Below are 1,153,433 nucleotides of genomic sequence, written 5' to 3' on the forward strand. Positions count from 1 at the left end.
AACATTCCTCAGAATGATGATCCTCAAGCTTGTTTCCCCATCTACAGAGCAAAAGGATAAGACAATGTGATATTTAAGGTTCCTTCTATATGTGATTCCTATGTGCAGATTAAAAAAAAACTAAAATGCAAAAATTGAGTCAATTAGCAAAGTCCACTCAAGTCAGTGAAGTAGCAAAGTATTTTAAAATCCACTATCAATAACCCTTTGGCACAGATTGGCTTTGAACTAGGGACATAACTGTACCCAAGTCTTTTTAGCAAAATACAATACAAAAGTTATTCACTTCATGATAAAAGGAATGAAAATTGATGAAGGTAGCAGTTTCCATCATATGTGGAAGAAGTGATTAATCAGTGCTTTATAATAAGAATCTTGTGTTTAACAGAATAAATCATCTTGAATTTAATGGCATGTATTTAATGATGATAATGGCATGACGTGAGCATAAAGTTACTGCCAAATTATTGCATTATATAATAAAATTTTAATTTTCTAAGCCTACCTAAAATCCAGTGGGTGAAATCATTTTTAGAAGTATTAGTCTGTAGGTTTTCCAGATTTCCCTTATAAGAAAGACCCTATACTCCTATTCTCATTTTATTATTAAAAGATCTTTTGTCCTGGTGTGGTGGCTGATGCTTATAATCCCAGCTCTTTGGGAGGCCGAGGCAGGTGGATCACTTGAGATCAGGAGTTTGAGACCATCCTGGCCAACATGGTGAAACCTCATCTCTACTAAAAATACGAAAATTAGCTGGGTGTGATGACAGGTGCCTATAGTCCCAGCTACTCCGGAGGCTGAGGCAGGAAAATCGCTTGAGCCCAGGACGCAGAGGTTGCAGTGAGCCGAGATTGCGCCACTGCACTCCAGCCTGGGCAACAGAGCAGGACTCCATCTCAAAAATAAATAAATTAAATTAAAGGTCTTTTTCTTTTCTTCTCTTTCTTTTCTTTTTTCCTTTTTTTTTTTTTTTTTTTTTTTTTCTTTTTTGATATAGAGTCTCTCTCTGTTGCCCAGAGTGGAGTGCGATGGTTCTCTTGAGTAGCTGGGACCACAGGCACATGCCACCACGCCTGGCTAATTTTTTGTATTTCCTGTAGATGTGGAGTTTCACCATGTTGCCCAGGTTGGTCTTGAACTCCTGGGCTCAAGCGATCTGCGCACCCCTGCCTTTCAAAGTGGTGGGATGACAGACATGAGTCATCGTGCCTGGGTATTATTTAAATACCTTAAATACACAAAAGTTTTCTATTCATTCCAGTTGGGAAAAATTTAGAGACTTATGTAATTTGTTATATCAGTATTCCCTAGACAAGATTATACCAAAATCATAATCAAATGAATATAGTTTAGGTTTTTGACATTTAATTTTAAGCTTTACCCTTTATAGCTTTTTTTAAAATGTAAGGGTCTGCAAGTTTGATATTTACAGGTTTGCATATTTTATTTAAGATAGATAATAAATGCCTCACAAATGTCTAATCCAAGTATGTTTGATGAATTTTTTTAGTGGAGCTTTTTACTACAGTGGCTTTCAAATAGCAAATAAAGGATGCGAAATATATAATTTTTAAATTAATCATTTTGGATGATATAAGAACTTGAGATTTGCTATTTAACAACAACCATCTATACTTATATGGTTAGATCGAAGTATTTTTAATGGTGGTAAAATACACATAAAACTTACCATTTTAACCATTTTTAAGTGTACATACAGCTCAGTAGTATTAAGTATATTCACATGGTTGTGCAACCAGTCTCCAGAACTTTTTCATTTTGCAAAACTGAAACTCTGCACCCACTAAACAAAAATGCTCCATTCTCTCTCCAGCCCCTGGCAACCACCATTCTACTTTCCATTTTTATGAATTTGACTATTGTAGATACTCATATAAAGAGAATCATACAGTATTTGTCCTTTTGTGGCCATCTTATTTCACTTGGCATTATGTCCTTAAGGTTTATCCGTGTTTGTACTCTGTGTGAGAATTTCCTTCCCTTTTAAGACTGAATAATATTCCACTCTCTGTATATCCAACATATTGCTTATCCATTCATCCGTCCATGGACGCTTGGGTTGCTTCCACATTTTAGCTGTTGTAAATAATGTTGCTATGAACATAGGTGTACAAATACCTCCTCGGGACCTCACTTTCAATTCTTTTGGATAATCTACCCAGAAGTAGAATTACTGGATCACATGGTAATTCTATTTTTAATTTTTTGAAGAGCCACCATACTGTTTTCTGCAGTTTACATTCCTACCAACAGGGCACAAGCATTCCAATTTTTTCATATCCTCCACAACACTTATTTTCTGTGTGTGTGTGTGTGTGTGTGTGTAATAGCAGCTATCCTAGTGGGGGTGAGGCGACATCTCATTGTGGTTTTGATTTGCATTTTCCTAATTGGTGAAAGTATTTTGGAAACACAAGTTTTGGAACTCATTTCAGAGCCCATTTCTGAGCTGCTCAAGAGAATAATTTCCATAATTGTATAAATGCAAGACAATTTCCTTTATTCTCTATGTTTCACTGGATATATTGCTTAAAAGATTGACTTGGGCCAACAGTATCAGTACCTCCAAAAGGAGTAGCTTAAACTAGTAAGAGACTCCATTTTCTTTCTCATAAACCTGGAAATAAGTTGTCCAGAGCTTCTATGGCAGCTAATGGTGTCCAATCGTTTGTGTCTATCTGCCATCTTTGATGTGTGGGTTTTAATTCATCATCACAGATGGCTTCTGTGTCTCCAGGTATCATTTACATATTCTCGGCAAGCGGAAGGTGAAAGAGCAAGGGCGAAAGGCAAAACTGGGGTGTCGATTGAATTGGTTATATTTGGTAAACTTTCCCAGAAGCCCTATCAAATAACTGCCCCTGATGGCCTATTAATTAGTTCTCAACCAGGTCTCTGCCCTGTGGTCATTTTTTGCACAACGAGAGGCTGAGAAATGTAATTTTATAGCTGGGCATACTTTCTTCCTCAAGAAAATTAGAGTTCTGTTAACTATGGAATTGGGGAGTGAAGTGTGTTATGTAGACCCCTGGCTGTGTTTGCTAAACTCGTGTATCCTTTCTACTTTCCACATCTCATTTTGAGGCAATGAGTTGGCCTGGAAACCAGGAATAGTGAAATTCTAGAAGTCAGAGGACAATTTGTAGGACAATATTAGGAAATGGATTGTCTATCATTAGGAAGTATCTTCTAGCCTAATGTAAGTACAATAATGTGGGTTTCATTGACTGAAGAAAACAAATGCTAATCATTTGAAAGTCAAATGGCAATAAAAGTGCCTTTATTTCAAAAATACTATAATTCAAATGTAACAAAATATAAAATTTAGGGTTGAATTATTATCTTGAATCTGTTATATTTGCAGCTGGAAGTGCTAAAAATCACTTTGTCTAAAATTAGTTGTATCAAGTATCATGAGCCAAGAAAATTTACGTCATTTGTATAATTTTGGTTCAAAAATCCTCTTGACCTAGCAACTGATCTTAATATAATCAAATAATAACTTGTTTCATTTCAAAGGTCAAAATTTGATTATTCTTGCCTAGCTAAAGAAAGACCAGAGAAATTCATTCTTCCCATTGACTTATTCATCTGCTTCCGAGTGCATATTTCAGCTCTAGAATTAAGAAGGGAAGATCCTGGAAAAGAGAGAAAGAAGCATGGAAGCACCACATCAAATGGGGAATTTATTTTTTTATTTTATGTATTATGTCAGATGGAGATATTGAGGTATAGGCAGAGAAATGGAGAGAAACTGCAACCAAGTTTTACGATGTTAGCCGACTTGGTAAACCTTTTTATTTATTTTCATTCTTGTCTCCATTCCACTTTAGACTCAGTATAGTTCTTTATTCTCTTTTTTCTTCTCATTTCCTTTCTATGAGTCATCTGATATCATTTATTTTTAATTTAGTGTGAATGCATTTCAGAACCTAAACTGGAGTTGCCAGAGTACTATTTGAAAGAGCTGTGTGTTCTCTTCGAAGGTCATTCAGTACTCCCACTTACAGCTACACTGGAAGAAAGAGGGACCTGAAGCATGACCTAAGAGAGCACAGGTTACTCTGCTTAATAACAGAACCCTGTTTTATCTGTCCTTGTCTTCTACACTCTTTTACCCATAGTTCAAACTTCTTTCCTCACATCAACGTCGTTAGCTCAGCGGCCTGGCTTTCTCCTCCCAAGCTGAAGCATCACCCATTACACTAGCCTTTTGGTCTCACACCCCAGATATATATTTTTTTTATTTTCTATTATTTGGCATCCAGAACATCTGGGACTGAACCTTCTAAGGAGAGGTGGGCTGCATATGGATGCACTTCTCAGAAACATCCCAGAGGAAGCTATGAAATAGGCAAATAGCAATCAGAGGCTACATATGACTGGGTAAAGAACAAAATGTCCTGAAATTTGACTACTGGGAGCTGGGTTCAGGGCTTATGTATTTCAGTGTGTCATATTAGTATCTTAACATATGTGAATCTAATAAAGATTAAACTGCAAATGTGGGCACTTCATAGATACTAAAAATCAAACAAAGAGAGAATAAAAACTAAGAACAATTGCACTGATTGAAATGAACTTCTCACTATTTTTTTAATTCCTTGTAAATGCATCACAGTAAGTATATGCAAAACTATATTTTAAAAAAATACATATAAAATGCCTTGTACATGCCAAGTGTATGAAAGGCACTCAAAACTGCAAATATAGGCTGGGCGTGGTGGCTGTCTGAGAGCACTTTGGGAGGCCAAGGCAAGAGGATTGCTTGAGCCCAAGAGTTCAAGACCAGCCTGGGCAACATAATGAGAAACCCCCCCCCACCTCTACACATAATAATAATAGTAATAATTGGTTGGGTGTGGTTGCAAGCACCTGTCATTCCAGCAACTTGTGAGGCTGAGGTGGGAGAATGGGGTTTATGACCTCACTGAGCTTATGAGGTCAAGGCTTGAGTGAGCCATGATTGCACCACTGAACTTCAGCCTGGGTGACAGAGTGAGACGCTGTCTCAAAAAAAAGTGCAAATATATAATTAATTGTATATTTTCATACAATTATAATTACATATGCATTGTATAATAAGCATTTGATGAGGCAATAGGTATTTTATATGATTATCTTTAAGGTTCCTATTGTTATAACTTTAGTGTCCATGTAGCAGAGTTTTCTATTCATAAATTTTCCAAACTGGTGGGAACACATTGGTGTGGTTTTTAAAATTAAATCCTACTGACAATTAGAAACCACATCTTCATCTAAAATTTATGTTCCAAGTTCCTATAATTCGAAATGTCAGAATAATTTCTGCCATTGAATCTGAAGATGTCTCTTTCCTGCCAGTTTCTCGGCTGTTTCGTCTGGATTCATATTTAAGCATTTGGCTTTCATTTTTATCTCGAACTCATCCAGGCTGGGAGAGTTGAACAGTAATACCAGCTGGCACAGAGTTGAGCCTGTATCAGCATATTGATGTTCCTGCATCAGCATATTGATGCTAGTGACACCAAAATGTTTCTCTGTCTCACTAAACTGCCTCACATAGGCATTAAACAAGTGTGGTGACAAAAGAGAGCTGACAGTAATCATCCCCAGAATGGATGAACCATTGCCCATTAGAAGAGAAAATGTTTCACAGTGAGTTGGTGCATTATCACAATGACATGAAACAAATCAATATATCCCAACTATCAATAATAAATAAAAGTAAGTATGTGACATTCGGCTAGTAGTTGATGATTAACTGTTGAGACTGTGATACTTTTGGTTCTGAACGTAATTAAAAACAAAAGTCACCATGATAAAGGTGCTTAGAAAAAACTGCAGCTGCTGCTCAATCCTGATGTGAAGAACAATTAGCTAATCCATTATTTTTTTAATTAACATTTTAGTGAAAGACAAATATATATGCGGAAAAGTTTCCACATCATACTTGTACAGCTCAATGAGTTTTTTACACAGTTATAACATTCGTGTAACCTCTACCAAGCTAAATGAATAGTACATATTGGTAGCACTTCTCTTGCCTCCTAACAGTCGTTACTCACATCTTTCTCCCCAAAGCTAATTCATTAGCTTTCATTCATTCATTCATTCACTAACCAGAGTTCTCACATCATCAATTAATTTGATCCGTATTATGAATCATAATTCTGTGCTACTTTTGAGAGTGGCTTAAAGTGGGGAGTGCACTTCCAGACACAGGTGATAGATTATTCTACAGCAATATGAAGAAGCTTGAGTCCCAAAGACCAGCTAAGAGATGATTAAAATAGTGTGGGTAAGACAGGATGAGGAGTCAATAAAGAAATAGCAATAGGATTTGTAAAGAAGAAACAAAAAAGAGCCTGAATAGCCAAAGGAATCCTGAGCAAAAAGAACAAAGCTAGAGGCATCATATTACCTGACTTTAAAATTACCTGATATTACAACGCTGTAGAAACCAAATCAGCATGGCACTGATACAAAAATGGACACTTAGACCAATGGAACAGAACAGAGAACCAAGATATAAAGCCACATATATACAGCCAATTAATCTTTGACAAAGCCAACACAAACTTACATTGGAGAAAGGACACCCACCTTAACAAATGGTGCTGGAAAAACTGGATAGCCACATGCAGAAGAATAAAACCGGACCCCTATATCTTACCATATACAAAAATCAACTCAAAATAGATAAAAGACTTAAATGTAAGACCCAAAACTATAAAAATATTAAAAGAAAATAAGCCAGGCAAAATAGGCAAACATCACATGTTCTCACTTATATGTGGGAACTAAAAATTTCAACACATGGAGGCAGAGAGTGAAAAAATAGACAACAGAGACTGGGAAGGGTGAGCAGGGGAAGCAGAAAGGATGAAGAGAAGCAGGTTAAAGGCTACAACATAGTAAGACCAAAGGAATAAATTAAATGTCTGATAGCAGAGTAGGGTGCCTATAATTAACAAAACTATAAAATCTATTGTACTTGGGTGATGGATACCCTGAATTTCCTAAACTTGATCACTACATGTTATATACATATAACATATTTTCTCATGTACCCCATAAACTTGCACAAATAAAAATACAAAATAAAATACATAAAAAGAAGAAACAAACATGCATGTCTGATTTGTGTAGAGCATGAGGGATCCAGGTTGATTTATAGGTTTCTGGCTGTGACAACTACATGGATGTAGTTCCATTCACTGAAAGAATGGAGCAGGTCGTAGGGGTAAAAATGTGAGTTCAGCATTGAACATACTGAGTTTGAGGCTCAAGGTGGCATGGAGATGGGTTATTTAAGATATTAGGAAGTCAGAATGTAAAATATTTGTTGATTGAACATCTAGGGGAAGAGCTCGGTAAATAAATAAAGGTGTGAGTGGTGGTCCTCAGGACTCTGGCTTGGGCAAGTTGGTGAAGGATGCAGGCATTCACTGAGCTAGAGGAACCAATGAGTTTTGGGCCTAATAAATTTGAGGCATCTGTTGGGAACCATCCAAATAGGAATAAGTTACGGATAATTGGATATATGAGTCTGGGCTCAAAACATGGATTTTTTTGGAGAATATAAAGTAAAATGAGATATTTAAAGGCACTCTGGAAAGTATGGCCTGCTCCAACTATTATTTGCTATTCTTTTTGTTGACTCAGTTTGAAAAAGCCCTGATAGTGATATCCAGCTAGTCCATTATTAATTGCTGGAAAAGAAACATCATTTGTGGTTTTGTGGAGGTAAAAGGAGACATCAACACTTTGTCACTGATGACAATGGCATCATGCCAGTCTTAGAAGTCATTTCAGGTAGTGTTCATCAGAAACTATTCACCTAAATTTTAACTGTGAGGCAATCACTTCTGTAAGAAAGGAATGTTAATTTATTCTTTAAAATTGGCTACTATCAATTGTGGCACTAAAAAAATGCTTTTAATTGCATAAATAATTGGTGAGAACTGAGGTATGGAATCAAGGCAAGATAGGAGCGGCACAAACTTGAATGATAAACTGGACAAGAGAAATCAATGATTCATTCAATCAGTTGTAATGCATATTCATCAGGCACTATGCTAAGTATTGGGGATGCCAAATATAAATATATCTCTTCTTTTGGGGTCCTTATAGATGAATATGGGGACAAATGTATGATAATTATCATGAAAAAAAATGTTAATTTTGATAATGAAGATATAAAAAACACCCAATAGCAAAATAGGGGAAAGAAGTACTTAATACTCTCAGTAACGAATTCTTCACAGATAAAATGGTATGAAATAGGAATTGAGGGATGAGATGAAAATCAACTGGCAGGAAAATTGATGAGACTTCCACTAGCCAAATTTATGATAATTTGAAATAAAAGATGATGGTACTTAATTATAGCACATTGAATTAAAAATATGCACAGATCCATAGTAATATTTAAGAAAGAAAGAAAGAAAGAAGAGGTAGGGTGCAGTGGTTCATGCCTATAATCTCAGCACTTTGGGAGGCTGAGGTGAGAGGATCTTCTCAGCTTAGAAGTTTGAGACCAGACTGGGCAACGTGGTAAGACCCTGTCTCTATAAAAAAATTTTGAAATTAGCCAGGCATAGTGGCATGTACATGTAGCCTGAGCTACTCAAGAATCTGAGGTAAAAGGATCACTTGAGCCCAGGAGTTTGAGGTGGTAGTGAGCCACTGAACTCCAGCCTGAGTAACAGGGCAAGACCTTGTCTCAAAAAAAAAAAAAAAAAAGAAAGGAAAGAAAGATGCATTTACATAGTAAGTGTGGTTGTATTTAGCTTTTTGTTTATTTGGCACTGCTGTCACGCCTGCCCTGTCACATTGTCTAGGTCCTGGATCACTCTAGATTTGGGTATAATATGGAGCCACCTCCACTGTGTGCTACAAGGGTTCATTCATTCAGCATTTAATTTGTCCCCTGCTACAAGTCCTGAGCAAGCCAATGGGGATTCAATGATACACCAGCAAACCAAGCAATCAAACCAAAGGAAAAACAAGTACAAAATCCCTGCCTTTAAGGAGCACAGTTCATTCAGAATGAAAGATAAACGACCGGTGATAAAAATGACATGATAACTGATGAAACAAATGTGCTCACAGAGCCATTTCTCCAAGATGCCACCAAAACAAGTGTCAGGAAGCCGGGAGAGAGTTAAAAGAAATCACAGAGAAGCTACCAGAATTCTGAAGAAGTTGTACTCTCATTTCCACCAAAACAAGCAGCACCTTTTTGGAATTTTGGCCTTTGTCTGGAGAAACAAAACCAGTAGGATATATGATATAGAAAAAGGAATTTATTATGGAAATTGGCTTATGTGACTATGGAGACTGAGAAGTCCTGCAATCTATAAACTGGAGAACTAGGAAAGATGGTGGTCTAACTCTTAATCTGAAGCCAAAGACTTGATCTACTGGTGTAAGTTCTTGTGTGTGAAGGGCTCAGAAAGGGGAGCTCCAGTGTCCAAGGCAGAAGAAGGTTGGTGTCTCAACGCAAGAAGAGAGTGTTTTCATCCTTCCTCTGCCTTTTTGTGGTAGCTGGGCGGGCCTTCATGGGATTGGATGATGCCTGCCCACATTGGAGAGAGTGATCTTCCTTACTCAGTCTGTTCATTCAAATGCCAATCTCCTCCAGAAACATCTCCACAAACGTACTCAGAAAAAAATGCCTCACCAGATATTGTGGCATCCCTTAAACCTCTCAAGTTGATGCATAAAATAAACTATCACAGTGATCTTAAAGGGATACTATCTCAGGAATAAGATAGGGTGGTAGGCAATCCTTTTCATGCTCATGCTTCCTGTTTTACCAGTCCAGACTCTTGATGCCTGCCTGCTCTCCCTGTCCTGACATCAGAACTTCTTGGACCTTAGACCAGTGTCAATGTTGGCATGTGTGATTATGACGAGGTCATTTTAAGGCCCTCTGAGTTACCTTATATTGCTAGAGCGCATGCCGGACTCCAAATCTGTGTTCATTGTGCTACCATAATGTGCTTAACATATTACCAGAGAGTAATCTCTCTTAACAGACACCTTCAGACTTTCTGTTCTTACTGTAGGAGACAGTTCTTTCCTTAACTTTCTGTAGATGGCTCTCTCATGCCATGTATAAATGGAACCTACATCAGAGTCAAGCAAAAACAAACAGTAACATCATTCTCCACTTGCTGCTATTAAATGCACCACTGAAATTTCTGGGTATAGAATTTTCAGGGAGCTTAGGAAAGACGTTGCTTAAGTTCTAGTATTATATTCAGCTTTAACCAAATTGGGAATGAAGCTCATACCCCTATTAAAGTCAAATCCTTATGTATTTCCAATGCAGTAAAACAAAACACAAAAACTCACTAATAGCTAAAACCAAACATTGTCAGGCAATCAGCATATTTGATTCAGGCTTTTGGAAATACAATAAATCACGCTCTGATTATAGCATTTCAAATTGGTAGACTAAAGAGTCCCTAATGAATTAAATACTTCCTTCTAAAAAACATTGACTCTGTATACAACTTACCATTTTCATGATTTTAGAGAAATTAAGTGACAGTCATGTAATCACTGAATTCATGTGATCACTTATATTGAGCAGAACTATGGTGAACATGTAAAAGTTACTTTTCAACAATGCAAATGAACATCTTATTTTTTTTCCATTAGTTTGAATATGTAAAATTTTCTACTGAGGTGATTTACATGGGGTCATAATTATAAAACATGGAAGAAACAGCTTTAGAATCAATGCAAAGCATAAAAGGCACACATGAATGGATATGTATGAAAATCTGCAGTCATAAGCTATCATACATATAATTAAAATGGATTTATTGCTTTTGGCTTTGATTTTTTTCTCCCTGTTATTAAATAATTATAGCAATCCCTTGAGTTCAGTTATAATTACACATATACACATTATAATGTTTCACATATATATACTACATATATAGTCTTTAAAGCTGAACTAATATAATAATATATATGCAAATTTTAATGTATAAAATTCAGGTAATTAAAAATTATTATTCCCTAAACAACATTAACTTACAGATAGTTATGAATCATGGCATTACATGTTAGATATATGTCACAATATATATCTCTGGTAACGTGGATTTATGGTGTATGTGTGAGTTTTTAAAATTTGTTGGCTGGACATGGTGGCTCACATCTGTAATCCCAGCACTTTGGGAGGCTGAGGTGAGTAGATCATGAGGTCAAGAGATGGAGACCATCCTGGCCAACATGGTGAAACCCTGTCTCTACTAAAAATACAAAAATTAGCTGGGCGTGGTGGTGCATGTCTATAGTCCCAGCTACTCAGGAGGAGGCTGAAGCAGGAGAATCTCTTGAACCCGGGAGGTAGAGGTTGCAGTGAGCTGAGATCATGCTACTGCACTCCAGCCTGAGCGACAAGACTCTGTCTCAAAAAAAAAAAAAAAAAGTTGTTATGGATCAAGCTGATCGTTCTCTGCCCAAGGTCTCCTGCTAAGCAAAATAGCCCTAGATGATTGCATAAGTGTAAATGGCTACTGTGATAGCTCATGACCCTGTTACCTTGGCCATAGCAGAGATAAGGAATGGGTAGACACCCTGCCCAAGTTTCCCTAATGTATAGACTTGTCAAGGGCCTGAATGGTGATTAGGGTTGAGAGCTTTGCATGAGAGAATACTTGGCAACTCTTTAGAATAATTATATTCTTGTGGTGATTTTGAATGTGAGACTCAGAAAAAGCTGACCAGTCCATAGTTATAATTATTTTGTAAATATGAAAAGAAAGAAGCTGTAGCATGTTAATAGGGGAATGTTACAACAGAGATTCATAAAATCTTGTTCTCTGAGGTGGTAGCTAGGTAAGCCAGTTTCCAGAACTGGTTCTAAACACTTCCAGGTCAATCTCCATTATGGATAAAACTGTATTCACCAAAAATATATGCTGAAGTTCTAAGCTCTGGTACCTGGTATCATGACCTTATTTGGAAATAGGGCCTTTGCAGATGTAATCAAGTTAAAATGAGGTCATTAGGATAGGCTCTTACCTAATACGACTGGTGCCCATAATTATAAGAGAGAAGAACATTGTATGAGTCTGTTTTCATGCTGCTGATAAAGACATACCTGAGACTGGGCAATTTACAAAAGAAAGAGGTTTAGCCAGGCGCCGTGGCTCAAACCTGTAATCCCAGCACTTTGGGAGGCCGAGATGGGCGGATCACGAGGTCAGGAGATCGAGACCATCCTGGCTAACACGGCAAAACCCCATCTCTACTAAAAAAATACCAAAAAAAAACCCCACAAAAAACTAGCCGGGCGAGGTAGTGGGCGCCTGTAGTCCCAGCTACTTGGGAGGCTGAGGCAGGAGAATGGTGTGAACCCGGGAGGCGGAGCTTGCAGTGAGCTGAGATCTAGCCACTGCACTCCAGCCTGGGCAACAGAGCAAGACTCCGTCTCAAAAAAAAAAAAAAAAAAGGAAAGAGGTATCATTAGACTTACAGTTCCACATGGCTGGGGAAGCCTCACAATCTTGGGGGAAGCCTCACAATCTTGGCGGAAGGCAAGGAGGAGCAAGTCACATCTTACGTGGTGGCGGTAGGCAAAAAGAGAGCTTGTGCAGGAAAACTCCCCCTTATAATGACCATTAGATCGCATGAGACTGACTCACTATCACGAAAACAGCATGGGAAAGACCTGCCCCCATGATTCAGTTACCTCCCACCAGGTCCCTCCCACAACACATGGGAATTCAAGATGAGATTTGGGTGGGGACACAGCCAAACCATATCAAACATCATGTGAAAACACAGACCCACCAGAGGAGGATGCCGCATGGCAACGGAGGCAGTGATTGAAGTACTCCAGCTGCAAGCCAAGGAACACCAAGAATTGCCAAAAGCTAGGAAGAGGCAAGGAAGGATTCCTCTCTACAGGTCTCAGGGAGGATGGCCCTACTGACTCCTTGATTCCTGATATCCAGCCTCCAGACCCAGGAGACAAATTTCCGTTGTTTTAGGCCATTCAGTGTTGGTACTTTGTTATGGTGGCCCTCAGGAACAAATACACTTTCGAAGAGTCGGCTCTGCCAAGTTTCCTGTTCTCCCAAGAGGACTGGTTGCCTGACTTCTGGATTCCCATGTGCCTGAGCTTCACATTCTTCTCATTTCTGTGTGCCAGGAAATGAACTGACCCCATGTTCCTTGCAACCAAAATATCAGTATAAATTGGAACCAGGAGTGAGGCTATACACGCGAGAAGCTCACAGGAAATGAAGGACACGTGGAACTGGTTTTGGTGATGAGGCAGAGAAATGGGCAGGGGAATTGCCTTCATGCTTGCAACAAAGTGCTGGTAGCCTGTACTTTGTGGTAATGGAAGAATTAATAAAGCCATAGCCTGTTGTCTCTAGATGCTGAGACAATATACCGACCAAAGGAAGAGTTTCAGGGCTTTTGTATCTCTAAAGATTAGGTCCGAAAGGCCTGTAGGATTGTAGGGTCAGCTAAATTCCTGACAAGTCCATATCTCCATGTTAATTTAGGGCATATTTAACAGAGTTTGGAATTGTAATAATAAGAAAACCTGAGAAACAGGAGAGGTTAAGTAAATTGCTCAAGGTCGCACCAATTTTATGTATATTTTGCCACAATTAAAACTACTAAAAATTTTAATAAAAGTATTCAGCTATGAGTCAGGCAAAAAAGTTAATTATTTCAACTATAAAAGGATGTATTGAGGATTATACATGTGACTGTTGAAGGTTCAAATTGGAACAAGATTGGTACCAAAGGCCTCATATTATTTTTCTTTCTTTCTCTCTTTTTTATTTTTTTTAAACATGGAGACAGGGTCTCACTCTGTTGCCCAGACTGGAGTGCAGTGGTGCAGTCTCAGCTCACTGCATCCTTGACCTCTCAGGCTCAAGCCATCCTCCTGCCTCAGTCTCCTGAGTAGCTGGGACTACAGGATCACACCACCACACCCAGCTAATTTTTGTATTTTTTTGTAGATATGAGGTTTTGCCATGTTCCCCATGCTGTTCTCAAATTCATGAGCTCAAGTGATCCACCTGCCCCAGCCTCCAAAAGTGTTGAGATTACAGGCATGAGCCACCATGCCCGACCTCATATTCTTCACTATTATCTGTTAGACCAGTGAAGGACTTGTCTTTATAGAAGTTTTGCTATTTTAATGTGAGTGTTTTGCTAAAATGTCTCACTAGGGAATGGGGCAAAAATTTAGGATAATCTAATCTTTATGATCCTTATAGAATGGTTCAAATGTGGAGAGTGCCTTACTGAATCTAAAACTCTGGAAATATTCATGGCATATGGAGGGGAAATACAGTTATAAAAGATGTAATGGGGTTGGGTGTGGTGGCTTATACCTATATTCCAGTGCTTTGGGAGGCCAAGGCAGGAGGATCTCTTGAGCCAAATAGTTTGAGGCCAGCCTTACCAACATGCCAAAACCAGTCTCTACCAAAAAAACAAACAAACAAAAAAAAATTAGGCAGACGTGGTGGCATATGCCTGTAGTCCCAGCTAAGACTGGAGGACCACTTGAGTTCAGGAGTTCGAAGTTGCCGTGAACTATGATGGTTCCATTACACTCCAGCCCAGGTGACACAGTGAGACCCTGTCTCTAAAAAAATAAGTAAGGGGACAGCGATCAAGTACTTATTTGCTTTTTAAGACTTTGCTCACAAGAACACACACAATTCACCTCTGTAGTATTTACCTCAAATATGCAGTCTCGGGAGAATCTAACTTTTCTAGCATATATATCCTTGATTCCAGTCCTAGTTTTTCCATGGAAACTTCAAAACAAGAGTGGAAATCTTCAGTGTTATCGCATTGTGTTTCTGAATGGTTAAATAAAATTGAACATTAAACCTAAGCCTGCTTCCTGAATGAGGAAAAGGGAAGATAAAGGATCCTCTGGTCTTCTTTTGGCAGGTTAAAAATTACACCAATCTTTAACCACCCTCTTTTCTCCTTCACACCAAACAAGCCAACAAGCAAGCAAAGACAAATACTTGCCCAAAAAGTTCCTGTGCTGCTTTGAGCATCTTCCAACATTATGCAGAAATTAATTCCACTCCAAATACAAGTTTTTCACATTCACCAAGAAAATGCAAATGTTGGGAGCTTGCTAACTGATCAAGGACTGGCAGGAGAGGGGAAGGCAGAGTAGACCTTTTCATACATCAACTCTCCTTGTCATCTCAACCCTCACTGTGATATAGAGAGGGCTGTCTCCATTTTACAGAGGTGAAGATGTTTATTCACTCAGTCAAGATTACTCAGCTAGTGGCAGAGACTAGTTTTGTCTGACTCCAAGCTAGGTGTTTTCCCTAGCATATGACCTAGACTTTCATTCTAAGAGACTGTTTGTTCATGCATTAAGTGATTTTTGCTTAAAATTTTCCAGAGCAATCTTATTTTCTTCAGACCTTGCAACAGCTAAGATCCCTTTTCTTAGGTTAGTACATGCACACACTCACATCATAAAGGTGATAAAAATCAGCTAATTGGTGATTCCCAAGTTTCCTAGGTAACTTTGATATGCTTAATAAGTCAACTTCTGCCAAAGAATGCTTTTTTAGGCATAGCAACTGGATGAGAAATATTTTAAAACAATGTTGATAAACAAATAAGTCTTCCATTGAAGCTATCTAAATTTTAATATTATATATATACATGTATATAATGCACATTCTTTGAATTTAGAAAACCATATTTCCAAGTGGGTGCATAGATTCCTTAATAAGCTGGTCTTAGAAAAAAAGAATAGACCATTATTTAATTCACAAATATAGTTTAAACTTTACTACTTTAGTTTTACAATTTCCAATTTCTCTTTTGCTTATTAATCAAAAACTGTTCTCTTTCTTGGCTTGGAGGAGATGATGCTAACAAAATGTAATGTAATTGTTTAGAAGTAATTTTCTCCAGAGATCTAGGAAGCTTAAGTAGTTGAGCTTCCTATTACTTTTTGCCCCCTGGGTTTTACATTAGTTCTGCACTGACTTGTCTGTGTATTTGTAAGAGTAAACGATTAGGTAGGAGAGGCTCCAGGGGACTATTCTTGGCAGTAGCAGGTTGCATTTAACTACCTTCTACTTGCATGCACCTGATGATGTTGGTTATTAACAGAGTTTTTAGGAATCAATGACTATAATATCTCTTTGCTTAATAGGTGTACGCAAAGGAAAAAAAAAAAAGATGTAATAACACTTACCTGCAGGTGCATTTTATGGTCTTAATCCAAGAAACAGAATTTTGTAGTGTTGTTGACAGCTGTTTTACTTGTTCCATGTTTTCATTGCACAGGTTGAGCCGTGAATATTCAAAATATAGTCTGCCTGACTGTGCTACCCATGGGAAAAATCAACAAGAAATGATGTACGTGGTAGAAAGTAATGTCCTGCAAAGGCTATTGGAAATGACTTGGTAGGAATAAAGTGTAAACAAACCAGAATGACGGTTGATATCATTAGTGGAGGATTTTTGAAAATGAAAACATGTTGAAATGTTGAAGTCATCATATGAATGAAAGATGCTTGATACTTTGAGGAACCTGATGACCTCCAATTCCTCTACATTGTCTTACTGCTCCAGCTGGTATGGTTGAAGATTAAATAAAGTTTTGTGACTAGTTCAGAGAAAAATGTAAAGCATAAGGTTTTGTATCCTTGCCCTACTATCTTTCTAGGGAAGGAGTTTCTTATTTTTCTTACCCTCTCTTTTCCTTATCTTTCTTTCCTTCCTTCCTTCCTTTTCTTTCCCTTCTCTACTTCTTCCTCCTCTCTCTTCTCTTTGTCTTCCTCCTCTTCTTTGTTTGGAAGCAGTGAACTCTTCTTTGCTGCTGGGTGGGGAGAAAAACTGGAGAAATGGAAAGTCAGGTGGCTGTTCATGATAAACAGAAAGGAGACATTCGGAAGGAAAAATCTAGTAGAGGGGTAGGAGGCTAGAGAGGCAATGGCCAGCAGGGGGATAGGAGAGGGAAGAGGAGGGTAGGTTCATGTTGAGGGATCTGCAGAGGTGTGGAGCTAAATGGTACATGGAACTTCCGAAGGAAAAGGGTGGTATAATAAGGATTTTAAGGAAGGGTTGCTATCGGATGCATGGTGTCATTCCCTTATCTGTAATTCCAACCAAATTATTGAGAAGGTTAGATTGTGTGTGTGTGTGTGTGTGTGTGTGTGTGTGTGTGTGTGTGTTACATCAACACATTTGACTGGGCACTAGGTAAGAGAGAGCTGACCCACTGAGACACCCAAAAAAGAAACAGTGTGAAAAAAATATTTTAAAATGGGATTTACTCCCTTTATTTTCTTCTGTAGTCGAATGAGACCACTCACTGCTTCCTGAACCTTGTTGGTCCTTTCTTACCTCCACATCCTTGTGCTTGCATACTCTCAATCTTAGTATCTGCCATCACCTCTGTTCCACTCTGCTGTCAAAATCCTACTACTCTTTCAAAGCTGAAATGCCACCTTTCCCTTAAAGCCTTCTCTGACTTCCTGTCTGGAATTTATTTTCTTTTTAATTCCTATTCCTACACTTTGCTTCAACCACTGCCTTGTCTTACAGCCACATGGGTTAGTCTCCCTCTGCTAGAGTGTGGGAGCCCTTCCTAAGCAGGAATCCTGTTCTACTCATTATTGTGTCCTACCCAGACCCTTAGCAGAGGCTGAGTAAACATTAATGGAACATTAATGAAATAATGTGTGCTTGGATCATCAAATACAGTTTTTTAACCTGCATTTTCTCTTATAATTCATGAGTTATTTTTTATAAAACTCTTTTGTAGGTCATATTTACTTTCCATAGTACAACACTGAAAGGCAAACTTGGCAATACATTGTAACAGCCAATATTGTTCTAAAACAAGCAAGATGAAAAAGTAATATAGAACTCCTTTAGAGAATACTATTTACTTATTTATTTATTTCTTAGAGATGGGGTCTCACTCTGTCACCCACGGTGAAGTCCAGTGGCATGATCATAGCTCGCCTTGAACTTCTGGGCTCAAGTAATCCTTCCTCCTCAGCCTCCAAAGTAGCAAGGACCGTAGGCATGCACCATCAAACCCAGCTAATTTTTTTTTAAGATTTTTTAGAGACAGGCTTTTGCTGTGTTGCCCAGACTGGTCACAAACTCCTGCCCTCAAGTGATCCTCCTGCCTTGGCCTCCCAAAGCACTGGGATTACAGGGGAGAATGCTATTTATGATTTCAGTTACTAAATTACAATAGGTACTCTTCTATTTGGAAATGTATTTACAAAATAGAATTGTGTGGAAGCAAAACTGACAATCTGAAGGTTTTTTTTTTTTTTTTTAATGAATGAAATGGGTCCATGCTGTTTTCTTTGTCTAAAATTTAAAAAAAATTGTCAAATGATAATTATTCAAGAATCAGGAAATGTAAGTAACCTGAGGTGGTAATTAGAGGTAGGTTACATACTTCCCTTATGAAAAGGATAGAAACTTATACCTGTACACATTTCTGTTTTCATATGGTCCCTTTGTCTCCTGGCAAGAGGTAAGAAGAGAAATTCAGATTTGAGACACTGCTTGGAGGAAATAGTAGGATCCCAAAGAAAATGAATGAACAGCAGCTACATATACTCACATAGTTAATCTCAAAAACATATTGATTAGTGAAAAAGCAAATCACAGAAGGATATATACAGGGTAAGTCCCCTTATGTAAAGTTAAAAAGCAGATAAAGCAATATATTGTTGAGAGTTGTATGCATAGTGTTAAAACCATAGAGAAATCAGAGAATGTTAACAAAAAGTTCAAAGGGTGAACTTTACACCTCTGGAATGTAGAAGAAAGTATGAAAGGGAAGGGAAATATAGGAGGAGATAACAGGGTCCTTCGAAGGTACAGATAACATTTTATTTATTTATTTATAATTTATTATTATGATTATGATTATTATTTTTTGAGAAGGAGTCTTACTCTGTTGCCCAGACTGGAGTACAGTGGCACGATCTTGGCTCACTGCAACCTCCGCCTCCTGGGTTCAAACAATTCTCCCGCCTCAGACTCCCTAGTAGCTGGAACTATAGGCGTGTGCCACCACACCTGGCTAACTTTTGTATTTTTAGTAGAGACAGAGTTTCACCATGTTGGCCAGGCTGGTCTCAAACTCTTGACCTCAGATGATCTGCCTGCCTTGGCCTCCCAAAGTGCTAGGATTATAGGCATGAGCCACTGCACTTGGCCATAATATTTTATTTCTTGAACTGAACTTTGACTTTACACTGGAATCACATGGAGAGTTTTAAAAATTCTGATGCCTGGATCCCAGATTCTGATTTAATTGATCTGCAATGTTGCCTTGATATTAGGAATTTTTAGAGTTCCCAAGATGATTCCATTGCTCATCCAAGGTTGAGAATCTCTGGTTTAGAGCAATAAACACCCAAAGACTCACCCTTCCCCATCCATACCAGCTTTTTCCTTGTATGCTTACCTGGAGCAAGCCTTTGATTGTCAGTCAAATCTGAGCCTAGCTCACCTACCTATCTTGAGTCCTATTAATCACATTTTTACCTGTCTGATTCTATCATAAGTCTTTATTCTTAGAAAAGCCTACAGTTACAGTCTAAGTCTCACCTCACATAAAATTAATAGCAATTACACTCTTGTCCTTGGCCTTAATCCAAACCTAAATACTTTATACATTCTGCAGTTTACTCAGGGAATTTCTACCCCTCTTACCACTTGGGAACAGGGACCAGGACAGAGCCCAAGCAATGTTTATGCACTTGGGTTTTGGGGGCTCAGGAGTTGGAAAGGAGCAAGGAAAACAGAATATGGACAGTGACTCATGATGAGATTAGCAGCAATCCTGACTCGATCCAGAGTCACCACTGTGATAGTCAATTGTCACTTTCCTGGGGTCACTATTGGGCTGTGGAAACCAGCTCCCGAGAGGTGGCATTTGTAGGTAAGTCTGAAGTGCCCTCAGCTTTGGAGAAGAGGGTGTATGATGATTTGTGCAAACTTTTAGATTCAGCTATTTTTACTTTGACATACCCCAACAATGAGTCATTAAACACTCATGACATTGCATCCAAGAGGTGTCTAGCCTGGATATCCTCACCTCTGTGGAGGTCCACGAAGCCAGAGGAGACCTCCAGGAAAATACCTTTAGTCAAGCAAAGATGAGTCTATTGCTTGCTGCAGTTAAGAAGATCACACACCATGAGGAACCATAAATTGTCTTGAAAAGAGGGAGTTAGGAGGAGCTTATTTTAAGAATTGTGCTTGTGTTAAATGATTTGGGGGAGGATTCAAAGAAGCAGGGGTCCGGATTGGAATCTGTCAGAACGCAGGCCAATTAGGTGAATGGGTATCTTAATATTTTTTATTTAAGGGGCAGGAGGAATAGAGCAGAGCTAGAGTTGACATTGGAAGGGAAGCAGTTGTCATTCATATTCTTTGGAAGATGTTTGATTGTTTTGTGGTTGCAGTCTCTTTGTTTTGAACTCTGTTCAAGCAAGTTTATGGAGTGGTCTTTTTTGTTTACTTTATAATTACGGTGAGTTCTCACCTGATGCTGAAATAATGTGAAGCTGTTTATATTCAACAGGAAAACACTGTGGCATAGCTGGTAGCAACTAGGCCAGCTACTAGCTGACAGTTGTCAGGGCTATGTTTTTCTTTTTAACCAGACAATTCGGAGTCAGGGTAAGGATGAGAACAGGGTCAAGGAATGATTACGGATGAGGGATGGGACGGAAGTTAGGAAACATGAGCAGAAAAAGCTAATCTAAACAGGCATAATAGGTCTGCCACATTTCTTCAGCTAGAAAGCCCAATCAATCATTCCAAGAAAGTGTCTGCTCATTCTCTGAAAATTCATTTGTTGGAATGGGCCAAAATACAAACTTTTTTTCTGCATAGCACATTTCTTTCATCCTCCTCTCTTTCTTTTTACTCTGTCCTTCCTTCCATACTCTCATTCATTAATTCAAATCAACCAAGCAACAACTGACCAGCCAATATTTTATTATGTACCAGGCACTGTACTAGTGTGTAGTTTCTATTGCAACATAACGAACTACCACAAATGTAATTGCTTAGAAAAACAATCATTTATTAGTTCACAGTTCTGTAGGACACAAGCCCAGGCATGCCATGGCTGGGCTTTCTGCTTAGGGTCTCACAATGCTAAAATCAAGGTGTCGGCTGGGCTGATTTTCTGTCTAGAGATGCTGAGGAAGAACCTGATTCCAAGTTCATTCAGCTTTTGGCAGAATTCAGTTCCTTGAGGCAGCGTGATTGAAGTTCCTGTTTTCTTACTGAATGTTGGTCAAGGACTGCTTGCTCTCAGCTCCTAGAGGCTACTGGCAGTCTGCTACCTGGCCCCCATAGACAGTTCACTATATGATTATTGATGTTCTTCCAGGTCAGCATAAGTGTGTCTTTCTCCCATCCAAGTACTGACGAGGCTCAACTCTGCTTAGCTGACAAGATCAGACGGGACTGGTTGCATTCAGGGTGGTATGGCTGTACACAGGAGTGTGTCTTTCTAATGTCTTCCCTGCAACCAACTGAAGACAATTTTCTACTTTTAAAGGACTCATGTGATTAGGTCATGTCTAACCCAGATAATATCCCTTTTGCCCTATAACATAACACAATCACAGTTTCTGTCCATACTCAACAGGATAGGATTATACAAGGGTAAGAGTCATTGGGACTCATCTTGGAATTCTGCCTACCTCAGATCAATACAGATATCAATAATCAATAGTGCTTCCCCACAAAGAGCTCACAGACTTTCATAAGAGTCAGCCATTTAAACATAATTTAAATACACAGTATGGTAATAGAGCTACGTAATTGTAGTAAGGTTGAATAAACGGAGGCAATAATTAACTTTACTGGAATGGAGGGATTATGGAAATCTCTATACAGAAGAGAAGCTATTTCAGTTGAGTGGAAGGGCAAGCTGAATCATCAGATAGAGAGGATGGAGAAGAATTTTCCTTATGGAAGGCCGCCAGGAATAGAAAACGGTGTGTGTGTGTGTGTGTGTGTGTGTGTGTGTGTGTGTGTGAGTCTGTGTGTGTGTTTGGTATGTGGTGGGAAGGTAAAGTGGGAGGCAGAGTCTTTGCCATTGGAGCACAGTAGATGAGAAGAGAGAGCTGATAATGTAGACAGATAACATTCAGAGATAAAGTGGTAGAGCAAGAGCTGGTAAAATAGACCAAGGAAAGAGTAGTAGTCAAAGACCTGGTAGTACTCGTTTTCATTCTCCGCAAGCAAACACTCCTCCATGGGTGGTATGATTGATTTGGTTAAGTAACCATCATGGGAGGCACATGATCATTTTATCTTGCTCTGCCATTTTGCACTTTTAGCAAGTAGAACTCACAACAAAGACCCAGAAAGACAGATGTTTCAATTTCCTTTCTTTCGGGGAATGAGATGTTTTTGCATTTGCTACATTAGGACAACACCTTAGAGTAAGACACTTAAATGATGTATTATTGCCTTATAAAATCACAAGAACAACATTTAACTAACAATAATTGGGGAGAATTAGCATTAAATGAGCAATTCATGGGAAAGAGTGATCAGTAGACATCTACAGTGCATGGAAGGAAGAAAACTGACAGAGCAACTGTTTCAAAATGACTTTTTGTACATAAAGTATACGGAATTTGAGTGTCTGGAGTACAATTAAGAATTAATTAGATAAAAAGCCGTGAGCCTCACAATGTGATTTTAAAAACAAATACTAATATTAATTAATTGAATAACAATGAATACGCACTGCTGAGGTTATATGTAAGACCTTGACTTGGGTTTGGGTACGAAGATTTGTGGCTACATTAAACTGTGGATTTTAAAAACATTCAGAATATGCTTCTTGATAAAATAGAAAACCAGAGCAATTGTAAGCAGAACTCAAAACTTTGCGAAAATGCTCTCAGGACAATAGGTGTTTACTGCCTGATCCCTTAGAGGAAAAAAAAGAGAAGTAATTATATAGGTTTGGAAGAGAAAAAGGTTCTGTTTAATAACCATTATAAGGTAGCAAAAAATAATTTTGTCGGGTAGCTAATATGCTTCCATGGCAAGGTGACCAGTCTTTTTGATAAATGAATATGTATATTCACACACACATATATATATATATATATATGATGAAATTTTGCTTTTGTGTGGTATAATTCAACAGACATTTCACTAGGAACATTGGTTTAAATGATAGTAAAAGGTCATACTAAAAAGGTTGTTATCAGTAGTAGGAACACATTGAATGATTTGCCAAGGGAGTCAAAGCTCACTTCACCTTAGATAAAATGTAAGCAAGAAGTGTCAGGGTTTTGCAGCTAGGGATATGTTAGCAAGGGAGTTTGTGAAAACTCTTTTGGCAATTTAACAGGAGGACATATTTACTTCTTACCATGTTCAAAGAACATTTATTCAGGTGCCTACTAAGTGCAAAGCATTGTGGTAAGTACCTAAAAAACTGAGAGTCCTATTTAAAGGCTGCTCTTAGAAGCTTCTGGACCATCTGTCTTTCTGTGCTGTTGAAAAGGGCCATCCTAATGGAGCAAAGAACAATTACCTTAAATATCTCTTAGAGCCTGCTTTAGACATTTGATTTCTTATGATTTAAAAAAAATGTATCCATATGTATGAAGAGAGAGAGAGAAAAAATAAAATTCATGGCCAATGTAGAAAAGAGGAGGATTACATCCTAATTTGTGATATAAAATATTAGGAAAGCAAAAATAGTTTTTACCAAATGTGTTTCTACCTAGGATTTTTTTTTCCAAAGGTAATAATTAAACTAAAGTTATCTGTCTTGCTGTAGACAAATTAAAGTGTATTTTTAAAGCTTGCTTTCTTAAAATGCAAGCAAACATTTTGAAGCTCAAAGCTATTTGAAAAACACAAACATTTTACTTTGTTAAGAGAAAGAATAGTCATCTACACTGATTTTCATGCCCAGTCCCATATCTGTTTTGCCTCCCACATTAATGACCTTACCATTCACTTAGCTTTCCAAGCTAGCACACTTTGAGTCATTCTCAATTTCTTCCTCTCTCACCCCTTCCTACTTAGTCACTGAATCCTATTGATTCTACCTTTGGAATATTTCTCAAATGTGTACACTTCTGTTCCATTGCTATTCCTTTTGTTTGAGGTCTCATTTCTCTCTTGGACCATGGTAATTGCTTACTTAGTCTTTCACAGATTCTGTCAACAAATATTTATTGAGCACTCACTGCTATTATGTTACTGATGTTATTAAAACCATCACGTTTTAATCTCCTGTCCAGAACTATTGCATGAGCTCTAGATCCTATATCCAGCTATTTATTTGATATCTCCATTTAGCTGTCTCATTAGCAGTCTAAACCTAGCTCACCTAAAGCAGAACTCAAAATCCACCCTTCCTGCTCCCCACCCTCAACACCTCCTAACATTTTCTCTCTCATTTTCCTCTTTTTAGTAAATGGAACTGTCAGCTTCCAGGAACTCAGGAGACACCCCGAGAATCATCTTTGATTCATCCATTGTTCACTCCCTCTTATCCAATCTTTCAGCAAATCCTGTTGATTTGACTTCCAACATCCATCTTGGATCCAATCACTTCTTTCCACCTCTGGAATCAGACTACCTGGTTCAAATCTGAGTACTATCACTTACTATGTTGCCTTGATTTCAAATGGTTTCAAAATCAGACTTTTCAAAGGGGGAAAAAAGATGGCATCATTTAAAAATTCTAAAATGTGCCTTTATTATCAAGAATCAAAGTGTAAGGACAGTGAGGAAAAGTGTGTTCTGACTTAGTCTTTTTACGTCTTCCAAACTAGCTTTTTTTTTGACGGAGGAAAGACAGGGGGATTTCTAGATATTCAATAGGAGTGGAATTAATGGCTAGGAAAGAGTTTATAGCCTGCAGTTTGGTGTTTGGTCAGCATCTCACAATGGTTTATTTATTACTGGCATTTATTTGGTGGGGGCAATGATAGAATTGTCTTGCATTCATGTGACTTGCAAATATTTCCCTACATTCAGAAACTGGATTATCCTTTGACGTATAGTAGGATTTCAAGATAGAAGTTAAGAGATATTTTATGTTATAGGGAAGTATTTTGACCTGACATTTTTTTAAAAGCCTAGCTAATTGGGGAACATTATACTTCCCCAGTTTCTTCATTCTAAAAGTCTATATTTTTATCTGGGTATGTGATTGCTTCAACTAAGGTTTTTCTCTTCTTTTTCTTATATGTCTATTTTTTTTTGAGACGGAGTCTTGCTCTGTGGCCCAAGCTGGAGTGCAGTGGCACGATCTCGGCTCACTGCAAGCTCTGCCTCCCAGGTTCACGCCATTCTCCTGCCTCAGCCTCCCAAGTAGCTGGGACTATAGGTGCCCGCCACCACGCCCGGCTAATTTTTTGTATTTTTAGTAGAGATGGGGTTTCATCGTGGTCTCGATCTCCTGACCTCGTGATCTGCCTGTCTCGGCCTCCCAAAGTGCTGGGATTACAGGCGTGAGCCACCACGCCTGGCCTTATATGTCTATTTTTAAGTCAGATTTATTCTCACTTATCCTATCACTAAGTTTAATTCTGGTGTCCACAAACACCTCTGCTCTTTTATTTTCTTCTTGAAAGGAATGTCTTCTGCTCTTACTTTTCTTATGTCCAAACTTGAGATAGTTAAAAGACATAAGCATCTGAGAACTTCTTTATGTTGTCTACTGTAGTCAGGTCTCAGCATTTACATGTTGCAATACACAGTGTTTTATTAATTACTTTCTTTTCATGTTTCATTTACATTACAATTAGAGTATTATGTTAATTTCTGAGAAATTGTGTGTAGGTAGATTCTATTGTCCGTGATGCTTAACTTGAGATCATTAAAGGGATTACTTCAAAACATTTGTTCAATAAAAATGAGTGCTCCATCTGATGGGGTTAAACATCACTGGCTTCCATGCTAACAGGCCCTTGGGAAAAGGCCACAGAAGAGCTGAGGTGGCAGACAGTGGAGGAAGATGTAGAGCATGTGGACATGACAGCCTAGATTCTAACAAGAGAGCAGAAGACCCAGCAGAAATCCAGGCTTGCACCTGCGACCAGGTAGGAATAACTGCACATGGGGGGGGCGGGGGTGAGAGGGACCAGTGGGAAAAGGAAACTCCCCTGCAGACCACAATTCCCTTAGCCAGTATGAAAGTGCTTAGCTCACTGTAGGAGAAGGCAAAGAGGAAGGGGAGGGGAGAAACACAAATTTGACTATTTATTCCAAAGATATAGAGGTTAACTCAGAAGTGGCTGAATTAATGTAAGTTGAATGCTTCTCATTTCTCTCTGTCTCAGGCAATAGAATCTTAAAGGCAAAGTCTCATTTTGTTATTTGAAAATGAAAGAAGTGAAATCTTTCCATACCAGGCCTGTGGACTCACGTCTGTAAATTATTTTCCCCACCATTGCCAGCCTAGCCCAAGTCCCCATCATCTCTTGCCTGGAGAACAACAGTCACTTCCTAACTGATTTCCCTGCTTTCTCTTTTGTCTTTCCTAATCCATTCTTCACGGAACCCAGTGAGCTTTTAGTATTAATCAGTCCTGTCATGCCCTCAATGACTACTTTGCACCCACTATCATGGCTCTGACTCCAAACCTCCCTCTCTGTCGTTTCTCTATCATTTGTCTGTCTGAAGCCCCCTAAACTCTTTTCTGTTCCAGACCTTCGTGCTTATTGTTCTGCTTAGAAAGCTCTTCTCCAGGATGTCTGGCATGGCTGGACCATTCTAATCTTTCAGGACTTAGCCCCTTTGCCTCTATGTAACAACACTCTTTTCTGACTCTCCAGTGGAAAGGCCTGCCCCATTCCCTCCACCCTGCCGTGAATTCTCTGTCATATTACCTGCTATGTCCCCTCGTAGCACTTGTAATTATCTCAGTTGACATCCCTTTTGATGACAACTCCGTCCTTTCAGTTGTTTAGGCCCCAAACTTTGGCATCATCCTCGACTCCTCTCTTCTTCTTTTACCCCACATTCAATCTGTCTGGAAACTCTGAGGGCTCTGTCTTGAAAATGCAGGCAATCTGATCTCTTCCGACCACCTCTGCAACTACCCTGTTTTGGTCTGGGCCACCATCAATCTCACCTGATTACTGGAATAGCCATTTAACCAGTTTTCCTGCTTCTGTGTTTTCCCTTTTACAGTTGACTCTCAATAAAACACTCAGAAGGATCCCTTTAAAACTGTTCAAATCTTCCAGTGGCTCCTCATTTCTCAAAGTCAAATTCTCACAATGGCCCACAAGGCCTGACATAACCTTCCTCCCATTGTCTCTCTGACTTCTTCTCTACTGTTTTACCCTGCCGGAATTCAAATTTTTGAGGGTAAAAATTATTGTCTTTATTGTTCACCAGTGTATCCCAAATACGTAAAACTACATGGCATACAGCAAGGGCTCAATATATGTCTTCGAATCGAATGAATGAATCCTGCTTACTTCTTTATAATGTATTTTTCCACTGTTAGACTATAAGCTACATGAGGACAGGATCCTTATTCTTGTTTAATAGCATATCTAAAGCATTCAGAAGAGTATACAGTACATAGTAAATGCTCAACGAGTCCTTATCAAAGAAATAAAAGAGTATCTATTGGGAAAAGATTAGTGCATCTACTTACACTATACTGAGTTAATGAATACATTATACATACAGATGGTTTCCATTCTTCCTTATAGGCAACTATCTATGGTGGATGTTAAACAATAAGGCAAAGAATGAACTGTTCAGATAAATAGAACTTTATGGAAAGTGGTATGTAGGGTCGTGGTTGCCCCAAAGTTACAATAATGTAGTGAACCGGAATATATCACAACCAGTATATATCCCAATTCTTTCTGCCATTGGTTCTAAGTATGTGGGCTCTGTTTGCTTAACTTCCTGAGGAAAAAGAAAGCTGTCACTTTGCTGGTTATTTGCAAAACTGCTTACCCCAGGGGCTTTTGTGGGGAGAAAGATTGTTTACAAAACTGAAAAAACAGAAGTCATTTCAGTATATAAGAGCACTTTCTATTCTTGTAGGAGAGAGTCATGCTGCCAATGACTTACATTATCTGTTTTATTTTCATCTCTACTGAAGGGCATTCATATCTCTCTTCCTCTGTACAAACGTAGGGGATCCAAAACTATTCTCTGTGATCATTTGGATTGTTAATCTCTCCAGGGTTTCTTCAACATTCTCAAGGCAGTTTCTGGCACCAAAGGGAAAATGGAGAAGTTGAGATGCAATTTTATTTCCCAATTGAACTTGATTAAATGGAGACTGTTCTAATCAAAAGTTTGAATCCTGGGGGAGTGCGATGTTGGTAACAGGTTTGAGAATATTGCAGAAGAACACGCAGGAAGGATACTAAAGTCAAGGCAGAGAAAGAATCAGGCAAGAAAATAATTGTAGTAAAGCTTATTAAGGCATAAAATTAGGTGAACAAATTGTTTCACAGATAGTGTTAAGCTCATTGCTAGACTGGCAAAGGAAGTGGAAGAAAGCTCTTTGAAAACATTATTTTTATTATTTTAATAATTTGTGTAGGAATCATAGTAGCTGCAATCTGTTAGGGAGAAACAATTGCCAGCTGGTGTCATCGTGGAGTAACTATAGTAGGCTGAATGCAAGTATGTTTTGCGTTTTTACCTAGAGAGCATTCAATTTTAGAAAGTTTCTATTCATTTTTGCCTGAATGTGAGGTCTGCCTTTATAGATAAGGAAGCCTGTTTATTGTGTGATTTACGAGCTTTGATTAGGTTCACACCAAGTTCCACAACTGTAATAGGGAGACCACACCTGGGACAGACTGTATTTACACGACCAAAGTTACCTATTATTAAAAAATGAATTTTTGAGTACATGCCTGAATTGTCTGTGTAATTGCCTTCATTCTATGCATTGTTTTCCTTGTGGTTACCTCAAGGAAATGATGTCACTTCAATAGCTATTTTACTGAAAACAAAACGAGATTTTCGGGGATAATGTTCTTTGGAAAGTGTTAAAGGTACACTTATTTATGGAAATACACATTTTTCTTAGCAATATAGCTGCTGTATGTTTGTTGTACATTTTATTTTTACAATTCTCCTAAGTGATTTATTTTAACAATTATACACTCATTTTATGATTGTTATTGTTATTTTTCCCTCTTTCTTGAAACTAATAGACTAAGTGACAAAATACTGCAGGATGAAAGAATTGCTCAGCTTTGCCTATAAAGTCAGGAGGAGAGGGAACATAATTTAATTATTCTATTGCAATTCTGTTGTCTCTTCCTGCCTCTTGACTCAAATGGTCTCAAGAGGGGACAGAGGAAATTATGGGCTCTGTTGTTGATGTTTGTTGAACTTCTTCAGTGAATGTATTTTAGGGATGTTAGCAGTTTCTAATTTGGCTTTGCTTTCACCTAGCTTTCCTTGCTTCAGTTTCCTCATTTCTGAAATGGGATATTATACTTCTCTTATCTCCTTATAGTGTTGTTCTGAGAAGCAAATGAAATAATGGCTAGGGGAGTGCTTTCCCCTATACAAATTACCACTAGTATTATGGTTATCCATTTTGGTAGCTAATAAGGTGATATTTATCCATGTGATGTCAAGCAATTTTATAGGAAATGAGAAGCTTCTTCGATAAGGTGATATAAAAAGGTATAATGATATTTTACTTAGCTAGAGCAGAGGTATGTGTATATTAACCAGACACATTCAGAAAATAATTGTTGGGTTTTATTGCTGTTTGTTTTATCACAATTTCTTGCTGTGGAGTGAGGTGTGATGCCATTAATAGGATTTCAAACTTAGGTGAGAGAAAAAGAAAATATAATCAAAAAAGCTTTAAAGAAGCTGATTCATCTCACCCAACACCTTTTCTGCTAATATAAGCTCCCACATATTAGGAAAGGCACGGATTGGAGTTGTTTATAGAGTTGAAAACAGGAAAGAAAGCAGAGTAGGGAAGTTTTGTTGAGAAGAATTCCACCTGTCTAAACAATGAAAATAGTATCCTATGGGCAAGCTTTAGCTTCCTTGAAAGAGCTCTGGATCTTCACTGATGGCTGCAGAGGGGACACCCTGATAAATAGATGACATCGGCAGAGTGTCTCGGGAAGAAACAAGTGCATGGTTTCACAAAGAGGCCAGATGGGAAGGTGGGCTGCTATGAAATATTATAGCACATCTGTGGAATACCAGGTGGAGCAGACTGCAGCTGGTAGTGTAGCTGGGAGGGACACATTGGCCTGGGCCAGGGAATCACACTGCATCCTCCTCACCTTTAACACATTGCTACTGTCCACTCGGAAAATAGGTCGAGCAGGTCTAGGGAATGTGGTAGGGCAGTTACAACAATTTGATGGTATATCTTTTCCCTATCTGAAAAACAGAAGTTGTTACCGAGCAAAGATTTAGTTCTGGGGTAACACTAAGTGCAGTATCTAGATGTTTGAAAAATAAAGTTTCCAAAAACATCTGTATACAAATTAGGACTTATGAAATATAGGCAAGCATAAGTCTTATCTCCCACCATTGTTGGGAAGGAATAAATCTTGAACATTTAGGAGTTCAATGTCTATTAGTAGAATGATTTTTTTTAGGAGGTGATCCCTAAACTTTTTATGTTCTAAGTACTGCATGGTTGAGGGCTGGACTGTCTGGTGCTGAAAGAAAGTGTGTGTTGAATATAGAGCCTGATACACAGTAGGTGCTTAATGGTTAATTGATGCTGGTTGAATACAGTTGTATAGTTGGACGCACCAAGTTTGTTGTTCAGGGAGGATCAGCATAAAACTCGAGCACCAGTTAGAATGTCTTGGGTAGAAATTCACAGCAGTCTGGAGCCACGTTCCCCTGCCGAGAAGGGAGCTGCCAACCCGTGTGAAGTCTGGTCTAGGTGAGTCTTCCCGGGAGTGTGCAGGTGTTATTCCTGCAAATAAGGCCGGCCACTACCAGACGGAGAAGCTGCCCATTTTAAGGTCTCAGATCCGCGCCAGCGACGCTTACCTCGGGGCCTCTTCTCGCCCCACCTTTGCCTTTCTGCCAAATCTCTCCTCGCTCCAGGCCGAAGGGATTCCCACCCCCAGCTGCCTCATCCGAGCCCCGCGGAGCGGCGGACTCCTCCCCTGGAAACTCCTCCGGGGCTGGGGAAGGCTTTGGCGCATGCTCCGTACCTAGGGCAGGTTTTTGCTGCGGGTAGCAGGGCTCCTGTCACACCGGCTGGCGGGTTGTGGCGGTGCCAGCCTGTGTGTGCGAGTGTGTCTGCGTGCCTGCGCCTGGGCGGACAGCCCGGAGCGGCAGTGCGACTCGCCGGGAGAGGCGTCTCAGCAGAGGCGCCTCGCCCGCTGCCGCTGCGCTGCGGGGGCCGCTCTGCAAACTTGCGGCGAGCGCCGTCAGCCCTCGCGGCTCCAGAGCCCCGCGACCTGCAGGCAAAGGCGCCGGGCGCGCGTGCCGGGCGCGGTGCCGCGGCCGGCCGGGGCGGCGGGACCGGGCCGCGCCTTCGCCCTTGGCCGGCGCCCTGGCGAGCCTCATGCAGCTCCAGCGCTCGCGGCCGCAGCTCCCCGGCTCCCCGGCTGCGCGCTGCAGGTCCAGGACCCGAACCGCGCTCCTCAGCGCCTGAGCGCCCGCAAGCCGCCGGCGGGATGCCGCGCGTCGCCTGAGAGCGCCGCGCCGGGGCGGGAGCAGGGAGCGGGCTGGCCCGGGCGCCCCCGGGAGCGCAGGGCGCCCCACGCCGCAGCCGCAGCCGAGCGCGCCGGCGCCCGCCTCCCCCGCCCGGCTCGCAGGCCCCGGCTCCGCCAGCCCCAAGGGCCGCGGGGCCGCCAGCCAGCCGCACGCCTCGGCGTCAGGGGCATGGAGGAACGGCGGGCTCCGAGCCGCGCCCCGGAGTCCCCGAAACTTCCGAGCGGGCGCCCGTCCGCCCTGCCGCCGCCGCCGCCGCCGCTTCGCCTGACGGCCTGAGAGCGGGACCATGGATGAAAGGTTCAACAAGTGGCTGCTGACGCCGGTGCTCACTCTCCTCTTCGTGGTCATCATGTACCAGTACGTGTCCCCCTCCTGCACCAGCTCCTGCACCAACTTCGGGGAGCAGCCCCGCGCGGGGGAGGCCGGCCCGCCCGCCGTCCCGGGTCCAGCCCGCCGGGCTCAGGCGCCGCCCGAGGAGTGGGAGCGGCGGCCCCAGCTGCCCCCGCCGCCCCGGGGGTCCCCCGAGGGGCCTCGGGGGGCCGCAGCGCCAGAGGAGGAGGACGAGGAGCCCGGAGACCGAGGGGAGGAGGAGGAGGAGGAGGAGGAGGAAGACGAGCCGGACCCCGAGGCCCCGGAGAACGGCTCCCTGCCCCGGTTCGTGCCGCGCTTCAACTTCACCCTGAAGGACCTGACCCGCTTTGTGGATTTCAACATCAAAGGGCGCGACGTGATCGTGTTCCTCCACATCCAGAAGACCGGGGGCACCACGTTCGGACGGCACCTGGTGAAGAACATCCGGCTGGAGCAGCCTTGTAGCTGCAAAGCCGGCCAGAAGAAGTGCACCTGCCACCGGCCTGGCAAGAAGGAGACGTGGCTCTTCTCCCGCTTCTCCACCGGCTGGAGCTGCGGGCTGCACGCCGACTGGACGGAGCTCACCAACTGCGTGCCGGCCATCATGGAGAAGAAGGACTGTCCCCGCAACCACAGCCACACCAGGTACTGTCCCCTGCCCCGTCTCAGTTCTTCCCCTCCCACCCCCACCCAGTCCCTCTTCTTCAGTCCTGACCCAGAGCGACCCCGCGCTCCCTGCCCCTGCTGATGGTTTCCTGGCGTCTTGGGCGGTTGGCGCCGTGGCTTTGGGGAGGGATGAGAGACGTCTGGATAGTGCCCAGGTCCTGAACTCGTTCTTCCCCCAGTCCCCACCGCTTCCCGCCACCCCTCTGCCTTCACCCTCTAAGGTGTGCGGGGGAGCCACCGTGTGGATCCTGCCTGGTGCCTATAGCACAGCCTGGCCTCCCTCCCAGTGGACGCTGGAAAAAACGCCCTGAAATGGGGAGGGGATCGCGGTCTGGGTTAGACCAGCCTTGCAAAATTGTGAACTTAAGTTTTGGGAGTGCAAACCCAAACCCAGGAAAAAGAAGGGGGAGTAGAGAGGCAAGGCAGGAGTTTTCCAGGTATGGTGAAGCTGGAGACGAATATGATCCCTCTATAAGTGGCTTTTGGGTGGCAGCTCAGGAAACAGTCAATCCTCTTGGTGACACTTTGAAGATACACGTGCAAATTTCTGCTTTACCTCCATAGATAACTCTAATTCTGGAGATGGTCTTTGTTGCCCAGCAGTGCCAGGATTTGGACTCACCTGTCCTCAGAAAGATTTCCATGCTCTTCCTAGGCCATTACATCAACTTATTCCAAAAGTACCTATTAAATGCCTACAGGGTGCCTGACAGTGTACTAAGTGCTAAGTGAGTATAAAGATAAAATAACATCCCTTGTTTTCAGGATGGAATGACATTCTTGATCCCCTGCCTCCTAGCCTTAAAAAACAGTAATACAGTGGAGAATTAGGAAAGTTAAAAATCTTAATAGCCAATGAAACTGCTTACATTATTAACATGCTTTGAGAGAGACATGGGCTTAAGAATTTGGTTGAAGGTTCTTTCTGCCCATTGCAATTCGAAGATTAATCTGACATGCTTGCTCAAGGACGAAAATATTAAAAGCTTGGAACACTAGTTCATTGAAGTTTTTATCTTAAAGGTTTCAAACAATTTGGTATGAAGAAATAGGAATTTAAAAGCTCAAGCTCATTATGTTGATAGCACAGATAGCTTTTGCATTTGACGTTATAGAAAAGCTTCATTTACTGGAAGCTACCCAGATTCTGGAATTCACCACCACTGAAGCATCTAATTCTACTTCATTTCTCCAAGAATGAGCGAAATTTCTTTATGGGATTTTTTACTCTGGCAATTTTTCAAATACTTTCCCTCCTCCCTGCTCCTTTTCCTGTTTAATGCACATTGGTTAGAATAAGAAACTGGATTTGGAATGAGGGCATTAGGGTCTTCACTTAGTATATTTTACAGATCCTTTGCTTTTAAATATTTTTAATAGTGTATTACTTTAGATCCTGCCACTCTCTTTTAGCTTAAAACAGTTTTTCAGTTAAGTATTACTTCCAAACCTCCTAACACATAACATGATTATTTCAGTGAGACACAACTTCTGCTACAGTGAGACACAATTTCTGCTACATTTCATCCAACCTTGTACTCCGTTTAGATTAATTCCTGATTGACCCCAAAGAGTTTGCTAGACTGCTTCCCAGCTTCCATTTCACTAAAACTGGAGTCTTATTGATTATCACATAGAAAAGTCTGATTGCTCTTCAGTAGGGGCTGGCATTATTTTTGTCCCATGTACTTAAAAGTCTTAGTAAATAGATGAAAATTTTAGAGGACTTAGAGGAGGATGTGGAATCTAAAAATAATTAGATTTTTGCTTAGTGATGAATAATGCTACTACAGACCCTGAATAGGTGACAAGCAGTCAGGTTTCACTTCTATAGGAAATACTTAGTATCTCTTTATTCTGTGACATAGGAAAACTCCACCGTGACTGTTTAAACATATGATTTCTAGTGTATGATCAAATTATTTTCTTTGTTTAGTAATGGAGCATAAACATTCATTTCTCCCTGAAACACAAGTTAGCAGACAATTAGTCACCCTGTTCTGGTTTCCTTTTCTTTCTTAAAAAACACATTTTTGGTAGTATCTTGTTTTTACCTCATTTGATAATCCTTCTTTCTTTTCCTTCCCACCCTCTCTCTCTTCCCAGTAATTCTCAATTACTTCCTTGCTCTAGATACTGTAGGAGGGAATAGTTGTGGCATATGTGAAGTGCTCTGCATCAAAAGCTATAGGGAAAAAGTTGAAAGGATGTTAACAGTAGCATCTCTCTAGCAGAGTAGATTGAGTTAGTTGTCTGTCATTGTAATGTCTGTGTACAGCATTCTACAGTCAACTAGATTAGCCTGGATAATGGAGGGTACATTTTCACAATGCAAAATGGCAGATAATCTATTGGTACATAATGGAAACAAGGTTCTACTTCAAATAGGGCTGACTCTAAGCAAAATTGATAAGCAGATCTTGTTGATTTCGGTTCCCTAGTCTTTCTGCTTTTGGTTCCCGCAAAGCGTCTCCTCCCAATTTCACTCAGAGATCAATGCCCTTATGGATCACATAATGGGTAAGAGTAAGGATTCTGGAATCAGATAAGTATGGCTCTTGTACTTACTAGCTGTGTACCCAGGAGTAAGTTACTCTTTCTGAGTCTCAGTTTCTTCACTTTTAAAGTGTAGATAATAATTAGTATGGCTATTATATTATAGGGGTGTTGTGAGAACTAAATGAATCGATGCGTGCAAAATGCTTAGCATAGTATATATGCATGGTATAATATGCTGGCATATTGTACTTACTATGTGGATATATAGTAATAGTGCAATATCAGTTGTTAATTGCAATAATAGGTTCCCTATTCAAGGCCTTCTTCCTAAAAAACCATGAGGTCAATTTGTTAGAGAAGCTCTGTATAAATGAGTCACCTTACAGAGATACCATTTTATGATTACTTGTACTAAGCATCCTAGGTTGCAAACTTAAACAATAAGTTGAAAATTATGGACATTTGGTCATCAGTCTTTGTAGGGGAGAAGGTGGGAACAAAGTTAGGGGCACACAATATAATTGGATATACATTCCTTTGGTAACACAAAAAACTATCTGGAATGGTGAGAGAGGAGGTGAGAACATCTAGGACTAAAGGCAGAAGAAGGAAGCCAACTCTGAAGAGAAATACATGGCAAACCTGAAGGGGCCATCATATGGATTAAGTGGGCCGTGAAGGGGCAGGACCTTGGGCTGGTGGTTTGAATCCAGCACAGAGATAACTTCTGACCACAGAAACTGGTTGGAATAGGATGATGGCATATCGGAATGACCTCTTTTATCATATCACTGATGGTTTTTTCCCGTTATTTTTGTGGTGCTTTTCCCCCAGTTACTTTTTTTTTTTTTGGCAGGTTATTGTTTCTCACTCTCTTTATGCTTCCTTCTTTATTACTGTATACCCAAAGCCTTAAAAGACTCCTTTTTAGCATTCTTGAGTATGTGTAGAATCATAGCATTTTATGGCTAAAAAGGACTGAAGAGAGAATCTAGTCCCACATTTTTCATGGGGAATGTAACCATAAAAAGGTGAAATGACATACCTAAGGTTTCTTGAGGGAATTCATGTCTTCATTTGCATAATTTATATTCAATGTTTTGCTTACTATATATCTTCTGTTTACTATGGAAAGTATAGTGGAGTGTGCCTTAAGCACCTACTTACTATGTGCCGGGCACTACGATAGTTCTGGGGATTGCGTTGTAAACATTGGCAGCCCTGTGTAGCCTAGGCTTCATCTTTGGTAAGTGAGTATCACTCCCATTCTTAAATAATGATGGAAAGATATTCTATCTGCATCATTTTGTAAGATAGGATGGCATTTTTTCTCTTTTATGACCTGCACTCCGTTAGTTTTGTTAGAATAGTTTGAACCCTGTGGATGTTATATTAAATAGGACCTTCTGTGTTGCAAGTTATACAAACCTAACTCAAACTTATTTCAGCCAGAGGGGAATTATTGGCTAACCCAGTCACACCACAGGAAGGTGGGGGAGAGGTGGTTTCAGGAATGACTGGACCTGGAGATTTGGGGTCTTTCTTCCCATACTCCTTTGCATATTGATCTCATTCTGTCAAATTGGCCAATTCCACAAGGTGGGCAAATGCTTTTCATATCTAATAGCTCCACAAGCCAAGAGGGAAGCAGGCCTTCTCTGAGTTCCAGTTTGAAATTTTTGGGAATGACTCTGATTAGCCCAGCTTGGAACTTGTGACTATTCTTTCAGTCAATCATTGTGGCCAGGGAGAGAGATAAGGTTATCTGAGTCACCTTATATCACAGAACCATTTATATGACTGGTGTGTGTGTGTGTGTGTGTGTGTGTGTGTGTGTGTGTGTATGTGTGTATGTGTGTTATTAGGAAGGAGAGGAGCTACCATAGATACAGCTCCTGGATGGACCACTGGATTCTGGACAACCCCTCCAACTATGTAAACTGTAGATGCAAATACATGAGAAATAAATAAACCTTCAGATCTCTCTCTCTCTTTTTTTGTATTCCACTTAGGAAAACTTTTAAGTCAAACTGCAACTCGAATTTATTTGCAGCATCTGGAAACCATGTCATATGAGAATTAATTGAAAGAATGTGTAATATTTAATATTGAGTTGAGAAAAATAAGGAGAGACATAAAAGCTGCCTTCAAAAAGTAAAAAAAATGAGACGTGGAAGGTGAGGGAGACTTGTTCTGTGTTGCTGCAAAGGGTAGAACTAGGATAAGAAGTGATAGGATTTCAACTCAGAGTAAGAAAGAACTTAATAAAATTTATAACTGTCTAAAAAGAGCATGAACTCTTTGGTGCTCACTCTCAGTAAAAACTCTAGGAATGTCTGCTTAACTACTGATGTTGTAAAAGGAATTTCTTCTTGGGGAAAGGCTTAGCCTGGATGGCCTTTATTTTAAGTTTTGTTAGTTCTAATCTAAGCTGAGTGCAGGGTATCTCCTTTTTCCTACCCTATGCATAGGAAAAAAAAAAAAAAGGATTATAAATGAACTAGTCCTCTAGCATTTGTAAATATTTCTACCAAGGAAACTTTTTGTAAAGTCTGATGGTATAGACTGTTTTACACATTCAGGGCCAAAAGCAATAAATGGGTCCTGTGTATTAGGTCGTCTGCTTCTTAATAATAAGTATAAAAAGATAAGATGAGAAAATATAACACAACTTGCCACAAAAACCAGAACCACTTTGAAACATTATCTGGTTATTGCTTTTCCTTTAGACAGCAGGCTAAAATATATAAGGAGGTTACAGAGCTCTGTTTCAAAGACTAGACTATCATGGCCTGAACTGCTTTCTAAAGCATAAGCTGTTTGATGTCTCTTCTAATTAGAATTGTTGAACTGCCAAGAAGGTTAATTTTTACCATAAGGTTTTTGTAGTGTAAAACTAAAGAGCAGTGTAAAAGTAAAGAGATACGAGATTGTTCTGTCTGTAGGCCATATCTACTGATTTGTTCATTATAGGGTCTCCTAAAGTATTGCTCTGCTTCAAACCAACAACATTTGCTATAAATCAGTAAGAGGTTAAATTAAACCCTTTCAGTTTTTTAAGTAGTGAAGACATGAATTGGAAGTAGTAAATGGTAATAGATGATTTATGCTTCTGCTTTCTTCTTGATAGTTACCTTGGAATTTTTGATTGGGTTGATTTTCGAGAAATTGAAATGTTCTCATAAGAGAAGTGAGGCCAATTTAGCTGCCAACAATGTAGATTTGCTTAATCTTAGACTGTTATATTATTATTCCCCAAAGCTAATTATTATCATCTCATTTTGACTAAAGACAATAAGAAGCTTATGGCATTTGAAAGTTATTTATGCTTGATAATGAGCTAAACAGTTTAATTGAGACTGGCAAATCCTAATGTTATTTTAAGAGTCATAAAGTAAATTATTGGGCCAAGAAATAGGTTCAGTATGAAAACAATTAAATGGAAAATCCAAATTAATATTTTGTAGTAATCACTTATCTTGTTTTTGAGTTCGTTAGATTGTGGATATCATTTATAAATTCCCTGTTGATTTTAATTGGCCAAATTAATATTTTGTAGTAATCACTTATCTTGTTTTTGAGTTTGTTAGATTGTAGATATCATTTATGAATTCCCTGTTGATTTTAATTAGCTAATACAACTTTGTTTACATTATAGCTGAGCATTCATGTATTGGGAAGAATAGGAAACATTTTCTAACTTGGACAGTGTTATTTGTTTTTATCTTCCTCTGGCAAATACAGTTGCTCAGTAAGACACATGTAAAGTGCCCAGCACAGAGATTAATTTATAGAAGATTCTTAATAAATGTCAGCTTTTAGATTACCTTGAAAACATATTAGCATAACTTGACAAGATTGTGTTAGTTAAAAGATGGAATTATCAAAAGTTTTGTATCATGACTCTGTTATTTCAGGTGCAAATTCTAGTTATTAGTGGTTGCCTTCCATAATTAGCAAGATGCCCACTCCCCAGATTCTCTAGAATAGAAGTAAAAGTAAATATGGAGACCAGAGCTTATTGGACTTATTGGACTATTGGACTTATTGGACTATTTGAGGAGGTTTATCCTATTAGACTGTATGCCACACATCAGAAATTCATTTGTTTACTGACAGATGTATTTGACTCTTGAAAAGGTTAATGTAATCATTCATTTGTGCTTTAGAAAAACAATCAGCCTAAACTGAGATGTGACCTCTGATGTAGGGTGAGAGGATGAGAGAGGTATTTATTAATATAACCTCTGGTTCATATAGATGCTACATTACTACTGGTCAAAGCCAGGTGGCTGAAGGTGATGGTGGTTGGAGATTGTAATATTGGAGAACAATAGAAAGAGATGATGAATAAGGACAAAGACTTCAAGAGAGATTGGAGGAAAACAATGACAAATTTATCAGCCACTGAAAATCATGCGAGTGCTTGATTTGTGATGTAATTGGGGTAATGTTTAAAGACATGGACCCTGGCCAGGCATGGTGGCTCACAACTGTAGTCCCAGCACTTTGGGAGGTCAGAAGTAGGTGGGTCTCTTGAGCCCAGGAGTTCAAGGCCAGCTTGGGCAACAAAGTGAAACCCAATCTCTAAAAATAAATTAATTAAAATAAAATAAAATAAAATAAAATAAAATAAAATAAAATGAAAGCATGAACTCTGAAGTCAAACTACCTGGATTTTAATCTGATTCAGTCACTTCTCTCATGTGGCCCTGGGTTAAGTCAATTATCTGCTCTGCACGTCAGTTTCCTTCTCTGGAAACTGTCAGTAAGAAGAGCACTATCTCATGGTGAGCTTAGGACAAAGCCTGACACATAGTAAGGAAATCATGAAAGAGTTAGCTATTATTATTTTCTCCTGAGACTCATCACATGCATATATGTTTGTTGTTATTGTTGTTGTTTTTGAGACCGAGTCTTGCTCTGTCACCCAGGCTGGAGTGCAGTGGCAAGATCTCGGCTCACTGCAACCTCCACCTCCCAGGTCCAAGCAATTCTCTTGCCTCAGCCTCCCCAGTAGCTGGGATTAAAGGCCCCCACCACCACGCCTGGCTAGTTTTTGTATTTTTAGTGGAGACAGGTTTTCACTATGTTGGCCAGGCTGGTCTTGACCTCCTGATCTCAGGTGATCCGCCCGTCTTGGCCTCCCAAAGTGCTGGGATTAGAGGTGTGAGCCACCACACCCCACCACATATATGTTGTTTTTGTGTAAAAATAAAATGATAGTTAAACCTGTACCATCTTTTTTGAATTTGGAACTTCTCCTGAATAGTGTAAAAATGAATTTTCAAGCTGTGATGCAAAAAGAGAAGCCATAAATTATAAAGTCAATGTTAATTCTTAGGATGCTGTGGATATTCACTGGGCACTCAGTCCAAGAATGGAAACTTGCAGTCTTTTTTCCCCCCAGCATATAGTTTTATTTTTTATGGGAAATTAATGAAACAGCAATAAAAATGTTTAAACATATACAATTAAATTCATACATGAAGCAATCCTGCAGTGAAATTGAATTAGTTGCCTGTGGGCACATAAATATTTGTAGTTCATTCCTATTATTAATATCTTACCATGCTTTTATTGGTAAGTACTGTGTCATTTATTTTCAGAACCTTACATTTGACATTGTGTATTTATGTTTGCTCCTGCTTTCTAGTTTCTTTATAAACATCAAAGGGTATAAATGCTAATCACCTCGATGTCCTTGGTATTTATTTATTAGATTTACAGAGTATTTCTTCCAAATAATTAAAGGCTCTGGATATTTAAGTGTAAACCTGAGAGATGGCATCTGTATTTTGTGGACTCTAGGAACATGGAGGATTTTATGAGTTTACTTCAAATGTGAAAACATAGACTTAGAAAGAAGAGCAAATGTGGTTTTAAAGACAGACATGTAACTTAATGTGTGTCTGTAAATCTGAAGGTGAGAGCCCCATGATATAGTAAAGAACAAGGTGACATGCCAGTAAAGAGATAACAGACAGTGATCATGTAAAGTGTAAATTGTAAGAATGGTACAAAGGAGGGAGAGAAGAAGAACAAAAATAGTCAAGGTAAAGAATGAAATCCTAAAATATCTGAATCAGAAAGAAGGTAATATTGAACGTAGAAGACAGAAATTAATCTGGTATGCAATGGTTTGTCTCATTAGTGCAGTTATGGGAAGTAATCTACTATCCAGAAGGCTATCTGATTTGGAGGGTGAGTGTATTTAAGTGCTACTAATGTATATTTATCTACTTATACATTCTTTTTCTGAATCATGCTGCTGTTTTAAAGTATTGGTAGCTTTCCAGGTCCTGGCAGCAAGCAGAGGCACACTTCGGGATTTCAAAGGAACTAGTTTGAGAGGTAGGAACAGGGATAGGAAAACCAATATTGGACCTCAAGGTAACTTGCAACCAGTAACAAGAGGAAACTGTTAACCCCATTGGATGTGAAGAGGCAAGAGGAGAGAACTGTGTTATCAGTATTCTTTGCCTGCTGGAGGCTGATAGGAGCCCCAGTTTCAGTAGTAGGGGAGAGCAGAAGGAGAAACTTCTGGAGAGGAGGAGTTTGCAGAAAGCAGCCACTGCTAGAGCTATAGAGCAGAGGCCAGGAGAAAGGAGTGGCAGCGCTTTCTCCTCCCACCTGTCCGTTTCCTCCTATTGTCTTCCACACAGTGAATCCACTTAGAAGCTAAAGGGCAAGAGATCTTGCTGATGCATCCGTGGCCTTCAGCAAGTCAGAGAAAGATGGAAAATGGATTTGGGGTCCAGTGATGGGAGGGATGAAAATGGAGACTAACTTGCACAGTGTCTAAAAATAGTTGGAAATTTCTTCTAATTCAGTTTTTGGATGCCCTGGTTGTGTTCTACAAATGAGACCAAGAATAGATACCCCATATTTTAGTACCTGTACTGCATGTTTTCTGCACGGACCATTAGTCTCCATCTAAGGAATGATGAGTGCAGCAAAGAGCCGCTCTCCAAAGGAACAGTTACCACAGACAAAGTGACTTTTTGCTGAGTATTAAAAATAATGCTAATTTGGGTGTTTGTCATCTTGGTACCCCAGAATCATCTGATAATTGTGACAGATTTGGCCAGTTGTATCTATATTATGATGCACAGTAGACAACACACATTTTATGAATTTGAAGTTATATAACAATATTAGTTAAGACATGACAAGTAGTTTGCAAAACTGACGGTAGTTTGCAAAAACCTTTTCGAGATGAGACCCTTTCTGCCGCTTAGATTTTCTTCTAAGAGCATTAAAATTCTCTAGAGTAATATTTGCGAGCTTTAAGTCTCTGAAGCTAATAGGTGAGGGAAGAAATACACTGTGTCATGTTTGAAACTATCCTCATATTTTTAGTTTTAATTTTAAAGGACTTTTGAAGCAGTATTTCCATATTTATTTTCGGGGAATGTGGTATGTTGAAAGTACACATGCATGTACCTTTTGGTGCAAAATACTATGAAGAGCTTCTATATTAGATCCTAAAAATATTTACAGAAAATTGGTATCTGACAAAACTTGACACAGGAACCCCCAATTCACTGCTTGAATTCTGAGAGTCAAAATGCCATCAGCAAAACACTATTCAACATAGATATTTATAGATGACGAAATCCATATCCAATACCCTGTCTGTAGGTAGTATATCTATTGAGATTGGTACATATATGTCACGTTCATGTCTCCCTTCCAGAGGAGGGGATTTTGAGTTGCTGGGAACAATGTCATCCATGGAGAATATACCAACCTGAATCCTCTCTGTCATTATACCTCCTTATACATAGCTGTCTTTTCTCTCCTCTCTTTCTCTCTTTCTCTTGCTTGCACGTGCACATACACCATTTTATGACATAGCTAGAGTCATCGATGGCCTGTCAACAAAAGGATCATTTTCAGGTCTTTGTCTCTGAGGCCACAAAAAAATTGCGTGAGGAATTGTTTTCTACTGGCTATGAAAGTTATTAGTTCTAAGGAACGTGCACTCTGTTGGTCCGAATTTAAGTCCAGTGAATTTAAAAATCCGGGAGAAGTATCAGAGAAGGTGTTTTTTTTCCCCACACAGCTTCCTTGAGTTCCTTATTGTGCCTTCTGTGTATTCGACAAAAGAGGTGGACTAATGGATATTTCTATTTGTAATATTTCTATGAATAAACATTTCTGTCACTACTTTTATTGAATAATGTCAAAAGTACTTGTGTCTAAAAACTTCTCACAACATGAAGGAACCTATGTACATTGGAAGTGTCCAATTTATTATCGGGTGCATTCTTTTTTTTTTTTTTTTTTGAGACGGAGTCTCGCTCTGTCGCCCAGGCTGGAGCGCAGTGGCCGGATCTCAGCTCACTGCAAGCTCCGCCTCCCGGGTTCCCGCCGTTCTCCTGCCTCAGCCTCCCGAGTAGCTGGGACTACAGGCGCCCGCCACCTCGCCCGGCTAGTTTTTTTGTATTTTGTAGTAAAGACGGGGTTTCACCGTGTTAGCCAGGATGGTCTCGATCTCCTGACCTCGTGATCCGCCCGTCTCGGCCTCCCAAAGTGCTGGGATTACAGGCTTGAGCCACCGCACCCGGCCGGGTGCATTCTTAATTTAAAAATATTTGCTAGCTGGGCGTGGTGGTGGGGGCCTGTAGTCCCAGTTACTTGAGAGGCTGAGGCAGGAGAATCGCTTGAACCCAGGAGGCAGAGGTTGCAGTGAGCCAATATTGGGCCGCTGCACTCCAGCCTGGGTGACAGAATGAGACTGTCTCAAAAAAAAAAAAAAAAAAAGAAAAGAAAAACAAATTGTGAACTCTCATGGACCATTCTTTGTCTTTTAAATTCAGACTTAGGCCTAAAATACCACTGCAGATAATTTCTTTGCTTTGAAGGTTTTATTCTCCAAGTTCCTTATTGTGCTATAAAGAATAATTAATGTAATGAAAAAATCAATATTGTGTATAAATTATTTAGGCTTTACTATCATTGTAATTTTCTCTTCAACACCTATTGATCGGCAACAATTCATTTGTTAATTTCTTCCTAATAAGATATTCATTGTATTAGGTCTGTAGTAGTGCTGTCCCTGCACTTTCGCAAGCAAGTCATGAATTACTGATGATACATGGAACAAGTTAACTTACTAGTGAGCGGTGTGAGATTGAAAACAGGCAAAGGGAGTAATTTGAAATGCAGTCCTATGGAAACACTGTGTAGGCGGACAACTGCTAATAATTCAGTGAGTATACTCTTGCAGGATATTAATTTGTACTTTAACATTTTATCGGTATGTGTTTTTTCTTGGCATATATGTGTTTTCTTTTTAAAACTAATTTTAAAATCCATGATTCTCTTTTTTGAGAAGCGGGGTGGAGGGGCTGGTTTTCCCTAACCCTTTACGGTAGTGCCCCGAAAATGATGGTTATTAAATAATGTTTTGACAGTTGATAACAGAGTTACTTCAGAGTTTAGGAAAAATCTGAGACCTTTATGAAACCTAAAGAGACATGAGTCCGAGAAGAAATCAAACTACCAAATTCATGGCAAAGAGAACTTGTGCACTGGATAATTAGGCAGAATGGTATCCAAAAAAGAGCTGTAAATTTGTAATGAGGCAACCGGGGTTTGAATCTGGGCTTCCTTCCTTACTCGTTCACTTATTTATTATATCACTTCCTGCCAACATATCAGTTTCCTGAGCATGGTGAGTTTGTGGTCTCCTCTGCATCATCGGTGCCTAGAGTATTGCCTGGTACATAATGGCTGTCAAACAAATGTTGACTGAATAAATGGAAGAATGAAGCAAGCATAAATAAAGTTATTAATTTATTAGACAACTTGGATAAGAATGTGTGCCCTATATCCTGTGTTTTGGAGTTGTGCGGTGAGAACATGACTATGAAGGCACTTCGTAAATTTTACAGTACTGTGCTATACAAATTTAAATTTATATTGACGTAAGAAGGCTTTTGATATAAAATGGAAAAGGAATGAGAGTTGGATTTTGAAAATGCAATGAATATGTAATTCAGCTTTTATAGAGCATTTCAAAACATTGGAATGACAAAGATGAAGTTGAAAATATTCAAAATACACATTTAGCTCAACAACTTGTTAGAGTAATGAGCAGTTCCTTTTAAAACAGGACATTCTATAACATAAATGACTTATCTAAGTGCATCAATCTTTCCCTTAGACCATCAGGAAACCTTTTTTCCTCCTGGGATTTGGCGTAGATCAAGGTTTGAAAGTTGTTGTTGTTGTTGTTTTTCCATTGCTTTGCCCTTTTGAGAAAATTTAAATTTTGTGTTCATGACTGTATATAATAGAGATAAATTGTAGCTACAGGTTAATATGTCCTGAAAGTGACCTGAGAATGTAATTTTTCTTCATTCAAGAAAATGAAGAAAATTTCTGATTTGAGAAAACTGTTGAATTGTTCTATACGTACTTGTTTTTGCAGTTACTTACAAAGAAAGCAAGAAGTTACTTTAGAATAGAAAAGAAAATCTTCCAGAATCTAAAGTTTGCATTGCAATAAGATCTACTGGCAGAATAATTTTTGCTTCTTAATGAGCTGGTTTTCATATGTGAAGCCTTGTACTGATCAACTCCAGGATATGACAGATTTCCATGGCTGGAGATCTAGAATACATGGAACTCCTGGGCTGGGGTAAGTCTTGGAGGAATGTCAGTAAGCTGATAGAAAACCCTAAGATTCACATTGTGATTTTCACGCTTTGACATTTGGGGCCTTGCTGACTCTGAAGGGACTGCCTTTCCTAGGGTTAACTAATTCTTTGAGTTAGTAAATGACTCACCTTCCAGCATACTTTTCATATGCAAACCAACCAATCTAGAGCCCACACCAGACAACTGCCCCAGGGCCTGCTGAAATGATTCAAACTAGCCAGTCCTAAACCTGCTTACCCTGTCTCACTGGTTTCTTTCCTTGGAAACCACAATAAAGACTCTTGGCCATGTTTTCCCCTCTCCCTCTGCTTCCAGACTGACCCTGTGCTTCCCTTTGTGTCCTGGTATGGTGTGGCTTGCCTCTTATTTCCAGGCATCTCCCAGGGAGCATGAAATCCTTCTTCCTTCATGATGGTTGTTTCTTTGTCTGCTTGTCTTACTGTAGTTGACTAAAACAAATCCTGGGTATCCTTAAAACAGTTATCAAGATTGGAAAGAACACAATAATGTACAGGACAAATAATGTAATTATTTGCCCAGGACAAATAATGTAATTAACCAAAGTCACAAAGGTGGGGGGAAAAAAAAAGAAGAAAAAAAAAAAAAGAAAAAAGAAAAGTGCAGAAGCCAGTGATCAGAGTACAGGTGCAAAGTCGAATTGAGACTAGACATAGGATCAGAATAATTTGTGCTCTCACACCCATTATGAGGATCGTGGATTGGTTTGAGAGATTGGAGTGGGATCAAGTCTCCAAGTCAAATGGTTCTAAGCTGTGGAAGGACATGGAAGTGGGAGAAGGGAGGGAGAGAAGGGAAGGGTTTACAGCTCTGAAACCCAGCAAAATCTGACACAGACAATTCCTTATAATTTAAGTTATGTTATAGGCCAGGTACGGTGGCTTACGCTTGTAATCCCAGTACTTTGGGAGGCTGAGGCGGGCGGATCACTTGAGGTCAGGAGTTTGAGACTAGCCTGGCCAACATGGTGAAACCCTGTCTCTACTAAAAATACAAAAATTATCCAGGCATGGTGGTGGGCACCTGTAGTCCCAGCTACTTGGAGTCTGAGCCAGGATAATCACTTGAGCCTGGGAGGCGGAAGTTACAGTGAGCTGAAATTGCGCCACTGCACTCCAGCCTGGGTGACAGAGTGAGATTCTGTCTCAAAAATAAAATAAAAATAAAATAGGTAATGTTATAAAACATTGAATGGTTGGCAAGAGAGATATAATACTGTTTAATTTTGAAATTATTTTCTTTCTATTGCTAACTAGATTGATTGGTTCATTCATGCTTGTATATAGCCCAATACGAGGCCCCATGAAGAATACAAATTGAATAGAAGACTTGGTCCTGGCTTGCAAAGAATGAAATCATAGTTATGTAAGTCATGGACAAAATGACTTGGAAATATTTACATCACAACATTTAAGTTAATTCCTGGTATTGTAATCAGATTTATAAAAGTGCTGAAGAAGGCGTTTGCATGAATGAACAAGGCAGGCAATAAAGAGTTTGTATTGACTGAAGTGATGGGGTGATATTGGGTTGGTTGTAGAGCTGTATATAGAGGGCTCTGAAAATATGCTAGACTGAGGAAATTATTTTTGATTCAATATGAAATTTGGAATTACTTTAAACTCTTAAATAATAGTAGTTGTTAAAGTATTAATACATCCAGTAAATTCTTTGATACTCTTTCCTTCAAGAGGTGAAGCTTCATGCATCCCTTCATGCCCAGTATTGGCTTTAATGACTTGATTCTAATGAATAGAGCACAACCAGAGAGGAGATGAGATGCCCCTTCTGAGTTTAGGTTATAAAAGGACTGTGGCTTTTGCTTTGGTGTACATGTTCTCTGTCTATCTCTTGCTCTCTCTCTCTCCACTTACTCTGGGGGAAACTGTGTTCTCAGCAGCACTATAGAGAAACCTACTTGGCAAGAAGTTGAAACTTCCTTCCAACAGCAGTGTGAGTGAGCTTGGAAAAGGATCCTTCGGCCCCAGTCAGCTCTTTACAGACAGCAGCCTTGTGAGAGACCCTGAGCCAGATATGAACACTAACAAAAATGAAAAAACAAAGTAGGGTGATATTTTTAAGAAGATAAGAGACAGTCTGATCACAGAGCACAGGAAGTATCTCATCTATCTTCTTCCCTTTTTAACCAAAATGAAGGCAGTGTATTTGAGTACAGATACGGGATGGTTGGTGGAATTGATAGTTGAAAGATGAGATAGTTCTAATCTGATTGCATCTCTTTTCTCTGTGAAGTACAAAGCAAGGTCATTAGCTGAGAGTCCTGAGGAAAGGGAAGGAATGTCGGAAATTTGAGAAGAGCAGAGATGTGAATAATTATCTTAGAAGTTGGGAAAACACATTTCCTAGGGAAGTAAGTTGTCTGGCAGTATTGAGTTCTGTTTTGAGATCTGTGATTATACATTTGAAATCAGTCCAGTTAGAATGGTTCTGTAATTTTCTTCAGTAACATTTAACTGTTCGGGTAGAAGAAAAATTACACAATTGGGTTTAACCAGCACTGGAGTTTTACCCAGAGTAGCAAGGGAGTTATGGATATTTTCAAGGGAGCATTTTAGTGCCAGATCATGTCATTTAGGCTGGTTGGGAGATAAGCGAGGATATGAGGGTAGGTGATAGATAATAAGAAAAGTGGTAGGGTCAATATTGTATATTAAGGTTGATGATAGTATGGAGGTTGTAGGAGTAGGAGTGCTGGAGAGTTGGTATAAGTGTGCTGGACTATAGGAGATAATGGTCAAAGAAAAGGGTGTTTGAAATTGAGATGCTGGAGTGGATTATTCCTTGTATGGTCTCTATAAATGGCTGCCTGAGATGGGGCAGTGAGTGATCGTTGGAGCTAAGAAACTGGGAGAATGGTTGGGACAAGGTGTTGGATGGGTTATCCATGAGAATATTGATGTCAAAAATGATGATAAAAGTAGAGTTGGAGAGGAATGTAGAGTTGGACCTCCTGGTGCTGTAGATCAGGAGGTCCACAGTGCTAGCCCCAGGGGTGAAGGGTAACAGTGATATGACATGTGCTCCAGAAAACTTGGGAATCTAATTATTCTTTCCTCTGCAAGTCAGACTTCTAAGCTGTTCAGTATTGCAGGACTGTGGGAAGGAAGGGGATAAAGAGCAGAGAAGAGAGCAGAAAATACAAAATTAGAAAGATAGAAAAGAAGTAGCCACAGAAAGTTAAAGAAAGTATTAGAAGAACCTGAATCCTGCTCTGTAGAGAAGGATAAAAAGCTCCTCATCCTTCAGTATCCCATCAGGTGCATGGGAACTCCAGGACAGTAAGGAGGTCACAGGGCAGCATTCCATGAAAGGTTAAATCTGTGACACCCACTCCTATCTCTATCTCTATCTCTATCTATCTCTGTATCATCTGGATCTTTATCTATATTATATCTATGTTTATATTTAACTCTATCATAGTTAACAAGAAATGGTTAAATTTTGTTCAGCATTCATTCTTTATCGGGGAGTAAGCAGAAGCATGGACAGTATTTGTAAAGTTGGCTATCTAAAGGCAACTTTTCAAATTTTAATCTTGGGTGAAGGACAGTTTTGTCACAAGCATTGTCAGATACATGAGATTTTCCAGTAGACAGATGACCTCACAGGGATTAGAGCCTGACTATTGGATATGAGCTGGGCCCTAGTGTCTGGAAACCAACTATGACTCAGCAGATCATATGTGTGAGTGGATAGGTTTCTGGGAAATAGAGGTTTCTTGAGGAGGCAACTCACATTCATAAAAATGGATTAGACTATTTGAAACCACTTGTGGTTTTGATGAGATGGGCTGGAAGAAGGATGCATTAGAGGATAATTATTACAGTTTCCAAAAGGTTATGCATTCCTTATGCGTGCAAGGGAACTCATTCACAGATTGGCCTGTGTTTTGTCTAAAGCTTGATTCTCTCCACATTTAGAAAGCTACTTACACGTATCAGAATCTGATATCCATTTGTTCTGTTCTGGAGAAGTGTTAGAGAAAGTACAACAAGTTGCAGTGGTGTTAGTGACTTTGAGGTATCAGGGAAGTCAAAGGGGATGAAGGAAAGCCCTAGAAATGAAGATCCAAAAGTGGCCCAAGATAGCTGGGATACAAAGGTGCAGATGGTGAGCTGTGCACCTCAGTCAGTTGTTTATTAAGTCCTGACATATAGTGTTCAGTAATATGGCATATCCTGGGCAATGTGAACCACTATCTAAGCTCTGATGTGAGCAGGTTGGAAGTGCCGGGTACTGGGCTGGGTATTGGAAATAAAAAGGTGAATCAGATATTGTCTTTTTTCTCAATGAACTTATAATGGGCAGCCTCCAGTATGCAGTGAGGGATGTGCTGTGGTGTGGGCACAGAGCTGAAAGCACAGAGGCAGAGCATAGCTGGAGTGGGAGAGGCTTCTGAATTAGTCCATTTTGTGTTGCTCTAAAGGAATATGTGAGGCTGGGTAATTTTAAAGAAGAGAAGTTTATTTGGCTCACAGTTGTGCTGGTTATGTAAGCATGGCACTAGCTTCTGCTTGGCTTCTGGTGAGACCTCAGGAAGCTTACAATTATAGCAGAAGGCAAAGGGGGAGCAGGCACATCACATGGCAAGAGAGGGAGCAAGAGAAAGAGGAGGAGGTGCCAAGTTCCTTTAAACAACCAGCTCTCTTGTAAACTAACAGAGCGAGACTCACTCATGACCATGCGGAGGACACCAAGCCCTTCATGAGGGACCCATTCCCGTGACCCAGACACCTCCCTCCAGGCCCCACCTTGAACACAGGGGGATCACATTTCAACATGAGATTTGGAGGGGACAGATATCCAAACTGTATCAACCTTTTTGGAGGAAATGGTTTAATTATAAAGGGCCATCAGAATTCAGAATAAGGAGTGGTTACTTTTCCTTGAGGGGTATGGTGAAGACTTTAGAAGCAGTAATTCAGGCACTGTGCACAACTTTACCTTTTCAAGGAACTTTTCCCAGATCATTTTCTCACTGTTCTTCCCTCATTTATGTCCTGGTGTGTCTTGATGACATGCTGTTTGCTACACATTGACTAGTATAAAGATGTGATTTATTATTAAAAATATTAGAAGTACCATGGTTTATGAAAAATGCTTATTTTAAAAAATAAATTAAAATTCAATTTGACCATGCAGGATCACTCCCATGTTCTATAATGCTTTCTTGAGTGAGCTACAAAGGGGGTAGATTTACAATGTGTCCTGAAGGAAAAAGGTTGATTACTCCTTTTTTAGCATATATAATTAAGAACAGATGAACAATACTATTCAATTATCATATAGCTTAATTACTTCTGAATGTGCATATTAAGGCACATAACCTTCTAAGGCTAACTGCCTACTTCCAAAGACAATTTGAGGAAGACTGCAGAATTAAAATAAGACAATTAAAAATATGAGTAAAACCAAAACCAATGAAAAGGAACAGAAAAATATGTGTGCCAGATATCTAGGTATAATTCCTTTTTGCAGTTAAAGAGGAACTTAAGCTTTTAATATCTTGGCTGCTAAGGCAAATAACTAAACAGAGAACCCTTGTCACTGGGTTAAGTTTGTCTCAGAAAAAAAAAAATTCCTTTTTTTCTGACCTCTGGAAGGAATTTTTTGCTTAAAGAGACATGCGATGACATCCTGAACAGTGTTTCCACAATAGTTTTGCAGAAGACACAGGAATATTCTCCAAAGGACTTTTTCACATCCACTGTATGAAACAGAGATTTTAGTATATCAGCAGTAAGCAACTAGAGAATATAATGAAAAGATCTCATTCACTATAGTGACAAAGATATAAAATATGCGGGAATAAGCTTCATTAGGGATGACTGTGACCTACATAAAGAGAATTACAGATTTCATTGGAGATAAATTGAGGGTCGAATGAATAGACAAATGTTTTCTGAATGGAAGAAACCACATTGTAAACATTTACAGTTTATAAATTTAAGAAAAGAAATTACTAGTCCTTTTTTGACAAAATCATTCTAAAATGTTTTGGAAAAAAATAGGATATACTCAGTATTCCTGAAGAAGAAAAGTGATGAGGTAGAGTCAGTCCCAGATATAAATCATGTTGGAAACAAAATTAAAACTACATCTCTAGATGCATAGCTCGAAGTATACATAAATAGGACAGAAAGCCCCAGAAATAGATACAATTATATTTATGAATTGGATGTGTGATATAGTAGTCCTTACAGAATGATAGGGAAAGGAATGCTCATTTAATAACCAGTTTCCCACAGTGTTTAGAAACACAGCAAACTCTTTTAGATCTGTATCACATAATTCTGTAACAACCTGCGTCCCACATGAATTCAATAGTTAAAAAAATAATATAAGTTTTGGGATAATGTAAAATTGGGCATACTTGCGTTCCTTGGAAAAATGAATGTTTCTAGTGTGTTAAGGGATAAAAGGAAGTACAAGGGAAAACATGGAAGATTTATCTATATTTAACTGGTGAAACAGGCCAGATGCAGTGGCTCACACCTATAATCCCAGCACTTTGGGAGACTGAGGCGGACGGAATGCTCTAATCCAGGAGTTTGAGACCAGCTTGGGCAACATGATAAAAACCCATCTCTAAAATACATAGATATATACATATATCTATGTATTTTAGCCCAGCTGGTGGTGTGCACTTGTGGTCCCACCTACTCAGGAGGCTGAGGCAGGAGAATCCCTTGAGCCCAGGACTTGGAGGTCGCAGTGAGCTGAGATCACACCACTGCACTCCAGCCTGGGGGACAGATCAAGACTCTGTTTCACCAAACAAACAAATTGTAATGTAATGGGGAGCTGAGCAAGAAGACACCAGGCAGATGAGAACAGAGGTAGGCTTTATTGCGCTCGCGGGCGACGTTCACCGGTCCTCTAGGAGGAGGGCCGAGGAGGTCGTGCGCGGGGCCGGTATCAGGGGCCTTTTACAGGGGCCTTTTACAGGGCGAGGTAGGCGGAGTCTGTAGGTTTAGGTTTCCTGAGTTAGGTTTCGATGTCTGAGGAATGACATGTCCCGGAGTTTGCGCAGAGCGGGGGGCTTTTGGCGGGCGCGGGCTTTTTTCGCGGGCGCGGGCTTTTTTCGCGCACTAAAAGCCTTAGCAGGAAGTGAAGGGTGGGAAGTCCTAACAAAGGACCTGCCATATCCGGTGATACCACCATGTTGGGTCTAGGTTACTGCCTAACACAAATAAATAGTGAAACATGTATAGTGAAGACAACATAACTTAAATAAAATGAAGAAGAGGACGACAGGGAGGAGGGTGACTGTGAGTTTGCGTTGGCAGGAATACCACAGACACACATTCCATGGTAGGATTAGTTGATGTTCCTAGTTTATTTAGCCAGGGATGCAGGGTTTAATTGGAGTGGGGAGGTCACATAGAGCAGGAGCAGATGTAGATTCCAACAGCTCTCTTCTGTCTTGAGGACTTCCAGTTTGATAAGGGTGTCGGGCTGCTGCAGTGGGCACTGCCCTCATGGTGTTCCTCCAGATCCGAGGAGATCAGGTGGTGCTAGACCTCAAGCCTGTTTATGCTCAGGGCTTAAATCACCGTCCAAGGATGAGTCACACAAACACGATTCACTTAAATTTAAGGAGGTATTTACAGTCATCAAGCTCTCCTGTTCTTGAGCCGAACTCAGCCTCCTCAAGGTCACAGACTCATCTATGGGGAGAAGCCAGACTCAGAGCTGAGGCCAGGTGTCTCTGAGCAGGAGCTCCGTGGCTTGTTTTCTAGAACTTTGGAAAGTACCCCCCGACCCCACCCACCAAAAACAGATTGAGGAGATGCACACCGAGTATGACAGGAAAGGATTATTGACTTTCTTAAAGGCATTCAAACTGGTAGAAAACATGACATTCTCAATAGATAATTGGGCAAAACTTATGTACAATTTTTTCATTAAGAACCTTAGTAAGTAAATAACTATAAAAATATTAACCTTATCTGTAAGCAATACAAGTAAAATATAAATTAAGAAAATAACGTAGCTTACACTTACTAAATGAGTAAACATTAAAAAGCATAGATAGGCCGGGTGTGGTGGCTCACGCCTGTAATCCCAGCACTTTGGGAGGCCGAGGTGGGCAGATCACCTGAGATCCGGAGTTGGAGACCAGCCTGACCAACGTGGAAACACCCCATCTCTACTAAAAATACAAAATTAGCCGAGTGTGGTGGCGCATGCCTGTAATCCCATCCACTCTGGAGGTTGAGGCAGGAGAATGGCTTGAACCCAGGAGGTAGAGGTTGCTGTCAGCGGAGATCGCACCATTGCACTCCAGCCTGGGCAATAAGAGTGAAACTGCATCTCCAAAAAAAAAAAAAAAAAAAAAAGCATAGCTATAATACTGAGTTCTCATGAAATTGTGGTGAAATGGGTTCATTTATAAATTTGGAACCTTCCATTGCTGGTTTTTGGAAAGGAGTCTGACTATACATTGGGAATCAAAAACCTGCCCATGGATGTTTGTACCAGGAATCTCACCTCTGGGAATTTATCCTAAGGAAATAATTCAAGAGAAGAAAAGAAAGAAGGTATATGCACTAATATATTCATTTCACCATTATTTATAATGGCCAAAAATTGGAAAAGTGGAACAACTAGGAATTTGGATGGTAGGGAAATGGTTGAATGGTACAACAAATTGATGTAATATTATGCCCCCATTAAAATGATGATTATGAAGAGCAGCATATTAGGATATGTTTTAGGCACTGTTAAATTAAAGAAGACACAAAATAGTATCATTTAGTGATCAGCTTTCTATACTTACGGTCAAGTTCTACAAAGAAACATAATAACATGAAGAAAGTATGAAAATGTGGGTAATTTTAATTTCTTCTATTTTCTTTATTAATATAATAGTTCTTTTTTTTTTTTCTTTTCTAGTGACAGGTTTGGTCTATGTCACCCAGGCTGGAGTGCAATTATGTGATCATTGCTCACTGCTGCCTCAAACTCCTGGGCTCAAGTGATCCTCCTGCCTCAGTCACCTGAGTAGCTTGGGCTATAAAGTTGCCACCATGCCTGGCTAATTGTTTCATTTTTTGAGGCGACGGGGTATTGCTGTGTTGCCCAGGCTGGTCTCGAACTCCTGGCCTCAAGTAATCCTCCTCCCTTGGCCTCCTAAAGCACTGTGATTATAGGGATGAGCCACCGTTCCTGGACCTTTCTTTTCTTTATTAGTATTAAAAGCAGCATGAAGTAGTGGCTGAAGTTGTGGATCTTTAGATTTCTGAGTTTGTGTCCCAGTTCTGCTACTTACCAGCTGTGTGACTGGGGAAAGTAACTTACCAGTTTTTTGTGTCTCAGTTTGCTCATCTGTGAAACAGGGATAATAATAAGGCCTACCTTATAGAGTTTTGAGGATTACATGAGCTAGTGTTTGTAAAGTGCTTAGGAAAGTGTCTGGCGTATGTAAAGCACTATGTCAGTATTAGCTATTAGTATAATCTTTTCATGAGATATAGATGAGTGTAAAAACCCCGAAATAAATAAAACGCTGCTCTTGTCACAAAACACCATGCCCCCCAGGCCTAGTAAATAGATGTTGACTTCTCATAAATAAGTCTGTGTTGGGAGCAAAGCTATTGACACTGGACTGTGACTTCTTTAGTGCAAGGACTCTACCCATTTGTATTAACATGCTGGTTCATGGTAGGCAATCAGTTTTTGACTGAATTTCTAGATATGTGACTTTTTGATTATTGGGTTTAATAGTTAGTCCGAGTTTAGGTAACCACTGGTATTGTTCCTCCTTGACCTTGTGCTGACCTTTGGCCCCATGTTCCTGCCTCCATTTCTGTGTGCTTGCTAGTAGATCTACAGGACATGGTTAAGGAGTCATTGTATTGAAGGGGTCAGGAGTTTTTTTCTTGGCACTGACATGGAACCCTGTTGATATGTCTTTTGTCACATTATATTACATTTTTGCATTAGTTGGAGCTCGTATACTTCCAAGTGGCAGAAATCAATCTAACTAGGCCATATTAAAAGTGGTGTTTTTGTTTGTTTTACTTTAAGTTTCGGGATACATGTGTGGAATGTGCAAGTTTGTTACATAGGTATATGTATACCATGATGGTTTGCTGCACCTATTGACCCATTCTGTAAGTTTCCTCCCCTCACTCCCCTTTCCCCCGAAAGGCCCTGGTATGTATTGTTCCCCACCCTGTGTCCACGGTGTTCATTGTTCAACTCCCACTTCTGAGTGAGAACATGCGGTGTTTGGTTTTCTGTTCCTGTGTTGATTTGCTGAGGATGATGGCTTCCAGCTTCATATGTGTACCTGCAAAGGGCATGATCTCATTCCTTTTTGTGACTGCATAGTATACCATGGTGTATATGTGTCACATTTTCTTTATCCAGTCTATCATTGGGCATTCGGGTTGGTTCCACGACTTTGCTATTGTAAACAGTGCTGCAGTGAACATACACATGCATGTATCTTTATAGTAGAATGATTTATATTCCTTTGGGTGTATACCCAGTAATGGGATTGCTTGGTCAAATGGTATTTCTTTACTATCGCCATACTATCTTCCACAATGGTTGAACTAATTTACATTCCCCCCAATAGTGTAAAAGTGTTCCTATTTCTCCACATCCTCGCAAGCATCTATTGTTTCTTGACTTTTTAATCACCATTCTGACTGGCATGAGATGGTATCTCATTGTGGTTTTGATTTGCATTTCTCTAATGATCAGTGATGTTGAGCTTTTATTCATACATTTGTTTGTCACATAAATGCCTTCTTTTAAAGTGGTGTTTATTTTTGAGGATGCTGGGGCAACACAGCAGCATCTCTAGAAAACAGACAGTAGAACAACAGGTGACAGGAAGAGTCGTAAGAACCTGGTCAACTTCCGGGAACTCGGCAGCAGGAATTAGCTCTCTTTCAATGACTTGAGTGCATAGTCTCTTCAGTTACTAGCTTCTTTTACACGCTACTACCTGAATTGCTTCTCATAGGCCTGATTATATATTTTTGGCAGAGAAATCTGACTGGCCCACCTCACCTTTTTCTGAGGTCCCATGGATTGCCAATCAGCTATAGTCAGGTGTCTGCCCTGACCCAACTGTGGGGTGGGAGTGACGGGAGGGAATATGGTGGTGATGATGTACACATGTGGTCTCCCCAATCAGTAGAGATTTGCCCTGAGGCAGGCTCTTTGAGAAAGAAACAACAGCATGACAGACACCCCCAAAATGTGTTTAATGTGCAGTGCAATCTCCCCTCCCTACTCAATTCCCAACCCATGAGGTAATGAATAACAGCAGATAAGCATATTATTCATCCATGAATTCTAAGCAATCAGTGTGGTGTTGGGCATGCAGAAAGTGCTCAATATGCGCTATTGAACTGAACTTTCAGATACCTGATAGTTCACTCATTATAGCAAGTGATAAATTGCAGTAAATTTCCAATGAATGCCTGAACACTGCTATTTTAAACTGTTGATGAGAGAGGAGGGCTAGAGAGAGAGGTGCATGGAGCCAAACCACTGTTTTGTTGTGATTGTGTTGGCACCTGACTTGTGTTCTTACCATTCCATTTATTCAGAGAGGCTCAGGGAAACTCAAAGTAGGTAAAAATATACTTAAGGAGAGATGAGCATTTATATGAAGTAAGGGGAAAAGCCAGGGTTTTGGGTGATACACATTAATTTTGATGTTGAGCTTTATCATTGACTACGTATATAAACTTCAGAAAGTCACTAAGCCCTGTGATCTCCAATTTACTCATCTGTAAAATGAGATAAATAATTTAGCCTAGTTTGTAGGATTGCACATTTAAGATTATGAAGTAAAGTTTCTAGCATGTAGTAGGTATAAGTAATTTAATTCTCTTCTCTTTCACTCTCCTTGCTTTGTACTTCCTTAAATGGTTTGAGAGTTATTTTGAATGGAGTCCTAGGAGTCCTTATTTCTGTAGCATGAAAGAGACTATCTTGGTCTGAATATTTCATAAGAGAAGAACTTTCAGGAAAACGCTAACAAGATTAACATTGTAAGATGCCCGCTATGGTCTAAACACATCAAAATAGAGCAGAAGAATAACAAAAATCATAATAAGTATCACAAAGGGAAAATAACCTTTAAAAACAATAATTGCAAATTTAAAATAAAGAAAGCCAGTTGTAATTGTGAAAGTATTTTAACACCAAAGAGGAAGAACACATTTTTCAGGACCAGGCATTTACATTGGAGGAGGTGGAAAACAAATATCAAGAATCAGAAAGAGATAAGATTGAATGATGATATTCACTGGAGAAGATAGAAAAGAAAACATAATATCTATAAAAATATGCAGTGATGATGAATGACTGTAGCACATGGAAATGCTGCAGAAATGCCAAAAAATAAGGCAGGCAAGGAGGGGTAGGCTTAGAGCACTGAAGTGAAGCTTTATATTCGTTGTAAACTATAATGTTAAGTGATTGAATTAAAAACATGTAATAGACTGCATGAATCTACAAAATGGATTGAGATAAATCTGTGCATAAGAGGGACGTTGTTATGGGTTGAATCACGTCCCCTGCCCCCAAATTTGTGTATTGAAGTCCTCACTCATGTGTACCTTAGAATGTGACTTTTTTTTCTTTTTTTTGAAATGGAGTCTTGCTCTGTCACCCAGGCTGGAGTGCAGTGGGCTGATCTTGGCTAACTGTAGCCTCCTCCTCCCAGGTTCAAACAATCCTACTGCCTCAGCCTCCTGAGTAGCTGGGATTACAGGTGTGCACCACCATGCCCAGCTAATTTTTGTATTTTTTTTTTTTTTAGTGGAGATGGGGTTTTACTCTGTTGGCCAGGTTGTTCTTGAACTCCTGACCTCAAGTGATCCTCCCACCTTGGCCTCCTAAAACACTGGAATTACAGGTGTGAACCACCACACCCAGCCAGAATGTGACTTTATATGGAGGTAGAACCTTTGCAAAAATAAGTAAGGCTAAATGAGGTCATTGGGGTGGGTCCTAATTCGATATGACTGGTGTCCTTATAAGAAGTGGAGATTAGGATACAGACATACGCAGAGGGAAGATCATGTGAAGACAGAGATAAGGTCACCATCTACAAGCCAAAAAGAAAGGCTACAGCATGAAACCAGTCATGCCAACATTTTGATCTTGGACTTCTAGCCTCTAGGACTGTGAGAGATTAAATTTCTGTTGCTTAAGCTACCAACTCTATAGTGCTTTGTAATGGCAACCCTAGCAAACTCGTACAGATGTCAAAAGAAAATGATGGACAATTTCCATGGACACCATATGAAGGGAGTAGAAACTTCCTCTGATTTGGAAAATAAGAACTTTTGAAAGGAGAGATAGGAAAAATGTTGAAATGCGTTCTATCAATACTCCTAATTAAGAACATTAAAGATATTTGATGGAGAATTATGAGTGGAAAAAATATAAAGGACAAGATGAATAACTTATGTTACTAAATGCATACCAATGACTGTGTTTAGAAAGCCTAAGAAATCAACTAAAAACCATTATAGCAATGAGAGTTTAGCACAATTACAGCATATAGGATAAATCTGTAGTCTCTAGTGCTTCATATACATATAAAATATAATAAAAATTAATCTCTTATAAAGAGTATAAATAGCATTAAATAATTTCAATTAATTTAATGCGGAGTATGAAAGCCATTTAAGGGAATTTAAAATAATAGGAGATGATTTCTTAAAATTGGAAAAAACAGAGTAATGTTTTACTTGAGTGATCTTTCTAACTATACTGATTATAGTATCTCTTTATTAAGTATAATTTAATATAATAGATATTGATTTATTTTGTAAATTATAAAGTAAGATTTGATGCTAGATATTGTTTTATTATTAGAGTTCAGGATAGCAAAATTGAGACTCAGGACAAATTTGGGAGGAAAATAGATTTTAAGATGGTCTGAACTATTTAAGGATTGAGATAAATAAAAAATGCCTGATTGTTCAGTGATCAATCATTTTGACCTCCTGATTAAGTGAAATTTGCATTGGATCTATCCTACTTCCTACTATAGAGTGTGATTAATCTTGAAGACTGTGAGCCAGAGGGCCTGGAGGCTCCTCTGTCTATTATCTGAGTGTCCTTGGGCAGTTATTTAATACATTTCTGCTCCTCCAGTTTTCACTCTGTACAGTGGAGATGGGGTTGTTGTGTGAGGAATAATGAGTCCTAAAATATTGCCTTACGATTAAAATTACTTTCACAGGCTATTTGCATCGTTAAATATAATAGGAAAAAAGGAAAAAAGAAGAAAGGAAACTGTGCTGTACCATAGGGGATTATTCAGGATGGAACTGTGTCCCCTCTTCCAGAAAATAAGTTGACGTTCTAACCCCTAGTAATTCAGAATGTGACCTTATTTGGAAATAAGATGGTTGCAGATGTAATTTAGTTAAGAATAGATCATATTAGATTAGGGCAGGCCCCTAATTCAATATAACTGGTGTCCTTCTAAGAAGAGAGAGACACAGGAAGAATGCCCTGTGAGAGGGAAGGCAGAGGTTGGAGTCATGCAGCTGTAAGCCAAGAAATGCCGAAGATTCCCAGCAGCCCCGGAAGCTAGGAAGAGACAAGGAAGGGTTCCCTGCAGGTTGCAGAGGGGCTGGGGCCCTGCTGACACCTTGATTTCAGATTCCTGGTTTCTAGAACTGGGAGACTATATATTTCTGTGCTTTTAAGCTACCCAGTTTGTATTAATAGTACTAGGCAATCCTAGGACACTAATAGAGGGACTGTGCAGCTTTTGGAATAATTTAGAGCATGTTCTTGAATATTTTAAGGCTGTGAAAAACTGCTTACAATATGTTAATAACTGAAAAGCAGATTATGAGACATTCTGTATTCTCTGTCCTATTATCTAAAAAATACCTAAATGTAAGGACTATATATGTATAGTCCTTCAATTTGTATTCTATACATCATAGAGTTAAAACTAGTTTTTTTCTGATTAGTAGTATTTTGAATTTTATTTCCTTTATTATATTTTTTTGAATTATTCAAATTTTATAAGGAGATACGAATTTATGAATTTTTTTTTGAAGAACAATGTATTTTTCTTGGTTTTGTCTGCTGTGATTTAGGCATCTATGTCACCTAATAAAAAAACCCACAATTTTAAACATTTGTTTTTTAATTTAAGTTTCTGTGTATGGAGCTTGGCAGAACCATTATCAGCTCTGGCATACAAGAGGCCGAACAGTAACAAATCAGTTAAAATGTATAAAATTGAGGAGGCTGACATATCTAAAGGACATGTATTACAAAAGCAGTGGAACATTATGTATTAGGTCATCACAGGTCAGTCTCATCTGGAGACTGGATAAAGTTTGGGATGAATATAGTGGGTTCTGAAGTGATGGATAGCCATAGGGCCTGGCCTGGGCTGGATAGGAAAAGTGCCTAATTAAACTTGGGCACAAAGGCTTCATTTTCCAAGTCCAAGACCTAAAACAGAAACTGTTGGAATGGGTCACAGAGGACTTAAGTTTATTTGCATACCTACCTGAAGAATATTTTAAGTTATTTATAAGTATATTTCCATCCATCCTAAGGTTTTAGAAATGCCTTCCTTTCCCTTTGAGGTTTTAAAAGTGTGTAATTTCTGAGTTACTGATTTACTTATACTTTGAATTAAGATATATTTAATTTAGCTGAATTGAGCTATATCTAAGCAAGTAGGTTTTCTGGGTTTCTTGGTGCAGTTTATTAGAGGCTCATTAAGGAGCCAAGCAAAGGTAGACTAAGGCTAGAATGATTGGAGACGCGGGTCATCCTGAGAGGTGCGGAGTAGGGGTATCTGCTGAAAAGGCCTAGACTTATTGGTATTATTCATTTACAACGTACGTTGACATCTCGTGGCCACCCTCCTTCCCTTTGGGCAGGGGGAACTTCTTGGATGCTATCAAACAGTGGAGAAAACAAATGAAGCAGTAGATGGCCACAACTGCTAATATCCCAAACCAGTTCGTAACAGCAGCCCTAAGAGTGAGCTCAACTCTCCAGTCCAAGGTTTCTTCCTGGTAGAAGTGGTTATAAGTAGGACATTAGAGATCATGAAATCTTGGTTTATTTTTATTGGCTATGGTGACTCCATTTGGAGGAGCAGCTGGTCCTGGGCTCCCAGGGTTTTCCAGCTGCTGGACTCCCTGAATCATTTCTCGTTTACCACCCAGTGACTCCTGGAAATTCATCCCAATCTTGAAGAGAAACTCACGAGATTACATGTTACTCCATATTGGTTGCTAATTATTGCTTTATATACTGTAATTTTTACCCATATACTTGCATTAGCATGAGAAAAGGGTCTCATTACCATGGCAAGGAGGAGTAATGTTTGTGAAACCCATTGCCACAAAAGACTTTATTTCCTTTAGTCATACTCATTTACTGTTTCTTTTTCAATAGCTAAAAAATTTAGAAGCAGTTCCTCTGAGCTGGTTAGTGCAAGAAATTTACATGCTAGTACTTCCTTTAATCATCAAAATAACACTTTCAGGTATTATTATTATTATTGCTCTTTTACAGCTGAGGAAATTGAGACACAGAGAAGTAATTTGCCCAAAGTCACAAAGATAGAAAGTAGTGGAACAAGGATTTGATATCAGGAGTTCTGACTCAAAAGCCTGCATGCTTACCTGTATATATTTACTTCTTTCCAACAAGGCTTTGATTCGGTTATCTTCAGTTGTCACAAGACAATATAAAAAGACATGTTCTTCTAAATCTATTATTATAGAATATTATGCTCATATTTTAATTAACATAATCTTATGATTATACTTCTGCAAACCCCCAACTAAATATATGTATTTTCTGCTTAGCCTAATATATTTCTCTGCTCACATTGTTCTATAGGAGATTACACTGATGCAATGTTAGCTTTCAAATACACTACCAGAGATCACTGAACAGAAAGACACACACAAAATTACGACACTCTAATCACATGCTTGATTAAGTCGATTTAAAACATATAATGAAATCAAGGAGGAGAAGATACAGTAGGTTAATGCACTTAGGATAGTATACAAGTGGGGATGACTACACAACCCAAATGCTGGGTTATACAATGCTCATATATCTGTCTGTTTGCTACATCAGCCTTTCAAACTGGGGCTGTGGTTATGAGGATGAGAATGGGGCTTGAGGAAAGGGGCCCTAACAGACAGATGGAAGGCTTCTGGGGGACACACCTGCTCTATCAGAGAAATACAAAGACAAGCACACCTACTAACAACTTTAGTGTGCCAATTAGATTGCCAAATAGCTTTGGGGTTTATCTGTATTTTTTTTTTTTTTTGCCAGAGAGCATGTAGGGGCAGAACTGAATTGTGTTAGAAAGCTGATTTAAGGATAACAATAGTTGTCAGCCCAGACTGGCATAGTTTTACCTTAGGACTTGGTCTTTTCAAAGCTTCCAGTCATGGAGCAATGCTCTTGTTTGTTCCATTATATACCCCATCTATTCTGTCTTCAACATGCCTTATAGGTTGAACTTACTATTCATATTTAACACATTGTGATGTCCCCATGTCTCATAAGCTACTTGTTATCTCTACTTAATAGTCCCTATGAATTTTGCCTCTTCTGTTAAGCTGTTAGCTTACTTATTACAAATGCTTAACAATCCTTGAGTTCCATTCATGCCATTTGTTTTGCTTATCTTTTTTTTTTTTAGAAGAATGCAGTATTCTTAAACAATGGAGTAAATACATATTATTCAAGTGCAATAGATTTCCTTTCTTATCATCAGCCGATGAGTAAAAAGTATCCAGATTAGGTAGAATTTTAAATTCGCTACTCAAGTGAGGATTGGACAAATGGTATTATGAATGGGTGGGTTTTTTTTTTGGTTGAGGTATCAGAAAAGCTTTTGGAAAGGGCAAGTTGGAGCCAATGCTCAGGTTCTTTATACTGGTTAGTTTGATTTCCTTTGTCTTATGTCAACTCATGACACCCTTCTGTCACTCTTAGAGAGCAACACAAATGTTAAGAATTTTCTCCACTGGTTTCCATTACTGAGGAAAACCGTTCCCAGAAGTCTGGTGTCGAATATGACCAGAGTAGACATACATTCTCTTCCCTTGAAGCAGCCTGTTATAAACTAGGGTTTATTCTCAGAGGAGTTTTGGCATGATAACTTTTGTGAAAAGGGTAAACCTGTTCCAGCTATGATTGCCTTTATAACTCATCTATACCTTAATTTTCACAATGAGTGGAGGATGCAGGTAAAGGATTTACGGGATTCAAAAATCCTTTTGAAACTTCTTCCAGAAAAGCTACTTTGTTGAGGGTTTGAAATAGTACAGATAAGAATCCTCTTAGAAATATTATAGAAAAGGACCACCCAGTTGTTACAGAAAATTAAAAATGCAGAGCTTATTGGAATGTTAGTTGTATGCATGGGCAGATTAGGTTTGACCAATAGCATCAGGGTTAAGCCTGTTGATGATCATGCATTTTAGCTCTCATATTTTTTCATATGGGGACTGAATTATCCCAGATATTAAAAAGAAGGAGAAAGTAAAATGTTCAGGAGCTTTCCTTAATAGTTTTTAGAATTGGGGCTTATTACTCTCTTGATGGCAATTTCTAGCGTGTTGTTCTACTGAATTGCCAGCAACAGCGATGTTCGGTGTGAAGTTATTAACTATCTCAGGAGGGTTATCCTTTAGGACAAGGAGACCACCAGGGACTTGAATGAGAGAACTGATTCCAGGCATTAAAGGTCCTTGTGTACAAAATCATTTAGCCATGCTTCTTCAGTGGATGGGCACCCCCAGTCTGCTTCTTTACTCTGGCACTTCTCGTTTCTTATTTAATGGAATAGATATAAAATAAATAACTAAAATAAGAGAAATGAAGGAAAAAATTAAGTAGATATTGTTTTATTCCCATTCAGTAATGGAGTGTAAACGACTTTGACCTGAAAAGCCCTCTAAACATGTAACAGCAGCGAGGATGGATGATTCTTTGGTATGGTGTTTGGGGTTAGTTTTGGATTTCTACTTTTGAGCCAGACACACCTGGGTTACATGCAGAGGGCATAAACAGGTAAAGAATATTTTGCTGATCTAATGAGTCATCCACTTTAAGACCTGGTTTAACTAAACAGTTTTCTGACCTCACCACATGTGGCTTGCTAGCTGCTATTAAAGATTCTTGCTTTTGATGATACATGTAGATAGTGCAGGTAAGATTGAGTACTGATAAGCAACACAACTTATTAGACGTTTAATGTACGGTATGCTACCAGTGATATGCCACCCCTGAATATAGATTGATAGCTGTAGAGATATGCCATACTCTTGGAGGATATTTTACTATGTGACATTCTGCTGTATCTAGAAAAGTAAGAAAAAAGATATTAGAGTAGGATAACTTGAGAAATGATTTTTAGATGTTGAAATTTAGTGTGCAGCCAGTGATTTAAAGTAAAGCATTGGCTATTTGGATTGCAATGAAGAATGAGATTTTTGAATATTTATTTCTAATTTATGTTATACCTACTGCAAGGGTATCTGAGGTGGCATGAAATTAAAACCACCAAATCACCATTAAATCAAAGATGAAGAGTGAGATAAAAATAATGAAACAGGGGGGTGGTTTAAATAGAATATGTAAGATAGTAATTATAACTGGTGGAAATATTTACTTCCAAGAGTCCTGGAGTCAAGATCCAAATGGAAATGGAATAAGTTAAATAACTTTCCTGGTTTAATAATGAAAAGTATACTGGTGTGTGAGGGGAAAACTTTTAACTGGCACAAAATTCTAAGAAGAATTTATTGCATTGATCTTAACTTAAGGTGCATTAAGCTTCATAAACCAACCTCATTTCCAGTTCTATCTTACTTATTTAACTTTATTAACCTCATCTCTCTCACTTATTTTAAATTTATTCTATCATACTATATTTTCATATATTTGTAAGCCACCAAAATCCTACATAGCATAAGGCACAGTATAAACAAAATATAAATAAGTACCATGATGAGTAGGGTCTTCAATTACAGTTTTTATACAATATGCAGAATCATTTAATGGGATCATTTATAATTGACTCTTGAAAAAGTTTTACAAGACAGGTTATTAGAACATTTTAGCCAGTGGCCATGGCTCTTTAATTTTAATTCCATGAATGCATGAGCTTCCTTTTCTCCTGATCTCTCATAACTACACTTCTCCCAGACCTGTTTGCTGACTTCATACAGACCATTAATCCATTAGTCCTCTCCTTTTTCCACATCTGCTAGTCAGTCCCTTCTTGACTTCTATTCCTTTCCCACCTACTGGGGGCCATGTGGTTTATCATCCCAACTACTCTTTCACCAGCATTTCAAACTGTGTTACACTTAGTCTTCCTGCAGCACCCCACTCTGCAAAATATGGAATGAAGATTGATGCTATAGTTTGCTGCTTCCTCTCTGCATGACTTTAGTCGTTGAACCCTTGTCACAGATGCAGCTAGCTGGGGCTGGCATCAAGGGTGGTAAAGGAATTTACTAAGACAGTTGTAGGTAAAGAAAGGCAGAGTTATTGGAGAAAGTAGGAAGATACATTGCAAGGGTGCAGCGGGCAGCAGAGCAGAGAAGGGGCTGTCTGCAAAGAGGCAGGGGCTGGAGGGAAGTCTTATAGGGTCGTGCTGCTGGGGCTCCATGCAGATAAGGTGTGCAGATAGGGTTTTGCTGCTGGGGTTATGGACAGTATTTGGGATCAGGATGTTGGGCCAGCGGGTTGTTTGTGATTAGCTGTCTCTTGGAACAATTGTACTCCCCGATCTGTGACCACTGCCTCATTGCTGTTTATTTGTCTTATTAGTGCCTCACAACCGTGTTGGAGGAAACCAGGCAAATGTTCAGCCTGTCGCCATGACATCATTGAGGGGTCCTGGCTCATCTGGGCCTCTGTGCCTTCAGTTTTCACCTCTCTTTAGTCTTCTCCTTCACCTCCTTTCCTCTACCCCCCACCTCTCATTCTCAGTAGATGGCCTTTGTTTGTTGCTGCATCAAGAAAACTGGGCCTATCAAGGTGATCCCTACTTCTTCTGACTTCTACCTGAAAATTTAGCTACCATTTCCACCATCTTTATATTGTTTTTTGCAATCAAAGACAATGAAATGTTTGGCACTCTATTTCACACCTGTAATGGACTGAATGTTTATGTCCCCACAAAATTCTTATGTTGAAGCCCTACCAAACAATGTGATAGTATTAGGAGATAAGGTCATGGGGGTGGAGCCTCATATGCTAATGTTGCCTACTATGCTAATTCCAGTGGATACTTGCCATTTTTCTGTCAGTGGTTCTCAACATTTTTGATACTAGGGATGGGTTTTGTGGTGTTTCCATGGACCAGGAGTGGTTGGAGGTGGGGAGATGGTTTTGGGATGAAACCACCCCACCTCAAATCATCAGGCATTAGGTTTCATAATGAGCATGTAACCTTGATTTCTTGCATGTGCAGTTCACAATAGGGTTTGTGTTCCTATGAGAATCTAATGCTGCTGCTGATCTGGCAGGAGGCAGCGCTCAGGTGGTATTGCTCGATTGCCTGCCACTTACCTCCTGCTGTGCCGCCTGGTTCCTAACAGGCCATGGACTGGTACTGGTCTGTGGCCTTGGGGTTGAGGACACCTGCTCTATGTGATCAATTTCCGGTTGAAGCTGTCTGTTATCAGACTTTCTTGATTCTCCTTTTATCTCTCCCACTATTGCCTTTTCGGTCTTTGTAAAGTTCTCTTTTGTCCTACCAATGCCCGTTAAATGATAGTGTTTTTTAGATAAATGTCCTTAGTTCTATTCCTACTCTAGGTACTGTACTTGCAGGATCTCACACATTTTTGTCATTTCATCTACTCCTTGTGTGCTCATTGGTTGCTTAGGAATCAAAGTGAAGTAATGTAGAGCTGTAACATTCTGGTTATTTGAACTGCTTACATATTAGAATGTAGAGAAGTAGGAAGAGGTAACAGCTCACATATTCCCAGAGGTTTTGAAATAAGATCCCCAAACGCACTGCAGCAGAATCACTTAAATATACATACCCAATCCTATCCCTGAATTTCTGAGTCAGTGTGATTGGGATGGGGCTTGGGAATCTGTATTGTCAAAGGCTTCACGAATTGCTTCCGTTGCACACTTATCGAGTGCTTACTGTATGTTAAGTCCTGTGCTAAGTTAGAAAGCCAGTATTTTGTCATGGAAATTGAAAATCCTTATCTGTTTTCTCCAGTTAATGAGTAAGATTCCTGACTGCAGGATGACCTACAGAGGGGATCAAAACTTTCTTCTAAAAGCAGCTCTGAATGTGCTTATACCTAATAGAGTTGACCTAGTGTTTGGTTCTGTCCTGTGAGGCACAGCAGTGTGGTGGCCTGGAATATTTAGAAGGTAGGGATTTGCTGATTGTTTATCCCATGGATATCCTCTCATGGACAGTTGCTGACCTCGAGCTGTGCTGTGTCAGGATGGGCCCAGCGTGGGTTGACTTTAAAGTGCATTCCAAGGTAACTTAAGTGGAAGAAGTTGCAAGCTGGGTGTCAGCTGAGGCTGTGCTCCTTAGTTAGCTCCTCAGGAAGGTGCTGAATGGTTTTGCCCCACTTTAGTGCAAAGCTCATCTCTCTTCAAGTTCCCGGGGCCTCCGTTTTCATTTGTTAGTTTACTGGAGATTATAGGGTTCATGAGGGAATTGCATTTGATATCTGCAGCCTCTCTGCATCTCCCAGTTCACCCCTTTCCTGGCTTTTCTGTCTTCTTTCTCTTCCCCTCATTCACATTCCCTCTCTTCTAAGAACTAGACACCTTCCCCTCTTTGTTTTACGCAGAGAGCTTGATAACCACCATTTAAAAATGTGAATGTGCCTGGGAGATCTTTCCCTTCATCCCACTGGGTTTATCAAAGTAGTTTTTTTCCCCTGTGCTTTTTTTTTTTTTTTTTTTTGAGATGGAGTTTTGCTCTTGTTGTCCAGGCTGGAGTGCAATGGGGCGATCTCAGCTCACTGCAACCTCTGCCTCCTTGGTTCAAGTGATTCTCCTGCTTCAGCCTCCCGAGTAGCTGGGATTACAAGTGCTCACCACCACACCCGGCTAATTTTTTGTATTTTTAGTAGAGACGGGGTTTCACCATGTTGGCCAGGCTCATTTCCCACTCCTGGCTTCAGGTGATCCATCTGCTTCAGCCACTCTCCCAAAGTGCTGGGATTACAGGTGTGAGCCACTGTGCCCAGCTCCCCTTAAGAGCAATTCTGGCAATAAAATTTTCTCTGTCTCATTTTCAAAAATGTCTCCATCAAAGCTGTTTCTTAAACATGAAAGTGTTGGTGGTGATATAGGCAATAGTGTGAGTGGTTTATTCTGGCCACGGCTCTGCAGGAAGATCGTTTTGTACTTCTGAGGAAGGGTGCCGTGGCAGGTAAACATGCATCCAGGTAACCTGATAACTGTATTAAGGCATATGGAATAAGTTACAGAGGGTGGAACCTGCAGCATAGTTTTGGTTTAGGTAATTTGGGATTGGAGTTTGATTTATTGAAACATCTTCTATTCCGGTTTTTATGGTTCTGGTACAGTAAAGTCATTTCACGTCCCTGGGATCTCTGTCTGTTAGTTTGTATGAAACCAAGAATAAGCGATAACCAAGAATCATAGTTAATTTGGAGCTGAGCTTATCTTAAAAAATTAATCTGACTTATCTTGAGTAATAGTAATAGGCTTTTGTGTGATGATTTGAATTGTGTTTCCCTAGATTTATATATTGTCATCCTAATCCCCAGTACCTCAGAGTGTGGCCTTATTTGAAGACAGAGTCTTTACCAAGTTAAAATGAGGTTATTTTGGGCTGGACCTGAATCCAGTATGACTGGTGACCTTACAAAAAGGGGAAATTTGAGGACAGACTCACACAGAGGGAGATGGACCTGGAATAAATCGTTCTCTCATACCCTTCAGAAGCACCAACTCTGTAGATTGCTTGATTTCGGACTTCTTACCTCCAGAACTGTGAGGTAATAACATATTTCTGTTGATGAAGCCACCTAGTTAGTACTTTGTCATGCCAGCCCTAGGAAACAAATTAGCAAACCAGTACAGTCTACCTCCTTCCTGGTGCAGAATTAGACTAAATAATCCAGCTCTGTGTTTAGATAGGGGAAGATAATTGCAAAGAGTTTGAAAGATATTCCCATCAAAAATGAGAATATGTACTTTTGGGGAGAAGGATGCTAACTTTTTGGTATATGTGTTAATTTATCCTAGGGTTTTCAAACTTTACTTGTTAGGGAATCTTTTTTGTTTTTTAAAAGAGTGTTAAGGACACACTAGCAGAATAGCTTTACTTTGGTTGAAAGGGCATGTGTGTGGTGCTGGGAGGGCACTGGTGGCTGCCACCCTCCCCTGAGTTGTCCTGGAACCTTAACCCTTTAAGAGACAGTGGGAATATTGCTGGCAACTGTTCTGAGTTGACGTAGAAGGAACTGTGCCCGAAGGGTTAATTAGACTCTGCAGGGATCAGGATTTGTTACCATTAAAATGAGTAATATTGTCCTATAGGCAAAACGTGATTTCTGGAAAAGAGATTAATTACGTCTGTCATTTGAGATGGTTGACCAGATCCTATCTGAGGAAGCTTTTAGGATCTAAAGACATGGGGTGAATACCATGGGGAAAAAATAACATACCTAACCAATCATTGTGAACTTGTCTTTCCTTAATTCCTTTTTCTTGAGGTAATGCCAGGAGCACCTATATCCCCAAATCTGCATTCATTATTGGCCCTATTGGTTAAGCCTTGGGCTTTTCAGTCAGCTCTGTAGTATTGCATTAAAAACTGCTTATAAAAGGATTTACATTTAATGAATTTCTGTGCAGCTTTCTCTGAGCTCTTTATCCTATCCTACCTAGTCTGGAGCTTCCTCCTTCAATTATTGCTGCTTTCAGATTTTCAACCTCTTCTTCTCTGATGGTTCATTCCTTGTAGTTATTAGAAATGTCCCAGCCTTACCCATTTTGCCAAACCCTAAGATACCCTCTGCTGACCCTGCAGCCCTGCTCAGCTACCTGCATTTTCAACGCTATTCCCTCCCACTACCAAGCAGAGTATTTGAGGGCCAGAGGGTGTCAGGGACTGCATGAGCATCTGCCGTGGCAAGTGTACTGTTTCTGATCTTTCTAGGCTTTCCTCAGCTCACTGCCCTCAGCTTTCCATTAAAACTGCCTTGAGATCCTTTGCCAGAAACTGTAAGTCTTGGAAGGTCAAATCTTCACATCTGCTGCCTTTGTACTGAACTCAAAACGAGTCATTAACTGCATCTAAGAGAAGAGTATATTTTACTTTACTGAAGAACCTCTTCTATTCATTGAATGCTTCCATTTATTCTTTAGAATATTTTTCTTTGTTTATTAGTCTACTTAATGCTTAGGATATTTTTTCTTTTAAAAAAACTAACAAAAATCTTACTGGTTTAAGTTAAAACATCTTATTGAGGTTTACTTTTTAAAAAAAACTAAAAAAAATTGACAATTGTATGTATTTATCGTGTACTCATGATGTTTTGAAATATGTATATTGTGGAATGACTAAATAAATCTAATTAACGTTATGTATTACCATACAAGCTTATCATTTATTTGTAGTGAGAACACCTAAAATCTACTTTTCTAGCAATTTTCAAGTATATAATACCTTGTTATTAACTATAGTCACTAAGGTATGTTTCTTGACCTTATTCCTCCCATCTAACTGAAATTTTGTATCCTTTGATCAGATCAACATCTCCCTAGCCTCTTCTCCCTCTCCTAACTCCTGCTAACCACCATTCTACTCTTTACTCCGAGTTCAATTTTTTTAGATTCCACATATAAATGAGATCTTGTGGTACTTGTCTTTGTGTGCCTGGGTTATTTTATATAACATAATGTCCTCTAAGTTCATCCATGTTTTTGCAAATGACAAGATTTCTTTCCATTTTTCAGACTGAATAGTATTCTAGTGTATATATGTATCTATATATATACACACATACACACACACACCCCACATTTTCTTTTTCCATTCATCTGTTCATCTGTTTATAGACATGTAGGTTAATTCTGTATCTTAGCTATTATGAATAATTCTGCAATGAACACGAGAGTACAGGTATCTTTTCAATATATTGATTTCTCCTTTCTTTTGGATATAGACCCAGTAATGGGATTGTGAGATCATATGGTAGTTCTATTTTTAATTTTTGAGGAACCTCCGTACATTTTCTAAAGTGGCTGAATGTTTTATTTTTCATTTTTTTTAAGACAGGTCTTGCTGTGTCACCCAGGCTGGAGTGCAGTGGCACACAATCACAGCTCACTACAGTCTTGACCTTACAGGCCCAAGCCGTCTTTCAACTCAGCCTCTTGAGTGGCCGGGACCACAGGCATATGCCACTACGCCTGTCTAATTTTTAAGTGTTTTTGTAGAGATGAGGTCCCACTATGTTGCCCAGGCTGGTCTCGAATTCCTGGCCTCAAGTGATCCTCCCACCTCAGCCTCCCAAAGTGCTGGGATTATAGGTATGAGCCACTGCACTCCCCAGCTAATGGCTGTTATTAATTTATACTCCCCATCAATTGTGTACAGGTGTCTCTTTTTCTCCACATTCTCACTAACCCTTGTTATCTTTTGTCTTTTTGTTAATAGCCATTATAACAGGTGTGAGGTAATATCTCATTGTGGCTTTAATTTGCACTTCCCTGATGATTAGTAGTGTGGACCATTATTTTATATACATGTTGGCTACTTGTATGTTTTTTGAGAAATATCTCTTCAGACGTGTTTATTTGCCCATTCTTTTTGTTTTTTTTTTTTTTTAAATTGGGTTATTTGTTTTCTTGCTGTTGCATCTTTTGAGTGCCTTTTATATTTTGGATATTAACTCATTGTATCCATGGTTCGCAAAATATTTTCTCCCATTTTGTGGATTGTCTCTTCACTTTATTATTTCCTTTGTTGTGTAGAAGCTTTTTGATTAATTAATTAATTATTATTATTTTTTGAGACGGAGTTTCTCTCTTTCGCCCAGGTTGGAATGCGGTGGCCTGATCTCGGCTCACTGCAACCTCTGCCTTCCTGTTTCAAGTGATTCTTCTGCCTCAGCCTTCTAGTAGCTGGGATTACAGGCGTGTGCCACCATGCCCAGCTAATTTTTGTGTTTTTTTGCAGAAATGAGGTTTCACTATATTGGCCAGGCTGGTCTCGAACTCCTGACCTTGTGATCTGCCTGCCTCGGCCTCCCAAAGTGCTGGAATTACAGGTGTGAGCTGCTGTGCCCAGCCTATTATCTTTTTTTTGAGACAGAGTCTCACTCTGTTGTCCAGGCAGGAGTGCAGTGGTGCAATCTCGGCTCACTGGAACCTCTGCCTTTTGGATACAGACGATTCTCCTGCCATAGCCTCCTGAGTAGCTGGGACTACAGGTGTGCGCCACTGTGACTGGCTGATTTTTGTATTTTTAGTAGAGCTGGGGTTTCACAGTTTTGGCCAGGCTGAACTTGAACTCCTGACCTCAGGTGATTCGCCCACCTCAGACTCCCAAAGTGCTGGGATTACAGGTATGAGCCACTCTGGCCCTGTGCAGAAGCTTTTTAGTTTGGAGTAATCTCATTTGTCTATTTTTACTTTTGTTGCCTGTGCTTTTGTGATCATAGACAAAAAAAATCATTGTTCAGAGCAACTCTTGGAGCTTTTATGTTTTCTTTTAGCAGTTTTACAGTTTCATGTCTCACATTTAAGTCTTTAATCCATTTTGAGTTGATTAAATGGCTTAAAACATTTAATCCATTTTGAGTTGATTTTTATATAATGTGAGGCAAAGGTCCAATTTCATTCTTCTGCATACAGATATCCTGTTTTCCCAGCATCATTTAATGAAGAGACTGTCCTTTCCCCATTGTTTATTTTTGGCATCTTTGTTGAAATCCAGTTGACTGTAAGCACATGGATTTATTTCTGGGCTCTCTGTTCTGTTCCATTGGTCTATGTGTCTGTTTTTATGCCAGCCCCTTGCTGTTTTTATTGCCATTTACTTTTGTTATTCTTTTATTTCTTTATCTTATGAATTTTTAAAAAGTTGAAACTTTTTAATATTTGTCTTATTATAGTTTTACTCTTAAATGTGTCAGTTTATGCCTTTATGCATTTTAATGTCTTTTTCTAACACTTTTAATACTTTATATAGTAATTTTTCACTTGCATTATTTTTTTGCCCCCTCTTTTTTGGTGTCATGGTTTTACCTTTATCTTCTTTTCGTTTTCTGTATTTAATATTTTTTATTTTGCTCTTTTTCTGATTTTTATTTTTCACCTATTTCTATTTTAACAGTGTCACAATTTTTTCTTTTTATTTCTAAGCTTTTGGTATCTGTTGTATAGGCTTTACTTTTACTAGTTATTTGCATTGTAATATTCAAAACCCTTTCATGTTTGTCTATTTCTTGTCTTCCTGATATATTCCATTTATTATTTCTTAAAATTACAGACACACAAGCATTTTGTTGGTGATGAAAATTGCAAGGACATTCTTGCCTCTGTAGTCTTGGATGTTTTTGTCCTGACCGTCTCTCACAGTTTGCTCTTTTGGATTTGCAGAATCTCTCTCCGTATCCCTAGTGTGAATTCCCCAGGTGAAATGAAATAATCATGGATAACCCTAGAATTGCGTTATGACACATTTTTGATCCAAGAATGATAATGGTTTTCTTTATGAAAGGGGCATATTTGATATTAGAATTAGAGTTTTTCTTTTCTTGCATCCCATATTGGTCAATTGTGTATTAGACTCTGGACGGTCTCACACCCATTCTGTCTGACACAATCGTTGGGACCTGCAGGTTTCTCAACACTGTGCCACATTACTGAAAGAACAGGTTGGAGGGGAAGGCTGCCCCTGAGACCTGGCATTGCTGAAGAAAATTCTAAAAGACCATTCTGGAAGGAGGCTGTATAGTGAGACCACAGCCATACTCCTGAAATCTGTTCTACCTCAGCCTGCTTTGCATGTTGCGTTTGACCTGCCACCCTTCTTAGCAGGTTTATGGGAGACTCCTGGCTGTGTTGATCTTCTTCCTTCATTCCCACATTATAAGAGGCACGTGGGTTGCAGTTCTCACCATGGACTTTCCTTTCTTTTTCAAAGAAAATATGAGCTTGGACAAATAAAAGTAGAACTCTACTGCTTTCCATTTTGGTAAGACCACACAGGGAATTGTAAGTCTGGTCTGGGACATATACTTTAAAAATAGAATGGTGAGGTAACTTAAAAATCATGCCATATGAGGAACAGTTGAAGGAATATTTAGTCTTATTATAAGAGGAATTTAAAGAAAATGTGCTTGCTATTGGCGGTATCCCTAGGGCTGTCATGGAAGAGGAGTTTGCTAACTAGGGCAGAACTAGATGTAATGGGTGGAATTTACAGGAATCCAGGTTTGGCTGTGTTTATGGAGAAAAACAATTCAAATGTGAAAACTGTTAAACCGCACAGCTTCCTGCTTCAGAGTGGACCAAGATAGGCTAATACGGCCATTGTTAGGCAGGCATTGTGCTTCAGTAGGGATGGTGCTGGGTTCAAGAGCCAGAGACCCACAGCCAGTGAATTAGGCATAGGGTTTTATTGGTGACTTACAGGGATGCTTCAGTGGTAGCAGGACAGAAGAACCGCCACCACTTATAAAAAGCATGCAGTTTATATAGCATTTTCACTTGGCACCTCCACCCCCACCAACAACCTACACCTGGCAACCTTCACTTAACCCAAAAGAAAGGGCCTGTCTCCCCCGTGCAGCCTGCAGTCCACCGGTGGGCTCAGATGTTTCTCATAGATAAGGAATGAATCTCCTGGTTGGCCACACTTGGAGCTCCCAACACACATTCAGGTGCGTCTGCCATATAGGGTCATTCTGAGGGTATGCATAAGGTTACGTTATCACTGTCAGGTGTATCTACAGTACACAGGTGTGTTTACCCTATAGGAGGTTAGAAGGTTCTGTGATTCTTTGAGCTTGTGTTCATTTTACCTCTGGCCTTAAATTGGATTTTTTTAAAACAAAAATTTTATTGTGCATTGTATTACTTTATTCTTGCACTTCTATAAAACAATACTTGAGACTGGGTAGTTTGTAAAGAAAAGAGGTTTAATTGGCTCATTGGCTTTCACAGGCTGTACGAAAGAGTGGCAGCGTCTGCTTCTGGGGAGGCCTCAGGGAGCTTTTACTCATGGTGGAAGGCAGAGCAGGAGCAGGCGTCTTACATGGTAGGAGCAGGACCACGAGAGAGAAGGGGGAGGTGCTGCACGTTTTAAACAACCAGATCTTGTGAGAACTCTATCACTATACAGTACCAAGGATAGGGGGATGGTGCTAAACCATTTATGAGAACACCCCCGTGATCCAGTCCCCTCCCACCAGGCCCCACCTCCAACAGTGGGGATTAGAGTTTGAGATTTGTTGGGGACAAAAATCCAAACTATATCATGTATATTTAAGGTATACAACATGATGTTATGAGATATATATATATATATATATATGTAGTTAAATGGTTGCTGTGGTGAAACAACATATACAAATGATTTGATTAGCCTATTTCAAAATAGGGTATTTGCATTTGCAATGAGTTTGTTCATCTACTTTTATTTATTTTGATAGAGGAAATCCATTCTCCTCAGCATCATCCTTGGTTATATGCCATCTAGGTGTTGATGATTTTCCTCATATCCTGTAGACTTTGTGGAGTGAAAGGGTCATGCTAGACAAAAGGTGTGAGCATTGAATTGGAATCATTTTAGAGCTAAACCCTTAGCTTCCTAGAGACTTATTTTATCCTAGTTTCCTTTAATGAAATATAACTAATATATGATGAAATGCATAGTCTCAAATGTATAGCATATTTCGGCAGTTGTATATACCTTGCAGCTACTTCCTGGATGTTCTTTTCATGCCCCCTTTTAATTAATTTCTTCCTCCACCCCCCACCCCCATTGAAAAGCCGCTTTCTGACTTCTGTAACCATTGATTAGTTTTGCCTGTCTTTAGGCTTCATACGCATGGAATCATACCACATGTACTAATTTGTGTCTGACTTTCTTCATCCAGCATAATGTTTTAGAGGCTCATCATCTATGTTTTCGCAGGTATCAATAGTTAGTTTATTTTTATTGCATTTCATGGTATGAATACATCATTTTTCCATTCTCCCCTCTGGAGATTTTGTTTCTTGCTACCTAGAGGAACAATCCCGAACCTTTTTTTTTTTTTTTTTCTCGAGACAGAGTCTCACTCTGTCACCCAGGCTGGAGTGCAGTGATGTGATCTTAGCTCACTGCGACCTCTGCCTCCTGGGTTCAAGCAATTCTTCTGCCTCAGCCTCCCGAGTAGTTGGGATTACAGGCATGTGCCACCACGCCCAGCTAATTTTGGTGTTTTTAGTAGAGACGGGGTTTCACCATGTTGGCCACACTGATCTTGAATTCCTGACCTGTGATCCACCCACGTTGGCCTCCCAAAGTACTGGGATTACAGGCCTGGCCTTTCTGCGGCTGTGGGCCACCATGTCAGCATTTGACCCTACAAGGCCCATCCCTGCTTCAGGCTGCCCAGGGGAGCAGGTAAGGAAGTTGCAAGGACAATCCTGAACATTTTTAAAGAACTTTGAATTCTTTAGGCAAGCTTCCTACTGATCTCATTACTTAATATTGTCATGTTTTTACATCATTGTGCTTATTTTTATTGAAAGAAACAAGTAAGAAGATAATTGATGTGCCGTGTAAAATGCTGATAAGTAAGTGTCTGGCTCCTGGAAAGTCTTCAATGAATGTGCGAGCTTTAATGACAGCAATTAATAGTTTACCTGATTTTGCCCCCAATACTTTTAGACCAGTAGGGTAAAGTGGAATGCTCTGGACATCTATGAAAGTTTAGTGAGGGTTTTAGTAAAATGAGTTTCAGTAAATTTAAAAGTAATTTACGAAATCTGTTATGAATTGCACAGGAATTGAAATGTCACTGCCTCAAATTTATGAATAGCTTTACATGTTCAAAGTTATATTCTTTTTGAAATAAAGTAGTGAATTATATTTGTTACCACTTTATACCAGCTAAAGATTGAAACTAACCTACTTGCAATAAGAGAATTGAAAAAACTTCTTTTATGAGCTTTGTTGAGGTATGGTTGATATATAATAACAAAGAATATTTACAGTTCATAAAATTTGATACATTTTCACATGTTTGTACCATAAAACCATCACCACAACCAAGATGATGAAGACATCCATCATTTCTAAAAGTTACCTGGTGTCCCTTTAAAATTTTTCTCTCCTGTCCTAACTTTCACCCAATCCTATCAACCACAGTATCAGATTTCTGCCAATATGTATTTATTTGCATTTGTAGAGCATGGTTAAGTGGATATTAAAATAAATTATGGCCTATCTATGTTGTGTTAAAATTAAAATAATGCGTTTGAAAAATAATTACAAGGGAAGTACTTATGTGAGATACAATGTTATGTGGAAAAAATGATATAAAATTATTAATACAGACTGAATTTAAATTGGCACACACAAAATGCCATTAACATATATAGAAAAAAATGAGGGAAACATATTAAAATATGGTTATTTCTGGGTATGCATGATTATAGGTGATTTATTTAATTTATACTATTTTATATTTTCTAAATTTAGTAAAATCAGAATACATTATTTTATAATCAGAAAAATAGTAAAGCAAGCCTTGAATTAGTTGATCTAAGTATTCAGCAAACATTTTATAATACATTTCCACTTGGCTGAGGAATTTTCACTTGAAGATTTGAATTGTAAATAGTTAAGAATGTATTCTCCAAGTGAAAGGAAAAGTTGTGATAAAGAAGCACTGTTTTTTTTCTGAAAGTGCTAGAATACTTTGGATATTAATGTAAGTGTTCTGAGTAATCATATTAATAACTAGGGTATGTGAAATAATTCCTTCAGTAGCTGACTGCTTAGCCTCCTGGAACTGAACTGAACGCATTATGTGAGCTCTCTTGGTAATGAAGGTCGCAAATCAAAGGAAAGAATACATGAAAAAAGGATTAGAACAAAAAGAGCTAAAGCCATAACTCTACATCCCTGTTATAATGAATCCTATAATTTGATGAATGTAAGCGGGTAAAAAATGGCATTTAATGAATTAAGGATGAGCTGATCTTCCCTGTTGTCAGTTGGGAATGAAACCCTTTTCCTGAAATACTGTAAGATTCAGGAAAAAAAAATCCATGTATAAAGTAATTTGTTATATATAAGGAAATTATACTTCTTATAAAATTATAATTCATGGTGAAGTATACATCATGAAGAGGTGAAGAGTAATTTTTCTTCATGAGTTTTGCATAGGACTACAGTATATGAAACATAAACAATGATTACAAAGTTTATATATTTAATTTTACTTACTTTAACTAAATAATAATTGCCTATCTCGTGTTAGCAGGCCTCTAGGAAAAATTGTTTTAAAAAGCAAAGAGTGGTATCTCTGTTCTCAAGACACATAAAGTTTAGTGCATTATTTGGGTGCAGTACTTGGGCCTAAAACCAAGTATCCACAGTCGACCCTTAAACAACATGGGTTTGAACTGCTTGGTTCTAATTATATGCAGATTATTTTCAATAAATATATCAGAAAGTTTTTTTGAGATATGGGACAATTTGAAAAACCTCGCAGATGAACCATATAGCCTAGAAATTTCAAAAAATTAAGAAAAAGTTAGATAGGTGATGAATATATAAAATATGCATAGATACCAGTCTATTTTATTATACGCTACCATAAAATATACACAGATCTATTATAAAAAGTTAAAATATATCAAAACATATGCAAACAAACACATACCATACGTGGTGCCACAAATGTAAAACATAAAGATGCAGTATTAAATCATAACTGCATGAAATTAACTGTAGTATATATTACTGTAATAATTTTGTAACCACCTTCTATGACTATTGCAATGAGCTCAAGTGTTGTATATGCTTAAAACGCCATGTGACACTAATTCAGTTTACTAGAGAGCTGTTCATCTCTCTGGTAAGTTGCTTATTGCAGTAAAAAGTGATCTCTCTTGGTTCTGGTATATTTTTCATAATATGTAATGCAACACTGTAAACCTTGACTAACACCATGGGACCCAAATGTAATGGCACTAGTGATGCTGGAAGTGGTCCCAAGAAGCAGAGAGATGTCATGACATTACAAGAAAAAGTTTAATTGCTTGATATGTACCATTGACGGAGGTCTGCAGATATGGTTTCCTGCCATTTCAAGATAAATGAATTTTGCTTAAGGACCATTGTAAAAAAAAAAAAAAAAAAGGGGGGGAAATCTGTGAAGCCATTGCTGTAGTTACACCAGAAGGTGAGAAAACCTTGTACTTTTTACAAAATCCTTTTTATCTCATACCAAAAATGCAGCTTTTATGTGGTGCAGGATTACTATAAGAAAGGCATACCTACAGACTCTACTATGATTGAAGAAAAATTGAGATCACTATAAGAAAGGCATACCTACAGACTCTACTATGATTGAAGAAAAATTGAGATCACTACAAAACAACTTAAAGAAAAAGGAAAGTGAAGGATCAAAGCTGGAGAATTTACTATCAGCAAAGGATGGTTTAATAATTTTAGAAAGAGATTTGTCTTAAAAAATGTCAACATAACAGGAGAAGCAGCTTTTCCTGACAGGTTCCCAGATGCCAGCAAGAAAATCAACAAGGAGAAAGGATATCTGCCAGAACAGGTTTTTAATGAAGACAAAAGTGTCCTATTCTGGACAAAAGAATGTCACAAAAGATTTGTATTAGGAAGACAAGGGATTTAAGACAGGAAAAGACAGGCTGACTCTACTGTTCTGTGCAAATGCAGTTGGGTTTATGATGAGGACTGAATTTATGAAGCTGCTAAGCTTGAAGTCTTGAAAGGAAAAGTTAACACCAGATGGCAGTCTTTTAGTTGTACAACAAGAATGCCTGGACAATAAGAACTTTATTTTAGGATTGGTTCCAAAGATGCTTTATTCCTAAAGTCAGAAAGTATCTTGCCAGTAAAGGACTTTTATTTTTTCTTGAAAGAAACAGGGTCTTGCTCTGTTACGCTGTTGCCCAGGCTGGAGTGCGGTGGCATGATCATGGCTCACTGCATCTTCAAACTCCTGGGCTCAAGTGATCCTCCCACCTCAGCCTCCCAAGTAGCTGAGACTACAGGTGTGTACCATCATGCCCAGCTAATTTTTGTTAGTTTTTGTAGTAGGTGGTCTTGAACTCCTGGCCTCAAGTGATCCACCTGCCTCAGCCTCTCAAAGTGTTGGGATTAAGATGTGAGCTACCATGCCTGGCCTAGTGACTGTCTTTCAAATTTCTTTTGATATTGGGCAGTGCCCCTGGCTACCCAAAATGCATGAGTTCAACACTGAAGGTTCCATAGTGGTCGACTTGCTCCCATACTCAGTGTCTCTAATTCAGCCTTTAGATCGGGGGTCATAAGGGCCTTTAAGGCTCATTACGCTCAGTACTGTATGGAAAGAATTGTCAACACTATGGAAGAGAACTCTGAGAGAGAGATCATCATGAAAGTCTAGAAAGGTGACATCTTTGAAAATGCCATCGTTACAGAATAAAGTTGTAAATGCCATCAAGCCTGAAATCACTAAATTCCTGCTGAAGAAAACTGTGTCCAGATATGCATGACTTTACCAGATTTATGACAGAGCCAATCAAGGAATCATGAAAATGATTGTGGTCATGGCAAAAACAAAACAAAACAAAACAAAAAAGTGGCCAGAGGAGGTGAATGGTTTCAAGATAGGCGTCATGGAGAAATTCAAGAGCTAATCAAGGGTCAACTATATTTTGAGCCTGAAGAAATGAATATTTTCAATACTTATTTTCATCCATTAGTATACTGAAAGGAAATGAAAGTGACAGCATCAATCAATACAGTCATCAATTTCCATTAAAATTAGAGTTGGGGTAATTAACAAAACAAAGCATTGTCTAAAAATATTTGAAGGTAATTATACATTTTTTTCTCACTTATTTTTAGTAGCACTGTCCTTTTGTATTTTTTGGATAGGTCATTCTCCTGGAAAACACTTTTCCCAAAGAACTAACAATTAATTATCTTGCATCCAAGATCCAATATTAGTGAAGTTGAAATGAGACTGGAAAAAGCAGCAGCAGCCTTCCGCGTCGCTGTTGCCTCTGCCACTTCCTCCGCCGCCGTGTGCCCTTCGGAGTCCCGCGCCCCACCATGCCCAACATCGTGCTGTTCAGCGGCAGCTCGCATCAGGACCAGTCCCAGCACGTGGCCGACCGCCTGGGCCTGGAACTGGGCAAGGTGGTCACCAAGCAGTTCGGCAACCAGGAGACCAGCGTGGAGATTGGGGAAAGTGTGAGAGGGGAAGATGTCTACATCATGCAGAGCGCTGCGGGGAAATGAACGACAACCTGATGGAGGTCCTCATCATGATCAATGCCTGCAAGATCGCATCATCATCCAGGGTGACTGCCGTGATCCCGTGTTTCCCATATGCCTGACAAGATAAAAAGGACAAGAGTCGTGCCCCAGTTTCCGCAAAACTTGTGGCCAATATGCTGTCGGTGGCTGGGGCGGATCACATCGTCACCATGGACCTGCATGCCTCTCGGATACGGGGATTCTTTGATATTCCTGTGGATAATTTGTATGCGGAGCCCGCAGTCCTGCAGTGGATTCGGGAAAACATTGCTGAGTGGAAGAACTGTATATCATTGTTTCACGTGATGCAGGGGGAGCCACAGGGTCCCGTCAATCGCAGACAGGTTGAATGTGGAATTTGCTTTGATCCGCAAAGAGAGGAAGAAGGCGAATGAAGTGGACCGGATGGTCCTGGTGGGCGACGTGAAGGACCGCGTGGCCATCCTCGTGGATGACATGGCCGACACATGCGGCACCGTCTGCCATGCCGCGGACAAGCTGCTGTCAGCTGGAGCCACCAAAGTGTATGCTGCCCTTATCCATGGGATCTTGTCTGGACCAGCTATTTCCAGAATATTTGAAGGTAATTATACATTATACAGACAATGCTGCCTTTGAGGCTGTGGTCGTCACAAACACAATTCTGCAAGAGGACAAAATGAAACACTGCACCAAGATTCAGGTCACTGACATTTCCATGATCTTGGCTGAAGCAATCCGAAGGGCACACAGTGGCGAATCCGTGTCCTACCTGTTCAGCCATGCCCCGCTATAAATCCAGAACGGGAAGTGTCCAGCAAGCCTACTCTGACTTCTGACTTGTTTTTGTTTACTGGATGTAGCTGTAGGTACTCAGCAGTGATAGGTTAATCACTGGCAAAAGCATCCGATCTTTGTATGTGCTAAGATTTATTGTTTCCCGTTCTAAAGCTCAAGATCATTTCTTTCCAGTTTTTGGGGAAATGGTGGTGGTTATTTGGTCTTTAAGTGAACTGTCTTAAATGAGAAACATTTTTGTCATTTTGACTTTTAACGGGTACATGTGATCTCTTCCTTTGTTCTTTCAGTACTTTGAGGCGACAACTTTCAAGTACATAATTTCATTGTGGAAGTCATAGTTTATGTATTTTGAGGTTGCCAAAGGTGACTTCAGATTAAAGCCTTCTGTGTAAATATATATGAAAATGCCTATGGACGTTTGGGTAAAACCCTGTATAGAATTAATTAGCCTTTTACTTTGGAGTGAACCTTGGAAAATTTATAATTCTCATACCATGGATTTTGAATTTTTCTTTTTTTTTTTTTTTGGTAACTCAGTTTCAGATAAACCATCTTGGTTATTGTGCTTAATTTGGACCAAATTTTATTTAGCTTAATATGGACACTGACACATTTTGGGGGGTGTACATCAGACATATCAGAGCAGTGTAGTTCTGGATCATTTTTAAAATTACCTCTTCTAAAACGTAACTGTCACTTACCTGAAATGCTGCTTCCTAAAATTCCAAAATTATATTGAGCAGTCGCCAAGGCGTAAAGCCAATCGACTTAAAGGTAATCATTTCAGCTAACATTAAATTTAAAGCCTAAGAATGTATACAGCTAGTTTTAAAATAATGATCTCAGATTTTTAAAAAGGATATAGGAACCTGCATTGTCATTCTCTGAATTAAGAACTGATGGTTTCTATCATTATTTAGCCCCACCTTTGTATTTTAAAGTCCTTCAGAATACTTTTATGAACCAATGAGACTGGACTTAGCCACACACAATGGAAATTCAGACCTTGACTATTTGGTTTTTCCAGTTCACAAAGGTGATGAAGACTGTCTTGGAGCAACTTAATCCCAGAAGTTGTACATTTCTTGCTGCTCCTGGCGTGGAAACTTAAGTGAGACCACCAAATACATTGGTCCTGTCCAATTCTACTGAATGGGGGTGGACTTGGCATTTATCTGGCCAAAAACAGGAGCCAGAGAAATATGAATATACCAAAGTTGTTTAGCCTCCAACTTAAATTACATTAGTCAACTTATAGATATTCATATGGTCGCTTTTCTTTTTAGATACTACATCAACTAGATTCAGGAATATATCATTTGCAGTGCTTGTATTGGTTTAAAATATAAAATTTTAAGATCCTCTAACATTGTACTAAAAAATTTCAGTAAGACCATTCTGACTGCTTTCAAAAAAAAAAAAAAAAAAAAAAAGACTGAAAAGAATCTGGTACTGAGTCAGTGACTCCTAAGGCAGATGCCTCAACTCTCAACCAAAGTGTAAATGGGGCCGGGCGCGGTGGCTCACGCCTGTAATCCCAGCACTTTGGGAGGCCAAGGCGGGTGGATCACAAGGTCAGGAGATCGAGACCATGGTGAAACCCCGTCTCTACTAAAAATGGAAAAAATTAGCCAGGCGCGGTGGCGGGCGCCTGTAACTCGGGAGGCTGAGGCAGGAGAATGGCGTGAACCCGGGAGGCGGAACTTGAAGTGAGCCGAGATTGCGCCACTGCACTCCAGCCTGGGCGACAGACCAAAACTCCGTCTCAAAAAAAAAAAAAAAAAAAAACCCACAAAGTGTAAATGGATGCTATTATATTCAATACAGTATATTTTTTTTTTTTTTAGACGGAGTCTCGCTGTGTGGCCGAGGTTGGAGTGCAGTGGCCCGATCTCGGCTCACTGCAAGCTCCATCTCCCGGGTTCACGCCATTCTCCCACCTCAGCCTCCGAGTAGCTGGGACTACAGGCGCCTGCCACCTCGCCCGGCTAGTTTTTTGTATTTTTAGTAGAGACGGGGTTTCACCATGTTAGCCAGGATGGTCTCGATCTCCTGACCTCGTGATCCACCTGCCTCGGCCTCCCAAAGTGCTGGCATTACAGGCTTGAGCCACCGCGCCCGGCCATTCAATACAGTATTAATATAACGTTCACAAGTACATGCATTTTACTTTGTATGATTGGAAGGGAATATATTGTCCTCTAATTTTCCTGTGGCAAAAAGATGTGTGAACTGTGGCTATGGGTAGTTACGATACACGTGAACATCTCTTACCACAGTATTATTATAGAAGTTTAGAAATGTGGTAAACATATATGTCAGAAACAATGGTGTATCATGAAAGTATAATTAGTGCAATTAAATATTTTATCCTTCTTGTGTACTTATAGCCTATTTTGCTTCATAAATCGTTCCACTTATTAAAGTGAACTCATTTTCAGGGATGTATTAGAAAATAAAAAAATGGTAATAATGATATTTCAGTAATGTCTTTAAAAGATATTTCAGAGTTAAAGTGGTGATGCTTTCCGAGAGTTTAATTGTATTTAAAAATAAATGAAATTCTGATGACTTACATCTTTTACCTCCCCCACACTTTCCCCTAATGTAAATGCTATTTCATATAAAACTCATTAAGCAGAACTTGACATCTTTTAAAATCATTCACTATCATAACATAATGTAATCGGCAAATGTTTTTCACTTCATTTGAAGTGTCTCTGTGGATGAACACAGAACCTATTGATAGCAGCCATCAAATGCCTCACTATCATAGTAAAATGAAGCTAATATCACTATGAAATAAGATAATGAGCTCTGAAAATCCACAGAGCTCACCAAAACTTTTTGACAGATCAAAACAAAAACTTTGAGTAAAAATAGTGACACAGAAATGTCTCTTAACCATTTTGTATTTAGGCTGATTATCTGATATATATTCTTGAAACTACCTTGTCTGTTAAAAAATATATAAACATAATATACTAATATATAAGTATACTTTTCTTAAGCAAACATATAAATATATGTTTATATAAATATATAATATATATTTTAAGCAGACAAGGTAGTTTCAAGAAGAACCTTAAGTATTTTTAAGTGGTTTATTGCAAATGATTATAATTGAATTTCTAAATTATTTAAAGTGAGGAGATGTCTAAAAATAATACTATGATTTAAGTACTTTACCATTTACCAAAAAAAAAAGATTGTCCTAATTAAAAATGAATTATTTTCCCTTTTTAGACACACTTTAAACAAACCATTTAATTAAGTTCACTCCTGATGGTTTGGGAGCTGGTTACACAGTTTGTAGATAATTCAGGCCCTCTGTTTCTTTCCTTTCTCTGGCTACTGTCTACCTTCTGTTCATATCAGAGCTTAGCAGCATCCTAATGGGGTTGGATGATAGAGGGGGGGCAATGGAAGAAGCAAGTTAGATGAGTCAATGTTTTTCGTATTAACATTAGAAAAATGTTTTGCCCAAAAGCTGTTAGTTAAAATCAGGCTTTCAATGTACTGTTGATTTTAATTTATGGTATGTGTGTTTCTCATTAACTTGGGGGAATCCTAAACTTAATTGAAAATAAAGGCAGCATGATATAGTGAAAAGCTTTGGCATCAGACACAGCGGGGTGCAAAATCTACCTCTGCTGTTGCCTAACCATATGGCTTTGGCAAGAGCTATTTCTTCATCAGTTCAAGGAGGATAAAATACCTGTTTGGCAGAGTTATGAGAATTAATCATTTATGTTAAAAATCTAGTATAGAACATATTTGTAATTTTCACCTGAGTGTGTTTTATAGTTTAGTAGAACATAGTTAATATCAGAGGCCAATTCTTTGATTATATTAAGATTACTAAGTATACTGTAAAAAAGTTATTAGAAAAGTCAGCTTCCAAACTTTTGATGCATAAATACCTCATTACTAACATAATTCTATGAAGCTAGCTTCCCAGCACATAGAATAACACTCACCACTTTTATTCAATGCATAGGAGATTTCCATCAGAATTAAGAGATAAACCTTAATCCTGAGAGGGTTGAAAGTGGAAATGCTACAGATCCAAGTTCTTTTTCAGGTCGTGTTCACTATCAAATAGTCATGTATAAAAACACCTCATCTCATGTAGTTTATAGACTAGATGCAATCTTGCAATTGCTTATAAATAAAATTCTTTTAAAAAAGAATATTTAAATATAGTAGAAAACCCTGATGTTCAAATAAACAGAAACTTGTGATAGATGCTTCCTAATATGTATTTGGATTTGTTCAAGATACAGTTATCAATCATGATATAAAGATGGCGTCTCTTCTCATTCCTGCCTGACCCTGTTTCCTAGGACTCTCACGTCAGCTTGAAAGAAAGGCAGTTTTATAAATGAATTCATACACAGGTATAATCACTCTGAGAATACATTTCTTGGAAAAATTATTTATTGAGTACTTTATGGTTTCTTTAAAGTTATTTAAAGAAATTCAGAGAACACAGGGGTTAGTACATTTAATAAGGAAATAATTGTATTAGCTAGTGTTGAACTGTCAAATAGAGCTGAATCATGGATCGGGCAGAAGGTGGTATTGACTTGGAGAATTCAGCTGCAAAAGAAGATTGTTATACCATTTATCATCACCAACACAGGAAAGTTTATTGTACTTTCCAGATAAGGAACTGAGATGCGGAAAGATGAAGAAAAGTCAGCAAAGTGATTAAGTATGGTTGAAGGACCTTGTAAAAGTCAAACTTTCATTTTCTCACATTTCTGTAATTCCACACATTTTAATTGAAAACAGAGCAAACATGTATTTACATTCTTGATGGTGATCAGCAGAGCACATAATAAAGGATTAGCTTAATTAATCATTGTAGTGAGTATCATTCATAATAAATCCACTTTCATTAATACATTAAGGCTGTGTATCTTTCCTATTTTATCCTGTATTTTTCAGGTTGCCCCAAATCACTCAAATCACAGCTAACTTGCCCTTTGACCAACTTAACTGTCTCTTACAGAGGTTCCCAGGTTTTAGTTGTCACGATAAGAAGTCATAATGAAATTGAAGAGTCACTAACCATCCTTCCACAGTAGGTCCTGCATTAAGTTGTTTTGTTCAATATTGTTTCATTATAACATTGTCGAGAAAAAATAAATTGATTCCTGCCTGGGGCCACTGTCTTCTGGGAGTTTGCACGTTTGCATGTTCCCCAACCCCTGGCTGCATGGGTTTTCTCCAAGCACTCTGGTTTCCCTCCACAGCTCAAAGCTAGGTGAATTGGCATGTCTGCACAGTCCCAATCTGAGTGAGTGTGAGTGCACCCTGTGATGGGATGAGATGGTGTCCTGTCCAGGGCTGGTTCCCACCTTGCACCCTGAGCTACAGGGAGACACTCTGGCCATCTGTCATTCTTAACTGGAATAAACAATTTGGAAAATGAATGAATGAGTGAGTGAATGAGTATAAATGATTGCAAAACAAAAATTTGTAACATATACAATAACCATACAAATGCATAACAATAAACAATGTGGTATGAAAGCACTCAGCAAGCCTATGATATGTGTTATTGCTTGTTTTCGAACTGTGTGGTGGTAGGAGGTGCTCCAGACAATTTTCAAGTTGCAAGCATTTATTCACTAATTTCATCACCACCACTGTGACTGTTGTCACTCACTGATGACCCAAAAATTGGATAATTATCTTCCTTGTCTGTCTTAATCTTTCCTAAATGTATGTATAGCTCACATTTATTTCAGTGTTTAATATTAGAAGTGTTTTGGTTCTTTCTTTAGAAGTTTGGTGGTGTTTCTGTGACCATAAACATACCATAGCAACTTAACTCTTGTTTATATAGTAACTAGCCTATGGTAAAATTGGTTTTGTTACACATCGTTTTGCTTAAAGTCACAATTTCCAAGAACCTACTGATCATATTGAGGACTTGCTGTTAAGTGTGTATTGGACAAAACTATATATTCAATGAGAGATTAAATATATCTTACAGTCAATTAATTCAATGGTGGGAGAGTATATCTTGAACATGGTCAGGCAGAAATACCTGTGAGTAGGGTCTGTGGAGAGAGACAAAAATAGAGACAGAGCAAAAAGGGAGGTGAGATTGTGCTAGTATTTAGCTATTTCTGACTTTTGACCTGTAAACTGGAGCTATTTCTTAAGTGAACACTTCAGTTAATTAAGAAAATGCGCTTAAAGATTGATGTTTACACAAAGACTATCAAAGAAGTGGAAACAGCAACCTAAAGGTAATGAATTTCAGGAAAGTTGACTTTAGTGATTTAAATATAAGAAAATGACCTGTAAGTGGAAGGACCCATGAAAATTAGATTATTTGTTAAAGCAACAATACTTATAAGGATGGCAAGAGGATGAAGAGAACAGGATGAAACCCAGGTGGCTACACAGAGCTTCACATTGGAAATGTCCAAGAGTAAAGATTAGGAATTAGAGTAAGCATTAAACTAGAAATAAGGCATATCAATGATGGCATGAAAAGATAAAACCAGGAAACATATGGTGACTGCAAGGTGAAATATACTAAGGGACAATATATTCTTTATGTATGAGAGGAAAACAAGACTGAGAAAACACATCCTCTTTATTAGATGTAAAGGAGAAGAGGATGGTTCCAAAACAAAAAACAAAATTCAGTTGTCTTTAAAGAACATTTTTGCCTTCGTAGTAAAATAGTCTCTCATTTAGAAAATGGAATAGGAAACAGTGTGTTTGAAGGACAGGGAAACAAACTAGACTTGGCAGGGAATTGATCAAAGATCATTTAAATTAACAGATCTTGATAACTTTCACATTAGAATGCCAATTATTGATGATTCAGGCTCTCAGGTGCTAAAAATAACACCTTTTTGATGCAGTAGAAAACTATTCTTGGTGATTTTTAGACTACTCTGAACTGTTAGTGCCTGCTTCATTATGCTGTGTGTCAAAGGACACAACATGAAAGTTTATTTTTTATTATGAGAGTAGCTCATGATCATTTTTTTCATGCCTTCATTTTTATAGCATTTTTCATTTTTCTTTATAGCCACAATAGTGTGACCTCCCATTTTGCTGTTTTGGGAGAAAATGCTCACCCCATGTTAAAGTGACATGCATTCACAATAAGAATTATAGATCTCTCTCAAGTGAGAAAAGCCAAGTTGTTTGTCCCAAAGCTGCCAGTGACTCAGGGCATCAGAGAAGAGTAAACCAAAAGATGAATTCATGATGCACCATCATCTTATTTTTAAAAAGCAAACATTGTATTTGGATCAGTTAAATAAAATATAATGCATATTTTTAAAAAATTGACACAATCCTCCCCTATAATGGCAGTTTAAAAATGTTATGTCCATGACAGAAATATAAGGCACAACTTTGTATTTTGCAACCAAAGGATGTGAAGAACCTGGAAAACTTTCATGAAGAACTACAACATTCATTAGCAGCTGGATAATGCCTGTATTTGGAATTTAATATATATTTTTTCTTAAGATATCTGAAAATGACTCAATTAATTCTATAGAGAATAAAATGTTATTTGAAGATAACTTGTTATCTGAAGACAACTAGCTTTACTAGCAGTGAAATTGCTAGTGGTGGCGTTATGGCTTCTTTGTTCTCGTAGGTTGGTGAGCGGGACAGAGGGTTACAGTTCTTTTATTCCTATCACCTGCAGCTCAGCGAACTAGAGGGTTACAGCTCTTTTGTTTCTGCCACCTGCAGCTCGGCAAACAGGAGTGTTAACAGCTCTTTCGTTCCCGCCTTCTGTCCACAGCTTGGTGAGTTCCAGGTTCTTGTCCCACAACAAGAGGAATAAGGTACGCGGACACTGGAGAGTGAGTGGGGCAGAGAAGAATTTTATTGAGTGACAGAAGGAAAGCTCTCAGTGGCAAGAGGGGACCCTGAAAGCTGGTAGCCCTCTGTGAGGCTGAGTCTGGGCTTTTTATGGGCTTAGAATGGGGGAGTGTGTGCTAATTGGTCCATGGGTGGTCTTGGAAAAAGCACCATTGGTTTGGTTAAGAGGCATCATTCAGAGTGAACCAATCATTAGAGTGGGTAAGCCAGGGATAGAATTTCTCACTCTGGGCGCGGACTCTATTGGGAACTGGAAGCTTGGTTTTCAGGCTTTAGATTTTCCTTGGTTTGAAGGTTAGGTTTCACCCGGGACCTGTCCCTGTCTGCGTAGGAATTTGTCTGTCTCCTTTCACTATCAGTAGAATATTGACAGAATATTTACAGTTTTAAAAAATAAACAGAGATAGATTTCCAGTGAAGGTCTACATTTTACCACAAAGCTTGAGAGGAAGATCTACACCTATTTTTAAAATGATTCTTATATCATTTTTATGACAGTACATCAAGCAGTAATAGCATTGGAAATGAGACTGGATTCCTGTCCCAGTGGGTCCCCTGTGACTTTGAGCAGGATGCCCCAATTTTCTGGTTCTTGTGTTACTCTAGACTAGATGTCCATGAAGGACCCTCTTGGGCACTCTGATTCTATGCTGTATTTTGAATATGAAGAAAGTTTTTGATAAAGGACTTAAGTAAAAGATCTAAATGTACTAAACTATATAAGTATATATAATGTATAACATAATATATAATGTGAATAAACATATATGTCTATATTCTTAAGGGGAACTTGAGTGAGTAAATGTGGACAGCAAATCTATTACTATTTCCTTTTGGCATGTAGGTTGTTTGAAGACTTTTCTAAGAAGATACTTCATAGACAGTTGATATGCTTACCAACAGGAAATTGATGGTGGGACATCCATGTGACAGAATTCTAGCCAGTCCACTAAATAAAGACTACCTGGATACAGGCTGGGCACCATGGCTCACGCCTGTAATCACGGCACTTTGGGAGGCCAAGGCGGTTGGATCACCTGAGGTCAGGAGTTTGAGATCAGCCTGGCCAACATGGTGAAACCCCGTCCCTACTATAAATACAAAAATTAGCTGGGCGTGGTGACGTGTGTGTGTAATCACAACTACTTGGGAAGCTGAGGCAGGAGAATCATTTGAACCTGGGAGGCAGAGGCTGCAGTGAGCTGAGATGCCGCCGCTGCACTCCAGCCTGGGCGACAGAGTAAGACTCCATCTCAAAAAAAAAACAAAAAACAAAAAAATTATCTGGATACAAAATACTATAAACAATGCAAGTTCCATTTAAAAGAAATTACACCATGAAGTCTAGATGGATATACACACAGTGTCAACAGTGGTTACCCTTTGGTGGAGAGATTATAGTTGCCTGTTTTATAAATAGAAAAACATTGCTATAGTAATTTCTCAGTGCTGCTGTAACAAAGTGCCACACATTGGGTGGCTTAAAGTAATAGAAATTTATTGTCTCACAGTTCTAGTGTCCTAAACCAAGGTGTCGGCAGGGCCATGCGCCTCTGAAACGTGCAGGAAAGGATCCTTCCTTGCCTCTTCTAGCGTCCGGTGTTGGCCGGTAATCTTGGATGCTCCTTGGTGTTCAGCTGCAGCACCTCAGTCAGCCTCCACCATCCATGGTAGTCTTCCCTCTGCATGTCTGTGTCTCCACATGGCACCCCTCTTCCCTGCATGTCTCTCTCTTCTTTTGAGGATACTTCTCATAGTGGACTAAGGGCCTGCCCTAATTCAGTATAACCTTGTTTTAACTAATGACATCTGCAAAACCACCTTATTTGCAAGTAAGGTTGCATTCCGAGATACTAGGGATTAGGACTTCAACGTATCTTTTTTGGGTGGGGGGACACAGTTCACCCCATAGCAATCCCCATATTCCAGGTTTATCCAATGATCTATGTTGAAAATAATCTGCTCTTGAATACTTTCTTTTCTGTCTCTCAAGATATAAAGTTACATTGACTCTTCCTTTCCCCTGTATCCAGGGAGTCCCACATTATTGAGATTTTCTGGGATACAACATTTCTTAAATATCCCCTTTGCTATTATTGCCATTCCCTAGTTGAGACTGTTTCTAGCTTAGATACTAAAGTGTATTTACAATTGGCCCCTTTCCTCTTTTTTTTTTTTTTTTTTTTTTGAGACAGAGTCTCGCTCTGTCGCCCAGGCTGGAGTGCAGTGGCGATCTCGGCTCACTGCAAGCTCCGCCCCCCGGGTTCACGCCATTCTCCTGCCTCAGCCTCCGAGTAGCTGGGACTACAGACGCCCGCCACCAAGCCAAGCTAATTGTTTTTATTTTTAGTAGTGACGGGATTTCACCGTGTTAGCCAGGATGGTCTCAATCTCCTGACCTTGTGATCTGCCTGCCTCGGCCTCCCAAAGTGCTGGGATTACAGGCATGAGCCACCGCGCCCGGCTCCTCTTTTTTTTTTTTTAATAACTTCCTATCAGCAGTCTGTTTTATGTGCTTCTATGTGATTTCCTATGCAATCCATTCTATTTCTGAGGTGCATTTCTAATCTTATTGTTCCCTTTCTCCAAAACCTCCAGTGGCTTCTCTGAATGAAATTTCTAAAGCTTACTTCTTTGGCAGTCAAGGTCATCCATGACTTGACTCTCCTTTTTATTCAGTCTTAGTTCTCACAATTCTCATACACAAATTCTGTGCTCTAATCTAGCCTGACTGCTTATGATTTTCCAAAATTGCTGTACACTTTTCTATATCCTTAGTTTAATGCACGCTGTTCGCATTCATTGAAAGGCCTTCCCCATTTCCCCTCCCTACCTATTAAACTAATTACCACTCTTCAGTAGCACCTGAAATACCATCTCCTCCCAGAGCGTTTACCAGTTCCTTCATTTGGATTCTCTTGCCTTTATTTGAACTCCCGGGTGCACACGTGAGCATATGGACACACACACCTACATCTCCAACCCCTAAATTGTAAAGCCCTTGAAGGCAGCATCTGTGTCTTGTCCATCTTAACATTCCCCACAGTGGCCTAGGATGCTGCCTTGAATCTGTAAGCCCTCGTTACAGGCGTTGAGTTGTTACTGATTAGAGCACACAAGAGGGTGATGTAGAGTTCAGAAGCATGGGCTCAATCAACAGGAATCAGAGTGCAGATAACCAAATGCGAGAAATAACTTATTAAATCTGCGCAATGCTGGGGATATTTCCCGGGGGAAGAATTCTGCAGCTGCTGTAGGGAATGATACCTTGGCTTTCCTCTAGGGGTGTCTCTTCCCGTTCTGAGCCAGGGTTCTTTTATTTATCCTGCCCCATTTCATCCCCACTATTTGAAAGGTTAGGTTGTAGCTCCTCTGAAAATGGTTAGAAGATGTGGCCATTGGATCAATTTCCAGGATACATAGTTTATCTGAATCAATCTCATGCTCTGTATGCAAATATCACAAAAGTGAGCAAAGTATTTAACTTGAGAATTTTATATTATCTACCTAAATGTCATTTCTTCTATTAAAACTACCAGTATGAAAAATTACGTTTCAAATTATAGTAAATTACATAGGCTAAACTTTAAAAATGTAATCAGTGATGCCATCCTTTATTAATGGAAGTATCAGTTGAGGAATTTCCAACCGGAATATATGTACTAAATGCACTTGCTAAAATGTCCTTTTCAAAATTTCTTGGAATCAGTATTAGTATACAGTGCAATTACTATAAGGCCAGATGCTTAGTGGTGAGGGACACAGGCCCTGGGTTTTCATTCCACCCCATCGCTAGCTGATTGGCTTTGCCCAGGTCGTTAGCCATTCCAGACCCACGTTTTCTCAGTTGTAATGTGGGAAAGCTAATACCTACCTCAGAGGTTTGTTATGAGAATAAAATTAGATATTTTATATAAAACACTTAGCACACTATCGGGCACTTAGTGATTTTTCAGTGAAATTAGGTGATTAATATTGTTAATATTAATTATAATATTAATATTAAGTAATATCAGATGATTTGAGATTTAGTGTAAGCATCAGTTTTAGAGTAGCAGACTCATTAGTTTTATTTGCATTCATTGAACTATTTCAACAGTGCTTTTAAAGGTCAAAGGAGAGATAGGGAATAAGATAATTAATTTATCTTTAATTGGCTGGCATGCTGTATTTAAAGAAAGCTTTTAATTTCAAAAGATAACTGTAATTATAACAGATAGGTAAGTTTTAGGGAAAGTACAGACTTTTAAAGCCTCCAGATTGTCCCTCAAGTAATGTCAGAACTTAATGGTGAAGTGTTCCTACAATATTTTAATTTTCATCTATTAATGATGGTGATTTCACTATTCAGCTTAGTGTAACATCAGTAAAATATCAAGGATAATTCTAATATTCTTACTCTGAGTATTAAATAATTTTATGAGTAAAAGAGATCGCCTCTTACAAATCAATAAAAAAGGGTTTAATAGATGAACAGATAATGAATAGATGACTCACAAAGGAAAAGTATAAAATAACCATGAGAAATAACCATTCTCTGTAATAAGGGAAGTAAAAATTAACACAATGAAGTATGTATTTTTTTTTTCCTTCAAGCCTATTGTAATAGGAAAACTTTTTAATAAAGAGTCAGGATCTAGTGACATTGATTACTCACCTAGAATACTGCTGGCAGTGAAATTGGTGCAATACTTTTAGAGACAGTTTGGGAATATGAATAAAAAATGGCTTAAATATTTATACCTGTAGACCCCCAATTCTGTCTTTGGAAATTAAAGCTAAGAAAATAATACAAATGGAGAACAATATATTTGCAACAAAGTGTTCATCACAATGTTATTTAAAATTATGCAGACTAGATAGAAGCAGTATTAATGCTCACCACTATGGAAATGGTTAAGTTAATCATTCAGTTACATATTGTTCAGTCAATACACATGTATTACAATACATGTAAGACCATGTACCAACTTGAAAAATGCTTATAGTTGTGTTAAGAAATACAATATGACATTACATGTATACCGTAATTAAAGTTTTATAAAAATGTGCATAGGAAAAAACCTTAAAAGCCCAAATAATAGTAGTGATGACCTAAGAGAGGTGGTATCATGATTTTATTTCCTCTTTCTACATTCTTTAAATTTTCTTTGCTATAGTTTTCCAACAAAATTCTAAATAAAATACCAAAAAAGTAATGCTTTTCTCATTGAGATTTACTTTTGGGCAAATATATTCTTGCCTTGTGGACAAATTTATCTTGGCCTCTGGGGCAAAAGCTGAATGCTTAAATAGGTATTAATTAGCCCTAGATTCAGCACTAGGGAAGGAGGAAGACATCAGAGGTTAATAATACAAGTTTTGATTGGGGTAATTTATACAATAAAAATTCATGTCCGTGCTATTCTGGCGAGTTTTCCTTTAAAAAAGGTTAAGGATTTTTTTTTTCTAAAGGCAAAGAATGGAAAACATTTTAAATAATGAAAACCTGATAATAGAAAAAAATATTTCAGTATATACCAAGTACTTCTAGCTTCCATGGCCAATGACTTAAGCAAGATTCATTTATCTTGATCTGCAATTTATCATACTGTTTTTCTGTCAAAGTACATGAAATTTTGGATTGCATTTAATTTTCCAAAGATGTTTATCTGAGTGAATGGGAAGGAATCATAAACATGTGACATTGTTGGGTAAATAAGTCACAGAGTTATGAAACATTTTTTTTAAGCTCACTGAAGACCTTCTTTTAGCCAAACCCAAAGGCCACTTTTTCAGTGACCTTTGAAAGGCTCAGGCATGTGATTTCTCCCTGCTTGAAACATTCTCTACATTTAGCTTCAAGGAAGCTACACCCTCATGATTTTCATTCTCTTTCTCTCTTCTCACAGTATAGAGTCATCTAACAATCTATAAAATACCTGGCTAATATATATTGAGTTTTACTATGTAGTTGGGACAATTTTAAGCACTTTACAGGTATTAATTCAATGAAGAGTCATAGAAGCCCTTTGAGGAAGACAGGGTCATTATCCCCATTCTATAGTCGAGTAAACTGAGACACAGCGGAGAGGCAGACTCACTCAAGTCCCTTAGTAAATGGCAGACCTGGGACCGGAACCTCAGCTGTCTGATTTCCTAGCATTGGTGCTACACCATGGCATCCTCCTGCTTCTTACAGTACAGACAAGAAGCACTGAGAATGCTGAAATCCCAGATGTGGTTTAGTAAGGGCAGGCATTTCTAGGAGAAATCTGGACAGTGAAGGGTACGCAGCTGTATGATTAGGTGGCATGATAAAAGGATATGTTTTAGAAGACCTAGAAGGCTAACAGAATTGAACACCACTTCTTACCATGACATTTCAGAATGGTAGAGCTGCGTTCCTGGTGATGTTCTGAGGCAAGATTCCTGCTGACTTAGGGCAGTGTTGGCCACCATGACCATCAAAGGATGCAGCAGTGTTAGTTTTGAGGACGTGGGCTTCGTGTGGGGAACAGGATTGGTTCATCAGCTCCACTAACTTTAAGACTTTGGGTTTGTTTCTTGACTTCAGGTCCTGAGTTTTGTTTCCTTCTCTGTAAGGATATTACTGCCTCATTTACTACTCATTAAATAACTTGATAAATCATACTGGCCATTCATAGCTCATTCAGTAATTACATGAGAAAATATATTAAGATCTTATAGCACAGTGCCTCGCATAAATGCAGGCAGAGTATAGGATTGACATATTCTTATGGGAATAATGGTGCCTGGCCAGGAACCACATGTCAGTGAGCCGAGGGAGCACCTTCAGGCTTTTCAGTTTTTACCTCAGAAAATTGTTTCAGGTCACTCCAGCACGTGGCAGGGGCTAGCATTTATTATCTGGTAACCTTGGGCAATTACAAACTTCTCTGAACTTCCATTTATTGATCTGTTAAACAGGGATAATGACATTTACCTTGCAGGGCTCTGATGAGCATTAAAGTCAGATAATAAGGTCTTTAATCGCTAACCTACTTTCTTATTACTTTAGTATTTGATGCCGTTTAGTAAATGTTGCCATTGGAAAAGCCTTTGGCTCTGGTTTCTCCAGTTTTCATGTTTATTGCCGTCTTCTTTGGAGCTCAGCTTCTTCTCCCTGTCTTTCAATGGGATAATGAAATTACAGAGATTTTAATTCCCCAAAGTTTGAAAATGAGGAGAGGCTCATCCAAGAAATTATATCCTGGAAAATAAGAAAGCATAAAAAGAATTTTATAAAACAGAATGTCAGCTGGTGGGAGGAGATATTTCTATTGGTTTAGAACAAGGCAAACCTGGGTAGGAATAGACACAACACTGACATTTCAGAAAGCAATGAAGTATTTGCTCAGGGACCTGTGAGATAATTTGTCATTTTGGGCTTTTAAAGGAGGAGTCAGGAAAGCAACAGTAAGCAGTTGGCTGACTTGGGAAACTGGTGTGCTCAAGAGAATCTCTTTTGTTTGTTCAGTGCAGGTAACTTTCAGTGGATAAGAATTGGAGGGTTATATTTTGTGAAAACACTTATTTCAGGAAGAAAAAACAGTGTTATAGTAATCACCTCTTGAGCTGTTTTTGTGGTTTTACGTAATGAATGATTAGTGTGCAAGAGGACTCAAAAAATGACTTAATATAAGCGTTATTTCGAATGCAGATTCTATATAAACCTTACTAGACAGATGGATTAGCTCAACGAAGTGGGTATCTTTGGAGACGCACTATGAGCTAGGACACAGGGAGGAATGCAAGACAGCCCCTTCCTTCAAGGAACAATGAAGACAGAAACAGAAATGAAGTGGGGCGGGACTGTACACCGTGGGTGCCAGGATGGTGTATGCTGCATTACTAGTGTGCACAAAGTGATTTGGGAACATCGAGGAGGAAATGAATGTTCTTAGGAAGATGAGAGAAAGCCTCACAAAGTATGTGACACTTGAGTGGACATCTGAAGGTTAAGAGCGATGTAAAGGAAGGACACCATTGTGTACGGGTATCAAGGCTATGGGCCATTTCCGGGGGAGAACTGTGGTGTGGTTAGATGGGTCGCCAGGCTGTGCAGGAGGAGCGCTAAGAGATGAGGTGAGGCTGTAGAGGGAGATGCGGAAAGGAGGTCAAAATGACTGGTGGTTTCTGCTGGGAGATGGCATGGATCTAAATTGGGAGCAAAAGGAAGTCGGTTTGAGGGAAGAAAAGCTAATTTGAAGTAGAGCCTCCCAAGGTATATTGGAGAGAGAGAGTAGAGGGAACAACAAGAAAAAGGTGGAGAGTAGAGGGAACAACAAAGGCCAAAGAAGGAACCTGCAAATAAGACTGAGAGATATCCTTGCCAACATCGTGAAACCCTGTCTTGACTAAAATACGAAAATTAGCCAGGTGTGGTGGTGCATGCCTGTAGTCCCAGCTACTCCAGAGGCTGAGGCAGGGGAATCGTTTGAACCCGGGAGGCGGAGATTGTGGTGAGCCGTGATCGCACCATTGCACTCCAGCCTGGGAGACAGAGCGAGACTCTGTCTCAAATAAATAAATAAATAAATAAATAAATAAATAAATAAATAAGAGAGAGAGAAGAACAGAGCCTTGGAAAACAGTCAGAGGTGTAGTAAGACAGCTGGGAAAGTTTAGTATTAGTGAGTCCCAGGGACAGTGTTGGGCCAGGGAGGAGAAAACATTAACACAGGCTAGGGAGAGACCAAGTAGAAGGAGAACTGAGAGCCCAGGAACCAGGAGGTCACTGGTGACATTCCTGAGAGTGATTCCGGAGTGGGGAGAGCAACAGCCAGGGTCCTTTGGGCTGATGAGTGAGCAGGAGGTCTGGGGGCAAGGACACATAGGCAGAAACTGTCACTTAGTGAATTCTTTCAGCAACAAACAGAAGAGAAAGAAGGAAAGAGTTTAAGGAAGGGGTTGTGTGTATGTACATGTGATACAGGAGACCCCCTGAATATGTTTGTGTGCTGAGAGCAAAGCCAGGAAGGAGGGAGCAGTTGGGGGTACAGACAGAGGGGAAGGAGTATCCCGAGGAAGTGACAGCGGCTAGCTATGATAAAGAACAGGAATAGGAGGGTGAGTTCCTCAAGAAGCAGGACACCTTTCCCTCCAAGACAGGAAGGAAAGACACAGGGATCAATGAAGGTGAAAAGGAGGAGAGTGAATGGCACTGCACTCTGGTTTTCAATGTCTTGCCTGAGGGAGCAGTAGTAAATAAAAATAGCATTCATTTTATTTTATTCTTTTTTTCCTTGGAGTTATTTAGTCTTGTTCGCTTTTTAAAAGAAATAAAGATACTGTGCTAGTAAACCATTGCAGGTTTGCAGAAACAAATCATTATCCATAGCTGTCACACTTGCCAATCTGGAAATGGTTTTCTTAAGGGAGAGAATTCCGGGTCACATCTTTCCAATGTGTTTCTCATATAATCGATATCTAGACTGAGATCAGAACTGGGGAAGTACTTGAAAGGACTGACTGGTGTTTGTGTCCTACTGGTTATATTGTAATTTGTAATAATAATTTCAGCAGTCATTGACTAAATGTGTTACACAAAGCAAAAATGAAATAATATCTTGGTAAGAAAAAAAGCTGCAGATATTAATATCTAATGTTCACTGTATGAGGTCAAACCATTTGACCGATTTTGAGCTACAAAACGAACAGTTTCGTGGAGTTCAATCTGATGATAAGGCTAAAAACATGGGAGTTTCTGAGCAAGCATATCCTTCCAGTGAACACTAATGAGGGGCAGTGTCCGCAGTGGGTAGGAGCCAGAACTGTGGCACCAGAGAGGGCTGAGAACATGTCTCTGCTTGATCTCTTATTAGCTACATGACTTTGGATGTGTGACTTCATCTTGCTGAGCCCCAGTTCTCTCATTTGTAAAATGCAGTAACGGTAGAATCTATTTCATAATATTTTTATGAAGATGAAATGAGATAATTTGTGTTGTTCTTAGCAACATGCTTGGCACGTAGTAAGCACTCAATAGCTAATAAAGTGAATAATAGCAATAATAACTTAAAATCCATATAGCTATGTGAGGTTTTCATAGGAGCGTCTTGTTTTTAATAGACAACATTGTATGTAAGGAAAATGCTGAAAATGGTAGAGATTAATATACACTAAATCTGGTTATGTTTATAGCTTTCTAAAGTCTTTCTGAAGAGGTCGACTTAATATGGTTTCCCTGAGCACCTAGAAATCATTATGCTGTTCTGATGAGTGTGTGGCTGAATACTTTGTTTATAATTAGTTATGTTCTAGAAGCTCTTTGAATTGAGTGAAGGGTTGAAACAACTCTGTGGATTGTTTAAAGGTCAGTTTTATTCATTGTGCTATATAGTGAGGGTTATTTCCTTTAGGTGAAGAGATCCAAGCTATCCCGTTCTTATATTCCTGACCATGGATGCTCCGTACCATGTAGGAGTGTCTAGAGAGGTAGTGATTGATTTTAAGAAGAGTTGGATGATGCTGCCAAGTTCCTCTCTCGTGACCCTGAGTTCATTTAACTTCCATTTAGTCTGGTTTACCTATTAGAAAGCAAGAATAACAACAGCCTCCCTTATAGCTTGGGGCTATTCTGAAGACAAATGAGGGAAAATGTGGTGTTTAAGCATTTATTTAGTCAACACACTTTTACTTATTTTCTGCTGTCAGAGGGCGTACAATCTTATGGGGCAGATGGATGCACAGGTACACTACAGGAAGGTAAACGCAGTGCAAGACGCTTGCAGGCATGCAATAGAACCCACAGAGCTGGGATGGCCCTGGGGGCTTCTCACACAGGGAGGTGGTACTTGAGGCTGGTACAGGCTCAAAATTTGAAGAGGTAATTCCTGTATGCTATAATTTAGAGCTATAATACGAAATCCTGGTTTGGCTCTGTACTTCCTTTATGTTGAATTCCTTAATTCCTTGAGTTTAATTTTATAAATACATATTTGCCAAATAGCATTTCTAGGCATTGACACAAGGTTTACCTCTTTTAAAAAAAGTTGTCAAGTGCCTATTATATGCTGAGCATTGTGCTATGTTCTGCTTGAAATATGGCAAGAAATAATAAATAACTTTTGTGCTTGTTATGACCTAGTTGAGGATTGTAATGCATTAAGGCAGAATGAGATAAGTACACTAACAGAGATATAGGACCTTATAGAGGCCCAGTTAAAGAAATGTCTGTAACATATTGGAAGTTTCATAGGAGAGATAGTAGGATCTTATCTGGATCTTGACAAGTGAATGGGACGTGGAAGTGAAATGCGTAGTGTCAGCGAAGGCGGGAAACATGAAATTGCATAGATTATTTGAGTAGTTGGATGGCTAGAGGGCAGAGTTTGTGAAGAGATGCAGTGAGAAATAGGTTGGAAAATGAGATGGGACTATATTCTCCACTAAGATACCTAACATGGAGTTCTTGTTTCTCTTGGGAATGGAAGATCTAGGAACATGTTTTACTACTCTTTAGGTAAAAGAATAATACTAAACTCAATAATCAGGCCCTCTCAGTGTGTAGATGAGCGATGTTTAGTTCAAAATTAGTGAAGAAAGCCTATTCTGAAATCTTCCCTTCCCACACAAAACTCAGAGAAATATTTAAAAGGAATGATTATAAAACCAACAAATTCATATCTGTGCTAAAAGAAGGAAGCAAATTGGTTAGCAGAAGCACATAAGACCACAAGCAAAATTTCTCTCACATAAAATAGGAATTTAGTAAGGAATTACAAAGACCTGAGGAAGGCTTCCATCATGAAAGAGATCAACATTAGTTATTACACAAGGATTTGCTCCCAAGGAAATAGAATAATATGAAAAAAGACTTCAAAATGAAAGTATTTCATATCTTTAGGGTGATAAATGTCTTCACATTTATAAACAAAAACAAATGTTTACAAAATAAGAGTAGACATTTATGAAGAACCTACTTAAAGATCCTGGCTAACATGGTGAAACCCTGTCTCTACTAAAAAATACAAAAACTTAGCCAGGCATGGTGGCAGGCGCCTGTAGTCCCAGCTACTCGGGAGGCTGAGGCAGGAGAATGGTGTGAGCCCGGGAGGCGGAGCTTGCAGTGAGCCGAGATCGCGTCACTGCACTCCAGCCTGGACGACAGAGCAAGACTACGTCTCAAAAAAAAAAAAAAAAAAAAAAAAAAAAAAAAAAAAAAAAAAAAATCTTGCAAATAAAAAATAAAATTATCAAAATGAAAAACATAGCTAATAGGCTGAATCACAGCCTGAGAACAGCTTAATAGTACATCAGTGATTTGGGAGATCAAGGAATTTTCCCAGAATATAGCACAGAAATAAAGATATAAAAATGTATTTAAAAAAATTTAGGTGACGTGGTAGACAGATTCATAAGCTCCAACATCCGTCTAATGAATGAGATGAAAGAGCGGGTGAAAAGAGAGAAAGTAGAGTAATGGGTGTGTAGAAGAAAGAGTTGAATATGTGAGACACTTGGAATACTTGTCAAATGTCTAGATATCGAGTGTGAAAATGGGAGCTGAAAGGATCCAGAGAGACTAAATAGATAGGTGATGGTGCCACTGAATACGGGAAGAAAAAGAAATTTGTGGACAAAGCTTTTATTTGTTTTGGAACCTTTGGGTTTGGAGGTGCTGGAGAAATACCCCTGTGGACATTTTTATCCAGTACTAGAAACTTTAAGTCTGGAAGCTCAGAAGGCAGGTAGGGAAGAGAAAACACAGAGGCGATACTTGAGGGTTATCAAGGGTATGATAGAATGGAAAATGTGGTAAAACGTGGTGTGAAGAATTCTATTTGATATACAATTGTTGTACTATGTGGTTTAACTTTATTAAATCAAAGTCGTCTGTGATACAATGAGGTCTGCCCCATGAAAAATTTATCACAGTTAAGATGAAAGGCAATACATTTTATGTTATCTGGCAGTTCTTTTTTATGTTTTGTGTTTGGATTCTGTAGTTTGGTTTATATTTGATATGTTAATTAACTGTTGTGTTTGGTTATTATGAATGTTTTTCCTTGTTAACAGTAATGTGGTTTAGTTTTTTGTTGTTGTTGTTCTACCATCCCCTTCCCAAAATAAATGACTAAATTATGATGGCTACTAAACAATACACATAAGAGGTTCCCCCAAACAATCTGATAACAACAAATATAACATTTTAGGACCTGACTCCAAACTTCAAACGAGGGGTGGAATGATCAAGCTGTGAATTCTTAAGAAAGGAGGGAAGTTTCTGATTTTAAAGAGTTGTTCTTTTGTATGTGGAGTAACATGCTGCTTTTACGGGGCAGTGGGTATGTAAGTGCAATATTTTTTTCTGTGTTGTTTCAATGCATTCAGGTGTTTAAGTCTGAGATACTTTTTTTTTTTTTTTTTGAGATGGAGTCTCGATCTGTCTCCCAGGCTGGAGTGGAGTGGCGCCATCTTGGCTCACTGCAAGCTCCATCTCCTGGGTTCACGCCATTCACCTGCCTCAGTCTGCCAAGTAGCTGGGACTACAGGTGCCTACCACCTCGCCCGGCTAATTTTTTGTATTTTTAGTAGAGACGGGGTTTCACCATGTTAGCCAGGATGGTCTCGATCTCCTGACCTCGAGATCCACCTGACTTGGCCTCCCAAAGTGCTGGGATTACAGGCGTAAGCCACCATGCCCGGGCCCTGAGATACACTTTTTTAAAAAACTAGACCAGCCTACAGTATTTTCCTTGGTGCCTGTTCAGGTGGTATGTTGAACTATAGTGCTCTGTTAAGAAAAATGCCATCAATAATGTCATAATAGTATAGTATAATAGTATAGGATTAATTTGTAATGATAGGTATAATGATATTTCATGTATCAATAGCTTAATAAAAAACCCCTTTCCCCCCTAGCATGAAAATATATCATTATTAAAGTACTACTGCATGAAATGATGTACTTAGATTATTCTGTTGTGGTAAATTCTTCTCAGCAGAAGTTCTGAATCTGCCAGTGTTGACAGTTCTTTATTCAAAAGTATAGTTGCTAGCAGGGGTCTTTTTAGTAGAAGAGGTCAGATACATTACTCATGAGTTCTTAAACATGTATAAAACTGGAGAAACACTTTATAGTCTTGTTGGTATTCTAAGATACATGATTGGAGTTCTGGGAAACATAGTTCTTAATCTTCACTGATGCCCCAGGAATGATTCCTGGTGCTTTACTGTAGGGGCTGTGGATACCTTTGCAGTGAGGCCTTGTTCCCTGCCTTGGGGAAGTGTCACTTCAAATGGGATTAGGCTTTCTGCTCAAGCTTATTTTGCAAATCCAGAAAGTGCCCGTGATAATTAGCCTACCCATCTGTGTCTTCGTCACATACATGTCAACTGTGCCTCCATGTATATAAAGCATTCTTCAAAAAGGGGCATTATCGGGAGAACCCACTCCCCATAGTTAATGTGAGTTCTTTTCTATTTCCCACGTGTCTCGGCTGGTTTGAGAAATAAAGGGAGAGAGTACAAGAGAGAGAAATTTAAAGCCGGGTGTCTGGGGGAGACATCATATGTTGGCAGGATCTGTGATGTTCTCTGAGTCGTAAAACCAGCAAGTTTTTATTGGTGATTTTCAAAAGGGGAGGGAGTGCACGAATAGGGTGTGGGTCACAGAGATCACATACTTCTCAAGGTAATAAAATATGACAAAGCAAGTGGAGGCAGGGCGAGATCACAGGACCACAGGATGGGGCGAAATTAAAATTGCTAATGAAGTTTCAGGCACACATTGTCATTGATTACATCTTATCAGGAGACAGGGTTTGAGAGCAGACAACCTGACCAAAATTTATTAGGCGGGAATTGTCCTCGTCCTAATAAACCTGGAAGCACTACAGGAGACTGGGGCTTATTTCATCCCTTCGGCTTCCACTGTAAAAGGTGGCCACCCTCAGGGGGCTGTTCATAGACCTGCCCTCAGGGTGCATTCTCTTTCTCAGGGATGTTCCTTGCTGAGAAAGAGAATTCAGCGATATTTCTCCTATTTGCATTTGAAAGAAGAGAAATATGGCTCTGTTCTGTCCTGCTCACCAGTACAGTCAGGCTCCAAGTCTTATCTCCCTTGTTCCCTGAAGATTGCTGTTATCCTGTTCTTTTTTCAAGGTGCCCAGATTTCATATTGTTCAAACACACATGCTCTACAAGCAATTTGTGCAGTTAACACAATCATCACAGGGTCCTGAGGTGACATATATCCTCCTCAGTTTACGAAGAAGATGGCGGGATTAAGAGATTAAAGTAAAGACAGGCATAGGAAGTCACAAGGGTATTGATTGGGGAAGTAATAAGTGTCCATGAAATCTTCACGATTCATGTTTAGAGATTGCAGTAAAGACAGGTGTAAGAAATTATAAAAGTATTAATTTGGGGAACTAATAAATGTCCATGAAATCTTCACAATTTATGTTCTTCTGCTGCAGCTTCAGTCGATCCCTCTGTTTGGGGTCCCTGACTTCCCGCAATAGGGCATGCATGCTTTCCAAGGATATCATGCATGGCTAGTGTTAAGGGTTTGCAGTAACATGCTGCTTTCAAGATTCTCAACTTGGCCATGGAAGGAGGATCACTTGAGGCCAGGAGTTTGAGACCAGTCCAGACAACATAGTGAGACACCGTCTATACAAAATTAAAAACATAAAAATTAGCCTGGCATGGTGACATGTGTATGTAGGCCCAGCTGCTCAGGAGGTTGAGGTGGGAGTATTGCTTGAGCCCAGGAGTTTGAAGCTGCAGTTTGCTATGATTGCACCACTGCACTCCAGCCTGGGAGACAGAATGAGACCCTGCGCCCCCCCCCCCCAAAAAAAAGATGATCAACTTTTACATTTATTTCTTTTTAAAGTTGCCTGAGAAAATGTCTGCTCTGCACATTCCTCTCCACCTATCTGAAGTGTTAATGTGGTACCTTTGCCCTAGGATTAGAAACTTTCGGTGCATAGAAGAAAGGGATGATTAGAAATATTAGTTTTAGAGGAGGGCTCCTCTAATGATTAATTAAGGAAACTGAAACCTGTGGGTTTCCTATCTTTCTGATCTTACATGTATTTCTAATTAGGATGAAGCTGGGCCTTGCAATGTAGATTAATGGCACTGAATTTTTTTTTTTTAATTACGGCTGTGTTTTCCAGGACTAACAAAGTTTAAAAGACACATTAGATAAAAACCACAGACACATATTTCATATGGTTTCTTTCTGATTCAGTGGAGTTCTCCAGTAAGATAGTTAAAACCTATTTTATCAAAGTATGTCATGAAATATTGATTTCAGTTAAAATCAAGCCTTACCTTATTTGGCTTATAAAATATTTACTATTTCATACCTATTATTCACAAAAAAATTAACTTTAAAACTTATAATGAAAAATTTGGAGTGGCAAATAAAAATATGTAAGGAGGTACATAATTTTCTTTTCAAAGTTATTTTAGGGGGAATGTGAGCAGAGCGTTTTGAAGAACACCAAAAACAAGTCTTTGAAATATCACCTAGGATTGTCTGGAGGCCTCAGTTGACTCCTTTATATAGGCTTACCTGTTTTGGTGCAGTACACATGCAACTTTAGAAGCCCCATGGCTTCCCCTGTATTTTCTCTGGGGGTTTCTGTCATAGGGGACTTCTGTTGCCCTGGGGAACTCCTTAGTTTATGAAAGGCAGTAACAGAAGGCAGGCTTCTAGGAGACAACTGGTGTGTTCTAGACCTTCTCTTTTGCAGTGCCAAATCCGGAAAGGATGTGTTACTGGTTAAGACTGCTGGTTATGCTGTGGTAACAAGTGATCCTAAAATCCTAGTGGCTTACAGCTGTGGAGATGTAGTAGCCCTTGCTCCTGTTACATGTGTGCAAATGGGTCAGCTGTGGCTGTGCTTCTGTTGTCATCACTTGTGAAGCTAGGTGGATGGGTCATGTCTGGGAAAGAGACCTGTGGTAGTGGCAAAAGAGACCAAGCAACCTACAGGCTAGGTCCCAGAGCTTGAACCTCGCCTGGAAGAGACATATCTCTTCTGCTCACTTTTCATTGATCAGAGCAAGTTTGTAGCCAAACCTGTGTCAGTGGGGTGAGGAATACAGTCCTCCTTTAGGAAGAGGTGGTGAATATTGAAAGAGCTAAATTATGGCAGGGTACAACAAAAATTGCATGAGATAAAGTTAAACAATCAAGGAAGGCTTTATTTAAGGCTGTTGCCCTTGGGGAGGGAGACCAGAACAGCAGAGTCTGAACTCAACTCTGCTGAAACAAAGGACGGGAGGGTGGAAGAGATTTTTATTTTTTATTTTATTTTATTTATTTTTGTTGTTGTTGTTGTTTTTGAGACCGTCTTACTCTGTTGCCCAGGCTGGAGTGCAGTGGTATGATCATAGCTCACTACAGCCTCGAACTTTTGGGCTCAAGCAGTCCTCCTGCATCAGCCTCCTGAATATCTGGGGCTACAGGCACATGCCACAGAGAGTTTTTAACAGCTAGAATGGGGTTGGGATGGAGGTTGGTGTGGGAGAATCATTTGCTAATTTATCTTATCCAAAGGAAAAGTAAACTTTCTCATACTGCTCTGACCCCTTGGTTCCTACTCTAGCCCATGAGCTCACTGATACAGCCTAACCGATTCCTGAGTGTTCAGCCACCAAAACCTCATGGAGAACATTCTCTCTCTTTTAAGCCCTTTGCACAGAATGGGGATGAGTGGATGAGTGTGGCTCTTGAAACCTCTCAGGTCTATTGATTAAGAATTTAATATAGTCTATAGTCTTTTAATATAGTCTAGATGTTATAACTTGGTTCTTTTTTGCTTTTCTTTCCTTTTTCTGTTTTTGTATCTTTTTTTGTAGAGATGGGGTTTTGCTATGTTGACCAGGCTGGTCTCAAATTCCTAAACTCAAGTGATCAGCCCACCTTGGCATCCCAAAGTGCTGGGATTACAGGCGTGAGCCACCATACCCTGCCATAACTTAGTTCTTTCAAAGGAGAGGCAAGGGGGCTTATATGGTTTGGCTGTGTCCCCACCCAAATCTCATTGTGAATCCTGGTTCCCATAATCCCCACGTGTTGTGGGAGGGACCCAGTGGGAGGTAATTGAATCATGGGGGTGGTTTCCGCCATGCTGCTCTCGTGATAGTGAGTGAGTTCTCACTAGATCTGATCGTTTTTTTAAAGGGGCTTTTACCCCTTTTGCTCAGCACTTCTTGCTGTTGCCATGTGAAGAAGGACATGTTTGCTTCCCCTTCCACATGATTGTAAGTTTCCTGAGGCCTCGCCAGTCATGCTGAACTGTGAGTCAATTAAACCTTTTTCCTTTATAAATTACCCAGTCTCGGGTATGTCTTTATTAGCAGCATGAGTACAGACTAATAATACAGGGGCAGTCTTTGAAGTTGTAGAGACTAGCAATCAGATCCCTGACATTTACTTCTCTTATTTCCAGTTTTCCAAACAGAAAAATGGAGATTTTCATGCATATCTTACAGGGATGTTGGGATAATTCATCATAATGTTTGTAGATACACATTTCTGGCACAGAGTAGGCATGTATAAATGGTAGGCATTATTAAGAAAGATGTATCTTTAACTCATCTTTTTTTCCCCTCTGCCAGAGTTATTTCTCCACAGCAATCATAATTCCAGTATTTGTTCAGGAAGAAGGACACATATCTATTTTTGAATTAGCTTCTGGGGGCTGCAAAGTGCCATGTGCTCTTGCTTTATCTTTCCTCATCGCCCAGGAATCTCCCATGCAACTCATCTGCTCTAAGTCAAACAGGGCTGCAAGAGGTTGGATCATGTGCAGAACAGATTGGAGCATTATCTGTCAGGCCGCTGGGTGATTTACTGAGCCATGGTGCTTTGCAAATATGAAGCATCTTGAGGAAAGGTTTATTAGACAATCTTTACTATGTCCTCACACTAATGCTGCATTAATCATGCTGAATCGTGCAAGTACTCAAGTGTTTCATGAATAGGCGATTAATTAAGAAGTTGTATGCAAGTGTCATACAGTATATGAGAATTTTTATGGAAATCATTAACATTTCTATGAAAATTTCTCCTTGAGCCTATTTATAAATGTACGCCTAAAGATGTGGTATCTCTGATATATAAATAAACTCTGTATATGTGTGTGTAAAGTGCTTGATGATGATTAAGATTTTTGTGCTGTGGGCTTAGATTATAAAGCTGGAAGCTAATACTGAAAATTTTTCCAAGTGTCATTAAAACTTAGCACCATTTTTTTAAGTTTCAAAGAATAACTGACAAAATTGAACAAATCGGAAAGTTTTATTGGCAGTAATATTGTGTTTCTTAAACTCTAGTTGCCTTGGTTACTCTTGGAATATTAAAATAATCTGGGCCTCTAGACGGTGAAAACTAGTCTCTATTTATTTTGGGCCCACGATGGTGCTAATTAACCACTCTCTAGGGCATGCATGGAGGAAATGTATGTGCTGTCTAGAAGGAGGGATGGCTATGGAGCCAGCAGTTTGGGTTTCTGAGCTCCCCGGGAGAATCATTATCCGTAAGACACACGAGTCCTTTCCTGAATGTTTCTGGTACACAGAGGCACATCATTGACCAGTTGTTTAAAATTACTATTTTACTTTTGTTTTATATAGGTTGCCTATACTCCCTTAGAGTAACTTCCAAGATAAAATTACTATTTTTGGTCTAGTGCAGTGACTCATGCCTGTAATCCCAGCACTTTGGATGGCTGGAGCGGGAGGATCCCTTCAGCCTAGGAGTTCAAAAACATCCTGGGCAACACAGGGAGACCCTGTCTCTATAAAAAATTTAAAAATTAGCCCGGGGGTAGTGTGCACCTGTAGTCCCAGCTACTCAGGAGGCTAAGGCAGGAGGATTGCTTGACCTCAGGTAGAGGCGGTAGTGAACCGGGATCATACCACTGCACTCCAGCCTGGGTGACAGAGTGAGACCAAAAAAAAATTACTGTTTCAGAATAAAGAGCAGAGAGCACCTATTGATTCTAATACATGTCTGTTATTTTTACTTTTTATGTTTTTTATGATAGACTCATGGTACACGTGCAGATTTGGTGCACAGGTATATTGGGTAATGGTGAGGTTTGGGCTTCTACTGTACCCATCACCCAAATACTGAACATTGTACCAAACAGGTAATTTTTCAACCCTCACCCTATCTCACCCTCCCATTTTTGTCTTTTCCTAGTTAGAAGATTATTATTATGAGCCGCTCTGATTATTGCTTTCCACCTCATCCCCTTTCTCAGAGATAACCAGCGCTAAGAGAGGCATGGTCATGGGGCGCTTCTGAAAAGCTGGTGGTTCTCTCATGATTATTTCTGGCCTGCTGTTGTACCTAGCACTGCGAAGGGCTGCAACTTTATCCTAGAATCAGCATATCAGAGTTGAAATGAAACTGAAGATTTTGCCGAGCTCAGCCCACCTTTTACAGATTAGGTGACTGAGGGTCAGAGAAATGGGATTTCAACTGGGAGTTTCTCATGAACAGTGTGGCATTTTTTTTTTTTCTCATTCTGGATCAGACTGAGGAATATACTGCCTTTTCCATGTAAACCAGGGTCCCTTATTTAAATAATGCTGCTATAGGAAAACTGTTTGGTAGCACTGGAATGTTGGAAGTTGTCTCGATAGAGTTACAAGGCATAGACTCCCAGAGTCGTTTGGAATCACAGAGTGCAAAGGAGCCCTGAGCAAGTATATAACCCATCACGCTGCCTTCAGGCTCCAGCAGGAGTGTTTTTAATACTGTGCATGCTCGCTGCTGATGTCTTTGCAACCATGAGCCCTCAAAAGGTGTGGGGAGCCAGGCACCTATAGTCTCAGCTACTCAGGGGGCTGAGGTGGGAGGATCGCATGAGCCCAGGAGTTCTGGGCTATAGTGTGCTATGCCAATCGGGTGTCCGCACTAAGTTTAGTATCAATAGGGTGACCTTCTGGGAGCAGGGACCACCAGGTTTCCTAAGAAGGGTTGACATGACCTGGGGCCAAATGGAGCCGATCAAAACTCCTATGCTGATCAGTAGCAGGATATGCCTGTGAATAGCCACTGCACTACAGCCTGGACAACGTAGCAAGACCCGTGTCTTAACAAACAAACAAAAACAAGATAAAAATTTGTAAAAAGTGAAGGGCTACAGATGTGAGGAGAGCATGGCTCAGAAGCAAGGGTATTTGTCTAAATTAGTCTGTTTTGTTTATTTACCATATTAACCAACCCAGTTAGAATTATTGCCTGTCATATTATTGAAGGATGGGAAGAAGAATCAGAACTTGCTTGTGATAAAAATAAACCACCTGATTTGTATTTTAAAGTGCTCCCATTTGTGTTGTTTCATGACCATCACATAATCCACACTGATAATGTAAGTGTTTAATTGATTAGCAGTTAATTAATACAATCAAGAGTAAACAACACAAGAGGGGAAGAGGCATTAATGACACTGGGTGCTGTGTAGCCTTCCCATCAGCCACTTACATTCAATCTGCACCACCAGGTGGGGAAGGTATTTATAGCATCTTACAGATAAGGACACCAGGAACCAGGAAATTTGATGTCCTTGTTAAGGTGATGCAGTTAATAAGTGGTCATGCTAGGGTTTGAACTTGGGCTGCTGCTGCCAACGGAAGAGAAAACTTTAAATAGAGAATAGCAACTTGATGTCAGAGCGGCACAGCCTACTTACATTCTCTTCCTCTTGCCTAAAAATAAGTCATTTCATGTGATCCTGTTAGTGAGCTCTTCCTGCAGGGGCAACGAGGCAGCCAAGGAATTTTCTAAAGTCTGCAGATCTCCAGAAGTTTAAAAATGGTGGGGGAGAGGCTTTTTTTTCAAAAGCTAACACCTGGAGAAAAGCCGATGAGTAAGGAAAATCTTAGGACTCAGATTGATAAAGACCTTACTGGAACCGTCATGGGGAACTCATTGCTAGAGAGGAGGAAAATGGAGATGAGAAAACAGTGAACCCATTTAACTGCATTACTGACAGGCACAGGAAGTGGTAGAAATGCTGTTATGTTCTGGAAGCCCCAAAACCAAAATGAAAAATTGGAAAATTCATAGCAAGTGAGGCCTTGATGTAGCACAGAAACGTGGTGGAGGAAACTGTATTGAATCTCTGCAAGTAGGAATGCCAGATCAAGGGGTTTATATTATTGAAAACGCGCGCGCGCACGCGCGCGCGCACACACACACACACACGCAGGCCAATGAGATTGTACTGAAATTATTTTAAAAATGTTTGGGAAAGATTTAATCTCAGGTCATGCTGATAAGAGGGACTTTAAGTCTATCCACATACAGATTAGTTAGATACTTTTTTATGAAGAAATGTTGAAGCTGTATTTTTGCTGAAGACCACAGAATCCCCTAATTTTAGAATCAGCTATGATAGGAAACGCTCAGGTGTCAAAGTAAAAGGTGAATATTATTTTAAAAACATGAAACCTTAGAATGGTTGAGAACAAAATACCCATGAACATGAAATCCTGAATTTCCATGCATTTCTCTTCGACCGTCTCCTTCCCCCTTCCTTGACCCTTTCTCACCCCTCATCCTTGCATCTGTCCTGCGTGAGTGGTTTCGCACGTCAAAATGTCTTTTCTTTCTTTGGTGACAGGGAAGCATGGCCCAGCTGCACGGCTGTCCATGTGGAATGGAATTGCCCTCCCAGAGTTTCCTTTGCAGAATTCTTTGATTTGGTGTCCAGGAGGCTTGCTCAGGCCTCTCTGGTTATTGGGATATATCTTCTTTGACAATGTTCTTATCCCAGTGGGACCCAGCCAGTCTCACACTATATTAGAACTTCGTAGCAAATTATGTTTTGTTTTCTGGTCTCGACATTCAATATTGTGGTTTTTCTGTAACTCCTGTGGCAGAGGTTCTCAGACTTCATCAGTTCATGGAGCCCTGAGTTCCTCAGTAATTTATTTCAACAAATAAATTTAATTGTTCTGCTTATTAAGTAGTTAGGTTCAAAGAACTTAATGAGTAGTTATGTCCTAGCAATTATAGCCGTTTGAGAAATTAATAGACACAGATTGAAAGAAAAACTATTTATATTTAATTCATAAATAACTACAATTACTAAGGGAATATGCTTTCTTGTTGAGCCCTGCACAACTTCACAAACCTCATGTTCTAATAATTATGGTTGTTTGAGAAATTAATAGACATAGATTGAAAGAAAAAATATTTTTATTTAATTCATAAGTAACTACAGTTACTCACTAATGAAATATGTGTACTTGTTGAGTCCTGCACAACCTCACAAACTTGGAAATCATATTGGACACCATCAACCTCATTTTTCATTCCACAGTGATCTTCATGTGGATGCTTTCCTTTTATCATGTCAACTGCCAAAACCCAGCTTTGCAAAGCAATGACATCATCAAAAGGTATGTCATGCAGTCCAATGTTGAAATCATGAACCATCTTGAGGTAGTAACTTCTGCAGTGTCTGTCAGTGGTGCTCTGCTTTCTTCAGAAATTAAAAAGCCCTGTGAGTTCACCATAATGGCCTAAAGTGCAGAGTTTGAGAATCACTAATGAAATCACTTAGCATTGGGTCCACTTACTACTTTCCTGTTACTTACTCTCAACAGATACACTATTTTGATTTTATAACAAACATTTGCTATTTCTGTGTACTAGGAACATAGTAACACTTTATCAGTGTTTATAAATTATTATTTACAATTGCTATTATAAGTATTTTCGAAACTTCCTTAAAACAGTCACTGTAGATTTCAGTCCATAAGTGGCTCAGGTGCATCTTATTTCTAGTGTTAGAGAAGACCTGATACAGTTAGGGATGAAAAGGAGAAAGCAGAAGAACACAACAAATTCTTTATCTTAATTTCTAAAGGTATTGCTTACATTGTCTTTTAATATTAAGCAAATAGTGAAAAGTATTAATGTAATAGACATAGAAAAATAATAATACTTATCTCTCACTAGGTGCCTGCTTTTTGCCAAAGTGCCAAGAATTTTACATGTTATCTCATTTAAATCCTGTCAGCAGTACTCTTCATCCAAGCATGCATTCAAGAAAATGGATTGAGCAGCTGCTATGTGCCAAGTTTTGTCTTAAGGGATGCAGATAAAGATGTGAACAAAGTAGGTAGAACCCTATTCTCAAGAAACTTACAATCTAGTGTTAGAGACAGGCAACAAACAAAGAAAATAATAGATATACAGAGTAATTGCTGATAGATATATGTGTGTGATGAAAAATAAATCAGATAAAAGAGAAAGAGAATGATAGATATGTTATGTTAGATAGTCAGGGATGTAGCTCTGTAAACTAGGTGTTATTATCCTCATTTCACAGAAGAAGAAACTGAGTCTCCCAGAGATTAAGTGACTTGTTCCCAGGATTCAAATTGCCCTAACCAAGGAATTGGTGCTACTCAAAAGTCTTGAACTAATTCAATGATAAAATTATTAACATATTTTTCAAAGTGTGTGAATTGATATATCATTGTGTCTGAGCATCTGAGAATTTCTACCATTAACTCCCATCTATAAAGAACTTGAGAGCTACAGAAAGATCAGTCTCATTTACATACTTACCAAGGAGATAAAACCCATTATAAGAAAGGTGGAATCATTGAATACTCAAGCAAACATTGCGTAGTGTAATCGAGTGAAATCATTTCTCTGAGGACAAACAAGACTTGCCTGCTATAGCAGACTTCTTTGAAGAGGCAGAGTCACAGGTTGTTAAAAAAAAAAAAAAGGAGTCCAGAGGACAGTAATATTTACTTAATTCAAGAAGGAGAGATCATTTTCATTTTAATTGGTGCCTAGTAAATAAGAAAAAAAATCAATTGAGGATTGCATTCCAAATTAAGCACCTTAATTTCTCTTTGTGTGTGTGTGTGTGGATAGTAATGTATTTGTATTATTATTATGGTTAGTTACATGGCAGAGAGAGCAAAAGAGTGATGGATAGAAGGAGGCTGAGTTAGCTCCAAGGAGCATGTGTAATCTGTAGGTAAACCATACTTGTCACACTGTGTTTTGGGCATCAAAGTAAATTATCACCTGTTAATACTACTTTTGGAAGGCTTTTAACAGACAGGAACAGTTGTCAGTTCCTTGGTGCTCTGGGAAACAGGTTATAAATGAAAGCATATAAATACCAGCCAATCGTCATTTTATTCATTCTCATATTTTATTTCCAATGCAACTGTTATGAAAAAATTCTAAGCATATAGAAAGGCATTGCATAAAGACTGTACAGCTTCCCAACCCCAGCTCCACTCCTCAGAGGCAATCACTTCTAGCTTTTTCTGCCTCTATGTTTATAATATTCTATATAATGCATTATATGTTTATCCCCTGATTTTTCAACTATAGATGATATCTCTTGAATCCCAGTCATGAAAGGGGAATTTATCTCACACATCTTTCCCTCTTCCCTCCAGAATTTTTAGATATTTAATTAATTTATTTATTGAGACGGGTCTTACTATGTCACCCAGGTTGGCTTTAAACTCCTGGACCTAAGCAATTGTCCCACTTCAGCCTCCCAAGTACCTGGCATTTCAGGTATGTGCCACCATGCCTGGTATAGTAGATATATTATTTTTGGATCTTTGGTTGGGGTTCCTAACTTTAAATGTATAGCTATATATGACTTTCTCTCTCCCCATTTTTAGTTCAATTACTCATATTATCAGGATTTATATATTTAAATTCTTTTCTAAACTATATTTAAATGCTTAAAAACTGAAAACCAATAAGGAACATTTACAGTATTATGATCAAATAAATATTATTTTCTGTAGAATCCACTGTATGATTGGACCTTCAGAGAATATAGTCTTACATAATTGATCTCTTGCTTCTTAATTGTAGTCAAAAGATATTTCTCTCTCTCTCTTGAAAAAACATGTGTATCCCTGAGATCCAAATTTAGGCCATGGCTTTTGGGTACAACTTTCTGTTTTTCCTGGTGTTTCTAATAGTGTTGTTTTGTGTTTGTAGATACAATGAAGATAAGCCTTCTTTACTGTATCATTAAATCTTCCAGTTTAAAAAATTATGGCTTTTATTAAGTGAAATGTATTCTTGGATTTATTATTTTGGGATTTGCATGCCTGTCATTCTAGAATATTTTCATGACTGCTGAATTAGTCTTACCATTTCTTGGATCCCCTATACTCCCTCTTTTTGAAGTCCTTTGTGTAATTTTCTCATAAGATACATGCCAGTGTTCCTACATTTGTGTAAATGTCTTTATTTCGCCCTCTCATTTAATATTTGATTTGAAATGAAAGTTCGGGTGAGTGGAAATGCAGAGGCTTGAACTGATTTTCCCGGGAGCGTGTGCACTTTCCCATCATCTGATGTTGTTCCTGAGCAGTCTGATACCTGCTCCTTTCCTTTTGTAACGGTTTTTTTTTTTCTTTTGAAGATTTTAAAATATTCTCTTTATCTTTGATATGTGAAGTTTCAAAAGGCTGGGTCAGGTTGGATTTCTGTTTGACACTTGCTGTTTCCTTTCAGTTCAATATCATCAGCCCTGGGAAGTGATTGTTTTTTTAAAAAAAATATTTCTGCCTCTTTTTTTTTTTTGATCTTTTTTCCTGAAATTCTTATTAGATAGTTGCAGGATCTGGATGGATCCCCCAGACTATAAACTTTTCTCACATACTTTTAACCTTTTTGTGTGTTATCTTATGTTTTGTGTCATTATTTCAACTTAATCTTCTAGCCTTTCTAGTGAATTTGGCCAAAAAATAAATCTGATTTCCCCTCTTGTTCTCTTATCTTACTTCTCACATCTTCAAAGTCGTTTATTCTTGTTTTATAGCTGCAATATCCTCTTGATTCTCTCTGAGGATACGAATTAGGTTTTAAAATTGTTATTTCTTTTTTTTTTTGACAACAACGGAGTCTTGCTCTGTTGTCCAGGCTGGCGTGCAGTGGCACAATCTCAGCTCACTGCAGCCTCCACCTTTTGTGTTCAAGTGATTCTCAATCTCCCGAGTAGCTGGGACTATAGTCGTGCACCACCATGCCTGGCTAATTTTTTGTATTTTTAGTAGATACGGGGTTTTACCATGTTGGCCAGGTTGGTCTTGAACTCCTGACCTCAGGTGATCTGCCTGCCTTGGCCTCCCAAGGTGCTGGGATTATAGGAGTGAGTCACCGTTCCTGGCCGAATATGTTTAAATCTATGATTTTATAATAAAACAAATAACTTTCCTCCACCAAAAAGAAAAAAAAAACAACCTTTCCTCACACAACTCATGAATTACCTCTGTAAGATACAACATTAATTTTTTGAAAGTTGTTTAATAAAGGAAAAGAACTTGTGTCATGCTTTTCCTATATAAACAGTACCTAAGGATAATCAAATATTTGATGAGAAGAATTTTATAGAAGTATTCTAGATAATAAATGGAGGAATGATAGAATAAGAATATAATTCTGATGGAACCCTAATGAATCCCTTGTTCTAGGCAGTGATTATCAATGGCAGCTAACTTTGGAAAAAGAAGGAAAGCCAGACCTTAGGTAGGTACCTTGTAAGAGAAGTGCGCACACCATCTTTGAAGTGGTCTTGCCAAAAAAAAAAAAAAAAAAAAAAATAAGAAAATTGAACCTAAATCAAGTCATGCCAACAAACCTGTTGACGTACAAGAAATATGGACAGTAGTGGAATGTATTGTGACATCAGGAAGTGGCAATCCACAAAATCCAAACTTTGAGAAACTCTATGGGACAAATGGATTTCTTCAACAAATTTAAATTGCAGGGAAGCAAAAAGAGATGGAAAGAAGCAATTGAAACAAAGCAAAAATTGACAATTGGGATCTAATTACACTTAAGAGCTTCTGCACAGCAAAAGAAACTATCAGCAAACAGACAACCTACAGAATGAGAGAAAATATTTGCAAACTATCCTTCTGACAAAGGTCTAATATCCAGCATCTATAAGGAACTTAAACAAATTCACAAGAGAAAAACAAACAACCCTATCAAAAAGTGGGCAAAGATACGAGCAGACAGTTCTCAAAAGAAGACATACATGTGGCCAACTAGCATATGAAAAAAGCTCAATATCACTGATCATTAGAGAAATGCAAATCAAAACCACAGTGAGATACTGTCTCATGCCAGTCATAACGGCTGTTACTAAAGAGTCGAAAAACAACAGATGCTGGTGAGGTTGTGGAGAAAAAAGGAATGCTTTTACAATGTTGGTGGGAGTGTAAATTGGTTCAACCATTGTGGAAAGCAGTATGGCAATTCCTCAGAGAGCTAAAAGCAGAACTACTATTTAGCCCAGCAGTCCCATTACTGGGTATTTACTCAGATTAATATAAATCATTCTACCATAGACACATGCACATGAATGTTCATTACAGCACTATTCACAATAGCGAAGACATGAAATCCACCTAAATGCCCACCAATGACAGATTGGATAAGGAAAATGCGGTACATACTCACAATGGGATATTATGCCACCATAAAAAAGAATGAGATCCTATCCTTTGAGGGAACATGGATGAAGCTAGAGGCCATTATCCTTAGCAAACTAACGCAGGAACAGAAAACCAAATACTGCATATTCTCGCTTATAGCAGAAGCTAAATGATAAGAACATATGAACACAAAGAAGGAAACAACAGATATGGGGGTCTACTTGAGTGGGGTGGGTGGGAGGAAGGAGAGGATCAGAAAATATAACTGTTGGGTACTGGGCTTAATACCTGGGTGATGAAATATTAATAGTATGTGCAACAAACCCGCATGACACATGTACCCCTGAACCTAAAATAAAAGTTAAAAATAAATAAATAAAAATAAAAAATAAAAAGATACAGAAAGGAAATCTGTAGAGTATAAGAAACCAAGAGACTTATCAGCCAGTCATAATGTATGCTCTTTGTTTTGGAACCCAATTCAAATAAACACTTTTGTTTTTAAAATGATCATTTATAGGACAATTCAACACTGAGTGATGATATCAAGGAATTTTTGATTTGGGGAGGGCTGCGATTTAGGTATTGTGGTTATCATTGCAAAGGGGAGGCCTTATCTTTTAGAGATGTATAACTACATGTTTACTGATGGAGTGTTACGGTATCTGGGAATTTCTAAACAATTATGTGGATTGAGGAAATAAGTTCAGGTGGATAGGGCACAAGATTGGCCATGAATTAATACTTTTGAGGCTGAATATTGGATACCTGGGAGTATATTGTCCTTTTGAACCCTTTATGTGTTTGGAATATTTTTATAAGTATAAAATAATAAAGAATAAAAAACTAGTTTGGGTTAAAATTGGGTAGCAAGAATGGATTTCTTTGGCGATTCAGTGGGCCACCTTCTCTGTGATGAGGGCTGACTTTGGGCTCCATGTTGATCGGTGGGGGCTTTAAACTGGCCAACTTCACTTGAGGGTGTTTGAGGTATGCACTGCTTGTTCAAATGTCAAAAGAAGGAGGGCTTCACTTTGGGGGGGACCAACTTCTACCTTGTAACAATAAACTGCATTGGTAAATTCTTTGCAGTGTAGATCTCATGCTTCCTCTTGGGGAAAATGTCTTGGTTGTCTGTCTAGCTGTGAGGGTGAGAAGTGTTCTTAAAAAAGCCTTTCTGTAAGTTAGGCTGATTACCATTCTGCAGTGCACTGGGGATACTTTCTACGTGAGATCTCTTAGGTTGGCAGATGCCCATGGAATGGCTTTGTCCTTGCTCTTTGGGAGACAGGAATGCTTCTTCATAGGCGGGGAGTAAAGAATAGGGAAGGTTGGAATCAATCCCTGGGCACAGATAACACTGCCTCATTGAGCACATATCTGATGAAATTAAAATGAAAGATGGATCTTTCATTTAGATTACTGAAAGTTATCGACCAGGTTTGATATAAAAGAATGTTTTCAAAACCTGAATTATATTGGCATTGGGTCAAATAGAAATAGGGAGATTTACTAACACAAACACCAACATTTACTAAAACAACACAGATGATCTCAGAATTTTAAATAAGTAATCGGGAACCAAGTTTGAACAGTGAACTTTTTAGACTGGGAAATGCCAGACTCCACTAAGTAGTAAAATGCTAAAATGGTATAAAGTTAAATGGTGAATATCTCTCAAAATAGTGGGTAGAAAGAGAGTTGAGTGTGAGTGTGCTGTGGCCAAGGTAGCTTTAAAAAAATAAATCCACACTATATTTTTAACAGATGGAACCCCATTTAATATGGGTTCTGTTACCACTGTAATAGGACTGCATTTCTGAAGGTCACTATTGACCATCAGCTAAAACATCAGCAAACTCCCTACATCAGCAACTAAACTCTATCCTTTTCCGTCTCTTTGCTGCAAACCAGCATTATTTTTATAATTCCCATTGAAGTTTCTGATAATGCCATCTTTTCACTCCTTGAGCTCATCACCTTGGAGTCATTCATTTATCTACTCGTCCACTCACCATGTATTTATCAGTGCCTGGAATCGACCAAGCTCTTTGCTAAGTGCTGGGCCCACTGAGGGAACAAGATAAATGTGGTTCCTGCATGCACAAAGATGATAGTCTTGCAAAGATCATTCACAGCCTCTTCTTCTCCTTTGGGCCAACATACAGGAGACTACTACTAAGTGAGTCTCTTGCGTATCATCATCTGTTACTTAGCATCTCTAAAACACTACTCACTACAGTCTGTCTTGGATTGTACTTATGAGTCTCTCTCTTCCATTAGATTAGGAGTAACAATCATTTATTATGTAATTCTTTCCCACTTTTCATATCTTTATTTATACGTTTTGTATTTCCTGCTATTTTATATTATTTTATTTATTTAGAGACAGCGTCTCACTCTGTCAACCAGGCTAGAGTGCAGCGGCACAATCTCGGCTCACCGCAACCTCTGCCTCCCAGATTCAAACGATTCTCTTGCCTCAGCCTGCCGAGTAGCTGGGACTACAGCTGGGCGTGTACCACCCCACCTTGCTAACTTTTGTATTTTTTGGTAGAGACGGGGTTTCGGCATGTTGGCCAGGCTGGTCTCAAACTCCTGACCACAAGTGATCCACCCACCTCGGCCTCCCAAAGTGTTGGGATTACAGGCGTGATGCACCACACCCAGCTTGTGCTTCCTGCTTTTAGGATGCAATTGTGTGATTTCCCAACTATGCAGACACACACACACACACACACACACACACACACACACACACACACACACACACACACCAGCCAACCAACTAAACTCATGTGCCTTAGTCTGGGGCTCTAAAACGTGACTGAATGCCTAAAGCTACACTTTTGCTCTCTGAGCCTGTAGCTTGATCCCTTCCTTCATATTAGCCAGCTTTTCCTACCAGGAAGAAAGTGAAAATTACGTCTGTCTTTCTTCTCTGGTCCTAGAAATCTTCCCCCTCAATTACAAGTTTTTGTTGTTCTTGTTGCTTTCGAAAAGAAAAAATTAACTTTTATTCATAAAACTTTAGAGATTTTTGCTAGAAAGACAGCAAAAGAAATAAGGAAGGGCTAATAAATATTTATTAAACTTTTCAGCTGTTTTTAATGATATCAAAAGAATCTTGCCAATAGTGAGATTAATTGTTTCATAGAAAATATTTGACATCAAAACAATAAGAATGATTGAGTACTTATATGTACCTGGCACTGAGTCAAGTGTTGTATATGGAATAACTTATTTCGTTCTCACAACAATTCTATGAGGCAGGTACCTTTACTACTTCTGTTTTACAGCAGATTAAGACTCTGAGGCTTAAAGCCATTAAATACGTTGTTCATAGCTACCAAGTGGTGAGTCTGAGATTTGAACCAAAGAAATTGTATTAAAGTACAAACATCATCCATCCATCCTTTCCTTCCTCCCCTCCTTCCTTCTCCTTTTTTTCTTTATTAATGTGGATAACTTATAAAGAGGCATAGGGAATAAGAATGTATGACTACATTAGTATGGAGCTATGGAGAGTTAATTTACCACAACATACTTAATTTTTATAAAATAACATTCTGCTTAAGGTAATAATATTAATGTTCTATTATCACATGCATTGGTTATTTAGTGAACAGTAGTGGCTGAGTAATTTAAGTTGTTGAATTTTACTCTGCATGTAGTAGAGAAATACTTTATCTTATTACGTAAGTTACTCAATATAATCAAATTTAGTAATTTTATCTTCTAAGATATTTGGTACTAGATTATAAAGATTATTCCTACTCAAAATTCCATGGTGTATTACAGACCTTTTTTGTTCCCCCCAAACTTTCAACTGTGAGAAGCTTCAGAGGCACATTTCCTCAGAAAAGGAGCAATGGGTCTTCGGATGTATTTCCATTGATATTTGCTACCACGAGTCATTTACGTTGACATGTTTTAGCTATTGCGTCACGCTCTTAAAATGTCAAATGCAATTATCGTAGTTAGTAATGACTGGAAAAACTTTCCTCTAAATATTTTCCTGAGGAAAGGAGAGGTTTTTTTTCTGCCTCGTGTGAGCTCGGTGGCCAGCAGTTTCCTGGGTCTCTAGCTGTGCTGCAGGCCTCTCAGGGCCCTGGCCTGGGGAGTTGCAGATGGTCTGCTTTTCAGAGCTCTTGCTGGGGTCTCTGTCTTAGAGGTGCATAGGAGGCACATTCGACTCGGAGGGCTGATCCTAGTATGGAGGATGCTTGATGCCATTTCAGAACTCTGTGACTGCCCAACACGCTCCTAAAACAGAATCCACCTTCGTGAGATCTTTTAGATTGAGCATGTTTGGGAGTCGGCTAGAACCCCCGCCCCTTCAAAGCTGTTTCTCTAAACTAAAAAGAGCTTCTTAATTTATATTCACACCTCTGTCCTGGTTTGTTGTGATTTATCTTTTTTTTTTTTTCCCCACTGCAGGATATTGTAGAATATTTACTTGATGATTTTTACCCAGTAGTTAGCTTTACTTAATGATGCCTTAGAAGTTTAGTAATTTCTGACTTTAAAAGCCTATGCACCTACCCTCTTTTGTTTTATCTGCTCCATAAGTTAAACAAAGAAATTTGTCAGATGAGAAATGACAGCCTCGAAAAAGTTCAGGGACTCATGAAATGACATAACTAGTTGGCAAAGGAATCAGAACATCAAACAGAGTTCGTGACTATTGGTCCACGCCTCTTGAGACTAGACCATGCTGTTCATATAAAACATTCCCAAAATAGCACTTTCTGTAAAGTCCTCTGTTACATTAATTTGAGTTTCTGAGACTTTTCCATATTGTCAACCCTTGACTTTTGCTAAAATAATATTGAACCCTGCAATTCATTTTGACTTCTGGGGCACAGTGATTCCAGCAGTTGCTAAAAGTGTGCTGGGCCATAAAGGCGATGTCTTAATGATTTAAGACAAGAATCTTTTATTCCTAAAATAACTCTGCTCACTAATGTGATCAGGGAGCTCAATTTCAGTTTGACAGAGGTTTCAAAATAGAACTTCATGAGGGAAAACTGCAATTAGATATTCATGGGTAATATTCTTAAGTTTGTGAAGTAGAATGTTAATGAAGAGGAGTATTGATTTTATTTTAGTTTAATTATACTACATTTGATGTTGTATCTGCTGCAGATTAAAAATAACTCTATATTGTCGTTACTTTGCCTTTTCTTCTTGTTCAGTCCTGTTACGAATAAAGGCATAGAGTTCTTTGCAATCGGCAGCAGACGTAGCATCAAATGTGATATACCTGTTGTGAATAAGCAAATAAAATCCTTAACAAAATTCCTTGTACTAATACTTAGTTGCAAAATAATGTCATGGTCTCACCTTCTTATTTCTGAAGCCTCTCTTCTGAACTAAAGACCTCTGTGAGATTAGGAATCAAGTGAAATAAAATATCAGAAAAATAGACAGCCTAGTCATTCACATCTAAATTGTTAGCTTCCTTTTCAAAGTCTTCTGCAATTTCTTTCTTTGTCCAAGTATTTGGAGATTAAGGATTTCCATTTTGTGGAGGACAGCTGTTGTCAGTAGCCTCCTCCTGGGTGAATTAAAGAAGTGATAGAAATTGTTTGAGGGCTGATTCTGGATGGCAGTAGGAACTAACATGGGACATGGCCCTGTTGTTTTTCTGTTACCAAATGTTGTGGATAATAACAATCATTTTGATAACCTCCATTTTCTTGGAAAAATGACTGAATTGAAAATATAAGCTTGGAAATTACAGAGTGCTATGTTAAAGCTTTTTTTTGGGGGGGAAATCTTGTATAAAAGTTGATTTTTCTTCTCAACTGTTATCTAAGAGGTATACCTTCATGTTTGGTAAGAGAGGCTGAACTGAATGGAAACGTTGATTTCCACTAGGGTCCCATACCTGGAGAGACTTAGATGCTCGAGGTGGAAGAAAGTTTGGGATGATCTTCATTTTGTTCAGTGTGTCTTAGGGAAAATTGCTGTGGGCACCTGGAGATGTTTCTCAACTCTTCCTTCCAGTACTTAAGAGTTATAAATTATCCTCCATCCCCTTCTAATTATAACCCTGTCATAAAACATCTACTCTTTCCCTTTCAATTTGAGGCCCAGATAGATTTTGTTCTGTGTTCCGTTACTCTGTCCATGGCCACATCACAAAAAATATCTCCTTTTAAAGGAAGTTCTTACCTGTGCTACAGTATGGATGAACCTTGAGGACATTCTGCTGAATGAAATAAGCCAGTTACGAAAAGACAGATACCGAATGATTCCACTTACATGAGGTACCTGGAATAGTCAAATTCATGGAGACAGAAAATGGCTGTTTCCAGGAGCTGGGGGAAGGGAGAATGGGGAGTTCATGTTTAATGGGTATGAAGTTTCAGTTTTACAAGGTGAAAAGAGTTCTGGAGATAAATGGTGGTGATGGCTACATGACAATGCAAATGTAGTTAATGCCACTGAATTTTGTACACTTAGAAATGGGTAAGATGGGCCGGGCACGGTGGCTCATGCCTGTCATCCCAGCACTTTGGGAGGCCGAGGTGGGCGGATCATGAGGTCAAGAGATGGAGACCATCCTGGCCAACATTGTGAAACCCCGTCTCTACTAAAAATACAAAAATGAGCTGGACATGGTGGCACACACCTGTAGTACCAGCTACTCGGGAGGCTGAGGTGGGAGAATCACTTGAACCTGGCAGGGGGAGGTTACAATGAGATGAGATTGCACCACTGACCTCCAGTCTGGTGACAGAGCGAGACTCAGTCTCAAAAAAAAAAAAAAAAAAAGAGAGAGAGAGAAATGGTTAAGATGGTAAGATTTACCTATGTGTATTTTATCACAATTAAAAAAATTTTTTTAAAGTCTTCTTTTGTTATGCTATCGGTTGTACCTGGATTTTTTTCCTTCCCAACTCAATTATCTCACCTTTTCCAATTATTACTTACAAAACATTCACTTAGGTTCTCGAATGCAAAATTTGCATCCTTTTCTCTCGTCGCACACATCCAATCCATCCCTGAGTCTTGGCGACTTTACCCCCAGAATGTATCTCTGCTCCATCCGTTGCTCTCAGTCTCTACCACCATGGCCCTAGGCCATGCCCTTTCCCTTGCGGCAATCTCCTGACTGGTCTTCAATCATGTCCTTTCTAGCTTTTCTCCGGGTTCTCTTTCTGCTTGAAATGTTCTCCCTCCATATTTCACTAGATGGGCCCTCTCATCTTTCAGGACTTCCTGTAGAAGTCCTATATCAAAGAAGGCTCTCTCACCCTGTGTTTTAACATGTCCTTCCTCCCCTGCCCCCACCCCAGCCTCAGTTAGTCTCAATCTCAACCCCCCATTTATATTCTATAGCACATTTACCACATTATGTCCTTTTCTTGTTTGACTGATTATTGATTTTCTTCTCCAGGGGAATACAAATTCTATCAGGGTAAGGATCTCTTCTTCTTCCCTGCTATCCCCCCAGGGCTCTGGCACAAGGTAGTGAACATGGTAGATATTCAGTGAATTGACTGAATGAACAAAAATACGTATCTATGTAACTTTTCTCATTTTCACAATTTACAAATAATTTCTCTAAGACTCTTAGACATACTATAGAATTCATCATGACATTGTAAAAACATGGATCTGAAGAAATTGTGTATTTGTAGTTTGTTCCAAAGGTATTTAAAATATATAATCTTAATAACTCATAATAAAAATGAGAAATTGTGTGTAAAAGAAGCAATCTAGAGTCAGCCATTTACCAATTTGGATGTTACAGAATGCTAAGTTTGTCCATCACATAGCTGTATTGAGTTTTTCTTTGAAATTGAGGTAGTAACACTTGTCCCATCTACTTTGGAGTCATTATAAAGACTTTGTTTTTCTCCTTATTGTTTGTAGAGTGCTTTAACATTTATAAGATACTTTCTTATTTATGCCTCATAGCAACCAAGTGAAGCAGGTATGACTCTCTGCCCTTTAAAGAAGAGAAACTTCATTTCCAACGTCTGAGCCCTACCTAGTGAGTGGCAGGGTGAGGCCCCAGCCGAGGTCCATTGGCTGCACACTTGTTAGTCTGTCTTCTGCACGATGCTGCCTCCTCACTGTGGTACAACTGAGGGCAGAGACCATTTCAAACATTCTAAAGTGCTAGGAAAACACACACTCTTATCATTGTGGTTTTTGATCAAGACGAGTTTTTACCTATACAAGTTTACTGCATTTTCTCCCATTATTAATTGTCTAAATGCTCAACTGACATACAAAAACAGACAAATATATACATTCCACATCATTTTTTTTTCAGTGGCAGTGGTTCAATTCCAAAATTTTATATTTTACTTGAATTTAGAGAGAGAGAAAATAAAGGTACTTGAATATTTCAATGTTCGGAATTTCACTCTGTGTTTGCTTGCCTTAGATAATCATGCTTTTGGTAACAGGAGGCCATTTACCATAGGATGTTTGCAATGGGAAACATTTATTCACATGTACAAAGCCTATCTGCTCCTCCCAAATTGGGCAGAGGTGCTAAAAAAAGTGGAGTAGGTCTAAATAAAGTTATATGCTGTATGTTTATGTGTGTGCATGGATCTAAGAGTGTATGTATGTATATATGGATATAAACATACATATGTGCATACATATGTACGTAAAATACATTTGTATGCATATATGTGTATATGCATGTATATGTACAATATAACCATGTATATAATTTTTTTTCTCTTGAAAATGAGCAAAGTTTTTTCTTAAGACATCACCGTTCATATACGCATGAAAACAGATGAGGTCTTGCAGAGTGTCTTCCTTTTGTGAAAAATGCAAGAAGAAAGGAGAGATGGCTCAGCGCACAAAGAATACACGCTCCCTCATCTACAGTTCAGCCTGAGAAAGGTGGAGCTCTTGGGATTTCGTTAGCATTTGCCCCACCACGTCTCCTCTACTGGCAGGAATTCTGGAAGAGACCGCATGTGATTGAATCCTTCTTTAACCTGCCTCTGGTATCCTTTCTCCTGCTGAGACTTATGGCACAAGTTTAAACTTTGACTTTACATTATTATGTACTCAGTGTTTGTTCTGTGGATGGGTCTTGAAAGTCTGATGTGATTCAAAGTCATGTGTGGTGCCTTTCTACTAAGGAGAGCTTTGTGTGTGGGCATAAAACACCCCAGGACTTAAAGCCTCATCTAAAGATATTTGAAAATCCAAGTAAATTGTATACATCAGGGTCACCATTTTCTGTTATTTTTGACTCTGTGGGCAAATGTGTAGAATGCTTCTCAGAGGGAGCCTACGACATTTTTCCCTGAATGTTCCTTCACATGTCTGTTTCTAATCAGACTCTCTGATAGATAAGTCTCTTTTGCTGTTCTTAGCTCTGTGTGTGAGTACTCATAACTCTCAGCATGGGTTTTTCACCTTTATTCACAATGAGCTGATGGAGGATTTCTTGTTTTATTGTCCTTCAGGTGCCACCAGTGATGATGCCAGCCTCGAGGGCGGATGTGATTGAAGAGGCCACTGTATGATTAACAGTTTCTACAATGTAATTTGCTGTGAAAACTGTTTCTTGGTTTGTGGCCCAGGACTCTCTTAGCTGTGATCAGATCTGATTTACGGGGGGCCCAGGCTTTCATTTTCACAATCTGTCCAATACTGTTGCCACAAATGAGGCATCCTAACACATGTCCTCTGCTTTGGTGGTGGCGGGGCTGCTTCTCAGCATTTTGCAGTTAAAAAGAACACTCTTTGAGTCTGTGCTTCAGTGTGCCTTTGTAAAACTTTTGGTACTTGTCTGAATTCTGTTCACTTTGCAGCAACTGTTGTGATATCATATATCTATCCCACATCTGGTTAAGAACATCTTTACACCTGAGAATACCACTTCCAAGCTGATAAAATAATTAACAACAGATAGTTTCCATTTACTGAGGACTTGCTAGGTGCCATGCGTCTTACCTATGCTATCGTATTTATTTTGTTGCCAGGAAGGTAAGGCATTATCCTTATTTTATAGATGACGATATTGAGACTTAGAATATGAAGCAATTTGCCCCAGGTTTCCCAGTTAGTCAATGCCAGAGCCAGTTCAGAGCCCAGGGCTCTATGACTCCAAAGCCCATGTTTTACTTGATGTGACTGCAGTGCCCCGTAGCTTCATATTAGATTATGGAATAGGTTCTGGCACTTGAATATTGGCCATAGACTGTTAGTGAAGTGTGACTCAGTGACACTCTGGCCAATTTTTAAGACTCTAAATGTGTTATTTATGGCAGATCCTAAACATTCTGACATGTCATGGACTTGACACAACCACCCTTTGACTGGCCGGCCAATGCCGTGTTGGTGTTCCATTCCATCTGTCCTCTTGCTGACGTGGCTAGCAACTTCTTTGTCTGTCCAGCAGCTGATGGAGAACTCGCTGCCCAAGTAGTAGAATTCAGTGATAACTTCTTTCTCTCCATTGATAATGCATGCGTTTAAGTGAATCTCCTTAAGGGGAGGTTGGTGTCTGTGTTGGTCTTCTTCTGGCACTTGTCAAATGTTAGCCATTCAAGTTCTAATCATGTTGTTTGTAGAGTGGTGCTGGTTATACGCATTATTATTCAGGGTATACTGGTATATAAAGCAGACATATGTTTATTTTCTGGTATGTTCCCCTTCCCCCTATAGCACCAGGTCATGGGAGTGTTGCCTCTGGCCCACATCCCTGGGGTGTCACTTAAATACTATCACAAGTGAGGTTTACTGTAAAGTACTGTGTTTCATTTAACAAACATGAGAGAACTTGACATAGTATGATATCTAGGTGTATTGGTTATAGTTTAGTGAGTATGATGTTTATAGCGATTTTAGATAAAGTTGAATATTAGTCTTAATTATAATTTATATGTAACATTGGTTTTGTCTCAAAATCAGGCTGGGCATGGTGGCTTAGGCTTGTAATGTCAGCACTTTGGTAGGCCAAAGCTGGAGGATCTCTTGAGGCTGGGAGTTCAAGCCCAGCCTAAGCAACATAGTGAGACCCGTATCTCTACACAAAAAAACAAACAAACAAAATTAGAGTAAACTTTCTAGAAAAGTAAGTATAATCTTGATCAACTTTCTTAGTCTTTTTGAGTCATTTTCCTTATCAGTAAAATGGAGATAATATATATGCTTCCTCACTTAGATATTTATTGTTAATGGAGGGGAATATATAGAAAGTGCCTTGGATGGTGCTTGGCATGTGAGTCCTCAAAATGGCATTTCTCTTTTCTTATAAACTGTGAATCATTGCAAAGCAATTCTTAACCCATTTTCTTTGGATTTTGTTTATCATTATAGTTATTAATGTGTAATTGTTATTATCAGATGATTGTGTGGGGATATTTATTTTCCATAATTAGAAGAGTTGGCTGAAAGATGTGAATGAGTATCTAGGTTACTTCTATGCTAGTATAAAAGCTTTTTCCCAATATACTATTTCATATTGAATTTTTGACAGAAATATTTAGATCAATATTGTCACATCATAGAAAATATGTAGCTATGGCTAGCACTAATAAGGTATTAAATCCAGGTGTTTATACTGTTTTATTTGGGGGAATCATTTTAATTAAGCAAGAATGGAAAATGTATTTCAGTTCATTTTTCTTCGTCTATAATTTTCTATAAATAAAATTTCATGGCTTGATTAAATCTATAGGAATTATAAGACTGTAAAAGAAATGAAAATTGATTATTTTTATTATCATTTTAATTTTAATGCTCTTTTTTATTTATAGTTTTATTGAGTTTTCTTTCAGAGAAGCTTATGAACTGTAGTCTTAAAAACGTAAAACAGAGTTCGTGAGTAGGGGCTGAGTACAGGATGAGGAAATAAGTCATGGGGATTGTAACAGAGTCAACAATAGCAGATTCAAATTGAATTACATTTAATAATGAATGTAAGTTCCTGTGTTATCCAACCATTAATTTTCAGTTGGACGCTTATCACTAGGTAAGGTAAAAATGGCATTCTCTTGGCTGGGACTTCCCTCTAGCATGGATCTAAGATGCAGGGCTATCTCTCGACAGTTATTCGACATGGAATTTGTCTGTGAGGTCTACACTGTCGTCTTCCCATCCCTGAAGTATTTAATGTCTTCTGGGGGTCCAAGAATCAGTCAACATTGGCTGCAGTAATAACTTGTCAAATCCCAGTGGCTTACACCAGCAAAAAATTGCTTCTTGCTCATTACTTGTGGCTGTGGATTGGCTGTGGCTTTTGCCCAGGCTGCGGGATGACTGTGGGTCAGACATTTCTGGACCCTGGACTGAAAGGAGCCACTCCTATCTGGGACCTCTCATTGCAGTAGGCGTGAACCCAAGAGACTAAATCAACTACATGGTCAGATTTAAAGCCAGGGCATCATGTTTGCTCACAGGGCTTTGGCTGAAACCAATCACATGGCCAATTCCACAGGATGGGGGTAAGGCAAGGACAGGAAAGGAGAGTAGATATTTGTGAGCGGTAGTGCAGCCCACCCCACATTGACTCAGATCTTCTGAATCCACCTACGTGTTAGGGAAGAAGTAAGATGGTAAAAATTCGTAATATATTGTAAATTCCCTCACCTGGCATTTATTGAACCATGTAGTAGGCTGTAAATGTTAAAAAGATAAATGGCCCACAGTTGATGTCCAATGGAAACTTATATAGTGTTTTATAGGATCATATGTATTTGCAAGTGACTACAACATATCCATCCATTCATTTGTTAATTTGTACAATAAATACTTAGAACCATTTACTGTGTTGCAGGTACTGTTCTAGGTGCCAGCTCCTTTGCATTCTTATTGGGTCTCTGCCTGGGCATTCTCCTTCAGTCCCCTGGCTTCAGTTACCATCTGTATGGTGGTGACTGAACCCATTCTCGGGCACAGACTCTGTCCTTAGCTGCATATTAACTGTCTTCTACATGGATACATGTACTTTTATTGGTTTATACCTCTCTAGTACCTCATATTGAAAACAAACTCCTTGTACCTCCCCAAACTACTCTCCCAATGTGGTCCCCACTCACTCATGTAATCAGTTATTCATTCATTCATTCATTCATTCATTCATTCATTCATGGCATTCAACAAATATTTACTGACTCCTAACCCTATGCTAGGTGCTGCTCAAGGTGTTGGAGATAAAGCAATGAACAAAACAAGCTTCTTGCTTTCCAAAAGCTTACATTTTGAAGGTAGGGAGACAGCAGAAAGCAGGTACAAATAACAAAGAAACTAAATACAGATAGTGAGAATACTGGGAAATAAAAATAAAATAACAAGTAGGATAGTTAGGGAAGGCCTCTTGAGGAGAGGTGGCATTTCAGTATGGACCTGAATGGAAAGAAGAAACCAGGAACGTGAAGAGTTGGAGAAACTCTACTTCAGGTACAGGGAGCACCTGGTGAAAATGCCAGAAGCTGGGGCATGCTTGAAGAGGGCCGGTGGGGCTGAGTGACACAGGCTAGATGGGATTGGAGAGGTGGCCAGGCCCCGGACATGATAGGCTGTGAAGGCCGCAATCAATGTGGTCCAAGTGTGATGAGAAGCTGTTCGTGTGACTCCATCATCAAGCCAGAAGCCTGGTCGTCATTCTTGGTCCCTGTTTCTTCCTCATTCTTATGTCTAATTAATCTTTGTGACTCTCTGTTTTCCACAAACTTCTCAGTTTTACCCACCTCTCTACATTCCCACTGCTACTTCCTCAGTCCGTGCCATCACCATTCATGGCAGCTTCTGACTGGCTTTTCTGCCTCTAGACTTGCCTGCTTCCAACCTAGTCTCTACCTCACTGCCAGAGTGACCTTTCTAAAATGCAACTTTGATCAAGTCCATTCCAGCATAGAGACATTCAGTGCTTCCAATTGCCTTGTGCTCCAACCTTTCTCATCTTTGCTGCACATACGCACAAAGAGCACAGTCCTACTATGCTACGGTCCTTGTAGTTCTCTGAATGTATCACAGTCTCTCTCACTTTTATGACTAGGAGTGCTTAGTTTTTGTGCATTCTGTTTCTTCTCCGTTCCTGCACCTGGATAACTTCAATTACTCCTTCAAGGCCTCGACGCAAGTAGTGTTTTTCTTCCCTAGCAACCCAGTCTGAGTTAATTACCTCTCTTATGTGCACTTACTGCCTCTTGTGTTGTTCCTTCCTATTTTAGCATCACTCCATATTTTACTCATCTGTCTTTCCCATCACGGTGTGAGCTGTTTGTCTTATTTACTCTCCTATCTGAAAGACCTAACACAGTGCCCTAGAACTAGTGGATGTTTAAAAATTTTTGTCGATTGAATGAATATATACATGTAATTCAAATGACCGAAGATGTGAAGAAAGAGGATTTTTTTCTCTATGGGTAAACCAGTGCGTTGTAAATAAAATGTGCTGTATAAAAGCTAGCTGATTAAGTAAAGTGGGAGGATATAATATAAGCTGTTTCTTGAAACATAAGTAGGGTTAGGCATATGGAAAGAAAAAGAGAGCATCCTTACAAGTCAGAGAGCATAGGCAGCTTAGTGCAGTGGAGAGAACATTGAGCCACACAACACCAGAGTTTGACTCTTGTTACTCACGCAAGACTTTGGCCAAGTAATTTACCCAGTGCATACTCAGGAGCCAGAGACCTCGGTTCAAATCTGACTCTGGCATTTATTAATTATGGCCTTGGGCAAATTACTAATCCTTGCAGGATTGCTGTGAGGATTAAAGGAGATAACAAAAGTACTTAGAAAAGTGCCTGGCAAATATTATTACTGTTATTATTAGTACTCAAATTCTGATATGAATATTTTCAAGACATATAATGTTGACCAAATATGATATTTTTTTTCTATTGTAGTTACTTATTTTACTTTGTTTTCGATTCAGTAGGTACATGTGCATGTTTATTACATGGATATATTGCAGGCTAGTGGTGATGGACTTCTGGTATACCTATTACCCAAATAGTGGACATTGTGTCCAATAGATACTTCTTCAACTTTTGTCCCCCTACCACCCTCCCCACTTTTGGGGTCCCCCATGTCTATGATTTCCATCTTTGTGTCCATGTGTACCCATTGTTTGCTTCCCCCTTTTAAGTGAGAATTTGTGGTATTTGGTTTTCTGTTTTTCATTATTTTTCATGGCTGTGTATATTCCATAGGATGTATATACCACATTTTCTTTATCCAGCCAACCATTGGTGGACATTTAGGTTGGTTCCAGGTTGGTTTAATGACTTTGCTATTGTGAACAGTGCTGCAATGAACATATGTGTACTAGTGTCTTTTTCATATAAAGATTTATTTTCCTTTGGGTAGATACTGGATAATGGGACTACTGGATCGAATATGATATTTTTTTAAAAGGCATAATGGATAGTAAATTAGTATAGAAATATACTAAATTAGAATGAGTATAAAGTTGGGAAAAAGTGAAAAATGGTGCAATATAAGGACAGGTTGAAGGAAAGAGTTTTTCTAAGCTCTCTGAGAAGTATTATTGCACTCAGGAGGCTTCTGAGAGGTCTTGGCATGTCTGTCAGCCTCCTTGATTGCTGCTGTTCCTCTCTCAGCAAATTGCAGAGCTGCCAAGTCTATGACTTCCTTGATGCTAGTCCTATCTCTAACACTTCCTCTCATCCTTCTGATGGCATTGGCTCCAGGTTTCTGTCCAAAGCGAGATGAGAGAAATAATCTCTGAAGCTGAAGCTCAGAGATCTCTTTGTTTAGGTTTTAGGTGGCATCTGCCAAATCCAGGGGATTTTCCCACCTCTATCTTGTTCCTGAACAAAACCACTCATTTTTTTTATTGCTGGAGTAGCATCATCTTCTCAAAGCCAAAAGAAATAGGAAGGAACATGACTTGAAAGTTCAATTCCATTCAATCAGCACTTTCAGCTTCCACTGCGTACTTGATTCTGTATTACTTGGGGATGTCATTAAGGTCGTGTAAATAACTAAAATGGGGAAGAAGTGGTTGAGTAAAGGCAAAAGAGGAAAAGAAAAGTGAATGGGGCCTTTGGTGTAGGCTTTCTAAGAGAGCTGTGAAACATGATGGGGTGGGGATTAAAAAAAATGCTGAACTCCCAGACGGTGATCAACTGAAACAGGTCAGGACTGTGTTGTGGATATGTCTTAAATATTTAGGGTGATACTGATTATGGGCACACTCTTTAAAACTGGAGCAGATGTTACAGATTTTAAAAAGAAAACTGAGAGGAGAAAAAGAAAGAAAGAGAGGCTGAAAATAATAATGATCTAGCATATGTCTTAAGAGTTGGCAGTTGCTTTGATAATATTTGAGTATACGTTGCAAGAGTGTGCAGGGCATTTAGAAAGAGGATAGTGAAGTTTCTTATGGGATTTCATTAAGCCCCTTTCTAGCCATCTTATTATTTTGTAAATTGAATCAACTCTTTCAGGCCACCAGAGCTAATTAATACTTTGGGTAATCTGCTACTTCATTAACTGGAACTCCTTGAGGAACCCAGGAAGCTTCCAAATGTGCATTCTAGGAATAATTCTGTTGCTTTTCAGTAATAATAACAACAGACATGAGTTATTGGACATTTACAATGGGCTAAGCACTGTGATCTGAGCTTTGTGGAATTCTCTTTTAATCTGCACAATAATCTTGTGAGTAGACATTTTCCCCTGCCCATTCTCAAAGCCCTTGTCTCCCTTATTTGCTGCCATTCCACATATTGCAGCTGTTTTTCTAGCATCCTCATTTCATTGTATATACGATATTGGGAAACCTGGAGGGCACAAACATCTGCTTGTAGGAAATGCATTGTGTCTGCCTAAACCTGATTGCCAGGAAGCTAAACCAAAGAGCCATATATGAAATAGACAGAATGCATTTGAAGATATTTAGCCCTGGCCTCTGAATTTTTAACATAATCCCTTTAGATGAATTATTGTCAATTATAAATTCAGGGAAATATGGAGGTCTCTATTTTCTAGACTTATCTTGGTACCCAGAAAATTTGTATTTTTAAAAATGTAAAATTTATTTTCTCCCAGCTTTATTGAAGTGTAATTGACAAATAAAATTATATATGTTTAAGATATATGTGATATCTTGATATGCATACACATTGTGAGGTGATTACCATCATCAAACTAATTAACACATCTGCCACCTCACACAGTTACTGTTTTTTGTGTGTGGAGCAGAGGGTATTAGCAAATTTCAAGTATACATTATTACTAATTATAGTTACCATACTGTACATTTGATCTTCAGAACTTACTCATCTTGTAACTGAAAGTTTGTATCCTTTGACCAAATCCACCCCCCACCACCCATCCATTCCACTCACCCCCAAGGCCTCTGGCAACCACCTTTCTACTCTGTTGCTATTAGTTTGACTTCTTTAGACTCACATTGTTATATTTCTCTTAATTCTTTTTATTCCCTTTAGCCTTTCTTATAACAGTTACCTATCATTTCTGTTAGGTAAATTGTTCCCATTTCCAAACTTTAATTAACATTTTGTTATTGATTAGACTTAGAGGTCATGTGCTGCTTGTGGAATTAATGTGAATATTATTTTTAATGGTTATTTTAAAATGCAATTTCATTGATTTCAGATATAAAACCATTACTCCTTTCAAGAGAGCAATATGTTGGGGGGGGAAGTGATGCTTTCACTGTTACTAGTTCAAGATTTGTCTGCTAGTTTCAAGGATTTTCTTTTTTAAAATGTCAAAACTAAAATGGGAAACAAAAATAACATTAACAGACCCACGTAGGAAATTATATTATTTGAGGATGTCAAATTGGAAGATGGAACACGTTTTTTTGCAGACTTCCCTGCCTCCTGAAAATAGCAATGAATAACAGAGAAAATCTTTAATGCCATCTTTGAGCTTTTCCTTGATAAAAGGAACTACTGTATAGCTTCGAAGGTTTAAAAAAAAAAAAACACTCTTTGCAGAAATATTTTATCCTTTCCAGAGCGTCTTCTCGTCTCTGCGCATAAGTGCGGTCCCATGGCATGCTTAATCCATCTTCACAGCCCTACATATCTTCAAGTGTGTGCATAAATTCTGTCAGGAAGGAACTACGACCTCGTCGTGAATAACTGCAAACAACAACTATGTGTGGGACTCTATTGCTTGATGTAAACATGGCCCTGGCTGATCACTCTGCACTTTGTCTTTTAGGGTTATAAGGATGGGAGTGAGCTCCTCACCTTGGTAGTCGACACCATGCACTCAGTAGCAAGCATTTGCTGTAGAGCCAGTACCTGAGATGCATTGTTTGGCTATTTCCGTCAATCATCATCTACTCTCACTCACTCCAAGTGTTCACAGATGACAGAAAGTAATTCAGAGCCCTTTGTGCCTCAGTTCCCTTGTTTGCCAAACAGGGATATGCTTGTATCTCTCACATAAAGTTATTATGTGAGTAAATGAAATAAAACACCCAGCGCATCTTGAACAGTACCTGGCATGTAGTAAAATATGCACTCGATAAGTGTTAGTTTAAAACATTTTTTTTTTCTGCTCTTAAGAGTAGGCTCGAGTTCATAAATCCCACGAACCAAACGATTTCTTTCTATTTTAGATCTGCTTTTACTTGTGTGCTTTTTCCTCAAGTGTAAGGCATCATTTTGTACTCTTACAGTATGTTCCTGAGAGCACAGATGTGAGTGAAAGTGAAGAGTGATTTAGTATGAAGTGTTGCGCTGGGTCTGCACATCAACTGCTTCCTCTGCCACCAGCTGAGGCAGCCACCACTGGTAGCCCATAGGGTTCCTGGCATCCACCTTCTACCCTCCTACTGAAATCTCTCTTCTTATCTGGTCTCTGCCATCCTTGTTGCTTCAGTTTCATAGCTGGTCTGACCTTCTTGGCCTCACCTATTTGGATTGTAACCTATGTGTGTAGTCTGTTGGGATTTTGACAGGCATCTCCTAAGTGTCTCCTCAGAGAATGTCTCCTCTGCTCTCTACTTTTTGAAGGGTTAATCCAACAGGAGGGGAAAGGTACTGTGTTGACAGAAATCCCCACAACACCCTATGCCATGGGTATTGAGTCTTCTTTTGGATAGTTGATACAAAACAGCATAGAGAGAATGAATAACTTCTCAAGGCTGTGGGACCGATGAATGCTTTGCTGTGCTTTGAGGAGCATGCTGATAATGACTGTGACTTTGACTTTGGTAACTGTTTATGTAGCTTAGAGCAGGGGCTTAAGAAGACATGGGTGTGCAGTGCTCACCTACAACATGCTGATGTCACTGGAGGGAGAGCTGTGCTGGGTGGGCAGCAGCAATCAGAGGGACCTTTCTGAAAAGACTCACCAATGACATAGTTGGTTTCTGTCCTCCTGTTTCTTTGTTACAGGACCCCAGTATTTAGCTACTGATATCGCCGTCGGAGGCAGAGAGCTTTATTCAGCTGCAGCTCTGTCCATGGCATCTGCTGATCCACTCACAGCCTTTGTTTTTTTTCAGAGTTAGGAAGTGCCTTCCTTGCTCCAAAATGCAACTTTCTGACCAGTGTTTCTGAACCATCCTGAGGTTTATATTTCTGGCTCTGTTATTCGTTCTCTATGTGACCTCCAGATGGATCTGTGTGATTCACAGAGGACTGATTCACTGTCAATGACATGACAGGTGATTGAAATGTATTTGATAGATAGATGATAGAAATTTTCTTTAGCTTTTAGGGCCAGAGTACATCTGTGTTAGTCTGTTTTCACACTGCTGATAAAGACATACCTGAGACTGGGAAGAAAAAGAGGTTTAATTGGATTTGCTCTTCCACATAGCTCAGGAGGCCTCAGAATCATGGTGTCGGCAAGAGAAAATGAGAGAGAAGCAAAAGCTGAAATCCCTGATAAACCCATCAGTTCTCGTGAGACTTACCCACTATCATGAGAATAGCGTGGGAAAGACCAGCCTCCATGATTCAGTTACCTCCCACTAGGTCCCTCCCACAACATGTGGGAATTCTGGGAGCTACAATTCAAGCTGAGATTTGAATGGGGACACAACAAAACCATATTAACATCTAAACACTAACAATGTATAAATGAAGGTGCTTTATGGAGTTAAAATAGGGCTTTTGCAACATGCAATTGTATTCTCCATGTACATTGTGGAACAACTACGGTGAAGGTGAGATTTTGTATATATGATATTAGATTGCTTTACTTTAAAAAGGAGCAACCACAGAGTATGTCTTGACAGTTACCTATTTATCCCTAGGACTTCAATTATATTAATTTAAAAATTAATTATAAGCTTGCTGGATGAAACTTAGCAGGCTATTATGTAGCCAAGTGCCTACTCAGCATTAAATGCATTTTAATAACTGAGTATTAGCTATAAAGAAATGAGAACCATTAAATATCTATTGATTTTTTTGGGGGTTCTGATTTCTGCATTGCGTCTGTGTATTTCATTTCATTTTTAATTTTAAAAGCTAGACTATTCTTATTCTAAGACAAAGCCGAGGCTTTGGCAAATTGTAACATACTTTATTTTAAAATTTGACTTGAATTGTAGAAGATAGGCCTACCAAGAAACAACCCATTTACAATTTTATTCATTTTTTGGCTAGAGAAAAGCCTAGGAATGCCTCTTAGCCAGTGTCATAGTCAAAGGACGTGCAGATTCTGGCTTCATCTTCATATGGTTTTTTTTTTTTTTTTTTTTTTTTTTTTTTTTTTTTTTTTAAAATATAGCTTGCTAGCAGGCCAAATGAGAATAAGATTAAAATTGAACTTCCTCAGAGTAGCCACCAGCCTTGGTAGCCAACTTCTAGACTCTTTTTAGGAGCGGAAAAATATTTCTGACACTGAAAATGAATTGTGTCCGTGTTTCAAGTCTCCAAACAGAATGTCTTCAAGAACTATAGGCCATACTTAGTTCTAAACAAACACTTAAAATGAACTTCCTTTACAATAAAGTATTAGAACTGAAATTTGCAAACATCATTCAGCTCTGTGCCCCAATATTTCAAAAATGTCTGGCATAGTTGGAGGTGGAACCAAAAAGTGGGCTGAACCATTGGAATTCTAATAGTCATCTCTGCACTGGCTGCCCATTTCACTCACAGTAAAATCTCCCACCCTGCAATGGTTCTTGAGGCCCACATGATACAACTCCCTTATTTTTTGGAACTTATCTCTTATCACTCTCCCCTACTTTCGTGACTTGAGCATCTTTGTTATTTTGACAGGCCTGGCATTCTTCTGCCTTAGGACTTTGCACTGGCAGTTCTCTCTGCCTGGAAGGCTCCTCTCTTAGGTATTTTACATGGTTAATTCCCTTCAGTCCTCTTTGTGCTCAAATATTGTACACTCAAAAAGTGTACCTTGACTATCCTATCGAAAGTTGCAACTTGGCCATCTTTCCTCTTCTCTCCCCAGACCACGGCATACCTAGTCCTCCTTGCTCTGCTGTAATATTTCATTTGGCACATTTTATAACTATATTATTTTTTCCCATTTGTTATATCTCTTGGTTTTGGATATCTTCCCCCAAACTACTTGAAGGCAAGAATTTTTGTTTTGCTCACTAATGTATCTCAGGTACCTGGAACAGTGGCCAGCTATACTTATTGAGTGGATGACTACAGAATATACCTTATGTTGTATTCAGAATGCCTCTCATTTCAAATTCCTCCCACTTTAGCTTTTGTTTAATACATGATCCTACTTTGCCTGTGGACTGTAACCCTCCTTCATTCCTAGCCTGATCCCACCATCCCATTTTTATGTGTGCTCTAGTGCCACCCTTGTGCCTGTCAGGACAGAGCCCAGGCTAGAAAACTTATGACTGTGAGTGCATGGCAGGTGGCCATGGTATTCTGCCTGGTTATCTCTGAGATTAGAGACACAGTTGATAAACGACAGCCTGCCAAGCATCTATTACTACATCCCAGCTGTGCATGGGAGTGGGTGTGCATCCCGCAGACAGCTGTATGCAGATGCACCTGTTTCACTCTGAGCTCTGGCATGTCTCAGAATTTCTGACGATAGGGGCTAAATAGATGGATCGATTTGGGACCTGATTTAAGTGGTGAAATTCCTTGCCTCAAAGGAAGCTTGGCCTGCAAAATGGCATCATCAGAATTTCAGATGAGAGCTGATCTGCTTTCCAATTAGCTTCCATTTCAAATTTCTAAATTCTTTGCATGGAGGAAGCCATCCTAGATTAGGCTGGTTGGGATAATGATATCTTCCACCCCAGGTTTCTGTGACTAATATTGGTCTTTACTTGTGAAGGCCACAAAAAATTTAACAAAATAGCAACATTAAAAAATTGATATCGAAAGTAAAAATTCATTATTTTTCATGGAGAGTTATGTTTTCTGCCATTGCGTGAATGATGCTGCATTAAAATTTCATTCCTGTTGAGTTGGATTCCTTCCAGTGCTCAAGGTATATGGCTCTAAGAACCATATAATATGTGGTGTTAGCACTCTTCTTAGAGTGTAAACTTTAAACCTGCATAGAAGGATTCTAAAGAATGAACTGAAGATTCTTTGTATCTCCTGCTTTTATAACGTTCAACAAGTACCATGTGAGAATTATATGAATACATTTTCATGAAATTGATGAGGATGGATATTTAATATTTATTAGGTACTAAGAGTAGCACAATTTCATTACATTTTTCAATATAAAATAGATTTCCGTCTATATGGTCATTGAACTTGTTAGTGTTGCAAATGTAGAAAATACTTGTTTGTATCTTGTATGTGTGTGTGTATATGAAATAGTTTATTTGTGCCAAATATTGAATGCTTGTATCAAAGGAACTGGGCCCTTAAAATTAAGAATTTGCATATTGTGAAATAAAATGAAACATTTAGTCAAAATTAAAATTGTGATGAGTTTGAATATCCAAACCATCTTAATATAGATCTGTTTTAAAATAAGCACTCCAAGATTAACACCTGCATATTGCTGACTACCATGATACATTGCAGTGGCTATAAAAAATTATTCTATCCCCTAAATTCTCCTTTTAATGTCTTTTAAAAAATGAATCGATCTGACACCAATGAAACTTTTTGTAATGAATCACACCAGATAACTGCATTTGAATGCCTTGATGCCCTGTGAAATGATTAGAGGGGGTACAGGGGAAATGTATTTTTCTTATTCAGGTACTCCTAACATCCATTTGAAATTTCTGATCAAAGGTTTTAATGCTTTCTAGCTACTATCCCTTCTGCAATTCACTTCCTTTTTATGTAACTGCAGTGATTTCATCAAATGCCTGTCTTTATTCCCTGCCCTAATAATCTATAACCATCGACACTGCTGTGCTGTCTCTCAGTGATTTTGCACGTCATCTCTTCCATCCCGCCATGCCATGGCTTCCTGCTCACTGCCCTGTGATCATTTGTGCTTCAGCATCCCTGATGCAACCCCAAGAAGTTGAATTGGAGCAGCTGCTCTCATTCATCTGCAGCTGCTCCTGGCAGGGCTGCCCGAGAAGGCAGACCACTCTGATTTATGTTCCTTTCTTTCCATCATCTTGACCATCACAAAGCTCTCAAGGATTTTTCACCTCTCAAAATTTTAGGAACCTATCTCACAGGTTACATAGGGCAATCCTGCTGTGATTCACTGGGGATTTGTCCATTGTGGAAATGACTCAGGTCCACAGAATGGAAAGTCTGGAACCAGTTTCTGAAATTTACCAGTTCTGCTCTTTGTTATCGTAGCTCTGACTTTTTCATTGTGTGATAAACTCCAAGATGAACTTAGGAGGCAAATTTGTTCTAGGTTATGAGAAGGTTCAAGAGACTCATCAGTGATAAAGCCCTCTTCCCATTCTTTCAGTTCTTCACCTCATTCACTCATTCACTCACTCCTTCACTCATTTACTCATTCATGTTACTGTCTGCCTGTTACTTATGGCACCAGCGATATTTCTCCTTATAGAAGCATGTTGGGCTTCACCTCTCACTTTCCCTTTTAAAAAGATAAACCCTGCCCCAGTCCGTTTGGGCTGCTATAGCAGAATACAATAGACTGGGTGGCTTATAAGCAACAAGAATTTATTCCTGGCAGTTCTGGAAGCTGGAAAATTCAGGAAGAAGGTACCAGGTAGATGCAATGTCTGGTGAGGATCCTCTTTCTGGTTTACCGGCTGCTGCCTTCTGTCTGTGTCCTTACATGGCAAGAGGGGAGAAAGGAGCGCTCTGGGGTCTCTTTTATCAGATCACTCATCCCATTCATGAAGGCTTCACTGCTGTGCTCTAATCGTACCTCAAAGCCCTCACCTCCAAATAGCATCACGTTGGAGATTAGCTTTCAACATATGGATTCTGGGGGGACATAAACATCCAGTCTATAGCAAACACCATACTGTTAAACTCTCCTTAACTAGTGTTAATCTGTTTTAAAATTAATTTGCTTCCAGTGTCTTCTTTCAACATTTCCAGTTTAGAGCCTCACACCCCCTTCTTACTTGGACTCCTTTCTGTGAGCTGACTGTTCACGTGGGAAGGATGCTAGAAGCCAAATACCATATGCCAAATGCCTTGGATGAAACTTAGAGGGAAACACTGGCAGTGGATTCAATCTTGCACACTTTCCTCATGAAAGGGAGTTCAAAGTGGGTTCAAATGTAAAGTATCTGGAAAATACAGAAAAGTAAGGAAATACCGTTCTGAATTCCATGCTTTCTTGGTATTATATAAAGAAATGAAATGTCAGAGTCCCTGTACATCCCTCTACCCTCACAAAGATTACTATCTATTTCGTATTCATATTTATATGTTTATTTTGAAATATCACATATGATTATAAAGCCAAAAAAGGAAGCAAGCTAGCTAGTCATTAAAAGGAAACCAGTTGAATCTGTTTTCATGCATTCATACTATAAACTTTTATGTGACCACTAAAAAAGCATATATGTATTAAGCTTAAAATCAAGTGTCAGATTAATACGTGTCATAAAATTTAATTTTGGTTAAAATATGTATATACTGGCAAATCATAGAAAAGCAGGGGTTGCAATCCTAGTTGCTGACAAAACAGACTTTAAACCAACAAAGATCAAAACAGACAAAGAAGAGCATAACATAATGGTAAAAGGTTCAATTAAATAAGAAGAGCTAATTATCTCACATAGATATGCACCCAGTATAGGAGCACCCAGATTCATAAAGCAAGTTCTTAGATTTCTACAAAGAGACTTAGACTCCCATATAATAATAGTGGGAGATTTTAATGCCCCACTGACAGTATTAGACAGATCACTGAGACAGAAAATTAAAAAGATATTCAGGACCTGAACTCAGCTCTGGGTCAAGTGGATATATATCTACAGAACTCTCCACGCAAAAACAACAGAATATACATTCTTCTCATTGGCACGTGACATTTACTGTAAAATTGATCACATAATTGGAAATATGTGCACTCCTCGGCAAATGCAAAGGAACTGAAATTATGACAGTCTCTCAGACCACAGTGCAATCAAATTAGAACTCAAGATTAAGAAATTCACTCAATACCACACAACTACATGGAAATTGGATAATCTGCTCCTAAATGACTCTGGGGTGAATAATGAAATTAAAGTAGAAATCAAGAATTTATTTGAAACTAATGAGAACAGAGACAACATACCAGAATCTCTGGGATGTAGCTAAAGCAGTGTTAAGAGAGAAATTTATAGCACTGAATGCCCACATCAAAAAGCTAGAAAGATCTTAACAACCTAACATCTCAGTTAAAAGAACTAGAGAACCAAGAGCAAACAAACCCGAAATCTAGCAGAAGACAAGATATAACCAATATCAAGATATAACCAGCTGAACTGAAGGAGACAGAGACACGAAAAACCCTTCAAAAAATAAATCCAGGAGCTTTTTTTTCTGAAAAAATTAAAAAAATACATAGACCACTAGCTAGACTAATAAAGAAGAAAAGAAAAATCCAGTGAACACAAGCAGAAATAAGGGGGATATTACCACTGACCCCAAGAAATACAACCAACCATCAGAGATTACTATAAACACCTCTACACACTATATACTAGAAAATATAGAAGAAATGGATAAATTCCTGGACACATACACCCTTCCAAGACTGAACCAGGAAGAAATTGAATCCCTAAATAGACCAGTAACAAATTCTGAAATTGAGACAGTAGTAAATAGCCTACAAACCAGAAAAAGCTCAGGATCACCCAGGTTCACAGATGAATTCTACCAGAGGTACAATGAAGACCTGGGACCATTTCTACTGAAACTATTGCAAACAATTGAAAAGAAGGGACTCCTCCCTAACTCATTCCGTGAGGCTAACATTATCCTAATACCAAAACTTGGCAGAGATACAACAACAAAAAAGAGAAAACTTCAGGCCAATATCCTTGATGAGCATCGATACAAAAATCTTCAACAAAATACTGACAAACTGAATTCAGCAGCACATCAAAAAGCTTATCCACGATGATAAAATTGGCTTCATCCCTGGGATGCAAGGTTGGTTCAACATACACAAATCATCATATTAATAGAACTAAAGACAAAAACCACATGATTATTTCAATAGATTTGATAAAATTCAACATTCCTTCACGTTAAAAACTCTCAGTAAACTGGATATTGAAAGAGCATACCTCAAAATATTAAGAGCCGTATATGACAAACTCACAGCCAGTATCATACTGAATGGGCAAAAGCTGGAAGCATTTCCCTTGAAAACTGGCACAAGACAGGGATTCCCTCTCTCACCAGTCCTATTCAACATAGTATTGGAAGTTCTGGCCAGCATGATCAGGCAAGAGAAAGAAAGAAAGGGTATTCAAATGGAAGAGAGGAGTCAAATTATCTTTTTTTGCAGATAACATGATCTTATATTTAGAAAACCCCATCATCTCAGCCCAAAAGCCTCTTAAGCTGATAAGCAACCAGCAAAGTCTCAGGATACAAAATCAATGTGCAAAAATCTCTAGTATTCCTAACACTAACAACAGGCAAGCAGGGAGCCAAATCATGAGTGTACTTCCATTCACAATTGCCATGAAGAGAATAAAATACCTAAGGATACAGCTAACAAGGGAAGTGAAGAACTTCTTCAAGGAGAACTACAAACCACTGCCCAAAGAAATCAGAGAGGGCACAAACAAATGGAAAAATATTCCATGCTTATGTATAGGAAGAATCAGTATTGTGACAATGGCCATACTGCCCGAAGTAGTTTATAGGTTCAATGCTATTCTCATTAAACTACCATTGACATTCTTCACAGAATTAGACAAAATGATTAAAAAATTTATGTGGAACCAAAAAAGAGGCCAAATAGCCAAGACAATCCTAAACAAAAAGAACAAAGCTGGAGGCATCACGCTACCCAACTTCAAACTATACTGCAAGGCTACAGTAACGAAAACAATATGTTACTGGTACAAGAACAGACACACAGACCAATGGAACAGAACAGATAACTCAGAAATAAAATCACACATCTACAACCATGTGACCTTCAGCAAACCTGACAAAAACAAGCAATGGGGAAAGGACTTTCTATTTAATAAAAGGTGCTGGGACAACTGACTAGTCATATGCAGACAATTGAAACTGGACCCCTTCCTTATGTCATATACAAAAATTAATGGAAGATGGATTAAAGTCTTAAATATAAAATCCAGAACTATGAAAATTCTAGAAGAAAATCTAGGAAATACCATTCAGAACATAGGCACAGGCAAATATTTCATGATGAAAAGGCCAAAAGCAATTGCAAGAAAAGCAAAAATTGACAAATGTGATCTAAATAAACTGAAGATCTTTTGTACAGTAAAATAAACTATAATGAGAGTGAACAGACAACCTAAAGAATGGAGAAAATTTTTGCAATCTATCCATCTAAGAGAGGTCTAATATCCAGAGTCTAAAAGGAACTTAAACAAATTTACAAGAAAAAACCCAAACAACCCTGTTAAAAAGCGGAGAAAGGACATGAACAGACACTTCTCAAAAGAAGACATACATGTGGCCAACAAATATGAAAAAAACTCCACATCACTGATCATTAGGGAAATGCAAATCAAAACCACCTTGAGATACCATATCATGCCAGTCAGAACAGCTATTACTAAAGTCACAAAACAACAGATGCTGGTAAGGTTGCAGAAAAAAGGAATGCTTTTCCTTTTTCTTGTTCCTTTTCCTTTTTCTTGTTTTCTTGTTGGTGGGAGTGTAAATTAGTTCAACCATTGTGGAAGACAGTGTGCCATTCCTCAAAGATGCAGAGGCAGAAATACCATTTGACCCAGCAATGCCATTACTAGGTATATACCCAAAGGAATAGAAATAATTCTGTTATAAAGATACATGCATATATATGTTCATTGCAGCACTATTCACAATAGCAAAGACATGGAATCAACCTAAATGCCCATCAATAATAGACTGGATAAAGAAAATGTGGTACATATACACCATGGAATACTATGCAGCCATAAAAAGGAATGAGATCATGTCTTTTACAGGGACGTGGATGGAGTTGGAAGCCATTATCTTCAGCAAACTAATGCAACAGAAAACCAGACACCACATGTTCTCACCTATAAGTGGGAGCTGAATGATGAGAATACATGGACACATGGTTGTGGGGAACAACACACACACTGGGGCCTGTAAGTGGGGACCATGGGGGAAGGGATAGCCTCAAGAAGAATAGCTTATGGATGCTGGGCTTAATACCTAGGTGATGGGATGATCCATGTAGCAAACCACCATGGCATACATTTACCTATGTAACAAACCTGCACATCCTGCACATGTACACCAGAACTTAAAGTAAAAATTGAAGGAAAAAAATGCATATATTGGTAAATTATAAAAAATGAATAGATGACATAAACCAAATCATTTCTATAGTTTCATTTGTTGCTTTATGTTTTTGAACATTTCAAAAATATATATTACCATTATAATTCTAAAATCATAAAATATTAAAGCACCTCCCACTCCCTCCACATATTTTAAAAAATTTTCCTCCAACACTCAGTCATGATAAATATATTGGTCTTCAACTGACATTTTTTATTTAATGTAGATATTTTTCCATTACAAATTATTCTCTTCATGACTACAAAAGATCCATGTATATGTCACACCTTCTTGAGTCTTTCGGTCCTCTCAAAGTGCTGGGATTGCAGGTATGAGCCACCATGCCCAGCCAGTCAGTGTTGCTATCATTTCTATTCTATGTTTATTATTATTATTATTATTATTATTTTTGAGACAGGATCTCACTCTGTTGCCCAGGCAACAGAGTATGCAGTGGTGTGATTTTGGCTCACTCAACCTTCACCTCCTGGGTTCAAGTGTTTCTCCTGCCTCAGCCTCCCAAGTAATTGGGATTATAGGCATATGCCGCTACGCCCAGCTAATTTTTGTATTTGTTGGTAGAGACGGGTTTCACCATGTTGGCTAGGCTGGTCTCGCACTCCTGACCTCCGGTGATACACCTGCCTCAGCCTCCCAGAGTGCTGAGATTACAGACTTAATCCTGTAATCCAGTATCATCTCTATGTTTATTATCACGGCTATTATTTATTTAGCTGGTGAAACAAACTTCCAGCCGTGGGTCTTCTGGAAACCTGACCACTGTTCTTCTGCAGCCAGTCTTGCCTTGCCCACCCACTCTGACTCCAAACCGTGGCCCACAGCACCTCCGGAGTTGCCTCACTGGTGTGAACCCCAGTGATAACCCCACAGCTACAATGTTCGGCTTGCACTTTCCTGCTTAGGTAAATAGATGTTTCCTAGGCTCGTTGAATCTCAGCTTAGTGCTTTTGAGGACTGAATTAGTTGCTCCAATTTTCAGAGCACAGAGCTGTGGATTACCTAAATGTCTTTTATGATATGAGAATATCCAAAGCCTTTAAATATGTTGTTTTCTATTATTGTATTAGATATTTTCTTATTCCAAAAATCTTTATTTTCTTCTCTTCTAGGACCAAAAAAAAAAAAAAAAAAAAAAAAAACAATAAAGAGGATGCTGTTCTCTCATGGAAGTATGGCACCATAGGTAGTTGTCTTTATATTGTGTTTCTGGGAAACTTAAAATTTTACATTCAGGTTGTATGGAACTCATTGAAATGTCTACACATTACAATGATATACTGCTGCTTTTCTCACACTTACCCTCTTTTTGTCAAGAAAACACAAAACCTTTTATAGATATTAACTTTCAACAACCCCAGAGGACGAGATAAATGGGAACTGGAAAGAAAGTTACAGAAAGGATAGGCAATTTTCTTGCCATCGTAGAGTATACCAGAAGCAGGCAAGTTCTGTTAATTTCACAATTTCTCAAACCAGAGTCAGTTTGGGTATGCCCCACTAACTTAAACGCTTACATCAAAAGGAGCTTTTGTCTGACTGGTCAGTTGCTGCCAGACACATTAATAGGAAAATATCTCTAGGGTAAAAATTAAAAGAAAGCTATTTTTGTAGAATTTTTGAAATGTGGTGAGAGAGGAATTGAATTGAAATACCAGCATCAGTTTTAATGCCTGTGTGTGTGTGTTTTTTTTTTCGACGCACACAAGAAAACATGACGTCATTATATACGTTAGGCACATAGTAGGTACTTAATATATATTTCATTGTTTTGAAAATATCCATGAAAACCTATTTTCATTGGGGATTGTTTACATGTCTTCAGAAGACAAGTATTATTAGTATATGTTGAATTTCAGTGTGTGCCTGTCTCAGCAACGTCTTCCTAAACAATTAGAGAAAATTAGGATAATTCTCTGAATCTTATGTGCTTGTAGATCTTGCACGTATGTGTTCAAATTATATAAATGTAGTCAATTACATATTTTCAGAGAAAAACAAAATGCATTCTGGGTTGAAAGTGGAAGGCCGGGCACCCTGGCTCATGCCTGTAATCCTAGCACTTTGGGCGGCTGAGGCGGGAGGGTCGCTTGAAGCTAGGAGTTTGAGGTTTGAAGACGGGTCTCAAATGCTAAGTTACTTTCTAGTGTTTATATTATTTTATCCTCTTGGTTGGCTGGTACTTTTTTGGGGGGTAAAGTGTGCAAGAATTTGGGGGGCGGGAAAACTAGCCATAGAGGGCACTGAATCATAGATGTTATGTAGGTTTGCTGCTTCAGTGGTTGAAGAATTCTATTATCGTACATGGCAGACTCTACATGTTCAAATAATAGTATTTCATTTTTCATTCCTAGTGACTAGATTAACTATTGAAAATATATTTTCTCTCTCCAGAACCCAAAAAGAGAAGAAATTTTCACCAGCTAAATTTATTAACTTGCAACGCTAAAGCAGATGGTATGATAGGAAAATATTGATTTTTCTATACTGACAGAGCAGCTGATAACTTATTTTTGGTTTGACTTAATGTATAAACTGTGAGTTAGGTCAAGGGATTTTTATGCGATTTTGTACTGGCTTATCCTGGACTTTACAAATCCAAATATTGACTTAAAAAAACCTGACTTAACCCATTGGGGTTTTCTAAGACGGCCCCAGGTTTTCCTTAAAATTTTGGTTCCCTTGTATATGTACTTTTTATAGAGTTTCTATCATGTAGCCATAAAAAGGAAATGATCCGGTATTGGAATGTGCCACTGTGGTGTCCACACTTGTGACCCTTTTTTGTGGTCCCTGTGTTCATTTGCTCTTTTCTCTGATTTTGCTGGGGATATATTTTTAACTGTTTGTTTTGTCCAGTCTTAAAGATTCCACTTTGTGCTTCTGTGAGGTCTCCTTTGTTCCTACCTGTACTATGACAACTGAGCTGAACACCGAGGGAAGCAAATTCATGTCTCCTACTCTTTGGCCTGTAGCCAACTGCCTCTGTGCAGGACATTTTTTTTTTTTTCTTTTTTGAGACGGAATCTTGTTCTCTCGCCCAGGCTGGAGTGCAGTGGTGTGGTCGCAGCTCACTCTGTACAGGACATTTTAAGGTCAGGGAATGGTGAGCCGCACTAACAGTGCCTCTTTATAAAAGGAGAGAAAACTAGAAAAACTCCTGGAGTCGGTGTTGTATGTGGATGTACCATGTAGGTGTTTAAGGTGTGTACATTTAGTCATTTTCAGAGTTAGGAAGAATGCATTAACTTTGCAAATGGGTCCCAAAGGATAAGTTTGGATATTTTGATACTGAAATATTATTACAGAGTATGTGCATCCTAGATCTCTAGGTCCTCATTTGACCGGCGGTTACGTCTATCTTGGCTAATGGAGTTCTTCACTCTCTGTTTTTATTGTGAAATATTTATACCTATGAAAAAGTACAGAGAATAATGTAACAGCACCCACATACCCATTCCCTAGTTTAGGAAATAAAACCTAACAATTACAGTTGAAGGTCTCTGCGGGTCCTCCCAGGTCTCATAACTGGGAAGCAATTACTAACTTGAATTTGGTACGATCATTTTCTACACGTTTTTATACTTCTCCTACATATGCATGCATGTCTAACCAAAAACTTTGACTTCATTTTTAGAAACTGTATATAAAAGGTGTCATCATGCATGCTGCCTGATATAATAAGGCTTTGTGTCCCCACCCAAACCTCATCTTGAATCGTAATCTCCATAATCCCCGTAATCTCATTTGGGGATATGGTGGATGGGGGCTATTGTACAAAGGAATTGCAGCTGCTCCCATAGCACCACTAATCCTCCAAGAGGTAGAATCTCATCTCGCCTCTGACCACTACTTCTCTCTTGGGGAGCAGCCTGCCCTGGTGGTGTGTTTCCCCCAGACCCCTGGAGTTCTAGTCAATTCATCTCGTTATAATTTTTTAAGATAAAAGCTTTGTTGCTTAAAGAGTCCTCATTAACTGTGTTAGTCTCTAAGGGTGGGCCACCTGTTCCCCAAACTAGTATTTGAAAGTTTGCTAAATACCGTGGGTGTACATTATTTTTAATTTTTAATTTTTGTGGGTACATAGTAGGTGTATATGGGATGTACATTATTGAGGGCCCAGAATTGGTTGGTAGAAATTTAACTGAGCCCGAAGCTGTGCGCAGGTAACCATATCGTGACCTGACTATCTCTCCAGTTAGCATAAATAGGAAACCTACGCACAGTAGAAATGTCTGTCTCTAAATTTTAAAAACAGAAATCAAGCAAAGAAGTTTATTATTTATATAAGTTAATGAAGATGATCACTATAACATTAAGACCAAAATTAAGAATTTGAGATTTAGACCATTCAGATACACCAGAATTCTGAGAAAAAGAGAGACATGCTGCTTGGAATGTGAACTGGGCAGTCACACATCTTTGGTGCCAGCCTCTATGTAGTTCATTTGACAGATTTTATCTGATCCCCACCTTTGCCCTCACACTTCCTCCCCACTGAGACCCATTTTACCAGAGTGGGAGGGGGTCGTCAAACCACAGGGGTGTTAGAAATGAAGCAAGGTTTTGCCATGGGATGAAGATGGTGATAAAGGCAGCTTTCTTTTCGGGCCCTTTATCTCTGTGTTATAGCATCTGTGTTACAAAAGCAGCTTCAAAATGTGGACCTGTTTTGTCCAACTGGCGACGCTGCATATCAGCAATGTTCTTGAGGAAGCAGGGACTCCCTCCTTGCAATGTGTCCTGTGCCTGCGTATGGCTTTCTACCCAGTGATTAGTAATTTTTGGTTGTTAATGGGTAACGAGACACAGCTTGGATAGCTTGGAGAGAAAATCATCGGTCATTCCATTAAATTGAATTCTAGATGTGAAATGCCGATGGCAGTGGGTTTATCCAACCAATCATATAAAGAAATGTTGCCTTTCCCAAGTGATACCAGTCAAATTATTTCTTGGTGATATAAAACTCTATGTACTCTTACATAGTTCTGTGAAAAATGAATATTAAAAAAGACTTAAGGGAAAGCCATAAAGTGGGAGTTTAAATTTTGTTTTTCAGTCTAAAATGTGAGATTCTTTTGTAGTTTCAATTTCTTTGTTGTTAAAAAAAAGCTTTTTTCTTTTGAACTTTTTTCTGTTTTTCCCCTTTAATTTTTTTTTTTATCAAAGTAATATCTGCTCATTGTAGAAGATTTAGAAATATATATAGTGCCACATTTAGGATATGGACTATGGAGTAAGGTTTGAGTTTGTGGTTCCTGGCTTTGTACTTAGCCCTCTCTAATGCTGCATTTTTCATCTTTTTAATGGGGTTAATAAAATCTACACACAGGGTTGTTGTGAAGGTTAACCAAAATGATTACTGCTCTTGACAATTGGTAGTTGTTGCTGTTATCAACCTATTTATGGGAGGTAATAATGCATAGTAGTGAAGAGCATGCTTCTAGAGCTGACCCCCTGGGCTCAAATCCCATTTCTGCCACTTGCTAGCTGGGTGAACGTGGATAAGTTCTTTAACATTGGTGTTTCTCAGTTTCCTCATGTATAAAACATTCATAGAATTGTTCTGAGAATTATACATATTCGTGAACGACATAAAATAATACCCACCACATAGTAAGTAAATGTTAACTCTTATTGTTGCACAATTTCTGGTCAATCAGTGCTGATGTTCTAGCATATTTTAATGGTTTGCATTGCATATACATTTTGGTTCTGCTTTTTCACATAACCACGGTTCTTTCCCATGCTGTAAATAGTCTTTTTGATGACTGCTTAATATTCCACTGAATGGGTGTGTCATGATTCACTGAGCCATTGCCTCAGTGTTGACTACTAAAAGTTTCTTTCCTTCCTGCTCTCCTTCCACCAATAAATAATATTAGGAGAAATATTCTTGTGCTTACATCCTTGTTAAAAATTCATATTATTTAAGGGTGGAGTTTTAATTTTGACAATACCTTCTATGTACAAAGAAGTGTAAGTAAGAGATGCCCATGACTCAACGACTGAACTAGTGCAAGCTAGAGTTCATCATATATGCTTCAGATCATTCCTCGTCTAAGAAGTGTGTCATTGTGGGGTGGGTGGGGGCGGGTGAAGTGGTTTGGGGGTAGACACAATCTGCAAACAGGTGCCCAGAGGAAGCTCGGAGGCTGCTTCCTCTCAGGCCCCTCTCTCCTGCCCTAGGGGGAGCCACCATTGCCGTTTATTATCCTGGCCAAAGCACGGATCACCCACCATTTCCTATTTTCATTTAGCACACTAAGACAGGCTACAGTTTTCAAAGAGAATTTTACCAAAAATAAAGGGAACACGCAAGGGGAAGGAAAAGAGAGCCTGAGAAGCCCAGTCTGCTTTTCTGTTGTTGTGTGCCTCATTTTCCCTGCTCCTTCCTGTTCCTGAGTTCCCTCTGCAGAGAGAAGTCACTGTGACCCCACCGTGTCTTCTCTCTCTTTCTGTGATCTGCTTGCAACCCCAAGGTGTGGGTCTGGAACCTGCTCATCTGCTTCTTCAATCCAGTGGCTTGTCCTCGCAGGCCTGAGTTGAGGAGTTGGGCACTGGCGAGCCAGACGGAAGTTTCCCAGGGGTCCGGAAAGAAGCAACCTATTTTGAATGTCAGATCTATTCTGAAAAACAGGGCGTCTCACAGTAGCATTTGTTGAGTGACATAATTGTACTAGCTGTTTCTCATATACAATCCAATTTAATTCTTCCCCAACTTGAAGAGAGTGTTTATTATTCTCATTTAATGGATGAGAAAACTGAATCTCAGAGATTTAAAGTACTGTGCTCAAGGCCCATTTCTTGGCATGGGTATAAACCAGGCTATTTTTACTCATCTAGTCCCCCTTCTTCAGAATGGAAGCACCATGAGATTATACGCAGCGTTTACATTCGTTCAGGGCATATTGTGTGTGCATTGCTAAGGGCCTTACTTGTGTTACTTACCTCACTTAATCCTCGCAACTTCCTAACAAAGTAGATGTCATTCTCTCTCTCTCTTCCTCTCTCTCTGTCCATCCATCCATCCATCTCTCTGTCTTTAATTTTACAAATGAATAAACTAAGTCACAGAGAGGTTTAATAAATTCTGGCAGGATCTTAAAGTTTAGTCAAGTAGGGCAGGAATTTGAAACTAGTCTAACTTCAAAATCTGTACTGTTAATAACTGTTATACTGCAGAGAAGCAGTATGTATGTTTGTGTGTGTGACTGTGTATATATGTGTGCATGCATATGCATATAAATGTGTATATATTTATATACATGTATGTGTGTGTGTGTTTATGTGTATAGTTAGATACATAGATACATAGATGAATGGGTGGATGGATAGATAGATAGATAATTTCTTTCCCGTCTCATTTACTGCTATATTTCTAGCACATTAAATAATGTCTGGCACACAGTAGTGTTTAATAAGTATTTTCTGAATGCATGAATACATTTTCATGAGTCCAGGTTCCAATAAGAAAGGTATGAAAGAGATGATGTCAAAGTAAAATATTTAAAGGAGACTTTAATTATGAAACGACTCCTCTAAATATGCAAGCCAGAAGACCCAAGGATGATTCAGGGACTCAGGAGTGGCATCAGCGATGCTCCTCACCATCTCTGTGTCCCCAGAGAGAAGCGGGTGGCTTCTGAAACCAGGGGAGAGGACCAGTGAATGTCAGGCAAGGTACACAGCAGCTGAGGGGCCCTCGGGGAGGGAGCCAGGCCTCACTCTCCTCTCTCCCTCTGGTTCCCTGCCCGGGCTTCCCAACCACCAAACCTAATGGGAAGCCGGGGGACAAGGGGGCCCCTTGCCGTTGTCCTCATGGGACAGCCTCTGGGGCAGACAAGGAGGGTGGAGAAGGGTGGAAAGACCTGGAGGGGCAGGAGAAGAGATCTGGCAGCGAATGGCTGTGTGTGCTAATCTGTCTCTTTCCAGGATGTCATGGTTCCTCTGGGAACAAGCCAGTTACCAAGTGTCAGGTCCCCGTCACTCACAACCACGTGGGGAGAAGACAAACATTAGGGCCATGTTTAAAAGCATAAGCCAGTAACTGGCCAGAGATGGAAACTGCCAGGAAGACACGTGTCTGGCTAAATTGTGAAGGCATGTGCTGAAGGGCTGGGTTTAGGCAGCTCCAGAGCACCCTGTCTTGTGCTAGTGGATGCTGTTTGCTGCTGTCCATCATTCAACAGATGGGCTTTCCTGCTGCTGGACTGAGTCTCTGTGTGCACCATCCTTTCTCGATTGAGGCCTGGACTGCTCTTGGCAAGGATCATCTCTGCTATTAGTTTTGTTTTTCTCCCTAGTCCCCAGCCCACACTACTTCTCAGTGGAAGTTTTCAGTTAGGAACCTAGAGCTGTAGCCCACGGTGGAGTGTCTGTTGAGCCTTTTTCTGCCTTCCACAATGATGCCAATGGCTTCCTAAGCCATCCCCTCACAGGGCTGCATCTTTTCACACGAAGGTACCCTTGGGACTAGCTGTGACCTCTGCCAGTCCCTGTACATTTTCCCATTGCTATTCGGCCTAAATTAAGACCCTTGCATACAGGCATGTTTCCAGAGCCACACTAACTCCAATAGCTTGTCTGGCTCACAGATGATCTCACTCCCTTTCACCTTCTTTTCAAAGAAATTGTAATAAGAATTGTATATAATTATGGCATACAATCTGATATTTTGTAATATATGTACATTGGGGAATTGCTATATCAAGTTAACATATATATAACCTCACCTGCTTCTCATTTATTCATGGTGTGAACACTTAACATCCATTCTCTTAGTTATTTGCTTTCACCTTGTGCCTAAAGCTGTCACCTTAAATAATTCCCTTGTTAAATGCTTGGTGTTTTTCTTTCCTTCTCTTTGCCCATTTTCCCTTCCAATATAGTTTTTCTTTCCTTCTGTTTGCCCATTTTCCCTTCCAATATAGTTTTATCATCCATGTTAAGGAATTTTAGAGGCAGAACACCATCTAAATAATAACACATTGCTGTAGGTGGTAGAGCTTGCATTTCTTGGCAAGAATAGTATTTCGTGGTGATGATTCCTTGTGACTGTATTTTCAACCCTATTCTTTCAACATGGCATGTTGATAGAAGTGTGGATGATGGAGAGACAGGCCTGAACTCACATAACCACAGACAGGATTCTTTTTTTTTTTTTTTTCTGAGACAGAGTCTCACTTTGTCACCCAGGCTGGAGTGCAGTGGCGTGATCTTGGCTCACTGCAACCTCCGCCTCCCAGGTTCAAGCGATTCTCCTGCTTCGGCCTCCCGAGTGGCTGGGACTACAGGCGCATGCCACCATGACCAGCTAATTTTTGTATTTTTAGTAGAGATGGGGTTTCACCATGTTAGCCAGGCTGGTCTCGATCTTTTGACCTCTTGATCCGCCCGCCTTGGCCTCCCGAAGTGTTGGGATTACAGGTGTGAGCCACAGTGCCCAACCCACAGGCAGGATTCTTAAACTCTAGTGGCATCATTAATTCATTTGCTTATTCATTCATTCCAAGAACATTCATTGAGTGCCTCCTATGTACCAGGCGGTTTTTTTAGGCAAATTGGAGATAGACAAAGCAGACTGCACCCTTCCGTCTGGGAGCACATTCCTTTAGAAGACAGTGAACATAGTGTCTATCTTGGAGAGTGGTAGGACTTGGCACGTAATAGTTGCTTAATAAATCGTATTTGTCATCCTTTCCATGCAGATAATAAATCTGATATTAGATGCATTTGCAAGACTTTTGGAAAAGATCATCTAGAGGGAAAATATTTTTGTAAGCTCTTTATAAATAGACACTTTTCAAGCATCATTAAAGTTTTAAAATTTCTGATTTGTCTTCTTGGTTTTTGGGTTGTAAAGGAAGGCACTTTTTTTTTTAAGGGTGTGAGGTAGAGCAGTTATCTCACAGTCATCTGAAGTCATTTTTCCCTCTTCTGCTACTTAAAAGCTCTAATTAGCAATGACAGAGGTTCTCTCTTTCTCTAAACTATCAGTTTATTTGAGCTAGCCAGGTTGTTTGTGATGATCTACTTCATGTGGACACTGTCTTAAAAAAATTTAAGAAACTTTGTTTTACCTTCTTTCCCTGCTAATAGCTTTATATCTCCTAATAAATCTGTGACACTTTATCTGGCCCAGGGCTTCTATAAATTCACATATTAGATGGCTGAGCCATATGATGTAAATTTTTAAGGCTGTCCCACTGGCTTCATGAATTTAATTCTGTAATTGTTGAAATTAATGTGGTCTGACAATGTCATGATTTTCTCATTTTTTTAATGCCTCAGGGTTGAAGCGTCCTGTTTTCAGTTACTAAAACCATGACAGTCCACTACAAAACATTAATTGCATTAAGAAATTACTCAATTACTCAATTTGAGTGTTCTTTGTATTTCCTGCTGCAATACTGACTCATAAACTGAGTTTAAAATAATTAAAAATTGAACATCTTAAATATTATACATTTGGGTCAAATGAATGGACAGAAATAGCTAATAAAGAAGAAAATTTACCTTTTCTAGTGTCTCAAATAGTCCCTCTGCCCTCCCTCCACCATAAAAACAAAAACAAAAGAAAACCTTCTTTTTTAACAGGAAAAATAGGTGCTGCTTTTTGGTTGAGAAACTACTTTATGATACTCGTACTTTTGATTAATTAGAAAGCAGGGTCAGAGAGAGTCTTTTTGGGAAATATCTATTTGTGTGGGGTACATATGACTATTATTCAAATTATGGGTCAAGGAAAAGCAGCACTGATGCTGGGAAGTTGCTGTGTGATCCCTACCCTTCTGTTGTTTTCAATTGTTTATTGTTTCATTGCTTATGGGCTATTCCCACCTATAGAATTCAAGCTAGGGATTCTGATTGTCTTAAATAATGTAGTGTTCAAGACTTGCGAACAATGCTTATGGTAGCTTCCAATAAATATTTTTTGAGTGAGTGTGATCTGATTCTGATTAACTGCAGTGGGATGGGGAGGAGGTAGGATTTGAGGGAACAGATAGATGCAGGTGAATGCTCTAAAGTCCATTCAACAGGCAGCAAACAGTAGAGGTCAGATACAGTACAGATATCAAGGAGTGATGGGGTAAACTGGTGATCCCTAGAGTCTAGCAAGGTAGGAGCTGGCTGCAAAAATCTCATATATTGGAGGGAAGAAGGCTATTGACACATGACCCCTGGAATTCTAGATAGTCAAAGAGTTTATCAGCAGGTTGTATGATGTAAGCAACATAGAAGATCCTATGTACTGGAGTACTGGGATAGAAAATAAGACATAGCCTTACATTAGGTCATTTGTCACTTTAGCATGGATGACTGAAAAATATTATATCTTCTCTTTGAAATGGAAAAAAAAATCAACCTTAGTTGTAGTAAATGTTCTTTTAAGATGGTGAATTAATTGTTATTTTAAATTTTATAATATATTTTAGATGGCTGAACTATAAACTGTAGCATGTTGACTTAAAAAGTGTTCCAATTTTGAAATACAGATGATGAAATTGACAGTGTGATTAGATAAAATCAAGGATATTTTTCCTTGGGCAACTGTAAAACATCAATCAAATTCTTTATTTAAAACTTCATAAGACAGTCTAGAGATGTTGAAGTAAATATGACTTCCCTCTTGGCCACTTTATGATGTAACAGGGAATAAATTGATTTTATTTCTTAACAAGGCACAAACCACATAAGACAAAGAATAAATAAAAGCCTTGAAATGGGCTTTAGTAATTTCTAGGCCCTGTAAAATGCTGCAGATGTCTGTGTTGAAAGGTGATGTGCAACATTTCTTGTGGTACAGCATCAATTTTATTTTTCTTGGGCTGAAGATTAATACCACAGGAAATTAAAGAACGTAGTTAAGCTCAGAGAAAACTGGAGGCAAAATAGCTGATGCAAGGTCAATATCCAAGCAACGAGGTAACAAGATCAGCGAACGCTAACAGCAGCTTCTAACTTTCTTTAATGAAAATTGCCCACTGAAATAACACCAGGTAAGTGGGCTGGCTTAGTTTTGTTACCTTGTTTCTGGATGATTTCTTGGTACAGCATTGCTCTTTCTATAGGAGTATGGTATTCAGGCCTAACAATTAGTAATTGCCTTGACAGCTGAATCAGAAATGGAAAAATCAGAAGGAATGTATTTACTGAGAATTATTGTGTCTTCTAGTGAATTTTAAATAAATAGTTTACAACTTAGGACTTCTATGCCTTCTATGCCATTTTTTAAACATTTCCATCCTTCTCCATTTGAATATTAATTTCTCATTTATCTGGGAGCATGCTTTAGCTCATAGAGTTTCAAGTTAGGACTCTTCTGTGGAGTGGGGACGACTCTTCTTGTAGCCTGTGTATATATATATTTCAGTGGGGTTTGTGGATACGACCTGGTAAAAGGTGTCAAGTTAGGAGCTTCTGTGGCATTGTTATATCATGCAACTGCAAAATTGATGATGTTGCTCATTTTGATTCGGAAATGGAATACGACTGCATAATATGCCTTAGTATGGATGGATGTGTTTGTGTGTTAAGTGACTCTTACTATCGTTAGCCATGCTTGCTTTGGAATACTTGGTTTCATGAAAGAACAAAATCATTTTTTCAGTTGAATTTTCAGTATTTGTATGTCAGCTGTGTAATCCAATCAGGACAAGAGTGGGAGAAATCATGAGTGACATTGGAGCAGGGAAGCAGAGTTGGACAGGAAGGTGAGGCATCTTTATTCTGCAATAGGAAACATGATAGTTGCCATTTAGCAAATGCCTTGATGATGAGGTGGCCTCATATGTACAGGCATGCTTGTTGTGTTGGACAGCCCAGCCCCCAGACTCTGGAACAGGGCAGCTTGTTCCAATGCCCTTTGCAATGTGGTTGCCCCCACAGTGGCTTGAACGCCTCACTGACACCATTCAGCTAATTTCAGCTTCGGTGTTGGCAGTGTTGATATACACAGAGCATTTTTCTGATGCCCCAGCCTGGGCCTGAACCCAAGAACCTTCTCTAGCATTGACATTCACGGATGGACCAGAGCAATTGCTTTCAGAATAGAATAGCTGTACTTTGTGGTAATACAAAATAACCCCTTGAATGTTGTTTCTGGAATGGATACGGGGGGAAAATTTTTTTCGTTTTGTATTTTTAGGTTATTTCTTTATCTTGTCTAACTTGGGGGATGTTAGGAGAAGAAAGAAGATTGCCTAGATGTTGTAATAACATATGCCACAATTTATGGCTATAACTATGCAACTGACCCTGATAGTTGCTACCATAAAAGGTCAACAGTGCTTTCCTTGGATATCTAGTTGGGGGACTTCAGTCTCCCTCTCTAAGCCATGGGCAGTTTCTTCCAGATGGCAGCTAGTTCTTTATATAATCTCAAGCAAAATATTCCCTTCCCTTCCCTCCCCTCTGCTTCCCTCTCCCTCTTCCCTTCCCTCTTCTTCTTCCCTTCCCTCCCCTCCCCTTTCCTCCTCTTCTCTTCTCTCCTTTTGCACAGTATAAATTCAGTAAATGTATAAGAGCATGACTCAGCCTAATAGCAACCAGCTGTGCATCCTGGAGGCACACATAGCTCCTTTCCATGTTACCTGTGGGTTTTCGATAGGTTCTAATTTCCAAGTCAGGATATCAGCCTCTGTGGTGCTTTCAGTTATCCTGTGGGTCTTCAGGCTAATGATTGCAAATGAGACCCCAGAGCACCATCACCGTTAGCACTGCTGGTTTGGACAGAGAAGGGTAAAATCTTGAGGCCTATGCCAAATTCTAACTTGAGAAATTTGAGACTAGCTGTTTGTTTGTCACTACTTTTTTTTAAGTGTCGCTCTGTCTGCTAGGCTGGGGTGCAGTGGTGCCATCACCAGTTCACGGCAGCCTCAACCTCCTGAGCTCAAGTGAACCTCCTGCCTCAGCCTGCAGAGTAGCTGGAACCATAGGCATGCACCACCATGCCTGGCTAACTTTTTAATTTGAGACAGAATCTCCTTATGTTGTTCAGGCTGATCTTGAACTCCTAGGCTCAAGTGATTCTCCTGCCTTTGCCTCCCAAAGTGCTAGGATTGTAGGTGTGAACCACCACACCCGGCCTGTATGTCTCCTTTTAGAAATTAACAAAACAACCTTGCTTATATATGTTCACAGTATTATGTTCTAGGCAGAATACAAATTGTCTTGTTTTAGGATTAAAGGACACAGAGTTAGAATTAGGCAGTGCTTGATCATCGAAGGTTACAGAGCCACCTAATTGTTTCATGATGCTGTAGACCAATGATCTTTCTACAGGATTCTTCTGGTGAGAATCTCACATTCTCTAAAAATGAATGCCTGCTTTACCATCCACTACTTTGATTTCTTTTAGGCCATTCTTAAGTAATTTGGGCAGACTTTTATGTTTGTTTAAGTGGAGCGTGTTTGCATTGTTACTGGGAGTGTGTTTAATTTTTCCAAAGGGTAATTGAATTATTCTGAAGTTGAATGCATGGTTTATGCACCGCAATGTATTAGCTTGTAAGTTGGCAATTGAGAGAGTCCCTAAGAATGAAACATTTCCTTCAAACGTCATAACTATTTTGGGAGCTTAAAATGTGAATTTTGATCACAGACATTTTTTGTAGATGGCAGACTTAGTTGGTTGCACCTGACAGGTCTACCCATATGTGAAACCATTTGAGAAGTAAATGCGCATCACATCAAGTTTGGCCTAATTAAATTATCTGGTTTAAGTAAGTATGTGGAAATGTTATGCCATTACTGTAAGTCTCCTACACTGGGAGGTGTAAACAATGAGTTATATGGTGTTTATTCCTTTTGGAAGTCTTTTAATGAACTACCAAATCATTTCCAAAGTCCACAAGTTGGGAAACATCAGACTTTAATATTTTAAGTCTTGTTTTTTCCCAAAGGGGAACATTTTTGCTGGACATAAGCACCTTACTTTGGAATGTTTTCCTCACTGCATAGTTAGGATTATTTTAGATAATCATGTTGAATATGTATGCAGCTCTTTTTCTTTTTGATGGAGGAGGTAGTACTGGAAAAGGGAAGCAACAGATCTAAGTGTTCTTGTACATCCATCCCACCTTGCATCAGACTATGATAGAACATTTTATTTTAATAACTTTACTTTTCTCTTTTAATAAGCGATACATTTACAAATGGATTCTGGGTTTTTTATTCTGTATTATCTATCTGGCAATTTTATTTACCCAGATATTTTGATTTTCATGTCTATAATTCCTGTTTATAACCAAGTAAAATTGATGAAAGTTAAGTATCTCAAGATTTAAGAAAGAATCAAAACTAAATTTCAACTGGGTAAAAAAGGGGGAATGTCAAAGAGTGAATCACGTATAGAGAAGTAGCTTGTAAGCATGCCACCATTTACATGGAGAGTCCTGGGATAATAGTATTAGGAAATTTGGTTTATGGTCTTGCCAGTGACTGGCTGATCTCAGTTCAGTGCGTTTTGTTGGGTCTCTGGGCTTCTATTGCCCTCAGTGGTGGTGGGAAAAACCAGGTTTAAGTGAAGACGCAACCTCAGGTGTCACTTTAATGTAGGATGATTGGTTTTGCAGAGGGTCTGACCCTCTCAAAAACAGATTTGATATACTAATTTAAATAATTAAGAACACTTAAAAACAATCAACCAATAGATTTATGTACATTTCAAAGAGGAAATACCTTGAAGATTTTTATGATTAAGATAAAGAAATTGGCTGGGCGTGGTGGCTCCTGCCTGTAATCTGAGCACTTTGGGAGGCCAAGGCGGGCAGATCACCTGAGGTCGGGAGTTCAAGACCAGCCTGACCAAAATGGAGAAACCCGGTCTCTACTAAAAATAAAAAATTAGCTAGGCTTGGTGGCACATTCCTGTAATCCCAGCTACTTGGGAGGCTGAGACAGGAGAATTGCTTGAACTCGAGAAGTGGAGGTTGCGGTAAGCCAAGATCATGCCATTGCACTTCAGCCCAGGCAACAAGAGCAAAACTCTGTCTCAAAAATAAAAACAAATAAATAAATAAATAAATAAATAATGATAAATAAATTAAGACATTATAATATGTTTTGTTTTGGTGGTGGTTGTATATATTGTTGCTAATCAAAAGTATGTGAACCTTCTTCTAACACATACTATTTAAATGGAACAACACATTCTGTGTTTCAATTTCTGTCTTATACATAGTGTAACATTCTTCTGTTTAAGTAAACAAAATGGCATAGTTATGTTCTTGGGGGCCTTTAAATATAGGATAGACATCTTGGTGTGAATACACATTTATGGCACATACATGGTAAAGTGAAATATTAAACCAAGATATGAAAGAATCTTTTGTCAAGTATAAGGCAGAGTCTTTTAACAATGGTTATTATTGATGAGAGTCAGCTACTCTTAACATTATTCACATAAATTGATTATTCTTTAGACAATCAGTAGCATCTTGATGCTCCATTGTGACGTTATCTGGCTATTGTGCTGCATAAATGTTTTTATTGCACTTAAAACTTGGCCTGTAAAATCCGTAGTTGTAAGGATTAGTCCCTTTAATCTTGACACAAGATAGAAATATTTTGGGCCCATCTCTTGGGAAAAATATGCCCTAAAATATTGGTTTTACATGATCCCATATATTGCAGGTTCCATACAAAAGTACAAATACGGTTTTAAAGTATGGACATTTCTCCCATATCAGATATATTTCTTCTCATCAACAGACTATATTTACTACAAACTTTGGGATAAATATTTACCCATTTTTTTGATCTAAAAATAGATACTTAACAACACTTGTGGAGAGCCACACTAATCAATTTCATCTGGCCTCTAAAACAGGTGTCATTTTGATAAATGGTCCTAATTAAGCTGAGATATCAAGTAGGAGGCCTATTGAGTTAATGCATTGGCATCTATATGGCCATGGTCAGACAAGTACAGATGTTATGATGAGGTAAAGACAGCACTTTATTAACTTGGTATAGTTTCCAAGTTCTACATCTCCCATTGTTTGATCAAAGAACCTCTGTACTGTGACGCCATTGGCTTTAACTTGCATTTATTCACATGGTAGTAGGAGGCAAAGGTAGCTATGGAAAATTTAGCTCTTTCAGGTCATTTTTAAAATAACTGATTTCTATCCTGCGGTGAGAGACAAATGCATAAAAGTGATTAATTAGACAATAAGCCTCATTGTTTCCAATCTATGATTCGTATTTTTGTCTGCACAACATGGGTTTCAACTGCTGGGAACAAAGCTCTTTAATATCTTCTTATATTAATTTCAGTACAGATTTTCCAGGTAGAGAATGTGCAGGTGTACTTCATTGCTTGCTTCTTCATGATTGTTGGTGCAAGATGACACAAGGACCTGACTTTCTCTTTTGAATTGCAGTTGCTTTATGATCTCACAGTATCAGATTATGCCATCAACAATTGTACGGTTGTATATTCCAAGAGAGGACTTGTAATTTCTCTTTTTAGCTCTACTTATTCGTTAAAAAAATTAGTGGGAATGGGAGAGGTATGTTGAGGGCATATTTTAACAATCTCAGAGAACTTAGTTCAGTTGATCTTTATTGGAAGGTTATCACCTCAGCCTTCTATTAAAATACCAAGTAGTAGATATTTCAGGCTTTGTGGGCCATATGTTCTCTGTTGCAGCTGCTAAACACTGTTGTTATGATGGGAAACCAGCCATAGACAATACATATGTGAATAGGTATGGCTATGTTCCAATATAACATTATTTATAGCTATCAAAATTTGAAATTTCATGTAATTTTCATGTGTCATGAATATATAGTTTTTTTTTTGAGACGGTGTCTTCCTCTGTCACTCAGGCTGGAGTGCAGTGGCACGATCTTGGCTCACTGCAACCTCTGCCTCCCGGGTTCAAGTGATTCTCCTGCCTCAGCCTCTGAGTGGCCGGGATTACGGGATTACAGCCACCTGCCACCACACCTAGCTAATGTTTGTATTTTCAGTACAGACAGGGTTTCATCATGTTGGCCAGGCTGGTCTCAAACTCCTGATCTCAAGTGAGCCGCCTGTCTTGACCTCCCAAAGTGCTAGGATTACAGGTATGGGCCACTATGCCCAGCCTGTCATGAGTATTCTTTATATTTTTATGCAACCATCTAGAAATATAAAAATGTTCTTAGCCTGTAGCCATACAAATACAGGCAGTGGGCCAGTGTTAGTCCATGGGCTGTGGTTTGCCACCCCTTGTTTTAATGCATTTCTTGAAACTCTGCGCTAAGGAATTAAGCATTGTCTCTGCCTTCAGGGAACTTTTCATTCAGATGGAGAAAAGGTCAGCCACATAAAAACAGATCAATGTAATAAAACAGAACATCATTAAAGGCTAAAACTGAAACCATACTAATTCTCTGACCAGACACAGCAGGAGGAAGAGGGACCAGCAGAGGATGAGTTAAGGAGGAAGCATTGCACAGAGGAACATGGGTATGGGTGTGGGTGTGAGGAGAGCAGTGTGGATGGAGAAGCAGAAATCCTAAGGGATATGCAGCTCAGACAACAACAGGCAGAAGATGCTTTTTACATTTAGGAAGGATTTCAAGTTATCATAAGGAAGCCAAAATGTCACCCATTTCAAGATCTGGTTTTACTCTTTTGTATAGCCATCAGAATACCACAAAGTGAAATTAATTATATACTCAATTTGAATGCCATGGTCTATGCTGTAAAACCCAAGAGGGGTACTGATTTTGGTTTTCTCTGATTTTTGGGACCTATCACTTGGGTGCTGGGCAGCACATGCCATTTCTCATTCCTCCATGTACATTTGGTCCTTCGATAATCACTCTTACACCATCTTCTGTGAGTTAAGAATTGGACTGGTGCATTAGTCAACTCAGGCTGCTATAATAAAATAGCACACTCTGGGTGGCTAAAAAAACAGGCACTTATCTCTCACAGTTCTAAAGTCTGGGAAGACCAAGCTTAAGGTGCTGGCAGATTTGGTCCTAGTGAGGGCTCTCTTCCTGGCTGGCAGATGACTCCCTTCTCATGGTGTCTTCATGTGATGGAGAGAGAGACAGGAAACACGTGCTCTGGTGTCCGATCTTACAAGGGCATTAATACTATCATGAAGATTCCATCCTCATGACCTTATCTAACCCTAATTGTCTCCCAAAGGCTCCACCTTCAGTTGGAGTTAGGGCTTCAACATATAAGTTTGGGGGTCACAAATACTCAGCCCATAACAAATGGGTATTGAGGATATAAACAATAAAAGAGAACATAATTTCAGCCTTCAAGGGGTTCACGGTCTCAAGAGTAGACCCCTCCGCCCCGCTTTAGGCTCTTAGTATTACAGAGTGATACATGATGAAATAAAGGGCATATTGCAAGGGAAAATTCAGGCAGAAGCACTTAACTCTGCTTGGAAGGTTAGGGCAAGGGAAGAATTCACAGAGAGGGAAACATTTAGGCTGTGTCTCTAAAGGCAAGTAAGAAGTAACCAAGAAGAATATTCTCTACAGTACATGTGGAGTTAGGAAAGCACAGGGTACGTTCAAGGATTGCAGATAGCTCAGGTTAGAGCATGGGAAGAACATGTTGAATTGGCAAAAGATGAGTCTAAAAGAGCATCAGAGCTTAGGAGTTTGAAAGGTTTTTCATATTAAGGATTTTAAACTTTATCCTGTGGGTAATGGTGAGTTGTTGAAGGACCCTGAGAAGATTAGTGATATACTCCTTTTTGTCTTTTAGAGCATAGTGTAGAAGATGGATTGGAATAGGCAAAAGGATATGGCAGGGAAACAGGAACCCATCGTTTTGGTCCATGTGAGAAATGATGAAAAGTTAAAAAGGCAGTGAGGCTTGAAATGGAAATGGTAGAAAACTCTCAGGGTACTGGTTTTGACAACTGTATAGATGATCAACCAGATTGGGATCATTGGATTGATTTGATGGGAAAGGTAAATTGAGATTTTGGAGATGCTGAATTTGAGGTTCCAAGTGTAACTATTCAGATCCTAGGTGAAATATGAGTCTGGAGATGTAGACTTGGGAGTCACTCAGCATGAAATTGTAGTCAAAGTCTTGGGAGCTGAGGAAACAGGTCAGGGAGGGTGAGTTATAGGAGAAGAGGAGGTCCAAGGATGGAATTTGGTGAAGACCAATACCTGGGAGGAGCACAGGAGCAGTATGGAAGCAAAGGGAGGACTGGATGGGAATGGAGGAAGTGGAGGCATGAGTGTAGACTTCTCTCACAAAAATGGAACTAAATTGCTTATAGGGACTCAAAGTCAACAGAAGCTTTCTAGAAGATGGGCAGTATCTGAGCATGTTCACAGGCTGAGATGATGGGGCCAGTAAAGATAGATGGGTTCATAATATAGCAGAGAAAGGAGGCAAATCATGGAACAGGGTCCTGAAAATGTTAGGATCCAAATGATTAACTTGGATAGGAATGAAACCCAAGACAAACAGAAATAAGTGAAGATACTTGCGGAAATTGACAAATATAGTGGTTGAGGATTAAGAAGTTAAGGCAGCTCTTACCTGGATCTACATCCTGTCTATATGGGAGGTGGTAAGACCACCTACTCTGGGTAAGGTGGAAAGAGAGGTATGAAGGGTAATGTGGAAGCGGCCAGTTAGGAAAGCAAAGAGGGGCTGCCTCGGTGAAACTCCAGAGTGTGTGCATGTTGAGGGAGGGTTTGGAGAAGAAAGCAGGTGGGGCCAGTACAGGGCTCCTCCATCCTTACTGTGCCTATTGATCCTGTGGGAATCTTGCTAACATGCAGATTTTGATTCATTAGGTCTGGGGTGGGGCTTGAAATTCTGAATTTGTCACACTCCCAAGTCCCAAGTGATGCTGATACTATAGTCTTGTATTAGTCCATTCTCACATTGCTATAAAGAAATGCCTGAGAGTGGGTAATTTATAAAGAAAAGAAGTTTAATTGGCTCATGGTACCATAGGCTGTACATGAAAAATGGTTAGGGAGGCCTCAGGAAACTTACAATCATGGCAGAAAGCAAAGGGGAAGCATGTGTGTCTTACATGGCCAGAGCGGGAGGAGGGCGGGAGGAGAGGTGCTACATACATTTAAACAACCAGATCTCGTGATAACTCACTATCATAAGAACAGTACCAAAGGGGAAATCCACCCCGTGATCCACTCACTTTCCACCAGGCCCCGCCTTTAACATTGGGATTTACAATTTGACATGAGATTTGGTCAGGGACACAGACCCAAGCCATATCAAGGCCCATGCACAAAAGTTTGAGTAGCAAGAAAGTAGGAAATTTTTTTGGAACTGGCTTGTATACACTCGCTGTATTTACTAAGATTATGTGTTTAATGGAGGGTGGGGTTTATGTGAAGATTGCTGATAGAGTACATAGGAGGGCTAACCTTCTGGCACTGACCTTGATCTCTGTACTGACCAGTCATAAAGTGCAAATACAAGCTATCGTTCCCTCTAATGTTGGAAATAAAAATGTTAATGGCACCAGCGTGAATGATTGTGTGCTTGTTTCCAGCAGCATTGGTCTGCTTGGGTGTAAGAGGGATACACAAAGCCCATTGTTCTGAAGGGTAGTGTGGTAGGAAAGTTGAAGAAATGTGCCACATTGACCAGATTTGGAAAAGAGGTAGAGCACATAGCCTGCAGAGGATGTTAAAGTGCAAGAGTGAGAAAAATGGATTATTGCGAGATTATGTTCTGAGAGTGTGAATTCAGAGTATAAGATGCTAGATCAGAGGTAGGTAGCCTGAGATATGACACAGTTCAACAGTGGCTGTCAGTGTGGTTGTTAAGTAGGTGTTGGGATGGATGGCAGGAGTTGAGGATCAGAGAAAGACAAATGTGAAAGCTTCACTGGTTGTGAAAAAGATCATAGGATTGTAATAATAAGGAAAAGGAGGTGTTGGGGATAGTAGAGTCAGAGGTTATGAGCCTCTTAGAAGTGTCCTACAAAGGCAGAAAAGTAACCAGAAATGGCAGACAAAATATAAACAAGAATGCTTGTGTATTGGGTGTGAGAGAATGTGCAGTCTCCATCAGAGAGGGCTAAAAGGGGAAAATCAGTACCTAGGAAGTGCAGGATCTAAATACGGTGGTGAAGAGCTCTGAGTATCCTGAGATAAGCTTGGAAAATTACAGATGGGAGTGTCAGGGGGGCAGTGGTAATCAGCAGGAGGGTTTCCAGGGAGCCCAGAGACAAGGACTGGAGAGGGATTGGCTGTGGGGGAATCAGGAGGAACTAGGGAAGGGAAGATTAGTAGGAAGATGAATGTGGGAGAAATGATTGGTACCTAAAGATGATTTCCCTTGGGGCTGTGCTCAAAGATAAGGAGAAGCAACAGAGATGTTGTTGACTGGTCTAGGGATTCTGGCTGAAACTTGGGTAAAAATGTTGTTGGGAAAGAAATTAGCAAGTGTGTTCCCGGGATGGATGTGTTGGGTGGTTAGGCCTAGTGTGTTTCATGATGTATGTGGTCTTGGTCAGCCAAAGAAGAGGTCTGCTTATTTTATGCATACCAAACAAGAAACCTCTACAGGTTGAATTTCATACTTTTGGTAAACATGTTAAGCATTCTTTTTGAATGACAGTGCAGAAGAATCTATTGCATGGTTGATACATTGCCTTTTTAAAAATAAAATATTGATTTTGTGTAAAGAATATGTTTTCCTCTAATTGTAGTGTGGAAATAGTTCTACAAATTGGAAAACAAAAACATTACAATAAAATGAATTTCTAACTTCCTGCCCTAAATGGGACCACTGTTAGGCTAGCAAGAGTAGAATTTCCATTCAGAAACAGGACTTTTTATTTATTTTTTTCTTGAAGTTTATATATAAAGTATTATGTGCAAAAGTCATGGCTATGGAATGGGTAGAATATTGCAGTGTTGCATCATTGGTTCTTCTTTTTGTTCCTTTAGTTTTGTGTAGTAGCTATTACTGTACCATTGAAAGCAGTAGCCAGTGGAAAATGTGGTTTTGAACTTGATGAATATAGAACATTCATTTTATTATAAAGGATTTGGAATAACAAAGAAATCAACTATAGTTTGAAGAGTTCCAGCAAAATAAGTCTGAAATGGAAAGAGATACAGTGATGAGGCCTGGAAAGGATACATAACAAATGAAAATAAATTCAGTTATGAGGAAGACCGAAAACACAGAAGGAAACTGGGAAAATAATAAAGGAGATAATGAAACACAATAGAAAACAATGAGATGATAGCCATTTGTGTTTACCTGGGAGCTTCACTCAGAAATTAAACTTGATAGGAAGAGGGAATGTGGAGAAGTTGGGCAGCAAGCTGATAATGACTTGATACCTGAAGTTTAGAGATGTGGTTGGAGCAAGTCTGTCAATAGGAAATAAAATTTATGGAAGGAATTTAAATTTAATTCAGGAAGCTTTTGGGGATTTAGTGTTAAGGATTAACATGGTCAAAATGACAGCAGGAAATAATTTGCATTCAGGATGTAGAATCACAGAGAAGTCAGGGAGAGGCATTTTAGGGGAGAGAAAGTGGTTACATTACTTACTGGGTGTTGGATGGGACACACCATAGCACATCAACACAGTGGATGCAACTTATAAACAAGACTCTTTCTTTTGGGTCTTCGTTTTTTCATCTGTTAAAAAAAAAAAAGAAAAAGAAGCCAGGCACAGTGGCTCACGCCTGTAATCCCAGCACTTTGGGAGGCTGAGGCAAGCAGATCACCTGAGGTCAGGAGTTTGAGACCAGCCTGGCCAACATGGTGAAAACCCATCTCTACTAAAAATACAAAAATTAGTCGGGCATGGTGGCACGTGCTTGTAATCCCAGCTACTAGGGAGGCTGAGGCAGGAGAATCATTTGAACCCAGGAGACGGAGCCTAGGTCATGCCACTGCACTGTAGCCTGGGTGGCAGAGCAAGACTCTGTCTAAAAAAAAATGTATTAGTCTGTTCTCATGCTGCTAATAAAGACATACCCAAGACTAGGTAATCTATAAAGAAAAAGAGATTTAATAGACTCACAATTCCATATGGCTGGGGAGGCCTCATAATCATGGTGGAAGGCAAAGGAGGAGCAAAGGCATGTCTTACATGGCAACAGGCAGGAGAGAATGTGAAGGGGAACTTCCCTTTATAAAACCATCAGATCTCATGAGACTTACTATCATGAGAACAGCCTGGGAAAGACCCACCCCCATGGTACAATTACCACCCACCATATCCTTCCAATGACATGTGGGAATTATGGGAGCTACAATTCAAGATGACATTTGGGTGGGGACACAGCCAAACCACATGAAAAGAATATACCCAAGCTTGGCAAGGTACAAGGGCACTCTTAGACGCTGCTTATACAAACTTCCTCTGAAGACAGTTGGATAATATGTTTCAAAAACCTTAGAAATTCCCATTTTCTATGACTAAATAATACTATGTCAAATGATTTGTTGTAGATAATAATATCTAAAGATATCTTCAAAGATTTATGCCTAGGGTTGCTCATACAGTATTATTTATAATATCCCAAATTTGGAAACAACTGAGACATATAAAAATAGTAAATTGCATAAATAACTCTCAGCTGATTTATCCAATGTGATACCATGCATTTATTAACACCATGTTATAGAAGAGTCTTTAATGTTGGAAAAATATGATATACAGTTAAGGAAAAGAAGTAGTTTCCCATAGTTCATACAATGTGGGGAAATAATATATATGACTAAATGTATAGGCGGGTACTGGATATTTCATTATTATTTATGATTGCTAGTAGAAAAAAATTATATTAGGGGACTCTCTATAAATCTAACTCTTAAGAAGTACTCTTGTTGAGCTGCCAGACCACAAGGATTTGAACTAGTCAGAGCAGGCAGTCAATTGATGTTTGAAGGTGGGCTTCCCCACAGCCCTATCAAGCAGAAACTGTTTTTTATCAAAGTGAATGCAGGCTGCTTGATGCCACACATAGAACGTGCAAAGCGGAAGCCACAAATGGGTCCCAGGGGAGTAAGATGGGATCACCATTCCTAGCAAATACATTCCTATTTCCATCTAAAATGCCAACAAAACGTTTTCAGTGAAACGTAAAATAAATAAAAAGGGTGTAGCATGGGTTGTTTTTTTCCCTTGTCCTCTATTATCTTTTTAAAGGTTTAGCAATCTCCTCCCCCCACCACCATTCAAAAACCCCTGAACAGATATAACAGCTTTACCTCCAAATCCTTGTTGTCATCTACTGATCTCCTGGTCATCCCTCTTCGTTCACTGAAGATTAGCTCCTGACGCCAAAGTCTTATTTCCCTCCCCAAACCAGATTATTATTTTTAGTGACTGTATTAGTCAGGGTTCTCTAGAGGGACAGAACTAATAGGATACATGTATATATGGAGGTGAGTTCATTAGGAGAATGGGCTCATATGATCACAAGGTGAAGTCCCATGATAGGCCATGTGCAAGCTGAGGAGGAAGGAAGCTAGTCCAAGTCCCAAAACCTCAGAAGTAGGGAAGCCAACAGTACAGCCTTCAGCCTGTGGCCAAAGGCCAGAGAGCCCCTGGCAAACCCCTGGTGTAAGTCCAAGAGTCCAAAAGCTGAACAGCTTGGAGTCTGATGTTCGAGGGCAGGAAGCATCCAGTACTGGAGAAAGATGACGGACCAAAGACTCAGCAAGTCAGCTCATTTCACCCTCTTCTGCCGCTTTTTCTAGCCATGCTGCCAGCTGACTGGAAGGTACCCACCCAGATTAAGGGTGGGGCTGCCTCTCACAGTCCACTGACTCAGATGTTAACCTCCTCTAGCAACACCCTCATAGATTCACCCAGAAACAATATCTGGCATCCTTCAATCCAGTCAAGTTGACACTTAGTATTAGCCATCACAGGTGGCTTTGACACCCATTCACTCATCCAACCCCTGACCTCTTGGTTCCCTTATCTTTTCAAACAATCGCCTTTTCTACTCTCCCCTGCAATACATTCTCACTGTCCATTCCTCACCTCTGCCACTGTCTCTTCACTTTCCTCCATAGTCAGCTTAAACTCCATAGTTATCCCCCATAACTCCCTTGCTAAAGCCCTCAACTTTTTTACCTTTCTTTTTCTGTTATTTATTTCTAGAAAAACTCTGACGCCATGAATCTGTCATTCACTGTCTCCTTGCCAGCCCTCAAGCAGCTGAATATTCCTAGAGAAGAAATACACAAGAGGTGCCAAGATTTAATTTTAAATGCACGATAAAAAACCTCAAATAGCCAGTCAGCGCCAAACTGCTATCCTACTATACTTCTCTAATAGGCTCAAGTTTCCACTTCCTGAAATGGCTCTGTCCTTTCATCTGCTCTCCTCAAATCTTTTTAGACCTCTTCTTCCCACTTCTCTGTCAGCTGGTGTATTAGTCCATTCTCATGCTGCTCTGAAGAAATACCCAAGACTGGGTAAGTTATAAAGAAAAGAGGTTTAATTGACTCACTGTTCCATGTGGCTGGGGAGGCCTCAGGAAACTTACAATTATGAGGGAAGGCACCTCTTCACAGGGTGGCAGTAGAGAGATTGAGAACCAAGCCAAGGGGGAAGCCCCTTTTAAAACCATCAGATCACATGAGAACTTGCTCAGGAGAATAGCCTGGGGGAACTGCTCCCATGATTCAATTACCTCTCACCGGGTCCCTCCTACAACACATGGGGATTATGGGAGCTACAATTCAAGATGAGATTTGGGTGGTACACAGCCAAATCATTTCAGCCGGTGACCTTGCCTCTCAGGCCATTGAGAAGATAGAAGCCAACTGAATGAAGTTTATTTGCTTTTTCCTAACCAAATCTATAAATGCATCTACATCATTCTCCCCTTTTATTACAATAGGGAAAATATCCCTCCTCTTCCTCCTCCTCTTCCTTCTCTTCCTCCTTCTATTGCCCTTCCTCTTCCTCCTATCAAAGCCAGTTCTTATATTCTATTCCTAATTTTCTGCCTTCTGTGGGACTTCCTTCTCTAACTCGTTTCTTCTCTTTGTATCATTCATCTCTTCCTTGTTACCAGATCAGTGTTTAAAAATAAACCTCAAATAATTGACACCATATTCCTCCCTAACATCTGCTCCATTCACTGTCTTTAAAAATTTGTCTACATGTGCTGTCTCTAATGCTTTACCTCTAATCTTGTTTTTAACCCCAACACTCAGTTGAAACTGTTCTCATTGAGGTCATGCATGAGCTTTGTATGGTTTAACTCAGTGGACACATCATTGTCCTTATTGGTCTTAGGTTTTACTCAGTGCTGGATTTAGTTGACCACTTCCTTCTTGAAAATTTTGCTTTTTAAACTCCAGACCCTCTTATTTTTCTTCATATCTCACTTGATGAATTTTCATTGTTCTGCCTCAAAATGTTGGTGTTTCTGTCAGCTAAACCTGGGCCTTGTTTTTTTAACTCTCCCTACCCCCTATACCTTCTCTCTGATAGATCTTATTCTCTACCTATGAATCTCCAATTGCCATCTTGACATCTTCAGTTAATTATTTTATGAGCTTCTCAAACTTAACACATCCAAATGGCACCTTGAATTCCATCCTCCAAACCTGTTTCTCTCTCAGTCTTCCTTATCTCAGTAAAGACTACTACCATGTATCTAGTTGTTTAGGGAAGAACTCTGGGGGGTCATCCTTGCTTGTCCCTTTTACCTCTCACATGCAATTTGTCACCAAAATCTACAACTTTCCCCTTCTATGTATCTCAAAACTGTCTGTCATAGTACAGGCCCATGCCTACCATCAACATCCTAAGCCAAGCCACATCATCCCTTACTTGAACTAACTCTCCCTGCACCCAGTCTTGCCACTTTTCATCCATTTGTCAGCCAAAGTGCTTTCTTTTTTGAAGGCAAATCCAATTTTGCCTGTTAGATGAACTATAGGCTCTTTATGATGGCTGACAAGGCTCTTTTGTTGTCATTCCAGCCTCATTTTGTGCCTGTCCGTCTTTTCCAACTGTGACCTCATTCTTAGGTCTTAGATTAAATGCAGTTAATTCAGAGATGCATTCCTCAACCTCGTAATTAAAATGAATCCTTTCTTCATCATTATTCTCTAGCACAGTGCCATTTTAGTTTTAGTTTTCTTTGCAACGCTTACGGCTTAGGATTATGCATATTTGTGTGTTTATTGTATGTTTCCTCTGCAAGGCTGGAAGCCCCAGGAAGTCAGGTTGTTGTCCCCTCCAATCACTGTTTTACCCCGGTACCCAGCACAGTGCTTATGCATAGTTGATAGTACGCTTTCAATATATTTATGAAACAAATGAATAGACAAATATTTGCCAAGTTTTTATTCTATCTGGTGTCTATGTGAAGAGCAAGGGTAAAAATGATCCAGATTGTAAGATGATTACCATGTGCCTGGGTGACACAGCATAAATGGTAAGGGTTGGCAGTGCAACATGGGGAAACAGAAAATACCACAGCAAGATTTAGACCTTGAAAAATGACAAAATGATTGTATCTTTTCAAGGATGGGGAAGTAGGGCAGTGATATGGACTGAGAAAGGAATACTCAGGGTTCAGTATTCTGTTCCTTATATGCGAGACCTTATCCTTGCAAAATATCTTCAGGCAACCTGACTCAAAAATAGCATTAATGCAATGGCTCAGAATGGAGTACAAAAGAGAAACTACAAAGTCATTAAAGTTGAGAAAGTTTGGGCACCTTTCAGGTCGTTAATATCTATATACACCCAGTGAATGCATACCATGGAAATGGTTCATATGAAGGTTAATTATTTACATGACCGATGCTTATTGATTATCTAAGAATTCCCTGGATGATTGTCTTATGCCTTAGAGTGTTAATATGAAAGGCATCCCTTCATCTGGCTCTATAAATGAAATCAATCATTTAGCAGCAGTTGGCTTATCACATTGCACTAGTTTATATGAAAGATGCTATCCATAAAAGCAATTATAATGGGTGGTTTAATAAGGCAAACAGTGTTGGTGAATACAATTCAACTGTATTCTTAGCAAATACAATGATTTTTGCAAGGCACTCATTTGTTTTATTAAAGCCAATTATACATTTGTTTTTGCTAATTTTTACTGTACAAAAGAAATTTGAAATACTTAATAGTCAATTACTGTGAGCATGCAGATAAAAATAATGAATGTTATCACACAAAGAGTTTATATATAAAAGGCAAGGCAGACACAAATATAGTATATGGAAATTTGTCAGAAATTAATAACTTCTATTTTAAGCCTCTTTGGAGCATCTGGGGGAAGGAAATCCTTTAAATCAATGAAATCCCTACTTGAATCCATGTAGGTGACTGATGTGATTCTATCTAAATGGAATACTGGTAAAAGCTACAGTCAGTGTCCACTCAAGAGAGCTGGCTTTTTCCTTAATAGCATCTTTAATGCAATAGAAAAGCAACTTCTTGGTGGTTAGATCTCTGTGTTTAGTCAGTTTGGAATCTTTGATGCTTTTATAAATCATTGGAAAAGAAATGCTAAATTTGCCTTCAAGTGATAATGGAGAATTGTGTATTTCAAGCAAATTTGGGATCAGAGAATGGTGAATATACTGCTAACAAAATTTTGGTTATGAATTAATAAGAAAACTTTTTAACTTGCCAACTATTCATTTATGTAGCACGTACTGCATTTCAGGTTTAGTACTAGGCATACAAAAGCAAGATAGATAAGATCCTGGAAGTGTAAATTTGATAGTCACAAAGTGAAATGAGACATTAGGTTGCTCCAGTGACATATTATGTGTGCTGTCATTAAGAAATTAAGAGCATCACAGGATAGGGGAGGGGAGTGGATGGGGAAAGTAAGATGTTGATCAAAGGGTACCAAGTTTAAGTTAGACAAGAGAAATAAGCTTTAGTGATCTATTGCAAAGAATGGTGGCTATAATACATGATAATGTATTGTACATATATTTTTGAAAGTTCCATGGGAGCATTCATTTGCTAAGGTAGGGCTGAGAGAAGTCTTTCTGGAGGAAATAAAGTTAAACTAAGTCTTTTATTTTAAGTAGGAACTGGGTAAAGAGGATAAAGGAAAGAGCCTGTATGTAGGTTCTGGAGCCTTTGAAAAATGGAAAAACATCCAGACTGGTGAGAAGTTGGAGTGTAGAGAAAAGTGGCAGAGATGGGTCCAGGAGATGAGCTAAGAAGAGATTGTCAGTGCCCATACGCCATGATAAAGGAACTTGTACTTTATCCTAAACCGGGGATGCTATTGGAGATTTTAAGGAGAGTCAGGACATGATCCAGTTTTATTTTATCCTTTTAACCTTTCTAGCTACAGTGTGGTTATGCATTCCAGGCAAGGTAGTATGGAGGCTTTTTCTTGGGCAAGGCCAGGGGCGGGAATAGAGGCAAGTGGACAGATTCAGAAAGTGTTTGTGAGTTAGAATGACCAATAGGTAAGTAGATAGTTGATCCTGAATCTTGGGAGACTCGATTGGCCTGATGTATGCCCTGGCATATGAAGGGAGGACCTGCAGCTTATTCCTACTGGCTACGTTGCCTCCCTAGGCCCCACACAGAAGCAATAGCATTTATATTTGGAAACTGAATGATCTAAATGAGAGGGTAATAAATCTTTTTGCAACTCAGGTCCTTTCTGTTTCTTTGTTTTTTCTTTTCCATAAAATGAAAGAAATGCCTAATAGAACTGTCAGCTGATAGATCATTAAAATAATTTTTGATGCTAGATCACTATTTGATTTTTGTCATATAACTCAAGAGTTTAAAGAATTGAGTGACATTGCTATAATACAGCTCCTTCCATTTCTATCGCCTATTTGTGTAAAAAATGTTCTAGGCACTTACATAAAAATGAAAAACAGGAATAAATTCATGTAGAACATTGCCTGTTTCTTTCAATAAGTTATATTATCCATAGACCCATGAAAAAATTGAAAAAAGAGCATTTAAATTAATAGTTCCATCTACATTTTATTTTATATAATTAATATATTTATTTGTCAAAATACAAACTATGTTACATTGGGTTTATCAATTGTATTTAATGCTAATTTAATGAGAACTCAATGCAGAAGAAAAATGCTATCACTTAGAACCTTATGGTCCCAGGAGATTCAATAAAAATTAAATTTACCAACATATATATTTTTTGCAGAATTGGGTGATAAGGTAATCAATAAAAGACTTTCAAGCATAAAATGTATTACACTGGGTTAAAATTTTGTGGTAGAAGTAGAACATAATTATGAGTTCAAAGATGAAAAGGAATGATGTAACCTCTTCTCTTCTCTTCTATTTTTTCTTTTCTTTTCTTTTCTGAGATGGAGTCTCACTCTGTCGCCCAGGCTGGAGTGCAGTGGCGTGATCTGGGCTCACTGCAAGCTCCGCCTCCTGGGTTCACGCCATTCTCCTGCCTCAGCCTCCTGAGTAGCTGGGAGTACAGGCGCCTGCCACCTTGCCTGGCTAATTTTTTGTATTTTTTAGTAGAGACGAGGTTTCACCGTGTTAGCCAGGATGGTCTTGATCTCCTGACCTTGTGATCTGCCTACCTCGGCCTCCCAAAGTGCTGGGATTACAGGCGTGAGCCACCACCGTGCCTGGCCTGATGTAACATTTTCTAATGTTAAAGAAGTGGATATTCATGTTTTCTTTTCTTTTCTTTCTTTCTTTTTTTTTTTTTGAGATGGAGTGTCACTCTGTTGCCCAGGCTGGAGGGCAGTGGTGCAGTCTCCACTCATTGCATCTCCGCCTCCCGGGTTCAAGCGATTCTCCTGCCTCAGCCTCCAAGTAGCTGGGATAATAAGTGCACGCCACCACGCCTGGCTAATTTTTGTATTTTTAATAGAGATGGGGCTTCACCATGTTGATCAGGCTAGTCTTGAACTCCTGACCTCAGGTGATCCGCCTGCCTCGGCCTCTCAAAGTTCTGGGATTACAGGCATGAGCCATTGCACCCGGCTTTATTCATGTATTTTTTAACTGGCTGAAGGTGGGAATGCAGTCACTGTGTTGATTTCACATGCTTTAAAACCTTTGCCATGTTTAAAAGAATGAAATAACTGTTATTAAATGTTGTTATCAAGTTTACTATATGTATTCTTTCATTCCTGATGATATCCTATGCAAAGTTATATGATAAATTTTGGATGTTAACTTAAAAATGTGAGAGGAGTTTCTCAAAATTATTTTTGTGGCCAAATGAGTACAAATGCTTGAAGACCACTGGTATAAGGAGGGAAAGTAGGGTCAAAAAAGGAAAGGGTATATATTAAATCACCAAGGGCACCACTATTCAATGGTCCTTCCACCTTCACCAGTGTAACAAGAAGAGGAAGCAAGAGAAGGCTGGCTAGCTGCAGGCTTGTTGATTGTGTCTCTATGGGATTGGAGATTAGGTCATCTGAGAGTGCAGGGAGTGTGGGAGAGGATGTCCAAAGAGAGGCTGAGGTTTGAACCAGTTGTGAGGCTGAGGTTTGAAGCAGCTGTTGAGGTTGAACAGGAGCATCAACTGATGGTGGAGAAGCCAGTCTTGAGGGTGGCCACCACAAGTTTAGAGTGATATTAATCTGTTTGGTACATGAGTGTCTCCAAACACTTACTGATAGGAAGTTCCTAAAGTCAATGGATAACCATAGGCATTAAGGAAAATACTAGAAGTTACATGATATTAAGGGGACTTGGAGATAATCTGAAGCAGGGATGATAACCTAAGGCCTTCTTTGGGAATGGCAGATAGAATCTCACTTCTTACTTTCCACTGAAGATTTTAGAAACTTGCCTTGTACTTCTCTGTGGTATGTGTTATAGTGAATTTGCTGATAAACAGCCCTAGAAATAAGGCAAGAAGTTTGGAAAATGGTGCATGCCCCTCTATGGGACCCCAACATCTGACCTCAACCAAAATACCTAAACCCCCAAAAGTGCTTCCAGGCCAATCTCCCAGCTGCACTTAGAATTCAGTGTTCCAGCTCCTATCTAGAACATAACTCTCTCCTAACTCAGCCTGTCAGAGTCCTCTGGATCCTTGAAAGCTCATTCCTTCCATAAGTTTTTCAAACTCCATACCAGGACAGTCCAGGAGAAAAAGAATGTAAACCACAAATGTGAGCCATGTATATAATTTTATGTTAATTTATTTTATATTGTATTGTATTATTTACTTATTTTTTATTGAGGTAAGAACACTTAACATGAGATCTACCCTCTTAATACATTTTTCAGTGTACAATACTTAACAATTATTATATAGCATTGTTAACTATAGGCACAATGTTGTGTAGCAGATCTCTAAAATTTATCTTGTGTAACTAAAACTTATCTTGAGTAACTAAAATTTTATGCCTATTGAACAGCAACTCCATTTCCTCCTCTCAACAGCCCCTGGCTACCACCATTCTACTCTCTGTTTCTGAGTCTTTTTTTTTTTTTTTTTTTTTAAGATAAGGTCTCACTCTGTCCCCTGGCTATAGTACAGTGGCACCACCACCTTAGCTCACTTTAGCCTTGACCTCCCAGGCACAGGTGATCCTCCTGCCTCAGCCTCCTGGGTCGCTGGGACTACAGGTGCACTCCTGGATAATTTTTTGTCTTTTTTATAGAGATGGGGTTTTGCCATGTTGCCCAGGCTGGTCTTGAACCGCTGGGCCCAAGTGATCTGCCCACCTTGACCTCCTAAAGTGCTGGTATTACAGGCGTGAGTCACTGTGCCCGACCCAAGTCTATTTTAGGTCCTTACATAAGTGGAATCATACAGTATTTGTCCTTCTGTGACTGGCCTATTTCACTTAGCATAATATCTTCCAGATTCATCCATAGTGTGGCATATGAAAGGATTTCTTTTCTTTTTTAAGGTTGAATCATGAAGATAACAAGCGTTGGTGAGATTCTGGAGAAATTGGAACTCTTGTTCCCTGTTGGTGGGAATGTAAAATGATACAGCTACTATGGAAAACAGTATAGTGTTTCCTCAAAAATTTAAAAATAGGATTACCATAGAATCCAACAGTCTCACCTCTGGATTGCTTCTTTTCAATTCTAAAAAAATTCAAATCAGGATCTCCAAAAGATATCAGCACTCCCATGTTCATTGCAGCATTTTTCACGGTAGCCAAGAGATGGAAAGAACCTGAATAGCCATCCACAGATAAATAGATAAAGAAAGTGTTGTATACACATACCATGTATGTAATTTTAATTTTTCTTATCTTATTTACAAAAAATGAAACAGTTGAACTTAATTTTAATGTATTTTAACTCAGTACATCCAAAATATTGCCACTTTAACACATGATCGATACAAAACGAACTGAGATACTTAATGTTCTTTTTATTTCGCACTAAGTCTTCAAAATTCAGTGTGAATTTACACATGTAGTACATCTCAATTTGGACTAAACACCTTTCAAGTGCTACTGGTCATATATAGCTAGTGCCTTCCATATTGGACAATGCAAATCTATATGGCAAATATTAGTGCTAAAATTTTATTTTCATTTGCTAGTTGTTTCTTGAGCATTCTTTGTTTTCTTAGCAGACTCTAAGCTTCTTAACGGCAGGAATCATATTTTTAAACTCCTTTGATATTCTTAAGGTATTCAGCATAATGCCCAGCCTAGTAAATAGCTTGATACACCATATTTATTGAATTGTTTTGACTAATAAACTTTTTGTTAAACCACCTTGATAATACTAGTCTGTTGACTAGTCCTTTGGAAACTGGATTGCTCTTTTTGGAACAACAAAGCTGTCAGAGTTGTAAATAACTGACAAGGCTGCTAATAGCTGCTGAGTGTGTAATTAGACAATCATTTAAATTTGTGAGCATCCTGGGGTTGGGACTGCGGTGGCTTTTCAGCTACTTTCAGTCACAACAGCTTTTATTTTAAGTATGAACATCTTTACATGCAAATTAATAGTTCTTTGGAAGGCATTAGATGCTCTTTAAAAAAATTATGAGTTTAAATTTTCCCTGGGGAGCTTATCAATTGGTTAATATTATCACACCTATATTTGACTCATCTGACTTACTTATTTTCACCTAGTTTGAAAATAAGTTGACTTAGCTGTACCAACTAGTCCCTTAGAAACTTTTTCTTTTGGGGGGTGGGGTGTGTGGAAAGTGGGACTGCCTAGATACTGCAAATATCTTTGTCTCCTTCTGATAAACCTTTATGCTGAGAGCTGTGGCCTTCAAGATAAACAAACTAAAAAAGGGCCCCTCGAGAATCTTAATTTGTTCAAATTAAAATGAATGTAGGAGGATAATAAAGCTGTTTTTAAAAGCTAGTCTCAACTTTAGCACAGTAGTTTATTCCACTGGGAAAATTACATCACCATTACATTTGGGTTTAATGAAAAAATAGTAATTATTCAGGTTGTAAGATTGTTTTTCTTTTTTTGGCTTCTACCATTGTGAATACAATATGAATTCAATAGTGCAAATTCTTGAACTGCAACTGAGATTAGAAAATCTCGCAGGTGTACTGAATAGGGAAGAAGGTTGACAAAGCGATCACTTTGTTCTAATGACTTTATGCTAAAGTAAACATACCACATCAAAACCAGTATTATAATTGAAAGCCTTGTATGCATTTGCAGACCAGAGTTTTTTGCGTGAAGAGAGAGCTTATTTTTTTTCTGTAATTATGACCACTATATTAAATTAATCAAGGAGGTGTGCTAATTTTCTTCTAATACAATTGATTTTCTGAAAATTAAGGGAATAGGAGATGTCATCATGATGAATCAGAAATGCTTAAGCCTGTCACAATGCTAAGCAAACTGAGTTGTCATGCATTCTATCTATTTTGCTATTAGTCAATGGGAAAAAATAACTATTTTCTTCACCTAGTTCTAGGTAATTCACAGATGTGAAGAGGATTATCCAAGCTAGTTTAAAATTTATAACAGAAGAAATAGAACTGAAATTTGACACCTCTGGTGCTAATTATTGAGATATATTCTGCCAGGGATTGAAATCTATGGGTGGCCTATAATAGAAGTCTGCCAAATATGGTATGTTCCGTTCATAGATAATGAACTCTTGTCAGTTTTCCTCAAGGGAAATTTGAATGTATTATATTTTCTCTCTAGGATAGGTGTAGCTCTTTGAAAATAAAATTGTTGTTGCTGCTAATACCTATTAACTTTAAATGTTATTCGCATGCCTGTGCTCAGAAGACACAGCATGTACAAAATATTAATTTTAATCTGTTTCAGTCACAGCAAAATTTTACTTCATATCCTACTTGGTTGAATGAGATAAGTAACTGTGGCACTAATTATGTGTCATTACTAAATCATCCCAGATGATTGAAATCAAGTTTCCACTGTTGCTTTGGAATCGACATACGACATTTGCAAACAATGGGATTATTCTTGGACTCTCCTTAGAGCTGGTCCCTCTGTCATCAAATTGAGTTTGAAACTTACAACGTACACAGAATTCAGAGAATTGACTTACAGAAGAGTACAAGGGGTAGAGCATTAAGACTGCAATGTTACAGTCACCAAAAGTGAGTTACAGAAGAGTACAAGGGGTATAGCATTAAGACACTATCTTACCGTCTTCAATGGATGTAACTTAATTATTTTTTCCATCTCAAGTATTTTGACAATTTAAGGTAATAGCTGTTAATTCAGAGTTTCCTCGGTCAATTCATGGTATCTACTTTCTCATTGGTTCCAGCTAATTTCCAGGGACCTTAGAGATGTCGAGACCTGAGGGTTCACTCTGGTCCTCTTTCTAGACCCTATTGGTTGCTCCCTGCAGATTACTGATGCCAAGTTATCCTTGTTCTGATGCTAAGGTCTGCAGGGTCTAGATTGCCCTTAGAGCCATTTCTTTATCCATTAGGTACCCTCTGGGCTTGTCTAGTGTGACCAGACACCCCATGCAAACTCTATTAGTCTCTTGGTAGGATTGGAAAACAGGCTAAGAGGCAGCATATTTTTCCCATTAAATCTATTGCTCACGCTAGGTTTTGGGGGTTTGAGATGCAAAAGTCGAGAATTTGCTTATTTGGGTCTACTCTGAAATAGAAGCCCCCAAATGCCTACTTGTTTCCTAGATTTTGAGAATGTGGGAATAGGGGAACCTCCTGGGATAATAGGGAGTATAGAGGGGGAAACTACATTAGTTGATATGTTAAATTATTCTTTTCTACAAATGTAAACAAACCAGATAGAGTTTTGGAAATGTTAAAAAAAAGATTAGGGTTAGTCAATCTGAGTAACAGAAAGCTATCTAAAATATTAATGAAATATATTCTGTATTAGATTTAATAATATATTTGTAGATACGTGAATGACTGTTTTGTTGTGGCTTGCAGTGACCTATTAGTTTCTCTCTCTCAGAGGAGAGCTATATCTGTAAAAACCAGATTTAGTCCAGTACTTTAACAATTAGAGATCCATAGCATGAAGACACACAGCCAGTGTAGCCAACCAAGCCTTGAAACCAGATTCTCTTACTCAGAATTCTTTGCTCATTTCCTCCCTTCCTGCCCAAGACTGAGATTATTTTGCAATGGAAGAAAATTAGGTTAGCTATCAGGGTGAACTTTTTGATACTAATAGGTTGAAACATTGAAATACATTATCGAGGACATTTGCAGTGGTTAGTTTAAAAAATGGTTAGGCAGCTACCTTTTCACTCTGGCCTGGGGACAGTCCTGTGGAATCAGGGCTTACTGAAGTTGATTTCTTCACCCTGATTTTCAGATTACATGATTTTAAGGCAGATACTTCAGAAAAGGTTTACAAATATAGACTTGATTGAAATATTAACCAGAGAAACTGCCCTGGTAGCGTCTCTAAATTCCAGAAATACAGTGTTTGTTTCCTTTTTTTGTGTGTGGAAAGAACATCAATCTGCCCTTTGAAGTAAATGCAAGGATTTTTCAAGATGTTTAAAAACAGGAGAGTGAAATTGTCTTCAGATCCCTAGAGAAGACTGGATTGCATAGAACTTTAGCTTCTTCCCCACGATAGAGTGGATTTCCATTGGGAGAGGATTTATAACTTTATGGACCAGTTAGAGTAAAAGATGTGACAGGCTTCAAAAATAATTTTTCAGTGGGACTATTTCTTGAGAATGGTAATTGATTTCACTTAGTATCTGCTGCTAAAAACAAACCTGGAAGACTGTGTTGCATTAAATAAAAAAAAAATAGAGCAAAGTATTCGCATTCTTGTGAGGATATGTGGAGAGTTAGACAGATTTTAGAGAGATTATTTTGTATTTCATTACACCCTGGGCTGAGAGAGCTACATTTTGGGAGGCAAATGAGACATTTCCTTTCCCTCTAGTAATATTTAAAATCTTAACTTTCAAGAGAAATTTTCGGAATAACTTTCCTCTCCCATCCTGGACCCCAGAACACCTCTGCAGTTCTTGGGCCCTTTCCTCTTGGTGGCAATGTGTCTATTGAACAGGTAATTGGCAGAGGAAATTCTTGTTTTAATACAGCCCTGATATGATTTGGCTCTGTGTCCCTACCCAAATCTCCTCTCAAATTGTAATCCCCATAATCCCCATGTGTCAAGGGAGGGACCTCATGGGAGGTGATTGGATCATGGGGGTGGTTTCCCTCATGCTGTTCTCATGATGGTGAATGAATTCTCATGAGATCTGATGGTTTTATAAGTGTTTGGCAAGTTCCTCCTTTGCTCATTCTTCTCTCTTGCCGCCATGTGAAAAAGGTCCTTGCTTCCTCTTTGTCTTCCACCATGATTGTAAGTTTGCTGAGGCCTCCCCCAGCCATGTGGAAATGTGAGTCAATTACGCCTCTTTCCTTTACAAATTACCCAGTTTGGGGTATTTCTTTACAGAGTAGGGTGAAAATGAACTAATACAAGCCCCTTCCTTTCTTTCTCTCTCTCTCTTGCTTCCTCTCTTCCTTCCTCCTTCCCTTCCTTTTTGTAGTGGATGGCTTTGAACTGGCAAATCAGCATGACAGCATAACAGAGCCTACTTTTAATGTGGCTCTTTTTTTGTTAACCTGGAAACCTAATGTACATATTGCATACTGCAGGTTCATATTTCAGCATACTTGGTTAATTTGAGGGTCGTTATAAATTTTATGTAATATTAAGGTTACAGGGATAGGGTTAGTTACCTTTCCAGTATACCTTCTCACTTGGGTGTCAACTGTATAACAGTAATCCCTTAGACAGAATTCAAAATTTGGATTCAATTCAGAATTAATATAAGACAAGATAATCATCTTATAAATCAGACTTACTTATAGTCTGTTTTCCTTTTAACGTATACAGTGTCCTTCAGTATGTAAACTCTCATTATTCAAATACTTGCCCTAAAGATTTGCAGACACTTTAACCCTAAACTCACTGAATCAAACTCTTACCATAATTAATATACATGCCTGTACCAACAAAAACTTTTTGTTGTTGTTCAGATCAGACAAGACCATGTAGTGTGAGTGGGCTGCAGCCTTAAGCCCTCGGCTCAGGTTGTTTTAAAGTGTTTGCATGGCTTCTGTGACCTTCCCCCATCCTTTTCCTAGAGGGTTTGGCCTTTCCTGAGTCTCAGTTCACTTCTGCCAAGAGCCTGGGAGCACTTCTAACTTGTGTCTAATTTAGATAGGATCTTTAGTATCTCTTACGTATTATGTTGTTTATTTAAATTACAGTGCATAATTCCTTGCACATATAAAAGGAAAATGTTATTTCTATTTGATACTGTAAGGAAGGATTCTTTGTGTACTGCATACAAACATACTCTCCAAAGAGTTCATTATGTGTTAAAGGATTAGGTAATTGGTATTTCAAACAACTTAATTTATATAAGTCAGAAATCCTTGCTGGAATTGGATGGCTATGCAGGTGTTTACAGCGATTTTATTCATATTTGAGGAAATTGGATAGGTATTTGGATGGGTTGGGAACATATTAATTTTCCCAATTAAAATTATATATGATAAGCTCCTACCACCTGAAAACTGCTGTTCAAAGTATTTTTAAAATTTAATTCAGATGAGGAATGCCTGTATTTCTATTCTAAGCAAGCACATATACAATTTATATAGTAGCTTATGCTAGTCAAGTTATCTCAAAATCTTGTGCATGACAAATTTTCACATCTGCCATCTAGTGTAATTGATGTGGCCACCTTTTCTGTCACCCAGTATGTTTATAACCTTTCATGGATTTCTTGACAGCTCTCTCCATTGCTGGTGCCATTTCCTCCTCCTGTCTTCTGAAAGGTTATCGTCCTCTGGTCTTCTCTTTCCTCTCTTCCCTGAAGATGATTTTTATTCTCATTCCTCTAATATCAGTCTTTGGGGAGACAAAGCTGAATTCTGTATCTCAAACCCTGTTCTCTTTCATATCCTCCTGTTTCCCATTTTCAACTGGTTGCTTTTCTACATTTATGTCCCAGTGCTATTTCAAATATAACATAGTAGGGAGGAAATACATTATCTTAACACTGGGCCCCAGAAATCCCTCTCAGGAGGTGGTGGACTTTGCTTAAGATAATGCATTGCTATTTGCTGCTGCATACTGAAACCTGAGAAAAAAGATTGACAGAAGATAAGGTGTAAAAAGGAAGCTAAATCACCCTGAATGCATAATGAACAGAGATTTGAGGCTGGAAGGAAAGGAGAGAAATGGAGTAGGAGGTGAGGAGAGGGAAGATAAGAGAAGTGGCTGAAAAACTGACAGAGAGGTAGAAACAGAGTTGGTACAAAAGGTCAAAGAACTTTGTAAGGACAGGGTAGTTTGCTAGTTGAAATTAGATTGTTTACATTCTTTGCAGTATGAATGACTTCATCTCCCCAGTATAATCTGCTATATATACAATAGCTTTCTGTAGGTGAATCTTTTTCATGTCAAAATCTGGAGATAATGGCAGCATTATTCATAGTTGCCAAGAGGTAGAAACAACCCAAAATGTGATATATACACACAATGGAATATTATTCAGCCTTAAAAAGGAATGAAATTCTGATATATGCTACAACATGATGAACTTTGAGGACATTACGCTAAATTACTCAGAATTATTTGCTCATTTCCTCCCTTCCTGCCCAAGACTGAGTAAGCCAGATGCAAAATGACAGAAATTTTATTATTCTACTTAGATGAGGTATCTAAAGAAGTCAAATTCATAGAGACAAAAAGTAGATTAGAGTTTATGAGGGTGTTGCACAGGAATGAGGAGGTATCATTTAATGGGTACGAAGTTTAAGTTTGGGTTGATGAAAAGTTCTGGAGAAAAATGACAGTGATGTTTGTACAACAGAATGAATGATTGAATGCCACTGAGCTATAACACTTAAAAATAGTTAAAATGGGCCGGGCGCGGTGGCTCAAGCCTGTAATCCCAGCACTTTGGGAGGCCGAGATGGGCGGATCACGAAGTCAGGAGATCAAGACCATCCTGGCTAACACGTTGAAACCCCGTCTCTACTAAAAAAAATACAAAAAACTAGCCAGGTGACGTGGCGGGCACCTGTAGTCCCAGCTACTCGGGAGGCTGAGGCAGGAGAATGGCGTAAACCCGGGAGGTGGAGCTTGCAGTGAGCTGAGATCTGGCCACTGCACTCCAGCCTGGCCACTGCACTCCAGCTCTGTCTGGGCGACAGAGCCAGACTCAGTCTCAAAAAAAAAAAAAAAAAAAAAAAAAAAAAAAAAAAAAAAAAAAAAAATAGATAAAATGGGCTGGGTGCGGTGGCTCATGCCTGTAATCCCAGCACTTTGGGAGGCCGAGATGGGTGGATCACAAGGTTAGGAGATCAAGACCATCCTGGCTAACATGGTGAAACCCCATCTCTACTAAAAATACAAAAAAAAAAAAAAATTGCTAGGCATGGTGGCAGGCACCTGTAGTCCCAGCTACTGGGGAGGCGAGGCAGGAGAATGGCGTGAACCTGGGAGGTGGAGCTTGCAGTGAGCCGAGATCACACCACTGCACTCCAGCCTGGGCGACTGAGTGAGACTCGGTCTCAAAAATAAAAAGATAAAATGGTAAACTTTATGTTATGAATATTTTACCTCAATAAATAATTTTAAAAATCTGTAGATAGAAGCTGTATACCATTTTTCTGGTGTTACAGTCTGCACAGGATGAAAAGATGATCGAGAAACCGAATTACTTCAGCAGAGGTAAGGTTCTAGGGCACAGGGAAAACAAACCCCATAAAACCCCTGTAGTGGATTGAATGGTGATCCCCCAAAGGATATGTTTGTTTTCTAACTGCTGGAACCAGGGAGTGGGACTTTATTTGGAAAAAAGGGTCTTTGTAGATGTATAAGTTAAGAATCTGGAGATGAGATCACCCTGCATTACCTGGTGGGCCTTGGATCCAATGACAAGTGTCCTTGTAAAAGACAGAAGAGAAGACTTGGAGGAGAAGGCTGTGTGAAGACATATGCAGAGATTGGAGTGATGCCAAGCAATGCTTGCAGTCAACAGAAGCTGGAAAAGGCAAGCAAGAATGCTTCTCTAAGAGCCTTCAGAATAATAGGCTCTGTCAGCACCTTGGTTTCACACTTCCAGCCTCCAGAATTGTGAGAGAATACATTTCTATTGGTTTAAGCCACCAAGTTTATGGTAATCTGTTACAGAGGGCCTAGGAATATAACACATTTCCAACTTCTCTCTGTTCTGCAAAATATGACTAGATACCAGGCAGTACATACCCTCTCCACATAATTTGTTGAGAGTTTTTATCCTGAAAGGCTTTTGAATTTTGTCAAATAATTTCTCTGCATAGATTGAGATAATTATATGCTGCTTATCCTTCATTCCATTATTGTGGCGGATCACATTTATTTATTTGTAGAATTGAGCCATCCTTGCATCCCAGGGATAAATCTCACTTGCTGACATTATGGGGTATAATCCTTTTAACATACTGTTGAACTCGGTTTTCTAGCATTTTGTTCTGGATTTCTGCTTCTGTGTTCATAAGGGATATGGACTTGTAATTTTCTTTTCTTGTAGTATCCTCATCTGACTTTGGTATCAGGAAAATGAGTAAAATGAGCTTGGAAGTTTTCCCTCCTCTTCAATTTCTTTGGAAGTGTTTTAGAGGATAAGTGTTAATTCTTCTGTAGGTCTTCTGTAGAATTTGCCAGTGAAGTCATCTGGTCTCCGACTTTTCCTGTTTGGGAGAGTCTTTAAAAAATTACCGATTTAATCTCTTTACTTGTTATTGATCTGTTTAGATTTTCTGCTTCTTCATGGTTCAGTCTTGGTAGGTTATATGTTTTTAAGAATGTATCCATTTTGTCTAGGTTATCCAATTTGTTGATGTATAATTGTTAATAGTAATCTCTTATTATCCTTTATGTTTCTGTGGTAACAATTGTGATATCTCCTCTTTCATTTATAATTTTATTTATTTGAGCCATCTCTTTTTTTCCCTAGTCTAGCTAAAGGTTTATTGATTTTGTTTATCTTTTAAAAAGACAACTTAGTTTTGTTGATTTTTTTTTAAAGTCTCTATTTCATTTACTTCTGCTCTAATGTTTATTGCCTTTTTCCTTCTACTAATGTTGGGCTTTGTTCTTTATTCTTGAGGTATAATGTTAGATTGTTCATTTGACATCTGTCTTTGATCTTATCTAGGCCTTTATTGCTCTGAATTTCTTTGTTAGAACCACTTTTCCTGCATCCCATAAGTTTTGGTATGTTTTATTTTTATTTTCATTTATCTCAAGATATTTCTTGATTTCCCTTTTTATTTTTTCTCTGACCTATTGGTTGGTTGTTCAGGAGTGTGTCACTTAATTTCTATATATTTGTGAATTATCCAATTTTCCTCCTGTTACTCTAGTTTCATACCACTGTGGTCAAATAAAAGATACTTGATGTAATTTTCATCTTCTTAATATTGTTAAGTCTTGTTTTTAATATATAATTTATCCCACATAATATTCCACGTGTGCTTGAGAAGAATATATATTCTACTGCTATTGGATGCAATGTTTTGTATATGTCTGGTCGGTCCATTTGGCATATAGTGTTATTCAAGTCCATAGTTTTCTTACTAATTTCTTGTCTGGAAAGTGGGCTATTGAGGTCTCCTACTATGATTGTATTGCTGTGTATTTATTTCTTTAGTTATATCTGCTTTATAATATTGAAGTGGTTTGAGGTCGGGTACATGTATATTTACAATTGATATATTCTCTTGATGAATTGATCCTATTGCCTTTATATAATGACCTTCTTTGTTTCTTGTGACAGCTGCATTTGAAGAAAGAGTCATGTCCTCTAGTCTTTACTGATTGGCTTCAGGAGACAAATATCTTTACCAATGAGCCCACCTGGCAATTCTTGGGGTCTCTTCGACCTTTTCTGTGGATTCCTTCTCTGCATGCCTCCTGTTCCCTCCAATGCAGCAAGTCTTAGGATTGTTGTGCCTTCCCCGATTTTGCAAAGTTAGGTCTGGTGCTGAGAGCCTCCAATTTATTTAGCCGAGGGCAGTACCTTGAAGTGTTTAAGTGTTCAGGTTTCTCCCAGTCCATCAAAGTTGAGCCAGTTGTTCAGATACGCACCTTTTGTTGAGATCTGTGTGCTGTTTGTGGGAGTGATATAGTCTGGATATTTGTCCCTGCACAGATCTCTTGTTGAAATGTAATCCCCAGTGTTGGAGGCGGGGCCTGTTGGGAGGTGTTTGGGTCATGGGGATGGATCCCTCCTGGCTTGGTGCTGTCCTCACATTACAGAGTTTTTGCAAGATCTGGTTGTTGTAAAGTGTGGCACCCCACCCCCAACTCTCCCTTGCTCCTGCTTCACCTTCTGACATGAGTCAGAGCTCCCTGAGGCCTTTCCAGAAGCCAGGCAGATGCTGGCACTATGTTTCCTCTGCAGCCTGCAGAACTATGAGCCAATTAAACCTCTTTTCTTTATATCAAATACATTAACCCAGTCTCAGGTATTTCTTTATAACAATGCAAGAACGACCTAATACAAGGAGCTTATGTGAGCTGTGCTCAGAGACATGTGAGGTATTGCCCTTTGGGACCACACAGGGTGCTGGGGTATGTGTTGGCTGGTTGAGAGGGTTCTCAGGTGAGTCATCCTGTGGGCTTCATGGGTAGGCCTCTTGGTGGAGTTTGTGAGCCAGTTAGTAGAATCTGCAGTTGGCTGTTGAGAACTGTAGGCCAGTGGCTGTGTGCTCCTTTCCCTATGCCTTGCTCCTAGATGTCTCCAGGTGATTCTGCTGTGCTGACTCCTTCAGTGTTCTAGGTGAGGTGCAACATAAGTGGACCTCCTGGGTCGCATCCTGCAATGCTGGGAAAGTGGGGCTCTCACTTTTCCCCATGGAAGAAATCATGGGCCAAGCGGGCCTTTCAGTACTGAGCTGTGCCACTTTGGAAAGGGATGACACGAGTGAAGTGGCTGCTGTCCTTACTCTCTGCCATACATCCACTCCCAGATTTTTTTGTGTCATTGGTGTGCTGGATACTCAACTAGACTTCAGGGCTCCCACAAAGCATTCTCATCTATGAGTGCTGGCCAAAATCAGTATTTCTCTGGGGGAGATGAGAGCTGGGGCCTCATATTCCACCATCTCACTGATGTCATGCCTCAGTTAGCTTCTCATTTTTCTTTTCACTCAAAATTCCTTTACCTTCCCCTGGCAGCAGACAGTGGCACTAGTGAATAAATGATTTTCTTTCTAGGTATTAAAAATAGCTACCATTTATTTACTCATCTGCATCCAGATCAAAATGAATATAGTATTGCTATTGGTATATGTGTCCATGTCCCTAAGATCATGAGGTTTTCTATGATGGGGCCCCATTAATTTATCTTGTCGTTCTTTCTCTCTGAGGCAAGACTTTGCAAAAAGAAGGCATCATGTACTGAAAAAGATTGACTATTTTTTCTTTATTGTTTTAATTACCAAAGAAATATGTGCTTATTACTGAAATTTCAAACATGGCATAAATGTGGAAAGTGAAAAGGGTAAGTATTATCCTTAATTCCAATATTTGGAGTGTAGACTTTAATTGTCTGAATGTGTGTAGGTTACAAATATAACTTTTCCACCATACAGCAGTACTTTTTCCAGACGGGCGCGGTGGCTCACACCGGCAGATCACGAGGTCAGGAGTTTGAGACCAGCCTGGCCAACATGGTGAAACCCCATCTCTACTAAAAATACAAAAATTAGCTGGGCGTGGTGTTGCACACCTGTAATCCCAGCTACTGAGGAGGCTGAGGCAGGAGAATTGCTTGAACCTGGGAGGCAGAGGGTGCAGTGAGCTGAGATTGTGCCACTGCATTCCAGCCTGGGTGACAGAGTGAGACTCTGTCGCAGAAAAAAAAAAAAAAAATATATATATATATATATGTGTGTGTGTGTGTGTATATATATATGTACGTATATATATATGTACATATATATATATACACACATACACACACACTTTTCTTTTCACACTTGCATAGTGGACATCCCTCCTTATCAGTGCCTGATCATCTGCCTTATTTCCCCAAAGCCTGGCCCTTTACAAAGAAAATTTGCAGCTAATTTTCACAGTTCCTACTGGAAGAGCTCAGTTGGAATCAGCCAAAGAAAGTGATGTCATTTCAGGTTTCTAAGGTATGAAGATATAGAAAAGCTCAAAGGGAAGGACAGACTCCAGAGAGAAGCTCAGAAACTGTCTAGCGTAGCGAAACCAAAGAAATAGACTTTTTGCCTAAAAGGAAAAATTTTGCTTTATAAGAAGGAACCTCAAGTTGTTCCAGAAAAGAGAAAGTTATATGTTCTGAAAACCCAAAGAAAAAAGCTGACTAGGGTGATTTTTGACCTTGTGGCTTTCTCCATAGCAGTGAATAGAAAGCCAATATTCTGTGAGAATTATAAGTGGATTTCAGCTGTTTAAAAACCATTTGTAAAATGAATGACTCAGAGTAAATGGTGAAAGTTAGGTTAGAAAAGACATTCCATTTTTCTTACTTTTGGAAATATACTTAACTTTTTAGATCCTTTTCAAAATATATTCAACAAGTAATTAGTATCTGTTACCTCGCTGGAATAAGGTTAGGCATTGGAGACTGAGAGATAAGCATCTCCACCCACAGGGAGTTGATCTTCTAAGTTAGGGCTGTGGGACCTCCCCTATCTGCTACAGGCTTACTGTGACAGGAAACAGTTTTTATGTTACCCTTTTTTTTTTTTTTTGAGACAGAGTTTCACTCTTGTTGCCCAGGCTGGAGTGCAGTGGCTCAATATTGGCTCACTGCAACCTCCGCCTCCTGGGTTTTCAAGCGATTCTCCTGCCTCAGCCTCCCGAGTACTATAGGTGTGTGCCACCACACCCGGCTAATTTAGTATTTTTAGTAGAGATGGGGTTTCTCCATGTTGGTCAAGCTGGTCTCGAACTCCCGACCTCTGGTGACCCACCCACCTCGGCCTCCCAAAGTGCTGGGATTACAGACATGAGCCACCGCGCCCAGCCTAATATGTTATCCTATTTTATTGCATGATGTCTTCCTGCAAACAAGAATAGAAGTCATATACAAAAGTTGAGTTTCAGGTTAATAGCAAGAAGTCAAGGAGAGACAATCCCATAGAAGTGAAAACATTATCAAATTTCTAATTATAGCATCAAGTATATTATATAGGCCTAGGCTTTTATTTCTAAACTTTATAATGTATATATTTGTCTAATACACTAAAAGTACATTAAGAATTAAAACCATGTGATTTAAATTCATTTACAAAATTTTTTCCCATCTAAAATTCTAGGGCTCTCAACTTCATGGAATTTTAGAAGATAGAAGATATGTATTTTAACATTGGGGAGGGCTTTCTGGTTGTGACTTTTTAGGAGATTCAGCAGGCAGTTAGGATGTGGACTTCAATGGAGATTTACCAACTTCTATATAAAACTTGCTCAAAGAGTGTTAAAACTAGCCTTTGTCTTCTCTTCATGAGAAATCTGTAGAAAACTTTATTCATATGAACAGCTTTAGTGATTTCCAAGTTTGTCTTTGTATCTGAATCACTTCAGTGCTTCTCTGATTTTGATTCTGAGTTCACAACATTTTTGCTATACCTACACCTCAAATTGAAGACAAAAATGTTTGACCCTAGTTCTATCATTTTATGTATGTCATTAAATAATTACCATTGCCTTCACAAATAAACTCACCATTGACCAACTCATGTCCCATGAGCTTTGATGTCTTGCTTTTGCCATGCTTAACGATAGCATGCATTTCTTAAAGTATATTAGCACTGACATTAGCATTTTTATTTTTCTGTCTTCTAATCTGCTTCATAGAATAGAAAAGAAAAGATCAGTGAAATATTCAAATACTTACACAAATGCTATTGTATACACAGTGGTAGTGCTGTCAGGCCATAGTGTATACCATCAGGTGATATATGGTCACTGCAATTGGTACTAGAAGGAAATGGAGTTTCACCATATAATAAATGAAAGTAAAGATTATATGAAATGTGAATACCTTGTCACATGTATTGAAACATTCCATCATCTCAAAAGTGTGGCAAGGTTAGGAACTACATGTTTCATTTTATTTCAACAGTGTCTGATTTATTAATTTACTTGATCAGTGCTATAGTAACCTCCAACCCTCAGTTTTACTCTTCTTTAAAGAGGATATTGATTCCTATCTACAGGGTTGTTGTGAAGACTAAATCATGTGCTTACAGGGTTTAGTACAGTTCTGGCTGTGTGGTAGGGAACAGGAAGGCAGCTTCAGCCTCTTCTCAGCCAGCTGGTAGTACATGCCTTAAGAGTAGAGACAACTTTTTCATGCCTCTGCAGGGCTTTGCACAAGTTGTTGCATAGTTAATGAGTATTTTTTATTTGTTAGATTTTCCCTGATTAGAATGGTTTAGTAATAGAACTGAAATTTAGATGAACAGTCATAAGACAAAGGTGGTAAATTTAGAGATCTTTAGATGAGATGTGCATGGTCATCTGCAGAGATAATTCTCTCCTGGATGTATTAAGAGTTACAACCAACCCTTAGTTGTCCATGGTGAGAATTGCAACGTATTTTATCATCCAAACCAGTGTGGTTTTGAGAGTGAAAGAGTGTACTATAAATATTTACATCAGGACAACAGGAGGAATCTGGAATGGTCCCAGGCAACCAGGGATATATGGTCTCTCTATTTGTGGTTGACGTGCTTCATTTGGGATCTGCTTTAACATTTCAGGTGGAGCATTTCTCAAAAGGGCTTCCTGTTTCTGTTGAATTAATACCATAACTGCATTCTAAGGATGAGTGGACTTATTTCTGATGATGGCGTTTCTCAGAAGCATTAGAGATCCTTCCAAAGGCAGGAGTTTAGCCCCTTCACTGTACTTAATAATGCCAGTACTTAATGGTAACAGGACCTTGAGATTAATGGGTTTAACAAGAGACTAGAGGATTTTCCTTTCCTAATCCTACTATCTCGGCCTCAGAAGAGTCTTTGCCATCTATCTACTGTGCATCTGCAGGAATAACACCTGTAGTACGGAGCTCTATGATTCAAAGTCAAAGATCATTTATAGATTATTTGCATCTTTCCAATTATCCATGCTGATATTCCCATCCAAGGTTGTTACAGGGATTATCATATTTATCTGAGAGGCAGTCTACCTGGTAGTTTGAACAAAGACTAGTGCCAAACTGTTTGGGTTTGAAACCTTGCTTTACCCACTTACCAATCTTGTGATCCTTGACAAGTTTGTTAATTTTTTCAATTTCTTCATTAGTAATATAAGTATAATAATAGTAGCTACTTTATTACATTTTTGTTAGGATTAAATGAATTAACATTTATAAAATGCTTATTACAGTGTATGCTACTTAGCAAGAAGCATATAAGTATTTCTACAGAAAAATATAAATAAAGCTTCTACATATAATCAGGTAGTGGTGACATTATGTTTGAAATGCTTGCAGATGTAAAAATGGGAGTAAAGGAAAGAATAAAATAAAAGTGAGTGCTATAGACAGCACAGGGTAATTAGAGAGAAGAAGAACAGTAGGAAATACATTCCACAGGATATTTTAAGATAGAAATCTTTGTGTTACAAGAGCTGATATTTCATTGGGCATAATGAACCCAAAAGACAAACGTAGTTTTTCCTTTGCTTTATTCTTGGAGTGCAATTGAATTTTGCAGCGATGCCAGTGCAATTATTTTACTATTGTTACTATTGTCATCACTATCATCAATATTTTAATCATTGTCATAAATTATTAAATTCCATTGGACTTGATGGCAGTTCACTTCATCAGTTAAATACAGTGGTCCAGCCTCAGGACTTAGAAGTTCTGAAGTGTTAGTTCTTTACTGAAGTCTGGATGAGACCGAAGTGAATTTAGTATGTCTATTGTTGAGTTCTTTAAATGAAACAGGAAAATGGAGACATTCATAGAACTGACAGCATAGTATCTGGCAATGACTGCTTCTAAATCCTGGATAACATGGTCTCCAGATCACTTCTACAGGATGATCTGAGCAAGGTCATCTTATTATCTAGTTTCTAGTTCTCATGTCAGATGTTCAAAACAACAACAACAAAAACCCCAAGAAATGTAAACATTAGAAAAACACAAAGAAACACAGGAAAGGCTTTTGGGCTTTGGAATTAGGTGGAATTGTATTAAAATTCTGGCTCTGGGATTAAGTGTATGAGCCTCAATTGTTTGTTGAACTCTCTGAGCTTGTCTGTGAAATGGGATTGGCAGCCCCTCCTACAGTGAGAGTAAAGATTAAACAAGATCGTGTTTGTCAGAGTGATGGGCACTTAGGATAGACTATTTCCTTTTACCTGCCATTCACTAGGCTGTTTCTTGATCATAGAGATCAATGTCTTTTTATTAGTATATCCCCAATATTCAACAGTGTCTGACCTATAGTAGATATTGAATGGTTATATATTCATTATCGAATGAATAATGATCCAACTAAGTCTGTTCATTCATCATCCATTAATTATTATATGTCAGTTACTATGCTAAGGACTTGAGAAATAGTGATGAATGTAGCATGATCTCTTCCATATAGGTGGTTATAGACTAGAAAGAGAATTACATGGTGATGATTACACTGTAGAGTCTATAGAAGGGATTATGGGTGCACAAATGAGGAAGTGTCTCACTCTAATTGGGGAAAGCTTCATAGAAGAAGAGGTATTTGAGCTAAGTCCACCAAGCAGATATAGAGAGGGGAAGGATATTCTACACAGAGGGAATTACATATGCAGGAAATTAGGGGAAGTAGAGAGCACGTTAACTTGCTGTAAACTGCAAGCACTTTAGCTTATCTGGAAAGCAGTGTGTGGGGGGGTGTGTGTGTCTGTGTGTGTGTGTGTGTGTGTCTGTGTGTGTGTACATGGGTGTCCTTGCACTTGTGCACAGGCTGTAGGACCCAGGGTAAAAATTCAGATGGTGGCAAATCATGAAAGGCCTTTCAAGACATGATAAGGCACCTAAACCTTATCTTAAAGACACTGGAGCCTGTGGAGGATTTTATGCAAGTACTGACAGGCACAGACGTAGAAAGTTCCGCTGACTGTCATAGGGGATGACTGTGGTCCAGGTGAGAACAAGAGGATGTGGAAGCACACAGTGGCTCTGGGAAGAGCAATAGGATAGGTCAAAAATCCTAGGATACAAGAATGACAGGACTTTGGGGCTGATTGGATGTAAAATCTAGAGAAATCCAATCCTGGTTTAAGTTGACTCAGCAGCAATTCTTCAATATTTGAAGAGCCATGGAAAACATTTTGTATTTTCTTGTGATTTTCTAATTTTACTATAAAGATAGTGTTTTAACATGTGAAAGCCACAGCCCCAACCTGTTATCTTTTAAATTTTTCTTTGGTTCTTTCTACATTATATCTTTATAGACATTTAACTTTGATCATTAAGTTTTGGATTTTTCTATCCATTTTACCTTCTCCTTTTTCTACCTATTGTTGTTTAACTGGAAAACAAGATAACTATTGATTAGCATCTCTGTCAGAGAAAGAGTAGTCACAGATAAAGAGGGGAGGTGAAATTTTTGTTTCTTGTTTATTTGTTCAAATTATATTTCTATTATTATATAAAGTTCAAACTGTTGGCTGCATTAAACCATGATTTGGGTGTGTAGCAATATTTTTCATAACGTATTATTTTCTTGGTGGTGCCCTCATTGGAGTGATGATTATGTTGTTTCCTTCTGAATTCTGTAGAGACACAAAATGAGTCAATAATCAGAGCCTTCTATTTATTGTATCTTCTTTTGTTGCTACTGTCAAAAATAATGAAAACATCCAATACAACTTCTGAATGTGAATATTCTTCGATATCCTTGCTTGACTAATTTGATCACTACTTTGCAAGGATCCTAGCTTGAATGGCCTTTTAAATATTTTCTTTTTGCTGAGTGCATTTATTTTTTCCCTCCCTCCCTCCCTCCCTCCCTCCCTCCCTCCCTTCCTCCCTTCCTCCCTTCCTTCCTTCCTTCCTTCCTTCCTTCCTCCCTCCCTCCCTCCCTCCCTCCCTCCCTTCTTCTCTTCTCTTCTCTTCTCTTCTCTTCTCTTCTCTTCTCTTCTCTTCTCTTCTCTTCTCTTCTCTTGGATAGAATCTTGCTCTGTTACCCAGGCTAGTATACAGTGGCACAATCTTGGCTCACAGCAACCTCGGTCTCCCAGGTTCAAGTGATTCTCCTGCTTCAGCCTCCCAATTAGCTGGGAGTACAGGCACACACCACCAGACCTAGCTACTTTTTGTATTTTTAGTAAAGATGGGGTTTTGCCATGTTGGCCAGGCTGGTCTCGAACTTCTGGCCTCAAGTGATCTGCCCTCCTTGGCCTCTCAAAGTACTGGGTTTACAGGTGTGAGCCACTGTGCCTGTCCTGGATTTTCTTATAGTTAAGTCTGTTTGCCTCTAATTTTAACCTCCTTTATAATGGGTGACATTCTGGGTTTTCTAGTAAAAGCCAAATAGGATTCTTAAGAACAACAATTCATATATTTGGTCATATTATTTTTGGGGGGGAGACTATTCAATTTAACAAATTCATTATTTTAAAAAATGTCTTTGAATTGTATCTTAAAAGTTTTATATTTAGTTTTACAGAAATTCATTAGTAAATACCAGTAAGTTTTAATAACATGTAATAGGAACTGATTGTTTAGTGGTTGTAAAGCTAATATAAACAATTTAAAGTCGTGTGTGTGTGTGTGTATATATATATATATCCCTAAAAATATATATACACACATATATATGTGTGAATGATTTTATATATATATATGTGTGTGTGTATATATATATGTATATATGTATAAACATTACGTAGTAATGATAGGCTTGAAGTGGTTGGGGCTAAAGCTGGATATAGAGAGTACCAATTGAAAAAGGGCATATGGAACCATGAATGAAAAAGGAAATTGATTGCACACTGCTGCTTTTAAAATGTTAGTAAACATCCTTGATGATATATTTTATTTCAGTATTACACATGCGCAAATACAAGACTGTAGTGGATCTGTAGCTGAGGGCCAGGAGATGGCCTGGTGAAGTGGAGAAAACAGAGGAAACTGGTTTTGCTCAGCTCTGGCAGCTGAATGATTTTGCATGAGTCACTCAATCTGTTTAGGCCTACCTTTCTTATATAGAAAGTCAGGAAACTGAAACAGTTGAACTTTAGAGTCTTTAAAATGCTATTCTCCAAAGTGTGGCAATTGGTGTAAAGACAGAAATATGTAGAGGCTGTGGCTCTGTAGACAATATGGTCCCTGTTTAATTTTTTAAATTGTTTGGTTTTTGACATTGAAATATGAAGATAAAGGTATTTTATGGTTCTAGACTAATCCATTTCAGCCTAGTTGGGTCGGTGTGTTTGGAATCTTCAAGAACACAGGTAACCTGAACCAAGGCTCTTACAGAAGAAACCGAGAGAAGGATCAACTGCCTTTGTAGAGGTACAATAAGAACCCTACAGTCATCTTAGAAAGTAAACGTGTATTACCATGACAGTGAGATGATTTATCCCTGTGGCGTTTATCTGGGATGAATGAAGGTTATCACAATGGTGCATCAGGACTGTCATTCAAGAATGTCTCAAAAGTAAGATATCAACATCATCACAACTAGGTATCTTTATCCCCAGGAAATTAAGAAGGGCCATTTAACTATCTGACTCTAAATAAACAAGAGTGAGAGAAAAAAATCATTAGCAGGTGGAAAATGTAAAGAAAAATAGAAATAGAAGGCAAACGTTTTCTATGTTTAAGAGACTCTTTAGGGCCCAGGAACCTCTTATCCAGTCTGGAGTTGTTGGTTGAGCTTTAAGACAGAAGCATTTCAGTGGGAAAGTCTGAAATCCATGAAGAGTCTGGGTGGATATTTCTGTCTTCTGTGACGTATGTGTCTGAGGATAGCATGTGTCTTTTTGGGGAAAAATCAAGAAAATTATGACCAAGCCTAGATTGTAATTGTTCCTTTACTAGTACCTTTTAAAGTTTTTGACTTGATGAAATGAAAAATCAGACAGTAAAAAATACAAAAGTAAGATTATCTGCACACAGTCTTTAAGAGCTACACGGTCAGTTATGTGTCCATCTACCCATTCTGGGTGTTTACCAGAGCAGAAATTAGTCCTTATCCAGCTAACCTGACTGTTGTACTCATGCATCAACCACAGAGCTGGGAAAGTTCCTTTCTTTTTAGCTTTCAAGAAAGGATATCTCTTAAAAGAACAAGAACTAATCAGAAGTGACATCTGCAATTAAGTCAAAATAGGGCACACGATATTATCAGATATGAATATAGAAAGTTTTTTTATTTTGTGTGACTTCTCTGAATTTATTTATATTATTAAACATGAGTACTTAACTGTGTTTCTTGTTTTGTACCTCAGACTTACTTGTTCGTCTGTGGTAGCTTATGTATGACCTCTCAGAATAATGTTTAAGTGCATAAAATAAAATACATAGGATTACAGTAGAAACCACATATATTGAAGTATTGTTTTTAAAGTTTTACAAAACAAAAATTTGAAATGGGGTAGATGTTTTAGGTACCATGATTTTGAAGTAATGATGAATATAGTTACTCTTGCAAAATAGCTGTTAAAACCTCATGTGATATGAAAATATATGTGAATTCTATTGGTGACAGTCATAAAGTTTGGCTAATGTTATGGTGATATGTCGCCTATCTTTATAATTCAAGGAAACTTAAATTTCCACTGGAGGTAGAGAAAATAAAGTTTCAATATAGTTTTCTATCCAAATAAATGGACTCCTTGAGTTCTACTCTTGATTGCTTTGAGAGTTCAAGGAGCCCATGTTGAGAACCATACACTTAGAAAGTTTTCCCAGTCCGTATTCTACAGTTGACTTAGCTTTCACAGAAGGGAAAATGCATGTGAGCATCCACGTTAATATAACAAATTAAAAATAAATGAATCATAATATTTATTATAATTAGAATACTAGATCATAATTGAAAATAATGATGTGTTTGGGGATACCTTTCCGGACTTAGCTTTCTCCTTAAGATATAAGAATACCAGTATAGTTTGGATGGAAAATTATTCAAGAAACGTGAACAAATTTTCAGAAAGTGAGGATATTTTTAGGGCCCATGATACATAGTTCTTAAGTATTTAATGAATCACAAAAGATTTAGTATAGATTATAGATAGCAGAAGCCAAGATTCAGACATTTATTACCTGGAGTAGACCATCGGCTTACAAAATACAATAATGGACAAGAACAGAGCAGCCACTGAACCAGGTCCAGATCTGGATATTTCACTCTGATTTACAGTGTTTTCTTGATTACCAAATCCCTGGGAGGTTTGGGTAGGGGAGGAGACAGTTGTTTTTGACAGTTATTGAGCGGTGAGGGAATTTGCTGCAATGGCAGTCACATGCCTGTTCTCAAAATGGAGCCTCCTGGGTTGTGGGGACCACTCCCTGGCCACCTTCCGGGGGTAGGAGCCCGCCAGGGTGAGGGATTCACCTCTATACTCCCTCCCACCCCTAGGTGTATAAGAATGTTGGAGAATTAATGGCTTCATCTGGATGAACATCATGCCTGGAAAACAAACTCATGCCTATGATTTTTTTTTCTGTTTTAATCCCACATAATGCAGTTTCTCATAGCAAAGAATACTGTGACTGCTATGCAGGTATCACTATGCCTTCCTGGACTGGTTGTGCAAATACCGGAAGAGGTATTGAAGTGAGGTAATGGGTGAGATCACCAGAATACAGATCACGGAGGGGACTGTGCCTTTTGTTCACGTAGAGCCATTTTTAACTAGGTTTCACTGAAAGGAGCTCCAGAGCCTGTAAAACCAAGTGCCAACTTCTCCCTTGCTGCAGAAAACCCTGATTTCTAGGAAAGTGTTTTGGCGGCCCTGGCTTGTCCACACTTGGGAGGCGATTCACACAGCCCGTGGACCATAGCAAATTAGACAGCTTCTATTTCTGGTACTGCCAAATAATGAACAACCTGGTCTCCCTTTAAAGTTGTTCTGTCTATAAAGTGGAGCCTGGCCCTCATGAATGGCTGAAAACAAAGTATCTGATCAACTCTGAGCTTAAACCTATGTAACTTCTATTCAAGCCCTTTTCCCAGTTTTATTTTACAGTGCAGGGAAGTGAACTCTGGGGATCTGGGGAGATGAGAGGTTTTGCAGCTCTCCAAAGCAGTGCAGTGTCACCATGGGTTATTTCTAAAAGGCAAAGGTAAGAGGCTCGGTTTGTACAGTCTTTTTAAAAATTATTTGCCAGTGTTATAAGTTGACATTTCAAAATGCTGAAATTTGAAAATAACTTTTTAAAAGTTCTAATTAAGCAATAATAAGTGGAATTGACATTTTCTGCCATTCGCTGAGCAGTTCCCTAGCTAATAACCCCTGTGTATCAAATTCCTAACCCAAAGACATTATATAAATATAGAATGACATTGTGGTACTGGGTAGGAAATTGGGGTCTTGGAGTCCAACCTACTTCTACTCCTTTCTCCATCCCTCTGCAAAGTGCTATTGATGTTACCCTAAAAAGAAAAAAGGAATTACTCTTTCTTGGAAATTTTGAGTTAAAATCGACTTACTTTCTTTCTTTTTTTTTTTTTTTTTTTGAGATGGAGTCTGGCTCTGTCACCCAGCCTGGAGTACAGTGGCCGGATCTCAGCTCACTGCAAGCTCCGCCTCCCGGGTTCACGCCATTCTCCTGCCTCAGCCTCCAAGTAGCTGGGACTACAGACGCCCGCCACCTCGCCCGGCTAGTTTTTTGTATTTTTAGTAGAGACGGGGTTTCACCGTGTTAGCCAGGATGGTCTTGATCTCCTGACCTCGTGATCCGCCCGCCTCGGCCTCCCAAAATGCTGGGATTACAGGCGTGAGCCAGCGCGCCCGGCCAAAATCGACTTTCTTTAAGCAATCTTGATTTAATTAATATGCACACACCTTTTTATTTTTCCAGACAGGGTCTTGCTCTGTCACCCAGGCTAGGTGCGGTGATGTGGTCATGGCTCACTGTAGCCTCAAACTCCTGGCTCAACTGATCCTCCCACCTCAGCCTCACAAGTAGCTGGGACTACAGGCACGTAACACCATGCCCAGCTAATTAAAAATTTTCTTTTTTTTGTAGAGATGGTGTCTCACTATGTTTCCCATTCTGGTCTCAAACTCCTAGACTTAAACAATCCTCCTGCCTCGGCTTCCCAAAGTGACGGGATTATAGGTGTGAGACGCCGTGTTTGATGAGCACAACACTGTTGAATCTGATTCATTTAGCATCCCTTGTAACACTCCAGCTAGTTTTTGTAGTGTGAAAAGTAAAAATTCTTGCTTAGGAATTTAAGAACTATAGGCACATAGGCTGACCCAAAAGAAGGAAAGCTTTAGGATGGAGTAATTTAGGATTATGGTGGAATTGCAGACCTGTGGTGGTGCGGGGAGGGGTCAGTGGACAGGACCATGGTGACCACATGTCGTGGGAGGGACCCAGTGGAAGGCAATTGAATCCTGGGGGTGGGATTTTTTTGTGTGCTGGTCTTGTGATACTGAATAAGTCTCACAAGATCTGATGGTTGTATAAAAGGCTAGTTCCCCTGCACATGCTTTCTTGCCTGTCACCATGTAAGATGTGCCTTTACTCCTCCTTCACCTTCTACCATGATTTTGAGGCCTCCCCAGCCATGTGGAACTGTGAGTCCATTAAACCTCTTTTCCTTTATAAATTACCCAGTCTTGGGTATGACCTTATAGCAGCGTGAGAATGGACTAACACAATTGGCATCTCTCATCGTGTACATTAACAGGAAATAGTATTTTAGGTTTCTTCTTCTAATTGTATGTAACCATTTCTAAATCTTCAAGTCTAATAAACTTCTGGTTTCAACTTAAGCTATTTTATTTCTGCTTTTCCTCAGTGGGAAGGGAGGAAATCCATTCTCCTGACTGTCTTTTTAGGAGTCTTTTATGTTATTAAAAATCTGTATTAGTCTTTCCAAGGCACTGTGTAAGTAATACATGTAGTTACTTTAAGTTTCATAATGAACTCAACTGTTAGCTTACATCTTAATTTCTTTTATGCTAGTATAAATTGTTTTGTAAATTTTAAAGTCTGATGCTGATTTTATAAGTGCAATATTATAACATTAGCAAGGTGGTTCCCGCTAGGATGAGAAATTGTGTGAAGCTGAAAAGTTAAGAATTTCATGCGGTAGAGAGGACAGGGGAGTACGCAGGGGAAGGGGCAGTTATGTTATTCCTGCTGGGAGGTTGGTTACCATTGGGCTTATCATATGAGGACCTTGTTGATAGGAAGGAATAAACATGGAACAGATTCTCACCTAAACACTCAGGCCTCTTCTCATGACTTGTAGGCCGCTTCCTTCTTGCTGTGTGCTCACCTGACCTCTTCTTTACAGATATACACACACATACACACACACACAGACACACACACACACACTCTCAAGTGCCGAGAGAGAGAGAGAGAGAGAGAGTAAGCTCTGATGTCTCTTCATCTTTTATAAGGACATCAGCCCTATTGGGTGAGGGCTCTACCCTCATGATTTCTAATTGTAATCACCTCTTTAAATGACCTATACTTAGTATGGTCCTACTGGGGGTTGGGGCTCCAACCTGTGAATTTCGGGGGAACACAATTTAGTCCTGTATTAGTCTGTTCTCACACTCCTTATAAAGATATACCAGACACTGGATAATGTATAAAGGAAAGAGGTTTAATTGACTCACAGTTCCACAGGGCTGGGGAGGCCTCAGGAAACTTACAATCATGGCAGAAGGGGAAGCAAACATGTCTTTCACATGGTGGAAGCAAGGAGAAGTGCAGAGTGAAGAAGAGGAGAAGCCCTTTACAAAACCATCAGATCTTGTGAGAACTCACTATCATGAGACCAGCATGGAGGTAACCAATCCCATGATTCAATTTCCTCCCACTGGGTTCCTCCCATGATGTGTGGGGATTATGGGAACTATAGTTCAAGGTGAGATTTGGGTGGGGACACAGCCAAACCATATCAAGTCCCTTGCAGTATGGCTTAATGTGAGAGCATATATCACATATTTGGTTTGAGAATACAGTATAATGCAACTCTTTGTAAAATTTCGTCAGTAATCATGATAACTGTTACTGGATATAGATGTGAGATATTCCCATATTATACAACTGGAAATGATTTGATTTAATTATACCATTTATATTTTGTAATTACATCTTGTATTTATATGCAGTATAATTTGACATGAAAAATTTGAAGACACACACACACACATACACACAGACTTTGAAAACCATCCATGAATCACATTCCTTCAAACCTGGGAGCTGAGTAGGTTGACCACAAATAGCATCTATACTAGCCCATGAGCTAGCAGCACTGTGGCTGGTAAGCAGAAATATCGGAAATAAAAGTATCCCATGAACCATACTTGACTTTATAGTCTGAAAACATTCCTGAACGATTGTGTAACTGTTGTTATATCGTATTGTTGTTTTAATATTCAGTGCTATATACAATTTATAATTATTTGTATATACCATAACAATGGCTCAGAGTTCATTGAGTGTTAGTGTTGTTAAGCGGGCCTCCAAATCAACAGCCATGGAATGAAATTAGATGTAATAAGTTATGTAAAGGGTCAAAGTTTTATGGGTTATTTATTCATGTGTAATTTTTATGCTATTTGATATACATAAAATGTATATTTAAAAATGAAATTACATGGCAATTGTGCTAGATTTAGGAAGTCTTGGGATGCATCCCCCTGCCTTACAGTTTATTACAATAGAAAAATTAGTGTTGAATTATGTGAGTTTTGAAAAATTCAAGGTGTTTATCAACCTATTCCTCACACAACGTGACCACTTCATGCATACTACAACTAAAAATCAATAGCTTGTTAACCTAGATACAAGGTGGGGGGAAGTCATGCTGCTTTCCATGAAATGTGCACTTCTGCCTGTTCAGAATGTACATCTCTGTGATTATTTAAATAATCTGTAATTGAAAAATTGTGTCCATTTCCTTGAATTAGCACTAGGATGAAATTGACGTAATAATATCAGGAATACTAGACCCAAAGGAAAGTTGTCTTTCGCTTTGACTGAGTTTTCATGCTAAAGTCAGCTTTCCCCAAATTTATTTGATATGTGAAGCACACCTCCACCCAGAATCGTTAATGTGCAATTTTGCTAGGAAGCAAGAGGATAAGCAAGATGATCTGATGTCCTTTGCAGTCTGATAAATGTAGGTAATTGTTGGCAGTTCATAATGTAGCTATGTTAGATTTTATCTTTTCATTGAGCCCAGCTCCTCTGCTGTAATCAACTATTGTAGCCACTTGGAGAATCAGCTGATAAACCTTGTTGGTCTCTAGCTGTCTGTACACAATCCCTTCCTTCTAACAAGACTTACCAGAATGCAGCCAAGGGCAACCAAACTGTCCTTTGGTCAGCCATGAGAGCTCAGACGTACCTGGTTATCTGTCCAATGGTCTAATTCTTTTCCCCAGATTCCACTCCCAGTTTTTCTCTTTATATGCCCATTCCTTGTAAAAGAGACAGCGACACCACAGTGTGCTCTGTCTCTTTGCACTTGAGTGTGTGTGTGCACAAAGAAGAGGTCATGTGAGCACCCAGTGAGGAGGAGGCTGCCCATGAGCCAAGAGATTGAGGACTCAGAAGGGAACCTACCTGGCTGGCACTTTGATCTTAGTCTCTCAGACACCAGGACTGTGAGAAATAAATTTCTGTTGTTTAAACTGTCCAGTCTATGGAATTTTATTATGGCAGCCCAAGCAGACTAATACACCTATTATTCTTTAAAATGAAATATGTTTATCTCAGTTTTGATTTTTTCTAAGTTGTCATTAGTGATTATACACATTCAATTGTCTCTTTTAATTTGAAACCTATTATTTTAATGTAACTTGATTTTAAAAGTTGGATTATGAATTTACCTTCATTTCTGAAAATTTGACCATTAATGTTGACTGAGCTTAGTGTTATGAGGATTCAGTCAGTCAGTCATTTAGAAATATGCTGACGGTATATAAAGAGTTGTGCTGGGCATCTGGCAGGAGAAAGTTAAAGAAGTCATGGTCCCTGTCCTCAACTAAATTGTCTGTTGAGTGACAGGAAAGAGAAATGCACATATAACAAGACTACAAGAAGACTGTAGAGACTGGAAAAAAAAGGAAGCTTGAAACAATGGAGCTCAATGTCATACCCTGTCTCTTTGCACTGTGTCTCCATCAGCCTTTCACTTGCTTGCTAGGACCCAGATATTTCCCTCCTCACAGAGTTCATATATGCTTTTCCTTTCCTGGAATGTTCTTCTCTACCCCTTCACCTAACCAACTTTCAGAGCTCAACTCAGGTAACATGTCTTCCAAGTCTTATTTTAGGAAGTTTCCTTGAAATGCCTGGTTATGGCAGAGTCTCTCTGGTCTATGCCATTGAGTAATTAGGTTTCTGGTACTTATCACAATTACCAGTGATAGTTTGATAAATGTTTAACAACTGGCTCTATGGGGGGAAGAAAAGTGCCCTAGTGTATAGAGTTTGCTGATTTTGGTGGTGTAAAGATTCCCAGCATGGTGATTTCAAGCTGCCAGTGTGATGACATTGAATGTCTAGTTGGGAAGAGAGGCTCAGTAGCAAGCCATTGCGTAGAGTTTACACCATACAGATGCAAATACGTGTGAGAAGAATTCCAAGATCACAGAAATAGTAAAATAGGAAGCGGTGAGCTTAAAGTTTCTCATATAATTAATTTAAAATTTACATATTTTAAGTTTTAATGTGGCTATTTAATGACTGGATTGTGCAAAATTCCTGCTAACTTTGCTAGCAGCTCAGACAACCAGTAGGAGCTGGCTCCAGTACGTCACTGACAATCACACAGTTATAGGTGGAACCGATTATTCAATGCCTGTATTCCCCATGAGAATGTAAACTCAAAAGGCGGGCACTGTTCTTGCCTTGCTGTATCAGTGAGTTTTGGGTCGGGGCAACAGAAGCCACTTAGGCATTCTGAATGGAAAGGGGCTCATACAAGGAACTAGAAGCTTACCCTACTTTGGAAGTTTATGGATGCAAGTGCTTGGGAGCAGGTGACATGTAGGAATTTACACAGAAGCTGTCTGAGAGAATCTCCCAGTCTCAGTGGGAATTTCCTCTGCTGATCTTAGCAGTTCTAAGGAACTAACTTCTGCTATGAGTCTCCTTGCAGCTGCTGCCAGAGAAGTTGAAATCCCACATGGACACCTCTCATTGGATAACTCTAAACTGACACCATACGGGATGGGCATCCTAAAGACTCGTTTCAGGGCTCTCTGCATTTCCTAGAATCTTTACAAGGGCAGAGATGATACCAAAGGGATGACAGACAATCTGCTTCTTGCTCACTAACATAGCACCAGTACTTAGAATAGTGTCTTGCACATAGGAGGTACTTAGTACATCTTGGTTGAATGATTGAAGCCAAGGTATTTATTTAAAGTCCATAACACAGCCATTAGAAAGAGTAATAGCCTTTAGAGCAAAGGAGTTTTTGGGCATCTCACTAAATCATCCTGACCTAGTACATGTGGCAGTTCAGGTAAGTCTGACTTAGGAAATAAATAGTATTCTGAAAGTTAATGTATAACTTACTTGCTTGGAATTCAAAACATATTTCTGCATAACAACAATGATCTAAATGGTAGTGAAGTTTCTAGACTGGTCCATAAAAAGCCATTTCAATCACAACTGTGCTGAAATATAACACTAATAACATAATAGCTCACAACTTTATAAAATATTCTATGAGAGAAAATGCATTCCAAGTCCCAATTCTGGTGCTAGAGCCCCAGTTTTTGCTTTTTCCTCTCTGGCGATGGGTATAGGAATTCCTCCTGCCCAATTCCTGTTTAGAATTTAAGCAAGGGTCAGTGAAATAAAAGAGGACACAAACAAATGGAAGAACATACCATGCTCATGGATAGGAAGAATCAATATCATGAAAATGGCCATACTGCCCAAGGTAATTTATAGATTCAATGCCATCCCCATCAAGCTACCAATGAGTTTCTTCACAGAATTGGAAAAAACTGCTTTAAAATTCATATGGAACGAAAAAAGAGCCCGCATCTCCAAGGCAATCCTAAGTCAAAAGAACAAAGCTGGAGGCATCACGCTACCTGACTTCAAACTATACTACAAGGCTACAGTAACCAAAACAGCATGGTACTGGAACAAAAACAGAGATATAGACCAATGGAACAGAACAGAGTCCTCAGAAATAATACCACACATCTACAGCCATCTGATCTTTGACAAACCTGAGAGAAACAAGAAATGGGGAAAGGATTCCCTATTTAATAAATGGTGCTGGGAAAATTGGCTAGCCATAAGTAGAAAGCTGAAACTGGATCCTTTCCTTACTCCTTATACGAAAATTAATTCAAGATGGATTAGAGACTTAAATGTTAGACCTAATACCATAAAAACCCTAGAGGAAAACCTAGGTGGTACCATTCAGGACATAGGCATGGGCAAAGACTTCATGTCTAAAACACCAAAAGCAACGGCAGCAAAAGCCAAAATTGACAAATGGGATCTCATTAAACTAAAGAGCTTCTGCACAGCAAAAGAAACTACCATCAGAGTGAACAGGCAACCTACAGAATGGGAGAAAATTTTTGCAATCTACTCATCTGACAAAGGGCTAATATCCAGAACCTACAAAGAACTCCAACAAATTTACAAGAAAAAAACAAACAACCCCATCAAAAAGTGGGCAAAGGATATGAACAGACATTTCTCAAAAGAAGACATTCATACAGCCAACAGACCCATGAAACAATGCTCATCATCACTGGCCATCAGAGAAATGCAAATCAAAACCACAATGAGATACCATCTCACACCAGTTAGAATGGCGATCATTAAAAAGTCAGGAAACAACAGGTGCTGGAGAGGATGTGGAGAAATAGGAACACTTTTACCCTGTTGGTGGGATTGTAAACTAGTTCAACCATTATGGAAAACAGTATGGCGATTCCTCAAGGATCTAGAACTAGATGTACCATATGACCCAGCCATCCCATTACTGAGTATATACCCAAAGGATTATAAATTATGCTGCTATAAAGACACATGCACACGTATGTTTATTGCGGCACTATTCACAATAGCAAAGACTTGGAACCAACCCAAATGCCCATCAGTGACAGAGTGGATTAAGAAAATGTGGCACATATACACCATGGAATACTATGCAGCCGTAAAAAAGGATGAGTTTGTGTCCTTTGTAGGGACATGGATGCAGCTGGAAACCATCATTCTTAGCAAACTATCACAAGAACAGAAAACCAAACACTGCATGTTCTCACTCATAGGTGGGAACTGAACAATGAGATCACTTGGACTCAGGAAGGGGAACATCACACACCGGGGCCTATCATGGGGAGTGGGGAGGGGGGAGGGATTGCATTGGGAGTTATACCTGATGTAAATGACGAGTTGATGGGTGCTGACGAGTTGATGGGTGCAACACACCAACATGGCACAAGTATACATATGTAACAAAACTGCACGTTATGCACATGTACCCTAGAACTTAAAGTATAATAATAATAAATTAAAAAAAAAAGAATTTAAGCAAGGGGAATAGAAACTTATTGATGTACTCTCAGTTTTAGTCATAACAGAGGAAGTTAAGTTCTGAGTACTGCAATAGTAGTAGATGGAAAATTCTGGGTGGGGGAGAAAGTTCCAGTGGCTATAATGCAAAAGTAAATTCTATGTAAGGGATATTGCTAGTGTTTTATATTAGGGTTTTTTGCATTGTGCTTATTTAATTAAAATCAGAGTTTTCATTGCAATAGACTATAAGCTATACAGTTAAAATTAAATTGGAATAAGCTATATTAAAATTTACATTGAGATATTCTTTAGTAGGTCTTACCAGGTGAGTGAACCATACCTTGGGGATATTAACTCTGGCAGTTCTTAAAGGAATCACTTAGTAAATTACTGCTACAATGAGCCAAAAAATACCCTAAAGAATACTAAGTGCGTGAAGCTTTTGCAGGAGGGATCATGTCTTATTCATTGTGTTATCCTTAAAGAGTTAGCACTAAGTCTAACAAACAGGGATACAATGAATGTCAAATGAAATAATGCAGCTTTTTCAAAGAGCTAAGTTTAGAAAAGGAATCATACACTAAAATAATAGAATTGAATCTAAAGATCCACGTAATATTTCATTAGAAAGACCGAGTAAGAATGGTAGGAAAATTCATATACAGTTAAGGGGAGCTAGAGTTTCTCAGTCGTTAGTGCTGCTTGCCAAATAATGCCAGTTCTTGGCCTTCTGGGTAGGATGGCCCTTCCTGATGCCTCATGATGAGGTGGGGCTATGACTAGTTCTGACCAATGAATCGTTGATTAAAACAATAATGCTTGTAGATAATTCTTATAGTCCAGTGCATTTAATTGCTAGTTTGAGATGCTAGGACTTTTTTTCCCCCTTGACGATGTTGACTGGCAGAGTTCTAGATCCTGACTGCTTCATCAGCTTGGGTCCCACGTGATGGCTAGGTAGCAAAAATTCGAAGTCAGTAGGGTGACCATGTAATTTTTCATTCCAACCAGACCACTTTTGAGACTAAGAGGAGGCTGAGACAACAGGTATAAACCAGAACTGTTGGGAGTACACAGGGATGTGTAGTCACTTAGAACTGAATCTTTGTTCCTTTAAGCTACTGAGGCTTGGAGTTGTTTGTTGCTGATGCATAACCTCTTCAGACTGATAACTGGAGTCACTGCCAGAACTGAAGGTGACATTCTCTTTCTGGATTGCCTTTCATTGAGTGTGCAGGTATCGGTTAGGTTTCAAATAACAGAAACTCAACTGAAATTAGTTGAGGCAAAACTAAAGGAAGTTAGCAGCACCTGGAGTCTAACAAAGAGTTAAAAAGTAAGACAATGAGAAGGCACAGAAAGAGCTGAGCCTCAGGAACAATGAGTCTGGGAACCAAACCCTGCCAGGCCCTTGTTTTCTACATTCTGTCTCTATTTCTCTCTGTGTGGCTTCCTTCCTTCCTTCCTCCCTCCCTCCCTCCCTCCCTCCCTCCCTCCCTCCCTCCCTCCCTCCTTCCTTCCTTCCTTCCTTCCTTCCTTCCTTCCTTCCTTCCTTCCTTCCTTCCTTCCTTCCTTCCTCCTTCCTCCTTCCCTCCCTCCCTCCTTCCTTCCCTCCATCCCTCTCCCTCCCTCTTCCTCCCCCCTCCCTTCTCCTTCTCTCTCTTTCTCTGTTTTCTTTTCTTTATTTGATTTTTTCTTTCTTTCAGACAGGGTTTTGCTCTGTTCCACAGGCTGTAGTGCAGTGGGATGATCATGGCTCGCTGCAACCACAAACTCCTGCTCTTTCTTATTAAGACCAACTTTCTTGCACAGTGGTATAAAACATGGCCACTAGCAGCTCCTGAATTCTGAAGTTCTGACTGTTTCCATTATCAAAGAAGGACAGACTTACACATGTTCTGTGAATCCAGTTTCAGAACTTCCAGGCAGAGGTTTCTGTTGGGCATAGGCTTGGAAAGATGTCGACCTTTTAACCAATCAGCTGAGGACAGGAGGTTGAGTCCTGTAGGACCAAGGCAGTTTCCCTAGGAGCTGCATTAGACTAGGGAGAGGAACACCTTGGAGAAGAAGGAGAGAGGGGTGCTAGGAAGACAAAAACCATAGGTATTTACTCCATGTGTGTCTCTGATGTGTGCAGACACCATTAATAAGATAGTTGGGTGGAACTTTTCTTGAGTTATTGCTGGACTTTGGAAACATATATAACATTCTTTCCTCTATACTTCCTTTTGTGATTTCTTTTGGATAAAAGTCTCACATTTGGAAACAGCTAGCTGGAAAATGATGAGTTGTGGGACCAAGGGACTAAGAAAAGCTAACTGACCCACCTGAGCATTGAACCAGAAATGCTGCTCTCCATAGAATTAGATTCTAATCGACCAAGCGAAACTGTGGGAACATAAATGACGTAATGACATTGAAAGTGACTTTTTAAAGCTGACTATAAAATTCCATTATCAGTGATTAGCTAACCTAGTCCTTTACACACACACACACACACACACACACACACACACACACACACACACACACACAGAGAGAGAGAGAGAGAGAGAGAGAAAGAGAATTAGATGACATCAACTGAAGCCTGCCTTCAAGGTTAGATTGTGGCACCTATAATTCTGTTGCAGGCTTCAGCATTGGGTTTATTTCCTAGTGCCTCCTCTCCAGCCACACCTGAGCATAGTGTGTCACTCATTTTCAGTGTAAATCTGGGGAGTGAAAAAACCTGCTCCCAACAAGGTTACCAGCCAAAGTCTCCTATAGCTCTGAAGGTACCAATGATGAAGGGTTGTGTCGTGATGAAAATAATTGCTTTAGTTAGCCATTAAACAGGCTTCAGGGTCAACAAGACGATGGGTTCCTTTCCACGTTTGATTTAGTAGAAGCAGTTAATTATTTTGTTTTTATTATCTTTACCCCCTGCTTCAGAATTATTTACTTAGCACATGGAAGGCAACAGATATTTGTTATTATAAAATCAATTTCATGCCTGACTAGACCATCTCTTCCACCTTTGTCATTACTCTTTGAGCTTTGGGTGTTATCATGGGCTCATTTATGTTTATACAACTAGATGGCAATGAGCCCTACCAATAATTATTTGGGGAATTTGAGTCATACAGCAACTGGCATTGCATTTTCATTCTCATTTTCAGAGAATTTCCATGTATTCATTTTTCCTCATTTCTGTAGAAATTTCTAATCAATAGAACAATGTTTCCAAAGTCATAGCATCACAACATACTTTCTCCAGTTACCTACATGATATTAAGAATGAATTGTGTATCTAGGGTAAAAATGCAATATGAAGAAGAAGTAAAACACACATCCGTAAGCTATCATTTTGGTTTAAATCATTCTTCTTTGAAATCTTTGTTTCCTCAAGTTGTGTTCCTTTGTTTTCCACAGCTTTTATGCAAGGCTCAAGGTGACAATCAAGACTTTCTGAAATGTCAGTAGCTGTGAAGTTAAATAATCCAAATGCCAGTACCATTCTTCTTCTTCTCTCTCTCTCTCTCTTTGTTTTGGTGGCGGTGGTTCTGAATTAATTTCCAAAGTTTACATAAAATTATGCGTGCAAAGCCTCTCCAAGCCTGTTAAGCACAGCCTGGGTGTAGAGTTGTGGGTGTGGGACAGGAGTTAGTAGGCCTGGTTCCATTAGGACCTGCCCTCTGTTCCCATCGTGCCTTGCCTCTCCCATCATGCCTTACCATTCCCATCATGCCTTGCCATTCTCAGCATGCCTTGATAGCCTCTGACTGCCGTTTGTTGCTGGTGTGGAGGTGCCGCCAGTCAGTGCAGTTTCACTAGGAGTCAGAAGTGAATTTGCTATCACACTTGTCTAAGCAGCCCACCATTTTCCCACTAAGGCAGGATTCCTGCCTTGTTCCTCCCTCCAGCCCTGTCTTGTGTTCTGTGGAACTGGACTCTGACTGATACCCAACAGACCAGTTATATGGAGCATATTGCCATTCTCTGATGCCGTCACTTAATCTTTCCTTTTGATTGGCTTTGACCTTCAATACCCTGCAAACATTTTTTGAGTAAGTCCCCAAACCTGGCTGGGAGCACTAACTCAGCTTCTTACTGACTGTGTGATGCTCAGAAAGTTGGAAAAGTTCTGAAACTCAGTTGCTTTATTTTGGAAACAGGACCAGTATAAATAGTCACCTGTATGTAGCTCACAATTGTTCTAAAGATTCAATACAGTAAAGCATGTGAAAGTATCTTGTACGTATTGCTATACAGGTTAACTATTTTATTTCCATGGATTTCTATTGAAAAATAAGCTCTACAATCTTTATTAGCTAATCTCTCCTAGAAAATTCTTTGCGGTTTAATGTTTGGCATAGGTTATGTGGAAGATTCTTAGACTTTTAAGTGTGCCAGAATCATCTGGGGTGATTTATAGAGATGGTTCCATGCCCACAGATTCTGGCTTTAGGTTTACCATAAGGCTAAGGAACCTGCATTTTGAAAAGCACCGAGTATTAGTTTGCTTTGGCCACGCTACCAAGATACTGCAAGCTGGTGGCTTAAACAACAGTCTTGCAGTTCTGGAGACTAGAACTCCCTCCATGCTCTGGTTGGATAAATACTACCAAGAGAGTAGGTTCACGCACTATTCAGTTCTCTGTCCATGAGATCCTCACAACTGGAAAGAATGAAATGTTTACGTACAGGCCCAATCATGCTTCAGTTTGGGACAGATTCCACCACTCTTGCCAAAGTCCCTATTTGGACATATTCAAGAATAAGTTGTTTTCTTTCTGGAATGCCCTTCCTGTATCTTACTAAATATACTTTTTCCATATTTCAAGTTCCATCCAAGTCCACGTACACAGTGAAGTATTCCTTGAATAGCACAGTCTACATGGATCTAGCTTACCTCTGACATTATGGTTGAATTTTACCCTCTGTCTTTGTCTTGTATCATTTACTGGATTATAAATTGGTTGCAACCAGAGATTATGTGTTATGTTCTGGTATTTCTCACCACTTCTATTATAATGTGGAGACCCTAGTAGGTGTACAGTAGATACCACTGTCTTGTTTAAGAGCTATTTGAATGCAGATTAGATTAGAGCTGCTATGCTAAGTAAGAATTTTTGAAAAATACAAGTCAATTTATTTATTTATTCAGAGAGGTGATAGAATTTCCAAATATCCTTGGCAAAGGTTGATGGTTGGGGATATTGTGCTAATTAAGTGGAATATATGCATTCATTGAAATTATAGCTATGATAATTATATATCAACATGAAAATGTCACAAATTCTTTTTAAATTTTAAGTGAGGAAAATAACATAAAGTTATATTTATACTATAATTACTGCTATGAAAAATCATGAATAAAGGCTGGGAGAGAACACAGATATGAAAATAGTTATATTTGGGTGATAGATTAATGAACAAATTATTTACTTTTAATGCTACAATACTGCTTTCATGAAAATCAGGGGAAAACATAACAGTGATAACCAGTTTGGATTGTTGTCAGCTATGGGAAAAATATTCAGTTGTGGGGAATGGAAAATGACATGAGTTATATAGAGATTTCAGCAGCCTTCAGTGCATGAGCTAATTCTGATAGCATTGTGCTTTTAAGTTTTAGCTTAAATAATAATGAGGACTCAGCTAATCCAGGAGGTATTTTAAAGACATGGCTAACATGGTAACCTGTCTTAGAAGAGCCATCTTGGAAACTTGCTATTTATCTATGCTTATTGTAAGCTTGATATTTCAATTTCCTCCCAGGAGTAGAACTGCCAGTAGGATATCTGAAATTCAAGACCTATGACAATCAATACCTTAAACTTCTTGTACTCAAAATCCACATACAAGCGCTTTTTGGGACTGTCTTGTATTTTGTTTGTGTGGCAAGGAACAGTTTTTGGTCTTTGAATCATCATGTCGTTTTCCAGCATAATATCCTGTGGGGTTTTCATCAGGGAAGAAAGGCAGCACACCGGAGTAAGATTTTGCTATGATTATCTCATCATCTCTTTTCATTTTCAGTGCCACTGGCAAAACTCTTTTTTAAAGAAGGGTTCAGCAAAATGATTGGCACTCGCTAAGTGGCTGATATTGAATAGGAAAAGCCAAGAGCTAATTTTGAAGTCTTTATATAATGTTCTTTGTTTAAAAAATTGAAGAGAAAAAATCCAAAATTAAAAGACTAAGAACTAGAGCAGTCTTGCACCATACTGTTTTAATTGGCTGTTGCTCATGAGAAGAATCAATAATTTCTTTTGAAGTTTTGTATCAACTGCTTAATTTTGATCAAGTCTTGTAATTAATCAGCTGTGAATAAAATGAATCAGCTATAATTTTAACCATGTTTTCTTAAAAAATAGCTACAATGATATAAGTAATGGGTTATCTAACCTTATTCAAGGTTTTATAAATGATTTGATCAGTATTTTAGAGGAACTACAACTTATCAATTAACTCATGAGTTTTGGCAATCACATTTTCAATACCTTTTAAGAACAAATTTATTGAAATGTTAATGTAATTTTGTGTTCTTCAGATATTATACCTGTTTTATTTTAACCATCAAGTAGTAATATAATACCTGCTGAATTTCCAACACTGTGTCAGCCCTCATGGAGGCAGAACAATGAGTGAACAGCAGCCCAGGTTACGGACTTCATCCTCAAAGATCTTACAATATAAATGGAGGAACAGATAATACATGAAACCATCAGAGAATAATTGACTTTCAATGTATCATTGTAACTGTGTATAAATAAAGTAATTTCAGAAAAGGAAGAAAGCTTGAATAGCCAAAGTTCACACAGATGGTGAATGTTGCAAACAGAAGTCAAATCCAGGCAATCAGAACCCCGAGTTTTTTCCTTTAATCATTATTCTAATGCTATCTCTCCACATACTTACATTAATTATTACTCATCATAAGTAATCATTGAATGGTTTGTTTACTCATATATTTATTGAACATGTAGTGTATGCTGGGTATGGTGGATATTTTGGTGAACAAGATATATATGGTCTCTAGCATTGTGGAGTTTATAGTTGAGGGCTAGGAGAATATAAACATTAAACAAATAGCTATAGAAATTATAAGTGATACAAAGAGCAAGTTTCAGAGTGTTAGAAGCACTCAACAGGAACATCTAATCTTGTCTGGAGAGGCTAGACAAACATTGACTGCAGAAAGAAAACTGCCACATTAAGAACTAAGAGCTGAGTAGAATTTATCTAGACCCCAGCCATGGCCATTCTTATTAAAGAATCCTGCTACTTCTGTTAGCTGTTTATCTACTTTCCTACCTGCTCTATTTCCTTTTCTTCTTTCTTACCTTCTTTATCTCAGAACTGCTCTTTTGTCTTTTGCACATCACATAGAAGAGTAGTCATTAGCATTCAGTCAGCATGCTTCTTTAATTCTGTATTGGGAGTACTTTGGCAATGTTTGGAAATTCTCAATTGTGCCTATAGTTTGGTGTTCAGAGGTTTCTTCTCACTGTCACCTCATAAAACTATATATTTTTGCTACTTTAATTTTCTTTTTTAAGATTGTTAATATTTTTACAAGATATCTAATCATTTTGTATAAAAAATGGCAAGGGATTACAACTCCCTAAAAGGTTTGAATTTTTGCTCCTGTGGCTTCAGCTGTATGTGGACATAGCTTCTGGGTTTGTCAGCCCTTTGCCTTGGTGTCCTCAATCAGTAGCTTGGCAACATATTACAGTGGCAGGTTCTTGTTGTCTGTCAACATAAAGCTTGCTTTGTGTACAGTATTAGCTCCTGGATGGTTCTGCAAAAGCGATGTGTCACTGAAATTTTCTTTTTTGACAAGTCTCTTACCTGGTGGTTAATAGCTGCGATGAAATATTTTTTCTTCAAGAAATGAGCCATTTCTTCTTGGCCATATGTTCTAGTCTTTGATGATATATTTGCCAAAAAATTGCCAATGACACCTTCTTTTTTTCTGTCCATTTAAAAAGAATCTACCATTTCTCCATTCTACGTTTATTATTTCTATCAGCAAAGTGATATGTAACTGCAGCCTCTCAGGCATTATATTGTAAACCAATTGAATGATTGCCTTCAACATGAGGGACCCAGTGTAGAGAAAGAAGAGGTGACAAATTCAGGATGTATTCCGTTCAGCAACAAATAAAGTAGAAAAGTAGATTTTTACTAAATTGTTTGAACAATCAGAGAGTTCAAACTCCCCAAAGAGAGTATATATTTTGTAATCAATATAAAATGAGTTATGTTTTTGTCCGTCTTGTACTACATAACACAAAACCTGCTGGATGTGTTTACAGTTGTGGAGAAATCTAGAAGATAGGTCTAGCGTAGCCTGTCTTAAAAGAGCTTTGTGGCCTATGCAAAATTTATGCAGATTTACCTCAATGTGATAGCCATTTTCTGGTGCAATAGTTAATATTGCATCAGAATAAGAAGTACATGTGCCAGAGAGACAAACCACACATATAAAAACACCATATATTTATAAAACAAATGCTAATTTCAATGTAAGATTCAAATCAAAGTAACGACACGAGCTCTTAATTGTAGATATTGGTTTTTAATATCCTGCTTCTCTTAAGGGCAGCTCTTTTCAGCATACTCCCAGGCAGCAACAGAAATTTGTTTTTTTTTTTGTTTGTTTTTTGTTTTTTGAGATGGAGTCTCACTCTGTCACCAGGCTGGAGTGCAGTGGTGCAATCTCAGCTCACTGCAACCTCCGCCTCCTGGTTCAAGCGATTCTCCTGCCCTAGCCTCCCAAGTACCTGGGACTACAGGTGCGTGCCACCACATCCAGCTAATTTTTGTATTTTTAGTAGAGACGGGGTTTTACCACGTTGGCCAGGATGGTCTCAATCTCTTGACCTTGTGATCTGCCCACCTCAGCCTCCCAAAGTGCTGGGATTACAGGCATGAGCCACCGTGCCCGGAAATTTATATCTTTAAGGATAATTGATTGCTTTGAGCTCTGTGAAGAAAATCAGCCAATTTCTCATAAATGTGAGTATTGCTAGCATGAAAACCAGAAACAACTGTGCATGCTTTTTTTGGTATCAACAGAATAGGTAAAATTGCAGTAAGAATGATTCAGACAACTGTGAGGAGAAAGACCAGTAGTACAGGTAATGTCTCTCTAGCACTACAATAGAATTTTGAGGGCTATTGTGGAAGTTTTGTCCCGATGGCTTTAAAAATAGCATATTGTCACCAGTCTGAAGTGGCTAACTTGCCTGCATTCAGAAGTATTTACTAGACATCTTAAAATTGCTGGAAATGTTTTTATACTGGGACTTGAATTATCGTTCTGGTTCTAATACTAATTAGTTCTATGGTCGTAGGCATATTTCCAAAAAGAGAAAATGAAGGAGTTATGTTGGATACTCTTTGACGTTACTTAGACCTGTGAATTCTTTCAGACTCCCCCCACGAAACGTTAGGTAATCGCAGTCATCATATTTTGCATGACTGACTGTTGTCCTCATGGCAAGATAACATGTAATCAATGCTACAGGAAGAGCTCAAGAGATTTGTAATAAGAATTTTTCAGTGGGTCCACTTGGTGACATAGCTGGACTTAAGACTACTGGTTGTGATAATACTTATGTAAAGTTCTATATTTATGTGAATTCTCTGAATTTTATAAGTACTGTTGATAGGTTAACCTCTGTTGTATTTTAATCTTCTAAATCTTCTCAGTAACTATTCTAAACTTTTCAAAATGTCTTCACATCTAATGTATCTTCTTTGGTCTGCAAAATAAGCCTGGGAAGGGGGTATGTCATGAGTCCTCTCCCTGAGCCCAGTCATGCAAAGATGTGAGAATGTTGGAATGGGGGTGGGCGGAGGGGGTGACTCTTCTGGAGTTGGTATCCCATGGAAGAGAGAGAAGTCAGTAGTCAGGAAGTCCAGTCAAAGTCAGCGGCTGGGAGGAGTCCAGCTAGATGTGCGCTGTTAGAAGCATGATCTTTCGCCAGGTGAAGGTCAACATCCAAGGGGTAAAGCAATAGTGAAGTAGGTGCAGAGCAGACAAGATGTTTCAGGAGACACATCCATGCATATTGAATTCCCGTACAGAGTAGAGGAAGAGCTGGGTATACTCAGTAACCAATGAGGAACGTATGTGGGTCAGTGGGGTAAATGGACTTACCCAAAGTTGTTCTGTTCTCATGCCATGGAATGCCAGGAATTAAACCTACATCTTTTGCCTACAGTATCTCATTAAAATATTTAATTTATTCTATTTCTAAATACAACATTTAGTTTCTTCTTCACCCTCTCACTGTCAGGATTAGGGTACTCCAAGTATGTTTAATAATATGTAAGTTCTTACATAGAATTTTTACTCTGTCTCATGATGCACTAACCTGAAAGCAAATTTGTGAAACAATATCCTGGTCAGGAGGTGTATCATGAAAACCCGAGGCTGCATATTTGTTCAATAAGGTTGCTTTCCTTGCAAGCAGAGTTTTAGAATTCAGGGTTTACTCAAAGGGCTGTTGTGATCATGAATTTTTAAAATCAGTTATTGTTTAACATAAAATAGCAAATAAGGAATACAAGCCTGGTTACCTAAGGGCAGCACTGTTGGCTGGAAAACCCATTCACTCCACAGCTGTCCCCAGTTCCAAAAGTCCCTGATGAGGAACCTGACTGGCATCTCTTGAATGTCTCTCCCTCACTGTGCTCCAAGCATCTGCTATGCCAGACTCATTGTTCGCTTCTGTCATTTCAGAGACGTTGATGATGGTGATGCAGGGAGTTTTTTTTTTTTTTTCTTGCAGAAAAATGCAAACAAATGTTTGATCTATAGGTTCATTTATTTGTATATTTGTTTGATTATTTGTTACCTTTCCACTTCTAAGTAATAAAGTATTCTTTATTATCCACCTGAATTAAATCCTTGTTGTTCTTGCTTAGTAACTCTGCAAGCTGCTAAGTCAGTCCTATCCAGTTCTCCATCCCAGCAAAAGCTGTTATTTATGACTGCGAAGATTATTTTCATTCTAATGAGGTTGTTTCCTCGTTTTTGAAAATGTTTATCTTGTAACATTTGAATATATAAACTGTACGTAATATCATCCTAACAAGAACACCTAACTGGAACAATTCTGTTGCTTCTGTCTTGTCCTTCCCGCATACTTCATCTCTGTGCACCCCTACCCCCGAGGAAATAGTGTCCTCAGTTGCCTTTTAATTTGTAGTTTCATCACCTACACCTGAATGACCAAACCATATACCATTTAGTTTCATTCATTTTGTAATCTCAAAATGGATATGTGTATGTGTATAATTGTCTATAATTTGCATTTTTCCAACAAAATTATGTTTGTAAGGCATTTCTGTTACTGCTCCTTATGGGACAGTGCTTTTAAAAGTGCTTTTTAATGTGCACACAGATCACCTTGGGAGCTTGTTAAAACATGGATTCTGACGCAGTTCGTCCATGGCGGGACCTGAGGCTCTGTATTGCCAGCAGGCTCCAGGTCTTGCTCATGCTCTGGGTTGCGGGTCCCCCTTTGACTAGCAAGGTTATAGAGCATACAGATGGTTCACAATGAATAAGTGTTGCCTTACTCTAAAATGGATAGTTTGCTTATTAAATGCTGGCATACCTTCCTGAAAACATGCATTTTTATTCTATTTGTTTCCTTTCCCAAATCTGAACAGAAAGATGGAGATTCTGAAAAGAATCATGGGGCCAGCCCCCTTTGACCTAAGCACAATGATTAGCAATGCCTTTATCTAAAAGCCGTGGGGTAACAGGGAACCAAATTTTTCCCCGTTGATGTTTTGGTTGTGTATTAGTCAGGGTTCTCTAGAGGGACAGAACTAATAGGATAGATGTATATATAAAGGGGAGTTTATTAATGAGTATTGACCCACACCATCACAAGGTGGGGTCCCACAATAGGCCGTTTGCAAGCTGAGGAGCAAGGAAGCCAGTCCAAGTCCCAAAACCTCAAAAGTAAGGAAGCCGATAGTGCAGCCTTCAGTCTGTGGTCAAAAGTCTAAGAGTCCCAAAGCTGAATAACTTGGAGTCTGATGGTGTTCGAGGGCAGGAAGCATCCAGCATGGGAGAAAGATGGAGGCCGGAAGTCTAAGCCAGTCTAGTCTTTCCGTGTTCTTCTGCCTGCTTTTATTCTGGCTACGCTGGCAGCCGATTAGATGGTGCCCACCCAGATTGAGGATGGTCTGCCTTTCCCAGTCCACTGACTCAAATGTTAATCTCCTTTGGCAACACCCTCACAGACACACTCGGGAACAGTACTTTGCATCCTTCAGTCCAATCAAGTTGACACTCAATATTAACCATCACAGGTTGGATGCTTTTTTCTAAGGTTTTTGTAGAGAGGATACTGGTCAGCTTTTTTTTTTTTTTTTTTTTTTTTTAAACTGGGATTTTCTGGAAATGAAAATGTACATTGGCTATGCATATATTAATATCTTAGGGCTTTAAGATTGAATGCATATTTGTACTTATTAGTCTTGCACTTCATCGCTTCGTGATCTTTGGCTCTGGTAAGGTCTTGATAGTGTAAGGTAATCAACTGGTAAAAAAAGAGCACGAGGCCGTGTGACAGAACTTCAAGCACCTCTTCAGTGTGATTCAGCTGAAAGATCTACAACTCTGACATGTTGATGATTTATCATCCTTGTGCTCCCCAGCACATAAATTTCAAGGAGCAGCTGACACTTCTGATCATCTCAAAGATACACTATTTAGCAATAATTTAACTTCCGGAGAGACTAAAGATACTTTTATTTAGTGCTATTTATTCTACTTCTAAATTCACGATACTAAGCTATGAAACTATAACCATCTTCCATTTTTAGAACAGCCATTTAGCCATTGAGAAGATGGAAAATATGGTCACATATTATATGTGATTTAATAAAGCAGTATAGAATAGGGAATTGGGCTCCTAGATTCTAATAGTTATCTGGCCTTAGTGAGAGAAATTGGTGTTCTGAGGAATAAGTCGTGAATTGGTTCACACAATATTTACCGTTACTCTAATGATGAATTTGGTAGGCGCGCTGTGGATTGGAGAGTCTGGCCTGTTTGGAGATATAAGAGGCGAAGTTTAACTTAAAGGACAAGGTATCTTTCCATTGCAAGGAAGATAAACCTATCTCAAATTGGTTTAAGCAAAAAGGGGAATTTCTGTGCTCACATAACTGGCAAGTCTTATGGTTCTCTAGCTTCAAGCATGGGTAGATCCGGGGCTTAATCAAGTTATCAGATTGGTATCTCTCTCTTTAGCTCTCTTCCTTCTGCCTCCCTTCCTCTCCCTCTCCCTCTCTCTCTCCCTCTTTCCCTTTCTCTCTCTTCCACTTTCCCTTCCTCCCTCCTTGCCTCCCTCTCTTTCTTTCTCTCTCTTCCTTCTGCCTGCCTTTCTCTTCCTCTTTCCCTCCCTCCCTTTCTCTCTCTTTCTTCTTCCTGCCTTTCTCTTCCTCTCTCTCTCCCTCTTTTCCTCCCTTATTTTCTCTCTCTCTTCCTTCTTGCCTCCCTTCCTCTCCCCTCTCTCTTTCTCTTTCCCTCACTTCCTCCTTCTTTCTCTTTCTCAGTTCTGTTTTCCTTGGTGTTGGCTTCATTCTTCCCAGCGATGGTCCAGGTTGGCAACCTGCACCTTGAGGCTGACATTGTCTGACAAGTGGCAATCTCAGAGAACAGAGTGAGGCACTTTCTGTGTAGCTTAGGCAGTTAGTTCTCCCCTTCTGCTTTATTTTAGCTTCTCCCTCTTTTTCTGCTTTAACAATTTAATTCTTAATCATTTAGTCCTGAAATCCCTCCAGTTTCCTTTCTGAGTTACCCCTCGTTCTCTATAGACCTACATACAGTCTTTGAAAGCTCTGGATGTGCGTGTGGAGGAGGGGGGGGCTTGTTTAAAATTTTATTGGGTAACGTTTAACATCCTGTAAACATGTTCATAATACATTAAGTAGAAAAACGGATCTCCAGTAGCTGTAGACTACGGCATCCTTCAAAACACAGATTAGAGTCTGTAGGTCTATAGGCGTGATACGGATAACAACAAAGATACGCAGTAGGATATTCTCCACAGAGTTAACAGTGGTTGTGGCTAAGAAAGCGTGAATTTCAAAAATTTAGCTTAGTATTGTTACGTCTTTACTTTGAGGAGTTTGTATTCCCCGGAAATGGCACCTTCACTCTCCTGATGGGAGATGTGCTTGTCTGTGCTTGGTTCCGTTACCTCGGGAGCTGAGTTGAGAGGAAGACTGGGGGTTTCAACACTGGGTATGTGGACTTTTGCCTAATACTCCTGTTTTCAGGATGGTACAGATACTGACCCTTAGTCATACCTGAGGAGAGGTTGTGTGTGTGTGTGTGTGCGTGCGCGTGCATGTGTGTGTGAGTATGCATGCGTGTGAGTGTGTGTGCGTGTGTGTGTGTGTCCAGGCTGTGCTGAGCAAAGCAGCAAAACAGATCTGGGAGAGAAACAGAATCCCCCAGCACCCATAGCAGCAATGCCAGGGCAAAGCCTCTCCTCTGGAGGTCCTTAGAAAACAAGGAGATCTTTGTCACCAAGGCACAGTGTAGTAGAAGTTGACTCCAGCAGCTACAGTCCCTGATTCTCAGTTTTCTCATAAAAGTAAATCGGATGAGCTTCTATATAACATCTCAGACATCCCTGTTGAATTCATAAGTAAAAATCTAAATGAATTACTTTTTATTAAGGTGTACTTCCAAATGCTTAATATCCATGAGATAAATCTGATTTACTTCATTTTAAGAAGTCTTATCCATAAAAACATACAGGAAAATCTTATATAATACCTTAAAATATTTTAATATTTGGCAATTTTAAGATCCTTAAGGAGCTTTAGCTTTTTAGAGCTATTTTAAGATCTTTAAAGAACATTATCCACATATACCTCAATATAAGTCATTACTTACTATCAAGCAACGTGTGGAAAGTAGTTTAGTGAACATTTTAAAATGGAATAATACCTAACATCAAATTTAAAGTAACATTTAATTTTTTTTAATTTTTCTTTTCATGGAATTTATGGCTCAGTGCTGAAAATAATTATAATATTTTTTATCCCCACTTCATACAGAGATGAATATTTCTACTCTAGTTAATTCTTCATTCTTCTTGCTATTAACTTAGTATGTTAGATGTTGTCATAAAATGGAAATAGCTAATAGGCATTGGGTGTTGCGTTAGTCTTCCTTCTTAGCTCCTGTTTCTCCCCTCTCTTTCCTTTTTATTCTTTAATTCTATACTTTTTTAGTGAAAAAATCATAGCAACTAACATTAGTTGCTATGTGCTAGGCTATCTGCTAAGTGCTTTCCATGTCCTAGATTATTTAATTCTCACAGTGATCCTGTGGGGATTGATGGTTATCTCCATTTTGCAGATGTGGAGGCTGAAGCTTCAAAGTTTAATTAGCAAATTTGAAGCTTTGTATGCTGTATAGCTGTGGTTTTCAAATGTAGTTCCTAGTCCAGAAGCCTCAACTTCATTTGGGAACTTGTGAGAAGTGCAAATTGTTGGGACTCATTGCAGATTTACTGATTCAGAAACTTTGAAGGTGAGGCTTGGAAATCTGTTGTAATAAGCCCTAAGGGTGATTTTGATCTATACATAAGTTTGAGAGCCGCTGATGTAATTCCTTTCTGAATCTGATCTGAAAATTGTGCTATATTGTTGACTTTTCCCTTTGTTATAAATATACACATAAAAATTTGTTATTGTAATTTGTTACATTTTTAAACCTCTGAACAAATTATTAAAAACTCTTGTGTTTAGATAGATTTCTTATAATATAGTTTATTCTGTTTTTTTTTAATTTGTATTTTGGACTAGATTACTCAAAATGTTACCAGCTAGAATCTGAGAATGCTGTAATATATAGAAAAAAATAGCTACCATGACCAACTAGGGTTACTGTCTGGGAATATAAGGATGGGTCAGATATCAGGAAATCTATGAATATAATTTACCATATCAACAAATTAAAGGAGAAAAATTCATTACATTCATTGAAAAAGTGTTTGATAAATGTAGCAGCCATTCCCAATAAAAATTCTAAGCAAAATGGAAATAAAAGGAAAATATTTCAGCATGATAAAGACCATTTACTAAAATAATCAGCAAACATCACCTTAAATACTAAAACCCTAAATCATTTTCATTGAAATCTGGATAGAGAAAAAGATGCCTTCTTTTGCTCATATTATTAATTTCATTGGTTGAAGTAAATGCAACAAATCAGGAAAATAAAATCATAGATATAAGTATAATTAAAGAAAAAGCAAAGTCAACTTTTTTTTCCTAAAGAGATTTCTTACATATCTAGAAACCCCAAGAGATGCTGCTAAAAATGGCTAGAATTGATGAGGGAACTTTATAAAGAGCCTGGTTATAAGAGAAATATTCAAGCTTTCTTTATACTATCAATAGTCACTTAGAAATGGAAATAGGAAAATTATTCCAGTCATAAAAATGACAAAAAATTTAAAATACAACAAGAAAGCCGCGGAATTTATAGGAATGAAATTATAAAAAAATATTGAAGAATATAAAACAAGACTTAAACAAATAAAAGAACTAATAGTCTATTTGTAATATATAAACTCAATGCCTTTTCATTTAGAAACTCAAGTTATTTTTTTAATTGAATTAAAAAATTCAAGATTAAGAAAAAAGAACACTGGATAAAAAATTAAAATATAAAGAAAAGAAGAATAAAAAGCCATTTTCTTGCTGGATATCAAAACATACTATAAAACAACTGTGATGGCAACAATGTCGTGTGGGAATAGAGCAAAGATAGATTGGTAGACCGGAGTAAGTACCCTGAAACAGATCTCACTATATCTGGAAACAATCCATGATAAAGGTGACATCTTATTTCACTTTGAAAATAATGATTTAGTTAATAAATAATGCTCACACAACTGGCAATCAAAATAAATGGGTACCATTATTTTATATATATGCAAAATTAATTTCAAGAGAATAAAAGAACCAAGTTAAAAAATAAAATTCAAGAGGGAAATTAATCACAACTGTATTAACATGCAGGTTGTGGAGACCTTTCTAACCAAGACAGGAAGTCTGGAAGCTATTAAAGGAAACACTTTTGGTCACCTGAAAGTAAAATATTTGAGTATGGCAGATGCTACAAAGGCAATAGACTGGCCATAGCTTGAGAGGATACTTTTGATGTGTGTTTTCCAAGGAAGCAGAATCTGAGGCTGTGATTTAAGGGGTGAAGCTTTATCTGTAAGGTGCAAACCCGGGTTAGCGAGCGTGAGGATTAAAGAAAGAGAAGCAAGAGAACATGATGTGTCACTGCTTCTCAAGAAGACACATAAGACGCAGCAGGTCACTTGGCTGGCGTATTTTCTCCCCATATGACCCTTCTCAAATGAGCCGCAAGGAGGACTTATCTTCTGAGAAGTCTATGGGAAGGGAGGGAGGACAGGGAATTTGTCTGCCTAGCTAGCCCCGCTCTGTGTCTTCTTTTCTGTTGGTCATTGCTTGTCCTGTGGGCAGTTAGCTTGCAGAGGGTGTCACTACAGCTCCTTGATGCTCCCCCCGATGCCATTTCCCATGTTCCCTATTGCGATGTTTCATGTTCGTCTAGAAGTGGTCCAGAAACTGAGCATGTGGCTGGGCAGGGCAGCATAACAGGGGCCAAGGGGAATGGCCTGACTCATCCAGGGTTCGCATCTGGTTGCATCCCTGTGGTGTTCATGGGTTTAATAGGCAGGTAATATGACCAAGGGGATCCGAGGAGAGGCAGGAGATTTGTATTCGGTACAATAGAAGAAAGAGATAAAAAGGCCTTTCAAAGAAGTACAAATCCCAAAAGACACCCTGACAAGGTGAATGACCGCCTTGGTAGATTTAATATTCAGGGCATGTGCCACAATAAGAGGATTGGAGCCAAGAACTGCCCCATGGCTCGGAGGGCTCCTGCTTTTTCTCACATGCATCCTGCTGCCACTGCTCTGGTCAAAGCTACCATCAGCTCTTGCCTGCATTAGGAGGAGGCAACCTTTACATCGGCCTTCCTACCTCTACTCTCTTCCCAGTCTCAGTCTATTCCCAGTATAGCAACCAGAGTAATCTCATTAAAATCGAAGTCACAGCACTTCATTCCTTGGCTCAGAACCCACCTATGGCTTCCCATCTCTTTTAGCGAAAAAGCTGAAGTCCTTAAAATGACCTGTAAAAGCTCTACCTGAGGCAGCTGACTGTCACCTCTCTGATTTCATCTGCTACCACAACCACCATGTGCCTCCTACCTCCAGCTACAACTGATCTCTTCACTGTTCCTCCCATAGGCCAAACATCCTCTACCCCAGGGCCTTTGCACTTGCTGGTAATGCCCTTCCCTGGGCTATCCATTGCCTTATTTTCTTGCTTCCATTCTCACTGTTTACTCAGAAGCCATCTTTTCTGTGAAGTCTTTCCTGACCACCGTTTAAATATTCTCAAATTCATCCTGACATTTTATATTCTTCATATCCTGCCTATTTTATTCTTTTATTTTAGCATTTGCTAATATAACATACTATATATTTTACTTACTTATTTTTTTCTATTTTCTGTCTCTCTCATAGAATGTGGCCCCTCTCTGTGTCATTCAATACTTAATCCTTAGGGCCTCATATAGTCTCTGGTGTATAGTAGATGCTCAATAAATATTTGTTAAATGAATAAATGACCAACAAAACAAGAATAAGGCCTAGATTCTGCCAGCCTTGGGCTTGTTTAGTATTGATGACAAGGGTTGGTGGTTGTGTGGAGACAGAGTGAGGCACCCTTGAATTCTCAACATGCCTGGTGCAGTCCATGTTTTGGGAAAGGATAGGAACTGCCATATTCCTGAATATGAGCTAGGAAACAAGGAAAATCTGCGTGCTAGTGGGGAAAGATGAAGAAATCTTATTGGGAATATAAAATGTCTGATTTGGATTTATTTTTATAATAAGCTTTTGATTTTAATAAAAAACATTGATGATCCTGACAAGTGAATAAAATAAATGCATTTATTTTAAAAAATTTATTCTCAGAATATAAACCCTTTTCATTTAATGATATGATGAGTTATCGAAATATTATTTTGTGCTGTGATGAAGCTTTCTGTTAATGACTTAAAACTGGAAAAAGAAGTGCTGCTAGCAAAATTAAAACCAAAATGTGATTGATTTTGGAAAGCTTATCTAGGCAGGATTCTATTCCAATGAAATAAATGTAAAATAATGATCTGATTCACAATGCAGGAAGATCCTAATGATTGTTTTTTGCATAAAAAGCACATTCTTGTTCATACCGTGGAGTACTTATTGAGTACATGTGGTTTGTCTCATATGTCAAACTTGTGTTCCATAGCAAGCTATATTACAAGATGCCAAGAGTTATGTTGTAAGTTTTTTTTTCTGTGATTAAATACGCTTAGAGAACCTTGACTTCTGAGATGGTAAATATCTAAGAGAGGTTTTGAAATATGTTATAATTCCCATATCATGGAATACTTTTTCTGTAAAACACCTATTAACATGTGTGAGAATGGTGTTTTATGTAAGTGAATTTAGGATATATTTAGCATAAAATATTAATATGAAGTTTTTAGAAATTTAGAGAAAGTCTGTGTGTGTATAAAAGTTTAGAAGGTTTCTATTACTTTAAAGTGATAGCTAATTTTGACTTTTCTGATGTTAATTAAGCATCTGTACATGAAAGACCATGATAATCCAGTTATTTATTTTAACAAGGTAGGTTTTGTATTTTAAATTTTATTTCTTTGAGCAGTGGAGTGATTCATCATGGATTTGATGGGGTGTGTCTGTTCAAGTGTTTGTTATTAAAAACAGCCATTTATGATGAACATTTTTTCATGTGTCTGTTGGCTGCGTAAATGTCCTCTTTTGAGAAGTGTCTGTTCATATCCTTCGCCCACTTTTTGATGGTGTTTTTTTTTCTTGTAAATTTGAGTTCTTTGTAGATTCTGGATATTAGCCCTTTGTCAGATGAGTAGTTGCAAAAATTTTTTCCCTTTCTGTAGGTTGCCTGTTCACTCTGCTGGTAGTTTCTTTTGCTGTGCAGAAGCTCTTTAGTTTAATTAGATCCTATTTGTCAATTTTGGCTTTTGTTGCCATTTGCTTTTGGTGTTTTAGACATGAAGTCCTTGCCCATGCCTATGTCCTGAATGGTGTTGCCTCGGTTTTCTTCTAGGGCTTTTATGATTTTAGGTCTAACATTTAAGTCTTTAATCCATCTTGAATTAATTTTTGTATAAGGTGTAAGGAAGGGATCCAGTTTCCGCTTTCTACATATGGCTAGCCAGTTTTCCCAGCACCATTTATTAAATAGGGAATCCTTTCCCCATTTCTTGTTTTTGTCAGGTTTATCAAAGATCAGATGGTTATAGATGTGTGGTATTATTTCTGAGGGCTCTGTTCTGTTCCATTGGTCTATATCTCTGTTTTGGTACCAGTACCATGCTGTTTTGGTTACTGTAGCCTTTTAGTATAGTTTGAAGTCAGGTAGTGTGATGCCTCCAGCTTTGTTCTTTTTGCTTAGAATTGACTTGGCAATGTAGACTCTTTTTTGGTTCCATCATCACTGGCCATCAGAGAAATGCAAATCTAAACCACAGTGAGATACCATCTCACGCCAGTTAGAATGGCGATCATTAAAAAGTTAGGAAACAACAGGTGCTGGAGAGCATGTGGAGAAATAGGAACACTTTTACACTGTTGGTGGGACTGCAAACTAGTTCAACCATTGTGGAAGACAGTGTGGCGATTCCTCAAGGATCTAGAACTGGAAATAGCATTTGACCCAGCCATCCCATTATTGTGTATATACTCAAATGATTATAAATCATGCTGCTATAAAGAAACATGCACACGTATGTTTATTGTGGCACTATTCACAATAGCAAAGACTTGGAACCAACCCAAATGTCCATCAATGATAGACTGGATTAAGAAAATGTGGCACGTATACACCAAGGAATACTATGCAGCCATAAAAAAGGATGAGTTCGTGTCCTTTGCAGAGACATGGATGCAGCTGGAAACCATCATTCCCAGCAAACTATCGCAAGAACAGAAAACCAAACACCACATGTTCTCACCCATAGGTGGGAACTGAACAATGAGAACACTTGGACACAGGAAGGGGAACATCACACACCAGGGCCTGTTGTGGGGTGGAGGGAGGGGGGAGGGGTAGCATTAGGAGTTATACCCAGTGTAAATTATGAGTTAATGGGTGCAGCACACCAACATGGCACATGTATACATATGTAACAAAACTGCACGTTGTGCACATGTGCTCTAGAACTTAAACTATAATAAAAAAATTTGCTATAAAAAATAAATAAATAAATAAAAACAGCCATTTAAATTAAAAGTACCTTATTAATGTCAAATGGTATTTTGTCCTTCAGGACATTTTGTAATCTATACAAGCAAATGGGTGAATTTTCAAATTCTTAATTTTAGTTACCTTTCTATTAAAAGTATAAAACTATAAATATAGTACTTCAGCTGAGTAAACAGTAGGTTGACAAATATTTATTGAGCCTGCTACTGTGCCAGGTACTAATAGGCACTGGGGACTGACAGAGATAAGAATTCTGTTCCTAAGGAGAATTCATTATAAGGCAGAATTCAACTTGGTGAATAAATAGCAAGATTATTAGAATAACTTTAGTCTGTTTTCTAGTTATTAAATTGAAAAGAAAACAAGTTTTCTGTTTTATTCTATTTCAAACAGTTTCACATTTTAGAGTGAAAATTCTAAATAATTTAAAACATTTCTTAGACAAAATATGCTAAACATGAATTGCTGCTTTTATATGCTGTATTATCAGGTGCTAGTTCTAAAGTCATAGATTTAGCTCACAACTAATGGTTGATGATTAGTGATGATGAATTCTGTGGCTTCTCTTTAGAAATGAGAGATTGTAGAGATATTAACATATGACACCTCCACCCCCAAATCGAGATTTTATTATTGAATAAAATAGTATAAGTATTTATGAAATAACAGTGCCATGAAAGAGAGCAATAACAACTTGTAAAATTATTAAACAATATGGTTGAATTAGGAGCATGACCATCTTTTATTTGATATTTCTTCAGAATAAAATAGCAACTCTAATAACAGTTTTTGAAGGTCAGTGCTAGCTACTGATGATGTTTTGCTCCAATACCTCGAGTTTGCCTATAATATTTATGCCTTTTCCTTTGAAGTTCAGAGTAAGGGCCATTAGTGGATTCCTCACTTAGTTTGATATTTCCAATTACCCATTGCAGACTGTTCTTCAGAGAGAGAGAGCGCACCATGTTTTCAATACAGTCGTCTTAGATGAACTGACTTCTAGTTGACTCTCATAACAAATTCTCATATGTGTGCATATAGACATAGACACATATAATATATGCAGTACACTTGTAATTACATAAACTCACACACAGATGAGACATACACGCATACATGTACACTCCCTCCTCACGTTTGCCAAGATGGAAGTGTGATTCAGAATCACTAGATTGTCATTAATTCAGTATTTAATAAGTATTACATATTATTAAAGGAAAAATATGGAATACCATGATTCTCAGATATTCATGTCACAACCAACTCTTAAGCCGTTTATGATTGGTTTGCGTATCACCTCAGGAGCATATTGGTAAGAAAATGAAGTGAAAATTGTCCAGAAAGCACCGTCTTCATGATGCACATGAGGCTGAGATGTCAATGTGTGCAAACTGAGAAGCCACATCATCTCATAGGAAATCCCCTAGATTGAGGATTGGGGTGATAGAGGATGTTAGTTGTCCATGCACTTTTCTTACCTTGGCATTTTCAAGAGTCTCACAGTTGCATGGTGGTGGCAGTATCTTTACATTGTAGTTTAAGATCTATAGATCCATTGTGGCTTAGGGAGCCGATAATAGGACCATTAATGTCTAGAGGAATGACATTACGTTTCTTGGGTTATCAAGCTCAGATGGATTTGGTAAAGCTGTTATTGGCATTTTTTCTTCCTGTCTCTAGGCAAGAAAAGAATAATTCTCTCTTATTACACAGAGAGACTTCTATGCAGAGAATTACTTATACGCATTATTTAAATGTGAATGGTTATTTAGGAAATGGATATTATGATCACTATTTGTTACCAATACAACATTTAGATTAATTTCAGAGCAATTTCTATATAGGTATCTTGAACACCTTCTGTTGATATTTCAGGATGTAAGTATATACTTACATTCCTAGTGTATGGTATAAAGAAATAATTCAGCATGGCTGAAATTATTACAACATTATTTCTTGGTTCACTAACAATACCTCAAGTTAAAAGAAGAAATTTTTCTTTTTCAGTTTTGCAGTCACACTAGCCATATTTTAGGTGCTCCATAACCACATGTGGCCAGTGAGTGGCTCCTTTGCTAGGGGAATGCAAACCTGGGATGTTTCCCAGATTGTAGAAAATTCCACTGGACATCACTCATTTTCTCATCCCGGAGGAGGATTTAACTTAAATAGAACAATATAGGTTGGTGAAGGAATCTGTGAAGTAGTATTCATATGAGTTTTGTGTAAAAAGGCCACGATTATAAGTTTATATGCTTATATAAAATAGAATAAACCAGGCTGTTTTTATTATCTCTGACCATTTGTAGGGTAACTTAACCGTTTAGATTCTTTTAAAATATGCTGATATTTTATACTGAATACTTTAGGTAATAAAAACATGGATCTTGGTAATGAATGTGGGTTTTTTTCTGAATGAGGAGAGTGTATTTATATAAATGCAATATAGAATGAACACGTGTGATGGAAACCCTGCCTAATCCTTAATAGCATTGCTATAATGCTCTGTAATTTAAAATTTCCTTCCTTAGTAGTGTAAATAGAATTAGTTATGTTAAAGGAATCATAGCAAGAAACAAAAGCACTGGATTTTTATAATCAGTTTTTTTAAAAAAAGTATGTGGTTAAGACTAGGGCCACGGTAACGATTACAAGAGAATGATCAACGAATGGGCTTTTCTTCCCAGCTGTTTCACCAGATGGCCATGGCTAGGTATTTTGTGACTTTTAAACAGGATACATATAATAGAATGAAAATAATTCCATTGAAACCTTATAGATTTGCTGATAATAATACCTCCAGGTTTTCCTTTTTTAGTTTTCAACAGAGATAATGTTTCTTTATTATATAATAGGTTATGCTTACCTCTAGCTTTTTTAAAGAAACGTATTAAATATCAGAATAGAGAAGTGTTTCTTGTTTTTTTCCAAGTGTCATTGTGATTTAGAAGCAGTTGCTGAGGAGAAGCCATGTTAACATAACAACAGTTGATGCAGTTGCAAATCTTTCTGTTTTAAGGTTTTTAAGGGCTGAGGGTTCTCCCCACAGAGCAATCCTGGCTTCAGTACAGATGTTGAGCTCTCTTAAAAAAATAGTGCTTAGTCCGATCCAGGTGTTCCCCCATTGCCCAGCACTTTGATTAACCTTTTATGAAGTATCTGCCCACAGAAATCTGTATTAGTATGCTCCCGTGTGTCTTATTAAAAGCCTACCAGGCTTTATTGAACACTGTGTTTATACTTTCTGTTCTGGACAGCTTTGGTGTCTGGTAAGTATCAAACGGAAAGCATCAGCATACACTACGTTAACAAGGATGTCTGATGTTAGCTGCTGACTTGAGTTTGGAGTGGGAAACATCAAGGTTTGATGCTCTGATTGTCAGGGAAGAATGACTGTGTTTATACACACAGGAGGGGCATTAATAGAGGCACAAGTGCTTAATAGAAGCAAGTGCCTACTTTGCTTCATTGGGAGACCTGTGCATAGAATTTTCTGCTGTTATCAGCTCTTTGAGATATTGTTTCCAAGTGTGTGCCCATTGTCTAGTCTAGTCCTGGGACCTCAATACAGGAGCCACTAGCCATATATACTATTTACATTTAAATAAAAATTAAACAAAAATTAAAATTCAGTTTTGCAGTCGCACTAGCCACATTTTAAGTGCTCCGCATGTATCTGGTGGCTCCTGCATCGGGAAATGCAAACCTGGGACATTCCCCCAATTGCAGAAAATTCTACTGGAGAGCACTGCCCTGAATTTTAAATACCAGATTGACCTGTACACTACAGAGTTTCTATGTATACTCTACATTTGTAAAAGGATTTCCCCAATGAGCTTGTGGATTCCTTTAAATTGACAGTATTAATATCAAAGGTATCAACTCTTCCCTGGAGGAGCGATCAGCTCCCATTACTTCTAGCTTAACATTGAATCTTTGGGTGAGAGATTAGACTTTGATTTCAGAATGGGTTCTTGGCATAGCTATTGTTTTTTAGATACCTGGGTAACTCACAGGAATAGACTCTTGGGAAAGCGATGGTGGTTTGTAGATTGTGAACGACAGAACAATGGTGAGAAAAGCCAGCACAAAATTCCTAGTGTTTAGAAAATGCTAACGTTTTTCCAGGCTATTTCTTTTGGTATTTTATAAAATTAACAAAATAATTTACTATTTATACAGCTGTTAAGATGACTTTAAATGGATGAGATCCTGATTATGTTACCCTGATATTCATTTTTTGCCTACATTGAATGAATGGGTTCAGGCATTTTTAAATTTCCCAAGTTATATCTCTTTTATGATATGAAATGTCTTTTCAACTGACATAGTTTAATTCGAATGTTTTAGCAGGAACATTTCCACCAATTTTGCTGTATCTTCCCTTCTCTTTATTATAAATTGATAATACTTTAATTTATTAACACAGTTCCTTGGATACCAACATCTCTTGCCTAGTTTATAGCTTTCACCCACAAACTAGTTTTGGGGTCTCTAGCTTGTCTCCTCTCTGGCCTATTCTCAATACTGCTACTAGTGTTATCTTGCTAAAATGCATGTTTGATCATGTCCCGAACCAATTAAAACCCTTCTGTTGGATTCCCATAGCTTGCTATATTACAGACTCTTTAGCATTTTGTTCATTGGCCTATCACATTGGGTCCCTAGTTACTGTGTTTCAAACTAACTATTTTTTACTGTTTTAAACTATATTTCAAACTATGTTTTTCTTATTTATCTAAAGTATTTCTAATAAATGCATAAGTCTTTATAATGAAATTTTCCCTTTCTGCATAGGTTTCTAGTTTCTCCCCTATCTACTTGTTTTCTGCAATGACCATTTTACTTTACTGTATACATTCAGGTGGTTTTCTTTCCTCCTTTCTATTTCTGCATTTTACCTACTTTCTTTCTCTGCCACTCTTCTCAGGGAAAGAAATATTGCTTCTCCTATCAAAGTAATTAAACCAAAGCTGAACTCTTAATCCATCTTTTAAAACCCGTAGTGGTTTCCCTATAGCGTGTAGGTTTAAGTGAAAAAGCTCTTTGGTGTTCCAGGAACAGCAGGGTTCTTCCCAAATCTGCTTTGCCAGCGTTAGTTCTCACACTGTTCCTTCCCTGAGTGGTCCCTGCAAATGGAATCATTCTCTGTGCCCTTGTTTTGCTTACTTCCTACCTTGCCTGATAATCTTTTTTCTAAATATAGTTCTCCTCTCCCTCATTTGTAATCATTTTTGAGCTTCCAGACAAAAGCTGTGTCCCAGATGAAGGCATTTCTGATTCCCCCAGTGTGCAATGCCCATGTCCTCATCTGCACTCCTATAACATTTTATTATCACTTCTACTGACATTCGTAAGCTCGCCTACTCATAGAGGAGCTTCTTGGTAACAATTTATTGCTAATTCAGCTTCTCTTATTCCCTGTAATGCCTAGCACACAATCTTGCATATAGTATATACACCAAAAAATGCATCTTGAATGAATGAATGAGTGGAATAACTTATTTCCAAGCCTGAACACTTTATTAAAAGCTATTTGCAAAAGTATACTTATTTTAAATAAAAATTTCTTTAAAAAAAAAAAAAAACCCTGTTGTTTTGGCTCTTCCAAGAATGAATTCTGGCTTAGGATGGGGAAGTTATTAATTTCTTACTTTAACTGGTTAGATATGATGTATTTAGATAATTATTGAAATGCTCCAGTTTGCTAGATTTACATATAGAGAGCTGTCTTATTTAATATTAGTAATTTCATGGATTCTTTGTGCTCTGCTTGTATGCTAAGATGTCAGGATTTTCAGTAGAAAGGAAATAATTTCAAATTAAGTAAACAGAGGTGTGTACGCACTCAGATAGGCATGGTTTGGCATGTACACACACAAAACACATAGCATGTGATGGAAGGAAGGAAATGGTGAATTTGAAAGACGGGAAAAGTAAATGGGCAAAAGGCAAAATCTATAGTTACACATTCTTAGAAGTCTTTCTGCTGAAATAAATAGTATAAAGTAAGTTTTCTTCTTAGGCTCGTTGGCAAAGAACACTACTTAGATCAGACACCTGGGTTTGTAATTGTTCATTTCATAGAGAATTCTCTGAGGCTGAATGCCTTGCCCTCTTCCTGTGCACATTCTTTGAATCCTGAGACATCTCTAATAGTCTGCTACCTAAATCAAGATAAAGCAGCACCCAAATTGTTCTACAGCAATTGCAAAAGTTTTTTATTACTGAACTCCATTTCAACTTTATAGATATTAGTTGACCTGTCACATAGAATGAGGTTATCATGTTTGACCTCTGTGTCCTCTGCCTATTTTAAGGGCAGAAAGTAACAGCTCAGCAGAAGTGAAGCTGAGTACCTATTCTTTGTCGTGCAGCTTTACTTCTACCAAATGAAATTTTTATATTGCAGGAAAAAATAAAGATTAGTGATACCTGTTGGAGATAAGGGAAAAGCAATATCCTTTTAAAATTTGTAAGTTCAGTTGTAGTAGAGAAAAATATATTTTGGAATATTTAACTTTTAAGTAAGCTAGAAGTTTAAAAGTACCCTGTTTCAGTGAATGTTTCTGGATCTTTTACGCCAGGGAAATATAAAGTCCAAATGTACTGTTTCTTTGGGCTATTTCTCATGGTGGATTAAACTCCTTAATTTCAGCCCTTAATCCAGGCACAGGGAAATTCAAAGACAAGAGAGTCACTGCTTGCGTAGAATTCGCAATCTATTGGTTGCCGTAACCAAATAAAGCAACAATGAAAATTTGGTGACACAATGTAAGTTTAGAATACAAAACTCTATGGAGGTAGGATTGCATCTGTCTCATTCACTGCTTCGTTCCTGGCATCCAGCACAATGCTTTGCACGTGGCGGAAGCTGAATAAATATGTGTTAAATGTGATATGGGATTTTGCAGACAAGGAACTTCTAGATGAGTACTTGATCCAGTTCATAGAGGTCTCCCCACTGGTGCCACCTGAGCAAAGTCTTGAAGGAAATGTAAAAGTCACCATGCATAGAGAAAATGGCCACCAGATGGAATTGACTGTGAAGGGCATTCCAGAACAACAGAACAGAGTGGGAAAAGCACAATAGCATGAGAGAACATGCAATGTTTTTGTTGGATCCAGTGTCAAAAGGAAAGCTTCTAGAGTCAGCAAGTCCAAATTATGAAAGAGCTTGGGGGATAAGTGATATATTTGCACTTTAACATGAAGTCTACCAGGAGTCCATGAAGCATTTAGCAGAGTGGTATACTCAAGTTTGCACTGAAGAAAAAAAATTGCTGTGATATTGGTGTTTTGAAGGAAGGTGAGAATGGGATAATCCAGACCAGAAAATTAAAATATTCCAAATTATGATATGAAAAAGTTGCATTAGTCTATTCTCGCACTACTATAAAGAACTACCGGAAACTGGGTAATTTGTCTTTAAAAAAGGAGGTTTAATTGACTCACAGCTCCACAGACTGCAGGAAGCATGACTGAGGGGGCCTCAGAAAACTTACAGTCATAGCGGAAGAGCAAAGGGGAAGCAAGCATATCTTCACATGGCAGCAGGAGAGAAAGCGAAGGGAAAAGTGCTACACTTTTTTTTTATGGAGACAGAATCTCACTCTGTCACCCAGAATGGAATGCAGAGGCACGCTCTGGGCTCACTGCAACCTCTGTCTCCCAGGTTCAGGCAATTCTCCTGCCTCAGCCTCCTGAGTAGCTGGGATTACAGATGCACGCCACCATGCCCGGCTAATTTTTGTATTTTTAGTAGAGATGGGGTTTCACCATGTTGGCCAAACTGGCCTCAAACTCTTGACCTCAGGTGATCCACCCGCCTCGGCCTCCCAAAGTGCTGGGATTATAAGCGTGAGCCACTGCACCTGGCTGTGCTACACATTTTTAAATATCCAGATCTCCTGACCCACTCAATACCAGGCGAACAGCAAGGGGGAAATTCATGGCCATGATCCAGTCGCCTCCCACCAGGTCCCTCCTCCAACACTGGGGATTACAATTAAACCTCAGCTTTGAGTGGTGATACAGAGCCAAACCATATCAGAAGTCTTACTACAGAGACAAATTTACCAGAACATTTTATCAGTAGAAGAGAATATTCCTTCTTTCATGAAAAAAAGTTTAGAGAAGATGAATATTTATTAATCATTTATCTGACTTTTAAAAATCAAGTCACTCTATAGGTTTTTCTTTTAATATCAGGAATTAAAGGTAGACTTTATGTCTTTTTATATTAAAAATATATAGCTTAATATGTTCATAAAATAATTATGTTTGCTCTGTTAGGTTGCAATTAAAAAAGATAAAAATGTATAGTTTAATTTACTTTGAAAGATGCTGAATAATGGTAACAACTTAATGACCTCATGAGAAATATTTTTAAGAGTGTTAATTGGACACCATTTTGCATAACCTCAAAAAATACCAGAAGTACCATTAGAAGGAAGACATTGAAGTCTAGAGTTCTGGAAGAAAGAGGCACTTGCATTATCTATGCAATGATTCTCATCTGTGATTAACTTTCTCTTTCAAATGAAACAGCGTTTGACTGACAGAGGATGCCTTTAACTATTATGCTGTACAAGAGATGTAAGCTGAGTTAGTCCCTGCGCATACCAAGATGTATGGTCATCTCTGTAAGCAACCCACATTGCATTGGAAATAATTATAAATATATATTTTGATATATTTGTTCTTCACAATGTGAACTTCTAATCCTCCTCCTGTATACAATTAAACAAAACAAAACATAAAACATTTCACTATGATATTTGCCGATCCTATAGACCTTGGTCTGAAACACTTTGGCAAGAAGAGAGAACAATGGGAAAATAAAGTTTATTGATTATCTTGCACTTAAAGCCGAAGTAATAAGATGAACTAGGAACATTCTTTGAGGCCTATCAGACTGATCCAAATGTTCAGGTTGTAGAGGGGAATGTAAGGGTAGCAAAGTGCAGTGGGAAGAAAGCTTTGCTCTGTCAGCCAGACTTGGGTGCTAGTCCTGAGTCTCTCTCTCTATCTCTGTCTCTCTGAGCCTCTGGATCTTCCTTGTCTTTCAAATGAAAGCTGAATTGTATGAAATAAATAATTTTCTGGCCGGGTGCAGGGGCTCATGCCTGTAATCCCAGCACTTTGGGAGGCCGAGGTGGGCAGATCACATGATATCAGGAGTTCATGACTAGCCTGGCCAACATAGTGAAATCCCATCTCTACTAAAAATACAAAAACAAACAAACAAAAAAATTAGTTGGGCATGGTGGCGGGTGCCTGTAATCCCAGCTACTCGGCAGGGAGAATTACTTGAACCCAGGAGGTGGAGGTTGCAGTAAGCCAAAATTGCACCACGGCACTCCAGCCTGGAGACACAGCCAGACTCCATCTAAAATAATAATAATAATAATGATAATAATTTTCTAAAAGTAAGAAAAATATCTACTGTTTTCATTCATGGAAGAGATGCATGTTAAATTACAATATGATAGCATTAAGCTCATCAAATTGGCATGTATAAGAAAAAGAACATCACAAGATTGCGTGACAGTGGGGGTTATATTAATAGTTTACTGCTGGAGGTGTATCCGTTGAGGAAGCCTCTCAGGAGGGCAACCTGACAATATGTATCAATGGCCACAAAATCAAAAAAGTTTCTAAAACTCTATTTGACTACACAACTACCTTTCTAAGAATTTACCATAAGGAAGTAATCAGATTGTCCTGTAGAGATTTATGTACAAAAAGATCCGTTGTCGAGTTATTTATAGTTGCATAACAATTGGAAAGAAATGCCTAGTATTAAGGGACTGATTAAATAAATTATTACACATGCAGCTGATATCAAAATTTCATAGCCTTTTAAAATACCCTTGAAGATGACTTAAGGATATGGGTAAATCTTTATAAAAAGGATAAGTAGGTATTTAAATAGATAAATGGTTATTTATAACTCTTTATCTATTGTTGAATAAATACTTCACAAAATTGTATGTGTAATATGATAATTACTTTGCAAGAAAGTACATGTAGAATATGAAAACTATGACATTTATATACATGAGATTTATACGTAATGACTAGAAGGATAACACCAATATGTTAACAGTAGCTATCTCTATGTTGTGTGATTAGAGTGAACTTTTGCTTTCTATTTCAAAATTTTCTTCAATAAAATACTGTTTATGTATTCCTCAAAGGATAATAATATACATATGATATATAATATTGAGATATAATAAGTGTGATAATATAATGATTATGCTTTTTAAAAGTTTGCTAAGCTAGGTGATTTATAGTGTGCTATCTCTTGTTTTAAGGTTCTATATACCTATAATTTTATCCTAGAACAGGAGTTGGCATACCATGGCCCTTAGACCTCATCTGGTGTGCTACTTTATTTTGTAAATATAGTTTCATTGGAACACAGCCATGCTCCTTCATTTATATGCTGTTTATGGCTATTTTCATGCTACAGTAGTAGGATTGAGTGAATGTGATAGAGACTGTATGGTCTGCAAAGTTCTAAAATATTTTCTTTCTGGCCCTTTACAGAAAACGTTTTTTGACCCTTATTCTAGAGTGTTGAATCAGAAATTTCTATCATTTAAAAATGCATGAATTCAGTGAAAATATAGTTTTATATTAATGTTTAACAGAAATGTTGATGCCCAAACTTCTCTAAAGGTCTATACTTTATTTTAATAATTTTGTGCATATTGAATTCGCAGCGCTAAGAAAGGTCAAGATCCAAGTTGACTCTTTTGCTGAAGAATCAGAGAAGCTTAGATCTAGTGAGGACTGCAGAGATCTGGGCTGCTGCCATTCCTCTGTGACCTGACCTTGTGGGCTACAAAATGTTATGTTCAGTCTAGTTTTGCAGGAAGGAGAAGGGGCTAGTGTTGCTTTTTTTTTTTTTTTTTGCAAAATGGTTACTATGCTTTCCAACTGAAGGTGAAATGTTGCATTCATTTAAATAGCAAATATTTATTGCCTGAGGCATTCTGTAGGGGGCGGTGCTGGAAAGGATGAATGAGGAGTCCCTGTCTTTAAGGAACTTGAAGAAACAAAATGGAGAGATGAACATTCTGGACAAGGGTAGAATCAAAGAAATACAGGCCTTAATGGCACAGGAAAGATGCCTGAGATCTGAAAAAAATATGATGGTCTATAGGTATCTGCAAAGACGAAGATAAAATATGTGAATAAATCTGTGAAAGAACTGAGTGAGAGTTTTGCGTTGATTTTGGCTGTGATTCTTTTTCACTTTGTTTTGTAATTATTTAATCAAATTCACCTGAAATTTAATGACTGGAACAAGGAAGATTTAGCTTAAAAATGTGATTTGGGTAGGGCACAGTGGCTTACGCCTATAATCCCAGCAGTTTGAGAGGCTGAGGTGGGTGTATCACCCGAGGTTGGGAGTTCGAGACCAGTCTGGCCAATATGGCAAAACCCCATCTTTACTAAAAATACAAAAATTAGCCAGGTGTGGTGGCGCGCACCTGTAGTTCCAACTACTGGGGAGGCTGAGGCAGGAGAATCGCTTGAACCCTGGAGGCGGAGGTTGCAGTGAGCTGAGATTGTACCACTGCCCTCCAACCTGGGGGTCAGTGAGAGACTCCATCTCAAAAAAAAAAAAAAAGAAATAAAAAAATGTGATTTTTACGTTTCAAATACTTTAAATTTTGGCATATGTTTTCTACTCATGCACATTCTGTTTTGATTGGCCCTCACATTACTAGGTTAGTCATTGATTATTTCTGGGATTATTTTGAGGATGGAGTTGCATCTCATCCAGAATAGACAGAAAGGGGCACCAGAGTGTTCTGTGCTTCTAAATATTTTCTTCCCAATTGTTTAATTAGACGTGTATTTGATTTAAATGCCTTTCTTTTCATCAAAGATGTGATTAGTCTTAAGAAGTATTAAATTATTTATTATACATTAGTGCCAAGGCCTAATCAAGGGACCATCTAATGGAGACGTGCCTTAGTTAATAGGAGTGACTGATGATGGTGGGAAGGTGGAAGTGTGATCATTTTGGAGCTGGGAATGTCTTCAGAGGACACTGAGAACTCACTGATTGCCTGGGGAAGAGGAGAGAGAATAACATACATAATGTGTAAGGCTTCAAAGCTGAACTACATGAGAATCACCACTAGATATTTTTCTTTCTTTCTTTCTTTTTTTTTAGACAGAATCTCGCTCTGTCACCCAGGCTGGAGTTCAGTGGCACGTTCTTGGCTCACTGCAACCTCCGCCTCCCGAGTTCAAGCAATTCTCCTGCCTCAGCCTCCTGCCTTCTGAGTAGCTGGGACTACAGGCACCCGCCACCATGCACAGCTAATTTTTGTATTTTTAGTAGAGATGGGGTTTCACCATATTGGCCAGGCTGGTCTAGAACTCTTGACCTAGTGCTCCATCTGCCTCAGCCTACCAAAATGCAGGGATTACAGGCATGAGTCACTGGATGTTTTTCTAATGATTTTCCTGCTCTGAGCTTTCCATATTTACATCCTTCCACATTTATTTATTCATCAAGAGATCACAGGAATCTAATAATTCTTCTGAAATTGATTCCTGTCTCTAGATTATAGCCATTGTATACCTGGGTCTTATTAGGAATAGAAAGACTAATGGTTTTTTATTTGGAAAAAATTTAGGGGAACACTATTGACAATTATAAACTTGGTTGTCAAATATTATCATTCATAATTGCTTAGTATATTTATAAATATTTCTGAAAAATTCATATTTATCCCTTAAGTAAATATTTAATTTTACTATACTTCATGAATATTTTAATCTTTATATTCTTTGATAGACAGTAAACTTTGATAGCAAATTTTTGTTGAAATACAAATAACATATAAAATGCATCATTTACGGAGTTTTCTAACTTGCCTTATTCTTCTCGTCAAGTTTTAGACAGCTCTGTGTTTGCACAAATTCTACAATTTATGCTGTAGGATCTGTACAGATTTTACTGTGTAAACATACATATTGCATATAGAATTTCTCTGTATGAAAATGAAAATAACGTTAATTTTTTACATTATTATATTTACATAAATTATATGTGACTAATTTTAGAATCTAATACTGGGTCTCATGTAAATCATTAATAGTTTAATATCCTCAGTAGTTACACCTAAAAATAATTATTAGTTATTTTTACTGCAATTTACATGTGTCCCACAATCATATACATAATGTACATATTATACCTTGGGCATACATAGTTGGTTCAAGATGAATTTGTTACTTGCTTTGATATATGTTGTTATCCGTGTCATGGTTTGCTATTCCCCCTTAGTTAATTTTTTTTTTTTTTTGGAGACGCAGTTCACAGTTCATTTCTATTAACATTTATGTACCGGATTTCCTTTTTCTTTTTTTTAGACAGGATCTCACTCTGTCGCGCAGCGCCCGGGCTGGAGTGCAGTGTCATGATCTTGGCTCACTGCAACCTCCGCCTCCCAGGCTCAAGCGATTCTCCCACCTCCAGAGTAGCTGGGATTACAGATGCACACCATGACACCCAGCTAATTTTTTTTTTTTTTTAGATGGAGTGTCGTTCTGTCGCCAGGCTGGAGTGCAGTGGCGCGATCTGGGCTCACTGCAACCTCCGCCTCCCGGGCTTAAGCAATTCTCCTGCCTCAGCCTCCCAAGTAGCTGGGACTACAGGTGCGTGCCACCACACCCGGCTAATTTTTGTAGTTTTAGTAGAGGCAGAGCTTCACCATCTTGGCCAGGATAGTCTTGCTCTCTTGACCTTGTGATCTGCCTGCCTCAGCCTCCCAAAGTATGCCCAGCTAATTTTTATATTTTAGTAGAGATGGGGTTTCATCATGTTAGCTGGGCTGGTCTCTAACTCCTGTCCTCAAGGGGTCCACCTGCCGTGGCCTCCCAGAGTGCTGGGATTACAGGCGTGAGCCACCACATCCAGCTGGTTAAAATTTATCCAAATTGTTTTTGCTTCAGATGACCTGTATGAAGGTGAGTTAGATTCTGTCCCTCCTGGAGTGACAGTGCTCATAAGTTCTTTATCCTTTCCAGGAGGACCAGAAGAATCCCACTGACTGCTGGGGGAAGGGCTCATCTTTTGAGTCAGTATCTCTGCTTGTCCTGTGTGCATGGCCTGCGTTCTTGCTTCTGTGTGCACGTTGATAGCTTCTTTTTGTGTTCCAGGATTGCTGTCATGAAGTGCTTTGCTCAAATAAATCAGCTCTGTATCTTCAAGAGAAAATAGATTTACCTCCCCACAAAACAAAAATTCTAGATGATAAGAAAGCTAGACTTTAACAAATAATTTTCATCATCGTCATTTATTCCAAGCAGCTTTTGGAAGTGCCTTACCAGAGCTGATCCTGGATTGGGTGCACAACAGATAGGCAACACTGATTCAAGTAAATACAGTGGAGATGGAGACAGCTGCATCAATGTTAGGATCCAAAATTCATACACCAAATAGATGATTTAATAGCATTATGACCCCCAGGAGAATAATGATATAGGAATGGGTAGTGATAGTGTGCCATTAAATTTCTGTTGGTCTTCTACCTTCAGTTAGTCTAGGAACTCACTAAGAAAGAGGAGGGATTTTAAGATGATTCATTGAAAGAAAGTACACTCTCTAATAGCATGTCTTGGGTAGCAAATCACTATTTGAGTGTTTTTTCCTGCGTTCATAATCTTAGGCAATTATTTGGACACATAGGCATAACGTATCCTCGAAACAGAGAGCAATAGCCACACATTTCGGCAAACAATGAGAATAATTATTAAATGATTCCTGGAAAAAATGGAAAAAAAGAAACTTACATCACTAGATGAGTAATATCTTAATTGTGGACATTTTGCAACACTATAGACAGTTTTGGTTTTTGTAATGCTACTTTTGATAAGTCTTAAAAAAACTGCCAAGGTATATTTATTAATATAATACATTAGATATGCTTGAGATGACTTCCGAACCTGTAGTGTTCACTAATTTTTTTCTTTTTATTGATTTGTGGTGACATAGGAAATAATTTATTGTATTTTGAGTTATTCAAAAATGCTAGTGATAAGATATCTCTTTAAATGGGTAGTAAATATTATATGAATATTAGTTCATGATACAGAGTGGGATTTATTAAAATGAAATTTATCACCAGAACTAATTCCTATTTCATATATGTATTTTCTTAATATACTTTCTGTGTGCTACTGCAAAGATGCTGTAATTTGCTTTTTGAAATTACAGCTCTCCACGATGAGAGGGAAGCTTGATTTGATTAATTATGCTTACAAGCTGTTACAGTGGGGGAAAAAGAAACGGTTTTGACTTTAGTTTTTGCATAATTGCTGCTTTTTGGATTTACATTACTTCCATCAGTTGTTGAGAAATGAACTAATTTATTTTAAAGAGAGAGATAAGATGAAGAGTCAAGGGTATCAATACTGAAAAGTAATAACATTTAACTACCACTTTAATATGGTGATCAGTAAGATGAAAGTATTTATTAAAATCATAGTGCCAGACTTCATGGATATTTTTCAATCTATAAGAAAATAGTTATTCTTATATTTAGAGGATGGATTCCTTAGATGATTTTCGTTTTACTTAACTGACACCATTAGACATTACGTTAAAAGGAACACAATCAATTCCTTATATACTGCTTCACTGAAAGCATTTGCAATGATCTTGGTATTCATTATCCTACAAGAAGAGTAACAGATTCATTTCATTTCTTCTTAGTCAAATAATTATAATTAGACAGAGAATATTTATTGCTGGTACTGGAACAATGCTTTAAATGTCAGAAAACAAAATATAGGCAACCCAATATCCAAAATCAGGCACCTGAGTTTAAAAATTAGATATAATGGTCATTAAAATAATCAACATGGTTTCCTCTTCTCCGTAATTAATGAGTGGATATTTGCATCAGGCAGCAACATGACTTTTACAGTAGAAAAGACTTATCTGAATCCGTCTTACTAACTCTGGAAAGGGAGAGGCGAAGGTAATTTCTGAGGGACCATTTTCATTCTTGCTTCTATTTCCATTCCATCCTTATTCCTTTCTTCCTGTACACTCTTAAGTCTGGTATTCGTCAAAAACCCTTCTGAACAGCCATGTTTGGTTAAGATTAGCTTGTTCTTTTCAAGCTCACAGCTTCATAAATATGCATTCTATTCTGGGAAGCAAAGATTCTATCCATGACAATTTGCTGTCTAGTGGTATGCATGATATAGTCTGTTTTAATGGGAAAATTGCATACACATGTTGACTGAAGAGAGTTTTACCGATAGGAAATCAAGAAACTTCCTGGGAAGATTAGGAAAATTAACCTTTGTCTAGCGTCAAGGAGAGAAATTATATTTGGCATATTTCCTCTATATTTGTACAAAATATTTACATAGACTTCAACTGTGGAAAAACAATTTTAAATATTTTCTGAGTGAATTTCATATCAAATACACACTTGGCATGGTTTGCAAATATTTATTTTCCTCAAATTTTATTCTAATATTGTTCTAGGTGATGTACTGGGATCCCGTGGTACTTGCATCTACTCTTAGTGTTTACCACCTTCTGGTTTTTATTATTTGTTTTACTTGCTTAGCCATACATTTTTGAAGAAGGAGTGGCATTTACTTTAGCATCTGCTTGGTTTCATGCTGAGCATAGCACATAGGCATAGAGAGTGCTCAATAGGTACTGTCTAATTGAATGGTGATAATCAACCTCAATGATGATAAAAATGACTTGGTTTCTGACTGTGATAAAAATTTAAATGTAACATTTTAGGAGGATGTGCTAGCTTATTTATTTGAAATATTTCATTGAATTCCGGTCCCAAGTAGTTAGTTTACTTAGTGGAAAAATTTTCACATATAACAAGGCTACTTAAATCAAGTCCTATGGTCTGCTGGGGCCCCATAGATAGGTTTAACATTAATGCAAACTCTGAAATAGTTTGCAAAATGTTGCATGCATGTGCATTTTTCTGGAGAGAGAATCAAAGCTTTTAATAGATTCTCAAAGAGCTCTGTGACTTAAATAAGATTTAATGACTGAGTAGTTGTTTTGGCGAAAAGTCCAGATTTTGTCAGTTGTCATATGTTCTCTCTATTCTTATCATTTGAATTAAACTTTGATAAAAATTTAATAAGATCGTATGTTCCTATTCAACACTCTATTCAATTTTTAAAAATTTAAAAACACATCAGTGTAACTATATTGGGAAACTTTACATGAGAAGAATATTGTTAGAGAAAATCAATAGCTAATAATGGGGAAATAAGCTGTAAAACTTATGTATAGTAGATATATAGTTTATAATTCAACACATTTTACATAAATAAAATACATTTATAAATGCATAGAATAAAGACAGGAAAGGTGTCCTTGAATTATCTACAGTGATTATTCCTGGGTGAGTCTTATAAGATTTTATTTTCTTCTTTTGGCTATTACAATCTGTATTTTAAAATCTACTCTTCAAGAATTTTATATATGTATAGTGAGTAGTGCTCAAAAGTTCTTTCTCTTAGTTGTTCTTTGCATTGTTGTCATGCTGATTATTTTTCTTCAAGCATTTAAATACAAACACATGCATATACATGTACATATATACATACATATATGTATATAGAATCAGAGAGCAATCTGCTTCAATGACATTAGAATAATTTAAACATTATTGAAATGAAATTTATGTATCATTGTGTTGTGGGACCCTATGCTTCCATGGCCAATAAATCTATCCTTTGCGTAAGAGTCTTGGGTTTGCAGAAGGTGGAAGGGTTGTCTCAGCTTTTTGGATACAGGCAGAAAGTTTGAGAAATTCTAAAAATGGGCTGGGAAAAAAAAAACAAGTTAAATCTAACAACCAGTACTGAAAAGAATGGGCGATGCCCATATTATCTATACAATTACAAAAGACGATGAAGGAGATTTGAGATATGCTCTCTCTCTATCTCTGTCTCCCTCCCTCCCTCCCTTCCCGCTCTGTGGCACACATAAAAACATATGTGTACATCACAACATACTGCATCCACATACTCTTTCATTGTATGTGGCACATTTTTGGGTTCTTCTTCTCTTTTTCAGTGCTACCCTTGATATTCATTTAACTATAGTTCACCTTAAAAATGTGTTTTTATTTAGTTGAAAGCTAGGGACTTATTAGCAAATAATGTCTGTTGCTTCCTGCTACACCTGTCCCTTCCCTGTATGTGTTGCATGTGTACCTGTGACCAACCCTGAAACAAAGGCCCTTGAAAATCATGAAATTCAGACTTACATGTGGAAGTTCAAAAATATTTTTACTTCAGGTGCAGATAATTCGAATGAAGCCAAGAGAGCAAATAAGCAAAAAGTACTCTAATGAATGAATTTGATAACTAGTTTTCTTTTTTAAATGAAGCTATAAAATACTCACCACCATGCTATGTACCACATTTAGGAAAAAAGTCCTGGTATGTGCATAGCCATGTAAGCCATCAGTGAGTCTCATATTCCATTGGCAGGGAACAGTCAGGGAAGATGGATTTGTGGGCTTAGTGAAGAACCTTGGTAATGTTGCTATCCTATTTATTCTTTCATTTCTATCCTCTCCGTTCACATGCCATAACCTCTGTAACTGTGGAATGGCAGCATGCACACATTCCTTGAATTAACAAAATGCATGAAATTTAAACTTTGGCAATTGGTGGGAGGTTACTGGGGCTGGTGGGCACTTTGCAGAAGTCTGAAATGAGAAGGCAAAGGAAGGAGATAAAGCTCATTAAAGCAAAGGGGCCACCTGTCCCCTCATTCTTTGATACTCCTGCCACAGTTGTTGTCATGAAACATTGGTTTAAAGCAGGTTAAGATGAATGCCCAAATGTTGGCTGGAAAGAATCCATACTCTGTCTTGTTAAGGTAAACTGGATTTCTGCTGAAAAACCTCTTTCTCTTCTACACATATGTCATATATTGGAAGTGGATGTGACTCAGACCAAACATTTTGCAATGTCCTGTTCAGAGTAATTGATTCAGAGATGGGCACATGAGATCCAAAGAGATTTTCCAAGGGCTGGGTAAATCTAAGGAAGATGTAGGTCCGTAGTTTCTGGCAACTGTTTAGCCACCAAGTAGAACTTGGAAATAAAACCATTGCGGAGGAGAATGAGTTTCAAGAGGGAGAGAGTGTGGGCTCTGGGGACATTGTTTAAGCTTCTAAATAAATCTCTGCTAACTTTCTCATTTTCTTTGGCTAGTAAGTTCATTTCTTTTTTGTTTCATTAATTTTGAGTTGTTTTTGTCATCTGAAACACAGAGATTTCTAACTGATACAATGTCTTCCCCCCCACCCCCCGAAATCACACAGATTCTATATTAGCTGCGTAGTAACATAGAGCTCCATAGTACCCAGTGGTAGCACTGCATAATCTGAACCAACACTGCCTTTTGGCTTCTTTAGATTTTGTTCGGCTTAAGCTTCCAAATTCTTAAATTGTCCACTTAACCCAATAGTATCCAGCCCTTCTTCATTTCTAAGTAATGCCTTAGTTGAACTTCTCAGATTTTGATATGTAGTATTTTCCAATTTACATTATGGTTCCTTATTTGAATTATGAATTATTTATGTATTTAAAAAATCAGCAATAATAATATATTGTTTGAGTTTTCTTCATTATTAGTTTCTAACTTGATTACATTGTGGTCAGTGAATGTGATATATCTATATTCAACTTTTGTAATATGTACATATTTCACTTTATAATTTTATAATAAAAAATTATATAGTTTGTTAATTTCATTTAAGTTGTTTTAAATCTGTTTTAGTTTCCATTATTGTTCCTTGTCATCAGTTGGTTACTGAAAGATCTCTGTTAAAAATCTCCTTTTATTTTTCAGGTTCCCTTTTATTCTGTCAAATATGGCTTTATTTATTTGGAATTTATGTTATTAGCTGTATATGCATTTAGAATAATTACATTTTCTTGGCCAGGCACAGTGGCTTATGCCTGTAATCCTAGCACTTTAGGAGGCCGAGTCGGGTGGATCGCCTGAGGACAGGAGTTGCAGACCAGCCTGGCCAACATGGTGAAACTCCGTTTTTACTAAATATACAAAAATTAGCCAGGCATAGTGGTGGACGCCTGTAATCCCAGCTACATAGGAGGCTCAGGCATGAGAATTGTTTGAACCTGGGGGGCAGAGGTTGCAGTGAGCTGAGATTGCACCACTGCACTCCAGCCTGGGCAACAAGAGTGAGACCCTGTCTCCAAAAACAAACAAACAAACAAACAAACAAAAAACAACACACACACACACACACAGCGCGAAATTATTACATTTTCTTGGAAGATTGAATGTTTTACTATTATGTAGTTATCCTCTTTTTCAATAAAAATACGTATGGCCTTAACATGTATTTGTTAGTATAAATAGCGGTATCATCTTCCTTTTGGTAGTGTTTGTCTGTAGACTATTTCCATCTAGGTTACTGGAAGCTGGCAAGTGCCTCGAGGGAGCTGCTGGATTGAGAACCTGCTTCCCATCTTGGATTCTTGCTCTTGCTTTCTATTATTTTAGGATTTCCCTTATTTTCTTATTGTCTTGCAAACTCAGTTGTGCCCTAGAACGGATTTTTAAAAAGAATTGGATGCAACATTTTTAGGAAGTTTATTTTATCCGGTATCTTATGAGCAGTAAAAAAATTCTTCTCCATTTTCTGCCCATTTCAACCCCTATCATGTTTAAAGTTTCCAAAGTTACCTCTTTGGAGAGCTCTTCTGTCAGACAGAATTAATCCCCTGCTCTGGATTTCCCCATATTATTTATGCATCGATTTAGCACTCATTTCATTTTGTCTTAGACAATTCTCATTTGCATATCTTAGGTCATGCAGTTCTTTTCCACTTACTTTCAATGGTGTCTTCCCTCTTCTTGCCCATTTTCCTAAATGGTATAGATTCGTCCCAAGTCTACTGTAAATGTAATGTCCTCATGATAGCCTCAAATATTTTGTTCCTCGCTGATGTGTTTCATTTCTGAATTCCTATTACCTTCTTAGCTCTAAGTCACTGAAATAGCACCTCTGGTTCATAAGCTTGCCTTGTTCTCTAATTTTATGATGGTCCAATATAGAAGCCAGAAAGGAGTTAGTATATTCTTGTTCTGACCCATCCAGGTGCCTGTGTGAGTCTCCTTGACTCTTTAATTGTAGGTGAGATTGACTTGATTGACCACTGCACACTGAGCATTTGCCTAAAATCCTCCCCAAGGCTGGAAGTGGTAGTTCACGCCTGTAATCCCGGCACTTTGGGAAACCAGGGTGGGTGGAACACCTGAGGTCAGGAGTTCAACACCAGCCTGGGAAACATGATGAAACCCCATCCGTGGGCCTGATGGTGTGCGGCTGTAGTCCCAGGTACTTGGGAGGCTGAGGCAGAAGAATTGCTTGAACCCAGGAGGCGGAGGTCGCAGTGAGCCAGGATCACTCCACTGCACTCCAGCCTGGGTGAGAGTGAGACTCTGTCTAAAAAAAATTTAATAAAATGTTTCCCAAGCTCTTTGGCTTTTCCCAGACTGGAGTACAAGTGTGGTTCTCAAGTTCACCTACATCAACCCAGATATGAAATTCATTATCTTACTTAATTTCGACAAAGATACGGACACACAAGGCAGTTATCTATGATACACTTTACTAAGATACTGGGAAATTTGTATTCCAGCAATGCAAGGAAATTTAACGTTATTATTTTTCACATATTTTCTTTAAAAGTTACTCATCTATCCCATCATCAGAAAGAAGACGAAAGAGAAATTCTTCATGCCTTTGAAGCCTTTGGATGTACCTCAGCATTGCCAGACTAATGCTTATTCTATTCCCAATAGATAAATCAGTCTATATGTCTTTGGAGAGGGTAGATATTTTACGTTAAAAAAAATAGACCAACATTGTGAATAATTGCTGCACTCATCAATGTGGATGAATTTCAAAAACATTGTGGAATGAAAGAATCTCAGAGGAGAATAAATTCAGAATTATTCCATTCAAATAAAATATAAGAACAAGGAAAACTAGACTATTTATTGTTTGAGGTTATGTACAAATGTAATAAAAATAATTTGGGGGCATCTGGGAATCCTCTATTTATTGGCCTGGGAGTCAGATGCAAATATTTCTTTTTATTACTGATCCTTAAATTGTGCATATACATTTATACATTTTCATATACTTCATATAATTTCAAAATATAATAAACAATAAATTAGGCAACAAAAGCAAAAACAAATAAAATATACCAATATCAACAAAGCAGAATGTGTCAGAAACTCTTAAATTTCCCAAGTCTAACATTAGATCTGTAGATGAACAGATCTTACCTAAGTGTTTTTGACCTTGGGAAAAAATAAAGTACAATTGTTACTAAACAGAAAGTCTTGCTTCATGCTGAATATATCAGCTGTAGAGGAGAAAATCAGTGACTCATAACATACTACACCCAGTGTCTGCACAAAGGATTTAGATTAATTATTCTTGGTTGGTTCAGACATATTTCTCTAAGATCTTGACAACTGATATTGGTTGGTTATGACCCAGGCCATTACAAAGAAAACCAAAGAAAGGGACTGTAATCATTTCTGTGAAAATAGAAAAGTTTAAATATAGCCAATCATTATTTATAGTTGCAGAATAAACAAAAATAAACATAACACATTGTTTAAGCTGATAACTAGGGATCTTTACTCAGTGTAAGAATCTGCTTTTAAACATTTTATTTATATTTAGAACAATAACTCTGCTACAAGTGTGCATTTAGGTTTTTAGATTAACATAGGATCTGCTTTCAGAGATTAAAAATGAAAAAACTAACAATTTCTTCCTATATAGAATGTTCCAAAGCTCATGATAAAATTAAAGCTTTATGTAATACAGAATGCAGTTTCCTCATTTGTATGCATTACTTTATTTTCTTTTTATTCTCCCTGTTACCCAATATAACAAACAAAAATGCCATTTTTTTGAAAAAAGGACTGTTTGTGTTAATCATCTGGCTGTATGTATTTTCACAGACTTTGTATCTTTAACCTGAGAGTGTTTGTATTACTATTTCTCAGCATTTTCAATAGCAAGCTTGCTAGTCCTTTGAATAGGTAAAATAGATACTCAAGAGAGATGTGACTTTTTCAGGAAGTCAGTGGGTTTTCTTTATGAGAAGACCAGGTTCCCTTTTTTCCTTCCTCTTGTAAGAAAAATGAGAGTTAACACCATTGTGCAGCAAGCCAGATATACCTCAACACTTGGCTTCTCCCCAGAACTTCGAATGCTCACTTCTCGTTGTATTTTTAAAAATATCATTATTGTGTTGATATTTACAGTTCGTATTGAACACATATTTGGAGTACAGACTCGTGGTAAGTGCTATTTTGTTTTCATCAACCAGTACTTGTGGACCACTATAGATATATAAGGTATAAGATTATATTTATATATATATGCGTATGCATATATATGTATACGCATACGCATATATACATATACACATGCACTGCATACACCTATGTGTGTATGTGTGTGTACAGTGGATGTGTATGACTGTGAGTATGTAAAAGTCTCATTTGAAGCAAGGGCTTCAAAACGAAGAGTCAAATAAAAAGAAAACATAACTTCCCTAAGTTCCAAACTATCCCAGGGTGCTCAGCTCCATTGCCTCCCTGGGTTTTCTCCAAATACAACTTATTTGTCATGGATTTGGAGGGCCCGTGAAGATGAAATGCAGCTCTAGCAATGGAGGGGGGATAGCTGGGGGAGGTCTTTGTCCATTCAACACACACTTCAGGGGAGAAGCCCACTATTCTGAAGTTACCATTTGGCCTCGTCTCCCCTAAATGATGAGAAAATTGCAAGTCACATCCAGTTTGTTAGTTTTATTTCAATTATGATAATTTTAGCTGAAAGCTAAATTAGAGCTTAATTTTAGTCACAGCCAGCAGGAGCAGATGCTACTTTTCTGGCTCCTGGACATTTCTTCTCATATGAACAAACACGCCTACCCCCCTTCTCTTTTCTCCCTACTTTCTGTATCCCATCTAAAGCAACATAGGAAAAAATGCATAGGCATTCTGAAATCACAAAGAATCACTTTTTATTTATTATTTTGTGTTTGTGCATAAATGAGTTCTGTTTATTCTATACGTGCCTTCCACACCGAAAATAGCACAGTGTTGATCAGAAGATAATTGTATAAAAATAAGCTATTTTATTTATTTTTTAAAATTTCAACTGTTATTTGAGACACTGAGGGTACATGTGCAGGTTTGTTACATAGGTATACTGCACCCAGGTAGTGAGCATCAGACCCAATAGGTAGTTTTTCAACCCATGCTTCTTTCTTCCTCCTTCCCCTAGTAGTCTGCAGTGTCTATTATTCCTATGTTTATGTGCATGTGCATTCAATATTTAACTCTCATTTCTAAGTGAGAATATGCAGTATTTGGTTTTCTGTTCCTGCATTAATTCACTTAGGATTATGGTCTCCAGCTCCTTCCATGTTGCAGCAAAGGACATGACTTCATTCTTTTTATGGCTGTGTAGTATTCCATGATATATATATCATGGAATATATCTCTATCTCTATCTATCTGTCTGTCTGTCTGTCTATCTATCTATCTATCTATCTATCTATCTATCTATCTATCTATCTATCACGTTTTCTTTATCCAGTCCTCTATTGATGGGCACTTAGGTCTTCCATGTCTTTGCTATTGTGAACAGCATGGCAATGAATGTGAGGGCATGTGCCTTTTTGGTGTAATGATCTATTTTCCTTTGGGTATATACTTAGTAACGGGATTGCTGACTTGAATGGTAGCTCTGTTTTAAGTTCTTTGAGAAATCTCCAAACTGCTTTCCATGGTGGCTGAACTAATTTACATTCTTACCAACAGTATATAAATGTCCCCTTTTCTCCACAGCCTTGCCAGAGTCTGTTGTTTTTTGACTTTTTGTAATAGCCATTCTGACTGGTGTGAGACGATATCTCATTGTGATTTTGATTTGCATTTCTCTTATGATTAATTATAATGAGCATTTTTTACATATGTTTGTTAGCCACTCATATGTCTTCTTTTAAGATGTGTCTGTTCATGTCATTTGATGGAGGGATTTGTTTTTTGCTTGTTGATTTGTTTTAGTTGCTCATGGATTCTGGATATTAGATCTTTGTTAGATGCACAGTTTGTGAATATTTTTTCTCATTCTGTAGGGTGTTTGTTTCCTCTGTTGAGGGTTTATTTTGCTGTGCAAAGGCTCTTTAGTTTAATTAGGTTCTACTTATAAATTTTTGTTCTTATTACAATTGCTTTTGGGGACTTGGCCAAAAATTATTTTCCAAGGCTAATGTTAAGAAGGGTATTTCCTCGGTTTTCTTCCAGAGTTTTTATAGTTTGAGATCTTACATTTAAATCTTTAATCCATCTTGAGTTGCTTTTTGTATATGGTGAAAGGTAAAGTTCCAGGGCTGGGCGTGGTGGCTCATGCCTATAATTCCAGCACTTTGAGAGGCCGAGGCAGGTGGATCACCTGAGGTCAGCAGTCTGAGACCAGGCTGGCCAACATGGCAAAACCCTGTCTCTACTAAAAATACAAAAATTAGCCAGGCATAGTGGCAGCTGCCTGTAATCCCAACTACTTGGGAGGCTGAGGCAGGGAGAATCGCTTGAACCTGGGAAGCAGAGGTTGCAGTGAGCCTAGATCATGCCATTACAGTCTAGCCCAGGTGACAGAGTGAGACTCCTTCTCAAAAAGAAAAAAGAAAAAAAATAGAAAGGTAAAGTTCTAGTTTCATTCTTCTGTATATGACTAGCCAGCTATCCCAGCACCATTTATTGAATAGGGAATCCTTTCCTTATTACTTGTTTTTGTCGGCCTTGTCAAAGATCAGATGGTTGTAAATGTGTGGCTTTATTTCTGAGCTTTCTATTCTGTTCCATTGATCTATGTGTCTGTTTTTGTACACGTACCATGCTGTTTTGTTTACTATAGCCTTATGGTATAGTTTGAAGTTGGGCAGTGTGCTGCCTCAGATGTTGGTCATCTGTTAGGTCCAAGTTCTAACAATGACATTGAAAGAAAAACTAATTTTTGACATACAGATATTCACAAAGGAAAATGTTAATTCTGCCTTAATATCTGTCCTTAGCTTTTAAAAAATAATAGCCTTATTAAGATATAGTTCATCCATTTAAAGTGTACAACTCAATGGTTTTTAGTCTCTTCACAGAGTTGTGCAACCATCACTATAGTCAATTTTGGAACATTTTATTCAGTCAAAAAAGAAACCCTGTGCCTGTTAGCAATTGCTCCCCATTTTTCTCTAACATCCCTTAGTCCCTGGCAATCACCAGTCTACTTTCTGTATCTATGGATTTGCCTATTCTGAACATTTTCTATAAACAGAATTTTTAAAAAGTGGTCTTCTATAAATGGCTTTAACTTATCACAATATTTAACTTATCACAGTATTTATCACAATGTTTTCAAGGTTCATCCATGCTCTAGCATATATCAGCACTTCATTTTATTGTGGAATAATATTCCTCTGTATGGATAGACCACAGTTTGCTTATCCATTCATCAGCTGATGAACATTTTGGTTGTTTGCATGTTTTGGCTCTTAAGAATAATGTTGGCATAAACATTCATGTATGAGTCTTTGTGTGGGCATAGTTTTTAAAATTTCTCTTGAATATATACCTTGGAATCGAATTATTGGGTCATAGGGTAACTCTATATTTAACCCTTTGAAAGACTGCAAGACTTTTCCCCAAAGTGGCTGCACCATTTTCCATTCCCATCAGCAGTGTGTGAGAGTTCCACTTGCTCCTTGTTCTAGGCTTTTAATTGAATTTTTGATGTTGAGCCACACTGGAATAAAATATACTTAGCTGCAACATTACAATGTTAACACTAGAAGCAATATTTAACAAGCTTGTTATGACTTTTGCAGGTGCATTTTAGGATTTCGTTTTAAAGCACTTGAGAACAATCTTTCTATAGCTCTTTGCTGGGAGTCAGAAAGTTTTCCAATACTAGAGCTCTGAATACTGGGAAAACAAGATTGCTGCCCCAGAAATTGCTTTTCTTTGTTCTCTGCAGACATCAGATACGAGTCTGTAGTTTGGGCTTCTGATGAGTTTGTCCGTATGTGATTCAATGGTGGTGAGTTTTTCGGTTTACTCCTCAAATGACTTTTTTTTTTTTTCCTTTCTGCATGCTGGTGGAAAAGGGAAGATGAAAAACTAACAAAAAGAATCTATCAGAGACCTCCCTGATGCAGTGTCTTGGAGAGTTCATGTGTAGCTTCATCTGGAATTCTCCTTTTTTTGTCCTGAAAAGTCACTCTTGTGCACACATGAACACTTTGATCTTCTACACACTGTTTTATTGGCAAGATGCTTGTCTTATATTTCCCCGCTTTGGATTCTGAAATGTTGTTTACTTCTCATTTACAGCTCCAAGTACATTTGTGTCTCTTCCTTGACACCAGACTGAACTGTTAGGAGAAGAGATACTGAACCTTCACAGTGCCTTGCATTATATTGTCTCCTATCCCAGAGTTTTCATTGAGATGTGAGAACATTCAGTTCTAATAAGTTTTACTCGCTTTTTACGATTGTATGTAAGCAGTGTTGTTATGGAAATAAACTGTGCCAAGGCATAAATATGTACAGAAAGCTGACAAAGAAACACAGAAGGCTTGAAAATGGGCCTTTCTATCTTTGAGATTGGATTGAGATGACACTCACCACAATGCTGATTTCTACTTTAAGTTTTCTCTACACTGAGGTGTATCTTATTTACTATTATTTGTGATGGCATTTCAACTGACTTCCACACTGTCAACAGCTGCTAGCCCCAGCATGGCCCAGCAGCTGGTGTGAAGGGTTTGGAGCTGGGCGCAGCATCCGCAAAGTTGGGGAAAAGCAAGAATACTGGGACTCCTATTTCCCACATGAGTGAGACATTGGGTCAGTCTGTTGACTTCAGTCCTTGGGGAGCCCCACACCTCCCCAGAGACTCCTGCTTGACGGCCCATGACGTCAGATCAGATTGGTATGGATTCTGGTCCAGGTCAGCTTGGCATTTGTCTCACGTCCTTGCATATTTTATTGTGGATTTCTGACCCCTTCCTGGGGCTGGTGCATGTAGGAAGCATGATTTCCTTGGTCCAGGTGCTATTCTTTGCACAATTATCCCCTTTCATTCCCTCCTGATTATTATGAATAATCAGCAGCCATTTTGTTTTACTTTGTCTAGTGAACTCATTTTTTTTTTTAAAAAGAAGATAAGATTGCTTCTTTCAGCTTATCGAAGACAATAGGATGTTTAAAAATGTCCTTCAATCCATCCGCTTTGAGTCTCATGCTGTTAGACTAAATCACCTGTGATCCCTCCGTGTTGAAGTTGTCTACCTATCCCCACATCATTCCCCTCAATCCTTGAAGATCTGTTTCACTTTACAGAACTGTCGTAATTTCTGGTGATCTCATGATGTTTTCTGTATTCTTGCCCCTCATGTCCTTTATCACCACTCCTTTGCTGATGATTTTTTTTCCCTCTAGTCTTCCTCAGCTAGTCCAAACTATTTATCATTGTTACTTATCATGTGAACTCCTCCACATCTTAATTTCAAGAATCTCATCCTCTGATCACCATATCCTAGGTTTCCAACTTATTTTCTCTGTATCATGTTTCCAGTAGTTCTTCATCTTCTCTGGCAACTACAATCCACTGGCTACCTCCTTTTCACTGCCTCTCCCTGTCCTCATTCCTGAACTTCCTCCTCACTCAGCGTAAATTCCATAGTTGGTCATTTTAGCTCTTCTCTTGCCCTTTCCCTTGACGTTCCTACTCCTCTGTCACTTCACTGGACTTTCCCAGCAATGCCTCAGTCCGTGGCAGATTCAACCCTCTGCCTCCTCTACATCTGTACCCATGCAGATGAATGTGGCTGGGGAAAAAATAGACAACCATGCTGGTAGGTTTCACTTAGAGTTACAGCCATGAATCTCAAATGAGTTTGTACTATGCTTCCCTGGCCCATTCACTCTGCACTCTCCTAGACTATCTCATACTTTCCCCCCGAAACTCCAAACAGTTCTCCATCATCATTCTCAGCTGATGACTTTATTCTGACTTCACTGAAAAAAGAGTGGAAGTCATCAGAACAGAACTTCTGGATTCCCATCATCTCCTCTATCCACTCACATACTCTGCCTTTATAACAGCTACCACAGACAAACATTTTCCTGTCTATATCAAGCCAATCCCTCAACCTAATTAGTAGTTTCTACCACCCTGTCTGTTCAAGAACATTATTCCAGGATTTTCCTGCTTCCTGACCTGCATAATCCAGTTTCCCTCTCCATTTGGTTATCCGTATCTACATTTTAAAAACGCTATTTCTGGCTGGATGCCGTGGCTCATGCCTGTATTTCCAGCACTTTGAGAGGCCGAGGTGGGCGGATCTCTTGAGCTCATGAGTTCGAGACCAGCCTAGGCAACATGGAGAAACTCTATCTCTACAAAACAAAACAAAACAAAAACAAAAACACAAACAAACATTATCCAGGTGTGGTGGTTCACACCTGTAATCCCAGCTACTTGAGAGGCTGAGATGGGAGGATGGCTTGAGCCTGGGAGACGAAGGTTGCAGTGAGCCGAGATTGCACCAGTGTACTCCAGCTGGGTGACAGAGCCAGACCTTGTCTCAAAAAATAAAATAAAAGTAAAATAAAATTTTAAAATAAAATGCTATTTTTATTTTTAAAATATTTTATTTAAAAATAAAAATATTTAATGCTATTAAAAGAAAATAAACCCTTGCTTAACTGAACATCACTCTCAAGCATCTGTTTTCTCTTAACCACTTTATAACAAAACTCTAAAAAGAATCTACTGTCTCCATTCTACATTTTCCTTTCTTCCATGAAAGGAACCCGCTATAATCAGGCTTTCTTTCTATTTATCACTCCATTGAAACTGCTTTGTCAAGGCCATTGATGGCCTACATGTAGCTAAATCAGATGGTCAGTGGTCAGTTCTCTTCTTACCTTCCCGATCTGCAGATTCTACAAAATATCAGTTCCTTCATTTTCAAACACTTTTTTCACTTGATTTCAAGGACACTGTACTCTCCGGGTGTGCCTCCTACCTCACAGGTGATTCTTCCCAGTCTTCCTCGCTAGTTCCCTTTCACCCCTTCAACCTCCTTGCACTGGTTCATCACAAGATACAGTCCTTGGACCCCTTCTCTACTCCTCCATGCTCATGACTCCAAATACTATCTATGTTTTACACTTCCAAATCAATACCCCCAGCCTACATATCTTTCCCTCATGATTAATATATCTAATTGGATATATAGTGACACTTCTTTTAGATATCTGATAGATTATCTCAACATAACATCTCCAAAACAACCATCTGAACTTCTCTCCAAATCTACTCCTTCCACAGTCTTCCCTATCTTAGTAAATAGAAGCTATCCTTTGGGCGTTCAGACTAAAAATGTTGTATTAGCTCTAACCTCTTTCCTTCCTGATACCTCAGACTCAACCGTTAAGCAAGTCCTATAAATCTGTCTTCAAAACATACCCAGAGGATGACTCCTCTTTGCCACCTTCACCACTACCCACAGGTCTTCCTAACTGCCCTCTTGACTTTCACCTTTGCTTTCTTGAACTTTATTCTCAACATGGCAACCACAGCCTCATAGTTCATGGCACTCCTTTGCTCAAGACCTTTTGGTTCCAGCCCATTGACTCCTTGCCGTTTGTGGAGCTCACACCCTCACAGGACCTTGGCCCTCCCTATGCCTCCTGCCTGGAGCCCTGGCCCCCATGCCTCCTTCCTGTCTTTAGTCAGCATCATCTCCACTGAAGAACCTATTTAAAGTTGCAATCTGCTGCCTTCTGGTACTTTCTATTTTCCTTCCCTTCTTTATTTTGTGCAACAATTATAACCATCTTACATGCTATATATTTTACATCTTAATTTGTTTATTTTCTTCCCACCACCAGCAGAATATATACTTCATAAGGGCAGGAATTTTTGTCCATTTCATTCAGTGCCAAGAACAGTGCCTGGCACACTAAGCACTCAATAAATAGTTGTTGTCGCAGGAATACCATGTGGGATTTAAATTGGGCTTTCTTTCTTATTATAGCCTACCTCTTCCCACAAAGGATATGAGGTGACAAGGCTCCTGTAAATGAATCACATTGAAAAGCTGGATGCTTTATTAGTCCCCTGTGCCTCCATGCTGGCTATGAAGATTTGCAGTAATAGAGGGTAGTAAGCTGGGCTCAGAGAGGAAATTGACAGCAACAGTTTTTAGCACTAACAGGCTTCCAGAAGTTACAGAAAACTCCTTTAAACATCTCCAGAAGCTTTATTGAGTGGCTAACTGCTCGAGCAACATAACGTTATCTTTAAGATAGGAGTATAAGGTACTCTTTTTTGGTATATTAAAGAATTCTAAGGAAGAGATCACAAATGCTGTGATCTCCAGCACACTCGGAGAGCATAGTGTCCTGGAAATCAAGTGAAGAAGGTGTTTGAAAATGGAGGAAGTGACACGGTGTGGAATCTGCTGATAGGGCAGGTAAGAGGAAAACTGACCCCTGACCATGTGGTATATTGAAGAATTCAAGGGAAGAGATGACAAATGCTGTGAGAATTCATGATATTTAGTTAGTACCTGTTAGGGGTTGAATTGTATTCCTCTCTCCAAAAATATATTGAAATTAGAGCTCCAAGGCCATTGTAAATGTGACCTTATTTGGAAATAGGGTGTTTGTAGATGATCAGATTAAGTTGAGGTCATTGGGGTGGACCTAGTCCAATTTGACTGGTGTCTTTATGAAAATGGGACATTTGGACACAGAGACACATACAGAGGGAAGATGTTGTGAAGCTAAAGAGGGAGAACACCATCTATAAGCCAAGTAATGCCTGGAGCTATCCAGTAGCTAGGGGAGAGGCCTAGAACAAATTGTCCCTCCCAGTTCCCAGAAGGAACCAAGACAACTGATACCTTGATCTCAGACTTCTGGTCTCCAGAACTGTGAGACAATCCATTTAGGTTGCTTTCGCCACCTAGTTTGCGGTGCTTTGTTATGGCAGCATTACCTGATTGTAGTTTTCTATTGTATATAGCTTGGGCATAACATTTTAGGACTGACAATTTGTCTAAATCCCAGAGCTTTAGATTTTAATTATCTAGAAAAAATTTCCACCTATCACTTATTCACCAGTGAAACCATGGTGTATACTGTAACATTCCCAGACATTCAATGAAAAGAAATATTTTTTCCACTTTGTATATGCATACTTGAGAGGGCTAACTACAAATAGAATGAAAGATCATACTGAATTATTTAATGCTCTACTTTTAGAAGTATTTTTGATAAGTATTTCTTTTGAAATGCAGTTATATAAATGATACTCCTTCAGCATTTTCTAAGGTAAGAAAATAGTTTTACACACGGTTGACCTTCTGTATCTGCAGGTTTTGGAGCCAATAAATCAATGGCTTCATCTTAATCTGATTATCTGCAAAGACCCTATCTCCAAAACTCAGACTGAAAATATTCTTTGATAAAAAATTAATTGTAAGTAATCTGGAGGTGATTTAAAGTATATGGAAGGATGTGCATAGATTATATGCAAATTCTATGCCATTTTCTGTCAAAGACTTGAACATCCAAGGATTTTGATATCCTTGGGAGTTCTGGAACCATCTCTCATGGGTACTGAAGGACAACTGTAATCTTAAACATTTAACATTAATGACTGAGACTATGAATGGAGTCTGGAAAAAAAGGGTTTATTCTTTGAGGGGCTAAAATTGGTCATTTAAATTGGTTGAGAAAGTTTTTAAGATATTGTGAAATCCACTTAAATTGACAGACTTTAATGTTAGTAAGAATTGGTTTTGTGTGTTAAAATCATTTCCCTCTTGTATTCATTATGTATCTTAAGATATGGTAATATATACATAGAACTATATTTTAAAAATACTTAATTTAGTTTGACATTATTGTGAGAAAGAAAAGATCTAAGAAGAGATCAGTGGCTTAAAATTCCATAGTGATAATGAACTTGGAGGAAAACTTGTATACTAAGTGAATTATAGTCTAAAGATAGTGGGAAAACTGTACTCAAATAATAATATTGAAAAACATCCAATTTATTCTGCTTATGAAGACATAATTTGAAACATATCTGATATATTCATTTTTTTCCTGTCTTTTTTTAATTCTCCAAATTTTATATCATAGTTTTAAATTTTGTTGCACAACAGTTTTGTAGAATACATAAGAGGACTGTAGATTTGGAGGTATATGGCTCTTGCAGACCATGTGAATTTTGAATCTAGAGTTTGGAGCTAGAGTTCTAGCTCTAGTTTTGCTTACTAACTAGTAACCCATGAGAAAATCTTTTTATCTTTTTATTTTCAGCATCTGCAAAACTCTAACAGTCTGTTTAATTTGCCTCCTGAAAGTATTTGTGGAGCCTGACAAAGTTCAGATAGGTGGTTCTGTCTCCTGAGACTTAGTCTGTGTGGCACCATTTGAAATGTTTCCTTGTTTTAGGTGAATTTCTTGTCTTCTTCTGCTACTGGCTGTAGTTTCCCTTAATTGTTAGAGGCCCTCTTTGAACATCTCATTTGATTTTTCAAATCTCAATCTGTGAATCTTGAAGAATGCCACTATGACTGAAGGGATTGTAACTAAACAAAATGAAGGCGTTTTACATTTTGTGCAGGAATTGCTTAATATCTAAACCATGAACTGACTTGTGTAGTGTAGTGTCTACTTATGTTTCATCAGGAACACATAGTACATTGTCCCGGATGTTTGTATCTCCCCCCAGATTCATATGTTGAAACCTAATCACCAATGTGATGGTGTTAGGAGGTGGAGTCTTTTGGAGGTGATTAAGTCATTAGGGCTCAAAGATTCCTCAGAGAGCTGGATCAGCCTTTCCACCAGAACACACAGAGAAGATGCCATCTATGATCCAGAAAGCAGGTCCCGCTTAGACACCAAATTTGCTGGCACCTTGATCTTGGACTTCTCAGCCTCTAAAACTGTGAGAAATAGGTTTCTGTTGTTTACAAGCTACTCAGCCTTTGAGATTTTGTTACAGCAGTCCGAATGGACCAAGACATATGGGTAAACATTTATTTGACCACATCTACTTAAAAAGGGAAATCGAAATGCAGGCATGTTGCTGGTCCTTCTTTTGGGCCATAGGCTAATATTGAGAACCATAACTGCATATTATGACATCTGAGTTCAGAATCAAAGCGAGGGAGACTCTTTGCAAAGATTCCATGTCTATAATTCACAGTATAGGATGCAGAGCAATTTCCACCAAATGCTTGTGTTCTTTCCTGGAAGATCATTAAACCTAAAGTGATCACTTTTTAGAGAGGACTGCTGTTAGAACTTGTGGTAAAAGGTGCGAAACCAAGGAAAGGTGACCAGGGCAAGGAAGACAGTTTGGGAGCTGAGTCTCTCTTGTCTTTTTGGGGGTCTGCAGTGCTGGTTTGTATGGAGGACTTTGGGAAAGCCTGTAGCTTTACCCAGCTGCTGACAAGCTTTTGGAGTAGCAATAGTTCTGGGATTTGCAGGAGAAATACACAGGGGTGGAAGTTCAAGTTATATACAGCGTAGAAGAATGCAGTAAAGCATTATAAACAAATTCTGTAAGATGTGGATTTGGGGGTAGGTGCTTTATAAGATTTAAATATTTGTTTGATGGCAGGACACTCCACACTGACACACGAATAGATGAAAGGCAAAATACTTGGTTACTTACAGCTCCAGTTGAAAGAAGGCTTCCAAAGCTTCCAGGCAGGACCATACAGTGGATTGTATCCACGGACAGGGTCACAGCAAGCTGGAACTCCAGGGGGAAGCTTATGTATAGCAAGTGGGGTGGAGTTAGGGATGGTTCTCTGTGGGTTGGCTTATTTGAATAATTCTGCAGGTTCTGGGACATAGGGTACATATCTGGTAGCTGGCACCAGGGCCTTTAGGGTAGGTACACAGTGACCCAGAATATGAGAGCTCTATCAGGGAAGTGACTGTAGTGTGAATTAGCTGGCAGAAAGGGGAGCTGACTGGCTTCTAGCCAGAGCCTCAAAACTGTGTAAAGGCAGCTTACACAAATTATAGTAGTGGTAGAGTTTGAATATATGTTCATGCCAAGTCTCATGTTGAATTGTAATCCCCAGTGTTGGAGGTGGGGCCTGGTGGGAGGTGATTGTATCATGGGGGTGGATCCTCCCGATAATGAGTGAGTTCTTACACAATCTGGCGTGTGGCACCTCTCCCCAACCCAAACTCTCTATCTTGTTCCCCACTTCACCTTCCACCATGAGTGAAAGCTCCCTGATGCCTCCCCAAAAGCAGATGCCAGGATTATACCTTCTGTACAGCCTGCAGAACCATGAGCCATTTAAACCTCTTTTTTTTTTTATGAATTACTGCATTGGTCAGTTCTCACACTGCTAATAAAGACATACTCAGGACTAGGTAATTTATAAAGAAAAAGAGATTTAATGAACTCACAATTCCATGTGGCTGGGGAGGCCTCACAATCATGGTGGAAGGCAAGGAGGAGCAAGTCACATCTTACATGGTGGTGGGGAAGAGAGAATGAGACCCTAGCAAAAGGGGTTTCCCCTTATAAAACCATCAGATCTCGTGAGACTTATTCACTACCACAAAAACAGTAGGGGGAACTGCCTGCATGATTCAATTATCTCCGACCAGGTCCCTCCCACAACACTTGGGAATTATGACAGCTACAATTCAAGATGAGATTTGGGTGGGGACACAGCCAAACCATATCAATTACCTAGCCTCAGGTATTTCTTTATAGCAACACAAGAATGGACTAACACACAGGTATATGTTCTTTATAGTCATTCTTCAATACCTAGTTGATGCTTCTTCTCAGCTCTGCCATCAGTTGGTTAATGGCAAAGGAGAAATAGGTGTTCAAAGAACTTAATGAGCTTAGAAAACATCTTCCAAAACTTGTGTACAAATTGGGCTGGGGGCTGGTGGGCATCTCGACCTCTCTTGGAGTCTGAAGATCTTGTTGACATGAGGAGGGTGTTTGTTGTTACTACCTGGGGGTGGCTGGTGCAGGAGGTGTCATGTGTGTCATGTGCCCATCAAAGTCCATCCCCAGAAGCCGGAGAGCCTGGGACTGTGCTAAGGGAGAAGATAGAAACCACATGCAATGTGAGGTGTCCCAGGAACTCTTGCAAATTAGAAGGAGTTGAAAAGTTTCTGGAGTCACCCAGACCTGTTTTTGACCAAGGTAGGCATTCCAAGTGATGGTATATTTACTGACAACACCATATCGGTCATTCAGTGGTTTGAACTGACCTCGGCGATGAGCAGGGTGGTTTGGGGAACCCTCTGACGTGCTTGACTGCTGGCTTTGCCCACTGAGCAGCACAGTATCTTGTCGTAAGAAAGCTGGCCTCCCTTTCCCATCCCTGTGGCTCTGGTTCTTTGGTACCTCTGTAAATAGGACTCTATTTACTGCCTACACCAATGTCTTTTAGCTATAGCTGGGGTGAATGTTTCCATGGTAATTCTAACTTCTGGAATGAGGAATCTGTGAGGGGGCAGTTTTAGCTGCTATGCATGGCCGCAGTTGACTAAGGTGCCCGCCCACAGAGTGTAGTTTTATAAATTAGCTGGAGATTGGTGTAGTCTTCCTCTTTAGAGTTGATTTCCTCCGGCCTTCAGGGTCCTCGTTGATAGGATATTAATGGCTTGCATATTTCACTGTTTTCTTTTCTTAAAAGATATATAGAAAACAAAGAAAAAGACTCCTTTTGTGAGTGTCAGGGGTAGAATAATTCCTTGATATCTTCTATATGTGAGACTTTCTTTAGATTATCGGTACCTAGGACGTATTATAATAAACTTAAGTGTTTGACATTTTTAAAATACTGTGAATTCTGGTTAGTTTATCATTGTTTTCTTAGTTATTTATGCCTTAAATGTCACAAAATATCACATCCCCAAGCATTTGGTAATAAGGTGAGAGTTTTGACTAATCGGAAATGATATATAGAGAGTATTACATTATTAATCACATTTTCATATTTTTTGTTGAAGTACTCCAATTTTCTTATTTTTATCACATTTAAATAGGTGCTTTAAAAAAGGACAACTAGTTCTATAAGACTTTTAATAGAAAAGTAATTCCCTGTCCATCCTCTGCTCCCCAGATTTCCGTGCTTCAGAGTCAACTACTTTGAACTCTTTGAGCTGCTTCTACTGTTTGCCTCCATGTTTCTAATAACACGAGTTTTCCATTTTAGGTATGATCTACTGACTTACTGGTTGTCATGGGCTGAATTATGTCTCTGTTAAAGTCACACATGGAAGCCCTGACCCCCAGTAGTGCAGAATGTGACTGTACTTGGACATTGGGTCTTTGTAGAGTACTTAAGTTAAGATGAGGCCATTAGAGTAGGCCCCAATCCAGTCTGATTGGTGTCCATATAAGAAGAGGAGATTAGGACACTTATAGGTACAGGGGGAAGAGAATATGAAGATACCAGAAGAAGATAGCCATCTACAAGCCAGAGAGAGAGGAAAGGCTTGGAATGAAACCAACCAACCCTGCCCACACCTTGATCTTGGACTTCAGCCTCCAGATCTGTAAGGAAATAAATTTCTGTTGTTTAAGTCACCCAGTCTGTGATATTGATTATGGTAGCCCTAGCAGACTAATACATTGGTATGGAAGAAAGATCATACTTTAGCTTTCTTATACTCTCATATTCTTATCTTGAGTTTACATATATAAACATCTAAATGTATTAAATTATTCTTTGGGGTTGGAATATTATAAAACTATTATTCACAGGTGAGCCAGGAAGCACACGCAAATAACCTTTTGTTCTTCCCAAAATTAATAACTGTCCCACTTACTATGTGATTAGTTTTCTATGACCAGTTACTACGTCATCCTCAACTCTGACATAAGTATACATCTTTTTTCAACATTTAAAAACAGGAAGTAATTTATCAGTGTTTTTTCTTTTTTCTTTTGGAATGGAGTCTCACTCTCCATTCTGGAGAATGGAGTGCACTGCCCAGGCTGGAGTGCAGTGGCCAATCTCAGCTCACTGCAAGCTCCATCTCCCGGGTTCACACCATTCTCCTGCCTTAGCCTCTCAATGTAGCTGGGACTACAGGTGCCCGCCACTACGCCCGACTAATTTTTTGTATTTTTAGTAGAGACGGGGTTTCACCGTGTTAGCCAGGATGGTCTTGATCTCCTGACCTTGTGATAAGCCCACCTCAGCCTCCCAAAGTGCTGGGATTCCAGGTGTGAGCCACAGTGCCTGGCTAGTTTTTTTTTTTTTTTTTTTTTCTTAAGGAAATTTCTTCTGGATTTTGCTGTCAGCTCCATCTTAGAGTCTCCAGTGTTACCTTGAGAAGGGTTTGTGGGATGTGAAATGTTTTATCCCTACAGTTGTTTTCATTGTTTCCAGTTTTCGGCATTGCTGTTGAGATACCTGAGGCCACTCTCACTTGCGACCCTGTGTTGTGACTTTACCTGCACCTTCTCTGCTTGGAACATTATAGTTCTCAGTGCTCTGATATTTCACCGTGATCTACATCAGGGAAGGTATTTTTTCATCTTTATAGCTGAGAATTCGGTGGGCTCCCTCATTTAAGAAATTCATCTTCTGGAATCTGAACCATTAAAAGAAAATATTTTACTTTTATAATTTCCCCCTCTCTATTTTCTCTGTTTTTTTTCTTTCGGGGGCAACTGTTATTTGGAAGTAGGACCTCCTGGATTGATTCCTGAATTTTCTTATAATTTATCCCCTAAAAGTCCAACTTTTTAACTCAGTTTCTAGAAGATTTCCTCCTTTATCTTCCAGTCCTTTAAGTCATTTTTCCATTTGTGTAATCATATTTTAATTTTAAAAAATTCTTTTTGTTATGGACATCAGAACACTGGTGGCACTTGTTTCCTGAATAATTTATAGCCTCCTTTTTCTATTTTTAGATGTGATACCTTCTTATCTCTCTGAGGATATTTAAAATATAATTTAAAAGATGTTTTTTTCTCTCTTGTCTTTGCTATGTTTAAGTTCTTGTTTCGTTTTGACTATTTTGGTCCTCAGATTTTCTAGAGGCTTTTCTCCAATGTTTGGTGGCCTCTGGCTGCAATTGCTATGTAAGGGTGAGTCACACAAAGGCTACTGGAAACTCCACAAATGGCCCATGAGCCACGTTGCTGGAAGATCACCAACTTTCAGATGTGGAGGTGTTTCTCTTGGGTCTCAGTACACAGGGGAAAGGTGTGCTTGGCCGCAGTATTCAGGGAGCTGCTAAGGGAAGGGCACCCTGGGGCTCACACTTCTCTCTGCAGATTTTCACTTATCCCTGGTGTACTGTACATCTCTGAGCTCGGAGTCCTTCTCTCTGACCGTCTCCAAGGTAATCTTGCCGTTCTCTGCTGGAGCATGGGAGGGGCAGTCACCTGGCCAAGAAGAGTTAGAGGGAGCATCTGGAGACCTCCGTGCTTCTTTCGACAGACATTACCAGTATCTGTCAGTTGTTCATATGCTGCCTGACTTCCAGAGACTCTTGGTGCCTCGAATTCCTGGGGTTTTGGGGTATGGAATCTCTAGCTTCAGGACTTCCTCCTGCCAGCTTTGGTGTCAGCCCTCCCCTCTTGTGTCAGTTATACCAGTCTCTTTGCTTCTGTCTCTCTCCTTCTCTCTCTTTTTAGTTGTAGGGCTGCACCTTTGGTGTCCCTTTCTTGTTGTTTGGTAGGATACAGGAGGCAGCAGCAGTACCCACATCGGTTCTATCCATCAGATTTCTGGAGGAACTACCTTACACTGAAATTATCTTTCCAAAAACACAAGGCTCCTTGCTTTTGAGATCTTGAATAGTCAAGGGTAGAAAATGGTGCTTTCTTTCTGGGTTCAAAAATTGGCGATCATGATTTTTTTTTTTTTACAGGACAGTCAGTTAAACTGCTGCCTGTTGTACATGGGGATATAGATGTTGTGCTTACCAAGGATGGAATATTAGGGAAATAGGGAAAATTTCGGACGTGAAGTGTGCTGCTGCTCCATGAAGCCTTTGATGATACCCTTCAAGAAAGAGAAAAGACTGAGCCAAGGGTTGTGTGTTTAAACAACAACAACAACAACAAAAACACCAAAATGACACACAAGAACAATTAGTTTTGTTAAGAAAACAGAAGTAGGTTGGCAAACTCATTGACGAAGAACAAAACCTCTTTGTCTAGAGCCTAAAATCGTTGTTGGTTGGTTTAAAAGGCAAATTCTCTCTCTAGAGCAAGCAGACACAGGGAGGTGGATTTTACACAGGAGATAAAATGGGGCCAAAAAAAAAAAATAGCTTGAGTTATCGGGATCTCTCACATTCTTCTCATGAAGCTTTTCTACCTGCAAGGTGATCAGGCCTGAGGGGAGAAAGTACTTGAGGTGTGCTTCCTTGAGCCTTCCAAGGCTGTAGTTTCTAACTGCCTGGGAGCAGAAGCCACTGAAGTGAAAGCCAAGGGCCCAGGAGCCTGTGTCAGGGAGATGAGCCCCCAGTAGCAAAGACTATCAAGGGATCAAATAATCAGGTAGACCAGGAGTTTATTAAGCAATTGAAGAACTGTATTGTTCTTCAGCCAGTGGATTATAGCCTTGGCTACCCAGCTCTTCAGACAATCCCCAGGCCTCCCCAGACCACCCCCATCAACTGGGAGTAACAGTGGGTTACTACTGTCTTTATCCCAGTCTTGGAAAGAGGCTCATGATCCTCATCTGTGTCTCTATCTGTGGGCCATGCGTGGATATGGAGGACAGTGGAAAAGGAAGATGCTCTTTGTGGGTGTAACCACAAGACTGTAGAAGGCAGACAATCAAGAAATTATTTCCAGAGGGAGCTGGGGTTGGCAAGTTTGCTGATGAAGAACTAATTCTCTTATTCAGAACAGAGAGTCCTGACTTTTTTGGTCTGGTTGCATAAGGTGAACCAAGAAGCTCTGTGCACTATTTTCCAGACTTTCTCCTTTTCTGAATTACTTTTTTATATTAATTTTTAAAATTGCCACTATGTTGTTTTTATGGGCTATTATGTATTAAGTATGTTGGAAATCGTTTATCTTTTAGTCACATGTTGCTGAATCATAGGAAATTCTATCTGGACCTAAGAAATGAACAACATGTCACCCAGAGGTCCTAGACTTGGAACCAGTTGCAGGAACTAATACTGTCTGTGAAAACAAAAAGCAATTTTAGATCTTTCCTGCTTTCTCTTGTGGGCATTTAGTGCTATAAATTTCCCTCTACACACTGCTTTAAATGTGTCCCAGAGATTCTGGTATGTTGTATCTTTGTTCTCATTGGTTTCAAAGAACATCTTTATTTCTGCCTTCATTTCGTTATGTACCCAGTAGTCATTCAGGAGCAGGTTATTCAGTTTCCATGTAGTTGAGCGGTTTTGATTGAGTTTCTTAGTCCTGAGTTCTAGTTTGATTGCACTGTGGTCTGAGAGACAGTTTGTTATAATTTCTGTTCTTGTACATTTGCTGAGGAGTGCTTTACTTCCAATTACGTGGTCGATTTTGGAGTAAGTACGATGTGGTGCTGAGAAGAATGTATATTCTGTTGATTTGGGGTGGAGAGTTCTATAGATGTCTATTAGGTCTGCTTGCTGCAGAGATGAGTTCAATTCCTGGATATCCTTGTTAACTTTCTGTCTCGTTGATCTGTCTAATGTTGACAGTGGAGTGTTGAAGTCTCCCATTATTATTGTATGGGAGTCTAAGTCTCTTTGTAAGTCTCTAAGGACTTGCTTGATGAATCTGGGTGCTCCTGTATTGGGTGCATATATATTTAGGATAGTTAGCTCTTCCTGTTGAATTGATCCCTTTACCATTATGTAATGGCCTTCTTTGTCTCTTTTGATCTTTGATGGTTTAAAGTCTATTTTATCAGAGACTAGTATATACAGCCATCTGATCTTTGACAAACCTGAGAGAAACAAGAAATGGGGAAAGGATTCCCTATTTAATAAATGGTGCTGGGAAAATTGGCTAGCCATAAGTAGAAAGCTGAAACTGGATCCTTTCCTTACTCCTTATACGAAAATTAATTCAAGATGGATTAGAGACTTAAATGTTAGACCTAATACCATAAAAATCCTAGAGGAAAACCTAGGTAGTACCATTCAGGACATAGGCATGGGCAAAGACTTCATGTCTAAAACACCAAAAGCAACGGCAGCAAAAGCCAAAATTGACAAATGGGATCTCATTAAACTAAAGAGCTTCTGCACAGCAAAAGAAACTACCATCAGAGTGAACAGGCAACCTACAGAATGGGAGAAAATTTTTGCAATCTACTCATCTGACAAAGGGCTAATATCCAGAACCTACAAAGAACTCCAACAAATTTACAAGAAAAAAACAACCCCATCAAAAAGTGGGCAAAGGATATGAACAGACATTTCTCAAAAGAAGACATTCATACAGCCAACAGACACATGAAACAATGCTCATCATCACTGGCCATCAGAGAAATGCAAATCAAAACCACAATGAGATACCATCTCACACCAGTTAGAATGGCGATCATTAAAAAGTCAGGAAACAACAGGTGCTGGAGAGGATGTGGAGAAATAGGAACACTTTTACACTGTTGGTGGGATTGTAAACTAGTTCAACCATTATGGAAAACAGTATGGCGATTCCTCAAGGATCTAGAACTAGATGTACCATATGACCCAGCCATCCCATTACTGGGTATATACCCAAAGGATTATAAATTATGCTGCTATAAAGACACATGCACACGTATGTTTATTGCAGCACTATTCACAATAGCAAAGACTTGGAACCAACCCAAATGTCCATCAGTGACAGATTGGATTAAGAAAATGTGGCACATATACACCATGGAATACTATGCAGCCATCAAAAAGGATGAGTTTGTGTCCTTTGTAGGGACATGGATGCAGCTGGAAACCATCATTCTTAGCAAACTATCACAAGAACAGAAAACCAAACACCGCATGTTCTCACTCATAGGTGGGAACTGAACAATGAGATCACTTGGACTCAGGAAGGGGAACATCACACACCGGGGCCTATCATGGGGAGGGGGGAGGGGGGAGGGATTGCATTGGGAGTTATACCTGATGTAAATGACGAGTTGATGGGTGCAGCACACCAACATGGCACAAGTATACATATGTAACAAACCTGCACGTTATGCACATGTACCCTACAACTTAAAGTATAATAATAATAAATAAATTAAAAAAAAAAAAAAAAGAAAAGAAAACAAAAAGCAGCACAATCCAAAAGACACCTTACATGGGAGGGACAGTTGGTGGTTGATTCAGGGCAGTGGGTTTGGAGATAGATAGGCCTTGCTCTGTCATTTACACTGCTCCCTTGAGCACATTAGCTTCTCTCAGCTACATTTTCTTCAAATATGAAGGCGGGATGATAAGAATCCCTATGTCATAGGGTTGAGGTGAAGAGTGCAGAAGGCAGCATTTGAGAAGCACTTTGCAGAACGCCTGGCATATAAGGGGCGTATGATCAGTGGTGTCTGTGAGGACCCTGATTCTGATGGTGATCACACTGTAGACACAGGTGCAGTGCCACACTAGGTGCTGAGACACTGAAGAACTGCAGGGACGTGCTCAGGTTTCCCAAGCATGCCAGCAGCACTTCTCCCTGGGTGTCCTTTTGTTTACATGTCTGTTTCTCATATGAAGCCCTACTCTGCCTTGGGCATTGCCATGCAATGTATAGTGTTCTTGTCTCAGAGATTAACATACTATTCTATATAAGAGATGGTCAGTAAATATTTCTTGAATGAATATCTATTTATCACTAATTCCATTCTTAAACCAATGTTCACCCCAAAAGTCTTCAATTGCCTTAGCTTCCAGTTTATTTTTTAGGGAAATATTGGATGTTTTATTCTCAGACATAATCACTAAGCTAACAAAAAAAGTCATTGAAATTCAGTGTTTTCTGGTTGTACATGGAAAAGTCAAGCATTTATTCCCAAGTACTCTTCTACAGTGTTGGGGGAAGATGGCATACATTTGCTGTGGAATAAAAATAATCCATAAAATATTCTTTATTTTATTTAGATCTGTCACAGAATTTGGCCAGTTTTCAAATGGAGAAGAGAAAATGCCATGTATTGCTTTTAAAGGCATTTGCAGTGTTTCAAAGTGGTATAAAATATGAATATTGTTATTTTTTACCTCTTCAATATATAGATTAAAACAATCAAATAAAGACTTACTCCAATTTTTAAAAAATATGTTAAACTTGCGACATACTTTTTGACTGTTATTGGGAGGGGCTCATATTTCATTTTGGAGAAGGACTAATTTTTCTTCACATTGAGTGACCTTGATCCACATGAGTCTTAAAAGGAAGCAATTTATAAATATATGTGCATACATATATGTGGACAGTTTTGAACCTATCTAGTGCAGCCCATATATAAATCAATATTTTTTTGTAAATTGTATTATGTACAAATTCCTTTTAGTGAAGGGCCCACTCTAACATATTCCCTATGTTGTGCTTTTCAAACTAGAATATTCTCACCCTGGGGGTCTACAGTAATGTGCCCACAGGTCTTGTGAGGCCCTAGGGTGAATATGACATGTGACATACTACATGGAATATCCACTTAAATGGAAATTTTGTTTTGAAAAGATATGGAGGGGGAGAAATGCAGATTGATGGGCTCTTTTAGGTATTTCTTAGATGGTATTTAAAACATTTTTATAACAAAACATAGGAAATTGAGTAAAAATTCTTATGGACTGTTTAAAAATGGAAACTTTGAGACTATATCGCACTTGCTATAAGTAGGGTTCCCAAACTCTATGGCATGCATTTTCTTTCTTCTCTACCACTAGTGTTAAATTTTCAAATAAACTTTACTATAAAGAGTTATTTAGTATGCCTGTTGTAATTTACATATTTAGCAGTGATTTTAAGTGTACATATCTTCAGCGGATGGAGTATATTCTAAGTGAAGTCCCAGATGAATGTCCTGAAATTGAACATATCTGTGTGTACTTTTCTATTTGTTATCTTGTCTCCACCACTGAACCTCCTTTCTCCCCTCCCCACAAAAAAAAGTTCATTGTTTTTATCAGAACCATAAAGGGATTTATGATAAAAATAATGTTAAGAACTCATTGATTTAAATTTTTCTTTAAATTTTGTCATTCACAGTTTGAGGCATCTATGGTCAAATCATTCCTTTTCATATTTGGACATTTATAATTTGAGACTCAATGTCAGTTTGTGTTTCTTTGCATCATATCATTTGTTATATTTATTTGTCTATCATATCTCCTTTCTCTAGACCGAGTTCCATGAAGGGTAAAATACATGACTATTTTATTCAGCTTTAAAGCCTAGGTATCTAATACTATGCCTGGCTCAATCATACGTGTTGGGAGTTGAACTGAATCCCAAAACACATTCATATAATTCCCCTGAAGCATTGCCCTTGTAACCAACAGAACATTCTGTCGCACATTTGTTTGAACTTAAATGAGTAAATTATCATGTTTACTTACTAATGTCATCCTATCAATTGTGTTTTAGAGTGGGATATTTTGAAGAATAGCTTCTCCTTAACAAGACAGAATCCAGACAGAGCAATAATCTGTCTTTACTCAACCCAGACCTAATATGTTAATTCTGATTTAATTTAATTTTCTTTGGCTCATGGCACTGAAATTTTCAAATGGTTCATTTGGTGCTTAATTATCAGCTAAAAATTTCACCCTGTCTAGCGGGAAGCCATGCTGTGTCAAGTGCAGATCATTTATCTCAGCATATTTCTGCTCTTCTCACTGTTGTTGGGCTTTGTGTTATTCAAGAAGAAATGTTTCCATCTGTGACTCATTTGGAGATAACAGATATATTTTAGAAACTATATATCTTAGCCCTAAGTATTGCAGGGCTAAATGCCATGTCTTGCAACTTCATGTCTGTATTCTGTCCTCAATGTGGTACTGCTTCTCTGTTCTCTTAAGGGGTCTTGACATAACAGCCAAACTAGCTATAGTGTCATGGATACTTTCCTTTCATCAGAAGGGAATTGCATACTAATAGGAGTTTCTGATTCTTCAGCATCAGTGACAACCAGACTCATTAGTCTATGCTTTTTCTGCCAGAGCACATGCTATCTTGCTACCCCTTATCCCTCTTGTATGAGTTTACTGTTGCCGTTGTAAACAAGTACCACAGACTTAATAGTATCAGACAAAACAGATGCCCTATCTATTGGTCAGAAGTCCAACACTTGCCTCACTCACTGGGCTAAAATCAAGGTGTCAGCAAGTATGCATTCTTTTCTTGAGGCTCAGGGAGAATCCACTCTCTTGCCTTACCCAGCTTCTAGAGCCTGCCCACATTCCTCGGCCTGGGCACCTTTCATCTTCAAAGCAAGTAATAGAAAGTTGAGCCCTTCTCATATTGTGTCACTCTGACTGCGTTCTACTTGTAAGGATTCTTGTGGTTACGTTGGGTCTACCTGAGAATCCAGACTGATCTCCCTATCCTGAGGTCAGCTAAATTCCTTAATTCCCCTTTGCTGTGTAACATCACATATTCATAGGTTCTGGAGATGCGACATTGACATATTTGGAAGGAAGTATTATTTTTCTTGCTACACTTCCCATTGTGCTTTTTTCTTCTAACTCTTATACTTTTATTTATTTTTCCACTTCCCTTATTTCTTTCCTGCTATTCCTTAATTACAGTTTTTTTGTTTGTTTGTTTTTGTTTTTGCTTTTGTTTTTTGAGATGTAGTCTTGCACTGTCGCCCGGGCTGGAGTGCAATAGTGTGATCTTGACTCACTGCAACCTCCACCTCCCAGGTTCACGTGATTCTCCTGCCTCAGTCTCCTGAGTAGCTGGGATTATAGATATGTCCCACTATGCCTGGCTACTTTTTTTGTATTTTTATTAGAGACAGGGTTTCACCATGTTAACCAGGATGGTCTCAATCTCCTGACCTTGTGATCCACCTGCCTCGGCCTCCTAAAGTGCTGGAATTACAGGCATGAGCCACCACGCCAGGCCTAGTTATTACAGTATCTTTACTTGTCCCTTTATTATCTTATTTATTTTAACCTTATTTAACGTATACCTGTATAGTGTGTGTTATAATAGGTGTGTATACGTAGGTGTCAGAATAAGCTCTTAAAAATGTTAACACTTTAATATTCATAAGAACTCTATAAGGTTGTCCTATGAAAGGATCTATTTCTAGGTCCCAGAGAAAATAGTAATTTGTCTAATTATTCAATAATCAATACAATCCTTTCTTATTCATAAATTTTACTTATGACTGAAAGAAACTAATACAACTATAGAAATAACATGTGAGGAAGGAGATGCTTACATATCTTCTGTGAGATAAGTATAATTGTCTTCATTTCCAAGATTGAGTCTCAAAATGTAGACTTGCCCAAGGCCAGACAGTTGGTAGCTGATAGATAGTTGAAACACCAAACTTACAATCTTGGTATCATATGATAGTATCTTAACTGATGAATATTTATAGGTTTGATTATGCATTGCTGCTCCTCTTTCTCTTTGCTATTGATTGGTCATTTTGTGAACCTAGTGAGTGGGCATATTGCATTTTGGTATGTGTTTGTTAAATTTATCCTCTCTCCTGTGGTGGTTAGTGGTACTCACTGACCCTGAACTGTCCTCTATTACAAAGAAGCGTTTGGGTTGTATTTCACTTCCTTCTTTTGATGTTCCTTTCACGCTGGCTGTTTCTGTTTAATGAAGGTCATTGCTTGTGAACAATGTTGTTGTTCTGGAATAACATCCTAGGAATCACTGTGATAAGCCTGCTGATTGAGGTATTATATGAATGCCTGTTTTGCTCGTAGATAGATGAGAAATCTTATGACATGATCTTGTAGCTTTCTCTCTTATTATTTGCTTGTCCGTGTGTAAATAATAACAGAACAGGGAATTCTTTTTCAACTGTGTGAGGATCAGATTTGAATAAAAGTAATAGAGCATGATCATATTTTCCAGTAAGATTATCTTCAGGTTTCATGTGGAAGAAGCATTTGGGTTAGCAATAATCTCCGCCCACAGCATTGATTAAGGCAGCATTTGAGAAACATCCTAGAATGAGGGGTGCTAGAGACATTTTGTCCCTGTTTTGTTTTAGAGATACATTTGCATTGAATTAGACAGGCTTCAGGAGGATTCTTCCTTAGAGTGAGCTCATAGTGCCTGTTTTTCATAAGACTATCATCAATCCTTGAGAAGTACAATTGCTTAGAAAACAAAATACAGCCTCTAGCAATTTACCTGAAATATTCTTATTTATATTGCTGTTTCAGGGCTTTGTTATTATCAGGCTAGACAGCTTTTTTCTAAAGCATGTTTGTCTTTGTGACTTGATTAATTTTTAGGTGTGTGTGCATATATCCAGTGCCCAGTATTACTTATTAGAACTGTATGAAGATGTTATGTTGCTAATGGATTCCAAAAACCAGTAGATGTGCAAGAATTCTATTTGTCCTGTAGAATCCATTTACTCCCCACTCATATTTACCATTTACACTTTCTGCTGTTTCCTTCACATGTACTAGGGGACAATGTCGTACCACACTGTGGAGGTATCCTCTGTGGCATCAATCCCCAACCTATTTGGCACCAGGGACCAGTTTTGTGGAAGACAATCTTTCCACGGATTGGTTTGGGTGGGGAAGGTTTTGGGATGAAATTGTTCTACCTCAGATCATCAGGCATTAGATCAGAGGTGTCCAATATTTTGGCTTCCCTAGACCACATTGGAAGAAGAAAAATTGCCTTGGGCCACACATAAAATACATTAGCATGAATGATATCTAATGAGCTAAAAAATATAATCACCAAAAAATCTCATAATGCTTTAAGAAAATTTAAGAATTTGCGTTGGGCCACATTCAAAGCTGTCCTGGGCTGCAGCTTGCAGTAGATTTTCATAAGGAGCCTGCAACCTAGATCCCTAACGTGCAGTTCACAATAGTTTTCACGATCCTATGAGAATCTAATGCTGCTGCTGCTCTGACGGGAGGCGGAGCTCAGGTGGTAATGCGCTCTTGCCTGCTGCTCACCTCCTGCTGTGCGGCCCAGTCCCTAACAGGCCATGGATCAGTACGGTCCACGGCCCGGGTGTTGAGGACCCCTGCTTTATAGAGAGAGTAAAGTATATCTGATTACTTATCTAGATTAATTCTCTATTGGAACCAGTTGTGTTTGTGACTGTATTAAATATTACTTAAAATAACAAAGCTGGCCGGGTGCGGTGGCTCACGCCTGTAATCCCAGCACTTTGGGAGGCTGAGGCGGGCGGATCACGAGATCAGGAGATGGAAACCATCCTGGCTTAACAGGGTGAAACCCCGTTTCTACTAAAAATACAAAAAATTAGCCGGGTGTGGTGGTGGGTGCCTGTAGTCCCAGCTACTCGGGAGGCTGAGGCAGGAGAATGGCGTGAACCTGGGAGGCGGAGCTTGCAGTGAGTCCAGATCGCGCCACCGCACTCCAGCCTGGGCGACAGAGCGAGACTCCGTCTCAAATAAATAAATAAATAAATAAATAAATAAATAATAATAAAAAAAAAAAAGCCAAGAAAAACAGGTACTATAATCTTGTGTTTGTATATTCCTGCTAGAGAATTTGAAATGTGCTAAAACTTGGGCATGTTTTACACTGACTGAGACACATTAACGGTGGCCCGTGAACTGGCCTGTAAGGCAGACTGTCTTGCAGATGGCCCCCAGAGATTCCAGCCGCTGGGATTAATGATCTTGTGTGATCCTTTCCCCTTGAGTGACTTTCTTCTAGTATAGAATATGGTAGCATTGAGAGGATGTCACTTCCATGATTAGGTTATGAGAAATCATGACTGCTATCATACTGACTGACTTTATAGCCTTCTTTGCTTGCATGCTTTTATGAATCAAGCTGTTATGTTGGAGAGGTCCCCATGGCAAAGAATGGAGAGCAGCCTCCCGCCAACAGCCAGTGAGAAGCCGAATCTTGCAAATAATTACATAGGCTTGGTGCGGGTCTTTCCTTGGTTGAGGCTACAGATAAGACTGGAGCTTTGGCTCCCACTTTCATTGCAGCTTGTGAGAGACCCTGAAGCAAAGGACTCAGCTAAGCTGTGCCTGGATTCCTGATCCACAGAAACTATGAGATAATAAGCCGGAACTGTTTCAAGCTGCTAAGTTTTGTGGTAATGTGCTACACAGAAATAGATAATGGATGCAGCCTGCTTTCCTGAATCTGTCTGCCAAAGCATCCATTCTGTCATGAAACATATGGAGTTGCCAACAAAAGCATGTTATGGTTGACCATTCATCCCAACCACTTTTATGCCTCATTCTGGTCTTTTGCTGCCTCTTTTAAGACCCAGGCTTGATGAAATTATCATTGTTTCCTCAGTCATTGTTCAGAAAATTGAATTTCGTAAATGAAACCTGGGTGAAAGTACCCTTGTGTGCTTATTCCAACATTGCTGTTTGGGGGAATTTTTAAATTTTATACTGCAGGACCACCTAATATTTGAAATATATAGTAAATTCCTTCTTTCTGACTCAACCATGGTTAACGTTAATGGAAATTAATGATATAATCAGAAAATATGTTGGGCAGTGATGCCGCATTTTTGTTGGCCTTATAATTCAGAGGAACAGAACATACAATACATGGTCTGTGCTTAGGAAAAATTCCACTCTATCCTCGGCTACCTTTTGCCATATCTTTCTTTTCTCAATCACCTATTGGATCCCGGTGAAATAATACCCTCCAGGTACTTATCTGACTTCCGTTCTTCACTCCACCCCTTCCACTATAACTGGGCTGAGTACTCCGCTCTGTGCTTTCATTCCAGAGCACTTCAACTGTAGAGTTGTTGTTTAATTCTTGACATTTCCCAGTAGGCTTCAGGCCAATTAAAGCAAGGAACATAAATCTCTTATTCATCCTATATCTCTAACACCTAGCACACTCTTTGGCATAGAGTAAACACTCAGTAAATATTTGGTGAAGAAATATTTTTTGAATAAATTTAAATGTCAACACTATGCAATCAGAGAATTCTTACCAATGGAATCAGAAAAAATGTGGGAGGAGGTCCTTGCCCTAGCAAAGCTACATGGAAAGAAAGCAAGCTAAGGCTTTCTTTTCTGCAGTATTAAAGCAGCACTTGACTGGAAAATTCAAGGATGTCGACTGAGAGAAACTAATACAACTATAGATTCTGCAAGAGCGAAGGCCATCTCGGAAGGTGTGACATTCAAAATTCATTAGAGTCAAGTTGAGGACCTAGTATTGTAGTTCCAATTACTCCTCATCAGGAGGTATTGGCTATGCACATAACACTGAAAGCTGTGGGTTGTGTCATATTTAGAGGGTCTGAGGGAAGGTGCCTCAAAGTACTTCAGTCTGAAATAGTACTAATCAATGACTAACCATGTAAGATGAAACTTAGCTTTGCGACATAAATGGCAAATATGCTTTCCACGGCATTGTTTTTTCCAAATAACTGTCAAGATTACTGAAACCAACATGTGTACTTGTGTATTCATTGAAAAACTGTTAAATGTTGTGTTATAAAGGTGCCCTCACAGAGGGACTTAAGCTTGTTTTTACAAGGACTGCAGGCATCTATTTTGCTACTCAGAGAGCTAGCATCCAAGGCAGTTGGAATAGCCTGGCTTCAGAGAGGTCTCAACTCATTTCCCAAGGCACACTTAAAAGGTGTGGGCACATCTTGGAGCAGCCAATCTCTTTTCATCTGCATCTCTTTAGTTCACACATCATCTTGAAGGTTGTACTTTTTGCTCAAAGAGGAGCAAGTGAACAAAAGCCTGATAACTAGCCACATCCTTAGTCACACGTGGCAACTGAGTTTTACTAATCACATCACCAATAAAAGTCAGGGATGTTTTGAGTGCAGACAACCAATAGAGAAAGAAATTCAAAAAGTGTAGGGGTTACAAAATTAAAATTTTATACCAATTTGTATCCTGGAACACTGTTTTTGTCTAACTAGTGATACCCTAAATGTGATACTTCTTGTAAACAGGAATTTGTAAACCTCAATGAAAGATTTGATTTCACATGCAATCCAATGTTTGACTCTAATTCTTTTCTGAATTGCAATAATCATAAAGTAGTAGTGCAATTTTCAGTTAACATTTTTGGATTAGTGGAGATTGGTCTGCTAAGTTAAGGTTAAAAAGCAAAAACCTGTTCTGAAGTTTTTAGCTTTTCTCCATAATTTCACATAAGCACATCAAGAGTTTCTTTTCTGCAGTATAATTTTGTGTGTTTGTGTGTTCTACATTATATTCTTCTTAAGAAAGCGATTGTGTGGTTCTTTTTTATTTGTTTGTTTTAGAATCATATTGTTCTTTGCTTAAGGTTATTTCTCTCTCTTTCCAAACAATTCTCTCCAAAAGTGCTGCATCACATTTTCAAAAATTGAAATGCAGTGTCACAACACCTTCTGAGAAAGGAAACATCCAGAGATATCATACTTCAGCCTCATGAAGACTGGCAATATAGGGATTCACTTTGCTTCTGAAAGCATATTAATGGTATAGCTTAATGCAAGTCTTAGCTTGCCAGTGACGTTTCCTTATAGCATGTTTATCTTTCAAGCTTGTATTTTTGGACTTTATTGCAGCATAAGGCAAAAATTTAAACTGCTTTGTTCATTTCAGTTCAGCAGAATTAAAAGAGGAAGAGAAAAATTTTACAAAGAAAATATGATTGAATTGTTAATGCCATATGACCTCAATATGTTTGGTAAGCAAAGATTAAGGAGTATCTATTCATATAAAAAGCAAATAATGTTGGTGTAAATGTTGACTGGAGTTCTTATCAGGAATACAGGAAATTAACAAAGTATTTATTTCCAAGGAAATCATCTAACTCCGGTTCAGGTGGTATCTGAAGTAAAGATGAAACTCTCTCTTTCATTACGAAGTCGTTGGAACAAATCTTACACTATGCTTCTGAAGGGCATAGCTGGGTATTAGAACAGAGTATTTTGCAGAGTCCTAAGTGTGTAGACTCCAAATCTGCAGAGTTCCAACAATCATGAAATTTCCTTGCCCAGATTGCCTAGTCTGCCTTGTTTCTCCTCTTATTCATATAAATTCTGTAGCTACATTAAGCCAGGCTACTGAAATTAGTATTGAAATAAATCCAGTTTTCCACGTCTATTGTTTTTCATCATGCTCACAACAGATGTTAAGACTTGAAAGGGTTTGAGTTGAACATATCTGTGGTTCCAAGTTAAGAACAGAAATAGCCAGCGTACATGTTATCGTCATGGTATGTACTCTTGTAAATCCCATAATGTTTGGTGTGAGATGACTCTGCTCATGTTGCTCAAACCTGCTCATAAATCTGGCGTTGTGATAAGTCACTCTGAAAAGTCTTGGCATAACATTTGTCTGTAAAGCATAGAAAAGGGTCTTCTCAAGCATAAATATCATTTATATGCAAGATATGTTTCCAGAATTAGAATCTATAAAATGTGGGAGTCTCTAATTCTAATCTTATATGTTCATTTTGCCTGCAGTATAAGGTGCTAAATGTTCTTCTGTTAGACATAGATAAGGAAAAAATTGACACTGAACAACTGTAGGAAATAATGAACCTTTTACTTTACCTAGTTGTTATTTTGGCTTTCTTTCCTCCACATGGATATAATAACGAGACTGAAAATCCTTGGAGGGTGTTTTAACGCCTGCTAGTGTATTTCCTTAGTGCAGCGCAATGAAGAGACGGGTTTGCAAGCTTCCAACATTTTAAAAAATCAATTTATCAGTTACAGTGTAGCTTTCTCATTTTCCTGGGTCTCAAAAATGCTCCCCATTGCTTCCTGTCTATCCAGTTTCATTTTGAAAATTGTTTCTTAACTTAAATATTTCAGAAATTGCATTTCTTTTGAAAGTTATTAAAAGGAAAATTATTTGGGAAGACTTTTTTCCCTAAGCAATGTCAAGACATTATTCCCTTTTAATTTTAAACGTTTTCATTGAGAACCATGTTTTTATTTATTTCTGTAGTTCTAATTTCCACTTTCCATGGTTTAGGGAGAGAATTAATTCTTTTGGTTAAAGGTCAAGTAGTATTAAGGATAATAAATGAAAGATAAACTGTGACAGCTGCCATCTCTTACATTTTTAGTCATATTATTAAGAACCTGAAAGCAAGGTTTAATTTGCTATAATTTTAAAAATTATTAATATTTTTATCAAAAATGAGAGGTTATGAGGTTATAAAATAAAAACTTCCCCAAACTGAGGAAGGTGGCAGTCTTTTTTTTTTTTTTTTTTTTTTTTTGAAACAAGGTCTTGCTGTGTTGCCCAGGCTGGAGTGCAGTGGCATGATCATGGCTTACTGCAGCCTTGACCTCCCAGGCTCAGGTGATCAGCCTCCTGAGTAGCTGGGACTGCAGGGGCACACCACCACATCTGGCTAATTTTCCTGTGTTTTGTAGAGACAGGATTTCGCCACATTGCCCAGACTGGTCTTGAATTCCTGGGGTCAAGTTATCTGCCCACCTTAACCTCCCAAAGTGCTAGGATTACAGGTATGAGCCACCATGCCTGGCTGGTGACAGTGTTTAACTACAAGAATATTCAGAATAATGGAAGAAATCAAACTGATGAATACTGATGGTCTATAATGTATTCTACCATAATATATTTTTAGAGGTAATATTTATTAGTTCAGCCAGTGAAATTACAAAGGAGAAAGAAATAGCTATAAAATGGAAAATAGAAGGTGAAATTATTATTTGCATATCGTATGATTGCCCATCTGAAAAATGCAAAACAATCAGTTATAGCTTCTAGGAAAAAGAATTTAGCAAGTTGGCTGGATATGAAATTAACAGAAAATTAATGGTATTAAATTGATAGTATCAATATAATTTGGAGAATAAAATGGAAGGAAATATAACAGCAGCACAAATAATAAGGGAGGTTATGATAGACCTAGGTGAACAAGATTTAAAATATCTACTAATTAAAAAAATCTCGAATCAATGGAAAGACAGAAGTTCTACTTAGGCAGAAATATTCAATAATATGAGGAGGTCTGTTCTATATAAATGAGTCTGTAAACTCAATGCTTTTCTAATAAAATTGCCAATAGGAAGGTGTATTTGTTACATATTGTTGTCTAACAAATTAACCCAAACTCGATGATTTAAAACAACAATGTATCTTTGTTATTTCACATAGTTTCTGTGTGTCAGGAATTTGTGAGCAGTTTTGTTGGGTGGTTCTGGGTTGGAATCTCTCTTGAGGTTGCAGTCATGCCTGCTATCATTTGAAGTCTTGATGTGAACTGGAAGATTCACTTCCAAGATGGTTCACCCACATGGTGATGATCATTGGCAGGAGGTGTCAGTTCCTCCCCCGTGGGCCTCTCCAGAGGCCGCTCAAGTTTCTTTACAGCGTGGCAGCTGGCTTCCCCAGAGCACGAGATCCAAGGAACAGGGTGCAGTGGAAGCAGAAAGGTCTTCTATGGCCTAACTTTGAATGCCACACATAATCATTTTCATACTATCCTATTGGTTACACAGGTCAGTCCTAGTTAATGTGAGAGGAGACTGCCCAAGGGCATGACTTCTAGGAGTCATAGGTCATTAGTGACCATCTTGGAGGCTGCTACCATAGAAGGTTTAAAAATTGGGAAGTCAGTCCCAATGATTAAAATAGAAAAACAAATATCTGAGAATAGCCAGAAAATGTTCTAGAAAGAAAAAGCTAACATTTATTAAACATGCAATCTTTACTAGGCATAATTATAAGCATTCTGTACAAATTATATCAGTTATGCCTCCTGACACCTCTGTGAAGTAGTTATTATTATCCCATTACAGGTGGGAAATGGGGACACAGAGAAATTGAAATAACTTCTCCAAGGTCCCACATTAAGTGCAGAGCCAGGACTTGAACCCAGGCTGTGTGGCTGTGCAGCACAAATCTTTAACTCTAAGTGGAAAGAGGGTAGAGTGTTTACTAGAGCTAGCGTATTTGTTTTTTTTTGTTTGTTTGTTTTGTTTTTTGAGACAGAGTCTTGCTCTGTCACTAGACTGGAGTGCATTTGTGCGATCTTGGCTCACTGCAACCTCTGCCTCCCAGGTTCATGCGATTCTCCTGCCCCAGCCTCCTGAGTAGCTGGGACTACAGGCGTGCACCACCACACCCAGCTAATTTTTGTATTTTCAGTAGAGACAGGGTTTTACAATGTTGGCCAGGATGGGTCTCAATCTCTTGTGTATTCTTAAATCTATAGTAATGAAGACAGTTCTTCATTACTGAAGATAGTGCTAATAGGGAGACAAATTAATGGAAGTGAATAGGTTCAAGTACTTAGGGGAATTTAGTGTAGAATATGGGTGGCCTTTCAGATTAGTGGAAACAGTTTAATGTATGGTATTGTGGCCACCTGGCTAACCATTTGGGGAAAATTAAGCTAGAGTCAATCATTCTTTATACTAAAATTCCACAAATAAAGAATTAAAATATAAAACTTAACTGAATGAAAGTATTAGAAGAAAATGTTACCAAACTTTTTTTCTAATAAATGGGAAAACTTTGTTTTTGTAACCTGTAAGTCATATAGAAAGATAATGATCAATTTGACTACATGTGGAAAATATATCATAAGCAATCAAAAGATAAATAATAAACTAGGGAAAAACATATTCCTTTACTTATGCAACAGCCAAAACTTTGATTTCCTTATGTATGAAGAGTTCTTTTAAAATCATAAAGAAAAGATATTCTATTCAATGACAAATTATAAAAAGATAACTATTGCCAACATATAGAGGATTTATAAACATACAAAAAGTGCTCAATTTCCTATTTAAATAAACTTATGTTCACCTATCACACTGGCATATGGCAGGAATGAAAATTTTGCTAATTCAACAGTGTTATCAAGGGTGTAGGGGAAGAGGTAACTGTCACATACTACTGGCATTATCTCTCAAAATGAAATATTCCTTGATTTTTTGACCCACTAATAGTTACTCTAAATGCACACTAGCCCATGTGCTTAAAGATAGATGTACAGTTAATATTGCACTATTGCTTGAAATAGTAAGAAGTAAGCAAATAACTGAAAATTGTCAACCATATGGAACTAGTTACATAAGTTATGGTATAACTACACAGTGAAAACCTATGCATATATTTATTAAAGAGAGTTAGCTGACAAAGATATGCTGATATGAAAAATGATGCAAATACGGTTTGGGAGCCAGTAGCATGCAGAACACTGGTTGCTATAAAAATCGTATTTGTTTAACAATAGCATCAACAAAGGATTCACTTACATTTATTTTTGTACATTTGCAATTTCTGCAAGGAAACTCAGATGAAAACAGATGCTATTGAGAAGTAGGACTGGGGGGTCTTGAGTGGGAAAAAAATCTTAATTTCAGTCATTATTTTCCATTTTGTACTCTTTTACTTTTTTGCTCATGTATCTGTATTACTTTTGCAATACAAATTAATACCTAATTAAAAAATCTGTGATAGGGTTTGTATTTTATGATATATTATATGAAACTCCATGTATCTTCAAATTTGTGTCTGGTCCCATGAAGAATTAAATAATGTTACTGCTTATTAGATGGAAATAACAAATAATAATGTATATGTTACCATTACAACAATGTAAATTGCATAGAGATGACTTAAAATGTAAAAGAAAAGGTAATGTAAGGGTTGTGAGATTCTGTTGAATCTTCAACAAAAATTTACTCTCAGCATTAGTAGTTTAATATAAAGTACCCTGGAAAAAATGTCCATTAAAATTGAATTAAGGAACTACTTGCAATCAAATATAGAACCATATTGTGTGTCAGCATTTCCAAGTGTATGATTCCAGACTATTCTGATTCAAGCTACCATAAGATAAGCAATAATTTCCCCAACTACCAAAATTGTATTTCCTATGGAAAATATCAAAATCCACTTAAAATGAAATTCCGTTGAATATCTTAAGCAACTAAAAAAACTAACCAGCATTAGAATGTGTCCAACTCCAGGACTTTATATGAAGCAGATACAAATGGTCAAATTCAGACAATTTAAACATCAAAAAAGAATAATTATAATTACAGATGAAAGGAAATTAAAGAAAAGGTAAAAGCATGATTGCTTTGATGGATCTGGGAGAAATAAATTTAAAACCTCCTGGAAAGGACTCACCACTCTTGGTGCCATTGAGAACATCCATAATTCATGGGAGGAGGTCAAAATATCACCCTGAACAGGAGTTTGGGAGAAGTTGATTCCAACCCTGATGGCTGACTTTGAGGAATTCAAGACTTCAGTGGAGAAAGTAAAAGCATGGGTCTATAGTTATTACACACACACACACACACAGAGGCATAGATAATGTGAGTTTGGTTCCAGACTGCCACAGTAAAACAAATAAACAATAAAGTGAGTCACATAAATTTTTGGTTTCCTAGTATATTATTATGTCTAGAAATGTACTTACATTTTTAAAAAAATATTTTAATGCTAAAAAATGTAATTATCATCTGAGCCTTCCATCAGTCATAATTGTTTTGCTGGTGGAAGGTCTTGCCTCAATTTTGATGGCTGCTGACTGATCAGGGTGGTGATTACTGAAGGTCGGGTGACTGTGGTGATTTTTAAAAATAACAATAAAGTTTGCCACATTGATTGACTCTTCCTTTCACAAAATATTTCTCTGTAGCATACAATGCTATTTGATAGCATTTTCATGCACAGTAGAACTTCTTTCAAAACTGGAGTCAATCTTATCAAACTCCGCTGCTGCTTTGTTGATAACTAAGTTTATGTAATACTCTAAATAACTCCTTGTCATTACAACAATGTTCAGCATCTTCACCAGGAGTAGTTTCCATTTCAAGAAATCACTTTCTTTGCTCATCCATGAGAAGCAACTCCTTATCCATTTAAGTTTTATCATGAGATTGCAGCAATTCAGCCACATATTCAGGCTCATATTCAAGAAAACTAATTTCATATGATATGATCTGCTATGATATGATAGGATATGAACGAATTCTCATATTCAAGAGAACTAATTCTAGTTCTCTTGCTATTTCTACCCCATCTGTGGTTACTTCCTCCACTGAAGTCTTGTACCCTTGAAAGTCACCCATGAGGATTAGAGCTTCTTCCAAAATCCTGTTCACGTTGATATTTTGAATTCCTTCCATGAATCATAAATGTTCCTAATGATATGCAGAATGATGAACTCTTTCCAGAAGGTTTAAATTTACTTTGTCCAGATTCATCAGAGGAATCACTATCTATGGTAGCTATAGCTTTACAAAATATATTTCTTAAATAATGAGACTTGAAAATAGGTATTACTCCTTGATCTATGGGTTGCAGAATGGATGTTGTGTTAGCAGTAGCAGCATGAAAACAACATTAATCTCCCTGTACATTTCCACTAGAGCTCTTCGGTGGACTAGATGCATTGTCAATGAGTAGTAATCATTTGCAATGAATCATTCTTTCTTAGCAGTAGGTCTCAATAATAGGCCTAAAATAATGAGTAAACCATCTGTAAACAGATTTGATGTCATCCATGCTTTTTTGTTCCACTAATAGAGCACAGGTAGAGGAGATTTCGTATAATTCTTCAGAGCCCTAGTATTTTCAGATTTGTAAATGAGCATTGGTTTCAGTATAGTCACCAGCTGCATTAGACTCTAACAAGAGAGTCAGCTTATCTTTTGAAGCTTTGAAGCCAGTCATTCACTTCTCTTTAACTATGGAAATCCTAGATGGTATTCTTTTCCAATATAAGGCTGCTTCACCTACATTGAAAATCTAGTGTTTGTATCCACTTTCATCAGTGATCTTAGGTAGACCTTTTGGATCACTTGCTTCAGCTTCTCCAACAGCACTTGCTACTTCACCTTGAACTTTTATGTTATGGAAATGGCCTCTTTCCTTAAACATGAACTCACCTCTGCTAGCTTCAGACTTTGCTTCTGCAACTTCCTCACTTCTCTCAGTCTTCCTAGAATTGGAGAGAATTAGGGCCTTGTTCTGGATAGGCTTTGGCTTAAGGGAATGTTGTGACTGGTGTGATCTTCTCTCCAGATTATTAAAACTTTCTTCATATTGACAATAAAACTGTTTCACTTTTTTGTCAATTGTGTGTTTACTGGAGTATCACTTTTAATTTCCTTCCAGAATTTTTCCTTCATATTCACAGCTTGGCTAAGTGGTGCAAGAGGCCTAGCTTTTTGCCTATCTCGGCTTTCAACATGCCTTCCTCATCACTCAACTTAATCATTTCTAGCTTTGCATTTAAGGTGAGAAATGTGTGACTTTTTCTTTCACTCGAACATTTAGAGGCCATTGTAGGGTTATTAATTGGCCTAAGTTCAATATTGTTGTGTCTCAGGGAACAGAGAGGCCTGAGGAGAGAGAGAAAGCTGGTCAGTGGAACAGTCAGAACACACATTTTCTGATTAAGTTCGCCATTTATTTATTTATTTAAGACAGGTCTTGCTCTGTTGCCCAGGCTGGAGTGCAGTGGTACAATCATAGGTCACCGTAGTCTTGAACTTCTGGCCTCAAGCGATCCTCCCACCTAGGCTTTCTGAGTAGCTGGGACTACAGGTTACAGGTTCTCGCTATGTTATCCAGGCTGGTCCCAAACTCCTGACCTGAAGCCATCCTCCTGCTTTGGCCTCTTAAAGTGTTGTGATTACAGACATGAGCCATTGCACCTGGCCAAGTTCACCATCTCTTGTGGGCTTGGTTGTGGCAAGCCAAAACAATTATAATAGTAACAGCAAAGATAGTATCACAGATCACTATAATAGATATAATAATGATGAAAAAGTTTGAAATATTTTGAGAATTGCTAACATGTGACACAGAGACGTAAAGTGAGCACGTGTTGTTAGAAAAATGATGCGAATAGATTTATTCAAAGCAGGGTTGCCACAAACCTCCAATTCGTAAAAAAAGTAACAACATCTGTAAAGTGCAATAAAGTGAAGTGCAATAAAATGATCTATGCTTGTATGGTACATATATGGAAATCTCTTTTAAAAAATAAAAATGGAAGAATGCTGACTAATAAATGTAGAAGACAAGACAGGTTAAGAAAAGTACAGCATTGTAATCCAATTTAATAATTGATCAGACAAGGATTGTCAGTGAATACTAAATCTTTTGGAGAAAGGTGGTGGGGCACAGGTTGTTCACATGTTCTCATACTATCTCATCACAGGCTGCCTATCTATTACAAAGTGAAAAATGTAGTTTATGTTGTACCTTATCCATGTGATTCTAGGCAGTGGAACAATCTTGTAGTCTATGACTCGGGATTTGATGTAATATCACCTGGGCCATATTCTTGCCAAACATGTTACATCTGGTCTAATCATGAGGAAACAACCAGGCAAATCCAGAAAGGGAGACATTGTGACAGACAGTTGGCCTGGGTTCTTTAAAATATTTAAATTACAAAAATTAGAGGGAACTAAAAACAGAATGCAATGTGTGGAGTTTGGATAGTGGGTTTAAAGTAAAAAGAAAAGAGAGAAAACTATAAATGATATTTGGGGGCTTTGGGAACAACTGGAACAATTTGAATATAAATTGTGTGTCAGTTTATATGTTGAATTTCTTAGTTGTGATTATGGTTTTGTAGTTATTTAGGAAAATATTTTTATCTTCAAAGATGCATGCTGAAATATTTAGGGTTATTATGCTGTCTGCAACCAACCTTCAAATGATTAAGAAAGGAAGTATATACATTATCTCTATCTATCTATCTATCTATCTATCTATCTATCTATCTATCTATCTATCTAGAGATGACAGAGAGAGAGCACATGTGGCAAAATAATAATTGATTAATCTGAGTAAATGTACATATATATTTACTGTAATATTCTCTGGGTTTGAAATTTTGCAAAAATGAGAAGAAAAATATTAAATATGGATTAATGACTTGCACTCTTTCCAGTGGATGCTTTAGAAGGTACTTGGTGCTGACTTCATCTTTACTTTCAGGGGGGCAATTACAATGTTTGGGGGAGGGTGCTTGAGAAGGACCTAACTCAGTAAGATGAATGGGATTCTCATTCTTACTAGAAATAAATACATTGTGATTGATAATGCAAATGAATATACTTATAGCAGCCTCAGCTATGATCACTTTTTCATCCTAAAACTTTTTGTATCTTTAATGAGATTGTTTGTACTCTGCGATTGACTGGCTGTCAGAGTATTGAACAGCTCATCATAAAAGACGTTTGCTTTTAAAATTATTGAATTGGATTTCTGTGTAGGAATGTGGTAAACTATCTACTTATATAGGTGGATTAATCAGTACACTTTTAGAAACCCTTGTTTTTTCACTAAAGCTTTTATTTTAACCATTAACAGGCTAACAAAGTGTGGTTCTCATATGAGCAGCTTCGATATCACCTGGGACACTTATTGTGGTTTCAGATTAATCAGAACATTGGGAATGGGGCCCAGCAACCTGGTTTTAACAAGATTTCTATTACTGAAATTGATAGGTTCTTTCATCGACACAGAGGCTTTCAGGAATGGCACCAGTCACTTTGCTGGCCATGTAGGGCCTTGGGGAAGGGAATCAGCATCATGCTGATTCTGAAGTTATTCATACCATTGGTTTGAACATGCTGCAGGCACTGAAAAACTTCAGATTTGGCCTTATAATGTAGCGTAGGAGAAAATGGATTAATACTTTCAAGGAGAGCAAGTTGCAAAACACTTCTGTCCATTATTAGTTTCCAACAGCAGTTGAAGGGAAGGTTTGGCAGAGGAGAAACTTGCACTGAAGCAGGAGTTGACATGGAGCTGGAGGAACAAGGACATACTCCAGCCACCCCTATTCCACCACTAAGCAGGGCTGAAGGTCCAAGGGGAAGTCAGAGAAGTGACGTAGTCTAGGCCATCCACATAGAAAGTGAGGGCACACTTCTGGAGGACAGGGCAGAGATGAAGTGAACACGATGCTCTGCCAGCTTGGGGTGCTCCTAAGCTGGGAGCAGTGTTGGAGAAAATAGAAACTAGCCCTGTTATTGAAGGATGGGGTGCTGGCACAATCCAACAGCAGCAGGAGACCTTCCTGGGGAGGCTGAAAGAGATTCCACTTTGTAGGGAGGATACGAAAAGACTCAGGGGACCTTCGCATCTGGGCCAAAAGTATAGTTGCCCTTTGGATGTGTTATAGAAGCTGCTGACAAAAAAAATAGGGGAATGTCTTATTCAGTGCTCCATTGTTGGGGGACAGAACAGATGAAATTAATATTGAATCCCTCTAGGGATTGCGAATGATAGACCTTCAAGCTTGTTGTGGAAAAAGAGAAGAGAAGCAAGGCAAATCTTATATTTAGTACAGGCAGGATGGGCCAGGGAAGGGTGCTGAAAAAATTTCAGTCACCCACTATCAGAAAGAGCTGCTAATATCCTGTCAGGCTAGACTTTTGTTGATACCAAGGTAGTAGACTTAAGTTGGGGCAACCATCATTATGAACAGCCATGGAGAGGTTAAGAGAGACAGGGGACATTATGGTTGTTTTGAAATTCTCAAGAGATAGAGACTGCCCTGATTTATGTTGTTTTTGTATTACCAAAAAAAAAAAAAAAAAAAAAAAAAAAAAAAAAAAAAAAAGTCCCGTGCAGTGGCTCACGCCTGTAATCCCAACACTTTGGAAGGCTGAGGCGGGTGGGTCACTTGAGGTCAAGAGTTTGAGACTAGCCAGGCCAACATGGTGAAACCCCCCATCTCTACTATAAATACAATAATTAGCCAGGTGTAGTGGTGGGCACCTGTAGTCCCAGCTACTTGGGAAACTGAGGCAGGAGAATCGCTTGAACTTGGGAGGCAGAGGTTGCAGTAAGCTGAGATCTTGCCACTGCACTCCAGCCTGGACAACAGAGCGAGACCCTATCTCAAAAAAAAAAAAATGCAGGAGGAGGCAAAAGGGCATTTTTCTACCATATATTTATTAGTGCTTAACCAAGAGACTAAGATATTGGAAACACTATGCAAGAATGTTGTATTAGTTGAAAGGGATAAGATTACTAATTGGGCTATTAATAGCTAACAAGTTGATTTTCTCAATTTAGAGGGTATTTTGATATGTATTATTTGAATAAGTATGATTTGCTATACCTGTGAGTAATACAGGCACACTTTTATCCCCATATTGCAAATGAAGTCCAGGCTAACAGTAATTGACATGGCTCATCCATAGAAGACCATGATTTCAATCCAGTCTCTGACTCTTTACTTTGTTACAGTGCTCTGTTGAGCCTATATAAAAAATCTTTTTGGCTCTTTTTAAGTGACTTTCTTTATTTTATCTTATTCTGAATAATGTATAATAGAAAAAATATAAGAAGTTTTAAAATACTAATTTAAAAGGCTGTTAGGGAAAGCTAAGATAGTTTCATCTTCTCATGTCTCAGTTTGTATCCTAATTCACATCATTTAAAAGTAACACTTAACTAGATTCTTCCCATCTGACAGACTCAACTATTTGAAAACAACAAAAGGGTGAGTTATCCATCCCTGGAAGTGCTATAACAGAGAGCGGGCTGCTTGCTTATTTTGGGATTAGATAATCTTTAAGATCTAACTGCTAAGACTCCATCAGAAGCTGGAAGCAAGTGAAAAACCAATGGGAAAAAACCTACCAACCAACCAAAGAACAACAAAACCCAGTTTCTCCAACAAAATCCAGTTTCTCCATACAGTTTCTCCATAGTTAAAGTAGATGCTACAGCGTCTGGCTATCTAATTCAACTTATTTGGATCATTAGAGATACCTTCATGTAGCCTTCAGAGTCTTGCTTCTCTTGTTTGAAAAACATTACAATCTTATTTTTATGATTTTCTAGGTCAGTGGTTCTCAATATATGACTCTCAGACCAACAGATTTGAGATCACCTGGGAAACTTGTTAAAATGCAAATGAATCAGAAACTCTGGGAATGGGGCCCAGCAACCTGATTGTAACAAGCCCTCCCAGTGATCCCGATGCAGCTGAAGTTTGAGAACTGCAGTGCTAGGGAATAGGTGAGCGGAAGTTGCAAATTAAATTCAGTGGAAGAGTAATAGCAGAAGGAGGCGAGCTAAAAACAAAGAAATTGAGTAAGCCATTCTGGTCAAGGAAGATTTAACATAGGGATTACCTGTGCAACCCATGTTACTACTGTGATAATGCAGTATGATTTTGTTTTCTAAAAAACAAATAATAATGATTTCTAACAAAATATTTTTTAAATTAAAAAAACTGTTCTTATTGAATATAATTTGATTGCAGAAAAGTTTATTTAGCTCTTGGGTTAGAATGTGTTGTATTCATTGGGTTATTTTTAGTTTGTTAGTGGTTTTAGATAGGATAGGCCAAACTACTATAACAAATCACCCCAAACACTACAATCTTATCTCTGTTTTATTTAACGTCCAAGGTAGATAGTTCTGAGCAATAGTAGTCTCTCCTTTACTCAGTGATTCGGAAATCAGGCTTCTTCTACTTTATGTCTCTGTCTATCATCCCTCGTGACTTGCTGTGTGAATCCCACTTGTGGAAGAGAAAGAGAGAGTTGGCGAATCACACCCAATTAAGAAAATGCTCAGCTCATGGATCTCTCTTCAAGAGAGATGAACACATACATGTTCATGCAAAAACCTGCACATGAATTTTCATAGCAGCTTTATTATTACCCAAACCTGGACACAAGCCAGATGCTTTTCAATGGGTTAATAGTTAAACAAACTGATATAGTCACACTATGGAATATCACTCAGTAATCAAAAGCAAGCAACTATTGATATATGGAACAAATCTGATGAATTTCAAAGGCATTATGCTGAATGAAAAAGCCAGTCCTAAAAGATTGCATACTGTGATTCCATTTGATTCTATTCCACATGATTCTATTTATAAGACATTCTTGAAATTACAACATTATAGAAATAGAGCATGGATTAGAGGTTGGCACAGGTTAGGGATGGGAGAGGGAGGTAATGATTATACAGGTGTAGCATGGGTGACAGAATAGTTCCATGTCTTGATTGGGGTGGCAGTTACACAAAGCTATACATGTGATAAAATTGCATAGGACTACACAGACACACTCACACACACACACATGCTTGCAGATCTATATACCTTCTATGGATTGTACAAATGTCAATTTTCAGCTTTTAATATTCCATTATATGTATGCAGGATGCCACCAGTGGGAGTGGGTGAAGGGTTTATGGGGTCTTCCTGTACATTTTTTTGCAATATCCTGTGAATCTATATTGATTTTAAAATTTAAAGTTTAAAGCAAAGAAACTGACCCAGAAATGGCACACATCATTTCCTAAGGCTTCATTGACAGGGACGAATTGCATGACCACACATAGCTGCAAAAGTACAGGGGAAATTGCAAGAGGAGAAAGGATTTTGGCAGGCAGCTAACTTTCTCTACCATAACAAAAGCCACTAATTTCCCAGTGAAACCCAACTGCTAAATCCAAAGGTATTTATGCCAATCCATACTACATTCTTCTTCATATTCTCCTATAGCCTTATCTTTTATAAACACTTGTATGGTTACATTTATTCAATAGCAGCAATCAGTCTTTTTGGACCATCACCACAAAATGCCCATTCATCACAAAGTTCAAAAAAAAATGGAAAAGTCAAAAGAGTAAGGTATTTTTTGTACTAATACTTCATCAGGTTATAGATGAGAGGAAAAAAAGATGAGAAGGAAAGGGGGAGATCAAAATAAAGTTCCTTCAATTGTATGTATTCTATTCAGCAAGTTTTAGGGTTCTATAAATATTATGTAATGAATTTTAATTTTTTTTGGAAATGAAAAAAAGAGAACACTCTATTTCTCTCCCTTGTTGTAATTATTTTTAAAAACTAGAAAATAATGAAAAATATAAGAAAAAAAATACACCTTTATAAAATAATCTTTTTATGTTTATTTTGGTAAATATTGGATAAGTTGAATGAGTCTAAAATTGATTTTACTCACCATGCTTGAAGAAAGAAAATAATTTATAAAAATACTGGAAGCACACCCATTAGATACCTATTACTTAAAAAAAGAGGTAAATAATGAGTGTTGGTGAGTATGTAGAAAAATTGGAACGTGTGTACATTGCTGGTGGGAACATAAAATGGTGCAACCACCATGGAAAACAGTTTGATGATGCCTCAAAAAGTTCAACATAGAACTAGCACATGATCTGGTAAATTCAGGGACTCAAACAGATACTTGTACACCCATGTTCATAGCAGCATTATTGATAATAGCCAAAAGGTGAAAACACTCTAAATGTCCACAACACATGAATGGATAGACAAAAGTATGGCACAGCATATACCTACAATGGACTATTATTCAGTCTTTTATTATAAAGGAATAAAATCTGATGCATGTTGCAACAGGGATGCACCTTGAAAACATTATGCTAGGTAAAACAAGCCAGACACCAAAGAACAAGTATTGTATGATTCCACTATTATGAGGTACTTAGAGTAGTCAAGTTCATAGAGACAAAAAGTAGAATGGAAGTTACAAGGGGCTGGGGGAGAGAGGAGCTGAGAGTGATGGTTTAATGAGTACAGAGTTTCTGTTTGGGATGGTGAACAAGTTCAGGAAATGGATAGTGGTGATGGTTGCATAATGTTGTGAATGTGCTTAATGCCACTGAAGTGTACACTTAAAAATAATTAAAATCTCAAGTTTTGTGTTATGTATGTTTTGCCACAATAAAAATGCAGGAAGAAATAGTATTGGAAGAAAAATATTTTTTTTTTTTTTAAATTTATTTATTATTATTATACTTTAAGTTGTAGGGTACATGTGCATAACGTGCAGGTTTGTTACATATGTATACTTGTGCCATGTTGCTGTGCTGCACCCATCAACTCGTCATTTACATCAGGTATAACTCCCAATGCAATCCCTCCCCCCTTCCCCCTCCCCATGATAGGCCCCGGTGTGTGATGTTCCCCTTCCTGAGTCCGAGTGATCTCATTGTTCAGTTCCCACCTATGAGTGAGAACATGCAGTGTTTGGTTTTCTGTTCTTGTGATAGTTTGCTAAGAATGATGGATTCCAGCTGCATCCAAGTCCCTACAAAGGACTCAAACTCATCCTTTTTTATGGCTGCATAGTATTCCATGGTGTATATGTGCCACATTTTCTTAATCCAATCTGTCACTGATGGACATTTGGGTTGATTCCAAGTCTTTGCTATTGTGAATAGTGCTGCAATAAACATACGTGTGCATGTGTCTTTATAGCAGCATAATTTATAATCCTTTGGGTATATACCCAGTAATGGGATGGCTGGGTCATATGGTACATCTAGTTCTAGATCCTTGAGGAATCGCCATACTGTTTTCCATAATGGTTGAACTAGTTTACAATCCCACCAACAGTGTAAAAGTGTTCCTATTTCTCCACATCCTCTCCAGCACCTGTTGTTTCCTGACTTTTTAATGATTGCCATTCTAACTGGTGTGAGATGGTATCTCATTGTGGTTTTGATTTGCATTTCTCTGATGGCCAGTGATGATGAGCATTTTTTCATGTGTCTGTTGGCTGTATGAATGTCTTCTTTTGAGAAATGTCTGTTCATGTCCTTTGCCCACTTTTTGATGGGGTTGTTTGTTTTTTTCTTGTAAATTTGTTTGAGTTCTTTGTAGGTTCTGGATATTAGCCCTTTGTCAGATGAGTAGATTGCAAAAATTTTCTCCCATTCTGTAGGTTGCCTGTTCACTCTGATGGTAGTGTCTTTTGCTGTGCAGAAGCTCTTTAGTTTAATGAGATCCCATTTGTCAATTTTGGCTTTTGCTGCCGTTGCTTTTGGTGTTTTAGACATGAAATCTTTGCCCATGCCTATGTCCTGAATGGTACTACCTAGGTTTTCCTCTAGGATTTTTATGGTATTAGGTCTAACATTTAAGTCTCTAATCCATCTTGAATTAATTTTCATATAAGGAGTAAGGAAAGGATCCAGTTTCAGCTTTCTACTTATGGCTAGCCAATTTTCCCAGCACCATTTATTAAATAGGGAATCCTTTCCCCATTTCTTGTTTCTCTCAGGTTTGTCAAAGATCAAATGGCTGTAGATGTGTGGTATTATTTCTGAGGACTCTGTTCTGTTCCATTGGTCTATATCTCTGTTTTGGTACCAGTACCATGCTGTTTTGGTTACTGTAGCCTTGTAGTATAGTTTGAAGTCAGGTAGCGTGATGCCTCCAGCTTTGTTCTTTTGACTTAGGATTGTCTTGGAGATGCGGGCTCTTTTTTGGTTCCATATGAACTTTAAAGCAGTTTTTTCCAATTCTGTGAAGAAACTCATTGGTAGCTTGATGGGGATGGCATTGAATCTATAAATTACCTTGGGCAGTATGGCCATTTTCACAATATTGATTCTTCCTATCCATGAGCATGGTATGTTCTTCCATTTGTTTGTGTCCTCTTTGATTTCACTGAGCAGTGGTTTGTAGTTCTCCTTGAAGAGGTCCTTTACATCCCTTGTAAGTTGGATTCCTAGGTATTTTATTCTCTTTGAAGCAATTGTGAATGGAAGTTCATTCCTGATTTGGCTCTCTGTTTGTCTGTTACTGGTGTATAAGAATGCTTGTGATTTTTGCACATTAATTTTGTATCCTGAGACTTTGCTGAAGTTGCTTATCAGCTGAAGGAGATTTTGGGCTGAGACAATGGGGTTTTCTAAATATACAATCATGTCATCTGCAAACAGGGACAATTTGACTTCTTCTTTTCCTAACTGAATACCCTTGATTTCTTTCTCTTGCCTGATTGCCCTAGCCAGAACTTCCAACACTATGTTGAATAGGAGTGGTGAGAGAGGGCATCCCTGTCTTGTGCCAGTTTTCAAAGGGAATTTTTCCAGTTTTTGCCCATTCAGTATGATATTGGCTGTGGGTTTGTCATAAATAGCTCTTATTATTTTGAGGTACGTTCCATCAATACCGAATTTATTGAGCGTTTTTAGCATGAAGGGCTGTTGAATTTTGTCAAAAGCCTTTTCTGCATCAATTGAGATAATCATGTGGTTCTTGTCTTTGGTTCTGTTTATATGCTGGATTATGTTTATTGATTTGCGAATGTTGAACCAGTCTTGCATCCCAGGGATGAAGCCCACTTGATCATGGTGGATAAGCTTTTTGATGTGTTGCTGAATCCGGTTTGCCAGTATTTTATTGAGGATTTTTGCATCGATGTTCATCAGGGATATTGGTCTAAAATTCTCTTTTTTTGTTGTGTCTCTGCCAGGCTTTGGTATCAGGATGATGTTGGCCTCATAAAATGAGTTAGGGAGGATTCCCTCTTTTTCTATTGATTGGAATAGTTTCAGAAGGAATGGTACCAACTCCTCTTTGTACCTCTGGTAGAATTCAGCTGTGAATCCATCTGGTCCTGGACTTTTTTTGGTTGGTAGGCTATTAATTGTTGCCTCAATTTCAGAGCCTGCTATTGGTCTATTCAGGGATTCAACTTCTTCCTGGTTTAATCTTGGAAGAGTGTAAGTGTCCAGGAAATTATCCATTTCTTCTAGATTTTCCAGTTTATTTGCGTAGAGGTGTTTATAGTATTCTCTGATGGTAGTTTGTATTTCTGTGGGGTCGGTGGTGATATCCCCTTTATCATTTTTAATTGCGTCGATTTGATTCTTCTCTCTTTTCTTCTTTATTAGTCTGGCTAGTGGTCTGTCAATTTTGTTGATCTTTTCAAAAAACCAACTCCTGGATTCATTGATTTTTTGGAGGGTTTTTTGTGTCTCTATCTCCTGCAGTTCTGCTCTGATCTTAGTTATTTCTTGCCTTCTGCTAGCTTTCGAATGTGTTTGCTCTTGCTTCTCTAGTTCTTTTAATTGCGATGTTAGAGTGTCAATTTTACATCTTTCCTGCTTTCTCTTGTGGGCATTTAGTGCTATAAATTTCCCTCTACACACTGCTTTAAATGTGTCCCAGAGATTCTGGTATGTTGTATCTTTGTTCTCATTGGTTTCAAAGAACATCTTTATTTCTGCCTTCATTTCGTTATGTACCCAGTAGTCATTCAGGAGCAGGTTGTTCAGTTTCCATGTAGTTGAGCGGTTTTGATTGATTTTCTTAGTCCTGAGTTCTAGTTTGATTGCACTGTGGTCTGAGAGACAGTTTGTTATAATTTCTGTTCTTGTACATTTGCTGAGGAGTGCTTTACTTCCAATTACGTGGTCAATTTTGGAGTAAGTATGATGTGGTGCTGAGAAGAATGTATATTCTGTTGATTTGGGGTGGAGAGTTCTATAGATGTCTATTAGGTCTGCTTGCTGCAGAGATGAGTTCAATTCCTGGATATCCTTGTTAACTTTCTGTCTCGTTGATCTGTCTAATGTTGACAGTGGAGTGTTGAAGTCTCCCATTATTATTGTATGGGAGTCTAAGTCTCTTTGTAAGTCTCTAAGGACTTGCTTGATGAATCTGGGTGCTCCTGTATTGGGTGCATATATATTTAGGATAGTTAGCTCTTCCTGTTGAATTGATCCCTTTACCATTATGTAATGGCCTTCTTTGTCTCTTTTGATATTTGATGGTTTAAAGTCTGTTTTATCAGAGACTAGTATTGCAACCCCTGCTTTTTTTTGTTCTCCATTTGCTTGGTAAATCTTCCTCCATCCCTTTATTTTGAGCCTATGTATGTCTCTGTGTGTGAGATGGGTCTCCTGAATACAGCCGACTGATGGGTCTTGACTCTTTATCCAGTTTGCCAGTCTGTGTCTTTTAATTGGAGCATTTAGTCCATTTACATTTAAGGTTAATATTGTTATGTGTGAACTTGATCCTGCCATTATGATATTAACTGGTTATTTTGCTCATTAGTTGATGCAGTTTCTTCCTAGCCTCAATGGTCTTTACATTTTGGCATGTTTTTGCAATGGCTGGTACCGGTTGTTCCTTTCCATGTTTAGTGCTTCCTTCAGGATCTCTTGTAAGGCAGGCCTAGTGGTGACAAAATCTCTAAGCATTTGCTTATCTGTAAAGGATTTTATTTCTCCTTCACTTATGAAACTTAGTTTGGCTGGATATGAAATTCTGGGTTTAAAATTCTTTTCTTTAAGAATGTTGAATATTGGCCCCCACTCTCTTCTGGCTTGTAGAGTTTCTGCTGAGAGATCTGCTGTTAGTCTGATGGGCTTCCCTTTGTGGGTAACCCGACCTTTCTCTCTGGCTGCCCTTAAGATTTTTTCCTTCATTTCAACTTTGGTGAATCTGGCAATTATGTGTCTTGGAGTTGCTCTTCTCGAGGAGTATCTTTGTGGCGTTCTCTGTATTTCCTGGATTTGAATGTTGGCCTGCCCTACTAGGTTGGGGAAGTTCTCCTGGATGATATCCTGAAGAGTGTTTTCCAACTTGGTTCCATTTTCCCCCTCACTTTCAGGCACCCCAATCAGACGTAGATTTGGTCTTTTTACATAATCCCATACTTCTTGCAGGCTTTGTTCGTTTCTTTTTCTTCTTTTTTCTTTTGGTTTCTCTTCTCGCTTCATTTCATTCATTTGATCCTCAATCGCTGATACTCTTTCTTCCAGTTGATCGAGTCGGTTACTGAAGCTTGTGCATTTGTCACGTATTTCTCGTGTCATGGTTTTCATCTCTTTCATTTCGTTTATGACCTTCTCTGCATTAATTACTCTAGCCATCAATTCTTCCACTTTTTTTTCAAGATTTTTAGTTTCTTTGCGCTGGGTACGTAATTCCTCCTTTAGCTCTGAGAAATTTGATGGACTGAAGCCTTCTTCTCTCATCTCGTCAAAGTCATTCTCCATCCAGCTTTGATCCGTTGCTGGCGATGAGCTGCGCTCCTTTGCCGGGGGAGATGCGCTCTTATTTTTTGAATTTCCAGCTTTTCTGCCCTGCTTTTTCCCCATCTTTGTGGTTTTATCTGCCTCTGGTCTTTGATGATGGTGATGTACTGATGGGGTTTTGGTGTAGGTGTCCTTCCTGTTTGATAGTTTTCCTTCTAACAGTCAGGACCCTCAGCTGTAGGTCTGTTGGAGATTGCTTGAGGTCCACTCCAGACCCTGTTTGCCTGGGTATCAGCAGCAGAGGCTGCAGAAGATAGAATATTTCTGAACAGCGAGTGTACCTGTCTGATTCTTGCTTTGGAAGCTTCCTCTCAGGGGTGTACTCCTCCCTGTGAGGTGTGGGGTGTCAGACTGCCCCTAGTGGGGGATGTCTCCCAGTTAGGCTACTCAGGGGTCAGGGACCCGCTTGAGCAGGGAGTCTGTCCCTTCTCAGATCTCAACCTCCGTGTTGGGAGATCCACTGCTCTCTTCAAAGCTGTCAGACAGAGTCGTTTGCGTCTGTGCAGAGGTGTCTGTGTGTCTTAGTTTACTGTGCCCTGTCCCCAGAGGTGGAGTCTACAGAGACAGGCAGGTTTCCTTGAGCTGCTGTGAGCTCCACCCAGTTCGAGCTTCCCAGCAGCTTTGTTTACCTACTTAAGCCTCAGCAATGGCGGGCGCCCCTCCCCCAGCCTCGCTGCTGCCTTGCCGGTAGATCACAGACTGCTGCGCTAGCAACGAGGGAGGCTCCGTGGGTGTGGGACCCTCCCGGCCAGGTGTGGGATATGATCTCCTGGTGTGCCTGTTTCCTAAAGCGCAGTATTGGGGTGGGAGTTACCCGATTTTCCAGGTGTTGTGTGTCTCAGTTCCCCTGGCTAGGAAAAGGGACTCCCTTCCCCCTTGCGCTTCCCAGGTGAGGCAATGCCTCGCCCTGCTTCAGCTCTCGCTGGTCGGGCTGCAGCAGCTGACCAGCTCCGATGGTCCGGCACTCCCCAGTGAGATGAACCCAGTACCTCAGTTGAAAATGCAGAAATCACCGGTCTTCTGTGTCGCTCGCGCTGGGAGTTGGAGACTGGAGCTGCTCCTATTCGGCCATCTTGCTCCGCCCCCCCAGGAAGAAAAATATTTTAAGACTTTAAGTCAATGGCTGTTTGTGCTACTTTCACATATGACACAGGATTATGTCAGACCTTTCTCTGAAAGATGAAGGAACAGATTATCTCAATTTATTTTAAAATTCATTTTTGATCTCCCTTCTAGATAGTAAACATTGTCTAATACAGAATTGCCAAGGGCTGATACAAAGTGTTTATTTTATTTTATTTTAAGTACTTATTTAAAGGGACATACTTCAAACTCTTAGATTCTTCCTTTCCTTCCAAAGTGACCCAGTGGGGTTGGACCAGGTGTTCTGTTTGGCTAGGTCAGGTTTAGTCCAGGTTTTACATCAGAATGTCTAGGTGTGAACTGACAGAAGCCTGGGCAAAGATGTTTTAGATGTAGTTTGCCAGATCTGGGAGGAGGAACGCCCCTCACTGGACTCTCAGATGTTCCTCCCTCACATGCTCATTTTCAGAACGTGCCACCCTGTGCCACATGAGGCACTGAATGTGGGGATTCTGGGTGTGGTTTAACTAAAAGCATATGTTTTGTGTTTATGAATATTCTTATAGTGTTATTTTCAATTTTCTATGCCAGCCTGCCACACTGGCATTGGCAGGGCATGAGGTAGGGGTACAAAGTATTAGTCTTTATGCATTAAGTAAATGTTAATAAAAGTTTTTTCTAACATTGTTATTTGTGACTACCTAAATAGAAAGATTAAAGAGAGACCATGAGTATGAAGTATGAATATTTTCAAGTTTATCAGACTAGGAACTATATTTTCTTCAGGAAACATAGTCATAATGCATATTAGGGAAATAATATATTTTCCAGGAAAAATATCGAGATTTTTGTGTTACAGTTTCACCACTTACTAGCTAATTCACTTGGGTAAGTCAAAAACCCTGAACCCAATTTTGCTAATATTTAAAAATAAGAATTATAGTAAGACTACTCCATAAGCTTGTTGTCATATTAAATGACATAAATTACAGCGAAATCCTTAGAAACTTTAAGGCACTTTACAGAGGTATTTATAATGATCATATCTACTTCTGAATTAGTCCTACTCCTTCCCTAGGGAGGTGACTAAAGGATTAGAAGATGCTGAATTTTTTATACACTTGAATATCTTTGAATTCTTTTAATATATATGTAAATTAAAATTTTTCATTTTCTTATAATTTAATATGTGTAAGAATCTGGCTGGATATGGTGGCTCACGCCTGTAATCCCAGCACTCTGGGAGGCTGAGTCAGGTGAATCACCCAAGGTCAGGAGTTCAAGACCAGCCTGGCCAACATGGTGAAACCCTGTCTCTACTAATATAAAAATTAGCCGGGCGTGGTGGCATGTGCCTATGATCCCAGCTACTCGGGAGGCTGAGGCAGGGAGGTTGCAGTGAACCGAGATTGTGCCACTGCACTGCAGCCTGGGTGACATAGCAAGACCTTGTCTCAAATAAATAAATAAATAAATAAATAAATAAATAAATAAATAAAATGTGCAACAATCATCTAGGGATCATGAAAGGCCCTGGAGTTCAAGGCCCATGCACAGAAATCCTTCTTTAGTGAGTCTAGGCTGGTGGTTCTCAATTTTGGGTGCACATCAGAATCATCTAGGGTATTTCTAAAAATCCCCATGCCTAAGATGCACCCCAGACCCATTACATCAGAATTCTAGAGGTAAGACCCGGGCACAGTACCTCCAGATGATTCTGGTGTGAGTAGGCCAAGAACTATTGCTTAAAAAAAAAAAAAAAAATGTCCCTGATAGGGTTTGGCTGTGTCCACACCCAAATCTCACCTTGAATTGTAATAATCTCCATGTGTCAAGGGTGGGGACAGGTAGAGATAATTGAATCATGGGGGCAGTTTTCCCCATAGTGTTCTCATGGAAGTAAATAAGCCTTGCAAGACCTGATGGTTTTATAAGTGGGAGTTCCCCTGCACATGCTCTCTTGCCTCCCACCAGGTAAGACGTGCCTTTGTCCCTCCTTTGCCTTCTGCCATGATTGTGAGGCCTCCCCAGCCATGTGGGACTGTGAGTCCGTTAAACCTCTTTTTCTTTATAAGTTACCCAGTCTTGGGTATGTCTTTATTATCAGCCTGAGAACAGACTAATATGGTCTCTAAGGAATAAATTGCTAAACTGAGCTATGAATAGTTATGATTTGCATTTTTCTCTTGTAGAAAGGAAGATGCCAAAATAGATTAAAAACAATATTTAACATGGTTTTTGTAAAAGGAAAACTGATATAAGACACATACCTTAATTCCTTATGGTAAAATTTTACATAACCCTGAAATTATATTTCTAGACAATGGTGACATTATAAAAACAATATTGAAAAATGAATGATAAAAAGGATTTGCATTTTAAAATATTTTAATTTCAGGATACTAAGGTTCAAATTATTTTTGCACTGCCTCTTTCAAATCTAATGTCTATGGGTTTTCTTCTCTGTAATTAGTGTGTTTTAACTAAATATTGATCCACAGCTTCCTCAAATCATAGCTGTTGACTATGACACCGGTACACTCTTACTATGCTTTCTTTCCTGGATTCATGCCTAATCTCCTGCTTCTCAGATTGTATTGGCTCTTCCTTGTGTTCTTAGGACAGTTCCACTTCTTAGATGTTAACAATGATGGAAGTGAAAGGGATGTAAATGAGTTAACCTTGAAGCTCTTTGCAAAATGTAAAGAAGAAAAACATGTTACCCATTATTATCGCTGGTGCAAAGAACTCAAGACTATTCTGGACCCCAGTTACATTGAAGCGACAGTGAAGGAAGTAAGCGGGTCTTATCCAACCCAATTGGAAGAGCTTGTCTTGAGACTTGGTAGGTTTTGTAACCTAATATATTTGCCAGCTGCCCACTCCTCCCCTTTCTTTCCCTTGGTGACTGTTCTAACTTTACATCCACACTGAGCAGTGTTCTTTCAACAAATTTCTTTAGATAGCTCAATGAAAACTCATTGCATGATGTTTATGGTTTTTTCCTTTTGTAAATGTACTAAGTCAAAGAAAGAGTGCACAGAGCACAATATTTCACCTCCAAAACTCCAGACTCCCCACATGTTTTTGCCCAAGGTTCCTTATGGTTTCTTTGCCTCTACCCCACAGAGCCCAGCATTGCTGGTAACTCCTTTATTGCTTTTCTCAGACCCTGTGACTTTCCCTCTCCCGTTGTTGCATAATATTATTGCATAATAGTTCAGTAACTCTAGGTTCTTATTCTATGCTTGCAGGTTGAAACCTATTACCCATCCGAAAGTAAGGGGCTGGCAGTCATAGGACCACCCTATTTGGATTGAAGATAGGATACCTGTAAATTATATAACAAAAGTTTCAGGAACTTGGTAGTAAAAGGAAGTCTGGTTTGTGTCAAAGCATGTTGTATATAAATGCCTATTATATTAAGCTTTACTATATTTGAAGAGGGCATATTTTCAATCCAGCTGGTAGACTTGTTTGGTGAAAAAAAGGACTTCTCACATCATAAGCATGAATCCAGACTCTAGCCAGCAAACCTGATGTTCAGAGCTAAAAAAAAAAAACATAATTTTCCTTTTCATTTTGAATTACATGGTATAATTCAGTATCTACAGCATAATTCTTCATTTTAACAGAAGCATAATAAAACTGAGTAAAAATTCGATTTTTGTCAGTTATGTATTTTCTCTCCTTAGTCAACTATCAATTATTTAGAATTTGTCTCTGTTAGAAATCATTCCATCCATTTTTCCTCTTTCTCTTCTTTTTGAGTTTAGACAGAATACTGTGGATTCATAAGGGGAAGGAAAGGAGATTCAATTGGAGTAAGTTAGTTATGACATTGGAAAAGCTGGGTAATGATTCAAGAGTGGGACTACGGGAACTGCTGACACATGCCGATGTTGATTATAATTAACAATCCAAGTCTTTACAGACTTCCTAATCCCTCTTTCTTCGCATAAAAGTGTAAGGGACATGTTTGTCCCCAGGAAACGTTTATCTTACTATCACTGGGGTCTAGGAGAGGCATAAAATTCCATCATAATGTACTCTGTGTTTGGACTGAGGGGGATTAAGTCTGTAAGAGAAAAATGGCATCTCACTGGTGTAGTAGGGGTGGGGAGGACGGGTGTGAGAGTTGCGGGGAGGTTGCGTACCCATAACCTTGATGGGATGATATGAGCCCAGTGCATTTCCATAGGTTCATCCCTTCCTCTAGAGCAAACACCAAATCCTCCATTAATGGGGCACGCCGTCTTGCAGCATATTAAAGAGAGGGGCAGACACTGCTTGAAGCAAAGCCACCAAGCAGCGACCAGGAGATACTCCTTTGGAACCAACTGCAGGAGAGTATGCAGACAGATACTTGGTTATCGAATCAAAGGATCATGCCCTCTTTCCCCAGTTTTCGGCTTAGTGAAGCAGAATGCAGATGCCTTAAAGGACCCAGTTGCCTTAGGCATTGTTCACAGCTGTCTGAGACACCGTATGAGTATTATTGGGGATCTCACGATATCACCATGTTTTGAGCTGCCACTGAAGTCTTTCCAGGCAAAGCCTAGAGAAAGAAGATGCTGCAAGTGGTATTTTTCATACAAATGTGCAGAACTTCCAGCAAGCCCTGCACATTTGTTAGCACCTCACTGGCCTCTGTCATCTGAGTAGCAGACGCACAAGACTGATGAGCACAAGGATGAGGATGGTGGACACTCTTCGGGGTGATTTCTTGGGCTTTGCTACACATCAGTCAGTACAAAGTGGAGAAGAAGGTATAAAGCAGGGTAAGTTTTTCCCCCTCTGAAGAAAGGGAGGGAAAAATGGTGAGGCTTTATGTACTATTCACCTGGAAAAAATTTGGAATGCCAGGGCATCGGTGACTGTTTTCAGAACTTTTTTTAAGGCTGTGTTCTTTCAACCATTTTTTTAAGTTTTAGTAGAAACTGGGTGAAATTCCTGACAGTATAATTATATTGATGAGTTAGTGGATGGCTTGAAGCCTGAATTTTCCACTAATAGAGCAAGTCACTTCTCTCTGGCCCCAGTTTCCCAACATAAAATAGGAGGCTTGGTCTAAATCAATGATTTGTAACCCTGGCTGCATATTAGGACCATCTGGCAATGGTAAAAACAAAAACAAAAGAGAATAAACAAACTTATGACTAGTTGCCAGTCCAATAAATTTCGATTTATTCGGTCTCAGGTGGGGTCTAGGCATTGCTCTTTTAAAAAGTTCCAACGACCCCAAGTGATTCTAATATACAGCTAGGGTGGAAAACTAGCTGAAGTTATTTTCTGTAGCTGAAGTTATTTTCAGCTGCAGTATTTCAAAATTGTTTATATGCAACTTTTCTCTCTCCCTTCAGAACAGTGAAATTTTTGTCTGTTCATTTGTTGATTCCTTATTTTTCTTTAAAAAATTTCTAATATTTGTATGCAAAAATTTTTATGTAAAAAATTTCTGTAACATATATGTAAGTTATGAAGCATAACAATAATATGGAAACCCATTAACACATTATCTAGCTTAAGAACTAGAGTACCATCACTATTGAACTTCCTGATGTGTTCCTCTAAACGGTCATGTCTCCAGACCCTCTCAAGGGTAATCAATGTTATAGATTTTGTCTTCATCACTGCCATTTTAACAAATCCATTATTGGCCAGGTGTGGTGACTCATGCCTGTAATCCCAGCAATTTGGGATGCTGAAGCAGGCAGATCACCTGAGATCGGGAGTTCGAGACCAGCCTGGCTAACATGGCGAAACTCTGTCTCTACTAAAAATACAAAAATTAGCCGGGTGCAGTGTTAGGCTACTCAGGAGGCTGAGGCAGGAGAATCACTTGAACCCCTGGAAGTGGAGGTTGCAGTGAGCCAAGATCACACCATTGCACTCCAGCCTGGGTGACGGAGTGAGACACCGTATCAAAAAAATACAAATAAAAATAAAAATCGATTATTACTCTATGCCTGTATTACTAAACAATATATTGTTTTGTTTTGCTGGATTTTGAGCATCATATAAATAATATTATGCTTTATGTTATTTTACACACTTAGCTGTTTTTCACTTGAAACTTTTTCTGAGTCATTAATGCTGTGTAGCTGTATTTCATTTTGATTGCTATATAAAATTCAGTTTGTGTGAACATAGCATAATTTGATTGAGTCATCTTGTTAATGGATATTGGGTTATGTGTTACTCTACCCCATATTGTGAACACATGACATTATCAACCTTTAACATTTTTGGCAATCTCATATATATATGAATTGGTATTTCATGGTGGTCTTAATTTGCATTTACTTGATTACTAAATATCTTTTAGAAATTTTTTATAGCTTTCTTGAAGTAAAATTGACAAATAAAAATTGTATATATTTAAGGTGTACAATGTGATGTTTTGATATACATGTACAATATGACATGATTACCAAAATCAAGCTAATCAACCTATCCATCACCTCACATAGTTACGTGTGTGTGTGTGTGTGTGTGTGTGTGTGTGTGTGTGTGTGTGTGTGATGAGACTACTTAAGATCTCTCTTAGCAAATTTCAGGTATACAATACGTAATTTTTAGCTATAATCACTATGCTGTACATTAGGTCTCCAAAACTTATTCATCTTATAGCTGCAAGTAAGTACTTTTTAACTAACATCTCTCCATTTCCCCAACTCCCAGTCTCTGGAAATCACCATTCTGCTCTGTTTCTGTAAGTTTGACTTTTTAGATACCACATGTAAGTCAGATCATTCAATATTTGTTTTTTGTATCTGGCTTATTTTTAGCATAATATCTGCCAGGTTCATCCATATCGTTGCAAATGGCAGGATTCCCTACTTAGGTTTTTTAAGGATTAGTAGTATTCTATTGCATATATATGTATTCTATCTGTTTATATGTTTATGGGTTTTCTTTATCCATTCCTCTGTTCATGGACACTTAGGTTGTCTTCATATCTTGGCTATTGTAAATAACGCTGCAGTAAACATGAGAATGCACATCTCTTCAAGAGAGTGATCTTATTTCCTCTGGATATGTATCCAGGAGTGGGATTGCTGGATTACATGGTAGTTCTATTTTTAATTTTTTGAAGAACCTCCAAATTGTTTTACATAACGGCTGTATCATTTTCTATTGCTGTCAACAATATATCAGGGTTACCTTTTCTCCTCATTCTTGTCAGCACTTGTTATCGTTTGACATTTTGATAATAGGCATCCTAGCAGGTATGAAGTGATATCCCATTATGATCTTGGTTTGAATTTCTCTGATGACTACTGATGTTGAGCATTTTTTGCATACCTGTTGGCCATTTGTATGTTTTCTAAAATGTCTATTTAGTTCCTTTGCCCATTTTATAGTAGGTTTTTTTTTTTTTGTTTTCTTACTGTTGAGTATATGAATTCCTTGTATATTTTGGATACTAATTACTTATCAGATATATGGTTTGGAAGTATTTTCTTCTATTCCTTGGGTTCTCTTTTTATTTTGTTGATGGTTTCATATGCTGATAGGAAATTTTTAGTATGATATAGTCCTATTTGTTTCTTTTTGCTTTTGTTGCCTGTGTTTTTGGTGTCATATCCAAAAAAATTTATTGTCCATACCAACGTCATGGAGCTTTTCTTATGTTTTCTTCTGGGAATTTTATGGATTTAGGTCTTATGTTTAAGCCTTTAATTAATTTTGAGTTGATTTTTGTGTATAGTGTAAGAGAAGGATCCAATTTCATTTTTTTGCATGTGAGATAAAGATCCATTTTTTGCTTTTGCATTTTATCCATGTGGATAGCCAGTTTCCCCAGCAGTATTTATTGAAGAGTTCACAGATTCTTTTGCTTGATCAGTTCTGCTACTGTGCCCTCTATTGCATTTTACAATTTCATTCATTGTACCCTTTTAGAATTTGGATTTTTAAAAATTTCTATCTCTTATTGAACTTACCCTTTTGTTCTTAGGTAGAAGAGAAATTTTTTTCTCTTACAGATCTAGAGACCACAAATTCAAAATCAAGGTGTTGGCAGGACCGTGCTCCTTCTGAAGGCTCCAGGGGCAAATCCTTCCATGCCTCTTTCAGCTTCTGTTGGCTCCAGGCCTTCCTTGGCTTGTGGCTGCTGCATCACTTTCATCCCTGCCTCCATCTTCACATGGCCTTCTCTTCTTTCTATGTCTTTCCTTTGTCCGTCTCTTATAAGGACAGTTGTCATGGGACTTAAATCCCACTTGGATAATCCAACACGCTATCATCTTGAGATCCTTGCTTATATCTGTAAACACCCTGTTTCCAAATGAGGTCACAGTCACATATTCCTGAGCATTAGGGTGTGGACACATCATTTTGAGGGCCACTATTCAACTTACTAAAGGCCCCTGCCTTCCTGAAATTGAAGTACATGATCTTTAAATATTCCAATATTTGGAGACCATGCATAGTGCCACATAAATTGAATAGGACTATATATGTATTTTTTTAAATGATGTTGTTAAAAGGGATTTTGGTGATGTATCATTTTTATTAAAATAAAAAGAGTGAGAAGAGTATAAATGTGATTGTTACTTAAATAATTTAGAAATCTAACAGAATGAAGCTTTCTGAAGCGTAAGCTTTCCATTTTCTGTGTGTCATTACTTGTATTCCCCACCAATTTGAAAATGGGACTGTTTAGATTTTTTTCATGTTGTTAACAAATATGTGATTTAAGGAGATGTAAGAGGACTGTTTTATGTGAAGCTGTGCGTGTTAAGCAAATTTTTCCTCAAGCATTCTCTGCTTATTCCAATCATGTCTGCTCTCATCAATTTGATTGAAATAAGTGGCTGGGTTTTTCCCGATGTAATCCCAGGGGTATACATATCGTGGTGTGCCTGACACACAGATATCGACATGAAAAGCAGTACTATGTCCGACTATCACAACTTCCAAGTTGCAATTATCTTATTTTGTCATGATGTTAGTTTAAATCTGCTTTCCTTTTCCCTTTTAGGGTTTTGACCATGCTAATCATGCTTTGCATTCAGGGGGAACAAAATGATTGTTTTGTAAGAAGCAGCATTATAAACTTATTTGGTCTGGTTTCTTGCTCCCAAAGCAGATAAACACCTTGACTAGACCAGTGCAGTCTCTGTCTCTCCAGAAAGAGGGTGCCTGTCTTAATGCTTATTAATCTGTTGTACAGTTAACTATCCTGTCAAATGTCCTTATATTATTATATTATTGCTTTAATCTTAATAGTATTTTTGTTTGTTCATATTGATTTGGTAATAAAGAACTGAAAAGAGGGTTAAATACATTAGGAAGATAATTTAACCTAATTGACAATCAATAATTGGGACATTTTTATAATACTAATATTTTGAAGTTATTTTTAACGTCTTTTTTATAGTTTTATTTTGTGTCTTTTGCAAAGTTCAAGTCTTTTCCAGCTTTACCTATTAATATCTGCTACTTATGGCTATCTTGGCTTGTGGGATTTCCCATTCTCTGTGATTTCATCAGATTTCTCCTTCATGTAGCATTCCTCAAATCTTTGTCCCTGTCTCTTCCTGTAGTTCCAAGCAAGAGCAGATCTTGAGTACCTTCAAGTCATCCCTCCAGTGGGCTTTGCAGGAACACTCTCTTGTTCTTTTTCATTTCCATCTTCTGCAAAAAGCTTGAGTAGCTTTCCTTAGTCATTAGATGTTTGCTGTGGGATAAGGACTAGGAAAATGCCATGAGGGTCTTGAGTGGTATAAAAACCGTAAGTCTGTAGGCATCACAGAAAGGTCACTATACATCAGAGAACAAGGAGTTCTGATGTCCCTCCTCTCTGACCCCTCTGTCCCTCCCTTGTGCCTCATGATCAATATCTATAAAACAAGGAGTACAATCCATACATTCCCCTCCAACTCCAAAATTCTATTAATTTTATTATTTTCTTCTAACTCACTAGCTGACCCAGATGCACTGCATTAATTTTACATATCAACTAAGTAGCAAGAAGCTTCTACTTTACCATTCATAAGCTTTTCACGCCACACAGGCCCTGGGAGTTTGGCTCCTGCACACCTGTTTAACCATACCGCAGGCCAGTCTCCACCCTACTCATGTGCTCTAGCCATCCTGACTTCCATTCTTATCCTTTCACTTAGAAAGCTCTCTCTTGCCTCAGGGTCTCTGCATTTGCTCTTGCCTCTGCTCAGCACACCTTTCTCTGGCCTTTTCTTGCCTTGTTCCTTCTCACTCCGGATTTAGCCAAAACACCACCCTCTCAGTAAACATTGCCTGATTACTTTGTAAAGATCTGTCCCTTCATCTGTTCCCCTCCACTTCCTAGGTGCTTCCCATCACTCTGAATATTTTCTTTACAGCCTTTAGCATGACACATGGCAATCCTGCTTTCTTGTTTTGTTTTTATTGTCTACCTTCACTCAGCACCCCAGTATATAAATACTTTGAGGACAGGAATCATCTCTGGGTTATTTCTGCTGTATTCCATAGGTGTACAAAAAATACTCATTGAATGAATGACTTCATCTTCCTGAGCCAATTGAATTGTTCTTCTATAAAGCACATTTAATAAATTATCATCATCTCTCTCACAGTCTCTAACTTCAAGCCTGTGACCTGGGTCAGTGTGTATAGCAGGGTGCTTATTTTGGTTCTCAATTATTTGTCTTTATTGCTTATTAATATCTCTCAACAGGCGATAAAAGCCAATTAACATGTGCCACCTAAACTCTAGAAAATTATAATATACTAACTACACTTGACCTTGAATGAAAATGGAATGCTGGTATTTACTTGATGTGGAAAATATATCCATGGACCTAAGAAGTCAAATGTTATTGGTGAAGATTTTCTTTACGAATATTACTGTTTGTGACACTAGCATTTCATTAGGCCCTGGGAAGAAAAAAACTTCTCTTTGTGTATAAATTTTTAAGGATATATTTCAATGATAATGATAATTTAAGCCAGCATTTCTCCCTGGATTTATTTACATTTTGTCTTCAGTGTTTTGAGTTCCTGGCATTTTGTTTCTTTAATAATTTTGTTTTTGAGATTTGCAGGTCAAGCAATGTGGTAATCATGGCCCCAGAAGCATATGGAACCCCGAATGATCAACATAATCCAGGCTTTTACCAAGTAGATGGTGTGACTTCAGTCATAAGAGCAGATGGAGTTAAAAAGGGTGGATAATAATATCCTAGGGACTAAGCTAAATGAAGAAAAATAAACTTGCCTTCATGGTTTAACTAAGATACAAGTTTATCTTTTATAGAACAAATGTGCAAATATGCTGCCACTAGCATTTGGGGTTTTCATGAAAAGTGCTTTTGGATTATGAACTACAGATGCTAATCTGTTACCGTAAACCCCATATCATTGTAGGAGACTCCTGGCTAATAGATGAATGCTTGGGAGCCATTGTACTATCTTTCATGTCAAGCAGTCAGACTGCAAAGTGATTCAATCTGGACCTAAGTTTGTTTCTTTAGTGTCACATTCACATGACACTAGTATGTCATATTCTCAAAATGGATTGCAGTGTCTTGTTAAGAAAAAATTGAATTTCATCAAAACTGTCCAAGGCTGGTAGCATGGCAAGAACCTGACATACCAGGGAAAGAATCCTTGATCTGTCTTTACCATTATCTATGACATTTATTGACTATGATATTATCTATGACCTTCAGCAAGTTACTTAGTCTTTATGAAGTTTCTCATCTATAAAATGAGAAGAGCAATGCTAATCTCAAGAATTATTGTGAGGGTGTCATGAGAAACCTTGTAAATTCCTAGACTATAGTAAACATTCAGTAAATACTTATTTATTCTGTCTTCTCTGCTCTCCCTTTTCCTAGAAACTTTGTCTTTTGAAAGTTAAGGGTAGGCATGGTGGCTCATGTCTGTAATCCCAGCACTTTGGGAGGCAGATGCTGGAGGATTGCTTGAGGCCAGGGGTTCGAGACCAGTCTGGGCAACATAGCAACACCCCTATCTCTACAAAAAAATTACATATATATATATAATTAGGCTGAGTGTGGTAGCTCACGACTGTAATCTGAGCACTTTGGGAGGCTGAGGTGGGAGGATTACTTGAGACCAGGAGTTCAAGACCAGCCTAAGCACTATAGTGAGACCCTGTGTCTACCAAAAAATACAAAAATTAGCTGGCTGTGGTGATGCCGCCCCAGCTACTTGGGAGGCTTAGGTGGGAGGATTGCTTGTGCCTGGTAGTTCAACACTGCAGTGAGCTATGGTCACACCACTGCACTTCAACCTGGGTGACAGGGAAAGACCCTGTCTCAAACAACAGCAGCAACAACGACAACAACAATATTAATAATTAGTAGTAATAAAAGTAAGTTGAAGCATTGTTCTTTTTAAGAGAATATAGCTAAATTTTAAAAGCGAAAATACACACAAACATATGTATAAAATTATTGATGGTAGTTCTCAAGTATTTTTGCTATATTTAATTAGATCTTCTAGACATAGTTATGCGCACTAATAGCAGCAGTTGTACAAAAGAAATAAAAGCAGTAGTGTTGAGACTTTTTTCTAATTAAAGAGTCAACATTCCTACAGTGGATGTAAACTCTGTAAAATAATGAACCAAGTGAGACATTAAGGCACAGACTTAGGATACAGGTGCTGACATCTCTGTTGTTTCCATCTGATGTGCCCCTTGAGGCAAAACAATATAAGCATTGTTGTCAAAAGAGTAAGAAAATTAAGTGACTGTGATAGAAATGTGACACCATGGAAGATAGAGGGAAAATCCAGGACGGGTATATAAAATAACTTGTTAAAGGACCAGGACCAGAGCTCATAAAAGTTAGAGAAATGTTTTGTTAGCAAAGGACATGTAAGTCGGGGTAACAGAAAGAGGGATACAATAAAATACGTGGCAGGATTTTTCCCTAAGAGATTTCCAAAGGAAGCCTATTTTATTTACTGGGTTTTCATGGAATTGATCGAGCGACGTCATTCATAAAGGTAGTCTTGTTAGTGTCATTTGACAGTTTTTGGCAAGTTTATTTGTCAGTATTGGGGAAGGTTAAAACAAGAACAGGAACCCCAAATCATGTTTTTGCAAGTGAGTGAAGAATGTTATTGAATACTGGACTTTAAGCACCATGGCATCATGCTAACTATGAACCAGGTGCTCTCCCAGGAGACACAGCAATGAATGAGATGCTATCCCCACCCTCTTCAGTCCTCCAGTGTCATGAGAGTTATCTGTGGGTTTAGATTCATAGCAGTGAATCTATAGCAAAGCCCTCACCAAAATGAGACCTTACTCCACTAGTTTCTGATTTAGCATCGGAAGAGGTGTGAGGGCTTCCATGAGGCTCGTAGAGGTCCTTTTTGGGAAACAATCTTAGAAGAACTCTTCATGCATGTAGGGCCGCTCATCCAACAAGCTACCTCATGATTCCTGGAAACTGTTCTCCCTGGTGACTTCACCTTGCCTGGCTTTATCCATCCATACCCAGGGCTATGTCCTGAATCCTACTAGTGTTTTTACTTTTATGTTTATTTATTTCTTCATTTTCCAAAACATTTATTGAACAACTGAGCGGGCCAAACACATTGTGCTTTCTATGAGGGCGCCTTCACTGAGGGGAAAGTGGGGCTCACATCCAGCCCTTGTTGTTGTTCCCCAGTAGTAGGCACAGGGCTGTGTCCGCCCACAGGCAGGGGAATCTTCTCATTTGCCCAGAGGAGCTGTTCATTTACCCAGCTGTGCTCAGAGGCATACCTCTACCTAAATAGCGATGACTTTTCTAATTTTTACAAAAATACTGTATTGATTGGCAGTATCCCTGCTGGGTTTCACGAACTTGATGAATAATCAGAAACTCTCTCAGTTAGTGGCATCTGCAGCTGGTTCAACTCCAAAGCTTGAATCCAGAGAGATGTCCTACTCCCAGTCTCTTCCCCCAGCTCTTTCTACGGCACTGTGCCTTACTCTCAAGTCACTAAATCTTGTTGATTTAGCCGGTGCATATCGAGCCTCCTAAATGTTTTTGTCTTTTTTTAACCATCCTCTTTCCATTTCTCCACTGATGGTCTGCTTCAACTGGATTATTTTAACACATTTTCTTGGCAGCAGGCTCTTTCACTTGGGATCATTCTGCACATTGCCATAAATCATTTAACAAAAAAAATCTTTAAGTTCTGTTTGCTATGGTCTGAATGTTTGTGTCCTCCCAAACTTCGTGCATTGAAATCCTAATCCCTAAGGTGACGTTATTCAGAGGTGGGGACTTTGGGAGATGATTAGGTCGTGAGGGCAGAGCCCTCCCGGATGCGACTAGTGTTCTTCTCAAAGAGGACTGGGAGAGACTCTTGCTTGTGCCCTTCTGCGAGGACACAGTGAGAAGGTGCCATCTATGAACCAGGAAGCGGGGCCTCACTAGACACGGGATCTGACAGCACCTTATCTTGGACTTCCAATTTCCAGAGCTGTGATAAATAAATTTCTATTGTTTATAAACGACCCAATCTTTGGGTATCTTGTCATAGCAGCTGGAGGGGACTAAGGAATTATTCAAACGGATTTTACATTTTCTGAAGCAGTATTTTTCCATGTGGAGTTGATATAATCCTCAAAGCAGTCAGATCTTTACCCGATAAAAATGCAGATTTCTTAGCCACATTCTGGATCTACTGGTTGTAAATTCTGATGTGGGAAGTATAGTGTGGGCTTTAGAATTTGCACTTTGATAACCTCCCTAGGTGATTATTATAGACTTACGTTTGAGAACTGGGTTAAAAATTGCCTGCAGTGAGGCTGTGCTTTATCAAATATTTCTTTCTAGAAATATTTCTAGAATTGCAGCAACAGCCTAGTGCATAGATGAGCACTTTTTTTTTGAGAAGTGAATTAAGAGGAAAAATGGAAGAAATCTAAAACCAGTTTCTATTAAAATGATAAGATGTTTGGGGTTTCTGTGAAATCACATAGTTTTAGAACTAAAACTGCTTTGAGAGAAAGGTTGGATTCAACCTTTACTCAGACAGAAATTTTCCTTTCCACATCCTTGATAAGTAGTTATTGAACATTTTAAATATTTTCAGCAAGCAGCTCTCTGCTTCATAGAAAATTCTGTTTCAGTGTTGGTGGTGAACAGTTCAGTTGGTTGACCTTGTGCTTGCATGTGCACATGTGTTTGTGTTCCCAGATGACATATGAATCTTATAACAGATACTAGTTTTAAGTTAGCACTTTTTTTTTTTTTTTTTTTTCAAGATGGAGTCTAACTCTTGTCGCCCAGGCTGGAGTGCAATGGTGGGATCTCTGCTCACTGCTACCTCCGCCTCCCAGGTTCAAGCAATTCTCCTGCCTCAGCCTCATGAGTAGCTGGGATTACAAGTGCCTGCCACCATGCCTGGCTAATTTTTGTACTTTTAGTAAAGATGGAGTTTCACCATGTTAGCCAGGCTCCTCTCGAACTCCTGACCTCAGATAATCCACCTGCCTCGGCCTCCCAAAGGGCTGGGATTACAGGTGTGAGCTACTGCACCCGGCCTAGCATACTTTGTTAAGATGACAAGTTCTTAAAGATTATTTTCAGGGATCTACTTTATCAGTTTGTATAAAAACTGTAAATTATTTTCAAAACATATATCAAAATATTCAGAAAAAGTCTAGCCTCTAAATAAAGAAATAGTTTCAGATAAAGTAGCTACTGATAACATGTTTTAAATAAACAATTTCTTGCTTGAAAGTTTTTACTTTTATGTTCATTTGTTTCTTCATATTCCAAAACATTTATTGAACGACTGAGTTAGATTCTGCCGATGTAAAAAGAAAAGCGTAAGACCTGGTTGCTACTTGCAGACGGATCATAGTTTAGGAAAAAAGACATGGATAAAAATGCAATGTGCTGAGATGCATTTTAATCTGAAACTGAGATGTTCAGAAGATAGATGGAGGCATAGCAGCTGAATTCAAGAAGTGGCATGGAGATAGCTTGAGCTGGACATATCATTTTGTATCTGTGTTTAGCATAGAAAAAGAGAGGGCCTAAACAATACTAAGCTATTTTCAAATACTTAATAAAAATTACGACTGCCGAGGATAATAACACATGAATTGTGTGCTGCTCTTCCTTATCCCTGCTTGAGGCAATGGATAACGCTCTTTCACTTCGTACGCTCAGTGGGCACTGCTATTTTCTTTGGTGTTTAGCAGAACTAAAATCAGTAACATTTATAAGACCAACTTTGTATTTCATAAGCTTATATTTTTCAACTCTTTGCACCTGGTGAAGATGGTTTGTAAAATCTATAATATATATCACTCATTCCAAGGCCAGTGTTTCTTTTCGCGGTGGGGTTAAGAGTGCAGACTCGAGCTGGTTGCCTAGCTTCTCTGAGCTTCAATCTCATTGTCTGTGAAACGGGAAGAACAATACTGCCTGCCTCACATGACAGTTGTGAGGCTGAAATGAGCTCAGTACAGAGTCTGATGCTTGCATATTTCTCACTAAGTGCTCACTGTCATTCATGGGGTAGGGATAGCTCTGGAGGTCTGGAGAGCTGTGGCTGTGGAGTCTTAAGGCCTGGCTAGGATCGCCTGCTCTGTCATGTACTTACCTTGCATTTTGATTTTTTTTCCCATTAATGAAGAAGGGATTCCTGCCCTAGAGTTATGGGGATGGCCTGACACACAACACCAGGCACTAGACAGGCGACATTAAAAGCAGTTTCTTAGTTACAGATTCTCACAGCCTGGGGCAGGAGGACACTGGCCCAGGCAGGGTCGTCACACAGGGGCTGCATTAAGGAACATTTTGAACAAGCAAGTGCTGTGGGAGGCAGGCTTGGTAGCATCAAGAAGGTACGGTGGCTCCTGGCTCCCAAAGGAGGATGTGATTGGCTTGTTTGAATAATTGTGTGGGCGGATAGGGAACAGGAACCTGCTACTCAGGGAGAAGCAGGAGCTGCACTTTGTCCCTGTGATAAGGAGGGTTGTTTTGCTAGAGGACCTTGTCAATGGAGCAGAGGAGGGCAACTTTTCATTAGGCCATTCAAGGCCTTTTCAATTTTATCAGATGTTAAGGAACCACATAATATTGAACCTTAGTTTCAGGTCTTATACAATACTCTGTGACTGAGAAATTTACTTTCATTTCATTGCAATTCTATTTCTTTCTTTCTAAAAATGATATGACTTTAAATGAATGGGTCTTATTAACTACAGTCTTCATAAATATGGAGTGTTATTAGGTAAGCTATTATTGGCTATGATTTGGAAGATATTGATGGTATTCTGGTTATAATGTTCTGGAAAATATATCTTGGTAAACTCCATTGCATAAGTCAAGGTCATGCTTTCATTCTTGCTGAAACGTCCTTTCCTTTTTGTTTTTAGAATCAAGAATTATGTGTCAACATAGAAAATTAATGAGTTTCAGTAAGTTTTGCAATAATATAACAAACATAACTGTCAAACTTAGTCATATCACTTTGGAAATTGAAGCCCAAGGGGTGTGCACTTCTAGAAAAGTATGAATATAATAAAATTTACCTTGTAGGTAGTAGATATCAGTTAATGTTTCTTGCTGATTATGCTTCTCATGTAAATATTTGCATCTGAAAATAATATCAAAGTTATGAAGAACTATATTAAGATTTCTTCTCTCTCCTTATCTACTTTCCTCACTCTAAGCCTAACTTATAATTTAATTTTTCATTTTTGCTACATTCTATTAATAGCAGTGAATACTTATATCAAAGAGAAAAAAATACATACACATATATAAAATATTTTCATTGTGTGTTTGTGTGTATGTATGTGTATGTATAACAGCATAAGCTTTCTGAATCTACAGACTAGGTATGAAAGGTTAACAACTTACCCCCACACTGTAGTATACATTTGTATGAGGTGATTTACAGGGACCGAGGTGCCTAATCTAGAAAAATTCCTCAGTTATATAGAAGCAAGTTTGAGAGGTGAGATGGATGAGGTAAAAGTGGGAGAGAGGCTGGGCATGGTGGCTCACGCCTGTAATCCCAGCACTTTGGGAGGCTAAGGTAGGTGGATCACTTGAGCTCAGGAGTTCGAGAGCAGCCTGGGCAACATGGTGAAGAGTTCGAGACCAGCCTGGGCAACATGGTGAAACCTCGTCTCTACTAAACACACAAAAAAATTAGCTGGGCGTGGTGGCATGTGCCTGTAATCCCAGCTACTTGGGAGGCTGAGGCATGAGAAACTCTTGGACTTGGGAGGTGGAGGTTGCATATCATGCCACTGTACTCCGGCCTGGGTGACTGAGCAAGACTTGGTCTCAGAAAAGAAAAAAAAAATGTGGGAGAAAGGGACTCAAGACAATCCAGACTCTAGGGGAGATTATGAGAATCTATCCTGAGGGAAGAAGTTTCTGGAACATTGAACCACACCTGGTGACAGAAGCTGAAGCTGAGGGACAGCAGAGTTTCTAGGTTGTTCACCAACTAATCCCGCTCTTGCGTAGGCCTTGACCGTTTGTGCACAGCCTTGTAAGTGTGAACCATGAAAGGCTCAAATCCTGGGGGCCAAACAGTTCTGCAAGGGGACCCCCCCAAAGTGGGGAGGACATAGAGGAAGGGAATCAGTTTTCCAGTGGCCAAGAGAGGGAAGCACAAGGTGGTGGGGAGCGGCAGGTTGACCTCAGGGTGAATGCTGATGGACATACGGGGTCCGAGATTAGGTCAGAGGTCGGGATGAGGCCCAGGTTTGGGGGAGCCCTGAAGCAGACAAATACAGCCTAAGAGAGCTTCAGCAAGCCGGGGCAGAGTTCCATCCTCCAGAGAAGCCTGAGAAGAGACACTAAAGGAAATGGCAGATGGCGGCACACAGCAATGTGGGAGCGGCACTTGAATGGCTCCCAGGGGTGCTTGGAGCACATGGGGGCACCTCTTGAGGACTGCCTGAGATACCAGAGGCAGAAACAAACCAGGAAAAGTGGAGGCTACCCAAGATCCTGAAGTTACATTTGTGGAAAGGAATCTCTGACAGAGCCATGGGTGGGTCTATTAATGTAACTTCATTTACAGTTAGAGTGAGGTGTCCTTGGTCTTTCAGACTCTGACTACATATAAAATCACATTTATTTTATTATATTTTACTTTTGTTCTTTTTATTCTTATTTAAAATCACATATATTTTAATTTGCAAATGATGGTAACTCTGAGTTCTGACCTTACTTGCGGCAAATCTTATTTTGTCCTTCTGTTGTATCCAAGAATGTCAAGTATGGTTACTGAAAACAAAAAGTTAGTGCCCATTAGTCTTGTCTTCCACTAATTCCAGGTAGTTGGAAGTATCGCTTTGTTTGCCAATGAGAATTTTTTTCTATTGCTAATTCGTGTCCATTGCTGTGGCTGTGGGTGGAAATGTTCCTTTGTTGTCCTGGTGTTAGGTTTAGACAGAGGTGTGCCTCTTGCTTATGGTGAATTTTGTCTCAAGGTCCTCTCCAACTTGGCCTGAGTCAGGGCTAACTCAACAGGGTTCAGTAACATAGAACTCAGGCTTTGTGTTCTCAATACCTTCCATCCCAGAAGACTCCTCAGAAGCAAATTTCCAACAACCTCAACCTTTACTTACTAAAACTATGGGCAAGGGACAAAGTGATTGCATCCACTTACTACGCAAGCTCAGATTCTAGTTAACAATCTTGTTGTATACTCCAAAGATAAAGTGTTGAGGACTTACTTCAGACTTGTATGATTAAAAAACACTCTTAAAAGGGTTCTTGACTGAGTGTGGTGACTCACGCCTGTAATCCCAGCACTTTGGGAGGTAGAGGCAGGCGGATCACCTGAGGTCGGGAGTTCAAGACCAACCTGAGCAACGTGGAGAAACCCCGTCTCTACTAAAAATACAAAATTAGCTGGGTGTGGTGGCACATGCCTGTAATCCCAGCTACTCAGGAGGGTGAGGCAGGAGAATCACTTGAACCCGGGAGGCAGAGGTTGCAGTGAGCCAAGATCGTGCCATTGCACTCCAGCTTGGGCAACAAGAGCAGAACTCCATCTCAAAGAAAAAAAAAAGGTTTTTTCAAGATTAAAATAAGTTTTCCAAGTGGAGAAGTTCTAGCTCCAAAGAAAGAATATAAGTGAACATTTGTCAAAATATACTTCACTACCTTTTAAAAAATAAAGCCTCCCTCTGTAGCTATTATTTCATATCTATAAGACCTCAATAACATTCCTCTGTGCTAACTCATTCATACTGCAACACAGCATTGGTTATAGGAACATGTTAAAATTGCACTGGACTTTGGTAGTAATTCCAGATCTTCCCCAGTCTGTGACTTCTCCGAAAAGGTAGATAAATCCCTCCCTGGCCTGAAAGTCAGAAGACTCTGGGATAGGCTAGTGGATGTGGACCACTCTTGAGCTGCATGACCACAGAGAAGTTACCTGCTCACTACAGATATTTACAGAATTAACAGGTTTGGACAATAAGCATCAAAACATATTCTTTGACACTTTTTGTCTATCTCTTAAGCATTCTTAATATGTAAATGTAGATAATGCTCTCATTAGTCATTGGATTATATTCTATATTGAAGTAAAATTGATTCTAATGGCAGTTATAGTAATAATAAGAATTCTTTTTTAAGTGCTTACTATTTTAGGTACTGTAATTTGCATGAATTATCTTATTTCATTAAGGTGTGCATTAAGTATACATTACTATATTCATATGATAGAAGTTAAGTAACTTGTCCCAGTCATTTATCCAGTAGGTAGCAGATCCCATATTTAAATCTAGGCCTGGGCTCTTACTATGTACATGCAGTGCATGCAGAAAAACACACAAACCAAAGCTCCAGCATGATTTAGCTATAAAATCATGTTAGGCTTCCATCTGCGAGTGAGAAACTGAAATCTAAACCAAGAAATGAGGTCATAAAAGAGGAAACCAGGAATAAATTGCGTAGAAAATAAAAAGAAAAATATCCGTAAGGGAAAACATCTTGGAAATTTGCTTTATAGTGACCCAAGTTGACCACCTGCCCTCAGGGACAAAGCAACAAGATTGATTTGCCTAACTAAATATTGACGTGACAGAAAGTCAGACACATGAATTATGTGAGTAAGTATATCTATTGTATTTTAAACAAAGCAGCACCAAAAGCAATCTGGGAAGAAAACTGTTGCAGCAGAATGGGGAGACTCCATTCTGCCAATATACTTTCACTTCTAAAGTAATGTGCAGAATGATGCCTTTGCCCCAAGCCAGTGCTCCTTCCATATTTTTCCATTTCCCTCAGCCTGACACGTTGGACATCTCATAGACTTTTTTTTTTTTGTTCTTTTCCATCCAGCTTTATTAAGGAATAATTGACAAATAAAAGTTGTATATTGTTTTTAAAAATTTTAAAGATGGTAAATTTTATATATATGTTTTACGTCAATAAAAAATTGGCCGGGCACGGTGCCTCACACCTGTAATCTCAGCACTTTGGGAGGCAGAGGTGGGTGGATCACAACGTCAAGAGATCAAGACCATCCTGGCCAACGTGGTGAAACCCTGTCTCTACTAAAAATACAAAAAATTAGTTGGGCGTGGTAGGGCATGCCTATAATCCCAGCTACTCGGGAGGCTGAAGCAGGAGAATCGCTTGAATCTGGGAGGCAGAGGTTGCCATGAGCCGAGATCACACCACTGCACTCCAGCCTGGTGACAGAGCAAGACTCCATCTCAAAATAAATAAATAAATAAATAAATAAATAGCACATTATTATCTATAGTCACCATGCTGTATATTAGATGCCTAGAATTTCTCTCTCTCTCTTTTTTTTTTTGGAAACAAAGTCTTATTCTGTTGTCCAGGCTGGACTGCATTGGCATGACCATGGCTCATTGCAGCCTCGACCTCTCAGGCTCAGGTGATCCTTGTGCTTCAGGCTTCTGGGTACCTGGGACCATGGCAGCTCTTTTTTTTTTTAGAGATGAGCTTTCACCATGTTGCCCAAGCTGGTCTTCAACTTCTGGACTCAAGCCATCCTCCCGTTGTGGTCTCCCAAAGTGCTGGGATTACATGCATGAGTCACTGTGCCTGACCTATTTATCTTATAAGCTGAAAATTTGTACCCTTTGACCAGCATGTCCCGTTTACCCCAACCCATGGCCCCTGGAATCTACCATTCTACTCCCTATTTTATGAGTTAATGTTTTTTAGGTCGCACATATAAGTGAGATCATATAGTATTTGTCTTTCTGTGTCTGGCTTATTTCATTTAGCATAATGTCTGCCGGGTTCATCTATGTTGTCACAAACGGCAAGATTTTTTTATTATGGCTGAATAATCTTACACACACACACACACACACACACACACACACACACACACACACACTTCTTTATTCATCCACCAACAGACACTTATGTTGTTTCCATATCTTAGGTATTGTAAATAATACTGCAATGAACATCACAGTGCATCAGTGTCATTTTTGACCTCCTTCTCTTCTTTGAACTCTCTTTATTATGATTTTTAAAAAAATATTCCTGTATAGTTACTGTACACTAACATACAATCAGAGAGACACAGTCAGTGTTACCCTGAAGGCTGCTGTTTATTGGAATTACTTGTGGCAGAGGCTTTGGATCCCAGAAGAAAGATCCTAGCCGAAATGTGGTTGTTGTTGCTTTGGTTGAACTCTGGTGGAATTGGGAGAGACAATGAGGACTGCCTTGAGGTTTCATGGGGAGCTAGTGAGGGAAATAATCTTAGATGAATTCATGTAAGCAATCCATCCAAAACCTATATTCCCTATTCATCCTTGGATCTATTCTTGCCTTTCCATTTTTTCTGCTCCTATAGAGCTCAAGCTTTCATTATGCTCCCTTTGGTTATTATGAGAGACTTTTCTAATTGGTCTTCAAAGTATTACTGAAACACCAGGTTTGGTCCAGGTCCTGCTCCTTGCTGCACAGAAAACCAATCACTGAGACAACAATTATTGCCAAGGAAGAAGAATTTAACTGGGTGCTGCAGCCGAGGAGATGGGAGATCAGTCTCAAATCCATCTCCCTTATCAACTAAAATTAGGAGTTTATATAGTAGAGAAGAAATGTAATAATTTGTAAGAAAATAGGAACTAGAAAGGGATAAGAAAACAATCATGATGAATGAGGGGTCTGGCAAATCATTGTCTGGATGTGTTGATCTAGTGAGTTTCAGTTCATATATATATATATATATATGTATATATATATATATATATATAGTTTATATATATATATATATATAGTTTTTTTTTTTTTTTTGAGAGGCCTGAGAATGCAGATAAAGCCAATGTAAGTTTCAAGCTTTAAGACCACAAGGGTCAGTTTCTATGCTTATCAAAAAAACTCTATGGGACTATTGAGTCAGTTTCAAAAACATTCCTTTTTCTAGTGCTTTTTGCCTAGTATAACCATATTTGTTTTCCTGGTGTATGAAGTAATTGTTTTACTGTTAAGCCAAAGGCTATTGAGTAGTCAGTATCTTTATTGTTTTTCCAAGTCTAGGTCAAGTTCTTCATTTTATAATTCAAAGATCTCCATCAGTTGTTGATTCCTTCCCTATTCAGACACCTCTGCATCAGTCTTATCATTTCTCAGTACTATCCGCCACTTAATCTAGTCCCATCTGACTCATTATTTCTCTCCCACAACTATTTATTTCATTTTTACTCACAAAAGCCACATTTGGTTTATCTCTTTGTGGGTATGTGTTTATATATAGAACTGTTTTTTTTTTTTTTTTTCCTGGAGCCATTTCAAGCAAGTTGCAGACATGATCCATCACCCCTAAATACTAAATGCTTCAGTTGTATCTCTCTGGAAAACAATGACATTCTCCTATGCAACCATAATGTCATTGTCACACTCAATAATTAAACACTGGAGCAGTAGTATTATTTAAGGTGCAGTGTATATGCACATTTATCCAATTAAAAAAATAACCTTGCTGTTTTTCTTCATTCCAGGATATAATCAAGGAAATGCATTTCATTAAGTTGTTATCTCTTTTGTAGCCTTTAATCTAGAATACCCCTGCATAATGTTTTGTGTTTGGAGACATTCATATTTTTGAAGAGCACATGTCAAGCTTTTTATAGAATGTCCCTCTATTTAGATTTGGATTTGTCTAATGATTTTAAAAACGAGCCCAATTGTTCCATAGAATCAATGTTTATGGTTTCTTTTGAATAAAGACAGAAAGAAATTGACCCTCCCATTCTTAAAACTTGAGAAAGTTTGTCTTATATGAGTTCTTTTCTTAGGAAGCTAACCATCAGGACTTCAGAAAGTATCAAGAAACTGAAACTCACCAGATTACTGCATCTGGATAATGAAATGCCAGAGCCCTCACGCCTCATGACTACCTAATGGCAACTTGCTTCCTGTTGAACAACTCCTCTTCCTTACCCCTTCCTAATTCCTGTGTTCCCACACATGGTTACGTTCTTCCCTGCTATATAAATGCCTAATTTTAATCAGCTGAGGGGACAAATTTGAAACTGATCAGGTAGTTGCAGTACCCAATTAAAGCCTTCTTTCCTGGCAATACTTGTTGTCTCAGTGATTGGCTTTCTGTGTGGCAAGCAACAAGAGCTAGACCAAACCTCTGGTGTTTGGTAACAGTTTTCTCATGATTACATTCAAGTTAAGCATTTTAGCAAAAACACTACATAGATGATACTGATTTATTTTTTCACCCTTTCTTTTCTTATATTGCTCTCTTGCTTGAATGACCTCTCCCTTCCATTTTGTTATCACAATTCCCTTCAGTTAAATTTGGAAAATTATTATGTGATCCTTGCACTGTGCCAGGTGATCTGCATAAAGAAAGCAGAAAATTCTCCTTTGGGGATAGCCCCATGGCATCCAAAGAATCTTCTCTAATGAATCCTTCTTACTTTGGTCCTGTCTTTTCTGAATTTCTATGGCACTATCTTCTACAAACTACAATCTTACTTTGGTTACTAATGTTCAGCCTTATAAAATGATATACTTTTTAAAATGTGAAGTTTCATGTCCACTAAGATTCTAAGTTCCTTGAAGGTATATGCATTTTTTTAACCGTTTTTTTCTTGTTTGTTGTAGCACGCAACACTGTGCTAGATCAAAGGCAAATGCTTAAAAACAGGTAAGAATGGATTTTGTTTTTGTAATGCCTTCTTTGCTTCTTTTTTCAAATGAAGGTAATTGTTGAAAGGCTTCTGCAATGAAAAGGAGCCATGATATAGTTAATATATTAATACATAGCTTTGGGATGCATTTTATGACTTTTGAAAAATCATCCTTTTATGTCATCCTTATTATGTTTGCCTAAGACCATAATAGATTTGTGTTCCCTGAGTAAAAACTTGAACAATGTGGAAAGATAATCAGGAGTGTGGTGAATGATTCTGATTTTTAAGTTAACATGGATGATCTTCAGAGTAAATAATCCACACCTGCAAAATTAATCATTTAAATCCTTTCTCTATTTACTGAATTAGACAGTTGAGCCACAATGTTATTCTGCACAGGATCTTCTTGTGGAGCTATTTGTCATCCGTCTGTGTATGGTGGTTAAAACATTTTCTTTTCTTTTGGAAATAAATAAAAGTAGTTCAGAATGCAGAGAATTATAATACAGCCAAATATGGAGATGGAACAGAATCCAGTGGAGAGGCTGGTATTTTATAAAGGGCTTTTAAATTCATTATTCTATACTGGGGGAAAATGTGTATACAGTCATGGACCAACTGAATTACTCCAAATATCATCTTCCCCATGCAGAATCAAAGCTTCCGTTTATCATTATTTGCTTATTTACTTATCCATTTATTTATTTATTTGGGATTAACCAAGGTCCAGAATATTTGCATGATGATCTTACAGGGGGTTCTGTAAATTCTGTCTTTCCTGCTACGTTGTGCTTCAGGGGCCATTTGCAGGTGACTGTGCCAGGTTCCTTGATTGCCAGCCATCTGGTGTAGGTTTCGCCTCTGAGTCTTAGGGCCCTAGAGCCTCAGCAGTGGATTTGCCACCAATTCTGACATAAAACAACTATATGGCCAACTTTGATGGCCTTTAAACTGTCAACTACCCTCTGGTTTGCCTGGACTTCCATAGATTCATCTGTGGTTTGTTCTCTGGAAAATAAATGTCAAGGTATTTAAACATATACTTTTGGTCACATCCAAATTGGTGTGTATTTCATTTGCATTTAAAAAGCTTAATCATGGAGCAATTGTGAACGAATTCTATATGGGTATCCAGAATGAATCAAAACAACCATACTGAGTCATTTGAGTAATGAGTTGGATATGGTTCTAAGAGCAGTGAGTCCATGAATTGTAATTAAAAGAATTTAATGTTCGCAAGGATGGTGTGTTGTATAGTTTCTGAAGGACTGTCATCACATTTATGCCTAATAAATATATCTTCATGAATATGCTAAGGCAATATTAATGTGCTGAACTGGATGGGGTTATAAGGAATAATTAATTGAAATGATTTCATAGGCTTCTGCAAACAAAGCAGGTTGTGTAAACAATCCTTCAAATTAGCATGGGCCCATAGGCCTAGAGCTGAAGAAGTATATGAATATACCTACAATTTCTGACAATAAGAAAGGAAAAAATGTTATTTTTTCTGTACTTTTTAAAAGTTCCTGGGATTTCCTACCGGATATGGTTTGGCTCAGTGACCCCATCCAAATCTCACCTTGAATTGTCATTCCCCATAATCCTTAAGTATCAAGGGTGGGACCAGGTGGAGGGAATTGAATCATGGGAGTGGTTTCCTCCATGTTGTTGTCATGATAATGAGTGAGTCTCAGGAGACCTGATGGTTTTATAAGCATCTGGCATTTCCCCTGCTGGCACTCACTCCTTCCTGAAGGGCCTGCTTCTCCTTTGCCTTCCATCATGATTGTAAGTTTTCCGAGACCTCCCCAGCCCTGTAGAACTGTGAGTCAATTAAACCTCTTTCCTTTATCAATTACCCAGTCTCGGGTATTTCTTCATAGCACTGTGAGAATGGACATACAGTACTTTTGGCTACATCCTTAACCTGACATAGCTGGAAAAATATTGTAGAAATCTTACGAATTGGTTAAATAGTTGATAAACTCATTGAAAATCTGGCCAAATGTACAGAGATAGAAAATTAAACCATAGTTTAAAAGTATAGACATAGAGCATAAACAAGTCTAGATATCTCATGTAAGACATGATGACTGGTTAACAAATTTGTACTGGACTCGGAATTTTTGTTAAATAAGATTTTAGCTGTTCTTGTCATAAAAAAGTAACTGTGTGAGATGACAGATATGTTAATTTGCTTCACTGTAGTAACCATTTTACTATATGTATGTACCCCACGACATCATGTTGTAAACCTCAAATATGTACAATAAAATTTATTTTAAAATAAAACTCATAGGTTGGAAATAAATATGTATATCAAGTTGATATAAATTATTGCTAATGATTTTAAAATCATTTATACCCCCTGCTCCAGAGGGTATAAATAGGAATATTTTTCTCTGTATCAAACACACTGACCTAACATTTTAAAATGGTATGCAGCATTTATCTAGAAAGGTAAGTAGTGAATTTCAGTCTCCCTAAATATCATCTCCTCTACCAAAAGGCACTGTGTATGAAAATATGAGTATATAATATATAAGCTCTTAGAACATGAGCACAATGGATAAAAGACTATTAGAAATTAAAGGGATCTTAAAAACCATTTAGCTGAAACCCTTGATTTTATAGATGAGGAAACTAAGGACTAAATAGCTGAAGGGATCTCCCTAAGATTTTAACAGAAACAGAATCAAGATTGGAACTCTGGTTTCCCATATCCTAGGCTGTTGCTTTTTCCACATTCCAGGAGAAAGTGGAAAATTAAAATTTACAACAATTTTATGTTTACTGAGGCCCAACTCAGCAAGGAGGCCCATAAGAGGTTACCAAAAACTTGAAATGTCACTTTTGAACTTGGCTTGTACTTTCTTTTTTTAAGTTCTTTTTCTTTCTCTCTCTTTTTTTTTTTTTGTAGTATATATGACAGTATCTCTTTGGGGCTAAATTATTATTTTTTCTTTGCCATTTTACTTTCAGTGAGATTAGAAAATATCTTTAGTATTGATACAAACTTTTTAATTAAAATTATCTGTAATTTCTGTATCGTTCAAAATATTGTATAGGCTATATAATTCAGTCCCATAGCGTGAATTCAATGATCTTCTTCCATTGGAAGCACTCAATCTACATATAATATGTTAAAGATATTAGATTGCTAAATGTGCTGCTATGATCTGAATGTTTTTCTCCCCCCACCAAATTCATGTGTAGAAATCTAATCACCAATGTGATGGGGCTTTGGGGCACTAATTAATCCCTTCACACAAAGGGTCTCCGAGTGTTGCTTTGTCTCCTTCTGCCACAAAGGAGATACGGTAAGAGGAGGCTTTTTATGAACGAGGAAGCAGCCCCTCACCAAACAGTATGTCTGCCAGTTCCTTGGTCGTAGACTTCCGAGCTTCCAGAACTGTGAGAAATAAATTTCTGTTGTTCATAAGCTATGCATTTTTATGGGATTTTGTTATAGCAGCCAGAGCAGATGAAGACAGACATATACAATATCCTGAGATCATTCTTCCCGTCTTCAACAGCTTTTTCCCCTTCTCTTATCTGCAACACTCAATCTGTCACCAAATCCTGTTATTTTTTACCTGTTAAGTATCTACCAACAAGTGCCCCCTTTCTGGGCAGCTGTGCTAATCCAGGCTGTATCACCTCTGGGTAGATGCTTGCTGCAGCCTCTTCATTGACCACCAGTTTCTGTCCTCTTTGGTCAGTCTCATACAGTTCAGGTTTCTTTACATCACCAATTATTTTTCTAAATTTCCAATCACTCCATAGCTTAAAAACTGTCATTGTTTCCCATCATCGAGATGCTAAAGCCCTAGTTCCACTGCAGCCACATATAATGTTCTTCCTTTCTTTAAACCCATGTTTCTATCTTTTCTGCCAGCCTGATCCCTGATCCTTAACATCCCAACCACAGCGTACATCTCTACTTACGTGATCTTTTGGACTTCCTCTTCTAATTCCTGCTTTTCCTTCATCCCAGCGAGTCTGGCAAATACCTTTATCTTCAAGATGCACTTAATTCTCTATGTCACTTGATGGCATTGCATTCTCATTCGTTACGTTTTACTCTCAGTACCTGTAAGTTTAGAGATGTATTGTTTTTGTTTTTGCTTTTTTTGGCTGTGTGTTCCCATTACTTTTTGCTTTGTGGAACCCAAATATAGTGGATCCTCATTATTCAGATTCCACATTTGAAAATGTGTCCTGCATACTAAGATTTATTTGAAACCCCAAAATCAGTACTCATGTACTTTGATAGTCATCTGTGGAATGGCAAACAATTTGAGTTGTGGGATATGCATGTTCTTAGCTGGGGTCAAACAAAGCAACAGACACTCTGCCTTCTTATTTCAGCTCTCATAATATAGATGTTATTTTTGTGCTCTGTATTAGCCCATTTGCACACCGCTGACAGATATACCTGAGACTGGGTGGGAAAAAAAGGGTTTAATGAACTTACAGTTCCACATGGCTGGGGAAGCCTCACAATCATGGTGGAAGGCAAGGAGGAGCAAGTCACATGTTACATGGATGGCAGCAGGCAAAGACAGGAGCGCTTGTGCAGGGAAACTCCCATTTTTAAAACCATCAGATCTCGTGAAACCCACTCACTATCACAAGAACAGCACAGGAAAGACTTGCACCCATGATTCAATCACCTCCCACCAGGTTCCTTCCATGACACATGGGAATTGTGGGAATTATAATTCAAGATGAGATTTGGATGGGGACACAGCCAAACATATCATGGTCTATTTTCACATTTTTGTGCTTTTTGTTGGTGATTTTGGTGTTTAAAATAGCTCCCAAACATCATGCTGACGTGCTGTCTAGCATTCCTTGGTGTAAGGTTTTGTGGAGAAAATACACCTGTTTTAGAGTAGCTTCATTTGTTACTCAATGCCAGGGGTTTGGTCTAGGCTCTGTTGGTCGTGTCTCAGAAAGCCAATTACTGAAACAACAAATATTGTCAGGGAAGAAAGTTTTACTTGGGTCTTGCAGCTGAGGAAATGGGAGATCAGTCACAAATCCATCTCTCTGACTCAAATTAGTGCTTTATGTAGCAAGGAAGAAATGTAATTGTGTGTGGGAAAACAGGAGTTACGGATGGGTAGGAAAGAGGAGTGTGGTCAACAGGAAGCAGGTGGCTGGTTAGGCAGTCATGAGGGGTCTGGTGTCTCATTGTCCAGATGCAGTAATCTAGTAAGTTTCAGTTTCTTTATATTGTCTGGGAGCCCTGGTCATTGGTTTCTTGAGAAAGAAACTCAGATAACACAAATGTAATTTAAAAAAAATTAATACTGGGAGGGTCAATTTTTATGTTTATTCAAAGAAGCCATAAGCATCAATTTCATGGGACAATGGGGCCGATTTCACATTCAGGCATGAGTTACAGTGTTGCTGGTCATGATTTCAATGCTAATGAATCAAGAAGAATATATATTAAATAAGGTATCTTTGAACAGAGACAGACATTAAGGTATGTATTGCTTAGTTGATGAAAATGTTATGAGCAGAGGTTTATAGGAACTTAATCCTGTATTTCTCCTAGGAGCAATGATTCCATATTTGCTTATTTCATGTTTGCAGTAACTTTAATAGAACAAAATTATTGCAGATAATGAACATTGACTGTAAATATTAGGTGGAAGGACAGATGAATAAATGAGATGTATCCATAGCTCCCCTTTCCTTCCCCAAGTTTAATGGTTTATGAATGTCAGAGTTTCATTCCAACAACCTCAATGAGAAAACCCATTGAAAGTTGAAACTCCTTCTTTGAAATAATTCTAGTTGTTCTACCTTTTCTCAGGTTAAGTAACTAGACGCACCTGTGCATTAGCATCATGTGTGGGAATAGGAGGGAACCAGGCTTTGAAGACCTGGTTGCAGCCTTGGCTTTCTCTCTGAGCTCTTACGAAAATTATTCTCTGAGATTGTTTAATCATTTTTAAAATGGTTGTGAATAGCATCTGCCCTGTCTATGTCACTGACTTGCCGAGAGGAATGAAGAAAGACTGAAATGACAGATGTGAATCATGTCTGTAACTGGAAAGATGTTGAACAAATGTTTAGGTATATTATTACAATGCATTTGCAGTATTCCTTGAGTGAATAAGGCCCACTCTTTGCTGTAACAACTGCTTTTCCAACTCTGTCCATTCCCTTCCCTTCTCCATGCCCTTTCTGACATTTTTATTAATACCTCTACCTAGAAGAAAGACTATTAAGCCTTTTGTATGTGGTCTTTAACAGTTTGCTTCAGCACGTACCTGTAGGCTGACTGCCTTCCAAATTTCCAGTGGACTCTACTATCGTTTTATCCTTTGACCTGGTCACACCAAACAAGACAAGACTAATTGATTAATTAATTTATTCATTCAATAATTATCGAGCATCTCTTTTGTACCAGTAATTATGGTCAGTGATGGAAATGCAATGACAAGTAGGGAGAGGATGAGGCCTCTCTCCTAACAGAGCTTCCAGGCAACTGGGGTGGGGTAATTAGCCACAATAATAAAACACAGCACATGAGAAAGAGAACATGACCCCATCAACACTTGGAACAAAGACAACTGACCCAGAGGGTTGGTTTGAAGGAAGTGATGGCAGCCTGAAAAAGTGACACATGATCGGATGTCCAAAGACTTAGTTGGAGCTAAGTTGGTGAATGAAGTTGAAATGGGGTTAGGAGAGAGCTTTGAGTATACCAAATGGGTGCGCAGTCTGTGCAAAGGCCCTGTGGCAAGATGGAGAGTGGCACATTTAAAGAACTGAAAATAATTGGTATGGCTGAAGAGCAGTAAGCATTGGGAGACTGATAGGAGAAAGGCTGGAAGTATAGGAGGAAGCAGACCCCTCAGGGCCTCAAAGGCCACATTGATGGTTTGATCAATATCCTGGGAGCTGTGGCAGGCTATTCAGGGGTTTTAAACATAGGGTTTACATTAGCATATTGTCCTTCTGAAAGGATCGTGGGGTGATATGGTTTGCCTGTGTCCCCACCCAGCTCTCACCTTGAATTGAAGCTCCTATAATTCCCACGTGTTGCAGGAGGAACCTGGTGGGAGATGTTTGAATCGTGGGAACACTTTCTCCCATACTGTTCTCATGATAGTAACTACGTCTCATGAGATCTGATGGTTTTGTAAGGGGAAGCCCCTTTCACTTGGCTCTCATTCTCTCTTGCCTGCCGCCATGTAAGACATGCCTTTCACCTTCCATCATGATTGTGAGGCCTCCCCAGCCATGTGGAAGTTATGAGTCCATTAAACCTCTTTTTCTTCATAAATGATCCAGTCTCAGGCATGTCTTTATCAGCAGCATGAAAAAAAGACTAATACACTAGGCTTTCTGTGTAAAGAATGGATTGTAGAGAGGTGGGAGCAGCCCAGAGGAGACCTAGGGAGACCTTAGGTAGCTAGCTGTTATAATCATCCAGGAAACTATTAAATGTGTGACAATTTGATGTACAATTTATAGTAACTTAAAAAGTGAATGGTTTAAATAAAGTTTCTTCTCTTTCATTTTATAGCCTGAGTCCTTTCTTAGTAATTATTATCTTCATACTGATGCTATAAATTTGAAATAATGCCTATAGACAAGCATATATTTTTGGCAATACTTGGAGAACATAAAAAGGTTGTTTGCTTGCCAATAAAAATCTTGATGATTTTACTTTTTAAAGAAGGGAAAGGTAAGCACTTAAGAATTTAAACTTTGCAGAATTGCTCCTTGACTGCATTTAGTTGTGATTGTAAGTATGCAGAGTTTCTGTTTTGGAAAAATAACTCAGCCGGCAGAGGCCGTGACAAGGAAAGGAGATGGGCTTGTTTAAAGACAGCAAGAATAAAGTCTCCTGTCATTCCTTATAAAATACTAGCTGTGAACTTACAAGTTAGAAGTAAAGCTGGAGGGGTGGGGTGAGGAAACTGAGGCACCCAGAATTTAACTACCCCAGTATTTGTTCTTAGTGGATAAGGCCACTGGGTTAGCATCCAGATGCTACTGATCATTTTTAGCTCATGATGCCAGAAAATGGTTCAATAATGAAAGTAATTTTGGCGAAGACTGATCTTAGCCACGTGTCTTATGAAATTTTTGATAGGGTATAATTTTAAATGACCAGGCAAATATATAGAAACCAAAATAGGCTTTTTTTCAGTATTCTCAATCTTGGCAGATGGTAGCCTTTGTGTTCTCTTAGCTTTCTCTCTTCAGTATCTGTGCCGAGGAAGCAGGGTAAACCAGATGTCTGGTTGGAGCTGAGGCCCTTTTACCTGTTGAACTTTTCCACAGCTATGCCTGTGGCCCTTACTGCCTACTGAGGAGTGCTTTAGTCAGAGACACACTCACTCACCCAGCTTCCCCCATTTTTTTTTTTTTCAAGGATGGAATGGCCACAGCTGGCAATCAAGTGTTTAGCAGTGTTTAAGGCACTAGCACGTCTTGAGATAGGGATAAAGGGTGACTTTTTAGACTCCAGCAAGGTATCAAGTTTGTCCTCCCATCCTCACTCCTGTCCTGCATTCGTTTTGACTCTTTGGACAGGGTAGAGGCTCTTTAATCTTTTGTCGTCTCAGTTTTAAGTCAGTATGGTTTCATTTTTTGTAAAGCAATACCTAACGTTTGATGAATTAACTTTAGAGATTTAAGGGGTGGCTTGCCGCTCCACACCTGTGGGCGTTTCTCGTTAGGTGGAACGAGAGACTTGAGAAAAGAAATGAGACACAGAGACAAAGTATAGAGAAAGAAAAAGCGGGCCCAGGGGACCGGCGCTCAGCATACAGAGGACCCATGCCGGCACTGGTCTCTGAGTTCCCTCAGTATTTATTAATCATTATCTTTACCATCTTAGAAAAAGAGAAGTGGCAGGATAATAGGATCATCGTAGGGGGAAGGTCAGCAGTAAGACATATGAATAAAGATCTCTGTGACATAAGTTTAAGGAAAAGTGCTGTGCCTTGATATGCATATGCAAACATCTCCATAAACCTTTTTAGTGCATAAAGAGCAGCACTGCGCTAGCAAGTCCCATCTTCCGCCCTAAGGCGGTTTTCTCCTTTCTCAGTAAACAGAACATACAATCGGGTTTTACACTGAGATGTTCCATTGCCCAGGGTCGGGCAGGAGACAGATGCTTTTCTCTATCTCAACTGCCAAGAGGCCTTCTTTCCTCTTGTACTGGTCCTCCTCAGCACAGACCCTTCACGGGTGTCAGGCTGGGGGCGATCGGGTCTTTCCCTTCCCACGAGGCCATATTTCAGACTGTCACATCGGGAGAAACCTTGGACAATACCTAGTTTTCCTAGGCAGAGGTCCCTGGGTACTTGAGATTAAGAGAATGGTGATGACTTTTCACAAGCATACTGCCTTCAGGCACTTGTTTAACAAAGCACACCCTGCACAGCCCCAAATCCTTTAAACCTTGAGTCACCACAGCACATGTCTCTTGCAAGGACAAGGTTGGGGGTAGGATCACAGATTAACAGCATCTCAAATACAGAACAAAATGGAGTCTCTTATGTCTACTTCTTTCTGTATAGACACAGTAACAGTCTGATCTCTCTTTCTTTTCCCCACAAGAGATGATATGGAGCGTATCTGGTAGAAATATGATTTGTATAAAACTGTGTAATCCTCATTGTGCGGAACTTGAAGAAAGGCATGAGTATAGCATATTAACAATAATCTTTGCAATAAAGAGCTTAGAGGGGGATCCTATTGTTGGAATTCGTACCCTGCCTTACGGTACATTGTCTAGTACGATGATACAGAATGGTGTAAGAACACTGCAAATTCAATCTCATTTTTGTACAGAGTAAGGCTTGGATCTTTTAAAGAAAAAGATGTCCCTCAGAGGTGACAGGATTATAGTAGCAAATACTTGGAATCATTTAGTTTTAGGTACTGTGTGAAACTAATGGACATTTTTATTATTTTATTTTATTAACTGTAAGAAAAACATTAAGTGGTGAGGGTGGCTAAAATGTTGAAATAATTGCCACCTTTACCTGTTTACACCATGAATATCTTTCTATTAAGGCTTCATTTGTTCATCTATTGCTTTGTGGTCTTCTCAAAAGAAAAGCTTCTGGCTAATGCACTTATATTATTTGGAAGATTTCTGTTTGCTCCAGAGGGCATTGGAGAGATTCTATTCCTTTCTCCAGCACTGAGCTGAAAGATAAATTATCTTTTGTAATGATAATAATATTATAAAAATTTTTATAGTACTACTGGAGAATGACAAAGAGGGTATTTATTAGCATTACAGCATCCCTGTGAAGTTTCTAGCAACTGAGATTGTTCCTATTTTGTAATAAAACAAACTAGTTAAGTCACATTTATCTTTAATAGCAGACTAAACTCTAGTCTTAATTCTAAGTAGGTGCTCCAGCACTAAGTCTGCTGTTATAGTAAGAATATGTCCTTCTTTTCTTCCCCCACCCCTGCTGCCTTCTCAACCCCACTGCATCCATCTGTTTTTTTCCTCCAAGTATGTGAAACACCTGCCAGCACATTGAGAGATGGCTTTGAATGCTGACTTAGATAATGGTGGACTTAGTAATTCTCATTTCATGTGCTCTGCCCCAATGTGCCTGTTCTCACAGCCGTCCTGTCATTGCATTTATCTAAACTATTTTGGGGGGGTTTGTCTGGACCCCTGTCTGCTCCCAGTTTCAGTGGGATTAAATCCTTGAGGACAGAATTTTAAAAATATTTATGATACTTATTTACTTTTATGTACTTGGTTATATGCACACTGCCTTGGGCATAGAAGGCACCAGGTGGATTTTTAGTAAAAGAGGGGTATAGGGGATAGAAGGAGGGAGAGAAGGAGGAAAGGAAGGAAGAATGCAGAAAAGAAGAAAAGTAGGGAAGAGGTAAGAAAGGATGGAAGAATGAAATAATCTTCCACTTATTAGCTATGAGGAAGTTTGTCTGAGCCTCTTGTTTCCTTATCTGTAAAATGGGGAGAATGATACCTGCCTCCTATGTTTAATCAGGAATTACTGACTGGGCACGGTGACTCATGCCTGTAATCCCAGCACTTTGGGAGGCAGAGGTGGGAGGATCACTTGAGATCAGGAGTTCGAGACCAGCCTGGCCAACATGGAGAAACCCTGTCTCTACTAAAAATTCAAAAATTAGCTGGATGTACTAGGGGACACCTGTAATCCCAGTTACTCTGGAGGCTGAGGCAGGAGAATCGCTTGAGCCCAGGAGGCAGAGGTTGCAGTGACCTGAGATCACACTACTATACTCCAGCCTGGGTGCCGGAGGGAGACGCCATTAAAAAAAAAAAAAGAAAGGAATTACCTCAGATAGCATTTATAGGATATTTGGTATAATTAATTTGTTTCTTTCCAATTCTTCCCTTTGAAAAATTGTATCTTTCTAGAAGTTTTCCAAATTAATCCTGCCCAGCCTAGTTTAGAAATTCAAGGCCTTGGCATATAGATATATAGGTTATAATACATTAAGCTGAATTTTAATGTTTCCTTGATGTCTTCCTTTTTTATCTTTTCACTTGGGCTATGTGGTGTGCAGAGCCACCTTTTCCCATCTCCTGATCAGTGACATACCATTGACAGCTTGAAATTGGCCATGGAAATTGACAAACATCCCCATCCCCATCAGTTGTTAAACACTTACCAGCACAGCACTGCTTGTGTCCCTCCTGCCCTGTACTACAGGTGGCCCTTGGGCAAAGGCAATGATGGGTGTCGTATTAGCAAATATCCCCTTAGGACAAGGCAGCACTTACAAATGGTGACAACGTTGATTTGCCTAAAAACAAAAATGAAAAACAAGTACATGGCAAAGGTAAAGCCAAGGAATTGAAGTAGATAAATATAATCACCCTTAGTCTTAGAAACAACTGCCTTTTGGCTGGGTGGGGTGGCACACGCCTGTAATCCCTGCACTTTGGGAGGCCGAGGTGGGTGGAGTCACTTGAGGTCAGGAGTTCGAGATCAGCCTGGCTAACATGGTAAAACCCTGTCTCTAGTAAAAATACAAAAATTAGCTGGGCGTGATAGTAGGCGCCTATAATCCCAGCTACTAGGGAGCCTGAGGCAGGAGAATTGCTTGAACCCAGGAGGCAGAGGTTGCAATGAGCAGAGATTGCCCCACTGCACTCCAGCCTGGGCAACAGAGCAAGACTGTCTCAAGCAAAACAAAACAAAAACAAAAACTGCATTTTTAGACTAAATAATTCACAATATAGGTATCTACTTTTAAAGTATGTCATAGACGTATTAAGTATGACTTAGCATTTATAATGTCCCATAATGTTATTACTATATTATTAAATATTTCTGAAGACATATTTTCCCTTTGATCCACTCATTCTTGGTGTAATCTATTTTTGTCTATCTTAATACTTTACATTTTCACAAAGGTTAACTCAAACATTCTCTTCATTTATATGCCCACTTCTTTGACTCATCAATATGAATTGTTAAAAAAGCTCTTACGTTTCAATTTATTTGTGGACAAGAACTTTATTGCTTCTCCTACAGAAAGATCAATGGAATATTTATTTTTCTTTCTGGCTTCCAGGTTCTTTACACCAGAGAAGGTAGTAGGCTGATTTACTAAAGAATCCTGAAAATATCTTGCCAGAAAAAAAAAAAACAAACAACACATAAAGAGCCGTTAAGTTCACTGCCCTTCCTGTACTTTCATATGTATAGTTCTTTAGAGTTTACACAGAACTTACGACAGAACAGCAATGATACGGCTTAGTAAGCACTGACAGTGTGTGAAGAGCTTTTCAGATCTCATTCTCATTTCATTTTCACAACAACCTTGAGAGGTATCTGGACCAGGTACCACTATCTTCTCCATTTTACAGATGAGGAAACTGAGGCTTAAGACTATAATGATTTGCTGAGTAATCTAGTTACTAGGCTTCCAAATGTAGTAGACATTTCTTTTGCTGCTGTATGGGAAAATGAGGTTAGGGTTCTTATCAAGTTCTGCTTCTTTGTAGTTGTGTGGCCTTGTGCAAGCCACTTAACCTATCTTTGCATCACGTTTTGTACTCTAAGATGAGGATAATAACCCTATCTTATAGGGTCACTGTGACTGTTAAATATAATAACATGTGTGCAAAGCCCACTGCAGAGGAAGTGCTGAACATATGCTGCTTTCTACTATGTTTCTTGTCATAGCAACTATTATAAGACAGTTTTCCAATAGCATCCTGCCCTATCTCATTTTAGTTCTTAATTTCTATTGTATTTTATTTTTATTTATTTTTTTGAGACAGAATATTGCTGTGTCACCCAGGCTGGAGTACAGTGGCATGATCTCAGTTCACTGCAACCTCCGCCTCCTGGGTTCAAGTGGTTCTCCTGCCTCAGCCTCCCAAGTAGCTGGGATTACAGGGACCCGCCACCATGCTCAGCTAATTTTTGTATTTTTAGTAGAGATGGGGTTTTGCCGTGTTGGCTGGTCTTGAACTCCTGACCTCAAGTGACTCCACCCGCCTCGGCCTCCCAAAATGCTGGGATTACAGGAGTGAGCCACCAAATCCAGCCCCATCTGTTGCATTTTAAAAAGTTGACTGAAAGAAGTTAGGTTGCTTTCATAACACAATTGTTTTACTTTCACATTGTGGGAACAGACGCTAAGGTAACCCCAATGAGTCATGCCCTGGTGTGATCCACTATCCTCGAGCAGGAGGCAGAGCTCGTGACTTGCTTCCGGCTGATATAAAATGGCAAAGGAGAGATGCTCTGTCCCTCCTGTGGATATGCTATGCTGTATAAGACTTTGTCTTAGCAGTTACTGGCCCTGAAGGCTGCCTCTAGGGCAGTTCTAGGAGCTTAGGGTGGCCCCTACATGGCATCCAGCAACTAGACAGAGACCTCAGAAACTGCATGTTGCCAACAACCACATGAGTTTGGTTGAGGTCCCCCAGCTCAGAACGGAATGCACCTTGGTTGACACCTTTGAGACCCCGGGCACAGGAACCGGCTATGCTGGGCTCAGACTCCTGACTCACAGAAACTGCCAGATAATACATGTGTGTTGTTACACGCCACTAAATTTGTGGTAATTATGCAGTAATAGATAACTAATATACACATCAAGTCAAGTTTCTGAATACTTTTCTGATTTTGACCAACTTTTGCCAATTAGTATTAGACTTTAAACTATGTCTTTAATTTGTAATTAGAGCAAAATAAAATTAGTTTTTAATTTTTTAAAAAGGGTTATTCGTAGTTTTTAATCATGGCATGTGAAACTACAGAGATAAAAAAGACCCTTTTAGACTCAAAGAGACCTTAGAATTAGCCTAACCTTTTTGTTTTATAGATGAGAAAATTTAATCACATATAACTTTTCTGTAACAGGGTTTAGATTAATAGCAAGATTACTTACTGTTCGCACATCTTTATACTACATTGCATAGCCTCTATGCATTTTGGAATCTTCCCTGAGATTTTTATATCATCATCCTGAAAGATGGCCTTAATTTATATAAATATTCTTTATATTGTTTATTATTAGAAGTGAGGAAATGCCCAGAGTTACTTTGTACAAATACAAATACAATATTTGAATGTTTGGTCTGTGCCAGAGGGCTGCCCATCATAGAATATCACTGGCCATTGCTAGATCTGTGGTTGGCCTGGAGATGTCCAAGGGTCTCGCATGTCCACTGGCTGGTGCCATCGGTCATGCTGTCCCTCTTCTTACGGGCTATCAATAGATGAGTTCTGACTTACAACTGAAAGACCTAAGTTTAATACGTTTATTTGTGTATTTACTGTAGGATGCAATATTAGTTGTCACTGACTCATAATGCTTATATTATAAGTAATAACTATACTCCTTGCTATCAAAGTCTTTTCTTCGGTGATCTGGTCTAATTTACTACGTCAGTCCTGGGACCCTCTGCTCCAGAACCCAAACATTTTTTTCAGGGGAGACTGATCTTATCATTTTCACCTCTAGTTTTGTTCACACAACTCACGAAAAGTTTGAGTCCTGTTTTTCATTCAGAGAGGGAAGCTCAGGTCTTTCACCTTTTCAGTGGGAGCCTCCTCTGCTCATCTCAATATACTGGAAATGCTACCTTCAATTCAGTAGTGCTGAAATCACACACACACACACACGCAGACATATACGCAGACACACATATACACAGAGACACATACACAGTCTCACATACACGCAGACACGCACAGATACACACACATACAGACACACACATAGACACACACATAGACACACATACACACACAGATACACACACACACACAGATACACACACACACACACACATTCTTGACTCCTGAATAGGCTGGGAATTCCTTCAGAGTACGGAAGAGTGTCACATACCAATTTTTATACCCCATAATATCTAGTAATGTGTCTTGATAGGTATTAATTTGAGGTTTGTTAACTGATTAATGAATTAATTGGTTAATGTGGATAAGGAAGTGGTAATGGATATAAATGGATAACAGGAACTTATCAGTGTTGATGGGAACTGGGGAGTTGGTAATGGCTGTAATTAGAGACCTTCGAACAGGAGCATATCAGCAAAGGGATATTGATGGGAAGATGAGGCCAGAGGAGTGGAGTGATGAAAGAGAAGGTATTGGGACTGAAGGGCTGAAGGAATATCCCACCAATGGCACAGGGCTTTGTGGTTTGGGAATTTGTCTCCAACAAACCTGAGAGTAGTAAAATACATGGTGGTTTGCACACAATTTGTTCCTTATTGTCACATTTTAGTCACTTTAACATCCTCCAGTTATACTCCATCAAGATTTCCAGGCATTTTCTTTTCCTTCCCTGAAGAGTATTCTACCTCCTGGTTTCCAGAGTCAACGTGTTAATTTTTAATATCACGGAGATAGAAATGGACAGTATAAACAGCTACAATCTAAAAATCTTTATTTCAAGCATACCTATCAGGAATGAAAACAGGAAAATGTAAATATGAAACTATCACTAATTTAAAATACATTGATTATTCAAGGTCTGTTTTCAGCTGCATAGGGAGGACATCAAAGTAATTAAAATGATGTGGAGACTGGGAAAGTGCAGAAGGAGGCCGGACCTTCCTTCTATTGGGAGTCTTTTAATAGTTTCCTTGCCTTTTGTACCTTACAGCTTTTTCCCCCCGGTTGAAAGGACCAATCTTTGTTACTATTGAACATCATTCTATTTTTAACTGACTCACAGGGGTCATTCGAAACCGTGTCCAGCCCTCTACACCCTTCAAGTTGATGTCAACGCAAACTTAATACACATGCTTTGTTTTCTCATCATCCAAGACACCATTCAAAATGTCATTTGTGTCAGGTCCTGAAATGGATGGACCTTAACAGACAGATAACTCTCTCAGAGCTATGCCCATATGTCCTGCCTCTATAGGCAGACAGCATCTGAATGTGCCCAGTGAATCTTGGTAGCACTGTCCTTTCTCAGTTTCTTATAGTTTTATTTATTGTTACAATTGTCGCAAGTATACATATTCATGAATCAAAAATACTTTATAAGGACTGTTATTTATTTATTTTGAGACCAAGTCTTGCTCTCTCTCCCAGGCTGGAGTATAGTGGTGCGATCTCGATTCACTGCAACCTCCACCTCCCGGGCTCAAGCCGTTCTCCTGCCTCAGCCTCCCAAGTATGCACCACCAAATCCAGCTAATTTTTATATTTTTAGTAGAGGTGCGGTTTCACCATGCTGGCCAGGCCGGTCTTGAACTCCTGACGTTGAGTAACTAGCCCTCCCCGGCCTCCCAAACTGCTGGGATTACAGGCGTGAGTCACCACACCCAGCAGGATTGTTATTTTTCATTTAACCTCATGTAATATTAATTTGTAGCTTGTGAACTAAACAGCTCATCAATCCAAATTATGAACTACTTAGGACTCTTTGTCTTTTGTTGTTGTTTTTGAGATGTGTCTCGCTATGTTGCCCAGGATGGTTTCCAACTCCTGTGCTCAAGAAATTCTCCTGTCTCAGCATCCCAGGTAGCTGAGATTACACACAGCTCAGTCTCTCAAGTAGCTGAGATTACAGGCATGCACTACTGCACCCAGTTCTATTTAGGACTCTTTAAGGTTGATGTAAGATATGTTGAATTTATTAACTATCTATGTAAGACATGGATAGACGTATAAACTATGAGACCTTAAGTCAAGTTGTTTAGCCCCTCAGATTCTCATCTATAAAGTGAAGACAACAATAACATTTACCTCATAAAATTGTAATGAGGATTAAGTTGAATAATATGTGAACTTAGAACAGTCATTTATATAATGAATGCTATGTAAGTTTTAACTATTATTATTAAGTGCTTTGGAATGGTTAAAAATATGGCTTATTAGTTTTAGGTCTGTATTTAGTTGTGGTATAATTTATTTTTTTATTTTTTTATTTTTTTATTTTTTATTTTTTGTTAGACTTTAAGTTCTAGGGTACATGTGCATAATGTGCAGGTTTGTTACATATGTATACTTGTGCCACGTTGGTGTACTGCACCCATCAACTCGTCAGCACCCATCAACTCGTCATTTATATCAGGTATAACTCCCAATGCAATCCCTCCCCCCTTCCCCCTCCCCATGATAGGCCCCGGTGTGTGATGTTCCCCTTCCCGAGTCCAAGTGATCTCATTGTTCAGTTCCCACCTATGAGTGAGAACATGCAGTGTTTGGTTTTCTGTTCTTGCGATAGTTTGCTGAGAACGATGGTTTCCAGTTGCATCCATGTCCCTACAAAGGACACAAACTCATCCTTTTTTATGGCTACATAGTATTCCATGGTGTATATGTGCCACATTTTCTTAATCCAGTCTGTCACTGATGGACATTTGGGTTGATTCCAAGTCTGTGGTATTGTGAATAGTGCCGCGATAAACATACGTGTGCATGTGTCTTTATAGCAGCATGAATTATAATCCTTTGGGTATATACCCAGTAATGGGATGGCTGGGTCATATGGTACATCTAGTTCTAGATCCTTGAGGAATCGCCATACTGTTTTCCACAATGGTTGAACTAGTTTACAATCCCACCAACAGTGTAAAAGTGTTCCTATTTCTCCACATCCTCTCTAGCACCTGTTGTTTCCTGACTTTTTAATGATCGCCATTCTAACTGGTGTGAGATGGTATCTCATTGTGGTTTTGATTTGCATTTCTCTGATGGCCAGTGATGATGAGCATTTTTTCATGTGTCTGTTGGCTGTATGAATGTCCTCTTTTGAGAAATGTCTGTTCATATTCTTTGCCCACTAGTTGTGGTATAATTTAAAGTGCGCAGCTTGAGGACTTTTGACAACTATATACATCTATGTACTCCACACCTCAATCAAGAAATAGAACATTTGCATTACCTCAAAAAGTTCCTCGTGCCCCTTCGCAGTCAATACGCTGTCCCCAGAGAAAACCATTTTTCTTATTTATATCACCAAAGATTTCTTCTCCCTGCTACAGAGCTTCCGATGAATGGAATCGTAAAGTGCATGCTCTTTTGTGTCATGCTTTTATTTGGAAATCTGTTTTTGACATTCACCCATGTGGTTGTAAGCATCAGTAGTTCAATCCTTTCCATTGCTGAGTGGTGTTCCATTATATGAATATACTATTTGTTTCTCCATTCTCCCATTGACGAACATGCAGATTGTTTCCAGTTGGGGCTTTTATGAAGAAAATTGCAATACATATTTTTATATACACCATTTTGAGGATATATGTTTCCTTTCGCTTGGGTAACACCTAGGAGTAGAATCACTGGCATGTAGGATAGCTTTGAAAGAAACACTGTCACAGTTTTCAAAATGGTTTTAACATTTTATATTCTCACCAGTAATGTATGAGATTCCCAGTTGTTTTATGTTCTCCCTCATCCCAGTCTTCGTAACTTTAGTCATTCTAGTGGGCACGAAGAGGATCTCATCATAGTTTTCATTTCCATTTCCCTGTTAACTAAAGATGTACTTCTTTTTATGTGCTTATTGGCCCTGCAAACATCTTTGTTTGTGAAGTGTCAGTTCGTCTTTTGCTAATTTTTAATTGATTCATTTTTATTATTGATTATTTTTATGTGATGAGTACTTACATAACAATGAAGTTATTTATGTATGTACAGTCCATTTATGACATATGATTCCATTTGTCAATGGAAGGAAGCCACTGCCAAAATGGTTAACCTGTCCTCAAATAGACTCAGTAAAGTACCAGTACCTTGGTTTCAGAGTTTTACACCACAGTCAGAGCCAGAGCAGGTGTTGCTGCCATCTGAGAGTGATCATCATTTGCAGATGCTGCATATGGTATCTCCAGTAACTCAGAGCCCACATTATGTAGTTCTGAACATTTTTACACTTTTGTGACTTAATCATTTCCTTCCTATACTTGTTTTAATTTGTCTCTTCAAGAAGGAAAAAAAAATCCCCGTGAGAATAATTAGCTTTTATGAATTGGTTATTTGAAGCAACTATTTGTTTCCCTAGGTGGAGGAGAGCAACTGTCTTTTTTGTGGGGGACAACTTGGGGGAAGGCTTCATCTTATATGTATAACAATATAGCTGTGAAATTTCAATGCTTTCATTAGCTTGTATCAGGGTCATTACAGTAGTGACAGCTAAGACATGTTAATACATACTTAGAAAATGTGTTTGTTAATGGTTCTCAGGCAAAGACTGTGACAGAGCTGCCCCTAATTCCATAAACATAAGGCATATTAATCCCTTTAGTTGACAGGTGCTTAAATGGGCAGATTGGATGAGTAATTGGGTTGTTCTCCTAATCCTTAGCTTTGAATATAAATGAGAAATGTCTCCATATTTTTATTTGTCTTTAGTAATGTCTTCTAATTGGTTTATTTTAAAATGAACTGTTTCTGTAGAATAGTGATTTCTTTTAGCATCTGTTCATGTGAGAGGAGTCGCAATTATAAAACATTTATAAAAGTCCATACCTTTTAACACTCAACCATTTTTCCAAATCCCATGTAAAAGACTGGGGAAGTTATCCCCCAGTTAATTCATTTTAAATCACATTTTATTTTTGGAGGAAGAAAACCCACTATTCCCTAGGAATAAGATGGGATTTCTTTGGAGGATGTTCAGTGCCTTATATCCCCCTAGGACACAATTTAGTGCAATACTGTATGATCCAAAGTTGTTAAGGTAGTTGCCTAAAGAGCCTAATGTATTCTCAAGAGGCAGCTCCTATCCTGGAAAGACCTGGCTGAATATTCCTCTCTACCTGATGACAGTGAGCAAAATTACTTAACATTTTAAAGAGTGATCTGACATATTTCTGAACCTTTTGTCGCAGACTCTCACCTGCCATTGTGATGAAGGATTAGGGGAAAATGTTAGAGTGAGAGTCATGGCAGGAGAGGAATAAAAGACATTTTGTAGACCAATAAAGGAAGGAAAGTTTGGAAGGAAAAGTTGGGGAGTTGTAGAGCATCAAATAGGGCCAAAAAGTCAAGAAGTTGGCAAAAGGCCAATACCTTATAAACAGCAAAAACTTCACACTAACCCACAGTAAATCAGAGGACAGTGGTGAGCTGGGGGAAATTAGATCAGATAATAGAATTCTGTGCTAGAAATCCAAAGAAACACAAGGGCAGGTGATATGGTTTGGCTGTGTCCCCACCCAAATCTCACCTTGAATTGTAACTCCCACAGTTCCAAAATACAGTGGGAGGAACCCAGTGGGAAGTGCTTGAATTATGAGGGCGCGTCTTTCCTGCATTGTTCTGGTGATAGTGAATGAGTCTCATGAAATGTGATGATTTTAAAAACGGGAGTTTCTCTGCACAAGTTCTCCCTTTTCCTGCTGCCATCCACGTAAGACGTGACTTTCTCCTCCTTGTCTCCCCCCATGATTGTGAGGCCTTCCCAGCCAAGTGGAGCCGTGAGTCCAATTAAACCTCTTTCTTTTGTAAATTGCCCAGTCTCGTGTATGTGTTTATCAGCAGCAGGAAAACGGACTAATACAGCAGGGGATCACCAGAGTAGCCAAAGTTTGCATGTGTATTTTTTCTTTTCCTCAAGTTTAGAGTTAGTTCTATATTTTATGTCCATACATGCTATCATTTGTACAAATATTTGAGAACTTAGTTCATACTAACATGTAAATTTTTCATTTATTAGCCTATTTAATATTAACAAATGTTAATTTGTGGCAAGTTGAACAGAATGAATATATTGCTACATATGGAAATATGATATTTCCATGTTTGGTCATGATTGATGGGAAGGCCTGGAAGGAAAGGTCCTTATCTGTTCATTTTTGTATCTTATGCATCTAACGCCCTGTCTTATTTCTCATAGGTACACAAGGAGTATCAGTGAATGGAATAAAATCAGATTCAGGAGCTTTCTATCTGACATGGGTATTGAATAATGATCTTTCTTGATAGAGTGCTACAAACGCTTTTTCTTAAATATTAAGCACGTCCTATATTTTCTACCTTTTGTACGGATATAAAATTCCCTTCTTTTGCAAAAAGATTGCCTATGGCATAGCAGAGCAAGAATCTTTCGAATGATTGTTTCCCTTGGTGCAAAAGACCTGCCAGTGCAAAAAGGGACAGGTTTGTGAGAACAGTAGATTTCAGAGGATTGTTTACGTTTCCTTGCAAGTACCTTTGGTGTGGTCTTTGGTTTCTTTGTAGGGAGTCATTCAAATTCATAAACTTTCAGAGGTGAGTTCTGAGCCAATTTGCTCCCCTACCCTCTCCCACAAGAAAGGGAAATTCAGAGATTTGGAAAGTTAGAACAATAGGAAATAAAATTTAAAATTTTCACCTTTTTCCAATGAGACTTTGGAGAATGCTTTTTATTCTATTTCACTTTTCAGCTGTGTGATTAATGTAGTTTCCTTGAAGTTTGTGATCTTTTTATGCTAGGTACCACAACTGTTTAAGGATCTGGAATACTAATGAACTTAAACTGTTGTATTCATTTTGGATTAGTTTGGTTTAGTTACAGTCTCAGCATTTTCTAATCAGTTTTATATTTTTATTCAGACATTATTCTGCTCTCACACACAGATAATTATGACAGCTCCTTAATTATGAAAACAACATAAAAGCATTCAACTAACACTTTGAGGAGAATCTAAGACTTATACTGTAATTCTTAGGCTCAGTGGTACCGATTTCTTTGTTCTCAAATACTAGTGAGTACAACCATTACCTATTTTTGTGGGTTTTGCTTAGTGTCATATAATTACAGTACTTGGTTTGTTTTCGTGGCTGTGAAAATACCAGTGCTATCCATTAGCTATAAACTAGAACACTGAAGTGCTGTGTGTATTCGTCTTGCATTGGAACTTTGGAATTAGCAGAATGTTTTAGCTATCATTTGCATTTCACAACCAGGGAACTGTTCAACTTAGACAGATCTAACAGCAAGGTAGGAATTGCGCTATATTTATTCTCAATTTTTCTTGGAATGGCTTGATTTCTAAAAATGCAGTTAGTGTTCTTTTTAGGTAACAAGAATTGTAAAATGCAAAAGAGCAACAGTGGCAACTCATTGAAGCACAGGGTGGCTTAAATAGGGGCGGGGAGAATGCAGATCTTTAAGTTAGATGGAGGTTTGTATCAGGTATTTTATCTTCTGTCAGAAGTTACTCTAAGGAGATTTTGATTTGACGCAGTTCATATGTGTCAGACAAAAATGTATAGGAAGTCCCCTGTGTTCTCTTTCCATAATGACCCATTCGATCAACTTTTATTGAACATTTTTTTTTGTAGACAACATACATATACAACTGTACATTTGGAATATAATTTTATGTTTTTAATGGACATTGCATCCTGGTAGTCATTCTACAATTCAGCTTCTAGATATTTGTATTAACATCCTATAATGCAGTGATTTATAAAAAGTTATATCATTTTATTGGATTTGACTTTAAATCCAGGGAATATCTTTGAAATGAATGTATTTGTTAATATTAAAACTTAATGCAATAATCTGTTAATGTTGAAACTTAAATTATTCTTTGTGAAATTTTAAGTTCAAAAGGGGAGAACTGTTTATAAAGTTTCTATCAGTTTGATCTTACAAAATATAAACCATAATTCATCTCTTCAGTGGTCAGTGATTCTTACATCCTTATATACTTCTTCAGGCAGTACAATGTATTGGTTAAGACCTTAAACTTGGCTCTTGGATAGACTGGGATCATATCTGTGCTTAGCTGTTCACTTCCTGTTTAACTTTACTAAGTCTTGGTTCTTTCACTGGTGAAATGGGGATAATAATAGTATCTACCTTATAGAGTTGTCATGATTAAATGGTCAAGACCGTGTGATATGCCTAATATTGGGTACATATTAGGGGCTCAATGGGTGTTCTCCTGGTTAGATATGTTGTATTCACATTGATACTTTCTTAAATGTGTCCCTCAGTGAAGTGCTAATTATTTAAATCAGTAGAAAAGATTTTGATAACCTAGCAAGATCAAAGCACTGTGCGGGGTGCCGTGGGACATATAAAGCAGAATATGAAATTGTCCTTGTCCGTGAAGAATTTACATTACAATTATAGATGGGGAAATAAGACTTGAATATTTGAAACGTTTGAGAATAATTTTAAGTTAAATAACAAGGGAAATGCTAAAAGAACAGGATAGAAAAAGATTGTTAAGTAAGTGATGGGAATAATAAGAATCTTAGAAGTGAAATAAAATGTCAAGGCTCAGGATTCGGGGAGGATTTGGTTACAACTCCAAACTTCCATATTGATAATATTCAGGATTTTTAGCATTATTATTATTATTATTATTTTGAGACAGAGTCTTGCTCTGTTGCCAGGCTGGAGTGCAGTGGCACGATCTTGGCTCACTGCAACCTCTGCCTCCAAGTTCAAGCGATTCTCCTGCCTCAGCCTCCTGAGTAGCTGGGACTACATGCGTGCGCCACCACGCCCAGCTAATTTTTGTACTTTTAGTAGAGACGGGGTTTCATCATGTTGGCCAGGATGGTCTCGATCTCTTGACCTTGTGATCCACCCCCTTGGCCTCCCAAAGTGCTGGGATTACAAGTGTGAACCACCACGCCTGGCCAGCATTATTTTTAATACTGATAATGGAAAGTATGATCCATTCCCCTCCCCCAATATTCACATTTCAAAGTAGACGGTGTGTTAGTATAGTGTAACATATGAGTCCAGTGGCAATGGCTCACAAAAAATGAATGAAAAATATTCTCCAAACTGGGGCACATTGCACAGATATGTAGCAAAATATAAGCTACAACATGGTAGCTTAACTTAACTAACATATAATACATGATAATAGAAGATGAGCATCATTTGCATGTACTTGTTATCGAATAGGCAGTGTGTTTGCCAGGAATACAACGAGAAAGAAGCTGTAACTCTGATCCTGAAATAGTCAGATGGGGGTGAGTGACAGGTAGGCATACAGATGAACACAGAAGCAAGACAAAACTATGCTAATCAGGTCAGGCATGGTAGCTCATGCCTGTAATCCTAGCACTTCGGGAGACCAAGGCAGGCAGATCACCTGAGGTCAGGAGTTCAAGACTAGCCTGGCCAACATAGTGAAACCCCGTCTCTACCAAAAATACAAAATTTAGCCAGGCGTGGTGGTGGGGCCTATAATCCTGGCTACTCAGGAGGCTGAGGCAGGGAGAACTGCTTGAATCCGGGAGGCGGAGGTTGCAGTGAGCCGAGATGGTGCCACTGCACTCCAGCTTGGGTGACAGAGTGAGACTCGGTCTCAAAAAAAAAAAAAAAAAAAGAAAGAAAGAAAATACAGTAATCGAACATTGTGCGAATGTTCTGGGAGCCCAGAGGAATGTGCCATTTGAGTTATTAGAAGAAAAGAAATGAATAGAAACACCCAAGGGACTCTGAGTAAACAGTAATAACCTCTAATGGAGAAACTAGGGAAGACTTCATGAAAGAGAATGTATTTGGCTGGATATTGAAGGGAGATTATCTCAGCAAATTCCCCAAATGTGTGATATTTGTCCATATCTGGCATGTGCAGGATCAAATTTGTATGAGAATCCTGGACAAAATAGTAGTATGCTACTCCATGCTGATAGCCAGTAGCTCTGTGTCCAGTCATATAGCAAGGGTTAATGAATATTTGGCTGAATAAAAAATATTTCATTTATATTGTACACAGCAGAAGCAAGCAGGGATTACAGAAGTTCTATACAATGCTGCTATTTTTCATTTATCTTCTTATTCTCTACAATACCTTGCACATGGTAGGGGCTGAAAGATTTGTTAAACTTATGACTCCTGGGTGGGAAGAGTGTTGATAATGAGGCCTATGTTGGAAGTAAATATGCAAGAGTGTTCCCACGGCTGATGTGTCTGGTTGTATGCTAAGTTTCAAAATGTGTTTGTCATTGTGGTGCTGGCAGAAGATATCAGTCAATACAATAAATAAATAGGAACTTCTATTTATCAAGTGCTTCTAACTTTCCAGGTGCTATGATAAGCATCTCATATGAATCATCTCTAATCTTAAAGCAGTCTGCAAGCAGATCTATCTATTTTGCAGATAATGGAATTAGACACCAAGAAGTGAACTGACTAAGTTAAGGACACAAAATCAGTAAGGCCTGGAAATGAGCTACAAACAGAAAGCCCCTAAAAAGATCTGTTACACCACATAAAACATCTTACGAAACGTGGTCTCAAAAGCAAGCTCGAAAAGAAGGATTTAGTCAATAAGTGAGACTGAAGTAAATTTTAGTGGGAAAAAAGTTATATTCCTACCTCAAGCAGTATGCCAGTATAAATGCCAGGTGGATTACAGAGTTAAATAAAATAAAAAGAAATAATAAAAGTACTATAAAGTTAATATTTTCCTCACATTCGTATGGAGAAAGACGTTCTATATATAAAATCGTGAAAGGAACAACAATGAAAAGAATGATAGTTTTGACTACATAAATATTTACAGCTTCCATAAAACAAAAGAATCAAAACACTATGCACAAAGTTGAAAAGCAAATGGCAAACTCTGTAGAACACTTAGACAATACACATCAAAAGGTTAAGATCCATGATATAATGTTATATAATAATATAATAATGAAGTTTTTATAAATCAATTGGAAAAATACAAATTATGTAATTAAAATAGGCAGGGGAAATGAACAAGCAATTTTCCAAGGAAATACAATTGACAACAAGCACATATAGCCTCACTGATAGTCAAAGAAATAAGAAGTAAAGCCATAATGAGATATCTTATATTATCTATCAAACTGATATGAATTAAAAAAAAATACTTTGTCCTGGTGAGAAATTATGAAAACAACACCACCACTCTAATATACTGTTTGGGTATTTGTTGTAGTGCTATCCCCAAGAGTGAAACATTGAAAAAAATTAAATGTCTGTAATAGGGTAGTGTACAAATATGGTTTGTTAATCATAATTATTGTTAGCCAAATTATTCCAGTTGCATCCAATGTAATATTATGTAACCATATTGAAATATGATATTTAATGATACAGAAAACACCTAGTAGCATTGTTTTAAATAGACAACACTTATGCGGAGAATATCACTTTGTCAAAATTGGAATACAGATAAATAACAAGACTGGAAGCAAATACATCTAAATGCCAATCATGGTGTCTAACTCTAGTTACATTAGGGAAGGTATATTTTCCAAATTCCCTACACTTTAGAAGTGATTAAATAAAAATCTTTAAAAATAATGAGAGAATGCTTTGCTACACAGATTGAAATTATATGTTAACCCTGAAGCTCATAGCCAGGAATGAGGATGGTAAATTTCCAGGTTAAAGTTCTTTGACCTCACCATCACAGCCCCACAAACCATTACTGGTGGGATTTGGGTGAGAAAAGCAACCAAGTGAAGACCACCTACGGTTCAAGTTATTTTGGGACAGTTAGAATACATATTTAAAATGATTTATAGATTGAAGATGTAGATCAATTTTAGGATTTAATGAATAAAAGACAAACATTTTATTTGGAGAGGAAAAGAATACCTCTCAGCCACCTCCACAGTCCCCCATTCCATCATGATGGCTTCTGAGTGATCTTGACCAGCGAGGAAGCTGCTTCTCCAGGACCCACACTGGCAACCTGGGAACAGGTGGCTGCAAAGGAGAGAGAGCAACGAAGCCACACGGAGGAGCCAGAGAGTTCTCACGGGAAATATTTTGGGGCTTACATAGGCTGAAATGAGGAGAACATCCTAAGCAAAGGAAAGACATTTACAAAGGCTGAGATGGGTGAGATAACATGGCAAATTCTGGTAATACAAACATTTTGGTGGGAGTAGAGCCAAATGAGGTTTTGGGGAAATAGTACTAGATGAGGCAAAGAAGTGAACAAGGTCCAATTCCTGTGTTGAGCCAAGACTTCATCTTGCAAAACATGGGAACCAAAATAGGCTTGTAGGATAGGGGTGGCACACTCAGATTTGTGTTTTAGAAAGACCATCCATTATCAAGCTGGAGAACAGATTGGCTGGAAACCTGATTAAAGGCAAGGCAGTTAGTTAGATATTGCAGACATTCAGATGAGAAATAATAAGGACATGAACAAAGGAAGTGGCAATGAGGGATGGACAGAAGATGGATCTGAAATATAAAAGGGTGGTAGGAACAACAGAACTAAATGATAGATGAATAGGGGAGTGAGTGATGTGAAGAAATCTATAATGACTTGAAGTTTCAGGGTTGAGTCACCAGGGGAATGAGGAAGCACTTGATACAAACAGGACATTAGAAGGAGAAGCAGATTAGGAAAAAGAGGAAAGTGCTATGCCTGGTATTTCTTTTCTTTTCTTTCCTTCTTTTTTTTTTTAGATGGATTCTTTGTAGCTAGGCTGGAGTGAAATGTTGCGATCTTGGCTCACGGCAACCTCTGCCTCCTGGGTTCAAGCGATTCTCCTGTCTCAGCCTCCCGAGTAGCTGGGACTACAGGCACGTACCACCACGCCCAGCTAATTTTTGTATTTTTAGTAGAGATGGGGTTTCACCATGTTGGCCAGGATGGTCTTGATCTCTTGACCTTGTGATCCGCCTGCCTTCGGCCTCCCAAAGTGCCGGGATTACAGGTGTGAGCCACTGCGCCTGGCCGTGCCTGGTATTTCTAAGAGAAGTCCAGCAGAGGACTGAAACTGTCTTTGGGGCCCGGGAAGATGATCAAGATCAGAGATGAAGATTCTAAGTCAAGGGTGGGAAGGAGAACACATCCTAGGGAGAGTTTTTGTAAAGAAAAGAGGATGGGATGATATAATTCTGAGAAACATTGCCATTTGGATGCCATGATCCGTCTTATTCTTACTCCATTAGAACAAGATGGATTAAGAAGGTTCTTGGGTAGAAATTGTCAGGCACAGTGGACAGAGAGCTGAGAGAAGAATCAAGAGTATGTGCTGTTATAAAGCTGGAAGAGAGATAATTTCCACCTGAGAGAATGTCAAAACCACAGAGAAGATCAGTGAGGAAAGTATTGAATGGTTTGTGTTGGATCTCTTTCTTCCAGTACTTGGTAGGCACTCAGTAGAAACATCTGCAACTCCATTTGAAATGAAAAGGTTTTAAAGGAAATAAATTCCATTCAAACCCACGTATTTCCATGTTAGAATACATGTTTGCATATACAGTATATTATATATACATTTATATGTATAAAAACATATAAACCTTAGGCATAGTGAGTAATCAATAATTATTGAATGAACAATTGAAGTAAGAGAAAGAAGAAAGAATGCAATATAAAGAGACCTTTGTGTGGTGTCCCTTCTTTCCACTTTTTCCCAAATCCCCTTCTTCCTCTTTTACTTTCTATCTACTCCCAAGAGTAAAAATGGACTGCCTTTGTTTCAGGCCTGAGAACATGCCCATCAAGCACCATAGACACCTGCTATGTGAGCACACTCTTACTTGAATTGCCTTTTTGAAGGGATGCTTTCTGTATTTCACTCTCATTATCACATGACATTGTTCTTTTAAGTGGATTTTGAGATAGCAGCTTCAGACTTGATAATGTTTCATCTTGCCATGAGTATTATTCATTGATTAGATAGACTGTTTAAGTTTGTGAGTAATAGTACCTTGAACACTTAAAATAATCTGCAAATAAAGTGAATGGGTATTAAACAGCATAACATTTAACAGACTAAAGCAAATTATTTTGTCTTTAGAATGAGCAGAAAATAACAAGTACAGTTTTGGAATGAAGATATTTCAGTAAAGGTATGGTCAGAAAAGAAATTGGGGGTAGAAGAAATAGAAAATCAATGCAAATCAGTTAAGAATTTTCAAATGATTAATTTTGCAAAATATTAAGCTTGATAATTTATAGAGGATACTGCAGCAAAACAATTTTTAGAAGAAGTCTTCACTATTCAATTTCAACAGCATTCAGGTATTCACTACATGTTTTGTTTTACTTGTCAGCTCCGTCTTGAATTTACTTATAATAGCTACGGTTGTGAGAAAAACATATTTGATGGACATTTAAGGCTTGAATGCCTATCATGTGATAATGATTATGATTTGTGTTTTGGATCTAAGTCTATCTCTGAATTTACAAACATCATCAGTCTAGAACCTGATGACACCTAACATAATTGTCCTGTAAATACCTTTGATTACTGCTGCTATTTAGCATTTGACCTCAAAATCCGTGATAGAATTCCTTTCTTCCTATAGTTTTTGGTGAGATGAAAAATAGATTGTTAGTGCTTAGGTTTCAATTCTGAATGCATTTCATGTTTGCAATTATGTTAAACACAAGCAACAAAGTGCTACATAAATTAAACTGGGCAATAGCCAAATTCCTTTCAGAAATGGCAAAGTCAAAAATGAGAGAAAGCTTTTCAATGTTCTTTTAAACCCACATGGTGAGTTTTGCTGACTTTGTTACAGTTCTTAAGTTCTCAACTAATGGCCTTGGTTAGTGATGCCTTTAAGAAATAGGGTATTTTGATAGTGTGTATTAAGGAGATCTATTTTAAAAGAATAAAAAATTCACCTAGGCCAGGCCTTCAGAGAGAAAATTCATTCCACTGTGATTAACTAAGTGTTAAATAAAGCAATTAAGAAATGATTTTATTCATATTATTCCTCAGCCAATTAGAACAATTGAATTTTAGAGTTTGAAAGGTTCTTAATATCATTAGTCTGACCTGTTAATTTGTATATGCAAAATATGAGGTCCAAAGAGGTATATTTACCCAAAGCTAAATATTAGCTAGGTTTGTGTGCTATCAACTTCAACCCAAATTTCTTGATTCATTTTTCTTTCTTTCTTTTTTTGTGACAGAGTTTTGCTCTTGTTACCCAGGCTGGAGTGCAGTGGTGTGATCTCGGCTCACTGCAACTTCTGCCTCCTGGGTTCAAGTGATTCTCCTGCCTCAGCCTCCTGAGTAGCTGGGATTACAGGCGCCTGCCACCATACCTGGCTAATTCTGTATTTTTAGTAGAGACAGAGTTTTACCATGTTGGCCAGGCTGGTTTGGAACTCCTGACCTCAGGTGATATGCCCACCTTGGCCTCCCAAAGTGCTGGGATTACAGGTGTAAGCCACCACTCCCAGCCTTGATTCATGTTCTAATACTCTTTCTAAACATAGTGTGACATCTTGCTGAATAAATATGGGCTTTTTTCATTTTGTACAAAATTGACTATTTCAGAGTCAAAAGTGGCATATTTTATAAGAAAGGATGGAGCCTTTCTCAGAACTCTTGATATTTGAGCAAGAAATTAAACCCCCCTTCAAAAAAATGAGATCATTTAAAAATAATTCAACGTGTTTTATTTTTCTTACTTAGCTCCTATAGTTATATTAATTACTCGGAAATGTAGCATTAAAAATAGGATATTTGACACATAACCGAGAAAACGCATGCTTGGACATTACTGCCTTGCAGTTATGGTTCTTTAGGGAATGGGGTGACCTGTTCAACCATTTTGAATCTTCTCACAGTGTAACATTAATCAGAAAATTACAGTTCCTGAGGGAAGTTGTCTGGGAACATGATGTTCTGTACAAGGGGGTGGGAATCTATGAGGAGAGGGAGGGAGGTAGAGTCATCTTACTCCTTTGCTGGTGAAATCGCAGGAATCCATGAGGAGCCCCAAGTCGTGTTGATAAAAGGGACACAGCGTAGTACAACTCTAAAGCCTCTCACAGCCCAGTGATGCGCTTCCGTTATCTTCTTGCTAAGCTATGACCATTTTCATTGCCTTTGGAAGAAAAAAAAAATAAAGTGCTCTTTTTTATTTGGATTGAAGGGCACACCATTCTGAATGCTGTTTTTGCTGGTTCTGCTTAATGAGGCAGCTTAGGCACCTCATGACTAGGAGAGCCGGAGATGGGGGAAATAAGACCAGCTTGCATAGCTGTCTAGATGTGCACACTGGCACAGAAGACCTTTGATTGGCTTTAGAAAATAATGGCTGATGTTCTCTGTGGATCTTGCAAGAAAATCTTACTGGGAAAAAAAGGGGGACGTGTTTCATTTATGCCACTTCCTTCTGTTACTGGCAGCCCTGAAAATGATCTGGAACAGGTGGCCATACCAATAAGCAAAGAATGTATTTTATAGCCTGTCATACTCCACTTATCTTATTTTGATGAAGATATATAAAGGGGGGATCATATTTGTACTTGATCTTGTGTTCGGAATCTGTAAAGCACTAACAAAATAAGAGGTACAATTTCTCTTCGGTAAGTTAGTTGACTATTAAAACTGAGGATAATTTTCTTGCAATTTCACAGAACTGTTTTTCATCGGTGGCAGTCATCATTTGGGGCAGGAAAAGGAGAAGAAGTCTATCAAAAACAGATAAAGAAAAGCCACACCACAGCCTGCTGTTTCTGCTATTTTGGATGATCGAGCTTGTGCACAAATGAAATCATGACAGATTCATTTATATGAAATGGCCATTGCTGATCTCCTTGCCAGAAACTAGATTGCTTTTTTATTTAGGAGATTTTCAGAGCAGTCCTTAGCTTTTTTAGTTAGTGGCAAAATGGCAACTGGCCAAACTGCCTCTTCTCATCCAGTTGGTGTTGCCAATATCTTGGGATGCATGCATTAAAATATATTTGCAGTCAATTGAAAAAAATATTTTGCGTTTTAAGTGTCTTAATTACTGGCAGACTTGGAATGGGTAATATCCCATTAGTCTAATACTAAGATTCATACCTGGAATGGTATAAATTTTGCAATCACTAAGCATAGGGTTGGGATTAAAAGCAACAACAAAAACAACCTATGGATACTTTTGTATTTAATGGCATTTGCTATTATTGATCATCTCTGGAATGCTGAAAGCATTTTTGTTTGCTGGTTGTTCAGGCCAAATTTACTGAACAACTGAACTCAGTAAATTGATTGGAGAACATAAAGGTATTAGGTAGTTACAAAGAAGAATCCTTTTTAGAACTGTAAACTAGGTAAGTGTATTATTATTATTATTTTTTTTTGAAAGCTCTTTCACCAGTTTCCACTGATCCTTCAAGGGCTTGCCTGCTTGCTTATCAGCAGAGGCATGGGGTAATTTTTTTTTTTTTTTTTTTGAGACAGAGTCTCACTCTATCGCCCAGGCTGGAGTGCAGTGGCGTGATCTCGGCTCACTGCAAGCTCTGCCTCTCGGGTTCACGCCATTCTCTTGCCTTAGCCTCCCAAGTAGCTGGGACTACAGGTGCCTGCCACCACACCCAGCTAATTTTTTGTATTTTTTTTGAGACGGGGTTTCACCATGTTAGCCAGGATGGTCTCGATCTCCAGACCTCATGATCCTCCCGCCTCTGCCTCCCAAAGTGCTGGGATTACAGACATGAGCCCCTGTGCCCAGCCAGCATGGGGTAACTTTTATGCTGCCAGCACACGTTCAGAAATTCTTAGCAAGGGACATTGGAAGAATTATTATCGGATAAGTGGACATGCTTTGGAATTTTATTTTGCGGTTTGCTTCTCTTCTTTTTTCTTGGAGGTACAGCTGTTGGTGTGTTTAGTGAACCAATAAATCGATTTATTTACCAAATGCTATGTACAAGGTACCTGTGCAAGGAGCTGGAGGTTTAGAGCAAAACAAAGATTCTTGCCCTCATGAGCTTACATTCTAATGCAACACTCTTCTTCCTTGCCCTACTCTTCTTCATAGCCAGCTGAGAAAGAGAGAGGAATTAAACAACGATGATAAAAACATCAAGTTTTAGTACTGATTAAGCTGATTAGAGAATGTTGCTGTCAATGTAGCACCGCGTAGGGGTTTGCTAATTAATCTTTTACTTCTTCACTAGACTTGGATGTCTATGAGAGGTACAGCCAGATCTGTTTTGGTTACCATTATCTATACAGGGCCCAGCATGGTGAAAAACAATAGCGCATATATGTGTGTGTGTGTGTGTGTGTGTGTGTGTGTGTACATATATACACACACATATATATACATGTATATATGTAAACATTTATACCTATATAGTTATATATATGTATGTGTATAGCCAATTTCACGCACACACACATAATAGTCTACATTATTCATGGTAACTATGTTCTATAAAGTTGCTGTGAAAGCTGAATTAGTGAGTACTACTTGCTTTTAGAGGAAATACAGGTTTAGGTTCCTACAAGCCTCCAGTCACAGTACTTTCATCAATGAATCGTTACATATCCTTGTTTTATGTGTGTTTCTGCTGAATAACATACATGGACATTTCCACTTGTGTTTATTCACAAATGTATTGTTAATTCATTAACACTGCCATGACGTTATAACTCATGTCTGAACAAAACTCATCTGACACATGTATTTCTTCATAAGGCACATCCCAGCCTTCCTGTGCTTAGCACTACCAGGCAACCTGTCAGCGTGGTGCTTTAGACCACTTTAGATAGTGAGATCACCAACAAAAAGCACAGAAATGCAAAACACATGGCACTACATAGACCATGAAAAGAACACTTGCTTGCAGCATGAGAGCTGAAACAAGGGTGGAGAGTAGCCTTGTTCCACCTCCGTTGGGAACAGCTCAAATTATTTGCCACATTGAACATGCAGTATGAATGACCGCAACAGTTCTCTGAATATTGACTTTGGCATTATGAACAAATTTTAGCAAGTAGGCGATTTTGCAGATACAAAATCTGCAAATTGAGGATTGACTGTATATATGATATAGGTTAAATTGTGCCTTCTGTCTTGCTCAATGAGTTTGAGCTTTGTCTTTGGATGAGTTGCAATCCAAAGCCTGGAAATGGCATTTTTGGCTTCAAGCAGGGAAGCAAGATAAGTCCCTGTCTCCTTAAGTGGTAGCTCAGCAATCTGACCTCCTCTTTCTTCCTTTTCTGCCTATAACCTGGTAGGTGCTATAAGAGATGCAAATGGTTTAATGCTTCAATCAACCACCATGCCTTGTAACTGGCCATGTCCCAGGTGCTGCAAATACTGAGCTGGAGAGGAAATGTTGGAAGAGAGGAGGCCAGCAGTAACAGTGTGCAAAAACAAGAAAACAAGCTGTTTGAGCTCTACCAGGCGGTAGCAGGGCCACGCTCTCTGTTTTGTGCCAGGTTCTTGCTTCTCGGCTCTGACTCCAGGCTTCACTGAGTCATTCCACACTTCAGAAACCTGCTGGCCTTAGCTTCCTCAAGATCAAACCCTTCCCAGCCAACTGGCTGTCCTTTCAAGGCAGGAGGGATCTGACCTATGTCTGCATCTTTGGAAGTCTAAAGCTCAGCACCAGGGGCATGAAATGCCCCGATAAATGCCTTCTTGATTGATTAACTGTCTTGAGGCTTTTCACAGATTCTAAGTCAGACTTTTTTCCCAGTGTCAATTGAATAGGCGGATGCCTAAAATGCCTTTATTGCGGAGAAAAGCCTTTCATTCTGTAATTATAGAGGCAAGGAAAAGATCATAAAAATATTCAGTTGTAACAATTTAGTGTGAATGCTTTTCAGTTAAAATGTAATTAGTCAACAAATGTAAATCACTAATTATGAGTTCCTTTTCCGTTTTAATGTGAAACCATCCTTCAAGACTCTGTCGCGGGAAGAGACCTTAATATTGAAGCTGCATAAAAGTGTAGGGGGGGAAATAGAATGGCCATTTACAGAACAAAACAAAACAAAACAAAAGAGAAAATGTGACCATTTTGTATCTGATTGAGCCTAGACAGAGAAAAGATGGGTTATGATGTGTGGTATTTGCAAAGGCATAAGCTCTGCTTAACATGATATTTTGATGATAGATAGATAAATGGAGGTAGATGGATGGATAGACAAAGAGAGAGGTAAGCAGATAAATTTGTAGAAAAGAGTGTATTTGTTTTGTTTTCTAGGGCTGCCAAAACAAAGTACCACAAACTGGACGGCCTAAAACAAAAGTTTATTATCTATAGTTCTGGAGGCTAGAAGTCCAAAGTCAAGGTGTCATAGGCCATGCTTCCTCCAAAACCTGTAGTGAGAAGCTTTCCTTGACTCTTCTAGCTTCTGGTGTTTTGCTGGTAGTCTTTGGCCTTCTTTGGCTGTGGGTGCATCACTCCAGTCTCTGCCTCCATCATACATGGTCATCTTCTCCTCGTGTGTCTGTGTCCACATGGCATTTCCCTCTTCCTATGAGGACACCAGTTGTCTTGCTTTAGGGCCCACTCCAATGATCTCATCTTAAATTGATTGCATCTGCAAAGACTCTATTTCCAAATAAGGCCATATTCACAAGTACTAAGGGATAGGGCTTCCACACGTCTTTTGAGGGGACACAATTTAACCCCATAATGAAGAAGTTATGCTATCATTCATAAAAATCCTGTATATAAGTTTGGGGTACAACCTCATAGTCATAGCTTAGGTTTCCTTTGGACTGCTTCCCTTCCTGCTGCAGGTTTTCCTTAAGTTTTCCAGTGAACAGCAGCAAACAACTCAGTTGGTGTCTGCCTGTGCTGACACGTTGTGCTCTAACCAGCTTCATTCTGACTGGGCAGGGGGAAAGAGTGCTGGGAGTCCCTGATGAGTACCTGGGTTTATATGAGGGGATTATGGCACATCTTTGAAGAAAAAAAAAGTCAAATGTTTGTGTTTGGAAGGGCTTCTGTGTTACACCTGCTTTTCTGGAGATCCTTATGCATCCTCCTCCTCTTTATTTTCCTCACTCTCCCCCCATCCTTTATGTGGTCCTGTTTCTTTGTCAGATTCATGATATACTTGCTGAATGTACTATAACATGTCACTTAGACTTGGTGGATGAGGAATTTTTATTTGAAAAATTCATTTAGCTTATTTTGCTAGTTTGGTCAATCCTTGGGGGAATATCTAACTTTAGAGCAACGAATACACATTTTAAATATTGAAACATAGCTGATAATTGATGGTCAAATATATAATAGTATCAGGTTTATAACTGTTTCATCATAGTGCCCATGTTTGTCTTTTTTACATCATCTTCTATTACATACATTGATACGATGAGCAGTTCCTCAACCTCTAGACCAGAAATGCTGTATCAATGGATATTTGGTGCATTTTACTTACAAGCATGATTTCATTTGGTTCTGAAACATTTCTGCATAGACAAGGAATAGTATAGTTATTTTTACATTGCCTGAATGGAGTGAAATAAAGAAAGTGTGAACCATTTGCTGAGTTCATGTGGTTGGTGAATGAGAATATCTTCTAAACCATGGTTTCCTTAGCTCCAGTTTGACCCTTTTTCCTACTCCATTACCACCTTTCACGCAGTTGAACCTTTGTTTTTCTTTTACTCTTATGAAAATGCAGCCACAAATAATTTACTCTCTGTGATGCTTTATTGAGAGTTCCTGACCAATATTAGACTCCAGTTATGATGCTTCCTCTGGAGGTTACTTACAGGTAGAAATCAGAGTTGCATATTAAAGCTAATAACAAATGTTAACATCAATATTAACAAATGATAAATATTCAATATTTAGCATTGAATTATTAAAATATCTTTGTTTGGGCTGTTGCACAAAAAGTCTCTTTGTATGGTTCACTGTAAAAATAGGATTTCTTTAGTACCATAGTTCAAAAAGAAGAGAGATTCGTAAATTGTTTTGTCACCAATTCATTAATGACTTCCTCCTTCCTGTGGAGAAATTTAGTTATTGTCAATGCCCCAAATCTTCAGGGAAGGGAAAAGATCTGCAGTCCTTTACAATCGGCTGAAATTGCTTTGCAAATCTGATTATAATATTCACTTACTTAGAATATTTCGATAACTTTCATTTTACTCAGTGTAAAAACCAAGCTCCTCCTGAGCATGGTACATAGGTCTTTTATGATCTGACCTCTGCAATACTCAAATGACATTTAGTCACCTGAATGTTTCTTCTCAACTTGGCTTATGGTGTTGCTTCTTGCCTAGAGGCCCCATGTGCTTGATTTGCCCAATGACCTGCCTTCATCTCTGAGGTTCTATCTTAGTAATCACTAGTAAAGCTGTTCCTAACTTACCACGAAGAATTCAATGCCTTCCATCTCCATATTTCCATAGTATTTTGAAAACGACTCTGGTAAAACAGTACACATATTGTTTGTTTGCATATCTATTTTCCATGCTACATGGTGAGCTCTTTGAGGTCAAGAACACTGTCTTTTCATCTTTACATGTCCAGTTTATAAATTTAGATATTTGGCACATAGATAAGTAAATGTTTATTGAAAGAATGCATGTTTTCATGCCTTGGCTCATTTTCTCCACAATTCAGCTTTTTCATATCTTTACATAATTTGTTTTATCATTCATGAAATAATTATCACCTCCTTCTGAATATATTGCACGTTTCATGCTTCCCTGAATAACACTGATTCATTTTAACACTATTTATCTTAGAAGTCTTTTTGTAATTAAAACAAAATTACAGTACAGTGTTAAGATATACTTTTTGTCATGCACTCTCAGCCAGTAAGAGCGATGGCAGTCTGTCCTGGCCAGACTGCTTAGCACAGCGCATTGCAAACTCTCAGGCAGTGAGCCACTGAGCTATTCTGAGTTGAGTGGATTCTGCAACACGTGTAGTTTGGTCTTCAGTGGCCTCTCTCTTTGTCATATATTTTATATTTTGGTGAACAGTTCTGAAAAACAGGAGAATCCTTTTGATGTTGCAATGTGAGTTTTATAGCAGCTTCAGAGTTCTCCAAATGATGTTCTAGAAAATAGAGGACAATATTTATCAGGAAACTAGGACTTGGTAGAAGATCCTTGACGGTAGGCATGGCACATATGTTTCACTACAGACTGGGCAGGGTGTTCAACAGTTAAGAATGGTGTCTGGAAGAAATATTGCAGAAGGTGTATCAGAATTTCAAGAGATTTTGAGAAGGTTGAATGAGCAATTGCCACTGTGTGATACGTCTCCATGGGCATGATAATTTGATGACTTCATGTCATGCGAATTGCATTAGAACTAATTCTGTTAGAGCTCCTGTTTGTAGGAATGCACCTATTCACCCATCATTCCCCACTCTTCTCCTGTAAATGAGGTATGTGTATACTTGTGGAATTAAATGCAAGGTAACCAAGCACTGGATAGGAAGGAATCAAGAAATTAGCCAAAGGCAATAATAAAAAATAGATTCTCCCATTTATCTTTTACTTTTAAAATAAGTTTTCTCCTTTTGACTTGCTTTCTTAAGCATCAAGTCCTACCACCTAGCTTATGTAATACTATCAAAACATCACAAGTAATGTACTTTTAAATATGGACATTAAAGGAAGCCTAAATATTTTATGGTAAGAGTTCTAAAATGAAATAAATATATAATTTAAATTAAAATCATCAATGGGGAATAGAACACATGCAAAAGTCTTTCGTTTTTTTCTTATTTTTCAGGAGCTCATACATTTCTACCAAGGTTTTCCAGGTTTTCGGAAAGTAGTCATCCAGACAAAATCCATGAAACTACAAACTCTTTTCTCCTTAAGAATGAGGGTCCCCTCTTCATTCTAATTCGGGTATTTTACTTTAAATCAAAATGCCCATTCATTCATGAGCTTTCACTCAATTACTCAGATTCATGCATTCATTCCAAACTTATTTAGATAATTCCCATGATGTGCTTAGCACTGTTCTGGGTCTTGGGTCTTGGGTGCAAAAAAGTTTCTTTCCTTGGTAATCTTATTTTTTAGTAGAGAAGACAGAAAATGAAAAAATAAAGGTAGATGCTGTCAGGTAGTAACAAGCATGGTGAAAAATAATGAAGTGAGTAGATTGGCTGGAGAGTGTGCTGGGGTCTGGTGGAGTGAAGGTGACTGAGATGGGGTGGACAGTCAAGACCTCTGAAGAGGTGACATTTGGGTACCTGGAAAAAATGAGTGCTAGCCATTTGGATTTCTTCAGGAAGAGTATTCCAAGCAGAAGGAAGAGTAGGTGCAGAGTCTCTGTGGAAGGAGCCCGCCCCACAAGTTTGAGAACCAGCCAGGAGGCCAGTGTGGCTGGAGCAGAATGGAGGCTATACTTTGTTGGCCGCTGTAAGGATTTCTGTCTTATTCTGCCTGTGATGGTACACTTCAGGAGAGTAACTCCTCTAACGTAGGTTTTAGAGGGATCAGTCTGGCTACTGTGTTGAAAATAGACTAGAAGGGGTGACGAACATGGAAGTAAGGTCAATTATGAGGTCACTGCCATATTCTACATAACTACATAACATGACCTGTGCGTTTTCAACTTGTTTCATTCCCCAAACATGCCATTGTATCTTGGCAGCAACAATCCAAATTATCCACATGCATTAAATATTCTAAGCCCGTTATTCCAATTTTACACTTCATAAAGACTGGATTCAAAACTACCTAAGGGACTATTCATATTCATATTACAAGTGTATGTTTCCCATAAAGCATCATCTTTCTCTAGCTAGTTCAGTAATATGAAATCCAATTACAATGACCATATTTATTAGAGATAAGTTTTTTTCCCACAGTTGACATCACAAGACAAACGAATTCTAGAACCATGGAATATTTCCAATCAAAATGAATATGTCTTTATTCATATTCACTTTTATTAAGTCCAGCCAATTCCTGTTGAATCATTATACCTGTAAATGATACCTGTAAATGATTTCAATGAATAAGTTACCAAACACAAAACACAATTACATAAATTTAAAAGATTATAAAGCCTGATGTCATTTGCTAGTATTTCATTTAGAAATATTATATACATTACATGGGCCCACCATTTGTTTTTGACAAACATCCTTTTACATAATGAACTTACAATAAACACTGAAGTGACATCTTAGTCCCTTTGAGTTGCTGTAACAAAATACCATCAACTGGATAGCATACAAATGATAGACATTTATTTCTCACAGTTTGGGAGGCTGGGAAGTCCAACATGGAGGTTCTGACAGACTCAGTGTCTGCTAACAGCCCACTTCATGGTTCATAGATGGTGACTTTTTCTGTGTCCTTATATGGCAAAAGGGGTGAGGGAGTTTTCTCCAGTCTCTTTTATAAGGGCACTGGTCCCATTCATGATGGATCTGCCCTCATGACCTAATTATCTTCAAATACCATTACATTGCACATTAGGACTTAACATATGAATTTGGAGAGGACATAAACATTCAATCCATTGATCACATAATAAAATAAACATAATTCATGCTGGTATATAAGATTGGTGGCCCTCATTTTTTTTCCATTGAGCAATATTCAAGATAGGTGCCACCAACCTACTATACACATCAAAATAATGTACAAATGGGATGTGTAATTCTGGAATATTATTGTGGATGAATATTGTAGCAGATTTTTGGGGGGATAAAGAGAGAGAAGTTGTGGTTGGCTGATATGATCTATTTATCAGGAGAGGGGTACGTGTGAGTACCAGCCCTAGTGAGAGGCTACCTACCTGGGTGAGAGCCCACGTTCTGCCTTCTATATGCATGTAAACTATAGGCAAATGACTTGTCGAAGCCTCTTCTCTGTTAAATGGGAATAAGCATGGTACCAGCCTCTTAGATCATTGTGAGGATTAGATAGCTAAAATGTTTACAGTGCTAGCACAGCAAGCATGGCAAACACTAAATAAATGTGAGCTTTTATTATTATATCCTGCAGTTTGCTGCCTAAAGCCTTGAAGAGCTCTGCTCTTTTTTTTTTTTTTGAATTAAATGTCCTAAAGAAATCTCTCTTTGGCATATATGAGAAAATCTGCCAAGTTCATATTTGGCTTTTCAAAGATAAAATGTTAGTGCAACAAAGAAGTTCATACACAGGCTTCATTACTAAAAATTTTAGACAACTAAGTATTAGTTTCATGTTGTTCTTATAAATTGCTCTTATTTTCCTGAGTTTCCTTTCTTATTTGTAAAAAAAAAAAAAAAAGAAAAATCAATATTTGCATCTTTAAATCATGGATATGCAAAATAGTTCATTACAAATCTTCTCTGTGTATGTGTATACGTGTGTGCAAATACAGTGAGAGATCCCTAACCCTACTCCTTCCCATAGCCCTGCACAGACACCTCAGGCAGGATAGTAAATAACCATTTTTTACTAATCCCAGACTGTCAGCTGAATTGCAGGTACAATTTGGTGTCCAGGCCAATTACCAGAATGATTTTTTGAGGAGAGATACATATCACAAATGGTGGCTTCCAGGGCTTTTCAATAGGTTAAATATTAGAAAACACAGCTTTTGCCTATAGGTGAATTTCTTTCATTTATTGCATGAGCCCTTACTGAGCATGCTCTGTTATTCACACACGTCTGCTTGGTGCTGTGGATGTTTCAAAGGATAGAGAAAAACAAGTCAGTGTCCTCCGAGAACCCGAAGAGAGATGAAGGAGATCTTCATATGGAAACCCAAAATAGGAAATAGCCACTTGTGTAGGTCAAATATTGGTTAGTTCGTGATTCAACCTAAATTATATTTTTAAAAAGGGTAAAATTAAAAAAAAAATGGCAACCTTGCTGTGAGACCCAGTAGTAAAGAGGGGAGGAAATGTGCTTCAGGCAGGGGTCTCTTCAACCTGTCACAGCTGTGTAATTATGTAAAGCTAATAAGCTTCATAACCTCATTTCAGGGTTACTATTGTTCGCACTGCCTCTATTTGTGTTTTTTGAATCCAGCTCGTAAACCCTATAATTAGGAAGAAGCATCAAAGTGCCTACTTACACACTTTTTATTTGTTTTCTAAGGTTGTAATTGTCTATAAGTGCTTGCATGGCTGACAATTCAGCAAACAGAATGGTTTCCAAATACTCTCATTGCAGCTTTTTTGATGTTTCTTTCTGTTTCATTCCTCACCTTGAAGCAATTCAGTTTTTCCCAGCTTTAATTCCACTCAAAAGTAGGAAAATGTTTATTTTCAATTAGCGTCTTACATAGCTTGATGGTTTCCCTTTGCCATTTTAAAGGGACCAGAGGAAATTAAAATCCGAGACAGTAAGTCATTTGACTTTTTTTTAGTAAAGTGATTGCTGCTTTCTTCTCTTTATTGGAAGGTTTTGAGATTTATCTCTGGAGTCAACTGCTTCTATGTTCCTGGTGCTCTATGCAGTTAGCTGATAAGAGTTCTTCTGAAGTTGGCCCCTGTTCTCCATGTGTCTTTTAAAGAATTTCTTTTGCTTGTTTCCTTAAATAATATGTTGCACAAGTTGAATTTAATTGATTTTGATGATACATGCTTACTCCTGAATAAATGATAAATAGGACTGCCTGTCTTTTGCAAAGGTTTTAGTTCTGTTCTGTATAACATTAACATTGATAAACTAGTAGAGTTGTTGTTCTCTACACATATGAAATATCTGGGGATAATGTAAAAATTCTGAGGTTCAATCAAATCCTGAAATTATTACAGCAGAATTAGGGGTAGGATTTGAGCCTCAGGAATTTTTAAAGCTTCCCAGGTGATTCCAATATTCGGCTAAGCATGAAATCCACAGTTAGAATGGATATACTTAGGTGAAAGTATAGTTGGTGGGGACATATAAATTCATACTTAACCAGGAGAACAAACATGGTGCACTGGAATTAAATGGAGCTGGGTCTGAATTCCAGTCTATCACTTGTTGTGTGACCTTGGATGAATCACTGAAATATGTTTGAGCTTCTGTTTCATCAGATGTCACATTTTATAAGTGACAGTGCTGTTGTGGGGATTAAATAAGATAATACCTGTCAAATACTCAGTATCAGTAGATCTCAATGAAGGTTAGCTTCGTTCTCCCTTCCTTTTTTAATATAGAGTTTATTTCAGGGAATACTTCACAATGATGAAAATATGTGATTTTTCTCCACTGGTGGTGTTTTATTAGTTCATTTATTATTTGATTTTTATATTATTATTCATAGTATGTATTACTTTTATAATGCATTATTTATATTATGATATATTATTTTAATTTTGAAATAAATTTAGAATTACAAAAATATTGCAAAGAAAAAAGTGAGATTTTTTGTATACCCTTTACTTAGCTTTCGCTAATATTTCACATCTTGCATAATTATAGGACCTTTATTAAAACTAAGAAATCTACATTGGTACAATGCTGTTAACTAAAGTATAAACTTTGTGTAGATTTCACCAGGGCTCATAAAGGTCCTTTGTCTGTTCCAGGATCGAATCCAGGATCCCACATTGCATTTAGTTTTCATGTTTCCTTAGACTCCTGCCATCTGTGGCAATACTTGGACTTGCCTTGCTTTCTTGACCTTGACACTTTGAGAGTACTGATCTGTTGTGTTGTAGAATACCTCACAATTTGGGATTATCTGATACCTACTCATGGACGGATTGAGTTTAGGCATTTTTGGCATCAATACCATGGAAGTAATGTACCCTTTTCAATATGAGGGGTACATGATGTTGGTATCTGTGGAGTTCTTTACATAATTAATGATTGTTAGGGAAATGAGACACATTTGAGGGTGCTGTATTAGTTTGATAGGGCTGCCATAGGAAGTATCACAGATGTGGTGGGCGGATCACAAGTTCAGGAGATCAAGACTGTCCTGGCTAACACAATGAAACCCCATCTCTACTAAAAATACAAAAAAATAAGCCGGGCATGGTGGCATGTGCCTGTAGTCCCAGCTACTCGGGAGACTGAGGCAGAAGAATCGCTTGAACCTGGGTGACAGAGTGAGACTCCCTCTCATAAAACAACAACAAAAAAGTATCACAGACTGGGTGGCTTAATAAACAAAAACTTATTTTCTCCAAGTTCTGGAGACTGGAGGTCTGAAATCAGGGTGTCAGCAGGGTTGGTTTCTTTTGAGGTCTCTCTCCTTGTAAATGTCCATCTTCTATATATCTATGGTCTTACCTTCTGTGTGTGTGTCTGTGTCCTAACCTCCTCTTCTCAAAAGGACACCAGTCATTGGATCAGGGCCCACCCCAATGACCTCATTTAATCTTGTTACCTCTTTAAAGACCCCATCTTCAAATAAAGTCAGGTACAAGGAGATAGGACTTCAATATATGAATTTGGGGGTAGTAATTCAGCCCATTCCAGGTGCTTATCGAGTAAGAACATAGAATGAAATAGAACAGGCAAAGGAGTTGACCGGGAATGCAAGTGCTCTGCAATGCTCCTTAGAAATAGAAGCAGCTTCTTGGCAAATTGGAGAAAACCATCACAGCAAATATAATGAAGCTCGATGAGGACAAAAATACTCAATGGGAGAACCAAGCTGCTTAAGCAGTAAATAGAAGATGGTAGAAGAGCATGATGGGGATGGGTAGGAATGGTCCTTGTAGTTATAAATGACTATAAGAAAATCATGTGCTCGTATTGCAGCTGTAGAAGTAAACGTGCTATGGTGATGCTGCAAGATATTTAAAGGCACAGAAATTTTTTTAAAGAAACACTGAAAAGGGCTTATTCAGCCAAAAGAAGAAATTGCCGATAGGGGATTTAATTATCTTTGAGTACTGTATGTGCAGGAGCTGTTAAACCAAGGACAGTGACCAGCTGTTTTGAAACTTTACAAGAACAGATTTTAAGTAAACAGGCTTAAGTGGCAATGAATGAGATTCAGATTAGAATAGAATACCAATTTCCTGATAGAAACAGTGGTTAAATACCAGAAAGGTTACCAATAGAAGCAGCCTGATATTATACAATGAACATTGGATTAACGTTAGATATATCTGTTTTAAATGCCAACTTACTATTCTGCTACATGATCTTAGACAAAGACCTTAGCCCTCATGAAAACACTAACAGTCTTATTTTTGGGGGAGCTAACTAAGCTACTATGTGTAATTTTGGTAGATTTACTAATGTAAATTTAGAAGATTTAGAACAGAGCTTGCTGCACAATAATTGTTAGTTTGATCGATGGCTACTTTTCTTCCCTGTATAAGTTCCTTCCCTAGACATGTCTAAAGAGTGCAGTGTGCTTTGCTCAGCCTGAGCTGGTGTATATGTGGTATTATTTGAAGTCCAGAGAAATGATGTTTTCAGCCCTTTAGCTGTAAGACTTTACATTTCTTATCACAAAGTGGTTTTTAGGCTTAATTTCCTAACCCTCTAAGAATTCAGGTAAAGCAGATAGTCTGTAGGTTCGATAGAAAATTATAGGGAATAGGAAAACTCTTTTCTTGCTGTCAGAATAATGCAGGCTCTTGTGTTTGGGAAACAGCATGAATTATTTGACAAATCATAGTTTATAAAATTCAGCTATGGTTAGCCATTGTGTGTTACTGGATTACACAGAAATATTTTTCTATTGTAGATTTAAACCCCTTAACAAATAATAAACGCTGACAGAAAGGCATGATAAAATATAGGGGCTCATTCATAGAATCTAAATTGACGCTGATCACTATGCTTTCACAATTTGATTTAATGTACCTGCTGTGTGTTCATCCTCTGAGACAACATTGCAGCTAGTGTCTTAGCATAGCTGTGGATGCTACAGGCTTTGAGTTCTAATTTGGGGTATTACCCTTTTTTAGTTTGAGGAAATCTCACAGTCTTTCAATTTTCTATCTATGAAATTAAAATGAACCTAATTTCTGGCTTCATTGGAGTTATTTATTTTAAGTGTAATGCCTACATCTCGTAGGTTTCACCAGCTTGGGGAATACAAATGATGTTACATTTAGCAGTCAAATTCAAAGTCGGCTGTCTTTGTCTGGCAAGCTGTAGTAGGTGAATGCCCTCCCTCCTGGATTCTTCAGGGTTACCTACATTATCTAATACCTTTCCAGGACGGTGTCTCCATGAACTTACGATGCTACCCTGGGCACTGTCTGGCCCTCCATTCCGCTTCAGAGAGCTGACCTCGAGCTCTCCTGGGGTGAGGCCCGCACTATTGCCATGAGCCAAGCTTCTATCCCAAGTGTCTAAGTTGGCCCCTGGGTTGCTGCTGTTGTACCACTGCCCTCTGTGCTAGTCTCAGAAGGCCCTGCTCTTTACCACCTGGACTTCCAGCCATTCTCTACAGTCTGAGCTCCAAAATGGCCCACAGGAAGGGCAACCCTGAGGCCAACTTCCCATTGACCACTAGTGCTGGTTTCCTCAAAGGTGAAGGTCAGTTCAGCCACTCCCTTCGGAAGCTGCTGCTCTGCTCAGCTGTGTCATGGTAGCCCCCACTTGACCACAGGGTCTCTTTTGCCAGCGTCCTCCTGTTTCCATGTTTCAGAGGCATATTTTCTCTCCACTTATGTCTACCTCTTGAGATAGATTCTTTGGGTCCAGGCCTAAGAAAACAACATTTAGCCTGGTGCAGTGGCTCATGTCTATAGGCCCAGCTACCCTGCGGCCAAGGTGGGGGATTCACTAGAGGACAGGAGTTCGAGACCAGCCTGGGCAGTATAACAAGAGCCCATCTCCAGAAAACAGTATAGCAGGATGTGGTGGCACGTGCCTGTGGCCCTAGCTACTCAGGAGGCTGAGGCAGGAGGATTACTTGAGTCTAGGATTTGGAGTTTGCAGTGAGCCAAGATTGCTTCACTGTGCTCCAGCCTGGGAGACAGAGTGAGACCTTGTCTCTAAAACAAAAAACAAAAAAACAAACAACAACAACAAATAAACCAAAATCAAAACCAACCAACCAAACAAACAAAAAAAAGGAAATTAAAGAAAACAACATCAAGAGAGGGAAAGGGCTTCTCTCTTTCCACTTTAGTTCCCTCCTCCAAATCTCATTGTCAGTCTCTCCAGAGTGATTGACAATGCGAATGTCCAATCCCTTCAGATCTTGCTTTCCAAGGGTGTGGTTTTAACCGTTCCCTCCCAAGGCCTGTTACTAAAGCTCTCCCTCATATCTTCTCCTTCTGAATTACACAAATGAAGGATAGGCCCTTTAATTGAGGCATTTCTTAGCATCTGTGAATTTCATTTTTACATAATGCCATGTGTTAGACTTCTGCTGGACAGTCCAGATTGGGCTCTGTCAAGCTAGTCCAGCTCCTTTTCAAAGATCTTCCACCTTCTTTATGCTCTCGGGCTCTGCTTACCTGAGCAGACAGCTTGAATAAAACAAATAGTTGCCTACAAGAACAAGCAATGGTTGGCAATCACTATTTGTCCAATTAGACGTCTGTGCTTGGTGATGCAACCCTTGCCTACTACATAGATCATCTCTTGTAGGGCAACTTAGTTCCTCAAAGCCCCAGCTCCTCAAACCCCCAGCTCCTCAAACTTTCCACTGTACAATCTGTTATTTGTTTTGTATAGTCATAACTCAGTGTTCTATACCTGTGTCTTTTCCAGAACAAAGGCATGGTCAGCACTAAAGGTACATTCTGCTTACTCCAGTTCATTCCCTCATAGCTCAATCTTTGAAATGAGTGGTCCTCTCCTGCTTTTAAGATTTCAGGTTCAAATCTCTCCAACCAGAAGTGGGTGTTATTCTGGCCCCTTCCCAGAACAAAGTATGGAAATAGAAACTTCCACTTCTATTTGCCTTTTTTCCTTTACTTTTGGAATTAAAATATTTGCCAAAGTGATGCCTTATCCCTACCTTGGACCAGCTAAGGTGCTCTCTTATGTAGAAATTAATAGTTTCAGAAAGCCCTTCAAAACTATGGCCAATGACCCCTGTAGAAATATGCAAATTACGTCAGTGGTAGAGATTACATTTACTATATATTTTACATTGCTTTCCTAATACTAAGAAACTTTATATTATTATATTTAATGGTGTATGTCATCAGATCTTTACCAAATAATGAGAAATTTTAATTCGCTTATCCCTTTTTTCTTTTCTTTTAAATAATATCTTTTCTAGTATATTGTTAATCAAGGCAACAAACATTTTATTGAAACTTGGTTCATTGGCCAAAAGGGGTCTCATATTACCGGAGTTATTTAATGTTTTGTGGCATTTGTATTTTTCTCCGAATTTAGAAGTTTATTTGTAATGCAGTAATATAATAACCAGACTTACTCTGAAAAAGTTAATGGAGCTAGAAAATAAAAGTTTCACAGGCCTCAATCAGGATGAAATCATCACCTTCTTATACTAAATGTTCTTTAGCAAAAGGTCAGCAAACTCATCTTCATTCTTATAAAACGTGGGCAGGAACGAGGAGAAAGTGAGAGGACGAAAATGAGAGAATCAAAATTACTTATAATTATATCTCTATGAAGTAATAATAACTTTATTATCATGTTGCATATGTGGCTTGACATTCTAAATGAGCTGCATGAAATTAGTACCAATAAAACCATAAAGACAATTACTGGCAAATGTATAAAATAAAAGGTCTTTAAGCTCTTTTTAAAATATTGAAAGTCATAAGAGAAGAGTGCATGGTAATTTTCCCTCTCATCTTCGACTTTAAATCCTGGGCAGGCCTATTTGGCTAATAAATAGTAAGAAAAATGAAGCTGGGAATACTAGCTAAAGTCACAAACCAAATTTGTTCTTTTAAAAAATTGTTTTTCTCTCACTCTGTGTTCTTTGTTTTTTGTTTGAGATCTAATAATTGAATGATAATAACATTCTCAGTTCTGATAAGAAACAGTCAATAACAAGGTTGTACTTACGTGTTCTAGTCCCTCAGCTGAGCAAGGTGGCTTTTTTAGGCGGGGAAGAAGATAGAGGTAGCTCAGTTTGAATGAAGTCATTGGGGTGAGCCCTAATCCAAAAAAGACAGGTATCCCTGTAAGAAGAGGAAATTTGAATACAGGAATTGATATGGTTTGGCTGTGTCCCCACCCAAATCTCACCTTGAATTGTAATAATCCCCATGTGTCAAGGGTAAGGCCAGGTGGAGATAATTGAATCCTGGGGCTGGTTTCCCCCATACTGTTCTTATGGGAGTGAATAAGTTTCAGGAGATCTGATGGTTTTATACATGAGAGTTCTCCTGCACTTTTACCTGCGACTGGGTAAGATGTGCCTTTGCTTCTCCTTCACCTTCCACCATGATTGTGAGGCTTCCCCAGCCATGTGGAACTGTGAGTCTATTAAATCTCTTTCCTGGCCGGGTGCGGTGGCTCACGCCTGTAATTCTAGCACTTTGGGATGTTGAAGCTGGAGGATCACCTGAGGTCCGGAGTTCAAGACCAGCCTGGCCAACATGGTGAAACCCCATCTCTACTAAAAATACAAAAATTAGCCAGGCCTGGTGGCAGGCACCTGTAATCCCAACTACTTGGGAGACTGAGACAGGAGAATCGCTTGAACCCAGGAGGCGGAGGTTGCAGTGAACCAAGGTCATGCCATTGCACTCCAGCCTGGGTGACAAGAGTGAAACTATTTCTCAGAAACAAAAACAAAAGCAAAATTTCTTTCCTTTATAAACTACCCAGTCTTGGGTATGTCTTTATGCAGCATGAGAACAGACTAATACAGGGGTGTACAGAGTTAAGAGCATGAGAAGAAACAGGAAGAAGAGAGTAATCTGTAAGCCACGTGGAGCGCTCAGAAGAAACCACCCTGCCTACTTCATATCTTGATCTCAGACTTCTAGCCTCCGAATTGTGAAAAATATTATAGAATTTTGTTGTTTTAGGTGTTCAGCCTTTGTTATGGAAGCCCTCACAGACTAATAGTATACCCCAGGTTGTAATATTAGTATTATAATATTAACTTGATGTGTATCATTCCCCTAGAACTTTTCTTATCTTGCTACTATAATATTAACCTGGGGTATAACACACTCTCCAGGTTATTTTCTTCTTATTTTGCTGTTCATCAATGCTAATTATCACGATGGTGGCCCAACTCCTTTCCTTCCTTGACTGGTGGCTGCCTTGGCCCTGGGCTTTGTTGTCCAGCCAGATGGCTCCCTGCAGCCCCCTTGCCCTTTACCTGCACAACTGATTGGCCTCCAAATACAGTTCAGGTTCACCCAAAGTTGGAGACCAGCTCTGAAGGGCACCGAGACGTATTTCGGAGAGGTCTGTATTACAGCCCTTTCTTGGTGCTGGTGCCCTGGTTCTTCCCTTACCAGGCCTTGACCTCATGAGCTCCGCCAAGATCCAGGCTTCTCTCCCCAAGTTGCCCACCCTTCTTCCTGAGCTTTTCTGGGTGGTCTCATACCTAGATGAGATTATCTTTACCTTGATTGCTTTTGTGAGAACTAAACATTCTATATCTTTTATGTTATCATCATTTTCTGATTTGTACACTAATACTTTTGTTCATTTTTATCCCCCTGCAAGATTATTAATCCCTTGACTAATTATAAATTATAAAAAAGGCTTATTGAAAGAATTCTAGAATTAATGCCTTTTTTCTTGATCAAGTAGTACCTGGTTGCACCTATAATGGAGTTGTTTGTCTTGATGGACAAAACCATTTTTGTCTGCCTAACTTTAATTTTTTTTTCCTTTCTCTCTGGGTAAATTTGCAATCCTACTCCCTACCCTAAACCCCAGTCCATCTTATTTTCTCTTTTCCCGAGGGTGACAATATTTAGTGCTAAAAAGTTCCTTGAAGCACTCTGGAAATTTTAAAAGTGAAAATTCAAGTTGCAGTTACTAATGACATTTCCTTGATGATTAAAAATCAAACAAACCTATGTTATTGGTCAAATTGTTTCCTTCTTCCAACTTCATATGTTGAAGCCCTTACCCCCAGTATCTCAAAATATGACTATATTTGGAGATAGAGTCTTTGAAGATGCAATTAAATTAGAGTAAGGCCATTAGGGTGAGTCCTAATCCAACCTGACTAGTGTCCTTTATAAGAAGAAGAAATTTCGTAAAAAGGATACAAGGTGTGCACATTCACAGAGAAAAGGCCATGTGAGGATATAGCAAGAAGGTGGCTGTCTGCAAGCCAGAAGAAGAGCCCTCGCCAAGAACTGTATGGGCTGGCACCTTGTTCTTAGACTTCCAGCCTTCAAAACTGTGAGAAAATAAATTTCTGTTGTTTAAGCCACCCAGTCCATGGTATTTTGTTATGGCAGCCCTAGCAAACTAATATAACCCCTGTAGCAAAAGTGAACATTCCAATACGTTTATTGGTAAAGTTCTAGGTGGAGGGCATTAAAAGCAGAAAAAGGGCCTCCATGTTTTTTTTTTTCTATTGTTCTTTTAAGCCTTGTTGCTTTCCTCACAAATTCAATGGGGGAGCATATTTTAGGACAGTGTTCTAGAAGGCTGTACTAGCTACCAAATATGTCGTGAGTGTTCCTCACACAACCCAAGTCACCATGTGGTCTGTTTTCTCTTTGTTCCTGTACTAAACTCCACTAAGTTTTGATCTTTGAGTTCTGCATTTACCAGCTCAAGATGCCTCCCTGTTTTTCATGGACATCCAGATTAGGCCCATTCTCTAGCATGACCTTGTTAATTTTCTCTCCTTCCAGATCTCCCTGGCCACCCATTCTGCACTGATGTCTTTCTTAGTCATCCTCAGTCCCTTATTGCTTATGATATTAATTGCTGAGTATCATCAGCTACTTTGTTTCATTATTCAGGCTCTTCAATGTTTGTCTTCTTTGAGTCTTATTTGCTTTGAAGATTTTACATTTTATGAAGGCAAGGAAAATACTATCACTTCTTTCTCATTTCCGGTCTCCTCCCCACCTTTCTGCCACATCTTTCTCCCAGCAGGGCTAGTGTACCACTGAACACATGAGGATGCATAATTATTGAATTAAATTCAGAGAATCTGATGACTCATTCTTCATGACGATATGGGGTAAAAACAAGGGATCAGAAACAGAGCTGATGTTCAGAAATGAAGAGGACATTTGAATACAAAGGTAGATTATTATTTTAGGTTGAGGCATTGCCTTTTCTTATTCAGCATCTTTCTTGCTGTAGTCAGTTCATAACATGCTAGGGAAAAGAGAACTGCTATTGACAGTTCAATACATCTGATGAAAAGGCACTTAAATTATTTTAGGGGAACTTTTGTTTTCTCAGTAACCCAACTGGGGATACTCTTCATGTTAAAAAGTATGAGGATTGGTCTCTTTTCTAATTTTTCTTTCTTGCTTGTGTAAATTCACAATAAATTCCTTTGACAGTCAGAGGCACAGACAAATGTTATTGGAAATCTCCAACCTGTATTAGGAAGGAGTAACGCTCTTAACAGTGAACTCGCTGGGGGACACTCTGTTATGATGTCATGACTTCTTACTCTTTACAAATGTCAGCAATATTCATCTTTAAGAGTTTCACTGCTCTAAACGTATATATTTCTTGCTACTTGTTCATTCATTCAATATAAACACCACTGTATCCAGGGACTGATGCCTATTTTCAGTTCAGACTGATTCTTGTGTCTTAATACACAGTATTCACTGTGTAATAATTTGATGTCCTTTCTTCTTCATGTTTGGTATATAAAACAAGAGCATTTGAAGGTTTATTACATGCACAAATTTTAACCATATTCTGATGCAAATCTTAGATTCTGACTTAGTGTTTCATCATACTGCATACTCTTATGTGAAATTCTTATTTTACAGATAAGGTCCAGAAAGGTGCAATGACTTATTCAAGGTCACACACAAGGTTAGGGATGGAAGCAGAAGCCATATCCGGAGCTGCTAACTTCTAGTCTGGTGTTCCGTTCTATCTCTCTCTACTTGGCTCTTGTTTGATCCACTGTAGCTCATCACAGAATAGCTACTTTGGGCACTCCATTGTTATTCACATTTCTGAGTCAGAGGAGTTGGCTTACTGTGACTACCACTTCATTCAAAATATACTGAGTTTACTCAGAGACCTCAAAATTAATTGTTCCTGACCAATAATGCCTGAAGATGACGCTAATGAAACTTCTTAAATATCTTGAGAAATTATCTATAAGGCCAGGTAGTCCAGAATTCTGAGATCTTTTCTGATTTAAAATATTATAGTTATGGCTGGGCACAGTAGCTCATGCCTGTAATCCTAGCACTGTGGGAGGCCGAGGTGGGTGGATCCCTTGAGGCCAGGAGTTTGAGACCAGCCTAGCCAACATGGGGAAAACCCATCTGTACTAAAAATACAAAAAAATTAGCTGGGCATGGTGGCCGGCACCTGTAGTCCAGCTACTCAAGGGGCTGAGGCAGGAGAATTGCTGGAACTCAGGAGGCAGAGGCTACAGTGAACCAAGATTGTGCCATTGCACTCCAGCCTGGGCAATAGCACAAGAATCAGTCTCAAAAAAAAAAAAAGATGGTTATATGTTGCCACTAGAGATCTTCAATTAGATCTTATATTTGAGTGTGGGCCACATTTTTTGGTGGAAAGAACAGTGGAATAGGAAGCAGAACACTGTGGTTCCAGTCCTAGCTCTCTCACCAGTTGGTCCTGGTCCTCTTTATCTATTAGAAACATGTAATAACCCCATCGAAGGCTGTTAAGATCTCCATCCAGATAACATGTGTATTTCTAAAAGTATAAAAATGTAAGATAGTAATTTTAGACTGGTTGTGGTAATCTCTTAAATTATAGCAAGATGTTCCGTTTGTCCCGTAGAAATAAAATGCTAACTGTAATTCCAAGGGACATATGTTTAGCGGTTTTTTTCAAAGCAATTCAAATAAATTAATTGTAAATCACAGCGAGGAGATAGCATGTGTAGAGGGTGAGAATACAGATTCTGGAACCTGATTGTGTGTCGTTTATTTCACGGCTCTGGCACTTAGCAGCTGTGTGACCACGGGCAAGTTACTCTTCCTACCTGTGCCTCAGTTTCCTGTAAACTGTGAGTAATAAGAATCCTGACTCTGTAGGGTTGTGTGAGAACTGACAGAATTAATATATGTTAAATGTTTGGAATGATGTCTGACTCAGAATAAGTGTGAATGTGACTGTTAATGCTAAAGCAGTACATGTCTAGAGGCTAGGGTTGTGTGGTTAACCAGAGTTTTAGCTGCCAAAACAAGAATAGAAGATTGTGAATAGAAGATTCTGCAAACGAGAGGATTCTAATTATGTGATAAATTCAAGTCAGGCAGGCTGGGTAATTTTGGGTAGTCATTGGTCAATTTTCTCTTTTGCTTTACATGGGTAGACAAAACCAGACGGAAATAGAACTCTCTTCTCAGTATGATGAATTGACACCATTTCTAAAAGGACTGGGCTTATTTACTGATATGTTGATAGAGTGATATGCCCCATTTATACCAGTCAGTATTTATTCTTTAGGCAGATCTTGCCTATTTGTGTGTGTGTGTATGTGGGTTTTTTTTTTTTTTTTTTTTCTGTTAAGGCTAAACTTGAAGTTAATTTTCCCTAATATAGAAACAAAGAGGGTTGGCTGGGTACAGTGGCTTACGCCTGTAATCCCAGCACTTTGGGAGACCAAGGAAGGCAGATCACTTGAGGCCAGGAGTTCAAGACCAGCCTAGCCAACATGGTGAAACCACATCTCTACTAAAAATACAAAAATTAGCCAGGCCTGTAGTCACAGCTGCTTGGGCAGCTGAGGCATGAGAATTGCTTGAACCTGGGAGGTGGAGATTGCAGGGAGTCGAGGTTGTGCCACTGCACTCCAGTCTGGGTGACCGAGAGAGATTCTGTGAGGAAGGAAGGAAGGAAGGAAGGAAGGAAGGAAGGAAGGAAGGAAGGAAGGAAGGAAGGAAGGAAGGAAGGAAGGAAGGAAGGAAGGAGGGAGGGAGGGAGGGAGGGAGGGAGAGAGGGAGGGAAGGAAGGAAGGAAGGTTGTTTATTTTAGTTCAAGATGGCTTGCATATGCTTTTATCTCCTCTTGTTCTTGAGAATTTATTAATACCACACTGAAGAAATATAACTGGTATCATCACATGAAAGTGAAGAGAAGGGGACAATGGGGTTCTAGAAATTTTTGGATGATATAAAATGGAAGAGTATGGATAATTATTCAGAGCAGCAGAGACTACAGTGGTTTGACTTAAGGAATCCCAGCAAGACTATAAGAAATAGTCTTGAGACTATAAAAAACCAAAATGGTTGACAGTGAGAAATGCAGAGGAATAATTAATCCCTTTAGCCCCTACCTTTTCTCCAACATTTATTGCTAAGTTGATTTAAAAATAGATGGATGAATGTTTCTGTCTGCGATGAGCTGAAATGTTTCTGTCTCTTCCAATTCCTATGTTGAAACACTAGCCCCATGGGATGGTATTTGGAGGTGGGAACTTTGGAGGAGGATTAGGTCATGAAGGTGGAGCCTTCATGATTAGTAGCCTTATGAGGCCAGAGGGAGCTAGCTGGCTCTCCCTCCACCATATGCAGATTCAACATGAAGACTGCTGTCCGTAAACCAGGAAGAGGGCTTTCACCACGCACCTGACCATGCTGGCACCCTAGTCTTAGATTTCCAGCCTCTGGAACTGTGACAAATAAACACTTGTTGTTTCTAAGCCTCCCAGTATATGGTATTTTATTACAGTAGCCCAAAGTAGGATAAAGACTTGAAAAAATTTGAATATACATTTTTTTTTTGGATGAGTGGGGGACAGGGGAGCATCAAGAAAATGGATGGCAGGGATGGTGCCACAGAGCAAAACTCTCCACCCAGCAGTACTTGAGGAGCCATTGGAACAATGATGGCTCCTCACTGGCTCACCCTAAAGTCAAATTGACCTGTTGACAAGCGCCACCCATGAACACAGAGACACAATTATTACTATGAATGAACACTGCAAAGAAGCCCAAGACAGCTGAGGAAAGTCTTCAGCATTACAGAGAAAGAGCTACAAAAACATGGAAAAAACTAATCTTAAAGGAAACAGGTGATTCAGAGTTCAGAAGGCACAAAAAATAAAAAAGTTATAATTGGCCTCCTCAGAGAGATGTGAGATATTACATCCATAAAACAGGAGCATGATGCTGTAAAAGTGAATAATCAGAGAATAAAGAAGCGCTTCTAAAAGTAAAAAATATTATTATTGATATACAAAATACAATAGAAGATTTGGAAGTTAAATTTTTAAGATGTCTGTGAGAATATAGCATAAAAAGATAAGAGACCAGAAATAAGAGAAAAAGATAAGACACAGAAATCAATCTATAAAGGTTCAATGTTCAACTGGTAGGAATTATAGAAATTAATAAGTGAAAAAAATCAATGGGAATAAATTTGTAATCATATGAGAAAATTTTCCAGAGTTAAAAATTTTCACATTGAAAAGACAGTGGGCTGATCAGAATGATAATAGATTTTTTTTTTCAGAGTCTCACTCTGTCTCCCAGGCTGAAGTGCAGTGGAGTGACCATGGCTCATTACAGCCTTGACCTCCTAGGTTCAGGTGATCCTCCCACCTCAGGCTCCCAAGTAGCTGGGACTACAGCTGTGCACAACCATACCCCACTAATTTTTTGTAAAGACGGAGTTTCACCATGTTGCCCAGGCTGGTCTCGAACTCCTGGGCTCAGGTAATCCATCCATCTTGGCTTCCCAAAGTGCTGGAATTCTGAGCATGAGCCACTGCCCCTGGCTGAAAATATCATTTTGAATCTTTAGAACACAAAGGTTAAATGAAGAGAATTAAACTTATTAACTAAGAAAAAAAAAAAAATCCACTTTTTCCCTGACTGTGCATCAGCACACTGGATCCTAGAAAGCAATTGAACACTGACTTCCATCTCTGAAAGAATTCTCAGCCAAGAATTCTATGTCCTGGTAAATTATCAATCAGGAAACCAGAATAAAGTCATTTCAGTTTTGCACTCTTTCTTAGGAAGTTACTTGAACATGCATAGCAGAAAAAAATGAGGATGAGAATTTAAAAAATGAACTTATGAGCTTCAAATAGCAGTGCATCCAAGGGAGAAGCAAAACCACAGGATGACATTTCTGTAGCACACCTAGGGAGACCAGATGGGAGAGAAGAAGAGAGGACTTCAGAAAGTAGGGTTCTGGGAAAACAGTGAGTTCAATGTGATAAAAAGTACAATTGGAAGTAAAAAAAAAAAAAGTCTGAGAACACGATAAAGGAATTGAACATAGGGAAAAAACAAACCAAATAACCCCCTGAAATTCTAGGAATAACAAACAGCTTTACAAGAAAAATCTTGGTCCACGTATGAATATCCTAAATTACATTAGGAGACTGGTCAACTTTAAGAAAATGGAAAAAATTTCAATCCATAGAAAGAATGAAGAAGAAATTGAGCAACATAAGGTAAAAAATGGATAATTCTCCCAACAAAGACAGAGAAAGGGAAAATATACAAGAAAATATTATTTTAAAAAAAGCAGACTAAAATATAGCCTAATTCTGTTCAATATTTAAAAAAGGAATCATAACACAAATTTTAAACAAGCAGACTAAAGTGTAAAATCATTTAAAATGTAAGATCATTTAACAAATGACTTTTTTGTAAAAAAAATTTGCATTTTACAAATGTAAAATCATTTTTAAAAAGCAGACTAAAATGTAGCCTAATTTTGATCACTATTTAAAAAAAGGAATCATAACACAAATTTCTATTTAAAATGGCATTATTTATTCACTTATTTATTGTCTCTTCATTACTAGAAAGTAAGCACTGTGTTGGCCTTGTACACTGCTCTATTCCCAGCATGTAGAAGAGTGTCTGAGCCTGAGTAGTTACCTGGTAAATATTTGTGGCTTGAATGGAGAAGTAAATGGTTTCCCTGTAGTTATGGCAAAGTAAGTACTTGTTATTCATTTTCAGCTTTTGGAATCAACCTGTAGGCAAAGACTTAGTTCTAGTTATGGGGCAGGTACTGTCCCAGGTCTTGATATTGTCGGTCCTGATACTGTCGGTCCTGATACTGTAAAATTAATCATCACAGATTGCACTTACATAGTGTGAACCACGATCCTGATACTGCTGTACATATTCACGTACACACATTCACTTAACCTTCACTATGAACTACTTACATTATTATTATTTCCATATTACAGCTTTCTCTAACAGCCGAGAAAAGCTGAGAGATGGCAGGGACAAGGACAGGTGGAGAAAAGTATAGAGTGTGAAGCAGGCAACTCTTCTTTTATTGTAGATCCTTATGGGCTACTTGCTTTTAAATCATGGGCATGTGTACTTTGATAAAAATTTAAAAATAAATTCTCAAATGTGGCAGGTACATGGGGCTGTGGTGTATAAAGGCAAGTGCCATACAAAGTGACGTAATAAGACCTTATGGCTTCTTGGGAATTACCAGGAGTCTATTTCACTTGGCATGTAGGTTTCACTTGGCATGTAGATGTTGTGGAATGGACCCTGATGTGAGAACAAAAGGGAAATTTCATTATGATGATTTCCCACTAATGCACATTACATGTTAATTAACATTCACTTAAACAGTGAGGTCTTAGTCTTGTTTCTATAAGTTGAACAAAATTTGAGTATTGCGAACAGCCTAATAATTTAATCAATCTTAATTTCTTAATGCTAGGATATTAAAATTTTTATTTTTGTATTGTAACACCAATGGGATTGTGCATAAACAATATTTTATTCTATGCTTTCTGGGTTCAATATGATACAAAATGATAGGGTTTCTTATGTAGGAATATATTTAGTAGAGAGTTCACCTTTTTATGAGCAATAAAAGGACTTGAACATGATAAAGAATACAATTATATGGTATATAAAATGGATATTGTTACTATGCTATTTATATATGTGATTTCTGTCAGGATGGTGATGTGAAACCAAAGGATTCATCTCGTAGTTTCTTACAGACTGAATGGATGGCATTGGCTGAAACAGCACTTTTACAGCTTTCTGTTTTTTCACTTTCAAACTGCACTTGAATCTCATAGACATACTCTTTGAAGATCAGAAGATTTAGAGCATACTATGCTCTGTCTAAATAAAGGCATAATGTAAGTGGAAGGAGAAATTGTTTTAAAAAATGGGGGTATCAAATGTAGTGAATGACCTCAGTGTATTTAGGGGTCGATTGTAGAGTCAGAAATGAATTACCCTGCATTAGAGATGCTGGATGGTACAATAGGTTGTGGAAATTGGAAAGAAATAGGTAAAAATAATAGGTCAAACCTATTACATTGGCCTTTCTTCAGTGTAATTTTGTGCTGGAAAGCATTGAACCAGATATTACCCTGTGTTTACTGAAGAAGAAAACATTGAAGCTATTACGTTTTTTATGAAATAAAACAATCAGTTGAGCAAAAACTGTGTCAGGAGATGCTCGACATGGGTGTTTGTATCCAGGGTATATGACAACTAAATGAGTTTTGTTCGTTTACATTTAATATTTCTACTTAAAAGGTAATTTGAAGTCTTATAGATAATGAATATATTGTTAAACCCAGAATGCCTCCTTTTAAATAATAACTAAAGCCTATTAGTATGGAAGCAATATTTATTAAACACTCAACATTAACCCCATGAGAGTACACTATATATTTTCTTTCATACCACTTTGGCAAAAATAATAGTAATTTAAAAATTACAGTGTTATGGCTGGATGTGGTGACTCACACCTGTAATCCCAATACTTTGGGAGGCTGAGGCAGGCAGAACACTTGAGGCCAGGAGTTCGAGACCAGCTTAGCCAATATGGTCAAATCCCCGTCTCTACTAAAAATACAAAAAAAAATAACCAGGCCTGGTGGTACGCACCTGTAATTCCAGCAACTTGGGAAGCTGAGGCATAAGAATCACTTGGACCCAGGGGAAAAAAAAAAACGCCCGGCGCAGTGGCTCACGCCTGTAATCCCAGCACTTTGGGAGGCCAAGGCGGGCGGAGCATGAGATCAGGTGATCGAGACCATCCTGACTAACATGGTGAAACCCCGTCTCTACTAAAAATACAAAAAAATTAGCCGGGCGTGGTGGCAGGCACCTGTAGTCCCTGCTGCTGGCCAGGCTGAGGCAGGAGACTGGCGTGAACCCAGGAGGCGGAGCTTGCAGTGAGCCAAGATCGCATGCACTCCAGCCTGGCTGACTGAGCAAGATTCCGTCTCAAAAAAAAAAAAAAAAAAAAGGAAAAAAAAAAGTTGTTTTTTAAGTAAAAAGCATTTTATTTTATTTATGGAATTTATGTAAGCTGGATATCAGTCTCAATCGCTATACTTTTATGATTTCCAAAGTAAGTTAAAATTTTTTCAGGCATTTTTTTTTAGACCAGTAAACTGAGGCTAAATTTAATTAGCGGCATCTTACTATGCATATTGACATACCCAACAGTAACACCTTCATATATGCATGCTTTTCTCTGATCTCTCCTACTTAACGAAGAAAGAACTCTTTATATGTGACAAGACTGGTGCAGGGTAACAAGTGGGAGTATTTGTCCCCTCTCACAATGATAAGGGAAGATAATTGGTAGGGTCTTTGGTGTGACCTCCCACTTCACAGTTACTGTTGGGCACTCCCGACAACTTTGAACTGGATGTCACTATTCTTATTCTGGCGGTTTCTTTTTTACTGAATTCTTATGCAACTTTGGCAGTGGAAAAGAATAAGCGTGTTGATGGGTCCAGGAGAGCAGTGTGTGAGATCCATTGGCTAAAAGCGGAATGTGGAATGTTCTCAATGAACTTTTTATTCACAGAGACAGCCAATGCTGGTGTGGGCATCAGAGCACACTGGGACTACGCCCTTATTCTATAGCTATGTAAAGAAACTGCGTTCCAGAAAGGCAAGCAGTTCGCCCTCAAAATGAGGCCCTTCTGAATTCCTTAGGTCAATAGTGAGTCTATTATCTACTTCATTCTCTGGCCAGAAACGAGGAAGCACACTCATTTCCACACCTCTTTTTCTCTAGGTGTGCCTTCAAGTCCTTTTTTCTTCTACCTTTTTAATCTCCAACTTATCCATTTTTTAGCTAGAGCCCTCAATTTCTGAATTATTCCAATATCACATATTACCCTGCATGCTGTCCTGTGTTCTGTTGACTGGGATTTCCGTGGCTCTTAGATGAGCACCCTCAGCAACGTACCAACTTCTTTCTTCTTGTTACTCCTGCTCAACAAGTTAAGCAGCTGAACCATTTCTGGAGGCAAAGCTCACTGGCATAATAAGGTCATCGCTTTCATGCATTCTCTCCATCCATAACTGTCCAAAGTCAGTCCTTCCTCACCCCCTCCTCTTCCGCTTCTCATCCCGGTTGAGACCTCATCCTGAGCTCCCAGAAGACCTGCACTTGTGTACTCCTCTCTCCAGAGCCTTGTATTTTCTTCATTTCCATCTTATTGTTACAGGAGTTACTAAGAAATTATTTTAGGCGAATAGAGAGGAAAAGGGGTCCTGGGGAAGTTTTTGTTTCTTTTAAAGCAGCTCCGGAAACATTTCTTGTCTAGCAGGAAAGCCACCTTTGACATGCAAATGCTGGCTGTTAGAAACTGGGGCCACCCAAACATGGCGATTCCTCTGCCTTCTTCTTGCCCTTGGCACATGGCTGCCCCCACATATCCCCACAGGCATAGAACATCATGGCGCCCTGTATTTCCATATTGCAAGAGTTGGGTGGGAGGGCCAGTTTTTTCAAGGGCTACGTGAATGACATGCCTGGTCAAACCAATCCCCTGAGCCCTATGCAAATCAGACCACCTCCTCATATAACTGGCTGGTTTCCACCCTGCAGTAGGAGTCTCCTCTCTGGGTTTTGGAGCCCTGCCTCCGTCTGTCTCCTCTCTCCCCTTCCACCCCAGGAAGATACTGCCAAGGCGCTCCTTCTGACATCTACATGCCAGTCTGGGAGAAATAAAATTTATCCCTCTGCTACCAGCCTGATGATTACACTTCTTGCAGAGTTCTATAAGGGAGGATACTTCTCATGATTCAGGCCTTTGTCTCTCTTAGTCTTCCTTCTGTCTTCTCCCTTCTTTCTTGCCTATTAAACTTTCCACTCCTTAAAACCATTCCATGTGTGTCTGTGTTGTTTTATCAAAACTGGTGCGAAGACCAAGAAGCCTGGTGTTCCACCACTCATTAGAGCTGTGTCATTATTACAGTCTGAGGAGATGGTGCTCTTCTTCCTAAACATAGAGCCAACTTTTATCCTTGTGCAGCCTTCACCTAATTGTCCATGGTACAGTTATTGCAGCTGGTTGAAGCCAGAGCTATGACTTCTCAAACTTCTTTAGTTCTGGCCTAAAAATTTGAGCATGTGCAACTTATTTTTTCTCTTGGCACAAAGTTTCTTGGTTACCTTTAAAAATCGGCCCACTAAACATACATTTTACTGTCTTAAATTCTATGCCGCTTATATACACCTGCTTAATTGTGTCTATTCCTTAAAATTTAATCAACTCTTGTCATCATCCTTATGTAGGCCACCAGAATGTCTCTCTCTCATGTATGATCATGTTTTCCCCTTGTTTAAAATTACTGTATGGTTTTTAAATTACTTACAGCTAAATACCAAACCAAATGCACCGCATGCCCATCTCAATCTACTTCTAGCCAAACTTTCAGTCCTCATTTCTCACTGCTCTCCTGAACACAGCTTTCTTCTGGGTATTTCCAGTGTTTACTACAGTGCAAGGCACCTAATAAATACTCAAAATAATGGTGATATTCGCCCTAAGCCATTTATGCTTCTAATATATCATGTTCTCTTTGCCCCTGTACATTTTTCCCTTGTCTAATACCCCTGCAATTTCTCTTCCTCCTTATCCACTTGACTGTCTAGGCTGAACTCCAGAGGGCCTCCCCTGGGGACCCCTCCTACCTCATGTCTCTCTAACAAAGTGTCCTTCTGTATTCCTGCATCTCTTCTGTAGCACTTAGTTTGTGTTGAAATTGTTTGCCTGTCTGCATTAGACCATGACAGTATTTGTTTAGTTCATCTTTGTATGTCATGCCCTGCACGTTAGCAGCCACAGAATGAGCATATATTTTTGGATGGGGTATAGTTTTTATTTTCATTTTTTTCCTACGTTTGGTTTAAGTTGGTGTAATCTAGAAGTCTTTTCTTTAGAGACAGGGTCTCAGTTTGTGGCCCACCTGGAGTGTACTGGTGTGATCATTGCTCACTGCTGCCTCAACTTCCTGGGTTCAAGGAGTCCTGCTTCAGCTTCCTGAGTAGCTGAGACTACAGGCGTGTGCCACAATACCCGGTTAATTTTTTAATTTTTCATTAAGACCAGATCTCACCATCTTTCCCAAGCTGGTCTCAAACTCCTGGGCTCAAGCTATCCTCCCTTCTTGGCCTCCCAAAGTGCTGAAATTACAGGCTTAAACCACTGTGCCTGGCATAATCTGGAAGTCTTTAGAATGACCATGCTTACTATGAACTCTTGTCCAAAAAAGATCCTCTCTCCCCTTCCACCCCAGGAAGATACTGCCAAGGCGCTCCTTCTGACATCTACATGCCAGTCTGGGAGAAATAAAATGTATCCCTCTGCTACCAGCCTGATGATTACACTTCTTGCAGAGTTCTATAAGGGAGGATACTTCTCATGATTCAGGCCTTTATCTCTCTTAGTCTACTCCTGGGCAATGGCTTCATTGTTACCAAATAAAGCTTCCAAGGGGATCTCTTTATAGGGTAGGCCCATGTTAAATCTCAAATAATCAAATAAATTTATCCTCAGGAGACCATACCTCCATATATATATTCCCATATGTATATACATGCATACATAAATGTACATATTCACATATATGTGTATAACTCTTTATGTAATCAGTGTATATATTTAAATGTTCAGAACACTGTAACAATATAGATGTTCATTATTATAGAGAATGCAAGTAGTAGGCTATCTAGCTTTTTTTTACAAGAGACTTACTTCTTGGAAACAGTTTCCAGATATATTGAGCATTGTTGGATGACTTTTGTTGCCCTTCTCCATTATGAAAATGATGATAGAATTTAAAAGTTAGAATTTCTCTGAGATGAGAGGTGTTGTGCATTACATTGTATTGCTTGCTAAAACTCTAATTTGACTTATGAAAACTACACATAAAACATGTACCCTGGATTTTAAGAAAACACATCAAAGAGCAGCCTCAGGTTGGACAGTAATTTTTATTTTGGTCCTTTCCCCATGTTTATGCCTTATGTTCCAAAGACCCAACTAGTTGTGATATGTGGAACTTGCCCTGCTGACCTCAAACAAATGTTTTGCTCAATGGTAGGTCAGTGAATCTGGAAACATGCTCTCTGGGAGATGGGTAGTTCTTATAAATGAGTTGGCTTGAACAAAGTCATTTTTTGGGGGGATATACAATTGGCTTTTTATCAGTTTTATGACCTATTTGATAGACTGTTACTTTCTTTATTCCCACTGGTATTTGCCATAGGAACTTTTATGGTTTGTTTTGAGACTTATTTAAAAACATGTCTATTCATCTGAACAGAACATTGATGTTTGTAAAAAATCTCACTGTAGTTGACTTTTTTAGAATTATTGTGAGATCTGTTTATTTTTAGATAAAGATGTCTTTAAACATTTTGTGTTGAATATAGACCGTTGCTTGCCTATCTCTGTGTTTTTTTTTCTAGCTGGGATTTCAATGATTATTGAGTATTTTTTCCATACCCTGGAGACAGGCCATCTCTCTTTCATTCTTCAGTACAAATATTTATCAGTTTCACAAGAAGTTGAGATGATTGTCTTGAGCATATAAATTGCCTCAGAGGTTTCTGGCTAACTTGTCTATAGAAACTGTGCCTATGATTAATAAGCAATTATGTTGTATCAATATTTTCTTTGCTGAGAAAAAGGCAGTAACTGTCCCTGCTCATTATGAAATAGATGTGGCCAAAAGTGCAGTTGTAGCCTGTGATAGAACATTTGGTATCTCTGCTAAAGAGGTGAAATTATGATACTAGAAAAACAGTCTGGGCGGGTATCAAATATGCTGGTGTTAGACACATACTCGGCTGTGGCTTGTGAAGTCCTAATGGGAGCCCTTCAAACCCCTATATTAAGGCCTCAGGTGGAATCAGTTTTTGCCATGTCAGAAGACCAACCAATACTACAGAAGCAGATTTATTCTGTCATGAAAGCAGCTAGACCTAAGCTAGTTTATTTCCAACTTTTTCCATGTTTCATAGAATAGTATTACCTCATTAAAAATCAGCACACCAACATGGCACAAGTATACATATGTAACAAACCTGCACGTTATGCACATGTACCCTAGAACTCAAAGTATAATAAAAAAAAAAAAAACCCACAGGTAACGCAGATTAGCACCTATATTTTAAATGTGTTTGCTGCCTCCCTGTCATTTGAAAGCACAGCTGATTAAAGTGAGAATTGTAGGTGGAGGCTTCACCTTAAAAAAAAAATGTGTAATAGTATTACACATTAAAAATGCAATGTGTAATGTAATTTAATGTATAATAGTATTACACATTAAAAATCACCCAGTGTTAGGGGGACAAAGGATGGGTAGATGGTAGTCACATCACCTATTTTTCTACTATTGAAATAAATAAACCCAATGATGTTGATATAGATAACATAATTTTATCCTTAAAAAAAGCCAAAATATATTTTTATTTTGAATTTCCAGTATTGGCAAGACTGGTTTTGCATCTTTTTGTTTCAGTTTCACTCTAGTCTAAAGGTTAAGGCATAGTCATATTATCCAATCTTGAGTGTTCATACCAAATCTAGAAAATGTAAAATGCTTTATCTTAGCTTTCCAAGCAAGGGTATTAATTTAATTCAGACGCTACACTTCAGGATTTTAGCTAAATATTGAAGTTTGAATTCTCTGCTCAAGTCTCATTAGTAGTGATTAGGTAACACAAATGCATCTCTGATTTATGCATGTCTAAAAATGATTAGGAAAAGCCGTCTTGTGCAGAGTTGATTGTTTTTATGTACAGTTTTGTCCTTCTAGGCCATCTTCTTTAAACACTGTAATCAAATTGGCCACCTTTGGGATATAGCACTGGAAGACTGCTTGTACTCTGCAAATTAACATTATAGATATGGTTCTAGAAATTGAGAAGATAGATATTTTTGTGATCATGAGAGGTTGGGATTAAATGTACAGAAAAGCAAATTTATACTAGGAGGTTTTTCCTTTTTTTAAGATACTATAAATTTCTAAATGAATTCCTGACATTTGGAAATGTTTTGATCGTCCATTTGTATAAAGCTTTATGTGTAGCAGCCTCATTGACTTGTTTTTATTTAGTCTGGTTTTTATGTGATCGTTTTTACCTCTGTTGAATTGGCGAAAAATAACTTAACCTTTTACCAAGGCTTTAGTTGGCACAAGAAAACTCTGAATCCAGCCAGGAATTTTTCTGTGGCCTAATTTTGACATTGCAATGAACATAAAATTTGCATCTTGTTTTATTTTTCACTCTCTTTACTGGTATTTGTGTAATGCAGAATTAAATGTCGTGGAGCATTAACTAACCAAGGAGAACATAACCCTCAGTACATCTATATCGTAAACCTGTTAAATTCATAGAGATTCAGAACTTGAGTGTAAATAGCTGTCTTCTGGACCAATATTGAGTTTGTGCTCCAAACAAATGACACCACTGAGCAGCAGGAAATCAAGTGTTGAAGGAGACGTTTTTCTTACTCTGAGAAATTACAAAGTTCTCCTTTTCTCCCTTAAAAGATTGACAAAAATCCATTGACATGAAAATAATTTAGCTTGCTTTTAACATTTTGGAGGCAGACTGCAAATTAATATATGCAATCACAAATAGGGTTTTCAATGTCATTCAAATTTGCTTTTCAAAAATGTGAATTTTAAGAAAGTTATATTAGCTTTCTGATTTTTTTTCAATTACCAACGATTCTATCAGGAATCACAAAAGTCTTGTGTCTTAAAGTAATATACATTTTTCTAATATACGATTAAGAGAACTGTTCGATTATTTAGGGAAATATGGCTGCTCCCAGGCCTTGGAGAAATTCTTTTATGCCTGGCTATTAATTTTCTTTTGGCACCTATTCTATGTTTTTTTATTTCCATACCCTGGAGTATGGAATTCCTCTATGTTTTCTAAGACATTCCTCTGTTTTTTATTCCCCCCCCCAGGGTGGGTTAGAGAATCCATAGGAACTTTCTACCCTACTACCTGGGAGGAATTGCATGATGAAATTTTACCCTACTTGCAAGCTAACAGGTTACCCTGCCATAGTTTTATGGGATGCTGGCAAGAGACGTGAGACCCTTGGGTCAGAGACTCTTGGCATGACAGGTGCACACAAGGATTTGTGACACAGCTAAGGACCCCTGAGTATAAAAAAGCCAAATATTTTACTATAGATCATGTGTAAACCTGACCAACCATTGCCCTGGAGGAAAATGCTCTTTTTTTTTTTTTTTTTAAAAAAAAAAGAAAGACTTAGAGAGTACGAGTACATTCTCGTTATATGGATATATTGTGCAGCGATAAAGTCTGGGCTTTTACAGTAACCACATACAAATAGTGTAAATTGTATTCCATAAGTAATTTCTTATCCCTCACCCCTCTCCAACTCTCCCACCTTTTGGAGTCTCCAATGACTATTATTCCACTTTGTATGTCCATGTGTACACATTGCTTGCTATAAAAAACGAAGATACTATCTTTATCTTCTAAGAGTGTTTGTCATACAAACACCCTTAAAAGATTAGACCAGCACAAAAGCTGCTATAAGATGTGCAGAAACACCATGGAGAATCATCTCTCAACAGCCAAGTGAAAATAACCAGGCCCTGCCTCAATATGCCTTTCCTCAGGTAGTATACCCATGGTGTCCTTTCAGTAGCATTGAAGGAAGCAGAAAACGGGTTCTAGGGTGGAATTATTATTGAAGCTACAAGCCATTTTATTAGCTGCTGGTTACTTTGCTCATTCAGAAAGCCTCAAAGTCACTATATGCCTGGAAATCAAATGGACAGGAAGACTAGGATTACATCACAGCACTGCTTAGTACATAACCCCCCTTCTTTTCTCCAACTCTGAATAATCTGAAAATTTTAAATATTTCTTGGCTAACTTTTGATGGCAGTATTGAAGAGAGTCAAATTTGATCAAAACATGGATATAGAAAAGAGTGTCTTAAGGAGAACTACACTTCCCTTTCTGGGTCTTCTCCCCTTTATCTTATCCTCCTTATCTTGCCCTGTTGGTCATCATTGGAAGGAATTCTGTAAGATTCTTGAAAGAAGTTGACGCAAAAGGGGAAGAATCTCACCCTTCTCCCTCTACCACTCCCGCACCCCTGGCTTACCCTTGGCCTTCTGAGTACAGGGTTTCCGCTGTCTTAACGTTGGCTCTGTGGGTAGTAGATGTTGTCAAGATTGAACATGTTGCGCTGGGCCTTTTCACGGAGCCTGTGGATTAAGGGTCTGGAATTTAGGGCATGTATTGGGAACTGAATGTGCCTCAGCTCTGGGCCATCAGTGAAATCATAGTGGGGTCTATGCTGATGCGGATCAGCCATGGGGGAGTAGGATTTGAGACCTTTGCTTTTTCAATGTGAGTATGAGAATGACTATGTATAATAGCAATCGTTGATTTTGGGGATAATTTAATGAAAAATGTAGTACTATGAAAATTTGATTTTGCTGTGTAAACCTAACATTAATTGTAGTCATTTATGTGAACGACTTAGCATTTATCTCTAATTACCATGCAGCACAATGATTATTCATAATACTAACTATGTGTCAGATCAATGTTTTTAAGTTGCATTGATTATAACACTAAAATCTGCTCATGTGTGATGCTGTCTTCACTTGGACGGGCGTTTGCTAAAGGAGCAGAGCTTTCTACTTACAACTTAAAACATTTAGTTTTTTTTAATGGATGGAGAGACTCATTTGCATTAGAAAAGTCAGATTTGCAGTCTGTTTGACTGTGAGTCACTGTAGACAGTAGAACCCTCAGATCATGAGGACGGTGGTTAGGAATAGGAGCACTGACATTTTAAGACTTTGAGTCTAAAAACTGATTATCTGGTTCACTTCTTGTTTTATTTTTGCCACTTCTGTTATTACCAGGGAATAATATTATGGAACCCTAAAAAAAATATATATGCCTTTATGCCAGCCAAGCAGAAGAGTATACAATATCTTTGATATGCTGAAATAAATCGAAGTTAAATGAATTACTGTGTCTGGGAGGGTGAGTGATGTAAATTCCTAACCTTTTCCGCTTTCTAGATCAGGACTCAGCTTCTATATTTTTGTCTGTCCATCTGACTACTAATTTTACCAGTGTGTATTAACCAAGATCATTTTGCATTAGAGTTTACTGATTTGACATGATGTTAAAATGTAGTAAAATTAAGCAAGGACTCTTAAGAGGGAAGTAGATCCCAATAAGTATTAGTTGCAGAAAATAATGTTTTCACCACTACAGGGGTTTGTTGTTGTTTTTGTTGTTTTTAGACAGCATCTCACTCTGTCCCCCAGGCTGGAGTGCAGTGGTATGATCAAGGCTCACTGCAGCCTCCTGGGCTCAAGCCATCCTCCCACCTCAGCATCCTGAGTAACTGGGATTACAGGCATGTACCACTATGTCTGGCTACATTTTTTTTTCTATTTTTTGTAGAAACAGGGTCTCACTTTGTTTCCCAGGCTGATCTTAAATTCCTGGGCTCAAGTGATCTGCCTGCCTTGGCCTCCCAAAGTGCTTGGATTACAGGCATGAGCCACCACACCCAGCCTACAAAGGGGTAATTGAGTATCAGTCTCTCTATCACTTATTGATTATCTACTCTGTGGTCTATATATTTGTGTCTCCAGCCACTAACTGACAGATAAAACAAAATTAAAGGCAATTAGGCAAAAATTTAAACAATAAGGCTTGAACTTGAACAAGTGGCTACATTTAGTACTTTGAGTATAGTTTTGAAATAAAAGTTTGATGGTTAAATAATGTAGAATTTTGCCTTTATTGTAAACCAGTGTGAACTATTTGTTCATATTCAGGTTGTTAGCTAAAGACTTTACAACAGTTTCAAACTGTTTGATGCTGACTCTATAGTAGAAACAGAAAGCTTGTGCTTTTGTGAAATCGAAGTAGCCAGGCCAGTGGAATTACTGTGGAAAAATGACCAAATGCCTTTCAAAAGCTGATGGTTAAACCTAGGCCTCTTGAGTTGAGTACTCACAATTTCTTAAGTTGTTCCTGGTAGAGTGACGAAGCTATGCTATCCTTTGTGAAGAGTCAGTTTCATTGAGTGCCTTTTATTATGTGTATGTTTAGTTGGACAATGGAATTATAAAAACTCAGCTCTTCCAGGTAAATTTTTAAAAGGACAAACGTATTTTTTGTCTTTTCATTCAGTTGTAGTAGAATGACTACAGTAGGTATTCCAGGATAGTAGATATCCCTGCTCTTATACTGTTTTTACTCTGAAGTATATTTCAGTGGACAAACACTTATTCTTTTAATAGAAAATTTATGTTATTTGAATGTAGCTAGATTGACATTTACCTTTAAAATACTTAATGGAAGCAGTTTGCTTAAGTTGTAGTGTTATGCCCAGACCGTTTATTCCCCGAAGAAGACCACCAGAGTCCAGAGTCAAAGCTAAGCAGCAAGGATCTTTATTACAGGTTCGAACCTGGAACTCTCCCTCGCTCGTGAAACGAGACGGGCAGGAGAGCTCCCCCACTCAGCTCCGAACAATGTTATATAGTCTAAGAAAAGTGGGCATAGAGTTATTATACAAATCAGATATATGATTGGCTAGTGTTTGAACAAGGCGATTTGGCTAACTATGATTGGTTCCTGCCATTTCTGATATTTTGGTTCAAACTTTGAGGCGGGAGAGCAGGTTTATGGCAGCAAGAGTTTATCTTACTTAAACACGTCTTGTGACCTTGCCTCAGAACTTACAAAATCTCTGGTATGTGCAAAACAAAATCTCTGGTACGTGCAGAAAACCGGGTACTCACAGAACTTACGAAATCTCTGGTATGTGCAAAGATTAGAGAGCAGAACAAGGGTGTAGCGGGTGGGGGGCGGGTACACATCTATCTTTGTGTCCTTTCAGTAGAAATGCTTAATGTCCCAAACCTTAAGATGCCAGGATGGACTACTTTAAGATAACCCCAACCTCAAACAATATACAATTATTCATCTTAACTCTCAACTTCTGGCTTGTCAGGTGGGAGAAAGAGAAAAATTGTTATTTGCTTGGTGACAATGAGGCAGTTACCTAAATGTGATGCGCAAAGTGAACACATAAATAGTATTTCAGAAACAGAAAATCATCTGAGTCCCTGTTGATTGTTGTATAGGTACTAGACATTTTAATGGAATTGCTTCTTAATTACCGAACTCTCCTTGATAGCCATGAAAAAAAATTGGATTGGACAGTATTGATTCCAAGCACTTCTGTTCCTCTTTAGGGAAATTCTGAGCTGGCAAAACACATACAGATGGGCAGACAAGACTGCTTAGTTTGCCCTCTGCTGAATTTGATCAATAGGAACCTATTTCTGTATCAAGGAGAAGTAGCTCTGTTAATTTAGACCTGGTAATCTCATCATTAGATACTCTTGAGTAAGAAGATTTAAAATATTTTACTTAAGATATAAATTGCATGTAGACATTTTTTTTTCCAAGAAAACTTGTTTTCCTTTTTCTTCTTTTTTTACAATCATGTCACCTGTTTCATTGAGTTTTTTTCTTTTTTCCTCAACAAGAAGGCTAAGAGTCTATACTACTGGGTTCAGTAGCTAGTGGATAAGATTCCTATTCTACTAGATAACTTTTTTCTTGCCAGTAGTATTGCATATAGTTTTAGGAACCGAGGAGGAAATAGGATTAACAAAAAATAAGACCCAATTTGCCTACTAACATGTAGTATCTTTTCTTCTATCTTTACCCAGGTAAACACAATTCCTGCTTTGTATTCTGTATTCTCATACTGTGGTCTTACCTTCATTCGTTCCAAAAGCATTTACTGAGTCCTGTGCTTGACGGTAATGGTTGAAAACCTGGAGTCAAGAATATACTGGATATTAGGAATGCCAAATTATGTTTTTTCTGTTTTAAGCATTTATTCATGTAATTATATTGCTAGTTAAAAAAAAAAAAGGGAGAGAGATGAAGTGTATGGACTGATTGCACTACGTCTGATTTGTGATGCTTCCATCTTATTACAAAATATCCAGAGAAGTTTTTCTTAGATATTTTCTGCTCAGTTCTTTTAATGGAGCCATTTCTCTCTTTGAGTTCAGACTCACTCAAAAGGGTCAGAAGTAATGACGAAGGAACAAAGCCTTAGCAAGCAGCTGCATTTCATAGTCAAGGTGCTCTGGTTCTGATTTGACTTCCTTTTTTAACTGCTCTGGTTCTGATTTGACTTTCTTTTTTAACATTTGGAATAGGTTCTAAGGGACTGTCCTGCCTACTTCATCTGTTACATTTGTTAAGTTCTCAAGACAAAAAAAAAAAAAAAAAGAAAAGATAAGAGTGGCCTTTGAATTGCAGTTTGAGATTTGAAATTCCTAGATCATATGTCCATTTTTTTGCTGTATGTTTTCTGAGGGAGCTAGGACATTATTAAAACCACCTGGGAACTGGAGACTGCAGGAGACACTGATAAAAATGAAGAGGTTTGTAAGAAAGAGGTGATGTGGCTGGGTGTGGTGGCTCATGCCTATAATCCCAGCACTTTGGGAGGCCAAGGGGGGTGGGAGGTGGATCACCTGAGGTCAGGAGTTCGAGACCAGCCTGGCGAACATGGTGAAACCCCGTCTGTACTAAAAATACAAAAATTAACTGTGCATGGTGGCAGGCACCTGTAATCCCAGCTACTTGGGAGGCTGAGGCAGGAGAATTGCTTGAACTCTGGAAGTGGAGGTTGCAGTGAGCCGAGACTGTGTCACTGCTGTCCTGCCTGGGCAACAGAGCAAGACTGTCTCAAAAAAAAAAAAAAAAAAAAAGAGATTATATGAAAAACAGTGGAGCATTTACAATTTGTAATTGATCCTGGCAGGAGAGACAATGGGATGTGGTAGTAGGTACTTCCTGAGGATATAATTAATACTTATTTGATGTTTACTATTTTTATCATAAATAAAGAGGAAAAAATAAATACATATCTATAGAAGTTCTCAAGGAAAGGAAGAAAAAATGCTTTATCTTGTTCTGAACCTGAGATACCACTGACTTCAAAAAAGGGCTATCAGGATCATCATGGACTTGCTTCTCATAAGATCATCTTGGTTATCATATTGGAAAAGAAAATAAAAACTGTGAAAGTCACACTAATTTCAGAATAGAGTGTAACACAATATGGAAAAATACTGAGTATATCCGACAATATAGGCACTCTTCTTAGTAGGTCAGTTAACATCTCTGCTATCAGGGGTAGGCATGCAGTTTTGAAAAGAAGATGGATTCTGATAATTCTACTGTTGCTGTGTTGCAGTATGTTAATTTGTACATATTCATTTGAATAAAAATGTGATTGTAATATTTCTTTTACATTTCAACAGTTCTTGGTACGATTGCATACATGTTCCTTTCTCAGCTCTAGGTACACACATTAGCTATGACTCCATCCCAAGAATGATGTCCTCCAAGTTGTAAAGAGATTGATCAGTGTTCACATTTGCTTTTGTACCTTTAAAATGACAAATTGAGTAATGGGGTAATCAAGATCTACTTTAATTAGCTGGATATGGTGTGTGCATATATTTGTAGACCGCCTTTTAAAATTCAGTGTTTGAAAGTTGTAGGAGTGATGTGAAGTTTGACCTGAGAAACATTTTGAAAGGTTATTTGCTTGATTCTCCTTGTGAGTATAATGATGATTAATGAGCAAATTGGTTTACTTCAAATACATTTGAGTAGCTAAATTTGCTATATTGCAGTCATTAAAGGCAGGCGTTTTATTAGAATCTTATACTTGAAGCTCAAGATAGAGCCAGGATATACACAACATAATAGGCAAGACATAATTTCCATGAAACAGTGTTATATTTCACAGTCTGGAACCATTTTTCTATGTGTTTCTAACCCCACCACTGTGCCATTATTAGTATTTGGGAGCAGAGAGTAAAGCCAGAATCAGAGAGGAAAGTCTAGCTTCAGACCATAAGATAGTACTGGGAATTTAGCAAATTAAACAAGTTTACGATGTGAAAGTAATTTATCTGCTTGAAATTCTTCTACTTATTTAAGTTGTCGATGGTTTTATATATAGGAGAAAAATTATTTTAGTTTGGTAACTAAGCTTTACCTTGGAATTGTTTCCTTCTCATATATTTTCATATATTTTCTGTAAGATTCAGTAATGTTTGGTACATATATTTAGTGTATCTTCTTTGAGCTATCAGGTTTTGGAAGTATCATGGTGTTTTCAAAGACAGCTGGGTTAATTCAGCTGTTGGCCTGGTCTACACACCTTTTAAGACTAGATGCAGTCAGTTACGATAGATACATTTGTTTTTCTTCAGAGAAATACATGTGCATTGGTATTGATTTTTGATATTTTTATACTTAATAGTAAACTGTGGGAGGCCATTACTTCAAATAACAGTGGCTTTAAGAATTAGACAGCTCAGATGACTCTAAATTCTATTTGTAGGCAGTTTTCAGTTAAGGAGATAGGTCTGGCAGTGTGCCCACTCGGCACAGACCTATTTGACTTCTCTCTCTTTCAATGGTGAGGTTCAGAGCATATTGTCAGGAAGTATAACTTATGTTCAAACAATGCATGGGAGCTGGACGTCTATTGCCAAAAACAAGCTGCCTGGGGGCAGAAATGAAAAAAAGCATCGTAAGTGCTATGGAACAATTCACTGTAGGCTTTTAATTATCTGAGATTTACATAAGCAACTCTACAAAATGGGAGATACACCCAATTAAATGACAGTAAATTTACTTTGCTACGGAATTCAATAATTTACATCTTGGTTTCCCCGCATTGCATTAATTACTGATTTGGTAGCAGATAAAAGAGCATCTGGTTGAAATTTAACCTACATATATTCAAATCAACTACAGAGATGGATTTATCTGTGTATTTATTTACTCATTTATTCACTATTTTTATGTGCCAGACGCTGGGAGTGAGAAGATGTATACACAGCTTCATATCCTTCAAAAACTGACAGTTAGGCAGCAGTGATTGACATTTAAGTAAAAATTATAACGTATTATAAGAAGAAAAACCACAAAACATGTTTAATGCAATTGCGGTATTCATTTGTTCATTTAACAATATTACCTGAGCCTCTACTACATGCCAGAGACACAGTGGTGAGCTGAGGTAGACATGGTCCTAGAAATAAAGACAGGTCTTCTTAGAAGAGCACAGCCACTAGGACAGCCGTTTCTGGTAGTATGAAAGCCCATCGGATTAAAATAACCAAAGACCGGCTAAAATATATTTTAAAAATCTTTTAAACTGCGTTGCTGAACGAACTCAAAAAGATTGAATCTGAAGAGGCCAAAACTTACAAGCTGGAATTCTGCAGGGTGGATAAGCTCCACAGTTGGCTTTCACCCTGAGGTTTTCTGACAAATCCACAAAACCTTGAACTTTCACATCTGTGCCAAGTGACTTTACCAGGTACTTGGGGAACAGGTAATCTGTACTCCCTCTGAAAAGAAGGAAGGGACAGCAATCCCAAATTCATTACATGGGGCAAGCACAACCTTGTTACAAAAACCCTGATAAGGAGATTAGAAAATAATAAAAATTATACTCTGCTTTCTTCATGAATGGGGGTATGGATATCTAATAAAAGTTGTAAGCGCATGAAGTCCAGATACATCTAAGAAAGAGAGTGTATAATGATCAAGTTGTGTTATCTCAAGGATGTTAAATTGATTTAAAATTAGGAAATTGATTACTGTATCACACAAAACACATTAAAGGATTTTTTGAAAACTTTTGTTTTTCAGACAGGTCTGACAGGGTCTGACTCTGCTGCCCAGGTTGGAGTACAGTGGCGTGCTCTGCAGCCTCAACCTCCTGGGCTCAAGCAATCTTCCCACCTCACCCTCCCAAGAAGCTAGGACAACAAGTGTGTGCCACTGTGCCAGACTAGTTTTTAAAGTTTTTGGCAGAGATGGGGTCTTGCTGTGTTGCCTAGGCTGGTCTCAAACTCCTGGCCTCAAGTGATCCTCCTACCTCAGCCTCCCAAAGTGTTGGATTTACAGGCGTGAGCCACTGTGCTCAGCCTAAAAACTTTTAATAGATTGACATAAAAAGGAATTTGAAGAACATCAGCATTTATTTATGACTTGAATAATTGGTAGCAAACTAGGTGTATAATGAAACTTTATTAGTCTGACAAAAGGGATCTATACAAAACCTACAATAAGCATACACCTACTGGTGAAATATTGAAAGCATTCTTTTTAAGATCAAGAACGAGATAAGAAAGCCCACTGTCACAGTTCCTCGTTTTTATTATATTGGAGATTTCAGCCCATACAATATGACAAAGAAAAAGAATGACTGGAGGAAGAAGCAAAACTGTCATTGTTTGAAGGTTATCGATGAAGAAAACTCAAAATGATTTACAAATGTATTGCTAGAATTAGGAAGGCAATTTTGCAAATTACTGGATATAAAATCAATCAATGTATGTATCTGTGTATGTATATATGTATGTATGTATGTATGTGTGTATGTATCTATCTATCATCTGTCTGTCTGTCTATCTAAATGAGTTGCATTTCTAGATGCTAGCACCAAGAACATGGTGTAGCAATATAAATAAAGTAACAAGAAATAAATCTGACAAAAGTTTTGTAATAACCGTCTTTCCATTTAGATAATGTGTGAGGTTAGGCAAATAGAACTAGGGAACAATTATAGATTATAAATTTGATTTAAAAAAATTAAAGAAAACCAAAATGAATGGAGAGCTATATCATATTCCTAGCCAGGAAGACATTAAGTTGATTTACAGATTCAATGCCAATTTAACCTCAATGGAGTTGTGTGAATTTTGTAACTAGATGAACTGTTTTATAAAAGATTTATTTGCAAAAGGAAAGTGCAGAGAATACCCAAGACACCCATGAGGAAGATGAAGGTAAGACAACCCGTTTCAAACACAAGCTTATTTAAATCTCTATTCCAGCTTAGACACTGTAGGGAGTTAGAACCAGAACCATGGAGTGAAATGTAGAGCACACCAAGAACTCAGGCAAATATTACAACTTAATTTATAGAAACAGCATTGTAGAACAGAGGTAAATGTAAATGTTGCTAGGACAAATAATCATATGATAAGAGTGAAATTGGGTGCCTGCCTTCATACCAAGAGTAAATTACAAGTAATTAAAAATTTAGAAGGGAAAGAGAAAACTATAAAATGTTTAGAGGAAAATATAGGATTACGTTTTTATGACCACAGGGTAGAAAAAGATTTCTTGAACAAGACACAAATAATACAAGACACAAAAGAGCAAACCATTTAGTAAGGATTTAACTTGACTATATTAAAACTAAGATATTGTTTATCAAAAGACAATGTAAACAGAAAAGACAAACCACAAACTGGCAACACCTACAGCTGAGAAGTAAGTAGTATGCAGATTACACAAAAGAACTTCCTCAAATCAGTAAGAAAAAGACAATTCAATAGGAAAATAGAAAATAAACACAAGAAAAAAGGAACATAAATGACTCACAACATGTGACAAGATGTGAAATAACATTATTAGTCAAGGAAAGAATTGAAAGCAAAGGCAAATACCTTTACCATCCACTAAAGCTATCAAACTAAAACATGTTGTGAGGTTATGCCAGTGGTGGAGAACCCACATTCACTTTTGGATTTCTTAAGAAATTTAAACATTCATATACTACCATTGAAACTGTCCCACTAGCCCCATAGACAGGGGTGTTTTGTTTTGTTTTTTTTTTTTTTGGATAAACATAGAAATTGACCCTTCTGGTTTTAAAGCTTGAAATTTATGTTTGTTTTATCTTAGTTGCCTCCTCAGGAAAGGACTCTCAGGCCTCAAAAAAAAAAAAAGAAAAAAAAGAAAAAAAAAATCAAAGATCTGAAACTCTCCAGATCATGCATCTAGACAATGAGATGCCAAACCCCTCATTCATCATGATTGATTCCTTATCCCCCTACCCAGTTCCTGTTTTTTTACACATTGTTACATTTCTTCCTGGCTATATAAACTCCTAATTTTAGTCAGTCAGGGAGATGAATTTGAGGCTGATCTCCCATCTCCTTGGCTGCAGCACCCGAATAAAGCCATCTTCCTTGGCAACAATCATTGTCTCGGCCACTGACTTTCTGTGTGACAAGCAGCAGGACCTAGACTGAACCCCTGTTGTTTCAGTAATGCCATGACTTAAAATACCACTTTTCAATGTATCTCCTAGAAAAATAACTCTACAAAAATATTGCATCACAGTTAGTAATTGCTAAAAAGTGGAAACAAACTTACATAAGTAAAAATAGAACATATAAGTAGTTATATATAATGGAAGAAGAGGTAACTGATTTTCTAGAAATCATGATGCATTTAAGAAGTAGTCTTAGTAGAATTTGATCACCTACTGGAAGGTAGGTAATGTAAGATGACAGGAGTAGAATGATTTTCAGGTTCTGATTTGGGCAATTATGTGAATAGTGGTGCCATTGACCATAACAGTTTTTCTAATCCAGTCATTGATATATTTATTTTAAATTGTAAAGGCAGGGTAGCCAGAGAAGCTTCTTATATTTTGATTAATTTTAACACAGCACATAGTTTTCCACAGTGTCTATAGTAAGTTCATTATCTACTACATTGGCAAGATGCTTCGTGTGTGTGTGTCTGTGTGTGCATGTGTGCGTGTGTGCATGCACACGAGGAACTTTAATGGCGAAGCTGATACAAAAAGATGCTCCAACTCAGTAGTTATAAGTAGGCATACTCACCATGTGGGAAAAAACTCAGAAGTTTGATAACACCAATGATTAGGTTGTAGATGGGGATGCTTATCCACTTTTGTTGGGAATATTGGTATAACTACTCTGGAAAACACTTTGATATCACTTAATACACTTGAGCCTGCACATAATTCATGAAGCCAGCAACTGAATTACTAAGTGGAATCCCGAGAGAACTTTTGCGTATTTGTACCAAGAAACATTGAAACAAATACTCTTAGCAGAAGAATATGGAAACAACAACCCAAATGTCCATTGATAGTAGAATCAAGAAATACATGGGGGAACACTATACAGCAATGAAAAGAACTGAAATACAGTTTGAGACTTCCCATGGATAAATCTTGCACAGGCACAAGGAGGAATGAAAAGAAGCAAGCCTCTAGTCGTACATAGTATACAGTTTCATTACATAAAGTTACAAAACATAACTTTAAATACATTACTTAAGAATGCAACCCACAGGTGGCAAAACAGATGTTAGGCTCAGGGAGAGAGAGAGGATGAGGATATGCTTAGGAAAATATGGTGTGATCATGGTTGGAGCAAAAAAGAGAGTCTGAGGTAAGGTTCAATTTTCTGCTTTTGAACCTGGGTGGTGCTTACATAGGTGTTCACTTGGTTATGCTTCTTTAAAATGTTCTTATGTTCTATATACATTGTGATCTATATATTATGATCAGTGTCTCAATAAATTTAAAAATGAAGCAATAAACCAAAATATTAACAATACTCTCTATGAGCCATAGAATTAAAGATAAGTTTAAATTTTTAAAGATTTCTTTTTGTTGTCTAAATTTTCCAAATAAAAATGTTAATCTAAAAGGAATGACACATTTTCTTTCATTTTTTTAATGCGTGTGTGTGGGTGGTAAGAACACTTAAAATCTACCATCTTGTCCGGCACGGTGGCTCATGCCTGAAATCCCAGCACTTTAGGAGGCTGAGGCAGGCAAACCATGAGGTCAGGAGTTCGAGATCAGCCTGACCAACATGGTGAAACCCTGTCTCTACTAAAAATACAAAAATTAGCCAGGCGTGGTGGCGTGCACCTGCAGCTACTCAGGAGGCTGAGGCAGGGGAATTGCTTGAACCTGGGAGGCAGAGGTTGCAGTGAGCCAAGATCATGCCACTGCACTCTAGCCTGGGCCACAGAGTGAGACTCAGTCTCAAAAAAAAAAAAAAAAAAAAAAAAATCTACTATCTTAGCAAATTTCAAGTGTACAATTCAATTACTGTATTGTTAACTACAGTCACCATGTTGTACATTAGATCTGTAGAACTTATTCATCTTACGTCACTAGAACTTTGTATCTTTTGACAAACATCTCTCCATTGCCCCCTCCATCTACCTGCTGTCCCACCCCTTCAATTTTCTGCTTCTCTGAGTTTGGCTCCTTTGGTTCTACATATAACTGAAATCATGCATTATTTGTCTTTCCATGTCTGACTTATTTCACCTGGTGTAATGTTCCTCAGGTTCATCCACATAGTCACAAATGTCCGGATTATTTCTTTTTTAAATTGAAGAAAAAAAGAGAACGAGAAATAAAGGAAATGGTAACTATGGGAGGTGATGGCTATGTTGTTAAGTAGCTTGATCGTGGTAATCATTTCACAGTACATGCATGTTTCAAACCATGAAGTTGGACACCTTAAATATATGCAATTCTGTTTGTCAATTATACTTTAATAGAGCTAAAAAAATGACAGCCACCATGCTATTATTTTTACGTTGGAAATCTCCTGTGATGAGAAGTGTATATGTGTCCCATAAGAAAGCTCTCTGGTCACAGTAGAAGATAGTGGGTACCCCTGAGCAGAATTTGATTTTTCTATACTTAGCAGGGATGTTAGGGTTAAAAGTTAGAAAATTATACAGTGTTACTGAAGCCAAGGTAGCACAAGAAGCTGCTTTCCTTTGTTTCAATCATTTCATCTTCCCACCTGTATCTTTGATATGTTCTTTCTGACTCCCATTGCAGTGTATATATAAAGTTCCCTTCTGTCTCTGAGTTGGCTGTGCTTGCTCCAGTTCAACATATCACATATACTGTTTCCAACCTGGTTTTTTTCCTAGAAGTTTCAAAGTTTGATTATATTTCCCAACTCTCGTGTGTTCCATTTGCCTATTCTATGGGAAGCTATCTCTCAAGCATCACCATTCAATGTGATAAGAAGGAGAAAGAAGGCAGGACTGTCATCTTAGCACTTGGCACCGTCCTCTGCTTAAATCTGTCCTGAGTCCCGTTTCTCTTTAATTAGTCTCGTAGGAAAAGAGGAGCAAGATCATGCTGCCAAATGGGATATTTTTGAAATTCTCATTATTCTTTTATAATTGTGCCCCTGGTCATTTTGAATCTTTAGTAGAGTTTCTAATGAAAACCAGATGCTAGAAAAGGTTTAATGTGTTGAGCACCTACCATGTACAAGGCTTGTTTACGTTCCTGAATGTACAAGGCCTGGCTTGTTTCCTCAAGGAACCTGTCATCTAAAGGAACCGATATCTGTGCTAATAATAATAATTAATAGTAATAAGTGATGATAACCACAACATTAATATAGCATTTCCTGTATGATAACCATTTATCACATATTAACCCACCTAATCCTTATAACAGTTCTATCATATGTGTACCATTTGTCACCATTTTGCAGATGAGTAGATTGAGAAGAAGAAGGAAAATCATGTGCCCAAAGTCCTGTAACTACTACATGGTACACTGAGAATTTAAAAACCAGGCAGCCAACTCTTGACCCACTGTTTAAACCCAGTACATACGTGGCATTCAAATTCAGTGTGAAATAAAGCAGAGTATAGGCTTGGTGCAAGAGCTGGTTATGGACTGAGAACAGCACTAGTCAGTATCAACATTGTAGCTGAAACCCAGGAATTCAACTAACTTCATTAAACTCCTAATCCTGGGGGGATGTATTCAGTCCTGTGTTTCTTTACGCTGACATCTAAGGACTGTGTTTTCCTAATGATTACAACTTCTGTTTTCTTTAAACATACCTTATCGTTGACTTTTTCAAGCAGTGATTTGCATTTTAGAATGCCAGAAATTGCTGCACATGTTCCCAGATAAGAACTTTAAGCCTTAAGTTTAAGAAAATGACAAATCAGGCGTAGAAAGAAATGTACAAATATATATGGCATGATGAGCTAGGCATCTTGAATGGGCATTTTTTCCTCATAAATTGTAAGAAGTTTCAGAAAGGAAGAAATTGGGTGTCTTTAAATGGAAATGAATTTCAATAAGAGCACAGAAATGGAACTGATAGAACATTTATTTGATTATATGATCATTTAATTGAATTACTTTGTGTGGCCATTTGAATTTTATTTAACATTTAACAGGACATACACACACACACACTCTCCATAATATTATCAATTCCATCTTTTTCTGCAAGGAAAATGAGGAAGCTAAAAGTAAAAGACATGCTATTGCAGGGCTGTGTTTGAATTATAGTTCCCACTGCGAGTTTAAGTCCACCCAACATGCGCCCACTAAGAGCAGGATGTTATCATCATAAACAACAAGAAAAATCTACTATACGTATCCTATAGAGCCTTGTTTACAGAGCCTGTGGAAGCTGTAATTTAGAATTTCTGACATTTTTAAGAAGTGAAATCTCTACTTTGGATCTTTTGGCATTAAACATAAAATATAACAACTCACAAGAAGATACGCCTTCACTGATCTTCTCTTTTTGGCAAAACCTGAAAATGGCCATTTTCGATGACTTTTCCATATTGATCTCCTTTAAGGAAGCTAATAAATAATTTCAGCACCACTGTTTTCCTCTTGTTTATTCATGTCTGTTTTCTAAAGAAAAAAATATTTTGCTAATGGAAGAAACAAAACAAAATATTTATTCCATGCTGTGTCTTTCTTTTGATGAGGGCCAGTGTGGTAAGGAAGTTTTTTTCTCCCTCATAAAATTGTTTACAGGAAACAGTGGGAGAGAACTAAAGAATAACAGTTTTTCTTTAGCAGCTGGAGGTGGTCTGAATGGAGTCTTCAGTTCCCATGCATGTTTTGTAATGCAGATTTCTTTGAAAATGGTCTTGCCAGTGCACCTTAAATACATTTTAGAATTATCTTACCATGAAATTAGTTTTCTCCGTCATTGGCTTAGTTGAATCCCTCCCCCAACTTTTTTTTTTTTTTTTTTTGGATCAATGCTGGGACATTAAAAATAAAGCCGTGGCTGCACATGCTATTTTTGGAAGTTCCTATCGAAATTCCATCCTTCAGCAGACCAGTGTGCTTTGAGCAGCAGGTCTTTATCACAGTACCACTAAATGGTATCGAGCTCCTCCACCTTTCACCCTCAGGCTTAATTCTCCACTTTCCATCCTTGCCTTTGGCCTGTATTTCTGTGGTAATTAACCATAAATAGAACAAAGAAGGAGTTTCAGGAGCAAAAGTAGCCCAGAACTTGGTTGCCATTGAATCAGCCATTTTAAAAATTACTGAGTCAAACAGCAACTCATGGTTCAGAGATCATGCTAGGAAACTAGCTGATGATGATATTTGTAGAGGTGATGGTGGACATGAAAATAGAGATAGTGGTGGTGATGGTGAGGGTGGTGGTGGTCATGGCGATGGTGGTGATGGCAATGGTGGTGATGGTAATGGTGATGTGGGTAGTAATTAATAATGGTAGTAGTGGCAAGGTTATGGCAGTGACTTACAAGCATCCCAATTAAGGGTCTGGGAAATGTGACTGGTACAACACTTTTACAAAAATTTCTGTGCTCTGGTCATTTTACAACAGATAGTTTGCTTTTCATGCTAATATTTTTCTGTCTCTCAAAACACTATCAATTTTAAGAAGAAAGTCTTGATCAAATATTCTACATACATATAGAAAATTCTTCAAAACCAACAAAATAAAATTTCAAATTGTTTGATATACATTGAGTACCTTGGAAAATGAGAGTTGTAAAAGAAAACCAACCCTGTAATATAGGAGTGCTAAAAATCTCCCCATATTCACTTTTTCCCTTGTTGTTATACCTGAGAGGATTGTCTTGGTGTCATTGCTGGTTGGCACACATTTTTTTCATTCCACACTTTGAAATATGAATCTATTACAAAAGGATCATGTTGGTGAGGCACTGGGAATGAATAAGTTAGGAACAGTAATTCGTTTTTAAGCATTCCCTTTAAGGATGGTGAAGCATTTTCCCCTCCCCCAAATATTAAATAATTTCCTCTCAAGCAGTTGGTTTATAGGAAGAGCAGTTTAGTTTAAATTTGCATATTCTGAATGGACTGTCTTTATCTTCTTGACACATTGTTTCCCAATTTCATTGTACTGTCCCTTCTGTTCATCATCTCCCACAGAAAAACCCTCTTCAAGATATGTCATTCTGTGTCTCATATCTGGAATGGGAAGCCCTTCCCACTTAAACAAACAAAACTCCCATTGTCATCCTGTGTGTACCCCTCCCCACTTAGAACCTTGCCTCTTCCATAGTCGTGCATCTTGAAAATGTAAGAGTTGTCTATGTTTGTTTCTGTTTTCCCACTCAGCTCTTCAACCCACTGCATTCTTTCCTCTGTCCTCACCACTCCACTAACATTTCTCTCAATATGGGCCACTTCCCTTTTTTGCTCAGTTGCAAGGCCATTTCTCAGACATTTTCCTTCCCGCCTGGATGGTATGTGACCCTGTTCCTTACACTCTTTTTGGTAAACTGTTTATCTGGCCACCTCCAATTTACCATTTAGGTTTCAGCCTAACTATCGGTTCCTCCAAGAGGACATTGTGGAGGCCTCCACATCTGGGAAAGAAATAACCTGTGCATTCTTTTTTTCATAACCCAGGAACTGTTAAAAAATTTTTATTCATTTGTCTGACCTGTTTGCTTTATATCCCTGATGCCTAGCCCATGTATGACACAAAGTAGGCATATATTTTCCTCCAGTTTCTTTTGGATTCCAGTAACAGAACCTTCCTCCAGCATAAGCAAAAGGAGAATTTATTATGATGACTTAGAATTACATCTTGGGTCAAGCAACAGAAAGTGCTGCCAGGGCATGGGGACTGAGAATAGGAAGAGACAGCTGTAGGAACCAAGACCATTTATCTTGGATGTCCTCTGCCTTCAGGGGCCAAATAACTACTAGTTTCTGCTTCTTTCTGTGTTTTGGCCCATTTTTTTTTCCTTCTATATACCAGCTTTCCTTCTTCTCAGCATCCCTTTCCCTATTCTGAGTTGATACATCCTCAGCTCCAGTCCTCTATGCTGGGGGAGCAGAGACAAGTGGTAGAAATGTGGCTTCTGGGGTTGCACTTTGAGGGTGTGAAGGTGTCATGGGCTGCGCACAGGATGGGGATCATGAGCTGAACAGGCACTCAATGTACATCTATTTCAATGCTTGCTTAAAAATCCAATGAATGATTGAGCAGCTGTCTTCCAGGATTCTCTCATTTTCATAAGCCATCTAAACTCTCTAAAGACGAATATTCTTCATTTACAAGAAATTGAGTTTATCCAGGATAGCTTCAATACTCCTCTACACTTTCCTTATTGACACAGTGGGATGTATTGTTCTTATCAAAAGAGCTAATAGTCCTTATGGATTCTGAGTTGACCATCACCTTCTTTTGGTTTAAGAAGCAGGGGTTGGAGGGTGGGGAATGGACTCAGTGCTTGCATTAGTCAGCTATTGCTGTAATATAAGGCAGAATAAGAAGCAATATTCCAGATCTCAGGGACTTATAACAACATGCATCTACTTTTCTTGCTCATGGGTATGTAGGAGCTGAGGTTTGGCTCATTTTGGCTGAGGTTGGTTGGGTTTGGCGCTTCTTCGAGGACCAGAACTGAAGAGGCAGAGGCTACCTGGGGCTTATTCTTCTTGGGCAGCAGCCTTCATGGAAACATGGGCTGCTTCTAAAGGCCTGGGCTCGGAAATAGCAGCCGTCACTACCAGCCACATACTATTGTTGAAGGCCAGGGACAGGGCCAAGCTAAATGTCGGTGAGATGTATACTTCATCTTCTCTATTCTATTGCAAGTTCCTGTGGCAGTGGGAGGAGTAAGAATTGGGAACAAGAACCCAATCTAATAGAATGCTAAAATGGCTTACGTGATTTCAAGGACATTTAGTTTTCAAAGTAAAGTTCAAATTCTTTAAGGATGCTAGGTGGCCAGGTGTGCAGCTGCACCTGGGTGATCTCTTCAGCCTCATTTCTTTTTCATTTGCCCTTATATACGTACAGTTTGGCTCAAGCCAAGTTGAATCTCCGTTGAGCATCGCATATCTTGCATGCTGTTTTTTCTGACTCCCTTCTGTCCTTCTTTATTTAGCTAACTCTTATTTTACCTTTGAAACTGAGGTCAAGAAACGACCTCTTCGTGGAAACCCTCCATGATTCCATGAAACACACATCAGTGCCCTCCTCTGTGCTTCTTGGCACCTTGTGCTTGTCTCTAGCATTGTACTTATTATTTTGTGCTGTGTCATTGCTTCGGCCATCTGTCCCTTCAAGTAGAATTGAACATTCCTCAAAGGCTATAGCAATACCTCAGTTAACTTAGTGTCCTTAGAATCTAACACAGCACCTGGCACTTAGTAGTTATCCAATCAACAACGTTTGTGAAGGAAAGAAGAATGAGAAGATGAAAAGGTGGGAGGAAGGAAGGGAGAGAGAGAGGAAAGAAAGAGGAAGAAAAAGGGTGGTGATTGGTTACTTGTAAGACAGTTCATTCACTGGAAATTTATTAATTATTTATTCATTATTATTCATTCACAGTAAGCTTCTGCTTGGAATATCTTATTTCTATAGTTATGAGGTGGTAGCCCTTAATATACCATTGTTGGCTTGATTTTGTAAGCATTATTTTTTCATCTAGAGAATCCATATATTTAGCATGACAAGCATATACTCAGACCCTAAAAGTCACTTTCCAAAGCCAAATGCATGCTCTTCCCCACCTCCTTGTAAATATTTCAAGGCTACTACCTTGCCTAGCAGTGTCTGCCTGAACATGGGCAGTTTTAATTATACAGGGAGCACTCTTGCCCTGCCATTGACAGATACGTAGTTAAAGGCACAACCTGGAGTACCCCTAGTAGAATGCTAATAAGGAAATGGGGACTTAGTTGTTATTAGGTTATTTTCTTATTGGAAAAACTGAGGGTGATGAATGTAGCCAGGACTGAGCTCCTCCATATTCCAGACATGTATCAAAAAGAGTTTATCTTTATCTGAGCTCTCGTGCCAACCTTCTTAGAGCAAGTGACTGCATGACACATCACGGTAAATAACTTCTTAAAAAAGTATATGCTGGCTTGTTTTAGAATGCATGTGCTGTTTAAAAATAGGTAGGGAGTTTGACACACACCTGATTGCCTCTGAGATGAAATCCGAAGTGTCTGGCATCGCCACCTCTTCTGGGGCAGGTTTCTCGTCATCTCACCTCTTGTCTCCAGCTGCTCAGGCGGCAGCTCGGTCTACAGAGGCGGCGTCCAATTACTCAGAATATCTGCCCCTGATCTTGGCAGGGACTTACACTTCCTGGCTTTTGCAGATGATGGATGGCACTTTTTGTAAAATGAGATGCCTCTGGAATAGGAAGGTCGAGTCGAGAAAAGGGTAGGTCTTGATTCCCACAGGACAGAGTAACTGAGAAGGTGGCTGGCCAAAGTCAAGAGGCCACTGAGCACAGGCTGCAGAGAGATTTCATCAGAAACCAGTGAGGACAGTGTTGCTCGGGAACACATTTGCTACCGTGTACTCTTAAGTGAGAAACCATCGTTGGTTTTTTGTTTAATGTGAATTTCTTTCTAGTCGATTGTTTTCACCTGGTGGAATGGGCAGGGCCTGGCCAAATGTGGTGAGCGGTCCTGTGTTGTCACATGGCTTTCCTGGGAACCACAAAAGGAGTGGAATGTTGCAGAGACTGCTGTCAGCCTACAATGAGCAGTGAAAATCAATGAAAGGAAAATGGCCCATTTTTGCTTCATTGATTTTTGCTGGTCAATGAATCCTCTTCATTTTATGTACCCCCCTCCTTCAATTTTTTTTCCTCTGTTGGACACATCTTAATGTTACTGCTCTGCATTAAGCACAATACTGAGAGTGACAGTTTCTTTAAGCACACAGCGTTGTGAGTGATGGCAATGTGTCAGATTTGGAGAGGAGCACGGTGAGATGAGACTGAAGCTTGGGGAAGGTGACGATGGTATATTAGCATTGAGTAGGTTAGCTTAGGGACTGGCGTGACTGTGACTGTGTTCAAATGGATAGGAAATGTTTAAAAATAAAACAGGAAGGATGACAGATCCCTTAGATGAAGAGCAAATGTAGGGCCCTGGGAAGACGGTAGTGCTAACTCTGTGTGGGTCCAATCACAGAATTTAAGAGGGATCTTTGCATTATGCAATCATTACCACATCAATGTTTTTGTAGAATGCGAAGAAAATATAGCATTTGCTATACAGTAATAAGAGTTTAATGTAATACGCTAAGAATTTCGAGTGATTTTCTTGTATTCAGTCACCTCACTAGGTAGAAGAATAATCGGCTCCAATGAAGAGAAATCAGAAGTCCACAAAAAACGACCTCTCTGGAATGTTTGCCCCAGGGAGGCTTGTTCAACTTAATAGGAAAAGAATGAATAGAATATTCTCATCTGTATCTAGACTAGTTTTAATTATCTTTTTCAAATAATCTTTGAATTGCTCTTTCTATATTAAATTTTCAGATAAGAAACTAAGGCACAGGACATTTTAAAAAAATTGCATAAGATCAAATAGAAACTGAGTGCAGCGCTGAGAGGAGAACTCAACACCTCTTTTGTCTATGGATTGGCTATTGAAGCACGTTACCTTATGGGGAAGCAGTTGACAGTAATTGAGATTTCCCTAGTAGAAAATGCAAAGTTCAAAGCTAAATGCAACTCTATTCTCTCACCAGTGAGGTGGTTTTTTTTGTTTTTTTTTTTTTTGTTTTGTTTTTTGTTTATTTTTTGTCCCTAAATAGACCTTTTAATGTATATTTTGCTTTTGGGAATTTCTGCTCTGATTCCCCACACAAACAGTCCTGAACATTTTTAAGTTGAGAACGTATTGCATTCTCTGAGCTATTCTACTCTTCGGTTTTCTACGTTTCTGGTTTTGGATCAAGAAGATGGACCATGACTTAGAAGCCTGCTCCGTAGTTTAAGCTATGCCTTGCAACAGGACAGTTCGTGCTCCTGTAGCTTTGGGCACATTAAACGGGGATGACAGGAAGCTGATAGCAGCTATTAGAATAGGTTCCAGGAATGCACATTTTCCTGAAGGCTTTGGGCACTAATACAAGCATAATGGTTTAGCTCCTTGATAATAAATATATAATGTGTCCTTCAAGCTAGTTTTCACAAGTTTTATTTCCCTGGAAACGTCTGGATGTCCCTTGACCATCAGCAGTCTGTTAAGGCACGTGTCAGCAAAAGCTATTTGGCCAGAATACAGCTCTGAGAAGATAGCTACATTACTCAGCAACTGGTACTACCAAAAAAAAAAAAAAAAAGAAAATTATCCTAAATTGTTCTGAATTTAATTTTTCTGATGATATGTACTAGTTAATTAAGGCTTTAAGTCATTCAACAATGGTCACAGGTTAAAAAAGAAAATCAGTTGAAATCATTCTAAGTTTGTCCATTGGTAAACCTGATGAGTCACCATGGTAAGCCAAACAGACTTCTATGGCCATATGCCAGAATGAGGAATTTGCAAATTGAAATGGAGCTCATGATAATTAGATTAACCTCATCGAAGAACCCTCACATGGCTAAAAAGAGGAAGAGCAGGAAGAATCATGAAAACAAACAAACAAACCAAAAAACCATGCTGATCCCTCAGCTCTCATATTCAGACTACTTTAGAAGAACGTAGGCTCACCTGCTGAGACGCCTTGGAGGCTGGTAAATTTTCACTTGAAGAGAACAACAATGTCCTGAAAATAAGAGGTAGCTACATTTCTGTTAAGAGGGATGAGTGGTACATTCTCATAGCTGGTGAAAGGTGTTAAATTTAAGGAATTATCTGAAATGGACGTGAGAAGAAGAAGCTATCTTCATCTTTGCTGGAGTCTTAACACTCCAAAAACACTCCTTAACACTCCAGATAATTAGGTTAATTTTCTTTAACAGATGCTAGGGGTCTTTAGACACGTATAATGGATGGGTTGCTAATGGGGACAGAGAGACAGAGAACTAGACTTGCATGATTCCCTGAGACAGTTTTATTTTTTTCTTTTCTCTTCTTTTCTCTGCTTTTCTTTTTTCTTTTTTTGAGATGGAGTCTTCCTCTCAACCTTGCAGGTTGGAGTGCAATGGTGCAATCTTGGCTCACTGTAACCTCTGCCTCCCAGGCTCAAGCGATTCTCCTGCCTCAGCCTCCAAAGTAGCTGGGACTATAGGTGCCTGCCACTATGCCTGGCTAATTTTTGTATTTTCAGTAGAGATGGGGTTTCATCTTGTTAGCCAGGATAGTCTTGATCTCCTGACCTTGTGATCGGCCCGCCTTGGCCTGCCAAAGTGCTGGGATTACAGGCATGAGCCACCGTGCCCGGCCGAGACAGTTTTCTACCTGCAGTGACATTAGATCTTGTGACCGTCGCTGGTGTTGCCCACTTGGATGGGATTTATTTGGGGAGTAGTGCCTTGAATCATAGAAAGGGAAATATGTTTGTGCTGTTAATGATGGGAAACCAATTCCTGGGGAAAAGCTGTTATAAAAAGCTGGTGGAGTGGAGCTGAGGATGACAACACCTTGATTTGATGGTATCTTTGAGTTCTCCTAAATAATTCAGAACATTTTACACAGATGAAGGGTTGAAATAAATTGTAAGGAGGAATTTCCTGAAAGTCAAGACTATTTCATATTGGACATGAGTTACTGAGAAAGGTTACTCTTCAGCTTCCTATGTGTAATGTTTTAAAAATCAACTCCTTTTAGTAAAACCTTGGCCATGTAGCATTTCTTTGTGTTTTCCTCATGAGGACCCAGAGGCTGAGTTTGAAGTTCCCCCCATTCCTCCTTCTCCCCATCACCTAAATTACACTCTACCTAGCACTGGCTGTAAGATGATAAACCTTTGGAGTTCCTGATCAGAATTCTCTCCACTATCCTGTTGCCTCATTTAGTTTAGGCAGTGTGTCTTTTGAGCTGGGAGACTGGGATAATGGAAGAAGAGAGGGATGTGAATGGAATTTTCCTTTTAGTCATCAAACTCCTTTAGGAATGAAAACAGCAAGTAACAAAAAAAAAAAAAAAAACTAAAAATTACTATATTCTTCAATAGGTGACAGTGGCTATGCTTTGTTGACACTGATGAGATTTTTATTTTCAAGAAATAAATGTGTTTATGTATTTGAAGGCTTAGGTCCTTAGCGTAAGAGAACTGACATCCATGCCTGTCCTACACCTTTGGTTCAATCGAAGAAGTTACTATGTTTTATGATTAACTAGCAAGTCTCATATATACGCAAAACAAAATACTGTTACTGGCCAGGCGTGGTGGCCTCATGCCTGTAATCCCAGCGCTCTGGAAGGGCGAGCCAGGCGCATCACTTGAGATCAGGAGTTCAAGACCAGCCTGGCCAACATGGCGAAACCCTGTCTCTACTAAAAATACAAAAATCTGCTGGGTTTGGTGGTGGGCACCTGTAATCCCAGCTACTTGGGAGGCTAAGGCAGGAGAATCTCTTAAAGCCGGAGGCAGAGGCTGCAGTGAGCCGAGATCACACCACTGCTTCAGTCCAGCCTGGGTGACAGCGTGAGACTCCATCTCAAAATAATAATAATAATAATTATAATAATGTATTACCAATTTGCTACATACTTCACACACACATACACAGAAGTCCAAAGCTAATCCAAACCAAACAAAAACCTCTTTTTGCCTAGGTATCAATAAAACCAAAGTATCAAGAAGAGAAGGGGAACTTTTCCCTTTGAGAAATTTTATTTGAATTAAATATGGTTAGTAGTTTGTAACTAATTAATATTTGCTCAGAGAGAAAAAAATAGGACCTCACTCAGTGCCCCAGGCCTACAACAGTGCGAGCTCAATCGATATGTGTTGAATTAATGACTGATGTGAACATTTGAAGACCTGAAATTAAGACCTAGTATTTTAAGTGAGGATAGCTTGCTCAGTTTTATTTGTGTTCATTAACTGCCTGCTTCTTTTTGGCCAGAGATAGAAAAGTGAAAATGTGTAGAGAAGGGTTTTAAGGATGAAAAGAGAAGAGAACATGGAGAAGGCAGGCAGTCATCGCCGGAGTCCTAAGTGGCAAAAAAGGAAGAAATGTCAGAGTGGCTTAAAACTTAATGTACATAGTAAAATAGAAAGGATGAGGATGACAGAAGCAGCTGGTAGGGGTGTTAAGTAAGAGTCCATTATCCCCCGTAGAGTTCCATAGTCTGATCTTTAGTCTAATTGTTTACTTTCTTCCTGCTTGAAATGAAATCTGATCTCACTTCCAGGTGTTTCCATTGCTGCCATCAAGCCAGTTTTTATATGATCGATAATAATAATAACGAGAATACTATTAGACCTACCATTTATATTTAGCATTTGCTTTGTGCCTCTCACTCAGTGCCTGTTTTATGTTCACAACTCTAATTTTTACAACTCCATCATGGAGATGCTATGATTTACAACTCTACCATGGATATATATACAATTACTACCATTTTACAAGTGGAGGTTTGGGGGCTAAGAAGGATTAAGTTGCTTGCCTAGGGTCACACAGTTTCCAAGTGGTAGAAGAAGAATGTAAAGACAGATTGATTAGACTCTTAAATCCTTTCTCTTTCCTTCTGCTCTATACCTTTGGAATAACTAAAAAGGGAAACCAGGAGAGAGGCACATTAGATCCAGGCATTCTTTCTTTCACTTATCCGTTTCACAAATACCTGCTGGGTCTCCCACGTGCTGGGCCCTAAGAATGGAGTCATGACTAGAAAGTAGTGCCTGTGTCAAGGAGCTCTCCCTCTAGCAGAGGAGTGTCAAGGGGACAGGTGATTCTATATCCTGGCCTTTAGCAGGAGTGAGCAGAGGTTGACACTGGAGCACTCAATTCAGCCTTAAGAAGTCAGGAAAGGAGGGGTTTACCTAAACACGTTCCTAAGGAATTAGCCTAGAGAAAGGTCGGCAGGTGGACAAAAATGTTCCAAGAAGATGGAACAGTGAGGCTATATAATGGTAGTTCCAGAGAAATCAGGTATTTCTAGGACTGAAGCATAGAGAGTGGAAGGTCAGGAGATGCACATGGAGAAGAAAACGATTAGGAGGCCCTTGAAGGCCATGGAAGGAGTTTCCACTTTTTCCTTGAAGCAATGGGGAATCATTGAATGATTTTAGGTAAAGAAGTAAAAGGCTCAGGTTTAAACTTCAGAATGATGACTCTGGCTGTACGGGAAAATGGATTAGAATGGATTGAGAGGCAGGGAGATCTGTCCCATCAATACAGGTGAGAGGAAATGGTAACCTGATTTAAGGTAGTGACAATGGTTAGCATTCGATAGATCTGAGAAATATTGATGAGGTGGAATTAAGAGAACTTGGTGATTAATGATATGGACAAGCAGATGGTATTAGTAAGATTAAACTAAATTACACTGCTATAAAGGCATGACCCACATCTCTGTAGCTTAACAAAAGCTTATTTTTTTCTTACGCAGAGTCTATTGTAGGTCTAGGTAACTCTTTTGGGCAATCGTCCGACATGCTTAGCAATGCAGTTGCTTCAGCCTGTATTACCTTCATCTTAATAGAACTCCTCAGCAAACACCATGACAGTGAGAGACAATGGCTGGGGAATTGGGATGAGCTTTTCACCTTAGCCCAGAAGTGGCCCACTGTATTCTGCTCCCATCTCCTTGGTTAGAACTAGCGGGCCCACTCAGTGATGGGAACGATGAGAAGTGCAGTTTTCGGTGTGCTCAGGAAACATTCCAGATATTGGAAAACACTAATATTGTCTACCACAAGGACTAGGAAGCTCTGCATTCATTTATTCATTTATTTAAGATGGAGTTTCACTCTTATTACCCAGGCTGGAGTGCAGTGGCATGATTTCGGCTCACTGCAACCTCTGCCTTCTGGGTTCAAGCGATTCTTCTGCCTCAAGTCTCCCAAGTAGCTGGGATTACAGGTGCCTGCCACCACACCAGGCTAATTTTCGTATTTTCAGTAGAGATAGGTTTCAGCATGTTGGCCAGGCTGGCCTTGAACTCCTGACCTCAGGTGATCTGCCCACCTCGACCTCCCAAACAGCTGGGATTATAGGCATGAACCACTGCACCAGGCCTCCACTTTAAAAATTTAAGAATGTGTACGTGCATTTAAGTGTGACTCTGTGTGTGGGTGTGTAGAGAAGGGAGTAGAGTTTGTGTGCAGCATCACTGGACTTAATTTTCCAAGCTCTAGGCTGCTGATACATGAGATGGGGAAGGTATGCATGTCCTAGTACCTTTCATGAATTTGGCTGCTTTGTTGTGAAAACAGCACCAATGATATCAGAGTGTCTCTTTGCACATCACTGTGTTCTACCAGCTTCTCTCCGCTGTGCTACTCGCTGATCCCCACTTCTGCCTACCTTCTGCCATCTTGGTGTTATGTTTCCCTTTAAAAGTAGTTTGCATGGAAGTTGAGTGCGATGCTGGGAAGTGACTCCCCAGCAATCCAGTCTTTGTGTGGACTATCCTACATTGTGGATTCATCTGAGTGTGGCCTTAGTGTACTCTGGAGCTCACAGTGCCCAGGTACTGAAGAAATGTTTACAGCTACTTAAAAATAGTGGAGTACTAAAGAGAAACTAAATGCTTTGGACACCTTTTGCTTAGATTCATTCTAAACCATAAATGGTAAATCATAAAGACCGATTAATCGCAAAAATATTTTCTCTATCTAAAAGCCTTTATTTTCTATTTCATAACCTGGGATTTGGGGTTTTGATGGAGAATGAGAATTTCTTGATATTCTCTGCATAATAATTTTCGAGATCTGAATTAACTCCCAAGTACCTCATGCCCATCTCTGTCCTTTGCCTCAGACACCAATTAAGTCAAAGTAAGATGAACTGTCTAAAATCAAAGAGCACGTGACCTAGAACTCTTGTCAAGGCTGTTGAGAAAAATGTGATAGAAAGTGAGAATTTTTTAAAAATGTGTTTGTTAATTTAAAAAAGCAATCACAAGTCACAAACAAGAGCTCTGTTCCCTGCTTTTCCTCCTAAGTGAAGAGGGGAAGAGTGTGTTCCTTTTAGGGGGGATCTGGGGTCCATTTTTCTCCAGAGTAAGCCCGTAGTAAGTTTTCAGTACATGAATTAAGAATAGAAAAACAAGACTTAATCAAGTGCTGCCTTGCCAGTTGAGGATTTGTTATTTTCCAGAAGCAGCTCTGCTTAACCCCCGGACTGGTAATAACACTAGTAGCTACACAGACTCACTCCCCACCAACCTCAAGACTTGGCGTTTCTCTGTTGCCTTCCCCAGATGCCTTCTGCAGTCAGAAAACTCACGCAATGCCGTCCTGCCCCTCTGCTCTCCAGCTCAGGGACTTCGGGCAACTTGCAGCCTCTCTAAGCCTCAGGTGATCAGCTAAAAAGGAAGAAGCAGGGTGGTGATCCTTACCTGTCTGTCTCGCAGGCTTGCTGTGAGGTGGGATAACATCATGTGTGCCAAGTGCTTTGGAAACTGGAAAACGCTCGGAGCTCCAAAGGAAAACTAATTATTTTTCAAAATTCTCTTTCTCTGGCCAGGCTCTCACCTCTCTCACCTTTGTTTCTTTCTTCCTGTCTTTGTTCTCTCTGTGTCCTACTCACCTCTGTCCTCTTCCCAGCGTGCTCACTTCCTTGTTCTTAGATCTCCATCTTCTGTGCTTCATTAACTCCAAAAATAAAATAATAAAAATGGGGGGAAAGTCCCTTACTATTGCTGAAAGTTTCAGCAAAAAGCTCTCTTGTCTTTCTCCATGCTTATCCTCAGGTATGTTATTCACAGTGTCTCACAGACTGGATGCCTTATAAATATTCTTATTAATAATAACCCAGAGAGTTACCTATTTCTACACCAGCGATGATATTTACTAGTTACCTGTGACACTGATCTTCAGGGTTCTTTCTCCTGGGGCAAATGCATGCTCATTATTTTGGTCTGTCAATCTGCTTTCTTTACCATAGCTCCCAGTGGAGGCTGAATGAGACACTGGTTATGATACAGAGATCATTAGCTTTCAAATCTGGCTCCTTGAAACAAAATAGAATGTATTTTCTGCTCATATGACAATAATTTTTTCATCTCTTTAGATTCACATTTATTGTTTTCTTTCTTTTTTTTTTTTCTCTCCATAAAACGTAGCTTGGAGGTAGCCTTGTCTGTCCTATAGGGATTAACTTTTTATTTGGTCTCCTCTGTAGTGTTGTTAGAAGTCCATAATAATCAAATGACTTGATTAAGGTCATTTCCTGGGCTGAGGCAGCTGAATCCGTCTAGGCCCTGACCAGCTTTCAAAATGACTTTCCATCAATTCCATTCAGCAATTGTCTTTCGTCACCTCAAGTTCAGTCAAATATTAAATATAAAGAAGTGGATAAGATAGAAATCTATGGAGGGTGCAAAACTAAAAAGGCAGATTTCTCTGCATGAATATGTTTCACTTTTAGTTGTTCCGAGCAGATCCTAGGAAATATTGTTAAATGGAAAAAAATTTAAAGGTATGCCCATGCCTTTAGTGATTACTTTGTGTCTTCTTTGATGCATCCCCACAAATGTGCATTTTCTTCCTAATGTTACTTTTAGCATGTCATACACTAAAAGTAGTTCTTAATCCACCCACTGATTTGATAGTAAGCAGTGTTTATTGAGTACTTACCTTGAGCCAGATACTAGGTGCTGAGGATAAATAACATGAATGCAAAAGCAGATATAGTTACCATCCTCATGAGCTTACAGTCATTAGTGGGAATATCACATTCATGAAAGTATAAAAGTAAACAGAGCTAACTTCCTATGCAAAGGAATATGGCTTGATGATTTGACGAATGCATTTAACTGTGGGAATGGTCAGATTTTGAGTGTATGACAGTCAGGCAAATGGTACTAGAGATCTGAGAGTTGAAAAGTGAGCAGGGGTTCCCTACATGAAAGGTGGCGCTTATGAGGTCAATATTCCACTAAGAGGGAACAGTAGGTGCAGACGCCCATTGGTGGGAAGAACCTAGAATCTTTGATGAACTGAAAGGAGGAGAGTGTGTTTGGAGCTTAAAGAACAAGAGGGCAGTGGTTTGGGATGGGGCAGAAGAGGTAGACCGAACAGGGCACCAAGGCCATATAAACAATCCCTGCAAGGTCATGTGAAGTAACTAAAGCATTTTAATTAAATATTGTAACATGATTAGACTTTTATTTGAAAAGAGATGTTTGGCTTTATTTTGAAAGAATAAAGAGTGCTTTCAGAATTAGGAAATTGAGAAATTTGAACTATGGAATCTGTGGCTCACTGTCACATTACTTATCACATTATATTACTGGGCATCTTTGTGAGTTATGTTTCTTACTTAAGAGAAGAGCATCTTTGACAGGGGAATTTCCTTTTGGTTATGAATTATCGTACCCTATGGTCTCCAGCCTAATTATCAAGGAAGTCATTATGGTTAGTGTTCAGAATGGCTCACAAGCAGTCATCATCAAACCCAAGGTCATCTAGGTTTTCTCTTGTGTTATCTTCTAGAGTTTTAAAGTTTTGTACTTCACATTTAGGTCTGTATTCCATTTTGAGTTAATTTTTGTGAACAGGGTGAGGTCTGTGTCTAGATTCAGTTTCTCACATGAGGATGTCCAGTTGTTTCACTACTGCTTGTTGAAAAGACTATCTTTCCTTCATGTATTGTCTTTGCTCCTTTGTCAAAGATCAGTTGACTATATTTATATGGATCTATTTCTGAGTTCTATATTCCATTTCATTGATTTGTCTATTCTTTTGCCAGTACTACACTATCGATTACTGTAGCTTTCTTTCACCTTTATTGAGGAAAAAATAATAAGTAGAAATTGTATATGTTTAAAGTGTAAAACTTAATGTTTTGATATATATGTATATTGTGAAATGATCATTGCAGTCAAGCTGATTAACATATCACCTTACTCTCCTTCCTTCCTTCCTTCCTTCCTTCCTTCCTTCCTTCCTTCCTTCCTTCCTTCCTTATGTGCTGAGAACACATAGTCAATGTGTGCACATTGTTAATGTAAGTCATATTCAATGTTTTAATGTTAGCAAATTTCAAGTATATAATACAGTATTGTTAACTATATTCACTATGCAGTACATTAGATCACCAGAATTTATCCATCTTACATAATTGAAACTTTGCATCCTTTGACCAACATCTCTCCATTTATCCTTCCCCTGCCACCAACTACCATTGCACTCTTTGCTTCTGCAAGTTTGACGATTTTAGATTTCACATGTAAGGGAGATCATGCAGTATTTGTCTTTCTGCGTCTGACTTATTTCACTTAGCAAAATGTCCTCCAGATTCATTTATGGTGTGGCCATTGGCAGGATTTCCTTTTTCTTAAGGCTGAATAATATTCCAATGTGTACAAATACTACATTTTCTTTATCCATTCATCCATTGATGGACATTTAGGTTGTTTCCATATCTTGACTATTGTAAATAATGCTGCAATGAACATGGGAATGCAGATGTCTCTACCATACTGATTTCATTTCCTTTGGATATATGTGAGATTGCTGGGTCATATGTTAATTCTATTTTAATTTTTTGAGGCACTCCATATTGTTTTTCATAATGGCTGTACCAGTTTGCATTCCTCCCAACAGTGTACAAGAATTTCCTTTTCTCCACATGCTCACCAGCAGGTTTTATTTTTGTCTTTTTGATAACAGCCATTTTTACAGATGTGAGATGACATCTTTGTAGTTTTGATCTGGGTCTTTTTCTTATCCATATAAACCTTAGAATCAGTTTATCAATATTCACAAAATAACTTGCTGGGATTTTGATTGGGATAGCATTGAATCCTGTATATCAAGCTGGGAAGAACTGACATCTTTATAATATTGAGTCTTCCTATCCATGAACATGGACTATGTTTTTATTTATGTATTTCTTCTTGTGTTTCTTTCATCGGAGCTTTGTAGTCTTCCTCATATAGATATTGTACATATTTTATTAGACTTATACAAAAATATTTTGGTTTTTTTTTAGGGTGCTAAGGTAAATAGTATTGTGTTTTCAATGTCAAATTCCACTTGTTCTATGCTAGTGTTAGGAAAACAATTGACTATTGTATATTAATCTTATATCCTGCAACCTTGCTGTAATTGTTTACAAGTTTCAGGAGTTTTTAATCAAATCTTTAGAATTTTCAACAAAGATAATCATCTGTGAACTAAAGCAGTTTTATTTCTTCCTTCCTAACCAGTACATATTTTATTTATTTTCATATTACTGTATTAGCTAATACTTACAGTATAAGGTTGAAAAGGAGTGGTGAGAGGGAACATAATTATCATGTTCCTGAAATTATGAAAGCTTCAGGTTTTCACAATTAACTATGATGTTCGCGATAGAATTCTTACAGATATTCTTTAATGAAATGGATGGATGGAGGGAAATATGTGAATGAACATCAGTTCTACTGACACGACATGTATGGAGTTGTTTTGGTGTAGCTCATGTAGGCTACAATACTTCATAGCCTTCAATTTCTTTTTAGAAATATATCAGTTTCTTTCTTAACACTCTATAGAGTAGGAGCTCTTGGATTATAGATAGATTGGAGATATAGCATGATAAATATCAGTGACAGGGGAGCCTGAAATGAGAACAGCCTTGATGTGACCTATGATACCCTCAACTGAAAAGGCAGTAGGCCGGGGGAGGTGGCTCAAGCCTGTAATCCCAGTACTTTGGGAGGCTGAGACGGGCGGATCACGAGGTCAGGAGATCGAGACCATCCTGGCTAACACAGTGAAACCCCGTCTCTACTAAAAATACAAAAACTTAGCCGGGCGAGGTGGCAGGCACCTGTAGTCCCAGCTACTCGGGAGGCTGAGGCAGGAGAATGGCGTGAACCCGGGAGGCGGAGCTTGCAGTGAGCTGAGATCCGGCCACTGCACTCCAGCCTGGGTGACAGAGCGAGACTCCGTCTCAAAAAAAAAAAAAAAAAAAAAAAGAAAAGGCAGTAAATTGAGATGACTAGCATTATTCAGTAGCAAAAATGCCCTTGAGTCAGATTTCATCAATAGAAAAAATGTTCAGTTTAGGGAGTGCACATTCTGGCAAAAGTTGTATAAAGGGATAGGCTGACTGGGAACTCTAAGAGATAAAACATTATTTGGAAAGTTTGCATGTAAGGCAAATAAAGCTAAGATCGGACTCTGTTCAATTATCAATTACCATCGAAGACCGTTTATATTTGGCTGATCATCTCTTGGGAAGTATCTCACATCCACTGCAGTTGTGTTTTGTTTGTTTTTACAGAAGTATAAAAAGGAGATCTGACTTCTTTTGTGTATTTTTTGGTTTCTTTTCTTCCCAAAGGAAAATAAAATGATTATAAATATGAAAAAAATAAGAAAACTCTAATAGCACAATGTTATTTTTGAAGGTCAAGGCAGGACCCTCTTGCTTGTTTTGAAAGGTAAAATTTCAGGGGGAACATTTGAGATTTTCAGAGTGCGTGTTGAGTTGATGTTGGCTTAGGTTGGTCTGTGTACCTTATTTCCTTAGAGGCTTTATAGGCAATCGCTAAAAAAAGTCTTCGAAAATGCATCCCACTTAAATTAAATTTCTAAATGTGACATTCCTGGAAAGTAAAAAACTTGAATTTCAAAAGGGACTAATATTTATTGATGGTGCTGGCATCAGGATTGCTTTTTGGTAATCCCAGGTTCATAACTAACTGATGGTCTCCAGTTTTACCCATTTATATTTCCACATTCATGTAGAATATTATATGTTCAAGGACAAAGGCCATGTTTGGTATCTATATGCCATGTCTTCTAGAATTAGCTCTTAATATATTTTAGAGGTGTGATCAATATTTAAACAAAGTAGAGCAAATAATTAGACCCTGAGTCACATTCAGACCATTCATATTTGGCTTATCATCCCTTTTTAACATGGATTTGGATGTGACTTACAGGTTCCTGCAACTGAATGTGGCACATTGATAATGTAATGCATACTTGGTGTTTTCTCTATTGCTGAATTACCTTCAAAATGTAAGACTGGTTACGTACATCTATCAGTGTGAATGGAAACAGCTGTGTACCACCTGAGACTGTCTAGTGTGGGTGGTCAACCACATCACATACAAATTAACTGAAGTGTACTTGTCAGGAAAAAAAAAATTATTTAACTCTGCAAACTCAGACAATCAGAAGCTTTCTGTGTAGAATGTTTTTCTTTGTAAACTGTTTCATTTTTATTGTTAACCTGTGCCTTATATTTACCCAATATGATTTTTCTTTCTTTTTTCTCCCCCTTTGGCTTCCTCTTTGGATGTGTATGCACCCCATGAACTTGGCTTCTTCTCTCCTGTATAACAGGTAAGAAAGGGCAATTTTGCTATTTATATTTTCTCCTGTGTTCCAGTTATAGCTGGCCAGAAACATTCCTTATCTGCTCCATTGCTATGCTTTAATAGGCTGAGAATATGCCCTTAAACTTGGAAACCAGTACCTCTTAGGATGCCTCTAAGATGAAAGCTTTAAATTAATAATGATACATACTATACAGTGTTATTTAAATCATGCAATGGTGTTTGTATTATATATCAAGGCATTTTAGTAAGAGTGATGTGTTCCTGAAAGTTAGACTGTAAATTGGTTCATCATTCTCTGTTGGCTTATGTCGTAACTTCTGATTGTCCATGGACAATGCTGGCTTATGCTTTCAAAAGCTGAGCTTCTTTTGTTTTCTAGTTTGTTCTCCCTAAAGTGGTTGGCTATTTATGAAGATTAGGAAAATGCACTTGGTGGGTAGAACTGGGCCATGATATCTTTTGTCAGTCAAATTATCTTGTACATAGTGATTAATCGCTGCCATCTGTATGATAGTTTTTCTTTTTAAAGTGGAAGATGCATGTAATTAAAATAATATTCTTGGTTACTTTGAATGCTTCTACTTCATTCTTCCATTCCATATATTCAATCTCACTTTCTGTACCTGTGAATATATTTCCTATCACTCACCACTAAATTTTGAGATCCTTAAAAAGCATTCTTTCTACTTCTTGGGGAAAACAGATATAAAAAATTGTCAAGAATGTACATACCGTGGTATGACATGTTTAACACAGTGTGTGCAGTGTGTGTGATCCTTGGGGATGTGTGCTTCATTTACTGAAGAGGAAGATTAATAATACATGTGACACTCAGAAATATTTGTGAGGAAAAGTAAATAATATTGTAATGGGCATGTTAACTAAACTATTCTTTTAGAGTCTGTAAAATCCATCTTTATATTATTGACATTAAAAGAAATAGCATTTTTGCCTCTATTAGTTTTTGTCCCTCCAAAAAGCCTTTACGGTTATAATTTAACATTATATTTTTAGCTTTTACCAAGGCTTCTTATAGCAAAATGATTACTTATAGAACAAACTCCAGTTAGTAAATGGCTCTTCATGTTAATTAGTGGCTCTGAATCCACGAAGACACACAATAAACTCACAAGAATTTGTGGCAGGAATATTTTTCTGTATATACAAACACACACACACACACACACACACACACACACACACAGTTTTTTTCTAAAATTAGTAAAAAATAAAAACATGTTTCTATTTTTGACTGCCAACTGGCAAACTTAGAATTAAATTTTATGCTTAACTAGAGTAACTATCTCACCTTAGTTCCTAGCGAAATATTTTGTTGCCAATATTTTTTCATGTTTTCTTTAAAAATTAATTTTTTTTTTCTTTTTTTTTTTTTTTTTTGAGACGGAGTCTCGCTCTGTCGCCCAGGCTGGAGTGCAGTGGCGCGATCTCGGCTCACTGCAAGCTCCGCCTCCCGGGTTCACGCCATTCTCCTGCCTCAGCCTCCCGAGTAGCTGGGACTACAGGCGCCCACAACCGCGCCCGGCTAATTTTTTGTATTTTTAGTAGAGACGGGGTTTCACCGTGGTCTCGATCTCCTGACCTTGTGATCCGCCCGCCTCGGCCTCCCAAAGTGCTGGGATTACAGGCGTGAGCCACCGCGCCCGGCAAAAATTAATTATTTTTAATAGCTCTGCTTATATGTGTTGTCATAGCATGTCTCTTTCTTTAGGCAAGGCTGTAAATGGTAAATAATATTAATATGGATCATAATAAGAGCTAACATTTTTTAAGAGTTTCCTAAGTGCCAGGCACTGGAGTAAGCATTTTACATTTATTAAGTTGTTTAAATCATATACTCATGCATACACACACACTCTTACACTTCTTATATATTTGGAGCAGATTTTGTTGACATTTAGGGGAAAGAGTATATTTATATCGTAGCATATCAGAGAGCACTATTCTTAAAATGTCTTCTTCCACCTAGCTCAGCCAGTCTTCTTTCTCTTTTCTCTTCTCACTTCTGCCCCCTTCCTTCTTATGTGCAAAAATAAATTTCATTCTATTTTCTTATGTAGAGCAAATTAGCTCCATCCATCCCTTCTACTCATACTTAGCTCTGAGCCTTCCTTTGCGTATTACAGAAACCCAGAGATGCATTAAACAGCCTCATATGGGGACAAATACATTAAATTCCTGAGAGTTAGTTCTTTCAGTTTTATAGGCAATAATTATAAGCAATGGTACTAGTTCTTGGAATTATATTCTTTAAAATATTTTTGGATTTCGCAGCAGCTGAGCTTAATTCGATAGGAAAGCATCCATAATTAGTTCAGACCCAGAGCCTTAATTCTAGAACTGTTACATGTTTATAGTGTTTAGCAGAATAAGGGCATCTGACATGTGTTTTTATGGTAGTAGGTTCCTAAAGAAGAAAGTAGAACATGTGCACACTAACCTAAATGAACTGGTCATGGGGAGTAAGGTGTTCAATTATAAACAAGCATTTTCAGTGTATTTTTAAGGTTCATAAATAAAAATAAATGTGCGGGACAGAATTTTAGGGACATTAAAATGATTAACATGAAAAAGTATTACAATGCCAAAAGATTTATGAGATGACTATTTTGCATTGACCAGACTAAGAATGCATTTAAAATATTAATATGTGTATTACAGTGCTGAAAATGCTTAGGACATTTAAATGACATGGTTACAGACTCTGTCTTTCCAAGTACTAAACAATTGCATTTCATGGTTCTGATGTCACTTGAGAGGCATATTTTATTGAATCGCCTGTATCATCTGGCCTATAAATACAACTCCCCAGAATATCTACAAAGTGGTAATGCATGAAATATAGGGCTTTTCACAGCATTTGCAGGGTAGTAGGCAAACTTGTTGATAACCCCACGCTCTGTTTCTATTATTGTATTAACACAGGCTATGCTGCTTCACATCTTAGAGCGTATTGTGCTACTTGTTTTCCCAGCAATCAATATTGAGTCACATCTGGAAAGCTTGAGCAAGCCACCTATGGTGAACCATGCAAGGACCTTTTCTGCTGCCATGTATTTAGGATATGGTTGTGTGTGACCTGAGACTGCTTGGGAGCCATTCGGAACATTTTCATAATGACTGCCTCCATAATCGGTCTGGGAGACCATAGGGTACATGAGAGTTCTTAACATGATTTGCCTTCTTGAACTAGTTCTAAAGAAGACCCATGTGGATCTGAGTCTCACACTTTAGTTAATTAAGTTCAAGGGAAACACCATTTATTGGAGGGAATTATCTCATTATTTTTTGCTAACCAAACACATTTTGAAACGCATTAAAAAAAGACAAGTGACCACTGCTAAAAGCTGTTCCCAAAGCCATATGCATGCCATCTGGTATTTCTTCCCACGGCCACTGTTTCAGTATTCTGTGGCAGGTCGGAGGGAATCAGGGACACATTTCATACTGCCATGAATAAAAGAGCAGGGAAAGTGAGGACATACTTTGTTTTCAAGGGGAAGAACATGATTTTCTTAATATAAAGTTATTGGTAACTTTATAATTGTAGTACTAATGTGCAAAAAAAAAAAAAAAATTACCCAGAACAGTGTAGACTCATGATTATGGGACTTTGAGAGGAGTGTGGTGAAAATGGGGGTTCCCAGTTGTCTGCTGCTGAATGGGACATCTTTGGTAAATGAATTATCTGCCACCACCCACCTGCGTTCCCAACTTGCATACTCATAGATATATGGGACCCACCGGGCCATTTCCGTTGACGAATTATACTTTAGCTATTAGCAATATTTCCTACCGGTCAGTCCATATACACATGGGCTCTTCCGGTCTCTGTCACATGCTAAACCCTTCATGAAGCCTAAGTCATGCTGCCTGTATTCATTTTGGTCTCATTTTCAGATCTCTGAATTCCAGCCACTTTTGCTGATAGATGTGCCTCGGAGATCTCCCAGACAACTTTTTCACTTATTATCTTCCACCCAGAGAATGAATGAAGGAAATAGATCTAGTCTCAACCCAAATTTTGTTACTAGAGCTTCAATTCCATTACTTACCCCACTTAGTGGTTGTTTTCTGGCCCCCACTATGAGAATGTTTACCTTAATGACTCCTTCTCAATGGCGTATTCGTGTTACAGAGGATAAAATCCCCTGACTTATCTCTTCGTCTGTTGCCTATGGATTGATTGTAAGTAGGTAAGGTTGCTTTTGTTGTGCCAGGTACTATGAGCATGTCTCACAATTCACAGATGCTGCCATTTGGTTGGTTAATCCACATTCTCGCTGGGGCTGGGTTCATTCTGTCTGCTTTTGCTGCTAAATTCACCCATTCTGCAGACAGTGACACTCTTTCTACAGCAACTAGAAAGATTCTCAGTTCTCTCAGTCAACTTTGGAAAGGTTAGCATCTTATGTTACTTCAAAATTTGTTCTGGTAAGGAACATCTACCAGTTTTTTAGGGGCTAGCCATAGGGCTGTTGTATAATACCACTCTGTGTTGTAAGCACATCTTCCTCCCTCACCCTGACCTGGTCCTATAGTAGGGAGCATATTCAAATCCCCCTTGGTAATTTGTGTACTTTGCCTTGCCAGGCATCCTATCTCTCTCTCCTTCCTTGCAGAAATGTAGTCCTGGTGTCTATGGATAGACAATCAGTCCCAAAGTATCGTCACCGTTTCTAAGAGGGCAATTTTATTTTTGAAGAATGGCCTCTACTGAGACCCTAATGCATATTTGAGGGTATCTATCTGAGTTTGAACTCCTCCAAGACTTTTAAACTCAAATTAAAATTGATTTGAGTCTTCTTATATATTAACAGGAAGTACAGTAGCTTCCTTTTGGGATCTTTCCTCTCTTAAAATTTCCTTGAAACCTGAGGGCTTGCTTACTCCAAATGGGGGTTGAGAGGTCTTAATTTCTGTTATAAGAGAAGAGAGACTGAATTCTCATCAGTTTGCAAATGCTGTTGCTTGTTTGCTGCTGCCAAGTTGGGTGGCTGTTGACAAAATCATGCTCTCTGCTCCGACAGATGCCGCTAATTCACATCTTCACACTGGCCAAGTGCACTCTGCCAATGTTGACTTCTGAGCGAGGACAACTTTAATTTCTCAGAGCCATGCTCAGAAAAAGTTGCCCTTCACTTGGCTTCCCAAGGTCATGTTTCTTGCTGTTTAGCTCATTTAGTCCTTTTTCAGAACCAGATCCACTGTTCCCTGTCTGTTCCTGAAGACATACACCTAGAGGTTGGGCGGTGTTTTGTTGTTGTTGTTAAACACAAAAAAAGATCTATACCCATTTCCCAGACAGTTCATCATTTGGAGGGAGGTTACCTGAATGATTCCAGGAGCCTTTATAATCATCCTTCTCAAGGTTTTCCTCAAAGATTTCAAAGAAATACTCTAAGATCTCTCTCAATAAAGCATTTTTTTAAAAAAAATCACAAGCTAAATTGCCAATAGAGCATTTTGCTACACATATATATCTAAATAATGATGATCATTTAGGTTTTAGGATGTTTTACAGGGTTTAAAGTGGCTCATTATTGCATTCATTTTTTACAGCCATTCTGTCTGCAAGATCAATGTTATCATCTTTCTTAGTGACAGTTTGGGTACTTTTGGTTCAGAATGATATCGAACTCATCTGTTAAAATAAATTAGTATTTCCCCCTTGACCTTAATATATGATTAGGAAAAAGTTGATCTCTCGATGTATGAAGTGAACTACATATTCTCACAATAGCAAAATATTAAATGTGTTGTAGTTTTTCTTTGCCAAAAAGCTATGAAAAAAGGATAAAGTTTTCTCTTTCTTATATATTTATGGTTATGTCTTTTTAACTTCAAATAACACAGACTGGAGATCAGAGTAGGGAATGATAGAGAGAGACAGGTATAGAAGGTTGTGAGAAAAAATGCTATGATTTATTAAAGGAAAAGTATCAATATTTCACATTTTAAAACAAATATAAGGACTAACTATTATGGAAATTTTTGCAGAATGGCTAAGTGAATTACCTTGGATCTCATGCCTGGTCATTATTTAAAAGCCATTAGTTCAGAGTCATAACTCAAACATAATTCCCTTAATCTCTGATCTTGTCTTTCTACTATGTCAATGGTTCTTAGTCGTTGTGATGCATCAGAATAAGCCCTGAGGCTTGCTACAATTACAGATGCCTAGAACCACCATGTAACTACTAAATCACAGCCACTAAAGGGAGGGTCCAGGAATGTGTACTTTCATTAAGCTCCAATAGAAAATTTGAAACATCCAGTTTCAAAACACATACACACACACGAGGTAAGAGATAAGAAAAAGATAAAATATGCTTTTCAGCATGTCTTCTATATACATATGCTGGCTCAACCCCATTAGTGTGGGATATTAATAAACAAGTGATGGGATAAAACTGACTGCTATATTGTTCCTGGTCTGACTTAACTGTACTTTGGCATCACTAGTATTGTTGGGAGATCTTCCTTTGAATCTCTCCTTGATATATGCTTAAGGAAATATAGCAATATGAAGAATACTTGGGAATGTTTTTGCCCTTGGGACAAACCTACTTTCGTGACACACAGTAGTGTGCCTAATTGCACTGCCCCAATCCTCTGCTTTCTCAGCTTTTCACCTTGTTTCTTTCCCTCCTCTACCTCCCCAGTGGCTTTTCCTCTCTTATTCTGTCTTGACATCTTTTGTACTCCTCCTAACTGATACTATACTCTTCTGTTTTCCAGAATCACTCTGAGGAAGGTTTTGTTTTGTTTTGTTTTGTTTTGTTTTTTACACAGCCCATTTATAACACCTAGTTCTTTTATCAAATGCATTGAAGAATTTGTTGCTGCAGAATTTGTTCATGAAAAGAAAACTGTTCTCTTTCAATACTAGCATAGAGGATGCCATGTCATGAGGATTTTTATTTCTAGGGTCATTGTCGTTTGTAAGAAATATCCCTCTCCTTTTGTTTTTACTTTTATTTTTTGGCTACTTAGCAGTTTTCTTGTTACCAATATTTTATAATAGACTTCATTAAGTGAAAACACCTTTCTTTCATCATTACCCCCTTAGAATTCTAACAGTGCTTTAAACACTGAGGGCTGGTGGTTTTCCATGTTAAGTGGAAAGAGTTGATGAGGAAAATCACCATAGAGTAAGTGGGGAGACTGTTCTTGTTTGGTTGATGGCTTCTTTTAGTGATTTCTTCAGTCCTGATCAAGCTAAGATTATTAAGAGCTTAATGAAAAGAGCATATTGCCTCTTTATTTAAAGAGCCATTTAATGAAGATTCTAATATCATTCTAGCCTGGGGCAAGGGGAGTATAATTGATGTGACTTCATAGAGCCACAAATTGTTAGTTGTGTAAATGCGTGGCCAAGGCCCAACTCTCAGTATTTTTGAATGCATCCCTTTGCAAATCACTAATACTAGATTTGCAAAACTTTACACTGTGAGCAAAGCATCTTTTTTTTCTTTTTTTTTTTAAATACTCATTAAGGTTTGGATGTATTCTCTCATACCCACTCCCCTCGCGAACAGGGCAGTAGTTCCTCTTCCTCTTCAGCATAAGGCCCCCACACAAGGCAGGCGTGAGCAGCATGCTTTGGCACTTCCTTGGCTGTAATCACCATCCCTGAACCCCGTATTAATTGGGCCTTGCAAGGGCAATGGACAGAGGCAAAAGGCAAAAGAAGGGCTTCTAAGTGGGATGTGGCCCCAGGCCTGTCTTGCTGTTTGGGCCACATTAGAGGAAGCAGGGTGAGAATGGAGGGCAGTCAGTTAAGGAGCACTGGCCACACAGTCAAGGGCACTCCAAGGCCAGGAACTGCGCTCCAATCCTGTTCCACCCAACACCTTTTTCATCCCATTCCTAAATGCTCCACCCCTGATTACAGCAGCTACATTTTATCCCTGATATTCATTTTATTGTTGAATTGGGCATTCTTCTTGGGGATGGAGTGAGGAATGTGGGGAGAGAAGGTCTGAAGTTCCTAGAAAATATTCTGTGGAACTCTGGGAGATTGCTTCCAAGAAGGCCACCATCAATACCTTCCCACTTTGTACACTCATGCTGCTTGACCCATGAAGAGGGACATCTGTATTCCCTCTCCCTGAATGGGCCAGTCTTCTGACTGGCTCTGACCACTAGAATGTGGCAAAAGTGACATTCTAGGTCTTCCTTCCTCTTGGAAGCCAGCTACCAAATAAGAGATCTGACTACCTGAAGCCTCCATGCCTCAGCTTGCCTCATGGAGAGGCCATGTGGAAAGAGATATGCCTGCTTCCACCTTTCTACCCAACTTTTCCAACCATTCCAGGTGAGATGCCAGACATGCCAATGAAGAAGCCATCTCAGACATTCCTACCCCAGAAGACACTATGTGGAGGAAAAAAGGCACAGCTCAGCTGAGCTCAACTCTGGCTGCAGAATCACAAGGAGAACACATTGCTGTTTTTTTTTTTTTTTTTTTTTTTTTTTAAAGCCATTAAGCTTTAGGATGACTTATTACACAGCAACAGACAATTGAAATAGGGGCTGATACCTGTGATAGCTTGAATAAACTTAGGCCTGTAGAGGTCCTGGTCTGTGGGGATGGAAAGAAAGCCAGGACCAGACATAACCATCACTTAGAAGACTAACGCACATATAGGGATACCTCATGGGGGTTGTGTGCTGCCCCGGTGGTGGTGCTTAAAGGTGCGTAATTTGGACTTAACCTTGTCTGGTGGGAATACCCAAGCTGGTCTGATCTGGCAGGTGGGACAAGACAGCAAGGAGTAGCCATCACTAGTCCAGGACAGGTGGCAGGGTGGCAAGGGTTGTTTCGGGCACTGAGGGAAGATCTCTAGTCCAAATGAAAACATGGAGAATGAATCCAGGAAACACATCAGAGGACAGGAAAAGGGAGCCAGTGTTAGATATGTATGTGCTCTGAGCCCACCCATGGGTCAATCTCATGCCCCACCGTCTAGTGGGTATAGGACTACTGTTGTTACTACCTGCGTTGGTGAGTTCTGACCCATGAACTGAAAAGGTTGGTCCTGCAGACTCATGAGCACCCCAAGGAATGTGGGGTACAAATAGTGAGTTATTCCAGATTGTTGCATAGTTATTACCATCTCCTTGAGACCCATCTAATCAGTGACTTATTAATTTATAGCACTTCCTATGTATAGGCCAAATCGATCCATTTTTATGCACCCTCACAGTAACCTCATCATGGTCTAAGTAGCCCTCATGGAGTAGACATTTGCAGCAGCCTTCTAACTCCTCCCCAGCCCCCTTGCTCAGACATCTCTAATTCATTCACCACAAGGCCCTCAAAGTGATCCTTTGAAAATCAAGTCTGATTGTGTCAGTCATGTTCTGCTTCTGCCCTTGTGATGGTTTCCCATTGCTCTTAGGTTAATATTATAAAATTATGAGTGAGGCTTCAGAGCTGGTTAAAATCTGTCTTCTGCATTCTTCTCCAGCCCTATATCATGTTGCTTCCTCTAATGGCTTTAGGCTCAGACCACTGACCTTCTTAAAATGCCTAGAAAACACCGTGCTATCACTATAGGGAAAATTTCCCCTTTGCCCTCTGAAGGTTTAGTAAAAATCAAGAGACAGAAGGCAGGCCGGGTGCGGTGGCTCACGCCTGTAATCCCAGCACTTTGGAAGGCCGAGGCGGGCGGATCACAAGGTCAGGAGATCGAGACCATGGTGAAACCCCGTCTCTACTAAAAATAGAAAAAAATTAGCCGGGCGCAGTGGCGGGCGCCTGTAGTCCCAGCTACTCGGGAGGCTGAGGCAGGAGAATGGCGTGAACCCGGGAGGCGGAGCTTGCAGTGAGCCGAGATTGCGCCACTGCACTCCAGCCTGGGTGACAGAGCGAGACTCCGTCTCAAAAAAAAAAAAAAAAAAAAAAAAAGAGACAGAAGGCAGATTAATAGGAGAAAAGATGTACAAATTCACCAACATGCGTGGAAGAGACTCACAGGATGACTGCCCCACCATGCAATGGAATACAGATGGTTGTATACCCTTCTTCTTAGGGGAAAGGAAGACACGGGGAGTGTGGATGCTTTTAGGTGGGTAGAAAATGATTTTGGGGGGAATTCAGTGGGCTTGAAGAACACACAATGTCCTCGGACAAGGTCTGTTGGGCTCACAGAGCAGACAATGGTTTGTGACAACAGAGTTTGTCTTTCTTCCTGCGATATGAGTTCATTTAATGGTAACCCAGGGAAGAGACCAGAGGTAATTGATTTCTTCTTTGGTGAGCCCAAACTTTAGGCAGTTAAGGGAACTTCAGAAAACAGCTTCATCCCCTGCTTTGGAGAGACAGAGGATTGACAGACAGGAGGTGGGGCAGCGGGAGGTCAGAAAGACCTTGAAGCTTCTTCTTCACTAAAGCATGTCAAGGCACCATCTTTTGGGGTATCAGTTTCTGAGTCCCAGCAGCACTCGCCTCTGGGCCTCTTTAGGATGGCTCCTTGTCTTTTAAATCCCAGTTTAAATGACCCCTCCTGATTGAAGCCTTCCTTTTCTACCCGTAGTGACCACTCAGCTCTTACTATATCACCTGCTTTCAATTTTCTGTATAGAATTTCTCACCGATGATATTTTTCTTATGAGTTCATTGTTAATTTTATTCCCAGAAGATCTAGACAGGTTAGTTCCTGTGACATGTCTTCCCCTAGAAAGGTATAGTCACCCTTTGTAGTGTCACTGTTCTTTTAGTTACTTACTCAACTTGTGTCCTTTATAATAAAATGTGAAATTCAAAAGGGCAGTGATCACACCTTCTTGTTCAGCCAGTGTCCCCAGTTCTTATTTGATTTGTTTGGTTGGAGCTGAATTAAATCTTTTCCCTGTCATACTTCTCCTAACTTGTGATTGGGAATATTCAGTGGCACTTAGAACAGACTGAGTCATCCAGGTACAACAGAATGTGTTAAATAAGATTTCTCGTCTTTCAGATTCTTATGAATTTTCTATCATTCAGGTCAGTGTGGAACATTCGTGACAAAGGGAATTAAACTGGAAAGACTGTTACCACATTTCTTTTCTTTTCTTTTCTTTTTTTTTTTTTTTTGAGATGGAGTCTCAGTCTGTTGCCCAGGCTCGAGTGCAGTGGCTCGATCTCTCCTTACTGCAACCTCCACCTCTCAGGCTCAAGCGATTCTCCTGCCTCAGCCTCCCCAGTAGCTGGGATTACAAGTGGCCACCACCATGCCCAGCTCATTTTTGTTTCATCATGTTGGCCAGGCTGGTCTCGAACTCCTGACCTCAGGTGATCCGCTCACCTCGGCCTCCCAAAGTGCTGGGATTACAGGTGTGAGCCACTGCGCCCAGCCCTGTTCACACATTTCTTCAACAAGTGATCACTAAGCACATACTACATATCAGGTATTGTTTGGGGTCATGAGGATACAGATGTGAACAAAAGAGCCACGAATCCCTACCCTGGAGGAGCTTACATTCTAGCAGAGGGAGACCTTGGTTGTTTACTGAAGTTATTCAGTGAGTTTAAAGGCAAAGGAGAAAAATTATATGGGACTAGGGTGATGGGGAGATAAGAACAGCTGTTTCAAGTGGAATACTCAGGGTAAGGCCACATGGAGAAAGCGACATTTGAGCAAAGATGTGTTGGAGTTGAGGGCAGGAACCCTGTGGCTTTCTGGGGCAATCACTTCCTTGGCAGCATGAATAGCCTGGGTAAGACGCTGTGGCATGAATGTGCCTGACCTGTGCAGTGAGGCCCAGGAGGCCAGTGTGGCTGGAACTGAGCGGGTAAAGGAGAAGCAGAGGGAGATGAAGCCCGAGTATGGGTGGGAGGGTGTGTTGCATCATGCTGGGCCTGGGCATCCAGGCTGAACGCATTGGGGAGCCATTGGTCTGCTTGAATAGAAAAGCAGCATGATCTGACCTCAATGTTTTGTTTTTTGAAATTACAGCTTTATTCAGATATTATTTGCATATCGTAAAATTTGCGACTTTGAAGCATATAACTCAGTGGGTTTTAGGATATCTGCAGTCGCGCAACATCCCTGCTGATTTCAGAACATTTTCATCACCCCAGAAAGGAGCCGTATACCTGTTAGCGGTCAGTCTTCACTCTTCTTTGCCTCCTTCCTCCGGCAACCACCGATCGACTTTCCGCCTCTATGGATTTGTCAATTCTGGACATCTCATATAAATGGAATTATATAATCTCTGGTCCTTTGTGACTGGCTTCTTTCACTTAGCATAATGTCTTCAAGGCTCATGCATGTTGTAGCAGGTGTCAGCACTCCATTTCTTTTTATTGCTGAGTAATAGTCTTTGGTAACGATATACCACAGTTTGTTTATTCATTCATCAGTGGTTGAACACTTATTTGTGTTGTTTCTACCTTCTGGCTGTTATAAATAATGCTGCTATAAACATTCATGTACAAGTTTCTATATGGATATATTATAATTTTTCTTGGGTATACCTGTGAGCAGAATGACCTCTATTACCATTTCGTCTGCTATGCTGAGACTAGACTGAAGGTAGCCAAAGGTATACATGGGGCAACCAAGTTAGTAGGCTATTGCAGTAATCCAGATGGGAGAACAGGGTGACTGCAGGATACACTGCTTTTGACCTGCTGGAAGCCCTAGGACATAACTGAGCCGTGGACCTCCAGTGATAGTCACTCTCTTCTGCTCAGGATGAGTGCCGTCACAACACATTGACAAGTCCGCCTCCCATCCTGGGAATGGTATAAAAACCCACATTTAATAAATTATCACTCTGTGACATGTATTTTCTAGAGAGAGTTTTTATTCATAGATGTAACGATACTGCCCAAGATCAACATGAAATCTATTAAAATGTAATGCTCTAATAATATTAGAACTATAAAAATAACTGTAGTTGGCTTGCAAAGAGTAAATGTGTGGCCCTGTTATTTCAGTGCTTTCACTAATTGTAGACATCCTAAGCTGTGAGACAGATTACAATTTATAATGCAGTTTGGCAATCTCAAGCTCTCTCTCTTTTGTAGAATGAAAGCTTGGGTGGAAGGAATTGCAAGAGGAGATGGGTAGGATTAGAAAGTAAGTACAGCCCACTATCTACTGACTCTACCGACTATAAAATACCTTTTTTTTTTTTTTTTTTTTTTTTTTGAGACAGAGTCTCGCTCTGTCACCCGGGCTGGAGTGCAGTGGCGCCATCTCTGCTCACTGCAAGCTCTACCTCTTCCTGGGTTCACGCCATTCTCTTGCCTCAGCCTCCCGAGTAGCTGGGACTATAGGCATGCGCCACCACGCCCAGCTAATTTTTGTATTTTTAGTAGAGACGGGTTTTCACCATGTTGGCCAGGATGGTTTCAATCTCTTGACCTTGTGATCTGCCCGCCTCGGCCTCCCAAAGTGCTGGGATTACAGGCGTGAGCCACTGCGCCCAGCCTATAAAATGCCTTTTGATGGAGGTGAGAGTCTAAAAGAGGAAGAGAGAAAGATCTTACAACCCACATCTATCAAGCTGCTGATGCATCTGGCTGATGAGATTAGTCATTAGTGTGTTGTGCCTATGCTGCTGTTTGGAACCTAATGGTCTGTTTGCTCAGCAGAAGGGTGTCAATTCTTGGAGCACCCAAAGCACATAAAATTGGTTTCTAAATAAAGGAAAGTGGAGTAAAATGTGTTGAGTGCCCACTACTGTAATATACTTTTTCACGTTCAACTTCATTACATCCTCTGAGCAGATGTTGTGCTTAAGAGAGTGAATCCTGGAGCCAAATTCCCTGTGTTCAAATTCTGGCTCATGCCACATATGAGTTGCTGTCTTTGGGCAAATTGTGTAACTGTGCTGTGTCCTGTGCCCTCACCTGTGAATGGAGATAATAGTAACCTACTTCACAGGGCAGTTGTGAGGATCCATCAATTAAAAGCATTTAGAACAGAGCCGGGCCCTTAGCAAGTGCTCCAGAAACCAATATTTGTACAAAGTTCTGCCACAAAGCCTGGGTTCCTTTCTTCTACCCTGAACGCTGCCTCTTCCCAAAACGAGACCAACAAGTTGCCTATGAGCTACTGATTTTCTAATTTACCTATTACATTTCCGATATGCTAAAAATTCCTGATGAGTGTAGGAACCAGAAATCCTATAAAACTTCAAATGAATCCAGTTAAATTTGTTGGTTGTTTAGGGCTTTAGCAAACTTGTAAACTTGTCCTTTGACATATATATACCGCAAAACTTTTGTTAGCGAGCATACAATTGTAATGCTGAATGAAGCAAATTTCACAATGAGTCTTAATTCATGTTGCTCCTCCACTCTGACTTTCAGTCTATCAGTTTCTTCTCTCTTTAGACCTATAACCAAACACATGGGGCATAAATTGTGACTGTTTGTTAAGGCCTTGTATGACAGGTAGATCTAAGTTTCCACCTTTAAGAAAGGATGGCATAATAGCTAACAATGTTCTAGTGACCCTCAGGTACTCTAACCTTACTGTGTAGGTGGCACTGTTCAGTTGGCTTACTGTTCCTGACCAGATTGGAGATTTATCTTAGGTGATATCTGAAATGCCAGTTTCTGGTATCTGGTAGTTTCATGAGCTGGACACCTAGCAGGTAATCAGCAAGTACTAACTCACTGATTTGATTTTTATAGCTTTCTGGTTAGTAAAGCATCAGCATGTTGCTAGCCTGTGCCTGTGTCTATAAGTCTCTTCACGTACTTTTTTTTTTTTGGTCTGGAAGTTTCAGACACTTTAAATTGGAACAGATCACAATGGGAAGTGGGTCAAAGTACTCCTGTCATTTTCTCACAAATGAGCTTTTTTGCTACAATTATTTAAAGAATGTATTTATTATCAAGCAGGGACAAAGAAGACACAACCTCTGTGTAAATTTGATGAAGACCCATTCTCTTAGGTGCTATAATCATGACCTTTCAAGGAAGATTCACTGGAGTCAGATATACAATATCCCAAAGGAAGGATTCCGTGGAAGTTTGTGTAGGTGACTGTATGCAACTGGCGGTCTTCTAATGCCCATGTCTGGAACGGGAACACGCACCATCTCTCGTGGTGCAGGTAGGTTATAGGCATCAGTAGTTCTTATACTTTGTTTATTCAAGGGTATGAGTGTAACTTACCTATATAAAATATTTTAGCCAAACCATATATCTTGAATACCAATGAGAACCCAATTCCAACATCCTTAGTGTGGAAGAACAAACCACAAATTTGACCAAGGAAAACCTAACAGAATCTTCTCTATAGGGTGGTCACACTGATGTGAGCTTCCATCTGTCAAGTGGGAATTCCTGATCAGGTCAATTGACTACAACTGGAGTGTAACTTCAATCAATCATACACAGCAGATTCACCGTCTGTGCTGACTAAAAAGAGTTTTTCTTCTTAAATGAAAATTCAGTGAGCATCATTTTGTGCCTATGTGGGTTTTTTGTGTGTGAAGATCTGAACTCCTCCCGTATTATCGCTTGTTTCCTAAATGCATATACTAAATGAAATAGAGAAGATTTGGGAAACAGCAGCTTCTCCTATTCCTCCTCCTTCTCCTTCCTCTTCTTTTTTGTTACATGCACACCAAACCCTCCTAGAATGTTCACAACAGAGTGAATCAACACCTGTTTGGAACTACCCATTGGTGAGCAACTGCCATGTGAGGCCTAGGTCAGGGCAGTGTCTGTACTGGCCTGGTGTTTAGCTATGAAGATAACATGAATTCACAGAAAACAATTAAAGAGCAATACACTAGAATGTTTCATTAACAAGGAAAGGATAGGAGAGTGTAAATGATACAGAAGACATCAGGGGAAGATCATCTTGACATGCCATATTCCTGGAACAGCTCTTGGAGGCGGTGGGCCTAGTAGGAAGAGTGGGATTTATTACTGAAGGAACGCAGGAAGGCATTCCAGCCTAGTGGGATAGGGGTCCTTATGGGGGAGAATGAGCATGATGTCTTCCAGAACATCAAAGAAACTAGCCTGGGCGGGGTGGAGGAAGTTTGGACTGAAAATAATAGGTCACATTCATTGAACGCTTCTTTTCTGCCATGCCATGTGCTAACTACTTTAAGTCTACGAACACATTGAATTCCTTCAAAAACCACGTTGTCTTAGTCTGCTTGGGCAGCCATAGCAAAACACCATAGACTGGAGTGCTTAAACAACAAACATTTATTTCTCACAGTTCTGGTGGCTGGGAAGTCTGAGATCAAGGCATGGGGAGATTGAATGTCCCATGAGGGGTCCTCTTCCTGGCTTGCAGATAGTTGCCTTCTTGTAGCCTCACAAGGTGAAGGCTCAGAAAGAAGCAAGCTCTCTCCTGTTTCTTCTTATAAGGAAACTAATCCCATCCATGGGGGCTCCACCCTCATGACTGAATTTCCTCCAAGAGGCCCTGTCTCCAAATACCATCACAGTGGAGTTTAGGGGTACAACATGTACCTTTTTTCAGGGACACAAACATTCAGTTCATAGCACTTAGGAAGTAGTTGCTACTGTTGTTCCCGGAGTATGGAAGATAAACTAAGCCATGGCAAAGTTAGGTAGCTTGGCCAAAGGTCACATAGCTGATGAAAGGTGGGATTTGAGCCCAGGCAGCCTGACTCCAAACAGTACGACTCTCACATCCATGACTGCTATGCTATTTTGCCTCCTTCGTGGCCAGTGGCTGTGGTAGCTGATGTATTGTGAACAAGGATAAGTTGCTGGAAATCTTGGAAACTGCAGATATTTGAAGGAGATTCTGAAAAGGTGTTAGCAACTGCTTAGCAATGAATGTTACTGGTGGGGTTCAGTGAGGTTTAGGATGTAGACAGGAAAAGGAGACGTCGAGTAACAGACAGTCGGAAATAGGCAGGCACAAAAAGAAAGTAATAAAATAAAATAAATAAAATTAAAAGAGAGCGGAAGAAGGAGAGAAATCTGCTATGGTACACAATGATGGGGTAGCACAAACCTACTCCTTGGTGACATTTGGTGGCATCCTTGCTCTTTGATGCTTTGACTTAGTCCCAAGGGACCTGACATAATTAAACATGACCTTCTCTTCCCCCTCTTTAGAAAATAAGGTTCGTTATATTATCAGCATGTTGTGATATCAGACAAGTTAAGAGACATTCAGTCGTGATAGGATGCCTTATAAAAATATGTAAAATGTTGTTACATAATTCTTATGTAACAGACATAAAGTAATACTACAATTTCAAGATGTAACTACTAAATGTAAAAATAAAATTTAAGATAATAAATGACCAACAGTCAGGCTTCTCTTCCTGTCACTTTTGGAAACTACTGCCCTAGATGAGAAAACACTGACCCAAAATACTGTGTTACACACTCAAGTGTTGATTTTTGTGGCATCCTTTCTGTGAGGGTGTAAATAATGGCTTATCCAACATAATGGAAACATTTCCAGAATTTTCTAAATGATCTTCCAAAGCAGTTGAAAATGGCTTTAATGTGGAACAAATTTATTCCTTTGTAATTGCTGCTTTCCATCCTGTGCAATCACATGGGGGAATTCCCAAAAGATTGGCAGGCTGCGGTTTAAATCCATCAAAACATGCAAGAAACTAGGAATAGGCAGGCTTCCATTAAATTTCAAAAGCACTAATGAGAACAGCACATGGGTCATGAAAGGGAGCCCCACATTGAATGTTCTCCCCACATTCCTCCCAGCACTGAGCCCTGGGAGGAGCTCTCCATTTGGGAAATATTTCTAAGGATTCTCAAAGTATAACTCAGGCTGAGACGGAATATTTGAGTGTTTCCCAGTTTGTGCCTGGGTTTGTCCAACTTACACATGACTTTTGAACTCATACCTCCCTATAGCTCTCTCTGTCACCTGGAGAATGACCGACATATGCAAAGTACTCAGCAAACACTTGGATTGAAATGAATTGAGGAAAACACATTTGCGGGAATTATTTACTTGTCTTCATTTGTTCTAAAAATACATTGCACATCAAGACAACTTCACATGGGTACACTTCTAGTTCCTTGATGAACGAATTTGTTGAAGCCCTTTAAAAATTCCTTTCATAAGCACACAGAAAGAAGATATACACCTCTTCTTTATGCTCAATAAAAACTGTATATCACATCAAAAATAGAACTAAGAAAATGGTGGAAAGTGGTTCCATGCATACCTTTTCTGCTAAGGGCTTTTTTTTTTTTTTTTTTTTTTTTTTTTTTGCTGTACCAGTGCTTTTATTTGGATATTGTTTTAAATTCAAAGCTGCTGGTTCAGGCTGTTTGTGATATTCATGGTTCTGAATTTCACTTTGCCACTGTGTCTCTGAGACGCTGCACAAAGAATCGATGCTTCTGTTTCTTCACCTGCTATGCCATTGTGTGACCTTGAGGAAGTTTCTTATTCTTTTTAGGTCTCAGTTTACCCACCTCTAATAAGGACCTAAATAATGCAGGGATTTTAAAAATAATATTTGAATAGCAGATGTCTGAAAAAGCTTTTAGATTTAGAATTTGAAACCACTGTATAGTTGGCAGTGATAATAATAGTAATAGCTTGGATTAACAGAGAACTTTTCTTCCAATAACTCTTACTACTTTTACATTATTTTTCCATTTGTCCTCAAAATGCTCTTAGTAGGTAAGGATGAGACAGTCTCAGGTTCCTCGTTTTACAGATGAAAAAAATGAAACAAGATGCTGGAATGAGTACTTATTTTCAAAAAAAGAATCTCTGATTCCAGAACTATTTCCTGATTTTAAAATGGGAAAAATATTTTCACCATATACTGTATACAAGTGGGGAAACATCCCATGAAGGCTGCCTCTGCAAGTTGTAGCTGCCATTAATTCATCTCTTAAATAGGATAAGAAACCATCTTTTGCAGTTATTGCTTATTTTCCTATTGAATGTTGCCTTTCCATTTAGATGGTGATTATTGTTTCGGTGCTCAATGCAGTCAGTGAATGGAGAGAGAGATCCATGTTATTTCTGCTCCCATGAAACTGATTACATTGGCATAGTCCTGGATAAGCACTTGTAAGGTGCGTACAAATATCATTATGCTGCCATACAGGTTATCCATATGCTGGCATTATGGTTTTCAGATGACTTCCACCTGTAGCACTGTGTAACTGAAAACCAATCACTCCTCTCCCGAGAACATCACAATTCCTGCTGCTGAAATGGAAATTGACAGGAGGAGTTAGATACAGCTGTACCTGATCGTCAAGGGATAAATTATTTTGTGTAATTTTTAGAGCCTTGCTAAGACCTAATGGAATGAACATGTTGTTTTCCACACCCGTGGGTATGGATAGTTCTTACAAATATTGTGTGCTTGGATTTAAAGTAGTGTGAGACTGTCAGTCTGTTGACAATGAGAAAAATTAATTTGAACTGCTGATAAGGAAGGGAAACATACACAATGAATTAAATTTAATAGACTGAAAAAAATTGGTTTCTTCTTACTAGTTCCATGTGGGAATATGTCAGACTTCATTTAACTCAAATAACTGCAGATATCAAGGACAGCCACACTGCAGCCTCTTTTGGAGAATTCTGCATGGCAATTTGGTGCATCCACTATGGACACTCTTTTGGTCAAACTTACCTTTTAACGTGAAATGGAATGATGTATGTCCTGAGCAGAAAACAGAGTATTTGGCTGTCAATGACAAATCAGACATTGTTTCTTTTCACTATCCTTTGTGGTTTTGCCTTTTCAGTAGTGAACAGTGGAGTAAGGCCAGACCCTGATTTGGATCTCTTTCTGAGATCCTAAGAAGAGAGAGAGCTCTGATCTCTGGAAGAGGAGGTAGGGTTTTGCAACTAGGATCTCACTCAGAGTAACATTTTTGCTTTCACTTTTCTGCAATTAATATAAGGCCCTGGAAAATGATGGGCAGAGATAGCTTGTTGCTTTTTTTCTATATCTCTGCTTACTTTTATAGCCTAACAGCTAGTGAGAACGGCTCCAGTCACTGCTACCATGTCCTTGCTATTTTCCTTCATTTTATTAACAATAATAATGTTATTATCTCTGTAAAAAGGCTACATGCATCTTAAACATTTAAACAATTAAAAAAGACAAGGAAAGTGAACATCCTATTCAGGTAGAATCATCATTATTATTTGGTGAGCATCATTCCAGAAAAATTAAATCGAAATAACTTTAAAGAATGTATTATACCATACACATGATTTTAAGATTATTCAGTTGAATTTTACTTGAAGTTAACAAAAGAAGCTGACAGAACCTAGCACAATTGAAATTCAGGTAGGTACTTTACCAAAAATATTGGAACCTGAAAGTGTCTAAGGTTAAAAATAAGAGTGATGAAGAGCTTTAAGCGTTGAAATTACAATGCTTGTTATACCTACATGTTTGAAATTTAGACTTTACCTATTGACTCTCTGCTGTGAAAGATGAGGAAATAGCACATTTGTACCCTTTGATACCCACCACTCACTATTTTTATTAGTTACATGATTATGTTTTATATTATCATGGCTTATAACACTCAAATTTTGCAGGGTAACATTAATCCCCACGGTTTCATAATTGCTGTTGGATATTTAAATTAATAGACTGCTGAACTCAAGTCTTTCTACTATAAGTTTTCTACTGGTAGTTTTCATTTTTTTGCCTTTATTTATTCCATAATTGGCTGGATCTGTTCAGTAACCATCCCCCTACACCCCGATCCTCCACAACCCCTGGCATAATTTTCTTTTTTCTACAAGAGCTTTTGGGGCACTAGTGGTTTTTTGTTACACGGATGAAATTATATAGTGGTGAATTCTGAGATTTTAGGGCACCCATCACCTGAGTAGTGTACATCGTACCTAATGTGTAGTTTTTTGTTTTTTTTTTATCCCTAAGCCCCTTCCAATCCTCCTCTTTCTGAATCTCTAAAGTCTGTTATATCACTCTGTATGCCTTTGTGTACTCATAGCTTAGCTCTCACTTATAAGTGAGAACATATGGCTTTTGGTTTTTCACTCCTGTATTACTTCACTTAGAATAATGGCCTTCAGCTCCATCTAAGTTGCTACAAAAGACATTATTTTGTTCTTTTTATGACTGAGTAGTATTTCATGGTCTATATATACCACATTTTCTTTATTCACACATTAGTTGGTGAATACTTAGGTTGGTTCCATATCTTTACAATTGTGAATGTGCTGCTATAAACATACATGTGCAAGTGTCTTTTTCATATAATGACTCCTTTTCCTTTGAGTAGACATTTAGTAGTGGGATGGCTGGATCAAATGGTAGATCTACTTTTAATTATTTAAGGAATCTCCACACAGTTTTCCATAGAGGCTGTACTAATTTACATTCCTACCAGTAGTATATAAGCATTCCCTTCTCCCTGCATCCAGGGCAACATCTCTTGTTTTTTGAACTTTGTAATAATGGTCATTCTTGCAGGCGTAAAGTGGTATCTGACTGTGGTTTTAATTTGCATTTCCCTGATGGTTAGTGATGTTGAGAATTTTTTCATATGGTTATTGGCCATTCGTACATCTTCTTTTGAGAAATGTCTATTCAAGTTCTTTGCCCACTTTTTCGTGGAATTATTTGTTTTTTCTTGCTGATTTGTTTGAGTTCCTTGTAGATTCTGGATACTAGTCCTTTGTTGGATATGTAGTTTGCAAATATTTTCTCCCATTCTGTGTGCTGTCTGTTTATTATTTATTTTGCTCTATGGAAGCTTCTCAGTTTAATTAGGTGCCATTATTTTTCTTTTTGTTGCATTTGCTTTTGGGGTCTTAGTCATAAATTATTTGCCTAAACCAATGTCTAGAAGAGTTTTTCCAATGTTGTCTAATAAGATTTTTATAGTTTCACATCTTATATTTAAATCTTTGATCCATCTTGAGTTGATTTTTGTATAAGGTGAAAGATAGGGATCCAGTTTCATTATTCTACATGTTGCTTCCAATTATCCCAGCACCATTTATTAAATAAGGCATCCATGCCCCCAATTTATATTTTTGTATGCTTTGTCAAAGATCAGCTGGCTGTGTGTGTTTGGCTTTGTTTCTGGGTTCTCTCTTCTGTTTCACTGGTGTATGTGACTACTTTTATACCAGTGACATGCTGTTTTAGTAACTGTAACCCTGTAGTATAATTTGAAATCTGGTGATGTTATGCTTCCAGATTTGTTCTTTTTCCTTAGTATTGCTTTGGATATTTGGGCTCTTCTTTGGTTCCATATGACTTTAGGATTGTTTTTTCCAATTCTGTGAAAAATTATCTTGGTATTTTGACAGGAATTACATTGAATCTGTAGATTGCTTTGGGCAGTATGGTCATTTTTACACTATTGATTCTCCCAATCCATGAGCATGGCATGTGTTTCCATTTGTTTGTGTCATCTATGATTTATTTCCGCAGTGTTTTGTGGTTCTCCTTGTAGAGATCTTTCGCCTCCTTAGTTAAGTATATTCCTGGTATTTTATTTTATTTGCAGATGTTGTAAAAGGAATTGAGTTCTTGAACCCATTCACAGCTTCATCATTGATGTATAGCAGTGCTACTGATTTGTGTACATTGATTTTATAACCAGAGACTTTGATGAATTCGTTTATCAAACCTAGGAGTCTTCTGGAGGCGTCTTTAGGATTTTCTGGGTATACAATCATATCATATGCGAACAGTGATAACTTGACTTCTTTTCCAATTTGGATGCCTTTTATTTCTTTCTCTTGCCTAATTGCTCTGGCTAGGACTTCCAGAACTGTGTTGAATAGGAGTGGTGAAAGTAGGCATCCTTGTCCTGTTGCCACCCTACAGCCTGGTGCTGGGGAATGTCTGCAAGGAATCCGATGATGTGACCTGTATTTAAGTTTCCCCGCTATGGGTAGCAGCAGCTCTAATGGGGGTGGCAGAGGAATGATGCCCGCTCTGTGAGATTTCTTGGTGATTGATAGCCTTAGTGTGTTGGCTTTCTTGAATACCCAGCATAATTTTCAACCTCAGTTCTAGAGAATGGATTGTTCCTACTCCTTAGTTCATGTGACACAATCCCTCCTTTAAAAAAATTTGTTATTAGCATTATTTTATTAATGTTGTTATTATTAATTCTATTTTATTCCCTAATGTCATTCTCCTCACATAACCCCACAGATAAGCATTCTAAAGTGTTTAATGTATATCTCATCCATTTGATGACTTTTTGCTTTCTTATAAAACATATAGTGTTGTTTTTTTACATAAGTGACATTGTGGTAAGTCCTCACTGAATTTTCCCTCTACATGATATTTATAGCTTTTACTTATGTTTCTGCATATATGATCAAGTTTGTTGCTTTTACCACTGCATAGTATTCTGTATAATTTGTTGTCCAAAATGGGATGCTTTGGAAACTGAAAAGGGCCTGTTGATAATTACACCAGGACGATAGTATAGATGTAATCCCAAATGTAAGTTGGGATTGAGTCAGCACACTGATATGTGCACACTGATGTATGGTCACCTTATCCACCTTTTCTACATGTTTTATATTTTCAGCACTGTGTTCTTGGATACCTGGATTGTATTAAACACTCTGCCGTCACTGACCATGCTGAGATGGACATGCTTACAGATATGGAACTGAGTGAGAATATTTTTAGGAATTTATGCCTAGAGGTTGCCAGATCAGAGTTGTACAATGTGATAGACTTTACTAATAGCTACTTTATGCTCCAGGATGACTGCGGCTGTGTAAGCTTTATCATCCGTGCAGGAAGATTCCCATATCCTCATCCTTCCAATAGCCCACAGTAGGCAGCAGTCTAGTTTTTCACAACCTGATGGTTTTAAAGTAATGGCTCAATGTTATTTTAACTTGAATTTCTCTAAGAATTAATGAATTAGAGCTTGCTAACTTTTGAGTTTCTTCCTTCATTGAATTGCCTACATGTATACTTAGCCCATTTTTAAAATTTGATTTCTTGTTTTTGTTTGTTTGATTTTGATTTGTGGGCATTCAAGATATGATTCCCTTGTTGGTGTTAGATTGTGAGCATCTCCCAATCTATCATTTTTGTTTGTCTGTTAACTTTGCACTTGGTGTCCTTAGGTCAACAGAGTTTTTAATTTAATCAAATCCATCAGTGTTGGTTTATGTCTGTGCCTTGAGGCTTACGTTTAAAAGTCCTTATGCATTCCTGGTTTATGACAATCTTTTCCGTCATTTTGCATTTAATTTCTTTGTTTTAATTCCCACACTTAGATTTGAAATCTACTTTTATATACTCTGTTGGACAGGAATTCATTTTTACTTTTATTCAGATAATGAGCCCATTTCCCCAATACTATTTGCTAGACAGACTAATATTTCTCAATTGGTTTAAGGTACCCACTTTATTTTATATATATATGTACAAAATTGTATCTAAAAACTCCTTCCAACTATATATCTCTCTCTATATAGAAAGGTATATAATTATATATAGAGAGAGATTATTTCTTTCTCTTGCCTAATTGCTCTGGCTAGGACTTCCAGAACTGTGTTGAATAGGAGTGGTGAAATTAGGCATCCTTGCCTCATTGCCATTCTCCACCTGATGCTGGAGAATGTCTGCAAGAACATTCTCTATATAACTACATCTTGAAACTCCTTTTCTTACCCCAGTACCATATTGTATTTGTTACTATGACTCTGGTATATTCTAAAAATACCTCTTAGGGCAAGCACCCTTTCTGCTTTTCTTTTGCAATATTGAACTAATTGTTCTTGAAACTTTTATTGAAATTTTCAAATAAGTTTTAGGATGAGTTTATCAAAATTCTCCAAAAATCCATTTGGAACTCTTGACTGTGGCTCTACTGAATTTTATATTGACTAATGAATAATTGACTACTCCTTAATATCCAGTGTTCCCATTGAAGTATATGAACTATCCATCTATTGTGGGTTTTTTTTTTTTAAATTTGATTCTTCAGTGGATTTAAAATTTTTCTATTATACATTAGGAATCAAGAATTATTTTTAACTTACTACACATTTATAAATTTGTTGCTATTATGAGTGGTTTATTAGTTATATTTTCTAGTAGTTCATTGTTGTAGAAAAATGTCATTGTTCTTATAAGTTTATCTTATACCTGTCAACCTCACAGAACCCTCTTATTAATTCCAGTGGTTTATCTGTTGATTCAATTGGTTTTTCTCTGTGGGCAATTATATCATCCATAAATAATAAAGGTTGTTTTTTTCTTCCTCTCTCTTTTCTGATCTTTAACCTCTTTTTGTTGTTGTTGTTGATTCTTATAGTATGGGCAGATCTTTCACTACAGAAGGAGTGATAGTATTGCTCAAAAGTTTTAAGGACAGCATCATAGATGTTGTCCTTGTTTCTTATATGCTTGAGAATATATTTCTGTTACACCAATTGGATGATTCTAAAGTTATTGAAAAAAAAATCTTTTCCTTGAAATTCTATGGACTTCTGCACTATCACATAGCTGTGTGTGTAGCTTTGGATAAATCTGAGATCAAACTGTATTTTTCTCTTTTTAAATGCCTTTCTTCCCCCTCCCCCCTTTACTGGATGTCTGTTATCTCTCTCCTTATCCTTGAAGTTCAGTGACTTTCCACAATATATTTTGGCCTTGATCTTTCTGTGTATTTTTTTTTCTGGGGCAAGATCTAAAGATTCCAACCTTTATTTTAGGAAAGTTTTTCTATCTTGTCTTTGAACACTTTTTAAAAATTTATTGTTTCCCCTGTTCTCTGGTTTCGGAATACCAATAGTGCTCATTTGGGGTTTTCTTTTCTTTTCATGTCTGTATGCATTGCCATAATCGTTTAAATAACTTTGCTAATTTCCATTTTGTTTCATATAATTTTCACCATGATACTGACATTTTTAATGTATATTCGTTCTAGTTTTTGTAAGTTTGTATTTATCTTTCCCTTCCACTTCTTGCCTGAGCTCTGCCAGGTTACTTTTTATTTCCTTACATTGTCTTAAATTTCTTTGAACTCTTGTATCTTTTCTTTAGAATCATCATACTGTCTATAATTTATTTGAGGCAACAGAGAACTGCAGTCATGCATTGCTTAAAAATGGAGATACTTTCTGAGAAATGCATTGTCAGGTGATTTCATTATGCACCATCATAGAGTGTACTTACACAAACTGAGGTAAGAGAGTTTTTTAAGTAGGGTGATGATAGAAGTGGTTCAGTAGGAGGCCATCTTTGAGCAGAGGCCTACATTGTTGAGATGCAATGAGAACAAGTCCTGTGACTATTGAAGGAAAGTTTCCAAGCAGAGAGGAGGCCCTGTGACAGGAATGTTCTAGAAGTGTGTGAGTAAGAATAAGGAGTGTAGTGTGGTTGTAGTGGTGTGGGAGAGGAGAATTAGGAGATATGCAGTTGGAGGGTGGGCAGGAGCCTGACCATGAGCCTTGAGGGGTGTCAGTGCGATGGAAAGCAGTAGGGATGTCAGTAGGGAAGTCACATGATGTGGCTGATTTTTCAAATGGTCACTGTGGATGTAGTATCGAGAGTAGAGGAAGAAGGGCAGGAGAGGGGGACAGAGAGATGAATAGGAATCAATTGTCATAACCCTGAGACTCAGTGATACCAGCGTGCAGTAGGTTGATGGAGGTAGAGCGTGTGAGAATTTCCTGGATTTGGGCTTTATACTGAAGGTGCAGCCAGCAGGATTTGCTGATTAATTCCACATGAGATATAAAGTTTGAAAGGAGTTCAATGTCAGCGTTTTTCTTGTTCTGATAATTGGGATGAATGGAGATGCCATTTTCTACAAGTGACTGCTGTGGACTGAATTGTGTCCCCACTCCCTAAATTCATGTTAAAACCCTAACCTCCAATGTGATGGTATTTGAAGATGGGGCTTTTAGGATGTAATTAAGGTTGAATGGGGTCCTAAGGGTGGACCCTAATCTGATAGTATTAGTGGCCTTAGAAGAAGAGGGGGTCACGTGAGCACACAGCGAGAAGGCGGCTGCCAACACGCCAAGAGAAGAAAGGAGGCCTCAGAGGCAATCCTACCTTGCTGGCACCTCTATCTTGGACTTCCAACCTCCAGAACTGTGTCCAGAACCTCCAGAAATGTCTCTTGTTTTAGCTGTCAGTCTGGGGTATTTGTTATGGCAGCTTGAGCAGACTAATCCAGTAACCTCGAGTAAGGTGCCTTTTATTTATTCACTTTTGTGATCTTGAAGAAGAGTTATTAATCAAAGTGTTTCACTTTTGACAAGTTAAATTTAAGATGCTCTTAGGCATGCAAATGATTGTCTGGTAGCAAGCAGTTCAGGGAATAGGTACTAATAAAGATGAAAGTAAGCTAATAGTAATTTCTAATAAAAACTTAGATTAGTATTTGAAAGTCAGAGCCACCTCAAGGCAACAATGATTATGCACTAAAACCAAAGTGTCTTTTCTGAAATTGTCAAGAATTTGATCTATCCCTATGTGCACCTTTGCCTGGAAAGTAGGAGACTTGCAGTTGATTGGCAGCTGCACACACCTTCCCTAGAGTCCACATTATCTTTAGGAATAATATAACATTAGTTTGTGAATGCCAAATATTGGTAAACTTGAATAAACCATGAACATGCAGCTCTAATAAAAATTAAAATCGGTGGGGTTCCTTGTTATTCCTTTATAAGAATTGAAGACAGCAATTATTATTGATTGAATGAGTCCACATTACACTAGGAGACTTTCTAAGTCCAAATTGTAGGGATTGGACCATGATTTGAAGCACTCAGTTAGCAAGCTCCTTGCTAATAGTAGGCATGAGGGGATGGCCTTGTTCACATTTTAGTAGAGTTGCTTCTGCTTTATTCTTTCCTACACATGCAGAGCACATTCATGTTTTATGCATTTACATATGCTAGGAAGCCTTTTCCCTGCTCTGCCTTTGCACACTCTTACTCATCTTTCTCCTTTCATCTTACGTACTACCTTCTCTGATATGGTTGGCTGCAGCCCCGCCCAAATCTCATCTTGCATTGTAATCCCCATAATCCTCATGTGTCGAGGGAAGGATCTGGTGGGAGGTGAGATGTGATGGTTTTATAAGTGTTTGACAGTTCCTTCTTCACATGCTCTCTCTCACTTGCTGCCATGTAAGACATGCCTCTTCCCCTTCTGCCTTGATTGTAAGTTTCCTGAGGCCTCCCCAGCCATGCAGCACTGTGAGTTAATTAAACAAACCTCCTTTCTTTATAAATTACCCAGCCTTAGGTATGTCTTTATAATAGTATATAGTCTAAGATACTTTATAGCAGTGTATAGTATAGTCTAAGATACTATTCAGACTCCCTAAAGTAGACAGGGGCTCTTTATGCCATAGACTCCTACTGAAATTCTGTGTAGAGTTCCATTTTACCAATTCTTTTGTTGCATTGTTATTCTAGTACACTCTATTGTTTGTCTAGATGATGATGAAGACACTAACAGTGCCAACTTTTTTTTTTTTTTTGAGACAGAGTCTTGGTTTGTCAGCCAGGCTAGAGTGCAGTGGGGTGATCTCAGCTCAATGCAACCTCTGCCTCCTTGGTTCAAGCGATTCTCCTGCTTCAACCTCCCTAGTACCTGGGACTACAGGCACGCACCACCACACCTAGCTAAGTTTTTTTTGGTGTTTTTAGTAGAGATGAGGTTTCACCATGTTGGCCAGGCTGGTCTTGAACTCCTGACCTCAAGTGATCTGCCCCAACCCCCACCCCCCCAGCTAGGATTACGAGCGTGATCCACCATGCCCAGCCAGCATTTATATCATACTTACTTTGTGGCTGACAAATGCCCTGTTTACTTAACTTATACCTCTCATCTCTATATTCACACATATATTGAGTACTTAATAGGTAGTCAATAATTATCAATTAAACAGTTACATGTTGAGTAGTATTCTTCTGGATTGTCACAAAAAGTAGCAAAACATTGTCCCTTCCTCATATATTTTGTTGAAATATATATGCTATCAAATTATTATTTTAAAATAAATATTTAATTTATATCTCCAGTTTTCTTTCTCTGCGTAGCGTAAAACAGCAGAAGAACTCTTACTGGTTCAGAGGGATCATTTGCATTAGAATTTCAATGAACACATTTAAAAGAATTGCATTTACCCTAATCTTGGTGGACGGACAACTTAAATAGTTTTCAAAATTTTTAGATGTTAGCCTCAGCTATTGCCACAACAATGTAGTATGACAAACGACCCCAAAGTCTAGTGGCATACACAATAGGCATTTTTCTCACACATAGGCCTGTGAATCTGGGGTTCAGCCATCAGATCCTGGTTCACTTGGTTTTGGTTCAGAGCCATGGTGAGGTTCAGGTCTGCTCTATATACTTCTTATTCTTCTAAGACCAGCGGGATACATGGGCAGGCTCTTTTTAAGGCAGTGGTTGAAAGCTCCCAGAGGGGCAAGAGGCTTGGCTTAGAACTGGAGTATTCATCACTTTCACTTACATTCCATTGGCTGAAGAAAATCATGTGGCCAAGCCAGGCCCAGTGGCTCATGCCTGTAATCCCAGAACTTTGGGAAGCCAAGGTGGGAGGATCACTTGAACTCAGGAGTTTGAGACCAATCTGGGTACCTTAGAGAAACCCCTGTTGCTATTTAAAAAAAAAAAAAAAAAAAAAGCCAGGTGTGGTGGCATGCACTTGTGGTCCCAGCTACTACTCAGGAGGCTGAGGTGGGAGAATCACTTGGATCTGGAAGGTTGAGGCTGCAGTGAGCTGTGATTGTGCTGCTGCATTCCAGCATAGGCGACAGAGCAAGACCCCATCTCAAACAACAGTAACAACAAAATCATATGGCCAGCCTAACAACAGTGGGGCCAACAAAGATAGGCTTCCCAGGGAGATCAGGGGAGAGGGCAGGCACGGGGAACAATGATTCAATCTACCACATTGGTCTTTTATATTTTCCTTAACATAGAAACTTGGATAACTGTAGTAGCCCATGCACCTTTCTTTCTTATTTTTAGGTGTCAGCTACATTTTCCTTTTTTTCTTAACTTTTATTTTAGGCTCGAGGTCCATGTGCAGGTTTGCTACATAGGTAAACTTGTGCCACAGTGGTTTGTTATACAGATAATTTAATGACTCAGGTGCTAAGCCTAGTACCAAATAGTTGTTTTTTTCTGCTCTTCTCCCTCCTGCCACCCTCCACTCTCAAGTAGGCCCCAGTGTCTGTTGTTCTCTTCTTTGTGTCCATGAGTTCTCATCATTTAGCTCCCTCTTATAAGTGAAAACGTGCAGTATTAGGTATATTCCCAGAGGAATATAAATCATTCTACCATAAAGGACACAAGCACGCAAATATTCATTGCAGCACTATTTACTAGAGCAATGACAAGGAATCAACCTCAATGTCCATCAATGACAGACTGGAGAAAGAAAATGTGGTACATATACACCATGGAATACTGTGGAAACATAAAAAAGAATGAGATTGTGTCTTTTGCAGGAACATGGATGGAGCTGGGGGGCTATGATCTTAGCAAACTGACCCAGGAATAGAAAGCCATGCACCTTTCTTAAAGGCACTCTTTTCTCTGACTGGGTTTCCTTGAAATGCTTCCTTTCCCTTGTAGGAGACACCATCTCCTAAACAGATTTTTATTAAAATAAAAGCAATGAGATCCAGAACATTGTGAATTTCTTTCTGATTAATACAAATGAAATATTAATAAAATATGTCTTATCTATGGTAATGGGCATGATTGCAAACTAATTCTTATTCCCTTTTTTGTGGGAAGCAGTTGGAATAGTATGAGTTAATTTAGTTTGAGCAACTGAAAGAAGTATGTTTAATCTCTGTGATATATTCTATATATTATGTAGCAACTTCAAAATTGTTTACAAAAAGTATCACAAAAATATTATCTTGTGTACAAAACTATCATCTTTTTTCACTACCTGCCAGGTAGTGAGAAGAAATTCTGTAAACATTCTGTCTTATTATCTGCTTGATATGAGTAAAATTTCTTAAAACTAGTAACGTAGTCATTTCTAATCATTATCAAGTATTATGTACTATATGTAATTATATGTGCTATACTTTATTTTTATAGCTTCAGAGAGTGCATTTGCAGGTTTTTAAAGCTGTAAACACTAGAATTTCTGGATTAAGACAGCAATAATTTAATTATCCACCTATATTGTGTTCCTATTAAAAGTAATGATCAGATGAAAAGGAAATGTCTGAAAGCATTTTGTAACTTCTAATTTATTAGGGAACATTTTATAATGCCTATCCTTCATTCAAAGCCATTTTGCAGTTTCCGAGTTGTCTTATGAAGCAGCATTCATGCTAAAATCATTTTACTTATTTCTAAAAACTACAGGTTTCTATTTTCTATCCTTTCTATGTACAAGCTCTTAGAAAACATTTATTTTCACATTTTGACTGAAATGACTTTAGAATAGTTAGAGAGTTTATGATCCAAATATGTGCTTTCTATTTTACCAGTTTTTATTGGTAAGTTGTCTAAAATGATAAAACACTTGTTTAAAAGCTATTTGCTTGGCGCAGAGTTCATTCTCTTTGCTTTCAGAAGATATGTTCTTAGGGGCAGGGGAGAGAAAAGCTTGGGGAATCCCTTGGGTCTACAGCAAGGTTAATGCTCCCTTTGAGTCACTTTGTTAATGACTGGTGGTCTCAGTTCTGATTGACTCCAACATTTTCCTAATTGCCTGCTAGGATTGATATCGTGTTTCATAGTCTGTCCCCTAGAGAAGAGTTATGGCTTCACTCAATGACCTATGCACTTTCCCTAAATTATATAACAGAGATTGGCTATTTTGAGGTGAAGTCTTGTTTTACTTTGAATGACTGTATCTAAATTGAACTTATGTGTGTTAACCTACCACTGGGGAAAAGAGGAACAAAGGGATGGATGTTTCTGAGCATGGTTCAACCGGTAGACATTTCTTGGGTTCCAACGATAAGGCTGGAAGTGAGCTGGCCACTATAGAGTATATAAAAATAAGTAAATAATGGTTCTGCCCTTGGGCAGTTAAAACTTATTTGGGGAGACCTTTATTTGCCCATTCATAGCTTGGGAGGCAATATGGTGCACAAACTTTGGAATCAGGACAAATGGGTTTATATCCTACCTATGTGAATTATCAGTTGTGAAACTTAAAGGAAATTACTTAACTTTTCTGTGACTCAGTATAAAGAAGGCAAAATGATACCACTTATCCCATAAAGTTGTTCCAAAATGAAGTTCATGGTTCTGCTGGTAGTTACCTCCATAATGCTAAATTACAGGTATATATACTTAGGTCTTGATTTGGAAAATATAGATGTTACTTTTGGACCCTTCAATATGAAAAATGAAACATTACTTTATTTTTCCTCAGCCTTTCTTTTCTCTGTGTCTCTAAACTGATGGTTGTCTTTATTATATTTAGTAATTATATTAGTTACCTTTTGACAAACTATTTGAACCTCTACTCCTTGTTACATCAAGTTCAGAGAATATTTTGTCACATGGTGAGCCAATTTTCCCAAGACCATTTATTAAAGAGGGAATCTTTTCCCCATTGCTTGTGTGTGTCAGGTTTGTCAAAGATCAGTTGGTGGTAGATGTGTGATGTTATTTCTGAGGCCTCCATTCTCTTCCATTGGTCTATATATCTGTTTTGGTACCAGTACCATGCTGTTTTGGTTACTGTAGCCTTGTAGTGTAGTTAGAAGTCAGGTAGCATGATGCCTCCAGCTTTGTTCTTCCTGCCCAGGATTGTCTTGGCTATGTGGGCTCTGTTTTGGTTCCATATGAAGTTTAAAGTACTTTTTTTCCAATTCCGTGAAGAAAGTCAGTGGTAGCTTGATGGGAATAGCATTGAATCTATAAATTACTTTGGGCAGTAAGGCCATTTTCATGATATTGATTCTTCCTATCCATAAGCATGGGATGTTTTTCCATTTGTTTGTGTCCTTTCTTATTTCCTTGAGCAGTGGTTTGTAGTTCTCCTTGAAGAGGTCCTTCACATCCCTTGTAAGTTGTATTCCTAGGTATTTTATTATCTCAGTAGCAATTGTGAATGTAGCAATTTAGCTCTCTGTTTGTCTGTTATTGGTGTATAAGAATGCTTGTGATTTTTGCACATTGATTTTATATCCTGAGACTTTGCTGAAGTTGCTTATCAGCTTAAGGAGATTTTGGGCTAAGACGATGGGGTTTTCTAAATATACAATCATGTCATCTGTAAACAGAGACAATTGACTTTCTCTCTTCCCATTTGAATACCCTTTATTGCTTTCTCTTGCCTCATTGCTCTGGCCGGAACTTCCAATACTATTTTGAATAGGAGTGATGAGAGAGGGCATCCTTGTCTTGTGCTGGTTTTCAAAGGGAATGCTTTCAGTTTTTGCCCATTCAGTATGACATTGACTGTGGGTTTGTCATATATAACTCATTATTTTGAGATATGTTCCATCGATAACTAGTTTATTGAGTGTTTTTAGCAGGAAAGGCTGTTGAATTTTGTCGAAGGCCTTTTCTGCATCTATTGAGATAATCATGTGGTTTTTGTCGTTGGTTCTGTTGATGTGATGAATTATGTTTATTGATTTGTGTATGTTGAACCAGCCTTGCATCCCAGGGATGAAGCCAACTTGATTGTGGTGGATAAGCTTTTTGATGTGCTGCTGGGTTTGGTTTGCCAGTATTTTATTGAAGATTTTCGCATTGATGTTCATCAGGGATATTGGTCTAAGATTCTCTTTTTTTGTTGTGTCTCTGCCAGGCTTTGGTATCAGGATGATGCTGGCCCCATAAAATGAGTTAGGGAGGATTCCCTCTTTTTCTATTGATTGGAATAGTTTCAGAAGGAATGGTACCAGTTCCTCCTTGTACCTCTGGTAGAATTCGGCTGTGAATCCGTCTGGTCCTGGACTTTTTTTGGTTGGTAGGCTATTAATTATTGCCTCAATTTCAGAACCTCTTATTGGTCTATTCAGAGAATCAACTTCTTCCTGGTTTAGTCTTGGAGGGTGTATGTGTCCAGGAATTTATACATTTCCTCTAGATTTTCTAGTTTATTTTCATAGAGATGTTTATAGTATTCTCTGATGATAGTTTGTATTTCTGTGGGGTTGGTGGTGATATCCCCTTTATTATTTTTTATTGCATCTATTTGATTCTTCTCTCTTCTTTATTAGTCTAGCTAGCAGTCTATCTAGTTTGTTGATCTTTTCAAAAAACCATCTCCTGGATTCATTGATTTTTTGAAGGGTTTTCTGTGTCTCTGTCTCCTTCAGTTCTGCTCTAATCTTATTATTTCTTGTCTTCTGCTAGCTTCTGAATGTGTTTGCTCTTGCTTCTCTAGTTCTTTTAATTGTGATGTTAGGGTGTTGATTTTAGATCTCTCCTACTTTCTCTTGTGGTCATTTAGTGCTACAAATTTTCCTGTACACACTCCTTTAAATGTGTCCCAGAGATTCTGGTATGTTGTATCTTTGTTCTCATTGGTTTCAAAGAACATCTTTATTTCTGCCTTCATTTTGTTATTTGCCCAGTAGTCATTCAGGAGCAGGTTGTTCAGTTTCCATGTAGTTGTGCGGTTTTGAGTGAGTTTCTTAATCCTGAGTTCTAATTTGATTGCACTATGGTCTGAGCAACAGTTTGTTGTGATTTCTGTTCTTTTACATTTGCTGAGGAGTGTTTTACTTCCAATTATGTGGTTAATTTTAGAATAAGTGTGATGTGGTGCTCAGAAAAATGTATATTCTGTTGATTTGGGGTGGGGAGTTCTGTAGATGTCTATTAGGTCTGCTTGGTCCAGAGCTAAGTTCAAGTCCTGGATATCCTTGTTAATTTTCTGTCTCATTGATCTGTCTAATGTTGACAGTGGGGTGTTAAAGTCTCCCATTATTATTATGTGGGAATCTGAGTCTCTTTGTAGGTCTCTAAAAACTTGCTTTATGAATCTGGATGCTTCTGTATTGGGTGCATAGGTATTTAGGACAGTTAGCTCTTCATGTTGAATTGATCCCTTTACCATTATGTAATAACCTTCTTTGTCTCTTTTGACCTCTGTTGCTTTAAAGTCTGTTGTATCAGAGTCAGGATTGCAACCCCTGCTTTTGTGTGTGTGTGTGTGTGTGTTCTTTCCATTTGCTTCATAGATCTTCCTCCATCCCTTTATTTTGAGCCTATGTGTGTCTTTGCATGTGAGATGGGTCCCCTGAATACAGCACACCAGTGGGTCTTGACTCTTTAGCCAATTGGCCAGTCTGTGTCTTTTAACTGGGGCATTTAGCCCATTTACATTTAAGGCTAATATTGTTATGTGTGAATTTGATCCTGTCATTATGATGTTAGGTGGTTATTTTGCTGGTTAGTTGATGCAGTTTCTTCATAGTATCGATGGTCTTTACAATTTGGTATGTTTTTGCAGAGGCTGGTACCAGTTGTTCCTTTCCATGTCTAGTGCTTCCTTCAGAAGCTCTTGTAACGCAGGCCTGGTGATGACAAAATCTCTCATCATTTGCTTGTCTGTAAAGGATTTTATTTCTCCTTCACTTATGAAGCTTAGTTTGGCTGGATATGAAGTTCCGGGTTGAAAATTCTTTTCTTTAAGAATGTTGAATATTGGCCCACACTCTCTTCTGGCTTGTAGGGTTTCTGCCAAGAGGGATCCACTGCTAGTCTGATGAGCTTTCCTTTGTGAGTAACACGACCTTTCTCTCTCACTGCCCTTTACATTTTTCCCTTCATTTCAACCTTGGCAAATCTAACAGTTATGTGTCGTGGGGTTGCTCTTCTCGAGGAGTATCTTTGTGGTGTTCTCTGTATTTCCTGAATTTGAATATTGACCTGCCTTGTGAGGTTGGGAAAGTTCTCCTGGATAATATCCTGAAGAGTGTTTTCTAACTTGGTTCCCATTCTCCCTGTCACTTTCAGGTACACTATTCAAACATAGATTTGATTTTTTCATGTAGTCCAATATTTGTTGGGGTTTTTATTCATTTCCTTTTGCTCTTTTTTTCTCTAATTTTGTCTTCTTTCTTTATTTCATTAATTTGATCTTCAATCACTGATATCCTTTCTTCCACTTGATTGAATTGGCTATTGAAGCCTGTGTATGCTTCATGAAGTTCTTGTATTGTGTTTTTCAGCTCCATCAGGTCATTTAAGTTCTTCTCTACCCTCATTATTCTAGATAGCCATTCATCTAACCTTTTTTCAAGGTTTTTAGCTTCCTTGCAATGGGTTACAACATGCTCCTTTGGCTCAGAGAAGTTTGTTATTATCGACCTTCTGAAGACTACTTCTGTCAACTCATCAAACTCATTCTCCATCCAGTTTTGTTCCCTTGCTAGTGAGGAGTTGTGTTCCTTTGGAGGCAAAGAGGCATTCTGGTTTTTGGAATTTTCAGCCTTTCTGCTCTGGTTTCCCCCAGTCTTTATGATTTTATCTACCTTTGGTCTTTGATGTTGGTGACCTATGGATAGGGTTTTGGAGTGGATATCCTTCTTGTTGATGTTGATGCTATTCCTTTCTGCTTGTTAGTTTTCCTTCGAACAGATAGGCCCCTCAGCTGCAGGTCTGTTGGAGTTTGCCGGAGGTTCACTCCAGACCCTCTCTGCCTGGGTATCACCATCAGAGAATGCAGAACAGCAAATATTGCTGCCTGATCCTTCGTCTGGAAGCTTCGTCCCAGAAGAGCACCCACCTGTCTGTTGGCCCCTACTGGGAGGTGTCTCACAGTCAGGCTACACAGGGGTCAGGGACCCATTTGAGGAGGCAGTCTGTCCATTGTTGGAACTTGAATGCTGTGCTGGGAGAACCACTGCTCTCTTCAGAGCTGTCAGGCAGGGACATTTAAGTCTGGAGAAGCTGCCTTTGTTCAGATATGCCCTGACCCCAGAGGTGGAATCTAGAGAGACAATAGGCCTTGCTGAGCTGCGGTGGGCTCCGCCCAGTTCGAGCTTCCCTGCTGCTTTGTTACACTGTGAGCATAGAACCACCTGCTCAAGCCTCAGCAATTGTGGACGCCCTCCCCGCACCAAGCTCCAGCAACCCAGGTCGATTTCAGACTGCTGCGCTAACAGCGAACAAGGCTCCGTGGGCATGGGACCTGCTGAGCCAGGCACATCAGGGAATCTCCTGGTCTGTTGGTTGTGAAGATTGTGGGGAAAGTGCAGTATTTGGGCAGCAGTGTACTGTTTCTCCAGGTACAGTCACTCAGGGCTTCCCTTGGCTAGGAAAGGGAAATCCCCAGACCCTTCGTGCTTCCCAGGTGAGGCGACGCCCCGCCCTGCTTCAGCTCGCCCTCTGTGGGCTGCCCCCACTGTCCATCCTGTCCCAATGAGATGAACCAGCTACCTCAGATGGAAATGCAGAAATCGCCCATCTTCTGTGTCAATCTCACTGGGAGCTATTGACTGGAGCTGTTCCTATTTGACCATCTTGGAAAATGGCTCCCTATTTGTATAAATTTAAAGGGTACAAGTGAAGTTTTGTCACACAGATATATTGAATAATGGTGAAGTCTAGGCTTTTATTGTAATTATCATCGGAATAAATTTTTTAAGTTCTCTTTTGTTTTCTGAATTATGTTTTCTCTTGTATCAATTCAATTGAAAATGTTTGGATATGAAATAGACTGACACCTTGACCTTCAACCTCTCTCCTCACACTAGTTTTCCACAGGCAAATTGCTTAATTTCTACTTAAAAGTAGATGGGGGTGGTTACTTCATTTATTTTGCCTAGAGGTGAATTCTGAGCTGCTCATTGTTGGCAACTGCTAGAATAAAGATGGGAGGTTAGAAACTGGTATATTTCTATAGCCACCCATTTCATTTTCTGTTTCCCTCTCCTTCCCTCCTAGTTACCAGGGGACTCTGAATTTTCAGGTTGCTCTGGTGCTTCTCCAGGAAGATTGACTGTTACCTTTATAGCCAACAGGTTATACTAGCTACTGACAATATAATGCAGCAGGAACTGTGGACATTTTCCTGATGTTTTAGTGTTACACACACACACACATACACACTCCACTCGAATTTAGGTCTTTATCTGTTTTGCTATAATTTATTTCAGATGACTTCAAATCCATGACTTTGAAAGATCTTCAAATGAAATTATTTTACCACCTAGTTAGAATGCTTTGGTCTCATTATCAAGTTTTTTTTAATAGTGTACCTCTTAGGAATGAACGTGATGAGAATCAGTAAATAACAAATTTAAACATATTAATTCACTTGTTCTACAGCTACTTACTGTGTAAACTGTGATGTGGGCATTGTGTTAGGCTCTGGTGACAAAACAATTAAAAACACTGTTTCTGACCTCAAGAACTTTGTACTTTAGTCAGCAAGATATGCAAGTAAAACCGCAATTGTAATACTGTGTATGCATACCGTTTAGGCATTCCCAGGACGTTGTATAAATACAAGCATGCATTATTATAAAAACTGAGCGAAGAGGAAAGGTTTTCAGTAGGTTACTGAGTTGAATTTGGAGGAGTTTTGGAGTTAGCCAGGAAAAGAGAAGACATATAGTCTGGGCAGATGGAATGCCTTAGTTAAAGGTACAGAGATTTCTAATTTTGGAAACTACAGCTTGCTCAGTATGTTAAAGGTGTATTATGCATATGGGAAGATGAAGGTGAAGGTGGGTAAAGATCCAGGGAGGACACAGATCCCAACCACAGTGAACCTATGTGATGCACCGCTGACGAGCTTTGAATTTACCCCGAGGATGAGGTGAACCAGTGAAGGATTTCAAATAAGTGAGTAGCATGATCAGAATTACATTTTAGAAAGGTCACTCCAGGTGCTGTGTGGAGACTTAGAATTATTTCCTCTAATCAGTGTGATGCTGTGGGGGATTTATTTTATTTCTGCTGAGATCCAGCAGTGTTAGTTAAGGACTAGACTGTCTGCTCACCTCCTTGTTCTAATCCTCTCCAAATTAGGAGGTATCAGTGAAGATTCTCAGTAAATTGGCAACTCACCTTTTTTTCCCTAGTATCATTTCTAGGGGTTGGATTGGGAGTAGGTAGAAGTGTGAAGCTATGACAGAATGTTCTGCTTTAATCATGGCCACCATTTTAGTAAAACTTAAGGTATTAAGTTGGACTCTTTTCTTATTTAGTTGCTTCTGATAATTATTGTTTTTGTTATTACTAGCTACTATTCATAATTTTTTCTTCATCTCATTAGGTATGGGAGAAAGCCAATGCTGTGATCTAGTTTCTTCCCCATCTTTGGTTAAATTGTGCTTTCCAGGACAATAGCCACTAGTCACAAATGGCTGTTGAACAGTTGAAATGTAGCTAATCTGAATGGAGATATTCTGTAAATGCAAAATACACACTGATTTCAAAGATTTAGTAAGAAAGATAAGAAAGTATAGCATTGCAATAATTTTAGAGTGAATACATATTGAAATTATATAATATTTTAGGTATATTGAATAAAGATAGATTTTTAAATCATTCCACTTTTTTTTTTTTTTTTTAAGAAACGGTATCTTGCTGGGTCACCCAGGCTGGATGCAGTGGCACAATAACGGCTCACTGCAGCCTCAAATTCCTGGGCTCAACTGATCCTCCCAACTCAGCTTTGTAAGTTGTTGGGATTACAGGTGTGAGCCATCACGCTGGGCTCACATATTTTTACTGGACTACACTGACTTAGAAAACTCTCCTTTATTCATTTAAAAATAGCATATCAACAGTGTTTGAGGGATTTTTTTAAAGTAAGTTAATCTATTCATATAATAAGTATGTATTGAGTACCATGTTAGAACTGTGGTGGCAAATAAAACAAAGTCTTAGCTCTCATGGAGCTTAATATTTGAGTGCAGGAAGCAGACAATTCACAAATAAGCCAATGAATACATAATGTAATTCTAGTTAGTGGCGAGTGGTATGGAGAAAGTAGAGCCGAGTACGAGAATTTCCTGAGGCTCTGCTGGGAAAGACAGAGCCTCTTGTAGATAAGTGAGTCAGATAAAGTATCTTGGAGGAGATATCCCTTGAACAGAAACTACAAGTGATGAGGAGGGGCAAGCTAGATGAACTTCACAGGTGAGAGGATCACCAGCAGAGGGAAATGCAAATGTGGAGTCCCTGAGGCAGGCACAAGATCACTGTGTTTGAAAAAAAGTGCTTGTGGCTGGAGCAGAGGGAGGCAGGAGAGTGGTAGCAGATGCCATGGCTAAGTAGGTAGCATTGTTCTCAGACTATAGCTCACAGACCCCTGGAGATCCCAAGACTGTCAGGGGTGTCTTCAGGGTCAAAGCTATTTTAGTGTGTTAATATTTGCACTGATGATGGAAGCCATGGTGAAGCCCTAGTGCCTTTCAAGGTGGGGACACTAAACTCTTCTAGTCCCTGTATTCTAATTGCCATTGGGGACCAGCACACATAATGCCAGGTTCACTTAAGAGTGACCTTGGTAAGACAGTGAAATTTTTAATTACATTAAATCTTGAACTGTGAGTACACATCTTTTTAGCATTCTTTTTAATGAGATGAGAAGTACATACTAAATACTTCTGCTGCATACTCAGATAAAATGGTTATCCCAAGGAAAAGCACCAGGGCGATTGAATTGTAAGTTTTACTTGCAGTGTTTTTCATGGAACGCTGTTTTTACTTGAAACAATATCTTACAAATTAGTTATTCAGACTCAGGTATTTAGCAAACATTTTCTCAAAAATGAACTTATCACTTCAAAAGTGAGCCTATTCACTTTGAGGGAAACAAATGACATTATTTGTTGCTAATGATAAAATTTGAGCTTTCAAGAGAATATTAGAACTTTTTGGAAAACTCGTGTCAACCTCCATGAGCTGCTTGACAGGGGCCCAATACTGATGAAATTGTTGGTGAAATTAATAAATATGTTTTTGATATTATGTAATAAAATGCACCAACATTTAAAAGTTCTGCATAACTCAATGAACCTATAGTTTCCAATGTTCAATACATAATATCAAAAATCATCTCTGGGTAAAAGATTCATTTAAAGTTGAAGACAGAACAATGTATTTTACTGTAACACTGTACAAAAGGTTCATTCATAGAGCTTCAGATTCCACATTGCAAATAACTCTGAAGACATTACCACTTACATGTTGTACCAAAGAAAAATATCCCCAATTATCTGAAAATAAGATATCCCTGACTTTTCGAACATATTTGTCAGAACTAGATTTTCTTTATATCCTTCAATGAAAGTAACATATTAAAATGGATTAAATGCAGAAGCAGATAGGGTAATCCAGCTGTCTTTTTTAGGCCAGACAGTAAAAAGATTTGCAAAATATAAAACAATGGCACTCTTTTCAGATTTTGGGAGGAAGCTAGTATAATATTTTTTCATATAAATATGTTCTTACCATGGAATATATTTACTATTGCCATTTGTAAACAAATTAGTAAACCAATGTTTCTAATATTTCTCATTTTAAATTTCAAATACAGTAGATATCAGCAGACATAACCTACATAAACAAAAGCTTTTTGGGTTCTTCAATAATTGTCAGGAATTTAAAGAGTCCCTGAAGCCAAATTGAGAACTGCTGATCCAGAGTTAGAAATCTGGATTGTATTCTAAGTATAATGGAATGGCATAGGTAGAATTTAAGCATTCTATGGCAAGATCTAATTTATATATTAAGTATTACTGTAGCTACTGAAGACGAGGCTGTTTCATAAGAGGGGCTGTATGGAGGCCAGTTAGGATGCTCAAATTAAAAGATGAAGTCTTGAATCAGGGTAGTCATGATAGATGCAGTAAGAATGCATTGGATTCAGATATATTAATATTTACAAGGTAGAACCTGAAATGTACTGATGATTCATATGTCTATAATATTTTACCTCATTCTTATTTATCCATATGCCTTTCTACCTTTTGATCATATGTATACATGAATTTATGTAATTGCAATGATAGATCTCTTACATTTTATGTTCTTCATTATTTGGTTATCTTTGTGTTATAAACTTTTTAACATGTGGAGGCTTGATCTTCATAACCATTATTCTCAAGTTTGCCTATTACTGTATAAACCAAATGTGCCATAATTCATTTATGATTTTTGCTTATTTAACATTTAGGTGATTTTCTAAAATATTATAGATAAATCACATTGTATTTATCTGCATTTATAATGGCTTTGTTCTATCGAATTGTTTTCTTAGTATAAATTTAGATAGGATCACCCTCATCTTTTATTATGCAAGAGCGAACTGTCTATTTTAAACAATGCTCACTTCTCCTCTCCATTATTCTAGAGGTTGCTGGTAATAAGGCCAGTGTGTCCAAATTTTAGTTGTCTCAATACCTTGAGGAATAACATGCATCCAATAACATGGAGGGTAAGAGACAGAAATTAGACTTGGGGCTGATCTTCAAGTCCTATGGTTACATTGGAGACAGTCTCTGATGAGCACTGAATGATGCTCTGAAGATGAGGCATTTGGAGGCAGAAAAAGAGTGACCAAAATCATTGCACTTAGAATATGGTTGATGGACCAACTTATAGGATTTCATTAAGAAAATATGATGGACTTGTTGTTTTTGTTTGTTTTGCAAATAAAGTTTGGGAGTAAGGACTTGGAGCACTGCCCATCCAACTTCCTCTTTTCAGCTCCCAAAGTACCTTTTAAGATTCCTAGGGATTAATGGAACATAATTTGAAATCCCATGATCTGGATAGTGAATGCAGTCACCCAACTCACATGTAGTGCCTACCTTCTCTGTACCAGATTTGCAGTAGGTTCTGGGAAGATAAGATAAACCACCCCTTACTTGAAAGATGACCCAAATAGAAGCCTCAGAACTTCATCTTAATTCTTCCTTTACAGATATTCTTTAACTGATCAGTTTCTTTTTCCGTTTCCTTTTTCTTTTTCTTTTTGTTCTTTTTTTGAACAGAGACTCACTTTGTTGCCCAGACTTGAGTGTAGTAGACCAATCATAGCTCACTACAGCCTGGACCTCCTGGGCTCAAGTGATCCTCCCACCTTGGACTGAGATTATAGGCATGAGCCACCATGCCTGGCCTAACTCATCAGTTTCTAAAATCATTCCTTCTATTTCTGATACATCTTTCAAATCTATTCCCTCCATTCTATTTCGAGCAACAGTTCGGTCCTTATCATCAATCACTTGGATTATTACTGAATTGCCCTGCATATGGTGTTTTCTTATTGATCATTTATCCTCAAACTGTTGTCAGTCACCCACTACCCTCTTGAGACACAAATTTTAATGTGTATTAGAATCACCTGGGTTCTTGTCAAATTGCAGATTTTGATTTAGTGTATCTGATGATTCCACATTTCTGACAAGTTTCACGTGAGTTCTGTGCAGTTGGTCCATTGATGACACTCTGAGTAGCAATGATTTAGATCATTCTTTATTGTTTCTAAGCACCTCATCTTCACAGCATAATTCAATGCTGATCAGAGAATATCTCTAATATCTCCAATATATTCTAACCATATCTCTTTCTACTTTCTCTCTCCACGCACCCTCCTTTCTGCCCTCATCGTTATGCTAATAATTCTCCTAATAAACAATGAATTTATTTGTAATAAAGTAAAAGTTTGCAAACCCCTCTTTCCCTCCATTTTGCCCCATAGCCAGGCTCTGAGAGATCCAAATTCTCCTGATTTGGTGACAAATTAATATTTGCAGAAACGAGAAGTTCCTTGGATTAAACCATATTTTACGGATGTTCATTCATTGTTTTCACACATACTGTGGAAGATTGTATTTATTTCCAAGTAGTTACTGTAAGATCATTACAAGCTCAAAGTTTAGCACAGTGTTCTGAGAATGTTCTCTCTTTGTATTGGCTGGATACTGGTTAGCATAAATTTCAATTCATGATAATTATAATAAGCCTTGAGCTGTTTCCTCTATTTATTGCTCTCTGGTGCAGGTCAGCAGGGCAGAGAGGGTGGTCTGTGACCCATTAATGCTTTTGCAGCCATTACCATCCGTCTGGCAGGACAGGGTCATTGGCTGGTCTATGGTCATCTCCGCAGCAAGCAATTTGACAATTCCAGCTTCCTTGATGGTGTAAATATTTAGGCAACAAAATACTTTAGTAAGGAAACTAGCATAGTTGTCTGAGGTCACAGAAGCTGAAAAGAAAACTTATACAGAGGGACTCAATCCAAGGGATGTTCAGAACTCAGAGGAGTGTTGCAGGGATTCCATCCTCCTGCACACACATACAGTAAGAAAGCATTGTGTGGTTAGGTTTCAAAGGTGCACTCAACTGGGCATTACCAAGTCTGAATCTCCTTGTTCTGAATCCTACTAGTTTTGTGAACTTGAGCAAATCCCCGAAGATCTATGAAATTCATTTCCTCACCCATGAAACGGAGGTTTTATTTGCCTTACCTGACTACCTGGGGTGTTACGAAGGCCAAATGAGACAATGACAATCATAACAGCAACCATCACCACTATTCCTTATCTCATAGAATTACTTTTTTTTTAATTGTAAAAGCCACTAGAAACTGAGTAGCTGATATGCAGCAGTAATCACTGTTGGGGCAATGTATATAATAAGTAATTCCTGCTGCCTCTCTCCTGAGTCTTTTCACCTTTGAGAAATAAACACAATGGTCTCTGATACCAGTTTTATCACAGACAAAGCTGGAGGAAGAAAACAACTTGGATTTGAGGACCATCTGAGATTCCTTCTCTTTCTCTCCTAAATAGAACATACCTACCTCCCAAAGCCAATAGGCTAGACAAGTAACAGCAGGCCATTGGTCACCTGAGCCCTACCTGGTCCCCAGCAGGGGAAAGGCCCATCCCAGGCTGGATCCAGAGTAGTCAGGCTTCAGTATGTTGTCACCCTTTCCTGGGAAACTAGGAAAGACGGTGTCAGGAAGACTGAGAACTGAGTCCCCTATACTTCTGAAAGGGGAATTCTTCTTTGATGGGGAATAATGGGCAACTAAACAGAGGGGAAAAATCATTTATTCCATGTATACATTATTCTGTTTAATCCCTGCAACTGTACTTTGATATACAGATTATTTTCCCAGTGAGAAGTACAAGGCTTAGCATGTTTTAGAAACTTGCTCAAGTTCTTTCAGCTAGTTTGTATATGCAAATGTGTTGCACACTCTCAACTCTTTAGTAATAATGAAACATTTGAGGTCTGGGGTTTTATCAGGAAACATATTTGCTAACTATGGGACTGGTTCACAAGGAGTAGGTTCAAAAGGAGAATGTTGATAGAAGCCCAAGATGTTCTAAGCAGGGCTCAAAGAAGGTGAGAATATGCTTGACCTGAACTTCAGGAAGTAAAAAATTACTGAAAGCACAGAGGTCTGAGTTTGAGAATGAGGCTGCAGGAGAAAATTTGTGCCAGGCTAACAAAGAGAACCTTTCCAATAGTACTAGGAACCCAGTTGTCTACCTAAATCACTGAACAAAAGAAGGTGGTTGACCTGAACTTCAGGAAGTCAAAAAATTACTGAAAGCATGAAGGTCTGAATGAGGCTACAGGAGAAAATTTGTGCCAGGATAACAAAGAGGACCTTTCCTAATAGTACTAAGGACCCGATTGTCTACTTAAACCACTGATGGAACAAAAGAGGGTGGGAGGGGAACAAGCGTAGACAATCATATTCTCAGCCACTTACTTTTGCTTGCCTGATGAGACCCAGCTCTTTCCAGTGTTTCCCTAAAGTGGAAGCTGTTTCCAGGAGGTGGTCTGCACACATCATTTCTAGGCAGGAGGTTAAAAGCTCTAACATAAGATGCATACTTAATGTGATTTTCTGCTTCATTCTCCTTTAAAGATAAACTGGGGAAGCTAAAGTGTCAATGTTTGTAGCTTCATTCTCTGTTGTAATTGGATGATATTGCTTGCATTTGAAATGGGAGCCAAGCGAAGTGAGACTAAAAACTTCTTAAATGGTGCTTTGATTCTTCAGGGGAGTAGAGACACAGAGACTGATGAGTTATTTGGACCTTCCTAAGAAAAACCCCCGATGTTGTCAAGCCCTCCACGTTTATTTACTTAAAAACAAGCTTCTCATTCCTCAGAGTTTCAGAAATGATCCTGCATGTTATCGACAAATAATAATTTAATGGACAGCCTGATTAGACGGCCACAATGAATTAGCTATCGGCCTGACAGCCGTGCAAGCATTATGTTCTGTATCTGTTTACTCAGCACTAGGTGAAATACAGAAGTCTATTGAAAATCAGATTTCCATGCTGCTTTGTCAAAGCAAATTTAATCACAGCCAGAACATGTGGCATCCATCATTTCCACTTCAGAAGACATCAACGGGGGCAGATCAGCAACAAGGAGCCGGGCTGCCATGGCTGTCCTCCACTCACATGAAAATTAAATTTAACTATAGATCCTTGATAAATGAGGCCGCGGAAGCCATCAAACATGATGACTAAGTGCTCGGTATTAAAGTCATCCCCAGAGGCCCCCGACTAGAAAGAAGCACAGTCTCATTTGATCCGGCCTTGAGGTATTTGCAGGCATTCACCCCTCTGCTATGGACAGATAAATATGGGCTTTAGCATACTGCCCCAGGGAGTCCAGAGATTATTTTTCTGGAACTCTTTACTTGGTTTTTGCTTTTCCAGAAGTTTCTGTGAGAGCTGTCACAGTCACTTGCCCTATCCATCCTCATCATTCATTCTCCCCATCAAGCACTGCTTCTCTAGCCCCCAAATGACTCTTGGATCTCAGCTGTTTTTAAAATGTTTCTTCTCTAGCATCACACATTATTCCTCCTCAGACTCCAAGTTAGGGGGAAATAAGACCACAGACGCAGTTTTGTGGACTGCCAAGACAGTGAGCTGTTTGAGGGCAGGGACCATTTTATTGATTTATTTTTTAGCCCTAGAGCCTACAGCATATGACACATGGGCCGGGCTGCATTCCTGTATGTCGAAGGAATGGGTGAGCAAATAAATGGATGCTCATGGAACTCAGTGGAATGTTCTAATCATAGGATTTAGAGCCGTCTCTTTCCTAATGTAATCCAGATATATATACTGGCTGTATTGTTAAATATCTACAGGATAATTATGTATACCCACTTCTTTGAAATTCAGTTTTGATGACTAATCAAACTGACTTTTATATGTCTCAGTTTTAAATGGTGCATTTAATCCTGTCTGTCCCGTGTGGTTGTTAGGGGGTCTAAATGCAATAATTTATTAATACTGGTTAGCACAGGGCCTCCATACATGAAGAATCAACATATGTTGGCTTCCATCATTGTCATCATCATCACTATTGTGGTTGTCACTATTTATATGCTGTTTGCTCAGCACCAGTCTTGGCATTGCCTCAGATGACAAGAAAAAAGCCACACATACAGGAACAATATATAAGAGGAGGCCGGGTGCGGTGGCTCACGCCTGTAATCCCAGCGCTTTGAGAGGCTGAGACAGGTGGATCACCTGAGGTCAGGAGTTCAAGACCAGCCTGGCTAACATGGTGAAACTCTGTCTCTACTAACAATACAAAAATTAGCCGTGCGTGGTGGTGTGTGCCTGTAGCCCCAGCTACTTAGGGAGGCTGAGGCAGGAGAATCGCTTGAACCCAGGAGGCAGAGGTTGCAGTGAGCACAGATCGCACCACTGCATTCCAGCCTGGGTGACAGAGTGAGACTCTGTCTAAAAAACAAACAAAGAAAAAGAGGAATGCAGAACAGACTGTGAAAGCATAGCATTTCAAAGTAAGGCCTGCCCAGTTGTGTATCGAGAAACCTGACTTAGTGGGAACATATCTAGGCCTTGGAGGGCAAATTATTGTAGGCAGAGAGTCCTGAATAATGTGGGAAATGGAAGTGTGCCTGGGACTGGGGTGGACACATGGATCTAGGAATGGGACACGAAGGAGATGGACCTAACTTTAATAGAAGAAGGTTTAATTGGGGATTCATAGAAGATTAAATTCTATAGGTATGAGTGGAGTTAAAAGTTGGAGAATCTTGGCTGGGCATGGTGGCTCATGCCTGTAATCCCTGCACTTTGGGAAGCCAAGGTGGGCAGATCATGAGGTCAGGAGATCTAGACCATCCTGGCTAATATGGTGAAACTCCATCTCTACTAAAAAAATACAAAAAAAATTAGCTGGGCATAGTGGCACGCACCTGTAGTCCCAGCTACTTGGGAGGCTGAGGCAGGAGAATCACTTGAATCTGGGGGGTGGAGGTTGCAGTGAGCCAAAATCTCGTCCTTGCACTCCAGCCTGGGCAACAGAGCGAGACTGTCTCAAAAAAAAAAAAAAAAAAAGTTGGAGAATCTTGAAAGCTAGGTAGGGTTTGAACTTGTGGCTTGATACATATGCATGGAGATCTGGTTCTTTATCAGGGAATCACATATAAAAGTGAATAATTAATATAATGGGGGAAGAAAGGCTGGGAAATGAGATAACAGGTAGCAGATGAGGGAATATGAGTAAGGGACAAACAATGCATCTTCTAGAGGAAGAATCAGTGGGTTTGGGTGACTCTTCTGTGTTCATTGCCAGACAGTGAGAAGCACATTGCTGTGGAGAAGCAAAGTCCCTTTCCCAACGCCAGCAAGAGGGAAGGCAGGATGAGTTCACCTCCCTCCAAACTGATTGACTTGCTGGAATAATTTAAAGTGTTACTAATTGAGAATAACTCTACAGTGTGAAAGCACTGTGCACGTGGAGTTATATTTATACCTCCTTTTTAACCTCATCAAATGCCAATTTAAAAACTTACAGTCAATAATCAAGCACATTTTAACTCCCCTGGAAAAATTATGATGTGCCCTGAAGTGTACCCTCATGCTTAAATTTTCAACGTGAAGCATTCAAAGGGAGTTTGGACTGAGTACTGTCTACCTTCTCAGCAGATGTACATGAACATTTTTTGAAGTTGTTATAAAAATTGTTAAAGCCTTTTCCTGGTATCTCTTGGAAACACTTAGAAGCTTTGGCAGAAATCGTTGTCTTTGGTCTAATCACATATTTCCAAAGGCAGTTTACAAAACATGTTATTTTGCTATTTACTAATTATATTTATTTGATACAGCAATCACTTAATAGCCTCTGGCTGCATTTTCAAATAGTATTGAAAAAGCTCCCGCTGTTACACTTATAATTTATTATAGACAACATAAAAATAAGATGCTCTCCCTCCGTGTGCATAACACACATAGGGATGCTTAGAGAAAAACTCTGTACAGATCCAGAATCATCAAATATAAAGGGCAGTTTTAGCTGGGAGCATTCATTTATTTGTAGACAGCTGGAGATTGTGGCTCTTCTCTATCTGTGGTTGGAGAGAGGAGAGGCAAAGTCATGCCTGGGATACTGGCTTTAGTTGACCAAGAAAGGTGGAAAACTGTGCCCTCAAGGGACAGATTTGTGCTTGCCACCCTCTACCATTTTTCAGGATAATCTGAAACAGCCAGGTAGAATGTGGTCCTCAGGGATCTCAAAGAGCGTATGACTAGTAATGCTTTCTCCAGAGATATTTATGCAAAAATGGACTGTCTTATGCAGAAACCACCAAAGTTGTGTGGTTTCAGTAGTATGCCAACAGCCCACTTTTTTGGGGGGGTTGGAAATCTTCCGCCTACCGATACAGGTGGTCCATTTTAGCCTCTTCTCATTTGAATAGTCATTCTTTAAACATCTATCAGGCACCTGCCTTGTATAAGATGTAAGAATCCTCTGCAAAGCCCATATTCTGGTAGTTAGAATAAAGCACTTCTCTCTTGCTTTCCTGTATTAGCCTGTTTTCATGCTCCTGATAAAGACATACCTAAGATTGGGTAATTTATAAAGAAAAAGAGGTTTAATGGACTCACAATTCCATGTGGCCAGAGAGGCCTCACAATCATGGTGGAAGGCGAAAGGCACATCTTACATGGAAGCAGGCAAGAGAGAATGAAAACTAAGAGAAGGAGGAAACCCCTTATAAAACCATCAGATCTTGTGAGACTTAACTACCATGAGAACAGTATGGGGGGAACCACCCCCATAATTCAGTTATTTCCCACGGGTCCCTCCCACAACATGCAGGAATTATGGGAGCTACAGTTCAAGATGAGATTTGGGTGGGGACACAGCCAAACCATATCACCTCCTAAACCTGAGGAAGACTCTATAACGAAGGTCATAAAAGAAAAGTGGTTTTCACTCCTAGTTGCAATTAATTCCATGTTAATCCCCTATTAGGCATTGATTTCTCTGTGCTTCTTCTGCCCATTCAAATAATTTATTCTATTTCTTATGTGCATTCATTTCTTTCCCTAAAGCTTCTAAGATTGTAAATGTCTCTAAGGATAGGGGACACGTTTCATGCATCCTTATATCATTGGCTTACCTGATAACTAGAAGTAGGGTGTTATTCTCAGTTAAATGTTAAATACAATGTGACATTAAAAAATCAGTTTATCCTGGATCAGTTAATTTCATTAATGTGTCTTAAAATGCAGTGACACTAATCAATAAACCAGTGCTAGGACTGATACATTTTTGATGGTAAGTTGAGTGTCAGAAGTGTCTGTTTTATAAATGAGAGTGGGAGAGAGTCTACCTCTGTTTGCAAAGGCATCAGGTAAAAGAGAGATTCATGATGGTAGGAGATGCTGGTGGACAGTGATGGTTTCAAAGGGGAAAAAGGATACCAGAAGAAGAGGTGGGCATGAGATAAAGACACTCTTCCCTTCAGTCTTACAGTTCTGCCCAATGCCTGGCATATCTTGCAGGTTATGCTTCACATATAATGGATGCAAATAAACCAGAGACTGATGCAATTGTATTGCTTACGCTGTGTACTTCCAAATAGGAGGAACGAAACACGGATTAGAGCCTGAGATTCCTTGTCCTGCATATTAGCAAAGCATTTTAAAGGAACTTAACTACATGCTCCGAATAAATAATGTGATTCATGCAGAACGAGATGCTATTTTATTGTGCTAGTAGAATATGTTAATAATTTACGCAGTAAATCCAATCATACTTGGAGAGAATAAATGATGATGGCCATGCCTTTCTCTTGCCTTATATATTAATTATAGAGATCTAGTGCATTATAAATTTACTAACAATTTGAAAGAGGAAAATAGTTTTAAGATATTATGATATATCCTAGTGAAACATGTGAGCACATGAAAATTTATTTATTTATTTTTGAGACAGAGTCTCACTCTGTCACCCAGATTGGAGTGCAGTCTCACGATCTTGGCTCACTGCAAACCTCCGCCTCCTGGGTTCAGGTGATTCTCGTGCCTTGGCCTCCTGAGTAGCTGGGACTGCAGGCACATGCCGCCATGCCCGGCTAATTTTTGAATTTTTGATAGAGATGGGGTTTTGCCATGTTGGCCAGGCTAGTCTCGAACTCCTGGCCTCAAGTGATCCGCCTGTCTCGGCCTCCCAAAGTGCTAGGATTACAGGCATAAGTCACCGTGCCTGGCTGAGCATGTGAAAATTGATTTCAGAAGTATCTATATCATATAGAAAATTCAAGACAAATTGGGAAAAATCTTATCTAAAAATATTTGCAACTTTTGCTTTTTCAGTGGAATTTATACCAGTTCCACTCTTTCTTGGTAAGTATAGGTTACAAAAGACTTGGGTCAGAGATTATTCTGCATTTCCAATTGTCTATTACTGCTATTTGGGCAGATCCCTTGTTCTGTGTTTTTCACATGATCTCAACATTTTTCTTCTGCTCCAATATTTATGGGCTGTGCCATTATCCAGGCGTTGGAGTGGTTTACTCTTCCAGGGTTTCTCAGGGAAGTATTTTCAACTGAGAATTATGTCCAGTAAATCTGGAAAAAAGTGGCCAACAGAGTAGGTGCTTTATACTTTGCCCATACCAGTTGGAAATAGGAACATAGAGAAAATAGGGAAAATATAAACTTAGAAAACACTTTCTGTCAGTTTATGTTCTCTCCTAGCATTCATTGTTTCACTAGTGTTCTCTGTAAACCTTAATCGGAGCTTGACTGTGTCTCCATCCAGTGACTACGACTACAAAATTTAACCCAATGAAAGCATTTGCACAACTCAGTTTGAACATTCTTTTTTTTTTTTTTTTGAGACAGAGTCTCGCCCTGTCACCCAGGCTGGAGTGCATTGGTGAGATCTCCACTCACTGCAACCCCTGCCTCCCGGGTTCAAGTGATTTTTCTGCCTCAGCCTCCCAAGTAGCTGGGATTACAGGCACCTGCCACCACGCCTGGCTAATTTTTTGTATTTTTAGTAGAGACAGGGTTTCATTGTGTTGGCTGGGCTGATCTTAAACTCCTGACCTCATGATCCACCCGCCTCAGCCTCCCAAAGTGCTGGGGTTACGCGCGTGAGCCTGGGCACTCATTTTTAAGTCTGTTTATTTTTCAGTAGTTCTTCATTATTTTTCCACCATTTTAATTTATTCCTGGAATTGAAAAGAGAAACCTTCTGATGGATAATTGGCTGCTCATTAACAGGTGTTGAGTTCCCCCAGCGAACCACCCCTAGGTTCAGAAAGCCATGGTGGCTTCCTTTTGTATTTGGACACATCCACCTGTTCTACCAGTTCCCCGTTAATATCTTCAACTACTCCCTTATGGCCCACGCAATAAATGTGCCTGGTACTTTCCTATAGCCTGGGGACTAAACATCCTCCTTATGAGAATCTCCTTTATTCCTTCATGCTCAGAGTCTTCCTGATGAGTGACAAGAGCAGAATTTTGGGCATAGGCCATTAACAGGCCTGGCAAGTGGGTAGTGGCTGCTGGCTAAAACCCCATCTCTACAGAGAACTCTTTCATAGTGACACACCATTGAAAACTCACTTGGAGATTACCAGATAAAGTTTTGAACTTCTCGGGGAGGTTGGGTCTTGCTGCATGGTGAGCACTGCTCTGCACCCTACTAACCCACCTAACTCTTTGGCAAGTTCAGCCTGATTGCATTTCTGCCCCAGTCACTTCCTAATAAATGTTTTGTATTTATTTCTTGTAAGCCACTTTCCAAGACAAATTTTACCTTTCTCTGAATGCCCATTCTAAGGTTTTTACAGCCCTCAGGTATAAAACTTAATTAAAATGCCCAAATATTTATCGTAAGCTTGTGAATGTATACATTTGTTTGTCTTTTTCTTGCTTAACTTGTCCCTTCACTTACATTGGATCCATTTTATCTCCAAAATTATAAGCATGTGAATAGTAGAAAGCATTTAGGGATGTCTTCCAACCCTCCTCCCATCCTCTCCAATAGCCCACTCCCTCCTTAGGCAAAGGAGCCTTGATCAGCCTTGTTTAGATTTGGTTAATGGATTCTTCAGAGGATAATGTCTTAACTTGATATTTTAAGCCATGCCATTAATTACTAACATGCTTTTGTAACTTAATGCCAGTTCCTTCACTTCACTCTGCAAACCATTTTTGTTCTAAAATAAATTTCATAAAGGAATCACTTCTCTTTGCTTAGCTTCAGACGTCTAAATTAGCCCTAGGCATTCCTATTTATTTCTGGTTCTGAGGACTTTCTGGAATTAGATCTGACACAGAGTCCTCCACAGGGAGCTGGCAGCTGGCAGCACTGGGATGGATGATGCACTGAAAGAGTGTAGAGTCAGAGTGACCTCAGGAACACATTAATCTCCATCTATGCACAGATATATGTCAGACTCATTCCTGAGAGCTCTGATATACAGAGCCCAAAAATCTTAGAGCTGGGGAGGACACTAGAGGCCATTTATTTTATTTATTAATTTATTTTTACTCATTTATTTTTTTGAAACAGTCTCGCTGTCCCTCTCAGGCTAGAGTGCAATGGCGCGGTCTCGGCTCACTGCAACCTCCGCCTTCCAGGTTCAAGTGATTCTCCTGCCTCAGCCTCCCAAGTAGCTGGGATCACAGGCGCCCACCACCACACCCAGCTAATTTTTTGTATTTTTAGTAGAGACGGGGTTTCACCATGTTGGCCAGGCTGGTCTTGACCTCCTGACCTCAAATGATCCACCCACCTTGGCCTTCCAGAGTGCTGGGATTACAGGTGTGAGCCACTGTGCCCAGCCCCATTTAGATCAAGTCTGACATTTTACCTACGAGACTGAGGCCCAGAAAGAAGTGACTTGCTGGAGTCGTAGAGCCGATTAGTACAAAAAACAGTATTAGAACCCAGGTCTTCTGGTTCCTGAAAATATACGGGGATTTGGGTATTTAAGAGTTTCAGTTCTTCCTGCTGATTTTAGGGCTTAACACATTAAGGAGACCTGAGAGTTAACTAGCAAAATTGAAATCACTATAATAAATTAACAATGTATATAGTGCCTGGGAGCTATGATTACAGGTGGTGTAAAAATGCAAAATGTAATGAGAATGATAACTTTACTGAGATGCTTCTAAAAATGGGATGATATGATGTCTGCCCAGGGCCAAATGGGAGGTGCTTCCCCCAACTAGCTAGTACTCTGTGACTTCATGGAATACATAGGAACGTTTGCCCAGTATGCCATGGCTTGCAACTGTGATGCCCAAAACATAACATTATCTTCATCATTCCCAAATTATTTATAAGAGTGATTTTCCTGGTAGACTGCAACTGATTGTATCATTTGATTTAGAAGCAGTTCCACAATTTACCAGTTGCTTTTCTTACGTCAATTGAAATAGAACAGTATGGGAGTAAAGTTTAACATAGTGTACAGTTTCTGGGAGTTTTGTGTTTGCTTTCTTTCTTACCATTATTGCATCAAAACACTTTTACCTCCTGTGGATTAGTTATGCATATCTACAGATCTGAAACCTTTTTGATTCAAAAATCCCTAGGGGCAGAAAGCCTCTGGGATACTTAACAAATTGTGTTTGAACAATTACATAAGAAAGAGGTGGTCCCTGACTCATTAAGAACAACACATGACCAGTTACTTCCTTATATTTGTAGCATTACTGGTCTGGCAGATGAAGGGAAAAACCATTACCCATAGATAGAGTTTAGCTTTATTCACTGAGATAGCCAGCAGCTTTCTCCCAATATGGATATGCTCCTGGTGGGTAGGGAGAAACTGGGCAGTACGATAATAGAGTCAGATGGGCTCCTGTCACTAAAATATCTGTATGCAAAATATTAGATTCATGTCACCCTAAAAGATATCTGCAGTCCCACTGGTATTTTTATGGAATTACGTAAATACATCATCTAACAAAGTAACAGCCTCCCACTCTTTCAAGGGTCCACCTTTTCTGGCCTATTCGGGAAGGGGGAACTTGTTCTCATATTACTCCTAATGCAATCAAGAGGATTTGATTCACTCCATGACCGTTCTGACACCTCCCAGCCACAGCCCCCTATATTTGTTGTATCTTCTTGTTCATGAACTTCAGCAAACTGGTAAGTGTGGGAGAGACTGCATTCACCTCCACCACTCTACTCTTTTGCTGCTCACGTGACCTCCACTCAAGATCATTCAAGTATGTCCTATGGGGAAGAGGACCACAACGGTCAATCTCTATTAGGTATTTTCTCAGGGACATAGTCTAGGTCCTTCCTCTGCCACTTTCAAGTTCTGCCCCATCTCGGTCCATCTGTAGCCAAATGTGGTAACTGAGCACTTCTCTGTGCAGTGTTCTAGATGCTGGGACAATGAGAGGAGATATGATGGTGGTTCCTGCTCAAAAGGAGATTTACATTCTGATGGTAGGAGAGACACAATTAAAAATAATCAGATAAACAAGATTCTTTCAGAAACCAACGAGAGCTCTGAGGAAAAAACACTATTCATTCGTCACATACCATATCCCTATCTTTACATATCTGTGCATATCTGTTGTTTGGCTCCCCTTAGGGATTGCCACCACCACAAACAGAAAGGAATTTATTTATCTTCCAATCTCCTGTACAGATTATGGAGGATGCGGCAGCTCCCAGCAGTGCATTTCTCACTACCTGATTTGTTCAGTCTAGAATAATTTCCTGCGGTACTTCAGTCATCCTCCTCCCCCAGGTCTGATTGGGTCAAGGTTTCTCTGTCATCGTGTGGTGCAGGTTGTCTGCTCATCTTGGTTGTCATCCACTGGGTGATCACTGGATCCAAATAGACACCCAGCCCCAAGAGTAATTCTCAGAGCAGTCAGAAGACACATTGAGAAAAAGAAGCACAATCTTCACAGATGCCCCTGCCCACACCAAGGAAACCACTTAACAACTTCATGAGTCTTCTTGGCTGGCAGATGTTTGCTCTTTACACAGGAATCTTCAGGGATATAAAAGACAGAACTATTTCAGGCCTGCCTTCTCCCTGTGGGTCATCTCTTAGCTATACTAAGGTTGAGCAGAAACTTAGCTATTAATATTTTTCCCTGTTATATCTGAAGCCAAGCCAATTTCTTGACCTGGGCATTCTCCTTTCATCTTTATTTGAAGGGAATCAGTTTCAGGACCCATTCCTCTCTCCTAGTAACTTTCCAGGAATGTGTGGCTGATTGTGCTTCAGTTACATAGGAAACATACTTATCAGTTTTGGGCATGGCACAAACTATGAAGGATGGCAAATATGTTTTAAAGCATGTCTTCATATGACCTATTAAAAATGTTGAATACACGAGGCCAAAAATAGATGACAGAATCAAATTTATTTTTCTTAATAGGATGGAATGATGTGTTTCAACCATAGATATATATATTGAATTCTAAACCTTATCGGCCCTAGTTCAGGGTGAGGGAGATCAGGTATGACTTGACAGTAGTTGATCTGAAAAGACCCTAAGGGCATCAGTAGACCATGAGCTCACCCTACATCCACAGAATGGCATAGCAACAAAAAGGGCAAGTGCCTAGAACCAGGGATGATGTATTCCCACTGACATCTGCCCTGATAAACTCCAATCTGGAATACTGTGTCTAATTTGGGGACTAACTCACTGACAGGGATACTTATAAACCAGAGCGCATTCAAAGTATGTTGGCTCCAGTGGAAGGGCATCTGAAAACTATATAATATAATGAACTGTTTCTGGAACTGAGGAATTTAATACAGAAAGAGAAGACTCGTGGTAGACATAAGTTTCTTCCAATATTTACATGGCTAGTGTGTGGAAGAAGAATGAGTTGGTAGAAACCATGTTGTACAAGACAATTGATGGCAGATGGATAGGAATTTCAAACTAGAACAGTCCAACAGTGGAACAAGCTATTTAACAAAAAAGTGAGCACTTTGTCACTGAAAATGATCAAGTAGGGGCTTGAACAGATCTGTAAAATGTAAATCATTATTACCTTCATTTTATGCAAGTTTTTATTATGATCTTTGTGACAACTCTTTTTAGTCTTCCTTTTTGACCCACAATATGGAAAAATCCAAAGTATGAATATTTTTCAGCGTTGACCCTCTCATCTTCCTCCTCTCTTATTTGTGCATAAAGTTTTCATCACCTTCCAAAGTACCGTCCTCTCTGGTGAATGCCTGATGGAGCATGGTAAGTGGTAAATTACTATGGCCTGGAAGGCTCAGTAACTACCAGGAAGCGACTTGGGCACTGGAGAAAATCTGGCTCATTATATTATTTAAAAATGAGCCTTATTAAGAAATTCACAAATGTATTGCTTTAAAGTGAAACTTGCACTAGAATAAATACTTGAAAATTATACAACTAAAGAAACTCCTTTCAAAATTAGTATTCTAGAGGGAATCAGATGAGTGTTTATTAACTAAATGTGCTCCTTGCCTGGTGAATATATAATAGAAATGTGTGAGAACATCGCTGTGTAATGCTTTCTAAGTTTTCCTGGCATTATTCATGCAGCCTGTGTGAGCCATGAGGAAGTCGTGGTGGGTTCTGTGTAGGACTAAAATTCATTTGTCTTTTGAGTCAGTGTTTGCTTACATTTCTGCTACTTATCTGGATCGTAAGTTTGATAACTCAGCTTATTGTGCTCATGTTATCCACATAAAAATGGAGTAATTATTTCCATTTGCCTCATCAAACCATTGTGAGCAGACTTTTCAGCTGAACATAGTAAAGAGAAATTAAATGACATCTTTCTACAACCAACGCTAGCATATTTGCTATTTTGCACTGCCTTCATAGGCAAGACTATGCTTTTGAAAAACCTAGGAAATATTTTAGAGTTGATCTCAAATTATATTAAAGCCCACCTCGATGGTCATGGGCAGAAGAAGAGAGGTGTAACTCAGTGCTCTACTTCTGGTGGAGATCAGACTTAAGCGTAGTAAGTATAGTTTGTGCTGAACTTTTGTTTCTACCATAACTTCAGAAGAGAGAACCAAATCTCTGTAAGGAGATAATGTATCCTATTGTCTTTCAGGTGATTCTTTGAAACGTTCGTTAGTTTCAAAATCTGTTTATTACCTGTGTTCTTATTGCCATTGTAAAGATATATCAGTTCTTTAGTTTTCATCTGTATTCCTAAGGAATTTAAAAACAGAGGTTCCAAGTAGGAAAATCCAATAGCTACTTTGAGAGCCAGTGATACCATCCACAGATATTAAGAACAGGTAGAACGTTAGCTGGGAAACAAGAAGTAGAAACAGCAGTCCACAAATGTCTGCTGAACTCTACCTTCTGAACAGACAGGGCGTGTCTGTCTTATTTATGTTTATATCTCCAGGCTCTAGCACAATGCCTGGCACATAGTGGGCACTCAAGAAGTATTTGTTGAATTTGCAATAAATCATAAATGGAAGGGTGAGTTAGAAATGGAATGGCCTTACAGTATGGTCTCTGAGTTTATTATTCAAGTTATTTAGTAACATGGTGATTTAAATTCCACATTGTAACTTTGCTTAATAATATTAATGTCCTTTTAGCATAGATAGTAGGTCTCAAGCTGGGCTTCATCTGAAACTCAAAAATCTTAATGTCCCAGGCCACCCCCTCAGACCAATTCAAGCAGAACCTTTAGGAGTGGAACCTGGATAACAGAATTATTTAGGGCCCTTTAGAAAATTCTAGAGAACCATTACAGTGGGGTGTGTGGGGTGTGTGTGTGTGTGTTCACACATGTGTGTGAAACATAATTTAAGCTCCATATTACGAGTTTCACTTGATACTACTTCTCTCCTTTGGCAAGGGCAGGGATTGAGGGTCTAGGGGGGAGAACTTGCACCAGACTATAGAAAATGCATAAATATGTATGGAGGAGTTGGTGCTATAAATCATTTCACTATTAATTATGCCATGGCCTGTTTTTATGTTCACTCTTCTTTATAAATGAGATGAAATAGCTTTACAATGTGCCTAACATCGTTTTAAAATGCCACATAAATTCACTCCTGTTTTTATGGGGTTGAAAAATTTTAACACAAAAATAATTTGCCTAGCTTGAAGAATTTGCATAAAACCATCGTAGGGGTGTGTTAAAAATTACTGTTCTTCCTTTTAATGTAAGAGCGCAAGATAGGATGGAGGATAGATTTCATTCTTATGGTGCCCCAGGTGAATCTCACATTTGCATATTAAAGATTCAATTTAAAATAAACTCCCAAGTCACAACGGGCATTTACCCTAGAATACATATTTCAGCATCAGCCTAGGGCCATGCAAGGAAAACTCCTAGAGGGACAGCAGAGTCCACAGTTGTTCTAGCTATGCACCTCTTGTGTTTACCTTTACAAATGTTAGCAGGAGAATATGGTCTGGGTAGCCCACCCCTAATGCCAGAAAGAAAATGTTAAATTATAGAGTCAAAATGGTATAGCAGTTTGACTTTTACTTCTCAAGGTCTTGTGGTTCCATTATCCCTGGCAACAGTTGGGCTGTCTTATTTGAGTAAGTTGGTGAAAGCTAACACGTGCTATTGGAAGTGAGGAGATACTGGGAATAGCTTCTCTCTTAGGGAACAATAAATATTACCTAAAAGAAATGAACTCTGGAAAGAACAATTAGAAGGTGCAGGGCATGTGTGCAAGTTAAGACAGGCTTGGGTTTGGCTTAGGTAGCTGTTGATTTCAGGACATCAACTTGGTACCAAAATTAGCTCAAGGCAATCCATCAACAATTGTAGCATTTCTTTTCTCCTTTTTGGGTTTGCCCAGCACCTCAGTCTAGTATTTCCTTATTCACTAAATGATACAGAGACTAGCCCTACCATCAATAATATCTTTCATTAGTGTTAAATGAGAGGTACTACGTTAATTTGATATTTATTAATTTCTTAATATTTATTTTAATACTTCAATGTGATAGAATAGCTTTCCCTTAGGTTAACTTTAGTGGTTTTCTTGTTTATAAAGTTAAAGGCTTACAAAGAAAAAGAGAGAAAGAGAAAGGGAATTCAGCTTAGGTATTTCTGCAGAACATTTAAATTAATTCTACTCTTTATATAGTGTCACTGCTTTATCTGCCACCTTGATTGTTTTTGCCCCATCTTCGTTTGTGGCATAAGCTGTTTGGAGTTTGGCCAGAGCATCTACATGAGTAATGTGTTTACTGCTACGATGGGGGAAGGCTCCAGTTTCAGTGCTTAGCATGGCTTGGTCTGTAGTTTGTTCCTGGCTTAAATGACTTACAGTACATGGGGTGTTTTAAGGCCCGATAGTCTTTTTTTTTTTTTTAATCCTAGAGATTTGCTTGAAAGATGAAGCTGTCACAGAGGCACCCAAGGAAGTCATGACAATTCTCCTTCACTGTGCAGCTTCATTTAGGAGAAATGCAGAAAAGTGCAGAAGTTGCAAGAGTGTAATGTTTACAGAAAAACAAACCTAATCTTTTTACATTTTGTTCAATGACTTTGTTTTGTTTGAAGTGTTACTTCTCCTGTGCCCCCCGCCCCCTGCCCACCGCCTCCCACCTCCTTGACCAACCTAACTTTTAACCCAAAACAGTTTCCAGTTCTTTGTGATTGAAAATTGGGTTCATATAGGGGAACTCCATCTTCCTCACATGATGACCAAACCTGCGCCTCCAGACTCTTCCTCCTTCAGTAGGTTACACATCACATCCAGACACGCCTTGCTTACTACATCCCCACCCTGACTTGGAGACATCCAGGGACATGGACATCTGCAGGAGTCAGTCCCAAGGCACCAATTTCACTTTCCCATCTTCTTTCACACCATATCCTTGTAAGAGCTCTGCTCATGTAAACTGGCTTATCCATTGTCACCCCAAACTGTCTTCTACTATCTCAACTTTGCCTGTTTTCCCATACTATTTCCTCTTCATTATTGCTTTCTGTATTAGTCAAGATTCTCCAGAGAAACAGAACTAATAGGAGGTATGGATTCAAGCGCACATGTATGAATGTATGAATCTATCTATGTATCTGTCTACCTATGTGTCTGTCTGTCTGTCTGTCTGTCTATCTATCTATCTATCTATCTATCTATCTATCTATCTCTATCTATCTATCATCTATCATCAAATAAAGAATTGGCTTGTGTGCAAAATCTGCAGAGCCAACCTCCTAGTTGAAGTCTGCAGGTCACGGACTGCTGTAGAACCAGAAACAGCCAATATTCTAGTTTGAAGGTCATCAGGTCAGACAGGAGAATTATCCATTATTTGGGAGAGCATCAGCCTTTTGTTCTATGTAGACTTTCAGCTCACCCACGTTAGGGAGGGCAATCTGCCTTACTCAGTCTATGGATTTAAATGCTAATCTCATTCCAAAGGAAGTTTTCAGAATCATGTTTGACTAACTATCTGGACACTCCATGACCCAGTCAAATTGACACATACAATCAACCCTCACACTCTCCTTACAAACACTTGAAGCCAGTTATGGTTACTCCCCTAGAGACAAAGTTCTTCAACCTAAACCTCTCGGGCCTTCAGCCATTCTTCATACAGTGTAGTTTAAGGTACATTAGTACCCTTGTTGCCCTTTCTCCTCCCCTCCTCACAGTTTTATCCCAAAGCAGGGTGCTGGTTTTACTCCTCCAGTTCTCCAAGACTAACCAGACCTCCCTTGTTTTTTTGGTTTTATTCTTTTGAGGCACTCAATAAAAATGATTCCTGGATGTGTATGCAGAATAAAGAACTTCTGTAGCCTCTAGGACCCACCGTTTATGTTTAGTTGAATGCAAGTGTTCATCTATTTGTGTTTTTCAAATAGATAGTTTATCAGACTGGGAAGAAATGGTGGCATGAGGTTTGGAGTTTTTGAAGCTGGCTTTATCAGAGAATAATAGTAGATTGGAATATTAAATCCTCATTAGGTCAAGGGACAGCTGTGGTTCTGATTTGATTCCAGGCTTGAATAGAAATTGTTAAATTGTTTTTCTAGAAGTAATCAAAAATACTAATATTTAAAATGAAAGCTCTTTGATTTTATAAAGTATAGTCAAAGGTTATCTGTCCTTTGATTAAATCATTGTAAAATATGAACTTCAGTCCAATAATAATTTTTCACTTAGATTACTTTCAGAGGCATTGTTTTTACTCAGGTAACAGTTTATGAGAAGGCCTGAGAACAATTCTGATTGTGTCTGTAGCACCTTCATAGCTGTTCCAATATGTTCATGGTCTTTCAGCTTGCCGTATTTCCATGCCTTGGTCCATTCTGTTTATTCTGCCTGGAACACCCTCTCATGCCTGCCCATTTGAGACACCCTCTTATTTACAGTGGTTCAGCTCAATGGTGTCTACTCTGAAAGGTCTTCTCTGACTTCAGCAGGCCAGCTTCGGCATTCCTTCCTAGCAATGATGCACCATGTACATTTTTTTTTAATCCCACTTGTCACATTGTATGTTTTCTATTTCCACATCTGCCTTTCTGCAACAACAGTGCCTTTAAAAACATCACACATTAATACATACTTGTTACTGTTATGCTTCTCATATTAGTGATTCAATGGTGAGCATTATGGATGTGGTCTGTTAGCATTTGGTTGTATGTCCCCTCCAAATTGCACGTCATGTGACCTTTAATGTTGCAGATGGGGCCTAGTGGGAGATGTTCGGGTCATGGAAGCAGATCCCTCATGAATGGTTTTGTGCTGTCCTCCTGGTGATGAGTGAGTTCTCACTCCATCAGTTCACGAGAGCTGGTTGTTTAAAAGAGCCTGGAACCCCCTTCCTTCTCTCTTGCTCCCTGTCTTGCCATGTGACATGCCTGCTCCTCCTCCACCTTCCACCATCAGTAAGAGCTTCCTGAGGCCTCACCAGAGGCTGCGCAGATGCTGGTGCCGTGTCTGTTCAGTCTGCAGAACTGTGAGCCAAATAAAGGTTTTTCCTTATAAATTACCCAGTCTTAGGCATTCCTTTATAGTAATGCAAAACAGACTAACACATGCTCCCAGCCTTGTGAACCTTCAAGCCTAATGTGGACCGAAGCCATGCCATCTTTGTCACCAGTACTTATTAGATCAACAAATAAAAATGGATTTATGCAGTAGACTCCTTAAATATAGGGACAATATTTTATGGGTTTTGTTTTGTTTTGTTTTTGTTTGTATACTCAAAACTTGGCATAATTATGTGTTGAGTGAAGGGAGGAATGATTAATTTAAGTAATTTCATTGTTGACTTTCAGTTTTAGATGAGCAAGTAACTTTTCAGAAAAACCTCATTTAAATGTTTATGTTAATTTCTTTTCATAAATGCTGTTTTGAAGCTGATAATTTTAGGGGTAATGAAAATTCAAAAGTCAGGTCATCTCCCAGGGAGAGTGAGTAGGATGATATGACACTTTTACTAGCATGAGATATTTAGACAATTCTAATCATAGTTTCAGTAATTTATAAAATTATTAACATCAACTGTCAGTTATCTTTAGACTTCAAAGGTAGAATTTAACCTTTAACTCTGTCCAAATCTGTCATGTAAACAACCTAAATTAACTACCCTTTGAGATCAAAAATTAATATCTTACAAGGGTTTTCTCAGAGTATGCTAATTCTTTGAAGTTTCCTGAAAACCAAATTCAAATTCAAGACAATTAAATGTTAATAAATTTCTAGTGATCAGAGAGACAAATACAAGGAAGATTAATATTCTTTCTCCATGGTTTGGAGACAGGCTCTCAAAGTGATCAAATAAAATGTTACCTTTGAAAGTGACACCTTACGTTACCGTGCCTGGATGTCCTTCTATAGTTAAGGAACAGACAGAGTTTTTTTCTTCTTTCTGAGCATTGAGATGGGTGCAAGGGTTGGTGAGTTCCCTTGAGGAGGTCATAGTAAGAATGAAAATGTATGTATTCATTCAGCAAGTTTTTATTGAGAAACTGTCATTGGCAGACATTGTATTCAACACTGGGATTATAGACAAGAAAAGCATGGATCTTGTCCTGTGGAGCTTACTCTTGGGGGGCAGGGGGATAAAAACCACAAATACACAGAAAAATAAACACAAAGTAAGTAACAAATAAAGACACTGTCATTCAGAAATACTCCAGAGAGCACTGTATTTCACAATTCACATTTTGACCTAATTTTAGGAAGGGATTTAGCCAGAGCCTTGAGTTGGGGATTTAACTGTAAATGTTTACTCAGGATGCAAAGTTTGCACAGAGCCTCAGAACCACAGCCATCCTCGCCTACTGCTCAGCACACATCGCCACCCCCCGGAGCACGCTTTCTCACTTGAGGAAATAAGGCTAATGTGGGAATCATTGAGCTCAGCTCTGTGCCAGCTCTGTATTGACCTTGTATGTTCAGCTCTGTAATTTTAAGACTTCATAAATATAAAAATACTTACTTTTTATCTTCAGTTTGGCTTTAATTTCTCTTCTCTGGGAGAACTGTAAACCTGCCAACTTTAAAGTTAGTTGATCTATTTATTCTGAGCTATAGGAATACAGAATAAGTCAGCTGTTATTTTTTTAAAAGTTAGAGCAATCTGAACTGATATCCTAGGGAAAAAGTTTATTGCGTGCATTAAAAATGGAATTTGGTTTATTTCCATGGTTTTGGAGCAATTCAGTGTGCACGTATTTATTGCTTAGATGCATGCTATTACACCTATTACAGAAGTACAGAGGCTTAGGATGATATTTTTAATGTCCTTCCTCTTAAAAATGTTTAACTTTTCTGAAGCTCTTTTGTATTTTTCTGACGACAGCCTCATAGGATCACCTGAGGACAGGCCTCATTGTCTTGCATCCTGATTAATAAGATCAACACAGAGGTAGCTATGGACAGCAGCTGACCCCAACTACTCTGAAGGTGACACACTGTTTTCTGGGTGTTTCTGGGTTCTCTACAGCCGGCCTTCTGCAGGTGGTCACCTCTGTGGTCAGAGCCAGGTCAGCTAGAGTGGAAGGGTCAGAGGGTAAGGGTTCAGGGTCCTAATTGAGACTTTCCCACCTGGGGGCTATGGGCACTGCGGATATCATCCTGCTGCCCACTCTTGATGCAAGTCTTGTGGGACTGCCAAAGCTGGACATCCAAGCCAGCAAGAGCTAGCACAGGGAGAGCTTCCTAATAAGGAGTAATAGGGGCATCTGGACAAGTGGTGGAGCTTGGCAGCGGTTTCATAGAAGGCAGGCATTTGGCATCAAGGGTTACTTCAGCAGGTAGGGGATACCTAGCTTAGGTTCAAAGGTGAGAGTACATACTAGAGGAGGTATGAGGATGGTACTGAGAAGCACAAACCGAAATCCAAAGTTCAGAGGACAGGAGGAAGGGGATTACTAAGGCAGAACCTCAGCATAAAGCAAAGGAATCCAGCTACCAGAACTGGAGTGCAGGCAGAAGAAGAGAGAAGTCCAGTTACAATGACTGAAATTGTAGCAAATGCCCTTGGAGTCTTACAGGGGTTTGGGTTGTTTACCTGCAGGGAGAGGAGTGAGGTAGGGGCAGAGAAAGGACACATCTGACCCTAAGGGTCAGCAAGTCCTCCCTGGGGTGTGGGACCTTGGAGTGACTGGAGATAGTGTACCTGGTGAAGCTCGGTGTTTTTGAAGGAGTCTGTGTAATTCCCCACATGCACAGTGTGTTTCCTTATCTTTTCTCAGTTCCACATTGTGGTCCTTCTATTCCTGTAAACCAGGAATAGAAGGACCTAGGGATTCAAATGCCCATTGCTCAATATTCAGCATATGCTTACTGAGCACCTACTATGTGCTCATACTAGTTACAGTGTGCATTAAGTTACGTTCTCTAAGGGCTCCAGTGGTCAATGAGTCAGAGTCCGCATCTTCAAGGTGTGGACGCTATGGTGCTGAGGTATGAAAAGGATGTGAATAAGCCCAAGTCGAGATGCTAAGTGGTGGAGGGGATATGAGTGGTCCGGAAGACCACAGCTGTCTAGAGGCAGAAAGATAGGGCTGCAGGAGTGTTTATGGAAGGTTTCTTAGAGGAACCCTTCCTTGAGTTGAACCTTGGAGATTGACTTTCAGTAGGTATAGAGCAAAGGATAAGGCAGAGGAAAGAGAAGGTGTAGAGATAGGAAAGCATTCTCTTGGCATTTAGGACAAGGAGACAAGGTTGGAACTGAAATGTAGCGCTGCACAGATGTGCCCACATTTGGTAGAGCCTAAGTGTCAGATTAATTCCACTAAATTACATTGAAGCTTCAGGTGGTAGTTCCAGAGCTTTCTCGAATATTTTATGCAAGACTAATACAATGAAGGAAGTGCTTAGTTTTACACAGGGTGAATTAAATGGGCACTTAAGGAAGAAAAGCATGTCAGAACACATATGCAATTGTGAGAGCATCATGAAGTGCTGTGATGGTAACAACTTGATGAGGGAAAGAAAGGAATCAAAGATGGCTGCTGTTTTGAATCCAGCCGACTCAGAGACTACTGGTACGATAAATCACATTAGGGAAGTCTGTGTGTGCGTGTGTGAGTGTGTGTGTGCGCGCGCGCACGCGTGTGTGTGAGGTAATGAATGCGGAAGAGTGAAGTACAAATAGAAGGTTGATTAGGCAGCTAGCTAGAAATAGATGTGAACATGTTCAGGCAATTAGAATGTGGTGCCACAGCTCAGGGGATGTGTTAGGGACTGAGACAGAAGAGAGGTCAGAACCTTGGCTTTCATATTCATTGAAGGCACAAAAGGAAAACAAGGAGCAGGAGAGAGAAACAGAGACACAACCATTCAGAATAGATGACAGTCAGGAAAGTGCGTTACCAAATCAAGAGGTGAGAGTTCATGGAGAAGATATCATATCTTGTTGCTGTATAATAATTAAAACTCATCTATCTATCTCTATGTAAAAATGGTATTATACATAGGACAGAAGTCACCAACTAAGATGAATAAGAGTATCATATTTAATCAAGTGCATACATCCATTAATATCCATTTTCAGAATGTAAACAGCTTAAAATAAAAGCTGACAGAAGTCCCCTGTGTCTACTATAACAAAACCAATGGTCACTGTATAAATAACTTTTTATTTTGCTTCTCTGCTGAAGAATCTGGGCACAATCTCCTTATCTGTGGACCATCGGGGTCAAAGAAGGAACGGGTAACATTGCACAAAATCCCATTTTCATCTGCCACTGAGCATCGGAGCTCCTCCTCTGTGTCAGCAGCCCACACCTTCCTCCAGGCATGGAGCGCAGGGCCATAGTGCCGTCTCCTTTTGGTATTTCCCCTCATGAGCTTGGAAAAGACAATTTGGTACTTACTGTAGTGTGGGGATTGAAAATTTCTATATGGCCAGGTGCAGTGGCTCATGCCTATAGTCTCAGCACTTTGGGAGGCCGAAGCAGGTGGATCACTTGAACTCAGGAGTTCGAGGCCACCTCCTGAGCTCAAGTGATCTATGTCTCCACAAAACATAGAAAAATTAATCTGGGTGTGTGTTGTACACCTGTAGTTCCAGATACTTGGGAGGCTGAGGTGGGAGAATTGCTTGAGCCCAGGAAGTTGAGGCTGCAGTGAGCTGTGGTCATGCCACTGCACTCCAGTCTGGGTTACAGAGTGAGACCCTGTCTCAATACATACATACATACATATGTACATACATACACACATGCATACATACATACCTACATACACACGTGGTTCTATAATCTGCAGAGTAAAGTGAGATGCTGTATGCTTGAAAATTGCTGAGAGTAGATTTTAAGTGCTCTCAACACAAAACATTGATAAGTAAGTGAGATAATGTGTATGTTAATTAGTTTGATTTAGCTATTTAACAATGTATACATTTTCAAAACATCATGTTGTACATTATAAATATATACATTTTTTATTTCTCTATTAACACAATACAAAGCATTAGACCTAACTATTCAGGACAAGTGGTCAAATGGTTCACAGTAGGGAATAGTGGGCTTGGTCCATATTTTCAAGCAATCATTTGCCTTAAATTTCAAGTTAAATATGATATCTTTAAAGAACACCATAAGATTAAGATATGTAATGACACTAAAATTACAGCCTTACGGCAGAGCTTACTAAGGCTTAATGATGGAAAACCTACAGCTGCATTGTATTTGGTGTTATCAGGGCTTGTCTACAACATGCTCTTGGTGTTAGCAAACGTGGTTTATATTATGTATGAATTACTTGGGTATAGATGTAAATATCACTTCTATATTTAGACTCTCATATTGGGTTCTGCCTAGAGCTCTATGAACAACTTTGTTATTAGAAAATTTATGATCTGTAATTTGTAGACATGTCAAAAAATATACCAGAATGAATTAATAAAGACACTTTAAACAGATGGTTCTTAAAAAAAAAAAAACTTCTATATGGGATACAGTATACTGAACTGAAGCGAGATGTGAAAGACAATACATTCTTGTCTGAAAATCTTCGCAGATGTCAATGACAATAAATGCTAGACAGAAACAATAAATTCTGGACTTTTTAGCAGGAAAATTGCTTGGAACAATTTATTTCCCCAGAATCTCAACCACCTTAAGTTAGCATCATAGATCATTGTATCTTGATCTCCTGTGCATATGAACTAAGGGGAAATGGAAAGTTTCAGGAAGAGTCTGAAGGTCAAGGTGGCCCTAAGCTTTAGCTTCTTGAATCTAAACCACTCTTACCACGGTGAAAATGAATTTTTGATCAACCCACTATTGACCATGTGTCCTTCCTAAGGCTACTTTTAAATTTGGAGAAAGGTACAGCATGGCTTTCCTTGGTGTTAGAATAGGAGGGGCCTGGTTGTTCATAAAATATTGGAATAGCCTTAGGTTTTCACGCTTCTGTATTTATGCAACTTAAAAGAATAAACCCCGCTGGACTTGGAGGAAAGAGATTTAGGTTTTAGTGCTAGTTGTGTGGTACTAACTAGTATATAACTAGGTCATTTACATTATGGTCCTTATATTTCTAACTTTAAAATAAAGTTATTTTTCAGCATAAGCAATATTTTATTTAGGTTTTACACCCATTCTTAAAAACTCATTCTTGGAAACTGGTATCTAAACCAACATCTTTAAATTTGTTTGAAGCTTTGGCCAGAACTCATGATGTTTACATTTGTCAAGTGGAATTACCCCTTGACCATTAAAAAAGAAATCCTGTTTGGATGTACTTTTGAGCTGATTAGGAAAATTATTTGTTTTGAAAAGATGAATGCATTTTAATACTGGTTGATGAGGCTTGTTTGGACTATGCAATACAGTTGAGGCAGTTTTTATTCTGATTTTGATTCCCACTCTTTTGTGTGTATTCCCAACCATCCACTTCTATGAGAAGAGCAAACAATAGGAACTGTAGCCCAAGCACGGGTGAGTCATTACTCATAAGAATGACAGAAAAGCAGTTTCGAGTGCTACAAGTGACATTAATGCTATATAATCATGGCTCAGGATATTTCGGCTGCCCTCATTTTTGTCGGCAGTAGCAGCTACATACAGCAAAGTGCCATTGTTGGGTATGCTGCAAAGAGATGGCCCTCTATCTGATGTCAGTTCCAATTTTTTGAAACACTTAATCCACATGATTTATAGGCCATCTTTAAAGTTCAGATGTATTCACCAACTGTGAGCTTCTAAAAACAGCCAGTCTAGCTGTTCATAAGTAATATTTGCTACTGAAATCCAGATTCAACAGATGTGTATCAAGTACTGGATATTTTCACATGTATAGGCTCATTGTACCCTTGCAAGTACCTGTGAGGTGGGTCTTGTATCAATTTTCATAAATGAAGGTGTACTAACAAAGGTTAAATGTCTCATCTGAGCTCATACAACTAACAATGGCACAACCAGGTCTGAACTGTTACCAACAGGAGCTAGTGCTGAAGGGCTCCACCCCTTAGGTTCTGACGCCTGTGCAGCCACTGATTGATGAGCTGAAATGGTGGTCTTACGAGTAAGGAGAGAAAAGAATATCCAAAGAAAAAATATGAAAGACCCCACACCAATGAGAAAACCCAGCCAACTCAGACCTTCCTGATCTTTCCATGAAAGGACAGTCCTCACATGCCCAAGGTTTGGACTGGATTTGTGTCTTTCAGCCTCTCAACCTAAGTGATCCTTCAACAATCTCTGCAAGTACATGAAGAATAAGGATATCTACATTGAGGTCTCCTCATCCCAAGCTCTTAGTGAACTGCTGCGTGGGCTAGGTATGTCCATGGTACCCTTGGGTAGTTTATGCCTTCAAGACAGACATCCTCCATCATGATAACAGTATTTTCAGTACCCACTCAATCTCTCTGCTGCCTTCGACTCCTAGCTTAGACCAGGAGCAGAATAAGAAGGGATAAGAGCATTGACTTTGGAGTCAGACAGTTAAGGTTGTCACTGACTCGCTGTGTTTTTAGGCAAGATAGTTAACCTCTCTGTCCCTCAATTTACTTTTCTGTAAAATGACAATACCAATAATAGCTATTTCACAGGGTTAGCAGGAGGGGTAAATAAGTATATAAATTCTCTATTTGCTTTGGGTTGTCCAATTATCATCAATAGGCTGATAAGTGTGTATGTATAGTTATCGTTTTTTTCTTTAAATTCTTCTTTTTGATTCTCTTTAGCCTTTACCTACTTGCTTTTTTATCTCTAGCTTCTCCTCAATGCTCTTTAAATTCTTATTTTATAAAATAAGTGTGTCATCCAAACATACTTTTCCAACAACCCATTCTTTGGGGAAAAAAAGTACAGTTACAGCTTTAATTATCACCTAGGTTTTGATAATGCTCAAATTGAGATGCATTTTAAATAGGAGGCTTTTGAGAATCTACCATGTGCCAAGTTCTGGGAGAGTGTCTCTTACATGTATTTTATTGATCTCTCTCAAATGCAAGCATATACTATTATTTTGACATTAAAGAAGAGAAAGTGAAGTCTCAGAGAGATTTACTAACTTGCCCTAAGTCTCACAGCAGGTAGATAACAGTTATCACTGCTGGCTGCCTGCTGAGCTATAAGAGGTTCATTTTTCACAAACCATTTACAGATTCATTTACAAGGCATGTAATAATGTTTTGAAGAATTTGGGCAGTATGGCAAGTGTCGGGTAAGAGGAAACTTGTAACTCAAAAAAGATAATAGAGCTCAGGGTCAGTTGTAAGCCTTGTTGGAATTTTTTTTGTTTTCTTTGTAGCAATTTAGGGTCTCTTGTGTCAGGCTAGTCACATAACCATTTCAAACCTCATTTTAAGAATGAGAATCATAACGTCGATGTAAGCTTTTTAAAATAGTATGGATAAGAAAAGTGTTTGTAAATCTTCAGTCATAATAGAAATGTAAATTTTATTACTCTTATTATTTATTTTTTAAACTTACAGAATTCTACTTGTAATCTCACACACAGATTGGTGAATATTAATTAACTGTTGGGCAAGATGCATTCTGAATGCCTGATATAATTTTGGCCAACAAAAGTTGGAGAATGGTGCGCTTTTTTAAAAAAATCATATTTCGACTTTAGAAGGAAGCTCTGCTAGCATCAACTGAATTTTGGAGCCATTTTAACCAATTGTAAGTCAGAATCTATATAATCTATCTATCTATCTATCTATCTATCCATCCATCCATCCATCTATTTATTTATTGAGACAGAGTCTCATTCTGTCACCCAAGCTGGAGTGCGGTGTTGTGATCTCAGCTCACTGCAACCTCTGCCTCCCAAGTTCAGGTGATTCTCATGTGTCAGCCTCCCTGGTAGCTGGGACTATAGACACCCCCCACCACACCTGGATAATTTTTGCGTTTTTAGTAGAGATGAGATTTCACCATGTTGGCCAGACTGGTGTCGAACTCCTGGCCTCAAGTGATCCGCCCACCTTGGCCTCCCAAAGTGCTAGGATTACAAGTGTGATCCACTATGCCCGGACAGTCAATTAAACTTTATTAGTCAATAAAGCTACATATCATCCTGATCTCTCTCTTTCCCAGCCTAGTTTATTCCACTGATATCTAGCTGGTATTTGGAGATTCCATTCTAATGAAGCTAAAACACATGAAGGTATGTGTAGATTATATCTTTGGTTCATTTAATGGGCTAGGAAAAAGGGGTGTAGCTGTCTCTTTAATCAAGCAGACCTCAGGCTGTTTCAATGAGAATAACCCAGGTGCTGATCACCTTAATGACAACACTATTTTAAAAAGCATTTTAAACACATTATACTGTAGATTATTCTTTTTTTTTTTTTTTTCCTTAATGGAGCTGTCCTTGAAGGACCATTATGCCATTCCTTTCAGATGTTTAATAAAGCAAAAGATTATAATGATCATGCTTGAGAATAGGTTTTGTGCAGCTGGGAATTGCAATATAGCAATCTTTGATCAAATCATCAAGATGCTAAAATGTATTTTTAGTGGAGTGGTGATGGGGGCTTTATTAAATTGGTTTAATCAGTATTACCTATGACCATTCATACAATTATATTTTTAATTATTGTCATCCTAATCAAAACACATGTATTTATGGCTCCTTTGTGCATATTCCTAATTTGAGATCTATAAGAATTTCATCTCAGGTCATCCACAGGCTTATAGTCAGCAACAACCCTGAAGCTATGTAAGCAACTAAATAAAGTATGGGTACGTTATTCATTGTAGAAAGTGCTAGTGTGGGGCTTTGCGTGTGGGCCCCCTGAATGTGCTTGTTTGGGTTCAAAGATGTACATTGTGTTTATTAGTGGCCATGTGTTAGACATGTAACTCAATCACCTATGATAATAATGTTATCTTATGAGAATTAAATGAGAGATAGTTTATTTTATGTAAACTCTTAGTATCAAGCTTTTAGCAAGTGTTCAGTAAATGGTAGCTCTTTAAAAATAATACACTATACCTCACAATAAGAGGAGCCGTGTATGACAAACCCATAGCCAACATTATATTGAACAGGGAAAAACTGGAAGCATTCCCCTTGAGAACTGGAACATTACAAGGATGCCCACTCTCACTGTTCCTATTCAATGCAGTACTGTAAGTTCTTGCCAGAGCAATCAGGCAAGAGAAAGAAGTAAAAATGGATCCAAATAGGAAAAGAAGAAGTCAAACTATCTCTTTTCACTGATGATATGATTCTATACATAGAAAACCCTGAAGAATCTGCCAAAGGCTCCTGGAACTGATAAACAATTTCAGTAAAGTTTCAGGATACAAAATCAATGTACAAAAAAATCAGTAGCATTACTATACACCAATAATGAACCAAGCTAAGAGCCAAATCAAGAACGCAATGCCATTTACAATAGCTGCAAAATATAGGAATACCTAGGAATACATCTAACCAAGGAGGTGAAAGATTTCTACAAGATCTCTACATGGAGAATTACCAAACACTGATGAAAGAAATCATAGATGACCCAAACAAATGAGAAAACATTTCATATCATGGATTGGAAGAACCAATAATATTATCAAAATGGCTATATTGTCCAAAACAATCTACAGATTCAACACTATTTCTATCAAGCTACCCATGCCATTTTTCACAGAACTAGAAAAAAACTATTCTAAATTCATATGGAACCAAACAAGAGTGAAGCAATCCTAAGCAAAAAAACAAAGCCAGAGGCATCACATTACCTGACATCAAACTATGCCATAAGGCTACAGTAAGCAAAACAGCATGGTACTGGTATAAAAACAGACATACAGACCAATGGAACAGAATAGAGAACCCAGAAATAAAGCTACACACCCACAGCTGTCTGATCTTCGATAAAGTCAACAAAACAAGCAATGGAGAAAGGACTTTCTATTGAATAAATGACGCTGAGATAGCTGGCTAGCCATATGCAGAAGAATGAAACTGAACCCCTGCCTATCACAGTATACAAAAATTAACCAAGATGGAGTAAAGATTTAAATGTAAGACCTCAAGCTATAAGAATCCTAGAAGAAAGCCTAGGAAACACCATTCTGGAAATGGATCTTGGGAGTAATTTATGACTAAGTCCTCAAGAGCAATTTCAATAAAAACAAAAAATGACAAGTGGGACGTAATTAAACTAAAGAGCTTCTGCACGGCAAAAGAAATTATCAACAGAGTAAACAGGCACCCTATAGAATGGGGAAAAAAACATTGAGAAACTATGCATCTGTCAAAGTCTAATATTCAAAAACTGTAAGGTATTTAAACAAGCAGAAAACAAATTACCTCATTAAAAAATGAGCAAAAGACATGAACAGACACTTCTCAAAAGAAGACATGCAAGCAGCTAGCAAACATATGAAAAAATGCTCATCATCACTAATCATCAGATAAATGCAAATTAAAACCACAATGAGATACCATCTCCCATCAGTCAGAATGTCTGTTACTAAAAAGTAAAAAATAACAGATGCTTACAAGGCTGTGGAGAAAAGAGAATACTTACATAGTGTTGGTGGAAATGTAAATTAGTTCAGTTACTGTGAAAAACAGTTCGGAGACTTGTCAAATAAATTAAAACGGAGCTACCATTTGACCCAGCAATCCCATTGCTGGGTATATATCCAAAAGAAAAGAAATCATTCTGCCAAAAAGACATATGCGTGAGTATGTTCATCGGAACATTATTCACAATAGCAAAGACATGGAATCAACTGAGGTGCCCCTCAATGGTGGATAGATAAACAAAATGTGGTACATATACAACATGGGATACTACACAGCCAAAAAGGAATGAAATCATGTTCCTTGCCACAACATGGATGCAGCTGGTGGCCATTATCCTAAGCAAATTAACACAGAATCAGAAAACCAAATGCGTCATGTTCTTACTTATAAGTGGGAGCTAAACAATATGTAATCATGCCATAAAGATGGCAACAATAGACCCTAAAGACTACTTGGGGGAGAAGGGAGACAAGTGTTGAAAAACTATTGGGTACTATGCTCAGCACCTGGATGACAGGATCATTCATACCCCAAACCTCAGCATCACACAGTATACCCACATAACAAGCCTGCACATATAACCCCTGAAGCCAAAATAAAAGTTGAAAAAATAATAATATGCCGAGCATCAGAGACAATATTAATAATAATTAATAATTTTAAACTGTTTATCACATTGCTCTTGACCATTCAGATGTTTAAAATCTAGAGCCAAAGGACTGACAAAGCAAGTTGAATCTTTTTTTTCTCAGAATCATAACATTAAAAAAAAAATTTCTAGCAACTGAGTTCCAGTAAAATAATCAACTGTGTTTCGTCACGTACATGCAACGTGCAGGAGGAAAGTTTGCCTGGGATCGGCGTCTGTCACCCAGAAGTCAGGATCTAGAAGCCCTGTATGGAACAGTCAGGGATGTTAGAGCTCTGAAAGCGTCTCTAGAAGAGGTGCTTGCTTTGTGGCTCATAGAAGGTCAGGACGGGAGAGAAAGAAAGCAGCAAATGCTGAGATGAGGGATCCAGGTGGAAACTGTCAGGTTTCTGAGGGCTGGCTAAGAAAGAGAAGGCTGCTCCCTGAAAGTAGGCCTACGCTGAGCAATGGAGCCAGTCAGCAGAAATAGGAAAAAAAAAAGTCCAAGGCTGGAAAGCCAGTTAGCAATTCAACCTATACCGTATTTTCTTTTGACCCCAAGTTAATTTTTCTAATAAATCAAACCTTCTAATCATCTTACGTAGATATTTTAATAAAAAGAATCCATGGCATAGGTTGACTGTAGCATAGGCAAGGCTGGATTTCCATCACATTGTCTCAGACCCTATTCCTGGTTAAATGGTGAACCTATTACACTTCAGTATATCATATCATAAAGGAGAGAAATAAACTTAAAAAGAAATCAAACCCCAGGTATCATAAATGGTAACAGAGTAAATCAAACCCCAAGTTTCATAGGTGGTAACAGTAGCAGGATTTGTTTTTCTTTGACAGTTATTATTTTTTGGTCTCTGCTCCTTTAGAATGAAGACTCATTTGTCTTTTATTTCTAAAAGTTGAGAAAGCTGCTCTATCTTTAGATATTTACTTTTATGCTTGAAAAAGTCTTGCAGCAGTGGAAGATCAACATTTCAAGTTACTGTGAGGAAAAATCCCAAGTATATAAGAAAGAGAAAGAAAAGGCTGGCCACAGTGGGGCAGGCCTTACTGGCAAAAGCTGTAATGGGTGACACAGGGAGCCTGGGATTGTCCTGCAGAATCATGTCACTCTATAAAGTTAAGTGACTTGCTAATGGCCATGTTGTGGAAGGCATGCCTGATGCCAAAGTTCATCACTTTTCTTGATGATATAATCTCTATGTTGATAGGTTTTTGGAAGACAAATGAGCCCAATCAACCTGTCATGCACACCTTCTCACCCACTTTCATCTTACTGTCTTAGCACCAAGCCTGAGGCTCATGCTATATGGATCGGGTCAGCCTGTCTGCAAATACCTTCTAGACTTTTCTCCCGCTTCTATTTGTTGCCTTGCAGATAACAGGAAATGATATAATTGGTCACAGCCCCTTCAGGTATAAATGATAATGATACATATCTACTTTATGACCTTACTCATTTTCAGTCCCCCTAAATAAGACAAATAAACTACTTTGTTGTTCCTTGCAATTGAAAATGAAGTAACAAGTTCAGCAAGTGGTGCCAGCTGCATTTTGAAAGTTTCCATAGAGCATGAGTAATTAGGCAATTTAGCACAGTACTTCTGGCTGATGCATTTTGTAGAACTTTTCTTCTACCTATTCAGGAACTCTTTGCTTGGGAAAAACCCAGACTGCATGCCGTTATGTGTTTTTAAGTGGAGATAGCGCATACTTGCAACTCTTTTGTCTTATAAAATTACTTGACACTATTTTTTCCCCTTTGTGGTGATCTGCTATAATCTGTCTTGGAAAGTACTTTTAAAATACCAAAGATGAAGTTCTATTTCCTTCACAGATCATTGGGTGCTTTGCCTTAGCACCTTGCATAATGAATGTCTCATTGGCACACTGCTTAAACATCATTTAGTCACAAAACCTGAAGAAATTCCCTATTTGACTAGGAGTGACTCTTAAAACCATAGCAATATATACATGAAAATACAAAGAACAAAAAGCACAAGGTCATATAAGAATGAATGTAGGATCCTTTCTCCACGAAATGAACTGGGCAAATCTAAAACAAAGAGCTCCTTAATTAAATTAGCAGAAATGGCACATGATCTCACTACACTTGTTCTTCCCTCATCTCTAGTTTTAAACAAGATATTCCTCATGACCCTAAATAAGTACACAATTGACCACTGGAGTAGTCCTCAAATAGAGGAATGCTGGAATAAACAGAAAACCCAAGTGATTTAAAACACTCATAGTAACCAAATTTCCTACTAAATCCATGAGACAGTATCTATTTTCCATGTGCATTTGCAGAATAAAAGCATTCTTTTCACCTGTGTCTGTGATGAGAGAAGAAATTAGAAGTGCTATGGCAGGTGGAATGCTTGAGGAACAAGATCAGAGACCATGGTGACATTACAGCTGCAGCTACAGTACATGAACTTGCGTATGTGAGCGTGAGGAAGATCTCAAACATGGAGAGCTCAGGACTTCTGCTTGACGTAGTGAATTGGCCACACACATTTATCTCTCTCCCCTTCTAAAACCCTTCTCAAATGAGAGTAAAGGAATTAATGGGGCATTAACCCACAGGAACCTAGATAACAGGAGAGGAGGCAATAGCTGAGAAGACACTTGAACAAACTTTGGAAGAAATTGAGTGGAGAAGTGGTAGTTAATGTAGCAGAAAAGTACATATTTAAACTTATATAAAGTAACAGAAGGGGATACTAACGAGGAGTGATCCAGTTTGCCCCACAGACTGGCTTGAAATGTTCACCATTTAGATCCTCAGATCCCAAAATAGGTAGGGTAAAGGACAGGACAGGTATCCCAAGTGCCCTTCCTCACCCATAGCAGCCATGTTAGTATCATTTTCCCACTCCATGGCAGTGACTGGAAATCGTATATTCTCTGAAAAGTTTGAAACCAAGAGGCCCAGTTTAAAGGATACTAAATGCAGAAGGTGGCATGGGAGAGATGACACTAAAAGGGGATATAAATGAACCTTTAAAATCTGAATTAAAGGACCTCAGCTCTTAGTATACAAGAGACCAGGTGTGTTTACTATTCAGGAGCTCAGAGAAACAAATTCAGTGGCTCCAAAAGAGAGACTTAAAGGTTCTAAAATCTGTGGGTATCCTAAAGAAAAGCCTGGCTTACAATCTGATCCCTTCAAGTTCAGCAGTCAACAAGCCCTGTCAATGTACAGAATAAGCTTCCCCTCACCACCCCAGAAAACTTTCTTAATCCTCAGCCTTAAATGCGAATTCACAGACAAGGATTATCAGACATCTGAGAAGAGCATCCTCCATGAAATAATGAAAACAAATCAGAAAATATAAATACAGAGGAAACAGAGACATAATCAGGATCAGAATAAAAGGTACCCCATGCAGGCATATTCATGCATATAATAAGTATTCTCATAGCGTAAAGCAGTGTATCTCTGAAGTAAGAACTGGATGCTGTAAAAAAGAACAGTCGAGAAAAAAGAAAGAATTCTTTGGATTTAAATATATGCTACTTGAAAAAAAGGTTTCAATGGAATGAGAGAGAAAATTAAAGAAATTTCCCAGCAAAAAGACAAAGGGTAATAGAAGGACAAAATTAGTAATATTAGAGAATCAATACAGAAAGCTAGCGTTCAGTTGATAGGAGTTCCAGAGAGAATAGAGAGACTGAAAGATAATGATCAGATAAACGGATAATTTTTTTTTTAGAACTGAAGGAATGCACCTCCTTTGAAAAGACTATGAATGAAAACCTTACAGAATGAGGTAACATTACTTTCAATTTAGAATTCTTTCAGCTTATCTTTTTCTGGGAAAAAAGACCCAGAAAAGCTCTTTTTCAAGCAAAAGAGTAAACATAAGACATTTTGTTCAGGACTCAAATATTTGACTCTAGTAAACACTCTTTAAAAAAGGCTATTAAAGGATATTCTTCAGCAAATGAGGTTATTCTTGAAAGAGGAAAATATAAAACTGAAAAAAAGACCCAACACAGGGAAAGGGCAACGGGAAGTCCCAATGTGACAACTGTGTAATCTATTAACTCTTGTAAGAGAAAAAGTTGAACCAAAAAACTAAACATAATTATAGGATAGTACTTAGCTGTGGTGTAAACAATAGTCATAATAATGTAAACGCTGATCACTGACCTAAGCCAAATTTATGACAAACCATATTGAGAAATGGGGAGAGAAGGAAAGTGTTGTCACTGAGTTAAATCTCAACCCCACGCATGTCAAAAACTGATCAATTAAAAAATAACATTATAAACATATCATTTGGAAATATAGGGACTAATAACAGAAGAAATAACTCTTAAATATATCCAATTTTTCCTCGGGAATTAAGGGTTTCCGGAAAAAACAGGAATTTCTCATCAAAGGGCTCTCTAATTTTATAAACAAAAATAACTATGTTCCATAAGCAAAAACTTGGAAAGACTGAAAAATGTACATAGAGTTTATTAGAGGTATAGATAGATGGACATGTCTTATTAATGATACCATTGTTTAGTATCGCTTTCCATTTTCCCTTTTTTCTTTTACTGCTTCTTTCATCTTCTCTCTTCTTTTTTTCTTCTCTTTTTTCTTCTTCTTCACCTACAGTTCTTCCTCCTCCCCACACCCACAAGTCTCAAATTAAAAATCCCACTAAGTACTGAGCAAAAATTGTTTTTCAGATTTATTTTTTAAAAACCCACTCATAATCACATCCCTGTAACATTCCAGAGCTTTAAGCATAAATAGAAAATAATGAGTTGCCAGAGAGGGGGTGGTGGAGGTGGGAGGAGACCACTTTTTTGAAGGTATGCAAACTTGATTGGCATGAGACTTCCCATCAGCAACATTGGACACAAAAATAACATGAAAATATATGAGGGGAAGTAACTTTGAACTAAAAATTCTGTATGCATCACTCTGTTATATAACGAGTAATGAAAAAATACAGGCATTTCTAGGTATTGGAGGATCAGAAAATTTTTTACCCACACATCCTCTTTCAAAGAAGAGTCATCTTAAGACAAAAACACAAATCATTAGGGGAAAGATTGTTAACAAATATGACTCCATAAAAATAAAAAACGTGATAAAACTCACTAAAAATAAAGCTGGAAGAATATATTTGGGACATGTTTCATGAATACATACATATATCTAACATGTATGAAACACTTATACAGTCAATATGAAATAGAAAATATCCCAACAGAAAAATGAACAATCAGAACAAATGAGCATTTTTTTCCAAAGTAGAAAGGCTTATCATGGCCTACAAACAGATAAGAAATTGTTGGCGGGGCACGGTGGCTCAAGCCTGTAATCCCAGCACTCTGGGAGGCCGAGGCGGGCGGATCACGAGGTCAGGAGATCGAGACCATCCTGGCTAACATGGTGAAACCCCGTCTCTACTAAAAAAAATACAAAAAACTAGCCGGGCGAGGTGGCGGGCGCCTGTAGTCCCAGCTATTTGGGAGGCTGAGGCAGGAGAATGGCGTAAACCCGGGAGGCGGAGCTTGCAGTGAGCTGAGATCCGGCCACTGCACTCCAGCCCGGGCGACAGAGCGAGACTCCGTCTCAAAAAAAAAAAAAAAAAGAAAAAGAAGTTGTCAGAGCTTAATTTAATTGAGAGTCAGGGAAGCACATAAGAAAATATGGGATGCCATTTCTCACCCACCAGATTGGTGAAAGTTAGAATTTCTTATATCATGTAATTATGGGCATACAGTGCAACAAGAACTTTCATATACAGCTGCTGGGAATTTGTATAGCCATTTTGGAAGGTAATTTGGCAGCATTTATGAAAATGAAAAACGTGCAGTCTTATGACCTCAGAGTTCCACTACCAGGTTCCAACACAAACTGCTACCCATAAGCACAGTAGGGACGTACATGGGTATTCCTTACAGCATTGTTAGAAGTATGAAAGAGAGTGACATGGTTAGATACTCTGTGATATATTCATACTTCCATGTATTCAGGAAATACCATCATTTGGCTCTCTGAATCTTTTTTTGAGACGGAGTCTTGCTCTGTCACCCAGGCTGCAGTGCAATGGCACGATCTCAGCTCACTGCAACCTCTGCCCCTTGGGTTCAAGTGATTCTCCTGCCTCAGCCTCCTGAATAGCTGGGATTACAGGCATGCACCACCACGGCTGGCTAATTTTTGTATTTTTAGTAGACACAGGATTTCACCATGTTGGTCAGGCTGGTCTTGAACTCCTGACCTCATGATCTGCCCGCCTCAGCCTCCCAAAGTGCTGGGATTACAGGTGTGAGCCACCGCACCCAGCTGGCTCTCTGAATCTTTACATTCAAGTGCCTATATATTATTATTTCAATTTCATCACATATTTCATGTTCAGACTATAATGACCATAGTGACATATTTATCATTTAGAAAACAGGTCATATCTGAGAACACAGGGTTTGGGAATGGATTATACATACCATATGCCACATATTTTAATCTATAGTAGCTATGGTCATGTTTTGATGGTATACTCTGTCCTGCTGAAAATTTTATTCTGGATATCTCAAATAACAATTGGTTGCAATCTTAAGTGAATTCTGCATTACTGAGCTTTAATTACTTCAAAAATAAGCTAAGTGTGGCCTGTGATAATAAATTCTTTCCAAAATCATCTGTAAGTGTGGAACTTATACACATGGCATTTTTTCTGTTGCATAAGTGGGAATGAGGTAACACTATCTAACCATATCTGAGATTCAGCTAGGACTTGGTTATCTTCATGGAAAGAATGTTTCTGTGTTGCTTTATGGCTTTAAAACAGATATACTTTATTTTCTGAACTAATCATGATCTCATAGTGAAAACTGAATGCATTTTACTTTATTCTTCTTTTCATTGTGTCACTAATAGTTCCTGGCATCATACTGGACTCCTACTAGACGTTCAATGGCTACTTGCCAAATTACCCTGATAATGTGACAGAAAGAAGTTACTGGCCTGAGCTCTTGGCTGTTAACTTCAAGTAGAATGACACCTTCACAGGAAATGTGACACTGTGGGTCTGGTCTTGATATTCTCCATTGTATCCTTGGAATTAGGCCAGCCACCTTGCCGTAAGTCTGAAAAGGAGACTGATGCCAAGGATAGCAGAGCAGAGAGATGGAAAGGTCCCGGGTCCTTAGTGCTATCACTGATCCAGCCCTCAGCCCATGCATTCTCTCCGTATCCTATTATATGGGAAAATACTTTCCCATGAGGTTAAACTTTCTATTACTTGAGGCTGGAAGGATAACAACTGGTGAAAATGTAAAAAAAAAAAAAAAAAAAAAAAATGACTTGCAGCTATTAAATATGTTAAAAATTGAAAATCTTTTTTTTTTTTTTTCATAACACCCACATTTTCCTCTGAGTAAGTGGTAAGATCTGGGAACACAAATAAAATAAATGTTAGAAATAGAAATGGTTGAATACTCAAGTTGAAAGGAAATAAAGACCAATTTGTCTAGCCCATTTATTTAAATAGAGAATGTGGGGTGCAGAGAAATGTAAACCCTGCTCAGGGTCACTCAGCAAGTTTGGGGCATTTCAGGGTTAGATCTCATGACTATGTTGGCCACTTCCTACTGTCTCTCTACGGGGTTGTCAAAAAGAGTATTCAATGGAAAGAGGAGACTGAGACCTCAAACAGCTACCATTTCTGTGTGTTCATCAATGCCTGCTCACCTAAAACTTCACAGGATCCTTTAAAACTGCATCATTAACTTGAAGGGATGTATAAAACTGAGGCATTATTATTTTATGTTTCATTTTATAGGAATATACAATGTCAACACTTCCAGTGTTGTTTATAAATAATTAATAATTATAGGCACATTAGGGAGTTGAGGATTTTTTAAGCGATAAATGTGTCTGGTTTGGTTTATATCCTTTCTGATTAATGCACAACCTATGATACTTGTTCATTTTATCCTGATTTAATTGTGAAATGTTATAGTCTTACTTTGGGGCCTATATTTTTATACCATACAGTTTCTTTGCTCATACCTCTTTGCCAACTTAATGTTTAATATCATTTGTATTCCCACAGCTCTGAATATTAAGCCACAGAAAGGTTTTTCAGTAATATAAATTATAGTTTCCATCAGAAGTGCTGGTGGAATTAATATCCCAGATTAATGTGGCATTGAAATCTAAGTGTGTTGCACATTAAAAGGATAAACAAAGCTGCAGGCACTCTGGTTTGCAGCCTAAATTACAGGTCAGGGAGAGACTTTGGGTCTACACATGATGTTAAAGGAGTTTTCATCATACACAAATCTATGCACTCCTTGCCTCCTGGCTGTCCATTGGCCACTCCCACTGTGGTTCATTCTAGAAGCATTTATAGAATATCTACTTTATACCCAACAGGAGGCAAGATGTGGAAAGCATGTTGGCAGGGGTAAAAAGTAAAGTATAGGTGACCAAAGAGTAGAAGAAATATGACAAGGAATAACACAGTGACTCTGCCCATGAGGAATGTAGAGTCTAATGCATGAGCTAGCTAGTCAAGTAATTATGACACATTATGATAAGTACTATAGTAATGGGTTGACCAAAGTAGTATTGAATATAGAGGAGGGTATGGTTGCTTGAGGCTTCTCTGAGGATGTAACATATAAGCTGGATCTTTAAATATGAGCAAAATTCTGTGTGTGAACGAGAGAAGGAAGGATGGGAGTGTTTGGGGCCAGAAAAGATTATTCATGGTAGTAATAATGTTAAGAAAGCTGTTGGTGAAGCATCTGTGAGAATGTAGTTCAGGAGGTCTAGGGTAGAGATGTGCATGGTGAGAAATTAAGCTGAAAAATCTAGATGATAAAAGACCAATGGAACAATTCAAGGAATGTTCACTTAATCTATTCACAGCATGATTTATAGTTCAAGGCTTCTTTTTTCCTCTCCAGGCATGTTGGTCAACTCTGCTTGTTGATCAGTTATTAGTTGGTCTGTTCATCGTAATCTGCTATGGCCAGACCATCATGCATGTGCATGCAAATCAGTGGAACAGGTTGGCCTTTCGTCATATAGGAAGGATAAAAGGCTACATTTTGCTGCTAGGTAACTTCAAACTGAGGCCTATTTAAGATTACATCTATGTCAATATAAATAAGGTCAATAATAAACTTAATATCAGCAAGCAAACAGGTATAAAATAAGGTGAAATGGACTCTACTCTTGAGCAATAAATGCATGTTTATCTGTGTCAGGTTCCTCTTTATTAATAAGTTAACAGCATAAAGACTTTTCCTTATCATGCATATGTTTCTCTGTAACAAATTAATCTCCAAGATTCTTTTGGAGTCTCTGCTATCCTTGCCAAAGCTGGTCTTGCAGTAATTGTTGCTTGAGAAGAGAAGATTACCCTTGAGTCTAGGTCTTAGTCATGTTAATTGTAGATAAGGAGCTATCATTTTTCCTTGACATTAGAATGGCTTAGGGATGTTTGATTCAGTTTCCTTTACAAATTAAACCTAGTGTTTAGGAAAAAGAGTCAAAGATAGTTTGTATATTTATGCCTACCTCATAACAACAAGGATTCACATGTACTGATCCATGAAATGCTGAAAACAACACACTAAAGGGAAATCCAGAGTCCCTGAAATCCAGCAAGTTTAAGTCCCCATTGCACATACCTGTACCATGTACTTTAAGGTCAGAGTACTCATAAAGTCATAGAAATTGAGACCTTGGCAATGCAAAATGACATTAGAGCTCATCTAGCCTAAGCCAGAAGACTGTGCTCCATCCTAGCAAGCCTTGTAGAGGAGTGAAAGGGTACAAAGCAGAGAATCAGAAAACCTGGGTTCTAGGCTTGAGAATTTAATTTCTGCTGTTAATAGATCTTGGGCATGTCCCTTAACCTCTATTTGTCTTCACCGCACAGAGATATGTTGGGACACAAACTAGAAAATACTTATGGACTCTATGAGTAGTGAAAATGAACTATTATTACTATCATTATCACTGCTTATAGTAGGAAGAGCATTATTGCTATGAGACTTTCTGATCATTTAAGTAGAACTAGACTATATTTTACCTCTCTACTCTCTGTAGAGAAAAGTTTGGCATGCCAAGTTTGAAATAAATGAGATTCAATAGCACATTTTTAATGTGCTAAAATATTTTCAAATGCTTTCCAGTGCCATTTGCATGTAAACAATTTGCTAATTAGAGATAAATTATTCAGTTATTAAAATAGGCCCTACAGTATATATATATCTGGTAGTATTTTAGTGGTTGCTTTTTCTTATTTTACTTCAAAATTATTGATTTGTATTTCTTCAAAAGTATTTTATTGTAGACTTTTTTTTTGCCAATTGACTTGTCCTCACTTCATACTCCATTCCTCCTGAATATTCTGAATCAATAAATCTTTAATGAATTAGTTTATCTAACGCTTGAAACAACTTTTAACTCTAAAGCCTGAACTGTTGGTGCTGCCTGGGTCTCTGCCTGCAATGAGCCATTGCATTCAAGACACAAGGGCAATATTCTAACACAGTGACTGTTCATCTTCCAAGATGCATATTGGAAAAATGTCCCAGTGAACTATAGCTTATCCATTCTAATTGCAAGAAGCAATGATAGGCACATTGTATAACACTGAATAATCCCCAAGTCATTCATGTATATCAGACTTCAGAGTCTGGTGTTTGCATTTATATTTCATATGATAGTTATCCTATTCAATGAACAATTCATTTTCAATGTTACAATGAATCCTCACCCTAACTCAAGGACATGGTGCAGAGAAAAGAACCTAGACTAAGTCAATTCGAATCCCATTTCTACTAACGATTAGGTGTGTAACATTGAGCAAGCTGCCTCACCTCTCCAGACCTACTTTGCTGGTAGACATTAAGATCAGGTTAAAAATTAGAATGTCTTAGAGTTCTTTTCTTATTTCTATTTCCTGCGCAATATCTCCCTGTCTACTCTTAATGAAAATAGTGTTTTATATTCCTGACCAAAGTACCTTTTATTTTTTCTTTTAACTTTTATTTTAGGTTAAGAGGTACATATGCCTTTTTATGCTCTCTCAAAACTTTTGGACCTGTGGGCCTACTTTTCTCAGGAGCCCACAGCCAGATGCGTGGCTCCAGTGAAGCAGGAAGCAGAGGCAGAGCACGAGAGGTCCTGTCCCTGCAAGAGCATCTGGGCCAAGAGAAAAGATACAGGAAGAAGGAGTGGAACTGGAAGGAAGAAGTCTCATTTCAGAAACAAAATAGCTCCCCTCCTCTGTTGTAGCTGTTCCTCTGGCAATACAAACTTTCTGATTTCAGGGTCTGCAGCATTCTAGAACTCGAGCACCCAATCAGGACAGGAAAAATATATCATGTTCCTCCACTGGACCCCAAGTTGACAGCAGGCTGTTGTGGGAGCAAGAAGCCCAAATTATCTGGAAGTGAAACACACAGTCACGAGAAGGAGTTCCACAGCCGTCCCCAGCCCTAGGTCAGGACCTCTTCAAAACTGCCAGCATGTAGACAGCAGCAGCAGATAGGAGAGTGTGTTGGACTTAACTCTGGGACCTGGAAGCTCTCCCATCACATGAATGAATCCGGCATCAGGAACACTGAGCCCTCTCCCCCAGTCTAATGGAACGGCAGCTCCACAAAGAATCTGGAGGTGACTGCACAGATGTGCTGCTATTGCTTTACTGAACTCTACTGTCAGCTCTATGGCTTTCCACAGCCACAACTTCCTAGATTCACCAATGACCCCTGTCCGCTCTTTGTGACATGGAAGACAGGGAGTGACAAGTGGCTTCATGGCTGCATTGGGACCTTCTCAGCCATGAATCTTTATTCAGGACTCAGGGAATACATGTTAGCCATTGCATTTAAGGACAGCTGATTTCCCCTCCAGTCTGAGAGGAGCTGCCTAAGCTTTTCTGCTCTGTCTCCCTCCATACTAACTTTGAGGATGCTAGTGATTACCTGGACTGGGAGATAGGGGTCCATGGAATTTAAATTGAATTCATTAACTAAAAAGGCATCAAATGTACAGCCTCATTTTCACCTGAGGTTGCTAAGGAACAAGACTCGAGTCAGATCCAAACAATAGAGTCCATGCTCAGGAAAGGTAGCTTTAAGGAACCAATTACCAGCGAATTCAGGAAAATGGTCAAACTCACCAGGTACTAAAGTGAGAAGGTGAAGTACTCTGCAAAACTGCTTCTCGACAGCACTGTTTCCAGAACCATACTCTTCATGCCCCACCCTCTACAATCATTGCTCCTGACACACGGCTGCATGACCAGCCCCACTCCCCTGTGGGCACCAATGGCTGTGACATCACTGGACCAGGTACCTCCTCTTCCTGGTCCAGTTACTTCTATTACGGGACCATTTTCAGCTTCTGTTGCCAAGTGTGCCTCCCCTTAACTGAGGGGTGGTGGGTTACATTGAATGAAACAGAACTTGAGGGGCCCAAGCCTTATCTCAGCCTTCCCTCTGTATGAGGTTCCGGTGGACTGGGGCTCCTCCCTGACTAGTGGGAATGACTGTGTGGCTTCAGAAGAGCCTTGTCTGGTATTTGCCACATGGGTGTTGGCCACACTCTGAAGCTGGAATTGATGATCCAGGAAGGTGGAACACACACACACACACACACACACACACACACACACACACACATACACACACACACCTGCAGCTGCCCCAGATCAAGTAGGTGTATTCCCCTGGCAGTCTGGGCAATGGAGACCAACCAGAAACAGGTTTACGTTGTTTCAAATTCCTGTTTTTAGACTTCCAGTTTATTGCATACCAAGAGTTGAAGACAACCCTGATGATACGTTAGTGGATGCCACATTAGGGTTGAATGTGGGGATTACGAGTTCTTTAAGTTCTAGACAGAGACCCACATCAAGATCAGAAGCCTTTTGGATGGCGCTGTAGATCTCATTGCTCAGCAAACCATGGGTATTTTCATTTTCGTCCCACTCTCAGTTGGGTTTTCTGACACACTTCCTGCATTGAGCCTCCTGATTACTGAACAGACCTCCATGGCGTAGCCTGCTGAGGAATGGAATGAAGACACCCAGGGGAAGGTGTGATGTCACCACTGCACACAGGCGTGAAAGGAGAGGCCTCCTCCCTACCACTTATCTGCCTCACTCTCCTACTGGCAGCAGTGCCTGTAGTTGGACCTGTGTTCTTAGAAACATAGATGGGCAAACAAGCAGTTGATTTAGGCTTTAGGAGGACACACCGTAGGAGAGAATGCAGGGTCTCTGAGCTGGTTTTCTTTTCAGGCAGACATCCCGAGGGACCACTACGCAGGGGAGTCCCTTTCTCTAGTTTGCCTGTAGAAGTAGGAAGACTGTTGATATTCTAGTCCTTTCAGCACTTTACAACATAGCTGTGTAATTTCACAAGGCGGATCTTTAGCTTCCCTAACAGGTTTGGAATCTTCACCCCACCAGGGCAAATTTCCCAATAGCTTGTTTTAATCTAGGCCATTCCAACTTTCCTGTGACGTATTTCCCCTTTTTATTGTTGCTAATTTCCATATTTCTGTCAGCAAGTTTTCTTCTCCCCTTGCTTGTTCTTCACTTGTTTGGTGGCAAAGTTCATAGAACTAGGGAATTTGGAAGATGCTTTGAAAACATCATCACAAAGGCACTGCTAAATGATGCGCAGGAGAAGTGGCCAGTGGGAAGAAGGGATCCCAAGGACCTGACACTGGTTTTCAACAACATCTCAGAAAACTCTTCAAGTGGATTGGGTGCCAAGCCAGTGAACACAATGTTTTGATTTAATTATTGTAAAAAGTTGATGTGGTGATGGTGTGGCTTCCCGAAATGGGCAGATATTCAAGTCAGAAGAGCTTTTGCATTTTCGCCTCTGAGGAATGGGGGAGAGGGAGCAGAGGCACATGTGAGAAAGAACACGCGTAATGTTCTAGACATCACCGTCAAGTTTCTGGAAAGGAACGGGCAAGGGTGTGTTGGTTTGCTTGGCACTGTCCTGTGCTGCTCAAGAGGACCTGGGATGTGCAAGGGAAATGTGGTGACAGGGTGCCCAGGCCGCGGCCCCCTCACTGCTGTGCTGGGCAGCCTGCCGTGTTTCTCTTGACAATGTAAATGAAGATGAAGGGATTGTTTTTATGACTTCCTGCTGCTGAGAATAAATGTCTTGTTAAAAACAGATGGGGCAACAGTTACTCTTAGGAGTCATAGATTGATGTCAGGGTGATCAGCTCTGGACTAAGCCACCCACCTCCAATTTGAAGAATTGTATAGGGCTACACTCATTACTATGCAAGTGTTCTAGGTCAAAAGTTGTGTTTAATTTCAAAAAATAAAGCAAAAAATTAGTGCTAAACTTTCACCCTTAAGCATGCACACTCAGTGATATTGGCCACGCAAGAATTTACAGTGCCATGCTCCTTAAGCTGATTTTTTTCTTGTAGAAATGTTGGGCCAGGTGCAGTGTCTCATGCCTGTAATCCCAGCACTTTGGGAGGCCAAGGCAGGCAGATCACCTGAGGTCAGGAGTTGGAGACCAGCGTGGACAACATTGTGACACTCCCATCTCCTCTAAAAATATAAAAAATTAGCCAGGCATGGTGACATGCACCTGTAATCCCAGCTACTTGGGAGTCTGAGGCAGGAGAATCGCTTGAACCCAGGAGGCAGAGTTTGCAGTGAGCTGAGATTGCACCACTACACTCCAGTCTGGGCAACAGAATGAGACTCCATCTCAAAAAAAAAAAGAGAGAAAAAGCAAAAGCAAAAAGAAAGAAATGTTGCTCTATTTGCTCTATTTATCTTTCCCAATGTATAGATATTTTTTCTTTTATTTGTTTTCTTATTATACTTTAAGTTCTGGGATACATATGCAGAACATACAGGTTTGTTACATAGGTATACACATGCCATGGTGGTTTGCTACACCATCAATACGTCATCTACATTAGGTATTTCTCTTAATGTTATCTTTCCCCTGGCCCCCAACCCCTGAGAGGCCCCAGTGTGTGATGTTCTCCTCCCTGTGTCCATGTGTTCTCATTGTTTAACTCCCACTTATGAGTGAGAATATGCAATGTTTGGTTTTCTGTTCCTGTGTTAGTTTGCTGAGAATGATGGCTTCCAGCTTCATCCATGTCCATGCAAAGGACATGAACTCATCCTTTTTATGGCTGCAGAGTATTCCATGGTGTATATGTGCCACATTTTCTTTATCCAGTCTATCATTGATGGGGATTTGGGTTGGTTCCAAGTCTTTGCTATTGTGAATAATGCTTCAATAAACATATGTGTGCATGTGTCTTTATAGTAGAATGATTCATAATCCTTTGGGTATATATATCCAGTAATGGGATTGCTGGGTCAAATGGTATTTCTGGTTCTAAATCCTTGATGAATCACCTATCCATCTGACAAAGGGCTAATATCCAATATCTACAAGGAACTTAAACAAATTTACATGAAAAAAACAAACAACTTCATCAAAACGTGGGCAAAGGATATGAACAGACACTTCTCAAAGAAGACATTTATGCGGCCAACAAACATATGAAAAAAAGCTCATCATCACTGGTCATTAGAGAAATGCAAATCAAAACCACAACGAGATACCATTTCATGCCAGTTAGACTGGCAATCATTAAAAAGTCAGGAAACAATAGATGCTGGAGAGGATGTGGAGAAATAGTGCTTTTACACTGTTGGTGGTAGAGTAAATTAGTTCAACCATTGTGGAAGACTATAGATCTTTTTTTATTTCATTTTATTGACCATGGAGTAGGATACCTAGTATTTAAGAAAATGAATAGAAAATTTAAAACGCCAACTGGTGGCAAAAAAAATTCAGTGCCCAATAATCGGGCTGGTTAAGTGCAGCACCACACCAAAGTGGACTCTGGTTTTTGGAGTGAAGAAGGCTTCCTCCCTGCACATTCCCTCATCCTCCCACACAAGTCCAGCAATGGAAATGCTTCAGTTCCTCTTGCCTTGTCAAGAGGAGTCAACCAAGGAAAACTATCTGGCTCCATGAGGAATGAGCACTGTCAGTATCCATCCTGAATGGGGCCTAGTCGGGAAGCACTTCCTAGTCTGGAAGGGTATGGTCAAGGTTGCCTCATAAAAATGTGTGACTGGTGGGTCTCAGGAAAAATGCCAACTCTGGGTCATCCACGTGGCAGTTTTCCATGTGGAGATGCAGCTCCGAGCTGAAACTGAATTGCCTTCCACACACTTGACCAAGGCACTGATGAAGGTGCCTGCTACCCGCGGTGTGAGTGGTGGGTTTAAAGAAGAGGGAATATTTTCTGCTGTTTCCTTTGTTCTTGGACTGCTCAAGCTGGAGAGTAGGTAGCCACTGTTTTGTTTTATTTCTTTATTTCTTTATTAGACAGGGTCTCACTCTGTCACCTAGACTATAGTGCAATGGTGTGATCTCAGGTCACTGCAACCTCTGCTTTCCGGGTTCAAGCGATTCTCCTACCTCAACCTCCCAGGTAGCTGGGTTTACAGGCACACACCACCACCCCTGGCTAATTTTTTTGTTTGTGGTAGAGATGGCTTTTCACTATGTTGACCAGGCTGGTCTTGAATTCCTGACCTCAAGTCATGAACCACCGGGTCCAGCCAGTAGCCACTGTTTTCAAGGAACTAGTCCAAATTCTCTGGCTTGGTTTGGAGTTTGTTTCATCCCTAGCCTTTGGAGTGAGTGCCTTTTGGTCTGGAAACTTGGCTTGTCTCATAATAACCCATAGCTAGGACATTCTCTGTAATCATGAATTATCCTTGTTTTACATTAAAAGAGTATGTCTTTGATGGCTAGAGTTTGCACGATTAAATTATTTCCACTGTGAGATTCTTAAACTTTTGCTTCATCATATTAAAATAACTCATATTAGAGGCCCTTTCAACATGAAAGCTTTGTAGGTGAGATAGTATATGTATTTTACTGTTCATAATGAAAATCATCAATACAAAATAAGTCCTGGGTTTTAATTTTAATGCTTTTTACAAAATCTGTTTTCCATGATGTGCGACAGCTATAATTTCGCTAACTGTTGATGTTATTTTCTATAGGGATTCTGGAACCTAGGGAGCTATGTGGTTTTTTTCATTTTCACTTTTAATACCCTGAAGCAAGAGACTATATGACCTTCAGTGCAAAGACTTCAGACCAATTCTTTGTATTACACTTGGTTGCCTCTTAGCTATATAACTCCTGAGTGCAAATCAACAAACTCTTTAGTTAAGCATTGTAGAGAATAAATCATAATGGACTAAAACAACTTTTTAGATCCTGGAGGACTGTGAAGCTGCCACACCAGTCCGTGTATTGCCTACTTACACAAGAGAAAAATAAACTTCCGTTGTGTTAAAAAAAAGAAAAAAAAAATTCATAGAATTGGTAGAATATTTGGCTTAGCCTTTCATTTAAACAAGAAAAGAAGTCAACAAGTCAATGCTAAGCAAGATATCATCAGGGCAAAAGCATCAATTGAGCTAATTCAAGAAATACCAATATTTTTTCTACCCAGGAAGCCTAAGTTCTAGCCCTTTCTCTGCCATAGACAAATTAAGTGACCTTGGGTGAGTCACTGTTTGGGGTTGTCCTGATGGTATTTCTAGAGTGACAGAGGTTCTGGACACTCACTGTGATCTCTTGTGAGTGCTACTGGTATGATGTAGTATGATTCTATGCAAATGATCTGACATAAGGAAGTCATGTGCTGGGTAATGAACAATATAATCTCCCTCTTAGATGATTGAATGCTGTTATCTTATATTTGAGTTGATAATTAATTTTCTCTGTTTAGAGATTTTTCACCTTTTCTTCACCTTTTGTTTACTATATAATAACTTAAGATTTAAGCTAATCAGCAACTGGTATCCTTATATAAATATTTTTCTCCAAAATTCCTCCAAACTGCCTTCTAAGAGTCAATATGACTGAGGAATATTTTTTTTCTTATTTGTTAATGAATAAGCATCTTCCAAGCCCCCACCCAGACATATATATATATACACACACACACCCCCACACGCATAGATATATACACATTTATGAAGAATGTAATCCATGCTCAGCATTCAGTTTCACATAGCATATTAACATGAGCCTTTCCTGAAAGATTTCTGTATAACATTATCGTTTACATCTTCAGTAGCCAACTTTGTAATGGAAGCAGCTAAGTCACGTATGTTTGCTACTTTGGTCAACACTTCGATTTTTTTTTTTTTTTTTTTTCAAAATGGTTGTACCCTATAGATGAGTTCTCAGCAGTAAGCCCATTTAAAATTTTTTATGCCTCATGATCCTGACAACACGTCAAGAGGAGCTGATTTAGGAAAACACAGATTGTTTGCTAATCCCTACCGTGAGTGACTTTCTTACTAATTATTTTTTGACTTTGAACCTTTTAAAAATTTTCTTTGAAGGTAATTATTGTGTGGAAAGATTTTTTTGATTAAGCAAATATTGACTTTAGAACCTGTCTTTAAATCATATTCTTTTTCCAGTGCATGACTAAAATACATTACTTAAAATATTGTTTTCTATGTACTCATTTATGTAGGTTTTGGTATTTACTTACATAGAAGATATTTCTTAGAATTCAGCCTTCTCATCTATTCCCTTATGTTTTAATAGATGCATACAAAGGCACAGAATGCTTGCTTTCTTTATTTTAAGCCTTTAACATTTAAATAATCAGCCTTTCTAAAATGATTGAAAATTGGATCTCTGAGTTTTAATAATCTCATAAGAAGTAAGAACAAAATAATGGAAGTTTTAGGTTTTTTTTTTTTTTTTTTTTGAGACAGAGTCTCGCTCTGTCGCCCAGGCTGGAGTGCAGTGGCGCAGTCTCAGCTCACTGCAAGCTCCGCCTCCCGGGTTCACGCCATTCTCCTGCCTCAGCCTCCCGAGTAGCTGGGACTACAGGTGCCCGCCACCTCGCCCGGCTAGTTTTTTTGTAGTTTTTGGTAGAGACGGGGTTTCACCGTGTTAGCCAGGATGGTCTCGATCTCCTGACCTCGTGATCCACCCGCCTCGGCCTCCCAAAGTGGGAAGTTTTAGTTTTTATTGGTCATAGAATCAAATTTATCTGTAGAATAAAATAAGATAGAATGGTTTAATAGAGGGGCTGTATCAAATTACTTTAAATGGAAACTTTAAAAGAACTTGCTTAATTTCTTGCTTAAAAGAACTTGCTTTTTTTTTTTTTTGATTAGTTGATTACAGGGAAAATTACAAGTTTCAAACCATACTAGTATACCATTTGAAAAAGGAATAAATTCAAGCCCATTTTTCTCTTTGTATGCCGAACAGATTGCAGGATAGTAATTTCATGCAACAACTACTTTTTTTTTTTTTTTCTGAGACAGAGTCTCACTCTGTATCCCAGGCTGTAGTGCAGTGGCACAATCTCGGCTCCCTGCAACCTCTGCCTCCCAGTTCAAGCAATTCTCCTGCCTCAGCCTACAGAGTAGCTGAGACTACAGATGCATGTCACCACACCTGGCTAATTTTTTTTTTTTTTTTTTTTTTTTTTTTTTTTTTTTTTTAGTAGAGACAGGGTTTTGCCATGTTAGCCAGGTTGGTCTCGATCTCCTGACCTCATGATCTGCCTGCCTCGGCCTCCCAAAGCGCTGGGATTACAGGTGTGAGCCAGCATGCCTGGCCAACAACTACTTTTGAGTCCTTTTTTGGATGGTCAGCACTGCTGGAAGAAGTGGCACCAGAAGGCTTTTGTCCTCAGGAAGCTGACACAGTAGTCTTGGTGAGATAAGTACCCAGCAACACCTCCAGAATGTATGCATGTTAGCTTTCAAAAAGCAAAACAAGGTAATGAACAATGTTGGTACAAAAGCAATTTTAGAAAGTAAGTCAAAATAATCTGGATTGAGAAAGAGAAAATATGGATTCATGTCCTCATGGCTACTGGAGGTGGGGGAAGAAAGACCAAGCCAAGGGGAGCAGGGAATAAAAGGAGCTTTTTGAGGATATAGACCTCACTGACAGTTTGTACTGAAGTGGGGAACAGGAAGAGATCTCCAGTGCTGGCTGGAAAGGCATTTGAGTGGAATCCAATTCTAGTCATAAGACCAGATTCCAGCCAAGACACTTAAGCAAGTGAGGACTTGTACTGTCTGTCTAAAGACAACATTTTCTATTCAACTCCAGCTGTTGTAGCCATGAGCAAATGCAGATCTGGTGTGTCTAGATCTTCGGATTTTTCAAGACATCCGGACTCATAGATTTTAAAGAAAATGCTCTTAATTTTAAACATTGGCTCCTTTTTAAAAACCACTGCATGAACCAAATTAAAGATGTCTGCTGTCATGATACAGCCTGAAAAGGACCGGTTTGCAATTCTGCACAATCTTGAGAACCACTGGAAGCTTTAAACGTGAGAATGACGTAATGCTAACAGGGAATGAGAGAGAGGATCTTGGTAGTCATGTGAGAAATTAGCAGGAATCAAATCTACACAAAAGTGGATCTGTGGAAACTAGATCTGAGGGTCTAATTTAAAAGAAATGTCCAAAGAAGTGACAGAATTTTGCAAAGTTTATTAGTTCATATATGAAAATAAAATTCATGGAAAGAAGCCTATCCCAAGATCTTGGACTTGAGATTCCAGGATGATGGGGACAGAAAATGGAAAGTTGAGGACTTAGGGGACAATGAGAACCATTTCTTAAATATGTTCCAGTTTTCATTGAGATACACTGGAGGCATATCCTGAAGCAAGTTGGAGATTTTGAACTAATGAGTGGGAGATGTAAATTTCAGAATTGATTAGGTACTTATCTGATCTCCTTTATAAACAATATGTATTTGTACATATTTCCTCTTCTACATATAGAAATCATTTATCATTCATTTTTGAACTTGGGCAAGGTAGCAGATCGGCTTGTTTTCCAAATATGTTCATCCTCTATTTACATATGCATATATTTGTCCATTCATGCATGCATAGTATTGCCAGATTTTGTAAATAAAATGCAGGAAGCCCAGTTAAATTTTGTTTTTAGATAAACTACAAATAATTTTTTGTATAAGTATGTTCCAAATACTGCATGGGATATTTTATACCAAATATTATTCATTGTTCATCTGAAATCAAAATTTAACTAGGATTCTATGTTTTATCTGTGACCTCTCCATGCATGAAGGCTTCCAGGTCATCATCCTATTTCTCTAGGACCCCAGCCATAGTATTCTTACTTGCCCCTTTGTTTTCACCTTTGCCCCTCTATCTGCCATTTTCCATTCAACAGGCAGGGTGATTTTTAAAACTCTATTTATGTCATCTCCTTGCTTAAAACATTTTAATGGCTTCACTTTCTTTTTTTCTTTTTCTTTTTCTTTTTTTTTTGTTTTGAGACAGAATCTTGCTCTGTCACCCAGGCTGGTGTGCAATGGTGCCATCTCGGCTCACTGCAACCTCTGCCTCCCAAGTTCAAGCAATTCTCCTGCCTCAGCCTCCTGAGTAGCTGAGATTACAGGCGTACGCCACCATGCCTGGCTAACTTTTGTATTTTTAGTAGAGATGGGGTTTCGCCCCGTTGATCAGGCTGATCTCAAGCTCCTGACCTCGTGATCTGCCCGCCTCGGCCTCCCAAAGTGCTGGGATTACAGGTATGAGTACCCGACCGATGGCTTCACTTTCTACTAAGAATAAAATTCCAACATCTTACCATTATTTTGATCATCTAGTCCATGCTTTCTGCCCAACCTCATTTTGAATGTGCTTTTCTCCACCATAGTGGTTAAGTTTAGCTCCTTTACCCTCTTAATTTTTTTCAAACCACTCAAACTGGTTTGTACCCTAGGACTTTTGCACTTGCTGTGCTCTTTGCTTGGGATGCTGCATCTCCCAGATTTTGTTCGTAGGGCTCTTTATCATCAGTTAAGTCTTAACTCCAATGAGACCTCCTTAGAGAGGCCTCCCCTGGTCACTCTTATCTAAAGATGAGTTTCTCAACCTCTACGCTATTGAGATTTTGGATTGTCTAATTGTTTGTGGTTGGCTGTCCTGTGCATTGTGAGATGCTTAGCATCCCTAGCCTCTGTAAACTAGATGCCTTGTCGGTGACAATAAAAAATGTCTTTAGGTATCACCAAATGGCCTCAGGGACAAAATAATCCCTGGTTGAGAATCGCTAAAGCAAACGGCCCCCTTCCATTTTATTTCTATTACACTATTATATTTACCTAACTTCACAGCACTTCTGACTGTCTGCATTCATTCTATTTGCATTTGTTACTTGTTCAACATCTTTTTGTTTGTTTGTTTGTTTGTTTTTGTTTTTTTGAGACAGAGTTTCGCTCTTATTGCCCAGGCTGGAGTGCAGTGACACAATCTTGATCTCGGCTCACTGCAACCTTCGCCTCCTGAGTTCAAGAGATTCTCCTGCCTCACCTTCCCAAGTAGCTGAGATTACAGGCATGTGCCACCACCCCAGCTAATTTTTGTATTTTTAGTAGAGATGGGGTTGCACCATGTTGGCCAGGCTGGCCTCGAACTCCTGAGCTCAGGTGATTCGCCCACCTCAGCCTCCCAAAGAGATGGGATTACAGGTGTAAGCCACCACACCTGGCCTCAACATCTCTTTTTATCCCTCACTAGAAGTGAAACTTAATATGTGGAAGATTTGGTCTGTTTTATTCACCAGTCTATCGAAATTTTCTAGGACCATGCCTGGCACATAGGGGTGATCAATAAACATTTATTGAATGCATGCCAAATAACCTAATATTGACAAGCTAACATGTCCCAGGTACTGTTAGGCTTAGGTGGCATAACAATGAATAAGACATTATCCGTGGTCTCTTATCTTGGTATCTTATATAGAAGAGCAGCCTTGAGCTCCTGGAGAAATGTAATAAAAATTACAGGCCCTACAGGCTACTGACACCTTTTATAAGGTCCAGGGAGGCTAACCATGATACGGTGCATGAGTCAGTCCCATACAACAAAGAATTTTTCTGCCTCCTAAAGAACATTGTGCCTGAGAGAAACACTGGCTAAGCCATTGAGGGTTCACTTGCAGAGCTGGGAATACCATCACTGGGCACAGACCACATGAAGGAGAACTGGGGAAGGGAATTTCACAAATGAAATTTAGGGTACTCTTAGCAGAGAACAGTCAAATACTTGGAAGAAACAATGCATGTCTTTTACAATGGGATAACTGTATCAATGGGAAGTTACTGAGGACTTTCTTTGAATATGGAGCTTAAATGATTGCATGGAAAAATGTTTATTTAGACCATATTTGTTGTACTATATTACTAATTAACGTATTAACTGTGATTCAATATAATTGCTATTAATGATAACATAAATTTCTGGACTATACTTGGCACTATTATAGAGGCTTTTTTTCTTTCTTTTATAGGGTTTAGTTATATTTTAATGTAAACTTAAAAAAAGTAAAAGTCTGTCATACCTGCTAAGAAGTTCACAAATTATAAGTATGCAATTCAATACATTTTTAAAAATTTTTAATTGACAGAAAAATTATATGCATTTACTGAGCATAATATGATATTTTCAGGTATACACACATTGGTAAAATGACTAAGTAGCTAATTAACATATCCATTATCTTACATAGCTATTAGTTTATATCCACTCTTCTAGCATTTTTCGATAATACAATATATAATTAACTCTAGTCACCATGCTGTATAGTAGACTTCTTGAAGTTATTCCTCCTATCTCACCAAAATTGTATATCCTTTGACCAACATCTCTCCTCCTTCCCTAACCTCCCCAGCCCCTGGTAAACACCATTCCCTACCCTCTATTTCTGTGAGATCAACCTTTTTGGTTCCACATATAAGTAAGATCATGCAGTGTTTGTATTGCTGTGCTTTGCTTATTTTACTTAACGTCTTCCAAATTCATCCGTGCTGTAGCAAATGGCAGGGTTTGCATATATTTTATGGTTGAATAGTATTCCATTGTGTGGATATATCACATTTTCTTTGTCCATTCATCCACTGATGGACACTTAGTTGACTCCATATTATGACTTTTGTGAATAATGCTCCAATAAACATGAATACTGTTTTAGTTATCTTTGGATATATACCCAGTAGTGGGATTCCTGAATCATATGATAATTCCGTTAAGTTTTTTTCATAATGGATATACTAATTACATTCCCATCAACAGTATACAAGGGTTTATTTTTTCCCACATCCTTGCTAGTATTTTTTCTTGCTAGTTTCTTTTGTCTTTTTGATAACAGTCATTATCTTGTTAGGACTTTTGCTAGTATTAGTATCTTGCTAGTACTTTTGCTAGTATCTTTTGTCATTTTGATAATATAATAGTCATTCTAACTGGAGTAAAAAGATATCTTATTATGGCTTTGATTTAAATTTCCCTGATTAGTGACATTCAGCATATTTACTATAGTTCTTGGCTATTTCAATGTATTTTTTTTCTAGATAATGTCTAGCTCTGTTGCCCAGGCTAGAGTGCAGTAGTGCAATCTTGGCTCACTGCAACCTCCACCTCCCAGGTTCAAGCTATTTTCCTGCTTCAGCCTCCTGAGTAGCTGGGGCTACAGGCATGCACCACCGTGCCTGGCTAATTTTTGTATTTTTAGTAGAGACAGGTTTTCAACATGTTGGCTAGGCTGGTCTCAAACTCTTGACTTCAAGTGATCAGCCCACCTCGGCCTCCCAAAGTGCTGTGATTACGGGCATTAGCCACCGTGCCTGGCCTTGAATGTCTTCTTTTGAGAAATGTCTATTTAGACCTTTTGCACATTTTTGAAGCAGATTGTTTTATTATTATTCAGTTGTTTGGGTTCCTTATACATTTTGGATACTAATCCATTGTCAGATGTATGGTTTGCAAATACTTTCTCCCCTTCTGTGGCCTGTCTCTTCACATGATTGTTTTCTTTGCTGTGCAAAAGCTTTTTAGTTTGATGTAATCCCATTGGTCTATTCTTGCTTTTGTTGTCTGTGCTTTTGGGGTCATATTTAAAAAGTCATTGCCCAGACCAATGTCATAGAGCTTTTCTCCTAATATTCTTCTAATAGTTTCAGGTCTTCCAATGAAGTCTTCAATCCATTTTGAGTCGATTTTTATATATAGTATGTGATAAGGGTCTGATATCATTTTTCTATATGTAATTGTCTTTTTTTTATTTCACCACTATTTATTAAGGAGACTTTCCTTTTCCCATTGTGTGTTCTTGGAACCTTTGTTGAAGGTCAGTTAACTGTAAATGTGTAGATTTATTCCTGGGTTCTCTCTTCTGTTCCATTGATCTGTGTCTGTTTTTATGCCAATACCATGACATTTTTGTTCTTGTAGCTTTGTAGTATATTTTCAAGTCAGGTACTATGATGCCTCCAGCTTTATTTATTTATTTATTTAGTTTTTACTCAACATTTCTTTGGTTATTCAGGTTTTTTTGTAGGTTGCACATACATTTTAGGATTTTTTTTCTATTTTTGTGAAGAATGTCTGATATTTTGATGGGGATTGCATTGAATTTGTAGATTGTTTTGGGGACTGTTTTAGTCCATTTTGTATTGCTCCAACAGAATACTAGAGACTGAGTAATTTATAAAGAAAATAGGTTTCTTTAGTTCATTCTTCTGCAGACAGGGAAGTTCAAGGTTGGGCAACTGCATCTAGCAAAGGCTTCATACTGCATCATTACAAGGTGGATGGCATCACCTGGCAGGGGCATGTGCAAGAGCAACTGGAAGCATGCCAAGATGAGACCAAATCCAACAGGTGGCTTCACTTTATAACTACCTACTCTTGTGGTAACTTATCTAGTCTTGCAAGAGTGATAACTAATACTTTCCTGAGAGATGGCATTATTCCCTTAATGAGGGTGAATCCTTCATGATCCAAAGGCCTATTAAAGTCCCACTACCTCTCAGTACTGTTACATTGGGAACCAAGCTTCAACATGTATTTTGGTGGGGACAAATTATGTTTAAACAATAGCAAGTTGTATGGACAATTTAACAATATTAATTTTTCTGAGCTATGAATACAGGATATCTTTCCATGTATTTGTACTATCTTCAATTTCTTTCGTCAATGTTTTACAGTTTTCAGTATGGAGATATTTTACCTGCTTGGTTAAATTTATTTCTAATTGTTTTATGTTTTGATGCTATTTTGAATAGAATTATTTTCTTGATTTCTTTTTCAGATAGTTTGCTCTTAGTCAATAGAAAGTGTTTATTTTTATATGCTGATTTTATATCCTACAACCTTACTGAATTTGCTTATTATTTCTAACAGTCTGTATGTGTGTCATGTGTGTGTAGAGTCTTTGCAAACAGGGACAATTTCCTTTTTTTTTTTTCCAGTTTAGACACTTTTTTTTTCTTGTTTAATTGCTCTAGCTAGCTAGAATGTCCAATACTATGTTGAATAGAGTGAAGAGAGTGAGCCTCCTTGTCTTGCTCTGAATCTTTGAGTTAAAGCTTTGAAGTGTTCCTATTGAGTATAATGTTAGCTTTGGGTTTGTCATCTATGGCCTATATTGTGTCGAGGTACATTTTTTCCATACCTAATCTGTTGAGAATTTGTGTCATGAAAGGATATTGAATTTTGTCAGATACTTTTTCTGCATCTGTTGAAGTGATTATATGGATTTTGCCCTACATTCTGTCAATGTGATGTGTCACATTTGCTGATTTACATAAGTTGAATCATCCTTGCATCTCTGGGATGAATTTCATTTGATCATGGTGAATGATCTTTTAAATATGCTGTTGAATTCAGTTTGCCAGTATTTTGTTGATAATTCTTGCATCTGTATTCATCAGGTATATTGGTCTGAATTTTTCTTTTTTGTACTATGTTTATGTTTAGTATCAGGGTGATGCTGGCTTTACAATATTTTTTAAAAAGTGTTTCCTCCAGGCTGGGCCTGGTGGCTCACGCCTGTAATTCTAGCACTTTGGGAGGCCGAGGCAAGTGGATTGCTTGATCCCAGGAGTTCGAGACCAGCCTGGCCAACGTAACAAAACCCTGTCTCCACTAAAAATACAAAAAATTAGCCAGGCATGGTGGCATACACCTATAATCCCAGCTACTCCAGAGGCTGATGCAGGAGAATCACTTGAATCTGGGAGGCGGAGCTTGCAGTGAGCCAAGATCGCACCACTGCATTCCAGCCTGGACAACAGAATGAGACTCCATCTCAAAAAACTAAAACTAAAAATAAAACAATAAAATAAAATAATAAAATAAAAATTAAAAGAATCTTTTCCTTCTGTTAAATTTTTGGAAGAGTTTGAAAAGAATTGTTTTTAGTTCTTCATTAAATGTTTGATAAAAGTCAGCAGTAAAGCCACCAGGTCCTGGGCTTTTTGTTGATTAGAGATTTTTTATTACTGATTCAATCTCCTTATTGATTTTTGATCTGTTTAAATTTTCTATTTATTCATAATTCAGTCAGAGTAGATTGTAAGCATCAAAGAAATTATGCATTTCTTTTAGATTATCCAGTTTCTTATGTATAATTGTTCATAAAAGTCTCTTATGATCCTTTCATTTCTGTTGTGTCAGTAATGTCTCCTTTGTAATTTCCAATTTATTTGGGTCTTCTTTCCTTTTTCTTATTACAGCTAAACTTTTTATCTATTTTGTTTATATTTTCAAAAAAACAAATTTTAGTTTTGTTAGTCTTTTAAACTGTTTTTCTTGACTCTGTTTTATTTATTTCTGTTTGGATCTTTATTATTTTCTTCCTTCTTATAAACTTTGGCTTACTTTTTGCATTTTTGCCTAATTTCTTGCAGCTTTAGATTATTGTAGACCTTTCTGTTTTTTTGATATGGGTGTGTAGTGCTATAAACATCACTCATGTAATTGCTTTTTCTGTATCATATAGATTTTGACATGTTGTGTTTCCATTTCCATTTATCTCAAGAATTTTTTTATTTTAATTTTTTTTTTATTTTTTGTGGATACATAGTAACCATATATATTTATGGGTTACATGAGATATTTTGATATGGCATGCAAAGCTTAATAATCACATCAGTGTGATGGGGTATCCAACATCTCAAGCATTTATCCCTTGTGTTACAAACAATAACAATCCAATTATATACTTTTAATTATTTTCAAATATATAATGAAATTACTTTTGACTATAGTCACCCTGTTGTGTCAGCCAATACTGGGTCTTATTCATTCTTTCTGTATATATTTTTTTAACCCATTAACCATCCCCACTTTCCCTCCCACCATACCCTTTCTAACTTCTGGAAACAATCCTTCTGCTATCTCCATGAAATCAATTATTTTAATTTTTATCTCCTACAAATAAGGTATAAGATGTGAAGTTTGTCTTTCTGTGCCTAGTTTATTTTCACTTAACACAATAATCTCCAGTTCCATCCATGTTGTTGTAGATCACAGGATCTCATTTTTTATGGCTGAATAATACTCCATTGTGTATATGTACCATGTTTCCTTTATTCATTCATCTGTTGATGGACACTTGGGTTGCTTACAAATCTTGGCTAATATCAATACAATAGTGCTACAATAAACACGAGAGTGCAGATGTCTCTTTGATGTACTGATTTCCTTTCTTTTGGGTTTATACCTAATAGTGGGAATGGTGGATGGTATAGTAGCTCTATTTTTAGTTTTTCGAGGAACCTCCAAACTGTTTTTCATAGTGGTTGTACTAATTTACATTCCCACCAACAGTGTATGAGGACTCCCTTTTCTCTATATTTTCACCTGCATTTGTTATTGCCTGACTTTTGGATGAAAGCACTTTTAACTGGGGGGAGATGACATTTCATTGTAGTTTTGATTTGCATTTCTCTGATAATCAGTGACATTTAGCATATTTTCATATACTTTTTTCCATTTCTATGTCTTCTTTTGAGAAATGTCTATTCAGATCTTCTGGCCATTTTTAAATTGGATTATTAGATTTTTTTTTTCTTGTAGAGTTGTTTGAACTCCTGTTATATTCCAGTTATTAATTCATTATTAGATGGGTAGTCGGCAAATATTTTCTCCCATTCTTTGGGTTATTGCTTCACTTGATTAATTGTTGATTATTGCTGTGCTGTGTATAAGCTTTTTAACTTGATGTGATTCCATTTGTCCATTTTTGCTTTGGTTGCCTATACTTGTGGGTTATTACTCAATAAATCTTTACCTAGTCAAATGCCCTGGAGAGTTTCCCCAATGTTTTCTTTTTAGCAGTTTCATAGTTTGAAGTCTCATATTTAAGTCTTTAATCCATTTTGATTTTATTTTTGTATATAGTAAGAGAAAGGGGCCTAGTTTCATTCTTCTGCCTGTGGATATCCAGTTTATCAAGTACCATTTATTGAAGAGACTATCTTTTCTCCAGTGTATGTTATTGGTACCTTTGTCAAAAATGAGTTTTTGTAGGTGTATGGATTTGTTTCTGGGTTCTCTATTTTGTCCCTTTGGTCTAGATGTTTGGGTTTGTTTTTCTGTTTTGTTTTGTTTTGTTTTGTTTTGTTTTGTTTTTTGCCAGTACCATGCCTTTTTAGTTACTATAGCTCTGTAGTATAATTTGAAGACAGATAAGATGATTCTTCTAGTTTTAGTATTTTTGCTCAGCATAGCTTTGACTATTCTGAGTATTTTGTGGTTCCACATAAATTTTAGGACACTTTTTTCTATTTCTGTGAAGAACATCACCGGTATTTTGACAGGGATTGCATTGAATCTGTAGATTGATTTGGGTAGCATGTACATTTTAACAATATTTAGTGTTCTTCCAATCTATGAACATGGAATATATTTCCATTTTTGGTGTCCTCTTCAATTTTTTTTATCAGTGTTTTGTAGTTTTCACTGAAGAGATCTTTCACTTTTTTGGTTAAGTTAAATTCTACGTATTTAATTTTATGTGCAGCTATTGTAAATGGGATTACTTTTTTATTTCTTTTTCAGATTGTTCACTGTTAGCATATCAATATGATACTGATTATATGTTGATTTTGTATCCTGCAACTTTACTGAATTTATCAATTCTATCAGTTTTTTAGTTAAATCTTTAGGGTTTTCCAAATATAGGATCATTTCATCTGCACAGAAGGACAATTTGACTTCTTCCTTTCCAAATTGGATGCCCTTTGTATCTTTCTCTTATCTAGTTGCTCTAGCTAGGACTTCCAATACTATACGTAGTAACAGTAGTAAAGGGGGCATCCTTTTTGTGTTCCTGATCTTAGAAAAAAGGCTTTTAGTTTTCCTCTATTCAGTATGATGCCAGCTATGGGTCTGTCATGTAAGGTTTTTATTATGTTGAGGTATGTTACTCCTATACCCAGTTTTTTGAGGGTTTTTCTTATGAAGGAATATTGAAATTTACCAAATGCTTTTTTAGCATCAGTTGAAATCATCAGATGGTTTTGTACTTCATTCTGTTGGTATAAGATATCACATTAACTGATGGGCAATTGTTGTAGCATCTTTGCATCCCTAAGATAAATCCCATTTAATCATGATGAATGGTCTTTTTAATATGTTGTTGAATTTGGTTTGCTAGTATTTTGTTGAGAATTTTTGCATCCATATTCATCAAGGATAATAGTCTATAGTTTTTTTTCCTTGATGTGTCTTTGAGTTTGGTATAAAGGTAATACTATCTCATAACCCATTATTTTAAGCTGATAACAACTAAACACTGTTCGCATAAACAAATAAACAAGCAAAAAAAAAGCTAACAAAATGTCTATGCCTTGACTTCATCCCTTCTCTTGCTTTTTAACTTTGTGTTATTTCTATTTATATTAATATCTTATTGTACTATGTCTGTCTTTAAAAAGTTGTTGTAGTTATTTTTGATTGGTTCATTGTTTAGTCTTTCTACTTAAGAAAAGAATAGTTTACACACCACAATTACAGTATTATGATATTCTGTGTTTCTCTGTGTACTTACTATTACCAGCGAGTTTTGTAATTTCAGATGATTTCTTTTGGCTCATTAACATCCTTAACTTTAAGACTGAAATACTCCCTTTAGCATTTCTTGTAGGACAAGTCTGGTGTTGACTAAATTCCTCAGCATTTTATTTATTTATTTATTTGTTTATTTATTTAGTCTGAGAAAGTCTTTATTCCTCCTTCACGTTTGAAAGATAATTTCACTGAATATACTATTTTAGGGTACAAGTTGTTTTTTTTTTTTCCTTAAGCACTTTAAAAAGGTCATGCGACTCTCTCCTAGCCTGTCAGGGTTGCACTAAAAAGTCTGTTTCTAGATATATTGGAACTCCACTGTCTGTTATTTGTTAATTTTCTCTTGCTGCCTTTAGGACCCTTTCTCTATCCTTGACCTTTGGGAGTGTGATTATTAAATGCTTTAAGGTAGTCTTCTTTGGGTTAAATCTTCTTGGTGTTCTATAAACTTCTTGTACTTGGATATTGATATATTTCTCTAGGATTGGGAAGTTCTCTGTTATTATTCCTTCGAGTAAACTTTTTACCCCTACCTCTTTTTCTACCTCTCTTTAAGGCCAATAACTCTTAGATTTGCCCTTTTTAGGACATTTGCTAAATTCTGTAAGTATGCTTCATTGTTTTTATTCTTTTTTCTTTTTTGTCTCCTTTGACTGTGTATTTTCTTTCTTTTTTCTTCTTTTTTTTTTTTTTTTTTTTGAGATGGAGTCTTGATCTGTCTCCCAGGCTGGAGTGCAGTGGTGTGATCTTGGCTCACTGCAACCTCCGCCTCCCAGATTCAAGTGATTCTCCCGCCTCAGCCTCCTCAGTACCTGGGATTCTAGGCACACACAACCACACCCAGTTAATATTTTTTTTATTTTTTTTGTTTTTAGTAGAGGTGGGGTTTCACACTGTTGGCCAGGCTGGTCTTTAACTCCTGACCTGAAGTGATCCACCCACCTCAGTCTTTTGAAGTGCTGGGATTACAGGCATGAGCCACCGTGCCCAGCTGACTGTGTTTTTTCAAATAACCTGTCTTCAAGCTCACTAATTCTTTCTTCTACTTGATCAATTCTACTATTAAAAGACTGATGTGTTCTTCCGTATGCCCACTTCATTTCTCAGCTCCAGAATTTCTACTTGATTCTTTCTACTTTTTTCAATCCTTTGTTAAATTTATCTGCTAAAATAATTCATTTCTTCTCAGATTTATTTTGAATTTTTTTTGCTTTTTGAGGTACATATATATTTATAATATCCTCTTGCTGAATTGACTCCTTTATCATTATGTAGTGAACTTCTTTGTCTCTTTTTGCAGACTTAAATTCTATTTTATCTGATATATGCATAGCTATTCCAGTCCTCATTTGGCTTCCATTTGGATGGAATATCTTTTTCCATCCTTTTACCTTTAGTCTATGCTTGTGTATACTCACTAGTGAAGTGAGTCTCTTCTAGGCAGTTTATAATTGGATCTTTTTTTGTTTTTGTTTTTGTTTTGAGATGGAGTTTTGCTCTTGTTGCCCAGGCTGGAGTGCAATGGTGCAATCTCAGCTCACCACAACCTCCGCCTCCCAGGTTCAAGCAATTCTCCTGCCTCAGCCTCCTGAGTAGCTAGGATTACAGGCACGTTTCCCCATGCCAGGCTAATTTTGTATTTTTAGTAGAGACAGGGTTTCTTCATGTTGGCCAGGCTGGTCTCAAACTCATGACCTCAGGTGATCCATCCGCCTTGGCCTCCCAAAGTGCTGGGATTACGGGCGTGAGGCACTGCACCTGGCCAGGGTCTTTTTTTTTTTTTTTTTTTTTAAGAGAGAATATAATATATTAACATTCAAGAGAGCATTCATATGTGAGGACTTACTACTGCCATTTCATTCATTGTTTTCTAGTTGTTTTGTAGATCTTTTCTTTCTCTCTTTCTGTCTTCCTTTGTGACTAGGTGATTTTCTCTAGTGGTACAGTTTGATTCCTTGCTTTTTATTTTATGTGTATCTACTATAGACCTCTGCTATATAATTACCATGAGACTTAGAAAATATATCTTGTAGCTATAAAAGGTTATTCTAAACTGATGAGAACTTTGATCACACTCTGACACACACACATGTACAGACACATAAGATATGCTTTTACACCACTCCCTTTTCCCACATTTTGAATTTTTAATGTCATGATTTCTATTGTTTTGTATTTTATATCATTTAACAAATTATTAGAGCTATATTTATTTTTAATAGTTTTGTCTTTTAACCTTTGTACTAAAGGTATAGTGATTTACACACCACCATTATAATATTAGAGTATTCTGAATTTCATTGTGTACTTACTTTTACCAGTAAGTTTTATACTTTCAGGTATTTTTGCATTACTCATTATCATTTTTTTCTTTCAATTTTAAGATAGCATTTCATCTAAGATGTTTCTGGTACTGATGAACTTCCCTAGTATTTGCTTGCCTGGGAAAGTTTTTATTTCTAATTCCATTCTGAAGGAGAGCCTTATGGCTACAGGATATTTGGTTGGTAGTTTTTCTTTTTTTCTCTTTAGAACTTTGTTGTTTTTGTTTTGTTTTGTTTTTTAGACAAGGTCTCACTCTGTCACCCAGGCTGGAGTGCAGTGGCACAGTCATACCTCACTGCAGCATCAACCTCATAGGCTCAAGTGATCCCCCAGCTGCAACCTCCTCAGTGGCTGAAACTACAGGCATGCACCACCATGCCTGGCTAATTTTTGTAGAGATGGAGTCTTGCTATGTTGCCAAGGCTGATCTCAAACTCCTGGCCTCAAGCAATACTCCTGTCTTGGCCTTACTAAGTGCGAGGATCCTTCAGAACTTTGAATTTATCATCCCATTTCTCATGACCTGTAAGATTTCTCCTGAGAAGTTTGCTGCTAGGTGTATTAGATGTATTAGAACTCTTTTATATATATATATATATTTTTTTTTTTTCTCTTGCTGCTTTCAGGAATTTTTTTCTCTCTCTTTTTTTTTTTTAATTTTGACAGTATGATTATAATATGTCTTAGGGTAGTCTTATTTGGTTTGAATCTGATTGGTGACCTTCAGCCTGGATATTTACATCTTCTTCCAGGTTTGGAAAGTTTTCTGCTATTAGTTTTTTAGATAAGCTTTATAGCCCTTTATCTTTCTATTCTCCCTCTTACATTCTTATGACTTGAATATTTGCTTTTTTTATGTTGTTTCGTGAATCCTTTCTGCCTTTTCTTTCTTTTTTATTTTTCTTCTTCTGACTATATTTTTTCAAATAACCAGTATTCAAGTACACAGGTACTTTTTTTCCATGATCAATTCTGCTGTGATGTTCTCTATTGCATTTTTCATTTCTTTTATATTTTTTTCAGCTCTAGGATTTCTGTTTGATTTTTTAAAAAAAATTCCAAGCTCTCTATTCAATTTCTTATTCTTATCATTTATTGTTTCCCTGTTTTGAATTAAAACAATTTTTTTTATTTCAATGGCTTTGGAGATACAAGTAGTTTTTGATTACATGGATGAATTGTATATTGCTGAGGTTAGGGCTTTTAGTATACCTGTCAACCAAATAGTGTACATTGTACTCAATAGGTCATTTTTCATCCTTTGCTCACCTTCCACCCTCTCCCCTTGTGAATCTCCAGCATTTACTATATCACTCTGTATGTCTTTCGATATCCATGGCTTAGCTCTCATTTACACATAAGAACATATGGTATTTGGATTTCCATTTCTGTGTAACTTCACCTAGGATAATGGCCTCCAGCTCCATCCAAGTTGCTGTGAAGACATTATTTTGATTTTTTTTTTAATGGCTCAGTAATATTCCGTGGTGTGTGTATATACATGCTGTGTGTATATTACATTTTCATTATTAACTCTTCAGTTGATGAGCACTTATGTTGATACAGTATCTTTGAAATTGTAAATTGTGCTGTAATAAACATATGCAGGCAGGTGCCTTTTTGATATAATGACGTCTTTTTCTTTAGGTAGATACCCAGTAGTGTGATTGTTGGATCAAATGGTGTATCTACTTTTATTTCCTTGAGAAATCTCCGTACTGCTTTCCTTATAGGGTGTGCTAATTTACGTCACCAGCAGCAGTGTATAAGCTTTCCCTTTTCACTACATGCATGTCAACATCTGTCATTTTTTGACTTTTTAATAATGGCCATTCTGTTATTATTAAAAAGTCAAAAAACAACAGATGCTGGCAAGGTTGTGGAGAAAAAGCAACGTTTGTACACTGTTGGTTGGTGTGTAAATTTGTTCAATTATTGTGGAAAACAGTGTGGTGATTCCCCAAAGTCCTAAAGACAGAAATACCATTCAACCTAGCAATCCCATTACTAAATGTATGCCCAAAGGAATGTAAATTTTTCCTCTATAAAGACACACACTTGCATATGTTCATTGCAGTACTATTTATAATAGCAAAGACCTAGATTCAACCTAAATGCCCCTCAATGATAGCCTAGATAAATAAAATGTGGCAGATGTGCACCATGTAATATTATGCAGCCATAGAAAACAAACAAACAAAGTGAGAGCATATTCTTTGCAGGGACATGAATAGAGCTGGGGACCATTATCCTTAGCAGGAACAGAAAATGAAATACCACGTATTCTCACTTTTAAATGTGAGCTAAATGATGAGAACACGTGGACACACAGAGGGGAACAACATACACTGGAGCCTATTGGAGGATGAAGGGTAGGAGGAGGGAGAAGATCATGAAAAATAACTAATGCATACTAGGCTTAATACCTGGGTGATTACATAATCTGTATAACAAACCCCATGGCACAAGTTTACCTATGTAACAAACCTGCACATGTACCCCTGAACATAATATAAAAGTTAAAGAAAAAAAAAAAAAAGGTCATTCTGGCTAGGTGAGGTAGTATCTTATTGTGGTTTTAATTTGCATTTTCCTGATGATTAGTGACATTAAGCATTTTTCATATTTTTTGCCATTTGTATAGTTGCTTTTGAGAAAAACATGAACAGATATGTCTGTTCATGTTATTTCCATACATTTTAATGAGGTTATTTAATTTTTTTTCTCGATGATTTGAGTTCATTGTAGATTCTGGATATTATTTCTTTCTCAAGTGTATAGTTTGCAAATATTTTCTCCATTTCCGTAGGGTGTCTGTTTACTCTGTGGATTATTTCTTTTCCTGTGCTTTTCAGTTTGGCTATATCCTATTTATTTATTTTCACATTTGTTTTTGGAGTCTTAAGTTATAATTTTTTTACATGGGCCAATATCCAGAATATTTTTTCCTAAGTTTTCTTCTAGAATTTTTTTGATTTAAGATCTTAGATGTAAGTCTTTATTCCATCTTGAGTTAATTTTTGTATCTGGTGACAAATAAGGATCCAGTTTTATCCTTTGGCATGTGGCTATTTAATTTTCCCAACACCATTCACTGAATAGAAAGTCGTTTCCCCAGTGTAGGTTTTTGTCTGCTTTGTCAAAGATTAGTTCGTTGTACATATTTAGCTTTATTTCTCTATGTCTGTCCTGTTCCATTGGTCTGTGTGTCTGCTTTTATATCAGTGCCATGTTGTTTTCATTACCATAACCTTGTATTGTAATTTGAAGTTAGATAATGTGATGCCTCTAGATTTGTTCTCTTTTCTTAGGATTTGCTTTGGCTATTAGAGCTGTGTTTTGGTTCTATATAAATTTCAGGATTGTTTTTCTAATTCTGTGAACAATGATCTATCTGGGTATTTTGTTAGGAATTACATTGAAATTGTAGGTTGCTTTGGGCAGTATGGTCATTTTCATAATATTGATTCTTCCAACCCATGAGCATGGAATATTTTCCAATTTGTGCCATCTATGATTTCTTTCATCAGTATTTTGTATTTCTCCTTATAGTGATCTTTTACCTTCTTGGTTAAATATATTCCTAGGTATTTTATTTTTTATTTTTTGTAGCTATTATAAAAGGGTTTGATTTCTTGATTTGATTTTCATCTCGGCATTGTTGGTGTATAACAGTACTACTGATCTGTGTACATTGATTTTTAACCTGAGACATTACCGAGTTCATTCATGAAATCAAGGAGTCTTTTGGAAGAGTCTTTAGGTCTTTCTAAGTATAAGGTCATATTGTCAGCAAACAGATAGTCTGACTTCTTCTTTTCCAACTTGGATGTCCTTTATTTCTTCCTACTGCCCAATTGCTCAAGCTAGGACTTCCAGAGCTATGTTGTATAGAAGTGATGAGTGTGGGCATCCTTGTCTTGCTCCAGTTCTTAGGGGCAGTGCTTTCAAGTTCTCCCAATTCAATATGATATTAGCTTTGGATTTGTCTTATATGGTCTTTATTATTGTGAAGTATGTTCCTTCTATTCCTAATTTTTGAAGGTTTCTATCATAAAGGAATGCTGAATTTTATCAATTTTTTTCTGCATCTATTGAGATGATCATATGGTTTTGGTTTTAATCCTGTTTATGTGTTCAGATTTATTGACTTGTGTATGTTGAACCATCCCTGCATCCCTGGGATGAAACCTACTTAATCCTAGTGAATTGTCTTTTTGATATGCTGTTGGATTCAGTTTGCTAGTATTTTTTTTTTTTTTTTGAGGATTTTTCCATCAATGTTCATCATGGATTGGATATTGGTCTGTAGTTTTTTCTTTCTTTCTTTCTTTTTGTCCTTTTCTGGATTGGGCATCATGGTGATACTAACTTTGTGGAATAGTTTTAGTATGAATGGTATCAATTCTTCTTTGAATATCTGGTAGAGTTGACTGTGAATCTCTGGTCCTGGGCTTTTTCTTGTTGGGAGATTTTTTAAATTACTTATTCATTCTCACTGCTTGTTATTGGTCTGTCCAAAATTTGTATTTCTTCCTGATTCAAGCTTGGAAGATTGCATCTTCCTAGGAATTTATCTATTTTCTCTAGATTCCCTAGTGTGCATTTATGTGAGTTATTCATAGTAGTCTCAAATGATCTTTTGTATGTGGTATCAATTGTAATGTCTTCATTTTAATTTTTTTTTTTTTTTTTGAGACGGAGTCTCGCTGTGTCTCCCAGGCTGGAGTGCAGTGGCGTGATCTCAGCTCACTGCAAGCTCCGCCCCCCGGGTTCACGCCATTCTCCCGCCTCAGCCTCCCAAGTAGCTGAGACTACAGGCGCCGGCCACCACGCCCGGCTAGTTTTTTGTATTTTTAGTAGAGACGGGGTTTCACCATGTTAGCCAGGATAGTCTCGATCTCCTGACCTCGTGATCCACCCGCCTCGCCTCCCAAAGTGCTGGGATTACAGGCTTGAGCCACCGCGCCCGGCCTCATTTTAATTTCTAATTGTGCTCTGAGTCCTCTCTCCTTTTTTTCTTGGTTAATTTAAGTAGTGGTATATCAATTTTCTTTATCTTTCCAAATAATCAACTTTTTGTTTCATTGGTCCTTTATATTTTTTGTTTCAATTTTGTTTACTGCTGGTCTCATCTTTGTTGTTTCTTTTCTTCTATTAGCTTTGGGTTTGCTTTGCACTTGTTTCTGTAGTTCCTTGAGGTGTGATGTTATGTTGTAAGTTTGTGATCTTACTGTCCTTTTGATGAAGCATTAGCATTATAAATTTGCCACTTAATACTGCTTTCACTGTATCCCAGAGATTTGACAACTTGTTTCACTATTGTCATTAATTTTGAAAAAATTTTCTAATTTCAATCCTGATTTCATTGTTGACCCAGAGAGTATTCACGGTCTGATTATTTAGTTTCCATGTATTTGTATACTTTTGTGAGTTCCTCTTGGAATTGATTTCTAATTTGGGGCCAGTGTTGTCTGAGAAGATACTTGATAAAATTTTGATTTTTAAAAATGTATTAAGACTTGTTTTCTGGTTTATCATATGGTCTATGTTGGAAAATGTACCATGTGCTGATGAGAAGAATGTGTATTCTGCAGTTTTGGGATAGAATTTTCTGTAAATGTCTGTTAGGGCCATTTGTTCTAGATTCCAGTTTAAAGCCATTGTTTCTTTGTTGGCTTTCTGCCTTAATGCTGTCAGTAGAGTGTCTAATCCTGTTAGTAAAGTGTTGAACTCCCCCACTATTATTGTGTTGCTATCTCTTTTTGTAAATTTAGTGGTATTTGTTTTATGAATTTGGGAGCTCTGGAGTTAGGTACATACATATTTAGGATTGCTATATCTTCTTGTTGAATTGATTCTTTATTATTATATAATGACCTTCTTTGTCTTTGTTTACAGTGTTGTTTTAAAGTCTGTTTTTTCTGATATAGGAGTAGCTATTCCTACTCCCTTTTGGTTTTCATTGTGTGGAATATTTTTTTCCACCTTTTGACCTTGAGTTTACATGAATCTTTACAAGTTAATTGGGTCCCTTGAAGACAGCATATATTTGGTGTGCTTTTTAAATTCATTATGTCAATCTGTAGCTTTTAAGTGGGGTATTTAGACCATTTACATTCAATGTTAGTATTGATATATAAGGTTCTGCTCCCGTCATAATGATGGTTATTATCTAGTTGCTTTGTTTTTTTCATTGTGTTACTGTTTTATAAACCCTGTGAGTTTTATGCTTTCAAGTGTTTTTATACTGGTGTGTAATGACCTTGTTTCTACATTTAGAGCTCCTTTTAGCATTTCTTATCAGGCTGCTCTAGTGATGACAAGTTCCCTCAGCATTTGTCTGGGAAATGCTTTGTTTCTCATTCATTTGTGAAATTTAGTTTTGCCACATTGAAAATTCTTGACTGACAGTTATTCTTTTTGAAGACACTAAAGATAGGATCCCAACCCCTTCTGGCTTGGAAGGTTTCACTAAGAAGTGTACTATTAGTCTCGTAGGTTTTTCCTATAAGTTATCCAATGCTTTTGTCTCATTACTCTTAGAATTCTTTTTTGCATGTTGACTTTAGATAGCCTGATGATTATATGCTTTGGTGATGTCCTTTTTGCAGTGAATCTCCCAGGAGTTCTTTGAGCTTCTTGTGTTTGGATATCTAAATCTCTAGCAAGACAAAGAAAGTTTTCCTCAATTATTCCCTCAAATCGTTTTTTTCAAACTTTTAACTTTTTCTTCTCCCCCAGGAATAGATCCCCATAGCTGTTGGAGACTTTGTTCATTTCTTTTTAATCTTTTTTGTTTGATTGATTGGGTTAATTTATAAGCTTTGTCTTTATTCTTTCTTCTACTTGGTCTAGTCTATTGTTAAAACTTTCCACTGTATTTTGTAATCCCCAAACTGTGTTTATAATTTCCCGAAGTTCTGTTTATATTCTCTTTTACATATATATCTTTAATGTTTTTTATTAATATCCTGAATTATTTAATTTCTTTATGTTGGTTTTAACTTTTTCTTGGATCTCATTGAGCAAATTAATAATATGCATTTTGGATACTTTGTCTGATTTGATTTTGATTTGAATCCACTGCTGGAGAGTTAGTATAATCTTTTGGGGGTATCATAGAACTCTTTTTTTTCATATTACGAGAATTATTTTTCTGGTTCCTTCTCATTTTGGTAGGCTATTTCTTCTGATTATTTTTGAATTTAGTTTTGATTCAACTGGATTTTTAAAAAATTCCTTTTGAGGATGTGACTTTAGTATGTATAGTTTATGGTCACCTAGTTTTGGATCTGGGTGCTTTCCATGGCAAAGACTCTGATTAAGTTCCTTGTTTATGGAGAATCTTTGGCTTTCTGAGATTCTGGTTATAGCAGTGATGTGCTGGGTGTGTGAGCAGGTTCACTGTCTCCCGTGGAGCCAGAATGGCCAAGGTCTCATGAAGTATATTCATTCAACAGTGGTGTGCAGTTTTAAATTTTTTCCCAGTGTTTTTTAAACTGAGTTGAACAGGTCAGCCTCCACCCAAGTAGGAGGTGCCCACAGGTAAAAAACAGCTGTGGCTGAAGCAGGTGGACATATGCAATACCCTAGTGGTGGGCAGAAGTCCTGTTTCCCTCATTTCACAGAATCTGTATCTTTGTTGTTGCTGTTGTTGTTGTTGCACTTGACTGAGCTTCCTTAAAACAGTTATTTTTTAATTCTTCATCAGGCAGTGTATCCATCTCTATTTCTTTGTGGCCAGTTGCTGGCATCTTATTTTTGTTCATTCGGTGATGTTATATTTTCCTGATTGTTCTTGATCTTTTGTTATCATGATGTCTGTGTATTTTTAATAATAGGTACTTATTTCATTCTTCACACACTGATTTTAGCTGGGAAATCCCTGAGCCAGCACAGTTCTGTGACACACAAGATGTCTGAGGCCTTCTATAGCAGGTGTGGTGCTTGGGCAGGTCAGATGCCTCGGCGCTGCAGCAGCTAGTGCAGCACTACCAGAAGCCTGTGTTAGATGTGGCCAGTGCTGCTCTGGGGCACACCAGATGCCCAGAGCTGCTGAGGGCTTTCTGGAGTATGGGCCCACTAAAGTTTTCCCAGCAGTAGTGTGGCTCAGAGACCAAGTTTGCCACACTATCCTGAAGCCTGATGCTGCGTGGTGTCTCCTTATGCCACAGTGGATCTAGAACAGATGTATGTGAGTACTATCTTGGATTATGGGGTTGTGGGGGTTCTGCCTGGTGCTGGATTTTACTGTACCAGGCCCAGTGTTGGAGTCCAAGGTAAAGTCCTCTGCTCAGCTCTCTCTGTTTTCTTCAAGTGGACAGTATCTCTCTTTGCAGTGTACTTCCTGGGTTTGAAAGAGGGATGACACGTTTAATGTAAAATTGTCCTTCCTACCCTCTTGAATGTGTCTTTTCTTATTGTCATGCTATAGCCAGGAACTATGCTGTATCACCTGGCTTTTTTAGCTTTTGTGAAAGTATTTTTGTGCATGGATAATTATTAATGTTGATATTTTCATGCGGGAGAGATTACTAGAGCATCTTACTCTGCCATTTTGCTCTGCCCTTCTCCACAATGCATTTTCACAATGGGACTCTACCCATGTAACAGCCACCTACCTATATTAGGATAAAGAGCATGGCCAGACACTCAACAGCCCCTTTTTGTCCCACATTTTTTCTACCTTTCCCCTAAATCAACCACGATGCCAATTTCTGTTGAAGTTTATATAAATTGAATTATACAGTATTTGTTCTTGTCTTTGCCTTCTTTTGCTCAACTTTATGTTTGTGATGTTCACCTATGTTGTTTTTCTTGTGGTAGTTCATTCATTTTCATTGCCTATATTATACCATTATGTAAATACATCACAATGTATTTCTTGATTATATCTGGGTTATTTTTGGTATGAGTTTTTACAAATAGTGTCTCTATAAATACTCATATCCATAAACTTGGTAGGCATATGTATTCTTTTCTGTGGGGTATATACCTAAAAGTGGAATTGCTGGAGCCATAGGGTATGTGTATGTTTAGTTGCAATAGATTCTGCTGAACAGTTTTCCAGAATCGTTGATTCAGTTTACTTGCATGAGAAGTAAATTGCTCTATATAGAAGAGAATATTTTTAATGCAATAACGTATACAATCATGTTATGATGAAAACAAGAAAAGTGTTGATTTAAGAGAGACTGGGACTAGTTTGTAATAATTTAATGTATGCTTGGCATACTTCAGTTTATAACAAAGCTGATCACTTTATTTTGTGAAATTTTACCCATGTGACTACGTCAACCTACTTCAGATCAGATAATGGTGGCAAGGATCTACTGAGGCTAGGAAATTTAAATTATCTACAGAATACTGGGGATATGGGAATGACTTACTCTGTAAGTGTATAGTGTTCCTTTAACTAAATCATAAAAATCATTGCTGTTTTATATGAAAGGTTTATGAGGTCACATGAATGCTTGCTTACTGTGCATATGGTAAGAGCTGTGCATTTCAAGTTAAATATAGGAGCAGTTATGGCTGTAAAGAAGTAGTTTAAGAAATCAAGAGAACTATAAATGGCCATCTGCTCTATTCTCCAATTTTATTTGCTGAATTAACCCAGTGCAATATTTTAATGAATAATGGGTTGGTATTCCATCTGCTCATTAATTTTTTCACACTATAGAATAATCCATCATTTTTACTGAGTGGAAACAATTTTCTACTTTGTAAAAATATTTTTAAAAATACAGTCAGTGGGTATAATTCAAATTTCCATTAATTTCAAGTGTATTTTGGAAATGGAGGTGCTGAGAACATCTTTAGGGTCTGAGTGCTAGAAAAAGAATTTCAGTTCTTTGAGATGACAATGCATATTGGTTGATGTTTATCTTTTTTTTATCAGATACATTTGTTTTGGCTATTTTGAAATAACCAGAAAAGAACCTTTCTCTGTATGATCAAAGGTTGCAGAGATGTAAATGGCATCAATGATAATATAACACTGTTAAGAAGAGTATGATTAGTTCTTTAACAATAATGTAAAATATATGCCATTATCAGAATTGAGCTTATAGTATTCTAATTCTGATTCAGTGCCATGAATCTAAAACAAGTTGAGCATATTAGTGTGTGTGTACATGCACATGCACATCTTCACACATTTAAATAAAAATTTCATTTAAGTGTATTTTTACTTTGTTTCTTCTTTATTGCCTCTGTCTTTTTTTTTCTCCTAAGTTGGCATGGCACATTATATGATTTCGGGCCATTTAAGGTTCACATGTCTGGGAGCAGATGTCTATTTAATGGCATCTTTAATGCCTGCTGTGCCACTTCCACAGGTAGATTCTCTGAAATAGAATTTGACCAGAGGGTTCAGACATTTGGAGACCTGATTGGTGTAGTGAGAGGTGAAAAAGAAAGGGGGAAGGAGCTTTAAAATATTCCAGTATTGATGATTTCTAAGATTTCTACATCATTTACCAAATATTTTCTCTTCTGGTGGTTTTCCAGCTCAGTCAGTTCTAAATAATTTATCAACGGATTTTGCAAAGGCTCCACTCCAGTTCTTATCAGTTCTGGGACCTCAGGGTATTCTTACCTATCAGTGGAGATATACTATTCCTTTTAAAGATAAGGGGTATGTTGTGCAGAAAGAATGGTGAATAATAAGTAAAAATATTCCTATGGATTATAGGAGCCTATAATATATATTATTTTGAAAGAATGCCTAAATGCTGAAAATCACGACTTAATGCACTACTCATCATGCCTAAAATAGGTAAACCACCTTAGAGGCACACACTTTAATCCCGTCAGGTTTTCTTTATATCTTTTTTTCTGTTGGAGTAGGTGAATTAAAGCCATAACTACTAATTTACTTCATAGAGCTTTCTATTAACTATTACATACTTATATGTCCTAAGTCTCTTGGTCGCCACACATTGTTCATATGATCACCCACATCCATTTTTCTCCATTTTGGTAACCAGAGTGTCTAGTATAATCAGGACTATTCCATCCCAATATGTAAAGTAAATGATATATTGCCTACTTTTTCAAGAAAAGTTTCCATTAAAACTTAAAGACCAAGCAAAAAAGAAACTCAGAAAAGTTAAATGACTCATTTAATTTCAAATGGTTCAATATAAAAAAAACAACAATCTCTCTTTGGTGATCTTATTTACAGCAAAGGAAACTATTAACAGAGTAAACAGGCAACTTACAGAGTCAGAGAAAATATTCACAAGCTATGCATCCAACAAAGGACTAGTATCTGCAATCTGTAAGGAATTTAAACAAATCAACAAGCCAAAAAAAAAAAATTAAAAATGGGCAAAGGACAGGGACAGATACTTTTTAAAAGAAGACATACAAGCAGCCAACACACATGAAAAAATGCTCATCATCACTTGTCATCAGATACATGCAAATCAAAACCACAATGAGATACCATCTCATACCACTCAGGATGGCTATTATTAACAAGTCAAAAAATAACAGATGCTGGTGAGGCCATGGAGAAAAGGGGATACTTAAACACTGTTGGGAATGTAAATTAGTTCAGCCACTGTGGAAAGCAGTTTGGAGACTTCTTAAAGAACTTAAAACACAACTATCATTGGACCCAGCAATCCCATTACTGGGTATGTACCCAATGGAAAATAAATAGCTCTACCAAAAAGACACATGCACTCGTATGTTATTTGAAGCACTTTCCACAATAACAAAGATGTCAAATCAACTTAAATGCCCGTCAGTGGTGGACTTGATAGAGAAAATGTGGTACATAATACACTATGGAATACTATGCAGCCATTAAAAAAAGAATGAAATCATGTCATTGACAGCAACATGAATGCAGCTGGAGGCCATTATCTGAAGCAAATTAACACAGGAACAGAAAACCAAATAGTGTATGTTCTCACTTACAAGTGAAAACTAAACATTAAATACAAATGGACATAGAGATGGGAGCAATAGATACTAGAGACTGCTGGAGGAGGGTGACATGGAGGGAGGGAGTGAGGGCTGAGGGACTGCCTATTGGGTGCTGTGCTCAATGCCTGAGTGACAGGATCATCCATACCCCATACCTCAGTGAAACACAGTGTTTCCAAATGACAGATCTGCCCATGTATCTCCTAAATCTAAAATAAAAGTTGAAATCATTAAAAAAAAGAACAGAAATAAAAGAAAAAGAAATTAAGACAAACTACAAGGAAGACAAGAATGAATACATATAACAGATAAATATCTTTAAAGAAATGAAGATGAAATAAGAGGAAAAATTTAAAACTCAAAAATCAAGAAAGCAATAAAAAAGATTCAAGAGAAAATGACAAATGTTGAAGACAAGACAAAAAATTGAATATATGCATAGCAGGAATCCCTGTGGAAGAAACTTGGAAGCAAGGAAACAGAACAAACACTAAAATGCAAATTCAAAAATCTTTTCTAAGAAAATGTGAAGCTGCCTACCAAAAGAGTGCATCACATCCCTAAGAATATTGACTTAGAATTGTGAACACCAAAACATGGTGATAAAGTTACTGGGCTTCAAAGAAAAAGAAAAAATCATTTGGCTATGTAAACAAAAGTGAAAAAATGACTTACAATGGAAAGAAAATTAGATAATTGCCACACCTTTCAGTATCAATGCTTTATACCAAAAGAAAATGAAGAAACATATGTAAGATACTCAAGGGAAAAACACACGAGACATGGATTTTATTTCCAGAAAATACAGCCTTCTAATGTCTAGCAAAGGACATAAGAAAACTGTCCCCAATATGTAAGAACTCGGATCCTATAAGCACTTCCTGAGGAATTTATTAGAGAACAGGCTTGAGACAAGCAGAATAACTAGAGAGACATCATAAGGACTGGTGGAGAACATTAAATAAGTAGTTACTTGTAGAGCTTAAAGTAAATGGGGCAGAAAAGGAGAGGGTATGTGATGGCCATATGAACTGAGAGTACAGACAGCGTAAGCACTTTACAAATGGGTGGAGAATGGAAAAGTAAACCTGTATTTTAATGTTTTCACTAATCATATTGGTGGAGGTATTATTGTTAGGTTCTGAGACTATTATATATGTAATATGGAAAAAACTAATGAATAATTATGGGATAGTCTGGGTGTAACATCCCGTGTCCTTGAGAACCAGATTTTTGGTTTTGAAGAAAGTAGGTAGCAGTGTGCTACAGAAAAAATTAAGTCAGGAATTTGAATCTGAATGTGAATCATCAAAGTAAGTAACCTCAAGAGAAATTTTATTTTCACAGGTGTACTTCCCAGTTCTGTGCACTGAAAAAGTCTAGAAACACTGATATGGCCTAAAAAGCGGGCTCGGAAACTCTTGTAACAGTAGCTATCAAGGAAGCTTTCAGAGACTGTTAGACCCATGTTAAAACTTACCAACTGAATTTGAGCTTCAATAATGATAGTTGCAGTAGATTGAAGCCCATCAAATATGTTAAAATCTTTGAGTTCATAATGATATTTAAAAACAACAAAAGAATTATTCATCTTTGGAAGATAATAGGAAATCAAATCATTATATTGAAAATTAGTCAATAAAGGAGAAATATATAAACATTTATTCTGACTTTCCTAAATGAACTATACCACTAAGTATCTAAATAGTAGATGTGGGAATGTTTCTTTATAAAAGTAATTTCAACTAATAAATGAAAAATGAAAGATAGAATGTTGCCATTTTGCAATTCCCGATGAATGAATATGGGCATTTAGCACGAACAGCTGCTAAGATCAAAAAACAGAGCTGACCGGATATTACGTGCCTCTTATAATCCTGCCATATGCCACTGATAGTCATGACAAAAGATTAAACATGAGTCTGATGCTTCTCTGGATCCAGCTGCAAATTGCAGAAGGCTATCGAGAGGACAAAGGAACATGCTGAACTGCACTTTCAAAAGGATGTGTTCTGTAAAATTGGGATTCTGGAAAACTCTGTAGGTCAAATTGTCTGGGTTTTCCAAAAGATAAATTGCAGGGAAGTGGCAGATGTGGAGGAGGACCCTGTAGATTAAAAGCGACTTAAACTATATCAGATTTTTTAAAATGAGCAAAACAAGAGTAATTAGAGACAGATATTGGAGTGATAAAGCTATTTTTAAAACACAATGAAAGTTAGGTATTATAAAAATGAGGAGAATAATGATTTTGGTGAGGGGAATGGAGTTGTGAATGGAATGGGGTTCTGGAATGTGCAGTAAAGTTCTATTTCCTGACTGAAGTGTTATCACTGACAATAATTCATTAAGCCATACATCTTTTGTGTGTGTGTGTGTATATATAGAGATATATATATCTATAAAGATATATATATATCTATAAATATACACATATATAAAGATATATATATATTTTTTATTTTAAAATAAAAAGAATGTTAAAATTTCTGTTTGGTAGAATATAAATATAAAAGTTACTAGATAGCACCAAATTATAAAGAGAGGTTTTCTCTGCTGGTTATACCTTGGAAGATTTTTATGTTTTTCTTTTTTTTTAATTCTTGTAAAATTTAGTTTTGAAGCAGGCTATGGATGTCTTTGGAAACCTGCATTCAGAGAGATGACACTGTAAAGTGTTTCCAGGGACTACAAAGCATAGAAAACTGATCACAAGCCATTGTAAACTGAGGCATGTGTCTGATATGTATCTTATTGACGAGGACCGTGTCAGTCAAGGCAGTGCTAGGACTAGAACTCAGTCGATAGTGTCTCCCAACTTGTGCCAGATGATTTATTTGTAGCCCTCTCAGCTAGAGTTATGTATCTGCAAGATCATAGGAACATTTTCTTCAATTATGAAGCATGGATGTAATAGGGGAAAATTGTTATATTCTATGAAAAATTACCTGTATTTTTAATGAAAATAATTCCATTAAAACATACTTCAATTGAAAATATATTAAACTTTAATGCTTCTGATAATATTTGATGATGGAAAATGAACTAGCAAGGGCAATATAGCCTTCTCCTTAAATCTTCAGAAAAGCATACATGCTAGGAACCAACTTCCTTGCTCTTTAACGGAACAATTAGGTAAACTTCCTAAGAACAGCTATTATGCTTGTCTTCTTCATTGCAGTATCCCTAGTGACAACACAATACATGGCACACAAGCACATGGGAGGGAGGATCTCAGAAAACAGATTCAAACATAGAAGCATGACTCTGTGAATGGCTTCTGGCATTAAATAGCCTGGGTTCAAATCCCAGCTCTTAAAGTTAATGGCTTCTGTAGCATTGGAGAAGTTACTTAATCACTCCAAGCTTCAATTTATGCATGTCAAGGTAGAATAAGCTACCCTTCTGGGTTATTGTGAAAAATTAAGATTTTATACATAAAATATTCAGTTCCATGCCTGGCAGAGTTTGTGTTCAATAAATGGTAACTATTTCTTATAATACATTCTGTTCCAGCTAGAATTATTTATTCATTTTTAAGCAAAAATTTGGGATAAGAAATGAGGCTTATGCATGAATATAAAAAATCCTAGAGGATTTCTTAGGACATTACTGATTTTCAGTGCCCTCATTATGATTTATTCTAATCAGCACCCCGAAGTATCAGGAACTGGTGTTATTCCCCTGTATAATGAATTGATAGCTAACTTTTAAATTTACATTGCCTTCTTTCTTTGTTCCTTTCTTTTTGCCATGTATACCTTGGTGTCCAGAAAGAAGGAATAGCACCAATAGCTTGAAATCCATCAGACAGTAAAGTATGTTTATCAAGATTCATAAAGAATGTTTGATTATGCTATTTGTTCCAATGAAAAGGCTTGTGTTGATTATCATGTTAATTAGAATACCTTCTCTACTGAAATGTTCTACACAATTGATGTTTTATTTCCTCATGTCTCAAATCATATAATATGTAGTTTTCTGAAATGGAAGAGACAGATAGTACCAAATCTTTGCTTTACAGCCCATTCCCCAGAGAAGTCTGTAGCTGTGCTGAAAAAAATGAAAAAAAAAAAACAAACCCCCACAACTTCAGGCATATTGCTTGAAAGATATACTGGCATATCATAGAAATGTTTTTTAACCTTATCATGAAAAGCTCAAGGGTATTACCTATATGATCAGCCAAAGAAATGTATCAGGCTTAAAAACAAGCAAAGACCAGAGACATATCAATTCTCCTTTTCAGTGTTACTTTTCTTTCTTTTTATTTCTTTCCCTTTTTCCTTTTGTTTTGTGTATTTTCTCCTACAATTTACCTATCAACATTTTAAAAATGAAGGCAATTAAAAATAGACATTTGATGAAATAAAAATAAATACAGTTATAAAATTAACATTAAAGAGAATATTTGGGAGATTAAGTAGTCGTTTTCATATCAAATAATAATTTTAATAGAAACAAATATTTTATTTCAACAAATGTATGAATGCCAATTTAATGCAAGCAGTGTGCTAGGAACTAGGATTCCACTGATAGAAACAAGATGACCTCTACTTTCAAAGAGCTTTCAGTCTATTCTGGAAGAAATGAGAAAATGAACAACTATGTAAAATAATTAAGTTAAAGTGAAATGTGTGTGACAAGAATACAAAGCCCAAAGCCTCTGCCATGAAGTGTCAGAGAAGTCCCCATCAGAGATTTGGGATTCTGAGTTATCACTGAAGGACTGAATAGCATTTGCTCAGGCATACGGGAAGAGAAAATGCATTCCAGGAAAAGGAATGTCATGAAAAATTCATCAAATTATGAAGATTCAGGGACTAGCAATGGGTCAAGCTTGGCTGAGGCAGAGTGAGCATAGACAGAAGGGTGGAGACAATTTGGGTCAACAGGAAGCATCTTGAACAGAACATCCAGGAAACTGGACTTTACAAAGTAAGCAGGGGTCATCGAGTGTTTCTGAGGAGGAAATGATCTGGCCTGTGTCAGGAAAGTAACAGATGGCATTTGCAAGAATGGACTCCAGAAGCAACAATATGGAGGCTGTTAGACAGTTAGGAGGCTGTCTCGTCCACCTAAGAGATAGTGGGGACTTGAGTTAGAGTGGTCTTAGATGGGGATAAAAGAGAGAGGGAGAACTCAGGAATGTACGACTGCTAGGGGAGATATGGTGGGCAAATAATGGGAGAAATAATTATTGGAAGATGTCTTCTGGTTTGAGTGATTAGGAAGATGTTACTGAAGCCATGAACTGAAACAGGAAACACAGGGTGAAGTGCCTGCTTAGGCCCTGAGAGCAGCAGTTGACTCTCTTGGCTACACCCTTTCTTCACATTTTTCACTTGGCTTCCCAGACCCCCACTCTTTCTTGGTTTCCCCCAACCCCATTGGCCCCTCTTTATTAGGGTCATTTATTGTAGCTTCTATGTCTTCCTCACCTCTGCTTGTTGGTGTGTTCCAAGGCTGAGTAATTGACCCTCCTAACTTATGTGTCCTCACTCATTTTCCAATTTCATGGCTCATAAAGTTATTTCCAGATATAACAAATTTAACTCTAGCTCCAAGCTTTTCACTCTAATCCCAGACTCATACATTCAGCTGCTTACTGGCCATCTAATAAATGTCTGAAACTTAAAATGCTCACAAGTGAAGTTGTGATCACTACTTCAAGCGTGATTTTTTCCTAGTCTGCATATCTCATTTGATACCGACTACATTGCTCAAATTCTTAGAGTCATCTGGGCTCCTGTCTCTCACATAGCAGCTGTAGTGCCCCTTTTAAAACATCTATCTAATAAAATTGCCCTTCCATTCTAAATTCTCCAGTGGTTTCTCATCCCACTCAGAGTGCAGGGTACAGTCTTTATGATGATGTCTGAGGCCTTGTGTGATCTGTTCCTATGTTACACTCTAACCTGGCTTCCTTCCACCCCACTTCTCCCTGGCTTTGCTTCATGGGGGCGAGTCAGTCTCCCCTGGTTCCTTCAACACTCCGAGGAATCTTCTTCCTCAGAACCTTTTCACAGGTCTATCCCTCTTCCTGTAATCTTCTTCCAAAAGAAAGTTGCAGACCTCCGCCTTCACTGATTCGGGTCTCTGCTCAAAATTCCCTTTATCAGGGAGACCATCTTGAATAAAACAGCAATAAACGACCTCCACCCTCCATTCCCTTGCCTTGCTTACTTTCTTCACATTTATCACCACTTGACCTATTATACCGGTGTATAGGTTGGTCTCTTTCTGGTAGAAATGAAGCATCTTGAAGTTTTATTTATCAGATATCATCTATGTCAGGCAGACTTGTAAGAACTTTACAAATGTTAACTCATTTAATATTCATAACCACTTATGACATAGGTGGTAACATTTCCATTTTATAGACAGAAAATTGAAGCACAGAGAGGTTAAATAAATTACTTAAGATTTCACAGCTCATTTGTGGTAGGCCTGGGACTCAAACTTAAGCAGTCTGGCTGCTTCACCACCACAAGTTTTGCTTTTGAGAACAGGGGCCTACTTTTGTTCACTGCTCTGCTACTTGCCTGGCACTGAGAATGTGACCTGGCTCTGTGTGTAATGAATAAGTCAACTTTCGATATATTAATTTGAAGTATTGGTATAGTGTCTCTTTCCCATGTTCAGAAATCAATACAAATAGAATGATAAAAATTCAAAGTTTGTTTTAATTCAATCACTATGTACTATTCCTTGTAAGAATATCATTTAAGTTTTTTTAAGCTCTCTGCGTTTTAAAATCTGTCTACATGATTCCATTTTCTATTAAAACAGTGCTATTGTAAACTCAGCAGTAAATACTAAATATTAAATACTTGACTGCTTTCTTAGGGTCATGGGCTGAGTCTAGCAAATTAATCAAAAGAGGGCTTGTCTGTAAAATTTCTTCCTTTTAATTGCGCTGCAGGAAATAGTCAATAAAATATTTGATGAGGAATGTTAGCTAAATCAAACTGAGTAAGCCTCTATTGATCACGACAGGTGCCAAGCATGATGCCATGCAGTGAACATAAAGACCTGTAAGGTATCCCTCCATCTGAGGAGTTCACAGTCCGGGAGACAGACTAGTAAACAGGTACAAAAGTTATTACTGGGCCAGGCGCGGTGGTTCACGCCTGTAATCCCAGCACTTTGGGAGGCCAAGGCGCGCGGATCACGAGATATGAAATCGAGACCATCCTGGCTAACACAGTGAAACCCAGTGTCTACTAAAAATACAAAAAGTTAGCCGGGCGTGGTGGCGGGTGCCTGTAGTTCCAGCTACTCGGGAGGCTGAGGCAGGAGAATGGCGAGAACCCGGGAGGCGGAGCTTGCAGTGAGCGTAGATTGCAGCAGTGCACTCCAGCCTGGGAGACAAAGTGAGACTCCGTCTCAAAAAAAAAAGTTATTACCGGAGAGCAGCAGAAACTTCTCTTGGGAGAAGTGGGTAAGGAGGGAAAGGTGACAGGAAAGGTTTGGTGGAAGGGATGTTGGGTGTCCTAAGAGGTGAATATTTGCAAGACCATCTCAGGGTTAGGAGCAAAATAGGGCCAAGGGTGTTGGTGTGGATGGTGGGTTGAAGGCTTTCCGGACGAAGGGAAAAGCATGAATAATAGAAGCAGTTTATGTTGTGAATCTTTGTATGAGTTGATCTTTCATGAGGAAAAATTTCTATTAATTTGTGAAAGTCCAATTTATTACTAGCTCAGTAAATTCTATGAGGCTATTGAAGGATCAGAACTATATATGTATAAAGATTGCTGACAGGAAATAAAAATAATGTGTTATTTTATAGGCATTTAAAAATGTATTTTATTTTAATTATGAAAATATGAAATGATGGTTTTATTTCACTTCTTTCTGTTAGAATTGATGTTTTGCCACAGTTTCAGAAAGTAACCAAATTTCTACAAATGCTGGTTAATTTTTTACTGCATTTTAGGTTTGTTTTCATCTCAAATACATTTTTATAGTAAGACTGTTCTTAACATTTATTTATAATATATATTTTAAAATGTATCCAATCAGTTTATCTGAGGGTAGAGTTTGGCATAGATATTTTGTGGGATTCCATACATTTTTTACAAGACATCTTGGCATTTTTAAAGAAAATTTTATATAACAACTCATCTTAGGTTTTATGATTTTGAATATTTCTTATATTAGTATTACATTGGTACAAAAGTAATTGTGGTTTTTGCTATTAATGGAATGGCAAAACCTGCAATTACTGTTGCACCAAACTGTAACATGCTTTATAACTTATAAAGACTATTGCCTCAAAAGTTTACTTTACCTATATTGCTTCAGTTGACCCTAGCAATAGTTCTGTGAATTAGACAAAAGATAGCTAGTTCAGCATTCCATGTACACATCCCTGATTCTCTTTTTACTCACCCTTCAAATGACGGGATCTGATGAGTTCAGCTAGCTGTTGAGAGCATGTAATTGCAGAAAAGGTGTCAGGGCACGATGCAAGATTGTTGATCAGATGACATGATGAGAGCAATGTCGATGGATGGTGGGTCATGTGACCAGGGTTTCAATCAATCTTGGCCCATTCATCACCTGGATGTAGACTCTGTATATATCACTAGACTTTCCTGAGTCTCAATAAATCATAACTGAACATGAGTTGGAAGGGAAGAGACAAAATCATCTCCAAGGTCCCTCTCTTCTAGTTTGAAGTTCTGAAACTTGATGTGAACTCAAAAGTAAATGAAGCAGAATAAACACAACCATTAGAAGAATCTGTTAGAAGGTTCTAATGAAGCATGAAGGTTTTTCAGACCTTGTAACACAAAATGTGTATGGACATGTTATCCTAGGCATTCTACAAATAGGCAGCATCTCTTCACATGGAATGTACCAAAGGTTGTTTTCATATCCACACTGGTACCTTTTGTTATATGTGACCTGAGTTTACTCTGGGAAAGCAGTTACTCCATTGACGTGATCTACTTCTAGAAGTAATTTTTTATTTATCTTAATTATAGCAAATGAAACTTTCCTACTAACAATTTAGAGAAGGCATCGAAATAATCACTTTCAAATATTGAAGATTAATGGAAACAAAGTTTACACTGGCTAGGAAAAGTGTTTGCCTTGTTTCTGGTTAGATAGTATTTTCGCAACCATCCGCCTGTGAAATGTGGAGTGAAAAACTTACAGAAGCCATTTTTAGAAAGCAAAAATGGCATCATATATTGATATTCCAGATCATATATTTATTTTCTCATGTTATCTCTTACATATGAGATAACATATGTATCCCATGGTAATGGTCAGTCAGGAATATCATTTTCTTATTCACTAATCCATAAACTAGACAATTGACTGAAAATCAGTGCTAAGATTTATTGTCACCAGTGGTACATTTTACAAGGAAATGCAGAGCTTTCTTTTACATCATCTTGGATTAAAGACTACATTTTATCACCAGTTTTTTAGAAATTTCCTTTTCTGGAAATCTGTGTTCCTATTTGGAAAAATTCTTAATACCTTCTCATTATCAGCACTGCCACCAGTCTTCACCTTTGTAATAATTCCTAGGTAGATGCCAATGCACACAAACCCAACCTATGTACCCCTGCTCCCAGACGTGGAAAATATTCTAACCAGGGCCCATATTTTTAGAATTTCATAGAAATTAGTCTGTTTTACAATACTAAGATTGCTGCAGGAGAACATTGGATCTCTGACCCTCTATTTCTATAGATTACATAGAACTATTAGAAAAAATAGCTTCATGAACCCAAAGCTCAAATTATTGTTTTGTATCTCTGAAGTAACTTATCAGACAGTTGTAATAATTCTATTTCCTTTCTTCAGGTAAAGTAGACAAAGTTGGCTAATTCTTTGAAGGCTGGATCAGTATCTTATTAATTTGTGTTTCCTTTGCACCTGGTAGGTGTCAGTAAATTTCTATTGAGTAAACCAAGGGCCTCATAGGCTTCCAACAAAGGACAAATATGCAAGATGCTTATTAAAGAATAATTCATAAGATAATAGTGGCTAAAAGGTCATCTCTTCTTTCCGTAAATGTGTTCAAGAAACATGAGAGTTCAGAGTGAACTGAAGCCTTCCGAACTTTAATATACCTAGTGCTGAAATCTTCAACTAATTTATAGATATGACTTTTGTAGTATGTCATGGAGATAATTTGTCTACAGTCATTTCACTGGCATCACTGAATAGCTATTCTATAATAAAAGTCCATCATTATGATATTGAATCAGACTTAAATACAGAATGTAAGTTGTACTTTATTGTAAAATACATTTAAATACTTTGATTAAACCTTACTAACTCGATTTCAAATGACATTTCATTCCTTTAGTCTCTCAGTTTTTGTCCCTTACATGGTAAATCCATTTTCTTGACTTCTCAGTGTATTCATTGATTCTATTTTTCTATTAGTTACTTAAAAATTAGGATATTTATGTCGGTTATGTTAACTACAGTTACTTAATAGTTTTAAACTGTGCAATAGTGAAGCTAGTTCAAATATATTTCCTCATGGTTGAATTGCATTTTAAGAGTCAGTCAGTACTTCCCTCATAATCTTTCACTAATGTTTGTTCCTTCCTCAGCATCTTTTGGATTCCAGCTGTTGCTAATCCAGTCCAAGGCTTTCATGAAGGGTTAGAGTTTAGCTTCAATTTAGCTGAGCCGGTAAAAGGAAACCTGAAATATACTTACTGTGGTCTCACTGGAGGTGAACAAGAGATGAACAGGATGCTATAATTAACTCAGTTTCTCTAGGTCAGTGGTTGTCAAGGGTTGGTCCCAAAGCAGCAGTATCAATCAACATCATCTGGGAAATTCTCAAACCGACTAGAGCAACTAGAGCCACAGAGTGAGAAACTCTGGAGGTGGAGCCCAGATATCTGGTTTCACAAGCCCTCCAGGTGATCCTCAGCACACTCAACTTTCAGTCCCACTGCTTTAGGTCTTCTCTTAAGATGAAGTATTCCCCAGGGATTAAAACAACTAAGAATAACATCCCATCTTAGGAAAGTCCAGGTAACACAACCCAAATCTCAATTTAAGTTAAATCTCAGTTTAACTTAAACGGAAACTCAATAGTATGCATGGATTTCCATGTCAGACAAACTTGAGCTTGCACTCCAGTGAACAGACCTCACTCATCTTGGGCAACCGCTGTGAGCCTCAGCTTCTTTTGTTTGTTTGTTTTAAGAGATGGGGTTTCACTCCGTTGCCCAGGCTGGAGTGCGGTAGTGCAATCATGGCTCACTGCAAGCTGGAACTCCTGGCCTCAAGTAATCCTTTCTCACAGCCTCCTGAGTGGCTGGAACTACAGGTGCGCACCACCACACCTGGATAATTTAAACGTTTTTTGTAAAGACAAGGTCTTTCTATGTTACCCAGGCTAGTGTTGAACTTCTGGGCTCAAGCAGTCTTCCAGCCTTGGCCTCCCAAAGTCTAGAGATTACAGGCATGAACTATCATGCCCTGGCTGGTTCTTTATTTTCAGAGTAATTTTTACCCTTCTGGGCATTGTGAGGATAAGAAATGATATATGAAAAACAAGAACAAGGGTTGCTTTTATCACGTCACTAACAAGGCATAGGCATTGGGGCCCTCATTTGCATAGGCTCCTTCTAAATAATAATATGCTTGGGTCTAATTTTATATTTGAAGTTTACACTCTCTTAACTTACGGAGGCCTCTCAATTTGTATTGGTTTCAGCCCCATAGAATCTGGAGGCATTTCTGGCGTGGTACAATGCCTAACACATGGAAGAGGATTGACAAGTGTTAGTTATTTTGGTATTGAGTCTATTCACTATTTCTGCCACCTTTTGTTATTTACATTCAAGCCTTGAACTGTATACTAGAACAACTTACCAGCATAGCACATAGGCATATGATGGACCCATAGTACACATTTATGGATGACCATGTCATTGAACTCTATTTAGGAAACAGAACTTGAGTGCCGAGGGAGTTAATCGCTCACAAAACAAGAGCCTGCATGCTTCTCAGATCAGGCAAAGATTCTAGCCTTTTCATTTACATTTAGCAAATATTTGGCAAGCAAAGTATACGGAGAGAGTTTTTTTTTTTTTTTTAAGGCAAAAATCTTTTTAAACCAATGTGAAGTTGCTTAAGATTCAAATGATAGTTCTTCTCTAAAAGTCAAATTGTATTCTTTGCCCTCTCTTTGACAATGATTATAGTAATTGAACAGAATATAGTCTTCTCCATTGAAGTGTATGAATGTAGACACTTAAAGTTATATTTTCAAAGAAGCATGAATAGACTTAGCCATGTGTCTCCTGTTAATACCAGTGGTGTCATGCAAGGAAGTGCTTTTGGTCATTGGATTGAAAACGTACTCCATGACATTAAATGCAAGTATCCTTTAGTATCATCAATTATCCAATTTTTCTATGACTTCTTTTCAATTAATTTTGTTCTGGAATGTAGAGTTATCTGACTTTTTTTCTGGTTTAATGATAGTAGTGCTTGCATTTTTAGTATTTATCAAGTGCTGACTGGATCTTTTTGGTTGAAAAGTTGGTTAGGGAAATTACTGTCAAGCTCACTCACCACCATAGTAACCAAATTTTAATACCTTCTCGGGATACAGACATTTATATAATCTAACTCTGTGGCACTGAGGTGCAGTGTATGTAGTGTATTTATGATTGAACAGAAAGTTTCAAACAGCAGCCTGTGAAATTGGATTTTAGATGTAATGTACCATAAATAAGTGCTATAAAGATTGCCTTTAATGCTATAAATCAGATTTTATTGGTTTCAGCTATCTCATTCTGGTTATTGTATTACCCACAAAATCAGAGGAAATCAAAGAGCTGGAATATTTTTTATTTTAATATCCCATATTCTACAGTAATGGCACATGCACCCTTACAGCTTCCTTTTTGGGTAGGTTGGACAAGGTTGACAGGTGGCAGGCCCCAGCAACATATCAGTGGCAGTATCGGTGTAAACAACGAAACTTTGGGGCTTGAAACAGTTTAAGATTTCCTGTCTGTGAAACCTACAAGGTAGGTGAATTGGCAGATCCCTTCCCCGTCTGAGAAGCTGGTTGTCATGTTCTTCATGCTAAGCTGACACCTGTAGAAATTGGCAGGTGATGTGTGCTGTGCATCTTCTGGAAAGTTTATAGACTTTGGTGATGAGGCTATCTATTCATTGAGGATGGGGATGCCCATGCATGACTTACCCGAGTTATTTAAAGCACCCAAAACTGTTGCTATAAAAGAAAGTTGTCTACTTAAGCAATCTCCCAATATTTGATTTACAACCAATGCTTCTGCACCCCTCCCTAACACTTTGATGGTTTTCTACTAAGTACAGTTTAGTCCAGAAAATTGACTGTTTTTTAAAAATGCTTGGGAAAGCTTACAAATGGAGTGTTAGAGCCCAAGAGGCTACAGTAATCTAAAAATGAACTAGTTAGGTCCAGAGCAGTATTTAGGCTATTTAATGTGCAGTTTGTGCTTGTGTGTGGTTTTCCTCAATGTGTACTTACACAAGTATCCTGGGTTCAAGATACAGTGAAGCACCTACCCAGGCCTTGAACATCTGACTTTCATTTCGTTGGTCAAGGTTGAAGCCTTGGTGTAATGTGAAGAAGCCAAGAGGACAAATGGGATTTCTTGAACAGAGGTCATCAGTGACACACATCCTCATTACGCTTCACTTTTTGATTATTTTATTTTTACTGTGGCATCATGCCAGATATGTTCTCATTAGTTCCCACACCTGTAAAATAACCAAATTTAGCAATCAGAGAAGATATTGAAATCTTGTGTTTTATCTTGATTAAAAAGAAATCTAATTCCACAAATGCTTCAGTGATCTTTAACCTGCTGCCTGCTGGAAATATAAGCCATATATACCGTCCTTGTTATGTCTGAGTTCAGCAGTTAATATTAAAAAAAAAAAAAAAAAAGGAAATCTTGATGCCGCCTTTACTGGCTACAAACTAAGCTGGCAGAACTAGGGCGATTATGCTGATTGGGGCTTAACATTTATGACTGCCAGTTCACTGCTGAAAATACAGCCAAGGAGCTCAGTCCTAGACCTGGGAGGCAGCTGGATCCCAGGGTGTGCTTTGGCACTTGTTTTAGGCTGTGCCCAATTTCCTGGGAGCCCCAAGGGCGGCCTGCATCGAAGAAGGATCTGTTGCTGTCTAGAAGTGCAAGTGCAGCTGCAAGCGGGAGCAAGGGGGCTCTTTCCTTTAAACGCTGCGACTCTTGTTCCGTGTTCTTAATGGGGCATGAGGGAACCTTGATATGGTTTGACTGTGTGTACTCACCCAAATCTTATCTTGAATTATAACCCGAATTGTAATCCCCAGGTGTCGAGGCAGGGAACTGGTGGGAGGTGATTGGATCACGGGGCAGTTTCTCCCATACCGTTCTCGTGATAGTGAGGGAATTCTCACGAGATCTCATGGCTTTAAAAATGACAGTTTCTGCCTGCGGTCTCTCTTCCCTCCTGCCACCTTGTGAAGAAGGTGCCTGCTTACCCTTCACCTTCTGCCATGGTTTCCTGAGGCCTCCCAGCCATGTGGAACTGTGAGTCAATTACACCTCCTTTCTTTATACATTACTCGGTCTCAGGTGATATTCTTTATAGTACTGTGAAAACAGGCTAATACAAACCTCTTTCCCTTTCTCTCCAAGACTGACCTTCTTCAAGGTGCCGTTACCAACCCAAACCCTCCGTATTGATTTAGTTTCAGACTAATTGTCCTAATTTGTATACCTTCGTTGTCCCTCTCTATATGACTTTCTTTAGACAAATGCTGAAAAAAATTAATTGATGTCTTGGTTTGTTTGATTTGCCATACCTCATCTCCTGTCGTAGTCTAATCAGCCAGGATCACCAGAAATGAGTTTTTACTCAGCAAAATCAGATTTATCGTACCATTGCAATGAGGGAGATCACGCACCAGGGGAATTGTGAGGTGTGTCACCAAACGAAGGAAAAGATAGAGGTTAGTATAGGATTTTGAGGGATAATGGAGTTTAGGTGAAACTTAAATAAAGCAGTATTTGGATAGGCTCAAAGCAAAGCAGGGGGCTGTGTGCAAAGGTTTAACATCAAGTCTGGACTGTGAAGTGGATCTAAGGTCCTGTTTCCTTGGAAACTAGACAGTTAAGATAAATGTAGAATGTTGTGTCCAGAAACCCCTTATTTGGAGCTCTGCACCTGGATTTGAAATTGTGGCTGATTTCTGTGTCAAAGTGATTTAAATCCTCTAGGCAAGAATGGGATGTTTCATTTTTACTGATACAATTTCAAAAAAAAAAAAAAAAAAAAAAAAAAACTCCAAGGTTTTGATAGGTTATGATTTTAGACAACAAAGTATCTTGAGTAACAAAGCAATAGTCACTGATAAAAGGGGATTATTACGACACTTTATAGCTGTAGTAGGTACTTGGGAGAAATATCATTTCCTGTTAAATTGTCAGCTGGCTTTATTTGAATCTATTATTCCAATTTGTTAATGGCCAGGTGTATTTTTTTACTTCCTCAGTCTAATTTTTACTTTTTTACTCTCCATATCATTTAGAACAGTTAGTTTGTAAAGAAAAATACTCGACATAAATGGGATTAAATTGTTAAGAAAATGTGTGGGCTAACAACAGAAAAGTCAAGGAATAGAAAGGGTTTCAGGCAAGATTTGATCAAGCAGCTTTTAAAACAATTACTATAAATGTCTTATTTCTGTCTCTTCCCGTGGCTTTCTGTACTGTCTACTTTTCCCACATCTTAAATATGGCTTCTTTTAAAACTCACAATGATTAACTTTTTGCCTTTGTTTCCATCGTAACTCTATTCTTTCATTAATTCATGCTTTTCTCAGTCTTAAGAAAATATCAGTCTTTTAGTTCATTCATTCTGTCTTCATATGGATGTTATTTAGCTGTTTAATCTGTCTCTTCTATTTTATATTTTAATTACTTCCTTTCTAGACATTCCAGGTGGTTATTTTCAAGTCTGCCTGGCTTTATAATATCACTCGTGCTTTTTACACAATTTCAATCTCCCTTTTTATGTCCTCAATCATTTTAAGTATATGTAGTTTTTATTCTATATCTCATAGTTCTATTATCTGAAATCCTTAGGACCTATTATTTGTTATTTATTTGTATAAATAGTGAATTTAGTGAATTTTTTTCATTTTGTTTGGTAATTTTCCATCATAAACTTATTTTCTTTTTACTTAGTGGTGTCCTATACAGCTTAGGTATAAGCATTAGGGTGGGGGTACAGGTGGAGGGCAGGAATCCCAGGAGTATTACTGGCCAAGAATCAGGGTAAAGATTCAGACCATGAGATGAGTCTATGTGACAGCATATCTGTAAGTATGTATTCTCAAGGAAATGTTGATTTACCCAGACTCTAGTATATCTCCCTGTGCTGGGGGGCACTGGGCAGGGACAGATCCTCATTTTTATTCATTATTTTTTAAAGGATTAGGCTTTAAACTTTGCCTACAAACCCAGTTATAGCTTTCTAACTTTTTGCAGGCAGCATTGGCCTATCTTGGACTTTAATTGAAAGCTGTCTCTCTGGGCATCACAGAGGTAGCTCCCGCAGCTTCTAGGGACAGGGATATGTGGCCATCTTGTTCATGTTCAACCAACAAGGTGAGTGTCTGAGTAGCTCTTTCAGAAAACCTAGGAGATATTCGTCCCCCTCCTGCCCCACTTTCTTGTATCTTATTGGGTCACGTTTCATTAATTGTTTTGAACTAAACATTGGGAAACTAAATGATTGGGAAAAGCTGATTGTTAAACCAGTCGGAGCCCACCTCACTGGTTGAGAGTGGTGTTACCTTCCCCAGTGGTATACAGGGTGCCCGGGTGAGAGATGGAAATCCAAATGGGAAGTGGAACACTGATGCCAAGAAAGCAGGGCTAATGTAGCCAATGTCACATATTCGCCCACTGCATTACACATACTTTAATTTAGTTCAGTTCAACAAGCGTTTATTTAGTGCCTGTTTTTTCCATGATAGGAAACAGCCCTGAACTTAAGATTGCATAATTATATTCCTTACTAAGAAAGATCTTGCTTCCACTAAGTATCTACCTTTTGTCAAATATTGCTTGGTATATGAAATGCTACCTAAAAGTTGGCTTTTTTGTGATATGGTATTATTGGTGAAATATCTTTTATTTTTTATTGGGAAACATACAAAACATAAAATATGTATTATACACACGTGTTTATGTGCATATATACATGTATAGGTATATGTGTATATATATTTCATAAATAATAATAAAGTGAAAATCTGTATGCCATTACAGCTTAAGTAATAATGCAATACCAATAGCTTAAAAACCCTCTCTACCTGACCACAGAATTTTTACTTCCTTCAAAGGTAACACTTCTGATTTTTGTATTATTGATACCTTTGGGTTTCTTTATTCCTCCACATACATATGTAATCATAAACCATACTTTTTTTTTAGTTTTGGATTTCATATAAATGGAAGAATAGAGTTTATTTTTCTAACTCACTTTTTTTTTTCAATTTTTATTTTGGATTCAGGGGGTACACGTGCAGGTTTATCACAAGGGTATATTGTATAATGCCGAGGTTTAGGGTGTGATTGGACTGGTCACCCAGATAGTAAGCATAGTACCCAACAGCTAGTTTTGCAGCCCTGGCTCCCATCCCTCCCTCCCCGCTCATGTGGTCACCATTGTGTATTGTTCCATCTTTGTATCCATGTATACCCAATGTTTAGTTCCCACTTATAAGTGAAACATGTGGTATTTGGTTTTCTGTTTTCGTGTCTGACTCGCTTTTGTTTGCTCAGTTTTGTTTTTCAGATTCACCCATGACGGTGTGTGTAGCTGGTGTATTAATCTTATACACAACCATAAAATATACCATTGAATGAATATAACACAATATTTGATATATTCTATTGTTATTTTTTTTTCAGTTTGGTTTATTAAATAGCGGGTCTGTAGACATTTTTGAGCCAGTATTTTGGTGCATGTGATGCAGGGAAGATGCATGGCTTCATTCACTCAGGAAAGAATTCAAGAGCAAGCAGGCAGTAGAAGCAAGCAGCTTTACTGAAGTGACACTGCCACAGCTCAGGGACTGCTGCTTGTGGAGCAGCGCTAGCCCATAGGCAGTGCACAGGGAGTAGCAACCTATAGGCTGCTGGCTTCCTGCATTGATACCCACTTTTAATTACAAGTGAATTAAGGGGAGATTTATTCAGAAATCTCTAGAAAATGGGCAATAACTTCCTGGTGTTGCCATGGCATTTGTAAACTCTCATGGCACTCATGGGAATGTCTTATGCTGATGGGCAGCAAGGCTAACTAAAGGTTGCTTTTGGCACCACTTGCTGACTTGGGCTGGTTTCCCAACTGTTTTTGGGAACCAAGTCCTTCCAGTCTCCTGCCTCACATGTGCCCAGAAGTTTCTTTGAGTATGTATCAAGCAGTAGGCTTGCTGGGCTCTAAGTCATTTATATGTCCAACTTTACAAGGCATAACAAGTTGGTCGCCCAAACAGCTATCCATTTACATTCCTGATAGTCTTATATGAAAGTTTCCATAGCTCCATACTGTTTCCAACACTCAATTGTTAATAAGTTCGCCAATTAACACTTATTATTTAGGTATTAGATCAAATTACATTTTAGATTATTATATTTAAATTAAATTTTCCTAATTACTAATAAAATTGAACATAGTTTCTTGTGTTTATAAGCCTTTTTGTATATGTTAGTTTGTGAAATGCTTACTTGTGACTTTTGCCCATTTTTGTTCTTATTAAATATTTAGTGCTTTATATATTGTGGGTTCTAAGTTTTGACACATACATGAGTTGCAAAGAACTCGCCCCAATTTCTGTTAGTCTTTTTGCTCTCTTTATGCTTGTCTTTGTAAAGAGAAATTCTTAATTTTAGCATAGTCCAGTTTGTCAGTATTTTCTTTTGTATTTTGCTATTTTTCTATATTGTCTACATATATTTCTGTGCAACAGTTCTATAAAAATATTCTCCTATATTGTCTTTTAATACGCCTAAATTTGATTTTTGTATATGATAAGGTATGCAATCTAATTTTATTTTTTAGCATGGAAAACTAATTATCCAGTACTGTTTATTGAAAAATCCACCCTTTCTCCACAGCTTTGCAACCAACTCTGTCAATTATTAGTTTCCACGCATGCGTGGTTTTGTTTTAAAGCTCTCAATTTTGCTTCATTGGTTTATTTAAATGTACTTAAACAAGAATTTTACTGTCTTCTCATATAACACGATAATAATCATAATGTTGATATATGGTGGGACAAGTGTTCTATTTTATTTTATTATTCAATTGTACCTTGGTTGTTCTTGATCATTTACTATTCCGTTTAAAATTCTGAACCTATTTGTCTATAGAAAAATTTGGGATGAACTGTTATTTTCATAATATTGGGTTTTTCTGTTCATGAACTTGACATTTCTATCAAATTTTTGTTTTTTGTAGACTGTACTGTTCTGCTTAAAATTAGTAAGTGTTGCATATCATTGGTTAAATTTATTTCTCAGTACTAAACATTGTTTGGTGCTATTCTACATAGTATTTTTTTTTAAAAAAAACAAATCTTACTGTTACTGGCATATGGAAATGCAGATAATTGTGAATACTCATTTTGTATCTAACAGTTTTGCTAAAATCTCATACATTGTAAGACTTTATCTGTAACTTTGTTTTGTATGCTGTGAATACACTCATATCATTTACAAATGAGGATAGTATTGTTTTTCCACTCTGGTTCCTGTATTTTTATTTTCTTACTATAGGCAAGGATCTCTCATCCAATGTTTTTAAAAGAAAAAGTAATACAAGTCATCCTTGTCCTGTTCTAACGTCCAAGTTAATGGTTACAAAATATATTTATTGCATATGTTTTTATAAAGCCCCTCTCAAAAGTAAAGGTGTTTCTTGCTATTAACTTTGCTAACATATATGTTTTGGTTTGGTTTAATCATAAATGTGTATTGAATTTTAACCAATGCTTTTGTGCATCTGCGTAAACGATCAAGTTTTTCTCCTTTTATCTTTTGAAATGATAAGTTAGAGTACTCAAATTTTCTAACAATCTTTTTTTTTTTTTTTTTTTTTTGAGACGGAGTCTCACGCTGTTGCCCAGGCTGGAGTGCAGTGGCGCGATCTCGGCTCACTGCAAGCTCCGCCTCCTGGGTTCACGCCATTCTCCTGCCTCAGCCTCCTGAGTAGCTGGGACTACAGGCGCCCGCCACCGCGCCCGGCTAGTTTTTTGTATTTTTAGTAGAGACGGGGTTTCACTGTGGTCTCGATCTCCTGACCTTGTGATCCGCCCGCCTTGGCCTCCCAAAGTGCTGGGATTACAGGCTTGAGCCACCGCGCCCGGCCTTTCTAACAATCTTGTATTCATGAAGTGAAGACAACTTGGCTATGGTGAGCATCTTTTTAATACCATGATTTAATACCATGATAGATTTTATTTGCAAATGTTTGGTTTAGGAATTTGGGGACTTCTATATATCCATGATTTGTATTAGTCTATTATTTTATTATCTCATACTTGCCTCTATTTTACTGTTTGTTTTAAGGTTATGTTACTCTCATAAAAATGTTAGAGTATGTGTTTTTCTATTCTCTGAAGTAGTTTGTGTATGCCTAGTATTTTTTATTTCTTGAATATTTATTTTAATAGTAAGACTCTCTGTAAAGTTACTCAGGCCTGCTAATTTTTCTTTGTGAAAATACTTTGAACTATGGATATACTTGTACTAAATATGGCTATTTATGTTCTCTCATTTTTCTTGAGCCAGCTTTGATAAGTTGTATGTTCTAAAAATGTATCCATTTCATCTATGATTTCAAGTATATTAGCATAAATGTGTTTATAATATCCTTTTATTATCTTTTAAATCTTCTGCATCTGAAGTTATATCTTCTTTTTCATCTCAATTATTGTTTATTTGTATAATCTCTGTCTTTTTCTAAATTAATATTATCAATTATTTGCCCATTTTGTTTTCAAAGAAATAACTTTTGACATTTTAATTTTTTCAATTGTGTATTTGTTTTCCAATTCTTTATTCTCTTTGTGAATGTGTTTATTTAATGTGCTTTATTTGGGTTTATTCCATTTTTCTTTTTCTAACTTTTTAAGTTTGATGCTTAATTGATTAATTTGACAGTTTTCATCTTTTTAATGTATGCATATAAGCTTTAAATTTCTCTCAGTATTTACTAACTTAATCCCACAAGTTTTAATATGCAGTATTTTAATGATCATTCAGCAATTCATTTTAAGATTTTCCATTATGATTTCCTCTATGATCTATGTTTTTCAGAAGCATGTGAGCTTTTTAATTCCAAATATATAATTCTTTTTCTAGGTATCTTTTTTGCCTTTTATTTTTAATTTCTTCATGTTGGTGGAGTATGGCCTACATGATACCAATCTTTTGAAATATATTGAGACTTATTTTATGGCCTCTTTTGGACAATTTTTATAAATAGTTCAAAAATTCTTAAAGAGGAGGCTATATTCTAAAATCATTTCGTCTGTTTAAATCGAATTGATGCTGTCCAAATCTTTATCTACTTACTGGCTTTGTTTGCTCAATCTGTCAATTTTTGAGAGATTGCATTTAAAGTTCCCAATATCTTGGTAAATTTGTCGACTTCTCCCTATGTACCTGTAATTTTTCAAAGCATATAATTCAAAGCCATATTATTACATTTTATATAATTCTAAAATCACTATGTCTAACTGGTTAAGTAAACTTTTTATCATGTTTTTCCTTCCTTAGAGTCTATTCTTTTTGTGATATTTTGGTTAGCATTTGTTTGGTGTGACTCTTTTTATCCTTTTACGTCCTTGTATGTTCAGAATGTGTGTGTGTGTGTGTGTGTGTGTGTGTGTTGTTTAAGATATATGTGTATATTTGCATATGTACGTACACATGAATGAAATGTGAATCTGTATATGTGTGTGTGTGTCTACTGTAATAATCTCTTTAAGTTACTGCATAGGTTATTTCACTGGAATTTTATTTTACCTTCGGCTCTTGTTCATTTGCTGTCATGTCTTGTTTTTAAATTTTGTCTCATTTTTGGTCTCCTTTGGAATTTCATCTGTGTACTTGTTTTTGAAGTTTATTTTCTATGCTTATTTTTTTTAGCGTTTACTGTGGATATGCTAACACGCATAATTAGCACAGTTTAAAATTAGTCCTAATCTTACTCTCATTCCCAACTGTTACAAAGACCTTAGAATGTTTTCATTTTAACTACTCCCCACCCAACTTGTATACTATTATTTTCCGCATATTATGTTTCATCTTTTTATAATCCTCAGAAATTAAACTGTCTTATACATCAGCGTTTCTTTGTATTTATCACATATGTGCCAATATCTTTGCTCAGAATCCAATCTTACATTTCAGGCCTTTCATCTTGACTAAATTTCTTTCCTCCAGAAGCATATCCTTTAGAATTTCATGTGGGGAGAGTCTGTATGTAATGAATACTCATAGGTTTGCTTTTCTGATCATGTCTTTATTTTGCCTTTGTTCTTGAACATTAGTATTGTGGGTATGGGATCCTAGGGTCACAGTCATGGATGTGTTCTCTCAGTGCATTGCACACTGCCTTCCGGCCTCTATTGTGTTGAGAAGTCAGTCATCAGTGTAATTGTTCTTTTGCAAGTGATATTTATTTTATTCTCTGCTTCCTTTAAATATCTGTTCTTTATTTTCAATGTTATATACTTTCATTATCAGTATTTCTAGGTGTGAATTTCTTTTTATTTAGTTACCTTGGAAGTCATTGAGCTTTTTGTATCTGAGATCTATTGTCTTTCAAAATTGTTGAAAAATGTTTTTCAGCGATTTATTAACATTTGCTAAAAGTAATGGCTAATTTTCTACCAATTTTATTCATTAGCTCCCCTTGAAATATCATGTGGAGGGCTTCAAACTTTCTCAGTCTAGCTTCTCTGTATCTTTTTCACTCTTCTATTTTCAATATTTTTTCCTCTGAGTTGATTACTTCAGGTTCATTAATTCTTCAGCTATGTTGAATTTACTGTTAATTTATCCTACTGAATTTTAAATGTTATTTAAAAACATTTAATACATTCACATGTTATTTTAAAACCTAGTTTTTTACAACATTATTTTTTTTTTCATATTTTCAAGACTTTCTTGGAGCTTGTGAAACATAATTCTTTTATATTATGAGTACTATGTACTTAACACATCAAGTATTTGTAAGCCATTCTGATGTCTCTCATTCTTGTTGTGCTGTTTCTGTGTGTTGTGGTTTTTAAATTGTAATTTCCTTGTTTTTATTAGAATGACCTTGAGAACCATTTGATCTACGGCTTGATGTTGAGTTCCTCAAGAGAGTATTTCCCAGGACCACTGGATACACATTTAATTATTCGCTATGCTTGGGATTTTCCAATTCATACAAAAAGTATGAATGTGGGTCACAAATTCCTTATTCCCCACAGTGATTAGCATAACTACTAGTTCTGATTTACTTTCTCTTTATACTAATGGCAAGTGCCCGCACACGCCTTTCCTCCAGGTGTTTATCATTTACTCTTCCACTTTGGGGTCTCAGCTTTCTATAGGGTTCTATTAAGTTCCTCACTTTGAGCAGACCCTGGCTCTTATCTCTTCCTCCTATACCCTGACAAGCCACCCAAATAGAGAGTCAGGGTCACAGGATTTGCCTAATATTCTTGGAACATCTGAGGCTTTGATTCTGGCTTGTCTTTCTGGAGTTTGGCTTTCAATTTATTTAGGGGTTTCAATTCATTTTGGATTGCTTATTTTCTCATCAGTTTAGAGATTGCTTTTAAAACATATCTCTTTTAAATTATTACATTTTATCTTTTGGAAGGTTTTGATGGGAAGTTATTGGGAAAATTCACTTTCAAAAATGGGAATTCCTTTCTCTGTTGTCTTTTTGTGTAGAGTCTGTTGGTACAAGGATGTGAGTAAAAATTATTTTGAGTCTTACATTTTTTAGAAGTACAGCTTATTATAATCAGAAATCAATGGGTTTCAGTACTCAGATGTTAAATAAAGGCAGAAACATGCTCAATGTATAAGAACAAATGCATATGAGACATTGTTGCTCATTTCTTATGAGGAAATAAAGGTCTTCAGAACTAGACAGTAGTCAAATGAGCTGAAAAGGTACTGGTGATATTTCAGGGAGGTGCCTTGGTTTCAAGCACAGGGTTGGCATACACAGAACAGCTCATCTTTTCCCAAGAATTTCTCAGCCTTTCAGAGTGGTTTTATTCTAGTATAGTTTATGCACCCTTCCTCCCCTTTGTGCCTTGATATTGTCTGTCAATTCTCTTCTGTTTCTAAAAATAAATATTTAGCAGCCTATGACACTGTTTAGATCAAAGGGCATAGGAATTATAAATTCTTTATCATGAAATGCCAGCTATAAACGGTATAAATTTTGTTCTCAAAAGATTGTTAACAGAAGACACTGACTTTGTTTAATAATTTTCAAATTTAATCAGATAAACAAGAAATTTTTAACAATAAACAATGTACTTTTTGTGGAAAAATAAATAGCTACTCTTTTTTTGTTGTTGTTGTTCTCTGTACCAATCCTTATGACCAGTCATTCTATATGAAGATTCTATTATCATTAAGGACTGATTCTCAGCCCCAGTCTGTATCATCTCACAGTTATCTACTGATATCCCAGACATGTTGCAAAATTCCCAAAGTGCAATTAACCTCAGTACATTATGGCTGTATGTCATATTTCTTAAACATCAACTCAAGGTTTTCTCCAAATAATATTGCAAAATTCTCAAAATCCCAATTAATTTCAATTTCACTTTGGTAGGGATGTCACATATTCCTTAAACACTTTCAGTAATGAGAGGTTGTCAGAATCAGTATTGTGAGGTTTGTGAAAACTGCCTTGAAATGGAAATAAGAGACTCAGTGCCAAAGCAGAGTGGGAAGAGCTACCATTTGGCAAGCCTGATGCAGATGTGTCTGGAAATCTGCAAGGGTGTTTGGGCTGTTCCATTGATTGGACTTGCTATGGTTTGAATGGTGGTGTCTCATCCCAAATTCATGTTGAAACTTAGTGGCCAATGCTTCAATATTAAGAGGAGAAGCCTTTAGGAGGCAATCAGGCCATGAGAGCGCCACCCTCATGGGTGAGATAAATGCCTTATAAAAGGGCTTAGGGGAGTGACTTTGCCCCTTCCATCTCTTCTGCCCTGTGAGGATGCAGCACTCATCCCTTTTGCCCCTTCTGTGCTTGTTTCCACTAAATGAGGATGCAACAAGAAGGTCCTTGTGAAACATCAAATGCTGGTGCCTCAATCTGGGACTTCCCACCTCCAGAACTGTCAGAAATAAATTTCTGTGTTTTTTTTTTTTCCTTACTCATTCTAGAGCATTTTGTTACAGCAGCAGGAACTGACTAAGACAGCACCTAATGGAGAGTTCCTTTAATTCAAGAATATCAACTGGTGAACAGTTGTTTTGGGGGCTCCTGGATATCAGCTAATATGCTTTGATTTCTGATTATCAAAACATTGTTCACTTTCTGCAGTTCAATCTTTTTAAATACTGTTGCAGAGAGGTTCCAAAGCACCCACCCTTTGATATACGGGGAATTTAAGCTACCATTAAGCATTTAAATGTATGCTCTCAGTGAAGGAAGATGGGATCACTGGTTTTGACTTTTAGTTATGGCCTGTTGAGCTCTGAGAACAGTATATGACCTAAACAGGATTCCAGTCTTTAGTAACTTCCATACTAAAAGTGAGTCACTGTTGTGTACCAATACCATTTCTTTTCATTGTTAGCATCAGCGATGGAACTTTGATAGTTTAGGCTGTACATAACACGCATGATTAAGGAAAACATTACAATCTCTGGCCAGATGGGGCATCATCTGAGTACACCAGGCAAGATATTAGTAGATGTAAGAATCTGGGAATATGTGAATGTGATGTGTATGTTAACAATGAAATCACTCAGGTCATTTATTTGTGTTTCTCCTCTCACTGTGCTGAAAGCCACACTTGTAATCAGAACCCCTTCTAATTTTTTTTTCTGTTTTTTCATCGGCTTTCCTGTCACTCTTCTAACACTGGAAGTAGCAGAACTGGCAGTGTGCCTCACCCCTGCAGTGAGTGAAAACATGGAGGAGTGATGCCAGTTCCATTCCATAAATCTGCACGGGTGTGCACGTCAGCAGGGACAGTGTTCCTTAGACTTACGCATGGAAAGGCAGGAACATAAAGGGAAGGCAAATGCACAAACACAACAGGGAAAGTAGAAACGAAGAGCAACTGCAGAAAGCAAAATAAGTCTCAGCTTGTTTTGGGAACACACGGCACACAGTTCTGCCTGTGAAAGAATAAAATTTTTAGTCACAGAAAGATGAGTTGGGGACTGAGATATTTCTTGAGCACTGATTAAGTGAATGCAGTAGAAGACTATAAGAATTTTAGTGGAATAAAATTTTAAAGTCCATTAGTCTATTATTTCAATTATAAGATAAGAGAATTAAGACCCAGAGGCGTAATGGACTCAGCCGTAGGCACTGAGCACAGTGAAGGAACTGGTATTAAAACTCTGACCTTGTAGAGGTTTAGTAATAAGTCTTGATGTTTCCAATGTTCATCAGTATTCTTATTGGCTACCTGTTACCTCAAATATACATGTAAATGTGGAAGTTGATGTTATGGATTGAATATTAGTGTTCACCCCTCAGCCTAGAGTCATACGTTGATGTCTGATTCCCAATGTGACATTTGGAGGTGGGGCCTTTGGGAAGTGATTAGGTCATGAGGATGAGGTTCTCATGAATAGGATTGGTGCTCTTAATAAGCAGACTCCAGAGAGCTCTCTAACTCTCTTTCTGCTCTGTGAGGATATGAGGAGGCAGCCATCTGCAGCCTGGAAGAGGGCCCTCACCAGAACCCAGCCATGCCGCCTCCCTGAGCTGGGACTTCCACCCGCAAGAACTGTGAGAAACAGATGTCTGTTGTTTTTAAGCCACCCCATCTATGATCTTTTATTATAGCAGCCGAACTGAGCAATGGGTCCTACTTGTGACAAGTGAGAAGAGAGCATGTCCCTGGCTTCTGCATGTGCACCTCAGCGCTTACCCCATCTGTCATTGCTGATAATGCACAGCAAGGAGGTGTGGAGAAGTCAGTACGAAAAAGCTCACATTGGAATGGCTTGTTTTGTGTCACCAGTACTAAATAAGGACTTGTAAGTGTAGAGGTTTGTGTTCCTTTGAAACTCAACCTTTGTCCAACAAATAAAGCCTCACTCTTCACATCCTAAGGTGACAGGGTCAGAGGAAAGTTAGTCTCCTTCATTCATTGATTTATATATTTAGCAAACACTCAGTATGAGTGTCTTTGCTACTAGAAGCGTTTTTGAAGGCTTGCTTATTACCAAAAAGATTAGATACTACTCTACATTGGCTTCACTCTACCGCAATGTAGCATTAACACTCTTTCCTGCCTTTTCTGTGAAAATCTTTGCTACTGAGCCTCCGGGAACTCTCATCCTGTCTCACGTGTGTCTCTGAAATGTATTCTCATCATTTGCAGAGGTGCCTGCTTCCCAGCTCACCCGCTAAGTGGTGTCTGTTCCCAGAGATTCTCGACTACTGCTTCTCTCTTTCAATAAGTTATCCATGGAAAATTTCATCTACTCCCAAGGATTGTTTCTACTCCTATAAGTTTGAGTCATGAGGTTTAATCTTAATCTCTGACTCTTCACTGAGTTTCAGACTCACATATCCCAAGGCCCAGGGAGTACTTCAAGCCACTCACTTCCCATGTCTAACCAAGGACAATGTCGCTCCCATTCTGCCTGTTCTGGATGTGGCATTTCTTGCATCACCTTACTCTCAGTCCTAATTAACACTGCCCTAATAGAGGCTCCCATGGTCTCTCAAGATTATTAAAATTGCTTCTCAGTTGGGTTCCCTGTTTTCAGTCTTGCACAAATAAAAGTTACTCCCTTTTATATGTTCCCAGTTCAAACTATTAAAAACACAGATATGAGTCTGTTTCCCTTAGGATTAAACTCTTTCAATGTTCATCTTTTTCATAAGATGTAAGTTTTTTGTTTTTCTTAAGTGCTTATTTGCCTGGACACTGCCTACCTCTCAAGCCCTGATGTCCTGCTGGTCCCAGCCTAGCCCTTGAAATTTGCAGGGTAAACTGCTTGGAAGTTCCTGCTCGTTTCTGCTATTCCATGTCCTTCTACCTTAGCTTATGCCGCTGCCCCTGCCTGGAACCCACTCCCCTCTTCACTAACTCTTGACTTAATGCCTATTTCTTTTTCAGTCTTAGTTCTGACAGTCTTCTCACAATAGTCTTCCTGACTGCACCACCAGGGGTTACAAACCCATCTTGCTGTGTTCCCTTTAGCACCCTGGGCATAGCTGTATGTAACCTCCAATCACATTGTATACAAATATTATGCTTATGTGTCTTGTGTTCTGACTAGAGTCTATGTTTGCCAAGAGAAAAAGTATGCAACCTCATCTTCTCCATTAAGGAGTTGCAGTACTCCATACAGAATAGGTAGATAACAAGTGTTTCTTGACCTGAACTGCTAGACCCCTTGCTATATGCCAGAAATTGAGTGATAAACACTGTATTGGCCCTGCCTCTGGGAGCCCACACTGGATGTTGGAGACGTATGTACCTGGTAACTTTTAACCCTACATGAACTTGATATATGCTACTTCACACAGGGTATAGAAAGCACCAACTCAGCCTGTGGGAAGAAAGCAGAAGAAAGGATCAGAAAATTCCACTCAAATAATGTAAACCGTCAGCTCTTTTCTTCACTTACCCTCTTCTGTACTTGACTTCATCAGTTAAAGAAACACAATCCCTTAAAAACCTGACTGCAGAGGCACAGATTACTTCATCGACAATTCGATGAAATCCAGAGCTTTCTCTGGGAGCCATTTCTTTCATCTGGCTTCTGCAAGTGTGTAAGCCAAGAAGTGAGGGTACATTTGCGTTTGCCAGGGACTTGCAAAATGTGCTTCTGACTGGCAAAACACAAAAAGCTTTAAAAAGTGAGGAAATCATACAGCAAGCACTGCCATCTGATAATAGCAAACAGGCTCACGTTCGTACAGAAATTCGTAGAAAGGCACTTACTAAATAGTAAGTATGTGGCTGATAAGAGAACTAAATAGTGCTGTTGCCAAACATCACTTTTATGTCTGCACTTCATACCTACTGACTTTGGATGAAGTTGCCCACACAGAGCTGAGGGGAGAATTTGGCTCCAAGTGTGCAATTTGGCCATGGCTGTAGCTCTGACTATAGAGAAAAGAGCAGCATGCCATTGAAAGTAGGGTCTGGGCAATTCAACTGATTTCTCGTCCTATCTCACAGGCTCCCTTGGGTCTAGAGCACAACATGAGTCATTTTATTTACTCTTGGTGCTTTGTGGTGCCAGAGTTAACAGCGGCCCAGCTCTGAAGGGAAGCTTGACATATTTTTCCAGGAGTCCCTATTGCTAGAAACTCAGAATGGAATTGACATAAATCTAATGAAATAAAAGCATTCTCTTCCCCTCCCTAGAATCACAGAAAGCAGTGGCATTTGGAAAATTGTGTTTTAAATGAGTTGACGAGGGCAGGAGTTCAGTAGAAGCTAGTTATGAATTTATATATATTTGTAGATTTCTGCTCTATTCCTTTCCATTCTGCTGTTTGAAGATAAATCATATTCAGCTTTAGGGAGTTTAATTTAAATATCATGCATGTACACCTTGAGGATTCCTTTTAAAAAGGAAAAAAGAGAAGTTTTAGAACCACAGGTTATAAACAAAAATAAAATTTAAATGTTAAAAAAAGAATACAAGTGTTTTCCTTAATTTCATCCTAGAAATTATTAATAGAAGAAAAAACTTAGGGATGTTAAGATATATTATTTGTGCACTTAAAATTTGCTGGTGCTTGATGAATTCAAAGATCATTATATAACTCTGTGTTAATTTGAACTTTGTTAATTGGAGAGAGGCCCAGCTGAGACTACCTTTATGCAAGATAGAAAAAATATTTACCTTACCACATTGGTATGATAAACAATATTGGGAGCAGGAGTGGAAATGTGTCTATGTAAGGAGCATTTATTTGTTAAGCGTCTGATATTTTGTGCTCTACACTGTGTGGGTACAAAAAGATTTCATGCTATCAGGATGTTAGAGTTGAGAAAAATACAGCACATATATGTGGTTTAGAGATTAATTTTGAGGTCTTGACAAAGTTATTTAATCTCTCATGTTTAGTTTTTTCATCTGGAAAATGGAGATACTTACCTCAAAAGCTTGTTCTGCTGATAAATTGAGATACCATCATGGCTGAGACGTAGCAAATAGTTCATTCCACTAGCTTGTATTAGTATTAAGGCAAGAGATGAACAAGGCAGGTGACAGATGATAAGGCCTTAGAAGTTACATGGTAATTGGTTCAACAAATATTTATTGAATAATCTCCAGGTACCAGGAATTTATTAGATGCTGTATATTCATGATGAACAAAAATGGAGGAAACAGAGTAAACAAGTATAAAAAAACCAATAATACATACTTTCTTCCTTTCCAAATGGTAATGCCTTCTTGCAGAGTTGTTCTTTTTATTTAAAGCCCACGTTAAAATTTTGTCTTTGTTTTGCTTCCACATGGTGTTTCCATGGTGCCTGAGAAGGGTTCCTTGTAATGGGTTGATTCAGACACACTCCTCTGGTTTAGAAGCCACTTAGGGTTGTTGAGGGAGATGGTCAGCTATAGCATTCTTATTTCTTGGGTGATAGCTCTTTTCATTTCTGGAGAAAACACCTAGACATCATGAAGAAACACTTGTAGCTTGTTTATTCCTTAGTATGACCAACCACCTTGATTCTCCCTGGACGGAGAGGATTCCCGCTACTTGGAACTTTTAGTGTCAATCCTGGGAAAGTCTCAGGCAAACCATGATGAGTTGCTCACATTACTTATCTTACCTACTTACCTATCTTCAGTACCAGAAATATATAATTCCACACTGTAAAAAGTCCTATGAAATAAGAGAGTAGGATGCTGTGAGATAGAATTACAGTAGGGACTTTTTATATATTGGGTGGAGAATATCTCAAATGAGGTAATATTTAAATTGAGAACTCAGACATTAAAAGGAATTTAAGTTTTGTCTACATATTTGCTTCTTATTAATTGGTTAATCTTAGGCAAGTTACACACCCTCTCCACTGCAGTTTCTTCATCTGTAATGAGTAGATTGATATGGCTTGGCTGTGTCTCCACCCAGATGTCATCTTGAACTATAGTTCCTATAATCTCCACATGTCATGGGAGGGACCAGGTGGAGGTAATTGAATCGTGGGGCAGTTACCCCTATGCTGCTGTTCTTGTGACAGTGAGTTCTCATGAGATCTGATGGTTTTGTAGGGGGCTTTTTTCCCCTTTTGCTTGGCACTTCTCCTTCCTACCATTATTTGAAGAAGGACATGTTTGCTTCCCCTTCCACTATGATTGTAAGTTTCCTGATGCCTCCCCAGCCCTGTGGAACTATGAATCAATTAAACCTCTTTTTTAAAAATAAATTACTCCATCTTGGGTATGTTCTTACAGCAGTATGAGAACAGATGAATACATGGATAATCATCCTGTGAATAAGATACACTAAGAACTTAAAAGATTTCCCAACCATTGAGTTTTAATTCATTCAGTTTTAGCAATATGCATTTAAAATCACTGAGACTTGTTTTATGGCCTAACATATGGTCTATATGGAGAGTGTGCCATGTGCACTTGAGAAGAACATGTAGTCATCTGTTGAGGGGAGTCTTCAACAGATTTCTGTTAGGTCCAGTTGGTTTGTAGAGTTGTTCAAGATTTCTGTTTTATCTATTATTGAAAGTGGGTTATTAAAGTTCCCGACTATTATTGTTAGAATTTCTGTTTCTCCCTTAAATTTTGAGTTTTTGTTACATGTATTTTGAGACTCTTGTTAGGTGCATATATGTTTAAAATTGCTATAATTTCTAATGAATTGGACACTTTTATCAGTATAAAATGTCCTTACTTGTTTCTAGTAATGATTTTTCTTTTATAGTCCATTTTGTGTGATGTTAGTATAACCACCCAGGTTCTATTTTTGTTGCTATTTGCATGATACATATCATTGTGTTCTTTTACTTCCAACCTATTTGTGTCTTTCAAAGTGTGTCTCTTTTAAAAGCATGTAATGGGATTATATTTTTAAATCTATTCTGCTAATATCTGCCTCTTAAAAAATAATAATACATCTATTAAACTTTTAAATGTAAACTCAAAAGAGATTTTTTAAAAAATATTTTCAACTTTTATTTTAGATTCAAGGGATACATGTGCAGTTTTGTTATTTGGATATATTGTGTGATGCTGAGGTTTGGGGTATGATTAATCCTGTCACCCAGGTACTGAGTATAGTATACAGTAGTTACTTTATCAACCCTTCCTCCCTTTCTATCCTCCCCCAACAATAGTCCTTAGTTTCTATTGTAGCTGTCTTTATGTCTTTGAATTCCCATTGTTTCACTCTGTATTATAAGTGAGAACATGTGGTATTTGGTATTTGGTTTCCTGTTCCTGTGTTAATTTGATTAGGATAACGGCCACCAGCTGCATTCATGTTGCTGCAAAGGACATGATTTCATTCATTTCTTATGGCTGTGTAGTTTTAGTATTCCATGACGTAAATGTACCACATTTTCTTTATCCAGCCCACTGTTGATTGCATCTAGGTTGATTCCATTATGCTATTTTGAATAGCGCTGCAGTGGACATACACATGCGTGTGTCCTTTTGGTAGAATGATTTATTTTGTGTAGAGGAGGGTATATACTCAGTAATGGGATTGCTGGGTACAATGGGAGTTGTGTTTTAAGTTCTTTGAGAAATTTCCAAACTGCTTTCCACAGTGGCTGAACTCATTTACATTCCCATCAACAGCATATTAGTGTTCCCTTTTCTCTGTAGCCTCACCAGCATGTTATTTTTTGATTTTTTAATGATAGCCATTCTGATTGGTGTGAGATAGTATCTTCTTGTGGTTTTGGTTTACATTTCTCTGATGATTAGTGATGATGAGCATTTTTTCATGTTTGTTGACTGCTTGTATGTCTTCTTTTGCGAAGTGTTTGCGCATGTCTTTTGTCCATTTTTAATGGAGTTATTTGGTTTTTGCTTGCTCGTTTATTTAAGTTCCTTATAGATTCTGGATATTAGACCTCTGTCAGATGCATAGTTTGTGAATATTTTTTCCCATTCTATAGGGTGTCTGTTTATTATAGTTTATTTTGCTGTGCAGCTCTTTAGTTTAATTAGGTCCCACTGTCAAATTTTGGTTTTGTTGCAATTGCTTTTGAGGACTTGGTCATAAATTCTTTCCCAAGGCCCATGGCCAGAATGGTGTTTCCTAGTTTTTCTTCTAGGATTCTTATAGTTCGAGCTCTTACATGAACATTTTTCATTCATTTTGAGTAACCTTCTGTATATGATTATAGGTAGGGGCCTAGTTTTATTTTTCTACATATAGCTAGACAGCTATCCCAGCACCATTTATGGAATAGAGAGTCTTTTTTCCTTTTTTATTGACTTTGTTGAAGATTTAGATGGGTATAGGTGTATAATTTTATTTCTAGATTCTCTGTTCTGTTCCAGTAGTCTGTGTGTCTGTTTTTATACTGGTACCATGATGTTTTGGTTACTGCAGCCTTACAGTATAGTTTGAAGTCAGGTAATGTGATGCCTCTGACTTTGTTTTGCTTAGGATTGCTTTGGCTATTCAGGCTCCTTTTTCGTTCTATATGAATTTTAGAATAGTTTTTTTGCTAGTTATGTGTGAAATAATCTGGGTAGCTCGATAAGATAGCATTGATTCTGTACACTGCTTTGGGCAGTATGACAAATGGATTTCCATTTGTTTGTACCATTTATGATTTTATTACATCAGTGTTTTAAATTTCTTTTTGCAGAGATCTTTCACCTCTTTGGTTAGATGTATTCCTAGATACTTTTTTTTGTTGTTGCTTTTGTAATTGGGATTGTGTTCTTGTTTTGGCTCTCAGCTTGAACTGTATTGCTGTATAGAAATGCTACTGATTTTTGGACTTTGATTTTTTAATACTGATTTTTTTGTACTGGAGTTATTTATCAGAGCCAGGAGCCTTCTGGTGGAATCTTTAGGGTTTTATAGATATAGAATCATATCATCCATGAAGAAATCTCTGCCTCTTAATTGAAACATTCACCCCATTTATATTTAATGTAATTACTGATAAGGTGGGATTTACATATGCCATTTTGCTATTTTTTTTCAACTGTTATCCACTGCTTCAGGTCATAGTTGAAATTTAAGCAATTGCTTCTGATTTGTGTGTGTGTGCGCACAAAAAGATTTTTTAAAAAGGCTTTTTAAAGCCTTTTTGTGAAAGCTCATTGGGTGAGCTTTTTGTGAAGTTCACTGGGTGAGCTTCACATCAGGTCAAGTACCAACAGCCCTGTGAGTGGAGTCTTCCAGGGAAACATTGGACAGGCCAAATAATGAATAATTATCTGGAAATAGGTCTTTGAAGGGGTTCTTACCCTATTTTACTCCCTCCAAATGGCTTCCCAGGCTGCTGGTGTTAATTTTGATTGTGGCCTGTTGGTTTTTAAGGTTACCTCAGAAATGAGGGAGGAGGTGGATGGGAATAGGGCAAGTTAAAATAGCGTACAATGTACTTTTCTTAATAAAATTTAGCTTTTTTTAGAAAAAATAAATGTTCTCTGAATTGCTGCAAGCCTTTGGGTTAATGATGAGTTATAAAAAAGTTGATTTTGACTTTTTTTTTGCCAATATTCTCATTGCTTTTATGAAAGAGAATCTTTTTGGATGTCCTTACCAGCATTTTCCACTGATGCCACTTCTCACTATTGGAAGACTCAGTAAATGATGTTTGTTTATTGTTATCAATTAGCTAACCAACCTCATGAGATGAACATTATTATCATCATATTGCGTATGACAATGAAGCACAAAAGAAGAAAAATACTTTCTATCTTACACCTCCTTTTACTGCACTTTTCCCATTTCAGGTGCCAGTGAAGCTTCTTATTAATATCCATTTTCAGGAAAAGGTTTGACATTCATCAATTATGTCATGTATATTTGGGGTCATATGTTACTTCTCCCAGGAAAATGTGTACTAAGTCAAAACATGTTCCTATTCTCTGAAAGGTATATGAAGCCTCAATGAGAAAAATAAAATTATGGTTTAAGGCAAGGAAGCCCTTGAAATGTCTGAAATAGTATTATATGAGCAGTAAACCTTAGTCTTGTTAGTGGGCTTAGTTTGGAGTCCACCATTGCCCATGGGCATGGAGATCTGCCAGGGCTCATGTGAGATGATTAGGGCACTGCCTCAGGGGTGCAGAGTACAGAGAATAGAAGCAGCCTAGGAAACTGATTAACATTCTTGGTGGAATGTGAGGATTGGCTTCATAACATGCAATCTGTGACTCAAGATAGGATATGAAAATTAATACCAGAAACCCATAGTTGTACCTTAGGATCAGAATTGTCATAGGAGCACATTACTCAAGAAAACAAAATTGTCAGACCCTCTTGTTGGCTTCTTGATGTGGTAAATAGACAAACCATGCTTCAAAAAAGAAAGCTCTGGAATTGGTTTTCCCTCTGTGGATCTTTCTGCAGGAATAGCATGCTTCCACAAATCATTATTTTAAGTGTGGATCTTTCTGCAGGAGTAGCATGCTTCCATAAATAATTATTTTAAGGATGATCTCAAAGAAAATGTTTTCTTAGGTGGGAGAAATATTCTGCTTTATAAACTAGATCAGTCTTTTACTAGAAATACTAACTGTTTTAATTCAAATATGTGTGCTCAGGTCACTAGATATGCACCATGAAGAGATTCCAAGGCCTGATGACTTTTTTAAAATAAATGTATTGCCTACTAGGGTTACTGGCATCAGAACATGGGTTAACCCTGTAGTGCTTCTCACTTCTGGTAAATGTTCTCACAGTGCTTTTAAGAGAAGGATTGCAAAGATGGAAAGTTTATCATATACCCACAATCTTGGGTATGTACTAAAGCTGGTTGTGTTCTTGGTGTCTTCTCTGTTTTTTTGTTTGTTTTCTTTTGTTTCAGGAGGAGCAAGAGCAAAAACCTGATGTTAATCTGGTTTACTTTTAGACACATAGACCCAGTGGATCACATGACTTCAGAAATAATTTTATAAATGAATACATTAAGTACCAGAGAGTCTGAGTAACTGTCTAATGGGATCTATAAGAGTCATAGCGCTGGACTTTAACCCTATACCTATGATTCCTTTTGTCTAGTATCTGTTCCATGTCACTGTTCTAATTCATATATTCCACCAAGGTGAAATATAATATTGATTTGAGAGAGCCTGAACACGCATGGAAATCTCCATAAGTGTGTTTGACCTTATTATAAGCACTTTGGCTAGAGGATTCATACTGTCTGAAAAAAATCAGACATATTATATCTTAAGACAGGGCTCATACTGTGTGCTGCTCTCTATTAAATATGTTTGATTTTTTTCCAGCACACAGTATGAACACTGTCTTAAGATATAGCTTGTATTGAACTATACCATTTTAGTCTATAATAAACTTAGGAATGATGGCTCATCTTAAATGGTTGTTTTGAAGTTAGCTCTGATTCAGGCAAGATAATTTGGACTCTATTTATCAGCTTAAAGGGGAGGAAATGCCATGGAAATTGCTAAGGGAAGTTCTGGGTTTGCCGTACTGAAAATAGTTTATAAACAATTTGGTAGTGTGTTTCCCCTCTAGTTCTGTTTACACAGTGGTCGACCTGGGACTAGGAGATCTTTCAGATTTCTGAATCTATAATTTTCAATTGGATGCTATTCCAAAAAAGAGTTGTTACTAATAGCCAAGATGAAATTCAGTCGACTCAGAAAGACAATTTCCTAACAGATAACACTTAGAATTTTCAAGTGTACAAAGGAAGAAACAGAAGGACCAGTAATAAAAGCCTCCTCCAGGCCGGGCGCGGTGGCTCAAGCCTGTAATCCCAGCACTTTGGGAGGCCGAGACGGGCGGATCACGAGGTCAGGAGATCGAGACCATTCTGGCTAACACGGTGAAACCCCGTCTCTACTAAAAAACACAAAAAACTAGCCGGGCGAGGTGGCGGGCGCCTGTAGTCCCAGCTACTCGGGAGGCTGAGGCAGGAGAATGGCGTGAACCCGGGAGGCGGAGCTTGCAGTGAGCTGAGATCCGGCCACTGCACTCCAGCCCGGCCACTGCACTCCAGCCCGGGCCGCAGAGACTCCGTCTCAAAAAAAAAAAAAAAAAAAAAAAAAAGCCTCCTCCATTTAGAGGGTTAAAAAATAAATAATATTGCCATGTTATGCATTGTGATTATGAACTGCTGAATTGGCGTTTACGGTGACAAGAGTCTCCAATTTATTGGATGCATGTCATTGGAATTTGCCCTTTCTTTTTATGTGTCTTTCCATGATGAATGCCAGTGCTGGGAAATGAAGAGCCCTTACCCTTTTCATACTTTGCTGGATGCTGGTGAACTTGCCAATTGATGCTTCTATGATTTTTGCTTCAAGGTCACCTGAGTGAAGAGAGTCATCCAAACAAGGTCACTGACTATGTTGAATGTGAATCATTCTTTCTTGAAAAGAAAAGTCACAGAAAAATTAGGATACCAGGATATAATTACTATAAGATGGAAAATGGATTAAGAGAATATTTTGTTATAAAATGTAATTCATTTAAAATAAAAAGTGATAAATAGTGCTTGGACAACTAAGGTCATTTGGTCTGCTCTCAGTAATTAGATTAAGGGAATCTGAAAGTGATAAGTGCATGGTAGGTGGGAGCTGTAAAAGCACTGGACTGTTAATAATTTGAGACTTTCTCATCCCTTTATGCCAATGAAAGTGGATCAATTATGTGAACGTTCAGGTCTCCGTATTGTTCTCATTTCACATATGGGCCCTGAGGGAGATTGCACAAGGACCCCAAACTGTGAGACAGAGCTGTGTCTTTTGAAAGAAGTTCACTCTCTTCAACTGGATTTTCAATCGGGGAAGAATTTAGTAACTGACTTTTTCCCCTTTTTCAAGTCACAATTTCAACTGGGAACAGAGAACTCCTTAGATTCAGAGCATCTTCTAAGATCTAGGGCGAACATTCAACTACAATTTGAGAAGATATTTAGCATTTATTATAGCAAGCTAGGACTAGCTGAGCTTCCCTAAGAGTGCAGGCCCAGTGAACATGTGTGTTAGATGTTTGCTACTTTTTCCACAATAATTCTTAGATGGCCTTCTTTGCACCATCCAGCAGACAATGGGGGTGGAATCTAAATTTAATTCAGCCCAAAGCAAATCTGCTGCTAGTATTAATACTTTTCAAATGAAAAAAAAAATCAGAATCCTTAATTTGACAATTATGAATACATTTATGAGAATAATGAGACTGTTCTGGAAAATTCTAGAAATATGATTACCATTTGTATGCTGTAACCCAAACCTAAATAGAACTTTTTAAAAAGTGATATCACATGTCTGGTTATCCACAACCTGAGTTGCATCTAAATAAATGAGAATTAATCATGCTCTTTTATTTTATTCTTCTTCAACAAAGTTGCACAAAGAAAAAGCAAATTGTCTAGATGCACCCATCCTTTCCTAATGCCCTTTTTTCAGTATTAGTCAGTGTAACAGTCTGTTTGACTGTTTAAGTGCAATGCCTTGTACCAAATGTCAGCTGACTTAAACAAACAAACAAAAAATTTTGTATTAGCAAGTCTGGGAAACCACATTGACCATTCAGAAAATCACATGGTGTAAGTGTTGGAGTAGACAGATGTCATAATAACTTTTTTGTTAACGGAAAGCTGAAAGTTTGTAAAAATTATTCTTAAAAAGTTGAAACTGACATCCGTTTATAGATATGATGAAGAAGTTGTACCCATTCTCTGAAAGGCTAAACATTTTTTATCTGAATCTGGTACACTTTCATTTCACAAGAAAACGTAGAAAAAAGAAAATAAGAGATACTTTGCAACAGTAACAAAATGATCATAGCTTGAGAAACCATTCTGGAATTTAGCTTCTTACCTTTTTTTCTTCATTTGGAAATCTTCTGAACTCTTTAATATGGACATTTACCTACGTCTTACCTTTGGTTTTATTTTTATTATCATATATCCTTGGGAGATTTTACCCTTTCCCTTGGCTTTAATTACACCTTGTTAGAAATGATTTCTCAAAATATATTTCATAAGTTTAGTGTTGATCTTTGTACACTATGTATCCAGTAGTGACTAAATGCAGTGACTTCAAGTTGGTAGCTCAAAATTGGCCATGATGGAGTATTATGCCAGAGAAATTGGCAAATGCTACAAATTACACTCCCCTCTCTGGAGTTGGTTGTTAAATATTCACCAGCACAACACTAGCTGTCACCTGAATTTTGTAGTTACACCTCAAATATAACATGCCTGCCTAAAATAGAACTTGTTCGTCTGACCAACCACCTCTCACCACACTCAGATTTTCTCTTATTCCCCTTGGGATGTTAGTGTTATTCTACCCAATCTCTTGAGTGCCTCTGGACCCAGTCCTTGGTCTTATTCTTTTCTCTGCCAGATCTATACCTACTTATTTGGTAATTTCATCTTGTCTCATGAGTTTACCTTCAGTTCATATACTGAGCACTTTCCACTTTCTTGTTTTTTAATTATTTTATTTTAACTTCCAGGATACATGTGCAGGACGTGCAGGTTTGTTACGTAGGTAAACGTGTGCCATGATGGTTTGCTGTACCTGTCAGCCCATCACCTAGGTATTAAGCACTGCATACATTAGCTGTTTATCCTGATGCACTCCCTCTCCTATGCCCTCACAACAGGCCCCCAGTCTGCGGTGTTCCCCTCCCTGTGTCCATGTGTTCTTATTGTTCAGCTCCCACTTATAAGTGAGATCATGTGGTGTTTGGTTTTCTGTTCCTGTGTTAGTTTGCTAAGGATAATGACTTGCAGCTCCATCCATGTCCCTGCAAAGGACACGATCTCATTCCTTTTTATGGCTGCATAGTACTTCCCAGTGTATATGTACCACATGTCTATCATTGATGAGCATTTGGGTTGATTCCATGTCTTTGCTATTGTGAATTGGAGCACTTTCCACTATCTATATTGATCTCAGACCTCTCTGCAGACCCCTATATTTGATCGCCTATTTAATATTGACACTTGGACATCTTGAGCTTAACATGTGATCATCTGGACTCCTGATTTTCCCCAGATTTGCCCCACCCACAGTCTTTTCTATCTCACTTTATGGCAATTCCATCTATAATAGTCTGCTCTCATGGTGCTAATAAAGACATACCTGAGACTGGGTAATTTATCAAGGAAAGAGGTTTAATTGACTCACAGTTCACCATGGCTTAGGAGACCTCAGGAAACTTACAATCATGGCAGAAGGGGAAGCAAACATGTCCTTCTTCACATGGTGGCAGCAAGGAGAAGTACAGAGTGAAGAGTGGGGAAGCCCATTATAAAACCATCAGATCTCGTGAAAACTAACTCACCATCACGAGAACCCCATGATTCAATTATCTCCACCTGGTCCCTCCCATGACACATGGGGATTATGGGAACTACAATTCAAGGTGATACTTGGGTAGGGACACAGCCAATCACCATCTCTCTAGTTGTTCAGAAAGAAACAAAGAAAACCTTTGAATTTTCCTTGACTCCTCTCTCTGTTCCATGCTTCACATCCAAATTGTTCAGGAGGAAACCCTGTTGCTTCTACCATCAAGATACCACTTGATTCTGTTCACTTCTTCCACCTTCATTACTGTATCCTAGTGGGACCATCATCATCTCCCACTTGGATTATGGTAGAAGCTCCTCAGGAGTCTCCCGTTTTTTATCCTTGCCCCTTTACAGTTTTTCCTCAATGTACACTCAAAGTAAAATTCTTAAAAATATAGGTCAGATAATGTCACTTCCTGACTTGAATCCTCCAGTGTCTCTCATTTCACTCAGTGTAAAAGCCAAAGTCCTTACTATGGCCTGTAAAATGCTGTAGATTTTGCTGTGATCTTATTTCCTGTCATACTCCCTCTTGCTTACTCTGCAGTAGCTATGCCGGCTTTCTTGCTGTTTGCTGAACTTCACAAGCTCCTGTTAGTTATTCTTTCTACCCAGGATGCTCTTCCTTAAAGACTCACTTGGCTAATTCCCCTGCTTCTGTCAACCCTCTGCTTGCTTCTCTCTTTCCTAGTAAGGCAGACCCCGACAACTCTATTCAGTATGGCATCCTGTTCCCACTTCTCTCAATGCTGATCCCCCATACGCTGCTCTACTTTTTTCATAACATTTTACATCTTCAAACATACTATATAATTTATACATATGTCATATCTATTGTTTACCATGTATATCCCATCTAGCTATTAAGCTGCACAGAACAGGAATGCCAATCCTTTTGTTCTCTGGTTTATATCAAGCATGAAGAGCCATGACTGGCACATAGCAGATACTATAAATATCTAAGAATGAATGATCTCCTTTTAAAGGCAGTTCATCCTTGACTTTCATTTCTGTCTTATATCTACTCTTTATCGAAGTCATTCCTCTTCTACATTCTTTCTTCCTGGGTCTCTTCTGAGGGACTCAAGCAATAAGGTACATTCTGAACAAATGAGTCACTTTTGGAGTTTTTCTCTAGAAGCTGAGGCTGGGATGAGGGATATGTTTATCTGAAACAACCAAGAACAGAAAGAGTACAAGAATGAGTACTGAATGTCAAATTGAGGAAGTAGAACTTGATTTAAGTTCAAGAGGCATATGGAAACTTAAAACAGGCAACAGGGTGGAAGATTGAAATATAAGAATGACGTGGGTGAATGCGTGGGGAACCGAGAGAGTGTGAAGTTCACACAGTGGCCACAGGTAGGCCTGAAAGTCTTGTGGTCTATATGTATTGTCTTGCAAAGTTCTGCTATGTGTGGGTGGATAAGTCTGGTAAAACTATATAATACAAGTAGATAGTTCATACTGCCTTCCATTCATTCTGCCCATTAAATTCCTACTATTGTCTAAGTCCCTTTTAACTTTAGTCTGTGATGCTACATCACAGAAATAGCCTGTTCTTTCTGACACCCCCTCTGTAATCCATTCTTTATCTGAATACCAGGTTCATCTTCCAGATCTTAGTGTTGACTTGTCATTATTTCCTTTCCAAATCCTTTAATACCTCCCTGTTGGCTACTGGAAAAAGTCCTGACATCTTAGTCTAGAATTCAAAGTTTAATTCTAACCTACATTTTGAAAATTCTTCTATCATCAATTATTTATTCAACAAATATTTATTGAGCTCCTACTATACGCCAGGAAATAAGCAAGTATTTGTTATCTTAATCCATTCCTTAAATCAACATTATATGTTCTTATCTCTACTCCTTTCCTAATATTATCCTCTTTTTCTGGGATGTTCTTTTTCACCCACTTCTGACTAAAGAAACTGTATTTATCTTTCAGGAATTAGTTAAAATGCCTTCTATCCAGCATGATAATCTGTGACCCTACCAGTGATTGCTTCATCCTCAAATCTAGACTCAGCGGGGCACCTACACCAAAATCTTGCCTCCTCTGATATCCCCAGCTTGGCTCCCTTATGCACCCTGCTCTCCAGGTGTATGAATCAAGTGGCCATCCATGAGCATGCTGTACCCACTCATCACATGCCATCACTCATATTTCCCTATTGGCTTGCAGAACTCTGATTCCTTCTCCAGCTGTTAAAATGACTGAAAAGCATCTCCTTCAAGTAACATTTTCCTATGTCCTTCCCACCTTGGACCACATCATAAAACTCCCTCCTTCCTCCAGTGCCCCTCAGCATCTGGTTGTATCTAATCAGGACACTTGCTTCATATTACTTCATTTATTATTTACATGCCTTGTCTTGCTGAAACAAAGTTCATTTGGACTCCAGAACCATGTTCTAACCTTGGTTCTTTATCCCCACAATACATGGTCCAATTCTTTATTAATAGAAAAGTCTTCAGTTAGTATATGTGTAATGAATGGAAGTATTCAGATTTGGCTCCATATGTTACAGTCATGACACATATCAGACATATAGCGTATTAATACCTGGTATTTAGTCTCAGGCATATATATATATATATGACAAATGTGTGTGTATATATATATATATACTTGTATTAAATTTCTATTATATATAATACAGTTGTATAATACAGTTTATGTATACACACATCTGTCTGTGTATAAAATAAACTGTATTGTTTCTACTACCTATCTGATATGTATATATCACACATGTATGTCTATCTCTATTAAATAATACTGTATTAAAACTCTACCATTATATATAATTTCTATAGCTATATATATACACATACATAAACACACATCTGTGTGCATACTAGTGTATACATACACACATATGAATGTGTTTGTATATGTATACATATATATATTTGCTATGCAGTCCCTTCCCTTTCCTCTCTCCTTTTTTCTTGTCCTTCCTTCCATTTCTTTCCTCCCTCCCTTCCTTCCTCACTACTTCTGTTCGTTCTTTATTTCCCTCATGTCCTTCCCTCCACTCCTCCTTCCTTCTGTTTGCCTGCCTCTTGCTTTCTCATTTGTAATCTTTAACATATGACTGTGCTTTGATGTACTTGGTACACACAGTAAAAGGTGTTGGTATTTAAAATAATCATCATCACCTTGTACTGAATTGTTGATATACAGCCCTATGATTTGAAAGCACCTCATCTGTTTGTTCTTGATTGTACAGTGCATCAGAACAAATTGTTTTGTATGTCTCTGTGAAAGGGAGATTGGATTCAGCAACCCAAGTGTTTGGCAGTCTGTGATGTGAGTTATGCCTCCAGTCTTTGAGGACCTCTCTAGGGAAAAGGGTTCTGAAAACGTTGCTGAAGTTAGCAATAGGGTTCATAATTACTCTCAGATTTTAAAAGCTGGTGCTGGGTCTTCAACCTCATATTTAGTAGCTCTTTAGATGTACTGTAAAATAAGCAGCACTCACAGAGAAAAGTGGAGAAAAGTTTTTATTTTATCACAAAATTCAAATCATACCATAATAGTCATCAATAAATTGATGACCCAACTCTGATGGTTAACTGTTTGATCCCCAAGAAAATAGAAATGATATTTTTAAAAAATGTTTTGTTTAATGTCACTGCTGTCTGGGGACTCATTTTTGCTAAACTCTTTTCTGAGGTGGATGCAGAAAAGGTAGAGGAATTTCACTGTATTATTCAGCCCAGTCTTGAACCAAGAGGGACTTTCTGAGGATTGGAAAACCTCAGGAGTTGGTCCACAGCATGTGTTTGATTATATATATATATACTTTAAGTTCTGGGACATGTGCAGAACGTGTTGTAGGTTTGTTACATTGGTATACATGTGCTATGGTGGTTTGTTGCACTCATCAACCTGTCATTCACATTAGATATTTCTACTAATGCTGTCCCTCCCCTAGCCCCCCACGCACTGACAGGCCCTGGTGTGTGTTGTTCTGCTCCTTGTGTCCATGTGTTCTCATTGTTCAACTCCCACTTATGAGTGAGAACATGTGGTGTTTGGTTTTCTGTTCTTGTGTTAGTTTGCTGAGAATGATGGTTTCCAGCTTCATCCATGTTCCTGCAAAGGACATGAACTCATTTTTTTATGGCTACATAGTATTCCATGGTGTATGTGTGTCACATTTTCTTTATCCAGTATATCATTGATGGGCATTTGGGTTGGTTCTAAGTCTTTGCTATTGTAAACAGTGCTGAAAAACATACATGTGCATGTGTCTTTGTAGTAGAATGATTTATAATCGTTTGGGTATAGAACCAATAGTGGGATTGCTGGGTCAAATGGTATTTCTGGTTCTAGATCCTTAAGGAATTACCACACTGTCTATCACAATGGTTGAACTAATTTACACTCCCAACAGTGTAGAAGTGTTCTTATTTCTCCACATCCTCTCCAGCATCTGTTGTTTCCTGAATTTTTAATGGTCACCATTCTAACTGGTGTGAGATGGTATGTCATTGTGGTTTTGATTTGCATTTCTCTAATGACCAGTGATGATGAGCTTTTTTTCATATGTTTGTTGGCCGCATAAATGTCTTCTTTTGATAAGTGTCTGTTCATATCCTTCACTCACTTTTTAATGGGGTTGTTTTTTACTTGTAAATGTGTTTAAGTTCCTTGTAGATTCTGGCTGTTAGCCCTTTGTCAGATGGATAGATTGCAAAATTTTTCTCCCATTGTATAGGTTGCCTGTTCACTCTGATGATAGTTTCTTTTGCTGTGAAGAAGCTCTTTAGTTTAGTTAGATCCCATTTGTCAATTTTGGCTTTTGTTGGCATTGCTTTTGGTGTTTCAGTCATGAAGTCTTTGTCCATGCCTATGTCCTGAATGGTATTGCCTAGGTTTTCTTCTAGAGTTTTTATGGTTTTAGGTCTTACATTTAAGTCTTTAATCTATCTTGAGTTAATTTTTGCATAAGGTATAAGGAAGTGGTCCAGTTTCTGTTTTCTGCATATGGCTATCCAGTTTTCCCAACACCATTTATTAAATAGGGAATCCTTTCCCTATTGCTTGTTTTTGTCAGGTTTGTCAAAGCTCAGATGGTTGTAGATGTGTGGCATTATTTCTGAGGCCTCTGTTCTGTTCCCATGGTCTATGTCTCTGTTTTGGTACCAGTACTGTGCTGCTTTTGTTACTGTAGCTTTGTAGTATAGTTTGAAGTCAGGTAGCGTGATGCCTCTAGCTTTGTTCTTGTATTTGATTCTCGTCTTCCATTCTGTGCCAAAGAAACACAGGCTGAATATGAAGAAATATATGAAATATTTTTAATTTTTTTAAACTACTGCTTATAAAAAATAAATACCCTGATTGAAACAAAAGATGTCTATAGTGAAGCAGACTCTCTCTGGCTCATTTTTAATCATTAGTTTAAGAACACACACCATATCTGTATTACTTTTACACATTCTAGATGCGCCTGCTTCTTAAGTCATCACTGTTAGAAAAGAGCCTGGAGTTAATGTGTCTGAGGTGGTTATTTATCTTGACAAGGGCAGTGCCAATTTTTCCCCTGAAGAGTTTACATTATGAGATTTTGCAGAAGGAACTTCTTGGCTGTCTTGGCTGGCTCGCCAGCGATTTTCCTTATTTTTAAGCTGTTTATAAGTGAAGGAAAAAGATCACCTGAGCCCTTAGGGCATTGTTAAGTTTATTTTTTCTTTCTGCCAATATCTGTCAGGGGAGAGCAAAATGGGCATCTTAGTTTCTTATTTTATGCTTTTCAGCTCAACCAAACTTCTCAATCTAACACACTCATGATGACAAGGACTAGAATGATGGTGAACCCCGGACAGTCACCTGTCAACTTTCCTTAAGGAGAGTAAATCTGGAGACATTTCTGATGTGTTAGAAGTGTGCTTCAGAGTCTAGTTCAATGGGGATTACCAAAGTGTTGGAATGCAAAAGATTATTACATATTTCCAGGCAGGGGAATGCAATAGAAAAATTATCATCCTTTTGAACTTTTACTCAAAACTTGTGAATGGAGTTGTCAAATGGAGGATTGCTGATTATCATTCAGGTCTTTTCATTTGTATCTATCCTAAAATAGTTACGGTCTTCTTGGAAGCCTGTAAAATATAACTCATTCTTCTATTTATAAGATTTTTTGAAGCCTCTGATATATCTATAATGAGCCATCTCTAGGAAATAAAAATTCTGATTTTTTGTTGACAAAAATCACTAATGTTTAGTGCTGAGGAAAAGCGTACTGTGGATAAAGAATGAAACGAAGTCACCAAGTTCCTACTGATCTTGTCCCTTCCATACTAATCAGGTATATATTTTGTTTCTGGGAATTAGGTGAGGTTGGCTGGGAAAGGAGAGACAGGTAACACTATTGCAGAGAGAAGAGCTCTTTCTCCTAATCTTATTTACTTATCAATCTTCTATCAAGCTTCTCAGGGTTCCACTTCTTTCTGAAAGGAGATTGTGCATCTCAAGAATGAAGGCTGGGTGTAATTCAGGATAGTAAAAGATGTCAGTCAGTTTCATTGTTATTATGATTACCAAAATTATAATTCAGTATATGTGCTTGAGAAGAAGAAGTTAGATAATGTATAAAACATACCAATTGATATAATCCCCTCAAGAGCTTCCAATTTAGACTAACATTTCTGTGCCTTCGTTCATCACCTAAGAGAATTACAAAGATTATCTTTGGACTACCTTTGAAGAAGTATTATTAAAAATAACTAATGTGGTATTTGTAAAATGCAAGCAAAATAAATTAGAGCAATGACTCTAGATTCCAGGTCTAAAGTTATATGCTGAATTGAGCAGAGGAGAACACTAAAGCAATTTAATAATTTGCTCTCCAATAATGCTGTCCATCCATGATTTTGCAGATGATTTACAAGTTATGTATCTTTATGAGATTCCAGTTATGTCACATACCCTTTTTCCCATTAAGGGAAGCCTAATTTTATTTCTGTCACAAATCAAAAGTTCAGATCTAGAAGTTGTTAGATAGTAAACTCATGTTCCAAAAGATACGACAGAAATCCATTGTTGGAACTAATTCTGACCACATTTCAAACTTCTGCTCACTGTGAAAGTAGAATAAAGGCCAGGAAACTAGAGAGATGATGGAAACAAAATACGTTGGTATGGAAGAAATATGTTTAGTGCCAAGGCTTTGTGCTCAAGACCAGGGTCACGTGAACTTTTCTGCCTCTGGACAGCGCGGCTCTGAGCTCTTCTGTAGTGGAATGGAGGAAGGAGTGGCAAAAATGATGGCATAGGAATCTTGGTGGAATCCTTCAATGAATTGGCTATTCTGAGAAACCAAGGCTGATGCTCCTGAGCTCCAAGCTTTAGGCAAGTTCTAAACCTTACATTTCATAGCAAACTGACTATATTGACGAAATTATATACAAAATGATCTTATGCTTGCTCTAAAGCCATGTTTGGAATGTGTCACGGTCAGATGCAGTTTGTTAAAACCTGAATGTGTTATGGCCAGATGGATCACTCTGGCTTTTCTGGTGTGTGTGGGTGCATGTGTGTGTGTGCAAGCGTGCGTGTGAGAGAGAGAATAAGAATGTACATGTACACATGTATCTTACCCTGCCACACCTGGGAGGTACCTCAAATGGCAAAGCAAGAAATAATCAAAGGTAGAACCCAACCATCCTTAATATTTATTCAGCACAAACAGAGATGTATTCTTTCCTGATTTTTATTTATTGCAAAGCAAAATTATCAAAATAACGAGGAAAACTTTTAAAAAGAAAAAAGATATTGTCTTACCAACCTAGAACTCATTCACCTTTAAGATGCTTTAAGGCCAGGAACAGTGGCTCACATCTATAACCTCAGCACTTTAGGAGGCTGCAGTGGGAAGATCACTTGAGCCCAAGAGTTTGAGACCAGGCTGGGCAATGTAGGGAGGTGGCACATGCCTGTGGTCCTAGCTACTTGGGAGGCTGAAGTGGGAGGATAGCTTGAACCTGGGAGATCAAGGATACAGTGAGCTGAGATCATTTCACTGCACTCCAGCCTGAGCAACAGAGCAAGATCTTGTCTCAAAACAAACAAACAAACAAATGCTTTAAGATCAGAACACAATGTCCTGTCAATTATTGTTTCAAATGAAAAGTTTTAGGTTTAAAATGCTTTGCTGTGCGTGATCATGGTCTACACATGCCATTGGTGGCTTTTTCAGAAGAGCTTTTGTAAAGAATTCTTGACTGTGGACATGCTAATACCAGAAATACCCAGTGAAATCTTACAGAATCTTACATGGCAGCAGACATGGAGAAACAGATGAAGGGAGAGGGGATGGAAGATTGTTCCAAAACTTGTTTTATCCAGTGGAAATTCAGTGTTTGAAATTACCACCCAGACAATTGTGAAGACAAGGCAGCACACCATAGCTAGTAGCTGAAGTCAGGCTTCAGTCCTCCCATAACAGTTATGAGACATTGATCATGACAATGCACAATGAAACTGAAGCAACACTTGACTTGGCAGTTATATGTAACTGTCACATCAAAATCTAGAACAATTCTGGCATTCCAGAAAGTTCTGTTGCACCTCTTCCCCGTGGAGATGATTTTTGATTTCTGCCATGACTTGTTTGTTTTGCCTGTTCTTAATGTTGACATAAATGGAGTCATATCGTCTGAACTTTTGTGTGTCTGGATTCTCAACATAATGTCTGTGAGATTTATTCACATTGTTACATGTATTATTAGCTTGTTAATTTTTTTATTGCTATATGCTCTTCTGTTGTATGCCACAATGTCTCCTCCTCCTTCTCCTCCTCCTCCTCCTCCTCCTCCTTCTTCTTCTTCTTCCTTCTTCCTTCTTCCTTCTTCCTTCTTCCTCTTCCTTCTTTTTTTTTTCTTTTTGGGATGGCATCTTGCTCTGTTGCCCAAGCTGGAGTGCAGTGGCACGATCTCAGCTCACTGCAACCTCCGCCTCCTGGGTTTAAGTGATTCTTCTGCCTCAGCCTCCCGAGTAGCTGGGACTACAGGCATGCATCTCCACATCTGGCTAGATTTTTTTTTGTATTTTTAGTAGAGATGGGGTTTCACCATGTTGGTCAGGATGGTCTCAAACTCCTGATCTCAAAATGTCTGCCTGTCTTGGCCTCCTAAAGTGCTGGGATTGCAGGCGTGAGCCACCATGCCCAGCCTTATTTTTCTTCTATTGATCATTATTTGGGTTGTTTCCAGTTTCTGGATGTTATGAATAAGGCTGTTATGAATGTTTTTGTATGGCAGTTATGTGAACTCTTTTATTATTTATTATTTATTTTTTATTTTTTAAGATGGAGTTTCACTTTTGTTGCTGAGACTGGAGTGCAATGGCATGATCTTGGCTCACTGCAACCTCTGCCTCCTGGATTCAAGCAGTTCTCATGCCTCAGCCTCCCAAGTAGCTGGGATTACAGGCATGCACCACCACACCTGGCTAATTTTTCTTATATTTTTAGTAGAGATGGAGTTTCACCATATTTATCAGGCTGGTCTCAAACTCCTGACCTCAATTGATCCACCACCTCTGACTCCCAAAGTGCTGGGATTACAGGCATGAGCCTCTGTGCCTAGCCTATATGAACTCTTTTACCTCGGCTTTATGCTTAGCAGTGTTGATTGCTGTATTATGGAGGAAAAATATATGTAGCTTAAATAGAAAATGACAGTTCTATGAAGTTGATGCAACAGTTTATTCTTCCTTTAGCAAGATATGAATGGTCCAGTTACTCTGCATTATTGCCAACAAGTGGCATTGTCAGCTTTTTGGATTTAGCTATTCTATAGAGAATGTAATGGTTTTGGGTGGTTAATTTAATTTGCATTTCACTGATGATTGATTACATTGATATTTGCTGATTTGTCCTTTGGATATTTTCTGTTGCAGAGTGTCTTTAAATCTTTTGTTCAATTTTAAAAATAGTTTCATTTGCCTTTTTCTTATTAGGTTATGGGAAATCTTGAGATAGCCTATATATAAGCTCTTTGTTAGATATGTGTGTTATGATTATTAATATCTTCTCTCTTGATTTTTTTTCAGGCTCCTCATGGTATATTTTAATAAATTACTTCTTAAATTTAAAATTTGTCACTTTTCTTTTTTGCATTTTTTTGCTCTATTAATGAAGAAATAGATTTCTGTCCTAAGGTATGAAGATATATGTTTTCTACTATAATAGTTTTTATTGTTTTTCTTCAAATTTTGATTCATCATCCATCTCACATTAATTTTTAAAATATGGTATGAAATAATGGGGCAATCTTCATTTTTTTTGTCTCATATAGGTATCTAATTGCTCCAGAACCATTTATGGAAAACAAATTCCTTTTCTACTGAATTTTAGAGGCAACTTTGTCACAAATCAACTGACTACATGTGTGTACATCTATTTCTGGACTATCTCTTCTGTTGATACATAAACAGAAAAGTTTATATATTGGTTAAAACTTACAAAAGATGTGTTTTGTAACTTTTTCCCACTTTCTACATTAGGGTTATATTTTCATGACAATAAACATTCAACATAATGCCACTTTTAATTGATAGATGGGATTTGATTTATAGATGCACTAATATTTACTTAATCCTTTAAGGCTTGTGAACTCAATGATTAAATTTGTTTTTTTATTAAGTACACTGAATCATAATGCACCCTCATTTCAAACCAAAGCTGTAGGAATAACAAGACAATTAAAATTTTAATGAAGAAAACCTGTATTGTATAGTGTGAAATGCATTAATACAGTATCAGAAGAACTGAATTTCTATCAAGATTCTACCACTTATTAACTGTAGAGAATTATTCTCAGCTATAATTTCAGTACAATAACACCTGCCTCCCAGGACTATTTTAAAAATAAAACATATTAAAGGGCACAGGAGCACTTTGAAAATTACAAATTATTATACAAAACATATTTTGTTACAAATAAATAGTAGAAGTTTGACAAACGTAAAATCATATTAGCCAATATTTATTCATACACAATGAGGAAAGGACAGTCTTTTCAACAAATGGTGTTTGGAAAACTGCATATTCTTGTGGAAAAGAGTGGAATTTGACCATTATCTTATACCATATATAAAAATCAACTCAAAATAGATTAAGGACTTAAACTTAAGATCTAAATCTGTAAAACTCCTAAAAGGAAACATAGGGTGAAAGCTCCATGACATTGGACTTGGCAATGATTTTTGCTTCATGAAACAATAACTATAATATTAATATAACTCAAAGAATTATATTAATATCAAACAAGAATCTTAAGATAATAAATATTAGAAACCATGATGGTTAATATTAAGTGGCAAGTTGATTGGATTGAAGGATGCAAAGTATTGTTTCTGGGTGCATCTTGGTGTTTCTGGGAGTTTCCAGAAGAGACTGACATTTGGGTCAGTGGAATGGGAGAGGAAGACCCACCCTCAGGGAGACCCACCCACAATGTGGCTGCCAGTGTGTCTAGAACAAGCAGGTAGAAGAAGTGGGAAGAAGGTGGAAGAAGCAGACTTGCTGAGTTTTCCGGCCTTTGTCTTTCTCTTGTGTTGGGTATTTCCTGCCCTCGAACTCCAAGTTCTTTGGCTTCTGGGCTCATGGACTTATACTAGTGGATTTTCTGGGGATCTTGGGCCTTTGGTCACAGACTGAAGGCTGCACTGTTGGCTTCCCTACTTTTGAGGTTTTGGGACTCGAACTGAACCACTACTGTCTTCCTTGCTCCTCAACTTGCAGATGGCCTATCATGGGATTTTGATTTTGATTATCTGTCTTGAAGATCTACCTAGTGCTGTTGGTGGTGTTTTGAAGTCCCCCACCATTATTGTATTTTGATTTATCTCCTTTCTTAGGTCTAGTAGCATCTTGGTTTATGAATGTGGGTGCTCCAGTATTGGGTGTATATATTTTGATGATTGTTACATCTTCTTGTTGAATTCATTCCTTTATTGTCTTTTTTTAACAGTTATTGATTTAAAGTTTGTCTTATCTGATGTAAGTGTAGCTACTCCTGCTTGGTTTTCTTTTTCCGACATTTTACTTTGAGTCCATGAATGTCTTCACCCATTAGGTAGGTTTCTTGAAGGCAGTATATGGTACAATCTCAGTTTTTAATTTATTCTGCCAGTCTACATCTTTTAAGTAGAGCATTAGTTTATTTATCTTCATGGTTAATATTGACATGTGAGGTTTTGTTTCTGTCATGATATTAATCATTAGTTGCTTCATAGTCATAAATGTGTGTTTGCTTTATAAGACCTGTGAGATTTTTACTTTCATTTGTTTTTATGATGGTGAGTTTTGCCCATTCTTTCCCATGTTTAGAATGCCTATAGCATTCCTTATAGGTCCAGTCTATTGGTGATGAATTCCCTTAGTGTTTGCTTGTCTGGGAAAGACTTTATTTATCTTTTATTTTTGAAGCTTAGTTTAGCAGGATACAAAATTATTGTCTGGCAGTTCTTTTCTTCAGGAATATTGAAAATAGCATGCCAATTCCTTCTGGCTTCTAAATTTTCTGCTAAGAAGTCTACTTTTATGACTGGTAGTATTTCCTTTATAGATAATTTGATGCTTCTCTCTTGCTGATTTTAGGATTTTTTCCTTTACGTTGACTTTGAGTAGCCTGATAACTGTATGCCTTGGTGATGTTCATCTTGGAAACTATCTTTCAAGTGCTCTGAGTCTCTTGTGTGTGGATGTCTACGTCTCCAGCAAGCCTACGGACATTTTCCTGAATTATTTTCTCAGATAGGCTTTCCAGACTTTTTACTTTTTCTTCTTCTGTCTCAGGAATGCCCATGACTCATTGGTTTCATCACTTTACATACTCTCAAATTTCTTGACGCCTTTGTACATTTTTTTTATTATTCCATTTCTGTCTGACTGGGTTAATTCAAAAGACCTGTCTTCAAGCTTGAAATTTCTTCTTCTGCTTGGTCTAGTCAATAGTTGAAGCTTTAGAATCTATTTTTTAACTTCTTCAGTGAATTTTTCCTTTCCAGAAGTTCTGTTTGATATTTTTAAATCTATCTCTTTTTTCATATCATGTGTGTGTGTGTGTGTGTGTGTGTGTGTGTGTGTGTTGGTTTTCATCTTTCTCTTGGATCTCATTGAACCTCCTTAAAATCTATATTTTGAATTTTTAATTTGTCATTTCAACATTATTATTTTGGTTAGGATCCATTGCTAGAGTGCCATTGTGATACAATGGGAGTGTCACAACATTCAATCCTTTAATGGTGCCAGAGTTCTTTTGTTGGTTCTTTCTTATCTGGGGAACCTATCACTTCTTAATTTTGTATTTTCTTTGCTTTGGATGGGATGTTTTCTTTCCTCTTGAGGGTGTGACTTTATGTTGGTAAGGGTCCTTGCTCGTCTGTCAGCAAGTTTTGTATTGGGTTCTGCAGTTCAACCTCCAGACCAGTAGTTGGTGCTTATGGGTAATAGCCAGCAATGGTAGAAGTAGATGGGTATGTGCTTGATTTTTGTTGGGAGGTGCTCTCTGTTCTTTCAGGTAGTGGGCTGGTCTGTGGGATGCCTGCTGCCCTAAGTTCCCTGTTTAGCTGGGAGAGGGAACAAAGCTGGGAAAAGCTGGACCACCAAGCTCACCCACAAATACCCCAGTGATGAGTACAGGCACCAGCCCTGACAGAGGTGGCTAGGGGAGCTCCTGGTGAAATGAGCTGAGGCCACTGCAGAGGTCGAGGAGGCTGCACCAGCTTCATGCCCTGGACAGATGGGGATGTGATCTGTTTCCTTATCACACCCCTGTCCCAGGGATCCTGACTCTCAGTTTGGACTGTAATTTATCTCCAGGCCACAATGTAGCTGAGAGCTATGCAAAACTTCTGTCCCACAGTTCTCCATGGGAAATTTGAGTAAGAATATTTTACCAAAGAAATCATGCAACTGGCTAATAAGTGCATAATAAAGAACAAAAGATCATGAGTCATTAGGGAATGCAAATTAAAGCCACAATTAGGTGCCATTATATATCCACAAGAATAGCTAAAATCAAATAGATGGAAGACATAGAGTATAGGTAATAACATGGAGAAACTGAAACTATCATCCATTTTTAATGGGAATATACAATGCTACATCTACTTTGGAAAACATTTTGGCAGTTTCCTAACAAGTTAAATATTACTGTACCACACAGCTCTGTTCCCACTTCTAGGAATTAACACAAGAGAATAGAAATATATGTTTGCACAAAGAATTTCATGTGGATTTTCACAACAGCATTATTAATATAGTCCAATTCAAATGTCCATCAATTTTAAAATGTGATATATCCATTTAATTAAATGCTGTTTGGCAGTAAAAACAAGAAAATACTAATATATAATACAGAATGAGTGAACCACAAAATATTATCCTAAGTGAAAGAAGCCACACAAAATGAACAAATCTCTATATTGTATGATTCCATTTATATAAGATATCCATAAAAGGCATATTTATGGAGATGGCAGATTAGTGGTTGCCTGGGCTTGGAAGTTGAAGCAGAATTGAGTGCACACAGGTTTAAGGGAATATTTTTTGAGTGCTAAAAATGGTCTAAAATTGCTTTGTGGTGATGGTTGCTAACTCTATAAATTTATTGAGAATCATGTAGTTCTACATATGCGATAGGTAAATTTTGTGATGTTACATAAAAATTATACATTAGTCAAGTTGTATAAAAAGGAAATCTCAGCTTTCTTGTCTGTAAAGATGGGATATATACAACGTAGTGTGTGTGTGTGTGATTGTGTGTGTGTACCCATGCATGCTGTATGTATGTAAGAAATAAGATAATTCATAGAAACAGCTTTGCAAAGTGCTTGATAGTAACAGTGAGTCAATGATTCACTGTTTGTCATTATTGCCATTATTATCTTCATCATCATGATCATCACTGTAATCTTTATATTGAGTTTAACCATATATCATTTCATCACCCAAACCCCAGTTGCTGTGCTGTGCTGTGCAGTAGAAAATACTATCCAAGCCAATATAGATCAAAAACATTGAAACTTCATAGTCTCTAACTTTAGCTGAATATTATCGCTTCCCGGGAGCCCCGTGTCTCTCATTTCTACCTTCTCTAATACTCTACACTCAGGTCTTCAAAACCCCATCTTCCTCCTCTCACTCACTCTGACATGTGAATTCCATCTCCTACTTTACAGAGCATGTAATATATGTGAGGGGATCTCTTTTGCAAATAATTCCTACATCTACAACTATCCTTCCATCTTCTTTCCTAACACAGTATCAGAACTGTTTCTCTTCCTTTTCTTGGGCAGTTCTTACTTCCATGGCCTGATCAAGTTCTCTGACTTTCCCAGGGACTTAACCCTATCTCTTATAATAACTCCACTATATCTTAAATTTGTCTATTTCTTCTTTTTCTTCTGTAGCATTCTCTCATTAATAAACAAAGCCAGGCCAAGTGTGGTGGCTCATGCCTGTAATCCCAGAACTTTGGGAGGCCAAGACAGGAGGATTGCTTGAGTTCAAGAGTCCAAGACCAGCCTGGGCAACATGGTGAAACCCCATCTCTACAAAAGATACAAAAATTAGCTGGGCATGGTGGTATATGCCTGTAGTCCCAACTACTCAGGAGGCTGAGCTGGAGGATGGCTTGAGCCTGGGAGGTCAAGGCTGCAGTGAGCTATGATCATGCCACTGCATTCCAGCCTGGGCAATAGAGACCCTGTCTCAAAAAGATAAAATAAATAAACAAGGCCAAAAAGAAGCATTTGCCAACCCAAAGCTGCTTTATTCTTCATTTAGTCATTCATGCATTCATTGACATATAAGATACATTTCAATTGAATGCCTATATTGTGCCACATACCTTGCTATGGAGCTGGAGACATCATGGTGAGTAAGAGAGAAATAGGCCTTGTTCTTATGATACTTACAGTCTAGTAGTTAAAGAGTACTAAAAATAGGACAATAATTAATTTTCATTACGCATAAGTACACCAAAGAAAAAATGTCAGAATGCTAAGAGAACATAAAATAGAAGCATTACGGACAGTTCACTGAAAAAATTATATTTAAATAAATTTTGAAGGATGAATAGGGTTTAGAAAGCAGTTGGAGATTTAGGGTAGAAGAGTGGGAAAAGAATTTCTAGCACAGGGGCAAAAATGTACAAATGTCTTGAGGCTAAACATATGAAAATAGCTTGGGTTTTGGAATAAACAGGCCTGATCTGAATTGCAGCTCTGCCACTGGCTTTGTAGCATGGTGTGATCGTGAGCATTAAGTAATAGAACCCATCTGAAGATCCTAGAGTACAACAGGCTCTTATTATCTTATAGGAATAATTTAATACTTTAAGTCTTGTTATTACTCGTGATAGCTGTAGTTATTATTACCTCAAGATTTAAATGTGAAGTCAGAAACTCACAGGACTTGACTGGCCCAAGGACACAGACTAGTAAGGGTTGAGACAGATTTTAAACTAAGCCTTTTTGAGTAAACTGTGTTACCATGATATGAGTACATAGTAGGTTCTTGTATTAGTCCATTCTCACCCTGCTAATAAAGACATACCTGAGACTGGGTAATTTATAGAGGAAAAAGGTTTAATTGACTCACTGTTCAGCATGATTGGGGAAGCTCAGGAAACTTACAATAATGGAGGAATGGAAAGCAAACATGTCCTCCTTCACCTGGTGACAGGAGGAGAAGTGCCGAGCAAAAGGGGAAAAAGCCCGTTAGAAAACCATCAGATCTCATGAGAACTCACTCACTATCACAAGAACAGCAGCATGGGGGTAAGCCCCACCAGTATTCAATTACCTTCCACCGGGTCCCTCTGATGACATGTGGGGACTATAGGGACTACAATTCAAGATGAGATTTTGGTGCAGTCACAGACAAACTGTATTAGTGCTCAATATTATTTTTCTTTTCTTCTATCCTTTTATTATTCTCTTCCCTTTGATCTGACAAGTCTGTCATCAGTTCATTAAAATGCATCGCATTCATGCTGGTTTTCCTCATATAACTTTTTTTTCAATATTATTAGATTAAGATTATACTATTATACTATATTATGGTTAATTTTTCAATGACTGAAAATATTTTAATTTTCTCTTTACCGTTACTCTCACTTGATACTACATTTAGCATATTACAGCAACATGTTGAACTTCAGCTTCCTTATTTCTAACATAAACGATTTGAACCATATAAGTATCATCATTTCCACCTCTAACAGGTTGTGAATGTACATTTCTGGATTTTCTGTGTGATCTCATTTTCAAAATTTCACTTCTTTATAAAATAGTTACATTTTACGCCTTCATGAAAATAAGTAAATGAAAATAACTCACACAGGTATTGCACCTTGTTTTCAAGATACGCAATTTATATATAGGAGAGTGAGTCTAGTTTGGCTACTATTTTATGTAACATTTTACATTAATATATTTTAATTGTATAATGTCATCCATGATGAACTATGCCAGTAAATTTGCCCATTTTTTATTATGTAGGATGTCATTTAGTCATGGAATCAAAAATGTCTTTCTCATGTTAAGATACAGTCTTTCAAGCCAAGCTAAACACCAAATGTCCCACTTGTATTTCTTTATGATACTCATAAAATAGTATGACTACAGATTGTACACAGAGTAATTTATATTTTGCTAATGCAAAATTCTATAAATCATATTGAATATGAAATTAAAACTACATTTGTAAGGCAATATTAAAACAGAGAAATAGACAGCAGAAAGTAGCAGAAAACTTCAGGTAGATTTTCTATTCTCTTAATTTCTAAGTTGTAACAAAATCTTCTGAAAGGGTCAGTATCCAATTAAACTCTTGCATTAAACGTTGAATACAGAATCAGTTGCTTCTTTACAGAAAACATGCCTTCTGGAAACTTCTATAATGCATGTCAAGTTATAGGATAAAAAACACCCATTTTTTATCCTAGTTCAGAAATAATTGCTTGCCATTAGGTTGGTGAGAATGTAAATTTTACTCATTTCTGTCAGCTAGCTTGTCAACTTCCTAAACTCCATCTCCATCTGCCCCTCCAGTGACAAGCTGAATATCATTTAGCCTTCCACCAAAATGATAATGACTCATAAATGTAAATTTCACTGAAATCACACGTGTGGAAACATTTATTAACTAATTTTTTTTTTTTTAGAAAAAGACAAATCTGATGGGTTGATCTTTGTTCAGCAATGTTATATATAAAAAATCTCCCCAAACTCATTTGCTATTCTTGTTAAAATGCTGTAAACATTATTGACTTTTTCCTTTTTTGCAAGAATTATACATGCACTTGGCTGTCAGGCCTTAGACATAACGGTGTCACAGACGGGGTACTTAACTATGCCTCCCTCTAGGATGGGGGAAAGTGGTGTAGAAAAAGCCACCTGCATGTGCCCTTGTGCCAGAATTCTTATCTCTAAGCCCAGAAGCTACATTTTAGCAATACAGTCTATGACTCCTGGGAAAATCTTTAATAAAAGCAACTATTTCCAAAGCACCTACTGTTTTTGTTTTTCTCCCTCTAACATTCACCAAGTCCTTACTATCTGCCAAGCTTAGTTTTAAGTAAAGTACACGAGTTAAGTCATTTTAATCTTCACAACAGCTCTTTGCAACAGATACTGTTATAAAGCCCATTTTGTAGATGAGAAAACTGAGGCACAAAGAAGTCTGTCTCTCTCTCTCTCTCTCACACACACACACACACACACACACACACACACACACACACACCCAGAGAGAGCTGGTGAAGAGTGAAGCCAAGATTTGAACCCTGGCAATCTGGTCTGGTGGAGCTACTCTCTTCCACACAATATGTTTTATATTTTAATGCATTATCTTATTCAGTCATGAGAAAAACCTAAACAGGCAGGATGAGAAAACTGACGCTGAAGAAGGTTAGACAATATTCACAAGGGCACACAACTAATGCAACTAACAAGTGGTAAAGTAATGCCTGTCTGATGCTAAAGCAGATGCTCAGATGCTTCCTGACATAATAAGACCTGCTGGCTCACCTGCCTATACCCTGTGAGGCAGCTCCCTTCTGCTAGGGGACAAGGCAGGAAAACCTCACAGAGCTGCTGTTGCTGATGCATTCTATCCCATTCCTGGCACAATCTTATTGGAGACAGAAGAACTGGCTGGTGCATATTCACTGCTGTGTCACCCTGGTTCTGGGGAAAGAAGAAGATAAGAGAGGGAGCTGAGCACAGTAGTGCCAAACTTTTTTTTTTTTTTTTTTTTTAATATCAGGTACATTTGTTATTATGCACATTCAATCTATTCATCTAGATATTTTTTTTAAAAAAAAAAGGCAACAGTTTTTCTATAAAGATAGGAAATCCTTGTACATTAGTCTTACATTTACCCTTGAGGATAAGAATTCCTGCTGATAAGAAGAGAGCTATAAAATATGGATACTATGTCTCAAGTATTTAAGGATAAAGCGATAAACATGCAGATGGAGCCGTTAATGAACATTAATTGCTTTAAATTAGGTTTTATTGTGCAGTGGGTAAATTGGAAAGTACACATTTGCATTGGTAATAGAAAATTAATTTAAATGCTTCAGCAAGCAAAATATCACCTGATGTGCTAAAACCTGTTATTTGTGGTAGACCTAAAAGGAAACTTGAAGGGTACTATGTATTCAAATAAAATAAAATACACTATGCTGGAGGCACACATATTTATGAGAATCTTCTTAGGTATAAACCCTATATGGGTATTGAGTTTGCCTATACCAAGAAAGGTCCAGATGGTGACTGGTTTTATGTTACATGTTTACTGCACTGTGTTGCCAGAGAGTGGTGGTACTGTAGTGTACTGTAAAACTAAATCTAGGAGTTAGATGGGCCCTCAGGAGGTAATTGGATCTCTCCTTCTCCCTCCAGGAAAGACATATCTTGAAATCTTCCAGGACAGATTGTTGCCTACTCAAGTGTTGGAAGCATTTGGAGGGAAAATGTTGCTGTACCTTTCTCAATAGCCCATTTTTCTAGCCAGAACCCATCTGACCTCACATTGAGGAAGCCTTCCTTTAAGTCTCTTAAACAATGGTTTAAACTCATATATTCCTATTTCGTTTCTAAAGAGTTGGTAACCAGGGCATATGCATGATTTGGTGGTTCTTCAACTTTCCTACTCCTGGATGGAAGTAAACTTTTTTCTTCTCTTTGGTAATTTTTCTTTTAATTTTATCTTCTTACCATTGTTTTGCTCTGAATCCTGTTGTAAAAGAGATAGTGTTTAAAAATAGTAAAAATTATCTAGTAAGAGAACTACATAATAAAGACCCTCTGTCCTAAGGCTAAAGTGGTAGGAAATTGTCATTATAGTTGTTACATTGACTTAGTTGTGCAGCTGTTTCTTAAGACAGAGGAGAACAGGAGTGGGTTTTGAGGAAGAAGAGGAAATTAAGGCTTAAGTAGCCTAAAATACACTGGCGTGGAGTTCAGGAGACAAGTGGGGGCTAGAAATTTAAATTTGAGGACCACAAGTTTTTGGATGATTTTTAAAGCCATGAAATTGGATGAGATGACCTACGGAGTAAATTTTAAAAAGTGAAGTTAATATAAAAAGTGCCTCAGGGCACTTTGACATTTAGAAGTCTGAAAGGAGGGACAACTCAGTAAAGAAGACTAAGAAGGGGCAAGGTCAGAGATAAAAAAGAAAAATTAGAAGCATGTGGTGTCCTGGAAACCAAATAAAGAAAATGTTTTAAGAAGATGGGAGTGGCTAGCTGTGTTTAATGCTGCTTAGAGGTTGAGGTTGAGTGAGAGGAGGTTCTCACTGGCCTTGGCAAAAGCATTTTTAGTAGGTAATAGGGACAAAGGTCTGTTTGAGGTAGATTCAAGAGAGAATGGCAGATGAAAAGCAGAGCTAGTGAATATAGACACCTTTTAGGGAGTTTAATGTAAAGAGGAACAGAGAACAGGATGAAAGCAGAGGGGAACGTGAGATCAAGAGTAATTTTTTTTTAAAGGCATGAGATCTTATAGCAAGGATGTATACTAGTGGGAATAATTCAGTAGAAAAGAGAAATGGTGATGCTGGAGAGAAAGGAAGTTCCAGGGAGAGGACGGAATACAAAACACAAGAGTGGTATTGATCCTAGATTCATAGAGAGAGAGTTCGTCTTTGGTTATTGGATGTACGAGTACAGATGAAGGTAAGCTTAGAGATTTAATCAAATCAAATATTGAACTGTTCTTTTTATATTTTTGAACTAAATTTTGATTTTCTAGAATGAAGTATTTTCTTTTTTATTATTATTATTATTATACTTTTAGTTCTAGGGTACATGTGCATAACGTGCAGGTTTGTTACATATGTATACTTGTGCCATGTTGGTGTGCTGCACCCATCAAAAACAAAACATTGGCCCTTGGAAGAGGACCTGTCCTACCAAACGGACAATGACTGGTCAACAGAGATGGAAAATGTTTTGTGTCTGTGCAGCCAGGGGTCCTGAAAGTGCTTTCTGCTGGGCAGACATAGCTGTGCTTCTTGGAGGCCTACTGCTGATATTCCCCTCTGGCTGCTCCTTGACCATGCCTCTGATACCTGGGATCAGGTCTCCAGTGCAACCAAGGGCAGGCTATGAACTTTAACAGCTGTAGGGATAGGCTTTACTTTACTGAACACTTACGGGTAATGAAAGTACACCACTGGAGAGTGACTTACAAATATGACTAGAAGGGACCCCCTCAGCCTAAACCTGACCTCAAGAGAATTTTTGCTGCAGCACCTGCCTTCCTGCTTCCACACAGGTTGGAGCCGGCTAGCTCTCCTCGTTGTTAGGAATGCTCCAAGTGTTGTCAGAGCTTTGTGTACAGGCTCGGATGCCTTTACCCTGCCCTCCCAAATTCTTTTGAACTCAAATCAGAAGGAAGTCTCTTCTCCCCTACACATTTCAAAGATGGCTCATTTCCTACACCAGTATTTAGCCTCTTCCCAGTGTGACTGGGAGTGGCAATTCCCTTCAACTGAAGCTGTGGCTGACTAACTACAAGGATGTATCCTGGATCCATGTCCAGGACTGACCTATGTTAGGACAGTTACCATAAATCAGTTGCCAAGTGTATTCATATGCTAGGGCTGCTGTAACCAAACACCATAGACTGGGTGACTTAAATAACAGACATGTATTTTCTCACAGCTTTGGAGGCTAGAAACTCAAGATCACGGTATTAGCCAAGTAGTTTTAAAAGTTAAGAGTATTGGCCGGGCGCGGTGGCTCAAGCCTGTAATCCCAGCACTTTGGGAGGCCGAGACGGGCGGATCACGAGGTCAGGAGATCGAGACCATCCTGGCTAACACGGTGAAACCCCGTCTCTATTAAGAAATACAAAAAACTAGCCGGGCGAGGTGGCGGGCGCCTGTAGTCCCAGCTACTCGGGAGGCTGAGGCAGGAGAATGGCGTGAACCCGGGAGGCGGAGCTTGCAGTGAGCTGAGATCCGGCCACTGCGCTCCAGCCTGGGCGACAGAGCAAGACTCCGTCTCAAAAAAAAAAAAAAGTTAGAGTATTGCATGACATGATGAAATCAATACTCTCCTGCCCCACCAGTTCCATCTGCAATATTTGCTCCGTAAGTGTAGCCACATTCAAATATTTATTCTTCTGTCATTTATTCCCATATTTCTAAATACCATGCTCACATTGCTATTAATTTTCATGATAAATATTCTACATCGGCTCCATAGTATGGAATATGAAGATTTTGCTCTCTTGTGTCTGCTTATACACAATTCCTGTCCACCCCCAATACAGATGTATTACCAAATAATTAGTCAATATTTACTTTATTATTACTATGTATTGTCCACAGCTGATCCACAAGGACATCATATTTCCTTTCTTGTACTATATATTGTTGTATGTAGAGCTGAAAATTGCTTTGTTACTTTGCTTAAATTTTGTGCCTGTCGCTAATTCATCCCTAAACATTCTACCAATATTTCAAACTCCTGTCAGTATGGTCAAACACAGAAGGTCATCTCAAGAGCCAAGTGTTTCCTTGGCAACCCCTCTCCAGCAACCCTCCATTTCCAACTTCAGCTGTGGACTCCGAGATTATTTTATAGTGATATCCTGGAACTTTCCTTCAGATTCATCCTTTGAAGTCTGTTCATTGCTCTTCTATGTTGCATCCCCCACTTCCTGGATCTCAATCTTTCTTTCTTGGCTGACTTCTTCATTTCAATGGGGGCACATACTCCAACAGCTTCCTGAGAAAGAGTGCATGAGGGATAACTGTTTGAAGACTTTGAATATCTGAATATGACTTTAGTTTACGCTTGTACATAACTGATAATTCACTTACCTGATAATTCACAATTGTGGGTGGTAAATCATATTCTCTGAGAATTGTAAAGGCACTCTTCTATCTTCTTCTATTAGTGTTTGTAATGAGAGTCTTGGTTCAGTTTTGACTTTTGAACTTATGAGGGTGTATTCATTTCCTCTGATTTTTGTAACAAATGACAACATCCTGGGTGTTTTAAAGCAACAGAAATTTGTTGTCTCATAGTTCTGGAGGCCATAGCCTGAAATTAGCAACACTGGGCTGAAATCAAGACATCAATAGGGCCATGCTCCTTCCAGAGGTTCTGGGGGACAACGCTCTCCTTTCTTTTTCCAGTTTTAGGTAGTTGCCAGCCTTCCTGCGCTGGTGGCCATATCACGTCAGTCTTCAAGGCCAGCATCTTTAAGTCTCTCTGCTAAACCTTCACATTACTTTCTCCACTGTATGTGTTAAATCTTTTTTGCCTCTCTCATAAGGAGGCTTATGATGGCTCTTAGGGTCTGCCTGATAATCCAGGATAATCTCCTCATTTTATGATTCTTAATCGCATTTGCAAAGATCCTTTTCCCAATTGAGATAACATTTACAGGTTCTAGAAATTAGGAACTGATATCTTCAGGTAGCTATTATTCAGTCATATATAGGAAGTAAACTGGTATTTCATTGCTTTTAGCTGTTAGAATCTCTTCTCTCTGAAATTTCAAAATGATATGTTTAGTCTTTGTCAATCATTTTGTTTTGTAGGCAATTAGAAGGCAATTTAATCTAGAAATTTATGTTCTTTATTTCAGGGGTATTTTCTTTATTGATTTTTGAACTTCAGTCTCCTATATTTTTCCTGTTCTGTTTTTAAAGAATCCTCTAGTCAGTTGTTGTTTTTCCTGGGTTCTCCTAGGTGGATTCCCTAATTCACTGAAATCTTCTGTTGTGTTTTCTGTTTCTTGAACTTTTTATTCCAGTTTCGGAGATATTTCTTCAATTTATCTCTTCTAACCCTTCTGCCGATATTTTGCATTTTTGATATTAAAATGTTATTATCTAATTTAGTGTTCTTCTTATGCCATCCAATTCTTGTTTCACAACCATAGTATTTTTTCATTTCTTAGGAATGATTATTTAAATTAGATTTTGAAATTTCTGTATCATCTCCTTTTTTCCAAGTACTTTAAAAAAATATTTTGGGACAGTTCCAAGAGGGCCAAATAGGAATAGCTCCAGTCTGCAGCTCCCAGCATGAGCGACACAGAAGACGAGTGATTTCTGCATTTCCAGTTGAGGTACTGGGTTCATCTCACTGGGGCTTGTTGGACAGTGGGTGCAGGACAGTGGGCGCAGTGCATCGAGTGTGAACTGAAGTAGGGCAAGGCATTGCCTCACCCAGGAAGTGCAAGCAGTGAGGGAATTCCTTTTCCTAGCCAAGCAAAGAAGTGACAGACGGCACCTGGAAAATCAGGTCACTGCCATCCTAATACTGTGCTTTTCCAATGGTCACCAGGAGATTATATCCCACACCTGGCTCAGAGGGTCCCACACCCGTGGAGCCTCGCTCATTGCTAGCACAGCAGTCTGAGATTGAATTGCAAGGCCATTGCTGAGGCTTGAGTAGGTAAATAAAGCGGCTGGGAAGTTCAAACTGGGTGGAGCCCACCGCAGCTCAAGGAGGCCTGCCTGCCTCTGTAGACTCCACCTCTGGGGGCAGGACATAGCCGGAAAAAAGGCAGCAGAAACCTCTGCAGACTTAAATGTCCCTGTCTGACAGCTTTCAAGAGAGTAGTGGTTCTCCCAGCACAGAGTTTGAGATCTGAGAACGGACAGACTGCAGCCTCAAGTGGGTCCCTGACCCCCAAGTAGCCTGACTGGGAGGCACCCCCCAGTAGAGGCAGACTGACACCTCACACGACCAGGTACCCCTCTGAGATGAAACTTCCAGAGGAACGATCAGGCAGCAACATTTGCTGTTCAGCAATATTCGCTGTTCTGCAGCCTCCACTGCTGATACCCAGGCAAATAGGGTCTGGAGTGGACCTCCAGCAAACTCCAACAGACCTGCAGCTGGGGGTCCTGACTGTTAGAAGGAAAACTAACAAACAGAAAGGACGTCCACACCAAAACTCCATCTGTACGTCACCATCATCAAAGACCAAAGGTAGATAAAACCACAAAAATGGGGAAAAAACAGAGCAGAAAAGCTGAAAATTCTAAAAATCAGAGCACCTCTCCCCCTCCAAAGGAATGCAGCTCCTTGCCAGCAATGGAACAAAGCTGGGTGGAGAATGACTTTGACGAGTAGAGAGAAGAAGGCTTCAGATGATAAAACTTCTCTGAGCTAGAGGAGGAAGTTCAGACCCATTGCAAAGAAGCTAAAAACCTTGAAAAAATATTAGATGAATGGCTAACTAGAATAACCAGTGTAGAGAAGTCCTTCAGTGACCTGATGGAGCCGAAAACCATGGCATGAGAACTATGACGAATGCACAAGTTTCAGTAGCTGATTCGATCAACTGGAACAAAGGGTATCAGTGATTGAAGATCAAATGAATGAAATGAAATGAGAAGAGAAGTTCAGAGAAAAGTGAGTAAAAAGAAATGAACAAAGCCTCCAAGAAATATGGCACTATGTGAAAAGACCAAATCTACATCTGATTGGTGTACCTGAAAGTGACGGGAGAATGGAACCAAGTTGGAAAACACTCTGCAGGATATTATCCAGGAAAACTTCCCCAACCTAGTGAGGCAGGCCAACATTCAATTCAGGAAATACAGAGAATTGCCACAAAGATAATCCTTGAGAAGAGCAACTCCAAGACACATAATTGTCAGATTGACCAAAGTTGAAATGAAGGAAAAAATGTTAAGGGCAGCCAGAGAGAAACGTCAGGTTACCCACAAATGGAAGCCCATCAGACTAACAGGAGATCTCTCAGCAGAAACTGTACAAGCTGGAAGACAGTGGCAATATTCAGCATTCTTAAAAAAAAGAATTTTCAACCCAGAATTTCATATCCAGCCAAACTAAGCTTCATAAGTGAAGGAGAAATATAATCATTTACAGACAAGCAAATGCTGAGAGATTTTGTCACCACCAGGCCTGCCCTACAAGAGCTCCTGAAGGAAGCACTAAATATGGAAAGGAACAACCGGTACCAGCCACTGCAAAAACAGGCCAAATTGTAAAGACCATCGATGCTAGGAAGAAACTGCATCAACTAATGGGCAAAATAACCAGCGGACATCATAATGACAGGATCAAATTCACACATAACAATATTAACCTTAAATGTCAATGGGATAAATGCTCCAATTAAAAGACACAGACTGGCAAAGTGGATAAAGATTCAAGACCCATCAGTGTGCTGTATTCAGGAGACCCATCTCACATGCAGATACACACATAGGCTCAAAATAAAGGGATGGAGGAAGATTTACCAAGCAAATGGAAAACAAAAAAAGGCAGGGGTTGCAATCCTAGTCTCTGATAAAACAGACTTTAAACCAACAAAGATCAAAAGAGACAAAGAAGGCCATTACATAATGGTAAAGGGATCAATTCAACAAGAAGAGCTAACTATCCTAAATATATATGCACCCAATACAGGAGCACCCAGATTCATAAAGCAAGTCCTTAGAGACCTACAAAGAGACTTAGACTCCCACACAATAATAATGGGGGACGTTAATACCCCACTGTCAACATTAGACAGATCAATGAGACAGAAAGTTAACAAGGATATCCAGGAACTGAACTCAGCTCTGCACCAAGCAGACCTAATAGACATCTACAGAACTCTCCACTGCAAATCAACAGAATATACATTCTTCTCATCATCACATTGGACTTATTCCAAAACTGACCACATAGTTGGAAGTAAGGCACTCTTCAGCAAATGTAAAAGAACAGAAATTATAACAAACAGTCTCTGAGACCACAGTGCAATCAAACTGGAACTCAGGATTAAGAAACTAAACACCACTCAACTACATGGAAACTGAACAACCTGCTCCTGGAATGACTACTGGATATATAATGAAGTGAAGGCAGAAATAAAGATGTTCTTTGAAACCAATGAGAACAAAGAAACAACATACCAGAATCTCTGGGACACATTTAAAGCAGTGTGTAGAGGGAAATTTATAGCACTAAATGCCCAAAAGAGAAAGCAGGAAAGATCTAAAATTGACACCCTAACATCACAATTAAAAGAACTAGAGAAGCAAGAGGAAATGCATTAAAAATCTAGCAGAAGACAAGAAATAACTAAGATCAGAGCAGAACTGAAGGAAAGAGAGACACAAAAAACCCTTCAAAAAAATCAATGAATCCAGGAGCTGGTTTTTAGAAATGATCAACAAAATTGATAGACCGCTAGCAAGACTAATGAAGAAGAAAAGAGAGAAGAATCAAATAGATGCAATAAAAAATGATAAAGGGGATATCACCACCAATCCCACAGAAATACAAGCTACCATCAGAGAATACTATAAACAGCTCTACACAAATAAACTAGAAATTCTAGAAGAAATGGATAAATTCCTGGACACATACACCCTCCCAAGGCTAAACCAGGAAGAAGTTGAATCTCTGAATAGACCAATAACAGACTCTGAAATTGAGGCAATAATTAACAGCTTACCAACCAAAAAAAGTACAGGACCAGATGGATTCACAGCTGAATTCTACCAGAGGTACAAGGAGGAGCTGGTACCATTCCTTCTGAAACTATTCCAATCAATAGAAAAAGAGGGAATCCGCCGGGCGCGGTGGCTCAAGCCTGTAATCCCAGCACTTTGGGAGGCCGAGACGGGCGGATCACGAGGTCAGGAGATCGAGACCATCCTGGCTAACACGGTGAAACCCCGTCTCTACTAAAAAATACAAAAAACTAGCCGGGCGAGGTGGCGGGCGCCTGTAGTCCCAGCTACTCGGGAGGCTGAGGCCGGAGAATGGCGTGAACCCGGGAGGCGGAGCTTGCAGTGAACCGAGATTGCGCCACTGCACTCCAGCCTGGGTGACAGAGCCAGACTCCGTCTCAAAAAAAAAAAAAAAAAAGAAAAAGAGGGAATCCTCCCTAACAGATTTTATGAGACCAGCATCATCCTGATACCAATCCCTGGCAGAGACACAACAAAAAAGAATTTTGGACCAATATCCCTGATGAACATCAATGCGAAAATCTTCAATAAAATACTGGCAAACCAAATCCAGCAGCACATCAAAAAGCTTATCCACCATGATCAAGTGGGCTTCATCCCTGAGATGCAAGGCTGGTTCAATGGAACAGAACAGAGCCCTCATAAATAATACCACACATCTACAACCATCTGATCTTTGATAAACCTGACAAACACAAGAAATGGGGAAAGGATTCCCTATTTAATAAATGGTGCTGGGAAAACTAGCCATATGTAGAAAGCTGAAAGTAGATCCCTTCCTTACACCTTATACAAAAATTAATTCAAGATGGATTAAAGACTTAAATGTTAGACCTAAAACCATAAAAACCCTAGAAGAAAACGTAGGCAATACCATTCAGGACATAGGCATGGGCAAGGACTTCATGTCTAAAACACCAAAAGCAATGGCAACAAAAGCCAAAATTGACAAACAGGGTCTAATTAAACTAAAGAGCTTCTGCACAGCAAAAGAAACTACCATCAGAGTGAACAAGCAACCTACAGAATGAGAAAAAAAATTTGCAATCTTCTCATCTGACAAAGGGCTAATATCCAGAATCTGCAAAGAACTCAAACAAATTTACAAGAAAAAAACAGACAACCCCATCAAAAGGTGGGCAAAGGATATGAACAGTCACTTCTGAACAGAAGACATTTATGCAGCCAACAGACACATGAAAAAATGCTCATCATCACTGGCCATCAGAGAAACGCAAATCAAAACCACAATGAGATACCATCTCACACCAGTTAGAATGGCAATCATTAAAAAGTCAGGAAACAACAGGTGCTGGAGAGGATGTGGAGAAACAGGAACACTTTTACACCGTTGGTGGGACTGTAAACTAGTTCAACCATTGTGGAAGGCAATGTGGCGATTCCTCAAGGATATACCCATTACTGGGTATATACTCAAAGGATTATAAATCATGCTGCTATAAAGACACATACATATAAAAGTATGTTTATTGCAGCACTATTCACGATAGTAAAGACTTGGAACCAACCTAAATGTTCATCAATGATAGACTGGATTAAGAAAATGTGGCACATATACACCATGGAATACTATGCAGCCACAAAAAAAGATGAGTTCATGTCCTTTGTAGGGACATGGATGCAGCTGGAAACCATCATTCTCAGCAAACTATTGCAAGGACAAAAAACCAAACACCACATGTTCTCACTCATAGGTGGGAACTGAACAATGAGAATAGTTGGATGCAGGGAGGAGAACATCACACATCGGGGCCTGTTGTGGGGTGGGGGAGGCGGGAGGGATAGTATTAGGAGATATACCTAATGTATATGACGAGTTAATTGGTGCAGCACACCAACATGGCACATGTATACATGTGTAACAAACCTGCACGTTGTGCACATGTACCCTAGAACTTAAAGTAAAAATAAATAAATAAATAAATAAATATATTTTTGTTTGTTTTCCCCTCTCTCTTTCATTTGAGAAGATTGCTTCAAATGTCTTGATATTTGCTCATATTTCATGATGAGGTGATAAAAACTTAAAAGCCAATCACAATGTGAGTCAGCATTTTTGCTGGGTGATATGGTTTGGATTTGTATCCCTACCCAACTCGTGTCGAATTGTAATCCCCATTGTTGGAGGAGAATGGGAGGTGACTGCATCATGGGCGTGGCTTCCCCTTGCTGTTTTCATGATAGTGAGTGAGTTCTCATGAGATCTGGTTGTTTGTGGAAGCTTCTCCTTCCCTTTCTTTCCCCTGCTCCTGCCATGTAAGACAGGCCTGTTTCCCCTTCACCTTCCGCGGTGATTTTGTGTTTCCTGAGGCCTCCCAAGCCATGCTTCCTGTACAGTCTGTGGAACTGTGAGCCAGTTAAACCTCTTTTCTTTATAAATTACCTAGTCCCAGTGGTTCTTTATAACAATGCAAGAACAGACTAATACACTGTGTAACCTCCAAAGGTCAATTTCTCTAGTCTTTTTTGTTTGCTTGTTTCGTATAGGTGGTCCTTCTCAGGGAGGAATCCTCCAGGCTTCTCCTGGGGGTGTGAGCCAGGCTACCAGCACTCTGGGAACAGAGCGAAGTTAAGGGGCTAGGATTCTCCTTCATGAGCTGACTCTCACATTGTCCACCTATTAGACGTTTCCTCCATGGCCCTCACATGGACTCGTTGTTGTTGAGTCCACCTCACTGATTCATTCTCAGCAGAAAGTAAACATCCCTTCTTCAGCTGGGGGATGCTGGAGACACATAGAACCTCCAGTTCTGAGCCTTTTTTGTGATTCTGCAGTGCTCCACTGCTCACGTCTTCATCTAGCCCTATCTCTGTTCCTCCTCTCATGCGTCATACACTTATATTTCAGGTCTGATTTCAAAAATTGTGTTGATGTCTGTCACTTGCTCTGGTCTCCTCTTTCATTCTCAAGAGAAAGATTTTTGTGAGTTTATGCCCTTTTCATCCCTTTACCGTTCTCTGTCGTGTTTCAGGAGAAGGAGAGATAAATGCATGAATTTAACTTACTATGTTTAACATTAATCAGAAATAACAGTAAATGCAGCAGATCATCCATTCCAGCTTTTGCTGTGCTGTGCTCAGTCTAAGTTCAGGCCTGCAAACCTTTACTGCAGGAGTCCAGTCTCCACTCCTGATCTTTGAAAAGCTAATGTTTGGACAAGAATGCGAACAGAAACAAAACATAACATACATGCACAAATACACCCACTCTCCCAGTATAAATTATAATTTTAAGTATAAATTTAATTTAAAAATTTAGATCGCCCCGAATCTCTATCTAAACCCAGATTTAGAGAAAATCAAGAACTACATTTTCTAATTTTGAGATGAATATATATATGGCGTATATATATTTACATGTGAACATATAAGTATACATGTATATATGTCACATTTAAATGTATATATTTATTTGTATGTCACATTTATTTATATATGACACATTTGTTTATATATGTGTGTGTGTTGCTCAATTTCCAATATAAAAAGATATATTTATTTTTATTTCGTTCAGAAGAAAGAGCATTTGGGCTACTTCATTGAGTGTAGGGCTTCCTCAAGAAAAAAATGGGTGGGAATATTCTCCTATCTGTGGAATGACAATGTCTTCCTGGAAGGTTCTCTCCCAAAGGCAAATTGAATTTTACCTTTGGAATCTTCTGCCATTTGGAATAACTTTTTCCAGTTTCAAAACAATGTAAGACCTTTTGCATATTGAGTTACATGACAATGTTTTAAGAAAATATGTAAGGCAAGAAAGATTATTGTAAGGGGAAAAATGAGGATTGGAGTTGGATTTGGGAATCAGCCTGAAGCAGCTTGAAGCACTCACCTCTCTAGTTTTCACGTGGTCTCTCCCTGTGCTGTCACTTATTTCTGTATGCCTGCATCCCCCTTTTGATTTTGACTGTCAGCCTACCATATCCACCAGTAGGATTCCTGGAGCAAGCCAGTCTGTTTGGGTAGCTCCAGATCATTGTCTGATTGGGCAGTGATCTGTGCTCCTGGCCACCCTATAGGGTCAGTCAGCCTAGAGATGAGCTCCCCTCAGGTCACTGGATCATCCTTGGTCCAGTAAGATCCACCTGTGCACAGGCAGGCCAGAACTGCTTCTTGGAACAGGGTCCCTATTAGTTTGCTAGGGCTGTCATAACAAACCTCCACAGACCAGGTGGCTTAAGCAACAGAAAATCATTTTCTCACAGTTCTGGAGGCTGGGAGTTTGAGATTGATGTGTCAACAGGGTTGATTTTTTATGAGGCCTCTCTCCTTGGTGTATAGATGGCCTTTGTTCCCTATATCTTTACATGAGGTCTTCTCTCTGTGAGTCTAGGTCTGAATTTCCTCTTCTTATAATGAGATACTGGAGTTGAAGACTTCATTATATGAATTTTGGAAAGACATTGCGTAACCCCTAAGAGACTCTATATGGGCAGAGCCACTTGAACCAGTAGTCGAATCCAGGGTGCAGACACCATCATTGACACACCCAGTGCAATGTTCACCTCCATTACAGGTCCAATAAAGAAACATATATTTACTGAATTAAATGAAATTAAATTATTTGAGATATGAGCCACTTATATCAATTGTAGGTAGGACCAGGCTCAGTAAATTTCCCAAATTGTTTAATGATTCATATTCCATCCCAAGAGAAATGGGTAACATTTTTTTTCTTGAAGTCCTTATTCCTGGGTTACAGTAGTCTACCTCAAGGCTTTTGAGGTCTAAGTCATAATTTTCTAAATTATTTATGAACGTGTTCCTCAGAAACAACCAGGAAAAGTTGACAAGTCTTATGAAGTCAAGATAAATGACACCTTCTTCTCTCTTTCATCTGTAAGATCCATTACTCTGTCAAAGGACTCATTTAGATGGCTGTGATTTGTTCCTCAAAAAGTTGTTTTGCTGCTTCTAGCATCCTCTTCTTGGGTGTGGTAATCGGCAGGTTTGGAGCTTAGTGAGAAAATCTCACCAAGTGAACTAAAAACAGGAGGAGAGTCAAGGTCATAGTAAGTAGAGAAAAGTTGGCGTTTTAATTTGTCTTTTTTCAAATACTACATCAAGATGTGTGCAGCAAATCTTGTGGTAGAGCAAGGGTCATCTCTATGAGTGGTTGGGGAAATTTTCAGATTAAGAAAAATTAATTGCTTCATCAGTTGGAACTTAGGTTACATTATATGGGGGTAAAGTACAAGAACGTGTATGTTGTCTTTTAATCAAAATTTTCTGTATTTAATTGGGTTGTTTGGGGTTTGTTTGCATTTTGATAGGATAGTTTTTCTACCAATAAAGATTAAATAAAATTTAAGATTAAAATACCATTAAAAAAGGAGTTACACTAGACAGATTTATGTCAATTACATTCTGATTGGCTTTGCATCCTTCTACTTTTTGCCAGCAAATATGGTATCTGGCTAGGTTGAAAGCCCTTCTGTTAATACGATATGAGTAGGCTGGTCTTCCTACAATGGTCATGTGTATTTCTTGGCATTTAAAATTTCATTTAGGGGTGTATATATGTATACACTCACACATATATATACACATACATATGTTATATATGCATATATGTGTGTGTATGTGTGTGTATATGGATGTTTATATACATACATCTCACACATTTTTTATTCAAGAAAAATTAAAGTGAAAGAAAAGATTATATATCATTTTTTTCTTCCTTAAGCTATATTTCTTGCTTGAAAGACTGACTTTCAGGATATTATTAGCAATGCTGTACCCATGTTGCTCTGCACTCCATTCTTATATTTATCTTATGACATTGCATAGTAAATATTTGATTACATCTCTTTCTCTCCTCTAGAATTTGCGTCATCCTAGACTCAAATAAATCTTATTTAAGATTTAAGTGAATATTGTACTTGGCTAAAATGTTTACTTATTTATTGTTTCATACTGTGTTGTTTAATTTAGAGAAACATTTTTAGAGCTTGGGCCTGTAATATTTGTCAGTACCATTTTTAATAAAAATGTTCTTAGTCCATTTCATGCTGCTGCAACAGAACACTGCAGACTGGGTAATTTATAATCAATAGAAATGTATTAACTCATGATTCTGGAGGTTGGGAAGTCCAAGATCAAGAGACTGGGCACCTGGTGAGGGTCATCTTGCTGCATTATTCCCTGGCAGAAGGTGGAAGGGCAAAGAGAAGGTAAGCATAAAAGCAAGAGAGGAATGAACTGGCTTTTAAAATATAAATATAATAAACTCAGTCTTATGATAACAAACACACTACTGCAATAGCAGCATTAATCCATTCATGAACATGGAGTCTTCATGGTCTATCCACCTCTCATTAGGCTACACCTGCCAACAATATCATTTTGGGGATTAAGTTTCCAACATGTGCTTTTTAGGGGACACATTCAAACCAAGGCAATTAGTATAGTATGATGGCTAGTATTTAAAACAGAATAAAGACTAGGCACAGTGGCTCATGCCTGTAATCCCAGCATTTTGGGAGACCGAGGCAGGTGGATCATGAGGTCAGGAGTTCAAGACCAGCCTGGCCAAGATAGTGAAACTCCATCTCTACTAAAAATACAAAAAAAAATTAGCCAGGTGTGGTGGCGAGTGCCTGCAATCCCAGCTACTCAGGAGGCTGAGGCAGAGAATTGCTTGAACCCAGCAGGCAGAGGTTGCAGTGAGCCAAGATCGCGCCACTGCCCTCCAGCCTGGGCTGGAGTGACAGAGTGAGACTCTATCTAAAAACAAAACAAAACAATAACAACAAAAAACAGTATAAAAGTGGGATTGGCCTTCTTTACTCAAAAGAAATGTGAAGAATTGACAATAATATAGAGTTGCTTAGATATAAATTCTGATTAACCTCATTATTTGTATAGCTACTAATTACCACCATATCCATGTCATTATTTATTTATTTTTCTTTTCAATCCAACTATTGATGCAGCCCTTAAAGTATGAGGAATATCTCACAGAGAACAAAGACAGCAAAATTTCAGACAAATGCTTTTGTTATTTACAAAACAGTGCATTAAAATGTCAACCCCAACCTCACCCTGGGTGTGGAGATGATAGGAAAATTACATGTATTTCCTGAGCTGGTCATAGAAGAAATAAGTCACTCTTGTAGGAACCACGGGAATTAGTGCCTTGGCTCTGCTCACTGAGTCACCACACCCTCACCTATCTGGCTTGCCTCAGCAAAATTCTACTATGCTTCTTATTTCAGTTCCACGTGGCAATACAGTCTTCAGGTACCAACATGTTTCCTTAAAAGGTGGTTTAGGTAGGGCCAACACTTGTCTCTGGGTTCCAAGCATCAATAGCATTTATAGAATGCTAACATCCTAGTGTCCTAATATAACAGCTAAAGTGCGCTGATGTCTGAGCTAGTTAATTAATTAACAATGAGACTTGACTATCTCCTTTAAAATCTCTGAGCAGGCTTGTTTAAAGCCCACTGCCACATCCCTGTTTGCCTCACCCCAAGAGACTGAGACCAGGCATTCCTAACCACCCCAGCCCCCAGCAGCTATACATCTTCTTCATGTAAAGTAGTAACATGGAAACATTCACACTAGCATATTGGATCCTTTCATTTACTCTCCTGTTTCTCATCCCTCACCACCACCCATGCTTTAAACCTCAGCCCCAAAGTAATTGCCCAAGGCAGAGCCAAAGACAGTTTATCCTTAGCAAGCCCCTGCAGCTGCTTTCTGGTCTTTTTGATGTGCTTCCCTTTTGTTTTAGTAGGAGGAACTCACTTGAATGCTGCTCTTCCCTAGCTTCCTGCCCCTGTAGCCACCTTCTTTCCCAGAAGTACCTGCTGGTTACTGTGGCAACGGTGTTGTACACAGCAGATTGTTCTTTGAGGTATGCATCACACATTCATTCATCAAACATTTAAGGATCTGGTATGTGCTGGGATCCAACCATGGGACCAAAGGGTCCAAGAGACTTGGCCCTGGTCTTAAGAGCATTAGTCTGGCAAGGGACCTTGGGCATCATAAGAAATAGGGGTACCAAGACCACAAAGATCCTGTTTCAAGCCTAGAAGCAGAGGTGGTAGCAACATGGGAAAGGAAGGCAAAGGGGGAAGTGGAAGGCCACTCTAGGATGTAAAGAAAGGGACCCTGAGCCCCATCCCATCCCATCCATTCAAGACAGGTTTGGTGCCTGCATGATGCCAGTGTGTGTGGATGAGAGCTGGCTGCTATGAAAGACCTTGAACCCATCCCAGCACCTCTCTCTGGGGGACAACTCACACAAACAGTCTGCCACACAGTCCTTGGCCTCTCATTCATTTTCTGCACTTCTTGATGGCATCTAGGAGCCTAGCCTTGTTACACCACCATGTCATCACCACCTGGTCAGCAATCCCTTGACTCAACCCAAAAAGATGTTGTAGTGCAGCCCAGTCCTGCAATATGGATATGTGGAACCCAGCAATCTCCCTGCATATTTGTAAGCCCTGTGAGATCCCCAGACTGCTCTGAGGGAGAGTAAAGAGGATGGATTTAAACTAAGTGTCATTTGAGGCTGGGTGCTCAGGCACTCATGTACCTGTACCCTGGAGGACCCTTTAGTGCATTCCAATCTGGGGTTAGAGGGAAGAGGGCACTTTAATCACACAAGTATGGTAAACTAGATTTCAACAGAGGTGTAAACAGTGTACTAGCACAACTGAGGGAAGTTTTGAAACCATCATACTCCTAAGAGGTTAGATCACAGTTCTTGGTTATATGGGCTGCCATGGACCAACTTGTGAAAAACACTGGCACGATGGGCTAACCTGCCATCTTGATATAAACATCTTCCCTTTCAGCCATGGATACATTTTTCTTCCCACTTCAGGAATATTTAAATGTCCAGGAAATTATGTACTTCATAAAAAGTCATTTCTGGAATCCAGGCTTGATGGAAAACATTGGGGAGGCACTAGGAGCATGTGGGTGGGTGAGAAAGAGCATGAAGGCTTTGGAGCCACATAAACATCTGGGAATGCTGACTTCACCACTGACTCGTTATGGGACACTGGACAAATTATAAGTTTTCAGGCCTTCAGTTTTAAAATCTGTAAAGTGGGGCGAAGCTACTTAGCATCATAAGTTATTTTTTCCTAAAATCCTCAAAACATGCCATATAGATATTTGTTTTCTTTGACTAGTTGAAATCGTGGACTGTGGTTATGGGGGTTCTCCAGTTTTTGCTCGAAGAGGAAGAGTGCTTGATCACATTAATTTTGTTTGCATTGGTTTGATACATAAACGTCGGAAATAACTAACTACAAAACTATGCTTTACGTTGATCATGATAAGAATACTTTGTTAGATAAGTCCTTATGAAGCCTGTTTGCAACCAGTCACCTTTGTCAAATCTGGGAAATTGGTGTAGACTGTTATTTCTCTCCCATCCACTACATTCAAATGCTTGTGAATACCTTCTCTCCATTCCAGTTTCCTCAGTTACAGGCTCTCATAATCTCTTAGCTTATGTCTCTTCATTCCCACTGTAAACCATTTTCTACCCTCCTGCTACTGTACTTACCTTCCCAAAAAGCAAACTGATCCTATCACTCACTTCATTACATCTTTCATTGGACTTTCTGTCCTCGATTGACAAGGATGGGCATGCAAGGTCCTTCATTAACCTAGACTGCTTTTTAATGAAATAATTATAAAATGTATTTTCTTAGCAACAGATTATTTCTTCAAAGAAAATCTGATTTAAAGCCTCATATGGAAAATGAATAAAACTGGGCTGCTTTGCTTAAGCTCTGGAGTGGAAATCTGGAGCTCAACAGCCTCTTCCATTACTCCCACCTCCCCATTTTCCCTGCAGCAAGTCTACATAGCCCAATTCTTCAACCACTAAGTCTGGATTTGCTAAACTTATGGCCATTTATTGAACAGAGCTTGTTCTCTCATGCCTCATCTAGAAATCTTGTTTTGTCCTTTCTTTTTTACACCATCTGTGTGAAAAATACTTCCTCACTGTTTAGTATTCTGTTCAAGCATTACCCCCAGTGCAAAGTCTGCACTGACTACCTGGGCAAAGTCATGGGTCTGTTTCATGTGATTGTTTGGCTATATTGTTATCTATTCCACAGACTCAGCTGCTGGAAGCCAAGGAAATGTATTATTTATCTTGGTGCCTGGACCATAGTGAACACATCATAGATATGGAGGGAGCTAATCAAACACAATTCATAAACTTACTAATTATTTTTCTTCTCTCAAATATTAACTAGTACTCAGGTCTCAGTCTGGATGTTGAGGATGTCTGTCCATATTCAGACCTATATATATTTATAAATGTATATATGCTTTTGTAGCCACAAATACATACCGAACACATTGAAATTATGTTTGTGCATAAATATTTAGGGGGCATAATAATTATTTAAGGCATACAGTCTCTATATCTTTTATTTTCTCTTTATATTCACCAAGCTCTGTAAAATCTTGCCTCCTGAAGCTAAATGTTTTATTCCTCATCTGTGTTTAGTTCATCTTTTGTTCCTATGCAGTTATATTTCAAGATTTGTAGAAACACAATGATTGCTTGATACGTGCAGAATTATCAGAGGAGCTCCGGCTATAAACTGGACAAACGTAAGAGAATGATTTTGACTCCAAAGGCCACCAGTGAGTCTTAGGAAACTGAACGCAGTGGACTATGCCATAGATCCTGGAGCTGCGGTACCTGGATTATAGACCTGATACAAAAGAGACTTCATAATAGCACATTTTTTTCATTAAGCTAAAGTGCTTAAGATGAATTCATGGTGGAAACCTCATTAAAGGCCAATAAAGAAAGAAGCTCTTGTATTGATATTTTTAAATAAATGATGGGTTTATTTCTTTTGTCTTGATCATGATGCAACCTTGCATCAGTTGATGGATTTTTCCCATGTCTTTTGTTAGTACCAAGTGAAAATAATTCCAGAAAAGCATCTTATTAGTGTCACCTGAAAAAGAAAATCGTTGACACATTTTCAGAAGCAACTTTATATGCTCCCATTCATTTTTATAAACAATAAATTAATTACCTTTAGGTATTTTACGGGAGACTTTTTCTATACAACACCGTAGGTGCATTGAATGGAAGGTATTTCATGAAGGTTTATTTGATGCAACAGAATTGTTATAAGGATTATTTACATTACTTTTCCTAGTCTCTGCCTTGTATATTTAAAGTATCTGCTTATCCTTCTTAATATTGACAGTATGTTAGAGATGGGCGTGTATAATATATCGTTTATGATATTTAAATGTCAAACGCTCCTTCATCTAGCTAGGGTCCAGCTATATAAAACTGCTCCCATTAAATCTGTCTTATCTGTGCCTCAGTTAGAAATGTCAATTAAAGGAGGAATCTAATCTCATTAGAAAAGCTCAGTGACAGTGCCATGATATTCACATTTATCTGTCAGATTGTGTCTCTTCCCATATTTTGATGTTTTAATTAAACCTTGATGTGCCTTAGCAGAATTTTTACTGATAAAGACCATTCTCTAAAGCAGTCTCTCCTTTTTATTATATGTTTAATACATTGTAAGAGCATGTATGCTAGCAGGTATTATTTAATCATTGGTTTAATACATTTATAATTTATTTATTTTTGGCACTTCGTCTCAGGCAAGTGCTAGCCAAAGCACTGTGGAAACAGAACTGGTAGCCATTCATACCAATAGATTTTAGTTTATTTGGCTAAGAAATTGCATTGTTGTAAAATGATCATCAGTTCTGGGAGAATAGTGTCTCATCATATGTTTACTTTCTATTGATGTTAATAAACTCTTGCTTACATTTTTCTGCAGGAGGTAAAAACATAAGTAATGATAATAACAAAACTAAACAAATCGTTAGTCACTTAGCGTAATAGAAGACAATTATTTCTATCTTTGGTTTAATAAACTTTGTGTTAAGAAAATTACAAACCACAGAGTTAGAATCTGAAAACAATTAAATATGAGTAGATGGATTTGGAGGGTAGAGTTTGTTTTTAACAGAAGTAGGCATTTCTATGCCAAATTATTCTGCATACTTTTCTAATTGAAATGATCTTCGTATATGGGGAAATATGAAAGGTTAAGCACTAAGTCACTTTCTACAAGTCCTTTAATATTTACTTACCTAGAAATTGTTCAGCAGTTATAGTTTAGGGGAAAGAAGTTTTGGGTAGCAGAGACAAACACTGATTTCACACATATATGCCTTGCCCCAATAACTAAACTATTTTGCTCAGAGTGAAAATATTCTATATTTTCTACCATATATAATTTCTAGGAATCTGAATAAAATAATGTATCTTGTCTCTAGATCTCTCTCTCTCTTTTTTTTTTTTGAAATCGATCTCTCTTTTTAAATTTTTTTCTTAATGTGCCTTTTCATTGGTTTTCCTATATGCATGTTCCAAAAGTTGATCTGTTTTAAACTATATTTCTGCATCTAGAGGCATGCTATTCTAGGGAAATGGGAGATGTCTAATTTTTGAACAACTTTAAATAGCTAAACATTAGCATTAATATTTGACACCATCCAACAGTTCTGAAATGAAGTCTTCACTTGTAGTCAGAAATATAAGTGGAATCAGGGCTTGTGATTCCAGGAGACTTGTGTGTATAATTTTAGAGGCTTCTCCAAAACTCAAGCCTAAGAATAAATTTCTCTGTATGCACATATTGGTAAGGGGTGAGAAGCAGGCCAGGTGATCCTGGAAATAGATTCCATGGCAAAGACAGCCTGTTGCTTGACAGAGGGCCAAACTTGGAATGACTCTGGGATCTGAAGTATTCCCATTGTGTTGTCATCCTTTCACTTAATATCCTTTCACATTCTTGCTACTTGAACTGACAGCCCTAACCTGTTATCACTGGGTAGTGCAGCTCCGTGACATAAAATGTGCAGCTAATTACAATGCACTTCACAGTGGCATATGACAGCAAGGATGCTAGAAGAAGACCCATCCAAGCAAGAAGCTGCTAGATGCATTTAAGAGCTGCTTCCCAGGACAGTGACAATAGAAAAATGCTCTGTGTTTATGTGTATGTAATACATAATGCATAGAATGCATATATGTGTATATATGTATACACACACAACACAAACATTTGTACAGCATTGATAATTTTGTTCGTTAGCTTGCAGCAAAGATATATAAGTAAAAAAAAAGATCAATACATAAATTGAGTATTCAGCACACAGAAAACAGAAGTGACCTATTTGGCAGGGGCTGGTTCTCTTAATCTGATGGTCTTCTATTTTTAACTGATAAGTATCATTTAGCTATTATTCTGTCTGCCATGATTTCAAAACAAACCAGTGAAAAGTGATATTTCAGGTTAAACTAATCATTTTGGCACTACATAGACCAGATATTGATTATTTTGCTTAAGTCAAGAGGATTTATGTGCAGATAGCTTATTCATCTCATTACCTCATTTGGGGTTTCTTGTCATATAAAGTATAGAAATACAACTACTGGATTTGGAAGGAGTACTAACTTTTAAATATTTGGCATAGATATATGAAATATCAAAGTCTGTATTGTATTTTGTTGCTTTATTCAAGTTTATATCATAAGCACATATTTATGGTTCTGATTAGCCATCTATACGGTGGGTTTCATGCCACCAGGATGTAGTATTTGTGTTAGATACTACATAGAAAATGAACATGACCTCATGAGCTAACGCACTGACACAGTTATCATATATTGACCGTGCACACATCTGAGGCATCACGCAGTTAGGTGTGTAATGTGTATGCACAATGTCCACTCATCTGACAATGCACCTCTTCCATGATGGGACTAATGGAAAAAGAAGTAGAATTATACCTCAAGGAGATAAAATATATTCTCTTAAACACAGATACACAACGGGAAAAGTAACAGCTACTGCATCTCATTCCAGTTTTCCTTCACTGACCCAGAGTAGTTTCCCAAAACTTCCAAGGAGCCAAGAAATCTGATCCACGTGCCCCTCATGCCACTTGCATTCCCTGACAGATCATAAGGGCCAGAAAGTAATTCAGAGAGTGAAATGTTCAAAGTGCATTTTAGGTGCTCACTTAATGACAGTGACAGACAAAATCACAGGTATATAGCTTTGGGGTTATCTTTTAAAACAGAAAATAATTTCATTTTTGGAGTGTACAACTTTACATACCTAAGTTATTACTTTCCCACTGGAAACATAACCCATCATTAAATTTTCATCCAAGGAGGAAGGCGTTTGCCTGCAGTTAACACACAACTCATCATCACACTTTCTCATTACCATACATGTCTCCTCCAATTCAGGTCTCATTTTCCTTAGAAACACAGCTTGAAAAGCTTCCTCGTCGCCTATTTATTCAAGCAAATGATGACCTTTCCAGCCAAGAAAATAACTATCACAAGTGAAAAGGTATTTTTATTGATGTAGAGACCAGATTGTAGCTTATTCCACAGCAATGTATTTATCCCCCCAACTCAATAATTATAGTTTATTACCTGTGTAAACAGTGCTGAAATGGTATTTAGTACAACTCAGAGGTCAAAGCCATCTAAAAAAGTGTCTTGAATTTTTATTTCCATTGAATGCAAGGTAACTGAAACTATTCTATAGCTTCAACATTCTATCTTGTGCTGGCTAAGCACATCTGAGAAGCTTTGATCATCATTTTTTTATTGTTGTTTTTGTTGTTGTTTGATTTTAGTACATCTAATATTTATATTACTGAGACACTGAAGGCACAAAATAGCTCCTCTGTCAAGAAGTTTATGACTATCTGTCATGCAACTAAATATTAAAATAGAAAGGTTTACTGACGAAGCAAGTACTCTTAAGGTCAAGGAAAGTTACAATGTCATGTATTTGTATCAGGCCCCTAATCAAGTTTGTAACATTCTCGCCATGGGGTTTCATTTTCCTATTGTGGAAGGAGACTTAGAAGATAACAGTACATAACATTGGTGTGAGGAATGGGATTCATAGCCATAGGTTACAGACATACTTTTACACATCTGTTATCTGTAGTTACTTTTCATGCTATTCCTCATTATGTAGTCCAATACATGTTATAATCAGATATATTAAAATGTGGGTTTTGGTATTTAATACTCAGTGGAGATAAAAGCACAATTTATGCGTGCTTCCTACTCTCTTTCCTCAGGGCCTCTTTTCTCCTTTTAGTTAAAGAAACACTGAGCAAATACCAAATATATACTGAAAAAGCAAGAAGTGCCTTTTTTTTTTGACAAATATGGTGGCAAAATGTTCATTTTGTGAATATTTTCATTATAGCAAATATAGAAAATAATTCTGTTAAAAATAATGTGTATGGTGAGACAAATTTACACCTTCTAGCCCCAGTGAATAAATTGTCTTATTCATAATAGAATATTCGTGTGCTTTCAAGGCAGGCTATTAAAAGTTTTTTGTGGTGGAAACTTCTGGGTTTGGGATGAGTTTTCGTGCTATAACACATGGTGTGTTCTTTTTTGTGTGTGCGATTTGGTCACAGTTGGCTGAAAGTCAATTACTTTGAATTTGGGCAACTTATGTTTGTAACACATCTAGACAGGGTGAATTTAAAGAATGACTACAATATGCAGAATGTCTGTAAACATGCTCACAGTTGAGCTCACTTTGGTATTTTAGATTTGTAGGAAATGAAGGGCAGAAATGATTACATATTTCCAACTCACATATAAGCAAATCTCTGAAAAATATGAAGCATTTTCTGTCTCTAAAATGATCTAGTAGTGTGCATGTCAATCTGAGATGCAGTACACACTACGATCTGAATCTATCTAAATATCATTGCGGATAAGGGCAGGTGTGGTGGTTGGTGGCATTGGGAATAAAGTAGTAAAAGTTGAAGGGGACTGTCAAGGATTGAGACTCTCCATCTTTTTAGGCATAGGGACAATAGATGGAGAAGAAAAAGCCAATGAGACAGACTGACTGACACTGTAATTTCTCACTAAACACTGGCTAAAACAATGAATGAGACAGTCAAACACTGCATTAGTCCCCATTTGCATAATCTTGATAAATCTATGAATGGATTTGACTATCTCTGGCTCCAAATTTGTCAATGAATGTCTTTCAAACCTCCCCCTGGTGGTACTAAGCTAGGCCAAGGGAGTGTGACTGAATGCTGTGCTTCTATGAATTTGTTTTATATTTTAAATGGATTTTGATAGTGAGATTTATGTGGCTTCGTCAAGCTGAGCTGGTGGCGTGAAGAGGCAGGATTGGTTTAGTCTGGATCCAAAGAATGCAAGATGCAGGGTACTTTCTTCCTTCTGCTTTTAATTGCTGCCTGCACCTTTGCAGGTCTTCTGAAGGATAGTGCTGAAGGAATAATGGAGAAGAGATGCTCACTGGATATAGAGCTTTATTCTAACCCCATCAACTGTCAAATTAACAACCTCTAAATTTAAGAGTGTTTTCGTTAATGAGTTTTTCTTGAACTTATGAATCTGTCAGTTGTGTATGAACTCCCTCTCCTTTAAGGTGACCTATTTAGCATGATGAAATATATTTATAATCTTCATTAAATAAGCTGCCCATCATCATGCAAAGGGCCCCACTTGATATCCCTGGCCTATGTCCTTCATCCACCCACTGTGGACATACACTGTGCTTTGCTAATCCTCATTTACTCAAGTTTTCTCTCTCTCAGCATCCTCCTCAGTACTGTGTGTTTGAATCCTGCTCATGCTTAAAAATCCAGTTGAAATCCTATACTCCTAGAGGTCTTTTCAATCACCTCCATCTAAAGAGGCACGATCTGTGGAATACCTATTATTTGGGCCTTGTGCTAGGGGCTTGTATTTGCCAGTGTAGCGGATATTGATTCACATTTTATAGTCTGATTGTGTTCTGCTGTTTATCAGTTGTGTGACTGGGGCAAGTTATTTAACTTACCTTATTTTCCTCTACTGTAAAATGAGTGTAATCAAAGTACAGCATTCAAAGGAATGTTCTGAGGCTTACATAAAAATGACATATATAAGGGTTACCACTGTACAGAGTCAGCACCTAGAAAGTTATTACTACTCCCAAGCCTCGTTAGGGTCCTGGAAGGCAGGTACCAGTAACTTCTTTACAGCTAGTCAGTTAAAGGAACTGGAATTTAAATCCAAATGTTGGGGACAATAAAATCCAGGCTATTTTCTATTTTCCATATCTTTCCCTCATCTAAATTTAAGATATTGATCTGTAGAAAATTTAACATTTATGATAAACTATATTCTGGTATAGTTTATGCAGATGCCCTATAACCCCAAGTACATTGCCAGTGGACAAAAGGGCAGGCATCATGGATTATACTTAATAAGAGGGTCCCCCAAAATGTGTTAATTGGTTGCTTAGTCATCAGGGTCACCCATTGTGTTCGTAGTTTTGCTTTCTTTTTTTTTTTTTTTTTTTTTTTTTGGTGATTGTGTGGTGATTGGCATGTGGAAATAAGAATACCTGCTTTATAAACATCAAGAAAATGCAGCACAAGTTGTGGTCCATTTTTAGAGATAGATAGATGTGAAGAAAAGAGAGTGGCTCCTCCCTTGGCTGTTCTTTCTTTATTTATTGTCCAGAAGTTTGTCAATGGATGCTTGTCAAGAAATAGAATTTTAACTTCGGAGGATGTGGGCCACAGGCACCTTTTTTTTTTTTTATTATACTATGCAGTGTCCAGTTTTGGTTTTGCATTAACATTGATAACTTAGCTATATGATAGACTGAAGATTCACAGCAGAAGGGGGTAAAACAAGTAGGAAAAATTGGCCTGTTTTGAAGAAGGCACTAGGTGTCCTTTAAATGATTGTGTTTTAAATTGCAAGGAAGGAAAAGCTTTGATAGATGCTGGAACAGAAATCTCTTCTTAAAGACTGGACATTGCTAGGTCATAGATTTGAGATGTTGGACTCATTCCTTAACTCCTTACAAGGGGGTTTTATACCATCCCATTCCTACAACATTAGTTTAATAGCATAAATGAATCCTTGAATGAAATGAAATAGAAACTTAAAGGAAAATATTATCATTTAAAATATACTGGACAGAGAATTGATGGACTCCAAACCTTAGGCAAAATACAAGAATACTAGAACATTTGGTTTGATTACTCAGGTTATAATTCATATGCAGACATAATAGACTGTGTGTGACTTACTATTCAAAATGTAATCAAGTCATCTTTGATAGATTGGTATTTTGAGTTTTTATAACAAAAGCTTTTCTAGACACTATTGCATGACTGTCTTCTGATTTGGTATTTGAAACCAGATAATGGGATATCTTATAAACACACATAGACTTCTCTAGTATGTGTCCCAGGACCTTCGTGGATCATCTGAAATAAAATCATCTCCTGGGCATGGAAGGAATAAATGCTGAGGAAGTACTCTTGACTCTGGCATCTTGCAATATTTACCTCCATTTGCCTGGACAGAGATTACCCTTCAAGTGCTGTCAAGGACTTCTGAAATTGGTGAAATGCATTTCTTAATCACTTTTCAAAAATGCCTCTGTGCAGTGATCATTACTCTGCATGGAAACTACCTAGGGGTAGGGAAATAAAATTCATTACAAACACATAAGAAGGTCCTATCACTTGTGAAATGAACACATGTATTAGATATAAGGAAATAATCTGAATATGACTTTTATTCTTCTCATTGTCACTGTTCAGCTATGATTGTTTTTAAATTTTTCCATCTCTAAGTTGAGAATGAATGCCTACCTAATAAATTATTTATAGAGAAACATAAAATGTCAAGTATCTAGCACAGTCCTTGGCACACAGCAGGCCCCCAGTACTTTCCAATTCCCTTTCCATCCCATAGAGAGTCCATCACACTGGTCAACTATTACTGTGTCTACACAACGGCATATATTATATCAGAAAGTAATAAATCAAAGCACATGACTAGTAGCCTTTAATGGATCTGCTTCATTTCACATCTCAGCAAAATGTTTATTTCAAATTAATGTGTCCTGACATAAGGAGGGGATGTGTTCAGCCAAAATATTTAATTTGCAGCTGCTTCATGATTGATAAGTTGTCACAGGGCCATGTGTAAATGATTGCTCTGGTGACAGGCTACTGAAGATAAGGGATTTAAACTGGGATGTTAAATATAAGATGGCAGTCAGCTTCCATATGTCCCTAGCCTCACTCATTTGAACTCCATAGTCTTTAAAGTGTTGAGCACTTGCAGGAACCCTATTGTCTTTTTTCCTAGCACTGGTAGTCATATATAAAGAACTGAAAGATGGGACAATCAGTTGGAATTTAAACAAAGATTATAATTTAGGTTTTTGACTTCGTAAGAGGACAATATTGGCCCAGCACATTTTGAGAGTTTGCTAGCCAGCTCAGAAAACTCTGGTCAGTTCTTTTTCTTTATTGTATTGTATTTTATTTTATTTTTCTTTCTTTTCTCTTCCTCTTTTTCTTTTCCCCTTACTTTTCTTCCCTTCTCTTCCTTTCCCTCATTCCTTTTCTTTCTTTTTTTTTTTCTTTGCCCTATGTCTTTGGAACAACCTGAACACTCACTCAGCAGAGAAAAGATGTCAAAGATAAATAGCAAATTTGGATGTGTAATCTAGAGAAATTAACTCTTACATGAGTGCTTGCTCTTAGCTAGCTCTTAATCAAGGCACTCTAATTTCATTTAACTCTAACACCAGTTGATTACCATCAGGTAGGTGTTAATATTCCTACTCTACAGTAGAAGAAAACAGTGATAGAAATTAAACAATGCACGTTCAAGGTCATACAACTTACAAGTGAGAGAAACAGCATTCAAATCTGAGCACAAGCCTAAATACAGTATATGGTACTTATACTCCAGCTTTCATAACTAAATCATGTTTATTATGACTCAGAGAACGACTAGTCTTAGAATGTTGAAGATTGATCATTTGATACTTAGGCAAGGATTGAAATTTTTAGAGTCATTCAAACAAATATTTCTAGGAAAGAAATAATTTCTTCATTTCTGCAAAATTATGTAGCCTTGGAGGCCGTGACATAGTACAGTTGTCCATCAGTATCTATGGGGGATCGGTTTCAGGATCTTCCTCGGATACCAAAATCCATTAATATTCAAGTCCCTAATACACATCCTCCCATATACTTTAAATCATCTCTAGATTCCTTATATTACCTAATACAGTGTAACACTATGTAAATGGTTGTTATATTATTTAAGGAATGAAAACAAGAAAAAAAGTCTGTACATGTTCACTACAGAAACTTTTTTCCCAGATATTTTGTTTCAATGGTTGGTTGAATCCACGAATGTGGATGGAACCCACTGAGAACCAACTGTTTATTCAAGGACACTTGCCACTATTATATTCCCAAATCTGTTGGGAACTTTAATCACAGATTCCTTTCAGGGCACTTGTGCAAAGCCTGAAGATGAAAATAATTAAACTACATTAAAATTCCATACTGAACAATTCAGCAGCATCTATTTTTATGTGAATATTAATAATGTTTCATAGGATAGCAGATGTTCATTTTTCATTTCTTCTTTCTGGAATAGCTTTTATTGTTCACATTTGTAAACAAAAATGTATATTTTGCATTCCCTTATTAATTTTGATCTATTAATTCTTTTGTGATTTATTTTTGTCTTGCATTCAGAATTATGCAAATCCAGTTGCTACTATCAAAACTTACTATGTAGGAGAAAATCTGTTGTTGTTAGATTGGTGCTTTTTCTAATGCACTATTCGAGGGACATTGTGCAATCTGTATTTTACCAAGCTCATATTGTAAATTTTGCTTTAAAAGGACATTTGTTGCTAACTGATGGTTCCCATTTGAGAACTTAAGTTTCACATTCAGGCACAATAGCCTCCAAGGGTTGATGTCCCTCTACAATCCCAATTCATACTTTCATTTTAGTCCTCTAAAATAATACTCACCCTTCTTCTAGTAACTCACTTTTAGGTAGATAAGGCTACCTTCTCTACAGGTGATGGGTAAAAAAGCTGATTGTCCTGTTTCACCTGTTTTTAATAAAAACATAGAAACAGATCCCAAGCTTATCACTGAATATGGAACAACCTTCTCTAATGTCTGATAGAAATAACTTTGCTATGTGATTATTTTTTGATTTGGCCAGATTCTTTTCCTTTTTTTTTTTTTTTTTTTTTTTTGGTGGTGTTTCTTCACTTTTGTTGCCCAGACTGGAGTGCAATGGTGCAACCTTGGCTCACTGCAACCTCCACCTCCCAGGTTCAAGAGATTCTCTTGCCTCAGCCTCCTGAATAGGTGGGATTATAGGCATGCACCACCACGCCCGGCTATTTTTGTATTTTTAGTAGAGATGGGGTTTCACCATGTTGGTCAGGCTGGTCTTGAACTCCTGATCTCAAGTGATCCACCTGTCTCTCAGCCTCCCAAAGTGCTGGAATAACAGACATGAGCCACCATGCCCAGCCGGCCAGACTCTTTAGGACTGCATTATAGTTATTGTGTAATCCAAATTGTTTCAGCTATTTATTCTCATGGTAAAATGATGATTGACTGTAAGCAGAACCTAGGAGGAATTAGGCAGAGTCAGTGTGATACCATCCTTTACAAAAGTTCAAGCCAGAATGGAACACGTTAATAGTAACATTCTCAATCTCTGAATATCTTTTATTTGGGAAGTAGAGAGACAGAAACAGAGACTTTTCTTTAAACTAAAGTTACATGGGTCCAGATTTAACCCTTAATTCATATTTGCTGCTGTTCTTAGCAATTGTTTATAACTTACAGACCTAAAACTCCACAGGCAGCTGAGCTTGAGCAGTCATTTCCTTCTTATATTTACAGGAAGTTATATCCTTTTTTCCTGTCTATAGTTTTTTCTCTTTTTTAACTTTTATTTTAAATTCAGGGGTACATGTGCAGATTCATTATATAGGTAAACTTGTGTCATAGGGGTTTTCTGCACAGATTATTTAGTCACCCAAGTATTAAGCCTAGTACCTATTACTTATTTTCCTGATCCTTTTCCTTCTCCCACCCTCCATCCTCTGAAAGGCCTCAGTGTGTGTTGTTCCCCTGTCCTTGTGTTCTCAATAGTTAGCTCCCACTTAGAAGTGAGGGCATGTAGTATTTGGTTTTCTGTTCCTGCATTACTTAGCTAAGGATAATGGCCTCCAGCTGCATCCATGTTCCTGCAAAGGACAAGATCTCATTCTTTTCTATAGCGACATAGTATTCCGTGGTGTGTATGTACCACGTTTTCTTTACCCAGTCTACCATTGATGGGCATTTATGTTGATTCCATGTCTTTGCTATTGTAAAGAGTGCTGAAATGAATATATGCATGCATGTGTCTTTATGATAGGTTGATTTATGTATTTATATAGATAGAATGATTTCTATTCCTTTGGGTATATACCCAGTAATGGGATTGCTGGTTCAAATAGTAGTTCTGTTTTTAGGTCTTTGAAGAACTGCCACACTGTTTTCCACAATGGTTGAACTAATTTACACCCCACCAACAGTGTATAAGTGTTCCTATTTCTCCACAAATTCACCAACACCTGGTACTTTTTGACTTTTTAATAATAGCCATTCTGATTGGCGTGAAATGGTATCTCATTGTGGCTTTGTTGCATTTCTCTAATGATCAGTGATGTTGAGCTTTTTTTAATATGCTTTTTGGCCATGTGTATGTCTTCTTTTGAAATCATAGTTTTAAGTTTTATGAGGGAAAAAACAACACAAACTTGATGTATCAAAACAAGGGTGTATGCGTGTGCACACCCACACTGATTTTTACAACGACGCAGACACCTAGAAACTCAGGGTCAAAACTGTCTTTGAAAAACTTTTGGTCAAAAGTCCCAGCTGTTTGATGCTTGCTAGCATATCAGCTAAGTGTTTGAACATGCCTAGTGATGAGAAAGCCCATTTCATGTAGGGATACTTTTGTAGTTTTTTTAAAAAAATATTTTTTATTTAATGTCCTTCCTTATGTTGGTCAGGAAAAAAAAAAAAAAGCCAACTATCTCTTTAGATTCTGCTCATTGGTCCTAGTTTACTTCTTTGAGGCAAAATATTGAAGGTGGCTTTCATGTAACCCCTGAGTCTTCTCTAAATCAATCATCCCACTGAACATAAGACATCTTCTAATTCCGTCCTTTGTGATGGACAGTCTCCTTTGAAGGTGTTGCAGTTCCCTTTGCCCTTCTGAATGTCTGATAGCTATTCTCACATCTTACAGGTGGCCATGAGAAATAGGCATACAATTCCTGGAGAACAATTTGGCAATATATAACAAAAGATTTTAGAAAGTACTTGCCCTTTTTATTGTTTTTGTCTCGTTCTTTCTCCCAGACTGGAGTGCAGTGGCACAATCATGATCATAGCTCACTGCAGCCTCGAATTCCTGGGATCAAGCAATCCTCCCACCTCAGGCTCCTGAATAGCTGGGAATCCAGGCACATACCACCACCCTCAGCTGTATTTTTTTTTTTTTTCTTTTAGAGATGGAGTCTCACTATGATCCCCAGGCTGGTCTTGATCTCCTGGCCTCAAGTGATCCTCCCACCTCAGCCTCCCAATGTGCTAGGATTACAGGTGTGAACCACCATGCCCAGCCAGTATGTACCCTTTGATATAGCAATTTCTCTTATAAAAATTTAACATAAAAAATATTGAGAAGTATAAGGTTCGTATACAGTGATGTTCAATGCAACATTAACCATATTAACAGTAGTAATGAAAATTTGGGGGAAATACCCAAAAATGAGGGGTTAAAGAATCAGGCCTTCTGGCTCCAAGTGTTATACTAAGAATATATGTTCATATCTTCTTCCTTTATAATAACTTATTAAAATTTAGTAGTATAAATCCATAAGCAGTAAGGAATGCTACATAGGGAGAAGAGTCTCTCAGTGGATGAGAGAGTTCAATAAATTTCTCGATGTATCAGTGAGGGTCCTACCAGAGAAATTGTAGGAGATGTGTATTAAGAAATGTATTTTAAGGAATTTGCTTACTTGACTGTGGGGCTGGCTAGACATATGAAATCCATAGCCCAGGCTGTCAGAAGGGCCGGCTGGAACTTTCTGACATGGGCTGCATTTGCAGTCCCCAGGTAGATGTCTTCTTTCTCAAGTGTGTCTTGGCTCTGCCCTATGGTCTTGCAGCTGAGTGAGAGACACCCAGATTATCAAGGATAGTCTCCCTTATTTAAAGTCACTAATTACGAGCTTTAATCTTATCTACAAAATACCTTCACAGTAACTGCTAAATTAGTGTTGACTGAATAACTGGGACCTATGGCCTGGCCAAGTTGACACTTAAGACTGACCATCACACTACAAAATGTAAAATGAATGGAAGTATGTGCACTATTGAACTGGAGAGAAAGAATTCCCAACATATGAAGTACACTGACCAGCAACAGCAGAGGAAGGGGCTGACCGGTTTGGCAGAACCCCAGGAACAGTGTTCAGGAGGGACTGGGAAGTCAGACTGAAAAGTGTGTTTACGGGAGGTCTGTTGGTCTCCTCACGTATTTCTTTCTCTTGTTCTTGCACAACAGCACACAAACGACCTTTATACCTGAGCAAAAAATGGCAAATTTTTCTCTAAGAAAGCAGAACTAACACCTGGAAAGAATTAGGACAGCTAACGTGAGTTTTGACAGGCAAGAGTAAAGCCTGCCTCATTTGGCATTTAGAAGGGGTCCCAAGCCTGACAGGAACTCAAGACCTGCTCTCACCAAACCAAAAAATAATGAATGAATGTAGTTTACGCATACAGACATGCCTCTCAGGCAGCCTGTTTTCTCATTCTTAAATATCAGTGGGCAATCAGAATTTTCAGACATTTGAGGAAGAATGCAGCACTAAAAAAAAGAGTGCAGTGGAATAAATATCCCAGAAAATTCAGGAAACAGAGATCACTTATAATAACTGTAACTATTATATTCAGGGAGATTTGAGAAGATAATACATTCATAAAACAAAAAAAGATGCCATGAACAAGACAGACAAAAAGGTACCCATGGAAATTTTATATATATATATATGTGTGTGTGTGTGTGTGTGTGTGTGTGTATATATAAAATGTATATATGTGTGTATACATGTATATATTATGTATATTTGTATGTTCACATATAAAATTATAAATGTGTGTGTGAATCTTTTTAAATGAGCAGATTGCTTAGACAAAGAGGAAAATATATTCCAAAAATAGTAAAAATCTAACAATTGGAAAATAGATAAAATGTTAGACATTGAGACCAATCCATGTACCCTAACATATGGCAGTTAAAAGTTTCACCAAAAGAAAAGAGAAAATATAGAAGGAGAGGATAGAAACGAGATAATGCAATAAACTTTTTAGAACCAAAGAGGACAAGATCTTTCCAATTAAAAATTTCTGTGAAGTGCTGAATAAGAAAGCACCTATAAACACCTATAAGGAATAAGAAAACACCTACAGCTAGATATTGCAAAATTTCAGACCACCAGAAATTTTTTAAAATCCTAAAAATGTCCAGATAGAAAATGTTAACAAAAGTGCAGCTCATCTTGAAGAAGGTAATAATCAGCAACAATATATCAAAAACTGGTTTCAAGCCAATCCCATAACCTCTATGACTTTTTTGATAAAATATTAGTAAAATTATTTCATTACTTTGTCAAAGTTAAGTTATAGGTTAAACTCTGTATATCTTAATGGCCCATCCAGCTCAATTAGGCCTTCAAGATGTGGTACAATGATACAATGCCTTTTTGAAGACAATGGTGCAATGCCTTTTTGAAGACAATGGTGCAATGCCTTTAAACTACAAGTGTAAGGGAAAATTGTTTTCTATTGGTAAATGGTTATCTTTGGGTGGCAAAGTGACCACTTATTTCATTTGTCTTTGAAGTGTTTTCATATTATTCTCTACTATTTTCCAGAGAAGGATGTAATATGTTTTTATACTTTTAAAAGTGTGATATGCAGAAGCAAACACAAAATACCACATATTGCCAAATCAGTGCTAAATAGTGCACTTTATTACACAACACCTTTAAAATACTTCATTTCTACTGAGTGATGAACTAAGACTGTATTAGCCTTCTTGGTGACAATAGCTTTCCTGAATCCTAATGAATTTATTGACAGTCTGGGCCCGTAAACTATTTTTCATCAGTGTATCCCTTAGACATCTCTCCTGTGTTAGTCTGTTTTCACACTGCTGATAAAGACAAACCTGAGACTGGGCAGTTTACAAAGAAAAAGAGATTTAATGGACTCACCGTTCCATGTCGCTGGGGAGGCCTCACAATCATGGCGGAAGACAAAAGGCACATCTTACATGGCAGTAGGCAAGAGAGAATGAGAACCAAGTGAAAAGGGAAACCCCTTGTAAAACCAGCAGATCCCATGAGATTTATTCACCACCACGAGAACAGCATGGGGGAAACCGCCCCCATGATTCAGTTGTCTCCCACCAGCTCCCTCCCACACCACATAGGAATTATGGGAGCGACAATTCAAGATGAGATTTGAGTGGGAACACAGCCAAACCATATCATCTCCCTTGCTCAGGACCTGAGCATTTCTTTCCTGTTTGCTTGTTTGTAGTTATGTCAAAAACTGTACGTTATTCCTCTTAAATTCTTTTTATTTGAACAACCATCATGTTTGTTGTTGAAATTTTTGTGGATGAGTTTTATCTCCTATAAGAAACCTAAACTAATATATCTGTGAGTCTTCATACTAAAATAAGTTGAGTTCTTTGCTTGTCACACTGTGTCTGGGTCTGTGTAGGAAAGGAGGAAAAATTATCCACTGTAAGGAGAAATAGAATTTAATTCCTTCTGGCTCCAAAGAGACTGCTTATCACACTGGAAAAGGTCATTTGCAAAATTGTTTCCTTCTGGCCTAAAATAGATGGCACACTTCCCCTAGAGTGAATGATTCACTCTTATCTCTTTGGACTTAATCCTTAGGCTGGATAATGACTTAATGAGTATAAACTCCTTACTCATGTCAGGCAAGGGCATTGGGACATCCGGGTCTCATTTACTTCACCGGAAGCAACATCCCAGCTAGTGAGGACTTACCTCATAGAATAAAGGTCACAATTTAAGGGTGAAGAGTTTATTCACAGACTTGTTTCGATCAGCATAGTAAGGAGAACAATTATTTTAGCTGATTTTAGGAGAAGAAAACACGTTGGATAATCATTAGTGGTTTTAAATAGTTGGATTGATCTATCAATCAAAATTACCATCTAACAAAAGAAGTACTATACTTACCAAAGTCACAACATTTCTATCATGACGACTGGTGCAGTGTATGATTAAAACCCGCCTTTCACTTTGTTTTCATTTCGTCTAAGATACTACGTGCAATTTGAGACAGGTGAAATGTTAATTACTGGTCTGATGATGCAGAGAATGACTAATGGAATAATGTGGTAGCTCACTGAGATTCTATATTATGTATAGACAAATCCTAATTATGGTATTTAAGAATAAAATTAGAAGAGGCTGGGTTTTAAATAACTATTGGGAGTGGTTAAATATACACACTAAACTTGCCTTCATTTTTTTTCTCTCGGGTGTAGAAATAAAATTCAATACTGTGGAATTCACAAAGCTGGGAAGGAAAGTCAGTCAAAATGTAATACTTAGAGCACTTTGCTCTATACTGGGTACTTCGTGGTCTTAAAAAGGAGTTCCTATGACAAAATTGTTTCTAATTTAATGAGGGAGATGAGAAAGAATAACTGACCTATAAGCATGGCCAGGCATGGAGGCTCACGCCTGTAGTCCCAGCATTTTGGGAGACTGAGGCAAGCAGATTTCTTGAGCTCAGGAGTTTGAGACCAGCCTGGGCAACATGATGAGACCCATCTCTACAAAAAAAGACAAAAATTAGCCAAGCATGGAGGCGTGAATCTGTGGACCCAGCTACTCAGGAGGCTGAGGTGGGAGGATCACTCAAACCCAGGAAGTAGAGGCTGCAGTGAGCTGACATCACGCCACTGCACCGCAGCCTAGAGGACAGAGTGAGACCAAAACTCACAAAGAAATGGCCTGTGAACAAAGGAAGCTAGGGAAACATGATATAGCACATACAACAGATGTAAGGACAGAAGCTGCGTACAGGTGAGCACTGGAATCCACAGGCAGATGGGCTGAGAGATGATGTGAAAAGGGAGATGATGAGATGGACCATATCGATGGAGTTACATATCTCGATGAAGTCAATTAGAGGCAACATTGGGTTTTGGTTTCATTTTAGTTGTGGGAAAAAATCACAGATGTAGAAGGAGAGGATTAAAGAGGATGTAGTCCACTCCTCTTATATCAAAAGCTGTCTGCAGCCCTCCCAGTAGGACAATCCAAAAGGAATCTGCTTTATCTTTAGGGATTTCCCTGCCTTTATTTGTAGTCTCTGGGGCCTTTCACACAAACCATTCTGGCAATTCAGTGTCCAGACTGGCTGGCCCTTTGGGGACAATCTCTATGTAGTACCATTGTCATTTTTTAAAAGAAAATACTGTCAGTGTGTAAGTGAGCCAAATCAATAACATTAGCTGATAACACATATTCCTGCCATGCTTTCAAGGTCTAATCTTGAACCTACCAGGGTACAATGAAGATCACCCACTTTTTTCTTGTTGGCACTACCTTGGGTATCAGCACAGCTGTATAAAGCCTGCTGACTGCTTCTCTATTGCAAACCTACAAAGTGAATTGCTTGCATGTACAGAAAAAATGAAACTTTGGAAGGTACACTCTTTTAATTTCAGAAAGCATCCAAGAAAAACAAAACTAAGCCCACTGGATTTAAACCTCTTTAAGGAGCTCTTAAATATCTCACATGAAATACTGTTAGTATTTAAGTTCACAAGGCATATTAGCTGGACACGAGCAAAAGGGGTGAGGGATGAAGAGGGTAGGTGACCTGGGAAAATAAATTAAGCTTCAATTTCCAAAGCAGGAATGATGCACTTGGAAGTGTTTATAAACTATAGAAGTTAAAAAGCATACGGTGTTGTTATTGTTGTTATTTTATGCTCTGTAACTTTGGGCTAGCCCATTCAACTACCCTAAGACTTCTTTCTTTGCCTGATACAGTGATGGAATTATAGAATCTCCAAGGCCAGGCTTCTTGCAGGTCTAAACTATTCATGTATATTAGACACATTTACTCCAGGAATTCCTTACATTAACTTCAAAATCAAACCCTACTACTAGGCAGAAGAACACTGTTATCAGTAAGAGCATTTGCTCCCAAGTAGCAAACCTGGTGTATCTATGAGGTAGCTTCCACTAAAGACTAACTTCTCTAAACGATCTATTGACATCAGTATTGCTCATCATTGATGCTTTTACACAGCTTGTTTAAGAACTGTATTTAACAAATGGCACTGAGAATTTTTAGTGTTAACCTGAGAAGGAGCTCTGCTCATCTGCATTTGTTAAGGTTGTGAGAAGAGGAAGCAACCTATAATTTACTGGTGCATCCTAATTAAAAAAGGAGAATGAAAATAATGTTGTGCTCTCATCAGACGCACTCAGCCTGATTGGGCATTTGGTTTTTGTGCAGCATAAAATTGCTGCAAATACTTTCATATGTCTAAAGTGGGGATAACAAAGAAAATGCAATAAATTCACCAGCATCAGTGTTACCACTACTTACTGACAATTGCTCCATTATGTTCTATTTGCTGGATTTGTTGGGATTATTTATTTCACTACTGGGGCATTTTACAAAGGATGCTAGATATTTTCTGTTTTAAAGGAGCTTGGCTTAAGCATGTTGATATTTATCATGATATAGTCCTTACCCTCAAAATAGTCTGATATGGTTTGGCTCTGTGTCCCCATTCAAATTTCATCTCAAAAACTGCAATCCCCATTTATCAAGGGAGGGACCTGGTAGGAGGTAATTGGATCATGGGGGCAGTTTTCTCCATGCTGTTCTCATGCTAGTGAGAACAGTGAGTGAGTTCTCACAAGTTCTGATGGTTTAAAAGTGTATGACTTTCCCTCTCTCTACCCTCACAAGCTACCATGTAAGACACGCCTTGCTTCCCCTTTGCCTCCCACCATGATTGTAAGTTTCCTGAGGCCTCCCCAGCCATGTAGAACTGTGAGTCAAACCTCTTTCCTTATAAATTGCCTGTCCTCAGGCAGTTCTTTATAGAAGCGTGAAAATGAACTAATACATAGTCCCAAGTAAGCACTTCCTAATTAACTCCAAGCATCTCAGTTAGTTCCATAATTTTCCCCAAAGAAAATAGAAATCAATGGGTCCTAATATCAGCACAGAGTGGACTGTGTCTCTGGCTAACTTTAAGAAGATTAGATGGAATTCTACACGTGATATTCCTATAGTGTCTGTCTGCTGTTTCTAGAATAAGTCCCAACCTGGAAGTTTTTGGTTCTCCACATACAATGTGGAACTGGTCTGGATAGCATACAGGACTCATTTCTGAGCTATTCTGCCCTAAACACCCTTATCAAGAAAAAATATTAGTAATAAGATCAGTCAAATTAATGTGGATGCCTCAAGTAGGAAGGTAATTATAGATTAATAAATTGTGATTTGATGAGGAACAAAGATCAGAAATCAAGATGGTTGAATGTATATAGAAGCAGTATGTCTAAAATTCAGTATTAGAATTAAGGTGTTGCTCTTGAGTTTGGTACCCTGAGGCATGGGCTGCAGAGAAGCCTGAGGAAGAAGCCAGATACAGGTCCTCTGAAGAGCTGATCTCATGGGGCTTAGCAGAGAGGAAGCCACGTATGAGAAAATGGGATGAAAACTATAAAAACTGAAACACCGGGTCACCCGGAGACTGAGTCAGAGGACTCCAAGAGAAAGAAATTCCCCCAAATTCCTAAATGTCTGAGCACACAATTATAATTCCTAGGTAACCTAAGGTTTCTGTCAGGGATGGAGAGGGAGCTGTTAAGGGTCCAAGTTGCCTGGGATTCCATAGGGGTGCTATCTGGCCTCTTTTCAGAAACTAAGGAATATCATTTTGTTAAGAGACTTTATTAGGATATTTTTAAAAATAAACTTTATTCTTTAGAGCAGTTTTAGGTTCACAGCAAAACTGAATAGAAAGTGCAGACAGGTCCCATATACTCCTGCCCTCCTGTATATGTATAGCCTCCCTCACTGTTGACATCTCACATCACAGTGGTACATTTGCTACAACTGATGAGCCTACTTTGGTATGTCATTATCATGCAAAGTTCATCATTTACATTCAGGCTCCCTCTTGATGTTGGACATTCTATGGGTTTGGACAAATGTATAATGATTGACATCACCATTATTGTATCATTCATAATACTTTCACTACCTTAAAAATTCTCTTTGTTCTGCCTATTCATTTCTCCTTCCTCTCCAATCTCTTGGGACTTTTAAAACTGCATATGGACAAAAATAAGGATAACTTTGAGAAGGGTAAAATGACAAGAGTCAGGTTAACTCTTCTGTCAAAGTGATTTTTACTCAAATTCTGCAGGTGATGTTATTCATGGGATACTGTGCATTTTGGTATATTTCTGTTTCTGGGAGCATTGGAAATCAGAAATTACATATGGGTGTTGCAAAAAGATACTGAGCCGCAGGGGACCATCCCAGCCTCTCAGTGTCCCTGTTCCTTCCTTGCACTCAGATGTTGATGGTCCTTCTATGGGCGCATATGGGAAACTCGAAGGTGGGTTACTTCCAGCTCAAGCTTCACCATCCTGTCCCTGCTTCTCCTCCTCAAGGGGCTGCTTTGTGCATTCCTTCCCAAAGCAAGTCCTTGCCCATGGCCTGGGAGGAACTCACAGGCAAGCAAAAAGCATCCTCTTCCATCAGGCTCACCACAGCAGGAGCTGGTGTCTCCATGGCAGCATGCTCAGGCTCCATCCACCCACCCCACTGGCCTCTGCACACAGGCATAGATGACTCTAGTCTCATTGAATCTCCAGCTGTGTGTTCCATCACTAAATTTTTGCTGATTTTACCCAAGGGAAGGTAACAGGGACAAACCACTCTCACTGGCTCTCACCTTCTTTTCCTTCTAGATATCTAACTGTTCTCCACTTTTAGTAGAGGATTTTTCAAGTCTAGGCTCATCTGAGCATCCTTCCTTTTGGAATAATCCATTGGTTTCTTTCCTCACTGTACTAGCCACAAAACATAATCTTAAGTTGTCTTTTTACTCTTCGTAAGAAAGGAAACCACTTACAACTGTTTCTCTTATTTTTAAAAATACATCTGTCCCCAAAGAGCAGAAAGGAAATGTGCATGTTCCTCTTCCCCTAGGACCACATCCGCCTAAGAAATGAACATCAGCTCCTGGACGCTGTGTTTGGGATTCTGTGTTACATCCAGAGATGGACCAAGAAGGAGGCAGCATTGTTAGTAGCCTGAGTCTCAAAACAAACAAAATCTCTAGAAACTAAAACATCAATGGAAATATAACAGCAAGAAAAATTATATATATAATATATAGTATACTATATATTATATATTATATAATATATACTATACACTATAATATATAATATATACTATATATACACTATAATATATATGCTATATACTATATATTATATATAATATAGTGTATATATACACACACATATATATATAATCAGGGAAAGTAGCATTTGGTTTAAGATGAATAAGTGATGAGTTACTAGGTATGATATTGAGGTTCCCAAGAGGTGAGCTTTTACAACAATCAATGGTCAAGTAAATATCTTCTCATGACAGTGGGTCCTTTTAGTTGCAGAGCTTTTGTTTTGCTGAGAGGGTACCTATGAGTTTGAGAGAGTGGAGTTTCTCAGGACAAGAAAAGTAAGACTGACCATTGACCCCAACAATCCATCGTCCCCCGCTTTCCCTTCTGCAACATTCTGCCTCTTCCACGTAGACATATTTTTTAAAAAACAATATTTAAACACAGCTACATTAGAGAAGTGACAAGTTATTAACCTGCTCAGGAGGCTGACATGACTGAGTCTCATTCTGATTGTAACAATAGATAAGATTCTTTCTCATTCCAACCCTTGCCATTTTTGAGCTTGGGGAGAGGTTGAGATCTTGCCTTAACAGCAGTACTCAAAGCTGGCTTTGCATTAGAATTATCTGAGTAGCTTTCAAAAAAGGAAATATATATGTTTCTTTCCAGTGTGAAATCAGACTAATGCACACATGTGCAAACACACACAACTACAATTTCTTTGAGTTCAGGAAATGTGTCTTATTCATCTTTGCATTCTGGGGGCTTGGATTGGCTAAATTGGCTATGAATTGAATTGTTGTGTCCTCCCCGAACGTGTATGTTTAAACTCTAACCCCTATTGTGATGGTATTTGGAGGTGAGGCCTTTCAGAGGACTTAGGCCACAAAAGTGGAGTCAATTAGTGGGACAAACGCCTTTATAAGAGGAAACAAGAGAAAGATGATTTATCTCTCCTCCATGTGAGAATATGGCGAGAAAGTGGCTGTCTATAAATTGGAAAGAGGCCTTGCACCAAGAACCTGACCATGCTGGCACCCTGATCTCAGACTTGTAGCCTTCATAGCTATAAGAAATAAATGTTGTTGCTTCAGCCACCCAGGCAATGGTAGTATGTTACAGCAGCCCAAGCTGACTACAACAGTGAGCAATCAGTAATCTGTATCAGTATCTCTAGAAGTGTATCAGTATCTCTGTATTAGTATCTCTAGAGGTCCATAAATCTGAATTTTAAAGCCTACCCATTTCATTGTGATGCATTTAGCCAGGCCTGACTCCAAGAACCTACATGGGAGAACCACTGAGGCAAACATTGTGGCAGTGTGTATATTGAGTGTGCTTCCTTCTGGCTTCTGTATATGTGCACTGGGAGTCAGGCACCTTTGACATTTTCTCCTTTGCAGTCTGTGTGCTCAGCTCATATAAAGATGCCCTGACAATCCTAGTTTTCATGTACATGTAGAAAGAATGGAAGATGAATCAGGGATTAGTTTATTTCACTCTCCTCTTTCTTTTTCCATAGACAGCCAAGCTTAGCATGCAGTGTAAAACAAAGGAAAAGTGTTCAATGCCAGTCTTCTGAATGAGAAGTTAATAGTGAACCATTTCAGGCCCTCTATTGACCATTAATGATCTCAGTGAAGAACTGGAGTTAGTGAGGTTTGCTGATGGCATAATCAGCATCAGTCAGTAATAGTTGCAAAGGAATAAGGGCTTTCCAGATAGGCTTTAAAGTTAGGAAATCTAATAAAATAACTTCTAAGGATATTGGATTTGTGAACCTTTCAGCCATTCTGCAGAAAAGCACTAAGTGCTGGTGTCATGAGTTCAAGAAAACAGCTGCCAGAAATCATTATGGAACTCTGGTTTACATGTTCGCAACTTCATAGTGTGTTTGTGGAAAATGAATAAACAATGCACTTAGAAGCCACTTTACCCTTTTCCATAATTATATGAGTACAGTTAATGACTTTGGATTAGGGTTTCTGAAAAACATGAGATCATATGAAAATCTAGACCTTCTATCTAGAGCATATAAGATGGAATTCTTAATATTAACATTCTTTTTTTCCAAAGCATGTCCAACATGAGAATACCCTAATCTCTTTCTCTGGCCTCTGTCAGGCCAATCGTCTTACAGAGGGAGGTCAGAAAAATATTGATGCATAAAATCAATAATATTCAATTTGTTTAGCACATCCTACACTTATTTTCTTGTCACCTGTGCTACTGTCCTCTCTCTTTCCCTCCTCATAGAGCCTCTGTCCTCTCCATTCACATCGGCCAGGTATATACATAACTAAGCAGCTTTCATGCACAGCCTGAAACCTCATTCACTTCAGGGAAATGTGAATCCACAGAGGAAGAATCTCCCAAGGATCCTGGCCAGGCCACACCACCTGAGATGGAAGAGTTCAGCTGTTCTTTTCAACTCATCTGGGGAGCAGTTAGTTCTCTGGTATGGCAAATTATGGAGAAGGCCTATCAGTAAGGGACAAAGGAATGGAAAGGCGATGTTACAACATAGATGCTGTTCAGTTGTTAATGGATGGAAGAAAGGATAGGAGAAAAAATAAAGGCTGGATGCCCCTGTCCCTACCCTATTCCAAAACATTGTTTCTTCTTTTCCTCTATCTCTGTTTTACTTTATTTCTCACACTCAACATGTGATATGGTTTGGCTGTGTCCCCAACCAAATCTCATCTCAAATTATAATCCCCACAATCCCCATGTGTTGAGGGAGAAACCTGGTAGGAGGTGACTGGCTCATGGGGGCAGTTGCTCCTATGCTGTCTTGTGATAGTGAGTGAGTTCTCACAAGATCTGATGGTTTTATAAGGGGCTCTTCTCTCTTCACTCCGCTCTCTCCTGCCTCCTTGTGAAGAAGGTCCCTGCTTCCCTTTCACTTTCTGCCATGATTGTAAGTTTCCTGAGGCCTCCTCAGCCTTGCAGAACTGTGAGTCAATTACACCTCTTTTGTTTATAAATTACCCAGTCTCAGGCATTTCTTTATGGCAGTGTCAAAACAGATGAATACAACATGTAAACACACACACACGACTACAATTTCTTTGAGTTTAGGAAATGTGTCTTATTCATCTTTGCATCCTGGAGGCTGACCCAATGGTAAGTGCTATGGATTGAATTTTTGTGTCCTCCGAGAACTCTTATGTTTAACTCCTATTGTGATGGTATTTGGAGTTAAGGGCTTTCGGAGGACTTAGGCCACAAAAGTGGAGTCTTCATGAATGGGATAAACACCCTCATAAGAAGACACAAGAGAGAGATGATTTCTCTCTCCTCCATGTGAGGGTAGAGCAAGAAAGTGGCTGTCTATAAATCAGAAAGAGGCCTCGCACCAAGAACCCGACCATGCCGGTGCCCTGATCTCAGACTTGTAGCCTTTATAACTATGAGAAATAAACGTTGCTTCAGCCACCCAGGCTGTGGTAGTTTGTTACAGCAGCCCAAGATGACTACAAGAATGAACAATCAGTAAATGTCAAATAGATTGCTCAAGGTCAAGCATTTTAAGATGTACTTTTTAATTTGAATATCCACAGGAAGTGGTAAATTGAAACAGAAAACTCCATCTTTCTTACGATTGCCTTTTGGTAGCTTGGAGAAGATGTAAAGAAACCCATGCGCAATTCAAACAAGGGCTGTAAGTGGCAGAGCTGTATTTGAATCTGCATCCTCTGTCCATGTCCTTAACTACAACTCTGTGCTGTTTCTCAGTCGCCTGGGGAGGAAAGGTAGGTAAGGTAGATGAAAAATTTCTGCTGCACAGTAATCACTTGGTTGTATTACTTTTGCAGTGACTATTATTCTAATTTCCCTACTATATATCATTAGGCTACTAAATGTGTAACTCAGGATTTCTAAAATGGCCAAAAAAGACAGCCAAAGAAAATAGGATGAAGTAGTAAGCAGTGTCATCTGAAAAAGCAGTGTCATCTGGAAATAAATTTAGAAATGAAAGATAAAGCAGGACCTAGGCTGCACTGGCCACACTCATTTGGGGGCCTGACTCAGCAGAGCTTTGCCTGTAGGCAGCTGGTGCTGGGTCACCCCTGCATCCCACACCCACCAGGGAGGCTTCCTGAACACAGCCCATCCAGAACTGACTGCCTCAGGGCCCAGAGACTAAAGTGAAAAAACTAGGCTACATCAGGCCTTGGCCTTTCTCAGGTGAACACAAATAACAGTAGGCATTTTCTCTGCAAGTAAATACACATGGTAGGCAAATAGCACATTACTTTTGTTATTCAATAAACGTTTGTTAAATACCTACTTCAGCCATCTCTCGGCATGAAGAGAAGCAGGCTGATTGCGCTGTCGTGGGTCCCCTAGTGCACAGGCCTGAATACTGCGGGAGGACTCACGTCATCACTTCCACCCACTGAATAGGTGCTGCCTCCCAGGCCACTTCCTGTGCCTCACAAATTCAAGCCGAGAGGCCCCTGTGGAGGCACACTGTTGCTCATGGCCTGGTGACCAGGAAGTTATCTGGGAGCAGAGAGTGGTGGGGATTCTGGATGGGAGATCCATCTACCTCTGCCCTGGGAAAACAGGCCTAAGTTAACTATCCCTGTTCTTTAAGAAGAAATGGGAGCTATCTCACAATGGACATAGCGAGTTGGAACTGGATAAATCATGTTGATATTAGAATAGCACATTTCTCTCAGACTTCTCGATGATTCCATGCCTCAACTGGTCTTCCAACAAAAAGTACCTCTTGTCCTACGTCTTTTTTTGCCCCTTGCCTCCAAAATGAGGCAAGCAACCTGTGTTTCTTCCTTGGTTCTTGCATCTTTCTTAGCCCTGTATCTGTACCAGGCAGTAACCTCAGCCTGACTTGTCTCCCCCTTGGTTGGCCACACCTCAGCCTATAACCTCTGACCTGCCCTAACTGAATAACTCAACTTCTCAATTTCTCAGAACCTGGCCAGCCAGAACACCCAAAAGTCATAGAACTATTTGGAGAAAATAAAGGAACTGAACTAAGTGCTCTAATGATGTGTAACGTATAACTTCCTAAATATATTCATAATTTATTTATAAAGTAATACTATAGTAATAAAATAATAAGAAGGAATAAATAACATTTTAGCATCTAGATGCATTTTTATTGGGAAATATATAAATTTACTAAGTAATTATCTGTGTGAAAATAGCATATAGACAATTGTGATACAATGGCCGCCATCTTTGCCTGTCTTCAATCCCTTTTGCTTTTGTCACTTCCTGTCCTTCTGTGAACCTCTTAGTTTCCTCTTTGCATTCATATATTTTTTTTCTACTAGCTTTTAAGGATGTCTCTTTATCAAACCACCATCCAAAGCATCAATTAAGCACCTGCATATCCATAGGATTTTTTCAGGGGCTGCCTTCCCACATATTTTCTATTTATATCATTGTGTGTCTCATTTCTGACTTTCCACATGTTTTCCAGTGTATTTTGTGTCACACTCTCCCTGTGGATTATTCTTTATGGGTCCATGTTTGTTTATATTTCTACATTGTGGTTTTGTAATCCAGACTGTGACCAACCTGAATTATTGTATAATCTCTGGTATGTTTTGCATAAAGAATGACATTTAATATGGTTGCAATAAGTTGAGTAGATCAGTTAGTATTCTACTTGTGAAGTTAAGGTTTCTTATAATGATTCTCTGCCACAGTGCAATATAAAATATATGTATTGTGTTGAACTCCATTTTCCTGGGATAACAGATGCTTTTCTCTAATACGGTGTATTTGTCAGTGATTCATAAGCCAAGTGTGGTTTGATTTCATTTCTTATCTATTGAATGAACCAGTCCTGATGTTTCTTCACTTAATTCAGTGACCTGTGGATTAGGGATTATGTGAAGGCTGCCTAGGTTCATGAAGAATGGTTGAATCAAATGGAGGTGAGTGGCAGAAGGAATTGGGACATGAACAGCAACGTAAGAGACACAAATTCATCTCTCTTGATGTCCAGATCTCTACAGATACTTCCCAATGCTTGTAAGAATTTGGAATACCAGTAAAAGAGGAAGAGATATCAGTTGATGACTTGGAGCTATGGAATGAGTTTCATGGTGATATAATTTATTAGACTGGAATTTCATATGAACACAGTGAGATCTGAGGCTCACTGAAGCAAAAGCATAGGGTCTCTATTATTTCAGGTGGGGGTTCAGAGATATTGTGTGGCCAAATAACAAGATAATAAACTCACCACCAGCACTGCACTTTAATGCTTTGGGAGCACCAAATAGCAGTTTCTCCTGGGCAAGAAGAGTTGGCCTGCCATCCAAATCAATCAAGGTGACTCCATTTCATATGTCAATAGGCGACTATCAGATGGTTTCTGAAGGTCTGCTATGGTTTCCTGACACTCTTCAGTCCAGAAAGGCTTTCCAAGAATCTGATGCAAATTCTGGTCTAAGGCTCCCTCCACACACACGCAGTTCATTTAAAGGACTCAGTAGGTGTGATTTTATTCTTTCATTCAAACAATGCAATGGAAATGTAAGTGGTTCTAAAGGGAGAAAAGAACAGAAATAGAAACCAAGGCCTGTGCAAACTGAATCAAATGGGATTTTTAAAAACAGTAAAGCTTCAAAGATTATTTTCAGAAGAAATTGTCTTCAAAATGACTCCTACTGAGTAACATAAAATGAAAATCCATTTGAGGATATAAAAAGGATGCACCAGCTTTCCTTGTTTGGTACCACAACTTTACTATTGTGAAATGTCATCTTTTTCTGTGCTAAATTTTCTTGGCCTTTTTTGGGTGTTGATGTTAATGGGATATTTTCAAAATTCCACATCTGTCCCAAGCTACAAAGAAGCATTTATAACCATAAGCTTGTAGGACTGCTAGTTACAGGAGTTTTAAATATGGACTCTAAATATTCTACATCTTTCAAAACCATTGATTGCCATTGATCAAACAGAACTAAACTGCTTTTGAGGCTCTTTGGATTCCTTGCATAAATACATATTGAAGGGCTGTTTTAAATGTCCATTAGATCTTAGCATTTCTCTTTGGAACCATTACCATTTATCATATGACTGTAAATATAGATTCAGAGATGTTTAAAACACACATTATTTACCTGGCAAGGCTTAATGGCTCCAAAAAATGCATTAAAGCCCATTTTTAACTCTTCTCCAAGAATAGATTCTGAACACCTCCCATATATGAATTGTATTTTATACCAATGGAGGAGATTATGCTACTGAGTAATTTACCCAATATTTTAAATAAAATATATTTTCAAGGCATGTGCATTCAACAGTTTTGTGACTATTTGTAAAAGTAATTTGCTTCGAGTAGGGCTTTGGTAGAAGCAGCCAGACATGATTTTACTAAAGCATTTTTTTTCTCATAAAGCCTCAAAAGAGAAATATGTTCTTTACTTTTAGAGTGAAAAATTATGAGATTTTCCATTTTTATTAGTTTTTTTAAGTAAATACACATATATGGTTAAAATCAATATTTCAGAAGACTTGATAATAAAAAATAAATAATTACTGGAGCAGAACAAAGAGCCTAGCAATCTCTTTCACATTTATGGAAATTTGGTATGGCAGGAGTAGCATGTAAACCAGGAGAGGAAAAATTGACTGTTCAATAAATGTTGCTGAGATAATTGGTTATCCATAAGGTTAAAATAAGACCCTTCCCTTATACTATGTCAAAAATAGCTCCCATATGGGTTAAACAATTAAATGTGAACATGAAAAAGTTTAACACTTTTAGAGGAAACATTTTAGAGGAAAATGTCAGAATGTTTTATTACCTTCGGGTAGGGAGAGATTTCTAAAGGTACAAAATATCCAAAACTTAAAAGAAAACATTCATAAATTTGAGTATATTAAAATGTATAACATCCATATAAAATATATACAAAGTAGAAAGATAGCCTAGAAAACATTTGTAATGTATGTCACAACAGATTAGTGTGATATAGATAACTTCTACATATTTATTACCAAAAAAAAAACACAATTGAAAAATGGGCCAAGGGTAAAGAGTAGGAGAAGCATAAGAGAGGAAGCCCAAATGTCTGATAAACACATGAAAAGGTGCTCCAGATCAAGTAAAGGGAAAATGAAGCAAAGCAATGTCATTTTTACCTTCCCAAGTTTCCAAAATTAAAGTTTTAGGATGCCAAGAGTTGGAAAGATTTTAAGCAACAGGAACACTCATGTGTTGCTGGTAGGAATTTTAATTGGTATCATTAGTTTAGAGATTAATTTGGCATGATATACTAAAGTTGAAGGTGTGCATTCCCTACTCTCTAGCAACTCACTACTAGCTGCATAGCCTAGAACAATGCTTGCACGTGTATATTGATACATAAGTAGATATATATTATTTTTTATAAAAGGGTCTTGGTTTGTCATCTAGACTGGAATGCAGTGGTGAGATCATAGCTCACTGCAACCCTGAACTCCTGGGCTCAAGTGATCCTCCTGCCCCAACCTCCTGAGTCCATGGGACTACAACTGCACACCTCCGTGCCCAGTTAATTTAATTTTTTTTCTTTTTTTTGTAGAGACAGGGTCTTACTATTTTGCCCAGGCTGATCTTAAACTCCTGGTTTCAGCATTCTTCCTACTGTGGCCTCCTAAAAGCACCAGAATTATAGGTGTAAGTGACCACACCTGGCCCCAGGATATTTATGATTATTTATAATAGTGAAGATGTGCAAACAGCCCAACTGTGCATTAATGGAAGGGTTAATAAATATATTATAATCACACATACTATATTAAATAACAAAAACAACAAAAATGCTGAATGAAGAAGTAGGGCTACATGTATCATGATGGAAAAATCTTCAACAAATAATATTGAAGGAAAAATTGGCAAACTAGTTATTTAAAGTAAAAAAAATACATGTGTTTTATGGATTTATGCCTATGAAGAAAAAAAACATTCAAATGAATGAAGAACCAATGTCAAGCTAGTCATTAACCCTGGGAAATGTGGGTAGACGATGGAGTAGAGAAGTGCATTTGGTTCTTTAATTATGTTTTACTTTTTTTAGTTAAAAAAAGTTCTAAAAACTTTGTAAATTAGAAAAACTAGAATATGGCAAAATATCTAAAATTTGATAAATTTGGGATGTACTTGGATACTTATTATGTTATCTATATGTTTGTGAATTCTTAAAATATTTCCGATTTAAACTTTAAAAAACACAATGGTCTCCTTAGACTTTCTTTCATGTTTTGTAGCACTTCCCAGAGACAACCATTATTAACCACCCTTAGGTTTCTTCTAGTAGTTACTGCTTTATCTCTAGTTAAGCCAAATATTCCACTAATTGAAACATTATCTATTTCCCATAATGAAAGTTATTAATTGTGCTCAAATACACCACTTTCTACCTTCCCTCAGCAATTTATAAGTATAGTTATATCAAGATTTTCAGTTCCTTTATTGGTTCATATACAGTTTTAAGAAACATGTTATATCTAAATCTTAATTTCTAATTCCATGAATTATAGATAGTATTTATTGCTGCTCTCCTGGAGATGCTTTACTGTTTTCCTTCTCTTCTATCTCTGAGACTTTTTCTTTTATAATTTTACATCATTCAGATTGATAATATCTATATTCTATTCCATAATCTTCTGTGCCTTTTCTCTGTGGTACACTAAAAGATTAAAATTAATAAAGACTCTTTGTAGTATTGTTATTATTTTAAGTGATTTAAAACACATTCAAGCAGCAAATTATAGTTTTATTATTTTTCCCATATTTGTTTTTATGATTCCTGGAAATTTTAATTACCCTTATTTCTTGAATTACCTACCATTATTATTTGCTCAAAATTTTCAGATGTCCCATAACATCAAGTATTCCATTGAGGGACTAAAATGATTAGGAAAGATTTTTGTAAAGTGAAAATTAATCCAAACAGATAACTGAAGTCACTTACTAGACATCTAAAGCCTAGAAGAAGTAAACTACTGAAAAGCGTAACCCATCATTGTTAAATGACAAATAATTTTTAAATATTTGGCTTTATATTAAATGGTTGTTTCTTGAAGGAATAGCAACCAAGAGTGCAACTTAAATTCCATTTCTGGGAATAACCAGGAGGGTATATTTGATCTAGACTCACCATCAAATAATGACATGTCACTAAGTAATTGTAACTCTCTAATACAATAATTAATGAGAAATGCTGACAGCAATATTTAGCTATCGTCTATTTACCTGTCATTTATGATCTATTATCTATGATCTATCTATAATCTATCAATCATCTATCATCTACCTATCACTTAATCATCTATCATCTATCATTTCTCTATTATCTATCTATCCATCCATCAGTGTAATCTAGATATCTTTCTATCTAAATATATGCCTGTCTCTAGCTATTTTATTTCTGTTCTTGTTCCAGAAAGCACACAAAGTGGTTTTCAGACTTTTAAAAGATAGCATATAGTAACCATAAAGTGAAAAAGAAAACAAGAACAATGATAAAGATAGCAAATTCTCTTGACTCCTCCATTAGTGTAGGTAAGTAGGCCAAGTGTAAGACCAAGCATGAGCTAGGAAGGTAATGAAGTAACACCAGACTGTAATGGAAGAACTCCTAGTATCACTTTCCTTCATTCAGGAGGGACTGACAGTCAGGTCCAGCAGCTAACAAGACCTATGAAATGTGGAGCTTAGAGGGGAAATTGCACAGAAACGGGGCAGCACAAGAACATATAGCCTTTGTGTCTGGGATGTCAGTAAACATCCAAGAGTAATTTGTGAGCAGAGAACATTGCTCCATTTTTGAACCCATAAATCTGAAAGGGATGTAGTCAAGAAAGAGAAAGTAAGTATAGTTTTATAGAGTAGGGACACTTGTGTGGCAGATCATATGATTCTGCTGTCCACTCGCATGAAGTAAATCTCCTACAATGCATTCCAGTGGGTGAGTGTTTAGGTAGGCAGATGGGTGGCCCATTGGCTCTTCTAGAATTGATAAATTATACTCTTAGAGGGAATGGGTTCTGAGAAGAATAAAAGTGTCTAGCCCCAAGCAAATGTGAAACGCCATATTTACTGTCTTTTTCCAGTTTATTGTCTTCCTAATACTTTTTGAGAATATATCACACACTACTTACTTTCACATAAAGGACTGCACCGAATCCTCATGCTAACCCTGCAAGCATGTTTCCTTATTTTTATTTGTAGAGGGGTAAAGAAGAAAGAAATAAATAAATGAAAATATAGCATAGTTATTAGTTAGTAAGTACTGTGCCAGGTACCATTCCTATTTAATTTTGTTTATTCCTCTCAACTCCATGAGGTAGGCCTTATTTCCTTAATTTTACAGTGAAGAAATCAAATCTCAGAAATGAGACAGAACTCTCCTGGTGTCAGGCTGGAAATGGTGAACATGAACTTAAGCCTGGTGTGTGTCCCCCACAGCTTACCTCATGGAAGGGAATTCCACACAAAGATCCCGTCAGGTGCTTTAGCAGTTGCACGTATGTGTGGGGAAATTTCATTTGTAATGCATCAGTTGTCTATATATCTAAAATAAAATATACTCAGAGATGTGATATTCCACATTTTCATGCATTGGGGACCATTACATTTGACTTTCTCTGACTTGCAAAATAAAATTGTCACAAACCTGCTTTACTCCAGTCTCCCTGTCTCAGACTTCACTCCATAATCCTTGACACCTCCCTCTTCCCCAGCCTTCCACGGCCAATGGATCCCATAATTGTGGAGATGTCCTAAATGCCCCAGTCCGGGTCAGCATCCCACCTAACATTTGCAAAACACTCTGTAGTACTTATTGCAGTGATTATTAAATAATCATATGTGTAATTAATTTTGTTTATGTCTATCTCCCCCACAAGATTTAAATTCCATGAGGTTAGCAAACAGTGTCTCACCACATATTTCTGGTGGTGACCTATTAAATCTATAAATAAATGCCAGGTTAAATCATTTTTGTGCAGGCCTCAGATCAAAGCTTTCCTTCCATCTCTTTTTAATTGAAGAGTATCTTGAGATTATAGGACATGCTGTCATGCTGTTAAGGAACTGTTACCAACTGTGACTCCTTTCCAGCATGAATCAAGATATTTTTTCTATGGGATGGAACCAACAACAAAAAGGGCAAAAACTAAATTGGATGCTGACCTCTGTCACTACCAATTTCTAATTTAGGGGTCCACCAAAATAGCCATATTGTTTGGTGATTGACTATAAAAAATAAAGGTTATAAAATTGAACTTACAACCTACACCTAGCTTCATAAAATACCACTTTAGTCTGTTTTATATAAAGTGAGAGGTCATGAATAATTGAATAATGATTGATACAACTCCCAAAAAATACTACTGGGCACAGAAGAGGCCCTCATTAAAATACGTTAAGTGACAGAATGAATTTAAAAACGAAAGAATGAATGAATGCCTATATCTGGTAAATGCCTGCATTGGCCATTGTGACTACTGTTTTCCACTTTATTCATCAGCTGTCTCTGTGCATCCTTTCTCTTCCACTTTGTAGTAAAAAGCTTTAGTAAAGGTGTACCTTTATAAAGATGCTTGTTCCTTTAGAGAGTGCAGGCATGTACCTTTCAGATTTCTTTACACAATCTTTGAAATGGCACCTAAGAAGTTCCTATTTCGGCCGGGCACGGTGGCTGACGCCTGGAATCCCAGCACTTTGGGAGGCCGAGGCAGGCAGATCACAAGGTCAGGAGATCAAGACCATCTTGGCTAACATGGTTAAACCCCGTCTCTACTGAAAATACAAAAAATTAGCAGGGCGTGGTGGTGGGTACCTGTAGTCCCAGCCACTCAGGAGACTGAGGCAGAAGAATTGCTTGAACCCGGGAGGTGGAGGTTGCAGGGAGCTGAGATCATGCCACTGCGCTACAGCCTGTGTGACAGAGCAAGACTTCGTCTCAAAACAAAACAAAAAAAACAAAAAACAAAAAAAGAACCTCCTACTTCAAGAAGCCAGAAAACTGTGAGACCAGTGTTTATTCGTGGTTTAAAAGACAGCAGAAAGAGCAACAGAGCCTGTTTGATTTCATGCTTTTTTTTTTCCTGTAATGTTTGTGTTTTGACTTTTAAAATTATTAGGATTTTCATAAATATTTGAACCCTGTGAAAATAATCTCATCAGCATTCTTTTTCTAGGTCTATAAAGCAATTACCAGCTTGAAAGTGCTATTTTATTGTAATAAAAAGGAGAGTATTGGTGATATGTGGTTTGTGCTTTATTAAAGCCAGCTTGCTTAGACTTTAAAATGAGTAATTGCCAGCATAATTACTGTTTTACATTATGTGATCTGCACTCAGCTTTTTCGGTGAATCAGAAGTCTTTTCACAGGTTTATGATGCTGTTGCTCACAGGACTAAAGAAAATCTAGTTAAGTAATTTAGCACCTCTACCATTACCTATAACTGCGAAGCTCCCTTTTGCTAAACTGGCCCGGAGCTTCTTTGAGTTGAGCCCAGAATAAAAATACCCACACACACCCTTGACTGCCTTGAGAGTCCTGTCTCCCTAATGTGCTCATTTCTTCCTGTCTCTTCTTTCTCTCCTGTCCGCTGAAGGGCTCACGCCTTCACAGGCAGCTGCATTTATCCTTGGGTTAAAGGGGGTGCTGTCTCACTCTCACTGACAAGGGGCTAACAAATTGCAGGGTGCATATATCATGGGCCTCCAGACACCAAAGCATCAGTTATGTCTCATCTTTGTTTCCCCAATCCTTCTCTCTCTTGCCTTCCTTTTTACATCCCGAGACACTGAAGGCAGTAATTAAACACGTCACTCTGCCTCCTATAAATGCCTGCAATGTATATAGGTTCTAAGACCTGGTTATCACTCATCATGCACTGCCTTCTAAAGAATTTGGTTTGTTTGTGTAGTTTTACCTTACAAAATAGATTATAAGCTCCACAAGACCATGACCATCTTCCTCTTTTGTCTTACTTATAGTAACTTGGATATAGTAGGTGGTAATTAAGTATGGAAGGGAGAGACTAACCCTACAGGATGCTTCTTTCCTGGTCTGAATTAGCCCCTGAAAACCCCAGAGAAGGAAGAAAACCTGAGACTTATATTCATTCTCCCACCATCCTTGGGTTTGGCACTAGCTTTATTTTGCTTTTGAGGCTTATGGGGGTCAGAAGAAAAAATGAAGAGAGAGTCTTTCAGTGACATGCTTGTGGTCTTCTATTTTCTCTCTAACTTATTTTTAAGTGAGCCAGCATATCTGGTTAGCTATAGTTATCATCACTGAGTAGGCTCCTGATAACGCGTTTTGTTGCTATTTCACCATCCTTTGCTTTTATGCTCATCTCAAAATAGACGCAACATGTACTGCGAAAGGAAATTTCTTCTATTGATGCAAAGCAATATGGAAATAAGATTTTCCTCTTCTGGTTATAATCCTTGTATCTTGATAGGCCTCTGGCTCCTAAGATGATGACATAGATATATTTTGCAGTATTTTGAAGTTCGCTGCTCACTTAGGAAGTCGTGTTTTATGTCTTTCCTATCCCATGTTTAAGGGTGTCATTAAAAGAACAATTCACATTAGCATATCATCCTGTTCTCTCTTCCTTGCATATCTTTATAAGAACTCAATGAAATACTATATAATGATAAACACTGCAAGAAACTGAAGAAAAATCATACAATTTATAGAAAGACTTATGGTGAGCAGATAGCAGGGACCTAGAAACTGTGAATTAACAAGCAGCCTCTGCAGCAAAGTTTTAAATTCTTCAAAACCCTCTCCTGCTGATTGTCTCTCTACTGAGCCTAATGATAATTCCTCTTATGATTGAAGAGCAAGGCGTTTATGTGTTTTTATGGTGCATATCACCTGAGCATGAGGTGCTTAGATACATAATTTTAGAACAAGGCACAGCATTTTTATATCTTTATCTACTTAATGACCTCATATTTGCCTCTGCTCTGGTGAGCCAGTGATTTGTGTTTCACTTAGGAGTCTTCAGGGATTTACCACACATACAGTGTTGTCTGTGAGGGAGATTTTTCTACGACCAAATTGAACTGGGTTAATTAGAATGTTTGCACAAATAATACTATTTCTCTAATAATAATACTGTCTAAGAAATTTATATTCAAGGAATATTTACAGACACATCATTTTCATGGAAGAAAATGCACCTCAGGTATTGACTTACTGAGCTAATGTCAAACGAGCCAGTCGGCCATAGACTAATAATAATAATATATTCTATACTTACAGATTTCTCAGGCCATCCCCAACACTTTCATAGATATTACCTTATTTGATTTTCAATAGTAGAAAGATTGTTATACAATCTACATTATCTTATCTAAACACATCGGGCCAGATATGTTTCTTAAACAAAAGTTTCAGACTGTTTAAGATAGCATTGTGCTTTGGCCATATATTACATGGCACCTAGGGCTTGTCTGGCACTTCCTGGAGCCAAGCTCATTAAAATTACTGCGGTGAAACTTACGAATAGCTAAACAAAATAATTTAAGTAATAAATATAAAAGGCCTTACTTCACTTTAAATCAGGTTTTGACAATCAATGATTTAGGGAAAAAAGTGGGGGAGTTCAGAGATTGGGGATTTAACGTTTAAGTAAGAGATGGTTACCCTGTATGAAATACAGATGGCCGGGTGCAGTGGCTCATGCCTGTAATCCCAGCATTTTGGGAGGTCAGATGGGTGGATCACCTGAGGTCAGGGGTTCGAGACCAGGCTGACGAACATGGTGAGACCTCGTCTCTACTAAAAATACAAAAACTAGACAGGCGTGGTGGTGGGTGCCTGTAATTGCAGCTACTTGGCAGCTGAGGCAAGAGAATCACTTGAACCTGGGAGGCAGAGGTTGCAGTGAGCCAAGATTGTGCCACTGCCCTCCAGCCTGGGCAACAGAGCGAGATTCTGTCTAGAAAAAAAAAAGAAAGAAATACATGTAAAAATCCCAGGTTTTCACTGGCAAAGCCAAAAATATTCCATAGCATATTGCATCTCAATTTCTTGTTGTAAAAATAGTCTCACAAATTTGTCAATGCACTGTCCTGTTTTTTATAAAGTCTTTAATCATTCTGCTTGAGTCTCATGCTTCTTTTTTGAATTCACATTTATGCTTTTCTCAAGAAACTTTCCCCTGGGGTCATGACTCTTATATTTTCTATTTTCAGCTGTGAAAAGAACACATGGATCTTCGCTTTGGATCCAGACAGATCTAGATTTTAATACGACTGAGGCTTTCAATAACTTACTTGAACTCTGGGAACCTCATTTTATTCACCTCTACAATTGGAATAATAATATCTATCTTGTAGTTTTTATGTGAAGGTTAAAATAGATATGTTGGCTGGGTGTGGTGGGTTACACCTGTAATCCCAGAACTTTGGGAGGCCAAGGCAGGCAGATTGCTTGATCTCAGGAGTTCAAGACTAGTCTCAGCAACATGGCAAAATCCTGTCTCTACAAAAATACAAAAATTAGCTGGCCATGGTGGTGTGCGCCTGTAGTCCCAGCTACTCGGGAAGCAGAGGTGGGAAGATTGCTTGAGCCCAAGAGGTTGAGGCTGCAGTGCGCTATGATCATACCACTGCACTCCTTCCTGGTCAATAGAGCAAGACCCTGTCTCAACAAATATACGTGTTGTGTGTGTGTGTGTGTGTGTGTGTGTGTGTGTGTGTGTGTGTGTACAAGATAGAACAGTGCTTAGCCTAAAGGAGTTCGTAGCAAAGATTGCTCATTGTGTATCCAGTGTCTCTGTTTTCCTCTTCTCTCTTGATGGCAGAACCTTAATTTTAGCTGGTGCATGGTGACATCTCCCAGCTTTCCTTGCAGCTGTGTATGGTCATGACATGACGTTATGGCTAATGAAATGAAAGCAGAAGTTCTGGGTGGCACCATCCAGGAGACCGTAGGAAACAGTGGGCATGTACCTTTTGTTATTTCTGTTTTTCCTTCCTCTACCCTGGGATCCCCATAAGGTTCTCCAGCAGAAACTCCTGGACTGTGATGAAGAACCTCACCCTACGCATGATGGAGTGATCAGCAGAACAAACCTGGGTGGCTCCTGATGACTCTACGGAGCTGACCTCCCAGCCCTGCACTGCCTATGCCCGGTTTCTTGCACATGAGAGAGAAACAAAAGTCCATCTTCTTAAGCCACTGTTACTTAGAGGTGTCCGGTGCCTACAGCTGAACCTAATTCTAACTGATAAAACTTGCAGTAAATGTTTCTTGCTTCTCATAATCTGCTTTTCATTAATACCTTTAAATTCTCTTTGCAGCTCTTCTGAACCTTCCAGTCTGGGTTTACTGGGTAATTCCTTTGTCACATTCACAGCCCAGCTGTGGATAACCTCCCGGTCCTCTCCCCTGGCAAGTGCCTTCTCTCCCTCTACCTTTCAACATGATTTTGGTTTAACCGGCAGTTTGTAATGTACGGCATTTTACATGACATTTCTGTTTTATCCCACTTTCATCTCCTGCAGGCTCTTAAAGATCTTTTTAATGCTCTCATCTTAAATTCCTTAAATTCCTATTTTATGATTATAGAACTCTTTTGATGTTTCATTGTGAAATACTTTACCAAGCTTCCTCTCTTCCAACTTCTTCATCCTATCTTTTCTTTCTTGTTATTCTTTTCTTTAGTCTCCTTTTTCATTTTACAAAAAGTTTTCTCTTTATTGCTTTATTTCCCTCTTGGGATCATATTCTTCTTCCCAGCAGGCTCCTCAGCTTCAGAAGTGAAGCTCATATATCTTTCACAACACTCTGGGGAGATTAAAGCCAATAAAACGTAATGTGCACATTATATTAACAGTTATGAACACTGAAAACACACAAAACAGTAGCATATATTGTATGGGTACACTAAAATGCAGAAAAAGTTTTTAAAATGCGCTGAGCAGATAGAGATCAGCTTTAGATAGAGATCAGTGGTAATTACATATGTGGAGACAAGGAGTGAACTGGGTAAGGTAGGGATTCTTTAGTTATAGCTCTAACTTTTTAAGCAGTGTTCTTAAGGTATAATTGACACACAATAACAAGGCATTTTGAAAATGTACAATTTCATAAATGTTGACATATGTGTGCATCATGAAGTCATCACTACAATCAAGATACTGAACAGATCCATCCATCAGCCCAGAACTTCTCTTTGTGCCCTTTTGTGATTTCTTCTGTTGGCTCCCCACTTCCATCCTTATCCAACAAACACTCATCTGCTTTCTGTGACTATAGATTGGTTTTCATTTTGGAGACTGTTACAGAAATGAAATTATTAAATATATACCATCGAGGTTTTTTTGCTCTAGCTTCTTCCCCTCAGCATAATTATTTGAGATTCATCTATATTTTGTATACATCAATAGTTCATTCATTTTTATCACAGAGTAGTAGTTCATTGTATAGAGATACCATTATTTGTTTATCTGTTCACCTACTGGTGGATAATTTGGTTGTTCTCAATCTTGGGATATTATAAATAAAGCTGCTAGGAACATTTCTATCCAAGCCCTGCATGAACACACATTTTATTTCTCTTGAATAAATACCTAGGGATGGAATGACTGGATCATATAGTAGGCATATGTTTAACTTTTTCAGAAACTGCCAAATGGTCTTCCAAAGTGGCTGTAACATTTTATATTCCAACCAGCAGCATATGAGAGTTCCATTGCAAAGTAATTACTGCAATTACTCTGCATTGTCCCCAACAGTTGGTATTGGGGATGTGAAGTATCTAAGAGATGTTTAGCAGTATCTGATTGTGCTTTTAATTTGCATTTTCCTAATGACTACTAATGTAGAGTGTTTTTATGAACTTATTTGCTCTTCGCATATCTCTTTAGTAGAGTATCTCTTCAAATGTTTTGTCTTTTTTGTTATTCATTTTTAATTATTCAGTTTTGAGAGTTTTTTACATATTTTAGATACAAATCTTTTGTCAGATATGGGATTTGCTAACATTTTTTCCATAATATTTGACTGGCCATTTAATTCTCTTAGCAGTGTCTCAAAGAGCAGAATTTTAAAATTTTGAGTAAGTGAAGTTAATCATATTTTTCTTTTATGGATTGTAATTTTGGTGTCATATCTATGAAATCATCACCTAACCCAAGGACACAAAGATTTTCTCCTATGGTTTTTTTCTACGTTTTGAGTTTTAGCTTTTACTTTTAGAATTATGATCCATTTCAAGTTAATTTTTGTATAGGTACAAAATGTGGATAGAAGTTCATTTATTTACTTATTTATTTAGTATTTGTTTATTTTTGCATAGGGATATCCAATTGTTCTAGCACCTTTTGTTGAGAACACAGTTCTTCACTGAATTTTGTGTGTGTGTGTGTGTGTGTGTGTGTGTGTGTAAATCTATCGAGAAAAGAGAGAATGTCAGGACTCTATTCTGTTCTCTTAATATATTTTTCCGTCTTCGCAAACACCTCATTGTGTTGTCTTCATGCTTTATGATATGTCTTTTTAAAATTTTTTAAATTTTTTTAGACGTAGTCTCGCTCTGTCACCCAGGCTGGAGTGCAGTGGCGCAATGTCAGCTCACTGCAACCTCCACCTCCTGGATTCAAGTGATTCTCCGGCTTCAGGCTCCTGAGTAGCTGGGATTAGAGGCGCTGGCCACCGCGCCCAGCTAATTTTTGTATTTTTAGTAGAGACGGGGTTTCGCCATCTTGGCCAGGCTGGTCTCTAACTCCTGACCTCGTGATCCACCCGCCTCGGCCTCCCCAAGGGCTGGGATTACAGGCGTGAGCCACCGCGCCCGGCCTGTGACATGTTTTTAATTCAGATATATTAATCTGTCGATTTTGATGTTTTTATGCAAGGTAGGTTTGGCTATTTTAGGTCTATAGCATTTCCATATAAATTTTAGAATACCTTTACAACTTCTACAAAAGCTCTTGCTGGGATTTTGATTGGAATAGTGTTACCTATAAATAATTTGGGGAGAACTGAAATTATAACAAGATTGATTCTTCCTATCTATGGATATGGTATAATTTCCCATTTAGTGTTTCTCATTTATGTTTTGTTATTTTCAGTGTACAGGACTTAATATGTCTTTCGTAGGACTGATGCCCAAGTATTTCACATTTTTGATATTGTGAATTAGTCTGCTTTTACATTTCAAATTCCTAGTTTTTGTTGCTAATATATGGTTAGTAATAAGTTTTTAGACATTGATCTTTATTATAGAACCTTGCTAAACTAAATTATCTTTGTAGTTTTTCTTGTATAATTCATTGGCTTTTCTGCATAGACAATAATGTTTTCTGTGAGGAAAAACAACTTTATTTCTTATTTCCTATATGTCAAACCATATTGCCCTCTAGTATAATTTTCTATATGCCTTCTTTTAATATTTTTGGAACATATTTTTATTGGTTGTAGCCACTTTTTCTTCTTTCATTACTTTAAGCTCGTTGCTCCATTGTCTTCTCATTTACATTATTTACAGTGAGAAATCTGCTGTTATCCTTCTATTTTCCCTCTGTATGTTTCCTGTCAGCTGATAATTCGTATGGTTGTGCTGCTCAGGACTCTGTTTTCAATCCACAGCTATATAGTAGATAGGTGTGGATTCATGTGCTTTCTTTGCTACTCTGTGTGATATTAGGCAAGTTATCTAACTATTCTTAGATGCCTTTGTCATCTATTTAAGTTTTTTACCCACTTCTTCGGTTAAAGTCTATCTTTCTATCAGTTTGAAAGGAAAAGGATCAATTTCTGTCTGGTTTAATATTCTTTACTCAGCACCTAATATTATCTGTCAGAAAAACAATGTGAACTTAATAAATGGATTTAGATACACTTGCCTTCAAGCTTAAAAGATCTTGAGGAGACCTTGGTTTTTTCATCTGTAAAATAGGCATAATAAAGGTGTCTATATTATGGGCTTGCTGTGAATAATAAAAGATCACAGACATGAAAAATATTCATCATAGTACCTGGCACGTAGAAATACTCAATATGCATTTATTCTTCAGATACTCAATATGCATTAGTTCTTATGATGATCACTATTACTATCATTATCATTAACATTTCAAACTTCACTACGCTAGGTCAACTCACCATCGCTTCTCATTTAGATCGTTACAGTGGCTTTGCATCCCTTTTCTCCTACAATCTGTCTACTCCAAAGCTAAAAGTGTTTATTGTAAAATAAAAATTGTAATCATATTGTTCTCAGCTTATACTCTTTTAACAGCCAAAATAAAAAATAAAATATAAAATATAAAAACTCTCAGGAAGGAGCCAGAATAACAGGTTAGCTTAAAAACTACTTGGTAATCTATTCTTGGTCTCCTTCACGACATACCTCATGGTTTGGCAACTTTTTCTCACTACAGTTCCATTCAATCATACCCAGTTATTAAATCTTAATAAATCACTTTTTATTTCTCTTTTCCCAAAGAGTTATGCTTTCTTTCACCTCTCAGCCTCTTCCCATGCTATTTCTTTCTGGAACACCTGCATCATCTGCATTATTCATCTGGCTAATTTCTATACAACTTTCAAATTTTAGTTCCACTGCCATTTCCCCAGGAATCTCCCCAGCTGCCTAAGTGTAGTTTAGGCATTGTTTGATAAATTTTATACAACCCTTTTAGTCCTCATCATAACTCTGGTTAGGCTGATTGTAATTCTCTCTTTTCTTATCTATCTATTCCACTGGCTTTAAACTTTTTGAAGGCAAGAGCAATGCCCACCTACCCCACTGCTTGGCAAAATGTGCCTTCTCAAAAAATACTTGTTGGATAAATGAGTAAAATGAAGTAGGAAAAACAAATACATAAATACTGAAAATAAATATGAAATAAATAAGTACAATTCTATTATTGTATATGTTCAGAGGTAAGAGGGATTACTTCCAGTTGGTGGTACTCTAAAAATATTTAATGAATAAATAAAGAAGCCCAATACTATATTCATTCACCTAACTTATGTGAGACTCATGTGTAGAATTCAGGATTCAGGTCTTATAGATTAGGGCAGTTTCCATGGTATCATTCTGTCTCCCTAAAATATGGATGAGACAGAGAGATACTCTAGAGTTGAGATTAAACATAATTCAGGGGACATCTTAAATATTTGTAAGAAATGTTTTTTGTAACATTTAATAATGTCTGTTCCTGAACATTGTCTTCTACCCACTCACTGCTTGAGTAATTTTCTAGATGTTGCATGGTACAAAATATGAATAGAATAGTGAGTCCTTTTCAGAATTATAAGGTCAATGATCTAGCATCCTTTTTTGTTGCATTCTCATAGTATGACAAGCTCAAATGTAGAAAGGCATTATCTTGGAACCCAGTGAATGTGGCACCTTCCCACAGTCATGATTTTAATCAATCATCCCTGTTCTGACACATGAAACATAATCATGGTCAAGGGAGAGCCACAATTGTTTTTTTTTTCCTGGGTTGCATTAAAAGGAGTGCTTTCTACCATTCGATTTCCAACCAAACTGTAAGACAGAGTGTTTGTGATGATGAAAGTTACCTTCCTCCTTCATTAGGTGTAGGTCGGAAAGAGAGAGAGTGAAAGAGCCAGAAGTTTGCTTCATATCATATTGTGAGTTTTCATCTTTAGGTGAGTGATATGTGCCCAACCAAGCACTGTGAATACCTCATGTAAGAATGCATAGGGTATGCTAGAGGAGTAAGAACTGAAGCCTTCTTTCATTGTCTAACCCAAGAATAAACTTAGACAACAAATATAGTGTTTTCGACAGAGAACAAAAAAAAGAATAGGGTTCTAGTTGCACTGGCCAACAACGGTGCCCATTGGTGGGGTGGGAGTGTGGGAAAGGTTGTTTTTCCTTTATGGTATTAAATAGAATGGCCAGTCTGGGCTAGAATCCAACCTCTGCACTCTGAGCACAGAACCTTCACTGACATCAAAAAGTAGTGCATGCTGTCCTTGCATCACCCCAGCCTTGATGTGAATGCAAAGAGTCTACCTTCAAAGGATCAGAGAGAAAGCATGGGCCATCCTATACCCTGAACTAAAAGCAGGACGATGGAGCAAAACCTGGGTGCCAAGAGATTACTTAATTCAGTAATATCTTCCGATAGCAACTTCATTTTTTTTTTTTTTTTCTTTTTGAGATGGAGTCTTGTGCTGTTACCCAAGCTGGAGTGCTGTGGCCCGATCATGGCTCACTGCAGCCTCTGCCTCCTGGGTTCAAACGATTCTTCTGCCTCAACCTCCCAAGTAGCTGGGATAACAGGCCCATGCCACCATGCCCAGCTAATATTTTTTGTATTTTTTTTAGTAGAACCAGAGTTTTGCCATGTTGGCCAGGCTGGTCTCAAACTCCTGGCCTCAAGTGATACCCCCGCTTCGACCTCCCAAAGTACTGGGATTACAGGCATGAGCCACCACGCCAGGCCCCAGTATCAACTTCTGTTTTAGTATTTATTTGAGGCTGTTAAAAATGACCTATACTTTCTATAACCAAAACACCACAAAATATTATTAGTTCATTTGGATAGCAATTGGCTTTCCAGTTACCTCTTCATTTTCTGTGTACATAACACTTTGCTCTCTTCGGATTTTATTGTTTTACTGACTTCTCTCACCTTTGATACATGCTCAATCCAATTAACATTTATTTTATTTTTCAAATTTTTATCCTTTATGTAGAATACAATGGTTTTTAACATGAGATTTCATGCAATTATATCTTTTCTGTATGCGTAACCTTCATTTCTTGCTATTATTAGCCTTTACACATAATATTATCTCTCTGTTTTCACTGGTGAGCTTGACAATTCCCTATTTAGTATCATTTGGAAATTTCATTAACGCAGGTCTTTTTCCAGATTGTTAATAAAGTTGTAGCTCAAACTGTATCTGACATTTATTCCCATGGCTCCCTTCTGGTCATCTTCTTGCAGCTCAATATGTTGCCCTTCATTATAGGTTTTTTTAAATTTTTTAATTTTTTTTTTACCAGTCACTTTTAAATCCTCCAGATAATTCTAATATTTAGCCATTTAAAATAAATTTTGTAATTGGTGTTTCAGAATCTCATAGAGTGCCTTGCAAGTGAAAAGCACTAGATAAGCACTAATAGAGTTAATTGGGTCACCAGGTCAGCCATTAGTTTTATTCAGTTGTATTTCCCTCTTCCATTCCTACCCTCCCCCACAAAAAAATCTTATTGTGTGTGACACACTTTTTTTGACAGATGAAGGTGTGTGTATTTATCATGTACAATGTGATACATATGTTTTGAGACAGGGTCTCACCCTGTTGCCCAGGCTGGAGTACAGAGGCACAATCATGGCTCACTGCAGCCTTGACCTCCCAGGCTCAAGCAAACCTTCCAGCATCTCCCCAAAGTCTCCTCTTCCTCTAATGACCCCAGTCTCTGGTAACCACCATTCAACTATTTCCATAAGATCAACTTTTTCATATTCCATATGAATGAAGTCATGTGGTATTTGTCCTTCTGTGCCTGGTTTATTTATGTTATTCAGTTAACATGATGTCCTTCAGGTTCATCCATTTTGTCGAAGATGATGGGATTTCCTTCTTTTTATGGCTGAACAGTATCCCATTGTGTATACATGCCACGTTTTCTTTATCCACTTATCTATTCATAGATACTTAGGTTGATTCTGTATCTTGGCTCTTGTGAATAATACTGCAGTAAACATAGGGGTCCAGATGTCTCTTTGATATATTGATTTCATTTCCTTTGTAAATATATATACCCAGTAGTGCAGTTGCTGGATCATGTGATAGTTCAATTTTTAGTTTGTTTTGTTTTGTTTTTTTTTGTTTGGAGATGGGGTCTTGCTCTGTCTCCCAGGCTGGAGTGCAATGGTGTGATCACTGATCACTGCAACCTTCCTCCTGACTCAGGCAATCCTCTTGCCTCAGACTCCCTAGTAGCTGGGACTACAAGCATGCACCATCACACCCAGCTAAATGTTTTTATGTTTTTAGAGATAGGGTCTTGCTATATTTTCCAAGCTCATCTTAAACTCCTGGGCTCAAGCAATCCTCCTGGCTCTTTCTCCCAAAGTGCTGGAATTACAGGCATAAGCCACCACACAGAGCCTATTTTTAGTTTTTTGAAAAACTTCCATACTGCTTTTCATAATGGCCATATTAATTTACATTCCCACAAACAGTGTGCAAGGTCTCTCTTTACCCACATCCTTGCTAACACTTGTTATCTTTATCTTTTTGAAAATATCCATTCTAACTGGAGTGAGATATCTCCTTGTGCTTTTGATTTGCATTTCCCTGATGATTCATGAAACTAAACATTTTTTCATATACCTCTTGGCCATTTGTATGTCTTCTTTTGAGAAATATCTATTCAGGCCTTTTTTAAATTTTTAAATCAGGTTATTTCCTTGCTATTAAGTTGAGTTGTTTATATTTTCTTCTAGTAGTTTCATAGTTTCGAGTCTTACATTTAAGTCTTCAGCCCATTTTGAGTTTATTTTTGTATATGGTGTGATATAAGGGTCTAAATTTATTATTCTGCATGTGAATATCTAGTTTCCTCAACACCATTTATTGGAGTCGGTCTTTTCCTCATTGTTCATACTTGGTGCCTTTGTTGAAAACAGTTTCTGGGTTCTCTATTCCATTCCATTAGTCTGTGTGTCTTTTTTTTTTATGACAGTACCACCCTGTTTGGGTTCCTATAGCTTTTCAGTATATTTTGAAGTATGGTAGTGTGATGCCTCCAGCTTTGTTCATTTTGCTCAAGATCATTTGGCTATTCAGGGTATTTTGTGGTTTCATACAACTTTTAGAATTGTTTATTTCTATTTCTGTGAAGAATGTAACTGGCATTTTGATAGTTACCAGATTTTGCATTTAATCTATACGTGGATTTGAGTAGCATGGACATGTTAACAGTAGTATTTTTTATAGACCATGACCATGGGATATCTTTTCCATTTATTTGTGACTTCTCCAATTTCTTTCATCAGCATTTTATAGTTTTCAGTGTAGAGATCTTTCACCTTGTTTGTTAAATTTATTCCAAAGTAGTTTTTGTAGTTATTGTAAATGGGCTTGTTTTCTTCATGTCTTTTGCAGATAGTTTGCTGTTAGTATGTAGAAACACTATTAATTTTTGTATGTTGATTTTATATCCTGCAACTTTACTGAATTTATTTCTAGCAGCATTTTGGTGGAACCTTTAGAGTTTCCTATATAAGATATGTTGCCTGCAAACAGGGACAGTTTAACTTCTTCCTTTCCAATTTGGATGCCTTTTATTTATTTCTCTTGGCTACTGCTCTGGCTAGAACTTCCAATACAATTTTGGATAGGAGTGGTGAGAGTGGGTATTCTGGGCTTATTCTGGATCATAGAGAAAAAGCTTTTAAGTTTTCCCCATTGAGTATGATGTTAGTCGTGGTTTGTCATCTATGGCCTTTATTGTGTTGAGGTGCATTCCTTCAATATGTAATTTGTTGAGAGTTTTTATCATAAAAGAATATCGAATTTTGCCACATGTTTTTCTATATCTATTAAAATGATTATATAAGTTTTGTTTTTCATTCTGCTATTGTGCTGTATCACATGTTACAGACTTTTAAAAACAATGTTTAGCCATGTTCTCTAGTCATTTTAAGTACTTAAGGATTCTACATTTCTTTTGATAGTTTATATGCTATCATATTCCAGGTGCTGATACAGATAATAAAAGCAAGCAAGACATCTAAACACAATATGTATTCTATAACAATTTTGATATTTGTCAATTTTAAAAATGTCTTTGTAACCCCACGTTAATTCCTAAGGAGATTCCTTCACTAATGAAATGGGTATAATAATAAACTGTTGGAGGTTTTGTGAATGTCATGGATAATGTAATGAGCTGGGAAAACTCTTGGCATACCATGAGCTCTGGACTTACTCCTGCCCCATTTCCCCAATCACAGAATATAGTTCTGTCCCATTGTTTAAGACAGACCTTTGATTGGCTTCCTCTTTTTATCTTCCACATCTAATCAATAGTCCCATTGCTCCTTTCTCCAGAATACCTCAATTCCTCTCACTGTCACCGCAGCCTTGCCCCTAGGTCACTGCTACAGACTTTAAATTTTTCTGTTTCAATTCAGCCCACCTCCAGTTCACTGCCTAGAGCAGCCAGATTAAACGTACACATCAGATCCTGGCCATTTCATTGCTTATACCTTGCAGGGATTTCTAACTGCCCTTGAAATAAAATCCAATCTCTTATTTACTTATAAACTGGCCACTACACTCAGACCCCAAGCTCCATGAAGACAGGAACCAGATCTGTCGCTTCAGTACCTGCTGGCAGTGTGCAGCAAATTGCCTGACACCCAGGAAGTACTCACAAGTAAGTGCTGCACAAACGAAATACTCTACGCCATTGCTACAAGGAATAAAGAAAAATCATTCACTCCTAGCTTTGTCATAGACTTTCATCCTAGGTCAGTATTTTAAAATAAATTGTTTAAAGATGACTAGCAGTGAGGTATGGTAAAACTATGACTTCTCCTACATTAGTCCCACCTTCGTTATCTAGACTTTGACATTTAATAATCATTGAGTATTCAAGAATGGAGTTCTTATAGATTAAAGTAACTATTTGTTAAAGAGGAGGGAACTGAAATTAAAATGGAGAATCCTTTGATGTACATTACATTCAAATCATTAGAATTTCATATAGATGTAATTGCTCCCTCAGAAATAGATTAAATATACACAGCATTTTAAATGACATTTTTACATTGTTAAAGCACAGTTGATTATAACTTATGAGTCTTTTAAACCAGGCCTGCTTCCTCTCCATCAATCAGTGTTATCATGGCCATATCTTTAATAAAATTATTTGCTAATGCAAAGCTGAAATGAGCAATGCCTGAAGCAGCATTAGCACAGAATGATCAAGTGACAGCACACCCACCATTTTATTCTTTCGCCAGATCAGTGTCTGGAGAAATTTGTTTTCCTTCTTTCACACCCACGAGTGTGGCTTCTGCTAATGGGTACTTTTTTTTCAGATGAGGAGTCATGAATACCTTTAAGCTTTGAGGTGCTAATCATTAGCAGTTAACAAGCATCTTCTAGAACAAACTCTGACATTCTCCCCAAAAGCTGAAGGTTGAGATGCTGCAGGGCTATTCTGGATGCTGGATTTTGACATTTATACTCATTCAAATTAAGAACATAGTGTATTAAGTTGACAAAGAAAGTAAAGTCATCAGACTTTCAATTGAACAATGCAGTAGACTGCTCAGCTGGGTGCATTAACCAAAATAGTCTAATGTGCTATTTACCTGCACATTTTTAAAAAAGATTCTGGGTTGATACATGATGGGAATCATCTAAAGAAAAAAAAGGAACACACAAAATTTCCAAGGGCAAAATTATTTTTATTTTATAAACCTAAGAAGAGTTGATGTGTTTCGCATGGGGAATCTGGGAGGGGGGATATGGGAAAGAACGATGCATGTTCAGAAATAGTGGGAATCACATCAGAAAGTTATCAGAATGGAAACATGTCAATAATATCAATCATAGGTTACATATATCTTTTGTCAATATAAGTATTCATTATAAAGGAGGGCTTAACATATATAAGGGAGGATATTAAGCATTAAAACTTGTTAAAAACATAGGAAGGATATTGGCATATTGGATCAGAAAACAGAGTGCCATATCCTAAGGAATAAACAATGAAGAGACCCAAGATCTTCATTCCTGCAATTTAAGAGTTGGCCCTGTCTACCTTTCCTTTTGTTGCCTGAGTTCTTTGCACTAAACCAATGGAAACTGTGCTTTTTTTTTTTTAATCATATACTAAGCAATTAAAAATGAGTAAAATCAGTACAAATGGAGCTAAGACTAAATATATCTGTCATGTAAAAAAGTTAAAGCTGGTTAAACTCACCTAAGGGAAAGAGTCCCAGGCAACACAAAACTCACCTGTATGCTGCAGAATAGGAAGACTCCTGAAACCAAACCAAGTGGTATGTATACACTATAGAATACTATGCAGTCATGAAAAAGGAATGAGATCACATCCTTTGCAGGGAAATGAATGGAGCTGGAGGCCATTATCCTCAGCAAACTAGCATAGGAACAGAAAACCAAATATGGCATGTTCTCACTTATAAGTAGGAGCTAAATGATGAGAACACATCGACACAGAGGGGAACAACACACACTGAGGCCTATCAGAGGGTGGAAAGTGGGAGGAGAAAGAGGATCAGGAAAAATAACTAATGGATACTAGGCTTAATACCTGGGTGATGAAATAATCTGTACAACAAACCCCCATGACGCATGTTTACTTATGTAACACACCCGCACATCCTGCACATGTACCCCTGAACTTAAAAGTTAAAAAAAACAAGTGACCAAAAAAAGAAGAAGTCACAGGATGGGCAAAGACACCCCAAGCAAAGGCAAATGCAAATATTAATAAAGTATTGACAACATTGTTGATATCAGATGAATTTGATTCCAGGGCAAATTTAGACAAAGAATAGCAGTTTATAAGGATAAGAGTGCAGTTCTAACAGTGGAGTACCTAATCACCAAATCACGTAGTATCAAAATCATTATAAACATCATCATAAATACAAGGCAATATTAGAGACTTTAAGCTATTTATTATAGTCATCAATACACCCAATGTACAAAACATAACTAAGTGTATAGAAAACCTAAATAGCAGAATTAACAAGGTAGATTTAATTCATGTAAGTGTTAGTATATAGATACAGATAGATATAGATGTATTAGACTCTTTACCCCCAAGAGAATAAGAATATTTGCAAAAATTAATACACTGACCGTACATAAAACTTCAGCAAATTCACCAAGGCTAAAATAGGACCAAAAACATTCTTCGATCAAATTCAATGAAAATAGAAATTGGCCGGGCGCGGTGGCTCAAGCCTGTAATCCCAGCACTTTGGGAGGCCGAGACGGGTGGATCACGAGGTCAGGAGATCGAGACCATCCTGGCTAACACGGTGAAACCCCGTCTCTACTAAAAAATACAAAAAACTAGCCGGGCGAAGTGGCGGGCGCCTGTAGTCCCAGCTACTCGGGAGGCTGAGGCAGGAGAATGGCGTGAACCCGGGAGGCGGAGCTTGCAGTGAGCCGAGATCTGGTCACTGCACTCCAGCCTGGGCGACAGAGCAAGACTCCGTCTCAAAAAAAAAAAAAAAAAAAAGAAAATAGAAATTGCAAAATATAATTATATGGAAACAGTGAAAAGCACAGCTATGTGGAAATTTTCAAAATTTCTTTTAAACAAACATGGAGACAATAAGAAAATCAAAACCCAAACTGTAATACATTCAGAAGAGACTGATGAAAGCATGGTATGTCAGAACCTATAACATACATCTGAAGTCAGGTTTGAAATCATAGCACTAAATAATTCTCTAACAAAAAAAAATTAAACTTCTAACCAACAAAAATGAAATAATTAGGAGGATAAAAACAGATTTTAATTATTTAGAAAATAGAAAAATTATACAACTAATCAGTAAACCCAAAAACTGATTAACAGGAAGAAAAGGGGGGCAAATTATTAGCTAATTTTAACAGATAGAAAAATTTATAAAAATTCACAATAAGTACAAATGCAGTGGAAATTAAAAGAATCGAGACGATTTTGCTCAGTTTTATACAAACATAATAAAGAACATGAATGAATGAAGAGGATGAATTTGTAAAGAAACAGAAACATAGAAGATAGAAAATCTATACAGACACATTTCTATAAAAGATTATTTTCAAAGCACAAGCTATTGAAATGTTAAATCACAGAAAACTCTCATGCTGTTCAAATTGTTTCAGATTATGTAAAAACTAAGGAAGTTTCTATGTTATTTTAATAAAGCTATTGTCTCTAGGCGAGAATTTATTTTCTTGCCTTTCCAGGTTCTAGAGACCTTCACTTTTGGCTCTGACCCCCTCGCATCTTGAAGCCAGCCGTCACATTGTTCTGACCTGGCTTTCTGATATTCTTCTCTTTGCATCTCCTTCTCTTTCTCTCCTGCCTCCCTTCTTCACTTACAAGAACCTTGTGATTACATTAGGTCTACCACGTAATCCAAGATAATGTCCCCATTTTAAGATCCTTACATTATTCACAAAGTACTTTTGGCGCTATAAGGTAATATAGTCACAGGTTCTGTGGATTAGGATGTGAGCAGTTTTGGGAGGCCATTATTCTGCCTCCTACACTATATTACCAAAGATAATATATTTGGTCACACCCTATGGATCAACAGGCATTCTCAGACATCACTGAAGGCTGATGTAAGATTTCTGCATGGCCATTTGGATTATCCATAAGATAACAATTCCACTTTTGGGAATTTCTCTTTCACATTCACCCACACATGCTAAGGATGATTGTATATAGCAGCATATTGACTGAAGTAACATCAAAGAATGTCCATGCTTTGAGCTGGTTAAAGAAGTTCTGATAAAATGGAATATACTGCCATCAGTGAAGCTGTTCTCTTTATATTCAAATGGAAAAACATTTCCAGGATGCAGATCATGTCTCATTGTTTATGAGAGGAACTTTTAAAAAATTTTTAAGCATTTTAACATCTCTGAAATCAGGATGTATATTTCAAATAATGGCCTATTATGGTTTAAATAGCAGAACATTTTTTCCTTTTGTAGTGGCAAAATAGTAATGGTGTGTCCTGTGGTCAGCGAGAATGTAAATGTGATGAAATACTGAAATTAAGTGAAAACAGTTGAGTTTAGTGTGTAGCAATGTATCATATGTGCAACAAAATAAATATATTTAAACCCAGTTACATTTTCCTCTTAATGAGATCATTAGTATCAGCATTCAAACTACATTTTTATGTCTCTCATGTAAAAAAAAAATCTCTTGTTCATATTTCACCCCTCTTATTACTCCTTTTCTTGGCTCTCTTTTACAGAAAGACACCTCAAAAGAATTAGTCCATATTTAATTTCTCTACTTTCTCCTGTACTTCCTACTCCTAAATCCATTCTCATTTGTTGTTGTTCCATCAAAACTCTTCTTGTTGATATGACCAATAACCTTGATCTTGATAAATCATTTAGCAGCATTAGATGCAACTGTCATGCCTTGTTGCTATATTTTCTTCCTTTGGCTTTCAGGACACTGCACACTTTCTTTTTTTTGATCCCCTTTCTACTCCTTCTTAGTCTCTTTGCTTTTTCCTCCATCTCTTTTACTACCAAGTGTTAGAGAATCCCAGGGCTCCATTTTTCACACCCCCTCTCTTCTCTGTCAACATTTGCTTGTGTGTGAGTGTGTGTGTGTTGGAGTGGGGGATTCTCCTCCAATTTCACAGCCTCAAATATCACCTCTTTGCCTTTGACTCTCAAGTGTTTATCTTCAGCTCAAACCCATTCCCTAACTTTATACTAGTACATCCAACTGCCTACTCAGCATTTCCTACCTGATATCTACAAGCCTCCCAATCTTAGGATATCAGATACTGAGATGCTCACTTTCCCCCAAAATATCTACCCCTTCAGTCTTTTCCTTCACAGGGAATGGCCACTTCTTTTAGTTGTTCTGGCTAAAATCCTTAGAGTCACTCTTGACTCCTGACTTCATCTCATAGCCCACATCCAAGCCATGGTCTATTCTTGTTGACACTGCCTGTCCAGTACATCCAGAATTGGACCATTTCTCACCATGATGGTTCTACACCAATCTTCATCTCTTGACCATATAATTGCAATGCCCTTTTTAATGGTCACCCCACTCCTCTTCAGGCTATTCTCAACAAAGCATCCAATGCAGCCCACCAGAATGTAAGTTAGATCATGTTGCTCCTTGCTCAAAACCCTTCAATGACTTCCTATATTTTTTTTTCAGAATGAAAGCCAACTTCATCACCATGGCAAATCCCAGGCTTATGTGGTCCAGTGTGGACCTCGACCTCATTTCCCACTTTTTGCCACCACTCTTTCTGGATCCTCTTTCCCAATAGCCACAAGGCTCACTTATACTTCCCCTTCAAGTCTGCACAAATGTCCCTGTGTCCATGAGACACTTTCTGACGACTGTAAAATTTTGCCACCTATTTCTTCACCCTCCCAAGACTCCCTACCTACATTCTCTGTTTGATTTTTTCCTCCATAGTAACAATCATCTCCTAATAGATTATAAAATAGCGTATTTTTCTTATTCATTGCCTGTCTCCCCACACCAGAATATACTCTCCTTCAAGGTACATGATACTGACTCTTGTTCACTGTCATATGCCCCGAATTCAATGCCTGACACATATAGAGTGCTCAATAAATACTTGTTGAAAAGGCTATTGGTTCCTCATATGTGCATGGCATAGTTCTGGAAGGATTCATGAAAGAATGAACACAGAGGCTCCTCTCTGGAGAGGAACTGGATTTCTGGGGGACAAATGAGGAAGGGAAACATACCATTTATTTTATACATTTTTAATCTTTGAATTGTATGCTTGTGTTACAAGCATACAATATTTAAAACAATCAAATTCAATTCTTTACAAACAAATGTAAAATATGAGGGAAAGACTAAAATCGCAACTCTAAGTTGGGATGGAGTAACAGCTTTTGAACCAAGAGTATGAAGCCTTCCATGCCTATTTGGGTTTGTTAATCACTCTCTTTGCTGTGGACAGGGTTTTCTGCTAGTGATATGGTAACTTCATATGTTAGTAAGGGGAGAATTGGTGGTATTCTCCATCACTAGTTTATTTTTTCTCGTGCCATTGCTTTACTTCTTAAGAGAATTCATGGAAAAGTCGTGTTCAGGAAGGTGGTGCTCCTCAGATCAAAGTCAAATTAGTGCTTCGGCCTCAAGAACAAGATTTCATCTCCTCTTCTAAAGGGGAGACAGAAGTCAGCCTGAGACTGGCAGATGGATAACAAATGGACCACAAATGGACCAACTCAGAGTCTCCGGCAGCAAGGCTGAGGCAGAAACAATGCTTGATTAAACAAGTTCCAGGTAGCAGCACGTAATTCTGGGAGGTTAGAAGTAGCAGTTAACGATATTGCTAAGCAAAGGCACTTTGTTAGCATTAATCATTTTCCCCTTCAACTGACATATAAACCCACAAGGGGAAATAATCCATTCTTTATTATTTCTAAAAGTAACTTTCTGTCTGGAAAACAACTTACTACCACCAGAAATGTCTTCTTTTAGAAAAGTGTATGATTGGCTGCCATCTGACATTACGTGGCATTATTAAAGTCTTGAAATTCTCATAATGTGCACTCTTTTGGTTCTTGCCACTGAGCAACATTTTCACAGTCCCAAAGATTCCCTTGCTATTTTACCTAGCCTAATCTATTTCAAAAGCTTCTCAGCCAGAGATGATTTCAAAAGAATCAGGTTCTTGGTACAACTTTATAGGATTAAATGTGTCAGACTAATGTAAAGATCAAATGTAATCATGGTTATTATTATTTTGATTAGCTTTTCTGTTCTGCACACCACACTTCCAAGACCTTGTCAACTAATACCTAAACTTCTGGTGTATAGCTTCCTTGTAGAATTCTATATCCCTTTGTTCTAGTGCAACTACCTACTTCAATGTGGCAAACATTTATAAAGCACCACTGTGTGCAGAGTTGCCAGGACACACTATCCAAATGTAATCATGCTTAGTCTTCATCTGAGGGAGATTGATTGACAAAAATACAAATCCCAAGATCTCCCCACTGACTGGCAAGCTTTACCCTGTGACTTTAATACACCCTAAGGTTTGAGAATTGCCGAGTAAGAGTATGGAAAATAAATCGAAGAAAATATATTAATTCCTTTGAAATATACAATGTCATCAGCTAACACATTCCTTACAAATGAAGCAGTTTGGTTTTATTAACAAGCAAATATGTCAATAGCATGAGCACTCCACAAAAGTGTGCTCATTGGACACATGGATGGATAGATGGATGAATTCCACACAGACTGAATACGGGGGTCTGATGACCACACTGCTCCATTCCCTCTTCCCATTCATGCTACTCTGACTGCCTTCTATGTGATTTGTTGGTTTCCCGAGGTTAACAAAACATCCCCTGTCTCTGCAAGCCAGATTAGTCTGTGTCATCTTTAAAGTTATATGAGCATCCTGTTGAGAGTGTGTGAAAGCGGTAGTTATGACAATTGTAAAAATGTACAAAGTGCTTCACTTCCTTTGAATGAATCCTACTTAATGTAAGTGGCTATGAAATAAACTAAAGAATGAAAACAGTGTTCATCACACCCAGGTCAGTGACAGGAGGCAGGGGAGTGGAATATAAAAATTTGAATACAAAAATATGGCAGAAAAGGAGGAAAAAAATAGATAAAAGAAGAACAAATAGGAACAAATAAAATAAGATGATTAGAAGTAATTCCAAATATATCCATAATCGCAATAGATAGATGACCAAAATGTGGCTTTAATACAGAGATATTCTTTTGAATAAAAGAAAACTAAAATTCAACTATATTCTGTTTATAAGTGATACACATGAAATGACACCCCTAAAACATACAGACAGAGACGGTTGAAAGTGAAAGGATGAAAAAAGATATACCAGGCAAATGTTAAAAATAAATGTACTTTTGGTTGAGGCCACTACAGTCATGTTATTTGCTCCCTGTCGCTGTAAAATTTCCAACTCAGGCACATCTTAAAAGAACAAGAGCACACAATTAAATACCACAATTTCAGGTGCATGATATTTCAACTGCATATTCAGACTTGTTTTAAATTCTGAGATCATTTTCTCCTAGCAAAATGCCAATTTCTAAGTATATTTCTATAAAATAGAGTCCTATTTCTATGATTAGGGATATTAATTTCATTTTCTTATTAAAATGCTGCAGATGAAGACACATTTTATATGAAACAAGTTTCGGTAGGAAATTGCATCCTATCAGTTTTCGCTATAGCTCGTGAATGTGAATATCATGATGCTACAATCTAAATCCAGTAAAAAATCTGAATGTAGGGAATTCTGAGAACTAACAACATCCTTAATAAAACCGAGTTCAGATTGTCAGTATTGGGGTGGAGAGAATCTTCTCTGGAAGTGGAGAGTGTCCACCCTAACCTTTTTCCTGTCCTCCTCGGATAATACAGAAACGTGGCTGATTTTTTGTAATGGTAATACTTATTTTTCATGTAGCAACAGTAAGGAATATGAGCTCTGCCAAAAGATCATGCTTCATCTCCAACCTTGGATGATCAGGTCCAGTTTTTATTAATAGCAGGGAAGGTATGGGGTTCCTTATGGTTGAACCAGTGATTAATTTATGCTGTTTCAGATCATTCTTTGCTCTGTGTGATTCATCAGGAGTTTCTTAAAAGAAAGTCATTCAGTGTGGAAAATTGAGTTTGGAAAACATAGAGGGGTCCAAATTTGTGCTAAAAGAATGTGAAGGATATTGAACAGTCACTCGGGCAATCCTAGTATTGACTTGCTGTGGCCTCATAGGCAGTCCTTGAACTGCTCATTTGTATTGGGAAAGAAAGCCTCTAAGATGACCCAGCTTTCCCTGGAGAACATGGTCATTAAGCTTCCTCTATTCTTCTCTTCTAGGAGCGCTGCATACTGTGAGTGAAATCCCATAATGACAGTAGAAATCTTACTTAGTGAATAACTGGTCTTTCTATTAGTTTTTGAAGTGAGGAAATGGGGGCACGTTTCTTTCTAGTTTTGCTGAAGCTCTGAGTCCTTGTGGTGTGTGAAATAAAACCGAAACACAGCTTGTGGTCTTTTCTTTCTTAGTTTGACAATGAGGGTGTTGTGAATTGTGAGATTTCAAGAGGGCTCTGTTGTAATATACATTTGGGATAGGGTCTAATTTTTGAAGATTTATCAATCTGGTGCTTGAAGAGGCATATCACAGGAAATGTTTTGTACCTTACAACTCTTTTTCCTGGCTATGATTTACTGGGGCATGGTACTATAAATCATGCTTTTTGACTCCCCTTTCTTTTTCTGAAATAAGTGACTCATTCTACAGGGACAAGCTTGTGCTTTTTCTCTTTTTCTTCTCTTTTTGAATTTTCACTGAAAACCTTATTTTAATCAGCCCCAAACCTATGCATGTGATTTTTTTTATTTTAATTATCATGTAAAGAATATTTCTGTAAGTCACATCTCATCTAGTAAATGCAAGAAGTTAAACATGTAAAACATGTAAGTTTTTCATAAAATGCATAGACTCCAAGATATAAGCTACATTATTACTGAAAAACATGTTATAAATGAAATTTTGTCTTATTTTTATTTTTTTTCTCTTTCCATAAGGAGTGTAATTTTCACTGGGCTTGGAAAATGTGAATTCAAATTACAAGTCAGTTTGCATGCAATGTTTATTTTTTAAAGCCAAACTTCTAGAAAACCATAAAGAAAATAATCATATTTTTTACAACACTGCAGGTAAACAACAAGCATATTTAGAAACTAAGAGATTTTAAAGTGAACATCAGGGTAAATCAATAACTCCCACATAGAGGGAAGAAATGATTTTCTATTCAGGATCTCAAACAAACTAACACTATATTAATGGCTGAATGAACAGCCTTTCCATTTGCACTTGCATGAGGGGGAGGTTAAGGATTGGCAGTTGCTCATATAAATCAAGTCTGGTAAGAACCGTATGAATAACTGTTTGACATTTTCAGTTGGAAAGGAGCAGCTTGTCTTCAGTTCTGAGAAGCCTTCCCCTTGTGACAATCATCTTTTTCCTCTTTTGATGAACCAGATTTTTAATACCAGCTTTGCATAAGCAAATGCACTGCAGTCATGAGGGCAGAGCCCTTTGCGGTGGCAGAGTAGCCAAGATGAAAGGGGAAAATGTGACCAGATTTGCCCATCAAAATCAAATCTATTGCTTGTGTATTTGCCTGGGCAAATGTTAAAATGGGCAAAGAGCCCATTTTTCCCTGGGTTCTTTCTACATACTTGGGCTGTGTTTCATAATCCTCAAGTCCAAAGGAACAAAGGGAAAGTGGTGATCTATAAATCAGATTGCTTTCTACCTTTTGTCAGTTTCACAGAGCAATCTAGTTTCTTACTGATCAAATCTCTTACATAGCAATCCCATGTTGAACAACTACTAACCCAACATTTCCTTCTGAGGACCTACTAAATGTCCAGAAATTTGTACGATTCATATCCAGGAAAAGATATGTTGCCTCTTAAGTACAAAGATCACCCAAGACACCTGAGTTCTGCTCCAATCTCTACCACTGCTCCTGCCATCCGTGTAGCCACCTAACCTCTTGACCTTTGCAAAAATGAGAAAATTTACATAAATATTTTCTAATGCACCTTCTAGATCAAACATCATAGCCTCAATTATTTTAAGCTATCCTCAATTTGAACCTGCTTCCCAAACTATGGAGGAATTAGGTGGAAATCAAAAGGCAAAAGAGAACAGATAAAGTGCGAAACAATAGTAGTAACAAAAGGTGTTAGGATTTAAGGCAGTGCCCAGCCATATGGTTGTAAAAGTGATGACCTCTCATCTGGTGTAGAGAAATACAATTCCATGTCCGTTTAAAAGAGATTAATCAGATCTTCAGGAGCTATGTGTGAAAGCATAGCTGGAGCCATTTCTGCAATGTACCAGAAGTCCCGAGAGTAACCTTGAGAGAGTCACCATGCCCCCAGTGAAATTAGTTTGGTCATGGAGGAAAAGGATAAAACCAGACCTTTTTGTTAAGGGCAAAGAATTTCCAGGATGGGTCAATTACAGTTAATGCAAATTCAATACCTCAGAATTCATTTCAATGCATTAGATTAGTTGGGTCTCTGGCTTGACTCACACTGACTCACGCTGGAGGTGGTTTGATATGCACTCCTAGAGCTTTCTGCTTTGATTCCAATATTACTCTTATGGGCAACTTCCCGCTGGCCTTGCCCTGCAAACAAACTTCCTCTTGAACCCGCTTCTGTCTTCTTGACATTGTTCCTGGAACCTTGCTTTCATCTTCAGGCTTTCCCATCACTGCAGAAATACAAAGCCCAGGCAGTGTGTTGTAGCATGTATAGTAGCAGTTTCTGATTGGTTTTTCTAATAGGCATAAGTTGTCTAGTATTTTTTGAAAAAGGATACCCCATAAATATCAGGACTACACCCAAGAAATGCATTTGATTTGTTGTAAGTACAAAAGCTTCCATTTGAATATTATCCAGCCCAACTCCCAATTTAAAAAGAGTGTATTTTTTTTTGCCAGGATTAAGGAAAAGGTAAGGGACTAATCCATGCACTTTTATATAGTTGTGTATCTAACCTTCTTGATAACCTTTAACATTTTTAATATAATTCCAGTTTTGCATTGAGGAATTGAAAGCTTAAAAAGGTTAAGTAACATATCCAAGGTCATAGACTTAACATATGGGAGAATTGGAATAAAACACCTGCCCCCTAAATTCTATTACTTTTACCAGGCTATCTCTTTTAACAAGTACATAAAATAACAGTTATATTCATTTCTCCCCAAATTCTAAAGATACGAAAAAACTATAGTAATTGAAATTTATAAACAAGGAATATAGAATGTGCTAACCATATTGTTAGCTAGTTCAGATTAGCCATTTCAATGCTTTGGGTAGAATAAAAAAAAGTGTAGGTGCTTCCCATATGAGATAGGAATTCCACTTTTTGCATTTTAAGAATAACATGATTTTGACTTCTATATTGATCCCACATGAAATCATGAAGCATAATTATAAATGTTTGATTCATGAATATTAATAATCATTTTTAAGTTAAAGATGTAACATTTGAACACTTTCTCTGTAATTGTTATTTTGAAAATTCTATTTTTAGGTCAAGATATCCCCTGGAACTCTAATCTAATTAATGGTATTATATCTTTTGGTTTCTAAAGTGATTTTAGGAATACACCTGTATGGGAGTCATCAATAGTCCTGAAAAATCTAACCTCATTGATAAAAAGTAAATCGCTAGTGAACATCACTTAAAGCTGGAAGTTTCTTATGCCATTGATTCTTGCTATGGTACTAATAGATATTTTTGGTTTGATGTCACTTGTTTGTCAGGGAATTATAATAATATTTTTCAAAAAGCTTTGCTTTGACTTCCATTATACTGCGAGACTATTTTTTTTTTCCCAACCTCCCTACCATCTGTCTTGATTCTACATTGGAAAGTCTCCCAGATATTCCATCCAGAAGGGCTAAGTGAAATCAATATGGCAACAGCAGATTGCTGATGCATTCCAGCTTTTAAGTGGGATGTTGTTATGATTAACAGTGGCCCAGCTCTTTACCTCTCTATTATCCCATTGCCATCTCAGAACACTTCAGTTGCTCATCAAATTCAATTAATTCTATATGCTTCCTAACAAATGCAGCATAAGGCTGAAATAAATATAAAGAAAAAAAGATCAATTATATTTAGCTTTTGGCGGGATTGGAATGATATGGTTTTCCTTTTTATCTATTTTGGTTAAAGACTGATAAATATATAAGAAGACCATGTGTTTTAAAATAGATGCTATGAAAATCATTAAAAGATCTATTCTTTTATGTGCCATATGCTTAGCTAGAGATTGTATAGAAAACTTGAGATTTTAAAAGTATTACTACCCCAAATAAGAAAGAATCTTCTAAACACTTTATGGCTAGTTTTATCTGTATAATTAATGTGATTTTCTTTATAACTTTATAACTAATAAACTTTATATCTCATTATATTATGCAGTGTGTGGCTGTTGATTTTTCATAATCTAGCTACTAATATGTATATATACACATATATATAACTAATAAAAGTCAGGATATTATTAGGAGAAACAATTTTGTAGTGAGGCAGTTCTGGATAATGAGAAGGATCTCACTGTGACCATGGAAATGAGTGGTTGAAGCAGCCTGAAGCTCAGGGGAACTAGAGACAGTGTGCTCAAAACATGATGGTAGGGTGTTCCGTATACAAAAAGCTCTCAGGACTGGGGTGGCTATTAGGAAGATATATTTAGGAGGCATTTTATTGCAAGTGTCAGGAATTCTAATTAATGCAAAAATCAAGGTATTTGGCTTTTATAAGTGAGAAGGCTGTAGGTCTATCTCACTTCACATGTGATGTAGGACATTTTTCTCTTCCATCTCTCCTATTGACTTGTCTCTTTTACTTTTGTGTTTACTTCATTCTTTGTTGTTACAAAACAAGTACTCCCCATAGGGCATGGAAGAAGCTCATGGCATCCCAGATTTCTACCATCCAGGTCATCAGAGTATAAACAGGACTTGTGTCTTTCAAAGCCCACATACAGGTCCCAGGATGAGATTCTCTGTACCTCTGCTTGGATCCTGTGCCCTCCACTGGACCAGTCACTGGATGGAGAAACAGAGATCCTATGCTTGCTAGATAAGGCTTAGGTCAGGCTTGTCTACCCCTGTAATCCAGGATGTAGAGTGTTATGAAAAGAGGAGGAATCAGGGGGAAAACCTTCTAAGACAGTTGAAGGAGAAGACCACAAGCCAGGAGCAAAAGTCTTCAGTTAATATGGAGGAAAGTTTTTGATCCCAGCTAATGAGTTAACCGTGGCTAATCTTACACAGGACCAGTCTAACTTATTCAGTTGTACAGTATTTAGCTAGTCAGAACTGTGCTGGTTTGCAAATATCTCAAATGCAATCTTTGTTACCCTCCTTGTATACTTTTCCATAAATGTTTTGCCTGGTCTCACCCACTACAATGTGAATGTTCAAGCTTCATTGAGTGACTACGTCTCACTCAATGAAGTGTCACTTGAGTGCTTGAAGTCCCTTGAGTCACTAAGTGAGTGACTTGCCTACTCTTCTGCCTGGCTTGTAGTAGACCCTCAAAAATGTTTGTGAAGTAAATGATAATAATTATACTCCTTCCTACTTTTATAGCGCAACTGGTAGAGTCTGGTTGTCACTAAATGCTCTGTATTGGTACAAATTCTTGCCATTTTCATTGCCTTCATTTGAGTTAGCACTTGATAACATCCTACAAATTTCTGGTCTCTCCTAACCCCTGCCCTTCGTATTATGCTTTGGGAAATCAATGTCTCGGTTAAATACTTTTAGCTCCTCCGATTTACCCTCACTGCCCTCCTTCCATTTTTTTCTCTGCTGTGTTAATTTCTCGCTAAACTAAAATTAACAGTTGATTCCACAGTTATTTGGGAAGTTATTAAAACTATCTAAAATGAGCAACTTTCAGGTATTTGAGTGTTTCCCCCAGTATCACTGCAAATATGCTCTGTCTTCAGCACAAATACATTATTTTTTTTATTTTGCCGTAAAGCGATAATTGCAACAGAATACTTTGTGCCTAATAAAATACTATCATTAAAGATAAGTCAAGATATTTTTCACATTTTAAGTGAAAAAAGTGTAATATGTACCCTCTGTCTTGTTATTTATGTATCATTATATATATAATTACACATACCTCTCTATAGGCATGTATATAGTTTGGATTATACATATATGCTCAATTTGTCAGTAAACATATAGATTAATTTTGCTAATATTTTATTTAGGATTCTTGCATTTAATTCATAGAAGAGAGTAATTTTTGGATTGGATGTGTGTGTTCATGAGTGTTCGCCTAGCCCAACTTTGGAGCCAATGTTATATGAGTATTGTAGAATGAGTATGAAACCTTTTTTTTTCTAATCTCCAGAAGAGTTTAAGTCAGATAAATACTTTTTATTGTGTTGTTTTTTTGGTATTGACTTATACAATTATGTGGGTTGGTAGTCTAAATTAGAGCTAAACATTCAACAAATTTTAATTTCTTCTATGGTCATTCATCTGCTGAAGTATTTTAAATCTTTTTGAGTCAATGCAGATAATTTGTATTGTCATTGAAAATTGTCCTTTCCTGCATATCTTTAAATGTATTTGTATAAGATTATGCATAGTATTCTCTTACAATTATTCAAATCATGTCTGTATGTATATAATATTACTTTTCTAATATTATTATTTATATTTGTCATCTGATTTGTCAATTACCTAATCCATGGGCATAAGAATGAATCACACTTAAAATTCTTGGCTCTCAGTATACTATTGAGAATTAAATTGAAGAAGATATAGTTTTGTGTAAAGAGTTTAGTAACTACAAAGATCTTGAACATTTATCAATGTTATCAGTTTAACAAGAAGACAAGTGAAATAATCAAAAGTTCCAAATCCCCTTATTTACATATTTAAGTTACCCTGGCACCATAAAAGAGATATGGTAGCAGTTACCAAGCATTGTCAGGCTGGCATTTGGTAAAAAACCTCACAAAGTGATAGTTACATGGCCCAGGAAAAACTACCATCCTTTGGATATGCTGCTTAGGTTTGCACAAGCCCCAGGGAAAACCAGGGATTGTAAAAAACGTGATATTCCATTGTGGCAACCTTCAGTGACACTGAACTGGTGGTCATGACCTTGGTCCTGTCCCAGACCTTTCCTTCCTCACTGGGTGAAGGAGACAAGCCACATCTCTTCTTCAGTATGCCTCTGTCTTTGAAGTGAAGTGAAGATAAAGGCATATGCCATATACCTCCTGATAACTCTTTCATTAATCAAACAGGAGGAGTGTTACTGTGAATTAGACAATTGTTTTAAATGCTTTGTATATGTGTATTTATGTGTATATGAATGTGCCTTTGGCCAAAAAAAAAAATCTGTTTCAAAGGAAGAAATGCTCCAAGGTCCTTAGACTCATACATAAGTCTGACCCCTATGCCTTCTGTTGTGAGGAAACGATTAACCATGTAGACATTCAAGAAAGACTGGAAACGTTGTCCAATAGGTAGGAGACCAGCCATGACATGTCAAACTGAAAAATCATTAGCTTCTCTTGAAAATTCTGTCGACCTAGGTTAAAATGTAAGTGAAGATTTCAAAATATAAAAAAGAAACATGTCAATAGCATTTTAGTTTCAAAATGAAAAAAGCTTATTTTTTGTGCTTATAAAAATAACAGTCTAATTGAAACATTTTCATACAATATAGAGAATACAGAATTAAAATTGCTTATTTTCTTCCATACAGAGAGAATCAATATGTAGCTAGTACTCTTTTCAGACATCTATGTTTATTTTATCTACATATTTGTATTAAGAGAATCACACTTTTTTTTTACCCTCATATGTTTTGAATATTTATTAAAACAGTATTTAAAATAAAATAGAGATATGCTTACTTATGTGACTTGAAGGGTGCTCCTCCTCCCAAAATATGTCCATTTGGAACTTGTGACTATGACCTTATTTGGAAATAGGGTCATTTCAGAGGTAATTAAGTTAAAGACATTGAAATGAGATCATTCAGGACTATCTGGATGAGCCCTCTAAATCCAATTTTGTCATTATAGGATAAAGGCAGAAAGAAACTAGAGAGACCCAGAGAAGAGGGTGGGGTGAAGATGGAGGCAGAGATTGGAGTGATGCAGCCACGAGCCCAGAACTCCTGAGAGCCACCAGAAACTGGAAGGGGAGGGACAGAATCTCACTTAGAGCCTTTGGAGGGAGCACAAACTCAATACCATCTTTATTTTAGACTTCTGGCCTTCAGAACTGGGAGGGAATAAATTTCTGTTGTTTTAAGCCACCAAGTTTGCAGCAATTTGTTATGGCAGTCCTAGAAAACCAATATAGGCACATAGGAATTTATATAAATGAATACATTTTTTAAGTAAAGCCTGGATTCCTAATGTGTTCCAAGAAGGCAGGCATGTAACTAATTATAGTTAATGCAATGTTGCTCTTTGATATTCTGTTTAAGGAAAAAAAGGCTCTATTTTCAGGGACTTGTGTGTATGTGTGTGTGTATATATATGTGTGCATATACATATATAGATATGTGTGTATGTGTATATATATACACACACACATATGTACACACACATAGTGTATTTATATTGCATAACATAGCCTTTTCCTTCTTTAAAAAAGTTTACATATATAAAATCATATGAAAGTTATACAAATAATTTAAAAACTAAGACTCACAAACTGTTCGCTAAAGTTAAGAATGGGATTATTACTAATACTGATGAAGCTCCTTGTATGGCCTCCCACATGCCCCTGTATATCCTTTCAATGTAACTACTCTAACTTTTAAAAATAATTTCTTGTTTTATAAAAGTTTTTAAAAATGCATATTTTTCCTGAAATACTATACTGCTTTTTTTCGAGTTTATATAACGGTATCACAATCTGTGTAGTCATTTCAGATATGCTGGTATCATTCAGCAAAGGTTTCTAACATTTGTTCATGTGCTACATTCGTTTGTGTATCTGTTTTACTGTTGATGGATACTGGAGACATTTGTAGCATTGCTAGTACTTGCCGTTTACAATCATACTTGAGCACACATCACCGTGTAATGGACTTGCACATTCTCGGGGTGTGCACATGTTCAGGTGTACAAGGTAATGTCAAATTGCTTTGCAAAGTTTAAACACACCCACCAGCAGTGTTGGAACGCTTTCTGTTGCTCCATGTTCTCTCCAAAACTTGATGGTGAAAGACGTTTTTATTTTTGCCAATCTAGTGAGTATAAAATAGAATCTCATTTTGATCTTGCTTTGCATTTCCCTAATTACTAGCTGAGTTGAGTGCTGTAAAATAAGTTTTTAGAGCATTTGAACATCCCACTATGTGAAATACCTATTCATGTCTTCTGTTCAGTTTTCTACAGAATCATTTGTCTTTTTTTCTATTGACATTTAGGATTTCTGGACATATTCTAGATACCTTGTCAGTTATATATGTTGTAAATATTTTCCCCTAGTTTGGAGTTTGTCTTCCACTCTTTATATTTCTTGATGGTAAAAGTTTATATTTTAATGTGGTGTAATATATCTGTTAATTCTTTTATGTTTTGTTTGTGTCTTTTAAGAATGCTTTCCAAGTTCTTAAGATATAAGGATATTTCCCCTATATTTTTAAAAGCTTTAAAATTGCCTTTCATATTTAACACATATAGAATTTCTTTTTTGTGAATGGTGTGAGGTAGGGTTCAAATATCATTTCCTCCACATATCACTGAACAGTTGTCCTAGAGCATGTTTTTGAAGTGGCATCTCTTTTCCCAGAAGTTTGTGTTGCCAACCACCTCATAAATCAACTGGCCTCTCTGTTCAAGTTCATTGGTGTTTTTATCTATCCTTGTAATAATACGTTTTAATTGCTGCAGCATTACATTGGTATTGTAAGGCAAGTTCTCACAAACTATCTTTTTCGGTAGTATTTGCCTTGTTGCCCTTTTATATACATTTTAGAATTATTTGGGCAAGATTCTTAAAAACAAAACAACCCTCATGAAATTGGAATCTTTTAATACATTTGGAGAGAATTATACCTTTTTTCACTATACTAGTGAACCCTCCTACCCCTGAACATGTTACATCTCTTCACATAGTTATGACTTCTTTGATATTATTCAGTAAAGTTGTAAATTATATCCATAATGATCTACATCTTTTATTAAATTTTTAGATACTGTATATTTTTGCAGTTATCTTAAATGTTATCTGTTTGTTAAGTATACCTTCTTTATTGTTATTGATGGTGTAAAATTTAAATGTTTGATCTTATTTTTAACCAAATTGCTAAACTCTCTTATTAATTCTAATAATATCTCTGTTAATTATTTTGGGTTTTCTGTATAGATAATTATAACTTCTGTAGAAAATGACTGTTTGGTTGTTTTTTCTGTTCCAGTGTTCATATTTTTAAATTTATTGTCTGCATGTAACTGCACAAGCAAGGACCTCTAATGCAACTTCAATAGAAGCAGATAGTGGACATAATTCTCTTGTGTCTGACTTTAAAGTGGTTAACCTTACTTTTAGGTATTACATTGTACTGTTAGAATTTTTTTTTAAGACTGAGTCTCGAGGTATTGCCCACGCTGGAGTGAAGTGGCATGATCTTGGCTCACTGCAACCTGCGCCTCCTGAGTTCAAGCGATTCTCCTGCCTCAGCCTCTCGATTACCTGGGATTACAGACACCCACTACCATGCCTGGCTAATTTTTGTATTTTTAGTAGAGACAGGGTTTCACCATGTTGGCCAGGCTGATCTCGAACTCCTGACCTCAAGTGATCCACCTGCCTCGGCCTCCCAAAATGCTGGGATTACAGGCGTGAGCCACCGCGCCCAGCAAAAATGTTTTTTTGATCCAGGTTTTTGGAGCATTCCTTTTCTGAACTCAAGTATTCCCTTTTTATTTCTACCTTACTATGATATGTATCATGAGTAAATTAATTTTATTATGGCCTGTCTTCATCAGTCAAGAAGATTTATTTTTTTTTCTCCTCTTATCTGTTAACATGGTGAATTGTATTAAACATGTCTTCTGCCAAATTCCTTTTGTAATTTTTGGCATGAACTAGGTTTGATCATATATAATGCTATATGGTCATATGTTTTTCAAACATTACAGATTATGTTTACTGATATTTTGTTTAGGATATTCTATGCCCTTGGAAGACCTCAAACTCTAATTATCCTTTCTTACACAGGACTTGTATACTTGAGTACCAAAGGTATAACTACATAAATAAATATGCGTGACATCCCTCTTTTTCTATCCCACTTTTGTTTAACTGAAAATGTCTTTATTTAAAAGAAAAGTTATGAGAGAAAAGTTCAGTAGCTCTATAGTACTAGGTTGAGAGTTTTAATTCTCAGCACATTGAAGATACTATTCTATGTTCTTCTGGATTTCAGTGTTTCAGAGAAACTTGGTGACTCTCAGTCTAATTGTTTTACTTTGTAGAAGATCTGTATATCCCTTTTCTTTTTGATATCTTCTCCTTTCTTTGAGATTGTTTAATTTCACTAAAGTATATCTAAATATGGATTTCTTTACATTTATATTTCTCTTTATATAATATCAACATTACATATTACATTATAGGTGTAATGTACATATATGTCATATATAATAATAACATGCAATCTCCATGTCTAAATGTGTAATTTGTTTTCCCTGATAATTTTTTCTTATGTTGGTATTTTCCTTCTTACTTTCTTAATTTTTTTTTATTACACTGTTAGAACTGTGAGATGCACAGATGCACAGATCTTAAGTATATAATTTGTCAATCTTTGATAAAGTTATGTATCCGTGAACTGACCTCCAACTTAATATATACATTTTCTTCACCTCAGAAAGTTTTTTTTGTTCTCATTTCTGGTCAATTTCCCCACCTGTAGATAAGCCAGTCTTGATTTTGATCACCATAAATTAGTTTTATCTATTCATGAACATAATCTAAATCAAATTAGATCATCTACACACTTTTGTGTCTGCCTTATTTTCTCATAAATATATCTGAAACTGATTCATGCAGCTGCATGTATCAGTGGTTCTGTTTATTTATTTATTTAGAGACAGAGTCTCACTCTGTCGCCCAGGCTGAAGTGCAATGGCATGGTCTCGGCTCACTGCAACCTCCACCTTCTGTGTTCAAGTGATTCTTCTGCCTCAGCTTCCCAAGTAGCTGAGATTACAGGCACCAGCCACCACGCCTAGCTAATTTTTGTATTTTTAGTAGAGACGGGGTTTCACCACGTTGACCAGGCTGGTCTTGAACTCCTGACATCTTGATCCACCAACTTCGGCCTCCCAAAGTGCTGGGATTACAGGATTATAGGCATGAGCCACCACACCCAGCCAGTATTTCAGTTTTTTATGCTGCTGAGGCATATTCCTTTGTACAAATGTAAGCCAGCTTTTAAAAATCTATTTTCCTATTAATAGACTTTTGGGTTTTTACCATTTCTTTCCTATTATGAATAAAGCTGCTCTGAACGTTGATGTATGTAATTTTTGACATATATTTTCATTTCCCATTGGCTAATACCTAGGAGTGGAATTGCAGTGTCATACAGTAGGTGAATATTCAACTTGATAAGAAATCACTAGTTTTCTTAAGTAGATGTACCAGTTCAGACTCCCAACTGTGTGTGTACCGTTTGCTTCACATTCTTGCCACCCTGGGGGTTGTTTTTAATTTTAGCCGTTGTAGTAAGTGTGGAATGTTATCTCACTTTAGTTTCAGCTTACACTTCCCTGTTTTTGAGTGGTGTTGAACACATTTTTGTTTTTATTCGCCATGTGTATATCTTCTCTTTTTGGCCAATTGAGTATCTTCTCTTGTGACGTTCAAGTCTTTCCCCCATTATTAATCGGGAAAACAATATTAATTGTTTTCTTTTTCGTTAAGGATTTAGAAAAGTTATTTGTATATTCTGCATACAAATCCTTTGTCAAATATATAAATTGTGAATATTTTCTCCCAGTCTGTGGCTTGCATTTTCATCTTAATGTTTCATTTTAGTGAGCAGAAAATTTTAATTTAGATGAAATTGAACTTATTTTATTTTATACTTAGTGTCTCTTGAATATACTCTAAGAAATTTTTGCATAATTAGGGTTGAGGGAATATTCTCCTACACTTTCTTCTAGATACAATATAGTTGTAGTTTGATGTATCCTTTATGCATTTTAGAATCAGCTTGTTAATTTCTACCAACAAAATAAAAGCTTGCTGATATTTTGCTTGGGATTTTATTTAATCTATGGATCAATTTGAACATACTGGATCTTAACAAAAGAAAGTCTTTCAATGCATAAGCATAGTGTATAATATTTAAAATTTGTCCCAGTATAGTTGTATTATTTTTATTATGGAAGGTTTCCATACATTTAGTTAAGTTTATTTCTAAACATTTTATTTTGTTTGTTATTGTAAAATAGTTGTAAATTTCATTGTGCACTTGCTTGCTGCATATGTGTCCATCTATCTGTCAATCTAATTGAAATTTGCAAATTGTCCTATCTTCTGAGACATTGCTAAGTGTACATTGTATTCGTTTTCTATGCTGCATAACAAATCACTACAATTCAGTGGCTTAAAACAACACACATTTCTTTTCTTACAGTTTATGTGGGTTGCAGTCCGTGCAAAGTTTAGCTAGGGCTTCTGCTTAGTGTCTCCCAAGGTGACAATTAAAGTCTTGACTGGAACTGTGCCCTCATCTAAAGGCATACCTGGGGAAGGATTGCTCCTCTGTTTTCAGGGTTGATAGTGGCATTCCTTTCCTTTTGTCTATAGAATTCACATAATCTTGCTTCTTTAAATCCAGCAATGAAAAGAAAGACTCCTCAGTGAGTCTATGTAACATAATGTAATCATGGAAATGGCACCCTTCACCAGTCATATAATGTAATGTAGTCAAGGGTGGCATCCCAAATCTTTGACGTATTCTATTGGCTAGAAGCAAGCCAGGGAGTTGGCCCATAGGAATAGTGAATTACATAAGGATGTGAACACCAGGAGGTACAAATCATAAGTGCCACTCAAAGTCTGTCTACCACATATATTATTTCTAGTAGAGGTCTGTAGATTACATTGACAGGTTTTCTGAAAATACAGATGATTTTACTTCTCCCTTTTCAATATCTGAGGTTTTTTAAAAATATACTTTTACTTACATTGTTGTACTGGCTTGTACCTCTAGTAAAATATTGAATAAAATTGCTATTATCTGTCTTGATCTTAGGGTAAAAGATTTCAATATTCTATCACCAAATATGCTAGTAACGGTAGGGTTTTCGTAGATACGCATTATCTGATTAATGTTTCTTTCTATTGTAAGTTCGCTGAGAGTTTTAAATGATGACAGAGTATTCAATTTTGTCATTTTTTTCCTGCATTTATTGAGATGCTCATGTAATTTTTCTCCTTTAGTTAATGAATATAGTGAATTACACTGATTGATTTTTCAACTGTTAAACCAATCTTCCATTGCCTGGACAAACCACATTTCTTCATGATGCATTATCTTTTTAACACATTATGAATTTAGTGTGCAAATATTTTGTGTGCATTGAGGTTCTTGAAAAATATTAATTTGAATTTTTCTTTTTTGAAGTGTCTGTCAGATTTTGGTGATAAAGCTGTGTTGGTCTCATAACATGTATAGAGGTGTACATATTTTCTCTATTTTCTAAACATATAAATTGGTATTTCTGCCTTAAATTATAGAATGGCCAGTTAATCTACCTGAAACAGAAGTTTTCTTTACGGAGATGTTTTTTATTATGAATTTAATTCCTTTAATATATGTATATTTTAGCTATTCATTTTTTCTATTTTTCTTGTGCCAATTTTGAAAAGGTGTATTTTTAAGAAGTTTGTCTATTTCATCTAAGTTGTCAATTATTTTACAATAAAGTTGTTCCTTTTAAAATCTTCTCCATACTGAATCTATTTATCTAGTCTATCATTTATAATTTGTGCTTTCTCTCTTTTTTCATGATTGATGCTGCTAGAGGTTTATGATTTTTTAAAAAGCATATTTCAAAGAACCACATTTTAGCCTAGTTAATACCATCTGTTAATCTTGTTTCTATTTTGCCGAGTTCTGGCCTTTATTATTTTTTCCTTCTTCTTTTGGTTTATTTTCTTTTTCTTTTTCTATTCACTTTAGGTGGAAACATATCATTGTTATTAAATATTAGTATACCTTTCCCTCTAAAAACTGTTTTAGCTTTATCCCACAAATTTTGATGTTTGTATTATTATTCAGTTAGAAATATTATCTAACTTCCTTTGTAATTTTTTTGACCCATGAATTATTGAGATCAGCAAAGTTTAATTTCCAGATACTTGGGGATTTTTGAGATGTCTTATTGTCATTGACTTCTGATTCCTCTGTGGTGACAGCTATTCTATCAAATTTCCATTTTTCTTAATTTATTGAAACTTACGATACAACATATCAATCTTGGTGAACTTTTCATTTTGCAGTTGAAACAAATGTGCGTTCCAACTGCTGTTGTTGGATGTAGCATTCTATAAATATCATTTTGTTTTGCCTTTTTTCTCTCTAGTTGTTTAATCAATTACTGAGAAAAAGATGTTATAATTTTCTATTATCCTGAATTTCTCTATTTTTCCCTTTAGATTTCTCAGTTATTGCTTATATTTTGAATCTGTATTATCAGATTTCACACATTTTTATTGTTATGTATTCCTAAAGAATCAACTTTTTCATTATAAAATGATTCTATTTCTTGTCTTGAAGTTTACTTTGTCTTACATTGATATATTACTACCTTTCTTATATTTACATTTTACATGGTAAATCACTTTCCCTTTTTAAATTTTTAATCCATCTGCGATTTATACTTAAATTATATCTCTCATATAAGATAACATACGGCTGGGCCCTACATTTTTACCCAGTTGGAAAATTGCTGCCTTTTAATTGTAATGTTTAGTCAATTTATTTTTAATATAATTATTATTTTATCAGGTTTTAGGCCACCATTTTGTAGTCGATTCATTCAATCAGTTTTCTGTTTCTCCTTTCTTGCTTTCTTTTGGGTTAACAGAACATTTTCAAAATTTTAGTTTCATCTAATGGCTTTTCATGTATACCTTTTGTGTGTTTTATGTATATATTATATTTACACTAGAGATTATAATAAGTACAATAAACTTATTACAATCTACTTAGAGTCAGTTTCACTACTTCATATAAAACATGAGAATGTGCCACAATTCATACCCCCATTCTTTGTGTTATTGTTGTGATATATTTTAAATCTACATATGTTGTTAACCCCACAATATAATGCTATAATTTATAAATTATAAGTATATAATTTATAACTGTAAGTGGCTTTTTAAATAAATAAACTGTTTGGTAATTTGGGGTTGTTAGCTCATATTTGATTGAATTTAATGTTTGAGAATTCTTAGAGTGCAAATTTGGAACACTTTCCTTCAGAGAATATCTGAATGCATTTCTAAGAGCTACTGAGTGTTACCAACCATGGATGTGAAGGGTCTATCCTAATAATTGATTCTTAGCTTCAATTACTCCTTATTCCATAATTTAATCTCCTGATCTCAGTTCTATTATTAGAGCCCCAAGTAACTCCAGCTTTAGTGTTTTGCCTTCAGCCCACCTTTCAGAACTTACGATATGTTTTTTTGCTGTTGTTGTTTATCATTTAAAGATTCATCTTGTTTTCTTAAAAATTCAGCAATGATTGTATGATATATCTGCAATCCAATTGTAATGTAATGGGAGAGCCTTCAGATTATTTAGTCTATTGTATTTCTAGAAGGAAAATTCTCTATCTTCTTTAAAGTAAAACTCTTTAAATTTTTTTTGTTTTATATTGAATTACCATGGGAACATTTTAAAATTATAACGATCTAAAGTTAGAAATAAAAATCTCCCTTCCTCAATCCTCAGATACAAGCTTGTATAGAATGTTTATCTTCTTTTGATTATAATTATGATTTTTAATTATATACCATTACTTATAGTTCTTGATTTATTGACTTCATATGGAATTATTAACTCCCTGCTATGAGAGTTGAGAAACTTACCACTCATATTTTCACTCCATTTTACTTCTGCCTACCAGCTTAGCTACATGATTTTGCATTGTCCAACCTTATAACATTTACGTTGTTCTGTAGAAGTAAATATGTTATGCTTTGTATAAAGATAATTTTAAAATTTAAATATTATTTTAAAATCTGCATTTACAGTATTAGTGAATGTAAGTATTAGGCTTACATAGCAAATTTTATTCACTGTAGTACCAAGAAGTATTTGAACTGATAGTGAAAATAGATAATATAATCATATATCTTTATATCATTAAATCATGTATCACATGTCAATAAATTGCTAGAAGAATCATCCAAACATCTCAGACTAATGGATCTTCTGTTGTTATTTTCTAAGTTTAAATTCCATGTTGCTCAATTATTTTATTTTTTGCATTTCTCATCAAGAAGTTTTTTCTGCTTTTTTCTTTTTTGGCGTAGGAAGCATTGGTAGTAAAATTAGTGAGTTTTTGTGCTTCTAAAAGGGTGTATTTTCTTTGTACTCACATCCCATTTATAGATTGGACAGGTAGACAATTTTATATTAAAATTTATTTTTTCTGTGCTCTTGGAAATCATGACTATGTTATCTTTCAGCATCCAATGCTCTTGCTAAAAAGACTAATGTTAATCTTCTCATCTTTCTTTGTAAGCAACCTAGTTCTGTCTCTGGAAACGTTTAACATTTTCTCTGTATATATGAAGTGTTGAATTTTTTTTTCACTTTTTTTTTTTTTTTTTTTTTTTTGAGACAGGTCCTCACTGTGTTGCCTAGGCTGGAATGTAGTGACACAATCTCAGCTCACTGCAGCCTGGACCTCCCTATGAAGTGCTGACAATGTTTTTATCTAGGAGCATAGTTGGGGTCCAATGGTCCAGCTGTTTCATCAGCAGCTATATAATTAACTATCCTGATAATTTTCTCTCCAGTCCACTCCTATTCTTCTTTTTTGATTTGTAATTTTATACTCTCACTGGGTTTTGGTGGCTCCTTTGGATGAGATAGTTCTTATCTTTGTTATTGGGTGACATATCTCCTACCTTTGTTTTTTTTCATTAATATTATTCCATATTTTTTCAAGTAAGTAAATATATAAACATCTAGGCATCTACTACCCAGAATAAGCAACTGTTTTAATTTATTTCAGGTAATTACTTTTTTTAATAAAATAGATGAAGTCGAAGGCTGGTGTGTGCCCTTCCCAATCTAATCTTCCTCCTCTCCAGAGGCCATCATCACTCATGTAAATTAGGTTTGCATCCATGTAGTTCATATCTTCATAATTTTATTTCATATATTCCCATAAACAATATGTAGTATTGTTTTGAGAATATTCATTTACATAGTATTATATTGTGAATGGAACACACATAATTTTTCAAATTGCTTGTTTTTACACAGTTCCATCTATTGACACACACACGTACACATATTTACCGCGTTCATTTAAGCCATTTTATTCTGACTTTGAGAGGAAAAAGATGTACACTGCTCTGTTTTGAACTCTGAGCCTAATTAAAAAGTAGGAACTGTTTAAACATGAAATGTATGAGTATAGTATTATGGTATATAGTTACATAGACACATAGTTATATAGACACATATATACATACAGCTATATATTTACTACATTTATTTTTATGTTTATATATATTATATATATATACACGCATATATATATGTGTAAACTAATGAGATTAGAACTTACATTGCTTGCAATTAAAATCTGTAGATATTTAGATACCTACCATCAAGCCAAATTTGGGGAGTTCTTTAAAAATGCTCTAAATATTGGCTACGCGGTGGCTCATGCCTGTAATCCCAGCATTTTGGGAGGCCAAGGCAGGCAGATCATCTGAGGTCAGAAGTTCATGACCAGCCTGGCCAACGTGGTGAAACCCCATCTCTACTAAAAATATAAAAAAATTAGCTGGGCATGGTGGTGAGTGCCTGTCATCCCAGCTATTAGGAAGGCTGAGGCAAGATAATTACTTGAACCCAGGAGACGGAGGTTGCAGTGAGCCAATGCGGTGCCACTGCACTCCAGCCTAGGTGACAGGGTGAGACTCCATCTCAAAAAACAAAACAAAAAAATGCTCTAAATATGGAGTATGTTGGGACCCAAACTGTTAACATTTCCTGCTGCATTTCCTCAGCAATGGAAGGTGATGGCTCCAGTTGTACTGATGTACTGATCTCTCTTGTGGGTTGCTTCTGTGTAGGCTCCAGCTGGAGTCTTATTCTCTGATCTTCAGGTGTCCTTGCCACACTGTGAATAAAATTAACAAAGGGTTGTTCATTGGGTGAAGGGCTCTTTTCAAGACTGCTTCTTTATGGGAGAGAGAATAAGGTATATTTATTTGATGTCCAGCCTATTCTTTAACCGCTCAAGTCACTGACTTTAGATAATTAGCAGTTACTAAATTTATCTTGAGGCTGACAGGTCTTCCTTACATGTCCTTATCCCCTCCACTGACCTTTCTCTTCATCATTGGTCTCTTTGCCTCTTTCTGTTCTTTTAGTCTGTCTTCTCTCCATTTTTATTCCTTAAATTTCAGGAGCAATACAATAACATGAAAAAGAGAGACTAGAACCAAGTTTCCATCCTAATATGGTCCTTGTTCAAAAGGTGATTTAGTTCTTCTTGAGAAACATGATTCACATATATGGGATGATGTGGCATGTTGCCTGTTTAGATTCTTTGGAGATAAAGTCTGAGTCAGGAAGAGGGTGTGAGGAAGCAACTCTGAGAAAGAAAAATGTGGCCTACTAAAAAGTTTTCAGGCCAGTTAATTTTACAAAGGTTTTTTAAACATTAGATGTAAGTATATATATGAATATTTAATAGAAATATGTTTAATAGAAACATATTTATATATTTAATATATTTCTATGTAATATAAATAATAAATGTATCAGTATAATAGATTTGATATAAATGTTTAATATGAATATATTTATATAACTAGCCGGGAGTCATGGCGCATGCCTCTAATTCCAGCTACTTGGGAGGCTGAGGCACGAGAATCACTTGAACCTGGGAGGCAGAGGTTGCAAGGAACCAAGATGGTGCCACTGCACTCCAGCCTGGGCAACAGAGTGAGATTCTGTCTCCAAAAAAAATTATATAATATATATTTATATAACAGATTTAATGAATTTTATGTATCTAATAATATACAAGATATATTTAATATGTTAAATTTATTTATTTATAAAATGAGGCAGCATTACCTAACTGCATTGAGTTCAAATCCTGGCTTCACTATTAGGAGCTCAATGGCTTGGAAAAGATTCTTACCTCCTTTTGCTTTAGTTCCCTCATATATAAATTGTAATCGTGCCTACCTCATAATGTTGCTTATTAAATGAGTTAATTTGCATACAGTGCTAAGAATATTGCTGAATATATAGTAAATCATATATGAAACATCCTAACTAGATAAAATAAAAAATAAATACACAGGAAAAAAATTGGACAAAATGTAAGATACAAATCATATTGCAACAATCTGTTTTTCAAGCATAATTACTCTTGGGTAAGTGTGAAGTTAGAAACTAAGCAGATTTTCAAAGGAAAATATGGTGTGCAGAAAAATAGTAGAAATGAAAATATTACAATGGCTTTCCATTATACCCACCAAATCACAGTCATTTGTAGCTTAATTTAAAATGGTTCATAGTGTCCTTAATTTAACATTTACTCACATTCACGTCTTTAGATTCTAAAGATTTCTTTACATAGTCATGCTTCTTCTTTAAATAGAGTCTTTTCTATTGAGTACATGAACAATGCTAATTTTAGCTCCAATTGTTGTATTTCCAAAGAAGCTTTAAAAAGTGTTAAGCTGGACTGTTTTCAAAGAACAATTCTATAACAAGAAACTAGACTGTAGTTTGAAAGCGATTGGTCTTATTAACTAGAGAGGGAAGCATGGTCTGATAGAAAAGGAAAAAAAGGGACAAGGTGATGATTATATCTTACACTTTCATCTTAGGCTTCTCAAAGCACCTGAAACCAAGCCTCATTATCATTTCTTTAAATAGATGAAGCAAGTGAGATAGTGAATTAAGTGTGCTTCTCAAGGTCACACTGTAACTTGCTAACATAGCGATAGAAATCCAATATACTTGATTAGTGTCGCTGCCCACTCATCCTCTCGGCATCGATTAGATACAGAAAGTAGATGGCAGGATGGTCTTCGAAGTCTTTCCAGCCATGCCATCTTGCTCAGTGGCCGCTTCTTATTAATCGTTGATTGCACCGAGGAAACATTTCCTTCACACTTTCCGTGCAGGCAGGATCCTTGCTTGTTGAGAGGTGAGAATGACATATCTGTTCCCCGGCGATCCTTTTGTGCCACTTCGGCTCTTTCTCATCTTTTCAACTCTCTGGGAAGAATTTAATTCCACAGTGTGTTTTTGCTTTTTATGGGTCTTTGTTCCATTGATCACTTTCCCCTTGGAATGTCTGTTGCATTTGTGGTTGGTTTCAGAAGGCTTTGTGGATTTCATTAATTGTGGATGACTTTTGTCTTCTTAATTATCTTCAGTTGAATTCATTGGCCATGTCTTTAAGCCTAGTTACCCATTAGCCATGGAAGCCTATTGAAATTGAAACGGAAAGTAACTAAAATTAAAAATTCAGTTGCACTTGCCATGTTTCAAGCACTCAGTAGCCACACATTGTCTGTGTCACCTTTAGTCTCCTCTCCCTAGAGGGGAAGAATTGGATTAGATGAATGTAAGATTTCTCTGGAACTACTGTTTTGTGATTTTTCCAGGGACTTTTCTTGGGTTTGGACTGCTACCTTGAGTTCAGTTCTTGGAAGTTTCTGAGACCAGAGATGTGCACATTTTCTCTCTCTCTCTCTCTCCATCCAACATAGTGTACCTCTCTTATATTCACCTTGTATGTTGGAACCATGTGCTTGACAAAGAATATGGTAATGTATTCAACAAAAGTTTTGTGTACTAAATATAGAGTGAGTTTTAAAGAGCATTTTTTTTTCTTTTAGGAGTGTTGGCAGGTGTTTTACTATGAAACAGGTCTCAGAAAGAGATGAGGACATGTTCTATTTTGAGATAAAAGCTTTATCTGAGATGTAGAAATGACACTGTAATAAATGCCATTACAGTTAATGAAATCAGGATAGCAGTTGATTTTTATTTGATCGAGGCAAATTCTTCCAAATTTTCACGTACAGATTTTGAGCATAAACTGGCAGTACAACCTATTGTCAATCAGAGCCACTAAGTTGATCTAAGCTCCATTCCCTTGTATAGCCCTGGGTTGTGAGAGAAAAGCACAAGAAAAATAGCTGTTAAAATTGTAGAGACTAGAGTTTACCTTGTCCTTACCATTACTTACATGAAAGGGCAGCAATTAATTATCCCATGAAAAACATTTCTAAAGCTTAGTTTACAAACTAGAACAAATGATTTTTAAAATCCTGTAATGCAGAATTTCTGTTTATACCTTGAAAAGTAAATGTGACGGTGTGGTGTTAATCATCTTAAAAAGGGAAATTTTAAAACCCTGACTGAGGCAAATTTCCCAAGCCCTGATTATATGTGCTAATTGTCTTTTGCTTGTTATTTCAGTTCCTTAGCTAGGAAGATTCTTAGCTGTGTCTATTTTCCCCCTATTTTCTTCAGGCAGAAATTCCCTTAGGGTGACTTGCCTGACAAAATCATTAAGTAGACGTTTTATAAGCCTAGGTGGGATAACATTTGGAGATGACTGATTACATGATTGTCGCTAATTGTTTGTGGGACTTGAAAAGTCTCTAATATCTTTAAGGGGAATCCTTTCACTTGTAATCCATCAAAAGAATTGCAGTTTTCTCTGAGGATAAGCTTCCTTTGGGGTGTCACAGAGAAATATTTCTGAGGCAACCTTGCACCAGCTTCAGTCTTTTTATTTTCTGATGAAAATAATACCCTCTTTGTCACCAAAATGCAATTTATAACTACCAGGCCATCCCCAGCCACGATGTTTGCCCTTCAACAAGATTATTTGGGACCTCTTCTGGTTGCATGCAGGAAATTATAGACAGTACTAACTTTGTCCCGTTAGAACCCCACTGATCTAAAAGAATTGATAAACTTCACAAACAGGCTCATTCTGAGTGTAGCTTGCTTTTGAACAGAGCTAATTTATGAGTAAATTGCCTTAAGCATGTTGAACTTTAGTGTATTTTTATGCAAAGTATAATTATTACTCTGTATTTTCAGCCTATTCATCAAAGGCTTTGAGATAGTTTAATAAGTTATAGTTAATGAATAACCATTAACTGTGAGACTACAGTGACTCCATCGTGCCTGGAATCCCCAGCCCCACATCAAAATCCTATCCATGATCTTTGTGTTTTATATCTACAACAGGACAATACTAGTAAGATAGTAAGTATTCAACAACTATTCCCAATAATTCATTAAACAAACATTCACCAAATACCTTCTATCTGTAACACAATGTGGCTAACTTAGTCACTGTGGAATTATACACTGATACACAAGCACATCTGTGTACATACACATGCATATACACATGCACCCACCCTTCAGGTTTAAGAAAAGGAAGGTCATCTGTGTCTCAATCAAAGCTCTACCTACCTTGTTCTCATTACTACTGGTTTGGAAAACTGTGTGATATTAAAGTTATGAAACAATGGCTTTGGCATGTATATGTTGTATACGGTAGTGAGAATTGCAAAAACATAAAAAATCTTCCTTATTTGTAACCTGTTATACATGTACACAGCTTCCATGGTAATTTCATAAACTCTTGAATTGCAACCCTGAAATAAAACTGATTTGTGGATGCTGTGGCAAATACGGATTTTGACAACATTTCTGTTCATTGGAGGCCTGAGCGTTGTTTGATGATAAATAGTAGCTGATGCCATGTGGAAAGGATAAGGATGAAGAAATTAGACTGGGGACTGAAGAATGCGGACTGTGGTGCAAAGCCTGCATAGTTCCTATGTAGTCCAAATCTGCATCAGCCCAGAAATTAATTATTACGTGGGTAAGAAATTGTACACGGAGCTGAAAGTGAAAAAGACAGGTGTCAAAACAACTCTATCAAATAGATCCTCCTCAACCAAGCCTAGTTAAGAACCTGGGTCCTTGGAAGGAGCTAATATTACAATCCAGTAACTTCCTTGTTCTGCCTCCTTTGGAAGCCATTATACTTTTGCTTTCCCATGTAAGCTAGAAATGGGCCAGGAACTGGAAAGAAAAACATCTCTGAGGTCATACCACCTTGTTTTCTTTTCTCTCTTCTCATTCAGGCAGACACAGTAGAGTCTTAAGACTCAAGCTCTTTTCAAGGGCCTGAAAAGAAGAATGCTTTCATTATTTTTCCAATCACTAGCTCCAACCTCCTCCTCTCTTTGTTTACCTTGCTGATGCTTGGAAGGTAGGTCACACTTGCTTAGCATGCAGACACCACTTGTAACTGCCTTTGAAGCAACAGATTAAGGAAAAAGGAAATGAATACCGTATATGCAAAAGGGAGAATGCTTAGCGTCACTCCCTCAGCTAGTTGACCGTGCAGAAAAGTAATTGCCAACAGTGATTTGGGGCCTGCATTTTTCAGGCAGTACATTTAAGTACATGCATAAGCCTTTCTCCACAAATGATCACAAACTCTGACTCTGTCACTTTTGTACTCTTACCTAGCTTTTTCTTCCTTTCTCCTCAGACACAGTTGTTAGGGTATAGAATTTTAACATGAATACTCAAACTCCATTTCTTGTGCTCTAACTGAAGTGTGATTAAACTTAGACTAGAGTGCATTCCTTCCTGCCAGGTAAACTGCAGTGCAGGAGGGGAAGCAGACTCTTCACACCACTTTACTTGTTTGGATCCCATGAGCGTGCCCTTCATAGGAAGCAATATCCAACTCTTCAGTTAGCTTGCAAATGATGCCATCGATCCCGTGAGCCATTTAGATGGAATCTAAAAGGCCATGTTCATGCCATTTAGTCTGCTTGCTTATACCTACTTTATTCACAGCACAATATCGAGCTGTCCCCTTGAGTCAAGAAAAACTCTAGACCCATACTTCAGAAACATTACCGAGCTGAAAATATCTCCTGCACAGTTTGTAAACACAGACTCCTGGGCTCGACCCCAGAATGTAGCAGGTTGACAACAGGAAAGACCTGGTCATTGTTCCATCTCTAGCAAACTCTGGGAGGATTCTGATGTTGCTGGTCCATGAGCCATTTGGGGGAACACTGCTCCTGGCTGAATGACCCACAGTGAAACCCCCCACAACCAGGTACCTAAAACAATGCACATGTGCACGCATGTACCCCACCACCACCCTCACGCATACACACACGCACTCTGCTTTTATTTAAGGCAGGGATTTGGTAGGTTCATTTCAACAGGGCAGTAACACTTATCTTCTTTACAAGACATCTCAGCTGCCTTTAAGGAAATAGCAGAGAGAGTTAGAGAGCCATTAGGATAGACCATTGAGAACATTCCTGACTTTAAAACCCCAAACAAAGGAGAAGCTGTTAATGCAGACATACATTCTGTGCCTGCTAGGAACAGAGTATTGCTGACACATTGTTTTAGAAGGACCATTTTAAACCTCTAATCAATTGGTAATTATTGATATTTATTATTGCTCTGATGAAACCCTCAACACATATTTACTTTCTAAAGGTTGGTAATAAAAGCAGATAAACTGATAAACAATTACTCTTTTGGGGGACTTTCCCCTGTTTAATTTGTTTCTCATTCCTAACTCTGTGTGTATGTGTGTGTGTGTGTGTGTGTGTGTGTGTATTCTAGTTTTGCTATGAGGAAGATGTAAATTAATACCTGTACTCTAATTTGTTTCTCATTCCTAACTCTGTGTGTGTGTGTGTGTGTGTGTGTGTGTGTGTGTGTGTATTCTAGTTGTGCTATGAGGAAGAAGTGAATTAATACCTGTACTCTAATTTGTTTCTCATTCCTAACTCTGTGTGTGTGTGTGTGTGTGTGTGCGCGCGCGCGCGCGCGCGCATATGTATTCTAGTTTTGCTCTGAGGAGGAAATAAATTAATACCCATACTCTACTCTGTTCTTATTTTGGAGCCATACAATTACATCATTAAGTTAATTATGCCAGCAATTTAAAATAATCTAGTTATTTGGGAATAGTTATTCAGAATGAATTGCTCCTTAATGCCTCTACACATGGACTGGTTTGATGGGAGAGCAAGAAGTCTGTAGGTCAGTGCAATATTTCTTTCTGCATTTTGCTGTCAGTGGCTTTCACTCTTGCCCTTGAAAGGCTCAGAAGTACTGGATAAACCACATTATACCAGTCCTTATCTTTGTTATGGGTATTAGGGCAGATATTCTCATTAACTCGAAGCTTGTGAATTATGGGCCAGCCGTTTACTGTATAGAATAATAAATTGTCCAGAACTATGTGTGCACAGTTACTGGCTCTGAACGTTGGCTTTCCTGCCCAATGCAGTCTAGTTATTTGTAGAAGCCAGTCTGGACCTCTGGTGGATGAATTTATTAATTGAAAATGGATCCTGATTATGTTTTTTTGCCATTTACCAATTCTCAGTTTCTCTTGAGCATAATTTTAATGCTGGCATATTCTGTTTTTTTAAATGATCAGAAACTTAAACAAATACATATCAGAACCAACACGTTCATGTTCTTCTTACATGCCTGCTTTTTGGAACCAAGGGATTCTTAATTGGATAGTATATTTACTTGGCATGAATAGTGGTTTTATAAGGCAAAATTTTGCTTACGGCAATATATGGTAAATTATAATGCAAAGCAAAGTGTGCTTGATTTTCTCAGTGGAGAGGAAATAGAAGGATATTGGGGAAAAAAAACTAGTAGATTCTATGGCACAGTGAGCATTCAATAAATAGGTATTGAATTAGAGATTGACTAATTATTGGATAGTAACCACCAGAATTCAATAGAAGCATTTGAAACAGTGCTCATTTTCATCAAGCTTGAGCTGGATTCTAAGATCGGTGGCCACCCTTTATGGGTCTTCTCTGCTGCTGTGCAGGTTGCCCCATCGAGGGTGGTTTTAATGAGGTTGCACATGCGTAATCAGCTATTGTCTCTGAAAGGAGGGTGTCACCATTGTAAGGCAGTTAGTCCATTGGCACAATGGCTCTCTTGGATCAGCAAATAAGCTGATGTGTGGAAAGCAAGAGCCCTCTTTTAAAAGAAATACACGGAAACCAGATAAGCATTCTAATCCTGTAATCACTCTACCGTTCACAGAAGTATAAAATAAGCCGACCAAAAATGGCTGAGGGGGTAGAGGAGGAGAAACCTAATGATTCCAGCTCAGAATGGAGAAAGCATATGTACGTTTAGGAGTGTTGTAATAAACAAATGTGCATTATTTCCTCTTTCAAGGTGCCAAGCCTTCCCAGATTTTGGCAGCTTTGTCCTGTGACACAGCAGGCATTCCATTCTCTCCCAGGCGGTTAGAGCAGATCCTGACGTGACTGCTTTTGATACTCATAATCACAACCTGACAGAAAAAACTCCTGAATACATTAGGCATCAACCTGAAGACAGACTCCTAGGAGGTACAAAGAAAGATAAAAGACGTAAAAGATAAGATATGTTTTTGCAGAGGAGGCCATCTTCCCCCTGTTTCCTTAATAAGGATGAGCAGGGATGATGAAATACTATGAAATACAAGTTGATGTGGTATAATCATGACCGAGTTTATGTTTCTGGTACTGTGTTGTATTTTTTGTTCTTTCGTATTTGGTAAAGTCTTTATTTTGTAATTCCACAACATTTCAGCTTTGCTGAGGGATAGCAAAGGAAGCTCTCTGGGTTTGTGATGGGGCCAGGGTTTTATATGGGAAATAGAATGCATCTGGCAGCTGAGACGTTGGTGCCGGCCCTGGAAATCAAAGTGAGACATGCAGAAAAGGGAAAGTGAAACTTGCAGAGCTATCAGAGTTGGGGCTACTTAGACCAGGTGCCTCTGGCCTCCTGCCCATTCCCAGTCTGGAGATGCGTCTTCCAGAGGCAAAGGGGCTTGCCTTATTTTAATAGAGGTTTTAATATGCCTCTTTCCACTGCATCCCAAGACCAGGGATTATAGATTCCAGTGCTATTCTATAAGCCAACTCAATTAAAGAAAAGCAAAGAGAGCAAGGTTATATTGAGCAAAGGCAGAAGATGGGCCCCAGAATTAAAAAGCCATGTTTTTGTTGGGCCATGATTATCAAATACTCAGAATATTGTAATATGAATATGTTTACAATAAATAGCAAGAAATCAAAGATCATGTTGGACTTATCTATTGAAAAACTTGTTCTAAAGGCAATGGTATGAGGAAACAAATGTATATTTATTAAGCACCGTCTGTGAGCAATGGGGCTGGGAGCACTCTGAACAATGATGAAGAAATGTTAAGAAATCCACCCAAGTTATGTAGGTACATCCGTGTTTATAAGTGGGTATGTAATAAGCCTTCAATAAAAAGAACATTTCTGCAAGCTATTGTAATATTGGCTAAAACATGGTCCTTACTCTCATGTAGTATTGATTGGCATCTTGAGAAGTTTTGAATTTCTTTTTTGGGAATGGAAGAAGTTTGAAATTTTCTCTGTTGGAAATCCTGGAGTGGCTGGCAAGATGGCCGAATAGGAATAGCTCTAGTCCGCAGCTCCCAGCGAGATCAACACAGAAGGCGGGTGATTTCTGCATTTCCCACTGAGGTACCCAATTCATCTCACTGGGAATGGTTAGACAGTGGGTGCAACCCACACAGGGTGAACTGAAGCAGGGGAGGGGGGTGTTGCCTCACCCAGGAAGTGCAATAGGTGGGGGAACTCCCTCCCCTAGCCAAGGGAAGCCGTGAGGGACTGCGCCGTGAGGAATGGTGCATTCAGGTCCAGAAACTCACTTTTACCATGGTCTTTGCACCCCACAGACCAAGAGATTCCCTTGGGTGCTTATGCCACCAGGGCCCTGGGTTTCAAGAACAAAACTGGGTGGCTGTTTGGGCAGACGCCAAGCTAGCTGCAGGGTTTTCTTCATACCCCAGTAGCGCCTGGAATGCCAGCGAGACAGAACCATTCACTACGCTGGAAAGGGGGCTGAAGCCAGGGAGCCAAGTGGTCTATCTCAGTGGGTCCCACCCCACTACAGAGCCCTGCAAGCTGAAATCCACTGGCTTGAAATTCTCACTGCCAGCACAGCAGTCTGAAGTCAACCTGGGACACTCGAGCTTGGTGCGGGGAGAGGCGTCTGCCGTTACTGAGGCTTGAGTAAGCGGTTTTCCCCTCACAGTGTAAACAAAGCCACTGGGAAGTTCCAACTGGGTGGGGCCCACAGCAGCACCTCAAAGCAGCTGTAGCCAGACTGCCTCTCTAGATTCCTCCTCTCTGGGCAGGGCATCTCTGAAAGAAAGGCAGCTGCCCAGTCAGGGGCTTACAGATAAAACTCCCACCTCCCTGGGACTGAGCACCTGGGGGAAGGGGCAGCTGTGGGCGCAGCTTCAGCAGACTTCAACGTTTCTGCCTGCCAGTTCTGCACAGAGCAGCGGATCTCCCAGCACAGTGTTTGAGCTCTGCTAAGGCACAAACTGCCTTCTCAAGTGGGTCCCTGACCCCTGTGTCTCCTGACTGGGAGACACCTCCCAGCAGGGGTTGACAGATATCTCATACAGGAGAGCTCCGGCTGGCATCTGGCAGATGCCCCTCTGGGATGAAGCTTCCAGAAGAAGGAACAGGCAGCAATCTTTGCTGTTCTGCAGCTTCCGCTGGTGATACCCAAGCAAACAGGGTCAGGAGTGGACCTCCAGCAAACTCCAGCCAACCTGCAGAAGAGGGGCTTGACTGTTAGAAGGAAAACTAACAAACAGAAAGGAATAGCATCAACATCATTAAAAACGATGTCCACACTAAAACCCCATTCAAAGATCACCAACATCAAAGACCAAAGGTGGATAAATCCATGAAGATGAGGAAAAACCAGTGCAAAAAGTCTGAAAATTCCAAAAACCAAAATTCCTCTTTTCCTCCAAAGGATCACAACTCCTCTCCAGCAAGAGAACAAAACTGGACAGAGAATGAATTTGACAAATTGACAGAAGTAGGCTTCAGAAGGTGGTTAATAACAAACTCCTCTGAGCTGAAGGAGCATGTTCTAACCCAATGTAAGGAAGTTAGAACCTTGAAAAAACGTTAGAGGAATTGCTAACTAGAATAACCAGTTCAGAGAAGAACATAAATGACCTGATGGAACTGAAAAACACAGCACGAGAACTTCGTGAAGCGTACACAAGTATCAATAGCTGAATTGATCAGGCAGAAGGAAGGATATCAGAGATTGAAAATCAACTTAATGAAATAAAGCATGAAGACAAGATTAGAGAAAAAAGAATGAAAAGGAATGAACAAAGCCTCTAAGAAATATGGGACTATGTGAAAAGACCAAACCTACATTTGATTGGGGTACCTGAAAGTGACAGGGAGAATGGAACCAAGTTGGAAAACACTCTTCAGGATATTACCCAGGAGAGCCTCCCCAACCTAGAAAGACAGGCCGACATTCAAATTCAGGAAATACAGAGAACACTATAAAGATATTCCTCAAGAAGAGCAACCCCAAAAGATATAATTGTCAGATTCACCAAGGTTGAAATGAAGGAAAAAATGTTAAGGGCAGCCCGAGAGAGAGGTTGGGTTACCCACAAAGGGAAGCCCATTAGACTAACAGTGGATCTCTCTGCAGAAACCCTACATGCCAGAAGGGAGTGTGGGCCAATATTCAACATTCTTAAAGAAAATAATTTTCAACCCAGAATTTCATATCCCGCCAAACTAAGCTTCACAAGCGAAGGAGAAATAAAATCGTTTGCAGACGAGTAAATACTGATTTTGTCATCACTAAGCATGCCTTATAAGAGCTCCTGAAGGAAGAACTAAATATGGAAAGGAAAAACCGGTACCAGCCACTGCAAAAACATACCAAATGGTAAAGACCATCGACACTATGAAGAAACTGCATCAACTAACAGGTAAAATATCCGACTAGCATCATAATGACACGATTGAATTCACACATAACAATATTGACCCTAAATGTAAACAGGTTAAATGCCTCAAGTAAAAGACACAGACTGGCAAATTAGATAAAGAGTCAAGACACATCGGTGTCTGTATTCAGAAGACCCATTACACATGCAAAGACACGCATAGGCTGAAAATAAAGGGATGAAGGAAGATTTACCAAGCACATGGAAAGAAAAAATAAATAAATAAATGTAATTTTAAAAAAACAGGGGTTGCAATCCTAGTCTCTGATGAAACAGACTTTAAACCGACAAAGGTCAAAAAAGATAAAGAAGGGCATTATATAATGGTAAAGAGATCAGTGCAACAAGAAAGACTATCCTAAATATATATCCACCCAATACAGGAGCACCCAGATTCGTAAAGCAAGTTCTTACATAACTACAAAAAGACTTAGACTCCCACACAATAATCGTGGGAAATCATAACACCCCACTGTCAATATTAGACAGATCAAAGAGACATAAAATTAACAAGGATATTCAGGACTTGAACTCATCTCTGAACCAAGTCAACCTAATAGACATCTACACAACTCTTCACCCCATATCAGATGAGTATACATTATTCTCAGCACCACATCGCAGTTATTCTAAAATTGACCATGTAATTGGAAGTAAAATACTCCTCAGCAAGTGCAAAAGAATGGAAATCATAACAAATAGTCTCTTGGACCACAGTGCAATCAAATTAGAACTCAGAATTAAGAAACTCACTCAAAACTTCACAACGACATGGAAACTGAACTACCTGCTCCTGAATGACTACGGGGTAAATAACGAAATGAAGGCAGAAATAAATAAGTTATTTGAAACCAATGAGAACAAAGACACAACATACAAGAATCTCTGGGATGCAGCTAAAGTAGTGTCTAGAGGGAATGTTATAGCACTAAATGCCCACAGGAGAAAGCAGAAAGATAAAAAATCAACACCCTAACATCACAATTAAAAGAATTAGAGAAACAAAGGCAAACAAATTCAAAAGCTAGCAGAAGATAAGAAATAACAAAGATCAGAGCAGAACTGAAGGAGATAGAGACATGAAAAACCCTTCCAAAAATCAACGAATCCAGGAGCTGCTTTTTAGCAAAGATTAATAAAATAGGTAGACTGCTAGCCATGCTAATAAAAAAGAAAAGAGAGAAGAATCAAATAGACACAATAAAAAATGATAAAAGGGATATTACCACTGATCCCACAGAAATACAAACTACCATCAGAGAATACTATAAACACCTCTACACAAATAAACTACAACATCTAGAAGGAAGTGATAAATTTCTGGACACACACACCCTTGCAAGACTAAACCAGGAAGAAGTCAAATCCCTGAATAGAGCAATAACAAGTTCTGAAATTGAGGCAGTAATTAATAGCCTACCAAAAAAAAAAAAAAAAAAAAAAAAGCCCAGGACCAGATGGATTCACAGCCAAATTCTACCAGACGTACAAAGAGGAGCTGGTACCATTCCTTCTGAAACTCTTCCAAATAATAGAAACAGAGGGACTCCTCCCTAACTCATTTTATGAGACCAGCATCATCCTGATACCAAAACCTGGCAGAGTCACAACAAAAAAAGAAAATTACAGGCCAATATCCCTGATGAGCGTCCATGCAAAAATCCTCAATAAAATACTGGCAAACCAAATCCAGCAGCACATCAAAAAGCGTATCCACCGCAATCAAGTTGGCTTCATCCCTGGGGTGCAAGGCTGATTCAAGATACACAAATCAATAAATGTAATCCATCACATAAACAGGACCAATGACAAAAACCACATAATTATCTCAATAGATGCAGAAAGGGCCTTCAATAAAATTCAACACGCCTTCATGCTAAAAACACTCAACAAACTAGGTACTGATGGAACGTATCTCAAAACAATAAGGGTTATTTATGACAAAGTCATAGCCAATAGCATACTGAATGGGCAAAAGCCGGAAGGTTTCCCTCTGAAAACCGGCACAAGACAAGGATGCCCTCTCTCACCACTCCTATTCAACATAGTTTTGGAAGCTCTGGCCAGGGCAATCAGGTAAGAGAAAGAAAGAAAGGGTATTCAAATAGTAAGAGAGGAAGTCAAATTGTCTCTGTTTGCAGATGACTTGATTGTATATATAGAAAACTGCGTCATCTCAGCCCAAAATCTCCTTAAGCTGATAGGCAACCTCAGCAAAGTCTCAGTATACAAAATCAGTGTGCAAAAATCACAAGCATTCCTATACACCAATAACAGTCAAACAGAGAGCCAAATCATGAGTGAACTCCCATTCACAATTGCTACAAAGAGAATAAAATGCCTAGGAGTACAACTTACAGGGGATGTGAAGGACCTCTTCTAGGAAAACTACAAACCACTGCTCAAGGAAATAAGAGAGGACACAAACAAATGGAAAAACATTCCATGTTCATGGATAGGAATAATCAATATCATGAAAATGGCCATACTGCCCAAAGTAATTTATAGATTCAATGCTATCCCCATCAAGCTACCACTGACTTTTTTCACATTATTGGAAAAGACTACTTTAAATTTCATTTGGAGCAAAAAAAAGAGCTCATATAGCCAACACAGTCCTAAGCAAAAAGAACAAAGCTGTAGGCATTATGCTACCTGACTTCAAACTATACTACAAGTTTACAGTAATCAAAACAGCATGGTGCTGGTACCAAAACAGATATATAGACCAATGGAACAGAACAGAGGCCTCAGAAATAATGCCACACATCTACAACCATATGATCTTAGACAAACCTGACCAAAACGAACAATGGGGAAAGGATTCCCTGTTTATTATGGTGTTGGGAAAACTGGATAGCCATAGGTAGAAAACTGAAATTCGACCCCTTCCTTACACATTGTTCAAAAATTATCTCAAGATGGATTAAAGACATAAATGTAAGACCTAAAACCATGAAATCCCTAGAAGAAAACCTAGGCGATACCATTCAGGTCATAGGCATGGACAAAGACTTCATGACTAAAACACCAAAGGCAATGGCAACAAAAGCCAGAATTGACTAATGGATCTAATTAAACTAAAGAGCTTCTGCACAGCAAAAGAAACTATCATCAGAGTGAACAGGCAACCTACAGAATGGAAGAAAATTTTTGCAATCTATCCATCTGACAAAGGGTTAATATCTAGAATCTGCAATGAACTGAAACAAATTTACAAGAAAAAAGCAAACAACCCCATCAAAAAGTGGGTGAAGGATATGAATAGATACTTCTCAAAAGAAGACGTTTATGTGGGCAACAAACATATGAAAAAAAATCTCATCATCACTGGTCATTAGGAAAATGCAAATCAAAACCACAATGGGATACCATCACACACCAATTAGAATGGTGATCATTAAAAAGTCAGGAAACAACAGATGCTGGAGAGGATATGGAGAAATAGGAACCCTTAACACTGTTGGTGGGAGTGTAAATTAGTTTAACCATTGTGGAAGACAGTGTGGCAATTTGTCAAGGATCTAGAACCAGAAATATCATTTGACCCAGCAATCCTAATACTGGGTATCTACCCAAAGGATTATACATCATTCTGCTATAAAGACACAGGCACACCTATGTTTATTACAGCACTGTTCACAATAGCAAAGACTTGAAACCAACCCAAATGCCCATCAATGATAGACTGGATAAAGAAAATGTGGCACATATACACCATGGAATACTATGCAGCCATAAAAAAGGATGAGTTCATGTCCTTTGCAGGGACATGGATGCATCTGGAAACCATCATTCTCAGCAAACTAACAGAGAAAAAGAAAACCAAACACTGCATGTTCTCACTCATAAGTGGGAGTTGAGTGATGAGAACACATGGACACAGGGAAGGGAACATCACACACGGGGGCCTATTGATGGGTGGGGGGCTAGGAGAGGGATAGCATTAGGAGAAATACCTAATGTAGATGAAGGATGGATGGGTGCAGCAAACTACCATGACACATGTATACCTGTGCAGCAAACTACCATGGCACATGTATACCTATGTAACAAACCTGCACAGTCTGCACATGTATTCCAGAACTTAAAGTATCATAATAATAATAATAATAATAATTCCTTCTGCGGGAACGGAAACAGAATTTACTCCATAGGAATTTCTTCTATGGGAATGGTCTGTTATTGAAATGTTTTGAGATGCTCAACAACTATATGAGAGCTACATTGAAAAGGATCCTTGTGAATATAGTGCAAAAAATGCATTTGAGTTTGGAGGTCAAGTGGAGGGAAGACCATGAATTGAGGGATCTGGTCATTTTGTGGATGAGTAGCTAGCAGGACATACGTGCCAAGATGAATGTGATAGTTGTTGGAAATGCAGAGTCTAAAAAAAGATTCAAGGTGAAAACGTAGAGTTGAGGAGTGCTTCACGTGCTGTGCAAGTGAACATGAGGTCAGACCAGTGAACATGGTGAGACAACTCATAGCTCTTTGGCTTTGGGGCTTGTCCCAAGATTAAGCATGTATATTTACTTAAAAAAACAAACAAACAAACAAAAAAAAAAACAAAAGCAAAAACACTGTTCTTATTTATAATGCCTACATCTTTGGATGCATTTGCATCTGTGTGACTACCTCACAAAGATCACATTTCAAGTTAACAGACTGGAAAGAAGTCAAGATAGGTTATAACCTATAGCCAGATTGGAATGCTGTTAGCGGAATGTACTGCTGAATGGCATGATTATTTTAAAACGCCTTGGCTTGATCCCGTCAGTGTGAGTAGAACATAGAACTAGGACGCGGTAATTAGAAGGCAGAGTGAGCAGAGGGCATGGAGGAGATGGATCTCAGTGGCAGGCCTGGAACACGGTTCCTAAGGCAAAGCTCAGAACCGGATTTGTAAATAGAACTGGGAGAGAGGGGAAGTACCAAAGAAAAAAGTGAACAGGTATGGGAGACTCAGAAGCTGTGAGGGAAAATGGAGAGTAGAGGTGAGGGATCCGTGCAGAGAGACTGATGGCACCTATAGAAAGCAGTACTAAGCCTTTTGATGTTATGCTAAGAGTCTTCCTCTGCTTAGGTTAGTCGTGGTTTTCATGTATTAATAGGTACCAGCAGCCTTAGCTGGCCAGCCCAAGTCTTATAAAAAGAGATAAATATGAGGCAAGGAGATGGACAAGGCAATTCTTGACGTATTCACTCCAGGTAAGACCTCCATTTCCTCGGGTAGGGAAGAAGTAGTTTCCCTAACATTTTCCCCATTTTCTCCCTTAGTCTAGCACTGTGGTTCTTAACCTTTGGATTGGGGGCATTTTGAGAATCAAGTGAATGCTAGAGACCCACTCTCCAGACTACTGCAAAGACTCATGTACCCTCAAATATTTCCTCTAATTATATGGGTTCACAGACTTCTCTCAGACCTCTGGCTGAGAACACTAGTACAGGATAAGAAGTCAGCTCTCTCTGGAGCACCTTCTAGCTGCTGTTGAGGGCAAATTAAAGTCTGCCTCGTTCTTATATGTGTATAGCAGGCAGAAGATGGAGTGGAATTGAGCTAGTGTCCTCATCTCTCGAGTATTCCTAGCTGCACATGTGTCTGTGGACGAGCTGGTCTGGCAGAAGGACATTCTTACTGGGAAGTGTGAGGAAGGATACAATTGCAGCCCAATCAAACCACAGCAGCAGCAGCAGCAGCAGCAACAGCAACACCAGTGACAGCTGCCAAGCATCTCAGGCCTATTAAGAGCCAGCCACTAGATTATATACCTTGCTGTGTAAACATTATTACACCCAATTTACTGATGTGGAAACTGAGCCTAGAGTAGTCCATTTTAATGCATCCAGAGGCAGATAGCTATGTCTGTCTAACTATGAAGACGCTCGTTCTTCTATCTCTCCAATTCCCCCCATTTTCCTTGTGGAGATACTCTCTTCTTCCTGATCTTTACAGAGCAAAAATTAATCTTCACATTTTGGCATTTTCCTATTCCATGTTAGCTGCCAAGCTAAATAGGGCTGCCACTGGCCCATAAAGTGCCTCTGTGTGAATTAGGGAAAGGCACTACATGTCTTCCAGGTGGACGCAGCCCTAAGCCAGGGCACATGGTTGGGTGAGCAGAGCATGAGCTGGCTTTCAGTCCCCTCGCACCCTTTGGCCAGATGCCCTTGTGAAGTGAACAGCATGCCCAACTCTACATAGCAGGCTGGAGCCAAATTCTTGAAAATGCTATCACAGCTGAAGAGCCAACAACGAAGCTTTGTTCTCAGGAAAAGCTGTAGTGTATTCACGACAGTTCCTCACTGATCTTGATATTCAGTAGCTGTATCTTCTTAAACAAATTGCTCTGGAAGTTTACTCTTTTGAAAAGGCATGTACTATGAAAATGGAAAGATAAAACTCTCAACAGGAAACCGGGGCAGATCATAACTCTGCTGCAGTTCAGCAAATGAAAATATATCAATAATGAGATGAAGCCCAATTCAAAACAACTTATGTTGTCTTTGGGCCTCAAAAATAATCTCTTTCCTATTATTAAGGAAAACGTGAATCTTTTTTTCATTTCTTATAAATCCAAATCTTGTTTCCAAGAGATGATCATGTTTAGCTAAAATTGCTTCCACTTAGCTATTACAGTGGAATGACAAATACGTTATTGTTGGTGTTTACTGGCATTCTTATTAGTCGGTTGTCAAACCTTGAAGGAAAAATCAGGGGCTGAAACCCTGAAAGAGTAATCTTATTTTCATAAATATGTTCCCCCCAAATTTTATCATGCCTGACATCCACTTAGCTTTAATATAAACTCCAAAATCTGTTAGGAAAACAAATAGAAATTCTAACGCATATTTTGTGATATATTCACATCCGAAATTATTGTGAACTTTCATGTTTGTATCAACCGCACTGGTGTTTTCCAGAGTCTGATGGTTTCCTTCAGAGAACATAATCAATTTACCAATCTAGCCCTGAGGCTGCCCCCAATTTCCTCTGTTTATATATGTTAATGTTAAAGCAAAGAAGGCTGCTGAATTATTTAAGAAACTGAAGGAGGTAAAAATCATCCCAGAGTTAAGGATTACCAGTATTCTCCTTGTTCTCCAAAATAGTTGCCATGAACACATCAGACCAGTGCTAAGTAAGATGACTTTTCTGTGTTCCTATTCGGGTTTGGTTTGGACCCTTTCCTTGCATATGGGTGTGGCAATGTGGGCGGCTAGGTGGTCTCTTGCCCGCTGAGATTGTAAACATACTACGGGGGATTTGGAATTCGGGAGGCTTTATTAAACAAGGATTTGGACGAGAAATGGACAACTTGTGATACAGGGAAATGGAGCTGGTGGATTCAGTTGGCAAATGTGATGCTCTTTCATGATCTTAGTGCTGTCCCGTTTATTTTGCCCTTAAGTTCCCTGTGCCCGGCTTTTTCATTACTTATCCTTGCCGTGAGATAAAATTATCCATAGTAAGATTGCAGGTTGCCCTATACAAGGAAAAGTTTGATTTTACATAGTCCTTTAACTCTACCAGTGAGCAGAAAGGAAGGAGAACCTTTCTGCCCGTCCAGCATGCCTGTTTTAAGGCTCATCTGACATTCACTTAAAATCACTCATTCTAAGCAGAAGGAGAAAAAGCCTCCTCCTCCCAGAAATACCGCAAGTGGGAAATGCTGGGTCTCTATTATCATGGGAGGGAGAGAAAATGAGCAGCCATTATCTGTGGCAAGAAAGATGAACTCTGAGAGGCCAGAAATTCTCATCTGTAAGAACGAGCAGAGGCACTGGACCTGAAATAATTCAGAAATAAGTTGAGTAAATTATTTTGAACAATGTGATTAAATGAGGGCAAAATAGAGCACATTATTTGTTCAAGGAACAAAGAGTCTTAGGAACCAAGTGTCTTAGGAAGATTCATGAACATGACACAAAAATATAAAAACAGAATTACGGAACTGGCTGAACCCTGACTGTCTCAATGCACTAAGGATGTATGCTAGGGCCATTTCTTCCTTAGGAATACAACAGCTATGACTAATCTTTGAGCTCCTGAACTGGACTGATTTGTCCCCATATTGCGTTATGACTGCTTTTCTTACTTCTCAATCTATTAGGGCATTTGACAGCCTGCAAACTAAACATCAAGAGGCTGGCTGAAGTTTTTCATTTTTATCCAGTGTTTTAGTGTTTCATAACTGCAGAAATCTCTGCTACTTTCTTACCTTGTCTTAATTTTTGTTATTGCTTCAAGTTTCATATTCAAAACAGTTTTTGTTTTTCTCTTAAGAAATTGTGAATCCTGCAACTGATTACTACGGTCCTCTCCCCTCCTCAACTATGGGGCATTAGAAAAATAAAGCTTTTTTTTTTTTCCTCTGTCTTATGTAAGGAGGAAAATGTCTTCCAGGGGCCTGGTCATTGACACCCTCATTTATGGACAGGATGGAGCCACTGCGGGTTTGTCAGGCAATTTGAGACAATATAAACCATTTCCTTTTACTGTGGGCTGAGCAATGCAATTTTCAACCATGAGAAGTCTTGAATAGGAAGATAAGATGTGATTCAACAGAGTCTGGAAGTGATGTGATCTTGCATCGTAAGATCACATGAAAGCTGTTATTGATTAGCTTGAAAAGAGAGTACCTTAAAACCATTATATTTGGTGTGTCATTGATCTTCAGAAACTCTCACCGTGCTGCACCCCAGCACTTCTCGATGAGTTTAATAACAGTACCCTGAAGAAAGAAATATTCAGTAGAAAGAGCAGAGAGGACATGAGGTCCTAGAGGCCTCTCTTGATCTTCATATTTTTGAGCTCTCCCAGCTGTAGCTCTTTGATTCATCACTATTGGGAGACTGGAGGTTGAGGCTGAAATTCACTTCTTGCTGAGAAAAAAAAAAAAAAGAAACTTTGATATAAATAAATACGTTGCGTGTTTATTTGTATCAATATCTGATTTATCTCCTTATGAGAACCTGGGAAGAGATTAATGAGAGTAACAAAACCCCTTGAGAAATAAATATGACCTACTTGACTGACCTATCTGGCTGAAAGACTGTGCCTCCAGAAGTGGGATTGGCAGATGTAGCAATGAAGGGAGGAAGGAGAAAGAATTGCAACCTGCTCATTAGGAATTGAGTTCTTGAGCTTTATAACTTTTTTTATTTTTGAATTTTATTTTTCTTAGCTGAGAGGTAGAGAGCTGGATAAAGTAACATATGCTAATATATATTATTATACACAAGCACACACACACATGATGTTGTGGGACAATTTTAGAATAGTGTTCAACAAGAGCATGATAATGTCATTATTATTGTTTGTGAACAGATAAAATGAGTTGAATTTGCTTAGAAATCAGTGGAGAATAGATTTCTATTTCAAACAACTAATTAGCTGAAAATATTGTTCAAAATGCATTTTATAGCTCTTATATATTATCCTCAAGGAACTATAAATTAGATGCCTCAAATTGAACATGCAAACAAGACCGTATAAACTCACTGGATTAGTTAGACTTGACTCTCTAATTCTTTTGTACCTTCTGTCAAGCCCTTCCTCAATGAAGTAATAGGAACAATGTTCCACAAAATGAAACCCTAAAATGTTCGTCATAAAAATATAACAGGGATTAAATGCTTTTAATGTAAAATTCACTATTCAAAAAAGTTTCTCAGGCTGGGCATGGTGGCTCACTCCTGCGATCCCAGCACTTTGGAAGGCCAAGGCGAGCAGATCACTTGAGGTCAGGAGTTCAAGACCAGCCTGGCCAACAGGGTGAAACCCTGTCTCTATAAAAAATACAAAAAGTTAGCTGCGCATGGTGGCATGCACTATAATCCCAGCTACTAGAGAGACTGAGGTGGGAGAATCCCTTGAACCTGGGAGGCAGAGGTTGTAGTGAGCTGAGATCACGCCCCTGCACTCCAGCCTGGGTGACAGAGTGAGACCCTGTCTCAAAAATAATAATAATAATAATAATAATAATAAATAAGTTTCTCTTTTCAATTTTGATGATGTGACTCCAAAAAGAGCCTCCTGGCAATTTGTTAGTGACAGAGGCAGTATGCTAGAGAGATGGATGCTCACCTATGTTGGTGAGAAAGGGTACGCCTTTGACGAACATGGCTTTATTAGAATCACAGAATGTAGAGCGGTAGTGGGTCTCAAAAATAATGAAATCTTTGGCAAATGAAGAAATAACTCAGATCAGTCAAAATCACACTTTAGAGTGCTACAAAACTGAGCTACATGAAATTGGTTCAACCTGATTCTACTGGTCGTGATCTCCCAAAATAGCCATTTCACGTGGTTCAACCAAATATAATCTGAGCTGCCTGTCATCTGGTACATTGTCGCAAGTGGGCAAAAGATAACAGAAACCAGAGACTTTGATTGTGCCTTGTTCTTGAGTACCTGCCAAGATTCTCCTTCCAAGGTCAGACAGATAAGCACAGCATGGACTGGAACAAAAAAAAAAAAAACCACCAAAATGAGGGACTCATGCAAACAGGAAAGCAACAGGAGACATGCATATACACACAAAAAGAGGCAAAGAGAAAGGAAGCCCATATTTTATTGAGCACCTACTATGGAACCTGCATAATTCTGGACATACACATATACATAAAATTCTCACAGAAATATTGCGCTGTAAGTAGTGTCTTCACTTGGCATATGCAGAACCTGAAATTCAGAGTTAAAAGCACTTTCTAAAGATTGATAATATAAACCAGATCATGGCTGCTCCTGTGCTTAAAGAAACAAACAATGTTAACAACAAAAACCTATGGCTTTCTATTGTCCTTAAAATCAACTAAACTTTGTGCCATAGTCTAGGAGGCTTTGCAGGGTGTGACTACTTCACCTCTCTCCTTTTCGCCCCTTACAGCGCTGCAGCCAGATTGCCTCTTCTTTTGTTCCTGGAACACACTGGACCCTTTCTTACCTCCGTCCGCTTCCACTTGCTGCTCCCTGCAACAGAACACTCTTTTGCCAGCCCTTTGTGTGGTTGGTATCCTTCAGGTCTCAAATGTCCCATTCTTCTCAGACCCTCTAACTAAAGCAGCACCTACCCCATTCTGCTCCAGCTCCATGTTCATCTCCCTGTTCATTTTCTTGGTAGCACTTACCATGGTCTATAATTACCTTTATCTACTCTAGTGCTATCTGCTTAGTGTCTGTTTCCATCATGAGTTTTAAATTCCTTCATGTCAAACCATCTGTTTTATTTATCTTTCTGTCCCCAGATCCTGGCACATACCTGGCACATAGTAGGTGTACAGTAAATATTAACTAATAAATTTATATGTTTTGGGGCAAAAATTTAAATTCAGGCTTACCCCTAAATCATGTATTTCTTCCACTAAATTATAAGGATCTCCTATTGTTGGTTACACAGATCAACAGTTACATGCAGAGGCAAAACACATTTGCTCAAATAAAAGTTACATACTTGCATGGGAAGGCATTACAAATTTAGGATAATTACACATATGATTGAAAAAGACTTAATTTTAAAATTATTTTTAAATTTACATATAGTCAAATTGACCTTTTGTGGTGTACAATTCTATGGGTTTTAGCACGTGTATGTATGGATTCTTGGAACAACTTCCACCATCGAGACACAGAACAATTCCATAACTCCCAAAATTTCCCTCATGGTTTTTAATTTCCCAAAGGTTTTTAATCAAACCTTTCCATCATGCCAATTCTTGGTAACCACTGATCTGTTCTCCATTACTATAGTATGTCTTTTCAGAATGTCCTAAATTTGGAATCACATAATATGAATCCATTTGAGATGACCTTTTTTCACATAGCATATTTCCCTTGAAACATTTGATACACAGTTGTCTGTGTATCTTAATTGTTCTGTGTTATTAATGAGCAACATTCCATTGGATGGATGTCCCACAGTTTGTTTATCTGCTCACCTGTTGGGGGAGATTTGGATTGTTTCCAGTTTTTAACAATTATGGGCTGAGTAGCTATAAACATTTGTGAACAAGTTTCAGTGTGAACATAAGTTTTCATTTCTCTGGGGTAGATACCTAGGAGTAGGATGACTGGGTCATGTCATTCCTACCACAGGAGTGGTAAATATATGTTTAGCTTATTAAGAAAATGCCAAAGTATTTTTCAGAGTGGAAGTTTTTATTCCTATCAGCAATATATGAAAATTACAGTTGTTTCCCATCCTTCCCAGCATTTGTGATTATCTTTTATGCATGCATGCATGTTTATAAATGTATGTATATATATATTTACTTTAGCCATTCTAATAGATGTATGGTAGTATATTATGGTGGTTTCAATTTGCATTTCCTTAATGGGTAGTAATGTTGAGAATATGTTATATGCTTATTTTCATCTGTATATCTTCTTTACTGAAATGTCTGTTCAAATATTTTGCACATTTCTAATTAAGTTGTCATTGCAATTTAAGAGTTCTTTATGTATTTTGTAATCACCTCTTTGAATGATACGTGATTTGCAAATATTTTCTCCCAGACTGTAGCTTGTCAGTTCTTCCTCTTGACGGTGTTGTTCTCAGAGAAAAATGTTCCATTTTGATAAGGTCCAATGTATCGATATTTTTCTTATGATTTCCTTATGCTTTTGGTGTCACATGTAAGGACTCTCAGCCTAACTCAAAGTCAGGAAGGTTTTCACTTGTTTCCTTCTGTAAATTTCTAGTTTTACATTTTATATATAGTTTGATGATCCATTTTTTTTAGTTAATTTTTATATAAGGAGTCAGGTTTAGGTCAAGATTTATTTTTTGACCCATGAATGTCCAATTACTTCCAACACCATTTGTTGAAGACACTATCATTCCTCCATTTAATTGATTTTTTGCCTTTGTCAAAAATCAGTTGAACATACTTGTGCAGATCTATTTCTGGGTTCTATGTTATGTTCCATTTCTATCCCTTTGCCAAAACCACAGTAAGCCTTAAAATCAGATAGTGTGAATCTTCCAACATAAATATCTTTCCAAATTGTTTTTGCTATGCTTTTTTGCCTCTCTAGTTAAATTTTAGTGGCAACTTACCTATATCTACAAGACGTCCTCCTGAGATTTTGATTGGTATTTCACTAAATTCGTACATCAACTTGGGAAGAATTGGTGTATTCACTACATTGAATTGGTATCTCAATTATATTGGTATCTTAACTATATCTTAACTGTATCTTACCTACAGTGATATATATTGATATATCATGGTCATCTATCTATGAACATCATCTATCAGGCCAGTTATTAATTCTTTGATTGCTTTCATCAGCCTGTAGTTTTTAGTATGCAGTTTTGCCACTCTTTATGGAGTGTTCTACAAATGGGAATTAGATCCATTGGTTGATGGTGTTTTCAGTTCTACATCCCTGCTTATTTTCTGTTTACTTGTTACAGTCGTAAATGAGAGAAACATATTGAATTGTGACTTGCCTGTTTTTTCTTTCAGTTATATCCATTTCCGCTTCATGGTTTTTGAAGTTCTATTGTTAGGTGCATACACATTTAGGATTATTATGAGTCCTTGGTGAATTGATCCTCTTATTATCATGTAATTTCCTTTTTTATCCACAATAATTTTCTTGGTCTAGAAGTCTACTTTGCCTGAAATTAATATAACAACTCCAGCTTTCTTTTGATTAGTATTTGCATGAGTAACATTTTTTATCCTTTTACTTTTAAATTACTTATGCCATTATATTTAGTTTTTTTATAGGTAGCATATAATTGGATCTTATATTCTGTCAATCTTTCTCTTCTAATTGGTGTGTAGACTATTTCCATTTCATTATTGGTATGCTTGGTTTTAGGCCTACCATTTTATTTGTTTTTTTTTTTCTTGTTCCCTTTGTTTTTAGTTCTTTTCTTTCTTTATCTGCTCTCTGCTAGATTACTTGAATATTTTTTGTTATTCCATTTAAGTTTCTCTCTCAATTTTTAAATATTTCTCTTTGTGTTGAGTTTTAGTGTTTGTCTGGGGATTATAATATACATACTTTTTATAGTCTACTTAGACTTAATATTTTATTACTTCAAGTGAAATATGGGAATTTTATCAATATAGAGGTCTTTTGGCCCTTTCCCCTTTATTTTGTAGTCTTCATATGTATTACATCTACACACATTGAAAGCCCAGTCCAACAATGTTACAATTTTTGCTTTCAGTTATCATTGAAATGGATATTCGATCCATTGGTTGATGGCTCAACCAATCATTCATATTTAAAGAATAACATGAGAAAAATAGTCCATCATATTAACTAGGTATCTACCATTTCTGTTGCTCTTCCTTCATTCCTGAAGTTCCAAGTTTCCCACTCATATCATTTTGTTTTTATTTAAATAACTTTTTTATTTTACAGCAGGTTTGCCAATAATATATTCTCCTAGGTTCCATTCTTCTCAGAATGTCTTTATTTCACCTTTATTCCTGACGTTTATTTTTTATGATGTAGACTTCTAGATTGAGGGTTCTTTTCTTTCAACATTTAAAAAATGTTGTTGCATTGCCTCCTGGCCTTTGTGGTTTATGATTAAAAAAAAAAGACAAAAAAAAAAAAAAAAACACCCAGACATTTGAATCATTCTTCTTTATGTATGTAATACAATACTTTCATCAGGTTGATTTGAAGATTTTTTTCTTTGCTCTTAGTTTTTAGCAGTTTGATTATAATATGTCTGGGTTGGAATTTTTTTTTTTTTTTTTTTTTGAGACAGAGTCTGGCTCTGTCACCCAGGCTGGAGTGCAGTGGCGCGATCTCGGCTCACTGCAAGCTCCGCCTCCCGGGTTTACACCATTCTCCTGCCTCAGCCTCCCGAGTAGCTGGGACTACAGGCGCCCGCCACCGCGCCCGGCTAGTTTTTTGTATTTTTTAGTAGAGACGGGGTTTCACCGTGTTAGCCAGGATGGTCTCGATTTCCTGACCTCATGATCCGCCCGTCTCAGCCTCCCAAAGTGCTGGGATTACAGGCTTGAGCCACCGCGCCCGGCCGGAATTTTTTTTTCGTTTATCTTGCCTGGGATTTATGAGCTTCTTAAATCTGTAAGTTTGTTTCCTATCAAATTCAAGATGTTTTGAATCATTCTTTCTTCAAGTAATTTTTCTGCACCATGGTTTTTCCTTTCATTTTCGGATTCTAATAACTCAAATACTTGTTGGTATTTTCCTGTGAGTCCACAAGGCACTGTTTTTCTCAATCTCTCCATTTTTTCTTAGATTGCATACTTACTATTGATCTACACGTAAGTTTACTAACTTCATTTTGCCATCTGCACTCTGCTATTGAGTCTATCAGGTGAGTTTTATTTTCTTAGGTTCTTCTGTTTTTCAGTTTTAAACTTTTTTTCTCCCAATCTGCGGCTAAAACACACACCTGCACACACACACACACACACTCCTCTTATATACTATAAGCAGCACTTACAGTCATTGTCGGAAATGATGAAAAACTTATAATTATGAAGTCCCAAGAACTCACTCAATGGGGATAACACATAAAATTAGGAAGTCATAAAAACTAACTCAAGTTTCAAATATTTATTGAGTCCATACTGCATGTTAAGTAACATGCTATATGAAATATATAGACTGTTGAAAATGAGAGAAAAACTGAACATTAGAAGTCCAAAAATATTCTAACTTAAGATTCAGATTCAACCAATATTTTTTAAGTTTCTACTGCATGTTGAGTATTATGCCAAGTATTCACACAAATATGATTTTCCATTTATTTATTTATTTCAAAATCTTTTCTGTCCAAATAGAACTTCAGAAGACATTCTGTTAAACTTTCGTGGTTTTCAGTACTATCTATGCATAAGAATTTTTTGAAGCCATCATGAAATACACATTCTCGGATCCTGTGCAGGAAAGTTTGCATAATATGTCTTGATAGCAGTCACCTTCACAGGTGATTCTAACATTCAAATGCCCAGCCTTGATTCATAGTGACTTCGGCTGCCTCATGAATTAATTCCCTCACAAAATTCTGATAAATGTTTACCTAAACATTTAAACATTTCCCTTGGATGTACCACCTCCTATATGTGTAATAAAATCTCTTTAGTGTTACAAGAGAACATGCGCTTTGATTTTCTAAGTTGTTAGTCCTGAATTAGTGTTTCTAGAGATCTTTTTCTCCCTGCGACCCCCACTGATATTAGATACAGTTTGGGGGAATCTTCTTTTTCCTTTAGCCCTTAGTGACTATTTCTAGGACCACATCCTCAAGTTTTGCAACGTGAAATATATTCTACTGAGGCTGAGAGATGACTCCCTCATACAGCAGCGCTAATTTTTTCAAATTATTGAATCTTAATGAACCTCTATTACATTGGGAAGCTTCTATTTCCTGTGCTAATTTTCACCATCCTCTGAGTTCTGACCGTCGGCTCTTTTAGTGTTTGCATGCTAATTTTCTATTCTTCATGGTCAATATTAAACAATTAATATAAGTACCTATTAGGTACAGGGGAGACATGGAAAGTAGAAGTTGTGTGACCTCCACCTTCCTGTCTTGTGGCCACAGCAGATATTATTTGTTGACTGTCCCTGGTCCCTCTGAGCCCAGATGTAGCCTCGGAATCATCCTAGACACAGGGGGCCAGGCACCCACAAAAAAACATCAAACTTGACAGGTGGGATGAAGTTTATTTACCATAAATATACCAGGCTATAAAAAGTAATAATGTGTGTTATTTGGGAAAATAACACCCTTTGTCATTCTCATGTGAGAAACCCTATGGCCAGGTATTATAGAACAAGACAGGATACCTTTACCTTGAAAATACAACACGGTTCACCTCTTCCTTTGTCTACCCTTCTCATTTATCTGCTTGGATTTCAGTTTGTGCTGTCCCACAGTAATGCCGTGTGTTTTAGATCTTTAACATTCTGTCCCTGATAACTGTTTTCAATTAATCATGACTTCCTGTAAGTCTTTGTTAAGAGTTTGCCCGTCTACTTTTGATTAATATAATAGTTTTATGAGGCAAACTAATATAGTTATTATTTACTGGTGTCTGTATGTATTTTGTATATAAATAGTATACACACAAAGATACCATACCATATATATGGTAACATATACATTGCATTATATATGAATGTGTTCATACATATATACATATACTTTTATATACATATATACATGAGTGTATATATTAAACACATGCACACATATTACTCTAGGTCTAAAATGAAAAATGATTGTCATTTCACTACAAGTTTAAAGAAATGGAAAAATTAAAAATCATCTATTGTGGACAAGGAGATTGTTTTCTGAGCACTTTGTGGTCTTTGTGAAAAGAGGTTGCCCATGGTTTCACAGCAAGATTGAAACTAATGTTCACTGGTAGAGTTACACACATGAGCTGAAGAATGGAAATATACTTTCATTCTGAATTGGAAATGACGGTTCTGATGGCTTCTTGGGAGCTCACAGCCCTAGCACATCTTGACATTTTGAAAGAAACAAAATGTTGAGTTGACAGTATGACGCCCCCTCTGGTGCTTCTCAGAACACTTCCTATTTTTGTCACCATAGTCTTCAACTTCTCTGTGGTTGCCCTTGGAAATTGCTGGTCTCCCTAGCTCCCTGGCCATCTATTGCTTCTAAGAGCCTGTAAAATAGTCTTTCACTTGGCTTCAGGCATTAACCTAAAGGCCAGGATGTTGCCTTTAGTCCATATGGGTACAGATTGCCAGTTGGGAGGACATTTTAGAGCCTGTGTTTTGGCCTGGACAGAGAGGTCTCTGGTCCATGTTCACTTTTCCAGAAAGAAGGAGGACTATTGACCTTGAGGATAAAATATTTCAGGGGCAGTAGGGGAAGCTTTTCTTATCTAATTGAGCACAGAGCTTTGTTTATCTCGAGAGATTTTGCAAAGTGGCATCCTTGCAGTTTGACCCGAAAATTTTGATTCTGCATTATCATGCCTCCTGTAATGAGAAACTTGTGGTGGCATATGTTTATTAATCTTAGTTAAAAGATACCTGCCCAGATGGTTTATACCTGGGAAACATTCGCAGTCATCAATCTTTCTCTAATCAGCAAGTTTTGCCTTCCCTCTCGGCACCACACCAATTTGTTGAGATGACTAACAGTTGCTTCTCTTTGGTCATGTGTGGTCCATGCTTTGTAAGTTAGAAGGATGGGGGAAAATGAAACAAATTGCTTAGCCGTGAGGAGTGAGTGACCTTGCGTCTCGCCAGCACACCCTCGTAGCCCTTGACCTTTCAGTTGAGAGGATTCATTTCACGTGATTCTTTCCCTTATAGTCTCAAAGTCCTGGTAATGATGTGCCCTCTCTGTATCCTCTCACTCCGACAGGCTGTACTGAGAAGAGCAGCTGCACACAGCAGGATTCTAATCACCACTTTGCAAGGGCTAGGACTGACAAGGCAATAGAAGTGGGTGCTGTTTTTTGATTGGAGAGGTTCTCCTCACCATTCAGGCATTCATTACCATTGCTCTCTGGAAACCCCCGGGTACCTTTTGCTTGCCACAGAGGCTAGATGTCTATAAACAGAAACATTATTCTGGAGTGAAATTAGCCAAGGTATCAAATTGATAAATGTGATGGCAAGCAGATCTGGTAGATGGGAGGCAGAGAATAAGCAGAAATCATCTGTGAAATACAAAACAGCCCAGCCTGTTAGAGAAGGAGGGTTGGGGAGTGGTGGGTCTGCCCGTGGTAACACGTTATTTCTCTGCATCCCATTATGTCAAAAGGAGATTTACTGTATTTTTACCTCAATGTTTCCTGCCAGTTTTCGGGTCGGAGGACTGCAGTGTGTAACCTGATAATTTAAACAACCGTCATTAGACAATGCACATTTGATGTCTAATTAAATCTCTTATACCACAGGATCACAACCACATATTGTCATCCTGGGATCTTTAGAGTCTGCTCCATCCCGGAAAACAAATATGTATACAATCAATTCTGAGAAGGCTACAGAGCTTGGGATTTGTTTCCACTCCAGTGCTCTGAGACCTATATGCTAGTTTTCAGTAATCCCCCGGGAGGAAATCAGGGTATGATTCTAAGAATTACCTCCCTTACAAAATATTGTTTAAAGATAATAATGCATTTTATTTTAGTTTCGTCATCATCACTCAAATACATTCTTATCGATTGACTACTGTGACAGGCTAAGGAGAAATGGAATCATGGAGCGAGATTTTGGCCTGTATATACCTGACTACTTTTGTTTCTACTGATTTTCCATTTATGAGACCTTTTATATTCTCAGTCAAATGCCAAGTTTTCTTTTTCTGAAAAATCCAGACACTTTAGTGTCATCCTTCATGTGTCAATTCATTTTTCAATCCCTGATCACAGATTAAACAGTAAAACTTTAAGACACTCACCTTCTATGTGAAAATCTAAAACTCTGAACTTATAAGTATATGCAAAACACATCTGATAAATATTCCTCTGTGCAGGTTAGAATTTTAGGAAACTGTGTAATAAAAGATAGGATCTGTCTTGAGAAATTTACAGTCTTTAAAAAATAGACGTGTGTTAACAATGAAGATTCTTTTCAATATTTAGATGTCCTAAATATCTGTGGCCAAGTTTTTAAAACATGGATTTTAAAATGTCTCTACATAATTTCTGTGCTCTGGAAACAAAAGTAAATCTTCTATTTGACAAATTACTTTACCTGCAAATAAGATATTTGGCCAAGTGTGTATTTTTTTTCTCCCTCAATTTTTGGGCTGATAATTGGACTTATATTCTTGAATTCTAGTGTTGACTTCTGACATGAACTTGAAAGATGAAGAAAGGAAACAGGTTACATTGTGTCAGGTTTGGAACACTATACCATCCTCTGAAAAAAATGAACCAGGATAAAGCATGTTGTTTCAGCCCACAATTCTTGATTTGATGTATAAGGTCATCAGATGAAACATGAAGTAGAGATGGGCTTTCTAACCAGCTGCGTATTTCCGTTCCAGCTGACTGACAGCACAAAGAAAATGTGTCAGTCATGAATATTAAGTTTCTTTCTAGCATTTTTCTTCCAGATGGAAGCAACATGCACATTGTAGCAATGCTTCTTCCAGCTGATGAGTTTTCTTATTTATATTTTTGGCAAAGCATATTGATTTTCATCTGTGACTTCTACCTTAGTACCCTACTGTCTGGTTTAAAAATATGTTCAGCTTAGTTTAAAAAAAATAGCTCACTTCCTAAAAAATTTACTTATATCAAAGTCATTCCAGCACAGCCTTTTTAATATTTCAAACCTTTCACTCTTTTTTAAAAATCTTCTTTACTGTCTTTCAAAGTACACATTTATAAACCTACCTTTATAAGTGACTGGTAACATTATTACCCAGACTTATTATCACAATACTATAATAATATTAATAATCAATTTTAATATTAAAATCTTCTATTTTTAATCTTGTCATTGTGCCAGGTGCTTAAAATATGCTGGATATTTATTACTACTATTAATTTATCTGACAAGTCTCTGAGTTAAACATGATTATTTTCATCATATGGATGAGAGGACTAAAGACAAAAGAGGTTATGTAACTTTCCCAAGGCCATGTAGCTCATCAGTGACAGAAGCAGGATTTGGAAGCCAGTCCTTTTGAATCTCAACCTCATTCTCTTAAATGCTAAGCTATCAACATTCTATTACATTGGTGATTCTATTAGTCATTAATAGCTGCCTTACATTTTTCAAACAAAAATGCAACAGGAACATAACTGTAAAATTATGTTGAAAGATTGTACTCTTACTCATTCCAATTTCCAACTTTTTGCAAATTATTTCCAGGCTGACCCCCGGAGAGCCCAAAGAGAATCCTATCTAAAGTGATGGGTGTTATGCTGGGAGACCAGTTTCCATTGAAGAGCTTTCTTCCCTACTTTTATCCCCATAGCAACAAGCATCTATCTGATTTCTCCTTTGCAATTTCTGCCAAGTGGCAAGGAACTGAACTTCGTAGAGAGGCTGCTGCTGGTTTGAGATGAAGCCGAGTGGCCCAGCACAATGACGATCACTGTGAATGTCCAGTGTGGCCTTGGTTTCCTGATATATCTGTTGACAGGAAACAGATTTTGGGAGATCTTTGGAAGGAAAAAGGCAATGAAAGCCCAAACTACCATCATCATAGTCCTTGATGTCACCATTAGCATTGATAGAAGATCTGTTTCCAATATGTCTGTTACCTTTCAGAAGCATTATGATTCATGGGTTTTAAGCAACATCTAATTTATGCAGCATTTATGCAGGCTTTGGTTTGTCTAAATCAATCACTGAAAATGAAATCTTGCCTTTTGATGTGTTGCTGGCCCTTATTTGAATGGGGAAAGGGAAACTTCACATTTGAACATTTCAAGCCTCATCATATTTTCCTTTTCCACATGACAGCGATAAACAGATCTTGGCAAAACCTGACACAAAGGAAATTTTTTAAATGAACCATACTGTCATTTCTTCTGAATGATATGGCAAATAAACCAGTAATTCAAAGGATCACTGAACATGTAGACTTCTAAAGCAAGAGAGCAGCTCAGACTAGTGGTAGGAGGAAGCACTGTTCAACTTAATGATTTTCAAAGGTTAACTTTTTAAAGAAAACTCATATTTTTGGAATGTCGGTGATGATTGGCTGAGAGAAAATTTAATAGAGTGAAAAGACATGGGCTTTGGTGATGGAGAAATAATCTCAGACACTTTATAATTATGAGACCTTGGACACATTATTTAAATTCACCAAGTTTTGGTTTCCTTAATAATCATACAGAAGTAAAAAGTAGCAGCTTGCAGGTTTATTGTCAAAAATAGGATTAGGATATGTGAAAATACCAAGAAATGCCATGTTATATAACAGTTATTCAAGAAGCTGGCTACTACTGTTTTACACTCATTGTATTTCCTAATAAGTCATGGTGTTATTACTTGTCTATGAGGAGAGTTGATAGAGTGGATGAGCATTTATTTGGTAGGGGACTATCGATCAGGCAATAATACAGTGAATATCATCTGTGAATCCTCTGCATATGAGGGTGTGTCTTTATGAATCTGAGGACACTGACTACCACTTGCCAGTGCACAAATCAATAGGCTGAGGACATCTGCCACCTTTCAAAGCCCTCATGTTTTAAAAAATCCATTTATGAGATGGAGCGAGTTGGCCCTCCAAGGGAAGACACTCAGAGAAAGAGATCCAGTTGGATGATCCTTTTAATTATATTTATTGACCCTTCAACTGGAAGTCACCCAGTTCCCAGACAAGGATACACAAGGGAGATTTTAGGCTGCACTTTTAATGGAAGTGAAATGCTGCAGGGTAAAGCAGAGAGCACAGATGTTTGCAAAGCCACGAGATCTGGAGCTACACTGATACAGGCACCATCTGATGGCCAGACTGTCCCAGTAAACGGGGTCCTGCTCAGAGTTCTGATCTAAGCACTTCATTGCAAAACTGGCAAGCTGTAAACCCCTGGAGTAACTCCAGCTGAGATGAAAACAAAGGCAGAAAGAATAAACAATTTGGTTAATTGAGTTTGAATGATAGAATTGCAATAAGGGACCAATAAAAGGTGCAATAAGAAGGATGTTTAAAAATTCTAATAAACCTTGAAGAAATAGTGATCTTGGAGCTCTGCAAACAACAATAATGGCAAAGCTATGAAATCATAGCACATTAACTGCAAATCTATTTGAGAATCAGGTTATGGGAAACAGGAATTAATGGTTCTTTTTTTAAAATCTGTTTCTATGACTTCAATTATTTTACAGTTACCTTTAAAGGGGATTATGTAGAAAAAACAAACTTTTCCTCCACTCTCACCCCACAGCAATCAACACAGAAGACTTTTGTGCCCTCTAGTCACCAAGCAGTGTGTGGGGATTCTCCCCACCCGCAAGAAAGCCCTCAATTCTGTAGTGGACACTAGCTGAGTGTCCTTCAATTCAATTCACTCCTGACACATCTACCTGAAGATAGCATCAGATCCCATGGGATGAGGGCTGAGTCCCCACGACTGCCCACTACACCACACTTCTGATGCAATTTACAAGCCCCGATACCACACTTCTGATGCAATTCACAAGCCCACAGGTTGGTTTACCTGTGCTTCTGACTGACTATGAATAAGAGTTCCCATAACCCCTTCTTTGGGTTCAATTAATTTGTTAGAGCAGCTCACAGGCCTCAGAGAAACATTTACCCTTACTGGCTTATGATGATGGATATAAACAAAAGGATACAGATGAAGAGATGTAAGGCATATGGGAAGGGGCATGGAGTTACCATCCCTTCCCCAGGTGTGCCACCCTCCAGGAACCTCCTTGTCTTCAGCTATCCCGAAGCTCCCCAAACACTGTCTTTTGGGGGTTTTATGGAAGCTTCATTATGTGGGCCCAATTGATGAAACCAATCAACTCAACCTCTTTTCTCCTTGGAGACTGGGGAATGGGCTGAAAGTCCCAACCCTCTGATCCTACCTTTGTCTTTTGGGTGACCAGCTCCCATCCTGAAGCTTCCTAAGGGCTTCCAGCCAACAGTCAAAACCACTTTGAAGAGTCCAGGGATTTTAGGAGTTGTGCGGTAGGAGACTGGGATGAAGACCAAATAGATATTTCACAACATCATAAGGATCCTATAGTTACTATGCACTTTGTAACCATTTAGCTGTCATATGTGACTTTGAGGAAGGTCACTTAATTTTTCTGTGCTTCAGTGTCCTCATCTATAAAATGAGGATAATAATGCCTACCTTGTAGAGTTAGGGTAAGGATAAAAGATTATACACACGTCTGTGTGTGTGTGTGTGTGTTTGTCTGCATGTGTGTGTAATCTGCTAGGGTTGCCATAACAAAATACCACAGACTGTATGAGCTAAACAACAGAAATTTATTTTCTTACCATTCTGGAGGCTAGAGTTCTGAGATCAAGGTGTCAGAAGGTTTGTATTCTTCTGAGACCTCTCTTCTTTGCTTGCAAATGGCCACTTTCTCACTGTGTCTTCACGTGGTCTTTTTCTGTACGTACGTACCCCAGTGTCTCTTTGTGTCCAGATTGCCTTCTAATAAGAATACAAGTCACATTAGATGAGGGCCCACCCTAACATCCTTATTTTAGCTTAATCGCCTCTGTAAAGGCTCTCCATATCTAAATACAGTCACATTCTGAATTACTGGGTATTAGGACTTCGACTTATGAATTTTTTAAAACTGTGTTTGAACACATTATGGGCTGAATTGTGGCTTTTATCCTAGTTATGAGCTGGTTTTGGTCTTTATCCCAGTCTCCTAGTATACAATACAACTCCCAAAACCCTGGACTCTTCAAAGTGGTATATTTTTGTATACATATATATATGGAAGAAGAGAGAGAGAGAGAGAGTTCAGAATTACAGCCCCCTAGTAAAGATCCACAAGCAATAGCCCTTGATACTCTTGGGCATTATGACTATTGTTGTTCTCATATAATTTGGTTTTCACATCAAATATATAAGATGCAAAATATTATTACAATAATTTTATTTATAGGTAGGGAGAATGAAATGCAGAGAAAGCAAAATGCTTGCTCGATATTATGTGGCATGTGTCAGTTATAAAGCTGGACTTTCCCCTCATTTCTTCTGACCCCCCATTTCTTTTTCGAGCATATTGTGCTGCCACCAAGTATTCGTACAATGATTAGAGAATTGATTTTCCTGTTAAATTCATGACTGTCCTGTCCCAAAGCATTTATACTACATCTGTTCCAAAGAAGTTGTTCATTGGAGCAGTGCAGTGTCTGAATAATTAGAGTATCAGAGACAAATTCCACTCTCCTTTCTCAGAATTCTGTGCTTTTATCCCAAGGTCAAAACTTTGAAATCTGGGGCAAGGTAAAAAATGTGTAAGACTTTTCCATTTCTGGGAAATTCTTTATCTTTTGAGATATATATATATTTAGGATGGAAACCCATAAGTACAAATCTACTTATCTTCCCATCACCAAATCCACCCACGTACCTGCATCTGTCTCCACCCTCCTTACTGGTTATCTTGTTATAATGAATAAAGTCCCCCAGACCCTACAGATGCCAGATATCTCACCACTAGCTCCCCTTCTCAAGAACTTTACTCCATCATCACTTCCCTTCTCTCTGCTCCATCAACTTCTCCCTCGTTTGTGCATCATTGACATTAGTATATAGACACGTTTCATCGTCTCTTATCTTAAAAGAAAAGAAGAAAAACACCTTTGGTGGCCCTCTAGTTACTGCCCTATTTCTATTTATCCTGTCCTAGTAAAACATAAAAAGTGCCATTGTCCCCAATTTCTCAGCCCTCCTTTAATTCTTAACCCAATCCAATCATGTTTTCATCTCATGGCTCCCTAGAAATCCTCAGGTTCTCTTCCTTGTTCTTACGTTATTTCATCTTTTAGCAGCATCTGACCCAGTTGTCCACTCCCTCCATCCTTCGTGAGTGCTTCTCTTCTTGATTCTTGGTCAGCACATTCAATGTGTTCTTCTCCCACTTACATCAAGGCTGCTCCATCTCTGTGTCCTTGTTTGACTCTCCTCTGACAATCTCTGGCAATCCCAAGGATGCAAAACATCGAGTTCCTTTCGGATTCGAGGTTCCGAAAGTATCTTCCCTCAGATTCCATGTTCCTAAGAGATCAGATAAAAATACTCTTATTTTTGCTCTTAATTCTGGATTAGGTGTTTAAAAATGGCTTTAAGTCCTATACACAGATGCTGTCCAATATACCATATGTCTTTCTAGGTTTATTTATCCTGCTGCTTGAATGGTGTTAATTTTCTCACTTGATTTGTTTTCCTATTGAAAACAGCTGTCAGGGTTGCCTTTATGTATATGTGTGTGTGTGTTTGTATTTTAGATATTATCACTGAAAATCTACACTTTGAAAACGTTCTCTTACATAATCTCATGACTGCCCTTATGAGATAGTGGCTGTTGTCCCTTGAGGGACAGAAACTTGAGGCTTAAAGAGTTGAAGTGTCTTATTCAAGCTCAGGCAGTCCCCAACAGAGTCAGGATCCACATCCACTCCTGTCCCTCTTGCTGGTGCTCTACATAAACGTGCCATCTTACATTTCACATTTCTGGAGCAAACTGGGACTGGGGAAGGACATGGCCATTTCTTTGGGATTTGTGAGAATGTCTTGGCAGCAAACAACAGAGAACTCAGTTCAACTGGAATAAATCATAATGGGATTTATCATCTCACATGAACAGAACTCCAGAGGGATGTCACAGCAAGATCAGTAGCTCAAGAATGTAAGGACTCAGGTTCTGTTTTGCTGTCCTGTGTGTTGGCTTCCTCTAACGGCTGTTTCTCCCCATCATTGCCAGATGGTTGACGTAGTTACAGAAGTACTCCAAAATACATTATCCAGCAATGGAAGAGGAAGGAGTTCTGACTTAAGAAAATTATCAGGGAGGAATACTCACAGAAGCCCCCCAGTCGACATTCTCTTACATCTCATTGACAAAACTGGCTACCTACACACCTGTAAACCAGCTCTTTACAGCAATGGACCCATTGTTAATGGCCTAGACCTATCAGGATTTACCTGAGTCATGGAAAGCTGGAAACCAGAAGAAAATCAGGGCTGGGTCAGAATGAAAGAAAGCAAAGTGACTGTTAAACCAAGAGGGTCTACTCCATCTCTCGAGGAATAATTCAGGCACAATATCTGTGTCTGCAAATTTGTGTTTGTGCCTGCTTCATTTTAAAGCTTTTTTCTCTTTTAACGAAAACTCACTTTGTGAGGAAAAGCTTTTCAGCTGTTCTTCGTATATACTCTTTTTCCAACAGTCTCATTAGCTACGATGTTGGCAAAAGCCTTAAATTAAACATGCATCCTGTGGTACCAGGAATGCTTAATTATCCATCATTTGGTCTGTGACTGCTCTGTGTAAAATGTCCAATTCTTCAAGATGTACTGGGATGCTCAGGGATTAAACACATTCCCAAACCATTCAGGAACTTGGGCAATTATAAAGTTTTCTCCTTAGAAACAAGTTGCCCAAGCTTTATAATCTCTGATCATCACCAACAAGTTGAACATCTTTCAGTAAATTCCCCTTGGATTCCCTGTGACCCAGATGCCCTGTGCTGGTCTCACTTTCCTCTTATTTGTGGATTCATATTTTCAAATACTTTTCCCATGCTCTTTCCTATGGCTCTAAAATAAACCATATTTTCAAGTGGCATTTTAAAGTCTTACCGTAAAAGTACCTTACCAATCTGCATATTCAGTTATGCTGCAGATCACATCTTGTCCAAGTTCACACATCAGTACATAACCTCCCTCATCTCCAATAACGTGGAAATAGATAATTATTCTACCCTGACTCTCCATTTTACTTTATGACAATCACTCTCACAACCAAAAGACTTTCAAATGATGAATTCCAATCTTTTCCCAACTGCTCTGTTTGTCGGAGTTACCCATGGGATACAATTAATAGCACCATTACCTCATGCCCCCAGTGGAGGCTGCACAAGTGTTTGTTGATGCCAGTATTGCATGTCAAAATTGTCCAGCCTATTTCAAGTCCTCTTAGCATCTACCGCCTATAGTTGTTAATTTTTGAGAATTTAATAAAGTGCAAAATAACAACACTTCTCATCTTTGCAGACTTGACAATTAACTAATTAGCCCATTAACTCATTTAGCCAGATTTGTACCAGTAAGTTAAGGGCTTTGGGAGGTATATTAATCCTTTAAGGCCACTAGAGCAACATTTGCAGCTAATGGGCCCATTTTCCTAACTTACTACCAGGAAGGGACTACGGTATTGTTAGGAAATAGAAACCATTAATCCTCACTGTACCCAGAGGGGCAGGTGAGAATGACTTTGCACAAATTGTTGAGAAAATGTGTTTTGTTTTGTTTTTCTCTTTTAAGACCAAAAAGAGACTCTGAGTTAAAGCCACGTTAGAACTCAGTATGTCCTGGCAAACAGCCCTATATTCAAATTTGAAATCTTGCCAGAATGTATTTGTTTACCTGTTGGTAGTTTTAGATCCAATGCTGAGAGTGGGAAGGCAAGAGGTTTTGTCTTGGGGCGTGGGTAATTCTAGCATCTGGAGTCTTTGACAGCAGGAAAGGAAAATTGTGATTTTGCTTCTGTTCCATCATGTACTTAAATAAACACTTAGTAATGTGGAATATACATCTAGATGGGTATGTGTTGGGGAGGGGAGGGATTATGCAAAAAAGATATTTCTAACACAGTTTGTGCTCTGCAGAACCAGACAGACGTGGAATTAAGGTGGGTCCTGCCCTCAACAGCCTGCAGCTTATCTGAAGGACAAGTCTTTAGGACCCATCTCTCCTTCTGACTCTGGTTGGACTTGGGCAGGGATCTGCAGGTAGCATCTAAAACATGAGCTTATAAACCTGTACACCAGGGCAGTGGAGCAGTCACTTGTGTTAGCATTCTACGTGGGGTTTTCAGCCCTATTTTGCCAAAAAAAGTTTAAAAAATAAAAATATAAAGAGGCATGGAGTCAAGTTACCAAATCCCATAAGTCCAGAAATAGGAACGGCTAGTGGTAGTGATGGAAGGGTGTGCAGCTAAACTTGTTGGAACAGAGAAAAGCCAATCTCTATAGAGAAATGTGGTATAGATGGCATCCCCAAATGTCCTTTATGTGGCTTCTGAGGCCACATGGTATAAAGAGGAGGAGGGAGGTGCCTGGAATGGTTAAGGGTGTGGCCGGGAGCTTACCAACACATTTATAAAGTTTTCTGATTACACATGCTGAGCCATAAATCCTTAAGGGCTCTGTGTCTGGCTGTTCCCTTTTCTTACCTGACAGATTAATCACAGTTACTATTGGGAATAAAGAGAAATTGACTTTTTGTTTCCTTAAAAGTAATATTAAAATTCCTGCTTATGTAGGTTCACCATGCAATACTTAGGTTACCTACAAAACTCGCAAATAATCATTTTTTTTCCAGCTATTGTGATGTGTTCCCAGGGTCCTTCTTTCCTTCAAGGCAGTTTCTGTGCCAAATCAGAAGGAACGCTTTCATTTCAACAATAAGTAGCATGGAATGTGGGAGAAACCACATCAAACTCTTCAATGGGACTATGTAAAAATTCAGCAAAAGAGAAGCTTCAGTGGACTTCTAGACAAAAAAAGCTGAGAGCTGTGATTTAGAACACAGGAATTGTTCCTGCTTTGCTACTTTCAATACAAGTCATTTCAAATCTCTGTGACCCATCTTTCTCCTTTGAAAATGAACATACATATGTATTTATGTATTAATAACTCTCCTTGTTTCACAAAGGTTGTAAACCTATATCTGAAAGTGTGACAAAAATGACCTCAGGAATATGTAAATGAGAAAATTGGTCAAAAAATAAAATGAAACTAAGGTTATTTTGGACATACATAAAGTAATTTCACTTGGTAGAGATGGCCATGAATGTGCTTTGGAGCTTTCCAATGATAGCTGCCAAGAGGGTAACATGATTTGGCTCTATATCCCCACCCAAATCTCATCTTGAATGGCAATCCCCACGTGTCGGGGGAAGGGCCTGGTGGGAGGCGATTGAGTCACAGAGATGGACTTCCTCCTTGCTGTTCTTGTGATAGTGAGTTGCCACAAGATCTGGTTGTTTGAAAGTGTGTGGCACTTCCCGCTTCACTCATTCTCTCTGTCTCCTTCCACCATGTAAGATGTACCCTGCTTCTCCTTCCCCTTCCACCATGATTGTAAGTTTCCTGAGGTCTCCCCAGCCGTGTGGAACTGTGAGTCAATTAAACCTCTTTTCTTTATAAATCACCCAGCCTCAGGTAGTTCTTTAAAATGGACTAATACAGTGATTACAATGATGATGACAACAACAACAGTCACGATGAGACAAATAACCAATGCTTATGGTTTACTATGTGCCAAGCGCTGTGCTAAGTAAGCATATTGTTGGTGTTAATGCATGATATCCCGTCTTAAACCCTATGAGCTAGGTGCTTTATTGTTTCATCTTTGAAGTAAAGAAACCAAGACTTGGCCATGTAATTAACATAAACAGATTTTTCAAAGGAAATAGAATATGGAGCTTGATATTTCTCCATGGATCACCAACAGAGGTCACAATGCAATTTAGTGACCAATATCCCCCAAAATATTTTTATGGTGAAACTAACTGAGTTAGACAGCGTTAGAAATGCATAAAGTTGTTACTTTACGTTGATATCCAAGTGAAGTTCAGTCACCAAAAAAACTGTTAGAAACTACCCAGCTTTGTTTCATGAATGCAAGACTCTAATGCTCTGGCTTAACCCAAAGATGTATTTTAGGGTATCTGGAGGCATGGATAGTGCTATTCTCCAATCAGTCTTCCTCATATTCTATTTCAGGGTTTTCATTAAGTATTTATGCACCCTAACAAATCCTGGAATTGCAGGTGTCAATATCACTTGTCAAGCATAGCACATAGCTAGAGGTGGGATTGATTCTATCCTATAAATGTGGTGGAAACTAGGACAAATAAGCAAACAGGTCATTGAACTTCACCCAGAGAATATCCTTGGGCAGGTGCAAAACATTCCTAAATTGTTTCCAAGCCCCAGAATAATGTATAATCAAAGATCAATTAATGCATATATTCGTGCTCTCATAGAAATTTTATTGGGCATGTGCCAGGTATTAAAGGGATAATAGACCCAGCCCTTGTCATCACCGAACATATGACCCAGTAATAGATACTGATAATTAAATAAGGGATTAAAATAAAGCACAGTAGAACCATGATAGGATAGCTTTTTGGCTGCTGGGAACATGTGGAAGTGTGTCTCCTTCCTTGTGGGGACAGGTGAGAAAAGGCTTTCCTAAGAAAATGTCATTTAAGTACAAATTAGAAGTGATAATATTAGGATCTAGTCAAGTTATTGTCACAATAATCTGCTTGGGAGAAAAGCATATTAATGCAAATACTACAAAATATTTACCTGGATCACTAATAAAAATAATCAAATCAGCACCAGTAAAGCACCCACTGACTCTTCAATATTTCTGGTAGTTGCTTTGTAAAGTGAAGCCTTAGTTAACTGAAAGGGTTGATGCACATCTAGAGCAAATTATGAATCAGTTTAATGTTGACTATTCAATTGCAGGTGAGATTCATACATTCTCAGATTTTGACAGATTCTGGAATGTCCAAGCTGTTTGTAAGCGGATATATGCCAAGTCTGTATCTTCACCTGGGACAACCCCCTGTTAGATCCCCTCTATTATGGGCTTCCTCCTGGGAAGACATGTCATAGAAGATAAGAGCAAGGCTTCTGGATCAGAAATAATTCTGGGTTCAAAGTCTTCCTCTCCTCCTAATTAGCTGTGAGACCTTGGCCAAGTGACTTAAATTCTCTATGGCTTAATTTCTAAGCCTCTGGAAAGTGGAAATGACAATTTTAATCACCTGGTGAGAATGACTTCTGAAGAATAAGGGAGCCGAAGCCCTGAAGCAATGAACACCATGCCTGTGCAAACGCCCAGAAAGATGGTGTTTGCTGTTGTGACAATTACATCACAAACCAAACTCTGTCTTCCCCATCTTTCCTCCTGAAAGCCTAATTGAGTCACTGTCCTCCTGTTATGGGTTCAATACTGTCCCCTAAAAATTTATATATTGAATTTCTAAACTCCAGTACCTCAAAATATGGTCTTATTTGGAAATACAATTGTTGCAGGTAATTAGTTAAGTTAAGGTTATACCAGAGTAGGGTGTGCCCCCTACTCCAGTATAACTGGTGCCTTTATGAAAAGGGGAAATGTGGACACAGACATGCACACAGGGAGAATGCCATGTGAAATGAAGGCAGAGATTAGGAAGATGCAACTACAAGCCAAGAAACACCAATAATTGCCAGCAAAATGCCAGAAGTTAGGAGGGAGGCCTTTATAAAACAAACAACTAAGGAAAGAGTATTTGAGATGATTGCCATAAGAATTTAACTGAATAAACAAGGAGATGAAAGCTATAGTGTACAGTGAGCATCTGTATCAGTGGCACAGAATGAAAGTGTAGCGTTATAGATGTGAGACTTTAACTGTAATTTTAAAAGGTAAGCAATGCCTAGATATGCTATTAAACACCTATTACACACTCTTAACTGTGGCAGATCAGGTGAGTGACTTCCAAAAAGATACAATTTCTTGTCTCAGGGGACATCAGACATACATATGTAAAATAATAACTTGGAATTTGTTTTGACTGGACAGTGCCAAAAATAATGGAACAGAAAGCAAGAGTCCTAAGACAAAGAAAAAAGAGACCACTGCCATAGAGAGGAGCCTTGGTCCGAAAAGCAATAGAGAGTGTATTTGAGCCCAACCTTTAGTATGGATAAGATATGAAAAGGTTTTTTTGTCAGACATGAGTGCTGTTCACCAATATTTTTTGTCTCATTCCAGCCACTAGTAGAATTGCACATCCTGACCCCATTGTGGCTGGGTGGGACCATGTGACTAGTTTCAGGAGCGTGAAAGCAGTAGGTGTCACTTCCAGATCAAAGCATTTAATGGCCAATGTGAATCTCTCCACAGTTCTCTTTATCCTCTGGCATGGCAGCCAGCAATGTTCAAATTGGCTGTTTTCATTGCTTAACTCTGTAGCATGGTTCAAATTGGCTATTTTATTGTTTAACTCTGTAACATGGAAGACGAGGCTAGCCCCATGCTTGCTTTGGATAGACACACGACTTGAGCGTGAAATAAGTCTTTGTTGTTTTTTGTCACGGAGAGTTAGGGGCTGTTTAGTTACTGAAGATAACCCACAGATCCAGCACTTGTAGAAAATGCAGAAGTGAAAGCATGGATTTGGGAATGTAGAAGTCACAAGTAGGTAAATTCTTTGGAAAGCATAATTTCTAAAAAAGAAGTAGATTCTGAAAAAGAGATGGGGGGAGCCCAGATTGCAGAGAATTTCACATGTCGGATTAAGAAGCGGGAACTTTTTACAGGAGGCTATTATTGGTTTTGAGGAGGGTAGATGAGAGAAGTTAATTTGATGCTTAATAGGAAGGAAATTGTCCTTGGGAATTAAAGAGGAGGACAGGGATGAAAAGAGCCCAGCCAGGCTACAGCAGGATGCAGATGGAAAGTAAAGAGACAAGAAGTTTTCCTGAAATGATGGCATTACCCTCCATCAAACCACCAAACAGAGCAAAACAAAATGCATGCCACTCTGGGGGAGGATTTATAGATTCACTCCTAACCATTTGAGCGATTGGCTTAATATTTTAGATTCAAGGAAAAAGCTCTGGGTCCTTGGATTTCACGTTCATCATGTTTGAGTTATGGTTCTTGTTAGCCCTGTAATAATGTATTCTTTTTTTTAAAGCGAAGCCTAGTAATAAAATCTTTATTGTAATCCATTGCTAACATGACTCTCCCTAACTAAGAATTATGTTGGTGGATTTAAGCAACCCCAGAAAAGATTCAGGCTAGGGATTTAGAAAGACAAGTTTGGTGAAAAGAACATCCTTATGGATCAATGTTATAGGGGGATTTCCTAAAAATATGCGATTTTGTATCCTGTCTTGTCTTTTACTTATAGATTTGGAACTAATGGTTTTCAATGTTTAATTTATTTAAGAATGGCCAGGTGACATATTACCAAGCACAGAGCCCTCAGGTCCACTGCAGAGGGATTCTGATTCAGCAAGGCTGGTGGACGAGGGCCAGGAGCTTTCACACGAAGAAGGAGCTCAGGTGATGCTGTGCAGAGGAGCAGCAGAGCAGCAGACCACACCTGGAGGGTCACTGCAATGACTCTGAGCTCCCAGACTCCGCCATGAGCCCTGGGCAGGCAGAGGTGTGTTTTATTTATCTTGGTATCACAGGCGCTTAATTCCTCTGCATAGGAGGCAGAACTGTATACGGCTGCTTTGCAGTCAGCCAGACAGACCTGGATTTCCTCGCTGGCTGTAACTTACTAGCTCTGTGACAAGAGCTTTAACCTCTCTGATTCCTTGAATGGTGAAGATAATGACACCTTCCTCCCTGAGGCTTATGGGGCTCACATGAGGTTATGTTTCCATAGAGTTTGGCACAGGGCCTGGGGCCTGGGATTTGGAGTGAATTACTGGTACTGGTATGATGGTGAGATAGCTGGTACACAAGAATGCTGGCACCAGGGTACAGGACTAAGGAAAAAAGTGCCACATAGGAATCAAAGTTCTGCTGGATTAAGGGCTGAAACAGTATCCAGTACCCTCTGATGCTAAAGCCAGGTAAAGGGTGATCTAGAGAATGTGGTTTAGATCCAAAGGCCCCCATGAGGCACCCCAGCCTCCCAGGCAGCCTGAGAGAAGTAAGTACAGGGTAGTCCCACTGTGATGACTTGTTTTGAAGGGTTAGTGACCTTTCCTATCAGGAAACCTTGCTCCATTTTGTCCTGGACTTGAACCAACATTATGAGAAGTTTCTTCTCTTTCCTGCAGAAAGGGAGGGAGATGAAGGGGTAGAAGAGAGAAGGAAGCAGACCTTCCCCACCATCTGGAGAACCTGCCCTCGATGGTTAACCTAGGTTCTTTTCTATTTCCCTAAGCATCTCAGCTGGTTTGAGAAATGAAAGAGTACAAGAGAGAGAAATTTTAAAGCTGGGTGTCCAGGGGAGATATCACACATCGGCAGGTTCTGCGATGCTCCCCGACCCATAAAACCAGCAAGTTTTTATTAGCGATTTTCAAAAGGGGAGGGAGTGCACAAATAGGGTGTGGGTCACGGAGATCACATACTTCACAAGGTAATAAAATATGGCAAAGCAAATGGAGGCAGGGCGAGATCATAGGAGCACAGGATGGGGCAAAATTAAAATTGCTAATGAAGTTTCGGGCACGCATTGTCATTGATAACATCTTACCAGGAGACAGGGTTTGAGAGCAGACAACCTGTCTGACCAAAATTTATTAGGCAGGAATTTCCTTGTCCTAATAAGCCTGGGAGCGCTACAGGAGACCGGGGCTTATTTCATCCCTTTGGCTTCGACCGTAAAAGGCGGCCACCTCAAGGGGGTCATTCATAGACCTACCCTCAGGGCGCATTCTTTTTCTCAGGGATGTTCCTTGCTGAGAAAAAGAATTCAGCAATATTTCTCCTATTTGGTTTTGAAAGAAGAGAAATATGGCTCTGTTCCGTCTGGCTCACCAGCAGTCAGACTCCAAGTTTCATCTCCCTTGTTCCCTGAAGATTGCTGTTAATCCTGTTCATTTTTCGAGATGCCCAGTTTTCATATTGGTCAAACACACATGCTCTACAAACAATTTGTGCAGTTAATGCAATCATCACAGGGTCCTGAGGCAACATTCATCCTCCTCAGCTTACAAAGATGATGGGATTAAGAGATTAAAGTAAAGACAGGCATAGGAAAACACAAGGGTATTGATTGGGGAAGTGATAAGTGTCCATGAAATCTTCACAATTTATGTTCAGAGATAGAAGTAAAGACTGGCATAAGAAATTATAAAAGAATTAATTTGGGGAACTAATAAATGTCCGTGAAATCTTCACAATTTATGTTCTTCTGCCAGGGCTTTAGCTGGTCCCTCTGTTCGGGGTCCCTGACTTCCCACAACACCCCACCCCAAACCAGGCACATTGGAAGTGTTCCATAAATGGCATCTGTTGGGCTGTGATTATGTACTATTAGACCATAAACTCTGTGAATGTTGAGAACCGCTGACCTTTACTTAATGCTTACTCTATGATAGGCTCTGTGCAAATTCTCCATATTGTGTCTCAGTGAATCCTCACAGGAAAACCCTGGAGGTTGGTACTATTTTTAGCACCATTTAGACATGAAGGAAGTAAAGTTCCAGAAAGGTTAAATAATTTGTTCAAGTAAGTGGTGTCAAAGCTTGGCTTCTGTCTAATGAGCAAGTATTAGAATGATATTAAAAATGGATTTCTAGTTAAGTAGAAAATAGAGGGAAAGCATGATTTGCCCTGAGTTTGGGGTCTTTGCTGCCGACTGAGAGCTTGCATGTGTGTTAAGGGGTGAGGGGATCTGCTTTGCCTTTGCAGAATGGCAAACTATCCATGAAACACAAGACAAACAAAACAAATGAAGCCCAAGACCTTAGGCAATTTTTCTTTTACTTGTGTTAGTCAAAAATAAGAAATTACAATTCAAGTTTTCCTGTAGTCTTAATTGTAGGCCTCTGAGCTGTGAACAATACACCAAGTACTAATAATAGAAACCATCCGAAAACAAATGCTCTAGAGATCCTCCCCCAACTCCAATGGATCTGATAAGGAAACGATGTTCCGTACGAAGCAGCAGCAAGCCCCTAGACAGTTGAATCTTTTTCTTGTTAATGAAGTAAAATGAACGTTTTTACTGATGTAAAACCAACACCAGAAATGAAAAGCCATTCTTGTTACTTACCTCAGGGCTGCAAAGGAAATATCCACTTCGCATGTTGGCTAAGAAGTGATAAGACACTATTAGAAGCCCGTGCCACCTCGCCTTGGCAGAGAGGACCAGGAAGAAATGGTCCTATTTTTAAAGGGCTTTTCAACTTCTGATATGATTTGGGCCCTGTTCCTAAATCATCTTTGAATCAGAATAGCAATTCTTTTTCACCCACTTGGCTGGAATGTTAAAGAATCTTTGGAGAATGTTCAATGAATGTCTTGAGCTTTATGTAAATAGGAAAAGCGCAGTTATTTGAGAAAAGAATATCAAAGAAGAACTTAATATTATTCCATTTTGCTATAGTGGGAAGCAAATGCATTTATTACAAAGTGTAAAAAGGCAGAATTATTTCATAGAATAGAGCATCCAGTGGCTGCAACACAGTAGTATTTAAGTATCTGTTGAATAAATTAATGAATAAAAAACATATAAATAGGAGACCTCATTAAATACAAATTAGAAAGTTGAGCACATATAATAAATAACCATTTGTACCTACTATTGTAATTTAGTCCTTTACCACCAAAAGAAAGCATTGTTTCATATGTGAAGAACATTAAGGCTAAAATTCAAAGATGAAAGCATGAGAGAATTAGCAATATCTGGGTCTCAAGCCCAAGTCTCAGCTAAGCTACCAAACTCAATTTCTATTGGATTGGGAAGAATATGCTTAGAACAGACTTAGGCAATGGGGAGATCTTGGCCAAAGAATGGATGTGCTTAGGGTGTGAGGCTGGGGTGGTAACGTTAGAATCAGAGCCTGAGGGATGTCGAGGGGTTGGGGTGAGATATATTCTTCACTACACTTTCTATGAACTGTGAGGACTTCATTCCTATTCGAGGTCACCTTTGACTCTGACATCCTAAGTAGAGTGGCATCCCAACCTTGCCCTAGCTAAAGAACTCCGCCCCTTTTCCTCCATTGCCCCAATCTGCCACCCACACAGGATGTTTGTTTGTATAGAAAACTTTACTGATGTCTTGGACTGGCAGAATCACACGGAAATTGATTTAAAAAATTAACACTAGTCATCCCTGTTCTTCAAATGTTTCAACAACTCCACCACCAAAAGCTTCTTGCTGTCCAATATTTCCCCATATGCCTTTGCCTTTCTCTTTCTTGAAGCCTTTCTTTCCTTTCTACTTCCTCTTATTCCAAATTCAAGTTAGCTTCTTCTAGAAAATATTTGAGCCCTTGCTTTAATCCAACTCCAGCCCCTCCATGCTAAGAATGGAGCATCTTCTATATAAAAACATACCAATGTAGACATGTTACCGAGCAAAACCAGTCCTCTTGAAAAGAGCTCTAAAGTTGATTCTTAAAATAACCTTCCAACATTTTTTTCCTCCTCACTAGCACAAAAAGACAATGATGGTCTACACAGAACAGCAATTTGCCTAACAATTATTAGCTTGCTAGCAGTTACATTTTCTTCTTCAAGCTTTGAGATCTTTGTTACTCCACCTCTTAAGTGAAACTGTTCCCATTATAAAGTTGTCAACCCATTATGGCATCTTTTCCCCTTTTGGATATGAGAAATTATTTTTCTATTTAAAAATGAACACACACACACACACACACCCCTTAGGCTTTGCTGTTGGGCCTATCTTTGGGAACTGGGAACACATCTTTGATACCCAACTTAGGATTTGCTGAAAAGCTCCCTGTTTTCAGTGACTCTTGGTTATTTGAACCTGGGGGAGTCTGGTGTAGGGTTATCAGCTTCCTATCATGAGAGCGTCTGAGGACGGAGACTCAGGATGGCAGGGCCTACTTCCTGCTGTGCTCTCCTCTGATCACAGTACCTGTGGGATCAGCACTGTCTGCCCTCTAATCCTATCTCTCATCTGGCAGAGGAACTGTATTTAAAGTGCTTGCTTTTGAGACAGTTGGGTATCAAGATCAATTTTGCAATTTATTTTCAGAAGGATAGCAGCCTAAGTACAGGTTTACCAAGCCCACAGCTATCTTAGAATCTGACAAAAAGGAGTAAAAGCAAAAATAGGACAGAAAATGTTAAAAACACAGAAAAATAGTCTGGTATAAAGTCTGTATTCAATTTTAGGAGAATCTGCCCCCACAAAATGTTACTTGGACTGAATGGAAGGGTATCAAAGGGCCTCAACATGCAGCTCTTCTTCCTGAGGATACAATCCATCTGCATACACAACCACTAACATTGTCACTAAAGAACAAGGAATGAGACCCTGGGCTACAGCCTCCCCACTGAGATTCTGCTCTACTCCTGCCTCTGATATGTAGGAGCCCAACATGTATTTGTTACTTAGTGAATAAAAGCTTTATGTCTTTCTCTATCACACAGCAATATATTGACTCTCCACTATGGAAAATGAGGAAATGCTTGCATGTTTACTTCCCTTGACAACCCCTCAGCTTACTCTATGCCCAGCGTCTACTGGCCTTATACTCACTCTGTAAGGCTTTTGAACATTCACATCTGGCCTTCAATGTAGCATAGACTTTTGAACTTGTTCTCTAGAATGAATCTAAAAATAAAAAAGCCAATAAACAACATACATAATGTGACCCTATGAATACTCACAAATGATGTGATTGAACTCACAAACAAAGGAATGGACATGGGTCCCTCTAACCCATGCCAAGGTCAAACGAATTCTGCTTTCTTACATTTCTAGACCTTAAAATAATGCCACATTTTAGTTTGCATCACAGATGGCTGCAACTTTCTCTTTCAGCTTTTTGTTTCCTCTGGGAGTTGCTAATTGCCTTTTATCTTATAGAGAGAATTCTATGACTCTTTCATTATTATTATTTAAAATATTCAATTCGTGAATTCTGGTATCTGTTGAAAGGGAAACAATTTCCTCTTGTGTATGTTTCCTTAAAAATATCTGAATTGTCATCCTTGTAAATCTTTTCCTTGCAGACTGTGTTAATTCCAGGGTCTTAGATCCCATTGCTTTTTTATGGATTCCTTCTTATTTATATTGGGATGCTTTTTCAAATACAGTCCTTTTTAGCACCCTTTCTTTGCACTCCTTTTTAGAGTGCAAAGAAAGCAAATATTCTGATTGTTTTACTATTTTTTATTTTACTTATACATGTAATTGATAATTTGGCTAGGTATAAAATTCAATGTTTAAAATCATTTTCCCTCAAAAGTTTGAAGCTTCTGATTCATTATTTCTAGTCTTCAGAGTTCTGATGAGAAAATTGTGGTGAGCTGATTTTTATTCCATGTATCTAATCTCTTTTCGGGTTCTTCCTCTCTGAAAGCATTTGGATCTTCTCTTTATCTTTGGGGTTCTAACATTTCATTCAGACCCCTTAAATTCATTCAGGCCTTTTCAATTTCAATGCACAATTTTTCAGACTTAGGAAATAATCTAATTTTACTTTCATTATTTTTTCTCTTGGTTCTTTGTTTCTCTTTGCTCTCTATTGGGGATTTTTTTCAAGATGGATATTGGACATACAGATTCCATCTCCTTGTCTTTTACATTAATTTCTCATAGTTTGCATATCTTTCCCCTACCCTTTCATATCTGACAAGTTGCTTGGTCCGTACCATTTGTCTTACCTATTGGTTTATTTTCAGGCTCATCATATATGAGTATAAATTAGTTTCTAAGAACTTCTTGTTCTTTTTTCTCCTGTTCTGTTGTGGTTTAATAGATGACATAATGGATAGTCATCAGGATAATCATAATAATATTTTTAAAGTTGTGTTTCTCAAATATTTAGTATTCTTGACAGTCCATTTATATTTATTGAAAAAGACTCAGTTTATTAATGTGTGCAGCTAGTGCAGGTCTCTTCTTTCATTACGTTCATCTGTCTCTCCAATAAAGATACACCTTGTTTTCATTTCCTGTGGCCACAGTGACAAAAGTACCACTAACTGGATGGCTTCAACAGCAGTTTATTCTCTCATAGTTCTGTAATCTGGAAGTCCAAGATCAAGGTGTCAGCAGGGTTGATTTCCTCTGAGGGTGGGAGACACTGTGCCAGGCCTCTCCTTTATCTTCTGGAAGCCCCAGCTGTTTTTTGCCTTGTAGATGGTGTTCTCTGTGTCTTCATGTTGTCTTCACTCCACATGTATCTGTCTCTTAGTCCACATTTCACCTCTTTATGAGCACACCAGTCATATTGGATAAGGAGCACTCTAATGACCTCATCTTAACCTGATTATCGCAAAGACCCTATTTCCAAGAAAGGTCATATTCCCAAGTATGGGGCAGTGGGGTGGTGGTTAGGACTTCCACATCTTTTTTTGGGAAGGGGCACAATTCAACCAGTGACATCTCTCAATGGGAGATCAATGATGGATTTTCAGTTGATTAGTAAAAATCAACAGTTGGGCTGGTCAGTTCTTCACTGAGAAAGACTTGTCTTCTGAAGCCTCACCCCTAACTAACCCCACCCATCATAGCAGATCATTATTTAATTTCTTTAGAGAGCAGTTCTCTGGTAGAATACTATTGTTATCAGATGCACTACAAAAGGGGAAGGATGGTACAGGAAGGGTCCACTTATTTTCTTTAAAACACCAATCTTTGCCTTCTGCTTAAAGGAGAGGAATTCCTTCTCTTTATAATTTTAAGTTATTTAAGATTTTAAGGTCAAAATGTATTTTAAAGGAATGTACTTAAACTTGACTAGATATGCTCTGTCTAAAGCCACAATCCCCCATGAGCTGCTAAGAATCTGGAGGTTTCTACCTGTGAAATGCCTGCCCATCTCCTTCAGGGGTCTGCCTAAATCCTAGCTGCCCTTAGGAGAGGCAGGGCTCTGAATGGGAATTGAGCAGAGGGTCCTTGTCTGTACATACAAGCCCTAAACTAAATTTAAATCCCCAGGTTGTGGCTGCAGTGCTCTAAAAAGGAAGGCCCCATATGTCCCGGTGGTGCTTGAATGACAGCAATGCTCTAGATAGATGCTGGAAAGCACGAAGGTGACTTGCAAAGTGACTAAGAGGAAGGTTTTCCATGGAAGGGTTTAATGGAAGACCAGACCTGAAAACAACAAAACAGGGCTCTTCCTAAAATTCTAGAAGTCACCTTTTGAAATTCTGAAGAGAAATGACTGAGTCTAATTAAGAGAGGCTACTGCTCTTTAAACTGGGAATGAAATTTGAGGGTACCAGTGACTCTAAAAGTCCTAAGCTGACAGTCTATGCGGTTTACATCAAGGTTTGGTTCATGTTGTACTGGGGGCATTTGCCAAGCAATGTAGGATTTCACAACAGAGGAATTTGCTGTCCCAGAATATGTCTCTTGGGAGCCTGAGTGAGAACACTGGCCTTCCTGAGCCAGGGATTTGTTTAACAACAAAGATTTCTAATTTCAACAACCAAAATGAATGTGGAAGCATGATGCGTGAAGACCCTGATTATGAGGGACAATTGTGCTGCTCCCTGACCCCTCTTCAGAAGAGCCAGCTGTCCAGGGCAAAGGTATCACATCCCCCACATGCCACAAAAGTGCTCCTGCCCAATGGCAGACCTATGCTCACCTTTCTTTGGGATGATTTTCTTGTTAGCTTAGAGAAAAGGCAGTTGTCAAAAAGCCATTTCACATCAACGCCCCAAGGGGCTCTCTGAGTTTGTGCAAAGATTATCTGGGTATTTTAACTACTCTGATAGAATGTTTTTGGGGCATTTCTGTTCCTCCATTTTTCCTTTGGTAAGGGTGCTAGGTGGTATTCTCTCTTCTGCTGGAGATGAGATTCCCATCTGTCCTTATTTTCTGCCCAAGTGTGGTATGAGATTCTGCCCCTATCTACTGGCTTGAACAGAAAATTAAAATGCCCTCTTGAATTCCAAGTGCCTTTTGTGGTGCAGGCTGTAAACACCATCAGTACCATCAGGCTCTCAGCATGAGTTGAATACCTCCAGAACTAATGGCTGTCACAACTTCCCGCCACCCCAGAAAGGGTCATTGCATTTTAACTGCTGTGTCACCCTCCATGGCTGTTTGGGGGGTGCACGATGTAGGAGGAGGAGGCAGACAGCCTTTAAAATTCATCGGAGGTCAATGTATTCCATTATATACACAGTGCTTCACATTCAGTTTTAACCTTTGGTGAAATTTGCAGTGTTGGGATTTTTTATGCTAGAGCGGACGCAGGAAATCACAGGTGCAACTAATTTCAGCTTTGACTTACAATCACTGTGGGCCCCTTGAATTTTTATATGAAATTCTCTCTTTAACTTGAATGTAAAGTGTCAGAAGTCTGTAGCTTGTCTCAGTAATGTACATTAATAGGTAATATTGATTTGTGGAAATTAATTACTAGAAAAACAGCTCTCAGCACTTAACTAGTGTTTGGGAAGATTCGAGAGCCCCCTTGTGGCTATAATCTTCTTTAACTGAAAATCGATCAAAAGCTTTTAGCTGGTTTGTTGTTGTTTTTTGTTGATGGGTCTTCCCCTCCCCCCTTTTTCTTTTGGTTACAGTTATTTGGTAGCTTTATGTATATGCTTCGAATTGTTTTTCATTTAGATTAGCATCAATATAGCACGTCATTTCAAGAAAAGACACAGAGACAGTAGCAGGTGTCAGGAACAGGTGACCTTTTTTTCAAATGCTTATCACCAAGAGAAATAATCAACACAGAGGGGCATGTTTAGGGAAGTTCCCTAAGCAGGGAAATTACAGTTGTATTATTCTGTTGCTTAAGTGATGCACCCCCTCCCAACACACCATTTTAATCGCGTATTGATTGCACAAATGAAAAAGCCACCTCTCGTAGCCCTGAGCTACATTTACTTTGAAAGTCTTAAAGATTATTTTCTCAGATTTACATATAGCAGCGAAAAGTGGGATAGTGTCCTCATTTGAGTGTTTTAAAATCTCTGAGAAATGAATGTCGAAAGCTATTACCTCTCGAAGCTTCAATCATGCCTGAAGAAAAATATTTGCAACTTAAGGTCAATGCTCCACACTTGATTTGATGAAGGGAACACCCAAGGCAAAGTTTAGACAGAACGAATTGATTTTTTTCTGGGAGACTTAAATTATCATGCATATATTTTTCTAAATGTCTGTCATTGCTTTATTAATTAGGCAGAATCGCAGCTTCGGAGTCACTGCAGCTGAAAGACCCCATTGAATGTCCATGTGCTAAGCTGGGCTTCTGGAAGAAACTCATGCTAATTATCGTGAATAAGTGGATTTTGAAGAGAACCTGATTAGGGCTCTGCATTATTTCCAACATAATTTGGTTTTCCCTAGATTAGTTCGTGCAGTGACACTGGCATCTAGTCACAAATGAGTTACTAGCCCTGCCTGTTGTTCCTAGCATGGAGAAAAATATCGTGGGTGGGAGCTGAAGAAGAAAAAGAGAAGCAAAAATGAAAGAGAAAAGCCCTGGTGTTTGGGCCTGGATAAAATATATGAAAGTTAAAGATGGTATCTGTTTCCTATTTTGTCTTCAATGCACAGGTGCAATTAGCAGAAATCTTAGTTGCACCACTTGGTTGGGAGTGAGAGAGGAGACTAGTGCACAGGTAATGCTAGCCAAGGTGAAGTGTTGAGCAGCAACTGCTTTGCTCTTTAGGAGCTGTGGAAAATTCCAAGCTCCCACACTATCCTTCTTGGTCTTTTTTTGATATAGAGCTTTTACAATGTGCAAGTTCCTTTCAGAATTTTCATGAAAGTCTATAAGGGTTGTATCAAAAGAACTCCGAATCCATATTGAATAAACTCCCACTAGCCAAACATTGGATAAATTGAGGATCAGTAAGGATCATGACTACAATGTATTGAAACTTCTTAAGTATATTTAGATTCATGAGCTTATGGGATACTAAAACAAACAAACAGCAATAAAAATCCCCTTTGAGGGAGACTGTAAGAAAGCAAGCCACTATTTTGAAAACTGGTAAGTAAAATGTATCAAACATTCATTTGCCTTTCCTGTGTGAACTCTACCTCAGGATGCCAAATAGTTGATAAGGGAAAGTTTCTTTTTATAGAGGCATTCCAGCTAATAAAATGAAAAAAGAAATGACAGAATAAGACTTTCACCATTTTACAACCCCTTTCTGGATGAACATCAGTGGCCGCTGCCATCAGATAAAGAGAGACCCCCAGACTTTATGCACCTCCAGACTGAAGTCTGGAACGCTCCCTACTTAGAAATGAGTGTATTATTTAAGAATAATTCTTCCACAATCAAAAAACATACCAGAAGGTATATCCATATTCTGGCATTTCTGGCTCATTCTCCTGGGTCTTCTTTTTCACTTGATTTCAAAGAAAAAAATGAGCTAATATCAGTGAAACCTCCCAACTTGTAGAATAAAGCATTAATTTTGTGTTTTCTTTCTAATTCTTAACTATGAGCAAAATAAGACAGTGTTGGGTAGTCAATTGATGACTCAGGACCTTAAGGTCGGGCCACTCAGTGTACCATTATATCCTAAGCACCTCACATAGTGTTTCTCATGAGATACAGAACCAACACATGTATTTAAACAAACAAAATGAGCACAAGAGTTGAAGAAAGAAAAAAAAGAAGTCCCAGCTCTACTGCTTTTTACTTGTTGACCTTAAGAAAATCCTTGGATATGGCCGGGCACAGTGGTTCACATCTGTAATCCCAGCACTTTGGGAGGATGAGGCCGGTGGATCACCTGAGATCAGGAGTTCAAGACCAGCCTATCCAACATGATAAAACCCCATCTCTACTAAAAATGCAAAAATTAGCCAGGCGTGGTGGCGGATGCCTGTAATCCCAGCTACTTGGGAGGCTGAGACAGGTGAATCACTTGAACCTGGAAGGCAGAGGTTGCAGTGAGCTGAGATCATGCCACTGCACTTCAGCCTGTCTCAAAAAAAGAAAAAAAGAAAAATCCTTGGATATCTCTGAGCATCAGTTTTCTCATCTGTAAAAGTGGACGAAGAATCTTTCCTTTGCTGTCTTTGTTACAATATTGTAGTAAGGATCAAATGAAATAATGGATGAGGAAAGTAGTTTGAAAACTTAAAAAACATTAGGCAAATAAAAATTTGCTTTAGGTTGTTTTTTTAAATATTCATTAACACATCTTGTTTAATATTTGAAATTTCACTCTATTTGGACAGTTTACGAGGTTCTAATAATCATGGAGAAGTGAGAAAGTTGAAGTGCAGAGTGTGTATGTAAAGTGTATGTAAATGGTGTGGATCTGCTAGGTATCAGCTACTGCTGGGCCCTTTGTATTCATTATCTTATTCAACAATCCCCACAACCCTATGAAGTCAGTACTGATACTTTAGCTGTTTAGATGAGGAAACTAAGGCTCCCAGAGGTCCTATAAGCTAACCAAGTCACACTGAAATTGAGGTGGGTTTAACATTGGAATTCGAATCTGTCTGACTTCAAACCTATTTTCTTTTCACTCTGTATAAAGTGAAGTTCCCAACATTCTTGAAATTATGCACTAATGCTTTGTCCAAGTGAGTACAGTTGGACTCGTACTTTTCTTAAATCTTTTCCTGAATACAGGCTTTGGGACAGCCAACTTCAGGATTCAGCAACCTTCTCTGAACACTTTTCTGAGTCTTTGTAGCATTGTATTCAAGAAAGATCCATTTTAAGGCCAGAAAGAGCATTATGGCATGAAATGAGCTTTGGCTTTATTTTGATTCTCTTGCATAGCTATTTTCAGCCTTTATTGTTCTGAGATTACTACAGCTTTTGGCTTCTAGATTCTTTAGGTGTGTTAAAAATGAATGCAACTGCAGTAATTCGCCCTTGTCTCTAATGCCCCTTCCTCAAATGTAAATCTATTACAGCTTTGTGGGTGTGCTGGGCTCAGGAAAATTGTTTCTATAGCTTCTTCTAAGCTGTACATATTCAGACCATCCTCTGGATCCATGCACTCCTGTGCTAAAGTCAAACGGAAGCCCTCTGTTCCTCCTGCTTCCTGTCCATCCCTGGCCTTGCAAGATGCTGCTTCTCTCTCATCTCCTGCCGCCTCCCTGCAGGTAGACACAAATCCCTCACCCTGTGATGTTCATTTTGCATCCAAAGCTTTGAGTTCAACAAAGCCTAGGCCACTGCATCATTAAGTCATAAACTGAATCTCTAAGGCAGCCTGATTTTTGCAAGATGATGGAAGAAACTGCCAAAACTATTATCACTCTGTGGATTACAGACATCATCTAAATGTAGTACATGACTCAAAAGTTTGTTTAAATGACTAAATTGGTGAACACAGGCACAGCACTTAGAAATGTACTTGGACATAGTATGGATTCAATAAATGCTGGCCACTATTATTGTTACTCATATCAATTTTTCATTGCACGTGGAACATTCCATGTTTTGAGTTAACATTCCTCTTAATCATTATCAAGGAGATGACCTTGGAGACAATCTTTTTTTGAGACTTGGGAAGGAATGGAATCAAATTGGAATCTCACAAGTATTTTTGTTTAATACGCCAAAATGATGACCCAGTCCTGATAGCAGAGTGAACAAAAAATTCTAAAACAGAAGAATCCTTCGTATAACAGAATGGCAAAATCTAGACAGAGGGGATTTAAAAAAAAATCACTGTGATGTTTTTGGAAAATATGCATCAGAGCTGTCAAATATAGATTCTAAATATTGGCACACATGCCTTGCTCTTAAATATTCTGATTTACTTCTTTTCCTGTCCAAATTGGCTGGTGCTAAGCAATTACCACGGAGACACCTCATGGCTTCTACCTGTGTAATTCTCACATTCCCTAAAAGCAGCGCCTGAGAAATTAGCTAAGAGGAAAGCGTGGCTGAGCACGGAAGGCCTGATAACACAATCTGAGTGTACTATCTGGTGTTCTGCTCTGCCCGGCTGGGATTAGAGCTGCGAGTGAGACTGAATTGGGCCTTATCTCACTCCAGGGCGGCTCCAGGCTTCAGGTGGATACCCGCATGCATAAACCACAGCTTTGCAGAGCTCCTTGAGACTTCCTCATGCCCAAATCCCAGTGATGCAGCGCAAAGCAGGGCGCCTCTGAACCAAATAATCACGGAAGTGCCTGAATAATGCATGAGAGCAGGACCCTCCCTGGCACATATGAAACTGTACTGGGAGGAACTGTACTCAACAAGATAGCAAAAACAAGCCCCTGGAACATGTATTCCCTGAAATTTATTCTTGCAGCAGACACTTGGGGGAAAGTGAAAGCAAATGTGACAACCACCCGAAAATCGTGGCATTTTAGTGAGTTCGATGCTCACGGGTTTCCTGTCAATATAACGCAGCGACGTGACAAGATTTGAAATTTCCTCCTATTGATAAATACCATCTCTCCCTCTAGGGAAGCAGGGGGTTGACTGATCGTCATTAAGAAATGACCTGTATCATCGAGAAGCCTCTTCTTTGACGCTTTTGTTTGGTTGGTTTTGTATAATACGTGGCTTCCCATAATTAGAGTTAGCTGACACCCAGCCATTGCATAGAAACTACATCTCAAGAGGTCGTTTCTTTGAGGGCTGGTACCGAATATAATCGGGTGAGGGACCGCCATCTTTCTGATCCAGATGTTGGCTTTAATATAGATGTAGTGCTGATGAGTGGGATTTGATTCCACAAATGTTTAGTCTAATTTGACATTCCAGCTGTTCATTAAGTGGAAAATAAACAATCTCTTTGGAAAATTGTTTCCCCAACATCATGTCACAAACTCTAACCAAATTGTCCTGGAATGGCAGTCTCAGACCAAGGTTTCACTCAGAGCACCTTCCTGTTCCAGCACCCTCTTGGCTCCCAGGCAGCCGGCTCCTTGTGCCCCATGATGTCAGGCCTCATGGAATAGTCAAGCCCTCTCTGGCTTTGACTGTACCTGGATACTATTGGCAAAAACCATATTGAGGCATTTTGACAGTGAAACAGGAGGAGTTCTCTTGACTCAGGAAGTCTACTCCTAGGAATTTATTCTCTGCACAAATATTCATGGCTTAGAATGTTCATCAGATTCTTGTTTAAAATAAACCCCCAAAATAGAATGTCCCTAGTTGTCCCAAACTGGAGATTGGCCATACAGATTATGACACATCTATAAATGGAATATTATGCTCTTCTGGAAGGACATTGTATTCTTATGAAAGAATATTAAATAAAATGGAAAATCATTCACCCTGTCTTTTTAAGTTAAAAACATGTTATAAATATGTTGTGCATTATGAATTCAAAATGTAAACATATTTATAACTTAAGTAATAATCAAATATATATATATATATTTAACTGTGCCTATGTATGAGTAAAGTGACTATAGGTAATTTTTATTTTCTTCTTCTTCTTTTTTTTTTTTTTTTTTTTGAGATGGAGTTTTGCTCTGTCGTCCAGGCTGGAGTGCAGTGGCGTGATCTCGGCTCACTGCAACCTCCGCCTCCCATATTTAAGCAATTCTCTTACCTCAGCCTCCCAAGTAGGTGGGATTACAGTTGCACGCCACCATGCCAGGCTAATTTTTGTATTTTTAGCAGAGATAGGGTTTCACCATGTTGGCCAGACTGGTTTTGAACTGACCTCAAGTGATCCTCCCACCTCAGTCTCCCAAAGTGCTGGGATTACAGGTGCAAGCCACAGCGCCTGGTCTATTTTCTTCCTTTTTACTGTTCTGCAGTTCCCACACTTTCCATAATGGTAACACATTATTGCATATCTAAGTGAGGGAAATAATAATTAAAAAAAAAAAAAAGAACAGCTAAATCTAAACTATTCTTCCTTTAAAGTTATCAGGTGTGTGAAGAAAGCCATCCGAGCCTCTCCCCTCCTGAGGGAAGCCCTGTGGGCACTCCTATCCCCTTGTCTTACCTATTGAAGAGAGTCAAGATCCATGGGTAGTAAGGAAAATAAAAATGCCTGAGCCCAGAGGGTCTGGCTGCCTTCTAAGTCAGCATGAGGGAGAAGGTAATGGCGTCTTGGAGGGAGCAGCGCCTGTCTCCAGCACCCTCTTGGCTCCCAAGCAGCCATGCTCCCTGTGCCCCAAGATGTCAGGCCTCATGGAAGAGTCAAGTCCTCTCCGGCTTTGACTGTGCCTGGATACTATTGGCAAAAACCATATTGAGGCATTTTGACAGGGAAACAGGAGGGATTCTCTTGACTCAGGAGTTTTACTCCTAGGAATTTATTCTCTGCACAAAGAAAAAAAGCATGCGGCGCATGGCTTCTTTGTGAGGTAAAATAACCACATGCACGCATCTCCATTTCCTCCTCTTCACGTTGCAGACACCCTCGGAACCAATCGCTCTGACACACACCACTGTCAGCTTCCTAAAGCTCTTTATTATGATACTTCACAATTCTAGTCTCCAACTTCCCATTGGCTTAGAACATCATTCTTAAATTCCTTAATTTGTTCTCAAGGCTTGAATCGAAGGCCTTTTCATAGCTGTGTCAAAGGGCAGTCTGATTGCTAAGCCTTAACTGCCGCAATACCCCTATCAAATACTGTGCAGGGCAGACAATACTCTAGTGAGATAATGAAGAATGAGTGGCTCATGATGAGTGTGCAGCAACAAAGAGAGCCAAGAAATTAATTCCATTCTGAACATTTGGAAACTGACTCCTGCACACAGCACAGCAGGGCAGAGGGAGCTAAGCTTCATTTTTTTTTAAATGCACACATCAGCTTATGTTTAAGATGTGCTGGTCACCTGTACACGCTCCATGGAGAGGATCAAGATCCTCACAAGATCTAGGAATCTGGAGCTGATAAATGTTATATATTTGTTCACTCCACAAACATTGAACAACTGAACACCCAGGATATATAAGGTCATGCATTATACGTCCTGGGGAATCAAAGGTGAGTCAGGCAAAGTTCCCTCTCTCAAGCTGTATAAAGCCTGTACAAGTCACGCTGGTCGCCAGAATAAAGATAGTGCATGAGGGGATCTCTGGTTTCGCAGGGCAATGGGGGAGAAATCCCTTCCACGGAGAATGTGAGAGCAGGCTGCATGGAGGAGTTTCTGCCTGATCTGGCTTTTATGAATGCATAAAACTGTGGAATGTGGAGCTATTAATTTTGCTGCTTTGTTTTATGAGGGTTAAGCTGGTGGTGGAAGGAATCTATTTACTAAACTGTTGTGAACCTAGCATTTTGAAGTTCTTTCAAGTGTGTTCTCATTGGACAGGCAAGTCATAGCCTCATAAACATGAGTTTCTTTTAATCACCACCAGCAAAGTGATTCCAGGGACTTATACTCCTCATTCTACCATTTGGATGAAGATACTAGCTCTGCCTCTTATCTACCGCAGTATTGAAAAGGAAGCATTTGCTAGAAGGAAAGAAAGAAACAGAGAAGAGGAAAAAGTAGCCTAGAGAAAGCTGACAACAGAAAGCAGGGGAGAGCAGTGGCAGGCGGGTGCATGGCACTTCCTCAATCTGTCCTGGATTCTTTCTCTTCAACACCCACAGTTCTGGGGTTGTCCCTGCCGGTCTCTTACCATGGCTGCTTAATGTTCCTGTTTCTCTACTTTAGGTAGAGATCTTTACTACTGTTTAATACTTTAATACTATTGCTGAATGAGTCTTTCTAAATTAACACTTTCAATTTCAGTCATTCACAATCCCATTCAGAGCCTATGGCAATTGGGTCTCAACATCCTGCTCCAGTCTATGCCCCCCTTCCATTCATTCATTAATTCATTCATTCATTAAATGAACGTTTAGTGAAATGCACAACATGAGCTTCCTGGTCAAGTCAGAGTACTATGCTCTAGGTACATTCCTGAAGAGCTCTCTTAAATATTCTTTGTCCACTCCTGACCTCTGTAACTTACTAATGAATGCATTTTTTTACTCTCCCACACCTGTGCAGTAAGACTTGAGGGCATTTTCTTCTTTTATTTTTTTTATGTTCTCAACATTTCCTGACAGCTCCTTACACATAGCAAACCCTCAATAAGCATGTGTTAATTAAATGACTTGCTCATTAAAGAAGGGAACAAATTATACAATGAACTGTTCAGTGAAACATAGGTTCTTGAAACAGTTAGGAAGAAAACCGGTAAGTTTAATTTTAAAAATAAATAAATAAACCTCATTGTTACTAATTACTTGTCATATAAAATATTCTCCTTTTTGCAGTGAGTCTGTGTTGACTGTTTCACTCCATATCACTGACCATCACAATCAAATGACAAGTGCATTAGAAGATTAGATATCTTTTTACTCCTTGCATACATTTTAGGCATTTTAAAAAGTATCAGTTTAGTTTTAGGAGAGGAAAGAAAGGCATATTTATCAAAGGCAATAGTTATTAAAATATACTTATTTCATTTAATGATAATGTTCTTTTACATAGCAATTATTTTTTTTTAATTTATTTATTATTATTATACTTTAAGTTGTAGGGTACAAGTGCATAACGTGCAGGTTTGTTACATATGTATACTTGTGCCATGTTGGTGTGCTGCACCCATCAACTCGTCATTTACATCAGGTATAACTCCCAATGCAATCCCTCCCCCCCCCCGGCCATGATAGGGCCCGGTGTGTGATGTCCCCCTTCCTGAGTCCAAGTGATCTCATTGTTCAGTTCCCACATATGAGTGAGAACATGCGGTGTTTGGTTTTCTGTTCTTGTGATAGTTTGCTAAGAATGATGGTTTCCAGCTGCATCCATGTCCCTACAAAGGACACAAACTCATCCTTTTTGATGGCTGCATAGTATTCCATGGTGTATATGTGCCACATTTTCTTAATCCAATCTGTCATTGATGGACATTTGGGTTGATTCCAAGTCTTTGCTATTGTGAATAGTGCTGCAATAAACATACGTGTGCATGTGTCTTTATAGCAGCATGATTTATAATCCTTTGGGTATATACCCAGTAATGGGATGGCTGGGTCATATGGTACATCTAGTTCTAGATCCTTGAGGAATCGCCATACTGTTTTCCATAATGGTTGAACTAGTTTACAATCCCACCAACAGTGTAAAAGTGTTCCTATTTCTCCACATCCTCTCCAGCACCTGTTGTTTCCTGACTTTTTAATGATCGCCATTCTAACTGGTGTGAGATGGTATCTCATTGTGGTTTTGATTTGCATTTCTCTGATGGCCAGTGATGATGAGCATTTTTTCATGTGTCTGTTGGCTGTATGAATGTCTTCTTTTGAGAAATGTCTGTTCATATCCTTTGCCCAGTTTTTGATGGGGTTGTTTGTTTTTTTCTTGTAAATTTGTTGGAGTTCTTTATAGGTTCTGGATATTAGCCCTTTGTCAGATGAGTAGATTGCAAAAATTTTCTCCCATTCTGTAGGTTGCCTGTTCACTCTGATGGTAGTTTCTTTTGCTGTGCAGAAGCTCTTTAGTTTAATGAGATCCCATTTGTCAATTTTGGCTTTTGCTGCCGTTGCTTTTGGTGTTTTAGACGTGAAGTCTTTGCCCATGCCTATGTCCTGAATGGTACTACCCAGGTTTTCCTCTAGGATTTTTATGGTATTAGGTCTAACATTTAAGTCTCTAATCCATCTTGAATTAATTTTCGTATAAGGAGTAAGGAAAGGATCCAGTTTCAGCTTTCTACTTATGGCTAGCCAATTTTCCCAGCACCATTTATTAAATAGGGAATCCTTTCCCCATTTCTTGTTTGTCTGAGGTTTGTCAAAGATCAGATGGCTGTAGATGTGTGGTATTATTTCTGAGGACTCTGTTCTGTTCCATTGGTCTATATCTCTGTTTTGGTACCAGTACCATGCTGTTTTGGTTACTGTAGCCTTGTAGTATAGTTTGAAGTCAGGTAGCATGATGCCTCCAGCTTTGTTCTTTTGACTTAGGATTGTCTTGGAGATGCGGGCTCTTTTTTGGTTCCATATGAACTTTAAAGCAGTTTTTTCCAATTCTGTGAAGAAACTCATTGGTAGCTTGATGGGGATGGCATTGAATCTATAAATTACCTTGGGCAGTATGGCCATTTTCACGATATTGATTCTTCCTATCCATGAGCATGGTATGTTCTTCCATTTGTTTGTGTCCTCTTTGATTTCACTGAGCAGTGGTTTGTAGTTCTCCTTGAAGAGGTCCTTTACATCCCTTGTAAGTTGGATTCCTAGGTATTTTATTCTCTTTGAAGCAATTGTGAATGGAAGTTCATTCCTGATTTGGCTCTCTGTTTGTCTGTTACTGGTGTATAAGAATGCTTGTGATTTTTGCACATTAATGTTGTATCCTGAGACTTTGCTGAAGTTGCTTATCAGCTTAAGGAGATTTTGGGCTGAGACAATGGGGTTTTCTAAATATACAATCATGTCATCTGCAAACAGGGACAATTTGACTTCTTCTTTTCCTAACTGAATACCCTTGATTTCTTTCTCTTGCCTAATTGCCCTAGCCAGAACTTCCAACACTATGTTGAATAGGAGTGGTGAGAGAGGGCATCCCTGTCTTGTGCCAGTTTTCAAAGGGAATTTTTCCAGTTTTTGCCCATTCAGTATGATATTGGCTGTGGGTTTGTCATAAATAGCTCTTATTATTTTGAGGTACGTTCCATCAATACCGAATTTATTGAGCGTTTTTAGCATGAAGGGCTGTTGAATTTTGTCAAAAGCCTTTTCTGCATCTATTGAGATAATCATGTGGTTCTTGTCTTTGGTTCTGTTTATATGCTGGATTATGTTTATTGATTTGCGAATGTTGAACCAGCCTTGCATCCCAGGGATGAAGCCCACTTGATCATGGTGGATAAGCTTTTTGATGTGTTGCTGAATCCGGTTTGCCAGTATTTTATTGAGGATTTTTGCATCGATGTTCATCAGGGATATTGGTCTAAAATTCTCTTTTTTTGTTGTGTCTCTGCCAGGCTTTGGTATCAGAATGATGTTGGCGTCATAAAATGAGTTAGGGAGGATTCCCTCTTTTTCTATTGATTGGAATAGTTTCAGAAGGAATGGTACCAACTCCTCCTTGTACCTCTGGTAGAATTCAGCTGTGAATCCATCTGGTCCTGGACTTTTTTTGGTTGGTAGGCTATTAATTATTGCCTCAATTTCAGAGCCTGCTCTTGGTCTATTCAGGGATTCAATTTCTTCCTGGTTTAGTCTTGGAAGAGTGTAAGTGTCCAGGAAATTATCCATTTCTTCTAGATTTTCCAGTTTATTTGCGTAGAGGTGTTTATAGTATTCTCTGATGGCAGTTTGTATTTCTGTGGGGTCGGTGGTGATATCCCCTTTATCATTTTTAATTGCATCGATTTGATTCTTCTCTCTTTTCTTCTTTATTAGTCTTGCTAGTGGTCTGTCAATTTTGTTGATCTTTTCAAAAAACCAACTCCTGGATTCATTGATTTTTTGGAGAGTTTTTTGTGTCTCTATCTCCTTCAGTTCTGCTCTGATCTTAGTTATTTCTTGCCTTCTGCTAGCTTTCGAATGTGTTTGCTCTTGCTTCTCTAGTTCTTTTAATTGCGATGTTAGAGTGTCAATTTTAGATCTTTCCTGCTTTCTCTTGTGGGCATTTAGTGCTATAAATTTCCCTCTACACACTGCTTTAAATGTGTCCCAGAGATTCTGGTATGTTGTATCTTTGTTCTCATTGGTTTCAAAGAACATCTTTATTTCTGCCTTCATTTCGTTATGTACCCAGTAGTCATTCAGGAGCAGGTTGTTCAGTTTCCATGTAGTTGAGCGGTTTTGATTGATTTTCTTAGTCCTGAGTTCTAGTTTGATTGCACTGTGGTCTGAGAGACAGTTTGTTATAATTTCTGTTCTTGTACATTTGCTGAGGAGTGCTTTACTTCCAATTACGTGGTCGATTTTGGAGTAAGTATGATGTGGTGCTGAGAAGAATGTATATTCTGTTGGTTTGGGGTGGAGAGTTCTATAGATGTCTATTAGGTCTGCTTGCTGCAGAGATGAGTTCAATTCCTGGATATCCTTGTTAACTTTCTGTCTCGTTGATCTGTCTAATGTTGACAGTGGAGTGTTGAAGTCTCCCATTATTATTGTATGGGAGTCTAAGTCTCTTTGTAAGTCTCTGAGGACTTGCTTGATGAATCTGGGTGCTCCTGTATTGGGTGCATATATATTTAGGATAGTTAGCTCTTCCTGTTGAATTGATCCCTTTACCATTATGTAATGGCCTTCTTTGTCTCTTTTGATCTTTGATGGTTTAAAGTCTGTTTTATCAGAGACTAGTATTGCAACCCCCGCTTTTTTTTGTTCTCCATTTGCTTGGTAAATCTTCCTCCATCCCTTTATTTTGAGCCTATGTATGTCTCTGCGTGTGAGATGGGTCTCCTGAATACAGCAGACTGATGGGTCTTGACTCTTTATCCACTTTGCCAGTCTGTGTCTTTTAATTGGAGCATTTAGTCCATTTACATTTAAGGTTAAGATTGTTATGTGTGAACTTGATCCTGCCATTATGATATTAACTGGTTATTTTGCTCGTTAGTTGATGCAGTTTCTTCCTAGCCTCGATGGTCTTTACATTTTGGCATGTTTTTGCAATGGCTGGTACCGGTTGTTCCTTTCCATGTTTAGTGCTTCCTTCAGGGTCTCTTGTAAGGCAGGCCTAGTGGTGACAAAATCTCTAAGCATTTGCTTATCTGTAAAGGATTTTATTTCTCCTTCACTTATGAAACTTAGTTTGGCTGGATATGAAATTCTGGGTTTAAAATTCTTTTCTTTAAGAATGTTGAATATTGGCCCCCACTCTCTTCTGGCTTGTAGAGTTTCTGCCGAGAGATCTGCTGTTAGTCTGATGGGCTTCCCTTTGTGGGTAACCCGACCTTTCTCTCTGGCTGCCCTTAAGATTTTTTCCTTCATTTCAACTTTGGTGAATCTGGCAATTATGTGTCTTGGAGTTGCTCTTCTCGAGGAGTATCTTTGTGGCGTTCTCTGTATTTCCTGGATTTGAATGTTGGCCTGCCCTACTAGGTTGGGGAAGTTCTCCTGGATGATATCCTGAAGAGTGTTTTCCAACTTGGTTCCATTTTCCCCCTCACTTTCAGGCACCCCAATCAGACGTAGATTTGGTCTTTTTACATAATCCCATACTTCTTGCAGGCTTTGTTCATTTCTTTTTCTTCTTTTTTCTTTTGGTTTCTCTTCTCGCTTCATTTCATTCATTTGATCCTCAATCGCAGATACTCTTTCTTCCAGTTGATCGAGTCGGTTACTGAAGCTTGTGCATTTGTCACGCATTTCTCGTGTCATGGTTTTCATCTCTTTCATTTCGTTTATGACCTTCTCTGCATTAATTACTCTAGCCATCAATTCTTCCACTTTTTTTCAAGATTTTTAGTTTCTTTGCGCTGGGTACGTAATTCCTCCTTTAGCTCTGAGAAATTTGATGGACTGAAGCCTTCTTCTCTCATCTCGTCAAAGTCATTCTCCGTCCAGCTTTGATCCGTTGCTGGCGATGAGCTGCGCTCCTTTGCCGGGGGAGATGCGCTCTTATTTTTTGAATTTCCAGCTTTTCTGCCCTGCTTTTTCCCCATCTTTGTGGTTTTATCTGCCTCTGGTCTTTGATGATGGTGATGTACTGATGGGGTTTTGGTGTAGGTGTCCTTCCTGTTTGATAGTTTTCCTTCTAACAGTCAGGACCCTCAGCTGTACGTCTGTTGGAGATTGCTTGAGGTCCACTCCAGACCCTGTTTGCCTGGGTATCAGCAGCAGAGGTTGCAGAAGATAGAATATTTCTGAACAGCGAGTGTACCTGTCTGATTCTTGCTTTGGAAGCTTCCTCTCAGGGGTGTACTCCACCCTGTGAGGTGTGGGGTGTCAGACTGCCCCTAGTGGGGGATGTCTCCCAGTTAGGCTACTCAGGGGTCAGGGACCCACTTGAGCAGGGAGTCTGTCCCTTCTCAGATCTCAACCTCCGTGTTGGGAGATCCACTGCTCTCTTCAAAGCTGTCAGACAGAGTCGTCTGCGTCTGCAGAGGTTTCGGCTGCGTTTGTTATTGTTTACTGTGCCCTGTCCCCAGAGGTGGAGTCTACAGAGACAGGCAGGTTTCCTTGAGCTGCTGTGAGCTCCGCCCAGTTCGAGCTTCCCAGCAGCTTTGTTTACCTACTTAAGCCTCAGCAATGGCGGGCGCCCCTCCCCCAGCCTCGCTGCTGCCTTGCCGGTAGATCACAGACTGCTGTGCTAGCAATGAAGGAGGCTCCGTGGGTGTGGGACCCTCCCGGCCAGGTGTGGGATATGATCTCCTGGTGTGCCTGTTTGCTTAAAGTGCAGTATTGGGGTGGGAGTTACCCGATTTTCCAGGTGTTGTGTGTCTCAGTTCCCCTGGCTAGGAAAAGGGGTTCCCTTCCCCCTTGCGCTTCCCAGGTGAGGCGATGCCTTGCCCTGCTTCAGCTCTCGCTGGTCGGGCTGCAGCAGCTGACCAGCACCGATCGTCCAGCACTCCCCAGTGAGATGAACCCGGTACCTCAGTTGAAAATGCAGAAATCACCGGTCTTCTGTGTCGCTGGCGCTGGGAGTTGGAGACTGGAGCTGTTCCTATTCGGCCATCTTGCTCCGCCCCCACAAGTCAGCAATTATTTATTGAATATCTGCTATGAGTAGGGTTTTGTGGTAGGTGCTGGGACTTTTGCTAGGGATCTGAGGCCTAAAGTAGGGTTATCGAAAAGGACTTTAGAGGGTAGACGTTACCAAGACTTACATTTAAGTTAAAAGTGCAGTAAGTGATGCAGTAAACTCTATAGGCTGGAAAGTCAAGGAAGATGGATGTGAGCCTTGAACTGGTCCAGGGAAGATGAGCAGGATACCAAAAAGCAAAGAAAGGGAAAGGCTTTCAAAGTGAGAGAAGGCAGTCATACCTTTGTGTTGTATTTAGGATTTTTCAATGTGATCACCTTACAGCAGAACAAGATACTAAAAGTGGTTTGAAACTAGCTATGGAAATGTGTGTGTTCCATTTGGTGGAACTTCAGTAAGCCTTGATGGACCATATTATAATTATCAATTAAAATGATTATTGACTTAACTTCATTCCCTAATCTTTCTCAGTATACAAGTATTTGCCATCATAACCCTCATGGCCATGGAACAGCAGTTCTAAAGAGCTCCAGTTGCTTTACAGACATTCTTAAATGAATTCACCCAAGCCCTCAATGAAGTAGGGGACAAACAGAAGATCTGCTGACAGGATGCTCTCACCGTGGCAGACAAAGCTATCTGTCTGAGGGACTGTTCTGGCCCAGGGGGATTAGTGTAACATTCTCTTAAGTTGGTAGTTAGCATTTCTTTCACTTTACCAGAATCAGTGGGTGCCCAAGATCTCCTTGGGGACATGGAATATTAGCCTTTGAGTCCCTAGTGCCTAGTTTCAATGTTTGGCAAATAGATGGGGCTTAATTAAAGTTTAGAGAATTAAAGAATGAATGAACAGATAGATTGAAGGTGGCGGCATAGAGTTTGCTTATTTATTGTTTCACTATGTGGGAAGAGCTTAGGTTAACTATACGGGAAAATATACAAACAAGTGATACTGTCTATGCATAGGAGATTGAATTAAATGGAACAGAAGGTTCTCTGCATTGTGGCCACGCAGGTCTCAGGTGCTACCCGTTCTTCCTCTCTAGTCTTCATTTTACCCACTTAAAAATGATTTGGAGTTCTACCAACCACGGGGGTCAACTTGAAACTAACTCCGCTCTGACATCAAAACATAGAAACGTCCTAGTGGAACGCTTTTATTAATGAAGTATAAAGTCATCCTATCTTATGGATCTGAATCTGAGTGGCTAAAAGTCACAGGATTAATAATGACATGCCGTATGATATTCAACTACAGTAATGTAGTTGATACGGAACTCCATGGCACTGTTGAACAAGTAAGACGTAAAAAATAAAGTTGGAGATTTCAGTAGTACTGGATCCTTTAAGTACGTTCATTAGAGACTGAATTGGGAGTTATGCGAGCAGGGGAAAATGAGTTGGGAGGAGATTCATGAAACCAAAGCAAAGCTTGTCAACAATGAACGTTAGGCGTGTGGCCTGGAGACAGACATCATTTCATCAATGACTTGTGTAGTTTTCTATCTGAAAGTATATAAGCAAGCAAAAAGAGAGAAAAAATTGATATGAGAAAAATGATTTCATTAATCACATTTTCAGTTTTTTTTCTTCAGTAGAGTGTTCTTTAACCCTATTGGTTTCAACCCTATTGGTTTATCATTTATTATTGCGTTCTTCAACCCTATTGGTTTATTATTACTTCTAACTTTCTATTTAGTCTGCTTTGCAGAGTTGAAACAAACAAAATGTACACGAGAATATGTCTGTCTAAAGTGATTTCCAGATGCTTTTAGCCACTCAGATTCAGAACCATAAGATAGGATGACTTTATACTTCATCAGTAAATATGTTCCACTAGGAAATTTCTATGTTTTGATGTCAGAGCAGAGGTAGTTTCAAGTTGACCCCCTTGGCTGATAGAACTCCAAGACATTTAGGACTTATTTTACTCATGTAAATATCATGCTATAATTTGGCTAGTCAATGTTTGATGCAATGTTAAACTGAATAAAGTTAAATTTGGAACCAAAGCCATTTTAAGCCTAAACCAGTTTCAGTCAGATTTAAGATTATGTGGAATAAAGATTTCCAGTGGAGTGATGGTACTGGAAGGTCTGTGGCCAATTTTCTTAGCTGAGACAAAAGTCTGAAACATGAACAAGTCCCAACATAGGACTAAAGCAGGATTAATAATGACATGCCGTATGATATTCAACTATAGTAATATCCACTCTGAGCACAACTTTATCATCAGTATTTCCTCTTGGAGCCCAGAAGCTGTGTCAGTCACTTTCTGTTTGCCATACTGACCTTTTGGGAAAATTGTCATTCTGTCACAGTGAAAGACAACAGAGTCATGGAAAATGGTGATTGGCAAAAGCAAGAGCTCAGACTGGTCTGTCCTTGGCAGTTTCAATACATTTCACCTCCTGATTTAAAGGAAAGTGAATGTTACTTAAAGATTTTGAAGTTTCTTTAGCACATTTCAGAACTTCCTGGCTTACCCTAGTGGTAAGGCTAGACAATCAAGATAACAGAATATAGAAAATGTTGTTTTAAATATTGTAGCTTATCAATTCATTTTAAAAAGCAGAATAACATTGTACCATTACATTTCTCATTTTTTTAAAAGTTGCTTTTAGTTGGTGTGTATTTTTTAAAAATTCATTTTACCTGGGGCAAGTAAAACACATACTAGGTTGAGTTTTTTCCTACACAATAGGAGGTTTTCCTTCTTATAATATAGTGATGATTTTTTTAGTACATCAGACCAGATTAATCCAAGTTCTATAACTTACTACAAATATAACCTTGGGCAGCTTATTTTATCTCCCCAAATCCTTAGTTTATTCAACATTAAGTGAAATAAAAATAAATCATAATATGCACACATCTCATAGGATTCTGGAATGGGTTAGACTGTTACTTAGCGCCAAGCCTGGCACTTCACAAGTTTGCTACATCAAGGGTCTTGGGCACCAGACTATAGGTAAAGCATTTGACATCCAAGTGTTTCAGTGAGTTTATCTAAATAAAAAATTTGCTGTTACAACTGAAAACAAAATTAGAAAACTTTTGCCCCAAGATCTTGAAAAAAGTAGTTTTTTTCTAAATGGTATAGGAATTGATCAGTTAGTCTTGAATGAATAAAGTATCTCCTTTAAATCTAAGTCTTCAACAATTTATTCTTTGCCTCTATAATTATTAGGCATCTCTAGAGACTGAGTTCCCTTTCTTGGGAATTAGGAATGTGTTCTTTTCCATTGATTTAGCTTCTCTATTGAGCTTCTTATTCTTTCTGTTGACTCTTAGTTCCCACACACACTCAAAATATTGCATCATTTTCTTTTTCCTTTTCTTTCTTAACCATTCCTTTGAAATCAATGCTAAAATTTTCTTACCAAAGCCAATTATCAGAGTGTGGTGGCAAAGCAGTTCTCTTCTGCTTTGAACCTGTCTTGATGTGATAACATCAACTTTTAACTAAGAAATAGAAGTGAATGTTTTGAGAAGAAGGGGGGAAGAGCAAATTCCCAACTGCTGCAACTTTTTTTTCAATTTTTCTTTTTTTTTTTTTTAACTTTTAAGTGCAGCAGTACATGTGCAGGTTTGTTACATAGGTAAATTTGTATCATGGGTGTTTGTTGTACATATTATTTCATCACCCAGGTATTAAGCCTAGTACCCATTAGTTATTTTTCCTGATCCTCTCCCTCCTCCCACCTCCCACCTTCTGATAGGCCCCAGTGTGTGTTGTTCCCCTCTATGTGTCCATGTGTTCTCATCATTTAACTCCCACTTATAAGTGAGAACATGCAGTATTTGGTTTTCTGTTCTTGTGTTAGTTTGCTAAGGATAATGTCCTCCAACTCTATCCATGTCCCTGTAAAGGATATGATCTCATTCTTTTTTATGGATGCATAGTATTCCATGGTGTATATATACCACATTTTCTTTATCCAGTCGATCATTGATGAGCATTTATGTTGATTCCATGTCTTTGCTATCACAAAGAGTGTTGCAGAGAACATACATGTGCATGTGTCTTTATAATAGAACAATTTATATTCCTTTGGCTTTATACCCAGTAATGAGATTGCTGGATCAAATGATAGTTCTGTCTTTAGGTCTTTGAGGAATCAGACATCCTTTGATTTAAATATACAGAAAGTGTCTGATTTATGAGGGCTTGGCTTGCTATTTTTAAACTTTATAATAATGGGAATGCCGTAGGCATTCAGTAGAAACCATACTTTGAGTACCCATACAACCATTCTGTTTTTTTCACTTTCTTTAAGATATTTAATAAACATATGAAATATTCAACAGTTTTTTATAAAACGAGCTTTATGTTAGATAAATATGCCCAATTGTTGGCTAATGCAAGTGTTCCAAGCACGTTTAAGTTTGGCGCTAAGCTATGATGTTTGGTAGGTTAGGTGTACTCAATACACTTTCAACTTAGGGCGTTTTCGAATCACAATAGGTTATTGAAATGTAACCCCATCATAACTCAAGGAGTATCTCTAGTCAGGCACACCACCATTTATCTTGAAGTACAAATGCATGCCCTAACAACATACAGGAGTGATGCAGGGGAGGAATATCTACAACTGCTGCCTTTGCTAACACAGATATTTGGAAAACTATGACAATGCAGTAGTAATAAAAAGTCATTCCTCAACAGACTCCTACTGTCAATCTATCTATCTTATATATCTGTGTATCTATATATGTGTATTTATTTTATCATCAAGTTTCTTTGAAGAGCAGACACTGAGTTGAATCAAGAAAAATGACCTAGTTTTGTTCAGCCCTCTGGACACCAGGTTAAGGACAGGCATGCTGGGTAATACTGCTTTCCACTGAGTACATGCTAGGTCACATTGAGGCCTACCTGGCAGCACCAGCCTTGGTTTCTGGGCTCTCTATTGCACCAAGACATTTGTACGGGTGTCACTGCAGGCCTGGCGTTCTTTTCGGAATATTGCAGGGCTAATTTTTTCTCCCTGGGGGAGCTCTGAGTTACTATGATCTACCCTATATTTCTGGAGCTGTCCCCCCTCAAGGAGCCAAGGACTGAACTAAAATTGGATTGGAATCAGACTGGCTTGTGCTAAAGGGCAACAGGCTGCAGTGGGGTGTGAGAATTGGAAGACAGCTTGGGGGCCTGCTTCGTAATGGGGTCCTTTCTATGACTTCCCTGACAAATGGACTTCCAGACTGTGCTGGAAAGACGGGGTTGGGGTGGGCAGCTCATTCCATTGGTAGGCTTCTCAAATAATGGAAAGGATTGTCCTTATTTTAAAGCAGTATTTACTTTCCTCTAATGCCTGCTGTTTCTCTTTCATTCCTCAACTTCTCCATCTCTCTTCCTGCCTCTTAGTACTTCCCTTGTCCTTTTAAACCACAGATATCCTGATCTCTATGTGATTTTTCTAAAGAGAACCATTTAATAATGGGTTTCTTTTCAGTAATCCATTAGGTGGAATTAGATAAGATCTGTGATTGTAATAACCACAGAACCTCAACACTAATAGGTGGTGAATACATAGAAATTACAATTTAAATACCAATATGATGTACAGGAAAGCATGGGAGCTTTGAAATCAAATAGGCCTAACTTAGACTTGCTCCAGTTTCACTTTTCTGAACCTCTGTGGCTTCAGCTTTTATTTTAAAAAGTAACGATAAAACCCATTTTACAAAATTGTCTTGAGGATCATCTGTGCAAGCATCCATAAAGCATTTAGCACAGTTCCTAACACATCGTAGGCACCCAGTAAATACTAGTCTCCACACCCAACCCATCCTTCCTCAACCCACCTACCTCATAATCCCAAGTAGCAGTATAAAGAGATTAAGGAGGCCAGCAGGCATGCTGGCTCACGCCTGTAATCCCAGCACTTTGGGAGGCCAAGGCGGGTGGATCACTTGAGGTCTGGAGTTCAAGACTAGCCTGGCCAACATGATGAAACCTCATGTCTATTAAAAAAAAAAAAATGAGCTGGGTGTGGTGGCAGGTGCCTGTAATCACAGCTATTCAGGAGGCTGAGGCAGGAGAATCGCTTGAACCCAGGAGGCAGAGGTTGCGGTGAGCCAAGATTGTGCCACTGCACTCCAGCCTGGGTGAAGGAGCGAGACTCCCTCTCAGAATAAAAGGAAAAAAAAATGAGATTAAGGAGAATACAGGTTCAGCCTTGTTCTTTCTAATCCCATGTCCTTGGATAAATCACTTCACCTCCTTCATATAACCCTATCATATGGAACCACATCTACCACAAAGGTTTGCTGTAAGAATCAAATGAAAGAGCAGATGGGTAATAACTTAAAAATCATGGTATTTTCTCTAAATGTAAGGTATAGTTATTGCCAGTAGTAATTTATCAGTGAATAATTGCTGAACGAATGAATGAATGAACTATCTATTCTTTCCACCTCATGCATCCCCACACTGGAGCAAGGAGGAAAAGCCCAACAAACTCAGCATTGAAAACTGGTACATACATCTTTATAGAAACATGTGCACACGCATCAATAGGCACAAATGCAGGCACGTACTCTCACATGAACATCTGGCAAAAGAGTCCCTTGACTCAATGCTGATGTAAAATTGTAGAAATTTAGATCCCTCCTGTTAGAGTTGTCAACTACTGACGCTCTTCCTCTAATTTCTTCTAGGAATTTCTATTACATCACAATGTTACGGGATCCAGTGTCACGTTACCTGAGCGAGTGGAAACACGTCCAGAGAGGGGCCACGTGGAAAACCTCTCTTCACATGTGTGATGGAAGAAGCCCCACCCCAGATGAGCTGCCGACCTGCTACCCTGGGGATGACTGGTCTGGGGTCAGCTTGCGGGAGTTTATGGATTGCAGCTACAACCTGGCTAACAATCGCCAGGTGCGCATGCTGGCTGACCTCAGCCTGGTGGGCTGCTACAACTTGACTTTCATGAACGAGAGTGAAAGAAACACCATCCTATTGCAGAGTGCAAAGAACAACCTGAAGAACATGGCCTTCTTTGGGCTCACTGAGTTCCAGAGGAAGACACAGTTTCTCTTTGAGAGAACATTCAACCTCAAGTTCATCTCCCCCTTCACACAGTTCAACATCACGAGGGCTTCTAACGTGGAGATCAATGAGGGCGCCCGCCAACGCATTGAGGAGCTAAACTTCCTGGACATGCAGCTTTACGAGTATGCAAAAGATCTCTTCCAGCAGCGCTACCACCACACCAAGCAGCTAGAGCACCAGAGGGACCGCCAGAAGCGGCGGGAGGAGCGGAGGCTGCAACGGGAGCACAGGGACCACCAGTGGCCCAAAGAGGATGGGGCTGCAGAGGGGACTGTCACCGAGGACTACAACAGCCAAGTGGTGAGATGGTGACCCCCTGCCCTCTCCTCTCTCAGGATGGGGAGGATGAGCAGGCACATTGACCTTCTGTTGAGTTACCTTGGAGAAGCTGGGCCATGAGGACATCTGGCTGTGTGTGCTTGATTTGGACATCTGCTTCCTTCTTTGTCTTCATTTTTATCCAGCTGGAGATTATCTGTCTTGTTCTTTTTTTCTTTTCTTGACATTTTGCAATTGGTGATATTAAGTAGGGTAGGAGTGCATCCCATATAGACTGTTTTAGAAGGCCAAGGAGAGCCACACTGAAAAAGGAGACAGTTCCTGTGATCTCCTTTGCAGGAGCATAGAATAGTTTGGGTACCAGGAACCCACAGAGGCACACATGAAAAGCCAAATTATGGCTTGGATGTTCTGCTGAAACTGGCCTATGTCATACTGTCTCCCATTATGAGAATATCAGTCAGTATAAAGAGAAAGAGAAAAACATTTCAGCCCTTAGATGAGGTCTTACACCAACCGCCACTTGGCTGTTAGCTGTCATCTTTGAACTCTATTTGAATGTGACTTAAATCACAAGTAACGTGTTTTGTTGTTGCAGTTGTTTTGAAACAAAATTATCCTATTATTGACCATTGCTAGAGAGCCACATCCTACAAAATCCTGACACCACAACCTTAAGCCATGCCTTTCCTTCCATCTTTTAGGGAATGGGGAGTGGATCCAGAATAGAGGAGGTTGTAGCCCCTGAGAAATCAACATTGGTAGGAGCATTTAAGAGAAAACTTGCTTATTTGCTAATGCCTAAAGGGATCTCTCTTTACCAATTGTTGCCTTCAATGTGAGGAACGAATGATAAATTAAGAGAAAAAAATACCAGGAAGATCAATATACGCCTAACATTTCTAAACTGGTCACATAATCTTAGATTTTAAAGGAATATTTCAGGGTTTAACCTTTTTGGAGAAGTTATGTTCTTTAATGGGGTACTACCAGTCTTAAAATTTTGCCACCACAGAAAGATGTTTTTAAAAGCTTGGCCCAAAGAATAGGAACTTAGCTAGCATGTATACAAAATATATTTGAGGTTACTAAATGAATAAGAACTCTGAATTAGGCCAGGAGACATGAAACACCATTCATGGGATGGTTATCACAGGAGTTTAGACAGACTCTGCCTCCCAGCATCTTGAATGTCTCCAGCCTGATCACTGTTTTCTTCCCACACGATCTTTACCTGTTGTTAGACTGTGGCCACAGCCAGTAAATCAGTCCAGAGTGTCTAAAACTGGACAAGAAATGTGCTGCATTGCCGAGTTCTTATTTTCACCTTTTCATAATCCCAACTACAATAACAAGAAGTTTATAGAATAGTAAGGGGATATGTATGGAAGAAGGAAGAGAAAGCCTTTGTCTAGCATTTATTAGGAGGATCAGAGTGAGTGGGAAGTTTTACAACGGATTGATCTGATCAATCCCTTCAAGGAGCTGAAGGCAAAATGTGTGAAACCCCTAAATCAGATTGAAAAGCCTATTTCATTGATATCCAACATGTTTGATGTTTAAGCTAGCTTTACCTAAGCCACTTGTCAGCCTCCAGAATACTCTCTCTGGGGTTGTGAGTCAATCAGCCCACAAGCATTCATGGAGTGCTTACCTGCACAGAGGGAAGTCCAGCAGCTCCACCAGATACAGAGCTGCAGATGCTTCTCTCACTGTGCGTGGCGTCATCTGGGGTGCAAGAGAAGGCATTATCGGGTGGCTCCCTTGCTCCAGGAACTGAGGGAGGCCCTTTTCATACCTTAAATAGATTCTGCACGACGAATGGATATTGTTAGTCTCCATTTCACAGATGAGAAAAGTGAAGCCCACAGAAAATAAGTAGCCCCTCCACGGGTTGTAAGCTAGGTCGAGCTGACTAAAAAGGTCAAGTTCTCTTTACTCCATCACCATATCCATATGGAATAAGGCCTTGTCCTACCTAAAGCTTCCTGCCAATAATGCAAGAAGCCAGCTGCAATTTCCCAGAAGCATTTGTCTCTAATCCATGTGGGTAGCCCGACCGTGACAGCCCCACGCTAACACTGACCCAAAGCCAGGCTGCCTTGGGTCAGTCCAGCCCCCTCCACATCACTGAGCCATCAATGAGCTGACAGATCACTGACTTTTTAGGCAGCTCTGTTTTTTAAGCCATATACAAGGGTGAGTTAAAAGGGGCCAACTAAATATTGCTTGTTAGTTGGTAGAGATTTGGCTCACAAAATATTTCTCCATTTCCAATGATTTGTTCCTAAGGTAAGAAGGGAAGGAGGATTGCAGCTGGGATTAATGAGCGGCTCTCTCTCTAGCTTCTCATCTCATTGTTAGGATCTAATTTTCTGCCTAGAATAGCAGGACTGCAAATTATCCTTCTTCCTGCCTCTGTGACTGACACACACACACACACACACACACACACACACACACACAATATCCAGTGTTTTGTCATGTGGAAAATCAAAACAAGTTAGAAAGCATTTGGATTGTTTCTTTTAAACTCACTTTAAAATTTTGGCAAGGAATTCATGCATAACTGAGACTTGGAGGCAGCCCCTGCTCACTTCACGCTGTTCCTTAGGCACCCCGGGATTGGTATCAAAGGCTTCCACTGCCTTCTGCTGAAGGCATGATGTATGGGGCTCCACTTGAGACCAGGTATCAGGATGTTCAGAGGGAGCCTGCTCTTTATGTTGGCCCCAGGCCAGTGCTGAGCAAATTAAAAAGACCAACATGGGGTTCCTCCCTCATTTCATTTCATTCTAAAGCAGCAAACTTGTCATACCCATGGGGTCCTATGTTGATAGAAATGGAGAGGTAGGGATGCAGTTTATTCTCCAAAAATTGACTGCCCACTTCCACGCTGAGTGATGCTCAGGGAAGTGATGCCAGCAGAATGCATCTGGGCCTAAGGATCCATGGAAGTCAGGAGCATTAAACCCCAAACCAAATCAGCTCCAGATATATCAGTGTCAAAAGCCCAAGAAAAGACAAAAAAGAAAAAAACAATCCCCAGGGGTTCTGTAACCCAATTGACTCCTACAGTTCTTTCCCTTCTCTTGGCAGCTCCAGTACCCAGATTGGAGATTAGGATGAGACGTCTTTGTGTATATGTGCACGTGTGTGTGTGTGTGTGTGTGTGTGTCTGTGTGTTGTTAAGGACTAACATACACATTTATTCTGGCTCCTTCTAACTTTTAGTCAGCCTGCTCTTGGAAACTGGAGGAAACTGCCCTGATAATTATTAGAATACTCATAAGTAATTGGCAACATTAACAATCAGTGTTAGACAACAGTGAGGCATGTCATGTGTTTTTATTAAAAACGATAAAGACGTGTTTCTTCTCATCTAAAGGAGGTAACTTTGTCATAATTAGTTTGATTAAAAGTTTGAAGTATGAGGACTCTGTGTTATGCCTTTAAGGTAAGTTTTTAAAAAATCTGAGTAGAGAAAGTACTAATATTGGCAAGAAAGTCCCCAAGATAGACCTAGCAAGGAGATAAGAATAGATCATTAAAAAATAAATATAAGTGGATTGGATAGAATTCCCATTCAGCTGATTTAACACAGAAATTCAAAACAGTGACTTAACATGGAAGCTATTTCTCTCTTACTTAAAGGCAAACTGGTTTGACAGTTCTGGTGTGTGACGTTACCAGACGCCTAGGCTCTCTCCTGTTGCTCTGTCATCCTAATGTGCTGCATCCACCTCATGGACCAAGATGGCTGCCATGGCTCCTGCCATCACGTTTACGTTTAAGGTAGTAGAGAGGAAGTGGAGGGAAGTTGCACATATTGCTTCCAGTCACATCTCATGGGTTAAAACCTAGACATTTGCCACATCTAGCTGCAAAGAAGGCTAGGGAATGTCTTTATTATTGATTGTCATGTGCCTTGATAAGCATAGGGGGTTCTGTTATTAAAGAAAAAATGTGAAACAATGTGGAAATTAATACTGATAAAGATGATCAGTATCTGATACAAAAGGGAACCAAACAATATTTCAAGTGCTTTTTAATGTCACTTACTTCATCATATGTTTTGTGAAAGATAAGACTAAAATTCATCACTTTGTGTAGCATTTAATGGTTTTCAAAACATTTTTGCATGTGCTGTCTCATTTGGTCCTCATTACATTCTTGTGTGCTAAATAGGACCTCTATTCATTATGCCACTTGCTAGTTTGGGATGGAGAGTAGGAGATGTTGAAAGATTTCCCAACGACTCTAATTTATAAGCAAAAAAGTTGCTTAGAGCCCCAGCCTTTTGACTTCATAGCCTTTCCTACTATTTTTTGCAGCTCAGCATCAGTATTGGGATTGGGAACTGCAGGAATATGAAATCTAAATCTTTATTGATTTATATCCTTCCTTACCTTTTTTGACATGGAAAATGCCAAAGACACTGGTCAAGTTTACTCTCAGCTCCCTACCTCCAGTGAGGGGACCTCTTATTAGGAATGAAATATCCAAGAGATAGGCGGTGTTGCAGGGGAGACCAAAACTCAGAGGAGGCATTCAAAGACTTCTAGCTGGGTGTCTACTCCATCCAACTCAAAACCTATTCAATATGAAGGCCAAGGGAATGTGCTCACAACTCCTTACTAAGGGAAATCAATACAAACCCTCCTCAAAACAACAACAACAACAAAAACTCCCTTTTTTATGTCTTCTTCCCCAGGCTCTTGGTACTTTTTCAGCAACATACTGCTTTCATTCTTAAAGGTTTCATTGGCTGTTAAATGAGTCCCTTTGCATACTCACTGGAGAGAGGAAATGCTTTAAGTTGTCCTAGCATAAAATCTGCAAACAGAGAGTTTATCTGATTCCTTATCAAGCGTGATCTGTATCCGAGGTCCTGTATAATGGGATCATTTAGAGATGGGGGTTAGGGAGAGTAGGAGTAACTCTAGAGGAAACTGTGGCTTCTAAAAGGAGGCACATCTTTCCAAGGTGGAAAGTTGAATTAAATATATGCCATGCAATACTGAAAAATAGAAAAATGACTAAGATACAGTTTCTGTCCTCTAGAACGAGGGCATCCTGGAAACATATGGACTATAATGCTTTTAGCCATTTGAAAGAAATGAGTGAAGAGGATCTTGAGACAGGACCAGAGCTTTGAAATGGTTGTAGGGACTGAAAGCTGAGTTGGAAGGATCAGATCAGAGAAAGCTGGGTTGGACTTACACAAGACTACCCTGATCTGATCGCAGCTGTGACTCCAAGGTTTTCCTTTCCCATAGTTGCTGTGACTCCACTGGTCACCAGAGCAACTGCATGTCTTCAGGCTGGGTATTAGGGCTGGCTGGGTCTGATGAGTCTACCCATTTTGTGCCATCTGAGGAGCATGCGAGGGTTCTTTCTCCAAGGCACTTTCGGCCTACCTTCTTCTCCCCTTCTACCATCTCCACTGGATATAAGCCAATGCCTGTTCTCTTCTCACCACATTCACCTGGACACACATCTGAACTAATTCCTTGAGACTTCAAATTAGCCCTTCTGAGCAAGTGGGCAGGTTGTGAAACCTGTGTGTTTTGTAGCCTAATGAACTGATGGAGTGCACATGAACCCATCTTCATAGCATGTGAAAGAACCAACCTGCCTGGCAGAGGTGCAGAGATTTCCAGAGGACTGGCCTAGCTATAAACACCAGCAACATCTGCAACACAAAAGCCTTTGAACTTCTAGGCAAGGACTCACGCTAACCTAGCAGTATTCCAGATCGAGAACGCGGATGGACAGGTGTCTCTTGAGCCTGTGTTCCAAGATGTCTGTGGAAAGGATTGCAGCTGTCATCCTTTGGCACATTAGTGGAACCTCTGTGAGCTACACGTTCTGCTGCATTACGGGAACTCATCAAAGGGCCAGATTGACATCTTGCCAGAAAAACCGGTGTTTTGAGGAGCAAAAGTTTTGTGTACTTCAGTAATTGTCACATTTGTCTTCCACCTCCTTGACATTTATTTGTTAATCATACGATCATTTTTTTCACCTTCCTTTGTTTCTTCCTCAGAAGTACTTCTGGGGCTTTGATTGCATTATTTCTCTTTTAATGTATCATTTCAGTGTTGGAAAGAAAAATCTGGATCTTTATGTGGTGACCCATTTTAGATGTAAAGATAGTTATTCAATAGATAGTAAATTATTTCTCTTAAGAGATATTTCCTTTTATTTCTGTACAATAATATGTATGAACTCAGTTACTAGGGGACTGTATTGTGACATTATCAACCTTTATTGCTATTTAAAAATGATAGTTTGTAGAACTGAGGATTTCCATTGATGTGAAGCACAATTTAATGAATAAGTTAAAATATTAAACTGTTGTGATGTCAAGAGCAATTGTTTTCCCCTGTGTTTTTGTCAGAGACTTTTGCAAAATGAGCAAAGTCGCTAAAACACTTTAAGGGATTTATGGAAATGGAATCCATAGGATCAGCTTTGTCAAACTCGGGAAATCCATGCTTTGGATGCAAATGTGGTTATTGGATGTGAAACATGAAAAGCCATAAAAGACAAAGAAAATATGGATTGAAACAATGTAGAGCCTCTGAGGCCAGAGAGGATTTTATAAACTCTCAAAAACATAAGCTTCTAAAACGGTGGTTCTCAGTAACTCTCCCCCTCGCTGCCCACCCCAGCACATTGAAATCCGCTGTGAAATGTGAAAAAGCCTCCTGGAGATGAAGTGATGAGGTACAGATTTGAGAAACAGCAGTGGGAGAAAACGAGGGATTGGAGCAAAGGATCTGGGAATTCAGTCTAAAAGAAAGAAAAAGATAAGGAAGGAAAAGGGGAGGGGGAAGGGGAAGAGAAAAAACAGCGGAAGAAAATCACAAGCACTAACATGGGCCTCTCCACAGTGTTAAAGTGTATTTCTCCAATGTGAGATTTTATTTTTAAATAAACAGTTCCTGTAATATAAGCAAAGAAGGAGAAATTTCTAGTAGAGGAAAAAGCTCATTCATTCAAAAATTTCTTGAACAATGCAACTCACTTGATATGGTTTGGCTGTGTTCCCACCCAAATCTCATCTTGAATTGCAGTTTCTATAAGCCCCACGTGTTGTGAGGGAGACCAGGTGGAGATAATTGAACTATGGGGCCCGTTTCCCCCATCCTGTTCTCATAATACTGAGTTAGTTCTCATGAGATCCGATGGTTTTATAAGGGGCTTTTCCCCAGCTTCGTTCTGCACTTCTCCTTGCTGCCACCACGTGAAGAAGGACATGTTTGCTTCCCCTTCCACTGGACTGTGAGTCAATTAAACCTCTTTCCTTTATAAATTACCAAGGGTTGGGTATGTCTTTAGTAGCAGTGTGAGAACAGACTAATATGTTATTTTTTTTTCTGTGGAAGTAGGAATTGTGGATTCCTTTCTTGCTTATGGGTGAGATTTGTAACCTTAGAAAAATGTCACCTGACCATGTCCCTCTATCTAGTGGGAATCATAGGCAACGGAGCTTGACTTTAGAACAACGTAGTAGCCACAGGAAAAGCTCCAAAAGACGGTGAAAGTCAAACACACACAAACATGGCATGCATGTGCATGCACAGGCACACACACACGAACACACATGCACGCACACACGGCACACATACACATGCACATGCACACGCACACATGCACACACAGCGTGAAAGAGTTTGGGGGCTTCTGTCTTCCAAGAAAAACCTCAGATAAGAGAAGTACCTAGGAATCCTAAGGTTCACTTCTTTTCCCATTCACCTTGCAAATAGTGTTGAAAATAAGATTGACAAAATGTTGAAAATATTATTAAAAATCTACTCTCAGTGCGATACGGTTTTACTTTCACAGATCAGTTTTCATATAAAATATAAATTTGCAAATTAATGGAGTATAAAATAATCCAACATATTTTTGTTTCATATAACATTAATTTTTTGTGATTGGAAAGTAATACATCATCTTAGATAATATGGAAAATACTAGGTAGTTTAAAATCCATACATTATAGAGCCAAACTCTGAGATTATTTTGATCAATCTCCTTCCATACTTTTTATGCATTAGCAATTACAATACAATTTAAATAACCCATATTTTTAGGAAATTGGAATCATATAATCTATGCAGTAGAAACACATTAACATCTGAATAACTATTCTTTTAAAACGTAATTTTAATAGCTGCATGTAATTTTGCCATTCCCATATTTTTGGTCATTTTGGTCATTTTCAATTTTTCCACTAATATAAATAACACTGAAATTAACATATTTGTACCTAAGCAGTATCTATGTAGAAGTCTCCGTAAGCCTGTTTGAGATAGGACAGTGGACCACTCGGTTGTATCATCCCAACAATCTGGAAAGAAAAAAATATTCAAGATTGTCAAAATTGCCTAGAAGCAGCTAAATGAATTGTGAACAAAAATGTCATCTACATAATCAAAGAAAATTATATTATGTATCTCTCTAGAACCACCCCACCTGGCCTAGGACTGAAGTGTTCATTCTTCAAGATGTTGGGAGTGTTGGCTGCTGACCGACAGCTCTCATCTGAGTCTCTCTTGAGGACTTGCCCTTAGTTAGAGAGAGACACTTCTGCCAAGGTCATGCCGTCTTTGGAGCCATCTAATGATACTGCTGTGGAGGTGGAGGGCAGGGCTTTTAACTAGAGACAACTCTGAAGGATCTTAGCTCCAAAGCTCCCTGTAGCATCAGCTGAGGACTTTGTTTCAAAGCACCTCCTTTCACCATTTCCCTCTCCTTACTCTGGTTCCTTTGCTCCCCACAATGTATTCCCAACCAGTTTTCCACACGGACATCTCCATCACAGACTGTGCTTTCCGGGACACTAGACCATGAACTTGCCAAAGAACCCCAGGTTCTCACCTCCGTAGCCTTCTGCCTGAGCTACTTCCGTGTCTGAGTACCCGGAGTTTTGCCCTCCTCTCTTTTGAACTCAGCTATGGTTTTTTTAACCTGTTTTGGCTTATTTTTTCCAATAGTTCTACCTGTTTAAAGCTGAAAGAGGAATCTGTGTTAGCTCAGTTGATCAGCTTAATGGAATCAGTCTGCTCTTAACTTCAAAATGTTCCTTTAAGTCCGTGTTTCTATTGTTTTTTCATTTTTCAGCTTTTCATCACATCCTTCCCATTTTGAGGCTCTACATTTTCCTGATTAACTTTCATTCCTTTTCTACTTTGGGGAACTTTTCTCTCTGTTTGCTCATCTCTTCCATAAACCTTCCTGTTCATATTCATTCCCTTTAATAGTATTTTTGTTTCCTATTTGTGCTTATAGTTTACCTCTTCTTACTTTTAGTTCTCATTTTTAATTTTATGCTTGTGGTTGTATTTTTCCTCTTGATTTTCTTTGCTTTTTAATTTATTGCTTTCAAACTTTAATTTTATTGGTCTAGTTTTTATCTTTTTTAAGAAAATCAATTTAATCTCTCTCAATGCCTTTCATTTTTATTGATAGTTTATACTCACTTCTCCATCAAAGTTTATTTTAATTTCTCATTGCTGTTTGTAGCTGTTCCTTTCATTATTTGAAAGAAACCTGTTTTATTTCTATTGTTTTTAACTAACAGGTAATGCTTAGATAATTTCACCTACAAAATTTTTACTTTTTGAAATACATTGAGGTTCCTTTGGGATTTTTTGTGTGATCAATTCTTATAACAATTTCATGGATACCTAAAATGAATATGTATTGTCTTTTCAAATTATATATATATAAATGACATATATATAAAGTATATATAAGTATATATAATATATATTTATATATAAAGTATATATAAGTACATATAATATATATTTATATATATACATGTAAGTATATGTAATATATTCATATAAAAATATATATAAGTATATATTATATATTTATATATAAAGTATGTATAAGTATATATTATATATATTTATATATAACAATTTGAATTAGATATTCCTGTTTATATAAACACATATATATGCATAAAATCATATTTAATTTATCAGAGACAGAATGTGTACACAAATCTCCCTCTATAATTGTGTTTTTATCAATTCATAACAGTTTTTAGGTTATATATTTTGGGGATTTGTTATTTAGTGTTCATGACTTTCATATTCTTCATTGATAAGGCTACCATTCTCAATAAAAATGACCTTTTTGGTCAGGCACGGTGGCTCACACCTGTAATCCCAGCACTTTGGGAGGCCAAGGAGGGTGGATCACGAGGTCAGGAGATCGAGACCATCCTGGCCAACATGGTGAAACCCCATCATGGTGAAACATGATGGTGAAACCCCATCTGTAGTAAAAATGCAAAAATCAGCTGGGTGTGGTGGCACGTGCCTGTAGTCCCAGCTACTCAGGAGACTGAGTCAGGAGAATCACCGGAACCCAGGAGGCAGAGGTTGCAGTGAACCAAGATCCCTCCACTGCACTCCAGCCTGGTGACAGAACGAGACTCCGTCTCAAAAAAAAAAAAAAAAGAAAGAAAAAGAAAAAATGACCTTTTTGTATCATTTAATACCTTTTGCTTTAAACCATTCTCTTGTTTTTGTATTATTATAACATTTTGTAATGTATGAGTCATGTGTAGTTTAACTTTTCTTCACATAATCTAAATCTTTTTATTTGAGAATTGTTATAATTTATAGATTACTGTCTTCTGTTGTGTTCTTTTATGATTTTTACTATTTATGCTTTTCTGTTTTGTTTTCTCTTATGATAGGCTATCATTTCTTTGAATCAGTGTTAGGAATGCAACCACATTCATTTGACTTTCCTTTGTGTAATCTGAAGATGTTCACATTTATATGCTTCCCTTTTCCTACTTTCAAGTATTTGTTTTAATTATCTGGATAAAAATTCTGGGTCAGAAATAAGATGAGACTATAGATTCATACTGTTGTTGCTGCTATACTATTATTATAGTTAGTATGGTAACTATATTGAAAGACGTGGGGAAATTATACAAACTGAAAACTCTCATCCTGATCTGAAAATACTGAGTTACTTTCAAAGTCAAGCCCCACAGTTCTGGGTAATGCTTGCATGTATCTGATCATTTAAATTATTCAAACAGTTGTTGCATGTGAAATAAGAAGACATGAAGATAAAGAGGAAATTAGAATCTCATAAATTAGTGTTTAAAAGCTATGGGGACAGCTTGCTTTCACAATGTCATCAGTTCCTTGAATAATATGTTTGTTCAGAGAAAAAAAAAGGAATGAAAATTTTATCAGAACTACAGAAATGCAACTGTTTTCAGGTTTAATTTATGACTAGCTAAGCCCATCATAACATACACAGTGGAGAGGAGGAAGGAAGTGACCTTCTGTAGTAGATAGCATGATATTCTCTTAGTTTGAGAATATAACTTTTAAATATTTTCCATGTAGGAACACTGGCAATTTTAATATTACAGTAAGAGTTATTGAATAAATGTAACACAAGGAATTTTTTCTGGAAAGGAAAGATAGTGCCTTCACAAATCCATGGTGCTCGCTTTATCTGGGGCACAGCCAGGTGCTAATGTTCTCCCCTGCTTGTCTCCATCCCTACAGGTGTTAGCCTACAAGCAGTCATTAAATCCTTGCAAATTAGGGCATCACTCCCAGGAGCCCTGCCAGGAAGCCTGCCAGTTAAGGTTTAAGCAAAAGCATATATATTACTGTTCTTCTAAGAAGCCACTGCTTATGGTTAGTATTCACTTGTGCAGCTGTGAGTCACTGCCATGAATCTCCTGCCACTCCCATCCTGCTCTTCATGAGAAGGTAAAAGCAGAAGCACACACAATATGTTAGCTCAGTCACCACTGATGAGCCATGATCTTCCACTAACAGCCTCATTTTCTTTGCTATCTAGGAAAGAAAGCTATCTCTAGATGAGATGCTCACATTTAGAAAAGGTACTCAATACATTCAGCATCGCACCATGAAGTTGCACATCTTGGTGTTATTAATTACCAGTTTTACTAAAGGTCATAACTTTCATTAATTTTCAGCAGTCCCCAAACTCACACTACCCAGGTTTATTTCCCCCATAATGTTCTCCATGACTTGATAGAGCATCAGTAGAGAATCTACAGTATCTTCACAACTTTCTAAATCTAGAACCCAGAATGATAATAATTTAAGTCTTTTCACTCTTTCTATCTTTTTATGATACCTTTTGCTTTCCATTCTAAAAATTTTCACTAAACATTTTCTATGAGCCAAACACAAAACTAGATGCTAAATTAAAAGAATAGGGTCATTTTGACCCAAACACTGTTTTTAGCATCTCTTTAGCACTCACAAACCAAGTGTCAGAAGAATCTACAAAAGATTATTCCTTGTCCCCCACAATAACCTTAGAGAAACTCTCCACCCCCAACCATCTGTACCTGCACACTCACCTTTCTTATCCCCTGTACACAACTTATTCTAAATCAGTATTTTACTTTGTGCCCAGATGCTCTCAGCCTGGACAGTCTTCCCTCGTCCTTGTGCCATAATCCACAATCACAGACCCAGCTCTACCTCACTGCATGCCCAGCTCAACATCCGGGCATCCAGCTCAGCACAAGCTTGGATTCCTGATAGCCCATGATTAAAGGTCAGGGGCATCCTTGACTCTCTTTGATCCTGTACTCCAGACTTTAGATCCTTAAAGTCAGGGACACCTTTTGCCTGTTCACTATTGTTCAATAATTCTGAGCCTGGCACATAGTAGGTAATCTCAGTAGAGAGTACCTACTATATCTACTATGGCATATATTATGGCATATATATATATGCCAGAATGTGTGTGTGTATATATAGAGAGAGAAGTATATGTGTGTGTGTGTGTGTGTGTTGGAATTATCAGCGTCACGATGTGATGCTGAACGTATTGAGTACCTTTTCTATATACATTGGATGAGAAACTTAGTAGGTAAAAGAATCAATGAGAGAATGAATCCAATATGTCTTCTTAGGCAAGCTAAGCAAATCCCACAGTGTATTCAGTGACCTGTATTCTGATGAGTCCCAAACAGACAGTGTTCTCTAGGTCCCTAGTTTTAGTGAATTTGTGAACACTTCCACGTAAATGTCTTTCACCCATCCCTTCAATTCAACTTAACCAACATGAAACTCATTATCTGCTCTTTTGCCACTGAAAAAATATCTGTTCTTTCTTTTGTATTCCCTTATAACGCCCAAATGAGTCGTGACCTGTACAACTCATGGGGTCACACAAGGTAGAATCCCTACTCACCCTAACTCCTTTTACCCATCTTCATAACACCATCTCTAAAATCTCTCTCCTACTCTCCATTCCCGCAACCACCAATCCAGTTTAGAATTTTATCCTATCTCATCCTGTTTGCCAACAGGAACTTTTAAGACTTATTTTAATCTTCACAGAAATACCAGAAGGCATTATCTTTCTTTCTAATTAGAAAATTGAGTATCAGAGAAAGTAAATAATAACCACCTAATGGTTCCATAGTTGATAAATATTGGAATTAGAATTTGAAGTCAGTTTTGCTTCAACCTAAAGCCCAAGTTCTACTAGGCAATGATTGTTCTTCAAGCCTCAAAAGCCTTTCCTCTCAGCTCAATTTACCGTTTCAAAGACCTGGTCATGTCACTTCCGTGGTCAACCTTCTTATTGGTGACAGTTGACCTTATGATCAAGTAAATGCTCTGCAGCATAGCAGTTAGGACCCATCAACCTATACCCTGTCCCTAAACCATGTCATCTTGCTCTCTCTGAAATCTGACCTATGTTCTAGTACACAGAATATTTGGAGAATTCCCCCAAATGTTCTAGGGAGAAAAATGCCTCAGGGGATCATTGGGTGGGTGAGGGTGGAGTTGATTAAGAAGATAAGGGAAGAAGAAAAAGGACAGCAGAGGCCTGGACAACCCTCAGGGGGGTGGGCCTCTGATAGCTGAGTAGGCATCTGTGGTTCTACCTCCAGTGCAGAAGGAAGAGCACAGAGGAGGAAGGGATACTGAGAGAGAATTCTTTGACGAGCTATGCACTCTAGTATCATAATAGCTGAGAACAGTCCAACCTGACATTCAGATACCTTTGCAATAATGAAGTCACATGCTATAGGCAGGAGACTATTTCTGTAAGGACATTTCTGACTCTTCTAATGCAAAGTTTTTGTGTGCCTGTTATAACAAGGCGGGACCCACTGGGGAAATTCTGTCCTACTTTTACTGCGTAGCTGTCTTTGGAAAGAGAGCCTAAGTATGTATTGTCATCCCAAAGAAACAAAAAAACAAAAAAATTTCAGCCATCTGCCAAAATTACTGAGGTTGGTGACAAAGAAGAAGAGATCTGATTATGTTTAGTATAATTTTAATATTTCTATTTTTAATTATTTGAGGACATGTAATCCTAACATAATATTTGGTAAACCAGATGTTTTTAGTTTATATTTCCCACTGATAATACTATTCTTGATTCTTTTGCCTAGATAAGTGGGAGCTTATGAAGCAATATATTTTAGTTTGAGTTTGGCCTTTTAGTTTCTTTTTCTACATTAGGACTCACTATCTCGTTAGCATGTGGTTCCTGGGCTGTCTATGGATTTCTTTGATGAAAACCTCAAGGTAAATTGGTTTGCTTTACCTCCTGAGATGGTAATTTAGATAGACAAGAAGAATCAGAGTCCTGAACACTCTCATTGGCCTTTCATGATCACATCTTCCTGTAAACAATCAGAAAGAGGTAACAGTGGCAGATTAACTCCTTGCTGGCAAAAAGAAATCCATTCTAGACTGGGGATCAGCTCAGCTCTCACTTCAGCTTTGCCATCAACTCCTAGAGTGCCTCATCACGAAGCACCAACATATTTTCGGGATCAAAAACAGGTATTCCAGCAGAAGCCCTGGCCTGCTGCCCGTTCCACTCTTTCCCACCCCCCACTCCATCTCTTGAGGTAAGGGGGATGACCTTAAGTCTGTGGACACCTCAGGCCAGAGGTGCAAGCTGTGGCCAACCCTCCCATCAAACACTTACCCATTGGATGGACTCCCTAGCCCGGGCCAGGATGTGTGGTAGCGCTCCTCACATGGGGGCACCAGGTGCAGGGGTCTGACCCGCAGACCCTGACCCAGCGACAGATGAATGACGTACACTGACACACAGATATTCTGCTTTGCCAGTCCAGCTGAGTGTCCGAGCCACTTACAGACTCCAGCAGAGTCCTGTAAACAGCTGCTACTGCGGCCCCGACCCGCTAGTGAGACTCACATTTATTGGTAGATTAATTGATAAAGGCTTGAGTCAACATCACTAGAGGGTAATTGACATTGTGGACTTCCTGAGTAGAAAGCACTTAAGCACCCACAGTACATCAAAGGTTAGTCTTAAGACCACATGAGTAAACAAGCTAGCTAGATAACTTCCCCACATTCCCTTGTTATTACTCTAATTTATTTAGCTAAAGATCAGGTTGCCTTCAACCATATATATTATCAAAGTTATGCAAACTCTCAGGCCTTCCAAGAGGGTTTGTGGGTATCATAACTGATATTTCTCCTACCAGCCTAACTGAACCCCAACAAGGAAGGATCTTGGGAAGAGATTTGTGCAGGTCCTATAGGCTGTGAGGGGTTGTTTGGGCTGATAATTTTGGGGTCCTCAGTACCTGGAACATGGAATAGAATGGGGGAGGGCCACAGGCTTCAGGGGACACATCTATCCTGGCCCCACAGTTTGTTTTCCCTACGTGGAGGTGCACGGCTGGAGGAAGACCGTGGGGGCTGTGGTTGCTGGGGTCCCAGGGTTAGTGTTCATGCTCAGCCCCTCTGGGCCTCAATGCTGGTAGGAACTGACAGCATGCCTGGCCCAGATGTCGCAGGCAAGCACTAGTAAGAGACTATTTGAGAGGTGGAAGAGGGAGTTGATTGTCTAGTTGTGATAATTTCCTTAGCTAATCATAGGACATACCTGAAGTTATCTCAAAAGAGATTAACTCCTTTGGGTATTCAAATGCAGAGAATCCCTAAGAATCACATTAAAATATGAATGTCCACAACCCCTGTTCTCTTCATCTCTGTATTTCCAGGCTCTGGAAATGTAATCTATAAATAAATATTAGATGAATGTAATTGAATGAAAATTCCTGAATTAGGCCATGTCTTAGGGTCTTCTCAGGTAACATCTGAACAGATCCTCTCCTCCCATGACCGTTGGCTAGGAGGGAAGGAGGCACTGGAATGGAGGCAAGCCTATGTGAACTCTCACGGAGGAGGCTGCTGCTTCAGATTTTGTTGCACACCTACCCTAGAAATAAATCAGCCTTTCCTAAGCCTCTGCATAGTGGGCAGAGGGCTTAGGCAAAGTGGGAGGGGACAGCCCTTAGGGTGACACTTTGCCTGTATAATCACGTGGGTTGTCTGTTAGAAGCATGACTCCCAGAGAGGTCGGCACGTTCCTTTGTGGCCTTTCGACACTTTGTAGGCAAGTCAGGGCCCAACATAAGCCATTGGTTATTTTAGGGATGTGGAAACATTGACTTGCTCTGCTCCTGCCCTACAGTATCTGCTCTGGTTTCAGATCTAGCCATCCTATTTCACAGTACATTTCATGCAGAACTTGCCTCAAATTTTCCTGGCAATAAGAAGAATATGAAGTCTACTTAAATAAGTAAATATCTGATGTATGTTTTCATTGGACAGGTTCCACGAACTGGAAAAAGATTACTTTGCATTATTACCTTTTGTGTTTTGTGAAAAAGTTTGTTTTCTAGAATGAAGTTGCAGTGTGTACTGCAAATATAAATGGAGAACTCAGTTCCTTTATTTGAGGCCCCTGACCATCTTCCGTTGTCACCATGGAGATGCCATATCTGCTGTTCCTAGGGGAAAACATGGCCCTTTGTCATTATCAAGTTATATGATCCTCTCTTCTTTTCAGCAGACACACAAGCATACACATGACATTTTAATGCCTTCTTATTGAAGACCATAAGCCTTTGCGTGTAGCTTTGAACCATGCTGTCACCTGGAACATTGGTTTACAGAGGTGGAAACACAGCTCATATAGCTTCTCCTTTTGCTAGTATTTTAACCTATGGTCCAAGATCTAAACATATGGTATTGATGGCCAAGCTTGACATCACCTTCCAAATACTCTCCTCCGGTGCAAACACTATTGTGAATGTCCTTCTTGTGTCTCTGCTGCCATCATAGGGCGAGAAATCAGGGCCGCAGATTTCCATCTTTATCCACCTCCATCTTCATCTACCATCTCTTCCCAGGCTGACTAGATCACCAAAAGACTCCACTTGTGTCTACAGCACCGAGTAGTTGAGACAAAGAGCGATGGGGTTGATGGTAGACTGTGTGACTGTTCACTGAAGTCCCTGTGCCTCCCTTGGGAAGGGTTATAGGTTACCCTTCCCTGCCCCATCAGACTCAGGCAGGGTCAATGAAATGTGACTGGAGAGAAATGTTGTCACTTCTAGGCAGATGTTTTAAGAGAAAACACGTGCTTGAGCATGCTTGACTTCGCTCTGCCTAGCAGCCAGCGATGCTCTGAGGAGTGGCTGCTCCACCAGCCTGGCTCTCCAAATGCAGATGATTATGGGGGTGACTCAGGGAGGAGAGCCCCAGCTGATCTGCAGTAGGCAGACAGCGGGAGGGAGAAATACACCTTTGTTGCTTTAAGCCACTGAGATTTCCACAGCCTAGTTTGAATCATACAGAGTCAAGCATTAGTTATTTTCAGAATGGAAAATACATTCCAACTTTGGTTCAGAACACCTGGCTTCTAGTTCTGCCTCTTCCTAGAAGGGAGATATTAGCCAAGGTGTTTAAACTTTGTGAGTCTCTGCCCAGCCTATCAATCTCACAGGGTCATTGAACAAAATGAGATAACAAGATGCTTCTGCTTTACAAATATACTGGCGCGAGTATTAGCACTAGCGAGAGTTTCTGAAAACCAGAAAGAGCAAGAATTTGTGTTCTTCCACTCCTGAGTCGTCCAAGGGCTTCTTTTCCCTCCCTTATTCTAGGCGATGAAGGAGAGTGCTGTCCAACTTAGATGTGACAACTGGGGACCTGTCGAGGCTTGATGATAGGAAGGTGACAAAGAAAGAGAAAGAATGGCTTCTGTCCTCAGGAGGCTGGCCCCTATAAGAAATAGCACAAAATATTCAAGAAAGTTGTTCAGGACACTTTCAATGGACACTTTTTCAATGGTAGGGGCAAAGTAGAGATGACAGAATGCTGACTCACAGCCTGCGGCAGCCTCCAGGGAAACCAACCCATTCTCTATGGTGACCTGGCCAGGAATCCAACCTACTGTCTATCCCCTGTGAAGGGTGGGTTGCATGAGAGATAACAGAAAGGGATCACACCTATCAGGGCAGTTTGTTGGGACAGAAGGAGAGGAAAGGTGCCAGTTTTAACCATGTGTGCTTTCTCTCTCTCTCTCTCTCTCTCTCTCTCTCTCTCTCTCTCTCTCTCTCTCTGTCTCACACACACACAGCCCTTGTTGAGGTCATTGTCATTTTCTTTATGTTTCTCAATGAGAAACCAGAGGCTCAAATGCTGGCCTGTTTTTCAAAGCCTGTGCTCTACAGCCAGCCACCCTCCTGCCTTCCTGGGGACTGCTTTGAGTGGCACTTCCTATCATATGTGGACCTGCAAGTGCCAATGGCATATTCCATTAAAGCTTGTGCCCTCTCTCCTTCCCTCGCAAATTAGGTGGTTAAATTTTCTCTTCACGGGGTGGGCCTTTGGCAGTTTCCACTGCCTGCAAGGCCTAATTGAGCAGGAGTCTCCTGGGGGCTCCGCGCTGCTATTTCCTGATGAGCAAGGGGAGCAGGGAGCCTGGAATGTGACCACTCTCATTAATGAGGGACCCCCCATTTGTCATTCATGTTATCGCATCATCACTATTTTAATTAACCATCTTTGCCATTGGGCCTGCAAGTAATTGTTCTCTGCATTGTTCAAACCACTAGGATGGATACTTTTCAAGGTGCAGGGTTTCCCCTCCATCACCCATTACTAATTAAAGCAGGAGAAGCTTTTTTAACTCTCTCTGCAGAAGGCCTACATGTCAGGTAGGATGCGACCCTCATTAGCACGGGGAAGATTACAAGCCCTGCTGTTATTATCCAGGCCCCAGGCCCCCTTCTGAAAGTCACCACTTGCTAAGAGGGAGTGTTGATCTGATGTAGATGTTTGACCTACAGAACAAAGGTAAAAGATAATTTTTTATTCTGGCAACAGGATGAGATGGCATTTACCTTCCTATGTGCCAGGTAATTTTCTAGTTAAGGAGCAGGTAAAAAGCAAAGCGGAAAAAAAAAAAAAAAAAAAAAAAAAAAAAACCCTCTAAAGTCTGACTGTGAAAAAGATTATATTAAAAGGAATCCAGTAAAGAAAGTTATACTGCAACTCAGGATTGTGAAGATAAAGACTCTACTGGGAGTGGTTCTAGACAGAAGGCTTTGGTGGTACGAATTCACTGAAATGCTGGCTGTGGAGATAAACATGACAGAAAGAAAAGCAAAGTAGATGAAAAACTTCATAAAGTGTGTTGTAGAAATGGCTTGACAAAACTGTTTCCAGATCCAGCGAAAGGAAAACCAGGTGTGGTTAAAACAAGCAATTTGAACGGAACTGATGACTGGTCATTGTTCCAAATCTCTGAAGCATAGTATGGCCGAACCATCCTTGTGATATTCACCAATGATCTATCTATGAGGCTGTGCAAAAAGCAGCAGGTTCTCCTAATCCTTCTGTGACTGGGGTCTCTTAAATCCATTTGTGGGACTATCCCTGATTTAGTTCAGGACCCCATTTCTTCAAAGTTATTCTTCCTTCTGAGAGACTGACTACAGGAACAGACAAGGGCTAGGCCATATATCTAGTCAGAACTCTGACCCACAACCTGCAGCAATCTGTCCAGGAAACCAAACCATTCTCTCTGGAAACCAGGCCAGGAATCCAGCCTACTGTCCGGGAGTTAATTGTGTGAAAGACCACCGTCTCTACTAAAGATCCAGGAAGCTAAATGATAGCCCCTATATTGATCAGCTTCAAATGGCCAGGACATGATTAATCTTCTACATTTCCCTGATTTTTGTCCCCACTTCCAACTTAGGACCAACCAAATAATTCAAATATGCCCCCTGATATGGTTTGGCTGTGTCCCCACTCGAATCTTATCTTGGATTGTGGCTCCCACAATTCCCACGTGTTGTGAGAGGGACCAAGTGGAAGGGGGTCGAATCCCAGGGGCAGGTCTTTCCCATGCTGTTTTCATGATGGTGAATGAGTCTCACAAGATCTGATGGTTTTATAAAGGGGAGTTTCCCTGCACAAGCTCTCTTCTCTTGTCTGCCACCATGTGAGATGTGCCTTTCACATTCTGCCATGATTGTGAGGCCTCCGCAGCCATGTGGAATTCTGAGTTCATTAAACCTCTTTCTTTTGTAAATTTCCCAATGTGAGGTATGTCTTCGTCAGCAGCGCGAAAATGGACTAACACACCCCCTAAGCAATCACATGGCTGCCCTGCTCCTAGTTGGCCGTCCCGGCTTCCCCAGGCCAATGGCCTCTGACCAGGGCACACCTGAAGCCATCCCTTGTGTCTGCTGTAAAGCTGTCCCACTCCTCTGCCTGCCTTTGAGTCTCTGCCAGACACCAGTGATGGTGGCCAGCTCTCTTGCTACACAGCAAGCTCCAGATAAATTGCCTTTGCTTTCAAATTTGGTTGGTCATTGTTTCCACACTTTTCTCTCTATCTTCTGCTCCAATACTTCTTGGAGTCTATTTTTTAAATTTTCTTCTATGTCAGGGTCACATGTTTAACAACTTCTTATTTTCATTATGTAAGACCCTTTGTTTCTTTTCCAGGAAAACCATCCCAGGTAATCCCAGGTCAATTGGTGCATTAGTTATCTATTGTGAAAGAAATTACTCCAAATCTTAGCAGCTTAATATGACACCCATTTTATTATCTTATAGTTTCTGTGGGTTAGGAATCTGGCCATGGCTGAGCTGGGTGCCTCTGTCCCCAGTCTCTCTCAAGGCTGTAATCAAAGTCTCTCCAAGGGTTGTATTTATCTCAAAGCTCATGTGGGGCAGGATCTGCCTCCAAGCTCACTCAGTGGTTGTCAGAGGGCTGTATTTTCTCATGGGTTGCTGGTCTCAAGGCCTCAGTTTCTCCTGGGCTCTTGGCCAAGCCACCCCCTGGTTTCTTGCTACATAAGCCTCTCTACAGGGCAGCTCACAGCATGGCATCTGGCTTCACAGAAGTGGGCATTAGAATGAGAAAGTGTCAGCCAGATGGAAGTCACAATCTTTTATGATCTAATCTCAGAGGTGACATCTCATTACTTTGGCCATATTCTGTTCATTAGAAGCCGATCATCAAATCCAGCTAACAGTCGAGGGGAAAGTATCACACAAGAGCATGAAGACCATGAGGCAGGATCATTGGGACACATTTTAGAACACCCCCTGCTACAATGAGCCAGGGAGTATGTGGCCTGCTCTCTTTTCAAGCCTATCTGTGTTTCCTCTGTGCACAAAACTGCCCCTTATTCTTTAGCTGGTCCCTCCTACCCACTCCTCCCAAAACGTACCAGCAAAATCTTCCTCTTTTCCCCTTTGAGTAAACATCATAAACATCAAAGGGCTCTATTTTTTTTAAGTTATTTTAGATCTACGTTCTCACTTTCCCGTTACCATAGAGTGGCCATTATTGTTTCTATAACTCCAGGGAGATTATTTTGCTTGTGGCCTCTGGCAACAGAGTCCTGGGCAAAAGTGTGGGTTCGCCTTTCCTTCTCAGTGAACTCAGATCACCAAATACATTGCAGTTCTACCTAGAATCCTGCTTTATACTATTGGAAGGATCATGTGGGTCAAGGGATGTACAAGCTCATGACTGTATTAAGGTTGCCAAAATTAAGGATGCCACTGCTTTCTGGGCTAGAGTGGTGTTGATTCTTGTAATTGCATTAAGAGGGGAATTTCAATATTTAGATATGATATATAGTTTTCAGCTCACAAACACAGGTAACATCGATGGATGTTCTGAACTGATCAGGACTCCAGAACTGGTGTAGTGAAATGACAAGGTGGACACAAAGGCAATTTGCCTTTTGCCTCCAGCCAACAGTCATGCCACTGTTGAGTGACAAGGGGGAATTCTTCCCACAAGCCAAGGGGATGTCCTGATATTTTTAAATAACCTTCCCTGGGGCAGAGATTGCTGCCCACAATGAAATTTATTAATAACCTCCCCATGCTTTAATCCTATAAGGCCCATGGCAAATTTCCATTAGATGTTTCTTCCAATTCAATTGGGAAACAAGCGACAAATCTCTATATGCAAATTAAGGAGACAAACTTCCTAAACAAAGGAACTTCAAAGAAAGAATATGTATATATCATTCATTTGTCTCCGGTGCAAATCTATAGACATTGGAAAGGGGATTGACTTTGGCCTACCTCAATCATGGAAACATTTATAATATTAATAACCTCTGTTTCTATAAGCATAATGGAGGGAAAATGCCATGTGGCTTTGCTAGGGAGTTTGAAACCCATTTGGGAATTTTTCTGAGGATCCCTATAACATGCTTTAAGAATGCAAAGACAGGCTGGGCACAGTGGCTCACACCTGTAATCCCAGAACTTTGGGAGGCCGAGGCAGGTGGATCATCTGAGGTCAGGAGTTCGAGACCAGCCCGGCCAACATGGTGAAACCCCGTCTCTACCAAAAATGCAAAAAAAATTAGTCGGGCCTGATGGCAGGTGCCTGTAATCCCAGCTACTTGGGAGGCTGAGGCAGGAGAATCGCTTGAACCCGGGAGGCAGAGGTTGCAGTGAGCTGAGATCGCACCACTGCACTCCAGCCTGGGCGACAGGGTGAAACTCTCTCTCCAAAACAAAACAAAACAAAAATGCAAAAACAATTTGTAAGTGTGTTTATCACACTTATTGAGGCAAAGAAAAAATTCACAGGTAATGCAACCTGCTTCTAGTGTATGGCCATTTCTATTTCGAGGAGACTGGGTGACTTCTCACATCCCACAATATCCCTTCCACCCATCCTCAATATTCAATGTTCATTCCTGCTGGACTATTTTATCTCTAAGCATTTACTAAGCTACTAAGCTCTCCTGGTGCTCAAATTTGGAGATACGAGGACTATAAATTGCAGATATCTTTATCCTTGGCAAGATCTAGAAAGCTCATTTTAAAATTAGCATGCAATATCCAAAATCGTTAGCTGTCACTACAACTTCCTAGCTATACCCTGCTTCCCAAGTGGCAGAGTTAAATTGCTCATTCTTTTAGTGATTCCTCCTCCAAAGACCATAGACATCTCAACAAGCCCAAACCAAACTCATCCTCTCTCCTACCATGAATCTCACTCCCCTTCTCTTTCCATCGTGTCTTGATTACACCAAACATGTAATTTGTCACCGAATTCTGCAGTTTGTTTTTCTACGCTTCTCTCACCATGATTGTTTTTGTGGAACTTACAGACTCAGCCTTGGTCAACCTTCCCTATCTCTTTCCTATCTTGTTACCCAAGCTTTCTACCTACCCTCCATCTTCTCCTCTGAAATTAGAGGGAATTCACAAAATGATAGGTCAGGTAATGTCATTGCAATATTCTGTTACAGTTTCCAGAATGAGGTTCAAGATCTTTATCTTCTTTTTTTCTCTCATGCCCATAGTCAAACCTTTTAACCTATCCCAAAGTACATCAAGAATTCTACCATTTTGTACCACCTCCATTGCTTCCACCCAGGTCAAGTCACTATCATCTCATGCCTGGATCATTGTAGTAGCCTCCTCTTTGTTTTCACATCCTCTGCCTTGGCCCTTATAGGACAATCCCATCACAGCAGACAGAGTGACACATTTTTAAACATCAGATCATGTCACACCTCTACTTAAAACACTCTAGTGGTTTCCCTTCTCACTCAGAATAAAAGCCCAAAATCCATGAAATGGGCCCATCACAATCAGTCCCCTTTCCTTGCTGCCTGTCACCTTGCTAACCTCATCTCCTACCACCCTCCCCTCCAATCCCACTTCATCACAGTCATATTGGCCTCCTCTCTCTTTCTCAGACACACCAGGTAGACTCTACTCTCAGGGCCCTGACATTTGCTTTTCCCTCTGTCTGAAACAGTCTTCCCCCAGATGGCTCCCTCCCTCACTATATATATATATATATATATATATATATATATATATATATATATACACACACACACACACACACACACACACACACATACACACACATACACACACACACACTGCATTTATTATCATCTGACATACCATATATTTTATTTGTCTTGTTCATTTTCTCACCCCGTAAAATGTAAACTCAGAAGGAAATGCATTTTTTAAAATGAGTTTATAATGGTTAAATGTTCAGAACATAAGCCACTGTGTGGCACCCAGCAGGTACTTGATATCTACTTGTTGAATGAATTAATAAGATGTGCAAGGACATTGAAAACCTACCTCAGCAGATCGCTACTCACCCCTCCTCATCACAGATTTATGTTCTTATCATGCTTTATCATTTGCATTTCTTCCAAAGAATTGTAATTAAAATATGTGTACACATACATGTATCTATAATTTTATTTGTTCATGTTTTTCTGTTTTCTCTGTAATGTGCCCCAGTAGAGAAACTCCTGTTCATCCTTCAAAACCCAGCTCATAAGTCACTCTCTTGCTATATATCCCCCAGCCTCTTTCTTTCAGCCAGTTACTTGCTCCCTAATCTCCCTCATCAGAATTCTTTGTACCAACCTCTATTACAATATTATCTAACATTAATACAGTGATTGTTTAGCTGTTTGTCTCTCCCTGCTTCTTCATCTTTGTGACTGCCATAGTACTCAGCCAAAGAGCTAAAGGCTATCAATACAATGGGTGTATTGCAAGATAGAATGCAATAAACATTTGTTGCATTCTCCATTGCATTGAATAAGGGGAAGAGGACTTCTGAGGTTGTTTCTTCCACTCTGAGTATAGCCAAAAGAACCCAACACCGTGCTAGGCAAGTAAATAATACAATCCAGAAGTACTTGTAGAATACTTCATTGAGTGTTTCCCAAACATGCCTGGGTATAAAATGCTACCCAGAAACTTGTAAAAAATACAGATTTCTAGGATATGATCCCTACATACAAAATCAGAATCTCCAGGGGGAAAATCCAGCAAAGCTATGTTATTAACAAATATCACAAAGGAATCTTATGACCAAGAAAGTTTGGGGAACCCCTGGATAAACCCACTGCAACTAAGGTGGGAGCTTGAAGCACATATGAACTGACTTTTATTTACTTTTACTTGAGGTTAAATATGGGTGAAAAGTGTTCAGCCTTGACTCCTTCCTTAAAAATTCTAGACCAGTGATCTGAGCTGGTTGGAGCTGAAGCACAAAGGAGCAAAGAACCCTGGGATTTCCTGAATGCTTTCTCAAGAATCATGAGTTAACTTTCAGAGACGTGTCTTCTGTTGGCCTCGGTTCACCCATCTGTAAAATGAATATGTTGCCACCTCCTCACAAGGGTATTGGAAAGTTTAATTATATTTTGAAATTCTTTGCATCTGTCAAAGAGTAAAGACATGCAAAGTCTAATTAGGAGCGATGAGTTAATATTCTTGGGTTATCATGCCGTTAATGTCATGTCTGCATTTAAACTCATGGATTAAAGAGCCCCTTGGTTTTCATTTTGAATCACTCCCATATCCCCTTGTGTATTGGGACCCTGCTGCAGAACCCCTCTTAGGCCAAGGTGCCATTTGTTAGGCTGTCGTTTTTGGAACTCTTGTAGGTCAGCACAATACCAGCCCTTAATCAAGCTGGGCTCCAATCTAGCTCCTGACACTTGAGCAAACTCAGCCTCAGTTACCTCATTTGCAAAATGGAACAATATTTACTCCAAAGGCCCATACTGAGAATAAGAGAATATTAAGTAAACAGTTATTGCTTTTTAAAAGAAAAGGAATGTTTAGAAACTAAAGATTGAGTACTGGGAGAAAAATATTTACTGCCAAGAAAAGAACCCAGTGCAGTACAGAGTCTATGTTCCTGTAGACATGGGATTTGGGAGAGGAGAAAGTGGGTAGATCTTTGAAAGCCAGAATACCCTGAAGCATCTCTTCCCATATCAGGAAAAGAAAGACCCTGAGTATTGCCTATGCAGGGTCGGGTGGGTATCTGGGCTCGTTGCTGCACTCAGCAGCTGGAAATGGTTGTGAATGTGCAGCTCCCATTTCAAGATCTTGGCATTCAGCTCACCTCTGCTGCAAATATGATGTGCTTGAGGTGGGATTTGTCTTGCAATGACTAGATTCCTAGTTTGGGGTTTATGAATACAATAATGCTGATTAATAATAATATTAAACATAACAAATTGTTCTCCTTGTATCTTTTCACCTTCCTCTTAGGCATCTTTTCCAGCTACTGTTCATCACCTTTTAGACTGCCCTTATCTGCCATTACCCCTCAGATCTTCTGAGTATCAGAATTCAACTCCATTTTCAAGAGTCGATATTATATCTCTATTTTCAGGATCCAAGGCCCAGCTGACTAGTCAGAGAAATTTGCTAAACTAATGGCCTAATAGGCAGGGTCGCTTCTATGGACTTCAGTAATATCCTCTTAGTGATTTTCCAAAACAAATGTGCGGGTTAGCTGGTAGACTGCAAGATGAATAAAGGAAGGAGGATATTTGGGGAAGGACAATCTTTTGTCAGCCCTCCAACCACTCCTCTTAGGGAGCAGCATATCTGCCCTGTGCAGTAAGAGCGAGATGCTTGTATTAGCCAGGGTTCCTTAGAAAAACAGAACCAAAAAGAGAATAAGAGAGAGACAGAGAAATATTTTAAGAATTGGCTCATATAATCTTGGGGGCTGGCTGGCTGGCTGAAATCTGTAGGGTAGGTTGGAAAGCTGGAGACTCATGTAAGAGTTGCTATTGCAGCCTTCAGTCTGAAATCCGAAGGGCAGCAGGCTGGGAACACAGGAAGGGTTTCTAGGTTGCAGTCTTAGAATAAATCTGTCTCTCCTCTTAAGGCTTCCAACGGATTGGATGAAGCCACCCACATTATGGAGGGTAATCTGTTTTACTCAAAGTCTGCTCATTTGAATGTTCAGCAAATCTAAAAAATACCTTCATAGGAACATCCGGATTGACACTTGACTAAACAACTGTGCACCATAGCCTAGACAAGTTGACACATAAAATTACCCATCACAATATTCAACTTCATTCTTATGCTGCTGCCCTTCTGCAATGGAAGAGACCAGTTGCTATCCCTTCTTCTTCTTCTCAGTTTGCCAGCTTCTGCTTTTCTATCAAGGCAGAGTGTGACAGGAAGAGCAAGCATACCGACAAACAGAGGAAGGCAGGAGTAAGGGGCACCATAACATTTATACAAGCTACTGTTGTTTCCATAAGCATACCAAGTCACTTTTTAAAATACATGCTTGCTTTAAACCTTCGGATTTGGTTAACTCAATGTCTACTGTCACCCCCAACTTCAATTCTTTACACTTAGGACAAATTGTCTGAGGAGAGCTGGAGATACTGTGGTTACTTCCTCCAGGGAAGGGAGAAAATAATTTTTAAAGCGTGGCAAAGGATAAAAAATGGAATCCAGATGAAATGCATGCAGACTTTGGCACACAGCAAAAGTAGCACTTGCTAAGCATCTTGCCCAACAACTGATTAGCTAGCTATGGTTCCACCCAGCCTGAAGAAGTGCAATTCTCTTATCTTCTTGGGCCAGCTGGCTCCTGGTATTCTCCAGGCAATAGATCAGAGAGAACTGTTTCCAGCTCTCAGCTTCCAAACAGCAACCCAATGGCCTCCCTGCCTTCCCACTGCCTGGCTGGTTCTGCTTATTTCCACAGCCAGTTTCCAATATGGGCCATACAGATGCTCCTCCACTTACCACAGTGTTATGTCCTAATAAACCCATCACATGTGGAAAATACCAGAAGTCAAAAATGCATTTAATACAGATGACCCTTGAGCAACATGGGTTTGAACTGTCCAAGTCCATTTATACTGTGTTTTTAAAATGTAAGTTGTACCAAGTGTGCCTGCCTCTCCTGCCTCCCATTCTACCTCCTCTACCTCTTCTGCCTCAGTCACCTCTGAGACAGCAAGACCAACTCCCGCTTTTCCTCTTCTTCAGTGCACTCAACATGAAGTCGATGAGGAGGAAGACCTTTATGATGATCCACTTCCACATAACGAACAGTAAATATATTTTCTCTTCCTTATGATTTTTGATTTTCTTAATAATATTTTCTTTTCTCTAGCTTATGTTATTGGGCAAACACAGTATATAATACATATAATATACAAAACGTATTAATTGTTTATGTTGTTGGTCAGGTCAATAGTAGGCTATCAGTAGTTAAGTTTTTTGGGGAGTCAAAAGTTATATATGTGGATTTTGGGCTGCATGAGGGGTCAGCCCCCCTAACTCCCACATTATTCAATGGTTAACTACATACCTTACCTACCAAACATCATCACTTAGCCTAGCCTACCTTAAACATGCTTAAAACACACTTACCTTAGCTTAGAGTTGGACAAAATCATCTAACATAAGGCTTATTTGATAATAAAGCATTGAATATCTCACATACCACATATCACTAGCCTGGGAAAAGATCAAAATTCAAAATGCCATGTGCAAATGGTAATGGTTTTGTAACATATAAAGTTAAAAGAAAAGTAAAGCCACTGTAAATTGGTAACTGTCTGTATTGAAATAATTGATTGTGTGAGTGGCTGCGGGTGTCAACCCCATTTTGCAGATGGAAATATGAAGCAGTCATTGAGTTGCTCTTCAATGACAGGGTCAGAAGCAGAATCCACAATAGCTGGTTTCTCTGTTGATTAATGAATCAGGGCAGGTTGCTACTCAGTTAGAGCTAAACTAAATTCAAGTTTTATAACATCCAGACGATAACCAGCAATAACTGCACTGGGGGCTATTTTCTGGCTGTCTGGATGTAAATGGTGATAATGATGATGATGATGATGATGATGATGACGATGATATGATGATGATGATGATGATGATGATGATGATACCACTTATGGAGCTTCTATACTGCGGTGTGCACACGCTAGCTCATTAAACCTGCCAAGCTAGGAATTTTCATCCTCTTTAGCAAATTAGGAAACTGAAGCCCATGCTTCACTCTCTAAGCACTAGTAACAGAGCATAGGTTCAGACTCTGGTATGATGACCCACTCTCCTAAGATGCTAAGATCTGAATGTGTGGTTCCCTTAGGAACACTGACTTAATTGCTTTAGAATCTGTGATGTGTACAAATTATATCCATATATCCATTAGGAAAATAGAGGTTGATTTACCTGATTTTGAATTTATCAAATTAAAAATTGATTTCATGAGATCTTAGATTTCAAACTTGAGGAATTTTCAAGCTAGAGTTTGGATCAGTATTAATACAGATGGAACATACTATTACACATTGGCTTCATTATATAGAGAAAATAACTAAGCCTAAGAAAAGGTAGGGATGCCAGAATTTCACAGAAATTTGTTCCATCATTGAATATAGAAGATGCTGAAGTTGGAAAACTTATGCAAATAAGTAATAAACAAGGTGGAAATAACAATGGCCAGAAAGTTTGCTCTTATTGTTTAAGGCACTGTAATACCTAGTACTGTATGTCATGAAATTAACCACCATCTTTTGTCTTTCCTCACAGAAATGCTAATTTTTATTATTTTTATTAATACTTCTCATTTATTGTGAGACTTTTTCCTGTGAAAACCCCCATTCAACTTCTTTTGAGAGTTCCCATAGGAAAACAGATTTCTTTTAACAAAGAAATTGCCTTGGAATTGTCTTTGCAGGAATGCATGTGCTCTGTTAAGTGATGGATACTGAGATATCTTGGTGGGCTCAGAAATTAATTTCCTTTAAGTTTCATGGCCTTGCACACTGGGTCCCACAGTTGATTGCTACTCATATATCACTCTCTCCAATTATGAACACTGCTTGAGAAAAACTGGCTGGAGGAAACATAAAAGTAGATCAATCATAATATTTATACCTCCTGGGAAGAAATCCATTCTAGTTTCCTGGCCCACAAATACAGTGTTAATAACTTTCCTTTAATTTGTCAAATGCAAGGCATTTTTGCATTTATGCATTCAGCAAATATTTATTGAGTGCCTACTACATACCAGATACTGTTGAAGTGGCCAGAGACAGAAGTAAGCAAATCAAACTCTTCAAAAATTCCTGTCTTCATAGAACGTAACTTCTAGTGGCACATGTGTGTGTGTACACACACACACACAGAGTTTAGTTTAGATGTAAATAGATAATAACCACATGCTAACACTTCAGGGGTTAAATTGGTTACTTGGCAAAATTATTCCGTAGGTTTCAGAGCCTTCTTTTTTTGTTTTGTTTTGTTTTGTTTTGAGATGGAGTCTAACTCTATCACTCAGGCAGTAGTACAGTGGCACAATCAGCTTACTGCAACCTCTGCCTCCTGAGTTCGATTCTCCTGCCTTAGCTTCCCGAGTAACTGAGACTACAGGCACGTGCCATCATGCCCAGCTAATTTTTGTATTTTTAGTGGAATGTAGTTTCACCATGTTGGCCAGGCTGATCTCAAACTCCTGACCTCAAGTGATCCACTTGTCTCAGCCTCCCAAAGTACTGGGATTACAGGCGTGAGCCACCACACCTGGCCTCATAGCCTTAATAATTTTAATAGCAAGGTGTAACATATTTATAGAGAAGTGCACAAGTTGTAAGTGTATGGCTCAATGAATTTTCAAAACAACACATCTTTGTAGACTTCACACATTTTAGTTAATTATTACCAGGCTCCTCCTTTTGCCCTTGCTAGTCTAGTAACTAACCCCTTTCCCCACAGATAACCACCATCCTAACTTCTATCGCCATCAATTAATCTGTTTTTAACTCTATAGAAATTGAGTCATACATCAATACTTGTTTTTGTTTTTTGTTTTTTGTTTTTTTTTTGAGAGGGAGTCTCGCTCTGTCGCCCAGCCTGGAGTGCAGTGGCCGGATCTCAGCTCACTGCAAGCTCCGCCTCCCGGGTTCACGCCATTCTCCTGCCTCAGCCTCCCGAGTAGCTGGGACTACAGGCGCCTGCCACCTCACCCGGCTAGTTTTTTGTATTTTTTAGTAGAGACGGGGTTTCACCGTGTTAGCCAGGATGGTCTCGATCTCCTGACCTCGTGATCCACCCATCTCGGCCTCCCAAAGGGCTGGGATTACAGGCTTGAGCCATGGCGCCCGGCCTAATACTTGTTTTTTACATGTCTGGCTTATTGAATTTAATCTTTTTTGAGATTTCCCTGTATTGTTTTGTGTAACAGTCGTTTGCTCATTTTTTTCTGCATATCATTAACTATCATAATTTATTCGTTTATTAACCTATTAGAATTTGGATTGTTTCCAGTTTGGGGTCATTAATAATAATACTAACGTGAACATTCTTTTACTTGCATCTGGGGGTATATATCTGTGGAATAAAAATCTACAAGTGAAATTGTTTTGTTACAGAGTGAGCACAGGTTCAGTTTCAGTCAATACCGCCAAATGCTTTCTCTTTTACACTCTGATCAATTGTGTATCAGGGTTCTATTTCCTATACATCCTCACCAACACTTAGTGTTTTGCACCTTTTTAATTTTAGCCATCCTGGTTGGCTATATGAGGAATTTTCACTTGGTTAGCATGTAAATTTCTCTGGTGACTACTAATGTTGTACACCTTTTTATGTTGGGCATTTGGACATTATCTTTTGTAAAGTGCCTCTTCAAATCTTTCATCCAATTTCTATTGTATTCTCTGATATTCCCTTGTTGAGTTGCAGGGATTCTTTTTAGATTCTGGATAAGAAGTCTTTTGTATTACAACTATCTTTTTTCACTATGCAGCTTGCATTTTCCTCTCAATTTGTCTTCATCAACAGGAATTCTTAATTTTAAAGTATGGTAGCCCAGTTTTTCAGTGTTCTTTTTCTATGGTTAGTAATTTTTATGCCTTGCTTCAAAATTGTTTTGCCTTACCATGGCCCTGAAGATCTTTTTTCATTTTCCTCTAGAAGACGTATTACTATTTACATCTATAATTTACCTGAAATTAGTATTTGTATGTAACATTAGTATAAGTGAAGAGGCATTGTTTTCCTACATTGATATTTTGTGTTGATGTTTGAGAGAAATGAAATAGATAACCAGGAAATGCAACTAAAAATCATATTGAATGATGAAAATAGTGAACACTTTGTGTAGCTCTTGTTTGCTCCCCATACACATCTCACATATACAATTCATGTAGTATACTATGACTTAAATAATATTATCGTGTTTCCCATTTTACAGATTAAGAAACTAGGGTTCAGAGAAGTCAAATAATTTGTCCAGGGTCATACAGCTAGTTAGTGGCAAAGCCAACATTTGAACTCAGTCATTCTGGCTCTGGAACTAGGCTACTCGATATATCGTACATTGCTTATGGTTCATTATATGTGGGGTTGCAGTGTCTAAATTTGGACAGCCTGTTCACACAATGCAAATTATGTTACTTTAGAGAAATCAAATTTTAAAAATGTGTAGCTGCAGGATTTTAGTTGTGTTTTTCTTTTCACCACTCTCTCATTTTGCCCTGATTTTTGTACCTCTGCTTACATTTCAGGCAGACAGAACTACGCTGGGAGCAATTTTTCTTTAATTTTTAAAGGGTGTGTTGCTATCTTAGTTTCAAGTACACTGGGCATGCTAAACATGAAGCATTTAGGTCTACTTTTCCATTATATACCTTTCCTTTAGCAGTTGCTGCAATTTTACCAGAAAAGCACAATTTCATTTCAACTTAACTTGTTTCTGTGGCTTGAAGCCAGCCCTTTAAAATCAATTTTGCTTGCCCTTGACTCTAGTGGTTGAATTTCTACTTGATTTCTATTTCTTATTCTTTCTTTCTTTTATAAAAATTCTGGCTTCCATTCAAAATGGGAGGAGAAATGAGCTTGCTCGTTTGACTACTGATACCACCAGCAGATTGTAAGGTGACAGCCCACTGCATTGACTCAAGACCTGTACAAAGTATATCTGGAGTCACCAGTGGCCACTGGCTTGTGTGTGGAGCTGGGGTAACCTTCCTCAATTGCAACACACACCTTCACCATTAATCCAAGAGAAATGGCCAAGGAATAGTATGAGATTTCGGATTTTTAGATGAAATGCATCTGCACGGTGAGATGGAATCAACAGGCAAACCTGTAGAGAAGGTGCAATTGGTCTTTCTCAGGCAATTAATTAGCCTGCCTCATGTGAGAATGATGCAAATGTTTGGGACAACCATATTGTATCACATAGCTCTAATTAGGCTCCAAATCAGTAGCCCATATGACTAAACAGTTTATAAATAGAACTTTAGATGTAGAAGGCATAAGCACAAAGCTTAAGTCAGGAATGAATGAGTTTGGTTTAATTAAAAGTTATTTGAGGTGATACTGAGGGGGTTGCTCAGGCACCTGGGGAGGCAACTGTTAGCACTAACTTTGAAGCACAAACTTCAAAATGCAATTGTGCTGCTGGAATGAAATCTCTATACTAAGTGGCAGCTGCAACATTTTCCATTGCCATTGGCTATACACAAGGGTTCCAATGTCTCCACATACTCTCCAACATGTATTACTTTCTGGATTTTTCATTGCATCCATCCTAATGGATACAAAGTGGTAGCACATTGTGATTTTGATTTGCATTTCCTTAATGACAAATTATGTCTGGTATCTTTTCATGTGCTTGTTGACCATTTGAACAATATTTGGAAAAATGTCTACTCAAGTCCTTTGCCCATTTTTTAATTGGGTTGTTTATCTTTTTACTGGTAAGTTGTAAGAGTTTTTATTTACATTATTTGACACACTAGACTCTTAGCAAATACATGACTTGCAAATATTTTCCCCATTGTGTAGGCTGTCTTTTCACTTCCTTGATAATAATCTTTGCTGGGCACAAATTTTAATTTTGATGAAGTCCAATTTTTTTTGTTTTGCTTCTTATGCTTTTGGTATCATATAAAAAAAAAATCAGTTGCCAAATCCAAGATCAAAAGACGTACCCCTACATTTTTTTCTAAGTGTTTTATGATTTTAGCTCTATATGTAGACTGTTGATCTATTTTGAATTTATTTTTTAATATTATGTAAAGTAGGAATTCATTTGCTTCTGGATATTTTGTTGTCCCAGCACCACTTGTTGACAAGACTATGCTTTCTCCATTGAATGATCTTGGCACCCTTGTCAAAACCAATTGGCCAAAAACGTATGAGAATATTTCTGTACTCTTGATTCTTACACCGCTCTTTTTATAAAACTTTCATGATGAATATTTCAGCCACAGTAAGTTTCATTTTTTTTTTCCATTTCTGTTGATTACTAGACTTTTGGGAGATTTTCAGGACCTGTAATAGAACCTTCATTTTTCTTCCCTCATTCACTAAAGAATTTCTTGGTCTCTTTCCTACTGGTACTACCGAATAACACAGTGTATTAACCCATTCTCATGCAGCAATGAAGAAATATCTGAGACTGGGTAATTTGTAATGGAAGAAGTTTAACTGACTCACAGTTCCGCATGGCTGGGAAGGCCTCAGGGAATTTACAATCGTGGCAGAAGGGGAATCAAACACATCCTTCTTCACAAGGCAGCAGGAGAGAAAAGTGCTGAGCAAAGGGGAAAAGCCCCTTATAAAACCATCAGATCTCGTGAGAACTCACTCACTATCATGAGAACAGCATGAGGGTAACTGCCCCTATGATTCAATTACCTCCCACCTGGTCCCTCCTACAACATATGGGGATTATGGAAGCTACAATTCAAGATGAAATTTGGGTGGGGACACAGTCAAACCCATCACCTAGTAACTCCTGAGGACTGAAAAAAAAAAAAAACCTTGTGAATAGTTTTCAAATAGTAAATGTGGCGATTGGCCATTGTGCTGATGTAGCACTCATAGTGTAAAGTCCAGATGAATGGATTCTCTTGCATGCTCTTCCATTTTTTCTCTTGAGTTCTCTTGAAAAGTAGCCATTTATTGGAAGTAGGATTATTTTACCTTAAAGCTCCTTTTCTTGTTTTATAGGAATAAAAACAAGGTTTTATTGTTATGAGTTGTCACTTCTATAGCTTTCCTTTTAAATTTCCTCCACCTGCGAGATTCTGTGCCTTGCTTCACATTTGTAGTTTCCTGGCCCACGCTCTATGACTGATTATTTACCTGTTGAAATATTTACATTGACTCTTTGAGGCCACAGCTGCTTCTGGCAGAATTACTGTTTAGCCCCCGTGGGCCAGTATCTGAACTTTTCCAATTGAAAAGGTCAGGCAGTTATGGGGACTGACAATTTTTAATTTTGTAGCCTCTGTGGAAAGCTAGATGGGGCAGACTTAAACAAATAAATTAGTGTGAGCTGGCCAGGAAATCCACTGAAAATGACCCTGGGAGGAAAGAAGAAGCAATTTAATTTGAGCGAGCAAACAGGGGTACTGGGTGCTCCTATGATAGTGTCAAGCTGTGTCATCATGTGGACTGGAGGAGGTTTGAGTTATTAATCCCTTAAATCTCCTGTAGGCCTTGTCCAGTTAAGAGCACTTAGCCAAGTTTCAGTCAGTTTATTCTGATCCAAAGAAGATTATTTACTGATTTATGATGCCTCAGAAATATTGCTGTTGGAATGTCAGTATAGCCAAGGTAGTCCTTCTAAATGTCTTGACCACAAAGAGGCACTTGTTGGAATTTTGTCTTTGATCTGAAGCCCCTTCCTTCTACTACTATGAAGGAGAGAAACATGCCCATGCCATCTCCTAAGATGCTGGGACAGTGTTTGTCATTGCAGTTCTTGAACTGTTGCTGTGGGCAATGGGAAAAGAATTCAAGGCACCGTGCTCTCTGAGGAGTAAGAAGAAGTCCTCTCTCGAATCAGACATTTCCTGCAAAACTTGGGGAAAAGATAGATTATTTTTGCACTCCCTGCATTTGTCTCTCTGGATTCATATGGAAAATTATAGAGAAGGAACTTTGTTAAATAAGTGTTGCAGAGGAAGTCACAGAACACTCAAACAAGTGTTTCTAATGTACTGTTTCCAGACTCAAATTAACAAATATGGGTCTGGAAAATGGATTGTAGTATTTCTTTACCTTCCTTTTATTTAACTCTTTATAAAATTAGGCTTTCCCACTGCATCATTCTGCTCTAATGAAGCTGCTCTCTCAAAGCTCCCACACTGGTTTGATCTTTTCTTGAGTCACCTTGAGCTTCCCATCCCTTACCTATTCATTCCTGAAACACTTGCCTCCTTTGAGCTCCAAAACTTCAATCTCTTCTGCTTCTCCTCTTACTTCTGTGATTGCTCACTCTCAGTCCTTCAACGGTTTCTTATCTTTTGACCCTGAAGCTATATTTCCTCGAAATTTCTGACCTTTACCTTCTCATCTTCTCATTCTGCATGTTATGTCTGTGTGACTCCCTCTCTGCCCATGACCTTAGTTATCACCTATATCCTTGTACCTTTCAAATATATATGCTGGTACCTTTCAAATATACAGATCTCACCTGCCTACCAAACTCCAAGCACATTTACTGCTGCCTTCTGGACACCTCCACAGGTCTTCCCTATGAAATATTCATATGAGTGTATCTACAGCATAACTTTCTGAAATCTATAGAAAATATTTTTATTGTCTATATCTTACCTTGGCTAAAAGTCTTCGACTATATTACTACCTTCTTCCATACCCTAAGTTATATGGTTAGGCTTTGTGTCCTCACCCAAATCTCATCTTGAATTGTAATTCCCATAATCCCCACATGTCAAGGGAGAGACCAGGTGGAGGTAATTGAATCATGGCTGTTCTCATGATACTGAGTAAATTCTTATGAGATCTGATGGTTTTATAAGGGGCTTTTCCCCCTTGGCTCAGCACTTCTCCTTCCTGCCACCTTGTGAAGAAGATGCCTTGCTTCCCCTTTGTCTTCTGCCATGATTGTAAGCTTCCTGAGGCCTCCCCCAGCCATGCTGAATTGTGAGTCAATTAAACCTCCTTTCTTTATAAATTACCCAATCTTGTCCAGTTCTTTATAGCAGTAGGAAAATGGACTAATACACCAAGTTTAAACATCCTATATTAATTGTACTTCCCAAATACGTTCATATATTGCCTATCTATGCCTACTGTCATTGCTCCATTTAAGGCCACACAATCTAATAGTCTTCTGACTCATAGCCTATAAGTACTATGAGGGCGGGAATATTTATCCATTTTTTTCAGCATTTACTTCTAGCACATTGTAGACAACCTATAAATTAACTGTTAAGTAAACAAGCAAATTACATTCCTAGATTCTCTTTCCTTTAATTCATTCTACACAACTCTCAGAATTAACTAAAATAAATACATAATCACTTTGTCATTTGTCCAGAACCTTTAAGTGATCACCTCTCATTTACTACAGAATAAAGACCACCGTATCTGATTGTAAAACTCAAGACCTTTCAAGAATGGCCCTAATTTACTCCTGAGGACTCATTTTCTAACACAATCTGCAGCACCCTACTCACTGGATAGATTAAATTATTCCTATGTCTTTGATGTCATGGATGTTCCCATCTTTTCAACTTTAATGTTTCTGATCTCTCTACCAGAAATACCCTTCTCTCCTTTTTATCTGAGATGGTAGGATCTTTTGTCTATAGTCCTCTGAGTGGTCAAGATTTTAAAAATTAAGAACTAGGAACAGACAAATAAAATTAATATATTAAGACTTTAGAATGTAATTAGATATTAGGAGGAGATCAAAAAAGCTGCCATTCTGAATCTTCCTCTTTAAAAATGACCCTTCTTGTTTACTTCACCCTTAAGACTCAAAGTTCCCTCAGACTCACCTCCAATAACCCAACTGCAGAAACTAAAGGGAGAGGGAATAGAGTGACTCAACCACCTCTAAGGATTCTAAGATGAAGGAGGAATTGTGAGGAAGGACAGCAAGGGATTGGTTTAACTCAAGACTGAGGAATGTGAGGGGTTAAAGCAAGTAGAGTTCAATGTGGGGCCTCAAAAGAGAGAGTCTTACAGAGACTCGTGGAATGAGGGAAAGTCCATGTGCTGATAGAGACACCAGGTTGGTGGGGGCAGTGAGACCCTGGGTTGGGTGGGCACAGAAGTGAGAGTGTTTGCAAGGCTCCCTGCCAGCCTCCTACCCTTGTTCTGTTCTGCACAGTGGCTTTCCACTATCGAGAACCAACAGCAAAGTACTTCATCTTTCTGTGGGGGTGTGTGTAGTGTGCCCGTGTACTGTGCAAAGGAGAACAGGTCACCCCCTCGACCACCATAAGTTACCTACAGTCACTCAAGAGTGCTCCATGGGGATGACAACTAAAGAGAGCAAGGCAGGGTTTCACCCACCCAGGTAACCTGATAAAACGATTTCACTGACTGCTCCCGGAAGCCCTCACCTCTAGCCCCTACAAAACAAAGCCTGGTGACTTAGTTTCATGCCTATCAATTTCCTTCTCACACTTCATCAAGCATTACCTCCCCAGACAGAATTAATTCTATCCTCAGGCCCTGGCCATCTTTCTTGGGTCTCTCCATTCTCCTCAACTAGATCCTGAGTTTGTGAAGAGCATAGTTTTTGACTCTACCTCAAGATCCTTCAGAGTTTCACTCAGGGTCTGGTGCCTTGTGGCCACTCAATAAATATTATTGACTTGGCTTTTACAGATGCTGTCACTGAGGCCCAAAGTAATTAAATGGCTTTTCCAGGGCTCTGCAACTAGTTAGTGGCTGAGCCAGGACGGGGTAGCAGCTCTTTCTTTCAGAGGGAAAGCTCACTGTTGGCAGTCTAAAAATTTTAAATTATTTCCATATATTTACTTAGAAAGGAATTATAGACTGTGCTCAGTGCTTATTCTCGTTAACCATGTTATAATCTAAAGTAGTAGTTTTCAAATGGAGGTGGCACCATGCAGTGAGGGCAAACACAGGCTTCAAAATCAGGCAGACCTTCTGATTAGATGCTAACAGGCAAGTTCTTTAACTGCTGAGATCACTTTGTTCACCCATGAAAAGAGGATACTTGTGTTCACAGCCCAGAGCTTCTGTAGGGTTAAGCATGCTAGGAGGAGGTCTACCAGTTAGCTGTTCTTCAAGTATATCATTTGGGCAACAACTATACCAATTACTTATTCACTTGATTTTTATAATATGAAAATTCACTCAAAAGGAGACAAAAAATCACAGCAAATTATAAAGTATAAAAGCTAAAAGTTACCTCAAACGTTATAAAATCCAGTATGCTAATACCTTGAAATACCTCTATAACAACATTTTTTATTTTAGCTACATACTTAAAAGTTGTTTTTATTGTGGTAAATGAATGTAATAAAATCTGCCATTGTAACCATCTTTAATTGTACAATTCAGTGGAATTCAGTGCATTTATGATGTTGTGCAACCATCACCACTAGCTGTTTCCACAGTAGAGCCTGGGAGAGCTATTCACTTACAACACGATGGGAAGGACACCACCTGGAGTGGTGCAGCACCAAGGCCCAGAACGTGCTACCCTCTTTCACTTCCAAGCTTTGGCACAACTTTTCCCTCTGCCAGAAGTGCCCTAATTCAAACCCTTCTGCTGTTCCTACTCACTTCTCAGTCCCAGCCCAGGTAGATGTTTGAAGCCCTTATGGAATCCCCCCAGATTAGATTGGGTGCCCTTCCTCTGTGCTCCTGCTCCACACTTACTCAGTTGTAGTGATTTCCACACTATTTTGCTTCCATTGATCTTTCTATCCTTCTAGACTCTGAGCCCCTCCAGGACAAGAACTGTGTTTTATCAACCATGATTCCCTCATGCTAACGATTGGCTAGTGGGTTATTCTACAAATATCTGATGAATGAGGGAATGGAATAGCTAATCACCTACCAGTTTTTAATTTAAATGGATTATTTCCCTCAAATTCATTAATTCATTCATCCTTTCAACAAATATTTATTAAGCATCTTCTGTATGAGCCAAGCATTGATTTTAGATTACAGCAGAAAGTAAGAAACAAAAGTCACCAATCTTGTGGACTTTATACTGTAGCTGGGAAGTGAGAGAATATGTAGAGAAGCAGAAAATAAACAAATAAGTAAAATATATAGCATGCTTAACAGATCCATAGGTGATAATATTTGCTTTAAATATGCAAATACAGCTCTGCAAGGAAATATTAAGATGAAGGGGTAGAGGGAGAAAAAGTGTTGGTGTGCATAGTCCTGTGGTAGAAAGTTTGACTTTGGGGGAAGGTTGTCAGAATGGGAGATCTAGGGCATTGGGAGAGTACTGGGTACCTCCCTAAGGTTGCGGGAGAGGAAGTCTAGGGAAGTGAAAAAGGCAGAAAAGAGGGAGAAAACTGAAGCCAATCAGTATTACCAAAGTTTGCTCTAGGTCTAAGATTGGGTAGGGGGAAGAAACAGGGTGAAAGGCCTGTTGGGAGAGGACTATGGGATACTTAAAGGGCATCCAAGAAATTAGGCAGAAGATGCTTCCTGGAAGATGCTATCCCATGATACTTCTAACTTCTTCCTTTCCAACTGTAGAAAAAAAATATATGCAATATAATTTTTTAATTGTTAAGAGTCACTGTGTGGGAGTACAGCCTTCCATGAGATGTGGCATCTCTAACCCTAGAAATAGTCCTTTAACTTGAACTATAGAATTAAAATATCTTATGTCAGAATAATCACTTTTAGAGAGCCTTACAGAAGGGTCTGTAGGTAGTTTGGAAACAGAGTAGTGTTTTTCATCTCTCCCTTCCCAGGCTCCAGCACAAAGCCTGGATGAAGTGGCCAACAGGGACAAGAAAAGCCCAGAAAGAGGAGAAAACGTCAGCAGGACTTCTACTGGAAATACCTTGCCTCCACATTTTTCTTTTATACTTGAGACTTTTACTTTCAAATTATTATAACATTTTTCTCATTATAAAGTAATACATTTCATTTATATACGGAATGCTTGAAAAATAGTGAAAACATGTAACACATTTCTTCAGGTCATGCAACCTGAAAGCCTATTAACAATAATTCATATTTCGCTGATTTTTTTATCCTCCTTAATGTAAGTCCTCAAATCCCTGAACAGTTATTTTTCTCTCCTGTCTCCCTTACTTCTAGACTGTGTTGAAAATCTGTATTAGGCAGAGTTCTTCAGAGAAAAGGACTAATTATATATATATAAAACAAGGAATTCACTGGCATGACTATGGAGAGTAAGAAGTCCCACAATTTGCCATTGTCAGATGGTGATCCAGGAAAGCTTGTGGTGTAATTCCAGTTCAAGACAGAAAGCCTGAGAAATAGTGGACCCAGTGGCGTAAATCTCTGTAAAAGGGTGAGAAAAGATGAATATTCCAGCTCAGGTAGGCAAGCAGGAAGAAAAAGGGGCGAATTCCTCCTTCCTCTGCCATTTCATTTTATTTTGGCCCTCAGTGGATTGAAGAATGCCCACCTATACCGGGAGAGCAATCTACTTTACTGAGTCCACTTGTTCAAATGTTATTCTCATTCAGAAATACCCCCACGGGCACTCCCAGAAACAATCTGGGCACCCCATGGCCCAGTCACATTGACACGTAAAATTGACTCTCACAGAATCCCAAAGAGCGAGAGTCATGGACCCATGTTCCTAATAGCTTAGGCCATTGTTTGTGGCATTTGGCCCATTCTCTTTCCACAGCTATGGTCACCCTCAATGGTGTCAGCTGCCTACAAAACTGAGTGATGGGATGGGGCTCTTCTTTAAATGACCACTCAGAGCCCCACTCCCTCCGCCTCCCCAAACACCCCAAACCCCCGCTAAGAAATTGGAGTTCTGGAACCCTTTGGTAGCCAAAAGACCCTTGATGCAATTCAATCTCTGACCAGTTTCATGCAGAAATGTGGAGACCAGCATTCTCCCCCCACCACCAGCCATATGTTCTTACTGAGGCAATAGGGCACTAGAAAAGAACTTCTTATCTTCTGACTGTGGCTCCCATCACCCTTGGCCTAAGCTCCTTGCCAAAGGACAGGTCTTCAGAATATGTTTGCTGCCTCTTTAGCACCTGAGCTCTGGGATTTTCCCATGAGAAAATGTATCTGACTCTTAACTTGCCCACCACCATTGTCCAAATGCTTGTGTCTCCCCAAATACATGTTAAAACCTAATCACCAATGCAATGGAATTAGGAGGTGGCAAGTGATTAGGTCATGAGGAAAGAACCCTCATGAATGAGATTAATGTCTTTGTAAATGTGGCCCTAGAGAGCTGCCTTGCCCTTTCTACCTTGTGAAGAGACAGCAAAAAGGCATCATCCATGAACCAGAAAGCAAGCTCTCAGCAGACATTGAATCTGCCAGCATTTGTAATCCTGTAGTTCCTAGAGTCCAGGAATTAAATTTCAGTTATTTATAAGCTACCCAGTGTTGTTATAGCAGTCTGAATGGACTAAGACCACCCCATACCCCACCACCGCAACCCACCCTACTATGAACAAACATCTCCAAATCCCAACAACGGGTTCATTACAGGCTAGAGCTGGACCCTTGCTACAAATACAAAGAAAGCAATTGACATATAATTAAATCAAATTCAGAGATTGCCATTATTAACCTTTTAATGTTTTTCTTACCTTCTGGTGTTTCATTGCATATTTACTACAAAATTGGGACTGTGTGCGATATGAATTTAATATACAGCTCTTTTAAAAATCTTAGGGCTGGGCGTGGTGGCTCACGTCAGTAATCTCAGCACTTTGGGAGGCTGAGGTGGGCAGACCATGAGGTCAGGAGTTTGAGACCAGCCTGGCCAACATGATGAAACCTCGTCTCTAGTGAAAATACAAAAATTAGCTGGGAATGTTGGCATGCTCCTGTAATCCCAGTTACTCGGGAGGCTGAGGCAGGAGAATCGCTTGAACCTGGGAAGCAGAGGTTGCAGTGAGCCTAGATAGCGCCACTGCACTCCAGCCTGGGTGACAGAGTGAGACCCCATCTTAGGGGAAACACACACACACACACACACACACACACCCCACCACCACCACCACCACCACAACAACAACAACTTAGGCACAGAACATTGAATGCGTCATGTCTTTGGTTGTAGAATACTTAATCATTGATCATCGATGTAAGCAAGGTTCTTTTCTATTATACTTTTAAATACAATAAAGTAATAATAACTACCATTATTTCTCTCTGACAAAGGTACTTTCCTAATAATTTTGATACATGACATGTGTTGCACTGATATAAATAGTTTTTGATATATGCAATATATTGCATTCCTTTATGTATGTGTTCTTTAATATTCATTTTTCCTAAAGTCTCATTTTGTCCTTCCCTTTTTTCCACTGAAAACTATGTTTTTCATATTTATTGATGTGTGCACCATCTAGTTTTTGTCATTATATAGTATGCATTTACTACATTTTGCTTATTAATTCCTCCAGTGTTGACCATGTGGGTTATTCTGACTTCTTGCACAGTCATTGTCATGACAGACATCTCTTACGTGTCCTCATAAGGGCCTGTGGAAGAGTGTCTCTGCAATATATATCCATGTATGTAATTAGTAAGCCATGGGACCTTGACTATCCTAAGTACTACCATATTGCTTTCCAGTGTTATTCAAGTCTCCATCTTCCCACTTTATTATAGACCCCTTGTATCATATGCTCTTCAAATTTTTTGCTATTACGGTACCTGTAAATCAGTATCTCATTTTTATTTTTATTCATATTTTTCTGACTGCTCTGGAATTCTGACATCTTTTCATAGAATTGCCAACCTCTGAGGCTTCTTCTTCTGAGAAATATACATTCATAGATTTGCTCACTTATCCTATTTTTACACTTAATGTTATCTCTTGAATAATTTCTCATAATATCCATGAACATTATAATGCATTTAAAATGTTCCATAATATACCATATATTGTTTAGCCATTGCTCTTTTATTAGGCCTTTATGTGGTTTCCAGTTTTGGCTAACTCTGATAAACATCCCTGTACATACATTCTTGTCTACAAGCATGCTTCTTTCTTTTTGACTGTGTCTTGGAAGAATGACTGATTCAAAGGACATGAAACAATTTAAGTCACTTAGTACATACTGCCAAATTGCTTCCCTGAAAGGTTTCCATTACATTATAGTTTCATTAAGAGTGTATAAGAGTACTTATCTTGCTGTATACTCATATTTTCCAAATCATCACCAACCTGAGGCATGAAAACCTCTAGTTCATTTGTGCTTAAATTGCTCACTAGTGACATTGAACCTATTTAACATAGATCAGAGATTTATATTTCTTCTTTTGTAAATTATATCCTAGGTTCTCTAGGATGTTTGTGCTACATTGTTGATTTGCAAGAGCTCTTTACATAATAGTATTTATTCATATTGCTTTCCGTATCTGTGGCATAAGGTGATAGTTCTAATACTTGAGAAGATGAGAGTTGTTTGGAGCTTGTCTTTTGTGGGTGGCTAAGAACAGTGGATTGTAAGAATGCCACTAGATATCTGCAAAAGCAAGATAAGTAGCTGGAAGCAGTGGAGGCGTTTCAGGTAACACTTCCCTGCAGTAAAATAATTGTAGATGAGCTGCAAAGTCTCTACCAGAAGAGCCGACTCTTGCCTCTCAGCAGAGGTGCCAAGAATCCCCTCTGCTCCACATCTCAGCTCATTGCTTCATCTTACTCCTGTTCATACTTGACTGCATTAGGAACCTCTCATTGACTACGGAAGGCCCAAGGCCTTGGAGGGAAAGCAGGAATGATGATGAGTATTTGATAAATTCAAACTTTAAGACAAAGGCTGTAGGCAAACGCAGTGTTTTCTTAATATCTGTTTTTAATGAAAGTTACAGATAATTACATTTTATGTAGTTTCCAAATCAGATCTATTGTACCATAAACCTATTTATAATTATCAAGTAGCTAAGAGCACAGCACACCTTGTTCTCTGCTGTGTCAAATTTTGCTGAAATCCAGTACATTCACCTCCAGAGGAGTCTTGAAAATATGTCAACAGTGCTCCTATTTGCACTTAAGGTTGGACATGTGTAAGGCTAGTCGTAAAACAATGTAACTGTCATGCTGCAAGGGCCACTGAAATCCCACCTGTCTCTGCTTCACTTCAGGGATTTTTGTCCTCATTCGCCTGAGAGAGAAAAGTAGTCATTTAGCCAATAACTGTTCGCTAAGTGGCTGCAGAATAGCTTGTGCTAAATAGTGCTTGACACTTGATTTGTCTACAGATCTTCAGCTGGGCAAATGTCTGCCCAGTCCCAAGCCCCTCTTTCTTGGATACCAGGTGCGGAACCTACACACAAGTCTCTGGAAACTTTTAAAGGTTAGATGTTTCCTCTAAGGCAATCAAAAGTAATTTTCACTACTGTCTACACGTTTTTATGTGTTCCAGAGGGAAGATGTTCGTATGCCTTGAAAAGCTGGATGAAATCCTATCTCGTTTCTATGAGCCTGATACACTCTGATCGTGCTACTTTTATGTCATGGATTCAATTTCCTTATCCAATTACTGCATGTCCTCATAGGTGTCCATAGAGAGGGAAGGTGCTTTTTTTTTCTTTTTTCTTTTCCTTGTTTCTCCAAGAAAGAAAGGTATGCCTTTCTTACTACAAGTCTACAATAACCAAAACAGCATGGTACTGGTACCAAAACAGATATATAGACCAATGGAACGGAACAGAGGCTTCAGAAATAACACCACACATCTACAATTATCTGATCTTTGACAAACCTGACAAAAACAAGCAATGGAGAAAGGCTTTCCTGTTTAATAAATGGTGTTGGGAAAACTGGCTAGCCATGTGCAGAAAACTGAAACTGGACCCCTTCCTTACATACTTTTAAATTGTAAAGGAACTTATTTAAATGGTAAATTATAAAAGTACAAATTAAATTAAATTAAAGGTACAATTTACAATTTAAATTAAATTGTACAATTAAATTGTAAAGGTACAATTTACTTATAATAAAATGCACAGATTTTAAATGTAGTTTAAAGTGTTTTGACAAATGCATACATCTGTGTAACTATCACTCCAATCAAGATCTAGAATATTCCTATCACCCTGTCATCTTCATGCTCGTTCTAGTCAATTCATCTTAGTCCCTGCCACCTTGTTTTCTGTAACTATATTTTAGTTTTGAATGTTTTAGAACTTCATAGAAATAGAATCACTCAGCATGAATTCTTTTGTACCTTGTTTCTTTTGCTCAATAAAATGCTTTGAGAATTAATCTATGTTGTTGTATCAACATTTCATTATTATTGTATTTACATTAAAATACCACAGTTTGTTTATCCATTAAATTGCTGATAGGCATTTGGGTTGTTTCTAGTTTTTGCTTTTTATGTCATTTTATGGACATATATTTTATCAGGACATAAAAAGCATTAACTGTAAATAGAAAGACTGATAAGTAGGACTACTTTAAAAGTAAGAATTTCTGTTTATCCAAAGGCATACTAAGACAGGGAAAGGCAAATTGCTGAGTGACAGAAGATAGCTGCAATACTATAACCAGAATATACAAGTAATTCCTACAACTCATTTCATTTATTTTAAGTAAACATCTAGTAGTATAATTCTTCTGCCTTAGGTTAAGATACATTTGCTTTTATTTAGAAAAATGAATAAAACTACTGAACCATTTTCCCAAGTGTTTGTACTGTTTTGTAGTCAGCAATGTATGAAAGTCCATGCTCCACCTCTTGGCCAACATCTGGTATTATCATCTTGAATTTTAACCATTCTAGTGAGTATAAAGTAGTTTCTTACTTTGGTTTTAATTTACTTTTTCCTGATAACTAAAGTGTTGAGCACCTTTTCATTTGCTTACTGGCTATTCATATGTCTTCCTTTTTTATATAAAATGGCATCTTCTTTATTTTGCATAGATGAATTTCAGAACAAAATTTAAAAAACCCCACAATACACAACATCCAAGCGTGTTGTCAAATTAGGGAGGAAATGGGGCTTGATGCCCTTGTTTCCTGCCTTAGATACAAGGATGGGAGAGAAAAAACACTAGGCATCATCGGAGTGAGGCAGATGGGACAGGGCCACTCAAAGCTGTGGTGGGAGCCCTGAGAACACTACACAGAGTGCACAAGGTTTCCAAGCGTGATCTATTTCCTTTCCTGATCTATTCTTTCCCTGTGAGACACAACCTCATTGCCCTCAAACTGAAGGATCTCATCAGGAACAGCAGCAGTGGGTTCCTCTGCTGTCACTTCATCTTCATTGATACCAGGCCTAGCTTGATCATGCAGTAGATGTAGTTGGAGTGGGTCTGTGGATCCTCAAGGAAGAATTCAGAAGAGCAGCTTGGTTTCCAACAGCAGCACCACCCAGTCCTTGACAGCCTTGTCATTGTTGTCCACCTCAGCCTTCTGCCACAGCGTCTCCACAATGCAGTGGTCATGGTGATCACCAGGTGCCCTTTGGCCATCAGGTAACCATCATAGAGGTGTCCCAAAGTACCTGGGCTTTCACAATCTGCTCCATAATGGCTGTCAAGCCATAGATGCTGGTCACATTGCAGCAAGTGAAGACTCAAGCCTATTGGAAACTGTCACCTTGTCAACCTTCTTATCCAAGATTATTTTCATGAACTTGCAGAGGTTCTCAAGCTTTACTTTGCACTCTTCCATTTTCTTCTTCTCCTCCTCACCTTCAGGTAGCTCCAGACCCTCCTTGGTAACTGAGATGAGGCCCTTCCCGTTAAACTCCTTGAGCTGCTGCATACAGTACTTATCAGTGGGGTTGGTATTATACACTACCTTAAAGCCCCGCTTCTGCACTCACTCCACGAAAGCAGAGCTGGCCACCTGTTCGTTGCTCTCCCCAGTGATGTAGTAGGTGTATCCTTCATAAAAAAAAAAAAAAGACATATTCTGACAGAGATGTCATCTCTTCTCCAGACTGGGAGGTGTGAAAGTGCAGCAGCTCAGACAGGTGTTGCCAGTTAGGGGCGTCCTGGGGGATTCCAAATTTTAGATTTTCAGAGAATACCTCATAGGATTTCTTGTAATTCTCTTTGTCTTCTGCCAACTCAGCGAAGAGCTCAAGGTACTACTTAACAATGTTTTCGTGAATGGCTTTCAAGATTTTGCTCTGCTGGAGCATTTCTCAAATGTTCAAGGGTAGATCCTCAGAGTCAACCATACCACGGATAAAGTTGAGATCCTCTGGTATCAGCTCATCACAGCTGTGCACGATGAACACATGAAGGATGTAGAGTTTGATGGTGTCTTTTTTCTTATTATTCCCAAAGAAATCAAAAGGAGCCTGACTGGCGATGAATAGCAATGCCCTGAATTCCAACTGACCTTCTATAGAGAAGTGCTTGACTGCCAGGTGGTCTTCCCAGTCATTAGTGTGGCTATTACGGAATTCTCCATACTTCTCCTGGGTGATGTAATCATGGTTTCTTGTCCAAATAGGCTTGGTCTTGTTTAGTTCTTCCTGATCAATGAATTTCTCTCTGATCTTGGTTTTCTTTTTCTTATCCTTGCCACTGTCATCCTCCTCCTTTGAACCCACATTTTCAATCTTGGGCTTTTCCTCATTATCTTTATCCTCCTATTATTTCTTGCCTTTCTCTTCCCCTGCCTCATCATCACTGATTTCCTTCTCTCTTCCCTTCCTCAGATAGAGGGTGATGGGTTAGCCTATGAACTGTGAGTGCTTTTTCACTGCATCTTTGACCCATCTCTCTTCTAAGTACTCTGCTGGTTTTCTTTAAGGTGGAGGATCATTTTGGTACCCCTGCCATGGTCAGCACATACAGTGAAGGAACCCCCACCAGAGGACTCCCAGGTTCACTGTTCATCATCATTGTGCTTTGTGATCACAACCACTTTCTCTGCCACCACATAGGCAGAATGAAAGCCAACACCAAATTGACAATCATGGAGATGTCTGCACCAGCCTGAAGAGCCTCCATAAATCCTTTAGTATCAGACTTGGCAATGGTTCCCAAAGTATTTATGAAATCAGCTTTGTCATGCCAATGCCTGTGTCCACCAAAGTCAGGGTACATTCCTGAGGGTTGGGCATGATGTCCATTTTCAGCTCTTTACCACTGTCCAACTTGTAAGTGTCTGCCAGGCCCTCATAGAGAATCATGTCCAAGGCATCAGAAACTTTAGAAATCAACTCTTGAAGGAAAATCTGCTTGTTGGAATAGAAGATATTGATAATAAGAGACCTGAGTTAGGCAATTTGTGTCTGAAAGACCTCCTCCTCTTCATGGTGCACTTCCTCAGGCATTTTGAAAAGAAAAGCCTTACAAGTACTAGAGAGCAAGGTGGGTTGGGACTGTCCCACACGCATGGGGCACCAGGCTGTGCAACAGTGACTTGGAGCCCATATGTCTTCCTTTGAATTGAATTGTCTATTCAAGTCTTTTGTACATTTTTCAAAATGAGGTTATTGTCTTTTTATTATTGAGTTTTAAGAGTTTCCTAACATGCTCTGGATAAAAGTCGTTTGTCAGATATTTGTGTTAGAAATGCGTTGTTTTTTGCTATTTTCTTAATTTTGTCTTTTGATGAGCACGCACTCATACACATACATACAGTGGAATACTGTAAAGTCTTAAAAACAAGAAAATGCTGTCATTTACAGCAACATGGATGGAACTGGAGGACATTATGCTAAGAGAAATAAACCAGGAACCAAAAGACAAATACTGTATGATCCCATTTATGTGCAGAATCTAAAAAAGTCAATCTGGTAGAAACAGAGTAGAAAGGTGGTTACAAAAGGCTGGGGGAAGGGAGAGAGATGGGGAATGGGAAGATGTTGATCAAAGGATACAAAATTTCAGTTAGACTGGAGGAATAAGTTTTAGTGATCTATTGCACTGCATGATGGCCACAGTTAATAATGTGTTGTATATGTCAAAATTGCGAAAAGAATCAATTTTTAATTTTCTCACCACAAAAAGAAAGATAATTTGGCATTATGGTGTGAATACCCCAAAAATGATGTGTTGAAAACTTGATTCCCAGTGAAGCAGTGTTACGAGGTGAGGCCTAATGGGAGACATTTAGGTCATGAGGGTTCTACCCTCACAAATGAATTGATGCCTGTTGTAAAAGGGCTTGAAACTGCAAGTTCAGTCTCTTGCTCTCTCTTCTGCCATAAGATAGGCAGCAAGAAGGCCTTTCCCAGATGCCAACCCCTCAATCTTGAATTTTCCAGCCTCCAGAACCATGAGCCAATACATTTTCATTATAAATTAACCTACCTCAGGTATTCTGTTACAGCCCCACAAAACAAATTGAGACAGTTGGTGAGGTAATTAGCTTCACTGAATCTTTCTACAATATATACATAGAGCAAGACATCATGTTATACTCATACACAATTATTTTTTGTCAAGTAAAATTTCAAAAAACGTTTTAAAGTATGTTGTTCAGTGTCCTAATAATTGGTGAAATTCCCCTTCTCTTTCTGTTATTGATTCATAATTTAATTCTGTTATAGTCATATAATATTTTATATTACTTGACTCTTATGGATCTTATTAAATTTACTTTGAGTTCATTTATAGACTAGCAACAACCTACGTTGGTAAATGTTCTACATGTGCTAACAAAAAATGTCAATTCTGCTGCTAGTAGGTAGAATTTTTCATAAACATCAATTAGGTCAAGTTTGTTAATTGTGTTCTTCAGGTCTTACATAGCCTTACTGATTTTCTGCATACATTTTCTATCAATTATTGGGAGAAGAATATGGAAATTTCCTATATGAGTTTAGATGTATTTATTTCTCTTTTTATTTACAACAGTTTGCTTCATGTATTTTGAAGGTTTTGTTTTGTTTTGTTTTTGAGATGGAGTCTTGCTCTGTCGCCCAGGCTGGAGTGCAGTGGCATGATCTCGGCTTATTGCAACCTCCGCTTCCCAGGTTCAAGTGATTCTCCTGCCTTAGCCTCCCAGGTATCTAGGTCTATAGGCACGTGCCACCATGTCCGGCTAATTTTTACATATTTAGTAGAGACAGAGTTTCACCATGTTGACCAGGCTGGTCTCAAACTCCTGACTTCAAGTGATCTGCCTGCCTCACCCTCCCAAAGTGCTGGGATTACAGGCATTAGCCACCACCCACCCTATTTTGAGGTTTTGTTATTAGGTACATAAGATTTTATATTATTGTTGGCAGACAATTGTCCATGGGTTGCTTGCATATCTACAGGTTTTCTGAACAAAACCAAGGCATTAACAGTCTGAGCTCTTTCACATTGTGATTATTTTACCTTTTTTTTTTGTAAAATAGTTTTGCTGGGTATAAAATTATATGTTTATAATTTTCCTCTTTCAGTAGTTAAAAGATGTTGCTCTCCTACTTTTCCCTTATATTACTTCTGATGCTGCTGCCATTCTTAGCTTTGTTCCTGTGTATATATGTTCTTTCTTCCCTGCTGACTGCTTAAATTTTTCCCACTAAAAAAATTATTATCATATTGTATTAGTCCATTTTCATACGCTATGAAGAAATACCTGGGACTGGGTAATTTATAAAGGAAAAGAGTTTAATGAAATCACAGTTTCACATGGCTAGGGAGGCCTTAAAATCATGATGGAAGGTGAATGAGGAACAAAGGCATATCTTACATGGCAGCAGGCAAGAGAGCTTGTGCAGGGGAGCTGCCCTTTATAAAAGCATCAGATCTTGTGAGACGTAGTCACCATCACAAGAAGAGCACAGGAAAAACCCACCCCCATGATCCAATTACCTCCCACTTGATCCCTCCCATGACATGTAGAGATTATGGGAGCTACAATTCAAGATGAGATTTGGGTGGGGACACAGCCAAACCATATCATTCCATGTCTAGCCCCTCCCAGATCTCATGTCTTCACATTTCAAAACCAATCCTGCCTCCCAAACAGTCCCCCAAAGTCTTAACTCATCTCAGCATTAACTCAAAAGTCCACAGTCCAAAGTCTCATCTAAGACAAGGCAAGCCCCTTCCATCTATGAGCCTGTAAAATCAAAAGCAAGTTAATTACTTCCTACAAATAATGGTGGTACAAGAATCGGGTTAATATAACAGTTCCAAATGGGAGAAATTGGCCAAAATAAAGGGGCTACAGTCCCCACACAAGTCTGAAATCTGGCAGGGCAGTCAAATCTTAAAGCTTTAAAATGATCTCCTTTGACTCCATGTCTGACATCCAGGTCATGCTGATGCAAGACGTGGGTTCCCATGGTCTTGGACAGCTTCTCCCCTGTGGCTTTGCAGGGTACAACTGTCCTCTCTGCTGCCTTCACAAGCTGGCATTAAGTGTCTGTGGCTTTTCCAGGCACATGGTGCAAGCTGTCAGTGGATCTTACATTCGGGGTCTAAAGGATGGTGGCCCTCTTCTCACAGCTCCAGTAGGCAGTGCCCCAGTGGGGACTCTGTGTAGGGGCTCCCACCCCACATTTTCCTTCCACATTGCCCTAGCAGAGATTCTCCATGAGGGATTTGCCCATGTAGAACACCCTTGCCTGGACATCCAGGCATTTCTGTACATCCTCTGAAATCTAGGCAGAGGTTCCTAAACCTTAATTCTTGACTTCTGTGCACCCACAGTCACAATAACACATGTAAGCTGCCAAGGCCTGTAGTTTGCAACCTCTAAAGCAATGCCTGAGCTCTACATCGGCCCCCTGTAGCCACAGCTGGGATGCAGGGTACCAAGTCTCCAGACTGCACAAAGCAGCAAAGCCCTGGGCCTGGTCCACAAAGCCATTTTTTTTCCTCCTAGGCCTCCAGGCCTGTGATGGAAGGGGCTGCCATGAAGACTTCTGACATATTCTGGAGACACTTTCCCCATTGTCTTGGCAATTAACATTTGGCTCCTGGTTACTTATGTAAATTTCTGCAGCTAGCTTGAATTTGTCCTCGAAAAATAGGTTTTTCTTTTCTGTTGCATCATCAGCCTGCATATTCTCCAAAGGTTTATGCCTGCTTCCTCTTGAACACTTTACCACTTAGAAATTTCTTCTGCCAGATATCCTAAATCATCCCTCTCAAGTTCAAAGTTCTACAGATCTCAAGGACAGGGGCAAAATGCTGCCAGTCTCTTTGTTAAAGCATAACAAGAGTCATCTTTGTTCCATTCCCAAAAGTTCCTCATCTCCATCTGACACCACGTCAGCCGGGACTTTATTGTCCATATCACTATCAGCATTTGGGTCAAAGCCATTCAACAAGTCTCTAGGAAGTTCCAAAGTTTCCCACATCTTCCTGTCTTCTTCTGAGCCCGCCAAACTATTCCAGCCTCTGCCTGTTACCCAGTTCCAAAGTCACTTCCACATTTTTGGGTATCTTTACAGCAGTGCCCCATTACTTGGTACCAATTTATGGTATTAGTCCATTTTCACATTTCTATGAAGAAATACCCAAGACTGGGTAATTTATTTTTTAAAAAGAGGTTTAATGGACTCCAGTTCCACATGGCTAGGGAGGGTAGCAATCATGGTGGAAGGCAAAAGAGGAGAAAAGGCACATCTTACAAGACGGCAGGCAAGAGAGCATTTGCAGGGGAACTGCCCTTTATAAAATCATCAGATCTTGTGAGACTTACTCACTATCATGAGACCAGCATGGGAAAAAAATGCCCCCATGATTGGATTACCTCCCACCTAGTTTCTCCCGTGACATGTGGGGATTATGGTGAAGCAGCATCATTCATCTGGGTGATACCTAAGGTTTGTTGACTCTCACCAAGGAAATCAAAGATGTGGACGCACAAGGAGTAAGGTTAAGAGCAGAGGTTTAATAGGTGAAAGAAAGAGAGAAGCTCTCTGCACAGGAAGGGATCCCAGAGAAAATGGGTTGCTGCTTCCTCAATGAAATGCAGAAGGTTTTATAGATGAGCTTGAGGAGGCAGTGTCTGATTTATGTAGGGCACAAAAGATTTGCCAGACCAGGTGTGCCATTTGTATAGTGCGTGAAGAAGCTGGCCACCCCACCGTAATCTTTTATTATGCAGATGGGTTCTCTATTTGTCTGGCACCATGTTGCCTGTTCCTTTGCTGTACACATGGTGACAAAGAAAAGGGAAGATGAAGCTTCCATGTTGAACATACCTGGCTTCCAGGTAACCCTTTGCTTTTTGCACAGTTGCTGGCATTCACCCACGCAAGCTTCCAGCTTGCTTATCTATGTCTGCAGCTCGAGTTTCCAGACTGCTGTTTGTTAGAAAAAGAAACGATTTGTGGGCTGCCTTTTGTTAAAAGAGAAGCCTTGCCGAGGACTGCTTTACCCTCACTATCTGCCTAAGTAATTTCTAGCTCCTGTATCAATGGGAGCTACGATTCAAGATGAGATTTGGGTGGGGACACAGCCAAACCATATCAGATATACCCTGATGTAATTTTCTTCATGTTTCTTTTACTTGGAATTTATTAAGCTTCTTGGAAAATGTTGGGCCATTATTTCTTCAAATATTTATTTTCCTTTTAACCCCTTCTTCTAGGACATCAATTTCTTGTATTAGGCTACTAAAACCTGTTCGAAAACTCACAAATACTGTTCTTTTTGGTTTGGGTTGGTTTTTTGTTTTGTTTTGTTTTTGTTTTTGTCTTTTTTTCTCTGTGTTGGATTTCAGATTATTATTATTGCTGTGTTTTCAAGTTCACTAATCTTTTACTCTGTAGGTAGAATCTGTTATTAATTCCCTTCATGTATTTTGGGGTCTCAAATATTGTTGTTTTCATCAATATAACTTCAATTTGGATCTTCTAAATATATATTCCAAAAGTCTGTTTATCATGTCAAGTTTTTGTCTACCTTTTTGAGCCTATTGTTTATATTTATATCATTCTTTACTAATATTATTATTGATGTCTTCATTAGTTATCTAGGGCTGCCATAGCAAAGTCCACAAAATGATCTTAAACAAAATAAATGTGTTATCTTACAGTTTGAGAAGCCAGAGTATGAAATCAAGATGTTGGCAGAGTGGGCTCTTTTTGAGGACTATGAGGAAAGGATCAATTCCAAGCCTCTCTCTTTGGCTTGTAACTGGTAATATTCTTTCTGTGTCTCTTCACGTCATCTTCCCTTGTACATATTTTTCTCTGTGTCCGAATTTATCCCTTTTTAAAGGATACCAGTGATATTGGTTTAGGAGCTACCCTAAACCTCATGTTAACTTAGCTAATTACTTTTGCAATTACTCTATTTCCAAATAAGATCCCATTCTGAGTATTGCAATTTAGGACCTCAACATACAAATTTGGTGGGGCGGGGGATACAATTCAATGCATACAATATTATTTCTGCATGGCTTCTATTGTTTTATTTTTTCTGCTCATTATGGGTTGAATTTCCTATTTTTTGAATGCCTGTTTATTTTTGTTTGGATGTCAGATGCTGTGAAATGTACATTCATTATGGCTTGCTAGAGAATTTTGTATTCTTTTAAATATTTTTGGTCTTTGTTCACAGACACACTTAAATTACTTAGAAACAATTTTGATCTTTTTCATGTTTGTTTTCAAGCTGTGTTAGCTGGGTCCAGAACAATTTTTAGTCTGGTTCTTCTTTACCCCATTACTGTGACAATATCCTTCTGAGGATTGTACTTGATGCTCCGTGGGTGAGGAGGCATTTCAACTCTGGCTGGTGCAATCATTGAGGATGATTCTGTCAGATCCTTCCTGCTATTTTTTCCGGGCCTGATGTAGTTTCCTCACGTGCATGCACTGATCAGTACAGAGCTGAAAATTCAAAGGGATCTTCCCATGGATGTCTAGAGCCTCTCTATGTAGTTCTCTCCTCTCCATTCCTCTTCTCTATGAATTCTAGTCACCTTGGGACCCCTAGATTTTGTCTCCTCAACTTGAATATATTGCTGAGCCTCTTCCTGCATTGCACCCTGTAAATGCCTTTAAGGCACCAAGCTGGGGCAAGTTTGGCGCTCATTTTGTTGCTTGTCCTTTTCTATGCTTCCCTTTGTCAAATATCTGGAAAAAAAAAAAAACAGCTCATCTATTTTGTCCATTTTGTTAAGTGGGAACATTAATTTGATCCTCTATGTCCTTCTGGCTAAAGTAGTCTTCAAATTTGATTTTTTTTAGTTTCATTTAATGCCTATTTATTGAGCTGCTATCATGTGTCAGGCACTGTTCTAAATGCAGGGAAATGCATCAGTAAACAAGAGCTGATAATAATCCCAAAGAGTGTATAATGTGGGAAACCAAACACTAAGAAACAAATATATAAGTGAACTGTCGGATGGAATTGTGTGCTAAGAAGCAAAATAAGGCAAAAAAGGCAAACAGAGAGTGCTAATGCTGAAAGAGGATTGTAATTTAAAACAAAGTAGACAGGGAAGATGCTGCAGGAAAGCAATCATTACAGCAAAGACGTGGAGGAGGCAAATGAGCAAGGCATGGAGATGTTTGGGAAGAATGCTTCCGTTTGGGGGAGTAGGAATTGCAGAAGCCCTGGGGCAGGAGCATGCCAGGAGTGCTTAAAGAAAAACAAAGAAGCCAGTGTGGCTAGAATTGAGCGACTGAGGAAGGAGGGAGGGGAAGTAAGGTCAGAGTGGTCATGGCTGAGGATGGAGAGGCTGATCTTGTAAGATGTTGAAGGCCATTATAAGCATTTTGGTTTTTATTTTGAATTATACAGAGGAGTAAAATGCTTTCACTTTTGTTGGGCAGGATCTCCTTAGCTATTATGTTAAGAACAGAAAGTCAAAGTGCAAGGGCAGATGTCAGGAGACCTTGGAATGATCTAGGCAAGAAATTCTGGTGATTGGAGACAAAAGGGGTAGCTGAAGAGGTAGTGAAACTAGCTAGATTTTGGATATATTCTGATGGTTGACAGGATTTGCTATTATTAAGTTTTAGGCTTAAGAAATGCCTCCTCCTCCGTTCAATGAAGGTTCAATATTACCTTGTAATACTACAAATAGAAGAACTAGAAGTTCATACTCTTAATGCTATTTTATTATGCTAGGCCAAACCCTGTGGGAGAGTCTAGAGGCTTCCTTCAGAGACAGGGACAGAAGCAGCCTTTAATGTGCTGCTCCTAGCAGTATAAATCTGCCATTGACTTCATTTTTATTACACACAGATCCCAATAAGTCTGTTTTGTAGTGCTTTTGACTACCTGAAACAGTAGGAAGACTATTTTTTAATCAATGTGCAAATGAAGAGGAGTTTATATTTTCTTCCAAATCTGACCTTGAATATTCTTTGTAAACACCTAGGTGGTATTTTAAAACTGTCAACAAAATGAGTTCTTAAAAGTTATCCATGTATTTAAGCATTTGGGGGCTTTTCTGATTCTTTTTTTAGCTTATCTTTATTTGATTATATTTGTTTGGGGTTTCAAAATGTACCCCCTCCAGTTTTGCTGCTTAAGTCAAATATGGCTCGCTTTAATAAGATCTCTGAAGGCTTGATCATTTATTCATTTATTTATTCATTTCATTTATTCATTCATTAAACAGACATTTATGGAGGGATGCAGTGGCTCACATCTATAATCCCAGCACTTTGGGAGGCTGAGTGGGACTATAGCCTGCACCCAGGAGTTTAAGACCAGCTCGGGCAACAAAGTGAGACCCTGTCTCTACAAAAAATTTTTAAAATTAGCTGCGTGTGGTAGTGCATGCCTGTAGACCCAGCAACTTGGGAGGCTAAGGTGAGGGGATTGCTTGAGCCCAGGAGTTCAAAGCTGCAGTGAGCTATGGTGACATTGCGCTCTAGCCTGGGCAACACAGTGTCTCTAAAAACAAAACAAAACAGACATTTATTGAACAACTACTACATATCAGCCTCTGTGCTGTGCAGTGAGAGATAAACTATTTCTTAACTACACATTGCAAATTCCTAGTCCTCAAGGAATATGTTAATACATATAGAGTATATATATAATATACGATATGATAAAAGTTAGGGAAGTTAGTAGTAACCTGCTGGCATAGGAAAATTTAGGAGTACTTTTTATGGCAGTTTTGGGGATACGAGTTTTCCAATTGGAGGGTTGGAAGTACAGGATAAAAGAGTGAAGAATGGACATTCCTGTGACAGCAATGTGCATAAAGGCTATGGGGTGGGGGAAATCATGATGTACTGGGGACCTGCAAGAGCTTCAGAATGGTTGGAGCTCTCCATTAGACTACGGAGCAGGGCTACTAAGGAGTCAAGCATAGGATAGATTATGAGAAAGGTTGCTCTGACTGCAGTGTGGACAACGCATCATAGGATGGCAAGATCAGAGACAGGGAGACCTGTTAGGAGACTGCTGCAGTTGCCTGGGAGAAGGATGCTTATAGCCTGAAATAAGCTACTGCCAGGAGGAGAATTAGAGACTTTCAAAAGATAAGAGAGAGTTCGAAGAATCAGTGTAATTGGATGTGTTTGTGGGAAAGAAAAAGGTAAATAAAAGTCCATGCTTTCTGACTGAGACACAAGGTAAAATAACAGTGCCATTGAGATATTGGGCCTAGATGGTGAAATAGATTTTGATGACCTGTGATGAATTCAGTTTGCAACAAGTTGAGTTTAAGCTGTCTGTGGATATCCATCTGAAGATGTCCACTGGTTTTATTCACATAGATCTGGACCTCAGGAGAGACATCCTAGCTTGAAATATATTTGAGGGTAAGAGCATACAGATAGTCATTAGAGTTTTGAGGGTGGACGACATCACGGAAGAGGAGAGTCTGGAGGATTGAAGATGGGCCTCTGACATTTTAAAGGATTCACAAAGAAAAAGGAACCAGCAAAGGAGACTGTGATGTAGCAGCCAGGAGGTAAAAAGGAAATCATGGTATGAGAATGGAACTGCCCAAGGGGTTCTTGCTGCCTGCTGCACAAATAAAGACCACAACATTGCAGCAAAGAAAGTTTAATTGACATGAGGCCAGCCATGTCACAAGGGAGATAGAGTTAGTACTCAAAGCAATCCCCCTGAAGTCCTGTCTTTTTCAAAGGCAATTTGGGGAAGGGAGTGGGAGTGGTCACGTAATGGGTGCTTGCTGCTAACTGGTTGTGTTGGAGATGAAAACATAGGGAGTCAAAGCTATTCACCTGAGCTGAATTGCTCCTGGGTGTGACCACAAGGGCAAGGTTGGGGAGTCCACATGGAGCCATCAGGTCCAGGTGGAGCCAGGGATGTCAGACATAAAAAAAACAAAAAAAAAATTTCATGAAAAGATATCTCAAAAGGCGAATCTACAGTAGTGGTATCTGCAGGAGTATCTTGTGACAGGTCCACAAAACTTACCTGAATCAGGCTCCTCTCTTCCCTGTAGCCTGGTGGCCTTCATTAGCTTTGCGAAGATAGTTGATGGTTGAGTTTTAAAGAAGGGCTATTATCATTTAAACCATAATCTAAATGTCTTCCAAAGTTAGCTTGGCCCAAAAGCCCAAGAATAATCAAGGGAAAGGCAAAACGAACGTGGGTTAGATCAGATATGTTTTACTGCCATCATTTTCTTATTGTTAAAATTTTTGCAAAGTCTGTTTCAAGGGCAATGTGGAGGTGTGGAATCTGAAACAGGTAAGGACTTCCAGAAGTTGGGATAAGTCAACAGTGTTAAATTGTGATGAAGACTCGGGTAAGAGGAAGCCTGTAGAGCCATTGCATCTAGCAAAAACAAAGTCATCCACCTGTTCTTAACAATAGTAATGTGAATGAAGTAAGGAGCGAGGAGGCCATATTGTAGTGAATTGAGTGAACAGGCTATAAGCAAGTGGAGACAGCTGATGTATACTGCAAAGGAAAAGAGAGCACAGAGCCTAAGCTCACGTGGGATGCGAGGCTCATGAAAGCCTCTGTTGTTGCAGAGGTTTCTTGAGGTGGGAGAAAGGTGACCTTGGTTAAGTGCTGATTAGAATGAGTTGTATGAAAGGAACAACTTTAGTTGTTGAGAAGCAAGGAGCTGCCTGATTAAATAGGGTTTCTGAGGTAGCAGCAATGGTCAGACGCCAGAACATCTGTGCAGCGAGTAGCCACACCTAAAAGGAAATGTACTTTTGAAAAGATCAGGCATGGGTTAAAGGTGGATACTTATTATGGACTGAACTGTGTTTCCCCCAAATTCATGTATTGAAATCCTAATGCCTACTGCCCCAGAGTGTGACCTTATTTGGAAGTAAGGTCATTGCAGATGTAATTGTTAAGATGAGGTCATACTGAAGTAAGGTAAGTCCCTAATCCAATATGTTTGATATCCTTATAAAAAGAAGAGGACAGACATGGACATATGAGAGGACAGCTCATACTCATAACCCCAGCACTTTGGGAGGCCAGTGGGGGACAGATCTCTTGAGGACAGGAGTTCAAGACCAGCCTGGCCAATCTCTACTAAAAATACAGGAATTAGCTGGGCATGGTGGTGCACGCCTGTAGTCCCAGCTACTTAGGAGGTTGAGGCAGGAGAATCACTTGAACCCAGGAGGCAGAGGTTGCAGTGAGCTGAGATCATGGCACTGCACTACAGCCTAGGTGACAGGCCCGTGTGGTGTCTCATGCTTGTAATCCTAGCACTTTGGGATGCCAAAGTAGGTGAATTACTTGAATCAGGAGTTTGAGACCAGCCTGAGCAACATGGCAAAACCCCATCTCTACAACATACTATATATATATATACATACATATATGTGTGTGTGTGTGTGTGTGTGTCTCCAGGTGTGGTGGTGCATGCCTGTAGTCCCAGCTACACAGGAAGCTGAGATGGGAAAATCTCTTGAGCCCTGGGGAGGTTGAGGATGCAGTGAGCCATGACTGCACCACAGTACTCCAGCCTGAACAACAGAGCAAGACCTTGTCTCAAAAAAAATTTTTTTTAATAGTAGGGGGTGGGAATTTGGACACTAACATGCACACATAGAGAGAAAGCCATGTGGTGAAGGCAGAGATCAGGAGATGTAACAGAAGGTGAAAAAAAAAAAAAAGCCAAAGATTGACAGAAAACTACCTAGGAGAGACACGGGACAGATTTTCCAAGACCACCTTCAGAAGGAACCAACTCTTGATTTGACACTTTTAGCCTCCAGCACTGTGAGAGGGTAAGTTACTGTTGTCTAAGCCACCCAGTTCGCACTTTGTTATGGCAGCCCTAGTAAACTAACTTGGTGCCAGTGAAATTAAGTTTGCCTGTTGAAGGACAGAAAGTCAAGGGAGTACTGACCTGCTGCTTTTACTTTTATTAAGAACTTGGACCCAGTGTTATTTCTGGGGAGTCTTTAAGGAAGGTGGCTTGGGACACTTGGAGATAAGTGGAGAAGACTTGAAATAACCATTCTGAACAATGGAAGATAGCATTCTAAAAGGAACTGTAAGAATGTTGGGCGGTATTGAGGGTCCAGTTGAGTTTGGACCTCAGAAATTTACTCTGTGTGTGTGTGTGTGTGTGTATGTGTGTGTGTGTGTGTATGTGTGTGTGGGTGGGTGTGTGTGTATATGTGTGTGTGTATGTGTGTGTGTATATGTGTGTGTGTGTATATGTGTGTGTGTATGTGTGTGTATGTGTGTGTGTATGTGTGTGCGTGTGTATGTGTGTGCATGTGTGTGTATGTGTGTGTGTGTATGTGTGTGTGTATGTGTGTGTGTGTCTGCGTGTGTGTGTGTGTGTGTGTGTGTGTGTGTGTGTTGGGGGGGTTGTTGTTTAAAGAGTTCTTCCAGTGGCACTCCATAGTCCAGTGTGATTATTTTGGGAATATATTTTCCGCCACTGAAGTCACAGACAACTATCTTTTTCTGCCTGCCTGACTTTCCCTAGACCCTAGTCCTTAGCAGAGGTACAAAGTTATAAACTATTTTATTCATAGGGAAGGTCATTACAATTATTCAGCAGGCTCTTTGCCAATGTGCCTCTCACATTCTTCCACCACCAAGAACTAATCCCTGGGGTTTAGCTTATAAAATCCATGACTAAAAAATATTTTTGTCTTTCATCATCAGCTTTCTCACAGATTTGGCGGCTCTGAACTGTACTCTGGAGCTGAAATGTCTCCTTAAGGCATTTTTCTTCATCCTTAAGTTCAAGGATGCCTTAAGAGGCTTGTTTTCTCTTACCATGAATATGAATCAAGCCACAGCAGGGTCTGTAACTAACCAGTACTAAGGAAATACAATAACATGGTTGATGTAGGAAAATTTTCCATTGCAAACCTCACAAGGGTACATTTTTTTTTTCACACAAAGCATCCATTTCTTAAGGTAAAATACAGCAATGGATGTGAATCACATGAAACTAATGTGAAATACGACAGAAAAATAAGACTTTGATGTTTATGAAATTTGTATTATTCCTACTGCTAAATAAGCCAGTTTTATTTTTAAATTCCATCCTCTGAGTAAGCAGCAAAGTTCAAAGCTTGCCAAAAAAAAGTGATGAATTTTTCAGATGTATTGCAGGAGAATTGTAGCTGCTAGGTAATGTTTATTAGGGAAATGGAGGAAAAGGCTGGAGCCTCGGACACCTTCAGAAAGAAGACAACCAGGAGTAATGCAGAGCAGGACAAAAGCGACAGTGTCTGATGGTTTGTGCTGACCTCAGAGGATCATATGGAATGCCGTTGACAACATTCCCGTGAGTGCCCTCCCCACACTGAAGAAGTCAGCAACCAAAGCCCTGACAGTAGGGTCTGGCTGCCCAAGGCTCCAGGGGCTCTTTAATGGGAGAAGCTATCCAATTAGAGGGTGTTTAGGGATAGATCCACATTCGAACTAACTCCAACCCCAGTGGAAGTAGGTCCAACCCTGCAGCAGGATTTACTTGCGACCGCTGTGTGTAAAATGTTTTCTTTTGGCGGAAAAGGGGAGCATTCTGGATTCTCATTCTTTATCCATGACCCTGCATGCTCATATATATACCTCAAACTCTAAGCATCCATCTTATTCATACTACTCTCTCCAAACTCTAATTTGATCATAATAATAAGGCTGCAATGTCATTCAGAGACAGTTTCATCCATCCCCTCCCATTCCACCCTCTCCTTCCATACACATAATTATCACCACTACTACCATCATTATTTTACAGAAAACAAAATAAAAACTGAAGTCCAGGATTTAGATAACTTGACCACATGGCTTATTGCTGACAAAACTAATATCAAACCTATATATTTTGATTCTATATTCATAGATCTTTCTACAGCACCATGCAAAATGATTCAGAGACTGGAGATCAGTGATCAGCAAGAAGGATCCACTGGAACAGGCTCAGTAAACTCTGATGTTACAGAAACAGCTCTGATCTCTATGTCGCTTGTATAATGGTCTCTTCCAATCTAGGCTAAACCTTTCCATAAGCAGGTATTTGAGAAGATGGATTTCATTTTATACACACTGCATAATTGATTTCAAAATTCTTTCTTATGTTGCATTTTATTTAATCCTTACTACAAACCTGTGAGAAAGAGAAGTTTGGTATGATTTGGTGTTATGTGCTCCAATTTAGAGATGAGGAAAATGAAATGCAGAGAAAAGTGGTAGGCCCAAGTTCACAAGGTTTATAATTAGTAGGACTGAGATTGGATCCCATCATTTACTGGCTTCTAGCCCAATATTTTCCCACTACTCAACAGATATTCATTAAATTCTTACTATTTATCAGGGCCAGCACCAGGGGTGGAGGCATTAGGGATCTAGCTAGGAGATGTCTGATTTCAAATATTTAGGAAACCTGGCAGGAAATCAAATAAGTAAACAAATGAATTATATTCAGGAAAAAGAGAAATATTTACTTGTGTCCACCAAATAAGTCTTTTAGTTACACTAAGCCTTTGTTTCCTCATCTGCAATAATAATTTCTTTCAGGGTTATTTAGAATATATGCAATGTAGAATATATGCAAATTATGATAAAATAATAGTCAAACTTTGAATATGTAAAAATTTCATTTTCATACCTACAATATTATAAAGAAACTCTGAAGCTCTGAGAGCAGGAACAAGATGCTTACATTTGAGGGCAGTGAGTGAGAGAGTTCCAGGCAAAATTGCTCTGACAAAACAGAAATTCTGCTTCACTGAACTTACAAGAACCAACTTCCCACTGATTCATACAATACTCTGTTAGACCCTGTAATCTTTAGAGGTAGGGACCAAAGCCTGTAGGATGCCCCCACACAGTATAATAGATCTTGGAGAAATCTATTCTGACTTGAAATTTGCTCACATGCTGAATGAATAAGAATACATTGCTTACTTTCTCTCATTCTGAGCCCTGGAGGGATAGAAAAGCATAATTATCCCAATAAATAACATAGCATTATAAGTCAATAATGGGATGGCACCTTCCTGGCAGCTGGACTGTAATCGTGTGAATTCAGACCTTGAATTTGCCAAGGTGCTCGTTACTGCAGGGTTACCATGGGCTTATTATATTCTTTTGGTCTGGAACATGGCTGTTTCCGCAGCTGAGTTCATTAGGTAAACAGTTGGTGTAATTGATAGTGTGAATACCACTTCATTTCCTGCTGCTCTAAGAGAGTTTGCTTTGAGAAGAAAATGACCCATTCCGCTACTGTGAGTTCTGGCTATTTTTCCTCAAGGAGCATCCTTTAGGCTGAGTGTTTGCAAATTGTCTTCTTTCCTTTAAGAGAGAGGACCATGGGAGGGGCCCTATCAGTCACTCTCTTATGGTGGGGTGGGGCTTCCAAGGTCACATCTCACTTGGCTATCAACAGTTTGACAGAGAACTTCCCAGACCTTCCTGGAAAGCTGTGACAATGCCAGAATAGATCAGTAGGTCGATCAGGAAGAAGAAAGATCATAAGCATTTTTTACTGCTGTCAGCCCAAGACTGAGATTTCTGAATGTGGACAAAGGGTCGTCCTGTTTCATGGGGCTTAAAACACATTCAATTAAGGAAAGATTGAATTTCTTTTTGGGAAAAAGAAAGGGATATAAAATTCTACTGGATGGGAAGAAATACTTTAACTTGTAAATTAATGTATACATTCAAAGCAATTTCAGTAAAAATCTCCAAACGGCTTGTTTAGCTTGACAAAATTATTCCACATCATGTCCAAAAATGTATGATAAAATACTCAAATTTTGAATAATTTAAATAAGACATGACTTTCACTTGCAGAAAATAAAATATACTACCAAGCGACAGTTGTTAAACAATGTGTTTCTGGAACTAAAATAGACAAACATATTACCAGAAACGAATGATTCCAAATGAAAAGAGACCCAAATTCACAGGGGAATACAGTGCAAATAACATTACTTGACATCAGAAGTTACTATTTTGTTTTGCCTTCTTGGATATCGGGATTGGGAGGAACAGCAGCATGATTGGGATAATGATATCAATGGATAACTAATCTTTGTCATAAACCATTTAACAGCACAGAATGCCTGAAGGAGACCTAGGAATTTGTTTTTTCTTTTTAGCGGAGTGAATGTGGACATTTTTAAGAATGATACTAAAAGCAACTTACATAAATAGAAAGATTATTTGGTCTACAAAAATAAATGGAAATTTAAAATTATATGTTAACCTGGGAAAAATATTTGTAACATATAAAAGATTCCTAGTATGCAAAGAGCCTAACAAAACAATCAGGAAAAGATAATTTTCCTTTTCAGGAAAAGACAAAAAATTCAATCTTTAAAATGGGCAAAGGAACTGAAGAGAAAGTTCACAATAAAATGCATAAAAGCACAAATATTCACACGAACAATTGGTTTAACTTCACAAAGTAATAAAAAAGAAAACAGTAATGACATTATTTTTGCTTATCACATTGACAAGCATAAAATACACTTTTAATAATCTTTGTTGAGGAAGTAGCAAAATACACAGCTGATAGAAGTATAAACTGATAATGCATTTATGGGTGGCAATGAGCTGGGAATTTGGAAAATGTTTATGCTTTTTAATCCAGCAAGTTCCCTGCTTGGCATTTCTCCTGTCCAGACTATCATAGGTAATCACAAAGATTTATGTGTTAGTAAATTTTTTTTGACGTGGAATAGACTTGAAATATATATTTTTTATTATTATTATACTTTAAGTTCTAGGGTCCATGTGCACAACATGCAGGTTTGTTACATATGTATGCATGTGCCATGTTGGTGTGCTGCACCCATTAACTCATCATTTACATTAGGTATATCTCCTAATGTTAACCCTCCCCTAGCCCCCTACCCCACGACAGGTCCCGGTGTGTGATGTTCTCCTTCCTGTGTCCAAGTGTTCTCATTGTTCAATTCCCACCTATGAGTGAGAACATACAGTGTTTGGTTTTCTGATCTTGTGATAGTTTGCTGAGAATGATGGTTTCCAGCTGCATCCATGTCCCTACAAAGGACATTAACTCATCCTTTTTTATGGCTGCATTGTATTCCATGGTGTATATGTGCCACATTTCTTAATCCAGTCTGTCACTGATGGACATTTGGGTTGGATCCTAGTCTTTGCTATTGTGAATAGTGCTGCAATAAATACACATCTGCATGTGTCTTTATAGCAGCATGATTTATAATTCTTTGGGTATATACCCAGTAATGGGATGGCTGGGTCAAATGGTATTTCTAGTTCTAGATCCTTGAGGAATGGCCACACTGTCTTCCACAATGGTTGAACTAGTTTACAGTCCCACCAACAGTGTAAAAGTGTTCCTATTTCTCCACATCCTCTCCAGCACCTGTTGTTTCCTGACTTTTTAATGATCACCATTCTAACTGGTGTGAAATGGTATCTCATTGTGGTTTTGGTTTGCATTTCTCTGATGGCCAGTGATGATGAGCATTTTTTCATGTGTCTTTTGGCTGCATAAACATGTTCTTTTGAGAAGTGTCTGTTCATACCTTTCACCTACTTTTTGATGGGATTATTTGTTGTTTTCTTGTAAATTTGTTTGGGTTCTTTGTAGGTTCTGGATATCGTCCGTTTGTCAGATGAGTGGACTGCAAAAATTTCCTCCCATTCTGTAGGTTGCCTGTTCACTCTGATGGTAGTTTCTTTTGCTGTGCAGAAGCTCTTTAGTTTAATGAGATCCCCTTTCTCAATTTTGGCTTTTGTTGCCATTGCTTTTGGTGTTTTAGACATGAAGTCCTTGCCCATGCCTATGTTCTGAATGGTATTGCCTAGGTTTTCTTCTAGGGTTTTTATGGTATTAGGTCTAACATTTAAGTCTGTAATCTGTCTTGAATTAATTTTTGTATAAGGTGTGAGGAAGGGATCCAGTTTCAGCTTTCTACTTATGGCTAGCTAGTTTTCCCAGCACCATTTATTAAATAGGGAATACTTCCCCATTTCTTGTGTTTGTCAAGTTTGTCAAAGATCAGATGCTTGTAGATGTGTGGTATTATTTCTGAGGGCTCTGTTCTGTTCCATTGGTCTATATCTCTGTTTTGGTACCAGTACCATGCTGTTTTGGTTACTGTAGCCTTGTAGTAGAGTTTGAAGTCAGGTAGTGTGATGCCTCCAGCTTTGTTCTTTTGGCTTAGGATTGTCTTGGCAATGTGGGCTCTTTTTTTGGTTCCATATGAACTTTAAAGTAGTCTTTTCCAATTCTGTAAAGAAAGTCATTGGTAGCTTAATGTGGATGGCAGTGATCTATAAATTACCTTGGGCAGTATGGCCATTTTCACGATATTGATTCTTCCTATCCAATAGCATGGAATATTCTTCCATTTGTTTGTGTCCTCTTTTATTTCATTAAGCAGTGTATGTGTTAGTAATTTAAGCACAATGTTCATAATTTAGAAACAATAAAAAAAGGTCTCTCAACATTGCACTGGTAGGGTAGTACAATGTAATGCAAGGAAAACCAGGCAAGTATTATAAAGTACAGAATAGAAGTATATGTAATAATATGGAAAATATTCTTTAGTAAATTACCTGAAAAAAGTTACCTAAAAAAAATTATAATGATTTTCTCTTGGAAGTGAAATTACTGTGACTTTTTTTCCTTTTATATTTTGTTGCACTTTCAAAAATTTCAACAGTGAACACTTAATGCATTTAAAATGTATAAACCATGATGTCCTGTTATATTTGCTTTCTAGATAACTAGTATAGAAAAATTCAAAGTGTTTTACAGTCAGAGGCTGAAGTGACCATCTACCTATTCCATTGCAGTGGTGGTGGTGGTTTGTGCTTGCCCCAGGTGGTGTTTGCTAGTCCCCAGGACTACAGGGTAATTCAGGTAGAGAACATTCCAATTGCAGCTGCTAGGGTGGACCTATGATCTCGACCTGGATCATTAGAGCATCTCTTCTCCTAGCCAAATGATTGGGTCATAAATAGGCAAGGGACATATGCCAGCTCATTGGGTCCCATTGGACTAATCCCAGAATTTTGCTTGGGTGACCAGAAAGTAGGTGTTCTCTTTCTTATTTAACTGGACTTAGAGCTGTGAAGTGTCTTCAACTGTCACCGAAATAAATCTTTCCAAAAACGAGGCCAAGAAGGAAAGACAGAAAGCAGAGGGATGGGGAGATAATCAATCCCCATGACATCACCTAAGTCTTTGGATCAATTCACACCTGAAACTCAATTGACTCCTCCCTGCAACAACAACAACAACAACAACAACAACAACACCGGAACCAAAATGAAACAACAACAACAACAAAAACAATGTTTCGGTTAAGAGAGAAAAAACAAAAAGCAATGCTTTTAACTACTTTAGGCTGGTTTGGGGTTAGTGTCTATTACTTGCAAATGAGAGATATAATCAACACAGAATTCAAAGAGCTTGCAACTGATTACTCCAAAATAAACCAGGAAAAAATTTAAGGATTAGGATAAGGTGTTCAAAGTGAGAACAGTTCACCTTTACCACCTACCTCTTCCAAGCTGAAACATCCAGCCAAGCTGGACTGACGTCAATAGGCTTCCCAGGATCTACTACCTCCATTTAACTAGTTCTAGTAATATAAATAAGGGACGCTCACCAAAAATTGTAAGAGACCTCCAAATCTTCCTGCAACACTGATTGAAAAGCACCCACATCCTTCAGATAAATTATGCAGTGGCATGGGTCTACAGGCTTGTTGAAAATCTTTAACTAGCAATGTTTCTTGTGAAGCATACATGCAGCCTAGACCAGTGTTTCTAAATGTCAATGTATTACTAAAGTTCTATCAAGAAAGCAAAACCACTATGAGTAATATGGAGTAAGGGGGTTTATTAGAGGTATTGTATCTCTTAGAACTATGGAATGAGTGGGAAAGTAGAGTTGGAGAATTAGAGAAAAGTCACTAACAAACCTCCCTTCCTGAAGCTTTGACATGCAATGTTCATTGGTGAGGACCAGCTGGAGCTTCCAGGGAAATCTTAGAAGCCAGTGGGAATGAGAAGGGGTGACAGTGAAGTCTATGGAAGGCTACTGCCTCTGTGTCTGGAGGCCGGCTGAGAGTACCTGTGACGGAAAGGATGACACTTTTGTCTTTCCTGCGAAAGAAGAGCTGGATGTAGAGTGGGAGAGAACTAAGAAAGACTGGAACTCAGGGGACTATATTTGTATATCTCATGGCAGCTATGGAGACCCTTGGAGAGCAAAGGGTGCTGTTTCACTTCTGCCTTGTAAATCTCATGGAGATTTCTCTTTTGGCCAATTCTAATTTGAGGCCTTACACCAAGGAGACCCTGGGAAATGTAGTTCCAGCTTGCCAAGGTGACACTTATAAAACCAGCATGGACTTGGATACAATCCACCTGGACGTATATTCAAATGCAGATTCTGATTCATTAGCTCTGCAGGGAAGAGGGGGACAGGGAAGGCTGAAATTCGGCACTTTAAGTAACTTGGTCCCTTTGATGAAAGGAAAAATAAAAGCACATTAATGAGCATCAGAACAAGTGAGGAAGCTGTTGCCGGCTTCATTTTATTTTCTTTCAGAAATAATAAATACCACTTAAGCATCCCTCATGAGAAAGTAGAAAATTGGCTCATTTGTGATGAACAAAGGGCAATTTTAAAAATTCTTAAACTTTTGCTTAGTACTATATTAAAAGAGACTATGGCAACCACTCCTCTCTACTTGAGACTGAATATTTGGACTTATCTTTGATCCAAACGACCCTTTACCACCTGGCATTACATCATTTTTTTTTGTAGCGTGCTTGTTTCCATCTTTTCTCCCTTGGTCGAAAGCAACAAGACCAAATGCAGAAACCTACTGTTAGCAGTGAAAAGAGATTTTTTTCAAGTATGCATTTCATCAACTTGCTTCTTTGTGAGAAGCTGCCCTAGATTTTGATTTGTGGAGTTCATGACTAAGTGACAAATTAGGGCACAGAGATCACATTATATAAGAGATGAGTTATCTGAGTAATAAGCACGTGTAAATAGCATTTATATATTTAATGATCATTTTATTCTATGGCAATTTTGCATTAAATATTCAGAAATAATGTTCTCTTTACTCATGTAAAAGCCTTTTCTCAAGTGCATTATTATTAGTCTGGAAAAAGAAACTCTATTATGCCATTATGTGGCATGTGATGGCATTTAAGCCTCATTTCTATGTCAGTCACCTGGAAGTCCTCCTCTCTGCCAGCCTTATGGGGTCACCTTTTACTGCAATAGCAAGGTGAAATGGCTGGAGCTCCACTCTCATGTGACGAGGAAACCCCATTCCCAGTTTCTCCATCCTCCACCTGCCATAGAGCCAAAGACTTTCAAGGGCTTTTAATTCTTCTCATCTCTTTTTGTTCCCATGTTATATTTCACTGTTATTCTTAATTTCCCCTGAAGTTTACATTTTGTGACTCTTCCTTTCACTTCACCCCGTTACCAACCCACAGAATACTGACTCTTTTTGGTTTGGTTTTGCTTTGTCTTCAAAACCCAATTCATGAAAGCCACTTGTGGTTAGAAAGATTTCTACTGACTAACTTGGTGTACAAGTGAGGCTAGAGATAACAGCACAGCTAAGCACAGCAGATAACTTTAAATACAGCATTGGACCGCCATACTCTACAGTGAGTTTCTGTGTCACAGGTTTCTCTCCCCAAGGCTCAACAGCCTTCACCGTGGTCTCAGCCTTCCCTGTAGTGTCTGCTTTTACCTCCACTATCCTGCAGAGCATCTCATCCACCACGATCATTTCCTGAAACTCTACAGTGTCCTCCACTTTACCAGGCAGAGTGGCGGGGCTGTCTCTGGTGACCCCTGCTTAACTAGGTCATGCCTGAGTGCTTCCTAACTCTGGCCAGAATGACCCATCAAGACATCTTGCTACACACTCACAAATGTTCCTCATCTCAGTAGGAAGGACTCTTGCTACAACTGATACGTCATCAATGCAGTCAGTCCTTGAGCAACACAAGCTTGTACAGGTCCACTTATATGTGGGTTTTCTTCTGTTTCTGCCACTCCTGAGACACCAAGACCATCCTTCCTCTTCCTCCTCCTCCTCCTCCTCCTGAGCCTCCTCAATGTGAAGACAAGGATGAAGACCTTTGTGATGATCCGCTTCTTCTTAAGGAATAGTAAATATATTTTCTTTCCTGTCCTTATTGTTTTCTTAATTATATTTTCTTTTGTCTAGCATACTTTACTATAGGAATAAAGGATATACTACATAGCACATATAAAATATATGTTAACCAACGGTTTAGGTGATGAGGAAGACTTCTGGTCAATAGTAGGTTATTAGTAGTTAAATTTGGGGAGTCAAACGTTATAATTTTTTTTACCGTGTAGGGGTCGGTGCCACTAACCTCTGCATTATTCAAGGATAAATTGCAATTGTTTTGTTTGTTTCTCTATTACATTCTTCTCTCAGCAAAACCTTTCTCTCTCTCTCTCTCTCTTTTTTAGAGACAGAGTCTCAGTCTGTCACCCAGGCTGGAGTGCAGTGGTGTGATCTTGGCTCACTGCAAACTCCGCCTCCCAGGTTCAAGCGATTCTCCTGCCTCAGCCTCATGAGTAGCTGGGATTACAGGCATGCACCACGATGCCTGGCAACTTTTTGTATTTTTAGTAGAGATGGGGTTTCACCATGTTTGCCAGGCTGGTCTCGAACTCATGACCTCAGGTGATCCAACTGCTTTGGCCTCCAAGAGTGCCAGGATTACAGGTGTGAGCCACCACACCTGCCCTCTCATCAAAACCTTTGCATCCCCTGCAAGGGCATCTACCCCTTAAATTTGTACCCCAAGAGATGTGTGGGAGTTCAGGAAAGACAGAAACACATTATTTTCTGAGGAAACCTGAATTGTTCAAGTTGATCCCTAAAAGAAGATGGTTTACAACAACGCACCTGCATCATTTATATGTTGTACACCGTGAGCAGTGCACTTAAGCATCGCTATGAAGTGAGTTTCTCACACTCCCTATGCAAGATCTCTACTATTACGGCTCTTATTTTCTTCTTCTTTCTTAGGGAACCTCGTTTCACAGAGTGGGAGTCACTAGCAGGCTTTCTGTGAGGGAAGCATAGGTGTTCAGCATCCCCTTGGTGGCAGGGCTCAGAGACAAGAGCACCCCTCATTCCGAGGCTGGCAGGCTCTTTCTCTACAGGAAGCTTTCCCACCAACACCCCATTCACAGCAGGGCAATTCTCCTTCTATTTTGGGCACTCTATGTAGCCAGCATTTTTCATCAGAGCTCTGCATGCCCTTTCCATACCCAGCGCCCTTACCAGCAGGCTCTGGGACAATGCTGGGTTCCCAAAACCTGGGTGGCTCACTTTCCATTCTTCTGTACCATTTTCTATTCCAAACAGACTCTGGGTTCCTAAGTACAAGAGAATGAGCTGCAGCTGTTCTGTTCATGGCCATTTGCCTTAGAGTTGCAGCAGAGTGGACAGCACCGGAGTGGAGGTCAAGATTGGCATAATGTCTTGGTGTCAGGGACACAATCTCATTGCTGAATCTTACCTGCAGCGACTTCCACTTCCTGTGGTTGCTTTGGACTTTCAGTGCTGATCCTGCTGTTCTAGATTTTTCCTAAGGACAGCAATTCTGCTCTCAAATGTCTTTATCCTAATTTAACTTACCTGGCAAGAATATTTCAAGAATTCCTATAAATCTCTTGTGCCATTCCAGTTCATTGTATTCCAAAGGGTTTCCCAATAAAATAGTCTCAGAAATCCTTTGTTCTGCTATATATTTGACAGCCCCTCTATACATTCCTTTGCAGTAATCACTCTAATATGTGTATCCCTCAGTGGTTTTTCTCCTTACATTTGGTCAGAGTAAAAATTTGTACCTATAAATGCTGACTATATTTCATCCTAAAAACATTTGTGGGCTGTAAGGCAGAAATCTCATGGCACCGAGGAGTTTGAAGTTCTATGCCCAAGATCTCAGGATAGAGGCTCCTCACTTTTCTATCTCAGAGATGTGCCAGTGTTGTCACAGATGCTTGGTGTATTTCTTTCCATGTTTCAACATCCTCTTCTCCAATTTCTACCTCTCTTAAGACAATCCCCAGCTTGGGGTTGTATGCAGTCTATATTAACTGGGCTAGGCCACTAGGAATCCAGTCTGAAACCTTCTATTTTCAGAAAGTGATCGCTTTTCTTCTGTAAGAAATTCTGTTGACATGAAGGAATTTGCTCGTTAGCTTTCTTCCTTGCGATTTAATTGGGCTATGTTCTCAACAGAACATTCTCTGCAAAGTTGGAAGACCAATTTCAGAGAAGTTTTCAAGTGTCCGTGTCTGGGTTGAGACTAAGGTGAGACAATGAGGTCCTTGCTCAGGAGCAAAATAGAAGAGAACACCAAACATTACATTAATCAAGAGAAATGGTGTGTTTGATAAACACTATTTAATGCAATACATGAAACAATCAAAATGAATGCAGAAATCCATGGTGAACATGATACCAAAGTTTTACGTAAAGGCAGGGTCAATATTACTGGTGTTTCTTTGTGCCTCAGGCCCCTGTATGGCTAAGCACATCATGGGGATGGATCCTGACTTTATTTAAAATGCTAATATTTTGTTGAAGATGAATGTTTTGCTTTGATTTGATTTTTAAAATACTGCATTACATATTTATCTTGTTTTGGCAGCCAAGGTAAGTATGACACTCACCTAGCCCCAGTCTTGGCTCTGATTGATTTTCCTTTTAGGTGATAACTCGGGGGCCAGCACAGCTCAGGCCCTGGCTAGTTGAACTGCAGGACGTTATGGGGGAGTACTGAGACCTTAAGGTTTGAGAATAATGGCAAGGCATTGTAAAACAATGAAGCAAAACAGAAGACTTAACATGGGACATTGTGGTTTGCATGAGACTTTTCTCTCTTCATGGTCCTCCACATATTGCTAAGCTTTTGTGTTCTTCTTCCCCATCATAGATACTTTAGTAGCTATCTTTCCTTGACCAAAATAGCAAATTAATGAATTTGTTTAATCAAAATGTGTTATTTCCCACAAAGGAATTAGAAATCCAGTTTTTAAACAAGTATTTTTCTTACTATGGCACCTTTTTTTTTTTTTTTTTTTTTTTTTTTTTGAGGTGGAGCCTTGCTCTATCGCCCAGACTGGAGTGTGCAGTGGCATGATCTCGGCTCACTACAACCTCCACCTCCTGGGTTAAAGCGATTCTCCTGCCTCAGCTTGCTCAGTCCCAAGTAGCTGGGACTACAGGTGTCCACCACCACGCCTGGCTAATTTTTGTATTTTTAGTAGAGACGGAGTTTCACTATGTTGGCCAGGCTGGTCTTGAACTGCTGACCTTGTGATCTTCCTGGCTATGGTACTTTTTTTAGCAAAAGTGTGTGCCTGCCCACTAGTGGTAGGCACTGGTAATACAAAGATAAATAAAACTTGCTTCTGGCCTGGAGGCAGTGATACTGTCTCCATGGTCCTCAATCAGGCCGTGCCAAAGTCTGTCCCCTAGACTGAATGTAGCTGAGTGTCTGAAGGTCGTGCCTGGCATCTGTATTGTAGTCGGGTTTCCAGTTGATTCTGACTCACAGCAAGAACTGAACATCGCTGTGTTAACTGATGAGCAAACACAAATAATTGTCAAAGAAGACAATGTGCTCCGACAAAAAGCCAAGTGGAATCGAAACAAAGTGGAAGTAGGATTAGTTCTGCCTGGGGTTGGGAAGGGTTTTACAGAGGTTGCAACACTTGAGTGAGACCTTGAAAGATGAAAAGATATCGCTAAGCCACCCATTACACTCTGGACACTAAAGAAGTATTCGTTTAGTTTTGACAGAGCAAGGTGACTGCATGAGTCGGGACCTGAAATTACCTACAGCTTGCTCAGCAGAACACTGGGTATGCAGAATGCCCGTGTGTGTGTGTATATGTGTGTTGTGTGTGTGTGTGTATTGGAGGGAGATGCTGAGATGTGATTCTGTGGTCTGATGTGTCTTTAAAAGGCTGCATATTTATTTCCCTTTTGGGAGATACAAGTTCTATATTAGCATATTGAAGACTCTAAGACAAGGGTCCCCAACCCCTGGGCTGTGGACCAGCCCTGATCCATGGCCTGTTAGGAACCGGGCCACACAACAGGAGCTGAGCAACGGGTGAGCAAGCTTTACCACCTGAGCTCTGCCTCCAGTCAGATCACCGGCTGTATTAGATTTTCATAGGAGCATAAAACCTATCGTGAACTGCATATGCAAGGGATCTAGGTTGCACACTCCTTATAAGACTAATGCCTGATGATCTGAGGTGGAACAGTTTCATCCCAAAACCATCCCACTGGACCTCCTCACTGGGCTGTGGAAAAATTGTCTTCCACAAAATGGAATCCACCAATGGTCCCTGGTGCCATAAAGATTGGGGACCACTCCTCTAAGGAACCCTATAGTGCCAACTTTGACACCAAATGTGTGTAACATTCATTTGATCCAAATCTCTTTTTGTTTTGCTTTCTTTTGCTTTTGCTGAATGCCTTAATGTTTTAGACCTAACTAGTGTCCTATGAAACACACTTAGAAAATACTGGCCGGGCGCGGTGGCTCAAGCCTGTAATCCCAGCACTTTGGGAGGCTGAGACAGGCGGATCACGAGGTCAGGAGATCGAGACCATCCTGGCTAACACGGTGAAACCCCCTCTCTACTAAAAAATACAAAAAACTAGCCGGGCGAGGTGGTGAGCGCCTGTAGTCCCAGCTACTCAGGAGGCTGAGGCAGGAGAATGGCCCGAACCCGGGAGGCGGAGCTTGCAGTGAGCTGAGATCCGGCCACTGCACTCCAGCCTGGGCGACAGAGCGAGACTCCATCTCAAAAAAAAAAAAAAAAAGAAAGAAAATATTGGCAGAGACTAGAAATTCCCAATTGCTTCTCCGCAGAACAGCTGTTTCAAAAGTAGACTACACGGTAACCACAGTAGGAAAAATAAAAATAAGAAAGATCATCTAAACTTCCATCAGCACTGCTGACAGTTTAGTTTTACTTTCCATTCCTTTCTCTTCCTGGTTCTTATAAACAACTTTAAAATGTGTAATCAAAACATAAATGATAGTTTATGTTCTTGTTTTCTCACTATCATTTAACTGCAAATCTCTTTTCTTACTATTCCATGGTTTTAATAATAATAATTTTTACCAATCCATCAAGAAATTTTCATAATTTATATACCATCCCCGTTTGTGTGACTCTAAGGTCAATCCCAATGGTTCTGCAATTATAAATAATTTTGCAGCCAAAAAACAGGCAAAATCATATCTTCCCTTTAGAGTTATTTCCTTAGAATAAATTCCCAAACGTATGATAACTCAGTTATGGGATCCAAACACCTTTATGCTGATGGAAATATTTGGTCTTGATGGAATTAATGCATTTGTATCTCTAGAGTGAAGTTAAGAAATGGATGAGATTCTCAAAAGCTGTCAAGCCATCTCTTACGTGATTTACCTGTTGAAATCAGATTTCCCAGTGGGCGGATGCAAAATACAGAAAGAGTCCTCTTACTCAGAGAGAACAGAGCCTTTCCAATACCATTTATTTAACTATTGAGTCTATAGAAATAGAAAAGCTGTATATTTGAATCTCCATAATTCTTAAACACCCTGCCAACCTCTGTCCTTGCTTTCTCCTGGTGTCCCTAACCCCAGGAACCATTTATTTCTGGCATCGAGGCACTTAGATGTTACTACCCACTCTCCAACTCTGGAACTGGACATAAATGCCAATTTAGGATATATCTTTTAAATAGAGGACTGCCTGTGGTTGAAAAGCTTTAGCATCTCATCTCTGTAGCTGTAGAATTTTTAGATCTTAATACCCAAAAGAAGAACCAAAACCAGGAAAAAAAATTGTATTTTCTCGTTAAAATTCAATCTGAACAGAGTATGGGTACATGACTATGAGTACAATTAAACTTTAAGTTTCAGCTGCCAATGAGAAAGTTTGCAAAAGCAATGATAATTCCAAGAGGGCTTTCTGACCCTCTGGAGCAGATGAAAGTAAAGCACCATAGCTTATAATTCTGGAACTGAACAGAAGGATCAACAAACAGTCTACACTTCCCTCACTCTGGAATGCTGATTTTCTATAGTCTGAATAAAAGTATAGAAGGAGCTGTGAGCTCAGAGCTCAGGCTTTGCCCACTGGCTTAGTGACAGTGATTTTGTACTCCTTCCATGTAAGGAGTAGGTGATAACATGGTTCTTTCCTGAAGCTTCTGGTTCAATCAGAATTTTAGAAGCAAGATAAACCTTGAACATGGGCCACCAGAGCCACAGGAGTATCTCATATGGCCACCGAGGGGTTACTGAAGTAGAAGAGTATTGATCATGTTTATTCCAGGAGTTTTAAGACATCCTTATAGTCTTATGGGTTTTTGTCCTGGTGTGTTTGTTGTTTATCCTTCTATCCTATCTTTTGACTGAAATGATGCTACTGAAAAGAAAAAATAATGCATGAACTAAGGTAGAAAGTGAGGAATAAACTTTAAAGGCAGTATTTTGAGGAGAATAAAGTTTAAAAAAGTATTGAATATATGCTATTTGCAAAACACTGAATAGAACAGTAACAACAAAACAAAGCTGGAAAATGGAAGAAGAAATACAAACAAATTATATAGTCAAGCTGTAACACACAACATCTAACTAAAAAAGCATTTTAAAAATGAAAAGCGTTACATTTACCTTCCCTCTTGCAGTGGGAATGTAAATTAGCACAGCTACCATAGAGAACAGTGTGGATGTTCCTCAGAAGAACTAAGAATACCAAATGATCCAACAATTCCTTTTCCAAGTACTATCAAAAAGAAAGGAAATCAGCATATCAAAGAGGCACCTGCATTCTCATGTTTATTGTAGTACTATTCACAACAGCCAAGATATAGAATCAATCTAAGTGCCTATTAATGGAAAAATGGATGATGAAAATGTGGTACATATATACAATGGAGTACTATTCAGCCATAAAAAATAATGAAATCCAGTCATTTGCAGCAACATGGAAGGAACTGGAGGACATTATGTTAAGCAAAATAAGCCAGACAGAGAAAGACAAATGTCGTACATTCTCAGTCATATGTGGGACCAGAAAAGTGGATCTCATAAAATAGATTGTTGGGGTACGTTCCCACCAACAGTGAATGAGGGTTCGTCTTTCTCCACATCCTCACCAGATTGCCTGTCTTTTTTATAAAAAGCCATTTTAACTAGTGTGATCATTAGTGATGTTGAATATTTTTTCATATGCCTGTTAGTCATTTGTATGTCTTCTTCTGAGAAATGTCTAGTCTAGTCAGATCTTTTGCCCATTTTTTAGTAAAATTATTGTTTTTTTGCTATCGTTTGAGTGTTAGATGGATAGTTAGCAAGTATTTTCTCCCATTTGGTGAATTGTCTCTTCACTTGAATGATTATTTCCTCTGCTGTATAGAAGACTGTTAGCTTGATATAATCTCATTTGTCTATTTTTGCTTTTGTTGCCTGTGTTTTTGAGATCATACACAAAAATTCTTTGCCCAGGCCAACATTCTGAAGCATTTCCCCAATTTTTTATTCTGGTAGTTTCACAGTTTCAGGTCTTAGATTTAAATCTTTAATCTATGCTTATTTTATTTGTGTATATGGTGAGAGGGGTCTAGTTTCATTCATCTGCATATGATTATCCAGTTTATCTAGCACCGTTTATTGAAGAGACTGTCTTTTCCTATTATACATTCTTGGTACCTTTGTCAAAAATGGGTTGGCTAAAAATGCATGGATTTATATCTAGGTTCTCTATTCTATTCCATTGACCTATGTATTTGTCTTTATGCCAGTACCACACTGATTTGGTTACTATTGCTTTGTATTACATTTTGAAGTCAGGCTGTGTTGTGCCTCTAGCTTTGAAGTCTTTCATATTTCCATATAAATTTTAGGATTGTTTTTTCTGTATCTGTGAAGAATGACAGTGGAATTTTGGTAGAGGTTGCATTGAATCTTTAGATTGCTTTGGGTAGGTAGTATTGTAATTTTAACAATATTAACTCTTCCAATTTATAGGTATAAAATATCTTTCCATGGTTTTATGTCCTCTTCAATTTCTTTCATCAGCATTTTTTATTTTTACGCTTTACCTTATACAGATCTTTCACATCTTTGGTTATATTGATTCCTAAGTACTTTATATTCTTTGTAACTATTGTCAATGGGATTGCTTTCTTGATTTCTTTGTCAGGTTGTATTCTGTTGGTGTATGTAAATGTTACCGATTTTTGCATGTTGATTTTGTATTGTGCAACTTTACTGTTTTTTTAATTAGCTCTTTTTTAATTAGTTCTAATGACAGTTGGGTGGAGTCTTTAGGTTTTTCTAGGTATAAGATCATGTCATCTGCAAACAAGGCTAATTTGACTTATTTTCCAATTTGGATGCCCTTTATTTCTTTCTCTTGCATAATTGTTCTGACCAGAGGACATCTGGTGTTCTGGAATAAAAGTGGTGGAGGTGGGCATCTTTGTCTTTTTTCCAGGTCTTAGAGGAAAGGTTTTCATTTGCTCTTCATTCAGCATAATGTTGGCTTTGGATTTGTCATATAGGCCTTTATTAATATTACTGTTATTATGATTTTTCTCATCCAGGTTCCAGAATAAATATATAGGCTTTTATTATTTTGAGATATGTTTCTTCTATACTCAGTTTGTTGAGGGTTTTATTCGTGAAGGGATGCTGAATTTAATCAAATGTTTTTTCAGCATTTGTTAAACTAATCATAGGTGTTTTGTTCTTGGTTCTGTTAATGTGATGTATCATGTTTATTGATTTGCATATGTTGAACCATCCTTGCATCCCGGGATGAATCCCACCTGATCCTGATGAATGATCTTATTAATGTGTTGTCAAATTCAATGTGCTAGTATTTTGCCGATAATTTTTCATCTATGTTCATCAGTGATTTGGCCTGTAGTTTGTTTTTTGTTGTGTTCTTGCCTGGTTTTGGTATTAGGGTAATGCTGGCTTCATAGAATGAGTTTGGAAGTATTCCATTCTCTTCAATCTTTTTTGAAGAGTTTGCATTGAATTGGCATTAGTTCTTTTTGAAATGTGAAGTGAAGTCATCAGGTCCCAGGTTTTTCTTTGAAGGGAGACTTTTTATTATAGCTTTGATCTCATTACTCATTATTGATTTGTTGAAGCTTTCTACTTCTTCATAGTTCAACTTTGGTAGGTTTTATGTGTCCCCGAATTTTTGCATTTCTTCCAGGTTTTCAGTTTGTTGGTGTATAGTTGTTCATAGTAGTCTCTAATGATTCTTTGTATTTTTGTGGTCTCAGTTATGGATTTCTGTTATGTCTCCTTTTTTGTTTCTGATTTTATTTATTTGGGTCTTCTCTCTTTTTTTTCTTAGTTTAGCTAAAGGTTTGTCAATTTTGCTTATCTTTTCATAAAAGCAACGTTTTGTTTCATTGATCTGTATTGGGTCTTTTCAGTCTCAATTTCATTTATTTCTGCTATTATTTTTATGATTTCTTTCTTTCTACTAATTTTGGGTTTGGTTTATTCTTGTTTTTCTAACTCCTTGAGGTACATCATCAGGTTGTTTATTTGAAGTATTTCTACTTTTTTGATGTAGGCATTTATTGGCATAAACATCACCTGTACTATGGCTTTTGTTGTATTTGCTATCATGTATTTCCCTGTTAATTTGTTTCAAGAGATTTTAAATTTTTTTTCTTAATTTCTTCATGGACCCATTGGTCACTCAAGACTGCATTGTTTAATTTCCATGTGTTTGTGAAGTTTCTGAGGTTTCTCTTGTTATTGATTTCTAGTTTTATTATATTGTGGTCAGAAAAGATACTTGATATGATTTCTACATTTAACAACGTGTTCAGACTTGTTTTGTGGGCTAAAATATAGTTTATTCTGAAGAATGTTCCATGTACTGATGAAAAGAAAGTATATTCTACAGCATTTGGGTGAAATGTTCTATAAATGTCAGGCCTATTAGGTGTAATGTATAATTTAACTTCAATGTTTCTTTGTTGATTTGCTATCTGGATGATCTGTTCTTTACTGAGAGTGGAATGTTAAAGTCCCCTACTGTTATTGCATTGAAGTCTATCTCTTCCTTTAGATCTATGAATGTTTGCTTTATATACTTATGTACTCTAGTGTTAGGTACATAGATATTTATAATTATTATATCCTCTTGCTGAATTGACCCCTTTATCATTATATAGTGACCTTCTTAAATCTTTGACTTGTAGTGTACTTTATCTAATATAAGTATAGCTAGTCCTGATCTTTTTTTGTTTTCACTTGTATGGAATATCTTTTTCAACTCCTTCACTTTCAATCTATATATGTCTTTATAGGTGAAGTGGTTTCTTGTAGGCAGCATATAGTTTGGTCTTTTTTCTTTATCTATTCAGCCACTCTGTGTATTTTCACTGGAGAATTCAGTTCATTTATATTTTGTGTTATTATCGATAAGTAAGAACTGAATACTACCATTTTGTTGCTTGTTTTCTGTTTGTTTTATAACTCCTTTATTCCTTTCTTACTGTCTTCATTTGTGCTTAAGTGAAGACAGTAGCATGTTTCTCTGGTAGTATGTTTTAATTTGTTGCTTATTATTTTCAGTGTATCTATTATAGATTTTTGCATTGAGGTTAACATGAGGATTACAAAAAAAATCTTATGGATATAATAAGTAATTGTGAAGAGATAACAACTTATTTTAGATCACACAAAAAAGAATAGAAAGAATAGAAACAAGCAAATAAAGAAAAAACTAAAAAAGACACCCTATACTTTAACTCCATCCCCCCTCCAATTTTTACTTTTATTTTTAATTTTTTCACTCTGATTTGGTATCTCCTCTGGCTAAGTTGCAGAACAGTTTCCAGGGCTGGGGATGGTAATCCCACCTCCCATCATTGTCTTTGGTTGTCATCAAAAATATTTCTCCCCTCAGGCACTGATGATGTCTCCTTTGGGTTAAACCAGGGACAGGATCTCCTGCCAGGAACCCAAGATCGTGGGGAAGCTGATTGTCCACCTCGATCTCACTTTTTCCAGTGTAGAAACCCATGAGTCAGGGGGAAATTTTCCATGTGTTTAGTGCCAAACGGATTGTGGGGAGGGGTGTTGCAGATACTGAAGTCTGAGTCTTTTGCTGTCTACTCAGAGTTTTTTTTTATATCTCTGTGGCCCTGGTAGTTGTTTCATCCTTATTTTTGAGTTCTGGGTTTTGTCAGTGCTATAGATTTGTTTTCTATTTTCTGTGGAGGAGAGTGAGGCCTGCTTGTTTGGATGCCACCAGTTTGGAACCAGAAACTGAATAATAATGTATTGCATATTTCAAAATGTCTAAAAAATTAGAATTTATATATTCTCACCACAAAAATATTGGTAAGTATGTGAGATGATGGATATGTTAATTAGCTTGATTTAACCATTCCACAATGTATACAAACATCACATATCAAAATATCACATTGCATCCCAAAAATATATGCAATTATTATTTGTCGATTAAAAACAAAATTAAAAAAAAAATCTATGCACTTACTAAGACATGGAGGCAAAAAATAAATAAATTCCACTCTCCCCCAGTAATACCGTATTGAAAAGGAGAATTGCCCCTCTAAGTGCATTTCCAGTTAGGTGAATTTCAGGCAGGGGGTTAGTCTATTGAGATGAAATGGCTTTCCTGGTGACTTGCCAAACAAGTGAGGAGAATTATTTACTGCTGTCCTCTGGGGACTCTACAAATGAGAGCCATTGAACTTGAGAACTAGGAGGAATCTTTGAGGTTTTGTTATTCATCTTCTTTATTTTATAGCTGAGAATAATGAAGCCCAAGAGGAAAACCCAATCACAGAAAACTGTTTGGTGGCGGAAGCAAGGAAAAATCTGTTTCTCTACCTCCCTCGAATGCTCTCTTTTAATGCCATCTCCACTTCAAGACCTCAAAGCTTTTTCTTACTACAGTCTGGTATCCCTTGCCTTCCCCCGCATCCCCAGAAAAATGTTCTCATAGAACCTTATATTTGGCAAGGTATTTACATATCACAAAATGTAATTATTCTTCTAGAAAATGATTTCAACTTATATCCTGAAAAGGTGAAAAGATGGTCATGTATAACTCTTTGTGTTTTGTTGGTTTGGTAGAGAACAGTAGCTACCAAAAATGATTGCAGTAGATAAGCGGTGGCTACTAATCTACAGTCCTGCTACCAGATTATAAAGAAAGTATGTTATACATGCTGAACCCCCATGCAATACATTTATTAAATAACATTAAGCCAGGAGGCAAAAATGATTTGCATAAAATGTTCTGTAAGTTTAATGAAGTTCCAGCTCTCAGTCGTTTCAAGTGTTCTTGCCTTAATTTGCAAGAAATGTTCTCTTGAATCCAGCACAACAGCATTTCAGAGACAATATTTTGACTCTATAGTCAGCATCAGATAATCAGAAATCCTTCTAGCTAATTGCTGGACAAAGGACTATTTAGGGATCTCAGGTGCCATGCCTGAATGTGCAGTGTATAGGCCTTGCTGGGCTTTTATACTCTGATCATTGCAAGATGTGAAGGGTGCAGAATGGGGAAGATGTCTCTAAAATATTTCAGCTCATCTACATATCTTGAAAACCTTGAATTTTGATTCCAGGGAAAGATGGCCAAATAGCAACAGCTCCAGTCTGCAGCTTCCAGCAAGACCAACGCAGAAGGCGGGTGATTTCTGCATTTCCAACTGAGGTCAATGGCTCATCTCACTGGGACTGGCTAGGTGCAGTCCATGGAGGGTGAGCAGAAGCAGGGTGGGGTGTTGCCTCACCTGAGAAGTGCAAGAGATTGGGGAACTCCCCTAGCCAAGGGAAGCAGTGAGGGATGGTGCAGTGAGGGACAGAGCTATCTGGCTCAGATACTGCACTTTTCCCACTGTCTTCACAACCTGCAGGCCAGATTACCTTGGGTGTCTACACCACCAGAGTCCTGGGTTTTGAGTACAAAACTGGGAGGCCGTTTGGGCAGACACCAAGATAGCTGCAGGAGTTTTTTTTATTTGTTTTGTTTTTTGGTTTTTTGTAGCACAGTGGTGCCTGGAAAACCGGTGAGACAGAAGCGTTCACTCCACTGGAAAGGGGGCTGAAGCCAGGGAGTTGAGTGGTCGTGCCTCAGAAATAACTCCACACATCTACAACCATCTGATTTTCAACAAATCTGACAAAAACAAGCAATGGAGAAAGGATTCCCAATTTAATAAATGGTGTTGGGAAAACCAGATAGCCATATGCAGAAAACAGAAACTGGGCCCCTTCCTTACACCTTATACAAAAATTAACTCCAAATGGATTAAAGACTTACATGTAAAACCTAAAGCCCTAAAAACCCTAGAAGAAAACCTAGGCAATACCATTCAGGACATAGATATGGGCGAAGAGTTCATGACAGAAACACCAAAAGCAATGGCAACAAAAGCCAAAATAGACAAATGGGATCTAATTAAACTAAAGAGCTTCTGCACAGCAAAAGAAACTATCATCAGAATTGAACAGGCAACCTATAGAATGGGAGAAAATTTTTGCAATCTATCCATCTGACAAAGGGCTAACATCAAGAATCAACAAGGAACTTAAACAAATTTACAAGAAAAAACAACCCCATCAAAAAGTGACTGAAGAATATGAACAGACACTTCTCAAAAGAATACATTTATGCAACCAACAAACATATGGAAAAAAGCTAATCATCACTGGTCATTATAGAAATGCAAATCAAAACCGCAATAAGATACCATCTCACACCAGTTAGAATGGTGATCATTAAAAAGTCAGGCAACAACAGATGCTGGAGAGGATGTGGAGAAATAGGAATGCTTTTACACTCTCGGTGGGAGTATAAATTAGTTCAACCATTGTGGAAGACAGTGTGGTGATTCCTCAAGGATCTAGAACTAGAAATACCATTTGACCCAGCAATCCTATTACTGTTATATACCGAAAGAATTATAAATCATTCTACTATAAAGACACATGCACACATATGTTTATTGCAGCACTATTTACAATAGCAAAGACTTGGAACCAACCCAAATGCCCAGTGACAGACTGGATAAAGAAAATGTGGCACATATACACCATGGAATACTATGCAGCCATAAAAAAGAATGCATTCATGTTATTTTCAGGGACATGGATGAAGCTGGAAACCATCATTCTCAGCAAACTAACACAGGAACAGAAAACAAAACACCACATGTTCTCACTCATAAGTGAGAGCTGAACAATGAGAACATATGGGTACAGAGAGGGGAACATCACACAGCGGGCCCTTTTGGTGGGGGGCTAGCAGAGGGATAGCATTAGGAGAAATGTCTAATGTAGATGACGCGTTAATGGGTGCAGCAAACCACCATGGCACATGTATACCTATGTAACAAACCTGCACGTTCTGCACATGTATCCTAGAACTTAAAGTATGGTAATAATAATAAGATAACAAAGAAAAGAAAGAAAAAGAAAACCTTGAATTTTACCAGTGAGACCCCATTTCTAACAGTCCTCATACTAGTCAACAGAGCAATATTTCTTACCAATAAAAAAACATTTCTGACATTCAGTATACAAATTAACACAGTGTAGGTTGATGGAAATTTGTCTACCGGAAATACATGTAGTAGCTGCCTCTGAAATGTGTCATTTTCCAATATAATGCCATCTGATTTCCCCTGGATCATGCACTCTTGAGTAAAACAATCCATTGCATTTAAGCTGTACTTTAGCAACACATTCAGAAGCTTTCACTCTCTAAGATGAAGTATTTAAGGTATATTTCAGATTTTGTGACAAAGTAGAATATCCTGACCTTGAGTCAAGCCTCCTCAACTCCATTCTTCTAGGCCATGCCTTGTTCCATTCTTTTGTTTCCATAATGGTTGAACACTTCTTATAGTTTACCTTGGTCAGTGGTTTCTTTTCCTAAGATCAGAGCATGGCCTCCCTTAGAACACGATCCTAGAAAAGTTGTATTCAAGCTTGTAGATATTTTACCAAATTGGTAATTTACCACTAGGAAATAACATAGGCTTTTAGGAAGTGGGATGTTACAATTGCTGCACTTTTATTAAGCAGCTAATTATTTTCATCATGGTCCATGTCAGCAACTTTTTGCTTGTAATGTAGAACCATAAGCAGGCAAAATAGCAAAAGCAGAATATAGTGGCCACAGTCTAAAAGGTCTAAAAGGAACTGGCTACATCATTAGAGTCCAAGTGGTCCTTGATCTATTTCCACAAGAGTATCAAATTATAGCCCAACGTCCTTGGACTCCGACCTGCCATGCTGAAGCAAGTCTCTCTACTGTAGACTAACTGATGTTGAATTAGACAACTTGAGATTTACTCCTGCAACTTAAACTCTTGCCATGTCTTGAAATGCAAATGCCCCCAAAGAATAGTATTTGATATTAAGCAATAGACCAATGGAGAGATAGATTTTATGGAGGATGGGGATTTGGACAGAGACCTGTCCCTTTGCCCTTCAAATCAAACTTTGTATTTACCTATTTCTTCTGCTTGCTTGTAAGATTTGCATTGATAAGAAACAGAACTAAATCCTCTTACTCTGACACATCCAAATAACCTTGTGATAAGAGATCAAAAGGAGTTCAGGTGGATTTGTACTCCACATGTATAATATTTGCCTTGTCTGATTTGTCATTTTGTGCAAACATTGGCTGTTACTTTTATGGCTAGTAGAAGGGCTGAAGCCAAAGCTCTGGCAGAGAGTAAATAAGATATTCCACAGTGACTAAAGAAGACATTAAAAGCTCATAAGGAAGAGAACGGCTGCATGTGGAGCCCATTCTTGTGATTTACAGCATTAATGCTCGTTGCTCACAACCCATCCCTGTCATTGGAAGCTGACCCTTCTTGAAATGGAAAAATTGTGATAGTTTTATCAGCCTTATTTGGGATTTGTTGTGTGTGCAAGTGTGCATTTGAAAGAAAGAAGCCTGGGAAATGGCATTTCTGAAGCACTGTGCTCAGCAGTTTTTCTGCACCTGCCCCCATGCCCCTTGCCTTATAGGTATCCACAGGCAGAGCCTGGGGGATTGGAAGGACCAACTCAGATGCCTCGCCCAGATTCAGACTCTATGCCATGCTTACTCCACAACTGCCATGTAACAGACCTACCCACTCACCATAATCTGCCCTGGGGCTCTACCTTGTTTTGTCTAACCATTAAGTTTAAGTGTGGGAGGGGTCCCTCCTCCCCATCCTGCAGAAGTCCAAGGGATTCTGGAAATATGCATGTGTGGTCGGGGCATTTGGGCGCTCTGTGGGAGAAGGTAACAATTTCAATAGTAGCTGACACATGTAACAATGCTCCAGGCACTATGTTAGGAAATTTCCGTGTATGGATTCCTTTATTCGTACAATAATCCCACAAGGTGTACCCAATTTTAGAAGAGGAAACAGAACATAGATGGGCAAAGCTAGGAAGTAAGTGGTAGAGAGAAGATTCAAACCCATGTAGTCTGGCTTCAGAGTCTGCAGAGAACCAAAGGCTGATGGCATTGGTAGCCTGTTGCCCTCCCCTGCAAAGCCAGCTGCCATCTCTTAGTGCAATGCTTAGTTAGGTGATGGCGGGGTGAGTTACTGGTGAGGACTGACTCAGAAATTGTTCAAACTTGAGCAAGGCCCCTGCAGCTTTTGGGGCAGTAGTAGCCCCAAGTGGGGATCACTTTTCTATCTGGAGGGCAAGTTGCCTATCACTCTTTCTCACTTTAGGCTTCCCACCCTCTCCCCTGTCATCATTTAATATTAAAACCCTTATTTCCCTTTCCAGGTCTCATAAAGGGGACAGGAGAAAAATCAGCCCCTGATGGCCATCAGCTGGTGTGGCACTCACCGGCATCCCTCAGGGTTTCCTTGTTGAACATAATCATTGTCACAGACCATCACCTTCAGACAAGGTAATAAAGCAAGATGAAACCAAGGCCAGCTGGTGACCACGTGAGAACACAGACAAAGACAGGGTCGCTGTGCAAACCACAGGAAATGGCCAAGCATCTCCTTTTCTTTGTTTTTGTTTGTTTGAGACACAGTCTCACTCTGTCGCCCACGCTGGAGTGCAATGGCGGGATCTTGGCTCACTGCAATGTGTGCCTCCTGGGTTCAAGTGATTCTTATTCCTCAGCCTCCCAAACAGCTGAGATTATGGGCGTGTACCACCACGCCCAGCTAAATTTGTGTATTTTTAGTAGAGACAGGCTTTTACCATGTTGGCCAGGCTGGTCTCAAACTCCTGACCTCAGGTGATCTGCCTGCCTTGGCCTCCCAAAGTGCTGAGATTAGAGGTGTGAGCCACCACACCTGGCCACCCCTCTCTTAGGGAACTTGTGTGACTGCCTCTTCTTTATCAATTAAAGCTTTAACCTCTTTCCATTTTTCCTGCTTCTAGATAAAATTCATTAAGATACCCAATCGTAGATTACCCCTGCTTTCTGACAATGCCTTATCCAGAACATATCCCTGCTTCCTGGAATTCTCCCAAAAAGCACCTTGCAGAAACTCAGATCCTGTTTTTTTCTGTTTGTTTGTTTTTTTTTAATTTTATTTTTGAAAAAGCCCTATTAAAACCCTTCTTGGGGCGGCCCACAGTTCCTCAGGATGTATGATCTTTGTTGCTGCAGTGAACATGGATTAATCCAACTTTGCATACAGTTTCATTCCTGGTGAAACAAAACAAAACAAAACAAAAAACCTTGAATGAAGAGCCTCAACAGCCATTAAAACTAAAACCTAAGTCATTTGGAAGAAAAAGTACATCCATTTGTGAAAACAAGACACTCAGTTCCCACTTCTCTGAGGGCTGGGATGGTCAGTCTGCAGAAACACGGTTGCAGGGGCTCCCCTTCCTGGAGGGGAGTGAAAAGTTGTCTCCGATTTATGTTTTGCCCTAGAGATGGTCACCCCAATCACCCATCCACCATCCACTACAATGAGATACTTGAATTCTATGCAGTATGAAGAAGCCCAAAACCAAGTTAAATTTTCAAAAGTAAGTGGAATATTAACGTCCCTGCTGTTGCAGTCTGGAAGCACTGAGGTCTGAACTGCTCATTCACATATATCTAAGCTGCACGGAAATACTGCTTAAATCCAGAGTCCCCCTCTGTTCCATTGCCTCTGTTTAGTTGCTTCCTTTAGTTGGGAAACTCGTCCCCTCTCCCCTAAATTATTATAATAATTTCCTACCTACTCTCCACCTATCCAGCCATAATACCCTCCAAGTAAGCTCACTGATTTGGTCCAAGAGATTTTTCTGAAGCAGTTAGGTTGCCCATGTTGCTCTATTGACTAAAGCCTTTCATGGGTGACTGTCCTTTCTGCCTTCAGGCAAAACCCCAAAAGCAGAATCAGAAGTGCTTCCCAGGCTGCAACCCAATCACCTTTCCAGGTGTACCTCTCAGATTTATCCTAGCACAATTCAAGTCTTCAAATAGTCCTCTTTGAAAAAATGCTGCTTGCCAATTGTATTCATCAGGGTTCTTTAGAGGGACAGAACTAATATAGTTCATTAGTTTATTAAGTATTAACTAGCATTAGGTAGTTTATTAAGTATTAATTCACACTATCACAAGGTCCCACAATAAGCCGTCTGCAAGCTGAGGAGCGAGGAAAGCCAGTCCAAGTCCCAAAACTGAAGAACTAGGAGCCTGATGTTTGAGGGCAGGAAGCATCCAGCACGGGAGAAAGATGGAGGCTGGGTGGCTAGGCCCGTCTAACCTCTTCACATTTAGATGGTGCCCACACAACTTAAGAGTGGGTCTGCCTTTCCCAGCCCACTGACTCAAATGTTAATCCCTTTAGGCAACACCCTCACAGACACACCCAGGATTAACACTTTGTATCCTTCAACCCAATCAAGTTGACACTCAGTATTAACCATCACACCAATGTACATGTGGTTGCTGCCATTTAAACTGTCCCCAGCTGTGCCTCTCTCTGAAGAGAACCTTCTTCTTACTGGTACTGCTACTTGGTTCAGGTAACGACCATCAGCTGGTCCACACCAAAAACTCATGGAAACCAAGGCAAGAGTCCAAACAGGCCTCCATTCCGCTTAAAACTTTTAATATTAGAAGTCATAAATTATGATAAAAATCCATTACATAGAACATGTTTTGTCACCCCATCTGAATGTATGTATTTCTTTCTATAAACAAAATAGATACATAGCTATAGTAGATATATGACTGAAAATCAGCAAAATACCAAAGAAACTGAATTTTATTATTGTGCAAGCCTGTACATTCTGTGAATGAACCAGCAATATTTAGATTAGTAATAAACTAGAGACAATAAAGAACTCATAATTTATTTTTTCATGAAATCTATTTTTCTTGTTTGTGTTTCAGCAAAATTTGCTAATTGTGCAGTTTTAATTAATATTTTCACATAATGAGCATTATAGTTTGCAAGTAATTTTCTAAGTAATTAAAAATTAAGTTAATTGCAGTAAAGTCTTTAAAGTTTGAATATATTTTATTGAAATGCAATTTAAATAGACATAAAAATTAAAAACATCATTTTTGTATCTTTTCAGTTATTTTTCCTTGGAAATACTCAGAATGACTATTAAAACTAAAAGATAAAAATAGAATTATAATTAATATATACCAAATATCTTTAAATAAAGCTAAAATCTTACAATACTTTAAAAATCAATGACATAATTATGAACATATTTTTAAGATAAAATTTAAGATCCTATTTAAACTATTATCAAAAGTTTTCCTAGTTGTCCATATGAAGAATAAGCATTGCCCCTCATGCATATTACATCTAGGCATAATTTATACAAATTTAACAGTAATATGAATTGTTAGTGCTTCAGAATGTCCCTCAGCCACTCATGTGCAACTGCTGAAATATCTCATGAATTCTTGAGTATCTGCGGAAACACAAATTGGAACACCTAGAGACACAAGAAGATGAACACTTGGCACTAGTCAGAGAAAAAAACCCACTTTGTTATTCAAGAATATTGTACTCATGCTCTTTGAAAGGAAAGATTAGCATGTTCATTCTCTCTGACTTGGCAGCAGAACAACCCACACGGCTTCCAGAGGACCCATAGGGCAAAACATGGAGAAGCATTTTCCCTGGGACCTGCACAGTTGCAGTCTCCAAAACAGGTGTTTACCGTTAGGTCACTGTGCCCACCCTGAGCACTGGATCCTGAGTGATAGCTGGAACCATATATTTCAATTCAATTAACTTTTATCATGTTATGTAAAATGTAGGGCCCTATCACCCATGTCTAACAGGGCTACTGGTGATCAGGTGAGGCAAAAATTATCCTCTAAATTATGCCAGATATTGTCTCCAGTTGAAGAGGGATTTTAATTTGTTTGTGGTGGCTTGGATTCAGGTGGGGGCATTAGAAATGGAGAGAAGCAGATTGATTCAGGGTGTTTTCCAGAAGAAGTGCTTTCAGAACCTTCCAATGAATTAGATGTGAGGAAGAAAATGAAGAAAATGGGAAAAACTTGGTCTTGTTCTTAACCCTTACTTCCAAGAATCACTTACTGATATGAGAAAGACAGGGACATATGTTGCTGAGTAAAGGTCTTAGGTAATCAGTTGCAAGTAAGAGTCTGGCATTTAAAAGAGCTGGATATTTGCAACTGTGAGACTTATTTCCATCTAAATGACATTTAAATGGGACTTGTGGAACTACCTAGGAAGAGTAGAGATTGGGAAGAGAAGGAGCACCAGGTCATGTCCCTGTGGACATTCCAACATTTCAGTGTCATGAAAAGCAAGACACAGCAAGAGTCAAAAAAAAGAAACTGAGAAAGAGTAACTATGAAGGCATGGCCACAGCAAGTGATAGAAAAATCAGGAGAGGGTGCTATCGCAGAAGCTAATGAGAAAGAATGTTTCAAGAGGGAATGAATGTCCACCTGCATCAAATGCTGCTGAGAAATCAGGTAACACAAAATATTTTGCCTTATTTTGCAAGGTGACGGTCATTGGGAACTTCAGTGAGCAGTTTTAGTGGAACACTAGTGTGTAGTGAAGATGGAAACTCTAGTAAACTTTCCATGATATTTGCTTGAAGAGGGTAAAGCAGGGTAGTGGATTTGTAGCTATGGGGAAACGTATCAAGAGAGATTTTTGAAGTTCTGTTTTGTATTGTATTAAAGATTGAGGGCACTTTTGTTTTGCATTGGACTGAGTTGGAACAAAGAGGGAGCTGGTGATGCAGGGGAGAGAAGGCACTTACATGAGTGGAGTTCTCGGGAAGGAGGGAGAGGATGGTGAATATGTGGTTGATAGAAGCAGAGAGAGTTTATTCACTGCAGATGGAGGGAAAGCAAAAAGATTAGGTTCACGTTTTGTGTGTTGGTTAATGTAGTGGAGGCAAGGAGAAGGACTTCTCATTTGATAGCTTCTAGTTCCTCTCAGAACTTTAAGCCAAGGTTTTCTGTTGACAGTGAGAGGGTAAAGGGGAAACAAGAAATTTGAGTCAAGAGAGCAATGTGTCAAAAGGTCATTTTAGAGAATGAGAAACAGACTCTACCAGAGATCTATAATATGATTAGCAAGAAGTATTGAAATATCTGAACCTGTATTAAAGTGAGACAAACATAAAACTGGGTGCTTTGCTAAATGAATGTGTGGCTGCTCAGCTACAGGAATGGAATAAGTGAGTATTTCATTTGTCCAGTGTTCGTCTTGCCCAGGCTGGTTCAGAGGAGCAAGAGAATTAAAGGTGTTTACAAAGAAAAGGAGAACATGAGCAGGGTAATAGTAGGGCTGAATCAATGTCTGATAAATGGATGGATGATGTAGGACCGTGAAAAATTCAAAGTGAAACCAAGTGTCATTATTGAGTTACTTATCCTCTAAATATATTTTTCTTTTCTGCTGTGGTTGCTATTGAATGTGGGTAATCTACATCCTGTTGCCTGAAGCTTGAAGTTCTCATCTGCCCCCTCTCAGTATGTACTTGTGAAAGGTGCAGACCTCATCTGAGTTGAAGTAACCAAGGAGACAGAAATAAATGATTCCTGCAGAAAGCTTGAGTGACATTTTCAGAGATGGAATCCCTGCTTCTTCTTAAGATGGCTATGTACATTATAGGTTGGAGGGCCAGAAGTCTGATTATGGAAACATCTCAGAGGTAGAGTGGTGTGTGGGAGTAGGCAATGAGAGCGGTAAGAAGACAAAATGTAGAGAAGGAATCAGAATGGGTTATCACCTTCTTTTGTTTTTCCCACTGTATGTGCCCCCAAGGAAGCCCCTCAGCCGCTCCCTTCCTTGTCCCCATGACCCACAGATAGTGGCTGAACCACAGCTCTCTCTTTCTGATAACACTCTTTGGTGTGAGACAGGTAAAGACTCCAGATTCCTGTTTATTCTAAAAATCTTGAATGGCCTTCTGTAATCATTACATCTTATTACTCTCATTTGATTGTTTTGTTTCCTTTCCTCATTAGATATTTTCTAACTGCTCTTCTGCAGACAGGACATTCGCAAATGAACACAGCAAGCACACAGGCATCTGTGTCTCTTTTCAGAAGTATCACAAGTGAAAGGAGGATGCCCATTGCCTGGGGCCCTTTTTATTCCACTTAGCCTGACTATTGAACTGGCAAGTGCAGGTAACAGCTTTCTCACAGAGTCTCTGAGCACCGTGACTGTGTAATGACAGCTGTGGTTGGAGGGCCCAAAGCTGCTGCACAAATACATTTGCTGTTTCTGAGGAAATAGTATATGAATTGGGTTTTTTGAGTGTTGGAAAGAGAAGGCTAAAAGGTGCTCTAATTTATTATTTTCAAGTATATGACAGGATGGGGTATTTTTCCTCCTAAGGAGAATGAAAACTTTTAATGCCTACAATGAAATATGAAGTAATAAACGTAAAGCAGACAACCTTTCCATTGGTGTGAGAAAGCAGCTTCTAACCACCATGCCTGTGGAAACACTCAAATGTGCTATTGAGCAGATTTGCTGGTGTCGCTCTTGGATATAGTAAAAGTGTGCTTAATAAACGTAGTTTTTCCCCTTTCTGAGTACTCTGTTAATGTTTTTCTCAGTGCCCCCTTCCAAGTGCACTTAATATTTTGGGCAACATGAAGCTAGAATTTGCATGTCTGCTCCTCTTGGAATACATGTCCACCTCTGCCCATCTAGTATGACCTACTTTCCATCTCTTAGGAGAGGAAGAGAGGTGGAACCTGTATTTATTAAACACCTGCCATGCACCATGACCTACAGATGAGAAAACTGAGATTCAGAGACATGAAGTCATCCGCTCATGGCCTCTAGCCAGCCTGACTGAAATGCAAGCATCATCCAATCTGCAGCTGCACATTTCTAAAGCCTTTATAATTCACAGCCTATCATTTTGCAGAGACTCTCTCTGCCTGGCCTATTTGTTCCAGCTTCTTGGCAGCTTTATTTAGGTGATAATAGAAGAATCCTGCTGCTTTATGAGGTGATAATCCAAGTCCTATGTGGATAACTATTATTTTAGGTTGAGTGGTTTATCCCCTTGATAAAAAGAGGTAGATTATTGTTCTGAAAACCCAAAGTCTTCCTCTTATTCTTGCATTAGATAAAGAAACTTACATATTTACTTTTAGCAGAGGCCTCAAAGCTGAGATGAGCAGACCCTCTGCCCGCAGAAGCCAGGTATCAGAAATGCACTTCCTTCTCTGTTGGCTGAGATTTGAGGAAGTCACCTGCAATTTTAGGGATTTTCACCTTATTCCTTTTATTTGTACTTTTAAAGGGGTTATAGGGTGAGCAACTGTCCCATATTTCCCCGGGACTGTCCTGGTATTAACACTGAAAGTCCTGCGTCCCAGAAAACCCTTCAGTTCTGGGCAAACCAGGATGATTAGCAACCCTGCTTCAAACCTCAGCTGGAAGAAATGATAAAAAGACAAAGTGGACAGTTGAGTGGGAACTAAAACAAGTTTGTTAAAAAATAATTTACTGTCTCGAGGCATTGCAGCCACTTTCATGTTTTTCTGGTGACGGAGTGGGGTCTTTTAGGAAAACAACCTAAAAGTCCATAACTGGGGACTGGCTAAGTAAAATTTGCATGCTCAATCACTGGAATATTATGCTGCCTTAAAATTTAAGAGGGTGGATGTATACATGAACATACTGAATAATTTCCAAGATTGGAACAAAAATAATCATGTATAAATATTTTGCACATGCAATTTATGGAAAGGTACTATATCAATTTTCTATTGCTGTATAACAATGTCACCTCAAACTTAGTGCTTATAACAATGCATACTTATCTCCCAGTTTCTTTGGGTCAGGGGTCTGGGCATGGCTTAGTCAGATTCTCTGCAAGGCTACCATCAAGGTGGTGGCTGGGGCTGTGTTCTCATTTGGAGTTTTGACTGGAGAAGGAGCTACTTTTTCAAACCCATGTGGTTGCTGACAGAATCCAATACTTGTGGTTGTAGGACTGAGTGATTTCCTCTATCAGCAATGTCTGTCCGTGGGAGGCCACTCTTGCCTTCTACCAGCTGCCCACGGTTTCTTGTCACATGAAGTTTCCAGCATGCCATTTGCTTCCTCAAGGTCAGCAAGCAAGCAAGAAGCTCAAGCAAGATAGCACTACAGTCTTCATAACATAGTCACATCATCACACAATCGTCATCACATATAGCCGGCCGCCTTTCCTGTGTTCTCTTGGTCAGAAGCAAGTCATAGGTCCTGTGCTCTTCAAGGGATGGGAGAGCTCAAGGGTGGGAAACTAGAAGTTGGGGGTCATTGGGCCACCGTAAAGGCCTGTCTGCTACAGTGTTTAAGAAACTGGCAGCAGCACCTGCCTCTAAAGAGAGGGCCCAGAGCACAGAGTGGGCAGAGACTTACTTTCATTATTTTTCACACATTAATTTTGGTTTTCTTTGCCAAGTGCATTCGTTACATTTTTTATTAAAACAAAACACACACCAAAAAACAAAACAACAAAACAAAAAACCTCCAGACAAACACATTTCACCAATTAGTTAAGAAAATAAAAGACAAGGGACACAGCCTTTTTCCCCTGGGTAAATGCCATCGTAACCCTTTAACTCCAGCACTATATGTGCTTAGCACCAGCATCTGGCCAACGCTGACATATAACTTCACCTATATATCGAATTAAAGGAATGTTTTATGACAAGTTTAAGACTTTGTAAAGAAATGGTATTGTATCTTAGCCAGGCACAGTGGCTCAGGCCTATAATCCCAGCACTTTGGGAGGCCAAGGCAGGTGGATCATTTGAGGTCAGGAGTTCAAGACCAGCCTTGCCAACATGGTGAAACCCTGTCTTTACAAAATACAAAAAAATTAGCTGAGCATGGTGGCCTGCACCTGTAATCCCAGCTACTCTGGAAGCTAAGGCAGGAGAATCACTTGAACCCTAGAGGCAGGGGTTGCAGTGAGCTGAGATCGCACCACTACACTCCAGCCTGGGCAACAGAGCGAGACTCAGTTTCAAAAAAAAAAAAAAAAATGGTATTATATCTCTTAAAGACTTCGTTATGGCGTATTCAGTTTTTTGGAAAGGTTACACTGTGTAAAGTGGTCCATTCAGTATTAAAGAGTAAACCAGAATAATGCCATTGATGGTATAGATGAGGAGACTACAAGCATGCTGATGTTTGCTCACAGGGATGTACTAAGAAGCTGCCTGGGAAGCAAACAGCTCTGAGATCTCATAAATCCCCAGCACGGTCCATGGACCAGCAACATTGCCATCACCTTGGAGCTTGTTAGAGAGGCAGAATTTCTATTCGCACACTAGATTTACTGAATCAGTATTTGCATTTTTAGAAAGTTCAAATGCACGTTAAAGGTTGAGAAGTTTTCTTCTAAACGACCCCATACTACTCTGTAGAGTACAAGACAGACCCAGAAAAACTCACCCACGTTTTCACAGTAAATATCCACACAAGAATGCTTATTGCAGTATTGTTTATAAGAGCCAAAAAAAAAAAATCCTGGAAAAATAAAACTAATTGATCATCTGTAGGGGACTAAAAAATAAACTACAGTGTATTTACCAAAGGAACACTATAAGAAGTTAAAATTAACAAGCTACAGCTACATATATCACGGATATATAGATAAATTAACACGTGGATAAATTTCATAAAGATAATATTTAGCTCAAGAAAAAGGAATAAACAAAAACCCAAGTTGCAAGAAGGAATATACAATATAATACCATTTATGTAAAGGCCAAAGATGTGGTGTATGGAGGCATACATAAATAGTGAAATAAGCATGAAAAATGACAAATGACAAGTTCAAGACAGAGGTTTCACTTGAGATGAGGAAAAGGGGAATGAGGAAAGATAAACAGAGCATTTTCAGTGCATATTTTTCATGCTAGATGGAAGATACATGCTAGATGGAAGATGTTTATTATATTTTCTCTACCTTTTTTATATACTAAAAATATGTCACAATTTTAAAAAGTACTGCTTTTCTAGATGATGCCAAATTTTCCTTCAAAATACACATATAGATGTGTGACCTCACAAGCAGTGAGTCCTTACCCAGTCTCAGGTGGTCAGACTTCTAATTTTTGGCTGATCTGCTGAGCAGGTAAGAAATGGCATCATATTGCTGCTTTAATCTTCCTTTCTCTCTTTTATAAGGGAGGTTGAACATTCCCTCATGCGCTTATTGACCATCAACCTTCCTCTTCCAGGAATTGAATTTCATACCCCTTGTGCGTTTTTTCTGTGTATTTGCTTTTCCTTGTTGTTTTGTAGGAAACACTAATTAAGAGCACAGGGAATGCAAGTTGATGTCCTTTTTCTGTTTAAGTTGCAAGTAGGATCTCTCTTAAACCAGACAGAGCAAAGGCTAATGGAAGATGTCCAGATACAAACTGGGTCACATCTTAGGTTTATCACTGCAACCATACACTTAACATTTGTGTTCATTACTGTTAAATGCATTACTATTAATGCATTATTATTAAATGCATGGCTCTCAAAAAGTAAGGTCAACCCTAAAAATCAAAGAAGCAAAAAATGTTCCTGTATGAAGTGAATATCTTATGGGGTCTTCAAGTTGATGTCACTCTTCTTGCATTAAAAAATATAAAAACAATCAATTAAACAACTAAATGCATGGGATTAGCAACTCTACATGTTTCTCCATGGTAACATTGTATTACCATGCAGAGCTTCACAATTTTATTCACTTTTGTTGACATTTTAGGGGTGAAAAACCAACAAAATAAATTAGCAAAAAAAGTTGAGATTTTCCCAATCAGCTGTAATTTGTGTTAGTCCTGGGTGTGTGTGGGTGTGAGTAAGCGTGTACGTGGTCTTTAAGAAAATGACAATCTCTGGAAATTACTTAATGGAAGAAATTTCTTTTTGCATTTGATCCTTCTATAGGTGTCACTATTTATATCTTAAAAGAAAGACACATTTTCTTATTTAAACTAGGAGGAATCAATTTCTTCAGAATGCTGAGAAATCTTTATGCTAAACAATTAAGGAATCTCATTTATGTGGTAGATGTTCCTCAGCATATTTTTGGTAGCAGCCCAAAAAGAGCTTCAGTTCCATTTATCATGGGAAAGGTAGCATTGCCTTGGTGAATGAGACACTTACTGCTTTAGGTAAAAATGGGCCTTTTCTCAGCCTCATAGTGTCAACGGCAATTTTAAGCATTACAAAACAGAAACTTCATAGACATGTGTTATAATGCTTAAGTTTGAAGTTTAACCCTATTTCCAGGGACTGGCTGTATTGCTCTAAGATTTCAGATATACTTAAACTCCTCAAGGATTCGGTCATTTGCTCAGTGATTCTCAACCTTTCTGTGCTCCCCCAGCTCTCGGTGTGCCTGTCAGTTACGATTCAGCCCACATCCCTGCATTGAGCCTGACATTAGGAAATGGAGGAATTGCACAGGCACAGTGACCACCACCAGGCAACGCCAAACTAAGCAGGGCAGGCAGCAACAGCACGTCAAGGACACTGTCTTAGACTGGCCAGGGAAATGGAAGATTTGGAGAAATCCCATCTGCCCAAGATAAACTTTTGCATACCAAACAGTGCCAAGATACTGGGGCCACAGAAGGTCTGTAAAACAGGATCTGTCATATGTTGAACCAGCCTTGCATCCCAGGGTTGAAGCCCACTTGATCATGGTGGATAAGCTTTTTGATGTGCTGCTGGATTCGGTTTGCCAGTATTTTATTGAGGATGTTTGCATCGATGTTCATCAGGGATATTGGTCTAAAATTCTCTTTTTTTGTTGTGTCTCTGCCAGGCTTTAGTATCAGGATGATGTTGGCCTCATAAAATGAGTCAGGGAGGATTCCCTCTTTTTCTATTAATTGGAATAGCATTAGGAGATATAACTAATGTAAATGACGAGTTAATGGGTGCAGCACACCAACATGGCACATGTATACATATGTAACAAACCTGCATGTTGTGCACATGTATCCTAGAACTTAAAACATAATAAAAAAAATCAATCAATCAAATAAACAAAAACCAGGATCTGTCTGAGCATTCAAGGAAAGGGGATTCTTAGGAATGACCATGAGTTCACCTAGCTCCCTTCATCAACTTCTTTTCCCAGCTCTGTTTGGAAATTAGTGATTGAGAGTGAAGCCCACCACCTCTGGGCCCATGCAGTTGTGTGTTGTGGATCCATTGGCTGTGTGTGAGCAGGAGCAGATGGGGTCAACCAGTGCCATGAAGCAAACAAGAACAAAGGAGAAACTTACAGAGTAAGAAATTGAAGAGGCTCTGGGACGTGAAATAGCTTGCCCATAAATCTCATGGCTAGTTGGGGCATAGCAGAGATTACATCCATAGGTATGACTCTCAAGCAATTATAAGTATCTAATATGGCATAATATGAAGACTAACTCTCCCTCCCATCTCAGAGTGATAGCATCTTATTACCACACTTCTTGGCTTAATCTTAAGACTTCCAGCTCTCTCTCCCACCCCCCGGTTCACCCTGTCTCTCCCACTCCTGTTTTTAGCTGCTCATCTATACTTTTCAGCCACCTTGTCACTAGCTCACCTTGCTTCCCAAGCTGGTCTGGGGACTGCTGTGCTCCAAAATGTGAACACACACAGCCCTTCTTCTCCCTCATCTCCCTCATTTCTCCAAACACTGACTGCAAACACTTAGTCAGGTCATGAAAGCACCAAACTTTGTCTGAAGGATTTAACACAATATCAGTGCTTGACAAAAAACAGAAGGTAAATTAAAATAATGTTAACAAATGTAGGTTTGATGGAAAGACACTGTGTTTGTGTTTGACAACTTATAATTGGGTGTCGGACCTCACTGGCCTGACAGTTCATTTGCTGCTTCTTGCTGCGGGGAATATCATAATGATCTTTGTCCTCCACAGGTCCCAGGTGGCTACCATGTAGCTGATCTCTCCAGAGACCTTTCTCTCTATTTTACCACCTCTCTTCTCTGAGTTCAGCCTTCCTCAAATTATCCTTCCTTCTTGAGCTGCTAAGGGAAAACAGAAATTTCTTATTATTTAATTTGTACAATAATTTTGCTTTCTTGTCTCTATCTTCCCACTTTAGATTACCCTTAGGCCCCACCTGTTATCACCAAAAATGTCATTCACATGTTTTCCATAAAAAAAAAAAAAATTAGTCTCTACAATTTGTAATACAAAAACAATTCCTTCTTGTTCTTGCATTACAAATTTTAAATTCCTTTAAAATTACAGTGTTTTTATGACTTTACATGTATTAGATTAGAAATCTCAGAATAATTATATTGACATTTCCTCCAACAATTACTGAAAACAGTTTAAGTGATTTTTTGCAGGGAATTTTTTTCCCTGGGGTATATCCCACTGGGGTTACACAGTCATTTATGTTTTTTAAAATCACTTAGAACAACTTTTCTCTGTGTGGTTTTGTCTCCAAATGGATAAATGGGTAAGGTCATTTATGGAATTTTACTTTCAATTCTAACAAATTCCTTTTTAATTTATTTAAATTTTTTAATAGACGATTTACAAGTTTCCAAAGTAAAATCTGCAATGTGTGGTATGCATCCTTTTTCACCTCTTGTTCCTCTCAAATCAATCTGGACCTGGCATTCATAATGGTCTTTGCAAAATGCAGATCCTGGGACCCTTCCCCCTTCCTGCTTGCCAACATTCACTCGCTGCTCCACACACTTTAGCATGGTCGACTGGGCTGTGCGTAAGGGCCCTTACCTCCCCCTCCAGCTCCTTCTGCATTCTTACTCTTGATGCTCCAATTAAAACTGAATTCAGTCAGAGGCTTGAAAGTATCAGGCCTTTCTTTTGCTTGAGCTTTTGCCCATTTCACTCCCTTTGTTTGAAGCCCTCCCATTGCTCACATACTGTGTGGTTTCACCCACTTTGTTCCTTTTGTTCAGGCATACGGTTGTGGCTAATCCGCCTTAGGGAACAGGAACCGCCCCTTCTTGAAGGCCCAAGCTCTCTGCCCCACACTAGGAGAAGATCCTCTCCACATGCAGGGAACCTTTATAATAATCAAGGAAATATGTCATTTGAGCAACAAATGTACAGGTGTCAGCCTGAACTCCATGGTGCCAGCTATAGCCGCTCCAGAGGGATTCTCTGTGGATCAAGGTCCTCTTCCATGCACCCATGACACTCCACGTACATGACGTTCAACACCCTGTCATATACATACCTGCTAATGTGTCTGCATCCTGCACTGAAATGTATACTTTGCGAGGAGAGAGACTTTGTCTATTTGATTCACCATTTTATCCTCAGAGAGAAAAACTTGTCTGACTCTAGGGCCTCCACCACCCTGCATAGGGTGAGCAGCCGAGTGCTCTTCTGCAGTCTACACACTGCACAGTCACACACAGCAGCCCTGCCTGGCATAAAGTACTTTCTCATGAAATATCTATCGAAGTAATTAATCCTTGACTTTGACCTGTACTTCCTAATGGCTTTATTGCTGATCCTCTTTTTCTTTTTAAATTTTATTTTCGGCGTTTTGAGCATTCTTTAAACATCAATTTCTCTGAAGCAGATTGCACTACCATTTTTCAAAACAAAGACATTGAGGCTTGCAGTGTGACTTCATTCCACAAGCCACAGCCCCCACCCTCTGCACCAAGATGCCCACCTGATCCACCAACAATGACATGCCTTTTTTTTTTTTTTTTTTTGAGACGGAGTCTCTCTCTGTCGCCCAGGCTGGAGTGCAGTGGCACAATCTCAGCTCACTGCAAGCTCCGCCTCCCAGGTTCACACCATTCACCTGCCTCAGCCTCCCGAGCATCTGGGACGACAGGCACCCGCCACCACGCCTGGCTAATTTTTTGTATTTTTAGTAGAGACAGGGATTCACTGTGCTAGCCAGGATGGTCTTGATCTCTGGACCTTGTGATCCGCCCTCCTCGGCATCCCAAAGTGCTGAGATATGCACTTTTTATTTGAAAGCTGGCTTCTTCTATTTTCAGTTCTTTGAAGGAATAGTAGGTGGTGTAGGAGAGGATGCAGCTGGAACCATTACTGTTGGTTCTGCAGAGACAGCAGGCCCTGTACTTCGCCTGTTTCAAAGCTCGGGATAATTTGGAAGCAGAAAGTTCACAATCGCTACTTTGTGGTTTTACCCTCATTATTCGTTTTGTACACACATGTGGTTGCAGCTAATCTGCCTTGTGGAACAGGACCCACCCCTTCGCCTTGAATGCCCAAGCAGTCTGCCTCACACCGCAAGTAGACCCTCTCCACATGAAGAAAAGCTTCAGAATAATCAAGGAAATACATCATTTGAGCACCAAGCCTCCTTTCCTCCACATTGTTAACAGAATTGTCAAAATACCACTTTTGTTGTAATTAAGATTCTTCAAAATATGAAGATATTCATGGAGAATGCTTCCTCCCACGTTCCATGACAACAGAGCTGTGTGCTACAATGAGAGCCTGATGCACCCTTTACAACCTGCATTCTAAAGACAGGGCAGCTACTCTGTCAGCCCCTGGTTGGGCCCTTTTTAGTCCTTCTCTAAAAGTCTTCAAAACTGGAAATATTGCACTGATAAAGTATTTTTAGAACTGTGCTTTGTGTTTTTCTGCTTAAACAACAGGGAGAACACATGTAAGTGGTATAGGAGGAGGATCTGGACATAGATCTATCTCCTCTTCAAGCATTCTTTCCAAGTGTCCTTGTTTTGCTTCCTGAAATATTTATATGAGCAAATACCTCAATTTATCATAAGGAAAGTCTGGGATGACATAGTCAAATACACTCATCCATAAAAGAAGATAAAAACTCGCAATGGATACTGAGGTGGCCAACTGCCGTTCAACATTTAGATCTGTTAACAGCAATAAGTAAATATTGGTGAAATCGGTTTTTTTCTTTCACTTCAAGAACTGGGCAAGTACATCGTCATGGAAATAATTCTCTGAAGAGCAGATTTAAAGATTTGTGTTGGGAAAGACTAAAGGTGACTCAAGCAGGGGCAGAGCTCTTAGGCTGTCCAAAAAATTCACTTATTTTTTTTCTTCTGCATTTAACAGTTTTACAACCTCACTTTAAAAAAAAAAAGCATTTAACATGATTTATCTGAAATTATTTTTCTATTAGTTTTATATGTTTCTATCTTTTCATAGGCTTATTTTTTATCTTTTTAAATGAGTGTTAATTTTGAATGAACAAATGATGTTTGCCTCACTAGAGTGTAAGCTCTATGGGGAAAAACCTTTCCCCACTATGTTCTCAGCAACAAATACATAGCAGAACATCAATAAATACTTGTTAAATAAATAACTTTTCAGAACCACCTACTATGAGTAATAATGTCATTAAAATAAAAGTGTTTACTGGATTCTTACTCTATGATTGATACATTCTGAGGATTTTACATGGATTCTTTCATGCAATGCTCACAAAACTCTACAAGATAGGGATGATTATTGTTATAGTTGTACCAGATGAGAAAATAGAGGACCAGAGAAAAACAGGTATGAGACAAGTTACAGACAGGAACCGGCAGACTAGTCTGCAACCAAAGGCAATTTAACTCCAGGATCAGTTAAACCATCACCCTCTACTGCCTTTGAGGTCGGAGACACAAGGAAGGAAAGTAATCAATATGACAAAAAAAAAAGTGGAGTCCATCCCAGAATACTCCAGGGTTTGATTATGTTTATATAGGTAGCCTTCACTGTATATGATTCCACTTTGCGTGAATTTCAGTCATCATGGTTTAGTTGAATAATGTCAGTGCCCCAACAACTTAGGTTTTTTGTTGTTGTTGTTTGAGACAGTCTCACTCTGTCCCCCTGGAGTGCAGTGGCATGATCTCAGCTCACTGCAACCTCTGCCTCTTGCGTTCAAGTGATTGTCCTGCCTCAACCTCCTGAGTAACTGGGAGTACAGGCATGCACCACCATGCCTGGCTAATTTTTGGATTTTTGGTAGAGACATAGTTCCACCATGTTGGCCAGGCTGGCCTTGAATTCTTGACCTTAAGTGATCCACCCGCCTCGGCCTCCCAAAGTGCTGGGATTATAGGTGTGAGCCACTACACCCACCCAACATCTTCATTTAAATTTTAATTCCCATGATAGATTGTGAATAATGACACGAAGTACACATTTTGCTGCAAATTCTTCACTCCTTAAATCACTTTGTGAATAACAGATGTACATCGTGATCAGTAACCAACCTAACCACTTCTTTCATAGTGTACTGGTGATCGGTTGCTATTGCATTTGTTATTTGTTCAGTTTCCACGCAGATATGTAGTTGTGTTGCCTCTTTGTCTCCCCGTGACAGACCCATGTGACATTTTATAAAGATAGGCAATCAAGAGACGGAATTGGCCAACAAAGCTGTCCAACAAAAAATGAAAATTGATAGCATTGGATGTGAAATTCAAATCAAACATAAATGGATTCATAGAAGCAATAGCTGGCCATAGAAAGGTTGATGCTGCTGCCATTGAGAGACTCAGTATGCAGCCAGAGGAGCTTAGTGAAGGTGAGCTTATCAACCTAAATAGCGAAATGGTTGTGAAGAAAACAATGAAGATGTCGTAGAGGAAGTGAAGCTGGTAAGAAGAACTTCACATTAAAGGAATTCTCAGAGACACTTCAAGACATTGAAGACACAAAGAATACAATGCTGCAAGCTGATCCAAATTTAGAAAGGAGTATGACAATTGGATAAAGCACTGAAAAGATGCTGGCTCCATGGTGTAAGTTTTATGATGAGAAGAAGCTAAGCACTGCCTATTCTCTCTTTTTCTATGGAAATTAACTTTTATTTCTATAACATATAAAAGGTATAATTAGGACTTAGATAAAACCAATAATCTACACACATAAACAATAATTATGTGAAATTAGGTTATTTATATATCTGTTTAAACCAGAGGGAGGAGGAGGAACAGGATGAGGTCCAGTAGGCCCACCGTTAAGTTCTCCTTAGCTTCTGTGTTCAGTGAAAGTAGCTTGCCAGGCAATGCCTCAGGATGACAGTGTGGGGAAGGGGAGTGGGGAGTGGGGGAGGAGTGATGGTGAGGAGTTGTGAGGCTTCTGGGCACAGCTGTGTGGGAGGCACTTGAGGAGAAGCATGCCTGAGATAGAAACAGTCTTGTCCACACCCAGCAGGTGGGACTTGTCAGTGGGAGATGAGCCAAGGGTCTTCGCAGCTCCCAGTTGGCTCTCCTTAACATGATTGTCTAATGCGATGCAGGAATAGGCAGGGATGAGAGGTCAGTCCACAGAAGGGAAATTGAAGGGAGCAGCCACCACAGGTGCCTTGCCCAGTGCTGGCACTTATGTGCACAAGGGCTGTGGCTGAAGGGTGCTGACAGCAGAGCTCACAGAACTCCTGCATTTCAAGTTTCAGATACATTCTGGGAAGGGCGAACTGGTCTATGAGTCACATAATACACAGAGGGGTGCTGATAATCCAAAAAACTTAGCAAAACACCTTTCGTGCCCATGATCCAGGCTTCAGGGAGCCAAGAAGAAAGCCCAAAGCCCTGCCTAGGCCTGCAGGGCTCACGTCCACTGGGAATCCTCCCCAAAGCCTCTCCTGACACTTGTGTTTTTTGTTTGTTTTTTGTTTTTTTTTTTTTTTTTTTTTGAGACAAAGTCTCGCTCTGCCCAGGCTGGAGTGCAGTGGCGCGATCTCGCCTCAGTACAACCTCCGCCACCCGGGTTCCAGCGATTCTCGCGCCTCAACCCCGTGAGTAGCTGGGATTACAGGCGCGCGCCACTGAACCGGTAAATTTTCATATTGTAGAGCTGGGACTTCGCCACGTTGGCCAGGCTGGTCTCGACCTCCTGGCCTCAAACCATCCGCCCGCCTCTGCCTCCCAAAATGCTGGGATTACAGGCGTGGGCCACCGCACCCGGGCCATAGTTTTGTTCTGCCATCTTGAGAACAAGCTGTCGTAGTTATTTCGTGGCTGAAATGGGATCCGCTCATGATTCACCGTCATTCCGGGAATGATCACAAACATTTTCCTAGGACCTTCGGATCCCACTTCATCTGTTTCACAGGAGACGACAGCCAGCTCCTGCCGTGTGTGAGCCTTCCCTACCAGACCCCGGCCATCATGGGGCAGACGCCGTGGTCATAAACTGTAAACTTGGTTCCCCTGAGGTTGGATCTCAGTTTGTCAGTATAACTTTCTCCTTCACGAGATACATCGGTTGGATCAGTGAAGATAAGACAGTTGGAATGATTTGCTCTTTTTCCACTTTCTGGCTGTAAGAAGAAATGTCTTCTGATTTTCTTCTTTTCCCAAGTATATACAGTAAGTGGAGCAGGAGCACCAATCCATTCCTTTTTTTAATCCCTGATTATATGACATCTTACTGTGATACTTTAAGGGGAGAACTATACTTAAAAGTCCTCCAGGTCCTCCACTTCTCCCAGCCGGTTATGCGGCGGTTGGGCTGCAAAATCAAAAACGGAAGCAAAGTCCTCCAGGTTCTCCACTTCTCCCAGCTCGTTATCGGCCGTTTGGGCAGCAGCACCGGAACAGGAAGCAGCTGCATCTGTGGTCGAGTGCAGGCTGGATACGGAATTGGGTCTTCCTGTTTCTGAATATGTAGCCTGGGATCTTATTTTCTTTCCTTCTTCTTCCTCACCATCACTCTCCTCATCAAAGTTCAGACTATCTGAGATACTATTGTTTTTGGAAAATCTTCTAAAGATCTGGCTTGGAAGCAGTATCCGAGGTGTTTTCCCCATCAACACTCTCTTCGGTATTTTCTCCCAGAACAGGGGAGCTGACTGGAAGAACATGAAATTTGGTTTCTAACTCTTGAGCATCTGGCTTCAGGACAGCAGCCGGACCATCAATGCCATGAAGACGACATTGCTGTGGGGCATAAGAGAATCCACCAAAGGTGTGCGCTCCTCATTGGCTTTGGGCTTCACCCAACTTAGCCTGCCTTCTGGATTTGGCTGCACCATGAATGGCTGAAGGAGCTTTTTTCTCTGCTTCTTCTTGAGCAGTGCTTTCTGATTATCCAGCACCAGCTGTTAAAGCTTCATCATCTCATCATGAAAGACCCTGTCCCCACTGGAACCAAGCCGGCAGCACCAGGCGTCCATGCCCGCCGCCGTTTAAGTGGCAACCATGTCCCCACTCCTAGCTACCGGTGGCTCCAAACTACTTTTAAGAGCTTGTTGGCTGGGCATGGTAGCTCACGCCTGTAATCCCATCACTTAGGGAGGCCGAGGCAGGCGGATCAGGAGGTCAAGAGATCGAGATCATCCTGGCCAACATCGTGAAACCCCGTCTCTACTAAAAATACAAAAATTAACTGGACATGGTGGTGTGGCCTGTAGTCACAGCTACTCAGGAGACTGAGGCAGGAGAATCGTTTGAACCCGGGAGGCAGAGGTTGCAGTGAGTTGAGATCATGCCATTGCACTCCAGCCTAGCAACAGAATGAGACTCCATCTCAAAAAGAAGAAGAAGAAAAAAAAAAGCATGTTTGGAGAGTCTAGCAGAGGAGCGCAACTACTCCTATACCTTTGATCGAAGACTGGTCCTCTTCTCTGGGGGATGGACGTCCTCTTCCACAGAGTGCGCACTTATTGAGGGACGTACATAAAGCGGTGAGGGAAGAAGAGCACACACACCTAGCTAGCCAGGTGGCTGAATCAACCCTGGCAATCAATAGGGTAACAGACGTCTCAGCCAGATCGCTCTCATATCCTAAAGCACTCTTAATAAATTTTTTACAAATAATGAAATACTTTCATCCTCAGTGTTTGTTTTCTAGTACACTAAATATTAATTTTACTATTTGCATCATTTTTAGTACATTTACAAACTTGACAAGAGTAATGTTTTCACAAAAAATTTTTCAAGGTTACAGAAAGAATTTTCACATTGACTATTAAAACCATTTTGCATGGTTTCAGCTTACATCTGCAAAGTAGGGACAACTAGTATTCAAAAGAACTTCATGAGTAAATAGTAAATGTCTTTGAACTATGAACCACAAGTTTAGATGATTCAAAGTATTGCTATCTTCTTGCAATATGTGTCAAGGGAAAGGCTTTAAGACTCTACCTAGCTTACAAGTCCCATGGGAAAAGCTGATTCCATGAGAACAGGAAGGTATAAGGAGAAAAGGGCTGGCTTTTGAGAAGCAAGAATCTGAATTATATATTGGCTTATCAATTGTATAGTCTTGAGCACTCATTCAGTAGCTGAGACTTTAGTCTCATCTGTAAAATTTAGAGTAACACAGTTTTTGCAGGATAGTTCGGTGTATGAGAAAAAATATGCAGGCGTGTGTATACATGTGATGTGGCAGAGATCACTTCAAAGGGCAGCCTGCTGTTTTGGATGACTGTGGACATCCCCATGGAGGGCATGGCCAGGTCTGCATGGTTAAGGTCAGGCCAATAGCTGGGGCTAGCTATGTGGCATCTTGGATTTTCTAATAAAAATTTTAGATATTCCAGAAAAGATTTGCAAACTCTGCGGTTTCTTTTCACATATACTTGTTTCTCTGATTCCACATTCATAGAAAACCTACCTTAGCTTCTCTGTTTCTCTTTTTGTTTGAGTACAGTACAAAGAGAATCAAATTTTAATAACTACTATTATGTGTTTACATATAATGAGGCTATTTCCATGTTCGCACAGATGGTCTCAAATAACTAAATGTTATTACAAGTAGTTCTCATAAATATGGAGCTTCTCTACTAGTTTCTTTGATCTCTATCAATAAAATACTGTTATTTTGATATTCATTTTTGTAATAAACTTTTATACTATGCTGGAAATTTGCTAGAAATGTAAATTGGTTATGTTTCTTTTGTAGGAGGGTCAGAAGAAGGGTTTTTTTTTTTTTTTTTTTTTTTTTTTTACATTGAGCATGCTCCTGCCTGGAGTCTGCATAAATATATTTGGGTTGGTGGTTTGTTAGCTGGGATCTGAAAGACAGTTGAGGGATGCCAGAGTTATCCTTGGAAAGAGTCTTGGCTTCTGCTTGTCTCTCCAGCTTGAATCTTACTACTTCTCCACACATTTTCCTCTAAACACCCTGAGTTAGGGGTCTATTTTCCTGAAGCTCATGTTTTTCCTCATCTCTGTACCTTAAAATAATGTAATAGTACAAGAAAGAGATGCGACGGACCCAACTCAGGTAGTGCCAGAGTGGATGAAGAACAGGTCTGATTGGGAAAGAAGTTAATTAACCAGATCCAAGTGCCCTGGATCCCCATGTAAATTCCTTACCAACATAAGAAGACCTATTGATATCTGCCCCTGTATGCAACTGCCTATCATTTTCTCCCACCAGCCATAGGAACCATGAACTTTAGGCACCCTCCACCCCCTGTAATCTGCCATTTGTTCTATATTCACCTTTACCTGGTCTATTAGCCTGATACAATTTTCTTCCCAATTTTGCCTCCTTTAGTTCCCAGAGAAAACTTGCTTTATCTGACTCTGGTGGACTGAGTATTTGTGCCCCACCCCTCCAAATTCATATGTTAAAGACTAATGCTCAGTGTGGTAGTATTTGAGGGTGGAACTTTTGGAAGGTAATTGTGTCATGAGAATGGAGCCCTCATGAATCGGATTAGTGTCCTTATATAAGACACAAGAGAGATGATCTCCCTCTTGACTATGTGAGGATACAGCAAGAAGCAGCCATCTACAAACTAGGAAGAGAGCCCTCACCAGACACAGGCTCTGCTGGCACCCTGGTCTTGGAAATCCTGGCCTCCAAAACTGTGAAAAATAAAATTTGTTGTTTAACACACAGTCTATTTTTTTTTTTTCATTATAGCAGCCCAAATTGACTAAGACACTGACCTCCCTTGGTAGAATTAAGCACTTTTACCAGTTGTTCAAAAAGCCCCTTAAGTATACTTCTGCTAAGATATAATATGTATAAAACATAACATGTATGTGTGTGTGTGTGTGTGTGTGTATATATATATATATATATAAATATAAATATATATAATTTTGTTGTTGTCATCAGAGTTACTGTTAGGGAAATCACTGTTTTTATTTAAGAAAATACGCTGAAAAACTGAAGTTAACAAAAGGTAAGGCCTCAGGGGGATGAGTTAGCAGGAACACAGAGTTAGATTAAAGAACTGTGTCCCCAGAAAGGCAGTATGGAGCTGGGAGAAGACAGAAGAGAGAGAAGTTGGTAACAAGCTGAAGATATATAAAGAACATGGCGGAAATTACCAGAAGGTAGAAATTGCCGGAATCATTGAGAGACTTAAGAAGAGAGAAATCTAATATTCAGCTTAATATCTTCTCCCATATCGTGATGAGACAAAATCCTCTCGTGCCATTACTCCAACTTATCCCCAGTGAAAGTCCACTTCCCGTGGTGGCATCAAGAGAGTGGAATTTTGGGGTGTAAAGGAGAAAGATCTGTAGCCTCTGTTTCAGTTGCCATCAAGACAGAGAAAAAGGGACAGGGATCAAATAAAACACATAGTAGAGAAAAAGAATTCTGAAGACAGAGGGTCACCATGTCGACAAGGAAATTTAGAAAAAGAAATCCTTCCTTCATTCCAGATCCCTGCCTCTACTCCCCACTGTGAACCACGTACAGTGCCAGTAATTTCCCCACCTGTAAATTTAGAGGAATAAACTAGATGGTCCCTCAGAGCCCCTTATGCTTTAATATTCTATGAATCTATAAAGCTTTGCACTGAACTAGGGGAAAATGATAAAAGTTGTGTCCTGTTGTAGAAAAATGTTTGGTGATATGAATTAACTTGATTAGGCACAGGAGATGATATAAATAATGACAGTCATTTAACACCTAAGTAAGAAAAAGAAAAAAATTAAGAGAAGTATTCTCATGGCACCCAAAAATGGCTTGTTTAGATTCTTCTGGCAGCTTTGTAGCATCTGTTCTAAAAATTATGATGTGTTTTGAAATTACTACCTGAGTGTATATACAATGTGTGTCAGACGTTTATGTAATTATGTTCTTTAAAAAAAATAGTTCCAGTATCTGTTGGATACAAACATGCTGATATAAGCGAAAATCAATTCCCCATTCTCTCCAAACCTGGCAATTTAAAGATAGTTAACATAGGCTGTCAGGTAACAATTAATAATAAAGGATTGATCAATCAATTGATTAAAATACAATTATGTGGAAGGAAAATATTAAATTATGTCTATTTATCCACCAGAAGCAATTATCTGATTGTGTTTAAGTAACTCCAGTTACAAAAAGCTACTATTTGGAAGAAGAGGAGTAAATGTGTTGGTTAGGTCTACCCATATAAATGATGGAAGGTCTGTCTGTTTGCAGTGGAGAGACTAACGGAAGGAGGCAGGGGAAACTGTTGGAATTTCTAAAATGAGCAGATATTGATGTGACTAAGTCAATTTTCCATTAGTCATTTATTAACTGGATGCATACAGAACCAGTGGCATACTGTGCAAAGTTCTGGCTCCAATGCTTATTGTTTGTATGATCTTAGTTACTTAGCACACACACATATGTGTGTATTACTTTGGTTAGAAAATTTTGTCAAAAGTAGGGAATTAGAGAAGGTATTAATTATATAAGAAATAAGTAAGTGTTCTTTGTTGTAATATTGGGAGGAAAATTAAAGGATTTAGAGACAATACAACGTAATTGTAGAATGGGTATAGGCACCCTGGGAAACAGAAAGGGCCTGCTATGTATTTATTGCCTACTATATTCCAGACATTGGAATAGGCCCATTACCTGTGGCAACTCATAGAAACTGTCTAACATTCTAAGTAGTTATTATTATATCCATCTTACAAGTAAAGGGATTGAGGCCTCAGGGATGCCAAGTTAATTAGCTAAGATCACAGAGCTGGCAAATGGGTAAGTCATGATCAGGCTCAAGCCTGTAGACAACAAACTTATGGCCTTTGCACTGCTGCATGGCACTTCTGTCATGATTAGGCATGGAGCTTGTAGCCACTAAGACTAGATATCTGAAGCAGCATTTCTTAAACTTTTGGGTCTCAGGACTATTTTACATTCATAAAAAAAGTATTGAGGACTTAAAAGAGCTTGGTTTAATGTGATTAATATTATCACTGCATAGCATTTGAGAAATTAAAATGGAAAAAAATTTAAATTATTATTTTAAAATGAGAATTATAAACCCATTACGCAGTGGCACAAATAATATATATTTATAAAAAATAAGACTTACCAAAGCAATAAATACTAGTTAGAAGAGTGGCATTGTTTTACGGATTTTGCAAACCTCCTTAATGTTTGCCTTACAAGAGGATAGTTGGGCTCTAATTCAGTAATTTGGATATTTTGGTTGAAATACATGGGGGGAAAAGGAGTATATTTAGGAGTCATTTCAGATAATTTTGGACATTCTTCTTTGATACAACACCAAAACTCAACACATGGTAATTTCTTAAAGATTAGTTGCAGTGTGGAATATCTGAAACGTTTCATGTCTTTAAGTTAAAATTTTTGCCTATGTTCACTTGGAATAGACCTTTATTCTTGTTTGATATTTTATTCTTATGCAATATTCATTTGGAACCTCTTGGTTTATTAAGTTAAACAGTTTCCTAATATTGACATACTTCATTATTCAATGCAAAAAAAATAACATTTGCTAATGTTACCCCAAATCTCATCAAAAAAGCCTTTAGAAGTTTGGAAGCTGTCAAACTCATGAGACAGATATAAGTATTCCATAATTCTAATTTTCACATGAAAGCTTGAACTCTATTACTGGAAACAAATGTTGTCAGTTGTGTTCCCTGAAAGGACAGGTGCATTTTGTTGATTTTCCAAAACTCTTGGCCAAATGCAGAAGTCTGAAAATCACAGTTTGTCTATTAGTCACTCTTTCAAAAGAAAATAATGTTCCACGAAAAAAAGCAGCTAGTTCGGCTTGCAACTCAAATAATTGCAGAAGTGCATTTGCACAAGACAGCTATGGATTGAAGAATACAGAAATGCTTTACACATACTCCCCATTTTGTCACACACAACCTTAAAAGCATGTTCATTTCAGAATCTAGATGTTTTTAAAATTAATAATACATTTTACTGCTTCATTAGGAACATTTTGAGTGAGACTGAAATATTCCTTTTTTGCTGTAAGTATGTGGAGGTGAAGAAAGTGATGACTATTAGCACAGCTTGATACCACTGCCTTGGTTTGTGCTATGGGACCAGCAGTTAGACCCACCATTACATTTGCATCAGCAGGGTCAGTGATAAACAGTGAGAAGAACAAAACACATTTTTAATAGTATTACAAAAATAGCTTTGACATCTTGGAACCCTCAAAAGAATCCAGAGGACCTTCAGAGATATGCGGATCACACTTTGAAAGCCAGGGTCTAAAGGAGTATCTTAATGATTACATAATTTAAAAATGTCAAACTGATGCTCAGATAAATTTGCTAAGCAAAAGCCTAAATGTGTATGATTTAATTAAATAAAAAAACCTATGTCTTACAGCATTTAACGTTTGCAGAGAGTACAAGAGTAGGCAAATTATGTCAATGCACACAGAGACACATAGATCCTCCCTCAACCTTTTTTTGGTTTAGGAGCTTCTTTAGGTTGGATCAAAGTCATGGAACTTTAAATTATTATTATTATTATTTGAGTTGGAGTCTTGCTCTGTCTCGCAAGCTAGAGTGCAGTGTCAAGATCTCAACTCACTGCAACCTCCACCTCCCAGGTTGAAGTGATTCTCATGCCTCAGCCTCCCAAGTAACTGAGACTACAGGCATGTGCCATCATGCCAGGCTAATTTTTAAATTTTAAAATTTTATTAGTAGAGAGAGGGTTTCACCGTGTTGGCCAGGCTGGTCTCAAACTCCTGACCTCAATTGATCCTCCCACCTCAGCCTCCCAAGGTGCTGGGATTGCAGGCGTGAGCCACCATGCCCAGCATATGTTCTATTTTAAAATGATCAATGGGAAGAAAACTTACTTTCAGAGAAAGACCCAACACTTTGTCACATCAGCCCTGTTAAAGTTTCTGAACTTCTTGGTGAACGTAAATTTTATACAGTCCTTCAGTATTAGGAAAGGTCTACAAAAGGAAGAGGAAAAAGTGCGAATGAGAGGGAGATAATAAAGGAGGAGATGAGGTGTTGAGTAGGTGACACAGTGGTTGAACTTGCCTTCTTTACGTTACTCCAAACAACTCCTTCCAGGTGACGAGAATCTGCAAAATTGTGGAGGATTCCCTTTTAACATGATGTATTAGTAAGTTCTCTTATTGCTATAAAGAAATACCTAAGACAGGGTAATTTATAACGAGAAAAGGTTTCATTGGCTCACAGTTTCACAGGTTGTACAGGAAGCATGGTAGCATCAGCTTGACTTCTGGGGAGGCCTCAGGAACCTTACAATAGTGGCAGAAGGCAAAGGGAGGGTGGCACTTCACATGACTGGAGCAGGAGGAAGAAAGAGAAGGAGGAGGTGCTGCACACCAGATCTCATGACAACTTGCTATTGTGATGACAGCACCAACAGAATGTGTTAAGTAATGAGAAATCACCCTGATGATCCAATCACCTCCCAACAGGCCCCACCTCTGACATTGGAGATTACAGTTCAACATGAGATTTGGGTGGGGACACGGATCTAAACCATATCACATGGATTTCCATTTAGCATTGTCATAAGTAGATTTGTTTCCTTAAAATTAAATATTTGAGGTACTACTGTATATTTTAAAATACACAATCTGGATGGTAATGTGTACAGATAACAAGAAGCCAGCATCGATTTAATGTTCACCATACATGAGGCATACTTCTTAAACTGAGCAGGGATCCAAGTCAGCTGGGCTGAGACACCTGAACTACATGGGTTTATAGATTTCTACATTTTACTCATACAACAATAAGTACTAAGAAAACTTGCAAACGAAGCATTTTTATTTTGTAGAAAAGCAGCTTAACCAATGGTTTAAAGTGTAGCCCCTGAAACAGACTTGCTTGAGTTTCAGCTCCACTTCCACCATTTACTATATATGTGACCTTGGGTGAGTCCTGTAATCTCCCTGTGGTTCAATTCAGTTCCTTCTATGATATGGATATCAAGATAATAATTTCTAATTCATAGAGTTATTATAAGGGTTAAATGAGTTAATATACGGGAAGTGCTTACAACCAAGCACTACAAGGAGTTTGTTCTCATTATCACCAACATCACAATCACTATCATCATTATTATATGGTTTAGCAGCTTTTCTCACTTACTTTTAAATAAAATGTCTCCACTGTAGTAAACTCCAAGCCAAGTAGTGAATTAAGCACACATACTGCTTTTTAGGAGGAAACTTAATCCTCGTGAATTCTGCTTACTTGAGATCCCTCTGTCATTCAAGGGGATTTTACATGAGTTTTCATGGAATTCTTTGATCTATTGCTGAAGATGAGAGTTCCATTCAAAAGCTTCCAATTGCACTTCATCCACGTTCCTATTCTCAAAGACAACATAACAGCAGTTTCCATGTTGAAATTTTTTCCACATGCACTCAATTAGAATGGGGTATCTCCTTTAGTTCAATTTTCATTTATATTTGTTTTTCTAATCTTCCACAAGCTCTATTTAACCAAATAACCCACAAGATTTTCTTTTTTACTCTTTTTTCACAATTTCTCTCCTGACTTCCATGCTTTGTGCAGATTTGAAATTAATGATTGTCAGTTGGAATAAACAAAACTTCCCTAAGCATCTCCTTTTCAACCCACATACTCTGCTCCATTCTTTACTAGGCAGGTGCAGCCTCAGGGTAGGTTATTTTTGCTTTATGCATCAATGCTTATTTGAGTTAGCTTGGAGCTCACAGGGATTTTGGTTATTTGGAGATATTTTGTACCTCAGCACACAGAAGGAATATTGTTGGCAAGGGAAGTTGTAGAATGACCTAGAAATTCCTTTTTGTCATGAAGTAGGACCCTAAAGCTGAAAAGCATTTCTTCGTTCTGGAGAGAAAGACACACAGAGACACAAAATGAACATCACCACCAATAACAACTGCCTGTGTCAATGCAAATAAGATCCAGAAATCAACCAGTTGAAGAATTAACTAGCCACACAGTCATTACCTTATATCGCAACAAGCTCAGGGCAAATTAGGATTCCTAAAACAGGATCCTGCTATTCCCAAATGAAATCTCCATACACTATATCCCACCATCTCTTTTGGTTTAGGGTTCCCTTAGAATCTTTTCTAAGCAGAGTAAATTAGGAAGGTGTTGTTTTTCTAACATGCAGTCTTTAATAGACACTACATTTCTTTTTACAAAAGACTTATGGATGGAAAATTTTTTGAAACGAACAGTTATCTGTGGGTTAAGTGAATTATAAGGTAGGTTAGGAACTGCACCTCATCGGTGAAAAAAAAATATGCACATTCACTAATTTTGCAAGTTTGGTTCATATTCATTGGAAGACTCATATTTTATAGAAAGAGATTGTATAAACAACCCATCCTCATGTTGCCTTTAGCAGCAATTAATATATTTGACTAAGAAGGCATTTCAAACTTTCCATTCTTTGAGGCACTTTTATTTCTAATAAGGTTCTCTGCCCTCTAGTGGTTGTTTTGTTTGTGGCATTGGTGTCAACGTAATGTACGATTAGAAAGCAAAATTTTGCCTAAGGATTTTTAAAGGAGTGGTTGTGCTCTCAATTTCACATTTAAAGTGGTTTCTGGAGGGCCATTATGATGCCAAGGGATTCTAGGATGACTTTACCTCATGTTGCACAAAGATAGGTGTAAACCTCTACTTTATTTTTCTTTTTTCTTTCTTTTTTTTTTTTTTTTTTTTGAGACAGAGTCTCGCTCTGTCCCCCGGCTGGAGTGCAGTGGCGCGATCTCGGCTCACTGAAAGCTCCGCCTCCCGGGTTCACGCCATTCTCCTGCCTCAGCCTCCCGAGTAGCTGGGACTACAGGCGCCCGCCACCTCGCCCGGCTAGTTTTTTGTATTTTTTAGTAGAGACGGGGTTTCACCGTGTTAGCCAGGATGGTCTTGATTTCCTGACCTCGTGATCCGCCCGTCTCGGCCTCCCAAAGTGCTGGGATTACAGGCTTGAGCCACCGCGCCCGGCCCTCTACTTTATTTTTCAACCTATTTCTCTGTGCTGGGGGATCTGTTTCATTTAGGCTACATATTACGGTTTATTATAATAATTCATTATTTCCGTTTGAAAGTTAAAAGAGAAGAGTTTATGTATGGCCTTAAATTCTGCCTGCTGGAGCAAAGGTTTGAAATTCGGTCCTCCGAAAAGAGGAAAATGGGTCCCCTTAATTTTGAAGGCTTGAGGTACATCCATATGGTGTTTTGTGGGGCCCATCTTCCCGTCTTCAAGTCCAAGGAACTCTGTGGGAATCTGGTCATACTCATGCTTGGGCTTTGAAAAAGCCAAGGTGATTTGGAAAATATGTTCTGAGATGTAACAGCTGCGGCTGCATGATCAAAGGCAGATTTATTTTGGCACAGCTGCCAGGCCCTCGTTGTGCCTTCTGTAAATTTTAATTCCTAGTAATTATTGGAAGTGACACCAACTCTTGTTAATTAACCCCTTTGACACAAACAGAAGGTGTGCTTCCTCCAGAGGACGGGGGGGTGAGATGGAAAAGAGATCATGGTGTGGCTCTCTCACCCCCTTATTCATCAGCCCTGGGAAGATTAAGATGATCGAGTGGATTGGTTTGGAACTGCTGTTTCATATTAATCTAAGAAGCTATGCTATCCATTACTTATGTGATGATAGGAGAAAGGAACAGTTCTAAATAGGCAACTAGAATGAAGAAGAGATATCAAGTGTTACAGAATATGCCCAGTGCGGTTACAGCATGACTTCAGATCACCTTTTCTACAATTCTTATGTCATATTCTCAAAAGATTATTGTTTTAAATACTTATATTGTGGAATAAATTATATATGTGTTGTGTGTATGTGTGTGCATAGTTTAAAAGAATAATGAGAAAATAAATACCCTTGTACCCACTACCTTTATGAGGTAATGCCAAACTGTTTTCCAAATTGATGTGTAAATGTTCTTTCCTAACAGCTCTGTAAAAAGAGTTTACTGCACCTCACTGCCTCAGCAATACTTCATATTATCCAGATTTTAAATATGTACCAACCTAATAGACATGAAATGGCGGTTCTCTGTTGCTCAGTCTTGCATGTCCCTGAATTCTAATGAGTTTAAGCAACTTTTCATGTATCTATCGATCTATTTTTACCTATAGTTTCTACTGAACCATTTGTCTTTTTATTCATTTGTAAAAGTCCTTTATATCTTCTAGATATGTAAGGTCAGGGGTTTATATTGCAAATATCTTCTCCTGGTTTGAGGCTTGTCTTTTTGCTCTCCTTATGTTATATTTTGATGAATAGAAGTTCTTAATGCGTTCATAGAGTTGAATTTATCAATAATTTATTTGTGGTTTATGCTGTTGGTGGCTTGTTTAAAAAATCCTTTTTCCTCTAGATTCTTAAAATAGTGTCCTATGCCATCTAAAGTGTTACTGCACTCTTTTGTATCTGTGGTAAAGCAGGCTAACTGTCCACCAAGTGCTTGTGCCCCTTCTCTTCAGAAGACAGAATTGTCAGGAAGAAGCTGCTCAGTCAGTGATTGGTTAACCCTTGTTTGCATCTAGATGGGATCATGTGACTAGTTCTTGTTAATGGAATGCGAGTAGATGTGATGTTGTGCTTATATAAGAAGTGCATAAATTCTCTCCTTCCCCATCCACAAAGATGCAAATACTCTGGGATCCTAGGATCTGATGAAGCCACAAGTGGAAGGAACCTAGATGCTTGAATGACTATGTGTGGGTAAATAGCCCACTACTATAAACTGAATGTTTGTGTTCCTCCAAAATTTATATTTGAAATCCTAACTCTCAATACGATGGTATTAAGAAGTGGGGCCTTTGGAAAGTGATTAGGTCATGATGGCAGAGTCCTCTTGAATGGGATTAGTGCCCTGATAAAAGAGACCCCAGAAAGAACAGCAATAAGATAACTTTCTATGACCTGCAGGTCTTCACCAGAACTCGACCATGCTGGCACCCTGATCCCAGACTTCCAGTCTCCAAAACTGTGAGAAATAAATTTCTGTTATTCATAAGCCATCTATTCCATGGTAATTTGTTGCAGCAACCTTACCTAAGACAACTGCCAACCAGGAACACTCATATTCAGCAGCCACTTGAGCAAAAAAAAAAACAAGGATTTCTATTGTGTTAGCCACTAAATTTTTGGCTATTTTATTTCATCATGTAGTATTACCCTAACCAATGTGGAAATTGGTATCTGCAAGTAGAAAGCTACCTTAACAAATTCTAAAATATGTGGCATTGACATAGTGGATGGGTGATAGAAAGCAAGGAAAAAGATAAAGCAAGACAGAAATATGGAGAGCTCTGTTATGCAGTAACATAAAATGGTGCCTACTGTAATTTTGAAAGCAGATCAAATGCCTCATAGATATGTAGCTCTGCAGGAAGTAGTTGCAAAGAGCTAAAAATGTTACTGTGTGTTGGTTTCTACTTACTCTTATCTCAAGTTATATAAAGAAAAAGATGAGTCCAAGCAAGAAGTGGTTGTCTTGAGAGCAGAGGTAGAAAGGAGTGGAGAAAGTCCAGAAATTTAGAGGTTCAAGGATTGGCAAAGCTATTTCTGTACTCTAAACCGTGATTTAAAAATTAGAATGAAAAAATACTTAGAGCAAGAAAGACTCATTAGGGATTCTCAGTTACACAAAAGGATTAGGCCTCGTGGCAAAGATCAAATTAAGGTTGTTTCTTTCCAACTCAAGGTTATTTTATGAGATGGCCTCAAGGTATCTGCCATTACATTGAGAAAGCCAATGGTGGCATACAGGGAGCAAAAAGCAAAGACATAAATCGAATTGAGAATTATGTCGAGGGAAGAATGAATGTAGTTATTCATACATGGGATTTACTGAAATTGAATAGATGAGAAGTCTACCGTGTCCCTGGGAATTATATTGTTGAATAAACTACAATCTGGCTTTAAAATGTCTGTGATTATAAAATAGCCCTCATGCCTCCAAACAGGCCCCAGCAGCAAGAAGTTGGCCGTGAAGATCCAGCCCTCTCAAGGAGGGCAGACCCCTCAAAGTTCATTTCAGATGGGGTCTTAGGCAGCGGGGCTCTCCACATGTAGTCCCCAGGCCAGCAGCATCACAATCAATCAGGAAAATGTTAGAAATGCTTATTACCCAGACTTACTGAATGAGAAACTCTAGGGATGGGGCCCAGCCATGTGTGCTGTAAGCCCTCCAGGTGATTCCGATGCTTACTGAAAGCTTGAAACTGCCTTAGAGGAGAAAAAAATAAGAATCTCTGAGAGAGTGGAGAAATGTGGAAAGGAAGTTTCTCCTAGAAAGCAGACTTGAGTCTCATGAAGGAACTTCCTCTGTAGCCAGAGAACGGAGTCTTCCTAATGCCTATATGGCAGGATTTTGAAATTCATTTGATTATTGTCTCCTATTTTTTTCTTTCTTTTCTGAAGGATACTTTATATTGCAGTTATCTTTAATCTGCATTTTCTTTATGTTTTGAGGTTGAGGACAGTAGCCACATAAATTGTCTTTTAGTCCCTAAATAGCCATATAATAATATCTACAACTGGACCACTGGAGAGAACAGGGACCAGTGATTGCCATTGGAACAGAAGAAGAGGGTGATGAAAAAGAAGCATCTGAGGTGCTGGGCAGTGGAGGAGCCAAAAGTTGAAAGGAGTTTAGGTCCCTGAATCATTGTGTGGACAAAAGCTACCTTCTGACCAGGAACACCTACACTGATTTAGAAAAACGAATAATAAATTTTTATTGTGTTGAGACACCAAAATTTTAGAGTTTATATTCTTATCAGTACTATGTAGTACCATTTAGGTTATCAATCCTCTGAGAATTAATTGTGTAAAAGCTGTGATATGGGAATCTATATTTCCATATGAATGGTCAGCCCTTCCAGCACTATTTATTGTTAAGCAATTCTTTCCACACATACCTGCAGTGACTACTCTATCATAAATCAAATTTCCAAATCCATGAGGATCTGCTCCTAGGCTTTCTATTACCTCACAATGTTTAGTTTTCATAACCCCATACCAACACTGCACAGTTGTAAATTCACATAACTTCGTAGTAGAGCTTGATTACCTCCACCTAATTATGTTCTTCGACATGCCTTGGCTATTTCTGTCTTTTACAACTTTTGTATTTTTTTCTGCCTTTCAGCCTTTTACTTTTGTCATTTCAATTTCTGGGCAGGATAGAGTAATAGACATGGATCCTCAAAACTACAAAAAAGTTTCTGAAAGAAATTAAAGAATGCCTGAATAAATGGAAAGATATACCATGTTTGTGAGTCAGAAGACTAAATATTGCTAGGGTACTGTTCCTTCTCACTTGACCTGTTGGTTAAATGCAATCTCAGCCAAAATGTCAGCACACTCTTTGGAGAAATTAACAAAATGATTCTAATATGTATATGGAGAGCCAAAGGACATAGACTCTTCAAAACAAATTACAGAAAGAACAAAGCTGGAAGATGTTAAGTAATTTCATGACTTACCATAAGGCTACAGTAGTGAGTGAGATGTTAGACTAAAAATAGATATATTAAGCAATAGAACAGAATAGACAGTTAATAAATACAGAATAAATAAATAGACTCTTATAGACCATGAATTTTTCACAAAAATGACTAAGTAATTCAGTGAGAAACAAATAATGTATATTGTTGCGGTAACAATTTGATAACCATATGCCAGATAAGGGCCTTTGACACTTAACTCACACCATGCAAAAAATCAACCTGAAATCAACAATTAAATGTAAGGGCTGATTAAATATAATTAAATGTAAAAGCTAAAACTGTAAGCTTTCTAGAAGAAAACAGTGGAAAATATTTGTGACCATTGACTAGGCAAAGAGATTTCTTATAGGGAACAAAAAGCACAAACTATACTATCAATTGAACTTTATCAAAATTAAAACCTTTTGCTCTTTAAAAGACACTTTTTAGACCAACGAAATATCAAGTCACAAGCTGGGAGGAAATATTTGCAAACTATATATCTAATAAAAGACATATCCATAATATATAAAGAATACTTAATGATTCAATAATAAAAGACAGATAACCCACTTAAAATTAGACAAACTTTACAAAAGAAGATACACAAATTGCCAATGTGCACATAAAAAAGAAGCAGCATTTTTAGTCATCAGGTAAATGCAAAGTACCACAACCTGCTATCACCACACACCCACTGGAATGGCAACATTAAAAAAAAATTACCGTACCACGTGCTGGCAAATGAATGAAACAACTAGAATGCTTATTCATTGCTGTTGAGAATGGAATATTGCACAGCTACTTTGGAAAACAGTTTGGCAGCTTCTAATGAAACTAAACACACCTTTATCATATGAACCAGCAATTTTATCTTTAGATATTTACCCTAGGGAAAATATATATTCACATACAGATTTGTACTCAAATATTTATAGAAGATTTGTGTATAACAGCCAAAAAGCGGAAACTACCTGTTTCCTTCATATGGTGAAATGTATAAATAAATTCAGTTATTTCTGCACAAATGGAACACTAATCATCAATAAAAAGGAAAGAATTACTGACACAGCAAAAAAAAAATGACAAATCTCTAAAGCTTTATGCTAAGTAGAAGTTCAAAAACAAGATGACGCAGTGTATCATTATAGGAAATTTTACAAAATGAAGAGAGCAGATCAGAGATCCTTAGGGGCTGGATGTGAGGGAAGAGAACTAACAGAAAAAGAGAACATAGAACTTTTTAGAGTGATAAAAAATGTTCTATATCATGATTGTGGTGCTGACTACAATGTTGTGTATATTTTTCAAAACACAATTAATGGTACATTTAAAGTGGATTAATTTTATTGTATGTAAATTATACCAAAGCAAAACTAACTTTTTAACTAATTAATTTGTTGTCTTTCTTCCAACCAAAACAGAGGTCTTCCAGCTCTTCCTGTAATGGGCCAGAGAGGCTTTGTGGTTCATATATTATCTGTTGCAGGTGTACAAGTCTGTAGTTATAGCATCAAAATAGATGATATGTAAGGAAATAAAACATCATCGATGGATAGTTAAATTTAAATTTTGTGTAATTTTCATGTGTCAAAAATATTCTTTTGATTATTTCCCAACCATTTAAAAATGAAAAAATCATTTAGCTCTGGGCCATAGAAAAACAGAGAGTAAACTAGATTAGGTTAATGGGCCACAGTTTGCTGACCCCAAGATAGGGAATTCTGTACAACATTGAATAAAAATAACAATAGTGAACATCATCATTTTGTTTCTGATATTAAGGAAAGGCTGTTGACGATTTACAATTAAGTATTATATTTATTAGAGGTTCCTTGCTAGATAGGTAGGCTAAGGAGGTTCTCTTCTATTTCTAGTTTGCTAAGAGTTTGTATCAAATGTGTATGTTGAATTTATTAATCTTTTCCTATTTGTTGAGAAGCTTATATTGTCTTCTTGTTTAGTTCATGAATAAGGTGAATTACATAAACTGATTTTAACATTTAACCGATCTTACATTCCTGAAATTAAAAACTCATTTTAGTTATGCAGTATTGTTTTCTGCTAAAAATGCATTATTGATTTAGTTTTGCTTTTCCTCTTTTTTAGGACTTTTTACATCAGTGCCTAAGAATGAATTTAACTTGTAAGTTTTTCTTCCTTCTACTGTTCTTTTCCTAGATTTTGTTAAAAGCTAGCTTATTATCCAAGTTTCCATTCATAATATTTTATGGAAAACTGAAATTTGACTCTTTTTGAATGTTTGATAGAAGTCACTTGCATGTTCATACAGACTTAGTGTTTCTTAACTGGAATATCTGAAATTTCTAATACTATTTCTTTCATCCTTACAGTTCTGTTTCATTTTTTAAATTTATTCATAAGTTAGTAAGTTGTTTTAAATGTGTCTAAAATCTACAGACAAAAATCTACCAATGTGTCTATACTCTATATTTGTCTCTTTAAAAGAACATACGTTATACTACTTTTGGTATAGTATGAAAGTCTTTATTTTTTTAACTGAAATATTTAGTGTTTTTACATTTATTGTGATTACTGACATATTTGTATTTATTCTTCTATCTTATTTTATGGCTTCTGTTTGTCTCTTGTGCTTCTGTTTCCCTCTTCTTTCTTGATTTCATTTGGGTTAATTGATATTTATTTATTCATTAATTTATGTATTTATTCATCTTTTAAAACTCTCAGGTAAACAGAATTAGGTTAATAATACTCCTTGGTTCATGACAGATTCTCATCACTGGTCTAAGCAAAGTCTTCCTTTGCCTAATTTATTGGTTTGCTTGTTTATTAAGACAATAAACACTTGTTATCTAATAACCCAATTAAAGATAAATAATATTGACACTAACTTACTCATGTCCTCTGTGCTACTCCTCCTATGCTCTCTTTTTCTTGTTCCATATTTTCCTTCCATTGCCTTAGATTTTAAATTCTTTACATTTATTTTTTGAGATATTTTTCCTCAATGTTCTCATACTGAAATTTAACACAGCCAAAGTTAGTCAATGTGTCTACTCTCTTCCCAATTGCAAAGATCTTGCTGTATTAATTCAGTATCACTTCTCCCAAAGTGTTAATAGTATTATAGCAGTTATTAAGAAATTGTTTTGGGCAGATACAGAGTTTAAGGGGTCCTTGGTAAGGTTTTTTTTTTTTTTCTTTTAAAGCAGCTCCAGAAATGTTTCTTGTCTAGCAGAAAAGTGGCTTGCAAGGCCAGGCCAGCAAGCTTTAATATGCAAATACCAGCCATTAGGAACTGGGTCCATCCAATATGACAATTACCACCCTCTTCTCCTTGTCACCCTGTGTACTAAGCATCATGGCCACCCCCAGATAACCTCACTTTGCAGGACATCATGGCTCCCTGCTTATTAAAAGGCAAGGGTGGCAGGGCCAGTTTTTCTGTGGGCTACGTGAATGACATACCTGGTCAAACCAATCCCCTGGGCCTATGCAAATCAGACATCACTTCCTCCAGCCTCCTAGCATAACTGTTTTCCACCGCTCTTGGGGTTTCCTCTGTCAGCCTGGAGCCCATTTCCCAATGTCTCTGTACGGGGAGCTTCTTTCATCTTTTTTGCGTATTAAACTCTCCACTCCTTAAAACCACCTTACTTGTGTCTGTGTCATTTTATCTAAACCACCACAAGGCAAAGGACCCTGGTATTCCTCCAGTCATCAGAGCCGTATCATTTTAGTGCATTGGCTGGGAAACCAAGGTACAGCGTGTTAAGTATGGGAGTGAGCTTAAAATCTGTTCTATTGTTCTGAGGTGATCTTAGCCTCTATTTTAAAATCAAATCAAATCAAATCAATCAATGGGCATCCATCAGCTGGTTAAATAGGCTTATCATGCCTGCTGTTCTAAAGACACAGATGACAGACTTGTTGGTGAGAACATGGAGAACCCCCGAATACCCACAGGTATGTGGCCATGTTTTGAATCAGTTTGTTTCTGTGGGAAAACCTCACCATGACTGGGAAAAGTTCTGAGGCAACTGAGAATTTCTGGCCAGGGCACCCCCTGGCGTTACTCAAAGGCCTCTGGACCAAACTCAGCCTCCAACAGCCCATTTCGGGTGTTGGAAGAGAATCCCTAGCTATCCTGTCCAAAAACTCCTTTTTCCTATCTGTAGTCTCTTACTCTGTGTGTGTGTCAAATGTGTGGGAATTTAGTAACTGGGAGAGTAGCTCAGGAATGCTGTTCCAATTTTCTGTTCCCCTCACCCACAGTCTCTCTCTCTCTCTCTCTCTCTCTCTCTCTCTCTCTCTCTCCCCGCCCCGCCCGCCCAACCCCCCACCCTTCCTCTGGTGAGCACATAGTATTTGTAAGTCAACATCGCTACCTACTGGAAATAGAATTCTCTTCATGAGGCTATTTTTTCTTTCTTTTTTTTTTATGGTAACATGAGCTTCCTTGTGCACCACTGGAAATCAGGCTCTAAGCCTCTTCCATGAATGGGAAAATTCTGCTCTCAACAGTTAGGAGTTAAATGTCTTCCATAGCCAAATTTGAGTCTCAATATTGTCCCATCAGCAGGAAAATGGCCATTAGGTTCCTGCATTCCTTTAAGGCACCTATTCTGTCTCCGATTAAGACAGTACTTAACTAGTAAGGGGATTTTAAGTCCAGAAGTTAACTGGACCCATTTTTCTAAGGGTAAATGCTTTAGCATGGGCCATAATAGCGGGATATAAAGTTCAATCTAGTATGCCTTGCCATTAAAGGGGCCTTGTCCAATTATACAGTTTTTCCTGAGATCCATTTTATTTTTAGGGAGGCACACAGATCACACAAGTCTAGGAGGTCGAAGGGAAATAATAGAGGACTAGGATTACCTGAGTAAGTGTGACTAGGTCTCAAAAGTCTAGTTCCTCTGGTGCCATGGCTTAGAGGATCACACCTACAGTCATGGGCAGCACATTTAACAGGCTGCCAGGACCCAGGAATAATTGGAGGGACGCCCCCACTGTTTTCTTCTCCACCCTGGGTAACATACAGAAAGCAAGGAGACTAAAAGGACACTTTTATTCTCACTTCTCTTTCTAGATGGGTAGCAGATTGTCTTCAGCATGCCCTCTCCTGGAGTGTATTTTAAAGCACTGGGACTCCTTCAACTCTGAGACTTTGAAGAAAAACCCCTTCATATTCTATTGCACAAGGGCATGTCCTTCTTACCATCTTGGGGACAAACAAATGTAGCCTGTTGGGGGAAGCCTTGGTTTTAATATTATCCAACAGTTGGATCTTTTCTGCAGGCAGAAGGGCAAATGGATTGAGGTCCCCTATGTGCAGACTGTCTTTGCCCTGTGAGACAACCCAGACCTTTACAAGCTCTGTACAATCAACCCAGATCTTTTAGCAGCCATGGCAGGCAAGCCCACAGGGAATAGTTCCCCAGAGCTGAAGGAGGTTCCAGAGGAGCAATCTAAGACAGCTATTGAATGTCACAATCCTTCCAGTCCCCCTCCAGTTGTACCATCAGCTACTCCAGCTCCGTTATCTCCAGTATATGCTACTGTCTCCGCTTCACTCTTAGCTCTACAGGAAATACCCGATGGGACATGGTATGGGAGCACTTTTAACTGCATAACTAACTCCTCTCAGGAGAACACTCTTCCCCCAGTGCCAAAGAACACTCTCCTCACATCCTCAGGCTGGGAAAAGTTGATTGAGTAATGCCTCCCTCTGCTTAAAAAGCAGTGAGAAAGGGCCATACTTGGGAGATCTCAGATATTGTAACATCACACTTGTAATTGGTGATAGTTGAAAGATGTGGGGGAGAAGAGTGCAACAAGCATGATCTAAAAGGATCAGAAGGCCTAGTGGGGAGCTTTCAGAATCTAATCTTTCCTTCTGGTTGGAAGTCCCGATGGGAGTAGTATGCTCTAAGTAACCACCTTGACTATAATGTAAAGAATAACACATGGACCTTTCCAAACATACCCCCCCATGGAATTCCAGACCCTTGTATGATGTTTGCTAATAGTAGCTGCTTACAGATCTGTGGGCAAACTGGAAACATCTGGACTGACAGCCCTTGCCACAAGGGTCATCTGAGATATTGGCCAGGGCATATTATGTCTCTAATTTTTGAAAACTCCATTTGTCAGGTGAACCCTTCTCACTTGGCATGTCAAATTCCAAATGGCATTGTAAATGACTATGCTAAATATGGATGTCCTGATCCCAAGGATGCCCCTATTACGTGTAAAGAAGGGAAACTTCTAATATACAAGAAAAATCTGCTGGTGCCTCTCACAAGGCACAACTTAGGATCGTCCCTACAAGGAATGGGGCTATATATATATATATATATATACACACACACACGCACACATACACACACACACTATATATATATATGTGTGTGTGTGTGTGTGCGTGTGTGTGTGTGTGTGGCTCCTGGACACCTAATCCTCCCAAGGCATTGGAAGGAAACCTGTACTATAGTAGCAGTAGTTTCCCACTTACTATTTTTAAATTCTACTGAGATGGCAGCATCATTTGGGGATATCCCTAACTTAGGCTGTTTTCTAGAAACTACACTATCTCAAATATGCCGGACAAAGAGCACTATCATTTCTATACTCTAATATGTAGATTTAACTGAAAGGGCAGAATGGGGAGGGCATGCATATGATAATCCCATCTTAGAAAAACCATGGATGGAAAATTCCATAGCCAGAGGTCTATTCCAGTTTACAGGCATCCTTTTACTTGAAAGATCAGTACTTAATATCTCTATTATGATGCAATGAGGATGGAAGGCAACTGTAGGTGCCACAGAGGCACAACAACAATCTATAGACTCTTTAGCCTCAGTAGTAGCACGAAATAGATGGGCCTAAGATGTCCTTACAGCTGAAGTAGGAAGCACCTGTGCACTTTTAAATTAAATATGCTGCTTCTGGATTAACACCTCTAGTAAAGTAAAGGAAAATCTGCAGGTACTCAAAGATCAAATCAAAATTATTGACAGGCTAAGAGAAAATGCAGGCTTCAGCCCCAAGTGGCTACAAACCCTGTTTAATGAATTCCAGTCTTCTTTATGGAATTGGTTAGCTTTTTTATTAAACCCCCTCTTGCTTATATGCCTTGCATTAATATTCGGACCTTGTATACTCAATACTATAACTCGAATTGTTTCCTCTTGTCTAGAAGCAATCAAACGCCAAACGGTGCCGCAAACAGAACCACCTATGGACATGACATTCTGCCAAGGACCCTTAGATGGACCCCAGGAGGAGTCCTAGCTGCTCTTCCCTTCCCACTCGATGCTCCTTTGCAGCAGGAAGTAGCCAGAAAGAGTTGTGGCCCAAAGCCCCCTAACAGTAGTTAGGATGATATCTTCTCAGGGGGAAATATTATAGGAGTTATTAAGAAATTATTTTAGGCAAATAGAGTGGATAAGGGGTCCTCGGAAAGGTTTTCTTTCTTTTAAAGCAGCTCCAAAAACATTTCTTGTCTAGCAGAAAGCGTCAGTCAGCAAGCTTTGATATGCAAATGCTGGCCATGAGGAACTGGGTCCATCCAATATGGTGATTCCCTCCCTCTTCTCCTTGTCACCCCATCTGCCGAGAGTCATAGCCACTCCCAGATAACCCCACATGTGCAGGACATCATGGTGCCCCGCATTTGCATATTAAAAGGCTAGGGTGGGCGGGCCAGTTTTTTTGCAGGCTATGTGAATGACATACCTGGTCAAGCCAATCTCCTGTGCCCTATGCAAATCAGACACTGCCTCCTCCAGCCTCCTAATATAGTTGACTGTTTTCTGCGGCACTCAGGGTTTCCTCTCTTGGCTTAGAGCCCCCCTCCTTCTACCTCTGTACCAGAGAGCTTCTTTCTTCTTTCTTGCCTATTAAACTCTCTGCTCCTTAAAACCACTCCACTTGTGTCTGTGTCATTTTATCTAAATCAGCATGAGGCAAAGGACCCTGGTGTTTCTTCAGTCATCAGAGCCGTATCAATAGTTCTGTGTTTAGGTTTTGCCTTGTTTCTTAAGGCCACACACTAGACATTATAATTATTGTTTTACACAGTCAATTTTGTTTAGCTTTACCTAGATCATTATGTTAGGAGTAGAAGGTATCTGCATTACCTGGCAGCAAATCCGTACGTGTGTACACCAACCACAATTCTTGACTCCTCGGAAGAAAGAATTCAACTGAGGGGCATAAGGCAGAAAAGAAAACTGAGGCAAGCATCAGAGCAGGAGTTATTAAATAGCTTATTTAAAGGAGTTTATTAAAAGGCTTTAGAGCAGGAAAGAAAGGAAAGTACACTTGAAGGAGACTCAGGAGGGAAATGAAGGGCAAATGCAATGCTTAACCTTGATCCTAGGACTTCATGTTCTGGCCCATCTGTGGCTTCTTGTGCCCCTTTTCCATGATGCTTCCCTTAGGGTGGGCTGCCTGCATGCACAGTGCCCTCTTTATGCTTGGTGAGCATGCACACTGTGTTGAGGAAGTGTTTTTCTCTGGGAAGTTGGCTCTCCCTGGTGCCTGTGTTCAATTAACACTTTAGTGTGACAGCTGTTTGGGCAATCAGAAGATTTAGAGAGGCAATATGATAACTGCTGAACTAAAAACTGATGATCACCTGACATTCCTGGTGGGTGACTGGGGGGAGCCCTCTTCTGGCCCACTTATGACTAACTACCTGTAACAATTACAACCATCTCGGCACTCATTATTTCTTCTTGTCTCTAAGACTATCCATTTGACATGATTGTCCTTCTTCCTGAAGTACGTTCCCTAGAATTTTCTTTTGTGGAGGCCTTTCAGTGGTGAACATTTTATCTCTTCTTTACCTCTAAAGGTCATCATTTCCCCTTTATTTTCAAAAGCTACTTTTTCTAGATATGGAATTCTAGGTAAACAAATATTTTCTTTCAGCTCACTAAAGATATTATTTCACTTTTTTATGACTTGTATTTTTGGGATTATGACTTATATTTTTCAATATTGAGATCATGTCCTTTGCAGGGACTTGGATGAAGCTGGAAGCCATCATCCTCAGCAAACACAGGAACAGAAAACCAAACACTGCATGTTCTCCCTCATAAGTGGGAGCTGAACACTGAGAACACATGGACACAGGGAGGGGAGTGGAACAACACACACCGAGGCCTGTTGGGGAGCAGTGAGTGAAGGGAGGGAGAACATGAGGACAAATGGCTGATGCATGTGGGGCTTAATACCTAGGTGATGGGTTGATAGATGCAGCAAACCACCACGGCACACGTTTACCTATGGAACAAACCTGCATGTTCTGGACATGTATACCAGAACTTAAAATAAAATAAAATTTTTTAAAAAGGAAAAAGAAGTCAGTTTTCAGTCTTACAGATCCCTCTCTGTAGATTTTTCATTTCTCCTGGCTGATTTTCTGATATGTCTTTGATGATCTGCAGTTTCATCTGATGTGTCTATCCATTTGTTTCGATTTACCCTGCCTGTATACATTGGACTTATAACATGGGGGCTTAGGAACTTTCAAAACTTCTGGAAAATCATCAGCCATTCTCTCTTCAAATGTTGTTTTTTCCTTCATTCTTTTCTATCTCTTTCTGAAAATCCGCTCACGTATATGTTGGATCTTCTCGTTCTCTACTGCAGGTCTAGCATTCACATTTTTCATTTTCTTGTTTCTTTTTCCTTTGGGTTGTATTCCAGATAGTGTTTTTGGATTTTCCTTCCAGTTCATTAATTCTCTCTTTGCTGTATCTAATCCCCGGTTTAACCAACCCATTTTTTTTTGTTTTGTTTTAATTTGTTATACTTGTTATTTTTAGAAGTCTGTTTCTTTTAAAGTTTAGTTAATCATTCTTAATAGTCTCATTTTCATTGCTCATTTCAAGCCTCTCTTTTATTGTTTGGAACAAAATAAACATCCTATTTTACAATCAGTGTCTGATAGTTATCATCTGTGATATCTTTGAGGTTCTAATTCTAATTCTCACGGTGCCTTTTTGTTGGCATTTCTTGTGATTTCTTTTTTAATGTGACTTTCTCACTATACTTGGAAACTTAACCAATAGGAATCCTTTGAGACCTGTGTTAAATTTGTGATCCCTTAAAGAGATTTCCGTATGCTTCTGCTAGTTTCCTGGTTGTATTGCTCATCTGGAAATCACTTTAAAATTAATTCCCCACTTAAGCTTCAATTTTTAACATGCAAGTAACAACAAGTTGACATGCAAGCTTGATGCTGACTATGATTTCTCAGGGGCAAATTTATTTTCCCTCTACCCAATGTCAAAGTCAATGCAGGCTATTTTACATGCTGCCTCCTTCTCTTCCCTAGCCTTATTTGTCGTTCACCCTAACGTGGAGAACACGGCCTATTGACATTCAGAGTTTTGCAAGAATCTCCTATTACAATCCCCACCTTTGTTGAATTGCATACCTCATGTCCTTTCTCCCATGCTTAGTGTGACTATATATCATTCCAGACACTTTTGAAAATAGAAGTGGGTACTATCAATAATTATATCAGGACAACTGGAGTTAACTAGTACTATCCTGGGAAAACCAGGGTATACAATCATCCTACACATCCTAACACAGATATCAAGATGTAGGTGAAAAAGCCACCAGGATTTTGAAGATACTGTTGGGAAAATTGGTGCTTTTACTGCCTGCTGACCTCTAGATTTCTCACCTTTATATTTATTTTTTCCCTTTGTGAATTCTTTAGTTTCTTCTCAGCTCAGTGAGCATTTTTACAGGGGTTTATGAAAGGTTTTACTTAGCCATTTTCATTGTTTTCAACTGGAAGGTTGTGCAATGGATTTAATCTAACATGTTACCAGAAACATAAGTATTTTCTCTCATCACCAAAGGCAATACAAAGACTCAATTTAGGCATCAATTTTCTGTACTCAGCTATTGGTCAGGTAAGAATTGGGATTTAAAAGGCAGATATTTCTCATTCTAAAAGAGGCTCATTTTTTGCTGTTGTTCTGTGTCATAACTTCTAGTGTATTACCGGGTGCTGGGAGCACAGATAAATATGTGACCATGTGTTAGAGAAGTTCATAATCTTGCAAGGAAAAAAAAAAAACCACATTGACATGGAAGAGGGATAATCCAAGTCCTGTATGATAGAGTGCCCAAGTGTTTCAAGAATACAAACAACAAAAGATGGAACTGCTGACTCTGAGCTAAACTGTTAGAAAAAGAGCCACAAAAACTGAACTTTATCAGTGCTTTCACAAATTGTTAAAACTTGAATACAGGATTTAACATTGGACATGTTTTAATTCTTTAATATGAATGCTGTCTGGCTTTACCCCTGAATTTAAATTAAAAAACAAAACAAAACAAAACAAAACAGCACTGTTACTTAAACTTTTTGGCAGACTATGTAAATCAGAAAATGTTTTGCAAAAAGATGGCTTGTTGTTTGACCATCTCTTATGATCATATATAGACTTTTTGGCTTTCTTGGTGTAAGATTCATATATTTGCAGTGTTGCCTCTGATAATGAGATAATACTAAGTATGTAATACCAAATACTGTCTTACTGTTCATCTCCTAGAGGGTTTAAACAGATAAATGGGATATTTAACCATGTACAAGCACCCTAGGATATTTGTGTATACTTAGAATACACTTCAGGGTTGTTGGTGAGAGAGATTTAGACAGTCATATAAGTTCCTGAAATGCACCCTTTGGGTGCACTCCTTAGAATACAAATAGATAATGATAACTTGTAATGGCAAAAAGAACTAGACGAACATTTTGTTGACCTTTGATAAGTAAATGTAGTATAACAAACACTCAACCTAAAAGTCACATAAGAATAATGCAGTTAGGGCCAGGCACGGTGGCTCACGCCTGTAATCCCAGCACTTTGGGAGGCCGAGGTGGGTGGATCACGAGGTCAGGAGATCAAGACCATCCTGGTGAACACGGTGAAACCCCATCTCTACTAAAAATACAAAAAAATTAGCCGGGCGTGGTGGCGGGCACCTGGTGGCGGGTGCCTGTAGTCCCAGCTTCTCAGGAGACTGAGGCAGCAGAATGGCATGAACCCAGGGGCAGTGGAGCTTGCAGTGAGCCGAGATCGTGCCACTGCACTCCAACCTGGGCGAGACAGTGAGACTCCGTCTCCAAAAAAAAAAAAAAAAAAAAAAAAAAGATTACTGCAGTTAGTTTCCAAGAATGTGGTATTTTTTGAAAGTAGTACTGTTTCATTATTAAGATTTATATCTCAAGGGTATAGCACAGTACTTTGCACATAGTAGGGGTTCAAAAGATGCTGGTGTTAGTTTACTTGAATAGACATTAAAGCTGATATTGTGATCCTAAACACATAAGCTATGCATTCTTCTGTTTTATAAATTTCTGTACTCAACAAATAAATATACTAAATAAATAATATTTTCTGCATCTGTGTTTCATTTTTCAAATGTTTGTAGAATTTATTGTGACTAATAAAAATTATTTACAAGCATTAATGTAGTATTAGCAAGCATTTTCAGAAAGGAAAACAATGTGTTCAAGCTATAGGAATATTTCTAAATCATGGAAAATAAATTGTTATTATGTAATCATACAAAATATATTCATATGTCATATAATATGCAGACAGAATAAGAAAGAAGACATACAGCAACTCTAAGAAACTTAGTGGTTTAGGTGCACTTTAAAAATAAAAGACTACAAATATGGTGCAGTGTACACTGCTCAGGTGATGAGTGCACCAAAATCTCACAAATCACCACTCTTTAGTAACTTACTGATGTAACCAAATACCACCTGTACCCGAATAACTTACAGAAAAATAAAAATAATAATTTAAAGTGCTTTAAAAAAAAAAAAAAAAAAAGTCTAGCTTGAAATAACTTTTTGCCCAAGTGAATATATTCAATTACTTTGTATAAAAATTAAGGCTATAAAAATTATGCATAATGAATTGATTTTTATATGATACATAAGAAGTAATGTTTGTTTTTATTAGCTATGAAAGTAAGTGTAAAGTATGCCAAAAATATTTAATTGGCCATAAAATTATATTTTCAGTATTTCCATTTGTATTGGACACCATCATTTTACAGTGTCTAATGTAATATCAGAGACTCAATGATTTAAATAAAAATAGCACAATATCAAAAAAAAAAAAAAAATCTCCTCTAAAACCGCTGAAATGTATATAAAATAAAAATGAAAGAAAGCTTCACCTGAACTAAAATCAGCACATAATTCTGGCCTCGTAGTACTAGCCTCTAAGACTTTCTTCTAAATATCAAACAGCTAAAATAAATGGAAAGAGGATGCCAGGAGTACCCCCAATTCCCTGGTGCAAACCTGAAGTTGTAGGCAGTTAGTGGAAGGCATTAGAAACAACCCCACCGAACTACCATGGCTTGATAACTAAGAGCTCTTTTTTGTTCTTTAAAATTCATTCTTTCAGAGCCTCCTAGTCTGTTTTAAGGATGTCTCCGAGAGTCTTGCTGGTTTTTTGAAATATTCTTATGTTCCTTACAGGGTTTTTGTTTCCCTGAGTGCTTTCTTTTTTCTTTTTCTTGTTTGATCATTTTGGAGTCTCTGATTCCTGTTGTTGACTTTCCCCGGTTGCTGTGTTATTCATGACTGTCCATGCCAATATTTAAGACTATGGCACTAAGAAGCTGAACTGGCAAGGCAGACCAACTGGTGGGTGTCGTGTGGGGTGGGCAGGCTGAGCTGTTCCTCAACTATTGGTATCTAACTAGTTTCTCCTTTTGTGAAAAGCAGCATAGTGTAGTGGTTCTATACATGGCCTCTGGAGTCAGACTATGCATTCACAAAGAAAGCAGTTAAAACACAGCCAAACACATCACTAGTGCTATATAAGTTCTATCTATCATTGCTGTATTTTCCATTTCCCTAGAGAAGAATTCTACAATATTCTGACAGGAAAGGTAAACATGAGCTGCCACTGTTATCAGAGTCAAGGTTTTCTGTCCAAAATTTAGGACCTCACTTTTACCCTTCCTTTGGCTATATGTATTGTCCTCAGGTCAAGAATCTTTCTGCTCCTTCTTTCAACCTCTCCAGAATGAAAAATCTGCAGGCAGAGGAGCCAGGACAAGTGCTTTTCAGTTCCGGCCCTACAGTAGCATCTAGGGGTGTGTTACGATTAATGCTCTCTTAGTAGTTGCCATCCACTTACAGTCAAGTGTTAAACCAGCTCAGTGGAGAGTCAGGGTGACAGCCTTTTAAACTCTGCCCTCATGGTAGCCAGGTGCTTATCCAGCATCCAGGAAGAATCAGGTCACATCGACTTAAAGGATGGTGAATGCAGGGATTTTATTAAGTGATGGTGGTGGTTCTCAGTGGGATGGAGGGGGAGCTGGAAAGGGGATGGAGTGGGAGGATGATCTTCCCCATGAGTTTGGCTGTCTGGTGGTCAATCCCCTCTCCAACCCCTCTCAATGTTAAGATGCTCCTCTCTTCTCCTCTTCTCTGCTGTGCTGCTCTGCCGCCTTTCTGCTCTTCTACTCGTGGAGCCTGGGGTTTGGGGCTTTTATGGCTACAGGGTGGGAGGCCGTGGCAGGCCAGAGCGGCTTTGGAAAAAGCAACATTTGGACATGAAAACGGGAATGCCTGTTCTCATTTCAGGCCACAGTTCCAAGCTTCAGGGAGGAGCCTTTGCCAGCGACCCTGCCCTCTTGCTTCCTGTTCATATCAATATTACCATTATTATTTTAGTATCATTTCAGGGGAGAAGAGTCATAGCTAAACTGTCATGTTTAAATTGAAGTCTGTCACACTTTGGAAGGATAAATAGTAAACAGCATTAATGGGAAAGGCAGGAGGCATCTCCCATGGCTTCTGCTCCCTCACCTGGAATAGATCACAGTGGAATATAAGGGAGAGCCTCTCCCACTGGTAACAATGAAACTAGATCAAATACATTAATCAAATGTTTCAAGGCATGGGATGATAGATGGAGCAATACTGTGAACCCCACAATCATCCCACCTCTCTGGCTCATGGTCTGGCACAATTTCCTGACCACAGCAGAAAAATCTGGAATAGAAACAGAACACAGTGGTCCTTTTGAGCTGAGGAGGCAGGGTCAGTGTTCAACATGAAGTGTCTGAAAGATTTAAAGCAGGCCACCAAGGCAGAGGGAAGCATGGGCAGAATAGGGAAAATTTCTCTGATTTCTGTGCCCAGGGCTGTGTTTGCAGGGAGAGACGACTTAAGGCTAATCAGAAAGAAGCTATGGGAACAGAGATGTTAATGATTAAGCAATGATCAAGAACATTGGAGTTCTGGCCCACGCAGAGGAAAAACTATCCCATTAACATCTTACTAACTCACCTAGCTGAGGCAGCGGAAAGCAAATACCATGCCCTAGAGTAGGCCCTACTCTAGATTCTTTGGGGGAAAAAAAGGCTAAAACTAAGTCTAAGTAAGATCAGAGGAGAAATTGAATTTGGTAACTGAGTCTTACTGTATTAGAACGACTTGGTAAACATCTTGGGCTTCTCACAAATACGTTCTTAAAAATCACAAAACTAAGCCAAAACAATTTCAAGGTGATTAGCACGTAATTGATCTCTCTACCAGGAAAGAAAAACCAAGTCTTCAGAGACAATAATAGAATCTCTACAATGATTTATTTATAATATCAGTAAAAAGTTGGTAGATACACAAAACAGAAAAATATGTGCTATAGCTAAGGGGAAAAAATCATTAGAAAATGACTTTAAAGTGACTGACTGTGGTACACTGAATTCTAACCTTCTCAAAATGTTCACCATCTAATCCCTGGAACCTATGAACATGTTACATTACATGCAAAAAAGACTTTGCAGATGTAATTAAGTTATGGGTTTTGAGATGAGGAGATTATTCTGGATTATCTAGGTGGGTCCATCGTAATCACAGGAGTTACAACAAAGGGAAAACTGAAGAATCAGCATCAGAGAGAGATGTTCAACTAGAAGTAGAGGTCAGAGAGATTTTAAGATGCTATGCTACCGGCTCTGAAGACAGATGAAGGGACCTGGAGTTAAAGAATGCAGGTGGTCTCTAGCAGCTGGAAAATGTAAGGAAAAGGATTCACCTCCAGGGCCTCCAGAGATAATGCAGGTCTACCAACTCCTTGACTTTAGCCAAGTGAAATTGATTTAAGAATTCTGACTTCTGAAAGAGAGTAAAATTGTGTTGTTTTAGGTCACTACATTTGTGGTAATTTGTTCTGGCAGCAGTAGGAAACTAATAAAACCAAATGCTGGATTAAATAGGTAAAAATGTGAAAGCAGCTATTTTGGTATGTTTAGAGTTAAAAGAAAAACATTATTTAGTAAAGAAGAAGGAAACTCAAACAGAGAAGTGGGATTAAAAATCATTACACCTTATACAAAAATTAACTCGAGATGGATTAAAGACTTAAACATAAGACCTAAAACCATAAAAACCCTAGAAGAAACCCTAGGCAATACCAGTCAGGACATAGGCATGGGCAAATTCTTCATGACTAAAACACCAAAAGCAATGGCAACAAAAGCCAAAGTTGACAAATGGGATCTAATTAAACTAAAGAGTTCTGCACAGCAAAAGAAACTGTCATCAGAGTGAACAGGCAACCTACAGAATGGGAGAAAATTTTTGCAATCTATCCTTCTGACAACGGGCTAATATCCAGAATCTACAAATAACTTAAACAAATTTATTTTAAAAATGCACAACCCCATCAACAAGTGGGTGAAGGACGCGAACAGACACTTCTCAAAAGAAGACATTTCTGTGGCCAAGAAACATATGAAAAAAAGCTCATCATCACTGGTCATTGGATAAATGCAAATCAAAACCATAATGAGATACCTCTCATGTCAGTTAGAATGCTAATCATTAAAAAGTCAGGAAACAACAGATCCTGGAGAGGATGTGGAGAAATAGGAATGCTTTTACACTGTTATTGGGAGTGTAAATTAGTTCAACCATTGTGGAAGACAATGTGGCAATTCCTTAGGGATCTAGAACTAGAAATACCATTTGACCCAGCCATCCCATTACTGGGTATACATCCAGAGGATTATAAATCATTCTGCTGTAAAGACACATGCACACGTATGTTTACTGCAGCACTGTTCACAATAGCAAAGACTTGGAACCCACCCAAATGCCCATCAGTGATAGACTGGATAAAGAAAATGTGGCACATATACACCACGGAATACTATGCAGCCATAAAAAAGGAAGAGTTCATGTCCTTTGCAGGGACATGGATGAAGCCGAAAGCCATCATTCTCAGCAAACTAACACAGGAGCAGAAAACCAAACACCACATGTTCTCACTCATAAGTGGGAATTGATCAATGAGAACACATGGACACAGGGAGGGCAACATCACACACTGGGGCCTATTGGGGGGTGGGGGACTAGAGGAAGGATAGCATTAGGAGAAATACCTAATGTAGATGACGGGTTGATGGATGCAGCAAACCACCATGGCACGTGTAAACCTATGTAACAAATGTGCACATTCTGCAAATGTATCCCAGAACTGAAAGTATAATAAAAAAAGAAATTATAGAACCAAGAAATAAAATAACTGAAATGTAAAGTTTACTCATTGAGCTTAACAGTAAATTGGAGATAATATAAGAAATAATTAACTTTAAATAGATCTGAAGAATAGAGTCATAAGATTGAAAAGACATGAGCAAAGTCTCAGTGACCAGTGCAAAAATATTGAGCTGTGTGACATACGTGTAACTGGAATTTCATGAGAAGAAGAGTGAAGATGGAGTGGAATACATATTTGAAAAAATAATGCTTAGAATTTTCTGAATTTGATGAAAAGGAGTACATTATAAGATTAAAGAATATTAATAATTCCTAAGCATTATAAATACAAAGGAAATTACACCTAGCTACAGAATAGCCAAATTGCTTTAAAACAGCAATAAAGAGAAGATCTTAGAAGAACCAGAGGATAAAGAAAACATATTACATACAGGAAACAATGATATGACTTACAGCGAACTTTTTATCAGAAACAATAGAAATGAAAAACTAATGGAACAATATCTCTGAAGTGCTAAAATTAAAAGTGGCAATCCTTCATCCAGTGGCATTTCTATGTTCAGTGAAAACATCTTTCTTAAAAAAAGTTAAATTATGATATTTTCAGAAAATAAATGCTTAGAAAGTTTCTCTTCAGCACAACTGTATTGCAATAAATACTAAAGAACGTTTTTTGGTTGGAGGAAAATGATATCAGATGAACTCTCTTATCTTTAGAAAGAAATGACAAGCATGGTTTTGGTAAATAAGTAGGAAACTATAGAAGATTATTTTTTTCTTACTGTAATTTTCTTAAAGGGCAACTGACTAAAAATATTTACGATGTAAACTGGGGTTTATAATACGTTTAAAAGTACAAGTTTTGACAGCAATAGAACAGAAGTTAGAGTGAGTGCTGTTATAATGTTACTACATTTTGAAGATAGAAGAAGTGGGAAGTGAAAAATACAAAGTATTAAGTATGAAATGAGAAGAGAAAAGATGACAGTAGGGAGTGGAAAAGTGTAGGTGTGAAATGTAAAAGAAACATAATTGACTCTAAATAATTTTTGATACTTGAGGTAAGATATTTATAGCCCTAGAAAATTACTATAAAATAAAAAGAATTTTAAAATATAGCTAAGAATCCACAATAGAGGAAGTAAGTAATATTAAAAATATTTTATTCTTCTAATAGGAAACACAAAAGAAACAACAAAGATACAAAAAAGAAGAGACAAATGAAAAAATAGCAAGACAGTAGACTTGAACCTAACCATATCAATACTTACATTAAATATAAGTGTACCAGATACTCCAACTAAGGGCAGAGATGTTAGTTGGGATAGAAACAGGATTCATCATGTACTGTCTATAAAATATGTAAATGCAAATATATATAATGTATTTATATTTAGACACAAATATGTGTGTGTGTGTGTGTGTATATATATATGTATATAAAATAAACTCTAAGCATCAGTAACAAAGGCAAATCAGAGATAAACTGCAATGTACCAAACTGTAACCTAGTCTCAGCCTAGTCCAGTTTCTATTTACAATTTAAAGAAATACATTCCCAAGTCTATTTTCGTGGCAGAAGAAAAGGTAAGCCTATCAGAGGATCCTCTTTGATCTTTCCATATGCAATTCCTGTTATTCAATAAAAAATTAATAGACATGTAAGAAGATAGGATCACATGACCAATAGACATGAAAGAAATGACAGACAATAGAAGCAGACCCAAAGGTAATTCAGATATTGGAAGGACAGATAAAAACTTTAAAGTAACTATGATTATTCAGTTCTGGAAAATATAGAAGGAGGTAGACAAAAGAGATTGAAAGACAACCAAACTCACTGAAATGGTAGAATTAATAAAAAGAACCACATATACTTCCATAAATGAAAAAACATAATCTCTGAGATTAAGAATTCAATGGATGGGTTTAATGGCAAATTGTATGTGTACAAGGTAGGATTAATGAAATGAAATAGACTGATGGAAAATATTTATACAGAAGCATAGACAGGAAATAGAATTTAAAAAACAGATCATTGCATATTAAAATTTGATTTCTTCCTGAGAACTCAATAATAGAAAGAACTCTCAAGCTTCAAGTGCTTTTTATGTTACCTGCCTTATATTGTTTGATAACATTTGAGCTCACTGTAAAATATCAGATAGATAATATGGAAGGATGTTGCTGGTTAGAATTTAAGAATAAAATTAGAGCAAGAGTGAAGGTTTTGCCTCGAGTGCTACATGGCCTTGTAGTTAATCAGTGTTTTATTCCGGTTTTTGTTTTTTTTGTTTTTTTTTTTTTTTCTGAGCTTTCTGGAGGAAAATTTAAATGTCTTGCATGACCCAAGAGGGTACACAAAGACACTACGGTGGGTTTGGAGGAGAAGCGCAGCAACAGTAAGGCAATTTCCTCTGTTAGTCTCCTTCCTCAAGGGCGCTGCTCCAATTCTGTAGCTCGTAAGCTTGGCTGTTAACCGCAAAATGTTAAAAAGAACAAAAACTTGGCCCATATTGAAAGGAAATCCTGTCAAAATTTCCATCAACCCTTATGGTCTCAGTGAGGAAGTACTAGGAGGCAGCTTCCACATCCCTTTTCATTGCTTCCTTTACCTTGCCAAAATAGAAAGAGTAACTAGATTCATGGGTCAGAACTATGTTAAGAATGAAGGGTACAAAATGTTGATGGATCAAAGATCTTTCTAGAAAAAACTATAACTAATAAAAGCAGAGGAATGTTAGAATTTTATAAGTAACCTAGTGGATCAAAATAGAAATGAGCAACTGAAAACATTAAACATAAAGCTATGAAGGCGGAGGAAGATGGCGAACTTATGATAGAAGGATCAGAGTAATACGTTCTGAAAGCCCTGCTCAATTGCGAAGCATAGGACAGTCAGACACAAAGCACCCCTCCCCAAGGTGAATTAGTGTTCCTATAAAAAGAAAAGAAAGAAGAAATGAAGGAGGGAGGGGTGAGAAGGAGGAAGAAAGGAATGAAAGAAAACAGGGAAGGGAAGGGAAGGAAAAGTGGAGAAGGAAATAACAATCTGTATCTAATCTAACCTCTAGCTTTACCTTCCAAATTACTGCAAATATGCAGGTTGGAGGAACGTGATAAGTAACAAAATGGAATTAAAACAGCCAGACCTGCAATGTGAAAAATTCTACAGGACAAATGACTTGACTTGATTTCTTCAGCAAATAAATGGCAATTAATAAAGAAAAGGGGAGCTCTTATAGATTAAAATTAATTTAAGAGTCTTATCAACTAAATGCAATGCATGGAGCTTCCTCTGATCCTGATTTGGAAAAAAAAAAAACTGTATAAACATACTTTGGGGAAAAACAGGGGTAATGAAACATGGATTAGTATTACATAATATTGAGGAATCAGTTATTATTTTGTTTTGGTTTTGTATGTTTTGAAAGAAATCTGTGTTGAAGCATTGATAGGTAAAACTGTATCTTGTCTAGAATTTGCTTTTAAATATTCTAGCAAAAAAGATGTGAGATGAGAGAGATAAAACCTGAAGAGTGGGATGTTGGCTATTGATGAAATTAATGCATGGGTCATTTGGTTCCTTTTTAAATTTTGTGACTATTTGAACATGTCCACAATAAAGAGTTACAAATAACGCAAGAGATTACCGTGTCTCAGAAGTTTGGAACAGGTTTTTCTGGCTTCCCCATATGCAGGTGCAGTGAGCCTGACTTGCACTTTCGGTTCTCACCCAGCAAGCAGACCTGAGTAGCTCTGCCCTGGTGGATGCAGTCAGAGCTCTGCTTTTTTGTTCTCATTCTGTCTTTCTCTGCCTAGGCCTGGTTGTATGCAGCAAGGTCACACAGGTCCCACTGTAGCCTGGGAAATATCATCAATCCCTTTTTTTGGCCTCAGTTCAAAACTGCCTCCTTCAGCACAAATAACCCAGAACTCTTAACTTTGTAAAATAAAACTGACCCTTTGAATTAAATTTAGCTTGGATCTCTGTGATTCTGCTCTATCAGCAGTACCCTAGAGGGCAGACTGTTATCTGCACCCAACCCACAGCTGTAGGAAGAAGATTAGGTAACAGAACGACAGAAAAACTTAATCAAGGGGGAGGCATTTTTCAGATAATGGAAAATTATGCATGCTCCCAAGCTAAGGTCAATTATCCAGGGTAATAAAAATGTTAAAAATGTGAGAAAGTGAAATTAAGTGTTGGAGCAAGGTCCCTAAAAGAGCAAAATAAAGACCAGAGATACAGTGAAAGAATTTCTGCCAGAAGGATGATTTGTTTTTCTATACGTTGGTAGGAAGAAGGTAAAAAATAAAAGAAACTACAGAGATGAGTTGAGAAAGACATGAAGGAGGTTGAAGTGGCTTTTCTCTGGTGGGTGAACTCTTTGGAATAAGAAGGAATAAAGATGGGAAGAGAAAGGAAAGGAGTTTGTGCCCAAGGCTAGAATAATGACCCCAGTGGAATACGGGCAAGTCTGTCTGCACTTTAGCAATAGTCCAGGGGCTGGACTAGACATCAGGAAAAAGAAAAAGAGCTAGCAGTTCCAGGTGGACCTCTGAATGTTTCTCGACGCTAATACAGCCAGCGCAGATGAACAAGTTGGGGTCCTCTAGTGAAATAGCTTATTCCACATGTTATAGAAAGGCTCAGAAGAAGATGGCTCAGAACGTAGGGGTTGCAGAAAGCACCATTGTCCAGAAAAGTTCATGTTCAGATCCATCGGCTTCTTCTTCTTTCCCTCAATTTGCTCTGAAGAGATTCCTGATGAACATCCTCACTGAAGTCTAAGTCAGATGTCATGTCCTAGAAGAACTGGAACATCAGGAAGAATTTCTATGGTACTCTTTCCTCTGTGTAAGTCAACTATTTCAGCCTTATTCTATAATATTATTGATTCTTAACTTCTTTTTGTTCCTAACCATAAAGAAAATAAGTTTCATGTAAATATAATAGTGATAAAACTGCATTTTCACAGAAAAATATGACCAAACAGCCTATTACATAATTATAAATAAGTTTATTAATTGTCCCAACATGTTTATGAGGGTTTTAAATATCCAGACCAGGTATTTTCTCAAATATTTATGCTTACTGATAATTAAGCACACATACAATTCAAAAATATATTTAGCTATTACATAGACATATGTTCATTGTAGTCATAAAAGAACAAGAAATCTAAAGAGAATTAGTGTTTCCTGGAATATTTTCCCACAAAAATCAAAACAGTGTTAGATATGATTGAACACCCAATACATACATGATATTTGAAAGTGACTTCTGTCCTCAAAAGTTTTCCTTCCTTCCCCAGGACATGTTAATAACGATGAATACGATTTGATAATTTTTATAAATTCAATAAAAACTTTTTAACAAAAATAAAGACATAATACTCCAAATATCTTGCAGGTACTAATTTCAGCTATTTGCATGGACGTCCTTGAGTTATTTCAAGGGTATCTTACTGGCTTGCAAGTAATATACAGAACTGGCTAAACCCAGTTTTATAATCTCAAAGTTAAGCTTGAAGGAAACAAATTGTAGAGCTATAAGATGTAAAAAATAAATATTAAGAAAGATACAAGTAGTGATTTGAATTATCTAATGGTTCAATACAAACAGGTCTGGAGTGAAGAGGAGCATGAAATGATGAGTGAAAAGATTGGTTTTCTCCTATCTTGGCACTAATTTACTGAGCAATCTAGGGCAAGGGTATGAAATTGGTTTCCATGTATATATAATAAGTTGGTGGGAACAGATGTTCTCTAAGATGCCTCTGAGTTGCAATAGCTTGTAATACTATGTCTGAACACTTTGCTGATACGCATGCATCCAATTCTTTATCTCCCCAATGGAGGAGCTCAATAAAGGGATTGCAAAGAACTAGAAGCTCTGCTCTGGCTTTGGTACGTGATTACTTGAATACACAGTATTTACCAGGCGTTCCATTGAGGGAGACATCCTGAACGTCTTAGGAGTGCTAGGTAAAGTATCAGCAAGTATTTATTTTTGGTTAAGTAAATGAAGTATTTCAAGGGTTGTTTGAGTAACTGATTTTCTTTGCTTGCTCAAGGTTCCCGCTTACTTTACATCTCACTATTGAGCACACAGTCTGCTGAAAGTTGTCGCTGACCACCACATACAGTAACAGGTTACCAAAGGTGTTCAGAGCGGCTAATGGTCTAGAAACGATGTAAGCTTCGTGGATCTGATTCTCAATGGAACAGCTGATCGAAAGCAGGCGAGATTCGATCCGAATGACCCTCAAGATATGGAAGGGTAAAAAACATACGTAAAATACGAGGAGTAGCAGAATGGTTAGCCTTCGAGCTTTCTGCTTAAGGCAGCTGTGGGTTTGCAGTCCATGGGTCAGAGTGTGAATAATCGTGGTATAGCAAAGTGTCACTATCACCAAGGGGAGGCAGAAAGTGGTTGCAGTCAAAATTAGGTTGTACCACTTAATAGTAGTGAGTTCATCCGAACTGGTGAGGTCGAGACAGGCTGATCTGTTGGTCCTGGTGGTTGATGTGATCAAGAAGGTCATAGGAATGACAGCTACCAGTGAAATGATCCACACCACAGCACAGGCTACAACTGCACATCGAGTTTTGTGAATGGAAAAGCAGCTCATTGGGTGAATGATCACACAGTAGCGGAAGATGCTGAAACAGGTGAGGAAGAGGATGCTGCTATACAGGTTGAAATGGAAGCTGAAGCGGATAAACTTACACATGAAATCTCCAAAGATCCAGTTTTCACCACTGGCATAGTAGTGAATCAGAAAAGGGAGGCTGGTCAGATACAGCAGATCTGTGCAGGCCAGGTTCAGCATAATGATGGTGCTGCTCTTCCAAGGTCGCATTTTGAAAATGTAAGTGGATATCGCTACTGCGTTCCCTGGAAATCCCACGAGGAAGATAATGCCGTAAATAACAGGGAGGTAGTACATCTTGAGGGGGATGTTTTCATCAGTGCAATTTCCAAAAGCAGCTGCATAATCGGGGAAATCAGAAGCATTTGCTAAATAGTCTAGTGGCTCATTCATGGTTGCCTCCTTTCATCTTGCAAGAAAACAAGAGAGTTCAGTTTGGCAATACGAATCAAATGGAAGTAACTTGCTGATAAAGGAAAACAGAAAACATTAATGGTAGGGTAATAAAAACAAGGATCTACTTTTAAATGAAAATTGTTCTAACATCCTAAATTTGCCACTTCTCTCTCTTTAATCTCAAAAGAGACCCTGTGGAGAAGAAATTGAATTTCCAAGAAAATGACTGTGAGGCGAGTTACTAAATGCATCTAATAAAAATATAAAAGTTAAATTATCGTGAGAATTAAAATGAAGGACTGGGAGAAAAAAGCCACATGTAACTTTGGAAAACAACTTGGCAAGGTCGCCATTTGGGGAAGCTATAGGGTATCGCCATTAGAGACTTAACAATAGGACCTACTATTAACCAAGGGTGGTGCATGCCACCATCACTTCACTTCTACATGTCACAAAATACTGAAAAGTGTTTCTTATTACCTCTATTTTACAGGAGACTAAGACTGAGAAATGTTTTGCAGCTCATCTCCGGTAACACATCTAGGGGCTTAGCTGGGATCCACACTCGTGTTTGTCTGACTCAAAAGGCATTCCCTTTCTATATTACCTCTCTGTGCTGTCTCTCAATTTGTATTTTGTTGATTTTCATCAGGATTGCCATAAATAATGGAGGGAACAAGTGTGAAGACAGGAAAATGCTGAATACCGTAAATTTTAAAAATATAGATTGCACACATTGCAACATTGTATTTGTGGTAGATTTAATTGCACATTTCCACTCTTCCAATTCCCTTTAATAGCTAACATAATTTGTTTGTGCAGGGGAGTGTGTGTTGGGGTGGATGGGGTGGGATCTGTGGTATAATGCAACCGTTAAGAGCCTGAGCCCTGAAGCCAGATGGCCAGATTTTGATGCTCAGATTAGCCATTTAGTAGCATGTTCCTAAGCAAGTTGATTAAGCTCTCTAGGGCTGGAAGGAGTGCAATTTTAACTTCCTTCTTCTTGCTTATTAGTGTTTTTAAATTTTGATGGTGAATTTTTGCAATGAGGAAAGTACATACATCTAGAAGAGTTACAATTAGCTTATTATTTGGATGTAAATAGCTGTTGGTGAAATGCATCCAAGTCCACATTTCTGGAGCACCCACTCTGTATTGGGTCCTCTGTCAAGTCCTAGAGATACAAGCTGAATAACATACACAGATGCATAAGCCACTGTCACAGTCTACTGGGGAAGTGGACTTGGCAAATTATTTTAACAAAATATAAACCCGCCTCATGAAGCTGTCAATAGTATGTTAAAAATAGGAAGAAAAACACTTGGCACACTACTGGGCACGTAAGAAAAGCTTAAAAAATATTAGGTGATTGTTAGTTGTTAAGTCATTTGATGTATGAATGGTCTAAGACTACTGAGATCACAAGGGAAAGAGGAAACATCAGAGTCTGCCACCATTATTACTATTATCTGATACTAAATCTATATTATCCAGTATTTCCTGAGAGGAGTACAGAGATATATTTCAAACTAACCCAACTTGACAAATCCTAAATTAGCAGAATCAGTCCTTGTTGACTGCCCTGAGTATATTCTTCCAGATCCCACTTAGTCCAGGAGGCCTGGGGGAGTTGTAAGGAACTCAGCATGGTTATGGGATATTGGGAGATGAAGTTGGGAAGGAAAAATGGGGATTAATAAAAAATAATAGTGCCTTCTGTGTACAAAGCACTACTGTAAGTGTCTTACATATTTGCATCTATTTAATCCTCACAATAAATGGTGAGGTAGTGCTGTGATCATCCCCATTGAACAGAAGAGGAAACTGAGGCACAGAGGAGGCAGTGATGTGCTCAAGGTCAAACTGCTAGTTAGGGGTGAGCCAGGATATGACTGGGGCAATCTTTTTGCAGGACTGGGCTGCATCTCACAATGAGTGGGCAAGAGGGAAATCTGAAGTGCCTGTAATCACAAAGACCAGTTGGCACATTACCTCTCAGTGCTGCCTCTTAATGTGTATTTTGTTGATTTTCATCAGGATTACTCTAAATAACAGAGGGAACAACAAGTGTGAAGACAGGAAAAGGCTGAATATCTCGAAAAGCTCAATAAATCAAACACTGTAGAGTTGTCCCTTGGTATCTGAAGTGAATTGGTTCCCAGATCCCCAAGGATACCAAAATCTGCAGATGCTCACGTCACTGATATAAAAATAGAATGGTATGGTATTTACTCGTAATCTATGCCCATCCTCCTGTAAATCATCTCTAGATTTCTTATAATACCTAATGCAACATAGATGTTATATAAATAGTTTTTATACTGTATTGTTTAGGGAATAATGACAAGAACAAAAAGTCTGTACATGTTTATTACAGACATATTTTTTTAAGGTATTTTTAATCCATGGATGGTTGAATCCACAAGTGTAGAACTCACATATATGGAGGGCCAACTGTAATTGTGTGAACCAGGGCTAAATTGTCAATAAAAATAGTGCCTACTTTCCTTGGATTGAGAGAGGATTAGATGATTTTTTAATGATTTCAACTTTTATTTTAGATTCAAGGGGTACATGTGCAGGTTTCTTAGTTGCATCTATTAAACGGTGCTGAGGTTTGGGGGCTTGACTAATCCTGTCACCCAGATACTAAACGAAGTGTTTAAAAGGGTGCCTGAATCATGTTAAGTGCTACATCAGAATCTGCCACCATTGTAACTATTAGCTGATACTAAATTGACTCTATCCAGCATTTCATGAGAGGAGTGCAGAGGTATATTTCAAACTAGCCCAACTTAACAAATCCTAAATTAGCAGAATCATTCCCTGTTGACTGCTCTTGAGTATACTCTTCCAGATCTCACTTAGTCCAGGTGCAGATCAGAATGCATTTACAGGTTTGCTACTTTTATTCTGTATGAACTGGGGAAAGAATAGCCCAGGGACATGGAACTTGCCTCTGGCCAGCTGTTAGGATCCTCAATGGGAGAGGCTGGTGCTCCCTGGGACCATGTATTACCCATCAAAAGTGAATGCTTCTCCCCTTGCCAAGTTAATTGACTCTAGTTAAAAGTGCTATTCATGGAACTATCATCTACACAGCACTGGAGGTCATAGGAGTCAGGGACTGCTGACCAGTGAGAGCACTCTGAAGCCAGGCAACCACAGTGGATGGTTTCTCCCTTGGCAGAACGTCTTAAATGGACCCATGCATAAGGAGCAGGAAGTCACTTAAACTTGAAAGAACATGGTCACAGCCAAGGTCCCAGAAGCAGCACGTCCCAAAGACAGTTCTTAGATTACGTCAAGAGGCCACTAAGTAGCTAATGCTGTTTCTGGAGCAAAGAAGTAAAGATAGTTTTAGTAACGCCCAAAATAATTCTCCGGAGTTATTTCATTCTAATTGGGATTTGCCTTAACAGAGAAGCGAGAGGAAGAGAAGGGGAGGGAATTCAAGTCCAAGCTGCTTATTTGTCAGCTCCTTGAAAGCAAAACACAAGTCACCTCGTACCCCAGGTGCTGGTACATGGAAGGTGTGCAGTAAATATTCACATTTGCTGAATGCATTAAAGAACAATCAGTAACATCAGCAAAACGTATGTGGTACTGAAGGGCTAGTGAAGTGGCAACTATCATTCTTAAAAAAAGCTTGGTTCTTAGGCCAGGCACAGTGGCTCAAGCCTGTAACCTCAGCACTTTGGGAGGCTCAGGCAGGCGAATTGCCCAAGGTCAGGAATTCGAGACCTGCCTGGCCAGCATGGCAAAACCCCGTCTCTATTAAAAATACAAAAAAAGTAGCTGGATGTGGTGGCCTGCGCCTATAGTCCCAGCTCCTTGGGAGGCTGAGGCATGAGAGTCGCTTGAACCTGAGAGGCGTAGGTTGCAGTAAGCCGAGATTGCACCACTGTACTACAGCCTGAGTCACAGAGCAAGACTCTGTCTTTAAAAAAAAAAAAAAAAAAGCTTGGGTCTTTGATGACTTTTAAAATAAGAAGCAAAATTACAATTCCTGTCATTGCCAAATAAACCCTTAGCCATGTTATGGAGACCATTTTGAACAATAATTCTATCAGGAAAAGATGGGTTATAGGTAGAAACAACTGCCTTATTGTTCTGAAAAATAATAGTTCAATTTAGGATTGAATGAAGACTGACTAGCCAATTGTAAGGGTGGAGGGGTTGGCTAGGAAACCTAATCTCTGTTCCATAAAACCTCATAAAAGTATAGTCTGAGTTTACAAAATATATGTGAAGTCAAGAACAGCACACAAAGAACCAGTCTGGGCTGTGAGCAGGTGGGATGAAGCTGTTTGTTTCCTCCCTAGCCTCAGGGTCCAGTACAATCACTGCCACAACTCAGAACACCAGATGGTCCACAAACAAATCATTTCAACTCAAAGGACATTAAAGACAAACGTGGCACAATCCTGGGTATAATCCCTTCTCTTGCTACAACAGTAGTTCTCAAACGTGAGGAGGTTACAAATCACTTGAAACCAATGGGTTCTTTGCAAGCAAGAAATAATGATATATTCAGCTTCAGCATAACCAAAAATATAAGTGTGAACTAAGCTGGGTTCAGCAGGAATAAAAGCCAGCATCAAAGGTTGGAATAAACTTGTGAAGAAAAAGCTTATAATTTTAGTACAACCACTATGGAGAATAGGTCGGAGATTCCTCAGCAAACTAAAAACTGAGCTACCATATGATCCAGCATTTCCACTGCTGGGTATATACCCAAAAGAAAGGAAATCAGTATATCAAAGAGATATCTGCACTCCCATGTTTGTTGCAGCCCTGTTCACAATAGCCAAGATTTGGAAGCAACCTAAGTGTCCATCCACAGATGAATGGATAAAGAAAATGTGGATTTATACACAGTGGAGTACTTTTCAGCCATAAAAAAGAATGAGATCCTGCCATTTGCAACATCATGGATAGAACTGGAGGTAATTATGGGAAGTGAAAAAAGCCAGGCATGGAAAGACAAACATTGCATGTTCTCACTCATTCGTGGGATCTAAAAATCAAAACAACTGAACTCATGAGCATAGCGAGTAGACGGATGGTTACCAGAAGCTGGGAAGAGTAGTGGGGGACTGCTGGAGGGGATGGCTAATGTGTAAAAAAAAAAAATGGTAGAAAGAACAATACCTACTATTTGATAGCCCAATGGGGTGACCATAGTCAATAATAACTTAATTGCACATTTTTAAATAACTTAAAGAGTGTAAGTGGATTGTTTGTATTAATAACACAAAGGATGCATGCTCGAGTGGATGGATACCCCACTCTCTATGATGTGCTTATTTCACATTGCATGCCTGTATCAAAACATCTCATGTACCCCATAATTATATATACCTGCTATGTACCCACAAAAATTAAGAAATAAAACATTGTTAAGAAAAAGCTTACAATTTTAGCCTTTTTTTTCTCTGAAATTGGAAAGTTGCTGTGATTGTTTGAGGCTAGTTACAGGATGTTAATGTTTGGGTAACACACCGTTTGTGGACTGCTATCCTGATGCCAGCACACCTAGGAACCTCACAGATTGGGATTCCAAGATTCTGCGGGTAAGGAAGGCAGGATCAGAAATGCTATCTAGGTAAGTGGCAGCAGATACTACTTCACCTCCACAGAGTACTCCTGCCCATTTGGTGGCAACAAGGAAGGTGGGATTAATGATGAAAGGTGATTTTCCTAAGGTGCCTGTTGGTTTTGCAGATCAGTTTTGTTGGGTAAGTTAAGCTCCTTATCCAACAATACCTGTATCTCTCTCAGCTCTCCTCCCTCTCCCCCAGACTCCCTGGGTTTTTCTGGTTCTGCTCCCATGCTGAGGTCACAGTTGGTTCTTTCCTCCTTTTCCCAAGATGCCAATGGACCAGGGAGGTGCACAGTTGGAACACTTCATCTGTCACCTTCTCTCCAGAGTCCTTAGAAGCTCCGAAGTTGGGGTCACTTTGGGTTGTCAAAAAGAAACTTAAGTAGACCTTCCATTCACAAAGACTTACTTCGATTTCCCAGTCTACATGTTTGAAACCTAGTTGTACTTCATACTGGTGGGAAACAGACCAATTCTTAAAACACAGGTGAATTTGTGACTGGGTGAGTGCTGTCCTCCCCGGTCTCTGCAGGAATCTTTCTCCCCAACCCTTCTGGGAGCCTCAAGGCTCTTCCCTCAGTCCCTACTTTATTGTTTTTTGTTCACTTGTGTTGTTGTTGTTGTTGTTTTGGAGACAAAGTCTTGCTCTGTCACCCAGATTGGAGTGCAGTGGCCGTGATCTTGGCTCACTTCAACCTCCGCCTCCTGGGTTCAAAGGATCCTCCTGCCTCAGTCTCCAAGTAGTTGGGATTACAGGCCCGTGCCACCACGTCTGGCTAATTTTTTTGTATTTGTGTAGAGACAGAGTTTCACCATGTTGGCCAGGCTGGTCTCAAACTACTGACCTCAGGTGATCCACCTGCCCCGGCCTCCCAAAGTGCTGGGATTACAGATGTGAGCCACCGCACCCGGCCAATCCCCGATTCTTTAAATAAGAATCTGCAACTCAGTTTCCCTGAAGACTATTAAGAGGTCATGTTGATGCAGCTCAAAGATATGGTTTTGCCTATTTAATCTCAGGGAGAAACAAATACAATATCTGAAAGCTCGCTTCAGAAAAATGCATGCATGGACACGTAAATATTATACATACGATTTAGAGGTTTAGAGACCATTACAAGCTAGTTCACGAATCCATAGCAACAAAACAAAAAAACAAGACAGAGAAGAAAGACATTTCACGGGAAACATTTTCCTTGCTTGTTGGGGGTCGGGGTGGGGCAGTGTCTTTGGTCGTTTCCAACACCATACAGTCCACCACGATGCAGGGTGAGCTTTGAGAACATTCAGCGCGGCGGTGATCAATGGAATGGGGGATTAACTCTGTTTGTCTCCTAAACGCTCTCCCTGCCCACCTCCCAGACCCCTCGCTAGGGTGTGAAAAAAAGTTATGAGATGAAATCAGCAATCCCTAACTGCCCCCAGTTCTCTCCAAGTCAAATGTCTTCTCGCCCTGGGCTTTTTGTTCCGCAAAATGAACCTCTGCCTCCCGCCACCGGATCTGGGGTGCTCCTGCTGCCTCCAAAGAAGAAGGGGGCGCTGCTCCGTCTGCCCCTGCCTGCTGCGGGGACGTGCGGGGACGCTCCTTCCCATGCTCCTCAGGCACCTTGCGGCTCCGCTCCCAGGTCAGCGCAGGGTCCCCCACACCCACTCCCTCCGACCCGTGGGCCCCGCTCCCCGATCGCGCGCGACTCACCTGGCAGCCCCGGCGCGCGGACGTGCGCCCCGCGCGCCTGTGCAGCCTGGCTGGGCCCGGACCGCAGACCTGACGGGGGGAGGCTGCGCACCGCCCCGCCCCTCCCACCCCTCCGAGGCCCAGCGAGCAAGTGAGTGTTCCCGGGTCCTGGCCCGGGGCAGCCTGGCCGGCAGCATCCCGCCTTGCCCACTTCCCAGTGGACACAGGGACAGCGGCTTCCACTCCCGGGACCTCTGGACATCGTCCCGGTTTGGCGGGAAACTGACCCCGGAGAAAGTGTTTGCAGAGGTTCCAAAAAACCAGCCGGGCGGGAGGGTTGTTGCCCCGGGAGGGTTGTGGCCGCCTTGTCTGGGTCCAGAAATATTACCACTCTCCTACAGCCCAGTACCTCTTTTTTTTTTTTTTTTTTTTTCCTTTTGAGACGGAGTCTCGCTCTGTCGCCCAGGCGTCCAGAGCCTCTTATTTAGCGTGGGATGCAGGCGACTTACTGAAGCGTTGTCATTTTCCTGTATCCAATTACAACCCTGCCCTCCAGCGCTTAGCGAAGTGGTTTAAAAATAGTTTATATCTTAAAAAGCTGTCTTAAAAATAGTTTCTATCCCTGCGAAGAGCGTCTGTATCTCCAGATCTAGGGCGTAGGTAGCCTTCTTGCTGCATAACTTAGGAATCGCCTTTTCTCTTCTCTGAACCTCAGCCACATCGTCCAATATACTAGGGCCCCCCCGAACCGCTGAACTTCAAGATCTCTTCCAGCATCAAAGAGGAGTTCACTGTATTAGCGAATGGGGGTGCTTGGAGAATGCCCCTCTACGCTCTTCCATGGATTGACATTGAATGTCTCTTCTGCACTTCCATGTTGATGGGCATCAAACACCTTGTATAGCCCATCCTCTGGGAATGCCAGCCAGCAGGAGCAAGAATGTTAGGCTAGGTGTCCCACCAGGGCCCAGGTGGAAAGATTCCGCCCTGGCTAATGGTTGGGATAGCCCTAGGTAGGCATTTTTATTATCATGCTTATCATTTTGATTATTTGAGTTCCAGCCTCTCCAGGAAAATATTTTGCATTAGGAGAAAAAAAAGTTCTCTAATTTTACTACGTTTAATCGTTTTTTCAGTTCTTCATTTGCAAATATTTGATCCTGTTTTGTTCCCACCTATTCGTTCATCAGACATTTGCTGTTTGATTATTCTGTGTCAAGAACTAAGGAAATATTGAAGAATAATACATAACCTTTGCTTCCAGGAGCTCATGTCTTATAGGAAAATAAGAAATAAATGTAAAACATGATGAGGGCTTGCCACTTATAAGTAAGGGTGCCAGGAGGGCACATAACCCAAATGAAGGCTTTCTGAAGTAAAAGACATCCCAGTGTTTTTCCACGGGGAGCAGGATTTCCAGCTAAAGAGGAAATGACTTAAAGAGGTTATTTTAAAAACAAGTACTGGGTCCTAGAACTCTAGACATGGAAGGGACATTTAAACATATCCAGTCCTGTGAAGTTAAAATTGTGCAGGTGCTATGGAAAAAAAAAGTATAATGGTTCCTCTAAAAATTAAAAATAGAATTACGACACAAGCCAGCAATTCTGCTTCTTGGAATATACCCTAAAGAATTGAAAGGTGAGACTCAAACAGATACTTGTACACCCATGTTCATAGCAGCATTATTCACAATAGCCAAAATGTGGATGGCAGCCCAAGTGCCTATCAATGGGTGAAGAAAATGTGATGTATACATTCCATGGAACATTATTCAGTTTTAAAAATGAAGGAAATTCTGACACATACTGCAACATGGAGGAACCCTGAGGAGATTACGCTAAACAAAAGAAGCTAGCCACAAAAGGACAAATACTGTATGATTCTACTTATATGAGGTGCCTGAGTTGTCAAAGTTATGGAGACATAAATTAGAATAATGGTTGCCGGGAGTTGTGGGGAGAGGGAATGAGGAGCTGTTGTTTAATGAGTATGAAATTCAATTTTGGGAAATGAAAGAGTTCTGTAGATGGGTGGTAGGGTGGTTGCATAACAATATTGTTGCACAGTGATAATGCCACTGAACTACACTTCGGTATGGTTAAGATAGTACATTTTGTTTTATGTGTATTTTACTATAATTTTTTAAACTGATGTTTTAAAAAATTCAGTCCTATGTATTCACTTTTCAAAGGAGGACACAGAATTAGAGTGGTCCAAACGACAAGCCCAGGGTCAGAGCCATAGAGGTCTGTGTAAAACCAATGTGCCAAGCCCTCTGTTCTTACTACTACATTCTAGGGGTGGCTAGGTGACTTGATTGAAACCATTGCTTTCTCAGACAACAATGTACTACAATCCAATACTCTAAATTGGCTCCATCAACAAGATGATTATTATGAATGAATTGTGTCTTGTATCTTTTAATGTTTACCTTTAAACTTTACGTCTTACCACAACTCAAATTCTTTCTCTACATAATAGTGATTTGCAGGAAAAAAAAATACTAACCAATAAAGATCCTGTCCCTATGTAAAGAGAATAATATATATCTTTAAAGCAACTTGCATTAGAAAGTGATGTCACTATTTTAGACTGTACATTAAACTTCAAATTTAGGACCTTGAGGTTGTCTTTTAACAACCCTAAATCAAAGACTTATATGAGGGTAAAATTCAACTCCTATTTAAAATTGGTCTCTTGCCCAGATTCAGAAATGCACTGTCTTCCTTAAAATGAGAACCAAATAGAACAAGATTCTAGCATTTAAATTTATAACTACTTAAGCAGCACAGGTGTCACCTGTGTGATGCGCTGCAATTGTTCATGTAAAGCAGGAAATGGGATTTATCATCATGATAATCAAGAAACTCAAAACTTCTCTAACTAGGAAGCACTGACATCTTAAAGCCTACTGTGCCAAAAAGCCCCGCGGAACTCTGCATAGAAGGCAGAGTTAGTATTACAGCATTCTCCAAAGAGCCATTAATGGTTTAGTTGGGGGTTAGCTGGGCTAAAATATTAGAAATTATCTTGGTTCTTATTCAGAGTTTTATTTAGAAAGGAACACATAGTTGGTGACAACATGGACCACTCCGTTTCCTGATTGGAGCCTCTGTCCAATCAGTTGAGCATCGTCATACTCAACTTCAGATGATCATGCTTCCAGATAGTATTCCAACCAATGATTGACCTTATCATTCCCAACCATGTATGGCCTTGTTTGACTTTTTTATAACTTTGGCCACAATTTGATATGTTTAGTATAATAGCAGTATTCTCATGAGATGAATTGTCTTGGTTTTTGAAAAATGGTTAACTTATTTTCTAGTGCCTTCAGAATGAATTGCTCAGTTAAGATGTACTGATTAAATAAAGCAATCTGTGTGATCTATACTCTGTTAGGCAATGAATTCAGATACTGTGATGCTTTCCAGATTCTGATAATATTTCTTTGGCGAGAAGGGTGACATTATGGTATAGTGGAGTGAGACAGTACTAGAAGTTTGAGGCCTGGATTTTAGTTTTGAAAGCAACTCATTTAGCTGGAAAAGAAATTTCATTTCCAGGCATTTTTTAGTCCATCTAGAAAAAGCAGAGTCGGATAGATCACTTCGTAAGGCCAAATCTAGATTAAAGGGATCTTAATTATGAAAATTTAGAAGGGTAAAGCTTTGTTTCTTCAAAAAAATAAGTATGATATTGTTGTGCCAATGTGAGCCACCTGCTATGCTTCGACATGAACATCACTTCATGATCTTTAAATGTTATTAAAATAGAACAGTCTTTGTGGACAGTTCTTTAAAAAAAAAGGACTCTTCTGGGGCAGAAAGGACTCTTTCTGTTGAGAAAGAGATTGGTTAGTGTGTCCTTCCTTAGATCCAATCCCAGTATAATTTGGGAGATGCTGTTAGGATCTTCTAAAGGTGGTTAAAGAGCCAGGCAGTTAATAGATCTAGATAGGAGGCACAGCTAAGAGATGGGATTGCCATTCTGCTCAGGAAGCATTATAGTGTGAAGTGTGTTGACCCATGGAAGCAGAAAGAGGTGGAAATTGGAGACTAAAGGAAGTGTTAGAAGAGGATTATAAAAAAGCCAAAGAATAGAGAAAACCATCCTTCAGAAATGGAGCTCTTTGCTTCTGCTGGTGCAAGTGTCCCTGCGTGAACTATCCTTCTTATCCCACCTCTCTGATTTGTACCTTATAATTTACTTCAGGTTTAATAAGGTACTCTGTGAGTATATTTTCCAAGAAATACATTTTTTCTAACTTGAATACTTGCTGTACTTGTATTTTGTACCATACAATATAACATTGATTCATTTTTAAACTGCTTAATGATTTTTAAAATGGCAATAGTTTTATAAACTTGAGTCTTGCCCATTCAACAAGATTGTCTGCATCTTGAGAGAGCAGTTTATAGTCTCCTCTTTGGATAGTACGCAGCACATTAAATAGGTACAAAATAAGCAATAACGATTGCCTATAGTTACTAGGTAATTATTACTAGAACTATAAATCTGATTCCTCATTTGACCTTAATTAATATAAGTTCTTCAGATTTTTGTTGCTAGTTGAGAATAAGCTGTCTCCCACTGGCCTCTTCCAATCAATTGAGCTTCTGAAAAAAATATGGGGAAAGAGTGGTCAAGAATTAAACAGAATGAGGCAGGGTGCAGGTGGCTCGCACCTGTAATCACAGTGCTTTCTGAGGCTAAGATGGGAGGATTGCTTAAGGCCAGGAGTTCAAGACCAGCCTGGGCAACATAATGAGGCCCTGTCTCTACAAAAGATAAAAATTAAAAAAAAAAAAAAAAAACCTAGCTGGGCATGGTGGCACGTCCTAGCTACTTGAGAGGCGGGGGCGAGAGGATTGCCTCAGCCCAGGAGTATGGAGGCTGCAGTGAGCCATGATTATGCACTGCACTCCAGCCTGGATGACAGAGTGAGACCCTGTCTCAGAAGAAAAAAAAGAAAACTAAGCTGAAAAGATTGTTAGGAAATCACTGGTGACATAAAAACCATTTCGGTGGTAGTAGGGGCCAAAGCTTGTTTGTGCAATAGGTTGAACAGCAAAATAGGAGGTTACAAATTGCTGGAAATTATGGAAAGAAAGAAATATGGATGTAGCTTAAAGGGTGACATACTTAAAAGAAGGGGTTTTTAATTTATTCTTTCTTTAGGATAGAGGAAACCTAAGCATTAGTGTAGAGTGAGGGAAATAAAAAAGTCAATGGAAAGATTGAAGAAGGATGACTGAAGGACAATGGACATAAAATATTTGGGAGGTATGACTCCATGAGCAATAAGCAGGTGTTTGGATCCTGGTTCCTGCTTTTACAAGCTGTAAAACCTCCCTCTGTAACCATCATCTTGTTTATTCCAAAAAGCATGATTGATGCAAGTCTAAACAAAATAATATATGAAAATCATTAGCATACAGCAAGCATTCATGAAATAATCACTATTATTAGGTCAGGAACACAAATGAAAGGGGAAAGGTCAGCAGTTCCTCAGAGATGGGAAAGAAAGATGGGGGAAGATCTGCATGAAGTCGAAGTGGAATTCCATTACCTCTGAGGCTAATCCAGAGATTCTCAACCCTGGCAACATACTAGAATCAACTGAGGGGCTTTTAAAAATACCTATGCTTAGATCTCACCCTAGATCAATTAAATAAGAAATTCTGAAGGTTTTAGTATTGTTTTTTGTTTGATTGTTTTGTTTTGTTTTGTTTTTGAGGTAGAGTCTGTCGCCCAGGCTAGAGTGCAGTGGTTCAATCTCCGCTCACTGCAATCTCCACCTCCTGGTTTCAAGCGATTCTCCTGCCTCAGCTTAACGAGTAGCTGGGATTACAAGTACCTGCCACCACACCTGGCTAATTTTTGTATCTTTAGTAGAGACAAGGTTTTGCCATGTTGGCCAGGCTGGTCTCGAACTCCTGACCTCAAGTGATTCGCCTGCCTTGGCCTCCCAAAGTGCTGGGATCGCAGGCGTGACTACCGTGCCTGGCTAAGTACTGATGTTTTTAAAGGGCACTACGTTATCATAATATACAGTTGAAGGTGAAAAAGATTAGAATGGATTTTGATTCTCAAATTTGATGGCACATTATAAATACTTCAAAAATTTTAAATAATAATGATGTCAAACGTGAATGCATCTCAAAAGCATTATGTTTAGTAAAAGAAGCCAGTAGCCAGGGAAACCACTTCCATGATTCCATCTTGATTCCATCAAAATCAGGCAAAAAGTAATCTAAGAGGATAAAAATTAGAATAGTAGCTACTTTTTGGAGGAGAGGGAGGTTGACCGGAAAGGGCAAGAGGAAACATTCTAAGTTGATATAAGTGTCCTATATCTTGATTACAGCATTGGTTACTCAGATGAATACGTGTGTCAAAACTCATTGAACTATATGCTTACTATCTGTGCATTTACTGTATGTAATTATACCTTGATTAAAAAATAACTCCAAAAAAAGATTTGACTTAATTAGTATGAGAAGTGGGTTGTGTATTGGGATTTCTATGAGCCTCCCAGGTTGTTGTAACATAAAGGAACCACTTTATGGTTTGAAAACCACTGAGCTCAGTCATCTGCTGACATTGACTGAGATGAGGGTAAAGAAGGAACCACGAGAAAACTGATAAAGACTTGAAATTAGAAAGTGGGGTTGAATAGATACAATCTTGTTTCTCAGGATGTGATTACAGATTATCTACATCAGAGAACCTTATGGAGCTTGAAAAAAAATATGAAATCTTGGGACCCACACCAGATCTATTGATACATATTCTGGGAGGGAAACCCAGGGATTTGCATAAAAATACATTTCCCCCAGGTGATTCTCACACTCTAAAATTAGGGCATTTCCTGAATAGAGACCAGCTGAGGATGAAAACGAAGCATTTCAATGATAAGAAGATAATTCAATGGAGGCAATTTGAGAGCAGGTGAGGGCAGCTCTAACTTGGAGCAGAGACAGTATTTGGAAAACCAACGACAACCAGGACAGGTGGAGCTGAGGAGATAATTTACAGCTATAATGGGAAAACACAAGAAGACTGAGAAATCAAAGGAAAGAAAAGGGATAATGCAGTGAGGAAGCAGTATGGCGTCTGCGGGTTACTGCATGGCCCAGTCATCATCTTAGGATGTATTTTTTGGGGAGTAGCCAGTGCTTCCAAGAGATAATTACTCTGAAACGAACCAAAACTAAATGGCAGAATTGACAATTTTCACAAGAATCATCAGCAAAATGTTTCATTTCGAAAAGAAATGCAGCATACATTTGAGATACACCTTCAACAAATGTAGGTGTTTGTAAGAAGGAATTTCGGGAAAAGGAGCCTGTGCAAAAATATAGTAGCTGAGAACTGAAGACATAGGTAATAGCATAAGGCCCAAATTTCCTGAAATACTGTTTTTTGTTTTGTTTTGTTTTGTTTTAAAGTAAATCAAGGAGAGCAGGAAGGACGGTTAAGTCCTAAAAAGTGAAATGGGAGCATATTGTAGAGAAACTATACCCTCTCTAAACCTAAAAAAAATAAGTGTCCTGAATCCTCCAGCTTGCAAGGCAATGATATCTGCCAACTTGAGGGAGCTTAGAAGCTGATCCCTCCACGTTGAGCCTCTGATGAGAAACCAGCCCTGGACAATATCTTGATTGCAGTCTGATGAGCTCCTGAATAGACGACCAGCTGAGCTGTGCTCGGACTTCTAACCCTGGACTCGCAGAAACTGTAAGATTATAAATGTGTATTGTTTGAAGCCACGAAGTTTGTGATAATTGTGATCAAATTACACAGGCCGTGTAATTTGATACCATTGGAAGTGTTTAAGTAGGGAAGTGTAATAAAAGCTGTCAGCACCTTCTTGTCCACTAGTTTTTCAGTTGGGCAGTATTTAATTCAAATATCAGCAAGGTTCTACTAAGAAAAAAATTTCTAGAAAACTATTTGAAGAAAGAAACCTAACTGTTGTCATTACCTTAAAGATTAATCTTTCACATGTTTGATAGTATTTATATGTTGGGTCATATTAATTATATATTATTTTTTGTTTATTTGTTCAAGTTTTCAACTTCTGGGGTTTACTTGTGTGGTTAAAGTTCCATTTCCTTTTTTTTAAATTTTGGACCTTTGAAATTATAAAAAGAGCTTTGGATGGGAATCACATGGTTCCTTAAACTATCTTCTGGTTTTTTGAAAGATAAATAGATTCAAGGGCCAGTGCCAAGTCCATTGCCAGCATAAGGAAGCTTTGCTATACCAGCATATGACATAAACACTCTTTCCCTTCAACTCTAAGATCATGAAGAAACCCCATTCCATCCATGCACATATTCAGACTCCCACTATGGTAAAACTATCCCCACATTCTCTCCATTGCCAAGGTACCCATAATGCAACTTGCGATTTTTTGAGCCCCGTGTGGCATTACTAATGACCAGTATAGGATGGTTAAGGTGGATGGGAATGGTAGAAAATTGTTCCAGCACTGCCGTCAACTCCTGTAGCCCTACCTTGCTCTATCACTGTGTGAACACAACATTAATCACACGCTCTGACAAAAGTTCAGAGCTTCACATTCTTCAGTGCTGAAACGATGATTGTATTTTCCATAGCAGCCGATGCCAGTTTCATTAACTTCACCTAACATTTAAAAAATAATTTGTTGACAGAGATTCTTTTCCTACCTCTATTAGAATTTCTCCTCTTTCATTCGATTCTTTAGAGAATATTAAGTCATCATGAGCTGCTGAAATTTGTTTCCATGCCCTGCTAATCTTATGTCACCTTTCCCTTTCAGCAACCGTGATTGAGTACTATCATCTTATTTTCTTTGTCATGCTTCTGCCTTTGAATTAAAACACCTTAGAAATACACATAATAGGCTCTGGGATTTCTTTATTGTAGCATTTTCAGTTTCTTCCTTTTGACCTTTTCTATTGCTTTCATGATTAATTTTTTTCTAGGGCTCTGTTGACACAACAGGCCACTGTACTAACCTATTAACTTTTGAAAAATCACGGTTGAAATCTGATTTGAGTAAGAAACCCAAAATAGTTTTCAACTAGCCTGAGTTTTACGAACAATAAGCCAGACAAGTTTATCTCTATGATGGACAGGGTCTGGATGTGGAGGAGTTGGTGTGAATAAGAGGAGGGTGAAATGGAATGTGAGGCAGCTAAGATGTAAAGATAGCATCCTTTGAATCTTAGAGTGGCTCATCTTAGTCATCACTTTTGGAAAAAATAAAATCATAAGTGACTTAGTTTTAGTAGCTATTTATTCCTGTCTTTGAATTTTCATAGACAGTCCTCAGGGTCTAGTCTTTTCTGCTTTGTGCACTGATACATGATTGTTAGTTAAAATTATTAAGCTGTTCATTGTTACTTCCTTCCTAATTATAGCAGATTGATATTTCATTAAGTTGAAAAAAAATGTTAATCCTCTTTAATTATAAATCCTGCCTTAATCCAAATTGTGGGTTTAACTGTGTCCAAACCTTTGTTAAATTCTTACAACTATCTGTCTAGTGATAATTGGAAAGACAACGTATGCTTCATTGGGTTAATCTAGGTTTTCAGAGAGAGTGACTCACTCATCTCTACTCTGTCTTCAAAGGTGGTTTATTCCTAGCCTTTGCAAACCTCCCTAACCCTCTTCTCCATGTCAAAGGAGACTGATCACTCATCCTGTGGTTTTAGAAGTCCTTTGAAACTTTATATCTGAGCTTTCTGTTTTATTTTACATTTAACTAAAGGCAAATAAGGTCATTATGATCTCAAAGTTACATTCTTTGAAGAAACACATCCGTATTTTGTTATTTTATTACATATTTATTTGAAAAGAAAAATATTCTCACTCTGTTCTTTCATGACTTCTTCACATTAACCTGATTTTTTTTTTTTTTTTTTTTTTTTTTTTTTTTTTTTTTTGTCTCTGTGATTATAACCCAGTGATTCCCATTTGGGTGGATAGTGGTGAGTTTGAGAATGTGTAAAGACAGTGTAGAGATGGAAGTGCTGCAAGACTTTCCTCCTGAAAACCAACCTTCCAGACCAATTATGATAAAAGAACAGCTCAAGGGAAGCCTTGTTTTTTTAATCATGTTCTTTACCCAGTGGCCTCGGGCTTGGGTCACTGTCCTGTTCGAGGAGCTGAGCCCTAGGACAGTGTTCTCTCTGGTCATTATTACCTGGAGTGTTCACTTAACACAGTTCTTTCCACCATAGGCCTACGCACTTATTTAGACCTTGAGCAGGGCTAGCTATATCATTCACAGGTCTTAGTGTTGAAAATTTGAGGATCTTAGTTTAAAAAGCAGGAGAAAAGTTCCTTTAAAGGTGTTAAAATAAAACTTTTCTTTTTTTCCTCAGTCTTTCTCTTGACCTGTCATAGTGGGGGTTTTTATTTGGTAGTTAATATCATTCTAAGTTAAAGAAAAATTAAAATTTTAAAGTATTTGCATGAAATGTACTGTTTATATAGCACAATGCCAGTTTTAAATGCAAATACAAGAGCATTTAACTAGTATGAAGCATCTTCAGATGACACAAGTTGACTTTCAAAACTCACACATGTATGTGTATTCTGTTTTTACCAGATTAACGGAAACACTTTCACTTTTTCATATACACATACTCTAACAACGCTGTCTCTCTCTTTTGTTTACTGATGAGTCAGGAAAGACTGAAAGAAAGATGAATTATGGATTGCTCTATCCTTCCCTAATTCTGTGTCATTGTTGTCAGTATAAGCCATTGGTTTATTCAAGGAAGGAACACAAGACAAGAGGGGACAGAGTTTTTTGCACATTAATGTTTCTTAGGATGCCCTTACCTTCTTTCTGCATGTTAGGCAAGTGTTGGTTCAGACAGAAAGCATGACCTATGGGGACTGTCAATGCCCCTTTTACCCAGGTGTAGACCTAACACACTCACCCAGCACTTGGTTTAAGTATCGCTGAACTCCGTGGCCTTGTGGGTCCACCAGAATTATCTGTTCGTTGGGCATTGTGAATGCTATTTGTAAACAGGGCTGCAAGGAATGATGATGAACATGCATATTACACATAACTCCTCTGTCACTCACATGCTCCATTGTCCCGTCACATTTCACTTACAAAACACAAGCTCAAAGATAACATGTTTAGGAATTTCAAGATAGCCACAGCAGAACATCAAACCAAATGAGGGACCCTGTTAAGCGTGGGACCCTGGGATACTGTTCAGGTAGCACACCCAGGAAGTCAGCCCTGGCCTTGAGTTAGGAAGTCATTTGTTTGACTGTCTTCAGGTACAACCCTGGAAAAGTTAGCAAAGTTAGGAACCTTTTCAGAAATATCAATTAAAAGGAAGCATTTAAGTCCCTATTTCTTATGTTTATAGATGACGAGATACATCAAATATTGGTTCATTTCGATTGAACTCATCCAGATGGCTTCTGTTATCTCCAGTTCCCTGTTGGATGCCACAGAATGATTCTGTAAGTTATGAATGAGCTGGATGGTTGCTATCTTCTTTTGTAGTTTTTTCTCTGATTGACTGCATGCACACAAGCGTCTCAGCTCCTTTAGTCTTAGGTGGCAAAGCCATAATCTTTCCTCCATTCTGGGTCATTCTAGCTCAGAGCCCTGAGTGATGACATCTTTTGGACATTGCATTTCTACATGTGTAATTTCTTAGACACTTCATCCCAGGTGGGCTCTTTGTACACTGGATGGCTCTCCATCCACAGGGAGACAAATTATAAATAATTATGTCTTAAGAGACAAAAGGGGAATTGAGAAGATCTTTGCAAATTTACCCAAAAGGCGCCATGTGGTCATTCCACAACATTGTGTACACACACACACACATGTTTGGGGGGTGCAGGAAAAAGAGAGAAAAAAATGAGAAGTAAAAAATAACTGTTTCCTTCCCTGAGGGCTTTGAAATAGCAAATTATCTATTTGCAACTGACATTTTTTTAAGCTGACTGTGTGTACAATTCAAGCTTTCATTTTGTGAAATTACTGGAAACGAGGGGGATACTAGGACTTTGCAAATAATCTGTTCTCAGACATAACAGGCCAGTTGCCAACCGCTCCTTACTTCTTTCACTGTCTTCAAAGAATGATCTTGCTGCATATCAACAGAAATAATCATGGGTAATATGTACATGTTTCTCTAGTCTGCATTCCTGCTACATGAGTCTTTTTGTGTACTGTGGAGAGCTTAGGAAACAAGCTCTTACCCCTCAGCCATTTTCCTGGGAGCAAGGAATGAAGATTAGACAGGTCTGTGGCATTCAGGAGCATAGTGTGCTGGGTTCTGAGGTTGGAGTAGTGGTGTCCATTCCTCCTCTCCTTGCCCTTGTGGACTGACCCCAGCCACACGTGTGCAAGGATAAACAAAGGCCAGTCTAGAATTGCCTCTGCTGTTGCTGTCAGTCTCTCTCTGTCTCTGTGACCTATACTCTGCATGTAGCCAGATACCAAAGACGTGGTACCTACAGCTCAGCGAGTGCAGTGGGCAGGGCTGAGTCTAGAGCACTGCAGAAGGGCACCATGTCCTCAGGGTGTCTCAGATCCTCCTTGGGGAACTTCCCCAGGCACTCAGCATTCTCCATGACTAGTGTTCCCATCAATCAACCAAAATGGCCACAGATTTTAACAGGGAGCCTACTAAAGATATGCTGATGACACGGGCAGGGCAGCCATTGGGTTTATAATAACAACCACCATATTTCAGAATTTAGCTCTGGGTATTTCTAACTGGATGGCCTCAAGCAAGTTATTAAATCCTGAAAGTTTCTATTTTCTCAATAAAAATAACTTCCTATCTACCTCCTGGTTTGTGGGAATATAGGAAAAATTTTAAAACTGCTCATATAATAATATACCATAAAAGAAACTGTTAAGTGCTCTTGCAATGCTAGGTATCACTATTAAGTGCCTAGCACCATGCCAGGCAGGGTGGAATAAAAATATCTAAGATTTCACACCTATCTAAAATAAGTTCACTATCTAGTTGGGAGGAAAGGCTTGATGCATGACAAAATGTGCTATTTTATGTCTACCTATTGGGTGTTATTAATGTCAAATAACACCTCGTTCTATGAGGTTCGCTCTCTTGTTATTCCCATTTTACACATGAGATCATGAGACAGGTTGAATAACTGTCCAAGGTCCAATAGCTGTGGGAGACCCAAAATATTAAACTCAAGAAATCTAACTTCAGGGCCCAAACTCCACCTTGATCCCGTGCTTTCTTCTTTTGTGGTACTAAATGAATGCTACAGACAACAATTAAGTGGACTTAGTTATGGAGGAAATCAATATGATAATCCTCTCAAAGATCCTACCTGAGTATCTTTCCCTCAGAGCCCTATTTTTAGCTGTATGATAAGCCATAGTAAAAGCCTCAACATAAAAACTAAGCCTTCTTAATGTGGCTCCCCTTTGAAAGTCCTCAAAATCCGTCAGCCTATTTACAACGTAGAGCTTGTTTTGAAGGCCTTTATGGAACACTGAAGACTGGAGACTGACACTTTTCATCTTCCAACAAATCTCAAAGCATGTCCTAGAGATGCCAACACCTGTGCCCACACATAACCAATATGTGTAAATATGGTGCCAATAAACACCATATTTACTGGTATATCATATAGGGATATATTTCATCAGGTCTCCTTGCTCAAAAAGTACTGGTCCATTGCATTGTTCCTGTGAAGAAGTATTGATCATTGGTATGGAATAGAATTTAATAGCAATTCTCACTCTCGGTGGCAGGGGGATCAGAAGTGTATGTTAGATGATAAGGGGCATTTTTTTAAATATATAAATAACAGAAATGTATTTCTCACAGTTCTAGATGCTGGGAAGTCCAAGATAAAGGTGCCAGCATATTCAGTGACTGTTGAAGGTCTACTTTCTGGTTCATAGATGGTCATCTTTTCATCTTTTAAATTTTTTTTATCATTATTTATTATTATTCTACTTTAAGTTCTGGGGTACATGTGCACCAACGTGCAGGTTTGTTACATAGGTATATATGTGTTGTGTTGGTTTGCTGCACCCGTCAACTCATCATTTACATTAGGTATTTCTCCTAATGCTATCCCTCCCCAGCCCCCAACCCCATGACAGGCCCCGGTGTGTGATGTTCCCATCGATAAGGGACAATTTTTAACATACCAAGGGCAGCAAAATTCAAAATAGAATTCCTTGTGAGAAGGAATGTGACAAACATTAAGAGTCATCCCATATTTCTTCTAGTATCTGTGAGAGTTCACTGGACCCTGAAACCTTGCTTGTAGTTTTTGGTGCCTTCTAAAATTAATAGAATCTTGGCATGAATGCCCCAGTTCTTTTTTTCTTTTCTCTTCTTTTTTTAGATGGAGTCTCGCTCTGTCCCCCAGGCTAGAGTGCAGTGGTACGATTTCGGCTCACTGCAAGCTCTGCCTCCTGGTTTCAAGTGATTCTCCTGCCTCAGCCTCCCAAGTAACTGGGATTACAGGCACCCCCCACCATGCCCAGCTAATTTTTGTATTTTTGGTAGTCTGGGATTCACCATCTTGGCCAGGCTGGTCTTGAACTCCTGACCTCAAGTGATCCACCTGCCTCAGCCTCCCAGAGTGTTGGGATTACAGGCATGAGCCACTGCACCCAGCCGACTGCCCCTAATTCTGACTCTATTAATGACTAATGTGCGTTCATTTCAGCTCGATCACCCCACACTGCAAAACGAAATGCTAAAGCCAGATCTTTAAGGATTTGGGATAGTGATGCTGAAATGCCATAGACCTCCTCTTGAAAATGGGGTATTTTTCTCTGAATGCCTTTTTAAGTGAGTTTTTCATGAATTTTCAATTAATGCTTAAATATTGAAGACTAGTCTATTCAATCTTTCCAGCACACTTCACTGGACACCAGACTTACACAGTTCTCCCTGTGTTCAGGCGACCACTTCGTAGACATTTACTATTTCCTTCCATCCCAAGGACAGTTCACCTTGGCAGGGTGGTTCCTCAAAACCAGATATCACAATGGGGTGACTCAAAGTCAGACAACTTCCCAGCACTTTCTTGAGCAAATTTCTAAGAGATATAGAGCAAGTGGACATTTGACATCAACCAGGTATTTGGCCAAAGAGCTCCTGGAGGTCAGCAGAAGTCAGATACCTTTGGGTATGCAGTAAGTTCGGAACTTTTGTGCTCTGAAAGAACAAGTTTGAATTAAGACAGGCCCTTTAAGGATCCAATAAGGAACCACGGGCCAGTCTCAGGATGACCTGAACACAAATGTTTCAGGAAGTTCTAAACACAGCAAGATTGAGAAGGACCATCTCACATGAATTACTGGCCGGGGTTTGTCTTCTCCACTAGACTGTAAGTCTGTATCTTGTTCACTTCTGTTTTTCCAGTGCTGACTACACAATTTGGTGCATGGTAACCATAAAACAAGGTAGAGTAGTTATTTCACGGAGTGCGTGTCTTTGGAGACCAGGCCTGGTGAGGCATTAACAGACCTGAATGTTTTTATGCAACACGATGGCACTGGAGACCATTATCTTAAGTGAAATAACTCAGAATCATAAAGTCAAATACCTCATCTTCTCACTAACAAGTGGGAGCAAAATAAGGTATACACATAGACATAGAGTGTGGAATAATGGACACTGGAGACTCAGAAGGGAGAGAGGACGGGAGGAGGGTGAGGGATGATAAATTACTTAATGAGTATAATGTACACTATTCTAGTGATAGTTACACTAAAAGTCCAGACTTCACCAATATGCAATATATCCTTGTTAAAATACTGAACTTTTACCCCTTAAGCTTACGCAAGATAAAAAATTTTAAAAAATTGTTTTAAGTTTTCACGTTGTCCTTTCCCTGGGGCCAACTCTGGTGACTCCTGAGTGTGAATATGCTTAAGGGAAGCAGAGAAGAGTCTGCATTTCTGTAGCCTCCTTAAACAGTTCCCAGAGCAAACTTACTCCAGCTGTCCCCTAGAATGAGTCTCAATTTGTATTCAGGTTTTTTTTTTTCTTTAATTTCAAAGCTAAGCTTGTTAACCAAAATGGAAGAGATTTAAATAGATTCACCAGTGACCCTTAGCTTTGTGGGAAATGTGCCTGTGTGTCCAGATAGCAATAAAAATTTCCAACCCAGGCAAGTTAGAGGCGGTAGAAGGCGCTCCCTTACAGAACTAAAGCAGCCCCGTGTTTTGGTATTGGCATTGCTGATGTTTGTTATATAACATTCTTTATTTTTAATTGGCTCTTCTGTTTTCCTCCTCAAATCAATTTGTTAGTAGGGATGCTGAAAGGATTAAGGATTTATGTTAATTTGGATTTTGTGGGAGAATTATTCCACATGTAGAGTCTTTCGGCTGGATGGATTTATAGGGGTTACAAATGTTTCCTCTCCCGTCTCCAGATGCAGAGGCTTTAAATTGTCATGAGAATTGAAATTTTATCACACTGTTCTTTCCCCCAAAGAAGGGTAAATTCCCTCAGCGAATCAGAAAACTTCCCATAAATTCCCTCAGTGAGTCAGTAAACTTCTCCTTTGGTCCCAATTCATGTTGAAAATATTAAGCATGCGAAGACACGTCTTATTAAATACTTTTTTGCAGGTACAAAACCACAACTATGTGCATCTTCTCAGTTATTCTCACAACACCCCTATGAGGTGACATGATATTGTTCACCCTTTTACACGTAGGGAAACTGAGCATCAAAGAAATTTTTCAGCTTAACCAAGGCCAAACGGATTGTACCAGCCATTATCTCATTTTCTCTGAGCTCCACACTCACCCTTCTTTATCGTAGTTTGTGAAATGCGCTCCACAAAACTCATGTCTCTCTGCCGGCCAACAGAGAGCCCAGGAGGGAGGCAACGACACCTGCATTCCTGTCCTAGGCCTGCTGTTTACAAAGTACCACAGGCTGTGTGGCTTAAACAGCAGAAACTTATTCTCTCACTATTTTGGAAGATGGAAGTCCGAAATCAGGGTGTCTGCAGGGCCATATTTCTAAGGCTGGAGAAGAGAATCCCTTTTACAATTCCTTCTTCTTGCTTCTGGGATTGCCAGCAGTCTTTGGCATTCCTTGGCTTATAGATGTGTCCCTCTGGTCTCTGGCTCCATCTTCCCTCAGGGTGTCTGTGTCTTCCCATGGCATTCTCTTGTGTGTGTCTGATTTGTATCTCTTCTCCTCTTCTATAAGGACACCAGTTATTGGATTAAGGGCCCACACTACTCCAGTATAACCTTATCTTAACTTAGGTCTTAATTATGTCTGCAAAAACCCTATGTCCAAATAAGCTCATATTCACAGCTACCCGTGGTTAGGACTTCAATATATCTTTTGGGGAGACATCATTTAACACACCAGGACTGTCCTTTTTCTCTGCTTTAGTTTTCCTTCTGAGATCTAGTCACAGGGCAAGTGGTGGTCCCAGCAGAGTTCACTGCAGTGGCTGAGGCTGTCAGGGTCTCAGAGCATGTAGGCACATGGAAGTCCTTCTCCCAGGACAGGTGTTCCTCCAGCTGCTACTCCTTCAGCCCAGAGGCCCCCAGTCTCAGCCCTGCAGGGTCCTCCTCAAGATATCCGCATTCCTCCCTAGTTCATGTCTCCCTCAGTCTTCACATCACTAGCTGCTGTCTACACCTGCTACTCCTGTTAAACCTTAACGTTCTCTTTTGCCCCTTCTGCTAGCTAACTGTCTTTTATCAAGTCAACAATTCTTTCCATTAAATTTTCTCCATTAAAATATTTAGTGTCTAGCACAATTTCAAGAGAATGGAAGGATACAATTTTTTGGCATTTTTTGCTAATATTTGGAAAGTGTTTACTGTTATGTTTTATAATTAATGTATACATGTTATGTTATATTAAAACTCTTTCTTTCCTATTGTGAATCTCAGTTTAAAAAGAATTTTCATTATCTATTGTCTGACTATAATCATTTTTGTATTTTTGTTACATTTCTGTGTGGTGCATTTGAAAAACTTATTTTAATTAAAAATTAAAAAAATTAGAAAACAGCAAAAACCCTAAACCATGGCACACAGGTGGTGGTTTAGGAATTTATACTTAAGGCAGTGTGGTGTTGGGAACTGTGTCTCCTGAACTGTGTCACAGGAGAAAGCACTGGAAATTTTAACAGATTTTTTTCTATACCATGGTAAAATAGCACAGAGAAAAGTCATCCCTTCTTGCTGGTTTCCTGGGAAAAGGCAAATAAATCTGAGAAGCTTCTAAAATTCTGTTGTGGTTTCTAGGCGTATCCAAGTGATGAAGAGCACCACCACTCTCCTGCTTGTACTAATCACCAGTGCCGCACACTGCTTGGTAGTCATTAGGGCTGTTTACAGGCACCTGTTTTTATCTACTGTTGGGCACATGGCACCATTGCCTCTGTTAACCTCTTTGAAGTGAGCTGAGGCCATGACTTCCTTTGGCCAATGAGATGTGAACAGAAATGACCCTGTGTCATTTCCAAGTGGAGATTTAAGAGTGAATGCATAACTCGCCATGTCCATTTTCCCTGCTCTGTCAATCCTGGAGCATATGTCAAAACACAACATCCATCAGCCCATGTCCCTGAGTGACTACAGTGAGCAGAGCACCTGGCCAACCTGCATTGTGCATGCAGCGTTGAATGAGAAATAAATTCTTGTCGGACTGTGTTTTTCCAGCAGCATACCAGGGCCTGCCCTACTTATTACACACAGATTCTCATATCCAGGGGCAATCTCCCAAGCTTTTTGTTTGTTTGTTTGAGAGTCTTGCTTTTTTGTCCAGGCTGGAGATCAATGACGTGATCAGGGCTGACTGCAACTTCTGCCTCCCGGGTTCAAGTGATTCTCCTGCCTTAGCCTCCCAAGTAGCTGGGATTACAGGCGCCTGCCACCACCCATGGCTAATTTTGTGTTTTTGGTAGAGATGGGGTTTCACCATGTTGGCCAGGCTGGTCTTGCTCATGACCTCATGTGATCCACCCAACTCAACCTTCCAAAGTGCTAGGATTACAGGCATGAGCCACCACGCCAGGCCAAGCTCATATATTTTTAAGAATTTTCTCACTTGTCTTCTCGGACATTGTGCTTTCTGGGAATTCCTTCACCCTCATTGGCTTCTCCTCTTTTGCAATTTTGTTGCATCCTTTTGCCATTCTGCTCTGTAAATGTTGAAAGGACTCAGGGCTCAAACTTCAGCCCTCTCCTTTATCTATACTCTCTCCCTATAAAACTCTCCTTTATCTATACTCTCTCCCTATAAAATCTTTTTTTTTTTTTTTTTTTTTTTTTTTTTTTGAGACGGAGTCTGGCTCTGTCGTCCAGGCTGGAGTGCAGTGGCCGGATCTCAGCTCACTGCAAGCTCCGCCTCGCGGATTTACGCCATTCTCCTGCCTCAGGCCTCCGAGTAGCTGGGACTACAGGCGCCCGCCACCTCGCCCGGCTAGTTTTTTTTTTTTTTTTTTTTGTATTTTTTAGTAGAGACGGGGTTTCACCGTGTTAGCCAGGATGGTCTCGATCTCCTGCCCTCGTGATTCGCCCGTCTCGGCCTCCCAAAGTGCTGGGATTACAGGCTTGAGCCACCGCGCCCGGCCTCTCCCTATAAAATCTTACTCAATCCCATGAAGTGAACGCATATCTGCCCAGAACTCTCCCTTAATTATCATACATATGTAATGAACTACCTATTAATCATCTCTGTCTGGATGTCTCATTGGCTACTTTAAATTTCAGATGCCTAACAATTTTTTATTCTGCACCATATCTGCAAAATCTGCATCTCATATAATTGTACCAGCATTTATTCAGTTGCCCAAACCCCAAACCTAGAAGTCATTCTTGATTCCAATCTTTGAATTCTTTCTCCCAGATTGCCATCCAGTTTGTAAGTCCTGTTGGCTGCAATTTAAACTATTTCCCAAATCTAATCACTTATCACCACATCTCCCCCAGTCAGAGTCACCACCAGCAGACACCTAGTAACCACCAAAGACTTGTTACGTCTTTCTGCTTTCACTCTAGACTGCTAATATCTATTTTTCAGACAGCACTATAGTGTGCTTTTTAAAATATAAATTATATCATATTGTTCTCCTATTTCAAAAACCTCCAATGGCTTTCTGCTGCCATTGGAGGCAGCACTGATTTCTGTTCTAATGGATTTCTGTTAGAATAAAATCTAACTTCTGTAGAAAGAGTTAATTATAATACCCATATTTGTTAATTCAAAAAAAAAAATAACTGTATGGGAAGCTACAGGCCTCCACTCAGAGTTTAATAAGAAATCTTGAAAGAATTCAAGATAGATTGTTGGCATGGTTCTTGAGAAAACACCTCAACTGGCATTACTAGTTTATAGATAAAGAACAATATAGGTTTTATATATATATCTACATCTACTAGTTACTCACAAATTTAAGTGAAATCTTTGCTTATTCTTATGCCCTCATTGGGTGAATTTACATCTGTCTACTTACAGAAAAGGTTAGACCTTCTTAGCAATCTCAAAAGGGTTCTTAAAAGTTCCAAGGGCTATTGACATGTGTCCTTGAGACTAAGAATATCTACCAGAGGAAATCACATTGGTAAGATGGTTTTGGTGTAGAAAATCATGTTTGTTCACCTAAAATTGTAGACCAAGTTTTTCATGAGAGAATTTTACTCACCAATCATATGTTACTTACTTCACTCTGACCTCCCTCATCTATCTCTAATGAAACCAACCCCCATGAAAGGACTATGCAAATTCTTTTAAAACTAGAAACAGATCTAAGAAGTATTTTTTCCTTGTAATAATTTGCAAGCCATAATAAATTGTTTTTAAAACACATTAGCATTAAAACACGAAGTAGAATCCCAATTTTTCACAGCACTTCTGACTTTGACTCACAAGGCCCTGTGTTATTTCATGAACACCTACCTCTGTGAAATCGTTTCCTCTTACTCTTTTCCTCCTTCACCACCTTTAGGCACACTGGCAGTGTTGATGTTTATGGAACACAGAAAGCTCATTTCAAATTTAGGGCCTTTAGCTTTTTGATTCCCCTGTCTGATCTTCCCAGACTCACACCTATTTAACATTCAGCTTTGGTTCAAATGTCAACTTTTCCTAGAAGTCTTCCAACAGTGCTTTATCTAGCTTTCCCAGCAACCCCCATCACCCTGGTTTTTTTTTCTCATTTTACTTATCAGAAATTGAGTCATTTGTTATGTTTAATTGCTTTCTTTCACTAGAATATAAATTCCATAAGAGAAAGAAACTTGTCTGTCTTTGATATGGTTCAGCTCTGTGTCCCCACCCAAATCTCACCTTGAATTATAGTAATCCCCATGTGTTGTGGAAGGGACCCAATGGGAGGTAACTGAATCATAGAGGCAGGTTTTTCCTGTGCTGTTCTTGTGATAATCAATAAGGCTCACGAGATCTGATGGTTTTATAAAGGGGAGTTCCCCTGCACATCCTCTCTTGCCTACCGCCATGTAAAATGTTACTTTGCCCCTCATTCACCTTCTGCCATGATTGTGAGGCCTCCCCAGCAATGTGGAACTGTGAGTCCATTAAAACTCTTTCCTTTATAAATTTCCCAATCTCGGGTATGTCTTCATTAGCAGCATGAGAACAGATTAATACAGTCTTGTTCATCCATTTCCTTCTCTGAGTCTTGAGCTCTGTTTCATCTGTAGCTGGCCATATAAAAAATAGTGGAATGAATAAGTATTTATAACTTCAAAAACATCTTAATAGATAGTAATAACACAGTATTAGCTCATGTATCTAGATGGATTGGGTCCAAGGACAATTCCATAATAAGAAAATTGCCTGGTTCAAGAGACAATTCTATAAAAAGAAAATTGCCTGGTTCAAGGGTTTAGAACACATCTTTTGTGGGCCACAGCTGTATGTAGGTATAGCTGATTTGTGTGTTTCATATTAAAGTCCACTTGAAAATCAACTATATTGATCTACCTGTGAATTAGCAAGGACTCAGCCAGCAATCTCAAGATTGGAAAATGATTCTTGCTGCTGTACATTTTGAAAATTAGACTGAGCTGGTACTATACATAAGTAAAGTTTGTTGAAATAACTAGGATTCCGTAAAACCCCCCTGCTAAGAAACTTCTCAGCATGTCTATCTGCAGTAACAACTGTACCTGAATAAAACTTGGTGGATGCAGAAGGTTGTGGTCTCATCTTTTGGTTTTGGTTGGCTCGGGAGCTAGTGTAGAGCATGGCCAAAGACTTGCTCTTCAAATGGACAAGGTCTGCATAAAGGAAACACAAGCCCCAGTTGGTGTTAGACCCTCAGATCTGGATGCGTCAGTCAGACTCTAAAAACCAGCTGGAGGAAAAACTGGAGTAATCTTTCAATATGAGTTCTAATTTATATTGTTTGTCATTTCTAGCAGAGATTCAAAATGGCTGCGTTGCCCAGAAAAATAATGCCTGACTTCTATTAGCAGAAGGAAGTGAATATCTGTTTCTTAAAAGCTTGGTAGGATGCACTTGTACCACATTTGTGGCCTGGGCTTTTTGGTTATTACAATGTCAATTTTTTAAGATGGCTTTTAGTTCATTTGTGTTTTCTACTTCAGTTTTTTAAAACTGTTTTTGCTAGAAATTTATCTTTTTCATCTGAGTTTCAAAGTTTATGGTGACTTAGTTGTATAACCACACACAAACATACACATGCACACTTAGAATGTCTGTTTTATATCTAGTTATTTCCCTGTTTTAATTCTGCATCTGTAGTATTTGTATCTTCTATCAATCTCTTGTTTCTCTTTTGGCATCTTCAGGGCTGGCCTGGATGTGCAGGGAAACTGGCAGCCGGTGTGTAGTTGACCATCTCACCCATGATGTTTTAGTTTGCTTTTAAAAAGTATTCACACATCATTTTATTTTTACTAGTCATTGGATATTCTGAAAAAAATCAAGAGAGAGATTTTCTGATGGTTGAAGCACTGACAGCTGGAGTGTTTCGATGCAGGTTTTGTGGTCATAGATGGGCCCTGTCTGTAGATATCTATTTCCCTTTTTAAAATCCCATTTGAAAATGAGTTTAATTAGGAGCAAACAACAAATTAACACATTTTAGTATTTTACCTTGAAATTCCTTACAAATTTATTGATATTGTTTCATCTAATGTCAATACTTTTATCCACATATTGTTTACAAATGAACTAATTTTAGTTTATCAATTAGTTGTTCAAATCTGTCCTTGGAGCAGATTAAAATGTATTGAGTTTCTGATGAGACAGGCATTTTTTGATAGGCTGACTTTTTTTTTTTTTTTTTAACTTCAAATCTGACTGAAACAGGTTTAAATGTATAACATTTTATCTGTTTCTGCCCTCTTATATGAGTTTAATCTTTCAATATGATTATGAAACTGACCTGAATTACTCCATTGGACAACATGGAGAAGTAGGATTCTGCTAATTTTGCTGGTACATATGTTCGATAAAAACCTAAGAATATATATATATATATAAAAATCCCCTATATGGTCGATACAAAAAAGTGTTGACACGTTGCTGCTCTGTTTCTCTGCGAATCTTTTACCTCTGCCATACTATGGCCTGACCAGGTGTGCAAACTTCCCTTTTAAAACTACAAAGAGGGCCGGGCGCGGTGGCTCACGCCTGTAATCCCAGCGCTTTGGGAGGCTGAGGCGGGAGGATCACGAGGTCAGGAGATTGAGACCATCCTGGCTAACATGGTGAAATCCCATCTCTATTAAAAATACAAAAAATTATCCTGGCGTGGTGGCAGCGGGTGCCTGTAGTCCCAGCTACTCAGGAGGCTGAGGCAGGAGAATGGCATGAACCCGGGAGGCTGAGCTTGCAGTGAGCTGAGATCAGGCCACTGCACTCCAGCCTGGGTGACAGAGAGCAAGACTCTGTCTCAAACAACAACAACAACAACAACAGAAAAAAACACACACAAGGAGGTATAGGCTGAATATGTACTGATGATAGGGCAAATCATGGTTATTGTTGTCATTTTCTAGAAACACATTTGCAGTGGTTATTTTTATTAGGTAAATTTTTGCTTAATGTGATTTAAGTGATCCCACTTAACATATGCTGACCTTTGGGATCTTCTTCTATTTAATCTGTAATTTAATGCCTGTTGGTTAATATTTTTAAGATATAGCTATTTTAAAATCAGAAAACAAAACCATTCATTTGGAATCCTAAAAGGACTCTCTCTATTCTAATGCAAAAAATGACTTTCTATTTTTTCTCTTGAATTTTTCAGTATTCAATGGCTAGTAGAAACAGAACTAAATTAGAAATTTTTGCTTTACTAAAAATTTTTCTTCTTAATTTTGAAAGAAAGTTTATAAATTTTAGGGTTGCCTGGCAGATTCATTTTGCCATCAAGTTGGCTATGATGAAATAACTGATATTTTTAGGGTTCTTTGTTTTATTTATTTTACTCTCACTCCTCCTCCAGATAATCATTCAGGATTAATATGAAACATTTCATAACACTAACTAAATGTAATAATAATACTACTTAAATATATAATGATACTAAAAATAATACTTAATCATTAAATAATAATTATTCTTAAATATGTATTACTTAATCATACACAGAGAGTGCTTACTATGTGCCAGAGACCATGCTAAGCATTTGTACTATTAGTTCATTTAATCCTCTTGACAACCCTATAATATAGATATGATTGTCTTCATTCCCACCTTACAGATGAGAAAACTGAGTCACAAAGAAATGTGGTTGCTTGCCTAAGGTTATTGCTGTTAAGTGGAAGAGTTGAGACTCAAACCCAGCTCTACACCCTAGAGTTCATGTGTCTAATCGCCATGCTATATACTAGCATGGTTGACTGTAATACAAGTTTGTTGTTCATTTGTCTGTTTTGTGCCTTTGTACAACTGGAATTTGAATCTTGTCCTACATCATGCCAAAAACTACTGGTAAACTCATGTTTTTCCATTTCAAAATATCCTAGAAATGTGAGGTCCTCTAGGCAATTTTCTGACCTGCTCACTCATTTTGGTTAGAATCTCATATGTATGTTACTCAAATAGTAAATAAAATATGCTCATCAGTAAGAATATACAGTGCAACACTTTTAAAATAACGTAATTGTGGCAAATAGAACCATTCTTATTGGTCAGTGTTGTGTTGACTAAAGGTTCATATAAACTCAGCAAGTTAGTTGTGGCTGAAAGTGCTTGCTTCCACCAGCAGATGTCACTGTTGTCTCTTAGAGCTGAATGTTTAGCGTTGACTGAAGGTTATAATGGAGAACAAGAGCTATTTCATTAAAAGTTCTGTGAGGCACTGCGTACAAGCAACGTTGCTTTGGCATGAATACAAAAAAAAATCACACAAAATGGGAAAACAATCTGTCTCCTTACTTCTACAAAGCACTGTAAGTTTCAGACCACCTAGTGTCCCTCTGACACCTCGGAGGCAGCAGCACGGTGGATGAGGAACATGGCAAAGCCTCCTCTGTGATCTGCATGGATCCAATCTAACTCGGTGCAGCCGGTAGGACTCCACGAGTTGAGACCACAAGGGCTGGGAAACAGACAGCCGTGGCCACAGGGTGGTAGTGAACTAAACTTGTTTCTCAGCGCATGCGAAGCACTCTCTATTAATTCCTAGAAATAATTGAGAGAGAATTTGCAGAGCCTGAAGGTCCTATGCTAAGAGGTGGGACCAAAAGCGGTGGAAATGAGGCTGATCGAAAGGCATTCTAAGCATCTCTGCTAGATTCTGAGAGTACAGGTATAAACCAGACACAGCCCTGGGCCCTGCGCTCACCCTGAAGGCAGCAGGAATGTGCAAGCTCTCTGGCAAGCCAGAAAAATGTGGCTGTGGCCTTTGTACACCTTTATTCCCCAAAATATCCTATTACTTTTTGAAAATAGATTTAAAAGAGGAGTAGCCTTCTGAAAAATCACCATGATATTGGTGATTTTTATCACCAATCATATTTGCTTTCAGTAACATTTGGATAAAGTCATCAATTATTTGAGGCATTCCATGATCAATTAATAAGATCTGTTAAACTGCATCACCTGTAGATGTATATCTTAGTTGAGGTTTAAAAAATATCTGCTACTCCAAAATGTTTGCTTACATTCTAGCAAATTCTGTTGCCTATATGGGAATATATTCTGCTTAAATTCGAAGACATTGTTTTCTGGTGTATTAAGTAAAACTCTTCTAAGATCAATCAATACACTTTTCTAACTTGGTCCTGTGATTTCAAAAGCTCATTCAGCAAAAGGACAGGATGTCGGTCTTTACCTCTGGATGTGGGTTATATTTTGGTCAAATTGGTTGGTAATAAGAAGGCAGCTGGACGGTGACTGTCAGCACTAGGAGGGGAGCAAAGGGTCTGCCTTCACTTAAACTAATGTTCAAAATTATATCTCATGAGAAACACACATTCCTAGGTCATAAATAGTTTGGAACTAAATGGTGATGCTTACTTTGTGGAATGATTCTCTAACAAAATAAAACATTCACTGTGATTGCACTGCCCTGGCCTTTCAGCCAAACCTTTCTCCTGAGGTTCAAACCCATACATCCTGAATGCCTACAGAATATTACCGTTCAGATGACTCCAGGCATCCCAAACTCATAAGGTTATCAGAACCTTCATTTAAAACTGAATTTCTTTTTTGTGTGTACATTCCATAAGTATTCCTCTTCGAGACATCCTTAAACTAAAAATGTACTCATTCCTGCCTAAGATCCCAATTTAACTGGATGTCCTATTATTTTATCTGACAACCTTACAAACTCGACATGTCTATAATAGAACTTTTCATCTTATCATATAAAGCCACTTCTCTCCCTCTGGAATTAGGAAATGGCACCACCAACCACCTGCATGCCTTTCTCACACATTAAACCCATTCACTCATTAAATTGTTACACATCTGTTTAATTATAACAGCTCTTAAAATTTAACAAACCCACCCAGTTTTTCTCTGTCTCTACTGAACCTCCCCCTGTCCCAGCTTGGTCATCATCATATTTCATCTTCATTACTGAATCAGTCTCCTTTCTCCATATCATAGCCACAGTGGTCTCCTCAGTCTACAACCTCCTCATACGTGAAAACCTCTACATAAAACCATCAAATGGCTCTCTAGGGTGACCAGTTGTTCTGAATAGTCCAGGGCTATTTCAATTTGGCACTGAAAATCCTGTGTCTTGGGAAAGCACTCAGACCCAAGAAAACTAGAGTGGTTGGTGACCCTATTTCAGGTAAAGCACAAGTTCTTAGTCTGGTTTATAAGACCCTTTGTGCCTTCTCTGACCCCCTAATTACTTTGTTAAATGTTATCTCTTGTCTCTTATCTACTCACAGTCTGTATTCCAGTCATGTTAATTTTCTGTCCATTAAAAAAGAATTCCATCTAATCTTTTGCATCCCTAGGCTGTAGTACTTTCCTGTCTGAAAGATGTCCATCATCTGCCTTCCTTTCTGCTCCTCTGGTTCCCTGTCTATGCCATCACACATTCTTCCTAGTTCCTACAAGTTATTTAGGTTTAAATTTAGACATTTTGTTCTCTAGAAAGTCTTTTCTGAACCCTCAATATGTTACAGCACACCTCCCATGAGCACCCAAAGCTTCTGGGATTTAATATGGTAATTTCACTTATGTTCTTTATTATAATGACTATGTTTGTCTTTTGAAAAAAATGTTTCGATGTTACTGTCCTTTGCCATCAGATTCCCTAAGGGAAAGAACCATGCCTATGTTTCTGCACATTGTGCTTTCAGCATCTAGTAATGTGTCTGGCACATAGAAATTGATCAATGCATATCTTTTAAATTTAAAAAAGGGCAACTGAATGTCAGTCCACTGGATAGCTCTACCTGGTTCTTCCCCAGACAAAGTCACCTCCTCTCTAGCATCCCCTTTCCCCCAATTCTCAACTTCTCAGCTTGCTCCTCCTTCTGCATTCCTTCTCTCAATAAAGATATGCATCTCTTGTCTTGCCCAAGACAGACTTCTAACAGGCATTCCTTTTTTCTCCACCTCCTACCTTCCACCCCCAGACAATCACTACATTCGATCACTCTTCACTTTTGCATGACTCAAGAGTTTGCTTACTTCTCTATCACTACCCTAGTTCTCCCCCAGCATGAACAGAATGCTAATAACCTCCCACCTGGCTTTTTACCTTTTCTACATTTTCCTTTGTAGACACCAGTTTTCACACTGTGGACAAGATGATCTTTTAAAATTACTGCTGACCTTTTCAACTTTGTCTTCCTTTACGCCTTCCTTCCTTCTCTGGTCCCTCTCTTGGAAGCCTTTACTGATTACTCAGGACTGGATCTGATGTGTGCCCATGGTGAATGGTACATAGTTGTAAATGTTGCACTTATGAAATTATCATAAAATTGCCTGGTGATGCATGTCAGCTTCCTCCCCTCCAAGGCTAATTCTCTGATGGCAGTCTACAGTTTATCACTTGCTTCAGAGTCCAATGTCCAGTGCTCAATGGGTGCTTGTAGTAGGAGTCAATGAACGGTTCTTTAATATAGGACATTCACTGCTTATCAGTGAATTATTCACATATATACAATGGAGAAAAAGCAGGAACAGTGATAAGGTTAAAGTAAATGTCAATCATACCATTTGGAATCATCAGACCTATTATTCTGATTCAAGTGGAAGTAAAACTAGCCAGTTAACACTCATGTATTTACATAGGCACATAGAAAAGATAGTATAAATATAGAATTTTTATTTGTTATTCTTTTTTACCTATCTGATTTAAAAGACAGCTGTACATACTATGTCTGTTTTGATGGGGACACAACGTATAAGGACGTAATTTGTGACAATAATGACATAAAGAGAGGTAGAGCTATACAGGAATGGAGTTTTCTTATACCGTCAAAACTAAGTTATCTGCTTTCCAGGTGAGGTTTACATACATGTGTCACTCAATTCAGAGATTCATAATGGAGGTAAGGAATGAAGGGTTCAGTCTGTGAAAACAACCAATCCACAGTAGGGTTGAACAGAAATCTTCCCTTCGTGGTGGTCCTGCAGATGTGTTTTGCTTGCTGTGCTGCCCAGGCTGGAGTGCAGTGGCTCACTGCAACCTCCACCTCCTGGGTTCAAATGATTCTCCTGCCTCAGCCTCCTGAGTAGCTGGGATTACCGGTGCACACCAATGCACCCGGCTAATTTTTGTAGTTTTAGTAGAGATGGGGTTTCTTGTTCTCCAGGCTGGTCTCAAACTCCCGACCTCAGGTGATCCACCCACCTCGGCCTCCCAAAGTGCTAGGATTACAGGTATGGGCCACTGCGCCCAGCCCAGAGAAGAAAAACTTCTAAAGGAAAGAAATCATCTCATCCAAGACTGATATTCTTACATCGTATGTAATAATGTTGTTACAGCTATTAGCATAGCCAAGTTGTAACAACATACTACATATAGATGCTAAGCCATTAATATCAATGACTTGCTGTATTGCTCTCAACAATTTGAGATTTCTCTTACTCAAGCTTTTTACCCCTTGTTCTAGCAGGTACATGGTTTTTATAATCCTTGTGGATTTGAAATCTAAGACATCAAAACTAAAGTCAAAAAGACATATCTAATACCAGAATAAAAGCACAGTCAGATGTCTGGAAGATGAATCAGATTTCCAGGTAACTGTCAAACACTTAGTCTTTTTTTAAAAGATGAAAAAAAAAATCACAGACCATAATTTTCTCTACTTTAAACTTTTCTATGAGCCCTATAAGAGAAGAAAACAGCCTTGAAGAATCAAGATTATTATAGAGAAAACTTACCTGAAGAGAAAAGGATATATACATATGATGACCTTTAAAAATTAACACATCCGGAAAAGGTATGCAAGTTATCCCTTTCAGAGAAAGAAACTTCAAATGATGTTTCTAAAAGAATAACAACTTTTAAAAGACCTGTATGCAAAAGACACACTTGGCACAAAATGACAGAGGAAAGTTTAAAATAAGTGGATAAAAAGGATATGAAAGAAAATTAATAAAAGCAAGCCATAGTAACAGCAAATAAAATATAATTCCTGATAAAAGTAATTTGTGGTAGATATAATAATGCTCCCGCAAAAGACCCTGTCCCAATCCTGGAAACCTGTGAATATGTTACTTTTTATGGCAACAGAGACTTTGCAGGTATGATTTAGGATGTAGAAATGGGGAGATTATTCTGGATTATGTGGGTGGGTACAGTAAAATCATAGTATGCTTATAAGAGGGAGGCAGCAGGGTCAGAGTCAGAGAAGAGGATATGGCAACAGAAGCAGAGGTCAGAGCGATGCAGGACAGGAGCCAAGGAACAAAGGTGGTGTCTAACAGCTGGAAAAAATGGGAAAATGGATTCTCTCCTAGAGCCTTCAGGAAACTGGCAGCCTTGTTGACTCCTTGATTTTAGCTCACTGAAACTTATTCCAGGTCTCTGACCTCCACAACTATGAGGTAATAAATTTGTGTTGTTTAAACCAATAAATTTGTGATAATTCAGAAATGAAAACAACCGTTAGAAACTATTACGAACACCTCTATGCACACAAACTAGAAAACCTAGAAGAGATGGATAAATTTCTGGACACTTACACCCTCCCAGGTCTGAGCGGGAAGAAACTGATTCTCTAAACAGACCACTAACAAGCTCTGAAATGGGATCAGTAGTAAATAGCCTATCAATAAAACAAGGCCCAGGACCTGATGAATTCACAGCTGAATCATACCAGATGTACAAAGAAAAGCTGGTACCATTCATTTCTACTGAAACTATTCCAAAATATTGAGGAAGGACTCCTCCCCAAATCATTCTATGAGGCGAGGCCAGCATCATCTCGATACCAAAACCTGGCAGAGACACAACAAAAAAGAAAGCTTTAGGCCAATATCCTTGATGAACATTGATGAAAAATCCTCAACAAAATACTTGCAAACCAAATCCAGCCAAAAAGCTTATCCACCATAATTAAGTAGGCTTCATCCCTTGGGTGTAAGTTTGGTTCACGATAAGCAAATCAGTAAATGTGGTTCATCACATAAACAGAACCAAAACAAAAACCACATGATTATGTCAATAGATGCAGAAAAAGCTTTTGATGGAATTCAACACCCGTTCATGTTAAAAAACTCTCAATAAACTAAATATTGAAGGAACATATCTCAAAATAATAAGAGCCATCTATGACAAACCAACAGCCAACATTATACTGAATGGGCAAAAGCAGGAAGCAGTCCCCTTGAAAACCAGCGCAAGACAAGGACGTCCTCTCTCACCACTTCTGTTCAACATAGTATTGGAAGACCTAGCCAGAGAAATCAGGCAAGAGAAAGAAATAAAGGGCATCCAAATAGGAAGACAGGAAGTCAAACTATCGCTGTTTGCAGATGACATGATTCTGTATCTAGAAAACCCCATAGTCTCAGCCCAAAAGCTCCTCCAGCTAATAAACAACTTCAGCAAAGTCGCAGGATACAAAATAAATGTACAAAAATTATTAGCATTCCTATACACCAAAACAGCCAAACTGAGAGCCAAATCAGAAAGGCAATCTCATATTCAATTGATACACACACACACACACAAACACACTATGTAGGAATACAGCTAACCAGGGAGGTGAAAGATCTCTATAATGAGAATTACAAAACACTACTCAAAGAAATCAAATAAGACACAAACAAATGGAAAAACATTTCATGTTCACGGATAGGAAGAGTCAATATCATTAAAATGGCTATACTGCCCAAAACAATTTACAGATTCAATGCTATTCCTGTCAAATTACCAACAACATTCTTCACAGAACTAGAAAAAACTATTTTAAAATGTATATGGTCCAGGCATGGTGGCTCATGCCTGTAATCCCAGCACTTTGGGAGGCTGAGGTGGGCAGATCACCTGAGGTCAGTCTGGCCTACATGTTGAAACCCCATCTATACTAAAAATACAAAAATTAGCCAGGTGTAGTGGTGTGTACCTGTAGTCCCAGCTACTGGGGAGGCCAAGGCATGAGAATCACTTGAAACCAGGAGGCAAGTGTTGCAGTGAGCCAAGATTATGTCACTGTACTCCAGCCTGGGCAACAAAGCAAGATTCTGTCTCAAAAAAAAAAAAAAAAAAAAAATATATATATATATATATATATGTGTGTGTGTGTGTGTGTGTGTGTGTGTGTATACATATGTGTATGTATACATGTGTGTGTGTATACATGTGTGTGTGTGTGTGTATATATATATCCCAAAAAAAGCCCAAATAGCTAAGGCAATAGTAAGCAAAAAAAACAAAACTGGGCCGGGCGCGGTGGCTCAAGCCTGTAATCCCAGCACTTTAGGAGGCCAAGACAGGTGGATCACGAGGGCAGGAGATCGAGACCATCCTGGCTAACATGGTGAAACCCCGTCTCTACTAAAAAAATACCAAAAAAAAACTAGCCAGGCGAGGTGGCGGGCGCCTGTAGTCCCAGCTACTTGGGAGCCTGAGGCAGGAGAATGGCGTGAACCCGGGAGGCGGAGCTTGCAGTGAGCTGAGATCCGGCCACTGCACTCCAGCCTGGGTGACAGAGCGAGACTCCGTCTCAAAAAAAAAAAAAAAGAACAAAACTGGAGGCATCACTTGACCTGACTTCAAAATATACTACAAGGCTACAGTAACCAAAACAGCATGGTATTGGTACAAAAACAGGCAAGTAGATAAATGGAACAGAATAGAGATCCCAGAAATAAGCCTGCACATCTACGACAATCTGATTTTCAACAAAGCTGACTAAAACAAGCAATGGGGAGAAGACTTCCTATTCAATAAATGATGCTGGGATAACTGGCTAACCATATACAGAAGATTGAAGCTGGACCCCTTCCTTACACCATATACAAAAATCAACTCAAGATGGATTAAAGACTTAAATGTAAAACCCAAAACTATTAGAACCCTGGAAGACAACCTAGGCAATACCATCATGGACATAGGAACAGGCAGATATTTCATGACAAAGACACCAAAAGCAAGTGCAACAAAAACAAAAATTGACAAGTGGAGTCTAACTAAACTAAAGAGCTTCTGCACAGTGAAAGAAACTATCAAACCAAAGTAAACAGACAACCTGCAGAATGGGAGAAAATATTTGCAAACTATGCATCTGACAAAGGTCTAATATTCAGCATCTAAAAGAAACATAAACAGATTTATAAGAGAAAAACAACCCCATTACAAAGGGGGCAAAGGACATTAACAGACACTTCTCAAAAGAAAGACATACATGTGGCCAACAAGCATATAAAAAAAGGCTCAATATCACTGATCAGAGAAATACAAATCAAAACCACAATGAGATACCATCTCATACCAGTCAGCATGGCTATATTAAAATAAAAAAGTAACAGATGCTGGTGAGCTTGTGGAGAAAAGAGAACACTTACACACTTTTGGTGGGATTGTAAGTTAGTTCAACCATTGTGGAAAGCAGTATGGTGATTCCTCAAAGAGCTAAAAGCAGAACTACCATTTGACCCAGCAATCCCATTACTGGGTGTACACCCAGCGGAACAGAAAGCATTCCACCATAAAGACACATGCATGTGCTACTCATAATAGGAAAGACATGGAATCAACCTAAATGCTCATCAATGACAGATTGGATTTTTAAAATGTGGTGCATATGCATTGTGGAATATTATGCAGTCATAAAAAAGAATGAGATCATGTCGTTTGCAGGAAGATGGATGGAGCTGGAGGCTGTCATCCTAAGCAAATTAATGCAGGAACAGAAAACCAAATACCACACGTTCTCACTTATAAGTGGGGGCTAAATGATAATTTATGAATGCAAAGAAGTAAACAGACACTGGGGTCTACTTGAGTGAGGAGGGTGGGAGGAGGGAGAGGAACAGACAAGATAACTATTCAGTATGGGGCTTAATACCTGGATGATGAAATAATCTGTACAGCAAATCCCTGTGACACATGTTTACCTGTGTAACAAACTTTCACATGTACCCTCAGACCTAAAATAAAAGTTAAAGAAACAAATATTTAACTCATGGAATTACAATTTAAATACATAAGGCATCATTTTCACCTTTAAATTTGGGAAAAGTATGGGAGATAGAATATTTTTATCAAATAGAGAAATCAAATATTCTTTATGCCATTGATTATGTTGTCAGTAATCTTTCGTAGGATGATTTGATGCTATACATGAGAAACTTATGGTTTTGTGTATCTTGTGAACTATGACTTTCCATTTCAAGATTGTACCTTAAGAAAATAACACAAACATGGGCAAAAACTTAACTAAAAATATATTCCTTACCATATTGTTTATAAAAACTTAGAAAATGGAAATAATTTAAATATACAACACTAAAAAGTTGGCTGAATACATTGTACTACATCCATATAATAAAGCGTAATTTAGCCATTTAAATGATTTTGTAGAACATTTAATGTCAGAACAATACTAAAGATTTTATTGGTCAGAATAAACTAGATAAATAGAGATAGACATAATCTAGTTTGAGAACAATTCCAAAGTTCTCAGTGCCTTACACAATGGTCCGTATAGAACCAGGTGACTCTTAAGGGCAGCTCTCTGCCCTCTATGTGTTGGTTTAGCATTTCAAGATATTTCCCTCTTATGGGAAAATCTTTTTTTTTTTTCCCATCTCTGAGTCACAGCAGGAAAAGAGCATATCATTTCATCACTACTAGGGATTAAAATGCTTCTACTTCAAAGTAACATATGTCACTTCAGCTTATATTTTATTTGCCAAAGTCAACGGCCACATCAAACCTCAAAGGAGAGGGAAGTAAGTCATTTCTTGGCCTTAGAAGTAGAGGAGAACACGATATTGATGAATGGTAGTATTCTTACCATTAACATGTACTGTTAAAAGTTTAATATAATAATACAACTTGTTAAAATTGTGTGTACATGTGTTTGTGTATGTGTCTCTACGTGTGTATCTATTTGGATAGAGATACAGGTAAGATAGATGTGGACAGACACATGTGTGCATATAGAGTCAACAGAAACTCTCCGGGTAGCAGGAAAATAGATGATTTTTATTGTCTCTTTTTATTATCTGTATTTTCCAACTTTTTTGCAATGAGCAAATGTTATTGGAATAAGACATCAAGTTATAACATTAAAAAATATACCAACAAAGAAACTTGTTGGATGTATTTTATTTTCCTTGGTAAATGTACATGATATGTTTATAACTGTTTGAAGTTCAAATTTTATGAGTCTTTTAAGAAAGTGAAGTTCTTTAAATTAAAAAAAAAATGTGGGAATTGATGACAGCAGCAGTAGAAAATGAATACAGATTTTGCTACTTGGAAGTAGCATGCTGCTACAGCAAGTGCCAAACACATAGACAAGCTTTTAGAATTGAGTAATGATCAAGGGTAGGAGAATTTTGCAGAATGTGGTGAAAAAGACTAGATTGCCTTGAGCCGGCTATTAGGGGAGATATGGATGGGGAAGATCCTGTTGGCGAGAGGTCAGAAAGAAGTGAGAACCCTTCCTGTATTGTCCCAGAGAATACCTAAATCATCACCAACAGACTGAAGAAACCTCATTAAACATGCTGCCAATGAGGACTCAGAAGGAAAGGAGGATTGTGTTATTGGAAAGTGGGGCAAAGGAGAACCTTTTTAGGGAATGCAGAAAGTTTCCTGTAATTATGTCCTGCAGTTATGTGGGAAGCAGGAGCTTGTAAGAGATGAACTTGCATATTTAGCTGAGGGGATGTCCCAGCGACATGCTCAGGGAATGACTTGCTTTCTTCTTCCTGCTTACAGTAAACTGCAAAAGGAGAGAAATACATTGAGGGAACAACTAGTAAGTGAAATAAAACCAACACTCAGTGATTTGAAAAATTCTGTTTATGCAGATTGCAAAAGTTCTAAAATTAAGAGATTTACTATCAGAAAGTGCACTCTGGAGGAGAAACCAAGAGTTTGGCTAGACAACCTTTCGCTAGTGCCCCAGAAGGATGCAAAGATCAGAGCATATAGTCACATCAGGGCTGGTTGAAGAAATTCAAGCATGTGTGACTCATGGGAGCCCTCAGCCATCTCTGCAGAACCAAAAATGGAGATGGGGTTATTATTCTATGCCTCATTTGTAGGAGTTTTAATCAAAAATTGGAGCCAGAGTTTGTCAAATTCGCTTTCTGCATCTACTGAAGTCAGAATCATATGAATTTTCATCTTTATTCTGTTAACATGCTGAATAGCATCTATTTTCAAATGTTATCCTAACATTTCATTCCTGGAATGTACCCTGTGATGTATTATTTCTTCTTTTATATTGACTGATTCAATTTACTAATATTTTTTAAGGATTTTCACTTGTATGTTCTTGAGTAATATTAACCTATAATTTTCTTTTCTTGCAAGGTTTTTTGTTGTTGTTTGTTTATGTGTTCTTTGTATTTTGATATCTGGATGATACTGGCCTCATTAAATGAGTTGGAGATATTCTTTCTTCCTCTTCTGCTTTCCAAAATAATTTGTGTAAGGTTACTATTATTTCTTCTTTAAGTGTTTGATAGAATTCACAGGTGAAATTATATAGACCTGACATTTTCTTTGAGGGAAGGATTTTGACAGCAAATTCAATCTCCTTAACAACATTTTCCGCTTATTTTGTATCAGGTTTGGGAGGTTTTATTTTTCACGTGAGTTTTAAAATTTATTAGCATAAAGTTATTTATACTATTCTTTTATTTTCCTTTTAATCACTGGAGTGATATGCTCTTTCATTCTTAATATTTCTAATTCTTGTTTTCTCTCCTTTCACTCAATGAGTACTATCTATCAGGTTGGTTAATCTTTTTAAAAATTATTTTCTGCCTTAAATGTTCTCAATTGCTGTCTTTTTTCTCTTTCAGTGATTTTTGCTCTTACCTTTCTTATTTAATTTCTAACAGTTACTCTAGGTTTAATATGCTCTTCTGTTTTTAGCTTTGTGAAATTCATTTAAATCATTGATTTTAAATTTATCCCCTTTCCTAATATACACATTTCCCACTTAACACTGCATTAGCAGTATTCCTTAATTTTGTTAAGCTGTCTTTTTATTATTTTTCAGTTTAAAATATTTTCTAATTTCTCTTGTGATTTATTTGACCAATGAATTTCAAATATTTGGAGCTTTTACTTTTTATTTTATTTATTTTATTTCATTTTTTAATTTTTGAGACAGAATCTCACTCTGTCGCCCAGGCTGGAGTGCAGTAGCGTGATCTTGGCTCACTGCAACCTCTACCTCCCTGGTTCAAGCGATTCTCCTGCCTCAACCTCCTGAGTAGCTGGGATTACAGGCGCGCCTCACCACGCCCAGCTAATTTTTGTATTTTTAGTAGAGATGGGGTTTTATCATTTTGGTCAGGCTGGTCTCAAACTCCTGACCTCATGATCTGCCCGCCTCGGCCTCCCAAAGTGTTGGGATTACAGGCGTGAGCCACCATGCCCGGTCTCTATTTGGAGCTTTTAAAACATGTATTGTTGTTTTTGGTTTTTAACTTAGTTGCGTTGTGGTCAGAGAACACACTCTGAAATCTTTTGAAAGTTATCAGAACATTTAATGGAATATCATACGGTCTGTTTTGGTGAACATTTTGTGTTATCGTGAAAAGATTGAATACTCTGCCATTGTGCAGGTAAGGCAAGGTTGGCAACATTAAAATTTTCAATATCTTTACTAGTTTTTGTGTCTGATTCTATCAGACAGGAGTGTTAAGTCTTAAATTTGTATTATATATTACCTATTCTCCTTTTAGTTCTTCTGTACATCTTTGCTTCACATATTTTGAAGCTGTGTCATTGAGGCATATACATTTCTGTTTGCTATATTCGGATCAAATGACTATTACCATTGTGACATGTTGCTGGGTATCTCTGGCAGTACTCCTCATCTGGAAGACTACTTTGTCGGCATTGACATAGTCACACTAGCTTTCTTATTCTTAGCATTTGCGTGGTATAATTTACCCCATATTTTCTCTTTCCACCTACCTATGTCCATTCCAATTATGCATCTGGGGACTGAGGAAATCATTACTGTGTGATTTATGGATCTACTGAGAGCTGGCTGTGGACTCATGTCCTCACTCCAACAGGACCGTGGGATGCTTCCCTGTCCGTGGGCATCAATATCACCCTGTCCTTTCCAGTGGAGCCTACTGACTTCTACAGAGGTATCCATATAGTAGGATATACATATCCTACTATATATAGTAGGGACGTTTCAATGTCTCTTTGTCACATTGGACTACAAGGCCTTGTAGGACACGACTTTCTACCACCTGTCCAGCCTCATATGGCACTCGCCCCTGAGACAGTCCTCCAGCCACATGGATTTCAGACATGCACGGGGTCGTGCCCGGCTGCCTGGCATGTCCTTCATTGTGCTTTTTCCTTCAGGTTAGGAATACGACCTAAGGATCATCCCACCCAAAGTAGTTTCCTTCAATTATTATTTACCACTGCTTCTTATTCACTTCCTTCACAGTGCTAATCCTAATTATATACATTTATCTAAATACAAATATGTGTGTGTTTGTATGTGTGTGTGTGTATGTAATTTTAAAAATTCTCTTTTTCCTCTGTTAGCTTTTAAGGCCCACAAGGACAGAGACCTTGTCTAGTCTGTTAACAAATAAATAGCTAGCTTTTGTTTTTTAGCACAAAGAAGTAGATGCTCATCAAATAGTTTTTGAATGATGTAAGAAAAAACGTTTATATATTTAAATATGATAAGCATTATACCTATGGATTACATACAGAAATGGAAATCTCTCAATCTTTAGAACCTTATCCATATTTACGGGTGGGAGACACAAATAGCATCTACCCTGACTTTCTACTTTCTTGGTCATTTGGCCTCTGGGAGATCCTTAAAAGCATTTCTACTCTCTCACTTATCCTGAAATTTGTAGCCATAGGCCGTATTTTGCTACCATGTTTTGCTCACCTGCATACACATAAAAATGTGTAGCTGTCCGGTGTTTTGAATGGAACTGAGCAAAGTTACATAGCCCGTTTTCCTTTCTTTCTCTCTTTTATATTTTAAGAAATTGCTGGGGAGGGAGGTTGTTCTGTTTTGTTTTTGTTTTACTTCCTTGTGAGGTCTGCAAAAAACCCCTTAAAGCCTCAATCCCATTTCCAGAAAATTTAATCACAAAATTAGGCATGTCTGCCCCCTAGTGGCGAGCCTGGTGATTACCATAGAAGCCGAATATTTTGACACCGGCTTTTAATGGAATTACCTACTGTAAAACGGCCGCATCAGATTGTGTTTAACCACCAAGCCATGACCTTTACTTCGTCTCTAATCTTCACTCTACATAAAAAGAACTTTCCTTTTTCTCTGTATCAATGTTTGAATTTATTCGTTTATACTAAATGTATACTATCTTTATGGTAAAAAAATATATATATGGCATTAAAAAATATATGTTTATAACAGCCTCGGCCTTCAGGGAGGTAATAGTATGTTTAATGAAACTCTTGTAATAAAGGAGTTTTAATACTGAAAACATAACAAGTCATCACACATTGGAAACAATGTAAAACATTAAGTGATTTCTTACACACTTTGAAAATAGGAATAGGGATCATTTTTATGGTTCAAGTATTCTCTCTAGACCTGTCAGCAACCTGCTTTCTACTAGACAGCCAAATAAAGATTTTAAATCTGAGAGTAAAAAACAGACATAATAAATCTGGGAGTAAAATCAGGCATAATATCCTTCTTTTTTTTTTTTTGGAAATGGGGTCTCGTTCTGTTGCCCAGGCTGGAGTGCAGTGGTGTGATCTTATCTTACTGCAACTGCTGCCTCCCAAGTTCAGGCAATTCTCCTGCCTCAGCCTCCTGAGTACCTGAGACTACAGGCGTGCCACCACACCCAGCTAATTTTTGTATTTTTAGTAGAAATGGGGTTTCACTGTGTTGGCAAGGTTGGTCTCAAACACCTGGCCTCAGGTGATCCGCCCATCTCCGGCTCTCAAAGTGCTGGGATTACAGACATAAGCCACCACACCCAGCCTATCCTTCATTTTTCAGAGCAGTGTGTCATGATACTTTTGATCCTTGGAAATCTTGAAAAACTTGAAAATCTCAACATCTTCCTTTCCTCCTAGATAGTCACAGCCACCACCTGGGAAGAGTTTCCTCAAAGCTTTAACTTCTATAGTCCATAGGACAAAATAATAATTTCTGTATTAGTTCATTCTCTCACTGCTATGGAGAAATAACTGAGACTGGGTAATTTTTAAAGAGAAGAGGCTCTCCCTTTCACAGGCTGTACAGGAAACATGGCAGCATCTGCTTGGCTTCCGGGGAAGCCTCAGGAAACTTACAATCATGGTGGAAGTCAAAGGGGAAACACCGCTTCACATGGCTGGAGCAAGAGAGAGGGGTGAGGTGCTGCACACTTTTAAACAACCAGATCTCAAGAGAACTCACTATCACCATGACAGCACTAAGGGGGATGGTGTTAAACCATAAGAAACTGACTCCCTGATCCAATCACCTCTCACCAGGCCCCACCTCCAACATTGGGAATTACAATTGAACATGAGATTTGGGTGGGGACACAGATCTAAACTCTTTCCTTCGTTTCTAAAATTAAAAAATATATTGGTTATTGCTTTGCCTACCTCTGACCTGCCCCCATCCTCCACACACCCCAAATGTACTGTTCAATGAGGATCACTGTTTTAAAATTCTAGTTTTATTAGCAAAAGATATCTTCCCTCTTGCTGGTCTCAGAAGATTTTACACATCATTGATTCTAAGCAAAATGCGTGTTCATTCTCAATTATTATGAATGATCTGCATCTCAAAAAATCTCTGATGTCTCTTTCAACATAACATGGGTCATTCGACATTTATTTTTATTTAATATATTGATCTATGGGCATGATAGGCATATGACTACAGACTATTATAATTTGTCTGCCTGATGGTGCCTGTGCCCATGCTGTTTCCATCACTACTCTGGGTTTATGTCAGTGATGGAGTAAGTTTCAGGAGGGAGAAGGATTGAGGGCTGGCTGATATGCACAGTAGTTGGTAAATGTTTAAAGGGTTGAAATTTTAAATTTTATTTAGTATATGGCTACTCATACAGCAATTTCACGTAAGTCAGGGAGTCAGTTTTTAAGTAGGCAAAAGTTTCAAATGCTTAAAAACTCATCTGGTTAAATATTAAGCTTCCAAAAGAAGGACATAATTTGTTGACTGGTGGTAGGGGTAGGGCAGTGGTGCGGGAGGTGTGAATGGAAAAACAAATACTTCTGTGTAGAGGAGGTGTTACTTAAGGTAAGCTCTTAAATTTTATTTTGCAAATTGTAATCTGATTACAGCATAAATTTTAGACCACTGAAATGAGAAAGGCTATAGATAGTTGAGGTCATTAATAATTATTAAGGCTGTGTGTTTGTGTGTGTGTGTGGCGGGGGGATGGGGGCGTGTAGTGAATGTTAGGTGAGAGGTCTGATAGAAAGGGGATAACTTGGATAACAAATTTGAGATTAAGACAGTGAAAACTATATATATATACCTCCAAAGTGGACTATGGCTCTTTATGCTCAACGTTATATATCATGGCCACAAGATGGGGACACAACATAATCTTCCCTTGTCTCATGCTGGTGACAAGCAAAAAACTCAAACAATGCAAGTCTTAAGTCAAAGTTACTCTGTGTTTACATGAGTAAGAAGTCTCCTCCCATTTTCATTTGGAATTCAATGGTAAGATTGGCCCTGTATCTAGGACAGACAACGTGTTTGTCAGAGGGAGCATATATTTATGAAAAACACTTATTTTAAAAAATAATTTGGACAGACAATATGGCAGCCAAAATTTGCTTCCCAGTTTTACCCTAGGTCCAGATTGTAGAATCCTGGAGTCCCCATGTTCTACAAGAGCCCTAGTGTGTGGGAGCAGAATCTTCAGTCCCCAGTCTGCATTCTTCTCTTAGTATCCAACTGAGTCACTGTGTCACTCGGTTTTGCAGTCTTCCTCTATTCTTTCCTTCTCCATTTCTGCATGGAATTTCTCATCTTCGATGTTTGTGTTTAAGAGTTTTGCAGAATATTGAATTTAAGCTTTTCATACCATGGTATAACAATTTTTTAAACCTCTGTGACCTCCCAGAGTTAACCATTTAGAATACATTCACTTCCATGATAAAATTTTGGAACATCAGTGTGTGCTATATCTTACATATTTCATATATTTTTTTATATATGAAATAAAATAACTATCAATTGCTTTATCTACACAGGTATCAGATATTTCTGATTTCATATATCTGAAATCAATATTTAAACCAGGACTCACTTCTCATATAAAGTTATGTCAACAGTTCTTACTGATAAACTTATTTATATATAGGTATATGAGATAAATTATGTCTTCACATATAAATATATAGTTACATGTAGCTATGGATGAAGGTGTGTGTGTGTGTTTAATAGATAAGATCTGGTATTTGATATCACAACAGATTGACTACAGTCAATAATAATTTATTATATATTGAACAATAACTAAGAGTAGAATTGGAATGTTCCTGAGACAAAAAAAGGATAAATACTTGGAATGTTCCTAAGACAAAGAAAGGATAAATACTTGAAGTGATGGATACCCCAATACCCTGATGTGATTATTACACATTGTGTGTGATATGGTTTGGCTCTGTGTCCTCACCCAAATCTCATCTTGAATTGTAATCCTCACATGTTGATGAAGGGAGGTGATTGGATCATGGTGGGGAGTTTCCCGCATGCTGTTCTCATGATAGTGAGTGAGTTCTCACGAGCTCTGATGGTTTTAAACGTTTTTGGAAGTTCCTCCTTTGTTCTTTTCTCTCCTGTGGCCTTGTGAAGAAGGTGACTGATTACTCTTTTGCCATGATTGTAAGTTTCCTGAGGCCTCCCCAGCTATGCAGAATTGTGAGTCAATTAAACTTCTTTCTTTTATAAATTATTCAGTCTCAGGGAAGTTCTTTATAGCAGTGTGAAAACGAAGTAATACAATATGCCTGTATCAAAACATCATACTTACCCCATTTAAAATCATGTACCCATAATTTTAAAAGGAAAATTATTTTTTAAAAGATCTGTGTGTATGCATATGCATATATGTAGCTATTTTATCTACATGTTTATAGATAAACTCCACAGCAAACTTTACATTTCTCTAACTTTCTGCTTGGCATTTCCAACTGGATGTTGCATAGGCATCTCAAACTCTCAACATGCGTTCTCATCCGCAACCTCTTCATATATTGCCTGTCTTAGTGAGTGGGACTACAAGTCATCTAGTTGTCCATGGATCGTGACACCATCCCATCCTTTACCATGCCCCTACAGTCAATCACTGTCTTGTGGATTATCTTCCAAATATTTCTCAAGCCTACTAGTTCTCTTGTCCTTACAGAAACTTTCATAGAGTGGGCCTTCTTTTGGACCCATGGCTTCCTTTGAGTCCATCCCAACATGGCCATCAGCCTCGTCTATCTCAAGTAGAAATCTGACCATGTCTCTACCCTAGTTTAACTTTCAGTGCAACTCTCTCCTCATTACTTAGAATTCCAGGCATTTACTAGGATTTCTGAGACTCCAAACTGCTGAGCTGAACAAGTATTTTTATTCCTCTAACATTTGCTTGAATTGCTTTGTCTAAGAAAACCCTCCATGATGAATTTCACCTTAGAATTGTCTTCAAATTTAAGGTTTATTTCAAATGTTTTAAAATAAAGGTATATTATACATGCTTATGTGTTCATAATGTATCCATCTATATAAATTTAGATATATAATAACAAAACCTATATTGATATAGCAGTAAAGACTAACTTTCTCTTGACCCTTGCGGTAACTTGGCACTGCTACAAATGCAGAAAGATTTGAGGTCTTTTTTCCTGGATAGAATTTCTAGACCCACCCTGGGCCAGAAAAGAATTCACTGCTCTGATGGTGTGGACCCAGTCTCAGCAGAATTCATTTATTCCACAAATATTTACTGAGTTTTCACTATATGATAGGTTCTTGAGATACATTATTAAATAAAACAGATGGAAATCCTTACCTTGGTAAAATGTAAGTTCTGGAATATTGAACATTTATTCCTTTTGTTTAACAAATCTACTCGTGAGCCAGATGGCTGAATAGAACCCTCCAGTGATCACTCTCCTGCAGGAATACCAATTTGCACAACTATCTACATAAGAGAGTACCTTCAAAAGAACCAAAATATCAGGTGAGTAATTACAGTAACTTGTTTGAACATAATATAAAGGAAAGGGGCACTGAAGAAGGTAGGACAGACAGTTTTGCACTGGCTATACCACTCGTTCCCCAACCCCAGGCAGCATATGGAGGAAGAATCTGTGTGCTTGGCAGAGAGAGTGAAGTGAGGTACGACTTTGCATTGAAGCTCAGTGCTGCCTTGTGACAGCAAAACACAACACAGGGCATAATTCTGCTGGTGCCCACCAAGGCAGCATTTGGACCAGCCTGGGCCAGAGGAGATTTCTTCATTCCAGCAGGAGGAACGTGAGTTCCAGCCAGCTTCACCACTGGCTGATGAAAGTGACCTGGAACCCAGAACAAATTTGAGTGGCAGTCAGGCCACAAAGGACTGCAGCCCTTGGGCAAGCCCTAGTGCTGCACTAATTTCAGAGGCAGTGGACTTACGGAACGATCCAAAGGAGCTGTGGTGGCCAAGGGAGTGACTGCATCACTCCTCCCCCAATTCAGGAAGTACAGCCCTGGGAGAGACTCCTGCTTGGGGGAAGGAGCAGGAAGATCTGAGGTCTTTTTTCCTGGATAGAATTTCTAGACCCACCCTGGACCAGAAGAAACCTCAGTGCCCTGATGGTATGGACCCAGTCTCAGCAGAATTCACTACCTGCTGATGAAAATGGCCTTGGGCCTTGAACAAACATGAGAAGCAACCAGTAAATCGTCACTGCAGGCCTTCGGTGAGCCCCAGTACTATATTAGTCTGCAAGGCTTCAAGTGTGGCCTTGTGCAATGCCAGCTATGGCAGCCCCAGGAGTGCTTGTGTCACCCTTTCTCTAACTCCAGGCAGCTCAGAGCAAAGAGAGACTCTATCTGATTGAAGAAAAGAGAGGAAAAAGAGTAAGAGACTTTGCCTGGTAACCCAGGAAATTCTCTCTTATCTTTCCCAAGTTCACCAAGGCTGTGTATCTAGGCATCTGAAAGAGTTGCAGGATTCCTGTACAACTCTTAGGAAAACAACCCTTAGGACAGTAGTCACTGTCCTAAGCCAGAGACCACAGGCTTAGGACACAACACTCAATCCCCTTTGAATTCATAGAAAGCCCTATCAAGAAGGATGAATGTAAATAAGCCCAGACTGCAATGATCAATACCTAACTCATTAATACCAAGACATTAACAAATGTCCCCAAGCATCAAGAACATTCAGGAAAACATAAGCTCAACAAATGGACTAAATAAGGCACCACTGACCAATCCTAGAGTGATGGAAACATGACCTTTCAGACAGGGAATTCAAAATAGCTGTCTTGAGGAAGCTCAATAAACTTCAAGATAACACAGAAGGAATTCAGAATTTTATCAGAGAAATTTAACAAAGAAACAGAAATAAAAACAGAAGATCAAGCAGAAATTCTGGAGCTAAAAAATTCAATTGACAAATTGAAAGTTTTATCAGTTTCTCAAAATCAGCATTGATCAAGCAGAAGAAAAAAGTAATGAGCTTGAAGATAGGCTGTATAAAAATACAAAGTCAGAAGAGAAAAAAAAATTAATGAAGCACACTGACAAATTCTCAAAATGCCAAATCTAAGAGTTATTGGCCCTAAAGAGGATGAAGAGAGAAAGATCAGAGTAGAACAAAAAGGTTAAAGAACACCAAAATGATTCAAACCAAATAAGACTACCTCAAGGCATATAATCAAACTCTCAAAGGTCAAAGATAAGGAAAAGATCCTAAAACCAGCAAGAGGAAAGCAGCGAATAGCATATAAAGGAACTTTGATATGTATAGCAACAGATTTCTCAGCAGAAACCTTAAGGCCGGGATTGAGTGGGATGACATATTCAAAGTGCTGAAGGAAAGGAAACGCTGGCAACAACCTATAGTATTATATACAGAAAAATCATCTTTCAAACATGAAGAAGAAATGAAAACTTTTACAGGCAAAAGCTGAGGGCTTTTGTCAACACTAGAACTGACTTACAAGAAATGTTAAAAAGAATTCTTCAACTTGAAAGAAAAGGATGTTAATGATGCCTGGTATAGTGGCTCAAGCCTGTAATCCTAGCACTTTAGGAGGCCAGTCTGAGACCAAACTGGGAAACATGGCAAAAACCCTTCTCTACAAAAAATAAAATAAAAATTAGACAAGTATGGTGGTGTGTGGTATAAACCCAGCTTCTGGGGAGGCTGAGGTGGGAGGATTGCTTGAGCCCAGGAGGTGGAGGTTGCAGTGAGCTGAGATCATGCCACTGCACCTGGGATCATGCCACTTCTCCAGCCTGGGATACAGAGCAAGATGCTGTCTCAATAAAAAAAAAAAAAGAAAAGAAAAGAATAGAAAAGAAAAGTACATTAATGAGCAACAAGAAATCATCTGAAGGTATAAAAGAATAATAGTAAATATGTAGACAAATACAGAATACTTTAACACTATAATTGCTGCATGTAAACCATTCATATATTTAGTGGGATGACAAACCTATCAAAAATAATAATTACAAAAACTTTTTAAAAGATAGACAACATAAAAATATATAAATGGAAGCAATAAAAAGTTAAAAAGTTGGCCAGGCGCAGTGACTCATGCCTGTAATCCCAGCACCTTGGGAGGTGGAGGTGGGTGGATCACTTGAGGTCAGGAGTTTGAGATCAGCCTGGCCAACAGGGTGAAACCCAGTCTCTACTAAAAACACAAAAATTAGCCAGGCATGGTGGTGAGCATCTGTAATCCCAGCTACTCAGGAGGCCGAGGCAAGAGAATCACTTGAACCTAGGAGGCAGAGTTTGCAGTGAGACAAGATTGTACCACTGCACTCCAGCCTGGGTGAGAGAGTAAGACACTGTCTCAAAAAAAACAAAAAACAAACAAACAAAAAACCCAAAAAGTTAGAAGGGAGATGTAGTTGAAGTGCAGAGATTTTTACTTTTATCTTTGCTCTTTTTTCCTTTTCTTTATAATCAGATTTAAGTTGTCATCAGTTCAAAATAATTGCTTATGTTATTTGCAAGCCTCATGGTAACTACAAAACAAAAACCTATAAAATAAACAAAATAAGTGTAAGAAATTAAAACATCTAACCAGAGAAAATTACTTTTACATAAAGAAAGCCCAGTAAGTAAGGAAGGAAAAAAGAAGACCAACAAATAACCAGAAAACAAATAATGAAACAGTAGTGGGGATCTTTACCTGTCAATAATAACATTTAATGTAAATGGACTAAATTATCCAATTAAAAGATACAGAGATGATGAATGGATAGAAACCAAGACCTAACCATATGCTGCCTACAAGAAACTCACTCTACCTATAAAGACACACATAGACTAAAAATAAAGGGATGGAAAAAGATATTCCATGCAAGTGGAAACCAAAAAAGAGCAGAAGTTGCTACATTTATATCAGATAGAATATATTTCAAGACAAAAACTATAAAAAGAGAAAAAGAAAGTCATTATATAATGATAAAGAAGTCAGTTTAGCAAATAAATATGTATGTACCCAATACTGAAGCATCAAGATATATAAATCAAGTATTATGAGAGCTAAAGAGAGACATGCTCCCCAAGTCTTCAGATGAGAGCCCTTCAGCAGATAAAAGGGCAACTCTTCCACATGGGAACAGATTTTTTTTTTTTTTTTTTTTTTTGAGACAGCCTCTCACTCTGTCGCCCAGGCTGGAGTGCAGCGCAGTGGCGCAATGTCGGCTCACTACAAGCTCTGCCTTCTGGGTTCACGCCATTCTCCTGACTCAGCCTCCAGAGTAGCTGGGACTACAGGCACCCGCTGCCACCACACCAGGCTAATTTTTTGTATTTTTAGTAGAGATGGGGTTTCACCATGTTAGCCAGGATGGTCTCAATCTCCTGACCTCATGATCCTCCCGCCTTGGCCTCCCAAAGTGCTGGGATTACAGGCGTGAGCCACTGTGCCTGGCAAGAGCCGAAAGATTCTAAGAGGGCTGTTCCACAATGAAATGAAACAGCATTTGGCCAGAGGAATTTTCCTGTTCCTGTGGAGAGTTTAAATAAAAATATAAGACAGAACAGATATAGTCAATTTAGCAAGCAAAAGTTAAAAGAGAGTAACATAAAACAGGCCAGTTTTGATGGCTTATACCTATAATCCCAGCACTTTGGGGGACTGAGACCAGTGGATTAGTTGAGTCCAGGAGTTCAAGACCGTCCTGGGCAACATAGCAAAACCTCATCTCTACAAAAAATATAAAAATTAACCAGGCATTTGGCACATGCCTGTGGTCCCAGCTGCTTGGAAGGCTGAGATGGGTGGACTGCTTGAGCTTGGGAGATTGAGGCTGCAGCGAGCTGTGATCATGCCACTGCACTCCAGCCTGAGCAATAGAGTGAGACCTTCTCTCAAAAAACAAACAAACAAACAAACAAACAAAAAAACCCACAAAACATTTAGTAATTAGATAAAAACAAGAAGACATGAGACAAAAAAAACACAATGTTGTTCATCTTTGAGTAATATTTATGTCATAATAATAGAAACTATGAATATTGACTGAATGAATAAGTATATTAGTATTTTGAGAAAATGGGGGGAGAGATGGTAGAAAATTAAATCTCATCTATCAATATATACACCTACTATGTACCCACAAAAATTAATTTTTTAAAAAAAGTTAAAAAAATCTCATCTATCATAATACAAATCTATAGATATCTAAAATTTAAAAATGAAAAAATAACATTATGAGACTATTATTTTAAAACATAAGGTAAATTCCCAAAAAAAGCCAAAAGATTTTTAAGTGAGGGTTAAAAATGGACAGGGCAAAGAATCTTTGTTTTTCCTTATAAATCTAATAGGAAATTTTGACTTTAAAGAGCATGAACATGTTTTACTTTGATACAAAATAGTAAAAATATTTATCCATAAATAATGGAAGAAAGTATTAAAACAGATCTTTTTAGTTGTAATACAGGAAGTCTAAAAGCAAAAATGACTATTTAATGAAGGTTTGTTTCCATGATCCAGTTTTCTGTTTGTTTCCATGGTATTTTAGCAAATATTTTCATACAGTCTGAAATGGGCCTACTAAAACCCACTACAAAAACTAGATTCTTTGAAACATTAGAAATGTTTCTGAAAAGATAATTTAAGCATCTTAAGAGAAAAATTTACTGGAAAAAAAGCTTAAAAATTTAGCAATCTGTATGGTAAGGTTTCAGTCACCTCAAGAAATTTCCCTCTTTAGCAACCAAAATTATAACCTCTCAAAGAAAAAAAAACTTTAAGTGACAATCTTTATTACTTTATAGTTCATTAATAATTTGATAATAATTCTATGACTTCTATGAGCTCTCTATGACATCATTTTTCCGGGGAAAGCTATTTATGAAAATTTAGGTATATTTTTGGAATATAATGATAATTTGTAATCTTTACAATATAATATTGAAATTATGACTTTATGATTGATCTTATGTCCATATGCAAAAATAAAGTTGTGTTTTTAAAAAGGGATCGAATCTATGTGTGTGATGAAGGTTTATGTAAATAAGTAAAATAATTTCTAAAGTTGGTCTTTTAAACTTTTTTAAAATTATACTTTAAGTTCTGGGGTACATGTGCAGAATGTGCAGGTTTGTTACATAGGCATACACGTACCATAGTAGTTTGCTGCACCCATCAACCCGTCATCTACCTTAGGTATTTCTCCTAATGCTATCCTCCCCCTAGGCCCCAACCCCGCAATAGGCCCAGGTGTATGATGTTCACCTCCCTGTATCTATGTGTTCTCATTGTTCAACTCCCACTTATGAGTCAGAACTTGCAGTGTTTGGTTTTCTTTTCTTGTGTTAGTTTGCTGAGAATGGTGGTAGAAGAACCCTTAATAAGATTACCGGGAGTCATGCAAGTAAGGGCTATGCTTGTAAAAAATTTGGCTCTGAATCCATTTATATATGCTCCATCCTGTCTTCCTTCCCACCTCTTTTCTTCCTTCCTTCTTTTTATTCTCATGCAAAATCAAATGGTAACTCTCTAGAGAGGGTATGTTCAATGATAGGTTCGTGTAAACAGCAACTATATTGATTATCTTAGTGAATCACCTTAATAATGACTGGGTTGATAATCCTGGTTATATCTCTCTTGGGAAAAGGGACTATTAATACTTGTTTAAGAAAATGCTTATAAGGATATATAGCAATAAGCCAGTTTTTCCCTAAACATGGTCCTACTTAAAACCTTTGTGTCTTTGTAAGAGTTGTTCCCTCTTCTGGAAGAGTTGTCTTTCTAGTCTACCTAGCAAATCTTAACAATCTTTTAAATTTGGTTTCTCATCAACTCTTCTGATGTTATTATACATGGTTTCTCTTAACAATCGTCACTCCTAAACTCTATTAGCCAGCCATCCTTTGCTCTGTAAAATGACCACAAAACGCCCAATACAGACTTCTAGTAGGATGTTCTGCAGTGCTACAGCTGGCTTTCCCATTAAATAAGTGTGGGTCATTAAAAGTCACTTCAAACCACTTATACCAGTGGTTTCTGTTGTTGTAATCATACAATTTAACTAATGCTTATCCAAGCCAAGAAAATGTGCATGGGCAGAAGATATATTTAATATCTTTCTGAAAGCTAATTTGAATGTTCTTTTGAGAAGACTCCATGAAGACTAAGTTCAAAAACACACACAAAGATGTTCAAAAACTAAATAGGAAAAAGAGATTCGAAAGTTTCCAAAACAATAAAAATCTAGAGGGATAGGAAACTCTGATGTTTCACAATAGTATCTTTTTCTTTGTAATTGAAAAGATAATTGTACATATTTAAGGAGTACAATGTAATATTTCTTTTTTTTTTTTTTTGAGATGGAATCTTGCTCTGTCCCCCAGGCAGGAGTGCAGTGGCACAATTTCGGCTCACTGCAAGCTCTGCCTCCTGGGTTCATGCCATTCTCTTGCCTCAGCTTCCCGAGTAGCTGGGACTACAGGTATCCGCCACCATGCCTGGCTCATTTTGTGTATTTTTTTTTTTTTTTTTTGGTAGAGAGGGGGTTTCACCGTGTTAGCCAGGATGGTCTTGATCTCCCACCTCGTGATCCGCCCACCTCAGCCTCCCAAAATCCTGGGATTACAGGCATGAGCCACCATGCCTGGCCCAATGTAATATTTCAATACATGTGTACAATGTATAGTGATCAAATAAGGGTAATTAGCAAATCTGTCACCTCAAACATTTATTATTTCTTTGTGTTGGGAACATTCACAATCTTAGTTCTAGTTCAAGAGCACTGCAGGGTGACAATAGTTAACAAAAATTTATGAATCTTTTTCAGTTCCCTGCTCTATAAATACATTGAAACTGAAAATCATGGAAGATACATTATAAATGTAGTTTACACAAGAAAGAGGCCTGTTTTCCAATTTGTAGGGTTGGACACACAAAAAAGTTTGGTTATTTTCCCAAAGATTAGTGGAAAATGAAAAGAAAATTAAAATTTGATTTTTTTTTTTTTTAATGCTTAAGGCTTGCATGTCTTCTTTGGCTACCTATTTCAACTAAACTTTAGGATTAACCAATTAGCCTTACCCATTTCAACTAAACTTTTGGATTAACCAATTAGCCATGATAACATAAGTTGTGATTTTCTTTTTTTTTTTTTTTTTTTTTTTTTTTTTTGTTTTTTGAGATGGAGTCTCACTCTCTCACCAGGCTGGAGGGCAGTGGCACAATGTCAGTTCATTGCAACCTCTGCCTCCCAGGTTCAAACGATTCTCCTGCATCAGCCTCCTGAGTAGCTGGGACTACAGGCATGCACCACCACGCCCAGCTAATTTTTGTATTTTTAGCAGAGACTAACATGGGGTTTCACCTCGGCCGCTCAAAGTGCTGCAATTACAGGTGTGAGCCACTGCACCCAGCTGATAACATAAGATTTTTAAATGACTTCTATCATAATCACTTTCTCTTATGTAATACTTTTGCTCATTAACAAATATTATGAATGTTTATATCACCCCAAAATTCATACATTGATACCCACTCCCCAAAATGGTAATGTCAAGAGAGGGGGACTTTCGGGGATTATTAGTGAAGCAGCTCCATTGTCTGGGGTATATACTTTGGGGCACGTTGTCATGAGCCAGGAAAATTTAAGACATGGACACACATGAGGAGTTTAGGAGGGAAGTTTAATAGGTAGAAGGGAAGAGAAAGAGAACCAGTTTCCTCTATAGAGGAAGGGGTCTCTGAGTGGAAAGGACAGGCTGGCAGTGAATGTGCAAAGTTTTATAGTCCAGTTTGAAGAAGTGGTATCTGATTTACATAGGGCTCATAGATTGGTTGTATCAGGTATGACATTGACATAGTGCACAGGGAAGGCTGGTCACCCCACCCTAATCTTCTTATGCAAATGGGCTTTCCAGTTGATGGGTACCATCCTGTCTGTACCTTACAGCACATATGGCTGGCAGAGAAGGGAAGATGGAGCCACCATCTTGAAAATGTCTAGTTCTTAGTTCCTGCTGGCATTCATCCATGCAAGCTCCCAGCTTGCAGGCTGTTCTTTGTTAGAAAAGGATTTGGGGCTGCTTTTCATTAAAAAGAAAAGCCTTACCAAGGACTTCCATACCCTTGCTATCTGCCTAAGTGATTTCTTCTTAAATCCTGTATCATTAGGTCATGAGGAACCTGCCATCATGTGCAGGATTAGTGCCCTCATAAAAGAGGCTCAAGCGAGCCTGTTCACCCTTTTCGCCATTTGAGGACTCAGCAAGTAGATACCATCTTCAAAGCAGAGAGTGAGCCCTCAGCAGATACTGAATCTGATGGAAAATTGATCTTGGATTTCCCCACCTCTAGAACTACAAGAAATAAATTTCTGTGTTTATAAGTCATCCAGTATCTTGTATTTTATTACACCAGCCCCAATGGACTAAGACAACAAGTTAAATACTTATTCAGTGTATTCAATGCTTTAGGCACTAGACTAAGTTCTGAGATAGAGCTATGAGAAAGGAAAATGTGGTCCTGCCTTCATGGGGCTTAAAATTGTTTAAGTTGTATTATTTTTCAACATCTCATTGAATTATAAATATGTTTACATGTATGTTTTCCATGCTCTTTGACAACTGCCTAAAAGGTAGGAAATATAATTTCTATTTTTTACAGTTTCGGTGCCTTACAAAGTATCTGGTACCTAGCAAAGACTAACTAAAAGTTGGTTGAACTGAATTACTAGACAAAGGCAAAAACGTTATTTTCTCTAAAAGTCCTAATACCTATGAGTTTATCTAGATCAATATTTTGCCTTATACTTTGTATATTTGTCTGCTGTAAACCAATGGCTGGAATTGAAGCTTAAGTGCATCAATAACTTTTTAATGAAAAAAATGACTACATGATTGCACAATTACATATTAATTGGGGCATCATTTATCAAGGGAAGTATTTACACAGCAAGCACCTACTTTCGGAAATTTTCACCATAGTTTGTCCTCAGCATGTCTCCAGCACAAAAGTTCAGCAAGGAAATAACCTCACAGTCATGCAAGTGCTGGAAAGTTAATGAATTTCATCTGCACAAAAGATGAGTCAGAATAACAATTCATTTCTAGTGAGGAAGGGCCTTTGAGCTGAGATTCTTCAAATGTTGTGTTCCTCCCCACACTTAACACTTTAATCCTATAATAACAGCCTGAAATATACATAAGAATTCCTTGGAACAGCTTGTACTTTTAACAAGTTTTATTCAGCTAAAATTCTCTTTATTCCTACCCAGCAGAAAAATCAATGAATAATCATATATGAAACCTTAATCAATATCATTGATAATTTAACCTCAAAGGTCTACATTATCCTCTCTGACTCCACAATGAAATCTGGTTTTGTTTTTAGGATTCCTTGCTTAATAAAATAATCTAAATGTTGTCAAGTATATTTGCTCTGTCATGTGGTCTTAACATCAGTTTTTGATGTTTCTTTGCTACCCATGGATGTCAAGATTTCTTTAGCAGATGGTGGAGTTTCACACTTCCAGTTTCTCAATATAACTGGAGCAGATATCTGGGTAACATGCAGCCATAATTTACTAAAAGTACAGTCACCTTATTGTGTTGTTTTTCTTGAGAAATTTAAAAATATAGAGAAGTACAAATAACATAGCAAGTATCCATGAACCTACCACCCATCATTGAAAGCTGTTAACATTTTGACACATTTGATTTGAATCTTTTTTTAGAAAGAAAATACAATAAGCATTATGGACAAAATCTGTAGCAGGACAAGCCGCAGACAAAACTCCTTAAGACACTAAGTTAAAGAAGGAAGGGGTTTATTCGGCCGGGGGCATCCACAAGACTCCTCTCTCAAGAGCTGAGCTCCGCAAGTGAGCAATTCTTGTCCCTTTTAAGGGCTCACAACTCTAAGGGGGTTCACATGAGAGGGTCGTGATCAATTGAGCAAGCAGTGGGTACATGACTGGGGGCTGCATGCACCAGTAATTAGACTGGAACAAAACAGGATAGGGATTTTCACAGTGCAATTCTTTACAACGTCTGTAATCTATAGATAACATAACCAATTAGGTCAGGGGTCGATCTTTAACTACCAGACCCAGGGTGTGGTGCCAGGCTGTCTGCTTGTGGATTTCATTTCTGCCTTTTAGTTTTTACTTTTTCTTTCTTTGGAGGCAGAAATTGTGCATAAAACAATACGAGGGGTGGTCTCCTCCCTTATTCCCCACCTTTGAGACTCTCACTCAATAGTGGGAGTTCTCACTTTCATTTTTACTACTTCTGTCTTCTTGCAAGACAGATTGATAGTGATTCATATAGTACACTTGTGCTGAAACATTTTGGTGAACTAAGGTAGCAATGAAGCTTTTTATCATTTGAAGAAGTACAGGTAGCAAACAAGGGAGCAGTAAGCAGGTTCCTATTACAATTATAACTCTTATTATAAGAGTTTCAAATCCTCCTAGTGCTGGGAACCATTTTCTAAACATGGCCCCAGGATCAAATCTATGCCACACTTGGATGGGCACATGTTCCAGTTTTGTCATATCTCTAACTATGTCTTCAACTACTTGCCTTTGATTACTTATGTGTAGGCAGCAATTAGTAAGGTTAAATTTCCTACAGACCTCTCCTTCAGCTGCTAGCAAGTAGTTGAGAGCTAATCTATTTTGATAGATAGCATTTCTTATCTGAGTTCCTTGCTGGGCCAGAATAGTCAAGGCTCTGCCAGTTTTATTAGTGAATGTTTTTAAGACAGCTTGTAACTGTATGATTCGGTTGATCATGTAAATGGGGATCCGGTATCCCCATGAGCAGTCTTGTGCCTAAGTAGCAGGCCCATAATATTGTATGATTCTCTCAGGGGGCCATTTTTCATTTTTTAAAATTTCTTATAGCTATGCTTTTCTTTTCATGGGAAGCAAGGACAGGGAAGCCCAGGAGCACACCTGTTTTTATGGGCAGAAGGAAGAAAGATGGTTTAATAGTGCTAATAACACAACTACCTGCCTTCTGGTCGGGTAATTTGGCATAAGCTCTATGCCCATATATCCAGTACAATCCAGTGGGGGTTGTCCAGTCCTGGTAGGACTCCAGGTGGGTCCACACAGTTTGCAACTTTGGGAATTTACTAAATGGATTTCTCTGTGTGATTTGAACTCTACTAAGTGACTGTTTTTGTGGTACCATTATACTATTTCTGTGGTACCATTATACAGTTTCTGTCTCAGACAACTAAGTCATCCTATGAGGTGAGTTCTTTTCCTTCTCTAGCTATGCAATATTGTCCAATAATTAAGGCTTTTAGGACCCAGAAATTATCACGGTGGTTCTTTTGAGTCAGGAATTCATCAGGAACTGGGTCTGTAGGTACTAATTCTCGGGCTTCCCATGGCCATTGATCTCCTATTACAGTTCCTCCACATAAATAACATGAAGTGACATTGAGAGACTGGGCTACATGCTCGGCTAATTGCAAAAACAAATTTCTTGTTTTTCCTGGATTTCTGGTACTGGCACATTTAGTTCATGATAGAAAGTTTGAAACACTGGCTCAGGAGAGCGTTTGTAAACTTCTCCTTGAGCTAAGATATTTACTCGAGGATCCAATCCAGCCCTTTCGATTCCTAAGGTCACACGCTCTTCTTTTTTCCAGCGAGGATCAAAGGGATTGGTTATTACTAGCTCTAAGGGGTTACATTTTCCCTTAGTACAGGAAGGGCTATTTTTTCCTTTCTGAAGCTGGACTGGATCTTTTTCATTTTTTTTAATCCACGTGGCCTAAATGACACAAGACCAGTATTTACATTTCCACACAGTCCTAATTTATGACAGATGTACTTATTTTCTGCCATATAGCCTCTTTTCTAATTAAGAGAACTATACCTTATTCCTAACTTATTACTATTAATGACAGCACAGGCATCAAATTTTAAGGTGACTTGTTTGGGCACCCGTTTTTCTACTGTTTTGGCTAACACTTTACTCGTATCATTTATGAGCCTCCACCAGTCCTCAGTCCTTAATCTTATTTTTAAAACTGTGGTCATGGGAGGCTTAGATGGGTTACAACACATATCAGGTTGGTCATTTCCTGGGCTACATACCTTGTATAGAATAACATTATACAAACAAGTTCTTTTTAGAATTCCAGTACACTTACAATAACCATAAAATAATAGGACCATAGCAACCTTTTGTCCTATCTCAGTGACTTAATGTATACACTGGGAGCAGTCCTCAGTCTGAGGAAGGTTAGTTGAAGTCCTTACTGTAAAAGTACAAATTTTAAGGAAAATGAGTCCTGCGATGAGTTTTCTCATGCTTCGGCCGTGCGTGGACCAGTCAGCTTCCGGGTGTGACTGGAGCAGGGCTTGTCGTCTTTTTCAGAGTCACTTTGCAGGGGTTGACGAAGCTGCTCCCGTCCACATACCGCTCACAGTCTACTGATGTTTAAGGATGGTCTCGGAGGTTGGGCCTGCTAGAAAAAACTGAGTCCAACACCTCTACACAGTTATGTTCAACTGGGCTCTCTGATACTGGGAGCAAGGTGATGGGGTTTAGGGTGTTGCAAACTTCAGTGGTTATGTGGGAATTTTCACATAGCAAGCTTTGGTACTTGGTTATTCTAGCATTTGTTAACCAATGGTGCCCTTTGGTAGTCATTAAAGTTACCAAAGCATGGGGGGGCCTTTATATTCAAGTTTTGCCTAAGGGTTAGTTTATCTGCTTCTTGTGCTAACAGGGCCGTTGCTGATAGGGCCTTTAGATCTGGGGACCAGCCTTTGGAAATCCTGTCTAGTTGTTTTGAGAGATAGGCCACTGGCCTTGGCCAGGGCCTCACAGTCTGGGTTAAAACTCCAACTGCCATTTTTTCTTTTTCTGACACGTAGAGTGTAAAGAGTTTTGTCAGGTCAGGTGACTTCAGGGCTGGGGCCGACATGAGTTTTTCTTTTTACTCATGAAAAGCTCGTTGCTGTTGGTTGTAATAGATATAGTTTATCTAATCTACATTTTTATTAACTGTCATCTACCAAAATATTGACTCAAATCCTGCATCTATTTGATTTCAAGCTTTAAATTGATCTGGTATTCCTCGTGGGACTCCAATTGCATCTAAATAGACATGAGAGTTGAAAGACCCATAAGGGGCTTCTCTCGCTTTATGGTGTCTTATATTTTTTTCCTTCTGGTTGATGAAATGCCAGAGTGAAAGGGATAGCCAACTGGACTAAAGTACAAATGCCACTCCAGTTATTCGGCAGAGTGCCCAGGAAAGGTCCACCACGATACCACCACACATCCACTCTGGGATGAACAAGGGCTCACTGATTGATAAGCTCTTGAAAATTCTTAAGCCTGCTGCATCCTTTCAGGTCTCCAAGGAATGCTAAGTTTTCTCCCTGTCATGAGAGACACAAAGTGAACTTAGTGTTGGGAGGTGGAGGCCGGATGGCCCTCGGGGTCTGACCCGCAGGGTGCTGGACTTTGGGATATAGCAGAGAGAGTTTGGTATGACTTATTACTCTAGGGTTTAGAATCCTGGAAAAGAGCTACCATGTAGCCCACACCTGGTCGACTAGAGGACTACCTTAGTGGAAAGGGGACAATCTGGGCCTCTGGCCTGCCATGTGCACAAGCATAACAATTGCTTTTGTTTAACGTGCAGATGGAATATTTGATCCATTTTAACCAGGCATTTGCATCTTGGTATCTTGTCTTAATTGCTAACGTTTGTTTTAAGTCTTTAACTTCTATGATCCTCTAGTAAAATGAATGTATGGTTTTAGGAAATTATAAAAACCGGTTGGGGCAGTCCATCTTTAGTGGTCCAGAGAACATTGGACCAACTACAGCATGAAAGCTCTACATTGGGGGGCAAGACTCCTGGTTGGCACTAGGGTCTTTATCAAAATATCCCCGGATTCAATGGTCTTAGTTTACTAATGCCCAGTCTGAGGAGAGTCAGGAGGGACAGAAGTACTTTTCTGAAGTAAAAAGCTGTCTTTGACTTGGCAAGTCCCCACAGGATATAACAAGGCAAGCATTAAATGCAACAGTTTGAGGCAAAATTGACTTGGTTATGTTAATAACTAGATGGTTAACAAGAGAATGAGGAAAGAAGAAAGAGTAATAGAATGGATGAAAAGGGTTAAATTTTTCTTAGCTTTAGTTTGGTTGGGTTTTTCCCTGGGACTATGGTCTACGACTCTGGAGTGGGTGGTGCTTTCCTAACTCGAGTGTGATGAGTCCATCCATTTTTTTTTTTTTTTTTTCTGTACGAACAGCAGCAGTCTTGGTGGCTAGCAGCACAAGGTAGGGTCCTTCCTAGGCTGGCTCGAGTTTTTCTTTTTTCTACCTTTTGATGAGAACGTGATCTTCAGGCTAGTGTTGGTTTACCAGAAATTCTAGGGGTGATACATGTGCTAAAAGACTTTTAGCTTTTGAGAGAAAGGAAAATGGAAGATAAACCAAGAATACAAATTTTAAGAAATTGACCTTTCCTTAAGGTCAATTTCTTAAAAAGGTATCTTAAGGGACCTTCCTCTTAAGGGACCTTGGCAGTGGACTTTATAGTGCTTAGTGCCTTTTTACTGAGAAATTTCCTTTAGCACCTAATTTTATTAGTTTTTAAACCTGAGAAAGCCAAATACCATTTTACATTTAACAATACTTCTCGTATGATTTTTATACCAGATAAACTAAATTTTATCTTTATATTAGTGTGTTATTAATGTTAAACCTATTTTAATAGACATATTTATCTAATTTTGTAGACATATTTATCTAATTTTTAATGTTTGACTGAAAGGTAAGATTTTATAGACTCTTTTTAACCTTTTATAATTTTTGCTAAAGAGCAGGTTGGTGCTTTAAGAAAAATCTGTTATGCTTTTACTTTAATGTCCAGTTCACAGAAAAACTGAATGATACTTCTTTAAGTTTAGCTAATATATTTACACACATAATTTTCTTTACAATCAATGTTTTAAAACTTGCTCAAACCTTCAAAACAATAATTTTTTTAACTTTTTAATGTTGGTAAAAATGTACATTCTTATGCCTCCTTATAATCCTTTTACCAAAGGTATATTTTACTTTTCTTATACACCTTGCACATAAACTGTTTTTTTTTTTTTAATAGTTTTACAGTCAGGAGGCCTAATTACTTTTAAATTATACAACATTTTTTGCATAAATTCTTTTTTATAACATTTTTCTCTTTCATGACATTCACAGACAATTCTTCGACATGCCTCAAACTTTCTGACAGATGCTGAGGTGGGCAGATCACCTGAGGTCAGGAGTTCGAGACCAGCCTGGTCAATATGGTGAAACCCCATCTCTACTAAAAAAATACAAAAAATTAACTGGGTGTCATGATGCATTTCTGTAATACCAGTTACTTGGGAGGTGGAGGCAGGAGAATTGCTTGGACCCGAAAGGCAGAGGTTGCAGTAAGCTGAGATTGCACCACTGCACTCCAACCTGGGTAACAGAGTGAAACCCTGTCTCAAAAAAAAAAAAAAGAAAGCAAAAAACAGGAGCCAGCATCAGGGTCTTATCTCACAGCTGGGATGGAGTTCTTCACTGTGTTTTTCTGTGCTTTTAGTGTAATCATCACCCAAAGAACACACATTGTATGCATTAGGTAATTTCTCATCCCTCACCTGCCCCCACTCTCCCACCTTTCTGAATCTCCAAAGTCTATTATTCTATCTTCTATGTCCATGTGTACACATTATTTAGCTCCCACCTGTAAGTGAGAACATGCCCTATTTGACCTTCTTTTTCTGACTTACTTTACTTAAGACAGTGGCCTCCAGTTCCATCCATATTGCTGCAAAAGATATGATTTCATTCTTTTTTAGGGATGAGTAGTATTCTGTATTCCATGTTGTGTGTGTATACGTGTGTGTATATATATAAAAAATATGTATATATGTATATATCTCATACCATATTTTCTTTATCCAATTATTCATTGATGGGAACTTAGGTTGATTCCACATCTTTGCTATTGTGAATACTGCATTAATAAACATGTGAGTACAAGTATCTTTTTTTTATAATAATTTCTGTTCCTTTGGGTAGATACCCAGGAGTAGGACTGCTGAATTGAACAGGAGTTCTAATTTTAGTTCTTTGAGAAATCACTATACTATTTTCCGTAGAGGTTGTACTAATTTACATTCCCACCAGCAGTAGGTAAGCGTTCCCTTTTCTCCCCATTCTAGCCAGCATCTGTTATTTTTTGACTTTAGAAGGAGCCTTGCTCTGTTGCCCAGGCTAGAGTGCAGTGGCGCGATCTCGGCTCACTGCAAGCTCCGCCTTCCGGGTTCACGCCATTCTCCTGCCTCAGCCTCGGGAGTAGCTGGGACTACTGGCGCCCCCCACCACACCCGGCTATTTTATTTTTGTATTTTTAGTAGAGACGGGGTTTCACCATGTTAGCCAGGATGGTCTCGATTTCCTGACCTTGTGATCTGCCCGCCTTGGCCTCCCAAAGTGCTGGGATTACAGGCGTGAGCCACCGTGCCTGGCCCGACTTTTTTATAATATCCATTCTGAGTGGTGTAAGATGGTATCTCATTATGATTTTGGTTTCCATTTCTCTGATGTTTACTGATGTTGAGCATTTTTTCATATGCTTTTCATTTGACCATTTATATATCTTTGTAAAATGTCTGCTCATATCTTTTGTGTACTATTGAATAGGTTTTGTTATTTTTGTTGTTGTTGAACTGTTTGAGTTTCTTTTAGGTTCTGGATATTAGCCCTTTGCCAGAGGTATAATTTGCAAGTATTTTCCCCCATTCTGTGGGCTGTCTGTTCACTGTTATTTCTTTTGCTATGCAGAAGCTTTTTAGTTGAGTTAAATTTGTCTGTTTTTGTTTTTGTTGCATTTGGCTTTGTGTTGTTAGTCATGAATTCTTTGCATAGATCATTGTCTAGAATTGTTTTTCCTAGGTTTGCTTCTACAATTTTTATAATTTTAGGTCTTACATTTACTTCTTTAATCAATCTTGAATTAATTTTTGTATACAGTGAGAGATAGGGGTACAGTTTTATTCTTCTACATATGTCTATCCAAATTTTAAATCCAAATAAAAAGTCCAAGAAATCACATGGATTGATAGAATTGGAATAACATAAATTTTCTTTGTCATTATAATCATTGTGCTATCACTGTTTATTTCTAACTTGCAGCTTAAACACAGAATATGTGGTGACACAAACAGCTCCTGAAGCAAACTCAAACTTTTCCAAACCAGTACAACATTACTCTTGAAAAGAATCCCATGAGGTAGGCGGATCACATGAGACCAGGAGTTCAAGAGCAGTGTGGGCAACATGGCAAAACCCCGTCTCTACTAAAAATACAAAAATTAGCCCAGCGTGGTGGTGCGCACCTGTAATCCCAGCTACTCAGGAGGCTGAGGCAGGAGAACCTCTTGAACCCAGGAGGCGGAGGTTGCAGTGAGCTGAGATTGCACCACTGTACTTCAGCCTGGGCAACAAGAGCAAAACTCTGTCTCAAAAAATAAATTAATTAAAAATAAAAGAATCCCATGTAGCTAATTCTGCAGATGTTGAGGGCTGACTGTGTAACTGAGAGATCTCTGAATTAACTTCATTTAAACACAGTTTATTAAAGAATAGGTAATGAAATTGTGGTTACCAGGGGCTGGGGAAATGCGGAAATGTTGGTCGAAGTATACCAAGTTTTAGTTGGCCTAGAGGAATGAGTTCTGGAGATCTGTTACGTGGCATGGCAACTATAATTAGTAATAATGTATAGTATACTTGAAAATTGCTAAGAGAGTAGATTTTAAATGTTTTTATCGCAAAAATGATAAGTATGTGTGGTGATGGATATGTTCATTAGCTTGATTCAGACATTCTGTATGTTTGATACATATATCAAACCATCACAGTGTCCACCATAAGTATATACACTTTGTCATCTGTGAATTCACATAAATAAATAAATACAATTTTTGAAATCTTATTAAAAAATGTAAACATAGAAGGAACTGATTTTTTTCACAAAGGAGCATTTTATCACTGACATTGTTTGAAACTACAGACTCATGGTGATAATACAAAGCAGACTAATGTTTAACTGTCTTTATTATTGTTTCCAAAACTGTGTATAAGCACTGCACTCCTTATTACCTATTCTCTGGGTGGATTTCTTCCACTGCCTTACCCTTGTTATGCCATCGTTAGCAACCCATGGCAGTAGCCTCTGTTGAAGAAGGCTGGTGATAGTTAAGACACCACAGTCTGAACCCAAGCAGTCCAGTTTAGTTTCTGCCCATCGCTGGGACCTCTTTAGTACCTCTGGGTCTCCATTTTCCTCAGTCTAGTAGAGGTTATTCAGGGTGTCAGAGACGGGGGAGGAGAACATCTCCATGGTTTCCATGCAAAAGCATGCTAGGCTCTCAATGTCCACACAGCTCTCTTGTCACCCCCACCCCCACCCCCACACCACATGGCTGGATTAGAAAGGGTGTGGCCACCTGAAAAGATTTTACTTATCATTGTTGCGTCTATATTCAAAGTGATTGATATATCTTTCATTTTTTCGTAGTTAATTGTCTTGGTTTGGTATCAATGATATGTTGTAGAACAAGTTGGAAATTTTCTAGCTCTCTGTTCTTTCAAACAATGTAAATACAGAAACCCAGCTCCTTGAAGTTGTTATAGATTTCACCAATAAAATTCCCTGGACTGGAACCTTTGGGTGGGGTAATATTTGACTTAATTTTTTAAATTAAATAAAATTAAATTTAGCCTCTGTAAAAATTACATATGACACATAAATAATTTAATTAATATGGAAAAGGCAAAGATGAGAAAGATGAGGGTAAAATACTCAAATCCCATCACACGTGAATAATCATTAACATTCATACTTTTGTAAAAACCAAATAATGTATTTTTCAATAAAAAGATTAAATGTAACTTATCCAAATTTAATAGAAGAAAAATAAACTGAAGTAAAACCAGTGAGATCACTTAATCCTCACATAAATGTTTCTTCACTCCATGAGATATTTCCCAACAAAAGATTCTTCTAGAGTCTTCTAGATTCTTTTATGGTTCAGAGCATGATAATTGGGTTTTCATGCTACGTGTGAGATGTACCTCCCTCAAACCTTAAGACGTCAGCACATTACCAATCCCACATGAAGATACCAGGGAAGATACTAAATAAAACACTCAGTGTAGAATCACTACATCTCATTAAAAACGCAATATGATTTTAGGTGGTATCAACTGCTTACCTGCAGGGCTAGCTGAATGCATTAGCAATTTCATTCTTCTTCCTATTTCAAGTATTTGTATTCTGTAACCATAATTCCCAAAGTTGTTTAGAATTTGTTTTATCTATAAATCAGTTCAATGCTCACCACCAGGGCAGAGCTTTCATTTCTAAGTTCTTTATTTTATTTCATCTCTAGGTTTTTGTCATCAAGGAATTTGCTGAAGAGGGCTCATACCATATTTCATGGGCCAGCCTGAAAGTTTCCTAAATCTTTGAAAGCAAGGCTGACTTTGTTAGTGTGCAACCCATGCAGTAATACAGAATCTTGCACTGAGACAAGAAGTATACCCCATGCTTGGGCTAATTCATGTTCTGCTGTCATCATTTTGAAATTCTTAATATATTTTGTATCTAGGGGTACCTCGTATTCATTTTTGCTTTGGGCCCCACTAACTATGCAGCTGGTTTTGATGGAAAGACATTTGTTTTGACACGGTAGCGCTCAGTCACTCTCTCCTTCAGAACATAGCAGCAAATGCCTGCTAATAATTGACATCACCATAGAGAAGTTGGAGGTCTGCCTAATGGCTTTCTCTATTTAGGCTATTTGATATTGAAACTTGGATGCCTGAAGAAACCTGTTTTTATCTTTGAAGTGCGACCACTAAACCAGAATATTTCTCTGGGTTAAGCCTCCTACATTGCATAGTTTGGGGACCACAGTGTGGCCCTGCTTCAATCTGAAGATTTGTTTCAGGGAATTATTCTTATGTAACATATTTAGGTATTTTTTTCCGACAGTTGAGAGGCCGGCCCACACCTCCATATGTTCTTGATTAAGCTGCTCTCCCCTTGGACCTCAAACTTCTATCCATAACAGCCAAGGGGAGGCTCAAACCCTCTCCCTCCAGGAGAAAGAGAGAAGTCTCTTGAAAAAGCAGAATGAAACCCTGACCCCAAATCCCTCTCTAACTAATTTATGGTAAAATTCCTTGAAAAAGCTGTCTATTATTACTGATCCCAGCTTTGGAGTGGTGGTGGCTTCCTGCTGCTGCTAATCTCTTGGCTCAACAAAACCCATCTGTCATTGCAGCTTCTCTCACACGTGGAAACAATTTCTTGCACTCTAGCCCCCCAACCCTGTTTTAAATAATTAAAGTAGTTTTCCTTTCTTTGGGTGACTCCTGACTGATGGACACATAGGAGACTATTTTAGTAACAGCCATTAGATGGTGTTTATTATTCTTATTGTTTAAATACCATATATCTTTTCTGATTTTTTTTTTTTTTGTCTGCCTGGTCTTTCAGTTGCTCGACAGCTGAAGTTTCCCATCGTATTGACAATTTTGCCAACTTTTCCTTATAGATCTATAATTTAAAAAATATTTTACTATGGTTCTGTAATATATGCTAGTCAAGGAATATAAGATTAAAATGGTTGTATGTTTCAAGTTGGATCTCAAATCAATTTTTGCCCAAAGAATTGCATGAGCCCTTCCAGGCTTAAGTGGCCTGAAGGCTCCAGTGGGGAAAAGTGCGGTTTTAGTCTGCACATTTCTTTTCTGTGTGTAATATTTTTCTTTCTCTGGTTTCTACACCCTTCTGATCCAGTCTGCTTTTTCTTCCAAACATTGCTCAAAGTTTCTGGTTCTCTACTTTTGCACTTTTCCCTAGCAAGGTGATGGATGTAGTCTTTCTCATTGTGTGTGTGTGTGTGTGTGTGTGTGTGTGTATTTGACACACACATACAGATATTTCCATTCCAGTGGAATGAATAAAGCAACCTGTCCTTCCTGGGACTGTTTCTGTGGTATTGAAATCATCAGTTTAAAAGCATTTACCGCTAACATAATCAGGGCTTAATTTTGGAGAAGTAATTATTCAACAACAGTTTTAATTTTTAATAGTTATTATTTCTATTGAGAGAAATAGAAAGATTTCTATTCTTTCAAGTCATTTTGATAATATATCTATTCTATAATAGTGAACTTTTATCAAGACTTTCAAATCTACTAGCGTTATTTTATTGTAATTCATTTAATTTTTAAAATGTAAAACTCCTTAGTTTAGTTTATGTATTCTTCTGCATAGCTAAGGAGAGTCAGTGGCTTATTAACTTCTGCATAGCTAAGGAGAATCATACACTTTTATTCTTTTATAAATGAATAATTTTAAATTAAATTTTATAAAATATATTTTAAAATACAAGATACATAAAGAAAAAGCTAACACCCCTCCCTCATTCTACCCTGTATTTCCCTGAGGTCATCCTAACAGCTTAGTGTTACTGCATTTCTGTCCTCTTCTGCAAGCCTGTGTGAACACAAGCACACACACACAGGTTTTTGTTGTTTGCTTTTTGTACAGTATACGCATTATCCTTTAACTTCCGGTTTTCAGTCTTGAGGTATATTGGGCAACCCTTCAAGTTAGGATGCATCCGTTTCCTTCACTCTTTTTAATAGCTGCATAGTATTCTATTGTGTGGGCATATCCTGAAACATTCAATCTCTCTACTATTGAGGGACATTAGAATTTCCATTTTTGAAACTGGTGGAAATTATGTTAAGTGAAATAAACCAGGAACAGAAAGTTAAACACCACATGTTCTCACTCATATGTGGAAGCTAAAAAAAAGTTGATCTCATAGAAATAAAAAGTGGAGCAGAGGATATGAGAGGCTGGGACTGATAGGAGGAAGGGAGGGACAGGGAGAGATTTATTAAAGGATACAAAATTACTGCTAAATGGGAGGAATAGTTCTAGTGTTGTATAGCACTGCAGGATGACAATTTTAACAATAATATAATATTAATAGTTTCAAATAGCTAGGAGGAGGATATTGAATGTTCCTAAAACAAAACAAAAAAAAATTTTTTGAGACGATGGATATGTTAATTACTCTGGTCTCATTACTATCTATTATAAGTATCAAAACATCACTACGTACCTCACAAACATGAACAATTATTATTTGTCAATTAAAAAAATAAAATTGAATGTTTACTTTTGAATACTACAAGCTATTCTGCAATAGTTTTTTCTATGTGATTTTAAATGTATATTATAGATTATCTCTAGAATATTCCTAGGAGTGTGCATTTTTCACATTAATATTTATTACCAGATTATTTTAGTAGCAATTTAACTTTCTCCAGCAGTGTAAAATAATGACGATTTCCTCCTATCTCCTTCAGCAGTGAATAGTATCAGTAATTTTTAATTGGTACTAATCTTCTAAGTGGAAAGGTTATCTACATATTTTAATATGCATTTATGTGGATACTAATGATATTGACCTTTTACAATATATTCGTAGGATCCGTCACATTTCCTTCTTTATCAATGCCCTGGTCACATCCATTCATTCCTTGGATTTGTATGTTGTAGGCACTCTATATTTGGCAGACTAACCCACTGTGTGGGTCATTTGTTCATCTGATTTACAGCCATGGAGTGCCTACTACTTACCGGGCACTTTTGAAGGTAGGGAGTGCAGTGGTAAACAAAGTACAGTATGTGTTCTCGTGAAGCCTACATTCTACTGGGAGAGGCAAGGAACGAGTAATCTAAAGCCATATAATTTCAGGTAATGTCAAGTAGTGTGGGGAAACATGATAGATGGAAAATGACAGGGGTGAAGGTTTCAAATATGGTTTGAGTAAACCTTAAAACACTTGAAAAATTTCCTAATGACATGAAGAAAAAGTCGTCGTAAAACCTGAGGACGGTGTATTCCAGGCAAAGGAAGTGCACATGCTAAGAGACAAGCTTGACTTGTTTGGAGAACAGCAAGAAAGTCCATGTAGCTGGAATGCAGTGTTGGAAGTGAGCTTGCAGAGGAAAAGGCTGGAAGCTTGAGGAAAGCCAGGTCATTTAGGGCCTTAGAGGCATGGGGGAAGAGATTACGTTTTATTTTAAGTGAGATGGTATTATACTGGAGGCTTACAACTAGAGGGAAACCATGGTCTGATCTATGTTTTCTTTTGTTTTATCATATTGGTCATTTATGGAGAATAAAATGGAGGAAGTCAAGAGTGTGATGGGGAATGTCGTTACAAAGCCATTGTAGTAATCTAGGAGCAAGATTATGGCAGTTCAGTGATGAGAACAGTGTAAGGAACAAGGACAAATGGGTGTCTAGGGGATGTATTCTTTTGTTTTTTTTTAGACAGAGTCTCGCTCTGTCGCCCAAGCTGGAGTGTAGTGGAGCGATCTGGGTTCACTGCAAGCTCCGCCTCCCGGGTTCACGCCATTCTCCCACCTCAGCCTCCTGAGTAGCTGGGATTACAGGTGCTCACCACCATGCCTGGCTAATTTTTGTATTTTTAGTAGAGACGGAGTTTCACCGTGTTAGCCAGGATGGTCTCGATCTCTTGACCTCGTGATCTGCCAACCTCAGCCTCCCAAAGTGCTAGGATTACAGGCATGAGCCACCATACCCAGCCCTAGGGAATGTATTTTGAAAATAATGCAAAGCAGCTTTTTCAGTGGCTGGAGGTAGAATGTGAGGTTTCAGTAGGAATTAAGGGTGATTCTCAGGTTTTTGGCTTAAACAAAAACTTGGTGCTATTAATATTTACCTATCTTAGTCCATTTGTGTTGCTATCAAAGAATACACGAGGCTGGGTAATTTATAAAGAAAAGAGGTTTATTTGGCTCATGGTTCTGCAGGCTGTGCAAGCATGGCCCCAGCATCTGATTCTGGTGAGGCCTCAGGAAGCTTCTACTCATAGTGGAAAAGGAAGGGGAGCCTACATGCAGAGATCGCATGGTGAGAGACAGGTGGAGGAGGTGCCAGGCCCTTTTCAACAACCAGTTCCTATGGGAACTAAGAGCAAGAGCTCACTCACTATCACAAGGACAGCACCAAGCTATTGTGAAGGATCTGCCCCCAAGACCCAAATGCCTTCACCAGGCCCCTCTTCCAACACCAGAGATCAATTTCAACATGAGACTTGGTGGAGCCAAATAAAGCATACCAAACCATAACATTAGCAAAACAAGTATTGCTGGAGTGGGGATGGGGAAGGGTTTTGAGAATGAAAATCAAAGGTTCTTGATTGGACATGTTGAGATGGAGATGCCTATTAACCACAGGAAGATGCTGGTTCGTGTTGGAAAGATAAGTTCAACTGTCAGGGGAGCAGTTCAGATGGAGATGTTAAATTGTTAATCTTCAGGGTGTAAGTAACATTTGGTGGCATGAGATCCCGTGGAATCACCAAGGGGGCATCTGGAAATACAAAAAGAGCTAAGAAATGAACTCTGGGGTACTCCAAAATTTAGAGGGAGAAGAGAGGAGTAAACTGAGTTAGAAAGCAGCAATCAGTGAGTGAGGTAGAAAAGAAAGCAGGATAGTGTAGCATTGTAGATAAAATTCAAATACTTGGAGATATTTCAAGGATGATGGTGCAGTCAACTCTGTTAAATCCAGTATCTGTTTAAAATATATTTTCTGGTCCACTGTTCATCTTTTGACTCTCTTTAGGATGTATTTTGTAGTAATAAGATTTTTTAATATTCAAATATTTTTTTACTTTGTGGTTTTTGAGTTTCCTAATCTGTGTAAGAAGTTCTTCTCCAGCCAAGGATATATAAGTACATAATTTCTTCAAATATTTTTATTGATTTTACTTTTACATGAAAATATTACATATAGGGGTCTGGTTTCATTTCTTTTAGATGGAGAGCCAATTATGCTAGCATCAGCATTAGAGTGTCTTTTCCTCAAGAAATTGAAATATGTCTTTGGCATCTGTCAAATTTATATATTTTTCTGGATCTATTTCTGGATACTTATTCCACTAAATGGTTTGCCCTATTTATGATGACTATAGAGTAACAAATATTATTAGCCCATCTTGGGTCAGGTGTCCATTCCTGGTCTAATAAACTCTGGCCAGGAAAAGTGGCATGATATGGCATCACATCTCTCAGTTGTAGACACAAATAATCTGAGAAAAATACGAGCAGAGCAGACAAATTGATCAGCGTTTTCACATACTCCAGCAAAGATTTTCCTCTCATAAGTTCCAAACAGTGTAAGGACCACCATATTTATGAAATCTCTCTAAGTATCATTACAGATACAAGATTTCAATTCCTTTAATCATACAATTGTTATCTCTGGTAACAATCAGTGAAAAACAGAAAATATTCATATATGTCAAACAATCCTTTAGTTTTTGTACCCTTTCAATCCTCTTTGGATTCTGAAATTTATTTTCAACCCGCAGAAAATAAATAGTACATAAGATTTGGTAGTTTTAAACAGAAGTACCTTTTGAGATTACATCTCTATTAATTCCTGTTGTGTTGCTCTGTAGCTGATTTGTGTTACCCTTGGAAAGCTAGTTTCATGCCCCAGAGGAAATTCACCATGACCACTACCAGTAAACCACAGGCAATTCTCTACCTTTCTTTAAGTGGGATGGAAAGAAATAATAAAATCATGTAACGTAAACTTGTAGTTCAAAATCTAAATAGCGCTAAAACTAGCATGAGTCACACGTATAACTGAGTCATAGTGGTGTTAAAATCATCACATATCCACGTAAATTCAGGGTAGCACAGAAATAGGACATAGTCGATCTTCATTATTCATAGATTCCATATTTGCTAATTTACCTACTTGCTAAAATGTATTCGTGACCCCAAAATCAATACTCGCAGCTCTTTTCTAGTCATCTGCAGACATGCCCATAGGGGTAAAAATCCGAGTCTCTCGCTGCTCATGTGCCAGATGAGGTGGAAACAGGGCGACCCTATCTTCTAGCTTCAGCTCTCAGACAGCCAACAGGTGTCCTTGCACAGCCTGTGCAGTGACTTTTTTTTTTTTTTTTCATTTTTGTGCTTTCTGTTGATGATTTCGCTCTTTAAAATGGCCCTCAAAGCATATTGTGGAAGTGTTATCCAGTGTTTCTGAGTACAGCAAGGCGGTGATGTGCCTTCCGGAGAAAATACATGTATTAGACATGACATGAGTTATAGGGCTGTTGAGTATAAGTTTAATGTCAATGAATTAACAATATATAGTAAATGGGTGCCTTTAAACAGAAATGCAGATAAAATAAACTTATATATTGATCGATGAATGAAAATGTGACCCAAGGCTCACAGGAACTTAAGCCTGTATTCTTCCTGGAGCAGTGATTCAATATTTGCTAAATCAGCATTTACAGCAACTTTATAAAACATAGCTAATGCGAATAACAAGAATAAGCTGTATTTCAGACAGGTGCACATTTTGAGAACAAATGCTTGACACTCAAACCATTTTTGGTAGTATTCACACAAAATAGATTAAGTAAGGTCTGGCTAGGTACTTTCTTTTAAAATCCCAGACACACAACTCAACTGATGACCAAGTTGATGCTTTAATATTAGCTAAAAACAATGATTGCCTCCTTCTTACCGAGCCAATACTGAAAGGAGAGTATTGGGCTATTAGAGGCACATTTCCAATGGAAACTATAATAGCAGTTGTCTTAGAATTTGGAAATTGTTAAAGATACCTTTTTACGTTTGCTTTTCTTTCTGCAAATAGCCATTCAAAGTGGGTCTATTTCATGAATTATTCTACCATTGTATTGATGCTGAAAGTAAAGCACAGATAATCCAAAGAAATCTTTTGATATCTATTTTCTATTGAACAGGTGATACATTAAAAACACATATAGCAAGTAATCCAGGGAGTCAACACAGAACTAAAATGATCACTTTTACAATAGGAAGAGGATTGATATCTGTGGTACCACCATTAACATTACAATAATAGTCATTATTAAGAACCTGAACCCAGCAATCTAAACTACTGAGTTTTCTTTCTAATGGATATGCTTCCCATTACTTAGAAAGCATTTTATTTAAAAAAGGAAAAATGAGAGTGCCTCATTATTTCTTCAAAGTATAAATACAGCACTGACTGCATATTAGCTCTGAAGTGTTCCCAGGTCAGTTCAAAGGGTGGGTGCTCTCATGTATGAGAGCATACACAGAAATAACACTAATAATAAATTAAAAGATGCAAGAGATTATTTTCCAAGCTTAAAGCACAGGCTAGGTTTTTGCTTTGTTTTCATACTTAGAATTTTTCTCTCTGCTATTATAAGAATAAAATTCTTAGTTTAGATGTATCAGATGTATAGTCCACATTGACTATTAAACATAGAAAATGAGAATTTAATTATGACTACATCAATGGTCCTTCATAATCTTATCCCAGCCTTGAATCTCTTCACCACCCTTTGAACCTCCTTCAGCTGCTTTCACCTCCTGTCCCCTTTCTCTGTCTACCTCCCACCAGCCCTTACCCAAGAATTCTTTGAACTTCACGTTGTCATTATCTTACCTGAGACTATATCTTCCTTTTATATTATCCTTCCAGTTCCCATCCATTTCCTAAAACATTCCAAGAACCAATTGAAAATATGTCCTCTTTCTCCTGACTACCAAATTGTGCCTATAATTTACCCCATCTTTGTGGCATTTTAGAACATAAATTTACATGTTACATGTATGTGTATGGTTGACATACCTGTAGTTATGTTAAGTAAGGTTTTTCTACCTCAGTAAGATTTGCGGGCATAGGTCTCTTGCTATATTTTTTATTCTGTTTTCCTGAGCACGTAAATTTTCAACAAGCTCCTGTGAGTTGCATTGTATTTCTTAATGGGTATAACTACAGACCAGGTATGGGAGAATCAGACTAAAGATGCAGGGAGATTTTCCAGGAGGAAGTTGGGAATAAGATAAAGGATTAAAGACAAAAATAATTTTACCTAAATGAGTGATATAATTCCTTTTATAATCATCTCTCCTAATTTTCCTACTTATACCCTACATGATAGCCAAGCTGCACACTTCCCCAAATATTGTTTCCTCCCTCTGTGGGTTTTCACATAGTCACCATGAGCTGGGCTCAAATCCCTGCTGCTCGATGTAAGAGCTGCTTGACCTTAGACATGTAACTTAACCTCTCAACGTCTCAGTTTCCTTATCTGAAAAACAGAGATAAAACTGATACCTATAGCATAGAATTTCTGTTAAGACTAATTGATATTCATAATGCAAAATACCACACCCTTGCCATCTTTTAAGGCAGCGTTTATTAGATAATAGACAACAACTCATTGCGTTAGGAAATAAACTTTATGGGTTCCAACTAGGATTTTTGGTTAAGTGGAAATCAATAGAGTAGAGTAGAGTAGAATGGGACATAACAGAGCATATTCCCCATAATATGGGAAGATATTGTTTTGTGAAATTTTTATTCCAGATCTTCATTAATATGTGTTCTATACTGTGACATAAAATGTATTTCTCACTGAGGGTATAGGAATAAAAATAGTTGAAAACCAGTTAACATTAGTTTCAATTGCATGTCATTCATGAAGCTACTCCAGATTATATCACCCAAAAATGAACTCTCCTCTTCTGACCGTGAACTCTTTTTTATGCCACATTCTATGTCATATTAGAGACGCTTTTGTAAGTATCTCATTTTTACAGCAGAATCTCTTTGAGCATCTAGGGCATGCATTGTTCATCTCTGAATACTTGGCAGGGCTACTCTGAGTACTCTTAGCATATTTGTTTGCACATTATAAATGCTAAGCGCATATTTTGTTAATAGATGACTAAGTTTCACCAATATTTAATTCTAGAGGTGACAAATTGACCAGAGACGCCTGAGAAATAATCTAGAGGCAAATGTGCGGGAATGTACTTCAATAAAAGAGGAAAAAAATCAATATCTACTTATGTCTTGCAATGAGGAATTCCTACTTACCAAAATAAAATATTTTGGAACTTTTCAAAAGATTTTGTTATTGGATGAAGCATTTCCCTCTTAACCTATAGAGGGCAAGACTTCTTAAACTGGGCTTTATGGATAAACTTTAAGAGTACATAAGCTCTGCAGTTGTATGTAAAATCTGCTTATGCATGTGTATTTGCATGCGCACACACGTGTGCACGCACACACACACCCGGAGTGCAAGGGTTAAAAACTTTACATCCTCTAAGCAGATGTCCCATGATGCAAGAAACCAGAAATATGTCTGTGACACATCTCTTTTAGTAAAACCAAATTTCTCAACTTTCCGCATTTCCCCTTAGCCTCAACCCTCTTTCCTCTTATCTTAAATACCATCCAGCTAGGGTTAATAACCCAGCTTCTCTCCCTCGTCCAAAGGACACCCTCTGCTATGAAATTAGGCAGGGAGGGAGGCACTGTGACTCCTTCAGGCCATTAGGAAATCATTTAGCCACTGATGTCCTATGGCCTGACCCCTTTAGTAATCTCCTATTGGCTTTCCACAGCAATAAATCACCTGTTGGCCCAGCACCTCACCAGTTTTGGGAATATGTGATCATCATGCTCATTCGCCCTCTCTGGAGCTACAGAAACCTGATGGGTGGTGCAGAATCTCACTAAGGTTCCATTTGCTTTTGATCTTTCAGCTGGATAAGGCATGAGCAACAGGAGAGCAAGTACAACCGATGGTTTTTTGGGACCTCCTACATAATGGGGCCCCTAGGTAGGGGAACAAGTATAGCAGCATCCAGAACAATTGAGAGGGGAGAGCATCGAGTATTTAAGTGGAATTGAATGTCTGCTCTTTGGTCTGCAGCTCTGCCTTCGAATTCCCCCTACCAGCGGGGCTTCTTCCAGCATAAACAGGAGAATGGCTGGGCAGCAGTGGAGGTGATGTAAACACTGTGGCTATTTAAACAGCTGCTTCCCTTCACCTTGAAGCTCATCCTCTCTCCTTCATACTAATTTCCACCATTAAAACTGACGTTGCTCTCCAGAGATGAGATGCCAGAGCCTTGGGGAACCTGACCTAAGGTTTAAAACTCAAGTAGAGATTTCTAGCCAGCCAACAAGTATACAGAAACCTTATTCTCTGATTGTTGCGGGGCAAAATGTGCCACCTCTGTATGGAAATGTTCTGATTCCAACTCAGTAGTTCTCCAAACCTGCCCTTTGCCAGCCTAGAAGTCATCGGCTTGCTGGAAAGTAATCCAGGTTGGATGCTAATACAAGAAGGCTGGACTCTCCCAGCAGCAATTAGCTGGAGGAAGGGAAGCGTCATTCTGGCAGGTGAAAGAAATAGATTCCTGGTTTTGTTTTTCTACTGCGTGAGATCTAAAAGCTTGAAACATTCTTCTCTTCACATGCCCCTCCCCCTTGTCCTTAATTGACCTCTTACCTTCTGGGCAAACAGTTTCTTGGTGAAATCAAATCACTAAAATGGTGACTCTTTTTGGAGGAGCGGATCTTAGGGCAGCAGCGCTCTCCACTGTCCCTTAGCCCCTGAAGGTGCGGTTTTCTATTCTTGGCTGAGTTTTTCTTTCCCCCCACTTACCATTATACTTCATACTGTTTGACTTTCAGCAGCCGCAGCCTGGGGAACATCTGAACTTGGCTACCTTTCCTCTTTGCTGTCCATAATAACTCCCTTCCTTCTGGACGGGCAGGATATTAATTCTCCACATGGTTCCTGATGAATTGGAAACAGAACAGGCCGTATCCATTCGCCAGCGGACTCCCATTGACCCACAGTCAGTTTCCAGGGTAGAATTTGCCAGTAGTCTGAATTTTTCACACAAACAGGAAAGAAGGTTTCAAATTCCCATCTCTATCCACAGCCCTCAGCAGAAAGAGGCGCAGTGGCTCTCTGCCGTCCTGATGGCCTTTCCAGTCAGTAACCATGCAGTCTTGCGTGGTGGGCTCATCAGACTTCTTTCTGACCTAGAAATGTTGGTGTTAATGGTAAAAGAATAAAGATATTTTGCAGATACTTGTTCCCATTTGCCTGCTCTTAGCACTCTCTTCCAAAACAGGCCTGTTTAGACTTCTCTGGAGAAGTGGTTATCACGGATGCTTGGAATTTGGGAGTTCTGCATTCCTGTAACACAGCTGCCCCCTTAGCCTCTATTCCTGCCTTGGTTGAAGAGAGTCTCGCTTGCTCACTCCTCCCCCCAGCCCTCAGCCTCACCAAAGGGCAAGTGGTCTCAGTGCTCATTCCACCCTGTCCACTGCTCCACTTTACTTAAAGCATCACAAGCAGCCAGGCACATTGGCTCACACCTGTAATCCCAGCACTTCAGGAGGCCAAAGTGGAAGGATCACTTGAGGCCAGGAGTTCGAGACCAGCCTGGGTAACATGGCAAGACCCCATCTCAACAAAAATATTTTTAAAAAATAGCCAAGCATGGTGGTGCACACCTGTAGTCCTGGCTATTCAGGAGGCTGGGACAGGAGGATACCTTATGTCCAGGAGTTTGAGGTTGTGGTAAGCCATGATTATGCCACTGTGCTCCAGCCCAGACAACACAATGCACAGAGAGACCTCTTCAAAAAAAAAAAAAAGAAAAGAAAAGAAAGCACGACAAGGAGTCCAAAGACCTCCATGTGCTTTAACACATGAACTTCTATCCCATGAGATCCCCCAAATGACCCTATCGCAGACCACCAGCCCCTCACTGTGCTCTTTCAATGAGCCACTCAGTAGCACCACACTCTCTGTTCTCAATGCTGATTCTAAAGGAGATGTGGTTACCTCTGAGGGCAATGCACACCTGGCAGCTTTTGCTCTCAGCCATCCTAGTCCCGGGTCTGGGCTTCTTCCTTTGCTTTCAGACCTTTCTGCCCTTTCATCATCGAAGCATTCAGTCTCCAGTCCAGTTACTCTGCCTGATTAGGTTTACTTATACGACGACCCCAGCACCATCCTCTGTCACAGAAAACTGTAGCTTCTGGCCCACTAGTTGTGTCCTGAAATAGTTCCTGCTGATTGAATATAAATGACCATCCCAACTCTCCACCTCTCAACGCTTTGGTCTCCTCTTCTCCAGTAGTCACTATGGAGACTCCAGTGGAAGTCTGCCCTGTCTTGGCCCCCTACCCCTACAGTCACACCCTAGACCCGTGCATTAGTAAGTACACGCTATGCGTTAGTAAGGCCTGACCACAATTTCAGTCCCCTTGCTTGGACATCATCACCTCTTATCTTTTGCCAGCTCACTCTCTCATGTACCCCAACTCCAAAAATTATTCTACCCTCCCCTCCCCAAGGATTTACAAACCACTGAGGCCTGGAGTTTTCACTTGCCTTACCCAACTTAGAGCCTATGGTTCACATTCACGGTTACACATTGCTCTGCATGTGCCCTTATCTTCTGTCTCCTTCCCTCCCTTTGCCATCATTTGGGAAAGCCCAGACCCTGGATTCATCCCACTTTCTGCCTTCTCCCTATCTCCACAGGAGCAGCTGGCCATGGCTGGAAAAAACATAAACCCATTTTGTCATGTCACTTCCTATTCATGATGTGAACGTTGAGTGTGCCTTTGTTTTTGGTTTATGTTCTCAACATGTTTGTGAGATTTACCCAGGCTTTGGGTGTAGCCGTAGTGCATTCGTTGTCGTATAGTAGTCCATTAGATTAATATACCACTATTTTTCCATTTCACTACTCATGCACATTTGAAATTTTACCGGTTATGAAGACTTTTGTGAATGCCTTTTTTTGGTATATGTGGAAGCATATATGAGTAGAATTCTGGGTCTTAGCGTGTACCTCTGTTTAGCTTTTGTAGATCTTACAGTACTAAAAACCACTATATCAATTAATGCTTTAATGAACAGTGTACAAGACTTCCTGCTGCTCCACATTTTTACCAACACTTGATAATGTCAGGTTATTCCATTATAGTCACTCTGTTAGGCATATAGTAGGATCATATTTTTAGTTTTAACTTATATTTTTCTGATAACTAATGATGTTGAATAACTTTTCATATATTTATCAATCTTTTTGGTAAAATGACTGTTCCAATCTTATGTCCATGTTTTGTTTGGGTTGTCTATACATTTCTTATCATGTAGAAGTGCTTTCAATATTCTGGATATGAGTTCCTAGTCATTGAAAATACAATCATGCATTGCTCAACCATGAGGATATGTTGTGAGAAATGTGTCATTAGGTGATTTTGTCCTTGTGTAAACATCATGGAGGGTGCTTAAACACACCTAGATGGTATAGTCTACTACACACCTAGTCCATATGGTATAGCCTATTGCTTCTAGGCTATAGACCTGGATAGCATGTTACTGTAGTGAATGCTGTAGGCAATTATAACAGGATGGTAAGTATTCATGTATCTAAACATATCTCAAGATAGAAAAGATGTGGTACAAACACAATCTTATAATCTTATAAGATCACTGTTGTTTATGTGAACCCAGACTGCATTGCAATTATCTCCTTATTGTAGCTTATCTTTTCATTCTCTAAACGGTGTCTTTAGATGAAGAAAAATTTTCAACTCATGAGTCTTCTCCTTTATGATTAGTGCTTTTTGTATCCCGTTAGAAAATCTTTGCTTTGCTTATCTTGTGGAACATGTTCTTCCATATTGAAAGCTTTATTGTTTTATCTTTCACAATGAAGTCACTCTTTAATCTACCTGAAATTGACTAATAGATTTTTAAGTATGATGTATATATGAGTTAAGTCTCTGTAGAAGAATACTTTGGAGTGTAGGATATTTAAAGGTAAAAATCCTTAATTTCCCATAGAGAAAGACTATGCCTACAGATACCAAAGCATCTGTTCAATTTAGGGCAAAAAAAATCTATTAATTTGATGGTTTCATATCATGTTGACCAACTAAATGAATGATATGCTAACATTTTGACTAAAATGGTTCAGTTGCCAGTTTGGTTTTTGTCTTGTGTAAACACAGCAAAGGGACTAAACATAAAACTCTGCTTAGAAAACAGTGACCTTGAAACTGGCTTCTGGCCCAGACATAATTACTCCCAAAATACACCTGTTAACAAACTTGGGCTTGATTTCCTTAGTCACCACTTATGATTATAAATTAATCATTTTCCTGGCAGTGGGCTGAATTGAGTCTGCTAAGTTTCCTCTGCCTTTCGTACCCAGTGACTATCTCTTTCTCTGCTATCCCAGGCAAATCAGCTGATTAATATGAAATTAAAACATAAGTAGGTTTAAAATTGCCACAGACCACAATGGATAATTTTAGATTTTGTGAAGGAGGCAAGATTATTTTTTAAGGTCCTTTTAGCTGTAAGAGTTTATATGTATATGTGTAGGCATATATAAACACATTTATAAATAGATATACATATGCAGAGATACACAAATTTTTATGTGTACATTTATATATAAAACTATAAATTGTAAGATTTATTAATAATTACAGAGATTTCTGTGAAAGAATCATATTGCTTTATTTATTCAATCTTAAATTTTACCATTACTAATGTAACCTAACATTTCATAAAATTCATAAAGTAACCATCTATAATTCTATCACTCAGATATTACAATTTTATTACTTTCGGGATATTTTAGATTTTGTGAAGGAGGCAAGATTATTTTTAAGGGCCTTTTAGCTGTAAGAGTTTATATGTATATGTGTATGCATATATAAACACACATTTATAAATAAATATACATATCCATACACAGCAGTTAGAAATCCCATGGACAGAGCAAGCAATAGTGTCTTCCGGCATGAGCCCCAAAGTCGTGGGTGGAGATGACAGCACTTAGCCTGAGCAGCTTCTTGTTTGGGCAACTCAGGCACCAACTCAGTAGCAATGGGGATTTATTTAGTCAACGGCTCTCAAGGCTTCTCCTGAGAGCCTCTGAGCTCAACAAAGGGCTGTTTAGTTGCAGAATTGTTGGATTCATTAAGATATCATTAAGAGTTTATATTTTAAGTCTTACTAGCTCCCTTTCATGACTGAATTGTCCTGACAGCATTCTCAATACCAGTTATTTTAAAAAGTAAGAATCTTAAATATTTTGGAATAGACTTGGCATCCCTCTCTCCATCCTGTTTTCCTAACGTTTTATTCTTGGTTATGAAGTAGCCCGCTCAGATAATGGGGGGCACAGTTTCCTGGGAAGAAAGTTAAATGGGATGTCCCTTACTTGTCTTACACTATCTGTGTCTTGTTTTGTCCATTGTTAGGTTTGAAATTTATGTGGGAGTGTTTACAACCATCTCAGGCTGGTAGTATGATGGGAACAAAGAAGGTATAGTTTAAAAAGCTAAAGCAACCCTATCTTCTCATCAGGACTTTGTTATTAGCTCTCAAAACAAAAGTGACTTCCATGTTTCCTTAACTTTTGGGGTAGTCATTTATTTGTTATGTATAATAATATATATTTAAATGTTGATCCAATTTTTAGCACTTTTCAGCTTTCCACCTTACCCCTATACTTTTAGCCTCTCTGCACTCTCTAATCTCACCTGGGTCACTCAGAAGCAGGCCTGCTTCTTCCTGCTCCATTTCCTCCTTAGGAAGTAAATCTGCAGTGTGGACTTACCTCTTATGGACATATTTTCTCCTAAGATCCATTTGACTGAAAAATACCTTTGCTTCACCTTAGGCTTAAAAGATATTTTAATGGATATAAAGTTCCACTTGCAAGTTATTTTCTTTACATATATTGAAGATATCACTCCACAAGCCTCTGGATTCTATTATTTATGTTGAGAAGTCAACTGTCAGCATTACTATAGTTTCTTTGAAGGTAATCTATCTTTATTCTCTGTCTGCATTTAAGATTTTCTCTTTGTCTTTGATTTTCGGCAGTTTCTCCATAATGCATCTAGGTGTAGATTTCTTTTTATATATCTTGCTTTGGATTCACTGGGTTTGTGGGATCTGTGCACTGGTGCCTTTTGTCATCTTTGGAAAACTCAGCTATCATCTCTTTAAATATTGACTTAGTCTCATTTATTCTATCCTTTTCTCCTGGGGCTATGATTATACAGATCTTACATATTTTTGTTCTTCCCCATGTCATGAATACTCCTTTAGGTAACTTCAAGTGTTTCTTCTCTCTGTGACTTCAGTTTTGATATTTCTGTTGACGTATTCATCAATTATGTCTTCACTGTCTAATCTGCCATTAATGGTTCTTCAAATATAGGTTCCATCCCATTCAATTTTTTGTCTTTCTTGAATTCTGGTTCCATACATTTAAACTGTTCTCACTTTATCTTCTATGACTCTGATTCTCTCTTCTCTATTACCCCTAGTTTTGTTTTGTGTGTATTTAATTTATTCTAACTTATCCTCCAGTTTAGTAATTCTCTCTTTTAGGGTGTCTAATTTGCTGTTAAAGCCATCTTTTTTAAAAAACAAAAACTAGGTTAATTTCTTTTTAATTTATAAAACTTTCGTCTGATTATTTTTCAAACGTGCAGTGTTGCATTTTTAAAAATGGTTTTGTTTTTCTGGAGATATATTTAAGCTTATCTAGTGTTTCGTTGTACATAGCCCCGTTGTTTTACAGTCTGTCTAACAGAGCCAATATATGAAGTATTTTAGGGTATTTTTCTGTTTTCTCTTTTTCTGGTTTTGCTCATGAAGACTAATTTCATTGGGCATTTGGTTGTATCTTTGACTTTGTGCTACATTGCATGTGGAAAATTATTTGCAGAAATTACTTGAGACACATAGTAGAGGTATTTCCCTCTAGAGAGAGTTTAATTTTGCTTCTCCAAGGCACTTGTGGTCCTACAATTCCATAATTGCCTTAAACCAAATTCCAGGCTTTACATTACCTGTGTAACCAAATAATTCAGAACTAGCAGGAAACTCCCCAGAGTTTTACTAGTTTGGTTTGCCCACACCCTTGAGTACATGACCATTTGGAGTCTCAGCAGTTATTTTTTGGCGGGGGATGTGATAAGGGGTGCAGGGAGTTGGATGGCAGAGCATTTCTTATAGCATGCTCCATCTTGTACAGGACCTTGGATTTCTGTGCAGTCTCTGTCCCCTGAGAAAACCATCAAAAATAAGACTATAATACATTGGGATTGCCAAACTCTCAAAACGAAAGTGACTTCCATGTTTCCTTAACTTTTTGGGTAGTCATTTATTTGTTATGCATAATAATACATATTTAAATGTTGATCCAATTTTTAGCACTTTTTAGCAGCTTATGCAAGTAGCAGAACACTCTGTGAAATATGTTTTTTCCCATGATATTAAATTAAAAACTTGGGCTGGGCATGGTGGCTCATGCCACCTATAATCCTAGCACTTTGTAATTCTAGCACTTTGCAATCCTAGCATTTTGGGAGGTTGAGGTGGTTGGATCACCTGAGTTCAAGACCAGCCTGGCCAATATGGTGAAACCCCATCTCTACAAAAATACAAAAATTAGCTGGGTGTAGTGATACACGCCTCTAATCCCAGCTGCTCATGAGGCTGATTCAGGAGAACTACTAGAACCTGGGAGGCAGAGGAGGTTGCAGTGAACCAAGATCGCACCACTGCACTCCAGCCTGGGTGACACAGTGAAACTCCATCTCAAAAAATAATAATAATAAATTAAAAAATTAAAACTTGGATATATTTTGGGATACAATTTAAATGTGCAATAATTCTAAAAACACAATAAAAGGTTTAAAATACAGTTTCTGCTTGTGGCAGATACATGATACTTCACCTGTAGTCAACCTCTCCTTTTTCCTTTCCCGCCAACCCTCACGCTCCCTGACATACACACAGATGCACGCAAAAACCCTTTTTTGTTACTGTTTTTCTGTGGGAAAATAGATGAAGAGAACTTTCCTATTTTATTTATATTACATTTTTTGGATCTATTCTTTTTGCTTTTGCTTTTATATTTTTTATAGTCATTACTTGTGGGTTTTTTTTTTTTTTTTTTTTCTCGCTCTGAGCTATGGAGAATTTCACAAGCTGTTTATCTAATTTCTTGATTTACTATTCATTCTGTTCTTTAAGGCCTCCACTCTATTTGCCATTTTTAGTCTAACAGTTTCTCTCTGAAAGTATTCTTTCCTGTTCTCAAGTTGTTCCTTTTTCATTTATATAATACCTTATGGAATCCATTGAGAATATAAATTACATTTTAAACACAGTTTTCTGCTGAAGTCAGCTTGGTGCGTGATCTGTTTCTTCACAGAACATTTCCTCCAATAATTCAGATGCATCACTTTTTTTGAACTACGGAATTTTTTTCCAGTATAGTATTTTTCTTTGTTTTGTTATTATTTTAGATGTTTGTGTGCATCCAATATGTGGAGCTCAAATAAGTTGTCTTGAAAAAATATATAGAGAGAAAGTGAAATAATACATTTATATATTCAAATCTTTTCATCCTTAAAAAGGAAGGAAAAACACTCTCCCTCTCTCCCTCCCTCCCTCCCTCCCTCTCTCCCTCCCTCCCTCCCTCCATCCCTCCCTCCCTCTCTCTCTCTCTCATCTATTCTTTGCCCAGGTAAGACTTTATCTGCCTGTGGAAGTAGGAAGAGAGTTGTTCTGCAGAGAATCCCACTGCTTACCAAGTTTTCTTCTCTGTTTGTCACTGTACCGCCTTCATTAGGAGCCCGTGTGACTCAAGGAGCTCTTGCTCCAACTTCCTGATCGCTGAAGTTACGAAAATCAGTTCTCTTCCCAAGGCTACCAAAGCAGTTTTTGGGCACACTGAACATTTCTGTCAATGTCTTACAAAGCCCACTGCTAAAGAATATTTCCCCTTCTTACCTCACAGATATTCTGTCAAAGAGCTGTCCCTCCCGCCTCTTCTCTGGGAAGCCCAACGTAATCTCTTCTCTGTACTTAGGCTTTCACAAAAGGCAGGAAGAGCCTAGGGCTTTTGTTTGGATCTTCAAAAATTCCCTGTGCAAGAAAATATTTAGGGCTTTCCTATGTGCTTGAAATCGGAGAATTAAAAGATAAAGAGAGCAAAATACAGCTTAGCTCAAGAACAGCAAATTGCTGTAAGGTATCTGGTTATCAAAATATAGAAGTCACATTTAAGTACGTATTCCTTGAAAGAAAAAAGGAAATAAGAACAGAAACAAAATGGAAGTTACTTTTTCATTTCCTCAGGAAGCTCTTTGACTAATATTGGGACGGGTGACTGTTTTATTTCTCCTATTTGAAAAAAATCAAAGCAAATGAGCACATAGTTATTATTAAATACATGTGCTGAGTATGATGAAGAAAATACTTTCACCAAATGTACCAAGTTTATTATCATCAACTGATGACATGGGATTGATGTCATCAGCAGCTCTTAGGTGGTCCAGAATATGAGTTTTGATTACCGCCATGGGTGTCTAAGTTTTGATAAAATGTTAATAAAAGCTATACTTTGGGTCATTTCAATAGGAACTTGGGAGAATTCAAAGTGAAACAGTGAATCAAATTTTTAATGTGGTTTTGCCATCACCATTAAAAGCTGTAGGAGGCCGGGCGCGGTGGCTCAAGCCTGTAATCCCAGCACTTTGGGAGGCCGAGATGGGCGGATCACGAGGTCAGGAGATCGAGACCATCCTGGCGAACACGGTGAAACCCCGTCTCTACTAAAAAAAATACAAAAAAACTAGCCGGGCTAGGCGGCGGGCGCCTGTAGTCCCAGCTACTCGGGAGGCTGAGGCAGGAGAATGGCGTAAACCCGGGGGGCGGAGCTTGCAGTGAGCTGAGATCCGGCCACTGCACTCCAGCCCGGGCGACAGAGCCAGACCCCGTCTCAAAAAAAAAAAAAAAGCTGTAGGAGATAAAGAAACAAATACATGACAATACCAAAATATGCCTCCGTGCTCCTTATGTACTGGGTTGGAACTCTCAAGCGTGTTCAATGGCACTGTATTTCACTTCAAATTTAAGTTAATAAGAGAGATCTCCCCAAACAATTGTTTGAGTATTTGTATAAATAGTCTAGGATGAAGCTTTAATCTTAACATTGTGGTCAAATCTTAACATCTAACACTACCCATCCCTGAGACAGAACAGGAAGAGGTAAAGCTAACCTTCACCAAATGCATCTATGCAGCTATGGTTAGCCTTCTTACATAGCTTTACCAAGTAAGGTGGGAAAATCACTGAAATGGTGGGCCACTAGGTTATTTTCAAGTGGTAGCAGGCCATTTTTGGATGGTTTTATCTATTTTGAAAGTATGTAGAGCTTAGTTTACCACATGGACAATTGGTAACTGCCAATTGGTAATTGGTCTGAGAAATTTTGATTATATACCACAAATGCTAGTATCTGATATATGGCAAAGAGGATATATGTATCTGAAATGCTAGGTCTTCAGTCCCAATATGGAATTGTGACTTAAATTAAAATTGTGACTAAGTATAGCATTTAAATCACTATTAACATCACCAGCTTCATTATTAGAAAACTTAATGCAGTAATATGAAAATTTTAGTGAATAACAATAATAGCTGGTATTTACCAAATGCTTTATATGAGCTGAACATCATGGTAAGTATTTCACATATTTTTTTTCTGATTTAAGCCTCATGACTTTATGACCTATTTTGCAGAACAGGAATCTGAGGCTTAAAGAGGTTAGATAAATTACAGGTGTCAAAGCAGGGTTTTGAATCTACATTTCTCAAATGCTAAAGTTGGCATCTGTATTAATCAGTTCTCACACTGCTATAAAGAAATAACCTGAGCAGGGTAATTTATAAGAAAAGGGGTTTCACTGGCTCACAGTTCTGCAGGCCGTACAGGGAGTATGGCGGCATCTGCTTCTGGGGAGGCCTCAGGGAGCTTTTACTCATGGCGGAAGGCAAAGTGGGAGCAGTCATCTTACATGGTGGGAGCAGGAGGAAGCAAGTGAGTGGGGAGGTGCCACACACTTTTAAACCATCATATCTCATGAGAACTCACTATTGTGATGACAGCACCAAGGGGGATGATGTTAAACCATGAGAAACCACCCCCATGATCCAATAACCTCCCACCAGGCCCCAACTCCAACACTGGGTATTACAATTGAACATGAGATTTGGGTGAGGACACAGAATCAAACCATGACAGCATCCTTTTCATTAAACCAGGTTACTTCATGCATAGACTTTCTACTAAAAGATCCCTGTTGCTGCAGTGTATTTACATTTGAGGCTTTGATTATCTAAACTTGGAGTGGATGTTTAAAAAGACTAAGAGGTTGTGTATAAGACTTTTTCAAACATAATCTATCATATCTACTCTTAAATAAGGGTAGACTGTAACTCTACTCTTTGTTTTGTTTGATAGATTTCAAACATAATCTATCATATCTACTCTTAAATAAGAGTAGACTATAACTCAAACTATGTGTAAGGAAAATATTGAACGTTTGCTTTAAAATATATAATGAATCTGTAATAACTTTGAACATATGGATAAGGATTGATGGATGCTTTGAGTTTTAAGTGTTGACAAACTTGTCTTTGGAGCAAAATAACTGATTCAATAATATTTACTTTCTAATAACTCTAACTGTGCTTTTGGAGAAAATAAATAGAGAGAGATACGCTCTTACTCTGATGCAACAGCCATGGAGAAGAGAAACTGTTTGGCATCAAGTGATGTAGTAGAATAAGATTATACAGTCTTGTGAGACCTGATTAATAAATTTTCAAAAATCTTATTGCAGGTTCTCACTCATATGTGGGAACTAAAAAGGTGATCTCATAAACTAGAATGATGGCTACAAGAGGCTAGGAAGGGTAGGGAGGAGGAGAATGAAGAGAGGTTGGTTAATGGATACAAAAATATAGTTAGAAGGAATAAGTTCCAGTGTTCTATAGCACAGTAGGATGATAATAGTTGACAATAATTTATTGTATATTTCAAAATAGCTAGAAAATAAGATTTTGAATGTTTCCAACACAAAGAAATGGTAAATGTGTAAAGTAATAGATGACTTAATTACTCTGACTTGATCATTACACATTGTATGCATGTATCAAAATATCACATGTACACCACAAAATGTGTATAACTATGTGTTGATAAAAATAAAAATAGGCCTGTCGGGGGTGGGGGCAAGGGGAAGGAGAGCATTAGGACAGATGCATGCAGGGTTTAAAACCTAGATGATGGGTTGATAGGTACAGCAAGCCGCCATGACACATGTATACCTATTTAACGAACCTGCACATTCTGCATATGTATCCCAGAACTTAAAGTAAAATAATAATAATAATAATAAATAAAAATAAAATAAAAAATTTCAAGAATTTTGTAAGTGAGTTGCTAAATGCAGCCTTTATTTGTTTATTTATTTATTTAGATAGGGTCTTGCTCTGTCATCCAGGCTGGAGTGCAGTGTCATGATCTCAGAAATGCAGTCATTATTAAAAGTAAATTATATAGTCTTACAATTAAATTATGCTAAAACACAGGTGATAAATACACAAAGTTACTTCCTAATTGTTTTATTACATTGTAGTATCATCTATGCTCTTGCAGTTCTTTCTATTACATATGCATGGTAGAAATATCACATGAGACCGTGCTACTGCACATGTCTTCCCAACTCACATCAGCCTGTCATTGGCCATGGTGGGAGTGTTTACACCACACAAACTGACAAACTCTACAAATCAAGGCTGGATTTATAGTTTTTTGATTATCCAGACAAGGTTTGGCAAATCAAAAATCAGTGGGCCAAATTGAGCCTATCGTCTTTTTCTCTAAAGTTTTATTAAAGAACAACCATGCCCACTTGTTTCTGTTTAGTCTATGGCTGCCATTGAACTACAATGGCTGAGCCGGGTAGTGGCGAGAGAAACTATGTGGCCCACAAATCCTAAAATATTTTATGTTGGTCTCTTTACAGAAAACATTTGCCAATCTCTCAACTAGATTTAAAATGCTAATGGAAAAATATGTTAATAATACAGGTTAAACATAAAAAAGGGGGTCATGTGGATAGCCATTACACTGTGACTAGCATACGAACTTGGGAAAATATTCTTCCAGTATTAAAAAACTATTAACTAATTCAGCAAAACAGTTGCTTATGTAATTCACAAGTGAGTGAAATTCTAATATATGTAGTGCCGAAGTTGAAAGAGATTTCAGTTTAATGAATATAATTTGTTTGAAGGTGACAAATAGTTTAATGGTAGACCATATATCAGATATAATGACGATAAATGTGTTAGAAAAAGAGTTGGCAAATTGGGATGCAACTCTATTTGTCAAATCATGGTTGAATTGCCATAGTAGTGTGACTGTAGATGCAAGAATTTGGCAAAAGTCAATAAAAGCATTCTGCAAAAGAGAACTGGCTGTATAAATTTCTTATAAAAATATTGTACATTTTATTATTGCTTGTGAATTGTGTGTTGCATAGTCTTGATATCAGTAAAATTAATAAATATATGTACTTAATTCATATGCATATAATTTTTCCAAGAAAACCAGTTGTTTGACATTTACCAGCATACCACCAATCAGGCTTCAATAAGTATCTAACTGGTGCTTGCCTCAGTGATGTCAGTAGACCCAATTTGTCCCTAATGATTTTTTCTACAGACAAACCAAGCAAATAAAAATTGGATAGTAGAGAGTAGTCAAATCAGATAGGACATTTGATAATCCTTGGTCACCATAAAGTGATAAGCATCATACCTCTCACAGCTACACCCAACCCAAAGGAGTACTTGGTACAATTAATTACCTTGAGACCAGAGATAAAGAAAGTTCATAGTCAGGTGGTTGGTACCCGTGTTGATCAGGAAATGAAAAATGCTATGGATTACAAACAACTGTAGAAGCTCAACGACTCAAATAGTTTTCTTTCTTGCTCACCTCACAGTCCAATGTGGTCTAATGAATTGGGGGTAGAGGCTCTGCTCCACACTCACGCAGGGACCCAGGCTCCTCCCATTCAGTGGCTACACTATCCCAGGGGTCTTGAGTCCTCATGGGATGTCCTGTGTCAGGTTAACCCACAATGGGAGTGTATGGTGGTTTGAGTGGGCAGTTTTAGGCACTAGATCTGGGAGTTACATGCAACACTTCCAGTCCATATCTCATTAGCCAGAATCCAACTGGCAGTGGGGACTGGAAAAAGGTAATCTTCCCACTTTCCCAGGAAGAAAACAAAACAAGAATTTGTGGACATATGGCACTGCCTCTACCACTACTTCCCTTTTTCTTCTTTGCCTAGCAAGCTCCCATAAACAGGACATTTTCCCTTCCAAAGTATATGCCAATGAGGATCCTTGATTTAGTCAAACTGTGTGGTAAACTTGAAATGACCTGGATAAACTAATCAATAGTCATCTGTTGCAGACATGCAGGTTTTGGGATGGTCCCCAGATTTTCCAATATACTCATGTCGCTGGGAGATTGTGGGAGGAATAAGATGTGAGGTTAAAAGGACGTTCTTGCTTTTATGTAATTGTTTTTCTACTTTAAGTTTTACAAAATAGTTACTCAAAGTACTTGCACAATTAGTGCATATATCTTTAGGTCAGTGCATTCCTTTATGTTCTTGCAATTCTTGATGTTTTTTAAGCTTGGTATTTATGTAAGGGTGGGTGGGAGATAAAAAGAGATATTAGAAGTAGATAAAGCATAGAGAATACTAAGGAGAGGTCCAGGAATAGACATGCATCCTGAAGAACATAATTGTGTTGTTACATTTGCAAAATGCAAAGACAAGTATACAAGAACATGAACTAAGGGTAAAGTGCTTGCCTGTGTGTATTGTATGTCTGCGTGTGTGTTGGCGGGTGTGTGAGTGACTTGCTGAACTCTATTTCTGGAGCATGACTCTAAGGGCAGCATAGTAGGAATGTGCTCCTGGAAAGGCATCAAGCAAACAGGCGACCTTCCTCTTCCCAACCTGTGTGCCAATGGTGACATATATGTGAGGGAGGTGCCTCCACATGCCTCTTCCCATCTGCTTCCTAGGTTTTTTTAACAGAATGGAAATGCTGAGAGTCACAGCAAAGCCAGAGCCACTGCTGTCAGTTGGCCCAAGGACACCTGCCCTCATGGTGTTTGGCACAACCCAAGTCACCTACACTTTAGTAAGGTCAGCAATCCAGGCCCGTCCACTGCAGGAACTGCACGTGCATTAGAAGGCTATTGTTCCCAGGTGTCTCTCCTTAAGAGCAAAGAAGCCATGAAAGAGAGAAATTTGAGGACCCAGAAAGTGAAGCGTAAGGACTGTTTAGCATCTGATGGGGGCCCTCTTTAGACCCTTGTTTCTGTGGAAAGGCTCCCACCTGTGTAGTCCTTGCCTGCATCTCTCTTCTGGGTCTCTCCTGGCGTAATTTTACCATCTGTCATAGGGAGTATTCTGGGAGAGGCCTTCCTATTCTTGTAACCTGCAGAGGAATGACAGATGAATGTGGGGGAAGGGGAAGCACATGTCCCCCTCTCTGAGTGGGCTTGTGTGACTTCAAGTCAAGCAGAGCTATAATTGCAAATGAGCTTTTGAAAGGAATCTACTCCCAAATGTCAAGGGTTGCATCTTCCTTAACTGTCTTTCTGTTTGCCGTCTACCTTTTTTTCCTGAAATTTGTTTTTGATAAAGGGGAGAATCCTACTCCCCAAAAATAAAAATATTGGGACTAGGTATAGGGGGAGAAGTTGCCTACAAAAGAGCTGCACAAAGGAGTTTTGGGAGGTAAAATCTATATCCTGATTGTGGTGATGATTACCTGACTCCATGCATTTATTAAAACTCATGGAACTCCACAGCCAAAAAGTGACTTACTGTTTATAAAGTAAAAAGTATATTTGTAAACACTTCAGACATGTCAATAGGCATTGTAGCTCCCTTTATGAAAATGATAATCATGTGAATTAAAGGGACAAGAAAACATTTATTTAAATCGATTGAATTGTCCTACTCTATCCAATATGGTAGACACTTGCACGTGTGGCAGTTGAGCACTTCAAATGAATAGACCAAATGGAAATAAGTGTAAAATACACACCCATTTCAAGGACTTCATGCAAGAGAGAATGTAAATATCGCATTAACATTTTATATTCATTACATATTGAAATGATAATGCTTTGGATATATGGGATTAAATAATATGTATTATTAAAATTAATTTTATCTGGTTCTTTTGATTTATTATGGCTACTAGAAAATTGAAAGTTACATTTGTGATTCACACTGTTTCTATTGGACACTGCTGAGCTGATACTATGTACCAGGAATCAGAGAATTATGGAATTAGAAACTAGTATGGAAACTCCCTTGTTTGTTACCCACTCCCCTGCAATTTTATACTCGTTATCCAAAGTTTGTTCTTAGTTATCAGCTATTTCTTCTCTATGTTCCGTTTTGTTATGGAACTGAGACTTAAAGTATAATCTGTAATCCAATGACTCCTAAATAGTGATATCCCAATCCTACATCTATCTAAACCAGTAGTTTTCCAACCAGGGCTGATGTTGGGCCACCGCCTCCCCAGGGGACATCTGGCAATGTCTGGATACATCTTAATTGTCACAACTTGGGGAATGAGAATATTACTGGCATCTGGTGGACAGAGGCCAGAGATGGTGCTAAGCATCTTACAGTAAGTAGGACAGCCCTCAGAATCGATAACTACTCAGTCTAAAATGTCAATACTGCTGAGGTTGAGAAACACTTGTAAATATTTCTCAGTATCCTCATTGATATAACAAATGTATATTGATAACCTATAATGTAAAACTATGCTAAGTATTTTGTAGATCCTACATATACCATATTTACAAAGATAAAATTCACAATTGTTTGAAACAGAGTAGGTGATCAATGATGTCATAATAAGATAATGTCATAAGAAGAGATTATGATAAGTGATGGGTAAAAATATGGATGAGTTCTCACTTGTATTCTTTGTTTTTAAAAGCCAACATAATATTTCTAGTTGGATATCCTTAAATCGAACACAGCTAAAACTTAACTCATCAATGTTCCCTATCACCACAAGAAATCGTTTTCTAAGTATATCATTATTCATTTAATTTCCTAGGTTTCTCTCTTCTATCTTCTGTATTTATTATTAAGATTTTTAAATTAAATTCTGTAATGTAGTTAATATCAATAATTTTGCTCATTTTTCTTTTTTCCCAACTGTGGGCAAACAATTTTAGGAACTTATTGGTGCATTAAAAAGTTTAAATATACAATATGGTCCCAGCAAGTAATTTAGTGAAGGTGGTATGTGAAATGCCAAAATAGGATGACTACTATGCAGATAGTAAATAACTGTCAAATAAATGACAAGGATAAATATCATAGAAATTCTGGGGAAAATAATATCAATATAAATATATGGAAGCCTAGAGCAATTTGCACATTATTCTATTTCAGATTCTCATACCTGTATTGCTAAAATAGACTCTTCTACAATTCCTGCTCTAAAACCCCCAAGTGTTATTTTTAGTTAAAATTTCCTAAAATATATATTTTATCATGGCATTTCTTCCGCTCCAAAGTCTCCCATCACTTCCTCTTATCTAAGACAAACATCTAAACTCATCTTCTCACCTTTAAAGGCATTCTACAATTTGACCCAAACCTATCTTCATTTCCCACTATGCCCTAATATGCAAACACCACACCAGCCAGGTTGGCCTATTCATAAGCCCCTGGCTCTGTGTTTTTGCAGGCCTCTCCTCTCTTTCTCTTTGTTAATATTAATTCAAGCCATCTTTCCAGGTTCATCTCAAGCTCCTTGAAGCTTTCCCAACCTCTCCAGGGCATGCTCTTTCCCTTCTTTGAATTCCTTTGCACTCATAATAAATACTGTTACATTTTGAATATTCTTATTCTCTAGAATTTGTGCTTATAATCAATACTGTCTAAGAGTAAATTTCCTTACTCTCTGGGATGAAACAAGCCATGTTGAAATGTCCTTTTGATACTTGAGTTCACTTAACGGAGTCCCTAGAGATACTCAATGTCTATTTGCTGGTCAAAGAAAGAGTTATTGATGTTGTGCAATTGGAAGAATACTACTATGATTCTTCTATCAAAATGGTATATAACTGATTCCTTTAAACAAACAGATCAAAAATCTCTTACATGTAATTCAAAGCAATTAACTTGAGGACAAAACACATTCTAATTTTCACATGTTTTTAGTACTCCTTTTTAGGAATTCCTTTGAGAGCCTGTAACACATCCTTTAATATATTCAAAGACTATACATCTTCATTCTGTGAAGGTTAACTTGGCTTTTCAAACTGGCATTTAGAGCCAAGTTGGGGGATTAAGATGAGTGAAGCTGGGAATATCATAAGTGATTTAAAAAAGAGGTGCAAGTGGAATCAAGAGACTCAGTTTTCCTGTTGATTTTAAAGTGTCTCTGAAGGCAGTTTTAAATAAATGCTAGAGTTCTGATTTCACTTAGGATGTAGAAATCTATAAAAGATGTCCTTTCAAATCCAATAATGAAAAAAGTTTAAAAAGTTATAAAATAAAAACTTTTCTGAGCCAATCAAAAAGATAAGGTGTCACAGCAACCAATTAAATTGAGTTCCAATGAGTTGCAAGTCCTTCCAAGGTAAGATGAAACACATAAATGGCTTCATCTTTGGCAGAGTATGGGAGGAAGAGGTGAATATAAGTGGGTATAAAGAAATAACCTAAAATGGTACATGCTTAAAGGCCAAGTATAGGTAACTAAACAAGTTAGGTATAGCCAGGGGACCCAGATATAAGGATAATTCATATACACTTGTAATCTCTTTTTCATGTGCTTCCTTAAGATGTTCACAAGAAATATTGAGGGCAGGGAAAAAGACCCAAGGGACACCTGCTTGGTGGCCCAGGTATTCTTGAAACAATTGTACTTTAAGTACAGAGAAACAAATATAAGAGTGACAATATTTTCTCATCAGGAACAATGCAACTACAAAAAGATTTTTAAAGACATGAAGAATGCCAGGAAGGCTAGAAATAAAGGTAAATATGAAATACTTTCTTTTTCTTTCTTCACATTAAAATATAATTAATGTTATAAAGTAAAAATAGTAACACTATATTGTGAGGCTTATAACATGTAAAACTAAAATGTGTGACAACACTAGCCCAAATAATAAGAGATAAAAAGAAGGAATTAAGCCTAGAAATCAATAATGAAAACATATCTGGAAGTCCTCAAATATTTGAGAATAAAACAATGCATTTTTAAATAACCGATGGGCCAAAGAGGAAGTCACAAGAAAAGTAGAAAATATTTTGAATTAAGTAAATAAGAACAAAACATCAAAATGTGTGGGACACAGGTAAAGCAGTGCTCAGAGGCAAATTTATAGCATTAAATACCTGTATTAGAAAAAAGGAAGACCCTCAAATCAATAATCTACATCAGAGATCAGTAAACTTTCTCTCTAAAGTTTACTGAGAATGGCCAGATCATCAATATTTGAGGCTTTGTAGATCATATAGTCCCTTTTATAACTACTCAGCACTACATTTTAGTGTGAAAACAGCCATAAACAATGTAGAAACAAATGAGTTTATCTGTGTTTCACTACAACTTTATTAATGGACACGAAATTTGAATTTTATCTAAATTTCACATGCCACAAAATATTATTCTTTTAATTTTTTTCAATCTTGTAAAAATGTACAAATGATGCTGCAAAATTTAACACAGTATCAATCAACATCTCAGCAGAATTTTTTTTGGTAGAAATTGCTAAGTTCATTCTAAAATAGATATGAAAAAGCAAAGGACCTGGTGGAGAATTAATACTATGTAGTTTCAGAGTTTACCATAAAGATATACTGATCAAGATGCTCTGGTATTGGCATGAGGATAGACATAAATCAATGGAATAGTATAGACAGTCCAGAAAGAGAACCAGACATACAATTCCCTTGAGTTTTGACAAGGGCAACTTGGTGATTTATTGAGGAAAGAGAATTTTCAACAAATTATATTCAAATTAGATATTCAGCAAGAAATAAAAAATATATCTCAATCCATATGTCATGTTATAGATATGAACTAACTCAAAATGAATCATAGACTAAGTGTAAGAGCTAAGCTATAAAACATCCATTAGAAGAAAACATAGGAAAAAAATCTTTGTAATCTTTGGTTTGAACATATATTTTTAGATAGGACACAAAAGGCACAAACCATAAAAGAAAAAACTTGAGTAACATCACTTCATCAAAATTAAAATACCTGCTCTGGAAAATACTGTTAAGAAAATGAAAATACAAGACAAAGACTGGGAGAAAATAATTTTCATGTTAAAATATATACCTGATAAAGAACATGTATCAAGAGTATATGAATAACTGAAAGTAAGAAAAACAATACAACTAAAGGACAGCCAGAAGATTTGAGCAGGCGCTTCAGAAAAGAAGAAATACAGGCTGGGTGTAGTGGCTCACATCTGTAATCCCAGCACTTTGGGAGGCTGAAGTGGCAGGGTCATTTGAGCCCAGGAGTTTGAGACCAGCCTGGCAACATAGGGAGTCCTCATGTTTACAAAAATCAAAACAAAAATATTAGCCAGGTGTTGTGGTGCATGCTGGTAGTCCCAGCTACTCCGCAAGCTGAGATGGGGGGATCACTTGAGCCCGGGAAGTCAAGGCTGCAGTGAGTCATGATCATACCACTGCATTCAGTCTGGGCAACAGAGGGAGATCCTGTCTCAAAAAAAAGAAAGAAAAGAAACTAAAACAAAAAAGAAGAGAGATACAAAAGGAATATAAACCAATGAAAAGATGCTCAATGACATCAGAAAACTATTAATACAAATTAAAGCCCCTATGAGACACCACTACAACCTATTAAAATGGCTAACATTTAAAAATAGCCCAGGTATAATGGCTCATGCCTGTAATCTCAGTGCTTTGGGAGGCCAAGGTGGGCAGATCATTGAGGGCAGGAGTTCGAGACCAGCCTGGCCAAAGTGGTGAAACCCTACTAAAAATTTAAAACATTAGCCGGATGTGGGGGCGGGCACCTATAATCCCAGCTACTCAGGAGGCTGAAGCAGGAGAATTGCTTGAACCTGGGAGGCAGAGGATGCGATGAGCCAAGATCACGCCACTGCACTCCAGTCTGGGTGACAGAGTGAGACTCCGTCTCAAAAAATAAAATAAAATAAAATGGCTAACATTTTAAAACTAATAGCTGACAATAGAAAAGACTAGAAAAGATGCAACACATCTGAAACTCTCACACATTGCTGTGCAAAATGTCACAGAAACTTTAGAAAATGGTTTGACAGTTTATTGTAAAGTTAAACCTACACTTAATGTACAACATACAACCCAGCAATGCCACTCCTGAGTATTTAGCCACACACACACAAAATATATATATGGCTACACAAAGGCCTACCTGCAAAATTTATTCAGAACTGCCAAGAAACAACTACCAACTGATGAGTGGATAAACATACTACTTTACACTCATTCAAGGAAATATTACTCAGTGATAAAAAGCAACTAACTTTTGATGTGTGCAACAACGTAGATGAGTCTCAAAAGCATAAAACTAAGTTTTAAAAGACGGATGTAAAGGCTACATACTGCTTGAGTCCATTCACACGACATTCTGCACAAAGCAAAACTATAGGGTCAGGAACCACATCAGTGATTTCTCAGTGCTGGGGAGTTGAGGAATGGTTGACTCCAAAGGAGCACGTTTAAATTTTGGGGTGAAGGAAATATTCTCTGTTAATTGTGGTAGTGGTTTCCTAACCATATACACATCTCAAAGTTCATGAAATTAAACTCTTAAAATGATAAATTCTGTGTTATGCAACTTCTACTTCAATAAACCTGGCTTTTAAAAAATAATCTAAGTAGGAATAAAGCATAATTGGAAAAAAAAATACAAACTCAGTGTGCTCAATTTGCATTACCCTTATTTGACTACATTAAAAAGGCAATGTTGACCCAGCATGATGACTCACACCTGTAATCCCAGCACGCTGGGAGGCTGAGGCAGGCAGATCACTTGAGGTCAGAAGTTCGAGACCAACCTGGCCAACATGGTGAAGCCCCATTTCTACTAAAAATACAAAAGTTAGCCGGCTGTGGTGGCACGCGCCTGTGGTCCCAGCTACTTGGGAGACTGAGGCAGGAGAATCACTTGAACCTGGGAGGCAGAGGCTGCAGTGAGTCAAGATCGCACTACTGCACTCCAGCCTGGGCAACAGAGTGAGACTTCGACTCAAAAACAAAAAATGGCGATGTTTTCCACCGTTCCAATTATGCAACAACTTATGCCTGATCTTGGTCAAGACCCCGATTTTTGGAGATATAAGGACAATTGCATTCACCTCAGATCATCGCTGTGAGGACTGAAAGAGATAATGTGTGAAAACGAAACCACTGCACAAGAAAGCACCTGTTTCCTGCTGCTGGAGTCCTATGTCCCAGCTCATACAACTGGGCAATGCTCACAAAAGACTCAGATGTCAAGTAGTGCCTAAAATCAATTTATTATTAGACACCAACACAGCCAACTGTGATGGGAGTTTGACAAATGGGTTGCTGAATATGAATATGAACGCGTAGTGCTAAAACTCTAAATGCTGGCATGGAGGTCTTATTCAAGTTGTGTATATCACTCATTTGTTACTTGTTATTGCTGAGAAGTATTCCATTGTATAGATACACCACCATTTGATTGTCCATTCACCAGATGATGGACTTTACCCACTATTTTTATCAGGTTGTTTGTCTTCTTTTATTGAATTTACAAGTTTTTAGTGTACTCTGAATACCAATCTATCAAACGTATGTATTACAAACTGTATTGCAGATACAGTTAGATAAAAGGCATAAGTTCTAGTATTCGATAGTATAGTAATCATAGTTAACAATAATGTATTGCACATTCCAAAATAACTAGAAGAATTGTACTGTTCCCAACACAAAGAAAAGATAAATGTTTGAGGCAATGGCTATCTCAATTACCCTGATTTGATCATTATACATTGTATATTTGTATCAAAATATCACATGTACCTCCCATATTTCTTAAGCGGCATAAAAATAAAGAGATAAATGAGAGTGAACAATGCAAAATCACATTGTGATATTCTGTGGGGTTTCTCGGCTTCATTATGCCACTAGATATGTTATTGTGTGAGAGGCAACGTGTAAGTTATTTGCTGAGTACATGAAAATAGGCTTATTTTCCTCTTTACAATTTAGAAAGCATTTCACATGTGACATCTAATTTGATTTAGCCTTGGCAAAAGAGACCAGGCGTTGGGGCCAACCACTTCCACAGCAGGGGTTAATCGAGGTTACTTCTTTTAAATTATTACTGATCTCTGTACTAAAAGACAGGCATGAAAGAGAAATTCCCTTAATAACTTACTGATGGGGCAAGAAACAAACTATACGCAAACCATCTTAAACCAGAGTTTCTCAACCTACTTCAAGTCATCTGGGGTGCTTGTTAAATATTCTGAGCTCCCATCCATGACTTACTAATCCAAACCTCTAAAGGCAGTGTCTGGTGACCTGCATTATTTTAATAAGCTGTCCCATGAATTTTTTTATAATAATTTTTATTTTTATTTTTATTTTATTATATTGAGACTGAGTTTCACTCTGTTGCCCAGGCCGGAGTGTAATTACAGCTCACTGCAGCCTCATCCTCCTGGGCTCAAGTGATCCTCCTGCCTCAGCCTCCTGAGTAGCTAAGACCATAAGTGTGTGCCACAACAATTGACTAAATTTTTTTATTTTTATTTTTTTATTTTTTGTAGAGACGGGTTCTTGCCATGTTGCCCAGGCTGGTCTTCAACTCCTGAGCTTAAGCGGTCTGCCTGCCTCAGTCTCCCAAAGTGCTGGGATTACAGGCATGAACCACAGTAAGTGGCCAATAATTTTTTATTATTATTGTCCAGCCAGTGGTCATAGGGTGGCTGGCTTTGTACAAGATGATGCTTTAATGTCCTTCTGATGTATTTTCCATGGTCTGCAGTATTCAACTCACTGAGACCGAGGGAATTATTCTGCCAGATGCCTTGAAAGAGTTAATTAAAATAATTGATTGTGAGGCTAAGTTGAGTGCAACTCTCTTTATGAAGCCACTGTGGTCTCTTATTAGTTCCCTTATAGTCTGAGAACCAACACTGACATTGATTTTTTTGTTATTTTTGATTAATTTTTTTCATTCATTAGCCAAAATTAATACAACTAGATTGCTTCAGAACATAAAAATGTTTAGATTTTGAAGGAAAAAGGAAATCCTTAATCACTGTGACATTGATACACATTCCATCTTTGCACTACATTTCCTCAGTAATACAAAACGAAACACTTTTAGCTCTGTGACTCCTGGAGAGTTAGGCAGCTAAATTTGGTCACCATCTGAGCCAACAGATGAAGTAGTGGAGGACAAAACGAAAGTTTCTAATAAGACATTCCACGAGGTAAAGCTCGTTGACTACTGAGAAACATAAATAGCCTTGACCCATTTGGCTAACTACACAAGGAAAGAAGGCTGTCATCTGAGGAAGAACCAATGAAGCTGATGTACATTGTCTGAGACTTTTATGTTCAAAACAATAAAAAGGCTTGAATGTCAGTCAGCTTTATCTTCACTGTTAGTCTGCACCAGGGAGTCTGCCTTCCTGATATTTGGGACTAAATAATTCTTTGTTGAGGGGGCTGTCCTGTGTGTTATAAAATGTTTAGCAGAACCCCTGGCCTCCACCCATTAGGTGCCCACCCAAGGCCCAGTTAGGACCAACGAAAATGTCTCCAGACATTGCCAAATGTCTTCTGGGGAACAAAGTCATCTTGGTGTGAACCACTGATTTATACCCACTAATTTCTTTAATTTTAACTTCTGCGATAAAAATTCTAAAAAATTAAAGGAGTTCCTTAAGATATGCTTAAAATAGCTTAAACATATATTTAAATATTTGAAAACCACTCAAGAACTATGTCAAGATCAATGATGCGGTAGCAGCGCTAAGCATTCCTATTTCATGTGAAATGAAACAACTTCCATAATGAGCGGACGCAAATGGTTATCAGTGGTAAGTGAAGTCTAAAACTGTTAAGATTCAAAGCAACATTAGTTTCAGCATCCTAAATGTCTTGCCTCTAAAGCACTAAAACAAGCTTTTACATGCAAAATAGACTCTGATACAATCTAAAAAGTTGGAAAAGGCCATTGTTCTCCTCCTTTTAATGAAATCCCTTGTAATTCAAATATATGAATTTCAGAGCACATTCTGTGTTACCCCGAACTTAACCTCTGTTAACATCAATCCTTCTGTGCCAGGAGTATATTTCTTTACCCATTTCCACTCCATTCCCCAAATCAGTGGAACCAGTGATTTCCCTCCTTATGAACTCACTGTTTCCCAGTTATTTCCCATTAGGCAGTGTGTAAACTAAGTCCCAAAGCCTCAGGTGGTGGCCAAAAGACATAAACTTCATCAGGTGCAGTGGCACACTCCTGTAATCCCAGCACTTGGGAGGCTGAGGCGGGTGGATCACCTGAGGTCAGGAGTTCCAGACCAGCCTGGCCAACATGGTGAAACCCCGTCTCTACTAAAAGTACAAAAATCAGCCGGGCGTGGTGGTGGGCACCTGTAATCCCAGTTACCTGGGAGGCTGAGTGAGGCAGGAGAATGGCTTGAATCTGGGAAGCAGAGGTTGCAGTGAGCTGAGATCACGCCAACACACTCCAACCTGATGACAGAGAAAAGACTCAGTCTCAAAAACAAAAACAAAAGCAAAAACAAAAACAAAACAAAACAAAATTCATGAAAAGGAGAACGAGATAGAGGAAATAAGAAACATTGGTCGAAACTCCAGGATGAGGGGCAGGAAACGGGACCCTTGGAAATGAAAGCGTAGAACTACCAAGGCCTACTCTTGAAAAATAAAAAAAAAATTAAAATAAAGAAAAATACTCATCAGAATACTTTTTCTTGTTGTATAGGTAATGCATACCATGGTAAGATCTCTGGTGGCTAAAAAAAGAAATGTAAAAAGAAGATACAATTATTTCACCTTTCCGCATAGCATTACCATCCATGTGATATACGTTGTTTGGGTTTGCCTATTTTTGACTTTCATATACACAGAATTCACTGGATATATTCTTTTATGATTTGGTGTTTTCAATCAACATGAAATTTTAAGATTCATCTGTATTGGTGCTTGTAAAAAATTATTTTCACTGCTGTTTAATATTCTACTCTAAGAATATACCACATTTATTTATTTATTCTACTGTTGATTTTGGTTGTTTCTAGCATTACCTATTACAGATAAGCCTTCCACAACTATTTGTATGTGTCCATTGAAGTATATGTTCAAGAGTTTTTCTTAGCGTGAAAATTCTGGATTTTAGGTGATGTGCTTCTCCAAATGACTATACAATGCCAAAACATTTCTTAAATTGTTTTTACCATTGAATTCCTACCAGATCACCATTCTTATCAACACTTGAAATTGATAAACATTTTAATTTTCACCAGTCTGATGGTATGTGGTATGGTTTGCCTGTGTCCCCACACAAGTCTCACCTTGAATTGTACTAATCCCCACACGTGAAGGGCAGGGCCAGGTGAAGATAACTGAATCATAGGGTGATTTCCCCCATACTGTTCTGTGTGGTAGTGAATAAGTTTCACAAGATCTGATGGTTTTGTAAGTGGGAGTTCCCCTGCACAAGCTCTCTTGCCTGCCACCATGTAAGACATGACTTTGTTCCACATTCACCTTCCACCATGATTGTGAGGCCTCCCCATGAGTCAATTAAACCTCTTTCCTTTATAAATTACTCAGTCTTGGTTATATCTTTATTAGTAGTGTGAGAACAGACTACTACAGTATGAAAAGGTAGCTCATTGTGGTTTTAATTTGCATTTCCGTGATTACTAAATAAGTTGAAATCTCATATTTGAATGAATATTTGTGTTTCCCCTTTGGTCAAAATTTTAGCCATTTTAGATTTCATTATCTTTTCCTATTAATTCATGTCTGTTTGTATATGTCCATTCAAAAGATATGAATTCTTTTTCCAGTTATACATATGTTCATGTGGTATGTGAGAGTGTGTCTGTGTGTGTGTGTGTGTGTACCAGTTAGTGCTCTGTCTTCTTAAGGTCCTTTACAGCTTATACAGGTATTGAAGCTCAGCTGTAATTTCCAGATTCCAGGTGAAGAGAGGAAGGAGGGGAAACCAAAGGGTCACTCCTGACTGAGGCAGCGCCCTTTAAGGATCTTTCTCAAAATCCCACAGTGCATTTCCACTCATATCCCATTGCCTAGGATTACTCTCAGGACCATAGCCAGACCTATGAAGGCTGGGAGATGGAATCATATAACTAGGCACTACTATTCCTAAAGAAATTCAGGCTCTGTTGCTAAGGAAGAAGGGGAGACTAGATATTGGGTAGCAACTAGTGGCTTCTGCCAAACTGACTGACTTTCCTGATTTTAGCTAATTTTAACAACTGTTGCATAACACTTTTCTTCCCAATAGTTTTAAGATACTTCCTTTGTTATTTATTTACATCTTATATATAACAAACCTATAAGATACTATTCTGTTTCATTTGTCTGTATGTTTTTTCAATACTGGCATGCTGACTTATTTAGTATAATTTATAGTAAGATTTTACTTGGGGAGCAGGTTAATTCAATATCATTATTTCCTTCCTTCAGTTTTTCTTGGTTATTTTCACTTATTATTTTCTTTTCTGTATAGTGCAAGATCATTTTAATAAATTACAAAGAAAATCCTTGGCTTTTATTAAAATGCTTTAAATCCTTATTAAGTTTTTCCATCTAGAAATATAAGCTTCTCCATTTATTTAATTCTTAGAATCACAAATTCATGTATGTCTTGTGTATTTCTGATGTAACATTAGGATGTAACATTATTTCTACATATTTTATGATTTTCTTGGTATTATGAAGAGAGACTTATTTCTTGTATTTTAAATTATCGGTGACATATGTGAAAAATAGATGTGTTTATTGTTTGTTTTTTAAATTTGGAAAACTTTTAACTTTTAGCTTTGCGAGTACACGTGAAGGTATAGAGGACTACGTGCTCGCAAACGAGAGGTTCCTGACTATGTGCTCGCAAACGAGACATTCCTGATAAGTCCTGCTCTTGCAAATGAAGCAGGGCATTCCTTCCCTGTAAACAGGGAGGACAAAGGAGCCAGCTGCAAACAGCAGACCCTGGGGGCTTGTTTATGTGTAAACATCTTGAAAATCCAGAAAGTCAGGGAAAGGTCAGAAAAACAACAATGTGTCTTATGACTTGGCAACATTCCACAAACGACTGTATAAAATAAAGCAGAGCACGCCATTCGAGGCGGCCGCCATGTTTGTCTTGTCTTGTGTTGTCTTGTGTGTTCATTCCTTTGTTTAGGAAACACACGGACCCCAACAGAAGGTTTGTTACACAGGTAAACACGTGTCATGGGGATTTGTTGTACATATTATATCATCATCCAGGTATTAAGCCCAGTACCCAGTAGGTATGTTTTCTGCTCCTCTCTCTCCTCCCACCCTCCACCCTCAAGTAGAGCCCAGTGTCTGTTGTTTCCTTCTTTGTTAAACTTGGATAACTTTTTTAAGGACTCAAAACAATTTTACTGTGTTATGGTTTCTTGGATTTTTGGTTTAATTTTGGATTAATTTATATATATATATCTATGACTGCACATTGTATAACACATGTATATATAATTTGATAATACAAATAATTGCTTCTTCAAATAAACTTGTTTTATTAGTTTATATTTTTCCTATTTCGGAACCCTGGATACAAAGTCTTACATTTCTGCTACTCTTTGATTTCCTTCTGTGTTTTATTTATATTTTTCTTTTCTAGAAATGATATTATTCAGTAACTTACATTAGTATTTTTTCTTTTATCAAGTCTTACTTTTCTTCAAATACTTTAAGTTCTAGGGTACATGTGCACAACATGCAGGTTTGTTAAATAGGTATACATACATATGCCATGTTAGTTTGCTGCACCCATTATCTCGTCATTTACATTAGGTATTTCTCCTAATGCTATCCCTCCCCCAGCCCCTAACCCCATGACAGGCCCCAGGCTGTGATGTTCCCCTTCCTGTGTCCAAGTGTTCTCATTGTTCAATTCCCACCTATAAGTGAGAACATGCAGTGTTTGGTTTTCTATTCTTGTGAATAGTTTGCTCAGAATGATGGTTTCCAGCTTCATCCATGTCCCTGCAAAGGACATGAACGTATCCTTTTCTGTGGCTGCATAGTATTCCATGGTGTATATGTGCCACATTTTCTTAATGCAGTCTATCATTGATGGACATTTGGATTGGTTTCAAATCTTTGCTATCGTGAATAGTGCCGCAACAAACATATGTGTGCATGTGTCTTTATAGTAGCATGGCTTATAATCATTTGGGTATATACCCAGTAATGGGATCGGTGGGTCAAATGGTATTTCTAGTTCTAGATCCTTAAGGAATTGCCACACTGTCTTCCACAATGGTTGAACTATTGTATAGTTTACAATCCTACCAACAGTGTAAAAGCATTCTTCTTTCTCCACATCCTCTCCAGCATATGTTGTTTCCTGACGTTTTAATGATTGCCATTCTAACTGGTGTGAGGTGGTATGTCATTGTGGTTTTGATTGGCATTTCTCTGATGACCAGTGATGATGAGCATTTTTTCATGTGTCTGTTGGCTGCATAAATGTCTTCTTTTGAGAAGTGTCTGTTCATATCCTTTGCCCACTTTTTGATGGGGTTGTGCATTCTTTTCTTGTAAATTTAAGTTCTTTATAGATTCTGGATATTAGCCCTTTGTCAGATGGGTGGATTGCAAAAATTTTCTCCCATTCTGTAGGTTGCCTGTTCACTCTGATGACAGTTTCTTTTGCTATGCAGAAGCTCTTTAGTTTAATTAGATCCCATTTGTCAATTTTGGCTTTTGTTGTCATTGCTTTTTGTGTTTTGGTCATGAAGTCCTTGCCGACACCTATGTCCTGAATGGTATTGCCTAGGTTTTCTTCTAGGGTTTTTATGGTTTTAGATCTAACATTTAAGTCTTTAATCCATCTTGAATTAATTTTTGTATAAGATGTAAGGAAGGGATCCAGTTTCAGCTTTCTACATATGACTAGCCAGTTTTCCCAGCACCATTTATTAAATAGGAAATTCTTTCCCCATTTCTTGTTTTTGTCAGGTTTGTCAAAGATCAGATGGTTGTAGATGTGTGATGTTATTTCTGCAGCCTCTGTTCTGTTCCATTGGTCTATATCTCTGTTTTGGTATCAGCACCATGCTGTTTTGGTTACTGTAACCTTGTAGTATAGTTTGAAGTCAGGTAGCGTGATGCCTCCTGCTTTGTTATTTTTGCTTGGGATTGTCTTGGCAATGTGGGCTCTTTTTTGGTTCCATATGAACTTTAAAGTAGTCTTTTCCAATTCTGTGAAGAAAGTCATTGGTAGTTTGATGAGGATGGCATTGAATCTATAAATTACCTTGGGCAGTATGGCCATTATGATGATATTGATTCTTTCTATCCATGAGCATGGAATGTTCTTCCATTTGTTAGTGTCCTCCTCTATTTCGTTAAGCAGTGGTTTGTAGTTCTCCTTGAAGAGGTACTTCACATCCCTTGTAAGTTGGATTCCTAGGTATTTTATTCTATTTGTAGCAATTGTGAATGGCAGTTCACTCATGATTTGGCTCTCTGTCTGTTAATGATGTATGGAAATGCTTGTGATTTTTGCACATTGATTTTGTATCCTGAGACTTTGCTGAAGTTGCTTATCAGCTTAAAGAGATTTTGGGCTGAGATGATAAAAATTAGATGTATTTTTATACATTTGTTCATACCCATTCACTTTACTTTCTCTCCTATGCATTCTGAAAGAGTGCCCATGATTTATTTTGGGTAATTTGCATATCTCACAAGTAATTATAACTTTTTCCTCTTTCTTGAAAAATAGTTAAGTTTTATGAATTAATGCATTGGCCATATCTTGCAGAATACCGTAAATCAATCATTATGATAGTGTGCTCATTACTCTAGGACCTGATTTTAGTAACCATGGCTCTAGTTTGTGCTGTTAAATATGCTGCTGCCTGTTGCTTTGAGAAAAACTTTATGTTTTTGAGAAGTATGCTTCCATTCCTCTTTCTTTTTAAAAAACAAATGTTTTTTGAATTTAATTGCATGTCTGTTCCTATATACAGATAAATATTTCTGATATGACTTATTAAACATGTTATATTATTTTAAACTCTGACGGTGTTTTTGGTTGCAGTATATTATTTTACTACCTGTTGAAAATATAGTTTTCTAGTAGTTTGGTGGGACTTTTGTAGAAATTTTTGAGCTATCAGTTAACTTCAGTCGATAGTTCTATTTGTGTGTGTGAGAAGGAAAGAAGGAATGGGCAAAGGGAAGAAAAGAGAGAATCAGAGGAAGATGTTTCAGGATTCATTAACAGAATTGTTCTGACTTAATAAAATAAATTGGGTTAATCTAACTTGGTCTGCATTTTTCTATGTTCTTAGATTCTTTATGAAAAATAGGAAGTACATCCCTGAGGATTTGAAAAAAGTTGATCTAAAAATAATTCATTCCCAAATTGTTCTGGGAGGTAATGCTTTGATAATGTGGTTTTTTTTGTTTGTTTGTTTGTTTTTTGTTTTTTTTTTGAGACAGAGTCTAGCTCTGTTGCCCAGGCTGGAGTTCAGGAGATCAAGACCATCCTGGCTAACACGGTGAAACCCCGTCTCTACTAAAATACAAAAAAAATTAGCCGGGCGAGGTGGCGGGTGCTTTGATAATGTTTTAAGAGTGTCTAAGGTAATTGAATTGTTTGGGATTTCTACTTTTTCTAATGTTAGTTTCAACAATACACATTTTCTAGCAGCACATTTTAGCCTAGGCCCAAATCCCCCTCCTTTTTCTCCCTGAAGTTTAGTTCTCTTTTTATTGTTATCTACAATTGTCCTCTTCTCTTGGTCAACTGCATACAGAAGTCTACCTTAATTTTCTCCTATCCTCCTGACCCTGTGGTTTCTCAATAGCTTTTACAGCATGTAAAATGGAAGTAACAATGGAAGTAAGAAACTGGAAGTAAACTATATTTGCTTGACATTCTCATTTCTTTTTTATCCTTACCTCTGTCTTTTGGTACCCTATTGGTAAGAACAATATCATCAAAGTTTCAAGCTGAATCTAAACTTTTGGTGGTATCCAGGACTAAGGTTAGAATTGATCCGTGTATCATGGGACAAACAGATTTACTCGAGATCCTGGGTTTTTCATTATACATATTGGACTGTGTTCCATACTCAACACACACAGACACACACACACACACACACACACACAATTCAAATTTCAAATTTTAATCTAACCGGTTGTAGCCATAACTGATTCAGGCACTTCTCTGCCCATTTGCTCTTCCTTCTTTCTCCAAGGAATCACTGTATACCTCAGAACTAGTTTGAAAAGCTAAGAAAAGGAGTATAGTGAAGAAGAAAACAATGGTAAGCTTTGTGGAATATCAGTTGTGTTGAAGAGAGGCAGGGGGTATAAAATTGGGAAGGGAGGAGAATAAAAATTCCTGTTGCCTCCAGGTCTTCCAAAAGTGGCAGCTATTTGGAGACTCTTTTTTAAAATGTAAGGGAAATAGGTAGAGGTGTGACAACACTTATGCATCAGAGTCACTTGTGGAAATATATATAAATACATACATATATGTCTCTCTAGCTAGCTGGCTAGATTGATATAGCTACAGGTAGGTCTATATAGCTGTAGAGAGTTCTATGTATTCTGAGTCCAGTGATCTGGTGTGTAGCTCTGGAGTCTACATTTCTGAAAGTACCCAACAGGCGCAACTAATGAGAACTGCTACAAAATAAGCATTCTGGGATAGAATCCAAGCCCTACTCTTTCTTTTAACCTTAGAATGTTCAAAAAGTTATTTTTTTCACCCACTCAAAACTTAAAATTCAGTGGTTTCAAGTATATTTACAGAGTTGAACAACTATCACCAAAATCAATTTTAGATAATTTCCATTGCCCCAAAAAGAAACCCCATATCTCTTAGTCATCACCTCCCCAATTTCCCCTCCCTTCCTTCAGGACTAAGCAACCACTAATCTACTTTATGTTTCTATAAATTTGCCTATTCTGCCCTTTTTATGTAAGTTTAATCATACATTATGGGGTATTTTGTGACTAATTTCTTTCACGTCACATGTTTTCAGGGTTCATCCATGTTGTAGCATGCATCAATACTTCATATTTTTTATTGTCAGATATTTCATGTGTGTGTTTATGTACAACATTTTCTTTATACATTCATTCATCAGTTGATGGACATTGACTTTTTCCCATTTGACTATTATAAATAAGGCTGCTATGAATATTCATGCACAAATGTTTATGTGGACATGTGTTTTTATTTCTCTTGGGTATATAGCTAGGAATGGAATTGCCAGATTGTATGACAACTCTGTGTTTGACCTTTTAAGGAACTATCAGACTCTTCTCCACAGTAGCTGTATCACTGAGACTCCCGCAGCTGTGTATGGGGTTATCTCCAGCTCTTGACATAGTATCTGATGCATAGAACGTTCTCAAAAAATATTTGTTGAAGGCCAGAAGCAAAGGAAGGACAGGGGAATCAACATTCATAAGTGAGTGCTGACTGTGAAAGAGTTGAGTTTAGAGAGAATCCTGATCATGGCTTCCCCAGTATGGGATAGGCGACAGGCCACAGCACTGGCTCCAGGAATGACATAATGGCTTCGTGCATGCCATCCTGCTCTGATTCAAATTATACTTTTTATCTTAAATCTTCAGCTTTCTGCTTATGTTTCTTGGGATCATACCTGATATAGGTAAGCAGGAATGTTCAGGCCTCTTGGAATTCTTGTTGTCCCAATAATTCCTAACACAGAAAGTCTCTCTCTCTCTCTCTCTTTCTCTCTCTCCCCACCCCACTCCCCCATCACACACATACATACACACACTGTGATTGTATCAGTCCATTTTTGTATTCCTACAGAGTAATACTTGAGGTAAGATAATTTATAAAGAAAAGAGGTCTATTGGGCTCATGGTTCTGCAGGCTGTACAAGCATGCCCTCAGCCTCTGCAATGGTGAGGCCTCAGAAAGCTTTCACTCACGGCAGAAGGTGAAGGGTAGCTGGCATCACATGATGAGAGGGAAAGGAGGCGAGAAAGCAGGAGGTGTCAGGCTCTCCAACAAGATCTCTCAGAAAACTCACTCATCACCATAAGGACAACACAAAGCCGTTCATGACAGATCCACCCTCATGACCCAAACACCTCCCACTAGGCCCCACCTCCAACATCAGGGATCCCATTTCAACATGAGATTCGGAGGAAACAAATAACCAAACTGTATAGGTAATAAAAGTTGTTGAGCCCATGGAGATGTAGGAATGCAGCGAGAAGCAAACATGGGAGCAACATGGCCCTGTTTGGGTGCTCTGCTTCCTCTGAGGCCCATTCCAGGGTGGATAGCTGACTTCTCTCCCTCCCCTTGGTCTAGCCTTGGATTGGACTGGGAGGCCAGAGCTTCACTGATATGGTTTGGCTGTGTCCCCACCCAAGTCTCTTCTTGAATTGTAGGAGCCACTGGGTGGGAGATAATTGAATCATGGGGGCGGGTCTTTCCCATGCTATTCTTGTGATAGTGAATAAGTCTCATGAGATCTGATGGTTTTATAAAGGGGAGTTTCCCTGCACAAACTCCTTTCTCTTTTCTGCCACCATGTAAGATCTGCCTTTCACCTTCCACCATGATTGTGAGGCCTCCTCAGCCACGTGGAACTGTGGGTCCATTAAACCTCTTTCTTTTGTAAATTGCCCAATCTCAGGTATGTCTTTATCAGCAGCGTGAAAACAGACTCACACACTCGCTTATGTCTCATTAGGAGAAAACTGGATGCCAGGAAAACAGCTACCGGCAGCTTTATGTTTTATCACACAGATTCTCACACCCCCCACAAAGGAGAGTATGTCTATATGACAGCCCCTAATTACATCAGATCATAAGTTAGAGTGACAGTGGAGAGTGGGCCTGACCTATTCAGCCACAAACAATGAGGACCAGCCCTGAAGTGGTGATGTGCCAGCTCCTCTGGGATGGGATGTCACTGGGAATGCAGATTCGAATTCCCACCTCTGAATTGTTTTTACTCACAGTACTTTTGACATCAAAGGTGTGAAGTTTTTCCTCACACCAATCAATTCTCCAACTCTCTGGACACCAACTAGGTTTCCTACAACTCAATTCAACTCTGACACTAACTACCTGGAGTTAGGACAGGCCCCACAAGTAAAAGGCTTGGTGCCATGAGACTGCCTACTCCCTAACCCCCCATCATACTTCAGATGCCGATTTCAAGTCTAAGCCACCCATGCTTCTGACCAACCAGCTACAAAGTCAGAGGCTGCTCACAACTCCCTCCTCAGGCTTGAAATTTTGCTAGAGTGGCTCACAAAACCCAGGGAAACACTTTACTCACATGTACCTGTTTATTATAAAGTATACAACTCAGGAACAGCCAAATGGAAGTGCCACCCAGAGCCAGGGATGAGGGAGGGGTGCAGAGCTTCCATGACCTCTCAGGCATGGCACTCTCCCAGCACCTCTGTGTGTTCACCAACCTGGACGCTCTCTGAACTCTGTTGTTTAGGATTTTTACAGAGGTTCCATTACATGACTTGATTGTCTAAACCACTGGCCATGAGTGATTAACTCAATCCCCAGCCATTCTCCCTTCCCTGGAGCTCAGGAGGTGGGGCTGAAAGTGCCAACCTGCAAAGCATGTGGTTGGCTCCTCTGGCAACCAGTCCCCATCCTAAAGCCATTTAAGGACCCCAGCCACCAGCCATCTCATTAACATATTAAAATCAGATAAAGGGGCTTCTTGTAAATAACAACAACAAAAAAAATGTTCTTCTCCCCTCTATCACTCAGCAAATTACAAGAGTTTCAGGAGCTCTGTGCCAGGAACTAGGGACAAGGACCTATTACATTTCTTTTTTTTTTTTTTTTTTACTGTATCCCAGCCACCCTTGCTGGAACTCCAGGCTCATCTCTCTCCATTACCTTCCCAATATTCCACCATCCAGCATTACCCAGTGGTTTCCAGTTTCTGCTGTCCCTGCCTGCAACCCTGTCTCCATCACCACCATCTGATGGGTCTGTCTCAACTCTTAGCTTAGACCCTTCACTTCCTCCTGAGGTTTCTTCCTTTTCCCAAGGTCTGGCCTAGAATCTGCTCTTAGGTGTCATGCATCAGTCTCTGTTTCACTTGGTCGAGCCGCATTGCATTTGCTGGTTTATCTGCCTTCCTCCCTAGATGGAAAGTTCCGTGGTGGGCAGGGACCTGATGGTGGTTGGTCATCATTATATCCTCAGTGCCTAGCAGAGTGCATACCACCTGGTAGGAATTCAGTAACTATTTGTTGAATGAATGAATGATGTTCTTTTCCAGTTAAAAACAGACTGAGGGCATCAAATCTATTGGAAACACCAGCAAATGCCCTCACAGAACCCAGAGGAGAAAATAGCAGACCCCTGTGTCACAAGTGTCACATTCAGACCTCCATAAATAAAGGATCCTTCACATCTGGGACTAATCAGACCAAAGAGAAGTTTTCTGTTTTCATAAATGAAAAACTGTCCAAATGGTTTATTGCCATAAATAGGCTAAATTAGATGTTGCCCCTTATATTAGTTTGTTTTCACATGGCTATAAAGAATTGCCCAATTACTGTGTAATTTGCAAACGAAAGAGGTTTAATTGCCTCCCAGTTATGTATGGCAGGGAGACCTCAGGAAACTTACAAACATGGTGGAAGGTGAAGAGAAAGCAAGCACCTTCTTCACATGGCAGCAGGAGAGAGAGCAGCGAGTGAAGGGGGAAGAGCCCTTCATAAAACCATCAGAGCTCGTGAGAACTCACTCACTATCATGAGAACAGCATGGGGGAAACTGCCTCCAAGATCCAATCACCTCCCACCAGGCCCATCCCTTGACAAGTGGAGATTACAATTCGAGATGAGATTTGGGTGGGGACACAGAGTCAAACTGAATCAACCCTGGAGTGCCACAGATAGGTCACATGTGTGGTATTGGTCCCTTCAGTTCCTAGGGTGGTGCAGGAGGAGAAGACGAGAGAAGCCTGGATCCAGACCTCTATAAATGAAGGAGCCTTTATTTATAGAGGTCAGAATATGACACTCGTGACACAGGGGTCTGCTATTTTCTCCTCTGGGTTCTGTGATGGCACTTGCTGGTGTTTTTCAATAGATTTGATGCTCTCAGTCTGCTTTTAACTAGAAAAAAACATAATTCATTCATTCAACAAATACTTACTGAATTCCTTATTGAAGAGGGGATATGCCTGGGGTAACTGAACCCCCATCCCAAGGCCACTGGCCATGTACAGCCTCATCTATTTGCCCCAGCATGTCCTGCGAATGTTAGCGTGGGGCATCTGGGGTGGGTTTGCGCAAGCTTGCGAACACCGATGGCCACTATGTCAGCAAATAATCTGTGTTGTTATTATTTCTTATTATTTTTAGCCATTAGTACTTCTTAAATATATATTTCTTTAGGCAGGAAGTCAAGGAAAGCACTGTATTTTCAGGCTCTGCAGAACCTAGCAGCGGTCCTGTCCCCCGGGAGACTGGGGCCTTTTCCAATTTCTAAAAAAGGAGAGAAAGGGAGCACATATTAGTAGCAGTAGTATGACTCTTAGACAGTTTAACAGGACATTTAGTGGTAGAATTTGTAGTGGTAATTGTGAAGAATAGTAATTAGTAGTAGTAGAAGTAGAAATGGTACTAGTAGTAACCATCTTTCCAAGGCAAAAAATAGATAGGATTAAATATTAGTGTTAGTCAGGGTTCTCTAGAGGGACAGAACTAACAGGATAGCTGTACATATAAAGGGGAATTTATCAAGGAGTACTGACTCACACAATCACAAGGTCAGGTCCCATAGTAGGCCATCTGCAAGCTGAGGAGCAAGGAAGCCAGTTCCAGCCCCAAAGCTGAAGAACCTGGAGTCCGATGTTTGAGGGCAGGAAGTATCCAGCAGGAGAGAAAGATGTAGGCCAGAAAACGAAGCCAGTCTAGTCTTCCCACATTCTTCTGCCTGCTTACATTCTAGACTTGCTGGAAGCTGATTAGATGGTGCCCCCCAGGTTGAGGATGGTCTGCCTTTCCCAGTGCACTGACTCAAATGTTAATCTCCTTTGGCAGCACCCCCACAGACACACTCAGGAACAGTACTTTGCATCTTTCAATCAAGTTAACACTCAATATTAACTATCACAATGTCTAATCTTATATTTTCCATATGTGGGCCCCCAAGAGGTGAGAGGCCAAAGCTGGAAGCAACCAGGTACAAAGAAGAAGTTTTGTTTAAAATGTAAAGAAAACATTTTAGAATATTGTGCTTCATCCTAAAAAACCCATGCAAAATTTACTTGCTACTTCATAATACTTGTGCGTCTCTCTTATCTCCCCACCCCCCAAAAGCTGTGAGTTATAAATGTACTCCCAGGGCTGGGCACAGTGGCTCATGCCTGTAATCCCAACACTTTGGGATGCCAAGGCAGACGGATGCCCTGAGATCAGGGGTTCCAGAAAAACTTGGCCAACATGGTGAAACCCCGTCTCTACTGGAAATACAAAAGTTAGCTGGGCATGGCAGCGGGTGCCTGTAATTCCAGCTACTTGGGAGACTGAGGCAGGAGAATTGCTTGAACCCGGGAGGCAGAGGTTGCAATGAGCTGAGATCATGCCATTGCACTCCAGTCTGGGTGACAAGAGCGAAACTCCGTATCAAAAAAAAAAAAAAAAATGTACTCCTGGAACATCGGCCAAGTTCATCCTGGGACTTCGTGACAATCCCTCCTGCCCCCTCCTGCCCAAGCCTTCAGGGGCTGCACATTCCTCAGCTAAAGAACGATCACTGCCTGTTGGCCCAACTTGATTCTTACCTAGTTTCTTCTCTGGATGGTATGAAATACAAGACAAACCACAGAAGTTCTATGTTAACAGAGAAAATGGTGAAGGAGACCAAAAAGAAAGAGAACTTATAATTATTGTCATTATTTTGAAGTGAATAGGAATAGGAGCTTTCTCCAGGCTGGGATGACAGCATTCGGGGGATGCAGCCGGCCTCCCGGTATCTCACTGCAGTTTCAGAATGGTAGGGAACACTAGCCCTGATGACAGCATCGCAGACGGTCAGTGGTCCATCACTGTTTATCATACTCACATTAGATTATGCTTGGCGTGTACTGTAAGTCTGGAAATCCTGCCAGATTCAGTCTCTGGCTGCAACGTGGCTGCCTCTGACTAAGGAGGCATCTTTTTAGGGATGGACGTCGCTTGGGCCTTCTTAGATAATATGAGGTATGGTGTTTCCATGAGACCAGAGTAGCTCTCAGGGCGTCCTATTCTTCTAGGAGAAGAGCTCTGGGAAAGGGGCTCGTGTATTTTTGGCCCTAGACCTGACTTTTTTTAGCTGGTGAATGTGATAAACGGGCTGAATCCTAACTTTCTGGTGGCTGCCCTGATTCTGCGCTGACTCAGCTTTCTTCGTGGCTTCCTGCCAATGCATGTAAGGTACCATCCAAAGTCTGGGAGAAGATGCTCAGTCATCTTTTTATTGTTTCTGGAGAATTGTCCTTAGTGAACAAATAGCCCTGATTGACACCCATAAAATAAGAGAACGATATCACATAATGTCTAAGGTGCTGTCCAGTGTGTGCATTTTTAAACTTTGAAATTTCCTGTTAAATTGAGAGGCAGAGATGCTTCATAGCCCCACAAGAGGTGGGGAGGGGGAGCCTGAAAGAATTTCCTGAGCTGAAGTTTCCAGTGAAGCAGAAGCATGTTATAAGTCAGTATCCAGACTATACAAGAAGACTGAAGTGTCCACTCCCTTTACATCAGAGAGGAATCAGACTAAAACTTTTTGAGGGAAGGTTCAGATTGAGAGCTAGTTTGCCTAAGTAAGGGGTAAATGACCCCACCAGCTCATTAAGTGGAACCTCAGGGACTCACCCTGGAGAATGTACAAATGTGCATCTCTGTCTCCTGGACCCTGATAAGCACAGGATAAACATGCTTAATTTGTAATAGTCATTTATCTGCAGCATAAATGGTGTATCCTGGGCAGGCAAGGCTGACTCTGATACATTTCACCGACGGCAGGATCTTTAAAACATGAAAGTTTGTTCAGAGACCACAGCTCTAAGTCTGTAGATCATTTTGGAGAGGATGGGAGCCAGGTAGCCTTTGGCAGGGCCCCTGGCGTGCTTGGTGCTGTAGGGCGAGGATGGGCGCTGTCCCCCAGCGTCCTGGCTGATGAGAAATGCATGGTTCCAAGGCGGGGCGGGGATTATCCAACAGTTCATTTCTACACAACAACGGCACATAATAATAATTAAAAAAAAGACTTGGCTCAGAATGTGAGAGCTGACATGAACCTTCAGGGTCACCTCCATCAATCCCTCTCTCCGCAAACAAAGAGCACCAGGACCCCACACGGCTAAGTGGGTGGGTCCCGCTCCCATAGCTAACTAACGGCAGAGTCAGGTATAGAAACCCGGTATCTGTAACCAAAACGGCCCTAATTCAAAACCTGGTCGGGCCACTCAGTAACCCATGTTCCCCTCGGTAATTTATCCAGTCTCCCCTGAGCCTCACTTTGCTCAGCCACAAAACAGGAATGACCCTCCTTGCTTTTTAGGGCTCGTCTCAGTTTAAATTCATTCTCACTGCCAGCACCTCGAACGTTGGAAAGACATATAATATGTTCTTGCCCTCCCCTCCTCTTATCAGTTTGAATCGATGCGTCATGAACTCAGTGATTTCCTCTTCGCAGCCTGCTCTGGATGCAGTCTGGTGTTACATAACCGGCTGGCTGAGGACGCAGGTCCCCTGGGCGCTGCCGGTGCGCTGTGACCAGACAGGCGGGCGCTGGGGGGCCTTCCGTCCAGCAGAGGGCGGCAGAGGACGCCCGGCGCGGCCCTGCGGGCAAGCAGCAAGCTACTGCGTTCCCTTCGGCAAGGCCTAAGGAGCTCTTCCCTGCACCTTGTTCTTTTCGATAGAAGCATTTTTCCTGCCTCACTTAGGTGAGGACACAGTGTTTTGGCAACTGCCATGTGTCCACATTTTTGTTAGTTTTTGCTTTGTTTGGTTCTGGTTTGCTTGAGGGGCGCTCTTGCCATTTGCTAAGCATCTCTGCCCTGTGGTCATCTGGCAGTTTGATGTCTCCAGCGCCCCAAAGGGAGTCATTTTTATTCCCAATTTACAGATGATGACGGCGCTATTCAGATACGTTTAGTGACGTGGCAGAAGCAGATGCCATTTCTAAACCAAGGACGGGGCTGGGATGAGGAAAGGGAGGTATTTAATTTGACCGTTTCTGCCTCCTTCTGTCAGACATATTCGACAGGATTTATTCAGTGCTTGAGGTAAGTCAGGCATTTTTATAAATGCCTGGGAACACGAAACAAAAAGTAGGTGGCAAAGCTTCGATTTAATTGGAAAGACTGCATAACTTTTTGCACCTCTGAACGACTGGTCTGGGAGGAGATGGAGGCTGGGCTTCCTGCAGTGTAGACGGGGTCTGTTACACCCGCTCCCTCCCAGAACTGCTGGATCCCAATCTGCAGTTTCACAAGCCCCCAGGTGACTTATCCACGCACTTTCAAGTGTGAGATGGGCAGCTCTGGAGGGCACCCAGGAGCTCCGTTCAAATATTTGGAAGACCAACATTTGAAAGAGTAAGTGTATTTGTTTTGCTTTGCTCTAAAAGGTAGGTTTAAGTTTAATTAACATAAGCCACAAGAAAACAAGATTTCCAAATCCTGTACTCAACAGGGGATTTGGAGTTGGGCCTTCTCCCAAACCTTACTGGCTTGTTACTAGTCGCCAGGTGAGCTGAAGCTGGAGGAACTCGGCGAAACTTCGTCTCTCTGCTTCTTATGACTCCTAAGATGGGAATGTTGTTCTCTAGCCCTCACTGGGTGACTGCTGTTGGCTTTTTCCCATCTAATGAGATAGGAAATTTGAAAGTTGTAATTATTAACTGCCCGGGTCCGAGGTAGAGCGCTTTGCTCTGTGAGGTAGGTAGTGGCTTGTCACACATTGAGGGACAGTGCAAATGGAGGTGGGGATGTGTATTTGGGGCTCCTGTGAAATTCAGTATGGTTGGGGCATGTAGTGGGGATGGAGGTGGAGGTGGAGGTGAAGAATACGAGAGCTGATGGCAAAATTAGGACTAGAACCCAGAAATTCACTCATTTCATAGTTATTGTGTTAGAAGTGAGAGCAGAGCAGCCCCACCAGGCCCCACCCTTAGTTTGGCTTTTTTTTTTTTTAATTAATTTTTTTTTTTTTTTTTTACCCCATTAGAGACAGGGGCTTGCTCTGTCGTCCCGGCTAGAGTGCAGTGGTGCCATCATAGCTCACTGTAGCCTTGAAACCTGCCCCCCAGGCTCAAAGTGTGAGCCACTGCACCTGGTCTGACTCTTTAAAACTAATGGTAGGTGATATGTGCTTAGCTGGGAGCATCACAGACCACCTACCAGGGGTGTCCAATCTTTTGGCTTCCCTGGGCCGCATTGGAAGAGGAAGAATTGTCTTGAACTACACATAAAATACACTAACACTAACAATAGCTGACACATTTTTAAAAATCACCAAAAAAATTCATGATGTTTTAAGAAAGTTTAAGAATTTGTGTTGGGCTGCATTCAAGCTGTCCTGGGCCACATGCCGCCCGTGGGCTGCAGGTTGGAAAAGCTTGACCTGGATTCTTCTAGCTAATTGTGAGTATAGGAGAAGGCCTTCTGTTTACTGCTTCTGGAGGCCTCTGCATCTGTGCAATTAGGAACAAGTGGAAACAATGAGGAGGGGAGCGTAAGAATAGCTTGGCTGTGACCACTGGAACCCAAAGCAGCGCTTGTCTTGTCAGCATTGTGTTATCAATCAGGAAAGCAGCCGTGGCTTCTCCCGCGAGGCAGGTGCCGAGACGAGGAAGCCTGAAGCTCTGGGGCCCTGCCAGGTCCTCTCAGTGCAGGAAGGCAGAGAGGAGTGTGAGGAGAGGCACATGGCCGGCACGCAGGAGGCCCTCTGTGCATGTCTGTGGAATGGGCCCCTGGAGGAGCCACTAAGCAGCCGGAAACCAACCACCGGCTTATTCTCACCCCTGGACTCCTCCATCCACTCACCCTTCAGAGAGCCCAAAACAAAGACAAAACTGGCGCCAACTTCAAAAAGGTCAGGTCTAGTTTAGATCTTGGTCTGACTTGAACGGCATCTCTTAAATACTGAGTTAATTAAAGAAAGGGCGCAATCTACAGCAACCCATTCTATCAAGTTCTGCCTCAGAGAACGTCCATTAGCCTGACATGGGATGTTTCCTTAGTGTCGTCATTACCTGTTGCTGGGGCCTCCAGACAAACTCAGCGCCACAGTCACTCCACGTTCGAGCTCTGTTTTGTAAGCCATCTAGCACTTTGCTTCCAAGGGTGGAAGGCTGGAGTGGCAGAGGAGCTGAGAAATGTAATATCAGCCGGAAAAGAATGCAGATTGGAACCTGAACCATCTTCGGCTTACATAGTCTTGCTTGAAACAACGTGGTCATCTATCTCGAAGGATGTTTGTCCTACTCAGACAGTTTCTTCCTAAGCTAGGGCAAGACTTTCCCGCTCCCCTCCTTTCTCCGCTTCTCTTCTTCCATCCCCTCAGCATTGAATCCTTCCAGTGCCCAGGAATTCCTCCAGATCGTATACGTTCCAGAAACAGGCAACCTCCTGCTCATTCAAGGAATGCTGGAATTCAATACTCTCTGCGCCACCTTTTTTTTTTTTTTTTTTTTTTTTTTGCCCTGAATGACTGAATGAGTGAATGAATGAATGAATGAATCACATAGAAGACACCTTGTGGTTTCAACTTAATTCTGAAAATACATTCAAATGTATTTTTGTGCTTTTTGCTGAATTTCTACCTGAAACAGATGCCCATCCTTTTCACACCATTGGCAGTTTCGTGTGATTTTATTTTTTCCCTTCCTCAGATTTCCTGGTTACTTTTTTTTCAAAACATGAAGCCCTAAAAAGAGTGTGGGATTTGAAATTGGGCTGCCTGCATGTTAGTCCCAGCCTTGCCCCCAACTCGCTGACAAACCCTGAGCACGCCACTCACCCTGTGAGCCTCAGTTTCCCCACCAGTGAACAGAGACCCAGCCAAGCTCCCGCGAATTCTGTGAGGATGTACAAAAAAGAGCTTTGAAAAGGTGGCATGCAGATGACTCTCTTTCTTTTCTTTTTCTTTTCTTTTCTTTTCTTTTCTCTCTCTCTCTCTCTTTCTTTCTTTCTTTCTTTCTTTCCTCTTTCTTTCTTTTCCTCTACTGTGTCATCTCCATTTGCTTTCTCTAATGTTCTTCTCTTTTCTCTCCTGAAAACTGGCATTTTAAAAACTGTTGCTGTTGCAATGAGTACTTGCCTTTTAAAAATCTTCAAGTTGCTAAGCAGCATCAGCGCCCCCCCGCTTCCCCTTTTGTGCAGCCTGGTTGCCATAGTATCATCTGAGCATGGTAACAAGAGGCAAAGAGCAATCATTTTTCACTAAATAGGGCTGGGCAGACAGATAAACATGCTGCAGTGTTTCCTTACAATCTGTCTCGAGGAATGGGGGACGCTAGTCTGTAGTACACAACTCTGTTGCTTTCATCAGCCGCTACCTTGGTTTCCTGTTGGCTGAGAGCTGCTCTCCTCACCTGTAACTCCTGGCATGTCATCCCTCCCCTGGCACAGCACTTCCTAAAAAAGGCTTTTGAAGGGATGCTGCTGCTACTCCCTTATTTGTAGCTATTTAGGGCTAAATGCAGACTCAGATCCTTCTCAGATAGTTGCTAAACATAGAGCATTGAGTGTGAATCAGTGCTGTGACTAAAGTTTCTTGTGTCGTAGCAGGTTTGGAGAAGATAATTAATAAACGTCATCAGAGTGACATCAAAGGGTGTTCTTCAAAAAATGGAAAAGATTAAGAGAGAGGTGAAAATAAAGAACCTACTTGGAATCTAACATGTATTTGAGAAATTTAAATCCAGATTCCTGTTCTTCAGCTCACGAGGTTAGATACATGATTAGCAGGTTATGAATGAAGCAGAGAGGCACAGGGGGAAGTGGTTTCCCCTTGGTCCATGTAGGCGGGGAATGTCCACAGGTATGGGTTGAGTCGTTAAAATACTGAGACATTTCCCCATGCACTGGGGCTGTTCTAGCTTACAGAGTGTCCTCTTACTGCCCGGCCACCCTCACTCTAACCCCAGGACCTAGGGGGTCCTCACAACCCAGTGTCTAAAGGGTTAAGGCTGGCATAGCATGGGGGTTCTCCAGGAGCCTGCAACACCCCCGCAACCCTAGATCTGAGGCCAGCAACTGTTCTGATTGGTCAGGGTCCCTGCCTTACTCTCTTGTTAAGTCTTAGGACTCTCAGCTCCTAAAGCTGCCCACGTGTACACCAAACCTTTTTCTAAATAAGTCCATTTTTCTTGTGGAAGCACAATTCACTCTTCCAGATTAAGCCATCAGCGGAGTGTGCCGCCCTCTGCAGACACGCAGCCTTCTTTGTGAAGACGTTCCCTTTGAACTGGGGTCGCAGGACCGAGATGAACAAGCACCGTCACCCGCACTCTCATGCTCGGCTGCCCCATGACAATGGCCCGCAACTGCCAGGCAGCTGCTTAAAACGGGGAACTCACTCCATGGCTTCAGGGGGCTGTGCGTGTCCATCCCCTGGGCTGATTCCCCACATCTTAAACATGTACGGCTCAGAGGGACCTACAAAGAGGCCTTTTCAGGCAAGGGCAGGGCTATCCCCAGACTCCTTTAAACAAATCAACTTCTCCCTCAAAGCGGAACCAAGTTTCCCCTTCCATGAGTTTTCCAGGACCTTTCCTATTCTTGCGTTTGACAGTTTCTGCCCTTCTTCCTTCCTGCTGGAAGCCACATCAGGGCTAATGAAATGTCTTGTCAGAGGAATTCTGGAACCCAGGAAGGGAAAGAAGAGATTCCACAATCTGCACTGGCCAGGCAGGAGCCTCCGACACCAGAGGCAGACGGAATCCATCCAGCGTTTCTCAGAAGGAACAGCAGCTGCCTCCCTTGGTTACCCCACCCAGGGTCTGCTGAGCCTTGCTCAAGGAAAGTGCTCTGGGATGTCTAAGGAATGCCTCGTGGAAGCCTGATTTGCTTTTGTCTGGACTCCAGAGGATGCAGAGGTTAGCTGTCAGAGTGCCCTGTAGATGTGTCCTTCTGAATCCCAGCTTTCTCGACTCACCCACCTTCTTCCTCTATTTGGACTCTGTGGTCAAATGAGAAAGGTTTCCCTGTCCATGTGAGTGGTACCTACCACACCCTCCTTAGCATATTGACTGGTAGGTCCCTTGTCTATAGCCTTGTCTGACTGCATAACAAAGCTGTGTTTCCCAAAAACTCCTTCCCCCTTTCCAGATTCTACAAACCTCCATGCTATCCCTAACTTGGCCGTGCCTAGAAGGCCATTGGTCAGAGCTTCACAGGGCTTTGGCTGTTTGCTGGCCAAGTTATTTTTGGATTCAGTCCCAGTGGTATGCTGATAAATGTTTTATAACTGACTTTCAGGAGGTATTGGTGGGGGCAGCAAAAAACAGAGAAGAAAAGCCTTGATTTGTGGCATCTGGAGATTTCTTTTTTCTTTCTTTTTTTTCTTAGATGGAGTATCTCTCTTGTTGCCCAGGCTGGAGTACAATGGCACAATCTCGGCTCACCACAACCTCCTCCTCCTGGGTTCAAGCGAGCCTCAGCCTCCTGAATAGCTGGGATTACAGGCATCCACCACCATGCCTGGCTAATTTTGTACTTTTAGTAGAGACGGGATTTCTCCATGTTGGTCAGGCTGGACTTGAACTCCCAACCTCAGGTGATCTGCCCTCCTCGGCTTCCCAAAGTGCTGGGATTACAAGCGTGAGCCATCACACCTGGCCGCATCTGGCAATTTCTATGGTGGAAAAACTCCCACCATGGTCAACAATAAACTACCAACCTGAAGTCAGTGAATGCTGGACTGGGGGGAGATGTGGCCAGCTGGTTCTTGTGAGCTGGTGCGAGCTGGCTCTAGCACACCACTGAAGCAAACCCTTCTTCACGGGAATGTGACTATCCATCTTTTTTCATGTTTTCTTCCCGTACCTTGTTTCCAACTAACATCTGTCAGGCATGCCAATTATTTCAGCCAGTGGTTTCCAATCTGTTTGTGGCCAAAAGTCCTAATGTTTATATAAATAAACGAAGTACATAAATGCAACAGCAGCCTGGTTGGGAAATTGGGTAACTTTCTAGGCCCCACACTGTCCTAGAACCGGGGAGAACACTAGGAATCACCACTTTAGGGTATTTTCCTCCGCTCATTGATGACTTGAAACAATCCCGATTTCTGTGGCATATATGACATAGCTCTTGACCCATGATTGTTCTGTTGAAGTCTTTGGCATAGTTGAAATGAGCAATATTGTGGATTTAGTTGGAACCATTTGTAACACGCATTGTTTTTGGCCAGGAGGGGTTCTCCGGAGCTTCATTAATCAACATAACAATGATGACCTTATATGCACTGCAGGACAGGCAGTTACAGTTGCTCCACCAGGACGCCTAATTTAAGTGTTTGTCTACAGCTCTGAATGTTCTCTGGCTTCAGCTGTCTACCAAAAACTGAGAGCTATGAGTCACACCACTTAGCTGGCTGCAGGTTTCCAGTCCTGCTTTTTTTCTCAGTCAATACCTTTCTCTCTCTCTTGTTTTCTATCTCTGTGTTTGGTATTATTTCATGTTAATTCAGATAGCCCTAAAAGATTTTTTAGTATATTTCCCCTCCAACAGAGTACTTCCATTTTTATTAATCTGTTTTATGATGTAAATCAAAGTTTAATGGGAATGCACCATTTAATGCATTCCTTTCATTTTTGATGGGAGGAATAGGCTTGGAATTTCCTGAGGCTTCAACAATGAAGTTATTAATAGAGAAATAAAATAAAAATTATAAAGCAGGAAGGGGGCCTATAAAGAAAGACAGAAGACAGAGTTGCAGAAAGGTTCTCCCAATCTATGAACCCTTGATATCTCTCTGACCCATCGCTGCATTATGTAGGATCCAAAGGTTCTTCTTGTTCCAGTTCTTCAAGGCCATGTTCTTAACTCTGAGAGCAGTTGTAACTGGGACATATCAATGTTTGGGACTGTCTTCAGGCTAAGTGTGACTTAAGTGGCCTTCCCAGTCTCCCACACTGTAGGGAGGTACTCACATGCAAAAGCTTAATAGGCTTTACCTTTATGCTAACAGTGTGAAGTGCTAATAGTTGGATTTCAGACCTCAAACTGTTTTAGGACATAGAATGAGGAAACAACTTCTCTAGATGGATGGCCTGTATCAGTGCCTCCACAATCATACTTGTAGGTCATTGTTACTTCCGTTTGCATGTGTGGTCAGCCGTGTTGGTCCATCAGGAATGCAGAAGGCCAATCTGCCCCACATCTCCATTGTTGCTGGACTTCTCCATTTAGACATCCCGATGGGCTTCACACAGAACCTATCCAAAGCAGAACCACACAAGTTCAAGTTGTATTCCATGCTCCACATCTCAGTGAGCAGGGGTTACTCAGGGTTTCCCAGACCACAGGTTGGTGAGTCCCATTTGGACTCCTCTCTACCTGCTCTCCATTCAGTTGTCAAGTTCTATCAACTTCTTTTTCAATTTCCTTTCACATTTCTCTTTCTTTCTAGCTCCAACACTATTGCTTTAATTCAGGCTACTTTAATTTTTTCCTAGTCTGGAAGAATGTTTTATTCACAGAACATTTTCAATAACTATCAGTTAAATGGCTGGGCTTCCTTTTAACTGGCAATCCTGCCTCCCAGACAATTGTGCTATGTGCCTTTCATTTATACCCCATGCTTTAATGCAAGTTCTAGAACATAAAGTGGATCATGTTGCTCTTGGAGGTAGTAGCACTGCACACACCATACACCCCATCTTGCTTGTCTTACCCAACATTGTCTCACCTGCTCTTCAGTCTGTCCTTCCAAGCATTTATGTAGCATCTGTTGCTTCCGCAGGATCTACTGGACTTCGTTCCTCAGTGTTCATCCCACGCCCCAGCCTTACCAAATTCCCGTTTCGATCTGACCCATTTCAGGGAGTTATTTTAGTATCACATCTTTACCTCCACTCAGGATATTACTATTGTTTTTTACTTAGGCCTTGTGCCAGATTATCTCTTTCCCCCTTTCTGTGTTCTGGATCACAGGGGCTTCAAAGCCTGGGAACTACATTTCCCCCAGAAGCCACCTTCATTTCTGTGAATAGGAAGATCTTCAGTGAAATTCAGAGGTAGAAGGGAAGGAGACAGAAGTATTGCTCCTGTGGCAGCAATAGGCAGGTTTAGGGACTTTTGCAGATGGCCTATGTGAGATTTGATCATGACTTCCAGGAGTCCCTTTGTAAATCACCTGTAGGACTGTTGCAGGCATCTGAGATCTTGATTAAAGTTTCCTGCAATTCCTGAACTTCCTGATTTCCTAAATTCTTTTTTAATATTTTTACTTTTTAATTATTAGTTGACAAATTATAGTTGTAAGTTTTCTTAAATTCTAAAAGCAGCTCTTACTGACCTTTGTTCCCTTCGCCTCCCAAAGGTCTTGTGAACCTTAAACTCCCTGCATCAAATCTTTTCTGCTGGAAATATCTGCAGTGGTTTCTCCTTTCTCGACCAAACCTTGACTACCACAAATCAGGCAGCCAATGATTTGGAAATGATTTTAAGCCAAGTCTCAGCTTCAAGCTTGCTAAGACACAGCCTTTTTGTTCCCTCTGTGGTTGCAGAAACCTATAAGATTCCATGCCTGCTTACATTCCTGGCTTGTGTTTTGGGTCCTTTGTGTGAATTCAACCCCATGTGGTGGATCCCAGCCCACTTGGCTAAGACTTTGGTGCCTTTCCTAAATTTGATTGGCCTGTCACATGAGGGAACTTAACTCTCACCCCTTGACTCTCATGCCTCCTCTACCTCTTGAAGTCGTGCTCTGAATTGGACAACCTTTCTGGAACCAAATATTTACTACGGCCTGGAAACTTCTGCTCTAGTTCTTTTCTCATTCTTTGGCTATAATCTGCTTTTTGGTTCCAGTCAATGTGATTAACCATTAAATCCTTGCCCCCTCTCTCCAGGTGACATATCATACACCAACATTGCTGTTGTGACCTGGTCACGCCTCATTCGCGTTTTGTTCTAGTCTCTTTTCTTCTATTCTAGTCTGGACTTGAAGTCCCAGCATACTCCTCAGTTGAGCCTGTCAAGGTTATGGCATTAAGCTAGTAACACAGCAATTCCTTGAAAACATAGCATTTTTCTATCCTGTCATTTCACTTCAAGTCCTTCTTGTAGCCAGCCTCAAGTTGGCATATAACTTATAATTACAAATGGAAGTTACTAGGATCATAATGCATAGACATTATATTATCGAACATAGAAGCATTACTCTGGTCAGAAACACTCATGGCAGATCTTCAAATTCCTGATGGCACCTGCTCTTTTCTTGCTACATACAGTATTATATCATGATAACTTGTTTTACTTTTTTCTCATATACACTATTTCCAAGAGCTTATTCGTTGTCCTGACGAATCTCTCATTCCGTATTTCAGGGATCAGTCGTATGTGTATACTCCACTTTTGAATCAGCCCTCTGTAGTTTCTGTGTGATGCTGAAAGACTTCTTTCTTTTCCCTGGCATTCTCTCAGCTTTTCCTCTCTGGAAAATTTTTGTAACCACATGTGTACATTTAGTACCACAGACTCTTCTTTAAGTGATAATTTATGGAAAACTAATCCATGTGCCTTATGAGTGCCAATGTTGTAAGTCCATATAATCATATAATTTCAGGATCTATTTCACCCAGAAAACAGAGAAATCAATCTTTGGTATGCTGGCACAATCCTCATATCCACATTCAGAAGGGGATGCTGAATGGGAAAAATCATGGCAGTAATCATTTTACCTGCCTCTGCTCGTAATATTTCAGTGGAGAAATAATTTCTGCTAAAAATTAGGTATGGACATGCTACCTATTCTTCTTGGAAATATTTTAAAAGAGATTCCACCCACCTATCACATGGTTCTGCAGGATGAGTCATGAGCTCTGTAATGCCACCAAAAGGCAGATTCTCACACATTTGCTCATGGACCTCCGAGCTGGAGAGATTGGCCTTTCAGATCTGTCATGCTTAGTCATGTACCAGTGATGTACACTTTCCTTGGCACAAGGGCAATGGGGTTATTCCATTCCTTTTCAATGTCTGACTTCATTTTAGGGCTTCATCCTTTTCTCCTCTGTCTTGCCATCAAGTCTTGCTTCAGTCAGTTTCCAAAATCCAATTGCCTGCTTGCCGATGAGAGTTTCCATGGCAACTTCCATTGGTGGCATTATTGCCTCCATTGCTCCATTTGGTCTGTGCTTTGTGACACTAAGCTCTTCTTTCCAGGTTAGACCTAAACATTCCTGATTCTCTTTCCAGCCTCTTTGTTCTTATATTGTGCTTGACTTGGATCAGAGCCTCTCTGAGTTCAATTTCCATATTGAATTTTGTTCTCAGACCAGCCAGAGAAGAATCAGAATCCCAGTCACATTTTTAAACTCTACCCTTTCACAGAGTACTCAAGGGTCTCCTGCCTATTGGAGGTGGTGGCCATTAATGCTCTGCCCTGGAACACAGTTAGATAAGACAGAATGAAGCAATATCCACCCTTCCTCTGCAATAAACATATGCACATTCTTGGACCCCGCCTAGAAATAATTCTACATGTTAACTAATTGAAAACTCACTTAAGCATCATTTCTTTCTTATTGTCTTATATATGTCTTTTTTCAGGTGCATTCCTCTGATTGGAAATGTTTATTAGTCATTCACTCCTTAGTGTAAAATGGCTTTATCACCCAATGACAAATTGGCAATCCTGAATAAAGGTGGAAGATTGAGAAGTGGGGGTGTGGGGCAGGAGGTCATTTTTAAATGTAAAAAAAGTATGAAACAAGAAGGGAGATGATTCCTTCTGTAGGGAGATGTTCCAAAAACATAAAGATTCTAGAGCTGGAGGAAATGAGACAGCACTTTGAAGAACACAGCTTGGCGGTGCTGTTGATAAAGGAAGGTAAAAGGACAAAATCATTCATTTTGTAGACTTCTTCAGCACATTGGTGACAGTGCCTGCAACTGACTACCGGAAGCCACTGCCTTTTGCCCTTGACATGCTTTGGTAGATTGTGTTGCCTGCGTTTGTGCTGTATGTCACCAGATACAAATTGAAATCTTCCTCATGCAGTATTCTTAAAGAAACATCAGACGCATTTCAGATCTATCCCACTCTACCTAGAAGATGGACTTTGTTCCTTCCTTCCACATTCTCATTCTCTTTCCTCCTCTCCACTTTAATCTCTTCAGGAAAAGGCACATCAGTGGCCAGGCACAGTGGCTCACACCTGTAATTCCAGCACTTTTGAGAGGCTAAGGAGAGAGGATTGCTTGAGCCCACGAGTTCGAGGCTGCAGTGAGCCATGATTGCCGCACTGCACTCCAGCCTGGGTGAGAGAGCGAGACTCTGTCTCAAAACAAACAAACAAATAAAAAGGCACATCAGTAACCATTCTCATAAGGCTTGTTGCCTTACTGTCCAGAAGCATATAGTTAACAACATAAACACAAAAAGGAGAAATAAACACACAGTCTACTTAGTCACATAGGATGAATAGGTCTTTAGAAATCTTTGAAACACCAGGTATCTTGCTCTTTACTCTCTACAATGAGAGTAAAGGTTCTGTCTGGACTTGGCGTGATCAGAGTGTGGCTCCTTATCCTGCCTTTTATCTGGCCAGAAGCCCTTGAGGAATTTATTTAACCTCTTGGAGCCCAAGATTATCCAGGGAAAAGGAGAACAAAAATACGGCTCTCTTAGGGTTGTGAAGATCAAGAGCTAAAGTTTGTAATGTGTCTGGGAGTGTTAATCCAAACTAAATTTCAAGAAAGGTTATATTTAATACACACTGGTGAAAAAAATAAAGACTCTTTAGTTCTCAAGATCTTTTGTCCTGAAATTTTTCTATCAATATTCATCTAAAAATTTATCTAACAAAATAATTATTCAGTGACTCATGTGGACCAGCCAGCATAAAATTTGATATCATTCCTTTTTATGGATTTCAGTTGAGTATGCGACTTAGACTTATTTTGAAACCAAATCATGGGAACAGAGTCACCTTCATTAGACTCGTGATATTTGTGCTCTTGTTGGCTGGTTTAGCATTCTCTGCTTGCTTACTGTATTTGAAAAACCAGTCATGATTCATCGTAGAGTCTCAATTGTCTTGAGAGCCCATTCATTTCAATGCAATCAATATTTATGTGCCACTTTCTGTGTGCAGAGGGTTGTGCTAGACACCCAGAGGCAGGGAGTGGTTAAAGAAGAAAGAATAAAACACTGTTCTGTTTCAAGGAACAGTAAATATGGCTGAGAGCCAAAGCATCGAGCAGATGACTAATAGAAAACAATGAAGTGAATGCAATGAGCAAGTGATATGAAAAATATGGAGAGAGAGAGATTCATTCTGGCTGGGGAAAACCAATTAGTAGATGAGGTAGTATTTCCACCTAACCTTGTAGAATGAGCAGGACCTGACCCAGGAAGCTGGAAAGAGAGAGACACCTGTGTAGGCAAACAAGGTAAGCATCTATTAATGTATTGCTTCATTCAGGGAGCTAGTGAATTTGGTCTAAGTTATAGCTTTGGAAGCACAGAATCATGAAATTTTATAGCTGGAAGGGACTCTAGTATCTGATCCACTCATTTTAACAGCATGTGTTCAAGGAAAGTATGGAGATATGTTCAGAAAAGCATGCTAGATTAATTCACGGAGAGCCTGGAATGTCATTTGAAAAGGCTGGACTTCATATCACAGGTGATGGATATTTTCCAGAGGTTTTTGAGTAGTAGAATTGAATGCATTTATAGCTCTTATTTCTGCTTTGGATCCTTCTATAACAGGGGTTCTCAAAGCTGGACCAGTATCTGGAGAGTTTGTTAAAATACTGATTGCTGGCCCCCAATTCTAGAGTTTCTGATTCAGTAGGTCTAGGCGGGGCCCAATAATCTGCATTTCTAACACGTCCTCAGGTGAAGCTGATGCTGCTGCCTAAAGACCACATTTCAAGAACCACTGCTCTGTTGTACTCTACTGGTTCTCAACCGTGGATGTTCAATCAGGTCTTCTGAGGAGCTTCTAAAAAGTACTTAGGCCTGTGCCCTGCCTCAGGCCAGTTGACCGGGAAGCCCTGAGGATAGGAAATAGGCGGAGGTCGTTTTTCAAAGCTCCCAGGTGAAACCCCAGGTCAGCACTTCTCATATTCTCTCCTGCATAGGAATTCTGTCAAGACGCAGGTTCCTTTTTGGTAGGTCTGGGTTGAGGCCTGAGTGACGCATTTCTAATGAGTTCCCAGTGGATGTCAATGCTCCTGGCCAGTGGACCACACTTTGAGCAGCAAAGCTCAAGGAAATTCAATATTCTTCTTCTTTTTTCTTCTCCCTTTTCTCTCCAAGTTTCTATTTAGTGCTTGATTCAGTCTCTCTGTCCCCAGTGCAATGTCTCAATGCAATGTGGCCCCAACACACCATCCCTGAACCCCAATTTCAATTATGCCTCAAAAGAAAATCAAACCAGGCTGGGTGCGATGGCTCACACCTGTAGTCCCAGCACTTTGGGAGGCCAAGGCGGGCAGATCACTTGAGGTCAGGAGTTTCAGACCAGCTGGCCAACATAGTGAAACCCCATATCTACTAAAAAACACAAAAATTAGCCAGGCATGGTGGTGCAGCATGTAATCCCAGCTACTTGGGAGGCCGAGGCACGGGAATCATGTGAACCTAGGAGGCAGAATGTGCAACGAGCCAAGATTGCGCCACTGTACTCCAGCCTGGGCAACAGAGTGAGACTCCAGCTCAAAAAAAAAAAAAAAAAAAAAAAACGAAGAAAGAAATCAGACCGATTTGGGATTTGGCCAGCCATTGAGTTGACGTGGAGATGGGACTCTGGGCAGACACGGATGCAGTGCAGGTGAGTGTGCCCCCCACAGCCCAGGCCTAGACGCGTCCTTCTGTCCCCACCAACCCCTGCATGTGGTGCTTGGCAGGCCACCCACACGCCTTCATCGAACCTCTTTCTTACAAGCTCCTGAGCTTTGCCTGCCCACCTTCTCTCAGCAACTTGCTTTTTTCTTTTTCTTTTCTTTTCTTTTTTTTTTTTTTTGCACAAATTACTCTTTTTTATAAGCATAATTCCCAAAGAGAGAATAAGAAGCTTTCTGGCATATCTATTAATCATGAAGGAGATTGGAAGCTGGGAATAAGGAAAAGGAGAAAGAGACCTATAAACTAAACAGAAAATGCCCATGTGAAACAAGCCTTCTCCGACAGGCCCCCTGGTAGGACCTGTACTCCTTTCCCTTACCTTAGATGCCTCTTTCCTTTTCGTGTGTGTGTGTGTGTGTGTGTGTGTGTGTGTGTGTGTGTTGGGGTGGAGGACGGACAGGGGTAGGCAGGGGAGCAGAGAGACTTTTCCCCTTTTATTTTCTTCCGTGAATTCTGACAATGGTTTGAAGTGCTCTTGCCTAGAAAACTGAACTTGGAGGAGTGAAAATGAAAACATTTCAAGGTTGTAAGGTGAATTTTCTCTTACAACCTTGGGTAGATCAACACCGGGACACCCAAATTATTTCGATTAAAGGAAGATATCTGAGTACAAGCTGCACTGTGCTGTTACTGAACAAAGAAAGAAAACAGTCATTGTTTTGCTAAGCTGTGTTTATATGAACAAAACCTCAGAGTTTAGCCCTTGAAATTCTTCACGGGACCTTGCGACATCACTTAGAAGGGGGAACTGATAATGTGTTTGCTGATTATAAGTGGGTGAGGACATTTTTGCAAGGGTTCCAGGGGCGACTTCCAAATGGACATGAATACAGACACATGCAGAGGCTGCAGGAATTCAGGCCAACTGTGATACTCTGTGATACTCACAAATTTGGGTCACTCTCTCAATTAGTTTAGCTCCTCATCTGTGTGAGTACAGAAACAAAAGCTACTTGGAGGCCTTGTGGGTTGGCAGAGCATCTTAAAATACCCTCCTAAAGAGGCAGTGCTGCAAATTCAAAACAGACTTTCAAAATAAACTCAGCAGGGCAGCACTCTGGGGGTGCCTCCAGAGCCAGCCCCCACCCCACCCCCAGTTCTCAGTTCTAGGTGTTTGAAACTGCAGTACCCTTGGCTATTACAATCCTCCTCTCCCCCACGAGCCTGCTTCTCCCTGGAGGAATCAATCACTCTGCAATACAGCTGAGATTTCTACCAGTCCAGATGCAAAGCATTCACAAACCCGACACACCCCCCGTCTTCTGTTAGTCATTATCAATCTTCCCATTGTGGTGGAGGGAATTAGGTGTACTTAGTGAGCTCTGGAATAAGTGGTCATGTGAAAAGCCAGGCATTTGACACATGCAGTAGGATCAGGACTTTAATCTTGGAGGTCGTCTAGGACATGGGGTGTTGTGCAGTAACAAGGACAGTTCTCTCAGAACTAAATCCAAATTCTGTCCTGTTTGTCTCAGGCATTTCTGCCACCAGAACAAACTTTTTATGCTTTGGAGCATAAGTACAGATCATCTGTTGTGCTTGAAAGTGGGTGTTTTTTTTTAAAGGAGCTAATTCGGTTGTGCAATACCATCAAGAGGCGCCACTTGTAAATTATATTTAGGTGTGTGTGTGTTCCTCCCCTCGCGGGGCTGATGAATCATATCCATCTTCGTGTCATTATGTAACTCTACACTTGCAAGAAGGGCTGCAAGCCCCTGCCACACACCAGAGGCTCCTGCCCATCTGAGCTCCACCCAGCAGGAGGGTCTCTGCTCTTCTAACACCAGCCTTGGCCTCTCTGTTCCCAGTTTTAACTGAAGGTCCTGTGTTCAAATGGGATCAGCTGGCCACACTACCTGGTCTGGCTCTTTGCCCGTTTCTGGCCTCAGGCACTAAGGGTGTGGACATTAGCACGGGTCCTCTGGGCTTGGGGTTCCATCCAGACCTTCCTGTTCTAACAAGAAATCTGGAAGACTCCACGCCCTGGAGGCAGGAGGCAGGCCTGGGGTAAAACAAGATCTGCTGTGGGCATGGAGAAGAGGACAGCGCTCCCTTTCCAGGTGGAAATATGGACAGGTGTGAAGGAGCTCCCTGTGCCGAAGCAGACAGGGGCCTACAAGTGAGAGGTTACTATTTCTATTACATGGCAGTAAGAATGAAGCCAAGAGTCATTGTGTATGCGGGGGAAGAACACAAGCTTGGGAGCCAAACTGGGTTTACATATTAGTCATGTCACTCATTTATTCTGTTTCTGGGATGAATTATTTAGTCTCTGTCAGCCTCAGTTTCCTTGTCATTAAAATAGAAATCATAAGTACTAGAGTCAAACTTCAAGACAGTATTTTTCTATATTAAAAGGCCATCAAATTCTGATTTGCTTCTCCTAGACTTCAGAATAAGGGAGTAACCTTGGCTTTTGCACCAGGATTGTTTAGTCTCTAAAATCTTCCCCATTCTTCCCTCCTCCTGCCCCACCCTGCCGTCTCTTGCAAATCTAATGTGCTTTGGCATTCAGGCAGCTGTTACTCTGTGTGCTCATTAAAGCAAAACAGCTGCCATAACAATCAACCCCCAAACTTCAGTGGCTTATTGTAATAGAAGTTCTCTCAGAAGTTTGATGCAAGTGGTGAATGGGGTGCTCAGCTCCACGTGGACATTCAGGGACCCAGGAACTCCATCATCCTCAGCACATGGCCTCTAAGGGTGAAGAAGGTACATCCACTGCTCTTGGAAGGGACACATATCACTAGAGTTCATTGACAAAAAAGGCAAACTCTGTAAAATGTTGGAAGAGATTTGTTCTGGGCCAAATGTGAGTGACTGTGGCCTTTGACACAGGCTCAGGAGGTCCTGAGAATATGTGCACAAGGTGATTGGGTTACAGCTCGGTTTTATACATTTTTAAGGAGACAGAAGTTATAGGCACAGACATAAATTAATACACGGAAAGTGGTATATGTTGGTTTGGCCCTGGGCGAAGGAGGGGGGTACCTAACAGGCAGATTCAAAGATTTTCTAATTGGCAATTGGTTGAAAAAGTTAAGCTTTTCCTAAAGAATTGAAGTCAGGAGAAAGAAATGTCTGAGTTAAGATAAGGGTGGTTGTGGAAGCCAAAGTTCTTGTTGTATAGGTGACGCTCCCAGGTAGCAGACATCAGAGAGAATAGATGGTAAATGTCTCTTATGGGACCTTAAAACGTGTCAGACTCTTAGTTAAATCTCTCTTGGATCCTGGAAAGGGAAGGAGATTCTCTGCAGAATGCAAATGTCCCCCACAATTTGCATGGCCATTTCAAAATATGTCAAATAAATATATTTTGCAGTAAGTACTTTGATTTCCTTCAGGGTTATCTGTCTTGCGATACCATACCAGAGTCAGGTTGGAATTTTGTATCTTACTGCCACAAAGAGTCTGTGTTGTCATTCTTAGGATCTCTGTTAACCCTGGTTAGTTGTGCCTGAATTCCAGAGGGAGGGGGTACAATGAGGCATGCCTGACCCCCCACCCCCAACTCTACTGTCCTGGCCTGATCTAGATTTTCAGGTTTCTGTAGGATCCTATTGGCCAAGGGAGTTGGGGGTGGGTGTGTCCATTCAGCTGGTTATGGGCCTTAGAATTTTACTTTTGGTTTACAAGTTCATACTCAGTTGGAAAAACTAGTCACATGCCCCCACCTGGATGCAAGAGGGTCTAGTTGTGCAACCACTTCCCAGCCACTATTCTAACTAGGAATTATCCTTTCATGTCGTAATTTTTTCAAACTTCTAGATTGTGTGGGGCACTGTGCTGGGCATTTAGAATAAAATACATGATTAAGACCCAGTCCTTGAAACTGTCCCCACAGGGTTGACAAGAATTGCGTGCTTGGTTCTGGACAGAAAAATAGTTACAATTAATCAGGCTGCACTCTGGCCCACTTCCTTGTTGCTAAAAGCACATGGTACTAGATACTATTTGCATACCATTGATCCTCTAGATGGGATTTCTGACATTAGAGCCGCAGGTTGCCGTATTGAGTTGCATTTATATTGTTCCTATAAACAGGATCTCTGAGATTAGAATCATATAAGGCTTTTGTTTAAGGGTCGGTTGCTTAAGATGTTTTCCAGACCCTGAATTCCAGCAACCAGTTTGAGGACCCTCACAGAGGAACGGGATCAGCATGAGAACACAGCTTCTTCCCCTCCCTGTCCCATGACTTCACCCTGCGCTCTTCGACTCATCAACCGTCTCCACACTTCAGCCCACTCCAACCCTTAAAAGCTTTAGCCCCAAATTCCTTAGGGAGATGGATTTGAGGTTCCCTCCCTTCTCCTTGGTCAATGACCCTACAATTAAGCCTCTTTCTCTGCTGCAACTTGGTGTCTCTGCATATTGACTTGCTGTGTGCATCAGGCAATGAACCCATTATGGTTACACCTATACCTCCAAGGAACTTGCCTTACATATTAGTAAACTATACTCCTCTTCGCTGGCTTGCAGCAATAAGATTCAGCCTTTGGCATGTCTTTTGATATATGGGAAATGAATACAGAGTACAGGGGAAAAGAAAATCAGCTAGTAATCAAATTTAAAGCCGGGAGGGATCTTGGAGGTCATCTGTACAAAAAAAAAAAAAAAAAAAAAAAGGATAAGAAACAGACCAAGAGAATTTAAATGACTTGCCCAAATTCTTCTAGCTGATTAGTCCAAGAATCAGGTTAAAATCCTGCTCCTTTCATCTTCCAGTCTTAAACACTTCCTAATATGTCAGAATCTTTCTGACAACCGTGCAATATGTAAGAGTTTATGAGCTCAGTCCTGTTTTAGTGTGTGTTTAGGCAAAAGGGGCTCACAGTGAGTCCCAATGTGGTGCCTTTTGTAGCTAACACTGCCAACATTCACCACTGTACCTGCAGAACATGCGGACATCATTGCTTCATTGGGAAATTATGTTGCCTCTTTGGAGTATGATCTTTGCCTCTTCTTTGAATTCTCCCTGCATTCAATAACACCTCAGCTCATGTGTCAAAAACCTGTCCAGTTCACCTCAGGTAATACTACCTGTCAGGTTTCATTTGTCCCATTTGAAGCCTAATGAGCCTCAAAAGTTTGAATAATGTTTTGTTTTCAACACACAGTGCTGTCTACCATGTACCCAAAGCCAATGGCCATATGTATAAACTGGTTTAGCTTGCATATAAAAGCATAATTATCGTGACCTCTCCCAGAGAGCCCAAGTGCATGAGTTCAAATGGCCAAGTCAACATGATCTATCAGCTCTGGTTAGATTGGCATAATCAGCTTTGACATAGAGATATAAGGGGCACTTGGGGACTTTTGAGAGTGAGTGGTAATCCTGACTTTCAGGTCCCTGGTCAAATGGTATATCCAGTATGTAAGGGAGTCATTTTTCTTAATGGAGATTTCCTTTCATGGAGATGCTCCTGACCAGAAAACTTTGACTTCCACGAGCTCTCAGACTGGAGTATACTTCTCAGAAACACACTGACCTATGAGCCTGGAAGTCAGGCTATTCCTGAGGATTCCAAATCTCCTTTCTGGAAAAGTAGGAGTAGTGGGTATATTTGAGTGAAGTGAGAAAAAAGAGTTTACCAATGTATATATAAGCTTCTTGAGCGTAAAGGCCATGTCTTCCTAATGTCCTAGTCTAGAGCTGTTGAGTGAATTCCACTTCTAGTCCTAATGAGTCTGGCAATTGAGTCCCTGGAGAGGCTTGGTAAATGGTTCTGAGACTAAGGAGAAACGGTATATGCCCTGCAATTCTGAAGCTACTCTTCTCAGACAGTAGGTTTACATCATATCAGAGCACATGACCGTGGCATTTCTATAATAAACCAGACCAGTTTAAGGGCCTTGGAATAATCTCCCTCTGTCTCTGTTGCTCTCTCTTTCTCGCTCTCTCTCTCCCCATCCCCCTCCCCCCACCACCTCAAAGTGCCCATATCCAACTGGGAAAGGCTAGAAACTCTATAACCCATTTCCCAGTACGAAGATGTGTGTTTCTGGTCATGTGACCGAGTTTAAATTCCCTGGAGAGTCTCTGATTCTCCTGCAGTCTAAAATTCATGCACTCAGCTGTTCAGCTGGAAGAAACAGGGCTGGATGGGAAGACTAATTTCTTAATATATAAATAAAATGAAGTTTTCCTACTATCCTAGTCTTGGAAATTTTACCTAATATTAAGTATTTACCTACATTTCTCCAGAAAGCTACTGAGATGCTGATTTATCTTCTACAGACATGTTTTAGATTGTGCTGAAATGGCCAAGTTTTTCCTAAGTCGGCAAAAAAAAAAAAAAAAAAAAAAAAAAAAATCCATTCCATGTGGCTGAAATCAGGCCCACTGAGATTTTCACCAAGGGCAAAAATACCTTGTGTGTGTGTCAACAGCAGTTGGAAAAAACTGGCTCTATTTTTCTGCACCAACATCATCAGACTACTGGCATTCCAGTCAATTAGTTGGCATTGTTCTCTTTGGTGTGCATCAGAAGGGCCCGACTTAAGCTAGACTCAAAAACCTGCCCCTTCTTCTGGATTCTAAGTCTGAATGGATAGTTTATGCTCTTGTCCTCTCATATGCTGATCCTTGAAGAGTGCATACTACTGTTCAGTCATTCAGCAAAGATTTATTTTGAGCTTACAATTCATGGGTCACTGTTGGGCATTAGAAATTCAAAGATGAATAAGACATGGTCTTTATATATAAAGAGCTTACCTTAATGTCTAGAGAAGGAAACAAATATCTTCCCAGATTGCCTTCATCTTGGGAGAGAGATCAAGTTCACTTCGGATGGCATGCAGTACTGCCTTACTGTATACCTCTAGTGGAGTTATGTATCTGATATTCTACGTGATTTACAGCCCCTCGGATACAATGTAAATAATATTCTGGACATGTGCAATGAAGCTGCTCTGGGAGGGGTCCCCAAAAGGCTTCCTAGAGGATGAGACACCTGAGCTTTGAAAAGATGAGTACATAGACCAAACTTAGAAGGACATTGCAGAGAATAACCTAAGCAAAGGAACACAAATATGGAACTACCAATAAGGAAAGGTAAAATTCAGTGGATGAGAAGAAGTGTGGCAGGAGATGAGGTTGCAGAAGGAGGCAGAAGCCAGATAGCAAGTGTCTTGCATGCCATACCAAGGAGTTTGAAATGCATCCGGTTAGTGCTGGAGAGAGTCTTTACAGGGTTATAACTGTGACTTGAATTTTTGAATGTTCACTTCGGAATCAGTGTGGAAAATGAACTTGTTTATGAAAGGAGTAAAGGGGTGGGCTAGAGAACAGGGAGATTAGTTAGGAGGCTATTGAAATAGCCCAGTAGAGAAGTGATGGAAATTTGAGTTAAGATAATGAGTTGAAAATTGACTCAAGACCTTTAGGAGGTGAAATTCACAGGTCTGTATGACTAGTAAGACATAAGAAATAAGCAAAGGCAGTTGCTGGGATTGAAAACCCTATAGGTGGATGATAAATGATTTAACCAGGATAGAGGACCAAGAATGAAGGTGCCTTTGGTAACAGAAACCATGAGTTTGACTTTGAATATGATGAGTTAGAAATTGGACCACCAGGAGGGCTGCAGAGATAAGTCTGGAGTTGGGGAGAGAGGTCTAGGCCACAAAAAGCAGTTTAGAACAATTGGTGTTTAGGGCATGGTGGAAGATACTCTCCTAAATTCCTAATTTCTTCCCTTCTCTGCACTCTAAAATGACCTCTGATGAACTTTCCTGATGATTTAACTTTTTCAAAGCCACCACTGGCAATCTATTCAGTCTTAGCTGTCAGATTGAATTACCACTTACATGGCCCTCTACTCGGTTTTTGCAACTCCAAGCCCCTTTCTGAGGTCTCTCTCTCTCTCTCTCTGCATCGCCCCCCACCACCCCCACCACCACCCATTGCTTCTAGTGAGATAGTTGAATGGACTTTCTCCTGGGCTCTGGTGCATCGTAATCCAGTAAAAGATCCAAAGTCCAATTTCCCACTCTCCCACTTTCACGCTTGTGGTCTTGAGTAAATTATTAAACTTCTCTGAACCTCAGTCTACTTATCTTTACAAGGAACTCCAGTAAAAATCTGAAAAATGTACTTTTTTGAAGTTGAAATGAGATAAAGTATAATAACATTTAGTATGTCACACCAGTAGATGCTCCACATTGTTTATTCAATCATCAGTTCTATAAATCAGAATCTATTAGAGTTGAAAGAAAACTTAGAGACCATCTCACCTCATTTTGTCAAATTCAAGAGAGAACTGGGCCCCAGAAAATGAAAATGACTTGACCAAGTTACATAGCCAGTTAGTGACAACTTTAGCCTTCATATTCTCATGTTTAACATTATACTGTGCTCCGACCTTCCAGGTTTTTTTGTTTGTTTTTTTAAGGGGATCTGTATCCCGATATATCACAACAACTGTATTGGGCTCCTGTGGAAGATGGGAAGATGAAGGCTGTATTCGTTATCTCTCATGGCACAACAAATTCCCACTAAATTAGTGGCTCAAAGCAACACATATCTATGGTCTCACAATTTATTGAATTGAATTGTGAAGTCTCAGCACAGCTTAACTGGGCCCTCTGCTCTGCTCTCACAGGGCTGTAATCAAAGCGTTGGCTGGGCCATGTTCTCATCCAGCAGCTTAACCAAGGGAGAATGCAGTCGCAAACTCATTGTCAGGTTGCCGGCAGAATCCATCTCCTTATGGCTGTAGGACTGGGTGACTGTTTTCTTGCTGGTTTTCAGCTGGGGGTCCACTCACCCTGGTGCCATCGGCCCTCTGACTGGTTCTCCATGATGTGACATCTGACTTCATCAAGGCCAGCAGGAGAGCATCTCTTTCTGTGTCTACTTGCAAGTCATATATATATAGTGATGGGACATCATTATGGGGGTGGCATCCCATCTCCTTTGCCATATTCCATGGCTTGGAAGCAAGTCCAGGTCCACCAGTCCTTAAGGGGAAGAGTCACATAGGGCTGGACACTGTAGGCCAGAGACCCTGGGTTGGGGGCACCTCAGAATTCTTCCCTCTGCAGATGCTACGGTAGATTTCATTGTGAGAGTGTCACAGAACACAGTCTGGTTGGCCCTCGGTCTCCTGTAATCACAACCCAACACACGGCACTGCTTTCAGGAAAGCTGCGCCTGCGAGGGCTCTGGGATGAGTGTGAGAGCAGAGTAAGGTGTTCTCAGGAGATGCTGTTGGGGCCAGAGTGGCACCACAGGTCAGAGTGGTGCTGGTGCCAGTGAAAGTGCATGTGTGTGAGTGCGTATGTGAATGTATATATATGCATGTGAATGTGTATGTGTCCATGTATGTGTGTGTGCATGTGTCTGTGTGTGCATGTGCACGCACATGTGTATATCAAGTGTCGGGGGTCCTTCCTGGAAGCTCATCAAGTGACTGCCTACCATTCGGCATTTTCTGGAGTGGCTCTTTCCGGAATTGTTGGTACACTCTGTGACATGAGTCACACTGCCTCTTTATTAAAAATCCATCTTCTCCAGCTGAGGCAAAGCAAATATTTACCCACATCTAACCCTGGTCCCAGCCTTGGCAAATGTCTGTGCTTCTCTGTAGAGCTGTCCATGCCCTCAGGTATGGCTAAGTGAAGGAGACATCCTGCTCTTCCTCAAGTTCCCTGGAGACTGAACAATCAGAGGCTTCTCTGACTCCAGGCCCCTGCTGCCAGTGAATCCTGCCCACCACCTGCCAAGTCTTCTTGGAACTCTGCTTTCACCATGCCACTTGCTTGATCAAGGTGTTTGGTGGCTTCTTCTGCCTAAATCCACATGCATTACCTTATACTCTAAGGTCTACCAAGCTTGTGATCCTTCTGCTTCCCACCTCTCCCCCTTACATACTGTAATTTCCCCAGTGCTTCTTAGCACCCACTCCAGTGAGGTCAGGCGTGTTAAAACTGAATGACGCCAGCTGCCGCATATCTGCTAGTGTGGTTCCACTGTCCCCCTTCCACTCCACCACAGTTCCCTTCTCACAGTACCTCCCATCAAAAGCATAATGCTTTCTAAGCCCACCTGAAACCTCACTGCCTCCCTGATTATACACGGCGGCATTCACTTGCCCCAGCTTTGACCTCTCTTAGCATTTGCTAACTGAACCTGAGTGACTGTTTTAGGCAACTTATTGTGCTGTGTGTTGCATTATTTAATTATTTCACGAGAGTGTGTCTTGTTGCTCTAGTGAGGTTATAAGTCTCTTAAAGATGGCCGGATGTGGTGGCTCATGCCTGTAATCCCAGGACCTTGGGAGGCCAAGACAGGAGGATCACTTGAGGTCAGGAGTTTGAGACCATCCTGGCCAACATGGTGAAATCCTGTCTCTACTAAAAATGCAAAAATGAAAACAAACAAACTTGGCCAGGTGTGGTGGCATGCACCTGTAGTTTCAGCTACTCTGGAGGCTGAGGCAGGAGAATTGCTTGAACCCAGGAGACAGAGGCTGTGGTGAACTGAGATGACAGCACTCCACTCCAGCCTGGGCAACAGAGTGAAGACTCTATCTCAAAAAAAAAAAAAAAAAGTCTCTTAAAGATAACATTTACATTTTTCCACTTTTTCTTTCTCCCTCTCTTTTGCCTTTTCTTTTCATGATGTTTACAATTTGAACTTTGGGCCTAGATGGACTTGTATTTCAATATCAGCTCCAACACTTTCTTCCTGTGTGAAATCTCTGTGGTCTTCATTTTTTCTCGTGCTTAAGTAAGGATAGCTACCCCATATTGTGGTTGAGGGAAGCCAGTGAAATAACATAGGGAAAGAAATCCCTGGCACATAGTAAACATTCAGTTAATGAAAGAAATCATAGACTCCTTCATTTCACATGAATGACCATTTCTGTTCATTCCAGCAAGAAACAGCTGAGCACCTTCCATGAGCCCAGAACTGTGCTTAGGTGATGGAGAGAGATCGATAAATAAAATGATCATGTTCCTATGGACTGTAGAGGCTAGTGGCTATTTAGGCTTCCAGGAGTCTGCAGAATGTGTGACCAGAAGCCCTAATAGAGACCAAAATAGTTAGTGATTGTTGTAAAAAAAAAAAAAAAAAAAAAAAAAAAATTGAAGAAAACCACTCACAATGAATCATTATTTTAAAAAAAGCCTTTTCATTGGTAGTATGTGCCAGCATACCTGTAAGCATTCATGGTGAGAGTGGTATAGGACTCCCAGCCACTGGTTTCCCCCACTATCCCCTGCTCCATGCAATGCTGTTAAAAATGGAAATGGGGGCTGCTTCTGCAAAACAGGTGACCAGATGGTGCTGTTTTGATGAGTTGTTAATGAGATGAAGACGGATGCCTTCCCAATATGCTGGAGGTGGGGAGAGGGGCTTATCACCTTCAATGTCCTCTTTCTGTCATCCAAGCCCTTCACCCTCCCCACACACATTCTTCATGCTTTTCAGAGATGGGGGAAATGTCTCATGATTCAAGTGCCTTCTAAAGCTCCTGGGAGACATTTCACCTAAGGCTGGTAACTAAGGTTGTTAATGTCATAAGTGCCTAATATATATCTGCTGACTGGTATCTCATTCTTTTGAGAGCTGTATCCTATATAACCTGCCCCAGATGAAGGAGATCAGCCTCCTGACAAGATCCTGCTGCACCGAAAGTTAAAAGTGGAACTCAGGAAAATTATCCTAAAGCTGCAGTGTGAATGTTTATTGGGTTGTTTTGCTCAAACGTGGGCTTTCTGAGGAGTTCAATGCTTTTCTCTCTCCCTTTTGTGGGTGGCTCAATGAAATGGAAAAGCTTCAACTTTAATTCCTATCAGAGTAAAACTGTAAGTGGTAGAAGTTATTGACTTTCCCTTTTATGGAACACAAAGTGCCTTGATTATTGAAATGCAATACCACATTATGAAAGTCCCAAAGGAACAGGAGGTTTCTTGTTTGAGAGGCACGCACTGAGCCAGGAAGTCTAGTGCCAGTCGTTGCAGAGGAGAAGGAGAGCATCCCATTGCCTGCCAAGCCCCCTGAGCACCCTGCAGTGGGCACTCCCACATTTTTCCCTGGCATTTGGCATCTCAGGCTGTCTGGGCTGAGGAGTCGTTCCATTGATGTTGGTGTGTGCCATACGTCACCCATAGGCCTGCTGAATACAGAAAGTGTTCCCCAAGGAGCTTAAAGGAAAAGAGAGCTTCAGGCCCCTAGAATCCCTATGGTGGAGAAGAACAAGAGGCAATTCTGCATCTGGGAAGCCCGCAGCCCTGTGTCATTGAGGGAGAGACAGTTTTCCATTCTAGCTGTTCTTGCACCTATCTCTGACCCATACTTGCTGTTAACACACTGTCCATTTTCACACTGCTATAAGATACTGCCCAAGACTGGGTAATTTATAAAGGAAAGAGGTTCATTAGACTCACAGTTCCACATGGCTGGGGAGGCATCAGGAAACTTGCAATCATGGCAGAAGGGGAAGCAAGGCATGTCTTACATGGCGGCAGGAAAGAGTGAGAGTGAGCGAGCAGGGGAAATGCCAGACACTTATCAAACAAACCAGAATCTCATGAGAGCTCCCTCAGTATCATGAGTACAGCATGGGGGAAACCACCACCCCGTAATCCAATCACCTCCCACTAGGTCCCTCGCTCAACACCTGGGCATTACAACTGGAGATGAGGTTTGAGTGGAGACACAGAGCCAAACCATATCACTTGGATCAGGTCAGATTGGGGGAATTTCTGACCAAAACTCCTGACCTCCATATGATGACTGCTTCTGATGGGTTTCTCTCACTCCAGACTTTCCCAAGACATCTCTTGTGAGAGTTGAATGGGAAAATAGGCATCATCAAATGACCGCCGAATGGCTTGCTGGATTTAGCAATAGTAGCAACCTCTATATGGTGATCTTTTCCTGTGTGCCTGGCACTGTGCTAAGAACTTTACATACCATTGTTTGCCAAGGAGCCAGACTAGAAAAGTCTCCTTATTATCTGCAGTTACTGATGAGAAAACAAGGCCCAGTGATGTTACGTTAGGTACCCAGGAGCACACAGCCAGAAAAGACGACAGCTGGAGTGCCAATCCCAGTCTCCTGATGCTAGAGTCTCAACTCTTAGCTACCATACTACACATCACGCTACAGGTCTAAAAGAAAGTCTCCAAAAATGTTGACTTTCATTTTTCATCCTTCCATTTCCCATAAAATGTCCACTCCTTTGTGTTTTCTTTTCTGCTTTATGCCCCCTGTCTGAGTCTGTTCAGGCTGCTCTAACAAAAACATAGACTGGGTGGCTTACAAGCAGCAACTTATTTCTCATAGTTCTGGAGTCTGGGATGTTGAAGATCAAGGCATCGGCAGATTTGGTGTCTGGTGAGGGCCCACTTCCTGGTTCCTAAATAGCTATCCTCTCTGTATGTCCTCATATAGGGGAAGAGGCCAGGAAACTCTCTGGGATCTCTTATCAAGGCATTAATCCTTCCTCCATGACCTAATCACCTTCCAAAGGCCCCTCCTCCAAATACCATCACATTGGAGGTTAGGTTTCAACATGGGAATTTTTTTTTTTTTTTTTTTTTTTTTAAGGCAGATTCTCATTCTGCCACCCAGGCTGGAGTGCAGTAGTGTAATCTCAGCTCACTGCAACCTTTGCCTCCTGGGTTCAAGCATTTCTTATGCCTCAGCCTCCTGAGTAGCTGGTATTACAGGTGTATGCCACCACACTTGGCTAATTTTTGTATTTTTAGTAGAGACAGGATTTCACCATGTTGGCCAGACTGGTCTCAAACTCTTGACCTTAAGTGATCGGCTTGCCTTGGCCTCCCAAAGTGCTGGGATTACAGGCGTGAGCCACCGTGCCCAGCTTCAACATGGGAATTTGGTGGAAGACACAAACATTCAGTCCATAGCACCCTCCAGTCTCCTATCAAACCAAAGATTAGCCCATATTAATTCGGTTCATTCTTAAATATACCTACTGTTTTGGCACAGTATGTGCTGGAGTTCTACTCAACTTCACTGGATACTTATGCTAGCCCTTATTACTGCCAATCATTCCACAAGCACAAGAAACCGAATAATGGTCTCTTGGTCTAGCTTGATGGGGAGGGTCCAAGAAAGGGGAGAGTGGTGGAGCATGGAAAAAAGGAGCCGAGGGAGACTTTAACCCGGGCTTTGTGACTGCTGTAAGCACAGGAAACTTTGCCAGTGGGCAGTTTATTTGGCAAGTTTGAGCATTAAGAAGTAGGATTATGCTAGCAGTGTTGATCAGGTTACCATCACCTTATCCCAGCGATCACTTTCAGCATCACAAAAAGTAGGACCACCTGTGGATCCTGATGCAATTTGCTATGAAGTATGCAGCAGCATCCGTGCGGTCATTTTGTCAAAAGTATACACTAAATTTTATCTAACTTCCAGTTTATAGAAAATATAGGGGTTAGAGAACCAAGATAAATGACTCAATGAGCAATAATCAGACAAATCCAGAAGGCAGAGCACTCCCCAAGACCCCTGCTAGTCTCTCCTGCTGGTCAAGAACATGAAAAGAAACATGCGGGGACAGAGGTGTGGATGAGGCTGATCGAGGTTAAAAGAGAGTAAAGAAATATAATGACTAAATGCAATTTGTAGACACTGATTGGCTTCTGCTTTGAATAAACGAGTCATAAAACACACTGGGGCAACAACTGAGGAAACTTGAATAGAGAACAGGGATGATATGATATACAGGTCTTATTAATTGTGTTAGGTGCGGTATGGGCATTGTGATTATATGGAACAAGGTTAGTTTATACAGATGCTGCTAAAGTCTTCAGAAGTAAAATGTATCTTGAATTTACTTTAAATACTACATTAAAAAATTAAAGTATATCCAGAAAAATGTTAACACTTTAAAATTCTAGGTGATGGGTATATGGTGTTCATTATATGAAACTATCATAACTATGATAAATCTAATGAAATGGAAAATTACAATCTTGGTTTGGCAGTGTGAAAGCAATGTAGTGATTTATAAAACCTATTTAGGGGATAATTGCCGTGAGTACAATGGCTATTAGGGACATTGTGAATGTGTCAGGTTCATTTTGGGGAGTCTTTTTGATTCCCAAACCACCATGTCCAAGTGCACTCAGAGGGCTTCTGTGCGTGGAGTGGACGGAATCTCCTTGTGTGGCATGGCCCAGCTTCAGATGCACATGGAGGGAATAATGCCTGAGACTGCAAAGATCCCCACGGCCAGAGGCCTCCATGAGGCAGGTTTGGGAGGCTGATCAACCAATTTCACTACCAACATTCAGCCGGATCACAGCAGGGAGAGGCAGCAGCTGTGAGGGGCAGGGAGGATGCCACATTCCTGGCCTTCAGTCATCGCTTCCTCTGTCTCTCTTCCGTCTTGGGATTTCACAAGTGGCTGTTCCCTTCTTCTGCTTTCTTCCATAGGCTGGACCCATCCTCTTGCCTCCCTTACAGGTCCATGGCATCCGTCACTCAGCATTTCTCCCACTTCACTTTTCCAAGCTTGCTCCACTTCCTGATGCTTTCCACCATTTCCTCAACTGTTTTTTATTTTTTCTTCAAGCTTTTCTTGCTGAATTTTTGTATGATTCTCCTGTCCCATTTTTACTGAACTTAAGAATTGTATCACGATTTATATTGCAGTTCTCTGTTTGTCAGCTTTTTTTCCCTGGTACCATCTGCTTCTTTGTAGAAGACTGGTGATATACAGGCAGATACACACACACACACACACACACACACACACACCTTTGGTAGATGTCATGGCAAGTTTGAATTTGTGCATGTACCGAATGACGCTTAGGAAAATGCTTAGTGAGGAGTGAATTTGTTCTTCAAAACCAGAGCATGCATTTAACATTTGGATCATATTTGCGAGTTTCATTTTTGTCTTGCAGTAACAGTATTTTTCTCCCAGTGGTAAGAGCAGCTCATATTCACCTTTCCCTAATGCTGAATTCTCCGCTTACTTCCCTTATGTTGCATCCCGGTTTGTTTGGGTAATTTAGGTTTTGAGCCATTCTTCTCTTGTTAGAGTCTGTAATGCCTCTTCTAAATTGAAATTCTTCCTTTAGGGAGCCAAGAACTCAGATGCTTCTAAATTTACATCTGGGTAACAGATTTGCTACAAAGTTGGACTACTGGGGAACAAATTCAATGTTTCAGAAATTTTACAAAGAGTTGCATTCCTCAAGGCCTCATCCAGTGAGTTCCGTCACTGGGGACAGATGGTCTACTTTAAGTATAATCAGGAAGTTTCAGAAACATGACATAATGTTTATCTCTCCTAAGATTTTTATCTTTGATTTGGCGTCTGAGAAATACTCCTTGTGCCCATCTCTCGCTCCCTCTTTGGCAGATTCTGACAAAAATAATGTCTAGAAAGGCTTTTGCATTGTCTTTTATAAAAAGAACATATTTGCTTCTAATAATACATGTTGGCTATACTTTAACACTTTTAGATCATATAAGCTCAGTTTCTTTTTCTCTTATGAAAAATAATGTGCTTTATTTAGAGCAAACGAATAAGCCACAAGCTCTCTGAAAAAAGATGATTATAGGAGAAGATCCCAAAAGGTAATCATTTTGGCCCAGAGTTGTGATCAAAGTTGTCCTTTATATCTGTCCTACCTCTGACATTTAGACACAAGCTCTCACTGCAGGGAGTCTCTTGAGAGCGTGTCTAGGATGGCAGGAAGGATGGCATTTCATAAGATGGGTCTGACTACATGATGTATGTTCAGTAATTTACAAAAAAAATCTGAAATGCAAATCAAATTTAAACCATCTTCGTAACAGTAGGAAAATGCTCCCCGCCCCCAACCAACTGTGCCAGTTCTTTTGAGGAAATAGTATTTATTGAGAGGAGAAAATACATGTTTGAATTTTTCCAATTGTTCTCTATGCTGAATATTCTTCATTTAAAAGTAGCACACATATTTTTCCTGCCGTCTTTACTTGCAAAGGTGTTATGTCTACAACTTCTTTGGTGCCTCTGTGCACACTACAGCTTGCGCACACACATACCCTGTCACTACTCTCTTATATTCTATAGGATCGTTTTATGGAGTTCAAAGTCCTCAAAGCTTGCAGGGAAGGGAGGAGGAGGGCTAGGGAAAAGGACGATTGTGCTAAGCCTGAGTGTAAACTCCCCTGAAGCGGAGAATGACTCACATTCTCTGTGACATGAGTCACTCCCATGCAAAACTGGAGTTGTGAGCTACTACTTTGCCTGTAGCTGTTTGTTCAGAGGCAGATGGAAGGCAGAGGCTGCGCAGAGAACGGAGAGCTGTGCCTGAAGAGCCTTGGAGCACTCACTCTGCTAGAGGAAGGCCACTGTGTGATCACCTTTTCTCCTTGGCTAGAGCTCAGAATATTCAGTTCCCTAAAGTAAGGCACTGCTAGTATTTTTTACCTAAGGAACTGAGCCAGAGAGAAGGTTAATCTGCAAAACAAAATGAAAAAAAATTGACTAGCAACCGATAGAAATTAACAGAGAGGAAAAAGGGAAAAACTAATGGGGTAAAAACCCAAAGGGTTTCTCGATCAGTTAAATTAAAGCTTACTCATTTAATGAGAATTGATGCTTATTTATCCTTAGTTGTATATAAAACAGTAGAAAGTTGTTGATTTAATAGGAAAGTTTAGAAAAGATAAGGTATTAATTCTGCATTCTACAAACTCATTAACCAGGAGTGCTTGATTTCCTAGAAAGAATGGAACTTCACCTGTCATAATTATTGAGATGATAGATTCACCTCTGATTTCTCAATTATAAATAGAATCATCAAATGCTGAAGGCAAGGACCTTGTCTAAACAATCTCCACTAGGTTATATATTTGAAAATGTTTGGAACTACTGTGAAAACTTGATAGTTCTCAGGTCTTAGTTCATCAAAACCTAAAGTGAGACATACCTCCACACACACAGTGGGTGTTCATCCCTACACTTTCCACCTCCCCACACTGGCCTCCTTGAAGGAGGCTTGGAAGAGTCTATGGCTGGCTCTGCATTGGTCATGCACTCCTCCATGGCTGCTTCGCTCTGTGCCCCCGGCTTTCCTAGGCATCTCCTCTCAGCCTGACCTCCACTTCCGCTTCCTGTCCTCCATCTCCAACCAACAACTTAAAGGGACCCTCCCCAAGGAATTGTAACCTGTGGACTTTCACTAAGGGGAAATCTCAGATACAGCTAGGGGCTCAGGGAGTGCAGCTAACATGCAACTTTGGGAAGATGGGTTTTGCTTTTTTATCTTGGACATTTTTCTAGTTTGCCTTGAGAAAAATTAGAGCTGTTCTTCAGAAAAAAAAAAAAAAATGAGAAGGTGGTAGGTCTTGTCTTCAGTCTTTCCAATTTCCCAAGAAGCACCAGATCACATCCTCTTAGGACCAAGAACTCTTCACTTCCTACCTAGCTACCTAGCCCAGATTCATCATGTCGGTTACCTCTGTAATATGGTGTTAGTTTATGATCGCTTAACATGAGTGTTGTGGCTCCCTGCTATACTTGCTTTTTACTGGTTCTTCTTGAAAACTAAAAAAATAAAAATAAAAATTAAAAATCCTAAAGGAAGAATTCTCTAGTTGTAAAGTTGTGTCAACATACTCAACACTGAGGGAAGCATTTGAGAAACCTTTCTAAGTCCTTTGTCATCTCATATAAGCAGGTATTTACCTGTAACCACTCCCAATATTAGGCCAACTTGTATTTGATCATACCACATAGCCGTGATCTGATTTGGGTCTCAGCACTCTTGGCAACACGATAGAATTCTTTGAAGGACCTCCCTGCCATCAACACTTCCTAAATTCCCAAAACCCCTGTGCCATTGAAATCTACCCAGGAGGGGAGTCTAACATGCAAAATTACATGTGACTCTTCAGCAAGGTGGAGAAGAGGAGGCAGGTATGATGGATTTGCTGGCTTCTGGTTTACTAGTCCCTGGTACAGATGAAATGAATAATGTTTGTACTCAAATAAACATACTTACCTTTCTTTAATTCCCAGATAATGTTTTGTCGACAGCTACGATTTAACTTACGGATTTCCTTATAATTTTACAATGTAGTTACTTCCTAGGAGTCATTCTGTGATGGATACTGAGTAAACTCTTATTTTTGCTTCGTTTAATTACTCTGTATTTATAAAGTATAGTGGGAATGGTTTTACCCTGACTTATTTTTGGATAGTTCAATAAGGGCTATGGAGGAAGAGTGTTTAAATGAGTTTTTTGGTTTGATTTTTTTGAGACAGAGTCTTGCTTTGTCACCCAGGTTGGAGTGCAGTGGCATGATCTCCGTTCACTGCAATCTCTGCCTTCTAGGTTCAAGTGATTCTCCTGCCTCAGCCTCCCAAGTAGCTGGGATTACAGCTCCTGTCACCATGCCTGGCTAATTTTTGTATTTTTAGCAGAGACAGGGTTTCGCCACATTGACCAGGCTGGTCTCGAACTCCTGAGCTTAAGTGATCTGCCTGCCTTAGCCTCCCAAAGAGCTGGGATTACAGGCATGAGCCACCGCGCCCGGCTGTGTTTAAATGATTATTAATGTGGTGCCACGTGGAGTGGGAAAAGGGAGCTGCTGCTCTGAGTGAGCCCTGAGCAGCCTTGCCTTAGCAGCAACAGCTGGGAATGAGCAGTGTCTCCTAGGATCGCACCTCCGTGAAGGAGGGGTCTGAGCTAGGGCCAGATACCTGTAGGATCCCGATACTGCCTTCCCTCTGCTTAGAGGACTGTAACCATGTTATCCCAGAAATGATGCATTAAAAACCATGAAGCTGTTCTCCCTGCCTCTGGAAGAGATACTTCTTTTTTTTTTTTTTTTTTTGAGATGGAGTTTCGTGCTTGTTGCCTAGGCTGGAGTGCAATTGTGCAATCTCAGCTCACTGCAACCTCCACCTCTTGGGTTCAAGCAATTTTCCTGCCTCAGCCTCCTGAGTAGCTGGGATTACAGGCATGCGCCACCACACCCGGCTGATTTTGCATTTTCAGTAGAGATGGGGTTTCTCCATGTTGGTCAGGCTGGTCTTGAGCCCCTGACCTCAGGTAACCTGCCCACCTCAGCCTTCCAAAGTGCTGGGATTACAGGCGTGAGCCACCCTGCCCTGCCTCGTGATACTTCTTATGATTACTCTTGGTGCAGCCACCATGTGACGACTGAGAATGAGGAGGAAATAAGGAAGATCTCAAACAGGAACAAACAAGGAGGTCAAGGTGCAGGGCTAGAGGGAAAGAACATTAGAATCAAAGTGTTGGGAAGGACCCTGACATACAGCTGTGAAGGTTACATAATGATGGTGGTACTCATTAGGGGAATTTCAAGTATTTGAACCCTCTAACCTTCCAGGTGCATGGTAGCATTGTGCTTCCTCCACCAATTTAAATTGTATCTGTGTAATTTGCTTTAGCAATAAAATATGTGGGAAGTGATGCATATTTCATATCTGGGTAGAAGCTTCAAGAAAGAAGGCAGGCTTCCCTACACACCCTCTTTGTAACATTTGAGAAAATGGCTGGTTTATCAGCCTGGGTCCCTGAGTGACTCCAGTGAGCAACCTGTGATGGGCATGTGGAAGGACTGTAAAATTAACTTTGTTGCTTTAAGCATCTGAGATTTGGGGGCTGCGTGTTATTGCAGTGTAACTTGGCCAGGCCTGATGGATCCTGAAGAAGCAGATAGAAGCTAAACAAAGGCTAAAAGCAACATGATAAGAAAGAAAAGAGAAAGAAACAATTGATAATGAAAGAGAAAAAGGAGAGGTCGGGGAAGATACGGAGAAAAGGAGGGAGCAAAAGGGACTATAAGAGACAAGAGAGAGGATGGTGAGAAGAAAGGGAAAAGTGTCCAAGGAAAAGCAACCTAGGTGACTGAGGATGCAGGTGCCCAGTGGCTTGCAGTGATATCTTGCCATCTGAAGTGAGGGCATGGGCCTTGATGTTAGCTGCATACTTTATTTCGTAACTAGTTGGCAGCACATATTCTGTTACTTATTCCTCAACCTATATATTTGAAGCCATCATTATTTTTCCACTGAAAAAAACTAGAAGATATGGGCATGGGATGGTGTTTGGAACTGGACAGTGTAACTATATTATGAAATAATAGTTTGTTGCAGAAAAGAGCCTGCCAAGTGGTCTAGTTCTGAGTTCTTGAGCCCTTGCCCTCTGGTGCTATAAGGCTTCTTCCTGGTTCCCTCAGGGGCTGCTCCCTGAAACAAGGCAAGGCAGACCAAGCAATTGATCTACCTTGATTCTCACCTGAGCAGTTGCATTTTTATCAGATGTGTATAGCAGGCTTCCACGTCAGGTTTTACTTGCAGAAAGGGTTCTACTTTCTTTTCTTTTCTTTTCTTTTCCTTCCCTCCCTCCCTCCCTCCCTCCCTCCCTCCCTCCCTCCTTCCTTCCTTCCTTCCTTCCTTCCTTCCTTCCTTCCTTCCTTCCTTCCTTCCTTCCTTCCTTCCTTCCTTCCTTCCTTCCTCTCTCTCTCTCTCTCTCTCTCTCTCTCTCTCTCTCTCTCTTTCTTTCTTTCTTTCTTTCTTTCTTTCTTTCTTTCTTTCTCTTTCTTTCTTTCTTTCTTTCCTTTTAAGACGGAGTCTCACTCTGTCACCAGGCTGGAGTTCAGTGGTGTGATCGTGGCTCACTGCAACCTCTGCCTCCCTGGCTCAAGCGATTATTCTGCCTCAGCCTCTTGAGTAGCTAGGACTACAGGTGTGTGCCACCACACTTCGCTGATTTTTTTTTTTTTTAATATTTTAGTAGAGACGGGGTTTCACCATGTTGGCCAGGATGGTCTTGATCTCCTTACCTCGTGATCTGCCCACCTCAGCCTCCCAAAGTGCTGGCATTACAGGCGTGAGCCATCATGCCCAGCAGGTTCTACTTTCTAAAAGAAAAGGGATTTGCCAACAACAGATCCAGTCCATTGTGAACAAAAAAGCCACAACACTTCACTAATATTCCATCCAAGCATTAGCCATGAACATATCTATTCGTTCAGAATGAAATGAGGTTTGCAGCTTACAGGTATTACCTATGAATGAAAAATGAGCACAGAAAGAGTGCTGTTGGCCAGGGATCTCACTTGATGGGTGGGCTTTCAGAAAGCACACTGCGGAACAAAAGACATATGGAGAGGGTTGTATGGAAGGAAGGACCTTAATCTTGTGGGGATAATTGAGACAGAAAAATTGCCTGAAGCTCTGACTTTAGAGAAGCCTTTCCCCTGTTCAGAATCCAAACCCTCATTCTAGAATTTTCATTATAATGCATGGCTATTCTTCCCTGCTACCCAAAGCCAAAAAGCAGCTATCTGGGATGCTCAGGATGTGTTTTTCCCAGGGGACCATGGCCAGTCACCCAACAAGAGCATTGATGGATGAGGTGGGCAAGACCAAATAGAAGCCCTGCAGGCTTCTTCTGGCTTGGATGTTTCTTTCTCAAGAAAAGCCATACTGCCATCCCTCAGTTGGAAAGGCAACTCCCATTGGATCTGTCTGTGAATGGCATGGGGGGTTCCTGCTATGCTATGGACCACAGCAGACCTCTTTTTGTTTTGTGTACTTTGGTAGGAATATGGCAGAGGTCAACAGTATCTGGAAGAGAGTGTTTGATACAAGATTACATAGGAAACAGAACATAATGGCAGTTATCCAAACAGAGACAAGAACAGCATCTGGAAACTTGAAAAGGTTAATGAACTACTATGGTTGGCTCTCTTGCTCCTTTGGTTGCTGGGAAAGTAGGCAGGTTGCAGGAAGCATGAGAAGTACCGAACAGTATTTGTACTGAATGCACTGTCTGTTCACTTTCTATTATTCCAGACATAGATACTTAGAAGAATGTTTTCTGTCCGTCGATTGGTGAGATTTTTAAGTTCAAAATGTATGATGGTAATTTGGGCTGGGTTTATAGATGTATGTTCATATTGGCAGTTGTCCTTACCTCTGTTTCCGTAATCATTCCTCCCCACCAAGCGCTGTAACTTTGGCTGAGTGTAAAGCAATAGCCCACCAGTGGCTAGGAATTGTTCTGCTTCGATCATCTGGAATGATTTTTTTTTACCTATTGACTAAATAAAGAAATGCTCATATTTACCTGATTCTTCATCTTGTAAATGAAATAGTACATTTCATATCCATTTCTCATGTTGTTTAAAGTTTAGGAGACATCTGGTATTGTAAACATATAATAGAGCCCATGAAAATGACAGCTTTCCAAGTCCTTAAAATCTACAGGGGAAAGAAGTAGCATTACAGCCAGAGTCCATGTAGGTACCCAGGAAGAATGGCATGGGGCTGACACAGTGGAGATGCAGATCCTGGTTTACCTGTTGTCCAAGGCTTGTTTTCATGAGGATAAAAGAAGAAATTCATGGTTTGAAGGCAAAAGAGGCACCTGATTGTGAATAAGGAGGTAAGAAAGTGGGTTCCAGAGTTAGGGGGCAGTAATAAAAGACAAGACACAGAATGCAGGAGCAGGAGAGTAGTGGGAAGAGGCAGGCAGGGGACACCCCGGCTCCGGGCTGTGAAGGGAGGCAACTAGAAATGGCAGCAGAGTCAGATGCCAGTCAATGCTCTGTTCAGCCTGAGCTGCCAACATACAGGTTTGTCCTTGGAAAGAAGAGGAGTTGGTATGGTTAAGGATACATGCTTGATGAAAGAAGATGCTGAGCGACCGGTTACATAAGAGGAAAAGAATAACAAAGCACATTCAACTCCTGACATACACAAACGTTTATTCACAATGTCCAGTTGAGACCTCTGGGGGGGAAATTTCAAAAAAATAGAGGCTTTTTATATGATTAGCAAATGTTCTGCGTCAAGAGGTAGCTCTGCATTTCTTAGCTGGGACAATTCTGCCTGTAGAACCTGAGAAGGACAATCTCTATTAGAGTGCTATTTTTTTTTTTCAATTTGGTAAGGCTCAGAGAATTATTAAAACAACCCGTGGTTACATACCAATCATTATATATTTGTCCAAATCCACAGAATATACAACACCAAGAGTGAGCCTTTATGTAAACGATGGCCTTTGGGTGATAATGACGTGTCAATGTAGGTTCATCAGCTGTCACAAATGTACCAGTCTTTTTGGGGATGCCAATAATCAGGGGAGGCTATCCATGTGCAGGGGCAAAGAGTATATGGGAAATTTCTGTACCTTCTGCTCAATTTTGCTGTGAAACAAAAACTAAAGTCTGTTTAAAAAGAAAAAAACATGATCATGCAGACTAAGAGGCAGCATCATAGAAAAGACAAATCACCATTATCGTCTTCCATGGGAAATTTCAAGATATTTATTTTCAGAGTTAGTGAATGTTGTTCATAGGATGTGATGGAATCCAAAATGAAATTGCATAGTAATAATTACTGGTATTCAAAGTAAACGTGGGTTAATTAGTTCTATTCCTAGGGTGAATACATGTACATTTGCATATGTACTCACATACACGTACTTGTACACACGCACGCACATGAGAACATTTCCCTCTCAAAAAAATGCCTAGACAGGAGCAGAGGCTCCAACCCAACTCTGAACTTGGGGACTTTCCACACAGTATGTTTGCTGTGTGTGTGGATTTGATGAAACAAGCCTGTGCTGAAGCCAAGATCCACTGTGGCTGTGGCTGTTTATCTTGGAGACGCAGGGCTTTGCCAGTGAACTGTGTGGGTGTAAAACAGAGAGGAGAGAAAGTGATAGGACAAGATTCAGCCCTGGCAGCCATTATGGAAGTGTAACATTATGCTTCCTAAGGTACCTTCTCAGTAGTGATTAAATGAGGATATGTTCGGGCTTCAGATGGAAGTTTAATGCCTTGTCTTAAGTGAAGTGCTCCTGGAGATAGATCCATCTGCTTTCTTGTACACTGTGCATGCTTAGTAAATATTTAATGTCAACTCTGCATCTTCCTCAGGTTCACTAAGTCATTCTCTGCTCGCTAGGGAGCAGCCCCCGTGCTCCCCTAAAAACTAGACTCTGCCATGTTGGGCTATAGCTTCACAAGTAGCCACCTTGGTATGGCTCTAGCTGTCTGGGGGCAGACCTGCTACCCCCAGTCATAGCCAATAATAGCAAACACTTAAGGAGCTTATGAGTTAGCTGTGGACTAAGAGCTTTGCCTCCTTTTTTACCTACTTTCACAGCAGCTTAAACAGGTAGTTGTTATTATTACCTCCAATTTACAGAAGAGAAGGAAGAGGTTTAGAGAGGGTCAGCTGTCCAACACAAACTAATACTAGAACTTGGTGGAGCAGAGGTTGGGACATGCAGATTTCTAACTCCAAAGTGTAGACTTAGATCATGAACAGACAGCTTATTTTTCCACCCCTACAAATTTTTCTAATGGCATCATTTGTCTGTTTTGGTTCCCATAGTTGAAAGTTATTTCCTAAGAGGGCAGATGCCTCTCCCTCCTCTCTCTGCAGGGGAGTTGTTCTCCCAGAAGCGAAATTAGGAAATCTATTGAATGATTATGATTGGCCTGAAACACCCCACCATATCACACATCAGCTCTCTGTGAACAAAATCACCTGAGCGTCTGGGCTGACAACTTAGAGTGGGTTTTCCAATTGTACTCTGGCACTGCATAGCTGCCTGCAGCGATAGGCATGCTTTTGTCTCAGAAATTGTTGCCAATCTCGTAACCAAAAATGGAGAGTTTTTCCAATCCACAGTAATCATCCATCCTACACTCACTGCTGGTGGGTGCACAGAGCACGGAATAAAAAGAGTCAGCAAGGCTTTCTACTTGCCCACCATATGTTTACGTTAAGTGATCTGCCCAGAAATGCCATTTGTTCTTCAGAGTTATTCATGCTGAGATGCCTCCTCACTTTTTGGAGTTGAAAAGCTGAATTTAACAAGATGAATGCTATGACCCTTGAGGCTACATGAAGCAGGAGCAAGATTATCTATTTCTCAATTGCAAAGTACATTCTAACCAGTTTGTAGACCTATAGGTCATAAGTCAAAGCCACATGGTCTCTTCAGGTTGCCCTGATACCTGAAAATTTTTCTAAGACAAAAAATACATGTATTTTACAAAGACCAATAAGAGTAAAATTTCAGGAAGTTAAAGAGTTACTAAGTACATAGTAGTTGGCAAGACTTGAATATAGTCAGGCAAATGCTTACCTATACATGAGGACTTCATTTTCACTCAATGCGGTTCTCACCCTGCCCTCAGTTGCAGTCTTGACCAATAATTGGGGCTGTTTATGCCTGGCCAGACAAAGCTACAAATTATTGTTAGAGACTAGTTCTTGCCATGTTGCCCAGGTTGGTCTCGAACTCCTGGCCTCAAGTGATCCTCTTGTCTCTTGCCCTAGCTTCCTGAGTATTTGGGATTACATCTGTGAGCCACCATGGTTGGCAAAGTTATTAACTGTAGTTCAAGGCAGGTAACCTTGACTGTGGGGCTGCCCAGGGCCCAGGGAAGTAGGAGTATTTCTGGACTATTCGGGACTTTTGGCCTGCCCCTAACACAACATGCACCTTTCAGTTAGACTTTTGGATAGAAAAGGCAGATTGACTTGCATTTTCATCACTCCTCCCTCAAACTACTAAAAGGACTATAAGAGGTTAAAAAAGACAGAAACCCTCAATAAAGTGGAGCAGGGGCAATAGAAGCCTAACTTTGCAAGTTGGAAAGCAGGTGGATGAATGGTCACTGACTTGGCATATCCCAGAAAGCTGAAATCTAAGCTATCAGTGCATGAAGCCAGGAAGCAAACGGAATTGCACTTCAGAAAACCAGGAATGGTGGTGGCAGATGCTTTTCAAAGCGGGGGGTGAAAAGAGGGCTGAAAATAGGGGATGATTTAAAAGTCTGTTTAAAAGACAGTAAAACCCTAGATTCCCTCTCTCACTCTACACAACCCTGTGATCGTTTTTCCTTTCTCCAACCCTGGCAGATGATGACAAGTATATTTCTTCAAGGGGGTAAAAAAAAAGGGGGTTCTAGCATGGCAAAACACATACACAGCCAGTGTAGTGTGTTCGGTGGTGCACTGCGTATGTTTAACTATCAGCTTGGAAGGTGGGGAGCAACTAGGGCTCTAATTTGTAGTCATTGCCAATTACAGTGGTGTAAATACTCCCATCAAAGCTAATTTCAAATGAACAGCCTAAAGTCTCTGGTCATGGAGTTGGGAAGAGATGCACATAATCAGCTTTTTGTGAGCCTGTACAAACTGGCTTCAGGTTTTAGGTTTGATGAAAATAGAGAAATTAACTGGAAGTTTACACACCAAACTATCAGCCTCCATTTTCATCCCCCTTCTTTGTTTGATGCCCATGTTTAAGCAGCCAGGATAATACTTTTTAGGTAATAGGTTACAAGATTTTTCCCCGAAGAACCTGACTGGTTGGAGAAGATATGGGAGACCTTGAAATGCTTAGAGTAATGAGTTACCCCATGAAATGCTCAACCAGATTACTCTATAGTATATCTCATCTAACAACAATCCCACCTACAAAGATCTCTCAGCATCACTTTGTCAGCCCACTCATCTGTAAGCAGACAACCAAAGATGACCGGTAATTTTAGGAAATCTGCCAACATGAAAGTCAGAGATGAAAATAAAGAGAGAGAAAGAAATTTGAAATTAAAAAAGACAATGCAGTGAGAACACTTCAAAAAGATTGATTAGATTCATGAAGCAAGAATATGAAGTCTTTTTAAAGGAACATCCAGAACATTCTTGTAAAAGGAATCTAAAGATTAAAAAAAATTAGAAAAAGGTAAAGCTCAATAGATGAGTTAGAAGATAAGGTTCAGAAAACCTTCTAGAATGGGGAAAAGGCCAATAAATGAATGAGGGAAAAATATTTTTAAATATGGTGGTAATCCAGAAGACTTAAAATCAAATGATAGGAGTTTCATAAAAAAAGAGAAAACAGAAAGGAAAAAAATCCAAGAAATACAACAAATAAAATTTTGAGAAGTGAAGTACATGAGTTTTCACATTAAAAGCACTGTGAAGTATGAACACAATGGATAAAAAAGGCCCAAGCCCCAAGCACATCATTCTTAAATTTCAGAATACTAGAGACAAAGAAAAAATTTTATAAAGCTTTCGGAAAGTAAAGAAATAATCAAGATTCAGAATAGCATTAGACTTCTCAATACCACACTGGAAAGAAGAGATAAATAATACCTGCCTTCAAAATTCTGAGGGTATGATTTTGAATACACTATTCTATACCTAGCCACAGCACCAATTAATTGAAAGGATAAAATAAAGATATTGTCAGACATTCAAGGTTCAAAAATTTTCCTTTCTTGCACCTTTTCTCAGGAATGTAATAGAGAATAAGATCTTCTCAAATGAGGGAGTATATCAAGAAAAAAGACATTGGATCCAAGAAACAAGTAATCAAGTACAGACAGGCACCAAGAGTATCTCCCAGGATGATGGCGAAGAGAGGACCCAGGATGACATCTCAGTGGTAAATCTAGAGAATATTAACCTCAGATTGGAGCAGGAAGACAGAGCTCTGGAGAAATCTCTCAAAAAAGAAGAATAAATAGCAGACCTAATGTGTCTATATAAGAAGATTCACATTTCTGGTAAAGAGTTTGTACAATTAGCAACTGGTTCATAGAAAACTAAGCAGTACCCCTCCAAATAAAAAAAGTGAAAAATTACTAACTCCAGGGACATAAAAATGTAGTATAAGAAAAGAAATGTAATAATAGTACACTACATGGCTCAGCTGTGAATAGTGTGTTCCTGACTCAGCGCAATGTAAAATACTGCCTCTCAATCCAAACATCATAATATAATTATATAGAAAGAATGTGGAAAGAGGAGCACATGCATGTGTATTTGAGCATGTGTGTGAGTGTGTGTGTGTGTTTTTCTTGGAGGGGGAAGAAGTGAAAAATTCAAAGTTTAGTCTTCTATAAAGAGTTTAAAAATTAAGAAGAAATAGTGCAAGCAAATTAGGTAAATGTAGATATAATCCAAACAAATAGTTAAAAGTTAAGGTAGTTGGCAACAGGTGAGAAAAGATTGTTGGGTTTTTTAAAAACTGAACCTTGTAGAACAATTTCATTTTTAAGCCATGAACACATGTAATTTTGATTAAAAAGTAAATATACAGCAAGAAACAAAAAGACTATTTAGGAAAAAAAACAGAAAACCTCTTATAAGGCTACAATTATCTGTGAAGCCCTAACTAGTCTCAGAATGATTGGATCAAAGCATAATATGTACCTCTGGCAGCCACAAACCTTAAAGCACTACACCCAGCCCAGAGTCCTGGTGCCCATTTACAAGGGGGAGAGAACAAATTAGACAACTACTTGACCATGTCCACTTTACTAAGAGACTTCCTTAAATTTGGACAGTTTGTCAATGTGCTGGCTTCCAAACATGTTGTGCCTATAAATTTCTCCTATATGTCATTCGTATCCTATGACATGCTTCTATGCAGAAGAGACTTTCCAAACTCTCTTCCAATGATGAGTTTCTAAGTCTGTGCTATCCGGTAAATGTTAACTTTATGAATTGTTTCATGTAGTAATATTTCTGTAGGATAAATACTCTGCCAGACTGTGTAGTATGCTCAGAAATAAAAGGCATTCATTCACTCCTTCATTCATTCAACATTTCTGTCTAACACGTCTAGAAGTTGGGGAGACTTGGTAAGTGAAATAGAATTTCTTCCTCTGGAAGCCCAAAGTCATAAAAAGGAATTTGATGTGTAAAAAAAGTTAGACTGGAGATGGACTGATTCTTCCCATTCTCATAAAAATTTTAAATAAGGCTTTTAGCTTTCACAGAGGCTTTTAACCCCATTTTTTACCCTGATGATTCTTTTTTTTTGAGACAGTGTCTTGCTCTGTTGCCCAGGCTGGAGTGTAGTGGTGCAATCTCAGCTCACTGCAACCTCCAACTCTTGGATTCAAGCAATTCTCCTGCCTCAGCCTCCCAAGTAGCTGGGACTACAGGCATGGACCACCACACCCAGCTAATTTTTGCATTTTTAGTAGAGATGGAGTTTTGCCATGTTAGCCAGGCTGGTCTGGAACTCCTAGCCTTAAGGAATGTGCCTGCCTTGGCCTCCCAAAGTGCTGGTATTACAGGCTACCCAGCTGATTTTTTAAATATATGGATTAGCATCAGGAGTACAAAAGAGGGAGTGATTAAATTTATCTGGATGGTGCAGGGAAGGCAACACAAACTAGAATTTGAGTCTTACTCTGCCTTTATCCCTCAAGTCTAGCAGAACTAGACACATAGTTGATACTATGTAAATGTTTCCTGAATAAATAAATGGTATAAGGATGGGTGGATGGATGGATGGATGGATGAATGGACAAGCTGATTCAACTAAAACTCACCTAGGCTAAAAGAGGTGATTCTAGGGACTTTTTTTGATTAAAAAACCTTCTGGACAGACCTATGACTCCTATACAGTTAGAATATGAGTAATTGTCCCTTCAACCATGGTATGTTCAATTTTGGGATGAGCCCAAATTCCCGGGGGACCACGCTTTAAAAAATAACGCATTTTTAGAGCGTTTTGTTTCATTAGTTTAGATTTCAGGGAACCAGGAGACTAATTACACACATGGACTTTGGGATTTTTTGTAGCTATTTTCCCGAGTTGGAAATACGTTTTCCATTCTCATTCTAAGTTGTTCTCTTTTACCCATGGTTAATAGATATTTTTTTAATCCAGGTTTTAAATAATTTTCTTCAGTCCCAAACCAAGTCCTGCTTCACTCATACCCTTGTGTAATTCCAAAGTCATTATATTTACTGAGAAAAAAATTATTTTCTTATGTTTAAAAAACACTATTGCTGTTAGGAGAAAGATCTCTGTTGTAACATTAATTCTATGGTGAAAGAGCCTTCTGCAACAAAATGGTTGCCTTTCAAGCCAGTTGTGTGATTTCAGCTGAGTTGTAAGAAAATTCCAGACTGCATTTTGCTCACCTTGTGAGCTGGCTGCTCTGTGCTTTCTGCAAAAGGCAAGAAGAAGCCCCCTCCAATAAATCTCAGAGCGCTTTTGCTGAAAGGAATTTTTGCTGCAAGGTAAGTATAGGTGTAAGTCCACTGAAACAGGATGCCACCTGCTTACTAGAGATTAAGAACAGACATGGCCTAATTTCTTTGCTTCTGTCTAACTACATTTAGTTTCTCTTTGAAAACTCAGTATAGAAAATGAGGTGACACTAAATTTAAGTACCTGGATTATGAGGCACCTAGACACACACACACACACACACACACACACACACACACAATTAGGTAGGGAAGCCCATAAATTTGCTTGCAGTTACACGGCTACTCATTGCTTTGTTAGAGCTGAGCTAACCATATTTATTGGCATTGGCTTTTCATAAGAATAAACTCCTCATAATGAGAATCAGAAAGTTTGGCTTTCCAAACTTCTTGTTCTTAGCATGGTTGCAGCCAGAGCGTTTTTGATTTTACAGCCTTCTGAAGAGGGATTTATTTTATTTCACTAATCAATAGTTGACTTCTTTAAACTTACGTTTTTCTAACACTATAGTTTGGGCAAAAGTGGAAAGAGTTAATTTTCAATTTTTCAATTGAGATAGATAATGTCATGCCAAGTTCCGTCCAAGACTAAAGATGGAATTTTCTGTGGTTTGTTGAAGAGATTTGTTGGTTGTCAAATTGTGGTCTATGGACAACAGCATCAGATCACCTGGAAACTTTTAGAAATGAGGAATTGAAAGCTGAAAGTCCCACCTGAGACATACTGAAGGCCTTTATTTTCTTTTTGAGAAAATTCCCAGGTGATTCATTTGCATAGCAAGGTCTGAAAAGCACTGGTTTGGATGTTGTCTTTTACTGAAGCCAATGCAGAGTGGTTCCCAATGGCATTTGGCATTGAGAGGAAATTCAGTCCCGCTGGGGTGCATACTCTGGCTGCTAAGAGCTCAGCATCTGCTTTTGCCCACCACTTCTACAAGCTTTGGGGTATGTGGCCCAGTTCTCATTGCTCACCCATTAGAATCATCATCTCAACTTTTTTTGCAGCTACATTGAACCTCACCATTGAGGGTAAGGATAGTCTTTGAGTAGTTTCCATGCCAGCGTTGCATGTCAAGTCTGAAACTCCCAGAACATGTTGGAACTTCCAGCTACTCTAGTGACTTTTACTCTAGTGTGAAAGTCAAAGGTACTGCACTGCCCTTAGTGCCGTAACACCTCAGGCTCAGTTTCAGGATAAATTTATACAAACAACTCTGAGTATTCATTATAATTAATACTATAACTGTAATTTATGAATGAGCAGAAAGTTTAAGCATCACCTTGGAAGTGTCAAAAATATGCATCTATCATAGAAGAGTATACTCTAGATGATCATGAATTGTATCATTACACTGATAGAATATAAACATTCCTGAAATAACTGGGAACTTGAGAGCAGCTGACAAATGAGTGCTTGCTATGTCATCAGTTGTCGTGAGCTGTACAGAGTACCTAGAATTGGTACACATACTTGCATAGTGTTTGGGATTTATTTTTGAACACGTAGTTATTTCTTATACAGATAAAAAATTTAATGCAGGATACAGGGTCTGAGGAGTATATCTGTGTTAGTCCATTCTCACATTGCTTTAAGGAAATACCTGAGAATGAGTAATTTGTAAAGAAAAGAGGTTTAATTGGCTCATGGTTCCATAGGCTCTACAGGAAGCATTTGATCAGCTTCAATCATGGAGGACGGTGAAGAGGAAGCTGACTGGAGTAGGAGGAAGAGGAGAGAAGGTGGGGAGGTGCCACACACTTTTAAATAACCAGATCTCGTGATAACTCACTCCTTATCACGAGAATAGCACCAAGGGGGAAATCCGCCCCCAAGATTTAATCACCTCCCACCAGGCCCCACCTCCAACATTGGGGATTACAATTTGACCCGAGATTTTGGGCAGGGACACAGACCCAAAGCATATCAACATCCAACTAAGATCTACATCAAATCAACTCTAAGAATTGAAAGTATGGTAGGAGAAGGGGAAAGACACTGCTTACCGGATTGCAACCTTGCATGAGTAGAAACGTTAGGTCCATGAGTCAGGGTTTATATACTTGGATTCTTGCAAAGTAACCTCTCCTAGGTGGAGAGATGGGTGTATTTTTCTATTTAATACCTGTTACTTTTAACATGCGTTCTCATATATGTAGGTTGCTTTTTCTTATGACTGCAGTTCCTGCTGTTTATAGCTTAAGGGAATTATAAAAATATGAAGAGCAGGTTCTAAAGCCCTGGGATAGATGTGTATCTAGTGCTCCTCACTGTTTCTTCACTGTTCTCAAGAGGAAGTCAGCAGTCATTATAGAAGGAAAAGAACATTGTGCAGCTCAGCCTCTCTCCACCACCACAGACTGGCTGGAGTTAACATACTCATCTGTGCATACTGCTCACAGGAGTCTAAACCTATGAAAGATAATGTTTTTTAGTAATTTATCTTTTGAGATCTATCATAAAACAGGTTTTTTTTAATGCCTAGCTAAGATCTGTAATGGGAGAAGACTATAGACTGAGTGAGAAAGATAGGAGAGTTGGGATATTTGGGGAAATGATGGCAAGAAACAAAGGTCGTGAGAATCTTGCTTCCTAGGAACCAGATTCTGAGGTTCAGGGGAAGAGGAAGGGATCAACACTCTGATATTTGAGAAAACCATTTCCTTTGTCAACCTGAGCTGCAGAGTGATGGGTTTTGTAGACCACCACCACTCTCAACAACACCAACGACAAAGAATGTGCTGTGTGCTTAGAGGTTTGAGAGTAACAAAGCAAGAAACAGAGCATTGCACCACCCAGGGTGTAGGGTCTGGATTGAAGGATAACATCTTTGGTGATCTGGCTCCACCCTTCCTTTCTTTTTCTTCTCCAGGCTATAATATTTGTGTTTTGGAACAAAAGGACAAATCGAGGTCCAGATACCATGTAGTCAGACTTGTAAATGATAAAATGAGCAGTCCAGCAGCTAACAGAGCCAGGCTTTCCCTACAGCAGCCTTGCCCTGTGGAATCCTGAGAGGGAGGTAGCCCTCACCACCTAACTGGGATGGGACAGGGTGGAAGCTGATCCAGGCACAGGACTCCTCAGCTGCAGTAGAATTTGCCAAATCTGGGAAGGGAATTGACCCCCAAACCTCTATGGGATGCCAGGCCAGGCGGTTGCCCCTTCTCCGCACCTCGTATTTCCAGCTCAGGATTTCTCAAAACTGTTCCACCTGAGCAGATGGTGGGAGGAGAATTGCAGCATCAAAGGAGCCCAGTTTACCTGAATACCCACTGGGTGATTGGGGGTGGCCAACTTTACATAAATGCACCTGCTCTTCCTCTCCTTCACATGGCAGAGGCTGTGACTGTAATCTCCCTGCACACACCTGCACACACTCTCAGCAACCACCCCCTATCCTCAGGGAAGGGGTGGGCCCTTAATCCACTGTAACGGGTGTCCTTGTAAGAAAAGGGAAATTTGGACACAGGGACGCAAACAGACACAGGGAGAAGACGCTCACATGACCACAGGGGCAGAGATTGGAGTTTTGCATCTACAAGCCAAGCAACACCTGGGGCTATCAGAAGCTGGACTAGGCAGGGAGGAATCCTCTGCAGAACTTTCTAGCACAGTTCCTTGTATATATTTTATTTTACTTTTTACTTTTTTTCTTTTTTCTTTTTTTGAAACAGGGTCTCGCTCTGTCACCCAGGCTGGAGTGCAGCAGCACAATCTTGGCTCAGTGCAGCCTTGACCTCCTGGGCTCAGGTAATCCTCCCACCCCAGCCTCTCGAGTAGCTGGAACTATAGGTGTGCACCACCACGTCCAGCTAATTTTTTGTATTTTTAGTAGAGACGGGGTTTCTCCATGTTGCCCAGGCTGGTGTCGAACTCCTGGACTCAAGCGATCCACCCTCCTTGGCCTCCCAAAGTGCTGGGATTACAGGCATGAGCCACCACACCCAGCTGATTATATTTTATCAAGGCATTCATCAGATTGACATATTAGGATTTTTATGCCTTTTGGTTCTTTTGAGTGCCGCGACTCTGCTTTATTAACTGGTGTCTCTTAGCGCAATGCCTGCCACACAGAGGTCCTTAATAAATAAGGAATAAGCAGATGAATGAATGAATCAATCAATGAACAATTAAAAAGATGTATGCAAAAGAAAACAATTTAAATGCTTAATTGCAAGTTTAGGTGAAGCAGCAGCCAAAATGCAGAGAGAGGTAAAAATGGCACCATGTAAATAAATATCACTGTTGTGCTGTAGCCTAACAGAATCTCTCTCTCTCTTTTTTTTTTTTTTTTTTGGTAAAGTGGTATATTAATGTTTATATTATCCTTCTTTAAGACAGAGCTAAATTTATACAAATTTTTACAATTAAAACGCAGGTGATCGATTTTCTCTGTTTCTACATAATGCCAAGAGGAAAAATGTCCCGTAGTCCTGGAGAAACCCTGTTCTGATTTTCTCCTGGTCTGATGTCCGTCCATCAGTGACCAGGTCTCCTTGGCCACATACGAAGATCTCGTGTGGCCTTTCTGTGGGGCCGAATCAAGCAGTTCTCATTAAGTTCCCATTCTTAGAAAAAGAAAACAAGGCTGGGCATGGTGGCTCACACCTGTAATCCCAGCACTTTGGGAGGCCGAGGCGGGCAGATCACTTGCAGTCAGGAGTTCAAGACCAGTCTGGCCAACATGGCAAAAACCCATTTCTACTGAAAATACACAAATTAGCCAGGCATGGTGGTGATCACCTGTAATTCCGGCTACTTGGGAGGCGGAGGCATGAGAATCGCTTGAGCCAGCAAGGTGGAAGTTTCAGTGAGCCAAGATCATGCCACTGCACTCCAGCCTGGGCAACAGAGCAAGACCCTGTGTCAAAAAAAAGAAAAAAGAAAAGAAAAAAAAGAGAAAGAAAAAACAAACTTCATTTTCAAAACAAATTTTAAGGGGCTATGCTAAAATATAGCCTGAAGGAAATGGGGAGAAATGAATGTTTTTATAATCCTTTAAAGGGGGAATGTCACCCTAATTTAATTGGGGCTTTGCTATTACATTTCATCTCTATCTGTGACACCGTTAAACTCTATTATCTAAAGCACTGACCCAAGATGAGCTACTTTTTCTTAAAAAATCTTCCTGGCATCATTTTTAAAATGTCTTCTATGAGTCCTTTAGTTCTGAATTAATTATTTGGAGGGAGAGTGAATCAAAATTTCAGTTGGGAGGTTTAGGGTTTGCATAGTTTGAAAATCATATTCAACATTGTAATATAGATTTATTCCTAGAAAAAATTAAAATGTTTTAATAATGCAAATTATGAAATGTAAAGAGTAGTGAATCCTCACTAATAGACACTCACAAGTCAAACATCTTCTGAGTGTTAGCAACTCCCTAACATCCAGGACGCTCCCTCAGGAACAATGCAATTTATCAGAATTCAGAACTCGAAAACTGTGTGATATAGCTATGCTTACTGAAAAGAGGTGTATGCTTCAAAAAGCACGCCGCCTTGTCTAGTCTCTTTATTTTCTTTGTATATAATTCAGACTGGCCGTGACATACAGAATCTCCTCTGTATATCAAGAGCCTTGAAGCCTGTTTCCAAACTCAGGAGCTGTAAGCTATTACTTTGTGTAGACTTTCTCCATCATTGAAATTGTGCTTGCCTCCTCTTTGGCTACTGTTTATCAAGGTTTTCTGATAAGTAAATAGAAAGCCTTTCTGGGTGGAGAATGGTTGCTATGCAAACACAAAGTAACAGTTGCAGTGTTTGTTAAAGATCTAACAGGAGTGGAGAGAATTGTATGAGTCTCTTTGGAATATCAAAATAGCATTCCATGTTGGGTAAAGAAAATATTAGGGGCAGACAAAGACTTTTTTAAAACTTAGGGGATGTATTATTTGGGATGTTTCCTCCTGTATTAAATAATCAGGTAGCACATGAATATTATGAATTAAAAAAAAATCCTTGTGGTCTGTTAACATATTCATGCATTTGCAGTAGTGGATCCCTTTTATCTTTACATTAGCATAGGTGTGGATGAGACAGGTAGATAGGGCATAAGATATCCACAGAGTGAGAAGACACATGTGATGGTTAATACTGAGTGTCAACTTGATTGGATTGAAGGATGCAAAGTGTGGATCTTGTGTATGTCTGTGAAGGAGATTAACATTTGAGTCAGTGGGCCAGGAAAGGCAGACCCACCCTTCATCTGGGTGGGCGCCACTAATCAGCTGTCAGTGAGGCTAGAGTATAAATCAGGCAGAAAAATATGAAAAGACGAGACTGGCCTAGCCTCCCAGCCTACATCTTTCTCCTGTGCTGGATGCTTCCTGCCCTGGAATATCAGACTCCAAGTTCTTTAGTTTTGGGACTCAGACTGGCTCTCCTTGCTCCTCAGCTTGCAGATGGCCTATTGTGGGGCCTTGTGATCGTGTAAGTTAATACTTAAGAAACTTCCCTACATAGATAGATAGATAGATAGATAGATAGATAGATAGATAGATAGATAGATAGATAGATACATACATACATACATACATACATACATACATACATACATATCCTATTCTATCCTTCTAGAGAACCCTGACTAATACAACACAGTTCTTTCCAATTCTGGGTAATTCTGATTTGTAGCATGCAGGGAAGAAAAACTCAACAACCTGAAGTCTGCAATACCCAGGTCTTGTTCTAATCTGGTTCTCCCCATTGGGCTCTGCTTCTAGTAACAAAGTTGAGAAAAGGGGAATGCCTTGAATATTACACAGCATAGAGTAAATGCTCAGTAATATTTGTTGAACTAATGAATAAATAAATGTAAAGAATTAGGCAGCTGCTTGTCTATATTGAGAATAGCAATTAATAAAATAGCAGAGAGTCATTCAACTTAAAATTCCAGGAATTGAAGCCAAAACCAAAATAGCAAAATAAATTGCAAAGAACATATGCAGGAGGGTGCTTTTAGCTTAAAGAGGTAGATGAATTGCTGTCAGAGCTGTCTCTTGATTGTATGAATTCATTTACGTGCTCCACAATGTTGCCATCATCGTTGTCCAAACATGGGAAGATTCATTAATGCTTCATGTAAAAAAAAAAAAAAAAAGTGGGTCTAATAAATAAAAAACAGAAAGTAGATAGTTTTATAGGAAAACCTAGAAAGTAAAGGGGATAAAGCAGCACAGGCAAAGAAAACTAGGAGAAATTAGTTTCCTTTATGTATAAAAGTCTATTGTTTTCTAAAAAGTAAAATTAACTTCAAATTGGACTTATCCATTATATTTTCCTTTTTAAATAAATCAGTTCCTTTAACATATTTAGATGGGTAATAGCTAATTACCTGTCCTTTTACATATTTAGATGGGTAATAGCTAATTACCCATCTAATTTAATCATAAAGCAGAGGATTTCACTAAAGGTCTTCATTCTATATATGTCATAGGCCTGGTCTTGGAAGTAATGACATTCCTGTCTTTCAGAGTGTTTTGTGCCCCCATTGAGTTGAGACCATTTTGAAAACAGAAAATGAGGTCAGGGGAATGAGTGCATTTTCATTCTGTCTCAGACAGGGTCTGTATCATTAAAAAAATTATTTGTCCCTTGACCTATATATTTGTCAAATTAAATTAATTTCTTGTCACATCAGCACACTTGGTTACAAGAAAAGTAAAACTATAGTTTTTGTTGGCATATATATATTTTTTTCTGAGATGGAGTTTGGCTCTTATTTCTCAGGCTGGAGTGCAGTGGCGCAATCTTCACTCACCGCAACCTCCGCCTCCCAGGTTCAAGTGATTCTCCTGCCTCAGCCTTCCAAGTAGCTGGGATTACAGGCATGTGCCACCATGCCCAGCTAATTTTGTATTTTTAGTAGAGATGAGGTTTCACTATGTTGGTCAGGCTGGTCTTGAACTGCTGACCTCAGGTGATCTACCCACCTCAGCCTCCCAAAGTGCTGGGATTACAGGTGTGAGCCACCACGCCCCGACTTGTGTATGTTTTAATTAAAAACAAATGTAATCCAGAAGTTTAAAAAGATCAGCTTCAAAACTTATCAAATCGAATTAATTCCTAAATTAACTATAATTTCCCTTGTGGCTCTCCAAAACTGTCAATAAATGAAGAACAATGAAGAAAAAACAGATATTATACAAATAAAAGAGAAATATTATATAAATTTTGCACTCCCCATCCTTACCTCTCTTTTCTGCTTTATTTTTTCCCTTGGAACTTACTAGCTTATCATATCCTATATAATTTTTAACTTGATTTGTTTTCCTGTGCCCCTGCTGGAAAACCAGCCATGAAGGTCTGGATGATTGTTTTATTTTCCAGTATCTCCCCAGTGCTTAAATAGTGCCTGGCACACAATAGGCACTTTATGTATTTGTTGAATTGATTAAGCATAATGAAGAGATACCAATATAATGTAAACAAATAATCATTCAGGGTCCCGATTTTCTATCAGCATTTATATAGAACAGAATATGGTGCAGTGTTTTTTTTCAAGGACTGCCAAGTCATGTTTTACAGAAACAATAAATTTAATAACATTTCTGTGGCACTTCAGCAATTTACAAAGTGCTTTCTCATGCCTTGTCTCATCTGATCTCTCAGAAGCCTCCTGGGGACCTTTTTCTATTCTCACCATGTCACAGAGGAGGTATCTGAAATTCAGACAGGTTAAAGAAGGTGTTCCAAATCACCAAAGACAGAAAGTGCTGGAGCCTAGGCCTGCAGCTGTGTCCTTTGAGGGCAAAGGTCGTCTACTCTCCCCTTTGTTGCATGGCTTCTCCATTTCTGGATTTGTTTCAGAAATATACAGAGTGTGTCCAGAGATGCCCTCTACACAGCCTCCCTGTCAACAGCCATCTTAGGGATGGCTTCTTATTATTGTTGTATCCAAGTCAGATTGCTGAATACTCCATAATCTGGGGTAACTCTTACTCGATTACTCTGTTCTTGTAGTTCTTACTGGACATTACTTTGTCAAATGAAATGAAGGGGCTAATTAACTCAGGTGGTTTCACTTTCTTATATTCAGATCCCCCAAGCGTGGACTGGAAACCAAATAATGCAATAGTGATTCAGACACTCTGCTGGACACAAGACATACAGTGGTGAACAAGAAGGGCTTGGAAAATGGATGGTTTCATTTCTTCCTATCGATGTTCGAATACTTCCTCCAAATGTCCTCAACCAGAGGCAAATTAGGTTGGAAATTTCACAAAAGCAAGATTTCTCTGATCTCATAGTTTTCTGAGAAAACTCAAGCTGGCTGAAGCCAAATGTTTTACTGTATTTTGAAAGCGTTTTGTGTTTCTAAATGGCATCATGAATTCAGAAATGATCATGTAATTATCTTTCATGTTTGAAGATCTTCCTCCTTCCCAGGGCTTATTGTTGTGTGGGTGAGAAGGTCAAGTTGAAAAGTATACACTACTCTTGCAGCCTATCTTTCCATTTATGACTGCACCAATCTTTCCAAATCTTGTCTAACATGTATGCTCAAAAGGAGCTCCTCTATTTTATGTAACTGATGATGAGGTGATTTTCTGGGAGGTTATTTCCCTGCAATTTGCCACATTGCTTGATGTGGCCCTTCAGCATGGAACTCACAATGGTGCATTTGATTTCTTGACTTTAATCCAAATGTGATGGCTTCAATTTAGTGCGTTTTAGGGAAAAGATCCAGTTGCTAGTAAAAAAGGATCTCGTCATCCTTTACTTACATTGTGACTTCATCCAAACAACCATCACCTTACCGCATGACTGAAATTATTATCATCTTAACAGTAGTCATTCTGGTCATTCTGACACTGCACTTCATAGAGTTACACTGACCCCTTTCATGTAGGACAGTTTTTTTGTGACTAGAATGTCAATTTCCTTACTTGCCTGAGTTCATCTTAAATTCTGCATGCTGAAAGACAAGAATTGTATGTAAGCTTGTGATTATATGTAAAGCATGGGTATATGTGTGAATGATACTAATAATTATCACTCCCATTTATTATCAACTGCGAACCAGTCATTTTGCTAAGTGCTTCACATGTGCTATCTCATTTAAAACTCCTAGTAATAATTATGGAACATAATTATCCCATACTTATAACTGCCCAATGAGTTCTCCTGCCAGTTGCACAAACAAAGATGACAGCATTGCTGTAGAGAGAGTTTAATTGATGTGAGTCCTGCCACACCATGTGGGAGATAGACTTATTTCTCAAATCAATTTCACAGAAATCTCATAGGTTATGGATTTTACAAAGGAAGTTTGGGGGTGCCTAGGCAGTGGTGCTTGCTGCTGATTGGTTGGGCTGGAGGTGAAATCATAGGGAGCTGAAGCTGTTCTCTTGCACTCAGTTGCTTCTGGGTGGGGGCACAGAAGCCATTGGTTGGTGGGTCCAGGTGGAGCCATGGGTATCAGACATGCAAAAAATCTGAAAAGAAATCTCAAAAGGCCAATCTCAGATTCTACAATAGTGATGTTATCTGCAGGACCTCTAGAATAATGGCTGGCATTATGGTTCATGTCTACAGTTTAGCAGAATTCAGGTTTCTCTCCTCTCCCTAGCCTGGTGGTCTCATTAGCTTTACACAGGTGGTTAAGTTTTTGAAAAGGCTTATTATTTAAACTATAAACATGTCTCCCAAAGCTATCTTGGCAGATTGAAGGCTAAAGGCAAGAGGGGGATGAGCTGGATCAAATCTCCTCCATTGCCATAATTTTCTCACTGACACAATTTTTGCAAAGGCAGTTTTATACTGAGTAAGTAACTCACCCAGAGTTGCACAGTGGAAGTACTGGAATTCAAATGTAGGTTTGTCTGATCTCACGCTTTGCACAGGACTGTCTCCCCACTTCAACCCTAGCTCACTTAAGTGTAATAGTTCAACTATGCCCACTTAAGTGTAATAATAGTTAATATATAACACTTCCTATAAACCAGAATTATTAGAGCTTATATATTATCTCATGTAATTCTCATACATAAGGCAAGTGCCATTATTATTGTTAAGGAAACATAACTATAGAGGCAAGTTAGGGATCTTGCCAAAAGTCAAACCATTTATAAGTTATAGAACTGGAATTTGAAAGCTCACAGTGCCAGAATCGTTGCTGACAACTACTATATTATATTGGCTTCTCAGCTTATTAAATTCCTTTGAAGACAGTTTTGCAAAATCATTAGAGCTGTAAAAAAATTTTTGAAGCTACCTAAATATATTCATGTGTACATACAATATACCACACACACATTGGCATACTTCATACACTTTTCTTCATATCCTCATTATATAAATCATTTAGAGTTGAAACTTACCAAGCCAAATACATGCCATCTGCCTACAGAGAATACATTTAGAATTATGCCCCTTTTCCCACCCAACAAGTCTACCTAAATTCCTGTGGTCACCAAATCAAACAGGATAGAAAGGAGGATGGACCTATGTAAAATTCATTTTGGGTCGTGATATGGTTTGGCTGTGTCCCCACCCAAATCTCAACTTGAATTGTAGCTCCCATAATTCCCATGTGTTGTGGGAGGGACCTGGTGGGAGATAACTGAATTATGAGGGCAGTTTGCTCCAATCTTTTCTCATGGTAGTGAATAAGTCACACGAGATCTGATGGTTTCATAAAGGGAAACTCTTTTTGCTCGGCTCATTGTTTCTTTGCCTGCTGCTATGTAAGATGTACCTTTTGCCTTCCATCATGACTGTGATGCCTTCCCAGCAATGTGGAACTGTGAGTCTATTAAACCTCGTTTTCCTTATAAATTATCCAGTCCTGGGTATGTCTTTATCAGCAGAGTGAGAACGGATTAATACAGGTCTGCCACTTTATTTTCATTAGTCCATTTCAAGATGAGAGTGAAGAACTTGTTTTTGTGGTATCCACCAGGATCATGGGCAGTGGAGCAGAGGTAACCAGGGTGACTCCAGCCACAGAGTGTTCAAGGAGCTCTGTTCACTGAGTCCTGTGTGTAGACTCTAAATAGTAGCACTCTTATTCCTGGGCTGTCTTCCACCTAGCCCTGGGCACATTCCTATTTCCTCTATTTTGTTCTCCAGGTAAAGTGCTAGCAATCTATTTAGGGCAGCATTCTGATTTGGATGTCAAATAAAACTGATTGATTTTATGATTCTGTAAAGGTCACCTGAAAAGGTGAAACGATTTCTGCTGTGGAAGAGCACCCATAAATCCAAGCTATTTGTGACAAGTCTTGTCCCACTGTAGCAAGATGAATTCTTGGGTCTTCATCTAATCCTAGAAAAGAGTGCACATTTTCCACTGGACTTAGCTCAGGAGCTCACATTCTTTAGATATCAAGGAAGCTTACGTATATGAAGACAGTATGGTTAAATGAGAATCTGTTGTCAAATTGGTCGTAGCATAGAACTGTAAGAATGAAAACTTAATCACACTATTCAAAGGAATAGTGCAGAAATAAGAGGACACATTTCACACCTGTTGGTGGCCTCATCACTATCAGTTAAGAGCCTAGAACATGAGGCATCCAAATGACTCAAAAGGTCAGCATGTAACTGTAAGTCTCCCATCTCTTTCACCTCTTCCAGAGCTCAATGAAGGCAGAGTTTTTTTCTTTGATGCTTCCTATTTTGCACAGAAGAGTTTAGCACAGAGTGGAGGCTCAATATACATATATTGGGGTTCTTGGTCCATCAAATGCAGGAAGGGAGCAGTGGGAAATGAGTATGGAAGAAAAGTGAGGAAGAAAAGGGATGTGTTGTGTGTGTATGTGTGTGTATGTATACGAGCATCTATAAAAATAATAAAACAATGAATGGATAGGCTTTGGTTCAGGCTAGTCTAAAGCAAAAGGATCCACTGAGACTGTTTCCTTACTCCAATTTTCTTAAAACAACTATGAATCAAAGGTAAGACACTGAGGGGAACTGGAAGTTACTTAGAAATGTGGAATGAGGAAAGGGATTAAAACAACTGCTTATGTGCCAAGTGTTATGTCAGACAAATATGGACTAGGTCACCATCTTCTCTAATATAAAGAACTAACCAAAAAGCAGAGATTGTGGTTCCCACTATGCAGGAAGGAGGCTGAAGGACATAGTGCACAAATGATTGGCAGGGGAGTGAGGTCCAGCCTAGTCTCTTGGCTCCAGTGACTGCCCTTCATTTGTCCCAGTTTTTGGCATCACCAACATGGTTCAGGCCATCATTGCCACTGCCCTGGCGTCTCCTTAGTCTTTATAGCCTGCGTGATGTTTCTAAGACCCAAATCAGACATGTCACTCCTCCTCTTTAAGTGGAACCAAAGAAGCCCATGATCCAGCCATTTCCCTTTCCCAGCCTCCTTTAAGTCCACTCTAAGACCTCCCACGTCCTCCTCTTGCCTCTTTGTTCCCAACAAACAGCAGGATATGTCTCACCTCCACATGCTAGCTAACCCATCACCTGTTTCTAGAATATCTGCCCCTTCTATCTTTGCCTGGCTAATGTGGAATCATCTTTCAATATTTATCGGATACCTCAATTCCTTTAGGAATCTTGCTTGAGTTCCAGGTTGATGTTGGGACCCTCTTCTCCATTTCTATGGAACTCCCTAAATTCATGTGCCATAAAAATTTATCACATTCTGCTAAAATTGTCATTTTACATCATCTATCTCACTAGTTTATAAGTTTTTTAAAGGCAAGAACCAGATACTGCCCATTTTTGTACCTGTAGAGCTTTGTACAAAGTATCTGCAGTAAAGTAAACTTTTAGAAGTTGCTTTTCTCTATTCTAAAGTAAACACAAAGAAAAATGAGATTTCTCTTAGGCAGAATGAAAAATGCCATCATTAATATAAACTGTTTCTGGAATGAAGCTGGTGGGTGGGCAGTTGGGTGTGAGAGAAGACAGGGCATTCAGGAGGCAATGGCTTTAACTTCCTAACTCTACAGCTGTACTTTTCAGTACCTGATTCCTTCTGTCTGTCTTCTGGTTACACAGAAAAGTTGACCCTTCTTTTGACTAGAGTCGCATCTATTCCTTACCTCTACTCCCTCCTCCAAACCCATAAGAACAAAGGAATAAAAATTACACAGGCTCATTAGGACAAAGAAAACCAGAAACAAAGTCTACAATGAATGAACAACATCAACCAAGTTTGGAAGATAAAAAGAGGATGGATAAGTGATGATTGACTTAGCAGAGGGAAAAGAGCTGAAAGCTAAATGTCTTCATAGGGAAATGCTAACAAAAAGCAAATCAATATGTGCTGCAAACCCTAAGACAAATTGAGGGATCAAAGGCATTGAGGTACTTTGGAAGGCAGGCTCACAGAGTATGGCTGAAAACAGGATTGGCTACAGAAGAAGCAGTCTCCTAGATCCCATCTGCACACTTCAATGTCAGTTAATGATCTCCCTTATCTCAGCATCAGAAGGTTTCCTTTCTGGAAAAATGAAAGCAGAGACTCTCTAGACTCGGGAATACTAAAGCCCGTGGAGACAGGTGGTGAGTCACTTCCCTGGAAAGAAAAAGACTCAATGACAGTCCACAAACTGATGATGGCATCTTCTGTCCTTTCTCCCACTTCAGCTCACAAATTACTGGAAACTAGACTTGGATCCCTGAAAAGGAAACTATAGAATTCTTATGTTGAGAAAATAATTACCTGTGGCAGCCGTGGAGGTGTGCCTCAGGTTTCCTTTAAGAAAATACCCTGCAGAGAGCATAGGAGTATTAAGGCCATGTGTCCCTGGGCTACATTCAGTCAGTGACTGAACATTACAGTTATGGAAGACTCTTCCAACAGGCAACCTTTGGGAAGTCTCAGGGACTTCCCAACAGCCTGGCCAAGCCACTCTCAAAACTACACTGCAATCGTGGGCTCTTCCTACCCAATCCTTCCTTTTCTCCTCTCACAGGTGCCAGACCTGCACTGCTGCCTGAAGGCTCTTCCTACCCACTCCTACTTCTTCCCTCTTTATCCTTCATAGATGTCTCCCCCAGTAAATCTCTTATACAACAAATCCTGACTTGAGGTCTTCTTCTCAGAGGATTTGAACTGACCAAGTGATCTTAAGAGTGATCCAGGAAAACAGGTGCAAAGATGGGCCTGGAGACTGACCCACACCCTACCTAGATTGCAAAGAGGACCCTATCCTGAGTAAACATGGAACACAGATTGTCCCTGGAATGAGATGGTGGCCAAATTGCTGAAGATGTCACTGGTGTTGACCTGGAAAAATGTCCCAGTAGAAGTTAATATCTTTTGCTAGTGTGATGATTCCAGATAATCAGGTATTTAAAAATTAAGTGGAGAACAATGCCCACAACACGAGCAGAGTTGGCTGGTAATTACAAACTTGTATTGCCACCCTGCAAAGGGGTGATGAGAAGCTGAGGGCAATAAGTGTGAGAGCCAGAGGGACTCTGGTAGCTTAAAAAAGAGTTACTTATTTTGTTGCAGTTGAAGAGTGGACACAGCTAAGGGGCAGATTCAGGATCTGATAGAGTTGCAGACCTCCAGGGATGTTTTAATGCATAGCCAAAGCAGGCTTGTTGTGCTAAGATCAGGGTCCCGGTTAGGAAAATCTGAAACCCATGAGATGGGTACATCTGAATGGATGCCCCCAAGGATTTTGGCTCTGCACACACTGAACACTCAGAAACCCCTGAGGTGGCCAGCCCTCCCATCCCTAGCAAAAGCCATTACTCTGCCATACTGGAAGAGTCTGTAGAAGCTTTTCCTCTAAAAGTAAACACACGCTTCCCTCCTGTCTTTTCTGCTAGGCAGATAGCTCAAGTTAAATCCCAGCATATCCTGGCCAGAGACATGCTGGGTCTGATAAGAGAAGAAACAAGTAGCGGGCATATATTGAGTCTGTATAGTACCCATGGCATTATATTTTGAGGGCGATTGATCAAGGAGGTCAGAATATGAAACTGCAGAATACAAAGCAAAAATACATTAACTTGGGGCCACATTTTTGGAACACAGAATTAAATACCTTGGCCAAGGTCCCAGGTGTTGGGGCAAACTCACTATTAATAGAAGCCTGAACATGCTTGGTCCACAGTAAAGTGGAAAGGCCTTACTTTCCACAGTAGATGGTAGAGGAAGACATAAAAGATGGAGCAGTGCAGGCCTGCCCATGTGAATCCCAAAGCCTCTCCAGAGCGTTGTACCCCTCTAGAGGGTTCAGAGGATGCAATACTCACCTGGACTTTCAGCAATGTACTGCAAGAGGGTAAACAGCATCATTAATGAGTAACGTTTAGCCTGCATAAGAATTTGTAGATACTTTGAGCGGAAAAGTTCTAAAGAATGCAAGGCTCACTTCAAAATGTTTCTCTTCAGTTAAAAATTTCAGTCCTTCAAGTCCTGAATACCTTAATAGCCTTGTCCTACCTCCCAGCAGATTTTCAAGGCATATTATATTTTTTCAATTATATTTTGTAGGAGAATTCCCCCGCATTGATCTACTTTGCCACTACTGCAATTGGACATCTCACCAAACAACGTTTTTAGTCTCTCACTGTTAAATATAAACCAATAGTCAAGGGTTCACAGACAACAGAAAAAATTCCCTATCTTGAAGGGCAGAAAAAAATATATAAAGAACAAACAAATAGTGAGAAATGGATATGAAGCAAGGTACAAAAAATGTCTAGTTATCTTTGTCAGAGAAGTAAGAGACGCTTTGGCCAGGTGTGATGGCTCACACCTGTAATCCTAGCACTTTGGGAGGCTGAGTCAGGTGGATTGCCTGAGCTCAGGAGTTTGAGACCAGCCTGGGAAACATGGAGAAACTCCATCTCTACTAAAAATCTAAAAAGTTAGCCAGGCATGGTGGCATGCACCTGTAGTCCCAGCTACTCAGGAGGCTGAGGCAGGAGAATCACTTGAACCTGGGAGGCAGAGGTTGCAATGAGCTGAGATCATGCCACTGCACTCCAGCCTGGCTGACAGAGTGAAAGACTCTGTCTCCAAAGAAAAAACAGAAATAAGAGAAGCTTTTGCAGCCGTGAAAGAACAATATGATGCCATAAAAATAGAACTCTTGATGAGGAATTAGAAGCTTTTGAAACTTAAAAATTATGGTAGGACAAATCAATAACTCTATAGAAGTTTCAGAAGATAAAGACCAGAGTAAAGTAGAACAAAAAGACAAAAAAGAAAAGGCGGTTACAGTCTGAGACATAACTGCCAAGCTGGGCGTCGGGGAGATGGCCAAGACTGACCCCAAGACCGTGCAGGACCTCACCTCGGTGGTGCAGACACTCCTGCAGCAGATGCAAGATAAATTTCAGACCACGTCTGACCATATCATTGGGAGAATTGATGATATGAGTGGTCGCATTGATGATCTGGAGAAGAACATCGCAGACCTCATGACACAGGCTGGGGTGGAAGAACTGGAAGGTGAAAACAAGATACCTGCCACACAAAAGAGTTGAAGGTTGCTAATAATTTATGCTGGAATCTGGAACACCATGTTTCCAAACCAAGAGAAGATCGAATGGCTTTTTACAGCTAACTACTATGTGTAGACAGGTTTTATATTATAAAGTACGCATTCTTATCACATACTATATAGTTAGTTTGTAGAGTGATTTACCCCCCCGTTTCTTGAACATAGTATCTTCACATCTTGGGCCTTGGTCAGTTGTGCTATTCATTATTAAACACTAAAATTTTGGCGGTTCCTGCAAAAAAAAAAAAAAAAAAGAAAAGGCAAATGGAAGAGAATAATATAAAATCAGGAGACCAATGCATTAGGTCCAATGGTTCAGAATGAAGAAATAGAGAAAAGTTGGAGAAGAAAATAATCAAACAAATAATAAGAACATTTTTCCAAAATGAGAAGATATGTGTTTTTAGAAAATGCCTATTAGACACGAAGACTGAAAATATAGACAAGACACATCATAATTAAACTTCAGAATGCTAAGTACAAATACAATCTCAAAAATTTCCAGAAAGATAAAATGTGTCACATATAAAGAGTCAAGAATTAGAATAACACCAGAATTCTCAATTACAGTATTGAGGGCTAGAAGAAAATGAAACAGTATCTTCAAATTCTGGTAGAAAATGATTTCCCACCAAGAATTCTCCCAAACAATCAGTTAAGTATAAGCATAAGTTGCATCCATTGCCAGACATTTGAGATTTCAAAAATTTACCTCCTATGTATGTGTTCTTGGAAAAGCTCCTGGAGATGTTGCACTATCAAAATGTCAGAGTACATCAACAAATAAAAAGACATTGAGTCTTGGAAACAGGGGATACTACACAGAAAAAGTCAATGGAAGTAAATCCACAGGATTCTGGCAAAGAAAATGCCAGGAACATAGCACTTTGGCATGAGGAAGGACCAACTAGGGTAGATTTGAACAAGAGGCTAGATGGAGGATGACACTGAGAATGGTTTAAATGGTAGTCATGACTATGAAAATGGAATTGATTTATTTATGTGTTTGACTATACTGAGACGAACATACCGTTCTATGGGACAGTATGTGGAATAATTAATGATCAGCACAGGGAAATTTAATGAAAAAACAAATAAGCTGTACAAGATGGAAAAAGCAATAATAGTGTACTTTGTGGCTCAACATGAATAATAATTACATAGTAAAGATTGAATATTTATTTAAGTAAAAAATTGTTATACAACCATTTTGGGAAAATAGAGGAGAAACATGTGTGTGGGCCCATAGGATTTCTCCAAGGGTGCTTCAACTTCATCTTTCATAGCAGAGACAATCAATAGAAATGTCTAAAATAAACACTACTTAGAAATACAATAGTAGGCCGGGCACAATAGCTCACACCTATAATCTCAGCACTTTGGGAGGCCACGGCAGGCAGATCACTCAAGCCCAGGAGTTCAAGACCAGTCTGGGAATCATGGTGAGACCCTGTCTCTACATAAAAATACAAAAATTAGCCAGGTATGATGGTGCATGCCAATAGTCCCAGCGACTGGGGAGGCTGAAGTGGAAGGATTGCTTGAGCCCAGGAGGTCAAGGCTGCAGTGAGCCGTGATTACACCACTGCACTCCAGCCTGAGCAACAGAGCAAGACCCTGTCTCAAAAACACAAAAACAAAAAAGAAATACAATGGTATATATCAAAATATATATAATATAATATATTATATATATAATATAATTTGAGATAAACAGGTGAAGCCAGGAATTATACATATTCTTAATAGTCTTTGAACCACTTGAATCGCTTTGGTAAAAACAAATAATCGAAGACCTGATCATTTCCACAATAAGGAAGAACAAGGAGTAATTCACAGACATATCAGCATGGACCAGTCTCTTCCATTTCAAAACAAGCAACACCTCCCTTAACGTAATGCACCATTTCTCTTGACAAGCCAGCTTCATTAGTGTTGACTACTCACTGCCTCCACTTCTCACTGGCCACTTAGTTATTCACCTGCCATTATTACTGACTTTTTGTTGTTCAATATCATGAATTCTCTTCCCTTATTTGACCATGTTAAATCATCTTCTCTTTTGACTTACCTACCACAGCTTCTCTGACTCTCTATTTTCCTCTAGTCGCTCTTCATTTCCTCACACCTCCTCCAAAGGTTCTACTTTTTCTATTTGACACAAAAATATGCTCAGAAAACCACTGTCAGGCCACAGCAAACTCATTTCCTAGGTGGCATCAGAGGGACAGTGGTCTTCCCATTGCACTTCCCTAACCCAGGTTCCCCTCTGGACTGTTCTGGGCTGATTCCTTAGCAAAGTGCTTTCTCCCTGCTTCCCTGGACTTAAATTCCAGGTTTGCTTGCTTCCTGACCTGTTGACATCTAAGAGGATGTCACCAGGTTCCCTTGAACTATGCCCTGACTCTCTGTCCCAACAGAGACAGTTCCTTCTGCTCAGTCCCAACTCCTAAGAATGCTGCTGGGCCAGAAAATCCTGTCCCTGCTTGTCCCAGCTAAGAAACAGCATGTGTGATGGCCCCAAGGAGATAAGGAGCATGGAATGTCAAGGGGACAGCAGAAGAAGTCCAGGGTGGCCGCAGTTGAGAGAGCTGGGGGTCAGTGACCAGAGATGATGCTGAAAGATGGGCAAGGGCCAGATGTCACAGGGTCTTTTGTTCCACTTACAGATTCTTGTCTTAAAGATTGATAGAAAACCATTCAATTGCATAGAGCACGAATAATTTCTGACCAGATTTTCATTAAAAATGAGTTGTATGAAGTATAGAGAATGTATAAGATATGAATGAGAGAAAACCAGTTATGAATTGTGCAGATGGAAGATTAAGGTGGTGGAATTAAGGTGGTGAAGAGGGAGAGATGCAATTAAAATAGGGAGAATTAGGAGGCAAAATCCACAAGACTTACTAATGACTTTGTTAGGGATTTTGAGGGAACAGCATCAAAGATGACCTCCAGGTTTCTGGCTTGAACGTCTGAGAAACTGAGTCACAGATAAAGCAGACACTGGAGGAGGACTAAGTTTGAGGGAGAAGTTACCAGTTTCTGAGCTTGAGATGTGTTTGAGACCACTGGGTGATGATTTACCAGAAGTCAGCTGGATATACAATTCTGGAAAACATTGAATAGAAAAATGGGCTGAGTTGATAGATAAAAATGGTGTAGTCGGCCAGGCACGGTGGCTCACACCGGTAATCCCAGCACTTTGGGAGGCTGAGGCAAGCAGATCACGAGGTCAGGAGTTTGAGACCAGCCTGGCCAACATGGTGAAACCCTGTCTCTACTAAAAAATGCGAAAACAAGCCAGGTGTGGTGCATGGTGGTGCACACCTATAGTCCCAGCTACTGAGGAGGCTGAGGCAGGAGAATTGCTGGAACCTGGGAGGTGGAGGTTGCAGTGAGCCGAGATTGCACCACTATACTCCAGGCTGAGTGACAGAGTGAGACTCCATCTAAAAAAAAAAGATGTTGTACCAGTTCCTATCACTGCTACACTGCTATACAAAATTGACAATTGTCACAATCTATCTGTTGGTGGCCTTAAACAACACAGATCTATTATTTCACAGTTCTAAAGATTAGAAGCCCAAATGGGTTACATTTTATTAAAATCAATCTGTTAGCAGAGTTGCATTCCTTCTGGAATGTCTAAGGGATAATCTATTCTCTTGCCTTTCTCAGCTTCTAGAGGTCACCTGCACTGTGTACTCCTTGGCTTATGGCTCCTTCTTCCATCTTGAAAGCCAGCAGCACTGTGTAGCATCTTCAAGTCGATTTCTCTCTCTCTCTCTCTCTCTCTCTCTCTCTCTCTCTCTCTCTCTCTCTCTCTCCCCTCCCCTTCTGTATCTGACTTCTGCTTCCATTGTTACATCCCCTTCTGTGACCCTTACCTTCTGACCTCCCTCTTATAAGGATCTTTGCGCTTACATGAAGCCCATTCACATAATCCAGAACAATCTCCCCATCTGAAGACCCTGAATGTAATCACATGGTCATTTAACCGTGCATTTTGCCATGTAAGATAATATATTAACAGGTTCCCGGATTTGAATGTGGACATCTCTAGGGACCACTGTTCTGCCTGCCACATGTGTAGGGACACGACTCTGTAAATGCTTACTGAATAGGTGGTTTTAAAAAAGGGATGCAATTTTTAAGTGGGATGTTGTTTTCCCCTAATCTGATAGAATCAAACTCAGAAACAGGGAGATTTAATGGATGAGCCAAGGGAAATGATGAAATGTATAGTAGTGCTGAAACCAAGTTGTTTTTACCAAAAAAAGTTTTACATGTTTTGCTCCTAAAAAATTATCCCTTTTGAACACATATAGGAAAGGTAATTTATGCCTAAAGCCTGTCATCTTAGAAATTGGTTCAGCTCTTTTCAGGAGGCAGTCTAAGCATGACTTCGGTGAGTGTAATGTATGGTGTATCAACCTCAGTTAAGCACCATTCAGTAAAAGGACAGCTATTCCTGGTCTTCTCTCTCTGGCTACTCACATCTTGACTGACATTGTTACAGCCTCAATACACAGAATACAAAGTCACCATGAAGATGATGTCTCTCGTGGTTACATCCAATGAGCTACTTGTGAAAGCTTTGTTTCCTGCCCCTATAACTGATATATTCTGGTTGAGAAGTTTTAGTGCCCAAGAAAGTTGTCCTTCCATCAATGGTTCTAAAGGCATAGTACTTCCTTGTAACCTGGTTATTTTAGGCTCATCATTGACACTGGACAAACACGCAAAAGAAGGGTTAGTGGGGGTTTTTTATTTTTGATTAATTTTTTCTCCCTGTCTTATGGTGCTGAGGGTTAGTGTTTAGGATGACGTATTTGATTTTGACTATTAAAAGACAATAGGATGCTGCCACAAAAGTGGAAGGGAAGCATATGAATGGAATCCAGGCAATCCTATGGATGCTGCCTTGCAATACCTTATACACTGATGACTCATGCAAACTAAACAGGTAAATCCACCAGGGCTCAGAATATACACATGTTAGAGAACTCCACACAAAGGGAAGTCAAAGTAGCAGGGGGATGAAGGAAGTCATAAATATTCAGTTAGCATGGGTGACAGATAACAGAACTAATCTTTGCAGCTATTGCTCATTTTTCCTTCTTTGCTATGCAATACATATATTAAATGTTTTATCTGATTTTCCTTATCTTTCCTCTACCTTTCTCTACTATTTTATATGATGCATATTGGTGACACTTATGCCATTTAGCCGTAAAGTGGAAAACTACTGATGAGACACCACAATGGAATGAGAGGAGACATGGACCTCACTCACATAATCACATAATCTAGGCTTGGAGAAGAATGGGGTAACTGGCAAGACTTTGGGTTATATTCCTTTAGGAAGAGAAGGTTAATGCACTTTTGACGTGTTAAGAAAGTTAACTTTGAGGCATTTTTTGAACTGTCAAGATAGAAATGAAGATATGGTGAATTTTAGGCAACAATCAAGAAGTGGACTATAAGGGCACACGTAGATTTTTGTTGGTGGTAGTTGTTATTGCACAAAACACATTTCCCTCCCAAGAGGACCTTGAATTCCTTCTTGAAAATTATTCCTCTCCATTGTGTATTTAGTCTTAGCAAGGAAACTGGGTTGATCTTGGGGGAAAGGGGAAGAATAAATGTTCATTATAAGTTACACCAAGTATAGATATATCTATTGCTATATTTGGAGAATAAACTCAAGAGTTTTATAATATCAATAAAGAATGTCTGACTTCATTACTATAGAAGGAAAGTACATACAGTTTAATATGTAATTGCTATATAGTTAAGTCAAACATAAATGCAGATGCATCAAATCAAAGGTTATGGACTAGGATTGTGTTAACTCTAATATCTTTTCAACAAGGAATTGAGGAAATCTTAATCTACATGTGGCTATGTATGTTTTTCTAATTTGATTTTCTTTTCTGTTTTCATTGTTCAGTATCACTGATCTCTGTGTGTCTCTCTATCCCAACAGTTTAGTCCTTGTATTATAATAGTTAATAGAAATCATGGCAAATTCTATCTTTCACAGTAGTTACCCAAAATTCAGCAGCTATGTTTCTCAAACTCTAGTTACTTCTGTTCTTAACCACACAGAACTTAGGAAGACTCATTCTGCTACCAGTGCACTCATAAAATTTCTTCCCCTTACTTCCGGCCTGAAATACAGGTTTGGCAAATGCCTTCTCGTCATCCTACTGATTTCTCCCTCTACCCTTCTCTGAGCCCTCTCCAAACTGTCATCATACTCTGCCAAATACCCAATGGAATCTTCTCTGCCCAGATACTATTTGCATTTCTCCTAAGCACATAGTGGCCAGCACCTGGTGTTTTACAGTTTGACAATTTTACGCCCACAGTTGGGTACACCTCCAAAAGTACCTTGCCCAGCTCTGACAGGAAGGCAAAATGGGCATTCTCCAGGGCACCTTCTTTAATTTTTATCTTAATGGCAATTTTCAATCCTTTGCTTAGGTGGATGGTGGGCATTTACCTGCCGTCTGATATGAATAAAGGGGAGAAATTATTGTTCCACTTCCTCTGGCATTACCAATCTTTCTCAGTTGTTGAATCGCTTCCATAAACATGCTTCCAGGCAAGTGAGCTGATTATTTGGCCTGTACAGGAATGAGACATTTGGATATGAAACCAAATCCCCAGTCTCTTTTTTTCACAATTATGCTTTGGTCTAATCATTCTGATGAGAGAATGAAAGTAAGACTTTTTAAATGGAGCTAGAGACTTCAGAGATGGATATAAAGTATTACAGCTTCAATGATCATTAGAAACTATCTGATCCAAACCATGCATTTTAAAAATGAGGAAACTGAGGCTCATTGAATGGAAGTATCTTTCCCACAGCTCGTTAGGGAGAGAAAAGACTATTCTCACATTCATTCTGCTACCAGGCACTGTTTCTCTATCCTACAAGATATAGAGAGTATCAGCTTAGGAAATTCTAAAGTGTGCATTTGATATAGTCTAGCTCTTGTTACACCAATCTACTTAAGTTTTGGTAAGATGTGAGGATAATACCTCTTCTTAAAAATTTTTCTTTCAAAAGAAGAGGACAACAAAAAAGCTTACTTAACCTTATTGCTCCCCGGCTTCCATGATGTTTTGCTTTCATCCTCCCTCCCTAAGCAATGATTTCCAGCTATTGTACTCATCGTCTCCAAAATGACCATTCCCATCCTTCCTGTGTTCCCACCTCATCCCTGGAAATACCCCCTCCACTACCAAGCATCAGTGACTATCTGATTTCCAAATCCCATGACTCCTCTATTTCCTTTCCTTTCCTCTTCCTTTTTCCTTTCCCTTTCCCTTTCCCCTTCCCTTTTCTTCTCTTTTCTCTCTTCTCTTCTTTTCTCCTCCCTCCGTCCCTCCCTCCCTCCCTCCCTCCCTCCCTCCCTCCCTTCCTTCCTTCCTTCCTTCCTTCCTTCCTTCCTTCCTTCCTTCCTTCCTTCCTTCCTTCCTTCCTTCCTTTTGATGGAGTCTAGCTCTGTTGCCCAGGCATGATCTTGGCTCACTGCAACCTCTGCCTCCTGGATTCAAGTGATTCTCCTGCCTCAGCCTCCCAAGCAGCTGGGATTACAGGCACCCGCCACCACGCCTGGCTAATTTTTGTATTTTTAGTGGGAATGGGTTTTTGCCATGTTGGCCAGGCTGTTCTTGGGCTAGGTGTGATGGCTTACACCTGTAATCCGAGCACTTTGGGAGGCCGAGGCGGGCGGATCACCTGAGGTTGGGAGTTTGACTCCTCTACTTTCATTGTTTTCACCTCCTGTCTGCAGCTGGCAATAATAATTTATTCCACCATCTCTTCCCTGAGTCAGACACATATTCTTTGGTATGTCACTTTTCAAAAATAGTTAAAAATTTTTTACTGTAGAATGCTTGAGAATTAGCGAAAAGGACCAAAGTGTGACATATTCCCATGTTTCTAATGAAACAACAATTATTCATTTGATAGATTTCCTTTTGGGCTATTTTCATATTGCACATACGTTATCTCAATTATTTTTTGTATTTCTGCATGTTTTCATGCTTTTAATTTTTGCATAACATTCAACCGAGTGTTCATACCTTAAGTTATGATGATATTTGATATCCAAAACAAAGAATAAAATTTATATCCATGATGTCCTGAATTACTCTAAGGAGAATCCCAAATTTGAGAGTTAAGTACAAAATGTGGTGACCTGAAGTTGACCTGCAGTAAATAATTCACATCACTGAATAGAGAATAACTTAGTTTTATAAAAGAAATATTTCATAAATCTGAAATACCTTGGAATGAGAATCAGGTTTTTCCAGAATGCCTTTACATTCCTCCAGGAGGCTGAATAATCGCTCTCCCAAAGATGTCCATGTCCTAATTCCAGGAACCTGAGAATATGTTACCTTACATGGAAAAAGGGACTTTGCAGCTGCAGTTAGGAATCTTGAGATCTGAAGATTATCTTGGATTAGCCACATTGAGCTCAGTGTATCACAATGGACCTCGTAAGAGGGAGATAAGAGGGTGAGAGAAGGTACTGTGACCACGAAAGCTGAGGTTGGAGTGAGAGGCTTTAAAGATGGAAGGAGCCATGAGCAGAGGCATGTGGGCAGCCTCTGGAAGCTGGAAACGACAAGGAGAGAGATTTTCCCCTAGAATCTCTAGCAGGGACATGGGTCCCCCACACCTCGATTTCAGCACAAAAGGCACATTGGGACTGACTTCCAGAACTATAAGCTGTAAATGTGTGTGTCTTAAGCCACTAGGCTTGGAGGAATTCATCACAGCAGCCACAGGAAACTAATCGAATCCCCTCCACCCTGACAGGCAAGGCTCTAAGCACTCCATAAAAATCACCCATGACTTTGCTCTGGTGGCTCCTCGTTCCTTCAGAATGCTACCTCTCACCCGGCATTCCATGGCTTCTCTTCATTTTGCTACTTATGGCCCATGCCTGGGCTTTTTCTCTAGACCCAGCTCCTCCAGGTTTAGATTCATGAGCCAGATTGCCCTCAGCCTGGATGCTCTCTCTTGAAAACTGAGCCCTTGTCTCTTCAATGTTTGGCCTTAGTACCTGGGGTTCTAGCCCAGGAACGGTGCTCAGCTAAGCACCAAAGTGGGAGGTGAGACGACGGTTTCCAGATGGGTGAATTTCATAACCCCAGAGTTTTCCTGATTTTTAGACCTATACATCCGATAACTTATTAGGCATACTACCATAGATGCTTAAGCTCAACACATCTAAAACTGAACTCATGATTTCCCCAAATCCTGCCCCTTCTCCTGTAATCCAATCCTGATTACTGGCAACACTTAGTCATCTCATCCACAAGCCTCAGACTTCCATTGGATCTCTCTGACTTCCTATGGCATACACTCTATTTTCCTGCTCCTACACAGAAAGCTGCTCAGATGTTCACTTTGGGATATTTTTAGTTTACTCAACCATCAGGAGCCCTGGTTAGAGTAGACCTTGGCTATTATTTTCATATAATTGAGCTACCATGATCTTTTAATAAAAGTTATACATTATATTATATACTCATAATATTAAAATTGGTTGATCAATTAACAAAGCAGGTCAGAATGACTAACCATATGATTAGAAAACTGCATTGGGCCTTCGTTGGTCTAAATATGGGATCTGCCATCTCCAACTACGGATACTTTCAGATTCATCTGGAGATCACAGCAAATCATCCTTTTAAGATTAGGTTAGTATTCACTTTGATGGTAGTTTCTTTTGCTGTGCAGAAGCTCTTTAGTTTAATTAGATCCCATTTGTCAATTTTGGCTTTTGCTGCTGTTGCTTTTGGTGTTTTAGACATGAAGTCTTTGCGCATGCCTATGTCCTGAATGGTACAGAATGGGAGAAAATTTTTGCAATCTACTCATCTGACAAAGGGCTAATATCCAGAACCTACAAAGAACTCAAACAAATTTACAAGAAAAAAACAACCCCATCAAAAAGTGGGCAAAGGATATGAACAGACATTTCTCAAAAGAAGACATTCATACAGCCAACAGACACATGAAAAAATGCTCATCATCACTGGCCATCAGAGAAATGCAAATCAAAACCACAATGAGATACCATCTCACACCAGTTAGAATGGCGATCATTAAAAAGTCAGGAAACAACAGGTGCTGGAGAGGATGTGGAGAAATAGGAACGCTTTTACACTGTTGGTGGGATTGTAAACTAGTTCAACCATTATGGAAAACAGTATGGTGATTCCTCAAGGATCTAGAACTAGATGTACCATATGACCCAGCCATCCCATTACTGGGTATATACCCAAAGGATTATAAATTATGCTGCTATAAAGACACATGCACACGTATGTTTATTGCGGCACTATTCACAATAGCAAAGACTTGGAATCAACCCAAATGTCCATCAGTGACAGATTGGATTAAGAAAATGTGGCACATATACACCATGGAATACTATGCAGCCATAAAAAAGGATGAGTTTATGTCCTTTGTAGGGACATGGATGCAGCTGGAAACCATCATTCTTAGCAAACTATCACAAGAACAGAAAACCAAACACCGCATGTTCTCACTCATAGGTGGGAACTGAACAATGAGATCACTTGGACTCAGGAAGGGGAACATCACACACTGGGGCCTATCATGGGGAGGGGGGAGGGGGGAGGGATTGCATTGGGAGTTATACCTGATGTAAATGACGAGTTGATGGGTGCAGCACACCAACATGGCACAAGTATACATATGTAACAAACCTGCACATTATGCACTTGTACCCTACAACTTAAAGTATAATAATAATAAATAAATTTAAAAAAAAAGATTAGGTTAGTATTACAGAAAGAAGTTATTCCTATTATCATGTTACTCTGATGATAAAACTTAAAATGATCATTCTATGTAACAATACAGGCATTGATATTCTGATCATACACCAAAAAAGGGGTGGCATTTCACAGGTGACACCTCCAGTGCTCAAAAAGTATCACCAGGTTAAGACAATATATTAAACTTGGATCTTAGAGGTGCCCCAAGTGATCACTCAATGACTTTTTTTGTAGGGACCCACTGGCTTCCCCTGCCTTATTCCCACCGTCAAAATAGTGAGAATTCTATCTTCAAAGAATTTCTGGTCCTGTGCATTTTGTCCTATAGAGAATGAGATTCTTGAAGGTCACACCTGATCTTTACTAACAGACGAGTACTTAGAAAGTGCAGATATTACGGAAATGCACAAACCAAGTTTCTTTTGGAGCGTAGACTAGAAAGTATATAATTTTTATTTTTTCACAAAGGACCCAGCCTTATTGTTTTTTGTTTATAAAAGATAGTCTCATTGCCAAAAAGAACAGAGAAGTACAAAGTAATAGAGATATATAATAAATACCATCTTAAATCCGCCACCGAGATTTAGTCCCTGTTCACATTTCCTTTATATTCTTCCAGGATTTTGTCTAAGTAGCAAGTCACTCAAAGGCTTTTGTCTGTGCCAGAGATGGGGAAAATGAAACAGAGAAGCTAAAAGGTTCAAAAATAGGAGAAGCAATCTCCTATTTGTGCTGCGGCAGCAAACATGAGGAATGAGGTCCCAGAGCCATGCATAATACTGCCTAATGCTAATGCAATTAGGAAGCCCAACCTGTCTGTTGCCTTCTGCCACTGGGAACCCTCAAACTATGCAGCTTAAAAAGAAAGAAAAGAAAAGAAAAGAAAAGAAAAAAGAAACTGGCACAGTATCTTTCTTTCAATTCAGAGGACTGAGCTATTGGACCCTAACCCACAGAGAATTGATGTAGCCCTTGATTTACTAGAGAAATCTTCTGGGAAACATTTTGTTTCTCATCACCACCACCGACAGATTCATGCTTAGAACAAGGCTGTTTTAGGTTTCAGAGGGAATATTTTCCCTAAATTCGCCCACAGAATAATTGTCCTTAAAATGAAGTTAGAAAAGGTGAGAGGAACCTTAGGAGGTACTTGGGCTGACAAATATCTCAGCTGCAGCCATTATCAAGGAGGGGGTGTGATCCCATCCCCGCTCCAGACCTCACTTCTCTCCTCTGCACCGGGGGCTCGCGATCCATGTTCAAACACTTCACAGGATGTTTCCCCAAATAACAGCTCCTAAGTGGGCCTGCGGGCACTCCCAGCCAAGTACACTCATGCACAAATATCAGGAATTATCACCACTCCTGGGGCCATAATCATACACATCACCTCAGAGTGGAGACATTTGCTGGGGGACACACCCGCTCTCCTCTTCCCCTGCAGTTCTGTTCAGATCACAGAACCCACACCTGCCGCACACACATACTGAAATACGCTTGCCTTCTCCTTAGCCTGACCTACTGCTTCCTGCAGCTTTCTGAATCAACCAGCTGAGTGAACCAAACATCTGCATGTGACTGATGCACATATAGTTCCCCCAGAACACTAACACATGTGAAAACCCAGCCAAAAGAGAAAGAAAAAAAAGGCGAAGAGAATACACATCTTTGAAAGCTTATTTTTCACTCAGCCCACCCTGATTTCTTTTAGGCAGAGGGCCAATGCTTCTCCAAGCAGCAGGTCTAATTTTCTTATCCTGACACCCAAGTTCTCCATCACCTGATTCCTATCAATCTGTCTCTTCTCTCACTGTCATTCTCCCTTGTCCACTTCCCCCAACCCAGACCTCATTCCTTCCTTTATTTTCAGCCAAGACTGCCCGAAATTCCTGAAAGATCCATGCCCTCTGAAACCACTACACCTTGACCCACACAGACTCATCTGTCCCTCTGGGACTCTTCTATCTCCATTAACACCATCTCATCCTTTGAACAACCCATACATCCCTCCATCTAGAGAGACTTTGTCACTCCAGGGTGGACAATGTGCTCCACCTTCTACTTCTGTATTTTTTTTTTTTAAGAAATGGGGTCTTGCTCTGTCACTCAGGCTGGTCTCAAACTCCTGGCCTCAAGCGACCCCTCAACCTCAGCCTCCCAAAATTCTAGGATTATAGGCGTTAGCCACTGTTCCTGGCCATCTCCACGCTTCTTATACTTAACTGTCAAAACACCCAGCCACTGAATTCTAAGGTCGATTTAATTACCTGGATCTCTCACTCATTGTTGATGGAGACTGTGCCTTCCATCTTGGTTCTACAAGTACTTGGCACATGGTGGAAATCAGTAAATGCCTATTGCAAAGAAAAAGGAAAAAGGAAGGGAGAAAGGGAGGGAGGGAGGTAGTTCAAGGTAGACGGAGTACATTTTAGTTTTGTTAGGATGAAACTGGATATTGTGGTAGGAAAATAACCAAAATAATTCCTCATTTCTGTAGGGGAGAAAATATAAATACATGTAGGTGTGTATATATATACATATGTGTATACATCTGTATAAATGCATATGCATATATATATGTATGTGTGGCTGCATTCCTGCATATATGCATGCACATGTGAGCATATATGTAAATATGGATGTGCCCATTTGCATACATATATGTGTGTAAATGTGTATGCATATTTTATGTCTATATACACATACATGTGTGGACACACACATGTTCTGGTCTTCTTGGCTCATCTATCACTCTATGTACAGAACCTGCAGTACACACAAATAAAATTAATATGATCACAACTTAAAGGGACAGATAAGGACTTTTAACTAATTTTCAGCAAACGGTTATTAATGTTTACTTTCGGAACCACATGCACAGCATGTGCAGCTGGTGACTCTGCATGGGCCACCTGCTACCTAGTGCTTTTTCAATCATGCCTGATTACAACGATGAGGGAGGAAAACACCAGATAGCTCAGCCTGATATGTTTTTTATCATTCAGTCTGCATTTGGGTACAGGAGTTCAAACCACGAATGTCAGCAGTGTGTAAGACAGCGTGGGGCTTGGGCCACCTGCCGCAGCAGACCCCTGGCTTAGTTTCCATGTGCTGTCTTAGCGTGGCAGAAAGCAGATTCCAACTGGCCACAGCAGGTGACAGGAGCTGAAGCTCAGCCCTTCCTGAAAGCAACCCATGCCCTCGAGGATGCTGACGGTGATCCGAGTACATTTTCCAGCTCCCTTGTTCTAGGTAAATAAATGTTTAAGAAGAAACAAGCACCAGCAGCAATCCCCAGCACTTTATGAAGACCAGGATACTGATACTCCCTTCCTGTTGGATGGCACTCCACAGTTTGTTTGCATTTCATTTGCTGTTTATAACAATAGAGGAAGAAAGATAAAATGTTTTTGTTTTAATACATGAAGAACCTGAGATCGGAAGAGGTTAAGTTAATTTCCCAGAATTATCTATGCTAAGCCTTGAAAAGCCATGTTTATTACAGATCAGATGTTTACTCTAAAACAAAAGTGAGGAATAGCAGAAAAGCAATGGACTTAGAGGTCAAAAGGCTATAAGTTTGTCCACATACATCTCTATGATCCCAAGCCAGTCATTTACTTTCTCTGAGCCTGATATTGTCATCCATAAAGTGGAACCACCTGTCTGTTGCATAGCCAAGGAGATGGTGCCCATGGATGAGCACTGAGAGTTACAAAGGGCTAACTCCTGTAAGGGATGAGTCCCGTCATGGTGACCAGTTATCCTCTGCTGTGAATTTTGTTCTTCAGAGGCCAACTTGACAGAGTTTGAAGCCTGAGGTTGGATTTATAGGAGCACTGGAATACATCAGCTCCAAACATTCACAAATCAGGAGCTGATTTCATCTCCTCTTGAAACCTATCATCTGTTAGCTAAAATAGCTCTGGTTGCTTTGATTCCAGATAATAACACTTAAAGTTGTAATGAGAGATGATCATGTTCATTAAAAAACAAGTCAAATGAAACTAAAAATATTCGTTTACTTGGAAATCCATGCCTGTAATGAAGTCATATTATTGTGTAGACAACAGTGAAATGATTAGGTCTGATTAAAAAAAAAAAAAAGGTGTCACCAGCACCCTATGTAGAAAGATTTTTTTTTCAATTTCCATGAGAGCTGTGTTCATTTGTAAATTGGTTGTGAGGCAGCCAGGTGGGAGGGGTTTCCCAGAAAAATTCCAACCAGCCGGCGCACTGGGAAGGGTGTGCACTGGGGTGGAGCCACAGAAGTTGGAACCCTTTGCGGTGGGGAGGAGCCTGGCCCCACCTCTTCCTGGGTGGAACTGGGGATTCAAACTGAGAGGCAGTAAGCAAACTAGATGAACTCTGGCCTTGAGGAGTCCCTGTTTTCCCTTTTTCCTTTTCACCCAATAAAACCCTGCTTTACTCACCCTTCAAACCATCTACCGACTTGAATTTTCATAGCCACGGGACGGACAAGGACCCTGTCTTTAGCTGAACTAAGGAAAAGTCCTGTGGCAGTTGTGTGAGGTTATTAATACAAGTTACACAGAAACACGTTATCCACGTTAGGCCAGCCTCTCCATGCCTATTTGATGGAAGTGCGGGCAAAATATAAGAAGAATAACTCTGCTGTGTTTTGGATTAGAAGGATTTTTGTGGACTAGCACAATTATTTATTTACTGTACCTATAGGCAAATTTATTCATGAATGGTAGCTCAAAATGTTGCAAGTAGACATCAGCTATTTTCAGAACAGCTCGGGGAGATGCCACTCTGCCAATGAGAAGAGGCTTAGGAAGAGGGATCCCTCTGCAGCTGCTCCGGGTACTTGGCACATGGCCAGATGGGATCCCACACCCTGCATCTGCCATGGCCTTTCAAAGAAAAGAAAATGTTTCACCCATGCATCGAACATGTCTGTATACAGGACAGTCATAATTTGGGTGTTTACAGGTCAGGGAGTGACTGATGCATTTCCTAACTTTTATTCTCTGCTGTGGCTATGTAAGATGGGGAGTCTTTAGCAACGTGCTCTAAAACACAGAAATAACCTGACCCCAGCCCTGTTACTATGGCAGCTTGGTTGACCTTTAGAGGTTAACATTCAAATCCTCAAAAGGGAAAAAATCGTATGAGAGAATAACATCTTCAGATATTGAAGCAGAAAGAATATTAAAGGATATGTATTCAGAAAAAAAGAGAGGAAAAAATCTTCATTGTTCATGCTTTCCCAAAAATGTGCTGGCTATTTAATTTAGATCAGATCTGACCCCACCCCTACGTTTCTGTTATCTTCGCTATTAGGGTAGATATGACCCTGGGCTGGAACTGATCTGTCGCTAGAGGAGATAAGATCAGACCTGGTCCACCCGGCAGGTGTCAAATGCAAACAGTCAGAGGCAGAAGTGAGAGTAAAGAATTTGGATTTGAAGGCTGGGCCAACACCAGACCTTAAGAAAATAATTAATACTCCAAGGGTGAAGCCAGTTGGAAAGCAGAGGAAATTGAACTCAATATAGACAGAGGGTGCCTAAGAATTATTGAACCTGAACAGCCTCGTGGGTGCCCAGCTGAGCTGTCCTATTTACTGTCCATGGTTTGGCAATCAGGAAACCCATGATCCTGAGAAAAGGCTGAAAAGAGCCTTTAGGCACCAAAGGTTAGAATTAACCAAGGACCCGATCTGTAGAGATTCTGAGTTAGGGTGGGCCCAGGAATCTGCAGCCACCCTTTGAAAAATATTATACTGAATGTCAATATTAGATTTCACTCCCAAACAAGCAGCTCAGCTGCAGTGCCTCTAAAGGTGTAAGTTATGATAAAAAGGAAGTGAAGTCAAAGTGTGTACGGATGTCCAGTATCCAATAGTTTCACCTGAAGGCTGAAACAAACTCAGGAAGCCAGCGGGTGAAAAATAGAAGTTAGTTTACAATTCTGGGCTTTAGTCCCAAGACAATTCAATCAAGAGAGACCTGGCAGCTATTATGATGTGATAGCTTTGTCCAAGCTGCTGTCCACTTCCCACCCAAATCTAAAGAGCCCTGACATTTTTTCAGCTGGGTGGTTACATAGAGGACAAGAACTGTCTTGAAAGAAGGCTGCAGTTGAGTGCCTGGTGCAGAGGGTCAGACTTAATGTAGGTTGTCAGGAGGAAGTCAGAAGGGAAGAAAAGAGAAACCCAGCAGGTGAGGAAGGAACAGCAGTTCCACTCTCCCCAGCAGACTGATGCATTCTCTGAAGCCCTTTCTGTCCTAGACATTCCAGCCTGGGGGCAAAGATACCCTCTTTTAGTTGGATTTTGGTTCTGCCAGGTTGGTGGGGACAAGGGCCCTACGACAGTTGTGGGTAAGATGTGGCAATAGTGGAAAAGCAGAACAATGAGAGGTATGTTTGGTAGACACTGGGCTGGACTTGGCTTCCACTGAGATTAAAGTTGACAAATGGGGAGGATGTATTATACAATGTATGGGTTAAGAGCACAATTCCTGCAGTTGAACTGAGTTTGCAAATCTTGGCTTGCGTAACCATGGGCAAAACACTTGAACCTCAAATATTCTATCAGTCAAATGTAGATAACTATAGTTTCTACCTTTGGGATTTTGTGGGGATTAAACATGATAATCAAGGTAAAGTGACTGGACATTACTAGGCAGAAGTTAATTAGGTAGATGGCTAAATTAAGCAGTTTGTTCTTGGTCCTTATAGTCCTTCATTAATCCACCCTCCTCCTCTTCAAGCACTCTCAGACCATAGACTTATACCTCTTCATATATGTACATGCCACATTTGGCTCCATGTTTTAACACTCCAAACCAACTTCACTTTAAAATGAAGCTGCTTGCAAGATTCATTTATACTCTGTCTTTTCTTCACCTATCAGTCACTCTACTAACCCTTCCCATCATCCATTCTTGCCAGGGTCTCTGAAGATTTAATTGCCAAACACATAGGCACTCATCAGGAGGTTTCATTTAGGGCTCCCTGCCATCCCTGGGACTCAGCCATCCTTCCGTCTTGAAACTGTTTCCCTCCTTGCTGCCTATTCTACAGGTTTACCTCTTTCTCCATCCCACAAGTCAATCGTGTTTTCTTCATATGTCTTGAGACCACCCCCTACTGTATCCACACTTTCATTGCTTTCATCCAGGGATCCTCATTTCTCACCCATGTGTGTCCTTCTTGGGGTCATTTCTCCAGATTGTGATGCTGGCCTCCTTAACTTTACAATGTAAAATTGTCCAGTGTCCAGAAGGCTCTCTATCTTTCCTTACCTCCCAGACACACCCCTAAAATCCATCAAATCACAAGCAAGATTTTATCCCTTTTCTTAAATTTTTTTTTTAAGAGATGGGGTCTCACTCTGTTGCCCAGACTGGAGAGCAATGGTGTGATCACAGCTCACTGCAGCCTCTAACTCCTTGGCTCAAGTGATCCTCCTGCCTGAGCTCCTGAGTAGCTGGGACTACAGCTGTGCACCATCATCCCCTGCAAAAAAAAAAAAAAAAAAAAAAAAAAAATATATATATATATATATATATACACACACACACACACACATCCACAGTAGAGATAGGGTATCACTACATAGCACAGTCTGGTCTACAAGATTTTATTTCTAAGGTGTAAATTTTTAATGTTTCCTGTCCCACCCTTACCCCAGTTGTTCACATTTCAGCAAACGACTTCACCATTGGCAGAGTTGTCCAGGCCATAAAGCTAGGACTTATCTGTAATTAAATGCTTTCCCCTATAACCACATCCAAGTTGTCAGAAGACAGAATAGTGCTCCCTCCAGAGTATGCCCACTTCTTGACGTCTCTCCTACCACCACAAAAGTCTCAGCCACTGTGGTTTCCTTTCCAGACAACTGCCACATGCTGGTCTCTCTACTCCCACTCTTACCTACCTGCAATCCATTCTCCACCTAGTAGTCAGAGTCAGGCCATGTCATCACACTGCTTACTGCCCTTAACTGTCTTCTTCCAACGTCTTCAATGAACCTCACAGCCTTCCAAGAGCAGACTCCTGATCACACCTTCCACATCATTTTGGGTCACTTTCTTCTCTCTCGCTATGCTCCAGCCTCCCTAGTCTTTTAGTTTCCGCAACAGGTCAAGCTCCCCTCCCATCTCAGGGCATTATGTTACTTGGAACATCCTTCCGCAACATTCTTCACTCCACTCTGTGTATGAATGGATATTTCTCAGCTTTCAGGTCTAGAATGAATGACACCTTTCAATGATACTTTCTTAAAGAGGTCTTCTCTGAACATGCTACTCAAAGTCTGTTCCCATCATGCACAATTCTCAATGCCAGCATCATAATTCCATCATAGCGCTAATAACAAATTGTTCTTACTTTACTCATCAAATTGTTTTACTTTCACTGTCTGCCCCACTGCATTCCTTTTAGAATATAAGTTGCACAAGGAGAGGGATCCTTTCCATTTGGTTCACCTTTATATCCTCAATGCCTACCACTGTACCTGGTACATAGAAAGGCTCCTTACATACTTGTTAAGTGGCCAAATGAATTAAACTTATTAAAAATATCAGTGATCTCCAGAAAATACACAGCACAAGTCAAACCCTTTGGCAAATAAGACCCCTGCCCACCCATTCAGCCCCTTTTCTCATACACAAACATCTCTTTGTATAATCCTGGAACTGTCAGAGGCATTCTGACCAGAGCAACTTCATCTTGAATAAGGGCAGGGTAAAATGAGGGTGAGACCGACTGGGCTGCATTCCCAGGAGGTTAGGCATTCTTAGTTACAGGATAAGAGAGGTCAGCAGGACTGGTATCACAAGATACAGGACATAAAGACCCTGCTGATAAAACAGGATGTGGTAAAGAAGCTGGCCAAAACCCACCAAACTCAAGGTGGTGACAAAAGTGACCTCTGGTTGCCTTCACTGTATATGCATTAACATGCTAAAAGATGTTCCCACCAGTGCCACGAGGATTTACAAATTCCATGGCAATACCTGGAAGTTAACCTATGTGGTCTAAAAGGGAGAGGAACTCTCATTTCTGGGAAATCCCTGCTCCTTTCCCAGAAAACTCATCAATAATCTACCCCTTGTTTAACATATAATCAAGAAATAACCATAAAAATAGCCAATCAGCAGCCCTCAGGGTTGCTCTACCTATGGAGTGGCCATTCTTTTGTTTCCTTGCTTCTCTAATAAAGTTGTTCACACTTTATTCTATGAACTCTCAAATTCTGTCTTGTGTGAGATCCAAGAACCCTCTCTTGGGGTCTGGATTGGGACCCCTTTCTGGTAACACAAATGCAGCCATATCAATCCGGAGGCAACCGCTTGATGAATGTCTTCTTCTCAGGACACTACTTTTCCCTGAAATCTTCTGCCTGTGCCTTGTCCTTGAGAACTCAGGCATTATCTCATTTGTGATTTCAGTCATCCCCCAGCCCACCCCAAGGGTGCCAACTCATACCTTCATGCCCCTCATATTCACTCTACTGTGGCATGGCCCCCTATTTAGAACATTTGTCTCTCCCAACCGTGCTTTCCTGTAGACTGTGTGTGCCTCAGGGACATATTATTTGTCACTGTTATTACCAGAATCTAGTACGTGACATAGCACAAAAATGGTGCTCAGAAAAAAATATTGTCTAATAAATTGAAAAATGAATAAATATGCCTGTTTGTAAGGCTCTTAGAATAACTGTCTTTGACTACTCATTTTTAGTCTTGCTGGAATCAGTATGTTGATAATTTTAGGCTAGAAATTCAATATGGCATATAGGGTGAATTAACATGATCTAAGCCATGGTACTAAAATTATACATAATAGCATAATTATACCTGGTATCAGATAATTAGATGTGATAAGTGACTTTAAAAGGTTTTAGGTGCATTTTCACTAATGGTTGATTCTTGGTAATCTTGGACATTTTTAATATTGCCAATTGACATGTAACATGGTGAGGATCCATTTTAATTTTGAGAGCCTCATATTCTACAGCATGATGTCGTTCTCTCTAATGGTACAGCAAGTGCTGCTGTATACACTCATTACACTGGACAACATCAGTAAAAGGTAAGTGAGGAATAATCTCCAAGGACTGGTATAGTCCCAGCAAGACAAGTGTGTATAAGTGCGGTGTTCATTTTAGCCTAAGGACTATTAGTTTTCAAATAATTTCAACCTTAATCTTTCCCTTGCCATGTCTCCTATCAATTCCATCAAACAATAAGAAATATAATCTAATCTACTCTTTTGTGCCCTCCGAGGTTGAAGCTCTACCCCTCTGGTATCCCCTGTAGGCATGGTAGAAAACCCTAAAGGCTGAGAAATTACTGTTCAGAGACTCATGGATCCAGCTGATATAGGAAATGCACATCTTTACATACAGCCTATAATTCGCCAACAATTTCTGCAGAGAAATATTAAGATTGCACTACATTGGAAGTATCCTGGAAGGTATTCTAGGGATTCTAAGACTATACAGTTCCTCCCCTTCCCCTTTTTGTTGCCATTTAAAAATTATTTAGCACTCCTGTGTCATTCAAAGAAGCAGAATTCAATTCAAATGGTTCAGAAAATTTTGAGGAACAGATGGCTATTTAGAGGTGTAGGCATGGTAAAGTCAACCTACAGGAGGTATTAAGGCACCCAGAGATTAGCAACAGCAGCAAGTCATTATCACCTTTAGGTCTGAAGGGGACTAGAGGGGAAGTGTTACTGGAGCCATGGAGGAGGGAGCCCAGGACAACACCTATAGTTATGGAGGTCAAAGTGATTTCTAGAAATGATGCTCAAAATGAGGAAGAAAAATTTCTGCCTCCTAAGTGTCCGGGTGATGAATCCTGGGTGTCCATAGAGGATCAACTTCTGGGCATAGAAAGGTGGTATGAAGGAGAGACAAAGAATAACCAGAACATTTCCACAATTCTCATTACCGTGGTACCCCCTACACACTTTCTCCTTAACCTTCCTCATTTCCAAGGTATCTTTTGCCACCATATGGTTCTGAAGACCCCTCTTTGAAGACCAGCAGCCTAAAAAGATGCAATTTAAATTGAATGTCCCTTTAATGTCCCTTTTGTGATCTTTGTTATTCAGATTGTTTACATAGACCAAGGGTCACCAATTACTTTGCCCCTAGAGCTAGATTCTGGAATGCCAGGAAATTGCTTTCAGTGATACTGCAAATTACAAAGCAGAGTCACAGAACCTCAAAAGACATTGATTATTCAGGCTGCTACTTGACTGGGGAGGTCAGATGCCTCCCATATTAATTCTCCTATCTGTAAACTCAGCTCAGTGTTTTTCTCTAGTTGAAGTAACAAATGCACTTTATTTTTTAGGCAGACACATTGTCTTGATATTGTGCTTCCATTTTTATTAAAAAAAATTATTGTTCTTTGCATGCACGATTATTCTGCCTTATACCCCCTACACTTCTACTAAATCAGAAGAAACAAGAATGACTTCCTAATCTCTGCAATAGATTCATATTTTTGCGAGACTATCTATTACACATCCTTGGTTAAAAGATGATTCTGGTTCCTAGTTATTGAGTTTCTATGTTTATTCCATTAACATGTCAAACTCAGTTTAATGTTTATTCATTTTACTGGAATAGTATTGATAATCTCTCAAAGTTCTCTGCTATAACCAGTTTTCTTTTCATTTGCCTTAAAGATGGTTTTCATTTGTTCAAGCAGTTTTTGATTAGCTATTTTTTTTCCAGCCAGTTTTGCTCATTTTTGGTGCTTTCTTTCTCTTATTTGATTATCTTGATAAAAATCACAGGAACATTTGTTTGTGTTCTTTCATCTATGAATGCATTACTACTTTATTTGAAGTATTTCTAATTCCTCATTTTTATTTTCAGTAGTGTAATGTTTCTCTAGAGAATAATATTATTGGGTATTTGGATTATGTTGGGATACAATTAAACAGTTAGGGTTATGAACTACTTAAACATTCGCCTGATTTGTATTCTTTGTTTTGTTGTTGTTTTTACTTGTAGAAATAAGACTCTTGCCAGACCTCTCTTCCGAATCTCAGACTCATATTGAGTTGCCTTCCTCTGAGCATCTCATAGGCATGTTCCATGGTTGACTTTACGTGTCAGCTTGCCTGGGCCATGAGATGCCCAGATACTCTGTCAAATATTATTCTAGGTGATCCTCTGAGGGTGTTTATTGGTGACATTAACATTTAAAGTGGTAGACTGAGTAAAGCAGATTCCTCGCAGATGAGACTGGATGAGATTCAACCTCATCCAATCAGTTCAAGGCCTGAGTATAGCAAAAGTCTGACCCTCCCCAAGTTAAAGAGAATTGTCTTGCCTGGAGGCCTTTGAACTAAAGCATTGACTCTGTTCTTGCCTTCTGACTCAAAGTAAAATACAGGCTCTTCCTAGGTCTCAAGCCTGTTGGCCTTCGGACTGGAACTACACCATGGGCTCTCTTTAGTCTCCAGCTTGCTGACTCACCCTGCAGGTCTTGGGACTTGCCAACCACACGATCATGGAAGTTGGCAAGTCCCAAGATCCGCAGGGTACATAATAAATCTTTAATATATATATTTAAGATATATTTAATACATAAATTAATGATAAATCTATATATACATATATACATATTCTATTAATTCTGTTTTCTCTGAAGAATCCTGATTAATACAGCATCTTAGACTTAACATGTCTTTAATGAAACCCTTGACTTCCCTTCCACTCATCTTCTCCCATAGTCTTCTCTCTCGCAGTAAACGGCAACTCCATCCTTCTGGGTACTCAGGCCAAAATCCTTGGAACCATCCTCAGCTTCTCTCTCTTTTCCTTTTCACAATAATCCTTCAGAAAGACCCATTGAATCTATCCTCAAAATATATGCAGACCCTCCACTTTTTACCATCTTCACTGCCACTGCTCCAATCTAAGCCAGTACTGTCTCTTGCCTACCATCATAATCAATAACCTCCTAACTGGCCTCCTACTCCCACAGGTCCTCCTGTCTATTCTCAGTGTGTGAGTCAGATCAGCCACTTCTCTGCTCAAAACCCTCCAGTGACATCCCATGTGACTCAGAGGACAAGCCACAGATCTTACCAACTGCTTGTGGAAGGTCCAGCATGATTTGCCCCACTGCCTCTCTGACCTTATCCGTATCCACCTTTCTCCTTGGCCAAGAGTGCTGGTCACACTTGCTGTTCTTCAAACATGCCCAGCCTCCTGCTGTTCCTGGCCTTTGCATTTGCCATTCTCTCTTCCTAGATTCTGGTCCTCCAGAGATCTGAGAACTGGCTCCCTTACATTGTTCATGTCTCTACTCTTGCATCACCTTGTCAGAAACCCTTCTAACCACGCTTTTGAAAAGGGCAGAACTTTCCACATGACAATTCCTGTCTTAGCCTTATTTTCTCCATAGTAGCTATGGCCACTTCATGTATTATATACATACTTTTTGGTCTGATGTCTGTTTCCCTACTAGAATGAAAGCTCCATGAGGGCAAGGAGTTTGTCTGCTGTGCTCCCTGATGTGTCTCTGGCATCAAGATCTGTGCCTGCCACAAAGTAGGGGCTTAAGCATTCATTGTGGAATGAATGAATACACATGTGGATAGACAGCCATTATTGAACACAGAATGTATAACTGCTATACAAGACATGTAAAAAATGCCGTGGGTATGGAGAGAGATTACATCTAACTAGAGAGACCAAGAAAGGCTCGTCCCTGGGAAGCCTCTGATCCGTATCTCATGGAATGGAATGCTGACAGAGCAGTGGTTAAAAGCTCAGGCTTCCTGTCAGATGAACCTATATCCAAATCCTCACCCTGCCACTGACAAATGTGGGGACTTTTGGTGTCTCCTTAATTTGGACTTGAATAGTTTTCCTATCTTGTAGGGTTGTTGTATCACTCAAGGTTTGATCAAGAAGCAGAACTGCTTTGTATGATAAAATCTAAGGGACTCATTAGGGTTAGACCTCCCTGCAATTGTGGAAGACAGTGGGGAAATCTCTGCAGGCTGTTGGCTCTGCACCTGATGTGGAGCCTGAAACATGTGGTCTTTGGATCTGCCAGACTGGCAAATGGAGACGAAAGCAGCATATGATTGAGAGCAAGAGCAAACAGGAGTCTATGTTGATGAACTGAAGCCCCATAGATTCAACTGGATCCTGCAAGACAAATTGCAGCCTGCATCTTTCTCTAGCCACCTCCAGCCTCCATGCTGTGGGCCACTTGCTGGAGATGCTGGTCCCTTTCCGCACAGAGCTGCACGTACACCCACTCCAGGCCTTGGAGAGATGGAAGGAGCAGATCTTTGGGGAACTGGGGGAGCGGTGAGTTGAAATGCTGAGCCACACCTACCAGGTGAGCTAGTCGATTAGCCTCATCGTGCACAATCCACCACAGTGCCTGGGACCTGCAGCAGCATTCAGGATGTAGGAAAGATGGCTGCTGGATCATGTCTACATCTCATGTCAAATATCTCTTGGGGCAATTACTAACCCAGAACCATACAAGGAAAGGAATCTGGAGAAGCATAGTTCCGGCTTAGCTAAGTGGACACACCACATTTGTAAGAATTTCTACTCATAATATTTACATTACAAGTAATCACTCTATATAGAATATGAATAGTCATGGGACAACAGAAAATCCTCTTGGATTACATTTTTCATGATTTGACAGCAAACAGTTTTAAAGACATTTTAGCCACATCTCTTTAAAATTTGCAATTCCCTGAATCCCTCAAACATTATTTACGTTTGAGCATCTTATTTCATATTACAGCACCTACAGACACCACTGAAAGATGAATGAGGAATTGTGAATTGTGTTTTAAACTAAGTAGGTTTATTGCATTGTTGTTGGCTAAGGAAGCATGTCACTCGGCCCTCCATTCCTGGAGAATAACTCCAGTCGCTTTAGGGAGATAGACTGAATGACTTTCTAGATAACCTTGGCTTCCTGACCTTCCACCCAAGGTCCTGCAGTACTATGCTGTGCTGTGACTTATTTACTTTAAAACTCTACTTTTGTTTATGAAAGTTCTTTTCTCATCAACTATCTTTACCCTTTTTTCCCTATTATGACCTCAGACCTTCTTCTCCCCTGAGATTATTTCCTTCTCTCTCACTCATTAAGCTAATGGACCAAAAAGAAGAAGAAGAAGAAAAAAAACTTTCTTCGAAAGCCTCTTCTTTGGAGCCCTAGAATGATGAGTTTTTAATGATCTATCACGTTCTTCTTGGTAAAACGAGCCGGGGTCAGAGTCATCTGCCCATAAGAAGAAAAGTGGGACTTCAAAAGACCATCTTATCTTTAGAAACACATAGCCCTCCTGTCTGATTCGCATTCCAGTTTCCAATTATTTCTTTTTCTTTTTCCTTCGTGTCACATAACAAAGTATGATTATACTTATAATGTTGCATCTCACAAGCTTGACTGTGTTTTCTGTTCTTTTCACATATTGTTTTAAAATACCTTTAGACATGCATGTTGCTAGCATAGAAGTAGGCACATAGATGGATGAACAAATGGGTGGATGGATAGACAGACAAATACATTGAATATCAGACAGGAAAGAGGCTATTTGAAATTATTATTCCTTTTGAACACCAATGATTCTATTTTTTCAAATTTAGAAAGCTCTGTCTACTAAAATTTTTTATTTATTCATTATAATTATTTGGAACTTTATCAGTAGATACATTGAAATTATAATCTTCAGAAGGTTCTATAACTTGAAAATTCTGATTTATTTATCACTGATAGTTCAAACCCCTCTTTCTACATATAGGAAACTGAGTTTTTGTGAGTATAAGTAACATGCTTAATCACAGCAACAAAACTTGAACCTAAACTTTCTAAATCCTATTACTTTCTACTCTGCCACATGGAGAAATATATGGCCTAAGCAACTTGCATGCAAAATAGTCTCATTTATCAAACACCATTTAAGTGTTAATGCTGGAATACAAATGATGTGATTAGTGGGTTGGTAGATTTATTTCTTCATATGTACCAAATCATATTACACCTAAAAGATTATGACTTTATAGTTAAATCACAGCTTGAGACTGGACATTTAAGACAGGAGGCTTTTAATGAATTATTGTTAATATTGTTAGATATGATAATGGTATTGTGGTTATATTTTTTAGAGTTCTCTTTTAGAAATACATACTGAAATGTTTGTAATTGAAGCGAACTGATATCTTGGATTTACTTCAAAATAACATTGTGTTGGGCTGGAAATAGATGAAATAGAACTAGCTTTATGTGATATTTATTGAAACTGGGTGATGCATGCATAAGGGCTTATTATACTCTTCCCATTACTTCTATTAATGTTCTAGTTTTTCCAAAATGAAAAATTAACTTTAACAAACACCGCCACTAGAACATTAAGGTGATGAGTTTAGGCTCTGGAGTCAGATGGGCCAGATTTGAGTTTCAGATCTGCCAGTTACCGGTACTCCATTTATAGGATGGGTGTAAAGTACCTACCTTCCAGAGTTGTAAAACTAAATGAAATAATACATGCAAGTCCCTTAGAACAGCCCCTAGCACAATTGTAATCACTCAAATTTTACCTAATATGTAATGACTATGATTGTCATTGATGCCTTATCTCCATGGTTTTCTGTTTCCTGGAATCCTCATGTACTGCAATGTTTTTAAAAAATAAGTATTAAATAAAAGACATTAATACCATTATCATAGGTTTTGAGATAGAAAAAATGCTCACTAAAGTTTTCAGATGCCATGCAGCAAGGAAGTCAAAAGGTTAAACTGTAGAATGTAGAATGGAAAAGACCAATGCTCTTGACTATAAAGATGAACTGTTGCCCGAATTAAAGCAATCCTGTATCCTCCACTCAGCTAAGTGGGTGCCGTGGCTGGGTTTGGACCGGGGCTGGACAATGAGTTGTCTATCACAGCCAGTACATTTTGTTTACTGTGAAAGGAATTGCTCCATGTTGACTCCCTTTGGTTCTACTTCTTGTTTTGTGCTCCCCCTCCTTCTTCAGCTTTCCTTCCACCTCTGAGTTTCTTTTTCTTCCTTTGGGGAGGAGTGACATGATTAGAGTAATGGGTAGACCAGAAGGACTCACCAACAAGAGCTATGCTGGACACGGGAAAGCTGTAGGGAAGTATGCCTCTTACCAGAATTAAGGGTCTAGCACTTTATTCTTATTATATAGACCATTTGCAAATAAAAGGTCAAGATTCATTGCTTTGCAGAAGACATTTCTGGGGGTCATCAGGAATTTACCAGTGCCCATATTAAACACTATTACGTGTATAGATGTGGAAACAAGTCCTGGTGTTGTTAATTCACATGCAAATTGGTAAATACAAATGGATCAATAGTTCTGTGAATAGAGGTCCAAGTCTTTATAATACTATATGACTCTATACACCACCTACAGCACCACTGGCCATCACCCCATCCCACATTGCTACTAATCTAACCTGTATTCCTATCATGTCCATCCCCAACCCTCTGTGCTCCAGGCAAAATGCCCCTATCTCAAGGTCTCTGTGCTGGCTGTTTCCTCCACCTCAAAAGCTGTGCTCGTGGGTATCTCTATGCCTTGCTTCCCTACTTCCTTTTAGTGTTTGATGAAATATTATCCTCTTGGCATGGCCTCCCCTGCCAACTGATTGATACTGTCAAGCACTGCCTGACTCTTCATTCTTCATCCCTTTTCTCTGTTTTACTACTCTACCTAACCTTCATCATTTTTAAATTTTATTTTATTTTATTTTATTTTTGAGACGGAGTCTCGCTCTGTCGCCCAGGCAGGAGTGCAGTGGCGCGATCTCAGCTCACTGCAACCTCCACCTCCCGAGTTCAAGTGATTCTCCTGCCTCAGCCTCCCGAGTAGCTGGGACTACAGGCACCGCCACCACGCCCGGCTAATTTTTGTATTTTTAGTAGAGACGGGGTTTCACTGTGTTAGCCAGGATGGTCTAGATCTCCTGACCTCATGATCTGCCCACCTTGGCCTCCCAAAGTGCTGGGATTACAGGCGTGAGCCACGGCGCCCGGCCATCATTTTTAAATACTCTATGTAATTCATTCACTTAATTATCAATCTCCCTCTTCTCCATGAGGACCTGTATTTGTAACTGTTTAGTCTTTAAAAGATTCCAATGCCTAGAACACTGCCTGGCATATAGTCAGTATTAAATAAACACTTAATTGAATGAATGGTAAGTGGATGGATGGATGGATGGATGGATGAATGGACAAGGTAAATAAGTACTAAAAGAGATACAAAACTTATAGTTGCAAAGTGTAGTTCAATCCTTTTTAACCGGCAAAGGCCAGGTCCCTCTCTTAATGACCTGGGGTCTGTCTTCTGAGTCTAGCTGTCTCTCTGAGGATTGGATTTACCCCAGACAGCGGCAGCAGTGACACATGTACTCTTTCTGGGAGAAAAAAAACCATGTGACCTTCTCCCACAGGCCACAGGATAAGGTCACCTTCTCAACGCAGTGAGCCCTATTTTATGTGAAAGACTCGCAGGTGAGGTGAGGGCTGGGATTTGTTATAGAGTCCCAGATCTCATCCATAGAGAGTTTGAAGGTTGGGACATGAATTTAGTGCCTTGATCAGTTATTAAATGTCTTAGAAAAATGCTTATCTAAAATAATAAAACATCCATTTAAAATACTGTATAACACATGTTCAACAGAAAGCAATTTTTGTTAGTCTAAGTACACATAAGCCCTTGAAGCCATTAGCAAAGCATTACCAGTATCAGGAACTCCTAGCTTTATTTCCTTAAATACATTAAGTTTATTTTTTTCGT

The 1,153,433-nt window shown here is 38.8% G+C and overlaps 2 protein-coding genes, 1 long non-coding RNA gene, 2 other non-coding genes and 3 pseudogenes across 5 annotated transcripts; 6 read left to right on the top strand and 2 right to left on the bottom strand.

The window, feature by feature from the left end:
- The first annotated feature begins 31,912 nt into the window (after nucleotides 1-31,912).
- HS6ST3 (heparan sulfate 6-O-sulfotransferase 3) lies at nucleotides 31,913-796,949 on the top strand. Its single transcript, XM_001087034.5, has 2 exons — nucleotides 31,913-32,746; nucleotides 789,896-796,949. The coding sequence occupies exons 1-2, from the start codon at nucleotides 32,037-32,039 to the stop codon at nucleotides 790,602-790,604; spliced, it is 1,419 nt and encodes a 472-aa protein (XP_001087034.3). The 5' UTR covers nucleotides 31,913-32,036; the 3' UTR covers nucleotides 790,605-796,949.
- Nucleotides 82,317-83,298, top strand: LOC144336300 (ribose-phosphate pyrophosphokinase 2 pseudogene; annotated as a pseudogene).
- LOC106994349 (AMMECR1-like protein pseudogene) lies at nucleotides 522,330-523,552 on the top strand (annotated as a pseudogene).
- A 40,909-nt stretch (nucleotides 796,950-837,858) lies between the features above and the next one.
- LOC106994350 (heat shock protein HSP 90-beta pseudogene) lies at nucleotides 837,859-840,004 on the bottom strand (annotated as a pseudogene).
- A 95,768-nt stretch (nucleotides 840,005-935,772) lies between these two features.
- OXGR1 (oxoglutarate receptor 1) lies at nucleotides 935,773-945,238 on the bottom strand. Its single transcript, XM_015121327.3, has 2 exons — nucleotides 945,125-945,238; nucleotides 935,773-937,893 (listed from the first exon to the last, which is right to left on the bottom strand). The coding sequence occupies exon 2, from the start codon at nucleotides 937,818-937,820 to the stop codon at nucleotides 936,807-936,809; it is 1,014 nt and encodes a 337-aa protein (XP_014976813.1). The 5' UTR covers nucleotides 937,821-937,893; nucleotides 945,125-945,238; the 3' UTR covers nucleotides 935,773-936,806.
- A 63,770-nt stretch (nucleotides 945,239-1,009,008) lies between these two features.
- On the top strand, nucleotides 1,009,009-1,009,107 carry LOC114673632 (small nucleolar RNA U13). Its single transcript, XR_003724405.2, has one exon. It is a non-coding gene; the product is annotated as a small nucleolar RNA U13 (small nucleolar RNA).
- A 54,794-nt stretch (nucleotides 1,009,108-1,063,901) lies between these two features.
- LOC144336169 (uncharacterized) lies at nucleotides 1,063,902-1,067,390 on the top strand. Its single transcript, XR_013407691.1, has 2 exons — nucleotides 1,063,902-1,066,326; nucleotides 1,066,799-1,067,390. It is a non-coding gene; the product is annotated as an uncharacterized LOC144336169 (long non-coding RNA).
- Nucleotides 1,067,391-1,123,464: 56,074 nt separating this feature from the next.
- LOC696855 (heat shock factor-binding protein 1) lies at nucleotides 1,123,465-1,124,036 on the top strand. The gene has a single exon (XR_003724156.2). It is a non-coding gene; the product is annotated as a heat shock factor-binding protein 1 (transcript).
- The last annotated feature ends 29,397 nt before the right edge of the window (nucleotides 1,124,037-1,153,433 follow it).

Source organism: Macaca mulatta, chromosome 17 (assembly GCF_049350105.2).
Source record: "Macaca mulatta isolate MMU2019108-1 chromosome 17, T2T-MMU8v2.0, whole genome shotgun sequence".
Lineage (NCBI taxonomy): Eukaryota > Metazoa > Chordata > Mammalia > Primates > Cercopithecidae > Macaca > Macaca mulatta.

What these genes read in the sequence shown, in the direction of transcription:
- HS6ST3 (XM_001087034.5), top strand. Translation starts at nt 32,037, where the DNA reads ATGGATGAAAGGTTCAACAAGTGGCTGCTGACGCCGGTGCTCACTCTC. An exon ending in CGCAACCACAGCCACACCAG is followed by an intron (nt 32,747 to 789,895) that starts GTACTGTCCCCT and finishes AATTTCTTCTAG; the next exon opens with GAATTTCTATTACATCACAA.
- OXGR1 (XM_015121327.3), bottom strand. Translation starts at nt 937,820, where the DNA reads ATGAATGAGCCACTAGACTATTTAGCAAATGCTTCTGATTTCCCCGAT.